General features: G+C 40.9%; 1 protein-coding gene, 2 non-coding genes and 1 pseudogene across 3 annotated transcripts; 1 reads left to right on the top strand and 3 right to left on the bottom strand.

Moving 5' to 3' along the window:
- Window positions 1-156333: 156333 nt before the first annotated feature.
- Window positions 156334-910710, bottom strand: FHIT (fragile histidine triad diadenosine triphosphatase). The gene is made up of 5 exons (XM_065885690.1): window positions 910608-910710; window positions 407125-407270; window positions 404655-404684; window positions 312597-312665; window positions 156334-156435 (listed from the first exon to the last, which is right to left on the bottom strand). Exons 1-5 carry the CDS (start codon window positions 910708-910710, stop codon window positions 156334-156336), a joined length of 450 nt encoding a protein of 149 aa, XP_065741762.1.
- LOC136130144 (U6 spliceosomal RNA) lies at window positions 609791-609893 on the bottom strand. Its single transcript, XR_010656334.1, has one exon. It is a non-coding gene; the product is annotated as a U6 spliceosomal RNA (small nuclear RNA).
- LOC136129377 (ferritin heavy chain pseudogene) lies at window positions 691528-692096 on the top strand (annotated as a pseudogene).
- A 131215-nt stretch (window positions 910711-1041925) lies between the features above and the next one.
- LOC136130140 (U6 spliceosomal RNA) lies at window positions 1041926-1042030 on the bottom strand. Its single transcript, XR_010656330.1, has one exon. It is a non-coding gene; the product is annotated as a U6 spliceosomal RNA (small nuclear RNA).
- Between the last annotated feature and the right edge of the window lie 87772 nt (window positions 1042031-1129802).

Below are 1129802 nucleotides of genomic sequence, written 5' to 3'. Positions count from 1 at the left end.
CAAAGTCCTGCTATCAAATCCCACTAGTGTTCAAAATCTGATTCTCTAGTAATTCCTCCTCCTGTTGCCGGACCCCCAGGTTCGGAAGCCTGATGTGGGGCTCAGAACCTTCACTACAGTGGGTGGACTTTTGTGGTATAAGTGTTCTCCAGTTTGTGAGTCACCGACCTAGCAGTGATGGGGTTTGATTTTATTGTGATTGTGCCCTCGTATTGTCTCATTGTGGCTTCTCCTTTGTCTTTGGATGTGGGGTATCTTTTTTGGTGAGTTCCAGTGTCTTCCTGTCGATGATTGTTCAGCAGTTAGTTGTGATTCCGGTGTTCTTGCAAGAGGGAGTGAGAGCATGTCCTTCTGCTCCACCATCTTGAACCAATATCCTCATCAGACTTTTTGACAACATTTTAATTCAGAGGAAAGTGAAAGAAAGAAGACAGAAGGGAAGAGTTATTGTCTACCCAAAGTAACCTTCATAAGGGGCACAGATAATTATAACGTGAAAATTCACGGAATATCATCCCGTGAATTTTTGTTTGTTTTAAAGGATTCTCCTAGAGTATCTGCTTTCGGTCAGTTAAATGACTATAAACATCAATATAGAAGTCAGCAGTGGACATTAAATGTATTGTAACTTCTATATCTTTGACTAAAAAGGAGGAAGATGTTGCTAAGTAGTGGCTCTGTGACCTGACAATGCAGACACAGTACAACCATAAAATGGGGGAGGGATGTGATTATAGGATGTATGTAAAAAAAAAAAGTTTTAACTATTTTCAGGAATAGTAATTGGTAGTGTTAATGTTGCTGTTCCAAGGCTTACATATATATATGTTTACTTATATATATATATAAGTAAAATTCCTGTAGTCCTGAATTTGAATTTCATGGTCCGGAATCATTATAAATTCATGAGATATTCAGGCATTGAGAATTAATGACTGCTAACATCAAAAAAGAGTAAAACTACAACACAACATGTCTCCAGGAAAAACAACACACTACCACCGTTAGTTTTGCTAAAGGAATCAAACCTGATCTGATCAGACCTCTGGGTTTGACTGTCAATTTTCAAGAAATACCAAGGACAGAGGAGTGTGTTCAAATGCCCTGAATGTGCAACCAACAAAACTCCAGACAGTAGGAAACTCCACAGTTCAAGTGGTGCAGGTTCTCCAGCAGATACATACTGAAGGAAAGAAATGGATGGAGGTGATAATCTCGACTAGGAGCCCTTCTCCATCTTGCTTGTATATTGGAAATAGTAGAAGTATTTAAGAATTAACACTTCTGGAGTTACTTAAAACTTTGGTTGCAGGATAAGAAAATTTAGGAAAGATTTGCGGATTCAATTCATTGACACTGATAGAAATAGCTATTATTAATGGAAAGCATATCATGTGACTGTACTATAACTAATAACCTTAGATGTATTCTCTCTAGTCTTCACAATGACTGTGAAATAGTGACTCTTATCCCCATTTTATAGCTGAGGAAATAGAGTCACTGACAGGTTAAATAACTTGCCCAAATGCTTAACTAATGTTTAGCTGAGTTGATATATAGTTAACCTAGGCCTACAGACTCCATAGCCGTAATTTGCAACTACATCGTGTAAAAATTATGTTTAAAATCCATATTAAGAAGCCTGTATTGTAACCTTAATTCTATCATTTAGGAATTTTAAAAGGCTATTTGCATTTTAAAAATATCTCTTGTTACTATCCAGGCATAAAGCTAAAATAAACAGTGTGGGATTACCACTTTAATCTTAAAAAAAATGCTATTGGGATCAAATTACCAGCATATCAGAAAGAATTTATATTGGATATTAATTTTTGTCTCACTAGAAATGTCATATTTTTAAACTCTTATTCTGTGCTTCGAGAATTGTCAACCACAGCTCCTAAACATTTTATCACTTTAAATCTTATTTTGCATCTTTCATTTTATGGAGATTTTTGTTTAGCTACTTGCTTAAAATCTTGGTTTCTGACAGAATCAGAACAAGATGATTTTGATGATTCCCCTGAAGGCAAAGTGAGAAATCATTAAACTGTTCTCAGTATTCTATAACCGGTCCCTTGTAGGGAGCTAAGCTTGAACAAAATAACTGCTGAGATGCTGACCCTGTATAACTGGTTCCCTGCTTAGCACAGGCCAAACTTTCCATGCCTGGTGAACAAGGAGTAGTGTCATAAAATGACACTGATTTCAGGAAATTTCTCATTCTGGTTGGGTGGCATATAAATTTGCAATCTGTTCTACCTCATAATGTCAGATGTCACCATGAGGAGCAGCTTGATCTGAGAGCATCATGGACAACCCCAGAGATTTCTGGAGGGGACTGAAATATTAATAGTTCAGTTTGCTATAAGGCCAGGAGTTTCATCCGTAGAACCTTTCTCTTCCTTTCTGTTTCCTTTCCTGCCCAACTCATTTGTACTCAGCTTAAAGCCCATCTTGAAATGGTGTTAAATTTAATACCACTCTCAGATTTCATCAGTCTTTGAAGTTGGCCAGGGCTACATAGAGTAAAAAGGCAAGCAAAAATGAACCTCTATGAATTACAGATTGGAAAGTATTTATTAGAACACCCAGGTTCTGACGAAATTTTGCCCTCCAATATACAGGGCTTGAAAATTGAACTGGTTTTCTCCTCCGAAATGACTCAAAGAATCAAAAAATCTCCTTTGTACTGGTTTGTGATTCCTTGTGTGTCCATTGCGCACACTACCTCAGTTCCTTGGTTTTCGATTTAAAAGTAGAGGTGGGGGCTTCCCTGGTGGCGCAGTGGTTGGGGGTCTGCCTGCCGATGCAGGGGACGCAGGTTCGTGTCCCGGTCTGGGAGGATCCCATATGCCGCGGAGCGGCTGGGCCCATGAGCCATGGCCGCTGAGCCTGTGCGTCTGGAGCCTGTGCTCCTCAACGGGAGAGGCCACAGCAGTGAGAGGCCCGCGTACCGCAAAAAAATAAAAATAAAAAAAATAAAAGTAGAGGTGGTAACTTTTGCTGCATTACAGATTTACCAGAATTCCATGTTTCCCCATGATCTGCATGTTGCTGATTTAGTCCCTGTCCTGAAGGCTTTGGGGTCCTACAGAAAAGATGTAAATGAACTTGGACCCCTGCCCAGAAATACAGAGAGCCACTAGGCAGCATTTCGCATTGAAGGTCAGTGCATGTTTAAGAATATAGAGAAAAATGATTAGCCGTGGATTTGTTTCAGATCCAGGAAAGAGAAGTCAGAAAAAACCATCCCTTCCCCCTTGGGAGATTTTGTGGAGGAAGGGGATTTTTAGGAGCTGTTTAAATGATGGATGAAAGACAACTAACTTCACAAGGATTCTGTATTGGTGAATAAAATAGCTTCAGATCACTAAGGTATTGTGAGGAGAGTGCTATAAAAATACACAGCAAGATCTAGGTTAGAAGTGGCCCTTTAAATCTGATCACCCACCTATTCTTTAGGTAATCTAATTCCTCTTCTGAATGTCATTGTGTATTTGTGCTTTTGTGTGTGGAGAATCCAATTTTGGTTGATATGGGCAATAATTTTAAGGATGATATAAAATAGATCTGTAGGACCATTGCAAAATGTAATAAATTTGCACAGTGAAGTGCCTTTGGGATTGATTAGGACTGTTTGGCATGGCTTAGTAAAGGTGAAGTGTTATCTCTCTTCTCTTCAGAAAAATGAGTTTAGTTATCTCAGTGAAAGATTTTTATGGAAAATGATCATATGCTTTTCTAGTATAAACCTTCAGACTATAACTTTTATAGTGGTCAAGTCTTCTTTGTTATATTTTATTTGAAATTTCAACTTTTCTTTTTCTTTCAATTCTTAAGAAGAAGTAAGTCACTTATCTTCAGGCTTCAGCCTTCCCCTTTGTCCAAAATCTAACACGTCTTCCATCCAAAACTTATTCTCCCAAATGTCAAATGGATAGAGAAATGAATAGATGCATCAGTGGTGCATGGATGGACGGATGGATGGGAGCATGGACGGATGCATGGCTGGGTATGTGGATTGCTGCATGGGTGAGTGCATAGATGAATGCAGGTTGATGAATGCATGGGTGGATTCAGGAATTAAAGGATAATGGGAAGGAAGGATAGAAGGACACAAAATAAAATACTTTTATAAAAATGAATTGAATTCAACAAAAGAAAAATGTATTGTAATACAACTGGAGGAACTGCTAAAATTCACTTAAAGGTTTCTTCTATCCCCAAAGACACTACAGTGCCTAAAATATTTTAAAATAATTTTTAAAAATTTATTTGTGCCAATCCCCATGCTAGATGTTTTGTATGTTTTCATTTGTAAGAGACCTCTGCAGTTTATATGGCTGGCACTTCATAGTGAGAACCCTCCATCGTTATAACAAGACCTTTGCAGTTAACCACCTCTTAGTATTTGTCTTACGATACAGTCCTGTTCATCGCCAGATCTATAAAGAGGTATACTAAACGCTAGTCTGAAGGGTTCCTCAGTCCATCTAGAGCCCCACGGTATACATAAAGCCAACCAGGAGAGCTACTGTTGTGTTAATTTGTTTTGTTAGATTAATGATTCTTCTGTTAATATTTAACCTTTTGTCAAATTGTGATGTGTAGGGTTATACATCTAGATCAATACAAATGAATAATGGGACAGGCATACTTTTTCATCTCATTTCTTTTCCCACTAGTACACAACACTCTGTTTTCTTGGCAGTGTGTTTTAAATGGTCCATAATTAATTAAACAGAGAATGACGTATCTTTTCACCATGTGAAAAGAAGCACTGATATGCAGACTACTAAGTCCTCATTCTTTCTGTGAAGCAAACTGGGGCTGATTTACTTATGTTTTCTAAGTTGTATCTCTCTTTAATCTTTCCTGAGGATTTGAAATATTGAAGGAGTCTCTCTGAGGTCTGGATTGAGGGGAGAGATGCGGTATGCTTCATGGAGTGCGTGCAGATCAGGTGCTATGTGCCTGGCGGAGCAAATCTGAAAGCTTCTATGTGTTTTGGTGATTAGCATCTAGGACATCATTGGCAATGGTGCTAAATAAGAAGTGGATAGTACTTGGGAATTCTAATAGCATGGTCTAAAATTATAAAGCTTTCTCCCCAAACAGAAAAAGTACAGGTCGATCCCTCACAATATCATTTTGCCAGTTCTTAATTTTAAAGGCATTCTTGTTTATTCAGTCTCTTAACAAAATTTGTCAGGGAGAAGTTCTCACTCCACAGAGTACCCAGGCTACACAGCTTAATGCCATGGTATGCACTGAATGATCTCCTCTGCTATATTCTTGCTGACCAGTTGTTTCTCTTCTTCTTGAAGAGAGGCCATTACCTTGCGTTGCTGTAATCCAGAGCTGCTTAGTCATCCCTTCCATGGTAGGCTCCTGAGACTGGATGAATGGGTAGAGAACTTGCAGAACAGCAGTGTTTTGCTTCAATGATCATTTCTTCCAGGAATAACATGGCCACTGTCCAGGGCTGTTAATTCCCTTACAAAATGATTTTACACTATAAAGAATGCCTGCCCGTGAACTCTCATGTGGGATTTAGCTATGTAAACTCTGCCAGATTTGAGAAGCTCAACTTAGGAACTGTCTCCCAAGACAGCAGTTTCCTGTGAACATCAGTCTTGTAGGACACATTTGTTTCCTCTGACTTGGGACTGTAACCGTAGGCTGCATTCCTATTATTTACAGCTTGAAGGTGCACCATTGCCCTTTCCTTCCGTGTCGCCAGTCTCAAAGACAGGAGCCATGGGGTCTTAATGTTGAAGGGCAATCGCATCTACCCCTGTCTGTTTCCACGGACCTGTGAGTTCATGCTTCCCGCCTGAAGGCTGACCTAGACTCCTAATGCGCTGATTTCAAGCTGAACTTGCTTCTCTGGTTGGTGCTTTGGCCATCTGTTGACCTTCTGTAGCTCAGGCAAGAGTTTTTAGCCCTGGCAGCGTAGATACAACCCATGTATCTGCCAACTTTCCTATGTTTTTTGCACTCTTTCCTGTGTTTTTTACTTTTTTCACTTCCCGAATTAGTAAGAAGCAGGTTTAAGCCGCCTTAAGCATTCACTATTTGCATACGTGGTGCACTTAGCTATTTCTCTCTTCAGACTGTAGGGCCAAGGTGATTCAGGTCTCATGGGGTTCTACACAACAATGTTGGTGGAATAAATGAAGTGATCGATGAAGAATAAATGGTATTCAGATGAATTAAAGATGGTTCTGCACCCGTAGTTAATGACGAGGTCAAGGATTTTACGCAGCATGGATGCACCAACTCTGATCCTGTAGTCTGATCTAACTTATCTTCTCTGAACATAACACCATGGACCACATTAGTAGGACAACAGCTTTGAGTTCTTCCGATTGGTGGTGAGAGAACCAGTCAACACAAAATCACTGTTATAACAATTAGCATATGATTGTTATGATCACATGTAAATGGCTTCCTGGTCCCTGTTAAGACTAGTAGCACATTTACATAACGACCTCTGCCCCTACCCTGTGCTTTTAACTCCAGCTCCCCTCTCCGCAGCCTCCCACTCCCCACACCTGGCTGCTGCCTCTGGAGTGTACACACCGTGCTCCAGGTACCCAGCGTCATCCTGGACACTGGGCCCTCTCCCCTTGCTCAGGTTTCTTTTGAACCTGTCCCAGTGCTCACACGATGCTCCTGTGCTCCACCTTGACAACTCGTGTGGCTTCTCCATAACTGACCCTTAGCTTCGCTGCTCTTCAGGTAAGATCAGTGAGGTAATTACCTCAGGTAATTACTCCTCCAGCCCTTCAGGTCAGTATTCCGGAGCTTGGCCCGTCCCTTAAAGAGGAAGATCCAACAGGCCCGTACCTAAGGGAAAAGGTAATTCTGTGACTCTAGGAAAGAAGCGTGGACTTGAACGGATGCCCAGAGAGTACCAGTTACACAGAGCTGTCATGTAAACAGCCACATGAGCCTAAACCATTTGTGTCATGGTGTTCCTGGGACTCTTCTTTAGGAAAGGAACTGTTTCCTAACACACTGTAAACGTTTGTGCAACAGTAGCTATTACAATTACTAAAAGCTAACATATTGAGCACTTTCTATGTCCCAGGCTCTCAATTCATCCTCATAAAACATTGGCATGGTAAATTCTATTACATCAATTTAAGAGCTAGGAAAGTGAAGTTCAAAGAAATGATATATCTTGACCAAGAACACAAAGCTAGTGAATGAAGGAGCCAAGATCTGGCCCTAATCTGCTGTCCTTAACGACCATTGCCACCTCCCTGCAGTAAAGGAACCTCTCTGGGCAAAGATGTCTTTCCATTTATGAAATAAAGAACTAGCATTTCAGGTCCCCAGAAAGATTGCAAATATCAGGAAATACAATTTTTGTCAAGCACTTTGCATATAGGAAATGCTAAATCAAGCTAAATTAAATCCAGTAGAGTTCTAGACAGTTAACAAGCCTTTATTAAACCCCTGCTGTGCCGGGCACCCAGCCGTGACTTGGGTTAACCCTAATACTACTTAATTTATGAAAATGCTGCTGTAATTATTTTGTTTCTTAAATTTAGGTGCCCTTAAGAAGAAAGTAAAACTTTAAATTAAATATAAATTATTTATCCCAATTCTCTGATTTCCATTCCATTTAACATACCTTTAGTAGGTAGCTAGTTGTAGTAGACATTTTAGAGGGTCTGCCTAGGTCACAATTACTGCCTTTCTCCCACAATTACCCCTCCCTTGACACCCTGTGGAGGTGGGTTACTTACAGCCATGTTGGACCATCTGTTCTAAGTAGGGCCAATCAGGTTCATTCTTCTGTGACTTTGGAATTGAAACTTAGAATTTACTCATCAGTCTTTGCATGCGGCTGACATGTACCACGTGAACCTGGAGAGAGCAGAGTATCTATGTGCCATTTAGACAGAGTCACAGGGGACCAGACTACAAAAGGAGAGAGGAGAGCACAGCAAATTTGTAGGAGAGAAGCAAAGATGAGAAAAACATGCATCTAGAGAGACAGACAGACAGACGGACTGACCAAAGCAAGAGAGCCATGATGAGAAATGTGGCTTTGAAAGTGGAGATTCCCAGCATAATCCGTATGTGGTGGTGAAGCTCGCCACTCTTAATACTGCCCTTCGTAGAGTGAGGACTTCGCCTGATAAAATGTAATGAGAGCATGGATAAACAAGGATGTCTTTAAAATGAAGAACTGGCAAAGTAATATTTTAAGAAACTAAGGAAACCTGTACTTTATTATTCTTTTCTGTTCTCGGACAGAGCCTTGAAATTTTATGTTATGGAATCAGAGGGGTTATATTTCACTTCTTTAAAAGCACCGTTGCCAGTAATGGCCTAGGTATTACTAAAGGCCGCTCTTAGGACTGACCATTAATGATGGCTTTGCTTGCTCCTCACTCCTCCACGTATCCCTCAGATATCAAGACTGGCTTTCTGGTTGGACTACTATTTCTTCTTTGCAAAATGTGCTGCTCTGTATAAGGAGCTCCTGGTCAAGGCAGATCTATGGCACGCAGGTAGAGGTAGGTAGGGAAGTGATGATGAGCTACGCGCCCTTCCTGTCACAGCTGAGATTTCACAGCATGGCCTCACCTGGTTTGGTAAACCCCTGCTACTTCACCTTCACCCCCTTGAACTTCTGACCTTCTGTGTTGTCTTTTGAAAATTTTCTCCCAAAATTTCTAACTGCATTCTTGATGTACTGAGTGCTCTGATCCGGGCCATTTCTGGTCTTGACAGTCATTGCAGGACATTTCTGGAGGCCCCGGAGAAGGAGCTGGGGATAGGCCCCTGGCTTTGTAGTGCTGATGGTGTGTAGAAGAGACAAAAAGGGAGACACACCCATACCGCAGTGCATGACAACTGCCGTATTGGGCTGTCTGAGAGATTAGAGGGTGCCCCTCTCAGAGACATAGAATGTCTAAGAAGGCTCCCTAGCAGAAGCAGCTCCTGCACTGAGGCCCCAAAGCTGTGTTGGATTGAGCTGGGTAAATGGTGCGTGGATGGATGATGTTCAAGGGTCAGGAGCCGCCTGTACAAAGACCCACAGTTAGGAAGTGCATGGTGTGCCGCTCGGACTGAACATGGTTGATCAAACTGGGGCCTCAGTGCTGCAGGAGAGGGAGGTTGAGAGGCGGGTGGTCAGATCACGAAAGGCCTTACAAGCCTTGTAAAAGGGCTTTTGACTGGAAAGAATTCAAGAGTGGCGAGAGAGTTTTGAGCAGGGAAAGTCACACGTTTTGATTTGAATTTTCCAAAGATCCAAGTGGTTGAATTGAGTCCACAGCTACTGGTCAACTGAACTTACTAGACAACAGATGTGTTTGCCTTTGTTGCAGGAACTTTTTTTTTTTTTTTAACCCCAAGAGTCAGAAGTCCCAAGAAATTAAACATAAGAGGTATTTTCATTTCAGTCTTGTTATACCTCAGCTCACCAGAGGAATCCGTAATGTTGTTTTTGACCTGTGAATGCTTCTCTGAGTTTCCATTTCCGTGGCAATATCTGGAGAGGCAATCAGAAAGTTGAACAAGCAGGGCTCGTGAGGCACAATCGCTGGAGCAACTTTATTTTTGTCTTACAAAGGCCACTAAAGATTCACTCGGTGGAAGGCATTCTTCCAGTGTTCCTAGTTGAAAGTTCAGCCAGTCTCCAAATTTTCTGATCTGCCTAAGCACTGTGGTCACTTTAAAATTTCACAAATAAGTTTAGTTACTTAAATGTTTCCGTCTCTGGGGAAAAACTTGCCACTCCATTCAAGGCCACAGTCTGGGAAGGGACACAGCAGGCTTTTAATATCTTACCTTCTCTGCCACCTGAGAGTTTCTGCCTTCACTGTGGCCCCGAGGCTTGGAACCTAGGAAGGGAGGAGGCCTGGGGGTGGGGCACGGAAGAAAGTTTCTCACTTGGGCGGCACCACTAGAAGATGGCAGGGTGACATCCCAGCGTGACATATTTAAAGCTGACTCTTTCTCCTTTGAGACCTTTGCTTCACCTGGGCCCCCTGGGCCATAAGCAGTTCATTCTGTCCCTCCGGCTGCCACCCCCCCTCAGCCCCAGAGCTGTGCCGTCATCCTCTTCACATGGCGACTCTCAGGGGCCCCTTTGCTCTTTCAGACAGACTCCTGAGAAGGAGGTAAAGTGGCTCCCAGGTCAGCCCTCATCTTCAATCCTGTGTAATCCACATCTGATTCCTAGAAAAGAGTCACGCTTCCTTAACCTTGACGTGTTCTGGGAGTGGAGGCCAATCTCAATCCCAATGCGGCCATCTCTGTGCAAGTCCCACCTGCTTTCTCAGGCAGGAGTCAGAGCCCAGTCTCCTGGGCCCCTTGGCTGTGGAGCACACGTAGCAAACTCTCCATTGAAGCCTTTCTCCTGGAACTGGGCCTCATTCCTTCCCCATAGCGGGTAGGGTGTGGTGGGGACTTAGAGCACACCGACAGCTCTCTCCCCGAACACCCTCTCCATAGTTTCTGACTGCCCGGCCCTTGTATAGCCTCATCAGAGGCAAGGGACTCAGAAGTCAGGAAACTGCTTTCTAGACATTTCCTTTGACCATTTTGCTTATGGCACCTCTTTGGAATCTGATCTTTCTCACGTCTCGGCACCACAGTCAGAACTTCCAAGGTAACATTCTGCTAGTAGACTTGTAAGCACACTGCAGCGTGTTGGGGAGAACAGGCAAAAAGGAAAGGAATGCCCCTCATCCTCCTTGCTTATGAAACGTGAGTATGTGCGAGAGAGAGGGCAGAGAGGCATCCACTGGCAAAAGCTAGGAAGAGCCTGAGGAGGAAGACGAATGAAACAGAGAAGGGAGAGATCATAACAAAAGTGGACTTTCAATGGAGCATTTGAGAAACACTCATTGAGAAGATGAGTCATTGCTCTGGTTAGAAGTCATATCAATAACTGATCAAATACATATGCTTAGTTGGAACCCCAGTCGATAGCCTAGAGCTGTTGTTTTGGTTTTAGGAAAGCATCCCAGAGAATCTTGAGAACACAGAATTTATGAAAGAGCCTTTGGGTTTGTAAGAATATGGTCTTACTTATTCCAGGAATCCTGCTGTTTCCTCAGCAGTCAGACAGACCATTAGTTCCTTCCATCTCCAACAACTCTCTTCGTATTATATTATAAACCAACTCATTGAAGGCCAGACGGCAGGCCTAACACTCAAGTCTGCAATTTTTGTTGGAAAGCATTTGTAGTTTTGCTTCTGCATTTTTGTTTTTCTCCCTCACATGCGTGATATTTGGGGACTTCTGATCAGAAACATCTGAGCAAATCTGAGTCATCTTGTGTCTACACTAAGGTGTCTCCTGGAATACGTGCCATGTGGTCCCAGAAAAGGCCATGAAGTCTCCACCATCACCCTGGGTGATGATGAAGAGCCACGGTCCACCCTCCAGGACTGGCAGAGCAGCTGTACTGTGTGTGGTCTGGAGAGCACAGCAGAAGTCCACGCTGTAACCCTCCAGGTTTGGACTGCTGAATAGACTTTTTTTTTTTTATGAGTGTCAAGATCTCAGTGGTGAACATTTTGACATTCAAATTGCCAACTGCGTTATCCCACTCAGAAAACAAATAGCTCATGTGGATGAAAACTGCAAGGTCAATTTTAATTCATCTCACATAACTCTCATTGAGTAGACCATTCTAGTTATCTTTTTCAATAACTACTCATATATTCTTACAAAAGGTAGTGAACACCTTTTAGGGTATCCTTCCAGGTCACTTTAACAAGTCTCACTATCAAAAGCAATAGAGCTCCTCCCCAGCAACCATCCTGTACAGTGTGACCCTGTGCCCCAGCTTCATCAAATTAGACCAACCTTGGGTACCATCTTACCCCAGCTGGACCAATCAGAGTTACACCCTTGTGATTTGGAATTGAGATCAACAGAAATCAAGGAGATTGTCTTCATGTAGCCGGACATGTAGCAGCTGTGCTCAGGAACTCTGGTAAAGCTGTCTTCAGCTAGCAGCCTGGAGCAAAGTGAGCAGCCAACAGGGTGGGGAAAGAATGATGTAGATTCACAGAGAGAAACAGTCAAGAGATGGGAAGAGAGCATTGTATGAGTTCCTCGCAGCATCCCGTGCCCAGCATCAACCTTTCCTGAGGCCTGGCTGCCTTTCTGGCCTTGGTCTCCATGTAGGGTGACGGCAGGATCTGGTTTTTTCAGTTCAGTTATACGAGTGCTTCCTTTCACTGTTTGGACAGTGAAGTCCACAGATACCCTATTTCTCTGAGACCTTCATTTTATCCTTGTAAGAGAACCCCTTTTTGCCCAAGTTAGCTCAAGCTGGTTTTTCTTACTTACGTTAGGACCAATGCATATAGCAGCCTTAACAAATAGACATTTTAGAGAGTTATCTCCATTTTGCAGAGGAGAAAACTGAAGCGCTGTGGAGTTAGGCAAGTCATCCAAAATCAAACATCTAATAAATGATGAAGCTGGGATTTGAACCAGATCTGGCCACCTCTAAGTCCTATACATTTCCCTTCAGGCTTCAGTGTTTCTCAAGGACACAGACTTGGGTTGTTTTTGTAGGCAATAGCAATTTTGTCTGTCTTGAAACCTCTGAAGACAGATTGGGTGTCCAAAAAATGAATCTCAAACTTTTCTGATTAAATATCTGCTTTCCAATTGCTCTTTGAAATATGAGATAGAAAATGGCAATGCTGATGAAGATGAAATGAACTCGGGCAGAAGCCTGAGCTGAATCTGGGAAAGTTGATTAGTGAATTGAGTGCTGGTGAGAAACAAAGAGGTTGTTTGCCTTTTTCCTGTTATCCATGTGTTATTGAAAAGACAGACTCATTCCCATCTGAGAGCGCTCTAATCAAAAGGTCTTTTGGATAAGGAACCAAATGCAACAGAGGGACAATAAATTAAAGTATATGTGTTCTTTGTACTGTTCTGGTTTCATTAGCCACTGGGCCACATCTTTTTCTATTACACATCAGGGATCATTACACAGAAGGGCAGTGAAGGCCCATTAGACATTGATTCTTAGACTTTCTTCTTCCCAGGTAAAGTTACACCTTTCAGAAATGAGAGTCATATGTATTTATATATATATATTTTTTTTTAATTTTATTTATTTATTTTTGGCTGCATTGGGTCTTCATTGCTGTGCACGGGCTTTCTCTAGTTGTGGCGAGTGGAGGCTACTCTTTGTTGTGGTGCACGGGCTTCTCATTGAGGTGGCTTCTCTTGTTGCAGAGCATGGGCTCCAGGCACGTGGGCTTCAGTAGTTGTGGTATGTAGGCTCGTAGTTGTGGCTCGCGGGCTCTAGAGCGCAGGGTCAGTAGTTGTGGCACATGGGCTTAGTTGCTCTGTGGCATGTGGGATCTTCCCAGACCAGGGCTCGAACCCGTGTCCCCTGCACTGGCAGGCGGATTCTTAACCACTGCGCCACCAGGGAAGCCCTGTATTTTTAATTAACCTTAACGGGTGCTGGTTTTTTCACATAGGTCAGCTCTAACACAATGAGTATTATGTGGCTGGATTGTCTCTTTAGAGATGACCTGGCTCTGGTTAGAACCGCAAAAAGGGTTTTGGACTAGACTTCCCTAACACAAGCAGGGGCTCCTCCCCAGGGATGGACACAAACTCCCACCAGAGGGAACCCCACCCTGTCACCACCACCCACAAAATCCCACCACCTTTCCGGATACACCCATTGTTAGCACAGATCGGGGATCCTGGAAGCTAAAAAATCCTAAGCCCAAGAGAATGGCTGTTGGATACTTTTCTGAGTAAAGTGCTTGTATTTGCCCCTGCATTTCACCCTGTCCTCTTAATGGCAAAGGAAGTGGCACTAACTTTACTGGTCAGCAATCGAAAGAGATCAATAAGAGAGCAGAAGTGCTAATTTGTAAGAGAGGTGTTATTTTTAAACAGCCTGCCGAACTCCAAAATTGCATTGAGCTTTTAAGAGCAAAAACATGACAAACCAGGTTTAATAACTTTTTCTTCTTTCTTGTTTCCAATATGTTATCATTGTTTTGTTTGTTAATGTAATTTGCTTTCGCTGTTGCCAGAGGAGAAGGGTGGTGGGAAGGAAGAAAAAGAAAGATGTAGGGGTGGAGGGGAGGTTCAGGGAATTGGGAAAGCGTCATAAATGATCAGGGCCCAGAGGATGACATAATACCTACTAGTAACTTTAAATTGTCTGGCAGTGTATGCATTGCTGACTCTTTTATTGGTTGGTCCTCACTGAGAAATATCATTTAACGCAAATTCGTCATTTCATTACAATTCTCCAGCTAGTGTAAATCGGATTTCAACATTTGCTCAACATTGAGCCTAAAGCCTCAGAGAACAGATGCGGTTCAATGCCTGGGGTAATTTCTTCTTCATCAGGTTCCTTTCCCTGAATAAAGTTGTCCAATTTTGCTGTTCTACTGATCAGGCTTTAGGAAAGAGGTCCCAGACCCGCTGAGCATCTTCTGTATTTATATGGTCCACCCTGGATGTGGAATAAATTGTACTGGGGGGTCTGATTCTGAAGGAGAACAGTATAGAGTAAGCAAGATGATTCTTGATCTGCCAGTTGGTAAACCAAAGCTCATTATCCCCACTGATGGGAAATACTCCAATAAAGGGGCCTCTGGGGCTAGTAAAAGAAACATTTGGTTTTTCAGAACATTTCTTCAGTTTGGAGGAACGTATATACCTTCTGTGCTTTTGCTACTAGATATTCCAGAAAGGGGGGTGGGGGGCAGGTTATTTTTTTTTTAACAATTGTCTAAAATTGGAATAAGGGGCAAATTGTGCTTTGTTCACATTTGAAGGGAAAGAGCACATGAACAGACCATGCAGAGTAAGTAATTCCCAAATGATTCTTTTCCTTCAGCTTAAGATATTTCTATGTGGTGAGAGTCACACATTCTCAAATGTATTTACAACTAAATTACTGTACCAACATTTAGATCATTCCCAAATAACAGTGTGAAACCAGCAGCCTCAGAAGTATTTATAACTGAGGCGCGTGATTGGTGGCAAACAAACTGTTTTATAAAATACTGCACCTATCATTTTCGATTGCTGACTTAGGTGAAGGATCTGTATGCAAATATAAATTGTTTGTGTTAAGGAAATAGTGATTAAATGTGGGCTTTGTGTATTAGTCATTAATCTTTCCATTTAAATGCAAATTCTTCATTTCAACCACTACCTGAGGATACATCTAATAGGAAACAAGTTGGATCTTCTGATTTATTATTTCAGACGAGGCTTTTATTTTATTTTTTTTTAAATTTTTTTTTATGATCCTTTTTTTTTTTTTAAACATCTTTATTGGGGTATAATTGCTTTACAATGGTGTGTTAGTTTCTGCTTTATAACAAAGTGAATCAGCTATACATATACATATGTTCCCATATGTCTTCCCTCTTGCGTCTCCCTCCCTCCCACTCTCCCCATCACACCCCTCCAGGCTGTCACAAAGCACCGAGCTAATATCCCTGTGCCTTCCGGCTGCTTCCCCCCAGCTATCTACCTTACTACGTTTGTTAGTGTGTATATGTCCATGACTCTCTCTCGCCCTGTCAAGACTCACCCTTCCCCCTCCCCATATCCTCAAGTCCGTTCTCCAGTAGGTCTGCGTCTTTATTCCTGTCTTACCCCTAGGTTCTTCATGACATTTTTTTCCCTTAAATTCCATATATATGTGTTAGCATACGGTATTTGTCTTTTTCTTTCTGACTTACTTCACTCTGTATGACAGACTCTAGGTCTATCCATCTCATTACAAATAGCTCAATTTCATTTCTTTTTAAGGCTGAGTAATATTCCATTGTGTATATGTGCCACATCTTCTTTATCCATTCATCCGATGATGGGTGCTTAGGTTGTTTCCATCTCCGGGCTATTGTAAATAGAGCTGCAATGAACATTTTGGTACATGACTCTTTTTGAATTTTGGTTTTCTCAGGGTATATGCCCAGTAGTGGGATTGCTGGGTCATATGGTAATTCTATTTGTAGTTTTTTAAGGAACCTCCATACTGTTCTCCATAGTGGCTGAACCAATTCACACTCCCACCAGCAGTGCAAGAGTGTCCCCTTTTCTCCACACCCTCTCCAGCATTTATTGTTTATAGATTTTTTGATGATGGCCATTCTGACTGGTGTGAGATGATATCTCATTGTAGTTTTGATTTGCATTTCTCTAATGATTAATGATGTTGAGCATTCTTTCATGTGTTTGTTGGCATTCTGTATATCTTCTTTGGAGAAATGTCTATTTAGGTCAGACGAGGCTTTTAAAATACGCATTTTCTTGTCATGGGGAAGGGTGCGTTCTTATTTACATTTTTTAAAAAATGCACTCCTAAAAATCCAGCCAACCAAATATTACTTGAAACTCAAATATAAACTTTATATTTTTTCTTTATGAGCATGGGGTGTGTGTTTTAGAGAGGGGTGTGGTGGTGGATATCCCCTGTCCCTCAGAAATTCCCAAATCATGGCTTACTGGGAGTCTTGGAGTTACTATTGGAGTTTACTAACCCTTGTCCCCACCAGGCATTATCTTAAGAGTCAAAAAATAAATATGGGGCTTCCCTGGTGGCGCAGTGATTGAGAGTCTGCCTGCCGATGCAGGGGACACGGGTTCATGCCCCGGTCCGGGAAGATCCCACATGCCGTGGAGCGGCTGGGCCCGTGAGCCATGGCCGCCGAGCCTGCGCGTCCGGAGCCTGTGCTCCGCAACGGGAGAGGCCACAGGAGTGGGAGGCCCGCGTACCGCAAAATAAATAAATAAATAAATATGTCTGGCCCACATATTTTAATAGTAATTAATAGCATTATATGGTAGAAGACACCATATCAAACTCTCAACTAGACTCACTCATTAAATCTCACAATAACCCAGTGATGTGAGTGTTATTTTTTATGCCCAGTTTACAGGTCGGGGTGAGACCCAGAGGTCAAGGAGCTGGACTAAGATTACATGGATGTTTAAGGAGCCAGTGCTCAAACCCAGGTCAGCTGACAGCCTGTGAATTCACCTCGAGGCCCTGCTGACTTCCCAGATTAAATTTTATTTAAAGGAATTTTGGGCTAATTATTTTTTTTAAATCAATGTTTAAAAATGGAATATGCTTCTCAAGTATGAGAAGCCCGGGAGCCCTGCTCTAACTGAATGAGGGCCTGCAGTTAACTGAGTTGGGTGTTGTCCTGCTTCCTGACACTAGGAGGTCAAGGTAAGGCGGGGGAGGGAGCAGGTGAGGGCGAGCAGCCCATTCGTTAGCTAACTCACCTGCTGCTCAGAGCACGTGGCACAGACTTCACGGCAGGTGCTCGGGTGCCCTTTGGAGAGAGTGCTAACTATTAATGAACCATTCTGTGAATATAGCTCTCGTCTTTCTTATTAGACGACCAGGGCAAGATGGCCCCAAAGAAGAAATCAGGAGGTGACGTGAAACATAGACCAAGTTAGAAAATGGAGTTGCTGAGGTGTATTTCCTCCTCCAAAAATACTGGGTGGGGAAAGCTTTCTGTTACCTGCCACCTTGGGGAAAAAATGTTAGTAGTATCATCTGGTAGTGTCTGGTTAGATTACTCTGTGATGCCCCTACCTGAGGCATCCATAGAATGGACATACTTTTTTTTTTTTTTTTAACCCAATGATTTTAGAGGCAGGGTGGAATAGAAGAAAGAGCGCTGGGCCGGTGATTTGTAAAATTCTTAAAGCAGCAAGCCGTGGCAGAATTCATTTGGGCTGTTGTCTTGTAGGGGCTGGGAGTTCTGAAATAAGCCACAGGAAATAGGGGATTGGATTCAAAACCTTTTGTTGGGAGGTGTGGCACCTGAAACAGTGGGGTCTTTCTCAATACTTCGTGAGTGCTGAGCCCTTCATAAAATCAGCCAGGTAAAGGGAATCCATCAGTTCATACTTAGTAGAAAATCTGTTACAGGAATACCTGGGGCCCAGTGCTATCTGCCCCTCACCTTCCCTCCACCCTACCTTTCTTGGGGATGGCATTACCCTGGCAGTGTTAGGATGGAGCTTGAAATTGGCCATAATGGGAGCATTTATACCTTGGGAATTGGCAAGTTCTATAAACCAGGGCTGCTGCCACAGCCTCCCCTCTTCCTCCCTCCCCCCCTCTACCCAGCTGGTAGTAAAGCATTTATCTGCACAGCCACTGATTCTTGCCTGCCACCACTTGGGTGATTTTGGGCCATGATGTTCCATGCAGAGTACTTCATTTTCCTTGTCTGTAAAGTGAGAATACTAATCTTAGTGCCTAGTCATCTAATTTTGGAGAGAGTTAAATGAGATCAAGGTAAAGCATGCTTCAGGGTGCTTGGCACCTTGTAAGTACTTGAGGAGCTTCGGCTCATTCATTCTCATTGCCATTCATTAACCAGAATAAATGTGATCTTTCTAACGTAGATTCTCTCCCCGTTATTTCCCTACTTAAATCCTTCAGTGACCCCACCCAGCCCCCTTCCCTGCCCATGGCTCTCAGCATGTAATCACAGCTCCTTAGTGAAGAAAATGAAGCAAATGACCTATTTGGAAGGCAACCAGTGGCTTTAACCTCTCACTCCAGAGGGAGCATTTCCCCTTTGCTGGTAGTGGCCGCAGAGGCTCTGGTGCTCTTTTAAGGCTCTGCCTTTGTAGTTATTGGGGAGTAATAAGGAAGGGCAAGAAGGGCTACCATGGCTTGTTTTGTGGGCAAGAATCCCTCCACATGTGCAGTTGCAGAAGGAGGTCAGAAACTGGCAAAGGCTTATTTCAGAGACCCTTACTGGACCCTTAGGTAGCGAAGAAACTACTCCGTTCCATCCTACAGGGCTTCGGTTATGGGGCAAGCTAGGAATCAGAAGGTCTTCAGTGTAGAGTCCACTCCACAACTTACTAGCTATGTAACTGTAGACAAGTTTTTTACAACCTTTTTTGAGCCTCAGCTCCTCTTCTATAAAATGGGTAAGCGAATGCCACCTTCATGGACTTGCTGTGAGGACTAAGTGAGAGTAGCATTCAGAAAGTCCTTCAGCCCAGTGCCTGCTAGAAGCTCAATCACTGCTAACATACCCACCCTCCCTGGACAAAGTGGTAAATGCAGTGATGGGAAAATTCAACTGTGTTTTTCTTTGTAAGTTCTGATGAGCTTCTCTGTAGGCATGAGCTGACACCACGAAGAACCATTTAGTAGCTGCAGTCGGTGATTGAAACAAAGAGAGTTCATGCGTCTAGTGCCTCTAGAGACCACTCTGTCTCCGAAGACTCTTCAGTCTTCCCCAGGTCATGTGCCGGGCAGCCTGTCCCCTGCCCAGCTCTGAGCACAGCTAACCTGTGGTGAGAGCAGGGAGGGGGCAGCCTCCAAAAACACCAATAATTGTAAAGGTTAAAGTCATTCATGGTGTTATAATTAACTGCTCTGTTAGGTGTTTTACAATCTTGACGCCACCCAAGAGAGAAAATGTTTAATCAGAATGGAAAGCACCTCCGAGTTAATCCATTTTCATGGTGGAAATGGCAGGCACAGGAAAAAGAGCCAGCCCATTTTCCTTGCAGGTTTCATGCTCATTGCTGTGTTTCCTGTCACTGGTGAGAACTTCATCTCTCAGAACTTTCTATGCTATAGAGGAACTTTTCGTTATTACAGCGAAATCTATTTATCAGCCCTTCTTGGGGTCAGGATCCTTAGCAGCGGTTCCCCCGTCATAGTTCTGTAAGCCATGACCTGTGTGGAAAAGTAGCAGTGTGCAGCCTGGTCAAGCCTGAAACAGGTGACCTTACCTCCCCTCTTGGACTTGGACTTCTGACCCTTCTCTGCAAGGGCACGGATGGTCACCTGTCCCCCTACCCCCCAGCCAGCACTGCCTGACAAGGGGAAGGTAGGTGCTGAAACGTTCAAAGCTGGCTGAGCCCTGGTCTCCAGTGGCTGCGTGCTCTGTCATCCCATACATATGGCCCTGAGCATAGCAGGTGCAAAACTGACCTTCTGCCAGTGGTTAGTCTTTTTCTTACAGGCTGCACTGCTCTGCTACTGGGCTGGGACAAATCACTTAACTGCTCCACATTCTCATTTCTTTACTGTAAACATGATTTTGTGGGACTGTTGTAAGAAACAGGACTAACAGAAGACACCTAGGATGCAGTATGTACCCGCAAACGGAAGCCGCTAGCGCCCCCTGCTGCAGTGATGAATGAACTGTGTTATGCAGTAGAGAATGCGTATTGTGGGCGCCGTTATTACTGTAGCAGCTGTTTTGATCAACTTCGTCCTACGTAGAATACAAAGGCCACCCTATTTATCTAATAACACTATTAGTGTTCTCAGACAAATATATTTGCTGATTTCAAGACCTCTTAGCTTTTGCACAGGCAAAAATAAATCAAATAAATACGTAAAATAAAAATTTTAACACCCTATTATTTTTTAAGTCACACCCCAGTCTTTATTTTAAGAATAGGATGTCTTGTCCTTGGTGGTATAAGGAGCCATGTGGACAGCCTGTACCCATTCCACAAACGGTAGATTTCTGCCTCTCACTGCCCAGCTGATTTCTAGCACCTGTTCAGTGCAGAGTTTCCTGTGCAAACACTTGACTGTCTCCTGATGGGAGACAGCCAGGCCTCTGATACAGTCAGGCCTGGAGGGCACCAGGTAATCTCTTTGTGCAGCGAGTCTGTCCCTATCTTCAGAAGGTGTTTATTTTTAGCTCTTCACACTGTTCCTAGCACCATCCCTCCTTTGGAGGCAGACAGCTTGTTCAAGGGATCTTAAACAAGCTGTTAAAAGCAAGAAACTCTGAAAGCAGAGAGGCAGCCGAGAAGGTGATTAGAACAGAGTTCACCTTTGGTGTTAGAGGCAGAAGGCAGCTTGGGTGGAGTGTGGAGCAAGTTGGCCAACAAACTTTTAAAAGTTGGCCTTGGTGACACTCGCCTGGAGCTTTAAGGAAACAATGCTTGAAAGAACCCGAGAGCCTGAAGGCAGCCGGGTACAGAGGTTCGTGCTGGATGTGCGACTTCTCACAAGTAGCAGGAAGCCAGACTCCTGAACTCAGACTGCAAACGCCAAGGGCAGAAGCAGGAAGAGAAATCCAGGGTCGGTGACCTTTCCACAGGGCCAGCTGGTTGGTGCCTTTTCAGGCTAATTCGAGGTGGCGGGAGGTCTGTGCTTGAGATCACACCCGGAATTGTGATGCTTAGTGTCAGAAGCCTGACACCACCCAGACAGTCCCTGGACACCTGTGGGGGACAGAGCGCCGAGGTTAAGGAAGTCAGCAAGGGCAGAATCTCTGAGCAAGTTAAGTCCCCCAGGGTCAGATTCTTCGTGGCAAGGAAGGAAGGAGGAGAGGCTGCGAACATTGCCTGTCTGGGTGGTGCCAAGTGTGCTCAGTGCCCTTGGTAAATATTAAATAGTGGTGACATCATATCCTACCAAGTGTGTCTTCAGGACTCAGGTCAGCCTGGCAGGGTCAGCTCAGTGCGTCAGTCACCAGAGGGCTTGAGCCCAAGAATCTTCAGTGCAGAAGGGACAAATGGGAAGCAAGGCAGTAAACCCCAGAGACTGTAGAACGGCTGCCCCTCTCAGACCTGCCATGGACGTGCAGGAGTTCATTACCGCAGCTACGGAGCAGCAGGCCGTCCGCCTGGCAGACACGAAGGGTGCGAGTGGGTTCACAGAGCACCCGGGGAGGCATGGGAGAGGACATTCCTTCTTCACAAAGGTGTGGACTCCCAGGTGGATCTTCGGGACAGGTTCTAAGTCCTAGAGGCAACTGAGAGGAAATGTGGGCTTCTGGCTGCTCAGGAATATCTCAGAAGAATACATACCCCGCGGGTAGATGGTGAGGAAGGGATTCTCCTCAGATAAGGATAGAGTTGCAGAAGCAGGACACTGACCTCTCAAAATGGCAGAGTGTTTTCCTTTTGAGCCCCTTGCAGTCTCCATTTATGACCATTCTTCCGAGGGTGAAGTGTACACTGACTGCTGACCGACTTAACCGGGTCATGCAGCAGCTAATATGGCTGAACCCAGGTGACTCTCTTGGCTATTAGTGAAAGGTGCTCAACCTTTAAATAAGTGACATAACTGAACATCAAGTCACCTAAAAGCTGGGGGTGGGGGCAGTTGTGAGATGATCATGGCCTTTGAAATCAGAGTGAACCTGGACTCAAACCCCAACTCCACTGTCTCCTAGCTCTGTGACCTTGGCTGATTTGCTCAGCCTCTGAGCCTCAACCTCCACATCTACAATCTGTGGGGAAACAATGCAGCTTGGTGAGGCTAAGAGAGCGTGCATGTCAGACACTTGGTAGACTATCTGGCAGAGTTGCCATTCAATTAGTCCTATCAATCTATGTTAACTAATAATAAAAACCAGCAAGAAATTAGAATCAAAACAGCTATCTTTGTGATCAGAATCCACAGATGAGCTAAAACAGGGTAGGAACCTATAGTTATAGATTGTGTTTAAAATTACGTCACAACTACTTAAGTGTCCACTGTGGATCATTCTCTAGAGCAATATGTTACAAGCAAATGACACTATCTCCCTGATGTTTACAAGTTAATCAGTTTCATAAAAGGAAAAGAGAAAGCAGGAGATTCTGGGCCATCTAGAAGAGCCCTGTGTGGATTTGTGTTTTTCAGCCAAACTGGGAACATAGATAAATCACTCAGCCAGTCAACGATGCCGAGAGACAGGATTCTTCCAGCTATGGGAAGTGGGAATTGGAGAGGAAGAAGGATTTACAGCTGCTCGGATGGGGCAGAAGAAGGGCAGAGAAAGATAGATACCACCACGTGGAGGGCATCTGAGAGTCAGCACCCACCATACATAGAAATGAGTCTCTGGAGGTAGCCAAGCATTTCTCATGTGTCCTCAGAGCATGATCCCTGTGAAGTGAGAGTCGTGAGTTTGGTGCTAGTTGAACAAGAGCCAACATGGGCAACCAAGTAGCATCCATCAACTCAAGCTAGAAGCAGGCGACTTGGGGAACACACAGCCTATTAAATATAAACAACCTATATCATCATCGTAAATATTTTATATGGCTGCATATAAGAAGGTGCCGTATTTTATACCCTCACTGTAAATCAAAATACTTTATTGTTGCCAATTTTGCCATTGCCCTCAGCTAAAATGAGCCGTTTACTGAGATTTGACAGTATTTGGTTATATCACTAGTGATCATTCCTGTCAGCAATTGGCCTGATAATCTCTCCCAAGAAAATATTTGCCATCCATTGGCAAACCCTGGAGACTTATGGGTGTGTTTGCTTTAAAGTGATTTCTGAAAGATGTACGACTATGTGCATATTTTAAGGGAAGGGTTTATCTTCTAGCATATAGAAACTTGAAAATATTATAAAGGAAGTCTTTTCCTGAGCTTTGTTGAGATACATAAAAGGCAAAAAGTTTCTTAATGAAGACCTTGATGTAATTTATATTTTTGCATAAAATTGTGAGTGTGAGTGAGTACACAAATTGTGGTATATCCATAAACTGTAATAGTATCTCATGACAGAAAGGAATGCTGCGTTCAAACATGCTACAAGGTGGATAAATCTCAGAAGTTTTATGCCAAATGAAAGAAGCCAGACACAGAAGAATAAATGTTGGATGATTCCATTTATGTAGATGTCCAGAATAGGCAAATCCATAGAGACAGAAAGTAGATTAGCAGTTGCCTAAGGCTGGAGATGGGAATGAGGAGTGACTGCTAATGGGCACTGAGATTTCTTCGTGAGGTGGTAGAAATAGTCTGAAATCAAGTTGTGGTGAAGATTGCACAGCTCTGTGGATATAATAAAATATTATTGAATTGTGCTCTTAAAATGGATGGCTTTTATGGCAGGTAAAATTTATCTTAATAAAGCTGTTAAAATGAAAAAAAGGAGCATGACTTTTGCTAGATGCAACTGGAAGACCTCTTTGGAGAAAAGGTATAGATAGAAGTTTTGAAGCTTCCCAGAAGGATGATAAAATAGGGCACAGGCTGAACCATGGATTCTGTTCCTCCTGGTTACAGCAGCATCCTTCACTCCCTGGCAAAGATGTGACCAGTTTCCCTCAAGGTTGGCCAGCTGGCATTTAGACATGTGTCAGTATTTGCTCTGAGACAGGTGTGCGAGCTCGAGGGAGAAGGAGAACAATAAATCTAGATGGGACCTAGCCTCACAGCGGGGGCAAAGGAGGCAGTAACAGCACCAGAAAGGAAGGAAAACTAAATCAGGGGTGACACAATCCCAAGATAAGAGGGATTCAGGAAGAGTCAGAAGCCCAAATTGAGTGCAAGCCAGACAGTTGTATTACAAGCAGCACTTGAATCCTGTTAGCACGGAGCGGAGGTGGCGGGGTTCACTGCCCAGCGCTATTAAAGGTGCTTCACGCAGCATCCTCCTGTCAGTGTGACATCCTGCCAGAAGCAGCGGTCCAGCTTCTTATTCATAAATGTGATTGGGAACCACACTTGAGTATTTTTCCCCATCTGTCTAATTAAGTGTAAGCCCCGAAAGGCAGAGACCAACGTGAGCTCCAGTTCATGCTCTCAGCATAGTTTTCGGTGCTGGATAAATATTAAACAATAGTCTAGTAATAAAAGGCTAGCATTTTCCACAGGGCTTTTGTGTCTGAAATGGAAAGAAACCCTTTGAATGGAGTAGCAGGAGTTTCTCCTGGTTTTCATATTTCTCAGCAAGAGGCTCACTCTCTATTGTCGATCACATTTTTCATACCTGGTAAACCAAGCTGACTGAGGATTATAAATGAAGCAGTTTTATGTTGGAGGATAGCTTTGTAAGACCTCAGGTGATAACTAGTTCTTGTTAGAGCTAGGAAGCAGCTGAGGAGTCAGTTCATCATGTTAGTTCCTCTGAAAGGGGTTGATTTGGCTCAACCTAACGCTAGACGGCTGCTGTCTAATGGAACTTTTTGTGACAGTGGAAATGTCCTATAATATAAAAGTAATATGCAGCCAGTAGCTACCATATTGGATAATCGAGCACTAGAGGCTCTTAAGTGGGAAAGAACCCACAACTTTTTCATAACCCACATCAAAGTTCATTTGTAAACAGCAATGAAAATTTTTCAATAGAAATAATCATCATGGTGATCTCTCCTGTCGATTCAACAAATATTTACTGTGAGTTTTCTGAGTGTCAGGCCCTCCTCTAGATTCTGGAGACATTTCAGTTAAAAACAAAAAAAGAGAAAAAAAATTGAAGAAGAAAAACCATATGATCACCTCAATAGATGCAGAAAAAGCTTTTGACAAAATTCAACACCCATTTATGATAAAAATCTGTCCAGAAAGTGGGCAGAGAGAACCTACCTCAAAATAATAAAGGCCATATATGACAGACCCACAGCAAACACCATTCTCAACGGTGAAAAACTGAAAGCATTTCCTCTAAGATCAGGAATAAGACAAGGATGTCCACTCTCACCACTACTATTCAACATAGTTTTGGAAGTCCTAGCACAGCAATCAGAGAAGAAAAAAAAGTAAAAGGAATACAAATTGGAAAAGAAGAAGTAAAACTGTCACTGTTTGCAGATGACATGACGCTATACATAGAGAATCCTAAAGATGCCACCAGAAAACTGCTAGAGCTCATCAATGAATTTGGTAAAGTTGCAGGATACAAAATTAATGCACAGAAATCTCTTGCATTCATATACACTAATGATGAAAAATCTGAAAGAGAAATTAAGGAAACTCTCCCATTTAGCATTGCAACAAAAAGAATAAAACACCTAGGAATAAACCTACCTAGGGAGACAAAAGACCTGTATACAGAAAACTATAAGAAAGTGCTGAAAGAAATTAAAGATGACACAAATAGATGGAGAGATATACCATGTTCTTGGATTGGAAGAATCAATATTGTGAAAATGACTATACTACCCAAAGCAATCTACAGATTCAGTGCAATCCCTATCAAATTACCAATGGCATTTTTAATGGAACTAGAACAAAAAATCTTAAAATTTGTATGGAGACACAAAAGACCCCGAATAGCCAAAGCAGTCTTGAGGAAAAAAAAACGGAGCTGGAGGAATCAGACTCCCTGACTTCAGACTATACTATAAAGCTACAGTAATCAAGATAATATGGTACTGGCACAAAAACAGAGATATAGATCAATGGAACAGGATAGAAAGTCCAGAGATAAACCCATGCACCTATGGTCAACTAATCTATGACAAAGGAGACAAGGATGTACAATGAAGAAAAGACAGTTTCTTCAGTAAGTGGTGCTGGGAAAACTGGACAGCTACATGTAAAAGAATGAAATTAGAACACTCCCGAACACCATACACAAAAATAAACTCAAAATGGGTTAGAGGGCTTCCCTGGTGGTGCAGTGGTTGAGAGTCCGCCTGCCGATGCAGGGGACACAGGTTCGTGCCCTGGTCCAGGAAGATCTCACATGCTGCGGAGCGGCTGGGCCCATGAGCCATGGCCACTGAGCGTGCGCGTCTGTGCTCCGCAGCGGGAGAGGCCACAACAGTGAGAAGCCCGCGTACTGCAAAAAAAAAAAAAAAAAAAAAGGATTAGAGACCTAAATGTAAGACCAGGCACTGTAAAGCTCTTAGAGGAAAACATAGGGAGAACACTCTTTGACATAAATCACAGCAAGATATTTTTTGATCTATCTCCTAGAGTAATGGAAATAAAAACAAAAATAAACAAATATAACCTAATGAAACTTCAAAGCTTTTGTACAGCAAAGGAAACCATAAACAAGACAAAAAGACAATCCTCAGAATGGGAGAAAATATTTGCAAACGAATCAACGGACAAAGGATTAATCTCCAAAATATATAAACAGCTCATGCAGCTCAATATTAAAGAGACAACCGAATCCATAAATGGGCAGAAGACCTAAATAGACATTTCTCCAAAGAAGACATGCAGATGGCTAAGAGGCACAAGAAAAGCTGCTCAACATCACTAATTATTAGAGAAATGCAACTCAGAACTACAGTGAGGTAGCACCTCACACCAGTTAGAATGGGCATCATCAGAAAATCTGCAAACAACCAATGCTGGAGAAGGTGTGGAGAAAAGGGAACCTTCTTGCACTGTTGGTGGGAAAGTAAACTGATACAGCCACTATGGAGAACAGTATGGAGGTTCCTTAAAAAACTAGAAATAGAATTACCATATGACCCAGCAATCCCACTACTGGGCATATACCCAGAGAAAACCATAATTCAAAAGGACACATGCACCCTATGTTCATTGCAGCACTATTTACAATAGCCAGGTCATGGAAGCAACCTAAATGCCCATTGACAGAAGAATGGATAAAGAAGATATGGTACAGGGCTTCCCTGGTGGTGCAGTGGTTGAGAGTCCGCCTGCCGATGCAGGGGACACGGGTTCGTGCCCCGGTCCGGGAAGACGGGAGAGGCCACAACAGCGAGAGGCCCATGTACAGCAAAAAAAAAAAAAAAAAAGAAGATATGGTACATATATACAATGGAATATTACTCAGCCATAAAAAGGAACGAAATTGGGTCATTTGTAGAGATGTGGATGGATCTAGAGACTGTCATACAGAGTGAAGTAAGTCAGAAAGAGAAAAACAAATATTGTATATTAACGCATATATGTGGAACCTAGAAAATGCTATAGATGAACCGGTTTGCAGAGCAGAAATTGAGATACAGAAGTAGAGAAAAATCATATGGACACCAAGGGGGGAAAGCCGTGGGGGATTGGAGGGAGTGGTGTGATGAATTGGGAGATTGGGATTGGCAGGTGTACACTGATGTGTATAAAATTGATGACTAGTAAGAACCTGCAGTAAAAAAAAAAAAATTTTTAATCATAATCAAAAAAAAAATACGTGGCAAGGTCCCTGCTCTTAAGGAGTTTATAATCTAAAGTGTAGAAACAAACAAAACAGAAAGGGAAGAGGAAAATAAATGAATGATTAAAAAGAATAATCAGTGTTTTCAAGAAGCACACAAAGTGGTGAGATAGATACTTAGCTTCTTTATACAGATCAGGGTGGGTGTCTTTGAGAGGTGGGATGCAGGCTCTAGTGGGAAGAGAACTGGGAGGGAAAGATTGTTCCAAGAAGAGCAAATATCCTACAATGAAACCCCAAGGGGGAAAGAGCTTGATGCATGTGAGGATCTAAGTGAAGGTGGCTGGACGTGGTGAGTGAAGAGTAGAAAGGAACAGATCACGTTGGTGATATAAGGCGGGAGTCAAAGCATACGTGGCTCTATACACTGTTGAAATGCATTGGAAAGTCTTGGGAGGATTTCAGGTAGGAGAATGACATCAACAAGGTATAATGTAAAAGTTTATTCTGACTGCAGAGTGGAGGGCAACTTGGAGGAGGGCAGGAGAGGGAGTGGGGACAGCAGTTAGGAGGCTGCTGTGGTCAAAAAGAGCTAGGCACGTGGCGATGTTGTAGCAAGGGTATGAGCTTGGACGTGAAGGGCGGGGATGGATCTGAGAAATGACTTGGGGAAATTGACAGCACTGACTGATGGATGGGACCTTAGAGCAGGAAGAAAATGGAGGAATCAAAGATCATTCCCAGGTTTTTAGGTGGAGAAACTGGTGGACCTCTGGCATCGCTGGCAGTATTGGAAATGGAATAGAGAGCTCTCTTCCCACTCTAACTCTGTATTGGCTTTGCATATCCACTAGTTTTTACTGATATGCAAGGTTGGGTGATAAGAGGGATTGAACAGGATCATCCCATTTAGTGCTGATGCATTTCTGTTCCCAGACCTCTCCCTTCAAAGTGCCTTTTATATAATGGCTGCAGTTAACTCTAAAATCTATTATGTTGTAGAACTATAAGAAGCTTCTAGACCATTTGCCCCGTTGGTTCCCAGCCTTTTAAAATGTGGGACCCCTCTGTAACAACAAAGTGTGGATCTCTATATGATGGCAATAATATTAGCTGTCTGCTTCCTTTAAATGGGATATGGGCTGAAAGAAAGATGCCAAACACACAGCCTCTGTAGAATTAGATTAGACTTTCAATGTAGCCAGCCAAGAATGTGGAAACCTACTGAAACAAGGTGACATACAAGACAAAGTTGCAGCGATTAGAATCCCGTTGGAGTCAGGAAAATAGTGGGATTTTTGCAATACCATTGCCCTCCAGGGCTTATACAACCAGCCCTCAAACTATGTCCCAGAACTACCTAAGCACTTAAATTTAAGGGAGTATTTAAAAAAATCATACTCCCCTACTTTTTGGCTCACACTTGGCATCCCTCTCCAGTGGGGAGAAGGCAGAGTGTGTGGTCAGATGGGGTAATATCTTCCTCTCCTTCTCCTGTATCCTGGAAAGCCCGTTTCTCCTCTGTGCTTTATAGAACTTACCCAGGGCCAGGCAGGGCCTGCATTGAGCCCTTTTGTGCGTTATCTCACATGATCGTCACAAAAATCCCATGAGATAGACTTCATGTTTTATGCTATTAACAGATGAGGGTGCTGAGGCTTCAACAGATAAAAAGTAACCTTATTTTGGGTATCTATTGATGAAGAAAATATATAGCAACAAAATTGCTATAAATTCAATAGTGATTTTGGATAAATGTATCTCATTCATTGCAACAACACCTATCTACTTTGGAAAATTAGTTGCAATGTCATTCACTTAATATTTAAACAGTGTTTAGAATGTCAAGGATTTGAGACCCTCTTGCAATTATCAGGCTCCTCCCAGGGGTCCTGTAGTCATGACTGACATCTTCTGATCAAACCCATATTACTTGTTCTAGACTAGAACATTGAAGTTTAAAGAGGGCCAGTTATTTGGCCAAGGGCAAAGGACTTGCTGATCACAGAGTGGAGGCGCAGACCTGGTCCTTCCACTTTTCTGTTCAAAAATTTTACTACTGTATCTTGTTCCCTTGTAAGGTAAATAGATCATCTGCCCGAAGACCCCAGAAAAGGAAGGTGATTAAATCAGGATCTCCAGGAGAGTTGAAAATCCTACTGGTAGGAGTTGCCTAGAGAGCATTGTAGAGAAGGATCAAGAGGCCCCATCTGAATTTACTGGAAAACAATGTAGTAATTGATTAATGATGTCTGCCATGAGTACATGACTAGGAGTTAAGTCACTTGTGCCATGTATTTTGATGTGAACTGGTCATGCCTTGGTGGCTTTTAGGTGAATTTAGGCTGGTTGTCCATGGTGTGGAGCTGAGCTCCACATTCTTTGTGTCTCTAAGTGCCAGGTCAAGTGCCTTTAAAAAAAAAAGAGCTACAGAACTGCACTAGCTCTGGGCACTGGAGGAAATGTTCCATCTCCTTTCTGTCCCACTCACCAGCTTATGATTTTTTTTTTCTTACAAGCAGACACTAGCTATAAAAAAGTTCCAAGCCTAGTGTACAGAAACCTTCCCTGAGAGGGAAACCGGACCATGATAACTAGGGGTTGCCCTTGACATTTATTCTGAAAGTTAAGTCGAAAAACTAAAGAGTAGCATTTAAAAATTTCTCTGCTCCTGTTTACCTCCAAAGCAGCAATTGTACATCTGTGTACACAGCTGAGTTTGGAAGTAGCATTGGGAAAGCAGAATTTTCAGTAGAAAGCCTGAATCCACACACAGGGGTATTGACCAGAAATGTAAGGGCAAACTAATTCAATTACTTTCAGTGGAGTTTAACCTATAATCTTCACCCAAGCACAGGGGTACCTCAGACAAAGAGAAAGAACTCTTAAAATTGCTGGTTACCCCGAGAAAGAGCGAGCAGGAAGCTAGCCTTGTGTGCATGAGGCTTCTTGGAGGGCCAGAAATCTGTTTCTGTCAGCACAGGAAAAACCATCATGGAGCAAGGAAAGAAATGGAAATCAAAGCGAAAGTCACATACTCTTTTTCACATGACCTGGTATAATTATTAAAATGCTGAATTGCTTCTTTTAAAGGTTTTTCCGCTAGAGGAAAGAATGTCAGAACCACTCCCCTAAACCTACTCCCTTCTTTCAAAAACATCTGTGAGAGAAAATAAAACGAAATACATATTTATATACTTTTTTTTTCTTACAAGGGACTGGTAAGCAATTTGATCTCTTTTATCTGAAAGTTTTGCCAATGTTTTCATCAGTTCCTGCAGAGATAGCTGTGATTCCACGTTTTCTTTGAACAAAAAATAAATTGGGTTTCTTTGCAGTGAAAAATAGAAGGCTTGCTAAAAGCACTGACTTCAAAATAGTGCTTATCATACATTTGTGGAGAGCATACTGAAGAAACCATGCCTGGCACCGCGTGTGCTGAGAAGCCCACTTCGGCTTCTTCTGGAAAAAAGCCTGAGAGATGTGCTCAGGTAGAGAGTGTTGGTATTTCCCTTTGACTCTCTTTCTGATTCATTCACTTGTGTCTCCATTAGCAATTTGTTTTTAATTCAGTGTTCTATGGATAAAGCATCTTGCTGGAAAACAGGCACACTTTACGTGCATATGCCTGACATTTTAAAAAAATGAATGTAACGGAACTCCATGCTCAAAATAAACAGGCTGTCTTTCCCTTTCTCCACCAAACAATATTTATAAACCTCCAGGATAAATGAATTTTCTGCCAGCGGTACACCTGGTCTGGCTGTGTAAGTGCTTCTTTGTATCCTTTGAAAGAACTCAGTTCTGCCCTGAACACCCAGGTGCAGGAGTCACTGGCCGTCAGGAAGGCTGACCTTCTCCAGGTGACCTGGATTCAGGAGAGCAGTGCTTCAAAGCTAATCTAAGAAACTTCTTGTAGTTTACATGTTCCTAATGGACAGTCTTGTTTTTTTTGCTTCATCGTAATGATCTACTTCCTCTCTGTTCTACACGTTCAGTAATAAACTCATCGATCAGTTGGCATCAAGCATATCTGTGATGAGTCCCAATTCCACTATTCCCTGAGACCCTGGGCAAGAGACTTAACTTCTCCAAGGCAGGTTACTCATCTAGTTTAAAATCTGTGTTTTAATATATATGTATAGTGATGTTGAGCATCTTTTCATGTGCCTCTGAGAAATGCAAATCAAAACTACAATGAGATTCACTTTGTTATAAAGCAGAAACTAACACACCATTGTAAAGCAATTATACTCCAATAAAGATGTTAAAAAAAAAAACTACAATAAGGTATCACCTCATGGTGGTCAGAATGGCCATTATCAAAAAATCTAGAAACAATAAATGCTGGAAAGGGTGTGGGGAAAAGGGAACCCTCCTGCACTATTGGTGGGAATGTAAATTGATACAGCCACTATGGAGAACAGTATGGAGGTTCCTTAAAAAACTAAAAATAGAACTACCATATGACCCAGCAATCCCACTACTGGGCATATACCCTGAGAAAACCATATTTCAAAAGAGACATGTGCCACAATGTTCATTGCAGCACTATTTACAGTAGCCAGGACATGGAAGCAACCTAAGTGTCCATCGACAGATGAATGGATAAAGAAGATGTGGCACATATATACAATGGAATATTACTCAGCCATAAAAAATGAAATTGAGTTATTTGTAGTGAGGTGAATGGACCTAGAGTCTGTCATGCAGAGTGAAGTAAGTCAGAAAGAGAAAAGCAAATACCATATGCTAACACATATATATGGAATCTAAAAAAAAAAAAAAAATGGTACTGATGAACTTAGTTGCAGGGCAGGAATAAAGATGTAGACATACAGAATGGACTGGAGGACACAGGATGGGAGGGGGAAGTTGGGGTGAAGTGAGAGAGTGGCATGGACATATATACACTACCAAACGTAAAATAGATAGCTAGTGGGAAGCAGCCGCATAGCACAGGGAGATCAGCTCGGTGCTTTGTGACCGCCTAGAGGGGTGGGATAGGGAGGGTGGGAGGGAGGCTCAAGAGGGAGGGGATATGGGGACATATGTATGCATATGGCTGATTCAACTTATTGTACAATAGAAACTAACACAGTGTTGTGAAGCAGTTATACTCCAATAAAGATCTATTAAAAATATATATGTATACACACACTTATCTTAAAAGGCTATTGTAAGGATTAAATGAGAAAATGCTTGTAAAGAGCTTAGCACAGAGCTGGGCATATTCGTAATTATTAGTTGCTAAACCAATGATTAGATAACATTATTGACATTTACAAATAGCTTTGCGTTTGACGAAGGTACTATCTTGAACAACATCTGAAAAGCAATTTGGTGTCCACATTAATATCTCTCTTTCCATGTGATTTTAATACTTCAGGTGATTTGTCTGGGCTGGATTTCCTAGCCCAGGTTAAAATAGTTTGGCTACAACTGAGCCTGCTTCCTCCAGGGCCCTGACCGACTGGGCAGTCATCATGTTCTAAAGAAAATGATCTCTGCTACAGACTGGGCTTGGGTTGAGTGTTAGGGACTCAATAAACTGCAAAAATTACATATATTTATATATATACATTTTTTTTTCTAATAAATAAAGTCTGCTAAGCAAAAAAAAAAGAAAGAAATTATTCATACATTCTCAAACTGAGTGATAGTGTCTCTTCATACATTCTTCTTCTGGAGCTTCTATGAAACATTGATTTGGAATCTGTCCCTGTTGTCTCCTAACAGCTTTTATGTCATCTCTTTATCTGTGCTGTATTCTGAGTGGTCTCCTTAGTTCCATTTCACCAATTCTTTTTTTCAGGTGTATCTGATATGACCTGAAACTTGCTGATTATGGTCTTAAAGTTCACAACTACAGTATGTTCTGCCGCAAATACTACATTTGGTTCTCTTCTGAATCTTCATGATCCGTTAACAGTAATGTCCTGTTCTTTCTCTACAGTTTCTATGCCTTCTTTATTTTTGATATTGAACACATTTATTTTAGAGTTTCGATCAGATGGTTGTCTTCAGTTCTAGAGGCGTGAATTCTCCAACTTACTGTATCAGCTGATTCTCCCTCGCGGTTCTCGTGCAGATCACCTTTTTTTTTTTTTTAATCATTGGGCTTATCACTGGTGTTGGGGTGAGGTGGGGTGGAGACTTTTTTGGAAGTCCTTTATGTCCTGGATTATAGAATTAGCACCATGGAGTAGTTAAACATGGGATCCTCCTATAATTCTTTTTATGTTTGTTTCTCAGCTGGGGGTTCCCATGCCACATGTCAGTTTGGACCTATACCTGATCATCATGTGATGTAGGCTGTGGGTTCTGATGTCTTTGTAACTGTTTCTCTCACCTGTAACTCCGGTAGACTGCAGTCTTATAAGCAGCAACCCTAGGCAAAAAAACCCTAGTTTTTCTAGTCTTGCTCTCAGAGAAAAAAAAGTATTTAAAGGCTCCACTATTTCTGTTGTGGGCTGAAGTCCAGCTCCCAGGCTCTCATTATCCAAAAGGTCCCCACGGCATCAGGTCTGTTCAGATTTTGCGGCCCTCTTTCTTTCTGGGGATTACCTTTTGCTTGCAAGCGCTGATATGTATGTACTTATTTTTTTTGTTCTTTTTATGTTTTGTTCTTCCATTCTTTGTGTTTTTAATAGGAGGATCCCCTTCTGTGCCCGTTTGGTGTTCTGGGTTGCCCCAGCATCTTTTCTTAGAGAGCACTGCTCAGGCCTGGGTTAACTCATGAAAAGTGCCTACGCAAAGCATTGAGCCCAGAACTAATTCAGTGCTTTGATTACAACTTTGGACCTTTGGTTAAAGCTATGCCACCCATTTTATTTAATGAGTCGTCTTGAAATCTAGTGTGTGTGTGTGTGTGTGTGTGTGTGTGTGTGTGTGTGTGTGTGTGTGAAAGCCCTATAGGCATTTAATCATTAAAAGATACAAGGAGCAACTTCTCATGAGGTTACCTCCTTACCTAAAGAATGGACTAGGAAACATTCCTTTGTATAAACCAGCCCCAGATTATCTCAAAATCTAAAAGGGTAAGTGAAGGCAGTTTGTTTTTCCCCTAGTACAGCCAGCCAGTGATTGTATTTTCAGCAGTAAATAGATCAAGCCAGTGGTGGGCTAATGTTTTCAAAGAGTGTCTAAGTGGTATGTAAGGTATGAAATTTTTATGAAAATTTTGGCTAAAAAGACCAACACCCTTTCTTATTGACTTGGTGTTTTATTGACCCAGGCATCTCCATAGTTCTTAACCTGTAGAAACATAATTTGGGTTCTAGAAATGTTCTGTTGTAACAACAATAACCAAATAGTTTGTTCGTACAGACTTTTCTCCTCTCTTTTAAAATCATTTCCTATGGTGTAAAATAGCACATTTCCCTGGGGTAGAACAAGCATGAAGAACAAAAATCAGGACCTAAGGGATGGGGGTGGGGAGTAGAGGAAGAACGATATGGGCCTTTCTTTCTAGCTGCTAGGACAATAGGGCCAGAACTGGGTCAGGAAAGTGAGATATTTACCTCGGGCACAAAATTTAGGGAGACTCCAAGAAGCTCAGTAATTAAGGTAAATTATAATTTTTATGCAATATATTAAAAAATTAAAATTGGCAAACTATGAGCCCTGGGCCTGCTTTGGTGAATGAGGTTTTATTGGAATCAGATCCAGGATTAGGGTGAAGTGAGTGAGACATAGTTGTCTAAGTGCAGGGTCAGATACTACTCTCATTTAAAATGTTAATATTTTGCCTATCATTTTTTGCATTAATTTTTAGTTTTAAGATATTGCCTTAAAATATTATCTTTATTACCCCTTTTATTTATTATTCAAGGGGAGTGCCTCACTTATGTCATCGTGGGCCTGGCTCTTAAATGGAAAGCTATCATAGGGAAATGGTAATGGCCGAGTGGTTACATTCGCATAGCTACTGATAAAACCACCAAATCAACCCTCTGGGAGGGATGATCTTCATGACGTTTTACCCTCAGTTTTGTCCTCTGCAAAATGGTGGCAACAACAGTACTTCCTTTATGGGATTACAGTGAGTATCAGTGTAGGCTGTTCAAGACAGTGCCCAGCACATGGGATCAGTGAGCAGAGTAGCAGTGATGATGAAAATAAAAGATAAGTTTAGTAATTTCTAAACAAAGGCAGATTGTTTAGGGCCTTGGTTGTCTTTCTAAGGACTTGTTTATTGGGGTAAAACATATATAATGTACGCTGTAACATTTTGCCCATATTTCAGCATACAGCTCTGTGGCATTAGGTGCGCTCACGTTATTCTGCAACCATCTCCAGAGCTTCTGAAGGGTTTGAACTCTATCCTACAAGCTCGAAAGGACCTTTGAAGGCTTTGGAGCAGGACGTTGGCCTAAGGGAGCATGTGGGGAAAATGAATCTGGGAAGAGAACCTACCGTGATGTAGAGGAAGAAAAAAAACAGGAAACAGGAGGGTTCTGCAGTGGACCAAATGTGAAGTGGCCAAGGCACTGACTGAACAGGAGTAATAAGAAAGGGCAGAGAAAGAGGTTGGTGAACCTCATTAGACAATGACAGAAGGGTGGAAAGACTCTAACGGGTGAGGCGAGATTTTGAAAGAAGATACAGCTCATCGTAAAGTTCCTTTAGGCATAAAACAGTAGAGCTGTGGGTCAGACAGACGCTTGGCTCCCAAGGCGGTGTGCTGTAATTGGCTCCTACTGGCAGAGCCGATTCTTCAATCTTCAGGAATTTTATGAGCCAGTTGTTAAATACAACCTTAATTAAAAATTAAATAGAAATGTACAATTAAATAAATTACATTAGAAACAAAGGTTATAAAGATTCAACACCCATCACTTCCTAATTATTTTACTACATTTTAGTGCTGTCGCTGCTTTTGAGGTTATTTATTCTATCTGTACAGCAAAATACTGTATAATGGTATGCCACTAAAACATCTTTTCTCAATTCCACTTTCACTGCCATTCTGTTAGTAGCTAGAAACTGACCTTGGTGGGAGTATTTACACCAGGAAATTAGCAAAAGCTACAAACTGTGACTGGGTTCATTGTTATGCTGATTGTCTAGATCTAAGAAGGTGACGGAGAAGTGTTCATAATGCAGATTCCACTTAACAGTGTGTTGCGTCAGTAGCCATTATCCTAGAAATACATTTTAAATCAAGGTTGAATGGCTATGAATATAAGACTTCAGCAAATATCGAAAAAGCATTCTATAACAATCAATTGGGATTTTAAAGAAGGACTATTGTATGTTTTATTGTTACTTGTAAATTGTGTGCTGCGTATCTTTTGTGTCAGTAAAACTTAGAATTATATTTTCATTTATGCATAATTATTTTTGGCACATCAGTTGTTGGACATTTACCAGCACACTGCCAACCATAATCTTCTCTGATAAAGAGATTCATTTGTATAACATGTGGTAATCATTCGTGTCTTTTCGAAGGACAAATGACTTGTTCTCCAGTCAACAGGGAAAACCGGACACATCCTGTACCTGGTACGCACCGAAGTGGTTTTTCTCCAGGCAAACCACACTATTTCAGCATCTTAATTTTATACTCTCACCTCCAGCAACAGTTACCATTGTTTGAGCACCGCAGTCTACCAGCCACTATGCAATGTGCTTTATTCACATTTCAATCCTCCCTTACCTCTTCAAGGTAGGTCCTAGTGTTATCCCCATTTTATAGACAGAAAGACCAAGGTAGCTTTACTCTCCTAAGTTTGTATAATTAGTAAGTAGTGAGGGAGAGATTTGAATGCAGACCTTTCTCGTTCTTTCCAGTCTCTTGATTCTGATACCTTTGCTGCCATATTGCCTCCAAAAATTGACACGGAGATAAACGTTTCCTCTTCAACATAGATATTCTTGGCAATGGTTACTGATCACTTACTATGTCCCCCCTGAAGTGCTGGGCACCAGGAAATTCACACGAGAAGCCTATGAAGTGGCTTCTGACTCCCAGGAGTTCATCCTGTTTACCAGCTCTTATGCGAGCCAGTGTCCCCTTGTCCTCAGCAAGCTCCCGCAGTTTTACAGTCAGAGGAGTCTCTTCCCAAACAAGCTGCACTCTCGTCACATCTGATTCTAGTTTGGCTTCATTTGCTCCAAGGCCGAGACATTCATTTCTTACACCTCTTCTGCTCATCTCCTAAATCTCCCTTGAAGAATTCACTTGCTGACTTCTCCCTCTCGGTGCTTTTTAAGGTAGTTGCATGCTGACGCAGAAATCGAGCAGTAGGCACCTCCAGCCAGGAGGTCCACACAGATGGTACAATTATCTTTGGTTACAGGGCCTAAGACGAGTCTCCTATCAGAATTGCGTGCTGCTGTGCATGCTGTCAGCTCCGCTACCTAAGATGTATCCAAAATAAGAAATTTCAAGGGTTGTTGAGCACTCTCATTTCCCAAGTGGATCGGTACAAAGAGCGTTTGACATTGGAGGCCTAGAATTTGAGATACAGTGGAAGAACTTTTCAGCACTGGGTGTCCCTTTCCCCCATATTCCAAGGCTGGTCTGAGTTCACGAACGTCTCAAGATTCTGGTTCTTTCCCCTTATTTCCTCTTTCTCCGTGTCTTCACTTACCAAGACATTTCCCTTGCTTTCTGCTTTGAAACTAGGCCACTAATTAAGAGAGAAGTCAGAAATCATGTTGATATTGTATCTGTGATGCAAAAGGAAGCAAGGCGGAAACAAGGTCTGCTAAAGATAGAAAAGCAATCCTTCTGTTCCCCAGTGATTGAAACGTAAAGATTCTAAAACATTAACAATATAAATAAACCAAACATAAGCAAACATATATATTGATATTCATATAAATGTTTAGGCATGCCCACATATCATATAATGGCATTTATTCTTTTTTTTTCTCAAGAGGAAAAAGAGAGGGTCATTGGTGAACAGGAGGGCCCACTGTCTAAGTGTCCGTGTGGGTGTGCCCTGTGTTTTGAATCGTATAAGCATAGAGCTGATCCTTGTCCTTGAGGGGTCTAGAGGATACATTTCCAAAACTGGGAAGTACATGCCGCTTTGTGCAAGGCCTAGCATCGCCAGCAGTCATTGTTTTCTTGTGCAGCTACTGGCGTGTATGTGCTAGGCACAGAGTAAGTGCTTCCGGCGCACGGTCTGATCTGTTCCCTGTACCCATCAACACCTGAGGCGGAGACCATCATTTCACACTCCAGGAATGGGAGGTGGAGAGCGCTTATGCTGTACGGTTCACTGTTACAGAGATGGTAATGCGGTGAGGCTAGAATTGAAATCCAAGTCATCTGATCTGGAGGCTTGGCCCTTAGCCTCAGTGAGGGGCGGGCCCAGAGACCGCACAGACCTGGGTTCAAAGCCCACCGTGCCTCCTCCTACCTTAATGTTGTGGGGGCGGCGGGGCAGATTTACTTTTCCTTCCTGAGCCTCAGCTTCCTCCACAGCAAATAGAACCAACCTTGCGGGGTATTGTGAGGATGGGAGAGAATGTGCAGGGGGAGCTTCAAACAGGGCCTGGCCGGCAGCTGACAGTAATTAGTAACCGATTTGGGTGACTAATTCTGTTGGGAAATACTGCCCAATCTTCAACAGGTAAACATTAGATGTGAGTAAAGAGAGAATTATTGTAAAAACCCAGTTCATCTGATGTTGATTCACTCTATTTATTCCTTTGTTCATCCATTCAACAAATATTTATTAAGCATCTACTCTGGTGTGAAACATTTTCTTCAGTCCTTTATGTGTAACTTAAAAAATAATGCAACCTGAAAACCACACCGGGCAGGAGATATAGTTTCTGAGGAATCTTTCGGCATTCACCAACCCAACCTTTTTTTTTTCCTTTGCGGTACGCGGGCCTCTCACTGCCGTGGCCTCTCCCGTTGCGGAGCACAGGCTCCGGACACGCAGGCTCAGCGGCCATGGCTCACGGGCCCAGCCGCTCCGTGGCACGTGGGATCCTCCCAGACCGGGGTACGAACCCGTGTCCCCTGCATCGGCAGGCGGACTCTCAACCCCTGCGCCACCAGGGAAGCCCACCAATCCAACCTTTTACATCACCTGTCATGTTGCAGGTACCAGGCTCAGCTCGAGGGTGGACTGGATACACTCCCAGCCATGTCAGGGTGAGTGTTCCTGGTCTAGCCTGAGAGCCAGCATGCCACATTTTCAGGGGTGAAAACAGAGAATTCTGAGTGCAGAGCAGAGGCAGGGCTTCAGGGTCTGGACGACTTCACCTCTAAGACAACTTTTGAGGGTGTTGGGATGGGAGGGAGGATGCAGGCCTGGGGAACAGTGAGAAAACCAATATGGTTGAAGCATTAGGTGCAAGGCGGCTTGCAGGTGGAACATCCATTTACCCTTTGGAATACAGTCTTCCTGTTGGCATGGCAACTGCTGCAAAATAAATTCAAGGTGGTACTTCAGATGATGCCTTGGAGACTGTCCAAGAGTCATTTAAATTGCTTGTTTGTTATGTGTAAGAATTTGCCTACCCTCCAACCTGCAGTTGCAGCCTGGCAATCTCTCGTTTCTTGTGCTGATATTGTTTCTTGGGTCATTATCTTCCTTAAGCCATTTTTTTGCATTTTATTCTGCCCATCTCGAAAATATACCCAGGCATGGTGTTGATTTTCCCAAGCTCCCTTGAGATCCCCTCGGCCTTGCCTCTCTTGCTCTGATGGAAATGCTGCCAGGGTGGTGTTTACAGTCTTATTTCTCAGCCCCGGATCCCCGCACTGAGCTGTGGTGGATGCCACGGGGCACTCAGCCCGTTCCCTACCGCCCCCCCCCCCCCCCCCCCGCCATGGGGTTTGTGGAATGGTCTGGAATTCAGGATCCTCATAAGAGGACAGAGGTTCTCCTTCTTGGCTGAGGAATGGCAGTCAGTGGTGACACTGTAAAAGTCTGCTAGATACAGAGCTGCCCTACAGACCAAAGCCACGTGTCTGCTGTCCCTGACCAATTCTAAAAGCAGAGTAAAACAGAGTTCATGAAAAGCAAATAAATGATGTAGGGTGTTCTTCCGACTGGGGTTCTAAAACCAACAAAAGTCTTCAGCTTCTTAGATCAGTGGTGGATTTGCCAAAGCAAAATAAACGTCTAAATCTCCTCTTCCTGCTTCTCCTAGGGGAGTGTGTGTGTGTGTGAGAGAGACAGAGAGACAGAGAGACAGAGAGACAGACAGACACATCACAAGGACACAGGGCTGGGGAGGGTGGCATTGGAAGGAGCTGGTGTGGCTTCACCTTGGGCTGGGAGTGTTGATCAGCACACCTTTCCAGGAGAACCTGAATATTAGATCCTTAGGCCCAGAAAGAACCTCTCATATGTGGACTCTCTGGGGATTCAATTCACACTCTTGCCACTTTCTTTCTCACTGTCTCTTTTGAAATTCAGGGGAAAGCATTTCCCTAACTCTCAGATAATAAAGAGAGAGAACTAAGGGGCTTAAAGGTCAAGATTTGTAAAACTGAGCAAACTGGTCTCACAAGGTTTGGATCTGGAGTGATGGATCTGCATCAGGCTTGGTGACAATGATGGGAGAGGGGTCAAGCAGGCAGTACACACTGCAGACACTTCTTTAGCCTTTAGCTCCAGGCACCATTCTGAGAGCTCTGCATGCATTAGTTGTCTTAGTCTCTCAAGGATCTTACGAGGTAATAACGTTACCGTTAGTGGTGTTTGTATGTCCTTTTTGCAGATGGGGAGACTGATGTCTGATAGATAAGTAATGTGCCCAAGGCCTCACAGATAATAAGCATGAGCGCCGGGATCTGAACCTCTGCCTCCAACTATAGACCAGTGGTTTTCAAACTGGGGGCACTTTTGCCCCCCATGGGACGTTTGGCCATGTCTGGAAGTCATATCTTGGTGGGGGACTGTCACTGGCATCTAGTGGATGGAAGTGAGGGATGCTGCTAAACACCCTGCCCCTCCCAACAAAAATTTACCAACCCCCAATGTCCCGAGGGCTGAGGCTAAGGACCCCTGCTCTGGATATGTCGCCTCTTACAGTTCTAGTACTGAGCGAGATGATGGAGGCTGAGGACCAGATATAAGGCTTGAGATCAGACGCTCAAGCTGTGAGTAGTCTGAATCCACCCTGGCCGGCCCAGACGCCCCACTTCTGAGTTCTCTGGTACAGGAAGCAAGGTTCTCCCGAATGACCTTCTGCTTGGCTTCTGGCTGAGTTTGGCGGGGAGCTGCTGGCTTTTTGCCTGAGTCATCACAGGAGACCTGGCTTTGGAATCTCAAGACCACATAGTAGGGAATGAGAAGAAAGCGCTCGCGGCAGTTATTTCCCGTTCCTTGCCTGCCCCCCTGGAGTCTTCCATAGGAGAACCTTTCTAAGTGGGGTCATTAGGAAATATAGTCTGTGATTTTACAGGAAACATCTGCAGGAGAATGGTGACCTATGAAATCCTCTGCTGGGGGATTTTTTAAGAACATCATCATTGCAGTTTGGTTTCAGCCTTCTAGGAATCAAGCTTCCTCCCTGGGTTCCCCAAGGGGTTGCTTCCCTTGACCCAGAAAGAGTTAGTTGTAAGATTACCGTCAGGTTTGCTACGTTCAATCTGAATTTCCCATGTACTTTTGGTGAAGTGTGGTCCTTGAACCAGTGGTCATGGCATCACCTGGGAGCTTGCTAGAAAAGCATCACTTTGGGCCATGCCCCAGATCTACTGAATTAGAATGTACAGTGTAACAAGGCCCCAAGTTACTCATATACACTGGTCTGTAGAATTTTGATTTTCACTCTGAAAATTTTTCTAAGAATTGTGGGTCCAAATAAATGGGAACTCTCCTCTCTTAAGCCTTGGATTCCACAATTATAGAATGTTTGTCAGACGGGCTCCAGGGCCCTGCTGCAGCTCAAAAATGCTATGATGTCCCAGATTCATGCAGTCATGCCGTTGTTTCCAAACAATCCCACAAATGAATCAATGCAGAAACGTTTGAGTTACTTCACCAGTTATATTTCATATACTTTGAGTTGACCTCCGGGCTCTTTGCAGGAACCCCTCCCACCAAGAAGGAATATTTCCTATTAACAGCCACTCTTTTTGGTTGTGACAGGTGATCACTTATTTGATCTGACTTCTTCCATTACTCAACAGTTTCCTAGTCCAGTTGCCATGTCGCTAAAGGGATATGAGTCAATCTACTTCCCAGTCCTCTGTCAATGCAGCCCCCTCCCCGTGGGACTGACATTATTTCAACGTGCTCTTAAAAGTTATCCCAACTTTTTAGGTTAAGGTCTAGTTTTAAAAACCTCATTCTAGGGTTCCTAAGCCCATGTATCTACCCATCCATCTGAACGTGTGCACGTTTCCCAACTACTGTCGTGTTGGGCTTGCTCTCTTCCCTCTCAATTAAGCCGCAAGGCTGTAGGCTCTGTCCCTATCAGCCGAACAGACGACTTTGTCACAGAGATCTTAACCAAGATGGCTGCTGCCCTGGTGAGAGGTTGGGTATTCAGTGGAGACGGGGTCACAAAAGCAGTGTCTGCAGGGACCATAAAAGTGAAGGGGCAGTGCCTGTTACCACAGTGCCTGGGGAGATTCTGATAACCTGTGGGGCAAGTGGAGAGGTGACAAGTGACACGTGTACAGTCCTAGCTGGTTGTTTCCAGGCAGAAGGGCATCAGGGCCTTTATATGATCTGATATGTTTTTTTCAAGAGACAACACAAATTTACCTTCTGACATCTTCATATTTTTAAATATTGGTTATAATTCAGTCTCTTTTTTTTTTCTAAAAACACTGGGTGGACAGAGGGAAGTAAACACATCTACAGACTTTTTTTTATTATTTTTATTGGAGTATGGTTGCTTTACAATGTTGTGTTAGCCTCCACTGCACAACACAATGAATCAGCCATACACACAGATATCCCCTCCCTTTTGGACTTCCCTCCCATTTAGGTCACCACAGTGCATTAGGTAGAGTTCCCTGAGCCACACAGTATGTTCCCATCAGTTGTCTATTTTATACAGAGTATCAATAATGTATATATGTCAATCCCAGTCTCCCAATTCCTCCCACCCCACCCCTTTCCCCCTTGGTATCCATAGAGTTGTTCTCTACGTCTGTGTCTCTATTTCTGCTTTGCACATAAGGTCATCGCTACCATTTTTCTAGATTCCACATATATGTGTTATTATACAATACTTGCTTTTCTCTTTCTGACTTACTTCACTCTGTATGACACTCTATAGGTCCATCCATGTCTCTACAAGTGACCCAATTTTGTTCCTTTTTATGGCTGAGTAATATTCCATTGTATATATGTACCACATCTTCTTTATCCATTCCTCTATTACACATCTGCAGATTTGAGTCAGACCTCAGGCTCCCAGTTGTAACGCTCTGGTGGAGATGAGTCACTTTTTAAATCTTCAAACTAATCCTGTGAAGAATGGTGCTCTACGATCACCCCCATTTTATAGGTGAGAAAATTGAGGCACACAGAGGTGAGGAAACTTGCCCAAGACTGTACAGCTCGTAAGTGTTGAGAGCCAGAATTTGGTGCTGGTGAGCTGGGTCATGGGGTTGTAAAGCTCAAAGCCCAGCCAGGGTCAGATACAAGGTCAGCACTTGGAAATGGAGCAGGGAGGAGACTGGCCTTCATTTGGTATGCAAATCCCAGAGCTGTGCTCTTACCACCCTTTACTTCCCAAGCCCAACTAGGAACAGCTCGGAGTATGATAGCTCAAAGCGCTGGCAATAAGTTACATGGACTTCTCCTCTCCTTCCTCCCCTCCCCAGTACTGGTTCTGGAAAACAGTTGACAAGAATTACCCAAGGACCAAAGAGAAGGGACCCTCAGATAGGCAGAAATTCTTGAACGTTCCCCTGAGAAATGGCAGTGCTTTGCCTGTGAGCTCACTGTGCATATTTGCTGCTCTCTGGATGGGTCCCAGTTGGGCCAACTTCTGTTCCTGGCTGTTGGAATGTATCCTGGCAGCTCAGAGGTGTAATTTCTCCAAATGCCACATTTCTGCTGAGCCCGCGGGATGAATTGTGCAATTTCAGGTGAACGCATCTTCAAACCTCAGCAAGGGTCGTAGTTTCTCCCCTCCTGCTTTCACTGCAGGCCCCGCTTGGAGACTGAGGGCCTGTGGGGATGCCGGGCCCGGGACTACAGCAGGTGACGTGCTGGGTGGAGGGCAAGGAGGGCAGGAAGACGTCTGTGGGGCAGCACTGGCGGCCCAGGCAGATGCCGGGCCCCCACTCTGAGAATTGGGGTCATTAATTTTCTGGAGTGTTCATCCATTCATCCATTCACTTATAATAAATCTTTTCGGAGTATCTGCTGTGAGCCAGATACTGCTGAGTCTGGGGAATCTTAACTATTAGGAAGGCAAGTCCACCTTATTATGAGCATGTACATTGGGAGGGAGTGTTGGCTCAGTCAAAGAGGCCAGGGACACCATCTTGGAAGAACATGGGACCGGACAGCGCTAGGAAGGTCAGAAGTGGTTAATATGATAAAGAGAAGAGGGGAGAGTCTGAGGCAGAGGGAACAGCCTGTAGGAAGTCTCTGGGGCAGGTGGGAGGGCCCCTGAGTGTATGACGAGCCCACAGAAGGCCCAACTGCTCCCTGCCCCGTTGCTGAGCACTGACTGAATGCCAGCCCCGGGCGGCAAGCTTTGCAAACGTGTCAATGGCAATTTAGAGGGGACTTGTCTCTGCTTGTTTAATGGAGTCTCTTTGTTCTGCACAGACCCACTGACCTCCAGAGGTTGGGAACTGAAGGGCTCGAGGGTCAGTACTTTGCAGAGGTCCACACTTTTTGCAAATGGGGACACTGAGGTACGGGGAGAAGGAGTTTAGCGAGGGAGACATGGTCATTAGCCTAGATTTAAAGTCTGTCTCTTCCTTCTCTCTCCCTCCCTTCCTAGCAGTTTGGTTCTCTTTACGTATCAGACACTGTGCCAGGTGCTTTCCTGCATTATCTCTATTAATTCCTGCCAGTCACCTGTGAGGCGGGTTTTATCTTGAGTGCTCTTTTACGGGTAAGGAAGGTGAGGCTCAGAGAGGCTAAATGACTTGCCCAAAGTCTCCCAACCAGTAAGCTGTTGAACCACGTCCTCTCTCCCCCTTGAGGCTCTACAGCCTTGACGGCGGGTAGCAGGTTTTCACTCGCACAGAGAATCCTGAGGAAGAACAGGCCCCCCTCCTCCTGTGAACGAAGTCAGTGGTCAGTCAGCCTGGGCACAGCAGTGCCGAGCCCAGGGTGTGACAGGTCCTGCCCGAGGGCGTCAGCCAGCTGTGGGCAGATGAGCCCAGGTCCCCACACACCGGGCTCTCCTTGCAGCATCTGCTGGGGGTGCCACACATGCTCCCTGAAGGCCTCCTGGGAACCCATGGAGCAGGGAGCACAGCATGGGTTTGAGGCCGGGGCTTTGGATCAGATCAAATCCCAGCTGGGCCCCTTAGAAGCAGCATCTTGGCACAAGTTTCATAATCTCTCTGCTTCTTACTTTCTTTGTCTCTAAAATGGGTATCATAACAGAACTTAGTTTGTAGGTTCCAGTGAGGAATTAAATAAGGTGATCTGTACAAAACAGCACACACAGTACCTACCACTGAGGAGTGCCTTCACAAATGGTAGTTTCTTCTACTAGTATCATCTTCATCATTATCAATCATCATCATCACAGACCACATGGGAATAGGCCTTCGACAGCCCCTTAGGAAGTCAGCACAGGCATGCAGTGGAGAGCTGGGGTGGCCCCACTGTGATGCTGGAGGGCTGTCATGACGGTAGACCCTTGCCACAGCAGAACGGCACTCAGCTTAAGCTCCTAAGGTGCGCTTTATACCAGAACAATGAACCAAAGGCGAAGAATAAACACAGAAGGGAATGGGCGCTTCCAGGATTTCCCCACAGAGAGCTCACTTGCTTATTTTTTGTCTCCACCACCAAAAGGGAAGCTTTATGAGAAAAGGAACATTGTCTTATGTCCTTCTTTATCCTGTTCTGCTAGAACAGTTTCTGAGTCATTGTAGTTACTTAATATTTCCTGAATGAATGAATGAATGAAGTCCTCTTCGGCCTGGTTCAAAGGTCATTTTGCTAGAGGGTCAGGAAATGGAAATGATCAATTACCCAAGAACAGCCTGAGCTTCAGATCTGCAAACTGAAATATTCAAATAATACTACTACTTAATAAGCAAATAAATAAATACTTAACACATAAGTAATAATAAATTATTAATAAAGGTAATTAATAATGCTTAGTAGTCATTGCAATTTATGGCAAGCTATGCCCGTGTACAGATGATGTACTAAGTGCTTAATGTGAATTATCTCACAATACTCAACACCTGTGATGAGGTAGGCATTATTGTCATCCCCACTTTACAGGGAAAATGAGGTTCAGAGAGCTTAAGCAGCCCATTCAAGATCATATGGCTGAGAAGCAGTAGATCCTGGGTTGTTTCCTGGCTCTGATTACAGAGCTTGTACTTCTAAGTACTGCCCTCTCCAGCCTTTCACATTCCCAGATGAAGATCAAAGAAAAGCTTCAATTCAGCCTCATTCTTTTTAGGGCCCAAGGATGCATTTTGGGAACGATAGGCCATGCGATGTTGAGAGTCCATGTTCACTTTTCAGTCCTCCAGCCTGCAGCAATCACATGCTCTCTTCGTAGAGCCATGTGCACCACTGCCGTGTCTCTACTCCCTGCCCCAGCTCACGTATCAAAATGTGTCTGTTCAGTGCCTCCTTTCTTCCAAGTTTCTCTGTGCCCTAGTTCTCTTAGCTAATTTGAGCCAAGCTATTAAAGTGTTTCTTTTCAGACAATTCCTCCAATCTCTAGTGCATATCACCAGAAGGGATTGGAGAACCGAGGACAAGAGCTCCCAGCCTCCCACCTCTGCCTCATACACGAGGGCTCAGCTTCAAACTCATCTCAGTCCTTCCATTTGGCTTCTGCATTTAAACAAAGGATTTTAAGGAGCAAAAAAGTAAATAGATAACTTTAAATACTATTAGCTTAATGTAATCCTTAATTCAATCATTTGGAATTGTTTTGGGATGCCTCCTCTGTGTTTGGCACTATTCTCAACATCAGAGGTTAGCAGAGGCAAATTCCCTAGCCTTGTGGTACTTAAGGTGTGGTAGAGAGATGAGAATTAAACTAACAAACAATTTAATATAGAAATAAATGAGAACAATAACAGTAAGTGTTAAACAGAGGGTTAAAAGCCAATGTCTTCCCATGGTGTCACTGAAAAAAAAAATGTCTCAGAGATTGGTTCAAGATGGCAGAGTAGAAGGATGTGTGCTCACTTCCTCTTGTGAGAGCCTGGGAATCACAACTAACTGCTAAACAGTCATCGACAGGAAGACACTGGAACTCACCAAAAAAGATACCCCACATCCATAGACAAAGGAGAAGCTGCAATGAGATGGTAAGAGGGGTGCAATCACAATAAAATAAAATCCCATAACTGCTGGGTGGGTGACCCACAAACTGGAGAACAATTACACTACAGAAGTCCATGCACTGGATTGAAAGTTCTGAACCCCACATCAGGCTTCCCAACCTGGGGGTCTGGCAACGTGAGGAGGAATTCCCAGAGAAACAGACTTTGAAGGCTAGTAGGATTTGATTGCAGGACTTCGACAGGTCTGGGGGAAACAGAGACTCCACTAGTGGAGGACACATAAAGTAGTATGCACATCAGGACCCGGGGGAAGGAGCAGTGACCCCATAAGAGACTGAACCAGACCTACCTGCTAGTGTTGGAGGGTCTCCTGCTGAGGCAGGGGGTGGTTGTGTCTCACCTCGGGGACAAGGACGCTGGCAGCAGAAATTCTGGGAGGTACTCCTTGATGTGAGCCCTCCCAGAGTCCTCCATTAGCCACAACAAAGAGCTTCTAGCCTCCAGTGCTGGGTAGCCTCAGGCTAAACAACCAAGAGGGAGGGAAGTCAGCCCCACCCATCAGCAGACAAGCAGATTAAAGTTTTACTAGCTCTGCCCACCAGAGCAACAGCCAGCTCTACCCACCACCAGTGCCTCCCATCAGGAAACTTGCACAAGCCTCTTAGATTGCCTCATCCACCAGAGGGAAGACAGCAGAAGCAAGAAGAACTACAGTCCTGCAGTCTGTGGAACAAACACCACATTCACAGAAAGAGAGACAAAATGAAAAGGCAGAAGACTATGTACCAGATGAAGGAACAAGATAAAACCCCAGAAAAACAATTAAATGAAGTGGAGATAGGCAACCTTTCAGAAAAAGAATTCAGAATAATGAGAGTGAAGATGATCCAGGACCTCGGAAAAAGAATGGAGGCAGAGATCGGGAAGGTGCAAGACATGTTTAACAAAGATCTAGAAGAATTAAAGAACAAACAAACAGAGATGAACAATGCAATAACTGAAATGAAAATTACACTAAAAGGAATTAATAGCAGAATAAGTGAGGTAGAGGAACAGATAAGTGACCTGGAAGACAGAATGGTGGAATTCACTGCTACAGAACAGAATAAAGGAAAAAGAATGAAAAGAAATGAAGACAGCCTAAGAGACCTCTGGGACAACATTAAATGCACCAACATTCGCGTTATAGGGGTCCCAGAAAGAGAAGAGAGGGAGAAAGGACCTGAGAAAATATTTGAAGAGATTATAGTCAAAAACTTCCCAAGTATGGGAAAGAAATAGCCAGCCAGTCCAGGAAGCACAGAGAGTCCCAGGCAGGAGAAACCCAAGGAGAAACACTCTGAGACACATAGTAATCAAATTGACAAAAATTAAAAACAAAGCAAAATCATTAACAGCAACAAGAGAAAAACAACAAATAACATGCAAGGGAACTCCCATAGGTTAACAGCTGATTTCACAGCAGAAGCTCTACAAGCCAGAAGGGAGTGGCATGATATATTTAAAGTGATGAAAGGGAAGAGCCTGCAACCAACATTACTCTACCCAGCAAGCATCTCATTCATATTCGATGGAGAAATCAAAATCTTTACAAACAAGCAAAAGCTAAGAGAATTCAGCACCACCAAACTAGCTCTACAACAAACGCTAAAGGAACTTCTCTAAGTGGGAAACACAAGAGAAGAAAAGGACCTGCAAAAACAAACATAAAACAAATAAGAAAATGGTCATAGGAACATACATATTGGTAATTACCTAAAACGTGAATGGATTAAATGCTGCAACCAAAACACACAGGCTCCCTGAATGGATAAAAAAACAAGACCTGTATATGCGCTGTCTACAAGAGACCCACTTCAGACCTAGGGACACAAACAGACTGAAAGTGAGGGGAGGGAAAAAAGAGATTCCATGCAAATGGAAATCAAAAGAAAGCTGGTGTAGCAATACTCGTATCAGATAAAATAGACTTTAAAATAAAGAATGTTACAAGAGACAAGGAAGGACACTACATAATGATCAAGGGATCAAGGGATCCAAGAAGAAGATATAACAATTATAAATATATATGCATCCAACATAGGAGCACCTCAATACATAAGGCAAATTGCTAACAGTTATAAAGAGGAAATCGACAGTAACATGATAATAGTGGGGAACTTTAACACTTCACTTACACCAATGGACAGATCATCCAGACAGAAAATTAATAAGGAAACACAAGCATTAAATGACCCAATATACCAGATAGACTTAATTGATATTTATAGGACATCCCATCTGAAAAGAGCAGATTACGCTTTCTTCTCAAGTGCACACAGAGCATTCTCCAGGAGAGATCACATCTTGGGTCACAAATCAAGCCTCAGAAAATTTTAAAAAATTGAAATCACATCGAGCAACTTTTCCAGCCACAACACTATGAGATTAGAAATCAATTTCAGGGAAAAAAAACATAAAAACACAACACATGTAGGCTAAACAATACGTTACTAAATAACCAAGAGGTCACTGAAGAAATCAAGGAAATAAAAAAAAAACCTAGAGACAAATGACAATGAAAACACAATGATCCATAACCTATGGGATGCAGCAAAAGCAGTTCTAGGATGGACGTTTATAGCAATACAAGCCTATCTCAAGAAACAAGAAAAAACTCAGATAAACAATCTAACCTTACACCTAAAGGAACTAGAGAAAGAAGAACAAACATAACCCAAAGTTAGTAGAAGGAAAGAAATCATAAAGACCAGAGGAGAAATACATGAAATAGAAACAAAGAAAACAATAGCAAAGATCAATAAAACTGAAAGCTGGTTCTTTGAGAAGATAAACAAAATTGATAAACCATTAGCCAGACTCATCAAGAAAAAGAGGGAGAGGACTCAATAAAATTAGAAATGAAAACGGACAATTTACAATGGACACTACAGAAATAAAAAGCATCATAAGAGACTACTATAAGCAACTCTATGCCAATGAAATGGACAACCTGGAAGAATTGGACAAATTCTTAGAAAGGTATAACCTTCCAAGACTGAACCAGGAAGAAATAAAAAATATGAACAGACCAGTCACAAGTAATGAAGTTGAAACTGTGATTAAAAATCTTCCAACAAACAAAGCCCAGGGCCAGATGGCTTCACAGGTGAATTCTATCAAACATTTAGATGAGAGCTGACACCCATCCTTCTCAAAGTCGTCCAAAAAATTGCAGAGGAAGCAACACTCCCAAACTCATTCTAGGAGGCTACCATCACCCTGATATCAAAACCAGACAAAGATATTACAAAAAAAGAAAATTACAGACCAATATCACTGATGAATACAGATGCAAAAATCCTCAACAAAACACTAGCAAACAGAATCCAGCAACACATTAAAAGCATCATAAACCACAATCAAGTGGGATTTATCCCAGGGATGCAAGGATTATTCAGTATACCCAAATCAATCAATGTGTTACACCATATTAACAAATTGAGGAATAAAAACCGTTTGATCGTCTCAATAGATGCAGAAAAGTTTTTGGCAAAATTCGCACCCATTTATGATAAAATCTCTCCAGAAAGTAGGCATAGAGAGAACCTACCTCAACATAATAAAGGCCATATATGACAAACCCACAGCAAACATCATTCTCAATGGTGGAAAACTGAAAGCATTTCCTCTAAGATCAGGAACAAGACAAGGATGTCCACTCTTGCCACCATTATTCAACATAGTTTTAGAAGTCCTAGCTACGGCAAGCAGAGAAGAAAAAGAAATAAAAGGAATACAAATTGGCAAAGAAGAAGTAAAACTGTCACTTTTTGCAGAGGATATGATACTCTACATAGATACTGTTCCTATTTACAGATGACATGATACTATACATAGATAATCCTAAAGATGCCACCAGAAAACTACTAGAGCTAATCAGTGAATTTGGTAAAGTTGCAGAATACAAAATTAATGCACAGAAATCTCTTGCATTCCTATACACTAACAACTAAAGATCAGAAAGAGAAACTAAGGAAACAATCCTATTCACCACTGCAACAAAAAGAATAAAATACATAGGAATAAACCTACCTAAGGAGGTAAAAGACCTGTACTCAGGAAACTATAAGACAGTGATGAAAGAAAGGTGACACAAACAGGTGGAGAGATATACCATGTTCTTGGATTGGAAGAACCAATATTGTGAAAATGACTATACTACCCAAAGCAATCTACAGATTCAGTGTAATCCCTATCAAATTACCAATGGCATTTTTTACAGAACTAGAACAAAAAAATCTTAAAATTTGTATGGAGACACAAAAGACCCCGAATAGCTCAAGCAATCTTGAGGGAAAAAAACGTACCTGGCAGAATCATGCTCCCTGACTTCAGACTGTACTACACAGCTACAGTAATCAACCCAATATGGTACTGGCACAAAAACAGAAATATAGATCAATGGAACAGGATAGAAAGCCCAGAGATAAACCCATGCACCCATGGTCAACTAATCTATGACAAAGGAGGCAAGGGTATAAAATGGAGAAAAGACAGTCTATTCAGTAAGTGGTGCTGGGAAAACTGGACAGCTACATGTAAAAGAATGAAATTAGAACACTCCCTAACACCATACACAAAAATAAACTCAAAATGGATTAGAGACCTAAATATAAGACCAGACACTATAAAACTCTTAGAGGAAAACATAGGATGAACACTCTTTGATATAAATCAAAGCCAGTTCTTTCTTGACCCACATCCTTGAGTAATGGGGAGGTGTTAAAAATAAACCAGTGGGACCTAATGAAACTTAAAAGGTTTTGCACTGCAATGGAAACTATAAACAAGATGAAAAGACAACCCTCAGAATGGGAGAAAATATTGGCAAATGAATCAACGGACAGAGGATTAATTTCCAAAATATATGAACAGCTCATGCAGCTCAATATTAAAAAAACAAGCAACCCAATCAAAAAATGGGCAGAAGACCTAAATAGGCATTTCTCCAGAGAAGACATACAGATGGCCAAGAAGCGCATGAAAAGATGCTCAACATCACTAATTGTTAGAGAAATGCAAATCAAAACTACAATGAGGTATCACCTCACACCGGTTAGAATGGGCATCATCAGAAAATCTACAAACAACAAATGCTGGAGAGGGTGTGGAGAAAAGGGAACCTTCTTGCACTGTTGGTGGGAACGTAAATTGATACAGCCACTATGGAGAACAGTATGGAGGTTCCTTAAAAAACTAGAAATAGAATTACCATATGACACAGCAATCCCACTACTGGGCATATACCCAGAGAAAACCATAATTCAAAAAGACACGTGGGGCTTCCCTGGTGGCACAGTGGTTGAGAGTCTGCCTGCCGATGCAGAGGACACGGGTTCGTGCCCCGGTCCGGGAAGATCCCACATGCCGCGGAGTGGCTGGGCCCGTGAGCCATGGCCGCTGAGCCTGCGCATCCGGAGCCTGTGCTCCGCAACGGGAGAGGCCACAACAGTGAGAGGCCCGTGTACCGCAAAAAAAAAAAAAAAAAAAGACACGTGTACCCCAGTATTCATTGCAGCACTATTTACAATAGCCAAGTCATGGAAGCAACCTAAAAGCCCATTGACAGATGAATGGATAAAGAAGATGTAGTACATAAATACAGTGCAATATTACTCAGCCATTAAGGAAGGAAATTGGGTCTTTTGTGAAAATGTGAATGGACCTAGAGACTGTCATACAGAGTGAAGTACATCAGAAAGAGAAAAACAAATATCATATATTAATGCGTGTATGTGGAATCTAGAAGAATGGTACAGATGAACCAGTTTGCAAGGCAGAAATAGAGACACAGGAATAGAGAACAGAAGTATGGACACCAAGGGGAGAAAGCAGGGTGGGAATGGTGGTGGTGGTGGGATGAATTGGGAGATTGGGACTGACATGTATACACTAATATGTATAAAATAGGTAAGTAATATTACCTGCTGTTTAAAAAATAAATAAATAAAACACTAAAGAAAAATACGTCTGAGTCCTAATCCCTGTGACTTATAAATATTACCTTCTATGGGAAAAAGATGTAATAAAGTTAAGAATCTTGAGAGAAGGAGCTTATCCTGGATTATCCAGGTAAGATATAAATGTGGTTACATGTATTCTTATAAGAAAGAGGTGGAGTGAGTTTTAAGACGGAAGAGAGGCAGAGAGACCACAGAGGCAGAGATTGGAATGATGTAGCCACAAGCCAAGGAATGCCTGGACCCCCAGAAGCTGGACTCCTTCAGGGAAGGATTCTTCCCTAGAACCTTCAGAGGGACAGTGCTCATATCTTGATTATTTGGTCTCTGCCCTCCAGTAATGTGAGAGAAAATTTTCTGTTGTTTTAAGCCATCCATTTTGTGATAATTTGTTACATCAGCACCAGGAGACTAATATACATGGCTCCTTTAGTTTGAGTGGTCAGGAAAACCTTCTCAGAAAAGGTAACATGTAAGCTGTTATATGAATGACAAGAAGCAGCCTCCCTATGAAGATCTGGGGGAAGAACTTTTCAGGTAGCGGAAACAGCCAGTGCAAAGGCCCTGAGGAAGAAATAAACTTGGCTTTTCCAAGAAATAGGAGAAAGAGCAGTATAGTTGGAATATCACACAAAAAGGAGAGACATAGAGCAGGTGATGTTGGAGGTATAGGAAGGAAACAGATTACATGAAGTTTCATAAAGCTGGAGTGAGGAGTTTGGATTTTATTCTAAGTGTGAGGGAGATCCCATGCAGGTTTTATAGAAGAGGTTGGTGTGTTCACTTTGCATTTTAAAAAGATTACTGGCTACTGTATGGAGGTTAGACTGAGAGAGGCAAGGGTTTGAGCAGAGAGGCTAGTAGGATGGTATTACAGGATCCTTGTGGAGCTTGTTTTCTGACTTGGACTAAAGTGGTAGTTGAGAAGAGAAAAGTAAATGGATTTGGAATAGGTCATGGAATAAAGTCAATGGGAATTGTTTCTGGATTAGATACGGTGTTGAGGGGAAAGCAAGAGAAGGTTTGGCTCGAACCACTGGAAAGATAATGGTGCCACTCACTGAGATGGAGAAAGAGCAGGTTGGGAAGGAAATCAAGAGGTCTCCTCTTCATCGCACTGAGTTTGATATGTCTGTGGGCTTCCAAGTCTGAGGTTAAGAGATGAATCTGGGTCGCAGATATAGATTTGGGACCCACTGACATGTAGGTGACTAAACTATGGGACTTGGTGAGATGGCATGGAGAGAAAGTGTAGCTAGAGAGATAAAGGGACCCAAAACAGGACCCTGAGGTACCAACAGGGAGAGACCAGGATGATGAGGACCCAGAGAGGGAAACTGAGGCAGAATGACAAATACAGTAAGAAGGAAACAAGGAGTGTGAAACCTCAGAAGCCAAGAGACTTTCTCTAAAGAGGGATTCATCAACCATATCAAAATAAGTTTTTCTTGCCAGGTAGCAAGAAAACTTGCATTTTTGTTGGGGAGTTAGTGTCTTAGTTCCAGCCCAATAGGTTTCTCCTCAACTGCCATCTTGTATAATTTGTAGTGGCTCCCTAGAGTTCTGTGATAAGAAGTATTCTGGTGCCTTACTTAGCTTGGCAGGAAAGCCTGCTGTGATCACTTGGTGATACGTGTGTGAGAAGTTGGGGCAAGAGTTGTGTGTATGTTATGATCCTGCCCAATGCAAAGGAAAGACATGAGTTATGACAATCTTGGGGACTTTTGTAAGTCACAGGAGGTAAACGGCAGCTAGGGCAACCCATCAAATCACATGCCAAAAGTCAAATCCATCTTTATGTAAGAATAGTCCTTCAGTGGAAGCAGGACCGTCTCTGAAAGACGGACATGCAGAGAGACAGAGACAAGAAGTGGGGACTATAATTTAACCACCAGTGAGGCGTCAAGGGCTTTGGAGTCTCACATCTAGGTTCAACTCTCAGCTCTGCCACTTGCTATGAGGATGTGGGTAAGGTCACCTAAACTTCCTGAGCCTTATTTTCTCATCTACTCAGTGGTATTAATAGAGTTATGAGGCTAGGGCAGTATATAAGCCCAAGTCCCCGGGGGACTCTAAAGCGAGATCTGTTTGTTGAGGGGCCAGGGTGACATCTTTAATTTGGGTTTTCTATGACGGAGTGAGAAGCCACAGTACCCTCCATATAGAGAGCCTTAGACATGACAAGTTCTCAGTAAATGATCAGACTTGGGTTTAACGTCATTGATTTCGTGCCATCGTGACATATGTTATCAGATTTTGTTAGATAGCAATCTCTTACTAAAGGTGTAACAACAAAGTATGTGACAACGATTTTCCCATACTCCTGGGTTTTTAGGCGGGCACCGTGTTGACACTAGTGGATCACTACCGGCTGTTGGATCTCTGTTGCTCAGATCAGGGTAATGGGTAGAGAGGCTGAGGTGAAGAAGCTTAAAGAAGGGGAGGCGCATATCTCTGCATGAGGCAGCATATGGAGCAGTACATTGTAGGGGGTGGGGTGTGGAAATTACCTAGAAAGCTGTAGAAGGGGGTTGAAGAGAAGGGGAAAGTGAGAGGTGTGGTCGGCATGGGTTGAACTGCTTGAAGACAGGAGAGATCATCGAACAGCTACCAGGAAGAAAGAGACGCTGGGAAAAGAGATGTCTAAGAAGCTGTTTTAGGAGGATTTTGCAGGGTGTGTGGTAGAAATCCTCCTTGCCACCTCAAGGGTTATTCAGCCCAATTGTACATTGCTTTTCAACACTTTTTGGAATTGTGTTTTGTGTGTGCGCGCGTGTGTGTGTTAATAACTTTGTAGTGAGTCTGTCCTCAAAGCGGCCCAGTTTTGTTTAGGTTTCATTGGTGATAAGGTGCCTTCATACTCACCTTCTGCGTTGACCTTCATATCACATACCTGTGGTAAAAATTCATCAGGTTTTAGTTTTAAATTGTTTCCCATCCGAACAAGGGGAGAGGATGTCTTGTACTGTGTCATTGAGTTCTTGATTGGCAAGCTGTATGCTACACTCAGGTCTCCTGACTCTCAGACCAGTGGCTTGTCTTCTGCCCTCCTTCCATCCTCCCCTTTTTTCTCTCCTTCTCTTTCCCTTTCTCCCTCTCCTCCTGCCCTCACCTCTTGCCCTCTCCTCTCCCTTTTCTCGCTCTCCATGTGTTAATATTAGCAGTGAACCACAAGCAAGAGACATTCCCTAACCTGCCTCCAAGCTCTTACTTGAAAGCTTCTAGTCCTGAAGAGTCCAAAGCAGTGTCTTCTGGGAAACAAGAAGGCCTATGTTTGGTGCTTAAAAATGTGACAACCCCAGAGGACTGGCATCCTCAGTTTCCTGTGGAAAGGCTCATGAATACCAGGCAGCCCTGATGGCGGGTGTGCATCTCGGCACTTTGCCTTTGGCAGGAAGAGGATCCAGACCATGTAGGGGTTTGAGAACTCGCCTGGGCCAAGCAGGGTTTGAATAGCCCAGAGACACGGAGGCCATCTTACTGGGTCCTGTGCTGCTGCTTTACTTTGGATCATGACACCCAGGCCTGGGAGAATGGCCTGCGCTGTCCCCCGGGCCGCACACGCCTGCTCTCTTCCCCTCTCCTTGAGCTTCTGGAAGAGCCCAGTGGTGTGTACTTTGGCTAAGAAAAATCCTGTTGCCTTCCAAGCGGATGCTTTGTTGTTTCTGTTACACAAACATCTGAAAAATCAGCATTTCCCACTCAGCATTGAGCCAGAATTGACTGCTGTCTCCATGTAATAAAGCAGCATGTTTTGCTCCCCTCTTCTAATTGGAAGACAGAAAGTCTCAACAGACAGAGAGAATGTGTTTATTGATTAAGCTTCATCCCAGAAACCGGACTGCACCACAGGGACTGAGCAGAGAGACAGCCAGCGAGTGAGCAGGCTGATTTTTTAAATACTCTGCAAATGCTCCTTAGCTGTATTAATGAGCAGGGGCCGGTGAGGTACATTAAGCCCTCAGGTGAATGGAATGAGGGAAGGCAGAGTGTAGCGTTTCATAATGACCTGCAAATTCCCTGGTATGTGGAGGGGGAAAGAACTACTCATTTCCTGAGTGCGGCCCATCCTCTCTTGCTGATTTCGAAATGCTCTGGTTCCCCAAATGCAGAGTTAATAAAACTCTCATGAATGCAGAAATAAGCCTTGCAGGGGAAACAGGAATTCTTCAGTGTGATCTCGAAAGGCACTGCAGAGGGATGGAATCTGGGGCAGCACATCTGGGAAGAAGCCAAGAGGAGATTTTCCCCTGGCCCTTGACATGAAGCCTGGAAGCAGGAAGGATAAGTCTTTTCCTTATCCTGTCCTGCTCCCTTGCTGTCCTGGTCCTACCTGCTCACTGTAGCAAAGTAGGCCGGCGATTGACTGGGCCTGGCCTCCGGGTCCCTCTGTGCCCCCTTGGCCATTTCCCCACCCAGAATGAGCTTGCAGAGAGGCTCACAGGGGGCTGAGCCTTTGGCAGAGCTCACCACTGTTCCCGTCCAGCAGTCTGTGGGAAGCAGAGGCTGGCTCCTGGCCTGGGGGGCCTGCCGACTCCCCTCACCTGTAACAGCTGCCATCTGTTTTTTTCTTTTTTTTTTTCTTTTTTTTTTTTTTGCGGTACGCGGGCCTCTCACTGTCGCGGCCTCTCCCGTTGCGGAGCACAGGCTCCGGACGCGCAGGCTCAGCGGCCGTGGCTCACGGGCCCAGCCGCTCCGCGGCATGTGGGATCCTCCCGGACCGAGACACGAACCCGCGTCCCCCGCATCGGCAGGCAGACTCTCAACCACTGGGCCACCAGGGAAGCCCAACAGCTGCCTTTTTACTCGCCGTGCCCGGGGCCATCAAGTTGCCATCTTCACAGACAAACCTCTGGACTCGCTTCTCCAGCTGCAGAACCACTGTGGCAAGATCTGAGCCCTGCTCCCGTCGTGAACATGAGCGGCCTTGACAGACCCTGAACTTGTCACCTGAATGGTCAGCCATTGTCAAGGAGTGTCTGTCTCCTTCTGAAGCTGTCCCTGGTTCCTTAAAACAGTGTGAGAGCCCAGAATCTAAGAGAATTTGGGGGAGAGAAGGAGGGAGAGGGGAGGGGGGAAGAAAGAATAAACAGCCTGAGGCGTGAATCTGGGGGATGTAGCTTCCAATCCCAGTTTTACTGCTTGCTGCCAGCAAGTTCCCCTGACCTTCCTTAGCCCCATATCCTCAGCCATAGAATGGGGATGATACTGATTCATATCATCAGAGGAAAGGTGGACTGGGACAGCACGGAAAGCGTGGACCCTGACATGGACCACATATTAAAATCCGTTTCTTCCATCCACCCCTCACCACAAATTTTTGATCACTGAGCACTTACTAGGCATTCTATAAGTATCTGAAAAACTGAAAGAAAAGTGATTTGAACAAATCAATGAATGTGTAATTTAAAGACACTGAGAAATCAGGCTAAATATTATAATGGGTTAAGCCCTGAACCAAAACTCAGAAGCTCTTGTTTCGAGTTCTAGCTCTGAGATTTAGCTGAGAGAAACTGTAGAAGAAATTTGATTATGAAAATATTTATCTAGCTTTTTCTTTCTTGTATTTTTTCTCATGACATTTTTATTGTGGCAAGACGTATGTAAAGTAGCATTTACCATTTTATTTTATTTTTTCAGCGAAACCAATTGTGATCATTTATTATAAATGAAAAATTCTTTGAATTTTTTAGTCATTGAAAACTTGTGTTTTGCCTTCCAGCACATTTGCCATTCTAATCATTTTAAGTGTATAATTTAGTGGCATAAAGTACATTCAGAGTGTTGTACAACCATCATCACCATCTCCTTCTAAAACTTTTTTATCACCCCAAATAGGGACTCCATATCCATTAAGCAACAGCTCCCTATTTCCCTCAGGCCCTGGTAACCTCTATTTTCTGTCTCTTTATCTACCTATTCTAGATATTTCATATACGTGGAATTGTATACTATTTGTCCTCTGTGTCTGGCTTATTTCACTTAGCACGATGTCTTCAAGGTTCATCCATGTAGTAGCATGATTCAGAACTTCATTCCTTTTCTGGCCGAATAATATTCCATCGTGCGTATAGACCACATTTTGTTTATCCATTCATCTGTTTAGGACACTTTCCATTTTGACTGTTACGAATCATGCTGCATTGAACACTGGTTTGCAGGTATCTGCATCCCTGCTTTCAGTTATTTTTGGATATATACGTAGGAATGGAATTCCTGGGTCTTTTGGTAATTCTATGAGTCAACTCAAAGGAGAATTCTCCCCTCTTCACTCTGGTGAGAGGCAGTGGGCTTAGGATCCTCCAGGAAATGTCTGAGGGAGAACAGCAGATACTCACAGACTGGAAGGGAGGGACGTGGAGAGGCCCTGTCCCTGCTGGTCTCCTGCATCCCCACTCTTAATTCTTCATACCTAGAAAGAAGATGCTCCAACTTGGGAGGAGAAGAAAAACGAGTACGAAGTTTTTTTAAAAAATCCCCTTGATTAGCCTTAAGGTGAAGCAGCCTTACTGGCAGAGCAGGAGCACTTTGGGTGTGATCAGTTCAGTGAGCGGGAGAAGCGTGAGGCTGAGTCTTCCGGGTCCCAGATGACAATGACAGCCCTGGTTAGAGGGAGGGGCAGAGCACCTACTCTCACAGGCAGCAGCGGAAAATCCTCTGATTTGGCACCTTTGCAGAGGTGGCCCTCTTACCACCAGAGGAGGCCCTCTTACCATGACGCTGCATAGCACCAGGCCAAGGGCAGCTAGACGTCCAAAGTCCTAGAGGCAAAGTCAAGAATTTCTCCACCAAGTGCTAAAAAGGAGGCTCAGCTTAGCATGGACCTAGGCTGCTGCTTTGAGGTATCTGTAGGTGGAGGAACCTTCCTGCCAGAAAAGGCCAGAGGCCACTTGCAGTAGAAAATTGTATTTGGTATCTGCAGAAACAATAGAAGAAATTTAAGCATTGGCCTGAGAGCCCATTTGGTGAGCTCTTGGTACCAAAAAGAGAGAGAGAGAGAGAGAGAGAGAGAGAGAGAGAGAGAGAAAGAAAGATGAGAAAGGGTAATGGAAGAGAAGCATTGGATCCCAGTCAGTCCCCTGGCTTAAAGGATGCCGTCTCTTTGCCCAAATGTGACTCCAGGCTGTACGACAGGCTCTGAGTGCCAGGAAGCCGAAGCAGTATGCTGTGTTTTTTTTTACCCCTCTACCTTGCCAGATGTCCATGAAGGAAGCTCTCCCCTAACCCGTAAACAACCAAGACTAATAGAATAACTCTGGGAAACGTTGTTGGCAGAAATCTCCGCCATCTCAAGTGTCAGGCCGTAAGGAGGGACCCAGTTCCCTTGTTACACAAGCAAAGTGTTGGCAGGCCACAGAGAGGAAAAAAAGCCATGGCAAAAGTGTGTACTTTGTGGGGGGAAAATCTCCAGTTGAGCCATATTGTTTTTATTGTCTCTGGAAAAATCTTTCTATTCTATGTTTCCAACTGGAAGACATTTGAGACGCTGTTCTTTCTACCAGAAAAACAGGGCTAATCAGATCTGCTTCCTGCACGAAGGAAAACATGCTGAGAGCCAGGGAAAGGAAAGGTCGCTCTGCTCAGACCTGATCTTCCCCCAGCATTGCTGTCTGTTGGGAGCAGAGTGTAGGCCGAGAGTATAAAGACGTCCAGGTCATTCTCTCTCCAGGCGTTGTGTCAACAGCATGTCCTCCCAGCCCTGGCGGAAGCAGTGTCCACTTAGTAATGTTGGTGTATGCCCTGCCCTGTGAAGAGCACAAGTCCCTATAGCTGGCATCTCACATTAGCCATGGGGCAGCACAGGACTGTGGGTAGTGGCCCAGGCTCCAGAGGTGGACTGCCTGGGGTTGAGTGGCTCCACTACTCCCTCGCAGTGGGACTTGGGGCAAGTGACTCAACTCGCTGTGCCTTGATTTCCTTCTGCCATGACAGTGTAGCCAAGTAGTTAATAGTGAAGGCTCAGAGCTAGGGTGCCTGGGTTTGAATCCTCCATTTACTGGCTGTGCAACCATGGGCAAAATTTACTTCCTTGCTCTGGGTGACATTTTCTCATCTGTAGGAAAGGGATTGTGATAGGGTGGCCAGGAGCCTCGGATGAGCTAATATGGGCGAGTGCCGAGAATGGTCTACAGCAGAGACTGAGGGGCCAGGGCTCAAGTCCTCCTCGGCCTTGTCCGGCCCCCTCTCTCCCTGCGGTCTGGCTACTCCTCTCTCCTTGCAGCCTTGGAACAGCCTGGGGTTTCTCCTGCCTAAGGACCTTTCCCCAGGCTGTCCGTGGCACCTGTCCACTGATTTGCAACTTCACTTTTGCCTTCAGCTCTCAGCTCCCACATCACCAGGAAGGTTTTCCGTGAACCCCCGGGCAAGATCAGAAGCACTGCCCCCCCCCATTTCATGCATTTTCCTTTATCCTGTTTATCACAGTTTTAATCGTTTAATTTGTCAATGGATTGGCCCAGCGTCAACGTTAGAATGTAAACTTGCTTCTTCACCTTTACATCTCAGCATCTAGTACATAGCACATGCCAGGCATTTGTGGAATGACCATGTGAGTGAGTGAGTGAATTAATGGAGAAGTGTACCCTTCCCTTGAGCTGGCCTCCCACCTTCCTGTCTAAGAATGAGAATTAGGTTGTCATGGAGCTAAGTGTAAACCCACTCTGATTGTTTGCAAAGACAAGTGCTAACAATGGAGTTGCTTTGGCATCAGGAACCAGGCACCAGTGACGCTCTGAGACACACGTGGTATACTCAGGTGTTCCTGAACCCGCAGGGGACATACGGATGGTCTGGGATTCGAGGGGCCAGTGGGCTGGAGTGACTAAGAGTGCGGGCTCCTCAGTCACACTGCTTGGGCTGGAATCAGCTCCAGCCTCACTAGCTGTGTGATCTTGGTCAAATGTGTGCCTTGATTTTGTTCTCACTGATAAAATGTTTCCTGGGGTCATTGTGAAGAAAAAACAAGTTCAGGTATACAAAGCACATACTATGTCCTCCATAAATGCTAGTGATTTTTTTTTAATTTAGGTATTATTTTTCAGATAGTCATAACCAAATCCTAGGGACAAAAAAATCTTACTTTTCTGAATCCTGGTCGTCTTCAGTGTGTTAGGTTCCTGACTCTAGCTGAGTGGAAATGTAATCACCAGCGCCATTTAAATGTATGTGCTCAGGATAGCTTGGCTGATGTTAATCCAAGCGTTCATGATCCCTTTACGTATGTTTACAGTAGTTACTGGAAAAAATGTAAAACATGCACAGTGATTTTGAGAGGCAGGCTTTGGTGTCCACAGCCACATGGAGCAGGCAACTAAAAATTCAGCCCATCCAGGTGAACGTGCCTGGTGCCTCGAGGGCCTCATTTAAATGCACGCGTACGTCTTCAGACCGCACTTTTCCCTCCAGGGTTGCACAACTAAGCCCATTTAATCGTGATCTGCCTGGACCTTTGGCTAAAGACTGGATATTTCAAACTGTGGACCACTATGAAAAGGTGTTGTTTTCTTTCTGCCAACATCAACAGTTCTTCAGCCTATTTTCAGTGGAATTATTTTCCATTGTTCCTTTACCACCATATCTGTTTTCTAGAGAGAACAGCCTAATTTACCCAATCTGCTAATGACCTGTGTGCAGCCTGAAGAGGAGGGGCCCTTTCAGTCCCTGACCTCCCAGGAACCCCGCCAGCAATGCGCTTCTTTGACTGGAGACTACAGGGTTGCTGGTGGTGTTCTCACCAACTAATTGCACCTCTGAGTCACCTGAGCCAAAAGAGTGTCTGGACGGTGCCTGGAAGACTAATAATGTTCATTACCGTCGTGAGTGTTCCATGTGGGTCTGCCATTGGTGGTGCGTGATCAGCAGTTTTTGATTAATTGCTCCATAAGGTGCATCCACGTATGGATTAAATGCTGTGGCGTGGGAAGGCATTTTGATGGAGAAATTACTCAGTTTCCCCAAGCTTGCTTATTCCAAAAATATGTATCGAGTGTCAGCTATGTCCCAGGGACTGTTCTAGTCTCTGATTACTCAGTGATGGACGAAATAAGCCAGATATCTCTGCTCCCAAGCAGCCTACACTCTAAACACGGATGGGGATAATAAATAAACGAATTGAAATAAATAAGCCAAAAGATCATTGCAGGTGTGGTACATGCTAAGTATTTGAAGAAACTGGATGACACGATGGGGAACTGCTGAGGTTAGGAGCAGCTGCATTGGTGGTGAGAACTATATGGCAGAAAGGAAAAGGAGGATCTGGGGAAAGAGGGTTCTAGGCAGGGGAAGAGCAAGCTCAAAGGCCTTGAAGACAAAAATGAACTTGGCCCTGTGAGAGAGACCAGGAGCCTACCTTTGTGGCTGATGTCTAGTGAACAGAGGGAGGCAGGAAAGAGCTAGATCATGCAGGGCCTAGTAGGTCCTATTCAGGAGTTGGGATTTAATCATGAAGGTAGGGAAGTATTGTGGGTTTTGAATAGGGATGCAACATGACCTCATTGAAACCTTTAACAGACCACTCTGGCTGCTGTCATATCCTGACAAGGGGCTCATGCACACATTCAGATCCATTTTTTCATCCCTTATCATCTTCTAAAGGATGACATAGAAATGAACTCCTTTTCCTCTTACTTTGGAATAATTATTTGGTACCCTGATATTACTCAGGCACTATAAAAGACCATGTGCTTATGCTTTCAAAGCTGCTGGGTTTTCCTGGCTTAGGTTTAGAAATATATTTGACTTCCTTTATCATTTAAAAGCCACCCCTGGATGTGGGATAATCCCATTAATTCCTGTGGGAATTTGAGGAGTTTTGTGCAAAGCATCAAGTAGAGAAAACTGATACAAGCAGTAAAGGAAAGGCCTACCTAAAATAGATGGTGCCTGCAAAGACATTTCTCAGCTAGTTCATCCTGGTGGTTCTTAGTAGAAAGGAATCAAACAAATGCAGGATCATAGTAGGACGGGTCATGATTTTTCTCTTTCTGGAGTCCGGAAAGAATTGAGTAGAAGGCAAGTGGATTTAACTCCCAACAACAAGAATGGTTTCTTATGAGTGAGTGTTTTTAGAGATGATGTCTGGATAACGGACATCTGAATGTCCATTAATGGTGTCTGGATAATGGACATCTGAATGTTTGGTCACCCATAGGCTGGAAGGTCTGAGCTCCAGTGGCTCTGCCCATCTGGTCCATCACTGTGCCTAGCAGTTAATAGGTGCTCAATAAATGCCTACTGAGAATGGATGGATTTCTCTGTATTAAATAGTTTGGCAGGAGATGATGGCAAGACCATTTGCCCTGCAGTGGTTGGAAAGAACATATATATATGTTCATATATATATATATATATATATATATATATATATATATATATGAATCCTCTTTTGCTCACAGGGTCCAAGATATGACCTGTAAGTGACAGACAAATGGCACATAGAAGAGTGGCTCATTGGAGATGAAGATGTTAGACCCTGAGAGGTGGGGATGTGGATGGGTTGCCACACAAAAAGTAGGGGTCGGACGGAGTGCAAGTCCATGAGTCAGATACCCAAATCTCTGCTGCATGAGAAGGAATGACCAGCATATGACAGTGACAAGGTCGGGGTGGAGCGGGAGGGTGGCACAGTCTCGAAGGATCACAGCTTTTTGCAGCTCCTATGGGGTTGAATTGTCATGAGCTGTTTGCCAGGCTTTCTGTCCACTAGACTATAAGCTCCTTAAGGGTAGCGACAGCACCTTATCCACTGTTGCATCCCCTGTGCTTGGAATGTGATAGGCAGTCAATATGACTTTGCTGGACTAAAAAAAAAAAAAGTACGCCTTCCTGGTATGCTCTCCTGGAAAACTCCTTCCTGTTTCACCAACTCCTGGTCAACCCTAGCAGTGAGGTGTTCAACTCCGCATTTCTCAGTGCCTCTTTAAACAGCCCTTTCCTCACCATTTGTGGCTGCTTATTTTTGTGACTCTCCTGTAAAGCAGCAGGCCCTGGGAGCAGGGATACTGTCCCAGTCATCTCTGTAGTCCTGTGCTTAGCCCATTAAGTGGTATTTAGTAGATGCTAAGTACCTTCAGCTAAAAATAAAAGATTTTAAGGACATCCTACATGCTTCCTATCCTCTAAATTGAAAGAGTTACGTTGACTTAAGAGTTTTTCTCTGAGAGAAAATGTGGTAAACCGATACGAAGGTGATGTAATTAACAGAAGAGAAAGACATATGATAAGTTGTGAGACACTACAGTGATCAGTATTGGTACAGGAGTCATCCTTACACAGTGTGACCTGACCAATGCGTGTACAGTTCTGAAGTGTTAGGAGAGAGGGAGATCAGAGGGTGTATACAGAACCCATAAATGCAGTGAATGGATGGCGGTGGCAGTCTTGAGCTGACTTTGACAAGTGGAGAAATATGGCAGGAGTATGAGTGTGGACTGAGCTCTCCCTGGGGTTCATTGAGAGTGAATTGAGGGACGTGCTCTGATAGCGGCTGAGAGCCAGGGTTCATCTTGAGTAAATGTTTTCACGGTGCCACCAGGAGATGAAAGAGCCACTGAGATCACATCTGACTGGTGTCAGTCTCGATAAGCTCACCTGCTTGACACAGAAAGGACATACTCTTCCACTGCTAGTGAATTTGACTACATAAACGTCCAGCTAAATACATCAGGCACCTGGAAGTACAGCCAAGAAATTGCGAGATGCCCAGGGAGGAAGGGGCTGTTGACCCTGGAGTCAGTCTGATTCCACACTAAACTGACTCCTGCCTGATTCCAATCCCTATACTGGGATTGACAGGTCTAGTTAGGTCAGAGCCCAACCTGGTTTCTACTGGCCACCTCCGAAACTGTTCAAAAGGCCCAGCTGAGATCACCACAGCCCATTCTTACTTACTCTAGGAGATATGCCACCTTCTTTTACTCAGTTAATAAGCACACACTAAACACCCAGTACTAGCTAAGCGTTAGAACTATAGGCATCCTTGCCTGCCCTCATGATGGCGGTGCAGGGTGGGGAGACACCAACAGGTCTAACAAAGTGTCATGGGGCAGCAGTGCATGGTGGTTTTGCATTTTCACTCTGGACTGAGTTAGGCCTGGGTTTCAAATCTCCCCTTCCACCACTTACTAGCTGGGTGATTCCAGGTAATTGAAATACCCGCTCAAAGCCTCAGGCTCTCCATCTGTAGAGTGATGATAATTAGTGCCCTCTAAGGACTCAGTAAAATAGTGAGCATGAAAGAATTAGCCCAGTGTCTAGTAATAGTAAATGCTCGATACATCTATCTTCGTCTCTTCCTCCCCATTTTATTATGCCCATTACTGCGCCCATCCGTCCTGTGACCATTCTGACTGCTTCTGTTGTTTTACTCCCACTGCACAGAGGTGGAAGCCAAGTAGAAGAGAGAACCTGGAGGGGGGGAAGAGAACTCCTAGAAAGCCTTGGGATAGGCAACTATTAATTTCAGACCTCAGAGAATGAATGGAGTTTCTTTAGGAAAGGAAGGACTATGGAGGTCACCTTGGGCAGAAGAATCAGCGGGAGCTACCCACCTCTGCATCAAACCATTCACTTGTTTTGTCACTTATTCTACTCATATTTATCCCATATCTACGTACTGTTATCTGCACAATATAACCTCAAAGTCCTGCCCTGACACCCTCCAGACAGACAAACCTTATTTGAAAACACCAGAAGGCACAATTTCTAAGGTCCAGTGCATTATGCATTAAATACGTTCTCAAAAAGTAACCTATCAATTGACTTTTCATAAATTGGACCGCATTTCAAATGGTCCAGGAAAGCTTACTACAGAAATTCTATGACAGATCTTCTGGTGAAGTAGCAAGTGCTTACATAATATGAAACATCATCTGTCTTACATTTATTTGCTGCTAAATCAAAATATTGGATCCAGTCTCTCTTCTTATCCAAGGTGTGCTGAGACACGCGTTTAGCCAGCTGGTTAGCTGTGCTGTGCCAAGCAGGGGAAAGATATGTTTCTACAAGGAGAATGTCGTGTAGAATATGGGGTTTTGACACTCATGTCATGCTTTTTAAATTTGGTTGGCAACATTGGTGCCAGTTTCTTAGAGCGGGCCAATGAAGGACATTAATATGGTTCACTGTAGTTTTATAAATCTGGAAGCCTAAAGCTGGGGGAGGTCATTTGGTGCCAGTGGTGCCACACCAGCAGGGATGAACGGTGGTTCACAGCTTCTGATACGCAGCAGCCAGGACCCTGTGTGGGTGCTGTTAGGACTAAACATTTGGGTTCGTGAAAGTTAGCCGCCTGTGCTTGTGAGGAAAGGAGCGTGTGTGTGCGTGTGTGTGTGTGTGCGTGCGTGCACGCGTGCGTGTGTGTATGCAGCTAATTATCGCTCAGGTTTTCAAAGTTTAGTACTGAAGAAAGTGACTAGCTGGGAAAGGATAAATTAAGGGATTTTGAAACATTGAGGAGATTTCTAAAATATTTATTTTGGGCTCATATGTTAGACCATCACATAAATAAAATATAAATATAGTCCAGATATAAATGCATATTTGTCTTTAACATTTCATAGTTTAGATTCCTCATCACTGATGTATAATGGAATATAATCAGAATTTCCATACAGGAGTATGTAGGGAAGGAGCCCTTTCTGCTGTGTTTCTACTTCAGCCCACAGAAGAATCTTGAGAAGGACAAGGTGATAATTTACCCGTAGGAGTCTTTGGAGAGTTTATTAATAAATAGTCATAAAATGGTGTTGATTATCACTTAGGCAATAACAGCACATGCCATGATTTTTTCAGAGTGTTATGTTTATGTATTAAAATATTATATTGCAGGTTTCTTGCCCGGTGGGGAGAGAGAGTAATCTAGGCTCTCAGGCGGGCTTAACATCTTTAATAATTAGGATACCTCACAATTACGTGGCCCTTCGTGGCTTATACGGGACTTAGAACCATATTATTTTATTTATCCCTCATACCAGTCTGTGGCTGGTTAGTTATTACCGTCATCATTTCATAAGTAAGTCTGAAGCTCACACAGGTTAAACCATCCAATCAAGGTAGCAGAATAATAAGTGGAGCGTTGCTGGCTGAGCTGTGTCCTCATTTCCAATATCTAAATGGGAAGCTAATTTATGAAAAAAAAAAATAAAGACATGCCTTATTCACTTCATCCTCAAACTTCAGCCCAACCTGGCATTTCGCTTCTTCTGTGAACCACTTAGATCTTTTTGTGCCTCAGAAGGGGAGCTCTGCTTCTCTTAGACACAGAGCTCTTCCACCAAATTAAAAGTCAATTTGAAAGAGCGAAGCTACAGAGCTGACGAATCTGTTGTTACCGTGTTACTTGTCTCGGCTTTGAACCTGGTGATGGATGCCTTGCCTGTGTTCCCTCCCGTTCACGGTTAGTCGTTTTCCTTCATTTGTGCGCATTTATTAGTGAAGATTGGAGGCAGCAGCGATGCCTGTGTTAAATGAGAACAGACTGAGGTTGGGTTTTCATTTTTATTTAAAATCCAAGCCGAGTTTATTAAAGATAATTAGGTTTTTGGAATAGTGAAATTACAATCGCCACAGGCCTCTTGCCAACTTAGGTGAGCACGTTTTTCCAGTTACAAAGAGGCAGTGAGCATCTAAAAGGAGCAGGACATCTTCAGCCACGCTGGGCCTCCTCTCTGTTTTCTGAGCATATTAAGTTCCTTCAGCTCAGCTGTTCCCTCTGCCTGGAACATTCTCTACCTGGAAATTAAAACAGGCTCTTCCTCGTCAGCCGCATCTGGAGTGAAATGTCACCTCAAAGAGAACTTCACTGTCCAAGTAATCTAAAGCAGCCAGCCAGTCGTGTTTAAAATCCTATCATGATATAGTAGCATTTGTTGGTTATTTTTGTTGTTGATGTCTTCATTCCTTGTCTTTCCGTCATTAGACAGAGGTCTGTAAGAGTAGGGCCTTCATCTCTCTTGTTCTTCGCTGTGTCCCCGGACCTCGCTTTATGCCTGGCATTAAATGTTGAATGAAGGGAGGACCTTGAGGATATAGGCCAAATCCATCCTCTTTGATTGCCTGATGTGTTCATTATTGAGTTATTAATATGTAACAAACTCCCTGGAAACTCAGCGGCTTAGGATGACAACCGTTTATCGTTATTCACGCGGTGTACAGGTTGAGTGTGAGTCAGCTGATCTAGGTTGGGCTCGCCTGGGGCAGCAGCTCTGCTGACACCTGCAGGGCAGCTGGGCTTGGGGGATAGACGCTGGGCCCAGCAGATGTGGCTGTACGTGACGTGTAGGGCTGAGGGTGCATCCTCCTTGGATGAGCAGGCTACCTGGGACATGTTTTTCTCGATGCAATGGCAGAGGCACAAGAGAGCAAGCAGAAACATATGAGGCCTCTTAAAACCAGGCTCAGAACTGGCCCACTGGCACTCTTGCACACATTGCCATTGGTCTGAGCAAGACAGGTGGCCACGTGCAAAGTCAAGGGATGGGAAGGTGCACTCTGTCCATGATGAAGCTATGGCACAGGTATGGATGGAGGGAAGGCTGAAGAATGAGGGCCAGTAATGCAACCCACCATACTCAGAGATACAAAATATCACACGTGCATAGTACAAAAATTTTTAAAAACCCCCACATACAGTGGGAGTGTGCCTAGTAGAAAAGCCCAAGCTCCTCCATTTCACCGGTCCCTGGCATTCTCTTTATCCTCATCTCAGTCTCATTGTGCGGCACCTTTCTGTGTGTCTCTTTCCTTCTTCTCCGTCCCGCTTTCATTGCATGTGCCTTTCCTGAACTTTGCTAGCATTTTCTTCTTTCTATCTTCTGAACATTTTTATATCTTCTCAAATAAGATGGTATTTTAATTTTTAATGGTATTTATTGCATAGTTTTAAAGTCCTTGTTACAAAATTTAAGAGATGAGTGAAACAGATACACTAAATTCAGCTACTTTTTATTTAATGTAGCCTTGTATTGTTTTCTTCTATACGTTATCTATACTCTATATAAAACTACCTCTTTATCTGACACAGATACATGTGCCTTAAATAAAATGCTTTTCTTCTTCCATACGTTGTCGGTGAGAATATAAATTGTAAACCCTCTCAGGTGGGCAATTTGGCAGTCGATGTCAAAATTTAAAACACAGGTACACATGTGCTCTAGGGCGTTCTCGCTGAGGACAGACCACCTGAACTGCCCTTGAGAGCTGCACTTTCTGACAAGTGAGCATAGCATGAATCAAGGACCATGTGACTGGCACTGAGTGCACAGCACCATCGTGGGTGGCACATAGCTCATGCCCCTTCGTCTGAGCCTCTCTGCTTGTGGCAGTCCCCCTCTGCTAGGAGAATGGACAGCAGATGTTGGGACATCCACCTGCCTGGCTCTCATTCTGAGAATCTGGGGCTGAACACCTCGAATAGCTTCCTCATGCTCCCCCTACATACGTACAAATCCCATGTCGGCTCCACATCCCACCTTCCTTGGTTAAGACTCTAGGTTGAACCCACTCCAGTATAATGTAGACAAAAAGGGAAGTTTAGCTTAAGGGAACAGGGTATCTCTGGGAACCTGAGAGCTGAGAGGGATTCGATTTAAGGTGTGGGAAGCTCTGGACCCAAGGCTGACCCTTTCTTTATCTTCAAGACCTTATACACTCTCATCTGTTTACTTCCTGTGTGTTCTCAGTCTTGACCCACTAGCTTCCTTTGTTATCCCCTCAATCTTGAGTTTGCTTGTCCCCCTACAAACAGGTCAGGCTGAGGTTATAATCTATTGATCCAATGCCAAATACGATACAAGAGATCATCTGATTGGCCCACCTCATGGCAATCAACTGAGGTCCAGGCCAATGATCATGTAGCATAAATCTGGCTTCCAGGGACCCAAGCCAGGTGTGTGTGTGTGCGCGCGTGTGTGTGTGTGTGTATGTAAAATATTACTCTACCTCAGCGTTTAGCTAGAAAGGGTCAGAAACTGGGCGCTACACTTTTTAAAACTTGCCAATCTTTAGAAGATCAGATTAATGTCTATAGGCCTTCATGAATGCATGCTTGAATTCCATTTAATTATGTACAGTCTTTGGTATGGACTTCGGCCAACCTACCCCTGGCCCCGGTATAAGCTGCGTGGCAATTAAAAAAAAAAAAAAAAAAAAAAATGGAGGCTTCCTCCTCTCTTAAAAGAGGCACAAAAATACAATTTTAAAAGAATGTTTTACTATTTTATTTTAACTTCGATTTGGGGGGCTATAAATTCTTGGTTATCTTCTGGATTTCACATAGACACGTGTGAGATCAACTTGAAATTTTGGAGTTTTTCTCCTAGAATAGGTTTTTAGCCATTTGAACTGTTCTGTTAGTTTTGAGGTTTGAGGACAGTGGGGAAGGCTGGCATTTTTAATTAATCGTTTTTATGATGGCCTAATCCGTCTTCTCGACTGTGAACTCCTTGGGGTCAAGAGTCAGTCCACAGGGCACTGCATCCTGAATATATCAAATAAACACTTAATTGATCAAATGTTAAACAGTCCCTTTAAAAGGCCAACATTTACCTGCAGTTGCAAGTTATGGCAATGCTCTGAGATTAGATGGATTTCTCCTTAAGGAAACTGGCTTGAAAAAGATTCAAGGTTATAAAACTAATTATTTAGACTAATTATTAGATAATGCTGTCCAAATATGATGCAAGCCACATATTGGATTTTAGATATTTTAGTAGTAGCCACATTAGAAAAAGTGAAAAATAAAAAAACAGGGAAAACTGATTTTAATAATATATCTCTGGGGGCTTCCCTTGTGGTGCAGGGGTTGAGAGTCCGCCTGCCGATGCAGGGGACGCAGGTTCGTGCCCCGGTCCAGGAGGATCCCACATGCCGCGGAGTGGCTGGGCCCGTGAGCCATGGCCGCTGAGCCTGCGCGTCCGGAGCCTATGCTCCGCAACGGGAGAGGCCACACAGTGAGAGGCCCGCATACCGCAAAAAAAAAAAAATAATAATAATAATAATAATAATATATCTCATTTAACTTAGTATATCCCAAATATCATTATTCAATATGTAATCAATATAAAATTTTTAATGAGATATTTTACACAATTTCTGGTGCGTATTTTATTCTTAAAGTGCATCTCAGTCTGGACAAGCTGCATGTCAAGTACTCAGTGGGCACATGTGGGTAGTGGGTACCCCATGAGTCAGTGTAGATGTAGCAGTTGATTGCATTTAAACGATTATTTATCATACGTTTGGTAGTGTATATATGTCCATGCCACTCTCTCACTTTGTCCCAGCTTACCCTTCCCCCTCCCCGTATCCTCAAGTCCATTCTCTAGTAGGTCTGTGTCTTTATTCCTGTCTTGCCCCTAGGTTCTTCATGACAATTTTTTTTTTTGATTCCATATATATGTTAGCATACGGTATTTGTTTTTCTCTTTCTGACTTACTTCACTCTGTATGACAGTCTCTAGGTCCATCCACCTCACTACAAATAACTCAATTTTATTTCTTTTTATGGCTGAGTAATATTCCATTGTATATATGTGCCACATCTTCTTTATCCATTCATCTGTTGATGGACACTTAGGTTGCTTCCATCTCCTGGCTATTGTAAATAGAGCTGCAATGAACATTTTGGTGTATGGCTCTTTTTGAATTATGGTTTTCTCAGGGTATATGCCCAGTAGTGGGATTGCTGGGTCATATGGTAGTTCTATTGTTAGGTTTTTAAGGAATCTCCATACTGTTTTCCACAGTGACTGTATCAATTTACATTCCCACCAACAGTGCAAGAGGGTTCCCTTTTCTCCACACCCTCTCCAGCATTTATTGTTTGTAGATTTTTTGATGATGGCCATTCTGACTGGTGTGAGGTGATACCTCATTGTAGTTTTGATTTACATTTCTCTAATGATTAATGATGTTGAGCAGTCTTTCATGTGTTTGTTGGTAATCTGAATATCTTCTTTGGAGAAATGTCTATTTAGGTCTTCTGCCCACTTTTGGATTGGGTTGTTTGTTTTTTTAATATTGAGCTGTATGAGCTGCTTGTGAATTTTGGAGATTAATCCTTTGTCAATTGCTTCATTTGCAAATATTTTCTCGCATTCTGAGGGTTGTCTTTTCATCTTGTTTATGGTTTCCTTTGCTGTGCGAAAGCTTTTAAGTTTCATTGAGTCCCATTTGTTTACTTTTGTTTTCATTTCCATTTCTCTAGGAGATGGGTCAAAAGGATCTTGCTGTGATTTATGTCATAGAGTGTTCTGCCTGTGTCTTCCTCTAAGAGTTTAATAGTGTCTGGCCTTACATTTAGGTCTTTTATCCATTTTGAGTTTATTTTTGTGTATGGTGTTAGGGAGTGTTCTAATTTCATTCTTTTACATGTAGCTGTCCAGTTTTCCCAGCACCACTTATTGAAGAGGCTGTCTTTTCTCCACTGTATATTCTTGCCTCCTTTATCAAAGATAAGGTGACCATGGGTGTGTGGGTTTATCTCTGGGCTTTCTATCCTGTTCCATTGATCTGTATTTCTGTTTTTGTGCCAGTACCATACTGTCTTGATTGCTGTAGCTTTGTAGTATAGTCTGAAGTCAGGGAGCCTGATTCCTCCAGCTCCGTTTTTCTTTCTCAAGATTTGGCTGTTTGGGGTCCTTTGTGTTTCCATACAAATTGTGTGGGAAGCAGCCGCATAGCACAGGAACATCAGCTCGGTGCTTTGTGACCACCTAGGGGGTGGTATAGGGAGGGTGGGAGGGAGGGAGACAAAAGAGGGAAGAGATACGGGGACATATGTATATGTATGACTGATTCACTTTGTTATAAAGCAGAAACTGACACACCATTGTAAAGCAATTATACTCCAATGAAGATGTTAAAAAAATTATTTATCATAAGATCCTTCTAAACCAAGTGCTCTTTTAGAGCATTTAAAATAAAATTCAAGTCACAAAGATGAGATTTACATTATAGCCTTTTAGGAATGACTCCATTTCATAGGAGGAGGTAAACTTAAAGTGGAATAATTATGGAATGGAGCTAAAATCTCACCTTTCGTGTGGATTACTGATAACCACATCGCCTCTGAAGGAAAACTAAATAAAGTATTTTAAACAAGCCTCAGCCATTATAGAGCGCTCCCAGTAAACACCTTGCTGGTGGTGAAATAACATTTCTAAGAACAAAGACCTCGAGGTATGGGGAGAGCTCGGAATCTTTGCAGCACGTGTGTGAGAAGGGTCTGGAACCACGTCTTCTCTGGTCCTGTAATGGGCAGCCTCTCAGCAGCACTTCACCCACTTCAAAGCCAGAAATGAGAAACTTCAAGGGCTGTTGAACACTTCGGGAATTTTCACAGCAGAGCAGGCAGGGTTATTTAGTGCAGGAGTTGTGTAAGTCATCATGCACTGGGAAAAGTCTCAATGCCTGGTGGCCTCAGACCCCCCTGCTCGGTGAGTGAGTAGCGAGCAGTGTTCATGTGGTGGATGGGGACAGGTGGCCCTTGAAACCACCGTTGGCCCCCAGGCTCCCATTCTGCAGTGGACGTTCCCCCACCGTGCAGTGTCATGGCAAGACCTTGGACTTTGAGCTGGAAGAGCTAGCACCAAGCTCTTGCCCTGCCACTCTTACTGTGAGGGCGCAAACAAGCCATTGAAACTTTCTCCACTTTAGGTGCTGTATTAGTCAGTGTTCTCGAGATAGAGATAGCGACAGAGAGATAGAGAGAGATTTATTATAAGGTATTGGCTCGTGTGATTAAGGAGGCTGAGAAGTCCCCAAGTCTGCCATCTGCAGGCTGGAGACACAGGGAGAGCAGTGGTGTAGCTTGAAGGTCTGAGAGTGGGAGAGCCAGTGATGTCAGATACCAGTCCCAGTCTGAAGGCCCGAGAACCAGGCACCGAGGGCAGAAGATCCATGTCTCAGCTCCACATTCAGGCAGAAAGTGAATTCCAACTTCCTCTGCCTTTCTGTTCTGTTCAGGCCCTCAGTGGACTGGATGATGCCCACCCACCTTGGGGAGGGCCATCTGCTTTACACCCAGCCCCCCAATTCAAATGCTAACGTCTTCCAGAAACACCCTCACAGACACACCCCAGAATCATGTTTAATCAGATATCTGTGCATCCTCAGCCTAGTCAGATGGACACACAGAACTAATCATCACAAGTGCCTTATCGCTAAAACAGAAGGACTGGATGGGATCACCTCCAAGGTCTGGCATCTCCAACATTTTATGATTCTGTGATTCCAAGGGAATTGTGTTAGCAGATGTGGGCATTTGAATGTGTGTGTAGCAAAATATGTGAAGTATTAGCTCCTGATACGAACAAAGAGCAGTTAAACAAAAGGCAAACAACTCAGTTTAGGCAATGATGTACGTTCAGGAGAGCTCAGAAAAAATTAAAATTCTCTTTTTTGTCTTTTTAAAAATTTATGTTAGTAATATATGAATAATTCTGAATAAATATATGTGAATAAATATATATGAATAAAAATATATATGAATAAATATATATGGCAAACAATGGAAGTTTTCCTTCAACTTTCCCTACTTCATCTCTGCTTCCCAGAGGTAACCACTGTCATTGGTTTAGGGTGCATTTTTCCAGTCCCCTTTCTATGCACTGCACCATATATTTAGACATTATCCATACATTCTTTTTTACTATAAATGGCATCATATTATATGTTATCCTGTAACTTGCTTTTATTTCACCGATAGTATGTCTTAGAGATCTTTTTGTCAGTATATATAGGTCTACTTCATTCTTTTGAAGAGATTCCATAGAATTAATGTACCGTAATTTATTTAAACATTCTCCTAAATAATGAGTATGTAGGTTGCTTCCAGGTTTTCCTATTATAACATTACTACGTATACCCCTGGGATCCCATTTTTTATGCACATGTGTACGTATTTCAAGAGATAAAGTTCAAGAGATGGGAATGCTGAGTCAGAGGTCTGTCCATTTTCACTTTTGATGAATACTGCTAAATTACCTTCTACAAAAGCTCCATCCATTTATGCTCTTACCAACAGTGTATTAAAAGGCCTGTTTCTCCACACAAGAACTAACACACTACACTCAATCTTTTTAGAAAAATTTGCTAATCTTACTGTCTTATTTTACAATTCCCTAACTTCTGGAGAGCTTGGGATCTCTTCAGATATATTTTGGATTTCTGCATTTTTCTGTGAAATGTTCGTTGATATTCTCTTCACGTTTCTAAGGAGTTATTTATCTATTCCTTATTGATTCACAGGAACACTAGTCATATTCTGGACATTAGTGGTGTCCTTTGTCTTTCAAGTATCCTGCATAAATTCTTCCAGTATATATATATATATTTTTTTTTTTTTTTAACTTTATGGTATACTTTGCCATATAGAAATCTTGGATCTTTACATTTTTCGTTTTTGGCTCTTGCTAAGTTCAAGATTACTTTGCAGCGATCCTCTCAAACTTTTGAGAAGGTAAACATACATATACTGATGTATATTATGCTGGTGTCAAAATAGTGTTAAAGAGTCTTCAAAATAGGCATTGTTATGGATGTTTCTGAAGATCTCCTGTCGGTGGGAGTGTACTGTTCTTTGCATCCCCTTCCCATCCTTCCTCCACGGGGTATTCCTGGCAGCTTTCTTTCACTGGCACAGAAGAAGCCTGTGCCCAGGATGAACGGACCTGTCAGGGGTTAAAACTCGTTCTCCAGTCCGTTTTCCAGCAGTGTCGGCAGCTGCATTTACTCCAGCTTCTCCTGGCCTTTTGTTTCCATAACCAGCATACGCTAGCTTCCATCTTCCCAAAGACCTTTTCTCCCCTCCCTCTGTCCCTCCATTCAACCCTCCTTCTCTTCTTTCCTCTCCCTCTTTCTTTCTTTTCTTTTTTCCTTCACTTCTCTCTCTCTCCTTCCTTCTCCCCCACCCCCCCTCCCTCCCTCTCTCTCTCTCACACACACACATACACACACGCGCGCACACACACGCACTGAGTGAGCATCCTCAGTGTGTTAGGTGCCCCAGGTGCTCTGAGGACACAACAATGAACAAGGCAGGCAAGTCCTGCCCTTGTGGAGCTCACGTTCGGTATTAGCGGTACTACTCTATCTAACAGGCTTGCAGTCTTCAGAGCTCATGTTCATACACACCACAAAGGTGGTGAAGAGCATGGATTTTGGCATCTGAGTGACCTGGGTTTAGATTCTGCCTCTTAAAATCTGTGTGACTTTTGTCAAGTTGCTTCAGCTTTTCCTGTCTCAGTTTGCCCTTTGGTGCTATTTGTGCTATATAATGGAACATGTTTAATATGTTATAAAGCCCTATATCAAGATCTTGAATTTTAAGAGTTAAGTACTATTCTTAACCCCCTATTTTACAGATGAGGAAACTGAGGTTCAGAGAAATCAACCTATGTGCTTATGATCATATAGCTACTGAGTGACAGAGCTAAGATTCTAATCTACTTCTGCAGCAATTGTCGTTGGAATGAAAATATCCTGCTGAAGGAAACAGGTGGCTAAGCTGTGCGATGGGCTTTCAGGTTGTGAGCCCTTCCCCCATCCCACACGGAGGCTGAATGACATGTTTCAGAGGCGTGATAGAATCATGACTGATTGGTTAGATGAATTCTCAGCCCCTTCCATTTTCAAATCCGTTGAATCTAGTCTTCAGAAGATGCCACCTTCTGTTCTCTCAGTGTGCTAGCGTGAGGGGTGATTCTTCCATGCCCCTGGGGTATTCAGACCATCCCTGCAAAGGTAGCTTACCTTCCTGGCTGAGCCACCGGCCTGGGCTGGTGCACAGCATAAAAGCAGCCCCCGAGAGGCTTTCTCTTCCAACCCGTGGTAGCAGCCGTAGATGCTGGAGGAAAGCAAAAGGACTCTTGAGCCCAAGAGAATTTGGAAGGCCTGGGTAGACTTTTTCTTTTAATTAGCCCTTTCAAAGTCCCCTTTATCTTGCTGCCTCCACTCAAATGGGCTTTTGAGGGAAGGGCATTCGTATGTCTTTTCATGCCTAACTGGACTGATAAGAAAACTTTGCCAACCTGGAATGCGGTTGCAGACCGAGTCGGGGGAGAAGTTCTTTAATTTCCCCTCTAATGTTTCCCCCAAGAGCGAGACAGGCCCTGTAAGAGTCCTTGCTGAGGTAATGACATGGAGCATAATTAAAGAATAATTAAAACACTGTTGAATCATTTTTTCATCTCTGCCTGTTCATTCCCTGAAGCAGAGTAGGGGGACCTGCCCTGCATGGTGAGTGAATGTCACTGCCCCGGAGCGCGTGGCCAGGGGAGGTTGCAAGGGCAGCTGGGTGGGCAGAGCCTGTCCAGTCCCGTGCATCGCCCCCTCCATGCAGGCCTCACAGGCCCCTGTGGTGCGTGGGGAGGTGGCGGGCCTCAGGAAAAGAAACTGCGTCTCCCACCTGGCCAGTCTCTTCAAATGATCCTATCCTCTTACTCAGATCAATTCATTTCTCCATCCACTTATATAAAACCCAGTTTTGTGAACAAAATAAGCCCAACAGACATTTGCTTAAAAATCCACAATAAGCACAATTCATGTTTCTGTTGAAGGTTTCTAAGCTTTGGAACTCGGTCCTCGTTCCTCATCTGATTTCAGCCCTCCGTGTAACGCTATTCCCGTCTGTTGCTCCGGCTGTCCCTTCTTTTTGCTGTGTTTAAGCTTTCTCATTCTTAATCAAGGAGATTATCTTCCAGAATATAGCAAAAAAAATGCCTAACAGATGAGCTAGAGCTATTGCTGTGTGCCTTTGTGCAAACTCACAAAGTATGTCCCTGCCCCTAGATGCAGGAAGCCATGTGCCGGGATCCATGTCTTGAAGAACAGAGGAGGGGGTGGGGCTACAGCCCCCAACCCTTTTCAGAAGGTACCCTTGTCCAGGGACAACCAGCAGGAGCCCTTGTCTTGATTCATCAAAGGCCCAATAGAACTGAACGAGGATGGGGCCTGGGAGCCCACCTTCTCCGCTGAGGACAAAACTGTTTTCTCAAGTGGGTTCTTTGGTGGTGTAGACATGTAGATTCTAGAGTAGTGCAATGGATTTCAAACTGGCCTTTGAAGACCCCTTCACATTCCAAAGAGAAACCTCAGGGGCTGATATAAGGAATGAGGTAGGAGGTCAAGAGCAAGTCTTTTGGATCAGGGCAGCTCAAACTTTATGACCAGCACAGCATTGAGCGCTGGAATTAAAATGGTGGAGAGAGGGGATCCTGAGGCTAAAAACAACAGACTGAAGGTGATTAGTCTGTACTTCAGATCAAGCTGTCTAGTCAGCGGGAATCTTCTGCATGCGAATTACTTGTGTCTGGGAAAGGCTGTGTGGTCTTATCACTTACACTCAATATAGGTACAGAGCAGGAGATTGTTTACCATCTTATTTCCTGGTCAGGATGGTCATTGGCAAGTTTCCAGGTGTTTCTAGATGGGGAGGGAAGGGAAGAGTTTCTGGATGCTCCAGAGTTTTATGCGTCCTGAGGTGGTTTGAGGGCTTGAGTGTATATGGCAGCGGGTCCCCTATCTGGTGTTCATCCAGTGGACCTGGTTATGACCAAGAAGGAGTCATGCCAGAGTCAATCCGGACTCTGAATCAGGGCTGGACTAACTCTACTGCTCGTTAATGCCTGTGTGAGATGTACTGCACGTGCCACCTAATAAAATGTCATCACTGTTAACTATCCCAAGAGCTGGGAAGTGGAACTTGGTGTGTATTTGCTTGTCTTCATATGGCAAGTGTCCCAGAGCAAAGAGGTTGCTCCAGAAAGTCCAAAGATAAAATGGGGGGCCTGGGTCACTCCTCCTGGAATAACAAAGATTCTCTCGGAGCCCAGAGGACAACTCAATTGGGTTCTGTTTTCACAGACAATTGAATTGCACTTCCTGTTCTGAGCACTCAATCCAGTCACCGCTGACATGTGACTGACTCTGAAAAGGAGACCTAAGCTCGGTGGGGATGTGCTCTTCCGCCCACTCAGCTGTGGGACGTCCATCTTGGCCTTAATCGCTCAGCCCACAAGCAGCCCCATGGGGAAACGCCTGCTGAGCAGCTGAGAGATGAAGGCTGGTTTGTGGCTGAGATTGTCCGGGGTAGAAGCTGTCCTTGGGCTTAACCCAGGGGGAGCTGGAGCTTTCTCAGTCGTCCCTGATAAAACGTACAATAATCTCAGTCTACAGTGTCTCAGATTTAATAATTCCTCAGGTTTCTATGAGACTTTTAGACTTACTCTCTTATAAAACTTTGAATACAGAGAAGCTTACTTTCGTAGCTCTAGGGTATTATAGACCAGGAAGAAAAGGGGGGAAGAGGAAAAAAGGAGAAATAAAAGACAAGGAAGGAAACTGATTAGTGGGCATGACTTCGCAACTCTTGAGAATGTGTCTCCCTATCCTCTCTAGAAATCATAATAATAGTAAAATCATATCACAACCAAGTATTTATTGAGTGTTTACTGTGACTACCTTTTGCAGGGTGCCTCACAAACATTATCTTAATTAATCTAATAATTTATTCATTCAATGAGCTTTGAGTTTATTATAACCTGAGTACTGTGCTAGCAACTGGGGGTTCATAGCACGCAAAAATATCCAGAGTTCCACCTTCATGGAAGTCACATTTCTGGAAGGGAAACTGACAGTCAAACAACTTCTCAAAGATAAAGGAAATTGCAAATCAGGAAGGCACTATAAAAAAAGGGGTGAGATAGGATTGGAGCTTCATGGGGACACTTATCCTGTTCTCGGGGTGTAGTTGAGCTGGGATCCAAATGGTGAAATGGCCATTAACCAAGGAAGATGATAAGCAAAGCACCTGGTGGTTTGTGGGCTCATAGTTAGGAAGCAGCAGAAACAGATGTACTGAAAGCGACACAGGGTAGAACGTGATGAATACGCTGGGATTCAGAAGAGGGGAACGTTCTCTTCCAGCTGTATGGGACAGTGAAATTCCCCTGCAGAAGGGGCATCGAAAGGGACCTTGATTGCACAAAGAAAGAGCGGCTCTGCCCATGTGTAACTGCTACATGAGACACTTGGGTGTGCTTCCGCTGTGTATGGGTTTTGGCACCTTGAGCAATCCCACAGTCCCCTAAGGCAGCAGTTCTCAACAGGACAATTTTCTCCCCAGGAGACATTTGGCCAGATCGGAAGGCATTTTTGGCTGTCACATCTGGGGCTGGGGGCAGGTGTGTCTCAAGGCATCTAGTGGGTAGAGGCCAGGGATGCTGCTAAACATCCTATAAGGCAGAGGCCATCTCCCCACAACAGAGTTATTGGACCCAAAATGTCAGTATTGACCAGAGTGGGAAACTCTGCCCAATGACTCTAGCAGGTCATGGGATGGGCACTTAGGAAGTGATGTCCCTGGTCTCTGAAGTACCCCTCAGAGACTTAACCAGTTTCAATATCTTTTCCCCTAGATGCTGCTTTCCTTTATCAGCAACTTTATGTTGATGGTTACTGAAATGTTTGTAACTGAAACCTAGATTATTCATCTCTCTAGCCCCTACCATAGGACCTTATATGAGAGAAGAAGGGAATGATAGAACCAGTAAGTGGACGAATGAATGAATGAACCACTCTTCCTTGTGTTCTTAGAATGTATGTACCTCTTTAGGTTTTCCAAAGACCACTGGAAACATGAAAATCCTGCCCGGAACTCTTTCTTAGCATGGAGGAATTTCAGATCAACTTCAGGTGGTCTTAGGATCAGCTTAGACACCTCTCTTTCCCTTACTCCCTACATCCAATGTATCAAAAACTCCTGTGGGTTCTATTTAAAAATATATTTCAAATCTGATCACGCAATATCTCTATCCCCTCTACCCTGCCATCTGGTCAGAGCCAACATCCATTCTCACCTGGATTTCCTGTTCCTTCTCTTGCCCCCCTTCCCTACAATGTTTACTTATCTGCCCATTTCTTATCCTCAGCCCTGATTACTAGCCTCCTTTCTGCTTCTGGAACATACATACCATTGGAAGAAGAATATCTTTAAAAAATCTATACGCCTCTTGTTCATCATAGAACAAGACAGACCTTCATTGATCTGCAGAATCATATGAGAAATGGACAAGCACATTTTGCATCGGGGGCCATTAGTGGTTTCCAGAACACATTAAGAGCAATATCCTTGAACATGGAGTCAAATAAACATGAAATATCAACGATGGTATTTTACAAGTTTTAAAAACTACTTGGTGGCGGTGGTACTTCCACTTCTACACAAGAGCCTCACTATAAGCTTAAGTGGGCAGGAGAGTTTATGCCCATAATACAAGTCAGGAAACTGACACCCAAGGAACATTAAATCTCTACGAAAAATAGCAGAGATGAGTTCCTAGTCCTAATCGAGGTGGTCTTTCATTATTTCAATATTCTAGGACTTCCTAAGTAATTTGAACATGAAGATCCCCTTTTTAGAGATGAGAAATTTCTGGAAACCCTGAGCAGGATGATACATAAACATTTTATGTATATTAAGAACATACACAATGACAAAAACCCACTGTGAATCCTGTGATGTTTTAAAGTCAGTTTATATTTTGTTAATCATAGCTATGCCTATGTGCTTAAAAAGTCATGCAAACAAGTCACGATATATGTATTAATTCTGAGGAAAATATCGAATGCATATATGGATTCAAGGATGTCCAGATAATCTAATGGTCAAATAGTCTAAGGGTCAAGGATCAGAAAGCACAGTTCGAGAACATTTGCAGAGCCTGTGGTTTGTAGTCTTCCTTCAGATTTCCCGCAGAGGCTCTCAGAGAATAGGTGTCATACTCCAGCCTTCCGTGAGGAGTGCCAGCTCACTACTTATTAGCTCTCCAACTCGGTACGGTAGAGAGATGGTGTTCCCGTCTGCCTCCTGTTCATGCCCCACTGCAAACAGCACCAGATTTCACTTTGAAGAACTCCTTTGCCCTCTTCTTAGCTCACATCATACCATGGGGCTGACTTCACCCCACCTAGGGGCTGCCAAGCAGAATGTTCCATTTCCTGGGCACAGACACAGGTGCAAGTCTGGGCAAAAGAACCAGACTGGGACAAATAATAGTCTTAGGGATTCGTATAAAATAGTTGGGAACTAGTTCTGCTGGGGAGATGTCTTTCTGCTGGGGTTGCTAAGCTGGTAGGACACAGCCTGGAGTTGTAGTGGCCACTCCATAGTGTATGGAAAGAATCTGCTAGGAACAAAGCTAACAAAGAGAAAACAGAGCCCAGACATGGAGGGCGAGGCTGACAGTATCACCCGAGCACCTGGATTCATCCGTGCCTGAAACTAGCACTACCTTTGGACTTACGCAAGTTTATAAATTTCCTTTTTTGCTTAAGCAAGATGTATGTGTTCTTCTGGATTTGCAGCCAAAGAAGTTGCTGGGCATCTGGGGGACCCAAGGTTTTGGAACTCATGCCTTCTCAGAAGCATGCCAGTGACGGGCTAGCCTTTGCACTTGCTTTTTCCCCCGCACGCGACGCCCTTGCAGCCTCCCCTCCCCCTTCTGCTGCTTCCTACTCATCCTCTGAGGCCTGAAACATATGCTGACCCTTCTGTGACGCCTTCCTCAGGCCTTTCTCCTCCACAGTGCCGCAACTTTTTTGAGCTTGTTCAGGACCTAGAACCGACCTTGAATTCAATCACTGTGTTGTCGCCATGCGTGTGCATACTGGTCTTCCCACTGGACCGAGAGTGAGGGTAATATGGGTGCCCTACTTACTTCTAGTATCCCTTGCATGTGGCTTCATGCCCGCCACAGATGAACTGCAATGTAAGGGTGTGTGAAACTAAACAGAAAGACATCAGCCGTTCATAAATGTTGAGTGAATTTTGACGCAACATTTAAGTATCTGCATTTCATTTCTTTCCATAGAGCATTCAGAGCACAACAAAAGGATAAGGAAGTACCAGACAAATCCATAAGGTTTCATTGCTATCCACCTTTTATGATAGAGAAGAAACAATAGATGACAACATAGGTACTCACTGAGGTTCTGTAACGTGCCCAAGGTCACAGTATTATGGAACAAATATTTGAACTCGGATCTGCCTAACTCCAAAAATTGTGCTTTAATCATGACATTATCCTGTCTCCAGCTCTCTGACCATAGTGGGAGACTAAAGCCTTAAGATCTGGAATCTGTTCTGAAAGACACTCCAAGCTGAGTGGGGCAAAAAAGCTCACAGCAAACTCGTCCATTTTTCACAAGTGCCCTACTGTAAATGGGTTCTCTTTGATGGCTTACAGGGGGAAGAAAGAAACCTATCAGAGAAATTCTAAATGAGACGAGCCATCCCAATCTGCCATGCCTCTTTATGTTGCAAGGGGGTCTTGCTGGAGATGGGTGGGAATAATAGTTTTAAAAGGATGATAAATGTGCCATTCTTTGAATGGACACAAAGCGTAAACAAACCCTTTGATCATCAAATCAGCACACATGAAATTAAAATAAAGTAGACTTGGAAATGATAAAGTTATGATTATACAGATTTTAATTAAATCGATATTGACAGTGTTGGAGGCTAAAGTCAAAGGGAAGCTGGCCCCTGCTCCCTGTCAGAAGGTAAGGCCACCTTGAGCAGAGTGACATTTGGGATGGGGATACAGCCTGTGGGTGACGTGTACCGAGATTGCCAAGTAGGCCCCGATGGCCCTCGTACTTTTGCTGTCAGTTAAGGGCAACCACACCTGCCCTCATGCAGAGACTCAGCAGTCTCACAGCCCCGTGAAGCTTCTTCAGAGATATTCTGACCCATTCCCTTATTTTACTGCCCACTGCCAGACCTGAACTGATGTCTTCCATCTTTCTTATACTTCAGTTTTCTGTTTGCTTTTCTCTTACGGGATAACGTACAGAAAAGTGAACGCATCCTAAGTACACTCTTGATGACTTTTCACAACTGAACACATTTGTATATCTAGCACCCAGTTCAAGAAAGAGAACATCGACTGATTCCCAGAGGCACGCTCTGTGGTCCCTTTTCAGTTACTAACCCCCTCCCAAGGATAAGCTCAACCTGACTTCTGACAGCACAGATATGTTTCATTTGTTTCTTGAGTCCATCTAAATGAACTCCTTTTCTGTCTGGTGTCTTTTTGTCAACATCGCATTTGCAAGATTTATCCATTTTGTCGTGTGGAGAGACCGATGGTGCATTTTTTATCGTTGCATAGTATTCCTGTGTGTGCGTACGTGTGTGTGCGTATGTCTGGGTGTATGTGTACATATCTATCACAATCTGTCTTATTCGTGGGTATTTGCATGGTTTCCAGTCTGGGACATTTCCTAAAAGCACTGCTATTAATATTCTGTTATTGGTCTCTGGGTTGTACATATGTGCATTTCTTTTTGGCCACAGAGAATGCATAAGCTCAGCTTTCGTAGACACTGCCAACAGTTTTCCAAAGCAGGTGTACCGCTGTGCAGTCCCATGCTTGCTGACATTTGGTGTTTTCTGCCTCTCTGATTCTAGCCATTCTAGTGGATGTACGTGCTTTTCATTTGCAATTTGCATTGTGGTTTTAATTTGCATTTTCACGTTGAGTAATGAAGTGGAAACAGTCTTTCGTATGTGTATTGGCCATTTAGACATCCTCTTTTGTGGGCACTTATTCAAATACTCTGCTTATTTTTTATTTGGGTTACTGTCTGTTTTCCATTGGCTTGTGGGTAGTAGTATACCATTTTGCTGTGCCTGTTTCATCAATGGGGAAACTTTTTAAGTTTTAATATTCATTTTTGATATAAAATCATTTAAATATCTCCCAATCCTCATGTTATTTCATTAATTATCCATTATTAAGACAGAGCATTTATTGAGCACCCTATCTTTGCAAGGACAGTGCTAGCTATTACGTGTACAATGGTGAATAAAACAGATGCTGTCCTCACCCATCTGGCACTTACCATCTAATGGGAGAGAAAGACAGTAAACAAATATATATGTCACTGAAAGTTGTGGCCAATTACAAAAGTACCATGAAGGATTCCAACAGGGTGGAAGGATAGAATGGATAGGCTTCTTTTCAGTTCCAAAGACTTCTCTGTCATTTAGTCTGAGATCTGAAGGCTAATAAAAATGCAATGTAAAACATAAGGGAAGATTATTCTGGGCAGATAGAAGAGGGGCTATGCTATTCCCTGAGGAGGGAAAACATTCTGCATGTTCTAAGACTTAAAAGGATGTAGTGTGTCTAGAGCATGGGTCAGCAAACTTCTGTAAAGGGTAAAATAGGAAATACCTTGGGCTTTGCAGACCAGATGGTCTCTGTTGCAACTATTCAACTCTGCTGTTGAAGCATAAAAGCAGCTAAAGACAAGATGTAAACAAATGAGCGTGGTTGTGTTCCAATAAACTTTATTTACCCAAAACAGGCAATGAACCAGATTTGGTCCATAGGCCATAGTTTGCCACCCCTAGTGTAGACAATGGAGAAAAATGTCAGTCACTTTCCTGGACTACCTTCGTAGGCTCCCAGCTTCTACTCTTACTCCCCTACAATCCACTCCCTGAACAGTATCCAGAGCAAATGTTTGACAGTCTTAAATTAGATGATACTCTTCTCTGATTAAAACTTTCTGGAAGCTTCCTGTTAAACACAGACCAAAATATAAAGCTGAGATGGGCTTGGACTAGATGGGGCAGGGATTTGTAGCCATTGATTCACAGTCTTGATTTCAGAGTGTAACACAAAACCTGGCCTTGCACCTCTGTGCTTGGGGTCTGTGGTGACTGTGGGCATGGAAGGGAAGGGAGGGGATGTGATATAATGTATGGTCTCAACTGTCCCTCAGCTCAGAGCAACCTTTCCCTCTTCCGAAAACCCACACATACCTCGCTCTGTGCGCTTCTCGTTGTCTACCTTCTATTGTTCATTAATATGAGAAGCCCTCTATTTGCTGACTTTTGTCCAGTCTGCCTGTATCCACGGTCCAGCAGCAGAAACGTGGTACTTGAATGAATGATGGCTATTACTTCTGCTCTAGCCCCTTCATGCATAGTGAATAAATCATTGAATAAAAGAGTGAGTAGATTGGCTTTTGCAGAAGAAAGAAGTACCAAAGATGATCCTGGAGTTTTAGGCCTGAGGGACAGGGATGGGTTGCGTCTGTCATAACCGGAAATCAGGAAGTCAGGTGAAGGTCCTGGTTTGTCAGGTGTCAGACATGATGGATATCTGGTGTGGGCCATCAGCAGTGTCCAGGGGCCAGGTAGAAATGAGGTCTGGAGCTTGGGAGAGAGATCTCGGCCGGATCTGTAGGTCAGGAAGAATCTATTTCGGTAACAGAATTGCATCTAAGACTGTGTTAAATGCTGAGATATAGAAAGAAAAGTGGTCCAAGGACAAAAACTATGTTAAAAGGTAAGAGGTGAAGAATAGAAAATTTTCCATGAATGGCAAAACTGAATGACTATAATATTTCTAGGCTTCCAAATAATGAAGTTATTCAATAGGAGTGAAAAACTGATAAGTCCCTCAAGGTCAATGCTACAATTATTCATTTACTTTGTTATGAAGTTACATTCAAATTCATGAAATAGCAAGAGAAGTCATTAATCTAGATTCTTAACAAGCTACTTTTTTTTACATCTTTATTGGAGTATAATTGCTTTACAATGGTGTGTTAGTTTCTGCTGTATAACAAAGTGAATCAGTTATACATATACATATGTTCCCATATCTCTTCCCTCTTGCGTCTCCCTCGCTCCCACCCTCCCTATCCCACCCCTCTAGGTGGTCACAAAGCACCGAGCTGATCTCCCTGTGCTACGCGGCTGCTTCCCACTAGCTATCTACCTTACGTTTGGTAGTGTAAATATGTCCATGCCTCTCTCTCGCTTTGTCACAGCTCACTTTTTTAAATTAAAAAATCAGCCATCTCTTCTTCTTTCTACACTAGAGTACTGTGAAAGAGCACAGAATACTACATTCTTAAAAAAACTAGGTTTAGAGTCAAGTGGGGCTTGAGATCGAGTTCTGATTCTACTACTCACAGCCTACTTGACCTTAAAAAATATCTTCACTGCTTTAAGCTTCAGTTTCTTCTTCTTTAAAGTGGGATGCTTATAGTGCTTTCCTCAGAGCATTGGTTGTAAGGGCTGGATGAGATGATCTGTATAAAAGGCCCTGGAACCAGCAGGGCACAAAGAAATAGATGTTAGCAACTATGACTTAGAATCCATCTTCATCATCATGGTAATGAACTCTGTCTCTGGAAGTTCTTGATTAAAACAGCACATACAGCGTAAGGGTATCCTTAACAGCTGGACACTTAACCTAATCCCTCAGTTTCCCCACCTGTAAATGGAGCAAATAATAGCATTTCCTTCCCAAGAATTAGAGTTAATAACATTCAAGTCTCTTAAAATAGTCCCTGTCACATAAAAAGTTCTTAATACGTATTGTTTTATAATCAGTTTCATCATTACTATTATTATTGATAGATCTGTAGTCATTTTAAATCAAGACACAATGCACCTTTTATTTAGTTACTATCTGATGTCATCTTAGGAGTACACCCATAAGGTTGGTCATAGCACGCAGCATCTGAAACTCAACAAATGATTTCTGACATCTCTTCTTGAAAGTCCATAAATTTGCCCCGAGGTAGCCAGGTTAATAGGAAATCATAGCGGACCAGTTGCAGTAGGAAGGAGCTCCCAGGTCTGTGCCTCAGTTCTCATCTCCAGCTTTGAGACCCCCTCTCATCCTCTTCTCTCCACCCCCAGCGCCCCTAGTGGACGCAGCTGCCTTATAGTCTGGGGAGAGATTTGGACCGTAGCCCACAGGGAGCTTGTTCTGGTTAGAGCTAAAGATTCCACCCTAGGCAGCAGGGAGCTGGCAGGGCATCGCAGGAACAAGGCAGGGCTCATGGGCCAGTAGAACACTGAGGACTGAGGGGACCCAGAAATGAGCCCCCAAATTGAGAGCATTATAAGGAAAAAATTATCCCTGAGCAGGGAGCTTTGCGGATCTCGACAAAAGTAGTCGATGAGGAATTGCAGAGAAGCAGCCTGGGAGGGTGTCAGGAAAGACGAATTCCCACATCCTGCCTGGGAGTGAACTACAGACCCAATTCAGTGATTAGACCACTGAGCCCTGGCAGGGCTGCAGAGCAGCATTGGGGGTCTCAAGATGCCTTCCTGTATCTCACCTGCTGCAGCGAAAATCACAGACAGTCCCAGCTCCAGGCTTGTCTCTGCTGCTTCCCTGCTGTGAAGACACCTCTGGGCCTCAGTCTTTCACATGTGAATTGGGAATCATAATAGGATCCACCTTATAGGATTATCGGTGGGCTCCATATATGAAAGGTGTGTAGAAGCGAGCCTGGCACATGTGTTTGCCATCACCATCATCATCACATCATTATTGTAAGGGCAAGTCTTCAGGAGAAGCTTTAGTTCTAGAAGAGTCACGTGGCGAGGAGAAGCTTTGGGAAGACAGAACAGTATGTTGGTTTAGAGCAAGGGCCTTGGAGTCAGGCAGAGCTGTGCCCAGATCCGGCCTCTCACACTTCTTACCACCTGGATAACACTGGACAGGTTATTTGTCTCCTGAGGCCAGTTTCCTGATCTGAACAACGGGAGTGGTAGTCATCCCTGCCTCACACTATTGAGAGGATTAAATGACAGGAAGCGTGAAAAGCGCCTAGCACAGGTCCTATGTGTATCAAGTGATCCGTAAATAATAGTCATTAAAAGACGGAGACCCAAAACATCATTCCCAGCTGTAATGCGAACTCCAAACGGGAAGGCAGAGGCATGGAGCTGAGCACGGGTCCCGGAGTCGGACTCACACCAGGCGAGGCTTGGAAAAGGCCGTCCCATGCTGCAGTGGTTTCCAACCATTGCCTCTACTGCAAAAGGCTCTCGGCCCTCCCCTCTGGGCTGTCAAAAAATCAGTAGCTAAAATGAATGTAAGTCCTATGGGGAATCATGCGGGCTGTGGGGGTGCATATTATTGCCACCCGAGGGGAGGGAAAAGAGGGGAGGGCGGGGCAGGGAGAGCAGACTGCTTCCAGGGCCACCCAGGAGGCAGTGGTTATTCTTGGAGGGGGTCATGGCCTCTATCTTTGCCAACACAGAACACTTTGCCTTCACTGCTGGAAAAAAAAAAAAAAGAAAGAAAGAAAGATTCATAAGGGAATTAATGAATAAGCCAAAGAAAATTCTCGTCTGCCTTTTAATTATAGAAGAGTGATTGCTATGCTAATCATAATCAGCGTCAAGGTCAGAAGTTTCCACCGCCCCGGAATGAACATTTAGAAAATCAATTAACCAGAATATCAACGCTATTTCTGAACTCCCAGCCCACATGTGTTCGAAATAGAATGCTGTATCTTTTAAGAGGAGCCATAACATGTACATACACTGATGGCATAAAAGTCACTCCGAAGCTGCTGATGCCCAAGGCACAGGGGAACCACTAGAAGGCCGACGAATCAGCACGATGGTTTAGACTGCTAAGGTGAACACTGGTAATGCATTGGTCTGGCTTCACCCTCAGTGGGTGTTACTCTACAATGTGTTGAACATGCTTACATCTCTGGGTGATATGGGTGATGCAATACACACGTATTTGGAGAATTCAAATTGTTTTTCATTACCCCTTGGATATTGGTTTCTACAATACAATAAAATAACCTTTTAATGTCTATGGTTTTCTAAAGTTAGAGGCCTACCTTACCTCATACACAAAAATAGATTCCGACTGTGAAACAAAGCAAAACAAAAGTTTAAGAATGATACTGATTCAATGAAATATTATTCAGCCGTAAAAAGGAATGGAGTACTGGTAATATGATACAACCTAGATGAACCCTGAAAACATTATGCTGAATAAGGGAAGCCAGACCCCTGAGGTCGCGCATATATTTATAATTCCATTCACGTGAAACATCCAGAACAGGCAAATCCATACCCATGTAAAAAGACAAACAGCAAAAAAACCCAAAGCAAGTGCCAGGAGACAGAAAAAGGCGTAATGCGGCCACTCATCAAAAGATTCCTTCAAGTCTGTAAGAAAAAGAGACAAGCCCAGAGAAAAAATTGGAAAATGATACAAATAAGCAGTTCATAGACAGTGACATATAAATGACAATAAACACTTCGAAAGATCTTCAATTCGTAGCCAAGGGAAAACGAAAAGAGAAAGAGTGATCATTTCTCGCCCATCCATTTGGCACAAATTTAAAGAGGAAACTGTGTTTTTGATGATGTAGGGAAAGGGCAAAATCAAACCTTGCTAATAGAGGTGTGACAGGCCAAAACATGCTTGGGAAATAATCTCATAGGATATATATACAAATTTATATATGCCTCCCTTTAAGCCAGCAGTTCTATTCTTAGAAATGTACTCCAAGAATAAGAATATAAGTATAGTTTAAAAGATTTTTGTACTATAGCATTATTATTATTTTATTTTTGCAGTACGCGGGCCTCTCACTGTTGTGACCTTTCCCGTTGCGGAGCACAGGCTCCGGACGCGCAGGCTCAGCGGCCATGGCTCACGGGCCCAGCCGCTCCGCGGCATGTGGGATCTTCCTGCCCCGGGGCATGAACCCGTGTCCCCTGCATCAGCAGGCCGACTCTCAACCACTGCGCCACTAGGGAAGCCCACTATAGCATTATTGATGGTACAATAACAAGAAACTACCTGAATGTCCATCCATCAGTGAACAGTTAAGTAAATCTATACCTACATATATCTATGCCGTGGAATATTAAGCAACTATTAAAAAGAATGTGTTAGAAACATACGTATCCATTTGGAAAGCTGTTATATTGTTAAGGTTAAAAAAAATAAGTTTCAGAGTAATATTTTTTAAAAATATGAGAAAAAAAATAAATGTGTGTGTGTGTGTGTGTGTGTGTGTGTATATATATATATATATATATATATATATATATATATATATATATTCTTTTGGGGTTTTTTTCCTCTGAAGAAGAGTCCCGGTCTTCCCCACTGGTGTGTTAGAAAATCCAGCAGTTACAATGAATTTCATGAAGTCTTGGTGCTGGTCACAGGGGTACATGGCTACACATTGGTAGCAGGCCAGGCCATGTGTCCACGCTCACACCTGCTCGTATGTGCCTGGATCAAAGAGGGGAGGTAAACATTCCCAGTGGCAGCGGGCAGAGGAAGAGAAGAGTATTCATTTTTTGGTATACACTTCTGTACTTTTTTCTGTACTCTGTTTAGTGAGTATGTATTATTTTTGCAATTCAAGGAAAAGAAACCTCCAAATAATATGTAAATAATCTCTGATTTATACCTTCCACAATTATCATTTACAAGCTGCAGACACTTTTAATGGCCAGTATTTACCTGTGATTACTTAGAATTTCTTTAAAAGAACATAAAAATGGCAAATACTACATTTTACCTAATATTTTTCCCTTGGCCACCAGAGAGAATGGCCTGAATGAAGAAACCGAGGCTCTGGGAGACTTTCCGATTTAGCTGAGGGCTCAGAGGTCACCCTGCCCCACACCTGACCTGCTGCTTAAAGCCCTGCTTCCCTGTCCAGGACCTATGGGATGAGTTCCATCCTGGGAGCTTCTCCCTTCTCCGGATGGCCTGTTGCAGATTTAAAAAGCTCTGCTCTCTGGACAATTCTTTCTTAGGTTGAGTCAGATCTTCCTGCCTTAGGGTCCCCATAGCTGAAGTGGTTTAGAGCACAGGCCTTGCAATCAGGCCCAGGGTTGTGCCCAGGCTCCACCACTTAGCACTGTGTGACCTTGTGCAGGTTGCTTAACTACTCTGTTCCTCCATTTCTTCATGTGTAGAAGAGGGTCACGTGTCCCTCAGTGGCATAGTCAGGAGGGTTAGATTAGATCTTGTCTGCCAAATGCCCAGCCCAGAGCTTGGCATGTTGTAGGCTTTCAGTAAATGGTGGCCACCCTGGTTAGTCCTGGAACCACAGGTAGAAGATGGCTTCTGTCTGTCTTAACACACGGCTCAGAAGTAGCGCTTTCATTCAATAATTCATCTGTTCGTTTGTTCATTCATTCATTCATTCATCAATTCAATAAATATCCAGAGGCCATACCGTGCCTACAGGATCCTATACAGTCAGGCCGCACACCCTCAATCTCCCTGTTAAACCCCTTACCTCCCACCCTTCTCTCTCCTTACTCATCCACTTTGGCCACACTGGCCTCCTTGCTGTTCCTTAAACATGTTCAACAGCTCGTGCTTCAGGGCCTTTGCTCTGACTGTTGGTTCTTCCTAAAATACTCTTCTCACCTGTCGGTCACTTCATTCACGTATCTGCTCACGTCATTCAAAGAGAGAAGCTGTCCTAGAACACAGCACCACTGCCTGTCATTCTCAGTTCTCCTTGTTCTGCTTTATTTTTCTTCAAAGCACTGACACCTATCTCTTTGTTTTTGTCTCTCTCCCTCAATTAGAATGTAAGCCTCACGATCATGGGGACACTTTTCTCCTTTGCGTCTCCAATGCCTTTAGAAGAACCTGGCACCTAGTAGGCATTCAGTAATAATTGCTGGGTGAATGTGTTATCCAAAATATGTGAGTACTTCCTGTGAGCCAGACATGCTTGTACAGAGGGGATCAAAAACAGCAAGGTGCTTTCTGCTTCAGTTATAACAATCCTGTCCTGACACGACATGGTTTTAACAAGCCAGCTAGCAGACTGTCATAGTAAATGTTGTTTATGTACAAGGCATCTTTATGCGTAGGGTAATAAAACAGCACTGTGGTGCCAAATCCTCAAGTTGAGTGACTGGTTAACTGTTAGACCATAAATAATTTGAGTTGGTGAGAAATATTTTCACTCCAGCATGTGGTGGTACGCTGTCACTTCTCTGGATCCCATCTGACACAGAACATTACAGACTAAACACGCAGCCCTACGTGGACTGTGGCCTAGCATTGTGGGCCTGAGACAAAGGAGGGAGGACCCTGACAAATGAGGGGTGTGGGGCTGTACCCACAGCCAAGCTCACGAGCTGTGTTTGCTGTGTGCATTTGTGCAGGCAACGACATGAGACCACAATTTTGTCCCAGTCAGTGGGCCCTGAGGACGCTGGGAAGGAAGGGTCAGTGCCTGTCCTCCAGGACTGGAAACAACCCGCCGCTCTGTCCTGCTAATACTTGGGCAGCCTCTTTACACCAAGACCATTGACCTGACCATGAATGTTTCACGTACTCAGCGCTTTGAGCAGTTCAGAGTTGGAGCACGACAGACCCGGTTTAGGAAATCAGGCTCAGCTAATTTCTAGCCCTGTGACCTTGAGCAAGTTAGTTGACCTTTCTGAGCCTCAGTTTCTACAAGTCTAAAATAGGATGAAAACCATTACGATTTCATAAGTAAGGAGTGAACGTGATAACACACATCGAGCATTTGGTAGAGTGCCTGGCAGATTGCCAGGGCCCAGCTCTCATAGTCGTGCTTGTTCAAATGAGCTTTAATATCTGATTTAAGAATCCCCTCCCATCTCCTAAATGAATGGCTGCTTGTATGTCACATAAGACAAGTATGAAACAAACATAAGACAGACACGGAAATGTTTCTCTGACTCCTAACGTCATCGAGATAGTCTCCAAGAGTGTACCCACGGGGCAGAGAATCCCTGTGGGGTAGATATGATTCAGGAATGCCCCAGGTCACATCTGAACCAACCAGTTCATTTAGAGCTTCAACCATGTTAACTTAGTGATTCACATAATGTGTGGACATGTTATAGCAAGAGACACAGCTGAGAGGCTGGGGTAAGGGCTCCATATGACCACTATATGGCCTTGGGAGGTCCCTTCCCCTGGGAGCCTGCATTTCTTTTTTTTTTTTTATAAATTTATTTTATTTATTTTTATCTGTGGCTGCTTTGTGTCTTCATTGTTGTGTGTGGACTTTCTCCAGTTGCGGCAAGAGGGGGCTACTCTTCGTTGCGGTGCACGGGCTTCTCATTGCGGCGGCTTCTCTTGTTGCGGACCATGGGCTCTAGGCACGCAGGTTCAGTAGTTGTGGCACAAGGGCTCAGTAGTTGTGGCTCACAGCTCTAGAGCGCAGGCTCAGTAGCTGTGGCTCACGGGCTTAGCTGTTCCACGGCATGTGGGATCTTCCTGGACCAGGGCTCAAACGCGTGTCCCCTGCATTGGCAGGCGGATTCTTAACCACTGTGCCACCAGGGAAGCCTGAGCCTGGATTTCTTAATTGTGCATTAAAGATGTGTCATGCAGGTTGGTTGCTTGGCCTGAGGCGACCCAACAGGGGAGCTTACCCGCCTCTTTGTCAGGGCTGATGGCTGACTCTGGGAGGGCTCACACCAGGGAGTGCTTCCCAGAACTTCTGCTGCCAGTATCCTTGTCCTCTCCGTGAGCCACAGCCATCCTCCCGCCTCTGCAGCAGACCCTCCACTAACAGGGCAAGTCTGCTGGTGATGTATCCCCTCAAGGTATTTGTGTGAGAAAGTCTATTTCTCCTGTATTTTTCAAGGACAGCTTCTCTGGACATAGAATTAAAGGTTCTCTCTGGATGCCATGTTGATTAGAGACTGCAGGAGAGTAAGGACAAGCCCCAGAAGCCCAATAGTTGATTCAGAGAAGTGATTTACTGAAACCTGTGCCTCCTCCTCAGGACGCAGAGCAGGGATTGGTGAATCATGGCCACAAATCAAATCAGGCACTCAGCCTGGATCTGTGGGACTGTGAGCTAATAATGGTTCTCACGTTTAGAAAGGTTGTTGAAGAAGAAAGAGGAGGAGAAGCTACAGGAACTGTATGTGGCCCACAAAGCCTATGATATTTAAAATCCAGAAAATGCTTTCCAACACCTGATGTAAAGCATGTGGCTGGTAGGAGGTCCTCAACAAACTTTGGAAGAGGAATACATGAGTAAACTAGTTACTGAAAACATTGTAAAGTGATAGGTGTCCAGAAACATTTATGCCTTCACCCTTAACCTTCACAAATGATGCCAGTTCCATTGAGCTATTGAAAAATATAATAGCCAATAATAATATTGGCTTTCAAAACAATAAACCAGAAGGCATTTACTCACATAAGTAAGGTCATAAACAACTGTCAAGTAAAGTTGAAATAGCAGCAAGTCAAATAATAACAGAAAACGTTTGTATAGATTTTTAAACCTTACAAAGCATGTTCATTATCTAATCTTCAAAGCAACTCCATGAGCTAGTTATTATTTTCCCATTAGAAATGACCACATATTAAATCCTTAGTGATTGCTCAAGAAAAGCTGAAATCTTGAGTGTTACTTCTGTTAATGCCAAGGTTGGTTTTTTTTTTTCCCATGGGAACATTGGGTGCTAAAATCAACAGGGATTTTCAGCTCAAGATGGCAGACTAGGACACATATTTACTTTCTGTTCCTCCTGAAACCTATTTAAATAAAAGTGTAGAAATACCAAAATTAATAAACCAGTAAAAGCCAGGAGATTGTGGAAGTCATCAACCACAGAAAGATTTCAACACATTTCGAAAAGGCAAACAATGAAATGGAGGAGAGATGAATAAAATAATGAAGAAAAGGCTACCCTAAGTAGGGTCTGCACAAAGCCAGTCAGCTTTTGCTGAGCTGTGGTTGTAGTAAAGGGCAGAGGAAAGAAGAGGGGCTGAAAACAAGGAGACAAAAGTCATTTTAGGAAAAAAAGTTCATTTAATGAGCTCCAGGGAACACTCAGCCTGCTGCCATACCAAGGCACGAATTACAATGGATTGTTGGTACGCAAGACAAGAAAACAGGGAACCAACAAAACAAACAAAAATCAAGACACTGTTTCTTACTGAACTCTTCTCAAATGAGGTCAAGGAATTATGGTTCAATGCCACAGCTGTAAATCATTTCTGCTCCTGGAGAGGTTAGAAAGGGCTGATAATAGTTACCCTTTTTTTCAGACAGAATTTAGGTCTGAGCAAAACCTTTTGTGTCTTCCAACCTCCAAGTTTCTTGGGGATGGAAGTCCAAATTTGCTTTGACGTACCATAAAAACAATCTCATGAGCAGAGAGCCAAACTAATTTTGTAATATATGAATTATGCCCAGTGTGATTTTAAACTAAACTATACAAATAAATTTTTACTGATCTATATGATTCTGGGTCCTGAAACTTCTACATGTCACATGCCTGATACATAACACACAATGTCAGCCCCAGGAGAGAGAAAACACTCCAATGAAGCAAGCCAAAGAAACAAGTTTGAAACAAGGTCAAGTGATGTGTAGACCAGGATTGTTCAATTCTTTCCTGTCATGCTGAAGCTTCCAGCTCCCAAATAACAACACATGCTTCCCTTGTCCTAGACACCCGAGAGTATGTCTCCTCTCTTGGGCATAAGAATCTCTAGAGTTACATATGTGTAGTAAAGGGTGGACCCAGCCGGCATACTCAAAATGACCAAATTGTGCTGATCATACTTTAAACCAATACGTCGCTCCACGCTGAAGTTGCAATAAATGATATATTTGCTTTCTAGACACGAATGAGACGCCTTACTGGATATACTCCAGGAAGGCCAGAGAAACTGGCTTCTAATCCATACGGAATAATTCACTGGTGAATTTCTTTCAGGATAGGCCATGATTTATCTAGAATATAATCTTTACATATCTGGAACCTTCAAACTAGACCAAAGGGAAAATTAAGGCTAATTGAGGCTGCAAGCCTCAATTAGAAATGTGGGATGGTGCTATGCTGACAGCTGGTGGTCCCTGACCTGTATCTGCTGAGACTAGAACCCAGTGTGGCAGATGACCAATTCATGAGCTGAACAAGAGAAGACCTCCTACAGGGCAGTGTGTGTGTTCATTGCAGGTATGGCACTTAGGGCTAAGTACCAGAAGGACTACAAGAATAAAAGAAAAACAAGTAACACATGAAGCATATATGATAAGGAGGCACCACAGCCCAGAGCACGAGCTCTGGAATCACACGGGCTTGGTTCGAATCCCGGCTAAGCCACTACCATCTGTATACCCTGAAGAACAGTCGAAGGTTTAAATGTTGTTTTACCAAATTTCAAAAAAGAGGTGAAGAAAGAACCTATCTGCCAGGAAGGGACATTGTGGGGTGCAGCATCCAGTCGGGTCAGGGCTCTGCATCCCCTGCTCGGAAGGCTTTGCCTCCTGGCTCATGGTGATGCTGGCAGCTCAGCAGCCCTGGAGAAGGCGCTCCTGTCTCCAGGCCTCGCGGAGAAGCTGGGGAGGTCCCTGGAAGAGGCGGCCACACCCTGGAAGCTCTGCGTGCCTCCTGCACTCAGCTCTGAGCAGGCTCTGGCCTCTGGGCCCCGTCGGGGCGGAAGGGCTAGCCGATACATACCCAGGGGCTGAGGGGCCTGCAGAGCCAGTGCCCAGGCAGGGTGAGCTCTGGAGGAGAAGGCTTCCACAGTCCTGAACAGTCTCCGCATGGTGGCCCCTCCGGTGCCAAACACCTGCCACCCACAGGGAGAAGTCCCAGCTGTTAGAACGTCCAGAAGGGGTCGGGCCCTTGGGCCGGGTTTCTCCACGGGCTGGGCTTGCTGTGCCCCCCATCCCAATCCCCACCCCGCCTGCCCTTTCTCTGTGACACGTACGATGGAAGGTCACAAGCGCCAGGCTGAGCCGTCCAGTGTGTGCTAGACCTCGAGAGGAGTTAGAAGCTCTCCCAGTTTCACACTCTATTCTCGGATCGCTTGGCGCACAACCGGTTCTATGTGAGCAATTTGCTTTGTAAATTTCGTACCTGACTCCGCCGCTGCTGGTCCCGCTGCCGGCCCCGCCGTGGGGCTCCGGTGGGCTGTCACCCACTGGGTTTGCCCTTCCGGGAGGCTGCCACATCTGACCGGTACCACCCCGGTGCTCCATCGCCTGCCTTCTGCCCTGGTCGCAGGCTGTCCCACTGGGATCGAGTGCCTTTATCGTCTGCCTTTTACATCGCGCCAAAAAGGCAGGATCCCTGGGGCTTCCCTGGTGGCGCAGTGGTTGAGAGTCCGCCTGCCGATGCAGGGGACACGGGTTCGTGCCCCGGTCCGGGAAGATCCCACATGCCGCGGAGCGGCTGGGCCCGTGAGCCATGGCCGCTGAGCCTGCGCGTCCGGAGCCTGTGCTCCGCAAGGGGAGAGGTCACAGCAGTGAGATGCCTGCGTAGCGCAAAAAAAAAAAAAAAGGCAGGATCCCATCCAGCAGGCCAGGTACTCCCACCTGGGGATTCTTCCCTTGGTGAACTGAAGGGACTCGCCAAAGAAGCCCGTAATTGCTGTCTGCTCGTAATTCTATGATGTTCGACCACTCGAGAACCGTCAAGATTCCTCCACCGGTGCAGATTTACCCTCCTGCATTCACCACCTGAGCCGGGTAGACAAGGTTAGGAAGCTGGTACTATCCAGTCGCCTCCCAGTTCCTTGCCGAATGGAGAGTGAGGTGAAGGTCCAAGAAGAGCCCCGAAGACGCGTGGCAAAGATGGAGGATCACACAGAGACTGAAGGGGAGGACGATCGGAAGAGGGGCCACCGTAGCAGTGGGGGTATACCATTGACATCTAGGCCCCAGGACACCAGTGGAGTCCTCACTTCCCTCAAGTGCGATCCTGAGCCTCTGGACCTCCTTCCCGAGCACCCAGAAGACAACTTGAGTGAGAACGCCCAGATGTCTCCAGTGAGCTCCTCCTCAGAAAGCCATGTCGTCTGCTCAGATGGAGATCCTGGAGATGTCCTGCCTCCTTGGAAGCCTGAGTCCCATGCCATGGTGTCCTCTGTCCCAGCCGCACGCTGCTCCCTGCTGCTGGAGAGGCCAAGTGCTAGGTGAAGACCCCCGGCCCAGCTCACCAGGCTCACTGATGTCTGAGAAGGAGCTTCAGCGTGAAAAATCTTCAGACATCCCATCAAGAAGCTCCCCTTCCCTGGTGTCTACCAGCAGTAGGCCCTGAAAGTGGAAGATTCCCCTGCCGCTTTTTCTGCCACTGCCGGGGCTGAGGTCGCCCCTGCCACTGACATGGGATCGAGGTGAGCTGCCCCCTCGTCCTAAGCTTCCGTGCTTAGCTCTTGCCCAAAACCCAGGCACCTTGGAGAAGAACACTGAGTGTCAGTGGATCAAGATCCTGAATAATATAAGGAAGGTCAGGGAAGACTGCAGTGCCCCTCAGCCTGCCCCTTCTCTCTCCCCACTGTCCTCACAGACTGCAGACTCCCTGCCCCCGGCCACTCACACTTTGCAGGTCCCTGCTACTACCACCGACTTGGCCGACCTATATTCCAGGTCCCCCAACGGCACATCTACTGTGCCATCCCTGGTTTGACTGTTAACTTGGCCACCCAAGCTCCCGGCCAGTTTTCCCTAGACTTGGAACTGGCAGGATGCCCACTGCTGTTTTCAGAGCTTCCTCTCCCCCTATGCATTTGCCTCAATATTCCCAGTTTTATGTAAATAAAACCTTGTTCGTATTAAAAAAAAAAAAGTGTCATCCAGAAGTTTTACTTTTGAGCAGTCCTAGAACACCACGGACCCAGAACCCCCTTTATTAGATGCAGGTTCACTATCTGAACCAATCCTTATAGCAAACAGATGTATAACATGTATTATCATTGAGGATTGAGATTAAATAGGATTAAATATTATATATGTATTATTAAAAATATTAAATAGGAACTGTATTCAAATAGGATTCATCAAATGGTAGCAGCGGGAACACCAGAATTTTCTGTTCCTCCCTTATGCACCTCTGGAGAACTGATAGTTTTCCTAAAGGTGGAACTATTTGAAAACTCCCACATCTGCCTATAAACTTTGATTTTGTTCTTATCTTTAGCTTGGTGATCCTCAAACTGTAGCTTATATCAGATTTGCTACACGTGGTTGGTAATATAAAATAAGCATTTTCTACTTCATGGGTATTTAAGGGATTTTTAATGGTATTTTGCCCATGTACAATTTTCCTCTTACTTTAGACTGTAGCCCCAGTAGCACAGGGTTCCACAATGAAAAAATACAAAACAAAACAAAACAAAACACTGAACCAGATAATTTCTGCTGTTTCTTCTCTGCCCAGAAAATAAAGGTAACAGTAATGGCTATTTTAGCATAAGATACTGAAAATCAAATTAGGTCACACTCCTAAAACCTCCTGGCACACTGTCTCTTAGGAATGTTTGTTGCTGGAACGGCCTGGGGGTGGGTTGTAACACAGGTATTTTTGAAGCATCTGAGCCACACCCCAGATCTCCCTGCTAGAATGGGAGCGTGACCTGGATAGGGCTGGCTCTGAAAATCCTGATGCAGCAGGGACAGTGGAGGGAGGCGGGGCTGTCGGCCTATAGAGCAGAAGTGGGAAAGGAGGCTCCGGGATAAATGCTGCCTCAGGAAGCAAAGGTCGGGGCTCGTGGAAGCCCCAGAGGGTTAGGAACTTGGAGGGAGGGGGAGTGTGGGAGAGGCTTCAAGAATCCAATCCTAAACCTGGATGTGCGGCTCCCAGGCATCTTATGGACATGTCTCCCGTGATGACCGTCCTTTCCTCCTGCCTTGAAGAACCCCCAGGTTCAATCACAGGCCTGGTCACTTGTCAAGGGAGGACCTCAGCCAGTGGCTCTGTAGGTAGCTGCACCTTAGAGGGCCTTTGGGGGCCGTCGCTGTAAGGGACTCAGCAGCCAGGCCCTCAGGCTCTGGACACTTGGGCCAGATTGTTGGGGTGAGTCCCCAGAGGACTCTAGGCAATGCCTTGGCAGGTCTTCTAATATGAGTTCAAATCCCGGCTCTGCTTCCGCGCTCTGTCACACAGAGGTGTGAATGACAGCATGCAGCTGTGGTGGCAATGAGGCTTTCAGCAAGCTTTTCAGCAGTTTGAAAAAGCTTGAGGCAGGGATACCATTCAGGATGAAGCGGAGGCTTCTCTGAGACAGAGTTTGGTTCAAAGACACAGACCTACTAGAGAACAGACTTGAGGATATGGGGAGGGGGAGGGGTAAGCTGGGACAAAGTGAGAGAGAGGCATGGACATATATACACTACCAAACATACGGTAGATAGCTAGTGGGAAGCAGCCGCATAGCACAGGGAGACCAGCTCGGTGCTTTGTGTCCACCTAGAGGGGTGGGATAGGGAGGGTGGGAGGGAGACACAAGAGGGAGGGGATATGGGGATATATGTATATGTATAGCTGATTCACTTTGTTATAAGGCAGAAACTAACACACCATTGTAAAGCAATTATACTCCAATAAAGATGTAAAAAAAACAAAAAACAAAAAACCCCAGCAGCGTCTGATGTTTATACACATTCCTGCAAATGGAAATGTAGAGAATGTTAAACACTTTCTGAAATTGCACTGAATTTAGAAGGGCTGTGGCATAGCAAGATGGAGCTCCTGGGATGCAGCAAGTCCCCATCTTCCCTGGACAACAGTGAGCCGCTCCCTGTCCTGTGAGGGGTACAGCTGCCCCTCCTCCTAACCTTACAGGGTGTGTGTGTGTGTGTGTGTGTGTGTGTGTGTGTGTGTGTGTGTGTGTGTGTGTGTAGATGGGGCATTTCTTCATGTTGATCTGAAGCCCAGCAGAAACCTTATACTCACTCCATGGGTTGGTGTGAAAACTATGAATAGAAAGCATTTGGCACAGTCTCTGGAATATATTAAGTGTCTAATTAATGGAAGTCGTCGCTGTTGTCCTTACTTCGTCTGGTGGGATTTGCCGGGAGGGGAGGGGAGAGGGAGTCTCAGGAGGATGAAGCTACCCAGTTAAGGGTCCAATTCCTCCTTTACGATCAAATTCCTGTCTGTCCACTTTGTGTAGAATAAGGCTCCAGTTCAAGATTCCCTGTCTTCCCTCAACGTGTGGCCTCTCCTGGTCTTGAAAGATGTTTAGGGGAGAGGTGAGCAAAGTCACCCCCCACAAATCCCAAAGAGCAGACACCTCCTTCATGCGGGACTGGCTCTATCTCACACGTTCCGGCACTTGTCACCCTGTTTGTGAGACATGAACGTCTTTCCCCTCATCCCGGGACTTTGGGGATTCCTTTCATAGTTCAGTGCCTGCATGCTTGACAGAAAATGGTGTCAACTCTTGCCATCATCTTTTAGTTTTGCTGAAATAAAACAAACACAGACTGGACCCAAGGCCCATGAGTTCCTTGCTGGCCTATCAGGATGTGCTCTCTCCTCGGTCTGAGCTGACAGTGTGAAAGGTTTTGCCCTTGTCCATTTTCTGGGTCAGTGTCTGACAGCCAGTACTTTGTTCCCAGGCTACGACAATGGGAAGTGACAAGGACATTTTCTTGGCAGTGCAGGTCGTAGCGGAAGAGGGAGCTGACATGAATGCATACAGACCGCAGACAGGTCCGACCCCCAGGTGACAGGTACGAGGCCCGCCAGACTCATAGGAAATGCCTTCCTTTTTATCTTGTCTATGTTGTGTTTGAATTTGGTTGTAAGCAACAGAGCCCAAGTGAGGCTGATCTATGCAAAAGGTTATTAGCATTGCCTGGAAGGAGAGGTGAGCAGCTCACAGAATCAAGGAGAAGGGTGGACAGCGAGGCCTCAGAAAGGACAGACTGGAACACGCAGAGGATCGAGTTAGCAGAAAGGCCACCATGAGGGTTTATCTGCCCCAGGCTGCACGTGATCCACATTTCCCGGAGATAGGTTGATTGACCCACTGTGGCCCCAGGCCCAGTGGAAAGTGGAGTAATTCCCCACAGAAAATCTAAGTACTGATACCACAGAGGCAGTGAAGGGCTGGTCAGAAAAGGCAGTGGTGCCCACTGAAAGGACAGCAACTAGCCTTCCCTCTGAGACTCTCTAGCGCCTTTCAGCATTGGTCCTCCAGACCAGGTCAACGAGGGCAAGAAGAGGAATCGTTTCAGGGCTGCCATCCCCCAGAGAAGGTAAAGACATTCCATGGGGCCTGACCCCCCCGCCCCCGCCATTCTGAAGACTGTCAAGAGCTAGGTTCAAAAGGAGCATCTAAATTTCTGCACGTTCCACGATCACTCCCACACACTCAGCAGGACTTGAATCTTGTTACTGTTAATTTCTTTCTCTCTAACCTCAAGCTCTTTGCCTGCTGAGTAAAAACTTTCTTATAAAACATGATTTGGGGCTTCCCTGGTGGCGCAGTGGTTGAGAGTCCGCCTGCCGATGCAGGGGATGTGGGTTCGTGCCCCAGTCTGGGAGGATCCCACATGCCGCGGAGCGGCTGGGCCTGTGAGCCATGGCCGCTGAGCCTGCGTGTCCGGAGCCTGTGCTCCGCAACGGGAGAGGCCACAACAGTGAGAGGCCCGCGTACCGCAAAAAAAAAAAAAAAAAAAAACACCGAAAAAAACAAAACAAGCAAACAAAAAAAATCATGATTTGCAGGGCAGGGTGGAATAAGGAGAAGGAATCTTGTATTTAGAGCCAGAGGCCTGCCTCTCTCCTGAGCCTCAGTTTTCTGCTCTGTGAAATGGAGCAGAATGGTCATTTCCTGTGCCACCTTACAGGAAGGAGGAGAGAATGAGTGTTCTTGAACGTTCTTTACAAACTGTGGTGTGTGTAAAGAGGAAACCTGATCAATATCCGAGAACAACAGTGAGTGTGGATGTACTTCATCAAATGACAGGCTGCCTGGAAAACAGTGGAGGGACAAAGCGGCAGGTGTCATACATACCCGAACATCAAATTTCAAGAATTCTTGAGAGACTCAAGCTAATACTGGAAAACAAAAGAGTTGGGGGCACCAAAAGAAATTAATTTGAGAGTAAAGAGCTATGGAGATTAGATGTCTTTCATCCATTTATTAGTCTATTCACCCAAGAAACAAAGTATCTGCTACTTGATAGACATTTTACTGACTGCCGGGGTTACGAGGTACATAAAACATAATCTCCTAACAATCCAAGAGGGAAGTTGGGAGTTTTGTCCCTAAGGAATATTTTTAGGGTTTGCTAAGATAGAAGCAGTCTTCTTGATGTCTTTTTTAAAAAGCTAGGGGGGAAAAAAGAGATGATACATAGTACTGAATACCTTGTGCCTTGGCTTCCCTGGGTTGGGCCTCTGAGGCAGAACCGGGGGCCCCGGCCCAGAGGAGGACCCCCCGTGGTATCTCTTTAATTCACTAGGAATTACCATGTTTCCACAAAGTCGGGGGGAAGTCATTCCAGCTACAGAAGCAGAATGAAAATTTGGACAATGAATTGCCCATTTCTCTCTCTTCTTTGAAATTAAAGTTCCCTAACCTTTGGAATCAACTAGAATTTTAACACCTACATCCAGTGTCTAGTTATAGCAGGGTGGCTGATGTAAAATGTATGAGCTAGTGGATATCTTTAATTAAACCATTATTTTTCAGGTTTGGACTTAATTTTATTTTGATGTATCTGAAGAAAGAAATTGGAAGCCCAAGCTAGTCTTCTGCAGGTCCCATCCTTTTTAGTAGAGAGGATTCAACTAAGAGAGATGATTTTAATTTCCATGTCGTTAGGGAAATACTTGGGGTTATTACATACTTACCAGAAGCAGTTAACAACTGGCAATCACTGTAATTGTTCAGCCACTTTCTGAGAATGAATTCAATTGCCTCTATAATACCTTTGATCATGCCATTCTCTAAGAATGGAGATGATTGATTATTCTATTGATTGACCAAAACCATGACAGGCAATGACATATATGCGCCTTTATAGTCTCTGGACTAATGAAAAGTATAATTAAATTAAAAGGGAACTTTTCCAAATGAGTGTTTCAGGACTGATATAGAAAATGTAGAGATGTGTGTGTGTGTGTGTGTGTTTAACTAAAGAGATTTGGACCAGGTGAAGAATCCCTTGACAGTGTTAAACCACACAATAAATTATAGTGAGCTTCCTCTGCAGCTTTCTGTGGTGATATGAGCACACTGACAGTGGAATTGAGCCCACGGGAAGTGAATGTGATAACAGGACTCCTTACAGTAAGAACTTGTGGTTGTAACATTTTAAATAGAATGTTTAATTACCTTTGGCTCTCTCCCTTTCCTAATCTCCCCCTCTCTTTTGCCCCGATAGAAGAATGTTGGAACAAAATGAAGAATATTCCAGAAAAGAGGAAACAAATAAACGCCCTTTAAAAAAAAACAAATAAATTAGCACATGAATTGTTCCAAATACAATAATGCCCTTTCCCCTTTTTCATTTAAAGGTAGTTTGCCTCTTATTTGACTGCCATTTCATCACAGATAATCTCCTCAGTCTGGTACCTTTTGTGTTCTTCAATTCATTGCAAATAAAATCCAACCTAAAATTTTAAGTAAATCCAAATTCCATCAGCTTGCGGAGAGTGTGGTCTCATTTAGCGTAAACGAAATTTGGTTTTAAGCAACATCGTGGATGTTCCCATTTGCTAGTTTAGTCACTTTGAGTGGCAGTGAAAGCCCAAGGACTTGAACGTAAAGCAAATCAAACATGGCCGTTTTCGCCATGCCTTATACTGATGTTAAAAGTCTCAAAATAATCTCCTTTAAATTTCGGCAAAAACAATTCTCGTGAGAACCTTGCTGTGCACATACAAAGGCAGTTGACCTTTCTGGGATATTCACTCTCAGTATTTGAGCAAGCAACATATAACACAAGAATATCCACGGCTATCCCACTATCATCCCCTGCAAATTCCCCTTCAGAGACTTTCCAGATCATAAAGGGAGGCAGTGGTGTTGAAATTCAGTGATGAGAAAGCTCCTTGAGCCTCTGAGTCTCAGCAACTTAGAAACATGCGTATTTCCTCCAGTTGTAGATGTGCAAGTGATAGCAGTTCTTCTCCATCTTGAGCAGAAGAGGACAGGGATGACCGCTGGAAATCATATTAATCAATTGCTCTTATGAGCTCAGAGTATTTACAGCATTTCAACACCCAGCTTTGTGAAGAAGTTACCCCTTTCCACCTTCATCATCCATGGGTCCAGCCCTTCCCACAAATGGAAGTGAAAGATGATTTGGGAGGGAAATAAAAGCTGGCCCCAGGGGTGTTTCAGAGAAGACATGGAGAGCATGAACTTTGTGACGCACCCTAGAAGGTCCTAGATTGACATTCCTGTGGCATGTTCACAGTCTGTTGCTCAAAGGTCTCTCTGCCGCTGTTGACTTTTCTTGATAAGTTACTAGAAGTGAAGCCACTCAGCACTCTTATTTGTCTGGACTCCTGGCTAACGTTTTAGATTAAGATCAAAATTTCCAAGTCTCTTCCTGTTTCTGAAGTTGCCTTAAGTCCGGTTTTAAGAGAGGTAACATGCTGTAGCCTGGCCCCCAAGCCCCTGCCGAGGAATGTAAGGTAGGTTTACACGTGCCATCTGCGTTCTCATAAGGGGTATTTCAGTAAGAGGGATGGTGAGGTGGAAGGGCTTGGAAACGGCCGTGGGGTTGAGACCAAGCTTTGCCACTTCCTAATTTTGTGACTTTGGGTCTCTTCTTCCTCCCACATAAGGTAATTCAGTGAGACGCCACGGAAGCGTGAGGCAACTGTTGCTATCTTAGAGGAGAAAGAATAGCTGTTGTGCTGGGCTGGGAGCCAGGAAGCCTAGATTTCACTTCGGCCCCAGAGAACTCACTCTGGGTCTTGGGAACCCGCTTCACCTCTCTGGACTTTGTTGCTTCATTTTCAAAATGAGAGGCTAGGGCCCGGGCCACCCTGCTCGTCGTTAACGTCACCCAACCTGTTTGAGAAGTAAAGTTGTTCTCCAGTGGGTGGGCATGGAGGCGGTAGAGCAGCACAGGTGCTGGAATCAGTAACATGTGAGTTCAAGCTCTAGCTTCCCTACTTGTAGCAATACGGCAGTGGGTAGATACCTGGCTAGCACCTCCGTGCCTTCATTTCCTCCTTTGTAAAATGGAGATCATGGGGATGTCTTCCTGTAAGGCTGATGTGAGGGTGTAAAGGCAAAGTGCTTCGCACAGCCTGGCACACTTCCCCAAGGCTGCCTTAACAGATTATGACAAAGTCGGAGGTTTAAAACAACACACATGTATCATCTCACAGCTCTGTAGGTTAGGCATATGACCTGGGTCTCGCTGGGCTAGAATCAAAGTATTAATGCAGGGCAGTGTTCTCTTCTGGAAACTTTTATGGGCTGAACTGTGTTCCCCAACATTTATTTGTTGAAGTCCTAATCTCTGGTACCTCAGAATGTAATTTTATTTGGAGATAAGGTCTTTAAAGAGGTGGTAAAATTAAAATACGACCCTTAGGGTAGATCCTAATTTCTAATCCAGTCTGACTGGTATCCTTAGAAGAGAAAGAAATTTGGATGTACAGAGACACTCCAGGGATGCGTGTGCACAGAGGGGTGCCTTGACTATGTGAGGACAGAGCAAGCAGGTAACAACTCCAGGCTCAGAAGAGGGGCCTCAGGAGAAACCAAACCTGCTGACTCCTTGATCCTGGACTTCAGCCTTCAAACTGCGAGCAAACAGACATCTGTTGTTTAAGCCACCCAGCCTGTGGAACTGTGTTACGGCAGCCCTAGCAAACTAACATAGGGCCTCTCGGGGGAGAACGTGTTTCTTTGCTCTTTCCAGCCTCTACAGTTTGCTTGCATTGCTTACCTTCTGGCTCTCTTGCTCCACCGTCAAGGCCAGCGACAGTGGGTCACGTTCATCTCATACTGCATCACGCTGACACCTTCTGCCTCCCTCTCCCACTTTTAAGGACCTTTGTGATTACATGGTGCACACCTGTCTCTTTCTCAAGGTCAGTGATTAGCAGCTTCAGTTCTGTTTGCAAACTGAATTCTTCCTTGCCTTGTAATATAACATATTCACGTGCTTTTGGATTAGCATGTGGACATTTTTGGGGGACCATTATTCTACCTTCCACAGTGTTCAGTCAGTTTTAGCTATTGTATGGAATAGGACTTTGACACCGGTTTAGCTTGCTTTACTGACTCCAGTACTGGAGTGGAAATAACCAAACAAAAAATTAAATTTCACTGAGTAGAAACTGGGGAGTCATGTTCATTCTGTAGTTTGTCTTTGCTTTCTCCAGTACAGCATGAGCTCCTGCTGACAGAGGATTCCTAGTACACAGAATACATGATGTTCCAGTGAGCTGAAGTTTCAGCATACTGATTCAGCTGATATTTCTAGCAAATTGTTGACCTAGTATTGTTTGTTTATTTTTAAATAAATTTATTTTTGGCCGTGTTGGGTCTTCGTTGCCGCGCGCGGGCTTTCTCTAGTTGTGGCTATTCTTCGTTACAGTGCCTGGACTTCTTATTGAGGTGGCTTCTCTTGTTGCAGAGCATGGGCTCTAGGCACGCAGGCTTCAGTAGTTGCAACACATGGGCTCAGTAGTTGTGGCTGGCGGGCTCTAGAGCGCAGGCTCAGTAGTTGTGGCGCACGGGCTTAGTTGCTCCACGGCATGTGGGATCTTCCCGGACCAGGGCTCGAACCCGTGTCCCCTGCACTGGCAGGCGGATTCTTAACCACAGCACCACCAGGGAAGCCCCCTAGTATTGTTTATTTAGGGGTTTTCTGGTCTCGGTAGAATGGTAGTTCAAGCTGAGATTTGTCATACCACTTCTAACAGATCTGCTTGTTTACCTTTAGAAAAGAAAGTTTCGGTGTTCACAGGGGGACCGAGGTTGTGTAGTTTCCACTGCATATTTGGCCTCATGTGTCCAGAGAAACAAAAAGCGTAGAGCAGAAAACCTGATAACTGTATTCTTCAAACATATCTTTCAGGCATAATAACAGAAACCCAACTAAAAGAACCGTAAAATGAAGTGGGGATTTATTAGTTTGTGCATCTACAGCACCTTGGAGTAGATCTGACACTGAGTTTGGCTCAATCCAGGGATTCCACGATATCCTGAGGGCTGGGAATCTCTCCTCTCGTCTCTGTGCTTTGCTTTCATCCACATTGACCTCACTCCAGGGAGGGACTTCATTCCAAGGGGGGACCTCTCAGCACAGTGGGCCTTGGCAACTCCGGGCTTAGATGAGCCTTACGGCCAGCAAGCCCATTGCAAAGAGAGCTCTTCCACCTTTAAAACCCGAGAGGGGCTTCCCTGGTGGTGCAGCAGCTAAGAATCCGCCTGCCAATGCAGGGGACACGGGTTCGAGCCTTGGTCCAGGAAGATCCCACGTGACGCGGAGCAGCTAAGTCTGTGTACCACAACTACTGAGCCCGTGAGCCGCAACTACTGAAGCCCGTGCGCCTAGAGCCCGTGCTCCACAACAAGAGAAACCACCGCAATGAGAAGCCCGCCCACCGCAACGAAGGGTAGCCCCTGTTCTCCGCAAATAGAGAAAGCCCACGCACAGCAACGAAGACCCAACACAGCCAAAAATAAGTAAATAAAATTAAATAAATAAATACATTGATAGTTTAAAAAAAAAGCCCAATAAGATCTCCAGGGTTAGTTTCCCTGGATCAGTTTGGGTCATGGTCCTTCCCTGAACCAATCAGTCTGGTCAGAAGACATAATGCAAGGATTGGCCAGGCTGAGGTCAAGGCCACCCTGGAGCCCTGTGACAAAGGGAGGCATCAGCCTCTGCCCAAACACAGGGATAGAGAATAAGGAGGAATGGTTCCCAAGGAAAATCAAGGTGGTATTTCCAGAAAAAGGTGTGATGGATACATGTACACAAAACTAACCAGCCTCTACTCTCAGATGAGGTTATATTGTTACTGTGGAGAATGGAGCTTCTTATGGCTGTCTTCTGTCTTATTTGGGCACCAGGCACCCCTTGCTGGATGCTGGATGCTGGATGCTGGGTGAGCCCACCCACCCCAAAATTTATAGATGCAAGGATACAAGACACATAACACCAGTGGATTTGAAATAAAGTTTATTAATTATATATAAACGGCCAAAGGATTGCCTGAGAAGGGCTCAGGTTCTGTTCAGAGTTAAGTAAGCAGAGAGGGAGGGAAGGATCAGGTGGCCGCAGGTGTTCACAGTGCATAGTGGATTGCCTGGGGTTGGGGCTCCCCTTAAGGCTGGGTTTCCAGTGGCTTGAACTTCCCTGTGAGGCCCAAGGGAGGGAGTGCCCAGATGTAGGGCAAGTCGTAACGGGGAAGCATGGGGCTTAAAGGTAATCAGCAGTCCAACCTCAAAAATGGACTTAGACTCTTTTTTAAAAAAATAAATAAATTTATAAAAAAAAAAATAAGAATATGGGGCATCACTAGGATCCTCAGCCATGCTACCCAGGCTTCCAAGATAGAAACGGAGAAACAACGTCCATTTCATTTGTTGAATCTTAGTAGTTCCACCTCAGCAAAGTCTCACCTCCTCTGCTCTTTGCAATCCTCAACCGCATCACTTCTTTTTTTTTTTTTTTAACATCTTTATTGGGATATAATTGCTTTACAATGGTGTGTTAGTTTCTGCCTTATAACAAAGTGAATCAGCTATACATATACATATATCCCCATATCCCCTCCCTCTTGTGTCTCCCTCCCACCCTCCCTATCCCACCCCTCTAGGTGGTCACAAAGCACCGAGCTGATCTCCCTGTGCTATGCGGCTGCTTCCCACTAGCTATCTACCTTACGTTTGGTAGAGTATATATGTCCATGCCTCTCTCTCGCTTTGTCACAGCTCACCCTTCCCCCTCCCCATATCCTCAAGTCCGTTCTCTAGCAGGTCTGTGTCTTTATTCCTGTCTTACCCCTAGGTTCTTCATGATCTTTTTTTCCCCTTATATTCCATATATATGTGTTAGCATACGGTATTTGTGTTTCTCTTTCTGGCTTACTTCGCTCTGTATGACAGACTCTAGGTCTATCCACCTCATCACAAATAGCTCAATTTCGTTTCTTTTTATGGCTGAGTAATATTCCATTGTGTATATGTGCCACATCTTCTTTATCCATTCGTCCGATGATGGGCACTTAGGTTGTTTCCATCTCCGGGCTATTGTAAATAGAGCTGCAATGAACATTTTGGTGCATGACTCTTTTTGAATTATGGCTTTCTCAGGGTATATGCCCAGTAGTGGGATTGCTGGGTCATATGGTAGTTCTATTTGTAGTTTTTTAAGGAACCTCCGTACTGTTCTCCATAGTGGCTGTACCAATTCACATTCCCACCAACAGTGCAAGAGTGTTCCCTTTTCTCCACACCCTCTCCAGCATTTATTGTTTCTAGATTTTTTGATGATGGCCTTTCTGACTGGTGTGAGATGATATCTCATTGTAGTTTTGATTTGCATTTCTCTAATGATTAATGATGTTGAGCATTCTTTCATGTGTTTGTTGGCAGTCTGTATATCTTCTTTGGAGAAATGTCTATTTAGGACTTCTGCCCATTTTTGGATTGGGTTGTTTGTTTTTTTGTTATTGAGCTGCATGGGCTGCTTAGAAATTTTGGAAATTAATCCTTTGTCAGTTGCTTCATTTGCAAATATTTTCTCCCATTCTGAGGGTTGTCTTTTGGTCTTGTTTATGGTTTCCTTTGCTGTGCAAAAGCTTTTAAGTTCATTAGGTCCCATTTGTTTATTTTTGTTTTTATTTCCATTTCTCTAGGAGGTGGGTCAAAAAGGCTCTTGCTGTGATTTATGTCATAGAGTGTTCTGCCTATGTTTTCCTCTAAGAGTTTGATAGTTTCTGGCCTTACATTTAGGTCTTTAATCCATTTTGAGCTTATTTTTGTGTATGGTGTTAGGGAGTGATCTAATCTCATACTTTTACATGTACCTGTCTAGTTTTCCCAGCACCACTTATCGAAGAGGCTGTCCTTTCTCCACTGTACATTCCTGCCTCCTTTATCAAAGATAAGGTGACCATATGTGCGTGGATTTATCTCTGGGCTTTCTATCCTGTTCCATTGATCTATATCTCTATTTTTGTGCCAGTACCATACTGTCTTGATTACTGTAGCTTTGTAGTATAGTCTGAAGTCAGGGAGCCTGATTCCTCCAGCTCTGTTTTTCGTTCTCAAGATTGCTTTGGCTATTTGGGGTCTTTTGTGTTTCCATACAAATTATGAAATTTTTTGTTCTAGTTCTGTGAAAAATGCCAGTGGTAGTTTGATAGGGATTGCATTGAATCTGTAGATTGCTTTGGGTAGTAGAGTCATTTTCACAATGTTGATTCTTCCCATCCAAGAACATGGTATATCTCTCCATCTATTTGTATCATCTTTAATTTCTTTCATCAGTGTCTTATAATTTTCTGCATACAGGTCTTTTGTCTCCTTAGGTAGGTTTATTATTCCTAGATATTTTATTCTTTTTGTTGCAATGGTAAATGGAAGTGTTTTCTTGATTTCACTTTCAGATTTTTCATCATTAGTGTATAGGAATGCCAGAGATTTCTGTGCATTAATTTTGTATCCTGTTACTTTACCAAATTCATTGATTAGCTCTAGTAGTTTTCTGGTAGCATCTTTAGGATTCTCTATGTATAGTATCATGTCATCTGCAAACAGTGACAGCTTTACTTCTTCTTTTCCGATTTGGATTCCTTTTATTTCCTTTTCTTCTCTGATCGCTGTGGCTAAAACTTCCAAAACTATGTTGAATAAGAGTGGTGAGAGTGGGCAACCTTGTCTTGTTCCTGATCTTAGTGGAAATGCTTTCAGTTTTTCACCATTGAGGGTGATGTTGGCTGTGGGTTTGTCATATATGGCCTTTATTATGTTGAGGAAAGTTCCCTCTATGCTTACTTTCTGCAGGGTTTTTATTATAAATGGGTGTTGAATTTTGTCAAAAGCTTTCTCTGCATCTATTGAGATGATCGTATGGTTTTTCTCCTTCACTTTGTTAATATGGTGTATCACATTGATTGATTTGTGTATATTGAAGAATCCTTGCATTCCTGGAATAAACCCCACTTGATCTTGGTGTATGATCCTTTTAATGTGCTGTTGGATTCTGTTTGCTAGTATTTTGTTGAGGATTTTTGCATCTATGTTCATCAGTGATATTGGCCTGTAGTTTTCTTTCTTTGTGACATCCTTGTCTGGTTTTGGTATCAAAACCAGATACCATGGTGGCCTCGTAGAATGAGTTTGGGAGTGTTCCTCCCTCTGCTATATTTTGGAAGAGTTTGAGAAGGATAGGTGTTAGCTCTTCTCTAAATGTTTGATAGAATTCGCCTGTGAAGCCATCTGGTCCCGGACTTCTGTGTGTTGGAAGATTTTTAATCACAGTTTCAATTTCAGTGCTTGTGATTGGTCTGTTCATATTATCTATTTCTTCCTGATTCAGTCTTGGCAGGTTGTGCATTTCTAAGAATTTGTCCATTTCTTCCAGGTTGTCCATCTTTATTGGCATCTTCATTCCTCAGCCCGGCTCTGCCAAGCGGGAGGGGCAGAGGAGCTGAGCTGCAGAGGTCGTGGTCTGTGCCCCATGGGCCATCCCACGCTGCCCTTCCAGTGGCTTGTTCTGCCTGCAGAGCTCGCAGCCTGTCCTCCAGCCCTGCGTGGCCGTGAGGCAGAGGTGGGGACTGCGAGGTTGCTGTACCAGCTTTGGGTACTGGAGACTCGCTTTGGTGCCGTGGCGAGCAGGTGAAGTATTTCACTTGTGCCCACTGGGCGTCGCATTTCACAAACATGTGTTAACTAAAAGTCTTCCCGGTGTGCTGCCCTGAGCTGCTGCCGTCAGCTGTGGCGTGTACACATATGCATGTGTATTTGGCCGTGTGTGTGAGGGAATTATACCAAGCTGTTGGCTCTGTCTCCCCACATCTTTGGGACTCTAGCAGACCCATCTTTATTTATCAAATGGTTAGTCAGAAGACAGTATTACAACCAGCCTGTACAGAGAATTCCAGCAACTAATATAACAGCCAAACCTGTGACAGTGGGTTCCCGAGTGCCATATTGATGTCTACTGAGAATAGGATAGTACTTGCCTGGTGAATAGCAGGAAACACACATATTTCTCTGTGCCTTTCGGATGGTTCTTTCGTGTCACACAGAGTGACTCTGCTCTCTACTTTCCCTTTGCCCAAAGCTCAGGGCAAACTGGTTAGGACTCAGGGCTGTAGGGACAATTGGAACACCAGCTCCACTTCATACAAGCCAGTAACCGTGGCAGGTTGCTTCCATATATACAGAGCGTGTCTGAAAGAGGATGCTTTCATTCTTCCAAACCCAAAAAACAATGTCAGATCTTTCAGGAACCTCCAAGATCATCTGGTCCCATTTCCACATCTTACAGGGGGAGAAATTCAGCCAAGGACAGAGGTGAGTAGGCAGCTGGCCAGGAGACAAGTGGGTGGCCATTCCAACTGTATGGGCGACTGTCAATGCAAGGTTGCCTGATCGTGAAAAAAGCCTTCCCATCAGAAGCGTTTCCAGTAGACGATTAAGAGCTATGATATGGTAATCATTTGAACAACTATGGTTATTAGTCTTATTTGCAGACACAGTGTTCAATTATGCAGAGCACTCTAGTGCAGTGGTCCCTTGGAAATTTCTCAGCCATCAGTGCAGAGTCTATTTTAAATGAATATATTCAGCGCTTTCCTCAGACCTACTTATCATACACAGGAGACCAACCACCCATGGAAAATCAGTTCGCTACAAGGGGAGGCATGGGAGCTTTAAAACAGTTCTTACTGCACAGCAGCCAACTAATTTCTTGGAAAAAAAAAAAAAAAAACAGACTTCTTGCCTATGGGGCTGTCCAGAAGACTGTATTCACATCGCCAAGTGAGCAGAGGTTAGTTTCTTGGCCTTGTTCTAGGGAACATCCCTACACAGAGAAGTCAATACCTCACCGTCCATGGAGCCCTCCTGATGCTCAGAAGCTGGTTTTATGTATTTATTTGCAATGTGGAGGGAAGCTGGCTTAAAGTAAGCAGCTGTAACAAGACCACAACACACCACGCACATACACCCGATTCAGTAACGGCATCCTGTGGAAACTCTTCTGGAAATCTCAGAACCCAAACCACTGTGTGGGATTTCAAACAACGGTCAGAGCCACTGCTCTCACTATTGGAGCGATAAACTATGTTTACCAAAGTCTTCCTTTTTCTGGCGGAGTTGTCCCACATCTCTGCCACAGACTGTGAGCCAGCTAGCGCCTCTCTGAGGAGTCTTGAACTAAACCTCTGCCCATTGGGAGCTTGTCAGAGTTTAGGGAGGTTTGACCATAGAAAAAACTGAACTGTGCATCCTACTTGGCACCGGGGCATTTTTTGGTTTTTTTTCAAAACCGCTTCCACAAAAGTGGCCCAAGTGGTATTAAGGGGTGGGGGACAGGGCTAGGGCTTGACCTCTCAGGTGGATAAAATGCACTCCATTGGTGAGTATGGCTGCAATGGAAGTCCAGAAAGCAAAGTTTTGGGGTTGACTTTGTGTCCTGGAGTGAAGGGTTTTAGCTCCCTGGGCCCAGAGCCTGGAATGGTAAGCTTTCTAGCCTGTGCTCTCAGCTAGCGAAAAGGCAGTGCTTCCAGAACAGAGTAATTAAGAGGAACCTTTTCTGCAGCTTCCTTTAAGCTTAGAAAGGATTCAGTTCAGTAAGAAGTCCATGAATAGGACCTCTGGAGACACCTCTTGAGTAGAGCTGGATATGCACGTGGCTTGTCCTTTGGATGAGCCCAGAAAGAAGTTTTAGAACCACCTTTACCATAAAGATCACCTTTATGATCTTTTTATATCCTCACCTTCTCCCTCTGTCAGCCTTGTTCCTTGGTCTGCCCATTGCATTCGGGATCCTTGAGTTTCCTTAGCAAGTGAAGAATGGTTGATAGGATATCTCCCATTGCCCAGGAGTTTGTCCACTCTATGGATATCCTACTGAGTTTGGAGGCATTGATGTAGTGAAAGTCAGTCCTGGGGAAACACGTGGGAGCACTCGTTATTCTAAGGACATTTTTTCAGTTCCAGCAAGCACTTGCTGCGTCCCGTGGAAGAAGTCCTGTGCTCAGTGTCTGAGTCCCGCTTAACGTGTGAAGGCAGCTGTGGGATAATGGATGAGAACGCTGCACTGCCGTTAGATTATCGGCTCTTCACTTACTTGTCTATCCAATCAGCATATTCTTATTCAGAATTTCCGACGTGCCCCTTTGCTAGGTGCTGTGGATATAGCATGAATAAGAGGGTCAATTCCTTGCCCTCGTAAGCTTGCATTCTAGCGAGGGAGACAGGGTAGGCAAATACACATGATGTATTCTGAGTGTGATACGAGGGAGGGATGAAACAAACAAGAGGATGACGCGGGGAGCCCTGGGGAGGAACCTCAACAGAGCGCAGGCAGAGAAGGCGTCTTGGAGGAGGCGGTATTTGAGCCGAGACCTGAACCTTGAGGGAAAACCACCTAAGACTAGAGTCAGGAAAAGAACAGTCCAGGCAGAGGACAAGAGCAAATATCAAGGTACTCGGGCAGGAGAGATCTTGATATACCTGAGGTTATAAAAAGGAACATCCACGTAGTAAAGTGGGACCTTGCGGAGGAAAAAGGAGAGCACAGTCAGAGAGGTGGGCAGGGGCAGGGGCAGGGCCTAGGGGAGCTTGGAGGCCAGGGACGGGCATTCAGGTTTTAGTCTGTGTGCAGTAGGGACCCTTATGAGCTTTCAAGTAGGAAATGGTGGGCTCTGGTTGACACCTTCTAGTGAGACTCTGGCTGGTGTGTGGAGAATAAATTAGAAGGAGATTAGAAGCTGGGAGAAGGGGCTGGGAGGCCATCACCAAAGTCAGACCAGAGGGGACAGTGGTTCGGCCTCGGGCAGTGGTAGAGGAGCAAGAAGAGAGACAGAGAGATGGAGGGACAGACTCCAAGTCAGGGGCTGCGCTGAAGGGAGCTGATGGATTTGTGTGGGAGGGCGCCCCCCATGCCGGCATAGGGGGTGGTATGGAATAGGTGCTCAATCAAGGTTTCGTCTGCAGTGAACCACCATTGAAGTTTTAGGCTCAAATTCAATCTTTGCCTCCTATGCACCTTTACACTGTAGGGGAAGAAAAATAATTTTCTCTCTATCCTTCCAGGTTGTTGGCTGAGACCCACCTATAATAAAAAGGCAGATTAACATGAGGAAAAAAAAATAGAATTACATCTGTACCTATGGGAGCCCCAAAGATCTGACACTCAAAGGCAGCCGGACAATTGAGGCTGGTGTACTATCCTGAGCGAAGGAAAGGGATAGGGGTCTGGGCTTCACAGGGGGGCAGGCAGTTCACAGGAAGGTGAGAGGAGGAGATGTTTGGTAAACAAGGGTCCTCCTGGCAGGCAGGTAAGTGTCTTGAGTGAAAAAGTGATCTCTGGCAATAGCTCTCTTCCTGGTACAGGCCCCCAATGTAAATTCTTTTAGGCAGTTAAAAGGTTTTTCCTGAGTCTGCTGGGTCTTGATTGTCTTCAGCTCCACGTGCCAGAGTTACATATTTTGGGGTGACAGCTTCTGCTACCCTGCAGGGCAAATCCTCATCTCTCTCAGCAAGGGGTGGCAGGTCTGCAAGTCCTTTGTAAGTGGCCAGCCACCCAGATACAGGGGATGGACATTTCTAGAGATGTCTGTGCCCGTACAGATTTGACCAGAGGCTCTCGGTGTTCACCCCCCAGGGCTTAAGTGCAGGTGACCGGGAGAACTTTGCATTTTATTTCCACTTGTAACCTGACTTTGAGCTTAACTCCCCGTGGGCCCCTCCTACAGCAGGAAAGCAGATAACTCTCCCTGACCTTCCATTATTGACTTTGGATGAATTTGCCCAGAACCTTGTCAACTCAGATGCTCATTTTGCTGGTGGACAAGAAGCTTTGGGAACCAGGCTGCTACTACAGACCCATCTCAGGAAAATCAAACAGCAGCCTGGGGGCTTTGGGGGCTCATTCATCATGGAGAGCATTTGGATGTGCGGCTAATTATATGCTTTATTATGGATACTAATTTGCGCTGGAAGCTGCTGCTGTGAGTGTTAGCATTTAGCTCTAGTTAATGAAGTTGAGTTGCGCATTCAATGTATCACTGAGCTCACAATGTCTCCTCTTGGCTAGGACGAGTTGGTATGGGAAGCTGAGGGGTGACAGTGTTGGGGAGAACACATTCACACAGTGAGTTTCTTCCCTGTAACTCTGGGCTGTCGCCCATGTTGCATTGCGCTTGTGCCATGTTGATGTGAGATTATTCTCAGTGGGATAAAACCCTGGGCTGTGTTAAGAGAGAAGTTATCGGGTTGTTGTGATTATTTATCAGCGTAATCACAAAGAGCCCCTGTGTGGACTCCAGTGAAGCCAACTGGAGACCTGTGGTTTCTTTCAAGACAGTCTTCATGTTTTAAGAAGAGGAAAAGGAAGCTGGCGTAAAAATGCATTCAGCGTGTCCCACTCAGCTCATCTCTAAGTTTAATCATCACTGATGACTTGCAAATACAGAGGATAAACACACTTACTTTTCACCTTTGCAATAAAGAAAATCAACTATTTGCTCTGCTCTCATTGGTATTAAGAGGAGTTACACACGTGAATCCCTAATACATCAATGAGATGATAGACTCCTGGGGGAGCCATTTAATTTTTTACAGCCTTTTTTTTTTTTTTTTTTTTTTAAACGTTGGGCTGAAAGAAGGAGAAAAAAAAGCCCGAAGGTCCTGTATAAAGAACAACTTAGACTGACCTTGATTCTTAGGTATTCTTTCTCAGAGCCCAGCTCCAGAGACTGGGCAGCCAGGACGGCCTGGCAGGGAAGGGGTTGAGTTGCCCCAGTGGGGCCAGTCCCGAGAGTCCCACACCTGTTTTGCCGAAAACCTTAATGTTGGTTTCAAGTTTCGTAGGATTCTCTGGCAAAATGACCACTCTACACTCAGTTAAATAAGAATTTAGAGAGAGTTTATTGAATTAACAAAGATTACAGTATACTAATTAAGAATAGTATAACTAACTAAGAAAGAATAGTAAGGACAGAGGTTTATACATCACTGAATTGGGGAAGCACCTACACCCAGATGCAAGCAACGCTGGGAAGTCCCTTGAGCGGCAATCTGGAGTCCCAACTGGAGGTCCCGGCTGGTGCGTCCACCCCACAGGTGAGACTTCACTTTGCCGCTCGAAGGAGCCCAGCGTTCAGCACCAGGCCGCAGGCCCATAACGATCAGCCTGCGTGCAAGTTTGCAGCTCTACTTATTGTCACAAATGCCTTGGTCTTAACTCGTAAGTCTTGGAATGTTCTTGATTCCTGGGGGCTGGCCAGACCCTCAAAGTGCAAGAAGTCCCATGACTTCCCCTCTGTCTTACCTAGTGGTCTACGATGTGTGCTGGCCTGGGTGTAGCTCAGCGGTTTGGCATGCAGCCAGCCTTCACATCCTTGTCCCACCCGAGGCCTAGTGCCGCCTCTGAAGCCTGAACGAGACGACTTCACTAGCTTCCCCAGCATACACCTTCCAGAATGGCTGGTTTGATCGTTTGCCTGAGTCCTCACCCTTTACCCCCACCCAGGGCTTCAGTCCTGCTCTCTGCTCACCAATGGGAGTTGGCACACACGCCTGCTGCATTGGGGTGTTCTACAGTCTTGTGCGGCAAGTGAGAGGCTGTCTTTCCTCACATACCTGCTAAGCATGCTAGGTGCTTGAAATGCAGAGTTTCACTCAGTTCTCACTGTGGCCTCCCTCAGGCCAGCGATCCTGGGAGCCCCAAGTCTCAGGTGAGAACAGCTGGAGAACACACAGCTGACAAGGGGAAGTGACTTGAGTCAGACTGATTCCCAAGTTCAGTGTCCTAAACCGGGTTGGCAAACCTTTTCTTTTAAGGGCACTTAGTACGTATGTCTGGCTCTGCGGGCCACAAGTTCTTTGTCCAACTCACTTCTGTGTCTGTGCTTGGAGAGGGAATGTACCATTGACAATATGTAAATGACAGGTATAGTCATGTTGTGCTAAAATTTCTCTACAAAAAAGATCGGTAGCCGGATTCAACCAGTGAGCCGTAGTTTGCTGACTCCTGTCCCTAAATGCTTGCGCATTTTTGCTGCTCCAGGCTTTTTGGTGAGGGTCTTAGGCTTTGGAGTCCCATAGAGCCAGGCTCACACCCAGCCTCTGCCACTCGTTTGCTTTGTTATGTCGGAGAAATCACTTAACCCCTGTGAGCTCGGTTTTCCTCATTTGTGAAAGGATAACCTAAGAGGGTAGTTGCATGAGAGAACGTGTGCGAAGCATCGGACACAGAGTTCAGCCTTGGGATAGCTGCTGACTGTGGCCTCAGACCCTTGGAGATGTTCTGCTGATCCAGCTCCTGACTCCCAGGAGAAAGAGTCAACCTAGGCTTGTTGTCTACAGCAGCTGTGCATTCAGACCAGGCCGGGAATGTTCTGGGTCCATGGGCCGGCTTTCAATCCTGTTTCTGTCTCCAAAAGAACAATTTGGCATCAGGGAACAAAAGTCAGAAGGTTACAATGGGAATTCATGCCCCTAAGATCCCAGGGAACGTGGGGTCCAATATTAAAGCATAAAGGAGGAAAGCAAGACATTTTAAAAAATCTTTTTAGAGATGGTTAAGAGACACAAAGAGCCCCTCACTGTTTTACACTTGTAAGGAGACCCCTGCTGGGCTCCCAGTTCTAATCTCAGTAAAAAGCCACAGGGCATCTGGTTCCATTGACTCACTTCCTTTTTTCCGCCATAGCCTCTGGCAGGAAAACTCGAACCAGCGAGGCGCTTTAGAATTGGCTTCAGCAGGGACTTCTCTGTCAATCAGCTGCTGATACTGGGAACATAAAGACGGCGACATGATACAATTTCTGTTTTTATTTCTTTACTTTTGATGCGGTCATCCTTGAGGAGCCACAGTCATCAGCTGTATACTCACGGCTCCCTGGGGTACAGAACCCTGGACGGTTAAACTACAGAATTAGATTGAAGTAATGGCATTGGTGGTGACGAGAACACAGAGGGCCTGCCTCAGAGAGGCAGGGTAAGTGGGATTAGGTGATTTTATTTATGGTGTTATGCACGTTGATCTGTTGATTCCTTTGTCTGTTTTACCGATTTATTCCTTTCTCTCCTATACCTGCTTAGTAGCTGTTTAAGTGAACTTCTTAGCTCACGTAATTTGAAAGTCCAAGAGTCTGTTGGCATCACGTACAGCTAGATCCAGGAAGCTCAAACCATGTCATTAGAGCTTAGTCTCTCTCTCTGTTTCCTCTCCTCCCTCCTTTTCTACCCATATCTCTCACTCACTTAGTCATGAAATAGATGAAAAAAGTTGAAAGGCCCCAGTGACAGTGACATGTCACAGCTGAGGTGCAGAGTTAGGTGGGGGTGGTCCAAGAAGATGCGCTGCAGGAGGAAACGTCTGAATTTGGGATTATACCCCCAAGGAGGGGAGAGATCGAAAGCAGCGTTGGTCAGCCTGTGCTCTCTGAACACCCATAGAAGCGTCTCCTGGGCTTGGCTGTCATGGTGCAGTTTCCTGGGCCTTATCCCAGACCGACAGAATGAGATTCCCAGGGGAAGGCCCTGGGTTGTGCGTTTCTTTAGCAAGTTCCCTCTGGAACTTGTGCATTCCAATTTAAAGCAATCTTAGGTGGAGCAGCTTCTCATTCTGTACAATTAAACAGTAAAAAGTAATCCGAGTCTGTACACTGAAGCTAGATCAGGAAACATAAAATGTATAGGGTGGATGCTTTGAAGAGTTTCCGGAACACTAGTTCTGGAAGCCTGTTGGATCCCCCTACTCTCCAAACCTTCCTGAGTCGTGTACACAGACAACCCTGACTTAGGGGTGAGTTCTGCTGTAGACAGACAGCCTCCCTGAGACCCTAAAAGATGGCATTCTCTTTTTCATGCAGCAGGTGCAGAAAGCATGGAAATCTGGTGAAGGGCTCATCATCTCTAGCTGGTCTTTGCTCTGCATGACTTGCCTAGAAAAAGGCCTAGTAGGTATGAAGTGCCCAGGAAGTTTCCATGAGTTCCTTTCATCCATCTTTGCAATGTTGGAAAAGGAAAGTGCGATGTCCCTATCTCATGTGCTCCTTGATCTTCCTGTTCTACGAGATCCTAGTGTGGGCTCTGAGGAGAGTTGGCTGGGTTCACCGTTCCTGCTCTGCCCCTTATAGGCTGAGTGACCTTGAATAAGTTATTAACATCCCTGAGCCTCAGTTTTCTCATGGGCAACACCTGTCCCACAAGGTGGTGGGTGAGGATTAAGAGAGAGAATGCATGGGAGGCGTTTAGCGTGATGTCTGACATCTGATAAGTACTCAGTAAACCTCAACTACTATGATTTGATTGTCCTTATTCGTACTTGATCTGTAATATGCACAGAGAGGAGAAATAAGATTTTAATCTGAGAAAGCTATCAGGCTCCTACGTCTTTTGCAAACTAACATTGGGTCAATAGAGCCTCAGGGAAGGGTTTGGCTTCTATTAGTTTCTCTGTTGGCCTTGATTACATAAAATTAATTGTAGATAATTATATAGAAATGATAATGAATATTTAGTTCGTTTCCATCAGCGACTCAACAGAGCATGGTAGTTAAGACCAAGACTTTTGGGCAAAACAGACATAGGTGTGAGCCGGATTCTGTCACTTACTAACTCTATGACCTCGGGCAAGTTATTGAACTTCTCCAGCCTCAATTTCCTAGTCTGTACAATGGGAAGAATAATAGGATTCATCTCACTGGGTTGCTGTGAGGATTCACTGGTTGTTGGATGTAAAGCACCTGTTTGCTCCACGGAAAGAGCTTTACCATCACCACCACCATCATGTCAAACGACTGTCAATAGGGGTGTCCGGGGTGCTCCATGTACCGTATGGGAAGAGAGTTTTGCTGGGTCTGACATGTTTCTTATTTAAAATGGCCAGGCAGTAAGGTTTTTTTTTGTTTTTTGTTTTTTGCAGTACGCGGGCCTCTCACTGTTGTGGCCTTTCCTGTTGCGGAGCACAGGCTCCGGACGCGCAGGCTCAGCGGCCATGGCTCACGGGCCTAGACGCTCCGCGGCATGTGGGATCTTCCCGGACCGGGGCACGAACCCGTGTCCCCTGCATCGGCAGGAGGACTCTCAACCACTGCGCCACCAGGGAAGCCCTATGCAGTAAGTTTTTAAAGCTTATCACTATCTACATTCTTTACATCACCAAAAAGGGACTCTATCGGCCAGAGAAGAGAAGCCTGGGTTAGAAGAATGGGAGGAGGGGGATGTAGTGACTTTCTCAGGTTACCTAAGACAAGAGTGTTCGAGGATCTTTGGATTTGGGGGAGGGGGAGGGGTGAGGCATGGTACCAGACACTCTTGCCGGATTTATTTCTCTTCCTCCCCTCCTCTCCCCTCCCCTTTTCTTTCCTTAAATGGAACTAGAGATTTAGAGATCTTTCCCCCCTGAAACTGGGTCATCACTTTAGATTCTGGTAAAACACAAAAGCGCCCATTTGTTTCTTCCTGCTTATTCATTCTTGCAACAAAATACCAGGAGAACAGAGGAAAGCGCTATCAAAGGCATTTCTGTTCAAAGGAAACACTCCTCAGTGGTCACTATTACCTTGGAAGTTTCTTCTGCTTCTTTGACAGTGAAATCATTTTTCTTGCCCTGATTTTTGGGCCTGTTTCCCTGCGGCACCCGAACCTGAGATGGTTTCCCCCGATTCAGGATGTGCCCGGTACATAGGAAGCTGCAGGGGAGCCTCATTTTGGCTGACAGGGCTCAGCCAGGCCACTCGCAGCTGGGTCTGAGTTGCCCGCAGTGGGAGGCAGAGCTCTGCCGGGGCAGCAGACGATTTTCAGGGGTCAGCGAACAAAACATCCAAAAATCCATCCAGTCACAAGGTGAGAAGTTATTCTCTTTCCACTTCCCTCTCAGTCCTCAAGGAGCAGGACGCTGTCTGCTGCTAGTGTGTTTTCACAGCTCGCTAACACTTCCTAACGTCCCTTTGTAATGCAGTGAGAAGGCGGGCCTCAGAGGCAGGGCTCTCAGCAGCTGATTGTATGCAGTTATAATTTAATAACTTTATATTCACCCTTGTGCTTAGCTTCTATTTATGGCAAGGGATACTGGTTTTCCATTTGCTGCTGTGATTGTTAAGTTTCCTTGAACACGTGTAAGTAACAGAGAACCGAGTAAACGAAAATATATTAGGGAGATAACATAGGTATCATGTAGGTACGGCAAAAATGTTGAAGGCTGGGAAGGCTGTGAAGGACTGAAGTTTGGGGAAACTGCGCTTGGTGCAATGACATCCCTTCCCTCTTTGGGGCTGACTTCCAACGTGGAGCCACCGTCTCCTGAAGCCAGCTGGCTCCATGCATCAGTTGGTGAGAGCCTTTAGGAATACACAAAGCCCAGCTCTCCAGAGGGATGAAGAGGTGGTGCTGTGTTGGTCTTTAGTTGTGAATGAAATAGCCCCACCAGGCTCTTTCCCTGGGATAAGAGGGCAGTGGGGAGATGGGACTTCAGAGTTCGGTTGCCTTGGCTTTGCCTCTCAGCCAGGAATGTGTCATCATAGATTCTGGATTCACACCATCTGGGTTCAAATGCAAATCTGAGATGTGGCACTTACTAACTGGGCAACCACAGGCAAGTTGCTGTGCTGCGGTTTTCCTATCTGTAGAATGGGATAATAACGGAACTTGCTGATAGGGTTGTTGTGAAGACTGAGTTAAAAATATAGAGTACCCAGAAAAAAATGCCCAGAACATAATCTCATGGTAAGTGCTTAATAAATTAAGCGCTATGATTGCTACTGTCGTCGTCATCATCGTCACCGTCATCATCATCATCGTCATCTCTCCTTGTTTGTAAAACCAGGCTGGTATTGCCTGCCTCAGAAGGTCAGTGGTCCATGGTTGACACACAACGAATGCTGAGTCCCTGCCCCATCCCTTCTCCTGAAGATGTGAGACTGGTAGGCTGATAACAAACTTCCAAAGCTACAGATATATGTGGCTTTTACACCTTACTTGATTTTGAACGGTAACACGACCACAGTGGGGTTTTTGAGGTAGCTGCTTCCCATACACCAAGCCACTGGGTTGCTGGATATACAGAGTTCTGGGAGGTAGATGTGAATGTCACGCATTTAAAATGGTACCCGTGCCTTAGGATGGAGTTCTCTGACCAAGCAAGCCAAGCAGCGTCACCCATTTGTAAGAGTCCTTTTGTATCAGCACATTCCAGCTATAGCGGGAGTGAGCTCCTCTGCCCTTAAGATGGAAACGATGATAACACCGATGTCAGCAGCTAAGCCCAGTTTTAAACCCATGCTGCTCCTCTCGGTTGAAGTTAGCACCATTTTATTAAGTTGGTAGTGAGCTGTAGCTGCCCCACATTCCCTTTGTTCATCTACTATCCGTCTAAGCTAATCACTTCATTAGCCCGGGCAAGAAGTCTTCTGCAGTGTTAAATAACTCTAAAAACCTACCGGAGGTGCTTTTGAGTAGCCTGATTGGCTTTAATTCGTTACCTCTGGACTAGGATATGTTAAATGCAGGGCCTGGAAAACAAGCTGAATTCTGCACTGAGATCAAATTCTGTTTATTTGTAGGAAAAAAAAAAAAAAAATCATCCCTTTAGGCCAGCGGTTTTCAAAGTGTGGGCCCGGACCCGCCAGTAGCAGCTTTATCTGGGAATGTGTCAGGCCCCGCTCTAGACCTACTGAATCACTGAATCAGAAACTCTGCAGGTAAAGCCTCGCAATCAGTTCTAGAAGCCCTCTCGGTGACACTGCTGGAGGTTAAAGCTTGAAAACCAGTTCTTTAAACTGTGTCTTCAGATTATAAACTTGTTTTGTTTTCTGGCAGAGAGAAGAAAAAAAGGAAAGGCTGAAAAAGGGAAAAAGAGGGGAGGGGCAGGAGAGAAATCAGAAAGGTGGGTAAATAAGACCTGAGCAATCCCGATGGGAAGTCTGTTTACTCAAGTATGGCCTTGGACCAGCAGCGTGGGGCTCATTTAGGATCTGGGAGTATTATTCAAGAGCCTTCCTTAGCAACAGTGTGGGAGAGGGATATGCTGGCCCCCGGCCAGGGTGACTGGGCAGAATACACAGAGAGGGGCCAAATTGCTGCTTTCTTGTCCAACATGTGAGAGGACAGTGGGGGGGCTTCCAGGTGGAGTATAACAGTACAGGACAGCCCCAGTTGCTCCCAGGGTCCCCCCCAGGATGGACACACAGAGGATACTTAGTAAATGCTCTTTGACTTGACACAGATTGAACCTTAGTAGCCTACACTGAGTTTCCCCAGCTCATTCTGATCTGGAGAAAGTAGGTGGGTTTACTGGGCCTGGTCTGCAGGGAAGAGCAGGACATGGTCTTAGGGCATCCACTGTGGCCCCTCCCCCTGACTGCTGCGAGACAGCTCGGCTTAGGGGAAGGAGCCCCAGGCTTCAGTACAGGGACACCCGTTCTTACTAGTGTGTGGCCTTAAGCCAGTCACGAGCTCTCTAACCTTCAGGCTCACTCCTCCTCTGTAGAAGGAGGATAACAGTTCCTTCCAGATGTTTCTGCTCAGCACTGTCGCACCTGCACCTATACATACAATACTTGGCACACAATAGGTGTCAAATAAGTATTTGTTAAGTAAAAATAAAAAGGAAGGGAGGGGGCTTCCCTGGTGGCGCAGTGGTTGAGAGTCCGCCTGCCGATGCAGGGGACGCGGGTTGGTGCCCCGGTCCAGTAAGATCCCACATGCAGTGGAGCGGCTGGGCCCGTGAGCCATGGCCGCTGAGCCTGCGCGTCCAGAGCCTGTGCTCCACGACGGGAGAGGCCACAACAGTGAGAGGCCCGCGTACCGCAAAAAAAAAAAAGTAAGGGAGGAAGGAAAGAAGGAAGATCGGTTGATTTTTGTGAGGCTTATATGAAATAACGCTTTGAGAATGCCTAGCGTAACACTGTCGGTACAAAGATGTACTGTTAAGCGGTATCTATCACAATGAGGAGGAAGAGAAAGAAAAATCGATTCAGAAAGAAGCCTTCTAGGTGCCTCGAATTGGGCCTGTGTCCTTGCTGAGCATCTGGCCCTGCCCCGCCCACTCTTCTCTCTGCACCTACACTTGCTCCACCTTCCAGCTTTACCTTAGGGGCCACCCCACTTGGGGCGCTGAGTCCATAGCCTTCAAGTCCCATGCGTAGTACGTGGTCAAAATGACCTTAGAACTGAAATGAACTGCAAGTGTGTGGCCAGACTTGAGGGGGGTGGTGGTGGTTCCAAGTGGGACTGACACATTTTCGATCCCTGTGACTAAGGAATTACATGTCAATTATTTTAGGTTGTTTTATTTCTACAATAGGTAATCACTGACCTTTGGGTTAACACATTTCTTGCATAGTCATAGCAAGCATTTTTAGTAATACCCTTCCCACGTGTTGTTAAGTTATAGAAATGCCATTAGCTGCCTTCATTTATATGATTAAAGGGATGCTCTCATCTTGAGAATGTTTGGATATCCCCTGCCTTTCCTTAACTACCCCTCCCCCTTCCCCTTTGAACATCAGTGCAAAGGACCAACCTGCCAACTCAAGAAAGGAGAGAAACTGGAAATGGTATTTATTATATTTGCTGAAAGTCCTTGGTTATCAATTATTCTCCAAAGAGCATAGGTTTTGGGAATCAGACCTGAGTTGATCCCAAACCCACCTACTATCAACTTTGTGACCCTGAGCAAGTTACCTAACCTTTCCGAGCCTAAATTTGCATCTATATTCTATAGGGATCTTGTTTGGATTAAACAGCCTCTGCAAATATATCTACAATAAATACACACCAAAAGTTAGTTTCCTTCTTTCACCAGTAAGTCGTGCAAGCATACCCAACAAATACAGACCATCGTAAAAAGTAAGTCCTTGCCCAGACCTTGGTTGCAAGCTTGGACACAGAGAAGGATGGACGGGAGGGGTTTATGTTCATTCAATGAGACACACAGCTCCTTCTTACCATCTGAAAGAACTGATGGGGTCCGAGAAGTATTCTTCTATAGTTTGGGGTCAGCTGTGGTAAAGACAATCATGGGGAAAGGTCCTTTCAAGCTCCTTGCCAAAAACAGAGTGTCATTCTCTTCCACCTTCTGGATTTTTTTTTTTTTTTTTTTTGCGGTACGCGGGCCTCTCCCGTTGCAGAGCACAGGCTCTGGACACGCATGCTCAGCGGCCACGGCTCACGGGCCCAGCTGTTCTGCGGCATGTGGGATCTTCCCGGACCGGGACACGAACCCGTGTCCCCTGCCTCGGCAGGTGGACTCTCAACCACTGCTCCACCAGGGAAGCCCCACCTTTTGGATTTTGATGGCAGGTGGAACAGTAAAGATAAGGAATGGGTTAGACTTTGGAAAGTGAGTACTCAGGGGTCATCAGAAGATGCCTTCCTTTGGAATGCTGTCAACATAGAGAGTGCCTGCTGCACTGACAAGCACAGCACTGGAAATGGACCCCATACACACACGCAATGATCCACTGTTTACTGTAAAATGAGCAACTCTCCAGCTCTTGAGCAAAACAGCAGCAGCCTCGTGGGTGTTTGTGCCCAAAAAGAAATCAGAGAGAAAAAGAGGGCTACCGCCAGGGACACCGTTCTGACCTAAGCATTGTTCTCCATTGCCTTTTGGAGAGTCATAGTCGGTTTTTCCCTATTAGTATCGGTAGGCTTTGTTAGTTCTTGAAACACCTCTGTAAACAGTCCCTGTTGGGTTACTGTGCCTTCCAGCTAAGTTTGGACTCGTGGGGCTGGCTTGGAGGTCAAGCTTGAGGGCTGCCCTTCTCACCCATGGCCTCCACAGCCTCCCAACCATGGCAGGGTTACAGGAGGACACTGAACTGAGGAGATCCATGGGAGGACAGGCGGAAATGAGGCTCCTGTAGGGTTTTAATTGCACAACGGAAAACAAAACTGCAAGTAGGCTTCCAGTATGACTCAGCTAACTGTCTCATCAGTGACTGTTTATTTATTTCTTTGACCAAAAGCCAATGAGTGAAATGTGGAATTAGCCCTGAAGGCAGGGGCCAGGGCTTCTGGTGACATTTGCTACTGAAACTGAGCTGGAATCAGCCTTTGACCTGCTGGGGATAAAAAGAAATTGGTATTTTTAGGGCTCTTCTTTGGACCGCAAATCGGCAACCCTTGAGCTGGGGGGAATTACCAGTATTTGCCATCTTCCCTCACTGGCATTTTATCTTCTGAACACATCCAGTTCAGATTGCAGTGCTTTCTACTTTCAGCTAGGCTTGGGAACCGGCAGGGTCTCAAGAAGGCATTGGCAACAATGAATACTTCAGGCTTTGGCAAGGACATACAAGAAGACTGGAAAACAGATGCAGTTCAGTCACGCTCAGCCTGCTGGCATATCCTGTATCGGAAAAACAGTCAAAGCAGTGGGTTGAATGGTGGCCCCTCCGTAAAAGCTATGTCCATGTCAAATCCCTAGAATCTGTAAATGGTATCTTGGATGTGGATTATCTGATTGGGCCCTAAATCCAATAACAAGTGTCCTTGTAAGAGATGCACGGAGGAGAGACACACAGAGAGAAAAGGAGGAGTGTGGAGAGAGAGGCTGAGATTAGGATGAGGCTAAAGAACTCCAGGACTGCCAGTACCACCAGCAGCGAGGAGAGATCCCCCCAGGGCCTCTGCAGGGAGCCCAGCCTGGCGGGATTTTGGACGTCTGGCCTCCAGAAGTGGGAGAGGACACATTTCTGTTGTTTTAAGCCACCTAGTTTGTGGTGATTTGTTACAGCAGACACAGGAAACTAACACACCATATGCTGGAGATGGTGCTGGGGTCAGGGAGTAGCCCATAAGCCAAAAGAGATTCTCAAGGAGGCTTTTTGTGACAAAGAGAAGTCCTGCTCTGGGCTCTTTGTAGCAGTGCTCCTGGCGTGTTTTACTTTTTCCTCTATAAACTCGAATCCCCTGTTTTATTAATCTACCAGAGGAAAGAAAGAGCCTACTTCTGTCATCCTTCCTTAAAGAAATTGACCGTTACGGGCAAGGGGCATGTTTCCTCAACCAATTTTGAGAGCTTCCCCATCCTTTTCCTTACATTCCTACCACTCCAGCAGCCCAGAACGGTGTCCAGTCAGCACATTACGTGTTTATTAGTTTCCTGAAGCTAATTTTGCCACCTTAAGCTCTTTCAGATCCATCTCTCTGCACCCAAGGCAGGAGGAGAATATAACCGAGGAAAAGGTGCACATTTCTTACTCTATTATCTTACCTACCACGAAGGAAACCCTGTAAATCTTCTCTCAGCCTTAACAAACCTTTGGTTTACAGGAAACACAGGAGATTTGATCTATCCTCAGTTGTGCCTTTCAGAGGACCCCAAACGTCAATTTTTAAGTTAGCCAACATGCAAGCTAAATATTTTAACTATCATTTTATTTCCATCCAGGCCAAGGGACAATTTAGAAAAGGTTCTATTCTAAGTACATAGCCAAAGAAGTGTGGAAGGGCCACGGGGGCCGTTGTTCTGAAGGCAGCCTGTCAGTCGTTGTGATTGAAACATAACCCCGACTGCTTCCACAAGCAGAATAAGATGCTTTGCAAAAGGTTGTCGAATTGTAGGATGTAATAAAGTCTGCTTAGCTTCATTTTCAGTGCCGCAGGGTCCTAAAGCACGAGCCCCATTTCCTTATGCCTTGGGACTTGTTTGAGTTCCTTTGGTGCCTGGAAATGACAGAACATAAACCAGACATTTAGTTAGAACAAATAGCATTTTTTTTGAACCATGGCAATAAACAAAATGTAAATTTGCTTACTGCCGATCTCTTAGATTGCCATTAACACGTTACACGAAGCCATATAGATGTGGGCCGGTGGCGTGACATAGGTGGATTCCAGCCCTGCAGATGCCCGTACTCCCTGGATCTCCACCTGTTCTGTGCCTTCTGCCCACAGCCTAGGCCCCAGAGGTCAACCGCATGGTCTCTTAGTCTGCTTTAAGGACGCAAGTCTTATATACAAAGTGAAGCCAGTTCAGACCTCGAATTAGATAAGAATAGATTCTCAAATATAGACATTATCAGAAGTACCTGGCAAGCTTGTAAGAAAAACACGGATTTCTCCAGCCTGTCCTCCACATTCTGAATTAGCCGGTGTGGAGAGAAGGCCAAGAATCTGTGCTTGTTAACAAGCCTCCATACTAGTCTGAGGCACCCGCCGCTGGATCGGGGGAATTCTTGAGCTAGTATGTAGCATGCAGAATCAGCTTTGCTTCAAGGCCAAGTTACCTGAAGGATTTAGGCCAGGCCTAAAACAAAGGACTTCTACTTATAAAATAGGAAAGTGGGGGAAGCCCTTTAATCTTATTTGTGGGGAAAAAAAAAAGATAATTCCTAGCTCATAGAAATGTATTTCATAGCTCTGATACCCTCTCTTTACCCCAAAGGAGAATCTGTTGGATACTTGGCTTCTGGGCCTTACTCACTGGGATTAGTAACGTGGGTGTGGTCAGGAGCTGGATTAGCCGGGGCTAACTTGCTTGGGGGACATTACAAGGGCAGACCATTCCAGGAAAGGGAAAATTAAATAGGAGGGGGCGAAAGAGCAGAATTTTACAGGCTACATTTCATACAATTTGGGGGAGGGTGAAAGAAAGGGCTCTTAGGAGATACTAGGGGCAGCTACCATGGGTGTGATATATGAAGAGATTTTGAGAACCACTGTGGAGAAGCACAAATGGACTTTCCTTCAGGGTTTTCCTTCAGAGACTTCAGTGAAGATTTACATGGCTTTTCACTTACTGTTCGCTATTTATGGCTTAGAGTGCAACACTGTGGACACAGACCTGGGAGGCCAAGGTGCAAAGACCCGGCTTCCTGCTCGTTCCCGCGTGTAGTTCAAGGATATGCTCAATACCTCAATACGGGCCCATTCAACCCCACTGGGTGAGGACACACGGGCACACACTTCAGCCTCTGGTTCATGCAGTGAGCTTTTAGTGAGTCTAGCGCTATACTTTTTCTGTAAGTTCATAAGAAGGCCAGAGAGCAAAGGGCAGGCAGGGCATCCCTTTGGAATTACATCTGCTCCCTTCCAGGATCCAGAACACAGAAACCAACTCACTTCTGCTTCAGCCTTCACACTTCGGTTCAGGATCCCCTCCCCGCCTCCCCAGGTCCACTGATGTCTGTAAGTGTGGCGTGGAAAGTAGGGGGTAGGTACCAGTCAGTTTGCATCCCCCCCAACCCCCTGCAGAAGGGGGCCTGTCTCATTCCTGTGTGATGCTGGGACCTTTCCCTGTTGTTCCCAGCACCACCCATCTGGCTTGCACACATGCGTCATCTCCCGATCATTCATCATTGCCCTTGTCCTTGAACGATTATTGACTCTGAGTCAGAGGCACCTGTGCAGGCCTGAAAATGGATGTGCCCTTTCTTTTCCTCCGCCTCACCTGTCGAGGGCAGATTTATGTCCTAGGAAAAGTTTCCCTCGGTTTTATTTTTGGTCTTTTAAACACCGTGGCCCTGTGTTATTTCCTTCACCTGCCCTTCCCGGCACCGGCCCTGTAATTTCTGAATCTCCCTGGATGCCTGTGCGTCCATTCCTGAGCGGGCCTTCTGTCAGTCTGCTTCTGATGCTTCTGCAAAGCATGCCTCACACGGCCTTGGCATTCAAGCTGTCCGCCTGGCTACTTAAGGCTCTGTCTTCAGCAGTTCCTTCTCTCCAACTAGCCTGGAAGCTTGTGGGAGGCAGAGTCCGCTTTTCATTGCCAGAGCACAGCGAGTGAACATGTTGGACTTTGAGACTTGGGGCGGAAGCCCAGCCTCGTCATTTACTGGCTGCGTGTGTGTGTGTGGGTGACGTAAGACGTGCAAGGTTGGGGCTGCGGGAAGGACTGAGTGGGTGAACACACGTAAAGTGCTCAGAGCCGTGCCTACCGCATCAGAAGGACAACACCAGTGTGAGCCTCTGCTGCTGTCCTCATCACTGCTTACTCTCTGTGTTGCACTGCCAGGCCGAGGCCACCAGGGAGCAGAGGCCCACGAGTGTCAAAGCAAGTGAAAGTCAGCGCTCAGCTACAAGGGGGAGATTCGGCCTCATTATCCAAGAGGGCACATCTGGGCAACGGACTCACCTTGCCATCTTCTGGTTGGACTACATGTACTACGTGCCCTTCATGTCCCCACTTCCCTTTGATCTCACCTTTAGGCAGTGGTGTTTCCAATGCCATTTGGGCGTATCAACAAATGTATTTACTGAAGCACGAAGAAGGCTCTAAGGAGGGTGCAAAGAGTTGAATAATGAGATCCTCAAGGCGCTTCCAGCCCATTTGGGGAAACCCATCACACAGGGTGAGGCAAGGCAGTAGATAATCGGGTGCCAGGTGAGCAGTCCAGAAAATGTGGGCTTTTGGAGTTCGGAGAACAGAAGCCCAGAATGTCTGAGGTTTGACTGATCCCCCTGAACACGTGCTTTTCAAGTATTTCTGTGTTCCTAAGGAACACAGTGAAGATGAGCTGGGACTGTCCCCTCCCCCTGCAAGGCCACGCTGGAGGAGGAACAGGTGGCATCACGGAGCTCAAAGCAGGGGCTGGCTTTACAGAGCAGGAAATGGAGACAGAAGGGAGGCCCCGTGGCTCTGCAGGGTAGAAGAGATTTTTGGAGAGGGGAGCTTTGAATTAGGAAGGAAAATAAAACAGTCCGATGGAGAAGATGTAAGTAAGTTTTGTTTTGTTTTGTCTTGTTTTTTAACATCTTCGTTGGAGTATAATTGCTTTACAATGGTGTGTTAGTTATTGCAGCTCTATTTACAACAGCCAGGACATGGAAGCAACCTACGTGTCCATCATCGGCTGAATGGATAAAGAAGATGTGGCACATACATACAATGGAATATTACTCAGCCATAAAAAGAAACGAAATTGAGATATCTGTAGTGAGGTGGATGGACCTAGAGTCTGTCATACAGAGTGAAGTAAGTCAGAAAGAGAAAAACAAATGCCGTATGCTAACGCATATATATGTAAGTAAGTTTTGAGTAAGATCTGCTGTGTGGGCTGTAATCCTTTCGCCCATCTCTCCCTGAAACCTTCAGGCAAGTCTTTGGAGTCGATTTGCAGTTTGTTGTCCTACCTGAGTAAGGACAGGGTAAAAGCAGGGGGCCAGGGGATCCCAGCCGGGGTCTGAACTGAACCACGCCAATGTTTCCTTAAACATGCGGGCATCATCAGACTTCCATCAGGCAGAGTCCTCTGTTTCCAACAGTTCCAACCACCCTCTGCGTACATTCAAGGGAACCTCTTCTTACTGTGTCAATGAAGGAGACTCTTCCCTATTAACCCTGTCCCTCCTCCATCCTAGAGGCCCAGGGGAGGAGGCCCCTTCTGTCTTGAAGCTAAGAAAACAGATCACTGTCTCTCTTTCTAAAGATGAACCTGGGTGGGAGCTGACCCCAGGTAATTTACCTTGGTAGAGTGTCAAAGGAACTTTGGGGACCATAAAAACACAATCTGCCTTCCTGTTTCTTTAAAGTAGTGTCTCTCACCTAGGCTGCTTTGTGGTTTAGACCCCCTGGGGAGGTCTAACCGATGCCAAGCCTTCACCCCAGCCCTAGAGATTCTGATCTAACCCTCTGGAGTGTGGCCTGGGCTGGCAGGGAATTATTAAGTGTGAAGGTGAAGCCTCCAAGCTTGTCTCTCTCTTCATTCAATTCCAGAGTGTGCTCCCAGGAAAATGCTCCAAAGGCCCAAAGCAATTCAGTTGCTGGAGACAGGTTTCAGGAGCCTTCAGTGGCAAATATTCAACTTCTACTAAGGCTGTCTGTCCTCTGCCCTCTTAGCAGAGCCACACGTACGGGACAAGTATTGTCCATCAAAGGTAGTGCCTCTTGCCCACAAGGATGAATAAATTAACTTGTTTTGCCTCCATCCCAAAGCTGACACAGAAATGGTTTTAAAACAGAGTAACTACACTCGCCCACAAAACAAAGCTGTGAGACCCTAACATAAAATTCCTCTGTAATAGCTCTCACTGTTTTTTAAAAAAAAAAGTAATTCTTGGTTTGTAGCAGGCTGGAGATACAGGCAGACAGCCATGGAAAGTCATTTTGCTCACAGCAAAAGCAAGGTGAGCCATTTTCTAAGGGCAGGCACCCCTGACCCCTGCTTTTCAGTTTTTTCTTAATAAAGTGGCCTCAGAAATTGGACCACAAAAGCTGCTGATGGCAATCTCTTACAGTACGTGGGTAAAAAAAGAAGCTGGGGGAGAAGAAATGGGAAGGATCAGAGAGCCACTCTGACTATGAACCGAGGCGATGCAGTTATCCATCCATTTACAGCCAGGAAGGGGTTACCCTTCCCCAAGGGCAGTGGCCAGAAACCCAGTGATGTGAGGATGGACTCAAGAGAGCAGGGCAACTTCCCTGCAATTTTTCTCACTCAAAACTGTTCCTCTGTGGCTGGTTACACCTGCGGATCAATAACACAGCTTCCTACTACGAGAGGGTGTTACTTAACTTCCCTTTAAACAGGGTCTGTTTCCCAATCCTCCGCATCTGTCACCTTGAGCGGGGCACAGAAAACAGTTCCGGGTACCATGTGGCCAGCCCCCCTCAGGAGGGGAGATGCAGACCTCTGCCCTGAGGCGGGGTCGGGGCTCACCCCGGGGCTGTCCTTTATGGAGTGGCCACAGACTCAGCATTGTCACTCTTCTCTTTGAAGGGATGAATCAAACACAAAGAATATTACTCAGCCATAAAAAGAAACGAAATTGAGTTATCCGTAGTGAGGTGGATGGACCTAGAGTCTGTCATACCTAGAGTCTGACTTCTGAAGTAAGTCAGAAAGAGAAAGACAAATACCGTGTGCTAACACACACACATATATATGGAATCTAAGAAAAAAAATGTCATGAAGAACCTAGGGGTAAGACAGGAATAAAGACGCAGACCTACTAGAGAACGGACTTGAGGACATGGGGAGGGGGAAGGGTAAGCTGGGACGAAGTGAGAGAGAGGCATGGACATATATACACTACCAAACGTAAAACAGATAGCTAGTGGGAAGCAGCCGCATAGCACAGGGAGATCAGCTCGGTGCTTTGTGACCGCCTGGAGGGGTGGGATAGGGAGGGTGGGAGGGAGACGCAAGAGGGAGGGGATATGGGAACCTATGTACATGTATAGCTGATTCACTTTGTTATACAGCAGAAACTAACACACCATTGTAAAGCAATTATACTCCAATAAAGATGTAAAAAAAAAAAAGTAAATAAAAAAAAAAGAATAGTGACCATGCAAGAATGATGATGCCAGCGCTTGTGGCTGTGAGTGATTTATGCAGCCCGGCATCCCCTCGTGTCCTGGCAAACGAAGCTACACAAGCTTTGAGGCTAGGTGTTGGGAGGGAGATGAAGCAGAGCAAACCCCCCGCTAGGCAGCTCGTGCCGCTCGTGGGCATGTTCTCCTGTCCCACTGGAAGGCAGTAGGGCTTCCGTCTTCCCTGTTTGGTCCATGGACATTCACGTCCCCGTATCTGTGCCTCGCAAAGGCTCTCCCTAAAAGGCTTCCTCGTTCTGACGGAGTTGAGGAAGAACAGCCTTTATTTGTCTCTAAATCTTTAGCTGATATTACTTTTCCCCAAGACTCAGTGGAAATGAAAAAGGATTACTTCGTATTTCCTTCCGTCTTCCACAAACGAAACTAATTTTGAGAAAGAGAGTCCCTACAATGTGAAACACTTTCCCTTCCTTCAAATCCTCCAAGGGGTAAAGGAAAAGCTAAGAGGCCCGCGTGCTTTGTCATTTACTTTGTCTGACAGCAGCTTCTTATCGTGCTTTTGAGGGTGACCTTCCTCCAGCATATTCCTTCGCTCTAGTTGTGCTCTCCTGTTATAACAGAATTTTCGAGCCAAGCGTGGAACAGGCTACCTTTGATAAATTAATGGTTCTGAGAGTTTGCTGAGTGTGTTATTTAATTAATGGCACTTGTGTCTGGAGTGTCTACAGCTCTGTAGCTGAATAAAAGGTATATTTGCTGAGGGATTATAGACAAATACTCAAGGATCGTGACGGTGAGAATTTGTCGGGGTTCAGCACGTTTAACAGCCTAATGGGGTCATTATGTTTTTTCCTCTCCACCATTTAAAAGGCACTGAAGTTGATAGAACTGTGTTCCGTTTGCCTTGTATGTAAGCTGAGATTACAATCCAAAAAAATCCTTAGGCTAGTGGGCAAAAGTCCGTTACCTGAAGCCGAGCCTCTCATCAAAAACAGAGATGACATCTTTAAGGTTGTATTTTAATGCTATGAAACTGATGGTCAAATAAGTTATGGTTTACTTCAGTTACTCACAAATAGGCTAACGTGAATTACGTTTAAGTTCTATGTGGCACCAAAAGATCAAGGGTAGAAAACTGGCAAGAAAACGGTTGAAGGCTCCTGGGAATAGTGCCTGCTTCTCCCGAGTTTCTAGCGCTGAGGATGAAATGCAGATTGTGAAAAGACAAAGATGAACGTACCCCGTAGAGAGGTGTCAGCTGCCCATGTAGGGAAATCTCTATGGCTCCATCTCTACATGTGTCCAGATAGCCCGTAAATGCAAAGGGTCTAGTTTTAAGCCTGTACCATCACTGAGCAAGTTGTATCTGCTCTCTAGACCACAGTTTCTGCCTTTGTAAAGCCACAGGTTGAAGTAATGGCTCTTTAAACTCCCTTCCAGCCCAAAGACGCTCAGAGTCTCGGATTTTTCTCCGTAGGGAGATGGAAACTTTCTCTTCCGCTGATAGGAGAGATAGCTGATTGCTCACCTTGGGGATTTAAGGGTTATTTTGTCCAGGAAGAGACCCCTGGGGAAATGCAGAGCCCTATAAATGTGCCCTGCAAGGGGGCTAGGAGGCTCACCTATTCTCCAGAGCTCAGGTGGATGGTCCAGGGGAGAAGGCCTCGAGCCAGGGGCCCCCCCCCCCCCCCACCCTGTCCCTCCCACTGGAGACCTCCCCACCCCTGGCAGACAGTGGAAGCAGAGGCACTGGCTCAAAGGACTCAACTGGAGTGAGGAGAGAGGCCCTGAAGGCTGTGCTCAGAAGCTTCTCTTTTCTGGGTGGGAGGGAAAGCCATCCGTCCAGACCATCGATTGGCCAGCTCCTGTGCTAGGTGAGTGCAGCCTTACTCACGGAGAACTCATTTCATCTTCACTTCAGTCCCGTGGCGTAGATGTCAGAACCCCAGTTTAACAGCTGGGAAAAAGTCACACAGTAAGTGCAGGATTGGAACCAGATCTCCTTAACTCCAGAGCTCAACCCCTTTTCACAGGTGCAATGTCCAGCATAGTAGCCGCCACCCACACATGGTGAATGAGCACTGAAAAACGTGGCTAGTCTGAATGGAGATGGGCGGAAAGTATAAAATATCTACCGGCCTTCAAAGACTTACTCTAAACAAAGAATTTAAAATATCACATTATTTTTTTATATTTGTATAATTTTTATATTAGGAATTTTTCATATTATAAAGATATGATTAAATTTGGATATATTGGGTAAATATATTATTAACATTAATTTAATCTGTCCTTAACGTGGCTTCTGGAAAATGTAAAAGGACATGCGTAGCTCACATTCTGTTGCTATTGGACGGCACTGCTCTAAGACAGTACCCTGGGGTGCAGGCTCTGGGGAGAGCACACAGTGAAGCTGCTCTGGGGGTGGGGGGACCCCTGGGAGTATCTAAAGGGTTGACTTAATATTTAAGAGCATGGGCTCTGGGCTCAAGTTAGGCCTGTGACTTGTTAGCTGTGCAACCTTGGTCAAGTTACTTTGCCCACCTGTGCCTCAGTTCCATCATCTATGTATCAGGAAAATAGTAGCGTCTACATCATAAGAGTTGTTATGAGGACTAAAGATGACACGAGTGAAGCATTTAGTGCAGTACCTGGCCCAGAGAGAGGTCTAGATTCTAAAGAAATACTGTCACTCGTCCATTCACTCGGTGTTTTTGAGCACCCCTGAGATGCCAGGCACTGTTCTAAGTTCCAAAGACAATGGCCCTGTCCTCGGACACTTACTTGCTAGTGGAAGGTACAGACAAACAAATAAGTCTGTAATATGATGACAGGTGATCGTGAGCCCTATGAAGAAAAATAAGGCAAGTTTAAGGGATAGGAGGAAACGGGGCTCTATTTTAGGTTGGGAACTTGGGGAAGGCCCTTCTGAGAAGATGACATTTCAGTCAAATACAGAATGGAGGGAGGAAAGGAGAGAATTCCAGGCAGGAGGGACAAAAAAATGCCAGGGCCCGGAGGCGGGAGCTTGTCTGACATAATCTAGTAAGCGCCAGGGAGCAGGAAAGCTGGAGGCAAGAGTGTGGGGCAGAGTCAGGGGAGATGAGACTGGATCCTATCCTGAGTCCTTCTCTGTGGCCTACAAGGCCTCCTGTGATTAGGTCCTGGTTGGCTTTACAAAGTATAGGGGAGGGACATGATCTGATGTCCCACTTAAAAGGATCATAAACTTAACATATTTCCTATTTTGATATGTTCATTCTTTTGTATGACCTCGGGTGAGTTTGAGGGTATAGATGTGTATTTTAAGAGTCAGGTCAACAGTTGACGTAAGATACTCTATATAAAGAAGCTATATTTTTAACTGCAGCATCATGAAACCTTACCCAGAATGAGGGGAGTTCTTAGGTTTTATTGGAAATAATTTTCTTTTAAACTTTTGCACTACTTTTCATTTCCACTGAGTGTCATTCTTTTGAAGGATTAAAGAAATAAAAATTAACCAGAAACAAGATCGTCAAACTTAAAAAGAAAAAAAAAAAAACCCTGTTCAGATAGACAACAGATCCTTGAAAGGAGAGTATAAAGCAAACCCTTGATAAATGCTTGTCACAGATAAATGCTGATTCACTGCCTTGGGCATATTCCTTTTTCCAAATGGATAACTCTGGAATCTGCAGGAGTCACCAGAGAGATAAGAGAGGGGGCAGAGTTCTAAGGGGAGCCCTGTTACAGAGCTTCCCTTTCCCATAACTATCTATGACTCTGGCTTATTTCTAATTAAAAAATGATTCATGCAATATCATGGGCTTTCACTTCTTCAAAACAATACCACCCTATCAGCTTGCAGCTCAGAATGCCCACAATTCTTAACTTTTTTGGAGCCTCACTGGAACACGATATGGAGATTTGGAGGAAAATGGCTAAGAACATCTCATTATATTCAAGGCCACTTTTTGCCTTTCTTAAAGGAGTGAAAATGATGTGCCGGTTTTTATCGCCCTTCTTGACCTAAAGGTATCTGCTGGTGGAAAGAGAATCCTCAGTTGGGCTCTTCTAATGCTTTAATTATTACGTGATCTATCATCTTACGCGAGGACTCGCACACCTCGAAAAATCTCTTAAATGCGCCTTAAAATTGATTGGCTAACCCTAGACCGTGGGGCTGGCTCTTGCAGGGCAGGTAATTGTCTGTGGGCATGGGGTGGTAGACACAACCGACACAAAGTCAGCCACTTTATGGTGGGATAAGGTAGAGAAATCGATCTGGCCACAGGTAGCGCTGACACTGCACTGCCGACCTGCGCAGAATGCTGTTACACGCTTGCTTGTTCTTAAATCAGTAGTGTTGCTTCAGGTTCATCATCAGCATCTCTGGGGCAGGGACGCACTTCACCTACTGTGCCTCAGACGGTGTCGGGCTCCGAGTGGGACCTCAACCAAGAGTTGGTGCTTGAGTTCTAGAACCTCAAGGTTAAAGAGGTCCTCTAGGAGGCAGGCGATCTGGGCCCACGTTGTAGCCAGGACTCTTGATGCCAAGTAAGGAAACCCCATTTCAAATGAGCCTCCAGAGAAAAGTGCCTTTTCGACCTTTTAACTATGAAGGATGGGGTGGCTGTAGACAATTCTTCTCCTCCCTTTATCTATTGTCTCCCTTTCCTCTGGCGGATTGTCCTGCATCAGACTTCTCCAAATATAAGCAGGATGAGTGCCAGTAGCCTCAAGTCTAGTCTGTATCACCCCCTTCTAGGACTTCTCTCTCTATGTCCATACACCAAACGGTAGAGAAGCTCTCTAACTGGCCAAGCTGGAGTCACATGCTTACAACTGTGGTTTTGGAAGAGGTTGGCAGTTCCAAAGTCCCATGTCTGCTACACGCGTCCTATTTTCCGTTTGACTCTCTCAACTGTTTTCTAAATGTTTTTGAAATCCAAGGGCTAATTACAGACTTCTGGTGAAAACCCCCTATCTCTAAAGGAAACCCTAACTGAAAGGTTTTGCATGGAGCCCTTGGGAGTCCTCACTGATTCCGGGAATGCAACATCTTATGCCTTATGGTCCACGGTGGATTAGCTGTGATTCACTCCTCTTCATCAAATGCAGTTTTAGTTTTCAGGCAAATATTCAGCCCATAGCCGACGCTGCAGAGGGAAACAGGACAGCACTGTCTCTTTGGCAGAGTGCTTGTGATGATTGGATAAGTGACCTGCGCAAAGCCCCCAGCACAGAAATCACCAGATACTGGTACTTTTCCTGAAGTTAGTGAAGAAGCCAGAGTAAGCTCTATCTTGCACCTCAGCTTCATTGTACAACTCTTGTCTTTAGTTAGCTAGGATTTAAGCAGAGGAGGACATTTCTATACAGAGACCCACCAGTTTTAGTGTAAAGTTAAGTGTGGGCTGCAGGGTCAGACTGCCTGGGTTGCCCAGACTCTCCACGTATAACCTGAGAGTCCTTGGGAAAGTCCTAGAGCGACCGTAGGCCTAGTTTCCACATGTGAACATTGGGACAATACTAGAGGGTTGTTGTGGGGGTTAACTGAAATAAAGGCTGCGAAGTGCTTGGTATAACTTGCCCGTAATGAGATCTCCATAAGTGGTATCATTAAGAATCATTAATAATGAAGCATCCTCTGTGGTAGTTTGCCCTTCTCAGTTCCTGACATAATGATCTTCTAGGCCAGCGTGGTCCCTTCAGGTCAGGGAGGATGGCCAAGACGGGGAGAATCGACTTTCTGATGTAACAGTGTAACTGACAGTGGGGGTCTGGCTGCTCGCCGCGCAAAAGCCAATAAACAGGCAAGGTTGGTGGAAAGGAAAGTTTGCTTTAATTTGGATGCCGGCAAATGGGAGTGGGGGGGAGGGGGGGATGGAGGCGGACTCCTGTCCAAAGGCCAACTCCCCCCGCCCCACCCGCCATTGCCAGTGGGCAAGAGCTTTTACAGGCTGAGGGGGAAGGGGCTACATGCAGAAACAGCAGAGTCGGCTCCGACAGCCATCTTGAAACTGGTCATGGGGTGGTCTGACCAGTGTCATCTTAGGTATAGTTAATCTTCAGTTCCAGCGTCGGTTTGTTCCCACTTCCTTGAGGCCAATTCTCGGAATTATGGCAGCTTCTAACATGGCTACGGTCTAGTCATCATGTAGTTGACTTCTCCCACCTCCTGGGGGTTTCAGTATCTACAAGACAGCTCACAGGACATGGCTGTGAATATTATCTATAGCCCTTGAGGAGGAACTAAAGGTTCTTTTGGCTTTGTTTACTAACTGAACTATTACTGTTTTGTCCTGTTTGACTGTTTTCCTTTGTTTCTGCATTTTCTCACTTGTCTGATTAAACTTATGCTTCGGCTGAAGTTTTTTTCACAGAGAGAAGGCAGGCTGAGGACACGTGGGGGAAGGACCGTAGGGTCCTGCTCCGTTTCAGTAGTGGAGTGTCTGTGAAGAATATATGCGGCAATTATTCTTTTCTGTTTAAACTTATCCTGGAATAATTGAATATCCAGCCAGCAGTTAAACCATACATTAAAGTCAATCTCTTCCTTCCTTTTCTTTTGTCCTTAACTTAAAATTTTTCATTTATCTGATTTATTTTTAGTCCTTGTTACGGTGAAATATAACATATACAGAAAAGTGTGTGTGTGCGTGCGTGTATAGAGCTCACAGAATTAGTACAAAGCCAACGTGTCGGGCTTCCCTGGTGGCACAGTGGGTGAGAGTCCGCCTGCCGATGCAGGGGACACGGGTTCGTGCCCCGGTCCAGGAAGATCCCACGTGCCGCGGGGCGGCTGGGCCCGTGAGCCATGGCCGCTGAGCCTGCGCATCCGGAGCCTGTACTCCGCAACGGGAGAGGCCACAACAGTGAGAGGCCCGCGTGCCGCAAAAAAAAAAAAAAAAAAAAAAAAAAAAAAAAAAAAGCCAGTGTGTCTTGCCACCCACCCATGACAAGGAACAGAACATTGTCAGCCCTTCCACCCTCTCACTCCACACTCCCCTCCCCAATCGAAAGCTCCTCCTTGCCTCCTCCACAAAGGTAACCACTGGGCTGATTCTACGATGATTGCTTCCTTGCTTTCCTTTATAGTTTTACCCTGTAAATGAATGTATCTCTAAACGCTATAATTTTTCAAAATTTTTCACATTTTCAAAATTTATAAAGTTTCAAAAACGCCTGTTTTTGAACTTTATGCGAATGCAATCTCACGGTATGTATTCGTGTTTCTGTTGTTCTGCATTCTTTAGACACTTGATATTTTCAGTCTTTTACAATTTTGACTATTGTGGTGGGTATTATAGTGGTATTTCATTGTGTTTAACGTATACATTTCCCTGGTGACTAAGGATTACTGGCCATTTTGAGACCTATTTTTTATGAAGTGTGTGTTCAAATCCTTTTGTATTTTCTACTAGGCTGTTGACTTTCTCTAATTGGCTTATACATTTTTTTCTTTTTCTTTAAAAATATTATCTTCTGGATACTGGCCCTTCATTGGTTGTATATGTGGCAAATAGCTTCTCCCACTCCGTGTCTTGCATTTTTCTCTCTTACTCTCCCTTAATGGTGTCTTTGATAAACAAAATTAATTTGAATGTAGTCCAGTTTATCAATCTTTTTTAATAATAATGCTTTCTGCCCTATTTAAAAAGTCTTGCCCTATAGCAAGACCGTGACAATATTCTCCTGTATTCCCTTCTAAATTTGCACTTCAGATTTTGAATTATAATCCACCTGGAACTGACTTTTGCATATGGTATGAGGTAGGGTATAGTTTCATTAGTTTTCTACATGGAACCATTTGTTGAAAAGATTTTCCTTTCCCCATAGTTCTGTGATGTCATTTTTATCTTATATCAAGTGTTCATATGTGCCTGGATCTGTTTCTGGGCTTTCTAGTTTGTTCCATCACTCCATTTATCCTTGTACCAACACCATGCTCTCTTAACTTTTGTAGCCTTGTAATAAGTCAATATCCTTTAGAGTAAGCCCTCCTATACTTCTGTCTTGTTCTTTTAATCGTCTCTGGCTTTATTTCCATCAATATTTTAGAACTAATTTTTCCAATTTTACAAAAAAAAAAAAAACCCACCACCACCACCAAAAATTATGGCATTAAATTTATAGGTAAATGTGAGACAGCACTAAATTTACAGGTAAATCTGAGAAGACTTGAGTCTTTATAAAACTGAGTCACTCATGTCTCCATTTATTTAATTGTTCTTTAATGCCTCTTAATAACATTTTAGTTTTCTCTCTAGAAGCTCGCATATCTTTAATTATTCCTAGGCATTTGATTTCTGATATTAATATAAACTAACTTTAAATTTTTTCATACCCTGTGTGGTTTTATAGATGGTTTGTGTCCCCCCCCCAGATTCACACGTTGAAGCTCTAACTCCCAATGTGATAGTGATTGGAGATACGGCCTTTAGGAGGTAGACAGGTTTAGATGAGATCATGAGGGTAGAGGCCCCACAATGGGACTAGTGTCCTTATAAGAAGAGTGAGATTAAAGCTCACTCTCTCTTCTCCACAGGAGGACACAGTGAGAAGGTAGCCAGCTACAGGCCAGGAAGAGGGCTCTCGCCAGAACCCAACCATGCTGGCGCCCTTATCTTAGACTTCTAGCCTCCAGATGTAAGAAATAATTATCTGTTATTTAAGCCACCCAGTCTATTGTATTTTGTTATGATAGCCTGAGCTAAAACAATGGCCGAGAAATTCAAAACTTGCATATGTTGATCTTATATTCAGAGGCCTTGCTAAGCTTTCTGATTAATTTTAATTGTCTCTCAGTAGATTCTTTTGAGTTTTCTGCATGCATCACATTGTCTACCAATAATGACGGTTGGATTCCTTCCTTTCTAATCCCCCATCCTTTTATTTATTGTTCTTGCCTTACTGTACTACCTGGGACCTTGCGTACACTGTGAAATAGCAGGGCTAATAGTGAATAGTCTTATCTCATAGCAGTCTCAGATGAATAGTGCTCAACATTTCATCCTTAAGTACAGATTCCTTCCTAGCTCTAGTTTTTCTAGAACTTTTACGTTCATGAAGTTGGATGTTGAATTTGATCAAATTTTTGATTTTTTTCAGCATCTACCGAGATGATCCTATCACTTATCCTTTATTAGTCTGGTGAAAGGCGTAAGATTAGCCTAATGTGTTATTCTTTTCATAGATCGTGCACACACATTGCAATTAATCTGTCTGTCTACCTATAGGGTATCCTTTTAAGACGGTGGCATCTGTGTCTCCACATGCAATTAGTCTGTCTTTTTCCTTTCTGTTATATTCCTGTCAGGTACATGTGTAAGGCAACTCATATAACAAATTGAGAAGTGGGAGAGGTTTTTCTTTTTCCTCTTCTCTGGCAGAATTTGTTCCACCAGTCATAAGATTCTTATTGAGAATCTTATTCAGGTTCTTGTTTCTTTCTTACTTGTATGGTAGAATTCACCAGTAAAGCTATCTGGGCCTGACATTTTCTTTGTGAGAAGGGTTTTAATCCAGGTTTGAGTTCTTTAATAGTTACTATCATCAAATTATTCATATTTTTCACTTAGTGTCAGTTTGGGTAAACTGTATTTTTTTCTAGAAAAATAAATTTAATCCCAATTTTCAAACTTACCGGTCTAAGATTATTCATTATATGCTCTTCTCCTTTTTAATGACTGCAATATCCACAAAGATGTTTAGCATGTTACCTTTTAGCTTTCATTTTTCTCTAATAAATGCATATGAGTCATAATTAAAAGTAAATCACCCTCTGAACACACCTTTAGTTGCATCCACAAGCTTTAGCCTTCTTCATTCAGTTCAAAATTGTTTCCAATTTCTACTTGATTTCTCCTTCTTTAGAATCCCTTTTGTATGAGTCTGCTGGTGGTGAACCCTCTCAGCTTCTGTCAGGAAATATGTTTGTTTCATCTTCATTCTATAAGAATATATGAACTGGGTATGGAATCTAGGTTGGCAGCTATGTTTTTCAGCTCTTTAGAGATGTCATTCCATGGTCCTTCGATTTTTCTGTTGTTGTCTTTGGTCTAATTATTACTCCATTGAAAGTAAGTTATTTTTTTTTTCTTTTTACTATTAAATCTAACAAATTACTCTTTGGATCTGATTTTCTGCAGTTTTACATGATGTGCCTAGGTGCGTATTCTATACCCCCCACTCTGGGTTTGGTGTGGTCTCGAATAGTTGGATTGATGACTTTTGCCAGTTTTGAAAAATTCGCAGCCATTATCTCTTTAAGTATATCTTCCACTAGAACCCTATTTTGGAACTGTACGTAAGTATCTATTAGACTTTCCCAGAATGTTCTGTATCTTCTGACCTCTCATACTTTTTCCCACTCTCCTTTCATCTCTTCATGGTTCATTCTGAATATTTTCACGTGGCTCATCTTTAAGTTCACTGATTCTTTTTTGGCCTGTAAAAAAGATGCTGCTAACTTCATTCATCGGGCTACTGTATTTTTCAGTTATAGAATTTCTATTTGGTTCTTTTTCACATCATCTCTGTACTTTTAATAGATTCCAGCTTTCTGCTGAATTGTTTTTTCAACCCGGTCCTTTCTATCCCAAAAGAAAGTAAACACAGTTATTTTAACGGCTGTGCCTGGGGATTCTAACCTTGTTTATATTGACTTGTCTCCTCATGCTACTGTGCAGAGTGTGTGTCTGCGTGTGTACGTATACACACTCGTATTGGGCATTCTATTTGAAAAAAAAATTATTTACAGAAATAATTTAAGATCTTGAATGGATTTATTTTCTTCCAGAGGTTATTTTTATCTTTGCTTCTTCCAGGAACCCCATGGGACTAGCAATTTAAAATCACCTTACTTCAATTTCTGGGACTGAGACTTTCTCAACTGCCCAGATGTTTTGAAATTGGGCTGCAGTTGATACCAAGGCTGGTTTACATCTGGCTCACTCTTTCTCCAAGGGTATCACTTTCCCAGATCTTCACATTCCCATCCAGGTATGGGAGATTTAGAGAGGGCCCTGCCATTGGCACCCCAGCTTTTATTGCTTTAGCTCCATCTGCCTCTCTAAGACTCATCAATGCCTTCAGGGGACAGGCAACCCTTCACCCTGGGCTCCTCTCTCTGCATTTCTGTCCTTTCTTGGATCTTGACCCTGTACTCTTGTGATACCTTTTTACCTTTAACAGATGTTTTCTTATACTCTTGTGTAATTTTTCTAGTTGAACACAGTGGGTAGGTTGATTCAGATTATTTGGTCTGTTAGAAGCAGAAGCCACACTTCTTTTTTGGTGGTCTCAAAACAGCCTGCCCTACAGGTTTTGTTCTTTAATTACTGTTTGAACTAATTTCTCATAACTCAAACATCTCCATCGTTTATTAATTATCTTTAAAATAGAAATCAGAGGGAACATAATGCATCTACACGGTGGCATAGCTGATGGGACCTCGCAGTCTCCATGGCCCACCATTCATTATAAATTGGAGGTAGCAGAAGATACTACAGTGTCTTCTGGATCCTCAGAGAAGTATTAGATCCAGAAGGAGCACAATTTAGAGCTGCTTTTGACAGTGTATCCTGAATTGATTGGTTGCATGCCCACATGATAATTGGATTGATGCCCCTGGAGTGTCAAAATAATGGAGCACTTACTATATAAGAGGTGGCTGAGGGACAGGTTAGGCATAGGCTGGAGTGGACTGCATAGCTACTGCATAGCTAGTAGTAAATGATGAGTCAAAGATCATTCAGGTGAATTTTCATAGCCTTTCTTCCTATTAACTGCCCACGACCTCTAGGAGGGTCTTTTCCCCCCACCTTCCTTTCTGGCAGAGACAAAGACAAAATGAGAAGAGTGGAAGAGTGGAGAGAAGCAAGTAGAAAAAGAAGAGTCTTGGCAGTGGGTAGACATTTCTAGGAGGTTTTTCCCATATGAGAGTATGCGGGTTGATATGTGATAAACTATCCATTTCTGGAGATGAGATGAGGATGAAGATGATGGTGATGATAGGCTTTATCATCATTTTGCAAGATGCAAGGAAAGCTTGAAACTTTTTAAAAAATTAATTCATATTTTTTGGCTGCGTCGGGTCTTAGTTGTGGCACGCGGGACCTTTCATTGCCGTGCACGGGCTTCTCTCTAGTTGTGGCGCACGGGCTCCAGAGTGTGTAGGCTCTGTAGCTGCGGCTCACGGGCTTAGTTGCCCTGAGGCATGTGGGATCTTAGCTCCCTGACCAGGGATCAAACCGGCGTCCCCTGCATTGCAAGATGGATTCTTAACCACCGGACCACCAGGGGAGTCCCAAGCTTGAAACTTTTAAAATTTACTTTTGGGATTTGGACTACACTTTTCCGAAAAGGAGACTCCGTGCTGATGGATCATGTATTTCCAAGGTTCAGAAGAGTTAAAATTGCCTACAGGACACCAGTCATTTCTACCACCAGTCGAATTAAATCTCAACAGAACAGTTCTGTAGATTCTTTTAACCATTACTGGCCTGGGAAATCTTTTGCCTGAACTGTTAGGGACATTTTAGAGAAAGCTGGATCTTGGTAAAGCGTTTTAAAAATAATGAAACAGAACTAAAAACCCATTTTGGAGCCATGGGGTGGACTTATCTAAAAGAATGTTTATAAAGGGAGGTTTTTCAAGTACAACTAAATGGTTCTTCTTTTGGGTTATGATAAAATAACTCATTTAATGGGACATTAGATTTGATTATTTCTAAAGTCTCTATGATTCTATGGTTTATCATTCCCAATTTAGGCCATAGGGGCTTGATTTATATTTAGCTGATCCAAATAACTGAGTTTTTAATTCCTTGCTACTGAAATTTGGTTCTGTAAACGTAGTCTACACAGAAGGAGGGAAGAGGCAGCATAATCCAGTAGAAACATGGGCAGGAGAGGAAGAAAAAGCAAACTAAAATATCTTTGTTTAAGATGATGGATCCTTTATCTAAAGAGCGTAAGAACATACTAAAGTATCAGTATCCTTAAACAAGGGCAAGGGATCGTCTCTTACACTTCCGTGCTAAAGAAAATCTTTTCTTGTATCAATCTGGAGACGGGCTGAAGGAGTGCTGGCCAACACTTTCCTTGGTATTGAAGACACCCCGACGTGGGGATTACCTAGGGGTTTAGGACTGAATTGGCCAAGGAGCTGAAGTTAACTCTTCCTCTTCCCTGAGGAAACATGAATACTATGATCTGCTCCTTGGGTCTTTCTCACTGGAGGCTGCTGAGTTGAGAGGAGACCCTCTTGGAGAAGGCTGAGATTTTTTCTAAGCCGTTGGGGTGGATTTCAAAAGGTACAATTCAGTGACCAGAACGTGTGCTAAATAAGTAAACCTGTCCTTTCTCGTTCACTTTGACTATCCATGATTATGATATGTGTGGTCCAGTGGCTGAAATTATGGTGATGTTTTCAAAAATTCTAGTGTCAAAATTTTGCCTTGACAGTACATCTGTAGCTACTAATAATTCTGTTTTGGGCTGACTCAGTTGCTTTGAAATTGCACGGCTGTGTTATAAGTAAATGAGAGGCAACCAATTATCTATAAAGTAATGGCAGGCACAGAGGAGAGTCTGATGAATTACAAATGAACTCTGCTGACACAGCAGGGTGTGGAGACCTGCTCTGCTCTGACTTTCTATCAGTCAGGGGTGATGCTTGCGTATTTTACAAACAACACACCCCACCCAATTACAACATGGGGTGGGAGTGGGGACAGGAGGTGATAATAAACAAGGGTGTGCAGTGGCAGCAAACCCATGTACTAAGTACCTAGAGAAAAATACTATGTTCCAGGAAGGATGCAAGGTTAGATAAGAAATGCAGATCCACCGTCATCTAATATGATTTATAACATACACTAAAAGAGCCATCACAAAACCCCTACCCAGGAACTCAGCCCAATAGGGGGAGGCAACGCATAAATTCACCTAAGCAGAAGGCAAATGCTGAATTCCTGGAACCAAACGAAGGATGGCTTCAAGAGGCAGAGGAAACGGTTTCTAGTTTGGGAATGTTTATCTCTGGTCCTCTGGCAGTCTTGTCCATACTGAGGATTAATCTGGGTTTATGCATAAAGAAGCTATAGAACAAGGCTGATTACTTACTGAGGGGTTGCTAGGTACTTCCCTACCAAGCATTCAGCAGAGAGCAGCTCTTTGCCTATTACAGTCCCGTTTCCTAGATAGGGCATCTCTGGGCATGAGATGCAGTACGCTGGTTGTTAAGGTAGACGAATGGCAAACAGATCCAATCGGCCCAGAGACTGAGCGTGCCTGTGGGTGCAGGGCTTCCTGCCTGGAGTCCTTCATCTAGGTACCAGTTAGCGGCCTAGCATCCCCAGGGAAGCTCGCTCTGGCCTCCTGCGTGCTTCTCCCTGTGCCCGGGGAGAGACACGGGGAGAACTAGCTTAGGGGCTGGAGCAGGTCTGGAGTCAGCTTGGTCAGGTTTTGGATTCTGACCTCTACTGCTGTTTTCCAAAGATGGGTATCGTTGGCCTGTTTAAGATCATTTTAGCTGATCTACACTGAATCCCTCTGTAGGTAATTCTCTTTTAATCCTTTTGAATAGGGCAAATGGAGAGCCTTGGTTTGGTGCCAACCTCTCTGAGGATGACCAGCAACCTCAGTCCTGATAGCAACAGGCAAGCAACTATGCAGAGCTGGAACTCATCCGCACTGTTTTTCTTTCATGGTTTTTTTTTTTATGCTTAACTTCTAATAATAAGTAATACTTGTTTCTCATTGTTTACAATGTTTCTCATTGTTTACAATTGTTTACAAAGTTTACAACATTCTCAAAGTTTAAGATAACCTGAAATTTTAAAGGTGAATCTCACAAAGATGAGAAAAATCATGACAAAATGGGAATAAATGAAATTTGTGCAACACACTGCCCACGCTCAAGGCCATGTGACGTAGGCACGTGGTCGAGTGGTGGAGAAAAGAGGGCAGGAGTCGGCAGGTCTGGAAGTCAGCTGGTGCAAGCTCAGCCCCCTGCAGCCTGGCTGTCTGCTGCTGGGGAGGCAGGTGCTGGAGGGTGATGAACAGGACGGCGAGGAAGCCCAGTAGGGGAGGCACATCCTCGCCGAAGGGCCGGCGAGGCCAGTAGAGCGGGTGAAGAGGCTGAAGAGACGATTTGGAAGGTACAGAGGGGGCTGGGATAGGGTGGCGGTGCTGGCTGGACACACGGGCTCTTCCAAGCAAAAGGTGGGTGGTGAGAGACGAAGGGAAAGGCTTTCGGGGTGGAACTAGGTTCAGGTCTGAGCTCTACCACTTACTCGCTGTTTACCTTAGAGTAACGCTTAAATCACTGAGCGAGTCTCAGTTTTGTCATCACCTGCAAGATGGGAAAATAAGAGAACCCAGGTCTTGTAAATTCTTGGGGCTGAGCCCCGTTGTATCTGGCTGTGTGTGTGCTGTGAGGCGTGCAGCTGTGCACAGTGAACGACATCAGAGCCTTTGAACTGGCTCTGCCCGACACTGACTGGACCTGCTGCTGAGGGTGTACTCAGGAGAGCTTGGAGAGGCCAGGTTTATCTGAATTTCAGATAAATACTGAATACCGTTTTAAGTCTAGGGACGTCCATATCTTTGCATGACGGCCCTATTTGTTAACCAACTGCAGAAAGTTCCACGAACCCCTTAACATTGTGTAGACATTCGGTGGATAGGTGCACGTTGAAAAGGGAGGAGAGTGGGTATCAAAGATCCAGGTGGACCAACTCCATGATCAGGTTTCCTAGATGAATGTTTCCTTTCCCCTTTGTCTCTAAAGAGAACTATATACAGTCCCTGTCTCACACTACAGCTGGTGAGGATGCTCTTGGTGAAATCTTAGGGCCCACGTTTAAGTCCCTCACCGCCACGTTACTAGCTGTGTGCTCACTGGCCGCATTATCCCTCCTGTTCTCATTCGCCACGTCTGACTGCTGGGAGAACTGAAGGGGATTTGTTTCGTCTGTAGCAAAAGACCCTTAAAGGGAGAGGTTAATGTTAGTTCATTGAGAAGTGCACAGGCTCTCTGGCAACAGTCTGTGTGACAAGTTACGGTGGATATCTTCCTGGCAAGACTTATGAGGCAAGTTGAATCACCTGGCAGACAGGCGAGTTAGGCCTCAAGGCAAGACAGAAGCAAAAGCTGACAAAGCAGAGTGTACAGGAAACTCAGGTAAGAAGTTTACATGCTCTAAACAGTCTAGAAAACACTTGTAAGATAGAACCCTACAATTCAGCAGGCCTCAGGAACAGCCTGGAGCTTTCCTGCCTCTCCCTGAAAGTGCCCATTACATAAGAAACCCAAAAAGAAAAAAATGCAGCCTAGAAAGTTGAGTCTGAAGAATGGTGACCCCGTTTGAACAGGACATCCCAAAATGACACACCGGCTTTCAGAAGAGGAATAGAACAGGGTTTGCATTCATGCCCATAGGCCTATGTTCTTAGGTAAACTAGCTAGATCCTAAGGGGAGGTGGAGGAGAGAAGGGGAGAGATGAGAAGGTGAACAGCGGTGGAAAAGCTTAAAAATAAAATATCAAAGACAGCTTCTGCTACCACCACGCTATATCCCTTCAGGCAACTGGGTGCAGAGCTGACAAGCCAGTGACATGGGAGAATGAAATAAGCTTTCTAGAATGCAAGGGCCTGAGCACACAGCATACGTGAACAGTAATGGAGGGGGAGGTAGCTGACACGGGGTCTTTAAAGAGGAGGTGGGGAGAGAAAGACCAAGAAATGCACATGTATTTTAAACTCACCAAAATAGACTTACATTTCCAAATGAAAACATAATACTACAACCACTGTGTTTTCTAGCTCAAAGTCATAACTACCAAGTGGTTGATACAATTTGACATAATTCAACTGCTACCAGTATTTGTTCACTAATTGCATTTTTCATTTGTATCTGATCTACTTCAGCTGCTTATAACATAAACACATTCACACAAGACCAGATGAAGCAGACGATTTTAGAAAAGAAAAACAATTTAGACAGGAGGCTCTTTATCTGGGGTCCATAATTCCTAAGAAGGTTTATTAACAGGGGTGCCAGATAAAATACAGGACCCAGATAAATTTGAATTTCAGAAAATGAATCATTTTTTTTACTCAAGGTAGGCCCCAAGATTTCATGGGCACACTATTTATTAAGACATTTCAGAAGATGCACGAGTCCCTTGACATTGTGTAAAAATGTGGAAAGGAGATTGGCTATAGCTTTCTATCAGAGTCTTAAATCTGTGATCTCCCAATAGTAAAACATCATTAACGGAAAGAGAGAATTCTCTTTGCCTGGCCTGAGCTTCCCGGCAGCCAAAGCCAAGGGGCCAGTTTACCGAATAGCAGCCAGGAGAGGAGGCCCAAGCGAAAGGAGAGCCTGCCTGGGTGTGGCGGAGCTGTTTCAGGGCTCCCTGCAGCCTGACGGGAGTCTGAGAGTTGAGCCTGAGGGCAGTGGGACCCCCTGGAAGGGTTTTGATGTTTTAAAGGATCGGGTTTGCCTTCCTTACAAACTACCTCCAGCTGCTGTGTGGAGATTGGCTTGCAGAGGGGCAGGAATGGAGAGGACAGAGGGGACAAGGGCCTGGGGTGGGCTGGAAGGAAGGGTTGCTTGCCTGTTGCTATCAGGACTGAGGTTGCTGGTCATCCTTAGAGAGGTTGGCACCAAACCAAGGCTCTCCATTTGCCCTTCTACAGACCAGAGCGGTATGTAGAAGGTGATGGGGAGTCAGGAAGAGAGACCCAGAGGTTGGACCAAGTGCCTCAAGGGTCAGGGTCCTCTCCACTCGGGCTTTAATGTTTGTGCAACCACCACTGTAGAAAGTGGGAGCGGCTGCTTTTCTGCATCCTCATTATTTCTTTTCGGTACACGGGCCTCTCACTGTTGTGGCCTCTCCCGTTGCGGAGCACAGGCTCCAGACGCGCAAGCTCAGTGGCCACGGCCCACAGGCCCAGCTGCTCCGCGGCATGTGGGATCCTCCCGACCGGGGCACGAACCCGCGTCCCCTGCATCGGCAGGCGGACTCTCAACCACTGCGCCACCAAGGGAAGCCCAATCCTCATTATTTCTTGAGTGAGGCTCTTGAGGGGGTTGGGGTTCTGAGTGATGATGAAGTAAACGTACAGCCTTTACCTGCGTCACTGAAAGTAGCCACGTAGCGCCGCGGCTTCGGCTGCCATCTCCTCTTCCGATCTCCACAAGGCTGGGGAGTCCTCCTTCTCGTTGTCATGTTTCTGGAGCTTTGGAGAAGAAAACTAGGCTCATTAATAGGCCCTTGGGATCTCCGTGAAAAAGTCTTGGGGGAGCGGCCGAACAGCATTCGCAAATCAGAGGCCGGGGGCGCGTGTCTTTGTTTTCATTGCAGTAGTTGCCAGAATTTGAAAATGGGGAGGTTTTGTGTACAAATCCACATTTCCAGCCTTTGTAATACAATAACTAGATTAGGCTGCTACATGTGGTCCCTTCACCGCCTTGTAATTATCTGCTGAGGTTGGGAGTGGGCGTCACAGACGGGGGACGTTCTGCATTTACCGAAACCCTCACCACTCTCAAACATTGCGCTTGGCCGGCATCATCCATTCGTTTTACTTCCCAGACGCTGAAGGCATTACGTTTGCCACCTACCCACAATCGTTCCCCAAGCTGGCCTGGGGTTTACGTCCTCTTCTCTTTGGCTTAGCCTCTGTTATATGAGCTCTGAGCAGTTTTGCTCAGCGAGCCAAAACAGCCCGGGCTAATTTATGAGAATAATGAATAGAAGGGCCATGAGTACTGAGTAAGAAATAAAAGAGTACACGCATTAAAAGAGGCTTCAAGCAGGCAAACGGTAAAAAACAAAGAAAAACGAAATAAAAAATTAAATGAGGAAGCCTCAAAAAATAACAGTTGGTCTTAGACAAAGGAACCCTTTTAAAATCCTCTTCAGACACCCATATTTAATTAAAAAAACATTTTGTATATGTCTCAGATTTACGTATTGACTGAATAAAATTTCAATTCTATCAGAGAGAGAGAGAGGGTGTTGTCAGAACTCTCTTCTTTAGAAGAGGTCAGTTTTTCACCTTAGTCTCCTATTGCAATTTAGTTTTATTAACTAAACTTGTTATTCCTGTGCGTGGCTCTACACACTGTAAAATGCTGAGGGTATAAATTCTTACAGGAGGCACAATGTACTATTTCGTGTTAAGTCATTTAGGGAGATTGAGGCAAACTGATAGCACCAATGATAACTAGTATTCATGATGTAAAGGGAGGTTTCTTCTTCACGTTATTATTTCCTTGTGCATCATTTCGTTTAATCCTTACAACAGTCCATACACAAGGCAGGCACTGCTTCACTCCTCACCAAGGAAGAAACTGAGTTCTGAGGACGTTCATTCACCTATTGGAGATCACCCAGCAAGGAGCAGTACTGCCAGGGGTGTCCCCGGCAAATTTTGCCTTTTAGTCTATCCTGGAGGAAGTGCAGTGCCACCAAAGAGTGAACAGCTCCACAGATCCTGCTGCAGCTCACCGGGTACCATCACCCAAAAGCCAGATCCTTTGACAAAGGAGCCCGCTGACTCAGGAAAAAAAGCCTCACGACTAAAATAGTGGAGTTTGCTATTTCAGGCCCAACTCATTCTCACTCTAACCCAGAGACACCCCCCGCCCCCCACCCTGGCAGCTTGCAGCCGATGGAGAAATGTCCCCATTATTTCAGAGAAAACTTTGATACAGAAGGCAAAACAGTGAGGGAACAAAGATAGCTTGGCCCTCCAGCTGAGCACTATTTCTACCCGGCGTAAGTTTGAGCCTAAATGAGTTTCATTAGCATATAACCAGGACACAAACATGTCATGGATCTTCCGCTCAGAATCTGGCTGCCAGCACACTGGTTTTACGTTTTGCCACATAGATTTAATTCTCCTTAGTGGAAGAAAACCACATTAAAAAGTCATTTCCCTCCTTGCAGAAGCAGATATGACGCAATGGCTACAGGCGAGGCAAACGGGATTGCGATTTTTCTACTCAGGAACTGATTTTCATTTTGATACTAGCTTTAGGTCTGTTATAAATCCATCTTGTAACAATTCAACAGGATGACAAGGAACGATGCGAAGCCCAGGCAATATGGCCTTCCCACTTCTGGTGTTGAAATCCAGCATTAAGTGGTCTCATCACACAGATCGTACCAGATGAACGCAAATAATTTAGGGCCTGCAAATGTTAATGCCTCTTCGGTTATTAAGCTCCCGTCTGCTATTGTCATATGCCTTACAGATGGCAACGTTGTGCCAATGCTTATAAGTTGTCTATGGAAAACAGGAAATAAGTAAAACAAAAACTAATTGTATTTGCGAAGCTCTGTCGTATATGGTTTTTAAAACTTAGGGGTTTCCCTCCTAAAAGCCCCAGATGGAAGCGTGTAGCTCTCCTTAGAACGGCCGTGCTCAACCGCGGCTGCCCACTGCAATCACATAGAGAACTTTAAAAACTACAGATGCCTGGCTCCGCCCCAGGGATTCTGACTTAATTGGTCTGGGGGGCAGCCTGGGTGTGGGGATTCTTTTCAAACTTCTCAGGTACTTGAGAAGCAGTGCATTTGAGAGAAGATTGTGTGTATAGACAGAGGCCATGCACGTAACAGAAATAATACCTTTGCCTTTAAACCCGTTGCCTACGACTCAGTCGACGGTATGGAGGCTTTCCTTTGCAAACCCTGCTCTGGAACTGTAAAAAGGGAGTAGTAAGAGGTGTGATTAGTGATGTGTGTGACACGTAGTAAGAGGTGCTGAGGGTTTGCTGCTGCTGCTACCATAACTATTATTATTGTCATTATTATTATATGCTGGATATACGGTCCCCTGACAGTGACCAGTGACCAACCCACAGAGGTTGTTTCCAGGGGTAAAAGTGCCTTTACCATCCTCATGGTTTCCCAGGGACCTTTATCTTTTGGACCTTAACTACCGTGTGAAAGGATTAACAGCCGTGATCAGAATTCAAACCAAACCAAACTAACCTAATGAGACATTCAAGTCTGAGGAGGAAATTTAGCTCCTTCAGCCCTAAAATACCAGCAATAATTCCTCCCTCTCAGAGTTGTTGTAAGAAGTGGCTGAAGTATTACTGGAGGCTCCCGACAGGTAAAGGTTAAGGTCCTTAAAGTAAAAAGCATGTGGTGAAGGTCAAATGCAGTCAGAATTACCCTGGGAGCACAGCTGCCAGATTTAGCAAATAAAAATACAGGGCACTCAGTTAATTTGTTTTACTATATCTCATGCAGTATTGGGGACATACTTATACCAAAAAATATTCATTTATCTGAAATTCAAATGTAGCTGGACATCCTGTATCTTATCTGGCAACTCAGTCTTGCAGACCCCTCAGGAAGGGACCATAGGAAGTGTTTGGTTTTATTTCGCTTGTTCCCAAAACCACTTAGCTGTGAATCCTGGAGAAGATGGAGGAGACTGTCCGAAGGAAGGTCAAATTCAAGGCTAGCATTTTATGCATTCTGGGGCTTATTATTATTTTTGCATGAAATGCAGAGGAACTCATTAGCGCTGTTTAAAATCCACAGCTCATCTGTTCTGAGATGCACAGGTTTTCCCATTGTAACGTCTCTGAAATCAAAGCATGTCCTACAATCAACGGTGTGTCATAATTTAATTGGCAGTGTTTTTCTTTCCTAGTAGTACATAAAATAACAGTAGTTCTTTCCACTAGGGTGTCTGGGATTCACTGCTGTATAGTTCTCCATCTCTTTCCTCCCTGCTGTGAGGCCACAGAAGTTAAATCATGAATATGCTCAGCACCAAGGCTGATGTAACGTCTATTCCTTCCCTTCTCCTTATGCAACAGCAAGAGTTGAAACTCTTTTCAGAAGCATGGTTCTTTGAGGAAGGCTCATGCCAAAGTTACAAAGTTTGCAGAAAGTCAAACCAAAGTCTTTATTCACATTCCACAGAGGGAAGTCTGTGATGGCTCCTCGAAGTGAATTCTATTTCTATACAGCTTTGAAAAGAGATTAAAAAAAAAACCTGTATCTGCAGTCTTCCTGCTTTATCTGCCTGAAATGATTTGGGGGGAAGGTAGTGTTAACAGGATTTCTGATTGAAGTACTGATACGTGTCGATTTTGACACTGTGCTACTTCCTGTGCATTGAGTGTGTTCTCACGAGGCATGTGGGGCAATGATTAATTCCCTGATGTAATGATCAAACTGCCTTGACTATTGACATTTTTATAGCTCTGTAATGGAATACAGTAGGAGGAATGATTCACAATAATTTAAACGTTTTTTTCAGAATTTAGAACTAACCTGTAGTAAAATGCCAAATTATCTTCCAAGAGCAGAAAAACAATTTAAAGCCACTTCTCAAAAAAGACGGTGGCTGAATATAAACTTGGGTGGTGGTCTAAAATCCATCAATATCTTTCATTGTTTAGTTTTGTAAAACAATATGAAGAACGGAGAGTTTAAACCATTTCCTACAGGTTGATGGTTCTGCTCAGACAGGTGTTTATATATAAAAAGTATTACAAGGAAAATAATTTCAATGGGAAGTATATCCTTAATTTTTTTAGATCTGACCCTCTGTTACTGCTTTGAATTTAGCCAACAAGCCTTTGTTGAGCACGTGATATACTCCAGGCACCGTTCTAGCTCTTATGAAAGCTATAAAGATGAATAAGACAAAAACCTTTGCCTTCTGGGGTCTCACCACCCAACAGGGCAGACAGATTCATACACACATCATTTAGTCCAAGTCAGTATGGTATAAATACTGGACTAGAAGTTCTATCATAGTTCTCTCAGGATATCGGGGAGACAATAATTCTTACTGGGGTAGGGTCTGCGGTTGACTTTAAAAAATCAGGATTTGCACTGGCTTCAAAGATGGTGATGGGATTTTAAGGACAGCGTTGTTCTGGGCAATGGGAACAGCTTCAGCAAACACATGAGGTATCTATCTGCCAGCTCTCCTGTAACCTGTGCCCATCATCAGCTTCACCCTCCTCTGGCACGACTCTTTCTTTCATGACGAACGCTGCCCTGGCATCCTAGCCATGCCTGCCCAGCTATCAGAGTTGTTGAGAGAGCTGAAACTTAGTTGCCGTTTTGAGAAGCTTTAACATTCCATTGCTTAAAGAAGGGACCCACACCCCAGTGGCCCAAAAGATGGCCTCCAGTTCTACAGTTCAAAACTGCAGAAAGTTCTGAACCCTATTGAGAAAGATATTCCCCTCCCAAATCACCTTTCAGTCGTCTGAGTAATCAAAAAGAAAGTCTCCGTCGGTAGGAGCTTGTCCTGAACATGGTACCAGTGTGACCTCTAACAGAATGAGAGGTGCCATCCAGACTCTAGCTAGAATATAAGACCATTTTATTTAGATCTTATTTATTTGAGGCTTATCTCTCATTTATGATGTCATCTCAAGTTTCCTTTTAAAGTACATCTAAGTTAAAAATAAGAGTCAATTTAGAAAATACGTTAAGTAAAAATGTGGGAAACATGGCATTCACCTTGGGAGATGGTCCAGAGGTGGGAACTGGAGCGGAGATGGGGGATGTGACGACTGCAAACGTGAAGCCTGGGGCCTTTCAGAACATGCGACAGCCACGTGGGCATGGTTGTTTTTATTGAGTTGAACAGTAGAAGGCTCCAGAATTTTTTTTTTTTTATGACAGACGCTTAGAAGTCAAAATAATTTCATATGATAAGAGCTCTGAAGAGAATCAGAGCAGAGTGATGTGCAGGGATGGTGGAACTTTGGGGGAGGGGGTGTCTGGAGCAAGGCCTCATGAAGAGGTGCCATTTCAGCTATGACATGTACAATGATTAGAGGTCCATGAAGCAAAGGGCTAGGAGGACAGCAAGCGGACAGCAACCTGGAGGGAAAAGGAAGCTTGGCATTTGAGTAACTGGCTGCAAGAGTAAGTGCGGAAGATAGCGGGTCCCTTACAGCTGGTGGGGATGGCTAGGAGGTTTGGATTTTATCTGTGGTGCAGTGGGAAGATATTACAGGGTTAGAAGCAAGGAAGTAAAAGGACTGAATAACTTTTCATAAAGAATAGCCCGGCTGGAGGAGATGGAAACAACCTAAATGTCCATCATCGGATGAATGGATAAAGAAGATGTGGCACATATATACAATGGAATATTACTCAGCCATAAAAAGAAACGAAATTGAGCTATTTGTAGTGAGGTGGATGGACCTAGAGTCTGTCATACAAAGTAAGTCAGAAAGAGAAAGACAAATACCGTATGCTAACACATATATATGGAACCTAAGAAAAAAAAAAAGGTCACGAAGAACCTAGGGGTAAGACGGGAATAAAGACACAGACCTACTAGAGAGTGGACTTGAGGATATGGGGAGGGGGAAGGGTAAGCTGGGACAAAGCGAGAGAGTGGCATGGACATATATACACTACCAAACGTAAAATAGATAGCTAGTGGGAAGCAGCCGCATAGCACAGGGAGATCAGCTCGGTGCTTTGTGACCGCCTAGAGGGGTGGGATAGGGAGGGTGGGAGGGAGGGAGATGCAAGAGGGAGGAGATATGGGAACATATGTATATGTATAACTGATTCACTTTGTTATAAAGCAGAAACTAACACACCATTGTAAAGCAATTATACTCCAATAAAGACGTAAAAAAAGAATAGCCCGGCTGGGGAATGAGAGGGAGACAAGCTAGTGTAGCAGCAGAGAAGAAGTGGTGGGAGCTGGGAGGCTCACGAGGATGGGGTGGAGCGGGGCTCAGGTGCCCACAGTCAGGGTGCTGGTGGGTCCGTGCAGTTAGTGAGAAGGCTCGGCCCCTCCCTGTACATGGACCTCTGCCTCTGATGCTTCCTTCCAGGCACTCTGTAAAGCACACACTGATCCTGGTCCCCTGCTCAAGGCTGCTCTGAACCAGTGTGAAAAATCACTCCGTTTCTGCTCAATACGTGCAGAACACTTCCCGAAGTCCCTAAGAACCCTTTTTGGACCATTTAGATTGGCACTGAGTTATATCTCATGATCTTGATGCTGTTTCACTTTCTCTGTCTCTCTCATACACATACAGCCAGCATCCTTTGAGCACATATTTTGTCCCCAAACACCGAATGTCCTTTCTCTAAGTACTGGTTATTGAGCAGATTATCACCACTTTGGGCTTTCTTGGTGTCCTAATGAATCACCTCTTGTTTTCACTTGAGGCAAAAAAAAAACAAACAAACAGAAAAACACGACTTGTGTCATCAACCTCTTGCTACCACTTCTGCTTCTTTAGAACCCTGAGATTCTTCAAATATTTCTTTGGGCAAAAATATGTTCATTTCCTCCATTCTTTCTCTCCATGGGAGGGATCCTGTGAGCTGAAACTCTGGACTAACCACTAGATTACTGCAACCGAATTCCCTGCAGTTCCCTCTGTTCACTGTTGAGTTTCCATAGTCCAGTTCTTTGCCCTCTATGGAGAGAAATTCTGGTAATTGATGGAGCATTCATCATTTGATTAGCTGCCAAAGCTTTGACTTGAGCCAAACTTGCCTGAGTAGAAGCAAAAGTCTTTTAGTGCTGCCAAAATGCTGAAATCGACTATTAATTAATGACGTCTCACTTTCAAGGAGTATAGAGTGTTGATGTTTAAGAATTTGTAACCCCCCAAAGTATTTGCCAAACCACTATACTATAACAGAACCCAACTGCTGCTCCAATTATCCATTAAAGTATCACGTTGTCAAGCCGATTGCCGAAGCGGCCAGTGAGACTGCCAGCATCACAATTTGGATGAGATACTACTCAACCGACGACTAAACGGTGAGTGGTCTTCAGAGCATCCCATACACCCTGATAACCCGTACAAGCCCAGGTGAACAATTCTGGTTTGCTGGGGTGCACACCTGCCATCAGAAAATCGCTTTAATTGGTGGGACATTAAAGTTTGCTGTTTTCCATCAGAAGCTTGTTAGGAGCAGTTCAGCAAAAAGCTACTGTGGCTTCTGGCCCTGTGCAGAGTTGATTTTAATTAAAACATCAAAGGGGTCGCTTCCGGTCAGGGGAGCGAGCCATGAAGCTAACCTGAGATGTGCATCTGATGAAGGGAGGCCCACCTGGATCTGCCGTGCTGCAGGCCACAGTCTAGAACCTCCTGACAACGTGACATCGGGCAGCTGAGGAACAGGACTCGGCACCGGGGCTGTGAGGGAGCACTGAGGGTTGATACAGGAGTCGCCGCATTGGAGAATCATCGGCATAGGCAGAGTGAAGGGCAAACTCGGCTTATTCTTAGGACAGCCCACTGCTAAAATTTTCCTCACAGCTTATTACAGTGAGCTTCATGTTTAATCCTGCCTAATAGTGGGGCTTAGCATTTCAGCTGACAGTCCCATTTACAGCGGTAACCTGGCTGCGACGGTTCGGTAGAGAAATCAATCGCGCTCACCCAGGAGTTCTTTGCTCTTCCAATTATTAAAAAAAAAAAATCCAAAAAAAAAAAAAAAAGCACTCAAGGGCTTCCCTGGTGGCGCAGTGGTTGAGAATCTGCCTGCCAATGAAGGGGATATGGGTTTGAGCCCTGGTCTGGGAAGATCCCACATGCCGCGGAGCAACTGGGCCTGTGAGCCACAACTACTGAGCCTGCGCGTCTGGAGCCTGTGCTCCGCAACAAGAGAGGCAGCGACAGTGAGGCCCGCGCACCATGATGGAAGAGTGGCCCCCGCTTGCCACAACTAGAGAAAGCCCTCGCACAGAAACGAAGACCCAACACAGCCAAAAATAAATAATAATAAAAAAAAAAGCACTCAACAATAGCTGATTTGGTAACAAGCCTCCTGTCTAGTTCCCATGGTTTATGGTAGAAATCACCAAATCACAGTAACATCCATCTTTGTATCCTCACTGCTTGCTGTGTCTGACACCCAGGAGTAGGTTTTCAAGAAACATTTGTCAGAATAGGTCTCTAAGTTAGAGCCTCCCTCCCAACCTACTGGCTGTGCAAGTTCATCATCCCCATTTTCCAGAGGAATCAATCATCCAAGTCTCTTAGGAATGTAAGTCAGGAGAACATCACATGGCTAATTAGGAACAATCATTGGTTCGGATTAGAAGTACAGTTTACTGGCTTCTAGTTCACTCAGGGATCCACTCCGTAAATTTTCCTTTGGTTAACATTTTTGAAAACATGGGTACTAAAGCAGTCCAGAAAAGAAAACCAAAGTTGCAAATAGAGATCAGCCTCTGAGCTGGGGTGCCTCCTTTGTGGGTGGGGGGCGGGGGAGGGGGGCAGTTGTCTCCCAGGGCAGTTTTCAGTTAGTAATTGCTGGTCACTGACGCCTCGCCCCAGGCTCCACCCTATCTGAGTTTTCCTGGTTTTTCCGTGGGTAGGAAATTAATTAGTGAAGTCACAGGGACTAGAGATTTCTACCAGTTTGATTCCCTCCGGCCTCCTGTTTCTAAAAACATGCTCACCAAGAAATGAGATGAAGCGCCCTTGGAAGGGGAGGTTTGTGATGAAGCAAACTTCAGAGGAGGAAGCATTTATTCAAAAAGCAATTTCCTCAGCCAGTCGTGCTCTGTAAGCCTTTCTTCCCTCCATGTTTAGGACACTGGTGTTTGAACAAGAGTGTTCTCCTCCTTTCCCCCTAGAGTGATGTCAACCTGTGGTACTCAGAATGAGGAAAGGGAAAAGGCAAAGGGCCAATTTCAGGTTTTGTTTGAATCTCCTGAACTTTTTATTTTCTATTTGCTCCTGCTACATTATGGCTTCTTTTTTATCAAAGGCGCCTTACAGAAACTTTAGAAGCGTGGTCCAGGCGAGACAGCTTATCCCCGAAGAGGGTGCTAAGACAGTACACCACCAAAAATTCACTGCCATAGACATGGCCTCAGAATCCTGCTTTAACACAATGCTCCAGGCAGCTACAACTGGGCCTCAAAATAAAACCCATTTGGAGAAGCTGAACTAGGTTAGGGGGTTGCAAATATGGGTCTCCCAAACACTGGAAACTCGTTTGTCTGCAGAACTCATTCGATTAATCAACAAATAGTAAGATGTCTTCCATGTGCTGGCACAGTGCATTGCACCATGCAGGCTGGGCAAGGCTGAGTGTGTTCAGGAGGCTTACATTCGAGGAGAGAAGGCAGGCAATTAGCAAGGAATCCAACCTATTACAACCGTGAGAGAGAAAAGTAAAGAGAACTATCAGTACATTAGATGGTATGATCAGGGAAGACTGCTCTGAGGAGGTGACAGTTAAAGCTGAGAGCGATCAGCAAGTGCAGACACCCAGAGAAACACGGAGGTATCTGAACGCTCTCTGAACTGGCCGAGGGCCAGGGACTGAAGCCGAGTGAGGAAGCACCCAAAGAAAGGGCAAAGGAAGCAGGTGCTTCTCCCTCCCTGTAGGACCAGCGGCGCAAGTGCTGGAAGAGAAGAGGGATTGGATGATTCACTGGTCGCATCACCTTCGTTCAGCACCCATTTTTTCTAGGCTCAGAAGAATAGCAATCGGGTGAAGACACAGGGAGTCCGGATGTGGCGAGGTGAAGGAGGGGAGGCCAGTCTGGCCTTTGAGCATGGGCAGTGCCGCTCCCTGGCTTGAGTTTTGCTCGCTGGGGCTCTCCCTCACCTTAACATCGGGTCTTGCTAACGGGAAGCGTTCCACAGGAAAGCGGACGAGCAGCAAGTTATTTGCCCAAGTGGTGACCACCGTGGAGCAGCGAGGATGCTGGCTGACCTCGGAAACTTCTCTCCGAATGTCCAGCCTATGTTTGGCAGAGCTGAAAGAGCTCCCCTAGCGCCAGCCAGCCAGGTGCCTGGCACCAGGGCCACGTGCGGGCAGATGAGAAATGACTAACAGAAAACCTATATTCCAGGGGTGCCCACCACTCCGCTGGATCGGCCATGCTTCCTTCTGTATACAAGACGACTCGTTCTGCCTCTGGTTACAAAACTGCACCCTCTGAAGCTGCTGTGCACCCCTTGGAAGTAACCTACCCTCCGTGACTTACAAACCCATTCATTTCTGATGGAGCGGTTCCAATGCCCTTCCAAGAACCTGGCCGGTGTACACCGCACAAACAAATTAGGAGCCAGCCTTTCCCAAACGCCTCTCTCTATTTCACTTAAAAGCCTTCTTTGGGTTTCCCTGGTGGCACAGTGGTTGAGAATCTGCCTGCCAATGCAGGGGACACGGGTTCGAGCCCTGGTCTGGGAAGATCCCACATGCCGCAGAGCAACTAGGCCCGTGAGCCACAACTACTGAGCCTGCTACGCATCTGGAGCCTGTGCCCCGCAACGAGAGAGGCCGCAACAGTGAAAGGCCCGCGCATCGCGATGAAGAGTGGCCCCCGCTTGCCGCAGCTAGAGAAAGCCCTCGCACAGAAACGAAGACCCAACACAGCCAAAAATAAAAAAATAAATAAATTTTTATAAAGCAGTTTCTTTTAAAAAAAAAAAAAAAAATTCTTTAATGAAGACATAAAGCCTTGGATGTGGCTGGAACGCTAAGCTTACCCGGCATGACAACAGATCTTTGTCACAGAGGATTTCAAATGCCTTTAAAAACAAAAGAACAAAAAAACCCCCAGAATACTCAAAAGAAACTGAGACTTCCTTGTTCGTCGGCTCAGTTGTTCATTTTATATACCCTATAAGTGACCATAACTCAGAAATCAGCACAGACAAGGAGATATAAGGCAACTGCAAACACACACACAGCTTCGCCTGCGTGAAAAATGAAAATGCAATACCGGCTCATGACTTTTTTGGAGCATCAGGCTAGAAGAAACATACCCTCACCTTTTTCAGCTTCCTGCTGTGCATCTCTCAATTATTTATTACTGAGATGATCAAAAGGCACTCTACACACACACAGACACACACACACACACACAAATACAAAAATCCCAGGGTTGGCTCACATATATATATGGCTTGATTTTCAAATATTAGTAGCTTTGATATTCCCATTAAAGCTGAAAATATTATTGGGAGTTATAACTTCAGATATGAAAACCCCATAAAAATCTTTTGAGAGTCCTCATCTTTTAATTAATCTCACCTCAGTGCAGCTCAAGGGTTTAAAGGAATTTGTTTGGTTGGTTTTAAAAGATAAAAGATCAGAATGCTTTAAAATAGCTTTTTGTAATTTCACGTATCTATTTAAAGGTCCAGAAATGAATATTCAAAAACAGCTTGGGTCTAGAGTCAGGATTTAAAACACATATTTAAAGTTCCCTGGTCCAAACATCATGTAACATCCGTATCCCTTCTGCCATATTGCTGCTAAGGGGCGCACTCGTGCCCTGCCTTGAATGTTCCAGGGGTGAATGTCCTACTGCTCCTCAGACAGTCTGACCCTAGTTGACAAGCTGTGCTAGGAGACCATCCTTCCTCACCCTGAGTCTAAATCTCCCTTCCCCCAACTTCTACACATAAGTCCTACCTTCAGCTCTTGGCGTCACACCACACAAGACCAAGTTAATGTAAAGATATTACTTTTGAGTACTGATGAATTTGAGCTATACCTAAATTTGGCAATACGGCGGGCTAGAGAGGACATAAACCCTCAGGAGTGCTCTGGCATTGCCTGTGAGAGAATATATCGAAACAACCTCTTTGGGAAACAGTTTGGCATTATCTCCCAAAGCTGACATTCACAGTACCCTAAAACCCAGCAATACTACACCCAGGTATGTACCCTAGAGAAGTTCTTGCCCACATACCTGAGAATCTTCAAAGTAGCTCTGATTAAAACAGCAAAAGCCTGGACATGGCCACTTATTCAGAAAGTAGATGAATAAAATGTGATATATTCATATGATGGAATGTTACACAGTGATCGAAATAATTGTCTGATAGAGACAATTAGCCCATATGGACTAATCTCAATAACATACTATTAAGGAAAAAAAATTCCCAAAAGATATTATGCAGCATGATACTTTTGTATAAAGTTGAAAAGTGTATATTTTTGAGTTGTTTTTTAGGAATGCATAGAGATGCCTAAAACTAGGTAAAAAGGAGTAAAGGAATGGGGACTATGGGATTCAGGGTGATGGACAACTCAGTATGGGGGAGGGTGGGGGAAAGATGGGGTGTAGTCTTATCACATGGTCAGATATAGGGTGTGGTACATGCATACAATGGAGTATCAGCCATAGAATAGAACAGAATAACGCCATGTGCAGCAACATGGGTGGACCTAGAGATTGTCATACTGAGTGAAGTACGTCAGAGAAAGACAAATATCATATGATACCGCTTAAATGTGGAATCTAAAGAAAGGGTACAAATGAACTTATCTACAAAACAGAAATAGAGTCACAGATGTAGAAAACAAACTTACGGTCACCAGAGGGTAAGGGGGGTGAGAGGGGTAAACTGGGAGATTGGGATTGACAGATACACACTACTATATATAAAAAAAGATAACCAATAAGGACCTACTGTATAGCACGGGGAACTCTACTCAATACTCCATAATGACCGATATGGGAAAAGGATCTAAAAAAGAGCGGATATATGTGTAACTGATTCCCTTTGCTGTACAGCAGAAACTAACACAACATGGTAAATCAACTATACTCCAATAAAATTTTTTAAAAAAGGAAAAAGAATCGTAGCTTTTGTTTTCAGTGATGCATGTGAAGATACGCATTAGCCATTAAAACATAACTACTTAAAGAACTATATGAAAGCAGGCCGTGAGTGAAAGCAAAGATGGCCATCCTCAGGCAACACTTAGAATTACACCACAGGATGACTGTAATTTCCCTCACTATGGAAATCCAGCTTCCATTCTGAGACCCTCCATAAGAATTACAACATGGTAGCACTTGCCATGTAAAAGCACCGAAGTTATTAATTGGATTCCAGATGACTAAACCTGATGTATCCCTTCACTGAATCCCCCCCCACCACCCCAGGATCTATTTTGGATATAACACTCCGCACAGGATGCTGTTCTTAATGAAAACTGCCTTAAGAACTTTATGTCAGCGAGACAGTCATCCAGACACTCTCCCCTCCGTAGATTCTCGCTCTCATGTCCTATCTCCGAAGCAAAAGTAATACTTGCCTGGATTTTAATAAACATGTCTGCAGTAGTAATACAAATTTCACATGCTTTCTGCATTTCATAATCTCTCTTAGCGCTTTTCTTTATGCTGACTGCCACGCCAAGACTGTATTTTAAGGGCTTTGTAGCAGCTCCGTCTCCATTTCTGGTGCCCACCTTAGGGGGCAACAAACAGTATGCTGCGCTGTTTAGGTAGCAAGCACAGACATGATGTTGGAAAAGGCATTTAATATCCAAGCTACTTTATTCCTCTCCCTCTTTAATGTTTGACTTTGACTCCAGCTCACTGACCTTAGACTGAAGCATAGTATCCAAGTTATCTGTCCAAGATCTGCGAGTGTTCCTAATTGGTTACTCAGATGGTGTCTACCAGATGCCAAAATTAAAAATTTTTTTAAATCAAGCAAACTAATGTTTTGGCACCCGAGAGGCAAAACAACCTGCTGAGGGACTAGTTCTTTCACTTCGCACATGGTTACTCGAGCCTCGGGTGGAGAGGCAACTCAATCTGCTTATAAAAGGAGTCAGATTCGGGACCTAATTCTTCAGCCAAAAGGCAGCTGAATCAGGAGGAACAAACACGGCTCTATGGAAAAGGTAGCCCTGTCCATGTCCGAAGGACATTTTTCAGACGGGGAAATTAAGGCGCAGAGATGTGATCTTACAGCTCATGGGTTGTGGGACATCAGGGCCGCGCCCTCAACCTGCATTCCCTCTCTCATAAAGCAGTGCTGTACATTTGCTAAGCAACAGGGATGAGGTTGAAGTATCTCCATCAAAGCACTCTTGTGAATGGAATCTCCTTGGATCAACCTTGGGGTAGCTAGAGGCACAGTGTCATCGTCCCCATTTTACAGAGAAGGAAACAAAGGTCGAGAGAGATTAAGTGAATTGCTCGAGTCTTCTGCCGTCTTGGACTGAAAGCCTCAGCATGTTTCTCTACTAAAAACGACCTTCGATTAATAAATAACAGGGTGGCCTGCCTCTAGTTTCTGAATTGGAACACCACAACTGAAGAAGCATGTATTGGGGGATCTCTTAGTAAAAAACAGAAATTAAATTATAGGCGATGGGTCAGGGCACTTTCAGCTCAGTCTTTTAACCCTTGCCATCTGTGCTCGGCCCTGAGTTACTGGTCCTCGACCCGGCTTTCTTGGAATGATAGGCCCTCATTTACCATTTCACCCTCATCTCTCAACCCTGCACGCTGTTTCCATCCTATTTGAGTAGGAGTGGTTCTTTAAACAACCTGACGCCTCTTTCACCACCAGCCCTTTGCACATACTAGTCTCTCTGCATGGAATACATTTCTTCTCCTGTTCCACCAAGGCTAGACTAGGTGGTCCTTCAATAAGGTTCTATTTCAGGACATTTATTGTGTTGTAAGTATCTTCCCCACTAAATTATAGGCAAAGCCACTTCTATGAGCAATATTCAGTCTTTCCTTAACCTTCAAGACACTAATGCCACATGGTTCAAGCTAATACCTTAGCAATGACCTGACCAAACCAGAGCTAGGCACGTAGTAGTTCACTAAATACCTCTGGCCCAAATAAGCCAACTACAACAGATATTTAGAAGGACGACACAGTTACAACCATCCCCAGTCCTCAAAAAAAGGTTTGATGATGTTCTCTAAACCAAACATTATACTACTAATGCAGGGACGGAGATGTACACTGTAAAAGAGGATACAGAACAAAATTAGATTGCTTTGTAGCCCTCATCGATCTGAAATTTATCTGTTTTTACGTAATCACATTTCCATGGTATATAAACTTATGAAGAATCTGAGTAGAAAGCCAAACCTTGGGTGTCCCTAGTCTTTGCCCGTGGATCCCCAAGGGCATCTCCCCTCTTCCAAGGACAAGTGGAGAGAATAACTGCACAGGAAGCAGAAGGACAAATGAAAGATATCTTTGTGCCCACTTAGAGGTCGGCATTCCACCCTTATTTGTGATCCATAATTAGTGACAATTGCATTTTTTCAGAGTCTGGAAAAAAAAAAAAAACAAGGCAGCTGACCTCAGTTGTCCCACAGCTCGTCATCCTCTGAAGGAGACGCTTGAGAGAAAATGGAAACGGCAGGGTGGTGCCCAGGCTGTGGTGTGGAGTATGCTTCGGGTGGTCCATGAGCACCGATGGCCAGATTCTCTTCCTGAGCTGGCCTGGTTCTGACACTCTCCCATCTTGTATTGGGTGAGGTGGGCATGAGCAGGGCACCCTGCAAAAGACTTGGCATGATGCCCGCCCATTTCTATGAAGTTCCTTCTCATTGTGGGCACTCTTCTACGAGGATTCCTAATTGTATATGTGCACACGCTGTGTCAAATGCAGTCTCCTTTGCCTCTGCTCTCAGCGTATTACATTTTTAATCAGTATATATAATTACCACAAGCTGCCAGGCCAGATTTTCTGAGCATTAGCCTAATTAACTTAAGCTTGATAATTACGTTTCAGATACCACAGCAGTACACACAGAATTTGCAGACTATACCACCAGCTTATTTGATTCCAGTAACGTGTCTTCTCAGAAGGTGGGTTAGTTTTGATTTTTTTTTTTAAATGGCCATCTGATAATTACTTAGGCTTCAAAGTTTTCCCTTAAAAATAAAATCAGTCTGCTATTTAAGACAGCTTCTCAAATCATTGACACAGACTGGACTGAAATAATAGATTTCTGTGTATTTGTACACACAAAAATCTTTTTTTTTTTTTTTACTAATATAAGCTCAAGCTGAGGAAATATTAAAATATAAAGAATTCTGATGGTCGAATAACAGAACTTTCCATGTTTCGACTGGTCTATGCTTTGCCTTTTCCATTTACACTTGTCTTGATGAAAAATAAGGGGGAAAAAAAAAAGCAAAAGAAACAGAAAAACTCCAAGACTTACAGGCAAGAAAGGTCAGCTTCTGGTTGAATGAGGGCATGATAAACTTGCATAAGGATAGTAACCAACTTACAGAGGGTTTGCTATGTGCCAGGCACTGTGTTAAGCCCGTTTTGTGGATCGTCTCATCTAATCAACCTCACAGCCCTGTGTCGTAGGTATATGTTATGGGTTGAACTGCATCCCTCCAAAAGATATGTTGAATCCCAAACCCCCAGGACCTCAGAATGCAAGCTTGTTTGGAAATAGGGTCTTTACAGAGATAGTCAGTTTCAAAGAAGGTCATTACAGTGGGCCCTGATCCAAAAAGACTGATATCCTTTTACAAAGGGGAAATGTGGACACAGAGAAGCCATGTACACAGGGAGGATGCCACGTGAAGATGAAGGTAGAGATCAGGTTGATGGATCAACAGGCTAAGGAATGCCAGAGACCACCAGCAGACCACCACGAGCTAGGAGAGAGGCCTCAGAGGGAACCAAACCTGCTGACATTGTGATCTCAGACTTCTAGCCTCTGGAACTGTAAGACAACAAAATTCTGTTGTTTGAGCCACAGAGTGTGTGGTACTTTGTTACAGAAGCCCTAGCACATGAATACAATATGCATACTCATCTTCATCGTGCAGGGGCCGAGGCTCGGAAGAGCTGTGTGATGTGTTCAAGGCCACACAGCTGTCACAGGCAAGGATGGAGTCCACAGCCAGGCTTCTCCGACTCCCAAGCTCATGCCCTTGGCCTCACCCACTGCCCTGCCACACTGCCTCGACCTAGGAGGGTGGAGAGAATCCATGCAACAAATCCCAGAAATGGCTGGCATGCTGTGATCGTTTCAATGCTTCTAAATTAAGAGTAAGACTGAGGTAGTGAATGAGATACCATCTCACACCGGTCAGAATGGCCATCATCAAAAAATCTAGAAACAATAAATGCTGGAGAGGGTGTGGAGAAAAGGGAACAACTCTTGCACTGTTGGTGGGAATGTGAATTGGTACGGCCACTATGGAGAACAGTATGGAGGTTCCTTAAAAAACTACAAATAGAATTACTATACGACCCCGCAGTCCCACTATTGGGCATATACCCTGAGAAAACCAGAATTCAAAAAGAGTCACGTACCACAATGTTCATTGCAGCTCTATTTACAATAGCCAGGACATGGAAGCAACCTAAGTGTCCATCAACAGATGAATGGATAAAGAAGATGTGGCACATATATACAATGGAATATTACTCAGCCATAAAAGAAACAAAATTGAGTTATTTGTGGTGAGGTGGATGGACCTAGAGTCTGTCAGACAGAGTGAAGTAAGTCAGATAGAAAAACAAATACCGTATGCTAACACACATATATGGAATCTAAGAAAAAAAAAAGGTCATGAAGAACCTAGGGGTAAGATGGGAATAAAGACACAGACCGGGCTTCCCTGGTGGTGCAGTGGTTGAGAGTCTGCCTGCCGATGCAGGGGATGCGGGTTCGTGCCCCGGTCCAGGAAGATCCCACATGCCGCGGAGCGGCTGGGCCCGTGAACCATGGACGCTGAGCCTGCGCGTCCGGAGCCTGTGCTCCACAATGGGAGAGGCCACAGCAGTGAGAGGCCCACGTACCGCAAAAAAAAAAAAAAAAAAAAAAAAAAAAAAGACACAGACCTACTAGAGAATGGACTTGAGGATATGGGGAGGGGGAGGGGTAAGCTGTGACAAAGCGAGAGAGTGGCATGGACATATATACACTACCAAACGTAAAATACATAGCTAGTGGGAAGCAGCTGCATAGCACAGGGAGATCAGCTCCGTGCTCTGTGACCACCTAGAGGGGTGGGATAGGGAGGGTGAGAGGGAGGGAGACGCAGGAGGGAAGAGAACTGGGAACATGTGTATATGTATAACTGATTCACTTCGTTATAAATCAGAAACTAACACACCATTGTAAAGCAATTATACTCCAATAAAGATGTTACAAAAAAGGTAGTGGCCGTTTCCGAGTTTATATGCAGCTTCTTTTATTTAAAACAGAAGACGACTGCTGGAAATACCTGCTTCCTTGTTTCCCGTGGGCAGCAAAACAGAATTTACCTTTTCTTAGAGTGAGAGCAGCGGTGATATTTTGTTCTCTTCCCACCTCTAACATGAGAGGATAATGGGCCAAAATATCACTTGCCAACTAGGAAAGGCATAAGGGGAAAACAACAGATAGCTCAACCCAGTGAAAAGCATCTGAGAGGGAAGGACAGATAGTTTTTCCCAAGATGTAATAACAGACGGAAAGAGCAAGAGAGAGAACAAGTCGGCTTCATAGAGGCCACAGACATGGAGTAATTCTTGGGAAGAGATGCAACCTTGGTTCGGGAAGGAAAGCATAGGAAGAAGAAGAAGAAGAAAAAACAGACAATTCCCCAAGAATGTCTATTGGAATGAATCTGATGGAAAGCTTGACGCCAGACAGAGGAAGGAAGCTCACATCCACTGAGGGCCTACTACAGCTGGTGTGCGTATGACAGTGAAAGCATTCAATCCCCCCACTACCCGAGAATCTTGTGAAGTAGAAGCTGTCACCTCCCCGCCACATCCCACTTGACAGGAAATAGGGGCTCTGAGCAGTGAAACAATTAGCTCGAGGCCGGATGTCTCCCTGGCCCAGCAAATCACTGGCAATGCCTACGCAGGAGAACAGTGCCAAAGGGTCATCCTAGGGACACTCTGGAAGAGTCTTCAGAAGAATCGCCTTTTGCTCCTTCTAGACCAGTCCTGTTGATTTCTCTCTTAGTATGTGTACAAGCTCACATGTAAAACTACGGGCTATTCGTTATGGAGACTTTTCACAAATTACAAATTACATCTAAGTTCCTCTAGAATAGGAGTTCTTATTTTTAGGCATGTCAGCACCTTTGAGAATCTGATCAAAGCTAGGACTCCCTTCCCTAGAAAAATGTGTACACACAAACACACTCACTTTACATGAAACTTCCCTGGGGGATCCATGGCTCACAGCTTTTAAACCCACAGAGGATACCTATGTCCCCAAGTAGCCCAGCGATGTCGCGGCACCACTAAGACACATTCCGTGCCATTGGACACCTTGATCGGGGAAGTTCCTCTCCTCAGTCACGGCCTTGTATTTCTGGGTTACCACAGCTGTCTCTCCCACTGTTGGGGAGCCCTACTGTGCTTTGTTCAGCTCTAATCCCCTCGCACTCAGCACTGAATCTGCAGTCAGAAGACCTGGACTTGGGACCTAGCCCCCTCTGGGCCATGCTGCTGCCACTCCCTGAATCTGTTTCATCACCACCTACACTATTAAATGGAGATCAGAGCATGGCTGGCCCTGCTTTTTGCCAAGGCTTCTGGAAGGAACATGTGCAACAGTACAAGTGAAAGCAATTTCTAAGAGAGCAGTGAGCACCTGCTGTATGCAGGCACTGTTTTACACACTTTACATGTGTGTAAAGTGTGTAAAACAGTGCCTGCATACAGCAGCCTTCACAGCTACCCTCCAAGGGTGGCACTTCTTGTACCAGGAATCTGGGCCCAGAGAGGCCTGGGAACTGGTGCAAGCAGGCACAGGGCTGGGACGCAAACGGAGGCAGCGATGCCAGCACCAGCCTCCTTGCCCGCTCTCTCTCTCTCTAGACGAGGCAGTGCCATGCAGATGCCTGAAACTGTTAGAACAAGAAGGGAAAAGGACCCCGCAGGCCCTTTATTCACGTAGTGGAGCTTGGGCAGGGGGAGTTGGGGAGGGAAAGGGCTCTATAGTCAGACCGCCAGAAAACCTCAGTGTTTGTTATAACAGCAACCTGCTTATGCCTCAAACCACCGTTAACCGCCCTGAGCTCCTTGGTAGAGCCGGTCTGGCCTCTGATGTAGCCCTGGGGGGCCACCCAGAAAATAATTCAGCACCCCCAGAAAGTGTGGAAAGTGTGTGATGAGGAAAATCTGGGCAACTGTGGGAGCACCGGACGGGGGTGAGTAATCTAGTCTGTTTGTGAGGGGTCAAAAAGCTATACATCTTCCCAGCCTTTACATTATAACAAAACCCCAAGATACCAGACTGAGCTCAATGCTAAGTGTCTGCAGCTTCACCTCACTTAACGTACGACATTTCGAATTCCGCTTCGAGCACCTTTTCCCACTGTTCTTCTCTTAGCTAGTTCCTCCTCTTCCTTTGGGTTTCCATTTGAATCTAACCCCTTTAAAGAGCCTTCCTGGCACACCCTATGTTGCGTGCAGAGGTTGGACGTTGGCAACCTCGGGCTCCAAGTGTGAACGACAGACCAGCACAGTCTGGGGGCCTGTTAGAAATGCAGAACCTTTGACTCCAGCCCGGGTGAGTGTTAAGTAATATAAAGCTGCCTCGTCCAGCTCCAGGAGCCACTAGCCCCAGATGGCTATTGAGCATTTGAAGCAGGGCTAGTCTGAGCTAAGATGCACTGAGAGTATAAAATGCACACCAGATTTAGAAGCCGGGGCAAAAAAGAATGTGAAATAGCCCAGTAATCATTTTTATAACGATTATCTATTGAAATGATAATATTTTTGGTATTTTGTGTTAAATAAAAATATTATTAAAGCTCACATTGTATCTACATCGGGCAGGGCTGCTTTCAAATGTGAGAAGCGCTCGTTTAGGATAATGATCAGAAACCAGCGTTGGCAAACTACAGACTGTGGGTCCAATCTGGCCCAGTACCAGTTTTGGTAACTAAACTTTCACTGGAACACGGTCACGCTCCCTCGCTACGTATTGTCTGTGGCTACCTTCGTGCTACAAGAGCGGGATTAAGTAGGTGCAACAGAAACTGAATGGCCTGCAGAGCCTAAAATATTGACCAGCTGGCCCTTCACAGGAAGAGTTTGCTGACCCCTAGTCAGCAGCACGGGTTCCAGAGGTGGACGCCCGGCTCCCAATCCTGTCCCCACCACCTTTTAGTACGTGAACTTGGGCAAGAGACTTCATGTCTGTTTCTCAACTTCTGTATCTGAGAACAGGCATAAGAGTACCTATGTGATCAAGGTGTTCTAAAGATTGAATCAGTTGATAATGTGAAATTCTTTCAATTGTGCCTGGCGCTTAGTAGGTTCTCAATAAACATTTCCCCCATTGTTACTATCAGTTGCAATCGTCACAAGTTATAATTAGACTTTTTTGCTTTGTTACCTTTTGTCTTATGTGTTGCCCCACCAGACTAAAAACCCCAGGAGAGCAGGGACATTTTCTGTCTTGTTCCAGCTATTCACCTGAGCACAGTTTCTGGAGCACGATAGAAATTCAATAACTACTTGTTGAAGGAATGAGGCGCAGAGAAAAGTAATCTGCCTAAGGCTACACGGCCTGTAAGCGGCCAGGACTTAAACCTGGTTCTTTCTGTTCCCCAAATTCTTAACCTCCCCTGCTACACCCAGTGCGGTCTCTGGACCAGCAACATCACCTGGGGGGGCTTGTTAAAAATGCAGAATCTTAGGCGCCACCCCAGACCTACGGAATCAAAACCTCTAATAAGATCTCCAAGAGATTCATGGGCACGCTGAAGTTTGGGGAGTACTGCTCTAGGCTCTAATTCCCAGTTAAGACTCTGATTATTCACTCAACAAGTAATTAATGGAGCATCTGTCTTTCCCCTGAGCACTCAACCCCCTAACACCAGAGCTGGTTATTTCTATTCACCCCACTAAGGGCCTGGGGGTGTTTAGGTTCTGCAGTAAACGTTACTATGCTGTGTCAGAAAGTGTCCTTTCTCCTACCAGATTCAAACCACCGGAATGCGGGAATGACCTCTCTGCACAGAAATCTGCGTAACATTCCATGCCAGCCTCAACTGACAAAGCCACAGGCCCAGAGGATGCAGGGGGTGGAAAATCCACTCCTAAATCATTTCCCTCTGGGCAGCAACCTCAGCGAATGGGGTAGCCACAAGCTAGGGGCTGCACTGCCAAAATATACATCCATTCCTACATGTCATACCTCAGGCACCTTCCTTTTTGATTCTACGCATTAAAGCAAATCATCTCCCACTCATATTACAAACCAGTTAAAATTCTCCCCTCACTGACTCTGTATGGTCTTACTTGTTGCCTGCCTCCAAGGTCCTACGCTCTTTGCCTCACTATTTTCTTAGAAATGGCCCATTGTGTGGCACTTCCGAGGACCTGGGTGCTTCACATTAGCACAGAATCTTACAACGGATTCCCATTTGTCACAGCAAGAAGTTTCAAACTGTGGTCATGAAAACTTTAAATTAGAAAAAGACTGATTAGCATGATCCTTCAAGGTCTGAACACTAAACTCACAGGTGGCCTCTGAGAGGATGATGGCGCATAAAGGAGATTAGGATAAATCTAATTATTTAGGGGTGTTCCCGTTTCTGGAGTCAAGTGGTGAGCGATGGAGAAGAAGTAAAGGATGCACAGATGGATATAATGAAGCCCCATTAGAGTCTTTTTGATTCCCTCTCACGGTGATGGAGCACATTACCCCATTAATGGTCCTGGGAGCTAACACAGTCAAAGTTTGGCGCCGTGACCTCCGAAATGAATTTGAATTGCCTGCCCAGCTCTTTACACCTGTCCGCGGGATTTAAATGAGCCTGAAAGGTCTGTGTGCCTGCCGCGGAGCTCTCTCCCTAGAGCACGAGCTGGAAGCCCGCTTAGGGAACGACCTTCCTCCGGGCTGCTTTCTGAAGGTGCTCAGGCTGAGGCTCACAGCTTTTCTGTTCCCACTGCTCTGCAACTTGAATTTCCTAGGAAATATGCCGTGCTTTGTGTTCATTCGGGGGCTCGCGAGGTGTTCGCTCCTTCAGCGGGTGATGGCTGCACATTATCCTCTTCACATGCTGATTAGGGACCTGAGGGCAGGTTCTAAGGAAGAAGAGTGCAAGATGGGGCCCTTTTCTTGAGGAGCTCCTGGCTCAGCGACAGAGATGTGAGATAAACAACAGTATAGGACATTTCACAGCTAAGTGCGAGATGAGAGCCTGATTCGCTCCAACAGCTCAGAGAACAGAGTGGAAACAGTGGTGGTCCATGGACGTGAAATCACGGAAAGAGGTGGGACTCCCATTTCTCCCCTAGATGACCACAATGACCTCCTAAATATCTCCTTTCCTCTACTTTTGAGCCACTAGTGTTCAGCATCACTTAAAAGTGTAAATCAGATCACGTGACTCTCTCCAAGACTCAGAGTTGACATTTAATGAACACTTACTGTTCACTCAGCACTGATCTCAACGCACTTCACACATCATTTCAATTCATCTTCACGGCAGCCGTATGCGGTAGGTACTAGTTGTAAGGCCAACTGGCCCGAGGCGGGCGAACGCAATCAGACTCACAGGTTGAAACTGACCTGGAGACTTTCCGGACCACCCAGTTCCAGGAACTGACCTGGGGACTTTCCACCCGGCCCAGCCTTCCCGCCTTTCGAGGGGCGGGACTAACGGTCCCCCAGGATACCCGAAGAGACCAACAAATAAGGAATACCCTGCGCCCTCCCGGATTCACCACACCCCTCTCCCTTCTTCCCGTATAAATTCTGCCCAAACCCTCATCCGGGCGCGACTTCTCTGGCCCCTTTCTCTCGGACCAGTGAACCTCGCCCGGGAGCGTTCCCAAATCAAGCTTGTTTAAGCTCTCCTCCGTTTCTGGTGCCGTTCCTTACATTTGGTGCCGAAACCCGGGAAGGGTACCAAGCCCCGCGGGTTACCGCGCGGGCCGCTCCTCCCCTCCCCCAGGAGACAACCAGGGAACCTCTACTCATCCACCCGATCCGGCAGAAAACAGGGTAAGTCTCCCTCCCTTCGACCCCCAGAGTCCCTGCCCACCGGACTCCCTGTCCTTAATCGCGGCCGCGTCAGGGACTCCTCCATCCTCTCTCCGGGCCTCGGGCAACTGTGGCGACGTCCCAATCACCTGACCGCCCTCCGACCTGCCGTGAATTGGAGACTGAGACCAGGGACGCCTCTCTCCCTCTCCATTCACTCAGGGACAGACTGGGGGTCATGGGAACCTCACAATCGAAACCAGATCCTAAGAGGCCCCTGGGGTGTCTCCTAGCCAATTTTACAGCCCTCGGTTTCTCCCAAGATCTCCGTCGCCGACGGCTTATTTTCTATTCCACTGTGGCCTAGCCACAATATCCTCTAGACAATCCATCCAAATGGCCTCCTGAAGGGACTTTCGATTTTAACATCCTCCGTGATCTAGATAATTACTGCCGCAGAACGGGCAAATGGTCCGAGGTCCCCTATGTCCAGGCCTTCTGGTATTTACGCTCCCGCCCTTCCCTCTGCGTCGATTGTTCCACTTCCCAGATCCTTCTTGCCAAACAGACATCTCCTACATCCAAGCCCCTAATTTCCTTTGACGATGCCCCCTCTCCACTAGCCAACGCACCCGAATCTCTCGCCTCTCCCCCCTCCAGAGCTCCTCTCCAACCTCCACCCTACCCTGAAGCAGTCCCTCCTCCTCCCGAACCCGCTCCGGCCCCTCCAACCGCTCTCCCGCCTCCCTCAACAGTTTCTCCTCCCACGCCCCTTGCTTCTCAATCGCCTTACAGAGGCCTTAACTCTCTACACCCGGCTGGATCCCGACACCCCGGCAGGGGCAGCGGTCCTAGCCACCCGTTTTATTACCCAATCAGGCCCGGACATCCGAAAGAAATTAAAACGGGCAGAAGACGGCCCTCAAACCCCTATTCGAGATCTGGTAAAGATGACCTTTAAAGTCTATAATGGCCGTGAGGATTTGGCAGAATCCAGCCGACAGGCTGGGAGGCACCAGAAGGTGGCCCTCCAAACCCAAGCTCTTGTAGCCGCCCTAAGGCCGGCCATCTCCCATGGATCACAGCATCCACGGGGTCCGCAAAAGGCAACCCCGCCAGGGGCCTGGTTCAAATGCGGAAAAGAAGGCCACTGGGCTCGCCAATGTCCCAATCCCCGACCTCCTTGTAAGCCCTGTCCCAGCTGCGGGCTAACGGGCCACTGGAAGAGTGACTGCCCTACGACTGGCCCTCCCTCAGCGTCTCCACGCTGGGGGCAGGCCGACCCAACGGCATTACCACTCGAACTGCTCGGATTGGCTGACGACTGACGGCGCCCGGACTCGAAGACCCCCATCACCCTCGCCGAGCCCAGGGTAACGCTACAGGTAGCGGGTAAGTCCATCTCATTTCTGGTGGACACGGGGGCTACCTATTCGGTCCTGCCTACCTATTCCGGGCCAGTTTCTCCTTCCCAGATCTCGGTCGTGGGTATTGATGGCAAACCATCCTTCCCACTCCAGACCGGTCCACTCCCATGTCATATCGAAGGACTCCCTTTTACTCATTCCTTCTTAGTCATACCATCCTGCCCAGTTCCCTTGCTAGGCCGAGATGTCCTTTTCCACTTAGGGGCCTCCCTCCAGCTGGTTAGACTTGACCCTAAGGTCCCCTCCTCCCAACTCCTGCTTCCTCTTCTCGGCCTGTCTCTAGAACCTCCCCCTCCTATTCCCCTCTTCCAGTCACACCGAACCCAATCAATCCCCAAGTCTGGGATACTTCTAAGCCCATAATCACAACACACCATTCCCCCGTCCTCATCCGCCTAAAGGACCCCTCCAAATTTCCATCAAGGCCCCAATTTCCCATCTCTGAGACTCACCTTAGGGGCCTACAACCTATTATCACCAGACTTCTAAACCAGGGACTCCTTATCCCCACTGACTCTCCCTGCAACACCCCCATCCTGCCTGTCCGCAAGGCCTCTGGGGATTATCGCCTGGTCCAGGACCTCCGACTAATCAATGAGGCCATAATTCCTCTCCACCCAGTATCCCCCTACATCCCGACTCCTATTTCCTCTTCACCTTTACCTGGACGGATCCGGATACTCACACTTCCAGTCAGCTCACCTGGACAGTTCTTCCCCAGGGCTTCCGCGACAGTCCTCACCTCTTCGGTCAGCCGCTGGCACGGGACCTCACTTCCTGCTCCCTTACCCCCAGCACACTCCTTCAATATGTAGATGACCTCCTCCTTTGTAGCCCGTCTCTCAGCCTCTCAGAACACACTGCAGATCTCCTCAATTACCTTGGCTCTCGCGGTTATCGGGTCTCCCCAGCCAAAGCTCAACTGTACCCTCGGTAACTTATCTGGGAATCCACCTCACCCCCACGACAAAGAGCCTAATGGCTGACCGCACCCAGATTATCCGTGAGCTCCAACCTCCAGAAACAGCGGATCAAATTCTCTCCTTTCTGGGCCTCGTAGGATTTTTCCGACACTGGATCCCTAACTTTGCTCTCCTCGCTAAACCCTTATATCTAGCCGCTAAAGAAACCCCTCAAGGACCCCTCACCTCTCTTTCTGCCGTTTGATAGGCCTTTCTCACCCTCCGTAACACTCTGATATCGTCTCCTCCCCTTTCTCTGCCCAACCCAAACCGACCTTTTCACCTTTTTGTGGATGAACGGGCCGGAATAGCCACTGGACTCCTTGCCCAGCCTGTAGGGCCTTCCTACCGCCCGTGGCTTACCTCTCCAAACAGCTAGACCCAGCCATTTGGGGATGGCAACCATGTCTTCGGGCCCTAGCAGCGCAGCCGAACTGACCAAACAAACACTCAGAGACTGACTCTGGCCCACCCACTAACCGTGTTTTCCTCCCACCGGCTGGTCGACCTCCTAGACCACAAGTCTCTCTCCCTCCTGGGCCCCTCCCACATCCAGGAGTTCCACCTGCTGTTCATTGAAAACCCTGCTATCTCCCTCGACCTCTCCCCCCGCCTAAACCCGGCCTCCCTCTTGCCTATCTCCGATACCGGGACCTCCCCTTCCCACTCCTGCCCCCAAGTCGTAGAGGCCCTCAGCCCGCCAAGAGAGGGACTCTTTGACTCCCCTCTTTCAAACCCGAACCGCACCCTCTTCGTGGCATGCTTGCTCCCTGTTTTCTTAGGTTCCTTCACAGGCGCATGGAGGAAGTCTCTCGGGTGGCCACAAACCAAATGCTCCTCGGCCCTTACACCTCGCTTCCTACAGAACCCGCCACTGGTCTCCCTTAAGCCTCGGACCTCTGGTCGCCCGACTCCCCTTTCGACGCCCCCATTCAGCAAGAAGTAGCCAGAGACCAGAACGCCGCCCCATTACACCAACGATGTCGGGATGTAAGGCCACCTGGCCCGAGGCAGGGGAACGCAATCGGACTCACAGGTTGAAACTGACCTGGAGACTTTCCGGACCACCCAGTTCCAGGAACTGACCTGGGGACTTTCCACCCGGCCCAGCCTTCCCGCCTTTCGAGGGGCGGGACTAACGGTCCCCCACGATACCCGAAGAGACCAACAAATAAGGAATACCCTGCGCCCTCCCGGATTCTCCACACCCCTTTCCCTTCTTCCCCTATAAATTCTGCCCAAACCCTCGCCCGGGCGTGACTTCTGTGGCCCCTTTCTCTCGGACCAGTGAACCTCGCCCGGGAGCGTACCCAAATAAAGCTTGTTTAAGCTCTCCTCCGTTTCTGGTGCCGTTCCTTACACTAGTATCATCTCTCTATTACAGATGAGGAAAGGGAGGTACAAAGAGGTTACCTGGCCCGGTAAGTTAGCAGAATTTATAGACGAATTCAGGCTTTCTGACTCCACAACTCAGATTCTCAAACCCTGTAGCTCCGATTCTTTGGTCCCTGCCCTCCCATCACAGATGGCATAAAATATAAACTCTCTGACCTCATCTTGCTTCGTTCTCTCCCGTGCTCACTGTGTGCTAGCCACAGTCTCCAAGTTTGGTCCACTTGAGGCCCTTTTCGCCTATAGGACCCTCTGTCTGCCTAGAAAGTTTTCCCACTCTCCCATACTCAACCTGGAAACATCAGAGTGACCTTGAGTCTCAGCTCTTTACTCTTCTCTGCTCTCCTTCCCACCCAGGTGATCTCACTCGAGGCCATGGCTTTACATACCGTCTCTATGACTGCCACATGTGTTTCTAGTCTGGGCTCTCTCATGAGTTCCAGCCATGTGTGTCCCACAGTTTACCTGATGAGTCCTCTTGCTGGGTAGCGGGCACCTCATATTTCTTATAACCAAGAGAGAACACCTTACTTACAGCCACCATCCTAGTTCAGTCTTTCCAGCAACTATCACTAACCACTCAGCTGGTTACTCGAGCCAAATACTAGAAGTTCTTAGCCTCTGAGGGCTCACAGTCAACTCCATCAACAAAATCTACCTGCTGTGTTTCCAAAACACATTTCCCAATAGCCTACCTCTCTCCACCTCTACTGCACCATTATCTCTACCATAAACCACTGTGATAACCTCCTAACTGGCCCCCTTGCTTGAGCTTTCAGATGCTTTCAACCCAGCCAGAGTGATCCTTGTAAGTCTCAAGTCCCGTTGTTTCCTTGTCTGACATCCCCCAAATCCAATCTCATTCTGGGCCCGCAAGACTCTAGGCCTCTGTAACCACATCTCCATTTGCCTGCTCACCAGCGTTCCAGGCCCACTGGCCTTCCTGCTGTTTCCTGAACATGCCAGGCTCACCCTGGACCTGTGGCTTTTGCGATCGCTATTCACTCTAATTGGAAAACTCTCTGCCCCCAGGTTCTCCAGACTTGCCTCTCGTCCTTGACTTCTCAGTGAAAATGTTACCTCCTGGGTGAAGCCTTTTCTGACGTCTCTATCTGAATGCATCTGCTCCGGCACAAATACTTCTATATTACGCTGTTTCCTCTCACTATCTGAGATGATAGATGTTTGTGTGTTGCCTTGTTTTTCTCTCCTACTAGAGTAATCTCTTAGAAGGTCTGGGGCCTGATCTGGCTTGTTCACCACTGCGTCCCCCAGAGCCTGCACCTGTAAGGGGGTCAGCGGCATCTGTTTAATGATGGACAGCATTTATTTCTAAGCTTTGTTTATAACGAAAAGCAAATGGAGGAGGTGAGATTGAAGACAGATGGTAATGCCGGGGTGCCAATCCCACAGTCAGTGGGAGGGGATGGGATAAAGAACAGAAGTGAGGGGGACTTCAGGAGAGTGGGGGAAGGCTAATATATTGTATTAAGTGACTATTACCCATGAGGCCCTGGGGATACTCAGGTGAACCAAGGAGTCACAGCCCCTGCGCTCACGGAGCTTGTGTTTAGAATGTTTTTTAAACTTTTCATCCCTATTTTAGGACAGGACAGAGGAAAGCATTTTTTTTTCCTTTAAAGGGCCAAACAGTAAATATTCTAGGATCTGTAGGCCGTACAGTATGTGATGCAGATACTTAACTCTGCCGTTGTAGTGAGAAAGCAACCGTAGACAGTGCACACACATGGCTGTGTTCCAATAAAACCTTGCTAATAAAAACAAGCATCAGGGCTTCCCCGGTGGCGCAGTGGTAGAGAGTCTGCCTGCCGATGCAGGGGACGCGGGTTCGTGCCCCGGTCCGGGAAGATCCCACATGCCGCGGAGCGGCTGGGCCCGTGAGCCATGGCCGCTGAGCCTGCGCGTCCGGAGCCTGTGCTCCGCAACGGGAGAGGCCACGACAGTGAGAGGCCCGCGTACTGCAAAAAAAAACCCAACAAAACAACAAAAAACAAACCAACAAGCATCAGGTCTGATTTGGCACGTGTGCCATAACTTGACAGCGCTGGGATAGGGTCTTCTTTTGTAGGCCCTTCTTTAGGCCTGTTACACAGAAGAGCAGGCTTTGGTTGAATCCTAAGGGTTTTGTGTAGAAAAACGAATTACTATTTCCATTAAATCCTCTCTGAAGCTCTTAGGAGGCAATGAGTAGAAGTGAGTTGTCTATCTAAGGTTCCTGTCAGTCTTCTGTTTTACTCCTCCCCCCAATCAACCAGCTTTTGTAAGAAGTCTCACAGTTTATATAGAGTTGAATGTACATCACGTGATGAAGAGTAATTGATCATGGCTCATGCATATACTAGCTGGTGGACCTGCCCTTACACCACTGCTGGAAAGGGAGAGAGAGGATGGGGACTAGTGATTAGTTGTACTGATCTCAAGTGAAGCTAATGGCTTGGTGTCAACCATGACCTCAGCCAGGGAGAAAAGCTGCGTCCGAGTCTACAGGCCTTCATGAGACATCTGCCATTCAGCTGTTGCCTCGTGAGCTTGGGTGTAAGAAAGGAAAGAAGATGACATCGTTGTGTGCCCTTCTTGCTCTGGGGCGCTTTCAGAAGCAACAGCTGTGATCAGAAAAATAAATATTGTTAAGGGAAGTGGGACACTTGGACACACACCAAGAGCCAGGCTCCGGGAAGCTGGAGCCAGCAGAATCAAATCTTCACACGCATAAGACATTGCTGGGCTTTCTCCACAGGTTGCCTTTGTGGTTGCGGTCTGCCTGGTTTCCAGGGAGCCTTCAGTTAGAATATTGAGCTGAGCTGATTTATCCCTGTGTGTCACATGAGCTCCATTACCATTAGTACAAATAAGTCTTTAGTTACACGAGGAAGGTATAGAGAGTGTGTATGGCTTCACCTCATAAAAACATCGTATTTTTAAAAACACCAGTTTCTTGGGTATAGATTGCCCAAATGTGTGTTCACATTAATACACAACAATAAGAGACCTAGATATACTGCTCTGGGCATACTGAGTTAGCCTTGCTTCCGTACCAAGAAATCCTCAAGCCAGTGCCTCTCCCCACAGGGCCACCTCCCTAATTCCTTTCCTTCCGCCTCCATTTCAGCCAGACCTGAAGTGGGCAACAGAGCCTGGGCACCTCCGCTGAGGCAGCAGACAATAGGTGTGTTCAGAGCCTTACTGTGCTCCCAGCACTTAGCAGTGTTCAAAGAAATATGTGAGAAATGAACAAATGGTAGGGAAACTTCCAACCCATCAGAGTGCCAGGATTCTGAAATGCATGGTCATGAAGTGCACAGGGACACATAGTTAGTGCCCATCTTTATGGGAAGAGGAATAAAACCGACTTTGCAGAACTACTCCCAGGCAGGAGACAGGCTGTGCTCATGGCTTTCACCTGGCATGTTACTGAATGTTCTCAGCGTCCCTGCAAAGTCAGTATTTCTAATCAATATTTCATTGACACTCTTATCTCCTCAAACGAAGACACCACCACCCACACTGAACTGCTGCGATGGGAATTCAACAAGATACACCGTATGTTAAGTCTTCACTCAGCCGAGGGTTGGAGACATAAGGGTTCGATAAATGACAGCTGTTGGTGTTCTTATTGCTTTGTCCTTGTTATAGATGAAGAAATAGAGGCTCAGTGGTTTACAGTGACCGCTCCAAGCTACGAAATGTGGCGCAATTGGGACTGGACCCAATGTGTCTTATTCCTTCTCTAGTTACAGGAAGGAATAAGGAAAGTGTACTGGTTGCATCTTCCTCTGCCCTTTGCCTTCTTAGCTTTAGCCCCGGGAACTCCAGAGCTACCTCAAGATGGCTCTAAATTCTCCTCTAAGTGCTACACAGAAGATTAGAAAATAGATCATGCATCTATTATATTGGACATGCTAGACTTCTATGATATATAAATATGACATATATAAATAGAATATATATATTATATAAGTATATATAAATAGGATTCAAAGATAATTCTTTGCATAACAGACTAGAATATACTGATCCCGCCCTTAAAAATAAGTCCTTCCTACAATGCATACATGTTCTGGTGTTAGTTACGCCCATTTCCCTCTTCCCAGGTAAAGACACTTAGAATCGTAAAGGCACTGGTGGGCTGCATTCGATGAATAGGGCCTGACCTGGAATGGTATGTAACATCACCAATGCCATGGTCCCAAACACGCAGCCAAAGGTTTTCAAAATGTACAGCCATCCATGGAAAATTGAAAGCGTTGCTAGGCATATGACTAACAAGCCAGAAGGCCATAGCACTTGCCAGAAGGGATGAGGCATTCCAGAAAGAGAAGTCAAGATGCATTTGTGAGCTGAATGCATCCCTCAGCCTGCTTAGCTGTGCTACTTGGTTCATAAACCAGGGATTAAGTCAATTTTCATTTCGGCTTTTTATTTCACCTTTAGGCAACCCCTAAGGTTTCCAGAAGAATTCTGTTTGACCTTTAGCTAAAGTTCAACCTCTACCAAGTTACCGATTTTGGATGGTCCCTGGGTGATCACTTAAGATAGATTTCACTATAATTCAATGAAAAGATAATCCCTGGCCTAAAGAGTTCACAAAGGAAGGACTCCCGGTGGGCTCAGGGATGGCAAAAGTTATGGGTTTAGTCCTACTGATGAATTTTAGTGATATTTTCATTGTGTGACATCGCTCACTGACGTCAGCCTGGATGCATTTGCTGGATATTGAACCCAGGGCATTCCTTTACCTCCACCTGGACCCAGATGAGGGTTCTCTCAGTGCCCCTTGTACTCTAGGCCCTAGAAAAAAAGAGTCAGCCCACTGAGGCAGTGCCTTTGCGAGGTGTCATTTACTTCCAAAGTTACGAAAGGAACCTTAAACCCACCACTGGACTTGGACTTTGGTGCCCACACCAAGTAGGGTGTCTTTGCTATAAGCACATATGCTCTAGATCTGCATTTCTCTAACACTTACTTTTCAACACCTCTCAGCCACACTCAGGACATGTGGAGGGGAGCGGTGGACGGAGAAGCCAGCTCTTCCGAGTTACAGCGGAGAATGGAGGTCTGGAGGTGTTTCTTTCTTACCTATCCTGACTTACTTTGTCTACTGAAGGTCCGCCCGATTCTTCAGGAAGTATTGTAAAAGTCTCTCAATATGTGTATATGTTTAATCAGAGGGTTCCCCCCGCCCCGTTTGTGATTACGTAGTTAGCTAGGAGGTGCTGTGCGCACACCATAGAGACAGGGTCGCTTCTGGTTACAGAAGTGAAAACAGCTCCCAGTTTGCATGCAAGGCGGTTCATCCCTATCCAGAGATTACATCCATTAAATAAAGGGAAATCCAATGTCCATCTCACTCACAAGTCAGAACAGCATGTCCGCCTCACAGACATCAATATATGGTTACCCCAGGGGAAAGGGAGTTGGGGAAGGATAAATTATGAGTTTGGGCTTAGCAGATACAAACTGCATACTACTATATAAGAAACACTATATATAACAAGGTCCTGCTGTAGAGCACAGGGAACTATATTCAATATCCTGAAATAAACCATAATGGAAAAGAACATGAAAAAGAATATATATATATATATATATATATATGAGTCACTTTGCTGTACACCAGAAAGTAATGCAACGTTGTAAATCAACTATACTTCAATAGCAAATTCTTTAACAGAACAGGATGTCTGCATCTGGCACTTCTCTGACTTCCCAGTCCTGTGGGAGAACAGCGGCCCCTCTCTCATCATCTCCGTGGACTGGAAGATGCTCATTTTAGGGGAAGGGCTCCTCGCTTTCTGCAGAGTTCGATACCATGGTGCCTCAGATTCAGCTTCCTGCATTCTTTTTCTTATGGATTGGTGTACCTCAGGCTATTAGGTTTAAATGATAATTAAATGATAATTTTTTTGGGGGGGTGAGTACACAAGGAGATAAATGTCTCACAAATAGACTCAAAGCTTGCAGGCAGGAGACGTGTAGTGATTCACAAAGTGTTTATCTAGCTGGCGTTGTCTTCCCCCAGGAAAAAGTAATCATTGCTACCATCCTCTGAAAACAGAGATGCTTGTTTTCTGGGAGGGCTTGGAGGCTAGCCAAGACAGTGTGAAGATTCCTGAAATTCCAACACACCTGCTGGAGTACTGGACTGAGTGAGCTGCCCATAAAGGGTCACCCCAAGGCCTCTTCCGTCCTTACCAGAGCCACTGCAGCAGAGCCCTAGGTGTCTGCGAGCGTGGAGGCTTATTGTGAGCTGCTGCCTCTTTCGATGGGCCGCCTGGCCCAGGTGTGATTCCGCCCCTGGAATACGCAGAGGAAGCCATGCTTCTCCCCCGCCCCCCACAACCTCCGGGCCCCTCCAACACACACACCTGTAATAACACACAGGTTATTAAGGGCAAATAATAATTTCCCTTCCGATAGAAGGGCCTGCCCCACCATGGCTTTCACTCTGCCCTCAACCTGACACTCTCTGCTCTCCACTTTCTGTCTCAACCTCGGGCACTACTGACGTTTTGGGTCAGGCAGTTCTAGGTTGTGGGGGGTGGTCTCGTGTGCGTTAGGATGTTTAGCAGCACCCTTGGTCTCTACCCGCTCGATGTGACCAGCACACCTCTCCCTCCCACCTGTGACATCCACAAATGTCCCCAGACATTGCTGAACGCCGCCTGGGGGTAAAATTACCCCCAGTTAAAACCAATGTCTTAAGACAAGTGGGAAATGATGGGGGAAGCTGAGAATTCCCCCAACCCTGTAAGGAACCAAAGGGGCCACGTCATTACCAACTCTCCAGTCTGGCTTGCAGATTCCATCTCTGAGGAATCTCAATGAGCCAGAGACCTCCATCGGGAAGTGGGAAGGGGGCCTGGGGAGGGCATTCAGGGCTGAGCTGAGGACTATGGATTCTTGGCCAAAAAATGGCAGAAGAGTGATTGGATTGCACTCTCTCTCTAGAGTGAAGGTCTATGACTCACATGACGGAGAAAATATTTTGGAGCACCCGCTATATCCCCCATCCATCAGTCAAGACAGCTGACAGATTTCTTTCTCCTCTCCCTCTCCCTCTCCACTCTCCTAGTTTTTGTCCCATCTCCTTTCCCCTGGGCTCCTCTAAAGCACCCTTGCACTTCCTCTCTCCCAGTCTTGCTTCTCACCATCCATCTCTCCACCACGACAGGTCACCCCAGCCAGCCATCTGCTTGCCTCCCTGGCTTTCCATTCTTTCAGGAGAAAATCCAGACTCCTTAACAAGGCCTGCAAAGCCATGCGTTACCATTCTCAGTCCCTTACTTCCAACTTTAGGTTGCCACTCCCCTGGGCCCTCCTGGTTACTCCCCGTGTATGGGACACATTCCTCTGTGGGTACCCAAGGTGGTTTTAGGTGGTACAGAGTCTCACGGCCTTAAAGAACGTGGAGTCTCCCAGGGATGATTTAGTTTCAACATCCTTTTCCTTCCTTGCCCTGTCTCCAGAAGCATGTTTAGTCTGGTGCTTCTTTGTCCTTCACGCGGCTCTAATGCTTGATGATCTCCCATTTTGTACCAGAAAAGCACGGTCCTCAGGCTCGAAGCACAGGATCCAGATGAAATTTAATAACACTATTTTATTTTTCATTGTATTTCCTTTGGTAGCTGCCTTCTACTTATGGCATGTTATGCTGCTTTTCTGTTCCAAGAATGACATAATCTTTCCTTTTTCAACGAATGTATTTAGGGAGAAAAAGGAAGTTGATTTGAAAGAACATAAATAGTGGTAGAAGCAGTTCCTAACTGTAGCAGAAACTGTGCTAAATGCTTGATATTTGGGAAATGAATTACTTGAATTTGCACCAGCCCCTTGCACATCTCAGTCTTCCCTGTCCCTTTGACAGTCTAAGAAGGTGGAGCGGGCAGCAGTAGAGGAGCTGGAATGTTCCTCATAATCTCTCATATATTCTTAGGTGTTTGATGTAGACGTCACCCCACCGAAAGCTGAGCGCCCTGGATCCCCCTCATGGCACCTGTGGGTTCTGGTTGCACGTCTGTCCAGTTTACTGTGCTTTCCACAGTGTCTGGTATGAAGCTTGGCGGCGACAAGATGCCAGAAAATTATACCTTAGTTGGATGGATGAAATGGAGAGAAACACATAATCTCTTTTAGCCAGGTCTGGGCCACACCAAGGGAAAGGCAAAATGAGGTGAGCAGAGAATCCAGGAAGATGTGAACCCACTTCCTTGGATAACAGAGACAGAAGAGTTGAAGGGAATTACTCGGGGTGCTGTTTCCATTTCTGTCTCCACTTGGAACATCAGAACTCGACCTCTCTGGGCCACTGAAACACTCTTGAGTCTTGGCCTGGCTACATCTTGTGCCCAAACAGGGAACAGAGCAAAGAACACACAGAAACCAGCAAGACATAAGCTTACTTGTTTCTAGTCTGTCTTTCTACCTGGAGTTCTACCTTTCCAAATTTGTAGCACTCGAAGGTATGTTTCCCCAGCCATTTCTGGATTGTAACTAACAATTCCTTTTTTTTTTTTTGCTACTGACAAAATCTGAAACTTAGCCTGGAGCACTTTTTTGCCAAGGAGAGAACCGTGTCAGACTTGTGATGTGTAATAAAATACTACGGTAACGTGGAATAATGCTTTGAAACGCTGCCAGGGTGAGCATGCGTGCAGAATGATTGAAATCACCTGCAAATACAAATGGTCGCTCTGTGGCTCATCCGGAACCTCGATGTAGGAAAACTGAGGCATTCTTTCCCCTCCTTTACAATTTGCACAGCCTCCTCTGCGATTGCACTATGGAGATTATGCCACTGAAAGTAACTGCCATGTTTACTCCACACGCAATTTTTCGTAACTAACACAGTCTCCCTGTCTAGGCATCGGCCTTGTGAGGATCCCTCGACACGCTAAGCTGTTCCCATGGGTGCCCCTGTGAATGCCTCGTTGAAATAATCACGGTGCTGAACACGCAAGCTGTACGGGAGGAGGTGGAGGTCATTTTTGCAGTGCTAAAAACGACATCCACTCTGTCCATCTTAGAAACAGAGGCTGCGTTAACTAAATGGGATTCGGTTCCCCCTTCCCCTCCCCTCACACACAAGATGCTGAATTCAATGGGAATGATCAGCGATGAGCTGCGTCATTAGAAGAGCCAACATCGTGAGGTATTTACTATTACGAGTCAGGCGTTTTGCCCTGTTTCAGGTGAATCTCGTAACATACTACATAATAAATAGAAATATCTTCATTTTACTGTTGAGCAAACGGAGGCTCAGAAGGGATAACTAATCCGCTCCAGTTTACACTTGATAACTTGTGTCCTGGCCGGGATTTACTCCAGGTCTGTGTGGCTCCAAAGCTTGAATTCTTTCCGTAATGAGCGCTGTTCAACTAAAGCCAACCGCCTTTCCTTCCTTGAGCTGTGGTTAAACCTTCATTATCTTTGGTCCTTAAGCATTACTTGCCGGTTGTCAGGTACCTGTAACTAGCAGTATACATGAACCAGTGAGAATTCTGTTACTGATTCATGAAGAGCCAGTAGCCTAAGTAAGTGATTTCTCACGCACAAAATATGAACAGGCAGAAGAAAAACCTTTCAACACATTTCAAAGGCATCTATCTGACTCTTTATGAAAAGGGAACCCCCCCTTTTCTTTTTCTACAAAGGGAAATTAGAAAATGTAGAAAAGGAACTCACTGGTAGATTGAGTAGTTCAATTTTGCTAAGGTAATAACAGTTACTACGGATTAGGTACTTCCTGTATGCTGGGAATCACACAAAGCACTTTGCATGAAGGATAACATAATCCTTATAACCCAATGATGGAGGCACCGCTATCAGCCCCATTGGACAAATGTGGAAACCGAGGCTCAGAGCTTATGTGTCTTGGCAAGGTCAGTCAGAGAGGTCGGGATTCCAACCCAGGCTTCTCTGGCTCTGAAGCCATGTTCTTATCTGCTATGTCATCTTGTCTCCTACAAACCGTTCCTAGCTGGCATCTTTGTGTTGGTTAAATAAAGGGAACACTTTAACCAGGAGTGAAAATTAGAAATTCTGGGGAAGTGACTTACTGTTTTAGGAAGAACCTTCATTTTAAGAATGAGGTAGGCTGGCTAGTCACTGCTAATTGAGGTGTGACATCAACCCCTCTGGGGCTCACCTTCCTAGTCTGCAAATTGCTGGTGGTGAAGGACAGAGTTTGAAAGGTCCCTTCTTGCCCTAACATTCTGCCGTTCTCTCAAACACATTTTCCCCTCTCACACCACTTCTCCTAAGTTTTGATTTGTGCTCTCTTATGGCAATAGAAGTCAGATACATCAAAGACGTGGTTGCTGTCTAGTTCATGGTCATCCGAACATCTTGCCTTGACTGGAGCCATCAGCTATCCCTATGGTGTCAGTCAATCCCGAAGGGCTTGCTGGACACACAGGCAGTGTATCCAGGGCTGAAAGTGCTTCCCTTCTCGCCTCACTCCTGCTCTGGGCTCCAGGCCCTTGGCCTTCCTTCGTGTCTTCAAGTGGCTTCCCGCTACCCCCGAGCCCACGCACGTGCTGCTCCCCTGCTGGGAACACTCTTCCTTCCCCTCGTCCTGAGGCTGGCTGCCATGCCAGCTTCGGATCTCAGCTCCAGGGCTACCTGTTCAAGGATGCCTTGCCTGACCCCTTGACTAATGAGTCTCCTTCATTAGGGATTGGCCCTTTCCTTGAGAACAGTTCTCTGAACCGGTTCCTACTTCTTCAGATGGATCAGTGCTCGGCTGTCCCCTAGACTCACTTTTTTGTCCCTAGCACCAGCCGGGAGCCTCTCAAAACCTGCTGGTGGGAGAATTGGCACACTGACCTACTAGCCATACCTCTTTTCCCTTATTGATGTAAGGGAACATACTGGTACAAGGAGGGCAAGCCAATTTCCAGCGGAGTTACAAGGCCAGGTCTCCTCCCCATCCACCAAGCGATGTCCCAGAACCATGTTTTCTGCTGAGTTAATTTTTACGTTTCTTTTTCCCCATCTCCAAACAGCAAGTAACCTTGCCGATCAATGCCTGAGACCAAAGAGACTTGTGGAATGTTGAGAAGATTATGCACATAAATGTACCAGCTATGCTGGCCACGCTAAGAAGATGAGTCATACCGTGCGAGCGCTAGTTTATCGACCTTTGCCACTTACAAGATTCACAGCCCATTTAATTAGCCCTGAAAGCTGCTAAAATGACTATGACAACAACTGATCATTTAGTAATAGTGCTGGAGATCCATCAGGGACGTCACACTAGGTGCCACATATTTTTGAGCCCAGATAGTAGGGGCATTGCGTTCTGCACAATTAATGTCGCTGCATCAAAATATTTACTATCTATAAAGAAGAAAATACTGAACATCTTTATAACCCCCATTTTTTATGGTCAAAACTTGCTTAGAAGGATGCTTTGAATTTATTTGTTATAAACTGTACATTTCACATTCGGAAAATTAAAATGGTTTCTACTGACTTGCTCATTTAATCATTTAGTTGATTTAATGAAAAGCACTATGCATTTTTCTCCTCCTGGTTGCTAAGATTGATACCTTCTGTTCATTAGCAATCAAATATTGCAGGAAGGTTTACATCTTATTCTCACTTAACTCACTGCCTTTTATTTCCAGAAAAAAAAAAATCCTAATAGAATTTAAATGGTATCTTTTAAATCATGTGGAAATCTTTCTCTTAGTAACTCACTTTGTCTTGTGGAAGACACACTGCTAGCTGTGACACTGAGACATTTATCCCCAACTTCCTTTTCCAATGTTTCTTTTTTCGGTGGGGGGATCATGTATATGGAGGAGAGAGGGGGGAGACTTCCGAAAAAAATATGTACCTAGCTTCCAGTGCCCCTAATTCATGAATACATCAGCAACATCATAGCATCCCTTGAAATTGGGTTAAGAAGGGCTCTCTGATTTATTAGTGGGACTTTATGAGCTACCTGGGAGAAAGAACCTATTAAAAATGTTAACTATAAGCATCTGGCTTTCATTTAATAAAGAATCGCAGCCACAGCGTAGAAGTGAATCCTCGCACACACGGCACACCTCTCCCATCACTCACTAAGGTTTCCATCATAAATGCCACTTCATCACAGTGGTGTCGTTTACAGTTGTGGTCCCATCCGTGCTCTCCATTACTATTCGCAGGACTGTATAACTGGAAACGTAAATTCCTCTCCCCTTGAAATATGTATGAGGGCAGATTCTACAATAGAACCTTTTCATGACCAGATTGGTTACAAAATAGTATAATCAATTGAAATTACTTAACAACTGAGTCAGTGGTTTAAAAGCAGCATCTCCAGATTTTCATTGCCTCCATATCAAAAGATGCTTTTTTAAACCCAAAATGCTTGATAGGAGGAAATGATAAAAGGCAGATGATAGGGTTTTGTACTGAACGTACATACAGTGGTTTAAGGATGCAGGGTGGAGTAACAAAAGAAAGCACTGAATCTGGAACTCTGAGAGAGTGAGGACAAATTAACCATTTGGACAGTATAAAAATGATGCATTTTAGCGTAGCCCTCAATGAGCCAACCATCTAAGCAGAGGAACAGAAGTTTCCCTATTTTTTACTCTCTATTTCAAGGTGTCGTCTGCTTTTCTCGGGTGAGCGCATGCCCTTGTGCGTGTAAATGAATTAATCCGTGTTCCTCAGCGTGTTATTGTATTATTGGCTGGTTGTGGGAGAGGTTCCATTTTATGGCTGGGAAAACTGTAACACAAGGCATCAGTGTGCCTTAAACCTGGCATAGTGATTTTCACTTCTAAGCACTTCTAAAAGGATAATTAATTTATCATTTGTGCAATTATTTGTTTAATGTTTGTCTCCCCTGTAGATTTTAAGATCCACAAGAGACAGAACAGTGCCTGTCTTATTTGTCATGACTGTCCCAGCACTAACACGGTCCCTGGTCTATGGCTGGTAGATGCTAAGTAAATTTTTTTGAATAATTGAATATTATTTTCCCAGGTCACTCCTATTGGAGCATTAGCAAAGCAGGACCAAACCCCAGGTAACCTTCCTGTACTACTGCTGACTTTTTATTCACCCTTCAGGATTCTGTTCAAATGCCACCCCCTCTGTGAAGCATTTCTGAGCTTGCTTTCCTGCTACTTCTCCTGGGCTCCTCTAATGCCTTCTACCCATCCCTCTGTGTTTTGTGCACCCAGATTTCCCTCTGCTATCTTCTGTTTGAGGAACCTCTCTCTCTTTTTTTTTTTTAGGGAACTATTCTGTTCCTCGTGCTTTAGATGGGGTTGATTCCATTTCTGCCTGGCCTCCGGATCCAGATCTGGTCTCACAGGGCACCCCATCCCTATGGCCATGGTTCTTGGTTCAGCAATAGGCATGTGACTCAAGTTGGGCCAGAGTTTTCTGTGCACGTCTTTTATAAGCATTGCTGGGAAAAAACAGTCCTTCCGCTATAAGTTAGTAGGATGTGAGCCTTAAACTGCTGGTGTTCCTATTACCTTCCTTGGGGAGGGGCCTCCTGAAAGACATAGAGAGACACAAAGCCCAGGAGACATTCTGTGCCCCTAGATCCAGCCATGTCTGTATCAACTCTACCATTAGACTTTTCAGTTACATGAGCTAATCACTTCTTTCTCCTTCCCTTTAAGCAGCTTGAGTTGGGTCTCGGTCACTTGTAGTCAAAGGAGCTCTTAATTTCCTTGGGCTGTAGTCTACCGACCGTGGCTTCTTGAGAGCATGGGTTGGCTCATTCCTGTATCAACAGTGCCTAGTGCACGCCCTGCCCTGGTGAAAGCTTGCTGAAGGAACAGACCAACACACTTCTGGGGCAAGGACATTTCCCCGGGGTCAGGTGTTTGGGGGGTAAGATTATCAACAGGAGCTACTTGGGAGGGAGGCTTTGTATATTTTGGATCAGACTCCCATAAAATAAGGAAGAGATCATACGGACGCTCGGGAACGCAAGTGTCAAGGTCAAGTGGAAGAGAAAGAGAAGGGGACTCAGCCAGACAAGGAGGATCCTACAGGATCCTTAGAATCCTTAGATCCTTAGATCCTTAGAATAAGGCAATGGGAGCTGGGCAGCCACAAAAATGGATTTCGCATTTCTGCTTTCCTACAGGGACTGAGTCAATCATTATGACAGTATTTCTGCGGCAAATGGAATTAACAATCCCACATGCTTTAGAAATGTTACATTGTTAATAAGTCCCTTAGAGCTTTTTTTGAACTCCAAGACTGGTTGGGGCCAAACACAGGTGTAGTAAACCATCTCACCTTGAGCTGCTAATTGAGGGCCTCTCAATGCCTGTCTAGGAGAGAGCACCTTCCACTGTGGGGAGGAACAGATGGTACCAGCATTTGATTTTTGTTTTTAAATCTAAAGCCTGGCCATATCTGGCAAAACGATTCAATAAAACATGACTTTCCAACCTGTTTGGAAGGTGAGGGTTCTAGGTATCCCCTCATTGTGATCCAAAAATCTATACTAACGCTAAGCTTAAGAATCACCTGGATCTGGGTTTAAATTCCAGATTGTTTGGCTGGAAGACCTTCAACAGATAACTTAATGTCCATGAGCCCTGGTGTTCTCACGTATAAAACAGGACTGTACCACCTCGTTGAAGACATTTTTTGAAGACAACATGAGACTGCTGATGTTAAATGCCTCGCAAGACCCCGGTCCATAGTAAGAGCTCAATGTACATCAGCCATGATTGTGTTGAAAGTGATCACCATCGTTTCAAGACTTTAAACCCGACCTTGCAGTGCTGAATGCGTTAGTGATGACTGAACATCTCAGCTGTATCCGTCCACCTGTGATCATCTCTCCAGGTATTGCTCACACCAGCACCACGCATGTCAAATTCCCTTTCCTTCCGTTCAGAGGTTCTTGTCCTTTTTTTAAGGTCATGGACTCTCTTGAGCTTCTGAAGGAGTCTGAGTGAGGAGCCCCCTCTCTCAAACGCCTCCCATAGTGCCTTGCCTCTTTCACCTGACCCCACCACACCTCTAAACTACTGCCCTGTCATTGCCCATTTACTTGCTTTTGGAATCTTCCTGATGACAGTGAAGGCTCTGGGAGGTCAGGCACTGTATCTACTCAGATCCCCATTTCATTTCCTTTACTGAGCTCAGTGCCTGGCAGAGAAAATAAATGAAAATCATAAAGGTTTCCCTTGCCCCTTAAATATTCACCTATACTCAAGCTTTTGCATCTAATTTCAGGGTCTGTCTGGGGACTCCAGGGTAAGGACCTCTATTTTGGGTGATCATTAAAAATGATGTAGGGAGGTGGTGGCGGTGTGAGGAACTGGGAGATTGGGATTGACATATATACATTAATATGTATAAGACAGATAACTAGTAAGAACCTGCTGTATAAAAAATAAATAAAATAAAATTCAAAAGAAAAAGAATTTTAAAAAATGATGTAGGGAAAGTTTGCAGGCCAAATAAAGAAACACCTTTTCTTTATTATAAGAAAAGAAAAGAAATGTGCAAATCAAGCATTAATCTCAAGAGAGGAAGGGCAGAGATGGCACTGACACAGTGTCATAGCTGAAGGGAACTTTGTCCAAGTCCCTCATTTTACCCTAGGTGACGGTGAGAGCCAAACCTTGCCCAAGGTCACGTGACTAGCGGCAGCAAGAACCCAAGCCTCCTGGCTTCCAGACCAGTCTCATCAAACCCTCACCTCCCAGTCCCATGCCACCTTCCCAAAAACACAGTTGTTGCAAGAATTCAATAAACATTTCCTTCAGAGCGATTGCCAGAGGATAATTTGAGGAAATGCAGGACCTTGGTCTCATGAGAGGACAGGACTTTACAAGAAACAGTTGATTCAAATTTATGAACATCTGTGGAGTGAAGTGCTTGCCTTACTGCCTCATTTGAAAGATGACACCATTCTCTATTTTTCACTGATGGGAACGTGACTTCAGAGGGCAAAAGACGAGGCACCTGAGAGCAAAAGCCCAGTGGTGTCCGCGATTGTCTTTGGTTCCTCCTCTGGGTCTAGCAGCGCTTGTTAGCCTGCCCTACAACAAAGCATCCCCGAGAGTGGGCCAGGTACAGCCCATAGTACTTCTCAACTGGGTTTCACGTTCATGGGAGCCCTTGGGGAGCCTTTTAACATGGGCCACAGTTTCGGGATCCATGAATCTCCCTGCCCCATATGCTGGATGTTTTGCACGAACTTAGGCAGACATTTTTTTTTTTTTTAACAATGAGAAAAAGAAACTTTGCACCCCTCATCATACCAGATGCTCTACCAGATAAATATCACAGCTTTTTTTAGAGAAATATTACGTGCCTTGAGAACATCTGCAATTCTCTAGAATATACTCTTGTCAGAAGTTGACTTTAAGTATTACACTTTAGACTTTCCTTCAAAGGTCTCGCACTAAATTTTCTCATTACAGCACAAACGGCTTCCTTGAAACAGTATCAGACAGCATTAGAAATGTGCCAGCCCATGAGCATTACCGCAACTGATCTCAGACAAACTCACGTTGTCAATAACGGTGCCCGTTCCTATTATTTCAGAAATGAAAACACAGAAGAGAGATGAATATGTTTTCCCCAACTGTTACTCTGATTTGCAAAGGGTGTTATACATTCCAGCCACCATCTGGTCTTAGGTAAACAAGAGTAGCCGTCACTTTTTACAGAGAGCCTAGGAAAATCCCAGGCTGTGTGCTATCCAAGTGCTTTATACACACGGCCTCCTTAATCCCCTCGACGGTCCCATATGATGACAGCACGGCTATTAGCTTCCCTCTCGGGGCCCCGAGGATTAGTGCCCGAGGGACATGGTTTGTAGAGCACTAGCTGTGTGCTAGGCTCTCTGCTATATGCTTTATTTATATCTCACCTAATCTCACCAAAACCCTTTGAGTTCAGTGCCATCATAAATTTACAGTTGAAGAAACCGAGATAGGTCTCAAACCCAGTCCCAATTTACTCCGAAGTTCAGGTACACTGTTCCCTTTGACACTAAGGGGGAGGGTCACTTGTTGGTTAAGAGTAGAGACTCTGTACAACCTCCTGGACGCCACCCTTGCTAGCTGCATGACTGTGGGTGAGCACTAGTTTACCTTTCTGTGGCTCAGTTTCCTCATCTGCAAAACAACGTAATAATAGCCCCTACCTCACAGGGTTGTGAGGATGCCGCGCAAATGCAAGTGCCTAGCACATAGTAATTACTCGGCAAATTGCTAGGATTGTAAAAAATAATAATATGGTGATAATAATAATGACAATAACAGCTCTCCTTATTTTCATTTAAAATGAGGCTGCCTCCTAAAGGATATGGGGATGAAAATAGACCAAAACAGCACAGTGAGGGTGGGTTTGTGTGTTGAGGACTAAGGGTAAAGAGACGCCCCACTAAGCAGAACAACGCTTCGTGCAGTCGGAAAGGATGGCTGCAAAGGCGTGCCTTCTCTTACTAGTTCCAACAGGCTTGTTTATCTACCTCCTTTGAGCAAGTCATGCGTTGCTCACGTGCTGGTGTAACACACGGAGAGCTTCTCTGCATTTCTGTCTCTATCGGCATCTCTACTGAGCGTCCTGCCCTGTGGTCCTAACCCTGGTACTTGGATATGCTCCAGCCCGTGGCTCCAGGGAAGAGATGGAGACAGGAAACACCATCTCTGAGTTCAGTAGGGCAGAACTGTGCACCTGCAGCAGGATATGGTTCGCTCCAGTTGGCATTCAAGACAAAACTACGTCGGCTGACTGCGTGCGCATTGCTGTGGAGGCAGGATGTGGTGTTTCCGCTCTGCGCCCAACACATGTTGGGTGAGGTCACTCCTTGGTTAATGCTCTCTGATGGGTGTTCAATGAAGAGAGAAGAAAATCCAACCCCCTTCCCACAGTCCCGCATAATCTGGCCCCAGCCTACCTCTCTCCTTCCTCCCAGACCCATTCGTGGGTTTCCCTTCCATCCTAAACCCTTTATACCAGCTCCTCTTCCTCTGTCTTGGACACTCTGTCCCAAGGTTTTACATTGTGGTGCCTTCTTCTGAGTCTTGGCTCAAATATCCATCTTCAGAGAGACCTTCCTTGCAAACCCCTAAACCACCACAGTTCTATTCTTTTCTTCACGGGATCCATTGCTACATGAAATCATCTTATTTATCTGTGAACTTATTATCTGTCTCCTCCTCCAGAATGGAGATCCCTTGAGGGAAGAGACCATGCATGGCCGTCTGGTTGATTGCTGAATATCCTGTACCTGACACATAGAAAGAGTTCAACGAGTACTTCTGGAGAAAAACAATGAACGAAGAACTGACAGAATGATGAATAGACCAGGAGTCAGGAGCTGCGTCTTTTCATTCTGATTTACTTCTTACCATCTCTGTGCCCTGATTTAGCCCCTTCCTTACTGAGTTTTGGGTTTGTGCCTGCTGGATAGGACTGATGATCCTTATCCTTTCTCACAGAATTTCTTTGATTAACAAATGAAATTCACATGTATATGTCTATGAAAATATTTTATAAACTGTGAGTGATTATCAGGGATGCAGAGTAGGTTACAATTCCCACATCGAATACTATTAGACAGGTTTTCCTGAAGCACAGGCTGAGAGAGACCCCAAGCTGCACTGTTCTCAGTGAGAAAGGGTGTGGCAATCCCTTAGTAATGTCTGCTTTGGGACAGGGAGAGGGGATTAGAGGTGTGTGTGTAACACATGTTATCTGTGTACCAAAAAAATGTCAAATATTAAAGTGCTAAAACTGATCATTACAAACAGCTTCCTCAAGCTTTTAGCAATGATCATTCTGGAAAGTAGGCTTTGATATTTTACTCTCCTCCCTCTGCACGGTTGCAGTTTACTCCACTGACCACATTACTTTTGTACTAAAAACTAATTACGAAAAAGCTCTTCAGGGACTTCCCCGGTGGCGCAGGGGTTAAGATTCCGTGCTCCCAATGCAGGGGGCCCGGGTTCAATCCCTGCTCAGGGAACTAGATCCCACGAGAATGCCGCAACTAAGAGTCCACTTGCCGCGACTAAGGAGCCGGCGAGCCACAACTAAGGAGCCAGCGAGCTGCAACTAAGGAGCCTGAGAAGTGCAACTAAGGAGCCTGCGGGCTGCAGCTAAGACCCAGTGCAACCAAATAAATAAATAAATAATTTTAAAAAATGAAATGATTTAGGAAAATCCTTTAAAAAATAAAGAATAAATTAAAAAAGCTCTTCAATGATCCCATGCTATATTTAATATCACTGCTAAAATTCTAGCATTAGTTTTTCAAGTCATCAAAAGAGAAGATGCATAGGAGACAGGCAAGGAAGAGAAAGCAGGAGTTTCCCATATATAATAGAATGACTCACCACAAAGTATCATTTTGATATTATAAATTTCCTAAACAGTTAAAGGCAGATACATTCGATGAAACTAAAATATTATTTATCTTTCCTTTCAAATGAAGCACAAATATATAAGGGAGATGTTTTTCAGGGTTTCTCCTTTTTTTATCCCTCAGTAACCAACCACAGCACTCCCTCTGATGCCACTATTACATAATTGTGAAGACACTGAGACAGATTTTAATTCATTTAATAATTAGGTCAATAAAAACTATTATAGCTGAGAGCTCCATTAAAAGTCCATAATGTTACCTTAATGGGGGAAAAACTAATATAGTGCTGTTGGAATTTTTCCGTGAAATTAATATTAGAGAATTTTAGTGTGTGTCTTAAATAGCTTAAGTAGGCATTTTTACTAACAGAACCAATCATGGGTTTAAAACAAATGAAAATCGTTACATTTGCTATGACAAAGTTTCCACGTTCTCAGGATTTTATCAGTCCCATTCCTGTGAAAACCCTGCACGTTTACTACCACAGGAGCAGTATGTTAAACTTGCCTGGATCACTGCTCACAGCCCCCCACAGGCTGTGTTTTGGTGATTGCCTCTTGAACGCTATGGCTCCATTTCTCAGCGCCTCTCTGCTGGGAAACATGCCAGACTCATGACCAACCAAATCAAAATCCCTCTCTCAAGTCCCCTCTTTGCTTGATAATATCGAACCCCCCCCACACAATAGCTAGGACATCTGAAACAGCTCCGAAAGAGCCAAGACACAGAAGGGTGTCTACACTGCCCAGAGATACTTTATCACCTCTATTTCATCAACTTAGTCACTAACGGTAGAGATCAAGATGAAGTAAAGCAGACTCCAGTATAGTATTATGTGATTTGGGTCAATTCTGAGCTAGATCCTGGGAGGGAAAAAAAAAATTAAAGCAACAGCTCACTCTCTCACCACAGGAATCCTATGATTCTGTGAGTTACTGAAACACACAAGTCCCTGTGTATGGCGGCATCAGTGTACTTGGGTATTAGCAACTGCTTTCATAGTCAAATGTGCCAGCATTGACAAGGATTGAGGGGTGATCGAAACTGATCAAAGGCCAAGGTCACAGATACACCTAACAACTTTATACACTAACAGGACATCTGCTGATATACACAAAGAGGTAGTGGCTGGAGCATGTGAGGGCATGCAATGAGCACGGGATTTTGGAATCGAAAAACCTGCATTTAATCTTGGTTCCTCTGCTCCCAAAAGTGTGACCATGGCAAGTTGTCTCACCTCTCTGCTCTTCAGTTTGAGCATCTGGAAAATGGGGATCGATGGAGTCCGTGGTTGCTGGGAGATTCCTAAGAGACCGCAGATGAAAAATAGTACTGTGGCTGGCAGAGAGGAAGGCCTGTTCTTTTGTGGAAAGGGAGCCCTCTCAAAGGGCACTTGCACAGATTCAAGGCCATGTTTCTCAGGACACATTTCAAATATGAATGGGATGGAGGCTTCTGTAGCTAATCCCCAGCTACGCTGGTGTGCACTCAGAAAGCGTATGCATGGCCAGTCATGCTGAATCTAAATCAACCAGAGCGAAGACACACATCTCTACCATTACTCCATCTCCTTTGCTGGAAAGATTCCTAGTGAAACTAGAAACACTAGGAAACCTACTAAAATATTTTTATTTATTTTTATTTTTACTCGGTTTTAAACAACATCTGTCAGAGAATTCCATCCTATAGTAAAAGGCTCTTCCTTTGAAGGTGCACACAGGCTGATATATTTGCAACATCTGCAAGCAGTGAGCATTTCTGGTGACAAGGCAGGTCTTGGAAACAGGGAGGCCCAGTCAAAATGAACAGCTTCATTTGACTTTACTGACTTCTGATCGAGAGTTGGTGCCCGAGAAGGCTCAGGCCGATCATCTTGGGTCAGGTTATGAAACCACGCAAAATGGAGGGAAACTATCTTAAGAAACAACAACAACAATGACAACTAATGGTAGAACTCATGCACTTCCCTTCTCAAGGCCTATAATCGTCAGGGCACTAAGAGATGGGAATAATCTGTGTGGGTTTTTTGTACGGGGGAAGTAGAAGAGAAAAAGTCGAAATAGCAACAACGTGAAGTCGGTACTAAGGGTTCATATTTGGAAACCAATTGGGACATGTCGCCCTGAAGCAAACAATTCCTGCAAAGAAATGTGATAGCTCGAAAGTCCTGTAAAAGAAAATTCTAGAATCATCCAATAAACTTTATTTTGAAGGGGGATGGTGGAGAGAAGAGATCATTTCTACGATTTATTCCCTTTCGTTTGTGATATTACTGGGCATTAACTTGGGATTCACTGTTCCCATGGCAAGTACTTACTTTTGTAAAATTACCAAATATTCTCTGGAGTAGAGAATCTTATCAGAAAATTGATCTCTAATACATAAAGGCATCTTGCAAGAAAAACGTCCTTCGGGGGGGATTTTTTTTTTTTAATGGTTCACTGCAGGGCTTTCACAATCTCATGGGAATTTGGAGATTGCTCAGATATTGTTTCCTTGGAAGGAGGAAAAAAGGAACAAAGGGAGATATAATACCTGAGACTTTAGAGGCTACTACCATTTTCTAGTTTATTCAGTGAGGGCAACAGAGGTTAATAACAAGGAAGTAAAAAACATTCAGGAATACAAAATTATTTACCAAAAAACAGTCTGTGCATTGCATACTTTCCTATCGCTCTGCCAGTTGCCAAGAAATGTGACGGTGCTCGCTCAGTATTATTTAAATTAAATTATCAAATGCAAATGTGAAATATGAACCTCTCAGCAAAGCACAGGATTATAACAGCACGTCCCCTATTCAGACTAAAAGCTGATTACTGGTTGTGAGCTACAAACATGTCAGACAATAATTTAATTGCTTTTCAGGTAGAGGAATATGCGCACTCTTGTTCTCATTCCGGAACTCAGTGAGACTCTCTAATACAATATAATGATCATAAACCCACACAAAGTCTTCACTTGACACCTGCTTTATGGCGAAAAGAAGCCATAGCAAAGTTTAGCAAAGCTCAAAGAACTAGGCAGTGGCAGACTTTTTAATCACTAAGCAAAATGGATTTCTCACCAAGTGGCTCAGGCTTTTAGTCTGGCTCACAGAGTTACAGATGCATTTTCCAAATGGGTTTAAATCTATAAGGAATTTCAGGTGCAAAGGACCACCTTCTAACAGCTAATTTGCTTCCTGTCTTCAGCTGAGCTGTTAACCCTTTCTTGGGCCACAGACGAACACAAATGTCACAATCAGTACTCATTCACTCCAGGATCAGAATCGGAGGGGTCCTCAGGAAAAGAGGAGGGGTCTGAAATGTAACCGAGAGGACTTGGTAAGCATTTTCTGAATATTCCAGTTGCTGAGCAAAGGGGTGGAGAGGTAGTGCGGCGAGAAAGGGGAGGAGAGAGACGGAGCTGGGGAGAAGAGGGACTAACATTTGGTGACCTCCTCCGTCCCCGGAACTCTCCTTGCATCCGCTCATGAAATTCCCAAGGATCCTGGGAGGTTGGCAGAACTCTTCACATCTTGCCAATGGGAAAAGAGGGGCTCAGAGTGACTCATCTAATATCACACAGTTCAGAAATGGCAGAGCTACACTGTGACTCAAGGTCATCTCCCCCTTCCCAGTTTGCCACAAAGAGGTGGTGAATATTTCTTTGCAACTGGGGATGAAGAGGAGACCCTGAAGGCTGGGGTCCAACTTGAATACTAGACTTCCACTGAATGCCATACAGAAGTCACCCTCTAGAATAACACAGTTGTACCTGCTTATTTGTAGCTCACTACAAACTACCGTGATGTAATGCTGACTGAGCGCCCTGTGCCGTGCCCTGTGCCAGGCCCTGTGCTACTTATACGCTTATTTAAGCCTCACATCAACCCCATAAACTTACAGGAACCATCCATCCTTTTACCTGTAACGCATACAAGGCTGTCTGAAATGATTCACACCCTATATAATTATGTTTGGACATAAATGTTTGTCTTTAATTTTTTTGTACCTTATTGTTTTTCAACAAGTTTTTATGATAGATTTGTTATTTTTCACAAAATCAAGAATGACTTAGTTTTTTTTTTTTTTTGCAAAAGACTGGATACAAATGCAAATCGGCCACAAGCTTAACTGTGGTTAATTCTGGGTGGTGACAAAGAACATAGATGATTATTTTCTTCTTTGTACATTTCAGAATATGCAGTCTTAATAAATAAGTGAAAACAATCTTTAAAAAAGATGTTTTTTTACTCTGGAAATACAGAATTTTAATTAGAAACTGTTTAAAGCAGGAAAAATCCCTGTCAAGAAAGACCAGGTGGAAAAATGGGTTCCGAATAAAATGGAATTTTAGGGCAACAAAAATCTAAAAGGCCACAGAAGAGAAACAGCGCTGTTATTTGAACAATGACTAGTTACTTGAATTTTTCGGCATTGTCAATCACTGCATCCGGGTTTTCCTCTGAATTCCACACAGAGCATTCACAGCACAACAACTTTATCATACAATACCTGCTTGCGACACACATTTTAGGACAAGCTACCACCAGAAACCAATCAACGCAAATACATCAGGGGCTGAACAATCTCAGGAGTGGGTGACACACGTTTTGCAGAATTCTGCCAAACAAAGGAACGGAATAGGCTGTGGGCAAAGCAAATGAGGGAGTTAAGGAATGAACGATTTTAAATAGTAATGATTAATTCCGATATGGTACTGTATTTTCCGCAAAAGAAAATTCACATTTAGTAACATGCTAATGTTTTTATCTCCAAAGAGTTTAGTGCACTGGCAAGGTATCCCAATAGCAGTGAGCCGAGTGAAGTCCAAACTTCTCAAAGAGAAGGAAGAACAAACATGTATTAACTATTCTGTATCAGTGCCAGATACAGCACCAGGCATTTTCCACACATGATCGTAGAGGTTCCACGGCTGGTCCCCCGACCGTTGCTCATACCCTGGACTCCAGTGACCAGAGTCCTTGGCCTTTTCTGACCACAACCTCCAAGGTTCCCAGGTCCATACCTTTGCTCACTCTTCCCTCTACCTGGAAAACCCTTGTCCTGCCTCTGTCCATTCTTCCAGACCCATAACAAATGCCCCTCCTTCCACAAAGTCTCCCCAGAGACTCCTGGCTGTCCTGAATGTCTCTTCCACACTCCCCACAGTGTACACCAGAGTTTGCCAAGTGGCAGGCTCCAGGCCAGCTCAGGGCCTCTGAATGCTTTGCGTGGCTTATCCCGGTTTGAGAGACTTAAAAATAATAATTGTCAGTACTCACAGACTGAGAGATTTTACACAAAATATCTATGTATCTAGTGGCCCTAGCCCCCCTTTTCTGCTTGGCAATAATGAGTTGTAGCTAAGTAACCAGTGCCCTGTTTAGACAGAAAGTGTTGGTTCTAGTTCTAAGCATCTGCTTTCAATTCTACTTATCCTTGGCCCATTTCTCTTCACTCACTGCTACTGGCTGGCCCCTCTGGACAGGTATGTTTGAGGCCTTGGAACACAGTTTGCCGTGGATTATTATTTTGGAGGTACTTTATCTCTGCCTCCCTACCCAGATAGGAACCTGTTATCTATCTGGTGTTCCCGCCCTCCCACTGCCCAGGACAAAGCAGGTGCTCCTCAGTGAGGACCAGAAAACAGTTAAGTTACTATTGCTATAATCCCAGGGACAGAGAACAGTGGCCTGAATTAGAAAGCAGTAAGAAGAGAGAAAAAAAGAAAAAGAATTACTCCTCGGAAATGACAGCCTTTATCTGTTTCTTTTAACACTTTCTATCTTGGACTGTAATAATATGGATACAAGTCTTACGTATCCTATTAGATTGTACCCTCCTTAAAGCACATCTTGGGTGCAATTCTTGCCCTGTGACATCCCTAGCCCAGCCTAGCAGCATGGCTCACGTGTACTAGGCACTGGATGAATATTAGCTGAAGGATCATGAACTTTCATCCTGAAACGCAGCACTTACATTTCCATTACATTTAAAAACCAACAAAACACATAACCTTCCCTCCCACTCATCCAACTGACAGCTCAACATACTAATTATCTGAATTAGAGTCAAGAGTCTAGGCTTTTCCTTCCAAGGTATAGACAGGGAACTGGATCAATTCTTCCCAAGTTGTAGGGACAGAAAGAAGACCACAGAATGATGGCCTTAAAGGCGTGCACCGGACAGTCAAGGTGTGGGTTTCCCAGCCATCTCGTGGCGCGCATTAGCGGTGCTCTCATCCGGGCGAGAGGCAGCGCCTTCACTGATGGAGCCGTGTGCACTGCCTCCTGCTGCATTAACAGTCCCTGAATGTGACTGGGCAGCGGCACGGGTCTCATTAGAGTGGAAGGATGTGCGAAGGCGGAGGGCCTCACTTTAAGAAAACACTTTGCATACGAACAAAGGTGGAAGGATGTGAGGCTTCTAAAGAGAATATCCATCTCGCTCATCACTTAGCAAAGTCAGCTGGAGACCCCGCTAAGTAAAGAAGTTCTTGACCTTTCAAGCTATCAAAGGTGACCCAATAAAGCAAAGGGGCCTTGTTCCCCAAGTTTCTTTTCATCGGTTGCCTTGGACAACCGAGCTTGAACAAAACAGCCTCCAGGAGACTGCCACATAGTAACTCCCTGTTTGCTTCTGCAAGGGACAGCTCAAAGAAAGGATTTTTTTTTTTTTTTTAGAAAGAAGAAAAAGAATATCAGAATGAAAGGAGGAATAAGAAACCTGACAATCCAGGACACACAGATTCTGAGTAGTGATGAATGTACACGGGGGACTGATTGTCAGGGCGAGGTCTTCAGGCATTTCTAAGTAGCAGCCTGGCATCGGGCAAGATGTGCACATTCTTCATTGGTGTGGCTTTATTCATGAAAGATTCTGTGTCCTTGCGCAGGGAAGGGCCTCACATCAGGTTATACCCTCGTCTCTGATTCTTTCGGGGAAAGGAGGAAATCATAGAAACCACAAGAGGGGCTCACAACTTCTCACACTCCCACACTCGAATCCAGGCAGGGATGCTGTGGGCTGGTCAAGTTTGAAGAAATGTCATGGGCCATACGTTTCCTACACCACAGCCCTGCAGGGTCAATATCTGTCTTCTCATCCCACATGGCTGGATTTTCCCTTGAGGAAGAGGCACTGCCATCTTGGTGTCACTGAGCTCCTCTCTGCTGACTCTGTCTCCCAGGAACAGGTTAAGGCAGGTGATCTGCAGGGCTGCCCCATCCTAGAAAGGCTGGAGTGAACCGCCAAGGTCAGCTGTATTCTAGGCATTTGGGAAAACGACTCTTTCTCTCTCCCAGGTTGGGGGCTCTGTCAGGAGTGGTATTCCCTTGCTGTTGGAGTGATCTAATGTTAGACTCTGGTGTAGGCTTATGGAGGGACTGAGCTAAGGAGACCATTCTATGTGCTTTGTTTATACAGTATTTGGAACCATCTCTAGTAGAAGAAAGAACACTCCTTTGTCTAGCTGGGAGCAGGGGGAGTGTGCACAGGGCATGGAATCAAAGACTCAGAGCATCCCTTTGTATGACCTCACGCCCTGTGAGCACTTACCCTCCCAGAACTTGTGAAAAAAGAGACGAAGGCTAGTCAAACACTGGACCAGGTGTTTGGGTGATTCTTGCCCCCAACTTTGCTATTTCTAACAGGACTATTGAAGGTGATTTAATGCAATTCATCGTCCAGATGAAACGTGTATGTATGTTCTTTCTGTATTTAGACTGGTCACAGCTACATGAGAACTTTTAATGTGGAGCTTCTAGATCCCCAGTGGCATTTCCTACCAATGTGACATTTTGTCCCCTTGCCTCTGTCCCATCGTACACAGTCACTGTTGCCTCAAATGAGTTACTACAGACTGGAAACGATATACATCCCCGGCAGGCAGGCCCAGATGTAGCTACGGAACATGAGGATGTTCTCCTGGTGACCTGACCCAACTCACCACTGGAGAAACAACAACAAAATCAAACACAGACCACCAGATCACAAGTGCACGCTCATCTCAAGATAAAGACAAAGGAAAGACCTTCAAAAAGCCCTATGGGGCTTCCCTGGTGGCGCACTGGTTGAGAGTCCGCCTGCCGATACGGGGGACACAGGTTCGTGCCCCGGTCCGGGAGGATCCCACATGCCGCGTGAGCCATGGCCGCTGAGCCTGCGCGTCCGGAGCCTGTGCTCCGCAACGGGAGAGGCCACAACAGTGAGAGGCCCGCGTACTGCCAAAAAAAAAAAAAAAAACCCTACGGCACCGTCATAAACAGGGCTGGGGGCGGGATGGGGAGAACACCAGGAAGAAGGTCTCCACTGGGCCATCCTGGGCTCTGGCTGTGACCCCCTCCTATCCAAAACTCTACAGGGACCTGCTTGAGGACATCCAGAGATGCTTGGGCCTCAGCAAAATAAGAGGAATGTAAATAGGTTAGATGTTGCAACGAACATCTAAAATTAATATTTTGGAACGTTGTGCTACATCTAATTGTGTGGGATTTAATCAAAATCCCAGTGACTCTTTCATCTGTCCTCCCAAATCAGACATCATACATTTGGGGTGGGCAAGGGGGAAGATCTAGCTTAAGGCTGGCGAGAAAGATGCAGCACTTTAGTTAACTTTCAGCTCAGGAAGGACGAGGGATGCAGCATCGACGCTAAACAGGAATTCACTCTTGGGTGCCGTCAGCTGGAATAAGGCCCAGAGCGAGATAGCAGGATATAAAGGTTGAGGGGTAGAACAGACTTTGGAGGTCCTTTCATGTTACAAGTGAAGAAACTGCGGCCCAGAGAGGCTGACTGACTTTTTAAGGATGCACAGTGAGTTAGAGTCAGGGCTCAGGCTGAGACCCAGACGTCCTAAGTCCCAGCCAGAGCAGGCGATTATCCCCCCATAACATATGCTGGCCATGTTTCACAGCAGCAGTAGTAAACCCCAGGGGCACCATCATTTCAGAGAAGCAATGGCAAAAGGGGGTACATCTAGTGGAAGTTACCCACCTTGGACAAGGGACTTCAAAGATGAACAAGTGAAGCGCACAGGGTGATTCGTCTAGAAAAGCAGAGATACAGGGGCATAGTGGTGCCTGCAGAGGCAGGAGAAAAAGACGTTTAAAAGGCGGCCCCACGGACAAGGAATTAGACCTTACTTTGGTTTCATGGGGCAAATAGAGAACCAGTGGGTGGATCGCAAGGAAGGTTTGTCTTGTCCGTTTTTAAGTTGTGGGGAAATACACGTATCTTAAAATTCGCCATTTTTGCCATTTTAAAGTGTATAACTCGGTGGCATTTAGCACATTCACAACACTGTGTGACTATCACCACTGTCTAGTTCCAGAAGGTTTTCATGACCCAAAGGGAAACGCTGGAGCCATTAAGTAGTAATCCCCCATTGCCCCTTCCCTCCAGACCCTGGAAACCACTACTCTGCTTTCTGTCTCTGTCAATTTGCCTGTTAGGGAAATTTCATACAGACAGAATCATACAGTAAGTGGCCTTTAGTGTCTGGGGAAGCCGATATTCTTATATCTAGAATTGCAGAGCTCTGTGCTTTGAAAGGGGGCTGGGTAGTGAGTTTGAGTTCCATGATCCTTGAGTTCAGGCCGAGGTTAGAAGCCTACGTGGTGGGGACTCAGGCCCAAGAAGTAGGTGAGAAAGGATGTCAGGGCTTCTGTGACAAGCCCCCCGGGGATGACCTCCCTCATCACCACCCCGACTCTGTCCTCCGCTGTATCGTGAACCACAGGCCTAGAAAACCCTGCTGCTCGGACTGACCTCCTCTCCTGATGCTCTCCTCCCACCTCCTGTTCTGTTGACACTTGTTTGCCTATTTGCCTGGCACACTGCGGACGATCTTCTTCTCGCTCGAGCATGTATGACCTGAATGTACAGCCAGCTCTCTGCTGAGCTCGTCTGGAGCTTCAGTTGGCCGTGAGTGCAGCCAGGTATGCACTAAGAGCGGGAATAAACCAGGATCGTCTGAGTTTTAAATACCCTGATTTGGCCCAGTAAGCTCAGGGATCATCTATAAAACCTGACAGCAAGGGCAATAAAATTAGCTACACAGGGACTGTAGGGTAGCAACATTGTCTTTAGCTGCTCAGGGGGCAACACCCCCATCACACACAATCACACACAAAAGCCACTATAAACATTCTGACGCAAGCCTTCCAACAGCTTAGAGGACAGGCGATACGTTTGAGAAGCCGGAGGAAAAAATCAGAGAGGGGAACCTAAGGGGATCACAGAAGTATCACTTTCCAGGTGGTGATAATAGATTTCATCCATGACCTGGAAATCACTTTAGAACAAGAGTATCAGCCCTGCTTTGAAAGTCCTGCTTTCAACTAGGACCACAGGTTGAAAAGTTTCTTTTAAAAAATTAGTTAAGGAATGTGTACTGGGCTGAATAGAGTCCTCCGAAGATCTGTGTCTCCTTGAAACAGCAGAATGTGACTTTGTATGGAGATAGGGTCTTTAGAGATGTAATGAGTTAAGATGCGGTCACACTGGGTTAGGCTGGGCCCTAAATCCAATGACTGGTGTCCTTATAAAGAGAGGATGATTTGGAGCCACAAAGAAACCCACAGAGGGAAGGAGGCCATATGAAGACAGAGTCAGAAACTGAAGTGGTACAGCTATAAGCCAAGAAGACCTAGGACTGCCAGCCACCACCAAAGGCTAGGAAGAGACAAGGAGGGATCCTTCCCTGGCACCTTCAGAGGGAGCATGGCCCTGCCGATGCCCTGATTTGGGGCTCTAGCCTCCGACATTCAAAGAGTATACATTTCTGCTGTTTTAAACCACTTAGCGTGTCGTAATTTGTTCCAGTAGCCCTAGCAAACTACGTAGAACGCTCCCGATTCCCTCTTTTATGCAATTGCTCAAACCTATTTTAAAAATGGAAAAGACATTAGCCCTCAAAATGCAATCTCATTATATTTGGAGTTCAACCTCTGAACAGAGCTTCAGAAACGAGTATAGTGTCCAGTTGCACTGACTTAAAAAGTGCTTTCTTTCTAGGGACCGGGACTCATTTTATTTGTCTGCTTGTTCTGTTTGTTTCCTGGTGAAGAGAAGGATTGGCCCCCGGATCCCTTTGTCTTCACATCTGCTCCTCTCTCTTCAGGATCCCTTCCCTCAGGCTGTCAAGCAGAGTCTTGTCCCTCACTGCTCATCCTCTGTGCCCCCTTCTCATCTCCCAGAGAGAGACTGGGACCTCAGATGCAAGTGTGCACTGCGCTGGCTGAGCCGTGATTCCTCCATGTTGATTTTCACTTTTATCACATTATATGGGATCCCTCTGGTGGTTACTAAGAGACACGTCAGTTTTGAGAGATTAGAGGCAAACAAAAGAATCTTCAAATCCAGAGGATAAGGGACTCAGGGCTTACACGTTACTGCAAGGCAAACAGATGCTAGACTGCTCTGGGCGCCTCCCCAGGTTTGTGAGACAGCTCCTGGGGCCCGAGGAGGGTTCCATTTATCTAGGGTGTGAAAGGCTGCATTGGTGATCCTTGAAAGCATCGTTTGTGTTCATGGGAATAGTGGATGCGGAGCTGTCTGGCCTTAAATAAAACAGCACAGAGGATCCCAGCCACATCCGAGTGGTTTCTGGCTGCAGGGGCTCAGAGAGAGTGACTAAAAACATTGAGGTGAGAGGTCCACGGGGACAGGATTACCAGACCTTGGCATGGGGCACGTTTCTGAGAATCTCATCAAATGTCTCCAAGAACAGCTCCTGTCAGCGACCCTCCGAAGTCAGTCAAAGCCAGCCCCCTTTCTTATTTACGACTGCAGTAGAAAAGCATCCATCTGGCTGGACCCAACCTACTACCCCTTGGTTTGTAACAGTGACAGAGTAAGAAATCACTTACAAAATGAGCACATTTTCTTGACGGGCTGGGCAGTCTGAGTTGACACCGGTAAGCCTTTATTAAAATGTCTTTATGTTCTGAGTTGCATAGATGTGTGAATTTCTAGCATATTCATCAGAACACCTAAATTAATTGCTCTCTGATGAATTGTGTAAAACACCTCCTTTCTGCTTCTCCACCCTCCCCGCCAAAGTACACTGAAAAGGTCAACAACACTATCAAATGCAACACACTTCAGCTTCCTTCCAAGCTTATAATTAAAGCTAATTAGTAGTTTTGGTAATTAGCACATGTAAGCTTTCTACTCTCTGAATTAATAAGATTTACTGAGGTTTTGAGCCAAGTAGACTTTTTCACTCCCTGGTTCTGAGTCCTGAGCTGCCTGTGGTTGGTTAATTTAAAGCATGTCTTTTGAAAGTGGAACACGGGAAAAACCATTTCTTACCATTGGCCCACCCTCAAGCCAGAGTGTGAGTTAGCGCCAAGCAAAAGCGGAATTATCGACACCGGATAAAATCAGAACCCCTTAGGGTCTCCAGTAACTGACCAATCTCAGGCTCTCCGTGTGAAATGGTTGTGCCCAATTACTATGGCACTTGCCCTCAACGCACCTCCAGGTTGCCCTGCTTCACTATGTCACCCATTGCCATGGTCACGCTGAACATGTCAAATCTTTATTTACAGAATGCAGAGGTGATGGCCGTAGGGTACCAAGAAACCACTGCTCATTTCGGTTCAAGCAAAACTCAAAGAGGAGAAAAATCATTAGTCAAATCAGTTTCTGCTTACGTGTAGACAAAGCAATTCTCCGAAAAACTTCACGTGTCCCCTTTTGGTCAGTGTGTGGGCATTCTGCATGCCCAGACAGGATTAAAAGTATGTTTTTTTGTTAAGTCAAGAAATCAAATCTATATTCTATTAAAAGAAAAAAGCCTCTGACTTGTTTTCAGACTTTAGAAACAGTTTGAGAAAAATCTTCCACGGGCGAGCTCATTTGTGCCCTCCCTCCACCCTAATCTCAGGAAGGGGCAAAGAAAGAGTGGCGGTGGCTCAGAGCACCAGTCATTTTAATGCATAAGGGAAAGGAAGCAGTCATTTCTGCATGAAGGGGATTACAAGGCACCCCTGGGTCACCGGAGTGAGTAGTTCTGATTTTAATGGCACAATGACTGCGGCCATGATCCATCAGGGGCAGTGGATGTTATTTAAGAGCAAAGACGCATTTGGTCCCGCGGATGGCTATGCTGTGAAGATGACCAGGGCTCTGGGTTTCCATAGCCTTTCGGGCCCAGTTCAGTGGCAGGCCTTGTCTCCCACTGACTGATCCCCGTTACAGGATGCACTTAAGTTCCATAAACAGTGGTCCTCAACCAGGGGTGATCCTGCCCCCCAGGGGACATCTGGCAATATCTGGAGAGATTTGTGATTGTCACAGTTCTGGGGGGGGGGGGCGGGGGTTGGTGAGAGTTCCTATCGGCATCTAGTGGGTGGCGGTCAGGGATGTTGCTAAACATCCAACAATGCACACAGGACAACCCCCAACAACAAAGAATGGTCCGGCCTTGAGGGTTGATAGTGCTGAAATTGAGGAACCCTGATATAGAGGGTCTGAAGAGGGTCTGAGCCCCTCCCAACATTTACTACGGAAGAGCCAAACAAGAGCTTTCTTGCTTGATGGTGGACTCGCCTCGGCCTTCTAACAATGAAAGGGAAGTGAGAGCTCCCCTGGAAGGGCTAGAGCTGAGCCAGGCAGAAAGAAACAGACACACCAGGGTATTCCGGGCACCCAAAAGCCAGTGCTGGGCGTTTTCACCCTGCAGCTCAGGCGGACAGATTGCGTTACGGATGAGCTCACACGCCATGGCAAACAGTTTAAGAACGATGCTTATGCTTAATGAATCCTAAGTGGTTTATTACTGAGGGTCAAGTTCCTGCTTCCTGTGGGAATTTGACATTTATGAAAAGTCCCAAGCATTAATTATTCAGCGGAGATGTCCTTCCTATGGAAATGCACTTTCCTGATACACTTGACAGCACTACCATTCCCTGTCTGCACCAGCTACGTTGTTGTTAATCCTCCGAGCATTAATTAAATAAAATTTACAACCGAGCCAGGATGCATCTCCCCTCAAATATTATGCAAAAGACAGCTAAGTACTCTTTGATTTTTCCTGCTAGTAGCCAATCATTACCCATAGCTATTTACATTCTTCCTTTTGTTCTTGAAAGCATAAACCTGGTACCTCTTCCCACTGAGGAGAAAACTAGGCTTAGTAATTAAATTATACCGCATTAAACTTACTTAAGTTCACCAGCAGGGAAAATTCCATGCCCCTGGGTTTCACAATAACTCCTAATCACACTTGCAAGCCATATCTTTTCTGTGACTTCTTATAATTTTTGTTCCTGGAATTCCATTAAAAATGGTAACGTCATTACTCCTGTTAATGCTCGAAACCAACAGCATAAGCCTGCATTTTAATTAGCGATTATAATTAATCAATATTTCATTAATGAAATGTTTAGTTGGTAATTGTCTTTGAGCACCTTACTCCCTAGGCTTATAAGCATTTCGTAACATCAAATTCACTTCCTCTTTCTGATGAAGTGGCACTGTCGACCTCATTTTGTTTTAACACTCTCACGTCGCTCTCCATCTCAGGCCTGCGACAGCGCCTGCATATTTACACTTAGGAAATGTGTGGCTTTTGGCTCTCGTGAGGTCTGCATGGAGGCTTAGCCCTCCCATGCTTCTCTTCCAGCTCACGGAGGCGGGTCAGCCTGCTTCCAGAGACCACAACGTGGGAAGAGAAAAGTAATTCTTGGAACCCTTAGTTAATAACAAATGTGGGATCCAAATTCATGGATTTTTGAGAGAGGATAGAGCAAGGATTTGGAGGTACTCTTTAGAGCATGAAGGTTGATTTTAGAGCTTAAGGAATTAAGGATAAACTGGGAGGGAGGTGAAGAATTTCATGAGGCAGGATTTTCGTTGATCCTTTTGCAATACCACAGATATTCTTACTTACTTGGACGGTTTTTTTGAGGAGAGGGGGGGAAGCCTGTCTTCCCCATGAAAATGTAAACACCGAAGGACAGGGACCCGTATAGGCCTTGTACCCCATTGTATTCCTACCTCCTGGTGCAGTACTCGGGATACACGCTACTCAACAAGGAGATGTGGAAGCAACTGTTGCAGGATTGCACGTGGTTAGGCCATGGAGAGGGTAATTGAGGTACCAGAGTTCACAAATTCAGTTGTGGTTTTGTGATGTAAGTTTTTGGGCGCTAAGGGGGTAGCTAATTGGTGGACTCGCGTGTTTGTGAGTGACCTGAGGTCTGAGCTGTCTCTGGGAATCCTAAAGGAAGACAGATTCATCTTAACGGCCTCCCTGCAAAATAGACTTTCAAATGCATAAACGCCTGCCTGTATGTGCACACGCGGGCGAACGCACGCACGCACACACACACACACACTTACCCACACCACACTGAGCACAGAGAACTATTCCAGGAAGGGAAATCTGCTATCCTTAGCAAACTACACAAGGAGGGTTTGAACAAAGGGAAGATGAGATGCTGCTATCGCAAGGATGGATTCACAGCTTCCGAGCGAAGCTGAGGTAGAACGTCAGGCTGGCTGGAGAACGCTCCGTGTCTGTTATGTAGTTCTGACGAGCCAGTCAGAATCTCTCAAACATCTGGAAGAAATAAATGATGGCCAGCAGCTTGGCGTTGGCCCAAATGTCAGAGTTACATCCAGTGATGGTCTGAGGTGACAGAAAGACAGGCTCTGAGGTCCAGAGAGGACCTTCTCACTGGCAATCCTTGAGGCTGCTGGTATTTTACAAAACGAAGACATGTCAGGACGAAGCTTACATTTTCGTCATATTTTCTGAATATCTGTATTTAAGTTAACGCTTTAGCACACATATACCGTATAACAACTCACATGGAAAGTATCAGCAAAAGTCAAAATGTGAGACCCTTTGTGACTGGGAGTGGGGGCCTGACTAGACTTCCACCCCTGTCTCCATGCATGTTCTATTTCTTTCCCAGGCCATGTTGCCTCTAAAAATAATATTCTTCCCCTATCCATCCATTCAATTTGTACAGAGCACCCGACTTGTGCCGGGAGCTTGGGAATGGAGTCCCTCCCTTACGGAGCTCCCAATCCAGAGCCCATTTCCCTCTGGGTTTCCTGCCTCTGGAAATCACCTTTTCTTTTCCAGCTCCCTTTGCTGACTCTCCGCTTATCATCCGGTCTCACAAAGCCTACCGTGGTTGTGAGGGAATAAATATGAAAAAGCGTTTAAGGTCATGAGGCCCCAGAATGACACGAACACCTGCCCATGAGGTGAGAGGAGGACGATTAATACAAACAGATGCTGTTTGCTGCATACTCCCCAGAGGTGAGTGCTGTGCCGAGTGTCAGCCCGCTTCAGAGAAACTGGACTGGACACAGTGAAAACCGGGAGCGGGGCCGTTCCCAGTATGTCCGGGTCTATTACATGCTTTGCTGACTGCCTGGGGATGAGCTCTCATCTGTCTGTTAAATTCTGCCCGGAGCTGGAGTCCAGACCATCGTGGGAAGGAAAGGAATACGTCCTCACAGAAGCCTCAGCCCAAGGCCAGCAGAAAGACTGAGACAAGTCGACTCCATGAAAAACTATGCCATCCTCTCAGAGCATACCAGAAAACGTTTTGCCATTTCCTTTTTTTTTATTTCCCCTTGTTTTTTTTCTTTTTTTTTTTTTTTGTTTTTGGCTGCGTGGCATGTGGGATCTTAATTCCCTGACCAGGGATCAAACCTGTGCTCCGTGCATTGGAACCATGTGGCCTTAACCACTGGACCGCCAGGGAAGTCCCATTTTGCCATTTCTGACTGTTCTCATGGAGGCAAACCCACTTACCCGTTGAGCGTGTCTTGCTGAACAAACAACAGCAGAGGCCTGCCCTGTCTGTGTGTCGGCCCTGTACCTGGGAGGTCGTATTTCATGGAGACCGACAGCACAGGCTTGGCTGCAAACTGAATACCTGTGAGACGGCGGGCAAGTCAGCGAATCCCCCTGTGCCTCAGTTTCCTCATGTGTGAAATGGGGACACAGCGAGGCCTAGGTCCCAGGCTTGCCGGGATGATGACATGAAATCATGAGTGTAAAGACATGAATGCCACACCTGGCACGTGGTAAGCACTCAATTGTTGGCATACTGTCATCTTCAATATGACTGCTGCTTATTTGATGCAGTCCTTTTGCCTTCATTAACAATTTAAACAGCAACAAGAACAGCGGTCACAGTGGACTTAGGTTTTTAAGCCTGTGGGTTCCTACCTTGGTGTGATTTGAAAAGGAGGAAGGGACACCCCACACGATGTTCTCAAGGCCTGGGGGAAAATCCTGGGATCAGGCTCACGTGACTATTATTACCCGTGGAAACAGTAACAGCCATTGCAGTGATCTAAACGTGTATTTTTTTCAGGCAGTGATAAGAGGTGGAAAGTAGAACACTGACTCACGCTAGAAGGTTGGGGCAGAGATAATAAAGTGCTGGACAAACACATAGGGTAAGAAAACGGTCTTCTTCCGAGTTCCATAGCCATCATGCCCTTCCTAATACACCAGTCTTAACCCTCTCCTGAACCGTATTCCCTGTCTTAAGAGCAGGTTGCCCTATGTTCACATTTATACCCCCCTCAAGGATTGGCAGTTGGTTTACACTCAGCAAATGTCTGCTGAATGAACGCTCTGGGGATCTTTAGAAAATCAGCACCCCCCACCCCGCAGTGGGATGACAGGGATTCTAGTGAGAAAACCAGGCTGGGACAGAAGGTCTCTTGCAAAGCACTTGTGCAAGGCTGGGGATGGACTCACAGGAACTGGACCGACGTGACCCCGATCACTGATCTTTCAGTGAGAAAGATTCCTGGGCATCCGGCTGAAAGGTGCAGACGGCTCCACATACACACAGTCTGCGTTCTCTGCAGACCCCAGAGTCTTCACAGATCAGAGATTTAGCAGATGGTGTTTCTGCATTCATCGTCTAAATTACCATCTATAAGATCCTCTGTTTTCTAAAAACTTGTTGCCTTAAGCCTTTAAGATTTGAACTTAACTGAAATGTTTGTGTGGGTTGGTAGTGTACCTATTCTGCAGGTTCTCTGTCCCAGAGGGATTGTGCAGGGGATACGAGGAAAGTCAGCTGGCAACAGAACCTGGCCTGTAAGACTGTGGTTTCCGGTCTCTGCACTGCCTGCCAAACAGGTGGGGGACGGGGTCTCTGAGCACTGCCCAAGAAGAGCAGCTTTGGTACGGTTTCCTGCACCGTGGCGACTACAGCATTAGGTGTCAGAAGACAGACAAGTTCCGGAGCTACCACAGGAGTGGTACCAGAAATCGTCCTCCAGCTTCTGAAAGGCACTAAAAAGCTTTGTTTCACATTCACGTCAGCTTCCAAAGCAACTCGTGATGCCACTATCACTGGTTTTATTCACAGCAGTTTTTCTCTCCAATCCAAACTCCCCTTTCTTTAAAAAAAAGAGAAGAAAAAGAAATCTAATGGTCCTTGTTTTACTAGCAAGGAACGAGGCCGCTGAGTGCTTCAGAGAGCCAGTACCACCAGAAGCTGAGGCGGAGAGCTTCTAGGGGATTCCAAAAAAGGCAAGGAAAGGAGGGGGAAGGAGCAAAGGCAGAAGGGAGGGGGGGAGGAACCATACAGATGAGAGTGTGGACACCCCCCTTTAGGATCCTGAGCGGGCAGAGAGGGGAATCGCGATAGCAGGGGAGACATACCACGAGGAGGGCACTGTGTTAAGAGCTTGTATGAATTCTGGAAAGAGATAAAAAAGCCCTTTGATCCACTCCAAAGAGGGAGACAGAAGACTTCAAAGCAGGGAAACAACCTCCAGCACTTTGCCCTGCTTTAAGTACAAGGAGTATTTGCCTCGAACCAGCTTACCTCCCGCCCTAGCACACACACGTGTGACTGCGGCAGACATACAATTCAACTTGTTCAGCTGCCCCAAGAACACAGCACATGCAAGGTTTGCGTGCATAAATACCTGAGGCTGCCTGCTTCTAAGTGCGGCTACTTCACCGGCCCCTTCTGATGTGGAAGGAAACTCTGTCTAGGACAGCTGCTGCTAAATACCACGTTCCCTCACAAGATTCCAAAGGAGAGGGTGGCATTTTGTCTCCTTGACACCATGAGTCTCATTCAGAGTAACACACGCTACATAATAGCCCAAGGGGAAGAAATCTGATCTCCTCGAAGTCCTCTTTTGAATCTCAAAAATAAGAGTTTTCCTTTCTTTGGAGTTGGGTGGGGAGTGGGATGCGAAGGTGCTTCCCATTCAAACATTCTCCAGCACAGCCTGGGAGCCCTGTATAAAAAGTACAATTTGCTTTTATTAAAGCAAACAGATCTGCTTACGTGAGCACCACAGACATAACTGGGCAGACTTCTGGCTCCCGTGGACGTAGGGAGTTACGTGGCGAGATCGGCCACCTCCTCCTGAAACAGAGCCGGTCCCCTGGATGGAGTTGGGGGAGATGCACAGGAATGCTTCCCTCCGCAGCAAGCCCCCCATGAAAGAAACTAGACTCCTCACCGGCACGTATCTGAGATCAGCCCTCAACTTCTTATTTGTTTGCAATGATTCGTTTGTGTCAGAATCAGTAAAAATGGCAATGCAGAGGAGACAGAGCTAAAAAGAAACATCCTGGAGAATTCTCCTGGTTATTTTTGAAATATTGTCTCTGTTGACTTGAAGTGGTATAGAAACAGTTCCATATGCTGTGTTTTTTTGTGGTTTTTTTCCCGTTGCTTCTTAGAGATTAAACATAGATCTTCTATCGGATACAACTTCTGTTAACAATATGGCCTACTGGGTTAGCAAGGTTAGCAAAAGAACTGTCCTTCCCTTACTGGCTCTGGATTTGGGAGGGCTGCTAGCTGTCTTGAGTCCCCTGTTCACAGTTCATTGTGGAAAGCATTATACTCTTAAGTTCTTTGCCAATCCTTTCCTGTAACGCAAACTGAAACGACATGCTCATTTCTCTAGGTTCTTGCCTGCTTGGAACCATTTAAGTCCCAGAAATCCCTCATCTTAGCAACTGTGTCTCTGTTATCGTATATGAGACAATATGTTTGCCTGTGTTTCATATTGCTTTCTGGAGATTATAACCAGTGCTTCTTTACCATTTTATTTTTCTTAGAAAATATTTTCACTGACGCAAACAACTGATTCATATATTTGTATAGTAAAACTTTCAAATAGACGCAAGATTCACCGCCCTGCCCCAGTCCTCTCGTCCCCTCCCTGGGGATAACAATGTCACCAGAGTGGCTCAAGTTCTTTTGGACATTCTTCTGTATATTTGCACAGATCTATGTATGCAGTCATATGTCTTGTTTTTATTGCTACTGTTGATACATAAATAGAATCATACCATAGAATGGATGCTTCATGATGTATCTGCCCATTCCTTTATTGACGGATTATATATTTTGCCTGTTAATTTGCTAAAAAATTAGGTTCCATTTTGAACCAGGCTGGAGTTGTAAAAAGAATATGAAACTGGACCGGATTTTAGTCCAGCTCTGTCACTAATGTCCAGGTGGTCTTGGGGAGCCACTGTCCTCCTTGGATCGACACCTCCTCCTCTGTTGGGCGTTAGGGGTGAGTGCGGTGATCAGCCTGTCTGGCCACAGCCCCCAGTACTAAGGCCAGGCTTTTCACACTGCAATCTGAGTGACTTAATCCAATGGAAACATATTTATTGTGAAAAAAATGTGCCATAATCTCTGTTATCCACAGGCTTCTGCACTTAGAATCATGCAGGTTTCATAGGGATCACCGGTGGCAGCGCATTCTAACTCAAAGGTTAATGACTTGATGGACTGTGGAGGGTACAGATGAATTTTCTCTTAGTCACGCAGAGGTTTTGTTTTAACTGAATTAGTCATCCATATTTTACAATCAGGAGATTTCCCAGAAAAAATGCAGCCTTATTACTTGGAAGAAAATCCTATTTGACCAAACTAGGCCTGTACATCTGGGCCAAGAAAAGTTACTGGTTGTGTAGGAAGATGGATCTTTCATGCTTTAGAAAGATTTTGGTGGTGACTCAGACAATACGGAAAGCAGAAAAAGGAGAGAAAAAGGAACGATTTAGAGTGATTAAGGCAAGCATGGATCAGAGCAGTTCCCCCTAAACCTTCCCCAGCACTCCTAATGCTCCTTTCCTACTTTACTTTTCTCCCATCATTGCCACAGGCCAGCTGATATGCCTTATCTTTTACTTACGTATTTCATTTAGTGTCTGTCTCCCCTAAGCCAATATTACGTCCATGAGAGCAAACATTTTTATTGCTCTTATTTATTTTCCAATACCAACATTAAGAATGCCTGGTACACAGTAGTCACTCAAAAGAAAAGTTACTGAACTGATAGAAGATAAATGAAAGGATGGATGGAAGTAAGGAAGGGCAACACTGTTAGCTGGTGCTTAGTACTGGCTGCCGTCTTTAGGTGAGGCATTTGTCCTTCAGACAGCTACTCATCTTGCAGCCCATGCTCCTCCTTTAAGTTTCCTTCCTGGCTGACCCTTGAGGCATCTGAGCTTGAGATGCCAGCCCTAGGATCCCTTTACTGAAATATACTGAGCTAGCTGATCAGGAATCAGCCCCCAGAGGGGGAACCTTAGCAGCAGGGACGGCGACCGGAGCTAGGTGAGTGAAGCACCCTTAAAGGCACAACATTTAAGGCTGCAGGTGCCTCACTCTTAGGGAGGCACTCACGCTCAGGGGCATGCGGATGCAGGGTTGACATCCGCACAACCCTGAGAGAAAGTGCTTCTTTAAAGTTTATCTCCCGGGCACCTCACCTGCCTTCACCCCAGACCCAACCCGACTAGCAGACCCCGCACAAAGACAGCCACAGCGTGAACGCTGGTCCATCCCTGCGCGGTGCAGGGGGCCCGACGGGCACAGTAACACGGAGACGTTTCTGTCCTTGAAGAGAATCACAGTCTGTCTAGTGTGGGAGGCACCTGTGCATACACTTAATGAGAAAAAGAAGGCAACAAGCATGAGCATTATGAACAAATCATTAAAGCAGAACAGAAGAGAAAGAAAGAAATTTAGCCAGAATAGATGAGAGTCTTAGAAGAAACAAGATTAGAATAGAGCCAGAGAAAAATGAGCAGAATTTCTCCAGCTAGAGAAGAGTTAGGGGACTCCCCTGGTGGTCCAGTGGTAAAGAATTCACCTTAGAATGCAGGGGACGCGGGTCCGATCCCTGGTCCGGGAACTGAGATCCCACATGCCGCGGGGCAACTGAGCCCACGCCTCAACGAGAGAGCCCGCGTGCCGCAAACTACAGAGCCCACGCTCCGGAGCCCGCGCGCGGCAACTAGAGAAGAGAAAACCTGCGCGCCACAACTAGAGAGAAGCCCGCACACCTCAGCGAAGATCCCGCGTGCCACAACTCAGACCCGACGTAGCCGATAAAATAAATAAAATAGAGAAGAGTCAGGAGGGACATTCCACGCACGTGAAGCTCTACGTGCAAAGGCAAGGACGCAGGAATGTGCACGGAGGCCCCGAGAGAACAGCGCCCACAACCTGGGTGTGGCGTGTACGAGCCGACCGGCTGGAGGAGAGGCTGGGCCAGTGGGTTAGGACAAGGTGCCGAAGAACAAGATATTTGCCAGGCTAACGTGTTTTCATTTTATACCCTTGGTGTTTCTCAGGGTATGATCTTTGGACAAGCTTCTCTGAATCATCCAGCATGGCTCTTCAACACTTGATTCCTAGGCATCCCTGCAGAACCTAATGGAGCTCTAGGACTGCAGCTCAGGAATTCGCTTTTTTTTAAAAGAGTTCTCCAGGTGGTTCTTTCTCCTGCTAATGTCTGAGAAGCACCGGTTGAAAGGCTCTCTGTTCTCCAACATGTCTGTTCCTTTGAATCACCCGATGAGCTCTGACAATATGCGCGTACCCCGCGTTTAGTCCACTGCTGCTGACTCTGAGCCACAGCCCACAGAGCCTGAAATACTTAACCACTGGCTCTTCACAAACATCTGTGGATCTCTGCTTTAGCAAGATCCTGGTGGCGATACAGAGAATGGGGCAAAGGGGACAATTTAGAATGATGAGGGGGCTATCAATCAGGGCAAAGGAAAAGAGGAAGGTGAGTGGCACACCGAAATGGGATCCACAGCCCTTTCTGGCTAACTGATGTATGAAGTAAGGGTTAGAGAGGACTCAACAGTTTCTTATTTCCAACTTGGGGCTTAGGGGAATGCCGTCAACCAAGATGAGGATCGTGAAAGGAAAGGTGTTTATGACAAGGTGAATAGAATCCAAGTTAGGGAATTTCTGAATTCAAGGCACAGATAAAGATGCCTAGGAAACAATGAGAATATAAACCAATCTTCAGGAAAGAGGTAGGGGCTGAACATAAAGACTAAGGGGCCACCGTCTGGGAATGGGAGCAGAATTCATGGACCAGACCAGATCAGAGCACACGTGGAGGCAAGTGGGCTGAGGAAGAAATTCTGAGAAACCCCATTGGTTAAGGGGCTGGCAAACGAAAAACCTAAGAAGGAGTAGTGAGATGGGTGGGAAAAAAATAAACAGGAATAATATTTGTGGAAGCAGAGCCACTGATATTGGCTTTGGCAGGTGGTCTTTGCTGGGCTTACCATGGAGAATGCTCTAGAGACCGGGAGCCTCCTGCCAGCTTCCTGTGGAGATATCCATGGAGAGCCTCCACCACCCATCATCCGCAAGGAGACAGCTGCAGTTTTGCCTTTTCATGTGGTCTCCTCACACCTACCCCCTGGGAAGTACAATATGATTTTCCCACAGAGCAGATGGGATGCTAGCTGGAGTTGCCCCTGCCTTGCAGAGTTCTCCCTCAGTTCAGCTCTGACAGTGCCTGGTAGAGCAAACACGGCTGGCACACTGATGCCCGGCACCCAGTAGCCACTGAGCCAGCCCTGCCGGTGCCCACCTGGTACCAACCGACAAAGCATTTGGTGCCAAGATTGGAACTGTTTCCTTTTGCTCCCAATTCTTAGACAGTCACCTGCTTCATATATCTGGGGGGAGAGAGGAGAGAGAGAGAGAGAGAGAGAGAGCAAAGGAGAGAGAAAGAAGGAGGGAAGGAGTTAAAGAGAAAGGGAGGGAAGAAGAAAGGAAAGAAGAGAGGCAGAGTGTTGAAACTGACCGACCAGCAGAGGAGCTTAGGGACCTGGCCCTGGGGATTGACCTGCATGGGCCGTGTAGCCTTGAGGGCTTTTACATATACTGCAGGCACCAGCATATGCTAGGCCTCTATCACAATACCTGACACCTTCTGAGCTCTCAATACATGCCTGCTATAACTATATTTTTGAATATCCAGGGAAAGCAGGTCAGCCTCTGAAATGATAGACCCTTTGGTAATTTTCACACAGCCAGGCAGCAAAATTCATGTTAAACAAGTTAGGGGAATTCCATGTAATAGTGCATTCTTTTTGCACTCTCAGTGGCAAGAGTATTTGGCTTGGATAAAAGCTGGTACTTCAAAAGTAGTAACTTGCTAAAGGGAGATGTGAACCTACCTTCTTTCGGGGAGATACGGTGAGTGTATCAAGACTCTGAAGCTCCATTGTGTTTTATCGATATGTTGAGATTAGTTTAAATGTCCAAGGCTAGTTTCCAGCTTCTAACTTTTCTCTGACCTCCCCCCCCCGCCCCCCCAGCCCTTTTTTTCCCCACTGCTCTTTCCTTACTCCTTCCATCCACTCCTCGCCCCATCTCAACTGTGGTGGGCGAATTTCTTTGTTGAGGCTGGTGGGGGTCGTCATCCTAAGCCTTTGAAAATTTCTCTTAGGAAGCTCCGCTGTTAGAATTTTCCAGCTAGTTCTGTAAAGGTGCTTTCAAAGAACTTTTGAAATCTGCAGCTCTGTGTATGTTTTGGTAAAAGTACGCAGAGGTTTTGTTTGTTCGGCTGGGTTCGCTGTTTGAAGTGTTGCAGTCTCCCTCTGTGGCCTCCTACCATCTTCTGACTGGCCTGTCAAGAGCATCCCTTCCTGCTGACTTGCAAAGAGTTTGATTCTTTTTCAGTGGTGCATATGCTGCTGTATTGTTGCCTGTTTGCTTTAGTTCATATTTCTTCTCTGGATGGATTTTCTATGATGATCATCCCTACTTGTTTGATCTTTAATTTCAGATCTTGTCATTTTCTTTTCAAATGTGCTTTTTTTTAATGGATGCTTCTTTTGGCAGAACAGCTTCCTATGGGCCTCAGCGGGTGTTAATGGCACTTTCATTTACTGTCATAGACAGCTTCAATTTCTAGGGGGACAGTCAAGTTCTGTTGTGGCTCAGAGGAGAAATTAATCCTCTTGCAACTCTGGCCATTTTATTTCACTTCTGTGGCCTCAGAGAGGGAGAGAACCTGAGAGCATTGGCCACATCTGTCCACGAAAATTTCTCCACTATTAATTTGCAGCCCTGGAGTATTGACATTTCCCCAGCCTGGAGTATTGAACACTCAGAAAAATGCTCAGGCTCACTCATCTAATACATTGGGTCTGTAGAAGAATGAAACTATGTCTAAGGAACACACACAGTTTAAGGAACAGGCTTTGAAAGAAGGCCTCAGCTTAACTTACATCGGTGAGTCTCATTCTAGAGAGGACTAATGGCTCCCATGGGGGCCTTTGGTGGGGAAGGACCACAAGTCAACAGACTGAGGCTCTGTTGGTCCCAGAGAACCATTTGCCCAATCTGCCCTGGGCAGGCTTTGAGAAAGCCCCCAACCAGAGTGAGCAGTCTGAATTGATGGAGCGACTGCATCCCAACACAAGAAATTTTTAATATTCTTTACTTATTTTAATGACCATTTTACATGGCTATTTTATATCCAACTATCCTGCCAGCCATCCACTCACCCATCTGTCATGAGTGGTAATGCCCTAGGGCTTCTTTCTTCCTTAAAATAAGGAATCTTAACAGCTAACCTAGTGGAACTCATTCCACTATCCCGTCACAGTCTTGAGCATCTTCCAAAACGTGAATCCTTCAGCTATTTCCAATTTAATTCCACAATATGCTTCCATATCCAGCATAAATGAGGGTGTATCCATATCTCACTCAATTTTTCTTGTCTACTCTGAACCCCCTATTTTAAAACTGTAATATGCCTCTTTTCCTCAGCAATCCCATTGACCTTAACCTGTTTGCTATTCCATTATACTTACCACCTCCCAGTCTAATATGTACTGTATTCCTTTATTATATTTATGGCTTACTGCCTATTTCTAGCGTGTCACCACCATGAGGTTAGGGATCTCTGACTGCTCACTGATATATTCTAAGTGTGACACATGGTATGTGTTGGATCAATATGTTTGACTAAGTCTCAGGCTCTAAGAGGATACGACCCTCCAGCACTCTACCCAACACTCAGAACGTTTCCCAACTCCTCTGTTGGCATCATCGGCGAGACAAATCCTCAGTGTGCGAGTCTCAGACGTGCTGCAGGACATCTGGCATGCCTGACCCCTGCTCCCCAGCTGCCAGCAGACCCCCCACCCCCATGATCAATGCAACAATTAAAAACATCCCTGCACCTTTCCAAATTCCCCTCATGGCTCTGGTAAGGCTTTGCTTGATAACTACTGCAAGTCTTGGAACAAAACTATTTTCTCACACTGGAGTTCTACTTAGCGAATAATTCGTCCACTTTATGTCATCTTAGGGGCCCTCTCAGAGATGATACACTTTCCTACCTCATTCAACAGACTTCAAAATCCTTTCACACAATTAAAGACAGCGATATTTTACGGTAAAACTCAGCTTTCATACAGGCCTTCTATGTCAGCCATTAACAAGCCAGGAAACCAATACTGACTAAGTGCTTTGGAGTCTGACTCCATGCTGTGCGGTGTACATTTTTAAGCACAGGTGACACCCTGCCCACCAAGGCTGTGCATGTCCTGGACTACTGGAAGTCAGCATCTGATCTAATCCTTTCCCACATTTTAGGCAAAAGCTAGGCACTGCAGTCAGAGAACAAGTCTGACTGATTTCTTTTCACTGTGCTGGTCAGTTATTCACCTGTGATGGACAAACTGATGAGTAAAACTGGAATAACATAGTCCAAGAGAATGACATCTAAAGTCAGCGGTGGCAAAAAGAACAGACATTTCTATGATAGAAGGTCAACAAATAATTACGGATTGTCTACTGGATACAAAGTACTGTGCTACAGGACACCAAAAGGTGTGGTTAACGTGGCATCAAATGTCAGTCTGCCGGGTGACAATGAAATACGTGCACGAATACAAATACTCACACAACTGCCGACACTGAGAGTAGCTACACGAAAGGCTTGACATGCTGTATCTCAGCTAATAGCTGACATGGATACTAGAGGTACCTACTTTACAGATGAGAGAATTAGAACTCAGAGAAATAGAAGAACAAGGTCTCACTCAGCTGGGAATTGGTAGGGCCACTACTTAAGTTCAAGTTTGTCTGATGCCCAAGAGTTAACTATGATGTGACAAAGTAACTTTTTTTACGGCCTGAAATTTTCAGTTTTTGTTTACTTGGGTTGTATTGGAACAAACACAAGGAGATAGATAATACATATATTTTTTAAACTCTTTTTTTTTAAAGTAATGTGTGTTGAAGCACTCTCTACCTTACACTCCATGTAAATCTCTATAGCTCTAATAGGTTGGCCTCCGCAAATTTGACATTTGATCTAAACTGCCCACCTTGAAATTAATTACAACTCACCATATTAAAGAAGCACTTAGAGATCCATCTCTATTCCATTTGAAGAGACTTATATAGGAAACCTTTTTGATCTTTCCAAAAATTAAAAGTCAAACTGGCAACATCATCGAATAACACAAGTGTGTAATTCTGTGAACAAGGTAGAATCATAAGCAATTATTTGGTGTTTCAGGCAAAGAAACAGTTGTTTCATTTGCTTTTTCATTTTTGAACTCTACTGTCAGACTGTGATCCTTTTTTCTATCTTCATATCGCTTTTTGAAAATGATCATCAAAAACATGAAACAAAGAAACAGAAATAAACTACATTTGCTTGGCCTCCAGGGTTGAAGACATTTTCCACTTGGCATACAACCCTAATAAGTAGGAAAATCTAGAATGAAAGTTACAAGTGTTGCTTCAGTAACTTCTAAGAAATCAATGTAATTGTGGTTTTCTGCTGCAACTCTCAAGGAACATTTGATGGATCTCTTAGTCACTGACAGCTGTCTTCGCACTCTGAAGCAGAGCTATCCCGGCCGAGGTTATGTGCCTACAGGTGATAAAGGGCAGTTATTTGAAGTTTGCATTTTTTTAAAGAGAGATGCAAAGTTCCCAGACAAGTCACTAGATGTGACATGTTCCATAGACTTTACCAAGCACTTGCCTGACTTCTTGGGCCAAATTCCATTAAGGCTTTGGGTGAAGAAAATTAGCTCACCACTCATTGAAAACCAATATTTCAATGATGTCATACCCTTGGTTAAGGTAGATTAATGGGAAAATCTCTTTCTAATACTATGCGATGTTTTAAAAGCAAGCCATTTGTTGAGTTTTTGCCCTTGTAAGGGATAGAGGGTTTGTTTTTTTTTTAAACCAACAGCTATACACACACACACAGACACACACACAAAACACCAAGTCACCTAGTTAATAAGCAAGACAATTTACTCAATTCATTTGATATTATATAAACTTTCCAAGAAAGAAAATCTTAAGTCTTTCAAGCCTCTCTAGTTTAATCACTATGCCTATGAAGAAACAACCATAAAATAAATAAAAGATGAAAGGCGGATGCAGAATTATGTTTATTTTACATGTATATGACACCCACTGGATACCAAGAAGTAGGTGATGGTTAATTACAATAATCACTCCAGGTCAGTTAACTAACATGGAACTAACGACATGAATTTCTGCGGACACCGATACTGAGTGGGTAGGTAACTTTTGCATAATTAAAGATATATAATTCTAACCATTGTAAAGCAATTATACCCCAATAAAGATGTTTAAAAAAAAAAAAAAAGATATATAATTCTAGCGCCTCGGCCTCTGAAATTTATCTCTGTTCTGTGTGGATGTATATGGATCTAACTAAAGGATTCATATGCACAAGTCAAGATCTCAGGCCAGGGAAGTTAAACATGTGATTTCCCTAGGGTTCCCCTATGTTCATGGGCATCTACGTTCCCACATCTCTGTACCAGGAGCAGGAGGATGTACGAGACCAAGGAGCCCTCAAATTCAAAATCAGGCCTGTAGGAAAAAACATGCAAGACTCAGCCAGGAAGGTCTACACCTCCTCGTTCTCTCATGCTATCTTAGTTACAGCATTTGGAGCATGCATGATCTGATAGCCTTCACCATCCTTGGAAAGTAGAATCGATTAGGTATCGTGCAAGTGGCACTGACTGCTCCATGAATATACACATGCTCGGCTGCATTTCCAAGTCCCTTGCAGAAAAGGGGCCCACTCTGACCTGTTCTGGCCAATGGGTTCTGAGTAAAAATACTACAGTAAGGACTAGAGAATTTAAGAGCCAGCACACCACCTGCTAGGTCTTTCTTTCTCTGCCTCAGTGACATGGAGGATGCATGAGCAGATGTCAGAATTGTAAGATGCAGAAGACTGGATCCCTTGTAAAGGAGCTGGCCCTGGAGAGCCACCAGTCCCTCCGCATAGTTTGGGAAATGAGCTGTATGTGTTTTGCTACTAAAATTGAGGGAAGGTATTTCTAGAATAGTGTAGTTTACCCTAATCATCTATAGCACCTATTAAGATAATCAAAGTAATCAGAAGTACTACAGTAGGACACACATGCTAAACACGAAACATTTATTTTCATACCTTTTCCAATGGAAGAACTCCAGACCCACGTGCCACAACTACTGAAGTCCGGGCGCCTAGAGCCCGTGCCCCCCAACAAGAGAAGCCACCGCAATGAGAAGTCCGTGCGCTGCAACGAAGAGTAGCCTCTGCTCACCGCAATTAGAGAAAGCCTGCGCGCGGCAATGAAGACCCAAAGCAGCCAAGAAATAAATTAATTAATTAATTTTAAAAAAAAGAAGAAGGGACTTCCCTAGTGGTGCAGTGGTTAAAAATCCACCTGCCAATGCAGGGGACACAGGTTTGAGCCCTGGTCCGAGAAGATCCCACACGCCGCAGAGCAACTAGGCCCGTGTGTGCCACAACTACTGGGCCTGCTCTCTAGAGCCTGCGAGCCATAACTACTGAGCCCACGTGCCACAACTACTGAAGTCCTCACGCCTAGAGCCCGTGCTCCACAGCAAGAGAAGCCACCGCAATGAGAAGCCTGCACACCGCAATGAAGAGTAGCCCCCCTCTCCTCAACTAGAGAAAGCCCGCATGCAGCAATGAAGGCCCAACACAGCCAAAAATAAATAAGTGAATACATTTTTTAAAAAAATGAGATGATCAACATTCCAAGGTGGAAAGAAGGAAATTCTAGGGAATTTTTCATTTTCATGGGGTAAAAGCTGGGAATGAGTATTATATATGACTTTGACCAAGACACCTTCAGATACTCAGAGATATCCTTAATGCTAAGTAGATGCATAACTGGTACCCTGTTTAAGGACTCTGAAATGTGCCATGTCAAAACTGTTTCCTGAAAATGTTACACCGCAATTAGAAAAGCAAAGTTCGTTGAAAAATCTCTGGGATTTTACAGCATGCCGTTTTCTTCAACAGGCCTAAAATTAATCATTAGAAAAACCTTCCAACTCTCCCATTCTTCCATAGTCTAAATCCTAAAAACAACATCATAATTCTGCAGATATAAATTCGCTCATTATCTGTGGACCAGGTCAACCACAGCACAGACAGCCAACCCCAGCTGACCTCTGAGCGGGACCTTTGGTAAAGGAAGAGCACGGGCCCTCAAAGAGCCTTACAGTCAAGCTCTCTAGTGGTTCCAATCCTGCAAACAGCCAACCTTTATAATTGGGCCGTTTGTTCACTGGGTGATTTATACACAATGTGCCCTCAAGGCTGGTGTTCTCAGAATACCGTGCCTGCTTTCCCCCAGCTGCACAGGATGAAGCAGGACGGGGGCGCCTGCATTTACAACCAGTCCAGTCACTCTGGTCCCAAAGAAACACTAATGTGAGCTGTAGGTCTGTGTTATTGCAAGAAGCATCCTCTGTAATGTTAAGAGCCTGGGCTCTGAAACCAGCCTACTTGGGCTGAAAGACCTACTTTACCTCTTGCTAATTATATCAACCCGGCAAGCTACTAACGACCTGTGAACCTTAGTTAGTTTCATCTGTAAAATGGGAGGGTGGGGGGGGGTTATAATCCTACCCACCTGTTAGTGGTTCTTATAAAGATGTGCTTGAGAAGAGCTCAGAAGCCTGGCACAGAGAAGGCATTCAATAACTGTTAAGCATTCATGTTGTTGAGTATTACTGATAAGAAAACGTCAGTGATACATTATTGATAGAAGTATTTTCATCCTCATTAACTATGGTGATGGTGATGAAATGACGATGATGATGATAGTAATAATAATCACTTCCTAAGTGCTTGCCACGTGCTCGCCACTCTATCAAGTGCCTTATGTGGATTACCTCATTGAATCCTCAGGGCAGCCATTTAGACTATTATTATCTCCTTTTGACAGATGAAGACATTGAGACTCAGAACGGTTACGAAGCTTGCTCAAATCCAAGAGGTAATGAAGCCAGAAGAGAAGCCAGGCAGTCTGACTCCGGAGCCCTTGCCCTTTGTCACTACCCACACTCCTGTATGTACCGGAACACAGCCATAGCCTTGAGCCGTCCTGACGCTGACTCAGGGCCACGGGACTGTTTACACAGGAGTGAGCCAAAACTTACTTAAAACACCCCAGTTGCCAGCAGCAAGAACCTGCTAGAGGGCTTCAGTGTCTGAGTGTCCTGCCTCCTTATTCAAAATCGGGGTAATAGGAGATGGGAATTCTGCCTGGAAGTAGACCAATTATGGTGGGAAGGGGTGAGGCTGCGCAAAACACAACTACCAGAGGTACAGGGAGGGCTTAAAGGGTATTGCTCTTCTTTCAGCCCTAGCCCGGGATTCAGTTTGTGGCCAAAGGCTGATGGGGTTTATCCTGTAGCCATGGAGAGTGGAGCAAACGGTGCCTTTCCTCCCCTGCTCCTACAGCCTCTCAGTAGCTGTCTTCATCTCTTCTTCCCTCCGCCCTGGTATTTTAACCAGTTATCCCCTTGCCCGGTACTCACCCAGTGATCAGCTTGCTCCCCTGTTCAGTTTGGAAATTCTAAGCTCACAGAGAGAGCCCAGATGTCCTCTGCCCTGTTGGGGAAAGGCCTTGGCCACTCCTATGTCCAAGTCTAGTTGGCCAGGCCTGTCCTTCACCGCAATGAATACTTCATTTCATTCTAGTCTTTTAGAAGACATGGCTGATTTGTGGGAACCACTTCATGCCAATATTAGCGTTAGAATATTGGGCAGTTTCTCCTCAATTTCAGGAGCCACGGGGGCAAGACAAGGGGCAAAAGTTACTTTTCGATCTTCCCAGTCATTTCTCAACCACTGAGTCAGAGAGAGGTTTTTCTTCCATAACTTAATCCCCACCTCACTGTGGTAGGTGGTATTTTTTTCCCCAACTATCTGTTCTCGCTCTAGGAGAATTATACATCCCTACTTTATCTGTGGCTTTCCACCGCATTGTCAGGCTTGGCCACGTGACTGTCTTTGGCCAATGCGATGTAAGCAGATGTGAAATACCCATGTCCAAGCAGAAGCTATAAATGCAATTCCAAGGCTTAACTCATCCTTTCGCCCTTCTGTCCTCTGCAGTGAAAACAGCATGGCCCAGATCCGGGCTCCTCCAGCCTGGGTCTTGGAATAAGAGACATACACAAGAGCAGAGGCAGGCAGAGCCACTGCCAACCACAGACTTGTGAGCGAGAAATAAATGCTTGTTTATTTGGAGGTTGTTTGTTACTGTAGCCAAGGCTAACACACAAAATATTCAACAGCAAGAGCTTGGTGCCCACGCAACACACCAAGAGACAGAAGGGAAAAGGAGGCAGCACGGCAGAGTGGGTCACACACACTGGCTGAGAGATGACCCAAGTTCAAGTCCTAATTAATCCATTTACATTAGACGATTTCTGACTCCAATGTCCTTGTTCCATTCATGATGTTTTATAAAGATGAAATGAGACAATGCACTAGAGGTACTTTTCACTGTGCCTGGCAGAGAATATGTGTTAAACAATTGATTGATAGAGATATGCACACCTAGAAAGGCTTACCAATGCATAAATCTATAGATATAAAGATCTATATCTCTATGTAGTTATATAAAATTAAAATTTAATTAAATAAATGATTGGAAATCAAGTAATCAGCCAAGCTCCTCCACAAAGTACCAAATAGTTTTAAATTAATCAATACGTTGTAGTGTTGGTGGTTTTCCTGTTGTTGTTTTGCTAGACTGAATTTGATCAACCTAATTTTATAAAGGCATGTAAACCTTGTTCTGTAAACACCCCAGTCTACTGTTTTCACAGAGACAATCTTTCCCTAAGAGTTACAATCTGCTCTTGCCACACTGATTGTGTGGATCAGAGGCCCTTGTAGTTACGTCAGCCTGGGCCAAAATAGTCTTTTTGATAGATTTTGCACTTCCCTTTTTAATGGACTCCGCTTTTAGGATATGGATAATGGTTTGGAAGTCAAAACGAGATCTGAAAATTTGTTTCGGTGCAGAAGACAATGAGAATGATGATATTCCTGTTTTTCATCATTGGAGTTCTCTCTCTCGTCCTATCTATTCTAGCCAATGAAATTCTGCACTCAATATGAATCTCTCCTAATCTTCACTCACCTTCATAATAAGGAGACTCCTTGTGTGGATCATTTCTTATATACTTACAAAGATAGGAGACCTGGGTGTTTATGCTGAAGCTAGAATTGTTGACATTTTTATGGATGTCAACAATAACTCATAACTCACTCATGACTGTCAAGAGCAAACCTAGTTCCACAGGTAAGTCTGACCAAGTTTCACACATAAAAGACCTACCAAGAGGCAACATGTGGAGTAGTCTGAGGGTTAAAGACACTACTCTTAACGTGTCTTCCTCAGTAACCTAGTCTGGGACTGCAAATCATCAGAATTATCCTCCCTAGCATAATACTCTACCGAGAAGCATCCATCTGAGATGCATCAGAAAGAAATGCCCACGTACTTGAAGACCATTAGCTCAATAACTGGATTAGTTCCATCTTGAGGGAATGAGATATTGGATGATTACAATTTTGGCAAAGTGATGTATTACTAAAGGAACAGGTAAGAGGAAGGAGGCAGCCCTGACAGCTCGAGGATGAGCAAGTCAAGGGGGCACAAATCATCAAAGAGAAGATGGTTCCCAAAGGGGCCCAGGACCGGGAAGATCCCACATGCCGTGCGGCAACTAAGCCCGTGCGCCACCACTACTGAGCTTGCGCTCTAGAGCCCGTGAGCCACAACTACTGAGCCCACGTGCCACAACTACTGAAGCCCGTGTGCCTAGAGCCCGTGCCCTGCCACAAGAGAAGCCACCGCACTGAGAAGCCCGCGCACCACAACGAAGAGTAGCCCCCGCTCGCCGCAACTAGAGGAAGCCCGCGTGCAGCAACGAAGACCCAAGCAGCCAAAAATAAATAAATTTATTAAAAAAAAAAAGAAGAATATCCATAAATGTCAACGAAGACAGCAGACTTTATGTAGGGTCCTCCCCTGAGTTTATAAAATGGATAAGACCCACAGGTCAAGGAGACTCAGTCTTGAGTGGAGACAAGAAAGTTTCTCGCTAGATGCTACTAGAGACTAGAAGATGAACATATAGTTTGTGATTCTCTCCAAATTTCACAGGTTGGGCTCCTTTGCACCGCCCCATACTGTTAGGCTGGGCCTTCTTATCCTTTGTGATGGCTGCACAAGGAAGAAAGTGAGCCATACTATGTCCCTTCAAAGACACTTAGTGCTGGTTTGATGCACTTGTTAACAGGCTCAGGCTAGCTCAGTAGGAGACCCGGTAGGTGGGTAGCTACTGGCAAGGATGTCAGAGGCAGTAGAACCCAGCGAACCCACTCAAGGTTCTCTCCTCCTTCCCTCGCCCCCTCTTGCTACAGGGTGGCTGACCTCTGCACATACCAGATGAACTTGGCCCTAAGTTTGACCCTCTGCCTGAGAATGTGGAGTGTGCCCTCTTTAGGAGTGTCATTAGAAATCAGATTATGAAGGGCTGAACAGGCCGGAGGACTGCTGCTTCACTGTGGCAACGGAAGTCCAAATTTTTGAGAATAATGGGGCCCAGGCTGTTAACAGGTGCAGCCGCTTCCTACCAGCGAGAAGGAATACCCGCCATGTGTGTTACACACGGACTCAGCAGGGAGCCGCCTATCAAGAGAAATGCAGAGCGGGGCCAGAGGGGCTGAGCGCAATGCCGAGTCTGAGTAGCTAATGGGGATAGCATTCGAACCCAGGTAGTCTGGCCCCAAATCTCTTCCCTTGACCCCTGTACAGCATATACCACACCTCACAGAAAGTGAGCCAATGCCACGACAGGAGCAGAGACCTTTGCCAAGTTTTGCTATGGAAATCCACCTGTCTTAACTTACGTGTGTTTACTTATGCAAACCGGAATTTCTCAAGTAGTATTCCATGGGACATTTATCAAAAAGATCATGAAAATAGACACTGGAGTGAGAAAGTTAAATTAAATCATGCTCCTACATTCCAAGACCTCTCAGACCCTTTTTAATGCGATAATGAACCGAGAATTGCCAGAAGGAGCCTGCACAACGCAGTGTTTCCCAAGAAAATCTGAAAAACAGAACTCTTTTCTCTCAGCACATTCGCTTGTGCTTCTCCAGACGTGAGTGTTGCGTGGGGTATGATTTGGGAAACTGTGTCATACACATTTCGTGAGTTTGGAACCAGAAATAGCGCTACAACGAGTAAAAACCGACCGTTTGAAGGTAAAAGAGTGTCTTAATTAGGAGCCGGGGCCACCTTCGCAGGACCCTCTTCAGTTATCACTCACGCTCGGCATCTCCCGTCTTCCTAACCAGCACCTATCCTCCTGCTTCTGTGCTGGGCATTTAAAGCCTTCCCCAGAGCTGGCTCCTTGAGCTGTCTCACCCTCCACTCACAGCTCCTGCTCTCCAAGGCCACACAGACCCGCCTCAAACTCCGCTGTCCTCTTGGCCCCAGCCTGCTTGAGACTCTACAGTGGTCCCATCCCCACTGCTTAGCTGGCAGAACTCAAGTTTACCACGGATTGCAAACCCCTCACGAAGCGGCCCAAACGTGCTTTTCAAACCTCGCGCATCCCCTTACCTCCGCCTTTGCTCCTGCGGCCCTTCCCACTTGGAAGATCCTTACTAGTCCTACTCAGACTCAAATTCCCAAGTAAATCCCAAGACACGGCTCAGTTCCCGTGTTCTCTTGGAGGCCTTCCCCAGTCAAGCTGCCCTCCTCTGGCGTGGAACCCTAGTGTGTGCTGCGAGGCAGGGAAAGCAGCGGTTTAGGCTTAGAGACCCGGGTTCCTCTCCCAGCTTCAATCTGTGCCTTGAGGAGGTGTTTGGTTGAGCTGTGTAACCTTTCCACAGCTCAGTTTCCTGATTTGTAAAATGGAGATGGATTCTGTTCTCTCCACAGGGTTATCATGAGGTTTGAATAAAAACACTCTGCACACACCCCGATTCTTTCCCAGAGGCTTCCTGTCTGTTTTTCAAAGAGCCCTTGGTCTGGTGATGGTTCAGGGAACAGAAGAGAGGCCAGGTTGCCAGACCTCCAGTCCCAGCCTCCACGCTTCAACCGGAGCTGTGCATCCCCAATCAATTTCCTGACGCATTTAGGGTCAGGGTAACCTTTAAGTAGAAAGAAAGAAAAAAAAAAAGCACGCAATTCCAAAAAAAGAAAGAAGAAAATCACTATCCTACATAGTGAGAGGCCATTAGAAGCACACACACCCCTGCTCACTCACTGCCTTCCACAGAGATTGCCCTGATCCACCACTGCACGGCCGGTCTCCCCGGATATTCTACACATTTAGTTACCTCAGTAGATACTTAAATACTCTCGGTGCCTTTCTCCCTGCCTGTTCCTCCAGAAATCCCCCTTTTATAAGTTTAAGCCCACCAAGTGGCTCCCTTTCTATTTCCCTAAGCAGGAGCTCCAGGCTTCCTTATCTGCCCTTCCCCACCTTCTGGCAAGATCTGCTTCAGCCTTTGCTCCACCATCTCTCTCTCCTAGCACCAAACACCAGCTAGAGAATAGCCGCTGAGATCGGTGTTTCCTGAGCAGGATTTTGGAGGATCACAGATATTAGAGATGAAGAAGAAAAAAAACAATGTCTCAGGACATCTTGTCCTCTCCTTGTGCAAAATGGTTCCAGCCTGAACATTTTCTAAATATTTGTCAGGCCTGGTATTAAAGGCTTGAAGCGACAGGGCCCCTCAGGGGAGAAGTCGGCATTATATCTCAGTCTCAAAGATGATTTCTCTGACTCTTCAGCCTCCTGTTTCACCACTGAATCTCACCTCTCACTTTTAGTTAAAGCCCTTTTGAATCTCACCTCTCACTTTTAGTTAAAGCCCTTCTCAGTAGCCAAGCTATGATGAGTGGGGACTAAAGAAAGGCCACAGGAAGGGTCAGAAGACGACAGAGCTGTCACTCTATGGACTCTGTGCCCTTTTGGCTCCAGGTAATTAAAAGGACGGGCAAGGTGAAATCCTGACCTCCTACTTCAACTTCTATCCTAAAGAAAAGGCACACCCTCAGTCTTACAGATCTGCTCCTTTCCATTCAGAGAGTCAAAATGCAACCTTGTCATTACAGGCATACCTCAGAGATAGAGTGGGTTCAGTTCCAGACCAGCTCAATAAAGTAAATATTGCAATAAAGCGAGTCACACAAATTTCTCGGTTTCCCAGTGCATGTAAAAGTTGTGTTAACACTGTACTGAAGTCTACTAAGCGTGCAATAGCATTATGTCTAAAGAAGCAATGTATATACCTAAATTTAAAAAATGCTTTATTGCTAAAAAACAACAACAAAAAAAAAGCTCACCATCATATGAGCCTTCAGCGAGTCATAAGCTTTTTGCTGGTGGAGGGTCGTGCTTCGATGTCGATGGCTGCTGACCCATCAGGGTGATGGCTGCTGAAGCCTGGGGTGGCCGTGGCAGTTTCTTAAAACAAGACGATGAAATGTGCCACATTGATTGACTTCTCCTCTGCAGCAGGCAATGCTGTGTGATAGCACTGTACCCGCCTTAGAACTTCTTTCAGGATTGGAGCCAACCCTCTCAAACCTGCCCCTGCTTTTTCAGCTAAGTCGATGTAATATTCTAAATCCTTTGTTGTCATTTCCACAATCGTCACAGCATCTTCACCGGGAGTAGATTCCATCTCAAGAAGTTACTTTCTCTGCTCACCCATAAGAAACAACTCCTCAAGTGTCACAGTTTTATCATGAGGTTGCAGCAACTCAGTCACATCTTTACACTCTACTTCTAATTCTAGTTCTCTTGCTATTTCTACCACATCTGTAGTCACTTCATCCACTGAGGTTCCGAATCCCTTAAAGTCAACTGTGAAGGCTGGGATCAACTTCTGCCAAATTCCTGTTAACACTGACATTTTGATCTCTTCCCATGGATCATGAATGTTCTTAAGGGCATCTAGAATGGTGAATCCCTTCCAGAAGGTTTTTAACTGACTGCCCAGATCCATCAGAGGAATCACTAGGTATGGCAGCTATAGCCTTATAAAATGTATTTCTTAAATAATAAGACTTACTTAACAGTAAGTAAAGTTGAAATGACTCCTTGATCCATGGGCTACGGAATGGCTGCTGTGTTAGCAGGCATGAAGGCAACATGGATCTCATTGTACGTCTCCACCAGAGCTGTGGAGTGACCAGGTGCTTTGTCAATGAGCGGTAATATTTAGAAAGGAATCTTTTTTTCTGAGTGGTAGGTCTGAGAGTGGGCTTAAAATATTCAGCAAACCATGCTGTAGACACTGTAAACAGGTGAGCCGTCATCCAGGCTTTGTGGTTCCATCTATACAGCATGGGCAGAGTAGCTTTGGCATGATTCTTAAGGGCCCTAGGATTTTCAGAATGGTCAATGAGCGCTGGCTTCAACTTAAGGTCACCAGTGGCATTAGCCCGTAACAAGAGAGTCAGCCTGTCCTTTGAATCTTTGAAGCCAGGCACTGACTTTGCCTCTCTAGCTATGAAGGTCCTAGGCGGCATCTTCTTCCAGTATTAGGCTGTTTCACCTTCATGGAAAAGCTGGTGTTTAGCGTAGCCACCTTCACGAATTATCTTAGCTAGATCTTCTGGATAACTTGTGCAGCTTCTACATCACCTCTTGCTGCTTCTCCTTGCACTTTTATGTTATGGAGAAGGCTTCTTTCCTTAAACCTCATGAATCAACCTCTGATAGCTTCAAACTTTTCTTCTGTAGCTTCCTCGCCTCTCTCAGCCTTCAGAGAATAGAAGAGAGTTACGGCCTGGCTCTGGATTAGGCTTTGGCTTGAGGGAATGTTGTGGCTGGTTTGATCTTCTCTCCGGACCACTAACACTTTCTCCACATCAGCAGTAAGGCTGTTTCACTTTCTTATCATTCATGTGTTCACTGGAGTAGCGTTTTAAATTTTCTCAAGAACTTGTCCTTTAAGTTCACAACTTGGCTAACTATTTGGCGCCAGAGGCCTAGCTTTTGGCCTCTCTCAGCTTTCGACACGCCTTCCTCACTAAGCTTAATCATTTCTGGCTTTTGCTTTAGAGTGAGAGATGTATGACTCTTCTGCTCACTTGAACACTTGGAGGTCATTGTAGGGTTATTAATTGGCCTAATTTCAATATCGTTGTGTCTCAGGGAATAGGGAGGCCCGAGGAGAGGGAGAGAGATGGGGGAACGGCTGGTCAGTGGAGCAGTCGGAACACACACAACATTTATGGATTAAGTTCTCTTTGTTATATGGGCACCGTTCATGGCACCCCAAAACAATTACAATTGTAACATCAAGGATCACTGATCACAGATCACCATAACAAATATAATAATAATGAAAAAATTTGAAGTGTTATGAGAATTACCAAAATGTGACACAGAAGTACTAAGTGAGCAAATGCCCTTGAAAAAATAGCACTGACAGACTTGCCCGATGCAAGGTTGCGACGAACCTTCAATGTGTACAAGTGCAATACCTGTGAAGTGTAGTAAAATGAGGTATGCCTGTATAAGATAATGGTAAAGTCTTACACTTGTGTCCCTTCTGAGGTTACCAACTTAGATGCCTAAAGGAGCCCTTCAACACTGGCAAATGCCCCACCTCCAACAGACTGCCGTCTCCCAGGAACGTGTGCCCTGTGTTGCCAGAAATCAAGATTTCAGTGCTAACTGTTCTAACTTTTAAACGTTGGTAACTAACTGCCCTAAGAGGTCATACCTCTCCTGGGTAGCCTGAAACTCCTGAGTGAGTTAAAAAGTTATTTTTAACCGACTGCGAAGGGCTGGTAGACACCAATCCTCTCAGCTGCATGAGATTTCTCCTCCCTGTGAAATCTATCACTATTCCTTAAGCAAGAATGTAGAAACTACATGGCTGTACGTTTATAATTTGGGGTGTAGAAGTCTTGCCTCATGGGTTCCCAAAGGACAGGGGTCGCATCTGATGCTGCTTGACCCTAAAGCCCGAAGATGCACAGATGTTTATTCTGCTACAGATGTTTACTCTGCTACCTTTTGCATAGTTACACCAGTCAAATGGACCGTCCCCAGTGCACCTGTGCATAAAAACAGCCAAGCTCTCAGGGAATGGTTAAAACTGCTGTGGGTCTGGCCTACTTGGGTTTATACCGCTGTATTACTTGGTAGCTCTGAGACCTTGAGGAGTTTCATACAACCTCAGTTTCCTCATCTGTAAACTGGGGATGCTAAAAATAGCCCTGACCTCCTAGGGTTGTTAGGAGGCTGAAATGAGACAGAAGGGCACAAATCATTTAGCTCACAGAATAACAGCTCAGTCAGTGTCACTGGGAAGCTGCTTCATTCTGATCCTATCAAAATAACCAGGAACCAATGGTGCCCTCATTTCACACCTTCTTGTTTCAAAGAGTCTCACTGGTCTCATTTTATTCACCTCTGGAGTTTAGTTTTTCCTCTGAAGATCAGATTGGCTTGTTAAGTTCTTGGCAGAATCCACAGCCCTCTTTGTTTCTGAATATGGTGTAAATAAAAAGAAAGTCAGATGATCTTGTCCAGGTTAACTGTCATTCAGGAAGACAACAGCTCTATGCTAAACTAGGTCTGTGTGGGGTGTAGGTGAGGACAAGAGGACACACACATAATAAGGCAGAAACAGTATGCACCATCCCAATTCCCCTCAGGGAAGGACCTCCTGCCCAACTGGGAGGCAGGTGGTCAGCAAACAGTGTCCAGCCACTGGCTCCTTCAAATGGGCCTCAGCAACACACAGCTGCTTCCCTGGAGGCCACCCCTTTCCTGGGCAGACAGCAATTCCTAACTAAGCAAGGCAAGCTTGGAAAGGCACTGCCATTTCAGCTTGTCACAGGACAACCCTGATGGACAAAATACTCCAGAGCTCCCAGCTGGACTGGGTGATGCTTTACAAGCCTGTCTTACGGTCTAACTGCTCTGCCTGGTTCTCCTTCTGCCCCTTCTTTCACAGACATTGATGCCTAATAAACATCTTACATCCCAGACTCCTTCTCAGCGCTGCTTCCCCAGAACCCAACCTGCCACGCACACATGCACACCCACTCCTAAGGCCCCAGGAAGCCTTTAAAACTGTATCTTTTTAATAAATATGAAGCAGTCAGCGTTGGTCATGAGGAAGACCAGGTTTGCATGGAAATCCACAGGTTTTATAGAGTCAGATACATCTACAGAGTTGGGAAGGATTATCAATTCTGTTTTAATATTTCTGTTTTTACAGAGAGGAAATACCAAGAAGGTAGAAAGAACACAGCCCTTCAACAGATTTCTGGATCTTTGAGTACTTTCAGTAATATTTGTGTCTTCTAAAATAATGTTGGAACTTGGGGAAATTATTTTTGTAAATGGAAAAATAATAAATGGCTCATTGGTGTTAACACTCAATAATTTTCTCTCTGAAGTCCCCAAAATATTCATGGTTAAAGGTATATTAGGGGAAGCAGGTAATGCAATGGAAAGATCAGTCTATGCTATAGAGCCCGGCTTTGTTATTGTACAGTAAAGATGCCATACAACCTGCTGACATTCAGATTGGCTAAGAGGCCTCTGCGAATGTGGTGCCACATAAATACTGTTGAAAAGCTCTACCAGAAAAGTAGTATTTCAAAGATAATTCCTTACTTTCCCAGGAACAATAAAATACCGAAGGACAAAGATGCCATATCACAGTCCTTCATGTGTCTCATCCTTCACCCTGAGCATATAGTTGCATCTGTCAGGCTTCGCTGCCGCTTTATTCCTTTTTTGCTCAAATATCACCTGACCTTCAATGGAATAAATTCTGTTATCACACAAATTCTATGTACGACAGTGATCTCATGTACGAAGGTCAGATTCACATCCCTTTGGAGGCCATTTAAGCTAACGTGTATAGTTGTTTGTTAAAAAATAAGATTCTCCCATTGTAAAATGCATGTAAAAAAGATGAAATGATGGTATATGCCAGATGGGCTGTGTCTAAGCTACAATCGAGTTGAAACAAAAATATCAAGGTGAATGTCAATGGTACCTGCAAACTATCCTAGGCCTCCAACTAACACATCTATGCAGACATGGAATACAGCCAGCTGCTGGGAATTTGTTCCTCAAGCTTTCCAACAGATATAGCCAAGGGACTGCGGGGAAGGGATGAACAAGAGGTGCTTGTTTACTAGGAAGGAGCTAGTTGTTTTCTAATAAGAACAAAATAACTAAAACTGTTTGGTTCTCTAAAAGAAAGGTTAGCATTGTCGTCAGAAATAAAAATGAATTATTCTGAATTGTTCATATATATCTATATGAGTAGCTCAAAGATTGAGATATGTATTAATTCTGCAGTGAAGGAAAAGCCTCATTCAATTTTGGATGGAGTTCAACAATATTAAAAGAATATATACTGGGCTTCCCCGGTGGCGCAATGGTTGAGAGTCTGCCTGCCGATGCAGGGGACGCGGGTTCGTGCCCCGGTCTGGGAAGATCCCACATGCCGCGGAGCAGCTGGGCCCGTGAGCCATGGCCGCTGAGCCTGCCCGTCCGGAGCCTGTGCTCCGCAACGAGAGAGGCCACAGCAGTGAGAGGCCCGCGTACCGCAAAAAAAAAAAAAAAAAAAAGAATATATACTAAGTACACAGAAGCTACCTTTGATTTTAGTTCGTTAAAATAAATATACATACACAACCGTATATACGCACAACCTTAAAGATAAGTCATGCTGGGTTTCGTTTCATACAATTTTAATTAGGTATATGTTTTTCAATGTCTTCTGAAATGATCTGCTAGGACCAAAGGCTAACATGAAATTTCCTGCATGCTGGCAGCTAATTCAATAAAAATTAGAGAGGTGAAGCTCTGTTCCCCGGATGGGGAAGGTCTTAACACAAAACGTTCATTATTTCCATGTAAATTGCAAGAGTAAAGATGTTGGACCTAGCATTGAAGCAGGAGGAAATTGTCACTTTTCATTATCAGTAGAAAAATGTTTTAATTTGCAATATTCCCTAGCAAATTTTGATCCGGCAACTCTACCTCTTTATCCACGTCTACCGTAATCCATTAATTTGCAGCTTCACAAGTACTACGTTGGCCCAATGGCTTTGGGTACCTCTCTTTGAAGGAATAGCACCCTATGTTCTTTTTCTGGCACCATCTCATTAAAATGAAACTCAGACTCAGAGTAACCCTGAAAGACCTAAGCCCTCCAATAATAAAAAATAGTGGTATGTTTCTCCTCTTATATTACACAGCAGAAGTGAAGCCTGGTATATCACACGTGGCGGAGGAGCTAAAGGCCAAACTATTAAACTTAATGAGCTGATGCAATCTCAGGCTCTCTAACCAAAGAGATGAGGAACAGAAAAGATGGCCACCACCAAGGAACTTTCTTTGAAATATCAATTAAAACCATGTCTCTCTGCTCAGCTCCCACACTCATCACTTGACACCCAGACACGTGGGGCGCTGGCTGAGGAGTCACACAAGTCTGAGAAAAGGCACCTTGGAGGTGCGATCTGCCACAAGCAAGAGTCTTTCTGCATTCGTATGTGTGGTGGTGAGACAACGGAAAGGACGCCGGTGCGAGAGGAGGTGGAGGTGGCCTTCATGGCATCCCGAGGGCCCGATTTTATGTTCTAATCCATTCTGACCCAACCAAATCTCTTCTTCTTGAGAATGACTAGATTACTGCTGAAGGTGTTCTCTACTTCTAATAGTCTTCTGGTCTCATTCCGTCCACCAAAGACCAGCTAAGGGTGCAGGGTCTTCTCCATCCTGGATGAAGATGAACTTATGATGCTCTGATCCAGGACCACATGGCTCTTCTCGGGTCCTGGGACAAAGTCAGCCTGGCTGAGTCCATCAGCTGGTGCGTCTTCCCACATGTGAAATCTACAGTTGATGGGGGTGGTGGAAGTAGTGGTAATCTCACAGCTCAAAACCTAGCATAGCTTACTAATTATTAAACTAAAACTATCATAGCTCATTAGCTATTAGTTAAATGTCAGTTACAATGCAGGATTTAATATGAATCATGAAGATAACAATTTATAGAGCATTTCTTAGGTCAGTCCCTATACTAAGCATTTTACATAGGTTATTGTACTTAATCCTTACAAACTCCACGCAAGGGGCCCGTTTTTAACCTCATTCTACAGATAAGAAAGCTAAGTGTGAGAGGCTAAGTAACTTGACTGAAGTTAAACACCTAATGAGTGGTAGACCCGAGGTTCACACCCAGGTCTGGCTAACTCCAAGGCCATTCGCTATCACCTGATACCTACCCAACCTCTGCAATATTTAGCATTATTCTCAGTCACCTCTACACTGCAGAGAAGTTCCTTTCACCCCCAAATCAAGCATATTAAATGCATCTGTGTTCTCAAAAGATAACAGTGTCTTGCCCAAAACAGTACGAAGTGTCACCATCCAAAGTCATTCTCACCAGAATTCACCTTGACCTCTAATGATTCTACATTGCTTGTCACGCTAGTTTCTTCATGGAAGTGGTATTTTTAAACTGCTCCTATAAGCTTCTGACAACATGAAGATCAGACATTACTGTGGAGTTCCTTTTTAAACAAATTGGTAGGAATTTTCCAATTAAGAGACAAAGAGTAGTCACACATACCTGTAGAACTGATTCTAATTTACACCTTAATCTTGTTTCAATACACACTGCATGAGTCGTAGCTTAGACAGAGATAAGAGTCACCCAGTAGGAGCATATTAGTTCTTTCTAAATATTTTAATTAAAAAAAAGAAAACTAGTATACTGAGTAGCTTCTGCAAATCCCATATGAATGACTTACTGTGCTGTGGAGTCCTGGTCTCTAGCATATAGCCCTCCAACCAGCCACCTTCCATCTCCTTAAGTAAACTAGGAGGAGGCCTTCTATGTAAGCTTTTTCTTTTTTTTAAACTCTTGAATGATACTTTTTTTCCTGGAGTAGAGAGTAGAGAAAGGGAATGAACTACCAACTAGTAACACCACCAACACAGTGGCTAGCGTTCATAGCACACCTTTTAGTACCAAGAAATAGGCTATACCCTTCACATGAACACTCATTTTTGAAGTACTTCCACAGGATATTAAGATCCTTTTCCTATAGCTGAGGAACTTGACGCTCAAAGAATGTGCATATCTCAAATTAGTCACTGTATGATTCAGAGGAAAGACTCGAATCCAAGTTTAGTGAATTTCATAGCCTGTCAGTTTTATCACTGCAGTAGGATATACTTAAAATACACCATCATATAACAAAGTGTGATCTTTGGTGTGTCAAATATCCTCTAAATACTTAAAAAATAGCAAACTCAAAGATTAATCTAAATTGACGGACTTCCCTGGTGGCGCAGTGGTTGGGGATCCGCCTGCCAACGCAGGGGACACGGGTTCGAGCCCTGGTCTGGGAGGATCCCACATGCCGTGGAGCAACTAAGCCCATGTGCCACAACTACTGAGCCTGTGCTCTATAGCCTGCGAGCCACACTACTGAAGCCCGTGAGCCACAACTACTGAAGCCCGCATGCCTAGAGCCTGTGCTCCGCAACAAGAGAAGCCACCACAATGAGAAGCCCGCGCACCGCAATGAAGGGTAGCCACTGCTTGCCGCAACTAGAGGAAGCCCGCATGCAGCAACGAAGATCCACCACAGCCAAAAATAAATAAATAAAAAAGAAAAAGAAAAAAAAAAGATTAAACTAAATTGACAAAACCTTCACTATCGTTATGAAGGGACAATGTTTTAAATTGGGGACCAAGGGATTTATAGTTTCCAGATTGAGAATAATTTCCATGTACATATTTTTATTTTCATCATGTGCTGTTATGTGTGTGTTAAAGAGAGATAGAGAGACAAAGAGACCCTTTTCCTCTTATGCTATGTTGGAGCTTTCCAGAGACAGTTAAAATCAGCTTCTTAACTTCCATAAGTATCAAAATAAAATTATACTTATTCAGACTACAGAGTTCCTAACCATCATGAAGATTCAGGAGTAGAAAAGCACGGGAGGCAGGGAATGCCAGTGTTTCTTCCCTGCATTTCCACAGTCCTGCTGCAATTCAAATCTCATCAACGGATAAAGTCATCAGGAGCTAATTAGTCCCTGTATAAAGGAAAGACAAAGAACAGACTCCTAAAAACTTCCCCCCAAACCAACAACAACAAATCACTGGAACCACTGAGTAGTTTGAGTAAATGAAAATTCTTAAGTAAATTAATTAGCTTTGCATAGACTGGTATCAAAAGTCTATTATCCCTGCACTGCAAGGAAATCCTGAGAAGCCTAGCTGTGTGAAAGAATAGTCTGAGAAGGAAATCAATCTCTGCTCTTCAACGTTGATGTGTTAAGGGGTCCCTGCTGTATAACTTGCCCAGAAGCAGTCCAGGGGGAAGAGCCCATGGATTTATATCTGCTACACGTGTCACTGAACACAAATACGTCTGATAAATAATTGAAGCTCGGTAGAGAAAACTCCTCCACTGTGCTCACAACTCCTGAGCTAAAAAACAGGGAGGGGAAGGGAAAGCGGTCAAGTTTCCCATGTGAATTTCCACTTGTCATCCCACTTATCAATTAGATCATTACTCTGCCTCATGGAAGTATCAGCTCATTGTCTTAGGGAATCCAGGCTCTGGCATCATAAATTTAGCCAATCTAGTTTCCTTCTCTTCCGTGCCACAGTGCCCTTTCCGTGGGTCTAAGCACAGTGCACGACATAATCCATAATCCTCACAACACTCCTGTGATTTTTACAGATAAAGAAACTAACGCCTGGGGACAGAGGACTGTGTATCACAGGGCACAAAGCTAGTAAGTTGTAGGGTGAGGATGTGAACCCAGGTCCAGGAAACTCTAGAGCCTGTATTATTGCCACACCAGGCCCCCTCCCTAAATAATATTTATATCAAGTGATCAAGGGAGCAGCCAGACTGCTCAGAAGCCTTTGGCATTAATACAAAGAAAACTAAGAAGCTCACGTGGCTAGGTCTCTTATCCAATGGCACTTCCCTGGAAGGGGCAAATGGTCTCTGCCGGAATCCTTCCTGACAGGGAGCTCTGTACCTCATACAACTCGGTTACTCAAAAGACTTAAAATTTGTTCTTCCGTAACCTATATCCAGTGATCTCAGTCGTGGCCTCTCAAGCCACTTGATCCAGTACTGACTGAGCTCAGTACTTGGATCCATAACAACGACTGCAAGGGTGGAGAATATCTTCACCTGCTAGAGCCCTTGTGAGGACTCAGTGAGTGCTAAAATGGGGCCTGGCACATAGTAAGCATCTGTCCAATGTTCGTTATGAAAATTCTCCTGATTGTTTTTAGTAAGTTACTTCAAAGAAGGCAATAAGCACTCATGAATGTCACATATTAAAAAAACAAACAAAACAAAACAAAAACACTATGCCCCTGACAACAACCTCTTTCTATGCATCCAGACCTCTCTCATTTCCTCTCCTGCGACCCCCACTTAAAGTAATCATCTAGTCCCAGGTTCATACTTGCTGTGTCTTATTTTTATATGGTTTTGCTGCACTGTCTTAGTTTGCTCAGGCTGTTATAAAAAATACCATACACTGGGTGGCTTAAACAACAGACACTTATTTTCTCACAGTTCTGGAGGCTGGAAGTCCACAGGGTTCCAGTATAGTTGAGTTCTGGTGAGAACCCTCTTCCTGGCTTTCAGACTGCTGCCTTCTTGTTTTATGTTCACATGGCCTTTCCTCAGTTCATATCTGTGGAGAGAGAAAGATCTTTCTCTCTCTCTCTCTCTCTCTCTCTCTCTCTCTCTCTCTCTCTTCCTCTTCTTAAAGGGCACTAATCCCATCATGAGGGCACCACCCTCATGACCTCATCTAAACTTAATTGCCCCCAAAGGCCTCACCTCCAAATACCATCACACTGGGGATTAAGGCTTCAACATATGAATTTAGGGTGATACAAACATTTATTCCAGAACACATATCTATAATTGTTCCTAAAATGCTTTATAATATAAGCTGCTTTTAACTTTTATAAAAAAGGATAATATCGTTACACAATTTTATGTCTTCCTTGCAGGCTTATTTTTCCCCCCACTTAATATTTAATTAGTAAGAAATTAAAACAGACAGGCTGTGCAGGGCTTCTCTGGTGGCACAGTGGCTAAGAATCCGCCTGCCAATGCAGGCCACACAGGTTCAAGCCCTGGTCTGCGAAGATCCCACATGCCATGGACCAACTAAGCCCGTGCACCACAACTACTGAGCCTGCGCTCTAGAGCCCGCGAGCCACAACTACTGAGCCCGCATGCCTAAAGTCTGTGCTCCGCGACAAGAGAAGCCACCGCAATGAGAAGCCTGCACACCGCAACGAAGGGTAGCCCCTGCTCGCCACAACTAGAGAAAGCCCATGCGCAGCAACTAAGACCCAACACAGCCAAAAAAAAACGTAAATAAATAAAAGACATTAAAAATAAATAAAAGATAACTACAACTGAATAATGAAACACTGCATATCAAAATCTGAACTTATATTAGAAAATAGCCTCAAAATTAACAAGCTCAGTGTCAATCTTAAATACATAAATGAACAAAATAAATCCATATATAACAAAAGAAAAAACATAATGAATACAACAGAGCAGAATTAATGAAATAGAAAACAAATAAATTGATAGAGGAGATCCCAAAAGTCAAAAGTTGGTTCTTTGATAAAATTTAAAACTTTGGCAAGACTGATAAAAAGAAGGTAAAGAAAAAAACACAGCGTTTTGAATGAAAAGGTGGACACAAACACAGCTAAAATAAGATAATGAAGAACTAATATCAGGACTTCCCCGGTGGTGCAGTGGTTAAGAATCCGCCTGACAACACAGGGGACACAGGTTCGAGCCCTAGTCCGGGAAGATTCACCACTACTGAAGCCTGCACGCTTAGAGCCCGTGCTCTGCAACAAGAGAAGCTCTCGCTTGCCGCAGCTACAGAAAAGCCTGTGTGCAGCAATGAAGACCCAATGCAGCCAAAAATAAATAAATACATTTATTTTAAAAAAAGAACTAATATCAACAACTATAAGTCACAACTAAAAAAATGGATGAAATGGACAAATACCTGGTATATAACTTTCTAGAATGGGCACAAAAAATAACCAAAAGCTTATGCTGTCTTCTAACTATCAAAGAAATGGAAGTCGTGATTAAAAACATTTTGACAAAGAAAACACCCTGCCAGATAGTTGCAGAGGCAAGTTTTTCCAAACTTTAAGGGAAGAGATCATTCCAATTTTACGCAAACTTTTCCAGACGATCGAAACAAAGAACTTATTCCCCACTGATTCTATAAGGTCAGTATAACCCTGTAACCAAGACCAGACAAAAACATTACAAGAGAAGAAAATTCCATTCTCATTTCACTCATAAACACAGAAGCATATCATTCTTCTTCGTAGGGTACTCAATTGTAATCCATAAGAAACTTTATTTCCAATGCACAAGTAGCAGCTTAGCACTATAGAAAGATCACATTAACTTTGGAATGTACCATTTTCCTAGCTGTATGATGTAGGTATGTCATCTAAGCTCTCCAATACTTAGTCTCCTTCTCTGAAAAATGGTGTTTTCATAATATCTGTCTAATTCTTTGAGGATTAATGCAGTAAATCATACAAAGCCTTTAGCTCAGTGTCCAGAAGTAACCATAAACAATAATGATGAGTCACAGCTACTATTTATCAAATGCTTAGTTACTTAGCTGAGCATTTTTTTTTAAAAATCTCCTTTAATGCTCTATCTCCCAGAGAGATAGAGAGTATTATTCCCAGTTATGGAATGAAGTAACAGAGTCAAGAAGAATTTCAACAACTTTCCCAGAGTCACACAAACTGCAAAAAGCCAGGCTAATTTAACAACCATGTGCGCTGAGAACACTGGTGCACAGGGGACACTTCCAATTGGAGGCAATAGCTGCTACTGAGGACCCAGCACTTCCTCTGAGAGGCACTGTAGTTCCTTCCACGAGCATGGGATGTATTCACCTTTTCGGGAAAGGTAGTTTTCAAGTTGGGGCTTGATTTGTGACATGTGAGATTAAATTGCAGCATTTCTAATGGAAAGGCTTCAGAGGGCAGGAGTTAGTGATGCACTGTCATCCGTCCATCCCTGCATGGGGAACCTTGAACGTTACTGAGATCAGACATGTCATGGTAGCTCCCTCTGCTTCCGCCACAAATTCTAGGTCAGAAGACTTTTTTTCTTTCCCCAACATTCTGGTCACTTCCCCATCCACCTGGAACTCTTTGCCAGGTTCCTGAGATATAAGATTTATGACAGTTTCCCTTAGGTATGCCTTATGGCTTTATTCCATTAAGGTCACCAAGAATGTTGCCAATAATCCATTTCGTATTTTCATGGGAAAAGGTTATTTACACAAACAAGCAATCTAGGAAGATGAATGAGAGTTCTCAATTGAAGGAAAAGATGAGTAGCAGGAAACTTATGAGGCCTGGGGACTCAGCTGGCTTGAAAAATTAGTAGAGGAGATACAGTGTTCTACTCTATTCTTCCCCCCAGAGAAGCTTGCCTATTGATTAGACACAGAGAACTAACAAAGATTCAAGAATCAATTTGCTCTGTGAGTGTGGAAAACACCACCCCTGTTAAAGATTACACAGTGACACCATTTATTACTATGCTGTGCAAGATGCTCTTTTTTTGTATCTTAGGGGCTCTATGCTTGCCTTTGTAGTACTGGTACCTTGGAAAGGAAAACAACAAGAATGTGTTTCTCACCATTTAATGTCCAAAGGGATACTGGAAACTGTGACTGTTAACATATTTTCAGAGAGCTTTGATAGAGGAAACAAGACAGTGAAAGAGGATATTGAACAAGCCTGGAGACAGAAAGATCTCGAGCTGAACCTCTGGGTACCACCTGCTGGTGCCCTGACACAACGACCCATACCATCCAGCTCTCCTAGTTTTCTCTAGGCTAAGAGCTTTATGCTTAGTTGGCTCAGTGAATATTATCAAGTGAGTTCTGTCTTCAACTATGGTGAGACACAGCCTTGGAGAGAGGCAGGTAATGCTGAGAGAGTAAAGGGAAGGAAGTGCATGGAGAAGAAAGATTTGTTCATTCGACACAGATGCATATGTGTTGTGAAAAGCATCTGGGAGTTCCCCAAATCCATCCATCAGTGAAAAGGCATAAATGGTGATCTTCCCTTCCCTTTATTTCCCACCATGCCTTGCCTTGCTCTCCTGGAGAGAGATGATAGCATCTTAGGAGGTGGGTGGGAAGAGGGAGGAGCGTCTCGTGGAGGTGAGTGTTAGTGGCAGCATGTGCTGTAGCTGAAGAGGTAGGGCAGTGGTATGTGCAGTGTCTGAGGAAGTAGTATAGAGAGGATGAGAGCGGGGGGAAGGATGACAGAGCATTTAGGAGAGTCCTTATACTGAACAAATGAGTACATATGTTAAGGAAAATGAGAGCCAGGTTTCTCACTTCTGAGAAGGTATTTGTAAACAAGGAAAGGGGAAAGGAGATTTGATTTGATACGAACTCATGACGGGAAGTACATGTACACATGCTTATTCATTCACATAGATAAATAATAATAAATGAATGGGTAGAAATACATGCATATATCTTCTAGCTTTGTGTGTTGAGAGTAATGACATCCCAGGAGCAATGAGCACACTAAACGCCCAGATCTTAGTCTCTAAAACCATCTTCCAACAAAAGGGACCAGGGCTTTTTGGAGAAATGACTGATTCCAAGGCTGGACAGGGAAAGTATAAGATGATCCAGGAACTTCTCATTTTGTACCAGAAAGTAGAGAAATGCTCAAAGAATAATGAGGAAACCTGGCAGACACCAACTAAACTAGGTGATCAAGTGAGAGGATGGGTCAGTGTAGTGTGTCTTCCGATGCCATACAGTGAGAAAAGCTCAGCACCATTTCTGCAGAATTCCTGCCAGAAATGCATGTGAGAATACATGACTTGAGTCTGATCATGAAGAAATTTTGAAAGATCCAGATCCAGGGTCATCCTACAGGGAAATGTGAGACAGTGAAAGACTGAAAAATGGTTCCAGATCAAAGGGAACTGATGAATAACAATAACAGCTCAATGCAACGCATGTTCTTGGATAAGATCCTGGACCAGCAAAGAAAAGGAGTCATTGTTGAGACAGGTGGCAAAATCTGAATGGGGTCTGTGGACTGGACTGTAGGGCTGTATCAGTGTTGATGTCCCAACCAGGAGGGTTTTTATAGTAGAAGTAAGAAGACACTCCTTGTTTGGGGAAGGTAAACACTGATAATTAGGGGTAATGGTGCATAATGTCAGGGAAAAAAAAAACTATTATCTATGTGAAAAAGAGAAAGAAAATAAATGAATTAACATGTCAAAAGTTGAATCATCTGGGTGAAAGGGATGTGATAGTTCTTGCAATTCTTCTACAGGTTTGAAACAGTTTCAAAATAAAAAGAACTAGTAAAAGTGTTGAGTTCTGAAAAGAAGACGACAGCATATGTTTCGGGGGGAATTATATATGGTTAGAATCCCTTCTGTGCTTTCTAAGAAGTACAGGTCCTAAAGAAGACCCTTTGTTAGGAATAACTAATAAGCAGGATGCTAACGAGAACCTGCAAAGGTGAGCCAGATGACTTAAGAAAAAAAGGAAGATTCAGTAAAAGGAAGGGAGAGGAGAGTGGTAGGGTGTGTGTGTTAAGAAAAAAATTGACAGTTACATATTGACAGAAAGAGACAGGCAAAACATTGCCATGGGGAATGGAACTTCTAGGAAAGGAAGACTGTTACAGAAAAGTTGAATGAATTGGGGTGTGTAATATAATCCTTCCATTATTCCAAGACACCACCAATAACAACTACGTGATTCACCAATACCATTTGGACTGACCTATATTTGTGACCTTGTTTGTTAGTTTGGTTTGATGACTAGTAGGAGGCTGATTGGAGGGCAGGTGTTGAGGGCGCACAGGGCAGCCCAGAGTGTACAGATACACTTGGGTTTCAAGTGAAGAGGGAGATAAAACATAGACATAAATGCCCTAGTACAAGGTAGAAAAGAATAAGCCCAAGCTGCCAGAGAGTGTCAGAGACAGTGCAAGAGGACTTCAGAGGATGGAATGAAAGGGAACATTCCAATTTCTTGAGATCCCTCTCTGAACCAGGCCTTTTATATCTGCTGTCACATTTATTCCTCACAATGTTCTCAGGGGGTGGGAATTAGACACAGAAACTGAAAGACACGGAGTTTCAATAAAAGACCAGTTCCCCCAGCTAGTAAATGGCAGAGTCAAGATATGACCCCGAGTCCATAGGACCACAAAGATCATTTTTTATTTATTCCATCCTAGTAGGCTGCCTTCTGCCTGGGCTTGGAGAGGAGGGGTACAGGGAGGGAAGGCTTCGTGGAGGAAGAGGCACTGAACAGAAACGCGAAGAAGGCTTTGGCTGGCAGGATGGAGAGAACGGACTCCTGGCAGAAGATGAAGTAAGCCCAAGCACATGGAGATAAGGAGGCCTGGGTGGGGGCACGGGGGTGGTGAAATCTATTTCACAGATGGCAAGAATACAAGATGATCCATCCCGGGGCAGACACAGATGCCAAGAACAAACACAAAGATGATGGAGGTGAAGCATACTGAGCCACCAGTGATGCCGACTTGGGGGGGGCCGTGGAACAGACGGCGCCGGCAACACTTCTGTGCGCTCCCCTGCCACACCCTGAAGCCTCAGGTCAAAACCACGTGTGCACTAACTCACAGGGAAACAGTAATTTTCAGACATCATTTAAGGGAAGCAATGCCTGAAAGACTGAAAGTGCAAATTTTCAAGGTAACTGCAGGAACTTCGAGTTTGGATATATTTTCTGAAAATGTCCCCCATCATTATTAGCACTTCTGTGGAATAATCACATCCCGAAAAATATTGCCTCCTTGATAATGCACGAATGAGGGCTCTTCGCTGAGGGGGAGCAAGGAGAGGAAGGTGATGAATTGCAAATCAATCATAATTTACGCAGATATTCTAGTGAAAATTACATTCATCCTCTTTTCCAAACAGCACTACCTGAATTTCCTTTAAGTACAAGAAGTCTATTTTCATAAATTGGACCCTAATTTATTTCTCTAATCAATGTATTTTTATACCCCAAAGTCAAACAGTAAACAGTGTAGTTAGGGAAGGAATTATGAACTGGAAGCACATGACTCAGAAGGAAAACAATGGAACAGCTAAATACATTTTCTACGACCTTAGTTCCGCTTTAAAATGCTTTTCTCCAAAGGACTTTGTGATGTAATTGGCCCTAGGTGTGCTGAATATGAACACAAAAATGCCAAATTACCCAGATGCATTTGGGGAAAAAAAAAAACAAACTGCGGTTGGTACTACCATGTACTCTGCCAGCTGCAGATACAGTGACTAAATGAACAGAGCTGTACTTTTAAAAGAGCCATCACAATAGTGACCAGCATCTGAGGATCGGTGGTCACTTAGCAGGACTCACTTCTACTTCTCTGTCAAATGTCACTGGTTTTTTTCTTTTTTTTTTTTTTTTTTCCCCCTTAGCATCCCATTTGTAGAGGAGCAGACAGAGAAAAGTTCAAAGGCCTTGATTCTGGGGATTACTGATTACGTGTTTACATATGCTTGTCTAGGCTGAGTTCCTCTAAAGCAAATCCTGAGGCAAGACTGAGGGCCAGGAGTTGAGTTAGAAGGTGATTCCAGAAAACGCCAGTAGGGGAGAGGGAAAGTGAGACTGGAGGGAATACATCCTCCAAGTGCGTGTTATCAAGTAGGTTATTGCTTTGGCCAAGAGGGGCTCAATTCCCTCGGGAGGCAGTGTAGACGTGTTGCAGTTATTCCACCAAGAAAGCGAGGGAACCCAAGCGTTTATTCACCAATTTCCACGAGTCATTGGTGATGGCTGCTACCAAGGGGAGGTGGGGTGGTGGGGAATTAAATTTCCAGCACTTTCAGTCCATTTTGTACTGTACACAGGCAAAGTAGACACCAGTGGCTACAGAAAGCCTTCAACTGGAATGTCATGGTTAGAGATGGAAGCCAGTGTCAATGTGTAGTGGAATGTCAATGTCCAAGGGCTGTGGGCAATACAAGGACAGCATCTGCTACAGGGTCCTTTTAAGGGGAAATGCCAAGACACCTGAGTCAACACTTGATTCTAAGCCCATGCAGTATCGGCGTGTCTCCCCCCTTCCCCGCCCCTCCTTCTTTTTCTCTCCAGGATAAAGTCTTAATGAGCATCAAACAGACCATCAGATGGCCATTTCAAGACCTGCTTCGAGATGCACATTGCTGCTTAGACTGTTCTGGTGCTCATCAATGTGTCAAAGACCAAGTAATCTCAACTGTCTGTGCCTTTGTCTAATTATCTGCTTAAAGGCAAAACTGTTAGTTAACCTTGAAAGGGAAAGTCAAGATGCTGCTTAAGAAGGAAGAATGCTTGCACATATAACTTATTTACTGCCGTATGACCCCACAGCACCCTACCCATCTCCTTCCTTTAGCCTTCACCACAGTTGTAATTATTTCTTTCTCATTATCTGTCTTATCTGAGAAGCCATAAACTCAGTGGGGCCAGAGACCATGTCTGATTATCCACAGCTTTATTCCCTGTGTCTAACACATAGTGAGGACTCCATCATCACTTTTGAATGTAAGAATAAACAAATGACTGAAGATTACTACCATCATCCATCAGGCAAAATGGATTATTTACCTGAGTTGATGGACTGCTGTTACCCATGAGGCAACTTCCTATAAATTAGACAAAGGTGTTCCTTACTCAAAGCAGATAGAGCCCTAAGCCAGGGCTCACTGCTTATCAAAAGGAATGCAGACTAGAATTCAGCCCCTGTGCACCCATCAGCAAGGTGCCTGTGGTAGTCATAAAAGCTGTACACTGATATTTCTGGTTTTCCTCCTTCTTATGAATGAAAGGATCGCCCCTCCCTGTTCCTGTGAAATTAGGTATGGCCACGTGGCTTGCTGTGGCCAATGAATGAAAGCAGAAGTGAGCCACTTATAGGCAGGGGCCTTTGAGAATTATCATAGTCCTTTCCCTTTGCCACAGTAACCAGCAATTTCCCAGACAGGAGAGCCTTGATCCGCCTACATTCCTAAAGTGAAAGAGACATATTACAGAATGCCCAGCTAATCCACAAAGGATTTGTGGCATACAGTAGAAATATCCTTTTTTATTCTTTAGATATTGAGTCTGTTTGCTACTATGGCATCCCTAGCCCATTCTGACTGGTACAGTGGACAACGTACAGCCCTACACTCAGTGGCCCTGGGTAGATTGATGTGACTTGTACATTCTCTGCTCTCATGAACTTCCACGTACACTCTACCCTCCGGCATTCATTAATCTTTTCCTTGCAAACAACAAAACCTTTAACAGGCATTGCTTTTCTAGCTGGGGAAGAAGACAGACTGGGTACATGGGCTTAACCACTTCCACTCAAAGAGGCACTTCTAAAATCATGTGACCGAGAAAAAAATTCTACGTGCTGTTCATTTGGAAGGGAGTCCTAATTGTTCCAACCTCATGTAATCTCCAGAGCAATTCCTCCACCATCAAGGCTGCCACTCCCCAAGGGGTCAGGGCTTCAGGCTCATAATCAGTTGTACTAGTACTACTATCACTGCTAATTAACGGTTGATGTTCAGCTTCAGTTGAACACTGCCCATTTCTGACTCCTACATTCTAAGTCAAATAGACAGTTCCCCATTTCCAAACTGTGCACTTTATCTTAATAGTGTAATTTCCTTTAAAAAAAAATTTAAAAAGTAAATCAAGGAAGAAATGACATTCTCCAAACTAGTTAGTTGGGTTATCAAAATTAAAAGCGTTAAAAAAATTAATAATAAGGGATTAGCACTGTTACAGAAATGCATTCAATCTTATATTAAAATCCAATTCTTCTAAACCACGGCTGTCACAGTTAAAATGCTAATAGTATTTAAACATAAATCCTTCTCCCCATGAAGCAAGAATCATTGTGCAGGCACGTTAGCTATTCTATTCACTTTACAGATGCTGTCTGGTAGAACATTTCAGCGTAAGCCTTGTCAGTGTGAATCCTGATGCTGACATGTGTGTTATATTACTTTATGTAACTGAAAAATGGGAAGCCTTTATGTTGGATTACAGGCTGAAATAATGACCTCCTCTTGCAAGTGGGGCCTGGGACATAATGAGGAGCCAAATGGGATTCTAGGTCAGAGCCTCGGCAGGACTTGAAAGAAGCCAGGTCTCCTGTTAAGACACATTCACTCACTAACAGAATGCTTTTACCCCATGTCACCTACTTACAGCTCATCTACAAAGAACAAGCAAGTGAGACAGACCTGATTCGTGGTGGGAATGGCCAGCTAAGCTTTGGACCTGGGTGGACAATAATGCAAGCGTATTAAGCCACCCCTTCCCCGCCATGACCAGCAGTCTAGTGCTATGGTGTTCAAATTCTGTTCATGAGTCCAAAGCGGTGTTCGGGTGGGAGAGGCCACGTGGGTTCAGTGCCTTCTCTTCCACTTACTGCGTCCACAGTGGTTCCTCGTACATCTGTTTTAGACACCAGTGTTCTGTGAATGATGGCATACACAGTTTGCTTCTACTCTTAAGGTAATTCATTAGTTCAATAAATATCTCCTAGGCACAGACAGCAAACCCCTAAATAAATGAGAAAATTTCAGATAGTGACAGATGGTACAGTGACAAGAAAGCGTGATGATGGGACAGGGAGAACCTGGGATAAGGGCCACTTTCATATACGGTGGCAGAGAAAGACTGGCTGACGGGGTAGAACTTGAGTGGACACATGAATAAGTAGAAATCATCTGCCATGTGAGATCCAGGAGAGAAACGCTCCAGGCAGAGGAAGCAGCCAGTACAAAGACCCCCAGGGAGGAACAGGCTCCGTGTCTCCGGGAACAGGAAGAGGGTCATGTGACGGTAGTTCAGAGAATAAAGGGAGGTGTGAAAAGGTGAGGAGGACAGATCATGCAGGGCCCTGCAGACTCAAACAAGGACTTCAGGTGTCACTGCAAGATGAACAGAAAGCAATGGAAGGTTGAAAGAAACGGGCATGGCAACATCTAAGTTTTAAAGACTTCTACCACATGCAGAATAGACTCTTGGAAGCAGGGAGAGACTTGGTTGCCAGAGGAAGACGGTAAGCATTCCTTGCTTAAAAGTAAATCTGAGAGGACGTGATGACCATTTGAAACTACTGACCACAATTTCAGAAGGAGAGGGTGTAGGCTGTGTGTGGGAATGGAAGAGGTGGCGGAAAGAATAGAAAAATTGCCATTTCTACAGATAACTCCTTGGTCAACGATTTGCCAAGAATCAACACAGTGTCCCTGAGCTGAGACCAGAATGGTTTGCCTTTGTCTCTTTTCACCTCTTTCACTCTTGCTTCCCAATCTGGCCAAGAACTTTAGAAGGTTTCAGAGCACCACGGCTTGAACTCTTTGTGTTTAGATTACCTCTTTTCTTCCTTCACTTGAACGTGGCCACAAACAAAATACTCTATTTTTTGCTTCCTATGACAAATGAGGGGTTTGTGAACTGCGTTTATGTGGGGACTCCATTTTTTTCCCTCGTTTACAGCCACCTCATATAAATAGCATCTAATTAGTTAAAAGACTCTACAAATTATACCGCCAGAGCCATGTACGGCAAAATCTGATGGCTCTAATTATCTCAGTCATCACCAGAACCATTCTCAACCGAATAAGAGAATGGGTCATAAACGGCAGTGTATGAAGATTACCCACCTTCTCTGTTTGCTACGGAGGTTGCCCTTCCCGTGTTAAAATTTGCATGCACTTTCTATTTGCATCTAAAAGTGATTTATAAGAAGTTACTGAAGTAATATAAGATCAAAACCTAAGTAATAACCACATTCATTCTCAATTAACATTACCGCAAAAGGAATTTATTGTAGAACACATAATTAAGTTATAAATGAAATCTCAAGACAGAAACTGCCCCCCCTTTTAAGATTTCTCATTGTCCATACGCTGAGAAACAGGAAGGATATTCTCATTCTTATCCTCTATCTACCACTGAAATGGTGACTGCACTTGCTTTCCTGCGAGTTGTTTTTTGTTTGTTTGCTTGTTGATTACCTTATCTTACACCCCTCCAGTTTCTTCTCTGTGATTGCTTTAATCCTTTTATCTAGAGCCAGAGGAAAATCTATGAAATTCACATTTTTGTGTGTGCTTCAGCTAAAGAAAGAACTACTGTGTAATTCAAGATTTGTCCAAAATTCAGGACCAAATATCATGCATTACACACTTCCTAAACCTTTGAGAGTTTCACTCTAAATCCATGAACAAAATTCTTCTCAGACCTCCACCCTAGGGTGTGTCCACATCATCCCAAGTCATAAGATAAATCTATTTGTGGTCAAAGTGCAAAGTGTGTCTACTTCAGTAATCTGTTATAGTGACAAAACTGAGTCCAAGGAAGAAGTAAGGACCAAGGTCCTACAAAAGGCCGGTAACAGTCTTGAGACTAAAACCCAACATCTTTTACTCTTAGTTAATGCTATTTTAGTGTCAGTGAATGAACTGCTACGGAGATATTTTGAAAATAACTTTTGTCTCTTTTCATCGTGTTTTACCACTGTAAAGAACATGGCCCTACCAGAAAAGCTAATTTCAATATTTAAAAAAAATAATCTTCTCAAAGAATCATTACATCCAAAAGGCGACCCCTTTTCTCTCTACACTGCTGTATACCAAAACACTATTCTCTACACACATGCTTTCTGGGTTCGAAAGCAGGGAGATTAATGTTCTAGTCACAGTATAGCACGAAGGAATAAGATCAGTGCTGTGCCACTTCCGCACAAAAAAATTATTTTCTTCATGTGACTGTCAGTGTATGTGTTTCAAAATGATAATGGAGAATGTTTAATACAAGGAATCGCTCCTTGTCGATGGATTGTGAAGAGAAAATTGGCTCACGTATCCCTTGACAGAGAAAGCACATATGAAGACCTGAATTATGCCACACTGCTATCAATACTGTTTTACTACAAGTTAGCTTATGCCCCCCAATACCACATGGTTCGCCATCCATTTCTCTGACAGCAACTCAGAACCCCAAACATATGTCACACTTGCCTCCAAACCAACCAACATTAGGTGCAAGCTCAAGTCCTGAACTCCATGGCGTTTGGCAAATCAAAATGATGCCCCTCAGACTCTCTATCTCTTCTATCTGATGTCCTATGGGTGCTTGGGCTAACTTCTTGCTCCTCTTGGGGTGAGGGAGCCTGGAGGAGGAAGTAGATGGTTTTAGCCACTTCTAGGTTGAAATTATACCAGCACGGTGAGTCCAGATTGAAGGAGAAAAGAGAAGCTTACTGTCCATATATAAAATTCCAGGAAAAGAATCTGATTGGCTGTGTTTGAATCATATGCTCATTCCTTAGACAAATCATTGTGGCCAAGAGATGCAATATGTACGTCCGGTCACATGCTCATCCTATGGCTTGGGAAGAGGGATACTATGACTAGTAGACCATCCAGAACCATACGAAATGTGGGAAAAATGGTTATCCAGTAAAATGCGGTAGTATTACCAGCAAGGGTTGAAAGTTATGCCTGTCACACAGAAATAACAGGTGTCCACTGTCATTTCAAATAAGTTTATTTTGAAAGGGAAAATCTGGGTCCTCTTCTGTAGTGGACTTCCATTCCAAAATTAGAAGTAAAAGTCTGTTCATAAACTAACAAGCTCAAGTAGTTCAATTCCTTCTAGTAGATGAGTCAAGAAGAATAAGCAATGTGTAAGAGTCTCTCAGGTTAGTTTTGCCCAAATTCTATAACTATAATCACAATGTATTCAGTAGGTGATAAATTTCCTAACTTACATACCACATTGAAGAAAAAAACAATACCCTTCATCAAGGTAAGTTCAATGCTGAATGCCTGCATTTTCATGTACTAGTCATTGTCTCACCCCTCCTTAAAGTGCATTCTTTTTTCTTACCCTTTCATCTAAAGTTACTAGACCAAAGAAAAGGTGGTACATAGTTTCTCAAAGTTTAGAGTTATCTCAGACGAAGCCCTCCTGTTATATTACTCAATTACAGAAATGGTGCTTAGCAGAAAGGAGCCATTTAAGCCATCATTTACATACTTTCCCCACGGCGGTCTCCCAAGGGCTCAGCAGAGAGGAAAAAATGGCCATGAAGAAGGTTAGGAACCTTGGCTTCATTTTGGGATCCATAATACTCAAACACAAAAATGGCCATGAAGAAGGTTAGGAACCTTGGCTTCATTTTGGGATCCATAATACTCAAACACAACCTCATAATTAGCAGGTAAAATGTAACCTGGGCTCAGACAGTTAGAGAGGAAACAAATTACCTTAAAGAAGAGGAAGCAACACATGGAGGCTTATGAGGAGAGTAGGGAAACAGATGAGGGGATTGGCTTTTACTCCTGGTGACTCAATGTCAAAGCCAGTATTACTTAAAAAAATGCCAGGTACCCATGTTTACTTGAGAACGAGAAAAGGTGAAGGTGAAAATTCACTGCCTAAATGTAACTTTGACATTCCAGAGGAATAGTCCTTTGGGGAAAGAAGAATGTCTTTTATTAACAGAAGAATTTTAGGGCTGAAAGCAAAGTTTTCCACTAGGTCACACAGCAAGAGTCATATCTAGAGTAGATAAATAGCAAAAATAAATAAATAAATAAACCCCCACCAAAACCCTGCAGAATTCCAGATGTTTTCAAGGAGACAACAAATTCTGGGCTCAGCAGATCATCCCATATCTTCTAGCTGTTGTGAGGATGATATGATAACCTTCAGAGCCTTAGCTCAGAGGCAGAAGTGAATTCTGCAGGAGGCTTCCGCTGGCCTGTGGTTCCTAGGCTTCAGATCCACATTCCCAGCTGCCTGTTGGGTGACTCCACCTAACCTAGCAGGCACATTGAACTCAGCAGGTACAGTTAAACATGTCAGTTTTCCCACCAAAGGAGATCTTATTTTCATATTACCAGCCCCTTTCTTAGACTCAAAATCTAGAAGTTGTCCTGAACACTTTCATGCCCTGATATGAGTCAAGTGTTGAATCCTACAGCTGGTTTAGACATGCATTTTTGATGAAATCTCTCCTCTCTCCTTTCCATCCTCTGAACATGTCCTTGTTTAAGCACTCATTGCCTCTCTCAGACCCCTCACTTGTTTCCTCAGCTCCATTAACTACCCATTCCAATCCATCCTTTAAACCGGTACCCAGTTCACTTCTGTAAAGCCCACCCCTCCCATTCAACAGTCAGCACTTTGCCTGGCACATGGTGGGCACTCAGCTAACATTTGTTGGACTGATGGATAGACAAATAGATAGCATATTCACTGATCCTTTACTATAGGCCCGACATCAGGCTGGGTAGTGGAGATGAAGCAGGGAACAAAGCATCTTCTAACGAAACACCTCCCTGCTCGCTAGTCTTCAGTGGCCGATTACTTCCAACAACTCATCCTAGCACTCAACAGCATAGCCCCAGTCTAACTGCTTCACGCTGGTCACCTAACTCTCCTATCCAGCCAGTGCCCAAGGGTTTCCAACCTTGGCACTATTGACATTTTGGGCCAGATAACTGTGGGTGGCTGTCTTGCGCATTGCAGGATATTTAGCAGCATCTCTAGGCTCTACCTACTAGATGCCAGTAGCACTCTCTCCCAGAAGTGACAATCAGAATATTTCCAGACATTGCAAATGTCCCTTGGGGGCAAAGTCATCCCACTGGGAACCATTGCTCTAGTGCAAATTGAGTTCCTTCTCATTCTGGACATACCATCAAAATAACTGTTCCTGTACCTTTAATTATATTTTATTTTACATTGCTACCTTTTTTTGGGAATTTCCCAGCTTCCTGCTCCCCAGCCCTGCCAGCTTCCTTACCTCACCAAAATTCTTTCTGTCCTTCAAGGTAATCTAAAAACCCACTCCTGATGGGCAACATAGCAATGAAAAGCCTTTTCTGAGCCACAAAGGCCATGTCATTCCTTACGGTTTTCAACTCGCTCTGCACCTGATTTGAATCTGTCAACTCATCTAACTGAACCTTATTTTACCACTGGGGCCCTGGACTAACATTTTCCCAAGCTGACTGTAGGCTTTGCCAGGAAGCATAATCCTCCTTGTGACTCAGTGATATTCAGCGCAACGTCTCTCCTGATAAACGGGAAATAAGAATTTATTGGAATGCTTTATAACAAAGTGAATCTAACATACCACTGTAAAGCAATTATACTCCAATAAAGATGTTACAAAAAAAGAATTTATTAGAATGAAGTGGAAAGAGATTTTCTTTTTTTTTGCATTTAGGACATTCTGTGGGTTTCCGGACTCCAGTTAACAGAACTTTCACTAGCTTTCAGTAGCCAGGCCTGTCTGCAGTAGTGCTGCCAAGTCTTCCCATTTAGGGGAAGGAGAAAGAGTGCTTCTTCTCTGCGTTTATAAAATATGATTCAAGATCCCACAAAACTTCAGAACATTCTCCTTCAGCCTCTGCTTCATACCAGGAGCCATGGCTCTAGAGGCAGGGACTAGTTTACACTGAGAGCACTTCTCTCTGCCAGCCTCAAACCACATCAGACTTGGGTTAAGGCTGGCAGCAGGGGAGAAAGATCTACTAGAGAGCCCAGGTTCTCCTGCCCTGCGAGGATCAAGCCCCTGATAACCCAGAGCTGGCTTGCAACTTTTGCTTTCAACTTATCTTCAACTCAATAAATATTAATAAATTTCAGCTCATTTTCATCTTGGCATTAACATATAATAAAAGTAAAATACAAGACGATGAAAGAATGTTTCAAATCCCTGGGTATTGGAATCATCCTTAACATAATTATAAAACATTGTTTAAAACTGCAGAATGTTTTTTAAACTAAGTAAGCATTATTTTTGACTGTATAGTTGTTTCTTCAGGAAAACTGAAACTATAATGTGAGGATCCTAGCAAACAAAAAGACATACTTCCTGATGAAACAGGTTTATTCCATCACTTCCACCTCTGTCCATATTAGATGATCCTGTTGAATTTACACGGAAGGAAGCCTACTACCGGCCTGTAGACATCATCAAGCAAAGTGCTCATCATGAATGAGAACACTTGTTTTGAAAAGCCATTGTTATCCCCTACCGTCCTAGGACATGAGGGAGTCAAACAGAACAAAGTAGAATCATTTTCAGGGGACGAAATGAAGAAAAGTTGCTTCTGCAGAAATTAGCATGAGGTACGAATTTATGCCCTCTGGGGGCGGGGGTGGGGCAGAGTGGGAAGGTGGTGAATTGATGATGATAAGACGGGCCTTTGAGAGAGATGGAATACAGATTAAAACACAGAAGATCAGTCAATTTCAACTACCTAAGAACGCCTTGGGTGTTAAAGAATTGCATCGTCGATAACACAGTTACCAGGCTGACTCGACCCTAGGCAGGGCTCCGGGTAACAATGCTTTTTTGCGGGGAGAGGTCCTCTTCATGGTAAAACATTGAGCAGCATCCCTAGCCTCCACCCACTGAGGCTAGCGGCATACCTCCCCAGCCCAGCTGTGGCAACCACAGACGCCTTCAGACAATGTCAAAAGTCCCTGGGGAGCTGGGAGTGGCAAACTGGGGTGTAGGAGGTGGGAGGGTGGAGACACAAAATCACCCAGTTGAGAACCACTGGTCTAGGGTGAGGCCCAGTTTACACCTACTGTCCCAGGGAAATTATTACTAGCCCCCTCCTTCACTTTGAAAACTGTCCGAGCTTTGAAGACATTATATTATCGCCCTACTTCTGTCTCCTGAAGCTTTCTTCATCCTTCATATATGCGGGTCTGGGAGGTAAAAGTGCCACAACCTTTCTGCAGGAAAATGGGAAGATTGTAAACCATCCCTGCCTTTCAGCACAGAGTCACATAAATGTTTACAGCTTTTCTCAAAAAGTTGTATATCCCATAGAAACGCCTCAAAAAGTTATTTCCCCGCAGATTGAAGGGGTCTGGGTGGGGTGGGTTCGGGAAAGAGAGGAGGGAGGCCAGGAGTTTGAATCAGCTTGCTTGCTCAGGTGTTTGCTTTTCAGTTAATCAGGAGAAAGTTATTCCATCCATGCCTGTGCCGGGCACCCTGTGAGGCCCTGGGGATGCAGGGAGAACAGGTCAGACAGGGCCTCTTCTCCCTGCACTTACTCCACCCCTGCTGGTTCCCCTGTTTAGAGATGGAAGCCCTTCTGTGGGCTCCTATTCCATTCTTTCTAGCACTCTGTTTATCAGCTGCTAACCGGCACCTTCAATCATTCTCTAAATCCCCGTAAGACAGGTCCCATTTTTCAAAATCAAAACCAAACAAGCCAGGATAACAAAATGAAAAAGAGAACCAAGAGTTTCTAGAAGCATCTCCTATGTTAGCAAGCGCTTCTCTCTTTCTGTGACTCTGATCATCTCATGGAAAACCCTTAATAGCATGGCCCATACCAGTCACATCCTCTGGATACAGGAGGGGCATTAGTCTATTTGTCTTAAGTCTTAAGTCTATAAGTCCCTTCTTATTTGTCTCAGGTCCTGAGGAGACCAGTGCTTGTTCCCATGCTGACAGCCAAGTCTGAAGCGCCTCAGACTTGTTGCCAGGGAACAGTAATTCAGACTATGATTTAGGACATTTCCTTTCCTCTGTCACTGTCACCAAGGCCTCTGGGAAAGCAATCTACATTCTCCTTGACCTCTGAGGTGACTGCCAGAGGCGTCAACTGTTTCTCCTTAACTACTCCTCACTGTTTACTTTTTAAGAGTTTCCATCTCCCAGAGAGGACATTGCTCTGGCTTACCTTTTTCATCATCATTTGGGTAGGCAAAGGGAAGGCACTCTCTCTGGAGTCATCAAGACACTTGTCTCATGCTGGGCTCTTTCTGGATGTGTTATCTTTGTTCAGGGAATAGTGAAAATGTCCCACAATTTGTAATCCCTCCAGGGCAGTGAAGGAGAAGCCTTTAAAATAACTATTTATATTTTTGCAATATTAGGAACATCCAGATGGTTTTGCTTACTCTCAGTCTTTAGGGAAGAAAAATGTGCCTTTCTGTGTAACTAAAAACGTGTTTTAGAGACAGTTATTTTGGGCTAACCTTGAATTACCAGAGACTTAACTATGCTTTGACAACACAAAGGGGACTAGTTTTGGAAGTACTCTATTATGGAAGGATGGCCCATGATATGGATCATAAGGCATCCATGGGTCACAGTCATATAGATTTGAGTGGCATCCATATGTCAGCCAGGGGTCATATCATTTCGTAAGATATCAGAGTTTTTCCCAAGCACATATGCCCTCTGCATCAGAAACAACTCCTCTGCTTTGTGAAAAATGCTTTAGTTCAAGAATTCAAATTGCAGTTTTCTATTCCAGCGTAGAGAAACAGAAACGAGACGGCGGTCATTCAGACACACGTAGGCCTACCCAATGAGGATTCCCTGGTAGATAAAATTAGAGTTACCTCATATGCTTATTAATCTTCCCTCAGGTTATAAAGGAACCACTGAGTGACGTGTCTTTGGCTCTCCATGAAACATTAAGGACAAGCACGATTCTAAAAGGCTCCCTCATTCAGAAAGACCCACATTGCAAGCATGGGATGTGAGTACTGACACAGTATGCCACGTGGGGAAGGAGAAGCTACCGAATTAGGACAAGAAGAAAGATGCAGATACTCTGGGATCATTTTGAGGATCACTTCACTGACACTTATATGCATTAGGCCTGGGATCTCCTCCACAGTATTTACTGTTCTTTGTAGCTATTTCTTTAATCTGTGTGGGGTGTGAGCTATGTGAATTGTGGCTTTGGTGTTATGAGGACAAGTTGTTATTTTAACCATTCTAGAAATTGCTTCCTGGAGGTGAAGTCTGGATTGTAAAATCGGTGTGGCTAGAAAAAAAAATATTTTGTTTTGAAGGCAGGAGGGGGTCTTACACAACGTCTTTGTTCTAGAAAGGTATCTGGATTTGACATTGGGGCAGATGTATCCTTTCTCTGGAAGGGCATTTTAGAAATCCACTTCTGGTCCTGTAAATAGAAGGCATATGCCTCCCTTTGGGAGAAAAATTGGGGGATTCCTCAGTCAGCCAAGTATTCTGAACACAGATGCTTCAGACTCTGATGTTGAGAACCTTATTTAAAAATATAAATTGTACATGAAAAGATGCTCAACATCACTAATCGTAAGAGAACTGCAAATCAAAACCATGATGAGAAAAAAACCCAAAAAAACCCCCATGATGAGCTATCACCTTACACCCAATCAGGATCACTATTGTCAAAACAACACAAAATAATGTGCACATCCATGAGCATAGCAGTAGTATTTGTAAAAGCCAAGGGGGAAAAGTAACCCAGTGTCTATCAATAGATGATTGGATAAACAAAATGGATTATATACATGCAACAAAATGTCTCAAAAACACGTATGCTGTACGGCTCCACTCACATGAGGCATCAAGAGTAGTGAAACTCACATGAGGCATCAAGAGTAGTGAAACTCAAGAGACAAAAAGTTGCCAGGGGGCTGGGGGAGGTGGTATGAGAGTTTCATGGGTAAAGCGTTTCAGTTTGGGAAGATGAAAAGAGTTCTGTGGACAGATGGTGGTGATGCTTGTGCGACAATGTGAATGTATTTAATGCCACTGTACTGTACACCTAAAATAGCTACGATGATACACTTTATGGTAGGTGTATTTTACCGCAACTCTAAAAGTAATAAAAAAAATACCAAAATAGATGCATTGGATATCTAAACAAAGAACTGTGATCTGGAAGAGATTATATTTTTTCCTCAATGGTAATGTGCATTGTACAGGCTTGAAATCATCTAGCATGGATTTTTTTGATGCCTAATAAGAGATGTTATTTAAAACTGAATAACTAAGAATTTGGGATAAGTAGTTGATTACCTGCTTTCACCCCCAGGACAGAGTGGGAGTGGGGAAGCAGCAGCCCCCGCCTTACTATGGCCATTGGGATGGTGCTTCCCTCAAAGGAAACAAATGTTCTACTGTCAGTCACCCCGGAGCATAAAAACAGACTTTAAGAGTGAAGAGAGGTGGAGTGCATTCCTATCTTTGGGGGTAATGGGCCCTGAATCATGGTAACAAGCTGGAGGTGAAGGAGGAGATGACCAGTAGGGAGTCCCCAACCCATCAAGCGTTAAGAGCAGCAATATCTGACATGCAGCTTTAAGGTTTACCTTCCTGCATTAGCAGCAGACACTACTGGCTGTCTCCCCACTCTCCATTCCCCCTATTTACCTTGCTATGAGAATCTAGCCTTTTCCACCTGTCCACCTTGTCCTTGGGAAGCTAAGCCCACCCTCAGCTGAATTGGTCTAAACCGTTCGTGGAAATAGGCAGATGATATGATTCTGCCTAGTGACATACTCAGCCAGCAAGAGACACCTGTGAAAGAGCTCCTCGTCTATCGAAAGAGACACATAGGAAGAGATGGGTACCACTCTTCTCCAGCTGTTACCGGCTCTGGATGGGACGTCTACACCACTGCAGGTGTCCTGTGACCATGAAGGTCGCAGCCTTGAGAAAGAAGCCAACACTGAGAGAATGCAGAGTAGAAAGAAGGGAAGAAATCACATTCCTGACGATGATGCTTGTGCCAATGAGGTAGAGCCATGGAATACCCTACCTTTGAACTTACTGGTTGAATGTTTTGAATGAGGAATTCTATAACGTGCAGCCAGAAACATTCCGCCTAATTGATTCAGAATTGTAATTCCTCCATGTATTCCTTGAGTCATCAAAAAAAAGTCTTGTTGGAAATGACAGTCTAATGTTGTCTGTGCCTTTGGAGAATTAAGAGGAGGCTGATGAGTACAGAGGGGATGAAGTAGCCTTGGGAAGAGCCTCAAGAACATGAAGACAAGCTTATAAACAGCAAGAGGTGATGATAAGGGAGGCCCAGAGCAGTGACCCATAGCCTGAAGTGACAAGTGACCTCAGAGATAGACTTGTATGACACGTAAACAAGCCCTGGGGAATTTCGGAAATAAAACAGGAGAGGAATTCACCTAAGATGTTGACCTCATTTAGACATGCAGAATAGGGGGCTTGGGTTATAATCATAAGACAGTAAAGAGAAACGTAAAGGCTGAAAGACAGAAAATTTAGAGGAATCCAGATAATACTGGCTATAAGGAATCTCACAGGATCTCCTTTCAAGAAAATGAGAGATTCCCATCTGATTTCCTACATCTCTCTGTATATTTTCGATAAGAATACTAGTCATCAGAATGACAAATTCAAATTGGTACATTCAGGCAAGTGGAATGCAAGTCCCCCTCCCCCGGTGAGTTTGGTAACCATGCAGATGAGACCCAAATGTAAACACCCTCAGGCAGACCTGGCCAAAGTGTGAAAAGATAAAGCTGGATGGTCAAAAACATGGTTTTCACCTTAATGGCTTACTTGGAACGTAATGGCTTACATTGGAACGTGTGCATACAGGCAAAACTATTAAGGAATAAGAAGCTATATTTTAGGTTAATGGTTGTACCATGATTGGAACGCCTGGATCATATGTTATGTAAATGCAGCTATGAGCATTTTCTACCTTTTAAAAAAATATTATAATGAAAATAATGATTGATTGCACTTGGCATATTTTCCTCTCTGAGGTTGCATTTCACTGCAATTATAAAAACATAATATAATTTTTCCATAGGCCATGGCTACCTGACAGAAACATTTGTAAACCGACTCTCCTTTAGACTTCCAGGCACGTGTCTGTGTGTGTGTGTGTCTGTGTGTACGTGTGTGTTTTGACAGTTCAGAGGAGAAACTCATTTGACAACCAGAGCCCCATCTTCCTGCTTCAAGGGGCTTCCCAGGCCTACTTATGCTATTCTTACCTGAGTTTCAATAAAACCTGTTTGTCAGAGATTCTTACTAGCTCCGACAGCTGTCCATTGTACCCAGAACTGCCATCTTCATAGGAAAGTCAGAAGCCCGTTTCTGACTCTCAAGCAGTGTAAAAAATGCTGCCTCCAAAAGTGAAATTCTTTCTCAAACATGTTCACCCTCTAAGCAGCAGACAGACTGCAGAGCTTTCAAAAGTGCTACGAATTTAAAGATTTCACAGCTTCAGGAGCACAGCCTGGGAGAACATAGGAGAAAAACAATACAAAACAACATCAACTGTGTGATCACATGCAAGTGAGGCATCAGGATGGCTGACCGCATGGTTTCTGACAGGAGTTCAGAGAGGAACATACATGATGTGATACCGATGCTAATGAGAGAGGGTTTTGGAGCAAGCTTCAAGTGCAGAAGGAGGGCAAACTCAAACCCCATGCCCACGGCTGCCAATGCTCTATATCTGAGAACCCTGCATGCAGTTATTTTTACCCGCCTTGTTCACATCTTACGCTGTGATTAAACCAAACCATTCTGACTGTAAACCCTTTTGTTCCGTCTCAATATTTCACAGAGTCTTGGTGTGTTAATCAAACTGTCAGCAAAGGGGAAAAAGAGAGAGAGAGAGAGCACGTTTGCTTCAAATGAAGAAAAATTCGAGCTTTCTACAACAAACACATTTTCCAGTGGATGAGCTTTTCACAGAGTAATTATTTCACTCCTCCCAAAGATTACTGATTACATCACACAGGAAAACTATCTTCCCCATCTATCTATGGTTCTTGTGCAAACTTATACTTGTTACCATGAAAAATGACAAATTTGCCATCTGATCAAAATGTTAACAAGGTAACTGTCAGTGAGATGGATCTCTGACTGTCACTGCAAGCCAGGACATAAGGATACATTGATATTCCTCAATACAGCCACTGCTTCCCTACTGTTCACTAACAACATTTCCACCGTGAGAGTAATAAATCACCTGGAAATAACCAGCTATATAAGATCTCTGGGATATGACAGATTCATCCTAACAGTACCTTCTGCAAGGTAGAAGACAATTGATAATGGTCTAAAGAAAGCCGTAACCAACTGCCGTTGCCATAATGGGGTAGATGAAGCAAAGATATGAAATCTTAACTGTGTGATGCATGCTAGGACAAAACCGAACTGCCTGGAAGAAAAACACACGACAACGAACAAAACACAAATGAGTTAATATTCTGTAGGGTCAAATAAATGGAAACTAAAGTTAATAACAAAGACCAGATACAATCATTATATTAGACACTGGAGGGAATGGGATAATCATAGCAATTGCTAGGTTCATAAATACCCAACGAGTGGAAGGTTCCTCGTATGACACTGATAATGACTCTGGCTCAGTTCTTGGTTTAATGGAACTTCCTCCAGTACTTTCATGTTCTTTAAGACTCTTTGGGCCCAAAGACATCAACAGAGAAGAGAAGGAGACGTCCACGTGGAAACAAGAGGAAGTGGGAAATTAACCACAACAAAGGAAAGTTCTACAAGAAGATCATGACACCAGGTCACACAGACAAAGAAATACAGCTTCAAACTGCCAAAGAGCTGCCTCACAGCTACATCCTTTTAGGTTTCAAGAGTGAGACGCTCTCACGCGGACACAGTTAGTCTAACTCTTTCCCCTTTTGTTCATTACACTTTGGCCACTCTGGCTTCTGTTGTTTCTAGAAATACTCCAAGTTCCTTCCCTCCCAGGGCCTTTGCGTTTGCTCTTCTCTCTGTAGGGATCTGTCTCTTCCCTGGCTCCTCCCCTTCCTTCCGTTTAAATCCCCTCCGAGGGTTCTTCCGTGTCCGTTTGTTTCAAAGCAATCTCGACTCCCAGCCCCTTTGGTTTCTCTCACAGCCCCTCCTTCCGTGGCAGCAGGAACCATGTCTGTCTGGACTACCGACATTTCTAAGCTTCTAGCACATTGGCTGCCATACAGAGGGATTAGGCACAGCCCATATCTTGAGCTCTGGGAGATGAGACTGCCTGCTTTTGAATCTGGGTGCCGGAGCTTAGTAGACATGTAACCCTGTGCAAGTCCTCAATTTCTGCTTGGCTCAGGTTCCTTGTAAAATGGGGAGAAGAGTGATGCCTACTAACGACAGTGTTGTAAAGACTAACTGAGATCACCCACGTAAAGATCTTCAGATCGTAACAGGCGCATAGGAAGATAGCAAAGATCATTAGCTGTTGTTCTTATAACTGCAAGAACAGAGGTAATTCTGACATATTTAAGTGCATTAATTCATGATTAGATCAATGAGCCGTCTTCTTCATTACTGGTCTTTATTTTTACCACTAGCCAATACAATGCTGTGTTCTTTCTATTTCTATATTCTGAGACCAAATGGAGAAAATGGGTACCGGTTTTTAAATCCCTTTAAGGAGTGCCAATAAATGCAATCAATCACTTCCAATTTGAGAGCACCTGGAATAGCAATGCCATTGTTCACGTGGACGTCTCAACAGCACTTAAAGGTGAAAGAAAAAAAAATGGATTCATGAGTCTGTTCTCTAAAAGCAACACATGTTTGATGCACAAACGTTTGTCACAGGCAGTGACACTCTACCTTTGGCTCCCACTACTCAACAGTTTATCTCTCCATTCACTCCATAATCGTGCAACTGGGTCCTTCTGATGGGCCAAGTAGCAGGGATACAATGATAGTAAGACACCTGGCTACAGAGATACCTGCTTCTAAAGAAACCAGGTTCCAACCCACTGCAAGCTGTTGACCATACCTATTATTTCTGCTACATTGGCCCAATTTGGGGAATTTTTTTTTCACATATCTGCTTATTTATCCTTTCACTGATTTGAACTTGGGGCCCAAAAAAAATTTTTAAGAGACGTAAATGAATGAGATGTAGATAATAGCTCATTAATAAAAATCATTTCAGAGAGGTGGGGGGCATGGGAAGAATGTGGGTCCCACTATCCCTATATGGCAGTAGCTCTTAAGCTTTCAATCACCTAAGCCTGCTGCCAGATTCTGATGAAAACGATGGACCCCTGAGGCAAATGCACCTACATATACATGTTCACGTGTAACTTCCAGAGGTTGATGAACCTCCCAAAGTCCAACTATGAACCACTCACTCCAGGGTGAAAATCCAGTTCTTTAAATATTGCATATCACCCTCTCTTCCCTTCCAGATAGCCATTTCTTCTTCAAATAAAAACAAGTAAAATAAAATTAAGTTTTAAAAAATTCAGCTAAAGCATAAGGACAGTGTGTTAGAGTTTAAAAGATATTTGCTTGGTTACATTCTAAAGCTAAGGATATTTGCTTGAACATATAATAATGCAATTTTTATTAATTAAATGCAAATTGAAATAAGACAAACCTGTTGCTGTATAATTTCTGAATAGATAATGATGTATCCATTTTTTCCCCCAACAAATTAGACGAGGCAAACTTTCAGTTACTAAACTATAGCCATATGGGATACAGGAAAGAATTTAACATTAGGTGCTTTGAAATTATTGGCATTAAGAACTTTTATTTCCTACTTTCATTTTAACTAAAATAATATATATATATATATTTAAATTTTCAACCAGTCTCAAATGTGAGGTATTTATCCTGCCTAATGTTCAAATTAAACGTTGAACACTTTCAAGTACAGACATGATCAAAGTAGGAGTCCTTTAAAATGCCTGCATTCAATAAAGAACACTGAGGTATGGAAGGCAAAACATTTAAAACACGTAAACTTTAATGTGTTTGGAATTATACAGTTAACATACTTCACGAAGTATTTTGGGGGAATCATCTGTTGAAAAGTCTTCACTCATATATTCAGTTGGGTAGATAAAGGAAAAGAAGTATTACTATTCAAGGGAAGAAAGCAAATTATTAGGAGGAGGGATTATTATAGCACATTATTTTTACTAACAAGCAGAGCAGCCAGTAACTGAGCTTTTAGAAATTTCTCAGCTGGTACCTAGTGGGGAACTCCAGACTTGGCAATGGGGTCTAGTCTCCCCTTGGTGACGTTATGTCAATCAAGGAGAGAGAGAATTTTCACCTTCCCACAAAGCGGACTGTTTCTGCAGAACACTGTGAAGGAGAAAGGGTGGAAGTGCAGAGAGGTTAGGAGCTTCAAACAACTTCAGATTATGGGGAAGAATGTCTAGAAAACTGAAACGCACGGTGAAGAGGGAGGCAGACGCTGTCACAAACAGTGGCTTCATAGAAATGCCTGACACCTTGGCTCTTTGGTCCTCCTTTCCTATACTAGTCCTGGTTGTGCGACGTCACTAGAGAAACAGGCATCGTCCTCAACGTTGAAAACGCAAGTCTAAAGCTGATCTAAAGTTTCCCAAGATCATGAAAGGCAAAACTTAATTGACTTTGGCCACGAATGTACTTCTAAGAAGAGGATGATGATAAAGTTTTCAGTGGAAATTATTTTCTTGGGAGCATTTTTACTAGGTCAGCAAACCTCCATTCTTCCCAAACTTTCTGAGTCTCTTGCTTATTTCGTGATTCACCTAAGTAGGATACAGTGATGTGCTGGAGATGGTTTGTACCGACTTATAAGAGATGTTTGTAGAATTTTCAGAAATTTGGCAAGCTGGTTGTTTAAAAAACCATTAAAAATTCAAATTTTATAACTTACAACTAAATAAAACAAAGATAATAATTGAAAATTTTCACTTCTTAATTATTTCACTACATTTTACCATTATCTATGCTCTTAGGTTATTTATGTCTACATGGAAATACTATAAGACAGTGTGCTACTCCATAACTCTTTTCAACTTTGTGCAGTAATGTCAAATTTGTAGTTTGAAATCAGCCATGGTGATTGGGTGGAAGTAGCAAAACTTACTGATTTCTTGCTCTGTTGGTTATCTAGCCTTGAGGAAGTGATAGATAAAATGTTAATAGTGCAGATTAAACTAAAAGCATGTTGTGTCTCTGGCTGTTACATTGTGAATAGCATAAGCTGAGAAAATATTCTTCCAGTATCCTAAATCTATCTCATTCAGCAAAAAGTCACTCCTGTTATTAATGTATGAGTAAGGTTGCAGCATCTATCTTCGTTGTTCGACTTCTGTCTTAGGTGTTAACGTAAACTAAATACCACCCAACATTCATGTCCAAAGCACACTTGTTTGTCAATGACATTATCAACTTTGCTGAACTGGATAGTAACCCAGCATCAATCCTCATCTGAATGTCTCAAATCACGGCTGAATTAGAGCCAGAGGTTGACTACAAATACAAGAGTTCAGCCAACATCAACAAAAGCAGCCTGTGAGAATCAAAATGCGTGCTGCATGTATTTTACATCAGTAAAATCTGTGATAAACTTATACGTACGGATGGAGTTTGGGATATAGACATTCACATACATATTTACTTTCCCTGAAGAGATGGCTGTTAAACATTTACCAGCATGCCACTGGATACAAATAAAATAAATACACTTAGCAAAAGGTGATCATTCAACTTTCCTAGGGACAACTTTATTAAGGTTAGAAACTACAGGCTAGCAGTTTATTGGGTCATTATTAAAGTTCAGTGAAGTCCTTTTACATCTCTAAAGTTACCTAATATGCTAATATGGCCGTAGTATCAACTATACCAGCTACTTCCCCAAACAGATGGTGACAGACCTAAAATCGCTTTCTCTCATTTTGGGGGTTGACAGGGGGGTCTGGTTGGGGGATGGTAGGTAAATTCACCAATAGTGGGCAGGGAAGAACGGGAGAGGTCAACACCTTGCAGCTCCAGCAGACTGTGGAGAAGCAGCTACTGGACATGATGGGAAATATTGAACTGAAAGGCCACGAATGTGAAATCTTTGGGACAATATGTACTTTGTATGTGCTGAAATATTATTAAAAGATTCTGTTCAGCGTTTGACTATATTCAGAATAGTTTAGAACTGTAATTCATTTAATTTCAAGGAGAGGAGAAATCCTAAGTCAACTACTGCCTATGGTTTTATATTCAGGAAACAGTAAAAAAAAAAATTCACCAAAAACAAAGCAACAAAAATGGGATGCTAAAATAGACTTGCTAATTTTTTTTAGTGTTTCCAAGTACAGATTTTTTTTAAACCCTTCTTTCTCTTGTCATCCTCATGTCCCCTAAGAAAACATACCAATTAGAGTCATTTAGAAGGACCAGAAGTGCATTTACTGTCAAAGTTGAGAAGAAGAAACAGGACGAGCTTTGGGCTCAGCTGCTGAAAGCCAGAGCTCCATCATGGCTGAGGCTCAGCTTCAACCACATAAATACTGCCTAAGAAACAGAAGGTGCCCACTGGCACAGGGAGTCTGCCGCATGTCTCCTCTACCCAAGAGGGGCTGAAGGATGTGGCGACGTCATGAAGAAAAACGCCCTCAGGAACAGAGACCCAAAGTGCTTCTACAAAAGAACAAGATGCTGTATTTTTTTCTTTTAAACTATTGACCTGCCTGATTTTATTTGCTCCACTCCAAGCTCTTTCCAGCATCTGTGATAGAAGGAGAACACCAACAGCTGCAGCCTATTGGATTTGCTTTAGTGGAGTAGAGTGCTCTGTCTGATTCTACACTTTCCGAGATCCAGCTTCACATCCTAAGTGCATCTTCCTTGCAAAACTTTGCTATTTGAATGCTGCTTTTTTCCAGTCCCTGAAGTATAAAAACATATGCCTGTGTTACCAACAGGTGAGTCTTTCTTTGACTTTCCTCCATGGAAGCCTTAAGGCATGTAAGAAGGACCTGAGCTCTGCTTTCGTTTTCCGAAAGGAACCAGCTTTCTACTGGGAATTACAAGCATGTGCCAGGTCCCCTGTGGTGGCTTTTAAGAACTCACGCACATTCAGGATGGGTAAAACCAGCAGAGGCAGGTCTCAGCCAAGAGAACATCGGCTAGTTTTCCTTGAAATTTTCAGAACTCGGACCCTAAGAGAAGGCAGTGCAAGGCATTCTTACTGGCAAGGACAGGAGGGTTGTGGGATGAAAGCAAAAAGATACACTTGCGGGGGAACTTTCTACTGGGCAGACTCTAATATGGAAGTTCTAAGGCAGCTTTTTCTACCTCTGAATGCTCGCATCCTATAGCTCTATGGTTACATGTAACATTTCCTACTACAGGAAGACAGCAACTGAAGCAAAGCACTCCACACTCCCATTATATATTATAGTATGGAAACCCTCTCTTCCCCAAAGTGGTCATTTAGCAAAAAAACAAAAAAAGAACCCCCCCCCATTCTCACATCCCCTTAGCTTCTGCTCATTCATTCTCATAAGCCTAGAGCCACTTTCACCAGAACATCTCAGCTCACAGGGCTCAGAGGAAAGAAGGAAACTCACACACGTGAATTAAGGACCAACTATTTACCAGGCTCTTTGCAAACATTATATCATTAAGCAATTCTCCCCACAGCCTTGTAGAGGTGGCATTTGGATCCCTGGTTTACAGATCAGGAAAGTAAGGCTCGTTCACCAAGTAAATATACATTGCCGGAGCATCAACTATCAATACTTGCAAGAAACCTTGCTGTGGGGTTTCCAGAGAAGAGAAAGATGGGGCCCCTGACCTTATAAAATTCACATCTCAGGGGAGCACAGAGAAGCAGATGCCCCAGCATTCACTAACAAACTTCTCGCTGGTTAAGGGAGACCGAGTCAGGCAAAGGAGGAGTGGGACAGCACAGGAACGGAAAAGAAAGAGAGAAAACAAAGGAAAGAAGAGAAACTGTCCAAGAACGCCCTGGTACGTAGCTGAAGATACCCAATTTTATATTCCAGCCTATTCGCTTTCCACATGGCCTTGGAGACCCCCCTCCCTGCTGATCTCCCAGCAACACAAAGAATGAGAGAAAGAACAGTAGCCACGGGAACTTTTCCACAGCCTGACTACATGCACTGGAGTCACAGCATCATCTTTGGGACAAGGGCTTTCTCTCACGGCTGTGAGAAGAAGAGCTGAATTCCAGAGGCAAGGCGAGGACTAGAAAGTTACAGAACACAGCCTGCCCTTTTAAACTCATCTTTATTAATAGTCTTCGAGCACATAGGTGCAATGAGAAAGTACAAAATACAGCCCCCTCTGGCTGCAGCAGCCAGCAAGCCAAAAAAAAGACTGAATGTCATGCCATCCTATTATAATAACAGATTAAAAGGACACAAACAGGGTACTAATTAGCGCTCATAAAAACTTGAAGTTCCAGATCGCTCATGTTCATCTCTGGGCACTAAAAGTGCCCCGTGTGCAGATAATATGGAAGTCAAGTAGCAGAGAGCCATCGCTGAGGGCTCAGCCAGCACGAGGCAGAGAAGGCAGCCGGATCCAGCCACAGCAGCAGTAAGCTCCCAAGAACGCAAACACAGTCAGGTGACTGCTCAGTCAGCCAGCCCAGACAGAGGCAGGTGCCTCCTAGCTCAGCAAGGGACGCCACGGGGCCTTGCCAACTTCTGACTGTCTTCGAGTCCCTCTCCCCAGGATATATTCCTGTCCGTGGGCACTCCCGGATTATATGCAGAAGGCTACTTCTGAGAAATGAGATGGTTTTATCAGCACGCAGGGGCCAAAGTTTAGCCTGAAGGAGAGATACCTTCATCAATAAAATCTTTTTTTTATTAAATTCAGTCTTTCTTTGGGTCTGCTCAAAGCTTAGAAAATAAGCCAGGTATGCTTTCTAACTTTTGTCCCCAATTTGTTCCCTAAGGATTTCAAGGATTCTGCTGCCATTAGGGCGATGAGTAAGAAGAAAGAAAGGAGTCTGTTTTCTTTAACAAGTTGCTTCTCAATAAATTCAGACCCAGAAACGCAGACTGGGAAATCCACTACACTCAGATACCTACCTTAGCCAAGTGACTGTGTATTCCAGGCTAACCAATTAATTTATAATTTTCAAATGACCATACACAGCACATATGGAGAGCCACCTTTCTAAAAAGAATGTTTTTTTTTTTTTTTTTTTTAGGAAGAAAAATATGTCTATACTGCCTGTGAAACTGAAGCTTAGAAATTCCCTCTAGGAATCACACAACAGTTAAAAGGGCCAAATTGAAGGCAAAGAAATGAGGCAAGTGAACATACAGTAACCATTATCATATTCATTTCACTTTCAACATTATAAGAAGGGATATATATCATTTAATGGTATATATTCCACTCACGGTGCAGTGAAAAATCTGGGGGAAAAGATCAAGACTCTTTTTTAAAAAAAAACATCAGCTTCACACTAGAAAAAAAAATAGTGTCCAGATTATTTTCCTCAAGAAATCTGTGTGAATATCACTGGGACGGAACTGAGTCCTGTAGTCTGTACGATCAGTGATTTGGCCTCCTGAGTATGAGCCTTTAGAGGACTCAGAGTTTGTGTTTCTCAGCCTACTCCCATGAATACGCTTGTCTTAATTTGTCCCTACTGTTCGGGATGTATTCAAAAATGTTCAACAGTGCATGAGCACTGGCCAGTCAGAATGGGACCAGACCCAGGAATCCACAGCCGGTCCAGCCCTCCCAGTGCACATGCCCTATATGTCCATCCGATCCCAGCTGTATCAAAGGTTCTGATGATAATGTGGGCCCCTTCCCAAGGATCTGCCTTCTTAACTAGATGCCTAAAAAGACAATTCATGAATGCCTAGTGGTGATAATTCTGGTACATGTGCCACAGGCCCATAGGAGAACTATTCTGACTCAAGGAAGCCTCTCCACAGCCTCAAATTACACCATGGGAGTGAAGCCCTTACCACGGTCCCTGACATACTGGGCAACCATGGCCAAGCCATTTACATTCTCTAGAAAAACCCATTCTCCTACATAAAAAACCGCAGCGTTGGCCCTGCTTTCCCTCAAAGCAATGCTAAAAGGTCAGGTAAGAGAAGACACTGAAATGTGCTTTGAATGCTTCCAAAGAAAAATGCTTCCTAATCCCAAGATGTAATTGCTAATCAATGGTTTCTGAGGGTGTTCCATAAGGGTTAAAGGATTTTTAATGCATATATTCTTTGGTGCTCGTTAAGAAGACACCAAATCTTCATGGGTTCACAAGTGCATATATAGCTGAGAATAATTTGCAAAAACGGTGCAGTAATGAATGTAAAATCCTAATGAGAGAATGCACATTTGCTGGGAATGTGTGTTGTTCTTTTTTGCCTTCCTTTCTTTTGTCAGAGATATTGTACTGAATTTTCTTCAGAGGGTTTATTAGTGCCTGTTTAAGATTATCCTCCTCTTTCATGTGAAAACTTTCATTAGAATCTTAGGCAAAGTTTTAGGCTTTCAGTGAAGAGGTTATTAAAAAATAATTAATATCTAAATGGTGCTCAAAATACCACATTACAGCTAATCGACAGCACTGTCACAAGGCACAGAGATGGAGACGATATTAAATACCAGAGAGCTCACCCTGATCCATCAATAATTTCACTGTTTCCAAGTACAAAATTAACTTCTTTGAGACGGTTAAGGTTATACAGCTTCGGGAGGCTTCATTTGGTCTGAGCAGATGATTTCCTTGTGGGGACCACAGTGGGAATTATACCTGAGTTTTTAGTGGTTTCCATAGCTGGTTCTCCACTTTTCATATTCCTCATGCTAGGAATGTCATAAGTAGAGTCCTGGGAATCACCCTGGGACTCTTTCAGATTGTAGAGAAAGCCAACCATTGGATTAGAAAGGGCTGCCCGCGAGCTTCCTACTTCACTGGAGGGATTCAAGGGGAGGCTAGCCTGAGGGTCCCTGAACAACTATGCTGCCTCACTTCATTTCCTGTTCCAAAGTTCATTTGTTAGTTTCCCAAGGCAAAATGGTTACTGTAATTTATAAACAAAATGAGAACCAATTCAATCATTCTCCTTACTAGTGTGAAATCAGCCAAACCAGTTAATGAATCCTAGCAGTCTAAATCAGCATTTCCCAAGTATGATCTTTGAAACACTATGACCACAGAACTGTGAAGGACGGAAGGGAGGGAGGGAGGGAGGAAGGAAGAAAAACAAAAGAAAGAGAAAAAGTAAAAGAAACATCATGGTTCAAAGTACTTTGGGAAATGCTGCTTATTTTATCTCTTCTTGAAGTTTCATGAAGAATGTTATGTCTGAGAAGTTCTTCAATTAAGAATCGTATTTAATTTCATTTAGCTGAGCATTTTCCAAGGTCATTTACCATAGAACTTTCTTCATTTTTCCCCCTCTGTTTCATTGCAGAAAATATTGCTTTGGCAAGAGATGGTCGAAGTTAACTCGCACCTGCACCCTGCATTAGGTGGCTGCCATCAATTTTGATATAATTACACAAACACTCAGCATTTCTCCAACATAAGGTCGGAATAAAGGCAAGGCACTCCTCAAGGGTAAGTCCTCAAATTGGTGAGACATGTGCCTATAGCCCCTCCAAGGACTTATACACTTTCTAGAAACCTCAACATCTATGAGCTACAGACTATTAACCCAACCTTCCAGCTGTCCAGTAGAGGTCAAGGGCCACCTCTGTGGTAGCGAAAATGTCAGGAACCAGGGAGATGAATATCAATATGGCGTGACCTCCACCCTCAGGAAGTCCACCATGACAGAGTCCCATACAACTCACCATAAGCCATAAGATGTATGATACAGAAGAAGAGGAGGTACATTCTGCATTAGGGGCAAAGGAAAGTTGGTAAAGATAGTGACTGTCTAGTGAACTAGACTCCAACAGAAGGATTTTTCCCATCGAAGAGGACAAATGAGTAAGCAGCATGGTGAGAAGTACTCAAGGGGCAGATGTGAAGTGGATGGTCTTTCTAAGATGGTCACCGCCACTCCGACATCACACAGGAGCCAAAAGGTCTTACAGGATCTAGAGCTTAAGAATGCCATGATGGGGTGAACAAATGTCAGCTAATTCCTTCAGACCAGGGAACCACAGTGCCCGAATTCTTCATCTTGCTAGACAGCAGGTATGGAGTGAGCCTCTGTGTTTTCCTCACCTTGATCAACCAGGCCTCTCTGTGTCTCCCAGCAACAAGCTTTCCATCCTAGTCACCTCTCTGATAGCCACCAGCATAGGGATAGGCATTTGTGCCCTTGCCTTATAAAACAAAAGGGCCCTTAAAAATTGGATATTCATGGATGTCTTATAAGTAAAATCATTTTACACATCCATGAAGAATGACCCATTAGAAGACTTCTTGCAGTGAATTATCTGGGAAGCAAGGAATCACATCCACTATGATTTTCCTGAATAGAACATATTTCTTTTACAGGACTACTGAATTTAGAGAAGCACTGATAAGCAGACATATGAAAACTCCACTGTTTCCAAACTAAAGGGAAAAAGATAAAAGTAAACTTAGAAGCTAAATGTGTCATTTGACAATGATTTGATGTGAAATCATAGTCCCATGCGTAAACTGAGTTATAGACAGGTCTGTATCTTCTGGGACTCTTGAATTACCTGCATGCAGTTCTAAATAATGACCCTATAATTTGCAAGTTGAAGAACAGCGAGGGAGTGGAACCAACAGATTTTTACATCATCAGGAGGGAGACAGCCAAACAGGCAGTGGGTTTGAGCACAACAGAGTACGTTTGGAACCTCCTAAGCAAACTGACAAATTGCCCTCTGGAGTCCCATTTCCAGCTCAGCACCACTTTGCCATGATGGCTTGTCTCTTGCCTCTCCTGCCTAATGGCTCTCCATGCCAAGAAGGGCTGTCAGTGCAATTAAAATAACCATCAATAAAACCGTCCCGTAATTAGCCGTCTTCTTTGTTAAATATAATTCTGGTCAGCAAGACTGATAGGTTCTTTGGTCATTAGCAATCCATTTAGCAACTGTGAACTTGAAGTCATCACTTTCGAGTCCTAGTGTTAAAGAGATTACGGAGCAGATTACACTCAGGCAGAGAAAGAGCTGGAAAGTTAAGCCACATGTGAAAACCAAGACTTACAAAGTATTATTTCTCAGAGACTACTGTGGGCCTGTATGCAAATGGGGCATTATTAATGCCAGGAAATTTGTTCGATTACTTTTGTAAAGGGAAAAATATCTTAATCAATGCCCTATGCCACAGCAATATAACTTAGGTGGGAGTGAGAAATCCTTAAAGATCACACCCAGCCAAAATCAAGACTTTTTAAAAAAAATGAACCACTGATCCATGAATCATAAAAATATTGCCTAACATCAAAAAGACAGAACGTGTTCTTCTGTCGTGTCTGGACATCCTAAAAGTACTGATCCCTGAAAAGTGTTTTCGTATTTCGCATAAAAATAGATATAGAAACTTTGAAAACTAGTCCTCAGATTGTATTTTAAAAGGTGAATCACTCACAGACGTGTCATTATAACACACTACATTTTAAAACTGTAGCTATAATATTCACAGTTATACAGTCAGTTGTGTTGTTCAGTTAGTGACATTATTATCTTCATGCCACCACATTTAATTTTATTTTTTAATTAATTAATTTACTTTTGGCTGCATTGGGTCTTCGTTGCTATGCACAGGCTTTCCTCTAGTTGCGCCGAGTGAGGGCTACTCTTCATTGCAGCGCTCAGGCTTCTCACTGCAGTGGCTTCTCTTGCTGTGAAGCACGGACTCTAGGTGCGTGGGCTTCAGCAGTTGTGGCTCGCAGGCTCTAGAGCACAGGCTCAGTAGTTGTGGCGCACGGGCTTAGCTGCTCCACAGCATGTGGGATCTTCCGGGACCAGGGCTTGAACCCACGTCCCCTGCACTGGCAGGTGAATTCTTAACCACTATGCCACCAGGGAAGTCCGCACGCCACTACATTTTAATCTAACGTTTACCTAACCAGTGCTTGCTGTTGGTCCATCTGTTTTATTTGATATTCATGGGTAATCCACAGAGAAAGAGAACTAACTCTTCCACTGGTGTATTTACTAGTTGCACAGAGAATCAATCTCAGGCTCAAAGTGCCAACTGATGACAAAGCCCAGTCTCACTCTACCAGGGAGTGGTCTAATAAAGGGCAAAAGGGCAAGAGGAGGAAGGAAAGCCAACTCCCCACAGCCTTCAGGATTTAGATTGTTGTACACAGCTCTTTCTAACCCAAGAAGAATCTAAGATCAACTAAATTAGTGCAGGAAGCTAAACTGGATTTTGTATACTCTAATCTAGAACAAACATCACTGGAATTGATCCTCATAGGTATCCCCCAACAATGGGGACACTTGGGGGCATCTCCAAGGGTCAAAGACTGGGACCATCAATGGGGTGCTGAATGCCACCTTGGTAGAAGGGGTGTTCTATCTGCCTTTGTAAAATGAAAAAGGGAAATAAAATGAGAGAGCAGAGAAATACTAGTTCTACTGATTCAAGTTCAGAGGAACCTAAAATATTACTTTTGAGATATATTTCAACCATTTTTCCCCTTCCTTAAAAGTTCACTGGACATTAACTCACATGTGTCTACAAGCATCCCCACATTCTGTCTCAGAAGAATTCACAGCCTAGTACCTGAGGGGAGAGAATTAAGGTACTGATGGGCAACTAGGTTTATTCTCAACTACCAGGTCTGATCAAGTGGTAGTAGCCTGTGTTGAAAATGATTCTAAGGCCGTATCTGGACTCAGTGGAAAATAACAACATGATCAATTAATAGTGCTTCAAGAGGCAGTTTTACATAGAGGTTAAGAGCGTGGATTCTGAGGACACATTGATGTTTGAATCCCAGCCCTAAAACTTACCAGCAGGGCAAGACATTTAACCTCGATTTACCACATACAAACTGGTAAAAAGAGCAAAAATGATCTTACAGAGTTATTACAAACATTGAATAAATATTATACTTTAAACAACTTTTACAGTGTCTAGCACACAGCTGTCATTTAATAAACATTAGTATCCTCACCAGCAGGACTAGTCACCACTGTTGTAATTGACATCTCAGAGTAGAGTGGTGGCTTGTCTTTTGCCCCAAGCACTGAGTGTGCTCTAGAACCTGCCCCTCGACTCAAGAGTAGAAATGGTGAGTACCATCCTCTGAAGTCAAGGTGGCAGTGGAGGAGTGGAATAAATCAAATCTATATAGTTCCTTGTATGACTGAATATACGAATTTGGTAGAACTAATCTCCAAAATGCAACATGTTATAAGTGTGGTGTTATACCATCTTTAGACTGTGAAAGTTCAAAATCTCTTTCAATGACTCATATTTTCAGGGCACTGCAAAGCACTCAAAATTGATGCATCTTGATTGAAATAATCACTTGATCTTCTCCAGACTTCCTAGGTTACTAATAACATGCAATCTCACACCTCGTACGTTCAACCAACTGAATAAAGGATCGAAAGGAGATGGGTTCCATTTCATGTGTTATAAGCTGCCTTCATATATTGAAAGTTTGCTTCTACTAATAGGCAAGGAAACACTCTCATACCTGGCAGGTGATGAGAATAAGCTTCTGAACTTGACTATATTAGGTCTTCTGCTAGTTTCTGCCATCAGGCAACGTGAGTTGGAATTAAGGCATGAGTTCTCGACTGGGGACAACTTTGCCACACTGGGAATATTTAACAATGTCTGAAGATATTTTTGGCTGGCACAGCTGGGAAGGAGGTGCTACTGGCATCTAGTGGGTAGAAACTAGGGATGCTTCTCAACATCCTACTATGCACAGTCCCACCTCTATAACTAAGAATTTTTTGGTTCAGCCCAGAAATAAACCCATGCACTTATGGTCAATTAATCTACAACAAAGGACGCAAGAATATACAATGGAGAAAACACAGCGTCTTCAATAATTGGAGCTAGAAAAGCTGGACAGCTACATGTAAAAGAATGAAATTATAACATTTTCTCACACCATATAAAAAATAAACTCAAAATGAATTAGACACCTAAATGTAACATTTGAAACCACAGAACTGCTAGAAGAAAATATAGGCAGAACACTTTGATATAAACTGTAGCAATTTTTTTCGATCTGTCTCCTAGGGCAAAGGAAATGAAAGCAAAAGTCAACAAATGGAATGTAATTAAACTTAAAAGTTTTTGCACAGTAAAGGAAACCACTGATAAAACAAAAAGACAATAGACTGAATGGGAAAAAATATTTGCAAATGATATGACTGATAAGGGGTTAATATCTCAATATCTCAAATATATTAACAGCTCAGACAGCTCAATATCAAAAAAAAAAACAAAGCCACCTGCCTAAAAAATGGACAGAAGACATGAATAGACATTTTTCCAAAGAAGATAGACAGATTGCCAGAGGGCACAGGAAAAGATGCTCAACATCACTAATTATTAGAGAAATGCAAATCGAAATCACAGTGAGATATTACCTCACACCTGTCAGAATGGCTGCCATTAAAAAGTCTACAAATAACAAATGTTGGCCAGGATGTGCAGCAATGGGAACCCTACACTGTTGGTGGGAATGTAAATTGGTGCAGCCACTGTAGAAGAAAGTATGGAGGTTCCTCAAAAAACTAAAAACAGATCCAGCCTATGATGCAGCAATTCCACGCCCAGGTATACATCTGAAGAAAAGGAAAACTAATTAGGAAGTATACATGAACCCCAATGTTCACAGTAGAACTATTTATTATAGCCAAGATATGGAATCAACCTAAGTGTCCATCAACATATGAATGGATTGGGCTTCCCTGGTGGTGCAGTGGTTGAGAGTCCGCCTGCCGATGCAGGGGACACGGGTTCGTGCCCCGGTCCGGGAAGATCCCACATGCCACGGAGCGGCTGGGCCCGTGAGCCATGGCCGCTGAGCCTGCGCGTCCGGAGCCTGTGCTCCGCAACGGGAGAGGCCACAACAGCGAGAGGCCCGCGTACCACAAAAAAAATTTAAAAAACATATGAATGGATAAAGATGTGTAAATGTATACGTGTGTGTATGTGTGCGTGTGTGTAAGATAACTCAGTCATAAAAAGAATGAAATTCTGCCATTTGCAAAAACATGGACGTACATAGAGGGCATTATACTCAGTGAAATAAGTCAGAGAAAGGCAAATACTGTATGCGATCACTTATATGTGGAATCTAAAAATAAAACAAATGGATGAATATAACAAAACAGAAACAGACTCACAGAAAACAAACCACTGGTTACCAGTGGGGAAAGAGATGGGGAGAGGGGCAAGATAGGGATAGGGGAGTAAGAGGTACAAAGGATCAATACTATGTATAAAATAAATAAGCTACAAGGATATATTATACAGTACAGGGAAATATAGCCATTATTTTATATTAACTTTAAACAGAATATAATCTATAAAAATACTGAATCCCTACGTTGTGTACCTGAAACTAATATACTATTGTAAATCATCTATACTTCAATAATAAATAATAAAAAAATAAAATCAATTGACTTTAGAAAAAAGAATTATCTGGTTCCAAACGTCAATACATAGTGTGGAGGTAAAACCCAGCACTGGTATGGAACACAGATCAGTGTGGACTCCTTTGCTAACTATTTCCCACACTAGACTGGAAGCCCCACGTGGTCAGGAACTATTGTATCCTCAGTGCTTGGCATAGTGCCTCGTACTTGTTAGGGACTCTATTAGTTCTTGTGGAGTGAATGAATGGTAACAGTGGAAAACGGTGCAGGTCACCATTTTTCTCCACAGCAGGACAAGTACTTCTTCCATATCAGAGTCACAGAAAGTCAGGAGCAAAGAGAAGATACAGGCAAACACACTTTTGCTTATTTGAGCACCTAGCATATTAGACACCTTTAATGAATCTGTCTCTTTCTCTGGCATGCCCATCTTCCCTACAGCAGTAACTGGTACCACATCCAGAACCCATCACTAAGTTGTGTCAGATTTGTCTAGGATCCACTCACTTCTCGCCACTGTTACTGCTACCAGGCAAGCCGAAGCCACCATCATCAACATGTCTAACGGGTCACCCTGCTTTGGGTCTTGACCGCTAACTTCCATTCTGGTAACATCCATTTAAAGGCACCAGTCAGACCCACCACTCCTGTGTTGCTGAAGTGCTTACCAGAGCTTACAATGCCTTCTGTGGTCCGGCACCTCTTCACACTCTAAGCAAAGGAGTCATCTTCCTACTTAAGCAATGCACCCAGTTCCTTCTCCCTTCAGAGCCTCTGCCAAGGCCTGGAGATCCTTCCTCCAGATCCTTCTGTGGCTGGCACTCCCACATCATTCAGGACGCAGTTTAAAGTCGGCTCATCTCAGGGAAATTTTCTGACTACACAGAATCAAGAATTGCCTTCTCCCTGCCTTTATCAGACAGATCACTTTCTTTTATTGTCTTCAGATTATGAGGCACAAGCTGTGAGTTTATTCTTTATATTTGTCCAGTTATACTTGTGTAGTGGCCATGCCTCCCCCACTGGAATGTCAGCAGGAAATCTGACTGTCTTGCCTTCTGCTGTAGCTCAAGCCCAGTGCCTGGCACAATGTAAGGCTATTTGCTGAATGAATAGATTTCTGAAGAATGGATGGATGGATATGTAAATGGTCATGTAAATGGATACGTAAACTAAGAGAAAAAAGACATCGTCTGGAAGGAAATATGTGTGAACCGTCACTTGCAAAGGAGTTGCCTAGCACTTCCAAACTAAACCCCAAATCTCATCCTTTGTTTAACTGAGAGCAATCCAACGTAAGGCTGATCGTCAAAATAATAAAGAAAAGTGGTTCATCAATCACCAAATATAACTCAGAAATAAAATTAACTATTTGTTAGTGTATATCTCTCTCAGTCTCTTCATGCGCACTAAATTAAAGCTCATCCTATATTTTTAAATCTCTTACGAGCAAAGAGACAATGAAATAATGAAGGGACAATGAAATAACTTGAATAATGCTCACTATATAACCACAGTGATGACTTTATAAGTTTCCAAATATGATTCAGCAATGAGCACCAGCATAGAATGAAAAAAATTTAAGTCTGTTTTCCTTTTTTAAACTTTTGTTACTATGAAAAATATCATTAAAATAGTTAATATTCACAGGCAGTATCTGGGGCAAGAATGAGAGTGTGTCACCCCTTGCAGAAACCTGGAGCATACACAAGTGTAAGGTTGCTTTTCTAGGACCATGTGATATGTTGGAATGCGTATCAGCTATAAGAAAAAAAGCCACCAGTATGTTGGCAATGGTTGGGAGGGTGGGTAGGTGGTGGCATACTGAAGCAAGCAGAGTCAAGGTTGAAAAGAACAATGCTGAATTTCCACACACACACACATCCTCTCGCTCTGCCTCCTGCCCACCTTTCCAGCTCTAGCTATTTTCACTCCAGCTACACCCCAAAACTTGCAGTGTTCTGAACTTATTCGTGTCTTGGGGTAACTGTATCTTTCCTGACACCATAATTCAGTACAGTAAAATAGAATTTTCTGCACTGTCTTATGTGGTAGCCCCTAAGCACATGTGTCCACTGAGCACCTGATATATGGCTTATGCAACACAGGAACTGAATGTTTCATTTTGTTTAATTTTACTTAATTTAAATCTAAATAGCCACATGTGGCTACTGTGCTGCACAACACAGGCCTACATGGCTTCCTTTTCTCCCTCCCTTGTTGGTCCCGCGAACTCCTACTCATCCTTCAAAACTCAACTCAAATGCCCCTTCCTCCAGAATGCCCTTCCTGTTCCCCCTGTGGCAGGTGCACAGACTTTGAGAATATCCATGTATCACACTCTACTACAATTATTTTATGATATGTTGATTCTCCCACTAGATGAGAATCTCTTGAGGGCAGGGAATCTGACTGGCTCATCTCTAAATCCTTAGTTGAGTGCTTGGCACGTGAGAATTATTTGACAAATATTTGCTGGATGTTCAAGTGAGACAGTGAAACCATCTTTAGATGTGAACAAATATAAGCAGAGCTTCCCAGGAAAGATCTTCCCAGGGAAGGTTTTACTGCCTTCATATAAGAAGTTGCAAACCAGATATGACCTTCAGATTTGATAGTATTTTGCCATGCGTATTTTTTTTTAATGGAAACTGTTTTTCAATGTTAAAAACTAAGATTTCCAGCATTTCTAGGAACAATGATTAGATCTGGAAGTTTCAGTCCCACTTTCCTGCTTGGCGACAATGAAACAGAATGGAACATGCAGCTGCATCTTTTAGATAATAAATACAATCTACAGATTCTGTTTTCTTACCCCTAGCCAACTTTAATCACTAATGGTCTCTGTCTTTCTTCTGTGGGCATTTGACTTTTTAACTCTAGACACTGAATGAAGAGCCACAGAGATCAAGTTCAGACACTGACCTCTCAGTTACAAAAATAAAATACTACTACTGATAAAAGCAACAATAGCAACAACAATAATGGTTGCTAACATTTAGTGAGCATCACAACCCAGGTATTCCACCTGGCAATGAATAAGCATTGCCAGATGGAACCTTCCAAACCACCCAGGACCTAGAAAATATTCTTAGCCTCACTTTATGAATGAGGAGACCAAGATTCCAAGGGGTGACACTGGGAATCAGCAGAAAGTTCTGTGCCCAGGTCTGACTATCACCAGAGTCCTTGCTGTCATTTCTCCATGATAAAGCTGCAAGCATCCATGTTTTTCCTGACCTGGATTTAGACCCCGGCCGGGATTCAAAGCGGGAGCTTGGGCAAGTGACATAACCCTCTGGGTTTTGCTCTTCCACTAGCCATGAACTTTAGAAATAAGAGCTGACATTTCCTCCAGGGACACATGCGGGCACATGATATGATGTAGGTAAAACGGTAAACTTCTCAGACATTTTTGCAAATGGAAAATGATCTCATCTGAGTAGGTGGATAATGGCTGGCAGAAGGCTGACAGCCCTGGAGTAGGGAAACAGGAGAGATTTTAACCATTTAAAGAAAACAAAGGCATTGTGGCTTCTGCTGGCACCCAGCCTTGAGCAACAGGAACCCTCACTAGGGAGAGAATGTCTCAGTGGAACTAACAAAAATGTGACTCCCCAAAGGGTGCTTGTAGCTTTGAGCCAGTTAACTGAGAGGATGCAAATGAATGGAGGGTTGAAGAATCAGTTGTGGTGGGCCCAGCACTCTGCCAGGCCAGGGAACAGCAAGCTTTTTCTGTAAAAATCCAGGAAGTAAGTAACTTAGGCTTTGCAGGCCATTTGTAAACAAATGAGCATGGTGCTGTTCCAATAAAACTTTATTTACAAAGCCAGGCCAAGGGCCCACCTCCCACTGTTTGCCAACCCGTGAGCTAGGCAACAGGAAGGTAGAGCAGAGGCTCAGCCAGAGACAGAGACGTTGCACCTGCTCTTCACCATCATCGAGCACCATAACAGGGACGATACAAGATGGTGCCTATTGGATTCATCTCTCTGTGTAGCCCCAACCCTCTGAGGCAGACGCCTGGACAGTGACAGTGACTTAAGCTACAGGCCCTCCATGGCTCCAGTCCCAGACTAGCCCCAGATTGCTGAGGACAGTGAGTCTCTGCCTTTCTCCCAGTAAATGGTTCCTCCCAGCAACTACGCAGGCTGGAGAGCAGAACGGGTGAGGTGACGTGGTCTTTCAACCACACGATATACGAGTAGTACCCTGGAAGCTGCCGTACAAGGATGCTTAGATTTATACACTTAGACAAGACTGAATAACTCTCCTCTCCTTGAGTCAAAGAAGTTGACTCCTTCCAGGTGCCACCCTGGCACCCCCTTGCACTAAGCCACCCTCTTGTGCTTGAACTGCTCATTCTTTATGTACCAGGCAAACACAAAGACGAGGGGTGGCTTCTGCCTTAAGCCAAACTGTTTGGAGCCCATGCAATCCTTCCTTGATATGATAATCTTAAGGTCAGTTGTTTTTCTTCCCACTACGTGACCAACATTATTCAAAGAAGCAAAAAGTTACTTCCCGTTTTGTCTGCTAACCTAATCCCTCACTGTTCTTATGCTTTTGTTCTCACTTAACTGTTTTCCTTTAGAGTACTAAGTCTGCTCATTTCTACACTATCTTTTGGACTTTACTATACTAACTTATGTTTTATTGTCATTTTTATTCTTCATTGTTTTATTTTACAAGGGAAATGGTGAAGAATATAAGAGTGGGTACACTGTTAGGAAATGGCCTTGGCCCAGAATCAGAAAGCCACAGCTTCAGACCTAGTCCGCTCTTGCAGTCTACGGAACCCTGGGCCAATGAGTGAATATCTTCAGTTGCTTTACCTACAAAATAAAGTATGCCAATCCCAGAGAGACTTTTCAAGTGTTAAATATGAAGATTCTTCTTACAACTCAATAATAAAAAGACATACAACCTGATTTTTTAAATGGGCACTTGATCTGAATAGACATTTCACCAAAGAAGTTATACAAGTGACCAATAAGCATGTGCAAAGATACTCAACATCGTCAGCCATCCAGGATGGCTAATCCAGTCAAACCACAAAGAGATACCGCTTCACACCGCTAGGACGACTATAATCAAAAAGTTAGAAAATAACAAGTGTTGATGAGGATGCAGAGAAATTAGAACCTTCATACTCTACTGGTAAGAACGTAAAACGGTATAGATGCTTTGGAAAATAGTCTGACAGTACTTCGAAAACATAGAGTTAGCATATGACCCAGCAATTCCACTCCTAGGTGTATACCCAAGAGAAATTAAAACATATGTCCACACAAACACTTGTATATGAATAGCAGTATTTATAGCAGCATTATTCATAAGCAGTATTTGCAAACAATGTTATTCATAAAGAAGTAAAAACAATACAAGTGGCCACCAACCAATGAATGTATAAACAAAAGGTGGTACAGTCATACAACGGTATATTACTTGACAATAAAAAGAAATGAAGTACTGATTCGCTCTACATGATATATGAACCTTGAAAATGTGTGATTTGGAGTTGCAGCAACATCTCCCACCCCAACCTTCTCAAACAGATTAGGGAAGAAAAATATAAGGTGAGATTTCTCTCTAATGTCACCCAAAATCAAGAGAGAAGTAGCCTGAAAACATGATTTGGGAGACTTGGGAAAGCCCCAGAAAAACCCTGGAGAGTAGAATCCCAGGACTTCTGCCCAGCCAAGAGTAGGAAGCACCACGAGAGGTGCTTGGCGGGAAAGATTGATAGAACTTGGTGGACAAGGTCTATCAATTCAAGGATGAGATTCAAGAATGAGCTGGAGATGCATCAAGTTTTCCGACCTGGATTGTTCAGAACAGGGGTGCCAAGAGTAAGGATGGGCAGTAGAGAGGGGCCATTTAATGGAAAAAGGGGATGCATTCTATTTTCAGATGTTTGAAGTTTGAGCAACTTACCCCTTGAATTTAAATGTCTGAATTAAACTAACCCAGAACCTCCCAAGTAGTAAGCCTTTCAGCAGTGAGGTGACTGTATATAAAATGTTAATTGAATATGAAAAACTGATGGCACCTGTAAATTCAGATTTTTTTTTTAAATCACTTTTTTTTCCCCCAACCACTCGGAAATCAACCAGCTCCATAACTCTTTAAAATTTCCAAATTTCAAAATTACATATTGTAGAGCCACAGTCTGAGTCATCTTGCACTTAAAAAATAACCATGACAAGTATATCAGAGAATTAAAAAAACTGAATGTGTAACTTCACCGATAGAAAGGGCAAAAGTCCAATTCTTACAACTTATTTAAAGACTATTTAACTCTTCAAGAAGATTTATGATAGGTAACTTTCAAGACAATTGTTTTCTATATCTAGATGATATTATATAATCCACAGACATCAGAAATCAAGTCAATTCACAACTAAACTTAAAAGTGCAAATACCAATGCTTTGTGGAACTGTATGACCAGTTTTCTGGAAGCTACTGTGTGACTCTGGAACTGAACTTTTAATTAAAGGGAAGGTGGGAGATTCAACCATCAGATGGGTTCAACTATGGGCTCCCTAATGAAACTCACTGCCCCAAGTGTAGGGAATATTTCCTTTTCAAAAGACCCCATTCTCTCTTTGCATATTCTGTGTCTTTGCAGACACTGTGTCTCTGACACTTGCTCTAAGAGAGAATAACTAAACAGTCGAATGCTCTCAGATGGAGAGAAGTGGGTCTTGAGTGGACATAGTGAGCCTCAAGGATGTGAACACAATCCCATGACTGTGTCTCTGTGTGTGTGTATATATACATGTGTGTATATGTGTCTGTGTGTACACAACTTGCACAAAATTGGTTTCACTAATTTCCTAGACTTTGAGAACTAATTTCCTAGATTCTTCTCTCTACCTCAAGTTGGGTATTATTAACCTGGGACTTAAAAATAAATCTCAATAATCCCAATATTAAATGCAAATCTTTAAGGTATTTATGTAAATATTAAAATTTTTTTCTTAGCTAAGAACCTCCCAGGTTTCAGCAGCATTCTCAAAGGGGTCTCTTACGCAACTGGATCAAGAACCACAGCATGTGGGACCCCTAAAAATTAGAGACATTGCAAGTGTATTTAGTGAATCTGTATTAGATGGAGAGCCAGATTCACAGTGCTTTTTCGGATTGGTTCCTGGAAGTCCCAGTCACTCAGAGGTGGGGTCACAGCTATGTCTCCATTGCCTGAATGGTTTCCCCTCCCTATTATTCTCAGATCCAACTAATTATTCTCCCATTATTTCTAACCATAAAATAAAATTCCAAGAGTTTTAGAATCAGACTTAGTCTCTCCTTTCGAAAAAGACTATTGTTGTCACTTTGAAAACTGTAAATAGCATTCAAGATGACATTCAATTTTAAGTTTGTGCCAACATTTAGTGGAAATGTCTAAGTTTTGAAATAGTAGGGAGCTCACATTCCATCTGGTGTGTTTTCATTTCGTCTCCCCTTCTCAGTGAACTTTAAAAGTCAACTGCAGTATCAATATCCTTTCTGCTATGCTAATGTGACCTCCAGGTAGAAATCAAAGGGAAGGAGTCCTCAGGGCAAGTGGTTCTTTCTCAGTTGAACTTGTCAGTGTCATGGAATCACAAAGTATCAGAACTGAAAGTATGCTTAGCTTAGCGGTGACCTAGATGAGATGAATGCCTCTCAGTTTGAGGACAGGGAAACTGAGCCCCAGACAAAGGGAACTGACCAGGGTCTCATGAGCCATGGAACCAGGACATGAGCCTCTACAGGAGGGAAGGAAGGTGGTCATTTCCTTCCCTGAACTTGGCTGGCTCTCTATCACAGCACACTGCCCGGGGTACTTAGGGGTTCCTACTCTCTCCATAGTTACTGTTGCTCATTTCTTATCCATATGAGGCAAGTTAATATTTCAAAGTGATCACTGATGTGTCTTTTCCCTCTTGACCCTCTCCTGGCTGAGTGGAAGTGTCTCTACTGGGTAGCAGGAGTCTCCTGCCCTCACCAACTTGTCTTCTAAGTGCTGAGGGCACTGCCCCAGTGTGAGAGAGAAATAATTCAGGCAGGAATAAGGAGGCAGAATAGCTCTACCTGCCCGTCCCCAGACTTGAAAAAAAGAGTTTCAGACGGGAGAAGGAACAGAGTTAAGAGAGAGAAAGCCAGAGGGACAGAGAGCGAGCACACTAGGGCAACGCAATCCAGCCCCTTTTCGTCCCCCAAAGCCCAGGCTGAATCCTGAGGTTTGCTGATACGTTAGTTTTATATTTGCTGCTGTAACAAATTTCCACAAACTTGGTGGCTTGAAACAACACAAATTTATTAGCTAATAGTTCTGGAGGCCAGAAGTCTGAAACGAGTTTCAACCAGCTAAAATTCAGGTGTCAGCAGGTCTGTGTTCCTTTCTGGAGACTCCAGGGGAAAATCTGTTTTCTTGCCTTTTTCAGCTTCTAGAGGCTGCCCGCATTCCTTGGTTCATGGCCCACTCCTATCTTCAAGGCCAACAATAACCAGTAGATTCTTTCTAATGCTGTATCACTCTTGATACCAGCTTTTTTCCTTCCCTCTTCCACATTTAAGCACCCTGTGATTATACTAGGCCCACTGGATAATCTGGGAAGATCTTCCTATCTTCAAGTCAGCTGATGAGGGCCTATTTTTAAGGTATCCTTTCCCCTGCCTCGCAGAGCAGGAAGTCAGGGAAAATGTTATCCTGAAGAATATTTTTTCCTAAGAAGTCAGAGAGTGGACGCCCCAAAAAGGCCATTTCTCTGGGTATTTCAAACTAACTCGTAGGTCAAACGTGACTATCTCCCACGAGGTCCTTTCCAAAACTAAAGTCAACGTCTTTCTGTTCACCACTGGTCTCTGTCAATGAGTAAAAAGGAACATAAAACATCTGCTTTTAAAAAAATGACTCCATGTTTTCTTTACATTACAGAATTATTGTCCATTCATTATATAAAGTTTGGGAAATGCCAAAGAGTATGAAGACAGAAACATGAGTGATCTATGATTCCATTATCCAGCCACAATCCCTTTTAATTACTAGGTACATATGCTTCCATCCCGTTCTTGGTTTATATGCCACTCTTTTCCTCAATATTATATTCCAATCTTTTATGTCATTAAAAATATTTTAAAACACTCATTCATATATATGCATATATACCATTAAAATATACTCTTCTATGATTTGTCATATAAATTATTTCCCAGGTAAAGACTTTTCTAATTAAATAGATAAGTTACTCAAGTTTTATAGGCCCACGCTCTAAGATAATACAGACAACGACTATGATACAGACAACAACATTTTGAGCCCAGAAGGGGAGAAAATAGAAATAGCTATTAGTCTCTTGGTAGGGTGTTGACACATTTCCAAAATATGAAGGTGCATGTGTACTGTTCCGTCTTGGATTGGCCTATCTTAAAGAGCTGATGGGACCCTCACAGGCCATTTAGAAAACTAATTTCAAGTAGACTCCAGAGATGGGCACAAGGTCTAGAGCCAGCCTTTGTGATTTGACTCTAGAGTTACCAGCAAAGTCTCACTATACCTCTAGACTAAGGCCTGATACTTCAGCTTTAAAATCCCACTCTTTTGCCATCTGGCTTTTGCTAGTTTGAAAAATACTTTGTCATCTCAGGAAATGTAGCAATGTGAATGAAGGTCTTAGAATGAAGGTACAGGCTCTTCTCGTGCTTTGTTTTTCCTCAGTTCTAGTGAGCAGTGATTGACATACATCATTGTAGAGAGGAGGTTTAGACAGGAAGGAAGGCAGGACCCAAAATAAGGAGGGGATGTGCAACTGATAAAGGAGAGCCATGGAGCTGAAGAACGGGAAAGCGGGGCTCTGAATTCAGAGCGCCGGGGCTTCAGCAGAACGAATATCTCTTGAGAACCTACTCCATTAGACAGTGGGATTTATTGGGTGTGAGGAGGTAGGAAGGACAAAGGTAAACACCTCTGGGAGTTCACAGAGGCAGCAGAATGAAAGAGAGCTCAGACTCTGGAAACAGAAAGCCTGAATATGAATCCCAGGTCTCTTTCTTACTCTTTCCGTGACCTCAGAAAAAGTTACTAGGTCTTCATGCGCCTCAGTTTGCTTAGTATCTGTTGGAGGTAAACATAACTCCCTGCCCCCTCTTGTACTTCACTGGATGCATTAATTCGGCAGCAGGTAATGTCATAATCACCCCACATTCTTCCTCTCCACTGGATGGTATAACCAACTGATGATATCTAACCTCTTTTAAAAAGTACCAATAGATGAAACCCCTTAAAGCTCCCCATGCTCTTGATTTTGAGACGAGTTCTGAAAGAAGAAACTGTTCTAGCGCCCCAAGGAAGGGAGGTAAATGGCAGACACACCGTGTGGATGGAAAATGGTTTAAGAAGACAAGTCAGATTGCTTATTTGATGTCATTTCAGGTTGCTAAAAAATATTCAGCCTCCGTTCGTTTTCACATCAACTGCTAGGGAACCGTGGACCGAAACCACCCACCTTGACCACGCCCGCTTGCCTGAGGTGTCTCACAACAGGAGGTCCCGATAAGGAACATGGAGTGGTGCTGCCTCCGAAAAGGAGAATGCTGGAGGAGGCTGAAAGAGGTCATCTAGGAGATGACCAATCTCCTAGAGTCTTTCGCATTGGAATCCATCTTGGCTGAGAGAGGCGCACGCCACCAGGAAGGACCCTGAGTCAGACTACGGTCCAAGCAAGATGATTGGCCAGACACACCCGGAAACTAACCCCGTTCCCATAAAACCTAAGACTGTGAGCCACGTAGCAGAACAGTTGTCCTGGTTCCCTTACCCTGCTGCTCTCCATCTGAGAGCCCCTTACCAATAAAGTCCCTTGCTTTGTCAGCACGTGTCTCCTCAGACAATTCATTTCCGAATGTTACAGAAGAGCCCACTCTCAGGCGCTAGAAGGGGTCCCCCTTCCTGCAACAAACTGACGTGGCCAAGATTACTGGAGAAGCCAGCTGGAAGGTCATACATGGATTTGACCCAAATGTGCAAATTCCTCTTCAATAACTGAAGAGTTTTCTAAGAACCAGAATTCTTTCAAAGGAAAAAGAAGGTGCTGGAACAAGGCTTCACTGCAGTGCAAAGGGAATATTCGATGAGTTCCTTAGTTACTGCTAATGTAAGAAGGATTTCCAACAGGCACTGCTGCAGCTGGCCTAGAAGATACTTGTGGTCCATTGAGAGTTGTAAGCAAGGACTGTTTCTTTTTGAGGGGGGAGAAAAAAAAAAGATAGCAATTTCCTTTTAAATATTTCAGTGTGCTATCATGACATGAATACACTACAAGGCATGCAAAAGTAGTTAAACGGTTCCAGTGCACAAAACCAGCTCAGAAAGGACGACCTTGGGAGTTGTAGAAGCTTGGCTAGAGTGTGTTGATGACTTCCTTGTATTAAAAAAAAAAAAAAATACACACACACACAAAACTATAAAAAGGAGTTATAATAAAGTACCCAGCTGGGGGCTGAGGGGTTAGATCCTAAAAGCAGAGAAAACATCTAACTCTGGAAGATGCCAATTTCCTACATTTTAAGTCTTACATACTTGATTAGCAGTCGTGTGTCCAGGGTTAGTGGAAATCTAGGATGTGAGGGGTGTGTGTGTGTGCGTGTGTAAATGTCTCTAAGGTTGAACAGAGCTCTGGAAACTGTTCAAAGTTTAGCACTGGAAGGCAGAGTCTCTAAGAAAATCACTTATCTCATTATCCTTGAGTTTTCCATAAAAGGGAAGATAATGTTTTCCTCAGACCAAAGGCTTTGTAGTCAAACAGACTTTAGTATAAACAAGCTTTGCCACAAGCTGCTTAAAAGGTTAGGCAAACACTTACCCTCTGTGAGGTTTAGCTTCAAGATAATGGTCTTAATGATACTTATCCAGTAAGGTTTATGAAGAATAAAGTAATGTATGCACAGCACCCAGCATAGAGTCCAGCCCATTGTGGACTCTCATTAAATAACAGTAATGAGTTTATTCTATTTTTCATTAGCCCTCTCCCTAGGAACAAAGATTAAGAACTAGAATTGTTTATTATTGTTAATCTGTTGTCTGTTAGTGTTAGCCTAATGCTATTACATTTTGTTCTCCCCATTTAAGTATGGAAAACATGAAAGACACTGAGATTTCAATAGCAAATTCAACATTAAAGAACTTGTAATAAATTACTGTATTGACCCAATGCATAGAATTTAGAGCTATACAGGTATAGGAGCATTTTCTAGATTTCTTTTTTATTAGAAAGAAAATCAGGCATCTCTCAACTTGCTCCTCTAAATCAGGAGGTCATAAAAATCTCTAAAAAGAACTGCTTGCCATGAAGCTAAAGCAATTTGAAAGACTTAGAATAAGATTCTAAGTCAGAATTTCTTCTTCCTGGAAGAGATTGCCTCATTGTGTTTGAATGTCTGGATAGTGTGGGTTGCATACTTGGGGCAGCTTAGAAGTTTAATGTGCTCACAAATTATTGAGCTGCTATGTCTGTGAAGGCTTCTCACTCACAGGCATGCATGAAAGCAGTCACAAGCGATGACACTGAACCCGTATGATCTCCCCTTAACGTGTTCTTTGGATTTGGAAAATCTCCTGAGTCTCCAGAGAAGGTGGTCTCTGGCCAGTCAGACTCCTCACCCACTCCCACCAACTCCTTAGAACGCTTCTGACACACCCTCAGGATGACGATGACGATAACGTTAATAATTACACAAATGATAAAGGCTAGTATTTACTGAGCACTAACTGTCCACCCGGAATTGTTTTAGGGCTTTACATGTAATAACACTTAATTATCACAGCGGCCCCATCACAATCCCCATCTTACAGATGAGGGAACTGAGATACAGAAAATGTTTGGCAACTTGTACAAAAACACAGAGCTGAGAACGAACACCAAGTCTGGAGTCAGAGCCCCAGACTGAACCCCTAGACGATACTGAGTCAAAAGGACATTTAATGTGTTTCTTTTCAAAAGTAGAACAAGAAAGTTCAGCCACCTGAGTAATGCGTGATTGGGCCACCCATAGAAAAGTTATAATCTTCAGAAACAGTGATTAACATGGTGGCTTATCTGTCCTCCAAAATTCATGGATTATTTTAGGCGCATCCCTGGTGAAATCAGTAGCAAAAAGATTTTTTTAAAAAAAGGTAAACTCTGTGTAGAGGGATCTATCTGGTCATCTTTGAGGTCATTTCATCTTTAAGACTTCAACAAAGTCTTGATCAGGGATGATGGAACCTGACCTCATTGTTTAATGACATAATTCCTATGTTATGATATTCAGGACCCGGAAAAATTAATTATTGTCCTTTGGATTTGGAGGGCCAGGGTGAAAACACTGAGAGGTTTTATGTCAAATTACACTTTATGAAAACTAACGAAGCTAATTGGATTGAATAAATTCTGGAACCACACCACCCAATTTGGTAGACACTAACCACATGTAGCTAGCCTGAGTTGAGATTTGCTGGAAAAGTAAAATACACATTGGATTTCAAGAACTTATACAAAAAGAGGATATAAATATCTCACTAATAATGGCTTATATTAGTTACGTGTTGAAATGATAATATTTGGGTTATACTAAGTTAAAAATTATACCATTAAAGTTAATTTCACCTATTTCTTTTCACTCGTTTTAACGTGGCTACTAAAACATTTTTAATTACGTATGTAACTCACATTCTATGTCTATTGGGCAGTGCTGCTTTAGAATACAACGTGCAAAGTACAGACGGGGGACGTTGATCACAGATAGATGTAACCTGATGGTGACAAAAGAACACCCACATTGTGGGCACCCAAGCTGGGACTCCAAACACCAGGCTCTGTTTGCAGGGCTCTATGTACATTCTGTGAAGCAGGCAACTCAGAGGTCTATTGTTCATGTCTGCTGGAACACGACACATGGTAGTTTCAAAGAATAAGCCCTGCTCCAAGCTAAGGGGTAACAGGATTTATTTATAAAGGTTATTTGAAATAAGTTTATCTTTCTTTGTCTAATGAATGACAGATGATAACTGAAAAGCAAAAGCATTTTCAAATGCTTTGGGGCTTTAAAATTGTATTAATTTTTATCTTCACTTCCCCCCCCCCCCCCGCCCCAATTTCTTGCTTATTTTGCTTTTCTTCTTTAAGAGAGAGATCAAGTCAAATGTTTGGGGGCTTTTCTCTTTGAGGCTATTATAATTTATTGATATAAATGTGTCAATGCTTAATCCATATCTTTTTTATTCTTGCTGTATTTATCCATTTCTGCTCGTAACATATTCCTCCTGTAAATTTTTTTCTATCCCTATTCCCCACACTCTCAATTCTCTAAGTAAAATTGATTTGGAAACATTGGTTATACAAAATCTTGATAGTTTGCTTTAGTGGGTCATAGACTAAACAGTTATCAAAACATTTTGGACACTCTTCTTAAGTGACTCTTCATTGATAGCTATGCCAAGAACCGTGATTATAAACCTAACCAAGACTTTAAAAAATACACAAATGGCACAGTCTTCAAGTCTTGATATTAACTGAGGTTTGACACCATTAATAGTGTCTGAGAACAGAATTGTGTGAAACAGGCAGAAAGAAAGATACCCCAGCAACAAGGACTTCTTGGAGCAGGTATTGTCCACCTTAACTAGCAAGCATCTTATAGATTTCTGCTGGAATATGTCTGTTTGGTGAGACAATTCACTGATGAGGGCACACAACAATGCCTTATTTAGAGAATAATGAGGGAGGACCACAGAGAACAGTTTGATGGAGTGGGTTTACTTGGTACCATGGAGAGACTGATATGCAGTTAATTTTTTCTTGCTTATTCCCCACTAATATGTAGTTGAGCATATTCAGATGAGAGAGAAGGACAGCTGTGGGAAAACACCCAGGAGTCAGACAGTGTTTATAATTACTTCACTCAGGGTGTCAGTTCTCTGGAAGCTGACTCCAGGAAAAACCACAGAGGTGGCACCCTTTGCCTTGAGGCCCATTCTGTAGATAACTGTCCTCTCATCGGCAGCCACTCTTCTGCCTTCTTTCGTTCTTTATTTCCTCTTAAGTGTCCACTGACTTCGTGATATTCTCTGGAGGCCCCCAGCCCACCATCACCACCACAATAGCTTTCCACGCTCCTCAACATTCCACATGTGTAGATGCCATCAAATATGACTAATCTGAATTACATCCTCCCTGAATTCTTATCTCTACTAGGAAAAACGGGTGGGAATATCTTTTAACCAGATAAATGCTACTCTGCTAATTTTATGTTTCCCTTTTCCAAAGGACATAGAGATTTAACTGAGTAATAATCTGACATAAGTTAGGGTAAATCAGATGTCTACCAAGTTCTTTTATCGTTCAAATAGGTATCAAAAGAGCACCTGGAGATCCACTCAGAGAGAATTTGAGGTCACATATCATTAAATTATCACACTGTATATTTATTTGTTGGTTAGATCACATCCAGCTTCTTGGAGTTAAAAGCTCTCATGGGGCTTCCCTGGTGGCACAGTGGTTGAGAGTCCGCCTGCCGAGGCAGGGGACACGGGTTCATGCCCCGGTCCGGGAGGATCCCACATGTTGCGAAGCGACTGGGCCCGTAAGCCATGGCCACTGAGCCTGCGCCTCTGGAGCCTGTGCTCCGCAACGGGAGAGGCCACAACAATGAGAGGCCCACGTACCACACACACACAAAAAAGTTCTCACGAGTTGAAGAAGAACCAAAGGCGTCCTTAACAAGAGATAACAAAGTTTACAATCGGAAACTCTCAAACACTGTAAAACGCATCCCTCAGTCTGAGGACATCACTGAACCGAGAGGAAAAAAAGCTAATTAACTGTCTCAGTGAAACATTCCTTCCCTTTTGGAGAGTCAACTGGGGACCCATGGACTTTGAGCCCATTGTCAAATGGTGTGTGAAAGAGATCCGAGTTCAACAATAAATATTATCAGCAAGGTAATCGTTTTCTCCAGCCCTCAGGGCCAAAAGACCTGCATTTTAGAGAACTGATTTTGTCCACGCGTTGTATTTAGCCGAGCAATTGTTTCCCATGATATGCCTGAACCCACAGTTGCTCTGTCTATGAAATTCATGGTTGAGTTTTTCCAGTTGCTGACTGCTAGTCTCACTGGCCTGAATAATAGTCACTTCCTTCGTCCATAATGGGTTTTATATACAATGCACAGTCACAACCATTCAATGTCACCCATAAACATTCAATGAATTGTCCAATACAGTTATGAGAGCTGCTTACTTGGGACACAGCTAGGGTAAGCCTTACTGTGTTAATGAGATGATATACCACGACATTAGGCAAGGGGTGTTTCCATCCCCCACATTAGCTGTACATGCTCTCTTATCTAAGGACCCAGTTATGTTATTATCATAATCTTCATCGACTTGTCAAGATAATGAAGGGTCCACTGAGTTCAGACAAGGCCTCATGTAATTCATGGAAATTTAAATAACATAGATATAGAAAGGGTTAGGAGCACCATATAAATGAGATCTGCATAGAGAACCATCAAGAAAGGGCTTTACAAGAGATTCTGTCTTGGAAAGGATGGAGTTTGAACTTGGTTTTGAGGGAGAGAAGAGAGACTAATCGTCTGAAATGAGGAAGATAAATTATCCAACAAAATGCATAAAGACACATTCAGGACAGAGAGCTGGAGGAAGAGCAGATGAAGGTGAACTCAGAAGTGATAATCAAAGTTGGAAAGAAAGGAAGGGAAACTCTTGTGCAGGTTTTCAGCAAATCCCACATCTGTATTTGTTACAGACACGCAAGTCTGGGTTTCAGGGGAGGCAAGTTTCTTATCAGCTTTGACATATGCCTACCAGACTTGCTTAGCAGTCAGACGATGTTTATAATTACTTCACCAAGCCCTTCTGATGTGCCACAAGTTGCAGCCATCTGTACACTGATTTCTGACCAACAGACTTCATTCCATCAATGCTCCATTAAATTAACCTCAGATGGCTGATATCACCATGTCAGAATCTCACCCAGTGCAGCTATGAGTTAATAAATGGACCTTCTGAAAAGCAAGATGTTCTCTCCTTTTAAATTATGTAAGGACTAGTAGGGAATTTCGAGTTCCTCTATTTCAACACCCTGTTCTTTCAGGTATCCGTTCACTGAACAACTATTTATTTACTTGTTCTATAGCAGATTAGGTCCCTGTTCTCATGGCTTTACAGTGTAGCTGGGGATGCAGGCACTGAATAATACACTAAGAAGTTATTTCAAGTGTGGTAAATGTTATGAAGGAAATAAACACGGAAATACGATAGGCTTCTCCTGGAGGGGATAGGGGATTAGCTGTCTTAGATGAGGTGGGGGGGATCAGTAAAAAGGATTCTTTGAGGAGGTAATATCTGGACTGAGATTTGGAAGAAGATATGAAGGGGAAGAGAAAATGGAAGAAGGTACAGTCAAAGAAAACAACATGTGCAAAGTCCCTGCGGTGGGAACGAGAATTTGACAAAAGCAAGTGGTGAGAAGGAATGAGGCTGAGAAGAGCTGGGGAGGTGGGCAGACCCACTACTGCGGTCAAAGAACTCACCCAGGACCACAGCATTGTAAATGAGGAAGTAAGGAGGTGAAATGGATGTTACGGATGAGTGGCATACAGACTGGACGGAGGATACTGGGGACTAGTAATATTTGAGTGGTAGAGAGAAGAGGAGTAACCCATGAAATGCCTTCAAAGGCCAGGCTGGTATCATAAACAAGTGAGGCAAGCCGGGTAAGAGACAGGGAGTGGTAGTGACCTCGAGAATGAGTGACATGCCTAATAGCATCCAGACTCATTAAAAAAATATGTTGCAGGCAAAATAAAGCACGCCATTAAAAAATTCTTCACAAGCAAAATAAAACACATATGAGGAGGCAAACAAAGCCCACGGAACATCAATAGGCAACGCCGAGCTAGGGGAAAAGCAGGAAGGAGGCTGGGAATGAGAAAACTCATTAGAGTGATCTCGTGTAAGTCAAGGACGAGTTATATCTTATATTCCCATGAACTGAACAGGAAAGGATATATTTTATTAGGCAGTAACCCGAATGCTGTAACACTAACGGCAACAACAAAAACCCTACACTATTTGTTACAGAACTGTCGTAACCTAAAAATGGAGGTAACCATCAAATGGTCAGATATGTAAAGACGGGAATCACAGAGCCACGCGGCCCATCCAAGAACTGGATGGACAAGTCCTCCTGAAGAATCACGGTCATTCATTCTGTGCTTGCACGGGTCCAGGGATGGGAAGCCCCCTCCCTCACGAGGCACTCTAAGTATTCAGAAGTTTCTATCAATTTGACCTGTTATGTGGAACTGATACCTGACTCCTTGATGCCTAACGGTTCCAGATCTGCTCTCTGGAGCCACATAGAACAGCTTTCATACCTTTTCTACCCGCCAGCCCTTCAGATACTTAGAAAGAGTGACCCTGTCACAGCCTTCCCTCTACAAGCCTTCCCTTCTTCCGACAACACATCTTCACCGTCGATGACTCCCCAAGGTAACAGTTTCCAGGCTCTGTCATCCTTAATCACCTTTCTGTGAACCTTCTCCGATTTGTCACCATCCCTCTTAAAACAGTGCCCAGGGAGAATACAGCATTCCTAGCCAATTTATCATCTAGAGCTTCTCCAGCCGTCATTTTCTACTTCTGCAGCAGTAGGAATACAATTCCATTCTTCGCAGCTCAGTCTCCTGCTGTCCCTGCTCCCACTGCCCACCCTCCCAGGCAGTATGTTTGTTGTATTTCATGGAGAGATGCATAATCGGGGGTGAGTACTCCCCTCAGTATAAAGAATGCTGCCCCTCATTACTCCATCATTTCTGATTAAGGTCACTCAGTCTAATGTCCATTACATCTTGTACCAACAACGCCTGTGCAATGCCTCATGTTTCTCGTGCTGCTTTCTAGGCGTTATCTTATTATGCGCTCAAACTGGAGACGTATTTTTGCACAAAGAGTAAGATGAATCTCAGGGTGAGCAGTTTAAGACAGAGGGAAAATGGGAAATCTGACCCTTGAAAAGAGCGCTGGATGGGGGCATCCAATGACCTGGCTTCAAATCCAGGTTTTCCATTTACTCACCGTTGCTGGTTTTTTAAAAACAAAACTAATAATGGTAATAAGAACAGAAACAGTTATTAATAAATGCTGGTACATACTTTACCAGCATGTACCAGATTGGTACATACTTTAATAAATAAAGTATGTACCAATCCCTGTAATAAGCTTTTCATGTACAGTATGTCATACATTACATGCAACCACCTTTTGAAGTGTATGTATTATATATTATCTACATTTTAAAGAAAAGGGGATTAAAACACAGGGTTTACGTGACTTGTCCAACATCACACAATCCCAGTAGGCGGCACTGGGGATTTGAACCTAATTCTGCCTGTCTCTGAAGTTCAACATCTTCAAGTCTCGTACCACAATCTCCCTTAGTGGGGACTTACGACTCAGCAATTAATGGGGAAAAAGAAAACTCTCTTAGCAATTACTTCTCCTGAGAAGCTTCTCCTAATGGGTAGGAGACAGGGACATGTGTTGCTTCACCTGTGAGGCTGGAGACACTGGGAGAGTGTACGCGAGAGAGCAAAAGAGTGTGGAGGAGAGAAAGGCCACACACCAACCTCAGCCTTGGACATCATGTCTCAAACTGGGCTGAAATGTAGCCCTGCAGCTTCTGTCACAAGCACATTTGGAATACAAACAAGATTTCAAGGGGACAGTTCAGCCTAAGAAAACAAGTGTTTTCACCTCTCCAACCAAGCACTCCAGAGCCCCACTGCCATCAGATCAGCTCTTACACGTGGGGAACACAGGTGCCCTCTCCTTGCTGAAAGAAATATTTAAACTGGAATTTTCTTCTGGTATTTTACACCAGCATATCCATGATAGGATCTACGCTCCGCACAGCACAGACAGACAGACATCTGAAGCTTCTCATGTAGATGAGGTCCTAGGAGCAGATCACCTGCTTCTTGCTGCTCATCTTTATAGTGGTTTCACACTTATATCTTTGAATGGAAGTAATAAGTTAACTGCTAAATGCTTATGACACAGGGGTTACACTCATCCTTCAAACCAACCTAGTTTCTGCTGACCGTAACTCAAAGTTCCACTCTGAATAAATGCTGTTAGGAGAGGCAAGCCGAGTTCCAAAGTGGTTTTAAAATTAAATGTAGTATTCAACTAAAAAAAGAAAAAATCATATATCAATCTGCTTGATTTCCATTGGTGGCACTCTAGATTATCTCCTACGGAACCTCTGGGCTGTATCTCCATGAAAATGTTTAGTGCCTTGGTAAATGACAGGACAGAAATCACAAAGACACTTGGTTTCTGCCAGATTACATTTGAAAAAGAAAACCATTGTAATTCATTTGTCTTCAGTTTCTGCAATGGCCATTCTTGGCTCCTTGGCCTCTACTGCCACTTCCCAAGGCTTATTGGGTAGAATCCCATTTAAGACCATATACGCAGGGTTCCTGGTTCATTAGGTTGATTTCCTCACACTTCCAGCCCCGATAATCAAACAATAAGATCAGAGAGAGCAGACCTACCTCATCGTAGATGCTGTCATTCCTGCGAAAGTCTCCAGCCTTCCTTGGGAGAACGTGGATGTGAACATGCTGAAAAAGTACAAGGAAGAAAGAATAAAATGTGATTATCTCCCCATATATTTCTAGACTTGATAATGACGCTCCCATGAAGTCCAGTTACTCCATATTGGCTCCAGCTGGATTATTTTTCAGAGGAAGATGATGGTCACCTTCAGTAACTATATCTGAAATCTGCAGAGAATAGAGGCTCAAAACAAGAGAGGGGGTTTCCCTGGTGGCACAGTGGTTGGGGGTCCGCCTGCCGATGCAGGGGACACGGGCTCGTGCCCCGGTCCGGGAAGATCCCACATGCCGCGGAGCGGCTGGGCCCGTGAGCCATGGCCGCTGAGCCTGCGCGTCCGGAGTCTGTGCTCCGCAACGGGAGAGGCCACGACAGTGAGAGGCCCACGTACCGCAAAAAAAACAAAACAAACGAAACAAAAAACAAGAGAGGACAATGTGGTGGCATATGTGAGAGTGTGAGTGCCAGTGTTTTAGGGGCTCTGTGGAATTACCCATAGTTGTCAGTCTTGGTTGTATTTAGCCAGTGCTTTGAAATGACAGCACGTCTTAAAAGGTTACCGTAGGAACTCTGAAACTGACAAGAAAGAAGGATTGGCTAACAGAGAACGGCATAAGTAAAGAAGCAGAGGAGTGAAAGTAGAAAGGAGAGTGGAGCAAGTTACAGAACAGGGGCTTCAAATAATAATCATATAATAGTAACATCAATAGTTCTCACTGATTAATAAGTGTTGAGTTACTATGATAAGAAAGCTTTTATCTCATTTAATGATCTGAATGATCCCCTGAGGCAAGTTCTACTAGGATCTCCATTTTACAGATGAGGAAATCTACGCTCAGAGAGGTCAAAGCCCCAGAGGAAGTGGTAGAGTCAGCACAGGAAGACAGCCCATCTGGCTCTTACATCACCACATTCTTTGTCAGCACAGAACGCCGATTCTGTGAAGTTAATCTTTTCAACGGTGCGTTTCTCTAGTCTACTAAAGCGCCCAGGTAATATACATAGCAATGCTATTATGCAGAGATCATGAGTCAGGCACACAGCATATCTAATTCAAAACCCTTCAAGGCTAAAGTGCCATTTAAAAGTTTTATTTCCAAGGAGCCTCTATTGTACCTCAGCCGAAGTTAAACCTCACTCCTGCCCTTGAGCTATGTTCACAAACCAGGGGGAGGAATGTGAAAAGGAAAAGCCTAAATGTGGACAGGCAGACAAAGAATCAAACCTAGTCTCCCATCACACCCACCCCTTCTTGATTACAGTGATCAGGATCCGAGTCTCCAAGCCTCCAAAGGGCCTCCGGAGAATGTGAGATAAGTGTCCCTGTGGCTTTGCTGCATGAGGAGGGGAAAATGATATGCTATTAAAGCAGAGGCAGGGAACAAGGCGTTCCAAGGTGAATAAAGCAGAGAGGAGCTTCACATCAGCCCCTGAGCACATGGTCCCCAAAGAGTGACATGTTTTTCCCAGAATATTCTCCAGTTAATGATGAAGCCGGTCATGGATTCCTCGGCAACTGGGACGAGTGCATGCCTAAGTCACAAAGACTATGTGAGCAGCGGGAGACGAGGAGAAAAAACAAACAGGGAAAAATACATCACAAACTACCCATGGAAACAAATTCTTAGAAGGAAGCAGTGCGGGATAAGCCCAGGCTGAAAGTGATTGATGCACGTGGGCTAGCTGACTTAACAGCAAGACAGCAAAACTGCCACAGTACATGGAAACAGCCCACCCTTAAAAGAAGGCGCACTCAACCTTTACCTCCCAAACCTGCAGCTAGCCTTTTCCCCTCTTTCTTCCCTCTTTTCCTCCTTCTTTCTTCCCTTCCTCCCTCCCTCCTTTCCTTCCTTTCTTATATCTATCTATCCATCCATCCATCCATCTATCCATCCATCCACCCACCCACCCACCCACCATCTCCCTTGGACCTTTCAATCATCAGGTATTCCAGACCAGTGTTCTGCAGCCAAACTGCCTAATGCAAATCCTGGGCCTACCACTTACTAGCTCTTTGCTTTTGCCTCATAAGGCCTATATCTCAGTATCCTCATCCATAAGGGGGGTTGCAACCGTTTCGACCTCACAGAGCTGTTAAGAGGATCAAATCTGCTAACCATGTCCCTAGCACGCTGCTTAGTACATACTGAATACTTAATACACAAAACTGCAGCAGTATTACTCTTACCTTTTATTTATGTTTATTTATTTATTTCTTAATCAGCAGATAGAGATCACATTCAGGGCTTGGTTCCCACACCAGCAGGGAAGATACTTAAGAAGCTCCTTGAATGGGACATGGTTAAAGTTACTCTGTTGCTAAAGCTTATTTCTGTTGCTTTGACTAGTGGTCCTCAAATCTGAGCACGCACCCGGGGCTTGGTGGAACACAGATCACCAGGCCCCTAGAATTCACATTTCTTACAAACTCCCAGTGATATCAATGTTGCTGGTCCAGGGCCATACTTAGACAACCGCAACCATGGTTCACAGGATCCATCTGGTTCCTGACCTCCTCTCCTGAAAATGTGCTAATGTAAGCACCAAGGTCACTCACTGTTTTGCCCGCCCTGTTGCATTATGGGAGACCTATTACTGAATGCTTCCTCGACTTGCCGCTCTCTGGTCACCCTCTGTGCCTTGTCCTTACGAATATGTCTGTTCTTGTCCACTAATGACATACAGGTGGCTGTGAACTTACATTAGGGAAACCTCCTGGGTCCAGGCCCATCCCACACCTCTTTTTCTTTACCTTGCTCTCCTGGGTTAGTGTTCAGGGCTATTTCTATAGGCTCTGTTACCACCCAGTCCTGGAACTGCCACCCTTGATCATTGGTAAGCACTTTAAATTCACTGTGACACTGATGACAGCAAACAGCTCACTGTATAGGTGATTTTCCCCAAGGGCATAGCTCTCAACACAGCCTGAGAGCTTGACTTAAATTCTTAAGTGACAGACTGATCACAACATCCTGACAAAGCACTCAACTTCTCAGAAAAGGGAAATCACCATAAATCCTGCTCAAAACCTCACTGTTGTGAAGGAGTACCATTGTCATGGCCTTCCAACAGAATGGCATTCTGATAAAACCCCCATGAACAGCACATACGGAGATAATTCGACATAATTCGTTCTTCATATTGAACTTTGGTGATCACAATTGACTTTTTTAAGTGCTATCAAAATCTCTGATTAAATTTTACAGTATAGCTGCTTGAGTGGGAAGAGTATTTTTTTTTTTCTTCTTCTTCTTTTTTTGCAGTACGCGGGCGTCTCACTGCTGTGGCCTCTCCCGTTGCGGAACACAGGTTCCGGACGCGCAGGCTCAGCGGCCATGGCTCAAGGGCCCAGCCGCTCCACGGCATGTGGGATCTTCCCGGACCAGGGCACAAACCCGCGTCCCCTGTATCGGCAGGCGGACTCTCAACCACTGCGCCACCAGGGAAGCCCGGGAAGAGCATTTTTAAAAATCCATGATGCACTGCATACCAAAAAAGTTTTCACGGTCAACTAAAATTCCACAATGCTCACTAGCACAGTGTCAGAGAAGACCCACTCAAAAGACACATGGTTAAATTTGTTTAATTAGCAATCCAGAAACTTATTTAATTATGGAGATCTCCACTCTTTATTCATATAACATCTGTTTACATTTTTCTAACATTTATAATTATTCATGCAAAAATATTTAGAACCAAGTTCTAGTCTAGAAACCAGGGATATAGTAATGAATAAGACAAAGTCCCTGCCTCCATAGAGCTACAATGCAAAGGGTAATACAGAAAATAAGCAAGAAAATAAATATACAATTTAGTTTCAGGTGGATATAAGTGTCCTGCAAAAAAAAAACCTAGTGGGCAGAGCTAAAAATTCAGAACTGGGACACTTCAACATTTGAATTTTGGGAAGAGAAGAAGCAGGACTCAGATTAAGGATACAGCCAAGAAGGAGGCAAATCAAGAGAGGGTAAGCTCTCAAACTGATGGAAGAAGGAATTTCAAGGAGTGTATCATCAACAGTAAGCACTGTTGAAAGCTTGCGTTAGCTTCCATGAAACTGGGAGAATAAATCTTAACTAAAAAGCACATGGCAAGATGCTCAACATCATCAGTCATTAGTAAAATGAAAATGAAGACCACATTGAGATGTCACTTAGCAGTCAATAGAATGGCAATCTTAAAGAAAGAAAATAACAAGCGTGGGTGAGAATGCAGAGAATTAGAGCATTCACAGGCTGTTGGTGAAAATGCAAAATGATGCCACTGTTTTGGAAAATAGTTCTGCACTTCCTCAAAAAGTTAAACATAGAGTTGCCATATGATTCAGGATTCTACTCCTAAGTACGTACCCAAAAGATCTGAAAACAGGTCCACACGGAAACTTGTATATGAATATTTATAGCAGTATTATACATAACAGCCAAACAGGGAAAACAACCCATATGCCCATCAAGCAGTGAATGTATAAAAAAAAGTGGTATAGACAGACAATGGAATATGATTTGGCCATAAAAAGGAATGAAGTACTGCTAAGTGAAAGAATTATGCTAAGTGAGTTATGCTAAGTGAAAGAAGCCAGACACAAAAGGCCAGATATATCATTCTGTTTATATGAAATGCCCGGTATAGGCCAATTCATAGAGATAGAAAGTAAATTAGCAGTTGCCAGGGGGAATGGGGAGTGACTGCTAATGGACATGACGTTTCTTTTGGGGATGATGAATTTATTCTAAAATTAGATAGTCATGATGGTTGCCCAACTTTGTGAGTATACTAGAAAAACATGAAACTGTATACTTTAAAGAGAGTGAATTTTATGGTATGTGAATTATGTTTCCATAAAACTGATATTAAGAAAGAAAACTGAAGCGGATTTTTTTTTTTTTCCTGAAGAGGATTTGAGAGAGAGTAGAAGGTGAAGAAAAGGAGATAAATAAGCACAGATAACTTTTCCAAGGAAGAGGAGTTTCACAAAGAAATCCATGGCGGTAGTTGCAGAGGAGGGAGAAAATCACTTGTGAGGAAATATGGCCTTAAGTTTCCTGAGTCTACTAGTTTCTACAATTATTATTATTACCCTTAGTAGTAGTAATTGTTGTTAATACTTAATGAAAGATCACTGCATACCAGTCCCTGGGTTGATTTACATCATTATTTCAATTAACCCTTACAATGCTGCCTAGAGGTTGTTAATAAATGCATCACCATTTCCAAGAGACAAAATAGACCAAAGAGGTTAAACAACGTGGCCAAGCTCCTGAAGGCATGACCAGGAGGTGAAATCTGAACCTGAGTCTGCCATCAGACACTGGAGCATTTGCTCTTCACCACCAAGTGACACCATCTCTCAGGAGGCCACCCTGCCTCTCCAGATTCCAAATATAAGGACGCCTCTTCGCCATGGCCTCTTGATGCCTCTGCCAGCTCCGTGATTTCTCAGTAACGTCTTTGATCACATCTGCAAGTTCTTTCGGACTTGCGTCCCTCAGGGGATGGAACCTGCCTTTGCCCAGAGATCTCAATTCACTTAAAGCAAGGATGTTATCTCCTAAGTCCCATTTCCACCTTACGTCTTCCTAGTTCAAAGTCATGCCAGATATAAATATAGATTAACCGAGTTGTTCAATGTCAAGTCTTTTTTCCCCCCTAATTTATTAATTGTATGTAGTTGGCACCAAGCAGTAGATCCACCCTTTCCTGGCTCATCTGCTTGAGTAAATTTTAGCTTTTAAAGCCCTTTCCATTATCTTTTTCTCCAAATGTAGGGTCTCTCTCAGTGTCAATACCTTAACAACATTTTTATAGGTCCCGTCTCTTTTGCACGATCTGTGTGTCTCCTTCCATCCTTTTGAACACATCTACTTTACCCCATACTCACCTGAGGATGGTCAGTATAGTCACACTGATGTGTTTTGTCGTTGTCGGAACATATTCTAATTTGTCTATAAGGGATAAAAGCATGGCGGGGAAAGGGCAGGGAAGACTAGAGATAGAGAGCTACCCTGCTCCATAACTAGGGTCCAGCAACCTCCATCAGTTGCCCCAGTATGAATCCCTCTCCCTCAGATTAATGAGTAATCACAGAAGGCAAGTCTGATTCTGAAGGAAAACAAAAACACTGCTTTGGGAGGCAGACAGTGGACCCTCCAGTATGTCCATATCCTAATCCCAGGGCTGGTGAATATGTTAGGTTGTATGGCAACGAAAAATTACAGTTGCAGAAGGATTAGCATTGTTACCAGCTGACCTTAAAACAGGGAGAGTATGAATGACCCTGAATTATCCACCTGCACCCAATGTAATCACAAGGGTCCTTAAAAGTGGAAGAAGGTGAACATAGCCAAAATTTAAACTTTGTGCTTCAAAGGATACAGTCAAGAAAGTGAAAAGGCAACCCGCGGAATGGGAGAAAAATTATTTTGCAAATCATCCATCTGATAAGGGACTTGTATCTAAGTCGTATAAAGAACTACTACAACTCAGTAATAAAAAGACAAAAAACCCAGCTAAGAAAATGGGCAGGGGTTGAATAGGCATTTCTCCCGAGAAGATGTGTAAATGGCCAATAAGCAGAGGAATGGAGTTAGAAGGCCATCCCTTCAAAACAACTTCATGAGAGCCTGCCTGCCTCCCTCCCTCCCTCCCTCCCTCCCCTCTTTGTTTTCCCCCCTTACAGGCGGATAAGAGTACTTAAAACCAGCAGAAATCAGATTTCCCAGCATGAAACATATTACTAGTGAGGGGCCGTATAATTTATTGTCCAAAGGGGAATTTGGGGAATGAAAGGAGATTGTTCATCACTACACTGGCCTGTTTATAACTACAGACGGGCCCTGACTTACGATGGTTCTACTTAAAGTTTTCTGACTTTACGATGGTGCAAATGTAATAAGTAGAAACCATACTTTGAATTTTGATCTTTTCCCAGGCTCACGGCGATATGTGGGTCCATACTCTCTCGTGATGCTGGGCAGTGGCAGCCAGTACAGCTCCCGGTCAGCCACTGGCTCACAAGGGTAAACAACAAATACACTGACAACCATCTGTACCTAGACAACCATTCTGTTTTTCACTTTCAGTATAGTAGTATTCAGTAACGTCCATGAGCTATTCAACACTTTAGTATAAAATAGGCTTTGTGTTAGATGATTTTTCCCAACTGTAGGCGAATGTAAGTGTTCCCAGCACGTTTAAGGCAGGCTGCTAAGCTATGACGTTCTATAGGTTACGTATATTAAATGTATTTTCACCTTAATGATATTTTCAACTTACGATGGGTTTTCTGGGATGTCACCCTGTTGTAAGTCGACGAAGGTACATATACATCTAAACACAGACCGTTACAAATAAACCAGGGCATACGCTCACCCAAATACCAGTTATTTAATTGGGAAGGATGATAGCCTAACTAAATTGGCATTTGACATCCCCTCAACCTGGCTTAGAATCCCAGATCTGCCACTTTGACCAGTTTGGTGACCTCGGACAATTTACTTACTCTCTGTAAGCCTCCGTTTCCTCATCTGCTGCAACGGACACAGTAACATCTCCTATATCTCAGTGTTTTGCTGAGAACGTGGTAATGCATACAGAGCCTTACGCACAGTTAGTGGCACACAGTGTTCTCACGTAAGTGGTAGCAGACGTTTTATCATGGATAACACCTTAAAAACGGGTAGATGAATGATGTGAAAGTACTATAAATGTGTAAGTAAAGTGTTTTTACCTTATGAGAAAGAAATGACTAAATGGTGTGTCCGTGTTTTCTCTATAGGAAAGAAGTGGCCTAAATTTGGGGGATTCTTTAAGTAACAGATGAAAGAGCCCCCATCTCTTTAGATGCTAAGACTGCATCACTCCTATTGTTCAAATCACAGCATCAGAGTAGTGGGTGATGCGTTTATTGCCACATCGTTGTTACTGTCGGGGAGGAAGAAAACTTTCCTCTACCCTTCTAGGTTCTTCTGGCTGCTCAAAGAGTTAAACTGACATAAGACAGATTAACAGGAAAAAATCAAATTTAATATTGTATGTACGGGAACCGAATATATGTGAGAGGTACAGAGACAGAAAACTAAAATGAGGTACATACGCTGTCCTGAGCTAAGGAATGGGATAGGGGACTGGGGCTTCCAAGGACAGGAGGGTCATTCACAGGACGGTGAGAAGAAGAGCAAAGTTTGGTAATTAGATGTCTGCCCTGCCATATAGACGGGGAAATTTAGATAAAATTTATCTTTGGTAATAACTCTTTTTCTGGGAGGAATCCCCAGTTGAAATTCTTCTAGGTAGCTAAGGGAGGGGAAGTAGTTTCTCTTGAGCCCACAGGGTCTCCATTGCCTTTAGCTCAAGAGAATCCACGTGCCAAAGCGCACATCTTGGGGAGGCCTGTTCTGAACGCTTCCATTACCTAGATTATGTACTTAAGCCTCTAGTACAAAAGAAGCCTGGGACTTCCTTTTGAGACAGTAAATGCTTCTATTTGATGAAAAGAGGATGTTCTGCCCTTCAGAAGTCAGGGAGAGGTAGGAGGTAGACACCAAAAACCTACAGTAATTTGAGAGTTACAATCTACTGGAGGAAGCCAAAGAAGTGAAAAACTAGAGGCAAGATAACGGGAAGGGAGACTGTGTTAATGCCTCATGCCCAGATGTTTCTCTCCACATGGCAGTAACTCTACCACCATTCTTCCCTTTAATTCACTCACTAAAGGAAAATGGAAGAAGCCACTTGAAATGTAATTGTCTCTTGATGTTCTCGTTTGAGTCTACTACACAAACAGTAGGGAGATTTCTCATTTTGTTCTGTTTACCGTAGTAGGGTTAAAAAAATAAACAAATAAAATAGAGGAGGAGCAGTTCTCCCAGCACCTACTTTCTTATTGGTAGTGATTTCCTTGCCCCCAAAAGCGAGTGGTTTTTAAACGAAGTGGGTACATTCTCACAAGCAACATCGCCGTCTTATAAACATATCGTTAAAACAGGAGAGGTGATGGAACTATGACAATAGCTCCCACTTCCTTCTCAGGGTGAGTGGCCTATACGCTATTCATCTTTTATTTTTCTTCTCATTTGCAATCAGTGCTTCCTTTACTTTACCAAGACGAATGATAGAAAAGGTGAGTTTTCTTCCCCTATGTCCTGTTTTGAATTTGCGAACAATGGGTAAGGAAGTTAATCTACTTTTTATCTGTTCTTCTTGTTCTAACTTTTAGTGGGAGAACACCTTAAAACAAAGAAAACAAATCTCTCCTGGGTTTGCCCACTACCTATTACAGCATCTCGTGATCCAGTACTTTGCAGTGGAGATGAGCTACTCGTGTGTGCAGTGTGGAAGACGGGGGAAACTGATTGGCAAAATGGATGCACTGACACTAGCTCACGTTTGTTCAGTTCTCTGGGCTTCTCTTCTTGTGGAGGGGGAATTGAAGAAGAGCCTGCCAATTATTTCCACCTTGTGAACTTAAAGTCCAAAGGAAAAGACACATACCCAGGCTTTCAGAGTTCAGTGACGCTCTATACAGCATCAGATTCCATCAGCTTGCTTGTATTTGACTTGAAAAGACCTTAATTTTTTAAAAATTTGAAATTTAAAGCTGCTTGGTCACTAAAAGCTCCTTTAAACTCTCATTGTGGTTTGGAGCCATACATCATGAAAGCTGTGATGCTCAGATGATGTACTGCACTCATACATCATTGGAGCACCATCCTTCTCATGATATATTATTACAACTCACAGCTGGAACACCACCAGTGTGATGTACGGCTTAAAGACACAACCGTTAAGCCACGAAACTCCACAGGGTCTCAACAAAGTCGGGGATTTTTTTGAAACTGAATTGGTTCTTTATCTTTTACCTTTTTTTAAAGTTTCTCAGTTTGACTGGGACGATTGCGGCACCTGGAAAATTGTGTTTCCTCTGTTTCATGAAAGGCACACCAGCTGCAATATGCTACAGGAAGGAACTTGCTAACACAAGGGCCAGAAACCATCACTGTGCCTGTGCCTTTTGACAGACAACTCATTTTATTCCTGAGTCAAACATGTCAAGGCGTCCTCAAGGCCCTGGAGCAGAAGCACTTGCAGTGACACTTATTTTGGAACTTAGTAGCTGGTAGTGTTTTCACACTGACCCTAAACTTTGCAGCAGAAGGTGAGGCCTCCCCAAACCAAGTGAGGAAGAATCCAGCCAGGAAGAAAACATAAGCTTTGGGATGGGTGATGGTCTGGGGTGGAATCTATTTAGCAAGGCTCGCTGCAGAACCGAGCCTTCTGGTTTATAGCAGAAGCGGGTTGTCAGAAATATTTTCAAAACTACTATTGTGTAACATAGTGATAATAAGATCTACTGAACATTTGGAATATGGCAGCATTGGTCTAAGCCCTTTATCTACTTGTTTCATACAACCCACACAATAATCTTATGTGTTGGGATACTGCTTTTCTCTCCACTTGAAAGATGGAGAGAGAAAGAAATGCAGGCCTTGGGAGGCGGAGTGAGTAGGTTTTCTCAAGGCCAAAGCCCAGGTGCGACACTTCCTACTGGCACCTGAGGGGTAGTGAAACACAGCCCAGCAGGAGGTTATCATCCCTCTGCCCCCGCATACTACTCACCCTCAGGATACTGAGCACTTGTGCAAGAGAGTCCCATGAGAGAACAGACAACTCACAAATTTGAGAGAGATCTTGTAAAATATTCTGTATTATCATCTTCTGGCTCATGACTGATTTTCAAAGTGACCATAACAGCTTCAAGTTCTTAAAACTGGTCAGCAAGAAGACAGGAGAATTTGTAATCATTGCCCTTCGAAAGGCTGACCAACTCAAGCAAGATCCGCAAAACCGTGATAATCCTCAAATATGGTCACTCCTACAACATTAGGTTATGCTCCTGCAACGGGGCAAGTGGAAGCCCAGGCAGACCCTTCCAGGGTAGAGTCTTCCTGTCGAGCCACACAGGCAGGAGTGGGAGCAGGAGGTCAGAGGTTCTTTGTGAAACTGGTTCTGTTTGCTGCCTTGCAGGGAAAGCGCCTTAGTGCTACTTCCAGCAAAACAACTTTCAAGAGATACAAGAGTGTTTCAGGATTTGTCACCCTTGTATTTTATGAGCTACCATTGTAGCTGTTGTGTTTATATATTCTTGGTAGAAAAAATTAAAAAGGAACTCCCTCCATGTGGAGTTCCTTTCCTTCCTTCTCTCCATCTTCCTCTCAGTTTTTAAGAGCCAGTTCAGATGTCACCTCTTCTGTGTGGCCTTCAGACTCTCCAGGGTTCCTCTGATTCTTTGTATGTATCTCAATGACTGCTTTTATCACAAAATATCAAGAATTACAGTTCTCTCTCTTTCATTACTCTAGAACTCTAGCTTAGTCCTTACCATATCTTCTTCCTGATTATTTCTTTCCCCCTCCTCCCAGATTCCTAGCTTAGAGAACACATTGTGTAATTGTTGAAAGGATGGATACGTAGAATAGATGGAAGGACAAATGAATGGATGGATAGATGGTGGGTGGGGAGATGACTGTGATCGTACTTGTTAGCTTGCTTAAAAAAAAAAAAACAAAAAGAAAAAAGTAACCTCATACACATAGATCTTCTTCACCAGTCTTGTCTTTTCCCTCTGCTTAGAAGTTCCTGCACATGCAAGAATGTGGGCTAGCTGGAGCCATTCTGACTGCATGTCACATGCCTTTCCTCCCCACTGAAAAGTATCGGTTTATCAAAATGTAAGTTTGAAGGTCTTATCTTTCTAGCTTCACGTACGTCCTTTTTAAAAACTTCTCATATATGCTTGAGTATCTGGAGCCAATAGCTTATCCTGAAAAAGATCAGTATCCAGCCGACTGCCAAGGGGAGGGATTCTTTGTTCAGCATTAACTTTAATAAGAGTCACTGTGATTCTCTCTCAGGAGAGAAGAAGAAACCCACCCTTTCTTTGGATAGCTTCTGAACTTCACAAATTAATTCCAGGATGCATTCTTCACTAGGAAGAATATCTAGCATATATGTTTTTTATTTACACACCACATCAGAACATTAATCTACAGAGTTATTCCCTCTGGGTGTCTTTCTGTTGGGTCTACAATAAAGGATTTGGATGCAGATGAAACAGCGGTAGCATTTTTCCTTGTCTTACTCATTTCGTGACAAACGTACATTGCTTTGCCGTTTGCCATACACATAATTACAGTTCTTTAATTTATGTTTCAATAAAACATAAAATAATAAACATTTACTGCTCCATGAATTAACATTCAAATGAAGCTTCTAATGGAGGTTACACGTTTTGAAGCAGCTCTGTGGCTTTCCAGAATCTCGCCCTCTACTTAATGGGCATCATTTCCATAATCTGTGCATTATCGCTTAAGCCTCCCTTTAGGAATATTTTACAAAGCAAAAATTTTGTGAAATATTACCAGTCTAAAGGGGTAAAAAATGTTAAGGGGATCGGCAACTTCTCCTGTTAAAGGGACAGGACAAGCTTTCATGTTCCTCCAGAGACAGTGATACGGTAATTATGGAGACGGTGTTTCCTAATTATCTCACTAGTCAAGTGCATCTCTAGTAGAGTTTTTGCCTTTAATATCTGGTTTAAATAAAAGTAATGAGAAACCCAGAAAGTTCAGCCATAAAGGGCAAGCTTGTGCTAATTCCCTTTCATTGCTAGGAAAGGGACCAGGAAGGTCAGGATACCACAGACTGGACATTTCTGAATGCGGTTAAACAGACACACGACTTGAGTATCAAATGGTCACCGTGAAGTAACTGAATCCAGACAAGATCTTAGGTCGAGCTTCAAGTTGATGGTGTCACATATTGCTATCAGTGCAAGTTATTATTTAAGAAAATCACTTAATATAGTTTTATGGCATTATCATTTCAAACAGTTACAAATTCAAATAATTTTTTGCAAACGGTGTTCCAAAAAGCAGGTGCTTTAAAAAAAAATCACTGAATCTTAACGATATATTTATTTATTTTCTCTTTGTCCAACAACTCAGACTGGATTGTTTAACTAGAGGGAAAAAAAAGATGCCAGGGGAAACCAAGAAACAAAGATCCTTTGCAGTGTGATGAGATCCAGATACTCAGCCTCCGCTGAGAGGTGATGAGATGCATTAAAGTGACAGCTGTCACTTCAGGACACGTCAGCCTGCTTTAGCGGTGGGTCAGGACAATTTATTGAAACTTTCTCAGGGGGCACTCATTCACACAGAGCTGCGTTTCTCTAGTATGAATAAATATCTCTGGACCTGCATGCAACATTGTGAGGCTGTGTTGTTATTTGAAGCAAGAACTACAGCAAGCAGCTAAGAGTTCCTAAGAGGACCTGTACCCTCTCCTAACATTTTATGATTTGCTATGAGCTCCTTTGCTATATGCTCCTTACTTTCACTGTTACTGCAAAATCTTTCCAACAAACATTACCCTTCCTTCACGCGAGCGGAACACAAGATTTCCGCCATTTCAACATGGCTATTTTCACATAAGACTTCAACAAAATAAAACGTTCAGCATAAATAGAACTTAGCGTGATCCAAATTTTATACTTCTCCTTGGTTTTTTTTTTTTTTCACATCCCGCTTTTCTCTCGATCCATATGCTTTCTTGTCTTCTAATGTTCCTGAATTAGAAAGAATTAGGCAGAACCATCTTTTAGAGCATTACGTTTTCCTCGTAACTCAAGAGAGCAGGTATTTATTTCGGAGTCGTGCTTTAGAAATGACATCCTCTTTTAGGATGGAGTAAATCTCAGCCTACAGAGCTGCTAAGCGGAGCTGCTACTTCTTGAAAAGGATTCTTCCCAGATATGCTACAGAGAGCATCAACTTCACAAATGAGATTCTTTTCAAAGTAGTCATTGTAAAACATACGAGAAAAACCACGCTCATCCAACTCCCTGCAACCCACGAGCATTGATTTGATAGCTCAAGACAGGATAAATGACTCCGATTAGGCCAAAGATCCCTGGTTATAGGGACCTCCTAAATCATATCTCAGTTTGGGTCTAGAGTGATGATCTGGGAGCATTCAGAGGGCTGCATATCTTAGCCTGGCTCCCACACAGGGGGCCAGGGAGATTTGTGGGACCCTGTCCGGTGGCTTTGAGGCACAAACGATGAATACTACTAAGGCAATAATAATAAAAAAGGAAATAGGCAGTGGGGAAAGCCCTGGAGCCATCCCTCATTTTTCTCATAGTATACTTCATCATTCAATGAGACAGAGTGATTCCATAGACAGTGCCCAGAAATTAGATAATGTGGGAAATCGATAACATTTCTTTTTCTGGATGATTTCACTGACCGAGGCCTGGGATTTCTGTTGACTAAACTCCTTTAATTCTTCAATGCAGAATGGAAACCTTGCTCGCTTCAGTCTCCACGGTTCACCTCCATGGAAGATGCACTGCACCATGCATTCAGCCTGAACCTCCTTTACAGAAGGAACTGCAGTCGAATTCTAATGACGACATCTTCGATTTACCAGGAATCTGGCCACAGACCCAGGATTTACAGTGGCGGAGACCTTCTTAGGAACGTTCAGCATGAATGTCCCCTCACTGCACCGGTCAGGACTGGCTGTGCAGGAGGCGAGGTCGGACGAACAGTTTATGATGACTTTCCTATGCCTCTTAATATTCGGAACTAATTTTCGGTCAAGAAGATCATCGAATGGCTGACTGTGTGTTGTTGCACGGAAAGAAACAAATGGTTCTTCGTGTCGGTTTAGGACGCTGCCTGGCCCTGATTACTGCCGGCACTGGCTTAATTCATGAATGTGACTAACCAACAATTCATCTTTTAAAAGGAGTTCCACAAGCAGGCCATGCCGGGCTCATGGGTATGAAAGTTGGGAATCATATTCTGCTCCCAAGAAACATACCTACACCAGCGAAAAATCTAGACAGAGAGCATCACAGGTAACGCTGAATGAGTGACAAGTCCCACAGCCAGGGCAAGCTGTAAAGTGCTCACTACAGACACGCAGCCACCAAATCTGGATTTCAGAGCAAGCATAGCGTTCACTTTAAGCCCAGTGACAGAGAAGCTGCAGGTCCCCAACCCTGTGTCACAGGGTAATGAGGTACAGATTCTGCAGCTGAGCTCATTGCCCGATCCTGCTTATTACCAGCTGTGGACAGTCACCCATCTCCGAGCTTCAGAATCCTCTTTTGTAGGATGAACCTACCCCACGTGAGGACTGAATGGGTTAGTATCACAAAGCGCTTAGACTCGTGCTTGGAGCTTAGTTAGCATCAGTGTCAGTGTTTGCAGCCACCGTTGCTGTTGCCGCCTCTGCTGCTGCCACCCTCACCTCTACTGCTGCTACCTGACCACCAAAAACTTTCATTTTTAAATTAAATGTTTAAATAAATACTCATGGAACAAGTCACCTTCCAACTCTCTTCTAAGGAGTTCAATCTATTCTTTAAAAATTTATTCAGTTGAATCCTAACATAAAACAAACAGAAGTAGGACCATTCTCCCACAAGCCAATGCAAGACCCCTGCACACATATCCCAGCTCCCAGAAGCCCTGGGGCTTCCGCACGGCACAGCGTGAAAACCTTTGCTTTCAACCCACTGGGGAAGGAGACTGAAAGCAGAGACCTGGGGGCCTCTCCCTTAGGGATACAAAGCTTCAGGCAGTGGAGCTTGATGGTTAAGTCTGCCAAGTTCTAAGGTCATATGACCGAAGATGACATTCCCATTCCAACTGTCATTTCTTGAGTGACCCTGGGAAACAGTTTTACACCTGTGAGCCTTGGGTTCCAGAGGTATAAAAATGCAGATACTAATGGACCTTCTTCGAATGACTGCAGAGAGGAAGAAATGAGATAACGCACGAAGAGCCCTCAGCACGGCTCCTGTCACCATAAGGAAATGCACAACCAATTTGAGCAGCTCTTCTAGTTATTTTCGTTCACGTCTCTGTTCAAGCATTACCTCCCGCTATAAACTGAATGCGTGTGTGCCCCTAAAATTCATATGCTGAAATCCTAGCCCCCCATGCTATGGGTATTAGGAAATGCAGTCTTTGAGAGGTAATTAGGTCATGAGAGTGGAGCCCTCGTGAATAGGATTAGGGACCTTATAAAAGACACAAGTGAGTTTGCTTCCCTCTCTCTGCTCCCCGCCATGTGAGGATAGAAGAAGGGAGCCATCTGCAAACCGGGAAGCAGGGCCTCACCAGATACCGGCTCTGCAGATGCCTTTACTGTAGACTTCCGAGCCTCCAGAACCGTGGAAGGTGTTGTTGTTTAATGAACCCAGACTGCGGTGTCCTGCTGTAGTAGCCTGAAGTAAGACACCTCCCTAGTGAGGACTCTCCCCATTCCTTAATATAAAAGGACCTCCACCATAACACCGTCTCCATGACACAATCCCCTTTCCCCACCTGTAATTACAATCTCTATTTGTTTACTTTAAAATTTTTTTTGACATATTCATAGTGGTGACCTCAGCACCTGGAATGACGCTTAGCACACAGAAGACACTCAGTAGATATGTACAGAATTAAGTGGAATAGGAGAAGGAGGAGGAAAAAGGAGGCTTTCCTGCCCGACATTCAAGAGATTACAGGAATGGATCTCTCGACCCTGAATCTCTACTGGACTTGAAACCAGGAGATACAATTAATTCTTTATAGAAATAGCGGAAATAAATGGGATGGCATGTACTGTTGTGTACTGGGTTGGCCAAAAAGTGCCTTCGGTTTTTAAGGAAAAGTAAAAGACACGTTTTTCAATTTCAACAAGAACTTTATTGAACAACGTAGTCACCCTTTTGTTCCACTGCCTTCTGCCATTTTTCAGACAACTTTAAAAATCCATCTTCCCGAAACTTTTTACCTTCTGGAGCAAAGAACTATTCCAGGTGCCTTTTACAGTCTTCCAGGGATTTGAAATTTTTTCCATTAGGAGAATTTTGTAAAGACCAAAGTAAATGGAAATCCGAAGGTGCAATGTCTGGTGAATACAGCAGATGAATCCGAACTTCCCAGCCAAGCTGTAACAGTTTTTGCCTGGTCATCAAAGAAACATGCGGTCTTGCTTCATCCTGATGGAAGATTATGCATTTTCTGTTGACTAATTCTAGATGCTTTTCATAGAGCGCTGCTTTCAGTTGGTCTAGTTGGGAGCAGTACCTGTTAGAATTAATCGTTTAGTTTTCCGGAAGGAGCTCATAATAGAGGACTCCCTTCCAATCCCACCATAGACACAACATCACCTTCTTTGGATGAAGACCGGCCTTTGGTGTGGTTGGTGGTGGTTCATTTCACTTGCCCCACGATCTCTTCCATTCCGCATTGTTGTAGAGTATCCACTTTTCATTGCCCGTCACAATTTGTTTTAAAAATGGAACGTTTTCGTTACGTTTAAGAAGAGAACTGCATGGGGAAATACGGTCAAGAAGGTCTTTCTTCGCTTAACTTATGAGGAACCCAAACATCAAAGCGATTAACATAACCAAGCTGGTGCAAATGATTTTCAATGCTTGACTTGGATATTTTGAGTAGATTGGCTATCTCCCGTGGGGTATAACATCGATTGTTCTCAATTAATGTCTCAATTTGATCGCTATCAACTTCAACTCGTCTACCCCACCGTGGATCATCGTCCAGCGAGAAATCTCCAGCACGAAACTTCGCAAACCACTTTTGACACATTCGGTCACAGCACCTTCTCCATACACTGCACAAATCTTCTTTTGCGTTTTTACCTTCCTTAAAATAATAAAGCATAATAATATGCCAAAATGTTGCTTTTCTCTTCCATCTTCAATATTAAAATGGCTATACATAAATTCACCAATTTTGATAAGTTTGGTTTCTTTTTAATGCACGCTGATACGACAGCTGTCACATACAACCTAACAAGATTGTTTCGGATGAAGTTAAAGACAAGTAAGTGCTACTGGAGCCATCGTCCAGAAAAAAATGAACGAAACTTTTGGCCAGCCCAATATATAGTAGCGTAAGATGACTGTGCTCAAACCGTCCACTACTCCTAACATTGCTCTCTTCTGTGAAGGCACAGTGCAGGGAGCGGGGGAATCAAATTAACTTCGAGTTTTGCCAAAATGAAAGTCCAGCCAAAGTAGCAAAGACACAAAACACCGATCTCCTCACCGGCCTCTCACTCTTTTCTGCTGAAGACTGCTCTACATTGTGACCTCTCTCTGCCTCTCTCTCTGTCTCTGTCTCTCTCTCTGTCCCTGTCTCTCCCACACTTGGCTTTATTTTGTCCATGCAAAAGGCCTCACACATTCTCTTTTATCCTAAAACATCCTATAGCCTCCCACTGTGGGTACTGTGTATACGATTCAAGTTGGGACTCTTGGCTGGCTTTATGTGTACTTTGAGGACTTGTGTTGTATTTGGATTCAAAACGTGCTAGCAGACATTGAAAAGAGCACGTGAGACTCAGGGCCGCACGGCAGCCACCAGGCTATCGTGAGGACCATGAGAGATGGGGACTTCTGCAGGGGCTGGAAGAGACCCAGGAGATGAAGGAACACAGCACCATCAGATTCCGTGAGCACAGACGCCCCCGGTCTTCCTTTCCTGACAACAATCCCAAACACGCGAGGTGTGACATGGTTTGTTAAGGTCAGAAGGGCTGCTATGCAGTGGGGGCAGCTCGTCTGGGAAGGGTTGGGGACCGGAAGTCTGGTGATGGGTGGAAAGCTATGTCACCTTTGAGGGGAGCTTACCCTTGTAAACTGCTCTCTTCCCCCAACTGCCTGGCCCCGTACCAAGGCCAAAAACGTCTCCTAAGGCCCTGGGACCTGGATTCTTCTCATGACCTCAAAGTAGCCTCAGCAACTAGGGAAGGATCGTGCTGAACGATTCACATCACCACCATCAGGGAGGTGGTAGGCCCCTGACAGAGGGCCTCCAGATGCCCGGTTCTAAGGCTCTTTCCGAGGGTAGGGTTGCTCACCCCAGCCCAACCTTTCTGAACTCTTACTTCACCTTGTTCTCTGACTTGCAGCCCTGCTGCTATGCATCCATATTTAGCTTCTCAGGCTTAATCTTTATATGTGGCCCTTCCTACGGGCAGCCTCTTTGGTTCTCAGGCAATCACCAGCCTTGGACTCCACCTCTCCAGAGATCTTTGGAATCCATACCCTGTGCCTCTTGCAGGAACCACCTTCTTCCCGACACTCCCGTGCCCCAGGTTGACTCCCCAAACCCAGCTTGAGCCCACATCTCATTTCCACCTCCTCACACATCGAGGGATGAGTTTTATCAGGTTGTTGGCTAAATATTCAACCAAGAGTGGGTGTGGTCGAGGAAGTCACATTTACAAGACAGAAACCAAGGCTTTTCCTTGAACAGAACAGCAATTCACCTTTTACCAAGAGGCCTCAGGTGGACATTCCTCCAGGCAGTGCCCCCAAGACCCCAGCTGACCCAGTCCCTCTCTCCCCGTCAGCAACTCACTTCTCTACTAGGTCTTTATCTAGGTAGTTCAGCCCGAGAGATTATGACAGTTGAACAGGTTTCAACCGGAATGCTAAGCCCACTACTCTGAGCACAGACCTGCCCTCCGATTACACTAGTAAGAAGAAAAACCGAGGCATCGCAATAAATCTGTGGATGAGTCTTGGAGATCATGCAGCTTTGCTCAAATTTTACTCCTGGTATCGCAAGCACTTACACGAGGCGGGTAGCAAAGCGGGACATGGGAGGGAGACCAGGGCACCAGGCTCACAGAAGGAGAAGGCTGGCAAGCACCACGCATTTTCAGGTTGGCACAAGTCGAAGATTATTTGGGCCTGGGATGAGAAGGAGATTAGGCAGCTGGCTAGGGAGCAGGCAAAGAAATATTTTCAACCTCAAGTAAATCAGCATGGAAATTGGAAGACGATTTATATCTCAGGGATGGAAGAAGGAGAAGAATATTCACATCTGTTTTACTGGAAATGCCCCCTTCCTCCCAGCCCTTCTCTGCATAGAGTCCGAGAAGCGGGGCCCTTGGGAACCTTCACTTCAATTAGAACCATTGACTGCAAATGGGAATGAGAACACCACCACTCTCCTCAGCTAATTACAGAGGCCTCTTTCCCGCTGCCTGCATAAACGCAGAGCATCCTGGCTGAATATGCATCCTGGCATAGTCAACAATGGCTTTTTAGAGACTCTGCAACTCTCTCTCAAGTACGAAGGCCAGCCCAGGACTGAAGGAAAGAACATACCTGGCTCTACCATGAGAATTTTTCTATAGCTCAATACCCTTCCTTTGTCACATACGTGTCCTAAGTCAGTGGAACTTACATACCCCTGAGAGCCACGGGCAGATTAGAGAAGAAGGTAGTGGTGAAAAATGCAGCTCTGGAGCTGGACTGCCTGTGTTTGAATCCCCATGCCAGCACCACTCTCTGGAACTCAGAGCAAGTTACCTGATTTCTCCAGGCCCCAGTCTCCTCAACTTTGTACATCTCCTAGCATTTTCTCCCTGAGAATTAGGAATAAATTATGTAAAATAAATGCTAGCAAAGGCCTAGCCCACAGTAGGCAGTCTCTAAATGTTAACTATGGTTATCATTTTTATTTTATTGGTAATATCTACAAATACTTTAATTATTTTGAGATAATTATAGATTCAAAGAAAGGTACAAAAATAGTACAGAGAGATCCTGGGTAGCGTACCCTTCACCTAGTTCTTCCAGCCACTAGGCAATGTAGTAGGTACAGTAACACTCAACCACAGTACAATATGAAACCCAGGGAACTGACGTTGGTAGAATGTGTGTATAGTTCTAAGTCACTTTAGTACATGTACAGATGTACAACCACCACTGTAACCAAGATACAAAACAAATCCATTACCACAAACATCTCCTTGGTGTCCCCTTACATCCATACTTGCACCCCTCCCCCTACCGTCCCTAACCACTGGCAAGCGATAACCTGTTCTCTAACGGTATAATTCTGCCATTTTGAGAATGCTGTGTTGGAATAATACTTTAGCTGACCTTGTGAGATTGCCTTTTTAACTCAGCATAACGTCTTTGAGATCCATCCAAACCGTTGCCAGTGTACCAACACCTCAAGCCTTTTCACTGTTGAGTAATGCTCCACAGTAGGGATATACCACATTTTGTTAAACCATTCACCTACTGAAGGACCGTTTGGTGGTGTCCAATTTGGGACTAGTACAAATAAGCTATTGTGAACACTCAGGCACGTGTTTTCGTCTGCGTTTAAATTTTCATTCTCTGGGATGAGTACCCAAAAGTGTAACAGCTGGGTCCTGTGATTAGTGTATGTTTGGTTTTCAAGAAACTGCAAACCATCTTCCAGAGTGGCAGTAGCATTTTCTATCCCCACCGGAGAGACTCAGTTTCTCCACGACCTCGCCGGCTTTTGGTGTTGCCACTTTACTGTATCTGTTCTAATCTCTGTGTAGTGATAGCCCATGCAGTTTTTTTTGTGTGTGGTTTTTTTCTTTTTTTTGCGGTACGCGGGCCTCTCACTGCTGTGGCCTCTCCCGTTGCGGAGCACAGGCTCCAGACGCGCAGGCTCAGCGGCCATGGCTCACGGGCCCAGCCGCTCCGCGGCATGCGGGATCCTCCCGGACCGGGGCACGAACCCGCGTCCCCTGCATCGTAAGGCGGACTCTCAACCACTGCGCCACCAGGGAAGCCCTCCCATGTAGTTTTAAGTTGCATTTCCCTAAGACCTAGTGATGTGGAACATCTTTTCATGTGCTTATCTGCCATCATGTGTGCACTTCACTGAAATGTCTCCCTAGGCCTTTTGTCCATTTTCTGATTGGATTTTTCATTTTTTCTACTATACTTTTGAGAGTTCTTTTAATATTCTAGATACGAATTCTTTATCGGTAACTTTTTAAATTTCAGGAATCCTTCCTTGGTCTCTTCAGCTAATCGCTTCTTTCTCTAACTTCTTTATAGAAGTTTCACTTAGGATCTTCACTCCTCTCACCTTGACTCTTCCAAAGACAGCACTCCTAGCTGCCTCACTAACCTATAAGCAGAATCCGTGGCTGTCTTCCTCAGTGCCTTGCCGGGAGTTGGGTATCTATCTAGCTTCCCACTAATATCCACCAAGAGACTGAATCAAACATACCTGGCTTTTCATTCAGTTACTGTAAGACTTCAACCCAAATCAAAAACCACGGTTACCATGGATACATGGCTTGGGAGCAATGTAAATCATTAAATACCTTGGAAAGGATAACTAATTACAAGAGGAAATACACAGACCCAGATGTGTTAATGATTAATTTCTTCTCGGCTACCACACTTCTAGCTAACACGGCAACACAGGGCCGTTTACTGAGGAGTATCTATTTATGCCAACCTGGAGCTCACATTTAGTTAATTAAGCACACACGCATTTCAGAATTTCTGATCTGCGGGCTGTGTTTACACATGAACATCATATTCTATACACGGGCAACTGTTTAGCACTTCTAACCTAGTTCAAGCCTTATATTTAATTATATTTATTATATTTAATGAGGGAGAGTTGCTGAGGGGAATGCAGGGTATGGCTTTGAATTAAATAAACAGCCATCTTCCTTACAAATCACAACAATATGTAATTAAATAATGAGATATCTGAGCTTTGTAGAGTCTTTCTTCCAAAGGAATTAAAGCTCCAAAGAAGACCCAGTCACAGGGGGAGCTGTGGAAGGAGTGTAGGTAAGAAAACATGGCGGCCAGATTCTCGCCCTGCTTCCTGGTCTCCCTGGGTCTCAGTATCATCACTGGTTATAAAATGAAGACACAAATGGAATACTCCCCTCCCCCCTGCACCCCACCGCCTCTGCCATGGGTGTTCTAAGGGTCATGTGCTGTAACAGGCGCATCTTTGTTAAAGGAAAAGCACAACATAAAATACAAGAATTATCACTGCAATTAGTTGAGTGGATTTCATTATTTGGGTTTTACACAGCAGACAAAAAAACTGCCATTCAAGGAGGCTCTCCATGATCTGCACTCCCACCCACCCCGACCCCACCGCCAACCTCAACCCCTTATTCTTCTTCCCCTTGTTCATATATGCCAGCCACCTTGACCTTCGTCTATCCCCCATAACAGCAGGCACATTCTGGCCTTGGGGGTTCCACACCTGCAAATGCCCCTTCACAGCGAGCCTTTCCCTGATTTCACCCTCCAATCAAAACTATCATCCACTTCCCCCCCATTTTACGCTGCCTCTTTAAATGTCTTCACAGTGCTTACCACTATCTAAAAGCATTGTGTTTCTTTGCTTACTTGCTTTCTTTTCAGCTCCTCGACCTCCACCTTCCACCAGAATGAGGAAGAGCAAACTCGATGGCTTGGCATTACTTCTGTGCTAACACCTCAGATGAATTCACCGTAGTGCCCAGGAGGGTAACACATACTCTTTCCTCCAGGACAGACCTAACAGGCACTGGGCAAACATCTTCCTTTTACTCTATATAACTTTGGAAAATACCTTTGATTATAACATTGATAGCCATTGTCTTCATGATGGGTTCTCAACAGGCACAAGAACTCTGCAGCCCATAAATGAGACAACTTCATACGAGTAAACAGTAGCGCTCACAGTAATAGTATTGTGTTGAACCACATGAAATGGATGAGATTCACTGTCTTGACCCAAATAGATCCCCATGGTTCCACGGAGACAAAAACAGCAGCAGGAGCCCTTGCATATGCCAGGCTTTGTATTTAAAGTGTTTGACACCACTGTTGACTGAAAAAAAAAGACCAACCTAAAAGTTCAGAATTCCGTTTTATTCAGCTGACTTGCTGAGGACTTAAGCCCGGGAGAGAGCTTCTCAGATAGCTCTGAAGGACTGTTCCAAAGAGGTAAGGGAGGATCCAGGGTATATAGGAGTTTTGCAGAAACAAATCTGGTAGTTGAATATCAAAAGATTTCTGCTAACTAAAGAAAACACAGACATCTCGAATTAATGAATTTAACAATTTCCTACGTATGGAAAGATGCAAGAGTCTCGCTGAAGTCATTCCTTTGATGTGCACCTTAACTGTCTAGGGCCAGCAGCCTACTTTTCTCCATTCTGAATTCCCCTCAAGATGCACGGTCCCGGGGTGGCGGTGCGGGGAGAGCTACAGTGACTGATGGCTTGCTGGCCACAACATCCTCTGTTTACTGATATGGTAGGTGGCGTCCTCTGTCCACACCATCCTAGCTCGTACGCGTCTCACCACAGTCCCATAATCTGAGTATTAAAACTATTCACGTGTTCACAGATGAGAACGCTAAGGCTCAGGAAGGTTAAGGGGGTTAAGGGATTTTCCCAGAGATGTAGTGTCATCAGGATACAAACCCCACCCTATACAATCCCAGAGGAGATAATGTGCGTTCCCTTCCCACGGACTAGTGTGCATTTAACTGGGTTCACAGCACAGAAAGAAGACAGAGCCACGGAGGTTGTTATTCTGTGCTCCGTTGCCTCGAGCACTCCATGGCCACTGATACTGAGTGGGAACTCCTAAACTACACTGACCCTCAAAATGAGATGAGTTGACAAATTTCATGACCACAGACACTGCTTCCAAAAGAAAAAGAAACTGTTGATAAAATGGGTATAGAAACATATGTTAGTACTTCCTGCTGTTTGCCTTTAACCCAGACAAGAATTCTGAAGAGAACCCTGAGACCAGCTTGCAAGGCCTCAGTCTCCTCTGCCGCTTTGGACACCTGAGACCCTTCAGCCACCTCTAGGCCCTCAGTCCAGGAGCGAGACCATTAGACCTAAGGCCTCTCACCTTGGAGAGGTGACTCTTCTTGCCCCAAAGTTTAAGTTCCCACTAAAACTTTAGGGTTTCTGAGCCCAACACAGGCCTCCCCACATCACCAGTCGCTCCCATCAGCCTCCTAGCTCCCTGCCTCCCCCACTCCCTAGATAGAAAACAACTCTCCCCCTGGAAAGCCCCTTCACCCAGCTCTGCCCAGGGCCATCACCCCTGCCAGCCCAGTTTTTCCCCTGGTTCACCTTCCCAACCACCACATTTGCATCTCAAAGCTAAGAACCGAGACTGGTCTTCTCTTGCCCGCAAAGTCCCTAAGAACAATGATCCACAATCTTCACTCAACAATCACCTCCTCTAAACTTGCACTGTTGGGTATGGCAACCCCTTTCCAGTTTTGCTGACTGTGGCCTCCAGTTGCTTCCCCCAAATTCCTCTCACGGGGCCTCTCACAGTCTTCATCTCTGCCTGGTCCAGGATCTCATACAGGGCATCCACAGTATTACTGAGAATGACTGATCCCTCAGGCTCACCTAGAAGTTCCTGGGTTCCTCGTACATGCAGTGAATTTCACTGCCCTCCACTGTACTACCATTCTCATGATGTTTTAATATAGGTTTCACTATTATTTAAGTATGGTGAGACCAACAGATCAGAAGATGACTGCCATTGAAAAGACAGTTCATTATACTATCAGGTTCCAAAGCAGGGGACATGCCATGACATGGGGAAAAACTGGGGTTGGTCAAGAGGCAGAGGGGGAGGGGAAAACCATGAGTAAGAGCCTTTATGTGGTTTCCATGGAAAGGAATGGGCAAGGCAGGATAAGCAGGCTTAGGATTGGCTAGTCTGAATAATTTCAGCAGGCTGTAGGGCACAGGGGCTGCCCCTAGCTGTCTGGTGCCTGGTCCTGGGGTGATTAGAGCAGGTGGACAGTGGCCTGGGGTGTGAGAGCCCTGTGAGAGCCTCATAAAAAAGGTGGCTGGGTGTATGAGCTCTGGATTGGTTGGTGTGCACTGGAAAGGCTTACTCACAGGCTAGCCTTTTACTATCTCTAGAAACTGGCTAGCCCTGGATGGGCAGTCCCTCCAGGGTCATTAAGGTTCCGGATGTTAAAGCATCAGAAACACAATACATTCAAAAATAAAAGATATGGGAAATACCTATGCATTTTTCTCATCATCCAAGCTATTCTACCTCCCAAATAAAAAACCCCCTGATGGCCATTTCTGAAAAAACCTGCTGAGTTTCTCTACAAGAACAGCCAGACTGCACATTAAGTTCACCAGGTATAACATTTAGGTTGTCATCTCATCACCAAATCCAGTATTCCAGACATACCAGGTTAGAGACACTTGGGTCAAAGTGACCTCCCCACCACCCCCTGCCAGTCGTCCGCCAGGCTCTGTGGAATCTCCTCCCTCTCATGGCCATTCCCTCAGCCACATCCACTGGGACAGGCCATCTCCAGGTGTTCATCTCCCTGACCAGATCTAGAGGCACGGCCCTTCTATGGTCTCCATTTCTGGTGTCACCCTGTAGAGTCTTTACGTCACAGTCCTGCTCACCACCTACGTGTGATCACTTCAAGCTACTCTTCACTTGCAAGACACTAGGTTCTGAGGGTAGCAGTAAGGTGAAACTCATGGATGGTTGGACTGCACTGGAAAGATCCCTTAAATCAACTGTAAATTCCATGAATAGATTTCCCCTCACCAAAAATTCCCATTTTCCCTCATTGGAACCAAGCACAAGTTCTACAACTGAGCACCTGATGGAGTCCAGGTTTGGGTTTAGGGGGAAAGAGGCAGCCAAAAAACATACTTAACCACAAGGATCGCGCTCCCACAGCAAGATGCTCAGCTGTGAGAAGCGTCGGCACTTCAGCCAATGCAGGAGCACATGTACCGTGAGCAGTGTGGTCCATGACCTAAATCCAGAGGTTCACTTCCTTTCTCCCTATGTGTTTGTCTCTATTTCCATGTCAGCTTCTGGCTTTTTGTCTCTGTTTCGACAAGTGTGTGTCTGGGTGTTTTTCTTTTGCTCTTCTCTGTCTGTCCTTCAGGGTCCCTTTCCTGATGTCTGTCATGTGTCTGTCTCTATGTGTGCACCTCTGTGTGTGTCTTGTTCTGCATCTTCTCTCTCTCCCTCTCTCTCTGTGTGTGTGTGTATGTGTTTATAACCCTCCATGTGTGTGCACTGGTTGTGTGTGTGCACATCCCTTTCTCTGTGAGTGTCTCCTTGGGCGTACATTTCTCAGGATAGAGGTCTCAAGCACTTTGAGTTGATTGACTTCGGATATACTAGCCACATGCAATTCAGAGCCACAGTCAGCCCTGTCCTCTCCTCACACCCCCAAGGGCTCCCCAGGCTGCAGGGCTAGGTCTACTTCTTTAGCATGACCTTCCAGGTCCTCTGCAACCTGTCCCCACCAGGTGTGCCAGCCCCACCTTCTGCATCACCACGTGGACGGCATAGTCTGGCCCAGGCATTGGCAAATATATTTTTAGCAAGGTACATTTTCCCTTTGTTCCCCAAAAACTCATGCTGAAGAAACCTCCACATATGAAAGGGAATGGCGTGGCACCATAGCAGGTAACTACCAGGAGGGTGGGGGGCCCAGAGCCACATTCAGCCTCCCCCTCAGCAGCCTGCAGCCAGAGGCCAGACTGGAGCCAAAAACCACCGCTGGAACTTCTCCAGCCCCTGTAGCTCCTTTGCTATTCTCTATGTATCAGAAGCCCTGGCTCCTGGGTAAAGCTCACGTGTCACCTTTTGCAAAGCTGTGAGTGCCCAGGGTGCTGCCAACAAGCAGCATCCTGGTCCCTGAGTGTTGGCCTGTTTGCTGACGCACCTTCATGTCCAGAGGTCCCGGCACCCGTAGCAAGAGCCAAGGGGGTGTATTAAAGGAGTGGCCCTGCTTCAGCTTTTAAGGCCAAACCGCAGAAGCGTTGTTTGTACTTTTGCCTTCTTTGTGCCCAAGTGGGAGGTCTCGGAGAGGTTGTTGTATTCTGGTCTTAACGCTCAAGTCACGAAATGGCCTGAGCAAGAAAATAGCGCATTAACTGAAGAGTGGAGAAGAGAGGAACAAGGAGAAAACCAAACACTAGAAGCAAATCAGAACCCAAGAAGCCTTCATGGGTACGCCAACAATTGGTGACAGCCTCAGTGATCAAGGGAGGGAACCTAACATTTTTAGAGGGTTTTGTTGTTGTTGTTGTTTTTGTGTTTTGTTTTTCCAAATGTGTGTTTGTGCTTCTCTGTTAAAATACAGGTCTGATTCCTTCTAATTGCTCCAGCTCACTTGCATGAATCCTCCGAAAGACCCAGGGCTTTCAGAACTCAAGACATGTTTCATAATTTGCGAACAACTCAATTCAACAAACAGCATTTGAGAAAAGCATTGTGCTCGGGCTTCTTGTAGACATACAAGGAAGGAAAATATCACGCTCCCTTGCCTCTGACACACGCACGTGTGCGCACACACACACGACCCCTCATCTAAGGACAACTGTGATAAGTGCTGAAGGGGATTAAGGGTAAGACTCGTATTGTGGGAAGATCTGGGATCTGACACTCAAAAGGAGGCAGGAGTAAAGGACACCTCAGGTGGAGGAACAGCCTGAGCAAACACCTAGGAAGGAGAGTGTTTGGCATATTCCAGGCACATACAATAACAGCTGCACTGAGTTTATGATGAACATGTCCATGTTGAATGTGAACTCAAGGCCAGAGTGGCACTGAGAAGCAGAGGTGTTTCATGACTTCCTTTGGAAAGTTTCTTATGTTATATTAAATTATTTTGATATAATTTAAATTAAATGTAAAATATAAATTAAATTCAATTATATAAATTATATTAAAAATCTAGGAAGGACATTGGAGATAGTTCTTTTTTTTTTTTTTTTCCAATCCCGTCCTTTTAAAAATGAGGAAGCCAGAGCTGCAAGGTGCAGAATTTAGATGAGAACTCAAAACTGTTCTCAAATCACTTTGAATTTAAATATCTACGATTGTAATTTGAATTTAAGGGGCTGAAATAAAATTGGCATTGCCATTTGCTACTTTTCTGCATCGATGCCATTAAGAGAGAAAAACGGTGAAGCATTCAGAGCCTTGAGTTGCCAGCTCCAGTTCTGAAAGCTTAGACAGCCACTTACAAAATATGTGACCATGGTTAGGTCCCCGTCACACTGAGTCTTGATCTTCTTGTCTCTGCTATAGGAATGATGATAGTATCGATATTACAGAGTGTCTGTAAAGATTTGGTGAGACCATGTACCAAAATGGCTCTTACCAAGGTCATCAGTGATCTCTAAGCTACCAAATTCAATGGTCCCCATCTCACTAGACCTCTGGACAGCAGTGTCTGACACAGCCGATAACTCTTTCCCACAGATACCCACCATCCCCCCCCCCCACCTTGGTTCCTAGGATGACCTTCTTTCTTGGTGTTACTTCTCTCCCTCGGATACTTTTCAGTCTCCTTTGCTGACTCTCCTTCTACACAAATTCTAAATGTTGGAGAACCTCTGGGTTTGGTTCTATATCCTACCTTCTCTAGCAACACACTTTTCCTAGTTGATCCCATTCAATCCCACTGCTTTAAATACCATCCATATGTTCATGACAAATACATTCATAGCCTCTGCCCCTACTTCTCCTCTTCTTTCCAGGCTCTAAATGTCAAGCTACCTGCTCGAGAGCTCCCTGTGAATGTCGTAGAAGGGTCTCAAGCCAACATGTCCACAACTAAAATTTCCATTGCCCCATCTCTAAACTTGATTCTTCCCCACCTTGGTAAAGGTACCTCTATCCACCCATCGTTCAAGCCAGAATCTAAGAGAGTCATTCGTGACCCCTCCATTTCTCCCTCTCTCTCCATCCATCACCAAGTCCCAAGGATTCCACGCCTCAAACGCAAGTTAAGTCTGGGTGCTTTTTTCCCACCCCCCACTGCTGTCTCCTGATGACTGGGGGGCCCTCTTCAGTGGCCTCCTGACTCCACTGTTGCCCCTCTACAGTCGTTTCTAAACACAGAAGCTAGCCTGACATTCAACAAGTGGAATTCAGATCCCCGTGCTCTCTTGTGCTACGTCCTTCAATGGCCTCTTGTTCCTCTTAGAATAAAGGACAACACCTGAGATATGTCTTCCAAGTCCTCCAGGATTGACTCACAAAGCTCCTCTGGCACCACTCTCCTCTTTGATCATTTCGCTGCATCCCCACTTGCCTATTATCCATTCCTAGAATAAATCATACTTTCCTGAAACAGGGCCTTCACATGTGCTGTTCATTCCTTAGCCAGCAAACTCTTCTTCCTTAACCTAGTGGCGAAGAGTCCCAGGTCTGGAGTCAAACTGCCTTACTGGTTGTGTGACTAAGGACAGGCTCCGTGGTATCTCTGTGCCTTATTTTTCATCATCTGTAAAATGCAGACAATAGTGTCTACCTTATATCGTTGTGAATATTAAATTAAACTAAATATGTAAAGCCCTAAAAAGGATACCTGGCATATAGGAAACAATATACGCTAGCTATTATCTTCAAAAATCACCATTATCCTTCAGCTCTCAGCTTAAATGGTGCTTCTTACCAAGCCCTTCCTTATACTAACCTCCAGGTTAAATCCATTCTGTTTTCATCAACTAACCTTAATTGGTCATCAAATATTTATTTTGAGGCTTACCGTCCATTTCGGTCTCTCACACTACACTGCAAGCTCTACAGAACAAAGACCTTGACTTGACAGTATTTCCTGTGGCCCTTAGAGCTTGGCACAGGAACCGAGAAATACATAGTATACACTCACTGTCATGGGTGTGCCCCCAAAATTCACATGTTGAAGCCCTAACCCCCAGAAATTCTGAATGTGTCTGTATTTGGAGACACGGACTTTACAGAAGCAATTAAGTTAAAATGAGGCCATGAGGTGGACCCCAATCCAAGATGACTGACGCCCTTATAAGAAGAAATTTGGACACGCAAAGAGACACCAGGGATGCACGCACACAGGAAAAAAACACCATGTGAGGACACAGCAAGTAGATGGCCTTCTGCAAACCAAGAAGACAGGCTTCAGGAGAAGCTGAACAATCTGACACTTTGACTTGGAACTTCTACCCTCAGAACTATGAGAAAATAGATTTGTTGTTTAAGCCACCAAGTCTGTGGTATTTTACTGTGTCTGCCCTATCAAACTAATAACTCTGTAAACACTGGGTAAACTGATGAATGCACAGAGGAACACACCAGCCCAGCCGAGCTCCAAACGTGTAGTGGGTGTGCCAGAGCGGCTGACTCCTGTTCTTGAAACAATACAATGAATGCAATCATGACTAGTAGCAAATCCACCCAATGTGCATTGCCCAAGTGACAGAGGAAAAAATGTCTCAGGGACACTCAGTGCTTCTCAAGTGTGACACCAAAGCAGAATGTGATTAGTGATGAAGATCTGAGACTTTCCTTTGCGACCAACCAAATATTACTCTTAGGACCTCTCTCTATATAATGTGCACATGTTGGAACTTGACCACTTTTATGACGGACTGTTGGATACATACAAGGAAGAGTAGGTATTTCATACCCTGTAAGCAAATATTTCTCAGACATGAGAGCAAAACTGGAAATTAATGACTAGAATATTGTACTTCTAATATTTGGGCCCCATGGTTTTTAAAAATATATCCTTGAACATGGATGCATGTGTGTGTGTGCATGTCTGGGTATACACATGTGAGATGTATATGTATATATACATACATATGTATATAATTTTTCCGCTGAACGTAACTACATCATATACCATCATAGGATCTTAAACTAGCCAGCAAAGGTAGCCATATGATCTACATCTACCAAACTACCTTCAAAATAAAGCCCTTCTATAGCTGAGATGTGTATTTGTCACAAGCAAGTGCTGGGAAGGAGGAGGCATTTAAAATCATGACAAAGGGGCTTCCCTGGTGACGCAGTGGTTGAGAGTCCACCTGCTGACGCAGGGGACATGGGTTCGTGCCCCGGTCCAGGAAGATCCCACATGCCGTGGAGTGGCTGGGCCCGTGAGCCATAGCCGCTGAGGCTGCGGGTCCGGAACCTGTGCTCCGCAACGGGAGAGGCCACAGCGGTGAGGGGCCCACGTACCGCAAAAAATAAAAATAAAAAAAGTAAAATAAAATCATGACAAAATTTCAAGACTTGGCACATTTTTTTGACAGTAGCACTATCTCTTGTACAGTAGGCCCTTGTACCAGAGCTTCATATGTGTGCATTCAATATAGCAAGTTATTGGCTCATAATATGAAGCAGCATATATACTGATTCTTTTACTAGATCTTGAAATTAAAACACGTGATGCCTTTAAAAGAACTGTAAAGAATCACCAAGTGGATCACTCCACAGTGAGAACTGACGGACATAACCTAGGCTGTGGGAGAAAAGGTAGGTGATTTCTCTTTTGAAGAAAGCTCTCCTCTTACAGACGGATTTTCTACTGAAGAAGAAAAAGTGTAATGAAGAAATATAATTAGGTATTTCATATAAATAAGGGGAGATGAACAAAATCAGGATTAACAAAGAGCTTTCAAACCAACGTCAGCTCCAAACAATGAGCCAGTACTACCTTGCTATCCCGAACCAGATGTCTCTAAGGTCCCTTCCAGCGCTAACCGCCTATGACCCTCTCCTCAGCTCCAAACAATGAGCCAGTACTACCTTGCTATCCCGAACCAGATGTCTCTAAGGTCCCTTCCAGCGCTAACCGCCTATGACCCTCTCCTCAGCTCCAAACAATGAGCCAGTACTACCTTGCTATCCTGAACCAGATGTCTCTAAGGTCCCTTCCAGCGCTAACCGCCTATGACCCTCTCCTCAGCTCCAAACAATGAGCCAGTACTACCTTGCTATCCTGAACCAGATGTCTCTAAGGTCCCTTCCAGTGCTAACCGCCTATGACCCTCTCCTCTTTTCTCTTTCCTCACCCTTGCTCTCGCAGTTGGGACAACGAGCTAGAAGCTCCGGAGAATCCCGACTTGCTCTGCTAGTGTGAAGTCATGTCAATCTCCGTTTTCAGCCTCAGAACTCAAAATAGCAACCTCTATCCACCATCTAGTGTCATTTTAATCGTGTGTGGCTTTGGTATATGCATTGAAAATCAGTATCGGAGGGTTGACTGTCATTCAAGTAATCAACCTAAACTATAGCAGACACGGTAAGGTAAGTGCCGGAAACCCAGATTCGTGAATGACCTCAGGTCCTCTCCTCTGGCAGGAGGTAGACACACGAGGCGCCAGCACTACAGTCCTACTTTCATGTGTAATTACAACGGCCAGACAACAAAGCAGTGAGGATGGTTCCACGCTCTGCTCTATGTGTGGAGTGGCGATGGAGATCATCACCACCACCAAAGCTGTGGAATTCCTTCTCCAGTTCTTTGACGCTTTTCAATCATTGTCATAGCTACCATTTAATGATGATGCCTTATCATAAATAATCAGAATGCCAAAAATTAAGTATAGACTATTTCATTTAATCTCTTCAACCACTGAACCTATAAGACAGTATTGCCTCTGTCTTACAGAAAAATGAGGTTCGGGGAAGGAGGGTGAGTAACATATATGTAAAAGATTCTAACAAAATGTTCTGACTTGAAACACATATTCTTAATCATTTGGGATACCAGTTCTCACCTCAATGCATAAACTATGTGGCAACACCAAGGGAGGTGCAAAATCTCACAGGAAGTAATTTGAGTCAGTCATTCATTCATCCATCCATCCATCCATCCATCCATCCATCCATCTATCCATCCATGCATCTGTCCATGTCTCCATTCATTCTTGCTTCAAGAGATATTTACAATGCACCTTTTCACGTACTTGATGCTGGGACACAGTGGCGAGCAAAACAGACAAGACCCCTGACCTCACAGAGTCCAACTCTAATGGAAGAGCAGACGTTCACTGATGGTGTGAATGTGTAATGACAGATTAAGCTCTTTTTTGAGGGAAAGGAGTACAGTTCAATGGGAGCCCATGACAAAGAAGGCTGACTTAGGCGGGGAGTCAGGTCTAAAGAAATGAGACTTAAGATGAGAAGTAAAGAGTGAGTCAACGTTAATTAGGTGGAAGAAAGGTGGTGGAATGAAAATAGAGCACTGCAGAGGGGAGAACAGCACTTGCAAAGGCCCGGGGCAAGGAATGAACATGCAGTGTTCAAGGAGCTGGCGAACAGTGTAGCTGGAACAAGTCAGCGAGGGGAAGGGTGCGAAGAGAAAAGCTTGGTGAAATAAGTAGGGGTCAGACCCTATTAAGGTGCATGGGTTGCAGTGGGAAACAATGGGAAGACTTAAGAGAATGAGAGAGAGAGAGAGAGAGAAAGGAGAGAGAGGGGAGGGAGCAATGGTGCTTTTTCATAGTCAGTCAGACTTCAGGGGGCATAAATAATATGGGAAGCATGGCAGGAACCATATTTACAGCAACCAATACATAGGTCACTCAGTGGTTCAGATAAGAAATTTGGTAGCTTCGATTAAGTGGTGGCAGTGGTAATGAGGAGAAACAGATGGATTTAAGAAACACAATGAGGTGAAATCTAAAGAATTTTCCGATGAATTGGATTTGGGAAGATAAAGAAGCCGGAGGAATCAATGGTCATCTCTAGGTTTCTCACTTGACCCATTAGGTTGTGGCATTCACTGATAAACTCCGAAAGGTAGTCCCATTGACTCCGAGGTACCTTTTAGGCTCCCTGGTAGACAGGCCTAATAGGCAGTTAGGTGGTGGAGGTCAGGAGGGAGCAAAGAAGTCTGGGATGGAGATATTAACTTGAGGGTTAACCGTATATATAGAGATGGTTGCTGAGGCTTCGGGAAATAGAGAAGGGGGACTAAGCAAAACAATACTCATGGAAAACTGCAAAACACGCTTCTCAAAACTACATTCTTCTAATTACTTTTCCTTTTGTTATGACTATTTGCATTTGTCTTTTACCCCCACGTTAAGAGAACTTCTAATTTTCACTTACACTTCCCATTGGCTCTTTTTTTTTTTTTTGCGGTACGCGGGCCTCTCACTGTTGCGGCCTCTCCCGTTGCGGAGCACAGGCTCCGGACGCGCAGGCTCAGCGGCCATGGCTCATGGGCCCAGCCGCTCCGCGGCGTATGGGATCCTCCCGGACCGGGGCACGAACCCGTGTCCCCTGCACCGGCAGGTGGACCCTCACCCACTGCGCCACCAGGGAAGCCCGGTTCTATTTTTTAAAGTTATTTTGCATATCTCTTTTATACCATGGATCCATATAGTTACTCCAGCTCTTGAGAAATGAGGAGAGAGAGGATCAATCACTAGCCGTCAGAATACCCAGATGAGACTCCAAGTAGTCAGATTATTCTGACAGCTAACATAGCAACAGATTGAATTCACTCACTAATAGTGCGTTCAAAGAGATTGTCTTTGAGACTCCAAGATGATTCTTGATGCCTTCCTATCATGAACACCAAGATGTTTGAAAGTGGTGGGCGTGGGAGACTGGACCCGGCATTTTATGCCTAAAGGATTCCCCAATGTTTGGGTTTACGGTGGATTAAATTCACCATGACTAATTGGAAAATTCAAAGATGTTAGGACACACTAGCTATTAAAGCCGTTTTTCTCATCTTGGAGCTTACTGCTTGATTGATTTATAGCTCAAACTGATAGTTACAGAAATGGAAATGTAAAGATGAAGCAGTCCCCAGGGGCAAAAAATCCTAGAAACATGCGAATACAATACATGTACCAAGTAATGAGTTTAATTACTTAATTATTAGATACTAAGTACTCAAATTTAATCAACACCTGTTCCCTCAAGAAGAAAATCACTTCATTTCATTGTTCTCAGAGCTCTCTGTTATGCCTCTCACACATTATTTTAAAGCTCACTTTTTCTAATGCTAAGCTATGAGTTTCCTGAGAGACAGGACACAGTTTCTTTTTTTTCTTTTTAGTCTCCCAGGCCTAGCACAGTTTCTGGCACACAACAAATGAATTAATGCAACCACTCAAGCAATACTTCTCAACACAGGGCAGAAACATTCCACAAAATAATTCATTAAAAAAACTGACACCATAGAGATGTTCCATTAACAGGCTTTTTGGACCAAAATGTTTAATTCAGCAGCCCTGACCACATCTCAAACAAAAGGAACCCTATCATTCATATTTTCATCTTGAAAGCCAACCCATATGGCAAATTGTTTCTAAAACATATGAAAATAGAGAACAAAGTCAGCCTTCTGTGTTCGAACAAAAAATGCCACCGACTAGCGATGGGGCTCTTGGAAAATACTTGGTGTTGCCCGTTCTCTCTCTCTTGTTTTTCTTCTTAAGACCTACTTTGCCCAAAGTTCAGTCAAAACCAAAAGAAAGCATAATCTATTTACAGTAAACCGATACTCTTCAGGATCACCTTAATGTATTTCAGCTAACTGTCAATCAAAAGTTCTGAAAAGTAGAAGGTCCTAGAATGGAAATGCGATATTCGTGTCATTGGAGTGTGGGCGTGTTAAGGTGTTAAATTATTATTGCCCTAAGCGAAAGGATGGCTAATGAGTTCCTAAATTACAGAGTTTAATTCCCAGGCTTATTGACTACAAGGTTATAGAGCTTTCTTCATTTCCATCTTTAAAGAGATATTTAAAGGTGAATGTCTTTTCTAACCTTGCAAGGCAACTGATAGAAAACAATGACTATTTCCTCAGTACAACTGCATTTTCCTTGAAATGTTTATTTAAATATTAAAATCCAACTTAAAGCACTTATTCACATATGTATTTGCTAGTTCAAAAGCACAAACATGACATGTGGGGATGAAGATCACAATAAAGAAAATGATAAAAGGACAGCTAGATGCATACATTTTTCTAACATACGCTAAACATGCATTTTGCATCATGCATGGAACTCAGCACTGCCAATATTTTATTTCTAACAAGCCAAGTACACAGTAGGGAAAGCATCAAGTATTGCTAGCGTTAAAGGTTTTCTGGTTTTTGGTTGTGTCAAAAAACTTAAAACTCATGCACACTCATTCAAACTCCAAGTCTGAATTCTATGGGTTAAATCCTAGTACAATTAAAACTAACCTTCACTGAGAATCAGGTTTTAAGTGCCCAAGTACCATGTTACGAACTTTCTTTTTTTCTTTTTTTAATTGGGGTATAGTTGCTTTACAATGAAGTGAACCAGCTATATGTATACGTATATCCCCTCCCTCTTGGACCGACCTCCCACCACCCCCCATCCCACCCATCTAGGTCACCACAGAGCACCGAGCTGAGCTGCCTGTGTGATACAGCAGGTTCCCACTAGCTGTTTTGCACATGGTGGTGTATATATGTCAATCCCAATCTCCCAATTCATCCCACACCCCCTTCCCCCACCCCATGTCCACACACCCACTCTCTACATCTGTGTCTCTATTCCTGCCTTGCAAATAAGTTCATCTGTACCATTTTTCTAGATTCCGCATATATGTGTTAATATCATTTTTATAATCTTATTTAGTCCTAAAAATTAAGTAAGTGAGGTTTAGAAAAATAAAGAGATTTCCCAGAGATTGTTCATGAAGAAGTGGTAGAACCCCAGTTTCAAGGACAGATCTGTTGGACTCCACGATGACTTCTCTTTCCAGAAAGCTATACTACAAATTGGGGGAAATGGCTCATCTTAAAATATCTTGTGAGTAAATAAATGAATGGTTTTCATGGGAACATAGGCAAGCAAATTGAGAGAAGACAATTTAAAATGTTGGATGTGAATTGGTAAACAGATGCATGTCACTAAAAAGTCACATTTTTCATCATAATAGTTTGCTGTCTGTTGGCAAAGACCCCAGCAAAGCTGTTTTTATACAACAAAAGCACAGCTGGTTAAAAAGGGAATAAATCTGGTCAACCAACTAAGATTTTCAATTCATTTAATGTCAGGTATCTGTATGGAATCGTTTTTTAAATAAAGCAACCCATAAGTAAGCTGACCCATAATAATTTGGGCTTTGGTCTTTTGTACTTAAAAACTTTAATTTTTTGGTCAAGCTCTTTAAAACAGCCTGTCTGTTATTCATGGTAAAAGCTCAAATACATTACACTAAAATTGATTTTAGGCCCTGGAAAATTCCTGTGCAAAGAGGTATGAAAAGGGAATATTTGAAATTAGCTTAAGGTTTGGGTGTATTTCAGATACGACATGCCATTCATGTTCACATGTTCTATTCTCCATGAACAACGGGCTGTGCGGACCAATGCTTATCATCCATTAACCCAATACTTTATCAATTGACATGTATTATACAAAAGTAACTTCATATCCATTACCCCACGTGATGGACGTTTAACTCATTTCCAGAGTGTAACATAAAACTAAAAGGGTTTATATTTCACATACAGGGCTAGTTACCCAATTTTTCTTTAGCGTTTGGTTAATTAGAACAAAAGTCTCTCTCACGTGTATATATCAATCATAAAATGCCCCAACAAAGCCCATAAAATAAATTGTAACAGGTAAAAAGCAGCACTCAAATACTGAACCTTTAGGAAATAACAAGGGAAGACACACATCACTACCTATTCCCAATTAAAAATGTCATCAATTCAGAGTTCTGAATTTAGACATTTATAAGATGACTCACATGATGGTGAACATAAATCTTAATTCCAGTGTGCATAAGCGGGAAAAAGTATATTGTATACGTATACTTATTCAGTGTTATTATTTTTAAAAGCCCTATATATCATACCAAAACAGATCAATATAATGCCGCCAATGTGAATGCCATTAGGCTCAGCATCTGAAACTCAGCATGAAATCTGCCAGACCATAAATCTGAAAGGGAGAAGCTCAACATCAGTTTCAGAAATCAAAGTAACATCAGGAGAAAATCTATTAGAACAAAAAGTCTTATTCAGGGGAAAATGATGTTCTTGGCAGTGGCGGGGGAGAAGGTCTGTGACACTCTGCTCTATTAACCTCAAATCTTAGGAAATATCTAATTATGGGAAGGTTTTAAGGCAAGTAGATCACAGAGTTAGCAAAACAATGCCTACATTATGACAGAAATCAATAGCATGCTTTTTTATTAAATATTACTTCCTAAATTTGTAAGGCTTTAAATGTCTAGCAGAACGCAGCATGAAATACAACATAGGGTTGCAGGTATCTGTGACTATAGAAAATAGAGACTCCATTAAGGAGATCAATCTGACATATACATATGCATGTATATGTGAGAATATATTTAATCATATACTAAACCTCACAGAGCTACAGAAGTATCTCCCTGCTTGCTTTATACATTTACTATAAGAGAATACTATTTAAGAGATGACAGTCATTTCTAGTTTACTTATTTTGTCTCGCAGAATTATGTCCTCTTGGAGCTAGAGAATAAAATTTCTTGGTAACATAACATACTCTAAGATTTTGCATTAACACACCCATGAGTGACCAACTTTCTCCCACCCTCAACAAGAGAGAGGGACAGACCTCCCAAGTCTAGCCTAACACTGGGGTTTGCTTATTAGACAAAGCCATAGCTCTAAGGGATTCTTAAAGTGACTTTTTAAAGAGGATTAAGTAAATCCACCTTCCAGCCCACACAATACAATACCCAGGATCATAACTAACTTTATATTAAAGCTGATATTCAAAACTATCTATAAATATTAATATCCTTTAATCTATAAATACAACTAGATCATCAGAGAAGCAGTCGAATCAGCTTCTAATTTCCTCCTTTCCCTTCTGTCAAAAAGGATGATCACGCTAGAAAAAGCAAATCAAACTGGTCGCCCAGAGAACCAATGGCCAAGAGAGGCCGGGAAATGAGACCACAAGGGAACATGCCATTGTTTTAAAGGCCTTTCCAGACTGGATGAATGGAAAGAACGTGCAGATAAAACTGCTGAACCGATGTGAGGGTCTCTGAGAAGACGTCACCATATGCAAAGGTGTCCTAAAAAGGATAACCCTAGAACTGGCGGGTAAAATTGCTGAACTGCTTTTGGGAACCTGTGAAGAATCACCGTCATAAGCAGAGGTCTCCAGACAGGGACAGCTGTAGTACTCGACCTTCTACTGCGTTAATATGAAGATGGCACTCAAGGGAGAAAGCGCCCTTTCGTGGTCCCCAGGTGTGGGGCTTACAGTGGAAGCCTCGACTGGACTTCATCCTCATTTCCACTTTGGCCAGGAACTCTCATGCATGACATAACCTGTGCGACCCACACACACTGACCTTGATCTAAAAGAACTATAGCCTACAAACCTAACAAAAGCTAGGTAAAATTCTAAAACACATTATGTTTAAATTGTTGGTAATAATTTAGCAAAGACGCTCACTAAGAATGAGCATGGTTCCCAGGTGCACCTCAGTTTCTATATTTGCAGGATAAGCTTGGTAGATCTGAGGAATGCAACAAAATATCATGGAAGGTATTTGGAGTTACCATAATTCTTTATTAGGGAAGGACAGGGAAGAAAAGACTAAACAAAAAATAAGGAAAAGGAGAAGGAAGGGGTGGGGGGGGGTGGGTAACCAAGAAAGAAAAATAAAAGAAACAGAATGGAAAAAACGAGATACTTTAGAAAACAAAAAAGGCAGGCGGAATAAAGAACAAAGAAACAATCAGGATATCACAAGACATAAGACCCAGTCTCTCACAATAGCATTGCAAAGAATCTCACTTCAATCCAACAAGCAGAACATAAGCAACAGTACTATTATAAAGGATCAGGGGTAGGTGAGAAATTTTCCTTCTTCACCAATTTGGAGGGACACTGAAATAAGGAAAAATACCACCTCTCTTTCTAAGGAGGCATTTTTAATATATAAGAAAGGCTGTGGAAGGCAAACTTGCTTTAGGTGGTACCCACTGCTAATCTCAACTGTGTACTTTCCTACAAAGGTCAGGTGTCCAGGACTCTCATACAATTTCAATTTGATTTCACAATACAAACTGGGGGTTTTTGATAAAGTGAAGAACTGCCCAGAAAGAGGGCAGGAACCTATGTGAACCTAAAGCAGTTCAGGAAGCCCAGACTCATTTAAGATCTGTTTTAGACTCAGCCGGGATAAACTCATAGCGCCTTTAAGGTGACTTACATGACTACAGTTGCATCATTTATACTAATATTTCCAGCAGCCCCTCAAAAGCAAGATATTTTCTCAAAAGGAAAATAACAAAATATACTGCCTGTCAGATACTTCAGGGGCCACTTAAATTGTCATAATAAACCCAGCAAAAGGATCACTGAAGTTAACAGCCTTGAGAATGTCTGATATTACACCTCCCTCAGGTAAAGCCATTTCCAAAGACTGTCATGTCAACTGCACATCTCCCTCCAGAAAACTCTGCGTTTCCTTTTCACCCCGACCCAGGACGTGATTAAATATCACTTTGCTGGGTGCCCATCCTCCCTCTAACTCAGGTCTCATACGTTTTCATTTAACCACACTCCTCAGTGAGTACCACTGCTCTCCCACGTTTACCTCTGGGAGGATTAAAGAGGATGGTCTTTATGAACAGATGGTCTTTTCAAGGAAAAGTAGCTACATTTAAATACAGATAAATGTACTGTAAATAATGGCCTTAAAAGAATTTAGGTCTTTAGGGGGAAAAATATGGGAGCATAAGATACTATTCTTTAATTACATGAGATTTTTCTCCTTCCCTTGAAGACAAAACCAATTCCTAATGAGGCATAATGAATCGTAAAGAGGCACTGATGCTCATTCTAACAGATGTTTATTGATTAGTGTTGACTGAACACAAACAGCCAAGTGCTGCTGCCACCTCACCGACAGTTAAGTGGTGGGAAAAGGCACGGGCTTCGTTACTTTACCTCCAAAGACAAGCTGACATTTTTTATTTTTTTTTTTGTCTCAAGCGGCTGAGCTCTTACTTTTATTTTATTTTATTACTTTTTTTTTAAATTTTATTTTTGCTATGTTGGGTCTTCGTTTCTGTGCGAGGACTTTCTCTAGCTGTGACAATAGGGGGCCACTATTCATCGCAGTACGCGGGCCTCTCACTATCGCGGCCTCTCTTGTTGCGGAGCACAGGCTCCGGACGCACAGGCTCAGCGGCCATGGCTCACGGGCCTAGTCGCTCTGCAGCATGTGGGATCCTCCCAGACCAGGGCTCGAACCCATGTCCCCTGCATTAGCAGGCAGATGCTCAACCACTGCGCCACCAGGGAAGCCCTGAGCTCTTACTTTTTAAAGGCTGCCTTACAACTAGGAAAGCAAGCGGAGGGAACAGGCCTTCAGTGTCCAATCTGTCCGGCAAGGACAGATTGTTTTAGGGTGCAATGGAAAAAAACTTTAATGAAACTACATTTCAAACGAGCAGCATATGTTTGATTTTCCCTTCTGCTGCTCATCCTGCCATTTGTTAATTTTTGTTATTGTTGCTCTCCCGGACTCCTAAATTTTCATACAAGCTGTCTTATCTGAAACTAACACAGCTTGGGGTTAATTATGCTTGGGATGCAAAAACCTCCACCTCCCACTCTAGCCTTTTTTTTTTTCCCTCCCAGATTTTCCACATTTAACCAAGGTTCGCTAGTGAACCAGTGATTTCTAACTGAATGACCAGGGAAGAAAAAATAAATTCTCCCTCTACGTTAGTCATCAAAGCCTCAGAGCCTGAAAATATGACTTCCGGATAAATGCGGGCTTTTCAGCCACCTCAGATGCACAAAATCGCGGGGGTCACAGCCCAGAACACAGGTCTTGAGAAATTCTGAAATTGGGAATTAGGGTGAAATTTCTTTCCCTTTAACACCGTAATGCTTCATATTAATTTAAGTGATTCTCTCAGAATGATTCTGTGTCCCAGTTAAATAAAGTTCAAGGAAATGAATTTCAGTCTTCAGCAATCTACGTCCCATTTGAAAGCAGTTTTAGCAGTTTTAATCTTTTTTACAAGATTTTTTTAAAAAAACTACAGCAAATAGGAAATCTTCAGATAGCACGTGCTTTGATAGATTCAAGAATATTTTTCTTAAAAAATGTGAACACACCAGGGAAAGGGGCACCACTATTAATATCTTTGCTGGAAAGGCATTCTAATGAGAATATCCTCTGGAGACTAAAGACATGAACAGCTGCGTGTGAAGGGTCCTGATTCAAGGGGTGATTTCACTGCAACATTCAGTGCAATGGAACCTGCGGTTGGATGAGTTTATAAACTCTGGGTCTAATATCCTTGGATGATCAGTTGAGGAACCTGGGGAGATTCATTCCTTTAAGTGGGTTCCCTTACAGGAAACAAGCTGAGACAGACTTTGCCAAAAGGCCGAGAGAATGCCTGACATTTTTCTACAACATCTGCACCAACCAACGGCAGAAAAGGATCTTGGAATCTACACAGGGTCCTTGGGCAGCTCTGGGCTCAGGCAAACTTCATGCCCAGGCGCCTCCAGTCACATGTTCTACGACTGTGGGCAAACTACTAAGTAAACTCTTTAAGGTTCAGTTCCCTCATCTGTGATACGGGCAAGATTGTGTCCACTTCAAGCGTCACTGGGCAGATGAAATGAGTTACCAAAGGGCCTAGCATGCAGTAAGGGCACATTAAATGGCAATAAAATATAATCATAAATATCATAAATGTCATTTTCTTACTCTGTTTCATTTCTCCCATTCAGTTCATCGCTATAAGTCTGTATAAAGGTTCAACCTCTTTTCGATAAGCCCTGAACAGACACGGCAAACTGTGCTGCTCACCAGCCTTCAATGGATGATAACGTCCACCGCTTGGTCACTGATAAGGGGCTGCACATGTGAGGAGCCCCGTCATTACTCTGTATCCTGTGGACAGGGTAGCAACATGGCGCTAGTGTCCTAGTAAGGATGGGTACTCAGAACCAAGATGTTATAGCCAGGTGTGCGGCTGGCTAATTTCAGCTGTGATGCATGTAAGGAAAACACTCTGGAGTTTCAGGCTGACTTGGTGGCATGTTAAGAAGCTTGATAAACCCCAAATGGGGTCTTGTGAGATCTAGGGCCACTTAACCCTGGACAATAAGAATACCATTGTCACCAATTCAAGCATGTCTCCCACAAAGAACTGAGGAGACTTGAGAAGCTTGGTTTACCAACCATCCCATCTCATTTCCTGGCATGTTTGACTGGGGATGTATCTTTGGCACCCACAGTAGTAACCTATCAATTTTAGTAAGTTTTATGGGTCAGGGTGCCCATATTCACCAAGCATCCACCTTACATCTCAGAGGGCACCTGGCCTTTGTTCCTCTTGGGTCACCACTCCCACAGGTGGGCCAGTCAGCTTTTCTCTGCAGCTTCCACCTTGTCCCAGATTTCGAAACAATCAAACTCCCTGACCAGTGGAATCCAGGCCCCATGAACCCATGTTCCAGGGCTCGGCAGTAAGTCAGCCCTGGGGCTCAGCCCGCCCTGCTCACACTGCTGCCTGGACCACAGCTTCCGCAGCTGAGCTCCCGCCTCTTCACTCAGTCCAGGCCTCAGGAACATGGCCAGGGCTCCTTTCTTTGGGGGTTAAGGTTCTTGTCCCTTCTAGGTTCTCCAGGGAGGAGAAGGAAAGCAGGATTTGCTGGTCCCACCCGATACTTTCATCACACTCATCTACGTGTCTGTTGTTCTTTGGTCACCGCCTGGGTTCTCTCTTTGATATTTTTGCTCCCGATTTCTCTCTGTCTCTCAATCCCATCCCTAACCCCTACTAGTTTACCAATAAAATCCCACCCAGTTGAATCCAACTCTTTTATGAACCCAGCCAAACAGGATGCATCGCTCTCCTCTAATTCTTAAACTAATTGATTCCTCACTTTCGGTGCTTCTTATTGCTTTCCATGATAGTAACTAAGGATACGCCCTATCATGTGGTCTAAACTCTTGACTGTCTTCCAAGCTCCTTTTTCCTTTCCACTTATATCTCCTCCAATCTATTTTCCACTCAAATGCTACAGTCACCTTATTGAAACACAAATCTGATTCCCTCTGCTTCTGGCCTCTCCGCGGTTTCCCACTATACTTGAGATAAAGAACAAGATCCTAAACACAATCCAGAAGACCTTAATTGGCCCTGCTCATCTTATCCTCATCTGATATCTTCAGCCTGCTCTAGTCTTATGTTCCCACCGTATCAACCCCTCTCCCTTGCCACAGGGCATTTGCACATGCTCCCCCACCCCAGCTATTTCCCCATCTCTGACTCTACTTAGTTGACACCCCTCCATCCTTTACATCTCAATTCAATCATCAATTTCTAAACAGGATCTCGTACGGCCTTCCCAGCTAGGCAAGTTCTCTTTGGTTAAAATCTTCCAGCATTAATATGTCTTCTTTAAAGCACTCATCAGAGACATAATTTTATGTTTTTGCATTTTTTAAAAATAATTTCTGGCTACCCTATGAGACTATAAACCTTCTGAATGTAGGGACCATGCTAGCTTTTATTCAACATTTCATCCATAGGGTTCTGTTCAATATGTATTATAGTTGCTCAATTATTATCTGCTGACTGAAGTTATTTGGGCCAAAGACCAGCTTTCATTTTTCTTCTTATTCCGCCGATTTCTGGCACATAAGAGGCTTTTATACCTTACTTCCACTGATAAAAATATGGGTATAATGTCTGAAAGCTTCCTGTTTCTCCTACTACTACCATTAAACAGGACTACAGCAGCAATACGTCACAGGGCACTGTGGAGGCTTCAAGCATAAAGTTTTTTTTGGAAAACAAAAGCTAGTCAGTGCCATATAAAAGGAAGAATATGGTCCTCCTGGGCCAGGCATTTCTCAACAACTGATATGGATTGCCTCATAATTGCTACAGTCACAGCAATCTGTTCTGGCCATAAAGGCAGGCCAAAGCAAACTGTTATGACCCCTGAGTGTTACCCTTGCCTGTTTTGCCAAGTTGTACCCCAACCCCAAAATGACAGACGATCTTCTACAAATTGTCCAAGTAACAAAAGAAGAATAAAAGAAAAGTTGTGCATGGTTTAACCTCCGTTTGTGTAATAAGTGCAGAAACTCTTGATGCTTGAAATCTGCCTAAACTAAATCTAGATGTGCCTAGGCACTTCCCAAATATCTTCATTTCTGGGCTGGTCCTAAAAATACTGACGAGGGAGAGCAAATTTCAGCTTAGATTCAAAGCCCAATCATTTCAAAATGTCAAGTGAAACCGTATCAGAGTCCTCCTCCATGCTGATAAACTTAGACACAGCAAAGAAATCCTGACCACAGAGGTCAACAATTCAAACAGAAGAACAAGTATGCAAGGTACTTCCCCCAGCACTGGGGGAAATATTTTGGAGCCAAATATAGCTTGAAGGTACCAATTATAGGGAGCTCTTAATTAAGGCCCTGCACATCACCAGGGGGTCTCTGAGTGGGGTGGGAAGGGGCAAGTGAGAACTGGTGAAAGTGTCTGGGAATATGTGTTTTTTTTGGTAGAGACAGGGTATAGCTTCAATCAACGGATCAGAGGGGTTCTAAGAACCAAAAGAGGTTGAGAATTTAGAACGCATTTTTAGCTTCCATTCTGTAGATAGTACAACTTGAGCCTCACATAAAACAGAAGTGCTTCTCTCAAGATCATATATCTGCCAATGGTTCTGGCTCTGCCACTAGGCAAGTACCCCCCAGACTCCAGCCTGCTGTTTCCATCTATCAAGGCCTCTCTGCAAGCTGTTTGGAGGGCTTTCCTTGCTAAAATAACTACAATTCATGTTCCCTTCCCAACATTTTGACTTATTTTTAGTGAAAAAGTAGGAATCTCTGAAGCATTTATTTAAAATAAAGCCAGCCTGCCAAACCATCAGCGATGTGTAACCCTAGCAGAAGAATCCACCATCAGCTACAACAGCCAAGCAAAAGGGTCATAAAAAGAAGAAACACATTCACGTCTCCAAGCCTCAAAGAGGTTATTAAGTATGATGGCAGGGTCTTCTCTTTGTGTCAAGGTTGAAAACAAACTGGATTTAACTTTACATTTTCATAATGGCAGCCGAGGTAGAGTCACTGTGTTACCTAACCATTAGAAGTGGGAATATGATTTGTGAACAAGTCAAAAGCAAAGAGAAGTACTCATGCCAGGTCTGAATGAATTTATAAATATTTATCTATAGCCCCAGGACAAACAGCTTCCACATACACACACAAATAAAGCCATATAAATCAAGGTTATCGATACTTTGTGGCCGAATTTCTAATACCTCTAGTTATTCTACTTATTAATTGATTGTGACACAATGGCAAAAGAGAGAGAAAGAGGTAACTGAAACATTCACATGTGGATGGTAATTGGCCATCCTCTGTTTTTCAGTATCACTCTTTTAGAAGGATAGCCATGAAATTACAAGTTAAGAACACCATCAGGCAAGTATACGGTATTATTAAATGCACCTAGTGAGCATTTAATATGTACCAGACGCTATGGCATGTATGTTTTCTTCATGTACCATCTCAGTTAATCCTCATAATAACGCTGGTACCATTGTTAATTTCAGTTTACAGATGAGAAAACTGAGGCTCCAAAACACATTAAGCAACTTGCTTCAACCAAATGGCTAAATAAATCTGGGCTCAAACCTCAAAGCCTGTGCGCTTTCCCTTACTACATCTCTGATCTTGGGCAACACATCTGGGGAAGCCCCACCCTAAAGCTGTGCTTACAGGGCCACCTTGTGTGACAATTAGGACTTTACTTAAAATTTAAACAACTTCATGTCCTCCCAAAAAGGGAAATAGAATATGAGACACCTACAACATAACTATGCTGAAGTAAGAACCCTAGACTCACTCATGTATAATTGGGTATATACCCATGATCTGAATATTTAAAATATCATTAAAAGCCTGACTATATATATTAGAGACTAGAATACTTAAAGAGCTGATTAACCAACCGTGCACTTCGGTTCACCTCGTATCATTTCTTCCTAGTGCTCGGAAACAACCCAAACCACTGTCTAAGCAGCAGCTTAGAACCAAGAGGTCCTTGTATGCCCTCTGGAGGGTGGGGCAGAAGGGACTCCACACTCAAAAACTACTGAGAGACAATTAGAGAGACATATGTAAATTTTTCTCAGGACAAGGTCCCAAGCTACTCTCAAAAGGGCCAGGACCTGGAGACCTTCAACATGGCGGAAGAGTAAGACATGAAGATCACCCTCCTCCTCACAAATACATCAGAAATACATCTACACGTGGAACAGCTCCTACAGAACACCCACTGAATGTTGGCAGAAGACCTCAGACCTCCCAAAAGGCAAGAAACTCCCCACATACCTGGGTAGGGCAAAAGAAAAAAGAAAAAACAGAGACAAAAGAACACGGACGGGACCTGCACCAGTGGGAGGGAGCTGTGAAGGAGAAAAGGTTTCCACACACTAGGAAGGCCCTTCGCGGGTAGAGACTGGGGGTAGCGGGGCGGGGGGGAAGCTTCGGAGCCGCGGAGGAGAGCACAGCAACAGGGGTGCGGAGGGCAAAGTGGAGAGATCCCCGCACAGAGGATCGGTGCCGGCCAGCACTAACCAGCCCGAGAGGCTTGTGTGCTCACCCGCCAGGGCGGGCGGGGGCTGGGAGCTGAGGCTCCGGCTTCGGTCGGATCCCAGGGAAAGGACTGGGGTTGGCTGCGGGAACACAGCCTGAAGGGGGCTAGTGCGCCACAGCTAGCTGAGAGGGAGTCCGGGAAAATGTCTGGAGCTGCCGAGGAGGCAAGAGACCGTTGTTTCGGGGTGCGTGAGGAGAGGGGATTCAGAGCACAGCCTAAACGAGCTCCAGAGACGGGTGCGAGCCACAGCTATCAGCGCGGACACTACAGACGGGCATGAAACACTAAGGCTGCTGCTGCAGCCACCAAGAGGCCTGTGTGCAAGCACAGGTCACTAACTACACCTACCCTCCAGGGAGCCTGTGCAGCCCGCCACTGCCAGGGTCCCGGGATCCAAGGACAACTTTCCCGGGAGAACACATAGCGCACTTCAGGCTGGTGCAACGTCATGCTGGCCTCTGCCGCTGCAGGCTCGCCCCGCACTCCATACCCTTCCCTCCGCCCGGCCTGAGTGAGTCAGAGCCCCCGAATCAGCTGCTTCTTTAACCCAGTCCTGTCTGAACGAAGAACAGACGCCCTGAAGCGACCTACATGCAGAGGCAGGACCAAACCCAAAGCTGAACCCCAGGAGCTGTGCGAACAAAGAAGAGAAAGGGAAATCTCTCCCAGCATCCTCAGGAGCAGTGGATTAAATCTCCACAATCAACCGAATGACCCCTGCATCTGTGGAACACCTGAATAGACAATGGATTATCCCAAAATTGAGGCAGTGGACTTTGAGAGCAATAATATATATATATTTTTCCTTTTTCTCTTTTTGTGGGTGTGTATCTTTCTTTGTGTGATTTTATCTGTATAGCTTTGCTTTTACCATTTGTCCTAGGGTTCTGTCTTTTTTTTTGTATTTTTTTTTAGTATAGTTTTTAGTGCTTGTTATCATTGGTGGATTTGTTATTTGGTTTGGTTGCTCTCTTCTTTCTTTTTGTCCTTTTTTAAAATTACTTGTTAATTTTTTATTAGTTATTTTTTATTTTACTAACTTTATTTTATTTTATTCTCCCTTCCTCCCTCCCTCCCTCCCTCCCTCCCCCCCACCCGTTCTTCCTTCCTCCCTCCCTCCCTCCCTCCCTCTCTCTTTCTCTCTCTCTCTCTCTCTCTGTCTCTCTCTCTCTTTCTCTCTTTCTTTCTTACTTTCTTTCCTACCTTTTCTTCTGAGCCATGTGGCTGACAGGGTCTTGGTGCTCCAGCCAGGTGTCAGGCCTGTGTCTCTGAGGTGAGAGAGCCAAGTTCAGGACACTGGTCCACCAGAGACCTCCCGGCTCCATTAATATCAAACGGCGAGAGCTCTCCCAGAGATCTCCGTCTCAATGCTAAGACCCAGCTCCATTCGATGACCAGCAAGCTACAGTGCTGGGCACCCTTTGGACCCTATGCAAAACAACTAGCAAGATAGGAACACAATCCCACCCATTAGCAAAGAGACTGCCTCAAATCATAATAAGGTCACAGACACCCCAAAACACACAACTGGACGCAGTCCTACCCACAAGAAAGACAAGATCCAGCCTCATCCACCAGAACACAGGCACTAGTCCCCTCTACCAGGAAGCCTAAAGAAACCACTGAACCAACTCTAGCCACTGGGGGCAGACATCAAAAACAATGGGAACTACGAACCTGCAGCCTGTGAAAAGGAGACCCCAAACACAGTAAGTTAAGCAAAATGAGAAGACAGAGAAACACACAGCACGTGAAGGAGCAAGGTAAAAACCCACCAGACCAAACAAATGAAGAGGAAATAGGCAGTCTACCTGAGGACAGAATTCAGAGTAGTGATGGTAAAGATGATACAAAATCTTGGAAATAGAATGGAGAAAATACAAGAAAGGTTTAACAAGGACCTAGAAGAACTAAAGAGCAAACAAACAATGATGAACAACACAATAAATGAAATTTAAAATTCTCTAGAAGGAATCAGTAGCAGAATAACTGAGGTAGAAGAACGGATAAGTGACCTGGAAGATAAAATAGTGGAAATAACTACTGCAGAGCAGAATAAAGAAAAAAGAATGAAAAGAATTGAGGAAAGGCTCAGAGACCTCTGGGACAACATTAAATGCAATAATATTCAAATTAGAGGGGTCCGAGAAGAGAAAAAGAAAGGGACTGAGAAAATATTTGAAGAGATTACAGTTGAAAACTTCCCTCACATGGGAAACGAAATAGATAATAAAGGCAGGAAGTGCACAGAGTCCCATACAGGATAAATCCAAGGAGAAACATGCCAAGAAACATATTAATCAAACTATCAAAAACTAAATACAAAGAAAAAATATTAAAATCAGCAAGGGAAAAACAACAAATAACATACAAGGGAATCCCGATAAGGTTAACAGCTGATCTTTCGGCAGAAACTCTGCAAGCCAGAAAGGAGTGGCAGGACATATTTAAAGTTACGAAAGGGAAAAACCTACAAGCAAGATTACTCTACCCAGCAAGGATCTCATTCAGACTCGATGGAGAAATTAAAACCTTTACAGACAAACAAAAGCTAAGAGAATTCAGCACCACCAAACCAGCTTTACAACAAATGCTAAAGGAACTCTCTAGGAGGAAACACAGGAGAAGGAAAGGACCTACAATAACAAACCCAAAACAATTAACAAAATGGTAATAGGAACATACATATCGATAACTACCTTAAATATAAATGGATTAAACGTTCCCACAAAAAGATACAGACTGGCTGAATGGATACAAAAACAAGACCCGTATATATGCTGCCTACAAGAGACCCACTTCAGACCTAGGGACAAATACACACTGAAAGCGAGGGGACAGAAAGAGATATTCCATGCAAATAGAAAACAAAAGAAAGGTAGAGTAGCAATTCTTCTATCAGACAAAACAGACTTTTAAATACAGACTCTTACAAGAGACAAAGAAGGACACTACATAATGATCAAGGGATCAATCCAAGAAGAAGATATAACAATTGTAAATATTTATGCACCCAACATAGGAGCACCTCAATACATAAGGCACATTCTAACAGCCATAAAAGGGGAAATCAACTGTAACACAATCATAGTAGGGGACTTTAACAGCCCACTTTCACCAATGGACAGATCATCTAAAATTAAAATAAATAAGGAAACACAAGCTTTAAATGATACATTAAACAAGATGGACTTAATTGATATTTATAGGACATTCCATCCAAAAACAAGAGAATACACTTTCTTCTCAAGTGCTCATGGAACATTCTCCAGGATAGATCATATCTTGGGTCACAAATCAAGCCTTGGTAAATTTAAGAAAATTGAGGGCTTCCCTGGTGGCGCAGTGGTTGAGAGTCCGCCTGCTGATGCAGGGGACGCGGGTTCGTGCCCCGGTCCGGGAAGATCCCACATGCCGCAGAGCGGCTGGACCCGTGGGCCATGGCCGCTGGGCCTGCGCGTCCGGGGCCTGTGCTCCGCAACGGGAGAGGCCACAGCGGTGAGAGGCCCGCGTACCGCAAAAAAAAAAAAAAAAAAAAAAAAAAAAAAAAAAAAAAAAAAAGAAAATTGAAATTGTATCAAGTATCTTTTCCAACCACAATGCCCTGAGATATAAATTACAACAAAAAACTGTAAAAAACACAAACGCATGGAGGCTAAACAATATACTACTAAATAACCAAGAGATCACTTAGGAAATCAAAAAATACCTAGAAACAAATGACAACGAAAACACAATAACCCAAAACCTATGGGATGCAGCAAAAGCTGTTCTAAGAGGGAAGTTTATAGCAATACAATCCTACCTCAAGAAACAAGAAACATCTCATATAAACAACATAACCTTACGCCTAAAGCAATTAGAGAAAGAAGAACAAAAAAAAAAACCCCAGAGTTAGCAGAAGGAAAGATCAGAAGTATCAGATAAGAAATAAATGAAAAAGAAATGAAGGAAACAATAGCAAAGATCAAAAAAACTAAAAGCTGGTTCTTTGAGAAGATAAACAAAATTGATAACCCATTAGCCAGACTCATCAAGAAAAAAAGGGAGAAGACTCAGATCAATAGAATTAGAAATGAAAAAGGAGAAGTAACAACTGACACTGCAGAAATACAAAGGATCATGAGAGATTACTACAAGCAACTATATGCCAATTAAATGGACAACCTGGAAGAAATGGACAAATTCTTAGAAAAGCATAACCTCCCGAGACTTCAGCAGGAAGAAATAGAAAATATAAACAGACCAATCACAAGCACTGAAATTGAAACTGTGATTAAAAATCTTCCAACAAACAAAAACCCGGGACCAGATGGCTTCACAGGAGAACAGTATCAAACATTCAGAGGAGAGCTAACATGTATCCTTCTCAAACTATTCCAAAAAATAGCACAGGGAGGAACACTCCCAAACTCATTCTACAAGGCCGTCGTCACCCTAATACCAAAACCAGACAAAGATGTCACAAAGAAAGAAAACTACAGGCCGATATCACTGATGAACATAGATGCAAAAATCCTCAACAAAATACTAGCAAACAGAATCCAACAGCACATTAAAAGGGTCATACAACATGATCAAGTGGGGTTTATCCCAGGAATGCAAGGATTCTTCAATATATGCAAATCAATCAATGTGATACACCATATTAACAAGTTCAAGGATAAAAAGCATATTATCATCTCAATAGATGCAGAAACGGCTTTCGACAAAATTCAAAACCCATTTATGATAAAAACTCTCCAGAAAGTAGGCATAGAGGGAACTTACCTCAACATAATAAAGGCCATATATGACAAACGCAGAGCCAACGTCATTCTCAGTGGTGAAATATGAAACCATTTCCACTAAGATCGGGAACAAGACAAGTTTGCCCACTCTCACCACTATTATTATTATTTGTGTGTGTTGTGGGGGGGGGGGTACGCGGGCCTCTCACTGTTGCGGCCTCTCCCGTTGCGGACCACAGGCTCCGGACACACAGGCTCAGCGGCCACGGCTCACGGGCCCAGCCGCTCCACAGCATGTGGGATCTTCCCGGACTGGGGCACGAACCCGTGTCCCCTGCATCGGCAGGCAGACTCTCAACCACTGTGCCACCAGGGAAGCCCTCACCACTATTATTTAACATTGTTTTGGAAGTTTTAGCCACAGCAATCAGAGAAGAAAAAGAAATACAAGGAATCCAAACCAGAAAAAAAGAAGTAAAACTGTCACTGTTTGCAGATGACATGATACTATACATAGAGGATCCTAAAGTCTCTACCAGAAAACTACTAGAGCTAATCAATGAATTTGGTAAAGTAGCAGGATACAAAATTAATGCACAGAAATCTCTTGCATTCCTATACACTAATGATGAAAAATCTGGAAGAGAAATTAAGGAAACACTCCCATTTACCACTGTAACAAAAAGAATAAAATACCTAGGAATAAACCAACCTAAGGAGACAAAAAGACCTGTATGCAGAAAACTATAAGACACTGATGAAAGAAATTAAAGATGATACAAACAGATTGAGAGATCTACCGTGTTCTTGGATTGGAAGAATCAACATTGTGAAAATAGCTCTACTGCCCAAAGCAATCTACAGATTCAATGCAATCCCTGTCAATCTACCAATGGCATTTTTCACAGAACTACAAAAAAATTTCACAATTTGGATGGAAACATAAAAGACCCCGGAGAGCCAAAGTAATCTCGAGAAAGAAAAATGGAGCTGGAGGAATCAGACTCCCTGACTTCAGACTATACTACAAAGCTACAGTAATCAAGACAGTATGGTACTGGCACAAAACCAGAAATATAGATCAATGGAACAGGATAGAAAGCCCAGAGATAAACCCATGTACATATGGTCACCTTATTTTTGATAAAGGAGGCAAGAATATACAATGGAGAAAAGACAGCCTCTTCAGTAAGTGGTGTTGGGAAAACTTGACAGCTACTTGTGAAAGAATTACATTAGAACACTTCCTGACACCATACACAAAAATAAATTCAAAATGAATTAAAGACCTAAATGTAAGGCCAGACACTCTAAAATTCTTAGAGGAAAACATAGGCAGAACACTCTATGACATAAATCACAGCAAGATCCTTTTTTACCCACCTCCTAGAGAAATGGAAATAAAAACAAAAATAAACAAATTGGACCTAATGAAACTTCAAAGCTTTTGCACAGCAAAGGTAACCATAAACAAGAGGAAAAGACAACCCTCTGAATGAGAGAAAATATTTGTAAATGAAGCAAATGGCAAAGGATTAATCTCTAAAATTTACAAGCAGTTCATGCAGCTCAATATCAAAAAAACAAACAACCCAATCCAAAAATTGGCAGAAGACCTAAATAGACATTTCTCCAAAGAAGATATACAGATTGCCAACAAACACATGAAAGGATGCTCAACATCACTAATCATTAGAGAAATGCAAATCAAAACTACAATGAGGTATCACCTCACACCAGTCAGAATGGCAATCATCAAAAAATCTACAAACAATAAATGCTGGAGAGGGTGTGGAGCAAAGGGCACCCTCTTGCACTGTTGGTGGGAATATAAATTGATACAGCCACTATGGAGAAGAGTATGGAGGTTCCTTTAAAAACTAAAAGTAGAACTACCATATGACCCCGCAATCCCACTACTGGGTATATGCCCTGAGAAAATTATAATTTAAAAAGAGTCATGTACCACAATGTTCACTGCTACTTTGTTTACAATAGCCAGGACATGGAAGCAACCTACATGCCCATCGACAGAGGAATGGATGAAGAAGATGTGGTACATATATACAATGGAATATTACTCAGCCATAAAAAGAAATGAAAATTAGTTATTTGTAGTGAGGTGGATGGACCTAGAGTCTGTCTTATAGAGTGAAGTAAGTCAGAAAGAGGAAAACAAATACCATATGCTAACACATACATATGGAACCTAAAAAAAAAAAAAAAAGTTATGAAGAACCTAGTGGCAGGACAGGAATAGAGACGCAGGCGTAGAGTATGGACTTGAGGACACGGGGTTGGGGAAGGGTAAGCTGGGACTAAGTGAGAGAGTGGCATGGACTTATATATACTACCAAATGTAAAATAGATAGCTAGTGGGAATCAGCCACATAGCACAGGGAGATCAGTGCAGTGCTTTGTGACCACCTAGAGGGGTGAGATATGGAGGGTGGGAGGGAGATGTAATAGGGAGGAGATGTGGGGATATATGTATATGTATAGCTGATTCACTTTGTTTTAAAGCAGAACCTAACACACCATTGTAAAGCAATAATACTCCAATAAAGATGTCAAAAAAAAAAGAGGGCCAGGACCTAAAAAGAAAAAAAAAGCTAAAAGCTCAACTTAGAGGCCCAGATATGTGTAAGATTGCATTTCCCCCAGCATGGCAGGTTAGAGCTTCCCTGGCTCTGTTTCCCCAAAAGAAATGGATCAGTTCAAAATTATGGGTAAAGAAGATGTGGTACATATATACAGTGGAATATTACTCAGCCCTGAATAGAACAAAATAATGCCATTTTCAGCAACATGGATGGACCTAGAGATTGTCATACTGAGTGAAGTAAGTCAGACAGAGAGAGACAAATATTATATGATATCACTTATAGGTGGAATCTAAAAAAAAGGTACAAATGAACTTACTGACAAAACAGAAATAGAGTCACACATGTAGAAAACAAACTTATGGTTACCAGGGGGAAAGGGCAGGGGGACTGATAAATTGGGATACTGGGATTGCCATAGACAAACTACTATATAATATAAAATAGATAACTGATAAGAACGTACTGTACAGCTCAGGAAACTCTACTCAATACTCTATCATGTCCTATATGGCAAAAGAGTCTAAAAAAGCATGGACATATGTGTAAGTGATTCACTTTGCTATACACCTGAAACTAACACAACATTGTAAATCAACTATACTCCAATAAAAAATAATTCTAAAAGATTTTGGGAGAGGTAAAGTAGTGAGGAGCAAGTATAAAGCTAATACTTGGACAACTCCCTGAATAGTTCCTTCTGCATTCAGAAAGTTAGAAACTCAGCACACAAATGCATTCAAACCACCCTGTGGAGCTGTCGGAGGACTGCTCTTACTTGACTTTTTGTGGTTTCCCATTAAACATCTGAAGATGGCTTTGACATATGTAGCTAAAAATGTCACACTGACACTGAGATACCCCAGAGCCGTGAGCCACCCAGACTTTTCCAGTCACCTTGCCCAAGCATGAAGCAAGATACTGACATTGGTCTTGCGGATCTGAAGAACTATGGAAATGAGGCAGCATTGTCGACTCACCAATTGCTTGTGTGGTTAATGCATTAACACCTAACTCATCAGAGCCAGAGACACATTTTATAAGTTACTGCTTCCCTCAATGCATTTTTATCACGTATTTTCACATTTCTACTTCCAAGATTCATGGAAAACAAGGTGTTTAGCTGAAAATGTTTACGGTGGGGACCTTATAAATTACTTGATAGTCTTGGGAGACAAATATATTTTGCAAAATACCAGCTACAAGGAATCAACTATTTTAGAGGATCCCGAGGGATCATTTTTTCTACGGATATAATAAAATCCTTCCTAAACAGAAATATCTCAAGTGGGGGTAAGAAACTGCTAATCAAGCCCACTTAGGATTTGCATACCTTCATAGAACATTCCAGGTCACTGGGGCACACTGAAACTCCAGACCAAGACGTGATGGGGCTGCTCTGTGGTGCTTTACCGCATGACTGAGGAATGTGTGGGTCACTTAGAATCCCAAGCCTCCCATAGGTAAGTGAGTTCAGTGAAACGAGTGCATATTTTCAACTAGACACAAACTGTGAAAATGAGTGTCACTGTCCTCCCACCTAAAGAACATCAGCAAATGCAAAATGAATGCATGTGGTACATACATAAAATGGAATATTACTCAGTCATTAAAAAGAATGTAATGCCATTTGCAGCAACGTGGGCGGACTTAAACATGATCATACTAAGTGAAGTAAGTCAGACAGAGAAAGACAAATATCATTTGATACTGTTTTTATGTGGAATCTAAAAAAAATGGTACAAATGAACTAATTTACAAAACAGAAATAGAGTCACAGATGTAGAAAACAAACTTACCGTTACCAGGGGGGAAAGCGGGGGTTGAGGGGGGAGGGATAAATTGGGAGATCGGAATTGACATATACACACTACCGTATATAAAATGGATAACTAATAAGGACCTACTGTATAGCACAGGGAATTCTTCTCAATACTCTGTAATGACCTATATGGGAAAAGAATCTAATAAAAGACTACATATATGTATATGTAAAAATGATTGACTTTGCTGTACAGCAGAAACTAACACCATTGTAAATAAAATACACTCCAATAAAAATTTTAAATAAGTAAACAAAACTGTGTATCTTTCAAAAAAAAGAATGCAGCACCTTCTTAATGGAGGGTTCTAGTAACTCCGGGGGATGAAGCAGCAGCTCTTTGTCAGTCCTTTCGCAACATATTAAGGTTAGCTGACAGCACTGCTCGACAAAGAAGGCTTAATGTGTCTGACAGATGGCAAATACACCATATTGACTCTTCTTCCTAATTTAACAAATTTGAATCTTTTGTCAATTTCCTTTCCCCAGCCAAAAGATATTCTAAAGCGCCACTTAAGCTTACATTGCTCTTTTCCCCCACCCTCCCTCTTACACATTATCTTTGACACTGTCTCAAGAAACTGAAACCAACTTAGTAAATGAACTCATCTTCCCAGCTATCGATGATCATCACAAATCCTGAGCGTGTACTCCCCATTTTTGCCACTATTACGAGGCTTTATGTCAGGCTTCAGGTCTTTGAAGGAAAGAAAGGGTCCCTAGCTTTGTCATATACCCGAAGGTGTGCTGCTTCTGCTTTAGTGGGAGGTTATTACAGTTAACTGTAACACTGCAGTCTCTGCTGGGCTTTGGGATTCCGGAGGGTTCATGTATGTCAGGTGGATGGGGTGACGGCAGAGAAGGGCCTCAGGCTGTGGTGAAGCTCTCTGGAATGCCAAGCTGTCTAAGGAGCATCACGTGACACTCAAGTTCAGGAAGGAGTCATGGCCAAGGGTAGCCTGCTGCCACAAGGAGGTGATGGGTCCCTTCCACCACTGTGGAGGTATTCAAATCACAGCCAAGGGCCACTGCATGGGTGTTGGAGAAGGGCTTCAAACAGGCATGGGGGAAACTTGGATGGACTGTGGAATCAGGATACGAGCCTAGATTTGGCAAATTCTTCATTCTGGCTTTCGGAAGCAGGGGAATTCCACCCTACAGAGGTACCTCTAATTTCCATCCCTCCTGATGCTCCCCTCCATGGTGGCATTTCTCTTCACTTCCTTACTTTGGTGTTTTGTTATGCCTACACCCACCACATGCTCTCATGCTGGGGTGGAAACAAGGTCCCTGCCCTCAGACAGCTTACACTCTGGGGTGTGAGTGCATGGAGTTGTGGGTAGAGATGAGTGAAACACTTTTTTAAAAAAGGAAATGTTCTGATAACAAGAGCTGCTCAGAAGAAAATAATAAAACAGGGGAACCAATGGGACAGCTACCCAGGTAGGGTAGAGGGGCCACTTCAGCTCAGGGACCAACAGAAGGCTCTGAGAGGGGACACACAGGGAAGGAGCTAATAAAGGCGAGCCCCGTGTAAAAATCTGGTGCAATAAAAGTTCAGGCAGAGGGAACTCCAAGTACAAAGGAGAAGGGAATGCACCTGGGTGCTTCAGGAAGAGAGAAAACACCAGCGTGGGTTCAGCATAATAAAAGGGAGAGAGTGACACAAGCGGAGAGAGAAGCGGTGCTGGGCTGTGATTCAGAAAGTACGTCTTATTCTAACAAACACTGGAAGCAATCAGAGGGTTTTAAGAAAAGGAACGACATGAATTTATTCTGTCTCAAAAAAGGGTAAATGATGGCTATTTTTTCACCATTTCTAACGTGTGCTAAAATTAAGGATAACCCTAACTATAAACCTAAAATTATGATGGAGAGCCCCTTTCTAATAGTAACACTAAAGTCTCCCCCAAATCCTGGTAGTTATATTACCAACAATAACCAGAGACCAAGTGACTGCAGAGTTTTGTTATTCTGTATAAACGAAGACAAATACACAAACAAAAGGCCACCCAAACCCCCCAACATCTACATGGTAAAATAAATCTGAAGAACGTTTAGTTAAGTCAAGTAAAATAGATTTCCTTACTGTAAGAAAATAAAAATTCTTAGAACATCTCATGGAACTGGACTTTAGCAAAACGTTGTGCTTTATTCCTGAATCCAAATAAATTTTTCATTTCATCTAAAAGGATTAAAATGTTCGTATATGGAACGTCTCTATATTAAAGATAACTTGATGTTGGCCTGCTCTGAATTTTCTTCTAAACTTCAGGATAATTCCTATAGTTCCACCTGATTACCTGGTTAGGACAACATAAGGCAACTAGAAAACGGGCCACAGCTACTGCGGCAAACTCAATACCCAAATTCTACTGCTGTCCTTGAGCTGTAGTGTCTGATTTCCTGCTACAAATAAGTAGGCCATCAACGGGGATCTGAAAAATCTCTTCGTTATAGAAAGATTCCCACAGTGGCAGTGCCTGGCTGGAATTATCTAAACTATAGGTAACACCCCAGCAGTTTCCATTCCGCCTGCATTGCCTCAGTTTCATAGTAAGGAACACATCTAAATGCCCACATGTTAAGGCACAGTGATGCCCTCGATAATTAATAGGGTTTTTTGCACTAATTCTTCTATTTTATTTTTCTTTTATTTATTTTATTGAAGTATAAGTGACTTACAATATTATATTAGTTTCAGGTGTACGACACAGTGATTCAATATTTTTATACACTACAAAATGATCACCACAGTTTTTATGGGGTCTCTAGAATGATAAATGGGTAAATAGAGAAGCTAAACAAACATAAGACATTTAATGTGAGACGACCTAAATATACCAAATTAGCCTTAAATGAACTTGAAAGACCTTGAGCTCTGGAATTAACATTAATCACTTTCTGGAACTCAAGGAAAAGCCTGCTGTGGTTAATTTTAAATCGTATTTTGATAGAAAGCAATACAATCCCACAGGATTCAAGGCATCTATTTGTTTACTTTCTTGCCAGGGTCAGCAAAAAAACCTACTATTTATCAGCTATCATAAATCAGTTGACTTCACTTCTCTCCGAATAGATTCTCTCCAAGTGTTGAGCACTGGCTCATCTTACCTCTGCCTAGTGACAACATGAAGAGATAAACAGACTATTCAAAGAGAGCTCTTCACATCACATTAGCTGAATAAATAGTGATGGATGGGTTTCTTCTCTCTAGTGCTACCTTAGCTTGCAGGGATGAGAGCCAGGAAGATGGGCCTTACAAATCCTATTAGAATATTTAAACAAACACAAAATATAACATCTCTGAAGATCATGGTTTAAAGAAAAAAAGAGAAGAGCATCTTGTCTTTTCATTGTAGCTCTGGGGACAACAAAAAGGCCCGCGATAAACCTTTGAGGTTCAGAAGTTACATGAAATCACAGGAGAAAAAAAGTAATTTGCTGTTTTATGAGCAGTATCCAGAGGAAACAGGATAAAGGCCCTGTAGCACTTCTGCAGGCCACAGAACTAGCACAGAGCGGTTCGGCTAAAGCGAAGTATACTATCAATAACAATCTTACTCTGAGAATATTTCAGAGTGAGAGTTTGCCCTCTAGGATCTGCTCTTCAGGATTCCGTGCTCAGTATCCAGAGCAGACCCGTTGTTACAGAATGGGAGGAACCTATGAGTGGCTGGCTGAGCATCAGTGTATGAAAGCAATGTAATCAGTGCTCTCAACATTGTGTCCCTTAGAAGCTATGGTCCACACAGAAAGGGAAGCAGGTGCTCAACAATGACTTCAGCCACAGTCCCTCTGCTCTAAGAACTGAGTCCAGAACATTCCTGTGGCTTCTGCGTATAACTGGCATAATTCACCAAACCCTGAGCTTTCTGTTAGTAAATGAGAGATTGTCGCAAGGAAAAGAGAACAGATGACGTCCTATGCGTCATGTATCAGGCAGGATTCTTTTTGACCAAAAGCAGGGGATATTTTAATTGACTCACAGGAACAGCCCCAGGAACGGCAAGGCAGAGCTGGCAGAGGCCTTTGCCTCTCTGGGTTTTGGCTTCATTGTCTCAGAATGAAGATAATAACCTGATAGGGGAATGTGGCCTGAAGAAGCTCCCAACCTCGTCAACAGAGAGGAATGGGAGAATGTCCCCATCAGAACCAGAAAAGCCCCAAATAAGCAAAAGTGGGCCCTGGCTTGGGTCAAGTGTCCATTCCTTTATCACTGCTCTGGCCAAAGGAGGTTCAATTACCATAACTAATCTGGTGATAGAGAGGAAGCGTTGCTGGGCAGGCCAAAAACGATAGCCTCCATAGACTGGAAGAACAGGGCACAGACACACATTTATGAATTCTGATTAACCAAGTACACAACATATGAGAATACTTAGAGGATCAATACATACGACTTCTGGGTGAATGATTTCTTTTGCCTCTTATTAAGTCGCATGCTCCTCGTAACATGCCAAGATGAAATCCTGAGTCACTGACAGCTGAGCAGGCTGTACTAAGTTGTTTCCCCAGTTGTAGCAGCACATGTGCTGAACTTCTCACCTTGATCCTATTGCTTTCTTCTTAGTGTCTTAGACTGCATTCCCCAGAACAGATCCCGAGACAAGAACTTAAGTGCAAATGGATTATTTGAGATTATTATATGCTCTTAGGAAGTCCCAATAGGAGACTGGAGGAAACAAGAAAGAGAAGCAAAGAAAGCTACTACAAGGTATATCCATAAGCAGTTTACTGCTTCAAGCAACTGGGGCTCAGTCTACTGGGACCCTCCAGGACATCTCATGGAACAGAGTTCCTCAGAGTTTCCCATCAGAGGGCAAGGTAGTTGGAAGATATATCCTTCAACTCTCACTTGTCATTAAGTGAGGGCCACTCTTGGAAAGGCATTAGCTCTCCAGCACTTTAGGCCTGCTCCCTACACTGGTGAGAGAAAGCCCTGAAGTGGGGAGGAGAAGACACTTGTCATAGGATGCCCTCAGCATGTACAAGAAAGGGTGAGTTTTGGGGGGATATGACCAAGTCGCACAGCTTTGGCTATCATCAGTAACACACATGTATGAAAATACGCATTCATGGATTCAACAACTATTTACCCAGCTCCTGTTATGTGCAGGTACTCTTCCAGGTGCTGGGAATACACTGAGGGGCAAAACAAAGATTACAGTCTTATTTAATACCTAGCACAACTGGGCTGGGCAGAAGCAGATTCTGTGGGCTATATATCGTGATCTTACTCACAACATCAGCTTTATGAGTAGTAGCAGGGTCATCATTATTGAACTCCCCCATCACCAGTTCAGGTATGCTGAGGTCTATGATCTAGTTATGACCTTGAATCAAGAACTGGAGCAAGCAGATAGGTATTGGAAGGAAGTAGAGTTTTCCATTAAAGGACAGTGAGATATATTTCGCTTTCGAATTGTTTTGGGACAGCTTTCTTGTAGTGGCTTATTCCCAGAAGCACTGCAGAGTTGCCTGCTTTAACTCTGACAGCCCAGCAGGGTGTGTAGCTTCTGGACGCAGAAAGGACTAATGTTAGTCTGACCACCTGGGGATTAAACTGGCATTGGCAACTTCAAATGTGCCCGGCAGAGACTAAGTGATCTCCATTTCAAACACAAAACACACTGCCTTCCAAACGGTATAGAATTCTATTTTATCTACATCGGCCAGGTAAAGCAGAGTATTTGCCAAAATTCTAGATATGGGTAGTTGTTTATAAAACCTTAGAATATCATCAAGTGTTGCTTTAAATAAACCATTACACTTACATAGAAAGCAATAAGCTGTGTGGTTTAGGTAAAAGACATGTTATGACTATCCTGAAAAAAAAAAAAAAGTATAAACAAATAAAGCAATTTTCTATTGTACCCTGAACACCTATGTACACAGAATATGCTAAAAGGCAATTTTACCGATTCTGATTATCTCTTCCATTTGGTGTTTCCCGTCTCATGGAAATAAGTTCAAATTTACACGTACTGCTTAGCTCTGAGGACTCTATATAATGTGATTAAAGACTGTTAAAATAAATAGTCAGAAAACAAAGTATCAATGGGATTTCGTATGAGTCTAGTGTGCCCTACAGCAAGATGAGCAAATATATGTGGCACGTGCCTTTGACAGACATCATTCATTGATTACACCTCATTCTCCCAATGAGCCTAGACTGAGCCTCGGAATCCTTCACAACACAGTCCTCCAGACAGACTTGATTGATCTTGCAGAGGTGGACCTCAAAATGAAACCTATTTGACATCCATGAGAAACTTATAAAGCCTGGTCTCCTTGACATCACATCACAGAGAGAGGGAGAGAGGGAGAAATGGGAAGGAGGGAAGGAGGTGGGAAGGGGAAGGGAGGGGGGAGTGAGGAAATGGAAATAAACTTTGAAAACAAATACCTCTTCCTTTCTTCCCTGCAAACACTGCCAATTAGGGGGTTCAGAGTGGAGGGGATAAGAACATGCTATACCAAAATATGCCACTTTGGTATACTAATTATTTTGACTGAAAGCAATTGAAATATAGCACTTGCAGGAAGGTCTCTCTGATTGCCTCCTTTTAAAGAGCATAAATTTCCTGCGAGAAAGGTACCCTCCCTGCCCCAGGAAGGAGAAAACATTCTTATCACCAGGAGTTGATGCTGAATTGAATCCATTCAAACCAACCTACTAAAATCATGCTTACCTTCCACTGATTTCCCCCCTATATTTCCTGGTCACCTTCTCACAGTTTATTGCCCCTAGTACAAACCCCATTCTCCTTTATCTTATCATGTCTCCACAATTTATTGTTTTTGTTAAAATGGTATATAAGCGCTCAGGCCTAGCTACTTCTTTGGGTCTTCATTTTATACACATATAAAAACCTCTGTACATGTAAAAATATTATCAAATAAACTTTGAATGTTTTCTGCCTGTTTATCTGTCTTTTTTTCAGTGTAATTTTCAGGCCCAGACACAGAACTTAAGAGGGCAGAAGAAAAATCTTTCTCCCCCACCACACTTTACGACTGCCCACCAAAAAACTGTATCAAGCTAAGTTTCCTGAGAAAACTCAGACAGAATCATTCTTTCCAGAAGCAAAGAAAGAAGAATGAAAAATGCCCATTCTTAAGATAACTGAGCAGTTCTCAGAATGAAGAAATTGTCCAAATAAAACTCAATGACATCAAAAAATGTTTAAAATTCCCAAGACCATCTTCTCCCTAACCCTCCTCTTTTTTTCTTCTACCATTGATACTTTCCAAAGAATCACTCCCTCTGCCTTATCACCTGGATGGCTGTGACTGGATCTCCCTCAGAGCCCAAGGGACTCTGGGTAGAAGTAGTATAATACATATTTTTTCTGAAACTCTTTTTACAAAGTTTTCCTCACACCAGCTACTTCTGGTGGTGACCCAGATCATCAGTTACCTGGTATAAATGAGCTTGGCTGTGAACAAGGTTAAGAATTAGAGCTGAGGATGATCTATTAGTTCATCTTGCTTGTTTCATGAAGTAAAAGCGGAATTGTTTCTCTGGAGAGTTTTCTTGAATGATTTTTCAAGTCTAACTTGAAATCACATTCAAAATCTTGTGACTTTCCTCTTTCTTGCAGTCCACCAATAATTAGTTGTTTTAATACTTCAACGGCAATGATAGCCAACCTGAACACAAACTGTATTTACACACGGCATCTCCTGGTTTCATACCGCAAGCTCACTTCCAAGCATTATTTGTTTTCATAAACTTGAGCTAGGATGACTCTTTCCTCACTGCCTTTAATTACTACGGAAAGCTTAATATGCACTTTTTTCCCCCCATCAATCTGGCACTAAAAATGCTGAATTGCTTTTGTAGTAATTTGAAAGAAGAGTTTGGGGCTATTAGAAGAAATTCACATCAGGCATTTCTCTACATGGCCTACTTATATTTTTCAAAGTGAAAGAGTGTTTCAAGTAAAATGAAAAACTTGGGGGACTGGGGAAGTCTGCCCCATCTAAAGTCCTATTTTTCAATTTTCTATACAAAGACGCCTTAATGGTGCATTTTAATAATGTAACTTGAAATATATTTTGAAAGAAGGAACAAGTTGTAATCTGACCCAAGACAGAACAATGCCTCATGCAGACCCTTGAATGAATATGTGACTATAGGAGCCCTGCTCTTTTGTCTTCTGGGTAATTATTTCATACATTTGGGGGGTTTATAGGGAACATGTATGAGATTTTCAAGTAAAAAGTGTAAGGCTATGGGTCTTCTGGGAAATCTGGAAGAAAACGAGAATATGAAATTAACAAGGTAGCCTCCAATACTGAACCAGAGACCCTGCAGGTCACCTTCAGTGCTGAATATTCCAAAGTTACCATCGTCAAAAAGGCAGAAACAGCTTGACAACATATCTGACTTTACCTTTTAAAAGTAGAATTAAAAATTTAAGAAGCTTCATGAATTTCTCTCCCATCTCCCTATTCTTTGGTATTTTTTCTGTCCCTTACGCTCTAACAGAATCTCTTTTTGGTTCATATATGACATGATCCGATAAAGTAAAGATGTGAAATTGTTCTTTCTTAAATAAATTCACTCTAATCAAAACACTGTATCACAACAGCTCTCGTTCACTTGGGTGTTTCCTAAGCTCATTCTGTGTGCCATGCGGTCGACTAGGCAGTGGGGACACACGTGGACCCATTCTCCTGAGCCACCAGTCTACTGGAGAAGATGAGTTTTAATCAAATAATCACACATATGCCTTAGGATTTCAAACTGAGATAAGGGCCATGAAACAAAGAAGCAAACACCTTGAGGATTTGGTACTTAAGTGAAGATCTTCAACAAGAGTAGGGGTTTAGTTAGTAGGAATTAGATAAGTACTCCAGTATGGGGGGATGGTACCATGTGGGCCCTAGAGTAGGAAGGAACAGGGGCAAAGTCCTAAAAGAAAAGAGTAGGTGGTGGTGTGTGCGGGCCTTACTTTATGACAGATTCCTTTACCTATCCTGGCAGCATGCACAGTTTCAAGTCAATGAATATGAATGAATGCACTAAGCATTCTCTACATTGTTTCCACTGAGGGGCAGTTTGGGGTGGGGGTAATGGAGATGGTCTAGCCTCAGGCCTTTTCACACAGGCTTTAAGGAAGTTCTCGGTAGGTGAGTGGATCTGAAGTACCTAGGAATGTGAAAAAATAGAGAAGTGATGATTTTTCTCTGTCTTCCAGTGGTTTCCATCTAGGAAAGGCCAACATTCTCATTTTCTGTAATTTCCCCTCAGCCCAGCAGATGGTGTTATTACAGGAGGACATAATGAACTCTGATTCCCTGGAAACCATGGAATTGAAGGGAAAAAAAAAAATGTCATGAAGAACCTAGGGGTAAGACGGGAATAAAAACACAGAACTACTAGAGAATGGACTTGAGGATATGGGGAGGGGGAAGGGTAAGCTGGGACAAAGCGAGAGAGAGGCATGGACATAATATACACTACCAAACGTAAGGTAGATAGCTAGTGGGAAGCAGCCGCATAGCACAGGGAGACCAGCTCGGTGCTTTGTGACCACCTAGAGGGGTGGGATAGGGAGGGTGGGAGGGAGACGCAAGAGGGAGGGGATATGGGGATATATGTACATGTATAGCTGATTCACTTTGTTATAAAGCAGAAACTAACACACCATTGTAAAGCAATTATACTCCAATAAAGATGTTAAAAAAAAAAAAATAGTATGCGAGACACAGCCTTCTTACCAGGACAGGTTAGCTGCAGAGGGAAGAAATGGCTGACCTCTCCCACAAAGGACTCTGATTCTGAGCCTCCTCGCCAGCGCCTGGGAAATGAAGGCCCTCTCTTCGGTTCTCCTTAAAGCGAGGCACTGCTCTTTCATATCCGGGTTAACTTTTATTTCATCAAAAAAGAGCTTCACAGGCTATGAGGCAACAACAGTCATTCCCAATCACTACCTCACCTGGAATTTGGGTCTCTGAGGGCTGGGCTTTCTTGGGCCCGAAATAACAAAATATGGTATAAAGGAGCTTCAATTTTGCAAAAAATTATATCCCACAATCTACAGCTAGATAAAAGGAAGAGAGGGAGACCTCACAGTGTGGATTCAACCAGAAGTACATCTGCACTGAGTGTGGTACCTTCACAGGGAGTCGGCCTCTGGGAGCATGGAACTTCCTACCTGCTATCCTCACCTTTCTCCCTCTCTTAATTTTCACACAGCTTTATTTTTCACAAATTGTGTTCAATTTCCCGGATATCGAAATGACATGTTCTGCTCCACAAACAACAGAGAGAGAAAGACAAAGAAACAGACGACAACTGAGGGTTTCTTTCCATTGGCAGGGTCTTCCCTGGATAGAGAACTTTATCTCAGGAGGAAGGGTCAGAAAATGGATGGGCCAGACAACCTCAGCAAAGCTTTGTTTCTATGCTGTTGTTGTTTTTAACCTTCAGTGGGAATAAGACATCCTCATATTTTACGAAGGCTTAGTGTTGTGGTAGTTTCAAAAAAAAAAAAAAATCGGCCAAAATACAAATTTCACCACGGATGATTTCAATCTCTGGCTTTGTAATTTTATGTAATTTCCCAAATATCTACAATGAACAAGTGATATCTTTGCAATCAGAAAAGAAACTATAGAAATCCTCAAATGAGATCTCTGTCTGCTTGCTTTCGGGGAGCTATTTGGCGTTACAAGACAGAGAGGGAAGGGACGAATACTCGCGGAGCCAAGTCGCTGGGTTGCTTCAGTCAAACTGATTTCTAATTCTATTTCCTGTGGATTTTCATCAGTTACTAGTTCATTTAAATCAGCTATTAAATGAATAAATGTGAAATCTTAAAATACATTTAGAGAAAGTATATTGCTCCATATTAAGCAAGCAGAGTTTCAAATTATATGCAAGCATTATGAAGGGTAACAGCTCTCACTTACCAGGTCTCAATCCACTTTAAAAACTGCTTACCCCTTAACTTTCCTCCCTAATTAGAGCATTTTATCTTTGTGGACATTTACCCTGACCACATCGTGATAATTCTTGGCTAGTACTCTGTGAAGAAATCATTACTAATAATCCACGCCAGCCAGCCCGAAGCAGATAAAGCAAGGGGGCAAAGAACTAGCTTGGCGTTAATTGGCTCAATGGCCATTCGGGGGAAAAACAATTAAAGGGTTTTTATTGACCAACATGGTTTAACAAATGACACTTCAGCGATCTATTGGCATATTAGAACAGCAGCAAGACTACTGGCTTACTAAATCATTTTAAAAATAGTTGTTACAGAGGTTTTGCCATAAATCAAGGACAAAAGATTTCAGGAAATAATTTTTCATGAAAAAAACTTTAAACGTATAGTAGGGTCGAGAGAAGGAGTCTGGAGCTGAGTAGGGTTACTGACTACATTTTCCAGATGTCTTTGCTAAAAATAATCCTTCTAAGAATCAGGATGTGTTATTTTAGGTAAACGCTGGGGTTGAGAGACCTTGGCAGACTATCAGCTCCATGAGGTTAAGGACCACATCTGTTTTGTTTAGCAAAATGTGTATACAAAATGCCAGGCTGTGTGTGACCCTGGGCGTTCCTCAGCAGGTGCTTGGTAAACACTCAATAAATGGATGAATGAGATTTCCTAGCACTGCCTGATTTTGCAAACAGAAAAATCACAGCCTTTCTGAATTTAAACTTACAGGGTAAAACCCGATACTAATACTACACAGATTGTTAATAGTATTTTGGTATTCAGAAAGAGGCTTAAGATCTTCTGCAGGTGAAAAGATGTATCACGCAGTATTTGCTGTTTGATCTGATTTGGCCTACAATGTAAATGATCCTGATAGAAATCTAGGTTCTATGGGGTTCTATCACAATTCTTTAGCTAATGCGATCTTGAATCTAACTCATATTTATCCCTTCCTTATGAATTCACTTGCCTCACCCTGGCCCTATTATAATCTCAAGCAGATAGATACTTTAGTTCCCCAGACTTGAGGCTCATCCAACTCACTGCTATCTTGTTATTCCCCACCAAGTATCTTTCTTCTCACCTCAGTCTCTTCCTCATTATTTCAGTGGGTCCTGAATGCTTTTCTGAATTAAATTCAGACAACACACCCTGGCTCTTGGATATCTTTATGAATAGACTCCAAACCAGCTAATGAGGCACCCATCTCCTTGCTGCTCTTTACATGGACATATGTCAGCCAGGACACTCAACTCACTACTGCCTTATCCATCCCTAAGCTAACGCCTGTCCCTTTGCTTTACAAGCGATACAGAGAAAGAGGAACACACAGAGAGGGAGAGGGAAACACTGGGTCCTGAGGGCACTGAGTCCCTGGATCAACCCATACCTGAAGTCAGAAACTTTACCTGGACCCTTTAATTATGACTCAATAAATCCTCCATTTTCTTTAGGTAGTTTGGGTATGCTGCCATGTGCACCTCAAAGAGTCCTAACACAGGCAAGAAGGAAATGAGGAAAAGGGGGAAAATGATAAGGAAGAAAACGGAGGCAGAAGAAGGGAAATGAGAGATTTGTCCCAGGTCATAGGACTAGCCAGTATGGGATAAAAATACAGAGCATGAAGACCAGAGTTTACTCTCTTTTCCCTCCTACTCCCCTACAATTATAGTATTATTATTCATTTCTACACATAGTTACTTTGAAGCTAAGCAAATGAGAACTGGCCTGCTATTAAGAACCCACAAATACAAGGCATACATCAGCCTTGAGTAACTTGTATTCTGTTTTCCTGGTGTTGTACATTTAAGAATTGCTTTCGTAATTGAGCTTCCCAAAGGGGATACGGATGCCAGTTTTAACTTAAAGAAATACTAATGCTAAAATCAATTTGTAGAATTTTTCAGTTGGATCGATGGATGTCGTCTCCACTAAAACCAAATTATTTCCCTACTTAGGCTTCTTTGTAAGTATGTACCAAGACCAATCAGGATTTTTAGGGAGCTGCTACAAAGGCATTATTTCCAGGGACTGGATCAAATAGCCAACGATCAAAACATAAGGTAAAATCTATTTCATCCTTGAATGCAGAGCACCTCTGTTTTATTAAACACTTACTAGAGTTTTTACATAGAATATGATGCTGTGTACCTCCCTATATTCTTCATCTTCCAGATGGTTTCACAATGCTGTGTGTGTAGCACAGCGAAGAAAGGCACCACAAACAGGTGTTATCTGTGCAACAGACAATGACGGCAGCCTAGTCACAGAACAGAGAGAACCTGTGAAAATCACCACCACAACTTTGCAACTGTGTCAGCAGTAAGGACCCAGGCCCCAAACATGACAATGGGACTGAGTATGCTTCTGGATGCAATGGTGATGAGTCTGCCACACAATTACTAACTTTATTCAAGCTGATGTTATGTTTCCTTTTCTTTTTTTTTTTTGCATTTTATTTATTTTTGGCTGTGTTGGGTCTTCGTTGCTGCACGTGGGCTTTCTCTAGCGGCGAGTGGGGCTACTCTTCGTTGTGCACAGGCTTCTCATTGCGGTGGCTTCTCTTGTTGTGGAGCACAGGCTCTAGGCACTCTGGCTTCAGTAGTTGTGGCACACGGGCTCAGTAGTTGTGGCTCGTGGGCTCTAGAGCGCAGGCTCAGTAGTTGTGGCACACAGGCTTAGTTGTTCCGTGGCATGTGGGATCTTCCTGGACCAGGGCTCAAACCCGTGTCTCCTGCATTGGCAGGCGGATTCTTAATCACTGTGTCACCAGGGAAGTCCCTAGCTGATGGTATGTTTCTTTAAAGACTGGATTTAATGATTCAACTTCTAAAAGTCCAAGTTATTAACGAAATGACAGCTGGCTAAAAACTGAAAACAAACACATTTAATCCTACTAGTGGCTGCTGTCCCTGATGCTTCACACAGGCAATTCATCATCCTCTCTTTTTCTTATAGAACAGCTTCACTAAAAGGGAAAATTCTCTTATATCCCAAGAACTTCCCTAACCACCTGAATCCACAGTCTTTACTTTTCTTACCTTGAACTTAATGCTTGGTCCTTAAGACATGCCTCCTTGCATTTTTGGCTATTTACGCACATTTCATATCCTTCCTACAGAATTACACATCCCTGGAAGAGAGGTATTGAGTCTTACAGAGCTTCTAAATCTGAAGGTTAGAACAACACCTTACAAAGGACGTTACTGTTCAAAACAGGCTCTTTTAGGTTAGTAGTTGATCATTTTCATTCTTTAAAGATAAAACTGGTTACGTGTGGGGCTGTATTTCAAAAGTGGTATGAATATTTTAAAACAATATCAATGTGAGCGTGGAATGCATTTTTAATTTAAGAGAGGCGTCTAGGGCTTCCCTGGTGGCGCAGTGGTTGAGAGTCCGCCTGCCGATGCAGGGGACACGGGTTCGTGCCCCGGTCCAGGAAGATCCCACATGCCGCGGAGCGGCTGGGCCCGTGAGCCATGGCCGCTGAGCCTGCGCGTCCGGAGCCTGTGCTCTGCAACGGGAGAGGCCACAACAGTGAGAGGCCCGCGTACCGCAAAAAAAAAAAAAAAGAGAGAGAGAGGCGTCTACTCAGCCTGTGAAGGGGGGAATTTATGACATCTCAAACACCAGTTTACAAAGGCTCCTCTACCTTCTCAACTTAGAAAACGTTACCTGAGAGAGTCTTCTCTGTAAAGAAAACCTTCAGATTCCATTCTCCTCTGCCCCAGGCAATGAAATGTTTTGGTTTAAAAGCTATTGCTGGGAGCTGAGCTTATTAGCCACATTACGATGAGGTTGGGGCTACAGAAACCAGGCTGTGTGAACGGATTCAGTCGGACTCTGTCAACATTTTGTCAGTAGATAAGACGTCATGGGTCCAGGTTTCTGTTCAGCTGTGCCTCTGACTGGATTCTAGCCCTTGAGCAAGTCACTTTTTTTCCTGAGCCTCAGTCACCTCACCTTTTAAATAAAGATCAAAGTCACACTTCACACAATGTTGGAAACATAATAATAACACTGACAGTGTTAATAGTTAAATGATAATAGCTAACATCTCCTGAGGCATACATAGGCTAGCCACTGTGCTAGTCCTATATGACCCTTACCTCTTCTGATCCTCAGAACAACTTTACAAAGCCAGGCATCCCATATCTCCCTTTTACAGATGCGGTAACTGAAGATCAGAGATGTTAAACAACTTGCCCAAGGTCACACAGCTAGTAAGGAGTAGAACCAGGATCTGAACCGTGGCGTTCTGGTTACAAAGCCTTACCCCTGTGCTATTCTGCTCCACGCAAATAAGTTAAAGTATGTGATGTGAAGCACTTTGTTTTTTATTATTATTTTGTGTGTGTGTGTGAAGCACTTTATAAACTGTAAGTTAGTACAAAAAAGTAAAGTATTATTAATACAAATAGATGCTCATTATGGTTTTTAAAAGATGAGGTAACCAACAATTCCTTTAATGAAAGCACACACACTTCTCTCAGTAATACTGACAAGCCACTGTCAGAGAAACAATTAGAATTGAATTAGCACATCATCACAAAAGAAGTTCCAATGACATCATCCCAACCAAAGAACTTGCTCTTCCCTGGAGTTTAGAAAGGAAAAAGAAAAACAAAAAACCATGGTTCATCTGACAAGAGGAACAAATTCTTGCAGCTCTGGCAACGCGAAGCCTCTGAAAGAAGAGGTTAAGGAAGGTGCTTCCACTGCAAACCGTAAGTCCAGCATGAATCCCACAGAGGGATTCACACCACAATGCCAGTTTCCCAAGCATCCTTCCATAAAGCCTTGTCGTATCAAACTGGATCCCAAAAGGGATATAAAGGGGCAGACACCGATGAGGTACAGCACTGCTGGTCCAGGCTCCAAGGGTCAGTGATGAAGCTCATTAACGGAACAGGCTATTTTCCAATCCTCCCTTCAACTTGTTTACTCACTAAGTTACTTTGACACCACACCTGTTTCTGTACTAGCCTGGAAGCCTCCACAGCACAGCAGATGGCAGAGTGTTTGCATAACAAATGTTCTCAAGGGTCAGCCTGTGGAAGTGCCTGCGGGGATTGCTGCAGGTGGGACAGGAGGGGCGGCAGGGACCCTCTCCTGGGGCAGCAGCACAGCCATCAGTCCCAGACTTTGCTGGAGAAACATCCCACCCCGCAAAGGCCGAATAAGTGTGAGCTCTGAATGTTCCCAGCTCTGCTCTTCCTTCTGACAATCCTTTCCAGGATAACAAAACTCAGTGGCTATGAGAGCAAGCTACAAAGGAAATCTAGTGGGGACATTAAGAATATATATATTAAAAAAGAACAAAACCACATCAAATTTAAAACTTAACTTCAAACACAATTCCAGCTAAACTTCCAACTTTGCTCTCTTAAATTTAACTGAGGTTTAACTCTCTTAAGTCTAAACTCTTTGTAACTCTCAAATCTCAATTCCTAACTCTCAAGTTTCTTAATTCTAATTTCAAGTCAAGCTTAGTCTCTTGAAGACGGAAGTCAAATTTAACAGCTGATTGGAATGAGTTCCTGTGACTTGTGAGCCTGGTTTAAGGTCACACCTAGTCTTCAGAGGTTAAGAAAAGCCCTACTTTCTCTTATGCAAATTTGACATCAGAATAATGTCCTATCTTGGCTGCACTGTGGAAGAAATAGTTGCTCAATCATGCAATTTGCCATTTTTTAAAGAATCCATGATGCAAGGAATGTAACGTAAAGCTCCTCAATGGAGCAAACACCCATCTCAGGGGCCACACTTTGCAGACGACCTGCGTGTCAGGAGGGAATATCCAGCTCACCCCCTTTCCCCAGTGACACCTGGTAGACTTCACTGTTTTCAACATGAAGAACTAGTTCTGCACATTTAGTTCCATTTGACTAGTGAGTCAAGCTTTGTTGCTTGGAAACCAATGAGCTTGCCATTAGTAAGAATCTGGGACCCATTAACAGGGTAACTTGAGGGGACTGAAAATAAACTGAAATCCACTATAATTCCTCTCCCAGGGTTTCCTCTGATTCTCTGATCAGCCTTCCTTCACGCAGGGGTGATGGTAAAACTAGCGGGGTGATGATGACAAAGCAAGTGAGAAAAATGCTTTGAGGGCAGGGACCACATCTCCATGTTCCCTGCTGTCCTCACAGAAACTGGAAGAGAAGCTGGCCTGTAGCGGCTCGCAATAAGTAATTGGTCCTTACCAATAGAGTGCACCAAGCACTGTGTACCAAGTTCCCCATTCGTGGCCTCCTGGAAAACTCACAGAATCCCCTGCAGGAGGGAGTCTTTTTCTTATTTCAATTTCACAGACAAGAAAACAAAGGGAGGGAGAGTCAAACCACTTGCCTAAAGCCACACAGCTAAGAGTGAAGGGAGCTGGACTTAATCCTGAGAGCAAACAATTCTTTTAAGTGAGGGAAGTATTTTTCAAACTCACATCTCTCAGATGGGGAGGATGTGGCTCTTTGGGACCCACTGAAGTGGAAGACAACAATTCCGGTAAATTCAGTTGAGCAGTCCTTGGACAGGAGTTAGGGGGCCAGGAGACCCCTGAATTAAATGCAACATTGTGTACATACCTGGATTTTTCCACAGAAAATGCTCATAGCTTTCAGACTTGAAAGATGCTATGACCCCTCCAACGTTTAATGAATCAGCTTCTTTTCATTAAATCACGCTGCTAATTGTCACCCCCAAAGAGCCCTAAGGGCTCTAAGTGCATTTTGTATGCCTGCTAGAAGGGAAGTGACTAGCGTGAAAGTTTGGTGGGTATTAGATACGAGAACAGTCAGTCTCTGCAAACACCCCAGATGTGGAAAGAGCCCTCAGAGATCATCACTTAATTAAGAATATTCAGAGTCAGAATGGCCATCATCAAAAAATCTAGAAACAACAAATGCTGGAGAGGGTGTGGAGAAAAGGGGACACTCTTGCACTGCTGGTGGGAATGTGAATTGGTTCAGCCACTATGGAGAACAGTACGGAGGTTCCTTAAAAAACTACAAATAGAATTACCATATGACCCAGCAATCCCACTACTGGGCATATACCCTGAGAAAACCAAAATTCAAAAAGAGTCATGTACCAAAATGTTCATTGCAGCTCTATTTACAATAGCCCGGAGATGGAAACAACCTAAGCGCCCATCATCGGATGAATGGATAAAGAAGATGTGGCACATATACACAATGGAATATTACTCAGCCTTAAAAAGAAATGAAATTGAGCTATTTGTAATGAGGTGGATAGACCTAGAGTCTGTCATACAGAGTGAAGTAAGTCAGAAAGAAAAAGACAAATACCGTATGCTAACACATATATATGGAATTTAAGGGAAAAAATGTCATGAAGAACCTAGGGGTAAGACAGGAATAAAGACGCAGACCTGCTGGAGAATGGACTTGAGGATATGGGGAGGGGGAAGGGTGAGTTTTGACAGGGCGAGAGAGAGTCATGGACATATACACACTAACAAACGTAGTAAGGTAGATAGCTAGGGGGAAGCAGCCGCAAGGCACAGGGATATTAGCTCGGTGCTTTGTGACAGCCTGGAGGGGTGTGATGGGGAGAGTGGGAGGGAGGGAGACGCAAGAGGGAGGACATGTGGGAACATATGTATATGTATGGCTGATTCACTTTGTTGTAGAGCAGAAGCTGGCACACCATTGTGGGGCAATTGTACCCCAGTGGAGATGTTTGAAAAAAAAAATAAAAACAAAAACAAACAAACAAAAAAAAATATTCAGAATTCACTGCCTTGTTAGCATTTGTTCTCAGTGACATCTAAAAGCAACTCTATTGACAACCAACTGATCTTGGGGATAGCTGACACCATAGGACCCCATAGCATGGATTAGATTCGGTGGTCTTCAAAATATGAAAAGGAGACAACAAATTGCACTTTAGAGCAGTGCCTGTCAACAGGGTCTTTCTAAGTATTTCACTTTCTGTGATCTTCGTCTGCGGCAAGAACACCGAGGCCTAACACTCTGTACTTGGGGAAGCCACCCTCGTGCTCAGCAGACATAGACTGAGACTCTACTATGTCCCCAACTGCAATAAACCACTTGTAGAAAACCACGCTGCGTACACAGTGAAAGGCACCGATGATTCCTTACGGGGAGGACGGCACATTTCTTCCAACTCCTACAAGGTTTCCAGAAAGGAGGGGAAGTACACAGTTATTCCAGAATGCCCAGACTCCAGAGAGAAAGGTGAAAGAATAATGCTGTTTCACAGAAAGAGAAAAAGAAGAAGAGGAGAGGAAGAAAAAGAAGCTGCGGCAGCAGCGAAAGCAAACTTTTCCAACTGTAGAATCCAAAATGGAATGAGACAGCTGTTAAAAAGTAAGCTAGCTGTCACTCGAGTCACTTTACGTGGATTTACACGTGAGCTAAACTTAAGACTATAAAACACAGAAGATGGGTAAATACAAGATGACTGTACTAAAATACAAAGAAACAAACACGTTTAGTCAGTGTGTGACCCTTTAAAGCTAGTATGTTGATTATGCTGTTTACGGGGAAGAATGTGATGTTCACAAATCAACTCATCACAAATTACACGCTTACCAGGTCTATTAACGTAATCTATTAACGTAATGACCTTGGGAGTTGACTCAGGGTCTCCCTTAACCTAACAAGCATGCTGAATATAATCAGGTCGGCATTTAAAATTACAATTTATCTAACGTATTTCCCCCACCCAATTCCTGTCTCCTCCTAAGGCTCAAGAAACTGTTGGGTGATCAGTAGGTGCCCTTAACGCTACGGCGCTCTCTCGCGCGCACACGCGCGCTCTCTCTCTCTTTTAAGCATTTCTGTTACAGATAATTTATTAAACCTTAAATTTCTTTCCTATTTGTAAGTTTCAGCAAAATTTAGTCAGGTTTCAACACTGAGTGTCAAGGGATAATTAGGACAGTTAGCAGTAATTTATCATTCCTCAGCTGGGTTTTCAAGCTTCCCTTGACTGCGTGTAGAAATCCGTTAGCCAGTTCTACACGGATCACTAAGAAATCTCCTTTATCTTTGTGCAAACTGCTTTTGCATTTAACTGAAGTGAGCTGAAAGATGAGCCTAATCCATTCCTGAAAATCTAGCCACCAGTATGTGTGTCATCCGACCACGGCTGAGGCCGGGGCTTCAGATGAACTAGTGTGTTGCCTAATGGGTGGTACGCTGCCACGGGCAGCTTTTTTCCCACCTGCTACGGCTTAGAAATGCAAACCAAGCGGTCTGACTTCAGGTTAGACCTTCAGAAAATATGCACAGGAATCTATGGACCGGCCAACAGTACATTTTACTGAGCAAATATTGCCTCACACAGAGTCCACCAAAGATGAAAAGCCTGGAGAAGGCAGGGACAACAGCTCTGCACCACTTCTGTGCAGGAGGATTTTATCATGCCTGAGCTGAAAAGGGAGGACCTTGTGTTCTTTCAAGAGACTCATTTACTAGATGGTGAAAAATGAATGGTCTGGGTAATTTCATTTCAAATTGATTTATTTCTAAATGGGGGAAAATTGACACTCGGTGAAGAAAGTAAAAAGCAAGTCTCTGGGAAGAGCCAACTAGCCTCAGGCATAACCCAATTATTTGAACACAGAAGGCAGGGTGCAAGGTCACCCAGGAAAGTCATTCCTTGCAATGAATACCTTCCTTTTCCCCTCCCGACAGACTCTCAGAAAAGTATACACTGACACGTATTTCCGGTTTATTTCTGACACCCAAAACCTAATCAAAGTTCACTTTTAAAAAATCTAATAGCTATTCGCAGTTAGATTGCACAGCAAATTAAATCATAAATTTCTCTATCCTATCCCTGGTTGCCATGTTCCTAAAATACAACTTTCTTCCCTCTGGCACTCTATTTAAGTCTCAGAGGCCAGGCTTGAAAGCAAGTTATGGATTTAATAAGTTGCTAATGTGGCCACAGTAATTGTTCTGAGCCATATTTATGACTTTATTGGATCTTACAACAATCAATAATCCATCGATGGGACTTCTCTGGTGGTCCAGTGGTAAAGAATCCGTCCTGCGATGCAGGTGACGTGGGTTTGATGCCTGGTTGGGGAACTAAGATCCCACATGCCACGGGGCAACTAAGCCGCGCGCCACAGCTACTAAGCCTGTGGCGTGCCGCAAACTACAGAGCCCGCACGCCACAACTAAAGACCCGACAGAGCCAGAAAAAGAAAAAAAAAAAATCCATCGATGTCCCTGACTCTGGGGTTTTCTCACAGTCCACAAATGGGGCAGTGGATTCATTTTTAATGTACACACTTAGCACTCCCTCCCTGAGAGAGTCCTGCATATATTAATAAAGGCCAAGAAATGAATGGCATTGGTGTGCATACCTTACCTGAAGAAACAGCTGCAGGATAAGATTTAACATGAAAAAGAAGGGGAAGAAGAGACTAACAGGGCCCATTTTGTACAGCACCACTATGGTTAAAGTTAATGGAATTACTCTGTGGTCATGTACCAAAGGGAAGTTTTGGAAGTTAAGTTCTGCTAGGGCCATTGATTCACAGACTTTCGCTCAGAGATTCCCATTGGCATGTGGTGAGTACTGCAGATAGGCAGAAGCACTTCAGAAACTGTTTACTCAAACTGCCAGTTAAGCATATTAAGGAGTAACAATAACTGAATATTTTAGAGTACATCATCGAATTGAGGATGTTTTCCATTGGAAGCAGCAGGAAATTCAACTCTTCCTGAATGAAACAATACGGGAACTTTATTAAATCACCTAAACAAAAAGTCTAGACGTAGCACAGTCTTCGGGGCTGGTTAATTCAGCAACCCAACAATGTCACCGAGGATCCAACTTCTTTCAATCTCTGACATGCTGGCCGCAGCATCTGGTTCATTCTAAACCAGGTTGCCCTTGGAATCCTAAGATGGCTGCCAGCAGCCGTCAGGGTTACTGCTTCCCTATTTATCAGCAGTAGTAGAGAGCAGAGAAAGCATCCCGTCCCACAGTCCTCCACGATGCTGGGAACAACTGTTCCTGAAGCCGAGAGAATCCTACACTCTAAGCGAGAGTTAGGTCAGAGTTAATTAAAGTCATCACTGTGGCAGAGAGCTGGCTTAGGCTAGGGAGGGGCAGCCTGTGGACCAAACGTGGCTCACCGTGTGCTTCTGCAAATACAGTTTGATTGGAATACAGCCACAACCATTTGTACAAGTTCATTTACATATCTTGTATAGCTGCTTTTGTGCTGCGAAGGCAGTTATATAGTTGTGACAGAGACCGTCTGGCCCTCAAAGCCTAAAGTGTTTACTATCTGGCCTTTTATGAAAAAATTTGCCAACCCCTGGATGAACCAAACAAGGTTAACACCTGGAACTAGAGATGGATTCAAATGCATCCTAGCTCCTTGGCCGCTAAATAATGGAGTGTGGGGAGTACGTTGGGGAGACAACCAGCACCCAGAATAGACATAAGACCAAATTATTCAAGTTCCTAGAAACTTAAAAACCAAATCGATTTAGGGGACCCATCATATTGAGCACATGTGAAATATCGTCTGTCCTTAGAATATAATCCGAACAACAAATACATTTAAAATAGAGTTAAAACTCTTTACAGCGGTACCGTACTTATACTAGTAGAAATACTCTCCTGTCCACCTCTTCAAACTTATCTTCCACCACTTCTCTCTCCACCCCAAAGTCCTGCCATGTGGTCTTCAACAGTCTCCTAGATTGTGCCAAGCTCATCTCTGCTGCTGTTTCCTCTGCCCAGAAGCTCTTTCTTTCCCAGCTCTTTACTTGGCGGGAGCCCTGTCATTCCTCAGGTCTCAGTTTACAGGTCACCTCTTTGGTGGGCCTTTTTTTGACCACCCTACCTAAAGCAGCCATACCGCCCCTATTCCGCTCCCTCCCCCCATATTATCCCCTTTCACAGCACCGCTTAAGCCTTTCTAACACTCCTCAAAATCTGCAATTATTTTATTCGCTCACTTTCATGCAGAGGAAGACAGACAATGACGTGAGAGTCATTCCTTGGCTGCCCTTCCTCCCACTGTACCCCAGTTCCCAGAAGTGCCTGACACATAGTAGGTACTCAGTAAACACTTAACTGGTAGGAGGAATTCGTATGAACTCCACAACGTCTACAACTTGCTCAGTCTTCCTCTCTTATAGCCCTTATTTCAATGACTATCCTTAAAGACGGACAAGGACTACGCCTCATTCTTCTTGTTCTCCCAGGGCCTGTGACAATACTTGGAACATGGTAGGCATTGGCCGAATAAATTAAAAAATGAATGCTAGATATAAAAGCATGAGCAGGCAGGATGCTCATTTCCTGGGAGACAGGAACAGGATACTTTTGGCAGTAAGAATTCTCATCCTTGACCACAGATCAGAGCTGTTCCAAACTGGAAGAAGCTACCTTACAGCACACTGCGTTCCCAGGTGTAGAGGAAGATGAAAGACCGATTTAAAGGCTACAGAGGGGGAATCATTTGCAGAAGAGAAGATACTACATGACTTCCAAGATCACCTGCCTCTCTGGGATTCTCTGAGTCATCCCAAGGCTCTGAGTTTCTTCCTGAAGAGTTAGTTTCGTCCCTGGTCATGTGATGGCAGAGCTGAGCTTGGAATCACATTGATTCCTTGCAAGACTAAAGAGCTTCCTCAAAATTATACTGCTAGAACCTGATTGCATCTGGGAGTTCATACCATTTATAACCAACAGATGAACTGAAACACAAATAAAAGGCCCTGTTGGGTTGTTTTTCAGGGCAACAGTCTAGAAAGTATGACAAGAAAATATTGTTTTCAGGGAACAAGTGCTGATACACAGACCCTAGGGTGGGAGATTTGAATGTGAACATTAGGGTAAATGGAATTCACCACGAAGTCAAAGAATATTGGGTGAGTTCACTTTGCTCATTCACTGTTGTTTATTCTTCTAAGCCACTTTGGCAAGGTCAACATCTTCAGCAATTTCAGGTTTATTTTTCAGGTAACATCAGGAACAAGAAAAGCTTATTCGAAAGAATAAATACAGGGGAGAGAAATGTGGGCTTTCATTACCAAAATGCAATAATATTATCTTTATGTTGAATGAGCCCAGAGGGATTTCAAACCATGATTTTTGTCCTTTCCCCCTGAGGTTTGGGATTAATCTGATTCAGAAGGCTTCTAGCAATTTGCATCTCTATTTCCCTGACCTTGGTGGATGAGCAGCTTCTCTAGAGAGGGGATCTGCTATGAGACTACAGGTATAGGATTGATGCCTCATGACATGTAAAGTTAAAATCTCAAAATTACCCTTTCCCAGTGCTAACATACTTCACAAAGAAATGGGGGGAGAATTTCTCACTGTGTTTGGCCCGAGGGCCATTACAGATTCTCACCAACCCAATGTTTTTCACTCAAATGTCGTTAGGGAGGTCATTATTCTAATTCTTCCGTATCTGTGGCTCTGCAGGTTGCCATGACTATTATTCATTAACCTGCCTTCCATCTCACCCAGGCTTGGTCATCACACCCTTAGTTTTCCAGCTGCATTTTGAGTTTTGATAATTACTCCAGTAATGGCTTTGGCATGGGCAGAGAGGAGGCCCTGAAAGGAACTGGATAATTCCAGATGAATTTGGGAGTTAGAATCAAGTCTAGGTCATCTCGACCAAGAATCAAAACGTATTCATACAAGTAAATAAAACAACAGTTCATAAATCTGGGTTACCACCAGAATCAACTGCAAGTCTAAGTCATCTAGACCAAGAATCAAAATGTATTTATATAAATGAATAAAACAGTAGTTCATAAATATGGGTAACCATCAGAATCAACTGTGGACTTTTCTAAAACCATTTTTTATGGGCCCCATCACCAGAGATTTGAACACAGGAGGTGTGAGGACTAGTTATATGCTAAAGACAAAGACAGAACAAAGAACGGACAATCAGAGTCATTTCCCAATGGAAAATTCTTCTGATGGGACCCCCGTGAAATAAAAATTATAGAGATTGTTCCTGTATTTTCTTTACAAAATATAAATAATATAATAGAAAACCAGGAACGTATTAGGTATGTAGTGAAAGGCCCCTGGGTTTCCTTGACACCCCTTTGTGTGCTCCTTCTTCTTACTGCCTCATTCTAGAGGCATCCCGACCCTATGTTGTCCATTTCTCTAAGCAATATATAGATCCATATTTTTTAGACTTAAATAGATAGGCTATAAGTAACCCTCTTTTGCATTTTATTATTTCTGCTGTGAGTACTGAAACAAAAGTTTGCAAATTCATCTGGATCTGTTTTAGCTGAAGTGTCCAGTTTCAACCAAGCGCACATTATTTTAGGTACTTTTCACTCCCCGTTCTGTATTTAAGGTGTATAATGCGGTCTGTAACAAACAGCTCATCTATGAAGACTGAAGTGACCACTCATATTTAATTAAAACTATTGAATCCTTGTCCCACGATTCATTGGACTGAGTTTAGTTACTTATTTTTTTTTTAAAATGGATATTTTAGACAATTATTTACATGTCACAGGTTTAAAACTTTGAACTTGAAAGAGTTACATGGAGTTAGAAATTTTATACATAATGTCTTAGGCCTGAAACATACACAGCAAAATAGTGAGAGAGAGAAGTGTCTTCAGTGATTATTTACTGAAAACCTAGTATTTCACAGCAAAATGACAACAGTGAGTCACTGCCCTTACTATATCAACAGAGGCAAGAAGGTGATTCTGAATAATAATGCCTGTAGCATTTTAGGGTCTACAAAGCACTTTGCCTTTCACAGGATATTTGATTTGACAGTGATTAAATAAAACCCCCAAACTCTGAGTATCAGGTAGAAAACACAGTTCACTGAAACCTGTAACCCACTGACGCTAAGAATGCATCTGTAATATTTGCCACATTTTGTGTCATGGATCTCAAAATAAATTTAACAGCCAAATATCCACTTCGCTCTATGTCAGGGCCTCCAATTACGAAAGGGATTTGTTTGGTAGCACTAATGAAACATTAAACACTAAAACATATAATTCTGCTGTAAATTGACATACACCAATAAAGCAGCATTTAGGTTAGTTAACCTTCACCTGTACAATAAAAGTAAAGAGGGAGTCCTCTGGGTATTTTTAGATGGAAGACACATTATTCTAAGCAGAGAAAAATAATGCAGAATGAACCTGTGTTCAGGGAGACAAAATATTTACAAAACCTCTCCTTGTACATCTTTTTCTACGCTTACTGGGTGCAAGGTGTTTTTAGGAACATCTAGCCAGATGATATAATGGAAAGTTGGGCTTTCAGACAAGCCTGGGTTTGAATCCCACCTCTCCTGTTTGTAACTTGTGTTGTCATTGTTGCTGTTGTTGATAAGTGACTACCTCCATAAACCTTGGTTCTCCCAAGTGTAAAATATTAATGCCCAATTTTGAGAATCGTGAGGATTAAGTGAAACTTATAAAACTAATAGTAAATATTTATTGAGACTTTCCTGTGTGTCAAGTGTTATTTTAAAGGCCATTTACATGTATTTCAGTCCATCTGATTGTCACAACACCCCCTAAGGGGCAGGATACTATTAAGGCCCCCATTTTATAAACTTTATAAATAGATGCTGAGACTAGGAAAGGTTGACTTTTGCAAGAGTCATAGAAATGACAGGTGATGGTTCTGGGAATGAAACCAGGCCGTCTGGCTCCAGAGTCCTCCCTCTTCATCAGGACTTTAGTTCTGAAGATCACATTTCCCCTTCACCCTCACTCCATCTCCAGCATCCCCCATCAGGCCCACCTAAGCTGCCTGTGAGTTTGAGAAAACAAGGATAAAATAAGCAAATAGGAACGGGAGAATAACAGGGAGATTAGTTAATGTTTCTTTCAGTACTTTGATCCAAATGGCATCATGCAAATCAAAATTAACCAATTAGAAATGGAAAAACTCAATGATTTGATAGTTACTTAGAAGAAGGCTTGAGGGTTTAGTATGAGAGAGGACGTTTCCCACAGGGGAATGACAGGGTCATCTTCCCTTCTCCTGCCTAGAGAGCCAGGGACCAGGGGTTTTGCCTCCAAATCACCAGGAGGGGAAGGAGAGTCAGAGATGCGTACCTGCCAAGGGGAAGAGTGGGCTTGGAGGCATCCACTCCCACCTGTACACCCAAACCCATCCCCTGAGCACCAAAGATGATTTTGGTTTACCAAACTCAGGCAAACTGGGTTCACTTTCAGAGCAGAGATGCAAATTATAAGGCAACTGCACAAGATAAAAGCTACTGTATCCTGAAGATACTAATTCTTCAGCAGTAAATACAAGAATTAGCTATAAACAAAGGCAAGACACTTTTCTTCATGGCTTTAATCAAAGGATAAAAGTTCTCTGGCAAATTAAAGCTCTCTTGAACTTTCTTTCCAGATGAAAATAATAAATACCAGTCAAGTAAAATCAGTTTGATTTTTAAGATGTCGGTTTCTCCTTTCTCTGCACAACAAATATTAGGAATACTTTTGGATTGAAAGCAAGCCGCTATGTGGAGATTCCTCCACATCTTGTCACTTCTTTGCTAAGTGGCTTTGCACTGGAGTGACGTGTACACGAACATCACTTACAGTGCCTGTTTAAATGCAGAGTCCCGGGTCCCACATCAGACCTACTGAACCAGCATAGGGGGCAGATCGATTTCTGTCCTACTGAAACCTATTTCGAGTAATTGTGAAATACACTGTTGACTCAGGAGCACAACTTACCGGTTACCACTGAGGGGTACAGCAGATGTTAAAAGTATCTGGGCGGAGATTTCTCACCCCAATTAATAAGGCAGATTTCTGAATGCTCAAGTGGTCAATTTAATAAAAGTTCAAACTAGTTATTCAAACTACACAAGTGATATGATCAGATGAAAGTTTTTTTTAAGAATTTAAGCTAAAAGGCAATAATTAATAGTGAGAGAATTTAGTGTATAATTAAGTGAACTAGGCAGGGCCACAAACAACCTCTATACCACAAACATTCTCCCTAAGTGACACCTTAGCCTGTCTTAGGGACAAGAAAACTGAGAGTAAGATTAAAATTAAGAAACATGCATAAGGTCCTAGGGAAAAGATGTGGTGGGTTGGGCGTTCTATTCACATCTTCATATCAGTTTCCTCTCACCATCACTCAATACATTTGATAGGATTTCCCCCATTTGAAAAATGAGGAAATGAATGTTCAGAGAGGTTAAGAGGCTGGACCAAAAGTCACACAGCTAATAAATTAGCAGAGCTAATACTCCTAGGGAGCCTCTGACTAATGTCAAAGTGTATTAACACCTGGACTTTGAGAGCTAAAGTGTCCTCTAAGTTCATGAATTGAAAAGATTACCAAATCTCCTTGTGGGAGGGACCGAAGAAACTCCTCAGTGAATGGAAGACTTTGTTTTTTTAAATTTTTAAATCACAGTTCTTTAAAGAATTCCTTTCCTTGTTCTTCCCAAAGCAACCAGAAAAAGTAATTGCTAATGTATCAACAGTAAATAAGAGACACTTCCCACTACATTAACACTATAAAATTAAATATGTAAGTAGACGAGTCAAGCACCGTAAACAGAGTGTAAGTAAACATAATTTATAAATAGTTCTTATAAAACTCTAGATTACCTGCCTGCCATAAATCTCTCCCTTTAATATAACCTAAAGCACTCTCCCACCCAAAGACACACGTAATAATTGTTCTAAAAGCTCATATTAAACTTAATCAGTAGCATCCCTTTTAAAGGACTGAACATTGCCTTAATGATTTGACTAGCTGGAATTACATTTTGGAGTACGATTTGGGAACTTGATTAGTGGAAATTCTGGCCTTTGTCAGTGATGCCAAAATATGGGAGATTCCTGATAGAAATTCCAGAAAACCCACACCTCTGACTGCTCACTGAAATACTAGGACATATCATCTGCTTCTTCATGTTAACTGAAGTTAGAAGCTTAGAAGTATTTGTTCTGTCATGGTAAGTACCATTATCATCTCCATTTTCCTCCCCACACTGCCCAAGAGAGCCACGGTACACAATGGTAAGATGCAGGTTCTCAGGAAGCTTACATTCTCCAGGGACTAAAGAAATAATATGAGTACAGGGGGGAAAAAAAGTAACACACAAACAAATAAAAGACAGTGAAGAGGGCCTTGAAGGAAATCAAATAAGGCATGGACAAAAAATGTTGCCTGCCATTTTAGTAAACAAAGAGTGCTGCCTGCCATCAAGCCGCCAGCCAGGGCAGCAGCGGCCCCTACAGTGCACCCTGAGGACAATTCAAGTTGGAGAAAAACAGGATACTGGCCTTAGATAGTAAAGATGCAAGTCAAAGGAATAATATCAATGAGCTGAACTCTTGCATCTTCCCATAGAAAAGCACTGAAAAACCATTAACTTGAGATGTCTGTTTTTTTGTGATTATCTTTAATCTTTTGATGTTTGACTACATTATTTTTTTTTTCAGCAAAACTCCTATATATCCCGGTTCCTCTTTGACCTCTTGGGAACAGTCCCTCAGAGCTCTCTGAGAGGCTGTCTTCCCAGGCTAACGTCCTCAGTAAGGTCCCCGAATAAACACAACTCACAACTTTTAGGTTTTTGTCTTTGTTTTTAGTCGACCAAGGCAAACGGGATAGGAAGTAAAGGGTTTAGGAGGGCTACTCAGAGGGGAGGGGCTGGTCAGCGAAGGCTGATGACCCAGCGACATGTGGCTGTACAGGTACATGATAATATGGATATGCATATGGTGATATATGGCTGAGACCAGAAGAAAGGGATCATTTCTCAAGCCCGCAGGATATCAAAATTGCTGCAATAATCACCTGGTGGACAGCAGTGCCCTCCTCCTTTTAGACTCAAACGGGAGAGTTAATAAACAATCGAGAAATAAGAGGTCACATTTTTAGGGCTTCCCTGGTGGCGCAGTGGTTGTGAGTCCGCCTGCCGATAAATTTCGGTATATACATACAATGGAATACAGTTCGACAATATAAAGGAATTTGCATACAAAAGCATGGATGATCATTCTGAGTGAAAAGAAGCCAATCACAAAAGACCACATATTATACGAGGCCATTTATGTGATATGTCCAGAACATGCAAACCTACAGAAACAAAAAATAGATTAGTGGTGCTTAGGGCTGGGTTGATGGGGAAGTTGGGGGTTCGTGCCCCGGTCCGGGAAGATCCCACGTGCCGCGGAACGGCTGGGCCCGTGAGCCATGGCCGCTGAGCCTGCACGTCCGGAGCCTGTGCTCCGCAACGGGAGAGGCCACAGCAGTGAGAGGCCCGCGTACCGCAAAAAAATAAATAAATAAAAGAGGTCACATTTTTAGTTTGATATTTCCCTTTCGTTACAAATGCCTTACTGAATAAGCTAGGCCACCCTTGTTCTTTGCAAAGAAGAATTCAAAGCCCACAAAACAAAAAAGCCCTAAAGGGGTGCCACGTTCAAGAGGCTCGCTCAGTGGTGCACTTCCGCTAACAACAGCAAGGGAAGGGATCATTGCTGGGCTTATTGCTCTTACCACCCAACATGAGACAAAAACGGTTTAGGGCCCAGGCGTCAGGCGGGACACCAAGAGCCAGACACAGAAGCAAAGAGAAAGAAAAGAGTCACTGCGCTTTCCGTGGCAGGCCGTCAGATAGTGCCTCATAATGTTCAACTGTGTGAATTTCAAAATCTGAAATGCTTACTCATGATTTGTAGCTTTCAAAACCTGGCCGCTAAATACTGACCATGTGGCATTGAGGCAGGAGGTAGATGGGCCCCAGGCTAGACATTGACAACCAGCCTCCTGTTCACACTTCCTGGGGTGAGAAGAAGATGGGCTTCAGGCAGACATTCATTATCAGCCCCTTGTTTACATTTCCTGAGGCAAGAGACAAACTGGTTCCCGACTACATATTTATGAGCGGACTCCTCTCTGTATTTCGAGATCTGCACTTTGATATAAGAAACAACAACAGGAATAGGGTAGATAACCAGACATTGGACACTTTTATGGCAGGGACAGAGAGGGACTAAACTCTGCTAAAAGATCAAGAGGTCATACATTTCCCATCCTTGAGGCAAGGGAAACATTGCACATGCGCAGAAAGGCTCCTTGCGGGTCAAAAGGAGGGGGCACACCCCATAATACGTGATGCTAAGGCCGTCCTATAGACCTCTGGGCTGAAATCCACCTTGGAAAAACGTTGCACACGCACGTTGGGGAGGGTCCTAGAGCAGGGCAGGTGTGGAAAAAGAAACCAGGTAATTGGCCAAAGGTAAACGAACACCCGGAAGAACTGTCCTATATGAATGACCTGACCACCTCTTTCCTGGCTTCTCCTCATTCGGGAGGACGCCCACACCCTTCCTCTCCGGTGTGCATCTCTGCCTTGCTTCTGTCCTAACTAAACAAACTGTTTCTCTGTGTGCTCTCCCACCTGTTGTTGTGCTATGTCTCTAATAATAAACTTGTATCTGTTTTTACAGGTTTTGCTTCTGTGAGAAATGCATTTTTCACTGGGGACAAGACCCAGGGTGTGTGGTGGCCAGGCTCCCCGGTTTTCATCCAGGCTCCCCAGGTTCAATTCCTGGGCAGGGGATTACCATCTCGCTTCACGCCACCACTCACTGCTGCCTCTCGGAGATTAGCTTTACTCCCTGGAGGGGCTGACTCCTGGCTTCCTTGGGTCAAGGTTATGTGGCCATCACCACCTACTACTTTATCACCATAAAGCAGCAAGGCTGGTAAATATTTACATTCTGAGAAGACTCATGAGGCCTGCTTGTTAACAATGAAGATTCCCAAGCCCCAAACACAAAAATTCTAAATCAGGAAGTTTAGAATAAAAACAGAATCAACCTTTTTATTAAAGTAATATCAAAATTAATTCTCAGGTAGGTAGTATAAGAATAGTGGGTAGGTAGTATAAGAATCACACTTAGAAAAAATAGACAACTTGTGATATGTAGACTTGGTCTAAAAGGACAGTTTTCAAAACTTTGTCATCCACTGAGGTTTTCGTTTTATGTACAGCTGACCCTTAATACTTGGGGGTTAGGAGTTGCGACCCTCCCTCGAAGTAGAAAATCTGTATAATTCAGAGGCAGCCCTCCATACACGCAGTTCTGCGCCTGCAGATTCAACCAACCACTTATCTGTAGTATTTACTACTGAAGAAAATTCCTGTATAAGTGAACCCTCACAGTTCAAACTCCTGCTATTCAAAGGTCACATGCATATGGATATTTTCTTTTAGCCATTTAATATTACACAAACGATTTGAGATGGCCCTGCTAATTCATATGGGGGAGATTAGGGATCACATAGGAAACAACTGAAAGATGTTCAAAAGAACATAATCTGCCAATTAAAAAAAAGAACTGTAAAAAAAAAATCAACTTAAGCTAAATTACAATGGCAGTGATAAGAACCACATTCAACAACTTATATATGAGTGCCATACTCCAAAAATTACTCCATCACCCCACCATCAAAGCTAACAAAACCATTAAAAATTTTGGCCCGATCATTGGGACATGAAAAAGTAGTCAGTACTAGAGTCAGAGAGTCTACAGCCATGGTGCTCAACCCTGCTAGACTTGGTGTTTGTTGGGATTTTTTATTATCATTCTTAATTGAGATGTATTTCAAATAACATAAAATTTACCATTTAAAAATGTACGATTCAGTGGGTTTTAAAAATATCCATAATGTTGCACAACCATCACCACTAATTCCATATTTTTATCACCCTAAAAAGAAACTCTTACCTGGTAGTAGTCGCTCTCCTTCCCTTCTTCCTCCAGCCCCTGGCAACCACTAATCTACTTTTTGTCTCTATTCAGTGCCTGCTTGTCTAGGAAAATGCCCCGTTTAGATTAACGTCCCATTCAGATTCCCAAAATAAAATTTTGAGATCATATAACCTATATATTCATATAAAATTTCAGATATGTTTATGTTGTGCAGAGTACCTCTGCATGCCCCTTGACATGGTTTGAATTTCTCCCATGTTACTAGCTATGCCTCTGCAGCGTCACTTTCAATGGCTGAAGGAATTTCATCAAATAGATACTGCACAAAGCACCTAACTAATCTGGTGGTGTTGTCATTTATATTTGAATATTGATTTTTTAAAAAATCTAGTGGGACTTCCCTGGTGGTCCAGCGGTTAAGACTCTGCCCTCCCAACGCAGGAGGCCCAGGTTCGTTCCCTGGTCAGGGAACTAGATCCTGCGTGCCCCCGTGGGCCGCATAAGACCCGGTGAAGTCAAATAAATAGATAAATGAATATTCTTTAAAAAGAAAAAAAAAAATCTAGCAACCAGGTTTAAACACTTACATTTTGTATTTCCAAAACGAAGCTACCGTTTTGTTTGTTTTTTTTTTAGCATCGGCATGTTTAGAAGCCTGGCATGGAGGTGGGGGAAAGCTGTGAAGCCCCTCTGTCCTTATCACACTGTGTGTCTGGAGCGAGGCTAGCTCTTTTTTATCATAAGGAATTTGGTGGCAATCTCTGTAGGACATTTGCTCCTCAAAAGTATCTCCCAGAGATTCTATTATAAAAGTCCCACGGTTGCTATGTTCAGCATTAAAACCATACGCAGACGAGTATCAAAAGAGGATGATGTTCATTTGGCATTGTCTGGTACCAAGCATTACCTTACGCACTCACAGTCAGTCTCAAAGCCATAAAATCTTATTTCGCAAGATGTAACATAAGCACCCCAGTTAGACTTGCTTCAGATTTCTAACACGAAAAAAATGAAAAGAAAAAGAATAAAAAGGCCTCTTCTATGATTTAGGTGTAGGAACTAACTGCACAGGCATTTGCATTTGTATGAAGGGGGCCGAAACTCAGCTTCAGAATCAGCCAGGATTTTATTCTTTTCTTTTACTTTATTAGGGAAGCAGAGACTATGCTGATAAATCTTCCTTCCGTCTTCTGGCACACTTAAAAACTCACTTTTGAGCTCCACTGGCTCCATTATGTTGAACTTTGGTATTAAGTACGAAGGGAGGAAAAGAGTAGGTGTGTGGGTGGAAAGGAGGAGAACAGAGGGAAGCAAAGGGCCAGGAGTGAAGGGACAACCATGGGGCCACCGTATCTGTGAGCCCTCCACTCAACAATGGCAAAGCAACAATATACAGCGTAGAGAACCGGAAGGCTGCCACAGAGGCGCAGGCTTCACAGGAGACCCGCCAATGCACATGCGGCATATGTCCTGTTTCCTAGACACTACCTCCCATGAGCTCGTTTGACTTCCGTTTCTGTTTCAGAACTCCATGATTTAGTTTCTGTTTTAGCATTTGAACGATAATAATTTTACTACAAAAGGTAAATGTCTTGTAAACGAATGTGAAACACATTGCTTGGCAAAGTTTACAATGTCACGATTTATAGCTCCAACACCAAGGCTCTCTCCGACCTCGAAGATAACATACTGAAGGAGGAATGTGCTCCAAATGACTTTTTATTAGTTGTGATTTTATATATGTGTGATTGGATGTGAGTTAGTTCTTGTAACCGCCCCCTATTAATGTGCATGCACATAATAAGCACTCACCTTCACAGTTTGTCCGGCTTCGGGGCCATCCTAGAAATAGGGGGAAAAAAAAAAAAAAGACAGAGGTGAGAACATAGATGGTATCTCCTGCTTATTCAGAAATATTGCCTGTTAATAATTTAGATCCAATTTCATTGTGTGTTCATTTATAGTTTCCTCATGGGGACCATTTGCTTCGAAGGTAGGGGGCCCCACAGTTCTCCATTTCCACTTGAGAGTAAAAAGTTATGTATAAAAATGATATAAATTATCCAGTGAGTGAACCCCTTTCCTACTTTTCATGCTCTTTGCTTTTGGCTATGGTTTTAATTGCATTAAAGGAAGACTGGAAATACTTGGGGAGGTGAAGTATCACACCTTTTGGTTATCTTTAAACCAGATGTAGCTTAATTAATGCCTGATTACTTGAAGTCTCTCCTCAGGAAATTGCTATAAACATAATCCATTAAGCAAGAAGCAAGAATATGGGCTGTCTCATGTAGAAGGAGCACCCAGAGTGGGCCCTTTCTGGCTCTTCTGACCTTGGGAGAAAAGGTGCAAGTGTTTATTGTAGCTGAGCTCTTTTCCCATCCTGGGTCCTTCCCTCGGCTTTCTGAAGCCCAGCTGAACTACTTGCTTAGCTAAAAAATAAGCAAACTCGCCAAGTCATCAGCCACAATACAAAGCAAAAGCAAGTAAGTGCTCAGCTGGTTGGGAACAGCATAACATGCGACGTTTCTACGATCAGAAATTTCAAAATGGAATGACAACTCTGAAAATTTAGGTTAAGGCTTTCTACTTCTAAGACCCAAACTACTTGGGGTGAGAATTCTTGCCCTGCTATGGCGACGATTAAGCAGACCTGTGTAATCAGTGCTTTCCAAACTTGGAGTCTCAACCTATTAGTGGGTCATAAAGTCAACCTGATGGGCTGTGACCAGCACTGAAGACAAAAGAAATCAGATAACAGAACAAAAACTATTAGACTGTACAGAAAAGGTAAACACTGCTTTGTGAAGTTTCTGTTTCCTTTATCTACATGTCTGTAGGGGGAGAGGGGAATATATGATTGTGAAATAAATATATATCTTACTGTACGTTAAAGTTTTAAAAAGTTTGAAAACACATATATGAAAGTACTCTAAGTGCTTTATATAATAGCAACAGTTTCTACATTTTTTAACATCAGTTTCTATACTTTTGGAATTAAGTTTCTAGCAAATCATGTTAGATAACCAGCACTGGCCATTTCCTATGTATGTGAATTTTCTTCTAGTATTCCATTAAACACTGACAGATGTCTTCACCCAGTTGCCTTCATTTGGTCTCTCTGGAAACATGATTTGCAGCATCAGCTTAATAAACCCACCCTGAGCTTAACTACCTGCCTGAAGGTGACTCAAAGGGGTTAATACACAATACACACAGACAGACGGACACACACACACACACACACACACACAACCTCCCACACACACAGTATTTTACAAGGAAGTTTAGATACTCTTGACACAGACATGGTGGCAAAAGTTTTTTTTTAAAGAATGCAGATGAGGGAATTCCCTGGTCATCCAGTGGTTAGGACTCCATGCTTCCACCGCACGGGGCACAGGTTCAATCCCTGGTCGGGATACTAAGATTCCGCAGGCCGCATGGCGCGGCCAATAAATAAATTAAAAAAAAAAAATGAAGATGAGCATTTCTAGTCAGAGTCTTTCACGACCTGAAAACAGTGGCCTTCTCTATCTGTTCTCTTTTAAAGTCTACGGTGGAGAGCTGAGGAGGGTAGAGGGAGGATGATAAATATCCAGTTTGCCTAAAGCACTGAGCACAAGGTCTTGCATCATGAAACCATCCACTTCTTTCCAAAGGGTTTTTGGAGAGTCATCAAATCTCAAGGCCACACAGGTCTTTAATTATGTATAGATACCCGAAGCTCTTTCCATGGGCGGTAGGAAGGGGCTCATGGTATATTACTACCTGAAGATTCAATCAATTCCCACAGCTGATGACCCACCGCCGACCTCCTCCTCCCACACTGACAAGCATTGGCTCAGACTCGGCCTAGAGATCTCTAGTGATTGGGGGTCTAGCTTCTTTACCAGGAAGGAGGCCACAGTGAACACTCAATCAATCCAGCTTCATACCATAAGCAATCCATAATCAATCACTGAGGCTTGAATTAAAAAGGTCAGCCTTGTGAGGACGAGGCCCTACCTAACCTGCATATCTCTATTCCCCTAGAAATAGAGCAGGGCTCAAAACATATTTCTCCTGGAATCAAAATGACATGTCCAGCCCCAGTTCCAATAAAAGATCTGGAACGTCTTCATGCTCATCACATACATCACACGTCCAGTACTCCCAGCTGCTTGGTCAACAACCCTGCGCGCATTGCCTCCGCTGATATCCCACCCTGTTCACCAAGTCCACGTCGGGGCCTTGTGGATGGTAGGGTGGCCCTGGATGAGCGAGCTATCTGTGCACTCACCTGCACGGAAAAGGTGAGAGAGGTGCCCTGGAAATGCTTCTCCACTGCCGTCCCGACTCTCTGTGCTGCCAGAAACAGGTCGGCCACTTCATCGGGATGCAGGTCTCGGAAGCGCTCCACTGGCCGGAGGGGACACACGAGGACATCTGCAGTGAGGTCTGTTAAGGTACACTCTGCTTGCTTTAGGGACCATTTTTACCAAGAAGTTTATACCCACAGGCTTGAATCCCCTTGGCCCAGGGCCTGAACTCCCAAAGGCTAAGGAATAAAAGAACAAATATTTACCAATCACTGAACTCCAAGGAATTCAAAGACAGCTTACAAACATGGTTCATTATACCTTAAAGGAGAAGCTATGGCGCACTGAAGAAATTCTCTTAAGAGAAAAAGACATCAGTGTTCAGAGAGACTTAAGTGCTGGCTGAAATAATTAGGCCACGAGGCAGGATCTATGCTGGACCGTTATCTCCTGACCCCTATTCTCAAGCAGCCAAAGGCCCTGGGTTGGAAAAGCAACTGGAATATTCAGTTGGTTTTTCTAGAAAGAGCATCACAATCAAAACTTTAATTTCAATATCTCTGTAGAGAAATATGGAATCAAAAGACAATAGTATTTTATTTTTAAAAGGAGTATAGAGATTCTGAAAATGGTTCAGTGAGCTTCATTTATAACAAGGAGATGTGCCACACAGTCAAGCAGTTGATGACAAGCATTCCTCAAACTGATTATTAAGAATTCAAGAAGGCAGTTGAAGGTAAATCATTAAGTTAAAACAAGGGGTGTCTGCTTGTGCGAATGAAGCCACCTTAATGTATTCTATTAGTCAGACAAATCAACATATTTACATTATTGGTCTGAACAAACAACAAATTCTAGAGAAAAAGGATGCAGGTTTGATCATTTGTTGGTAGCAAATAAACATTCAGCGTCCCATCATCAATAACGTTTCAGTCCCTTTTTGTATTTGAACTCATAAGTGTATGGTATACACCTATAGACGTGGACACATACATGTGTATACACACACAAGCTACATTAATTTTTGTTCCGTTTTCAGGTACCAGCAGGAGAAAAAAAGCTAATGTTCTTTTCTGTTTCTTTCGTTTTTCTTGTTTTAAAAGAGCATGCTTCTGCTTTGAGCCAAGCAGCTAAGGGGCATAATAAAACCACAAGTCTACAGTTGCTAGTCTCACCAGAACATCAAGTATTTTAGCCCACCATACGAGTGGTAGGACTCAGGACCCAAGGGGATATGCGCTGAGCTCAGCTGGGCGGACCTGATTTCCATAAGACAGGGGGGAAAAGAGAGGGAAAACGGATTAATTTTGCTCATAATCAGGAAATTTATGTCAACGGTAAACTAGGAAAAGGAGTATTTGTTTAACCTGAGTTCATTTTTCAAGAGAGGAGAAGGGAGGCCTTTACCCACAGGGCATCTGATACTTAAAAAGATAATTATCCTTCTTTGGCAGGGCTGCTTTATTATCACGGGTCAATGAACCATTTAGAAATGGAGAATTTCCTTTCATTTCCTCTGAGCTGATTGCCAGCCTCCACTCCCACTGAGTTGCTTTTTTTGCTGTTAAAAGAGCCCTTTCCCCATCTTCCTCCTCCCTGCTTTAATTTACACCCTCCCTTAGGCTCTGACTTCACCAAACCACAGCAAGATGACAATTTTGCAAGCTTCCAACAATATTCATAATTACTGTGGTTGGCTATGTCTGCACACAGCAACTAGGTGGAGAAGGGAATAACGTTCTATTGAAACAACTGCTTACTGTGAAAACGGACGGAATGAATCTGGCAATCTTTGTGTCTAACGTTACTTTAGTAATATCAATGACATCTGAAAGGTTTTTTCCAATGCCATAAAAAACTGTATCTTATTACCTGTCCATTTTCTTACCCGGTGCTAAGAATCAGCTTGACCCAAGTTTAACGAATCAAACTGTTTATGGAACGGAACCAAAATGGTTGAACGTGTGAGATGTTCTATCCTGTACATACCTAACCGCAGGGTGATACATCACATACGTTTTTTACTGTAACTGAATATTAGTATAGAAATATAACATATCACAAAAGATTTCAACAGCTAAGCACATTCCCATTTAGGTGAATATTTTTCAGCAACCCATTTAGGCAACATTGTCCTGACATAATATTCCCTGCGACCCAACCTTCTGTTAAAAAGTCATCTTATCTGCATATCACACACAGACATTTTGATGCAAAAAATAAGATGAAATGGAGATTACTCTCAAGGGTGCTTACTTCTGCAGGTGGTCACGTGGGTGATCACTGTCTTCGTTCTGTTGGGACCCAGAGGATGGCCAAACAGCCAACTCAACCTAGAAATGGCCACACAGGTGGGTTCCACATCACTCTACACGGAAGTAGCTGGGTCTGGCATTACACACCGTGGGGCTCTGGAGCCTCTGGTTGCAGTGTGAGAAGCTGACCTGGCCAGTAGCAGATTCGCTAACCGTCACACTCCCTGGGGCCATTCTCGGCACTAACTGGGCATCAGAAAGTCAGCATCAACCGTCTTCCCTCAGTTCCTTTACAACCAGAGAAGACAAGAGCCTGAGCCTTAACCTCACCATAGGCTGCGTCCGGACTGATGCCTACCTACCTCCTGAGCCTCTTTTTCCTCACTCCTCTCTAGCATACTATACATCTGCCATATATGCTTTCTTTCTGTTCTTCAAACACACTAAGCTCCTTCCTAGATTTGGGGGGTTCGTCCTGGTTATTTGTTCTGCCTAGATCAATCCCCCCTGATCTTCACATGGCCGCTTCTTTCTTATCATTCAGAACCTAATTCCAATGCCACTCTCTCAAAAGAACAATGAACTGCTAGGGACTTTAAACTGCTACTTGCTTACTCGCTCTTATATCACCCTATTTTAATCTTTTCACAGCCCCCCTGCCACCAGCTGGCGGGTTTCTTGGCTGGTTACTACGTACCCAGATGAGAAAGGAAGCTCCACAAAAGTAAAGGCTTTGTCTTGTTTATTGCTCTTTCACCACCACCTACAACACCAGAGACGCTTAGGAAGTCTTGCTGGAATGAGAGAATAAATAATAAACCAGACCCTTGTATCAGCCACCTCTGAGTACTAAAACGCTGACAAAATGGAGATGACATTCATTTACTTTTCAATCATCTATACAAGATTGAGATAGTCTGCAATATATTTTTTTTAATTCAAAGAAGTTTATCCTTAAGATCTAGCATGGTTAGAACTAATGTTAGATGAAAACTGGAGAAATGTAAACTCATTTTTAACAGAAACTAATTTTCACATGAGCCCAAAGGAAATAAAATTGTGAAGGTAAAAGCCTTTTTAAAAAACCCTTTTATAACTAGAAAGAAGTAGCTTCTAGAATACTCAGAGTCTCAGATAAACTGTATCTATTAAAATGCTGCTTTATATCGTGACTGAGACGTGTAACTCATTTGTTCCTTCAATGAACACTGAGCATCACTTAAGTGTGGACACTGTACTAGGCTCTGGGAACAGCAAAGGAGAATAAGAAGGTGTTCCTGTCCTTCCGGTCCGGGAGACAGGCACTGAAATACACAACCGCAGTACTGTCGGAGGCACAGATAGCAGCACAGAGGGCTGCCCAATGCAGTGGGGACCTGGGACATCTGAGTAAGGCAGGGGTTCTAGAGTAACCATGGGGAACCTCTGAGTGGGATGAATTATCCCATGGCTACCTGAAAATATAAAGAGGTTCATAAAGAAGTCAAAGCAGATCAGCAAACTTTTTCTGCAAAGGGCCAGATGGTAAATATTTTAGGTTTGGTGGGCCATATGCCTAAGGAGCCATAGATAATACGAACACAAATAGATGTGGCTGTATCCCAGGAAACCTTTATATACAAAAAGAGGAGCCTGGCCAGATTTGGCCCGTGGGCCTTGAAGTGTCAGCCCTTGATTTAGAGGAATCACATCAGAAAAAAATTAAGTAAAGGAAACTGAAAGTATTGTGGGGGGAGGGTATTCCTCTTTTCCTAAATTGAGGACTACAATGTTATCTTAATAGCATATTAGAAAAATATTACGTATCTTAAAAAAATTACCTTTCTAAGAAAAATATGTCAACACGGTAGAACATTTTCATGACTCTGTAATCATTCTGATGCTTTTACAGACTAATCACAGCCATAAAATGTGTCGTGGTATTGACACCACATAGATAAATCACGAGTATTACTCCCCATTACAACTCAAGGAGTTTCTGCCACTACCAAATGGAAAAATGAAGCATGTGATCTGCAAACACGTGAGAGCACCAAAACAGTGTGTTATTCACAAATTCTTCTGAGAATACAATTATTTTCTCAAAATAAGTGCACAAGCCTTAGAAGAAAATACCATATTACCCGAAGATGGTGGGTACCATGTGCTCCATGTTGTTCCTAGACAAGCAACTCAGGGAAAGCGAATTAATTTTGAAGAACAGCAGACGGCTCTTGAAAGTCTTCTGCCACTGTTTATATGCCAGTTGTTTTAAGGTAATATCACAGGTGCTATATAATTTAATTTGGAGACTCTTAGGCCTTGTTAGCGGGCAAATCCCATATTGCGCATGGGCTACAAGAACACACTTTCCCCTGGGTCCTCTTTGCTTAGAATTAACACCTCTGAAGGGACTTTTTAGCCAATGTGCATGATAACCCTCAAAGAAGGTAATCTACTCAATTGAATTTAATTTGTTTATCCAGTACTCATTATGTCTGAAAGCCTGTGAAAGAGATTATCAAATGGGATCTGGCCTCTCCCTATAGTCTAAAGGAGACACATTCATTTAGTAATAACAGTTTTTTTTAAAGAAGAGAAGGTCAATAATTATGATTTAGTTCCTATGGTCGACAAAGGGATGTCTCACAGCAGAGGAAAATCAAAGAAGACTTTTTAGCGCAGGTGAGATTTAAAGCGGACTTCACAAACAGGAGAGTGAACCAAACACAGGGTTGGCTGGCAACTCACTCATCCATCCACCCCACAACTACTGCCTCCTTTCAGTCCGGGGTTTGTGTGAAAATTTAGGATGCCAAGATGAATGTGACAGAGTGACTGACCTTGAAGTGTTCACACTCTATTATCCCAAACCATCATGTAGCATAAACAGATCATAGGACGCTGAGAGACGAGTGCTGTTGATAGAAATCAGTACAGGATGTTGTGGGAGCATAGAGAAGGCAGGATCTAACTCCGCCTAGGGGTGTTAGACAAACTTTTCAGGGTGGTCCTGCATTCCCATTTTCTAAAATCAGAAACTATTTCTCCACATTTGGACCAAAATCTATCCTTGAAAATGGCCTAGCAATTTATGCATCAAAGGAAGTTGTCGGGTATTCTTCCTTTGGCCAAAATCACCGTTTCATTTATATATGGACTCTCGCTGATTTCATCTTTCCAACAAACCAATGGAGGACTATTATAATTCCTATTTTGCGGATGAGGAAATTACAGCTCACAGAAAATAAGAAATCTGTGCAAGACAGTTCACTCCGTAGGAGACTAAAACTAGAATTCAACCCAAATCTGTCTGATTCCGAAGTCCACGTTGTTGAGCATAGCATCGTGATGTTACAGTTTGTATAGCTTTCATGACTCAGTCTCTGCCGGTCCTCTCATTAAAAGTGTGCCCTCTATACGCAGAGTCCTTCTGTTCATGGAAGAGAATCACACTTCATGAAATACAGACTGTGCAAAACTGCTAACTGCCTGAGGAAAACCCAGCCTCAAATGAAGAAAGCGGAGGGGACGTACAACCTCACGGTGGAAGGAGGCCTCAGTGCTGGGCAAAGGAAGCCCTGAGAACGCCCTTGTTCTAACAGGGAACTGTGAACAAGCGGATCAAGAATGAGAGAGCCATCTCTATCAGCGGGAGGAAGTAAGAGGGATGCAGAGCCTGAATTGTTGCCCTTTTCCAGCTTTGAGCTTCAGTTTCTTCAAGGTAACTCGGGCTCCCCTGGGTTGACAGATAGGAGGAAGATTAGGTATTACAGTCTATGTCAATGAGTCAGACTGTCAGACACACTGAAAATCCCATTGCCTGTTGGACAGTCTAATTATTGGGAGCCATTGACTTTCTCATAGCATCATTTATATCATCAAGGACTACCAGAAACTGGGTAATGCCTTTTCTTTCCCTCTTCTTCTCCACTCTCACCATCAGCCCAGAAGTGACTGTCTCTGTCCTTTTGCATGAACATGTAGGGTGTTTTTGCCACGTTAAAGTGGCGTGGCAACATACCAGACCCTGTGCTGAACTCTTGCTGACACAGAGCCAGTTCAGGATACACACAATGCAAGAAAGAAATGAAATGGAATCTTTACACCAATGAAACACCTGAAGACATTGTGGTAGCTTATTCACCAATATTAGCACAAGAATCCCTCCCATCCTACACGCCCCTTTGCAAAGTGACTTTGCGGCTCCTCTCACCAAAAGTTGGAGTCTATTTCCCTTCCCACTGAGGTTGGACTGGCCTGTGGCTTGCTTTGACCAGTGGAATGTGATCAAAGTGTTGCTATGTGACTTTCCAAGGTCAGGCCTTAACAGACGTTGCAGCTTCTGTTTTTTTCTGTCTTTTTGGAACCCTGAGACCAACACGCTGTGGAAAAAGTCCAGCTAGGCTACTGGAGACAGGAGCCAAGTGAAAGAGAACTAAGGTACCCCGGCTGATAGCCAACAACTGTCGTGAACCACAAAAACTGCAAAGGTCTGGTGGAATCAAGAACGAAATGAGATGCTGTAAAAGTGAGAACTGTCCCAACAGTATCAAATGATCATTAAGTTGCTACACTGTTATTCCAAAAAATCTGATAAGTTTGAAATTTGCTCATCAAAGATAATAACTGAGGATTTAAAAAATAATTTTTATGAGCATTTCCGTGACAAATATGAAATATTTAAATATAGAGTCATGACACAGAAATGGAAATGTACTGATTCAGATGATTAATTAAAGACAACAGCAGAATATTATTCTCAGCGTTGCTCAGACTTGCTCCCATCTATTTTGCCAAATCTGATCTACTCTAGGGATTCAGAATAGAAAAGTCACTAAAATAAATCAAACCATCAAAATATCACTGATCCCAATGAAGCCGATTAGCATGTGTATATATGAATATGGAATAAGTCGACATCAAATAATATGATGAAGAATTAGTCATTCTTCTGAACTAATAAAAAAAGAAGAGTCTGTATTCATCTCTACTGTAGATCAGTATGTAGTTTAGTGACAAACAAGGAACTTCCCAGTTTGCATTGCAGACTTCTGTAGACCCCGTGTAACGAATTATTTGCTCTAATAAATAATCCTAGTCCTTGCAAATGCTTAAAATAATTCTTAATGTCACTTCAAAAAACACCACCAGGATGACTGTGAGGTATTTCTGAGAAAAGACTCAATTGACTTAAGTGGCACAGTTGCAGAGTTTTGAATCAAAGTAGGTGGCATCTCAAAAGTAATCTACTACTTGCAATGTAGGTAATTCTGTGATTTTTTTTTTTTTTAAGCAGAAAGGTAGAAATATTGTCCAAGAAATGAACCAATACAATTCTGAAGAAGCGTCTTGACAGTTTGGGCCACACCTTTCTTTATGGGATATTAACAAACCCACTTCAGTACCTCAAGACTTCATAGAATATTCATCAACCATAAGCATAAATGGCATGAATGTAATTTTAAGCAAATTTAATTTGCAGAGTATGATAAATTCCAGCACAATGTAATTAAGATAATGATAGTATTCTGCTCATACCTGGATCTCAATGCAAGCACCTCACAAGTATCTTCTAGAATTCTCATGTTGTGTCCTGGAGAATGCTTTGGGCCAAAGATACAACAAGTCCTTAGTCAACTGCGGGAGAGGAATCAGGTATCTTTCCCCTGGCAGATCTGCCCTGAGCAATCCCCAAACTTCTGCACCGATCTGGATGCTTAGAGGGGAGAATCATATTCGTACGGAGAAGTAAATGGGTGGCTTTCAAAGAAAGTAAAATGAAAGAGGAGCCCGCAGCCGGGTGCACTCTGGTGCAGATTCTCTGGTTTAAATTTCACATAGTCTGTGAATATTTCAAGGCAAAAGAATCTTATATTGATTATCCCAGGAGAATCAGAATTGGAAAAAAAGTTACATGCTTATATTAAACTAAATATGTGGGAGAAAGTAAATGATATCAGTAAGGGAAGGAGAGGATATACAACATTTGTTTGCGGCCTATTATGTCCTAGTGGTAATCAGCAATGCATTGAGGTAGATAATATCACCCCCATTTTTCCACATTCAGAAGCAAAGGTCAAAAAAAGTGATACTATATATCCAAGGTCACACAGTTCTGAAGTGAGAATCCTGGACCATGCAGTAAAATTGTCCATGCTGTTTCAATGCTTCCCAAGATGATAAAAGTCTCCAGGTACCTAGTGCAGTGTTTACTACAGTGGTTCCCCAGAACACTGCTTCCATATGTTATTAGACACGATAGAAGAAAAAAAATATTGTGTAGTCAAAGGAGATTAAGAAACACTGAATGAAATGAGGTAAGTCTTTACAGCAGGACTCATCAGGATATATCATGTACTAATGTGCGTTCTGACTTAAAAAAAAAAGAGAGAGAGATACGAAGCAGCATTTCTCATATGCTTTTTTTTTTCTTTAAACAGTAAGACTAATTTTTATTTTCTTTTTTTGCAGAACTCTACATACGACAAGTGTTCCAAAGGATGTTGGGACTACTGAGCCTCCTTTACCTACACACAGAGATGCCTGAAGATCTCAGCTTTTTAACCGAAAAGTAGAGTAAATATCCTATGAGCAAAGCAAGAGGGCCTTCTGCCTAGTGAAACAGGCTGAGAAGCTGAGCATTAAAACACATCAAATGGAACACGGCAGTCATTAGTGAAACTGGCTCACGATTTCCGTTCTTGCCATTCCAGGCACATGACAGGATTATACTTCCTGTATCCTTGTGCTTGGGTGAAGCTGAAGGAATTCTGGCCAAGGAGTCCTGAGCAGAAGTGATTATGTCAATTACAAACTAGAGCATTCAACTGCCAGTGTGAGACCTCAAACCTCTCTCTCCTTCTGCGAGGCAACCAGCAATGTCACTGTGCTTTCAGGACCAGGACCAGCCCTACAGGTCAAGTAGGGGGCTCTGCTCATCACCTGTTCTCCCAGGGACTACAGCAAGTTAAATGGGTTTCATCTCTTTTGCTAACTCCAAGTAATTTGTGTAGCTGCTTAGAACAGTATGGTGAAGAGGATTCTGAGGCCTTGACAGGGATAAGGAGGGAAGAATGGGGAGATTTATTAGTTTTAGCTGCCATGAGGGAAGGAAGAATACCAGCATATACACAAAGGATCTGCCATTCTTTAATTAGAAAGCAAAAGAAATACTTTTTCCAAGACTCCTTTTCCCCTTCCTTAATGACATGGAATCATTTCTAGGTCTTACAATGTCTCTGAGTAACCATTACAAAAATTCAGTATTATTGGTATGGTCCTGCAAATATACAGAAGTATGTGAACTTTAAATCACTCTGGTTAGGAGAGTATTGAAAAAGAAATTTACTGCCACGCAGAAGTATCTGTCCATAATGTGCCAACATAGGGGTGAGAACACACCACAATGACAATGTTGTAAAACGCTCTTAGGTGTTAAGAGTTGGAGAAGTATTTCAATAGAAGGGGAATAAAGTACGCTCAGCAGTTGAAAGAAATATTTAAGGATCATTTCCAATGAGTGATATAAAAAAATTTTTAAAAACCACACATACACTCTGCTGTGAGAATGACTTCAAAAACTCTGTGAAAAGCTTTTTCGTCTAGTATAGATCAGAAAGTAATGCTAAAGACCTGCAATTCATGGGAGAGTTGCTGGAAAACCACAAGCAAGATAAATAATTTAACAGCACTTTACCACGTACACATTTATATCCTACCCAGTTTGGGAATAAGGAGAGAGCACGTTGAGTTTCTACTTCCATGGGGTGGCCAGATGGAAACCCAAGCTCCCGTGTAGATAGCATCCTTCCAGGGCAAGTTCTATCAGGTCCTGAAAAGCATGGATTCCAACTTCAGGTTTGTTTATGCCCCTAAAGAGCCACCGAAAATTCCATTTCCCATCAGATCTTCAGCGCAGTTGGACAAGCCGATGAAGCAACCTAACATCACATTCCAGATACCACATGAAAGCAAAGAGCAGCCAAACTATAAATATAGAACAGAGAGACTCCTTAATGGGAGAAAAGAAATAGAAAATGGGAGAAGAAAGAAGAAGACCTTAAAAGGGAATATTTAGCAGGTAGCACATTCTTAGAAGATATGAAACATTCCCTAGCAGTCAGGTTCACCTGGCACCATACATAGTGTTTGATGCAGGGTAGGCCTTTAATGAATATTTGATGAAAGAGCAGATGGCATGTGTGCTTATTCATTGCTTAATCTAGGAAAACTTTCTAAGAGACCACTGAACCAGACCAGACTCAACTTACTTACATGAAAATAATTGAGGGAAATGCACTTAAAAAAAAAAAAAAAAGAGCTAAGTCCTGAATTCCTAATCAAAAAGACACCCAGCTAAATGTAAATTGGTGCAGCCACTGTGGAAAACAGTAAGGAGGTTTCTCAAGAAACTAAACATAGAACTACCATATGACACAGCAATTCCACTCCTGGGTATATATCTGAAAAAAACAAAAACACTAATTCGAAAAGACACACGCACCCCAATGTTCATAGCAGCATTATTTACAATTGCCAAGGTATGGAAGCAACCTAAGTGTCCATCAACAGATGAATGGATTAAGAAGGTGTGGTATATATATATATATATATATATATACACACACACACACACAACGGAATACTATTCAGCCACAAAAAGCAGGAAATTCTGGGCTTCCCTGGTGGCGCAGTGGTTGAGAGTCCACCTGCCGATGCAGGGGACACGGGTTCGTGCCCTGGTCCGGGAAGATCCCACATGCCGCGGAGCGGCTGGGCCCGTGAGCCATGGCCGCTGAGCCTGTGCGTCCAGAGCCTGTGCTCCGCAACGGGAGAGGTCACAACAGTGAGAGGCCCGTGTACTGCAAAAAAAAAAAAAAAGCAGGAAATTCTGCCATTTGCCAAGCAACTTGGATAGACTTGGAGGGCATTATGCTAAGTGAAATAAGTCAGTCCGAGAAAGATAAATACTACATGGTACTCCATATATATGGAATCTAAAAAAATAAAACAAACTAGTGAATATAATAAAAAAGAAGCAGACTCACAGATATAGAGAAAAAGCTAGTGGTTACCAGCGGGGAGGGGGAGGGAGGGGCAATATAGGGGTGGAGAAGTGGGAAGTACAAACTACTGGGTGTAAGACAGGCTCAAGGATGTACTGCACAACACAGGGAATGCAGCCAATATTTTTAATTAACTGTAAAGTAACATTTAAAAATTTTATTAATAAATTTTTAGTCTAAATAAAACAGTCCATCCTTTACCATGGAAAAAAATTTTAAAAATAAAAGACACCCAGCTAAAGGCATAGCAAACAATAAATATAAGATGACTTTCCCTTCACATACCAAAGGCGGTGCTTACATTTTAAGTGGAAAACCTGTAGACCATTAACTCACTGGAGCTTGGAAAGATCTGAGAATAACAATGTTGTATGCTCTTTTAGTGACAGTGATGAAATCTCTTCTGTGACAAATATAAATGTTGACAGAAAAATTATTTCTTTCAAAAAACAGAAAGAGAGCCTTAATTATACTTACTTGGCATTCTCACAGATTCTGAATTTAACCACCCACCCCCCAAAAATGCCCATCCTCTGTGAGTTAGCAATCTGAGAAAATGATGTGAGAATATTTCATAGTGGAAAGTATTCAACAAGTGTTTAACGAATGACCTTCTCAGTGAATTACTAAAGGAAGCCCATAAAGCCAAATTTTGGAGGAAAGGGTAAAGACAAAACACTTTTTAGGACTTCGTATGTTTTTCATTTATTCATTAAGTATGAACTAATTAAGATCATTCTATCTGGTAGGTAATGTGTAAGACACTGAGAAAACAGCACACACCAGCCATAGGCATCCCTTCCCCTCCAAAGGTGTACATTCTAGAGGGTGAGCAAACAAAAGGCAAGAAACAGATCAAAATGCAGTCTCTATTGTGAAAGAGACAAGGGTTGACAGGAAAAAACAGAGATGCATTGATGCAAAGGCAAGCACATTCCAAGCCAACACTGCTAAACCGGGAACAAGCTTGGCCTGCCTATCTGGTGTGTCAGGAAAGTGTGCAAGCTCTCTGCAGCCTTGGTTGGCAGTTTGGATTTATTCTATGTGCCTGGGGAAGCCTCTAAAACATTTCAGCCAGTGGGGAGTGGAGGTTTATGACACAATCTGAGTTCTCTTTTAGAAAGATCATTCTAAATGCTGTGTAGGGAAAAAAATAAATAAAGATTCAATCAAAGCAGGGATGAAAGCTGAATGCCACTGTGGATGCCTTTACTGGAGACTAGATAAGAGATTCAAAACAGGTCTGAACTATGGTGGTGGCAGTGGAGGTGCAGAGAATTTGAGATACATTTCTGAGGCAGGAGCAACAGGACTTACGCATGTGAGTGGGAGGCAAAGGAAAGAGGGAGATCAAAGAAGATTCCAGGGTTTTGGCCTGAGTACGTGTGGGGAAAGTGATATAATTTAGGAGATTGGGGAAGGGAGGCTAGGTCATATGGCTCAGCATTTAGAGACCCTACCTTCCTGAATTTACATTTCCCAGGACCAACTAAACAGACTTTCCTAACCTGCGTGTGTAGATGGACTCCAGGGCTTCTATGAAGCTCCTGAAATTGTTTGCAAAATGGTGTGTGTGTGTGTTGTTCTCCTATAGTCTTCATTAGGCAAAAAATTCTGTCTCCTGACTCCAACAAAGATAAGAATCACTCATTTAAATTAGCAGAATTATCTGAAATTTGTCCCCAAGAGTGATTAAAAACAGGCTCACACTTTCATTCATTTTAGCTTAGAATCTAATAGACCCACTCCTGAAGAGTGAAAAAAAAGTTGACTGTGTCTGAGCAATGTGTCCATGAGAATGAACCCTCCACAAAAGACAAACGAAAGACTTTTTTAAATAGCCTAACACTAAAGTCATTTTAATCTGATTCAGCAGTGAACAATTTAAGACACGTCTCTTCCAACAAAAGACAGCGGGACACAAAAATGACTGTGCGATCCATTTAAAATGAAAGAATGGGCTAAATCATTAACAACAATACAAATGCAGAAAATTCTAGGAGGGGAAAAAAAGAAGAGTGAAAAACTCTAAGTAGCAAGTGATTTCCAAATGTTTCCGGAACAGGAAGCAAAAGACATTTTAATGTAACTCTGGTAACTTCCAGAATACAATAAGTTAATCAGGCAGCCTCTAAAAACAAAAAGGTAATTCATTAAAAATAAATATTTCAGCAATGAACAACATTGCCAGAGTGTCAAGAAAGCATGCTTTCTCATGATAGCGATTTGTATGCAAATATAGCTCAGCATTTATTTACTAAACCCCCAAAGCCTGCAAAGGGAAAAAAAGTTTTGTTCGTTCCATCTGCTTAAACTCTTCTAATAAAGTCAACTGCCAATGACAGAAGAGGCTCTGACTTCTCTAAAACAATAATAATAGAAGAAATGTATTCAGAAATAGAGAGTTTCAGACAAGAAACTCCATCTAAGCCACTCTTTCTTCCTCAAATCTCTTAGCCTAGTGTCATTGTTAATGCTGGGTTAATATTTATACCAACTTTACAAGAGTGTTATAAGTTTTGGGGGTTTTGGAGTTTTGTTTGCTTCTAGAGAATAGCATATTTCAGACCATAAAGTAAAAGCTGAACAATGGTTGCTTAAAAACAAGGTCAGGGCTTCCCTGGTGGCACAGTGATTGAGGGTCCGCCTGCCGATGCAGGGGACACGGGTTCGTGCCCCGGTCCGGGAAGATCCCACATGCCGTGGAGCGGCTGGGCCCGTGAGCCATGGCCGCTGAGCCTGCACGTCCGGAGCCCATGCTCCGCGACGGGAGAGGCCACAACAGCGAGAGGCCCGCGTACCGCAAAAAAAAAAAAAAAAAAAAAAAACAAAGTCAACAGAAGTGAATTCCTTAAAAACCTCCCTCTGTTCAGCATACCCCTCTTTGCAACTTGCGTCTGTGATTTAAATACCACTACTCACCAACATCAGTGTCATCATTTAGAACCTAGAATCTCACTGATTCCACATTTAAAACTTCACCCTTATTTTGCCACAGTTCATTCTCTCAAATTATCTCTGTATTTTCCTTCCGCATTACAATTTAGAACATCACTGGAGTCAGGGTCTAGGAATTAGTTATTGTTTCTTCGTCCTCTCTAGTTGTAACTGTCTGAATTTTTCAAAACATAATTTTTAACAATAAAAAACCCTCAAAACACAAAACAAGCCTCTAAAAATGTTTAAAATATTAAGTTCATTTAGAATTTGTAACTTTTTTCGGCCCATCATTTTTCAAGGTCTGTGTTTAGACAGCACAGCAGATAATACCGTTTGCCTAATGTTTAAATTAGGAGACCAAATAATCTAAAAGGATCTACAAAAATGCCAACTTAAACTCAAGATTTCTACATATTTGAATTTCATTTTGTATATAATCAAAAAAAATATTTAAGCATATGCCTAAGGAAAGCAAAAATTGTGGAAACAGATGTTCTGGCAGTTCCATAAGAGTTTTACGTTTACATATTGTCCTTGCTCCTGCAGGATCCTAAAACTCACTCCCATTTTCTTTATATGCTCAGATATGAAAAACATATCTTTGCCGCCCAACAGTCTTCTGGCATGGGGAATCAGACACTGGCCTCAATCTCTGTCATTACCAATGTTACCATCATCACCGCCATCTTTGCCATCATCACTTAAAAGAAAGTTAAAATTTCTTGAATCACAATCATTGCTAAAATGTGTCACGCATTTCTTGTTGATGACTGAAAGTTCCTCCAGTAGGCTACAATTTCAAATATTATGCCACAGAGTAGAGAGATTCCATCATCATTAACGTCTGTATAGGGAAAAAACACAAGCCTCTCTCTGAAAAGAAACTCTTAGTCAGAATCTCATCTGGTTCAGCTTAATATAGGAAAAGGGGGAAGAAAAGGAAAATTCAAATTGGGAGGAATTAGTATTACAGATTTGCAATGTTTCGCATCCCATGTCACTTTTTTCAAAGTCTGTCAGTGATTGTGGCTGTGCATCTATCACTCAGTCACACACAACCAGCAAAATATGCAGTTGTGTTGCCTACTGGTCTCCCACTGATTAAACTTTGGTGACTTTTTATAAAAATAGACAACCAGAAGAGGCAATTGGCCAACAAATATGCAAGTGCAACAAAGGAACAAAAAGTGATAATGCTGGAAGTGAAATGTGAACTGAATGTAAACGAAGTTACAGGAGACACAGTTGACTACTGGAACCATGCTGCTGTTGACGAGATGTGCAGCCCCGGGAGCTTAATGAAGGCAAGCTTACTGACAAAAATGTACGAAGCTATTATGGTGAAAAGATGGAAGATGTACCAGAGGAAGTGATGCCACCAAAAAACTCAACATCGTAAAAAAAACTTTGTAGTTTACCACATTGAGAGCACTTAGGATAAAAAGTTGGAAATTGAAAGGAGTATGAAATTTGCCAAGGCATAGAAAAGATGCTCAGTCTGTGATGAAAGCCATACTACCAGAAAAAGAAGGCAAGTGGTGTTCAAACTACTCTTGATAAGTGTTTTCCAAAGGAAAAAAATGCACTTTAATTTTCAATATTTCTAATGTTTTAAATTACACTGTACCAGTATTAGTATGCTGTATAAGTATTAGTGTTAATATTATTATTTTCCTATACACTTTTAACAGACAGTAGAATAGTTTTAAGTGTTTTGATGAAAATTTTAAAGGTCGGGCTTCCCTGGTGGCGCAGTGGTTGAGAGTCCCGCCTGCCGATGCAAGGGACACGGGTTCGTGCCCTGGTCCGGGAAGATCCCACGTGCCACAGAGCGGCTGGGCCCGTGAGCCATGGCCGCTGAACCTGCGCGTCCGGAGCCTGTGCTCCGCAACGGGAGAGGCCACAACAGTGAGAGGCCCGCATACCGCAAAAAAAAAAAAGAAAAATTTAAAGGTCATGGAACCATCGTCATTTTCACCATTGATGATTAAGATTGCTTTCCACGGTTCCAGTTTTAATGGCCATTTTTCAATCCCACAGTGCTGTACCCAGGGAAGACTGTCTGTACTTTAAATTCATGAAGAACACTGGGTGGGGCAAATAAAAGTTATGGCTAATGGGCCACAAATTTAAAACCTGTGCCAGGAGTTAGCGTCATATTCAACGTGTATCTCAGTAATAGCGGGAGAGAGTGGGTTGAGGAAATTCAAGGACTATAAATGGCTTTAAAAAGATGTATTCGGGCTTCCCTGGTGGCGCAGTGGTTGAGAGTCCGCCTGCCGATGCAGGGGACACGGGTTCGTGCCCCGGTCTGGGAGGATCCCACATGCCGCGGAGCGGCTGGGCCCGTGAGCCATGGCCGCTGAGCCTGCGCGTCCGGAGCCTGTCCTCCGCAACGGGAGAGGCCACAACAGTGAGAGGCCCGCGTAACGCATAAAAAAAAAAAAAAAAAAAAAAAAAAGATGTATTCGTCCAACATTCTGTCCAGGAAGGGTACACCTATTGTCATAGGCTCCTGAATTCCCCCAACAGACTGTCTGGCAAAAATAAAGTTGACAATTTATTTTTTTCCCCCGAATAGCTTAGTTGAGAACTGCTGTTATCAAACCTCCTGACCCCCGAATGCATCATTAATTCTGCCATTAAGCATGAAGTTTTCTCCACCAAATGTTCTCTTGTGCACAACTATTAAGGCAGGGGATTACACAACAGGAAGGTCAATACCATGCATGTCCTCTATTTCATATGGATGATGAAGCACAAGCAAAATTCCTGCCAAAATCCTTGGTTTGAGACAACAAAGAAGATGCAGACATAGCTATAGCCTTCCCCTCACAATGCTCTACGATAGGCTCTTTCCATAGGGCATCACCTGCCACCAGTCTAAAAGCTCTTTAAAAACAAAGGCCCCATCTCATTCGTCCCTCAATCCAAAGGCCCTGGCTAGGTCTCAGTTCACATGTCACCTCTTAGGGGACTTGTCCATTGCACTTAAAGCACCCTTCTTCCGTAACTCTTCATATGTTTGTATCTTTCAGAACCTGTTTCAAACGCTGGAACTGTAGTATCCCCTTATGTTTACTTACTTCCTATCTAGAATATAAACTGGACTGAGAGCGGGAGTCAATTTTTCATCTGTTTCCTAGTACCCAGCTGAGTTCCTGGACAGAAAGCACTCGCCTAAACACTGAATGAATGGGTGGGTGAGTGGGTGGGTGGATGAAATGTCTGAGTGAATGACTATTTGAATGAATCTTCGTTGAAATAAATGACCAATCAATAAATGAATTAAAGTGAAACTATTATCTTACTTTAATAAGTAAAAGGTAGATCGCTGTTATTCTCCTAGATGATGTTTCATACCCACGAACGGAAAATTCTCTGGGTTGTCTTCCTTTTCCTAAGTTTTGCCCTCAGACAAATCTAAACGTGAGAATTCTTCCAAGTGGGTGAGCTCCCCACATCCAGCCCACCATTTGCTAAGCTACAAGATGGAAGAGTTTCACTTTACAGCAGCATATGTGAAAACAGCTTGGGGATTTTTGTTGAGAATAAGCTCAAGATGGGTCGACAGAGAAATGTTGTTTCCACAAAACACATTTTTATCTCAGACTGTGAATGCAAGTCTGGTATTGGGTTGAGGGATGCGATTTCTCACTCTGATCTTTGTTGGCAAGGCTACTCATGGAGTTTTCTGTCAACTTGGGAACCACCAGGGACAGTATATAGCACATTCACAGAAGGAATAAGCATAGATATGGGAGAGCAGAGAAAAAGGAAAGGAATATACAAGGGCCTATCTTCAAACTATAGCAGTGCAAAGGCTGTCATTTAGGAAGGAGAGAAGATGCAGGTTAACTGCTGAGTAAACAATAGAACAGAAAGCAACTAGTAAATGGTAGAAGAGGAGAGAACTTGAATCTAGTGTGTGTGATGTGGAGTGGCCCAGATCTGGATTCCTGTGCCATTTCTACCACATTTTACCCATTTGACTTTGGGAATACAAACTCTTTGAGTCTCAGTGACCTCATCTGCAAAATGGGTATTCATTCTGTTTGAACTGTATATTTCAAGGTAACCAAACAGCTCTAGAGATGGAAAGTTATTTAAGGTTCTTCAGCTCTAAAAGTGAAAGGGATAACAGATTTACACAAACCACCATTTTCAATCCCTAATGAGACAACGGAGTTACATAAAATTATTAATGGATAAATTAGGGCTTAGGTCAGGGGTTCTTAACCTGTGGGGAGTGGGGGGTAGAGTTCCAGAGACACTTAAGGGAAGATACATGGAGAGAAGAAAGGAAATACCTAAAGATGAAAAAGAAAAAAGAAAAGGTGTTTACTTGTTTTCACTAACTTCTAACTGAAATTTTACATTTCCTTAAATCACAAATGTAATCAACAAACCATTGTAACAGTAGTGCTTATGATGCTTTCATAATGTTTATCACATATTTTTAAAAATACAAAGCGATAACTATGGTTACTGCAGATACCCTGAAATATTATTTACTCCACAATGATCCATCAGCTCTATGAGGATTACAAAATTCTAGCAGTCATTATACCTGCCACCGGTTCTGGTTATTTACTATGTACTTAAGTAGTGTATATTTCACTGTATCATAAATTTGCTCTTTAACATTATATGAACTGTTATTCAGTAACACCAATTTCCTTTGTGTTTTTATAGACTTAATTTTCCTCATTTAAAAACCACTGGGAGAAGAGAGCTACAAGTTTTGCAAAGTGCCAAAAGGGACCCCTGACAAAAAAGTTTAAGAACTCCTGCTTTAGATAAAAGGTTAATGGGAACTTTATAATGGAGGAACCAGGATGTCACTACCTAAATGTGCTGATCAATTTCAGGACCCTAAGAGCGGGACATCCAGACATTGTGCCTCCTTACAGGATGTGATATGAAGCACACGGCACTACTACAAATGCTTGGATCTGAAAATAATCAATCCTTAGACCACACTGCTTAGTGTGGTCTAAGCATCCTTTCTGCAAGGATGGAAATGTTCTATGCATATGCTACCCAATATTTCAGCCACAAGCTACACTTGAACTGTGGCCGAAGCAACGGAGCAACTCAATATTTAATTTTTTTTACTTAATTAATTAACTAAGATATTTCTGGCTGCATTGGGTCTTCGTTGGTGCACGTGGGCTTTCTCTAGTTGCGCAAGCTAGGGCTATTCTTCGTTGCCGTGTGTGGGCTTCTCACTGTGGTGGCTTCTCTTGTTACGGAGCACGGGCTCTAGGTGCACGGGCTCAGCAGTTGTGGCTCGCAGGCTCTAGAGCACAGGCTCAGTAGTTCTGGCACATGGGCTTAGTTGCTCTGTGGCATGTGGGATCTTCCCGGACCAGGGCTCGAACCCGTGTCCCCTGCATTGACAGGCGGATTCTTAACCACTGCACCACTAGGGAAGTCCCCTCAATATTTAATTTTTAAAAACTTTTATTTGATACTCATTTAAATAGTCAGATGTAGTTAGTAATTACACTACTACACAACCGTCCTTAGAGCTAACTTACTTTTTACAAAACACAAAAGGTAGAGAAACAAGTTAAATAACACCAAGGGAAAGCAAACAGAAAAATTCAGATTACAGAATGGTCTACAGGAAAACTGACCCAGCTTAAAAAAAAAAAAAAAAGTCAATGTCACAAAAATACTGTATTAAAAGAGTATTAAAATAAATAAGCAAATATACTGTGAAGATCTTATTTGGATTCTGATCTAATCAACTGATGATAGAAAGACATTTTGAAACAATCACAGAAACTTGAATATAACGTTGTATCAAGAAATATTACTATTAAGTTTGTTAAATATAATGGCATTCTAGTTATATTAGGATATTTCTATAGTTTTTAAACATGCATGCCAATGTACGTAGAGTTAAGATCAAACTATTTCTAAGAACTGCCTTAAAATATGTGAGCAAAATCAGAAGAGTATAGATGAAGCAAGTATGGCAAAATCAAGATAACCACTGATTCTGATTGAAGGTAAATGGGCATCCTTTATACTATTCTTATTACTTTTGAGTATTCTGAAGTCATCTACAATGATTTTTAAATGTGACAATGCACTGGATACAGAGACTGACACATAGTAAGCGCTCAGTAAATGTTAATAAGCAGCTATTGGCATCAGCATTATTATTCATGATCCCTAAAGCCCAAACTACAACCAACTAGTAAGTATAAAAGTTAACTTTGGGCTCAGTATAGGAACAAGTGTTTTAACAGTGAGAGGTCTATGAAGATGGAAATACACTGTCTCCAGAGGTGGTGGCCCACAGAATACTCCTAATAGCAAAAACAGCAGCATTTACTGAGCAGTTATAACATGGCAGACATGGGTCTAAGCACTTTCCACATATTCCCTCATTAAATCTTCGCAACAACGGCGTAAGAAAGGTACCCTTGCTATTCCCAATGGAGCGATACCAGCAGAGATTGATCGCTTGGTGAGAATGCTGCAGAGGAGGGTCAAGGTGAATGGCTTTGCTAGCTGCCCTTTACCATCCCTGACAACCCTGAACTCTTCTGATTCAATGAACATGTCACTCAAATGAATTGTGCAGGCTAAGCCAGCTGGCTCGCACACAGCCAGGGAACAGAGAGCAATTCTTCGTTTCACTTGTTGAAAGGTCTTTAAACATCACCTTTCCCTTTCGAGTGGGAGACTAAACCCCTCAAGAATTTAATTATCTGTAAGCAAGCGGATAATATGATCAAGAAAATGCTACATTTCAACTACTTCTTTTATCCATTTTCAAATTTCCCATAAATTAGAGGGAAACATCTTCCCCAGGCTGCCATTTGACCAAGAAACGTCTATGGTATGTCTCTGTCAACATGTTTCAGAATGTAAATCCAGATTACAAAAACTAAAGTTGGTATAAAATCTGTCATCATATATTATATTATTTGGAAAGAAATATTGGTGACTTCATCCAGTATGACTGTTATAATAGTAATAAAATTGAATCTTGGAAGATTACACTTCTGGTCAAAGTAGTAAAATGTGACCTTATTCTATTCAACACTGACATTTATTATATTAATTCACATGTAAAAAACTGCATTAAAATGATATTAAATCCCTGGTTAGAAATGGGAATATTTAAGAACTTCAGAAATAAGATTTAACTTTACCAGTCATTCACAGCATTAAGCCTGTTTGATGTAAATCAAACTGAATTTCCTTCACCAATCTCTGGTTCAATTCTAACTTTATTATTACCACCATCTAATTCATAGAGTTTTTTTCTTTTTTTTCCATGATGCCTCTTCAAACATTTTATAAACCTTAACTTATTTTCATCACACCCTGGAGAAAAAGATAACATAGAGCAATGGATATACAAACTTGACTCAGAGGATCAAGCCATCTGCTCATGGCAGAGAGATTCTCTTCACCCCAGTAAAATCATACTTAATGCTGAGTTCCTATCAGTCACTGTACGAGGCCCCAGGAAGAGAACTAACGTCCAGGGGTGAGGGACCACAGGCAGACAGCTACACGGACTTCAAAGTATGGCCACCATGTGGAGAAAAGGCATCATTTTGGATATTACACCAGCAAAGTGGTTTGTTTCTTAAGGTTGGCCAAGGTTTTAGAGGAAGGTCCCTCTCTTAAACATAAGTTCTGCAAAACTTTCAGTTTGGGGGTAGAACATGGAATAACACAATGAATTAAAGGCAAGGCCCAGACACACTGCCAAGGTTTGCTTTCTCTTAATCAGCCCAAAGTCCCAGGCTTGCCATGGTAGCTCTCAGCTCTTTGCAATTTGTTTCTCCCCATCGTCACTAACGTTTCCAGGCTCCCACCAAAATCACCTTTTTGCTATGTATAATATTTCCTCATACCTTACTTAATATTGTTTTCTATTCTGAATATCTCTGTCCTTTATATAATTAGGTTAAGCTAAGTGTTGCTGTGATAACAAGCAGCCCCCACATTTCAGTGGCTGGTAACAACAAACCTCCTGCCTGTTACTGGTCCACTGTGGGCCAGTAGATCAGCTCTGTCCACCTTTGTTACTCAGGCATCCAGGTGGACAGAGTAACCACTAGCTCAAACATCGCTAGGAGACACGCCAGGGCAAAAGAAAACTCTGCAGGATCTTGTACCAGAAGTTAGATACTCAGTCCCAAAGTGACACAGTGCACAGCCATGACTAGTCAGGAACCACAAGTACAATTCAACCACATGCCTGGATGAAAGGAGAAGTGAACATATTTGGTCACCACTACCACGGACTCTTTATCTCCAAGTCTCCCAGATCTTACAATTCTTCTACAGGGTGGCTTCTGCTTCCTCAGAAAGACAGCCCTGGTACCTTTTGATGAAAAGAAACTGTTCATACTCTTAATATACACAGCCCGTTATTTTACCTCTTAAGGCCCTTATGACTCTGTGAGAACACTGTCTCCATTGGGATTCTGTGCTTCCCACAATGCCTTGCTAGAATGATTGAATGAGGCTGTGTGCATAATCAGAGTTTTATCTCCAAAGACTTCAAATACCCTGGAGGCCAGTAACATTTGATATGTAATAAACCTTTAAAAATTTTTTTCTTATTTATATTGAAAAGATACTTAAAACAACATTAAAAAGACCATAAAGATGAAATAAAAATGAGGCCATAATCTTACCACCCTAAACAAACAACTGTTTTCATTTCTTTTCCCTCTAGCCTTGTTTAAAGAATATCCATGTCCTTTACATATCTGTACTCAAGGTGCACAGAGAGATACGGAGAATTCTAAACAGAAGATAAGTGACTGCCCAGTCAACATGCTTTTTACCCTTCCCCAGGGCAAAGACCACATCAGGTCATATCTTAAGACTGATTTGTATTTTCCATAACATGAGTGCCAGTGATTTAAAGATGCTAAGCTATATAATAGTCACCATCATTTAGAAACAACAGTAGGTATATCCTTCACCACCAGTTCTACTCCTTGACCCAGCTCTAGAAGACATTACCTCCAGTGAGAGAAGCTTGGTTTCCATCATTAGAAGAAGGAAAAAAAGTAAGACTATGTGCTAAATCTTGGACAATTGTAGAGAATAACAGTGGAAGGAAGAAAATTGCCAATGTTACAATGTTTTGGTTCATCATTAAGATACCATTAGCAAGAAACTAACACAACATTGTAAAGCAATTATACCCCAATAAAGATGTTAAAAAAAAAAAAGATACCATTAACAAGACCTAACAACATGATAACCACACTCTTAAATTTATCTTATTTTCCTTCTGTTTTACTTAACTCAGCCACTTCATTTATTTATTTTTTAACATGTTAACGGTACTAATGGGAAAAGTAGACAACATGTAAGAACAGACTGGTAATGTAAGTAGAGGGGAGTTTTAAGGTGGTGAGTTATTTCATACGACACACTAATGGGGAATGCATAACACTGTGCTTCTGGGTTTTGTTGCTTTTTAATATATTTTAATTTTTAATGAATTTATACCCCTTCACCCATTCCTCCCATCCACCATCTTATCTCTGGCAACTGCAGATCTGATCTGTGTATCTATGAGCTTAATTTTTTGTTTTTCTTCTGCTTCTGGTTTCATATTTCACATATAAGACAGATCATATGGCGTTTATCTATGTTCCAATAGAGTAGAAGAAAGCAATACGAAAAGAAAATTAATATTCATTGGTAAACAGGTACCACGACATGAAACAAAGGTCAAAAAGCTTAAACTTAACAGTAATCAAATATCTATACAAAAAATTAAACACACACAGTGCCTATAGTTTCAGTCACCTAACTCTGTATAATGACATACCCCAAAACTCAGAGACTTAAATAACGGTTGTCATTTATTACTTCTCATGGTTTCTTCAGGTCAAGAGTTTTGGAGAATCGCCACCAACATGTCCTGTCCCTGGACCTCTCATGAGGTTGCAGTCAGACAATGGCTGGCGCTGGGGTTATACTGAAGACTTCTTTGTACACGTGACTGGAACCTGAGCCCGGAAAACTCAAACGGTTATGGGCACCCCCTCTAGCTTTATACGGCATCCCCCTGTGGTCTCTCCAGCACAGTCGCTTCAGGGTGGTCAGATTTCTCACGTTACCTTGGGGGTGCCAAGACGTACGTCCCAAGAGAGAGAATACACCAAGCAAAGACAAAGTTATTTAAGGATCTCACACAGCCTCACTTCTGCCTCACTCACACAGCCTCACTTCTGCCACACTCACACAGCCTCACTTCTGCCACATTCTGTTTCTCAAGGCATTTACAGAAGTCCACCCAGATTCAGGTGAAGGGAACATACAACTCTCCTCTTGATAAGACTGTCATTGTCATACTGCAGTAAAAGCACGTAGCGTAGGACATGTTCTGACGTGCTCATATCTCTGGAAAATCCAACCTGCCATGCTTAGCCACAAAGTTCGCCTACACTAGGAAAATTGATTAACAACATAATCTGCAAGGAAAAAAATAACAGCCAAATTCCAATGTCTGCTTGAGGTTTACAAATTGAATTAGGAAGAATAAACACTTATTAACTTAAAATATCAAACTTGATCCGAGACTCAGTCCTCGAAAATATTAGCCTGGCTAGAACTAGTATGAAAAGGAAATTGTAAGATCTAAACAGCAATTATAATTCAAATATATTAATTTTCTTTGGAGTATCAGTGGCTTTAGCAGACTGTTCACTTTGAACAGTTAGCCCTGGTGACATGTGTGTAGAGAGGTGCTTATATTTCTTTTCTGTGGGCATTAGCTTCCTTTCAAAATTTTGCTGGAACAAACCTTAAGTTGAAAATGACAAAGCTTGGAAGCTGATTCAATTCAGAACAGGGTGACCATTCATTCAGTAAGTATTTTCTACGTATCTACAATGAGCCAAATACTATGCTAGGCACTGGAGATACAGTAACAAGCAAGTGAGACAAAAATCTCTGTCAGTTGGGGCTTCCCTGGTGGCGCAGTGGTTGACAGTCCGCCTGTCGATGCAGGGGACACGGGTTCGTGCCCCGGTCTGGGAAGATCCCACATGCCGCGGAGCGGCTGGGCCCGTGAACCATGGCCGCTGAACCTGTGCATCCTGAGCCTGTGCTCTGCAACGGGAGAGGCCACAACAGTGAGAGGCCCGCGTACTGCAAAAAAAAAAAAAAAAAATCTCTGCCAGCATAGGTCATTTATTCTAATATGTCACTAGTTCTTCGGTGGCTGCAGAACAGCAAGTGCATTCTCTAGATCAGCCATGAGAAGAGAAGGCAACTGAAGATGCAGCCAGGAGGAACTCCAACATCCTGTGGGGTTGGTTTGAAGTGAAGCTGCTGACAAGGAAAGCACAAAGGAGTTTCCAGGACAGAGGAAAATAGGAGGAATGGGAGGTGTCTGGAGAGTCAGGAGAAAAGCACATTTCTAGAAAAAGGGAGGGGTCAATGGTGTCAAGTAAGCTGAAGACTGGAGACTGACGAACAGAGCTTGGCCAACTCTACTTCAGGGTAATACGAAATGACGTCTGCTGCCTTCAACAGCCTCTAATGCGGACAGAGACAGAGACAGGGCTATTCACTCACCCTACAGGGAAGGGCTCTTATGTGAAGGCCACAGAACTTTAAATCACATTTTTGTGGATAAGATGCTCTAGGACAGTGCTTCTTAACCATGGTTCCACACCACAGCGAGTGACACAGTTAGGTGCAAGGCACAGCTCAAGATGTTTAGAGAGAGCGGAGGAGGAGGAGAGATCCAGCTCATGTACCAAGACTAACATACCTTGGGCGGTTCCGCCTGACCCCCAGAGCATCCTACGTATGGATCTACATCAATATGTGTGTCAATGAGCAAAGAATTCTGGGAACCACCCTCCCTCAGTACCTGGCAAGTATTAAGGGTGGGAAGATTACACTAAAACAACTATGCAAGCTATTTAAGTCAATGAGAGAGAATTCACAGTTTTACACGGAACACCAGGAGGTGGTGAGTGGGGAAGCAGAAAGAGTGACTAAGAGCATGCTTCTAGCCAACCCCTGCTTTCTGGCTGCGTGACTTTAAGTGAGTATGATTAACTACTTTTTGTCTCAGTCTCACTAACCAGAGAGTGGGGATAATAAGAGTACTTCTCTCTGTGAGTTGTTGCAAAGAGTTACTGAGGAAGTGGGTGTAAAGCTCTTCGCACTGTGCCTGACACATAATAAACAATCGATGAGCACGTGCTGTCGCTATTCTGGTCCTTCCGTGGCTCTTAATGGCACAGAATTAAATGCTGTGGCCTGACTTCTCCACTTTCCTGGGTCACTAATAATTCTGTGATATTCCCAAAGACACTTAGCATCCTTGGACCCGATTTCCTTAACTATAAAATTAAGAACATTCATCTGTGTTGGTGGATGTTCATCTCCATTCTGAGAAGTCTTAGACTGAGAATCTGCAGAGATGGGGCAAGGGAGCAGAGCTCTGGGCACTTCTCTTCCTTTCTCTGAGTAAGGTCACTTTCTCTGTATGTTACATTTGGCTTCAGCATTAGATCATGTGTCACTAAAGACTGTCTCACTGAAAACCAAAACAAAATGTTTAAAAGCCAGTGGTTTGAATGGAATCTAATGCCCCGAATTTCCACGGGTTAAGGTGATGGGGTCCCTGGAGAATTCGGATAATCAAAACAACTAATTAGGATTCAATTGACAGCTGGTTCATCAGGAATCCAAGACCTCTTGTACATTTATAATGTTGCACTAAATACGTCACTTTCAATTAGTCATATATCCCAGCGCTGTCATTACAATGGGAATAGTTTAGTAGCAGCAAAAGCAACAGACAGCTCTAACAAGTCTGTGCTTGGTGAATTCAATACTCTTACAATGGACTAATGATGCAGGAAGACTGAGACTGTGTCTCTGGCCATGTGGTCCAGTGGAACATCTCTGAACCAAACACAATGAATTGAAAGCATTAGCACTGCCACTTCTCATCAGTCTTAACTTTGGCAAAATATTTGGCCTCTCAGAGGCTACGTATCCTCATCTGTCAGGTGGAACAGACAGTACAATTTCACATATTTGCCCCCCAGAGTCACCGCTCCACTCGGTATTTAATCCATTCAGTAAATACTTATGGAGAACCAAATATATGTCAAGCATAATGCAGGATGAAAATACAATGGTAAGCAAAAACACCTACTACGATGAATCAATTCCCAAAGGTATGTCTGCAAATATCACTAGTGTTGAGGATGACACATGGAAATAGGGCTACCAAACTTAGTGGTAGGACAATTGGAGGCACCTAATAAATGCTAATTGCCTTCTTTCTTCACTTCCCTCTCTTTATAGCATAATTAAAGTATAATCAGTATAGGTGAAACAAGAGCCATGGATCATGCATGGGTAACTCTCTCCTGTTCTCTCCACACTGACCCCCTCCACCCCATTCTCCCACGCCTGGGTCCTGGTTCCTGCTTCCTGGTTCTCTTCTGCTTCAAAATCTGTACAAGTGGTTCAAAGGGCCTAAACAGAAAAAGAACTAAGGAGCTAGGTGTATATTATAAAGATTTTGGATTGCGGAAGAGGAAGCAAAAGGAAGAAATCTGGACCAGGTAAGAGCTAGGGGCAGAGATCGGGGAGGTGGTGTCTGAACAGCTCTGGAGCAACTCCAGGGCACCAAAATACTGGGAAGTAGAAAAATATTGCTGAGTGAAATGAACTGGCTCTTGTTTTTCTGAGAGAATCGAGGAAAGATTGAGTTTCCTTTTAATTAACCTTAAGCATCTGAGCTGTACTTCTTGAATGCAGCTCTAGGTAGGGAGTGAACCACCCTATGGCCTCAAAATGTATTTGGATCTCACGGTATCAAGCCCACGGCTCTCCTACAAGCTGAAAAGGGGAGTTTACAAAGGAGACATACTGGGAGTAACAAATATGTATCCAAAATACATCCTTGAAGGATTTCTCTGAATAGAGAAACTCCTGATGCATTTTAAAATAAGTCACAAAACAAGAAATAACAATTACACATAGAATACTTTCACCCGCCCCAAGGTCCAATCTATGAACCATCCTATTAGCAACCTATGCTCGGACACCTGGCATGATCCTACAGAGGAAGGCTGAAGATCCCACTGCCCTCCAGAGCCACACCCTCACAGATGGCATCCTACTGCATCAGGGGCATTCACTGCCTTGATGATGAGCTCTGAGGAGGAGGGAAAAACCAGCTCAGAAGTACTTTGATCCTCCTTTTATTTTGTCTCTTATGTTTTCCTTGTGGGCCAGTGACTTCTTTGAGACACTAATAACTTACACTTCAGGCAGACGTCAAAGGATAGTAATGCCCTGAATAATAATTACTGCCCTGGTGATAGAATCAAGCCTCTCAAAGAAACTCCAAGTTAATTAGTTACAGACCTATTTACCTTTAGGCCAAAGAAGAAGGCAAGGAACACTGGATCAGAACTTGCCTTTAATTTATGGTCTTTATGAATTCTAGCAACTCAATCAGTCTGTGAGACCCTACTTCTGTCAGTCCAGAAAGGACCAGAATGAGGAGGGAGAAGAAACATTCTCACAGCTGTCATAAGGAAGGGACACCAACTGAGAACCAGTCACGACACCCAGAGGAGAAACTTGGACTTTCATTGTTGTGTGTCATTATTTTCCCAATGATTGAGCAGTTTTGTTTATCATTACAGGAAATGGTCTCCTTTAACCTTTCTGCAATATCCATACCCGTGTTTTGGAAAAAGATTAAGAGGATGGGTTGAGAAATAAGATTTATAACCAAAAATCCGTGCAAAATCCTTTTTCTATAAATGTTTTATTCTTATCATTTCTCACTCTTATTCCCATTTCTGAGAAATATTTTATTTAGCTTTTTGGGAAAAGCCACATTTTAAAGAAGCATTTGATAAAAATCACCTTCCTCGTTTACGTGCTTGTGCAATCATGGCTGCTTTCCCCAAAAACCCTCAGAGGAGGCCCACTTACGATGCTACCAAAGGAGTGTCTAAGTATGTGCCCTGCAGAGGGCTGGGGGATGTTTCTTCCAGGTTTTCTCTGGACACTTGTGTTCAAGCAAGCCCCTAGGAGAAGGTATTTGAAATTTATCAGAAGCAGCTCCTGTTCTCAGTTGCTGAGCAAGAAATTGCATGCTATAAATATATCCACACTGAACTAACATCTAACATCTTGAATGGAAAACAGAACCTCAAGAATCTTTTTTTTTTTTTCTTTCCCAACAGTCCTACTCTCAATATACCCTTTGTCGTATTTGAGCTCTATTAGTTTGCTGGGGCTGTCACCCAAAGGTCACAAAGTGGGTGGCTTAAACAACAGAGCTTTATTATCTCACGGTTTGAAGGCTGGAAGTCCAAAAACAAGATGTCAGCAAGGTGGGCTCCTTCTGAGGGCTGTGTGGGAGGAATCTATCTTTGGTCTGTAGATGGCCATCTTTACCCTGTGTCCCTTCACATCACCTTCCTGTTGCATGTGTCTGTCTCTGTGTTCATATTTACTTTTTAATAAGGACACCAGTCATGTTGGATGAGAGCCACCTCTAGCAACCTCATTGTAACTGGATTCCCTATCTCCAAACACAGTCACTTTCTGAGGTACTAGGGTTACGACTCCAACATACCTTTTTTTGGAGGGGACACAATTCAACTCGTAACAGGGGCCAATAAAAAAAATTCTGACTTTTAAAAAGTCATTTCTTAAAGAGGAACAATGCCACTGCTACTTATTTCTTGAATAAGCATCTATCCTGTGCTATGCGGTGGGGAAACAGAGAGAAACAAATGGCAATCTCCACGCTCTTGAATATCCCTTCTCTTTATGCCACCCTTCCATCCTGCAGAAATGTGGATGACCTAGAGCACCTATCTTCTAGTTGTGCCAGAATCTGAATTTCTGTCTCCTTCTCCCTTGCTCTCGTTAAAAGCAGCAGCAGCAGCGTCAAGCTGGATAGAGAGGCACCCAACTTACCAACCCAGAACAATGGATCCATCCCCTGAATGAGCACAGAAATGACCATTCTCCTCTCGCCAAGTTCCTTGGGACGTTAAGCCCGTGATAATTATTTTAACAGAACTGTGTGTAAACAAATTATGATGCCAAATCACCCACCTTCTTGCCTAGTTGATAATAAGAAAAGTGATAATACCAACCATTTTCCCCAACACTTTTCTTTCTGGCACTGTGCCATGCACAATTTAATGCTCTTTTCACAAGATAAGACTGACATTAGTGCCATTTTACAGATGAGAAAACTGAGGCTCAGAGTGATTAAGTATCTTGTTAAAGCCACCTACTCATACACAATGGTGAAATCTGAACTCAGGGTGTCTGAACAAAAAACCCACACTTTTAAGTTCCATGCTATAGTACCTCATCCAACCTCAGAACTTCTGTCTTTTGCCCAATAATTGTGTTTACGTGTGTATGTATACATGAAATATCAATTTTCACCCCCAAAATCTATGACTAAGGCTAATCTTTTAGCAGTAAACCTTGCATTCATTAGAAAAAAACTTGTGATTTTTTCTCACATCTATACCTGTGACATAACATATGCAACCAAAAACAGCCTGTGCCAACTGCTTAGTATTTGTGTTGAAAAGCCTACTGGTTCTTTTTTTTTTTTTTTAACATCTTTATTGAAGTATAATTGCTTTACAATGGTGTGTTAGTTTCTGCTTTATAACAAAGTGAATCAGCTATACGTATACATATATCTCCTCCCTCTTGCATATCCCTCCCACCCTCCCTATCCCACCCCTCCAGGTGCTCACAAAGCACAGAGCTGATCTCCCTGTGCTATGCGGCTGCTTCCCACTAGCTATCTATTTTACGTTTGGTAGTGTATATATGTCCATGCCACTGTCTTACTTCGTCCCAGCTTACCCTTCCCCTCCTCGTGTCCTCAAGTCCATTCTCTACGTCTGCGGAAAAGCCTACTGGTTCTGTATGTGAAACATCTGACAACATGCAGCCTGCTTAATTACTTGGTGGATTTTACAGCTTCAGAAGAGTAAAACAGAATGATCTAAATGACTGGCCAGTGTGGTGAGTGGTATTTTAACATCCACTCAACCCTCAAACTGTGAAGCAAAACTACTTACCCAAAATCCCATACTTTCAATTTTTCTTTTAATTGTTATAAGTCAAAACCAGCTAAAGTGATTTTTTTCCTTTGACTTCTGCTAAAAACTTCATTCCTGAACAGATTACATGTGCTGATTTACAACCCAGAGGAAATTTTACAGCCAAGCAAAACCCTAAAATCATGAAAATATGGGTTTACTTGAGAAGGTGGAAGGATTTGACAGCTCTTTAATTCTAACAGAACAAACATGTCTAGATAGACGAGCTGCCTTTTATGAATCAGACTTTTAACTCGTCAATCGACCTTTTACCCACTGACGTCCTAAAAAGTTTGGGGACAATGTCTTTAAACTTCTAAGAAGGAGAAAGTCCTGCCAAGACATGCGGAGAGCCCTGGAACATCATTCAGTGAATTTTCAGTATGTGAACCCAGGGCTCGCTACTCCACAACAACGCAAAGCAAATGTTATCCCTCTTACGTTTTTCTACTGCCAGTGTGCCTTAGTTAAGTGTCTCAAATGTGTACGTGATGACAGTGACGGAAGGAGAGGAAGGAAGACAATGAACAACAACATCCTGACAGCATCAGCACCTAGAAATCGATCTGCCAGATGAAAACTAAGATTCTTCATGATGCAGGATTCTGCTGGCAAAGAGTCACTCATAAACAAATTACGATAATGACACACAAATCCAGATCCTGTATCTCATTCCACAGCAACAAGCTCTCTTCTACATGATAAACTGGCAAGAACAAACAAACCAAAGTGCCTATCCTGGGCCACCTTCGCTTCTCTTCAGATTGTTGAAACGAAGGCAGTGTGGGACACCTGGTGAAACCACTGGGAAGAATCCCATGCCAAGCCCTGGGAACACTGTGAGCTTGCAAGGCCAGAGCCACAGATGAGTGGTCTCACTTAAAACTCATCATTTAGGTATGCGGCAAAATACCCAAACGCTGAAAAATTGATACTACGTTGACCTAAACCTTTATCTACCTTATTTTGCTTGTCCACACTGGCCATGAGGAAGGAAGGAAGGGAGGGGGGGAGGAAGAAAGAAAAAAAATGCTGTTTATTGGGTATAGAGTTTCAATTTCGCAAGATGAGAAGGTTCTGGAGATCTGTTTTACAACGTAAGTATACTTAACCCTACTGAATTGTACACATCAAAATGGTTAAGGTGATAAATTTTATGTTAAATGTTTTTGTTTTGTTTTGTTTTGTTACCAGAATTAAAACTTTTTAAAAAAGAAAAGTAACTCTCTACCTCCTTGTCCCCTCCTCTCTCTCCCTTCAGGGAAGACCTGTGCCCTGGGGTGGACATATTTGAGGAATATTATTTAGGAGGCAGAACTGAAAGGATGAGATATATTACTGAATATGGGGATGAAGGCGAGGGAGGACATGGGCAATTTCCAAGTTTCTTGAAAACCAGAGAATGATGGAAGGGCACTTTTGGAGGAGAGCGGGCGTGGAAAGGCACATGAGGTTCGTCTACATTGAGATCACCAGCAAGCAAATGGCTCTGTGGTTCTGGAGCTCAGAAAGGAGAGTGAGGGCAGGGATGCTGTGTCTTTCTACTGAGAGCTCTAATTTTTGGTTACAGTCAAACCCTATACTCTCCACAAATCTTCTTCTCCTGTCATGAATGATGCGCATGTACTTCCAGAAGTATGTATGGATTTATCTTATGTTTCTCATCTAATATTTCATATATGAATAATACTGGACAGGCACTGGGCCATTTGTGTAAATTAAGAAGAAGCATCTATCCCAACAGAAACATTGACTAAAGTTGCTCTTCACAAGCTTCGTTTACTAGTTCCCAGTGCCTTTTTTTTTTTTTTTTAGCGGTTACCATCTCATGCACGGCCGGTTTGCCCATTCCGCAGAATCAAATGCTGAATTTAGCCAAACACGGGTGTTCAATAAACAGCTGGATTTCTAAAAGCACACCAATCAATTCAGCGAGCATGGTCAAGCCGGCTGTGCCTGCTGATGTGCTAATCAGTACCTGGCAGCATCCACGCAGGCCTGCCTGCCTGCCATGGGTGTTTACACGTTGGAACTGGAAAGGGCTTGCCACGCTGACTGCAAAGGTCTAGTCTGTCTCAAGTATACATGACTGTCTCCAGGCAATCGCATCAGTCCTCCACCTGCACGGACACGAGGACTTTTTCACAGATTTAGAGGGGGAATAAAAAAGACAAACAGAGCTAGCCTCTGGCAGAGCAAGGGCACTTGAGTGAGAAGCATCCCAGCATGGGGAAGCACACAGGGGAGGAGGGAATGAGAAAGGCAGGAAATCTCCACACATAGCCAGTCATGTTTTACGGGGAGGAGTAGGAGGATATTTGAGCTCTAGAAATTAGGCTTAGAAGCATTTTGTACATCAGAGATGTTCTTCAGAAAGATGCCCAAACTTCGCCCAGGCTTTCTGATGCAAGTTTCCACTCCAAGGCATACTGCCAAGCAGGGCGTATGTACTTGAAAAGGAACCTTGTAACTTGTTTATCTGACATACTAACAGCTTTCTCAGATCCAACTACCCCTTTTATGTATCACAAGACAACAAAATGTTATGTGATTTTAGGAAACTGAGCACAGAAGCAGAGATATTCTCAGCATATCCAGTGAACATTAAGTGCCCACTTTTATCTCCTAGAGCGTAACTTGCAAAGGTAACCAACTTAAACACACTGATGAGATTACATTCAGAGTGACACTTTGATAAGAATTTATTGTATGTTAAAATGCAAGCGTATTATAGTAATGTTTCACAAAACAAAACAGTTGGTGAATATCAGGGCTGCCCTCTGACTTGTGAAGGCTAATTCTGTCCTCAGTTCCTTCCAGAGGAAAAACAGTATTACAGGTATGACAAAATGGGAATCTGTAGTTATACTGCTGGTTCTTTCTGAAGCTGGTGGTGGCACATAAGGCTAGTAGAGGTGGTTGCTTATTCTTGGGCTTCTAACTGCTGAGGTTGGATTCTCACTGCCCCCAAATGCCCACATGTCTACACTGACCACGTTAATTTCTAAAAGAACACTCAAAATATATCATGTTCAATTTCAGAACTCCAGCAGTTAGTTCAAAACCATGCTTCTGGAGAGTGAACTACTGAAAATAATGGAGAAGCCATTCAACAGTAAACAAGTTAATCTCTTTGTTTAGGATTCTTAAGACCACACATGGAATGAACCGGTATGTTAAGTCACCCTGGTTCTTGGGGGTGTACTTGCTACGGTGAGCAGAGAAATCGTGACAAAGGAAGTCTGGCATTCAAGCATAACGACCAGAATAATGACTGACATTTATATAGCAATTATTTCCATTTACTCAATTAATCCAATAAACCTAGGAGTTAGGTACAATGACTTTTTCCTGTTTCTCAAGTGAGAAAGCAACACGCAGAGTCCCAGAATTAGTAATTTGAACACTGGAGTTAAGGCCATTCCTATCTGAGTCTAGGGCCCCTGCTCTTGATGTTGTACTGTCTCTCAAGTAAGTTGTTATATTTTTAAATGCTGGTATATTAGTTTGCTAGGGCTGCCATCACAAAATACCCACAGGCGGGATGGCTTAAATAGTGGAAGTTTATTTTCTCATAATTCTAGAGATAAGACATCCAAGATCAAGGTGTATGCAGGTTGGTTTCCCTTGAGGCCTCTCTCCTTGGCTTGCTGACAGCCTTCCCCCTGTATAAGCACTTCCTGCTATCTCTCTGTGTGTCCTAACCTCCTCTTCTTATAAGGACACCAGTCAGATTGGATTCGAACACATTCTAAGAGCCTTCTTTTAGCTTAATTACCTATTTAAATACTTTATCTTCCAACAGAGTCATATTCTGACATCCTGGAGGTTAGGGATTCAACATGAATTTGGGGGGAACACAATTTAGCCATTAATAGCATGCGTATTATGGTAATGTTCCACAAAACACAACGGTGAGGGAATGGCAGTACTGCACTCTGGCTTGTGAAGGCTTAATTACATAGGACTTCCTTTTGGATTTTCTACATTTACCAGGTTCTGAGAACATGATGTTTAGAAACTATGTTTATCAGAAGAATGAAGGGGCTTCAGGCAAATGTCCTCTGATTCTTTTTCATACTAATGTCCTCTGATGACATTAACTGTGTTTGGGAGTTCCCAGCACGATTCCGTTTGCTGTTTCAGAAGGAACATCTATTTGAAAATGTGATCATGAAACCATAATTCTGCATTAAGTTCCCAATTTTGCTGCTGTTTTCAGCAGAGCTAATTCTAACTGCTTTTTAAAAAATACTTTTAAAGGCTTTTTTTCTTTTTAAAGAAGCTTTAGGTTTACACCAAAATTGAGAGGAAGATATGGAGATTTCCCACATACCCCCCGTCTCTACCCATGCATATCAGTGCCATTCATCAGAGTGGCACATTTATTACCAAGGATGAACCTATGGTGATACATCATAATCATCCAAAGTCCACAGTTTACCTTAGGATTCGCTCTTGCTGTTGTACATTCTACGGATTTGGCCAAATATATGATGACGTGTATCCATGACTATAACATCATACAGAGTGCTTTCATTGCCCTAAAAATCCTCTGTGCTCCGCCTATTCATCTCTTCCACTACCCCTGGTAACCACTGATCTTTTTATTGTTCCCATAGTTTTGCCTTTTCTAGAATGTCATGTAGTTGGAATCATACAGTATGTAGCCTTTTCAGACTGCCTTCTTTCACTTAGCTATATGCATTTAAGGTTTTTCCACGTCTTTTCATGGCTCATTTATTTTTAGCACTCAATAATATTCCATTATCTAGATGTACTTCTCACTGCTTTCTGTTTTAACCCTCGGTGCCTAGAACGGAGTTGGGTAAGCTCCTTGACCCAAAGCGCACTAGCAGTCTAGAACTCTCCTAGATGTCACTTACGTTTTCCCTTTTGATCCCTCCCTTTCTGATCCTAGGCTACCTAACTCTATAAACATAACTACATTCTTCTCAAATATTCCCCATATATTTCGTTACACACATGTGTTTTTGCAAAAAAAAAAAAAGTATTGATTTTTTGTATGTTCAATGTATTTAAATAGTATGTATTTATAGTATTAAATACTATACATCTTGTTCTTATACTTGTATTTTTTATTCTACCATTATATTATGAAAAGCACCTAAATATTACAGGTGGTCTCCATCTGTGCTATCCAATACAGCAGCCATAACTCATATGTGACTACTGCACATGTGAAATGTGACAAATGCAAATGAGAAACTAAATTCTTAATTTTTCATCAATGTAACTTTAAAAGCTGGTATTCTATTCAATGATGAGAACACTTTTAAGTATTTCTGGAACACCCTAAGTATGTAAATCTATTTTTTTCAGCTGTACATTTTATGAAATCTAAATGCGGAAATAAGGATTGAGCACTTGCAATGAGAATTTAGCATCCGAGTGAGATGTGCTGTCCATGTAAAACACACACCAGGTTTTGAAGACTTAGTCCAAAAAAGTAATGTAAAAACCCCTCCTTAATAATTTTGGTATTGGTAAATTGAAATGATAATCCTGGATATGTTGGCTTGAATAAAATACGAAATTAAAATTAATTTCACTTATTTCTCTGTACTTTTCTGACGTTGCTACCGAAAAAAACCTTCAAATAACACATGTGGCTCTCATTAAATTTCTGTTGGACACTGTTGCTCTAGGTTTGAATCCCCCTTGACCATGGCACAGTATACTCTCATAAGCATAAACCACAATTTTACTTCTCCATTCCCCTATCAACATGCAGATAAGGTGCTTCTAATTCTTTCCCAAACCAAACAATCCCCTAAATTCCTGTTTTCATGCATCCTCAGATGTACGTCTTATTATCTGTCTCTCTAATTTTTTTAAGCAACATGAGAGTAATGGTTATAGAGAGTAATGGCTCTCGTTTTAACAGTCATGTCTCTGAATACTGAGACTGAACATCTCTTTCAAAAACATACTAGCCATTCAAGTTTTCCCTCTGTAAAATACCCATTGGCAGCTTCTGCCCATTTAAGCTTCTGTTTACTAATTAGCAGAAGTTTACAAAAAAAAGTATATCCTCAGTACAAAACTCGTTAGCTCTTATGAATATTTCTAGTTTTTTCTCTCAGTTTGCCCTCTGTTAATTTTTCCATGGCTTCCTTCATTGAACACTGATCTTTAATTATGATTTAATTAAATTCCTCAAGTTTTACTTTATTCTTTTAAGAAATTCTACCCCAGCATGAAATTGTAAAGATATTTCTTATCTTGTCTGTTTCCCCTCGTTAATACTTAGGTCTTCAGTTCATCAGGATGTCTGTAGAACTCGGAACAGACGGTTCTCAACATTCTGGCTGGAGTAGTCAGATGCTTCCCCTTTGAGAATGTGATCAAAGCTCTAACTCTCTCACCAGAAGAAAGCACATGCATATGACACTGTGCACATAATTCCAGCTCTCAGACCTCTACCCCAAGCCTTCTCACACAGATAGCATCCTGCGGTCCACGGAGTCCAGGTTCACGACCCCTAAGTCTTATCAATTCTACCACTATTCTAATACTTCACTGTATTTCCTATGGCTTTGTTCACTATCGATATTCTGAGTTATCTCATATTCTCAACTGGTTTATGAGCTCCTTACGGGCAGAGACCTAGATTTAGATATCACCAAGATTTTTCACAGTACCTGACAGCAGGAAGTGCTCAATATATAGACCCTTTAGCAATTGATATCTCAGAAACTGGACTCTGAGAAGACCGTGGCTTATTAACCCGAGAGTTACTCTACAGAGGCCTTGCAGTTAACTCACCCAATCACTGAGCCAGGCCCTGGACTGGACGCCAGAAAATTAAGGAGCAAAAATATACAGTCTACGTCCTGAGAGGTTTCCTCGTCTACTGAGGAAGACAGAAGAGAGGCAATGATGACACATGGCATAAATGCACTGCTGAAGGAAGTGGGGCGGGGGGGCGGGCTTTGGGACTGCATAGGAGGAGGGTACCTAAGGAGGTGGATGAAGGTGGGGAAGCCACATTTAGGCTGAGACCCAGAAGAGGCGTAGAAGGCAGGCAGATCACCTCAGAGGAGTAGGAAGGAAAAGAGGGACCCCTGGAAACCACTCTGTAATTAATACTGTGCACCAGCTGGAACATTCTTTCAGCTGCTTCTGGGAATCAGGAAAGCAGCAGGCGAAACGTGCAGCAAGGAAACCAAGCTGACTGATCATTCACAAACGCAAATCAGATCACTCTCCTCCCCCATTCACAGGGTTGCCAGACAAAACACAGGACATCCAGTTAAACGTGGCCCCCAGGTAAACAATGGATAATTTGTGCTTTTTAGTATAAGTACACCCCATGGAATATTTGGGCTGTGCTTATACAACAAAAGCATGTGTTGTTTTATCAGAGTGTCAAACTTAACTGGGAATCCTGTGTTTTTATTTGCTAAATCTGCCAACCCGGTGCACTTAAAATACAGCCCTCAGGTGATCTGGCTCCTGTCTATGTTTCCAATTTCATCTTAGTCATCGCTCTGCCTTGCTTCCCATGCCTCAGGCACACTGGCTTTCTGGGAGTGTGAGGACATGCCAAGCTCCTCTCCACCTCGGCTCCTCCGTTGCTGTCTCTTCTCCCTGCTCGGAATGCCCTTCTCCTTTGCTCCTGTGTGGCCATTCCCTTCTTACCTTTCAGTTATCAGCTTAGATGACATCTCCTAGAGAGGTCTTCCCTAACCGTACCATGTCAAGTAGACTATCCCAACCATCTCCTTTCCTTTCCAGACATATATATGCCAGTCCATAATTATTTTTTTTACTTGTTCCTTAACTGTCTCCCTCATCATAATGTCAGGGCCCTCTTCTGCCTTTTGTACCTTTGGATCTCAAGCATTCAGCCATCTACCTGCCACATATGAGGTACCCAACAATTCCTTATCAAATAATAGAATATCTTCCACAGGCTGCACTGAGAAAGCTTCACAGGTGTTCAAGGAAAGATGAAAGGACCACAAGGACGGAGGATGGTCAAGACTCTATCAACTTCAAGGCTTTAGGAAAAACATCTCCAGGCATATAAAAAGTTGGAGAAAAATCAAGTCCATGTTTGGTAACACCCGCCCCCCTCTTCTTTTTCTTTCCTAGCAGTCATACCTAAATGATACCGAAGTTACTTGGGCTGTGCCTACTCAACTTTCTTCTTTATCTCTTACTACTTTATCTCCTTCACTTCAACTCCTTCAAACAGTCCTTTCCTAATGTAACCTTATATGACGCTCACAGGGCAAGAAAGCCCAAATACAGGGGGAAAATAAAGTTTTCTTAAAAACATATATACAGGGCTTCCCTGGTGGCCCAGTGGTTGAGAGTCTGCCTGCCGATGCAGGGGACGCGGGTTTGTGCCCCGGTCCGGGAAGATCCCACGTGCCGCGGAGCAGCTGGGCCCGTGAGCCGTGACCGCTGAGCCTGCGCGTCCGGAGCCTGTGCTCCGCAATGGGAGAGGCCACAACAGTGAGAGGCCCGCGTACCGCAAAAAACAAACAAAAAAACAAACATATATACAGATACATACATATACAATTAAATATTTTCTTTCAACATACTTAGTAGAAATGTATCCGCAGCCCTATTCAAACTAGGCATTTGATACATGTGAATCAGAACCATGTACACTGTAGTCTTCCAGAGATTACTCTGAGAAAAAAAAAAAGATACACCCACATGCATTTATTGAGAGGGCAATAGATTTAATGACTTTGTTCAATCCTTGAAAAATTTTATAAATACAAGCTATTACAAGCTGAGAAATCAGTTTAACTTGATAATAATGCTACATACGAGTTCTTTAGCTTTTTAATCATTAAATTTACAAAAGTTTTGGATTAGATTCAAATTTCCTTTTGGAACCAAATGACAAGCTTCCAAACAATTATTGGGAAGAAATAGGAACAGACAAAAGGAAAAGAAAGAAGGAAGTTTACACACTATAAAATCACTTTAAATGACAAAGTTTTTTTTAATCTAACATAGAACTTGGGAAACACTTTATATGGGTGTGAAATAAATGGAAGTGTTGAGGTCAGGCTAGAAAAAATACAAGGTATTGCCTGCCAAATAAATGAAAGAACAAATGTAAAGGCATCTTGTGATCCTGTCACCAGTGGATGCTATGATATACCCACCCCAAAACCCCAGCCGATGCTTCTCAATGAGCATCATCATTTTGAAATTACTGGGAATTCTATCATACAATGGAGCAAGGAAGTCCATTCAGTATCTTGACAGCTGTACCTGATTTTCCCTAAAGATAACACTGAGAAACCAACATTAAGGCTTCTGCCTGATGTGTTTATTAGTAATAACAAAACCAGCATTTACTGAGTGCTTCCTAGGCGTCAGGTACTTGCTGAACACAGGGCAAGAGTCTACAAGTGCTACCTTCTTTTCTTTGTTGTTGTGATGGTGGTTGCTGTAGTTGTTTGTGCCTTCACATCTCTTTGTACACTAAGTCTTTTTAAAAAAAATTTTATTGGAGTATAGTTGATTTACAGTATTGTATTCGTTTCAGGTGTACAGCAAAGTGAATCAGTTGTACATATACATATATCCACTCTTTTTCAGATTCTTTTCCCATATAGGCCATTACAGAACACTGAGTAGAGCTCCCTGTACTACACAGTAGGTCCTTGTTAGTTATCTATTTTATGTACGCTGAGTCTTGATGAGAAAAATGTTAAAGGCCATCCTTAGCCTCCCCCAAAATAGAAACATTTCATCACCTGTTCCTGATGAGAAATGCAATATTTTTAAATTATGGAACCAGTTAAGTGAGAAAGGATGCCTTTGCTGCATGCTCCAAATTCTCACTGAAGGTAATACATGCACGTGTGTGTGTGTGTGTGTGTGTGTGTCTTTGATCAGAGAGGATAGTTGCCCAACACAGGAAAAATTAAAAAAATAAAATAAAATCCTGTCACAATATGATTCTCTACAGAAGTAAAAAGAATAGACTCCCCCGTTCCACCATACAGGGTCCTATCTTTGCATCCTCCCTGAAACACCTTTCTTGTGTGAGGAGAGAGGCAGCCTTTCTTGATGCGGAGACGCTCAACCCACCAATAAGGTTTTGACGAAGGGATTTTATCGTCATTTTCAGCATGCAGCACAGAGAAGTGACATCTCGAATGGGCTTCTCCTTATTACTTTCCCCACACTTTGGCACGCACAAAACGCCTGTCAAACACTATCCTACACACGTGGCTTCAAGGATAAGGAAAAATAAGTAAGTAACCACTTTACTATGAAAGACTCTAACTGGAAAAGGCAAAGGGATGCCAACTGAGAAACGCATGGCGATAAGCTTTCTTCTTCTTTCTAATTCTCAGCTTTATCCCTGAGGTTCCTGACCAATTTCTATATCCTAAAGATGGTACTGCACAGAGCTTGTGAGCTGTGGCATTTGCACCAAGAAAAATTATACTGCGAACCGGGAGAAGAAAGAAGAGAAAAAACCCAACATTTTCTGGGCACTGGTTACACAGCAAGCACTGAGCAAAACATTTAGCAAAAGTTCTTTGATTTTATTTACTCTTGGAGACCAACATGTGAAGAGGCAGGCTTATCATCATTTTACAGGAAAGCAAACTTTCGCTCAGAGAGGTTAGATGCCTTGCCAAATGTCACACAGCTTAGAGGAGCGGGAAGGGTAACTTAGATCTGATTCCAAAGCTTACACTCAACCTCACGTGCCATAAGCCCCCTCTAGGCAGCCTTGCATACATTGAACAAGGGCTCCTGAGGACTCCATAAGCATTTGGATACAGCCGACCCACATGGAGATGCTGGATAATGTCCAGATACTTAACAAGAAACACCAGCTTTAAGATGTGAAAAGAGCCATCCCGTGTACGACTAAACTCGGGACTAACCCCCTTCTTCAGGGAGATATATGAGAACACATCTCTGTAAGCTCCAACAGCATTATGCAATTGCCACAGGCAGAGCTTCTTAGGCAGTGTGGGGTGATGGGTCAGCATACAACATTTTTGCTTTACTTCTCTAACTTCAACTTGCCTATAACTCTTCAGAGACACAGAGAGAGAAAGGATTCTACAGAGGACTTCCCCCACAAATTGTGGAGTCGATTAGAAAGCGCAGGTTGCTTCCAGTTCTATTACTTCTGATTTATTTGGAACTAAAAGATTTTCTGCCTGAAGGCAACCATTTAATATATTGGGGGTGGGGGGGGAGAGAAGGAGAGCAGGACACGGTACTCAGTTTTTGCTATTTCCACCACCCCGTCTTGATTCTATTATTTGCAGGAAGTTCTTTAACAAAAGCTCTTCTGCACTCCTGACTCTATTGCGAGCGTAGAGGTGCCCAAACAACAAGGAGCCAGATTCCCCAGCATACGCTTCTGATTCGACTGCATTGACGGAGGAGGGGGTGTGTTTTGTTCTGTTGTTCTTCCAGGCATCTCCCTTGCCAGCTGCTGAAATGATGCCACGACGGCCTCCATGTCATGCAGATTTTACACCCTGATACCAGGAAAGCATAAGCGCTTCTCAAAGAGTCTTTGCTGGCTTGGCAGGAAGAGAGAAATTGCTTTTTATCAAAATGAAAAAGATTTTTTCATGGGAAGCAGCAAAAGCAGTTTGAAAGAGGGGCAGACACTCTTATCTTAGAAAAGGCATTTTCAGCATGGCAGACAGAAAGGCATGCTTTCCTTTCTCTCCAGAGATCAGCCCAACCCACAGAGCCAGACACTGCTGGTTCATGGAAAGGATACAAGGAGTGGTAAAATCCCAGAGACCACTCTTCCCGGTCTGAGGACTGTGCCATTCCTGCCTGACAGTTCTCAACTGTATGTCCTGGGGACTCGTAACCTATTTTATTATTTTTCCTAAACTATAAGAGAAACACACCTACTACTAAGTACCTCTTCATTCTCGTCACAGATGGGGGTTTCTGGGAGTGAGATTCACTTTCTGAACACCTACTATCTGCCAGGCAAGGCATATCCTATGCATTATCTCATATAAACATCCCAATAACCCTTTAAGAGCTATTATTATGTCCATTGGAAGATGACAAAGAAGTATAGGAGAATCAATTAATGATGCCAAAGGTCATACTACTACTAAGTAGAATACTAGGAGATTCTAGACTATGACCCCTGCTTGGTCTGTTATTTCTGAGCCTTCCCATGACACCAAGCTGCTTTGCTATACCTTTCCTGCCCTAGACAGCCTGGTTTAAAATGCCAGCCCCTGGATAAACAAAACGTACATGTGTGTATATATGTATGTATGTATACATATATATATATATATATATATATACACACACACACACACACACACAATGGAGTACTATTCAGCCTTAAATAGGAATGAAATTCTGCTACTGCATACATAGAACCTCAAAAACATTATGCTAAGTCAAATAAGCCAGACAAAAAGGACAAATACTGTATGATTCCACTTTTACGGGGTATCTAGAGTAAATTCATAGACACAGAAAACAGCATAGAAGTTACCAGTGGCTGGTGGGAGGAAGGAATGGGGAGTTACTATTTAAGTGGTACACAGTTTTTGTTTGGAATGATTTTAAAAGTTCTGGAAATGGATAATGGTGATGGTTGCATGACAACGTGCATATACTCAGTGCCACTGAATTGTACATTTTAAAATGGTTAAGATAGTAAATTTTATATTATGTATATTTTACCACCATAACAGTATTTCCTGCTTTTCTCTTTTATAGAAACCATGTCTGCCCTTTTCCCAAACCTCTGTTTTAGAATTACCTCTTGTTAGTGGTAAAGAGACATAAAAGATTATTGACTTTAGGCACATCAACTCTAACCCATTGATAGTGGCTACTAAGAACACTGTGTTAAGGAGGATTCTGAGGATGCCTCCAAGTACAAAAGAGACAAATATCATGATTGATTTATCAAGTCTTCTCACAATGACACACAAAAATGCCGGATAAAATACAACTAAAAAGGTCCTGCGCCAAGATGGTGGAGTAGAACGATGTGCTCTCACTCCCTCTTGCGAGAACACCAGAATCACAACTAGCTACTGGACAATCATCAACAGGAAGACACTGGAACTCACCAAAAAAGATATCTCACATCCAAAGACAAAGGAGAAGCCACAATGAGATGGTAGGAGAGGTGCAATCACAGTAAAATCAAATCCCATAACTGCTGGGTGGGTGACTCACACACTGGAGAACACTTATACCACATAAGTCCACCCACTGCAGTGAAGGTTCTGAGCCCCACGTCAGGCTTCCCAACCTCGGGGTCCAACAACGGGAGGAGGAATTCCTAGAGAATCAGACTTTGAAGGCTAGCGGGATTTGATTGCAGGACTTAAAAAGGATTGGGGGAAACAGAGACTCCACTCTTGGAGGGCACACACAAAGTAGTGTGCGCATCAAGACCCAGGGGAAGGAGCAGTGAATCCAGGGGAGACTGAACCAGACCTACCTGATAGTGTTGGAGGGTCTCCTGCAGAGGCGGGGGTGGCTGTGGCTCACCGTGGGGACAAGGACACTGGAAACAGAAGTTCTGGGAGGTACTTGGCCTGAGTCCTCCCAGAGGCTGCCATTAGCCCCACCAAAGACCCCTGGCAGGCTCCAATGTTGGGTTGCCTCAGGCCAAACAACCAACAGGGAGGGAACCCAGCCCCACCCATCAGCAGACAAGCGGATTAAAGTTTTACTAGCTCTGCCCACCAGAGCAACAGCCAGCTCTACCCACCACCAGTCCCTCCCATCAGGAAACTTGCACAAGCCTCAGAAGCAAGAAGAACTACAATCCTGCAGCCTGTGGAACAAAAACCACATTCACAGTAAGATAGACAAGAGGAAAAGGCAGAGGGCTATGTACCAGATGAAGGAACAAGATAAAACCCCAGAAAAACAACTAAATGAAGTGGAGACAGGCAACCTTCCAGAAAAAGAATTCAGAATCATGATAGTGAAGATGATCCAGGACCTCGGAAAAAGCATGGAGGCAAAGATCAAGAAGATGCAAGAAATGTTTACAAAGACCTAGAAGAATTAAAGAACAAACAATCAGACGAACAATACAATAACTGAAATGAAAACTACACTACAATGAATCAATAGCAGAATAACTGAGGTAGAAGAACAGATAAGTGACCTGGAAGACAGAATGGTGGAATTCACTGCTGTGGAACAGAATAAAGAAAAAAGAATGAAAAGAAATGAAGACAGCCTAAGAGAGCTCTGGGACAACATTAAACACAACAACATGCGCATTATAGGGGTCCCAGAAGGAAAAGAGAGAGCGAAAGGACCAGAGAAAATATTTGAAGAGATTGTAGTCAAAAACTTCCCTAACATGGGAAAGGAAATAGCCACCCAAGTCCAAGAAGTGCAGAGAGTCCCATACAGGATAAACCCAAGGAGAAACACGCCAAGACACATAGTAATCAAATTGGCAAAAATTAAAGACAAATTATTGAAAGCAGCAAGGGAAAAATGACAGGTGATATATAAGGGAACTCCCATAAGGTTAACAGCTGATTTCTCAGCAGAAACTCTACAAGCCAGAGGGAGTGGCATGGTATACTTAAAGTGATGAAAGGGAAGAACCTATAACTAAGATTACTCTACCCGGCAAGGATCTCATTCAGATTTGATGGAGAAATCAAAAGCTTTACAGACAAGCAAAAGCTAAGAATTCAGCACCACCAAACCAGCTCTACAACCAAAGCTAAAGGAACTTCTCTAAGTGGGAAACACAAGAGAAGAAAAGGACCTACAAAAACAAACCCAAAACAATTAAGAAAATGGTCATAGGAACATACATATCAATAATTACCTTAAACGTGAATGGATTAAATGCTCCAACCAAAAGACACAGGCTTGCTGAATGGACAGATAAACAAGACCCATATATATGCTGTCTACAAGAGACCCACTTCAGACCTAGGGACACATACAGGCTGAAAGTGCGGGGATGGAAAAAGATATTCCATGCAAATGGAAATCAAAAGAAAGCTGGAGTAGCAATACGCATATCAGATAAAGTAGACCTTAAAATAAAGAATGTTACAAGAGAAAAGGAAGGACACTACATAATGATCAAGGGATCAATCCAAGAAGAATATATAACAATTATAAATATATATGCACCCAACATAGGAGCACCTCAATACATAAGGCAACTGCTAACAGCTATAAAAAAGGAAATCGACAGTAACACGATAATAGTGGGGGACTTTAACACCTCACTTACACCAATGGACAGATCATCCAAAATGAAAATAAATAAGGAAACAGAAGTTTTAAATGACACAATAGACCAGATAGATTTAATTGATATTTATAGGACATTCCATCCCAAAACAGCAGATTACACTTTCTTCTCAAGTGTGCATGGAACATTCTCCAGGATAGATCACATCTTGGGTCACAAATCAAGGCTCAGTAAATTTAACAAAATTGAAATCATATCAAGCATCTTTTCTGACCACAATGCTATGAGATTAGAAATCAATTACAGGGAAAAAAAATGTAAAAAACACAAACACATGGAAGCTAAAGAATACACTACTAAATAACCAAGAGATCACTGAAGAAATCAAAGAGGAAATCAAAAGTACCTAGAGACAAATTACAATGAAAACACGACGATCCAAAACCTATGGGATGCAGCAAAAGCAGTTCTAAGAGGGAAGTTTATAGCTATACAAGCCTACCTCAAGAAACAAGAAACACCTTAAATAAAATATCTAACCTTACACCTAAATGAACTAGAGAAAGAAGAACAAACAAAACCCAAAGTTAGCAGAAAGAAAGAAATCATAAAGATCAGAGCAGAAATAAATGAAATAGAAACAAAGAAAACAATAGTAAAGATCAATAAATCTAAAAGGTGGTTCTTTGTGAAGATAAACAAAATTGATAAACCATTAGCCAGACTCATTAAGAAAAAGAGAGAGAGAGGACTCAAATCAGTAAAATTAGAAATGAAAAAGGAGAAGTTACAACAGACACCACAGAAATACAAAGCATCCTAAGAGACTACTACAAGCAACTCTCTGTCAATAAAATGGACAACCTGGAAGAAATGGACACAGTTTTAGAAAGGTATAACCTTCCAAGACTGAACCAGGAAGAAATAGAAAATATGAACAGACCAATCACAAGTAATGAAATTGAAACTGTGATTAAAAATCTTCCAAAAAGCAGAAGTCCAGGACCAGATGGCTCCAGAGGTGAATTCTACCAAACATTTAGAGAAGAGCTAACACCCATCCTTCTCAAACTCTTCCAAAAATTGTGGAAGAAGGACCACTCCCAAACTCATTCTATAAGGCCACCATCACCCTGATACCAAAAGCAGACAAAGCAGATAGTACAAAAAGAGAATATTACAGACCAATATCACTGATGAATACAGATGCAAAAATCCTCAACAACATACTAGCAAACAGAATGCAACAACACATTAAAAGGATGATACACCATGATCAAGTGGGATTTATCCCAGGGATGCAAGGATTCTTCAATATATGCAAATCAATCAATGTTATACACCATATTAACAAACTGAAGAAGAAAAACCATATGATCATCTCAATAGATGCAGAAAAAGCTTTTGACAAAATTCAACACCCATTGATGATAAAAACTCTCCAGAAAGTGGGCATAGAGGGAACCTACCTCAACATAATAGAGGCCATATATGAGAAACCCACAGCAAACATCATTCTCAATGGAGAAAAACTGAAAACATTTCCTCTAAGATCAGGAACAAGACAAGGATGCCCACTCTCACCACTATTAGTCAACACAGTTTCGGAAGTCCTAGCCATGGCAATCAGAGAAGAAGAAGAAATAAGAGGAGTACAAATGGGAGAAGAAGAAGTAAAACTGTCACTGTTTGCAGATGACATGATACTATACACAGAGAATCCTAAAGATGCCACCAGAAAACTACTAGAGCTAATCAATGAATTTGGTAAAGTTGCAGGATACAAAATTAATGCACAGAAATCTCTTGCATTCCTATACACTAATGATGAAAAATCTGAAAGAGAAATTAAGGAAACACTCCCATTGACCACTGCCACAAAAAGAATAAAATACCTAGGAATAAACCTACCTAGGGAGACAAAAGACCTGTATGCAGAAAACTATAAGACACTGATGAAAGAAATTAAAGATGATACCAGCAGATGGAGAGATATACCATGTTCTTGGATTGGAAGAATCAACATTGTGAAAATGACTATACTACCCAAAGCAATCTACAGATTCAATGCAATCCCTACCAAATTACCAATGGCATTTTTTATGGAACTAGAACAAAAAATGTTAAAATTTGTATGGAGACACAAAAGATCCCGAATAGCCAAAGCAGTCTTGAGGGAAAAAAAAGGAGCTGGAGGAACCAGACCCCCTGACTTCAGACTATACTGCAAAGCTACAGTAATAAAGACAATAGGGTACTGGCACAAAAACAGAAACATAGATCAATGGAACAAGATAGGAAGCCCAGAGATAAACCCATGCACGTATGGTCAACTAATCTATGACAAAGGAGGCCAGGATATAAAATGGAGAAAAGACAGTCTCTTCAATAGTGGTGCTGGGAAAACTGGACAGCTATATGTAAAAGAATGAAATTAGAACACTCCCTGACACCATACACAAAAATAAACTCAAAATGGATCAGAGACCTAAATGTAAGACCGGACACTATAAAAATCTTAGAGGAAAACATAGGAAGAACACTGTTTGACATAAATCACAGCAAGATCTTTTTTGATCCACCTCCTAGAGAAATGGAAATGAAAACAAAAATAAACAAATGGGACCTAATGAAATTTCAAATCTTCTGCACAGCAAAGGAAACCATACACAAGACAAAAAGACAACCCTCAGAATGGGAGAAAATATTTGCAAATGAATCAACGGACAAAGGATTAATCTCCAAAATATATAAACAGCTCATGCAGCTCAATATTAAAAAAACAAACAACCCAATCCAAAAATGGGCAGAAGACCTAAATAGACATTTCTCCAAAGAACACATACAGATGGCCAAGAAGCACATAAAAAGCTGTTCAACATCACTAATGATTAGAGAAATGCAAATCAAAACTACAATGAGGTATCACCTCACACCAGTTAGAATGGGCATCATCAGAAAATCTACAAACAACAAATGCTGGAGAGGGTGTGGAGAAAAGGGAACCCTCTTGCACTGTTGGTAGGAATGTAAATTGATACAGCCACTATGGAGAACAGTATGGAGGTTCCTTAGAAAACTAAAAATAGAATTACCGTATGATCCAGGAATCCCACTACTGGGCACATACCCTGAGAAAACCATAATTCAAAAAGACACATGCATCCCAGTGTTCACTGCAGCACTATTTACAATAGCCAGGTCATGGAAGCAACCTAAATGCCCACTGACAGATGAATGGATAAAGAAGATGTCGTATATATATACAATGGAATATTACTCAGCCATAAAAAGGAACGAAATTGGGTCATTTGTTGAGATGTGGATGGATCTAGAGACTGTCATACAGAGTGAAGTAAGTCAGAAAGAGAAAAACAAATATCGTATATTAACGCATATATGTGGAACGTAGAAAAATGGTACAGATAAACCGGTTTCCAGGGCAGAAACTGAGACACAGATGTAGAGAATAAACATATGGACACCAAAGGGGGAAAGCCGCGGGGGGGTTGGTGGTGGTGGTGGGATGAATTGGGCGACTGGGATTGCCATGTATACACTGACGTGTATAAAACTGATGACTAATAAGAACCTGCTGTATTAAAAAAAAAAAGAACCAAAACAGCCAAGACAATTTTGAAGAGGGGGAAGAAGATATGGTAGTGATGAGGTGTGGAGACCTATTTATGCAATAACGAGACTTTTAAAATAAAACTACTGTAATGTTGGCATGGGAGTGGCCAAGTAGTGTATGTCCATGTAACAGCTCAGAGTGCTCAAGAAATGACCCACATATAATGAGAAGTTGGTGTTATTATAAATTGGCATTATATTGATTAATCAATATATTGTGCTAGATAATTTTATATGAAAAAAATCAACTTAATTCTATATCTAGGACTCTTCTTGGAGTTTCAGACTCACACGCAAACAACGTATCCCAAACTGAACTGATTGTAACTTGTCAAACTATTCGTTTTGTATTCTGCGTATCACTAGCAAAGAAATTTGAGAGCCAATATTTATTCTTCTGCCTCTTAAATTTAGCTCGCACATCCAAGCAACGAAATATTTTGTAGAGTTAAAAACAAAAGCAAAAACAAAATATTTTTAATTGCTATTGGAAATGTGAATTGGGAGACGTAGACCAAGTGGCAAGATCTTAGGCGGAGAGGTTACAGTACAGAGAGACCAGGGTGGTGAAGCAGAAGCTCATGTTCCTAAGGAACTGGAACCAAGTAAGCAAGGAAATCTAGGTAGCTAGAAAGTAGAAAATAGCAGAGGTTTTTCTGTAACCATGAAGTTCATGAGTGAGGGCTGCCTAGAGCTCACTCAGTTCCTCTTCCTTTCTCCTGAAAGTCCAAGACTCCATGCAATAAATCTCCCTTCCTTTCATAAAACTTTATTATGTATTCCTTAAATCTAAAATAGTCTAACTTCAACAGGGCCTCAGTAGGTAGTGGTCATATAATGTGTCATCCGCAGAGAGCAATTTCAATTCACAGGCATTTTTACTATGCTCCATGAGCTTTCTGTGCTTTGACAAACAACATGCTCAGATGCACCGAGAAAAACGGTCAGTTGTCCAATTTCTTATTATTGGTAGAAACATGGTAGTAAGAAAGTGGTATTCTTAACCCTGGAGAACCTCTAAAACTTGTTTGAAGCATAAATAAAAATAAAGAACCTACTGGAAATTATCACTAGCATTCAAAAAATAAAATGTTTGCTGAAATCTATCCCCGTGTTACATGAAAAATGTTTTCCTGTAAAGAAAGTAATTCTTCAACTCAAAAATCAACTTTCTCGCTACCTAGAAGTCAAATTAAAATGAGTTTAGATCACAGAATCAATATTTAGAAACTAAGAATCACTACATCCTGTGTTACTGATTGCCTGGAGAAAACTATCTTTTAAAATATGCATCAGATAACACAGTCTTCATTTCTAAGGACATTCCCCAAATCCTGCCAACGCATGGTTTATGTAATGATTAATCTTTTGCATTAACTGCTCTGTATGTCAGAACTATTGGAATGTATATTAACCGCTCTTGGTAAACGATTTCATATAGTTTATCCTATAAAGTGTCCTGCCAACTTGGAAGAGTTAGATGAAAACTGCTGCACATTAGCAAAGAAAGGAGCTTATTAGGAGAAAAGTGATATTTTGAATTATAATGAATCAATGAATGGTTGTCTTAGTCATTTTCAGGTTTGAAGAATGTATAACTTTTTGCCCACAGTGTAATACAAAAATCAATTCTTCTGTTCTTTATTTTTGTTCTCCTTTTTGTTTAAACTGGAGAGTACCTGTTGACTTTAATCGTAAAAAAGAATCTTGTTTTGATTTTCTCTATCTGTTGCTTTTTGGAAAAATGCGTTATGGCAATCCTATTCAGAATCTCAGAAATAAAAATGCTTTTCACTTTTCAGACTGCAGTGAGGGTGGGGTGATGTGTGAAGGAGCTAAGATCTGGGTGTATGAGAGTTCCTATCTCTGTATCTAGGGAAGGGCTTTTTCACTCTGGTGGAAATCATGGGGCAAACTATTGGTCAGTACACACAGTGTGTAAGTGTCAGCTGTTATGCTCTACTCAGATCCACAATCCCATTGAAACCTGTCCCTTTCAAGAATGCAAATCATAGGAGGGGAAAAAAGCACCAGAGTCAGACATTCTAAAACAAGAGCCCGGGGATTCGTACTTTTCATCTAAGAAACTTCAACGGTTTCAGAGCAGATCTATAGATGCTACTCAATGAAAGGAGTGATGCAAAATCACAGGTAGAGTCTGGGGTAAGAGATGGAATGTGATGATCCTGGGCCCTGCCCTCCAACTCTAAGTCCGCATCACACAATCTCTTTAAAAACCTGTCTGAAAGCCCGACAGTTTCCACTCTGGTTTGAGCCTTACTGCTGAAGAGTTGGTTTGTGAAGATGGATATCTGAGTACGCTTGGTTTCCTTTTTTATGCTCTCTCAAGAACTGAGGGTTTTTCGTGTTCCAAAATAAAATGCAAACCGAGAGCATTTTGTATTTTTGCATTTCGATTCCCTGTTTTGTCAGTGAGTAATTATAGCAAACAAAATACTGCAGCTGAATGTAAATTGTTAGGCAACCAGATCACACGAGGATAGTTTTCTTGCACAAGTTTTGCATCATAGCACATTAAATATTAAAATATTGTAAGTCAAGTAAACAGAGAGGGTTCTTTGCTCAAAGCATTAATTTTCAACAAACATTTCACTGTTATTCGGATCATATGCTAAGAAACAAATGATGTTTTCTCTCAAATAAGGTGAATATATCTTCTGGAGGGAAAGTAGGCAGGAGAATCACACAGACATAAGGGCATTTATGACACCAGAGATGAATTTCAACCAGAAGAACAGGAGAGAATTCACGTGTAGGGGAGAAAGAGAAAGACTTACAAAAGGGAATTTGGAAAAGAGCAAGAAGTGAGAGAGATTGATTTATCCTCAGAAGAAAAAAAAGCTAAGTTTCATGTCAGAACACAGAAATCTGACTCAAAGTAAGGCAGACAGGGAAGAAATCAAACATTTTATGATACAGTGAATTTCTGTATCTTTAAGTTGTCACCAGGGAGGTAGAAGAAGAATTTTCAGATCTCTAAAAGATTGTCAATCAATAAAATACCGAGCAGTTAAGTATTGGCGGAGTACCTGATGCATTCTCAACAACCAAACAGACAGTGAGACCTGGTCTCCTCCCGAGACACTTAAGCAAGGGGGTTAAGAACAGGAAGCAGTGAAACAATAAGCAGTGAGAATACGTGTTCATTCCACACTGTGAATCAACAAAGCATGCAACTCAAAATCCAGCGACGTGGACTACAAGGATAAGTTAGAATTGTGGTCATAACACTACCATTTTCTGAGCGACTCCTACTTTTTAAGCCTTGGACTAGATGTCTGATGTTTATGATTTCCAATGCTTAAAACAATCCATTAAGAACTATCCTCTGTAGATGACTAAAGAAAATTAGCTTCAAAAGTTAAGTTGTTTATGTTACACAGAGAGTAAATAGTAGGGCTTGAGTTTAACCCCAGGTCTCCCTTTCTCTAGAGCTCAAGTTCTTTCTTCTACTAAAGTGCTGCATTTAACCTGAGAAAGCCTTCCTCTACTAATCCTTATAGCCAAATAACAGCCAACTGAGACAGAAAGAAAGACAAACAGAAAAGCAGCGTGGGAAAGTTTCTCCGTAAGGGAGATGCTCGCAACATGACTAAAGGAATGCGACTGTAATGATACGGAGGCTATTGCTTTCTCTTTTTTCGTCCTTTAATTTTTTTCTTTGGGAAAACATATCATATTTGCTCGAAAGCCAAGCCTTTTAAACCATCTGAGATTTGAGAATTGGAGGACATGGATGCTGGTGGCCAAAAAGGCTTCACAGAAGGAGACAAAACTTTGCCAAGGAGGCCTGGGAGCTAGGAAGGGGTAAGCGGGAGGTGAGTTGATCTCTTAACTCTTCCAGTTTGCCACTAAAGTAAAAAAAGAAAAAAAGGCCAGGGAGAGGATTGTGATGGATAAATGTGTACAATTTGCACCTCATGTTGAGGGGGGCAAAACACTGTATGACACGTGGACAGAGGAATCAGAGAAATTCACAGAAACTGTGGAGAAAACCTTAAATTCTCATGGACCGTGAAATTGTTGCTTCAGGTCAATTATAGTTATATCTCCATGGGGCAACGGGGTCCCCACTGACATGTGGAATACAGGATCGATTCTCTGACAATAAGGTAATTTTGTGGACAGTCATTAGATGAGACTGAATACAAACAAAAAAATTATAATAACAATCTTACATTTGAAGAAAGTGATATAACCCAGATACATCACCATACCTTATGAGATTTCTTTAATTACAAAGTCCAGCCAAATTCATGTTAGCCGAGGAGAGCCAGAACACTGACCCCCTGTGTTCATTCCAACTCACTGCCCTCCCTTCTTTGAAAAACACTGCAAGCAAAAGCCCAGAGGGATGGCTAAATAAAATCAAGCTAACAGACATAACACTCAAATATTTTAGAGAGCTACTGAAAGACAAGAAAATGAAATTGGGGGAAAGTGATCAACAGGAGATGTTTCTCCCACCTGGTTGTTAAAAGGGGAGAGTTGGTGCAAAGCTTTCTTGGATGTTGGACATTTGGAAATTTCTTAACAGAATGGCAAATTCACACACCCTTTAGCCCAGCAAATGCATGGCTAAGAATCTTCCCTATAGATAGGCCTATAAGAATATGCCAAAAGGATGTGCCAGAATTTTCTTTGTAACATTGTGTATAAAAACAAAAAAACTGGAAAGAACTCATATGCTACCAGTTGGGTTTCATATATTTTGGTTCATCAATACCAAGCAATATGCATGGCTATTCAGAACAGTGAAGTAGGTCTGCTCTTCAAGATATAGTATGATATGAAAGAGCAAGGTGTGAGGAGTGTATATAATATCACACCATCTCAACAAAGTTTTAAAAGGCTCTGTGCGTGTCATCTTGATCCAATATCAACATCTGTGTAATAAATTATTGTGAAAAATTACAGAAGAAACTTCACAATGGTAATAGTTGGAGGATGAGAAGCCAGCAGATCAAAGCAGGGAAGGAAAGGAGACGTTTACTTTTCTTCTTAAAGCTTTCTTTACTGTTTGCAGTTTCATTACATGCATGGGCTTTTTTTTTTTTTTTTTTTTGTGGTACGCGGGTTTCTCCCTGTTGTGCAGGCTCAGAGGCCATGGCTCACGGGCCCAGCTACTCCACGGCATGTGGGATCTTCCCGGACCGGGGCACGAACCCGTGTCCCCCGCATCGGCAGGTGGACTCTCAACCACTGCGCCACCAGGGCAGCCCGCATGGGCTATTTTGACTAAGATAAATAAGTACTATTGATGAAACATGAAAAACTATGGGGGACAAGATTAGATGGCGCCTACCAGGTGAACCACCAATAAAACAAGGAAGGCCCTAGAGCTGTCAGAGCTACAGCTGACTTGAGTTCACAAAGTGGACATGGACAAAGCTAAGTAAAGTGTGCATGCGGGCACATATGTACTCACGAACAATGGGAATTCAGGAGATCCATGTGAGGACAAAGCATGTTTAGTATTCGCAAAATAATCCAGTTTTAATTTATATTTGCATTTACTTCCCTGGTACTTTAACCGTTTCCACAAATAGTTACCGTTTACCTAATACCTACCTAGTACCTTGATAGACATTAGGTCAGGCACTTCGTGTGCATTACTTCACTTATTTCTCATGGAAAAAGCCTTTGGTTAATACTGTGATCTTTCCATTGCATATGAAGAAACTGACACTTAAGAGATCAGGTAACTTTCTCAAAGTCACATATTTAGCAAGTCACATATTAAAACTGGGATTCAAATGTAAGCACAGCAGGTCTCAAAGCCAGGAGAGCATACTGCATTCATTCCCGGTTCCAGTCTCACCCTTTGACCCGAGACTGTGTAGGCAAACATAGATCAGGCAGAAAGCAATTAACTCACACATGAGAGGACTTTCCAAACACAAAATTCTTGAAAAATAAAAACTGAAAACGTTTGTATTATATATATGGCCAGCCTGTGGAGACAGAATCCATTCGAATGTGAAGCTCCCTTCCAAGCTGTATAGCTTAGTGTTTAAGAGAAAGGTCTTTGGGGACTTCCCTGGCAGTCCGGTGGTTAAGACTTCACCTCCCAATGCAGGGGTGCGGGTTTGATCCCTGGTTGGGGAGCAAAGATCTCACATGCCTCGGGGCCAAAAAACCAAAACATAAAAACAAGCAATATTGTAACAAATCAATAAAGACTTTAAAAATGGTCCACACACATTTTCCTGGTGGCTCAGTGGTTAAGAATCTGCCTGCTAATGCGGGAGACATGAGTTTAATCCCTGGTCTGGGAAGATCCCACATGCCACGGAGCAACTAAGCCCGTGTGCCACAACTATTGAGCCTGAGTTCTGGAGCCCGTGAGCCACAACTACTGAGCCCCCATGCCACAACTACTGAAGCCTGTGCACCTAGAGCCCATGCTCCACAGCAAGAGAAGCCACCGCAGTGAGAAGCCCACACACCATAAAGAAGACCCAACACAGCCAAAAAAAAAAAAAATTAATTAAAAAAAAAATGGTCCACACACACACACACACACACACAAAATAAAAAAGAGAGAAAGATCTTTGGTGTCAGCCGCCCTGGGATGAATCCTGACCCAGCCACCACCTAATTACGTCACCAAGAGGCAGTTACTTAACCTGCCCCTGATCTCATTCCTTTCATCTGTAAAATGGACAGCATCATAGTGCCTGCCTCACAGAAGTGTGGTGAGGATTGAACAGGAGAATGTATATGAAGCACTAAAGAACCTGGGACATAGTAACCCCTTGATAAATGTGCTATGTTTGCCATTATAAAATTTTTAGTCATTATAAAAGTATCTGAGAAATTCTAGAACACTGTAGCAGGAAAACATCTTAAAATATAGATCACCCCTTTTTTTCCACAGTAAGAAGGGGAGACCTGATCAGAGGAGAGACGCTGCTCAAGTTAAGACTTCTGAGTTTTTATTTTGTACTGAATGCCACCTCTACAAAACTTCCTGTAGCAGGAACGCTTGGTCGGCTCATCCACTTCTCATTCCCAACCCTTTCTCTCCTGTCTGCCCCAATCCCATGGCAAACTAACCACCCTCCCAGCCCCGCTGAAAGCCAAGTGTGGCTGCCACAGGGAAGCTCTTACCAGCGACAGGTGAACACAAATCTGCTAGAGGGTACTCTGGGGAAGTGTGTGCTTTTCCAGTACAAAGAACAGACACTGTTCCTGCCACCTTTCTCTCTTTCTTCCTGACATGAATTCGATCAAGATGCCCAGGAAACAGGGCAGTCATCTTGAAAAAGGACAGAAAAATAACCGACATGCCTATTTCCAGGAGGACTTCTTGTTACATGAGAAAATATACCCCTATTTGTTTAAGACACTGGTGGGCAGGTTTTCTGTTACTTGCAGCTGAAGTCATTCCTAAGTGACAAAGCTGCTTTTCCCATTTGTATTTACATGCTCTGGCCCAAGGGCTTGGCAGGTGTTAACACAAAATCTGAGGACAGTACCCAGCTGTCTAGGAAATCCCTAGGTGTGAGAGCTCTATTTTTTTTCCTTTCTCCGAATTAAAATGAGTCAATTTCCAGCTTATTTTTGAAGCTCATTTCTCACTTTGTTCTCATTTTTATCTTGATCCTCAGAATGAACTGCCCAGTGATACTGAATAACTTCCATTCTCACACTGGCCCAGTACTTCAGAGAAGTTAGATTTTCCTGAAGTTAAGTTGCTTTTTTACTTGATTATTAATGTTAACTAATTAGTGCACTTGGTCAATAACTCTATGCATGCATTATATATGCTCATGTCCACAGTGCACGTTTGAAATATGGGAATAACGAGATGAAGATTTAGATTGTTTTAACCCTATTCATCTTGCTCTCTCTCAAAACGCTTGTATAACTTTTGGTCACAGAATCACGTCACCTTGTACTGTCAATTGACTATTTGTTGGAGGTCCAGTTTCACTCCCTGACCAGATTATAAAGCTGTGGGCATTGACAAAGCATTTATCATTTTTTCCTGGTCACTTTTAGTGCCTGTCTCAGTGGTAGGCACTTCAAAAGTTCTCACTAAGTACTATAAAATAGATACCGCCCTCTCCCACCAATAAGCACAGCCTAAGAAAAGACCCAGGGCTAAAAGTGCCCAACCTGGCATAAAACTGTCCATGATTTTGAGTCTCTAATCATCTGTTCAGGTCATTCAGTACTAAGGTTTAATGGTAAAGATAAGATGTATATGAAGGAAAATATCTTACACAATGGTACTTATAGGTACAGTTTGCTATACAGACTTGAAAGTATATCCTAAGGTCTAGGATACGGCAGCCACAAAACAACCTCTTTATAAATATGACTTGAATAAATGAATAAGCATACATATGCACATGGCAAGAAAACTCACTATGAATGAATGTTCTTTTTTCTAAAGCCAGATCTAACCTTCCTAAAATAGATGGCCAGTCAAAACTCCATACTTCGATTTAAGCCAGCAAAGGAAAGAAACCTCTCTTTCTTCTTGGCTTTCCTCCTTACATGATGTACGTTGTAAAGGACTTGTTAGTCACATTTGTCAAGAGAGCCCACAGGTACTATGTGGCTCATCACAGCTTAACTTCTAAATTACCTTTGTCGTTTGGTGGATATTGATCTGGGAAGACCGCGTATCTTGCTAAAGCCACTTGTACAGCAACTCCTCACTTTTTCTTTTTACTGTACATGTAGGCTCCAGTGTTGTGGGCTTCTACCTGACAGTCCGCTTCCATCATTAAATTCCCAGTTAGAGCTTGTTATCTAGATGAATGTCCCGATTAAACCAGCACAGTCTTGCCCACAGCTTACAGTGGCAGCAAGTCCAGGCCCACACTTTGAAGGGCGTTAATTGATGTAGAAAAGGGTCTGAGAAGCCACGAGTTGTTTTAATTGTTTCACTTTCACTCATTCATTTGTTCATTCGACAAGACATTTAGCAGCAGGTCTCAATGTCTATTTCTAAGCTATAAAATGTTGTGTGCTTTCCTGAAAGGGACCCCCATCTTAGCTCACTTTTCTCAACAGCACAGCTTAACTGATCCTGCCGCTTCAACCAAAGAACCCAGTGGTAAGCTGGAGACACTGAGAACAGGAATAGAAAACAACAGTGACAATGGAGAGCTCCAGACATCAAAGCGGTTCCATGTAAAGGATTACGCTACGAATAGTGGGGCAGTGGTGGGGATCCCACACGCACTGCGGGGCAGCGTATCCTCGGGCTGGCTGTTTTCCCTCATGTAAAGGGCACAAATTATTCAATTCTCCAAAACACATTTAGACACAAGCTGTTTCTTGTGTAGGTGAAATACTGGATTCCACAATCATTTATATTTCACAATTAAATTTTCAAATGGGAAGGTGCCAACTAAAAATGCATCATAAAAACCAATCTATTCTACACCTGATTTTTAGTAAAAAGAGGCCATAAAACCCGGGAAAAATGATTGACTAACAGAAACGCTATTCTTTAAAAACTTCAGAAGTCCTAAGAATCTATGCTAAGTGAATTCATTAATGTGCATAAAATATAGGTACAAGGATGTTGATGGAAATACTGTTAGTAAATTACTAAAACACAGGAGTAGCTGAACAAATGATGGTATTTTCATACAGGAAGTCCTATGAAGCCATTCAAGTGAATGGGTAGACTTATAAATTCCTTCCCAAGGACACAGCTCCAAAACTTACTCTTAAGGCAAAGATGGAAACAGAACGATATGAATAATGGGTCCTTGTTACTATATTTCTTGCATTTCTGTACGTTGTACATGAAAAGGTGTTAAGGGACAGAATAGGGCCTGGAAGGATACACACCAATCTTCTGACAATGGTAACCTCTGGGGAGAGACAGGTAAATACAGGAATTTCATGGTTTGTATTACAGAATTTGAAATAATTTTGGGGGGGGGGGCGTAATGAGAAGTATTTATGTGTTGTGTTAGAAAAAAATATACAAATATTCCCAAATGGCAGCAAAATACAGCCAGGGAAGTTTACGTGTAGTTTAATCCCAACAATTAAAAAATCATGACAGAACACCATTTCAAGATAACATTCCTCACGTTACCTTTCCACTTCAAGTACCCCTTCTGACAGCTGTAATCACAGAGCATGCACACCACTAAAACATGCTCCAGGCAGTGGAGGACCAGTAAAAAGATAGGTGAGGTCCCTGCCTTCTTGGAGCTTTAGTCCAAGCCAGGGAAAGAGGCATATGTACTTGTGAGAGATTTGCAGATTAACCATGATTTTCCTATTAAATAATTCAATTAACCACAGCATTCTGGGCCCCATGGCTGATGGAAAGGTTTGCTGTGATTCCGCTGAAGTTCCTTCTCAGAGACATTCCGTGCTTCACAGCTCGTTCCCTGCCCATCAAATATTCATCCCCTCACCCATCAAACAGAATCCATAAAATAAGAACACTTTACATTCGTAGAGGGCTTCCTACCTTTCCACTTTCACATACACGGCATCCTAAGTGAGGGATGGTTATAACGCAGGAGCAAAAAACCATAAATTTATGATATAAAAACCTCTTCAGGCCTGACACAGGTTTTCCCTCTGCTCTCTGCTCACCCAACCTGCCCTTGTCCTTCGGTTTACAGCTTAGAGGTCACCTCTTCCAGGTAGCATTCCGGGCTACAAGCTTCCATTGCTTCCCCTTGCTCCATCCCCCCAGCCCCCACGAGTGCTGACCCTGCTGTTCTGTGATTGCCAACTTCGTGGCCCTGTTCATGGCACTGGGGCCAGAATCACCTGGGAGGGGCCCCGGGTCCAACCTCAACTTCAAGATCTGACAAAGGTAGGGGAAGATGTGACGTCCATCATTTTAACAGCTTTCCAGCAGTTCTAAAGCTGCTAATCCCAAGAAATTATAACAGAGGCGTGGACAGTGTCTGTCTCCACATTAGTAGCCATTGTACCAATACCTTCTAACGGCCCCTGTATATTTCTGATGCCCAGTGAGAGTTGTTTCTTAATCCTCTGGTTCTTTCAACAATCCTTACTGAGCACCTTCACGGGGCCAGACTTCTGGTGAATGATGAAATGAAATGAACCAAGGTCACAGCCATTGAATAGCTTTCATTATGAAGGTTTTGTGAAGTTACCTGATACTTGAAGCAGCTGCAGGAACCCAACTGGCACATGTGCCCCTGAGTCCCATGGACTCAGAGAAGACCAACAACGACTTGGGGGCTCCTGTCATGTTCCTTAGAGGCCAATGTTCAGATACCTCTGGGATGGCAGCAGTGGGCCCCAACTGCTCAGCTGTGTTTACAGGTGAGAGGCAAGCAGAGGGAGGCCAGTGCAGCCTAAGAGGCGGGCATCTCTGTTCAACATAAGAATGCAGTCAGCAAAACAGAAGGAATGACAGCAGGGTTACATGAGTTTTCCTTCCTAATTTTACTCTCCGGGCTTTTAAAGTAAATTTCTTAAAACTTTTCTTTGAAATAGTTAGAAGGCATTGTTCTTACTTTCAAAGGATTCGGCTAAAACCAGCTGCTGTGTGCTGTTTCCTGGAGAGAAAAGAGGAGCAATCCTGCAGGTCCACCCACATGACAACACGAAGACTTATTCTCATTTACCAACTCACTTTTGCTCTAAGACTCTTTATGAGAGAAATCTCTTGTCGAACTCCGGGTAGGCTTTATCGTGGTCTATAAAGCCCTTTCTCATCTGCTCTGGCCTCTCTTTCCAACTTCAACCTTTCCACTCTCTTCCTGGCTTCCCATGTTCCAGTTCTTCTCTGTCCACTAGAGTAGCCACTAGCCACATCTGCTACTGAGAGCTTGAATTGAGCCCAAATTGGGATGTACTAGAAGTCTAGCATACAAAGCAGATTCCATAGCCCTAGCACAAGAAAAACAGAACGTAAAAGAATCCCATTCGTACTTTTTTACATTGATCCTATGTTGAAATGATACTATTTTGCATATACTCAGTTCAATAAAACTTATTATTGAAATTGATTTCTCCTATTTCTTTTTTTATTGTGGCTACTAGGAAAACTAAAATTACACATGTGGCTGGCATGTGAGAGCACAACTTTTGTACTGGCCTCTTTGCTCCTTTATTATGACATGCATTTCCCCACTTCTGAGGCTTTGTGTTAGCCCTTGCCTTCACCTCCATGACCCTGTTTCCACCCTTGGCCTGCCTCACTGCTATTCATCCTTTCGAATGCAGGTTTTTAGCATCTCTCGAAGAAGGCTCTACCTGAGCAACCTACAGATAATGTGTCTCAATGCATTTTCCGTTCCAAACTGTTGAGACTCTTCTTAGAACTAACCAAAGCCTGTCACTCTTTCGCGTAAGCACGTGCCTGCTAGTTTGTTGGTCTGTTCTCTGCAACGCAAACTCCGTGAAGGGAGGGACCATGTCCGCCCTGTTCTCTTTGGTATTCCCAGAGCCTAGTATATGAGAAGCTTTTGAATTCTTCTTATTTGAACTAAATCAACAATGGAAATGAACGCCAGACATATCCAAAAAAAATCAAAATTAAGTTTTTTTGGCTGAAGCAGCAGGAGGCAGGGGGACAGATGCTGGCTTGCTACGCCCTCTGCTCCCACCCTGGAGTGGCTCCGCAGGCAGCAGCCCATGCCGTCCTCAGAGAAACTCAGGACTTTGTCACATTAGCCCAGAGCATTTCTAAAACTGCACATTGCATAGGGGCTGCTGACAAGGAGGTCTACAGGTAGGTTAGGGCTGGGGAAAGGTGTTTCTTAATACAACATTTCTTGAGGTATCATGCTTCTGGGATCACCAGCATCAGTATTTCTCATAAATGTTGTTCTCCAGTGCAGCAGGCAGGTGCCGTGCAGACCCACTGAATCAGGATGTAGGGGGTCCTTCCCCAGACGCTGCATTTTAATCAGGCTCCTAGGTGATTTTAACGCACACCGAAGTTTAAGCCTCTGACTTTGGACAGCGGTGGTTTTCCCAACTCTACTCAGGGTAACCCATGCTTAAGGAAAGGGTAAGGGGATGGACGGCTAGGGGAGGTCAGACTTCACTGACTCCCTATATTGGGGAGAGCTTAAAAATGATTGGTCTTATATTATATCCCTAATTGGAGAGGCGAAACCATTTCTTACTAGGAGAGGGATGAGTTGGTAGGCAAAGCTCCCCCAAACTGGGTGGAGGGAGATGCCTGCAAAAATCATCTTGACCTGCAAGTTAGCCCCTATAACCTGATGAGAGAACAAGATACAGAAGAGGTTCATTTGGTTCTTGAGGCTTCATCCATCAGAAATTCTGATGAGCATCGTATCGTCTCTTCTTTGGGTTTTCTGGCACATATTCCATAAACACTTATGTTGTTAGCCCAGCAAATGAAAACCAACCCAGAGCATGCACGCAACTCAAGGTCAGAAAACACAAAGACTCAAATGCAGGGTCTGCTTTGTTCCTTCCTGGCACAGAGCTCAGGGTTACGGAGCGTTTTCCAGGAAGCAAGCTCCCATCCACTTAACCACGAGCAGTTGAGACGGGGACAAAAGGATACATTAGCTTAAGAAGTAGTGAAAACACATGATGAGAGGAAAGAAAGTAATTTCTTGCATACCAATGACCATGGCTCAACAGTCAGGGAAAATAAGCAAAGTGTGAAGTCTTAAACTGATCCCACTGGAAAACAAAGTAAACCTGAATTCCTCTTAACCTTGCATTTCTCTAAGCACTCTGAGCACCCCGTCGGGACCTTCCGTGTAGCTCATTCTTTTTTGCCTTGCAAGTATCAATAAAACTACCACCGCTTCTACCACTACCGTAATTAATAATGACAGCAGTAAAAGCGGAAACAGCACTACACACAGCTTTCTCTGTCCCAAGCACTGCTCCAAGGACTCTAGGTATGTTACCTTCTTTCATTTTCACAACAGCCGTATGAGCTAAGTACTACTTTTATCCTGTTTTAAAGATGCAGAACTTGAGATATACTTGAGAAACGTTACGTAACTCACCCAAACTGACAAAGCCAGTAGGTAGAGTTCTGAACCGTCCTTCGTTTGCCAAAGCTTATAGCTTCAGTCACTCACTGTGTGTCAGGGGCTTTGGCAAGTACCCTTCAGGAACTTGATCCTTACCCCAATCCTGCACAGGAAGTAGAATTATTCCTACTTTTACAGAAGTAGAAACTGAGGCATACAAAGATGAAGTAATTTGTCCAAGATCACTCAGCTAGGAGGCAGTGGAGTCATGGTCGAAAGCCAGGTCCCTGGTGGCCCATGGCCTAGAATGTACTCAATCATAAGGCTCTGAAGGAATGAATGAACATCCTCAAAGCCAGAATTCTTACCCACTGGGGACCCTGAAAGAAACAGAAACTGAAAGCCCTGGGCATTCTTTACATTCAACCCATACCCTCAAGGACAGCTTTTTCCTTCACCCCAAGCCCCTCACTTCTTACCCCACTTCTGACTCTCACACCCAGTTATCTAGTCAACCCAGGACCATGCTCTTGAGGGAAACTTAACAGAAATTCACACTTAATACCCAAAAGCCCCATCCTGTGCAAGGCCAGGAAAGAGGAGACAGTGAGGGGCCTACACCATTTCAATAACAAGACAAAACTCTAACCAAGCCAACAACAACAAAACACCACCACCACCAAAAACAGCAAAAGCAAGAACATCTGAGTTTATGCATGCTTCTTTACATGCCAGGCACTGTTCAAGAGATTTTATATATCCATTTACTTAATCTTTTCAATAACTCTTTGAGGTAGCCAATATTGCTATCCCTATTAAACAGATGAAGAAACAGGCTCAAAAAGGTCAAGCAACTTCCCAATGTCACAGAGCTAGTAGGTGGAGAAGCCAGGATTTGAACCCTCACAATCTGATCTCAAGCTTGTGCTTCTAACCCTTTCAGCAGACACCATTCTACATCTTCTGTACACTTCTCTCCTGACAGCATCCAGGCTAGCACTCTATGGCACCAGACTGTAATCCTTTGTTAATTACTCATTATTTCATTTATGTTTGCTTTCTTTTCCCAGCTAGAGTGGCTGCTGGTTAAGGAGAGAGATTCAACCATCTCCCCCATACCAGTCCTTCCTATTTGGACCCCATATCACCGTGCCCTATTCTGAGTTCTTGGTCAGTATATACTCAGTGGAAAAACTGCATTATGTCACTAAACCCCAGGGAATACAGGGAATGCAATGACAAACATTCATGGGAAAAAATTCCCAACTCTAATCACCCAGGGTTGAAACTGGGTCTTCTTTCCTATTGGAGGAAATTTCTGCAGGTGTGAGCAATTAAAATATTAAACATTAATTAGTAACTCAAGTGACTGTGTTAGTGAGTTGCTTGTTAATAACCACAAGCGCCCCCACCTTATGTTTGAAAATAAGGTCCCCTGAACATTTTAAGTACTAATGGTGATCTTCTCGAGATTGAAGGGTTTTAGGCATCCCTCAACATGTCACATTTAGGAGTGTGCATATAACAAAGCTCCTGGGAGAGGGGATGGCCTTATTCATTAACCTTGCCTTAGCATCTTACAAAATATTTTATATTGAATGAAAGACAAGGATGACAGCTCTATTTCTATCATCTATGTCTCATTATCCTCAGACACAAAATGACCCCAGAACTGTCCTTCTTTGAATATAAGCCCTCATAGCATATGTGTGTGTCTCTCTCACTTTTGCTCTCATTTCAAAAGCTCTTTTCTCACCTGCCCTTCATGTCTTTGAGGAGGTACTGAGACTGTCTCTGTTCCACTCTCTCTTTAGCTACTTACAATCTGGCTGCTGCTTGGATTCTTCTACTAAACCTGTTTTCTCAAAAGATATCAAAATCAGCCTGCTACGTAAATGTTTTTGAACAGATATTCTTAGTTGCCATCTCCCTTGACCATTCTGCGGACCCTGATTCACCTTAAGAACTCTCTCCATGCTCTTCCTTTGTGCTATTATCATCTCTCTGTCTCCTTCTCCCTTGCAATCTCCTTATCTCTTTCAGGACCTAAATCCCACAACTTCTCAACCAGTTCCCAGACATACAAAATAACCGTCTATTCCCCACTGAGGTAGATTAGACTGTTATTCAGAAAACACTTCTGGGAGGAGTATATTTCCACCTCCTTTGAATAGAAGGCTTGATTTGGTCAATGGGGTATTTAGAAATATGACTTGCTAGGGGTTTGAAATATGACTTGCATTTCTGCCTTTCACCATAAGACTCTGTCATGGTTTCTGCTAGACCTTGGAGGATGTGAGATACATGGACCTAACCTGCAGCCTGGATCCCAGCCCAGACCAGCTGACACACACACACATGAGTTAGAATAAATGATTACTGTTTCAAGATACCAATTTGGGGATGGTTTGTTACACAGCAGTATTTTGAAATACCTAACTGGCATACTCATAACGAATATTAAACCTTTGTTCACTTTTTCTTCCTTTTGCCTAAAGTATTCCCTGAGGACCCCAATGGAAATTTTCCTTTGTTTCTAAACTTCCACAGTGTTAGTTCTCCCATGGTGCTGTTCTATCTTTGCATCCAGTCTTGTCTGCCTTATTACATTATAAACCCCTCTGAGGTAAAATATGTCTCATTCATCTTTGAACCTCCAGAGCATCAAAAATTAATACCTCTAGACAGAGCCAAATCAAAATTTGTTCAGACATTCATCCATTCAGCAAATGGCTATACTTTAGAAATAAATCTCCATCTCAGAGGCATTTAATACAACACCTGGCCCAGCTTCCTGGATAACAGGAGGCATTACATCTGATGTGATGACGTCACTGTTTTCAGCTATTCCTGCTAATTACTTATAAGGGAGGAAATGGCATTCACTTTAAGAACATGCTATTCTTGTTGGCAGAAACTAGAAAATTTATTCTCTTGGTATTTTTCCCCTATTACTTTCCTCAGCTTTGCATACCCAATATCCCATCACTCTCTTTCTTCTTAGCTCTTCCTAACTTCCCAGAAGACTTATCCCTGGAAAACGTCACTGTCTTTATGAGTGTTCATTTGAATAAGCTGATTTACTTACTAAGGTCACTGAATCTTATTATACTCGACACACCCCCTTCCTTCCACTGGATCCAGGACACGGCGAAATGAAACTGAACGAGTGAGCATTAAGGCAAACTCAACAAAAACTTAGTTTGGTTGAATTCAAGAAACAGACTAACATGCTAGCCAATTACAGCTCGTTTTACATGTTACCGTTTAGATTGACAAAAACCTTAACAAGATTTGGAAGCAAAATGCCTATGACCAGAAACAGCTGAAGGTACATTTGTCATACACAGGCAATAAAGGCATATTCTTAACCAGAACTGCTGGGTTGTCTGTGAAACAGCAGGCTGACTGTCAAAAGAACCAATGAAATAACCAATTGCTATATTTAAAGTGGGAGCTTCTCTAAAATGCTAGGACTATGGAGTATGAGTATAAAGTAAACAGCTGTGAACAAACAGTCCCTCAGCCAAGGTCCACAAATCAAGCACCAGTATGAATAGCACTGGGCCAGGAGTCTAAAAACAAGTAGTATGACCTTGAACCAGTCACTTAACAAGTGTTCATTCATATTATTTAAAAAATGGTACAAGAGTACTCTGTGGATTTAATTAAATTTAGTTCTATATTATTCAAGTGGTCCGTCTAAAATGACATTTCTCCAAGCAATGGTCAAGTATGTTTGAGAATCATTGGGTTAAAGAAGGTTAAACAGGTTTCTTTATCATGGAACTTTTCAGAAGCTTTAATTCTCTACTGTGTATTATAAAACTCTAAGAGCTGGTGGACTTGGTATGGAGTATTTCCCAAAGTAATGTGATCAAAGTTCCCCTTTAGCATGGATCATCCTGTAGAACTGTTGTTCTCTATAATACATGTCCCTGTATTATATGAGATGCAACAAAGCTAAGAGAATGGTCCCCTTGGCTCTTGGTCCTGAGGTCTGCCCTTCTCATAAGGCCCACTTGACCCCCTTCCTTTCATGGTTTATACCATATCCCTGAATCCTTATAATGATGTCTCTTTCTGCTCTTAAGATAGCTTAAACAAAGGATAGCTTGACTATCATTTGCAAACAAAAGTTAACTAAGGTAAACGTGTACAGGTGCTGTGAGTGAATACTGCTGATTTGTTCATATCTGCAGTGGTCACTTGAGCTAAAACAAAACTCCCAGGTAAACATGATTGCCAACTCGTTGTGGGAGTCTCAGTCTTTGAGCCGAAATACTTCTGTATGTCAAGATGCAATCATCTCATATAAGGAAAGCCACTAAGAAATACCATTACCACGGAAACTAAGACCTTTTGCAGGAGAACAGACAGCATGATTTCCATTAAAAGTGCTTGCCTTTTTCATGTTCCCCTTCTCCTACTTTAAAATGAAAGTGACTTCATTTTCAAGTGACCTTTTAAAAAGTCCAAACATCAAGCACCATAAATATTCAAAATATTCAGAATGAATCCCAGTCCTGTACTGTTAAGTTGGATATGCCTGAAATTCAGAAAAGCCTATTGTGCTTTCTTTAAATAGCCAGCTTAGGAAACAATTCCTATATTCTTCATAGACTTTCTTTATGTTACTTCTGGAGAAAATTTAGAGTGTTTTTTTTTTTTTTTTTTACATACTAAACCATGGGGTAATAAATTGAACCAAAAGCTTTTATAAGAAATTTGCTCTTTCTTCTCCTCTCTCTCTGCTTTTTTGTTTGTTTGGTTTTTTTTTTTTTTTTTTTTTTGAGAGGTGATTTTAGAGACAGATTTTGATTAGCAATGCATATTTGTATAGGGAGACACACATAGATTAGGGGTGGTTATTACGTCATGTCACCTAACAGTGGTAATAATGGTACCCTGGCACAGTGGCACACCTGTCAGGGATTCCTAGGAGTAAAATAATTATTTTTCAAATTAATTTTGCAAAGAAAAAGGAAAGAAACAAAGATTGAAACCATTATAGCAGTCTTGATCAAGAGAAAAAAAAAAAAGTCAAACTCTGTGTTTTACTAAGACAAGCAATGAAAAGAAGAAAGGCACCAAAGTGATATGTGTTTGAAATGTGGGGGGGGGAATTCATTTTTCCCTTCCCCATGAAACAATAACTGAAGAAAATTTAAGCCAAAAAGTTAAGCTGCTTCTGTGTTTGTGTGTGTTGGGGGGACAGGGTTGTTGGGGGCCTGTATTTAGATGCTGGTGATTTGTTTGTAACAAATAAGTGGTTAAATAAGATAGATAAAACTTAGTAGATACAGAAATAGATTTTCCCATAAGGAATAAAAAATTAAAGCATTCAGAAGTATTGTTGAAAACAATGACAACTAAAGATCACTCAAGGACTCCAAACCATCTATTTCAGGCAGAAGGAGAGGAGCCTACAGAAGCTTTATTATAGATAGAAAGTACCACTGGGAATTCAGTTTTTCACATACAAACTGAAAGAAAGACACAGATGTAGGGTGTAAATACACATGCATATATTTCATAGCTATATCCACAGAGAGGCTGAGAAGCAATGATACCCCAGTACCAATAAGCACACTTGACATCCAGATCTTGGTTTCTAAATACCACTGTCCAATAGAAGGAACCAGAATTCCTTGGAGAAATTCTGGAGAAATGACTGATGCCAGGGATGGGACAGGAAATGAACAACATGAGCCTGAAATATCTTGTGGTGTCGGAAAGCAAGAAATGGCTGAAAAAAGGTTATGGAGGCGTGACAAAAGGACACAGGAACCAGCATAAAAGGGCTCCTCTGTCTAAATCTGGGACAATTTGAGCACAAAAAAATAACACAGACTATAACCCATAGAATAAAAATAAAACTGAGTCCATACCGATACAAATAAATGAATAAATAAAAAGAAGAGAAGGGAAAGTTTTTCCTTTGAGTAGAATTCCAACTAATAAATACAAATGTAATGATTAATTAGAAGAATCATTATTTGTCAATCATCACAATAATTGTTTCAGGTAAGAAGCATTCACGAATGCTAAAATGAGTGGGCAAGAGTATGAAAACAGAGAAGATATTTAAATTGTCAAAAAGTATGTGCCTATAAGATACTTACTAATTGCAAAGGGAAAAATAATGATTTGGTAGTGGAGAAACTAGTAGATACTCCATTAACAAATGATCAATGTTTACAAGCATCACCAAGAATGGGACAAATAGATATACTGATAATATGCCTCCTGATGTAACGCATGAAGAAAGATAAAATATTACTTGTGTGGTGTTCCTGCCAAAAATGTAAAATTTTCTGATCATGAAGAAGCATCACATCGGACAAACCCAAAGTAAGGAACAGATCCAAAAACGTCAAGGTCACGAAAGACTAAGAGTCCAAGGAATTGTTTGAGATTAAAGGATGCTAAGACACGTGGTAAATAAATGCAATGTGTGGTCCTGGAACAAACTGTGGACCAGAAAAAAAAGACATTGGCAAAATCTCAATAAGGTCCATATATCAGAAGCAGTATTGTATCAAGCTTAATTTCCTGGCTTAGTGTCTCTCTTTTTCTAACAGAATGTCCTTCTTTTTAGAAAGTACACACTAAAGTATTGGGTTGGCCACAAATTTCGTTTGGGTTTTTCAGTAACATCTTACAAAAACCCAAATGAACTTTTTTGGCCAGCCCAATATTTACAAGCAAAGGGCATCATATCTGTAACTTGCTATCAAAGGTTTCAGGAAGAAAAAAAAAAAAAAAAAAAAAAATATATATATATATATATATACACATATATACACATATATATTTCTTTTTCCTATATATATATATATAGGGAGAGGATATGATGAAGTTAAGCACAGTCAAGAATTAACATCCAAGGAATCTGAAGGAAGAGCATAGAGGAATTCTTCATATTATGCTCGTGACTTTTTTGCAAATCTAAGATTATTTCAAAGTTAAAAGTTAGAGAAGAGCCAGCCAGCCAGACACCCCTAATAGAGTTCAGATCTCAGCTCTGCCACTTAAAAGTATACTTGAACATATTACTTAGCCTCACTGAGGTCTAGTTTCTCCTTTGCTCAGTGGAGTTCACATGACTTCATGGGGTTTCTGTGAGGACAAACAAGATGCTGCAAAGCCCACAGCCCAAGCGCTGTCTCATGAAGCCTTTAACAAGTACAGCTCCTGTTGTTTTTGTGAATCTAAAAATAGAGCAACTTGACTAGGGGGCTGCTACTGTTTTAAAGGCACACGAGGTCAGGTGAGCGCCGGAGACACATGCTTTTTTGTCAGGAACAGGAACACAGGTACCTCACCCCTGCTTTGAAATGGGGCCTTCTATTTTTTTTTTTTCTTTAATGTTTCTATGCAATTGAAGATAACATTACTCTTTCCAGAGTAGGAGGATGAAAACAACTGTGGGCAGGGGCTTCTTTAGAAGAGGGATTGATTTTTTACTTTTAAAGTGGTCTCAGAATATTTAAAAATAGTGATTCCCTTTCCCAAGGCTCCCCCGGCTCCCGCCCCTGCCCCCCCCTCCAGCTGCTCTCTCTGGGCCTTTTCTGCTTCTCGCACCTTCGCCATCTCCTCTCCTCCTCCTTCCTTTTTGCTTCTAATCACTCATATGCCACCTCCTCCTGAAAAATTACCTTCTCCCCTCTTACTTTGTTGCTTGCTTTTGTTTTGAAACAACGTTAATTCCAAATGAACAAAAAGGATGCGTGGGAAGGCAAGGATTCGTGAGTTTAGTTATTCCACCAACTGCCAAGTTTTAAGTTCTTCCTCCAGCTCTCACTAACCTCCTGAGCAACCCAGAAGTTGCAGCCCTCGCTAAAGCCTAGATGATGCTAACCGAAAACCAGAAAATGAATAAGGGGTGGGCGATGCAGTCTTATTATTCATGAGCTCTAAAAATGCCCGAGAATGTCTAATGGTTTTATTAACTATTAAACATATATACCCTACCAAATGTGAAATAGATAGCTAGTGGGAAGCAGCCGCATAGCACAGGAGATCAGCTCGGTGCTTTGTGACCACCTAGAGGGGTGGGAAGGAGACGCAAGAGGGAGGAGATATGGGGATACATGTATAAGTACAGCTGATTCACTTTGTTATAAAGCAGAAACTAACACACCATTGTAAAGCAATTATACTCCAATAAACATGTTTAAAAAAAGTTATAGTAAAGATGTACTCATTATAGATTTTTCCCTTCCAATGTGTTTTCAACATCGAAAACTCTCATTTACTGTCCTTATCTTAATGATGGAGAATGTCTGTAACTCAATCTGGGTTAATCTCCACATGGATAACCTTGAAAGGGGTGGGGGAATTTTTTCTAGCTTATTTCAGTGTGATTCCCCATTATGCGACAGTTCAAAATGTGTATCCAGCAAAATTTTAAAAAATTTTACAAAGGTCTAGAGGGTTGAAACAACTAACCGGGTCCGTAAATCTCAAAAAACCACTTTCCTGAAATACCTTCCTCAATTTTAGGAAACTGAAAACAATAGAAAAATCGAGTACTTTGCTTGACAATGCTGCTGATTACAGACTGTGTTTGGAAGCCAGGGGCCATCTGCTAGGAGGAGAATAAGCGGCCAGATACACATTCAAATCTGATAAAAACACTTTTCAAATCAAGCCTTTAAACAGAAACCATTTCTGAGATGGGAAGACTTTGGTTCAGGTAGATAAAAATGTCCTGAGTGCCTCTATAGCCCTAATTAGCAGCTAGTAACATTTCTGAGATTTACTCTGCCCTGCTTCATTTCATCTAAGCATTGATCATTTTGTTCATTCTTTATTCACCAAATATTTACTGAGCACTTAGGTATTCACCAAATGCCATGCTAGGTTCTGTGACATGATGAGCAAGACAGGCCAGGCCTCGTGGAGCTGCCGGTCTGTCTTAGCTGGTCTGAATTCACAGAATTCCTGAGAAGGGTGAAATAGGTGAGGGTGAGAAACGCTGCTTGAACATCACATAGAAGAAGGGAATGGGGGAGAAGAAAGTAACACCATAACTTGGGAGGGCCAAGGAGTCTATTACCAAGGGCGTGGTTTACTTGATGACAAAGTTGGCCCAGAAATGAATCCAGTGATTTTCTTAGATGTAAACACTTGTGACAGTGACACTGACAGAAAGGAAGAGAGGGAGTGAGGGAGAGGGAAAGACATGGAGACCAGGAAAGAGAAAGCAGAGGGGAGAGAAGAAAAGTCGGGCGTTAGGGTAGAGGTGGATAAATGCCACAGGAAGCCTGTGCTTCTCCAAGTTTGGTCGGGGAATGTTCCCATCGGAACACCTGAGGGGTTTATTTAAAATGCAGATTCCTGGGCCCCAAACTAAGTCTACTGAACCAGAATCTCTGGGGCTGGGATCCTGGGATTGGCATTTTAAACTAGGTTCTGGGTGGTTCTAGGCATTAAAATTTAAGATGCAGTCCTCTGACAACCCCAGGGGCTCTATTTCACTGTCAAGTTGGCCAAGGCCCGCAGTGAATGGATGCCTTCAGAGCCTTGTCCCCACCAGGCAGGCCTGGAACATTCTCCCCCGATTTTCCTGCATCACACACCGTCCTGCTGCACTAAGAAAGCCAGAGTGATCTTGAAGTCGACTGAAGTTACCCAGGCTAGTGGTCCTCACTAGGAATAAGGCCCTGCTCAAGAAACTTCTAGCTGATCATTTATACTTGTACTGTGATGCGGCATATCCTATCCAAATATTAACTGTGGATGGATTCCAACCAGGAAATCCAAGACTGTGTAACTCACACACTGAGCTACTCACTGAGTGATGGTAATAAATACAGGCAATTAATTACGCCCTGGTCTAGTAACTATGTAGTATCAATAATAAACTAAGAAGACCCCTCTTAAACAAATAGATGTGGGAAGTACGAGCATATCTATGTGAATATTTGAGAAGCATAAACAGAATCTTAATTAGTGAAATTGTACTTATAATAAGCACCCAGGCCACGCATCTTCTCTCTGTCTTTTCCAGTTACCTGAATCACTTGTTAAAACTTGCCAAAAGAAAGGTGAAACAACTCTTCACAAATACTGAGTGGTTTTAGTGTCTCCACTAACTGGCTGAGTCTACTGCATTATCCCTGATGCTGGATCCTGGCCAGGTCATCAAGACAGAGATAGCCCATACCAGAGGTTAGCAAACTTTTTATTTTTTAAACCAGAGAGTAAAAAAATTAGGCTTTGCAGTGCAGATGGTCTCTGCTGCAATATCCCAACTCTGCCATTAAAGCATAAAATTTGCCACAGACAATATGTAAGCAAATGAGTGTGTCTGGGTTCCAATAAAACTTTATTTAAAAAAACAAATGGTTGGCCAGATTTAGCCTGCAGGCTGCAGTTTGCCAACCCCAGCCCAAATCATCCTGAGGCAAAATCTAGGCAGTTGCTACCAATAATGAAGCCATGCTCTGCTGTACTGGTTATTAAGCTAATGTCTCTCGTCATCAAATTCACCCTTCGGGACTCTCCTCTGTGATAAATGTAATGACAAGAAAGATGTGCACCATATAGTAAGTGGGGGGGGGGGAAATCAAATTGTTGATAGCAATATCATTTGTTAAAATAAACTAACAAAAACAAGAAACAAAATATGATGCTGTGTGTGTGTGTGTGTGTGTGTGTGTGTGTGTGTGTGTATCATGTTGTATAATAGGTAAGCATCAGGTACAATAATACCAAAAGACCCAGAGCAATAACTTCTGGATTAAGGGATCAGGATGAAAAGAAAAGATGACCAGCCTTTTACTCTACATTCTTTTGCAGGCTTTGAATTTATTACTGTGAACATATACTACTTTTGTAAATTGAAAAAAATAATTTAAAAATATCAGTTTGGAGTGTTACAAATGCTTGAAGACTTCTGTTAACCCATCTCCACTACTTCCCACCTAAGCTTTACAGGGGATGCTACTGTCAATCAGTCATTCATTCATTCATCCATTCCACATACGTGTCGAGTAACCACTGCATGCCAGACACTAGACCAGCAGTGAGGATTTCACGGAGTTCAGCGTCTCGGTGAACAAACAGACATGAATCAAGCGATTATACAAATAAAGCTAAAATGCCAATTGAGACCAGTGATACGAAAGAGACATAGTATCATTCACTCCTTCAGTAAACTATTTATTGAAAACCATAGCCCATTATTGCTGGAGTGCAAAATCTGATGCAGTGAATACAGACAGATGAGACAGAGACGGAGAAAAGAGTAAACATGCCAAGGAGTTTAGACTCAGCACACAGGAGTGTTGTACCTAGCATACGATCTACTTACGATATTCTTGAAATCACTATGAATATGAAATCACGACTGCTATTTTTAAAAGATTTCAAGTGAAATTCCAAGATACAAAGCATTTAGAAGTCTTCCTTGGCTTACCTTCTGCCCTGATATTGCCTGCTTTTTTCACATTTTCAGAATCAGAGGTGGACTAGATGCTCTGACCTTACCACTACCTCAGTCACCTCCTGTTATCATTCTCCCTAATGAGAGACCGAAGGCAGGGGCCCCATCTTCTCTGTGCTAGAGGTGCTATCTTTTAAAAAGGCACTGGGCATGCAACTCTTCTGGAAATAGCTTTCCCCTTCCAAAGGGTTGGGATCCTGGCAGCCATGTTTGTGTGATATGACAACAAACTTGAACAGCTGATCGCAGCTGGGCCAGAATCCCTTCCTTGGGTATTTAGAATAGGGACAAAAGAGAGTGGTCTGGATTTTATAACGTGTTAACTCAAGAGATGTAGGCCTCCCTGTGTTCCGTTATGTGGACTGAACAGAGGCAGATAAAGGCGCTGAGAAAGAAAAGAAGGGTGCAGACAGGCAGATGGAAGATGATCCAGGGCAGATCATTTTACCCAGGTTTCTATTTTTGAGCTCCAGGTTCTTCCAAAGGTCCTGCGACATCCTTCACTTGGGTTCCAAAAGACACTATTCTATACTTACAGTAAATCCTCCCTTTTCACATAAGCAGCTATAAACTAAAAGAGCACTAACTTATGCATGTGTGCATATTCCAAAATATGTTACAGCACTTTCCTGCAATGAGTGTTTTTACTTGCAGTAAGTACTTCAAAGCCAAAACACATCCTAAGGTTATCTTCTCTCCAGAATGTTTTTCTAGAAAGTTTCCATCAGTTTGATGGAAGTTGGATGCCAGGTGGTGTCATTTCAGAGCCTCATATATTCTTTAAAAGCCAGAAACGTAACAATAGGAGAGCAGGTCAGGAGACACTACTTCAAAGCCCTTTCAAGGGCCTCTCCTGTGCCCTTCAGGCAAATACGGTTCTCTTATCAATCCTGGCAGTTATGGGCTGTGTGACCTTGAATAAGTTGCTTACCCTCTCTGAATTTCAATTGCCTCATTTAGATAGGCAATACTACCAGATCTACAAAGGTACTGGGAGGGTAAGTGAAAAACCACCAGAAAAGTGCCTTATACATGGTAAGCTGTCAATTAAAGTTGGCTCTTGATATGATGTTTTACAATTAGAGATACAATCTTAGAAAGATCTCATGGTAGAGTGGGAAAGACACTTGAATGCTAATCAGGGGTCCGGCTGTCATTAACTAGTTGCATGGCCACGCTGGTTACTTCTTCCCCCAAAGTGTACAATTGTGTACATAAAGTGCTGTTCCCTCCATCTGAAATGCCATCCCACGTATCCCGTCACAGAAACCCTAACTGTAATTTACAAGGCATCTCAGTCCTGACTTCTTCAGAAATGCCTTCCTGGCTTCCACAATCAGAGGCGAACTCTCCTTCCTTTATATAAATGAACACTGTGTATGAGCCTCTCTTAGAGGAATTATGAGACTCTGCCCTAATTTAGAGATGCAACACGGCTCCCTTCCCTTCTATTTACTCTGTTTAAAGACAATGCGTCCTCCAAAGTTATGTAAGAACTAAAAGCTTATCCTCCACTATAGATGTCCATCAAATATATTTAATTGGATAATGAACTTGACCATCATTAGTACTAGGCATATGATCCCCTATTATACGCCCACACCAGAAAAGTGCCTGGCACATCATAGACAGTCAATAAATATTTGTTAAATGAGTACATAAATACTCAGACTTGATCAGGAAGGGGTACATAAGGTAACATTTTCAAGGGAACGTGTTTTCAGGCTAATTTAGTTTGCCCAAATGTGGGCTTTGAGGTTGAAAAGAAGTTGGGGACTTATAAGAACAAATGGCCCCACGTGTGATGGAAAAGCTACCATCAACTATCATTTACAAGATGGAGTCCATAATTTGGTGAGGGACAGATGACAGCTGGCTACTTAATTCCAAATGTTTCCACAAAAGGTAATTTTGGATATTGGGGGATTAGTTCAAGTTGCCTTCATTTTTTAAAAATTTATTAATTTTTTTAATCTATATTTTTCGCTGCTTTGGGTCTTTGTTGCTGTTCACAGGCTTTCTCTAGTTGTGGTGAGCGGGGGCTACTCTTCGTTGCGGTGCGCGGGCTTCTCATTGCGGTGGCTTCCCTTGTTGGGGAGCACAGGCTCTAGGCGTGCGGACTTCAGTAGTTGTGGCTTGTGGGCTCTAGAGCGCAGGCTCAGTAGTTGTGGCGCACGGGCTTAGTTGCCCTGTGGCATGTGGGATCTTCCCGGACCATGGCTTGAGCCCGTGTCCCCTGCATTGGCAGGCGGATTCTTAACCACTGCATCACCAGAGAAGTCCTCCCTTCTTTTAAAGAGCTATCATCAGTGGTCCAAACAAACACAAGTAATTAATCTTCGTTGACTTTACAATACACTTATTTTATTTAGAGCTATTACCAAAGTTTATAAGAATTTTATTAATCCACTTAGTACTTTTTTTTTTTTTTTTTTGAATTGTGTCCCCAACAGACAATGAGCTCTGTGTGGGAAGAAACTGTAACTCTCTGGTCCAATTTTGTATGTCCACTGTCTGACAGAGAGTAGATGAGGCTCAATAAATGTTGAATGAATAAATGTGCAGATGGCAGCCTGGATGGGTGGCTGAGCGGAAGGATGAAAGGAAGGAAGCCAGTGAGCCAGCCAGATGGCCTTCTGGGTCACAAATCCAAATAATAAAAGCAAGTTGCAACAGCAACAAAAAAATCAGTCTCATGACATTATAGGAGAAATAAAGACTCACCCACCTACAGATGACAGGACAACAACAAAAAAACGTGAATTAAAATAGGTACAGTAACAACAACAAAAACAATACCAATAGCAGCCAGCATTTATATAGCATGTATCGTGTGCCAGGCACTGTTCTAAATGTGTTACATATGTAAACTCTTAATTCTTAATGTGGAAAAAAGGTGAGTACTCCTTCTTGGTCCAGAGGCAAAACTCTCTCTCAGGGGAATGTGACCATGGCTACCACCCCCCCACAACACACACACAACAATGGTCCATGATCACCTGGCAGCATTCAATTCTGAAAGCAAATTTAACCCCTCACTAAGTGTCCAGCCAACAAGACTACGTGGTTTCCCAGCCTGGAAATCTGAAGAATCTATGTGCAATTTGTTTCCCGCAAAATTATCACTGCCTCCTTCATACCCATCACTGGAGAAGTTACTTTTCAGACCCTTCTACAGCTTGGGAATACTAAGTAAGCCCTAATGGGTTCAGAAGTCGGTAATGACACTGCTAATCTGGTGGTTTGTTTGGGAGCAAGTCAGTCTCCCTTCTTCAAAGGAAAAACAGGATTATCAAGTGAGCCAGAAGAACTGTCTCCACATGACTGACAGGAAGAAAAAGTAATCGCCTTTGAAGTGTCACAACGTATAATACCTCTGCAGCGTTCTCTTTCTTCTTCTGACACCCATGAGGAATTGAAGGGAAGGGAGCCTCTTACAACGACCAATGAAGTGAATGAAGATGACAACCCTCTCTCTGCTGTCTACCAAGAGAGTGACACGCTGAGGTCTTAGCGGAGAGCCGACATGATGTAAAGTGTCTCTGATGGGCTCCTCTGATGCTTGGCTCAGTGCGTACCTGCTGCCAAACAGACCACATAGGCTGTGGGTAAAAAACAGATCTGAGGAGACAAGAGTTACTGCTTCTTAGATGCCAACGGCCTGTGGACCTATTGTGAGATGATCTGCTGTGTGAGCTTGAGGGTGAAGTAAAGTCCTCAAGGTACAAGTGGATTAACTCAATGAGCAAAGCAAGACGGAACAGGTAAGAAACGCTCCATGCTATTTCGAAATGATATTTCAACATACTCATCCACTGTTATCAACCAGCCACAATGTTCAGACTGACAATAGAAGACCATTAACCTCTTCATCTCAGCTCACTGACAGAGAGGTAGGCAGTTCTCCCCTTGGAAAAAGCACTGCTCTACAGCAGCTTATTTAGTAAATGTATCTTCACAAATGCAAATAATGCAGCTGAAACAGCGGTGACTTTCACAAACCTTAAGAAGCAGGAATGATCAGACCGGTGAGAAATTTTATTCTCATAAGCTTTCTCTTTCTAAACTCTGCTGAAGCTTGTCTAGGCAGGCTGAACTGCAGTAAAAAATAATGCTTTGAGGATAGATTTATAGGAAGGAAGAGTCTTTGGTTTGTTGACAAGAAAGTAAAAAACTTCCTGGTGTGATAGCCAAAATGTCACCTAAAATACCCCTGACCCGGTCCTAGATCCTACTGGCTGTAGCATAGATGGCTGACACTTGTTGGCAGCCTGGGGTGATCAGGGGCTGGGGAGGGATTGGACGGCTCCATGTCATCCGGCATAGAAAAATCCTCTCTGGGGCCTTCCCTGTATGGAAGAGAATTAGGTTGGTTTGGGATATACCATGATGCCCCCAACCTGATAATCAGCCTCAGGTAGCTGCCTATGGTACCTGTTACTCACAGGCCCTATTACTCCTGACTCATATAAGAAAGATAAAGATATTTTAACAGTCTTCTCTAGATATACCTGCAAACAAATGACAACCACCTTTCTCAGAAGCTCTGCCTGGCAGGTAGCAGACACATATATATATTCATTTTATATATCTATATCTATATATATATATAGAATGAATGAATGAATGATTATATAGCACAGTTGTTTCATAAATACAATTATTTTACACTGATTCAACTGCCCGCTTGGTACCATGTGAGATCTGTGTAAAGATCTTTAGTCTTTGTTATGACGTGGCCTCAGTACACAGCCAACTTCTTCTAGTTCTCAACTCAAGAAACAGTGATCTGTTCCAAAGACAGAAGGCAGATCAGTTATGGAAGATGGAGAAAGCAGTGTTGGGTCTATATGTAGTAGTTTAGGGATGATGGAAAATTTTTTCAAGGTAATTGTTTTACTCTACACAATTTCTAAATTAAGGCACCTCTTAGATTAAAAACCATGTACAACATGGTAGCATTTCTTGATTAGTCACTCTAGGGTTGCGTTTATTTCAGACATACGTCTCAGACAAAGGATGAGTATAGTAAGAACAAAGTCTACAAGAAACCATCAGGAGAGGACTAAGAAGTGGAGGAAAAGGAAAGAATGAAACAAGGGCAAACTCAAGTCTAACAAGAGGCGCCAAGCTGTCTGAGCTAGATGGCAGAGCAAAACAATAACACAAATGACAACAGTAACAACGACATTCACCGTGAGCAAAGAACCCTGTCAGTAAATAGGAAAAGATCAGCCTTAAGGGTCTTAATAGCTGCTTATAACTAAGTTCTTCATGTAATCTCAGGGGGCAGGAAGGAGAAAACTAAACATACTGAATGCTAGAACCAGCTTAGTGTCAGCAACATCTCTGCCACAGAGAAGGAAAAATTCCAAATGGAAAAAGAAAATTCTACTTTATGTCCAAACATCATGAATTCAGGAAAGCAAATGAAGAAACCACTGCCTCACTTACATGGCACTGTATCAGCTTCCTATGACTGTTGCATCAAATGACCACAAACTTATTGCCTTTAAACAACACAAGTTTATTATCTGTTATGTAGGTTGGAAGTCTGACACAGGCCTCACTGGGTTAAAATTAAGGTGTGGGCAGAACTGAAGTCCTTTCTGGAGGCTCCTTCCTCGGTTCTAGAGGCTGTCTACATTCCTTAACTCACGGCCCCTTTCCTCCGTCTTCAAAGTCAGCCATAGTAGTTCAAGTTCTTTTCACATGGCATCAGTTTGACCTCATTTTCTGCCTCCCTCTTCTACTTTTAGGGCTCCTGTGATAACATCAGGCCCACAGAGATAGTCCAGGATAATCTCCCTACTTTCAGGTCAGCTACTTAGCAACCTCAGTTTCGTCTGCAACCTTAATTCCCCATTGCCATGTAAGGACATTTATCCACAGTTTCCAGGGATTAGGACCTGGGCACCTTTGGGGAGAGGGGGAATCTTCTGTATTCTGCCTACCAAAGGAATCAATCTTTCAAATTTACTTCTTTTTAAAAAAAAAAGAAATCCTTCTAGCTCCAACTACTACGAGGACAAATGAGGTCTTCTCATTTGTATAAACTATGTATATATGTTATGAGAATCATACTTTCTGGCTAGGCAGAACTGAATATGTGTGCTTGTTACAAAAAAAAAAAAAAAATTCAGAAAACCAAAATAACACTGGGAGGAGGGGGAACAGGATACGGTGTCTGCAAACATCCGACTTTACCCAGTACACAGTTACCAAGGAGGTCTACCCACTCACAACGTTTCCCCTATCTCGAGTTCTTCATCATTTATTTTGTTATGTCTAGTATATTTGGAGAATGATTTCTAATGAGTTTCATTGCTATGAGCAGTCTAGACACTTACGGTAAATTAAAACCTCATTAAGTGCGAAGGTATCGAAACAACAGCAGATCTACCTTCCACTGAATATATTTTAGGACGAGAGTTCTGCTTCATCCGACCCCCTCAACAAGAACAGCTCATCAAAGTCACAGTTCTAGTGACAGAACACAACCAGCACCGATTTCTATAGCACCTGAAAAAAAAAAAAAGCCCATACAGGCAGTACATCTGGTTCGGAAATAAAATTAAATACTATAACATTGAGGCATCAAGCACTCAGATCCATTCCGTCGTTTCCCATCCAGAGACGCCCTAATGGAAGTTGGCATTCCAAAGTTAAATCCCAGTTCTGACAGCATCTCTCCTGTCAGACACCTGTCAAAATGCAGTAAGACACTTGTGAAAGGGAAACAGATGCCCAAGCCACATCGTATTTCCCTGCGATTCCTGACTTAGAGGGTTCATGTCACCAAGCAAACAGGGTGGTAGCTGGGTGCCACTGGGGCTGTACCGTCATTTGCAGACGAGGAAGAGAAAAAGAAGGAAAGATGACACCTCGGAAGGAAGTGCCACCGTGTTTTAAGTTTAGCAAACGATTACGAGCATAAAAGGACAGCTCTGAACAAGCTTAAATTTCTGGATTCAGCCAAAGTCTTGATCCGGGACAGCTCTGAACAAGCTTAAATTTCTGGATTCAGCCAAAGTCTTGATCCGGGTTAGAGGCAGGGAATTATTATTTTTTTAAATATCTGTTTTACATAATGAAGGGGCAGTGGCTTTTATGCAGATGAGTGCTTTGAAGGTTCACAACACCAAATGGGCTTCGTTAGCTTAGCTGGGCAATTATAAAGCAGGAAGTAAAAAGCTGAGATAAAGCCTTATCTTCAAAAAGGTCTGAAGCAGGATAGCTAAAAGTAAGAGGTGGCGAGGATGCATTTTGTACATTTATTCACTTGGAGGCAAAACATCTATAGCTCTCCATAGCTTCGAAAGCAGAGCGTACATCCCATTTAAGACCCAAATGAGAGAAACAGGTGGTGTGTTATAAGGCTTTGCAGGAAGTCTTGAAGTAGTTCCCAAACATTTGTAGGTTTCACGAAGCCTTTCTCTATGTGTTCTAAATGCCTTTTCTATTGTTTTCCAGTTGCTTTTCTCATTTCTCCCCATGTGTATTTCAAAGGAAATTGGAGAGCTTAAAATGTGGCTAAATAACACCGCACTAAGCAAACAGTGAATAAAGCCTTAAGAAATTCTTTTAGATGCATATTCCTCCTCTTCTGATTAGGAAACTGCAATATCCCAAATGAGCCTTGCTCAGGAGAAAGGCTATTTGTTTACCAGGCAGCCAAGCACACAAGCGGGAAAGTTTGGGCTGAAAGGACTAAATCCAATTCTCAGCTATTTCAGTACAGATGTTTTTCTAGATAGTCAGCCACTACACTTGTTGAAGAATCAGATTAATCAAATCTCTCAGGGGCTGAGAAAGGCAAAACCATAGCCTGTTAGCTCTGCAAAGGACCATCCAAACTAGTCTAATCTGTTGCAGCCACCTCATTTTAAAGAGGAGAAATCGAGTCCCACAAAAGCTTACTGACAGTCCTGAGTATCACTGAGTCACTAACAGGGTTAAGTCCCAGGGCTCCTGTTCCTCATGCTGGCCTCTTCGCATCCCTCTGCACAGCCTCCAGGGCAGCTGCCTTCAAGAGGAAGGGAGTCCTAGAGAGACCAGGTGTACATATACACCTGGAAGGGGTCATCTGTCAGCTTGTTTTCTGCATATTTTCTTTCTCCCAGACATTCCAGTGGCAGATTTCTGTCTTGTTTTTTGCATGTTTCCCTCCCTTTTCCCCAGTTCCTACTGAAGCAGATACACAAACTCAAAGGAATGAAGTGCTGGCTAAATAGGGAGCCCAAAGTTTCACAGCATGTTTACAGAACAAATTGTTTGAGGACCCAGAGACCAGGAAAAGCTCAGGCTGGGGAAGGAGCAAGATGACACAGGAGGGCGTAACTCTAGCGTGTAGAAGGAATGGAAAAGCGTGAGTCTTTAAAGAGTTAGGGTCCCAATCTAGAAGACCAGGTAGCCACGGGCAAGCTTACTTCAATCTCAAGTGAGGACTTTGGCCAGTGCCCCCAAACCTTAGTCTAGGTACCAGCCTCAACCTGGATTGGCTATTCCCCTATAGATAACCCAACATCCTATGGTCTGGGAGACCCACCAGCAACACAAACTTATATAGCATGGTAAGAAGGGGAAGCTTTACTCCCTGACCTTCAGGATGGGTTTGAACAGAATGAGAGGAATTTCCCCAGGAGCCCAGGGTGGCAGCGCATAGAGGGCACACCTTCCCTCTGATGTATATTGTGTTCACTCGGTGTCTTGCTCCAGTTTTCTAGGATAGCTTCAAGTAAACATTCTATGAGCTCACCACTTGTTATCTTATCTCACACTTGACCTGACTTCTAATATGGAAACGCTAATCAGTCGCAGGATGGTAGTTGATTGTTTCGATCTGTCTGGTGACCCTGGCACTCAAGGCCTCTCCAGGACCACTGCACCTGCCCTTCTCACCTCCTCTCTGTGACCCAAAACCAAATCCTCTAGCCAAATGGGATCACATGCAGTTGCCAGAACATGTCCCACATGTGCGTCTACTAGTGTTTGCTCATTCGTATCTTCCCACCTGAAAGGCCCTCCCTTCCCTTCCGCACCTCTTAATCATTTCTCCGTCCACCAATTAAGAACTTCTGACATTTAAGATGACTCACAAATGGAACGGGACGGCCTAGGAGGAGGAGAGTCTATCAGGTGTTCAAGGAGAAGGGTAAGACAAACAACATGTTAAGGTTATACCAGAGAGGGGTTGGGCTAAAAAAATGAAAATACAATAGCTTTTAGGTGCCAGATACTGTGCCAGGCATGGACTGTACAGTATTCTCACAACCGCCCCAGGGGGGAGGTACAATGATCCTCATTTTATAGGTGAAGCCCAGGAAGGTAAAGTTCCCACCATCACCCCCTTGGATTCAGACCAAAGCAGTAGGACTCGAGAGCCGGCTGTTAGCTCACACCTCTATATGCCTCTAATGGTCCTTCCAATGCGGTATTCCTGGCATCTTATAACATCACTGTTCCCACTGCTTGGGGCCCTCTCTGAATGCCTCAGTGGGGTGCCATCGCTCCTTCCTCCGTGCGCTCTTAGCTCTTCTCTGTTAATGTTTTCACCAGCCTCAGCTGACATATTTGTACATGTACTTACCTCATCTCACCTACTAGAGTGTAAACTCCTAGGAAGCAGGAACTCTGGTGCATCTACTCACAGAGCACTCACCCTGCCTGAAACACAGCCGATACTCAAGTTCTCTTTCTTGAATGAACACCTCCCACAATGCTTCACACACCCAGTACTTTATTAATGGTCCTTGTATTTGTTGATGATCACCGCTCAAACTACTGTTAAGAATCAAGGTTTCTGGGACTTCCCTGGTGGTCCAATGGGTAAGACTCCACGCTCCCAATGTAGGGGGCCCAGGTTCGATCCCTGGTCAGGGAACTAGATCCCGCATTCAGGCCGCAACTAAGAGTTCGTATGCCACAGCTAAGAAGTCCGCATGCGGCAACTAAGAGATCCCACATGCTGCAACTAAGAGATCCTGCATGCCGCAACGAAGATCCCGAGTGCCACAACTAAGACCTGGCTCAGCCAAAATAAATTAAAAAAAAATTTTTTTAATTGAAAAAATAAAGAATCAAGGTTTCTAACAATAGCAGCCCAGAGTCCCCTTTGTTTGCTGAGAGCACTGCCCTTACTTTGACAAGCTGGCCAACTGGATGGTCTATTCTCACCAGGCTCAGGGCAGTCCAAAAAGCCTTCTTCTCCAGCCAAGAAGTGCTGTTACAAAATTCTTTTTGATTATCTGAAACCATAAAATTCTTCATTGGTGCCAAAGTGCGAACAAAATCATTTGCTTTTGGCATTTGGACAAGTCCAGAATTGCGTTACTTATAAAAGCTGCTCTTTAAAAATCCTAAGATGTTTCCACCTGCAGGCATATTTAGGGGACCCTTCTTTGCCTCACCACATGACCTTGAGTTGGTCAAGTTCCCCCTTTCCACGGAGTCTCTCTTATGGTCTTGCATGAGAAACATCACAAATTACTAGGACTGTTCTGTCTTGGAGTTAAGGGGGCTGTGAGGACCGTGGTTACCTGGACACTAGGATGAATTCATTCCCCTCTTACTAACAGTAAAGTCATGACTCCTTACCCCTGAAACTGAAAGATAAAGCCATGTTAGAGCAATCAGACAAAATTAAAATAAAGACCAATATGTCCCCCTTTCACTTAATTTTATTCTCCAATTACTGCATGTGTGACATTAAAGACCCACTTTCCCTTTCTACCAAAGAACAGGTACATATTAAGCCATTTACAGCTAAGGTCCTGATTCTGCAGGCAAAGGATATTCACTAGTTCACATTCCTTTTGGTTCTATTTCCAAACTATATATTGTTCATTTGTTTCCATCCCCAATTCTACCACCCCAGTGCAAACCACCATCGCCTCTGACCCGGAAAGTATTGCGATATCCTCTCCTGAAGGGCTTCCCAGTGTTCCCTCTTGCCCCACTCATCCCTTCTCCCCACAGCAACCAGAGACAAATGTCAGTCGGGTCATTGCCACCTCTGCCTCCATGGCTTTGCACTGCACTGACAATAACCAAGCTGGCCTGCAAGGCCTTGGGTGATCTGATGTGGCACATGTCCAAATGGCTGTGTCCACCCTGGGCCACTCTCCCTCACACCCCTGGGCTCCAGGCTGCCGGCCTCCTCCCACAGCTGAGCACTCGCTGTTCCATAGGCCTGGAGCTCCCTTCTCTCACCTTTCCCTGCCTGGCTCCTACCCCTCCTTTAGACCCAAGATAAGTGTCACCTCCTCAGAACGTCCACTCTGACTACCCAGTCCATAAGTACCTCCGCCTTCCCTCACTCCACTTCTGCTATTTTCTATCACATTGTATATATTTTTTCCTCCTGGAATTTATTGCCCAGTTTTCAATTATCTTCTACACACACACACACACACACACACACTTATGTATTTTCAGTTTTTCCCATTGAAACTTAAGTTCCACGAGGACATGACTTTGTTGATCTTGTTTGACAATGTATCACCTATTGACCTGAAAAACATCATATACATGCAAATAATGTCCATGGAACAAATAAACCAATGAACCTACGTTCCGTCACATTACAAGATCTGCCACTACCTGGGCCTTTGCCACTCCTTCCAACCTCAACATCCAATTATGAATGGCACACTGAGTCCTTTGCTATCATGTGAACAAGTCATTCTTTTTTCTTGGCTCTGTAATTTTATACCAGCTCTTGCCTCTTTCTAGGACATCTTTCTCCCCTACCCAACTCAAGTCCTCATCTGCTCAAGGCCCAGCTTAACTATTACTTCCTCTAAGATTTCAAAGGAAACTTTGAGTGTCTCAAGGTAAAGTTAAATGCAGCACGAATTTGTTAAAATAAATGCCTTTCAGTGGGCGAGTACTAAAAGTGTATGAAAGAAGGCTAAATCATGCCTTTATTTTCAACACAAAAACTGACATGGAGAAGGCGTTCCAGTGTTGGGAGCAGCAAAGCTGGCTTTAATAACTACATCGCACAGTAGACCATTTAGTGATAAGTATAAAGTGTTGTGGATGTGTGAAAGAGGGATGGATTCCAGATGATACACACAGGGGCAAAGGGGAAGGCAACACTGAGTAAATGATCTGGGACTTTCTACTTTCACTTCTAGTGCTCAGAGACACTTAATCCAAAATGATCTGACATTTCTTACTTGTGTTTCTAGGAGAGCCTCCAGGACCCTGGGCATATATAGTCACAATCCAAAGCTCCTTATGAAGACACAAAGTAAGAGTCTTCAAATCCAAAGTTCCTGCCGTGCCCATTAAGCTATTTTGGAAAATTAATGCTAAGTGAGTAAGATGTTAAAAACAACCTTCATCTTTAATGTGTAATGAAGCATCTCTTAGCAATAAAGGTCACTGATGTCAATAACACTCCCTCTGTAGAGCTTCCTTTAGATTCATAAAGACCATTGTCACTAAGATCATAAAATTCAAGGGAGAATAAAATGAAAAGAACGTACAGGATAATCTTTTTGTTAACTGAAGAGAAACAACACACCTACATACCAAAGTACTTGAGTCTTGTGTTAGATAAAATCATAATTATAGTCAAGGATACATTTAACTGCTCATACATTTGAGAAGGCACTCTATGGGGAACTGTCAAAAGTCAAACAATTCCCAAACTCTTTCTTCCTGAGCAAATGTAACAGTTAATATTATTCATCATTGCAGTACGAAAATTATGAAGCTTATGGTCCCATTGCTTCTTCTTAAAAAAAAAACAATATATAGCACACCAGTCAGCTTTATCTGGACCATCCTTTTTTCCACATTCTCCATTCTAGGTAGCTCTCCCTCCTGTCATCCTATGGAAGGAGATGGTTGTGTTCCTATAGTGATAGATTTATTTTTTGCTTGATAAATACATTGCATATATTTGCCCCCACCCAGTAATATGTCTTCATTTGCACTTCAAATGAATATTAAGTTAAACCAATTTTAAGGATATCTTGAAGGCACAATCGTATCACTTCTAAAAAGCAGATCATTTTCTGAGTTAGAAGGCATATCCTTGCAGATACTTTCGAGGCAGAGGGAAAGCTATGCCTATGCATAATGGGCCTTTTATCAGATATGTGCTCACATTTCTGTTTCAAATTTGCATTCCTTGATTCCTAAATGGTTTTTTGGGACTAAGAAAAGTAGACTCTTTTACAACCCTGCCACACAAAAAAATTCATAACTCATTTTGAACACCCCCCCAAAAAAAAAGACTGTCACCAAACCAGTATGCTACAGACTAAACAATGTGACCAAAGATAACTTTTCATTTAGTTTTCATCACTGAATGGCCCTTGGATCCCTGAGAAAGTCACCTTGCCAACTCATCATGTGCCAACCAGTGTTCATGAAATGCCAATTCTGTGCTAGAACTTACCTGACATAAAGAAATCTACTTGGTGTTCAGTGCCCTTATTCAGTGACTTGGTGGTAACTATCTCTGACATGACCTTAATCGCTTCAAATCACTATAAACGACTTTATATCAAGAGTAGCATGAGATTGACTTGAACACACAATGTGAAAGTCTTAGGGCTTAACTCATGCTCCCTCCATTTTGTACAATCACTTGGTTTCTAGAAAAGAGACAGAGGAAGAGAGAGAGGAGGGGGATGCATCTTTATCATTGAGAAGTACAATGTAATCCACAAGGACATGAAAAGAACAATCACTCACAGATGGAGGGTGAGAATTCCTGCTAAAAGTAACACTGAAATCAAGCAACATTATATTAATGACCTCTAAGAATGTGAGATCAGAAAGAGAAACTGAGACCTTTTTAGACTCCCCTCTATGCCCCATCACATTTTGCTATCCACAGTGAAAACCTGAGAAACCAGCTACCTCACCAAAGTTGAGTTCAAATTTAGTCACTTAAGTCACTGAGAATCTATTAAACTTAGTTGCCAGAGGAACAGAACCTCCTTTTCAGAAAGGAGACTGATATTTCTTTCAGTCTCCACCGGCTTTAGTCACTTAAATCCAAGATCAAAGAGGGTTGTTTAATTCCCCTCTTGAAGCTCTTACTGTCTTAGAGTATTTTAAAATAAAATAAAAATCTAACAGTAAAAGAGCACAATTAAGCCTAATTTGTGCCTCAACATCTGGCTGGGTGAGGGCTTCCCCGCACTTCACATAGGTACAGTAAAGCACCGCACTTTTTAATTAAAACCACTCACTCTGTTTCCCCAACCAACAATGAAGTTGTTGTTTGGGTACAAAACTCTCCAGGAAAAGGCTTAAGGTAACAAAGTGCCAAGCAAACATTGGTTCAGGGTCTAGGCTGCCTGACCTACCTTAAAGCTCATCTCAACTCTCTTTTATAGATGCTAGGATTTCTTTGCTACTGCATAGAAATAAATGCACACAGGCACCCCACACACATATACACAATCTCTCAATAATCTTGCTACAGTAAAATAGCTTTTGTGCTCTATCTCAATGCGGAACAGAATACCTGGGAAAGCACAAACAGAGAAAATACTCTTAGTTTTGGGGATCGAGATAGCTGTGCTATCTCTAGTTTTCTGGGACTTATATTTAAAATGTAAAGGACCAGACCTCACCTGACCTTTTACGCCTGCTTTAGTGATCAGAGTAGAAACATAGAATGTGAGACTCCAAAGCTGTGCTTTCTACTCAGCTAATGGTACTGATAAAGAACCATCTCTTAATTAGCTTAACCCTGAGCTAACTTCCTCTGATCTGCCATGTATCATTAAATATGTTAGCAAGACAGAAATGTGAGATGCAGCAGCTTTCACACCCAAAATTTCAACTCCAAATGTATAAAAAGATAAATGTGAATTTCTTTTTTTTTTTTTAGTTGAAAGCCCATATTGAAGGATTTTATTTTCACTCTAAAAACTTCCAACATCATGTTACAAGAGGAAAAGAGGAAAAAGGGTAGTAATATTAGTGGCAAGGGATGAATTTTCAGAGAAAAGAATTCTAAATCAAACCAGAAGAATCTCAGATGCCCAGCCAAGGACACTGATACAACTCAGAAGAAATGAGAATCCCCAATCCTGTCTCTTCTCCCAAAGGGCGCATGTGGTACCTGCCCCGCTCACTGGTCTCCCACTTTTAGGAGTGAGTCTGAAAGCCACAATGTTGATGCAAGGCAGGGAACATCTAGCACTTGGGCAATTAAGAACCTGGAAGGCAGAATCCAGCCCCACCTATACAGTGCCTCTATATGGCTAATTTAAATAAAATTTTATTTTATCCTTTTAAATTTGGAGGCCTTTAGAAATGTAAAACATCTTAGTGAAAATTTCTCTCTCTATAAGGAAATGAAACAGTTTTGGAATACAGGACTCTCCTATATTTATTTCTAAATATAACTAAGAAAGATGAGTGATAATTCACACTGGTTCTATAATAGGTGAATAAATGCTTTTAAAAATAAATAAATCCTTTTATTTATAAAACTAATAAATCCTTTTTAAAACCTATTTTACATGCGTTTGAAAATAAATCAGGCCAATGTTTTCCTAGGAAAAGGCTTATTTGGTTAAACAAATTTTGACCTTTAGAAGTCTTAATACTTTTTTTTCCCCCACAAAGGATTCTGTTGTGATGGTTGAATCAATCTATACATTCAGAGCATATAACATAGATAGAACTTCACAGTAAACTATCTTGTTACAGATAGGTTTTCTTATAGATAAAAATGCAGATATACAATTCATACTCTTATCAGAATAACCTACCAAGAAGGAGATTAAAATAGACTTTATAAATACACGTAATTTTTCAATATAATCTTTTATAAATACCAGAAAGGTTTTCCTCTACGTGGAAACTCTCAGTTTGCTTTGAAAAGCCATTACCTATTTGCTGAGACACATCAATTTTAATCATTTAATTAAAACACACACACGCGTGCACACACACGTGCACACACACACACACACACACACTATTCTGGGAAAGTTTTGAAAGGGCACTTAGAGTAGCCAAAAGGTCTTTAAAAACCTCTCCAAGGTTTCATCTTCATGTATACACTAGTCTGATTACTCGGACATTGGTCAATTTAATCTTAATTCAGTTTTACGGATTTAGAGACTGGCTTTGCTTGATTTTTACCATATGCGTCATTTCAGTAAAATTAGTTAAAAGCTAATTCAGTGAGTACACGTTGCAGTTATCTCCGTAACAGAGCATTACGTTTTTATTTGAGATTTTTGAGGGAGTCCCTCTGAATTGAGGAAGAAGACCAGAGGTTTAGACACGATTTCAGATTCTGTACTTGTAGGAGCAACTGTTTGAGGGCTCCTAAAACTAGTTCAGAAGTAGCTCAAAAGTTGGTTCTCAGCCAGTTAAGCCAAAAACACAGGTCAATCATTTCTGTGTATTTGCTTTGTTTTTATTTTATGCCTATCCAGTACTCACCCCCACCCCATTTTGCTGCAATTCTTATTGTGTGGACTCTTGCTTGGATACAAAGTGCCTATTTCCCACTAGTAGCCAGAACTTTCCCTCTTCCCTGCCAGGGCCTAGAGCACAGAGGCCTTCTGGCCTGACTGATTTTGCTAAAATTTGTTGTGCTTCTCATTTCCTGGCCCTCAAACCCGCCTTAGTTCCTTCTTTTTCCAAGTTGTGTCTTTTAGCCACTCATAGATCTGTGAGCTCTCACTGTCAACCTAGTAATCCTCCTTTTCCTAAAGACAACCAGAGCTGGTCCCCACAGTGCCAGTGGACAGCTTGGGAACTAGAAGAGCCTCACACACTGTTAATTCTGCTCTAGATGCAGTGAAAGAGACGGAAGGGAGGAAGAGAGAGATTAAAATGACAACACAGAAACGCTGTTTCAGCCGGGATGTTTCTTCCCCTCCACCTCAGGTATTAAAATAGGGCTGATTTTCTAAGTTCAGCAGAAGAGCCCAGAAGAAACTAACATTTCTATGTTAGTTCTTCAATTAACATCATTCACACAAGGAATCTGCCAGCAAAATCTGGACTTGAACTTGTCAAGTCACCTCGTGCTTCTCAAAGAGTATTACGCTCCATAAAACACAATTCTAAAAGTGAAATAATTCTCCATTTTAACTCTACAAGTGCCTTAGGGAATCAAAACAAAACAAACAAACAAAAAAAGAACCTATCTCTGGCTTATTCCTAAAGAGAGAATAAATAAGATATACTTCTTGGACCAAATAACTGGAAAGATTACAACCCTTAGGGTTCCTGTTCCAAAGATCTCCAAATCCCAGCAGGTCTGGCAAAGCAGAAGAGAAAAGGGGCTGGATATACATTACAAGAGTAACATGAGCAAGTGCTTAATGGTTTTCTTAAATGCTGCCGAAAATGGCTTGTGTGTAAATAAGTACCCTACAGTATCGAGACTTAGCAAGAAGAAAAGGTGAAAATGGAACTCAAGGGACCCAGAGTTCTCAGCTAGTCTGCTTGTGTTTGCATAAATCTGACCTTTCTGTAGGTGAAGCTCTTTTTCACAGCCTGTAGCTGAAGGTGAAGCTCTCGGTTGGCTGCTAACCCCTAGGAACGGTCAGAAGGAAACCAATGACATGATTACTGTAGTCCCCTCCCTTTCTCTAAATAAGATAATAATTGCCCAAAGTGGCATTTTAAGCTGACTGCTTTGACAGATGCTTCTTGAAAAACTACTGGGAATGTTAAAGGACTCCTGTTTTAGAGGTTTTGATCATATACTCAATGATTCATGCAACTCAAAGAGGCCAACATTTGTCCAATGTTAGGACTATATAGGAAACAGAAAACCTGTATCCCAAGGACAACCTTCTTGACCTTTCTCTTCCCTGGGGTCCTCTCTTGTGAATTGAGAGGGTTGGGCCACCCCCCGAGAATGATGATACAAGTTTGTGGTCAGAAAGATTTGGAAAACGCCAGGTTAAACATCAGGGCTTTGCTGAGCATATAATATACAAACATGCAGAGGGTGAAGCTCTCACACGGGCAGAGAGGCAGAGTAGAGTTACAGCCTTCCAACTCATTTCATCGTCTTGCAAAGTTCCTCCCTGGAATACAAAGATGAACTAAATAATCACCACAACCCTTTCTAGCTTTGTATAACATTTATGCTACTTTCTCACTAGTACAAAAGGACCCAAGGAAATGATTAAGGGAGGTAAAAGGGTCTCCTTAAAAGAATCCAAAGATTACTAGACAGACATTATTGTTAGTGGTTTAGTGATGTAAAGAAGGTGCACTTCAGAGTCAAGCATACAAACTCAAATCCTGTTTCTGCCTTTTGCTAGCTGTGTCCTTAAGATAAATCACTTAACCTCTCTGATTCTCAGTTTCTTGATCTGTAAAATAGAGATACTAATTCATATCATAATAGAGATACATAATTCATATCTCTATTTTCATAACGTGTTTTAAAGAAAAGTTCTAAGATAGCAAGCACCATGTCTTATATATATTATAGTTATGTTATCTCAGCTATTCGATAATCATTTTATTTATTTCAATAATCATTGAGGTTGAGACCTATTCATCATCACCTGTTTAAGAAAGGGAGCTTAACATAAAAGTCACTCACAATGTCTTCCCACTTTACGATTTAATGATTAGCTTTAAAATTTGCTGAATATTGCATGCATAAATTTATTTAGTCAACATCTTGTGTTCCATATACATCATAATATACCCTACCTAATCCATGCTAAGCTTTTCTCTACTCTGCCTGCCCCATGGGACAGTCACCAAAGCCTCGGAAAGTCCTCCATAATGCAGCTCTCAAAATGATGTGAGTCTGAAGTAACTAGCACATCCACGTTGTCAGAGGTAAGCTATGCTACATATCAATTACACTAAAGAGCAGACTGCTACGTCAAAAAAACCCACACACACATACAAAAAAAAAACAAACAAGAAAACAAGTATAAATTGTTTCTCTACTGAAGAATACCCCTGAATATTGATTTTTCCAGTCCTAAATAGTCTGTGTTTAGAATTTAGATCAGGGTTAGAACAATTCACTTACAAATGCATGTTAATACGGTTAAAGGCCTAGCTTAAATCTAGAATAAGAAGAAGCAAACAGAGTAAAGTTAAAAATGGCCCTCTGATAAGATGAACCAAGGGTGCAGTTAGAGTGTAGTAATCAAAGGTGGTAGTGACATCCTTCTAAAACTGAGAATGTATAAGAGACCCCTTCTGAGACTTTGGAGAGATGATTCTACCCCAAGCAGAAGAGATTACTTCCAGCAATGGGGTTAACTGGGCTATCTTTCCTTTAATGCCGTGGGCCCCAACCTTTCTGGCACCAGGGACCGGTTTCATGGAAGACAATTTTTCCACAGATGGGGGGTGCAGCAGGGGGGATGGTCTCGGGATGACTCAAGCGCATTACATTTACTGCGCACTTTATTTCTATTATTATTAAAGTATAATATATAATGAAATAATTATACAACTCGCCATAATGCTGACAGGAGGCGGAGCTCAGGCGGTAACGCGAGCGATGGGGAGCGGCTGTAAATACAGATGAAGCTTCGCTCACTTGCCTGTCACTCACCTCCTGCTGTTCCGCCCAGTTCCTAACAGGCCATGGACTGGTACCGGTCTGCAGCCCAGGGGTTGGGAACCTCTGTTTTAATGGGCATTTGGGAAATATCTTTCACTTATATTACATTTTGCACAAATAAAACATCTGAAGTACTGTAAGTAGTTGTCTTTAATTAAATACTTTTAAATTCAGTGCTTTTATCTTAAAAAAAAAAAAGAACACTGACTCACAAACAGGCTGAAATGCTGTCAAATTACCCATTAGAGAAATAAAAAAGTGGCCCTTATCTTAGCTCTGCCTCCAGGCTAGCTCTTGACCTACTGCAGCTTTGTGTCTACAGATCTTACCTTTCTGTCCAGGTTTAGACTTGTACAGCCAGAAGCCTTACAGGTACCTCTACCCGGACATCTAAGAGAGATCCAAATTAAACACCACCCAATTCTGAGCCTTAAACAGCATTCCCCAAGATCCTCCCAGGTTTGTATCCTCTCATCTCTAATATCTACATATTTTTAAATTGTTTCAGCTGCAAGAAAACTCCAACTAAAACTGGCTTGAACAACACAGGAAATTATTGTCTCAATAATGATATGATATAAGTGGCTCATCTACGATGAAGTCACCAGCATGGGTCAGTTATTTTTCTTTGCTCTACAGAAGCATCAGTGGTATGAGCTGGGTTCAAGGATTTACAAGAACAAGAACCCACTCTAGATATTTTAAGCAGGAGGGATTTCATATGGGGAAAAAGGATCTTTAAAAATCACTGAAAGAGCTGAAAGAACAGGATGTAGGCTGGGCCTGCAGCAAACATTCCCACAACAGTATCCCACTGACCACCGAGAAGTTACAAGGAACCACTTCCTCTGAGGCCACCTCAGAGCCATAATCAGACCAAGAACCTGCCACCATCATAGCTGCCTCTAGACACGCAGCAAAGTGAAAAGGCCATATTTGTAGCTACGGTTCAGAGCTCAGGAAGCCAGACCAGAGCGCTGCCAACTGCTTCTGCCATCCAATCATTCCTTAAATCACAGAAAGCTGGCGGATGGACAAAGGAACAGGACTGCAGGAAATCCCCACATTTTTCAGCCATGCATGCCAGCAGAAATAGCAAAAGGAGGGCTGAAAGATGGCCTCCACCTCACTTTCACCTGTCAAATACCACATGAATATGTTGAATTGGAGGAACATTTTCTATACCTAGAACCTAGCTACAGGAGAATCTGAGAGATGTTGCTTTTAGCGACCCAAGCAACTTACTTGAATGAGAACAGAATGGAAACTGGGTAAACTCATCTAGAGTAGACAGAAAAATCAGCCTCCTGGAGTGAGTCCCACGTGGAAGCATAATGGAAGTCAGCCGCAATCAAGCCTGCCTGAGCATGTGATGTGGTCCAACAGCAGAGAGAAAACAATCTCCTCCCCAGTCACAGTACACAAGGCTTTCCTTCTAATCTTATCGGGCCAACTTGGGTCACTTGCTGACTCATGGTCCCATACCAGTGACCAGACAAGGCTATGGGCTGGCTGGCTTAGATGGGACATTGGTGGAGAGTCTACCACAGTGTTCCCTATAGGGTCTCTGCTTACATATCATATAACAATGAAGACCTTTCCTGATCAGTCTGTCTAAGGCAGCCTCTCCTTCTGCCCCATGAATGCTGTGCCTCCACACCCCACGGACAAATTTTCACGTCCACTTACCATGCTCTGCAATTATCTTTCCCATTTAATTCTTTGCTTGTATATTATCTTCTTTCCCTACCAGGAGGTAGCCCCATGAAGATCTTGTCTCTTTTTTTCACTTCTGTAACCCTATTACCTATAAATATGTGAGATACATACTAGGTATTCAATAAACTGTTGAATATATAAATAGGCTATCACCCATGTATTATATAAATATCATTCCTACAACTCTTATATTCTTCCTAGTTAGATCAGTTTGGCAGCGAAGTTATAAAAGGATGAAAAAGTAAGAGCTGTTACATTGGTGTGTGCACTATTTAACTAATCTAGTAAGTGGCTTAGTCTTTTGGGATTCGGTGTTTTGTCCTACTACATGCCAGTCGCTGTATACTGCTCTTAGCAATGCACAAATCAGGATCCTTGACCCTGATGAGCTCTAATGATATATGAGGATTAGGAATACACTATGACAGCTGCTATGGAAAACAGTATGATGGTTCGCCCCAAAATTTAAAATAGGATTACCATACGATCCAATTCCATTTCTGGGTACATACCCAAAAGAACCAAAAACAGGGTGTTGGAGAGCTATTTGTAGACATGTTTTAGTTGCAGCATTATTCACAATAGCCAAAAGGTGGAAGCAACCCAAGTGTCCATTGACAGATGAATGAAGAAACAAAACGTAGTATACACATATTATACAATGGACTATTATCTAGTCTTGTAGAGAAAGGAAATTCTGGCACATGCAGCATGAACCTTGAGGATACTATATTAAGTAACATAAACCAGTCACCAAAAGACTGCATGATTCCACTTATAGAAAGTACCTCGAGCAGTCCAATTCATAAAGACAAAAAAGAAGGGTAGTTGCCAAAGGGTAGGGGAAGGGGGCATTGGAAGTTGTTGTTTCACGGGTACAGAGTTTCAGTTTTGCAATAAGAAAAGAGTTCTGGAGATTGTTTGCACAAACAATGTGAATGTATTTAACACCACTGAACGGTACACTTAAAGAAGGGTTAAAATGGTAAATTATGTTATGTATATTTTAACCACAAAGAAAATTTTTTAAGAATTAAAAAAAAGAACACATAATGAGCCAAGCACAACATTCTATGTAAATTACTTACATAATCTTCATAATTATACATGGTAAGCATTATGAAAACACTTATTTTTAAAATTCGGACACAGAAAGGTAAATTAACTTGATCAAGGTTATGTCTAGTTAGGGGCAGAGCTGGGACCAGAATTTAAAATCTCCACTTCAAAGATCATGCTCTTAAGTAGCACAGAGACACACAAATAAGCAACACAACCACGTCCTCAAATGGTCTGTTACCCGCCTATCTATTTGACAGATGTTTCCCTCTGTCTCTGTAGACAGGCCATTAAGTGCACACACTAATACATACCTGTGTTGCCCCTAAAGTGAGAGCTTGAGAAGTCTTACACTCGTGGGCTAAACTTACTTTTTGAAAAAAATTCTTTAAAATAAATAACGAAACTGTAAGAGTTGGAAGCATATTGATCTAAGGATATTTACATCAATGGACAGAAGAGAAAGGCCAGAAAGAGACCATAGTGTATATAAAAGTCACTGTCATAAAGGGGGCAGTATAAATCCTAGGGAAGAAAACACTGCAACAAACAATGGCAGAAATATTGGTTGACCATTTACAGGAAATAAGTTACATTTCTCCCTCCTGTCAAGCGCTAAAACAAATCACACATTTACTAATGAAATAAAAGCATAAAATGGAGCCATTAGGTAATTAGAAAAAAATACGACTTCTATATCTGGAGCAGAATAGACTTTTTAAGTATAAAGACATTAAAATAAAATGACAATGAAAACATTGATACATATCACTACAGAAAATTAAAACCTTCAGTTCCCCAAAACCATTACAAACAAAATGAAGTGAAAAAAGTATGAGAAAAATGTATTTGAAAAGCGTATTAGATACTAACAGCTAATATCTTTAGATAAAGAGCTATTACAAATCGATAAGATGCAAACACTTCATTAGAAAACTAGATTAAAACCAGGAAGAAATAAGAAATATAAATGGATAAGTGCAATATGAAAAACATATTCAACTTCACTATATTCAATTAACCATAGTTTTAAACAATGAAATAGCATTTTTATTAGGAAAAAAGGCAAAAAATTTTTTTCAATAAAAATATTCAGATCTGCAGAAGCTATAAGGAAGAAGACACAAGTACCATAAGGGCAAATTGGCATATATATCAAAATATTTATCCATAGCCTCCAAAAATTTATGCCAATGTAATTATCAGAGATCCAAAGATTACTTGTAAGACATGTCACAGTTTTATGTATAACGATAAAAAAACTACTAAAAAAAAAAGACAATTAAATTCTGATATGCAATGACTAATATTTTAAAAACATTACAAAATAAGGTTTTCAAAGAATACTTAATAATGTGGAAAAAAAGTTGACATAGCTAAGTATAAGAAAAAAGTAAAATGAAGTATGCAAATATATATGTAGGTATGTACACATATGCAAATGTTATAAATATACAAAAGACCCCTAAAATGCATATTTGCATTTAGCTGTGAATAGAAAAGAACACTGGAAGGAAATTCACCTGAATGTTAATAATGGTTATGTCTGAGAAGCAGAATTAATGTGGACTTGCTTTTTCTTTTTTTTCCTGTATTTTTCAAATATTCTTTAATAAATTGGAAATATATTTAGAAAATTATAGTTTCAATGATGTCGTAAATACTTTCTAGGTATATTAAATCTGCTAACATTTATCGTAGATCATTGTGCTTAGAGACTGTAACAGAGAAAAAGCAGCAGTAGACACAGAAATAACTCCTGAAATTATGAAATATTCTGGGAAAAGAGGCACATGGTGGTATAAAGTTTTCAATGTAAGTAAAGTGGAAATAGAAGCATAAAGGCCTGGGAACTGGTATTGTGCTTGAAAGCCAGGAAGGCTTCTCAGAGGAGGTGACATATAAGCTTTATATGAAAAAGGCTGGAGCCCCATCTGGCAGAACAGTGTGAGAAGGCTTTTCTCAACAGTGGGCATCACCATTTAGACTAGAACCCCAGCCTCTAGTAAAAATAATAAAGTCAAGCTTTGGTGCCTCCTTTTCCTTGCTTCTCTACCAATTTTGTAGTTCCCTTCTTTCTCAGCCTCCTTCAGCCACTGTTTACCTAGGACTGAGATAATCTACTTTTTAGAGTCCATCTCTGATTATTCCCGCTATTAGAGGAAAGACTCCTTTCATTCATTACAACTTAATGTGAATTAGGGCCCCCAAATTAACTTTTCCTTGGTATTTGTGATTACATACTTAGTCTACCTATTCTGCAGTGGTGAAATAAAAGGTATATCCAATCTTAGAGTAATTTCAAGTATCAGGCAAGCACGTAGGGAAGTTTAGCCAAGACGAGGGCAGAGCAACCAGAATCACACCATGCGGCTAATGACTGTGTCTCTATTTATTTGCTAGATCATTTGCTGTTATAGGTAATTTTGACATACTACCTGTTATTTGGAAATCAAAAAATTAAGGGATACCACTAAATTTACCTTTTTCTAAGTTACCACTAACAATCTCTTTCTAGGGAAAAAGTTACAATTGAAAAGCATTATGAAAATATTACACAAAACACACCATGAGTTAAAAAAATGAAGACTTAAATACAAGAAATAATCTTTGTTAAATATGTCTTCTAGGGAGATCCACTATGTCCCAATCCTTAAATTAGAAAGTCAGCAAAAAGATGAACTGAATCCCAGATGTTAATTGCACAGGCTTACTCGATTAGAACTAGAGATGATTAACTGCTCAATTTTAATATGCATTGGACTAAAGGGATGATAAGATTTCCAGTAGTTGGTTTTGAGGTCCAGAAGGGAAAGATTATTTCTTTACAGGTCTGGGAATCCTAAGGGCCAAAGACATTTAAAATGTCTGTATTTAGTAAGAAGTTGGGCAAATAGAAGAGGTGAGGGAATGGGGTAAATTTCCAGAAAGAGAGTACAGAAGTTCAAGTTCAAATTGCCTTTTCCCATTTGAAACTTAGAAAATAATTGTGTATGAGAAAAAAGGTTTTAACATTTAAAAATTTTTATTGCTGCTTCAATGATTAGCATTCCTGTCCTATAATGTCAACATTAAATCCAGACAGATCCAAAGCCCATTACTTCCTATCTGGGGAAAAAAAAAAAAAAAGACACTGTTTATCACCTAGATAACTAGATATTTTTATGTTCTGAAGAATTCAGGAGCATGCTATGGTTAATTGGGAAAATTGTGAACCAAGTCTAAGTTGTGTCCCCCTTTCTTTTTTATTAAACTTGTAACAAAGTAAATGATGAAGAACCAAAAATTTGCCAAAGCTGAGTATCCAGACAATGCTCAGAGAATTCACAGAAGCAGATTCCATTAAAAAGTTGGCTACAAAGGTGGATGATAAAAGTTGGGAAGAGGCAGCAATGTAGAGACCACCAGTGACCTGGAAAAAGTCCCCTACCCCTTACACCACATTCAGGCTGTTCAAACAGGAAGTAAGACCACTAACTGTAGAGTCACTATGCTGGGCCCTTAGAATCCACGTAAGGCTGCACAGGCACCTCGGATATCATCTCTGTTTACACACCAGAATCATCTGTGGAGCTTATTAAGAAGATGGGATTGTGGAATACATTCCCAAAAAATCCTGATTCAAGAGGTGAAGGTAAGACCCAAGACAGCACTCTTTTATATGTTCAACAAACTTCCCAGTGAATGTGGATGTACAGCTAGGTTTGATCATTTCTTCAGATTTTTTCAACTTTTAAAAATTCAAATACAAAAGAATTGCAGAGGAAGGAACACTCCCAAACTCATTCTATGAGGCCACCATCACCCTGATCCCAAAACCAGACAAAGATACTAAAAAAAAGAAAATTACAGACCAATATCACTGATGAACAGAGATGCAAAAATCCTCAACAAAATACTAGCAAACAGAATCCAACAACACATTAAAAGGATCATACACCATGATCAAGTGGGATTCATCCCAGGGATGCAAGGATTCTTCAATACACACAAATCAATCAATGTGATACACCATATTAACAAACTGAAGAATAAAAACCATATGATCATCTCAATAGATGCAGAAAAAGCTTTTGACAAAATTCAACACCCATTGATGATAAAGACTCTCCAGAAAGTGGGCATAGAAGGAACCTACCTCAACATAATAAAGGCCATATATGACAAACCCACAGCAAACATTATTCTCAACGGTAAAAAACTGAAAGCATTTCCTCTAAGGTCAGGAACAAGACAAGGATGTCCACTCTCACCACTATTATTCAGCATAGCTTTGGAAGTCCTAGCCACAGCAATCAGAGAAGAAAAAGAAATAAGAGGAATACAAATTGGAAAAGAAGAAGTAAAACTGTCACTGTTTGCAGATGACATGATACTATACACAGAGAATCCTCAAGATGCCACCAGAAAACTACTAGAGCTATTCAATGAATCTGAAAGTTGCAAGATACAAAATTAATGCACAAAAATCTCTTGCATTCCTATACACTAATGATGAAAAATCTGAAAGAGGAATTAAGGAGACACTCCCATCTACCATTGCCACAAAAATAATAAAATACCTAGGAATAAACCTACCTAGGGAGACAAAAGACCTGTACGCAGAAAACTATAAGACACCGATGAAAGAAATCAAAGGTGACACAAATAGATGGAGAGATATACCATGTTCTTGGATTGGAAGAATCAACATTGTGAAAATGACTATACTACCCAAAGCAATCTACAGATTCAATGCAATCCCTATCAAATTACCAATGGCATTTTTTTTTTTTTACAGAACTAGAACAAAAAATCTTAAAATTTGTATGGAAACACAAAAGACCCCGAATAGCCAAAACAGTCTTGAGGGAAAAAACGGAGCTGGAGGAATGAGACTCCCTGAATTCAGACTATACTACAAAGCTACAGTAATCAAGAAAATATGGTACTGGCACAAAAACAAAAATATAGATCAATGGAAAAAGATAGAAAGCCCAGAGATAAACCCACGCACCTATGGTCGACTAATCTATGACAAGGAGGCAAGTATATACAATGGAGAAAAGACAGCCTCTTCAATAAGTGGTGCTGGCAAAACTGGACAGTTACATGTAAAAGAATGAAATTAGAACACTCCCTAACGCCATACACAAAAAGAAACTCAAAATGGATTAGAGACCTAAATGTGAGACCAGACACTATAAAACTCTTCGAGGAAAACATAGGAAGAACACTCTTTGACATAAGTCACAGCAAGATTGTTTTCGATCCACCTCCTAGAGTAATGGAAATAAAAACAAAAATAAACAAATGGGACCTAATGAAACTTCAAAGCTTTTGCACAGCAAAGGAAACCATAAACAAGACGAAAAGACAACCCTCAGAATGGGAGAAAATATTTGCAAACAGACAAAGGATTAATCTCCAAAATATATAAACAGCTCATGCAGCTCAATATTAAAGAAACAAACAGCCCAATCCAAAAATGGGCAAAAGACCTAAATAGACATTTCTCCAAAGAAGACATACAGATGGCCAAGAAGCGCATGAAAAGCTGCTCAACATCACTAATTATTAGAGAAATGCAAATCAAAACTACAGGTATCACCTCACACCAGTTAGAATGGGCATCATCAGAAAATCTACAAACAACAAATGCTGGAGAGGGTGTGGAGAAAAGGGAACCCTCTTGCACTGTTGGTGGGAATGTAAATTGATACAGCCACTATGGAGAACAGTATGGAGGGTCCTTAAAAAAATAAAAATAGAATTACCATACGATCCAGCAATCCCACTACCGGGCATATACCCAGAGAAAACCATAATTCAAAAAGACACATGCACCCCAATGTTCATTGCAGCACTATTTACAATAGCCAGGTCATGGAAGCAACCTAAATGCCCATCGACAGACGAATGGATAAAGAAGATGTGGTACATATATACAGTGGAATGTTACACTCAGCCACAAAAAGGAACAAAATTGGGTCATTTGTTGACACATGGATGGATCTAGAGACTGTCATACGGAGTGAAGTAAGTCAGAAAGAGAAAAACAAATATCGTATATTAACCCATGTATGTGGAACCTAGGAAAATGGTACAGATGAACCGGTTTGCAGGGCAGAAGTTGACACACAGATGTAGAGAACAAACGTATGGACACCAAGCGGGGAAACCCGCAGTGGGGTGGGGATGGTGGTGGGATGAATTGGGTGATTGGGATTGACATGTATACACTGATGTGTATAAAACTGATGACTGATAAGAACCTGTTGTATAAAAAAATAAATAAAATAAAATTCAAAAATTAAAAAAAAATTCACATACAGGTAACATTTGATGATCTTTCATTTTAATTTTAATGATGGGATGTGTTAAGGGGTGAATGACTTAATATAGGTACGATAACATCAAGGGCTTCCTATAGCGTTGTTTTTTCAATGCACTTCAGAATCTTTGGTGCTCTCCCCACCCCTCAGAGGTGAAAGGACTTTCCCAAGGTCACAGAGAGTTAGCATACAAAAAATGGTAAGAATTCTAATATTAGTAACTTTGTATCAGCTCTAATTATTTGATTGCCCAATAAACTAGAAGTTAGTAACTACTAATAACTGAAAGGTCACTGCCCTATTTCCTAAATTTTAAGATGCTTAGTTTTACATTTTTAACGTAAGTAAAGGGAGATGCATCTTATAATTGACTTAGGTGTTTAATATGGTAGCATTTCTTTTTTCCAAAATATTATGCAATCAATGGTGTTTTTACAACCAACAACATCACAAAATCAAGGAAGTGTGATCTGTGTATATACATGTATGTGCTATACACATGTATCATCTCTCTGAAACAAGGCTTTGTATTACTTTTCTACCTCTGTATGGCTTATTGTCAGTGTCTTAGTTAAGGAAATCAAGACTCACCTGGGCTAGAAACCCAGAAATGAACTTTTGGTGTAGACCCGCCTCCTACCATCAGCATCTCTCATTGAGTACTGGTGACTCCATTTCTATCTTTTCAGTCTTTTCAATGTTCACACTTCAACTTTTCCCTCTACTGCAGCACCAATCCGACCCACCACAGGGTGGCCACGTTTATCCTCATGAAACACATAGTTGATCCTGTTACTTCCTCTTCTAAAACATCTGGTGGCTTCCCTGGGCTTTCGAAATCAAGTCCAAAGCCCCCCAAATGGCATTTAAGATCCTGTGAAATCTGTCCCTGCTCTTCCTTTCCAGTCTCAAAGCTGTCACTTACCTCTTCCCTGGTTAATCAATCCAATTATTATTTCCAGAATTTTACAGCCTTTTTGATACATTTCTACTAGTGGAACCTTTCAAGGTCTGGCTCGAAAGTCACACTGTCCATCAAAGGTTTCCAGCCCTCCCATCAAAAACAATGTCTGCCACCTCAGCATTCTCATAGCATGGAAGACCACCAGCCTGTACCAGCCCAAAGCCGCGCCACGTGTGTGCCATCTGTCTATCCAAACAGACGATAAGCTTCTTGACAGCAGAAACCTGGTCTGAATCGATTTAGTTTCCTCCACAGAGCTCAGCACAGTGAGCTGCCCGTAGTGGGTATTGAGTGAACACGCTATGTTTAACAAAGCCGTAACACATGCTAAAGCCAGGTGACCACAGGTTAAGGATATTATAAGGACAACTTCATTGAGCTGGAATTCTTAGTCCCGTGCTGGGCGCCTGCAGATTTTCACTGGGTTCCACCGTGAATGCCATAATTTTAGATAATATTAAGCTGATGATACACAACCTCCTCTCTCAATCTTGCCAAACCCAGGGAAGCAATTTCCTGTTTGATTAAGAATATGGCAGAAGCATGGACTGGATTATAAAAATTTACAGTAGGGTTGAGAATGTAAGCCTAATTGTGGATCAGATGGGGAACCTTCTAAATTTTTGTAAGGAAGTATGCGGACAGCCTATTTAAGAAAATACAGTATCATCTTTAGTGTTGCGCCGAACGTTGGTAACTATCTAATTTCAAGACAGGTACCTATTCTCCTTCTGTAGGATCTAGAAAGGGGGTGGTGGGTGCTCAATGTCTCAGCTTATCAATTCTTGCCTTAATTATAACTCAACTAGATGATTTTTACCATTTGTTTACAGAGCACCAAATAAGCTTTACCATATATCAATCTTCACACAGCAGTTCCCAGATTTTGCCTTGAGATTTTCATTTACGTTTAATGATAGGGTTTAAATGAAGTTGCCTTCTCCTTGTCATAGCAATTTTCAAAATCTTTCTTTCTAAAATCCTAGGTGATTCTTAAGGATTCTTCATCTACCTCACCTCCAGAAATCCTCAAAGGATATAAAAGAATCTTGAAATTTCTTGTGTGTGATGTGCAGTATTTGTTTTAAACCATTGATCAGATCTTCACTAAACCAGTTAAAACTGGCAATTTAAGCTACCCCCATGATGGCTCACTAGGCTCAGCAAGAAGGCAGAGGCCTGGGTCCAACATTATTAGGAGTAGTAATTATATGTTATGTATTAATGCTACTAAATAAGTCAATGTGAATTACACATACTCACTAATAATATATTAATGTTATAATTATAAAAATAATAGCAGTTTGAGCCCTTGATCTCCACCTACCACTATTCTAAGTACTTTACCTGCATTTTTATTATATGCCCACAACATTCCTGTGGGTAAGTTTTATAACCACCTTACAGATCAGGACACTGAGACCGAGGTGACGTAGGGAAGAGGGCAAAAACATCCATGAGGCACTAACTCATCAGCCTGCTCTTTCACCCTCCGTAATAATACATCCCCACCCCTGCCAAGGGATTAATTAAGTAGTGTGAATAAGAGTTCACTTCACGGCTTCATGTCACCTGGGTTACTGAGAAAAGAACACATTACCCCCTGCACCCTCCCATTTGAAGCCATAGTTCTGTTTCTGAGTCCCAGCCCTGCAGCATGAAATACATGTGACCCTGTTCCATCCCTCTGCAATTGATACTTTATGGTTCTAAGTCTATGAAGTATCTCACAAAAAACTCCCCCTTTAAATTGAAATTTCCTCCCAAACCCCAAGCCTCTTTTCTTAGTTCTTCTCAAAAGTCTGGTCAGATTTTGGTATCTTTGGTCAGCTAAAAAATTATATATATAAAGATTTAGTTTCATTTTACTATTTACTCAAACCAAGAATCATTTATCATGCCTAAGTGTAAGTTGCCTTCCTAGGTATTATTATAAATAGAAACCAGGGTACCTAAAGGACCTTAAGTTCTGAGAGGGGAAATGACAGAAATGCACCAAAAAAAGTTAAAAAAAAAAAAACAACCTGCAGCTAAAAAAAAAATAATTTAACACACAGAGATAGTAAAAGAGATGTTACAGGGAAGCAGGTGATTGTCAATTGTATTGTACTCCTAATTCCTCTACAAAGAAGCATTCACTCCAAGCAGGAATAATTCCTTCCTCTTGGGGTTGGTACAAGAATTAGAGGTAAATAGATATAAAACACTGAACACATAGAAGCAATTTAGTAAATGGTCACTTTTATTATGATCCCAATAAAGATAATACATTATATTAGAGTGATGTTTACCATTTACAAAGAAATTTTGCTCACAACCACCTCATTAGATAAAATTCTGTGATAGGTGTTATCTCATGCAAAGCAGGAATTTGGGGTAATATGAAATAAGTTTGTGTTGAATCCCTGCCCTCAAGGCACATCTGAGTTCATGAACTAAAGCTAGGAAACACGAAAGCTGAGCAAGATTTGTTTCACCAGGAATGCAGGATGGATTCAAGAAAAACAAATGTCTTGGAACTCAACCAAGAGGTTGGGGTAGAAATCTAGGGATTATAGGTAAAAAGAGTCTGGTAACAAGATCACAGGAGAAGTTTAAACATCTAAGAGACCATTTCATAGGAAAAAGCAGCTGTACCTGAAAACATTCAATTTAGGACATAAAGGAGAGGCAGGGACCTGTATTCAGAGCCTGAGAGAAGTGACGATATGGTGGAACTTTTCCCAGAAATGGGGCCCTGGAAGAAGCTACTGGTTTGGAAGCTGTTGAGTTAAAGATCCACAGTGAAGTCTTATGAAAAGAGAGAGGCAACTCCTCATAATCTACACCAACTGAAAGCACTTAGGAAGAATAAATGTTAGTTAAACTTTAAAGATTAAATTACAAATTTACTCAAGTGGTTTAAATTTTTACTGTACAAGTAGCAATTTTAAGTCATAAGGGAACCAAAATGTTTCCAGAGTTTTAAAATCGACTGTTTCATTCTAGTGAAAAGAGATCTTCCCTTCTAGTGCCAAGCACATAGCAAATCCTCCGCCTTGTAATGGGCTGCTAATTGCAGAGTTTCCTGGAAATAATTTTATTGCTAACTTACTAGCTTTCTGTTAATTATCATTTGAGAATAAGAAAAACTATTACTTTTGAAACCTACATTAAAGTGGGCTTAAGCAAGCATGGAAACGGAAGTCCGCAAGAGAAAACAGAAGAAGATGCAATTAATATTAACAGTTATAGTTGCATACTTGTTCATTTAATAAATCTTTGCAATATTAGCAAGATGGATGAGAAGTAGTACAAACGAGAAGAACATGAGATAAGCGATCATTTGTTATCATTACTGAGATATAAAGTATGATTCAGTGTTTCATAATGGATGTTAAATTTGATCTAACATATGGTTGGCTCATTTGCTGAAAACTATAAACTCATGCTAAAGTCAAAGCCATTGTCTTAATAACAGGCTTTGAATTATTTCTCCATAAGAGACTGAATAAACTCAGTAAACACAAGCTTGGTGAGAGGATGTGCAAAAGCTCTTTGGCAAAACAACAAAACAAAACAAAAATCAAATGGGCCATATACGCAGACTCATGGAATAAATCACAGGAAATATTATTGCCTACACTAAAAGAATATATTTTAATACCAATACAGAGTCTGTTAAAATAGATGTTCAAACGATCAGTAGAGAAACACCTGTCACTCTTGTAACTGCTCCAGCAGCTCCCTAAGAAATCCTCTTTTGTCAACTTCATCTCCCTAACCATGAAACAACGTCAGTTCCCACTTTAAGTTCCATGGATTAAGCAGGTCATCGCAAGTGCTGTTAAAACAATTTATAATCTATCGTTATACTTCAGGAGTGATCTGACCTGGAATGAGAGACACTCAGAAGCATTTGTTACATGAGTATGCTCCTATCAGCCACTCAATTTTGTCCAAGTTCTCAGTTCTATCAAGAGAAATTCATCAAAAAGTTCTGAACAATTTATCTACCTCCTAGAGATATGACACCAGTGTGGAGACTAGAGGTCTTTAGTAGTCCCGGTGTTCATCCCGTCGTTGAAGGCTTATTTTTGAGTTAGCAAGTATCGGCTCTAAAATTAGGTTCATTAATAAAATGTCTACCTTAAAACAAAAATAGAATCTTCTGTTTTCACTGATGACCGCGCCTTTCTACATCTTTGGGTACCTATTCTTATAACCCAACCTACACTCATCTGCGAGAACAGACTGCTAGGCAGCTCCATTATCGTGCCTTTGCAAGTGATCTAGATGTGGGGAGCAGCATTTCACTTTGTTAAATGCATTACATCCCCATCTCTTGTTAGGGTGCATCTTCCCTGTTCAAAGGGTCATCTAATTCACACTTAGCTATCAGAAGCACATCTACAAAAGAACACTTAAGCCAAATAAGCTTTATGCACCCATTCTTAGGTTATATACTTTGGAGAGTATTAACTCTTATTTGGTGTTGATTTTATATATTGACAAAACCAAGACCTGTGTTTGACACCAACTAGCCTTGTGCCACTGAACTAGTCACTCTGACTCTCTGGGCTTCATTTCTTTCACCTGTAAAGTGAGGAGTTTGAGTTACAACAGGGATTCATGAAAGCAGAGTTCACTGTCGGGCTGGCTACCCTATCCCATGAGGACTCTGCGAGGGGTCCAACCCAACAGAGTAGACCTGGTGGAGACTCCCAAAATTCTGCATTTTAGTAAGTTCCCATATGATTAGCATGGGTATCCCCTATGGAAATAATGGGCTAAATACAGCTAAAAAACCCCTACAACAGTATATACTGAATTCATTCAACCATGAGGTGAAAAAAGAAAAAGCATGCTGAATCATATCAATATTCCATTCTGTGGGGATATCCAGTAGCCCCTCTAAGACTCTGACCTCAAAAAGTCATAGAACCTGGATAGAACGACGCATGTGAGGACCCTAGCAGCCAGGGTTTGGATTCCCGTTGCCCACTCTGTATGACTTTGGAAATGTCTGTTAATCTCTCAAAATTTAGGGCTCCTTCTCCATAAAATGGGAATAATAAATCCTACTTTAGAGGGAGATGGTACAAGTTAATGAAAATATATACATATAAAGTACTTTCAAAATGGAAGCATTGTGGATACCTGGGAGGACTACAGTTGAGCCTTATTCATTGTTCCAGGCTTTATAGCACTTAGCGCATGGGAGATGCTAAGAAAACAATGGTTTTAAGAAACACAATTTAATCCAACTACCTATGAGATGTTATTCATTCAATACATTTTTATTGAGAACGATGAGACTGTCAATGGTACGATCAGGCACTTTCCCCCCCTTGCCTGAGCTATCCCTCTGGATTTAAAGATGGTCATCCTCTCTGACCTAGAAGTCAGAGAACTCAGCTCATCTAATGTTTTTAAAATAGACACCCTAACCCAAGCTGGTCTGACAGATGCACAGATAAATGAACTTTATTAATTAGTACCCAGACCTTTTGAAAATTGATTTCTACTTTGATCCCAGCCTGTGCATTTCTGTCTCTGATAGCTAAATAGCAAATCGTGTTATCTTATAATTAAGTGATAATCTTTATGACAGAGAAGATGACAGGACTATAAATGGCTTATGCAAGTGATTAAAGTAACTTCCTCCCTCTTCCCACCCAGCCCTGGAGATGTTCTCCAACTTCACAAAGCTATGAGTTGTTAATAAACTCTCTGTGACATCATGATGTGACCCTCATTCCTATTCAGCAAGATCACATATATACTAAGTCACTCTCTAGAAATCATACATGCTTTACTCTTTATGCTTAAGTATACCCTAATAGCCTTGAGGAGCTACACAAATCCAGTAAAAACAACTTTGACTTTTCTATTCAAATTGTTCAATTTTACAGATGTAGCTATATGTCTAGATCTGCCAAAACACACACACACACACACACACACACACACACACACACACACACGTTCAAAGTAAACTAAGAGTCACTGTTGATATAATATTGAGCATTTAATATACAATAAGAATAAATGGCTATAAGAAGGTAAGTTTTACTTCAATGAATAAAATGAATATTTATTGAGCATCTATTGGGTACTGGTTACTCTGGTAGGAGTTCAGGATATTATAATAAAAAAAAAAAACACCATGTCTACCTTTAAGGCAGAGCAGGACCTAGTGCAAGGAGGTGAGTAATAATTATTCTACAGCCAAGTGGTTACCATACTAATCGAGGATCAGGTGGAAAGAGTGCTGGGCTTGATTAGCAATGTCTGCCATTAGGGTTGACAGGAATAACACAGTCCATTCACGTATGCTTAATGAACACTACACAAATAAACAGATGCATGAATGCCATCTTTCTGATTGGACTAAAAGCTCCTTTGGGACAAGTTTCATGGTTATTCGACCTCCATATCCCTCAAAACCTCTAACACAGTTCTTTGTACACAGTAGACATTCATTTTGCTGGGTCCCTGGATGGATAGCTTTAGTTAGCTCCGCACAATATAATTCTGCTGCCATTTTGAACACTCAAAGATTTTAAACCTTCCCTTTCCAGTTACTCTATCCTCTTTTCCTCTCCTCCTTCTTTCTAAATACAAAACAAATTTGTTTCTAGATCCTCAGCTTCTGACAAGGAGAGTCTCCTTTGAACGGATTCAACAAGTGTGTTACATACATATGTATATTTATGACCCTCTGCTACCCACATGTGGAAGGCTTTTTGAAGCCAACTTGTAAACTTTCCCAGACTACATATTCCTGTTCACATTCCCAGTCTCTTAATAAAGCACCATCTAATTCTTTTTCTTTCAACTAATATAATATGTATATAAAGGACTGGCAGATGCCCTAATTCTACCGTAAGTAGTAAATTTACTTTTATACTGGTTTCAACAATCACATTACAGTCCTCCTTCAGTATCCCCATGGAGGACAGGCTCCAGGACCCCACCATACACCAAAATCTGCAGACGTTCAAGTCCCTGTATAAAATGGTGCGGACAATGAATACAGCTGGCCGTCCGAATCTGCAAGTTCCACATCTGAGGATTCAACTGACCGCAGATGGAAATTTCCCAGATGTGATATCCTTGGATATGGAGAGCTGACTGTATGTTTACTGGAAAACTCTGCATATAAGTGGACCCATGCAGTTCAAATCCCTGTTGTTCAAGAGTCAACTCTATTTTCCTAGTCAGTCTAAATCCATACCATTTTTCTCATCCTTGTTTCTTGATGTTTAAGACACTTCAGATGTGTAATCTAAAGTAATGTAATTATTTTTTATTATGTCTTATTCATCCTTGGTGCCTATTTTTCCCACCCCAAACTTTTCAACGTTTCTTTTGGTATCAAATTTAAATTAAGGATATACATAAGACCCTCTCAGATTACTATCCAGCCCATTCTTGAATTTTGGGTCTTAGAAACCTCTGCTATGTCTTTTATAAAATGTACTGAACTCAAAATGTTTATCTGGTTTATCTTCTTAATGATGCTTAGATATCCATTCAAAAGACATACCTCTTTTTACCCAGTCCACACTTTCTTTCTCTCTCTGTTTTTCTGTGTCTTCTGGGGTTCTGCTATTTCTCTCTGGGATTCTCTGTCTCTCCATACTTTGCTCTCTCTCACACACACATATTCAATATCCAAATTCAGTCTATGTATTTTTGTGATATGCCATTCCTCTGCTACATTTGTTAGTTCTTTTCTTCCCCATGGAATCAATTCTAAGGGAAAAGGTGAAACGGAACCCTGCAGAGCGATCACTGAAGCTTTAAAAAAATCCAAGTCTGGGACTGTCTCTAACCAGCTGCCATGTGATACTGTCTTTGGCTTTCCCATTTGTAAAGCTGGAGGGTAAAACAAGACCACGTCTAACTGTACCTGACGTGTGTCAGGCATCAAGCTAAGTGTTGTATGGGATATCACCTAATGCTCACAACAACTTCACAAAATGGGCACCAGTGTTATCTCCATTCTATCACTAAGGAAAATGAGACTCAGAGAGTAAACTAGCTTTGCAAATGAAAAACCATGAGTCTGAGGCTGGAACTCAGGCAGCCTGAGTCTCAGGTTACATATTTTTTCTGTATCACATTCTCCTATCAATTGATCTCCTACATTTTTATACAGTTTAAAAAATGAAAACATTCGACATGTGATTTTTTGTAAATGACAAAATCATACACGGAAATAACGCCCAAACTGTTGAAAAGTTATTTCCTTTTCCAAGGACGCCAATAAACCCTACTGCAATCCAATAACTGTGTTCAGGTACACACACATACATGCAGCCAAGCCCGACCTAGATTTATAGGGCCCACAAGGTCTTACTTCTGCGGGAGTAGGTTCCTGCTCAACCTCTCTTGCCAGGGAGAGAAGAGAGATGGACATGCACTCCACCAACCCTAGGGTATTCATCAAGTACACACTCAATGAACATGAAATGAAGTAAAGTGGGGTGGAGTGGAGTAAAGGAGAAGAAAAGGGAAGGGGATGATGGACAGGAAGGAAAGAGGGAGGCAAGGAGGTAGCACAGGACAGAAGGAAACAGGATGCTACTGAGGAAGGAAATACCCAGCTGAGAACAGAAGAATGGGAACCAGGAAAAATAAGGAAGTAGTCAGAGGCATTGTCAGAAAGACAAAAGGGGAGAGAAAACAGTGCCACAGGAGCCAAAAGGTAAAATACCTTCAGAAGAGATGGGTAGATTCCAAAGATGACAGCTACTGGTGATGTCTTTTCCTTGCCAGGAACACAGGCAAAGAAATGAATTCAGCACCTGGGGCTGTGTCCATAAAGGGCTGCATCCTCCAAATGCCTCCGGGGACCAGACAAATAGCATAAGTATAAGATCATAGGTGAGAGGATGCTTGAACATCAAGCAAAGCATCTATTTAAAGGGGGGAAACCATGCAGATCAAACAGGTAAGCCCAGATTCTGTCCCCACAGCCTGGAGCTAACAAATCAATTCAATTCAAATATTTGTGAAACATTTACAATGGGGTTTTATCAGAAACCTTTACTTGAATAGCTGCAAACTTCATCCTTTCCAAACCTCTTCCCTCATGACAGAAGGAAGAGCACAGACATTTCAACATTTGCGAAGAGGAGGCAAGGTTTTATATGAAGTAACCCAACTTGGATTTCTTGGTACCGGGAAAGGAAAACCGACCACCCCACACCTGCCAGAGCTTCCTATCTTGGGTGTTGGCAGTGGGCAGGGGTCTCCAAGGCAGGAGCCTACACAGCCCCAAAAGACGTGGCAGAGATACTAACCCCTTGGCTACGGTGACTTCTCTGAAGTTAAGTTGTTCATTTTCTCACTTGCTAATGTTGGAACTCTTTAGAGTTTTCCAGGGGAAGGATTTGGGAGCGAAGCAGTATCTGTTTCCTGCATTTTCTTATTATTGATAGAGTGGCTCAAAAATCTAAATCCATCCAAGCTGGCCTCCAGCCCCACCCGACACTCTGCTCTCGTAGCGCCCTGTACTCTTCTCACAAAACTTTTCATCATTCATAGTACTATATATTTATTGGTCTGGTTCATTGTCCTTTTCCTCTACTAAGCTCAGACTCCACGAGGTCAAGGACAGAGATTGCTCTAGATTTGCTCATCACTGAGCCTCCGGTATCTGGCACAAGTCAAGGTGGGATATATATTTTCTTTGTTGGTGGTTTGCCTGGCAAACAGCAGGAGTCCAACAAACGTCACCTCTTGCTGCTACCTGTGTTGTTACATCAGCACATGTCCAACAGTGCCAGGCAGGAGGAGGACAGAGAGGGAAGCAACTGGAGAGCTCGAGGTCAAGGTTTTTTCTGGAGCCGCCACGTCTCACATTTCCTGACTGAGGATGAACTTCCTCTTTTTTTCTAACCCAAACCTGCCCACGACGCTGCTTCATTAAGGCCGAGGCATTATCAAGGTCTATCCTTACAGAGGGTTTGGTTTCAGGGTACCCTCACACAACCCCAACGCCAGACAAGTGCAGAAATTACGTTCCTGTCCCGTCTAACTCACACATTACCTTGAACGTTTATTACCAGTGGCTGTAACAGTTGTGCCGGCCCATGAGATGAGTTAGGAGCTGATATCCAGCTGGGCCCCTCTCATCAGGCCATGCACCTTAGTGCGGGGCTGTGTCTCCCCAGAGAAGGGTGTGCATGTTCTTTTTGCACAAATATGCTCTATGGGCTAGTAACAGTATTGATTTAAAAAAAACAACAAAAAAGGGCAAAACTCAATAGCAAGAGGCAAATGAAACCCAGTGACTTGATTAAGATGTATCATATCACTTCTAGTTTAATATGTCATCTGTTCTAATTAGAAAAAATATTCACTAGGAACTTTTTTTTTTTTTTAAATACGGTATCCTGGGACTTCCCTGGTGGCGCAGTGGTTAAGAATCCGCCCGAAATAGAAACTGTATTTCAAACAATTTTCTATTTCAAAATACACAGGTAGTGAGAGCTAACAAATTATTACATTTTCATTAAATGCACAGAAACAACAAAGACAATTAAGAAAACACCGAAACAGCTTTTCCCAAATGGTACTCTGACTCCCCAGGGCAGAATGGTTTCCTTTTAAAGAATTCCCACCTGATGGCACAGCCACCTGGTACGGGTAATTAATGACATTTTAACAACTGAACTTACCTCTCATTTCCTTTCACAATGGAAAGTGAAGGTAATGGGGGGCAGGAGTCCCCTTGGAACGCAAAAGGCATTTTTATAAGAGCTTCTAAAATCCCATCTCAGTGAGACAGATGTATTTTCATGCTTAAAGTGTGAGTTAGACTGAAAAAACACCTTACGTCTGTGACTCCCAGTCTGGAAGGGATATGATTAAGTAGCTAGCTGTCAATCACTCTTGTCTCAGCAATCCTTTGACTGAGATGTGGGCTGACATCATGATTTAAATGGAGCTAAACCAGGGCACCAATACTAACGGAGTTGAAGCTAGGAGTGGGTCAAAGGAGTACCAGGTAAAAACCTAAATATTATCTCTGTCAGGCACTGTCTCCTTGTAGTTGAAAATACCTGAAACTTCTTCAGGAAACCTGAGGCCCTTGGATCTATAATTAAAGGAAAGAAGGTGGAAACTAGAGTCACAAAGTCAATTTCAATGCAGACAAGCTACACTGAGTCAACATCTTCACCTGTAAAATGGAGACAGGAATATCTACGTAATGAGCATACCGTCAAGATAAAGTGATGTAATGTACACAAATACCTTAACACTTGTCTGTACATGAGAGACCCTGATTAATATCAATGGAAATAAATATTTCCTGTTTATCCTATCTTTCGGACCACTGACTTAGTCAAACATTTTCTTAACCATCACCTCCACCTTGGTATGAATTCCACGTGTGTGCAGTACTTTCCTATTGTGTACCTCGATGCTCCTAACAACTTTGTGAGGCAGCAATGATTCTACCCATTTTAAAGATAAGAAGACTGAAACTCGGTTCATATTCTTAGCGGCTTAGATCAAAGGTCTTTCACTGTAAAACCAAGTTCTCTGCTTAATTATTCCACAGTGGGACAGAGGTTTGGGCTCTATGAAAATTTCACTCTTCAACTGATGAAAAGGAACTCAAAAGTTACATTTATCCAATCCAGAGTCCTGCACCATGAAGAGTGATTGCTGTTAAGTATCTGAACACAACATGTGAACCACATAAGTGAGTGACCAGAGGCCAAAGAAAGAGAATCTGGCATTATGTGGTCATGGCTGAGAAAGGGCGAGCTATATGGAATCCAAGAAACAAAACAAAACCAAAAAAAAAGAAGCAAAAAAAGACACCTTCTCTCCTCCTCTAAGAAGATGAGGGAAAACATTTTTCTTGATTTCAACAGTATTTCTTGTAGAGAGAAATTTTCTCATCTAATGGACAAACCAGCAAGTTCAAACTAGCTAACAGCAACCCTTTGCCCCAAGGTGCCTTTCACTGACTAACTTTCCTACACGCCTTTCCTCAGTGCATTCTTGTGAAAAACTTTAAGAGTCAGGCTTGGCAATCTCCAAGTTTTGGATAGAGACTGAGGCTCAGAGGAGGTGAGTGGTTTTATCTGTCAGAGTTGAGCTGCTCAAAACAGAGATAAAACAAGGTGATGGATTACATCAAAGTCTCTGGGAAGACATCCAGAATGACTAATGAGCAGTGCTGCTACTTCTGCGACCATTAGGAAGATGGACAATCAGGAAGCCACTGACAGAACCACTGACGTCAGAAATATATCGCCAGTATCGTGAACAGGGTTCAGAAAGCTGCTGTCATCAACACGTCTGGATTTATAAGAAAACCATATCGGCAAAGAAATAGATGCCCCATGCTTTGCTTTTCAATGACCCCGAAGTTAGAGACTGGATGCCGAAAACACTGCTGCCAAAAAACCCAATGCTTCCCCCAATGTTCCAGTCAGCAGAAACTGGAGAACAGAAGGAGATGGCCTCATCGTACAACTCAATATCAAAAAAAAACAAATAACCCAATTCAAAAAAGAAAAAGGCAAAGAACCTGAATAGACAGTTTTCCAGAGAAGACATACAAATGGCCAACAGGTACATGAAGAGGTGCTCAATGTCACTAATAATCAACAAAATGTAATCAAAACCACAGAGACATATCACCCCACACCTAACACATACACACTACTGTTTATAAAATAGATAACCAACAAGGACCTACTGCATAGCCCAGGGAGCTATACTCAATACTTCGTAATAACCTATAAAGGAAAAGAATCTGAAAAATATATAATTTATGTGTAACTGAATCACTCTGCTGTATACCTGAAACGAACACAATATTATAAATCAACTATACTTCAATAAAAACAGAAACACACAGAAAAAAGCATGAAAATGGAAAAACAAAACAAAAAGACAAGAGATAAATGCTCACAAAGATGTGGAGAAAAGTTTGTACACTGTGATTGGGAATGTAAACTGGTGTAACACTATGGAAAACAGTATGGAGTTTCCTCGAGAAATGAAGAATAGAAGTACCATATGATCCAGCAATCCTACTTCTGGATATTTATCTCAGGGAAACAAAATCACTATCTCAAATAGCTATGCGTACTCCCATAATCACTGCAGCATTATTCCCAATACCCAAGGTATGCAAACAACCTAAGTGTCTGAACAGATGAATGAATCAAGGAAATGTGGTATACATACGCAACAGAGTATCATTAAACTTTAAAAAAGAAAAAAATGGATCAACCTGGAGAGATTATACTAAGTGAAATCAGACAGAGAAAGACAAGTACTGCATGGTTCCACTTATATGTGGAATCTTAAAAAAAAAAAAAAAAGCTAAACTCCTAGAAACAGAATACAAAAGTAGTTGCCAGGGACTGGGGTGTGAGAAGGAAGAGGGAGAGGTTTAAAATAGTACAAACTTTCAATTACAAATGAATAAGTTCTGAGGCTCTACTACGTAACATGGTGCTTATAGTTAAAGACAACTATAGTTGTATAATTCAAATTTTTTGAGAAAGTAGAACTTAAATGTTCCCCACCCCCATTCTGCAAAAAAAAGAGGCCTCAGACTCAATTCTGCCTTTGAAAACACTAGCAAATTTTTCTAACTGGCAAAAAAGGGATCATATTCAGAACCTTGTCTGGAAGGGAGACTGGGGAATGTAGCCATTGGCTTTCCTGTTTTTCAGTAGAGGAAGGCACAAGGCAAGGAGGTTAGAAAGGCTCCTTGGAGGCCAATCACCATACCTACTCCAGCAAGCATGACATCCAATAGGCAGCTCAGAATGAAAGGTTATGAGAACCAAAAACCAGCAAAACCAAGTGTATGGCTAAATGCATGGAGACATGGCAGACAGTGGATTCACTGGAGAGCTAAAAAGATTTAGAACAACTAAAGCGAGGGTCCACTTGGGAACACGGCAAGGGATCAAGCAGGAGAGGCATAAAAGGGGCCAGAGGATGAAGAGTCGATCACCTCAGCTAACCAGCATCCTTAGCCTAAGGTAGACATCCCTCCTGAGCTTCCAAGAAGCCTTGAACAATCCTCAGCTGCTGCAATTATCACATGGAGTTGCAGCTACTCGTTTTCTTGTCTTCTGTACTGATGCCCTTAAGAACGAGGGCGGGAGGTCAAGGGCAGGGAGGAACTATGTCAAATATCTCCAGAACACAGCATAGTTCTTGGCATGTAACAAATGCTCAGTAAATATTTGTTGTAGAGAATTACATCCTAGCTAAAGTTCTTTCCAGAATGCACATCCAATTGATTAAAATATAATCAATCATCCACTTAGAAAAAATATTCCCCCTACCTTAAATACCTTTCAATATAAAAAAAAATTGGTTGATTGCAGATTATAGATCGGTAACACAATTCAAAATACATCCCTATAGTTTATTTTTGTGCATTTAGTAGTAGACAACTGTTTTTTTTAACTGAGCAACCATTCCCGCATTCTGGTAATAGCACTTCTATTTTCCTATAGGGAAGCCCAGCTACTTCCCTCACAGGAAGGAATTCATGTGAGGGGCTTGACCTCAGCTCTGGGGTTTCAGGTAGGCGCATGATCTGGATGGACCGATGAGGGTTCTCTGTGGGATTCTAGCAATGAGTTCGTGAGTAAAGATTCTTTTTTTCTGCTGAGGTTGCTGCTGCTGGTAAGATGACAGCCTCAGGCTGCCCACGGCCACTACAAGAAACAAGGTATCCAACCAAGAAAGTAGCCAACATAACAGAATCAGAGCTCCAAAATGGAGAGATAAAGATTCTTAACAAAATCAAATTAGCTACCTGGATCTAGGGTGCCAAGCTACCACTGATCAATACATTTCTTTTACGGGGTAAAGAAGTCATATATGGTTGCTGTCTTGTGCCACCAAAAGGAACTCACAGTTTTTCATTTACCATACTTATACTATTAGTTGAAGAAATGGCAATTACTAAAAGGAGTTGAAGAATGGAACCCAGTTTTGGGGACATCAATCTGTCAGTGACCTACCAAGCGGTCATTCCAAGGGGAGACAACTGGGAGACACACAATCATCACTTGGCCCTTCTTAAGAGAATTCAGGAAATACCACAAGAAGCCCTTTACTTGTCTCTATGCACAGATAATTGATTAACAGAAAAACGATCATTACTAAAATGGCTTCGGAGACTTTCAGGGTTGTGAAATTACAAATGATGTGAGGAAAAAGTGATTACTTCAAGTTTCTCTGAAAGATGTTACTTGTATAGTAATTAATGAATTGAAACAGCGTGATGCCCACTAAAAAAAATCACTGCAGACTTTCCAAATAATTTAGCCCAAATGTGATACTAAAAGATCAAAGCAAGAAAGCCTTATCGCTAAAATTATATAATACAAAATCAGCCAGTAAACACATGAAGAGCCGCTCTCATCTAAAATGGCCTTTGCTTGTCATTCAAACTCATATAAAATTCCTAAAATCTGTCAGTGTAGTAGTTTCTAAGTGATATGTCAACAAATATATTCACTGAGAATACTTATTCTGCCTAGAGCCAATGTTTTTATAAAAACATCCTAAAGAGTCAACTGTTAAGTCAATAAAACGAATGTTTTGAGCAGGTGTTTGGAATTGTGCTGATTTATCCATATTTTCCAGTTTAATTTCCACATTTACCACCAAACTTCTGCAAGAAAACAAAAAATGTACCTGGAAGTATTATGCTCATCATAAATATGAGGACAGTTGTGCTAAATATATCTGTACTGGTAAGGGGGATTCATAAATCATTTTCGTTTGCTTAAATCCTTAACGTTTTCTGTTTAACCCGTAGCGATTGGAATGCCAAGTGTCACACAGTTTAAAAGGCGTTTTTTAAGCCATTAGCAGCTGACATTTTAATTAGGTATATTTACAAGAGACACAAGAAAAAAAAATAGAAGACGAACAAGGAATGAAACCTGACTCAAGGACTCATGAAAGAAGAAAAGAATTACTTTCCATTCCTTTTATCCTTTTCTTTTAGCACAACATTCTGAAGCAGTGTAACAGTGGTTAAGAATGTGAGATCTAAAGCCAGCCTTCACCAGCTCAAATCATAGCTGTGGCATTTACCACCTGCCAGACCCTGAAAAAGTTACATAAACTGTATTTGTTTCCAAAGGGATAATGCCAGCACATACCGCATAAGGTTGTTGTGGGAATGGATTTTAGCACTGCTCAAAAAAACATTCTGTATAGGGCCAGAAGAGGAAAGAAGTGTTCAACAAATGCTAGCTATTACTATATTATTTGTAACCTCGCCTACTAGGTAAACGATGAATAGTGGCAGGGAATTGTTGTTTCAGATTTTATTTATATAGTTATATTTCTTCTTGCACCAGAAATGATGCAAGACATTTAAAAAAAACAAAATACGAGAGACAACAAAATAGCCCAATGTAAGAATCAAGGTTGGGACTTCCCTGGTGGCGCAGCAGTTAAGAATCTGCCTGCCAATGCAGGGGACACGGGTTCGAGCCCTGGTCCGGGAAGATCCCACATGCCACGGAGCAACTAAGCCCGTGTACCACAACTACTGAGCCGGCGCTCTGGAGCCCGCGAGCCACAACTACTGAGCCCGCGAGCCACAACTACTGAAGCCTGTGCACCTAAAGCCTGTACACCTAGAGCCCGTGCTCCACAACAAGAGAGACCACCACAATGAGAAGCCCACGTACCGCAACGAAGAGTAGCCCTGGCGCTCCGCAACTAGCGTGCAGCAACAAAGACCCAACACAGCCATAAGTAAATAAATAAGTTTTAAAAGAAATCCTTTAAAAAAGAAAAAAAGAATCAAGGTTAAATAAACAAGTAGAACAAAGGTTATAGGCAAAAATAGAGGTAGGAATGAGACAAAGGGTAAGAATCATAGAGCCATGGCTGGTGTAATCAACTACAAATTTGTCTTAAGCTTTCTGGCATCCAACATGTGAGATAATAGAAAAAATATAAATATATATATTCACATACTCACAATATTCATATAGATTCATATCAATATTCTTATAGATCGATACAGATACATATCCGCCTTGGCTTTCTGGCACGGAGCTCCTAAAGCCCTTGTAATTTCGTAACTGATAAGAGCAGTAGAAGCGTCTTTTGTTTGGTCTTTGTCCAGAGCTCCTGACACAGGGCTTCTGAAATGCATGGAATTTCCTGGGGGACAGGAGTGTCGTTTGTTCTAATGGGGTGACTATGGGTGGGCGCCTGGATGACTGCTGGTCGCCAGAAAGACCAAGCCATGATTAGAAGCTTAGTATTTTTACTGCCTGCTCCCAGCCCCTTGTCTTGAGAAGGGACAAACGCTGAAAATGGAGTTAACGATTGATCACGCCTCCCGGAGGAGGCCTCCAGAAAAACCTCCATAGAACGAGGTCTGGAGAGTTTCCAGGTTGGCAAACATCCATGTACCTGGACGGTGATGCACCCCCGACTCCACAGAAGCAAAAGTTCCTGCACTTGGGAGTCTCCCAGACCTTGCCCTATGTACCTCTTCATCTAGCTGTTCATCTGTATCCTTTACCATATCCTTTAACAAACCGGTAAATAAAAGTAAGTGGTCCCCTGAGCTCTGTGAGCCACTCTAGCAAATTAATGGAATCCAAAGTGGGAGGAGGTCATGGGAACCTCTGGTTTTTGCCAAGTCAGGAAGAAATTGTGGGTAACCTGGGGACCTACTACTTGAGATTGGCATGTGAAGCGGGAGGGGGCAGTCTTTCGGGACTGAGCCTGTAACCTGTGGGATCCAACGCTATCTCCAGGTAGACAGCGTCAGAATTGAGTTAAATTGTAGGACACTCAGCTCGTGTCGCAGAGGATTGCTTGGTGGGGGAAAATCTCCACACATCTTGGTGACCAGAAGTGTTGGAAGTAAAGTGCTGTGAGTGTGATACTAGAGCGAGGAGTAAAGCAGAGACAAAGGAAGGAGGACTGGGTTTTTCTAACTTACAACACAAGAAAGAAAACTGGGTCTGCAACACAACTTTCAGGACCCATGAACTTAAAATACACTAAATATCCAGGAAGAATGTACTGATTTTGTGAGAAACAGTGAACATACAGACCTAATGCCAACAAATGTAAGGTATCTCTGGGGGGCACATAATTAATAACCATGGTAATAACACGGTTAGCCTCAATTCTTTACCCGTCTCTGCATCCATATCGGTACCACCACCTCTGGGTCCACATGTAGTCCCTGAACTTTGACTTTGAACTTGGTTCTAAGATTTTCTTTGGCCTTAACATATGGGTGGAAACTGTAGTATGTACTGACTGATTTCCAGTTCTTGGCCTTAAACGCTCTCAAGTATTTCTGCCTGCCCTAATGTATCTCTGCCAAAGCATGAGACATAAATGACAGGGCTAGTCTGGTTGCTAGTCTACGGAAGATGAAAGACAGGAAGCAGAATCAGATCACGCAGTGTGAAGAAGAGTCACCACTGTGCTGAACCCAGCCTATACAAGCCAAACCACAGAAAATTCACAAAGACAAAAGGAATAACAAATGATGGTTGTTTTACATCTCTGAGTTTTGGGGTGATTTGTTAGGCAGCAATGGCAAACTGAAAGAATAACCAAATAATGACAGTTCTTTAGGCAGCGTATGCATTGGCAACTATAAGCCAAAGATATGTATTCTGAATGGATTACCACGCCCAGATAAAAAGCAACATAAAGCATATCGGCACACATCCTCATAGCTCCAATTTATAAATGGACGACCCTCACTATTATGATTTCTGACACCCATAATAATTAACATAAATAAAATTTCTGTTTATTGCTCACCATACTAAATGAAAGTGCCCAGATAGCCACCAAAACTGAACGATAGGTTTGAGATAATTAGTCTCTAAATTCATAAGCAAAATTCACTGGAGGGCGGGATGTGACGGGGGAGTAGATTATATGTTTAAGAGATAGGCCAACAGCTTCCAAAGCAGCACAGGGCATGACACGTGGCCCCTGTGCCTGGCGCTCAGGAGAGATGCCATGTATATGAAGATGTTGGACAGAAAAATCTAAATCTCCAAATACATGCCTATTCAAAAGTCACAAGGACCTATGTTCCAAACAGTTGCGTAGCTCCAAGATGAGGCGGTGTGTCACATGGGCAGCTTTATCCAGAGTGCACAGAATAAATGGAGCAGTAGGGGTTTATTTAGTTAACCATAGCTTATGGTTCTCATGAGCAAGGCTGGTAACTATATAATAGCAATAAAAATAGCTAACACCTATTCATCAGTATGGACGTGCAAGAAAATGTGCTAAAAGCACGAGGCAGGAATTATTCCATTCAATTCACGTAACATTCATAATAACCCAGGAAGATGGGTATCTTTTACCCCCTTCTTCAACCCATTTGCCCTTTGCTTTCACAGTTTTTACAGACAGGTACCCTGAAGTGACTTACGGTTACACAGACACTCCTTGTCTAAGAGGAGATAGCAGGCAAAATTCTGATAGATATATTTGATTACCATTTGCTTTATGTAAGTCTTGAACGTTATCTGGGTTGACTGACATTTTAATTTTTTTTCTTAAACATAAAGCTTCCCTAATTTCAACTGGTCTGTAAAAATATTTTGCCAAACGGAAAGCACTTTGTAAATGGAAAGAAGTGTGATACACTGTGAACATTGTCCAACTGGTTTAGAGAGAAAACCTCAATTCCAATGATATTATTTTAGAATACCCCACTGATCCAGGTTGTCTCAAAGAATTGTGGTCCAATTGCCCAACATTATCCTTTAATTAACTCTGATACATAGGGAATCCTATTCCTATGCTCTCATTGTCAGATGGACAACCTACAATGTTTTCCTCCCCTGAATTACCTTCTACTGAAAATAATCCACAAACTTCAGCGCTATAGGAAACTGCACTGTTGAACATGTAAGGTTTTTTTTGTCTAATTTAAAATTTGTTTCTTCTTTTGGCAATTAAACAGATGACAGATTCTGCACCCATATTGTATGTAAATTATGTACAAGTTTCACCGCTTGGGCTTGCATAGTATCTAATGATTTTCAAACAATGGCATGTGGGACACATGATAATAACCAGCCATAAATCATTAGAAATTAAATTCAAACCCAGTGAACACTGGATATAAGCATTTCTTATGCATTTTGCTTCAAATTTAACTCAGATGACTAAAAGCAGAACTGTGCGACTATTTAAAGGAACTGAATCCCTGAAAATCATGCAGTTTTTTGAGACGTGCATTCTGTTCCACAAAATTCACCAATTATCAGAAACTGAAGCAAACTTAGAATTCGCACATGCAAAGTGATAAAAGAGATGGGCCTATGTGACATAGCAGTTTGATTCAACCGATTATTACTGGCCCAACGTGCAACTTCTTAACCACACTCATCCTGGTCAAATTTATTTCAGAAACGAAATAATAGTCACTATTATCTCAGAAGTCCCTGTTGCCCAGGTATTTCCCTAAAAGGTTATTAACCTCACACTGTAACCACTGATTCACAAAGCAAAATTCTTTGTTCCTTCCCTTTGCTGTTTAAAGGCTCCCCAAAGACAGTGAATCTATCAGATTCTTACAGTTAGCCATCAAAACGTTCTAGAAATTTTGTAGTACTTCCTTCAGATATTTTGTAAACCCAACAGAAGTAAGCAGTTTTTTGTTCTGTTTTGTTTTTTTAAGTGTGCAACTTTTTAACCAATAGCTGTATTGGTTCCCTCATTTTATCTTCTACATAAAAATAAAACAAAGATGTTTATCATAACAGAAAAAAAAAATAACAATAATTTGGCCAAGCCATAACTTGGGTGGCTACATAGTATATGTGAGGGTAAATCAACTCAAACTAATTTAAGTAAAATAAAGGCGGGCTGGGGAGATAGGGAGCTAATTAGTTCATATGACAAGAGGTCATGTGATTTTATTTAAGGTGGGCCCAGGCAGTGGTGGTTGGGAAATGTTTAACAATATATTCTTTCTTTTCTTTTCCTTCCTTCATTACTTTCTCTCTTTCTCTCTCTCTCTCTTTGTTTCTTAATACAGGGGAGCTGATTTGTGGCATCTGCCAATTTCAAGCTACCACCATGTCATCAACCAGCTCACAAAACTCCTGAAAATTTAACAGAAGGTCCTTGTGGGCTGCTATGAGCTAGCTCCAGTACACCACTATCCAGGTACTCAGATGGTATCATAACTATCCCCATGTCCCCACCTCCCCCCTCCCCTTTCTGCTTTGCTCCATCTGATTTCATTCTCAGGTTCATTACATGGTGGCAAAGATGACAGCAGGGGAATGTGGTCAGAAGGGCTCTCAGTAACTTGGCTTCCCGACCTAAGTGTCCGTCGACAGATGAATGGATAAAGAAGATGTGGCACATATATACAATGGAATATTACTCAGCCATAAAAAGAAACAAAATTGAGTTATTTGTAGTGAGGTGGATGGATCTAGAGTCTGTCATACAGCGTGAAGTAAGTCAGAAAGAGAAAAACAAATACCATCTGCTAACACATACATATGGAATCTAAAAAAAAATGGTTCTGAAGAACCTAGGGGCAGGACAGGAATAAAGACGCTGACGTAGAGAATGGACTTGAGGTCACAGGGAAGGGGAAGGGTAAGCTGGGATGGAGTGAGAGAGTGGCATGGACATATATACACTACCAAATGTAAAACAGATAGCTAATGAGAAGCAGCCGCATAGCACAGGGAGATCAGCTCAGAGCCTTGTGACCACCTAGAGGGGTGGGATAGGGAGGGTGGGAGGGAGGGAGACACAAGAGGGAGGAGATATGGGGATATATGTATATGCATAGCTGATTCACTTTGTTATACAGCAGAAACTAACACACCATTGTAAAGCAATTATACTCCAATAAAGATGTTAAATAAATAACTTGGCTTCTGATCTGCCCTCTTAGAACCAAACACTATGGCCAAGGAATAAAATATTCTGATCACCCAGTTTTAGAGCTAAAGAGAATGGGGAAAGCTACCTTAAATCATTTGTATTAAGCAGAATTCATCTGAAATGAGAAAAGATTAGTACTAAGAAACTCTGTGCAGACGACTATCGTGAGGACCATCTAAGTTTCAACAGGTCTAAGATTAAATCTACAGCAACATTTATTCCATTTCTGGGTATGTAAAACAGAATTCTCTACCGTGTGCCCACTTTTGATGGAAATTTGGGGTAAGAGCTTAAGATCCAAGAAAACGAGATGGGTCTTGAAGAAAAATATGCTTTTGCAACATAAAGAAGCTGTCTTCAGTCACAGATTCAAAATGTGAAGACACACAACTGCTGCATAAATTGATTAATGGAAGTGCTAATCCCATAAATTGTACACCTCTATTTGGACACACAATCTTTTATTTTTCTTTCAAATGAGGAAGGAAAAATAAAGGAGCAGACCTGGTAATATTGCTTGCAACTAAATTGGATTTTCCACCAGAGAAAGCTGTTTAGAAAAAGCTATTCGAGAAAGCAGAATAGTACTCACAAAAAGGTATTAATGAGCCCAACCAGGAGGTAAAAGTCTCCAACAAAACAAACAAATGTTTGCAAAACCTCTTTCAGGACTGGAAGCTAAAGGAATGATTTGAAGTCTCTATCTTTGTAGAAACAATCTCACCAGCCAGCCAAGTAAAGCGGGTTGAATTTTACGAATAAAAACTCTTAACTTATAACTACAAGTCTCACCAATGATTCAAGAGACAAGACCTCAGCAGCTCTGGGCTTAGAAGGAAACTAATATATCCTGCTCTCAAACTGTGAGGCACTGGGGCTTCCCCGGTGGCACGGTGGTTGAGAGTCCGCCTGCCGATGTAGGGGACACGGGTTCGTGCCCCGGTCTGGGAAGATCCCATATGCCGCGGAGCGGCTGGGCCCGTGAGCCACGGCCGCTGAGCCTGCACGTAGAGGTTAAGTCAAATCCAAGACAAGAAGGATCACGTGAAGCCTGTGGCTTTCTCCTGGATAGCTCTTTTACTGCTCGTCCACAGAGTTTCATTTTGTTTGAAATCTTCTTTATTTATTCTTGTTTATTTATTAACAACAGAGCAAGAGCAACAAAAAGATAGCAGGAAAACAACGAAGAAAACTTGAGCTTTTTCCCCGAGGACAGAGGCGTAGACTTAGGCCACCTTTCCACCGTTTGTCTGTACCACGAAATCAAGTCAGCTACCAGGATATGCCTGCTATAGCTTAACGTGCCACGGGAAGGATGTAGCAATTGCGAAACGACATCCGGAATGCTCATTATTAGTTAAACAAATCCAGGTCCATTTATTAATTTTTTCAAGTCTATCACTATGGTGCCGGAGTGCTTAGCCAGCCCACTATTAGGAGGGTGGAAAAGAGGGCTGGAAGGCTCTGAGTAACTCAACTGTCACCAAGTGTTTTCACTGATAAAGAGGCTCCCCTGTAGGAATTTAATACTAAAACTATTCCTTGTATGTGGTGTGCCAGATTAACAGACGCAGCAAAAGGGACACATGGTACTCGCTGTGACTAAGAGGAGGACCTTAAGCTAGTAACATGTCACTGCCAGTGACGAGATAGTCATGTGACAAGCCATAAAATAAACTTCTACCTTCAGTTACAATGGCACCCTAGAAAAATGCTAAATGCCGGTTCTCTCGTCAATATACTATTATATTACTATGTGTATTAATAAACCCAAGGTCCCGTACTGTGCATGCTATATGGATAAATACATGGCATACAGGAAAAGTATGTTAAATGTAATAATAGCTTCAACAGATCAGCGATGAGGCAATTGCTTCAAGATAGGAAAAAATAAACATTTCCTAGCATTACCGAGTGAGAAATAGATATGGTATGTGGGACAGATGAGGGGAAGCTGCAGCGTATTTTATTTTTATCCTCTTAAAGTACACTTGGCCTTTCTGTTAGAATTTCACCTTTGGACCATTTGCTAATACCGTATATAGTCACAGTAGCATCTTTTACTTAAAACCACAAATATTAGGTGGAGAAATGTGTTCAGGGAGATTTACCAGACTGCTTACATGGGCAAAGTAATCAGACTTGGCATCTGAACTGACAGGTCATACTACGCTGGCTCTAAAGAACACATACCTGTCAGGGTCCCCAGCAGGAAAAGATAACTGAAATCAAGGGTTACCTTTTGCAGAATTAAGACCTTATGATTGTTTTAGAGCCTGAGTTTAGAGCCCATGCTCAGAAGAGGAAGATGGGCTATTTAAGTATATTTTCATTTATTCTTGGGTATGGACTGTTTGAATAAAGGTAGAATTTCTCACTTAAGAATAAATTTAACCTTAACAAAGCATAAACATGACCCTAATCTTCACTCTGCCACCTCCTGTTCCCTGTTGCATTCATTAGCTACTGTTTTTTGACCTTGGACATGTAACAGTAATCCCTAGGGTGAGCTCTCTTCTACCACCTAGAAAAGGTTCCTTCCACTGTGGAAATGTTTTTATTGTAGTTGTTGACATATGGGGTAAAATATTCCCTTCCGACACAAAAACCTTTTTCAAAACTAGCTCCTTCAAACAACTCACCTAGTAGGATCTTAAAGGTCTGAAACCACTGCTGTGAGAATTAGAATACACATAAGTTGCTGTCTCTTCAGCATTTCTCCGTTCATTTTATGGCATCTATGTAATAGGATTTAGAAAGGAGAGCTATGAAAACAGGTTCCATCGATGTCAACTTCCAAGAGGGAATTCTGTATGTGGATCACAATAAACCACTGGAAAGAGAGGATTATTGAATATACTCTTCAACATGCTTCTTCGGGATCAACATTGATGGGCTCTGTTGAAAACAAAATGCATTTCTTCTACTGCGCTGTTTGGAGAACTATCTATCTCTAAGTTTCATTTCCTTTGTCCCCTGTAAGGACAAAGCAAATAAAAAGGACTTGTGGTATTTCAAGCAAAATACCTCTCCCACACTAACTAGGGGTCCAGAGCTGCGTGGTCTCTGGAGGATAGCTCAGAGGGGGCAGGCAGCCTGAGGATGCTACAGTGCTATCGCTGTATCACGGTGGTGAACATCTCTTGTTCCCCAGAGTCCCTTCCCCCTTCCTCCAGCAACATGCCTGGCATCAACTGGGGACTCAATCCTACTCAAAGTCTGTAAGTAGGGTTCCATCCTTAGGGATAAAGAATGTGTCTGATATGCCAATAGGGCATATCACAGTCCCCTGGCTGCAGGCATTTGTAGAGAGGTAGACACATGATCCAGTCCATTCCAACCCCAGTGACTCTAAGAAAGTCTATAGGATCTATCATAAAAGAAGTATATTATTTTCTGTTGGAACTTCTGCAGCCATAATGGCACCACTGGTTAGTCCAGACAACGTTTGAAGGCCTTCAAGCATTTAGTGGGGCTTTAGGAATACAACACTGTAATTTCTCTTCAGGGATAAAATATATTGAAGTCAATCTCTGTTGCGCCTACCCTAACTAGAATATGGCAATGTTTCAAACCATTAGGATGAAACCCAGAAATCGCTACCTTGGCATTTCATCTGGCTTTGGTCATTCTCTCATACAAATATAATGCTTAACTTAATAATAATAATAAATCGGCATGAACTAATATTTACTTTGCAATGGACTTACAGACTTTCTATAGGCCATAATAGGAATGTGTACTGGCATCTTTTCAATGTTTTAGCGGGAATATAATGTATCTAAAGAACTCTGATGCAACAGATTGGACATGAGGGTCATCACAGCTTTGTACTTCTGTCCATCCCCCACATATTTAGTCAGATTTAAGAATAGTATGGTCCTAGTAGCCAAAATTTAGGTGCTAAAGTCAGCATATAAACGATATAATTATGTAATAGGACTTGATCAATATTAGTTCACATTCCTGGATTATATAATATGGTACAATATCCTCAAGATACATCAAGATTCTGATCACTCCTCACCATCTCCACCAGTAACATTACATCCAAGCTACCATCACCTCTTTTCTGAATTATTCCCAAAGCCTCTAGCCAGCCAGTCTCTCTCCTTCCAAACTTATTTCCATAATCTGTTCTCCACAGAACACCATAAAATTCTTTGTACAATACAAATCAGATCACACCACTGTTTAACACTCCCCACTGTCTTCCCCTTGCAAACTCCTTATCAGAGCCTACAAGGTCCTCTTGACTTCATTTGGCCAGGCCTACGCATCCAACCTCAATTCCTACCAGTCTCACGAGGCTCCAGCTCCACTGGCTTTCTTCCTGTTCCTTCAATATCCCAAGCTTTCACACCTGGAGGCCTTTGTACTACCACCTAGAACACTTTTCCCCTTGATCTTTCCGAGGCCTCCCCCTTTGCTGCATTCACTTCAAATATCGTATCTTCAAAAACTCATCCCTGGACACTCTATCAAAACCATCATCCCTTCCCAACACTCACTATCCCCTTGTTTTATTTCCTTCATAGGCCACATCACTATCGGCAACTACATTATTTCCTTGCTGACTTGTTGATTATCTGTCTTCTCCACTGAAATGTAATCTCTGTGGGCACAGGACTTTTTGTCTTATTTGCTGCTGAATCATAGCAAAAAGAATGGAGCCTGGCACATACAAGTTACTCTATAAATACCTGGTGAATGAATGAGTGGATCAATGAATAAATAAATGGTGCCATACATGATCCAAAGATAAACCAACGTTCAAATACTACTAGATCTACTGACATGGTTAAAGAGGCAACTGTTCGTAACATAGCTTGGTTAACATCAGTGTGCAGTGGAACGCAAGCATATTTCATATTTAAAAGTTTGTAGGCAAGGTGATTTTATTTTGAGACTGTATAATAGGAAAAAGCATCCCTTAGTTGGTAGGAAGTATACACACGCTCACACATACACACAAACTGGTATCTGGTATCTTAAATAACGTGACTACACTCTTATCTAAAAAAAAAACATTCTTTGGGATATTAGTAATGCAATACCTCAACCCAGAGGGGGAAAAAAAAAACCATATCTCCAGGAGGGAGAGGAGGTCATAGCCACTTCCAGAGGGGTAAAAGATCAGGGCATGTATCCGTAAGACGTGTATGGATTTTTCTGCCCACAGGCAGTTTTCACACAATACACAAACAGAGAATAAACTAACAGGCTCCCCATCAAGAGAAGAACCAAGAAGTTTCTAAGAATTCCTCTGAACCCAAATGCAGCACAGCAAAAGTAGATTTGAAGAGCTACAAAAGGCAGTTCTTTTAAAAATCTGCCTCAACTTCCCACCAACATGGTCTTCTACACATTGCTTTGCCTTCAATCTGTACTGCATGGGCTTTCCGTACCCCATCAGCAGGGGATGGGAACGCCCAGTAAGTAAGTTTCATTGTTGTCTATGATGAGGCATTATGATTTTTAAAAAATTATTTCCAGTAACTGATGTAATATGCAAGTCAACTATACCTCAATTTAAAAATTAAAAAAAAAAATCATTTCCAAATGGGCAGTTTAAAACACTGCATCTCACTGCTTTAATGCGGATACCTTTAAGATGCTTAAGGCACAACTTCAGTATCACTCACGCTCACTTTCGAGTTTAAAAAAAAAGAAAAAAGCGGGGGTGGTGATGGTGGTGGTGGATTTCTGAACGCTCCATGGGAAAGCCAGGTGAAATCTTAGATGTCTGGCATAATGAAAAAATAAGAACTGCTACTTCTATTTAGCCAAGAGTCAATCCAGGCTGCCCCTGGGAAGGTCTCTCTCACTGCTACTCTTGCTCCTGAGCCAGCATGTGGATAATAACAATAGCTAGCGTTTGTCTTACAATTTACCAAGTGCGTTTATTTATCCTCCTCGATTATCTGTACAAAAATTCTGTAAGGTGTACAACACAGATGTCTGTTTTCCAGGTGAGATTCAGGAAACTGACTTTCCCTTGGTCTCTCAGTTATTAAGTGAGAGAGCTCAGACTAGGACTTGGGTTTCCAATGGCCTGCTGAAAGCTCTTTCCGCCGTGCCATATTCCCATATTTCACAGCAAGTGAAAGGACAGTAAGTGCCACAGACAGTTCACCATAAAAAAGAAAAAAAGAGTCCCAGTTTTCCCAGAGCTTATCCTCTACCCCCCACCTGCATAGACTCTCAACTCCAACTAAAATTATCTTCTCGTAACCTCAATGCTACACCCAGCTGAGTCTGCCTGTTTGGTTTCTATGAGCTTTAACAAAAGTGTCAATTATTACATTGAAATTCTATTTTGAGGTTTATTATGAATGTTGGTTTCTATAAAATTCTTGCTTAAGAAGTGTTAGAAAACACAGCTCTCACTCAATTGTCAGGAGACACAATACCAAGGGACTTTTTCTATTCCTTGTCCCCGCCCCCGCCGCCCCATCTCCGGGACACCAATCCAGACTCAATTAAATTCAGCAATCTCCTAAGGCCAAGTTTCTGGAATAGAAACGCCAAGGGCACAGAATGACTGGAGGGTAACTTTTAGGTCAGCATTTTATCATTCTGTCCTAGACCCCGGGGGGTTAAACTCTGCACGGAAAGAATATGTAGCTTCAACAGTAATTCACCTTCCCCAGGTTCTTCCAGCCCGAGCCAGGATACAGTTAACCATCCAGCAACCATTTACTTCCCGTCTACATTGCAATCGGTGCTGGAGGTACAATGAGGAACAAGGCAGATGCCGTTCCTGCTCTCTAGAGATGCCACACTAGAGAGAAACAGACAAAAGGCAGATAAACAAATGGTGTTATAATCGGCCAAAAGTGCTATACGGGAAATAAACTGAAGCACTAATGGAGCCTAACGAAGGGAACTTCTTTGGTTACGGGGGCCAAGGCAGGGCTCCCTGGGGAGATGAGTCAGTGACAGAACTGCCATCAAAGAGCATTCCTTCCTCGACCCACACTCACCTCATTCCATATTCCTTCCCTTAGTAGTGGGCTGATGAACAGGGCAAAGACCAAACAGACCATGGTGGGATGGTACCAGGCTTACCAAAAAGTTCACTTCAGAAATCAGTCATGAAGGGTTATTCCAGTTTAAAATACAATCAACATAGAAGAACCGGGAATTCCAGTTGGTACAAAAATGGCCTTTATATCCCATCAAGGAATCGTTTCTCTAAGATGACAAGAAGTATATTGCCAATAAATCCACAATTCTGTTTCCAATTAATGCAAACTTAGAGTAGTCCAAGCTGTTATTAGATTTCAATTAATAACCTGTGATGCCTCATTAATGCAAATATGCTCCTAGTTGGGCTAAACCTTCATTAAGTGAAATGGATCCAATGACATGACTGCTTCATATGATAATGGAACTATGATTAAAAGGCACAATTAATCATCGTCTGCTACGAAGTGCTCTCTGTGACACTTACTTATTCCTATATGAAACATTTGCTTCTTTGAAAAGTCAATTTATACTTAAACTATTCAGTGGTGGAAAGAAAAGCAGAAACATCACCCTGAAATATTTCCAAAAGTGGCAGAGAATCCCAGACACAAGTCAGGTTCTTCAAGAATAAGAAAGGCTCTGTGGTCTTGGGGTCTGTTCCCGTTCCCCGTTTCATGTAATATGTTGTGTTAAAGTGTAAAGCTGCAAATCTCAGTCCTACAGCTGGATGACAGTGCTTTTTAGTTCTCTCGACTGTGTACGTTCCCATTCCTTAAATCCTGAATTGCTCCACCTGCAGCTTCAAGCCAGCCACAGATCCTGATCAGGTCAAACGAGGCAAAAGCAGGACACCATCCCCACCACGCCCTGCCTCCACCACCACCCCACACGGGAAGTCAGACATGAAACAACACTGCCTACAACAGACGGTTTCTACTTCCGGCCCAGCAGCCTTTCCCAATACTGACAATAACACTCTGTTTTTCCTTTGCAGAACTGCTCCTCTCTTATACCTGTTGTGGTCCTGGTTAGGTGGTCAAATACAACTCTTCTCTCACACAGGCTGATGAGAGGGTCATGAGCCAGGCTGGGCACCTGTCCCATCCCAACCACAACCCAGGTAAAGCCCATCCCCTCTTATGCTTCCTCTCTGTCACTTACGGCCAAGAGACTTAAAGTGTGCAAAAGCCATACACTGCTCCCTCTTAAGTAAACAGAAGCTTTAAAAATCTATTGAGATTTCTTTTTAATGGTTGCTTAGTAACCATCGTAAGATTAGAACTATTTTCTAGATTAAAAAGTAACATTATAAAAAAGATCATTTAGATACTTAAAATGAAGAAACTGTCTTAAAATGGAGCTGTTTAAAAATACCCAGCTATTACAGTAGCCTGACATCAGACACATAATCCTAAAAATTAAAAACAACAAAAAAAGCTTTAGGGATTCTATTACAAAAGTCAAGTCCATTCCTCTTCAATATTTTGTACAGAATGTATACATTGTGACTCTTTCCTCTTGGCAACAAAAGTAATATTGGGTCTTAATTAGTGTACTTTAATATGCTAGAAAAACTACACTTCTTTCCTATATAGTTACATATTAGATGTATAAGACACAAGCATTAAATATGGCACTTATGATTAAAATGTATCTCTGTACGTAAATAACTACCCCTTATTAAGAAATAAATATTGATTTATAAAGTGTACATGTACAGCAATGGTTTCGAGGTATATGCCAACAATGATTGCTGGGTACAGGTTGCTGGAGCGCAGGGTTGAGGATTGTAAGACGGTCTGGGCACCTGGCTGAGAGGAGTGCAGTGAGTGATTAGTCATGCCTGTCAAGGATGTAGGATTCAGAAGTGGTAGCAGGCATACCAATCGTCTTTTTAATCCCTTGCAGCATGGAAAAGTCCAGTTTTTCTGCCAGTAGGTGCTTGACCTTTGTGAAGTCCCAATTCCCTGGGTCTCAGTCTACTCATCTTTTGAGTGAGGGTTTTGATTAGATGACCTCTGAGGTCCCTTCCAGTTTAAACATTCTATGATATTCTGAGGAAAGAATAATAATAGCCCTTGTGATTAGAAGCCAGAGCAGTATGGTGTGTGGCGAGATAAAGGCAGGCAGCAAAGACAGCCTGCACGTGAAAGCTCTGAAGAAAAGGGAGAATGAAGGCGGCAAACCTTCACCAAACTGTCCCACGGTAACCCTGGCCTGGAGAAGGAGGCCTAAAGAGCAAAATATTGCCCCATGAATAAATAGTGCTTCATCTTTCCACTTAAATATTTTCAAAAGTTCTTCACAGAATTATTTTGCAAAAGGAACTAAATGTCCATGATTTAAAACAAAACAAAACACAATCTGCTTTACATATAACCTTTCAGATATGTCTGTATCTCATAGATGGAAATGCACAAGAGCCTCCCTTAGTTAGGATGTTTTCAGCTACAGAACCTAGAGAGTCACTAAAACCCCAAACAGGAAGTACAGACATCAGGCAGCCTCGGTGACTTGCAGCGTCATCCATGGCCCCAGAGCTTATGAGCTCTCTGCTCTACAGACCTGGTGAAGGCTTCGTCCTAAGGCTAGTTCCCCACATGCTGATTAGATGGCTGCCAGGAGTAACTGGTGCCCCGCGCTCCTGTTCAATTCCTAAAACAGACTAGCTTTTCATTCTTAGAAATCCTAGCAAGCTTCTCCTTGCTGCTCCATGACCCAAACTGGTTCAGACCAGCTCACCTTTGAATCAGTACCTGGCATACTTGATGGAAATACTCTGGGGAGGAAGGAAGGAGGAGGGAGGTAAGGGTAGGAGGGAGGGAAAGAAAGGGCCCCAGACATGTGGGCTGCTGGTCTGACAGCCAGGCCTCAGTGTGAGAAGCTGCCCTGGTGCACACAGCAAGGCCACACTGCTCTCCTGCTGGACATAAGCAACCTCACAGAACACCAGCGCCTCAGGAAAGGTCATGCTGAGATCAAGTTAAGTAAGACAAGACCACCTGACAATTTTGTCTAAGCACAGAAACAAGGTTATTGTACAACCCACAAAGCACCCAACATTGCCCTGCCTTGGCTAATACGAGTGACAGGTGCTTCTTCAGGAGTTACAGCTTTAGCCTCACTCTAGTCCACCCTCCCCATAGAGATTTATTGAGACACCCAATTATAGAATTGCCCCCAACTTAGTGACAGCATGCAACCCAGAATGAACCTCATCCCCACGGACCTTCCCTAAATCACCTAATCAAAGCTCAAATCCTTTTAACCAGGCTCTTACTTAGACACCCGATGGCTCTCTGTAGTGTGTGTTCTCCCTCCTGCAATGAATAATGAACCCAGCTTTTTCCACTCCAGCTGTGTTCCTGGTGGTCTCTAGCTGGAGGACATCAATACTGGTTTTAGACTGTTTGCCAAAAGTTTTAATTTTCATTATTACCTCCCTAAGAAGCCTCTTCAGATATTTTTTTTCTAATCATCCCCACCCCATGATATATATATATATATATATATATTTTTTTGGCAGTACGCGGGCCTCTCACTGTGTGGCCTCTCCCGTTGCGGAGCACAGGCTCCGGACGCGCAGGTTCAGCGGCCATGGTTCATGTGCCTAGCCGCTCCACGGCATGTGGGATCTTCCCGGACCAGGGCACGAACCCGTGTCCCCCACATCGGCAGGCGGACTCTCAACCACTGCACCACCAGGGAAGCCCCCCATGAAATATTAATACCACAGATATACAGAATCTCTGTCTATTTACTGTATGTACACCAATGCTTTATACATACAAAGAGGACGATCCCCTCAACACATGCACATACACATTCATGAACCAATTTTGACATGGTTCAGACTAAATTATGAGGGGGTAGAGCAGATGTTAAAGAGTCCATCACAAAATGTTAAGAAAGCACATACCTTCTCAGCAACATACCTTTTTAGGGCAGTAATAGTAACAACAGTTACCATTTTTTAGTGCTTTCTGTACACCAGGCATTACTCTTAGCATCTATTAGTTTTTGCACAGGTTAACTCATTTTATCCATCGAAAGACCTTTGAGATTGGTACCATAATCACCCCAATTTTAAAGCTGATGAAACCGAAGCACAGTTAACTGTCATGCCCCATCACAGCGTTCATAAACAGTAGAGACGCCACATGACTGGACTTCAGACTCCAGGGGACATGCTCTTAGCCTTGAGAATACACTGCCCCACACTCAGCAACAGTTCCATAAATACTTGTTAACGGCCATGAACAAACATACGAGCCAATGTGCATTGTGATTTTCATGACAGTACTTCCAAACACTCATGAACAAGGCAGTGAAATGAATTTGGGATAAGACCTAAAAGCCAGACATCTGTGATATAGAAAAGCATTTTAGTGGAAATCTTTCAGGGGAATTTTTCACATTGTGTCGCATGACTGTCAAATGTTTCAGAAAACTAATCCCATTATGTGTGTGTGTGTGTGTTTGCCTGACCAGAAAATGCCTTGGTTAAGAAAGGGAGGGAGGGAGAGGAGGTTGGGTATTTTTTCCCCTAAGAATTAGGAATTAAAAAGCGATGACGAACCTAGGGGTAAGATGGGAATAAAGACACAGACCTACTAGAGCATGGACTTGAGGATATGGGGAGGGGGAGGGATAAGCTGTGACGAGGTGAGAGAGTGGCATGGACATATATACACTACCAAGCATAAAGTGGATAGCTAGTAGGAAGCAGCCATGCAGCACAGGGAGATCAGCTCGGTGCTTTGTGACCGCCTGGAGGGGTGGGATGGGGAGGGTGGGAGGGAGGGAGACACAAGAGGGAAGAGAAATGGGAACATGTGTGTATGTGTAGCTGATTCACTTTGTTATAAAGCAGAAACCAACACACCACTGTAAAGCAATTATACTCCAATAAAGATGTTTAAAAAAAAAAAGCGATGATGACGTCACACAACTGCCAGGGATGGCAGAGCTCTGCCTCTCCACTGGCCGCCACGGTTCCTTGTGCTGTTGTGCTGCTGTACAGTCACAAAGCCTGTCCTCCCTGAGTGCCACCACTTCGTGCACATCTTCGGAGCATTTCTGTTACAGAAGAAACCGGATGTGCAATGTTGGTTTTTTACAACTGTCTTTGTTTCCAACATTGCCAGAGAATTCAAGATCCTAAAAAACATTTCCCTGCTGAGGTCAAGCGAACAACTCCTGGGATTTCTGCTCAAGTCAGAGCCTTTCGTGAAGCTGATTTTACACAATCAGAGAGAGAAGGAAAATGGCTTTTGTGATGAGCATCTGCTGTTTTGTTAAAAATGTGGTTAAGGACATTAACAAAAGTGACATCACCAGTTGTTCTAATGTCAAGCCGTTGAGCTAAACTGTTTTCTATCAAATGACAACATATGGCACCCAAATCAATTCCAAACCAATAACACATTGTTACTTGTAAAACAGAGCTGAGGGGAAGGGAGAGGACGAGTGAGCTCCAGAGCAAGAGAACATAGCAGCGGGAGCAACAGAAGTTAATTAAAGCACAGGTTCAAATTCCTCCTGAAGTACGAATGACAAACCATATGACGCTGATCATTTTCACAAATGTTTTTACTTCTGTTTCAAACAAAGCAAAAGGGGACCATTATCCATTCCATATTCTGACACAGAAACACAGTGTTTCTTTCGTAACATGTTTGTGACGGCAAAAAGAGACAACAGTGAGTTTCTGGCCAGTTACAATCTAACTTGGCTTCTGCCCTTGAGCCACATCCCACCTGAGGGATGTGGCAGTCAGGACAGCAGAACTGTCTTGTGTGGCTATGTTCAGTTCCTCTATTTTTATCTGCCCATCATTTAAAAGTATCAGGCCATTAAAAGGTGGCAGATCAGTAGCACTGCCAACTGTGTTGTCCGTATGGCTGAAAAGTCTGTGGCAGTCGACGGGACGAACGCCCGCCCCGTCTTCATCACAGAGCTTGTAAAAGCAAAACTGCCTGCCACGGTCACGGCTACTCCCGAACAAATGCTTAATTTCCATGACTGTGACCAGGACAGGGCCTGAGTTGTGGCCGGTGCTTAGGATTCCATAGGCATGTCGTATGCACAATTATTAATAATGCAATTCACAGATGCCAAATCCACTAACAAGGCCTGAGCTGGGTCCTGCTTCTGAAAGAGCTGAAGTGGTTTAGTCAACAGGAAAGAAGACACTTCCAAGGGCATCATTCCTCCTGGAAGGGAAACAAAGGGGCATGCTTTGGGGAGAGGAAGTTGGCCAGGAACAGAAGGTGCACTACGCGTGGAGAGAATTTCAAGATAGGTAACTCAGGAGGGACCTCCATTTGGGAGAAAAGAATCATGCCAGAACCAACAGACGAGGCAGAAATAAGCAAGCAGCTGTGTGCCCCTGTTTCTATTAAATGAAAGGAAGACAGGGCTGAAAGTCACAAGCAGCATATGGAGGCACACAAAGAGGAACCACCTGGGAAAAATCAATGTTCATCGGGCGGGCTCGACAGCGCCTGCTTCCTCTTGGATCTCACTGTGTAGGTTCAGGGTAGATACGTTCACCCTTAAATCGGCACACGTGGATGGTGCGTCTCTGCTCAGAATGGAGCAAAGGCCACACTGCCGGTTAACAGCAAGAAGAATGTCAGCCTGACGTTGGAAAGAACTTCCAACAGCAAAGCTGCAACACAGCACAGATCACCGAGAGAAATGCATCTGGGACTATGTTAGGGAAAGACGGGGAGCCCCCGTGTAATGTGAAGAGTCCAGCTCTGTGAAGAGGCGGAGGGATGGGCAGAATGACCTCTTAAAGGTCATTCCAACCCTATTTCTACAGGAAAGAAAAGCTTTTTTGAGGCTTTTTTGAGTGGGTTTTAGATTTCCAATAGAGGAAAGACCATTTTGTAGTATTTTTCAAAATTATTTTTGTTGGTTTCTAGTAACGTCTAAGGAAGATCTTTTCATTTTACTTTTGAAACCAATTTTTTACGGTCACCTATTTAAATCCTCTGTGTCTGAAAGGATGGAATTTGGACCGAACACCAGAAGCAGTGGTCAGATGTGAATTTTCACGTTTGCTTGTTTGTTCCTGGATTCATTAATTTTAACCAGTTAGAGCCTGCAGTTCAGACTCAGTTTCCCTAAGTATTTACAAAAGAGGATTGCCTTGGGACTCACAGGAGTGGAAATCTGGCTTTCTCCTCTCTGACTACTTGTTCTGTGCTCTGTGCTTGCTGGCTGCCCTACTATGTGCTTACATGCATGATTTTATTTCTTTATGTGTTTCATTTTTAGCCTCTTATAAAGACAAACTGTCTAGAAAAGAAATGACAATTAATAAGAGAAGTAGGGATGGGAACCCAGGACTGACTCTAGAGCCAGTACTGTTGGCCGCTGTATTATATTCCTCCCCATCGACTTCTAAAAACACACGTCACAATAAACTTCTTTACAAGTAAATTCCTAAGCTAGAATGTTCCCCTGTGGCTTCTCTGGATATTAGGAAACCTGAATTATAATTGGAATTTTCAGCTAAAGTAAATAACTAAACCACAAGATCCTACAGGGTCTTCCCTATGAGGGAAGGACTCCGGCTCACAACAAAGCTGGTGACAGTTTATCAGGGTGTAGGACACCCGGTCCTTAATGGCGGGGGTCCCAGAACTTTAAAAAGATCTCAAAAGAGTCCTAGGTTCCTAGGCAGTTCTCTTGGTTTTGGATAAGATCCCTTTAGCTTGAGCTGGGACTGAAGATCAGAGGGGAAATTTCTGCAGAAGACACCGTAGAGGAGTTATCTCTGTTACTCTCCACACTGCCTCTACAAGTGAGCATTATAATCCTTACATGGAAACAGAGGACGGGTTAGGTCAAGCAATGTGTCGAAACTCAGCCAGGGCATAAGAAACAGAGCTGGGATTCAAGCCCAGCTGTACCGGGTTCCGAAACATGTGTTCTTTTCTGTGGTAACACATGTTGCTATGTCACCTCCAGAGGTTGGGTGGTATCAGCCTTTACCACACTAGAGTTCTTGAATTCACCTTAGATCTCATCTCATAGGACAAGCCTGTGTGACCCTCTGGGGACTCCAAGGCTGCTGGTGGTCCACAGCCTCTACCCACCTAGGCACATTCAATGTGCTCTCTTCATGTTCGCAAAGCCGCTTTCAGTCCCTCCCAGACTCTACGCCCCTTCCTTTGCATGTGTCCTCCTGTCTAGAACTCTTCCCCACCCATCTCCACCACCTTGCTGACTCCTGTCCATCCTTCAGAGCTCCCACAAGGAAGCCTCCTGTCATCCCAGGCTGGTGTTCCATGCTCCAGAGCAGTTTCCCAGCCTAGGCACTACTTACTGCCAGATGGGGACAGGCAGTTCTTTGGTGTGGGGTCTACCCTGTGCCTGTGGATTAGCAGCATTCATTAGATGCTAGAAGCACCCACCTCTCAGTTTTAACACCCAAAGAAGTCTCCAGACGTTGCCAAATGACCCTGGGAAGCAAAGTCACTTCCAGCCAAGCATCACTGATCTATAGCCTTGTGGAATCACTTTCCTTACCTTCAGAGCATTGATATGCACCTGCTTATGTGATTATGTGACCATTTCTGCTACTTGACAGTGAGTCCCAAGAAGGCAGGGATGGTGTCGGCTTTTTTACCCTTATACACCAAGCATTCAGGGTAATGCCTGTCTCAAAGCAGGATCCCAAGAAAAACAAACACTTTCTGAATTTGTACCTAAACAGGGCTTAGTCGAAAATCACAAACTTAAGTCAGTAATTAATGGACGACTGCTGAAGCTTTTTGGAACATAAAAATAATGCCACCATATTTAGTCTCTGGGCAGGATAGATATTAACCAATCAGAACACCAGGAGAAAGAGTGAAAGCGTTGGCGAGAGGTTATTAACAATGCCCCTGACAGCACACAAGGATTACAGAATGACATCCCACCAAAACGTCAGCGGGGCCCTAATTAAAAGAAGAGCCTCTTCTTTGGCAAGTGTTCCCTCGCAGCCATGGCATTGCTGGGACGTGGCACATCGCACCCACCCGAAAACACACACCACGACCTGGCATCTTCGCCTAGCTGCGCCACTGCGCGTTTCCCTGATGGAGATGAGAAAATAACGTAACCTCAGCTGACAGGTTTATTAAGACACAGACAACATTACAAAGGCCCTTTTGACATTATAATCTCTAACGCAGTCAGGGGGAGATGTTGACTTGCCATCATTACTGAAAGTAATGGGTCAAAAAAAAAAAGGTAAGAGAAAAGGAGAACATTCCTATAAAGCTGTCAGGTTAACTACTTGGCCTACAGGTGTGTTCAGCAATCTTGACTCACGGCCTATGACGGCGCTTTGCAGCACTGCACTGCTGTTCTCTTGCCACCCCGCTGCACCCCTGCTCTGGGGTAGTTGGATCTAAGGCTGCAAGGGTACAGTTAAGGCAGAATGCAATCTTCACCAAGGTTTCTCTTTGCCCAATTGTATTTTCATGCTGGTCCAACTCTTGAGACTTCCCTATCACTCGGTCACATTGGCCCGCCAAACTCCAATCTTCTAGGACAAATAACCCAGATTAAAAAAAAAAAAACCAAAAAACACAAGTGTGAAGTGCTACACAGGGTCACAAAAAACAGCAAGTTTTATTCAGGTTGAATTTAAGTTCTTAGGAAGTTTACACCAGCGATCAGAAACCCACATATTGTCACAAGTCAGGCAAAGAACCCACATGAGTCAAATAAGCCAGAGAGGAGTGAGAGGGGAGTGGTGGGGACTATGAAACACAGGGACCAGGGATGGCAGACTGTGAGCTCAGCATTACTAGAAAACCCCACTGAGCCAGGGAAGCTGGGGATGCTCCTGACCTGGGCCCAGGCCCATCTCATGCAGAGCGGATACTCACTTAGCATTGGCTGACTGAATGAATTCCTGTCTGAGGGTCCACCCTGTTATTTCCACGTCCAGAGCTCCATCACCAGAACACTTTCCAGGTGTCCACTGACTCACTGAGTGCCGTGAACCTCTAGTGCCTGCAGCGCAAATGCCATGTGAATAGTACTGCCATGTGAATTGAAAAATGAAGCTAAAGGGTGAGTGGGAGGCACTGATGCATGTAGGGGACACCATTAATGTCACTTCCAGAAATGCAGAGCCCATATAGCTCACTGTCATGAGCGATTTTATTTCCAACTAGTTACAGGTGGGCGTTATTCATAGTCACTTGAGAGATCACACAACTTTGCAAGAGACTTGGTAGCCTGTCAGGTCTACAAAATGAAGACCAAGATTATCAAATGAGATTATGATGACACCTATCTTTGCTCAAACAAAGGAAGGAAAAAAGCACTCCCCCAGCCTCTTCTCCTCTCCTTAAAGAACTTCACCTTTTTCCCCACTTACTACTCACAAGCACTGCGATACAAATGTACATATAAATATGCTCAGAAACCGTAAAATGTATGTTGGTAGAAATTTCAAACAGCATAGAAGAGTTCAATATGAAAAATACAGACCCTACACTACTCAGAGGTGAACAATTTCAGGGTGTGTAAGACATAAATAGGATCAGACTTGCACAAAGGAGCTACCTTTTCCCTCAAGATCTTGGGTATCTTTCTATGTCTATAAATATATATCTACTCTATTCTTTTTATCTACTGCTTAGTAAAAACCCACTTTACAAGCATATAAGGTCAATTTGTCTCAATCCCCATCATGGGAAATCTTCTATAATCTGGGCTTTTTCTGATCTCTTCAGTATTACGATACTTAAATCATCAGAATCAACGGAAGTGGCTGACACTGGCTGGTTTTTGTTGTAAGGATTTGGTTTTACTTAATTTGGGCTGGTTTAGAAAAAAATATTTAGAAATGCATGTGTATGAGGTGATGAGCAGAGAAGCATCCCACAGGAGTGCAAGGAATGGAAAGTGTATTTTTGAGGAAGGATTTGGGAGGTGAGTTACAAATCCAAAGGGTTCAGACTACACGCCAATTGTTCCAAGGTACAAGTTGAATACTTTACATAAATCATAGAAGAACTGGAAAGTATACTCATCTTTGGTTTTCTATTTCAAGCTTCCAGGAATACTCATCTTCAGTGTTAGGACTTAGCGCCGTGCTAAGCACTGCCTACGGCCTATGTCGTTTAATCCTCAGGTTCACCCTGAGAATAAGGTACTGTTATTCTCCCCAATGTAAAGATGAGGAAATTAAGGCTCGAGGTTACACAAAGATCACTGAAGCAGCAAAGCTGAACCCAAGCAATCAACCTCAAGAACCTGAACTCTATAAGCATCACATTTTATCTTTTGAAAAGCCAGGGATTTATGGACAGAAAAAACCTGTGTTCCTTCATGTCTTGGGTTTTTCCTCTAAACACAAAAACAATGCAAAACATACTTCTGTTTTCTCTTCACTTAACTAGATTTCCATTTTATTTGGCAGGGGTGGTGGTCGCTTAAGGCAATGCCTTGTCAGCTTCAATTGATAACAAAGATTTTTCAAAGGGGTGACAAGCAGAGAAGAAGAGAGCAGGAAGGAAAGACGTATGGAAACGATCTGTACATCTCTCCCAAGAGAGGGGAGGTTATCTGTGTCAGTGTGGCCAAGAGTCCAGCACTCTATTAACGCTCCTCTGAGACCATGTGCTGCTCTTCAGATACATCAAACACACCCAGTGCTTTGCACGAGTTAGTCCTGCCTGGGAGGCTCCCCTCCCACCCCCAGTTACCCACATGGGGGAGCCTTCACTTCCATCAGATTCCTGCGTCTCCTCTTTTCTAAAAGAGCTCTGCCCCCATCCCTATCCCATAACCTGCTATGGGTTATTCTTAACACTTACATGAAAACATTTAAGTGTTTTGTGACTGTCACCCTCACTGTAAACCCTGTATGTATCCACAGCTCCTGAAACAGTAACAGTACAGGCTCAATAAATATTTGTTGAATGAGAAAATACACTGTGTACTATTTGAAACATATCTCTTTGGGTGTTCTGATAGGCATTCTAAGTCAAAGTGTGTGTGTGTGTGTGTGTGTGTGTGTGTGTGTGTGTATCTCTGTGTGTACATAAACATATATGCAAATCTCTATTATATATAAATACATACATACATGTATGTTTATATTTTGAAGTTTAGATATTCATCATCAATAAATATGTGTATTATTATTATCACCATCATCAGTAATACTGGTGATCCAACCAGTATAAGTCAATTGAATTACAAGCACAGGACTCACAAGGTATTTGGACATTGCACTAATTGTGAAGGAGGACACTGATTAATTCGTGGGTAACAATACTGTGTTATTTGTAAATACAATGTGCGATCTTTATGAACTTCATGGAAAAACCTATTTTTCTCCTGCTGCTTATTCTACCATGAAAACGGAGAAGTGATCAGAGTCCTACTTTAGTTATTAACATTTATAGAAATTTAAATTTATTATCAAGTCTTACTGAATGGATCAAGTCCCTACAGTTAACCAGCAATGTATTTCTCATTTGGTGATCATGGTGACAGAGGCTCCAAAAATGCCTAGTCAGAACTCACTGGCGTTCAGATGAAGGGGGCCTGGCAACAAACACCTGAAAGAATCCCCTGTTGGAAGAATGAATGAAACAGAAGACGGACAGGTTTCAACCCTCCAGAGGGGTATCTTCTACGCCTTCTCTACGACTGTTAGGCTGATGTAATTAATCTAACACATGGAGCAGAATTTACTCTTCATTTTCAAGTACGTTGTCTACTGAGAGTTTCCATGAGCACTGTGATTATGCAAGGCCCTTGTCAGTGGATCCCTGCCAATACCAACCATCAAGCTAATGACCTGTGCTTGCCAGCTCCAAGGTCAAGGACAACTCTTGGGCATTTCTCCCCAGGACTCAAAGAAGAATCATCTCTGCAAATGATCTCAGAGTAGCGGGTGTCCACTGCCTTCCCGCCAGAGGCTGTCCCAGCTCAGAGTGGGGGCATTAAGGGAGGAGGAAAGAAAATCTACTAATTCATAGTGGTTTAGATTATTGACTTCACCTTCATGCAAGATAAAATAAAAAGGAAGGGTCTTGTTTTGGAAGGTGAGACTGAGGACATTAGCCTGCATTTCATCAATGTCATTTTTTTATGTTGGGCAACGGTATATATCCTGTGACTTGTCAACGACACCGTACAGTGAAGCTAAAAGGTTGAAGGTTGTTTCTATAATGACTGATACGCTTTCCGTCACAGTAGTCTAGCTTCTGCAGAGTCTTCCTTTTCTCCTCCACTCTGGTGAATCCAGTTTAAAGTTCTTGGGTGAAAGAGCTGCAGACATCAAACCTGAAACACTGACTTGACATATTGGGATATGTGATGCTATTCACTGCCCAGTTTCAAGCCCCTTCAGGAGCACTTGAAACACAGTCAGAAGATTCTTTGAACACGGGGTAAAAGTGTATGGATGACCTACATTGTCACTGGCGTCTCTTCAGCCAAAGACAAAAAAATGCTTTGGGTCAGCACACTTCCTCAGCTAATGGAAAGGCTGCCCAAAATCCTGTGGACCAGAGTCATGGAAAAATGCACAGACAAGTCAGCCCACGACTTTCTCTGCCCCAATCCCTCCTATTTTACAAATCTAAATCAAAAGACAAATGGGAATTCTAATGAAACATGTGAAGAATCTCAACAACGTCTGGGGTTGGGGGTGGGTACCGTAATACCCTTGAAAACAGTATGATTGTTCTGGGCCTCCAAAATAACGTGAAAATAAATATGCGTCGTGTATATGGTAGGAGGGATGGGTAAAAGCTGCAAAAATATGTTTGCTGCAGTGTTCTGTGTTCCAGTGAATGGCAAGGCAAAGTGTAACAAAAATCTAAAAGCTATTTTTTGTGGTAATCACTGTTTTAAACTGACAGTAAGCCAAATTGAGATAATCTTTGTAACTCCACAGAGAAACAGAAAAGTATTAAGTCCCTTAAAAACATCACTATCCATGTTCTCCAATCAAAGGTTAGGATAATCCTCAGTACATTTCAGAAAAGTAATGTCTCAAATCAATAAGGGTCAATGACAGTGGGGACTCTTACACATCTTCGGGAGACAAAAGCCCTCTGGGGAAGAGAAACCAGGCTGCCTGATGATATTCAGCAGAAATCTCTAAGCTGTTAGAAGAACTTGGATCCACGTGGCCACCCAAACTTCAATGTGAGAATGCAACAGAGGGAAAACATAATCTCCAGGAGGTAAAATGAAGAATAAAAACGTGAACAGCAATAACCTACAGCATTAATCTGTAAACCTACTTCAAGCGGCAAGGGCAAAAAATGTAGTAGTACGTATGCCAGAAATTGTAATGTTACATTGAATACACAAGCTCTGTTTCTGAATACCCAGCATCCACTCATCCATCAGCATACACTTCCTCTGGGAGAATGATTTTTCGCCGACTCTCGATTCATATTATTTGAGAGAGGTCCTTCCAGGCACAAGCACATGAGCACATGACCAGACAGAACATCCCTGACCTCATCCCCCTGTAAGAGTTGGTCTAAGAGTTTTCGTTGAAACTATTAGAAGAGAGAGGTTTCCCTGATGGTGGTTTAACAAGATAGTTGAAGGTAGACAGGGTGACAGGTAGGCATGTAGGCAAGTGACCATCTTTGCTGTCATACAAGCAAAATCTTCCAGAGAATAAAGGTATCACACAAGAAGGTACAGCTGAGAGATGGCCAGAGACACCTGACGACATACAAGTCCCTAAATACAGCCATGAATGAAGCTAGGTAGCTAGGTGTCCTTAGTATTTGAGATGATAACTTCTCTTGTTTGTTTTAGTTACTTTGATATGCGTTTCTACCACTTGCAATTGAGAATCCATTTCACACGAGGTATAAAATGTGGAATGATCTTTACAAGAACAAACAGCCTTACCAAAAGCACCATGTCTTGTTCATCAGTATAACCCCAACCCTGAGAACAACAAGTGATATGAGAAGACTTTCGATAATTGTTCAATGAATAGAGAATTTTTAAAAATACGGATCTTTGGTGATTCAAGAAGTATCTCCCAAATTCACAGTTTTAAAAAATGAAACAGGGCTTCCCTGGTGGCGCAGTGGTTGGGAGTCTGCCTGCCGATGCAGGGGACACGGGTTCTTGCCCTGGTCCGGGATGATCCCACGTGCCGCGGAGCGGCTGGGCCCGTGGGCCATGGCTGCTGGGCCTGTGCGTCCGGAGCCTGTGCTCCGCAGTGGGAGAGGCCACAACAGTGAGAGGCCCACGTACAGCAAAAAAAAAAAAAAAAAAAAAAAAAAAAAAAAAAAATGAAACATAAAACACATCTGTCCTTTTCATCAAAATCCCAGCAAGACCAAACACTGGACAAAAACTCACATTCTCCCATATCTATCCGGCTCACAACAAATTATTACTTCCACACAGTACTATTTTATGAATGGATAATCTTCATACCATATTTTTAATGGGTAAACGTACTTAATTATCCATTTTTCTCCCCAAAACAGGAACACCAGTACCAAGAGCACTAAGCAACTCTCCTAAGAAGGCATGTCATTCCAAACCTCTGGTTTCCACAGGTGGTTAATTAGACGAGCAAAAACAAGGAGCCACCTTTTGGGGGAGAATTAAAGACCTAATTTACAAATAAAATATGCAAATTCCTACCCCCAGCTGACACCAAGGGACCGAGGACAAATAAACACTTTCATTTTCCATTACCTCCATTTTCTATTACCATAAGAAAACTAAAACATCTGTATCATTTAATTTACTTTTAATTTACTATTTTGGTTTTCTTTCCTAATTTTTAAAGCAGGCAGAGCAGTATTTCTAAAGAATGCTATTTTTAAAAAATACCTTCTTTTCTTCATCTAATGCAAAGCAGTTTTCCCCAGAAATGACTTTATAGTGTTGGTTCCGATGTTACATTTTGCAGGAAATAAAATGTCTCTTGTTCTTCTACAAAAAAAACCCAGACAACTAGATATGCAAGGAAGGTTTGTGTGCACTTGGAACCCTTTGTCTGATGTTTTATTTGGCCATATGACATGGTACTCCTATCGCACCCTCCCAGCTAATGACTCTTATCACAAAGCAAACCTCTCCCAAAAGAGCCTTCAAAGATGACAACTAATTGTAGATGCCGACTGGATGTTGAACATTTGTATGGTTTCCACCTTATTTTCCAAAGAAAGTGTAAAACTGCAGAGTAAAACTGCCACATTAATCTTTTGTTGGGACCTAGCATTTGGTCACACTTTAAGTCACATCCTCTCATTACTGGAATCACATTTTTATTTCAAATTAATCCTTCTTTTTTCCCTTCATTCAATATTGATTAAATGCTTTCCATGTGCTGGGTACTGAGCCAGCTCTGGGAACATAATCGTGAACAAAAGCCCATACAGGTCCAGCTTTAATGGAAAGTCCAGGCTGGTAGGGGAGACAGATCTGATTCAAATAATTTATGGTTTCAAACTGCATTTGAGGAGTCAGATGAGGCCCTTTAAGGGAGTGAAGATGTGAGACTAGGTATTAAATAGGCCTAGAAACTGTCTGTGTTGTAGCGGGGTGGGGAAGAAGGAAGTGGGGTGAGGGCAGAAAAGTGCTGCAAAACAAAGAACAGCAGCTACCCAGACCCTGTGGTGGGAAAAAGTGGCCAGTGGCTGGACACCAAGACATAGTTTATGTGAGATGGGAGAGGAAGGCTGGGGAGAGGCCCCACCAAACAGGACCTTCCAGGATGCTTCAGGATAGAGGTCTTTATCCTAGGAGTGATAAGAAGGATCCAACTCACTTCATTAAAGAAACAAAACTGGTTAAATTCAACACATTTTCTGTAAAGCTAACATTGCAATAGAACTGATGAGAAAGTTCCACCTCATGTTCTCCTTGCTTCACCTAAATTACTGTATCACACTGGCAACCAGTGAAACGTATTTCCCCTACCTCCATTTTTCATGTGTGTACTATGTCTAAGGTTCTTCTGACATTGTTTTCTTTGCTCTTCTAGTGATCATAATAAACATCATTTAAAACAGCAATTGTTATGAATCATGGTGATAGCAGCCAAAATTTGTTGAAGTGTCACTATACACAAGACATTGGACCAAACAACTGCTGTGCATTTCCACACTGAAATCAGCTTCAAACTTAAAAATTATCTACTACTATTATCCTCACGTGACAAACTGGGTCTCAGAGAAAAAAATGTTCTTTGACCAGAATCATATATCTAATGAATAGCCAAGTTGGTAGATTATTACAAGTCTATTTGGTTTCAAGGTCTGTGTTTTTTTAAAAAATTGAGGCTGGGCTTCCCTGGTGGTGCAGTGGTTGAGAATCTGCCTGCCAATGCAGGGGACACAGGTTCGAGCCCTGGTCTGGGAGGATCCCACATGCCGCGGAGCAACTAAGCCCGAGTACCACAACTACTGAGCCTGCGCATCTGGAGCCTCTGCTCCGCAACAAGAGAGGCCGTGATAGTGAGAGGCCCGCGCACCGCGATGAAGAGGGGCCCCGCTTGCCGCAACTAGAGAAAGTCCTCGCACAGAAATGAAGACCCAACACAGCCAAAAATAAATACATAAATAAATAAAAGTGAAATTCTTTAAAAAAAAATTGAGGTTAAAGCCACATAACAGAAAATTAATCATTTTAAACTGAACAACACACTGGCATTTAGGAATATATAATGTTGTGCAATCATTACCTCTGTCTAGTCCCAAAGCATTTTCATCATGCCAAAATTAAACCCATATTCGTTAAGCGATTATTGACCATTTTCTGTTTCCCCCACCCCAAGCAACCATCACTGTGTTTCATGTCTCTACGGATTACCTATTCTGGATATTTCATATAAACAGAATCATACATTATGTGACCTTTTGTGCCTGGCTTGATTTGCACTGCAATGCTGTTTAGCATCTTTTCATGTATTTGTTGGCCATTTGTGTAATTTAGAGAAATGTCTATTAAGCCCTTTGCCCATTTGAGTTGTTGGTATTTTTATTTTTGTGTTGTATATATTCTAGATACAAGATCCTTATCAGATATTATGTGATTTGTAAATACTTTCTCACATTCTGTACGCTGTTTCACTTTCCTGATGGTACCCTTTGAAGCATAAAAGTTTTTGATTTTCATGAAGTCCAATTTATCTGTTTTTTTTCTTTTGCTGCCTATGCTTTTCATATCACATACAAGAAGCCATCACCAATTCCAAGCGCCATGATGATTTTTCCCGTGTTTTTCCTCTAAGACTTTTATGGTTTTAGATGTTATATTTAGTCATTAATCCATTTTGAGTTAATATTTTATATGGTGTGAGGTATCAAGGTCCATGCTTATAAACACTAACCTATGTAAAGGCTGCTCCCAAAGCCAAATTAAAGGTTATCTTCTGAAAATGAAAATGGAAAAATGAAATCAGCCCATTGTAGAAGAAGCCTCCATCTGTAAAGAAGTGCGAAGAACATTCTAGTTCCTCTCAGAAAGGAGTGTGGGGTTTACGTCCTGGTAGCAAGGATAATACATGGCCAACAGAAAGTTTTGCTTGGCCAGCAGTATGTGGCCATAAAAGTTTTATATTAGTTGCTAATATAAAACGAGAAATTTCCACATAAGGATTCAGGCTTCCTGCTCCCTTTGGAGTCATGGAAGTTCTGGCCCAGTTTGCTGGGTATTCTGAACCCTTGAAGGAAGAAAGTCTCTTCGGTTTATCATAGACCTCAGTAGCCCTGCTTAATTAATTGTTCATACACCCAACAGGCCCCTGTCAACATCTCGGTTGTAACCTCCGCCTACTAAGCAAGTCAGATGTCATATCCTGATCAATCTTACAGATCCCTGTCTGAAGAAAGATAGCCATACAAAGAGAAATCAAAGGGTAGAAACTGATGGCCTCTAAGCGTTATGTCCATGAGAGAGGTACATTACTAAGATGAAGATGGAGGCATAATAGTTTGGTGACACTAACCAGTAGGATTATTGTTCTGCTCTATCCACCTACAGCTTGTAATGAGGTTCTCTCTGCCACTCTCCTCTGTTTGACCAAGTATTCCTCCTTCACATCTCAATGCAGATGTCAGTTCCTCCAGGATGCCTTCCCAAATCCTCCACTTGTAGATTAAGGAACCCTCTCATGTCCCACTATAACATTATTCCATAATGGGCTACATAATTTGCAGAGCCCAGTAAAAAATGAAAATCTGGGGCCTCGTGTTCAAAGTTATTAAAAATGTCAAGGCAGTGACAGCAGGGCATTGAGCCAAGTGGGGGACCCTTCTACACCTGGGGCCCTGGGCAGCTACAGAAGTCACAGGCCTGGGGAATAGAACTTGTATTTTTCTCTTCCGTCATGGCACTCACTTCTTTTCACCTCCATTGTTTCCTCTCACCTTTGAATCATGCCAGTAGAAAACACAGTGCCTGGCATGCAGTAAACTTTAAGAAATAAATATTGACTGACTTAATGAGACGACAGGACTGGATAATGATTAAACCACCGTGAAATCTGGAGTTATTGTTCTGACATCCATTGTCAGCTGCTCCACAAATGCTCCTTCATATTTTATCTTCCATAACAATGACACTATGTCAACCTATCCAGGGAGCCCCAGCAACGGTAATGCCCCATGTTAATAAAATCCCTGTCTTTCCCCACAGAGCTATTTCTTAACACAAAGCTCTAGAATCTAGATAATCAGGGCACGGTACACTGGAGGTCCATATACTAAAACCATGCAAAGCTATGCTAGACACATTGCTACATTAAATATAAAACTAATGTTACTTGAGTGCCTAAAGAGGAGAATGTGGAATTTTGGGTAGGGTGAGCCTTCTGCTGCTAGTCTGGAAATGATCACCTGGTACAGAGTTTGTGCTATGGGGCATCTCAGGGCCTGAGATAATGCCATAATTACACGTTAGCTTTCCCTAGTCATAATATCTTAGAAACTGGAAGATGTGAGGAGGAGGAGAGAAAAGGTAAAACTAAACAAAAAGACGAAATTATTTTTACACAACACAAGGGTTCCTTGGAAGGTCTAAATAGCAACATTAGCAAAATTACAAAAGTATACCCCAGAAAAAAAAAAGCCAGATAGCAGACAAAAGCTTAGTGGTTTATTTTATATATTCCACAAAGGACAACAAAGATGAGAAATGCACAGTTTTTCAGAGGAGCAACAGGGTAAAAACCCTCATCTCCTTTAAAACTTAGGGTATCAGTAAATGCTAAAAGGGCTTCTTCAAGTTGGAACAAAACAATATGAATTAATAACATGCAAGTATATCACACACTGACAAAGGTATGTGACCAATAAAAATCAGAATACTGCAATGTGGTAGTGTGTTAACCACTTTAGTAAAAAGGTTAATGAAGAAAAGTATTAAAATAACTTTATCTACAATAAATTGTTAGTGAATACACAATATAAAAAGAGGCGGGGGCTTCCCTGGTGGCGCAGTGGTTGAGAGTCCGCCTGCCGATGCAGGGGACACGGGTTCGTGACCCGGTCGGGAAAGATCCCACATGCCGCGGAGCGGCTGGGCCTGTGAGGCATGGCTGCTGAGCCTGCGTGTCCGGAGCCTGTGCTCCGCAATGGGAGAGGCCACAGCAGTGAGAGGCCCGTGTACCGCAAAAAAAAAAAAAAAAAAAAAAAAAAAAAAAAATCTACAAACAATAAATGCTGGAGAGGGTGTGGAAAAAAGGAAACCCTCTTGCAATGTTGGTGGGAATGTAAATTGATACAGCCACTATGGAGAACAGTACAGAGGTTCCTCAAAAAACTACAAATAGAACTACCTTACAACTCAGCATTCCCACTACTGGGCATGTACCCTGAGAAAACCATAATTCTAAAAGAAGCATGTACCACAATGTTCATTGCAGCTCTATTTACAATAGCTAGGACATGGAAGCAACCTATGTGTCCATCGACAGATGAATGGATAAAGAAGATGTGGCACATATATACAATGGAATATCACACAGCCATAAAAAGATATGAAATTGAGTTACTGGTAGTGAGGTGGATGGACCTAGAGACTGTCATACAGAGGGAAGTAAGTCAGAAAAACAAATACCATATGCTAATACATATATATGGAATCTTAAAAAAAAAAAAAAAGGTTCTGAAGAACCTAGGGCAGGGACCAGAATAAAGACACAGACCTAGAGAATGGACTTGAGGACATGGGGAGGGGGAAGGGTAAGCTGGGACAAAGTGAGAGAGTGGCATGCACATATATAAACGATCAAATGTAAAATAGATACCTAGTGGGAAGCAGATGCATAGTACAGGGAGATCAGCTTGGTGCTTTGTGTCCACCTAGAGGGGTGGGATAGGGAGGGTGGGAGGGCACTGCAAGAGGGAGGAGATATGGGGATATATGTATATGTATAGCTGATTCACTTTGTTATACAACAGAAACTAACACACCATTGTGAAACAATTGTACTCTAATAAAGATGTCAAAAAAATATATTCAGGAAAGGCAAAGATATTCATATCCTGTGATCCAGAAAAAAAGAAAAAAGAAAAAAAGAAATACACCAGATCATGAGGTTATCAAACAAACTGGATAACCTTAAACAAATGAATAAATTCCTAGAAATATGCAACCTACCAAGACTGAACTACAAAGAATTAGAAATCTGAACAGACTAATAATGGTTAAGGAAACTGAATTGGAATTCAAAAACCTCCCAGCACAGAAATCCCAGGACCAGATGGCTCCACTGGTGAATTCCACCAAACATTTAAAGAAGAATAAACATCAATTCTTCTCAAATACTTCCAGAAAATTGAAGAGGAGGGAATGCTTCCAAAATCATTTTACAAGACCAGCATTACCTTGATACCAAGACCAGATAATACCACAAGAAAAGACTACAGACTAATATCTCTGATGAATATAGATGCAAAAATTCTCAAAATAATAGCAAACCAAATTGAATAACACATCAGAAGGATCATACAGCTTAATTATGTGGATTTATCCCTGGGTGCAAGGATGCTTCAACGCAGGCAAATCAATAACTGTGATATATCACATTAATAGAATGAAAAATAAAAACCATATGATTATCTCAATAGATTCAAAAAAAGCATTTCAAATTATATTCTTTCATGATAAAAACCTTCACCATGTTGGGTACAGAAGGACCATACCTCAACATAATAAAGACCATATATGACAAACCCACAGCTGACATCATACTCAACAGTGAAAGACTGAAAGTTTTTCCTCTAAGATCAGGAGTAAGACAAGGGTGCCCATTCTCACCACTCTTAGTCAGCATGGTACTGGTAGTCCTAGCTAAAGCAAGTAGGCAAGACAAAGAAATAAAAAGCATCCAAACTGAAAAGGAAGAAGTAAAATTGACATGAGTTGCAGATAGTATGTTCTTAAATATAGAAAATCCAAAAGGTTCAACCAAAAAGTTGTTGGAACTAATTAACAAATTCAGTAAGTTTGTAAGCTATAAAATCAACATACAAAAATCAGTTTCATTTCTGTACACTAACAACAAAATATCGCCAAGAGAAATAAAGAAAACTAGCTCACTCACAATAGCATCAAAACCAATAAAATACTTAGAAATAAATTTAACTGAGGGGGTGAAAGATCTCTCAAAACTGTAAGACTCTGATGAAAGAAAGTGAAGAAAACACAAACAAATGGAAATATATCCCATGTTCATGGATTAAAAGAATTAATATTGTTAAAATGTCCATACTACCCAAAGCCATCTATAGATTCCATGCAATCTCTATGAAAATTTCAATGGCATTTTTCAGTGTAATAGAAAAAAACAATCCTAAAATTCATATGGAATAACAAAAGATCCTGAATAGCCAAAATGATCCTGAGAGAGAACAAAGATGAACAAATCACACTTCCTGCTCTGAAAATATATTACAAAGCTATAGTAATTAAAACAGCATGGTACTGGTATAAAAACAGACACAAAGCATAGAGAGTCCAGATTTATTCCTGCATATATAGTCAACTAATATTTGACAAGAGAGCCAAGGACACTCAATGGGGAAAGGATACTCTCCTTAGAAAATGGTGCTGGGAAAGTTGAATTACCACATGCAGAAAATAAAACTGGACTCCTATTTTACACCATTTACAAAAATTAACTCAAAATGGATTAAACACTGAAACATAAGACCTGCTACTGTGGAACTCCTAGAAGAATACATAGGGAAGAAGCTCCTTGACGTTGGCCTTGGCAATGATTTTCTTTTTTAATAAGACATCAAAAGCACAAGCAAAAATCAGCAAGTGGGACTAGATCAAACTTCAAAAATGTGCACAGCAAAAGAAATAATCAACAAAATGAAAGGTAATCTATGGAATGGGAAAAAAATATTTGCAAATCATAGACAAGGGGTTAATACCCAAAGTATAAAAGGAGCTCATCCAAATCAATAGCAAAAATAAATAAATAAATAAAATGCTCATTAAAAATTGGGCAGAGAACTTGAATAGACATTTCTCCAAAGAAGACATACAAATTGCCAACAGATATATGAAAAGGTGCTCAATACATCACTAATCATCAGGGAAATGTATGTCAACAGCACAGTGAGATGTCACCTCATACCTCTTAAAATGACTATCAAAAGAAGATAAGAGATAACAAGCATTGGCAAGGATGTAGAGAAAAGGGAACCCTTGTGCACTGTTGACGGGAATGTAAACTGGTGCAGCCACCATGGAAAACAGTATGGAGATTCCTCAAAAAATTACAAATATAACTGCCACACGACGCAGCAATCCCATTTCTGGGTATACAGCCAAAGAAAATGAAATCCGAATCTCGAAGAGCTAGGAGAGATCCTATGTTAAACGCGGCATTGCTTACAATAGCCAACATATGGAAACAACCTAGACGTCTGTCTTTGGATGAATGGATAAAGAAGATGTGGTATGTATAAACAGTGAAATATTATTCTGCATGAGAAAGACATCCTGCCATCTGTCACAACATGGATGAACCCTGAGGGAATTATGCCAAGTGAAATAAGTCAAAGGATAAAAACAGTATGATACCACTTATATGTGGAATCTAAAAAAGTTGATCTCACAGAAACAGAGAGTATAATGGTGGTTGCCAGGAGCTTAGGCGTGGGGAAAATGAGGGGATGTTGGTCAGAGGATACAAATTGCCATTATAGTTAACAATATTATATTATATACATGAAAGGTGCTAAGAGAGTAAATCTTAAATGTTCTAACCAAAAAAAAAAAAAAAAGTAATCATGTGAGGTGATGGAGGGATTCACTACCTCTCTTGTAATTATTTCACAGTATATGTGTGTATGAAATCATCGCATCGCACACCTTAAACTTACACAATGTTACATGTCAATTATATCTCAATAAAGCTGGAAAAAAATAGGGAATCACCAACAAAGCTGTCACCGAGTTAGAACTCAAAGTATTAATAGGGCTCAAAGCAACTGACAGTGGCATACCTTGAAGCTAGCAGAAGCCAGTGGATTTGATGAATGTTAACAGCTTGATTCAACCCAGATAAAACATGAGCACTCCAACAGAACTTTCTGTGATAACAGAAACATTCTATATTTGTCCTGCCCAAAATGGTAGCCACTAGACACATGTATCTCTTGAGTATTTGAAATAGGGCTAGTGTGACTAAACATAAAAATTTAATTGTATTCAATAGTCACCAATTTAGGTTTAAATTTAAACAGCCCCATGTGGTGAGAGTTACTATATTGGACAGAGAAGCTCGAGAGAAACAGTGACCCAGACAAAGCCCAAGGGAAAATATTTGTGGACTAGTAAGATATATTAATAAGTAAAGAATGTAGAAATACTTTCAAGCAAAACTTATCTGCATTTCATAAAGGCAGTCAAAATAGCCTTGTACAAGGTGTTGAAATGATAATTCCACAAACTTTGTGGCCCTGTAATGTATAAACAAACATCTGGCAACTGTCATACAGAAAGAGACAATCCCCTAGGCAGTCGAGGTGGAGATGGAGTAAGGTCGGGAAAATGCAAGTCAAGTGAACCAGAGTTCATGGTAAGGCTGGGGGTGTCTCAGGGACTTGCAAAGACTTGGAGAGTCAGATTTCCCCAGGAGGCTGCCACCTAACAAAGATGAGTATGGGTAGATGCTAACAGGAATGTTAAAAGAGATTTCACGTATGCAGGAAGCTGGCTTAACGAAAAGAATTGTATCCATCTTGCATCACTGTAAGTCCTGCTGTGGCCTTCGATGTCAAGCCATAAAATCGGTTCCCTGGAAATGAGAACCCCTCCTGCTTTCTCTGATTCCTCAAACTGTGTGTGTGTGGCGGGAGGGGGAGGTCATGGAAAAAAACTGAGGAAGGCAAAACAAGGAAAAAGCAAGAAATCCAAAGGAGAAGATCAGAAACAGGAAACAGAAATTAAAAAATAATTTAAAAAATAGTGAGAGGCAATAAAATGCTCATAAGGAGATGGGATGCTCCCAGGGAGAAAATGATGAAAAATCAGAGGGCGGAGAATAGGTCACAAGGACCTCTGTGAACTTATGTAGAAAATCACAAATTACATGCATCCTAGGAGCTACAGTGCTACACAGAAAACTACTCGCTATTAAATAAAAGGAGGAAAGGGAGAAAGGAGTCGGGAGAGTGATACAATAAGCCAAGACCAAAATAAAACAAAACAAAAGCTAGGAAACTTGACCTAGAATTTGACAGTAGTGAGTTACTTAACGCAGAAAAAATAAAAATGACCGACAAGTGTACTCGCACAATGGGCTGAGACAAAACTGAATATATTAACACAGATATTGGTAACTCGGAGGAACTACTTATAATCAATTTCTTGCTAACACTGTAGTTCAAATTAAAACAAAACAAAACAAAACCTGAAGTATAAGCTATGCTTCTAAATGCAGTCCCATCACATAGCAGTAGTTCAAAACAGAACAGGCTTACCAGGGCAGGGAAAGAGACAAATTCCATCCCGCAACACACCATGGAGGAAGGTGTTTATTGAAAGTACCAACTTTAGCACTGATGTTTTGCACCTTGAGATTAGTGATTTTTGAATCACTTCCTAAGGTATTACTATGACTGTGCATTCAGCAATGTCAGTTGAGATATAATTTGCCAACCAGTGCAACTCTCATCTCTCACACAGGCTCAGATCAAGAGTTCTGTCTCTACCAAGATTTTTTTTTTTCCTTCCTAGAAAGGATTCCAACAAAATATAGTGTCATTTCCTTTGCTCGGTCACAGTCACATTTTGGTAAGCTGGACTGGGTCAGAGCAGAGAATCTGAGAGGAGATATACAATTAAAGTCCCCAAGTACATTTAGTAGCTGATGCTAACTCAGGGTTAATAGTGTGGTTGAAGGCAAACAGTCTGAGCTATGGAAATGGAGTTCAGATTTGGTTTCATACCAACTTGTAGCCTTGCAGACTTAAATTTAACATGAAGTGCTCCAATTACCTATTTTACAGAACATCAAAAGAAGAAATTTCTGCTAAGGAAGAATTTAAGAGAACTGAGGAAGGACAAAGGGCTGATTAGTGACAGAGACACAACTGAAGTTTCTGATTCCCACTTGATTATTCAGTGTGCACCACTTGTGATGAAGTTCATTTTTCCACTTAAGAATTGGAAACTTCCCAAAAGGGTTAGCAAGAGAAAACCATCACTAGTGTAAGCAAGCACAGATATATCAAGCCAAATGTAGCTCATCAACCCTGAGTTTTATATAGCATTTTATTCACTATGTAAGATGCTTTTCCTCTAAAAAAAATATCTCTTCTTTAGCATTCTGGTCCCACAAGATACACCTTGAAGAAAGGCTTTCACAGATCAAATGTGGTAGGAAATTTCAAATACTAAATTCTCTTTCAGGATATTTACCAAGGCAGGAGCACATTAAAGACTCTGAGAAGTTCCGAGGTAAAGAAATCAGATATCGCCCCAACATTCTCCCAAAATGTTTTTGGTCTTGGAACCACTTTTCCTTTGTTCTCTCTATAAAACCCCAATTATTATTGTATATCTAGAGTCCCATGGGAGATTCAGGAAATACTCAGGTACCCCTAAGATAATTACACCGTAAGACTCTTAACACATAGTAGGTATGCAAAAAGATAGTAGAAGAGATCAAATACTCCTCAGACTTAGCTTTTCACGGGCAGAAAAAAAGGGGGGAAAAAAACTAGTGTTTATTGACATCTGCTGTGTAGCGGAATTCCATTAGGAGCTTTTCAGTGGCAGTATATCATCACAATTCTATGGTTTGTATCAACATTCTCTTACTTGCAGAAGAGGACACCAAAGTTCAGGGATATCCCACTCAGCCCACTCAAGGTCATATGGTCAAGAGATGACAAGGCATGGATTTGGAAGGCTTGCGCTCCATCCCCTGTAACACACAGGTGTAGTCTTGCCACAGACTATGCAGATTCCTGTAAAACTAAACCATTTTGAAAAAGTCGTCCTGTGTGACATCCCAATATTGTTAATGATTTCCCTCTGTTTCCAACTGTCCGCTTAGTATAATGAAGTAAACCATTTAAATGGAAATTCAAACTTGCTCTATGACCTTGTCTTTGTTAGAATATGCCAAAGTAAGTCAACATGAGATTTTTGGATGGCACACCGTTTATTAAACAACGGCATGCCAAGACAGAAAACCCTATAGAAATCTAAATATACTGCTACAGAACTTCAGATATCAGTTTGTAGCACAAGTTTCTAGGTTACAAGAAACATGTAAGAGGATTCGTTGGGTTTAAGAAACCCAACAACAGGAAAACAGGCAACACTTTGGCCTAAGCTACAACACTAAAGAAAACTCAAGCCATCTTCCATCTCTTTCTGACATCTGAGTCACTCTACACGGGTTTCCTTTGTATTCCTTGCTACGTGAAAGGAAACAGCTACCAGTAACTCTCTAGCAAATCCCTCATATGTTGTGAGACCAAGTGGATTCAAAATGGAATCTGAGCTACAGTTCTAAATTCTTTAAGGAAAGGCCCCAACTTGGGTGCAATCTTCCATTGGGACTCTAACATGGACATGGCCAATGGAAACCCCATAATATGGAATGGGAAAAAGCAATCTCCACACAGGATGTGTGGGCGGTGCCACTAAGGCAACCAACACAATCTATAAAGACTTGCCCAAAAGCACACTAAGCCCTTCAAGAGAAAATCCACATGGTAATATTCAAGTGACTTTTAACTAGGAAGATCAGGGGGGTGGGGGCGGGGGGGCGGGCAGGGGTGGGAAGAGAGACTAGTTTTAAATGAAAAGTAGAGAAATCTATCATGCTGTTGCAACAAAAATAACCCAACTTATGCTAAAGTTATAAAAAGGAGAAAGGGAAAAAATTTTCACATCTGCAACAGAATCATTAAAACATGACAGGATGGTTGGAGTTTGTCAGAATTAAGGGTCACCTGCTGTTACACATTTCACCCTCATCCCAATCCCAGCCCTTGAAAAGAAAGCTGAAGGGATTTTCACTGAAACAAAATCAAGCAGAGGATGGATCTGCCAAAGACTATTTATTCTACTCTGGAAGAAATATTGTAAAGTCCTGTTGCTAACAGCTTCGTTTTGATTTTGATTCCATTTTTTGTTTTAGACATTTAGAGTGATGTATATTTTATTTTTTAATTCTGTTAGAAAAGGAGGGCATTCATTCTAAGGACGCAGAGGTCTTCGTGTCTGAGTTGGTGTTGATGCTTTCAGAAAAATTAATGAACGTTTCTTTTTCAGAACCTAAGTACAAGACCAAATTTTAAATCTGGAATTCAAATCTGCATCCAGGCAGACCCAAAATAATTTTCACAATTCCTCTTTAAATTACTAGATTGCAAGATTAAATATAGAGCATCAAGTACCCTGATATTACTTTACATTGCATTTACAAAATTTAAAATACTCTATATATTTTAAATAAACTAAGCAACTACTTTTATTTGATGATCCTAAAATTTCTTTTATTTCCTATTTTAAAATATGATTTAGGAAGAAAAATTACCATCTCTTTAAACTACTCTAAACTTCCACGTGATGGGGCTCCTTACCAAGCATCTATGTGAAGTAACAAAGAGCTCTATGAATATTATATTTAATCTCCATAATGATTCTACAGATTACAGATTATTATCTTCATCTTAAAGCTAGGAATACCTAGGTTTAAGTAAAGGAACTCCTCAAGGACATATAGCTAAGAGACTGAGAGTAAGAACCATCCCTGTTATCAGTGACATCTACAGAACAGAGGAACAGAGGTTAGGGTGCTAGTAAAGATCTATTAATAAGTACGAAGCCTCTTTGTAATAATGAAAATTAAAACTTGAGGCAGCTGTGACTTGCTCTCATATTGACAAGTTGAAATGTTTCAGAGCATTCCTTCAGCATTTATTGATTTCTGTTTCCATAGCTCTTCATAGCCTACAAAGAATTATCACATTATTTAACTCCGATACTATTATACCCTTCATATTTTAATTGGTATTGATTAATCTATTCCATATGTCACTCCAAAAGCAATTTTAGGTGTATTCTATCCTTGATACATAACCTTCCATTGTTCCCAAGTTGTTGTTACTTCCCTCATATGCCTGGGTCTCAGCAACCCTCTCGTACCCACTGCTATAATTAAAAAAAAAAAAAAAAAAAATCAGAAATATGCGAGAGTATAGATATATGGCACCACAAAACCCCCAGCGAAAGAGAAACATTTTGTTGAGCTGTGTTCCTCCAGGCTTGCGAGGAAGCAGCAACTGTTCTCGCAATATACGTAAAGCCAACAATGCCAAGAAGGATGGGTTCTGTCAGAGCAGCACCTATCTGCACCTTCAAACAGTGTAAGAGATGCCAGCAGACCGTCCTCATTCACAGTTAGCTGCATCTAGTCATAGTACGCAAGATCTTCATTGATGTTCTTTCTTTTAGAAAACTAGCTCAAAAGGGTCACTAAGTTCTTCTTTTATTCTCCTTGCATGGGGGGTGGGGGGAATAAAAAGCAGAAAATTAAAACCAAAGAAAATATTGAAGACAGTTTCTCCCTTCTTAAAGAGATCTTACCAATGACTACCTTTTCCATCCATTTAAGGAAAAAATGGATGCAGACCTTTATCTCTTATGGTTTCTCATAGCAGGTATCTCCTTTAACACAACCAGTTGAAAAGTAAAATACCTAGAAAAACTTGGGGGGAGTATTATTTTGGTGCTGTGTTTTGTTTGGGGTCTACACCATCACTAGCAGGTTTGACTGATACTGTCCTCAATCAAATCAGATAGACCTAAAAACTCTACAGACTTGACCAGACTCCACAGACCCCCTGGGGACATACCAACAATCACAGCAAAGGCTCAAGTGTCCCATGTCACACTCATGCTTCTCAAAACTTGACAAAATCTAAGTTTTAACACAATGATTAAATGATCTTAACACTCCCCTCCCATCCAAACACTCTTTCCAAACCAAGCCCAACTTTGTCCAAACACTTACTCAGAAACAACAGAAAAACTTTCCTTTGGGACTTGAGTCTCATCCTAGTTCTTTTTTTTTTTTTTTAATAAACTTTTTAATTTTAGAATAGTTTTAAATCTACAAAAAAAAATGTGAAGGTAGTACAGAGTTCCCATATACCTCACCATCCATCCAGTTTCCAGTATTATTAACATCTTTCATTTGTACAGTAGAGTTGTCACAATTATTAAACCACCACTGATACATTATTATTAAATCCATACTTTATTCACACTTGCTTAGCTTTTAACCTAACACACCTCCTTCTTTGCCCCCAGGATATCACATTTAATATTGCTCATTATGTCTCCTTAGGTTCCTGTTGGCTGTGAGAGTTTATCCAAATTTTCTTGTGCCTGATGGCCTTGATAGTTTCAAGAAGTAACGGTCAGGTATTTTGTAGAGTGTCCCTCAACTGAGAGCTGTCTGCTCTCTTTCTCATGATTAGATTGCGGTTATGGTTTTGTGGCAAGAACACCACAGAGGTAAAATGCTATTATCATCACATCATATAGAGGGTACATACTGTCAACATGACTTACTACCACTGATGTTAATTGTGGTCATCTGGCTCAGGTAGAGTTTTTAAGGTTTCTGCTCTCTGAAGTTACTACTTTCCTCCCATTTGCAAACCGTTCTCTTTGGACAAACATACTATCTATGTTCCACACTTAACGAATGGAGAGGTATGCTCCACCTCCTTGAGGGCAGAATATCTACATAAATTATCTGGAATTCTTCTGCATAGACTTGTCCACTTCCAGTTACTTATATCCATATTTACCCACATATTATACTTTGTGTTATAATCCAATACTACTTTATTGCTCAAAGTGATCCATCTTTGGCTACTGAGAGTTCTTTGAGTCAGGTCCTGTGTCCTTTTGCCATACACCCATTACTGTGAATTTATCTTGTTTTATTTTTTGAGCACTTTCTTATTTACTACCACTACAAGACACTCCAGGATTATCTTGTACATTTCTTGCCCCAGTCCTAGAATCAGCCATTTGCTCAAGGACGTCTGGTTCCTCTTATGGTAACATGGCATAGGAAATCAAGATCTGACTGTTAGGTGGTCTTGTTGCTCCCAGGATATCTTTACTTCTAGGCCCTCTCAGCTGACCAGCAAGAAAATGTATGGGAGTATTCTAATCTATGCATATACATATATCTGTAAATATCAATATCTCTATATGTGATCATCAGTATCTATATTAAGCTAACTAGAGTTGGATGTCTCCAATCCTAATTAATTACCACATGGGTCATTCCCAGCCTCTCCCCTTGCATATCTGTAACCTCCTACCCCAACGCTGAGAACCCTGGTTCCCACCATTCCCAATCCATTTACTTAATTGTTCCATTATAGTATACATATATCGTGGTTTCAGAATTGTTAACCTGTAACCCCATGAAAAACAACTTTATCAACTGGCATATAGTAGTTATGTACAGTTCATTTTGCCTTCAGTCTTACAGACTCTATTCATTTCCAAAGCTACTCATCAACACTTTTTCTCTCACCCCAATTTAGTGAGATTGCTTTATATATTTATAATACAGTTAGATCCCTTTGTGAAATCTTCATTGCATCCTGGTATCCCCATCTTGTAAATGATTTTTTTAAAATTTGCATACATTAAGGTTCACTCTTTGAGACGTAAAGTATTATGGGTTTGGACAAACACAGAGTATCTTATATTCACCATTATTACAGTAACATACAGAATAAGTTCACCTCCCTAAAAAAAAAAAAAAATCCCCTGTGCTTCACCTGTTGAACCTTACCCCCAAGCCTCTGGTAGTCACTGACCTGTTTCCCATCTCCACGGCTTTGGCCTTATCAGAATGCCATGTGATTGGAATTATACAGTATGTAGCCTTTTCAGACTGGCTACTCCCCTTAGCAAAGTATGCACTGAACATTCACCCTTGCTTTTTTATACAGCTCATTCCTTTTCAATGGTGAATGGATGTGCCACAGTTCATTTATTCATTCATCTATTAAAGGACATCTTGTTTGCTTCCAGTTTTGGAGGACTATAAATAAAGCTTCTGTAAACATCCCTGTGCTGGCTTTTGTGTGAACAATAGTTTTCAAATCAGTTGTGTAAGTACCTAGAAGAAGATTGCTCAATTGTATGGTAAAACTATGTTTACCTTTGTAAGATAGTGTCAAACTGTCTTCCAAAGTGGCTGTACGCCATGAGTGAGAGCTCTTGTTTCACATCCTCTCTAGTAAGGGTAGTGTCAGCCTTTTAAATTTAACCACTCTAAAAGCTGTGTGGTAGTAACCCATTGTTTTAACTTGCAATTCTTTACTGACATATCATGTTGAACATCTTTGCTTATGTGCATTTTTCCATCTGTGTGTGTGTGTGTGTGTGTGTGTGTGTGTGTGTGTGTGTATATATTTAATATTTATTTATTTGGCTGCACTGGGTCTTCCTTCATTGCAGCATGCGGGATGTTCATTGCAGCATGCGGGATCTTTAGTTGTGGCATGTGAACTCTTAGTTGCAGCATGCACGTGGGATCTAGTTCCCTGACCAGGGATTGAACCCTGGCCTCCTGCATCGGGAGGATGGAGTCTGAACCGCTGGACCACCAGGGAAGTCCCTCCATCTGTATATTTTTAATGAGGTATCTATTCAGGTCTTTTGCTCATTTTTAAATTAACCTGTTTTGTTACTGTTGAAATGTAAATGCTCTTTCTATATTGTAGACACAGGTCCCTTATCAGATGCCTGTGACTTGTGTTTTTTGAAAAGAAGTTTCTAATTTTAATAAAGTCCAACTTACCTATTTTTCTTCCATGGATTGTACTTTTTGCACTCTGTCTACAATCTCATCGCCAAACCAAGATCACATAGATTCTTCTTGTATGTTTTCTTCTAGAGATTTTTTAGTTGTGCATTTTGTATTTAGTTCTTTCATCCACTTTGAATTAACTTTTGTGACATTTTCCAGGTACATATCTAGGTTCACATTTTTGTATATAAATGCCCAACTGTTCCTGCATCATTTGTTGAAAAGACTATCCTTTCTCCTTTGAACTGCCTTTGCGTCTTTGTCCAAGATCAATTGACTTAATTTGCACAATCAACTATTTTTTTTAAAACAGTTCAGCATTGTGAAAATCCAAGAAAAGAGAGAGGTCCAACTTTAAGCCAAGAACAATTTGATAACGGCAGGTCACTGGCATCACCACTGTGTATGCAGGTTAGATCGAGAGTGTTAAAACAATCAAAATAGAAGAAGGCCATAGACAGAAGGCTCTGTATCTCCTCAATGACTTGTAATCACTGATTAATGCTCTGCTAGTACAGGTGGGCCTCATTAGCTCTGCTAGCAAGGAGAAAAGATGTCAGACTGATAATGCTAAGGGTGGGGAAGAAAAATTAGAGCAGAAAAGCTATAAAAAGGGTAGAAAATGCCCTGCCCGTGAACGTTATAAATGGGCCACATAACTTTATTTTTTAACAAATGTGATTGTCTCTTCATTTTCTCCCTACATTCCACGTTCTCCCAAATTAGGAGGCACAAAAGATTGAAATTCCAATGGGAGCATCCTTTTTTAAACTCCTTCTATTGTGTATTTCTTATTAAAGCCGTGTGATCATTTCGTACTTCACTAGTGCACATCTATGTAGAATTCATTTTATAAAAAATGAAAGAGTTCATGATTGGAGCCTGCTGAAAACATGGAGACCAAGACAAGGTCAAAGCAACCTTTCTGTCTTTCAGAGGGGTCTGTGGGGGACCCAGTGCAGCAGACTATGATGCATTTTCCAAGTCCTCTTCTTGCACATTTACCCATGAGAGCCAGGGAACGCGAAACCAAAAGGATAGCTGGAGTCAGCCTGAAAAATGTGACTCCTTAACGTCACATTGGAATCAACACATCATAAGCCCGTCATTAAACTGCCTTCATGAAGTTAATGTGAGAAGAAGGACAGGTGAAATAACCACAGATAATACAGATTTAAGGGGGATGAGGCTGAAGTTTATACGAGAGATTTTACCTTGAGGACCAAAGTCTATAAATATTTATTTAATTGGGCCATGCAAGAGAAGACTCTTCGATTCTTTCATTAGTGGTGCAGGGTTTCCTGTGAATCACTGCATAGGAAAACAGCGAACGCAGAAACTGATCCCATCTCCATGTGAATCAGTCTTCAGTCTGTAGAGTGTGTGATCGCTTACAAAAAGGGCAGGCGTCCTGCTGAATCACCAGCCCTGCCTATTATACTCACCCTGCTGGTGCAGGAAGCCAGAACAACTGAACAACAAGCAGCAAATAAATTTCCACAAACAGATGTATTGTCCTGTTTCAATACAAATCACAGTCTATTAAGAATAATGCACTCTAGTCCAGGTTCTGACAGTCAAAAAGGCTGATTTAAGAGAGATTTGTGTTCCTAATTTCATTCATTCATTTGCATGTCTCTCCTCTAAGGATGATGTGACTCAGGCTTACTGGTCAGAGCTGGTAATCACTCCTTCGTCTTGTGGTTCAAATGGAGCTTTTAAAATCACAATTCTACTTATTTATTTAGAGATTTTTATATTTCATGACTCTAGGATGAATGCTTATTAGACGATAATAATGAAAAGAGAGGTTATTCAAAGTGACCTCTGAAATGATCCTATATATTTTCAAAACGATGTATCAGTATTACACGGAGCCTCGCAGAATCCAAGCACATCATCGACGACCTGACTTGGTCCATTTTCACCTTTTATCAGCACTGTTTTCTGATTTCAACATAGCACAACCTGGTGAACATCAGACGGTAACAAGCATCTATGAAGTAAGGGGTGTTGACAATTTCATTTTTTTAAACTGATTGTTACCTTAAAGGGAAACAGGATCCAGTTCCTTCAAGCTAAGATATTTTCACCTTGTTTACAGCATCTCTCCTCTTCTACCTCACTTGTCCACTTGGTCAAAAGGAACACATTATATTGTAGATGCTGACAGTCTTCTATCACATATTACGTTTTGGGGGGGGGTCGGAATTTTTTAATTGAAAGACTGACTGCGTTCTGTAGAGTTAGATACGACAAGGAGTTTAATTGGATTCAATGTGTTTGTTTTCTTTTATTATGCCCCTTCCTTCAAATACAAAATCCTTAATGAGCAATCAAAGTGTTGGACACAGACACAGATTTTACAAAGCTTCATATAGTAAGTTAAGGGTTGCCTTCATTATCCTTCATATTGACAGAAACCATTTTTTTGAAGAAATCAATTCAGTAACTTCAAAAATTTTGTAAATTACATCACAATGTTTACCATATTACAGTGAAAAACACTGCAGCTATCTCTGTTAAAGACAAACACACGGGGGCTTCCCTGGTGGCGCAGTGGTTGAGGGTCCACCTGCCGATGCAGGGGATGTGGGTTCGCGCCCCGGTCTGGGAGGATCCCACATGCCGCGGAGCGGCTGGGCCCCTGAGCCATGGCCGCTGAGCCTGCGCATCCGGAGCCTGTGCTCCGCAACGGGAGAGGCCACAACAGTGAGAGGCCCGCGTACCGCAAAAAAAAAAAAAAAAAAAAAAGACAAACACACGTTTTCATCTCAAGTTAAATCCTGAACAGGGATTCAAATTTCTCAGAAGAAGAAGTAATAATAAACCGCTTAGTGTTCTTAAGAATGAAGAATTTCAAAATGAGACATTTTTAGGCTCTCTCTCAGAAAGCAATTTCTTTTTATCTGCAGGGCACCCCAGTAGATGTTAAATATAGATTACACTTCTATTCATCCCAAAGAAGGACACTAATGTGAGCACTGTATCTTTCTGCATTTCAGTAAAAGTCAGAAACGATCTGCAGCCCGATGTACAAAGCTGACTCGCTTACAGAATACCAGCATTTCTATCCTGGCCTAGCTTTTCAAGGCAGTCTGAAACAGCCCCAGCCTATACAATTGCAGAGGAATTACTCTCAATTACAGGCTTCTGTCTGTTAAAAAGTAGAGCTGGTGATCAGTTTTGACCTTTTTCCTCTGACAAGGCAAAGAAATGAAAGGGGAAAAAAAATCTGGCAGGTGCTCACTTTAGAGGCTGAGGGTGAGAGAATGAAAGGGAAAAAAAGAGAAAGAAAAGAAAACCTTGTATCACCCAACTAGATCTCAGGATTTTTTTTTTTGTATTATTCATCTTATTTAAAAAAATCATTTTCAGTGAATAAACTGCATGTGGCAATGTCATATTGCTTAAAGTCACTCGCTTAATGTTTTGAGTATCAGTTACCAAAATCTCGCCACAATCAATCATTCAGGTTTTCAGTTTCACACTCTGGGGCATTTTTGCTTCATGGTACAATTCTGCTCTTCCCCTTTCCCTTCTTTCTTATAAGTAGGTTACAAATGACTATAGAGAAATGACCTTTCTGGATCCCTGCTAATGCATCAGCGTTATTGCAAGATGTGGCTTATAAACACCAGCTGACATTTTACCTATTTATGTAGTCATTACTGAATTGACTAGATTTTGGTTGAGATTGGGTTTAATTGATTGGGAATGTTTTAGAAATGACAGGAATAGATTTCCAGATCTCTGACATTGACCCAGGATTTTCCATTTTAAAAGAATACTTTGCTGAGGTCTGAAAAAGTTGCTCTGATGAAAGTTAAACTCTGAAATATTCTGTATTCTTGGTAGTTGGTTGGCTAAGCTCTTGATAATCCAGCACTTGTTTGGCAAAACTGCTAATTAGAGATGGAAGCCATGTTTGCACTGAGAGCCACCTCTCCAAACTCCAAAGTAAAAAAAAGGACCAAAGAGCACTCTTCCCCTAGGAATCCATCTGACCCGCATTTAGGTCAGTTAATAACAGCTCCCACTCAGCTTAAAGACATGTTGCTTTTAAGTCAGCTGCTTTTCAGTGGGGAAAAACTATTTTGAGAAGAATGAATGATTCTAGATCATCAGGCAGAAGCCAACCAGTCAAAATACCACAATCCTAAACAGGGCTGCAAACAACACTTAGAAATTCAGATTCTGATTGACTGATGACATCACAGAACCAAAATAATGTCCCATATTCTCTTCTTGCTCTGCTATTTTTGTTGCCTTTAGAACAGTCAGATCTGCTTTTCTGAGATGGGTGTGATCATTTGCTCAGAAGTGACACACTGAAGTGGCTAATGGCCAGAAAGTGGGATGAAGCTCAAAAGAAAGAAAAACTAAAAGAAAAAAGATGGAAAAGGGTCACAGATAATGTACACACAACTCTAAAAGCAGGCAAAAAATAGTCACGGTAAAAATACTAAGAGAGATTTTGAAGTTTGGGGCTTTTTTTTTTTTTCTTTCCCCTTTCCTAAAAGCTAAGAAAATCTCATTGAGGATTTGTTCTATTTCCTGGAGGTAGGGTCTTCCTTATACCTCTTTCCTAGCTTATGTGAGGTGGTATTCTACAAAGAAAAAAAAAAATGGTCCCTTCCTATGAAGAGTCAGCCAGAGATGAACTAGAGAACAGCACAATAACATATACTGCAGAGCTGGCACCAACACCAGCAAGTCAAAGGGATAGTAGCAAAGGAACACAATTTATGCCTAGTTAAGTAATGCCTAGTTAAGTAATACTTAAATAACCCATTTTGTTAAAGACTTCAAGTCAAAGGGATAGTAGCAAAGGAACACAATTTATGCCTAGTTAAGTAATGCTTAAATAACCCATTTTGTTAAAGACTTCAGGGAAAAGGGATACATTTGGAATAAGAACACCTAAGTTCTCTGGATGTTAATAACCATGTGTTGATTGGCCTGGTCCTTCGGGAGGGGCAGGTTGTCACCTATTACACCACCCAAAGCCTCTCTACTAGAAAGTTTACTGGCTTGAAATGTATGTACTGTATGTACTTAAGGACAATTTTCATGGCTCACATGCAAAAATATAAAGCCATAGGGATTAAAACACTATTGTATTTGCACATGACCCAAAGGGACATTGACTCAAACACAAAGAAAAGTGTAGATGATAAAGATGGCATTTCAAATCTGTGGGGAGAAAATAATCAACAAATGGCATTTGGTACCATGAGGCCATTGGAAAAACAAATTTGATCACTGTCTCGCATTTTCTTTGAAATGCATTCAAGATATATCAAAGATACAAACATTAAAAATGTTATACTTAAAACATAAAAATATTACAATAACAAAAGTACTTGAAAAAATTTTAAACATTCCTACAGTGAGGAAGACCTAAAAAGAAAGACTAAAAAAAAAACTAAATACATTAAAAAAACACAAAAGTTCAGTATAATTTTAAGCAAATAAACAGAAAATAAACCAACCAAAAAAACCTACTAAACATACAGGTAAAAGACAAACAGGCAAAAGTTGAGTGAGCCTGAAGGATAAATGTGTGGTAAATTGAGCTCCACGGAAAACCCTAGAGCAAGTAGACAAATGGGGATGGAAGTGTGGAACTCTGCAGAGGCTGGAGACCTGGGAATGTGACAGATGCTTTTCACAAAGGCCAGCAGAGACCATGCCTCCCTACCTACCAAATGGGTGCACAGTAGCCCAGTGACCCTAAGACATTCAGTGGAGGTGCCAAGGGCGGTCTATAGGGTGTTGGGAATAGCAATCTTTTTAGAGTAGTGCCCTTTCCATATCAAAATCCTAGGGCTGCCACTAAGACGCCCACACCTTTTCTGATTAAATTAGGTTGACTTCCCATTGGCACTCAATTGAGAACTCTTAGGAGAGCTATCTATAGAGACGATGAAGAATGCTTTGGGGATAAAGAAGGTACTGAAAAGGAGGAGCAGACGGGAGAGAAAACAGCATGCACCTTTATACATGAGGGGTAAAAGGAGAGCATTCTGGGAAAAAAGAAAGAGCAGAACAATTTGAAAATAAATACGTACAATGAGGTGCTTTGGTTACATAATTTTTGACCTGCAAAATCGCTGCATCTTCCTACAGGTTCTGGCAGACCTAAACCATGAGTGGCCTCAATCCCAGCAGGAAGGGCATGGTGGAAAGAGAAAACTAGCTTGAGAACAGGTCTGACTGGCCTTCCTTGGTGCCCTGACCACATTCTCTATCCTTGCTACTCAAAGCGTGGTCCCCAGACCAGCAGTGTCGGCATCACCTAGGAGCTAGCCAGAAATGGTCCTACCCTGGGAACAAATGGATCAGATTATGTTTTTTCATATGTACCCCAGGTAATTTGTATGCACAGTCAAGTTTAAGAGTACTTTATCCTTGAGGGTCTGGGATCCATCCGCTCCTAATAAGCTGGGCAGGTCTGTGACGATATTGCTGATTTTACCCTCTAGGATCTGTGCCCTCCTAGTTTCCACATTCCTTCCTAATTCCTAACCTTTCAATTTAAGAGCAACCTGCCTTCCACTTGCCTGAGTGGTAACACCCTGCCTCTATATTCTTTCTGTTTCCGCCTCTCATTCTTTCTTCTTTAAAAACAAACAAAAACCAACAACAGCAACAGGTCTCAATTTAACGGCCAGTTTTGATCAATGTAGAAGATGTCTCTGTTGGGAGAATTCCAAGGCCATGTACATCAGCTAAGTGAATGAGATCTCCAAATTCAATCAGCCACAGGGGAGTAGTGGCCTGGGTCACCTATTTGCCATCTTCATTCTTCATGCTGCTTCCCTACCCAGGACCTCCACTTGGGTATATTTCTCTCTATCTGACTCCACACTCTACCTCTGAGTCTCAACTCCCTACCTTCTTGCATGATTCCACGGCCACTCATGAAAGTAGAACTGGTAAAAACTACAAACTGCAGACTCCAGTGATAGAACCATTGCATTTGTTTTAGAAATGTCTACTTGAATTAGAAAGAAAAGAGGAATCATTTAACTTATTTTACCCACTCTATAGCTACTGTTTTTGAATTTGGCTTTGTACAGATGTTTACGCTCTGACACTGGGGATTTTCCCCTCATCTTAAAGTTGAAGAATCTTATTCAAGGTCAGTATTCACTTGTTGGTAAAGCCAAGATTCAAAACAAGATCTGTCTCTGTCTCTGTCTCTCTGTAGTGGTGAAAACTTACCTTTTTGTAAGTAACAATAATATCAAGGATAGATTTCAAGTGTCAGAGTAATGTTATGTCACATTAATAAAGATAACATCATATGACTGGAAAAAAAACCCAAAAATACTACAGACTGCATGACTGACTCATGCCTTGTTTTGACTTCTCCTAATCACAAGCAACAAGAAGCTTTTTCAAATAACTTGCTCGTATTTTGTATGAACTTTATAATTTTAAATGACACAAATTCCTCCTGAAGTGATTGGTCCATCACTTCCAGTGCAAGTGAAAGAATACTACATATGCCTTCTTAAATCATTAATTTCTAAAGGACACTGGGTTAAGATGACCACAAACTAAGCGAATGACATTTTGCTTAAAAGGTAGCACTATAAATACCAGACTGCACTCAACAGGAAAATGAAAATTTCTCAGTTTAAAATCCCTCAACCATGAGGAGTATAATTAACAAAAACTACACTTCAAAAGTATGAACACTTAGAATACACACAGGCACTTTACAAGAATCACTATTATCCTCTCCAAACCTAAATGCAGGCATGAGTATAATCACTGACCAGATGAAGGAATACAGCTCCTGAAAACAGACCTGTCTCAGGCCACACACTGCAGAACAGAGATGGCCTCAGCACCTGTAGGTCTCAATGGATAGGACCCAATATTCAGGCTATGGATGCCTCAAGCATGTGTCTTTCCAGGCTGACAGAGGAGGAGATAATTAGACTCCTCAGCAACTTCCCAGTAATGTTCTATAAAGTGAAAACAAATTTCTTAAAGAAAATCAAATGAAGTAAAAACACCAACACTATTTAGTTGGCTAAAGAGCTCTCCAATGTCAGTTCCCAAGAGGCCCTCAGACAATTTCAGAAAGTAAATGGACAACGTTTGACCACACCAGTATGGACAAGATGGAAAAAAAGGAACACACACACCTGTGACCGTGTGCTTCACAAGCCACTGTATTAAAGTGTAGGACGGAAGTCTTGAGGCACTTACTTAACATATTCATAAACTTCTGGGGGCTGAGGGCATGCAGTACCCTGGCCCTGCAAACAGTCTAGTGGGGAGACAGGCTTCCATACACATTATTGCACCAGAGTAAGATACACGCAGTCTCAGAGGCCAGCCCTGAGAACAGTGGGGGCTAAAGAAGGGAGGAGAGCCCGCATCACAGCCAGAGGAGTTTAGGAAGGTGTCCCAAGGTAAGAACTGCTTGACTTGGGTGCCAAACAGGCTTCTTTTCCAAACTAAAGAAGTTGAAAGTGATGCATTTTTAATCATCCCATTGCTCAGGATGGGTATTAGTTTCCTATTGCTGCTACACCAAACTACCACAAACCTAATGGCTTAAAACAACACAAATTTATCTTACAGTTCTGAAGGTCAGAAGTCTGAAGTGGGTCTCACTGAACTAAAATCGAGATGTCAGTAGGGCTGTGTTCATTCTGGAGGGAGGAGGGGAGAATCCATTTTCTTGACCTGTCCGGCATTCCTTGGCTTGTGGACCCATCCCTCCATCTTCCAAGCCAGCAACAGCATGCTGAGTCCTTCTCATGTCACATCACTCTGACCTCTGCTTCCATCACCATATCTCCTCCTCTCGGCTCTGACACTCCTGCCTCCCTCGCTCATTTATGAGGGCCAAGTGACTACACTGGCCTGCCCAAATAAATAGGATATCAAGACACTTAATTTACATCACATCCATAAAATACCATTTTGTCATTTAAGGTAACATTCACAGGTTCTGGGGATTAGGATGTGCACATCTCTGGGTGCATTATTTTGCCTACCACAATGGGTTAGACATCTCACACTGGCCCTAAGTGCAGACAAAAGAGGCAATGGCCTGAGATATCTGATCTTCAGGAGAAGTCTTATTCCTCAGGCCAGGTGTTAAAACTGGGCTGGCCTCAGCTATGAGGCAAACAGTAAGGCATTTGACCCCATTAATAATTGTAGTGTATATATGTGTGTGTATGGTGTGTATTACACACAGCATCTACATTTAAGTATGTTATATAGATACTATATGGAGTAAACATTTTATTTGTAAAAAAAAAAATACATCAAGCAGGATTACATCGGTCTCATCCCTTCAACTCTGCTATGCTTTTGCACGAGTGAAAGAAAAAAATGTGTTTATAGCTCATGTGCTGGGGACCACAGATAAGTACAAACACCCATGCAGAACCCAATGCACACAAGGGCAACCTACCGTGCATATTCCTGCCAAATAAACAAACAGACACACTACTTATTAAGGGAGTGTTTCTCGTAGTACGGTGCATTTTTCATTTATTAAATCAAACTTTTTTAAAAGTTTCAAAAGAAACACATTTATTTAGCATGCATTTAAGAAAATATAACCAGCATATCAAAGTCATGATTTCGTGAATATGAGAACTTAACACAACTCTGCTCAATACAGTAGGCACTAACCATAGTGGCTCTTGAACACTTGAAATGTGACTTGTCCACATTGAGATGTGCTGTAAGTGTAAAATACACAGCGTTTCAAAGTTTAGTATGAAAAGATAAGATCTCATAAAATTTTTTTTAATATTGGTTACATGTTGAAATAATAGGATATCCTGGGTTAAATAAAAGACATTATTATAATCAATTTCACCTGCTTATTTTTCCTTTCGTTAATGTGGCTACTAGAAAATTTTATATGTGCCTTGCACTACATCTTTATTAAATAGCACTAACTTAGAACAAAGCAAAGTAGTCCACTAGTTAGAACAAAGGGAATTTTCCTAAGGTAAATAATAGTAAAGTTAGCATAAACACACCACAATTATCTTGAAACTTGTAAGTTAACAACTGTGTGGTGCTACTACTACAAACCAGCACTGGACAAGAGAATCCTGCTTTTCATTATTTCTGGGAAAGAGATCTTAATACTTTTGAAGTTGTTTAGTCCAATGCCAGGTAAGACCAAATGATAAAAATGTTTCCTGTATTGACTAGAAATCTGTAAATCCTTTGTAGATTTCTCTACATTGACCTTAGTTCTGGCTGCCAAATCAAAACACAAACCTACTCTCTACTACCCACAACAACGGGTCTTAGGCCTTTGAACTCTTAGTTTAAAGGCAAAAGACGCTTGTGAAACTAACACAGCAGCTTTGTAACTTTATAAACTTGAAAGGCCACATTGTTGGAGGAAGATTCTTACTGCAGGCACTGGCATTCCCCATTGATGAACTTACGTCAGTTACTATCAGGTTCTGTACACACTTTCTGATGATGGATAAAACAAATGGATATGCCTCACAGGCACAGCAGGAATTAAAAATACATTAGTTTATCGCAACTTCAGATCTGGGATTGAGGAACGTTTGGATGATTCTTTTTTTTTTTCAAATAAAGTTTAGATGAGGCAGGATTTCAGCACAGAGTAGAGTTCTGAGACTCCCTGGGCTCAGTTGAGTACTTGGAGGGATATCGAGTACATTTTATCTAAGGTATGGCACTAACTTTCATCAAAAAATTATCATATGCTCAGTCACAAATGGTTATTGTAAAAGCTTTATTAACCTAAGTGCATATAAAAATTGTGAATTCCTAATACAAAGCAGTATTTGACTTTTAAATTTCATTTTAAGCTTGGCCCGTTCACTTGGAATGTGATTACAGAGTAAATTAAAAAGTAATCACATGTGAATTACATTTCCTCATGAATGTAATGACTTCAGGAGGCTGATTAACGTTAAGCGGTGCCTGTCCTACTGCATGCGTACCTTCCCAGGTGAGATATGCAAGATAGCTGTCGTGAGCTGATTTAATTTTCTTTTACCAGTGTCCCAGAGAGAATACCTACATATCTAACAGGCTCCTTACGTTCATTAGGGAGGAGGATCTTCTCTTTTGTCTGTCCAAGAGCCACCAGCAAAATAACATCGTTGTCAACTTATGGTTGTGAGAAATACCCAATGGAGGAGGTCCAGCTCTGGCATCCATTTTCCAACTAACCAAGTCTCAATTTCCAAATCTCTCTATCTTGTTGGCAAATCCTTCCAATTTAGATGGAATAATTCGAGAGAATCACTAAAAAATGCATGTGCGCTGGAGTAAAGGTAACAAACTGTCTCACGAGGAATGAAAGCTTGTTAATAATCTACAGGAGTATTACTGCAGAGAACAAAATTTAAGCCATAAATTTAAACCATGTGGAGCACAAGATCATTAAAATACTTCCCTCGTGGGTACTGGGGTATGGGGAAGTCAAAAATATTTGCTTCTTTTCAGTATATCCAGGTCGAGGTATTATTTTCTAAAAAAAAAAAGTTGTCAAAGGCATCAAGCTATTGTTAGCAGTGGGAAAGGCTGGGTGCTTCATTATTCTTAGCCCAAAGAGGAGCAGATCATTACTGTGGATTTGGTAGTAAGCCAAGTAAAGCCAGATACCGAGAGTTACTTTAGGTTAAGAGTTGATGTTCATTCCTCTGACTCCCCACATCACTGAGAGGATGATGAACTAGTGCAGTATCATTAGCTGGACATTATACATCATAATCTAGGACACACAGAGAGAGTTGATGTGGTAAAGTTGTTATAACCCAACACTTACTCTTACTATAAGTGATACTCTCAGACATCACCTATTCTGTAGTATTTATTTTCTTGTTTCCTTTTTAAGTTTGGTGAGACATACTAAATTGAAATCACATTCCATGAATGAGTTATAACCAGTGCTTGGAGTCCTTCTGAACTACGGAAATACAGAGATCGTCGGAGTTAGGAGATCACCGTCTCATTTTATTGCCATTTAATTGTGGGTCCTCCGAGGAGATTGCTCCAAATGTCAGGTGTTCCTAACTCTGAGTGGGGGTGGGCAAGGAAAAGGGTGACATGGAGAGAATCAATGTCAGAAGAATAGGACAGAAAAAGCACAGAATTCTGTAGTTTCTCCTAAAACTGGCCTTTGGGATGCTTTTTAATGTTTTTGTTTGTTTTTATGTTTTTGTATATGTCATGTTTTCAGCCTGGGTATGTGAATTTCTAAATTGTTCTGTGCAAATTTCAAGAATAGTAGAAAGTCTTGTTTAAGTAGAAATTTTAAAACACTCAGGAATTAAAAAGAAATCCATGAGAACTCTGAAGAGGTAACAGGCTTATCCCACATTAGGGAGAGAATAGAGATAATTTTTCTTCTACTTTATATTGGAGAAGCCAGATGCAGACGACTAAAAATGTGAAACAATATACCAATGTACAGTAATTCCACTGCCTTAATTTGTGTGAAGAACACAAGTGTTCTTTTATTACACTGAAGATTTTATTCTACATCCTGTTGTTCCTTATCTAAGCATCTTAAGCCCTTTACTAACATACTGTATGATATCCAGAAGAGGTTGATGAAGATAGTGTGTAAAAGAGAAAACACCTCACGGGACAATGGATGAGAGAAGAAACTGACCATATTTAACATAGACAAGGTAAGACTCGGGCACTATGGAAAGACTCAGGAACATAGCTCCTCCATCCAGACGACAGTACTGGATCAAGGTCATGGAGGCAGAGATACTGGATTAAGGATGCCCCTGAGGTGCTAATGAGGGTTCTGTTACCCACAGGACTGGGTTAATCAACTCCCCCTCTAGGCAATCCCCATCTGCAAACTGAGGAATGATACCTAACTTCTTTTCCAGTACTTCAGGGCCTGATGTTTGACAGTGGCCTAAAGAGCTACACGAATTCTATGCATTCTGTTCTACCATGTTTGATTTACTGTTGTGGATAATATTGAACAGAACACAATACTCCCTAACATGTCTACTTTCAGCCTCACCCTTCTCCCGAGATCTGTTACTGGAATTATGCTACACACTACCAAAATTATTTTTACACAATGGAATTTAGCATACAATGGGCCCAGAACAAGGGAACGGAATCATTAAAATGTGAAAAGGACAAGATTTTACCAGAACTCTTTTGCTGCCACTTTTAAAAAAAAAGACTGTCACTGAACTTTTAATTAGGTTCCAAAAATGTGACCTGAGACAATAACAGAATGGCCTATTTTAATGCTACATTGCTCTTAATGGTATCTGCCTAAAAATGGGCCAGCCTTTGAAACACTCTGACATCACATTCTGACACCTAAAATGTTGAGGCTACGAATTCAGTTTTATTTCCTACGATGCCTTTCTTTACTCCTCTGTTCACCCACACATCCATCTACTCACTCATCCATTCAACAAACATCTACATTTATTGCCCGGCACGAGGGAGAGAGACAAGGCAGCAAGAAGAAAATGGTCCCTGCCTTCAACAGAGCTTATTAAAGCCCAGCTGGGAAGGCTGCCACTTACCCAACTTAAAATAAAACAACATGGATTGTCGGTACTCGGCCAAATTTGAAGAGACTCCAGTCTCTAAGTTTTGGTCTTTACTGTTCCCTCTAACGCAGATTTCACTCTTGGTTTAGCGATTTGGCCACTGTTACTTCAAATATCCCGTATGTACTTCATATGTTGCACTGCTGCTTTCACCAACGTGGAGGTGGCCAGCCTCGCCGTGGAAAACATAGCTCCCTCTGGTGTCTTAAACAGAAACATGGTCACCCACAGCAGATTTTTACCATTATTCGAAATTCTACATTGTGGATTTCTATTTCTGAGGGCCACCACTAACCCTAATAACACGTTGAAGTACTTGGCTGAGCCGCTCAGGGGAAGAGAGATGCTGTATCAGGCAGTCAGTCAGATGAAAAGAACCATTCATCAGCCACCCAGAACCTCTCCCCCACCAAAAGAATAGGACAGCCATCTGTAAGGAAACAAAATCACTTATATATAACTATTTCAAAACCAACATTTGACCACCTATTGCAGTGCTGAAGCCATGACATGAGAATTTATTACACTAGTCACTCTACTTTTGCATATGTTTCAAATATTCCATAATAACATTCTTTCAGACAGTCATTGCTAATGAACACCCGAGTTAGTCCACTGTATATTGGATCTAGACGTTACCCACACTTTCAGCAAAAACCTGAACTAGACCCCAACTAAACTTACTTTGGATCCTTGGGGAGAAAAAAAAAAAAGAATGTTTTAGAAAACTTTGAATTGTGTCATGTTAGCCTAGCATAGGAATTAGAGCCATCAAGCCTACTCTTACCAGTCAGCTGTCTATTACAAGAGATGGCTGCCGGTCCCAGGAGCTCCTACATTCCCTTAGAATAGTCTAGTGACAGAGAGAAGGAAAACCACCTTGGAAAATTTTGTCGGCTGTTAACAGGCTGTTAGGACTTTTAAATCCACTGATCGAATGCATAAAAATGAGCAGAGTACTACAGTGTTAGAGTGGAAGGAACATCTTTCCAGAGGAAGATCCCTGAATTTTAGTCAAGACTTTGACACCGCGCCTTTGTCACTTTATGCCTTTAAGGATAGCACTTCACTCTTCTGGACCATATTTACTGACAGGAAAATTTAAGGAGTTGACCTACAAGTTATGAAGGCAGATTCCTGTCTCTTATGACCTCTGTAGTCCATGGACACCATAATATGAAAGTATTTCGAGGCTGCATTTCCAGGTGGGATCAGCCCTTCAGTTTCTCTGCCTCTGTTAAAGTACCAGACACCACCCCAACGACCACGACAGTTTGTAAAGAGAAGGAGGGCTGCTACCCAAATACACTTTCTTTGTCACGGCACGTAAGCAGATGCTGGCTGGTACTAATTTACTTACTCACAGTTGTACACGAGACATTACTTCTAAAGAGTAGCTATGGTTTCCTGATTGCAAATATGTAATTAATTTACAAAAAGGCTGCTATAAAATTACAATCCAAGCAATCTCAGCAGGTGTCTTTGTAGTTAGAAGAACGTATCTTTCCACAAATACTCATTATTTATTATATATTCTTAGGTAAGAGACAGTCCCTGCTGGCCCAGTGTAGAAGCGCTGAACGCCGTTTCTCATTAGAAGGCTGAGATGTGGCAACCATGGGCTCTTTAGAGAGAATTTGATGTATTCTCTGCCTTCACGTGTGTCTATGTGAAGCTATCAACCTTGAAGCACCTTTCTTGATTTTTTTTTAAGGTTACACGCAGAATGGCATCCCACAGTATCACTCAGAAAACTACTTCAACACCTCAGTTTTTCTATGACCTCAGTTCTATCTACTTTCATTTATAAATCTGAAGCATGGAATTTGAGTGATAGAAGAACTTGTTTCACATATTAAAGTTAAAATATAACTCAAATAGAACTACACACACACACATACACACACACACACACAGGAGTACTCGGTAGAACTGGTGAAATCTGAATAAATTCTGTGGATTACACGGACGTCAATTTCCTCATATTGGTATCATACTATAATTAAGCAAGACGCCAACATTAAGGCGTGGGTGTGAAGTGTACATGAGAGCTCCTGACGCATTATTTGTAACTCCTGGGAATTTACAATTACTTTAAAAGACAAAGTTAAAAAAAGAAAAAATAATGACCCCCCAAATGGTAAAGAAACCCATATATTTAACAAGGAGATTAAAACATAGCCAGAATCCTCACTGAATACCTTTCGTTCAAAAAATATTTCTGTCATGATAATAAGATTAATATCCTTCAATGAAGGCATAAAAGTCACCACTACTCACCCCAGGAAACAAAGACCATCTCTTTTAAAAATATTTATAGGACCTGAAATGACCTTCCCACCCCCAGATTATACCAAGAGTTTTTACTACCGAAAGCTCTTCCTTAAAACTAATAGTTATAAAATTACATTACAGACCTGCAAACTAACGAATTAGAGCTATTCAGTGGCCTTGAAGGGATTTCCACAAATAATTATTGAAATAATTCCAGTGCTGTAAAAGAGTAACAAAAAAATCTCTCCAGATATGAATGTGTAAATACACATATAGACACATATGTGTTATTATATAGACACATTAGCATGCTGAAAAATATGGAAGCATCATCATAGGTCAGGACTTTACAACTGTTTTCATAGCACAGATATACAAGAACAACTTTTTTATATGACACACTGGGGTAAAAGAACTGAAACTGTTCATGGCCAGAAGTGACCAGCCCAAGGATTCAGCCACCAATGAATTAACATTTGAGCGCAGTAGATGGAAAGTTCTAAAGGAGCTCGTTCACTAAGGGAGATCTGCACAGGGAAGAAGTAGGATGGATGGTGGTGTGGATGGTGAGGGTTTTGAGAATGGTGAGGGCACAGTGCTGAGTGAAAACGGGGTGGGAAGGGCTGAAGGTACCAAAATACACATACACACATTTATACATATGTGTACATATACTTACATGTGTGCATGTGTATACAAAATTGCATGACCGTGGACTTCCCTGGTGGCACAGTGGTTAAGAATCCGCCTGCCAATGCAGGGACACCTGTTCGATCCCTGGTCCTGGAAGATCCCACATGCCGCGGAGCAACTATGCCCGTGCGCCACAACTACTGAGCCTGCGCTCTAGAGCCTGTGAGCCACAACTACTGAAGCCCCACGCCTAGAGCCCGTGCTTCGCAACAAGAGAAGTCCCCGCTCGCCACAACCAGAGAAAGTCCACGTGTAGCGACAAAGACCCAATGCAGCCAAAAATAAATTTTAAAAATAAAATAAAAATAAAATTTAAAAATTGCATGATATTTATGTGTTTTTGGTGAAACTATGTTTTAAAAACTTGTCTTATGTCTTAAAAATAACACAGAAAATGAGTTCAACTAGATGATCCACTAAGAATTTCTCCCTTGGATTTTTTTTCTTGTTGCTAAAATCAAAAGGGCACAGGGTTTCTCCTTTCTTGCTTCCAAGACCCAGTGCCTGTGATATAAAAAACCATGCTCTAAGATGTCTGAGGTAAGTTGTCCTGTGTGTATAAGTTTCAGAGGAAAAGTGGCTCTTCAGACTCCAGAGGTATTAGAGTTTGTACATGGCTCCCTGGCATATCTGGGTAGGGGTTGACTTTCTCAGCAAGCCAAGACTTATTGCCAAAAGCACCATCTTTTTCCCTTTTGTTTAGACTTAACATGCCAGCAGAACAGCACAAAACTATAGGAATTAAACCTAATCCATTATAGCTATGTTCTCTAAGGCATAAAGGAGGCAAGGGCTGGACCAAAACACACATCAATCATGCAATGCAGGGCCACTTGTATGATTAGCATAATTCTTTAAAAGAATGCAGACAGGTAGGCAGTTCTGCCATTAAATTATACTGTTTAAGGAAAATGCAGACTTGGTAGGCATTTCTAAGTGGCATTTCTTAGGCACAGTCTAAGTTTCAATAGGGTGCTTCGTTAAATGTGTGTGTGTGTGTGTGTGTGTGTGTGTGTGTGTGTGTGTGTGTGAGAGAGAGAGACAGACAGACAGACAGACAGACAGACAGATGATAAAAAGAAGCTGCCCTTTAAAAATCCCCACACCATATACTTCTGTTAATTTAATTTGGAGTCAGCTGTACCTTTAACAGTTCACTTCTGTTGCAATCACTGTTCCAGTTTAGTGTCACATACATTGTCACAGTTTCGTTGAAACTCTTACCTCAATAAAAAGAAAAGATTAACCCCATTAGACCCACCTCAAAAGAATATCTTTGTGAGCCAACACACAGACACACAGACACACACACACAGAGCCACATCAGAAGTTGGATGAAAGTGATCTTTAGGGATCTGGCAAAAGCATTAAAAAAAAAAAAATCTCAAAACACACGTAGGAAAGCCAAATTTACTTCCTTAACCAGCAAAATGCTATCTCAAATATGTTAAGTAAGTAGGGAGTGTGAGTGCGTGTATATACCAGTAAGTACCTGGGGGGAAAGAAAAACAGAAGGAAAGGGGAAAAATCAATACAACCCTTTAGAAAATGTCAAAAAGCTATGGAATGTATCTGTATGTAAGTTCCACTCACTGCCCCTTAAAAAAGTCTTTTTGATTCTTCTGGAAAACGTTAGGCACATAAAACATGAAAACTCAAGATATTGGTTGGCAAGGCTACGGAATGGGTAATGTTTTCCTAGAATAAAGGCTGCATTCCCTTTGCAGATACATTTGAAATTTACTGTGCACAGTTTGGAACGTGATATCTTACTGGAGTAAATTCACACCCAGGGAAGCCTAGGACCTAGCAAACTGGGTGATGCAAGAGTGTACATGTCCAAATGAGGTAACCAACCAGATCCGGGAAGTACTTGACAACAATGCTTTTACTAGAAGTGCTTGGCCTGTGCCATTTTACCAGCAGTTCCTCTAGTACTGGGATACATTTGAATCTGTCATTTTAAATGCATTTACGCTTAATCTGTGTACACGAACTGCTGACCAAGCCAAGCGTGACATGTCATACTGATGATGTGTTAAAGCTGAGGAAATTCAAAGTGCCACAGGCGAAACCTTAACCTTAGGAAACATTTTAATCACATTTTTCCTGGAGAAGCTTATTAAGAGATACAGGTTTTCAGAACTTGACAAGTTTTCTTTATCCTGTGCCAGGTCTGAGGTGAGCAAAGTGTACTCTAAAATCACCTACCGCAAACTGTAAACTCATCTTCGGAAATTAGATGTTGACATTTAAGCATCTTATAAAAGTCAAAGCTTACTAGGACGGCTGAGACGCTAAAAATCCTAAGTGCCTACATTATGGGGAGGGACATGAAGACAGAGACCAACATTGGTGAGTATATTTAAAATTAAGTTTATCTAGTTTTCTGGGTTATCACATGCCAAGAACATACTCATTCTTTGGCATACAATGTATGTATTTTCAATCTCTGTTACGAAATAGTCGTCTATCTTTTCAAAGCATTGGCTATTATTTTCCACAAAAGCTTGGCTTTTCAACAGTATGATTTCATGTTTGTGGACTATAAAGTATGGTTCTGAGAATATAAAAGAATATAATCGCTAAGGAAGGCAATGGATTTCTGTGTGGGCAAAAGTTTTAGACCTTTCTTTTAGCTGAATGACATGAGAGAGCCACTGAGCTCTAAGTTTCCATGACTGGCTGTAAAATGGAGATAGCATTCATTCATTCATTTGATAAGTATTAAGAGAACATCTGCATTATTTCAGGTACAGAGCAGGGTGACAAAAAACACACTGATTCTGCCTTTAAGGAAATTTGCAATCTACTGCTTTTCATCTACTTCAACTCAGAGACAAAGAATGTTTATAAAATTTACTGAATTCTCAGAATAAAAGTACCCTGCAGAGAACATTCAAAATTCAAAAGAGGACTCAAAAACAAATGCTAAAACATTTATCCAACTTATTCAGGCCTTATGAACCTAGTGACTAATATATTTTAAAATACCTTATTTTAGCCACACTATAGTTTGTAAAAAAAAAAAAAAAATTGATTTATTATAAAATCACAGTAAGTAGTACTATGGCAGGTGAGTACTCTTTTGTAAGCATTTACACACCTGTAATGTGTCTAGGTACTGTACTAATGGCAAGGGACATAAGGACACATTAGAACCCTGTGACCTTGAGAAGCTTATGGTCCAGAAAGGAAAACGAATGCATTGCTGGTTACTCAACATCCATCCCCATCTTTCCCTCACTCCGTCTCTCTTATATAACTACCTCAGATTTAGTCCAGGCAATCCACTACCCCACCACCAGCCCCCGACAGAGCCTAAGGCTTCCACTAAGCCAGTAGCAGGACATGTTTCCTACTATTGATGATAAATCCAACTGAATATTTAGTATATAATAAATACTGCATCCTCAAATTATTGAAGGGAAGATGGAGTTTTTAATGGCACTGTTGGGATAATTACATAGTCACATGAAGAAAGATAAAACCAGATCCATTCGTTAGACTATAAACCAGGAGAGATTCCAACTGGATCAAATATTTAACTATTAAAGGTGAAACTAAGCACTGGAATAAGACATTGGTAAATTTCTCAATAACTTACAAATGAAGAATCCTAGGATTCCTAACCATGAATTAGTTAAACTATAGGAACCCTAACTATGATTTAAAGTGCAGAGGCAATGAGGGAAAAGACAGAAACTTGTGATTATATTAAACACTGTATGGAAAAGGTTCAAAAGAAGACTGGAAAAAGATATTTGTAACTTACACCAGAGACAAAAGTTCCAAATATATACAAGGCTTCAAAAATTGGAAAAAGAGGTCAACAATCAGAGTGAAAATGAGTTAGAAATATGAAATGATCAGTCACAGGTAAAAATATGCAAATGGATCTTAACCATATGAAAAAAATTCTACTTTGCTTTTAAGAAGAGAAATGCAAATTAAAAGTATACTGAGATGACATTTCTTACCTATCAGATATGCAAATCTTTCAGTTTGACAACATAGTATGTTGGCCCAACTTGTGGAGACAGAAACTCTCATATAGTTCTGGTGTGAATGCAATGTGGCACTTACAAACCCTATGGAAGGAAATTTGTCAATACTGAGCGAAATTCCATAGGCATTTATCCTCTGACAGAAATTCCACTTCTGGGAATCTATCCAAAAGACATAATGGCAAAGAAAAACGAAAGATATATGCACAAAGCTCTTCACTGCAGCATTATTTATAATAACAAAGACAGGAAACAATCAAAATATCTATAAATAGGGGATGGGTTGAATAAAGTATGATAAAACCACACAATGGAGTACTATGAAATTGTAAAAAAGAAGTATCTCTAGAAAGTGCAATGGAGGGCTCTCCAGGGTATTTTGCTAAGGAAAAAACGTCAGAAAAAATCATACAGTGTATCCTAAACTTACCAAAGAAACGATGTGGCCCACGTGTGTGTGTGTGTGTGTATGTATGTGTGTACATACATATGTGTATATGTACACATACACACACATATGTACAACCCTATCTATATCTATGTATTTGCTTGTGTCTTAAAAGTAGAATAAGAAACTAATAAAAATCTGTGGGAGGAAGAGACAGGATATAGGGAAGAGAAAGAAATTAGACTTCTTTGACTATACCTTGTTTTCGAGATTCAATTTTTGGAATCATGTAGTAAATTTTCTACATAATTACAAAATAAAACTAAATATAAAAAAGCAATCTCTATAAATCAGAAGTGAAATAAGACAAATTAACCTGATTTCTTATCTAGTTGGTGTCGTAAGCATTCACAGAGGGGCTATTCCAAGTGACTATTTAATAACAAGGTAACTTGGAGAAAATGTCTTAAACTGTTCATAGTAATTACATTATTCATGGTAAAACTGGCATCGTTATTCTGAGACTTGTGCATGTACTGTGGATAAGTCAAAGTAATTATAACGTTATCATTAAGAACTGAGGGGTTTTTGTTTTGTTTTGTTTTGTTTGTTTGTTTTCGGTGTAGTTGAAAAGGCGTTCTGAATAGAGAAACCTACGTTCCTAAAGGCTATTCTACAAATTGTCTTAGCTTCCTCCACAGACTTTCGTCTCTCACGTTATCGTCATGACATCCATCCTTGAGCTGTTGTTTATTTTTCACGTGATAAGGCCAACATGTGTGCACAAACATAAAAGTATATTTTTTATGTATATAGACACATGCATACACTTATTTAGATCACACTCTCGTGCGTTCATTACATTTTTGACTTGAGGAAATAGCTCTCTGGCTCAATTCTCCCAGGTTGAGGGTCAAAGTCTGTCCTTGCCCAGCATCAGACCTCACCTTCTTCCCACCAATTTGTCCTAAGCTGCTGGCTCCTTTCGGTCAACAGGCAGAAAACCCTTCTCAAATGTATGCTGTCTTTCTAGCTTGAATTCATCAATGTGGATTTCAGAGCCACTAGTGGAAACCAATGTAAGGTATGAGTTGAATTTAAAACAAGCGCTGTCTCCAGCCACACTCTTATCTTCAAAAAAGGGGAACATGGAGCACTCCCAACATCAGGGCACACAGCCCAGAAGCCATGTAATATCCATTGGTAGGATGCGCCAATGGGAAACTAATCCGAAAACAATGTTTGGACCTTGTTTTAGATATAAAAGGTTTAGCCTGTGTATATTATAGCAGACCCCTAATTATTAGAAGACAGACTCTCAAGACCTCAAGGATAATAGAGATTCAGATAGAAGACACCTCTTGAGACAAGACTGATATCTACTTCTAGGACAGTTTAGGATATTTTCTCCAAAAAACCTCTGTCTTTACCATAATAGATGTATAAGCAGAAATATTTCTGAAGCCAAAATGTCTTTTAAAAACTAAAAGAAAAATCTAAAGAACTAGTAAGAAGAGGAGAAAATCTTTTAAAAAGTAAAAGAAAACTCTAAAGAACTAGTAAGAAGAGGAGAAAAAATAATCTATGTGCAAAGTAATTGTAATTATTTAGTTTGGAAAAATAAACATGGTCTGCAACATATATGAAAGGAAATAATACTGAGCAGGGAGCTAAAAAGGATCATACGAGATAAGCCAGACTGAAATGGAAGATGTGCAAAGTTAGAATAGACTTAAGGAAAAAGAAAGTGGTGGAGCAATCCTGAGCGCTAATGGTTTTCCAAGAGACAAGGAAATAGTGGTTGTCGGGCAATGCTTCCACCAACCTGAAAGCAAAATAAAAGAGAAGAATCTTCCTCTCTCTGAAAGTACGTTGCACTTTATGATGTACCAGCTTAACGTTCTTCAGAGGTTTCTTGTGTTTATTATTCAAGACTCCTTGGTTGCAGATGGCAAGAATGAGAATCAAACTCTCTTCAGCTAGAAAGAGACTTCATTGCCTTATATAACTAGGCATTCTAAAGATAAACAGAACACCAGGTAAATCTGGATCAAGGGAAATACCCTTTCTTATTGGCTCTCCCCCATCTCTCCTTTCTATCTCCAAATTCTGTTTGTCTCTGATTATCTTGGGTTTTTGACCTCACACTCCTCTTCTGCAAGTGGACTCTGAAACCCCAAATCCACAGATTTCTACAAGCCTTCTTTCTTCATTTATCAAATCTCACGGAAGGTTCTGATTGGCCCTGCTTAGAAAACGCAACAGCTCCCCAGATCAATCATTAAGGGTATATGCCTGTGATAGCAAAATTGTCCAGGCCCAAGTCAAGTGCCCACCCCATGAAAACAGGACACTGTGCTTGCCAATTCCATCAGAAGCCCATAGGACGGGGAAGGCGGAGTTTTCCAATAGATCCCAACAAAAGATGTCTCTCACTATCCTTTCAATAAGATTATTAGCCCTCTGGGGACAGGGTTATCTCAAACTTTTTTGGCCTTTTCTACATTTTCCTACAACACTTCTCTAATACATGCCTCGCGAGGAAGCAGACATATCCCAGAATTTGCACTGTAGGCATCCTCAAGGAATAATTCCTACTGACTGCAAACCTATCCCTGCAAGATCCCGTTAACTGACTGCGATCACCTAACTAGCAGATAAAAACTGCTCCAAGCACCAGGAGCGCCAGCGAGACAAGGACATCAATTTGAAAACACCGTCATGAGAAAGCAGGTCCATCCACATTCCCTGTCGTTAAGTTATGGATTGAAAGCACTTAAAATACAATCAAAGATTTTTAGAGATGAAAAATTGGATTGTTCACATAATCCAAGGGTCTTGTAACTGTGGTGCGTGGAACACAGGGGTTGTGCAGCATCAGCTCCTGGAGTGAGAAGTTCTGAGGGTGCTCATGGGTAGGGAGACGAGGAGTAGACTAAGCAGAGAAGCCTCCAGGCCCTATCCTCACTACAGACAGAAGGTCAAAGATTACATCTCTATCTTATTTGAGAGGTTCATATTAACGTTTGTTTGAAAAAGGATTTTACTGCCAAATCACAAAGAGAGAGAGAGAGAGAGAGAGAGAAGCTATACAACCAACCAAAAAACTGCAGTTTTAGTCGAATCACTTCATTTTACCAAAAAGGAAACAGCTCCTAAGTTACAGACCTGGACTCAATTTGGGAACATTCAAATCTCACTCCAGCACTCTTTATTTCACGAGGCTGCCTTTCCTAACTTGATTTTGCAAAGATTTTTTTTTTTTAAAGTATAGTATTCTATTCTTGAGTCCTTAAACTACATATAAATATGTGAATTATATAAAATTCTTATCAGAATTTTAGAACTCTGCCTGAACCCTCAAAACTCCTAAAGACAACATCAGTGTCAAGTATGGACATAAGAAGCAAGAAGTATCTACCTACCCATCCAATGAAGTACTGATGAATCTATCTACTAAATGCTTACAAAAGACCATTTAATTAAAGTGAATAGTTCTAGCAATCACCTTGGTTTACAACATTTAGAATCAGGAGTAAATAATATTTAAAAACCATTCCACCATACTTCTCTTCCATTCGCATACACATCATATGCACAATGCTTGGACTTGGTAATGCAAAATTCCAATAATCTTTAAGAGAACATTTAAAGACTTTACGACTGAAAAGAAAAATTTTTGGAGTACTTTTGAATCCATTTTCTAAAACTAAATGACTTTTTAAAGGCTTAATTACCATGATAAATAAATACATACATTGGTACGTGAATCATAATAAAAGGAACACATGTGTGGTCCACAGTAAGTGAAGAGACATCAGAGCCAAGACTGTATTTCAGAATGCCAGCTGAAAGCTTTGACCAGGAAGGGAAGAAATATTGGCCCGTTGCCCAAGAAATCACCTGCTATATTGGCTTTTAATTCATTTAAAAAACAAGAGAATTTATATATAAACTGTGGACAATTTTAAGAAGGTTTGGGGGTAACCTGAGCACACAGTCCTAAAGAACCTCTCCAGGACAGCTACATGCAATTCTTTGTATGAGTCGAATCTGTTTGTTCATTAATCTTATTATTCAGAGATTACTATCAAATCCTAATACACCTAAGAGTTAAAACTAAAATGCAAGTTCAATGAAAAGCTAAAACCCTGAAGACCTATTGCATTTTCCCACATGTCTAAAGTTCTTTTTAATAGTGTTAGGTCAGGTCCTATTTTCTCACTGGGTGTAAGATACAGCATTGCAATGTCCCAAAGGTAGTACAGTCATAAGCAAAAACTTTCACAAACCATTTCTAAAACTACTCAATGTACTGCCTGTCTATCTAGAACTAGGCTGAAGTACACTGATCAGAGCACGTTTGCAACCTATTAATCCTACGGCTTGTACTTCAACAAGGCTGGTTGGATAGATAATCCAGACACATGCAGGGTTCCATAGCACAAAACATTTTTGAATGTCTTAGGCTATTACCTAAGCCAAAAGCAAAATTGATTTTTCCAGACATGTTCCAGTGTCTGCTCACCCTTTTCTGCTACCAACCGTCATCATACTCCCCTGATAAAACTCTTGACGTATTCTGCAGTATCTTCTACTCCTTTCCCATTCCAAACAGCTGTCTTCCCTTCCTGGCAGGAGCTCCCCAACATCTGGACGCTCAGGATGGCTACTGTTGTGATGGACAGATTCCACTTTATCCAAATATCCAGCTCTGAGAATATAAAATCAGCCTAAAGAGGGAGGAGTGCAAAAGCTTCGCCTGCTAAACAAATACGAGTTCAAGTAATTGCTGTATCGAAGCCATAGAATTTAGAACAATTTCTTTTAAACCACAGTTTTGTGACACCTGTAATATGGTACAGAATACAAAATGCCATAATTCTGAGAGGATAAATGATGACATGCTTCCTAAGTTGCTACCCAGGTGGTTATAACAAATCCAAACTCCTAACTCAAACACAGAATTTCTGCTTCATGGTCTAATTTGATGTTTTGTTTTGTTTTCTTCCCCAGCTAGAGTTAAGAACAAAAACATGTGTGTGAGATGAAAATGGATGAGTTGAAAAATAAATCACCTTCCTTCAGTTCACTGCCCCTATCCAATCAATCACCAGTTCCACCCTATACAACTTCCTAAATATGTATCGTCTCTTGCATATTCTGCTACAATAGTTTTTGTAACTGTTTTCCTATAGCCATTCTTCCCAACACTAAAACCTATTCTCCCGAAACAGCTAGAGTGATATTTGTTAAAAGTGCGAATTGGGTCATGTCATCCTCACTATTCCCTTCCTAAATCCCATGGATGGCTCCTCTTCCTCGTAGGGTTAAACCTACATTAGTCCACAGGGACCTCAAAGACCCTTGCATGACCCTGGCCCCAGCTTCTCTCTCCAGCCTCACCTTGAGCCTCTAGTCCTCTCATTCAACGTATCCAACAGTGGCCTGTCTTCCATCATCCAAATACATCAAAATCCTCCCACGTTTAAGGTCTTCCTATGCTCTGTTCTCTTTGCCTGGCTCCCTCCAGCTCCTGGTCAGATCTTGATTTATGTGTCACTTCCTAAGAAAATTACTCTTCAGTCCATTGAAATATGTTAGGTATCCTTTTATACCTTTCATGGGATCATGTAATCTTTCTTTGTGGCAGATTTTACAACTGTAGTTAATTAACATATTAAATCAAACATTAAAGAGATTTGCAAAACTATAAAACAATGCCATTCTCATATTTTTTTTCACAAATAGAGGCTTTTTAAAGTTATATAAATGTATAATGGATTTATTATTGTTATTTTAAATGAATTAATAGCTTAAACATTTCTTGGTTTTAATTTCTATTACAGTAAGTATCAATAGATACAACCATATAAACAAAAGCCCTTTGGGTCTTTGATAATTTTTAAAAGTTTAAAGGGTCCTGAGACCAAAATGTTTAAGAACCACTGCATAGGAAATTATTTTATGGTTTAAGAAAGAACGAGATAGTGTATTATAAGTAATATTAAATCTTTTAGAAATAGTTATTTTAAATTTTATTTAAATACACTTTACATGAGAAAGAATGTTTTCATGTAATATTGCTAACTTGGAAAAAAATGTTATAGTCTTATATACTGTTAAGTAAATTAAAACAGGATTGGTTAGGCTGGGTCATTAGTAATGTGTTCATTACAACAGAGTTCAGAGGAAAATTCAACTTTCCATGACAAGCAGAGTTTACAGCTTTAAGTGAACAATTTTCTCCTTTAAAAGCATTTTAACAAATGTCACCTTTAATAACAAACACATAACCTCAAACTTTTGGGGCAAAGATGCTTGAAAATCACAATTAAGACAAACCTTTTGATTTATTTTGATCTATTTAAGAACAGAAAATTTCTTAAGAGAAGAAACAATTTTTCAATGACAAGATACAAAGTATGTGTTCAATAGTAATGGCAATAATCATTACCACAAAAGCAACACTCTCACATATAGCACTGTTCTAAGAGCTTCGCAATTTTTACTTACTAAATCTTCCCTACAACCTTAGATACTATTATTATCAGCCCTAGTACATGGACCTTGCCCCAGGTCCCACAGTTAAGTAAGAACAAGATTTGTAGTGAGGTGGGTGGACCTAGAGTCTGTCATACAGAGCGAAGTAAGTCAGAAAGAGAAAAACAAATACCGTATGCTAACACATATATATGGAATCTAAGAAAAAAAAAAAAATGTCATGAAGAACCTAGGGGTAAGACGGGAATAAAGACACAGACCTACTAGAGAATGGACTTGAGGATATGGGGAGGGGGAAGGGTAAGCTGGGACGAAGTGAGACAGTGGCATGACATATATACACTACCAAACGTAAAATAGATAGCTAGTGGGAAGCAGCCGCATAGCACAGGGAGGTCAGTTCGGTGCTTTGTGACCACCTGGATGGGCGGGATAGGGAGGGAGATGCAAGAGGGAGGAGAGGGAACATATGTATATGTATAACTGATTCACTTTGTTATAAAGCAGAAACTCACACACCATTGTAAAGCAATTATACTCCAATAAAGATGTAAAAAAAAAAGAATTGGGATTTGAATCTTAACGTTATGCTAATGAGAATGTGTAGACGTAAACTAATCTCCTTTCTTGCCCTTTCTTGCTTATAAACAAAGGTAAGAGCTAACACCATCAAGGCTTTATTGTTTTATTTTCTCCAAATACTCATTCCAACAGCTTCTTCAAAGACTCTCCTGAAGCACCACGGTAGCTAGCAATCTCTGATTTTACTATAATTTTAACCAACGCCGAATGAAACGACTTGTTTCTTTACCTATGGTCTATCTACCCACTTATCTGTGCCCCCCCGCCCCCACCCCCGCACAAGCTATTTAATTTTCCCATTACATCTGGTTTTCTCTTTTTAGGTTTTCACGGCTGCTGAAGATTTTTCTGGCAATGATGGGTTTTTGCCCATTCATGATCCTTTTGGCAGACGTTTAATCATCAAATACTAATGTTTCTCAGCCTTCTGACTATAAGAAAGCTAATACGTTGAAATCTTTTCTTCCTTAATGGTCCTATTTTTTGTTCAATATCTATTTCATCTGTTTGTGTAGCAGATACCGTAAATAACCAGAGTTTGGAGTCCCCAGTAATTGAAAGAAAATTCTATCGAAGGTTAATGTATTTATGTTAAACAGAAGGCAGTTTGTAGTCCTGAAATGAACTGTTATTTCTCCTGACATCTTCCTGATTAAAACAGTAAACTCTGTATAGAGTAAGGAACCTTGAAAGTAGTCAGAATTTTAGGGGAAATACTTCTTAAAATATATAACCAGATAGAGGGCTCCCAGATCACGTGACAGAATATTTTCATTTTCTCTGTTGAAATGTCAGTGTAAGTGATACCCCCATGTCCCTCAGTGAATCTCCAAAAACCAGCTATGCTTTCTCCTTGGAGGTTATTTTTTCCCCAATCACTCCATTTCTTTTCTTTTTTTTTTTACTTTTATTTTATATTGGAGTATATAGTTGATTAACAGTGACGTGTTAGTTACAGGTATACAGCAATGTGATTCATTTATACCCATAGAAATATCCATTCTTTTTCAAATTCTTTTCCCATTTAGGTTAATACAGAATATTGAGCTGAGCTTGTCCTCACCCAGAGGCTAATGAAACAGAGATTTCAGGGTCCCTTGCTTTAAGGTCCCCTCCAAGACCCTGTATCTAATTGTATGGTTTTAATTTTGTATGCTTTATGCTAAGAAGGGCTCTAAAAACTGCATAAATCTCCTGATCCTATCAAACCTCAATCTGCCTTATCTAAGTTCTAAATATTTCAGTGAACTTACTGTTACTGAATTTATCTACTCATACTTTCGTTTCCCCGTACCTGCACCTAGGGAAAATCCTTTGGTGTGACTCATGGACATCAGGTCCCTTGGCTACAAAAGCTTACTTCAACAAGAAAGTGGCAAAGAATTACAAGTCAGGATAGGTGGTATAAACATGAATTTTAGACCTAAATGTCTAGCAATAGGTGATTAGATTAAAAATAAGGTAAATCTGTATCAGAGACAACGTGGATGCTTCTCGCCCTAATTGGGCCCGCATAATTTTAAAACATAAGTTAAAAATTGGGGGATTTCACATAAAATGCAAATGTCAAGCTTCTTTCAAAAAACTAGAAGGTCTGACAAAACTGGGCAAAAATATGCTTTGGCCTGAACATGTTTCCTACCCACTACTCTTCACTAATTTACACTGCCTGGCTCTCGCCTTGTAAACATTTGTATATGCCACCCTCAAATTATATGAATAATGTCCAAGAGATATCATTAAAAAAATTAATTGACAATATAGCATTCATAGTATACTTCCACTTTCATTTAAAATGACATATAAAATAAATTTTAAGACAAATTCAAACAAGACATAATTGTTTATTATGGTATGCAATTTTTTTTAACTTTCAGGGGGAAAAGAAAAAATACAATTTTTTGATCCATTAGATTTTTTTTTTATAATAAAAAAACCATTTCCCACCACATTTAAGTACAACTTCAGTAGCAAATGCTATGTTGATGGTTTGGCCAAAAGGAGGACAAGGCGATAGTACTTGCTCAAATCCAGGGACTGGGGCACCAAAAATTTATTTTCCAGGCCAGAGCACAGACGGAGGAAGCACGGATTGAGCATTTAGAGCTGGCACTTCTTCACAGCAGTATGAGAAAAGGAAAACCACCATAGATGCCATCCTTTCTGGATCCCAACCAACACCCAATTAACCAACACCACTGGAGCAAGTTGTGTGGACTGTTTTAATAGATAATCACAGCATGTGTCATTAGGGCTCCTGGCTGCTATTAAAAGAGTGGGCTAGCAACATGAATTAACAGTAAGACATGTGGTATATTATGGCTCCATACTGCCTGAAGAATTTAGCCAATGTCCTTATTATTCTTAATGTACCCTCACAGCTCCTGAGAATCATGTAACTGTGAATTCAACTGGTCCCAAATGCTAAATGGAAAACAAAATATCTTGTAAAAGTATCTTTGAGTAACCGCTCCATCTAGCTTCCTTTCTCATCCACTAACTTAGTACGTGTTATGATCAACAGATTGTTCTGTTTTCTGAACCTTTTTTGCTTTGTTTTGGGCAAACAGAACTCTTCAGAGTAGATAGTCCAAGATTCTGGGTGGGAGAAAAACAAGTGCACCGGGAGAACAGCAAGTTCAGTATAAAAGGAAAACCAGAACACTGCCCCCCATTACCACCCGCCTGGGTCACCTAACAGGCATACATGTTCCCACCTGGCTCCCCTACAGTCCACTCTCCTTCCAACAGCCACAGTCATCTATGAGAGTATCAGGTAAGATCATATCACTCCTCAGCTTAAAATTCTCCATGGGCTTCGACGCGTACTTAGAATAAAATGCAAACTTCTGCGCACTGCCCACAAGGCTCCTTCGTGATCTGGCCACGTACCTAGTTCTGCAACTTCTTTTCGTACCATTCTTATTACTAAAACATGGCCAATCCCTGTCATTCCAAACTCTTGATATTTGATGCTCGCTCAGCCTGGAATACCCTTCCCATAGATTTTTTGTTTTTGTTTTTTTAATGGCTGGTCCCTTCTCTTCCTTCAGATATTAACTCAAAGTCACCTCTTCAAAGATTCTCCTATCTAGAGTAGAGCATCCATTTTCCCATTCCCAATCACATTGCCCTAGTTAAGGTTTTTCATTGCACTTGGTATGTGAAATTACTCTCTTTTCTATGAGTTTTCTTATTGATTATCTCTACACAAACACACGCACACAGTCTCACACACACACAGAAATTTACACTCCATCAGGAGAGAGGCCTTGTCTATCTTGCCTATTACTATCTTCCCAGCAACCAGAGCAGAATCCAGTAGGCAGTAAGTGCTCAAAAAACAAAATCTGGCATGAAAAAAATGAACCTGCCAGTTTAGCAGTTATACTCAGAGGATAATCAAGGGAGCGAAACTGAGCTTACATGTGACTCAGCTGGCTGAAGTTTCATCTAACATGAGAAACAATATCTTCTTTCTGTGAAAACAGCCCTGGTCCCTCTTACTAGGGTGGGCAAAACACAAGCCCTAGAGAAGAAAATTTATTCCTCCACAGTCCCTTGCATGTTCCCCAAATTTCCATCATTCACCTTCCCTCCTGTACAGTTTGTGCCATTTCTCGGTACCACGTGTACCAATTATTTACTCAGTTTTTTTCCACACAATATTTTTTACTCAAGCCTCAATACTAATCAACAAAATTTGTAAAATAATGGGTTTTCTGGGGACTATATATATTTCCAAATCATATTGCAATTAACTTTTGGCTATTAAAACACATACACATACATGTTCATATATATTTTTTCATCTAAAAGGATCTCTTCCCACACTCGAGGAAACAGTTCATTACAAATGAAGGGAGACACTCTTCCCGGGGCTCAAGCTCCCCTTAGGCGGGCATTACACAGCAGAGTTCCATGGGGAGAGCTGATGTTTACTAAGCACTAGCTCTATGGCAGGCCCTGTGCAAGCTCTTTATTAAAATACCCGATTTGAGGAGGTACTCATATTATTTGTTTTGTAGGGGAGGACTAGGTATGAAGAGCCTAAATGTTTGCTCAAGGTCACTGCTATGGATGCAATGTCTGCATCCCCCCAAATCCATATGTTGAAGCCTTAATCCCCAGTAGGATGGTATTTGGAAGTGGGGCCGTGAGGAGGTAATCAGAGTTAGATTAGGTCATGGAGCTGGTGCCCTCATGATGGGATTCATGTTCTCATCACAAGAAGAGAAGACAGGAGCGCTCACTCTCTGCCATGTGAGGACACAGCAGGAAGGTAGCTGTCTGCAAACCAGGAAGAGAGGCCTCACCAGAAGGCGACCATGCTGGTACCCTGATCTTAGGATGCCCAGCCTCCAGAATTGTGAGAAATAAATCTCTGTCACTTAAGCCACCCAGTCCATAGTATTTTATTATAGCAGTCCAAGCTAAGAGAGTCACACAGCTAGGAAACAGCAGAAGTAGGACTCAAATTCAAGTGTGTCACGCACCAGAGTCTGTTCTCTTAACCCTGTATTATACGGCATCTATGCAGTGCATAACCAATCTGTGCTTTGTTCCATGATAAAAACACTTCTTTCCTGAGGTACTCACAGGAGAGTTTTTATTTACTAATATAAAAGCTGCACACACACAGTTGACTTCCCTTCACGACTCCTAAGCAACAAGCTTGTTGAGAGTCTACAAGCTCAGCCCTCTTTTCACTATTCAATGAATTTAAGTGTTGCTAATCTAATCACTGTCTTTCATACTATTAGACTTTTATTTTCATAATTACAGGCTGCCAGAGGCTTCTTCCAAAGCCCCCTGCTAAGTCTCCACCCCAGATACAGGTTTAAATTGCTTTCTTAGCACCACTGGGAATTCTCTGAGAAATGACTGAAACTTTGGATCTCACTACCTAGGAGAGACCTCTGGTTTCTCTCCTCTTCAGCAGCCCTCAGTGGAATTCAGAGCACCCCCAGCTGACCAGGCATGCCCCTGAGTCTCCTCCCTCTCAAAGTCCAGTGAGGTCACAGTTCTGTACCTGTGTTTTGTCATCTTTTTTCCTGATGCTTGCATGGCTGTCAAAACAACATGTTAAGCTTGGTAGCTTTTTTTGCTTTTTTTTTTTTGTGGTACGCGGGCCTCTCACTGTTGTGGCCTCTCCCGTTGCGGAGCACAGGCTCCGGATGCGCAGGCTCAGCGGCCACGGCTCACGGGCCCAGCCTATCCACAGCATGTGGGATCCTCCCGGACCGGGGCACGAACCCGTGTCCCCTGCATCGGCAGGCGGACTCTCAACCACTGCGCCACCAGGGAAGCCCTAAGCCTGGTAGCTTTTAAATCAACTTGTAGAAGTATGTCTTTGTGTCCTGTGTAAAGTTTTAACTATACAAAATAAAAAATTAACAATAACAGCTCATCTTTACAGAGTTCCTATTAAGCACCATGCTAAGAAATTTAACATATTTATTCCTCCAAAAAAAAAAAAATCCATGTGAAGTAGCTATTTTTTTTCTCATTTTATCCCCATCTTATAGAAAAGTGAGGTCTATATAGGTTGTTTAACTTGCCCAAAATCAAGTTGAAAGGAGAATCCAAGCTTCCTATTCTGAAGTTCCACTACATATACCATGTACTGTCAGTATATACACACTGGTCAAGGTAAAACTGTCCTGAGCTGATCCTTACACAAAACTATGACAAACAACAAGGAGTAGACCCATTTTTCTGTAAATGCAGAGGTTAATTAACCTAAGCATTGAAGAAAATTTGTTTTTTAATAAAGAGTGTGTTTCCTTTTCCTTCAAGACCTATAATCTGCTCTTGTAGGTGTCTTCACTGATTTTTCAAGGATCTTCTAAAGGTTCCCTTCATGAAGTCTCTCCTTGTATTTATGTTCCTACTAGATTATAATCAGGGTAACCATGAAGTTCCAGTTTATCCATGTTCTCGCAAACTTCCTCTTTTGGAAGGCAAATTGTATGGCTTCCCTAACCATATTCTCCATGAGGGCAGGCTGCGCCTTCTCTTTATATCTGTCACCAGGATTTTCAGATTTCAAATCAATACAGGAGTACCGCTTGTTAAATTGTCCTCTTCCATAACTAGGTATAATTTCTCCATTACTGGATCTTTCACTGCACTTTGCTTCTGTCCCCCTTCCAAGAATGATCACATACTGATTTTTTAATAGTTCACAGACCACACTCTGTTCCGCTATGGTAGCCCTAGGTCCCTACTCGTCTTTTATCCCCTGGGTAGCTGGTAAGATGCTTCATCCAGGGATGTGGTTAACTACATACTGACAGAGTAAACTGGATATTCTTACAATGTCCCACCTTAGTTCACTCTTTCACGCAAACACTTCCTGAGGACTTACACCAGATCCTAGGAAAACAAGAGAGACAGGTACGTGCCTCCTCTGAAGTGATCTACAATCTAAAGGAGCAACTGCCAATGGAACGGAAAATGAGAGAGCTGATAACTGACGCAAAGGATATTGGCAGAAATCAGACGGAATGTCTGTCTTTGCCTAAGGAGTGGGAGAAAGTTCAAAAAGAAGGCTAAAAGACCAGGAGGTATGGTCCAGATAGAAATGTCCTGAGGACTGGGGGTGCGGGGAGGGAGCTGGAGAGGCCCTCCCAGGCAGAGAGGAAAGAAAGGGCAGACACAAGAAAGCATGCAGCCTGGTGCTCGTATGTCACACAGCACTCAGTTGGAGCTTAATATCCCAAGGGAGATAAGCAGAAGTAGTAGACAGGCTTACCTCCCAAAAGGCTGCTCTGTTAAATACTATAGAAATAATTAATAAGCATTTAAAGCAAAATGTGTCCTTTTTTTTGAACATCAGAATTCAGTAGTAGCTTTTAATTTAATTTTTTTATTGGAGTATAGTTGCTTTACACTGCTGTATCAGTTTCTGCTGTATAGCAAAGTGAATCAGCCATATGTATAAATATATCCCCTCTTTTTTGGATTTCCGTCCCAATTCGGTCACCAAAGGGCACCGAGTAGAGTTCCCTGTGTTATACAGTAGCTTCTTATTAGTTATCTGTTTTATACGTAGTAGTATATATATGTATGTCAATCCCAATCTCCCAATTCAAAAAATATGGAATGACTCACGAATCTGTCATCCTTGTGCAGGGGCCATGCTACTCTTCTCCGTATCATTTCAATTTTAGTAGATGTGCTGCTGAAGTGAGCACAACATGTGTCCTCTTTTAAGACAGTGATTTGGGGATCGACAAAACTGAGCTGTAACTTGAAACAATGGTAGGATGGGGGAGGAGACAGACGACCTATAAACAGCATATTCTGGGCTAAGACCAACTAAAACCTTCTTCTTCTTTTTATTTCCATTAACAGGACTGGTAGAGGACAAAGCCCTGCTTAGGAATTCAGTCACGTTAAAGGAAAAATGGTCACTTCAACATTTCTGTGAGTCTACCTTGCTGAAGGGACCCAGGGTGGCTGGATCCTCTGTTTGTAAAACATAATATTGGGTTTCCCTGGTGGCGCAGTGGTTAAGAATCCGCCTGCCAGTGCAGGGGACACAGGTTCGAGCCCTGGTCTGGGAAGATCCCACATGCCTCGGAACAACTAAGCCCGTGTGCCACAACAACTGAGTCTGTGCTCTAGGGTCCCCGAGCCACAACTACTGAAGCCCACGCACCTAGAGCCCATGCTCCGCAACAAGAGAAGCCACTGCAGTAAGAAGCCTGCGCACTGCAATGAAGAGTAGCCCCGGCTCACCGCAACTAGGGAAAGCCTGTGCACAGCAGCGAAGACCCAATGTAGCCATAAATAATGAATGAATGAATGAATGAATGAATGAATTTGTAAAAAAAAAAAAAAGAAAAAACATAATATTGGATCATGGGATGAGGTCCGCCAACAGAGAGGAGATGTCATGACTGTAGGAAGACACAGGTTGGAGCAGATGTTAACAACTGGCCCCAGGGGAATTCGACCTGGCACACCATCTGGGAGAGATGCCCTGTGTCAAAGAATGACCAATGGATTTTTACAAGAGAGCTGTCCTCTGTTCAATTAAAAATTATTGCCTGTATTATACTGCTATGTTCTGTGATCCCCCTCCGTTAGCCTAAAGCTTTAGTGTGTCTGCTATGACCCGTGGCTGCAGGTAAGAAGTACTTTGAGAAAATGAGAAACGGACAGTCTCCAGGCTGGAAGGAAGCAAGCAGGGAAAGCGCCAGTTAGTTGTCACCAGAGTCTAGATATAGAGGAGGGAGGAACAGTCAGGAAGGGGACTCAGAGGAGTATGTGAGTGTCTCTAGAATGAGAAGTAATAATCACGCTGCAGTCCTTTTTCCTTGGCAAGTGCTGGCTTCCCAGCAAGCTTCCCTCTGTGGACACTCAGGTCTCACCTCCTGTCTAAAACTGTTCTGGCCCTCTATGTGAAAGTGAGCCTCTCTCTTCTCTGGCAGAAACGTCTACCTATCTAATGTGGTAATTGAATCAGATTTAATTTAAAGAAAACTCATAAGTCCTTTCCACACATCCACAAAAGAAAGCACTTAACCTCAATAAACTAACAGTTAGGGACTCACCTAGTGGTCCAGTGGTTAAGACCTCAACCTCCCAACGCAGGGGGCCCGGGTTCGACCTCTGGTCGGGGAACTAGATCCTGCATGCCTGCCGCAACTATCAATAAAAGTTCCCTCGTGCCGCAACTAAAGATCCTGCGTGTGGTAACTAAGACCCAGCACAGCCAAATAAATAAATAAATACTAAGGATAAATAAATAAATAAACTAGCAGTTAGGAGGATGAGAAAACGTACCAGAGCTCAGAGGTACGTAGCAAATCAAAATTCTTCCCATTCGTGTGAAGGAAGTAAGCCAAAATAAGTTTTCTTCTCGGACTAAACCACATAACACAACACATATTAAAAAGGTGGGCTGGAGCAATGACCTGCAACCATCCGTGATTCAGTGGAATCCCCAAACACTCCCCACCAGTTTCACAGCACTTCACTGGCACCAGAAAATGACATTTACTGAGATTCTTAATAAAAATGAACATATTTGGCTGTTTCATATGTTATTGGATTTTTTGGCATATGTTTCAGAACTCAAATACCTTAACTCTGCTTGTGAGTGAGACAGGGTTCCCCAGAGGATCACTCTCCTACTCCTGGAAATCATATTTTCGTTACCCAAGTCGGGCTAAGTAAGGAATTGAAAGTTTCCTGACTCTTGCCAGGGAGATAGCTTAATTCCAGTGCGTTACGTTTTCATTATCTGTATTTTCTCTTGAAATGTGAGGGCTGCCTGCAAGTCCTGTGGCATATGTTTTTCACCTGCCTCTGTTCAGTGATTTCCCGGAAGAAGGAAGAATATGGCTTAACTAAACAACTCTTGGGGTCCTGCTTTAATATATACAGCATTTGTCCCCAATTAGGTTAACTATGCATCACTGTTCAAAAATATTCTTACGAGACCCTTGAATAAAACAAGTATTACATAGCAACTAGTTCTGGTCTCTGTGCTTAAGTTATCTCATCTTCACATGAAGGGAGTTGACACCCAACATGTTTTCCAGCTCCAAGAGTCTATGGAATGGTTGGGGAGGAGGGGAGGGAGAGGGATGGACTGGGAGTTTGGGGATAGTAGATGCAAACTATTACATATAGAATGGATGGACAACAAGGTCCTAGTGTACAGCACAGGGAACTACACTCAATATCCTGTGATAAACCATAATGGAAAAGAATGTAAAAAAAAGAATGTCTCTATGTGTGTAACTGAGTCACTTTGCTGTACAGCAGAGATTGGCACAACACTGTAAATCTACTATACTTCAATTAAAAAAAAATTTAATTAAAAAAAACAGTCTATGGAATAGTGATCCGACCCTTGTATTCCTCTGTTCTTGCTTTCTTTAGTTAGTCCTCTTTAATTACTGCCTCCTCTTCCTGACATTTTTTAAACAAAATGGAAAATGTTTTATAAATCAATTCCTAAGTAAGTTTTACAAACTATGAAGAGTGTGGAGATGGTTACGAGAGAGAGCTGTCAGTTGTTTTTTTAGGGTTCTTTTGGCTGTTTTTATCATTGAATGCTTTTTAATATTGTAAATTCATCCTCCACACCTCTTGGCTTACAGTAAACCACAAAGAGATGACCCTGTCACTCCAGACTGTGCTTCATAGTGGCAATAACCACGATAATAATATACACTCTTCATTTTCAAACTCCTACTATGTGGCAGACCTTTATTTGCTTACTGCTTACTGACTTCTTACTATGTCCCAGAATCTTGGGAACACAACCCTCAAGACAGCCATAGCCTGTGATGGGAGAGAAAGGACAGTGCCCAGGAGATTAAGGAAATGAAGGAATTGGTGAAATGGTAAAAGCACTCCAGTAGGTGTTTGTGCTGTATGTTTAAGAACCTTGAGACCTCCTTATGTCTTTACAAGGGGACTTTTCCACCAGAAGACCAGTAATGAGGCTGAGAAAAACATTCTGTAGATGAACTCTTGAGAAGTTCTTTGAAAAGGATTAAGCACAGTCAGCCTGGGTCCGAACACCATATTTTACTCAGATTTCAAACCTCCTCGTCCAACACTTTGGCCACTAGCCAGCTGTGGCTATTTACATTTAAATTAATTAAGATAAAATAATATTAATATTGTGCTTCCTTTAGTTCACGAGGCACATTTCCAGTGTGTATAGCCACGTGTGACTAGTGGCTGCCATACTGGACAGCACACATAATAGAACAGGTCCATCACTGCAGAAAGCCTTATTGGACACTGCTGACTTAAAGTATGAAACAACATCATCAACAGTCAAATGTTAAGGGGAAATATAACATTTTGTTTAATATACTAAAAATATGTATTGGTATCCAAGCCAATATCTAGAAATACAAATGTTCACCTTTATCATTGTGAAATGATATTATAATTCCTCATTTATACTTTTTAGACAATAGTGTCAGATCATATTACTCTGGTGCAGACATGGGATTTTTTTTTAATTGCTTTCCTAGACTCTGATCATAAAAAAAGAAAATGCAGGTAGCATAAGACAAACAGATAATGAGCACGCAAGCTCACTGCATTTGTGTTTTGAAACAGACAACTTACTGGTCTTGCAAAGAAAAGTTCAGTTCGTAAAAGGAAACTCAATTGCTCTGGTCCCTGAGTTAATAGTCTTGTGAGAAGAATGCCTTTTTGTCCAAAAGGATTCTCACAATGTTTTGATAGCCATTCTAATTTCATTAGATACAGCCACAGAAACTCCCCAGAAATAATTTTACGAGATAGGGTCAAATATGCTAATGAAGGCCCTCTCCCATCCTTCCTCTGAGCTACTGCCATATTTGTGATTCGGGAGGAAGGATTTTTCTACTTACTACCCTACTGTGCAATGATAAAACACACACACATCCACACATCCACACCCTACGTGACACATACAACAAGGTTATCTATCCATAATGTTGGTATCTATCATCTAATTGTATTTAAATTTTTATTTAAGTAAAATCAGTATACATATACAGGTTCGATGAATTTTTACAGTCTGAACACTTCCATATAACCAACACTCAGAATAAGAAATGAGACATTATCAACACCCCAGAGCCCACCTCATGGAGCCTTCCAGAGACCACCTCCTCAAGGGTAACCAACATCCGGACTTCCAACACCATTGGTGAATTCTGACCATTTTCATGTCTTATATGCGAGGGACTCTTTTGTGTCTAGCTTCTGTCAGTCAACAACATGCTATCTAGTTTTGGCAGATCCTTTGTCACCATAAGGTGATGACCATTTGGCTTTCCCACCCCACCATACAGAAGAGTTAATCCTTAATGAGGAGGTACCATGTATGAAGTACTACGCTAAGCTACAACTCATTAAACTCCCCAAACAAGAAGTATTATCCCTTTTAAATAGATGAGGACACTATGGCTAGGCAATGACCCCCACTTATTCAATTTAAACACTAATCTAGGTGCTGCTGTGAAGGGATTTTTCAGATGTAATTCAAATTTCTAATCATTCAAATTTAAATTAGGGAGATAATCCTGGGTGGGCCTGATTTTAGTTAAAAAGAAGGTCTCAAAAGCAAGGTGAGGCTTCAAAGAGAAAGCGGAAGGAAAAGGAGGAAGAGGGGAGAGGTTTTTTCTGGAACAGGTAACAATGAGCAATGATCATACATTAATTTATACATGTTAATAATAGATGGTAAACCAGTTCAGAGGCCAGTGTCTGCAGAGAATTTTTGAGTGGAAACTAATGGTAAAAATGGTGGGGATCATAGTTATTAAGGTTTCTAGTTTTTTTCCCCAAGTCGGCTCTGATGTCCTATATTCTTACATACTATCCCTAAGTACACTCTCAATTTTCAAATCCTTGGTCTCAATTTCAGGTTCAGAAAGTAAGGTCACTGTATTTGTGGTAGGCTGGTGGAAGGCAGTGTTACTGGACAGCCAGACGTCTCAGACTTCTTATTATCTTTCAAAGCAATCTCAGTGCAAGGCTTTCCTTGAGTTGACCTGAATAGATTTCAAGTAAACCCATACTTTTTTTAAGAACAGAAACTATTTCTTCCGTTATCACATTCCCCTTAACATATATCCTAGAGCAGGATTAAAGGTAAGTACCTATAAATGTGGATGCATAATACCATTTATCTTCCCTTTTTCTTTTTAAGGCTGATATAAAAATTGTTCTCCATTTTCAGAGGTGAAATTAAGGCCAAAATGAAATTCTTAATTTCCCCTTCCACAGCTGTTCTCCTCAAGTCTTCTCCATCTCGATTGTTATTCTCCCCCAGTCACTCAGTGTCTTAAGCCAAAATTATACTAAAGATCAACAAGTGGGTTCTGCCTCCAAAACTGGTCAGTTCTGTCTCCATCATCACACTCTTGTTCGGGCCACACTGATGCCAAACCCAAACAAAGAGTCCCTAGGTGATCTCCCAGCTTCCACTAAGCTCTGATATATACAACAGGGTAGGAACTCTTTTTTTAAAGACTGTAAATTAGGTAATACCACTCCCCTGCTAAAAATCCCAACTGAGACTAGATATTTGATGATACTAAAGAATTACTGAACAGTTATAGGTGTGATGATGGTACTATGTCTATGTTTTGAAAAAGAGCTTCTATGCTTTAGAGATAGTGAAATATTCACAAAGAAAATGACAGGCCTCAAACTTCAAATTATGTGATGGCGTTGGGGAGACAGCATAGATAAAACAAAATTGGCCATGAGTTGCTAATTACTGAAACTGGATTATGGGTACATGGGGAGTCATTCTATTTCTCCATTTTTCGTGTATGTTTGAAATTTTTGTGATAAAAAGTTTTAAAATCTCCATTGGCTCCTGAATGCACTTAGAATAAAATTCCAAGAACTCGCCTTGGTCCAAAAGGCCCTTTATGATCTGATTCCTGCTCACCACTCTCAGATCTCCTCCAGTACCCAGCTCTGCCTATTAACTACCCAAGAGCTACAAGGGTTATCCCTGTGCCTTAATCATGCCAAATGTTTGGACACTTCGGGGCCTTGAGGTATGCGCTTCCATCAGTCTGGAGAGCTCCTCCCCAGATGTTCTCATGGGTGGCTCCTCCAGCTGGCATCACTCTCTGGAAGGCCTTCTCTGACTATGCTATCTAAAGCCGTCCTCCCTCCTTGCCCTCCTCCTACCCACCCGTTCCACTGCCCTTTCCCTACTCAGCCTCTTATGTTCTTTCATTCTTTCCCTTTATTTTCTTCATAATCCTTATCATTTTTTGGAAATCATCTTTTTTCTTGAATAACTCATTTCAAAAGTAAGCCATTTGTCATCAGTGTCTCCTCTACCACTAGACTATGTGCTCAGACAAAATTGGAACCTTGTCTGTCTGGTTCACTTTCATGTTCCCTGGGCCTACAGTAGTGCCTACCACAAAAGTAGGAGTCCAATGAAGACCCATTCAATGAAGCCGCTATTAGACCTGACCATGAAGTCTGCATACATTTCACATGAACATCAAAAAGAATAACTAATGTCTTAGAAAGTTAAACTATCCTTACATGTGTTTATGTATTGTTTTAACGAATACTTAATACCTACGGAATTCCTCTGAATTAAATAGAGCAACATAATGAGTAAGTAAACACTTACACATATTAATATAATTAATGAATAATTAATACTTTCAAGTTTCCTTTGAATTATGTATAATATATCCATACACATATATACATAGCATTATTTTGATACCCCATATCTGATAAGATGATTACTGGTTAATATAGAAAGAAATGACAGTTTGTGATTGCTACATTTCCAGCAAAAGATTGTGCTAAATGTATTGTTGCCAGACTTCACACTTTAAAATTCATTTCTAAGATTCTTAGCTGGTGTTAAACCATGTCACCATAATAAGCAAGTTTTTATTTCCTTTCAGATGTTCCTGGCTACTGCAAGAATTGATTTTTACGATTTTTCCCGTTGACCTATAAGGCTGTGAAGAAGAGATAGCTCTTCTTAATCTCAGAGATCCAAGCTAAGCTTAAACTCCCTGGTCATTGTGCAGGTGTCACCTTCCTTGCTTGCTTCTTTATGTATTGTTGGAGAAACAATACATACATAAACTAATACAATAAATGTATTAGTTATAGGACACTGGTAGGTTTTAAACCCTCTTTGAAATCTTGCTTTCATAACAATGGCTCAGCATCATTGGAGGATGACTGTACCCAGTTATCATAGATATAATAAAGTATATTTTTAATTTTAATATACCTACCTTCCCAAGTATAAATTTATTCTGGGGCTTTGAGGGACCCAAGAGCACCAGGAGTAGTGTAAATAACATGTAACTTCTGAGTTGGTAGACGGAGGGAATGGAAGGCAGATTCTAAACCACATACAAACCCACGGACACCATATTTAAAGCAATTTGGCTTTCTAACTGGTAAATCCAAATGAGGCAGGAACAGTAACGAAAGGAAGACATAGCTTCTCAAATGCACCCATTTCCTTAAAAGCAGACCAGCCTAGATCCTAATCATTCAGTAACCTTCAAAGGCCATTCCCCACCTTCCTCTCTCTCAAAGCAATTAAAACATCAGATACTCAGATCTTTAAATAACTGGCAAGACAGTTCTCTGTTAAGGAGTGTGTGAATGTATATCCTTCCCAAATATCTGAGAAACTCCAGAAGAGAACATTGTATAAAGACTGGTCCTTAACCTCAAAGTTCACATAGAAAGCAGCACCCTTGACAGTCTACAATGAAGCAATTTAAATGGCAATGGTAGCCCAGCCTGAAGACACGTTTATAAAGGGAAGCCTGGAAAACATCACGACAGCAAGCTGTCACCCTTACTTGGACTAAAGAGAGTGTACTGTGCTCCTTAAAGAGGTTGGTTCCAGTAGGAAGGTGCAATAAGCAAAAAGCAAAACTCAATACACTAATCCTCCCAGTGCTTTATTTTTAAAAAAAAATCAATCTATCACTAGCTCTTGTTTGCTTCACTGCTCACAGAGTGCTAGACTGGAATTCCTTCTGCTGGAAAACCGAGAGGACATTTTGTCTTGTATTTTGTCTCCAGCAATCCCAGTCTGCATGCAATTCCCCAAACATGCTCTCTACTGGACACAACTCTCCCCACCGCAACACAGGTTTGTTGTCTGCCAGAGTACTTCTTGCTTGTTTTAAAACCCAAGGTGGCGGCTACTTCATTCAGAAAGCCTTCCTGTCTCATTTTCAGGTCAATGCCACCCTTCTGTATGCTTTGATCTTACTGACTCCGTGCTTTAATGACTGGTATTTTCCCAAGAAATTATAATTCACTTTCTGAATGTTTGTCACTGGATGAGGCCCACGGGGACAAAGATGGTTTCTCACTTGGGTCTGTGTCTCTAGCAGCTTGTTTGGGGCCTGATACAAAGCGGCTTCTCAGGAAACAATGCATGAAAGAGTAAAAGAATGAACAGAAGAGTGAACAAATTAAGCAAGCCAGTATCTCTTTAAACTCCTTGTTTGAATCCAATGCCCACCACTACACTTACACTTCACGCCCAGGAGAGGTTACCGTCTGCCTACCTCTTCAATCCTAAACACTGTCAAATACTGAAGTTCATTTCATGATCACTAAAGGCTGGTGAAGGGCCCAGGCACAATGAGTTTACGACTGAGTAATTTAGTGTTGTATAATTTGTTATTGTGTAATTATTGCCGTAAGTAATTTATTGCTTCCTTAAGGGCTGGTTCTTATGTATTTTTTAATCACTACTTGTCCTTTATTGTGAATGGAGATGCTCATGTGTCCATCAATTAGATGCTACCAATTTTACAAAATGATTGAGTGCTTTACCTCCTTTTTTCCCTCAGTTATATATACAAGTAATACATGAAAATATCCTCATTGTAAGAAAATGTAAACAATATAGAAAAATTTGAAAACTCTCCCTTACTGCTCCTACCTTATCTATGTCCCTCCACAGAAGCAACCTTTGTTATCGATTTCAGACCCTTCTCCGTGCATTTAGCTATACGCATACACAGACATCTTTTGTGTTGTTTGGGTGAGACTATTGTACATATGTGGGATCAAGAGGTTTTGCAAAGGTTTTGCAAACTTCTGTGTTTAGTTAACAATATGTATCAAAGACATTCCCATGTCAGAAACATAACTCATACTTTTTACCTACCAGCATTCTATACTTTGGGTATACCTAATTTATTTAATTATTCCCAGGTTGATCAAAATATATGTTTTTCAGTTTTTTACTCTTAAAAATCCCTGAACATGTCTCCTTATATAAAGGTGCCAGGAATTAATGAGTTGAACAGTATGCATAAAACAAGCTTACCAGAGTACAAGACTGTTTCTCCTCATCCTTACAAATATATTGAATATCAACAGGTTTTTGTTGTTTTTGTTGCGTTCACTCTGATGACACCAACTATGTTCTACACGACCTAACCCAGTGTGGAATCACCTATGTTCGTATTCACTGTAGGTCACTGTGATTGGCACACAGGTTCAACTGAAACATACAAAAGGGCTCCTACTCAACTCTTAGCTCACATCCCAGTAACATAAACATGGATTCAATATCACGTCATGTTTAAACATCAGGAGGGAGATACTGGAATAAGTGTCTTCCTATAAACTATCTCATTTCACCCTCTTAACATCCAATAAAATAGAAACTTTAATGCCTATTTTATAGATAACCAGAGTGAGGGCGGCTTCCAAGGTTCCCAAGCTCTATGCCATACCAGGAAGTGCTAAATAGCCCCAGAATTTGGAAACTACACGGGAGTGCTACTTAGTTCAAACTTTTCCAGGTTTTTATTATTCCCTGATGCCTAAGATCCTGCTCTTACATACCATTATCCACTATTATTTTAAAAAATACTGGGCTTTGGAAACACGCTTAGTAGATGCTAAAAGAATACAAATATTTATACAGGAGCAAAAAAATAAATTTATTGGACACCTGCCCTTTTTTTAATGAGTTCCTCAGATTTTCCCTCAGAACTAATATCTAAAGCACGAAATGGCATAGAATAAAGCCCATGATGACTAAGATAAACTATATGAGAATAGATATTGTCCTTTACATCTTGGCAATACCTAATAATATTAAATATTTAAAATTTTACCCTGGCTAGTAATAAAAAAGAACCCACAGTTATACTGTTAATTTAAGAAACTTGACCTAATATTAGAAATAAAAATTTGTACTGAGGAAACAAAATAATTTTCACATCACTCAACTAGTTCTATTAAGAAAATTTTAGAAGTCATGTTTTTTAGCACCAACTAAAATGAACAGAAAAACGCTTTGTAAAATGTTGAGAAGCATAAAATGAAAGGTTAAAATATTTCACTACTGGGGCTTCCCTGGTGGCGCAGTGGTTGAGAGTCCACCAACCGATGCAGGGGACACGGGTTTGTGCCCCGGTCCGGGAAGATGCCACATGCCACAGAGCGGCTAGGCCCGTGAGCCATGGCCGCTGAGCCTGCGCGTCAGGAGCCTGTGCTCCGCAAGGGGAGAGACCACAACAGTGAGAGGCCCGCGTACCGCAAAAAAAAAAAAAAAAAAAAAAAAAATTTCACTATGTATACGTTATGCTGGAACCTTGAATTTATCGCCTACACAGAATGGTACTTTAAAGATTACTTGAATGTGTTTTCCGAAAGTATGAAATGATCGATTCATTTTTAAAACCCTTAATGTAGTAGTACTCTTACTTTGCCTGACAGATGACAGGCTTAAGAAAGGCAAAGATCAGAGCTGCAGGAACAACAACAACAAAAGAGTTGGTACCAAATTCACTTCCCCTTCATGCCAACACTTTCTTCTCCCTTATCAAACAACAAAGCAAAAAGAAAAGTATTGAATGTGAAAACCAGAGAGATTCCCCGTGACTGAGCCTTGGCAAGTACAAATGCATTAGTAATGGAGCTGATTGCTGTGACCTTTTCAGTTATGATAATCCCTCAAAGAAAATTAAAACCATTTTCTAAAACATGGTCCAAGGAGTTCCACAGAAACGACTGAAGAAAACATTTAGGAATATCCCTGGCACTTCTCTAAGTATGTACATACTTAACACACATCTATTCTTACTCTACAGCCCTTCCAGGAATGATTATTTGTGAGCAAAAGGTCAAACTTAATTTGAGAGACATTTTTTAAAAGCCTATATTTCCAGAGTTTTTGACCTTCATTTTCCTCTTACATGTATTTATGTTTTGAAATGGGAAGATCTAAAAAGAGGGGGCTACCAAAGGGGAGGGAGGCTGGGGAATGAGCGAAATAGGTGAGGGAAGCTAAGATGTACAAACTTCCAGTTACAACATAAATGAGTCACAGGAATGAAATGTATAGCCTGGGAAATACAGTCAATTATAGTGTAAAATCTTTGTATGGTGAGAGATGGTAACCAGACTTATCACAGTGATCATTTTGTAATGCCTAGAAATGCCAAGTCACTATGTTGTGTAGCAGGAACTAACAGTGTTGTAGGTCAACTATACTTCAAAAAACAAACTCATAGGAAAAGAGATCAGATTGACGTTACCAGAGGTGAAGGACTGGGGGAAGGAGGAATTGCAGGAAGGTGGTCAAAAGGTACAAACTTCCAGTTATAAGATAAATAAAAACTACAGATGTAATGTATAACACGATAAATATAATTAACACTGTTGTATGTTATATATAAAAGATGTTAAGAGAGGAAATCCTAAGAGTTCTTATCACAAGGAAAAAATAGTCTTTTTCTTTTACTTTGTATCTGTATGAGATGATGAATGTTCACTAAAGTTACTGTGGAATTTCATGATATATGTAGGTCAAATCATGCTGTACACCTTAAACGTAGACAGTGCGATATGTCAATTATATCTCAAATAAGGAAAAAATATTTAAGACACTGTTATGTAGCATCCCAAAGGTAAATGTGCCCTATATTGATTATTTTGCAGATAAAGCATTTTATGAAGTCTCAAATTTTGTAAATTATCATTAAAAAATACATAGAAAATGGAAGTAGTGCACGTGAACAAGGTGTTTATTTTTTATCTTTTCTGATATTCTGCTAATTAAACTGAACATTCAAATATAAAATAAAAATGATAATATAAAAAGAGGGTGACTATGTACTCTTTTCTGCTTCATGAGAATTTGATAGTCAGTTAAGGAATTAATACATCATTTAAAATGTATCCTTTTGTTTTGGATATGACAAACATGTGAAGAGGCTTTCGAGTCTCCAGAATCTTCAACGACTTTCTAGTGAGCAAAAATTTCGCCGAAGCATAGAAACATGTATATATTTAACTTTAAATAAAGTTTAAATAAAGAAAAATGATACAAGTTTGCCCTTGTTCAACTTCCGCTTAGTGAATAAGTAGACTAAATATTTACAGAAATGAAAGATCACCTGATTGTTGGAGTTGAATAAATTGACTTCATTTTAGCGCCCAGAAGAGAAGCCATGTCTACAGACAAGATGTCCAAGAAGCTGAAGGCTTGGTTCTTCATTCAGCTCTCCTCCCTATTGGCCTTATGAAAATCAGCTGGGCAGTCAACCAATGGGAGCCTGCATTTCTCATGAATTGAATGGTAATACTGGCATATGCTACCATAAGTACAACAACAGACAGGAAAAGTTTTTGAAAGCTATATAATATTATGTAAACAAGCATATGGTGTTATAATTAGTAGGTCTAGTTTACAAAGTTAGATTCTCAGTATCAACAGCATTGATGTACCACAGCAGATCAGAGACAAGTCACCCTGCACTGAAAACCATAAAGTGGATTCTCATCAACAGAAGCCATTCTACTGCTTTCTGAATCTTCTAACAGAAAATTAGAGTCTTCATTGGAGAGAATGAAAAAAAAAAAAGTTCATTGTTGCAAATTTGTATTTCTGTTGCTGATACCTGTTAAGAAGCAGTTCTGTAGCTATTAAGTTACAGTTGGCAATTTAAAAAACAAAACCAAAAACTGACTAATAACTAAACCCTTTAAATTCCACCATCGAAACAGAAGATCACTCTAAAGCACACGCTACAAAGGACGCAAAATGGCTACTGAAGACTTCAGTATCAGGATTAAGACCCTTCATCAATAGGAATATGTTCTGTTTTTAGAACTATTGCATAATGAGAGAAAACATCATGGGAGCACAAATGAACTACCTCATAAAAGAGTACTTTGCCTTAGCCTGAGAATAATTTTTATCCAATTCAAAGAACAAAGAACTAGGAGGAAGAGGGATGACAGAAGCAGAGCACTTGGGAGAGAAGCTGGTCCTGCATGAAGCCAGGTGGGAAAGGACAACTCAACCTGTGCTCTTGTGTTGGTGGAAACCAAGTCCAGACCAGCTGGCAGGAAGTAGGAAGATGCTGCCTTTGCGATTCCCTTCAAAACCTATTAGCAACCCTCAGATTCAACAGTTACAACTCCCTTAAAATAAACAGTGGGAAATGGAAAAGAAGTAATCTCATTTGGGGAAAAAAAAAAAAGTTTAAAATGGTTAAAACATGTCAGGGTTTTCTCACACAGAAGGAATAAAGGAAACTATTTCAGGACTTGTGGGGACCACTTACTGCAAAGCAGACTTACTTGCAAGAATCTAGATGCACATACGTATTCCTTTGTGTGGTGAACTCATCACAGCCAGTACTTCTTAAACACTGAAGCTAGTAAGGCACTTGCAAGACATTTTAGGAAAATGAGAAGGGCTGAAGGCACTCCACCAGAGAAGTTTAAGTACACATTTATCTATGCATTTTGTTTCTTCGAAGACTTCCCTGCGATTTCTTCCTAAATTCTGTGTGATCATTCCCAAAGGTAATGCTAATGAGATCTGCATTCTTTACTAGATGCCAAGGAAACATAGAAAATTTATCAAATGATAAGACTGGACGCGAAACCCCATGCTAAAGATCATCCCCATTCCTTCTTCCTGACAAGGTCTTCATTACGTTTGTCCAACAAACGGTATAGAAATGGCAACACAATAAAACTGCCTATTTACTTGTCAGCTTCTCCCAGTGAGCTGCGAGCTCCAGATCAGTGTTTTCCACCTACGTCCGCAGCGTCAGCACTGTGCCTCCTACACAGAAAAAGCTCCACACATGCTGGTAAGTTTTGTTATTTTAATTATCATTACTTAGGTCTTATGTTTTATTACATTTATATTGAAAATCTTGAATTTTTTAGGAATTTCAAATACTCTTCCTAACATTTTCCAATAAGGAGGATAATGAACATGTAAATAAATACATTTATTTACATATGTTTATAACACATGGACAAAGAAGATATTTCTATATCAGTTTCCTGTGTTCCTTCTAATCTATAGCATTTGCCCTTTCCACAAAAGTTGAAAGGAAGAGGGAACCAATGGAGTATGAGTGGCAGTCAAGGCAAAGAGAGATGGTAGAAAAGAAACAAGTTCTCAGATGTCAAAGAATCACCTGGAAAGGGTGCTGACCACCGGAAAATGCTGATTCCACGGACCCATCCCCAGATAGCTACCCCGTAGTCCTAAGCACCGAGGGGGAAGAGATGAGTTACAAATCTCCATAGCTAAGTAGGAGTTAGCTTTTCTTGCTTTTGTTTTTAAATTTTATTTTCAGAACAAAGAGGACCGTGATAAAAGGAAGAAGTGGGGCTTACTGTAATTACATTTTATTATTCTACTGATCACTATCACCTCCAGTAATTTCATAATTCATTATTGTTACTTACTTAAGTTTCCAAAGGTTTTTAATATGTTCCTTAGCTTCCAGATAGAGAAGAATTTTCATAACAATCCAATGACTGATCACAATTACTGGTGAGGAAAATGGAAATCACAATGTAATCATTATAAAAAGAGGCTATGTAAATTACACTAAAATGTCAATGATTTATTAGAGCCTCATTAATAATGGGGAGCAACTAAAAAATTAAACATATATGCATTGCACATTTCCCATTTTCTGTCCTCTCTTCCTCCCTAACATGAATAAGAGGATACTACCAAAAGCAAAGAAAACCTTGCAGCATCACGTGGTAGTTTTCTCCAATCTGCAGTTGAGCATTTCAAATAAAATAGATATTTTACTTATTTTCACAATGCATTTATTTTAAAACCTATGTTTCCTGTTGGCTTGAAATTGTTTCACTCCTAAATTCTCAGTACCTAAAAGCTTTTTCATTTAAATTTTCACAAAATCTAGTCAAGCGTTTGTTTTTTGGCAAAGTACATATTACTACCAGGCATGTCATCCATATCCCTTTAGTTCTTCCTCCTTAATAATGGCATTCTCGGTTTTTAGCTGAGCATATGTTGGCCTGAAACAGATACATCTTCCAATCTGACTGCTTTTGCCCCTTCTCTTTTTCCTTCTTTCTGCCAGATAAAATGTGGTCATGATGGCTGAAAAGTTCTAGCAGACAGCACTAAATTAGATTGTTCCTCTCACTAGTACAGACACATGTTCACGTGCATACATTATACATGGACTTGCACACACACGTACAAACATACTTCCCCATGCTCCATCTCCTTTTTTCTCAACATACCAACAGACAATCTACTGCTTAAGCTGATAGGCTTTTTCTTAAATCCGTAACAACATTTTCAAGTGAGCCCATGACCTTGAATCAGTTTCTTCAAGCTATCACTAAGGAGTGTTTGCTTTCTTCTTTTTCTACTTTTAGCCACATATTAACCATTGTTCAAACAGAAACACAGGCTTATCTCTAGGCATCTTCACTTTGCCCACTCGGATGACTACTTGCTTAAGTACCCACAGGACACTGAAAAGAGTAATAATTAATGTTATATAGTCATTCATTCAATGGCTGAACAAAATTGACGTGGTCCCTGTACTTATAAAGCTGACATTCTAATAGGGGAAACAAGCAAAAATAGAATAAATTGTTGTCCACATAGAATTGGACACATGACTGGCAAATAAAATAGTATGTCCAAGAACTCCTTGTTATGAGGGAATGGAGGTGAGGTGTACTACTTGGCCTGTGTTTGTAAACACTGATAGACTGCAGTTAAAATCCTGACTTTCTTTAAGCTCAATAAATGGCTGTCTTCAGACTAAATTCCACCTGAGGCTCTAAGCAACCAACGTCCTTTAGAAGATAGAAGCAACATCTCTTATTTAATCTACCAACACCAGTTCAATGGCAGAATCTGTTGTCTTGAACGGGGCAACATCTATTAATGTGAGGAATGATAACCACCTTCTTATACTCTGAAGATGTAACCTGACCACAGATGTAACCTGACCACAACCGCAGTTGATGTTTTGCATTGTTTTACAGTATTACAAAACCGCCCAGTTCTATAATTAACATTTACATTTTTTTCTTTAAGCCAGGAAAGGAGATTAAAATAATCAATGAGATGTCAACACAAAGCAGACACATAGGACCAGATGTAGTCTCTAAATAATGTTCTACAAAAGTCAGCAGGAAGGGTAGCAATAATTTATTCCAGGAATACTGACAGTTACCATCATCTAGATTCTGTTACATGGTTTGTATTTTTTAAAAAACTTGGATGGGTCTTACACCATTCCCCTGTACTTCCACCACTTAAAGAAATTCCATCAAAATCTGAAGTTAAAGATACTAGTTCTTGTCAAGTCAAGATACTGAAGGTGACTGTTCTGATCACAGCAATTCTCAGAAAGTTCAGATGTAGTGATAAACCTAAAAGTACAATATGATGTATTTTCAACTGTTCATTCCAATGTTCAATACTTCAATTACTACACTTCGTAATTCACCCTATAAAACAGCAAACAGATATTGTCTACAGGATACACACACACACCCAAATACATACGCACACAAATATATATGCATATATACTATACACATGTATATGTATATGTATGTATCAAGAGAGAAAGAGAACATTTCTATTTTTTTTTAAATAAAGGGATGAGAAGAAAGGTCACACCATTGTTACTTTCTAAAAATAATTTCCCAGGATCTATAATATTCAAATCTGTGCTGAATTATTCATTTAATCTTATTAAAACTAGAAATTTAAGTAATACCTCTGAATATAACTTGGAATAATGTAACAAGATAATCATGAACGCATCACAAAAATTCACGCTGATTAACAGTAAATAGCTTTCGGACTGATTGATTTCTGTTTGAGAACGAGAGCATCATCTAAACAAACTCTGTTGCCAAAAAAGCCACAAAATTGGAAAGCAATTCATTTCTGAAATGAGGCCTCAACGCGAAGTCTAAGCCTTAGGTTCATCTCCCATCTTCTGAATTGTGCACAAGAGTAGTTACTACGCATGCTGCTTGTTTATAAGACAGAGACTACAAACAACATCCAGAATGGGAGTTTTATCTAAAATTCCGTATATTTCACATGTTTTAAGGCAAAATATTTTATATTTGATCAGCTTGGCTTTTAATTTTAGTTATAATTATTTTCAAATATACTAAGATATTCCTGACATCTCAAAAGAATAATTACTGTCAACTCATTTTTAGGAAAACTGTATCATAAAAAATGTATAGCTTCACATACTTAAAACAATTCAAGCAGTGTGCATTGACTAAAGTAATATGGACCATTAAATAATTCAAAATTGTGTTTAGCGGCAGCAACTGTTTAATTAAAAGGTAAAAACTGCAACTAATCCACTACGGTTGACAGAAATACAGCCTATATCAGTAGTGAGATCCCCTAGCATAGAGAATATGGATATGAATTCCAGAAGTCATGAGCTTCATTTAATGAATATAATTAAAATAACCACAATAACCCTGTAGAGAAACATATTTTACATCAAAGATCTTCTGAATGTTCCCTCGCTTTTCATTTCCTTGCAGGTAATAATTTTGCATTTCAATGTAGCAAAAAATCCTCTAATGTACATATTTTTAATCATCAATGCATACAGCTTCTATTAGAGGGCCCACAGCTGAAGCTCAGCCTACAAGGAGGCTAGAAAAATTCTCAGAACATGTTGTCCCTTGAAAGGTCTGAATTTCAGGTTCAATATTCAACATACTTGCTCATAATTGCCCTCTATCCTGGAGAAACAGAAATGGCCAACAAACGCATGAAGCTAACCAACCTAACCAACAACCGATTAACTGAACTTTACAACTTCACTGAGGAACTTTTTTCACCTACCATATTACGGGGGAAAACTCTTTCGTAACTGAAAAAAACTGACAGTGAGGATGACATAAGTATTTATAAAGATAATTAAGCAATATGCATAATGTTCCCATCCCTTGATCTGGAATTTCCAACTGCAGTCAGTTTTCTTCTGAAAGAACACATGTGGGCATAACTTAATGTAAAATGAAGTTAACTGAAGAAATATTTTTAATATCAGGAAAAATTAGAAAAAATCTCATTACTGGGAATTGCTCAGTAAATTTTGTCACAATCATACAATGGACTAGTAGACGGCTATTATGAATTATACAAAACTATCTGTGTGTTTACCTTCTATGTGACAAAGAAGCAAATAATTGAATACAGTAGTTTTTATAAAATAATCGTAAGATCAAAAGATAAAAAATAGAAGAGAGTATCTCCATAATTTTTCATATGTTTACGCTAAAGTAAGTAACATTAACTCACATCATAATTTTCTGCTTAAAAATGCTTATTTTTATATTATAAGCTTCCCAGTTTACCCTGGCTGTGCTGTAGAAAGAAGTTTTGAGAAGTATGGAATCAGGCAGATCATAAGAGGCACTGCAGTAATAGAAACAAGTGAGATAGAAATGGAAAGTAGTAGAAAATTATAAAAGGCAGAGAAATGAATTACATTTTTAGAGAAATTACACTAAAAATGTGTACCTCCACCAAATATATATATATATATATGTATATATATATATATATATATATCTTGTTATATATATATATCTTGTTATCTTTAAAAGAGAAATACCAATCCATTTCTATATGGTTTCTTTACTTCTAAGAGGGAAAGGGAAAAAGTCCTCCTAAGATGGCAAGGGAGAAAACAGGGAAAGGGTCCCTTTTACACTTTACAAATGAGAAAGATAAATGGCTCATAGATTGTTTTAACATTCCTATCAAATGTCCTGTGGATTTTGTTTATTTGCAAATTATGAGACCAGCAGAGCAGAAAATGGAAATCTTTAATTAGGCAGAGCAGGTGGCTGAAAGCCACAAGGTGAATATTGGTCACATCTCTGTCCAGTGCCAAAAATTACGGACATGCGCTACAGAAGGCATTTTAAGGGTGAGAGTTAACTGTCTCTAAGCAGTCATCTCTTGAGAGGAGTTCAAGCTCCATGGCCAGGTTTGCTAAATTATGTTTACTCTATTTAATGGGAATTGGTTTGCTCCTCAGCTTCGATTGGAATTTACCAACTTATAAATTATGAAATTCTCCACACAGCCTACAACGCTTCTTGCTGCAGTCGAGACAAATTCTAGACCTGCTAAATGGTCCTTTTTCTCTCATTGGGTTTTAGAATTCGCGTTCCTAAACAGTTTAATAAGTATTAGAAGGTTAGAATGACTTAGTATATGGCATAAAAATACTTATATAGGTGGAACACAGAGGATTTTCAGAGCAGTAAAACTACTCTGTATGATACAGTAATGGTAGATACCTGGCGTTATACATTTGTCCAAACCCAGAGTATATACAACACCAAAAGTGTACCCTAATGTAAACTGCAGATTTGGGGTGATAAGATTGTGTCAACTTAGGTTCATCGACTGTAACAAATATACCACTCTGATGGTACGCTAATGGAGGATGCTGATAATGGGGGAGCAGGTATATGGGAAATCTCTGGACCTTCTCAATTTTGCTGAGTCTAAAAGTGCTCTAAAAAAGAAAGTCTATTAAAAATACTTATATAGACAGATTTATTAAATCATTTCTGCCATGAAAAGACTTGGGTTTATAAAATCCAACATTCTGACATGCATGTCTAAAAATAGCAGTGATCTTATCTTAAAGTTCGTGATGATCATTTACAGACTCAGGTTCTCAATTGTACAGCTCTGTCACATCTGGGCTAGTTTTTATGCACTGAATAAACAGCATTTCGTATTAACATAGGTTCACAACCAAGTGCCATAATGTACCACTTGTTTGGTCTTGGGGAAGTTCCATAATATCCTATGCCTCTCAGTTTCCTCATCTATAAAATGGAAGAATATAATGGTATCTACTTCACTGGGTTGTTAGAAAATTAAATGAAAGAAGATGGTTGGGGGCTCAGCAAAGTGCTTGGCGCCTTAGTATTAAGAAATACGAACTCCTTTTGTTACGATTAACCACCAACCTAATACCAGTAAATCTACTTTATTTTTACCAATATCACATGGAGTAATCAGAGGAGAAAACGTGGCATCTTCAAGAATGTACAGGAGGGACTTCTGGCGCAGTGGTTAAGAATCTGCCTGCCAATGCAGGGGACACGGGTTTGATCCCTGGTCTGGGAAGGTCCCGCATGCTGCAGAGCAACTATGCCCGTGCGCCACAACTACTGAGCCTGAGCTGTAGAGCCCGTGAGCCACAACTACTGAGCCCGCATGCCGCAACAACTGAAGCCCCCGCGCCTAGAGCCTGTGCTCCACAACACAAGAAGCCCGCACACCGCAACAAAGAATAGCCCCTGCTTGCCACAACTAGAGAAGGCCCGCATGCAGCAACAAAGACCCAACACAGCCAATAAATAAATAAATAAACAAACAAATAAATAAGTTTATTTTTAAAAAATGAATGAATAGGAAATGTTTGAAATTCATTACTTCAGTGTAGAATTTTTACTGAGTTTCAGGACTGTAGTCAGACTTACTCAGTATAATAAACCACTAGATGAATTACTTATCACCATATCCAGAAACTCTAATTCTTCAGTGTATGGTTCTTCATCTGCATTTGAACCACCTAGCTGTAAATAGACCTCAAAATAAATAACCAGTTTTTCCCCCTAAGAATTCAAAATCTACTCCCTGGTTGATTCCTTGATACAGAAAACTTTCAAAAGTTGATTTGCTGATGATAACAAATTCATTTTCAGGAATAATATTCCTGATCTAATATGAGGTAATAAATAATTCAGAATCTTCACATTATCAGGAAATTACATTTAGGAGATCAACTGGGGATCTGTGTAATGAGAAGCATTCACCTTGCTCGAAGACTGCTACTCGGCATTTAATCTTATAATATTCCCTTCAGGGTGTACAAGACAGCTTGCTGGAAAATAGAATGATTCTTGGCTGTATTCAGAAAGAGAACAAAAGAGAGAAGGCAGGTAAAGGACTCAGCACCATGGAAATGACATTTAGTTTCCATTCGAATCCTCAAGTACTGAACTTTTAAAAAATCTTCATTTGAAGAAATTCTGAGAAATTTGTCAAGAGTTGGAACAAAACAGGATATAGCCTGCCACTTAAGATAGGGTGCTAAAAAAAAAACGTTAACAATTGTTCAGCCTAAATGGTTGGTAATGAGTGTTTGTTTCACTATTCTTGCAACTCTCCATACGTCTAACAATTTTTACACCAAAAATTTGGTGGGGGAAACCCGTTGCTAAAAAGTTACGGGAAAAAATTCTGTACAGCTTTCTCTTTTGACACAACAAATATCTATTTACTCTTCTCTTGGAAACAGCATCTTTTCTGCCACAAAACCCATGTACTCTGGGTACATGTACTCTGGTGGGGAGCTGAATGCATCACTTGGGCCTCCACAGCTTTACCACAGAACAGTCAGCGTAAGTCTGTCTCCCTGGCCATTTTGACTGGCTCAGAGACGGGCAAGAGACTAAATTTGGACCAATCAGAATGAAGCCCAGGATTTTTGTTCCACAGTTATGGGAAGAGCCTTTCCCTTTTCCTACTGAACAGGAATGGAGGAAAGAAGAAGGCTCATAGCTGAGAGTAATCACGTTAGGACCATGATCAGAGTGTTTGCCGGAGACTAAACTCAGTACCAAGGAAATAGTTGATAGAGAAACAGACACACACACAGAGAGACAAACGCTCACACACATACATGCACACACACACACACACACACACACACACACACAGAGAGAGAGAGAGAGATAAAGCTACACCTAAAGCCAAATCTAGTACTTTTCAATTATTTGAGACGGTAAGTGTCACTGTTTGCTTAACCTAGAATGGGTCTGTTTTTCTGTTGCTTGCAAGTGAAATTATCCTTACAGGCAATCTGAGCAATGATTAAAGGAGTCTGAGCAATGATTAAAGGAGCCCATTTTTTACCTCATATGCTGACACTCTAAGAGCATTATTGTATCATTTGCTGCTGAATGGAGAGGAAAGCTGGTTCCTAAGGACCCCCTCAGCCAAAGACGCACAAAACATCTGTTGAAGTCATGAGTGACTTGTTAGTGAAGTTCAGCAGCAGTAAAGCCGTCTTAAAAACACATCTTTTCTCACCAGTGGGTATTTATATAATTAGGGTCAATTACAATTTAGAGTTTCTGGGGCATGGGGCTAGATTACAGTGACATTTAAGAGCTCTGCTAAATTTTCCCATTCATCGTGAAGATTTCTGGAGTAACTATGTTATAATTAAGTAATTTCATCTTTTCATTTTTATTATAATTTTCTTCTTCAGGCTTGGCAATTACCCACTACTCCAGGGTACCTTCCTTTAGAGGGAAAAAAAAAAGACCGTGGGATTTTCAACCAATGCTTGGATGAGGTGCTACTGCCTGCTAAGTGATGAATGCTGATGTGTACAGGACCCTTGGAACGAGTTGCCCAAACAAGATTCTTTCAGCTCCACAACTGCCCCATCCAAGGCCTTCCCCCAAAGCACTAACGGGTCTGAGTGTGTAATCAAAACCAAAACAAAAAGTGAAACCTGACAGTATGATTAGTTAGCATCCTTTACACAAGAGGTAGTTTTAAGTAGCCCCTAGGAAATGCACAAGCAAAGCCTGTTACTTGCCTGTGGGTTTTACATTTGCCTTACTGGTACAAGTTTTATGAAGATATATACCTTTTGAGCTTTATGCAAGAGAGAGGAAAGATAACTCTCATTGGATCAAGCTATTCCAATTGCATTTACTTCTAGCAACAAAGTATATCACATCCATAAAAAACAGCCAGAGGCCTTTAAATTTCAGGTCAATAGCACTTGACTATATTATATGTTCCCAAGAGAAGCTATAACAAGTTGTGCTGATGTTACAGAATATTCAGCTTTCTCCAAAGAGGGAGAAGAAAGGGAATAATGATCATGATGACACCAACCATCATCAACCTCGGACTCACTCCATCCAGGCACCCAACCCCTTGGAGGAAACGTATTATCAGCAACATTTGAAAAAAATGAGAAAATAGTAAAAAAAAAAAAAAAAGTTGGTTGTGAGGCCTATTATCATCCAGCTGATGAGTGGAAGAATCAAAGTTGAAACCCCATCTCACTGATTCCCAAGACTGCATTCTAAATTATAGTACTAGTGGGCTTCCCTGGTGGCGCAGTGGTTTAGAATCCACCTGCCAATGCAGAGGACACGAGTTCAAGCCCTGGTCCAGGAAGATCCCACATGCGTGGAGCAACTAAGCCCGTACGCCACAACCACTGAGCCTGTGCTCTAGAGCCCGTGAGCCACAACTACTGAGCCTGCGTGCCGCAACTACTGAAGCCTGCACGCCTAGAGCCCGTGCTCCGCAACAAGAGAAGCCACCGCAGTGAGAAGCCCACACACCACAACGAAGAGTAGATCCCGCTCGCCGCAACTAGAGAGAGCCCGCGCGTGGCAAGGAAGACCAAACACAGCCAATAAATAAATGAATAAATGTATTAAAAAAAGAAAAACTTATAGTACTAGTGTTACAGCCTGAGCATGAGAGTATTTATTCTAGTTTCTGACTCCATAGATGATATCCATGTGTGTTGCAGGTAATTCTAAAACCATCCTTGATCTAGTCTAGACATTTCTAGTTAGAGATTCCTTCAACTAATCTTAACCTTGTCCAGCCTCTGGGTCACTTCTCATTCCATTTCTTTTACCTGGCATACCCTTTCCATTCCTACCTACAAAAAACTTACCTGTATCTCAAATGCCTGTTACTCCTTCATTCCACAAGTATTTAACAGGTGCTGACTATATGCGAGGCACGATAAACACACAAGTAAGAGTCAGACATGGCTCCTTCTCCGTATGCTACATAATAACGGGGCAGATGATACTGTTTCTGAATTTATGAAGGCATTCCAATGCATTCCAAGAACAGCTAAGATTCACACTGACTCTAGAAAATATATTCCAAAGATAACCAACTAGAATAAAGGTAGAAGACTTTCATTTCACAAATGCCAAACATGTGTCAGATATTTCCGTATGTCTCTGAATCAATCATTGGCTGTATGACGAATTGTGAATGCAAGCATAGTAACATATTCATTCAAAAATATTTTTGCAACACTTACACTGTTTAAGATGCTCCATTAGATACTTGATGCCGCACAAAGATGAATCAGACCATGTGAAATAAAATCTGCACAAACGGTCAAAACAATGGCAGCACTTTACCTTGGGAACTGCAAAAAAAAAAAAAAAAAAAAAAAAAGATGAGGGTATTATGACATCACTTGTTTCTGGACAGTGAAGAGACATGTCTGCAAAGGATCCCTTCATCCCTAAAAGTCCACATTTGGTGAAGTTTTGCAGCACCCCCAGGGGAGGAATTGGATGGTGGTAGACATCTTTATCCCAGCAACTAGCACTGCACCTGGGAAACAGTAGTTTCTCCAAAAATAGTTGGATAAAAAGGTAGAGACTGTGGCCTCATGGACTTTCTAGTCTAGCAAACTGCTAAAGAAACAAAGAATGCTGAAGTGTTCAAGCTACTTACATTTCTAAGCTTTAATTACCATTGTACAGTCAATTTAGCGAATTAAAATACATATACCCAATAAAAGGCTAATCATAATTAATATAAATTTTACTTATAATGAAGGGTATCATTAGCAAATCATCAATGAATGCCAGAAAGGGAAGATTCCTTGTGGTATTCTGAATAAATATTTTAAGAAGAATAAAACACATGGATGAGAAATATTCCAGCCTGTTTCCAGTTATTAAGAACAACTGTTTTGAATGGCAATTTGGAATGACGTGCAATGAGACAAAGGATATTACTCATTTTAGTCAGTGTAGCAGTTGGCAATAATCTATAAAAGCATTGCAGCAAGGATGTGATATCAAATCCATGTAGAGTCAAAACTGCAAATACCGTACAAAAATGTGTCAAATATACTGAAATTGTCACACTTTTCTCCTTGTTTTGCTATCACTGACTTCCTCCTTTGCCTTCTCCAATACTGTGAGCTCCTTAACACAGAGACTGTATGATGTTCACCACTAAATGTCTAGAAACAAGGGAGGAAAGAAGTCACAACTTCACTCTGAAAATTAATATAGTACTAAATCTGCCTTCTTATCAACCAATATGCTCGCCCTCAGGAAGCAGCAACTGAAGAACTGGTGAAACAAAAGACCAGGACAAAACATAATACCTTTCTCCAGAGAGCACAGGGAACCTATGAATATTAGCAATAATTAAATACATTTGGTATATATCCCCAAACTGGCCAACGCCACTTGTAACTGGTCTGATCCCAACTGCTTCTTTTCTTTACGACTTTTCATTTGGAAATAGTTCAAGCCCACAATATGTTGCAAGAGTAATATAAGAAATACTTCTGTATATCCTTCATCAAGTATTCACATTTTGCCATATCTATTTTCTCTCTCTCAACACACATGGGTGCACACACACACACACGTATGCTTGCACACACTCCTTGTCGCTATCCTCATCATTTGTGTCTAGCTATTCCTTATGGTAGGATGGCTTGGGTATTTCAGAAAAGAAGAATGAACAGTTTTATCACCCCTGCAAAACAGAGTGAGATTAAGCCTTGCATGAGATGCATTCAGTACCCTGAGTAAAATCATCTCCCTGAAGTGTTTAGTGCAGTGGACAGTGGGAAATATAACCAGAAAACAGGTGGTAAAGACCCTAAGGATTCTAGATGTTATCTAACAGAAAATAAAGAATCATTGCAAGATTTTTTGAGTAGGCTTGTGATCAAATACAAATGTTATTCTTCCAAGATAATCTGGGGATGATACACCAAAGACACAAGAGAAACAAGAGAACAGTGCCAGGAAAATAAAACGAGTTCAAAACACAGAGAGTTAAGCATAAACATAATGAAACTGGATTCATCCTATTCCTACAACAAAATAAAGCTAGAGAGGTTTGAAAAGTCATTGGCCAATAACATTTAATATAAGTATACTCAAATAGCACATATTTCAATTAATTAGGTTTCTAGAGGACTAACGCGGTACTTGGACTCGGACATTAAATCAATATTGGCCTTACAGACACTCCCCATGTTCTTCAGTCCTCCATTCCAATCCCTCCCCTCCCCCCCCAAATCAATACAAAAAGCTTCTATCAGCCAAAATGGACTGTACTATTTAAGTGGAAATAGCAATCTAAATTGTAATTGTAAGTGTCTAAAGCTTGTAGTCTGGGGATTTTCCTAATGGGAATATTTGATGTGACTTTTTGTTTTTCTTATGGTTGTGTTCATGAGCACATCACAAGGGTGGTTTAAAGGCTTAAGTGCCATAAATTAGATTTTCTTTGAGAAATCATGTCCTTGACATATTTTTTCATTATCTGAGAAGAATGAAACAGATTTTTCGGTTAATTAGTACTAAGGCATGCATTTTGCATTAGCATTAAGTTTACCAAAATGGCTTTAAAAACTTGAACAGATGGCAGAATTATAATAACTTTTCCTTATGATTTAGGTTAAGAATAAGTGTCAAGACAATTCTCCTCCTGCCTAACTTTTCCGTAAAGTTAATGAATTGAATAGATATGATGTACCGCTTTTCTCACAGAGGTGTAAACAACTCTGTCTCACCTTAGATGAATATAATGAGCTGTGGAAATACACTTCAGTATTATCTATCTAGGGGGTAAAGGGATTTCCCAGGGTTTAAACATCAATCCACATAGAAACAATTCTAAAGCCTGAACATTAACTGAGTAGGATCGAGCACGGGTTGCAAAGACAGAGTCTCCAGGGGCCTGGCAGGTAGAGTAAATGAGTTGAGTTGACTTGCTCTAAGGATGATAGGGAAGAGTGGGGATTGCAATAAACTGGGCAGAGCAAGCGTCATCCAAAGGCAGTGGACTGTCGGTCACTCACTAACTGCTCTCATGCATGGACTGCAGACCTTGTATAGCCAGAGGAGGAGATTTTTCCAAAGCACAAAAGCTAAATTTTGCATATGAAATCTCCCAATTAAAACTGTGGCAGCTACTTCATATTTTCTTTAAAAAAAAGAGTAAATAAATAAAGCCAAGAGGACCAGGAAAAATAGTCTGTGGGCCTCCAGTTGGCCATGGATAACATCACTCTGCGACCCTGGATGGGCAAGGACAGATATCAGTAATTGGTGTTTATGGTCAGTACTATGGCTTATGTCATGCCCAGTCCTTATTAGGAACTCAGCCCCTGAGTGAAACACTTTAAGTTAGTACGTTCAATCTGCTTTCCAGCTTGGTTTTCAAAAGTAAATTGTGGTGAAAAATGCATACATTCTAACGACTAGATCACCATGATACCCTATACAGATGATCTTGAGCTCAGGGACCTCCACTGTGCTCAGCTAGCTCTTCATCCTCCCTTCTTGACTCCTTAAATTCTCTATAGTGCCTATGCTAAACTCTCACCCCATGTGTCTTAAAAGTCATTAGTAACTGATATTAGACAATAATGAGAGATTGTGCACATTTTCCTAGCCTTCATATGCTTTAACTGCACTGCAGCATTGAATATCTTATCTCCCTAGGTCTCTCACCATCAACATCAAGCTTCCCAAATTTCGCCACTGCACTAAATTCATCCTTCTTTCTTGAACCTTCTCCTCCTGATCTCTCTTCTATTACCTGCTTGGTTAACTTCTCTCTCTGACTCTTCCTAGATCAGTTCTCTCCTTACACTGTGATTTGACAATAAAGGGTAATGAGCACTACCCATCGACCTATTTTTCACGGACTTCTTTTCGCCTAATAAATGGAATCTTCTAGCCTTATGCCCTTTTTCTCAGGTAAAGATTTCATTCACTCCTTGGTTTTCACCCTTACTCTGTTCAGGACGACTCCCAGATCAATCAATATGTTAAAATTCAGATCCCCCAAATCCAGGTTTAAAACCTTAAAGAAGGGGGGAAAAAAGGAAGTGGAGTGGAGATGGAATAATAGTAACAATAGCAGCCAACATTTATTGACCATTTACTTTGAGTCAAGCTTACTTAATGTGCACTACCTTATTTAATTTTCACAAAACTAGAAGATAGGTAGCGTTTTAATGCCATTTTATAGATGAGCAAACTCAAGATGAAAGAGGTCAAATTCCCTCACAGTTGTCACATGACGAGGTAGATCCAGGATCCAAATATTGGTCCAGTCTTAGCCACCAGGCTCATCTTCTTTACCTCCTACCTGTAATGAATTGATAATTTTGGTAGATCCCACCTTGACTTAGTAACTTGCTTCTTCCACTCTGCTCCAATCCAGAACCATCACCCCAGTCACACCCTTCAAGACTCCTCTCTTTTGGACATTGCAGTAATCTCCTAACTGTTCTTAATGTCTCTAGTTTTTTTCTCGTCAAACCAAATTTTCACACTTATGATCTTACTAATATCCAGCTTCTAGCAAATCCTTTAAGGAAAAAAAAATGTGTGCTTCAGTGGAAAATGATGCACTGCCTATTCCTGTTCATTGTTTGAGCTATTTTACAACTTATTGGTAACCAACAGTAATGCAAATATTAGACATGAAAATTATGTCCTGTCTGGTAGAGGTTTAACTGACTTCCTCCACACTCCATCCAGCCTCATTACCTGCAGAAAAACCAGTTTGGACTCCATTTGTACATTCATCTCAATATTCCCATTCTATAAATGTTAGTTTTTTAAATTCTCTTCTGAACTAACTACAACATCTGTGGGTTCCCTTATGAATTAACTAAAATCATTAATACACTGTTATTTTTATATATGTATGACAGTCAAGATTTTATATATTGCCGAAAATTATTTTTTTTAAACGTCCAGCTTCTCACAGGTCCAGCCTAGACCCAAAAGCTTTCCATGGGCACCACTAACCAAATGAATTAAGTCCAGAGACCTCACCATGCAGTTCAAACCCAACATTATAACTACTCTACTCTGTCAGGTGTATATTCATTCTACTTTTCTCACCCATTCACACCCTCCCATATAGGCCAAAGGCAATTCCTTGGGTCCCAGATACACATTTCACTCTTGCAGTTTTCTTCCTTTGTTGATGCTAATTTTTTCACCTGAAATGTGGTAAAAGTGTTCGTAGAGTGTTCAATATAAATAGCTGCTATGGATGCTTTAGACCCATGCTTCTCAAACCTTTTCATGGAAATAATACAGGCAAACAAAATTACTATTTGCTTCACTAGGGTGAAAGAAAGGGGAGGAGGAGAAAATAAAGTGGAATAACAGAAGCAGAGATTTTATAAAGTCTCACCCTTTACCTTAAAAATGGATACAGATTTTTTTTTTATCCACTCCATAATATAACATAGGATTCCCTGAAAGATAATAACTCCACTCACAAATACTATACTAAAATTGACATTCCAGGAAGGTGATTCACCTAAACCTGTGGATTTACAGACCCAGGTGAATTACTTCACAATGTGGAACTTTACCCTGTCCTCCCAGAAAACAGGGATAGTTAAGAAACCCTCTCCTACCCTTCTATGAAAGATCCACCCTGCCATGCTTCATCAGGATTCCCTTATATACCTGCCGCTATGAAACGCCATGACCCTTTCCATTTCTTTGAGATGTTCTTTGTTAATGAGTCTTCTTCTTATGCAACAATCTGAATAAAACTATTTCCTTAATTGCCCAGTACATTATGTCTTTGACACATGACATTCCAAAGAGTATGCCCTACTTTGAAAAGCATATGACTTTACCCGATACTTTTCAAGATTATAAATGTGTAATCTTGTACTTAATGGCATATTAAATTATGATAGTAGGAACAAAAATCCAAACTTTTTGTGGTTCTGATTTTTCTCACCCCTACCTCCACTGAAATTAATAAACTAAAATTAAATCCTTATCCTACACCATACACAAAATGAACTCTAAATGGATAATAGATTTAAATTTTATATCTTAAATGGTAAAACTCCTAGAAAAAAGTGTAGGGAAAAATTTCCATGACATCAGTCTTGGCAATGACTTTTTGCATGTGCTACTGAAAATGGACGAAACAAAAGTAAAAATAAACAAGTGGGACTTCTTCCACCTAAAAAATCTCTGCACAGAAACAAAACAAAACAGAAAATCAAGGAAATGAAAAGGCAACCTATAGGAGAAAATATTTGCAAACCATATATCTGATAAGGGATTAATAGCCAAACTATAAAAGGGATTCATACAACTCTAAGGCAAACAACAACAAAACAATTAAAAAATGGGCAAAGGATCTAGACAATTTTTTCCAAAGAAGACATACAAATGACCAGTAGATATATGAAAAGATGTTGAACATTACTAATCATCAAGGAAACGCAAATAAAAACCACAATGTGATATCACCTCACAACTATCAGGATGGTTATAATCAAAGTGTCAGCAAGGACGTAGAGAAGAGGAAACTGTTGATGGGAATGTAAATTGGTATATCTATTATAGAAAACAATACAAAAATTAAAAAATAGAACTAACATATGATCTAGCAATCTCACTTCTTGGTATATATACAAAGGAAAAGAGATACCTGTATTCCTATGTTTAATGCAGCATTATTCACAAAAGCCAAGAATGGAAACAACCTAAGTGTCTGTCAAAATATAAAGAAAGAAAATGTGGTGTATATATACATATATATATATACACATATATACACACACACATACATACACAATGGAATATTATTCAGCCTTAAAAAAGAAGGATTTCTTGCCATTTACAACAGTATGGATAAACCCAGAGGACACTGTGCTAAGTGAAATAAGCCAGACACAGAAGGACAAATATTGCATTACGTCACTTACATGTGAAATCTAACAAAGTTAAACTCATAGAAACAGAGTAGAAGGGTAGCTACCAGAGGACAGGAGGTAGGAGAAATGGGAGATATTGGTCAAAAGGTACAAACTTTCAATTATAAGACGAGTAAGTTCTACAAGTATTGGTTCAAGATGGTGGAGAAGGACGTGCTCTCACTCCCTCTTCCGAGAACACCAGAATCACACTAACTACTGAACAATCATCGACAGAAAGATACTGGAAATCACCAAAAAAGATACCTCACATCTAAAGACAAAGGAGAAGCCACAATGAGATGGTAGAAGGGGCGCAATCACAATAAAATCAAATCCCATAACTGCTGGGTAGGTGACTCACAAACTGGGGAACACTTATACCGCAGAAGTCCACCCACGGCAGTGAAGGTTCTGAGCCCCACGTCAGGTTTCCGAACCTGGGGTTCCAGCAATGGGAGGAGGAGTTCCTAGAGAATCAGACTTTGAAGGCTAGTGGGATTTGATTACAGGACACTGACAAGACTGGGGGAAACAGAGACTCCACTCTTGGAGGGCACACACAAAGTAGCATGTGCATCGGGACCCAGAGGAAGGACCAGTGACCCCAAGGGAGACTGAACCAGACCTACCTCCTAATGTTGGAGGGTCTCCTGCAGAGGTGGGGGTGGGTGGTGGTGGTGGCTCTGTCTCACCATGAGGAAAAGGACACTGGCAGCAGAAATTCTGAGAAGTACTCCTTGGCGTGATCCCTCCAAGCATCCACCATTAGCCCCACCATAGAGGCCAGGAAGGCTCCAGTGTTGGGTCGCCTCAGGACAAACAACCAACAGGGAGGGAACCCAGCCCCACCCATCAGCAGTCAAGTGGATTAAAGTTTTACTGAGCTCTGCCCACCAGAGCAACAGCCAGCTCTACCCACCACCAGTCTCTCCCATCAGGAAACTTGAACAAGCCTCTTAGCTTCATCCACCAGAGGGCAAAAAGCAGAAGCAAGAAGAACTACAATCCTGCAGCCTGTGGAACAAGAATCACATTCAAGGAAATTAGAGAAGAGGAAAAGGCAGAGGGCTATGTACTGGATGAAGGAACAAGATAAAACCCCAGAAAAACAACTAAATGAAGTGGAGATAGGCAACCCTCCAGAAAAAGAATTCAGAATCATGATAGTGAAGATGATCCGGGACCTTGGAAAAAGAATGGAGGCAAAGATCGAGAAGATGCAAGAAATGTTAACAAAGACCTGGAAGAATTAAAAAACAAACAGAGATGAACAATACAATAACTGGAATGAAAACTACACTAGAAGGAATCAATAGCAGAATAACTGACGCAGAAGAACAGATAAGTGACCTGGAAGACAGAATGGTGGAATTCACTGCTGTGGAACAGAATAAAGAAAAAAGAATGAAAAGAAATGAAGACAGCTTAAGAGACCTCTGGGACAACATTAAACGCAACAATATTCACATGACAGGGGTCCCAGAAGGAGAAGAGAGACAGAAAGGGCCAGAGAAAATATTTGAAGACATTATAGTCGAAAACTTCCCTAACATGGGAAGGGAAATAGCCACCCAAGTGCAGGAAGTGCAGAGAGGCTCATACAGGATAAACCCAAGGAGAAACATGCTGTGACACATAGTAATCAAATTGGCAAAAATTAAAGACAAAGAAAAATTATTGAAAGCAGCAAGGGAAAAATGACAGATAACATACAAGGGAACTCCCATAAGGTTAACAGCTGATTTCTCAGCAGAAACTCTACAAGCCAGAAGGGAGTGGCATGATATACTGAAAGTGATGAAAGGGAAGAACCTACAACCAAGATTACTCTACCTGGCAAGGATCTCATTCAGATTCTAAGGAAAAATCAAAGCTTTACAGACAAGCAAAAGCTAAGAGAATTCAGCACCACCAAACAAGCTCTACAACAAATGTTAAAGGAACTTCTCTAAGTGGGAAACACAAGAGAAGAAAAGGACCTACAAAAAAAAAAAAACCCAAAACAATTAAGAAAATGGTCATAGGAACATACATATCGATAATTACCTTAAACGTGAATGGATTAAATGATCCAACCAAAAGACACAGTCTTGCTTAATGGATACAAAAACAGACCTACATATATGCTGTCTACAAGAGACCACTTCAGACCTAAGGACACATACAGACTGAAAGTGAGGGGATGGAAAAAGATATTCCCTGCAAATGGAAATCAAAAGAAAGCTGGAGTAGCAATATTCATATCAGATAAAATAGACTTTAAAGAATGTTACAAGAGACAAGGAAGGACGCTACATAATAATCAAAGGATCAATCCAAGAAAAAGATATAAGAATTATAAACATATATGCACCCAACATAGTAGCACTTCAATACATAAGGCAACTGCTAACAGCTATAAAAGAGGAAATTGACAGTAACACAATAACAGTGGGGGACTTTAACACCTCACTCACACCAATGGACAGATCATCCAAACAGAAAATTAATAAGGAAACACAAGCTTTAAATGACACAACAGACCAGATCGATTGAACTGATATTTATAGGACATTCCATCCAAAAACAGCAGATTACACTTTCTTCTCAAGTGCACACGGAACATTCTCCAGGATAGATCATATCTTGGGTCACAAATCAAGCCACAGTAAATTTAAGAACATTGAAATCATATCAAGCATCTTTTCTGACCACAACGCTATGAGGTTAGAAATCAATTACAGGGAAAAAAACGTAAAAAACGCAAGCACATGGAGGCTAAACAACATGTTACTAAATAACCAAGAGATCACTGAAGAAATCAAAGAGGAAATCAAAAAATACCTAGAGACAAATGACAAGGAAAACATGATGATACAAAACCTATGGGATGCAGCAAGAGCAGTTCTAAGAGGGAAGTTTATAGCTATACAAGCCTACCTCAAGAAACAAGAAAAATCTCAAATAAACAATCTAACCTTACACCTAAAGGAACTACGGAAGGAAGAACAAACAAAACCCAAAGTTAGCAGAAGGAAAGCAATCATCAAGACCAGAGCAGAAATAAATGAAATAGAAACAAAGAAAACAACAGCAAAGATCAATAAAACTAAAAGCTGGCTCTTTGAGAAGATAAACAACATTGATAAACCATTAGCCAGACTCATCAGGAAAAAGAGGGAGAGGACTCAAATCAATAAAATTAGAAATGAAAAAGGAGAAGTTACCACAGACACCAGAGAAATACAAAGCATCCTAAGAGACTACTACAAGCAACTCTATGTCAATAAAATGGACATCCACGAAGAAATGGACAAATTCTGAGAAAGGTATAACCTTCCAAGAATGAACCAGGAAGAAATAGAAAATATGAACAGACCAATCACAAGTAATGAAATTGAAACTGTGATTAAAAATCTTACAACAAACAAAAGTCCAGGACCTGATGGCTTCACAGGTGAATTCTATCAAACATTTAGAGACGAGCTAACACCCATCCTTCTCAAACTCTTCCAAAAAATTGCAGAGGAAGGAACACTCCCAAACTCATTCTATGAGGCCACCATCACCCTGATACCAAAACCAAAGATACTACAAAAAAGAAAATTACAGACCAGTATCACTGATGAATATTCTATTCATTTATTTGCAAAAATCCTCAACAAAATATTAGCAAACAGAATCCAACAACACATTAAAAGGATCATACACCATGATCAAGTGGGATTTATCCCAGGGATGCAAGGATTCTTCAATATATGCAAAGCAATCAATGTGATACACCATATTAAAAAATTGAAGAATAAAAACCATATGATCATCTCAGTAGATGCAGAAAAAGCTTTTGACATAATCAACACCCATTTATGATAAAAACTCTCCAGGAGTCCGCCTGCCGATGCAGGGGACGCGGGTTCGTGCCCCGGTCCGGGAGGATCCCACATGCCGCGAAGCGGCTGGGCCAGTGAGCCATGGCCACTGAGCCTGCGCGTCCGGAGCCTGTGCTCTGCAACGGGAGAGGCCACAACAGTGTGAGGCCCGCGTACCGCAAAAAAAAAACAAAAAACAAAAACTCTCCAGAAAGTGGTCATAGAGGGAATCTACCTCAACATAAAAAGGCCATATATGAAAAACCCATGGCAAACATCATTCTCAATTGTGAAAAACTGAAAGCATTTCCTCTAAGATCAGGAACAAGACAATGATGTCCACTCTCACCACTATTATTCAACATAATTTTGGAAGTCCTAGTCATGGCAATTAGAGAAGAAAAAGAAATAAATGGAATACAAATGGGAAAAGAAGAAGTAAAACTGTCACTGTTTGCAGAGCACGTGATACTATACACAGAGAATCCTAAAGATGCCACCAGAAAACTATTAGAGCTAATCAATGAATTTGGAAAAGTAGCAGGATACAAAATTAATGCACAGAAATCTCTTGCATTCCTATACACTAATGATGAAAAATGTGAAAGAGAAATTAAGGAAACACTCTCATTTACCATTCCAACAAAAAGAATAAAATACCTAGGAATAAATCTACCTAAGGAGACAACAGACCTGTATGAAGAAAACTATAAGACACTGGTGAAAGAAACTAAAGATGATACCAACAGATGGAGAGATATACCATGTTCTTGGATCGGAAGAATCAATATTGTGAAAATGACTATACTACCCAAAGCAATCTAAAGATTCAATGCAATCCATATCAAATTACTAATGGCATTTTTTTTTACAGAACTAGAACAAAAAATCTTAACATTTGTATGGAGGCACAAAAGACCCCAAATAGCCAAAGAAGTCTCCAGGGAAAAAAGCGGAGCTGGAGGAATCAGACTCCCTGATTTCAGACTGTACTACAAAGCTACAGTAATCAAGACAATATAGTACTGGCACATAAACAGAAATACAGATCAAGGGAACAGGATAGAAAGCCCAGAGATAAACCCAAGCACATATGGTCAACTAACCTATGACAAAGGAGGCAAGGATATAAAATGGAGACAGCCTCTTCAGTAAGTGGTGCTGGGAAAACTGGACAGCTACATGTAAAAGAATGAAATTAGAACACTCCCTAACACCATACACAAAAGTAAATTCAAAATGGATTCAAGACCTAAATGTAAGACCGGACACTATAAAACTCGTAGAGGAAAACATAGGAAGAACACTCTCTGACATAACTCACAGCAAGATCTTTGTTGATCCACCTCCTAGAGTAGTGGAAATAAAAACAAAAATAAACAAATGGGACCTAATGAAACTTCAAAGCTTTTGCACAGAAAAGGAAACCATAAACAAGACAAAAAGATAACCCTCAGAATGGGAGAAAATATTTACAAACGAATCAACATACAAAGGACTAATCTCCAAAATATATAAACAGCTCATGCAGCTGAATATTAAAAAAACAAACAACGCAATCTAAAAATGGGCAGAAGACCTAAATAGACATTTCTCCAAAGAAGACATACAGATGGCCAAGAAGCGCATGAAAAGATGCTCAACGTCACTAATTATTAGAGAAATGCAAATCAAAACTACTGTGAGGTAGCACCTCACACCAGTTAGAATGGGCATCATCAGAAAATCTACAAACAACAAATGCTGGAGAGGGTGTGGAGAAAAGGGAACCCTCTTGCACTGTTGGTGGGAATGTAAATTGATACAGCCACTATGGAGAACAGTATGGAGCTTCCTTAAAAAACTAAAAACAGAATTACCATATGACCCAGCAACCCCACTACTGGGCATATACCCAGAGAAAAACCATAATTCAAAAAGACACATGGACCTCAATGTTAATTGCAGCACTATTTACAATAGCCAGGTCATGAAAGCAAGCTACATGCCCATCAACAGACGAATGGATGAAGAAGTAGTGGTACATATGTACAATGGAATATTACTCAGCCATAAAAAGGAACAAAATTGGGTCATTTGCAGAGACGTGGATGAATCTAGAGACTGTCATACAGAGTAAAGTAAGTCAGAAAGAGAAAAACAAATATCATATACTAACGCATGTATGTGGAACCTAGAAAAATGGTACAGATGAACCGGTTTGCAGGGCAGAAATTGGGACACAGATGTAGAGAACAAATGTATGGACACCAAGGGGGGAAAGTGGTGGGGGGTGGTGGGGTTGGTAGTGGGATTAATTGGGAGATTGGTATTGACATATATACACTGATGTGTATAAAATTGATGACTAATTAATTAGAACCTGCTGTATAAAAAAATAAAATTCCAAAATTCCCCCCCCCAAAAAAAACGATGAGTAATTTCTAAACACCTAAATACATCATGATAACTACACTTAAAAGTTATATATTATATACTTGAAATCTGCTAAGCCTGTCTTAAGTATTCTCACTAAATACACACAGAAAAAAGGTAAAAGTAACTATGAGAGATGACGGATAAGCATCTAATAATTTATATGTATATCAAAATATCATGTTGTATACCGAAAAATTATGCAACAATACAATTTTTTTTTTAATCAATTACACCTCAGTAAAGCTGAGGGGAAAATGTGACTACCAAGGCTACAACCATAAGAACTACCTACAGAGGAATCATTGAGCAGGCCAGGCATTGCGGAGGCTGGAGAAACAAGTGGGCAGAGATCCTTTATAAGATCCTTAAGATTTCTGAAAATTAAGATTGCTAGAGACAGACACTAGTTTTCATTCCTCCTTCTTTCAACAAATATTGTTAGGACATAGATGAGGGGCTGGGAACTAGAGATATACGTTGTTCAAGGGAAAGCTATGGAATCTTTATTAAAGCTCTGAAATTCAAACCAAAGATAAGGTTCAAAGGATGAGGACAGATGTGGAGGTGTGAGGAGATACTTCAGGGCTGCTACAAAACATCAAAACATCCTGAGAACAGGATGGAAGGAGCATAAGTTACAGAAACGGCAAAATATAATGTCTTGCATTAAAAAAAAAAAAGTAAAACCTTAAAATATGCAGGAACTGGGCTAATATTCATTAACTCACTAAATCCTTAAAGTAACTCTAAGAGCTAAGTACTATTATTACCACCACTATAAAAAGTAACACAGCCTCAGAGATGTTAATTAACTTGCCCAGAGTCTTGCAGACAGTAAGCAGCTGGGCTCTCCAACTCAAAACCATATTGCAATAATGCCTCCCAACTGCTCCCACAGGACTTTAGGAAAGGGTATCCACATAAATTGGAATCTGGAATTGGAAGGGAAAGAAAAAAAAACCAGGAGGTCAGACCTCCTATGCTTCACCAGGGAGTCTGAACTTCATCCTGAGGCTATGGGAAGACAAGCAAAGACTCCAAGAGAAGGCAAAGAATAAGTGGGGACCTAGCAATGGATACTCCAGCACTGGGTGGACTAACAATGGGTCCCCTCCAGAGCACCAAAATGAATTAGAATAAAGGAGAATGCAAAGCACAGGCTAAATTTCTCCAGTAAGTCCAAAGTAAGAAAGAATTTACTTTGAGGGGTACCAGAATATGCCACTCCAAAATATGCCTCTTTGGCATTTGGATTATTTGGAGCTAACTCCGTTTGAAACTGGCAGACTCAGGAAAAGCTCCAAAAAATGGGGTTGCAAAAATGTAAAGGATATTTACATATTATAAAGGAAATTTCCATTTGTAAAGATGCCTCCCTCTCCCACACCTGGAAGAGTTGCACTCTTAACCACTCTTATCAAGGGAGATAGCACAGACTTACATCTTTATAACAAACCTTAGGAAACAACCCGTGCTTACCCTACTTCTCCTGGTCACTTTCCCACGACTTGCTTTCCCCCCAAAAAGCCCAAAACCCCTTTGCCTTCAGTCTAAGATGGTATGTACAGTCCATGTTCTAACCAGCACTCTGAGTTTACTCATCTCTGGGAACTCCCATGTTTTACATGTGTGATGCACATGTTAGTAATCTGTTTATTTTTCTCCTGTTAATCTGTCTTTGGTCAGGCTCACTTACAGGACCCCAACTGGAGAAACTAAGATGAGTAAAAGAAAAGATTAGTCTCTCCCTAAGCTTTAAGATAAGGAAATATTCAAAACATCTTTAAACACCTGTGAAAAATCAAGTCTGAATTCTGTGCCATTAACTACTATAGTTACTTGAGGGGAAGAAGAAATGAGTTCTTAGGGAAGACCTAGCAAAAGCATCCTACCAGTTCTAAGGGCCATCAAGGTGTAGGAGGTTGGTTCACGCTTCAGGGCATGCCAATTAAATATGACAACTACTGCAAATTAGTGGGTAACTCAGTGAGATATTTAAATACCTTGCTTACTGGATTACTGCCACTGTGGAAGACTTTTCTCTCCCTAAAAAAAAAAAAAATATATATATATATATATGGTGTCTGGAGAGACAAAGTATAAAATACAGTAGTTATTTTTCCTCTGCCAAGGTGGGAGTATTAAGAAACTTGATGTATTAACTTTTATTTAGAAGTTTGAAAACTTCAAACAAATGAACAGACTACCAAACTGAAAACAATTTTTATGGCTTTAGATTTAACACACTGTTTTATATATAAATACTGCTGAAACCTTAATGAATTCTAATAAAATTATTTATTGTATCACGTTTTTCTTTCACCCAAGACACAGAAGAAAAGGAAAACGAAAGACATATACTCCATCAACTCTAAGATGGCACTGACTGCAAAAAACACAGTGATTTCAAAGAGGCTAAAAATGGAAAAAAAAAATGTGCCTCTTAGAATAAAAAGAAGTGCAATGTTATGATCACAGTCATCAGTCTTGCTGATGTGGAAGTTCTTTCACTATAATAAAATTCAAGATTTTTTAGTAAGGTAGTCTGTTCATATGTAAGAGACCCTTTTGATGTTTCAGGAGTCCAGCAAAAACAAACTTCAAGACATACAGAAAAGAAACCAGCCAATATCAGATACTGTTCAGCATGAAGACTGCACTCATGGTAAACTAAATCGAGGAGGTACTTTAAGGGATAAACTTGGCTTTATAAATGTGACTCCCAAACTAACATACAGTACATGGCAAGATGTAAAGCATGTCAGTGTATAATAATTTAAAGTTAAGAACACTGCTTTCATACAAATATAAAGTAAACATGTCAAAAGTTAATTTACATTATTAATGAGGGAACCAGCAAGACGGCAAGGTGTACCAGAATACACCACCCCAAAATAGGCCTCTTTGGCATGTGGATTACTGAGCTAACAGACTCAGGAACAGCTTTAAAAACAACAAACAGGTTTTCCTTTTGTAAAGGAAATTTACATTTATAAAGAAAAGTTCTGTTTGTAAAGGTGTCTCCTTCTCCCATACTGGAAAGAGTAAGACTCTTAGCAATCTTATCAATGGAGAAGGCACTAACTACAACATGCTTAACAACCCTTATTAAACAGCCCTTTTCTACCATATTTTTCCTGGTTACCTTCCCATAACTTGCCTCCCCAAACTCCTTTTTTTGTTTCTTTTAGCCTAAGATGGTATATAAACCCAGGTTTTAACCACCCCTTTGGGTTACTCGACACTGGTGCTCCCATGTATACATGTGTAATGTTGATGTTAATGAACTTCTGTTTGTTTTTCACCTGTTAATCTGTCTTTGGCCAGTCTCATTTATAGGGCCCCAGTTGGAGAACTTAAGATTAGTAGAGGAAAATATTTTTTCTTCCCTTACAATGGTCATACTGGTTTCCTAACTTAATAGAAAGCTATGGTGATCTAAAGTATGGTGATCTACTATGGTAAGCCACAGTATGGTTATTATTTTAAGGATAGATATATGTATAGCTCAGCAAAACAGAATAGAGAATCCAGAAATAAACCCACACATTTACGGTCAATAGTTTCAGCCAAGGTGGCAGGTACTGCAATAAATAAAATACACTTTTATTCAACAAATGGTCCTGGTACAAATGGCCATCTTCTGGGAAAAGAAATAAATCTCAACCATAATTTCACTCCATATACAAAAGATGACTCAAAATTAATTCTAGATCTAAGCAAGTAAGCTAACACTGTAAAACTTTCAAAAGGAAGGAAGGGAAAGATTTTTTGTTTTTTTTAAATTGAAGACATTTTAGATTTCTTTTGGGAACTTTACCAATTATTTGAAAAATCGGGAAAAAAATTTCTTTTGACTCATTTTGATCTGTTGAAATTGAACTTCTTATGTCCTGAGGTGGTTGGCTAAGAATACCACCAACAAAATATGTGCCATCATCTTCCATGGTGTTCAACAAAATGGGGGAGAAAAATAATAGAGATGGATCCAAAGAGAAAACCTTCCACCACATTCTCCATTCATCTTTAATTTTCAGCATTTAAATTCTTGGGGGGAAACATTCTCCAAGGACTACCCTGTAGGTAGTGGCACCCTAGCAGGAAACGTAATAATCCTTCTCTACAGACATGATAAAGCAGGAAATCAAAAGCAGGGATAGACATATTCAAGCAGTAAAGGGATTTTCAATTCATTTAGCTGAACATTCATTAGTAAGCCCTTCTACCAATAATTTAGTCCACATTAGACATGTCTAAACCAGTGGCCAGAAAAGCTATAGCTTTAAGAAAAAAAACAAAAAAGTCTGACTATGGAAGGTTATCACAAGGGATATGTGATTTAAGAAAAGATTTGAAAACCTCCCATGAACACACCTCACCTTTAAAAGATGCAGGCTCTACTGTCTTACTTAATCCTCATAAAACTAAACACATGTGTATTAAAAGATATTAAGTTAATAGTTCACATAAAAGTGCAAAGGAGCAAATACCCAAGTGAACTCTTAAGAATTCTCTGCAAAGCCTTTACTGGGAACGACTTCAATATCCAGGCAGTTGGATATAGACTCCCCTTTTCTCCCTTCCTGTATTTAGGTAGTTCTCAAATGCTCAAGTGCATTAGAATTACTATACAGTGTCACCTACCAAAACCACGTATACATCATGGGCTGCCAAGGAATTTCCAAGGAAATCGTGAAAAAATGTGTTTCTCAAGCTTTTTGTTCATTATTTTGTCCCTAATGAGCCTTTTTAGACATTATTTTCTTAACTGCTCCCTTAAAGTTTTAATACCACAGATTTCCTGTGCATGTGTTTATGTACTGTGTATATATCGTTTACACATGAAAAAAGTAAGATGTTTATTGTTTCCCCAAACTAATTTTCACCCACTAACAGGTATTATCACCCGCACTGAGAATACATGACCTAACATGATCTCTAGCTTAATGCATGCGATCCTCACATAACTTCAATGGCTTCTTTCAAAGAAAAGTCTATTTCCAAGAGACTTCTCGTTTGGGTATATATACTGAAATTTGTTTTCTTCACACTAGTTGTTTCTAAACTTTTCTAATAAAGCTCATATTTGTAGCGAAGAAGGAACGCACACTCTGAAGATGAAAACCACATATGTACATACTCAGCAAAGGAGGAAATGTATTTGAGCTTTGGCATCTTAAAACATTATGTGATTTGGGAAAGAACAGCCTTTTTAGCGATGATCCTGCAACAAGTGGATATCCACATGTAAAATAATGCAGTCAGGCTCCTACCTCACACCACATACAAAAATTAACTCAAAATGGATCAAAGGTCTAAATGCAAGGGTTTAAACTATAAAACTTAGAAGAAAACATAAGTAAATCTTTGTGACCACAGATTAGGCAACGGTTTCTTAGATGTGACACTAAAAGCACAAGCAACAATAATAACAAAAATAGATAAATTGGACTTCATCCAAATGTACAAGTTTGTGCTTCAAAGACACTATCAAGAAAATGAGAAGACAACCAGAAGAATGGGAGAAAATATTTGTAAATCATATATATGATAAGGAATCTGTGTGTCATATATGTAAAATTCTTACAGCTCAATAAATACATAGACAACCCAATTTTTAAAAATGGGTAAAGGATCTATATCCTTTTCTCCAAACACAATAAACAAATGACCAGTAAGCACAGGAAAAGACACTGAACATCATCAGCTATTAGAAAAATGCACATCAAAAGCACAATGAGATATCACCTCACACCCATAAAGATGGCTGTAACAAAAACACAGTTAACAAGTGGTGACAATTGGGAGAAATTAGAACCCTCACATACTGCTGATGGTAATGTAAAATGGTGCATCCAGTTTGGAAAACATTCAAGTATTTCCTCGAGAGGTTTAACATAGAGTTACTATATAATCCACCAACTGCACTCTTACATATAAGCCCAAGAGAAACAAAAATGTTTGTCCACACAAAAATTTGTGCGTGAATGTTTGTAACATTATTCATAGTTATTCATATTTGCCCCAAAGCAGAAAGAACTTAAATATCCATCAGTCGATAACAGATAGATAGAATGGAATATTATTAGCAATAAAAATAAATCAAGCTTCTGATACATCCCACAACTTGGATGAACCTTAAAAACATGATGCTAACTGAAATAACACGCACCAAAGATCACATATTTTGTGATGCCATTTATATGAAATACCTGGAATGGGCCAATAGAAGCAGAAAGTAGATTAGTGATTGCCTAGGGATGGTGGGGTTAGTGAGAAATGGAAAGTGAATGCTAATGACTATGGGGTTTCTTTTGGGGGTGATGAAAATTGATTGTGGTGATGGTTACACAACTCTGAATATACTAAACACTATGAAATTGGACACTCTAAATGGGCAACTGGTATGGTATGAGTTATATTTCAATAAAGCTGTTACCTAAAAAGTCAGAAACCAAGGAAAAAGAAACAATCAGATTCCCAGATCCTCTTACCCACTCCCTAGAACCAGGGGACTGCCATGCCTCTACTCTGGCCAATGACTCAAGCTTTGTCCCTACAGAGGATAAAACAGAGGGTCTCTGGGCGTGTAGTACATCAGGCGTAGTTAAATAGTAACGCTCTGGGAAGAGACTTCTTCAGGGATTTGGAAGTTATAGAACACTGGAAGTGTGTGAACATCTTGAGAAGGTATTGAGACAACCGGTGAAGAGTCTGGGGGTGAGACAGCGATAAGTATTTAGAAATCCAAACCAATTACAAGACAAGACAATTACTTCCAGAGAAAACAACAGGCAGGAAAAAGACAGTGATGGTAGGAACTCCATGGTTCAGCTTTAGATGGCATTTACATAGAACACTAATGTAAATATTCAATATTTATTTCATCAAAATTAGAGGAAAACTATATTGGGATAAGAAGGGAAGGAAGGGAACCACGTGAAATACAAGTGGAAGGATAAAGGATAGTTAAGTCTTCTGGTTCCACAGGGAAAATCAACTGAAAAGCTTGAAATTAAAAAAAAAAAAAGGTAGGAATACAAAAACGTTATTTAGAGATATGGAGGTAAAAAGCAATCAGTTAAAAAAAAGGGATGTGGAGTGAGGGAGGAGGAAGGATATTATAGAGTTTGCTTTTCTGAAATAATGAACCTCGTAGAATTATTTGATTTTACACACACATACAATCAATGGGAAATGCTTGCAAGTTGTACAATGTAATAAAAATTTTCAAACACCTTTTTGCCATTAGAAAAAAAGTTATGTGAATTTTGTTCCCAGTGATTTTCTTATATACATAATGATTTTTATAGTAACGTAAAATATTTTAAGTTATTCTGCAGGTAAAATGTTTAACTTAATTCCCTCAAATATTTAAGTAAAATTCCTTTTTCAGAAGGTGCACAGTGTTTATCCTGTCTCCATGAGCCTCCTAACACAATGACAATTACCCCTATAAAATCCCAGTTTGAGAAGCACAAGGACTTGACTAGCATCTGACTATTCTTCTATACTTAGTGCTTTTCAATTTATATATCATTCATTCATTCATTTATTCATTCAGCAAATATGTAAGGGCTTAGTAACAGTCAATTTAGGTGGGGGAAAAAAACCCAACAAAACACGTCTGACCCAAGATTGCTCCTGACACATTTTTCTGGCATTATATTTTTGTCTAGATTGTCAACCAACATCAACATATGGGTGCAAACCCACTTACTGAGGCTGAGTTTGATATTTAGCCTAAGTCCTGTAAAACTTGGACTTGAGATTCTATGAAGTTATTATATGCACACATATTTGAAGGACATTTTAAAAAGTGCTAGACTATAAATATTCTGATTCACTGCTCTTTCACACGTACTAAAAATGACTTCGCACAATCACTAACCAGGAAGAAGGTTTGGTGTCTCACTGAAAATGTCACTTAATAAATAACCTTCAGATTTAAATGCAAACTACGGAAATCATTCATAGATCCTCAAACTTGTCCTTGAAGTCTAAATGCGCAAAGAAGGTAACTAAAGAAAGATTTCCTACCATTAACAGTCTATTGCTTTAACTCTTTGAAAATGAGTCCAAACTCTAAAGTTTTTAGCATAATATCCTTATGTTTAAGAACCTGCATCTCTTACAGCATTTAGAATGAAATGTTAAATATAACTTTGGGATCATTTGCAATTTTCACTTCTCAGATTAGATCACTAACAGTTTGAGGGGAAATTACTTTTATAATTTATTTATAATAATATGTGCATTTAATCTAGTCAAAAAGTGATGTCTTGTTTACAACCACATACCCTAGTGTAATGAACATACGTCTTGATACACACACTAGATGCTCAATCACGGCAACCCTAAAATTATGGCTAGGAAACGTGACCTGGGATGGGCACAAAGACCAACAGACTGAGCATTTGAGTAAGTGGTGAGGGAAATTTTGAGACAGAGAATTTGCCACCGGATATGAATTAGATTACGTGGAATTGGCTTTTACATTAGATTAAAAAAACCTCCTTGATTGTAATATACTGTATACCTTTATATCCTCCATAGTACCTATGTCCACACCAGGTGTGGTGGGCAGAATAATGGCCCTCTAAAGATGTCCACCTCCTAATCTCTGGAACCTTCGTATATGTTGCCTTACATTGCAAAGGGGGCCTTAAGTCTGCAGATGAAGTTAAGGTTGCTAATCACCTGACCTTAAAGGAGAGAGATTATTCTATATCATCTAGGTGGGTCCAGTGTAATCACAAGGGTCCTTAAAAGATGGAAGAAGGAGGCTGAAAAGGTCACAACGAGAAGTGAGGAGGACTTGACCGGACCTTGCTGACATTGAAGATGGAGGAAGGGGCCATGAACCAAGGAATGCTAGCAGCTTCTAACAGCTGGAGAAGGCACAGAAATGAATTCTCTTCTGGAGCTTCCAGAAAGGAGCACAGCCCTGCCAACACCTTGATTTTAGCTCAATGAGACTTGCTCCAGACTTCTGACCTCCAGAACTATAAAATAAACTTTTGTCGCTTTAAGTCACTAAGTTTAGGTAATGTGTTATGGATATGATAGAAAATGAATACAGTTTTAATCGATAAATACTTTCAAAATAAAAATAACAATTGAAAAAGAACAGCTAAGAAAATAAGCATGGCCATTCAAGGTATTTTCACTTTCCCACATCTTCAAATTATTTGAAACCTTCAATCACTGAAATTTTATCCATTCACCCACTCATTTGAAATCTACAATTTCTTTGAATTGGAAACAGTTTTCTCCCACTGACCAGCAGCTACAGTGCCTGGGGAATCACCCACTGGCTGTTCCCATGAGGATATTTTCCTAGTGCTCTATGACTTCATTATGGCTAATGCATCTCTACAACATAAAAGGTGCTTTCACTCATCACTTTAGGTAGATATTTTGGTCTAAGTTATCTTTTAGTTGTTTATGATTTAAACACAAAACAGATTTTACAGACTGGGAGCACAAAGAACTATATTTTGATATAATCAGTTCATCTTTTATCTATTTCTTCACTTAACCCGCATTTACTGAACACTTAGAGTATGCTAGCACTGAGAACCTGAAGGTTGAATAACACACAGTGACTGCCCTGAAGAACTGAGTATCCTCAGGAAGCTAGTCAAGTGAAGGAGACAGAAATGTCTTAAGGCAAAGGCTTAAAAGTGGAATTCACAAAGTATTACGGGAACTCAGAAGGAAAAATCATTAACCTCATTAAAAAAATGTATTCAAAATCATAAAAAATAAGAAGGAACATATTTATGGATGAATATACTCTGAACCTACAATTAGTTATAAACTCCTGGGTTGGTTAGAAGACTCTACTGAATGTCTCTGCAGGCCCATAATCATTCTCTGAGAATGACCCCTCCACTCGCCCCCATACACAGCCAGAATTGAAACGACTGTGGGTTATCTCTGACCTACACAGGCCAGCCAATCAGATTCTCTCAGTCTAGGGAATTTACAATTAGAATTCAAGGGAGGCATTCATTTCTGCTACCAGTGAAGTCAGGTGATGAAGATTCAGTGGCCTAGGAAGCAATGTCCTGCAGGCATGTGGGGCCCCAGACAAAGAGAAACAGAGGAGGTTGGCAAGTAGAGAAAAAGAAAAGTGAAGCAGCAACTCAGACCATGACTGCGGTTCTGCCCTGCCTTTCCTTTGAGGCCTTGCTCTACTCTCTATTTTCTGTTGCAGTGAGGCAGACCTGTGTCTTTAACATAAAATCCTTATTTTGCTTCAAATTACTCTGAGTGGGTTCTGTTGCCTGCACGGTGAGGTAGTTCTATCTGCATGAAACAGATTCCACATTTTCATTAGCCTCAATGACCTCACCTGCAATATGGGGATAGGGAAGTGGCTTCCCCTTTCAGGGACCAGGCAGCAGGATCCAGATACAGCTGTGCAAGTACCAAAGCACCTGGACTATAAATTATCATATAAATGCAAAACTTTAAAAACTGTAACTGGTTATGAAATATTCACAGAATGACCCCTATTAAAAGCCAAATGGAGGGATTTTTCCAGCCAAAATAATGTAGAAAAGAAGCTCAAATTAAAATGGGCCATAATTGAAAGCAGGGCTCTATATTCAACTTCAGAGATTAGCTCAGTTTTGGCCACTTCAAAGGGTGAAAGAGAGATAGGAGAGAAGGAGGTAATCGTGGAAAGAGAGGATCCACACAGAAGCAGAGGGATGAAAACTGGAAAGGATTTTATCTTCTCGGAGAAAGCCTATCTTTCTAGTAAACTATGTCGCACAGCAGACTGTACAAAAGGTGATCTTCTTGCAATAGGAGATAGAAAGGGCATCAAAAGACAACTCTCAAAGGTCTCCAACTAGAGAAAGCAGGGTGTTCTACTGACATCAGCAGAATGGGACTCATGTCTGACCCACAGGGGATGTTCTTCCTATTGTCTATTATCAAGAAACTGTGGAATGATACGGAGGCACAGCTGCTGTCTGGGGGCTACTTTATGCCGCCTGTCCTTGATGTTACTGACGGCTTATTATCTTTGACAAGCCAGCACAGACATGAAAGATGAGGAAGTGAAACCTTAGTTTATGTTAGCACCCTATTAACATCTCTGATCATAAGCTTGTTCAACAGGGAGCTAGAAAGTGGCTAAAATAGAGTTGAGAAATGGTCTAAAAATGATTTCACTTACTGATGCTAGAATCCGGTTCCCTATGCATTACCAAGTGTTTAGTAAATATCTAGATCAAATGATGTACAATTTTTGGTACATATGCTCTCCTTTACCACAGAATTCACTTCACCACATCGCTGCCACAGAAAAGTCCCATGCTAAGGAATAAAACTCCTCAGCATGCGTCCTGGTAATGGTTTCTTGGATTTCATACCTAAAGCAAAGGCAACAAAATCAAAAATAAACAAATGGGACTTGATCAAACTAAAGAAAGGTTCTACACAGCAAGAGAAACTATCAACCAAGTGAAAAGACAACCTACAGATTGGGGAAAAAATATTTGCAAATTAAATATCTAATAAGGGGTTAATATCCAAAATACATAGGAAACTCATGCAACTCAACAGCAAGAGACCAACCCAATTTAAAAATGGGCGGGCTTCCCTGGTGGTGCAGTGGTTGAGAGTCTGCCTGCCGATTCAGGGGACGCGGGTTCGTGCCCCGGTCCGGGAAGATCCCACATGCCGCGGGGCGGCTGGGCCTGTGAGCCATGGCCGCTGAGCCTGCGTGTCCGGAGCCTGTGCTCCGCAATGGGAGAGGACACAACAGTGAGAGGCCCGCGTACTGCAAAAAAAAAAAAAAAAAAAAAAAAAAAATGGGCAAAGGACCTGAAGACATTTTACCAAAAGAAAAATGATATATGAAAGTCCAACAGGTACATGAAAAGACGCTCTACATCACTAGTCATTATGGAAATGCAAATTAAAACCATGATGAGATATCACTTCACACTTGCTGGAATAGTGATCATCAAAAAGACAGGATGTAAAAAGTGCTGGTGTGGATGTGAGAAAAGGGAACCCTTGTGCACTATCTGTGAGACTATAAATTGGTACATCCACTATGGAAAACAGTATGAAAGGGCCTCAAAAAATTAAAATAGAACTATTGTATGATCCAGCAATTTCACTTCTGGGAATATATCCAAAGGAAATGAAAACACTAACTCAAAAAATACCTGTATCCTCATGTTCATAGCAGCATTATTCCCAATAGCCAAGATATGGAACAGCATTAAGTGCCTACCTTTGGATGAATGGATGAAGAAATTGTGATTATACATATATACACACATATATAACTATCACATATAAACACATGTACATACAGTGGAATATTATTCAGCCATCAAAAATGAGAAAATCCTACCATTTGTGACAACACAGATGATCTTTGAAAGCATCATACCAAGTGAAGTAAGTCAGAAAGAGAAGGACAAATACTGTATGATGTCACTTATATGTGAAACCTAAAGAGCAACAGCAAACTTCCAGTTATAAGATAAATAACTACTAGGGATGGGATATAATGAACAACATGACTACAGGTAACACTGCTGCGTGATATAGAGGAGAGTTGTTCAGAGAGTACCTCCTAAGAGTTATCACCAAAAAAAGAAGAAACAAGTCTTACGCTACGTCACGCTGAGTTTTTGTCGCTGGTGTTGATCCTTCCTCTTCCATGCTATGAAGATATTTAGCCTCCATTCTTGCAGTGTCAACACTTAGCATAGTGCCTACCACAGAGCTGATATTCAAACAACATCTGTGTATGCTAAGAAAGCAGACCGTAATGTTTAGTCTATATGCACATTCTGAATTCCTGTTAACATTTTGTGAGCACTTACTCAACTCCAGGTGTAGCACTCCTTTCTGTGTATTGCTTCATTAAATCCTTACAACACCCTAAGGAGAAAACCAGGGCACAGAAACCAGGTCTAAGGTCATCGAGACAACTACCTGGAGTGCAGTTCTAGATCCAGTCAGCCTAGCTCCAGACTCAAGCCCTACACTGCTCTGTGCAGTACTGCCATTCATATTGTCGTCAACTCACCCATGCTTTGCTGATGGGCTAGCCGATAGTGCTCTGAGGGATACACAAACAAACAGGACTGTAACCTTGCTCTCCAGGAGTTACAGTGGTGTTAACACAACTAATTCCAATAGGAGGCAGAATCTGACAAGCACTCCTAGAAATGAGACTCAAGGTCATAAGACACAAACACAGCTCTTAGCTAGCATGGATGAATGGCCTTGGCCTCATGGATATAGATACTAACGATCTGCACTGCAAAGATTTGCCGAGATGGGGGACCAGATAATATTCAGCAAAATCACCACACATCAGGTAAAGCAGTGTGTTTGGGACTACCTGGGGCATAGGACACCTGTAGGAAGTGCTAATGATGAGTGCTTTGTAATTCATACTCTACCTGAGGCATAGAGAGGTGGACTGACTGAGGAATCCAAACACTAAGCACAGAATACTCTGAAGTTCTGAACTTTAGTGACAATGAGGATGTCACTAAATGGTCGCTTTTGTACAGAGTCCAAGGTCATAAACACAGGTATGTTAGAATTATAGTCCCTAACTCAGTAGAGAGGGAGATGGCTGTACCTATCCATCAAGACAGACAAGATCTCCAACTGTGAATGCCCCACCACACACTAGCGTAGGGCCTTCCTTCCACCATGTCAAGTGTAAACAAACACGGTGATTTTGAGAATGGAACTCTAGACCTCTGTCCATTCACCTCTAACAAAAGCAAGTGACTGAGAGTGATGGTGAATCAAGTGGTATCCTTTGAATTAGGCCTTGGAGGGCCTATCACAGCAAGTAGTGGCTAAGAATTCAGTTTCAATTGAAACGACTCAACTACATGTAGCTAATCTACATGTAGAAATCCTCTATTTCTCTAAAAGGCGAACAGTGGATCGATGTAAAAACGACACATATCGGAACTGATAAAGCACTGTGCTCAAAATGGAACATTTACAGAAAGAGAACCTCTACAGTAAGAAATAATCTGCTTACACAGGCAACTTTATGGCTGCCCTTCAGTTAGTTGGAAAATGAAGATTTAGAGATTTCTCTCAAGTTCTGCATAAGCACAAGGTAAGATTTAAAAACTTCCTATTTCCTTGCATTAATATCCAGTTCCCTTTCAGAAGAAATTTTATTAAATTAGAAATGTAATTCTTTTGTTTAAAAGAAAAGCCTGACTATTCTTTTTGATGATTACATTGCTGGTGTGATTTTAGTCACTGTCAATAAACAAAGTGACAGTAAATAACCGTTTCAAGGCATCGATTTGCATAATGGTATCTCTTAAGTTCTAGGTTTGCTTATTTAATGTGAAAGCACTATTTCTCTTGTACACAGTACGCAGGTGAGAGCTCAATCTTTACGAAGAACGTGTTAAAAGATCTTTCTCAAATGTTTAAAATCACTAAAAGAGTAATGTTCTGAAACATGCAGAGATATTAATAAAAGCATTTCATCTCTATAGAGCTTAAATATTAAAAAGCACTTATATAACCTTCATTAAAATAATTAACATTTCGAGACAACAATTTAAGGAACACACGACGACAAATTACATTTCGGCAGTATTGAGTGGTCCTTGAGTACTTCTTCCTGGGGGCTCTTGAAAGTCTGTTTTCTCCACCTAGAATACTCTTTACCTCATTTTCTTGTATTCCTTCTGCTCTCCTGGTCATCCTACTCTGTTCATCTTTCCTCCTCTCACTAAAAACCTTTCTTAACCTGGTACACTATTGTAGCTATATATGCTTCTGTAACATCAGATCACTCTCTTTCATACCATTTACAGAGCTCTGATACTAAAATTATGTATTTCATTGTTAGATTACCATCTTTCTCCCTCACTAGATCATAAACTCCCCGAGGGAAGGCATTGGTTCCATCCTGTTCACCACTAAATCCCCAGTTCCAAATCCCTAGCACTCAGAGTATATACTGGCATCATACATATGTCATACATATCAGTCACTCAATACATTTTTGAGGAAGGAATGGACCAAAAAATCTTTACCTGAATACTTGCCCCAGAATGTACCTTATATATGGGATGAGTGAAATAAATTTAACATTTATTATGTGAGTATATTCATTTAAATGTTATACTTCACTTTGTAGATTTGAGAATAGTAGTCATAAGCTATGTTTACAGTGGGGGAATTTTATGGAAACAAAAATGCATTTATAATAAAAATTTATCAGGGAGGAAGAAATTTTCTTCTATCCTTCTACATGCTCTGGCTAGTCTAAGAATTAAATTGACATGAGACAGATTAACAGGAGAAATCAGTGAAATTTTAATAACATATATACATGGGAGAGACCCAGAACTGAGTAAGTCACCAAAATGGCCCAAACTCACCTTAAATACCATCTTCAGCTAAAGACAAAAGAGGATGTTGAGGGTAGTGGTTTGAGATTTCAAAGGGGAGGAAGGCAATTCACATGGAGATGGAAAAGCAAATATTTTGCAAGCAAATCTGTTAACAAATTTTGTTTACAAATATTGTAAACAAGTGTTTTCTGGGCCATGCAGAGACAATGGAACACAGAGTGGACTCTGATCTCTAGGCCCTACCAAGTTTCCCCCTCTACACCTAGTCCATATTCTTTGCAGGCATCTCTGATGATAGCTCTATTCCGGGAACTGGCTCTCTATCTACAATTTTTTAGACAGTTAGAGGAAAGGTCAAAGTGTCTTCCTGAGTCTTTTGGGCCTTGATTGCTTTTAGCTCATAATAATCCACATGCCAGACACATTTTGGGGTGGCAAATTTTGTTCTCCTACATAGCCATAACAACAGTAAAAGTTACAACAACAAATGATTCCAAAATTAAAGCAATAGCCCAGTTATTTCAAATAATTTGAGAAGAGCACAAATCTATTAAAATAAAGAGAACTGGAGCCCACTGGAATGAGTCTAGGTATTAGTCCACTCAGGTCCACTGAAGACAAATCATTAAGAGACAGGCATTAGAAGTGTGCATACACCAGGCCTGAGTGCCCAGCCAGTAGGTGAGGACCAGCCCAGCGAAAGTACTAAAGACTTTAGTGAAAACACTCATGTCTGCAAATTTAGAATGGATGATTGCAACTGTAATAGGCTTTAAAAATGTTTTATTAGAAAGGCCTATAACTTTGCTTTGGGAAAAACAAAATTCTATTTTAATTTGCATCTCCAAATAGAATTATGTTAGAACAAAAAAAATTTCCCTGAACTCATCTAATTTTAAGAAAAAATTAGAGTAGCAATAAAGGGAAAGCTCCTTTTCTTTCATTTAACGGGATAAAGGTTTTGCCTTTTACTTAAATCCTCCTTATGGCTACACTTTAAGAATTAAGTCATTTACTGTGACAACTAAAACCCACAATTTCTTGTCCCTTTGTGAAAATTCGGGCATATTTTTATCCTTATACTCATTATTATTGACAACAAGCAAAAACAACTTGGCTAACTGCTCTGGAAAATACGTGCTCCTAGAACAAAGAACGATCAACTAACTACAACAGCCAATTTAGCAGGGAGATCAGTTTATTTGTCAGAACTTACTGCAAGATGCTCATCTTTCTGTGGCATCAACACAAAGCCATTTTGTCTTAAACTCTGCCCAACTCCAATCAGTTCCCCGACTTCAAACACCTGGCTTAAAATCACCCAGCTCAAACCCTAAAATGCGTGAATGCAATTTTCTAAATTCCCTCTTTTGAGAAACTACTCGAATTCTGTCAAGCTTGTGTATCCGTTACTACATGAGGTCTAAAAGCAAAGCTCTGTTGCATCAACAAGCTCTTCTGGTGGTCTTGTGGAAAGCTGACAGCCAATATTTGTCTTAGGCCCCACTAAACAGAAACTTCTTTGAGTTCACAGACGGTGTCTTGGTCACTGTCATACATACCTGCGACCAATATGCTTGCTGGTACATAGTATGTTACTAATTCATACTTAGGAAGGAAGGTTGAGTATGGTAATCTTGTTCTGTTAGATCATAGAGAGTCAAAGCACTTATAAAGCAAACGTAGTTGCCAAATCTAAACTGACAAACCCTGTCCTCATGTTCTATCTCAGCATCAGTCTTAAAGCTGCCATACAAAAAGTCCTTGCAAACTGTGTTTTGAAATTAGACACCCATTTATATTTGCACAAATTAAGTTAGTTCCTACAAATTAAAGAACAACGATTACTGCTCTCCTTCTAGATGACCATCAGCGTAGGTTTAAGCAACAGTTTGGAGAGATTTTTTATTTTTTATACTCCAATGTTCTCTTAAAGCAATAGAAACAGCTCAGGAGATGCATTCTAAAGCTTCTTTCTTATTTTGTGAGAAGACCAGACATTCCTCAAACATGAGAAAAAGAATAATAAAGGTACAAAAAACATCTTGTTCAGAACTCATCCATTTCTAAGAGTCTACAAGATGTAAAACTGGTGAGCAAACCTGCCTCAGTAAATAGAGATGCTCCAACAGTGTTTATGGAGCAAGTGAATCACAAAATTTTTTTTTCCAACTCTTGTTTCAAAAGTACAACAGGTATAGCATGTAGAACTTTTATTTACTTAAAAAAATCTTAGGGGCATCAAATATCTGCTGAAGTCCTGGTAGAAGGCATGAAATTAGTGAAAACCTAAGAAAATGTCAATTTATGTATTAGTAGGTTTGTATACATTTCTGGGTCAGGTTTCCTCTATCAATCAGCTGCATGAAAATTTCTTGGATGGGCATAGGAAGAGGTTGGAGGCCATTACTCGCATCTTCCCAACAACAACAACAAAGGTGAATCAACTGAAAAATCAATGACTTTTCTTAGATCCATCAGCTAATTGAGGTTATAAGTCATAGCACCACTCCACAATCCAGAGAGACAGGTGAATACAAAGAACCACAGCCAAGATCAGCTTACCCGAAGCGAAAGCAGAAAGAGCTAGTAACTGACAGAAACACATAAATGGTGATTTTAACAAATTGCTGGAGGTTCAGTGTGAACTAGCTCAGTGTAACTAACACCTAGAGGCCCAGTCTTAGGGGAGACTGTATACTTTTGTGGGTTTTACCTTCAGGAACTCTACTATATTCCCATGGTCAAGATTGTACAAAAATCCTTTCAGGGGAGGGAAAAAGTAACTGTTTTGAAAATTTCCCAGATTGCTCTCTGTAACAAAGACCTGCCATCCTATTTTACCAGAACTATATCTGAACGTGGGGAAAAGAAATTAGCCAATCCTAGCCTTTTCTAGTTTTTCTGTTTCCCCACAGGAGATTTAAAAAATAAATAAATAAATAAAGTTATAAAATTGTTCCAGAGATCACAGCCCAGAGAATTAGGTTCACTAGAAATTCTGAGATTTAATCATAACATTATAGAACAATAATCCTCTCAATACACCATCACCACATAAACAGGGCTTTAGTCCAACAATGGATTATAATTGAGAGATGGAGTTCTTAGGGAAACCTAAAGGAAGCAGGGAAGAAGAAAAAATATTTAAGGCTACAACAAACATTAAACACAGCCCAGCTCCTAGGTAGATTAATATAAAACCTCACATTAAAAGCTTAATGTTTTCAGTTCTTGTTACCTGAGACATCATTTCTAGCCTCCAACAAAAAATCACAGAGCCTGCTAAAAGCCAAGGAAAAAAAACACAGTCTGAAGAGACAAAGTGAACATGAGAACTGGACTCAGATATGTCAAAGGTTTTGGAATTATCAGGTAAGGAATTAAATTACAGTTAATATAAGACTATACTAGAAAAGTAGACAATGCATAAGAGCAGGTAAATGTAAGCAGAGAGACGGAAACTCAAAGAATAACCAAAAGGAAATGCTAGCTATCAAAAAACATTGTAACAAAATAAAGGATGACTTTGGTGGGCTCATCAATGGACAGACCATAAACATGGAATGAAACAGTAAGCTTGAGGACATGTCAACAGAAACATCTCCAAACTAAAATGCAAAAAGAAAAAAAAAATACAACATTCAAGGACTGTGAGACAATTAAAAATGGTATAATATGAATGCTGAAAGGAGAAGTAAAACGAAGAAGAGATACTTGACATAATGATTGCCAGGAATTTTTCAAAATTAATGACAGACATCATATCACAGATCCAGGAAGCCCAGAAAACACAAGTGTGATAATTATCTAGAGGAAAAAAATTCCTTATCATAAAAGACTTGTCATATTTCTGGCCATAAATGATGTAAGCAAAGAGACAGTGGAATAAAATATTTGAAGTGTTGAAAGGAAAACAAAACAAAAAACTTTCACCATTCACCAACCAGTCAATAATGTTTTAATAACTTTGTTTGGGGACAGATGGCTAGACCTATCATAATGATCATTTCATAATGTATGCAATGGCAAATCACTATGTAGTACCTCTGAAACTAACATAATATTGTATATCAACCATATTTTAATTAAAAACCCATCAATTAAAAAAAGAATAAAAGGGGGAATTAATTGATTAAACTGCATTTAAGGAAAAAAAGTACTGCTGGAATAAGTGGAAATCCATTTGCAAAAAAACAATAAAGGTGTAAACCTTTTACAAGAATTAAAATAGATCACGGAACTAAATGTAAAGTGTAAAACTGTAAAACTTCTGAAAGATAACATAGAAGAAAATAAAAACTTGGTTTGGTAATTTTTATGGCTATAACACCAAAAAAAGGTCTATAATTTGTTTGGCAACGAGTTTATAGATATAACACCAAAAGAATGACCCATCAAAGAAAAAACTTGTAAATTGGACTTCATTAAAATTAAGAACTTCTGTTCTACAAAATACTGATAGAAGAATGAAAAGACAAGCAGGAGACTGGTAGAAAATATGCAATATGCAAAACACATACTCAATAAAGCACTTATATCTAAAATATATAAAGAACTCCTAAAACTCAACAGTAAGAAAGAACTCAATTAAAAATGGGCAAAATACCTAAAGAGACACTTCACCAAAGAAGACATATAGGTGGCAAATATGCATAGGAAAAGATGCTCAACATCATGTATTATTAGGGAAGTGCAAATTAAAACAATGAGATATCACTAGCCAACTATTAGAATGGCTAAGATCAAAAAACCTGACACAACCAAATACTGGCAAGGAAGCACAGCAAAAGGAACTCCCACTCACTCCTGGTGCAAATGTAAAGTGGTTACAGAACCTTTGGAAGACGTGGAGTTTCTCATAAACCTCAGTATAATCTTACCACAGAATCCAGTAATCATACTCCTAGGTATTTACCCAACTAAAATGAAAACTTATGTCCACACAGAATCTACTCAGGAATGTCTACATCAACCTTATGCATAATTTCTCAAAACTGGAAGCAACCGGGCTTCCCTGGTGGCGCAGTGGTTGAGAGTCCGCCTGCCGATGCAGTGGACACGGGTTCGTGCCCCGGTCCGGGAAGATCCCACATGCCGCGGAGCGGCTGGGACCGTGAGCCATGGCCACTGAGCCTGCGCGTCCGGAGCCTGTGTCCCACAACGGGAGAGGCCACAACAGTGAGAGGCCCGCGTACCGCAAAAAAAAAAAAAAAAAAAAAAAAAACTGGAAGCAACCAAGATGTCCTTCAATAGGTGAATGTGTAAACAAGGTTTGGCACATCCATACCATGGAATATTATGCTACTATAAAAAGAAATGAACTATCAATTCATGAAAAGGCATGAAGGAACCTTACATGCATATTCTTAAGTGAAAGAAGTCGGTCTGAAAACGCTATATGGTATGATTCCAACTATATGACTTTCTGGAGGAGACAAAACTACAGAGACAATGAAAAGAACAGAGGTTACCAGGCCTTCAGAGGAAAGGAGAAAGGGATGAATAGATGAAGTACAGAGAATTTTTAGGGCAGTAAAACTGTTCTGGATACTGTATTGGTTGGATACGTGACAAAATGCATTTGTTAAAAGCCACAGAACTGTACAACGCAGAGTAAACTTTAGTGCAAACTACAGATGTTAGATAATAATAATGTGTCAATAGTGGTTCATTAATTATAACAAAAGTACCACACTAATTAGGATGTTAATAAGAGAAACTGCATACGTATAGAGGATGGGGGTTAGAGAAACTCTGTACTATTTGTTCAATTTTTTCTGTAAGTCTAAAACTGTTCTAAGCAATTAAATCTAATATTATTATTTTTTTTTTTTTAAAGAAAGCACACCTAAAAGAAGTTATCTGGGATGCTCTTTGGCAGTGGGATCCAGAAACCAGAAACCTCTGTTGCAAGCAGCTAGGAAGAGTCCTAAGGTTGTTAAAATTTCAGTCCATGGCTTTAGCCATACAGAGGTCCAAGGTAGATACAACAGTCAATTTGAAATAGGTTTAGTTCCAAGAATAGGACTTGAATTTGAAAAACAGAGGGTAGTTGGCTGGCTGTTTAGAGGTAACGGATGGCAGAGCCAAATTTCCTCAGGGTCAAGCCATTCTTAATGAAGAAAGACTTTTAGTGGGCACTGCTGTAGGTTCTTCAGTAACAAACAAAGGTTTAGATTGGATGGATTTCATAAGCAAGTCAAAGTTCCCTTCACTAGAGACATGGAAAGAATTTATTTACGACAGTGAGTAACACTAAAAATGTGCGTGTGTATACACGTGCATGTGTGTTTGTAGTATCAGGAGATGCTCGGCTTTGGTCCTTCAACTTATGCAGTCCCAATATTTTTAATTGAGATATATACACAAATAAATACATATATATGTATGTATATACATGGGTATCTAAATAAAATTCACATACCATAAAACTTACCCTTTTAAAGTAAAAAATTCCAAGTTTTTAGTATGTTCACAAAGTCGTGCATCCATTACCACTATCTAACTCCAAAATCCAACTTTTGTTTTTAACGCATGCCTCGAATTCAGAGTACACAAATGAAACAGTCAGCTAGAGGTATGGCCAGGAAGAATCCTTGATATTTTCAAACGTTTATTTATTCTGCCCATTAGTAAGTCTACGTCATTTCAGTATTTAGGAAGGTTTTCTTTCTCTCCAACAATCATGTAGGCTGATACTTATTAAGGTTTCCACACAGAAGATAGTCATTCTGACCTGGGAAATAATTAAGTGTGAAAATGTACACATTTGGACTAAATAATGGAAAAGAGGTTGAAAGAAAGTGCATAGGAAGAAGCAAAAAAGGAAACTATGGGCCAAAGGTATACAATAGGGAATATAAAAAAGTTTCTAGGGCACTGCAGAAAGACAATGTATTCTAGTGATTACCTTTATTAGACTCTACTGGATCAGGAGCCAACTCATTAAACATTAATGGCAGGGGAATGCCATCCATATATTATAAATAGCCATTAAGCTGAGATAGCTCTGCACAGGGTCAGTATGAATTAATAAAAAAACTTAAGCTGTCATTTCAGAATCATAAAAGGGTAGATTTAGTAGAAAATGTTCAGTAGGAATAAGGAAGAACAGTATATATTACACTATTTGTCTGAAGAACAAATTAGAGATGAGAATAAATTTATCATAAACCTAAAAATATCCTTCATGACAAAACACTTATTCCTTGAAAATGGGTGTCAATTACATTTAATAATCTTAGCACTCCACGTGTGACATTGGCAAATGGTAAATGCAAAGACAAATGAGAAGTAGATTTTCAGTTGAAAATTAGACAAAATGTTAATGAAACCAGAATACCCTCACTGAATACAGGTCCAAGAATATGTAAAAGCAGCAGAACTGAGATTATTAAAAGATAAGGTCTAATTTCAAATTTCTCTTCTGGGTTAATTCTGGAATCTATCCCACTTGATAGTATTTATAAGGCAGGTCATCTACAAAGTAACCATAATTTTGTTAGTTTTACCATCAGTTTTCACTGGTTAGAAAGTGAAATCATGTTATAAAAAATTATGGTATTGATGGACACTTAAATAGATCACTACATTTGTATAACTTATTTTTCTTACCATCTTTGCTAATTTACACCCACTTTTTCAGAATAATTTGAAGAAAGAATTAAAAGATTCATGTACGATTCTTTTGATATCTTAGTGTTTCTCGGATAATAACACAGGGACTTTTGTAAGAATTTCACTGTGGCAGCTATTCTGACGCAAAAATTAATATGGCCCCTGTAAAAAATTATCATAAACTTGGAAACAAGACAAGGATAGTGCTGGTAGTGGTATGTGGCATGTTCTTTCAGTATCATACTAGCATATCATTTAAGAAAAGCACTTAAGGATTTAATTGTCTAGGAGAACAGACCTGTACCTGATTTTGCTACGTACTTTTTGACTACTGTACAGCTACTGTGAAGTAAAAAGTTAACTTGTAAATTTTCGCCTACTACAAAAACTATTGCAAAGGTTACAGTTTTACTGCCCTGTAGGTTATTAACCCGTCTTATATCTAACTTAGCAGTCCTATTAAAATATTTTCTGTGTCCCACCTACCTCCATTCCCTCTTTTGTTAAATTGTTTAGAACCACCCATGTACCCAGTTCCGTTCCTCAAAATGCTTCTGAAATTACATTGGTTTCCTCACTGAAGACTTATTAAGAGTTGGTACATATGTGTTCTCTATGTGTATTATAGTCATGTTTTTAACTCTGAAAATAATACTTTGTCCTTCATCAAGCACCTGTGTAAAAATTTTTTAAACTAAGCCAACACCTCTCTCATGAACCTGTACAAAGCAAGGCTTAAATGAATTGCCTTGTGACAGTCAAGCTGGAGGAAAACTGAGAGCAGGTAACAGCATTATTTATTGAAAAGGCAAAAGCCTGAGCTTAATTTAAGGGCTTCCACTGAAAATATAATTTCAGACACGAGGAGTATAAAATGCAACAACGTGAACAAACTCCATTTTGGTTTTGCCAGTATTATGAGAGGTAAGTCAACTCCAGTAAGGTATCATTAACAATGCCAAAAAGGTTTATACCCTATGAGTTATCATTGCAGAGGTCTGCCATCTCACTCTTTCTAGGAGCATATCTTTGAATCACAGTACACAGTGAGAGGTTTATACTTAATGCAAAGTATATTTATAAATTATGACATTTTCATGGTGGCTGAGATGGCTTTTTAATGTGTTAGCTTGACTAAGCTGAACTATAATCCCCAGTTATGCAATCAAACACTAATCTAGATGTTGCTGGGAAGGGACTTTGCACATGCAATTAAAGTATCTAATCAGTTGAGTTTAATTTTAGGACATTATCTTGGATGGGCCTGACCTAACCAATTAGAAGTTTTTAAAACCGGGCTTTGGAGGTCACATATTTGATGTTGGCTTCCAGCTGAGACCTTGGCTGGGCTTGTCAGCCAGAACACTTATAGCCCATGGCTAGCCTCTCTACAGGGTTAGGGTTCCCTCACAACATGGTGCTTGGATTCCAAGGGAAAGCATACCAAGAGGGGGGAGGGGGAAATGGAGGGACTAGGAATGAGGAGGGACGGGGAGAGGGGTAGGTAGAGGGAGAAAAAGAGAGAGAGAGAGAGAGAGAGAGAGAGAGAGAGAGAGAGAGAGAAACAAGCAGGGGAGTGGAAACAAGCACCAACTAGATACATCCTATTAACAGGCAGTCACAAAGTCCCCACCTAGGTGCAAGAAAAGGAGAAACAGACCTTACATCTAAATTAGGCATAGAGAGATTCTAGTGAAAGATATGGAACTGGAATATAGTTGTGGCCATTTTTAGAAAACATAATATGCCACAATGCTCTTTGGCTATTTTTCTGTGAGATTACTGATCATTTTCATAATGACTCCTAGAAGCTTTGAATAAATTAGGGAAATTAACTTTATGAATGACATGAATTATCAGTAATTTTCTAACAAAAATATTTTTGTTTTTCTTTTTATGTATCTTTCTCTTTTCTAAGTCCCTGTGTAGGATGCAGATTTTATTGAATAGAATTGTATTTTTAAACGAAGTACTTATAAAGGACACGTTCAATATTAGTGCATATCAGCTAAGTAATTTACTGTAATTCTCATAGTGTCCAATCTTTCTCTCAAATAAACTGATATTTGCAAGTTTAAATGCATTTTGGTTTGAGTCTTACTTCTAACTAGCAGGCTAATCTACTACAGAAACAATAAAAAAATGTTATTTAAAAATCAGATGGAAGAGCAACAGGGAAAGTCACTGTTGGGTATTTAAATGATGTTTTTATATCAACAGGCTTAGAACACTTCAAAGGTATCATTTCATTTAGTTTTCTTTCATTTTAATGTCACCAAAAGGTCAAGGGATTATCTAGAGATCAATTCACCATCCAACGCACATTGCTTCCCCCGAGTTTGGGAATATAAATTCAAATGTACAATGGTTTTTGTCCAAGTTCTTCCAAAAAAATTTCAAGGCTCAAATATTTTTCTATTTATACTAGCAGAAAAGGCACTACTTCAAATAAACGCTGTTCAAATTAGCCTGGTGACTCTCCTTTTATCTTTTAATACTTTTGTATCAGCAGGATAGGAGGTAATTCAAATCAGGAGAAGCAGGTTCTACTTTTGCCTCTAACACAGAAAAGCCATGTTCCTTTAGCAAGTCCCTTTAACATTGAACTCATTCAAGTCATCTACAAAATGGGACCTGTCACCTCCTTGCATTCCTGACAAGGTGACTGTGAGGATCAAGTGACATTTCACTTACTTCCTGTCACAGTAGGCTGGTAAAAATATACATACATGATTGTTATTGGGATTGATCGCAATCGCTTAATAAATTTTACCAGGTTTTGTTGCTGCTGTTACACTGCTTGGTTTCCTTTAAGAATTTAAGGGGATTAAGTGAGGAAACAGATGATCTACCACTTCATCAATTAGCAAGTACTGCATACCTACGGTGTGTGACAGGAAGAGGAGGAGGAGGGATACAGGGAACCTGATTATCTCAGAACACTGCTGTCCTGCCAAAGTAAGGAAACTAGGTACTCCATCAACAACAGCTGGATTGCCACAACACTAGCCTCAATCATTTACTAGATATCCGACCTTGGGAAAGTTACATAAGCCGTGGATGTCAGTTATCTATTGCCATTTAACAAATTATCGCCCAAACCCAGGGGCTTAAAACAATCATAAACAATTATCATCTCACATAGTTCCTGTGGGTCAGGAATTTTGGAAATAGCTTAACTCCGTGGTTCTAGCTCAGGGTCTTTTGGGAGGTAGGAGTCAAAACGTATACCAGGTCTTGAATCATCTGTAGGCTCAACTGGGGCTGGAAGATCTGCTTCAAAGATGGTGCACTTACAAGGCTGAGAAGCTGGTGCTGGCTGCTGGAAGGAGACCTCATTCCTTGCTGGGTAGACCTCTTCACGTGGCTGCTTAAGTGTTCTCACAATAAAGCGACTAGCTTCCCCCAAAGTGAGTGGCCTTTTTGTGACCTAGCCTCAGAAGTCACACCCTGTTGCTTCCACTGCAGTCTATTGGTCAAAGAGATCAACCTGACACAATGTAGGAAGGGACTTCACTAAACGGTGAATACAAAAAGGTGACGATCACTGGAGGGCATCTTGGAGGCTGGTTACACCAGCTAACTCTGATCCAACATCGGTAAAATGCCGATGATAATGACATGTACCTCACAGGGTTGGTGGAAAGATTAAAGGACACCAGCCATTCAAAGTGCCTATTATCAATTATGTAACAACCTAAATGGGAAAAGAATTTGTAAAAGAATATATACATGTATATGTATAAATGAATCACTTTGCTGTACACCTGAAACTAACACAACATTGTTAATCAACTATATTCCAATACTCCAATATAAAATAAAAAGTTAAAAAGAAAAGTGCCTCGGGCTTCCCTGGTGGCTCAGTGGTTGACAATCTGCCTGCCAATGCAGGGGACACAGGTTCAAGCTCTGGTCTGGGAGGATCCCACGTGCTACGGAGCAACTAGGCCCGTGAGCCACAACTACTGAGCCTGCGCGTCTGGAGCTTCTGCTCCACAACAAGAGAGGCCGCGACAGTGAGAGGCCCACGCACTGCGATGAAGAGTGGCCTTCGCTCGCCGCAACTGGAGAAAGCCCTCGCCCAGAGACAAAGACCCAACACAGCCAAAAATAATTAATTAATTAAAAAAAAAAAAGAAAAAGAAAAGTGCCTCTTCTCCAGCACTTGCTCATTGAATGTCAGGTCTCCTTATTCATTCTATATGCCTTCTAGGGTCTAGCACAATGTGTATGTGCATGTGTGTGTGTGTGCGTGCGTGTGTGTGTGTGTGTGTGTGTGTGTGTGTGTGTACCTGGACCCCTTTGGCCGCTTGATGAAGCCTATGCATTGCTTCTAAGAATTATATTTTTTTTAAAATAAAAAAGTACAGACAATTACAGAGAACACAAATTATACTGAAATATAACAGAATATTTTAAAACATATTTGTAATATAGCAAATATATGCTTCTTTATTAAGACCCCAAACAACGAAACCCAATAGCAAGTTGAATGGCTACTGTATTTTCAAAGGAATGATAAGCTAAATAAAATTCTGAGATATTTGCTATAACCATAATATGATTAAACAATATTTGTGATTTCCATTGGTGACAAAGTCACGAGTGCTACCAATATTACTGTGGTCTTACGCCTATATTCACACTTGAAAGAAATGCTAAATTCCAGTTAGAGTTAAGTGTAAATGAAGATCTAATTTCTTTTCTCCCCATTCAAGTTCTCAGATCTCATGAACACTATACATGGACTTAATGGGGGTCACTGGACCCTCGATCAAACTTCTAGCTACGCTTATACCTTAAAAGAAAGGGGAGGAAATGAGAAAATATAGTTCTAATTTTAATACTAATATTTAATAAGGTAAAATAATTTTGTTTCTACTAAATTTCCTACTGCACACAGGAATTTATAATGTCCTCCATGGCATTCTCATTTCAAAATGATCACCGTTTGAATTGGACATATACCTATATAATGCTTTCATTTAAATGGATTTTAATGAAGCTTTAGGCCTAGATAAGTGGATTTACTGAAGTGGTACATTAAAAGGCCATTTTAAGTTTTGGACCAAAAGGACCTCCAATTTATAGCTCTAGAAAATATCCATTCTATGGTTCAAAGATCCTTGTGGATTATAAAAGAGGAAACGACTAACAGAAAAGGAATTATTCTCCACATTATTAAACATGACAAAAAGCTTCTGAATTGGAGCTTAAAACGGGCTATTTAAGATTCCAGCAATTCCTGGGACTTTGGCAACAAAAATGTTCAAAAACCTTTTATAGTTGCTGTCAGATTTCTGTAAAGCATTTGCGATTCCTGTGAACTTATTTATATAACAAGCTAAAACCTGAAGCCGACTTGAAAGTCTTTCTATTCTAATTATGTAGAATTGGAAATGCCTAGAAATGATGTTCAGTGTTCTCCCAAAAATATAGTCCTGAAATGGTGGTTTCAGAACCGGGTGTTCAGAGCAAGGAATGAGGGTAGAGCTGCTCTGACTTACAAGGGGCAGTTACAGCAGACATAGAAACTATAGTTTGGTAAAGCGGTTTCAAAGAACTGCCATGCAGCAATTCTCTCGGCAGTGGCACATTCTAAATGACTGCTCGTGTGGTTCCCTCCTGGTCTACTAGAGTGGTTTATTTCTGAAGCTCTACAGTTCACGTGTAATCATGTAGCAAAATAATTCAGGAGATAATGACCCATCAGGATATCAGCGGATTGAGGTTCTTATCACAATACTGTTCCTGATTCTCTGGGGCTTCCCAAGCCAACTCTTCAACCCTTTTATGCTTCACTATTGCAACTTGACATCTGGCCTCTCTGTGCTCAGAAGACATTGCAGGAAACAAGAGTCAGTACGTACCCCGAGCTAGAAATACTAGGTGAGAGTCCGAAGAAAGATACCAAGATTGGTTTGGGGGGAGGGTACCACACTTAGCAGCTTCTAAAATGTCTTCTGATGATCCCACCTTTTGGGATTCACATCCTTTTGTCATTCCTCTCTCTCTTTGATCGTATTATGGATCTAGTGACTTCTTTTTGATAAACCGAATGGGCGCAAGTATTACAATGTTAATCCTAAGATTAGTTTATGAAAACTCCCATCTTTCTTACTCTCTTTCTCTGGCTCACCTCGCTTGCTACATTAGGAGAAGCAAGGTGCCCTACAGGAAGCCCATGTGACAAGGAACTGAGGCCAACAGTCCAACAAGCATAGAAGAGCTGAATCCTGCCAACCACCCTGTGAGTGAGCTTGGAAGTGGAGCATCTCCACTTCTCGCGACAAGATACAGACAGCGATATCAGAGATGGTAACTAACTCACTTGCATTTCATACCCAGCAAGGGAAGGTCTAGAATCGGAAAATGAAACTATCCCTTCCTAACTCCAAAGCCTGTGCTTCATTCACTGCATTATACTGTCTCTCCAAATGAATTCTGTTTCAAATACTGGACTGTGTGTTGCCTATTTGGAAGTTAGAACACATTTCGCTAGAGATGAATGGTGTGACTGAAACATACATGGCACTAAAACAACAGAAGAGAGGAGAAGGCAAAGGAAACGCAGGGGTGAGGCGAAGAGATGCGGCACTTACGTAGGCTCCTGCACCAAAAACTCTTGAGTCTTAGCAGTCTGGTCCAGGGGGCTGCTCAGGGGAGGAGGAATGGAGACAAGCATAAATGCTCGCAGAACCCGAGAAAATCAAGTGGCCTCATCCTACATTTTCTGACTTGGAGTTAGCTTTGATTTGATCCTCGGATCTTTGCAGATGTCATTAATTAGGGTTATCAAGATGAAATCATACAGGATTTAGGGTAGGCCTTAAATCCAAGGACTGGTGTTTTTATAAGTCAAAGGAGGGACAGATTTGGACACAGAGAAGTGGCAGGGAAGACAGAGGCAAAGATTGGAGCTACGGTGTCACAAGCCAAGGAACCCCAGGAGTCACCAGAAGCTAAAAGAGACAAGTAAGGACTTTTAAGTAAGTGGGTGACATTTTCTCTTTCTATAAGATTAGTGTAAGAGATTTAATTAGAAATAGTAAGTATAAACCAAGATGTATATTACACTGTAGTTGAATATCGCCTCCAGATTAGCGCAGTGTCAGGCACAAAGAGGATCCTAAACAACTGGGAGTTTTCCTTCCCCTTCAGGAATAATAGTTGAGGAACCTGAGAAAATCTGATGGCTGCAGCCTAACTTGAATGTTAGCTGCTGTTCATTGCTCTTAAGCTCTTTTATTTTAAAAACTATTAAACCAAAACTTTCTAGGACATGCTGCTCTAAGAAAGTCTTAGGAGACAGTATAAGGGAATATCGTACCCAGGACAAAATGGTGCAACTAGAATAAGATCATTCTGTCTGTGACTTGATAGTTAGATGTAATTAAATTGCTGGCCAAGATACCCCAAACCCAAGCAATTATAAATACTAACTAATGAAGCCGGGAAATCAAAGGGTGAATACTGAATAATATTAGCAGGCATACCAAAAAGATCACGAAAGGCTTTCTGTGCAGAAAAAGTGTGCACGTCTTTTAAAACGCTTTCTCTTACAGTCATAAAATGAACTTGAAATGTGTATTTTTTCTTGCTTATTGGCTTTGTTTCAAATGGCTATTATTAAATCATGATAGTCAATTAAAAATATTCACCAAACTATAAATGTGCTTAAGTATATGTATATAAGCATGCATAAATATATTATAAACTATTGAATTGAAACATGAAAATGTTCTCCATAGCAACCCTAAATCAAACTGATATTTCATTTTGGTTCCCCTGATGCCAATATATATAATACATTAAACCCAGAGCTTTCAAAGTATAAAAATGCCTTTGAAAACATAAGTAATATAGAGCTGATGTTCAAATATACTATAATATACACCTTGGTTTATAGCTATTATTTCTTTCCCAAGATTACATTTCTATGTGAAAAATCAGTCTAAATATAATATTGGGTCATTAATTGTAATGGTGGAAAGAGATTTTTTTACTTTGCATATTCTGACTATTGGGGTTTCTATGCCGATAGTGATCAATTACTTATTTCTAATTTGCACTTTTCCTGAAAAGCTCAAGTCAAATACCACAGAATTTATAAACTACAAAAGTTAAGGAGACAGGACACAGGAGCTAACTAAGGAAAACATAAAGATCCTCGTCTTTGACTTCAAAGTCACTAGTCTCCATAGAAGTACTTAGAGAACTAACTGCAAGGGGGGAATTGGGGGTCTTAACCTTTGGCATTGTTGAAAAGAAATACTGGTAAGTTCCACGCATTAAAATAACCCATGCAAAAACATTCTTGATGCAATAAAATCAATAAGGTAACAGACCCACTGTTGCATGTCTGAGTGTACTTTTGAGATGCTGAAATGCAGTTGATGTATTCAAACATGAAACCATCAAATTTTACATCTGGAAGGGACCTCTGACGGTAATTATTCCAAAGCCCTCAAGAGGAGCCTAAGTTCCAGCAAATATGAAGAACGTGACCGAGGTCACAACTTAGTTAGCAACAGAAGTTGGACCAGAATAATGAACTAATTTCATTATACCACAATTTTAGTTTCTAAACACCAATGGACATGAATGCAGAAACAATGACTACAATCATATGCTGTGCCTAAAATAACAATTACAAAAATAAACCTACAGCCTCAGTTAAATCGTTCACCTTTGTATGCTTTTTTCCCAAGACACAGAACATTTCCATTCTCAAAGGTCCCTCGTATTGCCCATTTGTAACCAAACCCATTTCCCTCCCACCCCAGTTCCCTACCCATCCTTAACCACTCATCTGTTCTCCATTTCCATACTTCTGTCATTTTAATAATGCTATATACATGGAATCATACAACATGTAACCTTTAGAAACTAGCTCTTCTCACTCAGCATACTCTCCGGAGACGCATCCAAGTTTTTGTGTGGATTAATAGTTTATTCTTTTGAATGCTGAATAATCTCCATGATGTAGATGTATCACATTTCATTTACCCATTCACCTGCCCAGTCGCATCTAGGTTGTACCTCTGGGCAGCTCTCAAATCTGTCCACTTCACTCCATCGGCCCTAAATCCAGCCCCCATTATCCCTAACCTCTATTATTATGGGCATCATACTGGTTTCCCTGGTTTCCAGCTCTTTTCTAAACAGTGCCCACCTTTCTAATACCCAAATCAGATCTCCCAAAACCAACCTAGATTCTCTAGGGTTCCTTAGATTCCTGGATCTTACTCAGGCCTCCCCTCTCTCAAGAATCTCATTTGTTCATTCATTCAAAACAGTGAAATGGTTTTCCTTTAAGTGATTTATTCTAAAATAAAAATCTAATCTAAAAGCATTATTCTAACTCTTTAATAGCTTTATGATCAACAAGATAAAACATCAGTGTTTTAAAATAGGAAAGTAAGTCTGTGACATATGGCATCAGCACTGCTTCATGAGGACAAGAAGAAAGATTGGAAATGTACAATAGGTACTACATTTCATGAACCCCTTGAGAATGGGAATATCAACCATACCTTGCAAAGCTGCACTATGACTCATGAAACAGAGAAGCTGTACCTAACCAAACCATGACGACAGATAAGTTTAAACTTACCATTAGTTCATTCAGAGCCATGCATTTTTCTCAGAGACTCAGAAACGGTTCCAGAAACTGCCTACTGGACATATTCTGACAAATACCTAAGAACATCCCATGACTAATTTCAGCCCCCCAAATCTTCTAGTACCCCTTCTTTAATTCACCCTTTCGAGACAACCCACAGTTCCGGCATGTGTTCACCCTTGCTGTAGCAGGCTAATAAACCTACCTTGGAATTCAAGTATGTTCCTGATGACTTTTAGTCATTAATTAGGTTTTAGCAGAAAACAAATAACAGAACAAAACAGGTAACAACAGCAAAACACCTAGGGAAAGGTATCAAAGATTTCACACCTAACTTTTGAACCTCTTGATAGAGGAGAAGGACTCAGGGAAAGAGGGGGAGTGGGTGGGGTGCAGATTACCCAAGAAAATGGGCTTGTATATTATCTCTGTGGTTTTAAAAACATATATTAACATAGGTCTCGTCAATTAAAAACTATGAGTAATCTTACAAAAGAAAAAAATGCTTACTCTCAGGAGACGATTAAACACTTACATTGACTACCTGTATGATTCAATGTCAGACTAATATCTTTTGCATCTATCTTAACTTGTATTTTAAAAGAAGTATATGGAGGTTCTAATTAGAAATTAACTGAAGGCCACTTTGAATCATTATACTGTGGGAATTAAATGATACTGTTTGTGTGTTTTTCTTTTTTTTAAATCACTAAGAGTTCAAGGAAAGCTTGGTTTTCACTGAAAGAGGCAAGAAAAAACAGCTTCTGACTAAATGTCTATGACTTCAGTGTGGGGTGCCATACAACCTCTCTCTCCTCCTGACATATTTAATTAATGGAATGCTCAGTGATTTTTTTTTTTTTTCCTCCTCCAACAGCCCTACTCCGACCCTGAGCAATTTCTCCAGCCTTAGCTCCGCTGACTTTTTATCGTGAAAAACACAGCTAAGCACTTGATTATATTTTTCTCTTTCTCCAATTTCTCAGTTTCTATTTTTAGAAAGTACTTCTATTATAACTTTTTTTTTAACATCTTTATTGGAGTATAATTGCTTTACACGGTGTGTTAGTTTCTGCTTTACAAGAAAGTGAATCAGCTATACATGTACATATATCCGCATATCTCTTCCCTCTTGCGTCTCCCTCCCACCCACCCTATCCGACCCCTCTAGGTGGTCACAAAGCACCGACCTGATCTCCCTGTGCTATGCGGCTGCTTCCCACTAGCTATCTATTTTACATTTGGTAGTGTATATATGTCGATGCTACTCTCTCACTTCGTCCCAGCTCCCCCTTCCCTCTTCCCTCTTCCCCCTCCCAGTGTCCTCAAGTCCATTCTCTACGTCTGCGTCTTTATTCCTGTCCTGCCCCTAGCTTCCTCAGAACCCTTTTTTTTTTAGAGTCCATATATATGTGTTAGCATACACTATTTTTCTCTTTCTGATTTACTTCACTCTGTATGACAGACTCTAGGTCCATCCACCTCACTACAAATAACTCAATTTCGTTTCTTTTTATGGCTGAGTAATATTCCGTTGTAAAATACTTCTATTATAACGTAATGTTCATCACAGTGTCTAGCACTGCGCCTTGAACTGAAGAGCTATTCAAAAGAAAACATTAACAACAAATGTTGTTGATTAGGACCAGTATGAACAACCGCATTGTAGAAAAACTTTGAAAAGTAATTCCCCATTTCAAGGGTGTCTTCATTATTCTCCAGTCTTCCAAGAATCAGATCTCACTGATATATAACTCATATTCCCAACTTGAGACTATTCTAAGGCTACATCCCTTCATCAAAGTTAATTGGGAGAAAGTGTCACTCACCAGAAAATTTCACCTAACTGAAAACTGAACTGAAATGGCCAGGCTCAAATGGGGGCTGATCTGATTCTCATCAAGCAGCACTTTCAGGTATCATGGACAAGGCTGCCTTAAGCTGGAAAAAGCTTTGATACCATCAGTTTTACACCAGGATCAAAAAACAATTTTCAACTTTTATTTCAACGTTTGTTAATAAGTCTCTCCCATTTTCGTCACAGTTATGAAAAACTCCTAATACTTGTATTGCATGGGAACAAAGCTAGGGAGGACTTACATTTCAGGTCAATTGGAGATAACATTTTTAAAATACTATCGTTGAGATTGATTACCGGGATACCTGGAAACTACCTTCTCCCAAATCAAACAGAAGCTGGAGGGATGGTAAATTCAAATCAATAAACCTGTGATAAAGACTATCCTAAGAATCTATTTTCACTTATTCCTAAAACTCTAATCACTATGTGTGACATCCAAATTCCTACCGCAATAGATGTTTTCTCTGGCTTACGGGAGCAGTGCAGCAGTGGCTAACAGGTTTCAGCTCTCTTGCCAGTTTTGGGTTTTTTTTTAATTTTTAAATTTTATTTTATTTACTTTTTTATACAGCAGGTTCTTATTAGTCATCCATTTTATACACATCAGTGTATACATGTCAATCCCAATCGCCCAATTCAGCACACCACCATCCCCCCCACCCCCCCACCCCCCGCTGCTTTTCCCCCTTGGTGTCCATACGTTTGTTCTCTACATCTGTGCCTCAACTTCTCTTGCCAGTTTTGATTGCCAACTATGCCTGCCACACAGTGGAGAGGAATTCTGAAGTTGCCTCTGGGCTTTGTGGAAGGGAATAGCAAAATCCATCAGCAACATTTGCCAGTACGGCAAACTAGTGCTAATTGCTCTGGGTCCTCTCCCAGAACGTGCATTGCTTGACACACGGAAGGCTATGTTTCAGAACCCCCCTTGCAGTTGCACAGGGCCACATGACCAGCTCTGGCCACTGGCTGTGATCAGCAGTAACGTGCTCCACATCACTGCCCACGTGCGCTTGCCAATGCCTCTGTTCCACAATTGTAGTAAACCTCAAGTCCTGAAATAAAGGTGCCAGCAGTCAGCAGTGGAGTAAAATGATGAGCCACCCCTTGGAGGAGAGCAGCTCTGGAGAGACCCCTGGAACCACGGTGGGACCTCCAAGGATGAGAAATAAATGATGGTTGATTAAGCCTCAGAAATTTTGTTACTGTTGTTACTGTTTTGTAACAATACATTATAACCCAGCCTGCTCTGACTTCTACACTGACTCCCAGAGCAGGGATAGAAGGTAGGGGTGCCCCGTACTTGGCATTTCTTAGGGATCACAAATGAATAATCAGGAACACTGGTTGATCTTACATTTAAAACACCCACCACCACGGTGAATTTCCATCTGGCGTAGTAAGAATTTCTGTGTTCACACTGCTGAACTTTATTTTGCTCACTACCAACTGTGACTAGCACTTTGGCTCCTACCTGGCTCCTTTATCCTTGCTCTATTCTTTTCTCAAGCACACATATGTTCCAGAGCCGACTTGACATACCATAATAATAAATACAATGTGTCTCTATAAAAAGCAAAAGGAGAAGTTGCCACTGTCGTGGCTCTTTTCAATGCCTGTGAGCACGGTAACATATTGAACTTTTACATATTTCGGTCACAGGGTCACTTGTGGCACCCTATATTTTTGTAGATGAACTATAGTTGTTGCCAATCACATCAGGAAGATTCCTTCACAGTTTTACTTATCTGTAACAGCAGGCTTCCGGTAGAAAAGGTGTCTAACATTAGAACAAATGATCATTTGAGAACAAAAGCTTGTGTTCTTCCACAGTACTTCCCAGAGGCCAAGAACTGTTCCACAAGCTTCACTAGTATCAATGCATTTAATACTCCCAACGGCCTTGGGAGATTGCTACAATTTTTGCTGCCATTCTACACATTAAAAAATCTAGTGTGTGCGTTTAAATGCTCACAAAAAGCACTGATTTTTTTCTCATCATAAACTAGAAGAGCATTCCCAGATGAAACAGAGAATGAACAGCTGAATTTCAGGCAAACAACAAAAATCTTTTAGGGTAAGTATGTGCCACGTATCACATGGGATATACTCACACGAAACAAATTTTAACTGAAATTTAACAGGAACCAACTGTTTGTGTTTTCCATCTTTCCTTCGCTCTACTCTTAAAACTGTGAATCCTAATAATTTCAAAACACATCCACTGATGAAATGGACATTAGAATACTCTAAAATCTTTTTTAAAACTGCATTTATCTGAAATTCAAATTGATCTGGGCTCCTGTATTCTTATTTGCTAAATCTGGAAACTCAGAATTAGAAACAATATTTGAAATTTTCATCAATACTCGATATTTTTAACCTATTAAGCAACTAAGCTAAGCTGACTACACATGTCTCCATCAAAGAAAGTTAAAGAAGATATGAGGGAAAACAAAACCTTTCAATCTAGTCTATGATAAAAATAAATGCCAAAAAACATTTCATTGTAAAATTTGCTTTTACTTTCCTACCACTCAGCCTATGACACTTGAGAAGGATCCAGATGTTGATATATGATTCTGCCAATTGTCACATTTTATATCTAAATTGGTGAAAATCCTACCTGTGAGTCACTACAGCATTCACTTTGTTTGGATTTGGGGGTGAGGTTTGCAAGAAAGCACAGAATATTCTTTTTTCTTTTTATTACTTTTACAGCATGAATGTTCTAGCTCAGGCAGAGATGAAAGGACATAATAAATAGGAAACACTGCTCTCCCAATGTAGGCCTGAAAAAGGCCTTGTCAGTCATATCCAGTAAAGTGAATCAAAAATAATGCTTACCGTGGCAGGAGCCTGTGCTGAGTTGAACATTCTGGGGACAAACAATGAAATAAGTGTAGAGTGAGACTAATAAAATTTTCAAATCTGAGGTACCTCAGAATAAAGTGCTTCCACAGACTCTTAATAACATCATTTTAAACTCCTGGTCTCCCTTTCGGGGTCTATTTCATGTAGGGCCGTGAGTTATTGCCAATAAGCTAATATCTACTCTCAGCACAAGCACAGTATGTCTCCAATCGCCATTCATCAAGAGCTTCAGAACAATGTTTATCTTTCTGCTTGTTGTGAATATTAATAAATTAAGATCTTTAAACTGTCTAGAAAGAAGTAAGAAATAACTGCCAAGAGCTCCGGTGCGGATGATGTATTTACATACATTAGAGAAGTACCATTAACAGTAATTAATGGTGCTTTTACGTCGCAAAATGCATTGCAATTGACTGTCGATTTGTTTTGGAGGTGTTTGCAATCATAAAACAGATCTCATCCTAAATGGACACTTAGTAGTTTTTAATAATTTTAAACTGTGATGCTCTATTTAATGCTTTAGCAATTACACACTGTTTTTTGAAGAAAGTCTTTTAAATTTAGAATTTTTACTGAACGTTATTAAAGTTAATGAGACTGCATTACTTATGTTCTACCTTAATTCACAATGTTTTTAAAGGTCATGAAGGCTAATGTAAAAATTTTGAAAAAAGCAAATTCAGTCAGTTAATGACTATACAATTAAAACATAATTCCACTACTCTCTTCCCCCCCGCCCACTATATTCTGAAGGAACCCACATTTAGTAACATGGTATGTCTTCATGAGCGGTTTTAAAAATGAAAAGTTTAGGACCTATGACCATTAGGAAGTAGAACGGACACAACTGTTGAGAAGAATTTCACTAACCCCTGATTCTCTTCTGACTTGGTATGACTTTTGATTAGAACTAGAGTACGCAGTGCCTGGCAAACTACACTAAAGGATATTTATATCAACTGAACTTCTAAAGAAGTTAAAATTAGAAAAGATATATCCCCTAAGTCAATACATCCTGCAATATTTCCCTGGTGACTTAAGTCTCATTTTGGTTGAGAAAACTAAGAGTAAAATAGAAAATACATTTGCTCTGAGGGTGCCAAGGCCATATGGAATAGAAATTTGAGCTAAAATAAACCCGTCTGTAGTCTTTCCATGCAAGAAGGAAACTGTAAAAACAGATTTGGGGCGATCCTGATATGAGTTACTAAGATATCATTTGCAAGCCTCTTCAGTGTCTCTTTCAGTCCACTTTATTTCCACTAGGAACAACTGCTTAACCCTTTGAGAATAGTTCTTTGTAACAATTCCTCACAACAATATACCTGCAAAATTAAACTGACTCTTGGACCATTCACAGTATGGTAAGAGAGCATATAAGGCAATAATTCTAAATATACAAGAAACAAATATTTCACAATTTTACAAATTTAAGAAAATACGTAGGAGGAGTACCAAACCAACTTGGCATGTTTAAAAATATACTTGGTGCTTGTCGACTCTCAAATAGTACAGACATATTGTTTGTATTATCAATGATAACAAGAAAATCATCAAGAATTAATCGTGAGTATCTGCCTTCATCTTAGGATCACAATAACAAGACCGACATGCTGCATTTCTGCTGTGATGAGGCAAAAATCTAACACATGAATCCTATGAAGACAAAGCTAATCATTTTTATGTGCTTTTGAAGAATTCCAAATCAAGAAATCACGTCCCATTTTTGAGATGAACGCTTCCTTCTACCCCACACAACAAAGATGAGAGCATAAAGAGAAATTTTTGATATATGTGAGTAACTAGATATACGTATGCTGACTTCAGTAAGGCTCTAATCTCAGAGGTAAGGAGCCAGTATAGAAGTGTGTCTCCAGTAAATTACCTCCTAAAAAATTTGAACCTCCTTAATATCTACAGAAAAATCTTATTTAAAAAAATGGTAAATTCACCAAGCACACACCATTTTGTCATTGAACCTTTGATTTCTGTCATTTGGCACTCCTTAATTCCAAAAGACAAGATTGATAGAGATGCCTCCAACACCTCATCTGCTCAAAGCAAGACAGTGAGATGATATCCAATACAAGACCTAAACATTTCAACTCCATTGTCACTGATACAAGGGAACATGAGTTCCAGGAAGGAAAAACTGAATGCCATGCTTGGATTTTTGCCATTGAGAAAAATCTACTCTAGCATGTGTTGTATTATGACACTGATACTTACTTTGAGTAGGTTTTTTAAATGATACCTGCTACAGTTATCATGGATCCATGCACCCTTAAAGTTTACAGGTTATAGAATAGCAGGGGCAAATATTTTTATAAGCCACATGGCACTGTTGTCGTTTTGTTCCCTGGAGGAAGAGATACTTTTCCAACTATTACACTACCTTTCTATTCCTGGGGTCAGCTGAATCTGGTCACGATCCTGGACAAAAACTGTGATGGAGAATTGGTTTTCTGTGACGGAGATTCCTGGAGCTCATACTCTGGATGTGCGCAGACTATTAAGGCAACCACGGCCAATTGAGGTAGAGAAGGTGAGGGCACTGCTATTTGCAAGACACATGCAGGTGCTGCTCGATCGTGATGATCAGTACGGATGATGACAACAGCTGCTGACATTTACAGAGTGAGTGCAATGTCATGTACAACATGCACAAGGCTTTAACATGTCACCTTACCATATCCTCACAACACCATGTGACTTAAAACTATTAGCAACACAACCTCACGGCTGAAAAAATAAAGGCACAGTAGTTACCTGTCCCAAGTTCACTGGGAGTTGAACTCAAACCTGTTCATTTACTGAGCCCATGCTCTTCACCACCAGTGTCAGCTGTGTAAGGAGTCAGACTCAAGTCAGTCACCACTCCACCTCTCATATAACCTTGGCCAAGTTACTTAACATCACAAAGCCTCAGTTTCTCCATTTGTAATGTGCGAATTATAGCACCATTTGCCTTACAGGTATCAGAAAAAATATTCCAAACTTGGAAATAGGCAAACGAGATTACTGGATTCCTTTAGTATAGTGTTCCCACTGCTGGGTGTGACTTTCTGTTTACAGGGCTATTTTACAACTGATGGGAGACAGTAACTTGTGTGAGCTCTTATGGACCAGCAGGACATTATCCTGTTCTGTATCTGGCCCAACAATCTATCAAATCACACACACACACACACACACACACACACACACACACATACACAAAATCTCAAATTATTTTTGGACTAATTTTAACATCTTACTAGGTCCCTCACCCTCTTAAATTAATGAGCTGAATAAGATCTTAAACTGTGTTTATATTTGCACAACAGCCATGAAGTTGCCCTTCTGAAAAGTGACTTTTAACACTCGATTGTTCTGAGAATTAAGTGAGATGATGCATATGAAATGTTCAGCATAGGGCCTGTCACATATGATTCAATTAACGTCATTTGTTAACATCACTGCTATGATCATCTCAATAATTGTCACCACCACTACCATACTATTTAAATTTTTAATATTAAGAATTGTTTCTGTTTACTCATATTCAAATATTAACAGTGAACAGTTAATAACTAGTTCTGAGACTAGTTCCAAAATTACACTGTTACCCATAGCCGAAGCCACTTTACAATTTGGCCTTGAGAGCAGTTATTTTGCAAATTACACACAGTACAGAATGGAGTTATTAAGGGATCCACTTTCGATGCACAGAAGGTTGTGCCTCAGCAGGGCTGCCATCACCTCTGTTAAACGGGATTCATTAGAGTGATAACTGACAGTTGTTTCCCTTTCTAAGTGATTGCTCTGTAGTTCCATTATGTTCTGCCAAGGAAGTACTACTCATTAATTACCAATAAACTGAGTACCAACTGTGCTTGCAGTAGAAGGTTTGGAACTGTCAATCTTGGGGTGGGGAAGGTGGCAGGAAGAGGAGAACTCCACCTGGCCAGGTGCAGGAGACGCGTGGCGAGAGGACGTTATTACAGGCATGGGCGGGGAGGGACAGAGCTCCTGAGAGGATGGAAGACCTCTGCTTTTGAGGCCCCTGGTATACTGAGAAAAGCAGAAAGGAAGAAATCTCAAACCAGTGGTCCAAAAAGTATGCCAATCTTTAAAAAAAAAAAGCAAACTTTGAACAGGAAAAAATAAAATCAAAATAATTAAGATATTCCTAAGGTAATGACAGAACTTTTTAAATTTAAAAAAAGTCTTTTTAATGAATTTATTTATTTATTTTGGGTCTTCGTTGCTGCGTGCGGGCTTTCTCTTGTTGCGGCGAGCGGGGGCTACTCTTCGTTGCGGTGTGCGTGCTTCTCGTTGCGGTGGCTTCTCTTGCTGTGGAGCACAGGCTCTGGGCACACGGGCTTCAGTAGTTGTGGCACACAGGCTCAGTAGTTGTGGCTCATGGGTGTAGTTGCTCCGTAGCATGTGGGATTTTCCTTTTTTTAAATTCAAAGTACGTGGCAGGTGAATGGTCAAGAGGTATGGCAGAGGGCTTTTTGCGTTCCAGCTAGAACACTTCTGTAACTCTCCTCTTCTGGAAATAATATCTAAAATCTAAATTGAGGCTTTTTGTGAAAATGCAGGCTGAAGCCCAAGGGTTGAGCCCTCTTCCCTCACCCCTCAGACCCTGAGCTCCGACTTTCAATGAACCATCTGGTATCCTGTGCCCCAGAGCCGGGCTCCTTGCCTGCTTGCTTTGTCTTCCACTACAGAGCCATTAGGAGGCTCTTTCTAGAGATTCTGGGAGAGACATCCTCGTTGCTCTCCAACTTCTTCCATCAGCCAAGTTGCATCCACAGCCACAACGGTCTTTTGGTTTCTCCAATTCCTGCCATGTATTACTTACTATAATTTTTCTGAACGCAGTTCATCACACAAGCTATCAGTCGGTTTCACATTCAAGTGTCTCACCTCATCAATAAGACTGCACCTTCTTGAGGACAGGGACATGGCTGTGAAGGATAATTAACAATTACAGAGGGCCACTTCTTTGAAATCTGTCTGGCTATGTGGGCACTTGGCAGAGCAGACAAGCAAGAACCACCTTTGTTTATTCCTCCAGCATTCCTCTGCCACAGGAAAGGGAGACCATTGCTTTTTGAAAATGTTTTAAAGGTATTTGTGGATTTCTGGCTTCAGTAGAGCCCAAGACCTATCATCAGAAGCCTCTGGACTCCCTGGTATGTGCAGACATCTGTTGGTATCTGAGCCCCTGTTCTACAGTGTTTTTAAAAAGAGGATCCTGGGTTTCCTTCACTATCAAAAGAGAGCAGTGTTCTCTCCAAGAGATTGGTGCTGAAAGGTGGGAGAATATAGTGAACTGGGGCAAGGGGCCAAGAATTGGATAGAGGTCAAGGTCAGCAAAAGGCCAAGTGAGAAAGACTAACAGCACCAGCTAATCAGTAATGTATCAGGGCACTGAAGCAGGGGTAGGTGTGACAGAAGAGGGACAGACCAAAAGGTCTGAGGGACAAGGGCATAGACGGGAGGTGGGCACTGCAGGCCTATTCTGTCAGCTCCCGAAGAAGCGAAGAGTTTCGGGAAACTAGAGCATACAGGGGGCTCCAGCTCAGCCCAGCTTGGCTTTAAAAAGGCACAAGCCCCAAGGCAAAAGCACTCCAGGCATTCTGGAAACACAAAGGGGCACCATTAGAGGAGAGGAAGGAAAATTTCAAAAATTTTAATTTGGAATTAATTTCCAATGTATCCCCAAATTCCACGAACCAGAATAGCACAAGGAACACCTATCTACGCCCCAGATCCATCTTGAGTTGACATTTTCCCCATCTGCTTATCATCTGCACTTTCTCCCTATACACATACTGTTTATTTCCTGTCCTTATTTTGAAAATAAGTTTCATTCAGTGTGCATTTAAGAATAAGGACAATTTCTCTTATCACCACAGTACAGCAACCAGCTTCAGTAAACGTAACATTGGTACCATATTTTATCTAATCCACCATCTTCTTCCCCAGTTTTGTCTATTAACTAGTGATGTCCCTTATGGCATTCTCCCTGTCCATTGTAAGATCTAGTATAGGCTCTCAATTAGGGCCCCTGTCTCTGTAGTCTCCTTTGATCTCAAACATTTCTTTGACTTTTTTTATTTCACAATATATCCCCACTTGTACCTTCCACATACTTTTTTTTTTTTAATAGAACTATTCCTTACTGGGGTTTCTCTGATGTGTCCTGGAGATTGGATTCGGGTTACATATTCCTGGCCCCAAAACTGTACTGGCCACACTGTGCCCTTCTCAGGGCATCACATCAGGAGGGACACGATGATTGCCCTTCACTGGTGATCTTTCAATTCTCATCACCGGTCAAGATGTTGTCAGCTTTCTCCACTGCAGAGTTCCCGAAGAGTCGCCACAGTTTCCTGCTTCGACAGTGTTTGGACGGAACCCGACGCTCTTCCCCCGCTCCGGCCGGCCGCCCAGCACCAGCCCTCGCCACCACCTCACGGCGCCCTCCGACCGCCCCAAGGTCCCCGCTGCCGCCTCCCCTCGGCCGCCCGCCATGACGACCGCGTCCCACTCGCAGGGGCGCCAGCACTACCGCCAGCACTACCACCAGCGCTCGGAGGCCGCCGTCAACCACCAGATCAACCTGGAGCTATATGCCTCCTACGTCTACCTGTCCGTGTTGTACTATTTTGACCGCAATGATGTGGCTTTGAAGAACTCTGCCAAATACTCTCTTCATCAATCTCCGTGAGGAGAGGGAACATGCTGAGAAAGTGATGAATCAGCTGCAGAACCAACGGGGTGGCCGAATCCTCCTTCAGGATATCAGGAAACCAGACCGCGATGACTGGGAAAACGGGCTGAATGCAATGGAACGTGCGCTACGCTTGGAAAAAAAGTGTGAATCCGTCACTGCTGGAACTGCACAAACTGGCCACTGACAAAAATGACCCCAATTTGTGCGACTTCATTGAGACTCATGACCTGAATGAGCAGGTGAAATCCGTCAAAGAATTGGGTGACCACATAACCAACTTGACCAAGATGGGGGCCCCCGAATCTGGCATGACAGAGTATCTCTTTGACAAACACACCCTGGAATACAGTGATAATGAGAGCTAAGCCTTAGGCTGGCTTCCTGTAGCCACAGGGTGACTTCCCTGCGTCAAGGCAGTGCATGCATGTTTGGGTTACCTTTACCTTTTCTGTAAGTTGTACCAAAACATCTACAAGTTCCTTCCTTAGTACCATTCCTTCAAATAAAGTAATTTGGTACCTCCCTCCCCCCAAAAAAATATTCTGATTGTGTATTAGACAGGACGAGGATTTAGTTCACTATGTTTTAGTTACACACTGACCAAGTATACACATTTTTAAAAGCTTAAAAGTGTGTTTTGTTTGTTTTAAATAATGACACACGTTTAGGACCAGCATGTAATTGTTCACGCTGCACCGTCTACCACTCTGAGCTGTGAGCTTTTATTATGCAAAAGCTGTGGTCTGTGAGCCATTGTTTGTCTGCGCTCCTTCCGCCCTCTCAATAAAACAACACATACAATAACCAATAAACATGCTGCTTTTAAAATGTGGTCCAGAAGTGGATTTTCACATTTTGAAGTGCAACACAGGCTGTCTAAGCTAAGAGACATTTGAAATCAATTGATACAACATACACGCTTTTACAGTTGAGAAAATCAAGGCCTGGGGAGGAAAAAGTGCACAATGTCATGTAAAACAACAGTTCTTTACGAATGATTATAAAATCAATTTGAGGGGCCATGGCTGGCATATTTTAAGTTGAAATAAAAAATGTCTGAGTGCTCAGCATACAGCAAGGGTAAATACTGTTTGGTGCAATCTTTGTTTTAACTACATGTGTTTATGAGCACGTATGCTCCTCTTCGTTGGGTAATGATATTAAATCTATTTCTTACTGAAGGTCCTGGTTAAAAACCTTTAAAAAAAAAAACAAACTCCACGAGAACCTAGGTCTTCCAACTTAAGAACCAGTGATCACTCTACTAGAAAAGTTCTTCTTTAACTTTAGTGTGAAAATAAATAAAGGTTGAAATGCAGTTTCTATTTCAAAAGGTCTGGGCTGGGATCTGAGAATCTGTATTTTGCATAGGCCTGTGGGTGATAATAAGCCACTGGTGCTGGCTTGTGGACACCTTTGAGGAGCATGGTGGAAACGCTATATCCCAGGAGAGACCTAGTTTACTGTGAAGGATATCTACATGAAGTAGGTATCAAATATATATATATTTTTTACATTTGTTAACAATTTAAATATGAATAACTAATTCTTGGAAATGTTTAGATTGAAACAAAACCCAAAAAACCTTCTACAGAGAACCAGCTCGACTCGCAGCCAAGAAAATGTGCTTACTGTGATAGTCCTAAGAATGTAGGGACTTCTAGTCTTCATGATACGCCACACATGAAAACCAATGCACCAAGAATCCTGAGGGCTGGGATTAGTTCCCCCAAATTACAGAGAAGCAAACATGTTCAAACATCTTATTTTGTCCAAGGTCATACTGCTTGAGAACAGGAGGGAATGGATTAGAACCTAGCCAATTCCTAAGGTCATGCTTCTGCTATACTCACAGCCCCACACGTGGATACTATTTGTACACATAAACATGCTTTAGACATGACACATATACAAATATGCACGTTAGCATTTCTCTAAGCAGTCTACAGTATTCAAGAGTCAGAGATCAGTGAGAGGAAACGAATGTGTTCATCAAACTCTAGAATTGTGTGCCTTCTGATGTGGCTCAGGCAACACCATTAATATTGTCAAAATTACAGGGGTCTCTTCAAAACAGTCCCGTTCGATTGGGGGGAGGGAGTTAGAAGGCTGGGGGGGAAGAGTGAGCAGCACATGACAAGCACTACAGACAAGATTCCATCATCTATAACTTACATTTCATGCAGTATATTTAGTGCAAACGCTGGCACTTTATACAAATAGCTTGTCACGTAAAGTGCAAACGACTCTCTTGACAAAGTGATACGGCTTTGGAGCTGGGTTAACTGCTTTATATACTGCAAAGTTCTTTAAGTGACAAATGAAAGCAGAGTCTTGAAATTACAGTGATATGGAATTACCGCACAAATTCTTTCTGGTTTGATGGGGGTTGTGGGGAGGGAGCAAAAGGATAGCATTCTGCAATTAATTAAAAAGAAAATCTGAGAGAATATGAAGTCAGAGTTTTCTAATCTTGACTCTGTAAAATGGACTTTGAAGATACTGGCACAAAATTGAGATATGGTCCCAAAAACTTCAAACGAGATGTACAATGTTGTTTAAAGATCTGGCTGAAGTGCTTCTTTTGACCTAAATTATGCCCAGCACGGGTGCAGTAATTATCTCTGCTAGAGATGTTTGGTGCGCTGGCATTGAAACCTTTCGATATGTTTGATAATGTAGCTTTTTGTGTACACACACTGCTTGCCCAAGCTGTCTACATCAGTGGCATGTTCAAATGAAGCCAAATAATTTAAAAGGTGCTGCTTTCACGCTGGCTTTATTTAGCTTGAATAAACATTGCCAGTCCATCTCATATAAAACCTCACTTCATAAATGCAGCTGCCCTGTGCTCACCTCTTAATAAGGATTTGTACAAAGAGACCGGTTGGGCAACATAGCTCTGATTAATAAGAAATATAGGATTTCTTTCTTAAAAATGATACTATGACCATAAGAGGGAAAATTCATTATCCATAAATCAAAAGGAGCAAAGGATTTCAGTTGTATCAGAAGCCTTATCTGACTTCAATCTGACAGTTAACTTTAGGCCGTAAATGATTAAATTAAAGTCTAAGTTCACCCAAGCCTGGCAAAAATAAAACTCAAAGCCCAGAAACTTCAAATAACATAAGAAAAAGTCACAGAATTTTCAACCTCAAAAAGAAATGGAGAGGAGATGTATGATAGGATGGAAACTGTGATTTCAGATGGAAGGTCTCTTTTGCTGTTTGTGTTTTTCAGAACTAGATTTAAATTTTGCAATATCTTCCAACAGAAAATAAGGTTTTGAGAGTAATGTGACCGATTTTAACTTTTTAAAGGAAACTTGTAAATTGAGATATTGCGTCTGTAAAACGTGGCCGCAAAATCTTTAACATCCCTTCCAGTGACAGGTAGGGGGTCTATCTCCTTGAGTCTGGTGGGCTCGGTAAGTACTCTGATCAAGAGAATTCAGCCGAACTTACTCTGCCCAGGTCTTAAGAAACTGTTGTGTCTCCACTTACTCTCTTAAAACACCAGCTCTTAAAGTCATGAACTGTTCTAAAGTAAGAAGTCTGACCATCTTGAGGTCAACATGTCCCGAGAAAGCCCATTTAGATAGCCCCAGGGCGTGGGGCGGGGAGAGAGAAGGCACAGGGGAGAACCTAACTGACTTTCTGCTATTGGAGTCACCCCAGTCGAGGCACCAGACTTTACTGGATGAGATAAACCAATCATCCTTGCACCGCCCTTTGCGAATCCCTGACCCACACCTTTGTGAGATATAATACCAACAAACTGTTTTCAGCTGTTATGTTTTTCAATGGTTTATTACACAGCAATAGGTATCCAGAACATATAGTAAGGTGGGATAATCTTAAGTGTGCCACTCTGCATTTCTGCATATGTATACACACAGGTAACCAGGACCCAGACAGTGAAACACTGTGTTTCCATTACCCCAGAAGACTCCCTCTGCCCCTTCCCAGACAGTGCCCTCAATAAACTACCCCCGACCTGCACACACACACACACACACACACACACACACACACACACACACACACACACAGGTAAGCACTATTCTAACTTCTATCACCATTGGTCAGTTCTGTCAGTTCTTGAATTTTCCAGTACAGTACATCACACAGTAGGTACTCTTCAGTAGCCAGCTTCTTTCATTCAACTGTCTCTGAGATTCATTAATGTTGGTGCATGGGACAGTAGGTGGTACGCTTTCACTGCTGTGAAGTATTCCATTTTACAAGTCTACTACATTTATCCATTTGGTGACTGAAGGACATCTGGGCTGCTTCTAGTTTGGGCTTTTCTAAAGAAAGCTGTTATGAACATTCGTCTCCAGCCTTTTGGTGGATAAATGCATTCATTTTGGGGGTATAAACCCAGGAGTAGGGTTTCTGGACTTTGGGGTAGGGTGTATGTTGACAAAGGATGAGTTCAGATTCTGACGACTTAGGGATCTGCTCATCAGGGTTGTGTTGTAGTTTCTTCTGTCCCTGTTTCTAGCAAATATTGAGAAATAATCATGCCAAGCATTAAATTAAGCTATTTATGATTTGTCCTTCCATATTTGACCTCTCCTGACTAACTGTACAATGGTATTGTTCTCAACAATGTCTACTGTCATGAAGATGACGCTCTTCTTGGAAAAATCCTATCAGGCAAAGTCAACCTCTAAAATGGCATTGTAATAAATATGCAGAAATGTCACTTTTTGCATTAGCCCAAAGGTTTTGTATAGCTCAAGGATATGTGCAGTAAGCTAACTATAAAAATAGAAACTTGACAGTGGGTATGTATGTGTGTGTCAAAATAATATTACTCTTTCTGGGAGTATGGAAGAAAAAAATGACACAATACCCACCCACATGATTTTTATAGATCTGCCTCTTTGCCAGATGTCACCTTTTATAAGATGCTTTATAAAAACATGACAGTATAAGTGCAATAGTGTGTTTACTGCTTGATAAACTTTAGTAATAAATTTAGGACTGGCTGGAAATTAAAGCCTTAGGGAACCCATTCATTAAGCATTTAGGACAAGTGAATAAACAAAAAATGCAAACTGTTAAGTGCTCAATGTATGCAGATCAAGGTACTGGCAGCAAGCACTATTTCTCAGTAGGTATGTCTTACAGAAATATCTGCCAGTTTCCGTGCCACTGAGCTAAACACATTACAGCCAAACCTAAAGGATGCCGTTCGCAATGCTACAAATTGGAGTGAAAGCCAGAACCTTAACAAACGCTACAGGCTCGCTAGAAACACATTAAGCCTTTTCCTAAAGTGTTCTGCAACTCAGCACAGCATATCTTACATATGGCAAACGGCGTTTCCAACAACTATTTTTCTGAAAAGACTTCAAGAATTTCTTAAATAGCACACACTCACTATTTTCTTTATTGGTGGGGTATATATAGCAGTGTTTCTTGAAGAATACCCTGAGGATTGTTGAATTATCTATAGTGACTGGTAAAAATAGAGATTCCAGAGTCCACTCTTAATTGATTGAAACAAAATCCCTGAGGTAAGAGGCCCAAGAAACAATGTTTCATTAAGTGACTCCAAATGATTCTTATTCACAATAAAATTTGTAAACCACAGCCGTACAGGAATCTTAAAATAAATTTTCAGGGCAAAGTATATGGTTCCAGTAATGTATCAATTTTAAGTGAATAATATATATTCTTAAAACTTTAAGGTTCAATTTTTTACTCAACTTTATATTCTAAAATAATCAAACAACCTGTATCCATTTAAATTACTTTTTTCCTTATAGGTATGTATGAGGATCAATCAAAGTCTAGTTAAGGACTTTTGAAAATCAATCCCTGTAACAAATACATACATCACTAAACTTTTCTGAGGATTCTATTTACTCTGGGACTCACATTTGTAATCTTTGATAAACATGAAATGCAGCAACTCTCAAGATGAAACCATCCCTTTATCAGAGGGTCTGTTAGAATTCCTCTGTTTCTCATTACATTTTTCTACTGCTTACTCTTCACAATGAATCCCATCCCATGAAATACCCAAATTTCATGGATACTGCAATAGTTAACTACCACAAAGCGACCAACAGGCAGTTTGCGTGGGATGGAACCTCATAAAAACGCTAATAAAAATATTAAAATAATGATATTATTTTTCTGTTAACAAATCACTGCACCAAGGAGACAGCTAATACGTAGGAGAAACTGTCAAAACTCCCCAGGTGCTACAGAACATTAGTACTGGGAATTACTAATCCAAGATTCCATATCGGCCACCTAAAAAAGCTCAACGCAGCATGACACAATGCAGCGACAAAGCAGTATAGGATTTTCTGGACATGAGACATACTAAAAATCACCCCCCTATCAGATCACAATAAGAAGCAAAGAGTGCCTGCCTCTTTCCCTGGAAATTAAAAGGAAGATTTTCTTCTCTGAAAAGAACAGCACTGAATCAAGAGTGAAATGGAAATCAGAAAAATAAACTATGGGGAAAGTTGAAGAGAAAGGTATGGGATTAGTAGAGGGAAATGTTCCTTCATAAAAAGAACCTAGTTGGGGCTTCCCTGGTGGCGCAGTGGTCGAGAGTACGCCTGCCGATGCAGGGGACACGGGTTCATGCCCCGGTCCGGGAGGATCCCACATGCCGCGGAGCGGCTGGGCCCGTGAGCCATGGCTGCTGAGCCTGCGCGTCCGGAGCCTGTGCTCCGCAACGGGAAAGGCCACAACAGTGAGAGGCCCCATACAGCAAAAACAAACAAACAAAAACAAACAAACAAACCAAAAAGAAAAAAAGCCTTCAGGAAGCAGTGAAATATATCAAATAAATTCCACCCAAGTCCCAAGTCTCTATCCTTTGGGCCTTGTCCCAACACACACACCCCATCAGAAGGGTCAAAACCACAATGACTGGTATCCTGAACATGTGATGTGATGGAGGGCGCATCACGTTCCTCGTCAGCAGAACGATACTCCTGTTGGACTACAGTACTCATTGCCTGACATTTTATAAGTTTATGAATCTCTGTATTAAGTTCCTATTAGCGCTGTAACAAGTTAACTATAAACTTCGTGGCTTAGAATGACACAAATTTATTCTCTTACAGCTTTGGAGGCCACAAGTCTGAAGTCAGTTTCACAGGGCTGAAGGCAAGATGTTGACTGGGCTGCTTCCTTCTGGAGGCTTGAAGGGGAGAATCCATTTCCATGCCTTTTTCAGTTTCTAGTGGCTGCCTGTATTCCTTGGTTTATGACCCCTTCTGCAATCTTCAAACAGCATCACTGCAATCTCTGCCTCTGTTGTCATATTTCCTTTTTTCTAATGCTGACTCTCTTGCCTCCCTCTTACAAAGACCCTTTGATTATGCTGGGCCCACCCAGATAATTGAGGGTATCTCATCTCAAGATTCTTTTTTTTGTTGTGTTTTGGGTTTTTTTTTGTTTTATTATTATTATTATTATTTGTGGTACACAGGCCTCTCACTGCTGTGGCCTCTCCCATTGCGGAGCACAGGCTCCAGACACGCAGGCTCAGAGGCCATGGCTCACGGGCCCGGCTGCTCCGCGGCATGTGGGATCCTCCCGGACCGGGGCACGAACCTGTGCCCCCTGCATCGGCAGGCAGACTCTCAACCACTGCGCCACCAGGGAAGCCCCTGGTTTATTTTTTAATAGATCTTTATTGGAGTATAATTGCTTCATGGTACTGTGTTAGTTGCTATTGTACAACAAAGCGAATCAGCCATATGCATACACATGTCCCCAAATCCCTTCCCTCTTGAGCCTCCCTCCCATACCCCCTATCCCACCCCTCTAGGTCATCACAAAACACTGAGCTGACCTCCCTGTGTATGCTGCTGCTTCCCACCAGCCAACTATTTTAGATTTGGTAGTGTATATATGTCGATGCTACTCTCACTTTGCCCCAGCTCTGCCCTCCCACCCCATGTCCTCAAGTCCATTTTCTCTGTCTACCTCTTTACTCCTGCCCTGCAACTAGGTTTATCAGTATTTTTTTTTTTTTTTAGATTCCATATATATGCGTTAGCATACAGTATTTGCTTTTCTCTTTCTGACTTCACTCTGTATGACAGACTCTTGGTTCACCCACCTCGCTACAAATAACTCAATTTCGTTTCTTTTTATGGCTGAGTAATATTCCATTGCATATATGTGCCACATCTTCCTTATCCATTCATCTGTCAATGGACTTTTAGGTTGGTTCCATGTCCTACTGTAAATAGTACTGCAATGAACACTGTGGTACATGTCACTTTTTGAATTATGGTTTTCGCAGGGTATATGCCCAGTAGTGGGATTGCTCAGTCGTATGGTAGTCTATTTTTAGTTTTTTAAGGGACTTCCATACTGTTTTCCATAGTGGTTGTATCAATTACATTCCGACCAACAGTGCAGGAGGATTCCCTTTCCACCACACCCTTTCCAGCATTTATTGTTTCTAGATTTTTTGATAATGGCCATTCTGACTGGTGTGAGGTGATACCTCATTGTAGTTTTGATTTGCATTTCTCTGATGATTAGCGATGTTGAGCATCTTTTCATGTGCCTCTTAGCTATCTGCATGTCTTCCTTGGTGAAATGTCTATTTAGGTCTTCAGCCCATTTTTTAACTGGATTGTTTTGTTTTTTTGAAATTGAGCTCCATGAGCTGTTTGCATATTTTGGAGATTAATCCACTGTCTGTTGTTTCATTTGCAAATACCTTCTCCCATTCTGAGGACTGTCTTTTTGTCTTGTTTATGGTTTCCTTTGCTGTGCAAAAGCTTTTAAGTTTAATTAAGTCCCATTTGTTTATTTTTGTTTTTATTTCCGTTACTCTAGGAGGTGGGTCAAAAAAGATCTTGCTGTGGTTTATGTCAAAGGGTGTTTTTCCTATGTTTTCCTCTAAGAGTGCTATAGTGTCTGGTTAAGTGTTTAATCCATTTTGAGTGTACTTTTGTGTATGGTGTTAGGAAGTGTTCTAATTTCATTCTTTTACATGTAGCTGTTCAGTTTCCCCAGCTCCACTTATTGAAGAAGCTGTCTTTTCTCCATTGTATATTCTTGCCTCCTTTGTCATAAATTAGGTGCCCATAGGTGCATGGGTTTATCTCTGGGCATTCTATCTTGTACCATTGATTTAAATTTCTGGTTTTGTGTCAATACCATACTGTCTTGATTACTGTAGCTTTGTGGTACAGTTTGAAGTCAGGGAGCCTGATTCCTCCAACTCCATTTTACTTTCTCAAGATCGCTTTAGCTACTAAGGGTCTTTGTGTTTCCATACGAATTGTAAAATTTTTTGTTCTAATTCTGTGAAAAATGCCATTGGTAGTTTGATAGGGATTGCACTGAATCTGTAGATTGCTTTGGGTAGTATAGTCATTTTCACAATATTGATTCTTCCAATCCAAGAACATGGTATATTTATCCATCTGTTTATGTCATCTTTGGTTTCTTTCATCAGTGTTTTATAGTTTACTGAGTACAAGTCTTTCGCCTCCTTAGGCAGGTTTATTCCTAGGTATTTTATTCTTTCTGTTGCAGTGGTAAATGGGAGGGTTTCCTTAATTTCTCTTTTTGATTTTTTGTTGTTGGTGTATAGGAATGCGAGATTTCTGTGCATTAATTTTGTATCCTGCAACCTTACCAAATTCATTGATTAGTTCTAGTAGTTTTCTGGTGGCATCTTCAGGGTTTTCTGTGTATAGTATCATGTCATCGGCAAACAGTGACAGTTTTATTTCTTCTTTTCCAATTTGTATTCCTTATATTTCTTCTTCTTCTCTGAATGCTGTGGCTAGGACTTCCAAAACTATGTTGAATAAGAGTGGCTGGAGTGGACATACTTTTCTTGTTCCTGGTTTTAGTGGAAATGCTTTCAGTGTTTCACCACTGAGAATGATGTTGGCTGTGGGTTTATCATATGTGGCCTTTATTATGTTGAGGTAGGTTCCCTCTATGCCCACTTTCTGGAGAGTTTTTATCATAAATGGGTGTTGAATTTTGTCAGAAGCTTTTTATGCATCTATTCAGAAGATCACATGGTTTTTATTCCTTAATTTGTTAATGTGCTATATCACGTTGATTGATTTGCATATATTGAAGAATCCTTGCATCCCTGGGATAAATCCCATTTGATCATGGTCTATGATCTTTCAATGTGCTGTTGGATTCTGTTTGCTAGTATTTTGTTCAGGATTTTTGCATCTATGTTCATCAGGGATATTGGTCTGTAATTTTCTTTTTTGTGGTATCTTTGTCTGATTTTGGTATCAGGGTGATGGTGGCTTCATAGAATGAATTTGGGAGTGTTTCTCCCTCTGCAATTTTTTGGAAGAGTTTGAGAAGGATCGGTGTTAGCTCTTCTCTAAGTGTTTGATAGAATTCGCCTGTGAAGCCACCTGGTGCTGGACTTTTGTTTGTTGGAAGAATTCTTAATTACAGTTTCTATTTCATTGCTTGTGACAGGTCTGTTTATGTTTTCTAATTCTTCCTGGTTCAGTCTTGGAAAATTGTACCAAGAATTTGTCCATTTCTTCGTGGTTGTCCATTTTATCGGCATATAGTTGTTTGTAGTAGTCTCTTATGATCCTTTGTATTTCTGCAGTGTCAGTTGTTACTTCTCCTTTTTCATTTCTAATTTTATTGATTTGCGTCCTCTCCCTTTTTTTCTTGAGTCTGGCTAAGGGTTTATCAATTTTGTTTATCTTCTCAAAGAATGAGTTTTAGTTTTATTGATCTTTGCTATTGTTTTCTTTGTTTCTATTTCATTTATTTCTGCTCTGATCTTTATGATTTCTTTCCTTCTACTGACTTTGGGTTGTCTTTGTTCTTCTTCCTCTAGTTGTTTTAAGGGTAGGGTTAGATTGTTTATTTGAGGTTTTTCTTGTTTCATTAGATCAGATTGTATTGCTGTAAACTTCCCTCTTAGAACTGATTTTGCGGCATCCCATAGGTTTTGGGTCATCGTGTTTTCATTGTCATTTGTTTCTAAGTATTTTTTAAATTTCTTCTTTGATTTCTCCAGTGATCTCTTGATTATTTGGTAGCACACTGCTTACCCTCCATGTATTTGTGTTTTTTACAGTTTTTTTCCTGTAACTGATTTCCAATCTCATAGCATTGTGGTCAGAAAAGATGCTTGATATGATTTCAATTTTCTTAAATTTTCCAAGGCTTGATTTGTGACCCAAGATGTGATGTTTCCTGGATAAAGTTCCAAGTGCACTTGAGAAGAAAGCATATTCTGCCACTTTTGGGTGGAATGTTCTATAAATATCAATTAGATCTAGCTGGTTTATTGTCTCATTTAAAGCTTGTGTTTCCTTCTTTATTTTCTGTTTGGATGATCTGTCCATTGGTTTAAGTGGCATGTTAAAGCCCCCTACTATTATGGTGTTACTGTCGATTTCTCCTTTCATGGTCGTTAGCATTTGCCTTATATATTGAGGTGCTCCTATGTTGGGTGCATAAACATTTATAATTGTTATATTTTCTTCTTGGATTGATCCTTTGATCATTAATGTAGTGTCCCTCCTTATCTCTTGTAACAGTCTTTATTTTAAAGTCTATTTTATCTGATACAAGTATTGCTATTCCAGCTTTCTTTTGATTTCCATTTGCATGTAATATCTTTTTTCCATCCCTTCACTTTCAGTCTGTATGTGTCCCTAGGTCTGAAGTGGGTCTCTTGTAGACAGCATATCTATGGGTCTTGTTTTTGTATCCATTCAACCAGTCTTCGTCTTCTGGTCGGGGCATTTAATCCATTTACATTCAAGGTTATTATTGATATGTATGTTCCTATTACCATTTTCTTAATTGTTTTGGGTTTGTTTTTGTGGGTCTTTTTCTTCTCTTGTGTTTCCCGCTTAGAGAAGTTTCTTTAGCATTTGTTGTAAAGCTGGTTTGGTGGTGCTGAATTCTCTTAGCTTTTGCTTGTCTGAAAAGCTTTTGACTTCTCAATCGAATCTGAATGAGATCCTTGCTGGGTAGAGTAATCTTGGTTGTAGGTTTTTCTCTTTCATCACTTTAAGTATATCCTGCCACTCCCTTCTGGCCTGCAGAGTTTCCACTGAAAAATCAGCTGATAACCTCATGGGGATTCCTTTGTATGTTATTTTTTTTTTCCCTTGCTGCTTTTAATATTTTTTTCTTTGAATTTAATTTTTGTTAGTTTGATTAATATGTGTCTTGGTGTGTTTTCCCTAGGGTTTATCCTGTATGGGACTCTCTGTGCTTCCTGGACTTGGGTGACTATTTCCTTTCCCATGTTAGGGAAGTTTCCAACTATAATCTCTTCAAATATTTTCTCTTTTTTTTTTTTTCTCTTCCTCTTCTGGGACCCCTGTAATTCGAATGTTGGTGTGTTTAGTGTTGTCCCAGAGAGCTCTGAGATTGTCTTCAATTCTTTTCATTCTTTTTTCTTTATTCTGCTCCTCAGCAGTTATTTCTACCATTTTGTCTTCCAGCTCACTTATTCGTTCTTCTGGCTGAGTTATTCTGTTATTGATTCCTTCTAGTGTATTTTTTTATTTCAGTTATTGTGTTGTTCAACTCTATTTGTTCTTTAGTTCTTCTAGATCTTTGTTAAACATTTCTTGTAATTTCTCAATCCGTGCCTCCATTCTATTTCCGAGATTCTGGATCATCTTTACTATCATTACTCTGAATTCTTTTTCAGGTAGATTGCCTATTTCCTCTTCATTTATTTGGTCTGGTAGGTTTTTACCTTGCTCCTTCATCTGTGACTTATTTTTTTGCTGTCTCTTTTTCTTTCTTTTTTTTTAATGAGTGGGAGTTCCTGTTTTACCGTTTGTTTGGCCTGAGGCTTCCAACACTAGTGTTTGTAGGCTATTGCGTAGAGCTGGGTCTTGGTGCTGAGATGAGAAACTCTGTGAGACCTCACTCTGATGAATATTCCGTGGGGTCTTAGGTTCTCTGTTAGTCCGGTGGTTCAGCCTCGGAGCTCCCACCACAAGAGCTCTGGCCCAACCCTGGACTCGTGAACCAAGATCCCGCAAGCCATCCGTTCACTTCGCGGCTCCTCCCATCTCCTTGGGTGTCAGAGTTTTCCACCACCAGCCGGCAGGCACCCTAGTTGTAGGGAGACGCTAACTCCATGTCTTCCCACACTGCCACCTTGACTCCGCCTGTCATCTCCAGATTCTTAATCACATCTGCAAAGACCCTTCTGCCACAGAAGGCAACATTGACAGGCTCCAGGAACTAAGAATGTGAGCCTATTTGCAGGCCATTATTCAACCTCCACGATCTCTGAATTTTCCTTTTAAAACTTATTCATTTACTCATTCATCTACCCACCCACTGACCCCGCTTCACTCCACAGGAGTTGGTTGGTCAGGCCATACATTATGGCCAAGCAAACCGTATGCGATGAATTTTCAAAAGATGTGCTGACACATCCTGATCGATATGTAAAATTGATTTTTACCTCAAATGCGTATACGTTCTCACAGGATGACGTTTCTCAGAAACAAACAAACATTGAGCAGAGTAGGTGATAGAGTACTGTATAGATTAGGATATCTAGCTGCCAGTAAAAGGGCAGAGACAGTGCTTAACATTAAAGGCATGCTAGAGAAATGTATCAGATTTTCTGGAATGTACAGACCGTGTTTACAGGAAGATAAAGGAATTTCCCTTATAAGCATGTTAAAGACCATGTCACGGACAGAAAATGGCCCAACTCAAACTGCAGCAGGTCCACAGTGAGACCAAATGAATAAAGTATCAATAATAACTGTGGAAGCTTCCAGAGATGCTGTGGCAAGCTGTTCCTCTCCAGTGGTGATTTTACTGTAATTATCGTAATGTGTTTTGGGTTGCTGACTTTCTGCCTTTTCATACCAGTATGGACCCCTGGTCCTGGGGATGGAGGCATCTTTCCATAATCTTTTGGGTGGAGGCTGGGCAGGGGGGAAAATGCCTATGTAGCACAGGATTCTTTTAGGAAGAAAAAGAGGGAAACTCTTTCAGTTAATCCACTAAGAGGGGGCACCAGAGCATCTCTGCACAAAAACACAGTCACTTGGGGCTCTTGGTACCTCGGTTTAAAGTGCTCCACAGGATGGCAGCTTATGCCTGAATTTCTCCCACACAAGGTCGGTCCCTCTCAAGTGAATTTCCATATGTACAACCCAGTCCCTATTTCAAGTAAAACCATTTCAAGTAAACTTTTCAAATTCAGTGAAAATCATCCAGCCATTCTCACACTTTCATGAAAACAATGACAACGTGAAGCTTCCCCTTTATTTTTAGTTTGTTTGTCCTGTGTAAAGTTCTAGAAGCAAGCACACTCACTAAAGGAAAAGAAGAGCTGGAGGTGGGGGGGGGCACAGGGAGACAGTGGCAACATTACTGTGAGTGAGTAGTGTGAAGAAGAAAATATTTTCAGGACAAAACCTCAAAATAAAATTTGAGTGCCCCAAGTAAACACAAATGAAGCAACAAGTAGTGACAAAAATGGCTAACTGGAGATAAATTTTTTTCTACATTTCTAATCACATCACAAATAGTCTCCAATAAAGAAGCACTTTAACAGGTGCACACTAAAAAAAAATGCTTTTTACTTTGATTTAAATTCAAGTGTTATGCCTTGTCCAACAACTGTAATAGGAGAAAGACTGTATATCCTGAATGCTACATTTGAACTAGGTGGCAATTCTCTTCCTGGTATCAATTTCAGACATTCATATAAATCTTAAAAAAAAATGATAAAGTTACTGACCTAAAAGCATCCAATAAGTAAACATATACACATTTCTATAAAATGTGTGCTATAAATCAAAAATTACAAGTAACAAAGAAGGAAAGATGGATATTTATAATGAGTGAGATATAAATTTGAAATAGGGGAACTTATTAATATTTTAATCTTTCTGATAATTCTTTCAAACTACCTAATATATTTATACCAGCAAATATTGCCTCAAGGACTCAAATGAAATCTAAATCATAATGATCACCCATTTAACTAATTTATTAAATCAAACATGTTCAATTATACACTAAATCTAATGATATGACCAGAATGAAGGCAGAGCTACAAATTTCAGTGAGAATTAAGAATATTATTAAAGGTCTTTTAACTTGTTATCTACTTGATCAGGGATACCCAAAACATGCTTGGCCCTCTTAGTTCTCTAGGATCAGGGTTTCCCCAACCAAAGATAATAGTTACCATAGCATTTGCTACATGGTACCCACCTTTCAAAGAATAGACAGCCAATATCTCATCTAATTCTTCAAGCAACTTGAGAAAGAGAGGTGTCCCTGTCCACACTTTCGATATGAGGAACCAAGCATTGAGAGATTTAATAACTTGCTCAAGATTACAGAACTAGTGGTTGACAGAAGAACCCCAAAGCCTATAGAGAAATTGCTGAAATCCAAGGACTTCCTATATATAAAAGGTACCCATCCAGGCTTCTCAACATAGATTCCATGTCAGAATTTCCCATGGAAGTTTTTAGAAAAATACTTGTCCAGGCACACTTGTCCATACACATCTCCAAGTCATCATGATGTCTACTGTATGTGCAGAAGTTCTAGTCTCTGTATTTCAAGAGATCCTGGGGGTACATTAGGACTGAAACTCCTGTTTTTTAGTAACAGTAGATCACAACGGTATCATAACTACTTGAAATAGATGGCATGTCTACAATGTTAAGGTGCTTTCCCATATGTGACCACATGTGATATAACATTAACTTGGCAAGGGTGACAGGGAGACACTGGTTGTTATACCCAACTAAGGTTTGAGCCAACTGACACAAAGGAAGCATTGAGGCAGGAGATAGATGGGCTCCAGGTTAGACATTTACAGCCAGACTCCTGTTCATACTTCCAGATAAAAATAACAAGAGTAAATAACTGGACTTTGCCTCTGGTGGACTATTTAAGATAACAGTAATGGCAGGGGCAGAGAGGAGCTGAGTCCTGCCCAGATTAGAGATAAAGGGAATCACATAAGTGATTCACACTATCACTCTCTCTCTGAGCCCGCCCATGAGTGTCTATTCACACATACTCTTTTTCCTCCTAATGAACACTTTACTTGTTTCACTACTTTCTATCTTTTTGTGAAAATTCATTTCTACAAAGCCAACGGGCCAGGGCCTTGTCACTGGCCTTGTGGTCTAGTGGCTAGGATTCAGCGCTCTCACTGCCGCGGCCTGACTTCAATCTCCTGTCGGGGAACGAAATCCTGCTTCAAGCCGCTACAGGCTGAGGCCACCCAAAATCAGCACCAACGTCCTGACCTTGGAGGCAACTCAAACATTCTACAACCCAGTCCTTCTGTTTCATTAACAAGAAGTCTAAGGTCCAGAGAGGTACCCTGACTTTCTCAAGATCACTCACTAGAAAACAAGGGTGCTCATTAGAATTCAGCTCCTAAAATTCCATATGCAATGCATTACTTCCAGTACCCTTGGCCTGCCCCCAGCCTTCTTACTTTAAGCACCATTTCCCTGTTATTTTCACTCTGCCAATCACACAGATAATAAACAGAGAATGAGAATTTTGGAGCTGAAAGATTCCTACTGGGCAATTTTGAGTACTTCCTGAGGGCCATACACTTTCGTATGTTGTCTTGTTAGACCACAGTGATCCAGTGTCCCCAAAGCCACAGAAAATGTGACTTGCTCCAGGTCACACCGCAGGACTGAAGCAAGGCCAGGACCCTGGCGTCTCCAGACTTCACAGCAGGAGGCCGAGTGCACCGGGAGCAGTTCCCCAACCACAGTCACCTTCATGGTTTTGGTCACATCTTACGCCCCCTGTACTATCACTTGGTGTTTATTTTCTTTACATCTGCTCAGTTTGTCTTTAAATTACTTTGAAATGTTCTATCTCTACTAGCAAACCAGTATCACCTACCACAGATAGAGAGTTAACCTTGTTAACCTTGAAACAAAAGAGATGTTAAACTCTTGCTAGAAGGGATCCCTGCCTGAGGCTCGAGTTTTCCCTTTTTGTGAATACAGGCATCAGTGAAGTGCATGCACGAGCCTTCTAGATATTCATGAATTCACTCCAAAGGTCATATAAAAGTGACCAGATTATTTCCACAGTGTTAATATGTCCCTCTAATTCTCATTCTTAGTACTCAAAGAACATGTCAGCACTTTATACGCAGAGAGTAAAATGCCAACCTGGAGTTTTTTCATATTATTCATATACGTATTTTTATACATGATTAAAGGAAGAAAAACATGATGGAAATTTAGAAATATGAAGGCATGATACATATTTTATAATTACATTTTACTGTGTTCTGTTAAGTGACCAGAGGGTTTTTGAAGACACAGATGCTTCCAAATTAAATTATTATTAAACCCCTTAAGCCTTATATTAACTTTAGACTGTCACTAGAAACTTTTGATAAATTAAACAATATGCAGTATATAAGCATTAGACATAGTTTAATATATTTAAAATAGATTCTTAGTTTAATATATTTAAAATAGATTCTTACACATCTGTAAGCGCAAACTAAGACTTGAAATGTTTTAAATACATTTTTCCTTTAGTGAAAATGTTTTGTTTTGATTTGTTTTTCAGAAATCTAATTAATGAAAGCTACAGAGCAATAATCTAGCATAGAGAAATGCCTTGAGCGTTGGGATTTTTTAATGCTTACCATTAAATTCATTCTGTTGCTAAAAATGATTTTTTTTTACTTTGAATCTAATAGGATTTGGTGAATAAAATAATAATGTGAATATGTAGCTAAATTTCCAATAGTAGAAGAAATTTCACATGTAATAAACCAAACCAAAAGGGAATTAATAATACAGAGTCAAACTACAACGTCCACTTCATAATGAAATTGAATCAGTGCTCCTTGCCCTGCAAGGAGGGTATTTGTTGAAGCAAAGGGGACCAAGAAGATTAGCTTTACAGGATAATCACGTTATGTTACACTTTTATTGAATGTACTTACATTTTGAACTATACAATTGTTTTTGTAATGTTTCCAAATGTATATAATCATCAGCCATGTAATGGTAGGTTTCTACTTAAGTTTTGCAATCAAAGGAGAACAGAAATCAAATACATCTAGTGTGGGCACTTCACATCACTTAAAAACAAAACAGATAAGCATTTGACCATCAGCTAGCAGTAAATTTACCAACGTACTAAATTTTACACACATCCCCCTGCCCGATCATACAGTAAATGGTAATTACTTTATACTGAAAAGATGCACAGGGACTTCCCTGGTGGTCCAGTGGGTAAGACTCCATACTCCCAATGCAGGGGGCCTGGGTTCAATCCCTGGTCAGGGAACTAGATCCCACATGCATGCCACAACTAAGAAGCCCGCATGCTGCAACTAAGAACCAGTGCAGCCAAAATAAAGAAAGAAATATTTAAAAAAAGAAAGAAAGATGCACAGTCTCCCTCACCAGAATTCTCTCCCTTTGCCAAGAGCTACCAGCAGTAGTAACCATCAGCTAAGGGATGGGGCTGGAGTAAAACATATTCCTTCGCTGTGACCATATCTCCCCTCCGTTGAAGAAAAGACATGTAAAAATGCTTTCTAGAGGAAGCATTTTCTGAGGCTAAAGAAATACCTCCATTTTTTCCACCGCCTTTCTATTAGTGGACCCCAATAACTGAAAAATCACACTCTACTTTCCGGATTTAAAATTGATAGAACCTGGCAATGTTAATTATGTAAGTGAGAGGAGACAAGAAGAGGAAAATGCCGGAAGCAAATGTGGAAAATGAGGCTCAAGCTCTCCTCACTGAGTCTTCCCAGCCACTTCATGTACATTACACTCACTTCAGATATACTGTAGAATTCTTCCAAAGATTGGAGACAAGAATATGGATTTTTAAACACACCCAGGTTTGAGATCCACTACTATGTCCTGACTGAATAACCTGTCGCTAACTGTATTAGGTTCCCAGAGGAAACAGAATCCACCTCAGATGGTCCAAAAGCAGAGGCTCTATTGAAGTTTTATTAACAGAGGAGCAAGTAGGGAAAGGAACCAGCAAGGGACGTGGAGGCACTCAGAGTAGCAACAGAAGGAAGCCAGGGCATCCCTGCTCCCCAGAAGGCAAGGGGAGGCAATGGTTATACCACAGCCCAGGGAGGCTGGGCTGGATGTGGGCGACCAGGAAGGGTAGCCATGGTCAACTGCAGTGTTCAGTCAGGGGAGAAGCAGGGAAGACAATCCCAACTGCTTTCTGCTTCAGTCCTCCAACTTCTTGCCTAACCATCACATTAGTCAATCCCAGATCCAAGGGAGACTGGGCAGTGTAGTACAGAGGACAGAAAGGGGCAGAGACTGGACAGAGACTAAGGCAGAAGGGGCAGAGGCAGGGATGTGGGTGAAAGTGGCAGAGTAAGCAACGCACTGATCAATGACAATACAAAATCATCCTGGCTGAGTACAGACAAGAATCTCTGAAATTCCATACACTCTTACACGGAAGATTACAAAAAAGACCAATGATCAGGATGTTCCCCACGGATGCACAATGACCTACTCCAACCCAAAACTCTGTCCTGATTTATGCTGTGGTCTTTTCAAGGGGGAGCTTCCCCCACCCAGGTCACAGTCTTCAAATATTGGAACCAACAGTCCCCCTGGAGTCAGCAATAAATGAAAATGGTGCCTTTAATTTCAAATTATTAAGTAACACATTGATGAATAACCATGGCATGATTAGTTAGTTCAGGACCTCAGTGCACAATGGAAGAATCCATCCATTACCTGCTCGAGTAATTCTTTCCTCCCAGCAACTTTAAAAACAACCAAGGAAAATTACTGTCCCTTAGTGAAGCCTAGTGAATTTCATATGCATTTAATTAGGTAACTTACAGCTCAAGGAGGAGAACCATGGCAAATAGTTGTTCTTTTCGAATTAGAAGAATAGACTATTCCACGGGCAATATTGATGTTTCCTGTACCTACTTACACAGGAGTTTTCCTACCTTTTTTTTTTTTTTTTTTAGTTTAGCTAACTGTTTTAACATTTAATGAAGCTTTTGTGACCACTGTTCTCTGGCTGAAAAAAACAGCCACGAGCAGCCTCCCTACGGGCAAAATATACCTTATTCCTCACCAGCGGCCATTGGCGATCCACACCACCACCAGAGGATTTTAACAAAAACATCTTATGCGCAAACAGAAAAACAAACCGAGAATATGGATCACCAGGTAATGCCTCTACTGATCATAAAGGTGCTTTACCTTAACCTACAGTAATGATCCTAGCCCAGCGGCTCAGAGTAGGCACTTCACCTCTTTTAAACCAAGGAACAACCTGAAGTGGGATAAATGAGTTAGACTTGGGGAGGAGGTTTAGTGGGGAACTAGCTGCAGAAAGTACAGAATCTTGAGACTGTACAGCTATTCCGTTTGCATTTCTACCTGTCTTCAAGGGAATGTCCAAGCAAAGAAGGGTAGTGGGAACCAAGCTGGCTGCCCTGTTTGTTATTCCCTCTATCTTAAGTGTGTCCCCTCCTCTGATGCCCCCGGCCGCTTCACACACAGATGAAGAAACTCAGAGGATGACACACATTTTGTAGCTACTAGTGAAGTATATATATATATGTGTGTGTGTGTGTGTGTGTGTTAACGTTTCTATACATCTTTAAAATTTTTTGTGCCATATACGGCAAGTAAACATTCCTACTGTAGACAAGGACCAAAAGGCAAAGACAAAACCATTTTATTTGGTATGATCAAGATTAAAAATTCACTGCCTTGGAATTTCAGATAATTTATAGTTGACTGTGGTAAGCTACATAATGGATCTGATGAGCTCATCAATATATTTGGCAAACATGGCTGTGCAATGTGGCGATAACATATTTCCAATCTCTAAGCCTTGATAATTCACTGCGTGTTTCACAAACAATCGGGCTCCTAGGTTTCCAAGGGATTCTAAGCACATCGCTCAGACTGACAGAGCAAGTATTCCAGACAATTGGTTCCCTGAGGGTCAAGACAGTGATGCTCGATCAGGATTCAAACGGGTCATAAACCCTTCATGGATCTCTCTCAAGTGGGTGGTGATGTCTCCCTAGGGCCGCTCATCATTTGCTGCTACAGTCAAGCACTTGTCATTATAGACAAACACCCCGTCAGTCTTAGGTACTCATCCAATCAAGTCTTACTGCAACCAGGGAAGAGAACCAGCAGTACAAAGAAGTCCAAAGAGAAAAATTAGGCATGCGTGTCTATTGAGGCGTGACTGCTCACTGCTATGCACTTCATTTCTCTATCTGCCCTTTCAGCATTACCACAAAATTCAGCACCTGTTTACCTATTCTGACTGCAGACATCTAAATCGTTCTAGGACCATATATATCAAAAGCCCTAAAACACCAAACCCATTTCTAGGAATTTATCCTAAGGAAGTAACTGGACAAGTGCCTAAAAGATGTATGTACAAGGTTGTTTGCTGCTGTGTTCTTTACAGAAGCAAAAGACTGGAAACACATCAATCTCAGTTTCGTTGTCCCCTGAGCTGGACTGCAAAGTCTCATTTACACCTGTCACAATTACATCTTGCCACCTAATGCCAGGAGCAGACTATAGACGGCTTTCAGCTAAAGGAACATCACAGTCCTGAGTGCTTTGGAAAACAGAAAGCCAACGTTGTACGTATTTTAAAGCAGAAGCTCCAGCCCCCCATCTTGCTCACATCTCTTAGTTCCCTGAAAGGTGGCCAGACCCAATTTTTATTGTACAAACAGCACGTCAACCACTCCCTATTAAAAGTTCTTCCAAGTCTTTCTGTCGCACCAGGCCCCTCTGCATGCCTGGGCATGGGTTTGAAGACCCTGCATGATCTAAGTCTTTCTTACTTCCCAGCCCACCTACCCTACTGCCGCTCCTGTCCTCTCCCACTCTGTGCTCCAGCCACACTGGATTTCACCAAGCACTCTTACCTTTAGGCCTTTGCACATGCTGTTCATTCATTCGGCCTGGAATGCCCTTCCTTAACTTCCTCAGCCCAGCTACTGCGACCTGCCCTGTCATTCTCAGAGGCCTGTCCTCACTCCTCTCCCACTCTTTCCATGGGTGCGCCCGGTGTCCTCCCCCCATGCGTGTGTTTCCACGCTTGTTGGTACCTTACACATGATATTGTAACTGTTTTCTTATCTGTCTTCCCCGTGGCACTCTTAAGCACCTTGGAGGCAGAGAATTTGGCTTGCTCATGTTTCAGAAGACAAAAAATAAATTTGGGGGCCATCTCCAACCTCTACTCCCTGGGTTGCTGGTCCTCAGTGGTTTCTTTCTCACTCCCAATTCCTCAATGGAGAAACAGACTCCATTGACTCAGGAAGCCACTCTCAGAGTTGCTGCTCCTGCCCTTCCCACATTATTAAGGTGCAATAGTCCTGAATGCACAGGCCCCTCCTCACCAGCTCTATTATGTACACAAAGTGAGGGGTGGGTCGAACAGAGGAGATGCAAAGTAGGACAAGTACCATTAGGCTATTTTATTCCTCAGTGCTTATTAAGCGTCAGAATGCCACAGGTGTGCGTGGATTTACCTCTACTACACGCCAGCGCCACTCTAAGCACTTACATACATTAACTCGTGTGGTATTCACAGCTACCTGAGGAGGCATGTCCCACTACTATCTCTACTTCAGACAGGAGAGGTTAAAAAAAATCACTTACAATCTCCAAGCTTTTAAATGGCAAAGCCAGGATGGGAACCGAGACAGCTTGGCTGCCCCATTTGTGCCTTTAAACACCAACCAGTGCTGCCTTTCCAACATACCTGAGGTGATTTAGCCCCTGGGCCTAGACAAAGGAGATGGCTTAGACTAGTCTATCTCAGCAGCAGAGGAAAATGTGAGCCCGTGGTATCATCAAGAGAGAAAGCCGACTGAGGAACAGGAAGGCTATCAAATGGACAGAGTGGAACAGAAACTGACAAAGATGAGAGGGACAAACTAGCCCAAGAGCCGCATCATCTTCCTCCCCAAGGGCGTGGCATGAGCTGGGAATAGATGTTAATAATCACACCACTTCTGAATCTCACCTATGCAGGCAGAGCCTGTGGGAGCCTCCAAGGGGCTAAAGGGATGGCCAAGTAACTCACTGGGTGATTTTCCTCCCACTGCTATCATGCCAGGGATCCCATGGTACAAAAAGGCAACTATTTTGGGAAGAACCACTTTTAACAATCCAAGGCTTTGGATATCCAACTTCTACCCCTCTAAGCCATCCCTTGACTCCCTCCACCTCTACCACAACCAGGAATTTGCTCTCCAGAAACAAAGATGACAGAAATAAAGTGGAAACACAGAGATGCTATCACAGCTGACTCAGAGAAACATTTGTACCTGCCCCCCCGATCTCAAAACTTGGCTTGACTGACATCGACTGCTCACGGACATCACTTAACAAAAGATTCTAAAAACATTAGGAAAAATTTATTTAAAGAACTCTCCATTTCCAGGATCCTATGACTGTATTCCAAGGTAATAAAATATAAATGAGAATAAAGAACAAGCTAATAAACTGAACTGAAGGCTGCATTTCAATAATAAGGTTTGGGAGCCACTTACTAACCACGTGTATCTCACTCTCATGACTTATATCATGGGCTAAGTTACTTAACAGAAATGAAAGCTCATGCTGCTTCTGTTATCCGATGCAGATGCTTTTTGGAGTTGAACAATGTGGCGTTTGCTTCAGAGCGCTTGTATCTAATCAATATGTAATGCTAAATGTGATTTAAAATCAATTTAGCTGTACTCTTGCTCTCCCATGAGTCAAGGGGGAAACAAAGGTAACATTTGAGATATGAAACCATTCAACTATTTCCCAAAGAAGGCACAGATCTCTTGCTTCTAATGTAGTCTAAGACGTAGATACAGTTGGTTCATACTGCAAACTTCATGTTAGGAAAAGAACTGTGCTGAAGCAGCTAGGATATTGTACCCTAAAAGGTATATGTCAACTCTGTTTCTTTTCTTTCAAACAATTTAACTATTAAAAGCTTCCTCACTTGTTATAAATGTTTTCCAAATTACAGGAAATTTAAAAAGAAAAAGGATATAATAATACATGTAAAACATATATTTAATTTCCTATAGTATTATGTATTTCCTAAGTATAAGGATCTCTATATGTAATATTTGCTACCCTACATATTTTCTGTATATAATCTGTAGCAATTATACACACACACAGAGAGCTAACCTTGAGTGTTTACAATGGTCTGGACTTGGCGACACCCATAGCATCCATCCATCTGACCAATAGTTACCAACTCCCAACTCCGTGCCAGGTTATATTATTTACACTCAAAGAAAATTAGGCTGAGAGAGCTTTTAAAAGTAGCCAGTTCAGGACTCAAATATCTAATGATGCAACAGAATCCAGAAACTCTATCTTATATAAGGATGTTTACACAACCAAAACAGCCAGTAAGTTTCCCTTGAGTTTCAGTCCAAATTTCAAGTGTCCTACTTATAAAAATTACATATTAATTAAACCAACTGACTATTCGTGGTTAACATAAATATAGCCTCTGAGTAATGCTTACTATTTTTTTTCTGTGTACATTCAAACAACTGTGCAGTTACGGTTCTTAACGAACAGAATTTTTTAATGCCTTTTCTAACAGCGATTGAAAATAGCCCTATAAAACATACCCACGTAAAATCTGCCTTTTTTAAAAACTTGGATTTAATTTACAGAATTATGAAATAACAAAGTAAAGTTGTATTAAAAGACCACCTAAAGTTCTAGTTGAAGTTAATTAGGATAGAAATACTTTGTTATATAAGAATAAAGCAAATGACTGAGTTACACCCACAGGATAACCCACCCTCTGATTTGTAAAGTTCAAAACAAAGAAGTAGTTCACAAGAATTTTATGGTCAATTTTATGGTTTATGTGTTGGAATAGAGACAAAATGACATAACTCTCATAAAATTAGAATTTTAAAATGTCCTTAGAAGTTGTCACAACTTGAGCAAGGAAAACCTGAATTGCACCAAAAGTCTCTAGAAAAATTTTAACCCTAAGTATAGTCTTACAAATGGTCCCAAATTAATATTCCCTCTTCACCACAGTTTCAGAATAAACTGGGTTGATGCCAGGCAATGCAGTAGATACGCTGATGATCTCTACTGGGTATTTGATAATCTTTCCTTTACATTCTGGCAAAATACCCTCATAGGCTCAAAATTGGTTCACTATGCCCTAAATAAGGATCTAGAGTTGCACTGTCCAGTGGGGTAGCCACTGGCTACATGTCATGATTGCACCCGTGACATGTGGCCAGTCTATACCATATGCTCTAAGTGTAAAATACACAATGGATTTCAAAGACTCATTACAGAAAAAGAATACAAAATATCTTATTAATTTTTTATACTGATTACACATTTAAGTATTTTAGATATACTGAATTGAATAAACTATATTAAAATTAAATTCACCTATTTACCTTTTTACTTTTTAAATGTGACGATGAGAAGATTTTAAAATTACGTTTGTGGCTTACATTTTATTGGGCGGTACTGGTATAGAGGGTTAAAAAAAAAAGATGGTGAGCTCCCATTTCTGGCTAAGAACTTATTTTTTTTAATGTTAAATTACCAGTTACATTTTTTCAGATTAAATGTGCACGTTTTAACACAGAACATATTCTGACAGATCTGACAGAAAACATGAAAAACGTGTGCTTTGTATCATTACGATTATCTTTCAGATAACAACAGCTGTTTGCCTATACAAGCAAGAGACTGTTTTTCCACACACCACCAAGTACCAGCATTCAATCACGAAAGAAAACTAATTCTCCCTGGGCTTTCCCCACATGCTGTACGTCGGCAGCAAGCTGTGCATTCGTATGTACTCCGAAAGTCTGAACCAAGTCGGGTCTGCTTCCCGGCTGACTACTTTGCCCCTTCTCTCTTAACATGGCAAATACAAAATGCTTGCATTGGGCTGACTCAGAAGCAAGTGAATCACTAAGGCCTATACAAAACCCCAACCGGACAGGTGAGCACCATTTCTGCTCTTCCTTACTCACAACGGAGATTAGAAGACATCCATCTCTTGGCAAACTATGAAAGCACTGGGCAAAAGTCAACTGTTAAAGAACATATTCTTTGCCTTATGACACTGAAGAATCGCTTGAAAGTCTCTAACAAATCTCAAGATTCCATTGATCACACTGTGTGGTCAAGAACCACCTCACCTGTCAAAACCTAATTAGATCTGTGCTACTCAAAATGAAGCCAACAGTCACATGTGGCTATTTAAGTTTAAATTACTTAAAATTAGAAATGCAGTTCCTCAGTCTCAGTAGGTACATTTTTTTAAAAATTTATTCAAGTATAGTTGATTTACAATGTTGTATTAATTTCTTCTGTACAGCAAAGTGATTCAGTTATACATATATATTCTTTTTCACATTCTTTTCCATTATGGTTTATCACAGGATATTGAATATGGTTCCCTGTGCTACACCGTAGGACCTTGTTGTTTATCCATCCTACGTATACTAGTTTGCATTTGCTAATCCCGAACTCCCAATCCTTCCCTCCCCTCCCCACCTTGGCAACCACAAGTCTGTTCTCTATGTCTGTGAGTCTGTTTTGTAGATATGTTCATTTGCATCATATTTTTGTTTCCACATATAAGTGATATCATATGGTATTTGTCTATCAGTAGGCACATTTCAAGTGTTCAGTAACCACATGTGGCTGCTGGCTACTATAGAGGATGGTGTAGAACATTTCCATCATTGCAGAAAGCTCTGTTGGACAGTGTCAAATCAGATAACATGCAAAAAATTAGCAATCCACAAAACTTGAAAAAGAAAGAAGTAGGATGGAAAGAGGCATGTGACTGGAATGCAAACTACGGGACTATTTTAAAACAACATATCCCATCGTTACAGTTACACTATGTCAAGCCAAACAAAAGGAACTCTGCATTGTTAGTTTGGTGAGCTCTTACACTATGCTCGAGATGGAGACAGAAAGCAAAGTACGTGGGCAGAAATTTCATTTATAAATACTGGCTTGATACCTGCCATGGCCACACTCAGACTACAGCTGAGGCAAAAATTCAGCTACCGATGAACGTCAGCTTTACTTTTCTGCAAGAGGAAGCTAGGCTCAGTAACATTTCTTCCTGGACTAAGTTTACAGCTGAGACACTGGTTCTCTCCTTAATGTGATTAATTGTGGTACTATGCATGCATTAGCGAATAAATGCTTTTTTATCAGAAGGTAGGAAAGACCACAATACTATGTGTATTTTCCCTTCCTCCTCACCCACTAGGAAGAATTGAAGCAATACCAGGGAGTTAAAATAGTCAAATAATGGGTAAAAGCCTGTCTCTGGAATCCAGAAGACTGGTTTTTGGCTTCACTTCTTTCTGGTTACGTGAGCTTGCACTCTGCCTCAGTGTCCTCACCTACAAAGCCTACAAGAAATAACGTCTGAAAAATTCTTGGGGCACACAATTTCCGACAAAGGGAATGCTTAGCAAATGCAATCCTTCTTACTCTAATTATTAATTTTAAAAATGCCTAGCAATTTGGTCACAGTGAACATAAGTAAGTACAACTTAAATAACAATACTACAAAACTATGGCAACAATACCACAAACTGCCTGTATCCGCCCCCCCCCCACCCCCCGCCCAGGCTGCTTTCAAGCTGCACAAGTTACTAGCATTGCACTGTGCGCATTCCTAGCACAGTGAGTTGCTCTAAAAGCCCTGGGTTATGGTACTAGAAGAGAGGACTGAAATGAGAAATGAAACAGACACTAAAATCTTCCTTGGGAGGCCACAAGAGATATGTGATCACTCAGGATTTCCAAAGAATCCAGAGACAGCAGGAGCATCGGAACACGGAGCAGGCACGAGAGACTGGAACGTCTGAAAGTCTCATAAAGAAAACAGTTAGCATTCGTGGTCACGGGATACAATCAAACTTAGGGTATTCCTTGTAAAGACACTGAAGTGTCCTCTGAAATGTATAATCAGCCATTGCTGTCAAGCCTGAGCATTTCCAAGTTTGAAAAATCATATACCCAACTTCCCATCTGCAAAACAATCTCCCTAACAAAGTTATTTTTTCCCATTTGTGTACAGACCTGGAGAAAAGTGTCATGCCCCAGAAGCAGCAGAAGGCAAGATGAAATAAATTTCCTAGAGGAGCTTCAACAGAAACATATATATGTTCTGCATCGATAAAATTAATCATAGGAAACTGCCCCAATTCCACCACCTTCCACTTCAAGTCTATAGCTTTTCCATTAATCACTACTACTCTAGAGACATGCCTAACATCGTAACAGTGTATGACAGACCATATGAGCTCAATTTTCTGCAACAGTCTGTACTACAAAAAACTCTGTCTTACTGTCTCTACAAATCATCAAAACATTCAAAAATTCCAATACCTTAACATCCAAAGTGTATATATCAGATTATCTCTTGTACCTGGAATTGACAGAAAAATCCTTCATCGCACTCTGTCTTCCAAAAGTGAGCTCAGGGACTTCCCTGGTGGTCCACTGGGCAAGACTCCGCATTCCCAGTGCTGGGGGCCCATATTTGTTAACTAAGAAGTGATTCGTTTTCAGCCAACATGCTATATTTCTTATCCATACCTTAAAACAAAGGAGAATGTCTGAAAGTAATACGCTTATTTCCAATTCTCATCAACTAAATCCACGGAAGATAAGGACGTTAAATTATCAGACACCGGGCGTTTCTTGGAATTCTACCCACACAGCCTCTCTGTTGAAATCAGCTCTCAACACCTCGAGTATATGTCAGAGGGCTTCTTGAGCCCATCAGTTCACCCAGGCTCCTGACTTACTCTAATTTACCCTCTTGAATTTTATTTCCTCCCTCAGAAAAAAGAAGCCCATCTGCTAGACGGCAATATTCGAAGCCAACATGTCAAAAGTGGAATCCCTGCTTCATAACAGCTGTGAATCAAAACACGAATGACTGAAATTAACTACATTGTGCTCTGGAGCAGATGTGCACTCAGATACCCACTCAAGCTCTTTTGTTCCAGGCACCGTGTGTAAATCATTCATAGGCAACACAGTGGGCCATATTCTCACCTCGTTGTTATTCATGTTAATTCTTAATGTTCCCTGAACTACTGCAGACTGAAATTTTTTTTTTAAGTTTACGATCTTTCTTTTTTCCAAAAGAGGAGATTCTGAACGTTGTCAATCACTCACTAGAAGTCTCGACTAAACAGATGGGTTTTGACACCTCTGGCTTGATTTTAAATGCAAACATGTCAATTTATGCTCTGGCACAGGTTCTTCTGTCTCTAAATCTTTTTGCGGGTATAGAATTTTTTTTAAGTTTTGTTCTCTAAACTCAGTTGTTCCTATATTAGCAATTAAGCCAATAGAGGTCTTATCACAGAAACAGTTATGTAATTCCTACATTTTAATCCAGTAGTCTTAAGTAATTTTAAATCATTACTAAAAACTCTACAAGATAAATTCCAAGTGAGAGAAGAGACACATGCAATTGAAATTACATACTTATATGAACGTAAAAGTATGGAAAAAAAATTGAGCTTGCTGTCTTGGTGGCTCCATAACCAATTAACACGTATTACGTTCCTACAGCCAGAACTAGCAAGTGAGGGACACGTTACCTCCAATTTTTGTTCTTGTGCCCATGACAGACATTGGAAATCCACTGCAGGACTTCTGCCATCCTTGCCCTTCAGATGCAACAGACTCAATTAGCTGCTCTTTTGAGATATAAACCTAGGACAGACCTTAACATCAAATACTAAATTATCTAGTTAGAAAGATGGAATATACACAAATGAAATGACTTGAGAATATTTTAAGCAAAATGCCAAAATATGTAAGATGATTGATTGCAGGATGATTACTAAATTATTGAAACAGCACATTTGTTTTATTCCATAATGGAACTGTGTTGTTTTGAGTTGGTTACATCCACATAGCACTTTAGTTCAGACTGGTAATTCTGTATTAAGCCCGTTTTGGGGCAATAATATATTGAACTTTTAATTTAATTTTATTTTAAATCATTAAATTAGCAGTATAATTTTTAAATGGTGAAATTAAAATCTGTTCAATTACAGCACTGTGTTTTAAACCCACGATATGTGAACTCTGCAGAAGTGTGAAGAATTGGGTCCACGCGAAAACAATGGCAACAGAGAATGGGAAAAACACTTTCTATCACAAATCAGAAGTACTTGTATAAAATCTTCTTTACTGTACTCTAAACTGTTAGGAACCATGCCTTGAAAGTAACCCACTATTTATTGCTTCTCCCCCTTTCTCTCAAGACATCATTTTCAGAGATGGAAATGCTATGTGCTTAACTCTGAGACGATGCCTCTAGCCAGCTCTCTCTGATTTATAATTGGTATCATTCTTTCCCAAATTCTAGGTTAACTTCCATCTTCATTATGGGTGTTGTAGTAAGTTCCTTTGTTCTTTCTGTGTCTTCCTGGGTATTTTAGTGAGAGGCAGGCAAAGGCTGCATGCCAGGCTGCCAGGCAAATGCTCACAGTCCCTGGGTCAGTGCCTGTATGCAGCATGGGCTTAGTAAGTAGTTACTGAATGAAAAACTGCATGAGCAAACTTTAAAGAGTAGAAACAGCGCTCTGCCTAGTAGAGCAGGCAGCTGATAACCTGGTATAATTTGAAAGGTGCTGAAAAAACTGCCTTGATCCCTTTATCTGCTAGACATAACAGAGTTCCTGGGATTCTCACTTTATGAGTATTTTGTGTTTGGGCACTGAATGTTGTGTTGTTTTGGTTTTTTTTGGTAGGATATATATAGTCCTAAATTTACTGTTTTAACTATTTTTAAGTGTACAGTTCTGTGGTGTCATATATATTCACTTATTGAGAACCACCCCTTTTTTAAAAAATAGATTAAGTATCCTTTTCTTCTGATCAACAGCAAGATGATTTACATAATCCCATTAAACTCTGAGTTGCCCTCTTCCCTTAAGTAAAACATGAAGACTCAAAATCAACATGGAACATGGTAAGAGAAGAACTTGGAGGCTGAAAAAGATTTTGCCTTTGATAAGGATCCAAAACTTTAACTGAGGCTCAAAGGAGGTAAAACTATTGTCTGGAGGCATTGAAAGTCAAGCATTATAGAGAGTGGCCAGAAGTGAAGGAAAATAGACCAGAGGGAAAACTGGAAATAAGCTCACATTTATTGACTTTTTAAGCAAATGCTGTCACAAAGGTCTCCCACCCAACTTTCTCCAGGAATTCAGCAGCAGCCCTATTTTTACAGCCAATTTTGACATAGAAAAGGCACATTACATGCCCAGAGCAAGTAAGGAGGAATCTACCCATACTGTTAGATTCCAACTTTTACGCTTGCTGAACCCTGCTCTATTGTCTTCTCATGTGAAGACAAGACTGATATCCTCTAAATACAAAGTAAGCATCTATAGAAGTATGTTTCCAGTATCAACTGACAGGTACCCCCAGCCTCTTCTTTCCTCCTTTGTCCTACTCTTTATTCAAGAAGCTGAGCCACTGTGTATTCATTTCCTCTGGGGAGGAATATGACAAAGCAGAAAGCTGAGGGAAAATGGACAATCTCTCTGGCTTTTGTGAATCAGTATCTAGGATTTGAAGAAATTAATTGGGTTTCCAAAACAAAAGTACAAGAAAACACCATGATTAAGAACCTGGTTTCTCCTCACCCAACCCAAAATACCACTCTCTCCTTCTAGACAACTTAGACTGGAAATAGTGAAAAGAATAGAGTGAAAGAAGGATAACAAAGATTCAGATCCCTGCTCCTCTGGCCAGGCCTCGGAGATGGCAAAAACCTCAGCTGGCTCGGGGGAAGAGTAGCAAGAAGATCTGACCCCTCCTTCCATAATGGAGAAACCTATGAGAAGGGTACAGTTCTTCTTTCAGTCCTTTCCTTTCAAGATTTTATTTAATTTTTTTTGCAGAAAATGCATTATTTTAAGTACATATGGAACATTTAGCAAAACTGAACATAATAGAGTAAGCCTCAACAATTTAAAAAATTGTGATAAAATATACACAGCATAAAATTTACCAACTTAACCACTTTGAAGGGTACAATACAGTGCCATTAAGTATAGTCACGTTACTATACAACCATCACCACCATCCTTTCAGGATTTTATACACCTAACATTCCCAACCACGTTTCTTAGCGCTCCAACATAGTATACAAGCAAGAGAAACAGCCCTGTGGTCTAATGAGCGCCATGGATAGAACAGAAACCTCGTAACCCACACGCTTTGCAGACACCAGCAACGTGCGGGTCCATGTTGATGCCACAGAGAGGACCACGCAGGACAACAGGTGTCTCCTTGGATGCCACAGTGGACAGATGACATCGGGGACCAGGTGGGACCCTGCCCCATCCCCATAACAACCCAGGGAAAGGGGAAAGAGAATCCCAAACTTATTAATATCATTTCCTCCCACCAACCTGATGGAATGGATATTTAAAATAAAAATTAAATTCTAGAAAATGATTATTTTTGCATATCTTAGTTTGTGTAATGAATCGTATCTTCTATACAATATCTTAAACGTAACTCTATACACTGAAAAAATTACAGAATGACAGCATAGATTGTTAGGTATGAGGGTGCCTGGTACAGCAACACAAATATTTCAAGAGATTTTTACTTTGTACAGTCTGTTGAGATACCAAAAGTTGCCTGCAATTCTGTAAATGTGGGGAATGGAGGTTGGGGGGAGCGCACAGGGATGGGGCAGGAAACTTATCTAATCATAAGGCGAATTTATTTATTTACTTACTTACATACATCTTTATTGGAGTATAATTGCTTTACAATGGTGTGTTAGTTTCTGCTGTATAACAAAGTGAATCAGCTGTACATATACATATATCCCCATATCTCCTCCCTCTTGAGTCTCCCTCCCACCCTCCCTATCCCAGACCTCTAGGTGGTCACAAATCACCGAGCTGATCTCCCTGTGCTATGCGGCTGCTTCCCACTAGCTATCTATTTTACATCTGGTAGTGTATATAAGTCCATGCCACTCTCTCACTTCATCCCAGCTTACCCTTCCCCCTCCCCGTGTCCTCAAGTCCATTCTCTACGTCTGCTTCTTTATTCCTGTCCTGCCCCTAGGTTCTTCATAAAGCTGATTTAAATGGATACATTCTCTAGCAGTCTAAGGCAAAACTACAGGAAGGCAGCACACCATATAAACGAAGAGCTATAACTCTATAGCTATAGCTCAAGCTATTGATTCTGCTGTTGGATTAGATTTCACCTGGAACAAGTATATGTAGAGGTTGAGAAAGGTGAGGCATTAATCATTCTAAATGCCACCTACTCATGCTTCCCCATATATGTTACTAACACCACCCCAAATTCCCCAACACTCACTGTCATAATACCCTTGTAGTCTAACTAATAATTTTTTCTCTTTTACAATGGTCTAAGCTATAATTTAAAATTAGTTAGCCTGGTATCATTTTCTATAGTAGAATCCCTTTCTATCCCCCATTTACATTCTAATTCACTGTAGATGGAACAGTCCACAACAAAAGAAAAACCGTCCTTTTCTGCTTTAAAGTTCCCTTTAAATGCCCTGGATTCTGTTAATTTTTGATGGAAAATAACTTTATCCTAACAATGGTGGACAGCTAGAATTTCAAAGAGCATGCTTTTGGTGACTCGTGTTTATAAAATCATGTATCACTTTCTCTTGTGGCTTGTCATCAAATGTGACATAACTTAATGTGACAGCTCCAATTGTAAGGATGGCATTTTGTACTTTGCTTTCAAACTCTAAAGCTCTAGTCATCCAACAGAAGCTGGCTGACCTCAGTGGAGCAGACGGGGAACTGCTAACAGGTTGCCAACTTTAAATGAGTGCTGAGTAGCTTAGTATATCTCTAGAATAATTCCTTTAAAATACAATTAATCATCATTTCACAAAGGTCCTCAGTGAAGTGTACTTTATTTTGCTTATAGGAGGCATTTTATTGAAAACTGCCTTTTCAAGGTCACAGAGAAGGATAAATCATTAAGATTTCAGGGATGCAAGCACGGGGGAAGACGAGAGCTCATAGACTAGAGTTAGGATCTAGAAGATCTATGAAATCAAGCTTGAGACTAAAAGAGCACATTGTTCCTTCAATCAAATTCATGAAAGCAGACCGTTGTTTAAAGACAGTAACACCTTCTTTGCTTCCCATTACGGACCCTTTACAAGGAATAAAGCATAAAATCCCAAACCACAGTAGTTTACTAAAGCTTAGATGACATGAATGAATGGTAAGACCCACCACTATTTTATGTAATTTAAGAAAATATACCTTTCTAAAAACTATGGCATGCTATCAGTTACACGAAGAGCCTGATTTCACAAACGTTACGACACACAAATGCATTCTATTAATTTTTTTAAGGTAACATTTGTTATTTGAAGTTACACCAGTAATTTCTTGATAAAACAAAATCACTTCCAAAACTGAGGATAGTTTTTCAGCTTTGTTGCTGTGCAGAGTGTGAGCTTACCTCTTTCTCCCTTTTGTATTTCATTTCCATCAATCAACCCCTAGGGCAATGAGATTAAAACAACAGAGGAAATCCTGGCTAGGAAAGAAATGCCTGTTCCCTGCCTACGTTTGCCTTCATCTGTTCCCAAATCCACAGTGACTCCTTTGAGAGGACCCAGAAAAAAGTCATCAATTAATATTCTTATTCTTAGAGAGTGGTGCCCTTGACATCTCTGGAGACCTAGAAATTCTGCCAGCACAGCCAGGCTATGGTACTCATAATAGAAGTGGGGGAAAAAAAAAACAGTTGGCAATGCCATCTTGTTTTTACTGATCAGAACAGCCATAAGCTTAAAGAAAACCATCCAATTACAAATGTGAAAATAATAATAACAATACTAGATTTGTCAACTGAATAATGAGGATTAAATGCTTATAACATGTTATTGCAAACAAAGAAAAAACTCGGGATTCCAAGGTGGAACTGGAAGCTGCGACCTGATTCCACTAAAACAAGATGTGATGTGCAAGATCATTTTTGACACCAGTATCTCCTTTTGATGAGGCAGAAAATCAAAGCCCATAATGAGGTTAAATTGAAAAGCACATGTGAATTTAGTTTTTTGATGCAATCCATTGCACGGAAGTTGCTTTCTTAGAAATTTTATTTTTTTAAATAGGTTTTTTCTTTCTTTTCTCCTTTATTTCCAGATAAAGGAAATATTTTTTCCCCCTTTGTAAGTATCCCACGGATACTTAATATCTTCGATAAGCCATACCCACTTGAAATACAATGCCTGCATTAGAAATACATCACCTTATGATTTGATAAAATAGTTGGGGTTACAAATATGCTTTTATGATGTTCTTCATTTTTTGTCTTAATGCAAAGATTCCCAATCCTCGAACCAACTGAACTGTTTTGGTCATGAAACATTACCTTCTCAGCATGTGGTATGCCCATCAGCAGAAAAGTAGTAAAGAAGAACAGACTAACTTTATTTATTACATTTGCATTGCCTACAAAGTCATTTACTTAATGGATGAGTCTCATTAGCAGTCCAACCACAATATAAAGAATACAACGATGTGTTTCATAGGTTCATTAAAATAATATTTCAAAGGAGTCATTAGAAAAGAAGAAGCTAGAGATTCCACAGACAGTAAGTTGTCTGCAAATAAATGAGATGGAAACATGTTTTCAAATAAGTTAGAAAACATGTTTACAAATATATACAGCCATTAAAAAAGGAAGCATCAACTTAGCAAGTGCTGAGGGGACAATTACTCAGGCAATTCACAAAAACAAAGCTAACACTTTCACATCAACATTTATTGTGGATGTAAATGGCTGTAGGTATTACAAAATGTGTCTTAAGAAGGAAAATTCATTCTATAGCCCCAAGATGATTCTCCTGGTTGAAGCCAAATATAAAACATTCAATCCTGTTTTCAGATCACTACTATTTTTCTGTGCACACTTTTGTATTATTTATCCCCAACCTGCCTATTTTTTCATTAAAAAAAAAAAACATAATAAATTAGCAAAATGGATAGTCCTACTAAGACAGAACCACACCAAGAAAAACTGCCTGTTTATACCTCTGTATTCAAAAAAACAAAGTTCCTTAAAACCCATATTCCTTAACCATGCCTAAGGGTTAACAAATGTTTGTCCTACAAATGAATGGATGATTGAAGGAAAGAGCAAAACCATTACTTAACCAAGGGGAGTTTTTAGGTTAGGTTGTTAATTACTATTGTTTGATCAATTTTTTTGATCTAGAATTTCCACCTTTAAGCAAAATAATAACCAGTTTTATGCAGTATATTGCCAGTACCGTTGAAGTCTTTTCACATAAAATAGTGTCAAATTTTTCACTAAAGTCATAGAGTCTATATTAAAACCAAGAATTTCATAGGGATTCATTTATGAATTTTTTCACAAAGAATACTAAGATGTACACTAAAACCGCTAAAGAAAAAATGATTGCAGTAATTTATTAACTCTCTGTCTTTGAAAGGGTTTAGTTTTATAGTTCTACAAAGGGCAAAGACAGACACACACACAGTATAAGTATACCTCGGATTCTGAAATAAGCCTTCATCACCTAGACTGTAGCACTTTTGGTAGATAGCAAGGATGACCTCATGTAACGGTGCAGTGCTCTCCCACTGCGCATTCAACCTCACTCTCAGATGCTCAGCTTAGTCATGTGATTTAATTTGATCAATGGAATATTAGGAAATGTGACTCAGAAACAGGCTTGAAAAGCACTTGTGTATTTCCATTTGTGCTCTCCCCCCACTGCCATCGGCATGAGAACATGCCTGGGTTAGCTTGCTGGAGGACAGAAATATATGGAGCAGAGCTGAGTCACTCTAGTCAAGGAAAGCCTGGATGAGCTCAGATCTCCCCACAGCCAGCCAAGCCCAGACACGTGAGTGAACACGGCCAAGTTCAGCAGAGTTGCCTGGGTGGCCCTAGTTGACCCTAGAATTATGAGCAATAAACGTTATTGCAGCGTGGCGCTACTCGACACCCAACAAACTCATGCATGACCTCTGTAGTAAAATTTATTCTCCCAATAGAGGACCCAGGTTTCATAAAGTCAAACTAGTGCTATACTTTATTAAAATAATTTATAAACCATTATTCATTTTTTATTTTTTAAAGAGAAAAGAAAAGATGTATGCAAAGTCTCAGTTTTTAAGTATTGGAAGCTAATCCAACAAAATGCACGAAGTGCTGAATTCAACCCACTAGTTGCTAATTGTCAACCTCTGTTCTAGATATTAAGAATGCTCTCTGATCTCAAGTTGTTTACAGATTTCGTGGGACAGATAAAGCATGCATTACATAAAAGAAGTTAAAACAGTCATACCTTAATGCTTATCATGTGAAAAAATATGGATTTCTAAATGCCTTTTGGAATGCTTGATTAAAGATAAAAACTGACTACTCCCTACAATTAAGGAATTTAATATCTATTTTTAAAATATATAACTGATAAGCAACCATATTCCAAGGGGTTCATCACAAGTCTAACTTTTTCTGGGCCTACTAAAATCCAAAAAAATAAATGCTCTCTGGATAAACAGTTCATAAACTAAAGACCTCAGAATACAGCTTGAGAAAAAGCAAAACAACTCAAAGATCTTTTTCTTTTAACTCTACTACAACTTAGACAATGTTTTCCAAAGAAATATTTTTTTTAATTGAAAAGCAAATCCCACCGCTAAACGCAAGTGGTACAAACCGTGTATCACCACCATATTTATGTCTAATGTCACATATTTCTTCCTAGACTGTCAGCTCCCTGAGGATCAGACCTGGTTATGTTGACAGCTGTTCTCTGAAGTATTTACAATTCCCTGACTCATTCTCTCTAATCATGTGGCTGCAGCAGGTAAAAATAAGGCACCAGAAACCATCATTCTGATAAAATAACTGGAGAGAATTAGTAGTGGCGTGGCAGCCACTCACCTAAAAATGCTTTCAGTCAAGATCAAGTTCTATAGAAATAAAATTAGATTGTTACAGTATACATTCCTTTACCTATAGCAGGGGTGAAATGATCAAGGACCCAATAAAAATATCAATACCAGTTGGGACTGGGTAAGCAAGTGTCCTGGGAATGTCAATCTCAAATGCCTGAAGAAGCCAGGGCAGGCAGTAAATGAGCAGACCAGGTCTGATTTCAAGGTATATGTGCATTTGGTTTCTGAGCAGTAAACCCAACTAAAAAAATACGTTTCTGCTACTAAGCCCTAGCCAACTTTCACTATGCAGGAAGATAGAGTTCCAAGCTGCTAGAGCTTTCTATGTTTTCAAATGGAACCACGAAAAGCAATTTTTACCTATTATCTCCAAAATCTTAAATGATATCCCATTTTTTTTCAGCCCTTATGTAGAACAAATAAAACACATTTACGCATCTGTGCTCTGCAAAAAAGGGTATAATCTTTGTTCCTAGTTAAGGAAGCTAAAAGGAAACAAGCGATGTCTCTTCCTCTTCCTTCTTCCTCAATGTATTCCACCAACAGTGCACTTAAAGTATGGTTGAGGGATGTTGCCTCCTCAACCAATTCATTATTGGCCTCAGAAGGCATAAGAACAGTGGTGGACAGAGGACTTCCACGATTTGACCTGCTGGTGTTTCATGCCCTTGTATTGATATAATCCCCTCCCTCCGGTGAGGGAAGGACCTGTGACTTGCTTTTGACCAATAAAACATGCAAAGGTGATGTGATGTTACTTCCATGATTATTTTATGTTTCCTAAGACTCTGCCTTGCTACCAGACTCTCTCATCTCTCTCTCTCACTTGTTGGCTTTGAAGAAGCAAGCTGCCCTAAATCCTACAGCCAAAGAAATTCTGTGAGCAACCTGAGGGAATTTGGAAGTAGAGACTTTGCTAGTCCAGTCGCTGATGAGACCACAGCCCCAGCTGAAACCCAGATTGCAGCCTAGTAAGGTGCTGAAGCAGAAAACCCACGTAAGCCACGCCTGAACTGCTGACCCACATTTAATGAGATAATAAATGTGTGTTGTTTTCCACTATTAAGTTTGGTATAATTTGTTACACGGTAATAGGAAACTAATACAAGGAGCTTGCCCCAGAACACACATCAACTACATCACTAGGCACATTGTTTACTTCAGTTGATATTTACTCTTTACAATATGTCTTTCTCAGTGAAGGAAGCAATGCATTGAACTACATTCTGGGGAAAGCTCTATCTCAGAGCAGACCGATACCTTCAGTAGCTCTGTTCTGCGGTTCCTCAGCACCATGGGAAAACATGTCTGGACTAATGGTATATGAAGAAAAGAAAAAAGGTCACATTTTCTTACTTTGACTTAGAACTCTGTTTAATGATATGTGCAACAGGGGAGGAGAAGGGCAGAGTCAGGGCAATAGAGACGGGGGAGAAGTAGTTTTATTACCCAACATCCTTCAAAGTTACACCATAAGAATTTGTTATTACTACAGTTAAAAGCAACGGATAAGCTAATCGATACTACCTGTAATAAGCTGATAATGACAACAGATGTGATGCGGATAGCAAGATGAAAATTCCCATGGAATTATCATAATACTATACTCCCTGGAGCATTTGAAAATGTAGAGACTCTAATCATACCCACAGCTGGCAAGGAAACTGACCAGTCACCTGTGTCATTCCCTCTCCCAATGTATTTCTTAATCCAACAAATTCACTTACAGATCCCTGCAAAAATCATGCATTTTCTTTACTGCTAAGTCCTAGCTCTGGCTAACCCCGGTGACCTCTAAGGATTTAACTAGGTAGCCCTTACTCCAAGAAGCCTTCTTGATAACTCCGTCCCTCCTCATTACTTCCGTAACATCCTATGCCACCTCTATCATTTCACCTCCTGCCTTGTATTATTATTACTTCTTCAGGCGTCTGTCTTACCCACTGGAGTAATTACCATTTTGGATGAGGGATCATGGCTCTCATTTTTGTACTTCCAACATGTACTTTGACTATAGTAGGTGCTCAGTAAATGGGAAGTGAAGGGTAAATAAATGAATGCCATTACCCAAGGCTGTGCAAGAGATAACGGGAGCCATTTAACTATGATGAGGCAAAAATAAGCTTGGATCCTGCAGGCGAAAATACACTGAGAGCTTTTGAAACACGAAATTGGTTAGCAGTGAGCCTGAGGCAGAGGTCTTCAAAGGTAAAAGATTTATACAAAACAATAGGAAACTAACACATGTTAAAATTGGGAGAAATATTATAGGCACCCACTATACCCAGATGTTAATTTTTTTCATATCTTGCTTCAAGCAGTATATGCATATCATTAACTCATATCTAATATAAAGAGCTAGGCCTTTCTAAAAGCATTTCTTCTTAGGTTCCTACTCAGCTAGTTTTCTCAGTTACCAGGAAATAAGGGAGCCCCTTCTGGTCAGAATGGCCTTGCAACACAGTAAGAAAGATTCAGTCCTCTACTCTCACCCCACCTTGGAGATCAGTTCCTTAAAATGCAACAAATGGTTTGTCAGACAGCCTTAATTTTCAGTTGAATAACTTTGGTTTGTATAGAGGCCAGTTCTTCACATTTATTTCAATGGTTTAGGAGGATAAACTTGAAATCATTCCTCCTGAAGAAACTTCAAGGTGACCTTAATGTTATTCTACCACTCCTGCTATGACTCCTTCAGAGTAATAATAATAATAAATAAAGCCAACTCTTTAGAAATAAGATGGGCAAAGAAAACAAAAAGGCACTACACAGAAAGAAACTATTCCAGCAGTTGAAAAACAAATTAAATAAAAAAAGCAATCTCAATACACAAAAATTCACATTAAAACAAGATGTTAGATTCACTGTTAAAAGTACAAAGACTTTGTAAAATATGATATGTGCAAAGAAAAGAACACTCATACGGTGATGATGAGCGTGATAGCTTTTCTGGCGAGACATGGTAGCATGCAGAAAAACCTGAACACATCATATACATTTATCCAAACTATTCTACTTGGAACTCCAAGGAAACAATCAGATGTTCAGAGATGTATGTGCTAGAGTTGTTCTATCATGATCATGAGCTGGATCGTCTCAATGTCCCACAATAAATAGTTGGTAATATCAAATATGGTACATGATACAATGGACTACTATGTTATGAATAATAAAGGATTTTTTTAATGGCATGTGACATGCTCACAATGCATGAGGTGGAAAAGAAGCAGCTACCAAATGTTGTTTAAAATACAATTTCCATTTTATTTTAAAAATGTATATAAATGCATAGCAAAAAAAGGTATACACATTAAAATGGTATCATTAGCTATCTGTGAAAGGTAGACTTATCAGTGACTTGTTTTCTTCTTCATATTTTTACTTGAAACTTTTCCTACCCATCTATGTGTGGCCCATCAGAACCATAAAAATGAAAAAATGAAAATGAAAAAAATGAAAAAAATCCAAGGCATAGGATTAGAAAGCATAAAGTTCCTACAAGCTGCTAAGTAAAGACTCAGTATCTCCTTAGGTTGTGACATAGGATAATTCTCCCCAAAGCCCCAAGCCAACCCAATCTCAATAGCATTTCATTCTATAAGCATCAATTAAGATGTTTCCACATAGGATATGAAGAAACAGAAAGAACAGATACCCAGAATCCAATACCAGTTAAGTCATTTTCCCCAAATTTAATTCTAATAATAGGGCCATGTTAAAGAGCAAAGGTTCACATCATTTAGCATTAATGAGAGGATTACCTCATTGATGAGTGAATATGAAAAACAATTCCAAATTTAAAACCACTAATTCAATATGGCTTTTATTTTATTTTATTTATTTTTGGCTGTGTTGGGTCTTCGTTGCTGTGTGCGGGCTTTCTCTACTTGTGGTGAGCGGGGGGCTACTCTTAGTTGCAGTGGTTTCTCATTGCGGTGGCTTCTTTTGTTGTGGAGAATGGGCTCTAGGCGTGTGGGCTTCAGTAGTTGTGGCATGCGGGTTCAGTAGTTGTGGCTCGCAGGCTCTAGAGCACAGGCTCAGTAGTTGTGGTGCATGGGCTTAGTTGCTCTACAGCCTGTGGGATCTTCCCCGACCAGGAATGCTCAAACCCGTGTCCCCTGCGTTGGCAGGTGGATTCTCAACCACTGCACCACCAGGGAAGTCCTCAATCTGGCTTTTAAATGTCAGTGGATACAGGTTGCCACAAACTATCCAGGTCCAAGTGATTGTATTATACCTGATTCTGTTTAACTCTGCTAAATATATATCATTTTTAAAAGAATCAGCAGTGCACTTTATTCTGGTTATTCTTTGGTATTTTGTTAGTAATTATAAAATTGGATTGAATTTTGATGACAGAATTGGCAAGGTAAGGGCAGGTGGCCCTACAGTCCCTTTCAAGCCTATGGATCTGTAACTGGTTTTCCTTAAATATCCCCACTAAATTTATGTTTTAATTATAAATCACTAATCTGTAAACTAGGATTTTAAAGAATTTTGAATCATAGATCTTTTTAGTCTTCAATGAATTATACTGTCTGCATTTGTTAATAATTCAGTCAAACAAAATAATGGTAAATTAGTCATTTTCTGTGTCAGATAAAACACACACATACAGAAAACAAACGATTATTTGTACTCAAAGGATATTGTTATAATCTTGACTCACTTGTCATGTAACACTGGAACAAAATGGTCACACTAATTGCCAAAATCAAGTTTCCCTTCCCGATTTACAAGCTGTTCCATTTTATTCTATAAATTCTGAGCTGTCACAGACTCAGGAAATTATTACTGTCATCAATAGATAGATTGTTTTAGTGGTGCAGATGGCTGTCCTTTTATAGGCCAACTTAATGACTTGTTCTTATCTAATCTGTCATCTGTTATTTAGTTGTCATTATGAACTTTTTGGGTTTCATATCAATCAATTTTCCATGTTTACTAAACAGATGGCTTTATTAAAAAAAAAAGCAAAGCAAGAAAATGACATTAAATGATTAAAAAAAACCTGCAAAGGCTACATACACTTTCCAGTGTATCTAAATAAAATTAAACATTGCTATTAAAAAAGTAAATTTGAAGCCAAAGTGAAATAGTTTTTAAAACTCAATGGACTCAAAGAAACAAGCAGTAGCAGCTGTCTACAAGTAGAATGAATTACATGAAAATAGGAATAGGTTCTTCTCCCAATTTTTATCACAAAAATTTAAAATCTACTCTGACAAATAGAGATGACAAATGTCAACTGATATAAATCATCAATTCAGAAGCTCTTTGTGTTTTAATTCACAGGTGTACCTCCTTTGTTGTTTGTAATCTTTTTTAGAGGGTAGGTTAATTACATAAAATACTTTCATTTAGTGAAAATTGTTCTTTATTTTTGTCATCCTTAAGATTTCTTTGTTTAATTACTGGGTTATTATCAAATCGAGACCCAAGCTCAAGAAGCATAATGGTAAATTTAAATGGCTTATATCAATGAGATTAGAGCTTAGAAAACAGTAAGTGGCACTGTGCCATGGAAGAGCACTGTTAGTTCAGGCTGTACTAGAGAAAGAACTTGACAGTTATAAGAAACTAAACTATATTATTGTGAAATAATCTAACATTACATTTATAACAGTATGTTTAAGATACTGTGTGTGTGTGTATATATGTGTGTTCAGGGGGGATATCATATCAGTAAACTTGGGGCTTACTTTATCAGTCCCTAATAATGCTGCAAAGGTTATAAGGACAGAGCCTTCTGATATGTGTACAAAAATATTCCAGAAATAGTTTCCTAGTGTCACGTGAACCACATCTTCCATTGTTGAATGAAATGAGTTCAACTCTGGTTTTTATCTGCCCAAATTCACGGTTCCTTAGCAATACAAAGTTAAGAATGAGGAAGATTATGAAGGCTTAATTCTTTATGGCCTTCAGACAAAGTAGAATAACTTAAGATGGCAAGCCAGCCAAATTTTCCAAAAAGACATTTCCTTTACAGTTGTATTTTCTTATACGATAACCACAGTAAAACACAAAGCTAGAGCAGATAGCCATCATGCCATTCCAAGGTGCTCAGAGCCTTGATAGGATGGAAAAAAACTATCAAAAGAAAACTGAATATCTGATACTTTATTTGAGACTGACAAAAATTTTCTATTCCCTCTTATGGAGAACAAAGTCAAAAAGGTATATTATATATCAGAAAGCCAGAGACTTTAAGTCCTACAAACGCCTTAATGTGGAAAGAGAATTTGTCTTCAGCTTAAACCCTTAAGGCAGAGAACACACGTTTGATGACAAACGTGTGCCTGGAACTGGGCCAGGTGCTCTACACACACTAGATCAATCCTGAGTAACTATGAAAGCAGTCCAACTTCAGCCAAGGGAGCTCCTAAAGCAAGAGGTGAAAGACCACACGTTTGAGGAAAGTCACACAACACGGTCAAGCTCTGGTTACGGTTAGTTTTCCTCCCTTCACAGCTACCGGTCCATGACAGGTTTTGATCTGTTCAAAATACTTTGTAGGCATTCTTAAGTGATTAAAAACCTTGGGACTGCTTCAGATGATCAAATCTGCAAGCAAACACCAGCCAAGATCATTTTTTATGGATTCCACCACATTAAGCAATCATTTATCAAAGTTTTACACGCTATTTAAGGATCACGTGGTATAAACCTTCACTCAAAGCCAGAATGGCTGGCACGACATGACAATAGTCTGTGGCTGTTGTATTTAGGCATATTATTTTGGGGAGTGTACACTGTCATACTGAAATGCATATTTACTATATTTCAAAAGCTTGGAACTAGAGGCTGTTGGTGATTTTCACAGAAGTGAAATCACACTGCCATCGCAGTCCGTGAATAAGATTATCTCTTCTTTTCAGTATACTTGGAGCATTCTGTGCCTCTAGGTCATAGCGGCTCAGATATGAGAACTAACCTTCTCCCACTAGGTGAGTGATTCTTAAAGTGTGGTCCAGGAAGAGGAGAAGGAGAAACATCCAGCAACGCGTTAGCAATAAAAATAAAAGACCCCCAACCCAGACCTCCTGAATGCAAACTGGAGGTGGGGTTTAGCAATCTGCGCTTTAACAAGCACCCCCGTGTCCCTCTGGTGTCCAGCTGACTGTATCGAACAGTATCCTGGACATAATAGCCACTTAATAAATGTTTGTGATTTAAATCAAATTAAAATGTTCTGAAGACAACTTGCTTAACATATTTATTTATGAGAATAATCTAACACACGGGTTTCCTTGCCAGTGTTTCCACTACTACGAGATCTTAACACTGGAGAGCTATTTTGTCAAGAACTTTCCATTCCTTAACTAGGCACGGCTAGGTTCTGTTGACTTGTCACTAACTGAAACCAAGGATGGACCATAATCAGAATGAAGAGGGGTGAGGAAGAGAAAAGCAAAAAAGAAAGGAAAGCCATTTTATTCCTTCTGTTCATTTGGTACAAAGATCCCAGGTGTGCCCTATATATTCTTAAGATGTAAATCACATTAAATTAGGATAACTGAGTAAATAGTGTGAGTTTTAGGGAAAACATATTAAGATCATAAACAAAATCAGCTCTATTTTAAGGAGAGTGCGTAGTTTAAAAAGGCCAATAAACATTGGTAAGTAACGTGGGAGAGGATAATAATACAAACACAACATGACAGGTCTACACTGCCTGATGCTTTGTACTGCTCTGCCAGCCCCACGCATTTATGGCACAGCAAGCAAGTGCATAGGCTCCTGAGCCAGATTAAGTGGGTTATAATCTGGCTTAGGTCTTCACTAGCTGTAGGTCCTTGGGGAAAACAGTCATCTCCTTTGTGTCTTGAGTATCCTCATCTGTAAAATGGAACAACAATAGTAACTCATAGAACTGATGAAAGATTTAAATTAAATAATGTGTATTGTAAATGCTCAATATGTGGTAGGGTTTTGCTTTGTTTTGTTGTTTTTTGTCTTTTTTCTGTAACGGGTGTTACGGAAGTCAATGTAGCTGCAAGAGCCACTAAATTTTAAGAGGTTGATAGTCTATCTGTCCAAGTTACAGAACATAAAACAAAAAGGTCATTAAGTCAGGGGTAGAATCCTATCAGTGCTTACCCAGCCCTGGGGGCACCACAGGTATTTAGTAAGTGCAGGCCAAATAAGATGGATTATACCACAATACCAAGAAGTCTCCCCCATGATTTGTGGTTGAGAATTACTCAACAGAGACTTTACCACTTCACAGAACGGAGTAGATTGACATGACTTCATCATACCCGGAGGACAAAACTGAGAAAAGTAAATTCCCTAAATACATAATTGTTCTAAATATTAAAATATTTTTTCCTAATTCTGGGACAGCTTGCACCCCCATCACCACAACAACCCATAAACACTGCTTATCTTTCACCTAGGAGGCAGGAGCAGGAGATTCTGGTGTTTATCACCTGGGCCTTTTCTTCTTCTTGACAGACTATGAAATTCCAGTGTTCTCCAAACAAGTCCAGTTTTACAGAGCCAATTGTGACCTTCCCCAAAAGTGCAGCAGCAACACAGGCAAACATCCAAAGGTAAGGGAATGGTACACATCAGGTTAGGGGCTGGCTTTCCATTAGAGGCCAATAAAACCAACAGCAATGGAAAATGCAGGATGCACCAGAGACCTTCTAAGCCAATCAACAGAGGGCAGGATGAACAGCAATCATGCAAACACTAGGACATTCGAGGCTCTTCTGCTCTGAGGAAACCGCAGGTCCTTGCTTTGGACAAAGAACACAAATGTGCAGGTTTTTAAGTTTTCTACTCTTAGCATTTATCACTTAAATTCTATTTGAATATTAGGCTTTTTAGGGTTTATATTAGACTTTGTGGCTAAATATTCATGAGTACCCTCTAAAAATTTAAATAAATCAAAATACTGAACAGTGGAGAGTCTAAGGGCTAAAGCAAAGGTGGGGCAACAAGCAATGGTGGAAGGCCTTTTGGAGAAGGTATGAATTTGCTGAGCCCACATGAGACAAATGCAGTTTAGTGAGGTTGAAAGGAAAAGGGAAAGGATGCTGAGAGGGACAATGTGAGAGAGAACACTGGGGACAATAATGAACCGAGCTTAGACACCTAGCCTGAACCGGGGGGTGATCCACGGGGCTTAGAAGGATGCTGTGGTAGTATAGTGAAACCCAAGTGTTTTGAGCCTGGCAGACCTGGGTTTTAATTCTGTCTCTTTCTGACCTTTGGAAAGATATTTAATCTGAGATTCACTTGGAGCACCCACAAGAGGGCAATGATACCTATCAGATAAAACAGGTTTAGAACACTTAACAGCAACAAGTAGTAGGTATTCCAACTATTTCTTTTCTCTTCCCATCATCAGAACAAATGCCAGATCTTTACTTCAAAATCAACACGGCCAAAACCAAATTCACTGCCTTTTCTTATAAGTTTCCTTCTTCTTATAACTTTTCTTATAACTTCTTATAACTTTTCTTATAAGTTTCCTTCCTTCTCAACTGCCCTGTCTTATTAATAGGGCCACCTCCTCTCCCCTGACCCAAGCTTGGAATATCTGACTGACCACTGTCTCACCTCTCACCTTCAAAATGAGTGCCCAGGCAAATTATATCTCCCAAAACTTCTCATTTCCATCTCTTCATCTCTATTTTGTCAGTCACCACCCAGATATAACTCTGAACTTTCGGAAAGGCTTTCTGACACTCTTGATTACCCTCCCACCAATTCATACTACATCTTACTGCTTAGATTATCTTTTTAGAACACTGCTCTAATATTCCTCCTACAATGGTTCCCTGTCTCCTGCCACTCAGTTATTCATTCATCTAATAGAGTTACTGGACACCATTCAAATATCAAGTACTATGCTTTGTACTACAGGTGCAAAAATGAATAAATCACAGCCTTGAACGTCCAGTAGGGAGAAAGAAATAAACAGAGTATAATACAATGCTACAAACAAGAGATAGAAATGTGGACAATAATTTTAGAGGATCAATAGGATAATATCTCACAGAGGTGATGCTGTATCTGAGAAGCGTCTTAAGAGATGAGAGGTGTTTGTCAGGCAAAGAAGTGGAGAAGGATACCTTTTTCCTCTTCCAGGATACAAGACTAAAAAACAAACAAACAAAAAGCCCAACCACCTGTATTTTGTATATAAAAGATACCCCTACACACTGGGGATGTTAAATGGAGTCACTGCTGCAGTAAGAGTGTAACTGAGTAATTACTTAGTAATTATTTAGGATGTAAAGAGATTTTCCAGGAGGAACCAGGTAAAACAAAGGACAGGTTCTTCACAGAAGATGCAGTGGCAATGACTAAGAATTCCTTTGGGCAATTATTGGGTCAGTTATCAAAATAAAGGAGGTAGAGATTTGAGGAGCAAACAAGTAAGAGATGAGAAAAACGACACAACATGATAGACATTAGCACTCCACTGGCCAAAGAAAGAGAGGGTTGGGGAAGGGAGTTTTAATCCTCAATGACAGTGAGCACAGAACTTACTACTTTTGAAATAAATATTCTTATCACAACCCCTCCTGACCCCAATAAACACTAAAGAGTGGCAGGAGGAGAAGTTGTTTTGAGGGCAGTAAGCTTTAATGTCACCTCATACCTAACCTCACGTGGATCCACTCATGGGAGAGTCAAATCCAGAGGCCTATTTCATTACAGACCTCATTATATATATATATATCTCCTCCCTCCATTCTTAAAGCAAGTGACCCAGGTCAGTTCAAGATCTGCAGCATCACAGAGCATTTCAACCAATTTGCACACAAATCTCCTGACACGCACGCCCTGAATCTGCGGTTGAAACTGTGATTTCTTAGAAGCTCAACACATGTCAAATATGAGAGCTTTTCTGTTGAAATTTTGGGATGGGAGGGGCAAAAAATATTTTCATCTCATTTTCTGATCAAATTAGTCTCTCTTACCATATTTGTTGTTTGTGTGTTTCTAGGACTAATGATACTACCAGGTGTGAGCTGTGTACTCATCACAAATAAGAAGGGGTCCTTCCTTGTCTCTGTCCTCTCACCACCTGCACAGTGTCTGGCATTTAAGTGTCAGAGTAATCACGGGAGAGAGCAGTATAAATGACATGCATATGTTATAGTATATATGAATGTATTATCATCGCATAGGTGAATGAGGCTGAATACCTTATCTATTCAATGGTACATCCAGTTTTATGAACTCTTCTGTGACTCTGTTTCTTCATCAATAGAATGTGCATCATACTGCCTTCCGCAAAGGTTGTGTGAGGGATAAACAGGGTAAGATACACAAAAAGCCTAATGAGTCTTTCGTAAAAGCTAGTGAAATACGGAACAAAAGCAAAAACAAAACTAAAGCAAAAAACAGCATGCTTTTTAGACAAATAAGAGATTAAACAACAGTGATGATAATTATACATAATAGAGCCTCAGGAGGCACCCCTAGGCTCTCAGAAAGCTCCTTCAACTTACTCATATTAGGTATCTCTAGGAATCAAAATGGAAACACACTGTTTTGTCCAAATGGAGATGATGGTTAGAGAAGTAAGGTGGGTGACAGTGCGAATCCCAGATTCTACTTGCCCGTGAAAAAAAAGGCTCACTATTTTCCCGGAGAGAGGCCAGGCAGGAGATGGGAAGAAGGGAAGAGAGTTGGTAAAGATATTTATTCCTCTAGTTCCTCCCTGGGAGGTCACCTCCATCTGGTTTCCTCAATGGAAGGTCACTGTCCTCTCGAGGCAGGTTCCTCCCACACCTCAATCCTCTGTGGTTCCAATACCAGCTCCCTCCCCTTGTCCCTTCAGGTCAAAGAGTAATAACAGCTCTACTATTACTGATCTCAGTTTACACATTTTCTGTGGTTCCCTACACTCAGTCCACAACTTTGTCAATAGTCCTCTTGTACATAAAATCTTCAACTCATCTTGATTTGAATGTGCCACCTGTTTCCTGTTGAGAACCCAACTGATAGAGCCTTGCAAATTGTGCTTTTGGTCTAGGAGCGCCACACTACCGTTGTTCTCCAAACATTCTGTGCATTTCTACAGCTCCTGTGTCTGTACATTCCATGCTGGCTTTAAGTTAATGGCCTTCCCACTGTTTCTGACTTCATGACTTCTCAAGGTGGTTCTTTTAATCAAACCTCCTTTGATCCCACCGTGGGCAGAATTAGGGTCTCCTTCTGTCATACTATACGTCTACAACTTTGACAACACATTATATTGTGTACATTTGGAGAATGGCTAAGTCTCAACATCTACCACTACACCTGGTACCCAGTAGATAAAAAGAAATGAATGCTTGAATGAAATTATTGCTGTCACATATATTCTTCATAGAGTTTTACCCATCCAGTCAACTGTTACCGGCAATCCATTTAGCAACATGGAAGCACCAAATACTCAGAGCCCTGAAACTGAGATCTTCCTGGGAACCCAAAATTCAACCTACATGTAAGATTTATTTATTTAAAAACCCATAGGGGAGGCAAATAAGAAGATATGTTTTGAATCTGAGCTTGCAGGTTACACGTTTTCTTTAATAACCTGATGTACTGAAAAAATATATGACAAATTGTTGAATAATGAAGCATTTTATTTTAGTAGTTACTGAGTTTTAAATTCTAAGACAGATCTTAAAATCATATATACATACACCACACATATGTTAGTACATTAAAATAATAACTGATTCAAACTCACCTAAATAGCTTATTCTCATTAAAACAATGTACTTTTCTGTTAAGTAACAATATTTTCTTCCCTCACACAATTCATTTCTCCAAAGAAGGCTGCATTACTGTCACAGACCCTTCTGTTCTTAGAACCTAGGAGGTCATTTCTTACAGAGCAAAATGTCTAACACGTACATGCAGATTTCCAAAGCTTTGGTATCTTTCTTAGCTTTTAATATCTACTATGGTATCATTGCCCAGAAAGTCAATTCCTAGTCAAGGATTTTTAAATAATCTGACTCTGGATGTTCAGAACTTTAGTTAGCTCTCAATTGCTAAACTGTGAAGCTTTTTTTCCTCCTCTCATGAAAATATGTATCAATAAAACACACCTGATTAACAGCCTAGACCAAGCAGCATGCAAAATTCATAGACGCTAATGCCTCTTAGCAGGGTACTTAGTATTTACAAATCATTTTGCCTCCACTTAGTGACCAAATCATTGGTGTTCTAAATAAAACATATACAGTATGGCAACTATTGCCTTGCCAATGAATGCTACTGCTTTCCATTATTCATTTCCACTTCAGAAAATGACTCCTCAAGAAACCCTACAAACCATTTTTTCGTATACAGCTGACTTTTTGTAAAAGGAGGAAGGGGCTACCTTTAGTTAACAAACCATATGCTAATAAGCACTTTTCATGTGATATTTATTTTCATCCTTCAGAAACCCTTCAAGACAAGGTCACAGAGGCTAAGAGACTTGCCCAAGGTTAGGCAAGCAAGACAACAAGCAGTTAAATCTCCGATGCCCAATCTCAAGTTCTTACTATTATATCATGCTGACTACCTATGTAGGCTAAGGTGTCATGTATAGCAACTGAAAATATCTACATGATAGGGTGCACTTGTGATTCTTCTTTGTCCCATTATGTCTGCCCTCTGAGGAGAGTGAGGGACAAGAAAAGAAGAGATTTTTGTGTCAGTCCATTATCACTGATGCTCATCACCAGAGAACTATTCTGTAAAATGAACACAACCTTCCTCTAACAATGCTAAATGCTAGTGGACCCTGGCCTGGCCCTTTCTTTTTCATTCTCAGAGGATCAGTGTTCTTAATGTTGTAGCATCAATTCTTTTTAATTAAGCCAGGTCCTATTCCTGCCTGGACATTCAGCTCTCAGACAAATGGCTTCAATTATCCAGGGCCTGTTTCTCGACCAGGAGCCAATTCCCTCGGATAAAATAGATAATGTTCCTCAATGTCCCTCCAGAGTATTTTTTTTTTAATTTTAAGAATATAACATTTCAGTGAATTGTCTAGGGAATAAATTGTTTTCATTGGAGGGAAAATTGCTAATTCTGCTCCTTTCTAAAGACAATGGAAATTCTAAGCAAACTTTTATCCTAAAAAAACATAAAAGGTAGGAAAAATACAAACCACATCATAAAACAACAAATAAACCCTTCTAGATTATATTCTTAGCCAAAATGCATTTGATGAATTTGAAACCCTGGATACATTATGAACAAATTTACCTTGATTTATTATGCAAAATCATTAGCAGTTTGAATTATTTCACTGCTTATTGTTTTTAAAAATCCTATATTTTTAAATAATTGAGGTAAAAGTTACATGCGATGAAATAGATTTTATAATGCGTAAGTTCTGACAAATGTATACACACATGAAACCAAGACCCTAATCAAGTTAGAGACCATTTCCACCATCCTAAGAAGCTTCCAGTGGCCCCTCCAGTCAAGCCACATCACCTCTATAGGCAACCACTGATATGATTTTAATACTCACAGGTAAGTTTTACCTGTTTTTGAATATAAATGTAATCATACAATATGCACTCTTTTGTCTCCTTCCTTCCACTGTTTAAGATTCATCCATGCTTTTGTGTTTATCAGGAGTTATAATTTTCATGGCTGAACAGTACCGCACTATACAAATGAGCACCCGTTTATTCTCTTGAAGGACTTCTGAATTATTTACAGTGTAGGGCTTCGATGAATAAAGTTACTATGAACATTTGTATAGAAAAATTTTTGTGGATATATGTTTTCATTTTTCTTGGGTAAATACACAGAGAGGAGCATTGCCGGGTAATAAAGTATATGTTTAACTTTACGAGAAACGGAACTATTTTCTACAGTGGTTGTATCATTTTATATTTCAGCCAGCAATGTGTAAGAGTTTCTGTTACTCATGGTCATCAGTCACCACAGACTTTAATTGTTGCTATTCAAGTGGGAACAGAGATATCTTATTCTGGTTTTTTTCCCCCATAGTCATAGCTAATGATATTGAATATCTTTTAATGGAATCATTGGTCATATATAAAACACATATTTATATTTATACATTTGGATAATGTCTGTTGAAATCTTCTACCCTTTACATAAATTGAGTGGGGTTTTTTTTTGTTATTCAAGTGTAGGAGTTAGTTATTTTTTTTAAATATATATTCTAAATACATGCCCTTTATTAGACATATGCATAAGTATTTTCTTCCAGACAGTGGCTTGCCTTTTCATTTTTCATTTTTTTTTTCATTTTTCTTAACTGCGTCTTTAGATAAGTAGAAGCTTTTAATTTTAATGAACTCCAATTGATTATTTTTTTTCTTCTGTAGTTAACGCTTTTTGTTTACTCTCTAAGAAATCTGTCTAGCCCAAGGTCTCTAAGATATTTTTCTACATTTTGTTCTAGAAGCTTTACAGTTTTAGCTTTTACATTTAAGTCTATGATCCACCTCAAAATAATCCATATTTCTTTCACTTTTTTCTTACTGTACTTTAGCTTGGGTAATTTCTATTTATATGACTTTAAGTGCACTAACGTCTCATCACGCAGAGTCTAACTGGCTGGTAATCCCATCTATTACATTTTTCATTTCAGCACTTTTCAACTCTAGTATTCCCTTTTGTTTCTTTTTATAGTTATCATTTCTCAGCCAAAAGTCCCCATCTGTTCAGGCACTACATCAAACTTTTTCTTTACGTTCTTGAACATTGTTATAATAGCTATAACTGCAATATCTTGGTCATCTTGGCATCTGTTTCCAGTGACCGCTTGTTTTCTTGATTGGATATCATATCTTCCTGCTTCTTCACACATATCATAATTACCCATGATACACAACAAGGTGTCTGGATTATCTTTTCTTCCCTTAGAGATATGAAGTATTATCTGGGCAGTCAATTAAATTATTCGCAGATCCTCTTGACCCTGTCAGGTTTTTTTTTTTAATACTCTGTTAGAGTGGACTTGTTTGGCTCTACTCTTAGTTTGAAGGAAATGGTCCTCATTCAAGATTATGATCTTACTCCTAAGTCAACTAAGTTTCTGAGCTGTTCAGCCAGAACTTTCCACTCTGCCCAGGACCCCAACACCTCTCAGCACTGTATGACCTATGGAATCTCTGTTGAGCGTTCAGCCCTGCAGAAGTCATCCTCTGCTAGGTCCTACAGAGTCCCACTCTGGGCATGCACAGCAGAGCCCTGGCAAATAACATGCAGGTTACCACCACGAGTCTACTTCTGTGTCCTATTCTGCACGGATTCCTCTTTCCAGTACCCTGTCAAATGTTAGCCACTTCAGCAGCTCTGAACTTCCAACTCAGATGAACACCATGGCTCTCCACTGTGGCCTCCCCTCGAGATATAAGGAAATCTTGCCTGTTTCCTTCCTTTCAAGGATCATACCTCTACTGGCTATTTTCCAATGCCTAAAATCAGTTGTCCTATACATTTTGTCCAGTTTTATAGTTGTTTACTGCGGTAAACTGTGCCATTTATTCTATCATGGTTGACATTCAGTCTTAACATTAAATTGGTAGGCAGTAGACCAACTACATATGTTTATGTCAATTGATGACCTTCGAGAGAATACTGCTCAAGTGAAATCCTAATCAAGGTAACCAATATAAAGGCAGGCTCAAGAGTATTTCATGCAATGTCTTTAAGTCGTAGAGAAAAACAGTCAGGATTAACCATGTTGGCAATAATTTCTACACTACATAAAAACAGTGTTTGTAACATATCTATATTAGCCTAATAAAGAAAAGTGTCTGCTACAACAGTAAGTGATTCACTGCCTATGTCAGAGAGCTTTGGAACCTTCATTTCTCACACATAGTGTCATTTTTTTCATAATATGTTAGAGGAAGAGCCATTAGAAAAACTTATGTCATAAACATTAAGTTTATGGATACATGCTTGAATTAACAACATATTTGGCCAAGATTCAAAATGACTTCATGTTTTCTGAGGCCCAATTCAGTTAGAACTTGAGGTCAAGCAAAAAATCAGGTCTAAAAGCTGACATAAAAATAGATTTCCTCTCTACCCTCCTCTTTCAGGTACTAATTAATTTTGCTGGGAGTGTTTTTCTACTCAAACTATAGACCCCCTCCCAGAAAGAAATTCCTCCTAGGGCTTTCATTAGCATCAGTTCATTGAAGATGCCCAAATCAATATTCCAAGGTCAAACCTCCCCCTAAGTTTAAGTATCCACCTAGATATCCACCTTGAACTCAACATCTCCAAAACACAATTCCTTCTCTTCCTACAAAAATATGTACGTTCTCCTGAACCTCCGTTCTGGCTACATTGTGCGCCTACTCACCCAGAAGTGAACTCTCCTTTCATTTACCCTTTCACGTATCCAATCCATCACTAAGCCCCAGAAGTTCCTGGCTTTCATTATATCTCAAGTTTGTCCCCTTGCTTCCACCCCTGCTCTACTGAGAACTTTTGCTCATTGCTCACCTAATCTGTTTCCACAGCCTTCAAATGGTCTCTTCCCTCCAATCTATCCATACCTCAACTCCCAACTGCTCTTCTTAAAACATCAATTTGACCAGATCTTTCCATCTTTTAAAATGCTACCAAATACACTCAGACATCTCCAGCGTAAAGTTCACATTGCTTTTGCTTCTTCCCATCTCTCCTTCCTTAAGCCCACGTCTCCTCGTTGATAATTTACACTCTAGTGACACCAAACCATTGAGAGGTTGCTTGAATGTATCATATAATTTCAGGATCTCAACCTTTTGCAACAGTCAGGCCATCTGCCTGAGATTAAACTACTCATACCTGGGACCCAGATCAAACGTCTCTACCTCTGAGCTCCTGAATAGTAGGAGAACCAGTAGAACAGCCTGGTTCTTCTAGCCTCTTTTGTCTTGATCCACTTCTTTTACTACACTACATTTAAAATGATCTGTTGGTCCCCTACTAGATGGTAAATGACTTGTGAAAAGGAAGTGTAACAAATGTATGTTTCCTCACCCATGAACCAGCACAATGCTTCACCCACAGGGTACCTCCAATAAATGCTGGGTGACAGATAGATGAGTTGCAGAAAAATATCCACTTCCATTAACGCACAGAGGGAACACTGAAACTGCTCTCAATGGCAATTCTGAAGTGTGGGGTGTTGCCCAGTGGCTGTGACCAAAGCTGTTGAAATCAACATCAGTATGACAACCGGCACTTTAAAATTCAGAAAAAGCATCTAGTTATTGTCATGACCAGCCACTGCCTATGGCCTATATTTCTTTGCTTATTTAAAATATGACTAGACTAGCTTTCAAATCTATGTAATTTTTAGCTCATCACATATACAGTGTATATATGTGTGTGTGTATATACATATATATAAAATATATGGGTAAATGGATATGTAGTATACATGTAGTTATACATTTTTAAAAAAATGAAACAATCTAGAGATGAGACGTGTTAGGTTGTTTTCCCCCCTATCTTGTGATGATCATTTGGCAAGTAATTTTAATTTTTCAGTCATTTTTAAAAATATTTGAACTGGCAACCTAAGAGCATGGATCTGCCCAAAATGAGTATCTTTAGTAAATCTGGACTTCACAAATCACCTTCCATTTTTTACCTCAAAATTCTCTGTAAATCTTATACCCGTTTTATAAAAGAGAATGCTGAGGAAAATTAGAAAACTAGAAAACTGTTCCAGGGAGCTACCCTACTGTACCCTGTTTGTGGCAGATCCAGTAGTAGGGGCTACCTAAAGAGCTTGGAATGGGCCCACACCATTAGGGCAGATGCCCTTCCAAAGCCCACAGTAGATGCTCAATGGATATTTGAATGGCTGATGATGCTAATGATATTAATTTTAGTTACTACTTAATGAGCATTTACTGTGTGGCAAGCAGCATGTTGAAGTGCCTCAGATGCATTATCACACTAGTCTCAGGATAACTCTGTGAGGTGGGTGTTATTGCCTTTTTACATAGAAGAGGTAACCTAGAGGTGGAGAGGAAAGAAAAGAACAGCAAAACTCCAGCAAGAAGACCCAAGTCCTATCTTGGCTCTGACACCAGCTTCCTGTTCAGAGAGTAAGACCAGACTACCTCTAATGCTGCTTCTAGCTTTAGCATTCCAGGATTTGAATCAAAATGTTATTAGAACCGTTTGTGAGAGAAACAGAGGTCATGCTTTATAATAAAATCTCTATTAAAAATGCATTTTTTAGTGTAGTAAACCTTCTTAAAGGAAATGAAGAGGATTAAATCAAAGTAGTCTAAAGTCAGTAGAAGTACATAGTGTCCCTGTCAATGGCACTTTTTAAAAAAGATGATGTAGCAATTGCTTCAGGGCACTTCCTTTTATTTTTCAATATTATTGGAATGAAGAGCAACAATAATTTCTAATACTAAAGTTATCATTCTTTTCTACGATTTAACTTAGAAATTATAAAAACTAATTGCAACAGTATTTCTGAAATACATTTTAAAAAATACACCCAGATAGATGAACATTCACAAATTATTTGATGGCCAATTGCAAAGGTAGGAGCAGGGTCAGGGGAGTAAGAGAGGAGGGAGAGCAATGACTGCTTATTTGAGAACTTCGTTTAGGGTTTTGGTTGTTTCTTTTAACTCAAACCGTTTCCATAACAAGTTATATAAAGTTAGGTTTCCGCACCTGTCCCATTAAAATTTTAGTTACTTTTCACAATAAAATCCTCATAATTATGTAAAAATTGGCAAGGCCCTGCTAATGACAACTCCTATATTTTTACACCATTAGGCCCAGAGCTTATAAAAGAGGTGCCAAGAAAAGGCATCTTCATTATGTAAGTCACTGTCTTGTGGAGTTATCTCTGGAATGGCTTAGATGCTTCCTCTACCTTTACTTAAATGGTATCTGAACACAAGTGTTAGTAGAAATGTCAGTGTTTGGGAACTAGAAATGCTGTTACACAACCCAGCAAGACCGGGAAATGGTGAATATTCTACCTCTTTCTCTGAAAAGTCAGAAAACAAAGAGACTTGTGAAGCTCCACTTAAACCAACCTTCCAAACTTACCCGAGCAGTGTCAACCAGCCCTTCACCACCATATTTTTCCTTCCCTCCGAATTACCTACTAACACTGTGTAGAACATAAGGGGAGGATTAATCTATGACTGTGGCTTATCTGTGATTTATCTATTTAGAATATTATACTAAATTATAGATTTAATGTCACCAGTCTGTTTGCTTCTCTCTACCTTACTTTATTTCTCTCTTCTCTTCTTGGTCTCCTTTCCCCCTTTCACCTCCACACCTGGATTATAAATTACTGGTCCAAGGCCAAAAAAGTCAGGAGTACAAACTCAATAAACAAACAACCCAAAGCTCTTGACTTCCTGATGGCAAACTTATATGAAATTAGCAACAACTACTTCAATATGCATGAACCTCTTTCTAACAAGCTGCTTCTTTTATCTGCAGTTCTCAATATGCTTTAGGATGTCTTTCATTTCTTCCTTATCTTGGCTCCTACTTCCCCCACAGACTTCAAAAAATATATATATATTTGGTGGTTGATATGATCAGTGCACTTCCTCTGAAATTAAAGTTTCTTTTGATATTGAGCTCAGTGCATTTAAAGTGGAAATCAAATGACTCAGGCTGGTTTTAAAGATTTAAGCCAATAGTGAAGAATTTAATATGCTGGTGTTGGGTTTCATAATCAAATAGAGAAGAACCTGTTTCTGTTCTAAAATCTACCCAACCAAAATTTCAAAGTGTCTCCAAAATTGTATTAAATTTGTATTAAATATAAATATTCAGCAAATATTTAGTAAAGGCCTTTAAGTGCCAGTCACAGCTTTGGGTGCTGGGGATACAACATAACCTGCATAGACCCTGCTTTTGCCTTCAGGAGCTTTTAGTCTGGCAGAGAAGTTAGATATTAATTTCATAATTAAATTTGTAGTGACCTAATCACAATTGTGATCATTGCCATGAGGGCGATAATTGAGCTGATCTAGCCTAGTCTGAGGGTAGGGAAAGCGGATGAGGGTGGGATCAGAGAAGGACTTCAGAAAGCAGCATTTAAGCGAAGACCTAAAGAATGAGGGGGTCTCAGTGAACTTTCAGAGAGACAGAACAGCATCAAATGGGAAGAAGCTTGCCACGTCTGAGAAGAGAGAAAGGCCAGTGTGGTTGCAGTACAGACAGCAAGGCAGAATGGTGTCAGACGAGTCAGAAAATAAGCAGGGCCAGCATCATAGGAGCTCAGAGGCCATGTTAATAATTTAGGACTTCATGCCAAAAGCAATGGCAAGTCACCAAAGGTTTTAAAAGCAGCAGATGAACATGACCAGGTTCACAGATTCCCCTGGCTCAGTGAAGAGACGCAACACTTCTCGGTGATAGCGGGGAAGCCAGTGATTATCCCCATCGTGTCCATTAATGACCAGAAAAAAACACCACAAAGAATAAGCCATCGAGGAAAGAGTACAACTTCAGTGGAACTCCAAACTGCCATTCCTAAACCTGTATTTCAAACTTCCGATGCAAACAGCTCTGGCAGCCACGTGAGAATGGGTCAAAGGCAGTAAGTAGGACTGAAAGCCAACGGACTAATTAGAGGGTTATTGTCTAGGTAAGTGATCTTGGTGATTCAGGAGCAGAGAAAAGTGAAGGGACAGGAGCCACAGAGAAGGCAGAATCTGTAGTATTGTACATGGTGAATCTCCTTATTGGGATTATTACATACAGTTTTCAAAAATTAATGGTTTGGGTTTCTCTTGAAATTTGTATGACACTGGAATATGCTCACAAATTCTAATTACTTTTTCAAATATAAAACAAATAAAAATTGACCCTGCCAGAGGAATAAAGCCAACAATATTTAATCAATCTCAAATCCTTTAGGAACTTAGCAAAACAACAATTCATAGTTTAATTATAAACAATTCTCACCTAATCATTTTAAAAGACCTATTAAGAATGTGTGCTGGCAACACAGTCTAGATTTAGTTACTTTTTGCAACTGGAAGTATTAAGTCTTGGGCTTCTACTTATTCAAAATTAACTTCCTCCCCTGCTAATCCAATTCTGTAAGGTTTTACTCAATGTTACTCTACATAAGCTGGACAAAAAGTATTAAATTGAGTGATAGTACATCTTTTATTAAAAAATAAACCATGTGAGTTATAATAACAGTCTTTGGAGACTGAGAGTTATGGCCAGTGGGGTCCTTCCATTCTAGCTTTCTTACCTCCAATGTGCTAAGAAAATGAAAAAATAAACCCACTCACTAGATTGCCTACAAGACAGCCTCTCAAGCAAAGTAATGACATTTATATAAAAATAATTCCAGCATGAAACTATAGAATATGCATATCAAAGTAACAGCTTGGTTCTAAAACCTGTGGAGCCCAAAGTCAAGACCAAATAGCATAATCAATTCTCCCATAAGCATTCAGAATGTTTCCTTAATGTTGAGATGTGATAATAGTTGGGTGACAGTGTCTTTTTGAAAAAGTCTGTTAAGGAGGAGAGACTGTTACTCGCTGAATCAGTTCTTGCAGTTTCCTTTGTTGTCCAATAGCCAGATAAGAGGATATCAGAAAAAAATGAAAAAATGAGAACAGGACAAGTTAAAGCATGTGATCAAAACCCGAGTTTGACAAGATTTATACGACATGTGGGATTCTGGAAGAAGAAGGGAGAGAGACTTTAAGAGTAGCGGTGGTGTATGTTAGTGAAAGAAGCGAGAGAAAAGATGATAAAAGATTTCACTTCATGTTATGAAAGAATTCTTCCTTTTTTCTGTTTTGCAAAAAAAAAAAAAAGAAAGAAAAATACAAATAAACAAAAACTGTAGTGAAGATTTTTAAATGCTTTTGAATTATCCCGGATGCCAGATTTATTATTCTTTGAATGTAATACCATCCTTAAGCAGAGCCCAATAAGATGTAATTTTATATGTTTACAGTAATATTGACAATGCCAATACTATTATACCTTCTTAAAATAGGCATGCATGGAATAATAGTAATACCATTCTAAGAACATAACAGCTCAAGTTTAATTGAGGTTACTTCCATATGCTAGAGCTTTCCTCTGCCAGGACTGTTCTCCCCTCTATCCTAAATTTTCATTGGGTCATTGCTTGCTCAGATATCACATCTAAGTTTAAACACCTGTTCTGCAGAGAGATCCTCTCAGAACCTATAGCTGCAATGCTGTCCAAGAGAACTCCCTGCAACGATGAAAGTATTCTAAAGCCAAGTTTTCCAGTATGGTAGCCACATGTGACCACTTAACACCTGAAATATGGTAGTATGACTGGGGGGTGAATTTTTAATTTAATTATAATTAAATTAAATAACTTTAAAATAAAAATAAAAGAAATCTAAATATATAAAAGAAATCTAAATTACATTTAAATAGCCACATGGGGCTAGGGGTCACCTACCATACAAAATCACAGGCAAGACAGAGTTTAAGTTCCTTTATTTTGTTAATATTCTGTATGTCTCCTTTGTAGCACTTGGCACATGTGCAGTTGTATAGTGTTTATAATTATTTGTTTAATGACCATCTTCCCCACTAAACTATCAAGACTGTCTTGATCCCACTCAAATAGTCCACACCTAACACACACAGTGCCTACTCAAAGAGCTACTGACCGACTTATTTAAATAAAACGTTTCATTATTTTATCACTTAATATCAGCGACTAATTTGTTGGTTACATGAATACCAAAAGTTGATGTAAGAAAACTGGAACACTAGCTGTTTACAAGGTGTGAACGTTCTGGTACAGTCCAGAAAGTGCTACCAGAAATTATCAAAATCTGTGGGAAAATGTGTTTGCTACAGACTTTTCCTAAACACACAAACACACACAAAACGCACACATACAAACACAGCTGCCTTCAGAAAAGAGTCTTCTATTTTGCTCTATAATCTGTTCTGGCTATGTTAATGATGACACTCTTCTGCAAACGAGAAAAATCAATGCAAAACAAATTCACAATTTAGCACAGGAAGGTGTAAGAAAGTTGGCACAAAGAAGCTGTCCCTCCCTAGTTTAAATGAACATTTTACCTTCAGAGCATAGTAGCTAATTTTCTTAAATCCTTTTAAACATGTTAACTTCTCCAGAAGCAAATGTTCAATAGTTATTCTTTGTCAACTTTGAAAACAAAAGAAAAATATACTGTCATAATACAGTATGCAATACAGATACCTTAATGCCCCCAGTGGGAATAGCGACATACAAGCATGGACGGTATAGATGAAGATACGAATTCCAGAGAAGAACGGTGGCTACAATTCACTGGCAAATATATGTGGTTTGTTCTTTCTCAATTAACTGGTTTGATCATTCATCCGTATATGCATCTCTCCATACCTATGTCTGCCCTTTATAGTTATACTATCTTTCACCATGGAACACACAGTCTGCATTCAAAATCAGAAAAGTACACAGGCAACTAAGAGATAAGGCTGGAAGGAAAGCAGCACCCAAGACAAGTAGATAGCTCATGCTGGGAAGAACCATTAAGGTAAGACAGTTCAAATGCTTGCAACAAGCAGAGATCCAAAGTACTTCCATTAAGAATTTCTAATAAAAAATGCTAGTGCATAGCCTTCCCTCTCATTATGAAATCCTGAATTGAGACTCAACCTAAGAGAACATGGGGGTGGGGCTGGAAGAACACATAAAAATTGAATAATGCATATGTGTTACATAAATTCATGGATTCATGATTAAGACAATCAGTGAATGGTTTAAATAAATAAGAGACAGTTTGTTGCATCAATGTTTTGAATCAAATGAAGCAATGTAGGGACCATTATTATAAAAACCTGTAGTATCGACCCAAATAAGCTCACTATGAAGAGTGATAGAAAAGCATACAATTATAACTTGTGCCTAAATTTTCTTCATCTGGCGTGTGCCTACTTTTTCAGGTGGCCTAGCAGGTAAAACTTACAAACCCAAGACCATCAGGGCTCACGCGGCCCTTTCATGTCTCTTCTCATTATGAGTCTGGAGACATTTAATCATTTGAAGGTTGAAATACTAAGAAATTTCTGCCAAGTGCTATTATCATTCAGCAATAATTTAAGTAATGGAAGTATTTGTCAAAAGTACAGAACAACCTACACAGATTTAACATGTCAAACCAATATGATAAAATTATTTTACTATTAAGTTAATTTTAAGATGGGTATGACATTTTGCTTTTTTGTCTTCTGAAAAAATGAAAAATGTATTTGAAGAGTTATCAATTCCTGACCTTCAAACACTGGATGGAAGTAAAGCAGAGATCATGGTGATTATCACATGAATGTGAGCCTTAAGGCCCAGGCTGGGAAGTTCATTCCATTATCACAAAGTAACTTGAAGAGAGATTCAACATGGAGTCATGAAAATAATGCATTAACGGGAAGGAAAATACTATCATCTACTGAAAGCACTACAAATCAGGTAAGTGATGCACATCCCCAATCCCTGGAGATTTGTTCATGTGGCCTGGCTGAAACTGGTCTTGCAGAGTTTGACCTTTGTCTTTGGTTGTACAATGATAAAGAATCCACTTAATCCCACAGGAGTGAAAACGAGAGCACGTTACTGCTATGGGGTGAACAGCTAAAGGTTGAGTTTTAGATACTTATCTCTAATTGTTCAAGATTTTATCCTACTATCAATTAATGCACAGGCACCCTGAGGCCATAAGGAATAGATTCATTCTAAATTTAAATATATCCTTCCACCCGAAAAGAGAAGCATTTTCCCCAGATAATTCTCATAATCAGACTCCAGCTTCCCAGATGAAATAGTTCAAATTAATCAAACATTCCTCAAAATATTGCTTTAAGTGAGTAAATGACTGAAAAAGTTATCTAGTTAATCCAAGCACTACAGATACTCTATGTTGATAATTTGAAACATTAATTAAATATACATATGAAAATACATAGCATGTAATCTTTCTTAGGGAACTATATTCTAAAAATACCAAAACTTTAACTTAATAAGTTAGAGACACTTTTCACTTTCTGTAAACAGAAAACTGAGTAATCTTGGTTCAACAAGAGTAAGCTTGGCATGCCATTTACTCCAGCATTCAAGGCAGGTCATGAATTAAAAATAAATAAGTATTTTTAAGTCATTGGAATATGATTTTGTATAATCGGTCAATATCTTAAAAGGTACATCTATTTATTGTCACAATAAAGCATCTGGTAAGTTTGAGAGAGCCATTTTTGAGAGGTAAGAATGTGCCTAGCTTTCAGAACACCTGGTATAAAAAACGGTTAATTTACAAAACAAATAAAATTAATGGTGACTGATTTGCATGGCAAAAGAATCCCCAGGTTAGGGGAAAACAAAAAAAAAACCCCTGCCTTTGTATGTTTAAATTTACAATATTATCATTAATACATAACCTTTAAGATATACAACAGCAGCAACATCAATAACAATAGCTACAATTTATGGAGAAATTTGTGTCATCCACGTACTATGCTGAATCTATATATTTATTATCTCATTTAAGCCTCATAGCACTCCTAAGGGTTAGGTGCTCTCATTATTTTCCTTTTACAATGACAACAATGGGACTTAGAGTAACTTCTCAAGGTTGTATAACTTTGTTGGAAAAAGAAGATAAAGCAAAATTAACTTTTAGTTTTTAAAAGGCTTTTAGAGGAATGGAACTGTGAATATCTACATGCTTTCGCATATGTCAAGTTTAATTGTCTGACTGCGTATTTTCCATCTTTTCAGACATGTTTTAGAAATACAAACCAATCATCAATTATTATCACTACCAGCTTCCAACCACTCTGAGCCTTTTTAACTGATAAGGCAGAGATGGAGGGATGTTTCTTAGGTGATTTCATTCATCATATGGTATCCAATAGAGAACAGGGGACTAGCGATGTCTTGGTTCAAGCATGCTAGAACATGTCCCAGTTCTAGCATGCCAGCAGGATGGTAACCACATAACAAAAGAGCCACAAAGTGGTTTCTGGTACTTACTTTTATGACCAAGTACCTTGCATCCTTTGAAACACCATGATTTATAAAGTAACTAAATAGCTCATGGGTAACACTTGGGTGCTTGATGTCATCATACCTAAATAATTCTACACTTCCCAAATATTCTGTTCTTGTGCTTTGCCCCCAAGATTCTTCCCCAGCTTAGCAGAGGTGTGCTAAATTGCTTAATGGGCAAAACAAAAACAAAACAAAAAAACCTGTTAGACACGAAACAACAAAAAACACATAGAGCTATCCCACTGCGTAGATATAATTTCAAAGAACAGGGAAGAGAGTGGATGTAAAAGATCTGTCTGCACTGACGCCCCTTCTCCCTTTCAATATCAGAGATGCCTATGTTTAATATTAGGCCTCTCTAAATCAGACTTCTGCAACCTTAGCTTACTACGATTGCTGGCCTACACAATCATTATTCTTTTTCTGTGCAAGTGGATAGACTAAGGGCTTGAGGCTGTGATAATTGCTCTGTGAGTATGGCCTTTTCCAAAGGCCCAGAGTAACCACAATCCTAGGTCCACAATTGTGTCTCTGAAAATGTTTCTCCAAGTCTAGAGCTGCACTGTCTAATATCATACCTGGTAGCTATAAGTAGGTGTTTACGTTTAAATTTAATTAAATAATTAATAATTGCTACTATACTGGACAACACCAACACAGTTCTACTGAACTGTTTTGGCCTAGAGTAACATTTCCTAACCCGTTACCTTGGCCAGGGTTTTATATCAAGGCCAGTCAATGGATTTAGGCTCACATGCCAACACTAGTCCCTTTGAATTGGCTTCCTGGAGTAGAAAAAAATTGCAGTGCCTGAAATAGTGATGTCTCTCTGGGACACAGAATTGGGGAGGGGTGGCCACATATGCCAAATAAGACTCCTAAAGACCTTCTACCAGCAGTAATATAAAACTGCCAAAAATCAAAAACATGAGACTACCAGACCTCAGAGATTACCCATGTCTCTCCATGGGCCACTTAAAAATAAGCAGGAAAGAAGTTTTTTCCCCCAGGCACTCGGAGTTAAATAAAGTCTTTAGTATCATCCCTAATTACAATCTAGGCCTGATCCGAGACAGACCAGTCATACTAATTAAGTCAGAAAATACTCTACAAATCAGTAATACAGATAGTACTGATACAATATTTTAAATTCCTATTTACCGACATGAAAACCTTACCCTCTAAATAACACTCTTCTTCTTTTTTCTGTTAAGTAAACAACCGTGCCACTGTTAACAGCTCCAACCTAGCACCCATATTCTTCCCTGATGGAGCTCAATAATCTCATCAGAGGTTTTTCTCCTCACTTAGGAATCATTTGGGGGTACTCTGACTCCAACAGGCCTCTCGGAAACCAAACAGAACTGTACACGGTGCATCAAATGCAGCGTCTGGTCTAGTCTAAATTCCTAAATGACAAGCACAGCTAGCACAACACGCATTTGGAATGAGGCCGCGAATGAGAAATCAGGCCTCTACCTTATCATTAGCCACCATCTTCCCAGACGCTAACTCCCCTCCCTGCCAAACCACCCTTACCTGCCAGAGACCTCTTGCTGATGTCATGATTACCCTGTCAAATCAAATTTAGCAGTACACAAGCCATCAGGAGCGACATTCCTCCTTTTGCATTTTCATTCACTAGGAAGGTATGAACTCTACGTAGAGTGGGTAGACTCTCCGTTATCTGCTGCAACTCTAAACCATTTGAATTGCATCACTAAAGTGAACTGGCACTGAAAACAAAGTAATAAGAATGCATATTGATAGAAAAGTAGGTAGGAACTAGGGGTCTCTTTCATGCCGGCTTTCCAGTGAATTCCGAGAACTTCGATGAGGCCGAAGTGATGCTTATTTCAGCTATGAACACTGGGTGAAATCTCATTTTATAAAGGCCTGAAGGACTTGCCAGTCACGGTTGTGACTGGTAATAAAACATAAATCACTGGAAACTTGAATTAGATATTCCTATCCCAAATCTCTGGAGCAGTCGTTCTCAACCAAGGGCCAATTTTCCTCCTTTCTCACCCCTTAGGTGTATTTGGCAATGTCTACTAACATTTTTGGTTGAGGGTGTTACTGGCATCTAGTGAGTAGAGATCGGAGATGCTACTAAACATCCTACAATGCACAGGAAAGTCCCCTCATAAACAAAGAATTATCCAGCCCCAAACGTCAATAATGCCCAGGTTGAAAATCACACCCTAAAACTGTGCATGGTCACTATCACTTACTTGATTATTTGGGGACTTACAATTTGCATGGACATGAGCTGCTTTTGGTTGGCGGGGGGGGGGAGATTCCTTCTGTCCGTTCACAGATTTCAAGCTTAACAAAGGCACTGTTACAATTAGAAGGTAAAGAGGTACAGCTATTAGTAAAACTATTTTTCAACATGGGCTGTTTTGCTATTTGGTCAACCCTTATTATCTAGTCTTCTTAACTAATGGGGTAATTTTATTTTTAACTCACCATCAGCATTCAATTCACCATCAGCATTTTGACAGTGAGAACGTGTTGGATCACTTTCTCACTGTAAAAAAGACATTAATTACCAAAAAGCAGAATATGACCATCTTTACAAAAGTAGGTATTTTCTGAAAAAATGTCAAAATTGCCTTACAACTTTAGAGAAGATTCTTTTTTTTTAATTCTATAGTTACTATTACCTCTTTAATAATAATGGCTTTCACAATTCTTAAAGATAGAGTTCACAACAAAAATGATGGCATAAAGCAGAATTGGTACAGCCACTATGGAGAACAGTATGAAGGTTCCTTAAAAAACTAAAAATAGAACTACCATACAACCCAGCGATCCCACTACTTGGCATATACCCTGAGAAAATGATAATTCAAAAAGAGTCATGTACCACAATGTTCACTGCAGCTCTAATTACAATAGCCAGGACATGGAAGCAACCTAAGTTCCATCGACAGAAGAATGGATAAGAAAATGTGGCACATATATACAATGGAATATTACTCAGCCATAAAAAGAAATGAAATTGAGTTATTTGTAGTGAGGTGGATGGATCTACAGTCTATCATACAGAGTGAAGTAAGTCAGAAAGAGAAAAATATTGTATGCAAACACATACATATGGAATCTAAAAAAAAAAGAAATGGTTCTGAAGAACCTAGGGGCAGGATAGGAATAAAGACGCAGATGTAGAGAATGGACTTTAGGACACAGGGAGGGGGAAGAGTAAGCTGGGACGAAGTGAGAGAGTGGCATGGACATATATACACTACCAAATGTAAAACAGATAGCTGGTGGGAAGCAGCCACATAGCACAGGGAGATTAGCTCGGTGCTTTGTGACCAGCTAGAGGGGTGGGATAGGGAGGGTGGGAGGGAGACGCAACAGGGAGGAGATGGGGGGATATGTGCACATGTACGGCTGATTCACCTTTTTATAAAGCAGAAACTAATACATCATTGTAAAGCAATTATACTCCAATAGAGATGAGAGAGAGAAAAGAGAAAGAAGAAAGAAAGAGAGAGAGAGAGAGAGAGAAAGGAAGGAAGGAAGGGAGGAAGAAAAGTAAAATACTGAGAAAATAAATTACACCATGTATGTATCGTCATCTCCAACACCTTGCTTTGCCTCTGAATTTTCAAATCAACTATTTCATAAAATACTAGTCTTGATTAAATAAATAGAAGTGACTCCAAGTCATCTTTGTCTGGTTCTATGATATACTATTTTTATCTTAAAAATATGAATGAAATGTTTCAGAAGGAATCTTGATCTTCCAATTTGGGAAGGAGAAAAGGACCAACATTTCATGCTTGGATTCTGATATCATACTGGGAATTGACAAAACACTCAAAGATGAAGCAGGCTTTCACTCACATAAAAATTGCCAAAGGATAGCTCCATTTTGAACCAGTATGGAACATAATTACAATATCTTTAAAAAGAAACAAACCCAAAACCACCATTTTAAACCATGATAGCCCCTCAGCACAATCAAAAGATACACAACGGCTCAAAAAAAATGAAAGAAACTTGTTATTCATTCCCCAAGTACACACAATGCTTTAGGACAAGAACTGTGTGAGAGATGAACAAAGCAAGAAGGCATGTATATATTAGCAAAAAAAAAAAAAAAAAAAACCCGGAAATCATTTAAATGAAAACCTGTGGTCAGGAGTCTAATTTTATACTCATTGCATTCTCCTCCTCCTCTATGCAGCTTTTAAATATGCTCATCTTGTTTTAATTGCTCAGTAATGGACATAGCCTTCTAAGCAAAACCCTATTATTACAGCAAAGAAAAACGAACAGAAAAGTTGTTATAACAGACTCTTGTTACAATTGAAAAGAAAAGAAATTCATGCAAAATAACATTTCCTATATACCCATCACCTAGTCTAACCCTGGTGTCTTACACATGCCTCTACTTCATTCTACACCTCAAGGCAAAACAGAAATGAGAAATATCTACTCCAGCCAATTAAAAAATATAAGGCAGCAGGAAGTTCTGTGACCACCAACCAACCAGCCACAGTGGAGAGGTATCCACTGAGGATCAATCTCTCATGTCCTCAGTAACTTTTGACAATGTCTTAAATCAACCACAAAATACAAGATACATAGCTTTATGTATACAATTCTTAAGAATAAAATCTATACTGTTGGGCACAGTAAATAAAAAGCAGCCCACATGAAAACTTAATTTTATAGTATTTAATTATTACTACAAATTAGAGATAAAGACACAGACGTTTAAAAGAAAACAGTAACTCTGAACAGTCATATACATGATTATATATAAATTGGTTATTCTAAAGGTGTGTAGAGCACAATTCTTATGAGTTAAATATTAATATGATTTTACAGTATTACTCTAGGAGATCACCTTGCATTTCTTCAGTGCCCCGGGAAATCTGTAAAAGTTTGGGAATATCCTTCATTACATGAAGTAATAGAAATAATAACTAACCCTCTAGTGCTAATTATGTAGCAGGTAATGCTCGAAGTGCTATACACATATTAATACAACCCTACGTTACCTATGAGGAAACTGAGGCATGGAGCAAGTAACTTGGCCAGAGGCACAGAGCTCCAGAGACCATGTTCACTGGTCTGTTCTGCCTCCAGAAGAGCCCCTCTTTCCCCACCTTTTGCTCGCTCCCCCATCCTCCCATTGCTTGATTACCACCAAACAGCCATGATCCAAAGCCAAGGATCCAGAACCATCGCGAGTGAGCTGTACGCTTGTGAGGAATCACCTTTCTGGCAGCACATTTGAGGGATTCAAGGATTTAGAACACCAGGAAACAATTCAGCAGTAATGACAAGGCAATAATTCTCGAAGGCGCAACCTCACTTTACGGTGCCCATAAAAGCATCTATGATTATTGTACCATTCCCTTATTCCTCTTCCTGCACTCCATCACTGTTTGGATAGAAACCAGTGATTGCCCGGCCAGCTCCCTCATACACCCAGAGAGCAAGCGTCACTCGTTTTCTGGTAAACAACAATCCTTCTTCAAGCTGGTTATGACCTCACACTCCACTTCTTGCCTCTTCTTCGTGCAATGTCTTCTATTCTACATGCTTCTACCATCACAGTACACATGGCTGAAACCACTAATCTAAAACCCAGTACCCTACCTGCAAAAGAACACCACCCATCAAACCAACCAGCCCACACCCTCATTAAGGAGGGTCTACTTTGTATCCCAGGCAATAAATGGCACGTGCCTGACATGCACTGACAGCCCTTTAAAGCAGATAACTCATCCATTACAGGCATGAGTTCACTGCAAGTTTACAAAGGACAAGCAGTAGGTCCAAGACTTCATGGCTAGTTAGGGTGAAGGCAGGATTCTAACCAGGATTCTGTTCTAGAAAGTCCACACTTAGTGATATTGTTCTTACCCCTCCTTTGCCTAAGGATATCTTACTTATTCTTCGATTTCTCTCCCACTTGTCTGTGTTCTCCTTAGGGGCAGGTTCTATGCTTTGTTCACCCTGTTTCTATTCGATCAGTATTATACTCCCTAAGAAATGGGTTATCAGAACTTCCTGAACTAGTCAAAATATGAGAGGACAGCACCTAGCACTCAATAAGCACCTTAAGTGGTTATGGTGTAAATGGATGCACACAGATTAGGATTAACAGAATTCTTAGAAAGACTAAGTTTAAACTTAGGTCAAAAGCATTGTTATACAACAACAGCCCTGAATTCCCAGTTCTCTCTCTTACCTTCCTGCCTCTGCCCTCTTTCTCCATCACTACTTCTCAATCTCTCTCTCTGTGTTCCTTCCCTCTCTCCATTTCTCTCAGTCCATCTTGTTCATACACCACCAGTGTTGCCACCACTCACTGCAGCTACTGCATTCATTAACACACCATATACCTTGTCAACAATCTCAGGTGAAATATTCTGCACCACATCAGAGATAAAACCCTAACGAAGCACAGCAGTGGCACTGGTATGACAAAGAACTCACCTCAACTGTACTTCAAGTAGCTTTCTGCACAAGCCAAGTCTCCTAGGCTAAGTAGGCCCAAACCTGACATCCAGATATGAGAAGATGAGTGATGCCTTTCCATCTCTCCTGTATATATTGCTACGGTCTGAATGTGCCCCCACAAAATTCACGTATTGGGATCTGTTAACATAGTGTTAGAAAATGGAGCCTTTGGGAGGTGATTAGGTCATGAGAGTGGTGCCCTCATGAATGGGATTAGTGCCTTATAAAAGAGATCCCAGAGAGCTCCCTAGATGCTTCCAACATGTGAGTATACAATGAGAAGTTTGCAACCTAGAAGAGGGCCCTCACCCAACCATGCTGCCACCTTGATCTCAGACTTCAAGCATCTAGAACTGTGAGAAATAAACTCCTCTTGTTTATAAGCTACCTAGTCTGTGATATTTTATTATAGCAGTTCAAACAGACTAAGATGTATATGCACTCATACATAATTACTTTCCTTTGGCACACTATGACATCTTCATATAATAACACAGCCCTTCCTACACACGGGCTCTTGTGCTAAAAGTTTTTCATGCATCCTCTCAAGGAAGCCTCACCCAAATTTCACTCTATAGGGCCCACTGTCATCTGCATGACACAGATGAGGAGGCCGAGGCACAGTGGGCCTCAGTAACTTGCCTAAAGTCACAAAGTTACTAAGTGGAAGATATTCATTCCTAGAACCCACATTTTCTGAACAAAATTTCCCCCAGCACCCTCTGGCTGCTTTTGGTCAGCCTGGGGTTCTTTGTGTGGCAGGAAGTTCCTAACTGACAATTACCCTTATTTCCACTGCACTGGAATGGCATTATCCTTGTAGAGGTGCTAGATTTAGTAGTTCATTCACATTCACTAACTGAGTTTCTATATAAGATGTTGGCAAAGTGTGGTCCCTAGACCAGCAGCATCAGCATCACTTGGGAGCGTGTAAGAAATGCACATCTTCAGGCCCTATCGCAGACCTACTGCATCACAAACTCTGGGGCTGGGCCTCAACTGCATGGGATTTAATAAGCCTTCCAGATAATTCTGATGCATGCGAAAGTTTGAGAGTTACCACTCTACCCATATTTACTGCAAGTTTTGGGTAACGGTCTCTTTGAAGACTCACTGTCAGAAATGAAGGTAGAAAATGCATGGTGAGGCATCTTGCTCCAGTAACACACAGGGGCACATTCTGTCTACAATTCCTCACACTGTCATCTGTCCTCACACAAAGGCTTTTTGCTCTCAATTTCCAAATTACAACTACCTAACAGCTTTTAAAATGAATGTCTGGCTTAGCAGATTTTAAAATACTACAAGAGGGGGTGGGGATGGTGGTGTGATGAATTAGGCGATTGGGAATGACATGTATACACTGATGTGTATAAAACTGATGACTAATAAGAACCTGCTGTATAAAAAATTAAATAAAATTTAAAAAATAATAAAATAAAATAAAATACTACAAGAGTAAGTATTTTTGTTTCTGGATTGGACTCGTCCAATGCAAACAAGAGAGGCAGGGCCACAGGTGACCGACCCATCATTCTACCTGTGAGAGCAAATTAATTAGCCCTCAACATTACTATCAGATTTATGTGCCAAGTACAGTTTGTAATGAGGTCTTTACCATGCAACCATACTTCAAGCAATCATTCATTTAAGTAAACACATTTTAATTATTGTCATTTCTTTCATTATTTATTCACTAGCCTACAATACACCTATCAGAAGAAACACTTCTTATTTGACTGTCAGCTCCTTCCTGGGTCCTATATATACCACCACCAGCCCCATCTCCATATTTTTTCTCTTAACTAAAGTTAATCACTACACAAGTTCTTGGGGACTTGGAGGCTACTGGGATGGCTGACCAACCCTAACGGCTGGCGGAGCCTTTGATCTGCTCCACTGAGAACCCTTTTCACACGTTCTCACAATACGTCTGCTGCAGTTAGGGTGTTGCAAAGCTGTTGTTGATAAAGTGACATTTGCTCTAAGCATTGTCACTTTGAAGAACAGCCAAGAAGGAAAATGAAAATCAATGTAATTACAAGTTATCAGCTTCAAATTTGATTCTCTTACTTGCTTCAAAACTGCCAAATGGGGCTTCCCTGGTGGCGCAGTGGTTGAGAATCCGCCTGCCCATGCAGGGGACACGGGTTCGTGCCCTGGTCCGGGAAGATCCCACATGCCGCGGAGTGGCTGGGCCCGTGAGCCATGGCTGCTGAGCCTGCGTGTCCGGAGCCTGTGCTCCGCGGCAGGAAAGGCCACAACAGTGAGAGGCCCGCATACCGCAAAAAACAAACAAAAAAACAAAACTGCCAGATGAAAATAATTTCAGTTTACCTGAGTAACAGTATATGGGTATTCAAATTTTTAAAAGCTTAATTTTGAATCTCAATTTCTAATATTAAAAAGAGGAAAAGCACTCAGTCCAATTTTCTCTGGTTAGAAACTCTAATTCTTCACAAAATACTTGCAATTTTGGGGTTGCCTGATAATTCACTATAATAAGTATTGAAATGGGTGTTTTAAGCCAGATGGTTATTAAACTCTTTGCTTCTGCCTTTACTGAATGATTTTTTTTTTTTTTAATTCTAATCACTGTTTGGGACAGAAGGGGGCACCCAAACAGGTATTATTTATGATCAATTCAATACAATGAATAGTTTGATTACTTGATATTTATTATGATTCTACTATGCCCATATTTTCTGCACTTATTGTTATGAAAAAGATACTTTCACAAAATGAACAACTGAGCGTGAGTTTCTTGAAAGCAACTTAGGAAACTCTGATCAAGTAGATAATTCCATCAAGCGGACAGCATGACCAACTTCCAATTGATGAATGTGGACAACACATTCCTTAAGAGAAGTCAAAACCCAAAGGCTGCCCCACACAAATTTTGTTTGCCCCCATATAATTATTTTTTTAATTTAAATTAACTGTCAACTTTAAAGATTCAAGAGACTGTACTTAAATACCTAGATTTTCATCACCTCTTGAAAAATTGGCCACAGTGGGCTCTTAACCCACGTGGCAACAACTGGCTGGCCTTACTCCATGCTTCCTGCCTGGCTCCTGAGGGCCTCTGAGACTGTCACCCTGTTTTATGTTTTGTGGTAGATGGAGGGAAGTTCTCTTATTACTGGCCTGGAGTCATCCAAGAAGATATGAAAAGGAGGTGGGACAGAGGGTAAACTTTGGAGAATGCACAGGAAAGAAAAGGGGAGAGGGACGGGGTGTCTCTTAGGATACAGTTATGGTATAAGCAAAACCTCAGGAGTGAAGGTGGGGGAGAGATGTATAAGGCAAGGTGAAACAGTGTGAATGGACTGGTCTGGCTGGGTGAGGTGTAGGAACAGGAATATTGGGAGAAAGGCTTGAGAAGACTGAGTGGAGAATGACTGGAGAGAGCCTTGAACGCCAACTCAAGGAGCTTCTGGGACATTATCCAAGTTACAGCTCTTAATTTCCTTTTAAGAAACAAATCAACCCCCTCTACATGCAATTTCAGTGTATTTATATGCCCACTTAAGTGTGGATAACCTGCCCTACCTCCCAACCCCCAATCCTTTCAGTCAAGGAATAACATTTATTAATACGACAGTAACCTGGCAGCAATGGTGCCCAAACTCAAAGAGACCTGGCAATGGAAGCAGAGAGAGCACTTCGGCAAGGAAGGAGAAAGGCTAAGGAAGCAGCACACAGGCACCTGAGTACTGGCCAGGTTCAAATCCTGATTCTACCACTCTAAGTACCACGGCCTTCTACAAGTCATTTAATATCTCTGAGCCTCAGTTTTTCATCTCCAATGGAGGAAACAGTACCTATGTCCGAGGGCTGTTGTGAGGATTAAGTGAGGTAATACCCTTTATTGAGGCTGAAAAGAGTTCCTGACACAAAGTAAGAGCTCAATAAACGTTAGCTGTGCTACTGCCGTCAACATCATCACCACCGCCACCACCACCGCCACCACTTAAGAAACTGTACTGAGTCCTTAAGGATGGTGTCTGAGGTTTGGTCTGTGACCCTGGACATAGAAATGGAAGAAAACAGATGACAAAGAGGTTGTGAGGTAAAAATATATAGGATTTGGTTATTTTAGAAATGTAGGAAAAAGAGGTATTCAGAAGTATTCAAAGATCACTGCATGAACCTAAACCTGGGTGATACAATAAGGCAAGAGAGATGGAGAAGATCAAAAAAGATTCCTATCTTTGAAGAAGTCACATTTAAGGTGAGAAAAGAATGATGCAGTGGAAGTATCCCAGAAAACAGTTGAAAAGGCAGAAGTAGAATCCAATAGGAAGGTCTGAGGCAAGAGGCACATGTGACAGCTAGTAATGTTTGGTGAGATTAGTTTCAACAAGGTAAAGAAATTAGGAACTACAGTATCATGATAATTATTATTAGAAAACATTTACCATATGCAGGGAATGGCCTTAAGCATTTTGCATGGTCTATCTCGTTAGGTCCTCAGCATAACTGCCTCCCCATTTTATAGATCAAGACGCTGAGAATGAGAGAGGTTAGGCTCCCAGCTTTTAGGCACTATAAATTAAAATCCAGAGCCCTGACTCTGAAAAATTTGCTACACTTCTTCCCATAAAAGCAAAGAGAAATCTATGTGCTTTTATAAGCACATAGAGAGAAGGATGTAAGATGTCAAGAGGTGAAAGTGACTGAGTAATGCCTCTGAGGAAGAGGAAGGTAATGGGTTTATGAGCAGGCAGAGAGCCATCACAAGGCTCATTTGTGCTCTGAACACAGAAAAGCATTAAAGATAAGAAGAAGAAGGATCTGGGGGCTAAAAGGCAAACAGGTACACTTGTTAAGTTGAACACTTGTTAACAAAGTAATTCATCCCAAGATCAAGTGCCAATTTCAGGTGGAATGTAGGACAAATGGCAGGATTTCATTTTCTTAGTTTCACCCCCCCCCAAAAAAATGGGTACCAGAATTCTGAATTTACATTCAATTACAACAGAATTTAGGAATTATGTGTTGTCCTTTTCTCCAGCTTGGGCAGAGGTATTGTATTTTGCTTGGAAGGTTGCCAGTGCTTAGAATTTATCCTTATAAAGACACTGACTTCAGAGATACACATTCTGTGGCAGGAAATAACATCAAGTCCACAACAATTGCCACAACTACCACTCCACAAGCACACACCACACCAACAGCTAACATACAGAGCAGCTAACACAGAGCTTACTACCCATCAGGCACCACACTAACTGGGGCCACTACCCCCATTTCATTTAATTCCACGACTACCTCCATGTGGTTGGCCCTACTGTTAGCCACCTTTACAGATAATGACCTAAGGCTTAGTACACAATTACACACACAGTAAGTGGCCAAGCCAAATCAGTCTTTAAAATCAGTCCCATCTACCTCTGCTACCCATAGTGTGTCCTTCTTTTTGATATCTGGGTAAGTCCCTTGAAACATCTATTTATTCCATCAGAAAATTCAGAACTTATTTGTTCTGACAGTCACTATAGCATTATATAAAGTTCACAGTCACTATCCATGCTCTCTGTCACTCATATACAGGAATCTAAAGAGAGCAGCTATGTGATGTGGGAAACAGTAAGCTCTCTGCTCTCTGGAAGTTTGTGAGGGAGTGACCAAAAAAAAAGAGGATGGCTTCAAGATGGCGGAAGAGTAACACATGGAGATCACCTTCCTCCCCACAAATACATCAGAAATACATCTACATGTGGAACAGCTCCTACAGAACACCTACTGAACGCTGGCGGACCTCAGACCTCCCAAAAGGCAAGAAATTCCCCACGTACCTGGGTAGGGAAAAAGAAAAAACAGAGATAAAAGAATAGGGACGGGACCTGCACCAGTGGGAGGCAACTGTGAAGGAGGAAAGGTTTCCACACACTAGGAAGCCCCTTCGCGGGCGGAGACTGCGGGTGGCTGTGAGGGGAGCTTCGGAGCCACAGAGTAGAGAACAGCAACAGGGGTGCGGAGGGCAAAGTGGGGAGATTCCCGCACAGAGGATCAGGGCCAACCGGCACTCACCAGCCCGAGAGGCTTGTCTGCTCACCCGCCAGGGCGGGCGGGGCTGTGAGCTGAGGCTCGGGCTTCGGATCCCAGGGAGAGGACTGGCGCGTGAACATAGCCTGAAAGGCTTAGCTAGTGCACCATGGCTAGCCGGGAGGGAGTATGGGGAAAAGTCTGTACCTACCGAAGAGGCAAGAGACTTTTTCTTCCGTCTTTGTTTCCTGGTGCGCGAAGAGAGGGGATCAAGAGTGCTGCTTAAAGGAACTCCAGAGACGGGCGTGAGCCACGGCTATCAGCATGGACACGTGACGCTAAGGCTGCTGCTGCCGCCACCACCAAGAAGCCTGTGTGCGAGCACAGGTCACTATCCACACACCCCTTCCGGGGAGCCTGTGCAGCCCGCCACTGCAAGGGTCCTGGGATCCAGGGACAACTCCCCCAAGAGAACGCACAGCGCACCTCAGGCTGGTAAAACGTCACGCCGGCCTCTGCTGCCGCAGGCTCGCCCCGCACTCCGTACCCCTCCCTCCCCCTGGCCTGAGTGAGCCAGAGTCCCCGAATCAGCGGCTCCTTTAACCCCGTCCTGTCTGACCGAAAAACAGACACCTCCGGCGACCTACACGCAGAGATGGGGCCAAATCAAAAGTTGAACCCCAGTAGCTGTGGGAACAAAGAAGAGAAAGGGAAATTTCTCCCAGCAGCCTCAGGAGCAGCGGATTAAACCTCCACAAACAACTGGATGTGCCCTGCATCTGTGGAATACCTGAATAAACAACCAATCATCCCAAATTGAGGAGGTAGACATTGGGAGAAATGATATATATATATATATATATATATATATATATATATATATATATATACTTTTTCCCCTTTTTCTCTTTTTGTGAGGGTGTATGTGTATGCTTCTGTGTGTGCTTTTGTCTGTATAGCTTTACTTTTACCATTTGTCCTAGGGTTCTGTCTGTCCTTTTTTTTTGGATAGTTTTTAGCACTTCTTATCATTGGTGGATTTGTTTTTTGGTTTGGTTGCTTCTTTCTTTCTTTCCTTTTTTTATTAAAAAAATTTTAATGATATTTTTATTTTAATAACTTTATTTTATTTTGTCTTCTTTCTTTCTTTCCTTTTTTTCCCCCTTTTATATTGAGCCATGTGGATGACAGGCTCTTGGTGCTCCAGCCACACACCAGGGCTGTGCCTCTGAGGTGGGATAGACAAGTTAAGGACACTGGTCCACCAGAGACCTCCCAGCTCCACATATTATCAAATGACAAAAATCTCCCAGAGATCTCCATCTCAACACCAAGAACCAGCTCCCCTCAACGACCAGCAAGCTACAGTGCTGGACACCCTATGCCAAACAACTAGCAAGACATGAACAGAACCCCATCCATTAGCAGAGAGGCTGCCTAAAATCATAATAAGGTCACAGACACCCCGAAACACACCACCAGACGTGAACCTTCCCACCAGCAAGACAAGATCCAGCCTCATCCACCAGAACACACGCAGTAGTCCCCTCCACGAGGAAGCCTACACAACCCACTGAACCAACCTAAGCCACTAGGGACAGACACCAAAAACAATGGCAACTACGAACCTCCAGCCTGCGAAAAGAAGACCCCAAACACAGTAAGTAAAACAAAATGAGAAGACAGAGAAACACACAGCGGATGAAGGAGCAAGGCAAAAATCCACCAGACCTAACAAATGAAGAGGAAATAGGCAGTCTACCTGAAAAAGAATTCAGAATAAGGATAGTAAAGATGATCCAAAATCTTGGAAAAAGAATGGACAAAATACAAGAAGCGTTTAACAAGGACCTAGAAGAACTAAACAGCAAACAAACAGTGATGAACAACACAATAAATGAAATTAAAAATCCTCTAGAAGGAATCAATAGCAGAATAACTGAGTCAGAAGAACAGATAAGTGACCTGCAAGATAAAATAGTGGAAACAACTACTGCAGAGCAGAATAAAGAAAAAAGAATGAAAAGAATTGAGGACAGTCTCAGAGACCTCTGGGACAACATTAAATGCACCAACATTCACATTATAGGGGTCCCAGAAGAAGAAGAGATAAAGAAAGGGACTGAGAAAATATTTGAGGAGATTATAGTTGAAAACTTTCCTAATATGGGAAAGGAAATAGTTAATCACATCCAGGAAGTGCAGAGAGTCCCATACAGGATAAATCCAATGAGCAACCCCCAAGACATATATTAATCAAACTATCAAAAATTAAATACAAAGAAAAAAATATTAAAAGCAGCAAGGGAAAAACAACAAATAGCACACAAGGGAATCCCCAAAAGGTTAACAGCTGATCTTTCAGCAGAAACTCTGCAAGCCAGAAGGGAGTGGCAGGACATATTTAAAGTGATGAAAGGGAAAAACCTACAGCCAAGATTACTCTCCCCAGCAAGGATCTCATTCAGATTCAACAGAGAAATTAAAACCTTTACAGACAAGCAAAAGCTAAGAGAACTCAGCACCACCAAACCAGCTTTACAACAAATGCTAAAGGAACTTCTCTAGACAGGAAACACAGGAGAAGGAAAAGACCTACAATATCAAACCCACAACAATTAAGAAAATGGTAATAAGAACATACATATCGATAATTACCCTAAATGTAAATGGATTAAATGCTCCAACCAAAAGACGTAGACTGGTTGAATGGATACAAAAACAACATGTTGTATGCTGTCTACAAGAGATCCACTTCAGACCTAGGGACACGTAAAGACTGAGAGTGAGGGGATGGAAAAACACATTCCATGCAAATGGAAATCAAAAGAAAGCTAGAGTAGCAATTCTCATATCAGACAAAATAGACTTTAAAACAAAGACTATTACAAGAGACAAAGAAGGACACTACATAATGATCAAGGGATCAATCCAAGAAGAAGATATAACAATTGTAAATATTTATGCACCCAACATAGGAGCATCTCAATATATAAGGCAAATACTAACAGCCATAAAAGGGGAAATTGACAGTAACACAATCATAGTAGGGAGAATTTAACACCCCACTTTCACCAATGGACAGATAATCCAAAATGAAAATAAATAAGGAAACACAAGCGTTAAATGATACATTAAACAAGATGTACTTAATGATATTTACAGGACGTTCCATCCAAAAACAACAGAATACACATTCTTCTCAAGTGCTCATGGATATTCTCCAGGATAGAACATATCTTGGGTCACAAATCAAGCCTTGGTAAATTTAAGAAAATTCAAATCATATCAATTATCTTTTCCAAGCACAATGTTATGAGAATAGATATCAACTGCAGGAAAAAATCTGTAAAAAAATACAAAGACATGGAGGCTAAACAATACACTACTAAATGACCAAGAGATCACTGTAGAAATCAAAGCAGAAATCAATAAATACCTAGAAAGAAATGACAATGAAAACATGACAACCCAAAATCTATAGGATGCAGCAAAAGCAGTTCTAAGAGGGACATTTATAGCAATACAGTCCTACCTTAAGAAACAAGAAACATCTCAAACAACCTAAACTTACACTTAAAACAATTAGAGAAAGAAGAACAAAAAAACCCCAAAGGTAGCAGAAGGAAAGAAATCATAAAGATCAGATCAGAAATAAATGGAAAAGAAATGAAGGAAATGATAGCAAAGATCAATAAAACTACAGGTTCTTTGAGAAGATAAACAAAATTGACAAACCATTAGCCAGACTCATCAAGAGAAAAAGGGAGAGGACTCAAATCAATAGAATTAAAAATGAAAAAGGAGAAGTAACAACTGACACTACAGTAATGCAAAGGATCATGAGAGATTACTACAAGCAACTCTATGCCAATAAAATGGACAACCTGGAAGAAATGGACAAATTCTTTGAAATGCACAACCTTCCGAGACTGAACCAGGAAGAAATAGAAAATATGAACAGACCAATCACAAGCACTGAAATTGAAACTCTGATGAAAAATCTTCCAACAAACAAAAGCCCAGGACCAGATGGCTTTACAGGCGAATTCTATCAAACAGTTAGAGAAGAGCTAACACCTATCCTTCTCCAACTCTTCCAAAATATAGCAGAAGGAAGAACACTCCCAAACTCATTCTACGAGGCCACCATCACCCTGATACCAAAACCAGACAAAGATGTCACAAAGAAAGAAAACTACAATCCAATATCACTGATACACATAGATGCAAAAATCCTCAACGAAATACTAGCAAACAGAATCCAACAGCACATTAAAAGGATCATACACAGGCTTCCCTGGTGGTGCAGTGGTTGAGAGGCCGCCTGCCGATGCAGGGGACACGGGTTCGAGCCCCGGTCCGGGAAGATGCAGCATGCCGCGTAGTGGCTAGGCCCGTGAGCCATGGCTGCTGAGCCTGCGCGTCCGGAGCCTGTGCTTCGCAACGGAAGAGGCCTCAACAGTGAGAGGCCCGCATACCGCAAAAAAAAAAAAGAAAAAAGAAAAAAAAAGGATCATACACTATGATCAAGTGGGGTTTATCCCAGGAATGCAAGGATTCTTCAATATAAGCCAATCAATCAATGTGATACACCATATTAACAAACTGAAGGAGAAAAACCATATGATCATTTCAATAGATGCAGAGAAAGCTTTTGACAAAGTTCAACACCGATTTATGATATAAACCCTCCAGAGAGTAGGCATAGAGGGAAATTTCCTCAACATAATAAAGGCCATATATAACAAACCTACAGCAAACATCGTCCTCAAAGGTGAAAAACTGAAACCATTTCCACTAAGATCAGGAACAAGACAAAGTTGCCCACTCTCACCACTATTATTCAACATAGTTTTGGAAGCTTTAGTCACAGCAATCAGAGAAAAAGAAATAAAAGGAATCCACATCGGAAAAGAAGAAATAAAGCTGTCACTGTTTTCAGATGACATGATACTATACATAGAGAATCCTAAAGATGCTACCAGAAAACTACTAGAGCTAATGAATGAATTTGGTAAAGTAGCAGGATACAAAATATAGATCAATGGAACAGGATAGAAAGCCCAGAGATAAACCCACGCACATATGGTCACGTTATCTTTGATAAAGGAGGCAAGAATATACAGTGGAGAAAAGACAGCCTCTTCAATAAGTGGTGCTGGGAAAACTGGACAGCTACATGTAAAAGAATGAAATTAGAACACTCCCTAACACCATACACAAAAATAAATTCAAAATGGATTAAAGACCTAAATGTAAGGCCAGACACTATCAAACTCTTAGAAGAAACATAGGCAGAACACTCTATGAGATAAGTCACAGCAAGATCCTTTTTGACCCACCTCCTAGAGAAATGGAAATAAAAACAAAAATAAACAAATGGGACCTAATGAAACTTCAAAGCTTTTGCACAGCAAAGGAAACCATAAAAAAGACGAAAAGGCAACCCTCAGAATGGGAGAAAATATTTGCAAATGAAGCAACTGACAAAGGAGTAATCTCCAAAATTTACAAGCAGCTCCTGCAGCTCAATAACAAAAAAACAAACAACCCCATCCAAAAATGGGCAGAAGACCTAAATAGACATTTCTCCAAAGAAGATATACAGAATGCCAACAAACACATGAAAGAATGCTCAGCATCATTAATCATTAGAGAAATGCAAATCAAAACTACAATGAGATATCATCTCACACTGGTCAGAATGGCCATCATCAAAAAATCTACAAACAATAAATGCTGGAAAGGGTTTGGTGAAAACGGAACACTCTTGCACTGTTGGTGGGAATGTAAATTGATATATCCACTATGGAGAACAGTATGGAGGTTCCTTAAAAAACTAAAAATAGAACTACCATACAACCCAGCAATCCCACTACTGGGCATATACCCTGAGAAAACCATAATTCAAAAAGAGTCATATACCACAATGTTCACTGCAGCTCTAATTACAATAGCCAGGACATGGAAGCAACCTAAGTGTCCACTGACAGATAAATGGATAAAGAAGATGTGGCACATATATACAACGGAATATTACTCAGCCATAAAAAGAAACGAAATTGAGTTATTTGTAGTGACGTGGATGGACCCAGAGTCTGTCATACAGAGTGAAGTTAAGTCAGGAAGAGAAAAACAAATACCATATGCTAACACATGTATATAGACTCTAAAAAAAAAAAATGGTCATGAAGAGCCTAGGGGCAAGACGGGACTAAAGACATAGACCTACTAGAGAATGGACTTGAGTGTATGGGGAGAGGCAAGGGTAAGCTGTGACAAAGAGAGTGGCATGGACATATATACACTACCAAACGTAAAATAGATAGCTAGTGGGAAGCAGCCGCATAGCACAGGGAGATCAGCTCAGTGCTTTGTGACCACCTAGAGGGGTGGGATAGGGAGGGTGAGAGGAAGGGAGATGCAAGAGGGAAGAGATATGGGAACATATGTATGTGTATAACTGATTCACTTTGTTATAAAGCAGAAACTAACACACCATTGTAAAGTAATTATACTCCAATAAAGATGTTAAAGAAAAAAAGAAAAGAAAAAAAGAAAAAAACACAATGATGATTCTTCTTATGCTGTGAAAGAAGACGGTGCTGGAGAAAAAAAAAATCACTCTTGTGCAGAGTGAAATGATCATAACTGCTAAGGACATTTTTGATTAGAAAATAAATACAAGATTAAATTATAGGTGCTGAGAAGGCAGACACAAAGGTTACATATTGTATGTTTCCATTTGTATGAAATATCCAGAATAGATGAATTCATAGAGAAAGACACAGATTAGTAGTCAGTAGGGGCTGGGGGGAAGGGAGGATGGGGAGAAAGTACTTAATGGGTCAGGGGTTTTACTTTGGAATGATGGAAATGTGCTGAACTAGAAGGAGGTGGTGATGGCTCAACACCCTGAAGGTACTAAACGCAACTGAACCGTTCACTTCAAAATGGCTACCTTTATATGAGCTTTACTTCATTAAATTATGTTTAAAATGAAAAAGATTAATTTCTAGGCTGTATACTAATAAAGGGGTCTTCCACTTTTTCTCCAGAACATTTAAAAAAATCACTATGAAAGATGAAAACATTCTCTCTCTCATGTTTGGGCTTAATTTGGGGGGGAGGTGGGAAACATTGTTTCTCTCTCTCTGTCTTCATCTGCCCACAAAATCACTTATAAAAATGTACTAGGGCAACAAGGAAGCATCTTCTGTATGGGTTATAGCCCCCACTACAATGTAAGGACATAGGGAAAGTATCACATGGATAAACAAATTCTTTTCTGTGAAGATGGTACCCTCTCCACTCAAAGTACTCAAAGATTAACTTCATTTGCAGGAAAGAAAGACACTTTTAAAAACAATTTAGAGGCAGAGCTTAGGTTGCCATCTGCTTAAGTTCAGGTTCTCTGACCAGCAGACACTGAATCAGAATGTGACATGCAAGAGATGTACTGGGGATAAAGGGAAGGAGGCCGGCAGGGAGAGCCATCTTTCAGACCATGAAGCAGGTCTGACTCCTGTGAAGGAGGGGCAAACGCTAGGAACTTTGGGTAGGAGGAATCTTGAGCTCCAGGGTAATTCTGAAAAAGGTTTGGTCAGGCCCAGAAGAAGTCCTTGAACTAGTCTTCCAGGGGAAGGCACCTCACTTATCACAGGTATGGGTGTGTCCTACTATCTCACCTGCCTTCTTTTCTTGGCTACAGGAAGTGCGGCCTCAGCTGGAGACAACGGTCAGTCCAAAACTGCAGCAACTGGGGTCTTCAGTCCATATGCTCTTGGGACAAAAGATCTGAGAGGCACATTTTTATAGAACCACATCTAATAATGTCAAAGTCCTCACTGTACAGATTTGGCAGTGAGTGAACTCCCCATCTCCCGCAGCAGTGAGCGAGAGAAAGGTGTGACTAGTTGAAATGTGAAAACTGATAACCAATTTTACTTTAAGTAGAAGTTTCTGCAACATCTCCCCCTAAATCTGTGAAGTGTACTGCTAAGGAGGGAGTGGAGAGAAAACACACAGCAATGAAAATATAACTGTCCACCTTCTAAGCAAAATTCCAGGCAGCAAAGAAACTAACCAAATGAGCAAGAGAAAACCAAGGGTGTAATCTACAAATGGCAAGTCAAATCCTGCACATCAAGTTTGACAGTTAATTAACATTAATTGAAAGTTTTACAAAGAAATACAGATTTTTGGTCTATTTAATCATATGGGAAACAGCATCAACACATAAAGTGTTAGCACTGCCCCATCTCAAATGAGTAATAAACCTGTTCTATTAGAGCAATACGAGCATTTTACAACATATCCATCAGTTTTGTACTTGTAATTTTTGTCTGAAATCTAGAGAGATACTCAGTAAATTACACAGTTGACATGTTAGAAAAATACTAAGGTTACTGTATGACCCAAAAAATCAAATTACATGGGAGGAAGAAGGTACCTGGAATCGATCTATTTGGAACCGAATAGAAACATTATTTACATACTACATAGGTAGAAACAAAGGTTCAGGGGGAAAAAAACAAACAACAAAATCTGGATGTGTGACAAGAAAAGGCTTTAAAAAATATAATAATACAAATAATAAAAGCATTTATATATGTACGTACATACATACATAATTTAAAAAATAAGATGGTTTTGAAGAGGGAAAGGCCATGTATGAGAATGAAATTTTATCATATTCTGAGAAGTAACTACTATGCTTAACATAGAGTATTTTGAAAGCTAATGTTAATATATCTATTTGGGGTCAGATCATCAGTCCGTTTTAGAATATAATGTACTTTCTGTCAGCTTTCTACTCCTTGCAGGAACAATTTGCTAACCAGGAACTAAATAAATGACCTAAAAGTTAAAGTACATCTTCAGGTATTTTGTTTATATCCTAAGAAATGTTTCATCTTGCTGTAGTACCTATTTTATTAACTGTAAGGGATTTTGAGGAAAGTTCTGTGTGTGTGTGTGTGTGTGTGTGTGTGTGTGTGTGTGTGTATGTGTGTGTGTGTGTGTGTTTCAATGAGATTTCTTTCTCCCTGGTCTAAAATGAATACGCCATTTTCTCCAGTTCTTAACCCTTATGATGGAGGAAGTCATATCCTTCAACATTTTGTGAAGAAAGACTAGTTTCCCTCAGAGTCAAGTTCAAGGAGATAGATAACATCAAATGCCCGTGAGTTTGCCATCTCCCACAGCGACCGCCACCTGAAGGCCAGAGGCTAACTGCAATCTGATCCCACATCTGCCTCACCAGCGCTTTGGCCCAGCTTCACCTGGGTCTGGAGACTAGAAACACCTATTTCACGGGCAGCAGGCAGTCCAACAGTCACACACACAGTGGAGCAATCAAAAAGGTGAGTGGGGGAATATTCCCTTTCAGAGGATAAATTACCTTTTCCTGGAAAGTGACTATTGGCTGGCAATGAGGTGGTAATTTATTTCCCTCTAGCCTATAATAAACAAAAATACAAAGTAGGACACCGTTTACAACAGCTGTGTGGGTGATTATAATCACGTTTTAGCCTTGAAAACACTCCCTATCTCATCAGCTATGATACACATTTTTTTTTTTTTTAGATTTTCATGCCTTCCAAAAGAAAAGCTTTTGTTTATCCCTATCTCATCAGCCATGATATATAAATATTTTTTTACATTTCTATGCATTCTAAAAGGAAAGCTTTTGTGTGTCTCAGCTTGGCAAGCTGTCCTTACCGCTCCCCGTTACCAAACTTTACAGAGTTGTAGATTTCTTTTGAGGTAAACCCTATTTCTCAATTCAGAATACCCTCTTGCTTCCTGACTTCAGGAAGGAGTCTGAAGGAGGCATTTCGGTGACGGAAAGAGGACAAGAGAGTTGCAGTATGTTAAGTCAGCAATGACTGAGCTGGTTGCTCTAGAAGGAGGGCAGCATTCAGGGCAGAAAAATGTTCTTTTAGGTAGGATTGCTCATTTCAGTGGGTCTTTTGGTGATGTAAGAGCCCAGCCTAAAGCAAGAGATCTTGCAACAAAGAGTATGGCAGTAATTAGAATAGACAGCACAGGAATTTGGGAGTCGTCTCTAGGTGCTGTAATAAAGTAGGGGCCGGGAGGGGATAGCACATCTCGGGACCTGGAGAAGAGAGGAGATGGAAGAGGCACTGGAATGGGAAGCAGAGGATGGAGGACTCTGACAGCAGTCTGAGCCCTAAGAAGGAAAGAACTTGAGGAGAAGCTCCAGGGAAGAGGGTGGCCAAGCTTGTGGCATCAGACTTTGCATCGGAAGTGGAGTCCTGCTTTGTCATAGAATTATGCTCTGTTATCTCCACACATCCAGAAAAAGTCTCTTAGAAACAATCACCTTGGGTTGGTAGCCCAGGGGATTAGAGAAAGAGGTAAAGAGATCTACCTGTCACCAAAGGCAAGAGGCTGAGTGGGGATGCCAGCCTGCACACAGAAGCAGGAATCCAGAGCAAGAGATGCTAGAAGAACTCAACAGGAGGGACCTCACACATGTCTGGAGACACTGCGGGTAGGGAGCTGGCCTTCCCACATCAAGTAGGATTAGGCCATTGCCTTTGGAACAGGACAAAGGGGCGCTCAAAAGACCGAAGAACTTAGGGGCCATCAGGACGCAACACGAGACGTTTGTTAATCTAAACTTGAGGTCTGTAAAAAAACAAAATTTAATTAGCTGTCAACATTTAAAAATGAGATGATTAAAGAAAACTCCAGGTATGTTGCTCCTTTGGTAAAAAAAAAAAAAAGAGAGAGAGAGAGAGAGAGAGAGAGAGAGAGACAAACTGAAAATGTCAGGCTTGAATTCCTAGGTGTTGCAGAGTGACTGCTGCCTTTACAGACAGCAAGGGCTAAGAGTTTGTAACAGACCCAGCCCTCACCATTACCTACCACCTAGCCCAGTTATTTATGGGGTCCACCTGCCCCTGGAGGCACCAGTTCTGCAAACCCTGAGAGCACAGGATTTGAAGGCTCCATCTATGAGGAAAGACATTTTCCATGCATTTACAATGGTTATTTTCACCTTGCCTATAGTGCCTGTTCAATATATGTGTGGTGAATTCCTTGGTTCTGAACTTGGAGGTGAAATGCAAGTTAATCTGCTGATATACGTGTGATCTCCATATTGGTTTTATGTTAATGGAAGGCCGGCATGGTGCCATATGCCCCCAGAGCCATGCTCTGCCCCTTCTTGACCTGTGCCCTGGAAAGTTCTTTTCTATGTATCTACCAGACTCATTTATCTCCTGACTTCTAGTTCAGTTTGGCCAATGAGAATCATCAGCAAGAGAGTGGCGAGAAGATGGGCAGATTACTTGCTCTCCTTCTCATCATGCTTCAGTAACCCCTGCTTGGCCCCCTTGGTTAGGGTCAGCACTTAGGTGTCTCTGGCAACACATTTGCCCCTCCAGGTCTAGAGGAGGTACCCATTTCCCACCAGGGCTGGTGTCTGGTGCTTCACCACTCCCTGTAGCTCCCTTAGCCCTGCTCACACCTCAGAAAGAGTCCCTTTACTAAAATCCCTCCCACTAAGTCCTCTGATTGTGCCATCTGTTTCCTGCTGTGACATGATAGTTCAGATATGAACATTCCAAATTCAGGTACAGAAGTAGTTGGACAGAAAAAAATAACAAAAGGTAGAGAAAAAAGAGTAGATTCTGAATGAGTTTTGAAAAAAATTGGAAGAAGTGCAGTCTTGCAGTTTGGTTTTCACAAGACTTCCTCACCTTAATCAGATACTTAAACAGTTGAGTATTCTGGGTCATTTCTTCTCTGAAGCCTTTCATTTCATGTGTAATTAGAAACATGCCAATCTGTAATGATGGCAGCCTTCAAAATGGTCAGTCTGTCACTTTCATATCCCTAACTCCAGACACAAATGCCTGCCTGATTACTAAGAGTCTTATTCAGGGGCTATTGTTTCCCCCACCCTGCCATCTCTTGATCTTTATCATCTTGCATTCTACTTAAAGAAGGGTTTAAAAAGAAGAAAGAAAATCCCACAGACACCCGATCAAACTGTATTCATAACAGAGGTAAAGTGCATCTGGTCTTGTCACTCACTGCTTTTGTTCTCCTGTCTAAATCTAAGAATAACCTGCAGTTAGTTGCAAAACAGGGAGGAAGTTTTCCAAGGACCACGGGTGGCAGAAATCAACCGGGATGGAAATTCAAAGTCAAGAGTCAGACTGGCTGGATTCCACTGTGGCTGCCACTTAACTCTCTCAACTTTTTTGGTCGTGATACTTAGTATTATAAACCTTAGTTTTACAAAAGATAGTAGCTATCCCTAATTAGACCTGGCGTATAGTGTCTCTTGAAGAGGACACAGTCTAAAAATTGGTTGGTTTCTCAGTTGGCTGATACAGAGAAAAATAAGGTTTATTTTTACAAGTGATTAATTCTATTCACTTTTTAAAAACCTATTACTACAGCCATATGCAGTAGATTTCTCAAAGATACCTGTTTTCAAATTATCTGAGTTTCAGAGCAGAAAGCCTGATGCTGGTTTAGATAATACAACATTTTGCCTAAAATGAAGTAGGTTATTGGGTATATGCATATATACATACTACTTCTCTCTCTTCTGAGAGCTAGAAGTCGTCCAAAAATGGGACAGATTTTTTGTCCCTTGAGGACTGAGAATATTAGTCCCTGTATCTTCATTGATAAACACAGCGCCTGGCACATAGTAGATGCTCAACCGTAGTAGATGCTCACTCATTTTACTGAATGAAAAGAAAGCCTCTGTGGCCAACTGTCTGAGACTTCACACACTCTCATGCCAATACTCGGAATAAGTATCTACTCTTAAGGGCCACCTTTTCACAGTGATGCTCAGGCCCAGAACTCAAATCTTTTTTTTTTTTTTTTAATATCTTTATTGGGGTATAATTGCTTTACAGTGGTGTGTTAGTTTCTGCTTTATAACAAAGTGAATCAGTTATACATATACATATGTTCCCATATCTCTTCCCTCTTGCGTCTCCCTCCCTCCCACCCTCCCTATCCCACCCCTCCAGGCGGTCACAAAGCACCAAGCCGATATCCCTGTGCCATGCGGCTCAGAACTCAAATCTTACTTGACGGAGATCCTACAGTACCACACAAAGGTTCTCACTGGTTCTCTGTGTAGCATACAAAGTGTACACTTTGGCCTACAGAGGATAATGGAGCCCACAGTCCCTGTCATTCTCAAGTACTACTTATTTCCTCCAAAAATGAAAGCCCAGGTAGGCGAAGATAGAAAAAGAAGCATTGAAATGACCAGTGTAAAAAAGCGGAATTGTATTGACAGGGTGAGGCCAAGAAAAAAGCAATTAGAAGGTTTGTCTTCATGCAGCTTCAACAGTGCTGGTTGCTAAAATTATCTCAGGAGCTGGTGGCATTTGGATTTCTTCTCAACAGACCTGGGAGTAGGCAGTGTTTAAGCTCCTTTCCTGAGAAGCATCCAGTGACATTCTACAGGAGTAAACATCTATATCTTTGCCTAGACCACTGTGATCAAGAGTTCCTAAGCTTTCTTTAGTGGCACAACAAATGCAGTGCTGAAAAGGGGAGCGAGGGTGGGGCATGTTTGTAACACAAACTCTCCTCAGGTAGTGAGGGCCAAGGGTTACGTTGATAGATCTACATGGTGGTACTGAATCCTTTCAGAGAAAGAGATACTCAAAAATTTGTATGGAATAGCTCCCTCACACGAGAAGAATATACATATACCATCAATCATGATGAATTAAAATTATCTTCCAATAGCCTAATGTACCAATTAAGAAATAATGTGCCCTTCAATAAAGATTTGTTCTCATTATATCAAAGAGGGAGAGGCTCACCTAGGTGCTCAGTTTTCTCCAACAGCCCCATCTCTAATCTAATCTAATCTAATCAAGTTGTTTACCTCTCTTTGAAAAAGGGAGCCTTATATAACTTAGAGCTCCCTTGGCAGCCTCAAGAAACCCTGTGGCAATGAAACTACGATAGACCCTGGAGCAAAAAAACTGTCAACACGTGGTGCTAAGTCATCAGAACTGTGAGAAGAATGCAAAATCTCTAAGAAGGAAGAGGCTATTCGTCACCTAACAAACAAACAAAATGCAAAATCTCTAAGAAGGAAGAGGCTATTCGTCACCTAACAAACAAACAAAATGCAAAACCTCTAAGAAGGAAGAGGCTATTCATCACCTAACAAACAAACAAAATGCAAAACCTCTAAGAAGGAAGAGGCTATTCGTCACCTAACAAACAAACAAAATGCAAAACCTCTAAGAAGGAAGAGGCTATTCGTCACCTAACAAACAAACAAACAAAATAAAGGGTATATTTTAAACTGCACCCCACAAAAATGAGCATCTATCATTTCAAGCCATTGAGTATATATTGTACTACTGGCTGTGTCAGGATCTGGCAGGAGCCAAGGCTCTATTCCTGATTTGGGGGGGAGAAAAATCATCCATTCTTTAGGACAAGGTTTAAAGTCACCACCTCTGGACACACTCCCTGAGCCGAGGTTGATGTTCCCTTCACTGAATTTACACAGGTAGCTCTTTGTTCCTCTCTCCATCACAGCACTAAGATAGTTATTTTATTTGTCTCCAATAAGACAGTAGGCTCCACAAGAGCTAGGACCATGTCTATCTCCTAAATTCCCAGTACCCGCCACTGTGCTTGGCTTATAAGAACGATTAAGGAACAGCCCTTGGATTTGCTGAAATGTAAGTTTTTTGAAGTCCCAAGACCAGTCTTTACATAAAGCCTAAATATCTGAGGAGTTGCCAGTATTATGGGGCCCAACATTCCCAGGCTCCCATTCAGTAAGGGCACGTGACACAGGCCTTTCAGGTAACTGACTCAGAAAGTGACGGGAGGCAATAGGAGCTACCACAGAAATCCAGATTCTGAATGAGCAGGACAAAAGGACATCCAGGTTTCAGCGGTGGCAGCATCAGAGATCCTGCAGTATGTTTCTTTTTCCTCAAGCTAGCTAGAACAGTGGTTTTTAACTGGGTTCAATTTTGCCATTTTGGTCCATACCCCACCCCTGCCAATGCCCAGGGATACTTAGCAATTTTTAGAGACATTTTTGGCTGTCACAGCTGGAAGGGTGCTGCTGACATTTAGTCAGTATAGGCCAAAGATGGTACTAAACACCCCGCAGTGCAGAGAGCAGTCTTCCCTCCACCCCCAGCCCCCACCCCTCCAAGAAAATGTCCACAGGGTATAGGTTGAAAATCCTGTGCAAGACTGATTTTGGTTGTCTACAACTAAAGATGACCATCTGTGCCTTTCTAAACCTCAATTTCCTTATCAGTAACAAAGCAAAAATAATCAAGTTCCTAAGTGTTAAGTGACAGAGCCTATCACATAGCAAGTGCTTATTTTTATCAGATATTTGTAGTAACTATTATCATAACAAAAGGCAACATTTATTCTGCACTTAGCATGGATGTTAGGTACCATGCTAATTATCTTAAAAATTGGTATACAGAGACCTTCAAGATAGCGGAGGAGTAAGACGTGGAGATCACCTTCCTCCCCACAAATACATCAAAACTACATCTACATGAGAGCGTGGCATGGACATATATACACTACCAAATATAAAATAGATAGCTAGTGGGAAGCAGCCACATAGCACAGGGAGTTTAGCTCGGTGCTTTGTGACAACCTAGAGGGGTAGGAGGGAGACACAAGAGGGAGGAGATATGGGGATATATGTATATGTATAGCTGATTCACTTTGTTATAAAGCAGAACTAAAAAACGTTGTAAAGCAATTATACTCCAATGAAGATGTTAAAAAAAAAATACACCTACATGTGTGGAACAACTCCTACAGAACACCTACTGAACTCTGCCAGAAGACCTCAGACTTCCCAAAAGGTTTGCTTTTACCATTTGTCCTAGGGTTCTGTCTGTTCATTTTTGTTTGCTGTGTTTTGTTTGTTTTCTTTTTATGAGCGTGGGTGCATGTTTCTTTGTGTGATTTTGTCTGTTGAGTTTTGCTTTTACCATTTGGATTGGGGCTCTTTCTGCTCGGCTTTTTCTTTTTCCCCCTTCCTTTTCATCTGAGACATGCGGCTGGCAGGGTCTTGGTGCTCCAGCTCGGTGTCAGGCCTGAGCCTCTGTGGTGGGAGACCGAGTCCAGGACAATGGACCACCAGAGACCTCCTGGCCCCAAATAATATCAATTGGCAGGAGCTCTCCCAGAGATCTCCATCTCACACTAATACCCAGCTCCACCCAACGGCCAGCAAGCTCCAGTGCTGGATGCCCACGCCAAACAACTAGCAAGACAGGAACACAAACCCACCCATTAGCAGAGAGGCTGCATAAAATCATACTAAGCTCACAGACACCCCAAAACACACCACCAGACTCGGGACTGCCCACCAGAGAGACAATATCCAGCCCCACCCACCAGAGCACCAGCACCAGTCCCCTCACCATGAAGCCTACGCAAGCCACTAAACCAACCTCACCCACTGGGGGCAGACACCAAAAACAACGGGAACTACGAACCTGCAGCCTGCAAAAAGGAGACACAGTAAGTTAAGCAAAATGAGAAGACAGAGAAATATGCAGCAGATAAAGGAGCAAGTTAAAAAACCACCAGACCAAACACATGAAGAGGAAACAGGCAGTATACCTGAAAAAGAATTCAGAGTAATGATAGTAAAGATGATCCAAAATCCTGGAAATAGAATGGAGAAAATAAAAGAAACGGTTAACAAGGACCTAGAAGAACTAAAGAGCAAACAAACAATGATGAACAACACAAGAAATTAAATTTAAAAATCTCTAGAAGGAATCAATAGCAGAATAACTAAGGCAGAAGAATGGAGAAGTGACCTGGAAGATAAAATAGTGGGCATAAATACCACAGAGCAGAATAAAGAAAAAAGAATGAAAAGAATTGAGGACAGTCTCAGAGACCTCTTATACAACATTAAATGCACCAACATTCAAATTACAGAGGTCCCAGAAGAAGAAGAGGAAAACAGAGGGTCTGAGAAAATATTTGAAGAGATTGTAGTCAAAAACTTCCCTAACATAGGAAAGAAAATAGTCAATCAGGTCCAGGAAGTGCAGAGAGTCCCATACAGGATAAATCCAAGAAAAAACATGCCAAGACACATATTAATCAAACTAACAAAAATTAAACACAAAGAAAAAATATTAAAAGCAGCAAGGGAAAAGCAACAAGTACTATACAAGGGAATGCCCATAAGGTTAACAGCTGAACTTTCAGCGGAGACTCTGCAAGCCAGAAGGGTGTGGCAGGACATATTTAAAGTAATGAAAGGGAAAAACCTACAACCAAGATTACTCTCCTCAGCAAGGATCTCATTCAGATTCTACAGAGAAATTAAAAACCTTACAGACAAGCAAAAGTTAAGAGAATTCAGCATCACCAAACAAGCTTTACAACAAATTCTAAAGTAACTTCCCTAGGCAGGAAACACAAGAGAAGGAGAAGACCTACAAAACCAAACACAAAACAATTAAGAAAATGGTAATAAGAACATACATATTGATAATTACCTCAAATGTAAATGGATTAAAAGCTTCAACCAAAAGACACATACTGGATGAATGGATACAAAAACAAGACCCATATATATGCTGTTTCAAGAGACCAGCTTCAGACCTAGGGTCACATACACACTGAAAGTGAGGGGATGGAAAAAAATATTCCATGCAAATGGAAATCTAAAGAAAGCTGGAGTAGCAATTCTCATATCAGACAAAACAGACTCTAAAATAAAGATTATTACAAGAGACAAAGAAGGACACTACATAAAGATCAAGGGATCAATCCAAGATGTAACAATGGTAAATATTTATGCATGCAACATAGGAGCACCCCAATACATAAGGCAAATGCTAACAGCCTTAAAAGGGGAAATCAACAGTAACACAATAATAGTAGGAGACTTTTAACACCCCACTTTCACCAATGGACAGATAATCCAAAATGAAAATAAATAAGGAAACACAAGCTTTAAATGATACATTAGACAACAGGACTAAATTGATATTTATAGGACATGCCATCCAAAAACAACAGAATACACTTTCTTCTCAAGTGCTCATGGAACATTCTCCAGAATAGATCATATCCTGGGTCACAAATCAAGCCTCAGTAAATTTAAGAAAACTGAAATCATATCAAGTATCTTTTCCGACCACAATGCTATGAGACTATGTATCAATTACAGGAAAAAAAGCATAAAAAATGCAAACACATGGAGGCTAAACAATACACTACTAAATAACCAAGAAATCACTGAGGAAATCAAAAAATACCTAGAAACAAATGACAATGAAAACACGACAATCCAAAACTTATGGGATTCAGCAAAAACAGTTCTAAGAGGGAAGTTTAGAGCAATACAAACCTACCTCAAGAAACAAGAAAAATCTCAAAAAAACCCCCTAAATTTATACCTAAAACAATTAGAGAAAGAAGAACAAAAAACCCCAACGTTAGCACAAGGAAAGAAATCATAAAGATCAGATCAGAAATAAATGAAAAAGAAATGAAGAAAACAATAACTGAGATCAATAATACTAAAAGCAGGTTCTTTGAAAACATAAACAAAATCGATAAACCATTAGCCAGACTCATCAAGAACAAAAGGGAGGATACTCAAATCAGCAGAATTAGAAATAAAAAAGGAGAAGTAACAACTGACACTGTAGAAATGCAAAGGATCATGAGAGACTACTGCAAGCAACTATATGCCAATAAAATGGACAACCTGGAAGAAATGGACAAATTCTTAGGAAAGCACAACCTTCCAAGACAGAACCAGGATGAAACAGAAAATACGAACAGACTGATCACAAGCACTGAAATTGAAACTGTGATTAAAAATCTTCCAACAAACAAAAGCCAGGACCAGATGGCTTCATAGGCGAATTCTATCAAATATTTAGAGAAGAGCTAACACCTATTCTTCTTAAACTCTTCTATAATATAGCACAGGGAGGAACGCTCCTAAACTCATTCTACGAGGTCACCCTCACCCTGATACCAAAACCAGACAAAGATGTCACAAAAGAAGGAAACTACAGGCCAATGTCACTGATGAATATAGATGCAAAAATCCTCAACAAAACACTAGCAAACAGAATCCAACAGCACGTTAAAAGGATCATACACCATGATCAAGTGGGGTTTATCCCAGGAATGCAAGGATTCTTCAATAGATGCAAATCAATCAGTGTGATACAACATATTAACAAACTGAAGGATAAAAACCATATGATCATCTCAATAGATACAGAAAAAGCTTTCAACAAAATTCAACACCCATTTATGATAAAAACTACAGAAACCAGGCATAGAGGAAACTTACCTCAACATAATAAAGGCCATAAATGACAAACACACAGACAACATCGTTATCCATGGTGAAAAACTGAAACCATTTCCTCTAAGATCAGGAACAAGACAAGGCTGCCCACTCTCACTGCTATTATTCAAAATAGTTTTGGAAGTTTGGGCCACAGCAATCAGAGAAGAAAAAGAAATAAAAGAAATCCAAATCGGAAAAGAAGAAATAAAACTGTCACTGTTTGCAGATGACATGATACTATACACAGAGAAGCCTAAAGATGCTATCAGAAAACTACTAAAGCTAATCAATGAATTTGGTAAAGTAGCAGGATAGAATATTAATGCACAAGAAATCTCTTGCATTCCTACACACTAACGACGAAAAATCTGAAAGACAAATTAAGGAAACATTCCCAATTACCACTGAAACAAAAAGAATAAAATACCTAGGAATAAACCTACCTAAGGAGACAAAAGACCTGTATGCAGAATACTATACGACACTGATGAAAGAAAGTCAAGACGTTACAAACAGATAGAGAGATATACTATGTTCTTGGATTGGAAGAATCAACGTTGTGAAAATGACCATACTTCCCAAAGCAATCTACAGATTCAATGCAATCCCTATCAAACTACCAATGGCATTTTTCACAGAACTAGAACAAAAAATTTCACAGTTTGTATGCAAACACAAAAGACCCCCAAATAGCCAAAGCAATCTTGAGAAAGAAAAACACAGCTGGAAGAATCAGGCTCCCTGACTTCAGACTATACTACAAAGCTACAGTAATCAAGACAGTATGATACTGGCACAAAAACAGAAATATAGATCAATGGAACAGGATAGAAAGCCCAGAGATAAACCCACACACATATGGTCACATTATCTTTGACAAAGAAGGCAAGAATATACAATGGAGAAAAAACAGCCGCTTCAATAGTGGTGCTGGGAAAACTGGACAGCTACATGTAAAAAGAAATTAGAACACTCCCTAACACCATACACAAAAGTAAACTCAAAATAGATTAAAGACCTAAATGTAAAGCCAGACAGTATAAAACTCTTAGAGGAAAACATAGGCAGAACACTCTATGACATAAATCACAGCAAGATCCTTTTTGACCCACCTTCTAGAGAAACGGAAATAAAAGCAAAAAATAAACCAAATGGGACCTAATGAAACTTCAAAGCTTTTGCACAGCAAAGGAAACCATAAACAAGATGAAAAGACAACCCTCAGAATGGGAGAAAGTATTTGCAAACAAATCACTGGACAAAGGATTAATCTCTAAAATATACAAGCAGCTCATGCAGCTCAATATCAAAAAAACAAACAACCCTATCCAAAAATAGGCAGAAGACCTAAACAGTCATTTCCCCAAAGAAGATATACAGATTGCCAACGAACACATGAAAGGATGCTCAACATCATTAATCATTACAGAAATACAAATCAAACACACAATGAAGTATCACCTCACACTGGTCAGAAAGGCCATCATCAAAAATATCTACAAACAGCAGGTTCTTATTAGTTATCTATTTTATACATAATAGTATATATATGTCAATCCCAATCTCCCAATTCATCCCACCACCATAAATAAATAAAAAAGAAGAAAAAAAAATGAACCTTTTGTATAGCAAAGGGAATGCTACTCAATACTGTGTAATGACCTATATGGGAATAGAAGCTAAAAAAGAATGGATACATGTATATGTATAACTGATTCACTTTGCTGTACAGCAGAAACTAACACAACATTGTAAATCAACTATACTCCAATAAAAATTAATTAAAAAGAGAAAAACAAATATCATATGCTAACATATATATATGGAATCTAAAAAAAATGGTTCTGCTGAACCTAAGGTCAGGACAGGAATAAAGATGCAGATGTAGAGAATGGACTTGAGGACACAGGGAGGAGGAGGCTAAAGTGGGATGAAGTGAAAGAGTAGCACTGATATATATACACTACCAAATGTAAAACAGATAGCTAGTGGGAAGCAGCTGCATAGCACAGGGAGATCAGCTCGGTGCTTTGTGACCACCTAGAGGGGTGAGATAGGGAGGGTGGGAGGGAGGCTCAAGAGGGAGGGGATATGGAGATATATGTACACATATAGCTGATTCACTTTGTTATACAGCAGAAACTGAAACAGCAATGTAAAGCAATTACACTCCAATAAAGACATTAAAAAAAACTGGTATAATAATTGCATATCCCCCAGTGCTCAAAACACACTTAGTGGATTGTTAAATGTTGCTGAATGACTGTTTGTTAAATAAATGGTCACAAGCACAGGCACATATATAAGACATAAAAATGTTTATCAGAACACAATGCTCAAAACCGTAAATTAAATTCCTCTTTTTCCATTAAGAATACTTTTCTCTAAAAATTTCCTGATCTTCAAAACAGGGTAATCTCACAGGCAAACTCAAAGCTGTTTTGTCCTTCGATTCAGACAAAATACAATCAAACGAGTCATGCCTGAAACCTATTTCTGCTGGCCCGGCAGACCACTGGAGCCAAGGCTGCCACTAATTCGGTCCTGCTATATGCAGGAAAGTGAAAAAGACACATGGTACTTCAAACAAATCAATTTCCTTTATTAGTTTCCTTTCTTTATTGTTTGCTTTTAGTGTACGTTTTGTGGATCAAGTTAATCATTTTCGTGTAAAGATCAATCTCAATACGTGCTTTCACTTTAAAGTCACTGTCAGATTTTGTGGAGATGCCAAATTCTGAAGGAGGATGGGAAATTATACACTAGATTTTTATTTCCAGCAGCCCAACCATTCCATGGCTTTTTAATAATCACATCCCCAAATCACCTTCTCCACTTTTGGCAATAAGATGTGCCCTTGCCAAGACTGGGCCCATTTCCCAATTTATGCCAATTGGATACTCTCTCCTGGAAACCTGAATCTTGATTATGGTAACCAAAAGCCTCAAAAGAACTGGAAATTTTCGCTTCCAATAGGGCTGTTCTCATAAAGCTGTTAAGTAGCTCTTGCTGTCTATAACCACACTTCTACCCTGTGTCCTGTCCATTCCCAAGTCTCATTCTCCATTCTCCAATCTCCTACAACCTGTACAGCGAACTACCCAAGAGACTGTCAATAAATTCATTTTTTCCTTGAACTAACTAAAATCTACTTCTGTTTGCTTAAAACCAAGGCATTGCTAACTGTTACTGGTAAAAATACTGGATTACTTAGGACATTACAAAATTCTACTGATATGTGCAGATGTAGATTCAGGGTACGATACTTCTGCTGTTTCTCCTTCATTTAACCTGTTACCCACCCTGTGCCTCAGTTCATAGGTCTGTGAAACAAAAAAACGTTGAGGAAGCCTAACACTTAGAGATGCTTAGTAAGCCAAGAAGGTTGCTACTACAAAGTTTCCTACAGATCAGACTACTTGAAACCATAAGCAAGTGATTAAATCTTTTTGAATATTGTGAAATTTTTCTAGATCAGACACTTATTAAGAAGGACTCATGCTCCAAGTTTAGATAATACTCAAGGGTAAGATACATATTTAAATATTTGTAAATATACATAAATAAACACATACACACATATATATTTTAACAATACTTCTACGTTTCTCTTCCCTTTGATGAATTGTTGATCCATAAAGAAGAGTTTCATACAACCATTACCAGGACTTGTTGAAGCCACTCACAGTGAAAGCTGTATTTAAATTTTCAAGTATCAGTTACATACTAAACAAAGGTTCTACTGAAGACAGTAAATGCCTCATTCTGAAAGTATCTAAGAGAACTTTTTTTCAAGTTTCTTCCATCAGTACCTACCAAGTAACTTTTTGAAAACATAGGCAAGTTTATATATATAAATATATAAGGACATACTCAAGAACATTCATTCTGTAAACACTCATTTCTTTTTTTTTTTTTTTTTTGTGGTACGCGGGCCTCTCACTGTTGTGGCCTCTCCCGCCATGGAGCACAGGCTCTGGACGCGCAGGCTCAGCGGCCATGGCTCACGGGCCCAGCCGCTCCGCGGCATGTGGGATCTTCCCGGACCGGGGCACGAACCCGTGTCCCCTGCATCGGCAGGCGGACTCTCAACCACTGCACCACCAGGGAAGCCCAACACATTTCCAATAAGCTGCACTGGCAACATCACAGCCTATGACATTTAAGCTCACTGAACACACTGGACATGATGTCGAGTTCCAACATACTTCCTCAACTGAGACTTGAGCCGAAAATTGGGGTTAAACTGGGCTTCCAGACTTAGACCTGAACATTTAGTTCTAAATAAATCCCATCCTAGGACCCCTGCCCCCAACTCTCAATCCATATTTGCCTACCAGGCACCCCCTAAAACAGCTACCTGCATCCATAACATTTAAGAATACAGATATCCCAGATTTCACTACATGTGAAATCCAACGTAGCAAGAAATCACAGTCAAAAGAAGTGAACAAAGAGCATGAGATTTGGGGATCTTTAAAGACAGATGACAGGAAGTAAGGAAAAAGAGGAAAGCAAAAAGGTCACAGAAAAGTCATGGGAAGACTGAAATAAGGGAGATGAAGAGAGACAAGTCGGGGAGGAAAAAGGGGCGCTGAGGGTTTAGACTAGGAATAACTGACAAAAGAAAATGAAGGTCCGTATTTTAGGCCAAGTGTGCCATCTACTTTCCAATTTGGTATTTCCTAAGAGCTAATGGTACAGTAGACACTGCAGAAATTGGAAAAAAATATTAGTGTTTTAAAAATATTAGTATTAGTATCAAAACTTTGGTATTGATGCAGTTCTACCTAGGCACCTGCCCTCAAAGGAAAGATCAATTCCCACTGTTGGGGGTGGACTTTTTAAAAAAATGCTCCTAAATGGCTTTCCTGAGTGTATTTAGAAGAGTTACCTGCCACAGATTAAAGAATGCATGTCCTGGCCTTCCCTGGTGGCGCAGTGGTTGAGAGCCCGCCTGCCGATGCAGAGGACACGGGTTCGTGCCCCGGTCCGGGAAGATCCCACATGCCGCCGAGCGGCTGGGTCCGTGAGCCATGGCCGCTGAGCCTGCGCGTCCGGAGCCTGTGCTCCGCAACGGGAGAGGCCACAACAGTGAGAGGCCCGCATACCGCAAAAAAAAAAAAAAACAGATTATCATCATAACACAAAATCTTCGTTTTTCACAATAATGCAACTCGTTTAGCAATCCTAAGTATTCCTATGCAACACTAAACTACTTTAGTTTTTCTCCTGGATGTATCTCTAAAGAAGTACGAGGAATATTTACTGTGTTTCAAAAAGCAAACAGGTATGCAACCCATCTGCTTAAAACCTTATAGGGTAACATAGACAAAGCAAGATAAAAAAGCTTCCAACTTTAAAAAGTATTCAACTTTAGGGCTTCCCTGGTGGCACAGTGGTTGGGAGTCCGCCTGCCGATGCGGGGGACACGGGTTCATGTTCCGGTCCGGGAGAATCCCGCATGCCGCGGAGCGGCTGTGCCCGTGAGCCGTGGCCTCTGGGCCTGCGCGTCCGGGGCCTATGCTCCCTGGTGCGAGAGGCCGCAGTGGTGAGACGCTCGTGTGCCGCAAAAAAAAAAAAAAAAAAGTATTCAACTTTAAATAATGGGAAAATCGAGCAAACACAACACCTTAACAACATTAATGCATTTTAATGCTTAATAATTCTGACAAGAAGTACAAATTTATGAGAATGGAAGCAAAACAGAGGATAATTCAGAATACTAAAAATCTGTTATTGTTTAGCTGAATGCATAGGTAAAATTAAATAGGAAAAGTAATGTCAGGTTTGATGCAGCTGTTTAGTAGCTGTATCTAGAGAGAGAGGCAAGTAGATCTTAAGCACTTCTGTCTCATCTAGGTGAGACTATTTACCAGTAAGAAGAAAACAGAAATAAGTGAGTATTTACCCAGACGGTAAAAGATGGCAGGTAATTTTGAATATTTGTTAGCCTCTCTAGAATTCAGAGTACTGAAGAAGAGAAAGCCTACATCAAAAGAGGAGAAAGGAAAAAAAATCAGCTGGTTATAGTGGGCATTTTAGTTATAAGACTGATGCAGGTTAATTTCATTCTAACCAAGCAATTATCAATAGATTCTCACAAGGTCTGACTATAGATAAAAGTACTGCAAGAAATGATTTTAAATATTTTAATTGGCAAAAGATAAAATTATAATGTGTTCAAACTGCTTTTTTCACTTTGAAAATAATCGACGTAAGTAGATAACACCTTATGGATAACTACCTAAAATATATACTAGTCACTTTTCACAGCATTGTATTAAAAATCAGAATTGAATTTTCATATGTAGGATGAGCAGTGTACACTTCATTTTATTTTATAAAGCAAGAGAGTTAATAAGTAATTTTCCTGGAAAACTACTGAATAGGACAGAAGATGAATTTTTAAATGTTATTTAAGAAGTTTATATATATGTGTGTGTGTGTGTGTGTGTATATGTGTGTGTGTGTGTGTGTGTGTGTAGCGAGAAAGATATATATAGGCTTGCTTCTCTTCTCGTAAGCATTCTGCTTAGTGATTCCCTGCAAACACACATTGCAATCCAAGATCTTCCTTATTCCTATATGGAGTAAAAAGAAAGTTTAAAGTTTTAGTCTTTGCAAAATACATCTACCTTCCTGTTGACCAATAATTCTAGGATCCTGAGGCAGACAGGGAAACTTAAATAGTCAAAGAGAGGAGCTGGGGAAAACATTAACCCCTCATACATGTATCTAAGACTTTATGTTACATATGCTATATACACATAAAGGACTTCCACCTGCACCAGCGTACAAGGATCTTAGTTCCAAAGTAACGTGGGTTACAAGATTCTGATGTCAATATTCTTCACCAATCAGAACATTCTTAAATTAGTTCTTAAATGAATTGGTTTCCCCAGTCTATTCAGTAAGACGTTCTGCCTCCCTGTAAAGAAGGAAAGCTTATCTTATTTCTTATTTCAAATTGGAAGTTATCAAAGAAACCAGCATCCGCTCAGGGGAAAAAAATGGCACATTACTTTTCATAACCTCTTCTTCTCTAAGAAAATAATCCACTTAATGTGTCCAGAAGGACAATAATCCTGCTACTATACTGGGGAGTACAGACTACCAAGGACAGAGCCACTTATGAAAATACTAAGGAAGTGCCAAAGATTGAAGGGCTCATATAGCCACTGCTAATTACTATGTACACTGCAATTCTAGACCTACTGGTGATGTACTGGCCGATCTTTCTGGATTTTGTCTTTCCAGCTAAATGTTGTTTATTTTCCACATAATGCAAATGACAGGGAGGATGTTGGTTTGTGACTGGCAAGGTAAAAACTTAAAAATCATGTTTTAGATCAGGTCACAGAAAAATGCACCAGACCATCATTATGAAAAAGATAACGCTTTCAACAAACCTCACATGTTATATAATTTGGGGTAAAATATAAAAGATATAAATGTCCCACCATAAATATATTTGAGCTGGATTCATTTGACAATGCTGAAATCTCTAGTGATAACGATTCCCAAAAAGATGTGAATCTGTTTTCCGACTGGAAAACTCCCAGATGATGCCTTAGGAAAGTTAAGTTGGAATACACGTTTTAAACATTTAACAAAGGTAGCTTTATATTTATTATTTTGAAGGAAAGACTTTTCACTGTGTTATCACCACTTTTGGGATTTTAGCCTGGAAAGTTTATCAAAATAAAAGGAGGGCAGTTTATCATCATTTATTTGAGAAGAATCCTGAGGAAGGGGGATAAGGGCATGGATTAACTTGCATTCCTCATAATCCATTAGCAGGTACTTTTGTCAATAGAGAATGAGGACAGAAAAGTAAGACTACTTTCATATGTAGGTCCCTAAGAGATTCACAATCACCATCTCCTTTCTGTCTGCCATGATTTAAATTTTATTTTAATGTGGGCTGTTACAAATCTCCCTCCCTCTGTAGCTTCCTAGTCTCTCCCGAGATCATGGGAACTGTACCCAATATATTTTAATTGTGAGTACCGTACACTGAGCACCAGCGTTGAGCTAGGTAACCTGCAAATCTTACCCCGTTCGTTCTCACAGCCATGCCAGGACGCAATTGTTATTTTCTCCATTTTACAGGTGGGCAACCTCTGGCTCAGGGAAGCTAAGAACCCGACTCAAGCTTTCTCACCTAAGAAGGGGCTGAGCTGAGATTCAAATCCACACCTAACTCTTCGACCTGCTGATGGTGAGGATAAAAGGAAAAAAGTGAGTCCACTTCTAGAAGACTGTAAGTTCTTCTACCTACACGCAGCGAATGATTTTCACCAGCCCTTTAGGGAAGACCTGAAGGAGTAATCAGAGGGGAAACCTATCAAATAGAGGGGAAAACTGTCAAGGAATTAATAAATTCAAGGACTGTGAGAGGGAGTGAGGTATTAAAAAGAGGGAGGGCCAGACATGGGGCTGGTGGCGGGGGAGGGGGAGAGGGAGAGAAACACTGAGGAAAAGAAAGGCAGAGCTGTGGAAGAGCTTTCCTGATTTTAACCTTCACAATGCGAATGGCTCAGAACACTGGCGATTCTAGGCCAATGGAGTTAAAAATCTTAGTCAAGAAGTACCATGCCAACTCCAGTGCTGCTTGCCCAGATGTGCCCCCGTTACTTCCTCCGTAAGTGCATGCTAAGTGAACTGAACACTGTCTCTCTCCTCAAATTGAAACATCTATAATGGTAAAGACATTGCCACTGGATTTGAAAGCAGCAGAGCAAGTTGGCTGCAGGAAGCTGTGTGTGTGTGTGTGTGTGTGTGTGCAGCACGTAAATTATCCTTGTAAACAGCTTACAAATTAGTTATGAAACTAGTAGTGTGTGATTGTCTACATAAATAACAAGCAAACAAGCAAAAAAAATGCAGATCGGAAGAAATGTAACTCCAGTCACTTTCATGTCAACTGATCATCCACTCATCCATTTGCTTACATATTTATTTAATATCTACCACATGCCAGGCACTGTGCTACGTGCTAGGGGATATGTTGGTGAATAAAATAGGTATGGTTTTAGTAATTACCAAGCTTATGATCTAGTTTGGAAAACAGACGACTTTCAAGTAAAACAGAAATAAACACGTAACTACAAATCGTGATAGGGTATGAAGGAAACAAACAGGGTACAATGCCAAAGGCTGGCAAGACAGGTGGTGGGCTAGGGAGAGACAGATTTAGACCAGGTGGTTAGGAAAGACCTGAGACTGAACTCTAGAACCCAGCTGGCTCTCAAACGTGAGCATGCAACAGAATCCCAGGGAAGGCTTCTTAGCAGATTGCTAAGCCCCATCTCCTCCACACGTCTGATTCAGTAGCTGCGGAGCTGTGCAGATAATCTGCATTTCTAATAAGTTCCCAGGTGATGCTGACAGTGATCCCATTGCACTAGGAAACACACTTTGAGAACTGGTCTAGGACATGGTACATAAACAAAGGTTGGGAGATTAGGCAAGGAAGTTATAGATGTCCTTACAAATGACTGGTGACAAGATCAGTGCCAAATTCAAACACTATCTAGGACTTAGAGTCAGTCTAGATAATCAAGACAATAAACACTGTCTTCCTTCCTAAAAGAAAGGACTCTATTACCATCTTCTAAGCTAAGAATCTATAACAAATTCGATCAAAGGATACAAAGAACCAACTCCACAAAGCACTCCTAAATTAATACATCATCTATCATCCAAAAACCTTGATGTTATCAGAACATATTTAATAGAGAAGATAAAAGAGTTCAGAGGGTGACATTATAAGAGTTATGTCAAAGATGGCATTTCTGCTAAAAGAAGAAGACATGATCTTACAATTATTGTCAGAGGAATCTAAGTTACATGTAAAGAAGATATCCTTGACCTCACATGGTTTAAAATATTTAACTGGCTTCCAAAGGAGAATAACCTTTATTAGCATTTTTAAAAATAGACAGAAAGCCACCAGAATTTTGATGGTCTGGTGGTTCCCAAACTTTAGTCTGCCCCCAAATCATCTGGAAACTTGTTAAAAGTGTAGATTTCCAAGAGCATCCTCAGAGTTTGATGATTAAATCAGATGATGTGAAGCCCAGGAATCTGCATGTTAATAGACATCCTCAGACATTGTGACATTGGTAGACTAAGGACTACAGTTCATGAGAAATGCCTAGCTAGGGCCAGGTTCCCCATAAAAGGCAAAACCCAGATGGACTATCTCTTACACTTTTGACAGGGATGCAATTGTTATTGAAGGATTATTATGTGCCAGGAACTGTGCTGGACACTTCTTAAAAGCGTCTCCTTTAATCTTGAATAGTATTATTATTGATATTTAAGCGAGCAGTGAGGAAAATGGGACCTAGCAAGGCAAAATAACATCCAAGGTCATGTAGCAAGTAAGTTAGGGAGCCAAGATGCAAACGGAATGTTTTTGACTCCAATAACAGATACTTCAACTACCCGGAACTCATGACTGCGAACCTCTGTGAAACTACAATAATCATTAAGTGATTTTCTGGCAACCACAGGTTCTCCTAAAGTAGTACGTGATACAGACTTACAAATTCAAGAGAAGCAAGGCTGAACTATGTCTTGAGACTTGGGAATATCCCTGGATACCTGAAAATGAGCAGAGTCCCTAACTTGAAGATTTTTCCACTAATGTTTCTCTTGACGCAGTTATCCTGCACTGGACTCAGAGCCAGTGTTTAACAGCAAAGATCAGGGACTGGAAACAAAGGCCTGCCTTAAAAAAAAAAAAAATCTGTCTCTATCACGGATCAGCTGTGTGAATGTGGGTAAGTGATTTAACCTCTTTGAACCTCACTTTCCTCATCTATGAAATGAGATAATATTAATACTTACCACAGGGATTGCTGTGGTGCTTATATAACATTTGTGAAACACTCAGCATAGTACCTTGCACACAGGAGATGTTCAATAAATGTTATTCTTACTTTTTGTTTATTAAAATAAACAAGAATAAAATAAACTACTTGTTATTAAACTATTATCCCTAAAAGGCATGTGATACAGTTATAAAAATAACTGTACAAGAAATGTAAAGGGCCAGGGAACATATGAAAAGATGGCCAATCTTATTGGAATCAAGAAAAGGCAAAAACAAATCAGAACAGTAAAATACCACTATACTCCGTAAGCTCAGAAAAACGTCAACTTTGATAATATTAAAGAAAAATCGATGTAGATGTGGAGAAATAAATATTCTGTCTTACACACTGCACATTTATACAACCATTTAAAGGGGGGCAGTTTGTTAATTTTTCATGCTGTGTGATACAGAAATTCTATTTCTTCTTATTGACCTTAGAACAGACATCAGTAAACTTTTTCTGTAAAAGGACAGTAAGTATTTTAGGCTTTGGAAGCCTTACAGTCTCTGTGAAAACAAGTCAGCTGTTGTAGTTCAAAAGCAGCCATAGATAATACATAAATGAATGGATATGGCTAGGTTGAAATAAAATTTTATTTGAATTCCATATAATTTTCTCACATCAAGAAATGTTATGCATCTTTTGATTTTTTTCAACTATTTAAAAATGTTAAAACAATTCTTAGCTTGTGGGCCACACAAAAACAGCAGTGGGCTGGATTTGGCTGAGCGGCCGGTCACAGTTTGCCAACTTACAGTGGTCTTCACACACGCAAACCAAGGAGGCATGCACAAAGATATTCGTCAAAGCTGTGAAAAGCTGCAAACGACTATCATCAGTTCATCAACAGGGAAGGGGCTAAAGAAATTGTGGTATATCTACAGTCTGGAATACCATGCTAGTAAAAAAGAACAAAATAATTCTAAAGACACTAATAAGAAGACACCCAGTAAACTGTTCCCTGAAAAAGTTGCAGCTCTACAGATACAGTATGATTCCACTAGCTAAAAACAGAAGCAAAAAAACTTCTAATTTAACAATGCTATATGTTTTCTACTGAAAATTCTCCTGACCAGGAAATACAATTCTTTCAAAAGTTTAGAAGAATCAGCACAAACTGCTTTCAGGGGTACGAAGGGGAGGAGGGACCAAGATGAGGGTTAGGGGTGTAAAAGGATTAGTTTCATCTATATTATTTCCATTTTGTCCAAGGAGACTGGATTCATGGGAAAACAATTGAAAGAGCTGAACTGGGACTTAGAGCACAAAGGCTCTAACTCTTGCACTACTGCAGCACTGAGAAAATTTGTAAAAGGATGACATGGGTCACTGCGGGTCGGACCTTCTGAGATCCCAGACGCAGAAATAGCCCATTTGCCGAGATTGACTTACCTGCTATTCACAAATGTTTGGATTTGTCTCTCAACAACTAAGTGACAAATCAGGTACAGACTGGAATGAGAAAAGAGGCAAAGAAAATAGAAGAAAGCCAAGGAACATGCATTCTTTAAGAGCACTCCAGGGGATTTTTGGACAGATTCCTTCTGTGCTTTTATTGAGAATGTCTCAGTTCTCAGTGATCAAGACACTGATGACAGCAAAGAAAAAATATAATGCCGAGTCACATTTCAGAGTGTAGATGTGGGGTGGGCATCCGATCAGCATTTACTTGCCTAACCAAATCAGAGAAGAAAGTGGTCACAGCAGATACCCTGTCTCAGCTCATTACTCAACACCTGTTAAACGTGATTAAAAGCCCTTGCTAATTATGTGTTAAGAGCATCTTGAGCTGTAATGGATCCCAGAGGTCTGTGAAGTTGACTTCATTTACATGTTTGTCTCCTTTCACAAGGTCTCAGCCAAACATCGCAAAAATCTACTGAGCATTTTACGAACTCCCAGGTGATCACCTCAGAGTTTCCAGTCCACCGTGCCTTCCTACAAAGAACAGCGAGTGCCTAAGATGTACATTTGTTTCATAAATAAAACAGGCAAGGTTTGTATTTTATGGGGCACAAATGGGCCTCTTGTTGCAATTATTACAGAAGACTGCTAATCTGTATACATTAAATTATTCATTACATTTTGTGATCTCAGCTAAAAGACTCAACAGCATTTAAGTGGCAGAATGCACCCAAACCCTCTTCTGTCTCACCTTAAGAAAAGCAAAACTGCAAAAATCATATATCAGAAAGGATTTAGAGAAGGCTTTTTGTTTGTTTTAAATATATGTTAAAATATTAGTATATTAGGTTATAAAATTATGTAATGTATAAATATATACACACACACTACCGACTAAGACACCGCAGTTATCAGGGTCTGTTTCATGCTTCTCTTAAACAGTATTTAACCTAAAAATTTTTTGAACTCTTCCTAGAGTTAATTAATTGAAAGTCAGCTAATTAACCTCTCCTCCTTTTGGGGGATGGGCGGGGGACAGAGGGATAGAGCTAGAGGCAGAAATTAATTCCTTCTTGCTTGGCAAAGTAATGAACAAGAGGTAACTTCAACAATTACATGTGATGGAAGATTACCTAGCAGTTAAAAACACTGAACAAAATCTCTATGCATTGTCATAGAAAGATGTCTGTGATATACCTACTGGAAAAAAGCAAAGTGCTGACCATATAGCAAATGGTGATCTAAGTTTTTTAAAATAACAGCCAAAGTCCACATATGTGCATCTTCAGATGTGTGTATACAGACGAAAGGGCCTGAAAACATACACAGCTACAAGGTCTTATAAGCAAACTGATTCTGCATGCATCAGCCCCAATGGAAAGTGTGTATCCCAAATGACCCACATGATTTTCATAACTAGAAAGGGATTTTGATGGTCCCTCCTCACCCCCCAACAGCCCATCAGAATGGTATAGATCGTGTGCCCTGGAGACTGGCAGCTACACCTCACATCTCCCATCTACACTTACTACCAGGTCATCTTGATAATCTCCAACGTTCCCCTCTACCTCTGCCATTTCCTCATTTGCACAATGGAGCAAATAGCATCTACTTCATAAGTTGTTGTGAGGGTTAAATGACTTAATAACCGTGTTGAATTGGCTTAGCAAGTGCCTTGAGCGGTCACCTTCCTTATCATCGTTAGCTAGGACTGTCTTCATCTTGTTTCAGCCATAATGTGAAATTCCTTTAGTCACTGCCTTTTCTAATTTGCCAAATGTAAAACAGGCAGGAGTAGGCACAGTCTCTGCGTTCCTCCTCCCTAACCCCCCCTTCTTACCCCTTTAAGCCCCAAATAAAATCATTGGTTTTTACTTTCCTGAAACATTTTCACCCTGCTACAGATCAAGGTGATCAAACACCACCTTGTTTCTAATGAGTTGCTTCTCGGTTGTGGTCTGAAGGTGAGGGGGGTGAGGTGGGCAGTTGACTTCTCATGGTGGCTGACCGTTCCGTTAGCACATTTGTGGTTCGTTTTTTTCCTCTAACGTTCTTCTTGCTAAAAGTTCCTTCCTTCTCAAATTTCTTACTTTTAATTGTCTTTTCATATTAGTCTGTAAATTTCTGTCATTTTGGTGAAAACTGGGGCTCTAATCACATTTCCACTGTTGTACTATCTGGAACCTTAGGAAAGGTACTGCCATTAGCTAGGTTCAGTTTCCTTATTGATAAAATGGACATAATATCATCTACATACTTTCCCTTAGTTTTTAAATAAAGAATTCATGCCCATTTTAATAAACAAAACTAAAAATGAAACAAAATAAGTAACAGAAGCTAATTAAAACCATCCACAACCCCACTACAGGTCTACTGTACTTTCTTATAATCCTCAGAAAGGTACATAGCTAAACGTTTGGGATCAAGTGGTTTAGAGAATTCTGAATCTTTTTTTTCCCTTTTATTTATTAGGCTCTATCTCCATACCACTTTCAATGTCAATTTTCAGTCTGATATGTCTAATTGAACACCTTTTATCATGTCTAACTATACACCCACAATCACAAATATGAAAGCTTTGTTTGTTTTAACCAAAAAAAGGGCATCATGCTTTACGTATTATGTATAACTTGCTTTGCTAATTTTACAACATACCGTGTGCAATCCTCCACATCAAATATACATTCTCACTTTTAATCTTATAATAATCCATAGTATAGGCATACCATAGTCTATTCAACTCATCTCCTAGTGATCAAAATTCACTTTGTTTCAAATTTTTGTCAGTATGGACAATGCTGCAATTAATAATATATATATCCGTGTGTGTGTGTGTGTGTGTGTGTGTGTGTGTATAGGAATAGATTCACAAAGACAAGATGATTATGTCAAAGGCAAGGTGTATTTTTAATTGAAAATGATACGGCCAAACTGACAACGTATTTCTGCATTCTAACCAGCATGGGACGTTACATATTTTTAACTTTTGTCTAAACCATGGGTGAAAAAACTTGTTATTTTACTTAGCAATTCTCTGAGATTAATTCTTCCCTTTTATTGGTCATTTGGATTATCCTCTTCTGTAACTTGCCCATGTACATCCAATGACCACTTCATCTGGTTGACCTTTTTTTTAAAACTTTATGCAGGATCTTAGCATTTAAGTGGTTTAATTACTGGTCTGTCATGTGCGTTTTACTTTTTCCCCCCTCCCCCGCCACCAGGGATACTGGCTGCATCCGAATGTGCTTATGGTCAAGCACACACTGAAAGGCTGTTTAGGGGAACACGTGCTTTAATACATTCCTGCTTCCAACTTGCCTTACCATGCATGCCCTCCTGTGCCTGTCAGGGCTAATCCCTCCAACTCACATTTTGTTACCATCATATCTCTTCCTTGTGCCTCTTGCTTTGGAAGCTGTAACTTTCTCTCTTCTATTTCCTGCTCTCCTGTCATCACAATTACCTCCATAAAGAACTAAGATTTCTCCCCGTCTCCCCAGTCTTCTTTTTTTTTTTTTCCGAAGGGAGAATAAAGCTTTGACCGAAGACAGTTTTGATGAGATGACTAGAAAAACTGCTTTTCTTCATTGGCATTTTAAAAATATTGCTCAGTGGTTTGGGACCCATTTGTCTCTACCGCCGCCACCTATCGGCTTTTGACTTCGGCTGCTTTAACTCCACATTCTGTTTTGCTCCACTTCAGCTCTTTAGCTGCTAGGTTTGGTCTGGCTTCACTGATTTACTGTAACTAACCTCATTCCCTCTCTGGATTCTGAATCCCATCCTAGAAAAGACTGCTTCCAGCTCATACAGTCACTCACTTATTGACTGAATGAAGTCTAGATCAATCAATAAACATTTTAGCATAAGTGGGTTCAATTCCAGGAGCACAGATGTTTTCAGATAGTTTCAGATGGTGAGATCCATAAATTTTAATCATTTTTGCAAAACTATTAAATCGTGACATATTTATTAAATTTCACCCTGTGAACTAAAAAATTTCAACTTAGGAGAAAATCATGATACAGATATAGGTAACAAAGAATCATTTTATTTACTTTATATTAGATATTCTACTTATCACTATAGATAGATTATGCTATTTATTACTATTGAAGCATTATTATAATAAAATACCAGGCACAGTCCCCCAAAATTAAGTTTTTAAACTTAAATTTCTCCAGTTTTTTCCCCATTAATATCAATTTGCTAGGCTTTGCTTGTTTGGGAGCTAACATCAAATATTTAAGAAATTATTAAGGTCGAATAACTAGAAACGGAGGGCATTCTGTTAAATTGCCCCCCTCTCCGAGAATTGGGAAAGCACAACTTTTATTCCCCAAGGGTGTGAAAACTCTCAGGGGAAGCAGACAGACTACTTCAGAGGCTGTCGCAAAACTTCATGGGCAAAGTGCTTTCAGCCTGGAGCAAGGTAGTGGCAGTAAGAGAAGAGAATAGAGACCCATTTGAAAGGCTGAGCTAACGCGATTTGCTGGAGAGTTCTCAGGCAAGGTGACGGCACATTTTGATATGTAAAAAGTGTCTGCATTTTAAAATTTCTGACCAGTTTTCAATTTTGCCCATTACAACCTTAACCTAGCTATCCTTGCTTATATGAATGTGGTATCATTTTTCTTTGACTTAACTGCCCAAATACAACTCCAGTTTTCAGTGTTCAAGTACTTCTCATTCTTTATCATATGTCCCAAAGTTCAAACACTAGCGGTGTAGAAATTCTCCAAAGATGTACGTGTAGAAGCCTGACATGTGAAGAGAGAACAAGCAACAGAGTCATTAACTCTGTGCAGTTTTGCAGCAGAAGCAATTCCATAGCCAGCGCTGTAATGCTTGGGATCAAGCAGTATTCAGATAAAATATCTGCATGTCCTGAAACGGAACACATCCTTTAAAGCTACTCCCTTTCATAAACTATTCTAAGGTGTTTGAAGCTCGTCTCATATCTTATCACATTTTAAATATCTAAAAGAATCAATTTTTTGTTCTTCACAACATTCTATTTTTTGTTGTTGTTGCTGTTGCTACTGTTGAAGGACGATCAATTGTGATTTGCATAAACTCAAGGGCAACTTAAAAGACAGTTGCAGTAACTAAGATTGAAACTGGCATGGCTTTCCCTGGTGAGGTGTTAGACATAAAAATGGCTTTCATTTCATAATGGAGAAAAAGAGTGAGGTCTCTCAGTCATACCAGACTCCCCCTCTAATCTTTTCCCCAAACAGTAGCCTTGGTGATCTTTTTATCATGAAAATCCTATCATGTGATTCCACATACTAAACTTTTTCCATGGCTTTCCATTGTCCTAACGGTGCAATATGAATTCCTCAACGTGGTTTCCAAGACTCTACCTTAGAGCTCCCAACCCTAGTAGATCCACCCCGATTTAACACAAATATTTTGTAATGCCCTCTTTAGTCTCTGGAAATGAAATCTACCATTAAATAATTTACCTACACTCTTCAAGTAGTGTCATAACTTTAAAGTCATTATAATGCCTTAATTTTACTATAAAGGAGAAAGACTAGAATTGAATAGAATGTGTTAACAGAAGCTGTCATCTCTCTGGACATACACAAGGGAACATGCGGCCTCAGTTACCCCTAGCAGGCATACCAGGATTATGACAAGTCACTATGAGATGAAGCAAACACTTTCCACGGCAGAGCAGAGACAGAGAAAACTCAGGTTTGTGGTGACTTCACAGAGCGGCCGCACCAACCAACCCTAAAGCCCATACTACGTTCAGATTGTCCAATGATCTAAGCCAATAAATTCCCTTAAGATGAAACTTTTAGCACTTTTTTCTGCCGATGACACAAAACACAACCAATACATCCAACCAAACACAGAGCATGAGGAATAGAGCCAACTCTCCCTCATCAGACTGTCTAAAGTATGCTTTATATGATCACCCAAAGAAAACATGAAAATCAGTGCTTTTCTCTGATTTATGAAATATTACGAACTTCATAAAAATGATGTGTTACCAGAAGAGCCTCATCTAGGTGTTTAGGAACATGTTTCTGCCTAATAATCCCTAAAAGATTAGATGCAAGTTTCTTGCTTTTTTATGTGCTTTAACTTAAGGTTTACCATAGTTCTCAGTGCTTTAGGGCAATGCTGCAAATAGTAAACAAAAGTTATTAGAGCTAGTTACCCCTACTTCCTCCTGCCAGTCCTAGTGCAGGTAAGTAATGCAGCTGACCATTAGTATACTGAAATCCCACACTAACGCGGATTTCCACGGGTGGGGTGAGAATATTAAAAGCCCACATTAACTTCTTATAAGCAAGTATCTACTTCCTTAAGTGTAATTTTCCTAGTATCACCATAAACTCATTTCCCCCATCTTGTTCTCCTCATTCTTTCCAAAAAGCAAAATAGCTACTAAAAAAACTGACTATGTAGCAACTTATATTGTACTCCACCCTGATTTTGCTCTAGATTTTAATTGTACTACAATAATTACAGAAGTTAGAGCAAACACTTGGGAGGAACCATTTGTGTACCAGGTGTCTATTCCAAACACCTGGAAAACACTAACTCCTTTCATCCAGTAATAACCCTTTCAAGGGTAACTACTATTGTGTATCACCATTTTACTGATGAGACATTGAAGCTCAGAGAACTGAAAGCACTTACCCGCAGTCACACACTGGTAAGACAAGATTTCAACAGAGGGACATGATCTTAATCATTACACCATACTGCCTCTCAACACAGAACATGCCCGGGGAGGGGGTGGGGGTAGACTCAGTGATATTGGAAACCATGTCTTGAGATTATTAGAAAATGAACTTGTGGGAATCTCAGAGCTTTTAGATGCAGGCAGAGAAATACTATCATACAAAGAGAATTAGGCAAACAAAAAGTGTTTTTTAAAGAGTTTTCAAAGCTCGTTAGCAACTCCTCACTATACCGTTTATCTCATTACCTTTAAACTTCCAAATCCTAAAAGCTTTGGTTTCAAATCAGTCACAATCTCTAGTTCTTTGACGCATTCACATTTACACACTTGCTCACACTCGTGCATATGCACACACAACATGCATGCACAAACACGCACCAAATACATGAGAGAAAAATACAATGAAATCTGCCTCCTTCTCTTTGTTGTTGATCAAATGCAGCTACAGAGTCAGCAGGGGATAAATATCGTGATGCTTACTTCATGTACAAGTACTTTGAAGAGGAACACAGTGGAGTAACTTTTTATGTAGCATTCTGAAGGAAAAAATATGCTGTAAAATCCAATCCCCGAGGAGTGTCATTTCAAGCAACGAGGTTTGCTTTCTTTATCTGTAGTGCATCTAGGTGATCAAACCAAACATAACTGATTCCCAGGCTCAGAAGTTTTCATCAGTAATCACCTTTTGCATTCATAAATAAATCAAAAAGTAATTTTAATCCTATCTTCCCTCTAACTCCTAACATCACAGCAAATACTTTTGTAATAGGCAAGGGACAAATTAAGGGACTTTCTCAAATGCAAGTGGCCAAGGATGGGTAACCTTCCTTGGATTTCCCTACCTGTGTGGGAGAAACACACGGATTAGAAAGCGGATGGTCACAACTCACCAGGGGATGGAAAATGTTATACTGCAGCGGGTTTGAATACACGGCTGACCTTGAAGACAGAAATGGTCATTAAGCTCAATTATAAATAGTGACTGGCACTAATAGAAAAGCAACTATGTTGTTTAGTTCTTGATAAACAGCAAAGAAAATACCAGCAAGGGGGTAAAATAATGATAAGACCTCTGCCCAAGTTAAATGATCTTCCTCTCCAATGTTCAGTAACATCGACTCAAGTCCACAGTGCCCTCCCACTCTGTGCCTCCATCATTCAGAGAGAATAAAACACAATCCAAGAAACCAACAGGCAATCGTCTCTTTTCCCTTACTGATAATGGTTCTCAGAACTATGATACACTCGTTCCCTTTTTTAATTAGGTGAAATCTATTTTATAAGCAAGAAACTCCTCAGAGAGGTCACAGATTTATCATGATATTGAAAGTCATAAAATCACATTCACAGGCTAAGTAGTTAAATCCAAATTACACACCACCCCATTAATTTTATAATCAATAGAGATTAAAGGAAATGAGGAAGTAAAGTAAATGATAGGATCCTAGCTTAAATCAAATCAATAGATATTTATTGGCATCTAGTACATTAAAGATGCCATGAAGAAGGAAGGGCAGTGTGGAGCCCTGTTCTGTGCCCTCCAGGAGCTTACCATCTGGCTGGGGCATCGATACATAGCATGCAGAAAGCTTTCCGGTAGAAGAGTAACAATGCGAGGGGTGTCACAAGGCCCCTCACAAGTAATGGACAACAGAACCATGCAGAAAAGCATGCTAGAGACAGTGCAATGGTTAAGAGCATGGGCTCCAGAGCCAAACTTCCTGGGTTTGAATCCTGACTCTACTACTTACAAGTTCATTGACCTTGCACCACTTATGCATGTTTCATATAAGTTAATACTTGCCAAGTGCTTAAAAATAAGGCCTGGCGCACAATAAGTGCCATGTAGCTGTTTGTTAAATAAGAGAATACTATTAAGAGAAGGGAAGATCTCTGTCACTCTGAAGTCTCCTGAAGTGCTGGTAGAATTTATGTGGGGAGGGAAAACACCATGTTCATTTTCCCCATTCCACCGATTCTTTCCCTAACCATTCTAAAAATTCGAAGTGATAAACGGTCCTCTACTCTGTTAACTCCCGATAGAAATCCCCTTTCTCAAAAAAAAAAAAAAAAAACCTTTCTCCTTCCCTTTATTGATAAACTTTTTAACTCTTACACGCATGCACATATTACTTGCTCGTGATCATTCATTCCCCTGCCACTCAAACCTGACCCTAGCCCTCACCATTCGGCCCAGAGAACTGCAAAGAGCCTAACACTTAAATGTAACATCCCTTTTTAATCAGTCAGCATCCTCTCATCTCTCTAGAATATTAAAAACTATTCACCATTCTAGGCTCTGTCACTGTCACTAGAATGTTGACTTGTAGAAGCAAGGGACTTTCTTCCTCAAACCTACATCTCTTGGTATTCAGTAGTCTGTCAGAAATGAAATTGTTTTGCTAGATTATGCTCTCTACCACGACGATAAGGACATTTCTAAGAGGGTCCCCAAGATGCCCACCTCTGGTGTATATAACATATAATTTCTTCCTCTTAAGCATGGGCAGGACTCTGATATGATGTTGTCCGCTCCTGTAATGAGGTTACGTAATAGGACAAAGAGGGATTTTGCAGATGTAATTAAGACCCCCCAAATCAGGTGACTTTGAGTTAATCAAAGGGGAGGTTATGTTGGGTGGGCCGGGCCTAACCAGGTAAGCTCTTAAGAGAATGGGCCCTTCTAGACATAAGAAGTACAAACTTAAAAGAAATTCAGCTGCAACCCATGAAAAAAGTAAGCGTCCATGTTGTGAGAGGGCTTCATAAGAAGGCCATGTGGCAAAGACCTGAGAGAGTATTCTAGGAGCTAAGAATGGCCGCTGTCCAAAAGCTAACAAGATAATGGGGACATCAACCCTACAACTGCAAGAAAATAAATTATGCCAACAGGTGGGAGTTTGGAAGTGGACCTTTCCTTAGTCAAGTCTCCAGATAAGAACACAGAGAGATGACACCTTGATTTCAGCCTTGAGGGACCCTTAGCAGAGCAACAATGTAATAGATGCCAGATTCCAGCCCATGAAAATTATGAAATACTGAATTTGGGTTCTTTTAAGCCACTAAGTTGTTACACAGTCATAGAAATCTAACATACCAGGGGACTGTCAAGATGGTGGAGGAGTAAGATGTGGAGATCACCTTCCTCCCCACAGATACATCAGAAATACATCTATGTGTGGAACAACTCCTACAGAACACCCACTGAATGCTGGCAGAAGACCTCAGACCTCCCCAAAGGGAAGAAAATCCCCGCGTACCTGGGTAGGGCAAAAGAAAAAAGAAAAAACAGAGACAAAGGAATAGGGATGGGACCTGCACCAGTGGGAGGGAGCTGTGAAGGAGGAAAAGTTTCCACACACGAGGAAGCCCCTTCGTGGGCAGAGATGGGGGGTAGGAAGGGGGGAAGCTTCGAAGCCACAAAGGAGAGCGCAGCAACAGGGGTGCAGAGGGAAAAGCGGAGACATTCCTGCACAGAGGTTTGGAGCCAACTGGCACTCACCAGCCCAAGAGACTTGTCTGCTCACCCTCTGGAGCAGGTGGGGGCTGGGAGCTGAGGCTCGGGCTTTGGAGGTCGGATCCCAGGGAGAGGACTGGGGTTGGCTGCATGACACAGCCTGAAGGGTGCTAGTGCGCCACAGCTAGACGGGAGGGAATCCGGGAAAAAGTCTGGACCTGCCCAAGAGGCAAGAGAACACTGTTTCGGGGTGCACAAGGAGAGGGGATTCAGAGCACCGCCTAAACAAGCTCCAGAGACAGGCATGAGCCACGGCTATCAGCACAGACACCAGAGACAGGCATGAAACGCTAAGGCTGCTGCTACAGCCACCAAGATGCCTGTGTACAAGCACAGGTCACAATCCACACCTCCCCTCCCGGGAGGCTGTGCAGCCCGCCACTGCCAGAGTCCTGTGATCCAAGGACAGTTTCCCCAGGGGAACACACAGCGGGCCTCAGGCTGTTGCAACGTCCCACCAGCCTCTGCCGCTGCAGGCTCACCCCGCACTCCGTACCCCTCCCTCCCCCTGGCCTGAGTGAGCCAGAGCCCCCTCATCAGCCGCTGTTTTAACCCCCTCCGGTCCAGGCATGGAACAGATGCCTAAGGGCGACCTACACACAGAGGTGGGGCCAAAACCAAAGCTGAACCCCAGGAGCTGTGCGAACAAACAACAGAAAGGGAAAATTCTCCTTGCAGCATCAGGAACAACAGAATAAATCCCAATAATCAAAATGACGTAACCTGCATCTGTGGGATACCTGAATAGACGTCCCAAAATTGAGGCGGTGACTTCAGGTGCAACTGTAGACCTGGGGTTTGCTGTCTGCAACTGATGTGTTTCTGATACTTATGTTTATCCTAGTTTAGTTTTTAGCACTTGTTATCATTGGTGGATGTGTTTATTGGTTTGGTTGCTCTCTTTTTTTAAAAAATTCTTATTATTTTTTATGTTAATAATTTGTTTTTCTTTCTTTTTTTCTCCCTTTTTCTCTGAGCCGTGTGGCTGACAGGGTCTTGGTGGTCCAGCCTGGTGTCAGGCCTGAGACTCTGAGGTGGGAGAACCGAGCTCAGGACACTGGACCACCAGAGACCTCCCGGCACCATGTAATATCAATTGGCAAGAGCTCTCCCAGAGATCTCCATCTCAATACTAAGAGCAGCTCCACCCAACAGCCAGCAAGCTCCAGTGCTGGACGCCCCATACCAAACAACTAGTAAGACAGGAACACAACCCCACCCACTAGCAGAGAGGCTGCATAAAATCATAATAAGTTCACAGACACCCCAGAACACACCACTGGACACGGCCCTGCTCACCAGAGACACAAGATCCAGCCCCACCAACCAGAGCACAGGCACCAGTCCCCTCCACAAGCCAGTGAACCAACCTCACCCACTGGGGGCAGACACCTAAAGCAATGGGAACTATGAACCTGCAGCCTACGAAAAGGAGACCCCAAACACAGTAAGTTAAGCAAAAAGAGAAGACACAGAAACACACAGCAGATGAAAGAGCAAGGTAAAAACACACCAGACCAAACAAATGAAAAGGAAATAGGCAGTCTATCTGAAAAAGAATTCAGAGTAATGATAGTAAAGATGATCCAAAATCTTGTAAGTAGAATGGAGAAAATACAAGAAACATTTAACAAGGACCTAGAAGAACTAAACAGCAAACAAACAATGATGACCACCACAATAAACGGAATTAAAAATTCTCTAGAAGGAATCAATAGCAGAATAACTGAGGCAGAAGAACGGATAAATGACCTGGAACATAAAGTAGTGGAAATAAGTACGGTGGAGCATAATTTAAAAAAAAAGAATGAAAAGAACTGAGGAAAGGCTCAGAGACCTCTGGGACAACATTAAATGCACCCACGTTCGAATCATAGGGGTGGTAGAAGAAGAAGAGAAAAAGAAAGGGACTGAGAAAATATTTCAAGAGATTACAGTTGAAAACTTCCCTAACACGGGAAAGGAAATAGTCAATCAAGTCCAGGAAGCACAGAGAGTCCCATACAGGGTAAATCCAGGAAGAAACAAGACAAGACACATTCATCAAACTATCAAAAATTAAATACAAAGAAAAAATATTAAAAGCAGCAAGGGAAAAGCAACAAATAACATACAAGGGAATCCCCATAAGGTTAACAGCTGATCATTCAGCAGAAGCTCTGCAAGCCAGAAGGGAGTGGCAGGACACATTTAAAGTGATGAAAGGGAAAAACCTACAACCAAGAATACTCTCCCCAGCAAGGATCTCATTCAGATTCGACGAAGAAATTAAAACCTTCACAGACAAGCAAAAGCTAAGAGAATTCAGCACCACCAAACCAGCTTTACAACAAATGCTAAGGAACTTCTCTAGGCAGGAAACACAAGAGAAGGAAAAGACCTACAATAAGAAACCCCCCAAAATTAAGAAAATGGTAATAGGAGCATACATATCGATAACTACCTTAAATGTAAATGGATTAAATGCTCCAACCAAAAGATGTAGACTGGCTGAATGGATACAAAAACAAGACCCACATGTATGATGTCTACAAGAGACCACTTTGGACCTAGGGACACATACAGACTGAAAGTGATAGGATGGAAAAAGATATTGCATGCAAATGGAAATCAAAAGAAAGCTGGAGTAGCAATACGCATATCAGACAAAATAGACATTAAAATACAGACTATTACAAGAGACAAAGAAGGACACTACATAATGATCAAGGGAGCAATCCAAAAAGAAGATACAATTGTAAACATTTATGCACCCAACAAAGGAGCACCTCAATACATAAGGCAAATGCAACAGCCATAAAAGGGAAAATAGATAGTAACACAGTAATAGTAGGGGACTTTAACAGCCCATTATCACCAATGGACAGATCATTCAAAATGAAAATAAATAAGGAAAAGCAAGCTTTAAACGACACATTAGACAAGATGGACTTAATTGATATTTATAGGATATTCCATCCAAAAACAACAGAATACACTTTCTTCTCAAGGGCTCACAGAACATTTCCATAATAGATCATATGCTGGATCACAAATCAAGCCTTGGTAAATGTAAGAAATCTGAAATCATATCACGTATCTTTTCCGACCACAGCACTATGAGACTAGATATCAATTACAGGAAAAAAACTGTAAAACATATAAACACATGGAGGCTAAACAAATGTGCTACTAAATAACCAAGAGATCACTGAAGAAATCAAAGAGGAAATCAAAATATACCTAGAAACAAATGACAATGAAAACACGACAATCCAAAACTTATGGGATGCAGCAAAAGCAGTTCTAAGAGGGAAGTTTATAGCAATACAATCCTACCTCAAGAAACAAGTAACATCTCAAATAAACAACCTAACCTTACACCTAAAGCAACTAGAGAAAGAAGAACCAAAAAACCCCCCAAAGATCAGATCAGAAGTAAATGAAAAAGAAATGAAGGAAACAATAGCAAAAATCAATAAAATTAAAGCTGGTTCTTTGAGAAGATAAACAAAATTGATAAACCATTAGCCAGACTCATCAAGAAAATAAGGGAGAAGACTCAAACCAACAGAATTAGAAATGAAAAAGGAGAAGTAACGACAGACACTGTAGAAATGCAAAGGATCATGACAGATTACTACAAGCAACTATATACCAATAAAATGGACAACCTGGAAGAAATGGACAAATTATTAGAAATGCACAACCTTCCAAGACTGAACCAGGAAGAAATAGAAAATATAAACAGAACAATCACAAGCACTGAAATTGAGACTGTGATTAAAAATCCTCCAACAAACAAAAGCCCAGAACCAGATGGCTTCACAGGAGAATTCTATCAAACAGTTAGCGAAGAGCTAACACCTATCCTTTTCAAACTCTTCCAAAATATAGCAGAAGGAAGAACACTCCCAAACTCATTCTATGAGGCCACCATCACCCTGATACCAAAACCAGACAAAGATGTCACACAAGATAAGAAAACTACAGGCCACCATCACCGATGAACATAGATGCAAAAATCCTCAACAAAATACTAGCAAACAGAATCCAACAGCACATTAAAAGGAACATACTCCATGATCAAGTGGGGTTTATCCCAGGAGTGCAAAGATTCTTCAATATACGTAAATCAATCTGACACACCATATTAAGAAACTGAAGAATAAAAACCATATGATAATCTGAATAGAGGCAGAGAAAGCTTTTGACAACATTTAACACCCATTTATGATAAAAACTCTCCAGAAACTAGGCATGGGGGAACCTATCTCACCATAATAAAGACTATATATGACAAATCCACAGCCTACATCATTCTCAATGGTGAAAAACTGAAACCATTTCCTCTAAGATCAGGAACAAGACAAGGTTGCCCACTCTCACCACTATTATTCAACATAGTTTTGGAAGTTTTAGCAGCAATCAGAGAAGAAAAATAAAAGGAATCCAAATTGGAAAAGAAGAAGTAAAACTGTCACTGTTCACAGATAACATCATACTATACATAGAGAATCCTAAAGATGACACCAGAAAACTTCTAGAGCTAATCAATGAATTCGGTAGAGTAGGAGGATACAAAATTAATTAACAGAAATCTCTTGCATCCCTATACACTAATCATGAAAAATCTGAAAGTGAAATTAAGGAAACACTCCCATTTACCAATGCAACAAAAAGACTGAAATACCTAGGGATAAACCTACCTAAGGAGACAAAAGATCTGTATGCAGAAAACTATAAGACACTGACGAAAGAAATTAAAGACAATACAAACTGATGGAGAGATATACCATGTTCTTGGATTAGAAGAATCAACATTGTGAAAATGCCTATACTACCGAAAGCAATCTACAGATTCAATGCAATCCCTCTCAAACTACCAATGGCATTTTTCACAGAACTAGAACAAAAAGAAACACAAAAGACCCCAAATAGCCAATGCAATCTTGAGAAAGAAAAACGCAGCTGGAGGAATCAGGCTCCCTGACTTCAGACTATACTACAAAGCTACAGTAATCAAGACAGTATGGTACTGGCACAAAAACAGAAATATAGATCAATGGAACAGGATAGAAAGCCCAGAGATAAACCCATGCACATATGGTCACATTATCTTTGACAAAGAAGGCAAGAATATACAATGGAGAAAAGACAGCCTCTTCAATAAGTGGTGCTGGGAAAACTGGACAGCTACACGTAAAAGAATGAAATTAGAACACTCCCTAACACCATACACAAAAATAAACTCAAAATGGATTAAAGACCTAAATGTAAGGCCAGACAGTATAAAACTCTTAGAGGAAAACAGGCAGAACACTGTATGACATAAATCACAGCAAGATCCTTTTTGACCCACCTCCTGGAGAAATGGAAATAAAAACAAAATAAACAAATGGGACCTAATGAAACTTCAAAGCTTTTGCACAGCAAAGGAACGCATAAATAAGACCAAAAGACTACCCTCAGTTTGGGAGAAAATATTTGCAAATGAAGCAAGTGACAAAGGATTAATCTCCAAAATTTACAAGCAGCTCATGCAGCTCAATTACAAAAAAACAAACAACCCAACCCAAAAACGGGCAGAAGACCTAAATAGACATTTCTCCAAGGAAGGTATACAGATTGCCAACAAACACATGAAAGGATGCTCAACATCACTAATCATTAGAGAAATGCAAATCAAAACCACAATGAGGTATCACCTCACTCAGGACAGAATGGCCATCATCAAAAAATCTACAAATAAGAAATGCTGGAGAGGGTGTGGAGAAAAGGGAACCCTCTTGCACTGTTGGTGGGAATGTAAATTGATACAGCCACTATGGAGAACGGTATGGAGGTTCCTTAAAAAACTAAAAGTAGAACTACCATACGATCCAGCAATCCCACTACTGGGCATATACCCTGAGAAAACCATAATTCAAATAGAGTCATGTACCACAATGTTCATTGCAGCTCTATTTACAATAGCTAGGACACGGAAGCAACCTAAGTGTCCATCAACAGATGAATGGATAAAGAAGATATGGCACATGTATACAACAGAATATTGCTCAGCCATAAAAGGAAATGAAATTGAGTTATTTTTAGTGAGATGGATGGACCCAGAGTTTGTCATACAGAATGAAATAAGTCAGAAAGAGAAAAACAAACATATATGGAACACATATATATGGAATGTAAAAAAAAAAAAGGTTCTAGTGAACCTAGGGGCAGGACAGGAGTAAAGATGCAGACGTAGAGAATGGACTTGAGGACATGGGCAAGGGGAAGGGTAAGCTGGGACAAAGTGAGAAAGTAGCATTGGCATATATACACTGGGAAGTGTAAAATAGATAGCTAGTGGGAAGCAGCCGCATAGCACAGGGAGATCAGCTTGGTGCTTTGTGACCACCTAGAGGGGTGGGATAGGGAGGGTGGGAAGGAGACACAAGAGGGAAGGATATGGGGATATATGTATACATATAGCTGATTCACTTTGTTATACAGCAACATTCAACGCATTCTATACAGCAGAAACTAACACAACATTGTAAAGCAACTATACTCCAAGAAAGATTAAAAAAAATAAAGAAATCTAACATACAACTTTCCCGGTTTTCCTCTGCCTTCCACAATCTTCTTCTCTAACTCCACTGTCTTTACCTAACACCTAAATGTATGTTGTTTTTCTTCTGTCTCAGCACTCTCCAGAGTAATCACATCTAGTTGAATCACTTTAATAAGCATCTATATGTAGCTATCTCTAGATTCCTGGACCATTCTTCCTCTTAAGTCCATGTCCTAGCTTTCCCATTGCTTGATGGTCACCTCCATGTGGGCACCAAACTCCTTATTAGATGGGTCCAAATCTACCTTGTTATTGCCCCAACTGCTTCTTGCTCAAAGTAGGTCCTCCTCCTAACTGAGCTGTCTTGTTCATGACAGCTCAATTTGCCCAACATTTTGTCTGCAAGCATCCCTGGGAGACTCACCCTCTCCCCTTTCCATGATTAGAACCAATGATTGGCCAAGTCCTGTTGGCTTTTAACAAACACAGTTCACATTTAAGCCCTGTTTTCTATTCCCAATGGAATTTAGGCTCTTATTACTACCGGTCTGTCCTTTTTCCTGATTTATCAAAAACCTATTTCAAAATCTCTAAGTATTTACAAGTAGGTCTTTAAAAAGGCAATGGAACTAGCATCAGTTCCAATGGGCTCTTAAAGCCACACATGTAAATTTCAAATCTCAGCTCTGTCAGTTAATTGCAATGGCCTCATAATATTTTTTTAATGTCTCTGGGCCTTGGTTTCCTATCTGATTATTGGGGAAGATAACATTTATTGTGAGGATTACGTGAAAAGGAATCCAATAAATGGTGACTACTCTATTACCTAGAATATTGGCATAGGACCAGTTTCCCTAACAATCCGGCTTGAAAGCTTAAGAAGGTCTTCAAGCCCCTCTTTCTAAATTCCCTTAGTGAACCACCAAGGTGATCTTGACTGAGGTCTTGCATAGTAACTTCATCAGAGCATGTTTTGAGTCTCCATTCAGCTTATAAACTCTTGGAGAACGTTAACAGTATCACTTGCTTATCCTTGCCTCCCTGAACACTGACTACTAAATGTTATGATAAACAATGAAAAAGATTGAGAAGTGGTTAAAATGGAAACTTGGAAGCAGAAGGGAGGGCAGACAGGGAAGAAAGTGAAAGGGGTGAATGTAATAGGCAAGCTTCAACTTAGCAAATATCAAATTGAAGCAAAGATGCCCCTGTGTGTCTGGGGTTACTCTTAATGAGTAATTCCCCTTGGGACATAGGCACCATTACTGAAATCAGATCTTCTTCTGGACAGTTACAATTTTCCCATGGGAGGAGGCAGGCAGATTTACTGTCATTCAGCTCATCAAAAGCCACCCAAAGAAAATACCCACTGGAGGGCTTCCCTGGTGGTGAAGTGGTTAAGGATCTGCCTGCCAATGCAGGGGACATGGGTTCGAGCCCTGGTCCGGGAAGATCCCACGTGTTGCGGAGCAACTAAGCCCATGTGCCACAACTACCGAGCCTGCATTCTAGAGCCCGCGAGCCACAACTACTGAAGCCCATGTGCCTAGAGCCCACGCTCCACAACAACAGAAGCCACTGCAATAAGCCCGCACACTGCAATGAAGAGTAGCCTCCACTCGCCACAACTAGAGAAAGCCTGCACGCAGCAACAAAGACCCAATGCAGCCAAAAATAAATAAATAAATTTTTTTAAAAAATATAAATTACCTTCCCCTTTAAAAAAATTTTTTTGAGGGGTACAGCTAAAAATAAATAACTAAATAAATAAAAAGGAAAGAAAATACCCACTGGAATGTCACTGGAATTCTTCTGTAATGAAGGCAAAGAATGAAGTGATTGGATATACTTGACAACTTTCAGTTAGCCCATTTGCCCCAAAGGTAAATAGTCGAAAATCTAATTTTTCCTCCTGCAGCTGAAAATATCTCAATGACACAACTTTATTTTCTGACAAACATTGGGGACACAGCATTCCTAAAAATTCTGGTTGGTTCTAATTTATGACAAATAAACCAGAAAGAAAATCCATTAAGATTTTTATAAATATCTTTAAGAGCTTTAAAAAACTTTCACTGATTTCTTTCACCCATCATTGTCAGAGAATTGGAAAAAAATAAAAGCCTTAAAGTTGGGTATATTCCAATCAATATTGGAACTTACAAAATTGTGTATAAATAGAATCTCAGAGAAGAGAAGGGGCTGAATATGCAGATAAAATTCAAAGAAACACAAGCAGGAAGGAGGTAGGGAGTCAGGAGATGCAACAACTTGAGATCCTACAGGGGATGGGGAAACGAGAGGAGTGAAGGTTCCAGTTGGCTTTTTCAGATAGACTGGCAGAGAGAGAACAAGCAATGCCCGGACAAGAGCATCTCCAGTCAGCAAATTTAACCCATACCTGCCCGACTAATGTGTATCACACCGTGATGGACACATTCTGATAACACTTTTCAGGGAGCTGGGGAGGGCAGGACAGAACTTACAAACCAGATGTGCTATGGAGGAGGATGAGAAGGTAAAGAACAGAGAATAAAAAGGTTTCTCTGTTGAGAACATTTAGATGTGATTTTAGACACATGGCCCCCACAACAACTCTCTAAGGTAATAATCGTGACATCCATGTACAGCTGTGGCAGCCTAGACACCAAGAGGCTAAGTGAGAATGTAAGTGAGGTTACTGTTGAACAAGCATTCCCTTCCTTTCCCTGACATCCATGGGAGAAACACACCTCTCTGGGCTTTGATGGTGGACTTGGTCACGTGACCTACACGGGCCCCAAATGGAAGACAGTGCGACAGCTCTAAGCCTATGCCTTAAGAAGTTCCTGCCCTGTCCCTCCGGGAGCTTCCGACCACCATGAGAAGAACATGCTTCAGAGGTTCAACCATGAAGCCTCCATCCTGGGTGTCAACGTAAGACACGTGAGCAGCTGAGCCACCCTCACCTTCAGGCTTGCAGTAGAAACAGAGGTCCCCAGCTGCTCTGCAGAGCTGGAGGATATAATGATACTGTCTCATCCCAATGACTAATACAGAGACGAACCAGTTTACTGAGGTGTCTAAAACTGATTTTTTTTCCATAATTGCCAGTTATTAGACCTTGGCACCATGGCTGAGACACAGAAGCCATTTTCTAAACAAATGTTAGTTTTCTTCTTGCTCAGAAAGGAAGCGCAAGAGGAGTTTAATATAGAAACTATTTCTGATTTCCACCTCACAGGCTCCAAATATAGCACACTTCTTATTTGGTGTATCTTATTTATGGGTAAACTTGAGTTTTATAGAGTGAACCTCACTTTGCTCTGGCTTCTTGTGGCTTTTACAGGCCTAGTTTCTGGTTTTTCCGTCCTTCCCTAAAGCTGCCTGCTTGCTGTTATTTTTACAAATCACATTAACCAAAAAGATTGCATTTTATTCTTTTACATCATTATCTCCCTAATCAGTGTACTTTGCTCCTCACCATATTTTTGTAAATCTCATCCGCTATTTTTTATGTTTCTGCTTCCTGCACTTATCTCCATCAAGTTTAGAAAATAGTCACTAACTATTGGATGACGCAAAGCTTTTACTGAACATTGTGGGATTATATCCATAAAAGGTTTTGATGTAGTCTGCTAATCAAACAGCTCTTTCTCTCACTTCCAGAAGTTTTCATCCTTTGAGATTAAGTCAATAGCTTCAAGGGCAGTGAGTTTCGGGTCAGCGATAATCTTCAACTATTCTGAAGTAAGACTGCTCCTTTTTCTCAGTCTTGGTTTTCCTGAGTAACTTTTTCCTTCGCTTTTCCTTTCTTAACCTCATGATTAAAATTAAATTACCAATAAATTTCACTCTGTCGCCTGCATCCAACATCCTTGGTCCATAATTCCCTTTTATGATGTTGGCCAGAGAATCTAGTGTTTACGTTTTCCTGAAAAACTGATGAACACTATAGGAGGGTGGACGCTCTCTCAACTTAAAAACCTCTGCTGGCTCCGCCTTGACTATCAAATCGATTCTGATCTCCTTAGCGTGGCTCATCTGCCTGTTGCACTGGCCTCATCTTTTCCCGAAGACGCCCCCAACCACCAACTCATTTCAACACTTCCCACCACACTTCCTTAAAAAGGAGCTAACACGCTCTCAGCGTGTATTTTAATTATTTTAAACTTTATTATTTTACTAGCGATGGAAAGAGGCTCAGCAAAAAAAGCAAAATATCCTGCCTGAGGCCACCCACCCAGTTAGTGGCAGAGCTGTCATTCCAAAGCTGCTCCTCATTTCCTCAGCCCTCCCCTCCGGTGCCTTGGCTTACACCGTTCCCTCTGCCAAAATGGCTCTCAAGCTCACCTTGCAGTGAGCACTTACTCTCTAATGCCAGCTCAGTCTTCTCTTAGTACCTTTTTCATGTCCACCCTGAGACAAAACGAACCACTGGTCCATTTGTGTATCCAGGTCCCCTTGTCTACTTCTGTTAGGGAAAGAGTAAAACCCTTTGTACTTAGACCTCTGTTTACTCCATTGCCACACAGCTCCTTGAAGGCAGGGCCTCATCTTTAATCCCTGGAGATGATCGAAGTTCCTGGCACACTGCAGGTGCTCAAAAAATGAGTGTTGACCCCAATCTTGACACCAGAGGAAAACTGATATAGCTGTAGATAGCTGTCATAATTATCAAAGAAAAGGAAAGACTGGGGAAGAAGGTGTGTGAAAATGTATCCATACTGGTTATCTATAGTATACGTGGATTCTATATAATAATATATGGGTCATCTGTATAGATAATCCATTAGGTTAATAAGGTACTATATAGATAACCCATACGAATTATCTATAATATGTTGATGGGATAAAGATAGAAATTGAGTACAAAGTAGAAGAGTGGCTAAATATCCCTATGGCATTTTTATCTTAAGACAGAAACCCTTTTAAAAGCCTTTGAGGATGGCTTATCAATACTTCATGTGCAAGAGGCAACTAGAGTGCAGGCCACTTTACAAATAAACACAACTTCTAATTTTCACAGCTCGGCAGCTGAGGAGGGTCATAGGCTCCTTAAGATGTGTATTTTGGAGAAAGAGAGTCCCTGGCTCATGCGACTGGCGATGGTTCTACTAGGGGGAGAGCTTGTGATAGAGTGGATTTACAGTGTTGCCACACTAAACAATGTGCCTTCTTACATTTTGCCAGCTAACATCATATTACCTATACTCATTTATATTTGATAATGTTTCTTAAAAAACACGTTTCAAGTTTGTTTTTCACTGGCATATAGTAGGTACAGAGAGGTAGGTACATATAGTAGGTACAGAGAGGTGAAGAGACAGCAAAACACATGCCGCAAGAATCGTCAACAGTAGCTTAAGTGACGGCTGGTGGTAACTACACACCTCTTCTGTGCCCTCTGTTTCTCTCAACATTTGCATTTCCCTTTCGGAATCTTTCAAAGCTGCATCCTACTGTCTACCTCTCAGCATTTGGAGAGTAAGTATTTTCCAGGTCACTACTGACAGAAAAATCGCGATGAAAATCTATATACTTATAGTCACTTTGAAAGAACAGGTGAGTTAAATACTCAGCAGGAATCCAAGGCCCCATCTTTCTCTTTCTGACGTATCTTCTTCCCTTTCTCCTCCTCCATCCTGTGGGGTGAGGACCGGGGGCGGGTGTTTATGGAATAATTTCAAAGTGTACATCAATCTGACCCACCAGGGTGAAAATCACCATTTCCCCCTAGTCCTCCACAAGGCCACATTCATCCGCCACTGGACATGCTGCCTGATGTACATCTCCTCGTCTCCATCTCAGGTTTTAATAACAAGTTCAAACAGACAGTTTGAAAAGACATTTCAAACCATTTTCTTTAATGCCGTGACAGACTTACACCAGCGTTACTCTAGATAAATGCTTGCTGCACCCCAAACAGATACCAGTCAATTTACTCCTGCATTTTGCCCGTTAATTATTTTGAAACATTTTGCAGGAGACTGCTCAGTCCCATTAAACAAAAACTCTCCCTTCAATTCCTTACCCACTCCCACCCACCCCGCAATCATAGTTTTTACACTTCGTGGTGTCATTTTTGAACTAACATTTTACTAACTACAACATTCATAGTTAAACCAAAGGAAAGAGGAATCATTTGTAACAATGTTTTTCTCATCTGTAATATCCATCACAGGTTTTCTTTTCCAGTTTATTTTACATCACCTCCAAACAAATAAATCTGGGGTTAAAATAGTATCCTTCCCTTGCTGGGCTGTACAATGAAAAAGGTAATTTCCACAGTGCATAACTAAACTGTACTGACTGGACAGAATCGATGGCACAGAAGGAAAGCGGTAATGCATCACAGGACCATCCCTTAACCATCAGTCAGCAGCAGAGATGACTGTGCCAGCGGCAAGCCATCAGCAAGCCATCAGCATACACATGTTTTCCTCTGTGCTTTCTGCTGAAATGTAGGCTATCCAGTTCATACCAGCCTTTGGCCAAAGCCCCATGGAAGTAACTACAAACCATAAACTTCCCGTCCTCTAAAAACATTTTAAATGGATAAAGTACGCAAATACAGCCACTGACGTTTCCAGGGAGTCTAACTTGTAAATGACTGAGTGTTACTGAAGTTGATTTTTAAATGAAAGATTCAGGTGTGATGGCAAAGCAGTTTTTCACAATTCCTCCATATGATCCAGGAGTTGATGCAGTACTGGGGAATTACATATGATGATGTAATTAAAAAAAAAACAACACTTTTTTTTTTTTTTTTTAACCACCAGCTTGGTTGATGAAGGATGATGCTGAAATATCAAAGTAAACATTTATGTAACTGAGGAAGCAAGAAGGCTACTGCCTCAAGGGCACATAAAAGCCTAGACTTTCCTCTGGTTCCTTTTCAGAGTGGAGACAAATGCCAGATTGAGTTACTTCCATTCAACAATCTAATCAACAAATATACGTCGTTGTACCTACTATATGCCAGGCCCTGTATTAGGTTCTTCAAACATAGAAGTGAAGAAAACAGATTTTAAAAACCCTACCCTCCGTGGATACATTCTAATCTACCTATTTTATTCATCTTCATAGACCTGAACCAAAAGATGTTTATTTTCATTTCTGAAGTATTTCATATTGAAATTAACTCAGTTCAAATTTTATTCCTTTTCCTAAAGAGTATGGGTTTTTAACAGTTCATCATCCTCAAAAGATGTGTGCCTGATGTCTAGGAAAAGCATTTTCGGTTTGACGTTCTTTTAACTGCTCACCCACTTTGCAGAATGCTGTGCTGCGAATGGAACTACCCAGACAACAGGAAAAGTAAACATTTTTTCCCAAGAATAAACGAAATAGAACATCTAATGTGTACTTCCTATTTGGTACTTTCCTATTTGATTTTATTTGTTTTGACATCCATCTCTGCCCCAAGTTCACAAATGAGGCCCATTAAAACCTCCAATTCAGTACAGCTTTCTTGAAAATTTGCAAAGTGGCAAACAAATCTTCCTTAAAAACCCATCACTGACGCTCTTGATCAATAGCTGGCATCAGTAAACCTTAAATAGACTTGTGGGCAAGACTGCTGGAGCCAGGCAAAGTATCTCTTAATATGGATACTGATGTCATTTAGGCAGAGAGAAGCTGGGCAGATTTGCAATAAAAGGAAAGTCATTATATAATACGTCCAAGCCATAAATACACACTCCATTAAGTTATAAAATTCTATATGTCTTTAGGAGGGCTTCCTGTCAGCCACTTAACTTAGAGAAAAAAAGGAAAGCTCTATTAATCATTCATTCGGCCAGAACTTACCGAACCCCTACTCTATGTCCAGCATAACACATCATCATCATCACTACCATGTGTTGATTCACTGTGTACCAGATACTGTACTTGTTGATGACATGCTCCGTCTCATTTAATCAATGAGCAACCCTCTAAGATGAATGTAAATCTTACCCTCATATTCAGAGGTTATGTTATCTGCTTGTCATCAAACAGCCAGCTAAATAATCAGGCACTAAAATAAGGGTCTGTCAATCTCCTAAACTCATGATCTGCCCCGCCCCCCCAACTTTATTAAGATATAATTGACATATAACATCGATATGTTTAGGCGTACAATGTGTTGCCTTGATACACTTATATACTGCAAAATTATTACTACCCTAGCTTGAACCACCTTCATGATGTCACATAATAACCATTTCTTTTTGGGGACGGGTACTTTTAAGACTTACTCTCTTAGCAACCTTATTAACTATAACCACCATGCTGTCCATTAGATCCCCCAACAAATTATTCATCTTATAGCTGGAATTTTATACTCTTTGACACCCTTCCCCACCCTACCCCCATCCCTCAGCCCCTGGTAATCACTATTAGTCTCTGTTTCTATGAGTTCAGGTTTTTTAGATTTCACATATTATGTGATACTAGTATTTGTCTTTATCTGCCTGATTTATTTTACTTAGCATAATGCCCTCAAGGTCTACCCATGTTTTCTCAAATGACAAGATTTCCTTCTTTCTTATGATTGAAAAATATTCCACTGTGTATATACACCACATTTTCTTTATCCATCCATCTGTTGACAACACTTATGTTGTTTCCGTATCTTCGTTACTGTGACTAATGCTACAATGAACATGGGTGTAGATATCTCTTTGAGATCCTGTTTTCATTTCCTTTGGATACACACCCTGAAGTGGGATTGCTGGGTCCTATGGTGGTTCTATTTTCATTTTTATTTTTTGAGAAACTTGCATACTCTTTTCCGCAGTGGCTCCGCCAGTTTACGTTCCCACCATCAGTACACCAGGGTCCCCTTTTCTCTACATCCTTGCCAACACTTGTTATCTCTTATCTTTTTTTTTGCTTCGGGTATGCGGGCCTCTCAATGTTGTGGCCTCTCCCGTTGTGGAGCACAGGCTCCGGACACGCAGGCTCAGCAGCCATGGCTCACGGGCCTAGCCGCTCCGCGGCACGTGGGATCCTCCCGGACCGGGGCATGAACCCATGTCCCCTGCATTGGCAGGCGGACTCTCAACCACTGAGCCACCAGGGAAGCCCTATCTCTTATCTTTTTGATGATGGCCACTCTAACAGGTATGAATGAGGTGACATCTCATTGCAGTTTTGATTTGAATTTTCCCTGATGATTAGTGATGTTGATCACCCTTTCATGTACCTGTTGGCCACTTGTAGGTCTTCCTTGGAAAAATGTCTATTCAGTTCCTTTGATCATTTTTAATCATTTTTTTCCATTGAGTTTTATGATTTTTAATATAGCTTGGATATTAACCTATTACATATAAGACTGCAAATAATTCTTTCATCCCATAAGTTGTCTTTTCATTTTGTTGATGGTTTCCTTTACTGTACAGAAACTTTAGTTTGATACAGTCTCACTTGTTAATTTCTTTCTTTTGTTGTTTGTACTCTTAGTGTCAAATTCTAAAAATCATTAACAAGACTGATTTCAAGGGGATTACCCCGTTTTCCTCTAAGAGTCTCAACGCTTCAGGTCTTATGTTCAAGTCTTTAATCTATTTTGAGTTGGTTTTTTTGTACGGTGTAAGATATAGGGTAAGCCCATGGTCTTAACTACTCCATTTTACTGTTTCCAAATCAGTTGCTTAATATGTGAATTCATTTGCATCATTAGCCTAGAATTTCTGAGTTGAAAAGGACTTTAACTATTATCTAATGAATGATGAACTTCAGAAGTCAGCCCATTTCCCTTTGCCATCTGCAACAACGTGGATAGATCTGGAGGGTATTATGCTTAGTGAAATAAGTCAGACAGATAAAGACAAATAATGTATGTTATCACATGTATGTGGAATCTGAAAAATAAATGACTGTGACACACAAAAAAAGACTCACATATAGAGAATGGATTAGTGGTTACCAGTGGGGAGAGGGAATGGAGGAGGAGCAAGATACGGGTAGGAGAAGAGGAGGTACAAACTACTACGCATAAAATAAATAAGCTACGGGGCTTCCCTGGTGGCGCAGTGGTTGAGAGTCCCCCTGCTGATGCAGGGGACCCGGGTTCGTGCCCCAGTCCGGGAAGAGCCCACGTGCCGTGGAGCGATTGGGCCCGTGAGCCATGGCCGCTGAGCCTGCGCGTCCGGAGCCTGTGCTCCGCAACGGGAGAGGCCACAACAATGAGAGGCCCGCGTACCGCAAAAAGAAAAAATTAAAAATAAATAAATAAATAAGCTACAAGGGTATATTGTACAGTACAGGGAATATAGCCAATATTTTATAATAACTTTAAATGGAGTATAATCTATAAAAATATGGACTGTGTTATACTCTTGAAACTAATATTACATAATATTGTAAATCAACTATGATTCAATTTAAAAAGAATTCACAGAAATCATAATGAGAAAAGTTTAAAAGGAAAATGAGTGCATTAATAATTAAAAAAAAAAAGGTGGATTAAGAAACGGAAGTTAGCCCATCTCCCATGACTTGCTAGAGGCATAGGTGAAACAAGAATTTAGGTTCTAATACAAGCTTGCTTCTACTATTCCGTATATAATTGTAAATAACCCATAATAATAATGATAATAGCAGCTAGTATTTGTGGAATCCAGTATCCATCAAAATTTTAAGCTCTATAAATTTAAAAGCTCATTTAATCTTCACAACTTTATGAGATGCATCCCATCATCCCCATATTATAGGTGTACAGTTGTGACACAGAAAATATCTTTACCGGGGTACATAGCTACTAAGTGGTGGAGGAAGAATTTGAATCCAGCTCCAAAGCCCAGCTCTTAAATACTATACTATTCTGCTTCTTAGTAAGTACCCAAAACCCAATTTTCCCAATGTATTAAACAACTTTTTAAAAGCCCTCAGTTTCAAACGGACTTGAGGACACAGGGAGGGGGAAGGGTAAACTGAGACAAAGTGAGAGAGTAGCATGGACATATATACACTACCAAATGTAAAACAGATAGCTAGTGGGAAGCAGCTGCATAGCACAGGGAGATCAGCTCTGTGCTTTGCGACCACCTAGAGGGGTGGGAGGGAGACACAAGAGGGAGGGGATATGGGGATATATGTATATGTATAGCTGATTCACTTTGTTATACAGCGGAAACTAACACAACATTGTAAAGCAATTATACTCCAATAAAGATGTTAAAAAAAAAAAAAGCCCTCAGTTTCTCTATGATGCTTCTTCAGTCACCCCAGTACAAATTTATTTCCTCCTTTTCTCAACCATGCTTTGAGACTTTGACTCTTTTATCCTATCAGCCTTATTATGTGAACACACACACTTCCTCCCAACAGAAAATTGCTCCTGAGATCAGGGGTTGTGTCTTTAACTCTATCTGTTCTCTCCAGTACTCTCTCTCTCTCACAATCACTGATCTCGAGTAGACAGCAAAAACTTTCAAACTGAACAAGAACAAAAAGTGGCAGGTAGCTGGCAAAGATACTTCTAATTCACCTTACTAAATTTGATAGAGGGTTTGCTCACTCAAAACAATCCATATCCACATTCAGGGAAAATCCAGATCTAAACATCATATTTTACAAACAAGTACTTAACTAGTAGGTGTTTGCCTGATTTAAGGTATTCCGCACCCTTCGTACCAAAATAATGACTAGTCATTTGAATTAATAGATATCCACATACTTCAACAACAGCTGTCTGGAATGATATATGATGGTATTTTACAATTTTTTAAAAAATTAAGGAAGATTCATACAGTGATGTAGGCTAACTCAATATTGTTAACTCTATAATTCAAATTTAACAGAAACTATTCATGTTTAATCATCAATTCCCTTTTACTAAGACAGTAAGAAAACACACTCTTGCTGGTCAGTAACCAATCACATTGCTGAGTTAACCCAAGCTTTGCAATGCCTTTTAAAACATAATGAGCGATGTGCATTGAACCCAGAACACCGAAATTGCCTAAGCTACTCCCTGGCACACTACACGACCTGCTTCCATCAGCTCAATTGTACATTAAACCAGGAATCTAGCATCCAGCATTTTTCTTGGCAGAAAATAAGTACTCAAATATTTATTCAATTTATGGATTAATTAATGAATTAATTTAGGCAATTGTTCCTCCAAAATTTCCAAACTTGAATTCTTCCTTTTCTCACTTGTGTTTTCTACATGGTACCCTGTGTGAAGCCATGCAGGGCTATTTCCCTGTGCTGGAAGATATGAAGTAAGACCTTTTCCATCCTTTTACATTACTTCTGAACTCTGCTCTTTGTTTTGGCCATGGGCCCATAGGAACTGACGTCAGAGGACGGGTGGTTAGAGGGATGGTACCTCGAGCTACATGGTCTGAGTCAATGATTACCCTGGGCACATCTTCCCTCTGATACTGGAAACCACCAGAACCACACCGAGCAGCCTGGTAAGATGGCAGTGGCTCTTGCTCCTCTCTGGGAATCAAGTTATCTCCTGACCCTTGGATGTCCGGAACCACCCCTCCCTCCCACCTTAAATTCTCAGACTCCTGGAAGGGCAGAAGGGCATATATTGTCTTTTAGAGTGGAAAAAGTGTTACAGAGAGAGTATCTCTGAAAAAACTGCCTATTTCAGAGACAAGAGATTCTCTTTGGGCTTATTCAAAAGCCCTCCTCCCATGTTGCTTTGTGGGCTAGAGATTCACACACTGGTCTTAAGGCACCAAAGCCACACTCACATTCATGCTGCTTTCCATCACATTTTGAATCCTTTACTGATTCCCATCACTCACTAAGGTACTCTCAGCCCTGCTTTACATCTGCAGCCCCACAACTGCTCACACTCAGTCACAGCCCTGCAAGTTACAACTTGACCTTGTCCCTTGAGTCTCATTTTACAGAGGCAATGGAGTTAAGAGCATTATTCATTAGCAAGTCAAAAATTACTTAAATAACCAAATGGTTCCTAAACTTCTCTGAGTGGTGCCAGTAGCAACTCACTGCCCTGGGTCTGCTTCTCCTCCTCATTTTTCCACACTAGAAATTGGTATTTACCCAGCCATCAGTTCCCAAGGCTAGGTTTTCTCCCATGCAGGGGGAAATCGGGCTTGCTGCACTCTAAGTCATTTGACTGTGAATGTCCTACTGCCTGTCTCTACATGGAAGATGACGTATAAATGAAATCATTTACACAACAGCCACTCTAATTTTTAAAATAAATCTTAGAGATGTCAAATTAGGCATATGACAAATAAAAATATCCTAAATAACAAGAGACCATGTATTGAACATTTACTATGTACCATGTCCTATGCCTAGAACTTTACCTGCATTATCAATGAATACTCTCAGCAGTCCTATGAGAAATGCACTAACGCTATTCCATCATGAGAAAGCTAAATATAAAAACTCTGCCCATAGTCATAGGGAATGTGGATGCATTTATGTCAAATTGTCGGTTGAAACTATACAGCGCACAGAATCTCCAAATATAAGCAAACAAACAAAATGTGTACGTATCTGTAGTAGTTTTTCTCTTTACTTTCTTACTATTTCTACAATATTCAATGGGGCGACAAATCTCTAGAATTTCTCATTTCAGGATATTTTCACTGACACAGTCTCTCTCATACAAACACTATCAGCATCTCTCTCTACTTGCTCAACTAGGTGGAGTTGAACCTAAGTGCAAGTAAAGTAGGGCAATGAATAATACTCATCACTTTAGGTGCTTTACTGTTCACACTGCAGTATGATTCTGATACTCTAGTAAACTACAACCCAGAAAGAGCAACGTATTGTGAACATCTTAGACGTGACAACCAGTTATAGGAAGTTATCCTTTCTTAGAAATTTGTAACTTTATCTCTTTTATTTATGTTGCTTTGTTCTTAGAACTCTTTCAAAGCCCAATAAGGTAGAACCAGATAACTATCTTTACCTGATGGAGCAGGTAGAAAAGCAGAAAAATGAAAGAAAAGAAAAAAGGCAATTTTACCCTGAAAGAACCTAACTGAATATTTCATCAACATTTGATGAATAACTGATGAACTCTAGCTTTATCCTCTTCAGATTCCTTGTAGATTGTGCTACCAGTAAGTATGACTGAGTCACTTGCCTACTAATAAAATTGTCAACAGGGGAAGTTAATTCACAAAACTGTATAAGTTACTACAAATGGCTAGCACTTCTAAGCAATAAATATATATAGATACTCTCTTGAATATTTTTCTCGGAAGCAGAAAGAGTCTCCACTCAACAATAAAGTAGCTCACTGAATCATTTAAAAAGTGGGCTGGAAAAAACAATAAGATCTTTAAAAGCATTTATCATCTCAAACTTCTTAAACAACTGTGTCATTTTTGTTTGTTTGTTTCCCTTAGAGAATAGGCACAGGAAAAAAATCACTTAACCCATGGAGATCACAACACACAGACATACTTTTTAAAAGAGCCACATACAAACTGGTTAATATAACTAAGTCATTGTCAAATCATTGCTGGAAATCTTAGACCAAGAATTTAAGAGTTAATGTTTGATATTAAAATATATATACATTTATTTATTTATTACTGATTATTTTAAAAAATACATTTTATGATGCACACAGGGATGCCTTTAAAAGTCTGACTTTCTGTCCCAACTCTATCCATTGTCCCTCTGAAAGCTGACTCTGTTCTCCAAGTACCATTATTCTTATCTGTCATTTTAGCTCATTTTATTTTCCTCCAAGTCACTCTTAAAGGAATATGATTCTCTCTGTTTTCCAAAGATACACGATTTCCTCACAATGCCTGATTGCTTTATTATCTAGATGAGGTGCCCGATTCATCTTCCTAATTAACAAAGACTTTTTACACAGGATAAAAAGAACTTCTTGTGGTGGGTAGAGGAATGGTCTACAGAAAATGCAAAATCATACCCAATTGTCTTTTTAAAAAATTCCCTGTAATATATGAGATAGGTCATATGATTTTCTGGCAGAGAAGAGACTGCCCAAAGACCCTAACTCCATTAGATTAGAACATGGATAAATGAATACTGCAACATTTTCTGGATATGGTCACGATAGCATCACCACAGATGTGCCTTAGATATCTTGGCCCTACCTAGTGACTCCGCATGGATTACCATCAGTACTCTAGAGCAACGGTTCTAAAATATAATGCACTTAGAGAGCTTATTAAAAACAGAGTCTCCTGGGTCCCATCTCCAGAGATTCCAAGTCACTAGGTCTGGGTGAGCCCATAAATTTGCACTGCTAACAAGATCACAGGCGATGCCAAATGCCAGTTTTGAGACCACACTTTGAAAATCACTCTAGAGCACTGTGATTCCAAAGCACTCAGGGTAAGCTGTACCCCTTACTCTGCTTCTAAAATTCTGTTCTTGGACGATCCTGGCCTGCCGCTTTAAGAAGCACTTACTCTTTAAAGAAAGGACACTGCGGAAGTGGGAGGCTATCCTCCTTTGTTTAAAAAAAAAAAAAAAAAGTAATGGCTCTTCACTCAGAACAGAGAGCAAGCTGACACTGGTTTACAAAGGCCTATCTCATTCCTGATCCTTTATCATTTGAGAGATGTGAGCAGTCCAAGTCAAAAATGCACATTGCACATTCCCAGCAAGCCACCCACTGGGCCAACTGTAATTTTATTTAAGCCTGTCTGAACTTGCTTTTATTTTTTTTCCCCTGTAGCCACTCATGATTTTTTTCCTTTTGCAAGAAAGAACTCAAAAACAAACCAAAAATCAAGCATTTCTATTTATATCAAGATTCACACTGTAACTCCCTACTCATCCTCCTATGCAAAAAGAAAACATAAGACCATAATAGCCACCCTTCAAAGATGATTAAATAGCAATCATCTGAAAGCCAGATTGTTGGTAACATTTCCATGCCTTTTGTGTGCAAATCCATACGGTGGTGGTTGGAAGACCAAATATCTAAGAATAAAACTGATATATTCCTCACTGTAAAGCAGCAGTTGTAAACACAAATTCCTACAGCATAAATAATGTAATTTAATGGATCAAGCCAGGAGTAAGGCAAGAGAGAGTAGTAGGGACAATGGAGAATTTGAGAGTTCTAGCCTTATCTAAAGAAAGCTGCTACTCTTTAGCTCCAGACCAAAGTCCAATTCCAGTAACATCCATAAATGAGTCATCCTTGGGACAGTTACTATTTGTGGTTTTTCACCTAGTCCTAGTTCTTGGTGTGTCCAGAGATTTTAAGTTAAGTTATAGGTGTTATGTATGAAAAATTACCAAGAAAATGGATGATGGTAACTTCTTTCAAATAAGGTTCAGTCTAGTCTCTGACAGGCAGCCTGAGATGGGATAAGTCACCTTTATCCAATTCAGGACAGTGTTGAATCAAAGTTGGCTGGTGTCTTGAAAGATTTGGTCAGCCTCTTTTGCTCATACTCTCGGACACAGTTTGAAAGCCTATGGTGTGTACCAGTATCCCATGTCCTTCACGGGTGCTGAATTCCAATTACTTTACGTTCAGTACTGGGAGACTGTCACAAACTGTTTTGCTTTTTCAGTTACTTGCTTCTTAGCTTCCTAGCCTCACACCCTACAAGGTGTAAGAACTAGGCAAAATGCCTCAGGCAGCAGAACTGCCGAGGATCAGGCTCATATCTAGTATGTGTCTTCTCTCTGAGATCTTGGCCCCTCAAGTCCTGGCTGCTCTGGTAGCCCCAAAGTTCACTGGTGGTCCCTTCAGTCTTGTGAGATTGCCAAAAATTCTGCTGCCTTCTTAGCTTCCTATGCATGATCTTTTGCCTGGTTTCTCAGCCTTTCATTCCAAGCCCAGAGTTGGCAAGTTTCCTGAAGGGAAAAGTAGCTTATAGAATGTGGGCTCACCACTCCATAGTTCACTTGCTCTAGGAGTCTTGGTTTTCTTGGCAGCTCTCTGATTTCTTCAAATTAGGTATGTTCCAGACTTTGTTTACATTTGGCTTTTCTATCGTTTTCCAAGAAGCAATGGTTTGTCATAAGCCACTCCTACTTACCCAGAAGCAGAAGTCCCCAGATTAATATAGTAATATAACTACTTCCCTAAGAAATAATGTTTTTATTCTGAAATTTGGAGTTTAAAGTCAAATTTAAACACCTAATCCACAAAAGCTATGTAGGAATTTTTTTTTTAAAGAATTGACTACCAAAAAAAAATTGACTACAAATGTGATTATTTATACATATATATGCATTCCATTTCAAACAAGACATCAACTAATTCTTTTGGTTCAGTGCTCTCCTTTAAGACAGATATGTCAAGCATTGTTTGTAATTTGTCAGCAGCCTTAAAAGAAATTTCAAATAAGCACAAATTAATGTTACGGTTTAGAGTACATGAGACACTCTAGATAAATATTTGATGATAGATGGACAGTAGGCAGAGGAATGGTTTCATCTGACATAGTAACAACAACAACAACAAAGTGACAAGACGCACACCCTTAGGCTTATCAGGGAACAAGATGAGGATGCTACTGACAGAACCTCACTCCCGTAGCTGCAAGTAAGTGGTCCCACTTAAAGCAAAGAGATAGTATCTAGATATAGACACCACCTGCCTTAAGCCTTTCTGTATAATATAGTGCCTTGGATGAAGAGGTACATAAGAGGGATGGTAAAATAACCGAATTATTCCCATTACCGTGTGTTATCTCCACCGGTGGTTTCTGATATTCCTGAGAAGTCATCTGCAGAAGAAAGTAAAAGAGCGACAACAAATTCTCTTTATCACAAGTGTTGAAGGCCCTTTGAGATTACTGCCCTGTTAGCACAACTAGCCTAAGGAGTAAGGAACTCCCCACCACGGAGGCAGGTTGAGAATGTAGCAGTGGCCTTGGTACGAGATTGTCCATAGTGAATGCTGACTTAAGTTCCTCTGCGACTGTAAGTGACTACACGGTGGGTTCCTGCTGCGAGGGCTCTAGTCCTTTCCGTAACGGGCCTATACTCTGCGGATGTTATTACTAACAGCAAATACCCAGGCACCTGTATGATGGGGATGTGGAAAGACATCAGAGCACAGCACATTTCCTAAGCTAACTGCCTGATTTTCACAATTATCTAGTCTTAAGATTGAGTCACCCAAATATCTAGACCTGAAAACAAACAATGAATAGAAATGACTTTAGCGTGGGGTGCAGTTTCAAATAACGGGGAAAAAAGGAGCATTACCTGTACGTGGCACACACTGTGCCAAGGATATTACATGAAATCTGTTCATCTTCACAACAACTCTTACAATCCTCATTTTTACAGATGAGGAAAATGAAGCACAGAGTGGTTTAGTAATTTATTCTAGGTGGTAAGTAACAGAGAGCCGACCAGAAACTAGGCCTCTAGTTGCCACATCTCAAGTCCTTCACCACACGGCTTTACGGGCCTCCTGGACTGCACTGATCATCTTAATGCTTAGCTTCATAGTCCCTGTACTTTAACAATGTGACTACAGATTAAGGACATGTGCCTTTCCTTGCCATCCTTAAATTCTGAGCTAAATAGAAAATTAACGACATCGTGGGAGCCGTGATTCTTCCCTAACATACTGTGCTAAGACATGGTTTATGAGATCTTTGTATCTAGTTGAAATGTGTTTACTAAGCCTTGCCAGGAAGTTCCTTCTATGGGGATATTATACACTGGCCACATAAATGGCTGTAAGAACTAAGAAGCCTTCCTTCCAACCAGCCCTTTACCTCCAAATAAGTAATTAAGTAGATTTGGAAAATGAAGCATCTGGTTAATTCCCTTTGACAAGTCACTAGGGCTGCATAAAGAATAGTCACTTAATACAAAAAGGGTGGGAAGATTGCACAGTTTGCCTACCTCAACACTGCTGCAAAACACACACTGATGTGTAGAAAAGGTATCTTTGACAAGGCAAAACCTGGTTTGATTGCCTGGAGACTACACACTGCAAATCTGCTTTTCAAGGAGCATTTACTAAGCATTAGAGGAAAGAGAACAGGTGTCCCAGTCTGCAGGCCAACATCTTGTTGCTGGCTTTTCTCATATCTTTGCAACCACGAGCAAGTCACATTGTGAGCTTCCGTTTCTTCCTCAATAAAAGGTGCCAACCTGCCTCATGACGTTTTTGTAAAGGTGGCACCTGTGGAAGCAATTCAAAAACTATTCACACGTAAGATCATGTATATGATATATGCATATATATGACATACACACACACACACACACACACAAAGCACCAAGGCGAAGCTGTGCATATTATACAGATGCCAAGGACTATACCAGCAACAAGGCAGAACAGAGGAGACAAGTCCACTAAGCCACCCCAGAAGAAGTGAGCCTGAGAGAACATGCTGGGTTTCCATAGTGATAGGAAAAGGGCAGAGCAGTCCAGGCGAAGGAATACGAAGGGAGAGGAGTACAAAGGTTGGCTACAGAAATGGGTCCCAGAGAGCCTCGCTGATGAGCACCAGGTAAGTGTGGAATTCTGGGAAGAAATAGCAGTGGAGAAGACTCACTCATTAATAGAAAATCATTTGTTATAGAAAAATCTGTGTGCCGGGCACCATAAACCAAAATCACCAACATGCAGGATCCTGCTTTATCCTGATAACAAGCCCAGGGAAGGGATGCCCCCAATTTACTGATTAAGTACCAGAGGCTCTGAGCACTTTCTCAACTGCCAGGTCCACATAGAGAGTAAAGAGGTAGAAGACAGGTTCAAAATGGGGTCTGTTTGACTCCAGGAATCATGCTTCCTGCCCACCTTGCTATGTTGCCTCTCTTTATACCACGTCAGGATACAAGCCAGCTTCTGTACTAGCCTGTATTTCTTTAGATGAGAACAACTTTCTACTTAAATACATGGAAAAAATATAAGGTATGATATACACTCAAATGTTTCACAGCCCTATCTCTCTGTGTGGTGGGATCATAGGGGACTATCTCAACATCCTGAAGTATTATCTGACTTTTTTTAATCAGAAAGAGAAAACAAGTAAAATATTAAATTGCAACCGCATTTTTCCTCCTTAAGGATAGCTCTGTTGTTTTTTTTTCCAAAATTATTCAGAACATCTGTGTCAAAAACAGAAATGAGGGAGTCAAAAGGGGGAGCCTGTTTAGGGTTAAATATTATAAATTTGATTTTTTATGATTATAATTATCTGTGGGACACGAGGAAGCAGCTAAAAACATCTGAGTGAACCTAGTCTAGTGAGGGGTTGGACTTGAGGTTCATGATTATAGGGGCAGGAGGTCACTGTAGAGCTCTTCAGAAACTGGGTAGTCCCCACCCCAAGACTTTCAGAGGGAACTTTGGTGAGAACCACTAATCTAGAATCCACTGTACTGGTGGGAATACGCAGTGACATCTCAAATACGCTGGCCTGGAGAAAGGCTAGGAATCACAAAGAGATAATTGATAGAGAGAGATGCAATTAGATAAGACAGTACAGGGAGAAGGTAAAAGAAAAGCAGTAAGCTCAGGACAGACCTAAGGGAGCTCCATATTTGAAGACCAGAAAGAAGATAAAGGGAAATGAAGGGCAGGGGAGAGGAGAGTGAACAAAAGTGTGGGTGGGTAGGAGGGTATTAAAAAGAACATTCTAATATGAATCCTTATTTCTTATAATGAAAGCAAGCTTTAGAATGTAAAACTCTATTTTCAAAAGAATATTTCATAATATATGTAAATTTTTACCTGGATTAAGAGAGAAAAGGAAGAAGCTGGTGGCTTCCATTTAGCCAATATAAAACTTCATAATCTCTTATATTATTGGGAGGAGATCACAGACTATTTTAATGATTTAATAAGCAGATAAAGCTTTTTCAAAATTAGCTGTTTTCAACAGTTAAGAGTTAACATGGATACCTGTAAGTTGTTTAATGAAAACCTGTTTCTAGGAGTTCTTAGGGCAACTAAGAAGGCAATCACAATATTAAAATGCTCTTAACACTAGCAAAATAGCAATTAATTAAAATCCCAACATGCAGTTATTCCTATTAAAAAAAAGATTTTTACAAAGTTTTACGTATCTGGCAATCTTGAAATTAATCTGAACACTGTACTCACAGAAAATAGCCAAGGTCAAGAAATCCTTACCCTTTTTTGTTGTGGGAAATACTCAGAATCACAAGGACCAATCTGCCCTTGGATATTCTAAGACCCTGCCTCAGTGACTACTTTGTTTCATAAAACCCCAATTTTTCCCCTCCTTCTTTGACACATTACTCATTAATGAACTTTTTCCCTATTATAAGAGCCTGAATAAAGTCATCTCCTTAATTGTCTGGTACATTTTTTCTTTGACACATTTAACTGTTAAGAGTTTTCCAGAGAAATGTAGCAAGAAATAAATGAGACCATATCACACATACTTTTTCCATGCTCTTTTTCAGAAAGATGTATGAATGCAAAACATCAGGTAAATAAAATTTCACAAAGGATACTGCATATCAATTGATGCTGCTAGTGCCACAACTGCAAGAAAGAATGAGTTATCTATGTAAAATCCCACTTTGCATGAAGATAAATCAGTACAATTGAAAATTGTTTCAAATTTCTTATTTGAATACCAAGGGAAGTAACAATAAGCAAGGAAGCCTAACTCCCCAACAACAGGAAACACTCCCAACCTCACATAACCCCACAGGTGGCACTGGGCCATTTCATAAGGGCCAGAAGTTTTGACCAATTCTAGCAACATGGAAAGAGAGAAAATCATTTTTAGCCAAGGAACAAGATCCTAACCATGAAGATGATGTAAGGATAAAAACCTCACGCCCACATGGGACTCAGGAACCACCCAGTTCCAAATTTCAACAGCTTCCTGAATCATGAAATCCAGGCACAATTCAGTGTGGCAAATCCAACTGATGTTTTAACACGTGATTTTCCACTCCCTGGCTTCAGACTATACTACAAACCTACAGTAGTCAAAACAGTATGTTCACACAAAAACAGGTATCTAGATCAATGGAAGAAGATACAGAGTCCAGAAATAAACCCATGCACTTATGGTCAATTAATCTATGACAAAGGAGCCAATAATATACAATAGAGAAAAGGCACCTCAATAAGTGGTGCTGGGAAAACTGTACAGCTACATGTAAAAGAATGAAATTAGAACATTCTTTAACACCATACACAAAAATAAGCTCAAAATGGATTAAAGGCCTACATGTAAGACCAAAAACTGTAAAACTCCTAGAGGAAAACATAGGCAGAATACTCTGACATAAATCGTAGTGATATTTTTTGGATCTATCGCCTAAAGCAAAGGAAACAAAAGCAAATAAATGGGACCTAATTAAAAACGTTTGCAAAGCAAAGGAAACAACTGACAAAATGAAAAGACAACCTACAGAATGGGAGAAAAGATTTTCAAATGATATAACTGATAAGGGGTCAATATCCAACATATATATAAACAGCTAATATAACTCAACATCAAAAAAATAAACAACCCAATTAAAAAGTGGGCAGAAGAAATGAATAGACATTTTTCCAAATAGTAAATGCAAATAGCCAAGAGGCACATGAAAAGATAGTCAACATCGCTAATCATCAGGGAAATGCAAATCAAAACCACAATGAGATATCACCTCACACCTGTCAGAATTGCTATCATCAAAAAGAACACAAATAACAAATGTTGGCAAGGATGTGGAGAAAAAGGGACCCTCCCACATTGTTGGTGGGAATGTAAACTGGTACAGCCACTGTAGAAAAGAGAATGGAGGGTTTCTCAAGAAACTAAAAATAGAACTACCATATGACTCAGCAATTGCATTCCTGGGTATAAATCTGAAAAAAATAAAAACACTAATTCGAAAAGATATATGTACCCCAACGTTCACAGCAGCAGTATTTACAATTGCCAAGATATGGAAGCAACCTAAGTGTCCATCAACAGATGAATGGATAAAAGAGATGTGGTATATATATAAACACAATGGAATACTAAGTCATAAAAATGAATGAAATTTTACCATTTGCAGCAACATGGATGGACTTGGAGGGTATTACGCTAAGTGAAATAAGTCAGACAGAGAAAGACAAATACTGTATCACTTATATGTGGAATCTAAAAAATACAACAAGTTACTGAAAGTAACAAAAAAGAAGCAGACTCACAGATATAGAGAACAAACTAGTGGTGAGAGGCAAGGGGGTAAGGGATTCAGAGGTACAAACTATTATGTATGAACTAAGCTACAAGGATATATAGTAGAACACAGGGAATATAGCCAATCTTTTACAATAACTATCAATGGAGTATAAACTTTAAAAATTGTGAATCACTATATTGTACACCTATAACTTAGATAATACTGTACATCAACTATACTTCAATAAAAAAATTTAAGGAAAAGAGAGTTGTGATTTTCTGTAAGTTTATTTTGCTCACACTGTATTTCAATACTTCTGTGGGACTTCTCATGCCTAAATCTGGGCGGGGGGCGCGTAAAATAGTCTAACCACATGTTATTTTAGATTCTGCATAAGTGAATTTACACAACTTTAAGGCAGAAAAGTTTGCAGTAGAATCAGCCACACTAGATAACAAAACTTCCCTAATTTGGACTAAAAAGTAGCAACCTATTTCCTGAGCACTGCACAAAATTATGCATATGTTTTATCTCAGTTAAGTCTGCAGAAACCCCTACAAGATAGCATTCGACAGATGCAAAAGATGAGAATGGGAGAAGCTTTACTGTGTGCCCATGACAACCAGGCTGGTAGAAAGTAACTGGTAAATAGTGATTATTAAGGAAGGATTCAACATACAGCACTGTTATAGTGGAAGGACAATGAAATTTGTATGAGGCCGACAGAATGTAGTCAAAAGTATTTTAAGTGACCAGTTTAATTAATTCAAAGCAATGATAAGTAATTACAGATCAATCTTCTGAATGTCAATGGATAGTTCTAAAGTGCTGCGGCTTGCTTGAAAAGTTTCTTCTGAGTTGATTAAATATTCTCTCCAAAATCTTGTTTACATTATTAATTTGCTCCGCAACCCCTGTCTTCAGAGAAGTGCAAGTTTCCACCTGATCCCTGAAGGGTTAGCACATATTTTTAATTAAAACAGTCTTGAATAAATTGAGTTGTTATTCTTACAGGTTATATTACTAATAGTATTAACTCCAAATAAAAGGTTAAAAAACAAGGTACATTATAAGTAGACAAACATAGGTGCCTTGGACACTGAAAGATACACCTAAACCTCATATAAAGATTGGACTCCAAATTATGAAAAAGGGACAGTAAGTCATTTCTATAGTTTTCATGAATGATTCACAGCATCAAAGAATGTAAAGATGTGTCAAAAGTTTACAAGTTTAAAGTACAAACTGAGCACTTCCTTTAGGAAAAGCTAAAACAAAATTAAACACCATTAGAAAGATTTAGACATTTTGCTCTCTTATGATCTAAATTATAGTAACAGGGTTGTGTACTTAATGATGCAATTATATGCTGTCATGAACAGTTTAATTATTATATGCCTGAGTGGATTTTTTTTTTTTAAATCAAGTGCTCCATAGAACTTCTACACCTGAATGCTTCTAACCCAGCTTTGCCATACTTTCACTATATTCAATTCTCTATGGACACAGAGGAGTGGTCTTTACTTTAAAATGATTCTATTTAAAATTCTTTAACTTGACTTTTAAGCCCTTAACGATTAGGTGCCATTTTCTCAGCATCTACTCTGCAGAGGGGCTCAACTCATTCATTCATTCTTTCCGACATTTGAAAGCCTCCCACACGCCAGGTACCGGACTAGGATGTGAGGTGGACATTTGAAGGAGGCCACAGGATCTAACCGACAAAGAAGAGGACTGGAAACCAACAGGGAACTCTGAAACAGAGAGGCAGCTTTGAGTCATATCTACACACTCCGGTTCCACAGTCAGATCTAGCTTATTCCTAGGTGTGACGTGAGGTAAGTTACTTAAGCTCTCTGACTCAACCTTTTCTTCATTGGGAAAATGGGGGCAACGAACGCCTCTACCTTCGTGAAGTTGTCGTGAGGACTAAATGAGATGCCTATGCCAAGCTCTTAACACTGCCTGGCACAGAGTATGTGCTCAGTGAGTACTAACTGCCACAGGCTGATCATTATATTATTACTGCTGCTTTTTGCATTGTAATAAGCGTCATGATGAGCCAAGTGGAGGATGCTAATAAGAGTGCCAAGGAAGACCAATAAATCTTTCTGGAGCAGCTCAGTCTGAATGGACAGAATTGTAGGAGAGAAAACGCCAAGTAATGGGTCTTCAGCATTTGTTCAAGAAAAACTTCAAGAGGAGATGTCGTGTTCATGTAAATGACCGTTTTGTCTTAAGAAAGCAGCCTGCAGCTACTGATCAGACCAGAACCCTAGCCATGCTGCTGATGATATCATCATCATCCATAAATTCATTTGCTGCATCATATCTTGGCATACAAATGCCCACTTGTTACAATTATCCTTTCAGTTTGACACGGAGAGAAAGCAACCAGAAAGCAACTTCTATTACCCTGGGAAGCTCCTCCAAATAATTAAAATTCTGAAGCTCTCCTCGAGCTGAAGGCAGATCAGACCCTCATCAGTGGCACGTTCTATTAAATAAGCAGATTCATGTTTGTTGTTCTTTCCGGCACAAGTCCTTGAGCTCACAAATCCCACAGCACTGAAAGTCATTATTTTTTAACCTAATTTAATTTTTAAAGCCCCAAATCCATCTTCTGAAAAGGTCAACATTCCTTGTTATAGGTCTTGGGCCCTTTCTAGGTACTAGTCACTGTGTTAGGATTGTTACACATAGGATCTCATCACCTATCCTCTTTCTAGGGACATGCTGCTATTACTCAGGGTTTTCAAGATAAGGAAACTGAGGCACAAGATAGGTGAAGTCATTTACCCAAGTTTCATTACCTCGATCATATTAGAGCTACGATTTGAACCCAACTTTGAACTCAATGTCCATAGCCACTGCATTAGAGCATAGGCACCTTGAGAATACATTTCATTTTCTTTCTTTTCTTCGATGTTTTAAAGCAATACTCATTTTCAAAATACAAATTAAGGTAGGGGTGAGGGTGAGGTAAAGTGAGGTGAGGGGGGTGAATGGTGGCAAAAGGAAAATGAAAGCAAATTATTCAGCCACTGAGGTCAGATGTTAAAGTGGAATTCAGGGATGACCCCCATCAGGTTGGGTTTATCATGAAGATTAGGCAGGGTTCTCTTTATAACCAAAGACTGAACTCAATTTTGAGGCAGGGTCCTAGGCAACAATGGCTGCTGATTTCCTATTAGACTGTGACGTTTTCCCCATATCATTTCCCCCCATTATTTTCAATTTCCCCCGTTATTGAGCTTCATACCAGAAACCTCCTCCCAGGCATTTACAAGGTGACTGGTGAGCCTTCCTCATAAAACAGGATGAAAGCAACTTACCTACATGTAAGTCTTTAGGACCAACCACATGACTGACAACTGCTGATGAAGACAAGGTTGTTGTAAGTATAAAAATGAGACAATGCTTTCCTTAGCACAGTGCCAGGTACACAGTGGGCACTTAACATGTGTTTGTTCCATTATTAATAATAATTTTATGGATATTATCGTAATTCCTAAAGAGAGTCATTTAACTAATATCAGAGTAACACCCCATGTCAGATGCTCTTCTCTCAAGATTATGCAACCCAACAGAGAGAAGTAACTAAAACAAGCGACCAGCCCCCACGGGGAGGCATCCTGCAAGTGGCCGCCCTGTTTCACTTGTGGTAACATGCTCAGCCAGAGAAAATTATTTTAATAAAAGTTCATCAATAGGGAGAAATTAAGCCTGGATTAGCTTGGCATCAGAGATAGGAAATTCATAAAGAGGAACAAAAATAATCTTTTTTAAAGGATGAAAATCCATTACTAGACATACCTCCTTACCAAATGCAGTTCCAATTAAGTGCCATTACCAGTTAGATAAACTGAGTCCAACAGTGGCTGGATTCATGGAATGAGCTAATGAATTTAACTAGTCAATTAATCTCAAAGATGTCCAATCCATGTGCACGAAGGCACTGCCAGTTAGCCTGACTAGCAAAAAGAGTCGGCATGTAAAGGGCCCCCAGACTCAATTCACATTTCATCAGATGCCCCCCGATAATGTTGGCTCACAGCTGGATTTGTACAACACAAAATACACACAGTTGCATTTAAATATTTATAAGTATAAATACTCAAAAGGGGGTATCTTTTTTACTTATCATACAGCTTATGGAAAGAAGGTTGCAAAACTCTTGGATGCCTCAAGAGGGTGGCCCCCAAGGCTTTCTTCACTGAAGTTGAAGAGCATGTATTTCACACCTACTCTGTTACACTCACCCCTACCCATCTCCCAAGACCAGAACTGACTTGTTACTTCCCTTCCATGCTGACTTTAGACGTAACTGTCAGTTGTGCAAAGTCACACTTTGGAGAACGCTCCTTCTCTTCTTAATGACAACGCTAATTATAGAACTAACCTGTTTAGTCTCTTGCCCCAAAGATTTCAGCATTTAACTCGACTCTCCCATAATTCACTGTAGTGCAGCAATTAAATTAATGGCAAATCAGCAGTGTGGAATCCTTTAAATCCCTACGGGCTTGTTCCTTTGATTAGACCAGATCAAGGAAGCTGCAGCTATTTGCAGGCAGATTAGAGGGGCTCCCTTTTTTTATTGCCGTCAGCACTGAAGATTGAAAGGTCGCGCGTGTTGACATCTTACCCATATCCACCTGTGACAGTTTACATTGAGGTTATTCTTAAACAAGGTTTTCAATACAGCAAGAGAACCATATGGATCAGGAGGCATGAAGGCTCCCTAATACACTTCAGGCAAAGGTACCGGGCAGGTTTATACTTCTCTTCTTTCTCAGCACACCCTGGCTGCCACCCCCAGGGGCCAATAACTGATGCAGGCGACCAGTGTTCTGATGCTCTGTGAGATGCGATACAGCCTTCAGGGTCATACAACACCCAGTTAGGCTCTTCATGGTTTGGGGGCTAAGTTGCATTTTATTACATTTCAATCTTTGGCAGAAAGAAAAGCATCTCTTAAAATGCATTTATCAGTCATGCCCAAATCTAGCTTCATCAAAATCACCTGGACCTTTTCTAGTTAAAAAAAGTTCAAAAAAACAGCTTCCCACGGGCTTCCCTGGTGGCGCAGTGGTTGAGAGTCCGCCTGTCGATGCAGGGGACACGGGTTCATGCCCCGGTCCGGAAAGTTCCCACATGCTGCAGAGCGGCTAGGCCTGTGAGCCATGGCCGCTGAGCCTGCACGTCCGGAGCCTGTGCTCTGCAATGGGAGAGGCCAGGGCGGTGAGAGGCCCGCGTACCGAAAAACAAAAACAGACAAACAAAAAAACAGCTTCCCACAACTCACCCCAGAGCTAATGAATAATTATCTCTTGGGGGTTGGGCGGAGGAATCCGCTGTTTCCAAAAGCTCCCAAGATGGTTCTGGTAATTACCCCATTCAAGGAATCACCGGCATAAGTCATAATGCAAAGGTATAAGGAAGTACACATGAAGTATAGAAATAACAATGCTCCATTAACTTAAACATGGAGCAGGCTGGAAAGTCAGGCTGCCTGAGATTAAAATCACTCTCTAGGGTAAATTGCTGCACCTCTCTGGGTCTCAATTCTCCTCAAATTTCCAATGGGATTAATAACACCACAGACACATGTATGTAAAGCTCTCAACTTTGGGCCAGAACCAAAGTAAACGGAAAGTATGAGTGATTATTATTCTTTAACCAGATTCCAGAAATTCTAGAAAGCAGAGCTCAGTGCATAGTAGTATACAGATTTTCCACAAAACACAGTAGTCTTTTTCCTCTCACTCAATCTTTACACTTAATACTAAGCGTGGATTAGGCTAAACGTAATGAATAAATTAGAATTACAAGCTGCATTACTTAATAATTAACTTAATTCTAAGGCATCATCAATTCACTAATAGCTTCCCTGAAGTTAAAGAAAGGAAACACATATGTGATGATTGTAATTGGGATGACTACATCCCCATTTCAGAAATGTCAATATTCCCGGGGGTGAGGTGAGATGAGGGAATCAGATCTCATATAGAACCCAGAAAAGTCTGTATTAATAGGACTACATGTATCAGCCATATATAAAGTCCTTCTCCTGAGTTGCAATCAGTAGAACAAGAGTCCTACAAAATATTCCAGTGGCGAGTAGTTCGGGAATCACTGTCTGTGATCACCCTCTTCCCCACCCCCGTCTCTCCATAGGTTTACAATGCATATTCGAGGCACACACACATACTTAAAAATCTGAAGGTTGAGAAGTCTTCCTAACAGAAATACCAACTTAACTTGGCTTGAGCTTTCCTTCTTACCCTTTGGGGAATAAACCCTCTCAGGACATATTTTGAAAAAATGTAAATTAAGGCCAAGTTTCTTGGCTATGCTAATTATGAAAATGTTTGTCCAAATATCCTGTCTGGTTAGAATGAGAGGTCTATGGGGAAAGGAGTTCCATGTGGTTACACTAACCGCAGGAATCAGCTTCCTTCCAAGGGTAATAAGACCTTTTTGTGTTGTTGTTTATTGGATTTTTTTAAATGAACCATGAGAAAACAATAGAGAAAGCCATTACTTTTCCTGAGAAAGCTTTTAAGTTGAGAAAATTATTGAGCATTTATAATGCATGATAATTTGACAGACACTTTCACAGTTTTTAATTATTTCAATGATAAGATTAAAAATCTAGAACTGTTTATTCAGACCCACCTTGGTAAAATAAATATATTCAATAAGCACAGAGTACAGATAGCTTTAATATTACTTGTAGACCAGGAGGATCCATTTTTCCCAAAACATGTATCATCCCATGTGTGCTGCGATTTACAATCCCCAAAGCATTAAAGTTTGAATTGTGAATCTACTGTTTCAGATTCATTGGAATTCTGATCCTACAGTCACTCTAAAATAGATGCAGACTAGAAGAAAATTCTCCACATTTTAAAGCCAGATGGCCTATATCAGCTAAATAGTTTTTCATGGCTTCTTCAGAAAATTCATGTTGGAAATAGTGAGTTTATTTAAGTAGATATGAATTTAAGGGATCCTTAGTCATCAATCCCAAACTTAGGACTCTATTTCAAGAAAATATGTTTTAATTAAGTTAAAAAGTAACAAAAAATATATATATTACAACCCTGGCATAGAAAACTTTTAAGAAAATTCCCTTAATGTTGAGGGGAAAAAAAACTCTTTCACGTTTCATTGTGTGATCAACTAAAAATGTTTCTTCACTTTGAAAAATGAGATCTTTATTTGAACTAACCTCTGGAAGCACTAAAACAAGACCTGATTGTTTCATTGAATTCTCTAGTATTAAATATGTTAATCCCTAGCCCTAACCCTAATTTTTAATCATGATTAAAAAAAGAATTCCAAAAACTACTGTTCTACTGCTTCTAGTCTTAGACTGTTAGAAACCCAGGACCTGGATTATACTATGCAACATTCTTAAACAAACAAGCTCTTGGGCTCTCTCTATCATAGATACAAATACTGGCGTACCCCGGAGAGACTGCTTGCTGGGTTGCAGACCACCACAATAAAGTGATTAACACAATAAAGTGAGTCACACGAATATTTTGGTTTGCCACTGCATATAAAAGTTAGAGTTACACTATACTGTAGTCTACTAAGTGTGCAATAACATTATGTCTGAGAAAAAACAATGTACACACCTTAATTAAGAAAATACTTTATTGCTAAAAAATGCTAACTGTTATCAGACAATGCAGGTTGCCATAAATTTTCAATTTGTAAAAAAAGCAGTATCTGTGAAGCCCCAAAGCCAAGTGAAATAAAACAAGGTATGCTTGTATATATAAATATACACAGAAAGACTCTCCAGCAGTCTGGGAGACATTACTATACTGAGTAATTCAGCTAAATGAAATCAAGCAACTAATAAAAAGAATTGCAACCTGTTTTCTTCATCACATTTAAATCTCTTTTTTTAAGATGAAAGAAAGCAGCGATATCATAGACTTAAAAAGCACATTATGTTGTAGTGTGATCTCTTCTCTATCACTGTAAGAACCGTTCAGCTGTACATGACAAGACCACTTCATATCATTCCCTATTTGAAGTAAAAACGTTGGAAGCTTTTACCTTCTGCAAGTTACCTCCATGTTTGCCCATTAAGCATTCAGAGTCAGTCTCTCACCTAAGAGTCTTAGAAAATAGGCCATTACTTTATTTAGGGCAAAGGTCTTCAGGGGCAGTGCGAGGCAGATTCAGTAGGGGAGACCACAAACGAGCCATGTTCTGCCTAACTGGAGTACCCCACTTGGAATCTCTTTGATAAACTGATTATAAGATTATAAGTGATAAAGGAATGTGCAGATTAAAAATAAAGATCTGAAAATCACTATTTTAGTGGAAGAGGGACACGCATGCAAGACAAGACTCACCCTTGCATCAAGGTGAGGATCTCGGGTAGGATTTCCTGTTTGCTGAGACAGTGCTTTGTACCTAAGGGCCCATAACAAAGGGCCACATTATAGAGAGTGCCCTGCCTGGCAGCTAAGAACCAGCAACAGCTCTGTTCCAGGAGCACAACTCTGAATCCTATTACTGATTCAAGTACTGAGCGAACCAGAGGTTGAAGTGTTCGGGTTTGCCTAAGGCAGTAACAGTCTACGGTAAAAGCACACACTAAATGGGTGCTACCAATGAACTGGGCATGGTGCCGGGAGCAGGGGCCATCCTCAAACCACAACAGTCACAGTTCCTTTCTGCCTGGAGTTCAAGTCTAATGGAAGGATGATGATTAATCAAATAATAAAAAGAGCTACCAAATAATGAGCCCCTTCTATGCATCAAGGACCATTCGAACATCAACTCACTCAATCCTCACCACATAGTACCTAAGGATGAGGTACTATGACATCTCCATCTTACAGAAGAGGCACTAGGGAAGAGCTTCAGGGCAGAGGTCAAAGCACCAGCAAAGGAACCATGGTAGGGGAAGGGCAGGGTGAGCATGGAGACTAAAATCTGGCCTGTCAGGCCAGAGAGCACAGAGAGGGTGGTGAGCATGGGATGCTGGATGGCAAGAGACAAGAGAAGAAAGATGCATCAGGGTCATGCTGGGTAGGGTCCTGTCAGCCACTGTAAGGGGTTTCTGTCTTTATCCTAAGACTAATGGGAACTCATTGCCGGAAGGTCACTTGGCCATGCATATGTTTTCAGAAGTTCTCTCTGGGTTCATCTACTCAATTTCTGAGCGCAGTCAGGATTTACCTGGCACAGTCTTCTCTCACAGACTGACCAACGCAAAACCAACCCCATTCTGGATCATTCTGAATGTTCCTGATGCGTTTCCACGGCCTGCCATGGACTGACCACCTCGGTAGTAACCGTTCCAACGAATTTCTACCTGACTTTCATCATGTGGGAACAAACATCAACTTCTTACACTTTAGCATGGAAGGGAAACTTTGAGAAGAGCGAAGTTTAAAAAATGCTATTCTCTTTAAAATCTTTTCTTCATTTGTAGGTGGTAGAGGGGACAGAAATCATATCACATTATGGAATATCATGGGACATCTGTTCACACTTAAAAGTATTTAGGTGTTATATGTAAATGTTGAGAAGAAAAAAAGTCCTGTTTTCCTTATCTCTTGGGAATCAAGCTTTGTTTTTTAAAAAAAATTCTGAGAATTAACAGAAAATGATTTATCTATCCTTATTTCTCTGAAAAGAAAACAATTTTTCTTTTCAGTGTATAAAGGTTTAATCACATTTATAAGGATTTTATCACATAAGAGCAACCACTGAACCCTGAACAAGGGCAGAATGCCATGGGACTGAGTCTTCGAATCACAACTACTGGCCCTAAAACCATAACTCCATTGATAGTGATTAAATACCCATTACTGCACCCTCCCTCCATCCCTTCCTCCATCCCTCCCTCTCTGAAGAGAGAAGGGAACGTTTTACTAAATCTATCATTTATTAGGGGGGAAAAAGCATAAAACCCTGAATTCTAATAATCATGATCTTGCAAAGCCATTCATGCAGGAGAAGTTATAGTGTGTCTGGAGGGATGGCCTTGGATATGGACATGAACTTTAATCAAAAGAAACTGGACTCCAGGAGAGGCTCTAGCTTTGGGCAATTAACTTAAGCCTTCTGGGCTTCAGTATTCACATAAGTAACACAGAAAGGATAACAATATCTAAGATTGTGGTAAGATTAAATATTTAGCACAGGGCCTGGCACAATAAAGGGTAGTGGTATCAGTTTTTTATTATTATCCACAAATAGTATAACTGTACCTAAGAAATAATATCTACTTTGGGTTGGACCCATCGCCCTTATAGCAAGACTGGTGCAAAGAGAAATGTCAGAAAGTTCTTTTGTGGGAAAATGTATCATTTGCCCTTCATCTCCAGAGTTTGGGAGTGTCACCACAACATCTTCATTTCCCCTTAACTCCTTTGGAAGTGTAGAAGTAAAAAGAAGGAAAACAAACAAAAAAACAAAACAAAAAACAACAAAAAAAAACCCAACAACAACAAAAAAGGAAAACAACCTACTTAATAAGCAACACTGTGGCAGAACTGAGCCCACTAAAAGATCCTTTTGTCTCTTGCTCAAAAGGCATGACCCAACGAGCAGAAATAGATTTGTCCAGGTTCCCCTGCATTTTTGACATGAATAGAGAGCCTCTGGGCCAAGTCCATGCCATTGAATCTTCCACTGTTCAACTAGAAGGTGAGCAGAGTCATATTTTAAATAAAGGAATTTGGTACTAATCATATTTTTACTAATTTATTAAGCCAATTTTATATCAAGATGGCATCGTAAGACTTCGTCTTTTAAACAGTTCATTCTTAGGCCCATTTATTTCCTCAAATTAATTCCTTCTCTTTTGATTCTGCAAAGTTTTGTACCATGCTCTGCTGTAAAAGCAGTCTAGTCTTTGCTGCCTTTCAACTCTGCATTCTTTGTTTTCTCATAGAGAGCATAAAAATATTTATAATCCTTCAAGAACTTCTGACAGGATAGGAAACTGCCTTTATGTGCCCCAAAGCCCCCAATCCCCAAGACATCTAAGCAAGGTAAGTTGGGGGAAACATTTAAATAGCAGTAATTATCATATCTCTGATTGCAAGAAAAACAAATGCCTCAAATACCATTATTCATTTAAGTTTTCTGACAACCTGACATTTATCTTTTTGGGTGTCATATTATAGAAATGTCTCTTATTATATTCATTTTACAGAGACTGACTACTTTTAATACTAATGAGTTACATGTCCCAGAGTTGATCCTTTTCTGCCAAAAAAAAAAAAAAAAAATTGGAAAAAGCTAAAGCTATTATGCTGATTACAAACCAAAGTGTGTTACAGTAAATGATGCAAAGAAAATTCAACAAATAGGTATATGCACTTGAAAGTGGTACTTCTCCACTCTCAAAGTGCTGGTTGTAAGATAAGCACCAACACTGAGAAATCCATCCCCATATAGACGGCCGGTTTCTCCAATAAAATTCAATTCAAACCAAACAGTAATTAAAGCAGTTAATTTCTATGAGCACTGTTCCAAGGTTAACTAAAGGGCTGGGGGGAGCTGGATGCAGGGAGATCAATTAGGAACCTATTAAAATATTCCAAGAGACAGAGATAGGTAGATAGGTAGATGGGTAGATGGGGGGGGGGGGGAGAGAGAGGGAGGGAGGGAGGGAGGAAACAAACATGGGATAGAGAAGTGGAAATAGAAAAGGAGGACGTGAGAAATGATCACGAGAGAATGACCAGGAACTGGAGAGAATATGGGAAAGTGAAGTAGAATATTTCAAGGCTTCAGAAATTTGACAATGGGAAGGCCATTATCCATCCAAAGAATGGAAGAAGCAGTGGTTTGGTAGGGAAGAGTTTTCAAAATACTGTTTGAGGCATTTGCACATGAAATCTGACCCCACAGAGAACTATAGTTAACAACACTGGGAGACACATCAGAGGTAGAGATGTTATTTTGGGAGATGGTTACAGAACCTTATACTCAGAAGGGGAACTGGAAAAAGAGACATCTCCAAAAATCCCAGTGCATTTTTCTCCCTAACACCAGCAGTGACACAATCAGGACAGAGACTGTGTCTGCTTACCCAGTAATCAAGAGAGATAAAGTAGCTGAGGCCGACAGAGGGCAGAGGGTCAATCCCGACCGGACCAACACCAAAGGCAAGATTTTCTTCTGGTAGAGGAAACCAAAATAATTTTCATCATTAAGCTTATTTTTTTCATCCAGGGAAAGATGAAGATGTGTTCACATTATAATAATTTGAAAAATTCAGAATTAACGAAAAAATAAGCCTCAGCATCTTAAATCAACTGAATAGAGCAATAGAGAATGGATGCAGCCCCAAAGGGCCTCTATCACATTCATACATAATAAAAACACCAGTCATGTTTATAGACCAATTTTATAGGGCTAAATTAATGAGCAGTTTTGGAGTGTTCTGGAAATTCCACAATATTCTTTTTTATATTAGAGCTTTTGCATTTAATAATGGTTAGATAAGAAAATCATTAACTACATCTTCAGCAGAGTAGAAGTGAGGCACGGGAGGCTCAATTTCATCTGTGTATTACTCTTAAAACATAACTCTAATTTTTACATAGCACTATTTAAATAGCAAACACAGCTGACTTTTACAATGACCCATGTTGAATTTGGTGCCATTTCCCGCTTCTAGAAATTTGCGCATGTCAGAAAAGCACACTACTTATACTCCCTTCAATATAAACCAATTGCTTGGGAAAGAATGAAAAAAATAGGAATAAAAATAATAATAGCAGCAGTAACTGAGGTATTTACTATGTGCCAGGCACGGGGCCAGACAGAGACTCCGTGTTCATCATTTTTTTAAACTTCACAACATTTCTATCAGTTAGGTATCTTGTGATGTCCACTGAACAGATGAGGAAACTAAAGGTCAGGGAAGTTAACTCAGTTACTTAAATATTTTTCTCCTTGGATAAAATTACATATGCCACAGGGTCTGAAAGCTTTTTTTTTTTGCCTGCCCATCCATTCCTTGGTGAGCCTTTTTTTTCTTTTTTTAATTTTATTTATTTATTTTTGGCTGCATTGGGCCTTCATTGCTGCGCACAGGCTCTCTAGTTGCAGGGAGCGGAGCTACTCTTCGTTGTGGTGCGCGGGCTTCTCATTGCGGTGGCTTCTCTTGTTGGGGAGCACAGGCTCTAGGCACACAGGCTTCAGTAGCTGTGGCACACAGGCTCAGTAGTTGTGGCTCACGGGCTCTAGAGTGCAGGCTCAGTAGTTGTGGCACACGGGCTTCGTTGCTCCGCGGCATGTGGGATCTTCCCAGACCAGGGCTCGAACCCGTGTCCCCTGCATTGGCAGGCAGATTCTTAACCACTGCGCCACCAGGGAAGTCCCCAGCATTATTTTTCTAGTCAATTACTTATTTATGTAAGAAACAACAAATAATCATTAAACTCAATATGAGTAGAAATTGAATTTAATACTGTAGTTATTACTTTGAAACCAAAACTCTATCCTCACCAGAAACCCACATTAGCAAAGCACCCAAGTGTTGAATGGAGTTGAAGGAGCATTTGTGAGCTTAGAACTACAGCAGGCAATGTAGGAACTGGAGGGGCTGTAACCAGGAACCCAGGGAGTTTGTGGGAAATCACAAGGTTAGGGTACCAGTTTTTTGGTCACTTAGACATACACTTAGGTGCTTACCAACTTCATGGGCTTAGCCCAACCAGTTAACCTGCCCAAACCTCATGTTCCTCTAGTGGAAACAAAATGGGGATGCTAATGCCACCAACCTCCCAGCTTCATCATCAGCATTCTACGGGAAAATACACACAAAGCACTTACCACAACAACTAGCATACAATTCACCTAGTAATACAGCTATCATCATCATTACTGTTGTCAGTAGTAACCATGACCTCAAGGAGATAATAGAGGCAGGAGGAGTAGAAAAGAAAGACAGCTATGAGGTCAGTCACAGCAGTCTCCAAATTCCAAGTCTCTCGTTTAGGGGGTGTGCAAAGTTACTCAACACATCCGAACTTTACTGTTCCTAGGGATAAAATATAAATTAAAATACTCCCCTCGCAGGAGATGGAAAAACAGAGCTAATGTGTCAAAAATACCATACATAGAGCCTGGAACATAGGAAGTTTCTTTTGTTGTTCGTATGGAGATGCTTTCAACACTAAAATCATGCGACAATTACAGGCCATAGAGGAAATAAATGCAAATGCCAAATAAAAACAAATCCTGCTGTAGGTAAAGAAAGACTTTATTTGAAAAGACACTTGCAATAAGGTGAAAAGGACTATTATAATAGGAAGAGGAAGACTATTGCAATAGGGAGAGAGTTCTGACCATGAGATCTCTGAGTGTCTCAAGGTCAGCAGAAAGGAATTTTCTTTACTAGGGAGAGGTCAACAAAGCTAGAAAGAACCAGCTGTGGTGAAGTAGGAGGACCAAGGGGTCTGTCTGGACAACTGATCAGGGAAAGTTTTTCCCTGAGGTCAGCCAATCCTCAAGGAGGGGTTTTTAAGGAGGAGAAGTTCTGCATTCCAGTGGCTCAGGTGAGGACCAAAGTTCGTGGGCCTGGGAGACGGAGAGAAGCTTGACTCAAGTTTGGTCAGTTTAAGTTGCATGTATTTGAACAGAGGGTACAAATAGTTCAGGCAAAGGCAGAGAAGGGGAAATGTGCAGGGTCTGGCCTGGCCTGGCCATAGGCACACAAGAGGGGCATCCATGAGTCTCAGCTAAGCCATATGTGCAAGAGCAGTTCTTTGCAAGCCTTTCTCCTGAGGACAGGGGTAGAGGGTTTCTCTATCTATTGCTATATTCCAGGAACACGGAGCTCAAGCAAAGATTAATATTATCACAAACAAAACTATACATATAGAGTTCTGTACTTTTAATGAACAAACTTGTTGTGATACATTCAAACCATCACCACTGGTTTTTTTCCTATAAAAATAAATATTAAGAGGTTAAAAAAAGTCTCTTATTAACCCATGGGGGGCAGGGGAAGCAATTTTAACTGCTTGAGGATTTTAGAAATGTAGTTTATATTTTTTTCATTTCTTCTTTGAAGGCAATTTCATTACTTAGAATGTTTCACACACAACCTCAAACACGGCGAATTCCAGAAAAATGGCTGATACACAAAAGAAGCTTACTAAGACAACAGGGAAGTATGTCATCCCTTTCCTGTCATTAACTATCCGTTTTCTTTGAAGAGAGATGCAGAGAGGGTATTTGAGTGTTTATACATCTTTTGGGGTTTCTAACAGAGTTAGGTCTTCTATTAAGTCTTCTTTGATATGATTATTATTAGCTTATGTATACTGAATGTGTACTATCTTGCCAGGTATGACTCTAACCACATCATGTAGTAATTACTATAGACCTCCACACAGTCCAACGAGAGCAGTACTATTGTTAAAATATTTCATATCAATTTTTGCATTCTACAACTACTGCAAAAAAACATACATTATTATTCTGGTACATGAATTTAATGCCAAAAGGTTAACTGAAGTTTTCATCTATGACAATAAGTATACGCACGCAGATATAATCACATATAGAACATAAACTTGCATGATTCATGGATCAAATAGAGGACATATTAAACATTTTTATCTTGGTGGGCAGGAAGCTCAGACTTGGATTTAATGATCAATCTAGAAGCAGTAATGATTTCACCCAAACTCCTCTAATAAGAGGAGGAAACAACGTTGTTCCACTCTGTTCACACTGTGAATAAAAGGTGAATTATCTTGGTCTGAGTTCTGCCTGCTCACTTCAGAAAGTAGAAAGTTCAAGCATACAGAAGCATGGAGACTTCTAGTTGGTTAACAGGCAGGAGACTAGTCCTCATTGTAGAAATAATAACAACAGCAACAAAAGTAGCAACAACTAATAATAATAACAACTAGGGCAATAATAAAAATTGTGGCATAAATATACTGATTGCTATGACCTGCTAGGCACTGGTTGAGCCACTTATTTTACTACCAAATTTAATCCTTCCATTTAGAGATGAAGGAATGAGAAACAGTTAAGGTTACACAGCTACCAAGAATGGAAACCCGGAATCGACCTCAGGCAGTCTGACTGCAGAGCCAGCGCCCTTCAAAATAATCGGGTTTAATGACTTGGGTCCTGTCCTGGTCAATATATCAGAAAATAATCTGAGCCCACAAGTTCAAGGGTAAGGGAGTCTAGCAAATTAGAATGAACTTCATTTACTGAAAACATATTAGGCTTTGATATGATACTGTCACCTCCAAACCAGTTACCTAACCGTGATCATCTCATTTCTTAATGCCTCTCTCAGCAAAGAAATTGTGCTGTATATAAACAAGAGAATGAAATCTGGCAAAAACATTAGAAAAATGATGATGATGATAGTGATGACAGCTAGGGGAGCCGCAGCAGCAACAGATCTTCCATTAAAACCACCATTTATGTGCCAGGCTCTATGCTATGGGCATCACATTATCACCTTTTTTCCCTACTGTATTGCACGTTCACTCACCTTACAAAATGTCTTACACATAACAGGCACTCCGTTTTTTTTGCATTAATAAATGAACAAATAAAAGAAACAACAGAGTATATTGAGGGTAGAGAGACATTATTCATAACACACGCTCAAAAATTCTCAATGACACAGAGAGTATAATCACACCACATATCAAATCCAAGCCACATACCATGGAGTGCTATTGAAATGCAATGTAATATTACTATTGCTTTGGGAGTACCTGATGGAATCCGGTAAAGGACACTCTATTAATTATATTGTTTTCCGTGGAACTTTTCTCAGGTTGCCCAGGACAGCAAGACTATAGAACATTCATGATGAAACTGTCAAAGAGGACTAGACTTGAGGGACCTTTGGGAGAAAAGAGATTTGAAAATAACGTACTGCCCGCCCATGGTGCAGACATGCCTGTCTCTGCAAGTAGGACTGTATTACTGATTCTCCAAGGAAGAAAGAAAATATGACTTTGTCCCTTAACTGACATCAAAGTTACAGTGCTATGCAACAGTGCCCCAAAGCATTTGCAAATATTTTTATTCAGACACAAAGCCTGAGTGTCCTAGGAGAAGACCGTAATGCCAACTGATCCAAAATGCAGTGGTCAGAAGGCTCTGTGGGGGGCCCAGGGGGAGGATGGGTTAAGTCAATATTTGAAATAGACAAGTCTCTAGAATCAAAGGCCTTGAAAGTCTATGGTAAAATGAAGGCCCCTCAGATCTTTCACCTTTTCACATACAGACCCCAAACTACAATCAGTAATGGCAGCGATATCACAGAAAAAATAAAAGTCTACCTCTGAACTGAAGATACAGCTATTCTAAAGAGCAGTTTCCCTACCATCGCTCATTTGTCTAAGACTTTCTTGACCAACAGGAAGTAGTTAGGAAAGGACACATTTCTGTACACCCGTTACAAAGTATCCTTGTTCCAACAGCTATATCTATAAACTGATAAATGCTGTCAACTCTAACAGGAAGTGGAAAAGGTTCAATTTTCTAAGTATGATAGAAGGTACAATAAATATTCACATAATATTTAAAATGAGTGAATATAAACAAAAATAGAAATTAAGTGATTCAAAGCTGGGATTGTTAAGAGGAAGTTTTATTTTGTTTTGTTTTTTAATTAGAGAGAGAAAGAAAGATCAAGTCACATGTCAGATGCAATTTAGTTTTTTTTTAAGCATAATCTAATAGTAAAATAGAGGGTCACAAAGAGAGCTGAATTGATCAGAAGAAGCATATATTTCCATGCACTACAAACAACCAGAATCCCTCGAACGATTCCCCCAAAGCTGCCTAACCTCAAACATTAGTCAGTCCATTTAGGATCTATCAGCAAATTGGGAAACCTCCAAAGGGGCCTGACAGGTTAGGCAAAGAAAGCACTGCATGCCATCCCTTCTTTCAATGATGACTAAAGATCTACAGGTCAGAGAGGGGCAGGCTCTGTGTCTCCTCCATTAATTATTTAAGGTAATATCCTGGATGCTAGTAAATCCTGATAACCGCAAATATAAACCCCTTTGTGCTTCAAAGTTGTGCTTTCAATAAATAAGCCAAAACACATCTCTTCTCTAAAAGGACATTTTATAATGCATATTTTATCTTTTATAGTTGGTGAATATCCTTTCACCAAGATAAATTTGGATTTTTTCATATATTTTGGGTCAACTTACAATAATAGACAGGATCCTGTCTCCCATTTACTGCACAATTTCTACGCATATTAGCCATCAGCTAATATATCCATGTAATGAACCCTGGTTACCTAGGTGTAGATGACGTAGAGCTTGTGATAAATCTGTTCACTGGCAATAATGACTGGGTTTCAAGGTTCTCTAACCTAGTTTTTTTTTTTAATGGTGAATTTCAAGCATATAAATAGACAAACTAGAAAAATGCATCTTGATGTACCTACAACCTTGCAAAAATGATCAATTCATGGCCAATCTTGTTTCATGGCTAATCTTACTCTAATCCTCTCCCCAATCTCATATTATCTGGAAACAAATCACAGTCATTACATAATTTCGACTTATATATTTCTATATCTACCTCTCTAAAAAAGCTTTAAAAATAAACCACCTAAAATTTAACAAATTGACATTAAGTATCCTTAAAAATAAAAAATCAATAATAATAAAAAATTAATATTAACTATGCAGTAAATGTTCAAATTTCCAATTGTCTCATAAACATCTTAAGTCCAAACCTAGTTTTTAAAAAATCGTTAGTATTGCCAGTTAATTTTTTAAGCTACAACTATTGCTCAAAAGAAAGTTAATTGAAATGTGCTTGAATTGAAACTACTGCCCTATGGCTCTTTCAGAGAGAGAGATCACAAAATGCAACTACAGACTGTCAATTTTTCAGAAACCTTAGGAATGACTGATTTAGACAGAGTCAAATGATTGCAAACTAACTCCATCACATGCAAGTTGGCTCATGAACACCAGGTATATGATAAATAAGAGTTAATATTCGCTGAGGACTTTGTGTGCCAGATCCTTGGCTAATCCCTTTTGATTCAACTTCATTGAATCCTCATAACAACACCTGGAAAGGTTTGATGACTTACTTGATCATAGGCACCCAGGTAGTAAGGGACTGAGTAAGAGAATTAAGCAAGCCAAACAACCCAAATACACTCTCATCACCGACATTGTATCTGGAACTTGGCGACACAAATGTAAGTGTTCCATAAAGGGAGGCATAAGCAGGAAGAACATTCTGAGTAGGCTGCAGAATCCACTTAACGTACAATGAGGAACTGATTTGCACTGGCTCCTGCAATTTCACAATTACCTTTTTTCTTTCTTTCTTTTTCTCGTTTAATCACCCCTCAGAGTCAGAAACATCAAAGGTGGAAATACTATCCAAGCAGAGGATCCACCCATGGAAACAACAGTTAAGTCTAAGTTCTGCCATAAGACACTGGGAAGGCTCACCTCCCATGTCACACTCCTTCAACATGAAGAAAATACAGATTTATAGTGTAGTAATTAATAGGTACAGTTATACACTTTTACAGGCTACAAGGAATCTATCTTGAACTTGCCTCTCCATTACTTCATGCTTGGGGTTTTCCATGGTGCCTGGCTATCTCACACTTGCTAATGGAGAGAAATAAGCATATTGTAAATTCAAAACACTTCATCATCACATTTTATAGTACAAAATAGTGAGTTCCAAGTTTAGCTCATTCTCTGACAACTCAGACATGATGAAGTCTTTAATATCAAGCCATTTATACAGTAACATTTCCTCCCATTTTCATCTCCCCTTTCCTACTATCTCAAAGATATAACCAGGTGAAAAAGTTCAAGTTCTTTAACTCAGAGAATTTAATTCTCTAGCCAAAGCTAAGGGATTTGGATGGACCCTCTAAAAGGCCTGTTAAAAATACCAAGCGATTAGAGGTTCTTTATTCGGTTATTTACAAGACCCTCTGTGAAGCCAACATTCTGTAATCCAAATGCAAATGTTCTTTGAAGGAAGGAAAGCTTAGAAAGAAAACCCTAACAAGATCCCAAAGCTACTGAAAGCATAAAGAGAAGTGAAGGTTCCTTTGACTTAAATATGAAGCTTTGTTAATTATTCAAAACACCAAAGCAGTAGAGCCTTGCTGAACAATCTCTTAGTTCCTATGACTGAGCTAAAATATTATATTTGAGATGCTCAGGCCGTCAACGTACTTGCTCAGCCCCTATTATGTCCCCAGCAGTGTTTTAGGCACTGGGGCTGTGTCCTAGCCCTAGCTCACGTTTGCTCTGATTTGCTGTTTACTTTAGTGTGTGTGTGTGTTTGTGTGCTTAACCACTTTTAACCATGAAACTTTAGAAGAGGAAACATGTAGACTCCTCCACAATTTGGGAGCCATATAGGCAAGCAAATATACTTCTGATTATGCAGTTTAGGGAACCTCATAGTAAGGTTTAAAGATACTTTTCCTTTGTATCTGATTTCAAGTAACCTTATATTTATTCATCTTATGTTAATTGTAGACTGTTGAGAGGCACCATTCAATAAATGGGAGGGCACCTAGAAGCTAGCAGTGTTGCACGAGTGGAGTCTTGGAGGCCCTCTGTGGGCTGAGGATTAATTCTACGGCTGCTGCATCATAGGAAGGTCTGGGAGGCCCTGGGGGAGACTAGGACCTCCAGAATGACACAGCTGGGGGCACTCTTGGGAACTCAAGGAAATAGCTATATTCAACAGTAATATTTTGATATTTTAATCACCAGTATGACTAAAGCAGCATTTATGACTAAAACAGAATCTCAGCAGTCCTGTGTCACCTAGTATGGGAAAAAGAAGTCCAAGCCCCGTATTCAGGCTAATGATATGTTATATAACAAATAAATACCACGCAGATTTTACATAAACAGAAAGAACAGGTTATCTTGGACTTCTCAAAAGTTTTTATTGAAAATACAGCAAATAGCTAACATGTAAAGATTCTAGAAAAATACTTTTTGCAACTTACTTTCTCCAATACAAGCATTACTATTCCACATGTGTCAATTTTTATGTGAAACATGAAACCATAAAGATTTTTCCTGAATAATAATGATGGTGACTGCAAATGAACAGAGGCTATTTCACCTTCACTAGCCCCTTTTCCATTTTAACTCACATATCCCACACTTTCTGCTACACACAGCACTTCCACGGTGGGTCAAGGGTTGAACTAGATGACATTTAGAGCATGAACAGTGCTGAGAGGTGTTATAAAAAAAAAATAAACATGTCATAATGCATAATACGTAACAAGTAACATTTTCAGAAAAAAGCAATATTATCTTCCTTTAAGTAAATATCACTAATTATTTCCCTCCAGAACAGGAATGGAGTTCTAACATAAAGCTGCCTATTCACTTTACCTTTTTGTCCTCAGAGGTATGGGTCGTGATTGGAAAAGTTGAAAAATCGAACTCAAGCTGCAGCTGAGACAGCTAGCAGATCACCTTTAGAGGCAGAGAAAAAACAAACGTGCTCTCACTGGAAAGTACGCGCTTGTACTCCTCACTTCTCAGAAGGCAATCGAAACGCTGATTTCCAACACTCTCCAGGTTAATGGAGCATTAGTTAAACTCCCTTTATCAGTGTTCGAATTTTGAAAAACATACTGAATTAAACAAGAATACCAAGAAGATCAAATAGGAGTTTTCTTGAATTTAGTTTATACCCCTCTGGCCCAGACAGTATGTAGCACTGACCCCACGTACTTTAACTAAAGCCACATGTGCCCACCCACTAATCACTGACACCTGCTTCCACCATTCTGCTAAGAACCAACCAGAACATCTGCCCACTTCAGAACATCTGCCCACTTTAAAGATTCTGTGCACATCTCAATTTACATAATGAGCTTTTAAACTTTTACTGCAAAAGGAGAAGCAGTCAGTGTGCTAACTTTTGAAGCTCTCTGTCTAATTTTCATTAGGCTCACCCTAATTTCTTTTCCATCTTTGGAAAGAGGGTCTGTGCTTATTTTCATCACCAAAAGTTGGCCATGCTCACATACAAGACAAAAAGTATGAGGAATTCCTTCTACCTCAAGTTTCCCGGGAGCAGAACAGAAGGCAACCAACCGATGTCATCTGCTTGGAGTTTTTATTACTCTGAGGCAGCTGTATTACATACTGGGCCTTGGTATTCTTCATGTATTAAATGAGAAGTGGACAGTAACCCTTCCAGCTTTAACACTGACTCTGTTTACTGCTGACCAAAATAAGCAATGAATTTCAAAGTGTAGGGACATGGCCAAGTTCTAAAACTCTGAAATAAATCAACACAAAGGACAACATTCTCCTAGCAATTAGGTAATCACAGGCTAAGATGTTCAATATTCATAATGTTTTTGTGAGCCAGACCTGAGTTTAGCCAGTCTTACCTGTTTGTCTGTATTAAGCCAAAAAAAAAAAAAAAAAAGAAAAAAGTGGTAAGTTAATATTTTCACAATATCTAGTAGTTAAAAGGAGTAAAATGTTACATTAGACACCATTCCTGCTCCCCCCAAAAACTCTCACTTTCAACAGGTAACAAAAATGTGATATAGCTACCATAAAAGGAGCCAATAGCTACTGAACTCAAATTGTGTGCCAGACGTATATTTTATTTTCAAATAAAAAGTAACACTTATTCCTAATAATCCATTTTTTATTTATTTACCACAATTATCCTTCATTTTAGAAAAATGGAAACCGAGGCTTAAAAAGTTTAATTTATTTTTCCCAAGGTTAAAACTGTAAATATTCAAAGCCCAGGTGTCTTCCTAAAACTTCTCACTCTCAAAGGACTTGAACATGGAAGGAATTCAGACGGTGATTTCAATCATGTCTCACTTGATTTTCATGAAGAAAAATGTGATTAGATTTAAGTTTCACCCCTTCTCTCTCTTACTAATGCACTAAGGCAGGAATTGATAACAGCTAGCATTTACTGAATGCTTTTTGTGGCTCCAAACCCTGTAGATGATTTAACTAATTTTCAACTCAACCCTATAAGATAGGTATTATCATTACACTATTTTAAAGGTGAGGATACAAGTATCAAGATGTTAACTAACTCAACACAGGTAGCAAATTCAGGCCTCTAACCAAGGCATTGTGGCCCCAGGGTCCATGCTTTGAGCCCTGTGCTACATTACCCTCAGCCTCCAAAAACAAAAGATAATTGCAAAGCAAAAGAGAAGTGACTGTATGCTCTGAAGCAATAAACCAAATCTCCTATCCTGAAATGTACACCCTGCACTCAAGCCTTCCTTGCATTTCCAAACTCAGGATACCTACTGATTTCAAGGTGGAAGGCAACCTGGTGGTTCAGCAATAAGTGGATAAAGTCCAACAGTGCCGAGTTGTTCCTTCGAAATACGTTAAAAAACTTATTAAATCAGCTCAGATCTGAGAAGAAAACCATAACCTACTGAAATAGGATCTTAAAATTAAGCAATAGCAAACTAGAGTGTATTTACATTTCAAGAAAAAAACTGAAGTAATTCATTAGCAAGGCAAAATACAGTCAGCCAAACTGGTACATAGTTTCTTGCCTCTATACACACTCTCTTCTCTCTCACAACTAGGAGCCCCACAGAAAACAAGGTTGTAACAGGAATGCTGACACAACTGACCTTATAACGTATCATACCGAAAGCCATAATTATATCTTCTAATTGAATACTGGGTGAAAGAAATGCCAACCAGGACAAAAACATAGCTAGCTTAGAAGCAGTCCATCAGAATTTCTGGATTACAGAAAAGGCATATGAAACACTATTATCTTCAGACACAGCCAGAAGATGTTGGACAATCAATTCATATAACATGCCAGCTTAATAAAATCTGCATACAAAATTTATGAATGCAGTAATATTCCTTTTTATTACAACTTATTAATGGTCAATTTAATGAACATCTACAGCTGGAGTGATTTGGTTCTGTATGATATTTTAATCATCTTTAGCGGTGGATTTAAATGCATTTCATTTTATAACCATCAGCTACATGAGATAAGAAAGCCTTTACATAAGCACTGAGATATTTGGGGTAGGTTACCGATTTCATCTTTATGCTGTTATTGATTTCCTTAAAATTTTTTTTTACAAGAGAAACAGAATCAAATGTTCCATTACAATAATATTTGCTTTAATGTTTATATTAGAACACAAAGGTTTCTTGAAGCTGTATTACATGTTCAGTTAGTTTAAAACCTCCTTTCCATTCCTTTTCCAATAAAAAAAAAACTTTTCAATCTTATTTATATAAAACAATCTTCCTCAAAGCTATTATCCTCTAAAAAAATTCCTGCCAGAATGTTGACATCTCTGACATAAATATTCTTGGAAATTAATACATCCTATTCCTTAAAGTAAAATGTCTTATTTCCATTTATTGGTTGACATATTCTTTTAAAAACTGTGTTCAAGTCAACATTTCCTACAGATTTTTGGCTAAAACTACATTTTACCATATGGTGCAAATAACGGAGGGAACAGGCAACATTTAAGAAAAGAGAAAAACAACAGTGGATAAATGGGAATACAAATATTCAGAGTTTAAAATGTTGGTACCCATCTATGGTCACAAAGTCAAATATTGGGTTGGCCAAAAAGTTTGTTTGGGTTTTTCCGTACGACGTTCTGGAAAAACCCAAACAAACTTTTTGGCCAACCCAATACCTAGGTGATTCTCATTTTAGCATTAGAGGCTTGGTATAAATACCACACTCATCTTTGGGAGTCATCTCAATAAGCTGGATATCGAGCAAAAGGCTAAGGAATCTAGGTCATGACATTAAGGTCAAGAGTTGGCTGGCTAAGCTAGTAAATGCACAAAAATCACTATTAAGGAATGAACGATAGCAGTTTTTAAGTTAACTGTCTACAGGCTTATGTGTCTTTTTTCATTCACTTCATCTTCTGTTCCTTCAATGATTTCTCTTTGAGCTCCTGTCCACTAATCTGTGCTGGCTCTAGGGGAATGATTCCTGATCTTAAGGACCTAATCATCTAATATGAAACACAGTGCGTGTATACACACAACTGTAAGACAGGGTAAAATGGATAAGAGCCAGAAGAAATACAAAGTGAGGATTCAGAGTAGATTGTTGCTACTCACAGAGAAGAGAACAAGAGAAGACTTTTTAAAGGACAGCTGGAATTTAGCGGAATACAGAAAATTGGGGTAACTTTAGGTAAAGGGAACATGAAATTGACTTAAGGACAACACACATAAGGACAAAAGTGCCTAAAATTTTAGACTTAAAAACACTGACTTTCAACAATGAATACATCTGAAGATGACAGGAATTTTCCAACTTCTCTAATAAGTAGGATGTGCATATATCCAGGAAGATCATAACTCATTAAATTTCACATTAAGCTTCCTGAATCTGCCTAAATTTTCTCATCTTATCAGGAAAGCCAATATATGCTTACACTGTGAGGTTAAAGCAATGAACTAGTGAAGAGAACCTGTCAAATCAAATTAGCAACAAGCAATAGTCCCACTATTTAGGAGTATCTAACCCTCAATGTCAGTTTTAAAGAAGCGCGCTTACATTTGCATTTTAATTAGGTCATACCTTCAACATTATCATATTAATTTTGGTTTAATGCTCTATTTTTATTGCCATTTCCAAAATGACATTTTTAAAGGTGGACACCAAGGAAAAAAATCTCTGGTTGTATTTTGACAACTCATAAATACTGAACTTCCCTCGAGTAGTATGAACAGAGACATGACTATGTCTAAAATTCTAAATAGTTAAAATAATTGGATTTTAAAAATGCCCCAAGAGCAAATTATTAGATTCTTATTTACAAGCATAATGGGGTGTTGGATGGAACATGAAATTTAGGTTCTTGTGAGTCACAAGCTAAACATGGACAGCTCCTAAAAAAAAAAAAAGTAAATGTCGTTTTGTCCAAGACTTTTCCATTAGAATTTAGAGATGATTTGTATTGTTCTTTGTGGGAGAGGGGGACAGGGATAGACAAATTAAGAGCCCTTTCTCTCCATTTAAAAAAGTAAACAAAACGCACAAATACTTTTTTTTAAACTGTGATAAACTTCATCAATTTAAGCTTTTTGAAGTGTAAAATTCAGTGTCATTTCGTACATTCACGAAGTTGTGCAACCTTCATCACTACCTGTTTTCAGAAAGTTTCCATTACCTGAAAATGAAACCCAACGCTCATTAAGCAGCAGCTCCTACAACCAGCCTCTGGCAACACTAATCCTCTTTCTATCTATGAATTTTCCTATTCTGGGTATTTTATATAAATGGAATCATATAATATCAGGCCTTTAGCAACTGGCTTCTTTCACTTGGCATAATGTTTCAAAAATATATATATTTTTTTATTTTGCGGTACACGGGCCTCTCACTGTTGTGGCCTCTCCCATTGCAGAGCACAGGCTCTGGACGCGCAGGCTCAGCGGCCATGGCTCACGGGCCCAGCTGCTTTGCGGCATGTGGTATCTTCCCAGACCGGGGCACGAACCTGTGTCCCCTGCATCGGCAGGTGGACTCTCAACCACTGAGCCACCAGGGAAGCCCTCAAACATATTTTAACTTAGAATATCTGTAAAGAAGAAATGGTCAAAGCCTTCATTTCTCCATTTTTTTTTCTCATTTTTTTTCTCCAAAATTATTCCAAAACTGTATGAGGCTTTCTGTTCACTGCTTATAAGGTAAATAAATGAGTTTTCACACATATAATTTTTCCAAGATAAGAAGCCAATGACAAATATCCATTTAAATTAAAAATCCAAGCCATTATTGACATCAGAACTTGTTTCTAGAAAAGTACAAAAGAATTGTGACCACCTAGAGGGGTGGGACAGGGAGGGTGGGAGGGAGGCAGATGCAAGAGGGAAGAGATATGGGAACATATGTATATGTATAACTGATTCACTTTGTTATAAAGCAGAAACTAACACACCATTGTAAAGCAATTACACTCCAATAAAGATGTAAAAAAAAAAAAGCACAAAAGAAGACTTACAAATATGGAGATCTACATTGGTTCACGGCTGGGGAAACCCAGTATCACCAATATGCCAAATTTCCCTAAATTAATCTACTATTGGATGCCCTTCCTTTAAAAAAAAAACTCAATGGGTTTTTCCACACAACTTGAAAAGATGAAAAAAATACACCTTAAAGAGTCAAGGGTAAAGATCAGCCCAAAAGTGTGATAAAAAGTAAGGAATGACTCACCTTCTAGACATAAAGATACCCTTAAAACACAGTAATCAAAGCACTACATAATTAAAACTCAAAGAGATCACCTGAACTTGGACAGGCAAGAAACAGACCTACACACATTTATGTCAAGACTATGGGGAAAGAATGAACTCGAATACTGGTTATCTACATGAGGCAAAGTGGGTGCATAATTCATACCACATAAAATATTCAGATGATATCAAGGCATATACAAAAAAGAAAACAATTTTAGAAAAAAATTATAGCAAAATACTGTTATGACCTCAGCATTGGAAAAAAATTCTTAAACTAGATCTAAAATGCATGGACCATAAATGAAAACACTAAATTTGGCTACATTAAAATAAAAAGTCTTGATTTTTTTCACTAAAAATTTTTTCACTAAAAATTCTAGCCAAAACTCCAAATCTATTTTGAAATGTATATGATCACAAAGGAATTGAACCTATAAAATATAAAAATATAAATTAGTTGAAAAGAAAACAATGACCCAGTGGGAAAAAACGGCAAAGAATACACATAGGCAAGTGACCAAAAAAGACATCCAGAGAACAAATGAAAAAATGCTTGACCCCATTGATAATCATGTAATTTAAATGAAAACTAAAACAATAAGGAGATAACATTTTATACCTACCCACTAGAGTAGCAAACATTTAAAAAGTACACGATGCAAGTATTGATGAGGACATGAGAAACAGGAGCTCTCACACATTGCTATGGAGTGTTACTTGATACAATAATTTAATTGATATTGTAAAACCACTTTCCAAAGTTGAAGAAATGTACTCCTTCCAAGACAGAAATTCCACTGCTAGGTAAATATTCTATAGAGACTCACTCACCAATGCACCAGGAGACACATACAAGGATATTCATTTTATACTGTCTTAATGGGAAAAAAATTAGAAAAAAATCTAAAGGGAATCATCATCTATTCAGACAATGAAATATACTACAGTAGGTAAAAGTCAACGAATTAGATCTTCACTTATCAGTGTGGCTGTGGCTATATCTCAAAACCAATGCTGAGAGAAAGAACTTATATACAGAAGGACACTGTCCATGAAAATATCAAACAACACTATTTGCGTTGAGATGAATCTCAGCAGGTAGAAACACAGCAACTTCCAGATAGTGGATACCTCTAAAGCAGTAGTTCTCACAAGGGGGTGATTTTTGTCTCCCAAGGACATTTGGAAACATGTGGAGACACTTTTGGTAGTCACAAGTAGGAAAGGGTGTACTATGCCACATCTAGTAGATAGAGACCACAGTTGCTGCTAAAAAAAACCTACCATGCAGGACAGCCCTCCACAAGAAAGAAGCATCTGGACCCCAAATGTCAGTGGTGCCAGGGTTGAGAAACCCAGCTTCATAAAGAGGAAGGAGAATAAGATGTGAGTTAAGTGGACATGGGGTATATCTAAAACTTCGTATTATAAAAAGAACTGAAGCACATACAGCAATATATTAAATTTTTTAAAAACCTGTGTAGGACACAGCTGTTAGCCATATTATTTCCTGTCCATTTTTTATATTTGAAATATCTCTCATAAACTTTGAAAGTTTAGATAATTCAATAAATAAGCACTGGGTTAATTTCTAAAATTGATGGCGGTTACGTACTTCTTTTATTGGCATGTTTCTGGAAATATATTTTTGGAAAAATATTCTCACACACTCACGATCAAATGTTATTTACACGATTTTTCTTGATATTCATTCTGTACAGAGCTATGTGGAAGAACTCGGGATTTATCTATTTTACCACAGTTGCAGGCAAGGACATTCTAAAACCACACCCCGAGAAAGCTAATTTAGTCCTTCTCTGTTTTTATAGCACATTGTGCTAATTCTAGTCAGTGTTCTGAGGAAGCTGATTGTCCAGAAGGGTGGACCTTTATCACACATGCTTTCATGCTTCCTTAGCTAGATGGCTCCTGATGGGAATTTCTCCCAGCCTTACGGATTCTGGGAGTTCCTTGAACCTGCTTTGAAATGAACCTGTGCAGTATTTTATTTTGAGGTTGGCAAACTTCTTCTGCAAAGGGCCAGGTAGTAAATGTTTCAAGTTTTGCAGGCCATGTGGTCTCTGTCACAACTACTCAACCCTGCCGCTGCAGCAGGGAAGCAGCCATAAACACACAGGAAGTACTGAGCGCACCTGGGTTCCAGTAAAACTTTAGTTACAAAAATAGATGGAGTGGAATTTGGCTCCAGGCCATAGTTGGTGTACACCTGGAGGGTAAGCAAAAATGGTATTACTGTAAAATATTACTTTAAATTTAAGGCATCGCTCAAATCTCTGAAGGTATACTTTTGCATAAATTTCAATTGTTACAGAAATTTTACACAACCAAAAATGAATTCATAAATATGAAACAAGTCCATAAATGATGAAAATGTTAATGTTTTTACATTTACTGTACACCAACTTCCTTCTGCAAGTGTGTTATATGATCTGATTTACCAAATTACTAATTATAATTGGCTCCATTTATTTAAATTATGTTATTAATGATTCTTTGGGGTAAAATAAATACACATATCTTCAATTTGACTAAGGGGTTGGAATGACAAGGACAGTGAAACTATACTCCTTATACAAATAATAGCTTTCTATTAGGTTTGCCATTTCACCTGAATAATTCCTTATAATCATGAATAATGATGTCATTTGACAACCTAATGATATCATGGTATGTAGCTTCAATCCATCTGTCTTTGTCAAGGTCAAATATTGGTATTCTGCTGCACTAGGCAAAGTTGAACAAACAGTTAAACGATATCATGGCCCTTAATTATTTCTCCAAATAAAACCAGCAAGTCCCATTTTACATTCTAGACGTATGCGATACAAATCTACTTCAAAGAAATTGAACGCCTACTCAATTTTCAACCAAGTTTAAGCTCAACTTTTTAAAAATTGGTTTAACTCAAAGAAAAAGTCCCAAGATTGTCTAAGGATATTCTTAATTGGCTGTTGCTGGAAACTTACTCTACAATAGAGATTTGTAACTCTCAAAATATACCAGGGATTTTCATATTATACAGGAATCTGAAATCCTCAATGTGATATCCTGAAATTGGCATTGAAGGTAAGAATAATTTATGATAGACCTGAACTACAGCATCAATATACAAATGCTTGATAGTGTGCCTTGCTTGAAGAATCTATGAATGACTTCTCCTAGAAAACAATGCCGAATGGCTGATGTAGACGGACATGCCTCATTCAGTGCTTCCACAATGCCCATACAAGACCTGGGTCCCTGGGGATGGAAGATAGTGAGAACAGCAAGGAATGATGTGGGGACACATGAATGACAGTGCAGAAAACCATATATATATATCTCTTCTTCCTTCCTTCCTTCTTTAAATCCAAAGCTTTCTTACTCCACTAAAATAAAGTCCCTAGAAGGAGTGATTAATCTGGTTCCAGGCTCCCAAGATTTTCCCATTTCCTTGTCATGCTTCACCCCCACAGGTTTTCTTTCTGTTTTTTTTTTTTTTTTTTTTTAAACATTCTTGAGACTGCAAGCTTGTTTCTGTCCTAGGACCTTTGTTCTTGTTTCCCTCTACCTGGAATTCTCTGCCACTGTCCTTCATGGGGCTTATATCTCTTCGTTATTCAGTTCTTAGATTCCAGGTCACCTCCAAAGAAAAGCCTTCCCTGACCACCCAGTCTCAAGCAGTCTGTTTTGTTTTATTCATAATCTAATACCATGTTGTTCATGGTTTGCGGGTTTAATCTTTCACTGTCAACCTCTGCACAGAAGAATAAAACTAGGACCCGTATCTGCCTTTTCACTGTTATATACTGCGGCCCTGGCACACATTAGGAACTAAATACTTATTACATGATAAATGAACATATTCACTCATTCACAATAGACAACTGTGTGTCTAATGTGAAGTCAGCAAGCTATGGCTCGGGGGCCAAACCAGCCTGACATCTATTTTTGTAAATTTAGTTTCACTGGAACACAGCCATGTTCATGTTTATGGCAGCTTTTACATTACAGCACAGCTGACTAGTTGCAGCAAAGACTATGTGGTCCAGAAAGGCTTTATTACCTGTTCCTTTACAAAGCATGTTTGCTGACTCCTGGTCCAGGGCACAGTATATGCTCTGAATACATAAAATTGATAAAGTACCATCCTTGCCTTTAAAGGGGTTACAGTCCACTACATGTTTTTATTCAAACCCTTTTGAATTAAAATTCTATAGCCCCAAAGAAAGCTCCTTCAAAGTGGAAGTGTCACCTACAAGAGGTGTAGTGATGCTCCAACTCAGGAGGCTGCTGACTGAAAGCCTGGCACGTAGGACCTCAATGCACGCCTGAAACCGGTCAATGAAAGCAAATGTGAGAAGACTGATCTGGAGCTTCACTGTTTAACGCAGTAGCCATTAGGATCTGTGGCTATTTAAATTAACTCAAATTAAGTTAAAAGTTAAGTACCTCAACCATACTAGCCACATTTCAAGTGCTCAGGAGCTATCTGTGGGTACTGTATTAAGATAGAACAGATTTATAATATTTTTCCATCATCACAACTTGTAGTGGCTACCACTGTTCCAGAGGTTCAGACATGTTCAGTGGGCAGTGTGAGTTCCTTGGAAGCTGAATGGGAAGCCAGGGATCATGTGGTTCCCATCCCCTTGGGAACCTACTCCTGAAGAGCGCAAATCAAAACTGAATTATGGTTTTAAAAAAAAAAGTCTGAAAAATATTGCATTCTGCTCTACAAAGAAAGTTCCAAGAGAATAGAAGCCACACCTTCCTGTTCATCCAGTATAACCTTGTGATTAACAGTAGAGTCACCAGCATTTCTCCAAAAAAGACATACAGATGGCCAAGAAGCACATGAAAAGCTGCTCAACATCACTAATTATTAGAGAAATGCAACTCAGAACTACAATGAGGTATCACCTCACACCAGTTAGAATGGGCATCATCAGAAAATCTACAAATAAGAAATGCTGGAGAGGGTGTGGAGAAAAGGGAACCCTCTTGCACTGCTGGCGGGAATGTAAATTGATACAGCCACTATGGAGAACAGTGGAGGTTCCTTAAAAACTAAAATAGAGTTACCATATGATCCCGCAATCTCACTCCTAGACATATATCCAGAGAAAACTCTAATTCAAAAAGATACATGACTGGCCCGGGAGGATCCCACATGCCGCAGAGCGACTAAGCCCGTGCGCCACAACTACTGAGCCCACGTACCACAACTGCTGAAGCCCGCCTGCCTGGAGCCCATCTCTGCAACGGGAGAGGCCACCGCGATGCGACGCCCACACGCTGCAATGAAGAGTAGCTCCCGCTTGCTGCAACTAGAGCAAGCCCGTGCACAGCAACGAAGACCCAACGCAACCAAAAATAAAAAAAATAAATAAATTTATAAAAAAGATACATGAACCCCAATGTTCATAGCAGCACTGTTTACAATAGTCAAGAGATGGGAGCAACCTAGATGTCCATCGACAGATGAATGGATAAAGAAGATGTGGTATATATACAAACAGTTGAACATTACCCAGCCATAGAAAAGAGAAAAATCATGCCATTTGCAGCAACATGGATGGACCTAGAGATTATTATATTAAGTGAAGTAAGTCAGAAAAAGACAAATATCACATGATATCACTTATATGTGGACTCTAAAAAATTATACAAATGGACTTATTTACACAACAGAAACAGACTCACAGACATGGCAAACAAACTGATGATTAACAAAGGGGAAAGGGCTGGATAAATTAGGAGTTTGGGATTAGCAGATACAAACTACAATATATAAAATAGATAAACAACAAGGTCCTCCTGTATAGCACAGGGAACTATATTCAATATCTTGTTAACAACCTATAAAAGAATACAAAAAAGTATATATATATATGACTGAATCACTTTGCTGCATGCCAGAAACTAACACAATGCTGTAAATTAACTATACGTCAATAAAAAGTAAAAATTAAAAATAAAATAAAAAAGAGTTGCCAGGATGAGGCTGCTCAGGTTAAGTTCTTTGCCTGAGGTGGACCCTAACGTCTCTCAATCTATCCCCTTATTTGTAAGATGGTCACAACAACTTAAAGAGTTTTTGTAAAAATTAAGTGAGTAAATATACAAAAAGCACTAACACAGCACCTGGCCCATAGTAAGTACTATACAAGCACTGGCTTAAAAAAAAATCAACTAGAACAGCGAGCACAGGGCTTAGCACACAGCAGGTAATATTCAAGCTTTGTTGAACTGAAACAGAACTGAAGCTGACTCTGAGTCAAAGGCACTAACAGGCCAAATTTTAGAATTAGTGGGCAGAAAACTGACTCGCTCATCTGAGAACAATCCATTCTGGAAAATAGGCTGGTCCCTGAGAAACCATCTCTCATCACCCTTCCCCGGGGATGACAAAGTAATACAATATAAGGAACCCAATTTCAATATACATTGAATGCTTTTTGATAACTTGTTGTAGACAGCCGCTATTTATTTGAGTTATATAAAGATGTATAAACAAAACATTTAAATAATTCAAGCTACAGCCTTCCAGAATTGTCATACCACCCTATAATATTCATTTCTATAGATACTTCTTTTCAATTAAGAGATCCCGACTAACCTACATTTTCACCTCTCTCAATCATTATTAACTTCTGTACACTGTTTCTGTCACCCTTGAGTGTCCAGCCCATCATTGCCTCTCAGAGTTCGTTCACAGATGTGCATTACAAGTATCTAGGGTGATTTGTTTTTTTCAAATTCCAATTCCTGGTTCCTACACACACCTTTCTAATTCAGAACCCTCAGGGAGGAAGAGTCAGGGCACAGTCCAGGAATGGGCATTTTAACCAACATTTCAGGTGATTTTTAGTCCTCCTGGCATCTCAGTTATTTTAGATCAAGATTTCACATATACATAAGAAGAAGAAATGCCAAGCAGTGAAATAGTTTGGAATCACTGCTCTTCCCTTTCGGAAAGGTAATGAAGTGATAATATATGCTTTACTCACACTCATTCATATGGCTGTATGTTACATACATACACACACAGTACTTGTAGGTGCAAAGTATTCAAAGAAAATCTAAGACGTAGCCTCTTTGCCATCAAGGAACTTCTTGGATAAGGTGCATACACATAAATGATGCTAACAAATGTTATGATGATACATGATTGAGAGCTCAATGAGTGGAAGTGCAATAAGATTTCAGAGGAAAAAGCAATCAAGCCAGTCAAGGTTGTCAGCAATGTGAGAAATGGCCTTCCTTGGATCCAGTAGTCAGGGCAGGCAGGAAAATAGTGACAGTGGATATTAAACTCAGTGGGTTTGCCAGGACTTTGTTCTTCTCTCAGTTAGAGCTTCAATCTTCGGATATAAAAAGACTAAAGCAAAAATGACAGCCTTCCTAGTTATTAACCCAAGCGGCCTGGGAAAGATTACTAAGGCTTCACAAGATGGACAAAAGTAGTTGCATCTAAGTGGTCACAGAGGAATGACAGTCTGGGGGCACCATGAACTGAGCCAGAACGCAGCCCCCGGGTCTAAGAAGCTGTCCTGGAAGACCTCACACAGCACAGCACGCTCTTATCTTCCTGTGGCGTCTGTAATAAAAATCATTGGCGGGTTTCCTCATTTGACATCTAATCAAATACTTCGCCCTGAAGTAACTTTTCTCATGGTTCAGGTCTTAACCCTCCAATGATCCTGTCAAGTTCTGGAAAGAAGGCTATGCATCTTGTTTCTTGGCAAGTCCCCCAGTTCCTAGCACAATGACATCACACATCAAAAAAAGGTCTTGAATTAATCATTTAGAAAACCCTTATGCAGCACCTACTATGTATCAGACACTGTTAGGCGCTCAAGGGAACAGACCGATAGGTTACTGCCACTGGCAGTGACAAAACAGTCTGTGATCACGATAGCTGACGACAACCCTGTGATGTAGAAAAACCATTAAACTGAACACTTCAGATTGGGGAACTGTATGGTATGTGCGTTATATGTCAATAAAATTGCAATAAAAAAGTAAGTAACAGTCACATAAATAATGGTCACATAAAGACAGCGTTACAAGTCCACTAGGTGAAAGTTTAGGGGAAAAAACCAGACAGAGCTTAGTCATTCCTATTTAGACTGATTGTGACACATCCATAATACCTGATGGCACTGTACCTAAATATTACGAAAAATGGAATGCTTCTAAGAGAGAACAACACAACAAAACTAAATTTATACAATTTTGGTTAAGTACATAGGCAGCAGAATCAGAAAAACTTGGGGTCAGCTCTTGGTTCTCTTCCTTAGTGGTGTGACTTTGATCAAATCACCTAGCCTATCTGAGCCTCAATTTCTCCATCAGTAAAACTGAAATAAACTTATAAAACATGTTCAATCATAATACATTGCCGTAATCAAATAAACGCAAATTAACACGGCGCCATTTGCATTTATAAAACTAGCACAGATTGGGAATACTATTGCTATTTAACGTACGCAACAAACAGCAAAATGTTTTCCTACTCTGCTTATGGATACATAAACTTTACAGTGTTTGCAGCATGATGTGTAATAGTGAAAATTCAGAAACAAACTGAATATTCAAAACCAGATGAAATAAATCAATTATGGAAAATCCAATCAATAGAATATTATGGAGCCAATGATAATTAAGTTAACAAACACTGTTTTCACAAGGAAAAACGCCTGTGACATTAGAAATGAAGTAATAGTTATGATATTATATGCAGAGTATGCTGCTAGTTTTACTTAAAACTGTTTAGGAGAAAATCAGAAGAGACCATCTTAAAAGATTAACAAGGATTATATCTGGATGTGGGATTATCAGTCTTTACTTTCTTTTTCATACTTCTGTGAATTTGAAAAAATGAACAGCATTAAACTTTTGCTCATTTTATTCATAACCAATACATGCAGTGCCCACTTGTAAGGAATGAAAAATAGAGCCTATTCTATATAGTGTCATCAGATTATATTATCAACTGAGGTTATTTTACTATACAGATCAATGGCTACGTGGCACCAATGATCAAAACAAGAACTGCGAAGTATATTCTCAAAACATAAGCACGCCTATGCTACCCAACCATATTCACAGCCACCAATATCAAGATACACTTTAAAAAAAAAATCGGTTCAATTAAGGTGGTGAATAAGTAATTTGAAACTCTTTATTATACTAATCCAAACATTTCACATCACAGCTACTTGTTAATTATAAAGTAATTGTATAATACAGTTACTAAAAGAACTGCCAAACACAATATTGATCTGAGGAGCCTCATGAAGCTTTCAGAGCTTCAGTGATAATACGTAAGGTCTGTACTTAACCATGACCCCAAATGTGAAAGTGATTAACCAAATAATGAAGGAAATTAATTCAGAAGAGAAAGTATGCTTTAAAAAGATTTTTTTCTTAAAAATAATATGTGAAAAGGAAGAAACAGTTCCCTAAAATCATATAACTGTTAGCTACACATCTGGGTGAGCCTTTCTGCCCTATGGTAAGCCCAACTGCGGAAATCAAATTTAGCAGTGATTTAATTTACAATTATTTTTCAGAGTTTGAGGAAAAGGAATAACTACATATGTTCATTGGGCTGAACAAATTCTGATCTTTGAGTTCAGGGTAGAAGTCAAAGTGCTCTATGGTAGGATGATATGAAGATGAGCCAACGGGTATCAAGGGATTAGGGGGAAGAGCTGTTTCCCTACTCCCCATCACCCCAAAAGGTCTGCAGTTCTAGTGGACCTTGGACATTTGTCAAAGCTATTTTCTCCCTACCTATTGAGATCATGGGCCATAAAACCAGGGGAAGGAAAACAAAACAGCAAGAGACAGAAATGCATCTGAAACCCACTACTTTTTTTTTTTTTTTTTTTAATAAGGGCTACACTGGGTTAGCCTGGTTACCTAGAATAAGGCTTGTTCCTGACCTGTGATGTGGTCCAATGGTTGAGGAAACGATTTTTGCAGTTGGAGTTGCCTCATTCATATCGAGACTCCACTACTTACAAGCTGGGTGAATTTGGGCACGTTACTTCCCTAATGCTAGATTTCTTTCTCAATATATGTGAAGTCCAGTTAACCAAATAAGTCAGCTTTCAATATGTGGTAGCTCTTTAATTTCTGAGTATGAAAGGTTTATAGAAAAATATCGGTTAATGAATGTTTGTTAATAGAAATAAAATTTTCCCTAAGACCCGTTTTTAAATGTTTTATATCAAAGTCACAAAAATGTTTTTAGCTGCTTCTAACTAATGCAGGTCCACATTCTTTCTTACATTTATAGTTTTCACCTTCATATCTCTTCTGGATGAGATCATCTCTCCAGGTTTCTTCCAGTTCTATCATTCTATGATAATGAGACTGGATGGGGAAAACATATTATTCAGGCTCTGTTTTTGATTGCTATTTTTCCTGTGGTAAATCTCAGAGAGCTGCCCAAATCCCCTGCTGATTGTCCTGGCCAAGATGTTGATAAACTCTTAAATTTCTTCATCCAGTGGCACTCATCTGCATGGACAAACTGCTCTTTTCAAATTCTGAAAACTTCTAAGCCATCTTTTTTCTTCTACTGTGAATAAGCTTTAATTTGGTGACATTAACCCCAAGGTTACCAAGTGTGGTCTCCTCTTGCCAACCCATCTCAGCTTTTCGTAGAAGAGGTCATTAGGCCATTTGCAAAAGTCAGGTTTGATTACTTCTCATTTTCAGCCAATTTCATAACTGTGACTAACTTTAGTCTTATTTTCTTCCAATTAATCAACAAAGTCATTTTCTAATGACAATATGCTTCGCAGTCAATAGAACTGAGCTTTACATGCCATTTTACGGCTTCTTTTTATATAGTGAGTAATAATGGAGTCCACAAAGACTTGTTACATGTCACTCTTGACTGATGTTTCTTTTTTCCCCATGGTACTTTTTTTAGGCATGGTGGGTAGGTGGCAAGGGATGGATATATTCCACACAATCTGTAGCACAAATCCAAAGCTCCTTTCCTTTTGCAAACATCAACTCTTCAACACCGGTTACCTGGGAGAAATCATTTAAGACCTATTTCCTATGTTATAGGGACTCTGTGTTTGACAAATCCATGTCTTTAGAGTCAGTATCAGAGACAGATATTCTTTTGTCTTAATATCTTGGACTAGTTTATTTACCATCTATGATAGATAGCAGTATTTACAAATATTCATTCTCTCTACTCCAATGATAATAGGATGGCCACATGACTTGTTTTGGCCCACAGAACGTGAGTGGATATAACACATGGCCCTTCTGAGCAAAAGCTTTCAGTATGTGCATGTGGTCTGGCTTGGCCTCTTAAGCTCCTGTCTTCTACCATAAGAGCAACACAATTTACACAGTGCTTGCTTCTTCAGCCTGGGCAAGGAGAAGAAGACAGGTGGAAAAGACCCAAGCGTGGAAGAGCCACAGCTGATATGCAGACCTGTGTGCAAGAAGTTCATGATGATACATGTAAAAGAATGAAATTAGGACATCCTCTAACACCATATACAAAAATAAACTCAAAATGGCTTACAGACCTAAATGTAAGACCAGGTACTGTAGAACACTCTTTGACGTAAATTGCAGCAATCTTTTTTTAATCCATCCCCTAGAGTAATAGAAACAAAAACAAAAAAAACAAATGGGACCTAATGAAACTTAAAAGCTTTTGCACAGTAAAGGAAACCATAAACAAAACGAAAAGACAACCCACAGAATGGGAGAAAATATTTGCAAACAATGTGACCGACAAGGGATCAATTTCCAAAATATACAAATAGCTCATATAGCTCAATATCAAAAAAACAAACAACACAATCAAAAAGTGGGCAAAAGATCTAAATAGACATTTCTCCAAAGAAGACACACAGATAGCCAATAGACACATGAAAAACTTCTCATCATTGCTAATTACTAGAAAAATGCAAATCAAAACTGTAATGAGGTATAACGTCACACCAGTCAGAATGGCCATCATCAGAAAGTCTACAAATAATAAATGCTGGAGAGGGTGTGAAGAAACAGGAACCCTCCTACACTGTTGCTAGGAATGTAACTTGGTGCAGCCACTGTGGGGAACAGTATGGAGGTTCCTTTAAAAAGTAAAAATAGAGTTACCATATGATCCTGCAATCCCACTCCAGGAATATACCTGGAGAAAACTATAATTCAAAAACATACATGCAGCCCAACATTCACTGCAGCACTATTTACAATAGCCAAGACATGGAAGCAACCTAAATGTCCATCAACAGATGAGTGGATAAAGAAGATGTGAGATATATATATATATATATATATATATATATATATATATATATATATATATATATATATTTGTATACACACACACACACACACACACACACACACACACACACACACACACACGGAATGGAATACTGCTCAGCCATAAAAAAGAATAAAATAATGCCATTTGTAGCAACATGGGTGGACCTAGAGATTATCATACAAAGTGAGGTAGGTTAGACAGAGAAAGACAAGTATCATATATCACTTTATATGTGGAATCTAAAAATTATACAAATGAATTTATTTACAAAACAGAAAAAGACGCACAGACACAGAAAACAAACTTACGGCTACCAAAGGGGAAAGGGAAACAGGGATAAATTAGGAGTTTGGGATTAGCAGATACAAACTACTATATATAAAACAGATAAACAACAAGGTCATACTGTAGAGCACAGGGAACTATATTCAATATCTTGCCATAACCTATAATGGAAAAGGATCTGAAAAAGAATACACACACACACACACACACACACACACACATATAGATGTATAACAATCACTTCGCCGTACACCAGAAACTAACACAACATTGTAAATCTACTATACTTCTAAATAAACAAATAAACAGTGAGACTTTGTCCTGAGTGCAAAAAGAAGCTGTCAAAGGATTTTTCATGGGGATGAAGTGAGGGATCCTGTGATTAGATTTGTGTTTTGTAAAGTGTTCTCTGACTACTACATGGAGAATGGCCTGAAGAGAAGGTAGAGTGAATGTAATAAAATAGTTCAGGTGAGAAATGCTGGTAGCTTGAGTTCAGGCACTGGCATTAGAAATCAGAGAAACAGATGGATTCTTGAAATTTAGGAAGTAAAACTAGCAAGACTAACCCTGTGAAAGAGAGCAGTGAATGTGAGGGGAGGAGGAATATTCTGTAATATCACCATCTATGAAGAGACACATCTTACACTAAAGAAGGAATATAAGAAATAATGTCTCTGGGTTATGAGTTTGACTAAGTTTATCAATTAATCTTGACTACTTTAAAATAACACAAAATGGTAAACTCCCTGCCACCACAGTTACAGATGGAAAATTTTATTACTGAATAATGGTGTATACATAAATCACATTTGTGAATCTTGTAAATCTTAGGAAGAGACTTCGAATAAGTAGATGAATATCAATATAGATTTATTTTGGAATTCAATTTGAGTTTTCTACTTTAATGTAATATATATCATTTTAGAAAATAAGTAAACAAAAACATAACTATATAGACATAATTCTAATGATCACCCCAATGGTACTAAAAAGTACCTCAACATGCCAAAGACTCTGCTACCTGAGTTGGCTGAAATTCTATTCCTGTTACATGAGATTTGGAAAATAATTATGTGGCTTTTTTCTCGTGTCCTAAAAATTCAAAGAGGAATTCCAACAACCTTTGGAGTAATGGCTCATGGCATGGCACCAGGGACGGGCTTCGGGCTATAAAGCGCAGCTGTCATCTGTCTAAATTCTGTATACTTGGTTTTTAAAAAAATCCTAATTCTACACCTGGATCAGAAAGTAGAGAAGGATAATTTTGATAGAGTGAATATGCCCGTTCACACAAGTGCACGCACACACGCACACACACACACAAGTACCTCTGATTCAACTTTTCATCCTCAAACCCACAGAGCAGACACCTGTGGTACCTACTAACTAAGCTTCTATTCCCAACCAAATTCTTTTAGGATACCTGCCCTTACCCATAGCATGTAGTTCTGGTAAGGCAGTCAAACAAAACACCTCACCTGCCCCAGGAAAGAGACCAAGGCTAGGCCAAACAGATGGTCTGCTCTGGGAATCTGACTCTTGGCAGTTCCGAGTGACAGAGGGACATGCATGGCTGGAGCTGCATCACTGCAATGGCACCATCCTGAGGAGACCGTCATTTCTGCAACCAAGATGTGCAGAGCCGCCCTGATTTCATCTACTTCTGAGGCCTGCTACTGTTCAGCTTTCGCTTTGGATTCTGTGACCTGTTTCCCATAGTATTCAACCCATTGCTTTTACCCAAGTGGAGGCTGATTCTCAGAGAAGATAACTAAATTGCCTAAAGCCACACAGATAAGAAATGGCTGCATTGGGAGTCACATTTCTGTTGGTCTGATCTCAGACCCATGATCTAATATATTCACTATACTGCTTCCTACTATCATATTTCAAATGGAATTTGTAAAAAGCCCAGTAACATTTGTTTATTGCCCTAGTGCACCATTTGGGACTCACAACGAAATGTAAACTACATCGGCTATTTTGCTATTTGCAAGTGATATATGACTTAAAAAGCACGTCCATTTTAACTAGTCCTCTAAAACCATTTATGTTTTCATATTACCTTCAGATGAATTTTCTGTGGCTATCTTACTAATCCAGAACGATCTTTCATCCTCCGTTCACAATGATCTGTTTCAATTTCAGAGATAACTGTCCAATAAGCCCTTTTACCATTATGGATAGAATTTTCCTTTGGAAATAGAGATAAAGAAGATGTGATGTTTGTTTTCATCTTCTGACAGAGTCTTCTTTCACTGAGTATTGCATGTGCCTGGTTAGGAGGACTTACTACTAATTCAACCCTTACCAACATTACCATTCACAGAGATGCCAATGAGAGAGACAAATCTCAACAGATTCAGGCTACAGCTTGGTGAGGCTGACCACCAGGAACACTCATTCCCAGAGGTCACCAGTACTCTTATTATGCCTCCTTTACACCTTTGTCTCCCAACAGTGAACGCAATGACAGCTCTGATAGCAAAATACCATGAAACTCAGAAAACCAAAGTCATAAATGAAGAATGCAGGAGATCCAGGGTAGAAAAGGAAATCAGAGGCCTGAGCAGGGCATCTTCTTAGTGAGAAGGGAAGACTGAATCCGCACTGAAAACCAAGCACAGTTAAGCCAGGATTTATGGGCAATGTCTGCAATACATGGATCATCTGAAATTCAAATCCAATTTCCCATGTTCTGTAAGCCCAGACTAGTCCAATGGTCATTACGTTTCTACAAGACTTTGGTTAAAACAGCCACGCTTCATTTTTGTTCTCCTTGCAGGCATTTCAGGACCCCCAGGACTTCTTATCTCTTCTACATTTTATTTTTATTCCTTGAATTTGCATAGAGTATCTGCTCAGTATGATGGTACCTTTTGGACCTTTTATCTCTGTCACTTGTTGCAAAGCCAGTCAAACACTTACCCTTCCACTAGGATCAGTACCAGCAAACTGGAAAGAATTTCATTTGAAAAAGAGATGCCATGGGAGACAATAACGACAATAAGGCTTCTAACACAAAGATACCTGGGTGCAAGTGCCAACTCTAGTATTTACTAGCTGAAATACTTCGGGCAATCACATTACCTTTCTGAACCCGTTTATCTCACAATATAGATAATACTACCTAATCAGAATGATTGCTTTAAAAATTCAAAATAATAAATATAAGGTCTCAGCACAATGTATGGCACATGGAAATCATGCTGATACTGCATTATTAGAAATTCATCGAGTGCATTTATGTACCACGTACCATATGAATACTGCAGGTTCAATAGTAAATGATAGAATGATGATCTCTAACCTCTCAGGTCTTACATCTAATGTGAAAGACAAAACATGAAGCAATTCCCACAAGGGATGAAAAGTGCTCTGATAGGGAGACTAAAGGTTGCTATTTTTATTAATTATAAAACACATATCCAGCACAGAAGTTAAGAATCTGGACTCTATTTTCAGACCTTCTGGGCTGGAGTCCCATGCCTGCCCATTAATATCAGTGTGACTTTGCATAAGAACTTTCAACTGTGAAATAAAAGATACTAGTAACATAAAAAACTAGCATTTTTTTATGAGGGTTAACAGAGAAAACACTCAAAGTACTTAGAACAGTGCTGGATTAAGTACTTAAACCTTCAGTAAATGTTAACCATAATCACTAGCACTACCACAATTCTGTCAGTACTGAATGCAATCATAATTCTGAGCTTTACAGAAATGGTCGTCACCCTTCAGAATGCCTCCTTCTGAGCATGCAAACATTTCTTTGTGTGTTTTGAGCCATTCAAGCTGTAACTAGAACAAAATCTAAGGTATCTCTAAAGATACTTTCAACTGAGACCACTCATCTTTAGATCGGAAGTTTACAAATGTTGGTGCTGTAATTCTGAAATTATTTTGAGTGTACTGTGGGATTGTAGAGTAAATAAGAGAGAAGAGGAATAGAGGAATGTGAAAAAGAACCTCCTCATTTTCATAGTGCTGGATTTTAATGGGGGCATCAGTATGAACCCATGATTTAAATTATATGCATACATACATACAAAAATGGCTTAGAATCAACATTATCCCAGGAGCAATGAGCACAGTCAGCATCTAGATCTTGGTTTCCAAGTATCATTCTCTACTAAAATGAGCCACGGCACTTTGGAAACTGCTAATTCCACGGCGGGAACAGGGAAACTGTAACATGAATGTGAAACATTGTGTGCCAGAAAATAAGGAATTGCTCAAAGACTAATTTAGGCATGTCAAAAGGACATAGAAAGTTGTATCAGGGGTATCTGCTGCAAAAATGAGTTAATTGGTACATTGAAATGATAAAGCTATGTATTATAATACCTTGAATTTTTTAAAAACTGAGTTGACTAGATGAAAGAGTCAGAGACAGAGTTTAAAAAAAAAAAAGAGTCAAGTTCTCCCTGGCAAAGAAATTCTAGACAATAAATGTATAAAAAAATGATAGAATTAGATAGCCAACATCTTGTAAGCCCCATATTATAAATGACTCAGGTGAAGATGACTTATGAATGCTAAAACTAAACCACTAAAAGAAATTTTATTGGGGAACAATATATTCAGATGAGAATTAAAGTTGCCATAAGCCTAGGAAAAGACAGATTGCTTTGTAGCTATGGTAACAAGTAGCTTCCGGAACCAGACCGAAGCCTATTCAAATGACCCTCTTTTGCTAGCCAACCAGTGACAGCCTTGAAAGTCAGCCATTCAGAAACAGACTCACACATCTCCAAGTACAAACTAATCAAACTAACTTCCCTCTCACTTTAGTAAACATGCTCCCATATATCATATGGATTCACTTATAGCTCCAAAAGATCTGCCAATCCCTCGCTCTACACTTCCTAGTTTAATTGGCTCAGAGAGACTGTAGCTGACCAGCACCATTCTCCCTTACGATAAATTCAGCTTTATCTTTTTATTTCAGGTAATGAGTGGTCATCTGCACTCTTACCCCACTACATATTAATTAAAAAGGAAAAAATGTGTCTTTTACAACAAGACAATCTGACAGTCACCATCTACCGAAGTGGTCAAGTTTGGCAGTACCAATAGTAGGTAATTCGGTTGGCCAGACATGATGTGCCCTGGTACGATGCACTGGTAAGTAGACAACATCACCTATTTGGTGCCCTTGCCAGCAATGTTTGACCTCATCTGAATCATGAGAAAATCAGATGGATCAGGGAAGTAAAATGTTACATGGGACAACTGCCCTGGAATCATTAAATGACTTAATGCCACGAAGAACCAAGGGAGGAGATAGGGACATATTATAGGTTAGAAGATATTAAGGGGATCTGATAACCAATTGCAATGAATGCAATTCATTTGACTGGGATCATCAATCATGGAGGCAAGAAGCCAACTGAAAAAATCTGAGCATCAAAACTACGTTGCTGTCACCGAGTTGATGTGGATTTTCTTGGGTGCAGCAATGGTGGTGTAGTTGTATAGGATGGTGCCTTTATTCTTGGGAGATGCATGCTGCATTATAGGAGTGAAATGTCTTGAAGTCTTCAGCAGCCTACTGTTGGATGCTTTGGGAAAAGGGAAATGTCTGACTATACAGAAACAGCACAAGTATATCAAGAACGTAAAGTTAATGAATCTTGCTTAGAGAGAAACAGGTGGTCACAAAACTGGTTTTTTTCCCCAAACTTTTCTATAAGTTTAAAAGTTTTGATTCTCACTTATTTTTATTTTGAAAATTACATTCACATAATACATTTGGAATAGCCCAGATACTTTCCCGCTGCCCCAATTTCTCACTTACTATCAAAATAAATCTGTTATGCTGTAACTATTTTTGTAAGTCAGCTCATACCTTTATTGGCAGAAGGTACAACCCAAATAAGCAAAGTCCAAAACATTTAATTTGCAAAATTATTTTCCTCCCACATAAAAATATAAATAAAAAGACAAATGTTTTTCAGTTAAGAATGGCCAAGGTAAGATTCCCTTTGGACTTTAAATACCCTTCAGTCTTTATCATAAGCGTTTTATCTCCAGTGTCAGTTATGCCACTGGAAGTTGGCAAGAGGAGAATCCTCCCGGATTCATTAGGAGAAAGGGAGGCCGCCTCGATGCATTCGGACGGACACACAAAGATGCCAAGGGCATCAGTGGACCCTGAGAGGCCTCCCTCTGCCTCCCACACTGACACTAGTCTGTGGTGTCTCATTTGAGGGGTCCCTTGTGGGAAGACCAGCCTTAATCTGACAGAAGAGCATGTGAACAGAGGCCACCTGGCTTGATAAAATGCAGCTGGTAGCCGCGTCCCCAGAGGAGACAGGGAACTGCTGAAAGACAAAGTGAAACAAGATGGGAAAGGGTGGGCACTACAGATGAACAGACAGACCAGTGGTGCCTGGAGAAAATCCTTTGACCTGGAGCACAGTATTGCAGCTTGAGAAACAAGCTATTAGGCAAAGGTAATATTCTAGCGGGAGCTGGAGCCTTGAAGAAAAACATCCGTGTGCCCTGGAGCGGGAGGCAACTTTGATTCCAGCTGGCAGGAAGGCTGCAGAGCCTCCTGCTTGCACAGGAGAACCTGCTCCATCCCTGGTACAAAATACAAACAGTGACCCCTGACATGCTGGGCAAGGGAGGAAGGAAAATCTATAGGTTTACAGGACATGAGGCGCAAGCAACTGAGGGAATTCGCTGGGGGAGGAGGAATGGTAGCATTAGTATTTATGGACTTACAGGAAGAGAAATCCATTCTGATAGCAACCCCACCCCAAAGAGAACTAACCACACAATTTTTTTAAAAAGTCCACTTTCACAGACCTGGTCCTGCTAAGGAAAACAGACTAGAAAGGGAAGTTTGGGCTTCAATAATAAAATATTCACAAAGAGCAAGAGAAAAACTTTAAGAACCTTTTCAAACAGTACATCACATTTGAGTCTTCTAGAACTCTGGTAACTGCTTAGAAACTTAACAAGATAGCTAGTATCTGACCCCTTCATACTTTCCAGGGACCATTTAAGCGTATTACATATGTTAACTCACATGATACTCAGAGCAAACCCACCTTAAGCATGAGGTAACTAATGGAAAGACAGCTGAAGTAACTCCTGGGTTGTGCTACCTGTGAGGAGCTGAGCTAGGATTCACATGGAGGCATGAGCTGCAAAGCTTACGCTCCCTCAGCCCCATGGCTACTGTCTCTGTGTTCCAAATCACCTTTACCCTTAGGAGATAAAAAAAGAACAAAGCTTTGAGTCTTAAGTGAAAATTAAAGCAGAAATAGTAGGGACAAAGGGAGAAGCTAGAGCTGAGGCAAAGGAGTGGGTGCAGGGGAGCAGTCCACAAAACTTTTGGTCTCCATACCCCTTAAAACTGATGAAAATTATTGACAACACCAAAGAGCTCGTGTTCATGGGGATTATATCTATTGATATTTAATTAGAAATTAGAACTGAGAAAATTTTACCTAATGAGTTAAACAATAAACCTACATCATGTCAACATAATATTTTTATAATAAGCCTATTTTCCAAAACAAACAAAAAGTGTTACTGTGAAGAGTGGCACTATTTTAGTTTTGTCAAGCTCTCATAAACGGCTTGATGAAAGCCTACAGTTAGGCAAAATCATCTAACACAAAGTCTATCTTATAATAAAGTACTGAATATCTCATGTAATTTATTGAATAATGTACTGAAAGTGAAAAAAAGAATGGTTGTCTGGGTTGTAAGCGTATCGCTTGTTAGTCCTTTGATTATGTGGCCAATGGGAAGCTGCAGCAGCTGCCCCTGCCCAGCAGCACCAGAGAGCATATTGCTAGCCCGGGAAAAGGTCACATTCAAAATTCAAAGTATGGCTTCTATTGAATGTGTATCACTTTCGTACCATCTTACAGTCAAAAAATCATAAGCCAATCCACTGTGAGTCAGGGACCACCTGTATTATTCTTTGTAGAATACGAAAGCACAGCTCTGCTTCGGGAAACAGGCTATCTGGTACATTGCTACACCCCCAGTCTCTTAATTTATAACTTGGAAATAGCATTCTCTACCTCCTCCAAAGGGCTTCCAGGAAGATAAAGTGAATTTTTAAAGCATGCTTTTGAAGCACCATGAAATTCTTGGTGATTGTAGACTAAAGAGAAAAAAAGAAAGAAAAAGAAATCTTTTTAAAAAGATGCAGAAAACATATATAAATATTTAACTGATCTCTGGATAGAAAGGCTTTGTAAGCTTAAAAGAACTGGAAAAACTCACAAATGATAAAGTTGACAAGCTTAGCTATAAAAAAATTGAAATTTCTGTATGGAAACATCGTAAGCAAACTGAAGAGGATGAGTCAAAACAGAAATAATATTTGCAACAAATATGATAGGCAGTGGGTTAATTCCTAAAACATCTCTAAGGAATTGAGTTTTAACAAATACACCAATAGAAAAGTGAGCAACGGACATTAACAGATAACTGATTAAACACATTTAAAAGTTCATCCTATTATCAATCGTGTAACTCAAATGGAAAACAATGACATATGTAAAATCTATTAATGTGGAAAAGGTTAAGACAAACCCCCAAATCTTAAATTTTTAAAGTTGATGAGACTGTCATGAGATGTGTATTTCCATGTGTTGCTGGTGTAAAACAAATTTGGGCATATTTGTCAATTTACTTTTTGTATTTTTGAATTTTATTTATTTTTTTATACAGCAGGTTCTTATTAGCTATCCATTTTATACACATCAGTGTATACATGTCAATCCCAATCACCCAATTCATTACACCAACACCACCCCCCTGCCGCTTTCCCCCCTTGGTGTCCATACGTTTGTGCTCTACATCTGTGTCTCAATTTCTGCCCTGCAAACTGGTTCATCTGTACCATTTTTCTAGGTTCCACATATATGCGTTAATAAACGATATTTGTTTTTCTCTTTCTGACTTACTTCACTCTGTATGACAGACTCTAGATCCATCCACATCTCAACAAATGACCCAACTGCATTCCTTCTTATGGCTGAGTAATATTCCACTGTATATATGTACCACATCTTCTTTATCCATTCATCTGTCGATGGGCATTCAGGTTGCTTCCATGACCTGGCTATTGTAAATAGTGCTGCAATGAACAATGGGGTGCATGTGTCTTTTTGAATTATGGTTTTCTCTGGGTATATGCCCAGTACTGGGATTGCTGAATCATTTGGTAATTCTATTTTTAGATTTTTAAAGGAACCTCCATACTGTTCTGCATAGTGGCTGTATCAATTTACATTCCCACCAACAGTGCAAGAGGGTTCCCTTTTCTCCACACCCTCTCCAGCATGTTTGTAGATTTTCTGATGATGCCCATTCTAACTGGTGTGAGGTGATACCTCACTGTAGTTTTGATTTGTATTTCTCTAATAATTAGTGATGTTCAGAAGCTTTTCATGTGCTTCTCGGCCATCTGTATGTCTTCCTTGGAGAAATGTCTATTTAGGTCTTCTGCCCATTTTTGGATTGGGTTGTTTTTGAATATTGAACTGCATGAGCTGTTTATATATTATGGAAATTAATCCTTTGTCCGTTGATTCGTGTGCAAGTATTTTCTCCCATTCTGAGGGTTGTCTTTTTGTCTTGTTTATGGTTTCCCTTGCTGTGCAAAAGCTTTGACTTTTCATTAGGTCCCATTTGTTTATTTTTGTTTCTATTTCCATTACTCCAGGAGGTAGATCAAAAAAGATCTTGCTGTGACTTATTTCAAAGAGCCTTCTTCCTAGGTTTTCTCTAAGAGTTTTATAGTGTCTGGTCTTATATTTAGATCTCTAATCCGTTCTGAGTTTATTTTTGTGTATGGTATTAGGGAGTGTTCTAATCTCATTCTTTTACGTGTAGCTGTCCAGTTTTCCCAGCACCACTTACTGAAGAGACTGTCTTTTCTCCATTGTATATCCTTGCCTCCTTTGTCAAAGACAAGTTGACCAAAGGTGCGTGGGTTTATCTCTGGGCTTTCTGTCTTGTTCCATTGATCTATATTTCTGTTTTTGTGCCAGTACCATATTGTTTTGATACTGTAGCTTTGTAGTATAGTCTGAAGTCAGGGAGTCTGATTCCTCCAGCTCCATTTTTTTCCCTCAAGACTGCTTTGTCTATTTGGGGTCTTTTGTGTCTCCAAACAAATTTTAAGATTTTTTTTTCTAGTTCTGTAAAAAAATGCCATTGGTAGTTTGATAGGGATTGCATTGAATCTGTTGATTGCTTTGGGTAGTATAGTCATTTTCACAATATTGATTCTTCCAATCCAAGAACATGGTATAGCTCTCCATCTGTTCGTATCGTCTTTAATTTCTTTCATCAGTGTCTTATAGTTTTCTGCATACAGGTCTTTCGTCTCCCTAGGTAGGTTTATTCCTAGGTATTTTATTCTTTTTGTTGCAATGGTAAATGGGAGTGTTTCCTTAATTTCTCTTTCAGATTTTTCATCATTAGTATATAGGAATGTAAGAGACTTCTGTGCATTAATTTTGTAACCTGCAACTTTACCAAATTCATTGATTACCTCCAGTAGTTTTCTGGTGGCATCCTTTAGATTCTCTATGTATAGTATCGTGTCATTTGCAAAGAGTGACAGTTTTACTTCTTCTTTTCCAATTTGTATTCCTTTTGTTTCTTTTTCTTCTCTGATTGCCGTGGCTAGGACTTCCAAAGCTATGTTGAATAATAGGGGTGAGAGTGGACATCCTTGTCTTGTTTCTGATCTTAGAGGAAACGCTTTCAGTTTTCCACCATTGAGAATGATGTTTGCTGTGGGTTTGTCACATATGGTCTTTATTATGTTAAGGTAGGTTCCCTCTATGCCCATTTTCTGGAGAGTTTTTATCATAAATAGGCATTGAATTTTGTCAAAATTTTTTCTGCATCTATTGAGATGATCATATGGGTTTTCTTCTTCAATTTGTTAAGATGGTGCATCTCACTGATTGATTTGCATATACTGAAGAATCCTTGTATCCCTGGGATACATCCCACTTGATCATGGTGTATGATCCTTTTAATGTGTTGTTGGATTCTGTTTCCTAGTATTTTGTTAAGGATTTTTGCATCTATATTCATCAGTGATATTGGTCTCTAATTTTCTTTTTTTGTAGAATCTTTGTCTGGTTTTGGTATCAGGGTGATGGGGGCCTCATAAAATGAGTTTGGGAGTATTCCTTCCTCTGCAATTTTTTGGAAGAGTTTGAGAAAGATGGGTGTTAGCTCTTCTCTAAATGTTTGATAGAATTCACCTGTGAAGCCATCTGGTCCTGGACTTTTGCTTGTTGGAAGATTTTTAATCACAGTTTCAATTGCATTACTTGTGATTGGTCTGTTCGTATTTTCTATTTATTCCTGGTTCAGTCTTGGAAAGTTATACCTTTCTAAGAATTTGTCCATTTCTTCCAGGTTGTCCATTTTATTGGCATAGAGTTGCTTGTAGCAGTCTCTTAAGATGCTTTGTATTTCTGCGGTGTCTGTTGTAACTTCTCCTTTTTCATTTCTAATTTTAGTGATTTGAGTCCTCTCCCTCTTTTTCTTGATGAGTCTGGCTAATGGTTTATCAATTCTGTTTATCGTCTCAAAGAACTAGCTTTTAGTTTTATTGATCTTTGCTATTGTTTTCTTTGTTTCTGTTTCATTTATTTCTGCTCTGATCTTGATTTCTTTCCTTCTGCTAACTTTGGGTTTTGCTTGTTCTTCTTTCTCTAGTTCCTTTAGGTGTAAGGTTAGATTGTTTATTTGAGATTTTTCTTATTTCTTGAGGTAGGCTTGTATAGCTATAAACTTCCCTCTTAGAACTGGTATTGCTGCATCCCATAGGTTTTGGATTATCATGTTTTCATTGTCATTTGTCTAGGTATTTTTTGATTTCCTCTTTGATTTCTTCAGTGATCTCTTGGTTATTTAGTAACGTATTGCTTAGCCTCAATGAGTTTGTGGTTTTTACATGTTTTACCCTGTAATTCATTTCTAATCTCATAGTCTTATGGTCAGAAAAGATGCTTGATATGATTTCAATTTTCTTAAAGTTACTGAGGCTTGATTTGTGACCAAGATGTGATCTACCCTGGAGAATGTTCCATGTGCACTTGAGAAGAAAGTGTAATCTGCTGTTTGGGGATGGAATGTCCTATAAATTACCAATTATATCTATCTGGTCTATTGTGTCATTTAAAGCTTGTGTTTCCTTATTAATTTACTGTTTGGATGATCTGTCCATTGGTGTAAGTGAGGTGTTAAAGTCCCCCACTATTATTGTGTTACTGTCGATTTCCGCTTTTAGAGCTGCTAGCAGTTGCCTTCTGTATTGAGGTGCTCCTATGTTGGGTGCATATAAATTTATAATTGTTATTTCTTCTTCTTGGATTGATCCCTTGATCATTATGTAGTGTCCTTCTTTGTCTCTTGTAACATTCTTTATTTTAAACTCTATTTTATCTGATATGAGTATTGCTACTCCAGCTTTCTTTTGATTTCCATTTGCATGGAATTTCTTTTTCCATCCCCTCACTTTCAGTCTGTAGGTGTCCCTAGGTCTGAAGTGGGTCTCTTGTAGACAGCATATATATGGGACTTGTTTTTGTATCCATTCAGCAAGCCTGTGCCTTTTGGTTGGAGCATTTAATCCATCCATGTTTAAGGTAATTATCAATATGTATATTCCTATTACCATTTTCTTAATTGTTTTGGGTTTGTTTTTATAGGTCCTTTTCTTCTCTTGTGTTTCCTACTTAGAGAATTTCCTTTAGCATTTGCTGTAGAGCTGGTTTGGTGATGCTGAATTCTCTTAGGTTTTGCTTGTCTGTAAAGCTTTTGATTTCTCCATCGAATCTGAATGAGATCATTGCTGGGGAGAGTAATCTTGGTTGTAGGTTCTTCCCTTTCATCACTTTAAGTATGTCATGCCACTCTCTTCTGGCTTGTAGAGTTTCTGCTGAGAAATCAGCTGTTAACCTTATGGGAGTTCCCTTGTATATGTTATTTGTCGTTTTACCCTTGCTGCTTTCAATAATTTTTCTTCGTCTTTAATTTTTGCCAATTTGATTATTATGGACTTGGGTGGCTATTTCCTTTCACACGCTAGGGAAGTTTTCGACTATAATCTCTCCAAATATTTTCTCGGGTCCTTTCTCTTTCTCTTCTCCTCTGGGACCCCTATAATGCGAATGTTGGTGCATTTAATGTTTTCCCAGAGGTCTCTTAGGCTGTCTTCATTTTTTTTTTCGTTCTTTTGTCTTTATTCTGTTCCACAGCCATGAATTCCACCATTCTGTCTTCCAGGTCACTTATCCTTTCTTCTGCCTCAGTTTTTCTGCTATTGATTCCTTCTAGTGTAGTTTTCATTTCTGTTATTGTATTGTTCATCTCTGTTTGTTCTTTAATTCTTCTAGGTCTTAAATATTTCTTGCATCTTCTTGATCTCTGCCTCCATTCTTTTTCTGAGGTCCTGGATCATCTTCACTATCATTATTCTGAATTCTTTTTCTGGAAGGTTGCCTATCTCCACTTCATTTAGTTGTTTTTCTGGGGTTTTATCTTGTTCCTTCATCTGGTACATAGCCCTCTTCCTTTTCATCTTGTCTATCTTTCTGTGAATGTGGTTTTTGTTCCACAGGCTGCAGGATTGTAGTTCTTCTTGCTTCTGCTGTCTGCCCTCTGGTGGATGAGGCTGTCTAAGAGGCTTGTGCAAGTTTCCTGATGGGAGCAACTGGTGGTGGGTAGAGCTGGCTGTTGCTCTGGTGGGCAGAGCTCAGTATAACTTTAATCTGCTTGACTGCTGATGGGTGGGGCTGGGTTCCCTCCCTGTTGGTTGTTTGGCCTGAGGTGACCCAACACTGGAGCCTGAATGCTCTTTGGTAGGGCCAATGGTGGACTCTGGGAGGGCTCACACCAAGGAGTACCTCCCAGAACTTCTGCCACCATTGTCCCCATCCCCACAGCGAGCCACAGCCACCCACTGCCTCTGCAGGAGACCCTCCAACAGCAGCAGGTAGGTCTGGTTCAGTCTCCCCTGGGGTCACGGCTCCTTCCCCTGGGTCCCGATGCACACACTGCTTTGTGTGTGCCCTCCAAGAGTGGAGTCTGTTTCCCCCAGTCCTGTCAGGGTCCTGCAATCAAATCCTGCTAGCCTTCAAAGTCTGATTCTCTAGGAATTCCTCCTCCCGTTGTCGGACCCCCAGGTTCGGAAGCCTGACGTGGGGCTCAGAACCTTCACTCCAGTGGGTGGACTTTTGTGGTACAAGTGTTCTCCAGTTTGTGTCACCCACCCAGCAGTTACAGGATTTGATTTTATTGTGATTGCGCCCCTCCTACCATCTCATTGCGGCTTCTACTTTGTCTTTGGATGTGAAGTATCTTTTCTGGTGAGTCCCAGTGTCTTCCTGTCGATGACTGTTCAGCAGTTAGTTGTGATTCTGGTGCTCTCACAAGAGGGAGTGAGAGCACGTCCTTCTAGTCCACCATCTTGGTTCAGGCTCGAATATTTGTCAATTTAAACAGTGCGTAACATTTTAGCATTTAACGTTTTTAGTGATTCCAGTTTAAGAAATTAATCAGGAATGTGACCAAAGGTCCTTCACTAAAATATTCATTACATGTAGGTTGAACAGTAAATAATAAATTATAGTAGATCCATACAGTACACTACAACTCCATCAATAAAACTCCTAGTGTTATTAAAACATCAGAAAATGTCAAAATAGGTTAAAAAGATCAAGTTATAAAATATTTCTCTTTCCTAAAGAGACATTTAAAAATTTTAAAAAAATTAGAAAGAAATCAACTGAAATTTTAGCTGGGGTTATTTCTGGGTAATGAGATTATGGATAGTTTTTACTTTGTGTAATGGGAAGATATTCTTATAATTAGAAAAAATAAATGCAAGAGTTAAAAATCTGTTACACCTAGTATAAACTAGATTGCTTTTACATATAATTTAAACAAAACATTTATTTAGTCAAGCAATTCATTAGCTGGTTAAAGCATTTGGTATTCTTAATGCAATCTTTTAGTTATAGGTTAACTCATTTTCTCCATTACATTTCAGTAGTTTCAGGACTCTATGAGTGCTAAGTACCTACTGTGTACTGATTATTATATCAGGAGGCTGAGATGTGCAAAAACAGAGATGAAGAAAAAAAGAAAGAAAGAAAGAAAAATGAGTAGCTTCATTTGAAACAATAAAAAGAGAAGCCTACAGTCCAGAAAGTGAGTCAGTTCTGGCCCAACCCCTTCCAGCATGTGCAGGTCAAGCACTGCAAAACAAAGGCCTATTGTTTATCAGCAAATTGTTAGCAATCTCATGACCTTGAGGATTGCACAGAGCTGCTTGACTTACCAAAAAAAAAAAAATTTCCATTAAAATTAGTTCAAAGAGAAGGACACAAAGGTGGTGTGAGAGGGTCATTTTTCAGTGCTGTGTGTGGAGGAGAGAGATGACTACAGTAACTCCCATTACAATTAATCAGACTGGAGCATCTAGACTAATCTAAACCCCCTGAGGATTTAATTTAAAAATCAACCCTGGCAAAGCAATTCTCACCCATGAATGAACCCCACGCTTGTTCACTTACCTACTCTTTCCAGGCACTAAAGACAGTAGAAAAGAATAACTTTTTTTTTTTTTAACCACACCTCACAGGAAAAAAAAAAAAAAAAAAAAGCTCACAGAATGTCAAATTCCCATCATTTTTCAGGTTTATTTTAAATCCTGGGTATTATTTTAATGCCATCTTTATCTGAGTAGTTTAAAAGTGGTTCTGGGTTATTCCAGTTGCTATGTGATATTCACAAAGAAACCCAGAAATTTCCTTAATTTGATTTAAGCTTCAGTTTTATGAACTTAGGGCCACAATTAATGGCACCCCTTATCCAATACCAAGCCCTTGATCAGCCTCAAAGTATCAGGATAAAGGACAAAGAAAAATGAATTATTATTATGCTATGGTTCCACAGCCAAATCCATTCATTCTTCTGACTTTCACATCATCTTGATTTAGTCCTCGAAATAGTCCAGGAGGCTAAGGTATCTTTATTTTCAGATGAGGAAACGAAACAAAACAAAACAAAGATGAAATCACTTGACTGGAGTCTCCCAAATGGGACTAATATCCAGTTCTCCAACTCCTTGTCCCAAACTCACTGGTAGTTTCAACAGGTATAAATGGTTCTGCACCCAAAGAGGATAAACAAAACACTAGACCCACTAGCAGTCAGTCTTTCTCCTTCCTGCAAGTTCAACAATGGTGGCGACAGGACAGGGACAGAGACTCACTAATCATCGTTTCCCTGTGGTTTGAGTTCTGTACTGGGTCAGGGAAGGCCTCTGTGAGGAGGTGATGACGCAGGAACTAGAACGGAGAAAATGAGAACTGGGGAGGCATGTGAGAGTCAGAGGGAAGCACATTCATGGTGGAGACAAGCCTGGTGCCAAGGCCCAGTGGGCGGAGTAGCTCGCTGAGGCGGGGGCCAGAAATCCAGGAGGCCAAAGTGAAGACTCAAGATTTTATTCTAATTGAAAGCAACCACCACTAACAATTCTTAAAGCAAGGGAATAACGTGCTCTAATGTCTATATTAGGAAGACCATGCCAGCTGCTATGTTATGCTACATTGAAGGGCGGGGGAGGGAAGTGGTTGGGAGGTGGTGTAAACAAGGAAGCAGAGAAATGATTGTGCCTGGCCCAGGCACGATTTGGCAGGAGTGGTGCAGATGGCGAGCAGCAGACTCAGGACATCTTTCTGAGGGAGAGCCTCTGTGTGTAGTGTAAGGATGTTTTGAGGATGCTCTCGGTTACAAGTTCTGGCATCATCTCCATGAGGAAAGAGCCACAGAAACTCTAACTGATCCCTGCTGTTGGTCACGTTTCTGCGTTTCCTGAACAATCAGCCTATTTTTACCTCAAGGAGAGCATCTCTCTTTCCTTCTTTAGGTTGGTGCTAGAAAGTTCAGGGCCAATTCTGTGACCCATCTCTAACAACTAAATGGATATTTGGTATCTATTTCATGCACTACCTTCACTTTAGCTCCATCTTACTTACTTTTGTTTGCTTTTATTTTTAAAGCACTTAATCTTACTATACTTTATTAGTCAACTTAAGTCATTTTCTAAACATTCCAGGAAATAAACGAGTAAACAAACCACCTTGGTTATGCCTTGGTTATTGTATAAATAACTATAAGCCTAAAGAAGGTTTTATCAAAGGAATTCATCAGAAAGAGAGATTTATAAATGAGTATACACGTAAGAGAACCTGTATGCGTAGGAAGCCAAGAAGATGGGGCCATAAAAATTGATTGAAGGACCGAAGGAATTGCATACACATCTGCTCTATTCTCCCTGAGGAAGGCAAGATGTTGGCAAATAAAATCTTGGGAAATCAAAGTTCATCAGCTGATGACATACCAAACCCTGTGTTAATTTCTAACATTTAGGCATGTATTAAATATCACCTCAGGCAGAGGGCTGAGCCAAGAAAGGCTGATTTCACTGCCCTGGCTGGAATCTACATGGAAATCTACAAAGACTATGCTGGGGTGGGCAGAGAGAAGGTATATTTTTCATGCTGAAACCAACTGTTAGTTCTCTCTTTCAGAGCAGACCACTTTGGAACAATAAATATTAACTATGCATCCAATTGTGAGTGTGTGCATGTGTGTAAAAATCCGGCCTGACACTCTTTTTTTTTTCTTTTTTTTTTTGCGGTACGCAGGCCTTTCACTGCTGTGGCCTCTCCCGTTGTGGAGCACAGGCTCCGGACGCGCAGGCTCAGCGGCCATGGCTCACGGGCCCAGCCGCTCCGCAGCATGTGGGATCCTCCCAGACCGGGGCAGGAACCCGCGTCCCCTGCACCGGCAGGCGGACTCTCAACCACTGCGCCACCAGGGAAGCCCCAGCCTGACACTCTTAAGAACTGCAGTGATTGCCAGGTGTAAGAATTTATGAAATCACTCTGCTTGCTAAGAACCCTTGTCTTTTTTTTAAGTTTTAAAGCTAAAAAGTCCAGGTAGTCAACCACAGTTACTCACTGAACAAATATTTACTGATTGCCTGTCATGTGCGAGGCACGTGGGAATGCAGTCGTGAGCAAACCAGACAGCAATTCCTGCCCTCATAGAACTCACATTCCAGTCAGTCTGAGACACAAAAAATGAGTTACACACTAAATGAGACTATTAATGCCACAAAGAAAAGAAATGGAATGGGGTACTGAAATCTTAAATAAAGGGGAAGCACATCCTGAGATGATGTTTGCATACAATTAGAATAGAGGTCTGAAGGAGATCAGAAGGCGTGGCATACATGCATCAGGGGAATAGCATTCCAAGGTCACAGAAGAGCTGGTTCAAGGGCCATGAGGGAGGAGTGTGCTTAGAACCTTCAAAGAACAACAAGGACATGGCTGTGGTAGGCACAGAGGGAGTGTCCTGTGGCTGCCATAACAAATTACCACAAACTGGGGGCTTAAAACAACAGAAATTGATTCTCTCTGAGTTTTAGAAGTCAGAAGTCTGAAATCTAAGTGTCAGAAGGGCTACACTCCTTTTGGAGGCTCTTGGAGAGAAAGAATCTGGTCTTTGCCTCTTCCAGCTTCTGGTAGCTGTCAGCACCCCTTGACTTGTGGCCACATCACTCTTGTCTCTGACCCCCTGGTCACATTGCCTCCTCCTCCTTTTTTTTTTTTTGGTACGCCGGCCTCTCACTGTTGTGGCCTCTCCTGCTGTGGAGCACAGGCTCTGGACGCGGAGGCTCAGCAGCCATGGCTCACGGGCCTAGCTGCTCCACGGCATGTGGGATCCTCCCGGACCGGAGCACGAACCCACGTCCCCTGCATCGGCAGGCGGACTCTCAACCACTGCGCCACCAAGGAAGCCCTCCTCCTCACTCTTACACGGACACTCGCCATGGGATTTAGAGTCCACCCAGCTAATCCTGAGTGAGCTTCTCATCTCAAAATCCTCAACTTAATTACATCTGCAAAGACCCTTCTCCATGTAACGTAACATTCACAGGTCCCAGGTATTAGGACGTGGACATATCTTTTAGGAAATCACCATTCAACCTCCTACTGCGGTGATGCCAGTAGATGCAATCATCAGTGACAACTTGTGGTGGGGGGGCGGGGACGTATGCAGTTCATGTAGGAACCTTATAGATAATTATGATAACTTTGGCTTGAGTTTGAAGAAACTACGAAGCCATTAAGGGATATAAGCAGAGAAGTGACACGGATTCAACATGCTTAATAGGATCGATCATTCTGGCCACTGTACTGCAGAGAAGTCCAACAGCATTCAACCCTTAAATTGGTCCTTGTTCAGCTCAAGACTGTGCCAAATTTAGATTAGAATTGGAAAAGATGAGAAGAACCTGGCATATAATAGGCCTTCAGAAAATATCCATTAAAAAATGAATGTTCCTTTACCTAACCACCCTGTTTTGAAACAGAACTAATCCCCCCAAAACATATAAACCATCTACTATATTCAAGGTTCCATTGCTAAGAGTGAAAGCAATCAACAAATCACATACTGCTATCTAACACGGCACTGAGTGACAAACCACATTTTTCTTGAGGATTTATGTCATCACTCGGCTTGTATAAAGAGTAATTGAAGAAACTCAGCTCAGTGGGGGCAAAGACATGCCCCAGTTGTGTTCTTTGCTATTGCTCTTCCAGTCATACTAAGTTAAGTCCCTTCCCAGGCCCTTTAACAACATCTTGGGCAGAATCTATAACTTTGCAAGTCACTTTTCATAATTAAAAGCATCTCTAGTTTAACAATCCAACCTCAGATTAAAATTTCAAGTCCTGTCTAACACAGATTTGAGATGCAACCTTGAGTGTTTAGAGCTCTCTACCAACTTCTTCCCTCGCTCCTAAGACTGAGCTACTCTGGTATGAGAGGCACACTTGCCTGTCAGCAGGTGAAAGGCAGTTTTCCCTGGTCCATTTCCAGTTCCATCTGCTGAGAACTTCGGCAAATATGGTGGTCTCTGCATGGTTCGGAATTGATAGACTTGGAGGTATTCAAGTTTCACCTTCAGTCTATCTGCTTCTCAAAACCCATTCACAAAAGGATGGTCATGTCTCCCTTTGTAACTCTGCCAGTGGTTTACGATCCAATCCCCTTTCTGGATAGGCCATGCCTCAGCTGGAACAATATCTACCTGACCAGCCTCGTGGCACCTACCCACTGATATTCACGTTTTTTGTTTTTTTTTAAACAAGAACCAGGGCAGGTACCTGTGCGTTTCCTCCAAGGGCTGTGAAAAACTGGGATGGGGTAGAAAAGTTGCTCCCGTCTTCTTTTCAGGAACATTACTGCTCAGTCTCTTCTTGCCCTGCAAAAAGCCTCTCGCTATCCACTTACCCACTACTCGAAAATAGGCAGATGAGAGGCAAGCACCGCTCTGTATTCCTGTGCAGTCTCACACTCCGTAGGGCAAATGGGAAGCGCTGCACAGCACCGCTACCTGAGAGCAGTGCCTACACGGCCTGCGGGTTCTGCAGCTCAGCCAACATCAAGCCGGGGAACAGGATGCCAGCACCTTTTCGTGGAGTCATCCTGCTCGGGGCCAGTAGGGGGTGCCAGAAAGAGGGCAGAGAATACACTCTTGGCATTCCTCTCTCCACTATACTTCCCCTGACCAGTTCTCCCCTTAGAGTTTGGGAACATGGGGATGTGATTCAACATGGTGGGTCTGGTTCTGGTGCTGCCACTTAGTAATGGGAGTGTGGCTCTCTCACATACGCGTATCTCACCAGAAAGAATGTCAACCTTTCTGTTTAGGCCCTAGCTGCTCATATTCAAGGACAATATGAAAAGTCCCACTCAATGTCTCTTTCAACCCGGAATCTCAATTACATTATTGCAGATATAGCTCCATGATTAAAAAGCTTCTAGGAGTCATTTGGTCCCTAAACAGAATAGAAAATACTAACTAGTACTCTAGATATCTACATTAGAAACTAAAGATTTTAATGTGATTTCTGGTGATTTATTTTATCTTGACACATCTTATTTAACAAATTTTAAAGCAATCATCTTTGGTGAATGGAAACGGATCGTGGTTTACTGTTAAAGCATTAGCAGTCAACAGATAATTCTTAGTTCCAACTAATCTTGAACTGGAAATAAATCTTGAAGATGAAAAGATTTCTTGATAACTACAGTCATTTCAAAACCTATTAGAAAAGAGAAAAATTAGAGAGCCAGATGAATTTCACTCCTCCTGGACTCATTTTACCTGGGAGCAAATTAGGCTGCTCGCCAACGTGAGTGTCTGGCGCCACACTCACAGCACAGCGGAGTCAGGCTTAAGCCTCATAGATTTTCAAAGGTCATCAAAGTTAGTCCCAGTCCTAAATGAAAATGATGATTACAGCCAAACAACAAAACCACCAAATTATCAGTGAAAATTATAAATGACAGAGTATAGGTTGACAGCAATATAGCACTGGAAAGTAGGAATAATGGGGACGTTTAAGACTCCAGGGAAAATAACTCCTAACCAATGATACAAAAAGGTTTGCTGTACATGGGACAGTAACCAGAAGTGGCAGAAAGAGCCACAGAATGAGGATCAAGAGTTTTGGGTGAAGTCTTGACTCCCATGAAGTAGGGCCAGCATTGGCCTGACACTCAGCTTTCCCATTCCAAGTGCCCACAGAGAGGACAGGACAAAATAGTGACCCCAACAATGATTGTCCATCATAAAATATTATTTTAATTTACTTAATTTATTTCTATGATATTATTTTCAGTAAAAGATATAAGCAAGTTGAATGTGTATATATACACACTCTTCACCCCCAATACACTCACACACGGGAAACAGACCGAGTAAACACTGCCACAGTCTCCTCTTGCTACAGTTAAAGCTTTCCCCTTAACTGGTGTTAGGCAGTTACCATTTCACTGCGAGGAAGCCGGCCGTTTAAAACAAAGAATTTTGCTGTTTTTACTTCCCTGGTGACTCTCCTATTCTGCCAGACTCTATGGTGTGGAAGAACAAATACCAGGCTTGAGCCCTAGGACATAGCGGCAGCTTCCTCCTATCAGTGTCCGTCTCTAAAACCAGGGCTGGCCATTCCCGTTTTTAAAATATTGCAGTAGTTCTGTCCTTACTGCCTCCTGAGGGCCACTCACACCTCTCTGTCTCCTCCCCTGGGACTCTCCAGATCTCCCCACAAGGGAGAAATTAAGAGGATGATTTCTGGCGGAGCGGAGAACTTCCAGGAACTACACTCACATTGGTCAGCGCCACGTGCCATACTAATTGTTGCATATAAAAATAACTCCTCTACCTAAGACATATCCAGCCAATCCTAACTCCCAACTGTGCGTCCATCTAAGCCAAACCAAGACTCTTGAGGCATATTTAAAGCCTAGAACAGAAATCTCCGGGAAATAATTTAGATTGCGAAACTAGTTCAGATATCTAGTATTGTAGAGGGTTCTTAGGATAAGGCCAATTTGTGCCCAAGAGCTATTTGCAAATTTATAGTTATTTTTTCAGTCAGTTAGTTTGAGAAAGGAAATGGGAGCTAAGTACATAAATTAGATAATTAATTTGCAATAAATATAAATTATGCTAATTCTAAGAATTGAACATAAATTATGTATATATAATATATAAGGAATACACATAAGGCTCTATTAGCAAAAGAAAGGCATCTTGACTTATTGTGTTGTAGAAAACCCATGTATATTCATTCAATAGATTTTAAGTTTTGATATGTGCATGAAAATATAGGATAAACATGAACTGCCTACTGATGTTCTAACAAATCTATATTCATTCCAAATGGAAATTAGGATATACTTTGCATTATTTGAGTTAATTACATGACATTTCTTATGAATAATGATGTGTTATTCCATTCATTACTCCTAATTATGTTCCGTTACAAGTGCAAGGCTGGCAATACCACAACCAGCCTTTGCCTATTCCTCACAATCTGATGGCTTGCATGGAAAGCAGGTCAAAAATATGCCCAGAATATAATGAAAAGAGTTCAGATATTGTTAACCGTGACAGTTTAAAATTACCTGAGGAAAGTTTCACGTAGAAATAAATAGAAATGGGGAATGGCTTTCCATGTTACAGGATACTCATTTTTGCAATTAATATGAGAACTATTCAAAGTGTTATTTTATTACATATAATTATCACCCTACCATTTGCTAGAGCTGGAGAGAGAGCATCCCAAATGTGGTCCTTCACCCCCGCCTAACTCACACACACACTAGCAGAATTATATTCTGTAAGAGACTGGCAGATGGTAAAGATATCTTTTTCTGGTTGTAAAAGTGATTCTGTAGGCTTTGTGTGATTCTAAGAGAATACAGGAAACCTCCTAAAAGCTCTCATTAAAAAGCCAGCTGGACTTTCCTCCTCAAATGCATAACCATGGTCAGGCCAGCTCATCTCACCCCAGTCACAGCAGGGCCTGAAGCTAGGAGGTAAATCCTATAATGGAGAAGCAGTCAAGGTCAAAGGGAAACAGTCACAACTAAGTAATTAAGCACAGGGGCCAAGTGAACCACAATACCACCACTAGCCAGTATCCTCACCAACCGATAGGCTACAAGGAGCCAGGGAGAGATGGTAGACAACAGGAAGGGGCCTGGCTGAGGTCTAGAGACCAATATGTACATGCCTCAGGCACACTGTTTCATGGGTGAGTCACCTTTATTTGAAGGGGCCAGGGCAAAATGTATAAAATCCATACATTTTTCTCCATCCAATTTCAAATGTTCCTCGCACACACACAAAGCATCTATTAATCCCTTCGTGTCAGGTGCCGACAATCCATCAGTCTGTCTATAATCAAGATGCCAGTCTCAGCTCCAAGAATGAAAAAGAAACTTGGGAGAGGAAGAGCCTTGGCAAGGAGGGCCCCTCTTTCTCCTCTGCTACCCATGACAGTTACTGCCCACTGACCCTGCATGCAGCCTCAGAATCCTACTCAACACTGTGAGCTCACTACCAACTGAAGAGATGGCATTTGAGATAAAACAGATTGCTCTCTGCAGTAATTCCTCAGATGACAGGTCGAGATAGATGACAGTCACACAAGGTTTGCCTTGCAATGGGGGTTGGCAGGATCCTCTGTGGCAGGTTCTGGACACTGAAAAAAGATGTCAATTTAGTGAATGATGAAAGCATCCAAGAGCTTCCTATGACACTCCTGACCAGTGCCATCAAAAACTGGTTCTAGCTGGAAGCAACGTACTCTAATAACCCAAAGGTAGGTGCACATTTATATGGAAACCTTTCCCGTAGAAACAGCATAAGGACACTCTGAATAATCACTGCTACATGCAGATATTTTGAACACAAAAATCTGCCAAAGAAAATCAAGAAAAATATGACCACAGGAAAACCAACTTTCCCCATTAGAGCTCAGGACAAAGGACGCACGATCGGCTTTGACTATCTCTCCAACATATTTTAAGCTAGCTAATATACAATAGGCTTATACAGGGTAAAAAAAAAAAAAAAAAAAAAAAAAAAAGGCACATGCTTAGGGACATTTTAAGAGCAAAAAATCTATCTTTAGTAATAAAGATTAAAATAGTGCTTGCAGTCACTTTATTTGTACAGGGAGGTTTAAAAAGCTCTTTTGAGAAATGAAAGATCATCAGATCGCTAATAACTGCAGTTTCCTGAACAATTAAAGAAATTCACAAGATTACAATCTACTCAGGAAATGACAAATATTTCTGATTTTTACGGAAGGACTAAAAGGGCACTTTTATCTATAGCATCTACTCCATAAGAAGCACTGTTATGTAATGAAGCTATTTTTATCATCTGTTCCTTTATTTCAAGAGTATTCAATATGGCAATGGTCTGAAAACAGAGAAAATTTAACACTGCTTGGGAAACCAAGGTAAAATTTTGTGTTAAAAGGCATTTGCCAGATTTTTCTTTTTTACCTATTGAAGTTGGACCTTAGAACACAATTTCCCTTGTACCAAACTTTTGTTTCTAATATGTCAGCAGAAATGTCCTTTAAGTTATGTCGTCTAATTCTTCACAAATGCACTTTGTAAGGCTGTCCTCAATGCATTATCCTAACGTGGCTTGGCCCAGATAACATTCTGTGTGCGACGCTCCCGCTTGGAAAAATCTGCTCTTTTTAACAACTGATTCAATAAACAGTTGACAAATGATTTGTATAATATAGTATGGCCAGCAAGCAAGGTCTGTCTCTGTCATTACACAACACATTCGACCCATCTGAAAACGCGGCCGTGTTCCCCTTACATTAGAGCTCCATATGCCATTCTGAATAGCAATCTGAAGATCAATACACTGTCTGCTGAAAACAACAGGACATAACAAATGAATAATTTTATTTATAATAAAAGCTCCAGTCCCCAAATGGATTCCACTAATGTTCAAATTCATTTTTCATGCTGAACTCAAGAAGAGAGGTAGACACAGCCCGATGCAAGGGGAGGGGAGTGAAGTATTAACTATATTGGCTCAAATTTTTTCAAGCCACAAACAATAGCTGGGCTGCACCAAGGTACATGAATAAAACGTTCACCGCCGAATTCTGAAGATGCAATCTCCAAAATGCTTCTGTTCTCTCACCAAGACTCGCTGAAAAGCATTTTCCAGTTACAAGAAATTAATGGATTAAAGACATTCTGACATATGCTTCCACGGTGTTATACCACAGAAGCCAAAGCCTATTCAATAGGCTTTAAACACTGTTTGCAATGAGCAGGAGTGTTTGCTTTAGGTGGGGATAAGGAGGGGTTGTGGCTCTTTTGAGAATGAAGCAAATAGTCTTGCTTCAAAAACATATCTGCAGTCCCTGATCTTACAGTTTTTTTTCCTCCTCAGAAAGGTATAAAAAAGTCAGTGAGCAAAGTCAAAAGAAAAAAAGGGTAGAAGAGGGGGGAGCAAAATGTTAGAGAGAACACAAGTTCAAAGATGACATTTACAAGTCTCTCTTGAATGGCACACTCCCCAAAGGCCACCTGAATACTCTTGTTAAAAAGAGATCATCAGAAATACAAAATACAATTTTCCGGTTCACATAAGATAGCAATATACTGCCCTTAAAATACAGGCTTGTCCATTGGCCAATTAACACGCAAAAAAAGAAAAAAAATGGAAAAGAATCTTTTCCCATTCACTGCGTTTAGACTTAACTCAGCACACTCATAACAGAAAAGTAAACAGGATTGTAACTGACAGAGCATGTAGGGAAAGTTGGGAAAATACAGCTTGAATAAGATACTAAAAAATCTGGAATCAAATGGTGACAAGACAGGGCTTTGTGCATGGGAAGACTGAAAAAGCAGGATTTCAGTCTTAACTGAAACTATCCACATGCTCCTCGTGTTTACAAATTCACTTTAAATTCAGTCAACATAATACTTTTGGGTACTAAGAAAACGAGAACGTGCAAAGAGTAGCTTTTGCCCCCACCCCTTCTCAGGAACTAATGATTCAGTGCAGAGACAGACAGGAATAATAAACACATTTCTGGTCTGATGCAGACTGGGATCAGTGTTTGGCATGATGCCTGGAACAGAGAGTAGCTCAGTAATAAACTGTTGAATGAATCAACATGACAATAAGGAACCAAGTGTCACACAAAGGATGGAATATTTTTTTCCTAAGAGGGCAGAACAGGTATCGATGCACTTTAGCTGAAATGAAAAGGATGGGAAGGATCTCAAGGTGAAGAGAGAGGCAGGGTAAAGGATGGGGAAAAAAACAAGTAAAGGGAAATACAACGCTTGTTTAAGGAAATAGTTGGAAAGTGGGGAGGCTGAGTCAAGATAATGAAAATCTTTTAAAAGGATGCTAAGGAATTTGGACTTTATCCTCAAATAAAAGGGGATTCATTATATTCATCAGTGGTTTGGAACTTATTATATTGGACTTATTATTGGAACCATTATATCCATCAGTGGAACAGGAGAGTGGTAGCGTCGGAGCTGTGGTTTAGAGTGAGGTGTAGGCTGGGCTGGGGAAGTCCAGGGGTAGAGATGGTACAAGAAGCTAGATGACCTAGAAGACCCACAGCACGGGGCTTACCTAGGGCAGGTAGGGTAGAGCACTCGGGGATTAACGCCCACTGCAGCCATCTCCCCATTTATTTTATGAAGCATTAGTGGGCAGAGCCATCCACAGCTTTAATTCCCAAATCTCGGGACAAAAGAATATCACTTTCTGCAAGCGAATGAGTAACTTATTAAGATTCTTCTCACAGGTGTCACCTAACAGAGTACCAAGGTAAAGTAAAATATAAAGCTTCAGAATCATCATATAAAAAGGATTGCCTGAATCCATTATCCACTGGCCCTGAAACCACTTTTTAAAAATTTATTTTATTTTTTATACAGCAGGTTCTTATTAGTTATCTATTTTATACATATTAGTGTATATATGTCAATCCCAATCTCCCAGTTCATCCCACCACCCCGCCCCCTGCTTTCCCACCTTGGTGTCCATACGTTTGTTCTCTACATCTGTGTCTCTATTTCTGCCTTGTAAACCGGTTCATCTGTACTGTTTTTCTAGATTCCACATATACACATTAATATATGGTATTTGTTTTTCTCTTTCTGATGTACTTCACGCTGTATGACAGTCTCTAGGTCCATCCACATCTCTACAAATGACCCAGTTTCATTCCTTCTTATGGCTAATATTCCATTGTATATAGGTACCACATCTTTATCCACTCATCTGTCGATGGGCATTTAGGTTGCTTCCATGACTTGGCTATTGTAAATAGTGCTGCAATGAATATTCGGGTGCATGTGTCTATTTGAATTACGGTTTGTCTGGGTATATGCCCAGGAGTGGGATTGCTGGGTCATGCCCTGAAACCACTTTAAACACTGTAGATGTAAAACAGCTTTACAGAGTATACTGGTTACAAAAAAGTTCCAGTTCTCACTGCTCTCATCCCCAGAAAGGGCCGGGTCCTTCTTGCTACCTTCCAAACACACTGAGGTTTGTTAATTTTAATACAATGTCCCCCTTGTCCTTGACATTTACTCAAGAGATGGTGACTGACCAGGACTCATTCCCAAAATGACAATCCCAGTGCTGTCTGAAACAAAACTAGTCATTATTCACTAACTGTTCACTATGAACATTTTCCTTGAAGTAGACACCTCAACTTTACTTGAGTTCAAACACATACATGACACGTCTATGCATCACACTTTCAGAGTTGGTTAAAAAGACCGTGAAAAATCAAGTTCTTACTATCAAGAAACAAGTTAAAAAATCACAAAGCAACGTTCATTCCATTATTAACCATTTTTGTAAAAGTGCAACTCTGCAACTTCATATTCTTTCAGTCCAAGGCATTAAGATTTGTTCATCTCAATTCACATTTTCATCCCAAGTTCCCTCAGTTCTCTGACAAAAGTCAATTAAAACTGGCACCCAACGAGAGATGGCATTTAAACAATATTCTTTCAACACTGGAATTCTCAGACATTTTGCTTAAAAAAATATTCCTCAAAGGAAAAAGGCAACCACAAACTTGCAACAATATCAAATGAGAAAATAAAATTATTCTGTTATTTCAAGAACTTCAAAGTCTTTTAGAAAAACTCAATATAAAATTGGTATACAACTTAAAAATTGTTGTTTTTTTATCCTTCTAAATCATTCTAGTTTTTTTACTTCAATAAACAGAAGAATGTAATTTTCTAATCTTGTATACTTATAATTTTAAATATTTTTATAAACTTAAGTATTATCAAGAAAAATGTATATATTATTTACTAGTTTATTGCTATCATCATTAGTTTTGTAGATTTACAAAATTTAGGTTAAAATTTCCATTCAAGGAATTTGGGAGTCTACCACAGAAATCACAGTTACCTTTTGGTGCATGTTTTGTTAGCTGTATTTTTTTCAGTGTACAATAGTTACATGGCCAAGAAAGAAGATTATTCATAAAGTTTTCAAGCATTTTGAAAAATCCCATTGGAAAAAATATAACTTACACTGGAAAAATTTTTGACACATTTGTAGATTCAGAATAACTGAGAAATCTGTTTCAAAGTAGAATCATGCCTCAATGTGGACATGATCATTATCTTCGAATATGAAATTTTATACTTTGTTGCCCTCTGCATAGTAAATTAAATTAGGGGGGAAAGAGAAAAAAAAAATTCTGAGGAGCCAATACAAATGTCATATGCATACAGTCATGAGGGATAATTTCAGTAACATAAAAATAACTCTCCAGAGCATTTCACCAAATCCTGCTTCTCCCACTGCAAAGAATGAAGCTTCTACTGAAACTGATGGTCAGATGGAAATAAACTACACTACCACCAATGACACTGGGCAATGATCTAGAAGCTGGGATGTTTTCCAAGAGAAAATGCCATCTCAGACCCTAACATGAAAAAAATATTTTGTAGGTATACTTATGTGTTTGAATTTAATTAAAATTCATAGCTTGAATGATCTCCAAGAGGTAAACAAACCAAGTCAGTCTCAAATCTTCATATAATCTTCACATAACCTTACTTCCACATCACAAGAGGGCCACCCAATCTCTATCTTACTATTAAAATTCCCAATTGATAACTGAAAACAAAGTGCTCAGGATATTCATTGGATCCGTTTTAGAAGCACCTATTTATTTACACAGCTACGATAGTGAAAAGGTCAAGCAAAAAATCACCTCCAAAGCCACGGTTGCTAAGTAACTCTTTTCAGAAGTTCTGCAACAGTGATCAAGCATATTACTGGTGCCACCAACTGGATTCAGAATAAATGTGAATAACATCTTACCTGGTTTCTCCAAAGCGGGAGCGGGGAGGATCCTTGCTTAGCTTTTCGGACAGATCCTCGAGGTCAATCCTGTATTTATGTGGTCTGTTAGAATCAGAGGCTTTCTAATTTTTCTCTCTTTAAAAAAAAGGATACGTCCAGGTACCACAGGTTTCCTGTTCACCAGGGCGAAGGACAGTTCTGTTTTGAGAAACACCACAGAGGGCTTGATGAGATGTTGGCCGAATCTGAATGACATTTCCTCACGGTTTGAATTCTGGAAGAGAAGATGATGCAGAAAATGGACATTTATAAAATTCAGTTGAGAAACTCAGATCATATACCACTTTAAAGAAAACAAAGTCCATTACTACAGATTCTTAGTTGTAAAGAAGACATCATTAAAGCTGTTCCCCATTTAATGTCCACTAAGATGTATTCTGGGTAAGTCCTCCTAAAATATTCCACTCTCTCTATGCTGGTTGGATTTATAGTTTTCAAGCAAAAACTTGTATGTGTCTTCTTAAACCCCTCTGCACTTCGGGGAGCCACCTTAACCCAAATCCACTAGGTCCAATCTGTCAGGTACTGTTTTTAACCATCTGTTCCATCATCTTCGCTAAGCTGAACATTTTTATGGTTAAGCATTGACTATAAACCTTCTCATTCTTAAATAGGTACCTGTGGGGACTCCCTTTTCTCAAATGGTTTTATCTTTGTTTATACAAAAGCAATTTAGAAAAAGTATAAACACTGTTTGACCTTGTGTATAATTACAAAAGCATGTGCGGTACTCCCAGAGAACTACAGTAAAATTTCAAAACTTAAAGCGAAAAAAATTGAGGAAAAAGAAGGGACAAAATAGAGTTCAAGATGAAAACAATTCCTGGTTGATGCAGACGTATTATGCAGCAAGGTATGTGAAATGTTGCATATCCTCTTTTCTGGAGAAAGCCATGGGTTGGGGTAGTGGGGAGAGGACAGGGGAAAGCAAGATTTGACACTTGGCGTCTAGGGTACCAAGGAATGATTTTCCATCAGTCAGTGCCTATACATGACACAGTTACTTTCTGAATGACTAAAACGCACCTTCCTTGGGAAATCACTTCATTTTTCTAATTCAGGAACCATCCTACTACAAAACTGATGAAAATTGAACCCCTCATGGGAAAATAGAAATAAGACTACAAAAAGAATGACATCAGAAAATGGAGAACCATTTTATAAAGCATACCAATAAATGTGCAATTGTTTAATGATGCTAATATTCTCAATGACCCAAAAGATAGAGGGTTATGCAAAATTCATCTACTTTAGAAGCACTCAAATAGCCGGAACTTAACACATTTCAGGTACAAAGGAATAGTATGGAAGTTTTGCCTCAGTGACACAAATACTGGTTTCTAGAACAATTACAACTATCTCACAAAAAGAAAGGTCAGTAAGGACGTTGAAAATCATCTAACCCAGTGGTTTTCAAGGTGTGTTCCCTGGAGCAGTAGCATCAACATCACCTGGGGAAATCAGAAAGGCAAATTCTTGAGTCCTACTCCAAACCTATCAAACCAGAAACTCTGGGAGAAGGGCCCAGAAATCTATGCTTTAATCTGCCTGGATGATTCAGAACCACTGATCAAACCCAACTATTCTCCCAATCCTTTCCTGCAGAATCTTTGCCTGGTAGCTTGTTAGCCCATGCTTGAACATACTCAGTGACAGGACATTCACTATCCATTCCTTCCAAGATTATCAGCTCCAGCAGTTATATGGTTGCCCTCCATACTAAGTCCATCTTTTTGTGATGGATTTATGCCTTGAGGGTTATATGAAACAAGTATCATGCAAGTGAAAGTGCTTTAGATATCTGAAGTTAACCTTTATTTATTCCCTCCAGTTTTTCTAGAATAAACATGCAATTCATTTCAATCATCCTACAAACAGCATTGATTCAAGTGCCCTAAAGCTATCTGTGTTTTGTTTTTTTTTTTTTTGCCTGCCCAGCATCCATTTTCTGTAGTTTTGGCCATACCATCCTAATTTTTCTGTGGGTAATACCTCACCATATTCCATATGTTGGGCCACTCCTACTGCCTGGTTCTAGGGATGGGAAAGTGACCCAGGCATCAGTAGTCTTTTGTCACATGAGTGATTCAGGAGTGGACACAGGACAAAAAAACCAGCCAATCAAAGGAAGGATATCCATGAAAGGATTACTGCTGATACTATGGGGAAAGGGCTTTCTTTCTTCTAAGATGCCAAACTGGTAGGACATGAACCTGGAAGAGCTAGAGGGTACACCAACAAGAGGCTGTCTGATATTAGAGCCAACATGGAGGCTAGGAAAGCCAAGATACACGGAGACCCATACCTGACGACACTGTTTGAGCACCTGGATCTAACAGTGCTGGAAGGATTATACGTCCCTGAAGTTTGTTTCCTTTAACGGATAATTGTACAGAGTTGACTTAAGCATAGGCTCTAGCTGATGAGCTACTATTATGAATCCATGAAAGACTCTCTTCTAGATTTCATTTTTCTTATCATCATTTTCATTTCTTCCTCTATGCCCTCGTTCCTTCCTCTCCCATGACAGGGCTTCATTTTTTTAAAATATAATTAATGTATTTATAAGCTTCACGGGAGTTTTATAAATATTTTATACATCAAACATATATAGGGCTCTTGTACGTACTTTTTAAATTTGTACAGAAGTTGTATTGTGCTTTAAAACTCATTCTGCCTTTTTCTCTCAACACTGTTTTACAGACTCATTCATGTTGTTATAAACAGATGTAATTTACTCTTTCTCACTGCTCATTCTCTCACTGCATTCCACTGTCATTTTTCTTGTCCATTCTTTTAGTACTGAAGAACTAGCTTTCTCCAGTCTTTCACCACAAATAACACTAATGACCATACTTACATGTATTTCCCTGGGTGTCTAAGCTACAGTCCTATTATTGGGTTTTAGCTTAGGTATTGATACATACTTAGATTTTTAAAAATATGCACCATTTTGCAATCTTTGAAGCAATATATGCAGATTTCTATTTTCCCACATCTTTGCCAACACTTGGCAGTATCTGATTTCCAAGGTTTATTGATAGGCAAAAGGCATCTTTTATTTTTAATTAGCTTGTCTCCAATGTGATATGTGTATGTGCACGTTTCTCCTATGAATCGCCAATTCGTACTTTGCCCTCTTTTGTATTGGTTTCTTCCCTCCTATTTTTGGATTTTTCTGGAGTCCCTTATATATTTAAATATTGATCTTGGTCTATTAAACATGACAGTTGTATTTTCACCATCTGTTAGTTTTTCTATCGTACACTCCATTGGACAAAAAGCATTCACCTTGATGTATTCAATTTTTTTAATGGTTTGTTCTCTGTGAATATTGTGAAACAAACACTTCTCTACCATAAGGTTACAAAAATGTATTCTTGGGCTTCCCTGGTGGTGCAGTGGTTGAGAGTCCACCTGCCAATGCAGGGGGCGCGGGTTTGTGCCCCGGTCCGGGAAGATCCCACATGCTGCGGAGCGGCTGGGCCCGTGAGCCATGGCCGCTGAGCCTGCGCGTCCGGAGCCTGTGCGTCCGGAGCCTGTGCTCCGCAACGGGAGAGGCCCCAACAGTGAGAGGCCCGCGTACCGCCAAAAAAAAAAAAAAAGTATTCTTAAATTTTCATCTATCAGCTTTATAAATATTTTCATTCTTAACAGGTATTTAATCTACTTGGAGCTTTGTTTATGGTATGAAGTACAGAAATGGTTTCATTTTTCTCCTTTTGTGAGCCAAATTTCCTAGCACCAATTGCTGGGAATGATAACACTGAGTTCCCATATGTACACAGGGGTGAGTCTGGACTTTATTATATTCTGTTTCTGTGCTAGATGCTGGAGAACAAGGGGAGACAATTTTTTTTCTCTAAAGGGTCAGATTCAGTCTGTTGTAACTACTCAACCCTATCATGGAAGTATGAAAGCAACCATAGACAATAAATAAAGGAATGGATGTGGCTGTGTCCCAATAAAACTTTATTTGTAAGAAGAGGCAGCAGCCTGGATTTGGTTTGTGGACTGTAGTTTGCCATCTCCTGCTGTATAATGTTCATGCTTTGTAAAGAGAAGGTGCTTCTTTATTTATTCTCTCAAATAAATTTTAGATTCAACTACACCCCTTCAAAACGACTCTTGCTCAGGCATTGATTAGAATTGCACTGAATTTAAATTTTAATGGGCTAAATATGACATTTTCACAATATTCAACCAATCCATTTATAAATGCTACATTTATGCTCTATAATACTAAAATAACTCTTGTAATAGGGTTTTAAACTTCCCTTATATGTTTTATGAATTCTTTCTTAGATTTATTCCTAGATAGCTTTTAGTTTATGTCAGTATTGTAAATGGTATCCTATCATCATCATAGTTTATAACTGGTTACTCCCAATACAGACAAAAGCTATTGATTTTTTTATGTTGTTCTTATAAGCTGGCAACCTAGCTGAACTCTTTTTTGCTGTTAATAGTTTCAGCTGATTCTCTTTGGTTTTCTATATAAATGATTTTACTTAGAAATAATAATTATATATTTCATTTCACTTATTCTACTTGTATTTGTCTTACTGCATTGGTCAGGTATCTGGTAATACGTTGGTAAGTAGAAGCAACACAGGCATTCTTGTCTTGCTCCCAATCTTAACAGGAATGAGTTTCAAGTTTTGTTTTCTCCATTAAAAATGACATCTGCAATAGGTTTTTAGGAGAAAGCCTTTAAAAAGCTAAAAAATTCCCTATTTCAAGTTTGCTCAAAAGAGTTGATTTCATCTGGAAAAAAAAAACACTTAACTTTATTAAATGCTTTTTCTTTATCATTGATCACCCAAACTCTCATTCTTTGCCATTAATGTGGTAAATTACAGTGCAAGATTTTTTTAAACAGAGAAACTTTCTTTCACTTTTATGATTAAGTCAACTTAGTCACAATGTACTATTTTTTAACAGCTTGCTAAATTTGAATTCTTTGTGGTTTTCAATGTCATGAGTCAAGTTGGCCAATATTTTTTACCTGTTTTTTTGTTTTCAAAATTAAACTTAATGGCTTGGCTTCTTTCTTTGTTCTATAAGAATTTTTACGAACAGGATTTTCTGTTCCTTGAGAATTAAACAGAACTTGCTTGTCAAACTGTCTGGGCCTCTTTTTATATTTCAGGGATGTGTAGTTTTGATTATCATTACAATTTATTTAATGGTTGTTAAGTGTTTTCTTGCATTAATTTTTTAGCCATATATCCTTTTTGGTTGTGTTCATCTGTATTGGTAAAAATTTATATATTTTTTAACAGATTATTATATCTAGCCTATGAAATTTTTCAAAGGACCATTTTTTGGTTCTTTGTTTTTATTAATCTCCTCTATTTTGTTCCTTATTTTCTGTGTTTATATTTGTGCCCCCCTTTTTTTTTTCCTTCCTTATTTCTTAAGATTTACCATGTTGCAGTTTTGCTAATTACTTGAGTCAAACATTGAGCTTCTGGAGTTGCAGACTTTCTAGTTCTTTCTTCTGTAACAAAAGCTATATATTGCCATCAAAGTACTTCATTAGCTAGCTCTCTCAAATTGTGAACTATTGTGCTTTTATTATCACTCAGCTTTAAAATTGTGCTATTCTTGCTATCATTTCCTATTTAACCCGAGGGTTATTTCATAGTATGTCTTTTCATTTCCAACGTATGGCATGCATTTGCTATCTTTCTATTAATAATGAGTGATTTTAAAGCACTATAGTTAGAGAACAGAACCTCGACAGTGTTGATTTTTTAGAATTTGAGGCTTCCTTCCTGGTGCATTAAAAGTTGAAGCATGTGCCTAATCCACATGCCCTACAAAATAAAATATATGCTGCATTTGTTGACTAAGCAGTTCCACATGCGTGGTAGAGCAAATTCACTGTTTGTTATCCAAATCTTCCTCTGCTTACTTTTTGTCTTAATTGTTTCATCAGTTTCTGAAAACACTGCATTAGAGTTCTAACTGCAATTGCTTAATCAACGTCAAATGCCAGAAATTACTGCTTACTATATTATGCCACGTGCGTAAGTCCCTGCTTATTTTATTCCCTTGATCTATTGTTCCTTTTTCATTTTGTATTTTACAACAGTAAATTTTTCCATCCCCTTATCTTCAATCTGTGTCCTTTTAAATATTTTTTATAAACATTAAAGCATTTAGCTTTCTATCCATTGGACAATCTGTCTTGATTAGTTTAACCTCCATACTATTTCATCTCTTTGTTCCACTTTTTTCTCCTTCCTACCTTCCAGGTAGATCAAGTTTTTTCCTACTGCACAAAAATAAAACATTCTATTCTGTTTCAGTAGTGGTTATTATCTTATTACAATCCATACTAACGCTCAATTTCCCTGTCAATATCTAAAAGTAGATCCATATCTCTGTCCTTAGCATATACTCACCACCTTGGATCTCTCAGATCTCATCCTCCACCTTCCCCTTGTCCAATTTCTGATCTTTTAAAATAATATAGTGTTATAATTTCAAATAGTTATTGATATGCTGGTTTTGTTTTTTGGCCGCTGCTCACTCCAGTGATATTTTTCATTTATCTTATTTTCAAAGGTCCACAGACATCCCCTTACACCAGGCAGCAATGGGCTCTGGACTACTTCCCCTTATGAATTTTAGCTCCCTCTTTGGTTTTTGCCTCCCACCCCGCACCTTTTTTCCAAAGCTCAACTATGCCTTTGAGTGAATATTTGTATATTTTATATTGCATTTCAAAATTTTTTTTAGTGGACAATTCTCCAATTATCTACCCTATAATATTCCTAGAAACTAAAGTTGTCATTGTTGTCTTCTCTGTGTGTCCTCTTCTTACAAAGACACAAGTCATTGGATTTAGGACCCCCTCCAATCCAGTATAACTTCATCTTAACTAATTATATCTGCAAAGATCTTATTTTCCAATAAGGTTAAGTTCTGAGGTTCCTTTTAGCAGAGATATTATTCAACCCATTACAGAAAACTTTCCTGATTCCTACTGCTTGGATGTCTATTAACCTTTTCCGTATAAGGTCTTCAGTTTTCAGGGGATTCTTTATATTCCTGGTCATTATTTTTTTCAAATATTCCCTGACCTCAGTTTATTTCTCTGCCTTCTAGGGATTCTATCTGCTGGGGTTCTGGAAGGCCACCCCAAAATGTGCCTCAGTGGCATACGGATTATTTTGTATTAAAGCTACTTAAGAAATGGCCAATGCAAGTGGGACACTCTAACCCTCCCTTCTGTCTCCGTGAAAGCAGGAAATAAATCTCCCTTATGAAAGGTGCTTTGCTGGCATCCAGAGGTAGAAGAACACCCTCATCTCCAGAGACAGGGAATTCAGGCCAAGAAGCCTGTATAAACAAACCTTGTTACTTATTTAATTTACTACCCGGAGCCCAAACTCTGTTTAGATTCTTCACTGATTGAACATCCAAAACTTGTTTCTTTGTCCTTTCAGTTCCTCACAAATTTATTGTTTCTTTGTCTAAAAAGTTTAAAAGCTGCCTGCTCTGGCCACTTCTTAGGTCCTAGACCACCAAGCACATGAACTAAAATTTGTTTCTTTTTCTCCTGTTAATCTCTCTCGTTATCAATTTTGTCATTAGTCTGGCCACCAGAATTCAAGAGGGGTAGAGGGGGAAATTTTTCCCTCTCCGACATATCTAACCCTTCTCTTCCTTCTCCCTCTCAAGTCTTTCTTCAGTCTTCTCGTATTTTTTTTCTTCCTGACACCTTTGGGAGACAGCCTCAATCCATCTGACTGCTGATGAATATCAGCATGAATATAAGCCATCCACAATGCTGGTTCCTAGTGTTACATATTAGGCTTAATTATGACCCATCTCTCCTCTACTCGAGGCTACCCTGTCTCTCACTTCCCTCCTTCTCAGGGATTACTCTTGCCAATGAGCTCATTTATTTCTAGTGCATTTCTTCTCATGAGCTCAGCCTGCCAACAGTTTGAAACGTTAACTGCCCTCTTCACTGCTCCTTCCCTTTTGGTATGCCTACACAACTCACAAACTACCCTTTGTGGAGAGGAAGCATGAAGAGGAAGCATGAGTGAGTATTCAAAGCACACGCACTCAATTGAGTCTTGGTTCTATCAATCCCTGATCCTCAGCAATTCACTGAACTTCTCACCCTCAGATATCTCACCTGAAACTAATGGATGACAGATACTGTATAGCACAGGATATCTGTATAGCACAGATATCTCACCTGAAACTAATGGATGACAGATACTGTATAGCACAGGAAACTTTACTCAGTATCTTGTAATAATCTATAATAGAAAAGAATCTGATAAAGAATATATACATATATTTTTGTATATGTGTGTGTGCATGTGTATATGTATACACATACATACACATATACATATATTTATATATATACATTGGGTTGGCCAAAAACTTCATTCAGGTTTTTCCCTAAGATGTTATGAAAAACCCAAATGAAGTTTTTAGCCAACCCTATATATATAAAACTGAATCATTTTGCTGTATACTTGAAACTAACACAACATTGTAAATTACCTATACTTCAATAAAATAAAAATTTTTTAAATGGTTGACAGAGTATATGATGCAAATCTCACTATGTCTGTCACATGACATAGGCAGCCCAAAATGGTAATATTTTAATATTTCCTTGCTCAAATCCAATTCTGCCTCTTCTTTAATTGTGGTAAAATTCTGCCCGCTTGTGCTGCTAGCAGACATGCTTCCTCAAGTTTTAATTTCAGTGGAGAAAAAAATACTTCAGGAACTATAAATGGAACAAAGGTAGAGAGAAGTGTAAGGGCCAATATTGTGTGATGGGAAGATTCCTGCAACGCCAGGATCAGAAACTGTCTGCAAGGCTGAGATAAATATTAAATAGTTTCCTCTCACATGAAAACTGCAGAAAGCAATTTTATTTTGAGCTAAAGTAAAATTGCTGGGTTTTTTTTTTTTTTTTTTTAACCAAACAAGAAGGCTGGATGTACCAATATTCTGTGGAATTCTCCAGGGAAAATCATCTCCTGGGATCTGTTTCTTAATAAATGTGAAGATGATGGCTTCTGGCATCCAGAGAACAAAGTACTGAGTTTGGGACCTCAGTCTAAGGTTTAGGGCCTTGGTCTTATTAGTGGGCCTTAGCTAAGACAGACATAGAAGGGACTAGGCTCATTACAGAAACAGTGACTGAGGCCTGCATGAGTCTCTATATAGACAATGACAGAGTATATTAATGAAAACAAAAGTCATGTTTTTAGCCAATTAATTTTTAAATTTGTATTCCTTAGTAACAACTTGTTTTGAACTAAAAATATGTGACTTCCAGGTATTTAATGAGTCTTCATTTCCCATCTTTTCAGCTACAAAAGTTATCTGTACCTTCTCTTGACCTCTCTACCTTCTAGAAGTAATGAAAAGGTCTCTACTATTCACACTTAATTTTGTGAGTCGGTGAATTTGATTGGTCATTTTTTGATAGGGCTAGATAGGCAACCTAACTTGCAGTGGAAAAAGGTTCAACAGCCACAAAAGAAAATGTCCCAGAACGTGGAATTTCCCCCAGTAACAACAGTAGATAACAACGGCTCACTTCCGGGTAGATCAGGTTTCTTCCTGATATGCCTGCAAATGTTATGTTAATGTCCAACTAAGATAAGTGCCATACTCTCCTCACATTGTCTCAAAAAAGAAAAGTCAACCCTAGGATGCAACTAGAGATTCTCATACTAAGTGAAGTAAGTCAGAAAGAGAAAGACAAATACCATATGATATCACTTATATGTGGAATCTAAAATATGGCACAAATGAACCTATCTACAAAACAGAAACAGACTCACAGACATAGAGAACCAAGGGGGAGGGGGTTGAGGGAGAGATGGATTGGGAGTTTGGGATTAACAGATGTAAACTATTCTATATAGGATGGATAAACAACAAGGTCCTACTGTATAGCACAGGGAACTATATTCAATATCCTGTGATAAACCATAATGGAAAAGAATAGTAAAAAAAAAGAATATATGTGTATAACTGAGTCACTTTGCTGTACGGCAGAGATTGCACAACATTGTAAATCAACTGTACTTCATTAAAAACAAACAAAAAAATAAGAAAAAGAAAAGTCAACCCTAGAATTTTTGAGCAGAAAAGGACCAAAAAGATGACTTAGACCTAGTCCCCTCATTTTAGAGTAAGAGTAAGTCTATCAAGTCAAATGGCTTAGTCAAAGTCACTCTGACCCTTAGAAGGTCTCCTTTAGAGGATACTATTTATACAGGAGACTATTTAAGAATTTCTCAAACTTGGGAATTTAGGACTTCAGGAACCCCACCTTCAGAAATGATGAATTAAAGTTAATTGTCATTTTAGGGGATTCCTTGGTGACGAAACCACATGGCAATACTCTAAGACAGTCAACTGGTGATCCAAAATATATGCCTGTTTGTTATTTTGATATTATTTCACTAAATGGAAACGCAAAATATAAACTCCTTTCTGCGAATGTTAATCTTCAAAACCCAACAACTCAAGTTTGAGAATCTCAGGACTGCAGCAAAACAGGCCATGCTCTTGAGGATGTGAAATCCTAACCACCAGACCACCAGACCACTATCCCATGATTAGCTTTCCCTACAGTGAATGATTTCTTTGCGACAAGTGAAAAGTCTGAATATTTTCACAAGCAACATAGCAGACTGGCTACTCAAAGTGTGGTCTGCTTGTCAACCACCTCTGCTTTACCAGAGAGTTGTTAGAAATGCATATTCCCAGGCTCCACCCCAAATCTACTGCATCAATCTGTATTTTAAGAAGCTTCCCAGTTGTGTTATATGCACATTAAAGTTTGGTAAGTACTTCCCCCAAGCACTAGTTCCAAAGCTAGGTTTACTGAAATTATCTTGGGAGCTTTCTAAAACAACAGATTGTTGAATAGAATTCTCCTTCCTTAGCCCAACTCTCTAGCAGAACCTCTAGGGTGATGAGGTTAAGAACACAGCTCAAAGTACAGGGAACTCTACTCGGTTCTCTGTGGTGACCTAAATGGGAAGGAAATACAAAAAAGAGGGGATATATGTATACGTATGACTGATTCACTTTGCTGTATAGCAGAAACTAACACCACATTATAAAGCAACTATACTCCAATAAAAATTAATTTAAAAAATAATAAAGAATACAGCTCAAGGGTCAGTCTGTGAGATGGAGATAACACTACTGCTTCCCAAGGACACACGTAAAGCATTTAATAAGTATACGCTAAATGCCAGTCATCGTATTGTTGTTAGTAGTTTACCCTGGCAAAAAGTAAAGGCCAATTTTATTCAGTAAACAGTTGTCATTTGTCAACTAGTAAGCAAGTTAATGGCAAGTTGCTTGGAATAGTGCTTTTCATATAAAGGGCATATAATTTTTAGTGAAGCAAAATTTTTTTAAAAAACACATGTTGGCACTACACTACCATTAGATGATTGTCAACCTCTCTATTCTAGAGACAGAGCAATATCTGATTAAATAGACGTAGCAGCTAACAGTTACTCCCTACTTACCTCATTCTAAGCAATTTCTTCATAATCCTCCTAAAAATCCTATGAGGAAGGTCCTTCATACATCGACATTTATGCATCTCTTTACTTCTCATGTATCAATTCCTAGATTTGAGAATCACTGTGTTCAAAGGATAGTGACCCTTCAAGGCTATTGATATGTACTGCCGAATATCTCTCAGGAAATGTTTCCACAAATTTACATTTGGTAGAATTACAGGGAGAAGGGCCATTTCCCCATAATTTTGTCAGCACTGGGCATTCTGATTCTCCAAATCTCTAACAAAAATTTGTTATTATTTAGGAATATGATATAGTGAGAAATGATTTCTTCTAACTATCCTAGCTAAAGCAATCTGCCATGAAAACTGACATCTCCTAGGCAACCAAGGAGCCAGACATGATGAAAAAGAAAAAATGTTCTTTTGGTTTAAAGAATGAAAAACTTGTATATATATTTTTTACCTTGAAAAATAAACAGGTTATTCCATTATGGCTGGGAGTGACAGGACTTACTTTAAAAATAATCTGTCATTTTTATATCCCGACATGACTCAGCAAATAGCAGAACTCTAAACCAACCCTAGAAAGCATGACCAATCCTTTTTGGGGGTCAGAAGAAGCCATACTGCAAATAACTCCAGACACTTCTACTGATGAGTAAATATGTTTCTATTTCAATTCACTTCATTTAAAAACAGGGGAACCAAATGTTAACCAAAAAAGTAAATACATTTGAAAGCTGCTGGCTAATGGATCCCAAGACTAACAACAGGAAAAATCACTTGTCATCTAACTGATGCTTTCAGCTGGCCAGGCTCTCAAACAAATTTTACTGATGACTTGGAAAACAATCAACGTACATAAATGGATAGCTGGAGACATATATTCAGGTTTAGATAATTTATAAAACATTCTAAGCTTGCAGGCACACATCAAAATTCCACAAAAGACAGCCTAAGAATACCCCACAGGAAGATAACAAGAACAAAAAGAGAAGACAGCTTAAAGTGTCTCAGAATTCAAGCAAACAAAAGTGTACCTGTAACATTTTTATACAAAGAAAAAAACCCAAATTTTAGTAAAGTGTATTAAGTCATCAACCCATGGTGTCACTGAAGAAAATTTTTCAATTTTTACCAAGTCAAAAAAAAAATACTGAAGCTCAACTATTTATAAACAGGAAACACACAGGTATTTGAAAATGCAAACTACTTCTTCAAGATCTCACTTCATCAACTACTCTGCTCCCCTCCCATCACTTTGTTTTCCAACATTTGCTTATGTAGCGTCTCTAATCTTACTCTCACTGGTTCCTTCCCCTTCTCCAACAAAGATTTTCAGGGATTGAGTACACTGAAATAATCTTTCCTTGAAATGGTTACTCCTTAAACTCTGATCACTTATTTATTCATTCAACAAATATTATGTACTTGTACTATTCTAGGGGTGAAAGTGCCAGCCCCTACACGCACGGAGCATTCTAGTGTCAGGGTAAGGAGGAACGGTAAGTGGTGGAGACCACAAACCAGTCAGCAAGCAAAAACATTTCTGATCGTGAAGCAAATAACCAGGGAGCAAAAAACAGGTAGTGACTTGAACAAGGTGGAAGTGGCTGGTTTAATGTCAATGGAAAGGGAACCTAACATTTGATCTGGGATTTGAATGAGGAAGAGCCCACACTATCTGAGTATCTGCAGACAGAAGGCTCCCGGTGGAGGAAACAGCAAATGCCAACACAAGAAGGAGCTTAAGGTCTTAGAGGAATGGAAGAACAGTGGGATGGTGGAGTCTGAGAATAAAAAGCAAGACAAAGAAGTGAGGAGATGGGTTTGAAAGGTAGGCAGGGACCAGATCACGCAGGGCCCTGACTGGTGCTGCAGTCAGTGAGCGATGAGAAGCTCATGATGAAGAAGATTTAAGCTACAGTGTGTTCAGTTGTCAAATTTCAATTTTTTTTAAAAAAAAGGTATTTATTATTATACATTAAAATCATCTCAGGAGCTTACAAAAGGTCCTCATGCTCAAGTCTCCTTTCCTAAGATTTTTTTAAACTTCAGATATAATTCCTATACCATAAAGTTTACCATTTTAAAGTGTATAATCCAGTGGTTTTCAGTACATTCACAAAGTTGTGCAAGTGTCACTACTATCTAATTTCTGAATATTTTCATCACCCCCAAAAGAAACTCCAGGTAGTTAATCCACGTTTACCCCTCCCTGCAGCCCCTGGAAAACATTAATCTATTTTGCCTCTATAGATTTGCCTATTCTAAACATTTCATATAAACAGAATCATACAGTATGTACCCTTTTGTGTCTGGTTCACTTAGCATGTTTTCAGGGCTCATCCATGTAGCATTTTTCCGTAGCTGATTCCTTTTAAAGACTAAATAATATCCCATTTTAAGTATGTTCTACATTTTTTTAATCCATTAATCAGTTTATGGACATTTGGGTTGTTTCTACTTATTGGCTATTATGAACAGCGCTCCTATGAACATTCAGGCACAAGTTTTTATGTGAATCTATGTTTTCAGTTCTCTTGGGGATATACTTAGGAGTAGCATTGCTGGGTCCTATGGAAACCTCTCTAACTTTTATGGAATGGTTAAACTGTTTTCTTTAGTGACTCCATCATTTTACAAGACCACCATCAATGAATTAAGGCTCCAATTTCTCAACATACTCACCAACAGCCCACTCCCATATATTTCATTTTAATTGGTCTGGCTGAGACCTGGGCATCAGGGTCTTTTTTAGTTTTGTTGTTTTTCAGAGTTCCCATGGTAATGCTAAGGTGCAGTGAGGGCCAAGAACCCCTTATTCCTGCCCATTCACTGCCAATTTCCAGCCAAATATTTACACCTGCTCCCTGAAGTGCCCCAGAGCTCTTTGGACCTATTACATTCTTGTCACCACCCACCCCTCAATAATGACATCTGCTTTGTAGGTAATTCATCCAATGAGAGAATGAAATACGAATAAGGAAGACAAAACCTTGTATTTATGAAATACATAACCTTATATTTATATAATTATAACATGTATAATCTTGTATTTCTATAATTATATATAACCTTGTATTTATATAGATATAATAGAGCTTTATATTCATGCTACATAAATGTCATTTATTTTCAAAGAAGAGTGAGCACACATATTAAACTATTTTAAAATCATTTCTGTGTATACATGTACATATAGGAAATCTAAAAATTGAGAATGATTATCCTCTGAGAAAATGGGTTTGGAATCAATTCTACTACCTTTTCTGCATACTTTTACTTTCTACTATGACTAGGCACTGGAGAAGCTATTTGAAGGGAATTTTTTCAAATACCCTTGTGTAATGTGAATTGCCAGCCCTCTTCTCCCACTGATCCACTGGAGAGATGCTCTTCAGAAAGAGCCCACCTTAAAAAAAAAAAAAAAAAATTGCTCCTAAAGTTCCTTTCATCATGTAGAGAAAGATATAGGGAATGAATGAGTGACTTCTATGTGTTCTACATTTCAACTTGACCTTGAGTATTAAACACAGTACCAGGCGTACAAAAATGTATAAAATTTAAAATTACTTATGTCATTTAAAAAATGTATCCTGTCAAAGCAAATACAGATGGTGAAGGTCTTTAACACCAGCATCGAGGCCTAGAGCCATTTAGAAAATCAACAGCCTGTGCTTGTAGAGATAGCCAGCTCGGGTGGCAAAGAGAGAAGCCTGAATAAAAAGGAAGATTTCTCAACTGAAGGACAAAGTATGGCATGACTTCTCAGTCTGATGCAAGCTGAGATTCATCTTAACAGGAGAAATAACCCAGACCGTATCTTCATATGAACAGCAATGGCAGAAGGGAACTTACAGATTATGATATTAAAACAATACTTAAGGAAAAGAATTACAGGTTGAAAAATCACCTTAATGTCACATATCTTTCTGGAGTAATCATTTTCTACCGCATTCCCATTAATACTGTAGTTTTTACACAGCCATAAAAGACTTTTAAGAGTTCATCTCCATGGATAGACATGTGAGGACATCAACTTAGAACTGGTGCCAACGGCTGGTATGGTAAACCTATCAATCGCAATCTTCCAGAAGCTGGAACCACATGTTAGCATCCCTTCATCAGGGCACAGGCCTCACAACCTCTTAACAGAGGTTAAGAGACATCCAGGGTTCTTTACTTTTTAAAACAATTTTTTTTAACTAATGTGGAATTCCTGATTTTTTGTGGTGAAGTGATGCCACTCATAGATTTTCACTAAAAATGGAATGGTAAGGCTACTTACAGTGTCGATTATAGCTACGTGTCACTAGCAATTTATAGATGGACGTACTTCTATTTTAAGTGTGCTACCATATTCTGCAATTTCTAATTGTGCTATTCAGAAGATAATTACATGAAGGATAAAACCTATTAACAGTCTACCTCAGGTTGTATGATCCAGTAAAGGTACAAGTTCAGAACTGTATGAAGGATCTTCCTTCAATCCTGTTCGACAGCATATGGGAAACTCATTTAATGGTAAGATCTAAGTTCAAGGCCTTGAACTCCAGGCCACTCCAGACCACCCATCCAACTGGCTTCTCCCAGTCCTCAGAAGATGTTGGTTAAATGAAATGACAAAAAGTCAAACTATAGTCTCGATATTAGGTTCTCACTAGAACCAACATCGTCAGACCTGTTGCAGCAGCAGATAATCAAGAGAAATTCACACAGGATCTTGAAGCAGGGCTCCTCCCCACTCCCACTTCTGCATATTTCACTACCACAAAATATAAAACATGAATTTGAAGTCAGTCCATATCTTGACCCATCTTCCCTCCAGAACGGATTTTGCAGCACCACCTTATCCAAGGTTCCATCCAGGGTAGCTTCACTTTTTAGTGTCTGATAAATGCCTTCCCATTTCCCTGTGCCATAGACCAATAGGTATTTCTCAGTATCTCTAGGAGTGGCAAAGGTGTATTTTTTTCATTTCCTCGTCCTCTCACCATGATCGGCACTCATCAGGGAATCTCCATTCCCATCCATCTCATTACTGCTTCATTCTATCTGTCACCATTTGGAATCTCAGAACTCTTAATTATTAGCTTACTCCTACAAACAGCAATGAGGCTCCAACTGCCTACAGGGGAGCATCATCGAACACTAACGAGCACGCAGACTGAGATCCACACCTGAATCCCATCACGTGGCTCCATTGTTCAGGCTAGGCGGGATGTTTCTTTCTATAGGCAAGCTTCTTCAGGAGAGCTGGACTTTGCAGGGGGGCTATTGCGCATTCACTTTGGTCTTATGATTCACACTGACTCAAAGCAGGTTTCCTGCGTGGTGTACTCATTTACATACTGGCTATTGCCTCCCTTATAATAAGGCTGTACTGTTTCATTCTTCCTTGTCCTCCTCACTTGTATAAGGGCTCACTGGAGCTGAGAGTTCTCAAAAGGGAAGACTAATTGGTCATTTTCTTACTTCTCTTGATCTCCGCCTGACTTCAAAAGAAAAATGAGGCTCTTACAATCATCTGGGTGAGGGCTTCCCTGGTGGCGCAGTGGTTGAGAGTTGTCCTGCCGATGCAGGGGACACGGATTCGTGCCCCGGTCTGGGAGGATCCCACATGCCGCAGAGCGGCTGGGCCCGTGAGCCATGGCCGCTGAGCCTCTGCGTCCGGAGCCTGTGCTCCGCAACAGGAGAGGCCACAGCAGTGAGAGGCCCGCGTACCGCAAAAAAAAAAAAAAAAGAAAAAAAAAAAAAACAGGAAAAAAACAATCATCTGGGTGATCTGTCCTATACAAACCTTCCTTGACATCTCCCACAGTGTCCAACATGTTGCCTCAAACACGAGAGGTGCTGGATAAATACTGACATCTATACAGTTTTCTGAGCACCTAAGAAGGACAGGCCCAGATCCATAGGAGACAGAAAGATACAGTTTGAAGAATGAGCTGGTCCCGCCTGAAACTATGACAGGGAGGTCTTTGTAGTTAATGGAGGAAGATAGGACTGACCTGAAATCCATTCCTTCCTGGACTTCCTAGCCTTCAACAGCAGCAGGAGCCTTGCACCAGTGACAACAAATGAGCATCGACTGAATCCTCCTGTGTGCCAGGGCTTATGTTAGTCCTTGACCTGCATTAGCTCATTTAAACCCCAACAGCCTATATAGTAGATATTTAGGAAACAAAACCCATAGAAGTGAAATGACTTGATCAAGGTCACCTATCAGCTAAGACCTCAAAGCTTGTCTCAGTAAACCAAACTGGCTAGCCAAGCACTGCTCGGAGAAGGGCAGGGCAAGATGAGGGCTTACAGTGGGGTTTGAGGAAAGGGGATGGAGGCCAGCATCAGAGGTGAGAAGCAGTGGCCTCACCCAGGTGTGACACTCTACCTGTGTCCAGTGTAGCTGCTCCCTCCTCCACAATGATCACCATGCTGAACACTGTCTAGAAATGACTATGGCACAGGGATAAGAATGTTCTTTGCACAGCTTTATAAAGCTCAGAGGTGCCATTTCTGAAAAGAGTACTCGGGCTCAGCATTTCTATACATGTGAAGCCAGCAAGAACACCTCGCACGGATACCCACCATGTAGAGACAGTTAGAAAACTTGTGCAGTTAACTTATTAAAAACTTGCATTTGTTAATCATACTAGTAATGGGCTAATAGTCCTGCAGCTCTTGGTATAAACCAGGCACTAAGCTAAATGCTTCATGTAAATATCTCTTATTCTTCTTAACAGCCTTGTAAGGAGGTATCTTCATCATCCTGATTTTACAGAAGAGGAAAGCACTGAGAGTGGAAGTCACGTGCCCAAGCCCACACAGCAAGTAAAACGTGGACCTAAGATCTGTACCGGGGCATCTGACATGGGCCTGCTGTCTACCTCCAGCAATGCTAGGAGAGACCTTCTGCACCCGTGACATCACTTGTACCTTCCTTTAATGTAAATGATCATTGCAAATGTCTACATCCAGGTGGGTGAGAAGAGGAGGTGAAATCAAGAACGCACAAAAGAACGTGTTGGCAGGAAAGGAATTAATTTTCAAGTGTACAGTTGCTGCTGCCTACAGTCATTCATGGAAAACCATGAGTCAGTCTGGTTTTCCACAGGCGGAAGGAGATTACTCAGATCCCACAGGGTGGCCACGCCATTTCTCTGAGGGCCAAAGGAACAGGCCAAGTGCATAGTCAAGCTCTCCTAGACTCTCTCCATGGCTCTGCCACACCTGCTCACTTGGTTCATCCACGACATGAGAGAAACATGGTGAGGAAGGGGCAACTCTCCTTCCAGCCTGTGCCATTGCTAAGGGTGATTTATGGCACCTTTCACTGGCACCTGGGCTGAGCAGTACAACACAGTAATTAACAGGCAGACAAGCAATCACTAATGAAGTGCGTATGTATTGTTGAGTGGATTTCCAGTCCCCGGAAAATGATGAGTGTTCTCCCCGAGGAGCATCTCTAGATTTCCATAGCCTTAAAGGCTCTTGCTTTCAAAGTAACGTTTCAAATGCCAGTGATTAGTAACCTACACATCTGAACCTTGGTTTGATGACAAATGTGAGCAAAGGCCATGGCTTTTTGAAAAAGGCAACAAATAGACTTAAAAAAAAATTCTCTTGAAGTTTTATCCCAGTTTCAAGTGATTTTGTTTAGATGATCGCGACTTCAAGAGCCCTCCTGGGACAGAGCTTGATTGGCACAGCCAAACTCCTATCTTTACAGTCCTTGCCTTTGTGTGCCAGGGTGCAGACTGTCAGAAGCCACTTGCGGAACCACTGCTGACAAGAGAGGGGTGCCCTCTAAGCCCTGCCCCAGTTCCTTTCTCTTTTCAGGAAACAAACTCTGAGCCACTCAGCCTCTTGTGACCTCCCTGACTGGCTTCCCTGTACACACGTGGCCACATGAGGCCTTTGCATGGCTCAGGTCAGAGTCCTTTTTAGAGTTCTAGCATGGCATTATTTACTCTTCCTGCCACATCATCCAGGAAGAACATTTCAGCTGCTAAACCCAGACTCGCAAGAGCTTTGACACCCAATGAAAAGAACAAAAGTTGCTTGGGAAGCTCACTGCCTGGTTTGGTCTACATCAGGAAGGGCCCACACCTGGCACTCACGCTGTGGCTTCCAGCTCCTATGCATGACTCACATCACTGACCAGGCATAACGTGTTATCCAGCAGGAGCTTCTCAGCAGAGCCTTCCCGATTGTCATTACCAATCAACCGCAATTGCTGCATGACATGCAAAACCTACTTTTCAGTTTTAGCCTTTAGTCTAGTGATCCAGGGAAAGCTTTCATGGTAGCCTTGAGATGGTTCCATCCATTTCAAGCTAAAGATGTGGTAACACATGTAATCTCCCAGAATCTCAACTCTTCGAGTTAGGAACATGAATAATAAACTTCTAGCACTGAAATAACATGTCCTATGGTAATCCTCTAACTAATCACCTTGTTAATAAATATCTAAAGACTACATTTTTCTTGGGGCTTCCAGCTTCCATGGGAACATTCTGATGGTGACATAATTTTTAAATTAGTAGGTTTATTCATAGTTTTGTATTAATAAATGTCAAGCTTCTTACTAATTAGCAAATTCTGTAAATCCACAGTGGTATTAATTTTCAAGTGTAGAGGGAATTAACGTGAGAAAAAAAGAAATAAAGAGCCAATTAAGATTTCTCTAGGGGCACTTATTTCTATGAAATTCAGCACAAAGAAAACATTAACCCCATTTTGAGGGTGCACAGAGAAAGGATTACAAAAGATGTGTCACTGTCACCAAGAAGAAGTGAAGTGTACATGTGCTGTAGAGCACTCCCGGTTACAGCTAAATTCTCCGATGACATTTTCTCAGGTTGCTGCTAAGATTACCCTTCTTGTCTTCAATTTTGTTAAATGCACTTTCCCAGAAGTCTTCCACTTAACAAGGTTTTATTATTTCTTTATTGATGTTTCCACTCAAGTTGCTGATGCACTTTCTCTGGCTTTAGAGGACAATGCACCTTACAAAGTTCTGATCTTCAAACACTGCTCCACAAGGGGTCTCTTGCTCTCCAAGTACTCCTTAATATCAATCTCACTTTCTCCATTAATTCACTGAGAGAGTGAAAAACACACATCTCTCTGGGAGGCTGTTTAACCTGCCAGCTCCAGGGCAAGAGAGAAGGCACAGGCATGTCTCTCCTACCGGCACTTAACGCATCTTCTTTACAAAGCCATCCTACAAACACTGTTACGACAAATCTGCTTGTTTTTCAAACTCTCCTTCAACTGCCTAAGCCTACTGCTAAAATGTTGGAGTCTTCCTGTGTTGGTGGTTTACTTTTCTGGGCATGCTACGTTGCTGGGGACAGGCCAGGGCACCTATGTCCAGAGAAGTTAAGTATGGATGTTTCAGGATGATGACTCCCAAAGGTTTCAGATCACAGTAAGACGCAAATTAAACTGTAACATGGTACACTCTAATGAGGAAACTGTAGTTTATAAGTTTACAAACAAGACAGTGCACAGATAACTGTAGCTTATATTGAGGGGTAACTTCCATCCATTATCAAGACTATCAAAGATGCAATCTGTTGCAAAAGAATGAGGGAAACACACGCCGAGGGCCTGTCCTACCATTCTGCCTTATTCAACATACCTCGGACACACTCCTAATACAGTACCCCTCACTCATACTATAATTATGCATTCAATTTTCCACCTCACATACTAGATCATGATCTTGCAGGCAGGGAATGCTGTGTGAGATTAGGGTTATCTATTAACCCCCCCCTCCCCAAGCAGACCCAGAAGCCACATAGAGAGGCAAGAACAGCTTTGTGAATAGCTGGGCAGTTCCCAGTAGTCTCTGAATTCTCTAAGTCAACAGTACATAAATTAGTTCAAGTCAAAAACCAAATGGGTCTTCCTCTCCAAGTACCCGTTAATATCAATCTCGTTAATATCAATGGGACCCCAGGGCCCCAGGTCCACAGGTCTGGTCTGATCTGACTTCCTCTCCCTGTCCCACGTTGAAAATGATAACTGGCAAGAATCAGGCAGGCCACATACTGAGTAAGAGAGTGGTCGTGCACACCTCACAGCTATGGGCAAGTCCAAGAGAAAGACGGCAGGGTGGAGCCCCGTTTCCACTTTTACGTGATGACCTTTTCTCTACTAGCATGTAGGCCACAGCCGAGGGGATGCCAGGCTGTCACCAGGCAGGGCAGTTGCTGCTTTTCCTAATGGCAAGAGTGAATGTGTATGTGTGTGTCTAAGAGAGGGACGAAGGGAAGGAAGGAGGCAGAGATTAGAGCGAACAGACTGTTCCTAGAAAGAAGATTCCATTCGACATTCCCATGTGCATAGCAGCCAGCACAGTGCTTAGCAAATGGTGGACAGCCAGTAAACACCAGCTGAATAATGGACTCAGTCCCTGCACTTTTCAAAGTCCCTATCTCTAGAATTTAACAGTTACTTAATGTATCCTGTAAGAGCCTACTCTTTTAAACCAAAGCAAACCAATACAGTAGAACGCCCTAAAGCACTAACTTACAGGTAGGAATTAGACCTCAAATTACCAGTCAGAAAGATACAAAGCGGGACCTACATAAAAGCCAATCCCATTTTGGAAACAAAGAACAAAGCCAACATTCAAGGCCAAGCTTTCCATATAGCTGTTCGTCCAAAGCACCTAGACTACAAGACACACTCAACAAACTTTAGTTCAATCCTTCTTTTCCTCTTCTTCTCTGTTTAATCCAGTTACAGCCATGTTATAGAAGTGGAATCCTCAAAACCTCTACTGACAGAGGAAGAGCTAGTCAAAGAATAGTTGAGCCATTTTTCCTAGCCTCAGATGATGATGAAATGGAAAAGAAAAAAAAAAAACACCTCTGTCAAGCATATTGAAATGAGAAAATCCGCAATAGCCATTTGGGCAGAGGACAGGTGAACAGCCCAATTCTCACAGAGATGGAAAAAAGTTAAGGCCATTATCCACTATGACTTGAAAAGGCAACTCAGCAACCGGACTTTGTGGTTCTGGTATCATTGAAAGAAAAATGAGAGGTGGAAATAGATGGCTCACTCTTTCTCAGCAATGTTTGTGTCTCTGCTCAGAAGCGTCAGTGGACAATGGCCTCCAATCAAGTGGCACAGTCTTCAGCAGCCTCTTGATAAAAGACTCTGAACGCCCCCTCCATCCCCCCAAAACGGCCTGTTACCAACTACTCAGGCACAATTCTTAATATTAAAACAAAGACTGGGAAAGTATGGAGATGATCCTACCCCTAGGTAAAGTAACACCTGCTAGCTGATTTGATCCACTAGTTGTTACTCTAAAGTATGCTTTCCCTATTTCCAATCTGATTTCTCATTCACTTACTCAACATCTTCCATGTGCCATGTCCTATGTTAGGTGTTAGAGACACAACAATTAACAGGAAAGAAATGGCTCCACCATCATGGAAATTCTGGTCAATCTGTCTTAGATTAACTACTCCATATTATTTTATTCAGGAACTATATATAGTGAGCACTGCCTTTCATAATTATGGGGATACAGCAGTAAATAAGACAAGCTAAGCTTCCTTCTCTAATCAGGAGAAAAACAATAAACAATGAGATTTTCAGATCATCGTGAGAGCTGGAAAAAATAATAACATGGGATAATGGAGCTGAAAGGGATGGGCAGTGGGATAACTGATCAAGACTGGATGGTCAGGTGGGATCCCTCTGACCCACTTGAGAAGAAAAGTCTCACTTGAGATCGATTAGTTAAGAGACCAGCCACCCAGGGTGTTAGTGGGGGCGGCCTGCTTTTCTGCACTCCCAGGTTTTAAGAGGAGCCTGGCACTGAATATTTTATAAGGGTACATTAGTTGGCCTAAAATTTGGGGGGTTCAATACCAGTCAGCCCTTTAATATTCAAAGTGTGGCCTTGGGAGGAACAGCGTCAGCATTACCTGGGAGCTTGTTAGGAATGCAAATTCTCAGCTCCACTCCTGACTACTGGATCAGGATTTGCATTGAACTTGATCCCTAGGTAATTCATATGTATATTAAGACTCTGAGAATTCCTGAGCTAGCCACCTTGCCTAAGATCTAATGCCATGTCCACCGCGCCTGGCCTCTATCTGCCATTCCTTTCACAATTTCAATGCCAAGTTCAATGACATTTCAATGACAAATTTGGGAAACACAGCAGGGAAAAGGGTTGCTATTTACTGAAGACCTTCTAATTAAAGGGAAGAACAAGCACAAAGACCCTGATGTGGACCAAGTTGAATCACGAATGAAAAACAGAAAGATAGCCAACCTGGCTGGAGCCTGGTGAAATAGAGGATCGTGATCCAGGATGAAGACAGAAAGATAAGGTTGATGCAGACGGGTAGTGCCAGGGTAAGCCATTTAAATTTTACTCTTATTGAAACAGGTAACCTTTGGAGGTTTTCAGGCCAGGGAGTAAGACGATCTGATTTAGATTTTAAAGAGTGCCGTGGTGCTGTGTGGAGAACGGGCTATAGCTAGGCAAGGATAGAAGCAGCCCAAACAGGGAAAAGGCTCTACAGTCGAGCCAGGGCTTCAACTAGTGAGGCGGCAGTGGGAGAGTGAGAAGGGGTCATATACTAGACATGTTTTGGAAGAAGAGCTAAAAGTACTTACTGATGGATGGAGATATGATGGAACAACTAAGAAAAAGGGAGTCAGAGTACCCGTGAGTGCCACTGGGAAGCCTCCAGGTGGACACACCACCCCAGCTCCCCAAGCCCCCACTTCCCTACAAGACACAGGGTAACTCAGCCTGATGATCCAGAACAATCAGCTGGGCTGATCCCAAATACAGAATAAAAGAATTCATCAACAGTACAACCTTTTCATTTGCTAGAGAACGCCAGAATGCCTAGCTCCTACTTTATTCCTCCCTACTGGATTCTAATAGGCACTCCTTCTTCCTTGAAAAGTATTAGCACAATGGATTTCATTGACTTAAAAAAGAGGGAAATTAATATTAATTTTAAAACAAAACAAACACTAATCCAAGCAAATATTTCCAGCAACTACAGACAATGCTGTTTTTTTAATCGTTAGTATTTAAGATAACTTAGTCTCCCAGCTTGATGTTTGTCTATAAGAAATAGATTGCAAATTGCTACATTTCTCAACACTTGAGAAGATAGTTGGCACCTAACTACTAAAGCAAAATGAACTAAACTCATGCCCTGAAACTCAACCTTTAAGCCTCTAGAAAGGCCATTTTTAATGAGTTCCCTCCCTTTCAGCTCTGAGCTGAGCTCATCCTTTTGAACTCAATCTTTATTCAGAAAGGGAGCACATAGGTAGAGCGGCAGCAGCCATTAAGAGGTCAGCAGTGATCATCTTTACATAGAAGAGACAAAGCATTCCTCTCAGGAAAGTCACCATGCTGCTCTAGGGACTTACACCTTCAGCCTTCCTTCCAGAAAACACATTTATGACAATTTATTATGAAGAGGCTCATCATTTCCTTTTATGTTTTCGTGGGACTGGTAAAAGCAGGCCTTCCAAGCAGGCCTGCCTTCTTATTCCCAATCTGCAGACAAAACCCAAACATTTCTCCCATTATAGTTGAACTATTTTTATGTGCGTTTTATACCCAAATTCAGTAGAGGATTGACAAAGAGCAAGGTAACATTCCAGGCAGTATCTCTTAAATAGAATTCTATTTTCAGGTTCCAGGATGTGGAACAGTTGGTTTTGAATTTATAACTTTGATACCCATGTGTTCTTCTTTCAATGTGCTTCGGAGGATGCCTCCTGGCCACCAAAGGAGGCTAGCTCAGCTCATTTCAGTACTGTGATAAAGCGACTCAGAATGTTATTCCCAAACAGGCTAATTTCTTTATCTTGTCTTAATGCCAATGATTTTGCAAATTAGATCCACTGATTATACAATATGACATGTTGAGGGTGTGTGGATAGATGGGAGCAAATCCATCACTACTTCTCCAAGCATATACTGTGAAGTCATCGGATAGCAGAATCATCTTCATGTTTGAAGACAATAGGATGAAGTAACTGGTAAGAACAAACTCTAGCGTCAGACTGCCTGGGTTCTTACTCCACCTTGGCTAGCTATGAGGGTTTGGGCACGTCACTAAGTTTCTCCAAGTCTCAGTTTCTCCATTTACTTTATAGCAGTACTTCCCAAATTATTCACCTAGGATTTTTTAAATATAAGAGCTGTATTGAGATATAATTTACATGCCATACAATTCACCCATTTAAAGTATCCAATTGAATGGTTTTTAATCTATTCACAGAGTTTAACAACCATGACCACAATCAATTTTAAACGATATTCTCACCACCTGGGGATCTTCTAAAAACCCTAAAGCCCAGGCTACATCCCAGATCAATTAAATCAGCCTCTGGGGCTGGAACACAGGCAGTAGTAGTTTGTGATGCTCCCCAGAGAATTCCAATCTGTAGACAAGTTTGGAAAGTAATGTTTCATGGGATCATTGTCAGGATTACATGGAAAATAAACACAGCAAGAAATGGGAGCTTCTCCAACCTAAATGGCCATCAACAGACGAATGGATAAAGAAGTTGTGGTACATATATACAATGGAATATTACTCAGCCATGAAAAGGAACGAAATTGAGTCATTTGTTGAGATGTCAATGGATCTAGAGACTGTCACACAGAGTGAAGTCAGAAAGAGAAAAACAAATATCGTATATTAATGCATGTATGTGGAACCTAGAAAAATGGTACAGATGAACCAGTTTGCAGGGCAGAAGCTGAGACACAGATGTAGAGAACAAACGTATGGACGCCAAGGGGGGAAAATCCCGGGGTGGGGTGGGGATGGTGGTGTGCTGAATTGGGCGATTGGGATTGACATGTATGTGTATAAAATTGATGACTAATAAGAACCTGCTGTATTAAAAAAACACTTAGTAAAAACTGATACATACATTAAAAACAAACAAACAAAAGAAATGGGAGCTTCTCAGTACAGAGGCTGACCTATAATAATAAGCACTAAGGAGGTGGTAGGAATAATCATATAGAGGAAGAAGATAATAGGACGGTCTATTTAAAGAGTTACACTGAAACTTATATAATCTGGACTGAAATGGTGAATTTTTACATCAATACACTTGATATTAATACATTTCCATATATGGCATATTTTGAGAGCAAGAGTTCTAATTGGAACAAGAGTTTTGGAAGTGGGACAGAGACCGTGAGGGCACGGAAGCCTACAACATATTATCACACTTCAATTACCAAGCTTCTTGGCCTTCAGAGAGATGTGCTTCAAGATGGCATCAAAGTGCTTCATAAAGCCTTTTCCCATTGAATTTACTCCTTTTTGTGCCTTAGACTTCTGCACACCATATAATACGGCACTTAACACCCTGTGTCATGTTCATTTAGAAGTTGGTCTTTTTCACTAGAAGGTGAACTCTTCACGGGCAGCAACAATACAAAATACGTTTAAAAAAATAATCTCCAGAACAGAGCACATGTTTTGACTCTGAGAAAGCAAACGTTTGTTGGACTGAACCACACTGAATTCACATCAAATACTGCCAACCCGGGACTGAAGAGAACACTCGTTCCAAAGTTCTCAGAACACTTAGGGGCCATCATAGTTTGCAGGAGACTGGCGAGCAAGACCTGCAATTCTGCTCTTTAAGGCACATCCTGAGGAGCGTGGTTTAGGGTACTTAATGACCCCAGTGAATGGCACACCTGCAAGCCAACATTAAGAACCCTGCATAATGTATTACCTACACTGAGATCAAGAAAAAAACTGTCATCAAGGGGAAAAACATTAATAATATCAATTAATTTCCTTTTGCAGTAGTAGATTATGCAGAAGTCGTTCGGCTTCTGAGGAGAATTTGAGAAAATCTTGCAGTGCACAGGAATGTGCATATTCTCTGGGAGCAAAAAGCAGGTCCTCAGATTGGTTACCTGGGGTAATGCTCAAGACGAAGAGCAAGGGACGGTGACATTTCTGCCAGTGTAAAGTTGGGGGTTGGGGGGGGAATAAAAGATAGGTGAGCTTTAGAGGGAAAAGAGAAAGCTTATGGATTCAAAAGAAACAAAATTATAAGTACAATAGAACTTACATGGTTACACAATAAACAATACTAGTATGTACCCTCTCTGGAAAGAGTGTTCTTTGAAAACCAAAATGCACAAAAGATCAGAAAGCAAGTTAACAAAAGCTATTAGGTAAAGTCCATGAGAGGAAGAATTCCCTTTCATTAGCACCTTCCCTCAATTACAAGGTAATTATGTTCGATTTGGAACACAGGCAGAAAATTCAAGGGCCTCACCATATAGCAAACTTGGGCAAATCACCTCTTTGGTCTTTGCTTTTCATTTCCAAAATGAAGGCTTGGAACAAGATAGTGTTTCCCCAAGTTTGTTCTGGAAGATTGAACAGGCATTACATGAAGAAAAGGTTCCATGTTCAAAGGGATTTGGGAAAGAGTTGAATAATCCAACTACACAGGTTTTACAGAGGTTTTACGACGTGGCCGAAGATTAACTATTTTACTGCTGGCTCCAAGAGGCCCTATACTCTGCAGCACCTCCCTAAGTACAGAATTCTTTGGGGATAGATCATGTCAAGCGACTAGTATTTCTCTGAACTCACACTAGAAAATATGGATTATAAAGATCTTGCAGGACTTTCTGGGTTTAGAGTCTGAATTCTCGATCATGGTCACTTGAAACCAACACTCCAAGATAAGCCATCAACAGCCAACTGACTAAGGTAACAGAAGTAATTGGGCAGCAATTAGATGTAAAATCTCCAATTTCAAAGCAGTACCAGCAAGTAGTAAGTAGCATTCTTCTCTGCACATATATAGAGAATTCCTTTTATTTTAATTACTCCAAGCTGAGCATCAGTAGGCTATATCCTCTCTGTATTTCATAATTAATATTTGTTCTACTTAGTGGATACGTCTATCATAGCCTAACCTCTAGGCATATTTACAAACAACAACGGCAGAACAAACAGATTGCTGATAACACAATAGCTTAAAAGTCCACAGCCAACATTTTTAATGGGGCTTCCCTGGTGGCGCAGTGGTTGAGAGTCCGCCTGCTGATGCAGGGGACAGGATTCGTGCCCCAGTCCGGGAAGATCCCACATGCCGCGGAGCGACTGGGCCCGTGAGCCATGGCCGCTGAGCCTGCATGTCCGGAGCCTGTGCTCCGCAACAAGAGAGGCCACAGCAGTGAGAGGCCCGCGTAACGCAAAAAAAAAAAAAAAAAAAGTCCACAGCCAACATTTTCAAAAAGACCACGCATCCCACCCTATACCGGTAGCCAACTGTGAGGTCCATTAGTATACCCCATGTAACCCATGCCCTGTGGTTACTCTTTCTACCCCTTGCATAACTCCTACCATCCCAAGTTCTAGAATATACAAAACACATGTGACCCATTGACAGAAAGGATAGAAGACCTTAAATGGGATAGAGGGACAGATTTACCGCATTATTTCTTTTGACCTGAGTCAAAAGTCCCTTAAACATCCTAGTGTAAAAAGAGCAGAATGCTGGCTGAGGAGATGTAAAAAGGAAAGCGATAGTGGGATAAAACATCGGGACCATTTGGTCAGCAACTAGGGGAGCTATTTAATCACCACCACCACCAATTTGCTCAATGTGTAGTACTTCATTGCATCCTCTCAGTGAGATAGCTCCTATTATTCCCACTTTTTGGTTGATAAAACTGAGGCTGGGGCTTCCCTGGTGGCGCAGTGGTTGAGAGTCCGCCTGCCGGTGCAGGGGACGCGGGTTCGTGCCCTGGTCCGGGAGGATCCCACATGCCGCGGAGCGGCTTCGCCCGTGAGCCATGGCCGCTGAGCCTGCGCGTCCGGAGCCTGTGCTCCGCAGCAGGAGAGGCCACAGCGGTGAGAGGCCCACGTACCGCAAAACAAAACAAAACAAAACCTGAGGCTGAAAGAAGCAAAATGAATTGCCCAAGTCCCAAAGCTACTAAGTGGCAGGTCCAGGACCTGTACTCATGTCTGTCCAAAGCCAAAGAACAAGCTCTTCCCCAGAATTGCCTGGCTTTGTACCAGAAAGTATAGACCTCAGAAGGCTAAGTCACTAACCCAGTTGCAGAGGGCGGACCCAAATCATGAGGCTACCACGGCGCACTGTTAGGAATTACGACCATTTCCATCAGATACTTTCCCTTCCCCTGCAGAAGTCCCTTCCCAATCTCACTGTGGATTTGAATTTCTGCAGAAAAGCAGATATTTGCTAGCAAATGTCCCAGCCATATCCTAGTCCCACCTCCTGCACTTTTTTTCCCCGCCTCAGATCCCCAAACTAAATATCCACAGTGAGAATAGGAAGGAGAGGCCAGAGCACTGCAAAACTCTGCCTGAAAGACTCGTGCCCCTCTCACCCACCTCCAATGTGAACTCTCTTGTTCCCTAGGATCTACATGTGCCCTTCCTGAGCCGAAGACTGACCTGCAGGATCCAGAGCAGCTCTAGGAAACAGCAGAGACGACACACACTCCACTCTCTCTGGCTTTTCCAAAAGGGAAAGGAAGGGAAGGTCAGCTGCCCCCAATTAAAGGCTGGAGGAAGGGCGGGGTCAAACAATTCTCATCACCTGGATTCTGACCTTTCTCCCTCCACGCAGAAAATTGAAGATTCTCCCAGTGGAGACAATTCATGGTGTGTTCATTTACGTCTTGGGTACTTTCCACTACTGTGTTCTATTTCTTAATTAAAAAATGAAACCCAGTGGCTGGGAGAGCTAGAAAAGGCCAGGAGTCTAGGAGCTCTTCAAAACTTCCAAGCCATCTCCTTTTTTCCTACTTTCCGCTTTCTCACTTTCTGCCTTTTCTTGCAGAGCAACAAGGGAAGCAACCTCAGCAAAGCCACGTAAGCTTGCGATTTTGCTCACAAATTATCAGCTGCATCCTTGCATCTCCTTCTCCTCTTCTCTTTTTACCTTAGCTTTTTTTTCAAGCCCTATTACAACTAACTTTGAGCATAGACCAGAGTGAGGCTGATCAGTGCCCATTAGCTTCAAACAGTACCACCTGTCCATCATCTTGTAAGTGGGCACAGCTGAGGCAGGTACTAAGCTCTCAGAAAAGCAGCCAGCCACAGCTGAAAAGGACGCATTGTGGAGTGCTGTGAGTCTTATACTCCCCTCCTAACCCCTCAAGAATCGCAGCCTGGGAATGGAAACTTCAGGATTGTGAAAAGTCCATCTGGGATAACAATCCATACTTTGGCTACACCATGGTCCAATTGATCACTTTGGAACCAAGGCCTTACTTAAACGTGTAGCCTTGGATGCCCCCATTCCTAAGTTAAAAACAAAGCTCCATCAGGTGACCAATATTTATAGAGTGCCCCTTGCTCATCTTCTGTCATTCCTTCCACCTGCCAGGGTAAGAAAACCCAGGGAAGACATCCCAGCCTTCTCAGACCTCCTTCCTCCTTCCTGCCTCATCTGTGTCTTACCATGGCCCTTCTCACACTGTGTCCCCATTACTTATGTGCTTGTCTCCCCAGTTGTCTGTGAGCTTCTTGAAGCTGGGAACACTGCTTGTCTCATCTTGATAGCCCCGAGAACAGAGATAATAGCAAAAGTGTTTGAAGGAGTGGAGAGTGAATAATTGAACGAGAAACAAAATTTTTAAAAATCTTAGTCTCCAAAGAATTTACCTTCTAGTTGGTAAGACAAGACATGCAGTGAAATATGTTAGACAAGGAGGTAAGTGATAAAGGTCAGAATAAGAGTGAAGGAGGAAGGGATCTCTGCACTTGGCTGAGAAGGTAGATGACAAGCTAGTTAGGAACATGAGTACAAATTAGATGTGCACAGTCATAGAAAGAGGGATGAGAAAGATGTGCTTGTGAGGAAGGGAAATCTAGGTCAAGGGTCTACTGAGATAAGAGAATCAAAATGGTAAGCTGAGATCCAGATGCTCAAAGATTTTCAATACCGAACCAAAAAATCTAATTTTTTTGTTGTTTAGACATCAAAGAGAGGTGTACAAGGAATATTAATCTGGTTATGATGTCCAGGAGGGCTCAGTGGACTGGAACTGAAGGCAGGGAGACCCATCAGATGTAGAAATCGGCATTCACAGCAGGGGAGGAAACCCTTGCGAATTACCTATTTAATCAAATGAGATTTTCATTTGAAAGAATAAAAGAGTTAAGAAAAATTAACATTGAGAGAACAACTGGCAACAGAGACAGAAGTCATGAGTCAAATGGGAACTTACAAATATAAATTCTAATTCAAATCCTCAGAGAAATCAAGAACAGTCCACATCTATAAGCTGAGAACAGGTTGACTATCCATCAGAAAACAGAATTCATTCCTGATGGTTCAGGTGAAGAGTCTTGAATAAAGGCATGGACAGTGTTAGAAAACAAATGATGGATGGTGGGCACCAGAGACTAGCAACAAGGGGAGCCATCACGACCCCTAATGCTGAAGGGACAGGGGAGGAATAGTGTTACTCGAGGTCAGTGAGCGCTACCCCTGGAGACCAAGCTGCCCAGAGGGAGCTGCAGTAACAGAAGGACGCACCTACCACTAGAGATGAGGCTGAGGGGCAAAAGAGAGGAGGTAAAAAATATCCTGACTTTGTTCTCAGCTCATCCTCCAAACTTGTCCTGATGCCTCTCACTGGGAAAACCAGCAAGGAAGTTCAGGGGATGCAGGGCAGGGAAGAGAGGGGAATGGACCTGGTGAAACAGAGATTAATCAACACAAGTGCTGTGAGAGGGGGAAAATGCAAGTGTAAGAGGCAAGATGATCGTTGGAAATTAAGAATATGATTATTACAACTAAAAAAAAAACCAAGAAGTGGAAGGCAAGGTACAGAACCTTTCATAGGGCAAAAAGATAAGGAGATGGAAAATCTGAGAGATTTGGAAGAGGGGTCCCAGAGAGAGCTCTGTGATTACTAAATGCCAAGGGCCTGGGGTCTGGGACTGCTCCAGGGAAAAACGCAGCAAAAGGGATGCAATGAAACCTGATCATTCTTTAGGATTCAATAACACGTAATGATAAAACAGATCCTTTACTCCTGAGTCCTTGGAGCATAAAGAAATCTAGGACAATCTGTTCCCTTACCACATAAGAAAAGCAGCTTTTTGTTTCGAAAGGTCTGTGGTGAAACACAATTCCATGACGTTAATCAATTTATTTCAATTGAGAGTGAAACATAAATGAAAGGTTCCCATTTCAGAAAAGGCCATGAAAATGTGAAGACATTATTATTTCCAAGCTGAGAGAAGAGGCGAGATCCTCTGCCTGGCACATTTCAGAAAGGTTCAATCAGCCAGGGCAGGGGAATAGATTTAAAATAGAAAAGTAATGGGAAAAGGGCTTTCCTCGCAACGGAGATGGTGATTGATGAAAAACCAACTCTCCGGAGGCAACGCTATTAATACCCATTTTTCTAGGCAGTTTGGAAAGTCTGAAAACCTGTATACTTCTCCCCATTTCCTACAGCTTGTGAATCTAATTACATATCTGTATCCATAGGTAGATTTATGTATACACACTGCTCTCATCCACTGATAAGTACATATCCAACATGGAGATCACCATCTTTAAATATAGATGTAAATATGGAAAAACACCTTTATTGCTATTTCTCAAAGAAATAAAAAAGAGAGTATTGACCCCAAGTTGTAATACCCAATTCATTGATTCATTCATTTATTCAACAGATATTTATTGGGCATTTACCCTATCACAAGCACAGGGCCTAGAGCTTCATGGTTCTTCTGGCTCTTTTAAATGAACACTGAGCCAGTGCAGGAAGCAAGCTTTCATATATCTAATTTTGGAGCTGCATTTCAGCAGCAATTTGAAAAATCAAGTGCATAGGCTTCCCAAATGTCCAGAAGCTACCTAGATTCCCTCCCTTTAATTTATTCCCCTAAAGTTAGGTGCCCCATGCTATCTAGTAGGCCAAAAATAACAGGGACAATTCAGTGCCTTATGACCTCCCGTTAAATATCTAAATTAGGAGTGTTCAGATGGAGGTTGCAGTAGTATTTTAATAAAAGTACACTAAATAAGGCAGCTGGTAATAAATCTCTTAATAAACATGTAGTCAATGGTGCATTTAATTTGATGGCAGACTCCACTTTCAAATAATCCAAAAATTGAATTTTGTAAGAATAAAGATACAGAGTCCACCTCTCTGATGCTGTTCTTAAGAAATGTGTTTACACATTTAGAAGATATCAATGCTAAGAAGCTTCCTTTCATATTTAAATTTGGCTGGAAAGCTCTGTTACTTATTTCAAGTAAATGAATATATATACTTGTTCGGCTACCCCAGGACATTTATGAAAAGAAGACGCAGTCTTAATGCGGCGAGCTTTAGAGAGACATTTGAATCATTAGATGCCTCATTAGCTGCTATGAAAACAGACTTCAGTCTCCTGCTTTCCCTCTTCTAATATTAGTTAGCAATAATTCAATTGCTTCAATAACTCCAGGTGACTCCAATTTCATTGCAAGCTCTTTGAAAGGCTAAAGAGATCACTTTAAGTTCCTAAAGGCTTGAGACTAAGTGTGTTTAAATCACTTTGTATGGCTCCAGCCCAGCATCATGCACGAAGGGGAGGAAGATGATGAAAGAAAACCAACATATCTTCCAAAATCCATTTCTGAACACAGAGAATGGACACTTAGATACATAGATAGGGATAGAGAATTGCAATCCATTTACGTATCTAGTTTATAAATATTTACATTATCTGCCCTTTCTTATTCAGCCTATAGTTTAAAATGGGGGAAAAAAGATCCTATTCTTATAAATTACCTGCATAATTTCATTTGCTGGAAATTAGCCAGTTTAATTTCTACCTTATGCAGAACACATTCTTCTCATGTGGCATACATATTAAGAATAGTTTAAAAGAAAATTAGTTGAAAAGTTAATACAAAACAAAGTAGTTGAACTATATACAAAATAAACAAGCACAGGGAACTACATTCAATATCTTGTAATAACCTGTAATGAAAAAGAATCTGAAAAAGAATATATTTATATGAATCACTTTTCTGTACATCTGAAACTAATACAACATTGTAAATCAACTATACTTCAATAAAGCACACACACACACACAAACCAAAAACAAAGTAGTTGACTCCAAGGAGAAAATGGGTTTCATTGATCCTTATGTTAGTATTCTAAAATAAATGAAAATTTTAATGAGGGAGTCATACTGCATCACCACTGAAGAGCGTCACAAAGAATTTATATAAATGTGACTATATTGATTTATACAGACATGTTTCCAAATTTCCTTTTTGACTATTGAAGAGAGCTAATTCCTAGAAAACATTTCCTAGATGTCTTCTTTCATATACCATGCCTTTGGATATGAAATTAATTCCAATCAAAGAAATAAAATACTCAAAAAAGGAAAGTAATTTTATGATCTGACCTTTAATGTTATTTCAAGAGACACGTCATAGATCCTTGGTTCTGGTTTTCATGCATCTGCAATTATCCTTTCACCCATCTCTTGTGGCAGAGAGTCAAATATGCTTGTATATGGAAAACTTCCAAATCATAAAAATGATGTGTATATTGACTAAGTTAATGCACTGGGGAAAGAACTGTTTCCTGGAAATTTTGAAACAAATGACTATAGTTTGGATTAAAGTAAAACAACACACATATATACATATACACACACACATACATACATATACACCTATACATATGTACACACAAAAATACACTGCATACATATATATGCAAATACATATATATAGACATAGATATATAAATATATAGCATTATATATACGTATATATACAGATATATTAATATGTAGGGTTTTTTTAATTGATAGAGTCTGTCCTACATTGCCTAAACTATTTTTACGGCTTGGGATAAACCTGAAATGTGAAAATTGGGAATCCCTTGTTTCATTTTGAGAAGGAGAAATTTTGGTATACTCTCCAGAGGAGAAGAAGCCTCTTCACGTCAGCCAGATGCTTCAGAGGAACATTAACATCTTGAGATTTCTAGCAAATTAACGGCCCAGGTAACAAAATGCAAGGAACTCTGGCCAGTTGCTTACTCACTCGGTTGGATCTGGCTGCTTCTCCATGTATTCCCACCACACTAAATGGAGCATGAGTCATTTGAGTAATGAGTCAGAAAATGTTTAGCAGTCTCAGTGCAACAGCAGACGTGATGCTTGAGATAAATTTCAGAGGCATTAGGATGGTGTTTCCATTTCTGCTCTAGGCAGAACATATTTGTCGCTGGTGATGAACAAAATTCTTCCCTCCTTTCCAGGAGACAGAAGCTGGATCGTATGCTATCTCAAGGCTCATTCCAGCCTAAGATTTAAAATTTCAAGCAAAAACAATTGTAAGAGGCAAAGGCAGTATACAAATGTCCTCATTCAGTGCCCTGTTCAACGTTAGTTTTGCAAAATTGTGTCTAATGGATTCACTGGTCACTTTAGTGACTCCACCTTCAAGTACTAAAGCCTTTGTTAAAAAGAAAATGCTTAAGTGAAAAAAAGTTTAAAAAGAAATGAATTTTGGAAATCAGTGGAATTAACCGATCATCACAGATATTTTTAATCACAATGCCTAGATTATCACCACAGGGATTACCGTTAGGCTTCGGGTTTTAAACACAGTAGCACTGTTAATCTGATTTTAAGCAATTTCTTTTCAGCTTCCATGGTGTCACGGAATCCTATTTTGTCCTTCTGGTTTTGACGTGCCAGTTGTTGCAGAAAGCCAGCTATACTGTGGCTATGAGTTGCTGAATGGCGCCATGGAGGCAGTGTAATCTACAGCTTTACCAGTTTGAGTACACATCTTGAATTTGAGTATTGTTTGGACAACTCGCTGCCTTTCTAGCTCAGGCAAGTCACTGTTTCCAGGCAATAAGTTTCTTCTCCTATAGGTCGCATCTCGCATGACAATTCCTATCAACTAGCTGAGGCTGTCTGGAGTAGTTAGGCAGGATGCTGAGGGATGGAGTGCCATGCTTGATGACTGATGCCTGCCAAGGGTGCTCTACAAGGGAGTGGTGGCAATTTTGCCCTGTATTTGCCATCCGTTGACTAGAATAGCACTGCTCAGGTGTGAACACAAATCACCAGGAATCTTTTTAAAATGCAGACTCTGATTCAGTGGGTCTGGGGTGGTGAAATTACACATTTCTAACAGAATCCCGGGTGATGCTGATATTGCTGGTTCAGGGACCTCAAGGAGCAAGGTAAGGTCGCTTCCAGCTGCGACTGAATATATAACCTCTCTCTCTCTCATGCACACGTGCACGCGCGCGCACACACACACACACATACACTTTCTTCCTATGTCATGTATACGAAAAGGTGTTTACCAAATGCCAGGGATAGTGATTAGCACATTAATTTATGATTTCACTTAACTGACTTAATTTTCAGCTACCTTACCGCCCCCCCAAAAGCAAAGTTGCCTAAAAGTTTCCAGGAAAGGAAATGAAGACTTAAAGAGGGTAACTAATTTGCCTAACAACACAGAACTGACAGGTAGTCTAGATGAGATTTAAACCCAGGGAGACTAACACCAGTACCTTTGTTCTTGACCTCTATTATACTTTGCCTAAATATCATAACAACGTTGGTATGCCTACTTGTGCCAGCCACTAGGAGGTTTCACACACATTATCTCTTCCCTTTTCTTAACAACCCGAGGAGGTAGGTAATATCATTATTTTTATTTCACAGATAACAAAATTAATTAACCTTCCTTCAATAGCCTCAAACTCAGAAACAACTATAGCAATTCTTATTTAAGTAAAAGATTAGATCAATAAAATATCTATAATGAACTAAACACATGAAACCGTATGTTAATGAGAAGAAAATTTAGCAGCATGTATTATCACCAGGCTAAAGAAAAACACATGACTATCAGTGAATACACAGAAAATATTCTTTTATAACTTCATGCTATGTCAATGCATTTTTGACAGGTGAGCCCAAACGCCTCTGTACACTTTAGCCATGAGGTTATCAAAGTCTAAATAATTACTGGTCCCAAACAGAACCCATCGGTGGGATTTACAGTTAGAGAAGTAGCAAAGATTCATTTCTTATCACCCCCTTTTACTACCTATAAGATCCTTCTTTATTAACAAGCTAATGAAACAAGATTGTACCAGTAAATTTCCCTGGAGATGAGACTGCAATACAAGCACACTTATGCATGCTTAAGAACAGCAGACACCATACTAACATGAGACCAGTACTTTTGCTTTACTTTGTTCAAAAACAAGTTTGTTTAAAAACCAAAAGGTTTGAAGCAGTGATTATTAATCTTGGCTGCAGGCTAAACTTTGTGTGCAGTGTGTGCAGGGGACTTTAAAAATAAAATACTGATGCCTAGATCCTACACCCCCAGAGATGCTGATTTAATTGAACTGAGGTGCAACCTAGGCATCGGGATGTTTTAAAGCACCTTAGTTTTCTATTGTGAAACCTAGGTTACGAATTACTTGATTGGGCTTCCCTGGTGCCACAGTGGTTAAGAATCCACCTGCCAATGCAGGGGACAAGGGTTCAAGCCCTTGTCCGGGAAGTTCCCACATGCCGCGGAGCAACGAAGCCCGGGCGCCACAACTACTGAGCCTGCGCTCTAGAGCCCACAAGCCACAGCTACGGAAGCCTGCGTGCCTAGATCCCGTGCTCCTCAACAAGAGAAGCCAACACAATGAGAAGCCCACGCACTGCAACGAAGAGTAGCCCCCGCTTGCCGCAACTAGAGAAAGCACCCATGCAGCAAGGAAGACCCAATGCAGCCAAAAATAAATAAATTAAATAAACAAATAAATTTTTAAAAAAAAGAATTACTTGATTAAAGAAATGCCTGTACCACGTAGGGGGAAGGAAGATGAATGTCAAAGGAATGAACGTATAATTGGTGAATGCCATCATTACAGTAGACTGTGGAGGTACTAGGACAGTGGGAGCGTTTTCTCCCCTGCAGATATGCTTAAATTTCATAAACATATATATTGTAACAGAAAATAATTTTACACAACAGTTGTTGCATAGTCCTAACTACCAAAATGATTTTCTCCCCTTACCAGAGTTGTTTCCACTGGAGGGCAGTCTCCTCTTGGGAAGAAATGAATGTGGCACTTCACCTTCTCACCAAACCAAAGTTTTAAATATTGACTGAGACTGTAACACTTGCATGAGTTTCATTTTGAGACAATATCCAGAAGATGGAGTGTTTGGTGTGAAAAGAATTTGTGTTAATGTCAAGATACTGCCAAATTAAATATTTATTTCTGTCTACGAGAAGAATAAAAGCTTAACCCAAAACATTAATATGTACATGTATGGGAGGCCCTGAGGTATACAAACATAATAACACCAATAACATAAGAACAACAGTGTACAAGCAAAAAGTAACATGTATTCCACACTTACTATGTGTCAGACTCCGTGCTAAGCAATTTAAATATTTTACTTGATACTCAGAATAATCTGATAGTTTGTAGGTGAGAAAATGGAAGTTGAGGACTGTTAAAGGAAATGTGTCCACGATCATACATCAAATAAGGGGCTGAGCTAGGACATGACCCCCATCTGTCTGACTCCAAAGCCAGGCCTCGTAAGTGCTGTAGGCGGTACAGAGGTGAGCATAGCTGCCTTCCAAAGCCAGCCCTTGGAACCACCAATGCCACTCCTTTACTGAGGAGAAGCATCAGGGTCCCTGTGCAGCAGGAGACCATCTAACTCAGCGCACATCAACATGACAGCATGAGAAGAAAAGTTTCTTTGTCTTAGGTTACACAAAAACCTAAAAGGAGATGATTTGGGCAGAGTGAGAAATTCCTTATTTCTCCTTGATGTTTTTCATATTTTGGGACGTTTGTGGCTCTCTCCATTTCATTGTGCAACTCCTCTCAATCTCATTATGGATGAATTTGGCTTTCCTATTGCTATGTCTTCAGTCACCATACAGAACCTTGTACCACCTGGTCATATTTCCTCAGAGACTTATTCCCTAGATCAGGGGTTGGCAAACGTTTTGAACAAAGGGCCAGATAGTAAACTTCAGGCCCCGCAGGCCCCGCATTCTCTTTTGCAACTACTCAACTCTGCTGGTATAGCATGAAAGCAGTCAGAGATGATATGATATTATACATGATATGAATGAAAGGGCAAGGCTGTGTTCCAACAGAACTTTATTTATAGTCACTGAAACTATCATTTTCATGTGTCACAAATTATTATTACCCCTTTTATTTTTTTTAACCATTCAAAAATGTAAAAACAATCCTTAGCTCATGAGCCACACAGAAACAGGCGGCAGGCGAGATTCGGTTGATGGAGTGACATTTGCTAGCCTCCGTCCTACATGACACGCAACATTTTGTCATGTTCAAAGATCTCATCTGGCAACGGCTCCGTGCTCAAAGACCAGAAGTATCCGCAGGTACCAGTCAGAATCACTTGCCTTCCCTAAAACCACTTTTTAATATTTTACACATATTCTCTAAAAGTATCCGAGTTAAATCACCAGCTCTCTAGGAAGTATTAGAAAGAATAGTATCAGTATAAACTGATATTTTAAAACACTTCATCTCACACAGTTACAATGTATTCCACCTTATAAACTTTTCTTGAGAAAGGATTCTAGAATCTGGGCTCTGAAAGGGATCTTAAAGGTCATAAAGGCCAGTTGTTTTCAAAAGGCATTCTCCAGAGCCTGCAAGGGCCTTACTGGTACCTGCAGAAACAGCCCTACAAAATGGCCTGGGGTTAAGAAATCTAGCAGGGGTGTGCTGGAGCTGGCTCCCACTGGCTCATCAGAACTGCGTGTTACATTTTCAGGATTTTGTGAGCCTGCTGATGTCAGGTTGATAAACTGAAATTGGCCATGGTGGGAGCATTTGCCCTGTGGAAATCTCCAAATCCTCTAGTGCTGCATATCAAGATTTTTTTCCCCCTGAGAGCCAGTTGTTAATAATTTATCAGCACCACCACTGCCCATTACCCGCTTCCAACAAAGAAGCTCCTCTTAGATCTGTTTTACACACACACTACACTCATGAACTAGGGAGGCAATATCAGTGAGTCCAGATGAAGGTAGGTAATATTGCCCCAAGCCATAAACAAGTGGATACAGGATCAAGCACCGTTTTGTATCATCCTTAAGTCACTGCTCCCTTTGGAATCCCAAATGCACTCGTTCATTTTGTATTAAATATGGTCAACTGAAGACTAAGGAATTCAAACATTTTGCCCAGGACTAAAGATTTATCAGAACCTATTGTCTCCTCTAATTATATTTGTTCATCTAGCATGGAAAAGGAGAAAGAAATTACAGAGGACCTCACTCCATTGTACAACTGTGATCCAGAATGTGCCATTTCCACTTCTGTGTAATGCTAGCTAACGATCCACAAAGATCCAGCCCCTTTCCCTTTTTATTTTTGCTATTGCTGAATGAAGATCCTTTCAATGTAATAACTAGCAATGCCCTAATATTCCTGACTATATGTGTTTGTTTTTAGGCAGGAGGCTCTCTGATTATTTTCGGTTCTTGGTCTCACTCCACTAAACTACATGAGCCCATAAACCTATTCTAAAGAAATCATTTTTAATTTATTTTTTCTGTATTTGCTACCTTCATCTTAGTTTTGCATCACTTCAGGCATCAACAAAACCACTTTAGTACAGCTCTTTCCCTTTAGCTTTGCCAGATTAGAAAATAAAAAGAACATTTACAGTTACTAGTTGAGCTGGAATATCTAAAGGGGGATTATGTCCCTCTTTGTCAGTAAATAAGATAACAGTTCATATAAGAGTAGGCTGAAGCTGAGTGGTCATACCTAATTCTGAAACAAATTTCTCTCTAAGCAGCAGAAAAGAATACACAGGACTCTAATGTTCCTGAAACTTCACAACAACATATGCATGCATAATCAGAAATGTGTAGACTCTAATAAATCTACCTCTCCAATCTTCAGAAAGCAATTTTTGGAGCCAGACACAGATGTATTTCGTTGGAGTTCTATTGAAACTCTTTACATTATATGACCATGGTGGTATTCACCCCGGGGTTATTCACATACAATTTTAATTATTTATTTATGGACTCACCCGGTGTTATTTTTCATTCAGATCCATAGCTAGTTACACATAGCTAGCAACAAAATATTTAAGTGAAATTCTGAGACTCTCAAAGTCTTGCAGTGAATGCAAGAAAGATCCATCAGTACTCTGTGAGTTAACAGAGGGCACCTAGAAGTTAAACCAGGCTCGGTACTCAAATGCACATCTCAGCATAAAGCTATCACTTCAATACATAAATTCTAACTCCAGTTGCTTTTCAAGACAAATATTCCAGTAACCTGATTTTTCTACTTCTTTGATTGGTTCACAAGTAATAGAGCAGAATCAATAATCCAGAACCCGTTCATAGTCTATGAAAATATTTTCCAGTCGGGGTTCTGTGTAACACGATTATGAGAGAGATTACAGCTTCTCTAGTATTAAAAAAAAAAAGTTCTGAATTTGAGTAAGTCTGGGAGATGCTGAGTTTAGCCATTTTTTCCTTCCTTGTAGAGTTCTCAGAGCCTTTAATATGCTTATGTGCACTGAGATTCCCCCAAGAAGGGCAATATAGTGTACAGCATTTTATTTATTTATTTATTTATTTATTTATTTTGCGGTACGCGGGCCTCTCACTGTTGTGGCCTCTCCCGTTGTGGAGCGCAGGCTCAGCTGCCATGGCTCACGGGCCCAGTTGCTCCGCGGCACGTGGGATCTTCCCGGACCGGGGCACGAACCCGTGTCCCCTGCATAAGTAGGCGGACTCTCAACCCCTGCACCACCAGGGAAGCCCTACAGCATTTTATTTTATTTTATTTATAAAATCATTTATTTTATTTTATTTATTTTTGGCTGCGTTGGGTCTTTGTTTCTGCGCACGGGCTTTCTCTAGTTGCGGTAAGCAGGGGCTGCTCTTCGTTGTGGTGCGCGGGCTTCTCATTGTGGTGGCTTCTCTTTGTTGCAGAGCATGGGCTCTAGGCATGAGGGCTTCAGTAGTTGTGGCACATGGGCTCAGTAGTTGTGGCACGCAGTCTCTAAAGTGGAGGCTCAGTAGTTGTGGCACACAGGCTTAGTTGCTCTGCAGCATGTGGGATCTTCCTGGACCAGGGATCGAACCTGTGTCCCCTGCATTGGCAGGCGGATTCTTAACCACTGTGCCACCAGGTAAGTCCCTTCCACACATTTTAAATCGAAAGAACTTTCTTCTCATGGAGCACCTCAAGATACGAGTGTCCCATGAAACACACTTGGGAGAATGCTGGATCATAGGACACAGCTGAGATTTAAATATGCGCACCAAAATTAGAGCAATAAAGAGAGGGGAGAATCATCTGAGATCCCTCTTACGTGAGCACATCCGTAGCAGTGAGATTAATACAACAGAGACTTCTGATTTCTTCCTTACCCATTTCCAGACCCTATCAGAGAAATAAAGAAAGGGGGTCAGGGTGAGAGCTCAGCAGTCCTGTAAGATAACCGCCCCTCAACTATTTGATAGTTCCCCTGACTTACCATTTACGCATCAAAATAGTCAGATGTGTGCTAATTCATCAAAAACTTCAAAGTTAGGAATTAAAAATAAAGATCTGAGCTTGATTTGCAGTTAAGGAGAGTCAACTGGAGACAGGTATTCAAACTTCCTGCATAGGAAGGATCACAAGTTTAGAGAAAAGACTTCCTTCCATCTAAGCTCTATATAAGAAAAGTAATTGCCTGATATATATTGGGATAAAGAAAGGAATTTTAAAAAATGTTTTGTTTTGTCCCTACAGTTTGGAGGTAAAACAACAGTAGAGATGAACAAGCCATATAGTTCAAGTTTCTCATTTCACAAATGGAAAAACTGAGGCTCAAGGAATTTAAAGGTTTGATCAAGGTCATGCAAGACATTAGCTAATGGCAGATTTGGGATTGCTACTCAGATCTCTTGACTAATGGGTCCACTGAGCTAAACGAAGGGACTGACAAGCCCATTTGATTATCTGTTTCTATTTCCTAACCCTTTATTAAAATAATTAGCCATTATTTATTAAGTTTCTGGTAAATGCCAGGCACTGAGCTAAGCTGTTTAATATGTTCTCTCATTGGGCTTCCCTGGTGGCACAGTGGTTGGGAGTCCGCCTGCCAATGCAGGGGACATGGGTTTGTGCCCTGGTCTGGGAAGGTCCCACATTCCGCGGAGCGGCTGGGCCCATGAGCCATGGCCACTGAGCCTGCGCATCCGGAGCCTGTGCTCCGCAATGGGAGAGGCCACAACAGTGAGAGGCCCACGTACCGCAAAAAAAAAAAAAATGTTCTCTCATTTTATCTTCTGACCATGGTAATGTGGTCAGTTCTATCCTTATTTCAGTTATGACACAGAAGTTTCATACTATGTCCATCATCACACAGCTTGCCAGGGGTAGAATGTGTATCAGGAGGCAAGTCAGCCTAACTCCAAAGCCCATGCACTTCACTTGACTTTCTCTTTTTTCCCATCCCTCCCCCCACACCCTGCCACCACCATGCTTCTGCCACTCCTTCTCCTTCCATTTCCATTTAAAAGCAGTTGTGATTAAAATCAAAGGTCAGCTGCCCATAACTTAATTCAAATGTTCTTTCTTCCTTGCTTTCAGACACGTTACTATCTTCCATCATCCACATCGACCAAGAAGGATTTAGGCTGAGATGAGTGTGCATAAAATAATCTGCATCTCCCACAAGTTGGGCACCTTGGGGAGGCCATTCTCTTAGCCCTTAAGGAAACGGAACTTGGTCATATTTCCTTTCTCCCCACATCTACTAAAGATCAACTGATACAGAATGGAAGAACTTGCTAATAATTTATTACTGATTTCCTTAAAATATTTCATCAATAAAGGATGCACACAGTCAAATGACTTTGGAATCTAGGGACAGGATCTGAAAAACACCATTCTCTAAATTTCTCAGACAGGAGAGGGGGAGGAGTGTACAGATAGATCATCTGCATCAGAATCCCCTGAGACAGGGGCCTCGCAATCCCATCCCAGACTAAGTCAGTCAGAATCTCTGGAGTGGAATCCAGGACTCGGCATTTGAATAAGCTCCCCTGGCGATTATAATTTACACCAAAGTCAACCTAACCTAAGAAATGACTTGTGTGTTGCTTATAGGACTCAGGTGTTTCCCAAGCTTCCTTCAAGAAACCAGATTTCAGCTACAGGAGTGGGAGACAATGTCTGCTGAGTCCAGAGAGAGTGATGAAAACATTCTCTTGAGAGAGACTGCTCTCTGGGCTGGATGGGATCTGCGTGGCAGGTGACTCTGGCAGGAGATCATCCAGAACAAGGCTATGCAACAAGACCACCTTCCTTGGTGCTAACTTTAAAATCAACAAAACTCAACAAGAAACTATTCGAGCATCATTTTAACTTTTTTCATAGAAAACATAAATCATGCAAGCACAGGGTAACACGTTCAAATAGATGCAAAGCACTTAAAGTAAAAAATGAGTCTTCCTCCCACCCCAGCACTTGTCTCCTGCACTTCAGAAACGCACTTTGCAGAGTAACACATATAACATATATAACACATATATGTGTGTATTCCTTTCTTTTAATACAGTGGAAGGAAGCCCATTATACAGACAGCTCTGTATCTTTCATTTTCACCTCAGTAACATATCTTGGAGTCCATTTTCTACCTTACATGTACATATATATTACATATATAATTCTCTTTAACAGCATCAGTTTTATATCATATAAATATACCATAAATCATCTGACCAGTTTACATTGGATAGACACTGAGATTTCTTCGATTCCTAGAGTGATGCTACAAGGAACACTGTTATTCATATGTCTTTGCCCACATGTCAAGATTTATCTTGAGGATAAATATATACAAGCAAAATTGCAAAGGCAAAGGATACACGCATTTTTATTTTTTTATTATTTATTTACTTATTTTAATTTTTATTTTTGGCTGTGTTGGATCTTAGTTGCAGGATCTTCGATGAGGCACACAGGATCTTTTGTTGTGGTGCGCAGGCTCTTTGTGGCATGCGGTCTTCTCTCTAGTTGTGGCGTGTGGGTTTTCCCTCTCTAGTTGTGGCACGTGGGTTCCAGAGCACCCGGGCTCTGTAGTTTGTGGCACACGGGCTCTCTAGTTGAGGCACATGAGCTCAGTAGTCGTGGTGCATGGGCTTAGTTGTCCTGCGGCATGTGGGGGTCTTAGTTCCCTGACCAGGCATCGAACCTGCGTCCCCTGCATTGTAATTCTTTATCACTGGACCCCCAAGGAAGTCCCAAAGGATATATGCATTTTTATATGAGATATTGCCAACATTTCCCTCCAAAGAGGTTGTAGCAATTTATGCTTCTATTAATGGCATACGATACTGCTTATTTCCCCCACACCCTCACCAGTACAGTGTATTTCTTTTTTTTTTTTTTTGCGGTACGTGGGCCTCTCACTGTTGTGGCCTCTCCCGTTGCGGAGCACAGGCTCTGGACGCGCAGGCTCAGCGGCCATGGCTCACGGGCCCAGCCACTCCGCGGCATGTGGGATCCTCCCGGACTGGGGCACGAACCCACGTCCCCTGCATCGGCAGGCGGACTCTCAACCACTGCGCCACCAGGGAAGCCTAGTACAATGTATTTCTGATTTTAATTTAATTTGCCACTGTGACTTCTTACTGGAGAAAGTGCTGACCGGATAACATGAATGTAACTTGGCAGCTATATTTCTCCTGGAGAATGAACACACTGGCATTCTAATTTATCATCTTCTTATGAGTTAGGTAAGCATGAGTCAGTGGCCTTGACCCTTTTCCACTCTGGGTAAATGTACAAACTTCAGTTTCTAGACTTGCAAACCTAGGTAAATAGTGATGCACCAGGAAACTACACACCTACAAGATTGCTGAAAGGAGTCCTTGTTTAATTTGCTCTTTGAAAATTTAGAAATAAATTTCAAAACTAAAATATTTCTTCTCATCAGTTAATCACTTAAAATGTAAGTAAACTCTAAAAAGTTTAAAAATGACTATAAACAAAATTTCCTAGCTCAAGTGTGCAAGAGGGGAGGAACTCTGTTGGATGCTTTGGACCAAACCTCCTTAATGGACAGAAGATATTTGGTTCAAACAAAATCTACCATACTCAACACTCTGCTTCATGGATTCAAAAGTTAATCAAAATTCATACTACAGGGCTTCCCTGGTGGCGCAGTGGTTGAGAGTCCGCCTGCCGATGCAGGGGACACGGGTTCATGCCCCAGTCCGGGAAGCTTCCACATGCCGCAGGGAGGCTGGGCCCGTGCCATGGCCCCTGAGGCCACAACAGTGAGAGGCCCGCGTACCGCAAAAAAAAAAAAAAAATTCATACTACAGATGTTGTCACTGATTGTCACAACAGAAAATCAGAAGCCTTCCTCACCCATCAACTCTGTACACTACCTACAGGGAATAACAGACAATGTGCTGCTTCTTCCAGTAATTCTTAGGATGTTATCGATTTATTATTTATCTTTCACTAAGCCTATGCACTTAGGAGGAAATAGGGTATAATATATATGCACTTTCAGAAAACTGTTTTAATGAGTCTTTCAGAAGTGCCTGCTTTGCAACAGAGAATTACTTAAGTACTGGAAATCCAATCAACTAATATTTATTTTGCAACTTCTAAGCACATGCCAAAAAATTTTACCCCATGAGTAAAATAAGTCCCTCTGGAAAAATACATTAATTCAACACATATTTCCTGAGCGTTTACTATGGGCCAGGCATTGAGCTGGCACCATTGCTCCCAAAGGAAATAGGGCAGAGTCCCTGCCCTTGAGTTAGGAATAGCCAGACGCAAGATACAGCCAAGTTGACAGATGACTTAGAGCACAGGATATACATAGTAGGATCACAGAATAAAAGAGCTCCTAATCAAGGCTTGAGGGAATCTGGGAGGCTTCTAGGAGGAGGCAATCTAAAATGATTCCTAAATAGGATTCAGCCAAGAGAAAAAATGAACGGAATCAAGGAAATACTGCTTTACCATAGAAGTCCACCTAAACCAAATGAAAGTTGACAATGGGATGGTATCCACCGGATATACCGTGAGCCAGGGTTAGAATATATGCAGCCTTCATGACAGAAAACAAACCTCTAAAAAGTTTTCTGAAAATCTGAGGCCTCAAATGAGAATAAAAGAAAAGCTTAGCACCACACATGCACATACTCAAACTGAAACATATTACAAATACCAATACCATACATTTTTACCAACTCTGAAAAATCCAATGGACATTTTACAGAGTCTAGAATGTGCTCCCTAATTCCCTCCCTGTGTCCCCACCCCCATTAAACTGCAGCATGAACGTCTGGTTTTGAGGCCCACCTTCTCAGCACTTAAAACTTTCAGAATCTAATTAGAGATAGTCAGAGAGGAAGAGGATAAGGCTTGATGGACTGAGATATATTTTCTGTCCCTGGTGTTTATATTATTTTGACAGCAAGGAGGCCTAAAGTAGGAATTGGTTCCAAGCAAACTCCCCGAAGAATATCAACAAGGAAAAATAGCCACTGAGCTGTATAAATCCACTTGCTACAAACTTACACACACATAATAACCAGGAATGAAGTTTAATCCTTACAGGAAAACAATGAAAAATCCAGGTATGCTGATTTGGCCCTCCCCACATCTTAGAGGACTAAAGTTAGCTCTTCAATATGCGATGCTAGGAAACAAGATGAAAATGGCAAATGGGAGAATGAAATGAGCCTTCTGAGATTCATTTGTTAGCTTGTTCATTCAAATATACTGTAGGAGAGCGTGATTTCCATAAAGAAATTATTCAATTTTGAACACTAACTTGTGCTGTTTGGGGAAGAATTGCCTGGTTCTAGCTAATAGCAGACACTTCCCAGAGTCCCAGATTATGTAGCTTTGGGAGAAGAAAGAGTTTGGGTAGGCTGAAGAACAGGAACTTTTACTGCCACCATATTGAAGTGATTTAAGAGGTATCAGTTTGGGTTGCTACAGTCACCCTAGTTATGTGGTCTATGTTCCAAGTGGAACAGCTTCCAATGTGTTCTTTTCAGAATTTAAGGGGGGAGAAGAAAAGGAAAATCAGATTTCAAACCTGTCCTTTAATGAAAGGCTGTTAAAGTGATTTATCTTAACAAAGTGACCTTCAAATTAGAAGCTGTATGTATTCTTATAACATTTTGAATTCCACACATCCTATTAAAAATTAGGTTAGAAAAAAAGTTTATACATATAAATACATACATGCTCATATAATTTTATATATATACACATATAACTGCATATATACATATAGATATTATAGATACGCCATGTATTTGTGACATAATAATTTATCAAGATGCTGAAAGGAAAGGCAAAGAAAAAATATAGTCTATTAGTTAGAAATAGATATAACTACATAACGATACAATACTATATACAGACATATGGACACACACAGACACAAACACACTTCAAAATAACAGTGGTTTAAGCAGACATATTTTTATTCTCCCACATAAGTCTGAGACCAGCAGACCAGAAGTGGTCTGGCCACTAGCTCTGCAGACATCTGAAACCAGGGCTACTTCCAGATTTGTGTTCTACCACCCCTAGGGTATGGTCCTTACTTTCACGGTCTGAGATGGCACTCCAGCCATCCCATCCACTGTCTAGGCAGCAGGTTAGAGGCGGGGCAGACCTCCAACCTTTAAGGATATGTTTTAGTTGTTGCATGTATCGCTTCTCCTCACTCCCACTGTCCAGAATTTAGTTATACAGCCATACTAAAAAGCAAAGAGGGTTCGAAACATAGTCTTTATTCTAGGCAGTTAGGTAGGCTCACAGAAGCAATATAGCTGGGTAATTTAAGAAGGAAAAGTATCACATGTAGGAAAGTGACCTGAGTATGGAGAGAGTGAGGAGAATCTTGTCCTCTTCCAACTCCCAGCATTGGCAGGTCTCAGAGTGGTCGCTGTGCACGTGCCTGGGGTTCAGCACTGCCCTGACGGCTATAGCAAAGGTCCTGGGGGAGTGCTTGGCATGTACGAAGTAAACTGCTGCAATAGCAAAGTCTGACCTTAAATAATGGTTCAGACTAGGACAATGGGCAGCTTGGCCATCACCAGGGTGTCCTGAAGACCAGAGCCTTTCTCCAAGTTCTGGGGAACTGATAACCTTTCAGTAGGTGGGCAAGAATTGTTCTTCTAGTAGTAATCTACAGGTGGTTACACTTAGTTGTACTCTCTCACTTTGCACCCTTGAGACCCCAGGCAAGACTGGTTTTGATCATAAATAGGGAAAGAAGACCCATTTTTTTGTCCTGATGATACTACCTAGCCCAAGGAAAGTATTATTTTGAATTGATATTATAAACAAAGCTCTAACCCAGATGACATGACACTTCTTCCCTGCACATTAATTTATACATGCAACACATATCACTGAAGAAAAGTGTTTGGAGTTTCTACCAGAACAACAGACCTGAAATTAGTGCTGAAAAACATTCACAGCCAGAATCTTACCCCTGTGCCCTAGTTTTCTACATTGGTAACTTTCAATTTTTGCTGCTCTATGAAATTAATAAATAGCTTAGTAATTAAAAAAAAATACACTCGGAGTACATTATAGCTCTGTGTTAATTGGAAATGACTGTCATCTCCAACTGTCTGACACCATGTTTGACTTTCTGTTCCTCCATACTTTGACCTTTCCCTTGAACAAAGCGGAGGGATATCCAAGTACACTTCTTTTAGGAACACCCTGCCCTTCCTTTGAGCTGACATGTCTAGAATGAAGAACTCAGAGCCAGCCAATGTGCAAAAACACTTCTCCCCAGTGCCACGTTCTTAGGTGGGTCAGAAAGTCTATCAAATTCTACTTCACGAATAAAACTAATTCCTATAATATGAGCTGGGGAGCTGCATTAATATTTCAAGACCAAATATTCTCCCTCAAGTAATATAAATTTATAGCTATGACTTTTCCCATTGCTCTATCGACTGTTCATGGTATATGAAAGTAATTAGGCTGCTCTGAAAGCCACAGCTGCATTGAGAACTATATTTGAGTAAACACAAAAGAAAAGTACTTTGAGTGTTACTTTTAAAGTTTCCATAAAAGTTAACATTTATAAAAATATTGTTTCCAGTTTATGTTTAGAAGCTAGCCCCCTTAGTTACTGAAGGGGGATGTATGAAGGTCTGTGGAAACAAAGTGTACTGGCATCCTGCCACATGGAATACTGCAGAATTCTGTGATAATCCAGATCTGACCAGGCCACAACTCAAAGCATGTCCTGCAAAATACAGTACCTACACACAGTGAAAATGACCTCTGTAACTCTAACCCATGAGAGACTGAATACACAAGGGATGATGGCCAGACTATATATAAAAAGAGAACTCTGGCCCACAATCTGCAGCAACCATTCCAGGAAGCCAAACAACAACCTCTGTAACAGTTGGCCCCAAATGGTCAGCACTTAATCTATAGTGCCTGGTTTCCCCAATTTTTGCTTCTGGCCTCCAACTTAGGACCAACCAGAGAAAGCTAAATAACCTCCCCTAACCAACCACAGAGGATGTCCTGCTTCTATCTAGCCTGGCTCCAGCTTCCCCATGTCAACAACCTCTAGTCAGGGCACACTTCTTTCCTCTCTAAAGCTTCCACTCCCATGATTGCCTCTGAGTCTCTGCCAAGTGCAGGTAACGGTGGCAGACTCCCTTGCATTAGCAAGCTCTGGCTAAATAGCCTTTGCTTGTCCTTATTCGGGTGATCTTCGTTTATTTCTACACCCTGTTCTTCCCGGTATCTATCTAGCCTGCTGGGCCCTGTGCTAGGAGCTCCCTCTGCTTTCTCCTCTCCATCTTACAGCATCTTCATTCTCCCTGCTGCCTGGGGCTGTCCTTCCGGAGATGAACTGCTCCTCCTCTATCCTAGGCTGACGTTTCCGACTGCATTTGTTTTCAGTATTTCTCCTCCTCCTTCCTGTACCCTTTGCTGCCATCTATTGTGTCCTTTCCTGTGTCCCACAGACATCACCAGGACAGCGGGGGAAGAGTCACAGGGCATCCACTACGCTAAGCATGGTGGAGCTACTGTGAGGACAGGATATGAAAAGTCAAGACCTTGGCCTTGCCAAGAAAAGGGACCATTACAGATTGAATGACCTGCATTAAATTTTAAGCTCAAACTGGGCAGCCGATCTGGAAGCTAAGAAAAAAAGCAAAAAGCCAGGAGCCAATAGCAACAGACTGAGGGGTCAGAAGTGACCAGTATCAAGAGAGCGGAGTGGACAGAGGTAAGCCAGGAGAAGAGGAATCAGAGGAAAGAGAAAACTCATCAGGAAGAATGCAACTGCTCAGATTAAGCCGAGGACACCATGTCAACCACTGTTTTCTTTATACTGAGCTCTGGGACATCAGCAAGCCACATCGTAAAGAAGAAGCATGTGGAGGGTCACCAAGCATTTCTGCCCAAAATATATTTTCCTTTGCAATATAGTCTCTAGTTAAGCATTCAAATCCCACACATAAGGGTAATAAAACACTTCTCACCAACTTCCTCTTCCAAGGCTCAGAACATTCTCTTCTTTCCGTTTTGTCTTCGGTCTCGCCTTTTCTGTTGACTCCTCTACTAATCCTTATGTCTTCTCTTTCTTACAAATAAGTGTTCTCACTCCTGTTAAACTCCCAAGTTACCAACTTCTTTTTCTCCTTTCTTTAACCACAAACATTCTTGAAGGAATCTTCTGAACACCCAAACTTCACTGTCTCCTCAGTCAAATACAATGTTGGCTTCTTCCCTCTGCCATTCTAATAGAATCGCTTTCCAACGTCACTAATGACGACCTCGGGCCCAAATCTCATGCTGTCCTGCAGTCCCCACATGCTGCAGGACTCTCTTGGTCCACCTTGACTTTTCGGGCACCACACTCCCTCAGGACCCTCCTTCAGCTCAGCTATTTCTTATTCTTGCAGTGCTGCCCAGTCCCCTTTCCCATCCCCCAGGCTCCTCTGCTTTGGAAACTTGACCTTGTCTCCAAAATCCATGCCAAATTGCCATTTCCTCTGTCTCTCCAGAAACAGACAACACCAAGTCCTCCTCTGTTGTTCTTGGTGTTTGAGTCAGTGTCCTATGCAGCCTCATGGTAAGGTGATCTGCACCCCTGTGTTCTATTCTCCCTTAGCCTGTTAGCTCCTTGCAGGTAAAGACTAAGTCTCATCCAGGTCTAAGAATAGAACTGGACACATAACAGGTATGGGCTCTGGAGTCTGGCTACTTACACGGTAAGTATGACAACAGTATCCACCTCATGGAACAATGCCAGCGTGCAGGCTGTTACCATCATTATCATCAAGAGATGAGAGTTAAATTCTACTGAACCTAATAATGTGGGGGGAAAAAAGTGTATTATCCCCCTGTGAATTTTCTACTATATGATTTCAGAAATTTCATTTTTTTAAAAAAGTGCTTCTAGTTACCTGGAAAACATGAAAGCTCAAGTTTATTTCTGGTATCCTCAGTTTTGTACAAGCATACTGTTTTTTAAATTATTTTATACGGCACTATCCCCATCTCAGTTTCTGTACTCATGGAGAAAGAAAGCCTGTAGAACCACGGTATGCCTATTTACCTTAGAAGGAAAAGGGAAGGAATACTAAGGTCATGAGGGGAAAATAGGGGTAAGTGCAAAGAAAATAGTCACAGGTAACTTTGGACAACATTGGTATTGGGAGAAAGGATCAGCAGGAAGATTTTTCTCACAACCCTGCATCCCAGAGCCCTAAACACTTTCCCTGACTTCCAATAACAATAGCAAGAACTTTTGTTATAAAAGTATTTTTATGGCAGCTAACAAGCATTAAATGTTTAATCATTATAACATATGTAGGAGAACAGTATTGTTATTTTATAGATAAGAAACTGGGACTCATAGATGTCCAATAGCTTGCTTTAAGTCCTGTATCTAGAAAGCAGCAGAAATAGAACTTGAACTCTGATCTTTCGGACTCAGGAACACTTACCCATTTTTAACCATGTCCACTACCTCCCCAAAAGTGTTGTAAGAAAATAATCAGTCATCATCCAAAGAAATTATACAGCTCTTTCTCCATGACAAACATGGGGTTAGAGGCTCCAAGTGAAGCCTAAGCCTAAATCCTCAGTCTCCAACACCAAGGAACTGATGGGATTAAGACCATCAAGGGTTCACATTAAAGGGTCACTCTTGACTCCTCTTCTAATGAAGTTTAAATGGAAGCTCCCTCTTTAAAACCTATATTATCAACTTAACTTCAAAGCTTCATTCTCTTTGCTTTACCCAGACCCCATCTTGAAGTTCCAAGGGCCCAGCCTATACAATGTGTATGTGAATGAGATAAAACAACCAAGATATTGAGCAAGGAGCCCCAGTCTAATTGGTGAGAGGAACACCACCACCACCACCACCACCAGATTGCCAGATGCAAAGAAAGAAAGAACACAACGGAGATACAAAATAAAGGCGTGTTCACAGCTATTGGTATCGGTAAGGCTTCACAGAGAAATTAGCATTAGAACTAAGAATGTTTAGATCACATTCTTTCATCTTAAAATTGAAAAAGCGTCTAGAAAGATGTACCATAACTACCTACCAACCAACTGCCATAGTAGAAATTTAATTCCAGCCTTCATATTGCAGAGCACCATATTGCACCAAAACTTGACAATCAGAAACAATTCGATGGGGGTTTTTTTGAACAATTAAAAGAGAGGACATCTTCCAGATTAATGGATAGCAATTGAGTAAATGTGTTCTTTTGCTTAGAAATCCCAGAAATAATTATTGGCATAAAAGGTAACCATCAAGTAAAATGTTGACCATTTTTCAAATTGTGTTTTCTCTCCACTCAGAGTTATTAATAAACTTACCACATTTTGGTTAAAATATTCGTTCACAGGGAATATTAATTTTCCCCTTTTCAGTGGCTTTTCAGATACCACTTTTGCGTTTGGTGGTGGTTTTTCTTTTTTCTTTAACAGCTTGTGGTTGGGGTCATTTGAGGCATTAGAGTTTTGACAGTGACATTTCCTCATAATTGAGAGAAGTTTATGAGGTTCAGACATAATCGTGTGTGCCTTTAGCAAACATACTGTTCACATTTTGAGAGAAACTGCTGATGCAGCTTGATGAAACTGTTCCAGGGCTGCCAAATCGCTAACAGATGTGCTTGTCTGCCAAGGGATTTCCCTCGGAATGTTCTAACTGTCTTCTATCTGCTTAGAGAAAGTTCATTTAAAATCTGTTAAAATGTATTAATGCACAGTGTCGCATTATACCTGGCTGTGGGCATGCTGGCAAAAGAGATGTTATAGAAAGATTGGCACTGGGGTATCTCACAAAAACTTAGAGATCCATTCAAAGCAGAAGACTCCCCTGCCCCCAGCCTTCCGGAAGGGAGGGCTCATCCACTCTGCATAACTTACATTGCATAATTCCATAGAGTATGAGAACAGAAAGGGGCGCATCTATTCCTCCACACCCATTTAAGATATGTTTGTTATTGACACTGCAGTCTAGAGAGATTAAGCAACTTGTCCATAGTCACATGGTCAGTTGTCCAGTGACAAACAATGTGGTCACATGCAAATGCCCATTTGAGTAAGAAAACAAAAGGTAGTTCTTACCTGTCAGTCTTGCACAAAGGATGTGAGGCTCTGAGGGGGAGCAGAATACACTATCCCCTTCCACTCCCACCCCCCAAAATACACCACTTGGTATGTAGATTATTTTGAGCTGAAGACAATCAACAGAGTCAGAAAGAGCTGTTTACCTTCCCCTTAACTGCCTAAAAGAATTTAGATAGAGGATCTGTACTAGGAAGAGAGCTAATATCAAAGATAACTTTTTATATTAGAAAGACTTCTCTGCATGGCGTGGCTAACAGTTGTTTACCAAACATCTGCTCTTCTCATCTTCCTGTGATTCATCTTCCTCCCCTTTGAATCCCTAGATCCCTACTCCCTTCTCCTTAGCTCAGAAGGGCATATAAGTCTTAATTGTCTGCCTTTTGGTCTCACGTCTTTGGGGCTCCTGTATGTAGAAAATTTATTTTTCTTCTGTTAAGCTGTTTTGTGTCAATTTAATTATTAGACCAACCAAAGAACCTAGAAGCGAAGAAGGGGAATGTTTTCAGCCCATACAGCTCAAAGATAAGATCCTTTTGAGTATGGAGCTAAAACTTTAAATTATTACCAAATCAATGTTTTTGATAATTTCTATTGTGACTATTTTGCAGGAATCTAATTTCAAAAACTTCATTAGAGTTACAAACTTAACCATTAAGAGCAGGATTAACATGACTTTCTTTAGTGAATTAAAATTGACTTCTGGGTGTTGATACAAGGGTAAGACAATATCACAATGACTGTACCTGCAAGGAAGTAAAATGCTAAGTTCTTTAGTTAAAAAAAGACAAGGGAAAAAAAAGGAATGCAATACTCAAAGTCTGAATGAAACCAGTATATATACTCATTCCTGGATTAATGTGAATGTTCATCTGCCAACTGCAAAGTATAATGAACAGCTATTGCTCCTGCCTATCTAAGCTCCCTTCCTGTAGGGTTGGATTTCTCCACCCCAGCACTATTGACATTTTGCATCAGATAATTCCAGGTTGTGGAGTGCTATCCTTTGCATTGCAGATATGTATGCCCTCCACCCATTAGACGCCAGTAACAACGCCTCTCCAGTCATGACAGCCAAAAATGTCTCCAGATGTTGCTAAATGTCTCCAGATGGTGGTGGGTGGCAAGGGGACAAATCAATTCCTGGTGAGAACCACTGCTTTAAGGGAAAACCCCTCGTTGCTGCACTGGCCAGCCTGCCATTCACATCATATGCCTAGTAGCTACTTAGACCTCAGTAATCTCCTGGCCAGGGCATTCCCAATGTCCACCAATCTGTCCTGCTGAGGGCACAAGTTGCCAGCTCTTCATCTCCAGAACTTGTCCTTTAATCCCATATTCTACCCAGCATCCTCTCAAACCTCATTTCTTTTTTTTCCTAGCTAAGTTATGCAAAGCATACAACTATAACAACCAAAGAAATCTACCTGATAAAAAGCTAAGTAGATGGGCTTCCCTGGTGGCACAGTGGTTAAGAATCCACCTGCCAATGCAGGGGACACAGGTTCGGGCCCTGGTCCGGGAAGATTCCACATGATGCAGAGCAGCTGAGCCCATGCATCACAACCACTGAGCCTGCGTTCTAGAGGCCGCGAGCCACAACTGCTGAGCCCACATGCTGCAGCAACTAAAGCCTGCGGGCCCTAGAGCCTGTGCTCTGCAACAAGAGAAGCCACCGCAATGAGAAGCCCACACACCGCAACAGAGAGTAGCCCCCACTCACCACAACTAGAGAAAAGATCGCCCACAGCAATGAAGACCCAATGCAGCCAAAATTAAAAATAAATAAACTTTTTTAAAAAAGCTAAGTAGAGGGCTTTCCCGGTGGCGCAGTGGTTGAGAGTCTGCTTGCCGACGCAGGGAACACGGATTCGTGCCCCGGTCCAGGAAGATCCCACATGCCGCAGAGAGGCTAGGCCCGTAAGCCATGGCCGCTGAACCTGTGCGTCCGGAGCCTGTGCTCCACAATGGGAGAGGCCACAACAGTGAGGGGCCCGCGTACCACAAAAAAAAAAAAAAAAAAAAAAGCTAAGTAGAAAATAATTGTTTTCATTCATGTTGGTAAAAAAAAAAATGTATTTGTTGTATATTAATAGTAGAATAAGGCAGGAACATAGAATCACACACCCCCCATAACAAACTAACAAAACTAGTAAGGAAATAGCATTTTTAAAGGCTAAAATTTTACCAGCAGCTATAAAACCAGCAAAGTGCTATGAGCTGATGCTAGAAATTTTTAAACTATAAGCTAAGAAAAGAAAATGAACTTCTGGCAAAGTTATCTCCTTAATTCTTCCTACCCCAGCCCTACATACACCTAGAGGCAACACTAAAGAAAGAAAATAGACAGAATTCTAAGAATTCTCAAAAATACCCTAAAATTTGTAAAGGTACAGATGGAGAGAAGGGAGTGATTAGAAAACCTGGACAAATTCAAGGAATACAGCTTTAGTACAGAAGCTCCTACATATCATTTTAAGACCTTATCAGGAGGATTGGGCCAAGCTTTTCCGGAGCTAAGGGACGACTGTGGCTCTGAGGTAGCCCTGGAGATATAAACAAAACAAAACAAAACAAAAAAAACCTGGTTTTTGCCTGGCACACAGTTCAGTCGAGGAGTAGACATAAGAAGAAACAAATATGGCACAGTGTTTGAAATAACATAATAACATATATGTTTTTACAAGAATAATCTTCTGGCCAAAGTTTTTTCCAGGCAGTAAGGCTGATGAGTAGAATAGACGAGACATCATGGACTGGAAAAAATACTTGACTTATTATCCAGAACAACAAAGCACATGGAGAAACAATAGGAGAGGAGATTAACAGTGTCACTTAAAGGAGCTCCAGAGACGGGCTCGAGCCGCGACTATCAGCGTGGACACCAGAGACGGGCATGAGACGCTAAAGCTGCTGCTGCAGCCACCAAGAAGCCTGTGTGCAAGCACAGGTTACCATCCACACCTCCCTTCCAGGGAGCCTGTGCAGCCCGCCACTGCCAGGGTCCCGTGATACAGGGACAACTTCCCAGGGAGAATGCACGGCGCGCCTCAGGCTGGTGCTAAGTCACGCCAGCCTCTGCCGCCGCCGGGTCGACCTGCATCCATACCAATCCTTCCGCCGGCCTGAGTGAGCCAGAGCCCCCGAATCAGCTGCTCCTTTAACCCCGTCCTGTCTGAGCGAAGAACAGATGCCCTCTGGCGACCTACACGCAGAGGCGGGGCCAGATCCAAACCTGAACCCCAGGAGCTGTGCGAACAAAGAAGAAAAAGGGAAATCTCTCCCAGCAGCCTCAGGAGCAGTGGAGTAAAATCTCCACAATCAACATGATGTGCCCTGCATCTATGGAATACCTGAATAGACAACGAATCATCCCAAATTGAGGAGAAGGACTTTGGGAGCAAAGATATGTATATATATATATATATATATATATATATATATATATATATATATATATATATTTTTTTTTTTTATCCCTTTCTCTCTTTTTGTGAGTGTGTATGTATATGTGTCTGTGTGAGATTTTGTGTCTATAGCTTTGTGTTTACCATTTGTCCTAGGGTTCTGTCGGTCCTATTTTTTACATTAAAAACTTTTTTCTTAATTATTCTTTATTTTAATAACTTTATTTTATTTTATCTTACTTTATCTTATTTTATTTTATCTTCTTTCTTTCTTTCTATTTTTTCTCCCTTTTATTCTGAGCCATGGGGATGAAAGGCTCATGGTGCACCAGCCAGGCTTCAGGGCTGTGCCTCTGAGAGGGGACAGCCAAGTTCAGTAGACTGGTCCACAAGAGACCTCCCAGCTCCAAGTAATATCAAACGGCGAAAATCTCCCAGACATCTCCATCTCAACACCAAGACCCAGCTCCACTCAATGACCAGCAAGCTACAGTGCTGGACACCCTATGCCAAACAAGTAGCAAGACAGGAGCACAACCCCATCCATTAGCAGAGAGGCTGCCTAAAATCATAATAAGGCAACAGACACCCCAAAACACACCACCAAACGTGGACCTGCCCACCAGAAAGACAAGATCCAGCCTCATCCACCAGAACACAGGCACTAGTCCCCTCTACCAGGAACCCTACACAACCCACTGAACCACCCTTAGCCACTGAGGACAGAAACCAAAAACAATGAAAACTATGAACCTGCAGCCTACGAAAAGTAGACCCCAAACACAGTAAGTTAAGCAAAATGAGAAGACAGAAAAACACACAGCACATGAAGGAGCAAGGTAAAAACCCACCAGACTTAACAAATGAAGAGGAAACAGGTAGTCTACCTGAAAAAGAATTCAGAATACTGATAGTAAAGATGATCCAAAATCTTGGAAATAGAAGAGAGAAGATACAAGAAACGTTTAAGGGCTTCCCTGGTGGCGCAGTGTTTGAGAGTCCGCCTGCCGATGCAGGGGACACAGGCTCGTGCCCCGGTCCAGGAAGATCCCACATGCCGTGGAGCGGCTAGGCCCGTGAGCCATGGCCGCTGAGTCTGTGCGTCCGGAGCCTGTGCTCCGCAACGGGAGAGGCCACAACAGTGAGAGGCCCGTGTACCACAAAAAAAAAAAAAAAAAAAAAAGAGAAACGTTTAACAAGGACCTAGAGGAACTAAAGAGCAAACAAACAGTGATGAACAACACAATAAATGAAACTAAAAATTCTCTAGAAGGGATCAAGAGCAGAATAACTGAGGCAGAGGAACAGATAAGTGACCTGGAAGATAAAATAGTGGAAATAACTACTGCAGAGCAGAATAAAGAAAAAAGAATGAAAAGAATTGAGGACAGTCTCAGAGACCTCTGGAACAACATGAAATGCACCAACATTCGAATTATAGGGGTCCGAGAAGAAGAAGAGAAAAAGAAAGGGACTGAGAAAATATTTGAAGAGATTATAGTTGAAAACTTCCCTAACATGCGAAAGGAAATAGTAAATCAAGTCCAGGAAGCATGGAGAGTCCCATACAGGATAAATCCAAGGAGAAACACGACAAGACACATATTAATCCCACTATCAAAACTTAAATACAAAGAAAAAGAAATTAAAAGCAGCAAGGGAAAAACAACAAATAACACACAAGGGAATCCACATAAGGTTAACAGCTAATCTTACAGCAGAAACTCTGCAAGCCAGAAGGGAGTGGCAGGACATATTTAAAGTGCTGAAGGAGAAGAACCTACAACCAAGATTACTCTACCCAGCAAGGATCTCATTCAGATTTGATGGAGAAATTAAAACCTTTACAGACAAGCAAAAGCTGAGAGAATTCAGCACCACCAAACCAGCTTTACAACAAATGCTAAAGGAACTTCTCTAGGCAGGAAACACAAGAGAAGGAAAACACCTACAATAACAAACCAAAAACAATTAAGAAAATGGTAATAGGAACATGCATATCAATAATTACCTTAAATCTAAACGGATTCAATGCTCCAACCAAAAGACATAGACTGGCTGAATGGATACAAAAACAAGACCCATATATATGCTGTCTACCAGAGACCCACTTCAGATCTAGGGACACGTACAGACTGAAAGTGAGGGAATGGAAAAAGATATTCCATGCAAACAGAAATCAAAAGAAAGCTAGAATAGCAATTCTCATATCAGACAAAATAGACTTTAAAATAAAGACTATTACAAGAGACAAAAAAGAACACTACATAATGATCAAGGGATCTATCCATGAGGAAGATAAAGCAATGGTAAATATTTATGCACCCAACATAGGACCACCCCAATACATAAGGCAAATGCTAACAGCCATAAAAGGGGAAATCAACAGTAACACAAAAATAGTAGGGGACTTTAACATCCCACTTTCACCAATGGACAGATCATCCAAAATGAAAACAAATAAGGAAACACAAGCCTTAAATGATACATTAAACAAGATGGACTTCATTGATATTTATAGGACATTCCATCCAAAAACAGCAGAATACAATTTCTTCTCAAGTGCTCATGGAACATTCTCAAGGATAGATCATATCTTGGGTCACAAATGAAGCCTCGGTAAATTTAAGAAAATTGAAATCGTATCAAGCATCTTTTCTGACCACAATGTTATGAGACTAGATATCAATTACAGGAAAAAGTCTGTAAAAAAAAAACAAACACATGGAGGCTAAACAATACACTACTTAATAACCAAGAGATCACTGAAGAAATCAAGAGGAAATCAAAAAATACCTTGAAACAAATGACAATGAGAGCATGATGACGCAAAACCTATGGGATGCAGCAAAAGCAGTTCTAAGAGGGAAGTTCATAGCAATACAATCATACCATAAGAAACAAAAAACATCTCAAATAAACAACCTAACCTTACACCTAAAGCCATTAGAGAAAGAAGAACAAAAAAACCCCAAAGTTAGCAGAAGGAAAGAAATCATAAAGATCAGACCAGAAATAAATGAAAAAGAAAGGAAGGAAACGATAGCAAAGATCAATAAAACTACAAGCTGGTTCTTTGAGAAGATAAACAAAACTGATAAACCATTAGCCAGACTCATCAAGAAAAAAAGGGAGAAGACTCAAATCAATAGAATTAGCAATGAAAAAGGAGAAGTAACAACTGACACTGCAGAAATACCAAGGATCATGAGAGATTACTACAAGCAACTCTATGCCAATAAAATGGACAATCCGGAAGAAATGGACAAATTCTTAGAAATGCACAGCGTTCTGAGATTGAACCAGGAAGAAATAGAAAATATGAACAGACCAATCACAAGCAATGAAATTGAAACCTTGATTAAAAATCTTCCAACAAACAAAAGCCTGGGACCAGGTGGCTACACAAACGAATCCATCAAACATTTAGAGAAGAGCTAACACTTATCCTTCTCAAATTCTTCCAAAATATAGCAGAGGGAGGAACACTCCCAAACTCATTCTACAAGGCCACCATCACCCTGATACCAAAACCAGACAAAGATGTCACAAAGAAAGAAAACTACAGGCCAATATCACTGATGAACATAGATGCAAAAATCCTCTAGAAAATACTAGCAAACAGAATCCAACAGCACATTAAAAGGATCATACACCATGATCAAGTGGGGTTTATTCCAGGAATGCAAGGATTCTTCAATATATGCAAATCAATCAATGTGATACACCATATTAACAAATTGAAAGAGAAAACCCATACGATCATCTCAATAGATGCAGAGAAAGCTTTTGACAAAATTCAACACCCATTTATGATAAAAACCCTCCAGAAAGTAGGCATAGAGGTAACTTTCCTCAACATAATAAAGGCCATATATGACAAACCCACAGCCAACATCATCCCTAAAGGTGAAAAACTGAAACCATTTCCACTAAGATCAGGAACAAGACAAGGTTGGCCCCTCTCACCACTATTATTCAACATAGTTTTGGAAGTCTTAGCCACAGCAATCAGAGAAGATAAAGAAATAAAAGGAATCCAAATTGTAAAAGAAGAAGTAAAGCTGTCACTGTTTGCAGATGACATGATACTCTATGTAGAGAATCCTAAAGATGCTACCAGAAAGCTACTAGAGCTAATCAATGAATCTGGTAAAGTAGCAGGATACAAAATTAATGCACAGAAATCTCTAGCATTTCTATACACTAATGATGAAAAATCTGAAAGTGAAATTAAGAAGACATTCCCATTTACCATTACAAGAAAAAGAATAAAATATCTAGGAATAAACCTACCTAAGGAGACAAAAGACCTTTATGCAGAAAATTATAAGGCACTGATGAAATAAATTAAAGATGATAGAAATAGGGCTACACTGGTGGCGCAGTGGTTGAGGGTCTGCCTGCCAATGCAGGGGACACAGGTTCGTGCCCCAGTCCAGGAAGTTCCCACATGCCGTGGAGTGGCTGGGCCCGTGAGCCATGGCCATTGGGTCTGCACATCCAGAGCCTGTGCTCTGCAGCAGGAGAGGCCACAACAGTGAGAGGCCCGCGTAACGCAAAAAAAAAAAAAAAAAAAAAAAAAAAGATGATAGAAATAGATGGAGAGATATACCATGTTCTTGGATTGGAAGAATCTATATTGTGAAAATAATTCTACTATCCAAAACAATCTACAGATTCTATGCAATCTCTACCAAACTACCAATGGCATTTTTCACAGAACTAGAACAAAAAATTTCATTATTTGTATGGAAACACAAATGACCCCGAATAGCCAAAGCAATATTGAGAAAGAAAAATGGAGCTGGAGGAATCAGGCTCCTGGACTTCAGACTATACTATAAAGCTACAGTAATCCAGACAGTATGGCACAAAAACAGAAATATAGATCAATGGAACAGGATAGAAAGCCCAGAGATAAAACCACACACTTACGGTCACCTTATCTTTGATAAAGGAGGCAAGAATATACAGTGGAGAAAAGACAGCCTCTTCAATAAGTGGTGCTGGGAAAACTGGACAGCTACATGTAAAAGAATGAAATTAGAACACTCCCTAACACCATACACAAAAATAAACTCAAAATGGATTAAAGACCTAAATGTAAGGCCAGACACTATCAAACCCTTATAGGAAAACATAGGCAGAACACTCTATGACATAAATCACAAGATCCTTTTTGACCCGCCTCCTAGAGAAATGGAAATAAAAACAAAAATAAACAAATGGGACCTAATGAAACTTCAAAGCTTTTGCACAGCAAAGGAAACCATAAACAAGACCAAAAGACAACCCTCAGAATGGGAGAAAATATTTGCAAATGAAGCAACTGACAAAGGATTAATCTCCAAAATTTACAAGCAGCTCATGCAGCTCAATATCAAAAAAACAAACAACCCAATCCAGAAATGGGCAGAAGACCTAAATAGACATTTCTCCAAAGAAGATATACAGATTGCCAACAAACACATGAAAGAATGCTCAACATCATTAATCATTAGAGAAATGGAAATCAAAACTACAATACAATATCATCTCACACCAGTCAGAATGGCCATTATCCAAAAATCTACAAACAATAAATGCTGGAGAGGGTGTGTAGAAAAGGGAACTCTCATACACTGTTGGTGGGAATGTAAATTGATACAGCCAGTATGGAGAACAGTATGGAGGTTCCTTAAAAAACTAAAAATAGACCTACCATACAACCCAGCAATCCCACTACTGGGCATATACCCTGAGAAAACCATAATTCAAAACGACTCATGTACCAAAATGTTCATTGCAGCACTATTTACAATAGCCAGGACATGGAAGCAACCTAAGTGCCTGTCAACGGATGAATGGATAAAGAAGATGTGGCACATATATACACTGGAGTATTACTCAGCCATAAAAAGAAATGAAATTGAGTTATTTGTAGTGAGGTGGGTGGACCTAGAGTCATACAGAGTGAAGTAAGTCAGAAAGAGAAAAACAGTTACCGTATGCCAACACATATATATGGAATCTGAGAAAAAAAAATGGTCATGAAGAATCTAGGGGCAAGATGGCAATAAAGACACAGACCTTCTAGAGAATGGACTTGAGGATATGGGGAGGGGGAAGGGTAAGCTGTGACAAAGTGAGAGAGTGGCATGGACATACATACACTACCAAATGTAAAATAGGTAGCTAGTGGGAAGCAGCCGTATATCACAGAGAGTTCAGCTTGGTGCTTTGTGACCACCTAGAGGGGTGGGATAGGGAGGGTGGGAGGGAGGGAGACGCAAGAGGGAAGACATATGGGAACACATGTATGTGTATAACTGATTCATTTTGTTATAAAGCAGAAACTAACACACCATTGTAAAGCCATTATACTCCAATAAAGATGTTAAAAAAAAAAAAAAGAAAAAGACCTTATCAGGACTGCCAGCACATACTATAGATTTTCCTTGTATGAAAAGATGCCCCCTCTGGGCAGATCAATGAGAAAATGGCATCCCCTCCTCTGGGCTGAGGCAGCCGTGCACCAGGCACACTCTTTGTGAGCAGAGTGAAGACTGGAGTTTAGTCCCTACTCCATCTCCTCAACCAGGTGTCCTTTTGCAGCAACAACCTGCAGGACATTTCATGGCAGCCCTGTCAACAGAGGCAGAAGGAACACCGGAACTTGCTGATCTGCAGTGCAATATGGCCAGTGAGGGAATGTGTTAAAGCCCATACGAGTGGGAACAATGATGGTTGAGGAATAGGCCCAGGGACAGGATACTTAATAGGATCATAGAGCACGGTTCCGGTCCCCCCTCCCGCATGAATTGTGCTCTGCTCCACCACAGCTTTCCTGTCCCACATCTCTACAATGTTTATTGCAGTGGCTTTGAAGTTTTAAAATGCACCAGAATCACCTGGAAAGCTTACGGAAACAAAGATTACTGGGCCTTATCTCCAGAGTTTCTGACTTAATTAGGCTGAGTTGGGGCCAAGAATTCCCTTCATTAATTGATGCTGCTGGTCCCAGGCCCACACTGTGAAAATCAATCTTTAGAAAAATAGGTAGAAAACAGCATTCAGTTCTCAAACAATGGCTCAGAATGGTGAAGACAAACTAGTCCCAAATAATTTGAAAAGGGATCAAGGAAGATCCACTCACATCACTTCAGAAAAAAAAGAAGAAAAAACAGAAACATACCTATCTTAATAGTGAGTGGGACAAAAGGAGAAGGCATGACCACCATGCAGACATACTATGTGATGGAGGGGATGGACAGGTGAGGGTGGAGAGGAATATAACACACAGGACAGATGAAGAACTCAGCTGGAAGAAAATATAACTCAAGGAACAGAAACAAATACCCAATGAGTATTCTTTAATATTAAAGAGCTTAATAAGAATATTCAATAGAAGTTCAAAGTGGAGAATGTACAAGGAAATTCCAGAGCTAAGGACACACTGAAACATATTATGTACCACTGAAGATCTCTTAAGTAAATTAAAAATAGAACTAGAAAAAAGTCAAAGCTAAAAACCAAATTAACAGAATGACAGAGAAATTCAAAATAATTATAATGAATACTTAAGGAAAAGCCAAGGAACTTGTTAAAGCAAAGAGAAAGCACATTAAAGTGGAAGACAGATAAAGGAACCCAACAAAAATATTGGTGTCCCCTGAAACAGTGGACCAGAAAAAGAAAACTGAGTTATCACACAGAAACATTTCCCCAGAAGAGAAAGAACTAAATACGCAGATGAAAATGACATATAATACTGAGAAAAAAATGAAACAATCAGTATTAAAATACCCTAATTAACCTATTACACATCGATAAAACTAGAGTTATTTCAGCATCTAAGAAGAAGAAAGCAAGTCAACTCCAACAGGGAAAAAGAATCAGCCTGGCCTCATACTTTCCACAGCAACATCCAATCTCTGAAAATCATGCGGCAAAATCTGTAACCTTCAGAGGGAAAGAGAAGGTGTCCTGAGAATGCCATATCAGCCAAGTTGTTATTCAACTATAAAAGCAGTAGGCAAATATTCTGAAAAGTGAAAAACCTAAGAAAATATAACTCTCATGAGACTTCCTTAGAAAAAAATCTTGATGAAGAAAGTTATCCAACCAAGAGAAAAGTCAAAATAAATAATTCTGGGATGTACAAACCGCAGTAACAAGACTAGTAATGAGCAGTGGGTCCAAAGAAAAATAGAACCAGAACTAAACAAATGGGAGAATTACATTTGCAAAACAATGAGGATGCTATAAACCCATCAGAGTAAATATAATGTAAGCAACAAAACTGGAAGGTAGTGACAGAGGAAGTGGGAAGAAAGGAATTACTTCTGAGTTACTCCCATTCTTACAAGGTTAATTCTTACTATCTACCTATTTTTCTAACTTCCTGTCTGTATATGTACATTAGGAGGTGCTCTTTACCTATTCACAGCGAATATTTCTGGGAGGTAGGATTTAGGATGTGTTTCTTTTTTATAATTTTCTGAATTGCTTACATTTTCAGTGACGAGCATAAGTTACTTATAAAAACAGATAATCATCACTCTAAAATGAATACATAAAATATGATGCTACTTTTCTGACTTACTGAGTATAAGTGAATTTCTTCTATGACCATACATCTTGAAGTACCTCTGAATAAAGCATCATTCTGGAAACTCATCCTCATTGTAAAGTACCCTAGAAGGAAATGGTATACAAGAATGAACAGAATGGAGCCAAGGCAATCACCCTGGAAGATGCTGTGTTTTATTTTCTTAAACAAATCTCTGGCTTCTGCTCCTGTAACTAGCAGTATCTACCGTTACTGAGTGCCTACAGTGGTGCTAGGCAATATGTTAACATACTTTATAAATGTTTCATTATTTAATCCACAAAGTAACTGTAAGGTGATTCTAGTAATAATGATGATGATGAGTGTAATAGCAGCTCAGATTTATCGAGTGCCTACTATGTGCTTAATGCTGTTCCAAGTGATTTGTATATAGCAACAATTTTAAGTGGGACGTCCTTATTACCATAGGAGCCATTGGTTAGTAGAAGAGAAAATCATCAAGGTTAGCTTTTAGAAAAGCAGGATTTACATTAGTATATATATTTAAAGAAACTGCACGGGTGAACCCGATCCTGTGTGGAGAGAAAACACAAAGAAAGAAAGCTGGCAGAATCATGGAACTAATTGAATACTGTTGGCCACAAAAGTGAGAGGAATCAAGACTATAGTAAGACTCTGACACTGTAGGTACAAAGACCTTGGTCAACTTCTGGTTGTCCTGGAAAACAGGATTCCAATAATTACAATGAGATAAAACCACATGCTAATAAAGAAAACAGTAATTAGAGTTGGGGCCACACAGAGAGACCAATTCCATCTTAGGAGACGATCCAAAAGGAGCTTAAGATGTATTTTTGCCACAAATAATTAAGTCCTGAAGGGGAAGAATTTGGTTTAAGTATGAAAGGGTCAGGTTAAAATGACATGCTCGAGTACTGCTATTCTGAGTGCTGCTTCTCCTAGCAGCTCTGACCAAGTAATTGCAGGTAGCAAATTATGGTGGTACATATAGCCCTATTCCACTCATCAGCTTCTCCTCCTTGTAGGGAGCAGCATAGAGTAAGAAACAAGGAGGGGCATGCCTTTGGTGTCCTATGTGATGAGCCAAAGGATTGAGGAGACCTCTGCTCACTCTCCCTCCCCCTACTATTGCCCAGGAGGTCTGGATCTATGCAGGATGGAGAATAAATCAAGAACCAACAAGTTCATTTAATCCTCACAACATCCTTAGGAATTACATTGTTATCATCATCCCCATTTCACAGATTTCACAATTACTGGGAGGAACAGTAATCAGAGGGTAAATAATCTATCTGCAGTCTATTTGGAACAAGAGCTTTCTGACTTTATTCAGACTCCCCTCTGTTTTCCTGTGATTCCTCCCTTCTCTAAAACTTTCTAGGTGTTTTTGTTGTTGTTGTAGATTTCTATTCTTTTGTATGTACCTTTGTTCTTATCTAAAGTAAGGATTCTGTACTCAAATACACACACACACACACGCACACACACACACACACACACACACAAATAACACACACAATAAACAAGAAAGAAAGATGATTTTCCCCCAATAGTCATGGCCATAAATTGAAAGCTTAGGCTATATAGCTTAATATGGTTTGGTTTGGTTCAGTTCTAGGGAGCTGGCTTTGTAAATTAAAGATGTGATCCCTTGAAACCACTAGGATAAAAGTGATTTGAAATCATACTACTGACAGTCATAATAGGAACAAATGCCTACTTACCACTCACAGCTCACCTCTGGTGAGAACAAATCAATAGAGTGAAATGCTTTCAGCTTCTCAGAGAAAGGTTCCACCTGACAGACAGGAGATCAAATATTCACACTGCTTAGGACCAAGAAGTATATGGATTAGGACATGTTTGAGAAGGCAGTGGGAGAAGACACAGTATAGAACCCAACCGTGTGAGGCCTCTGGTCGCTATTTTTATTTATCTTTCAATTTGTTTATCTCCTTGTCCCTATGCTGTGTGTTTAAACTCCAGTAATAAAAGGCAAGGTCCCTGCATCGAGGAGCTCTTGGTCCAGTGGAAAACAGTATGATTTTTATTTATGTTCTGCTACAGATGTGCACAGAGGTGCTATGGAAACACAACAAAGGGGCACCTATTTTTGCCTAGGGGAGTTTTGAGGAGGTTGCCTGAAGTAGAGTTTAGGAACTTTCACAGGAGATGGGAGAGGATGAGAGAGAAAATGGTAAGGAATTCCAAGATTTGGGGCATATGAATTTTTTTAATTGATATATATTTGGTCACTCTATCCCAGATAAAAACATGCACATGGAAGCCACTCCTAGATATCATCCTTGAAAGCTGAGGATATTATTACCCAAGTTTACCTGGCTATCTTTACGGAGGCCCAAGCCCAAATCTCTCAGGGATGATATTTTTCTTGCCCGTGAGTGTTACTGAAGTCAGAGGGACCAAGCCTTTCTACCTAGTTTCTTGCTCAATGAACAATCCTCCTTTATGATGTCCCTAACAAACAGTCATCCAATTTCTGTCGTAAATATTGCTTGTTAATTCTTGGCTCCTCAGCCCCTGTTCCCTTTTTGTAAGAGCATCCTGATTCCTTTGGAGGGAATTTCCTCCATACTGTAGGCAGTCTTTGTAGGATAGTAAATTGGGGGCCCTACCATTCCACTAGAAAATTTGAAAGGATCCCTGGACACCTCTGGTAGATGTTCTGCTGTCCCACACCATATGGACAAAGAATGAGCATGTAACCTAAGCTCAGCCAACCGGCCATTCTCCTACAGGACTAAGTCCTAAGTAGGGTGACACACCACTCAGTCATTCATTCATTCCTACAGTGGCACCTCAATAGCCAAGTAGACTCAATCTTGATTCCTCTCCTATTTCTAAGCCTGGTCCTTCCTCCTCCCATCTTGATTCTGTTAATTCTCAGATAGCCTTCTAATAATTTTTTTAAACGTATGTTAGCTCAAGTTGATCTCTGTTACTTGCTTCCAAAGAACCTTAATTCAGCTTAAATCCTTCCACTAACAGGAATATCACTGCTTTGTGGGGCTTATTATTCCACCAGTAGACGTCTGCGATTGCTGCAAAGTTATTAATTCAAGCTAAAATCAGCTTCCCTATTACTAGAGTCTGTCGTCAGGAACTAGAAAGAATAAATTTTAGTCTCTCTTCCTTATGACAGCCACTTTCATATCTGACGACTGTAAATAATCACCAATTATCACACCACAAAAGCCAAGTCATCCCTTTCTCAAGTTGGAAACCACCAGCATTTTTTCTAACATGATATAAATACCAAGACCATAGAAATAGGAGCCTTGGATTGCTTTTGTTTGCTTGTTTATTTAAATATTTATTTGTTTGGCTGTGACGGGTCTTAGTTGTGGCACGCGGGATCTTCCTTTGCGGCACTCGGGCTTAGCTTCCCCGCGGCACGTGGGATCTTAGTTCCCCGACCAGGGATCGAACCCACGTCCCCTGCATTGCAGGGTGGATTCTTAACCACTGGAGCACCAAGGAAGTCCCAGAAGCCTTGGATTGCTCACAGACATCTTTCTTATTTTCATATGTGCCCAGGGAGGTAAGAAGTCACTTCCTCAGTGAGTCTCCTTGGAAGAGGGCACTTTCATGTTCATTGTCTTCAAGGGTGGTTGAATGGTAGAATTCCTTTGTAGGATGCAGAAGGCTTTCTTACCAAATATCTATTAGTATCTCTATATTCCTCTTCAGTCTGCCCCCAATTAAAAGTATATTATCTTCTCTACTGAAGTTGGGATAATTGGTGGTTATTTTCAGAGCAACTCATCAGGATGATAGAGATTGATTATTTTTAATTGAGGTAGCAGAGGTGTTGAACATTCACTGGGCACTGAGTAAATGTTGCAAGGATTACAATTTCCCAAACCACGTGTCTGATAAACATCACATCTTCAATATTTGCAAACAAAGTCATTCCTCCCCCCATCCAATCCTTCCTCCTTCTCACTCTAACATTCAGTCCAACTACAAGTTTATTTGTACACATTCCACTAGTTTAGAAAAACATCTGTCTGAAAACTATACTCTTGAGTAGTAGGTCAGAAACCTAAATTCCTGTGAACATCAGAAGAGAAACAGAAAGGATGGGGACAGAAGAGTCCTATTCTCTTTTTCCCCTCTGGTCTAACACTCAAGCAGCTTATCTGCCTCCACTCAAGGCTTCTCTCCTCCTGCCTCCATTGCCTTTTTCTCACGGTGAGTGAGGGTTAAGGGCAAGTGATTCCCCCATTCCAGGGACAAAGGGATTCCATTTAGTGTACTCTGCTTGCTTGTGATGGAGCTTTCAGAGGTGCACAGGGCAGTGTCCATCTCTCTCTTGTCTGCTCATGCAGTGGGTAAATCAATCAATCTCTCTCTCTCTCTCTCTGTCTCTCTCTAAACTCTTCATTTCCAGTGGCCACCAGCCCTGAGGATAATGCCCCAGACTGAGCAGGCCTCAGGCAAGCAGCTTGAACCAACACCAACCAGAAGTGAACACACTCTATCCTTCTCTGGCTCCATTTCCTCTAGTGCTATGGGTGTTCTCGGTCGATGGCCCCTCTCACTGCTCAGGTGAGATTTGACTCTTAACTAGGGCAGAAAAGAATATGTCTGCTCTGGATCCAGGCCACTGAAGCTACTTTAATGCAGGAAAAATAATACACCAAAGGTTCAGTCCAGCTCTCCAAGGTTCTCATAGACCCAGCTAATAACAAAGGATGACTTAGCTTTCCTTTGGCCTCGTGTGTGTGTGTGTGTGTTTTCCAGGAAGAAAAAGAGTTGGGTCAAGTAGGAACTGGACCTGATATTATAACAATATCACAAGCTCATCCTCCATCCCATTGCCACATACCAAATTTATTCTTTAGGCTGATTAAAAAAAAATGTCATACAAAAGAAAAAATAAATCCTAAGTGATGTACATCCTTATTTCGCTTTGCAATTCAGTGAGAATCACATAAACAGAGAGACCAGTGCTGAATATTTAGGTGACACATGAATAGATAAGACTTTAAAGGAATGCGATGATGATGCAGTGAAAACCATGACGGAAGTGTTTTTTTAATGCTAAAATAACCATTTTTCTTCATGTTTTAATATTTCATAAATGAAGGTTCTTTTCAAGTGATGTGCGTATTTAATGTAGAGATTTAAAAATTCTCGAATAACTACATTATTGGTATATTTTATAATTCATGTTATCACAGAACTAATAAATTTTGGTAAATTCTATCCTTTGACCTCTGTACCAGAAACCAGAATGTCATAAATCCATCCAGGGAAGGCTTCACAAGTTTGACATATTTTTCCTCCTCTTGGTGAAATTTTCTCCCATGCGGCTTTTAGAAGGTGTTCATCATGGCCTATGAGAGAGAGGAATGCCCTGACTGACAACAGCGGTAAGTAAAGTATGTTGGATTCTTTCACCTTATCCCCCTCCTTGAAAATTATGGGCCCGTTCCCGCCAGGTTTGAGTTTATGCCTGGAGGAGACAGCAAAACTGTGTCCTCAACAGGCAGGCTTGCTCCTAAGAGAAGAGAGGAAGAATGGAGCAGGGGAATAGTCTCCCTGACACTGACCCTCAGAATTAAATACACTCACTTGCCAGCAGCTCTGGTCTGGAGCAAATATTTCCGTGTGTCATCTTTGAAATATTCCTATAAGCTGGCCAAGACACAGTAAAAGCTAGACATGCTACAGAGAGTGAACAGCAGGTCTAAAACAGGAGCCTTGCTTTCCCACCACCAGCCTAGGGCTGGTTGTATTGGACAACTGGTTCCTACAGGTAGGGCACACACCACCAGGAACACACAGCAGGGGACTCTAGGCACCACACAAACCTGGTATTAAATAACCGAATCACGTGGTGAGAAATATATTTCTGTTTAAATTCCTGTCCAATCCTTTTTGTTATATCAAGGAGCAAGTCTCAATGTGTTGCCACCTGTCTTAATCAGATAATACTTGTGAATCTCCCCATTAACAAAGGGAGAATAGGCCTCAGGTTCACAGCCATCACCAGGCAACAGCATCTACCTTGAGTAAACCTGTGATAATTTAATTTCACTGAGTATTTTTATGTTTCCCTTCTCTTCATGGTAGGTGGCATGGTTTTCCATTTAAAATGGTGCAGAGTTTCCTTTAAAAACAAAGCTATGCTTTAAAAGTAAGTCAATTCAAAGAAATATTAAATATATTAAGTATATATTAATATATTAATGTCATATCAGGTCATACACAGATATGGCAACACTATAAGGGGCACATGGATAGACTGTTATGCCACTTTAAAGATTGATGCACGATTAATTAGATCTTGTTGCTTCCAAACCAACTCAAAAGCAAATAGCATTCTACCTAGTAGGTGTGTAAACTCAAGCCTTTCCCATGTATGGGAAGCATTAATATGTCCATCATTGGTAATCCAAAAAATCCACCAGCACTGCTTTTATCCTGGTATTGCATATGGCTCCCTACTCCCTTCCATGGAGTTCAACCTTTTGCTTCTTATGGAAGAGCATTTTTCATGATTCTGTCCACTCAGCTCAGGCAGGTACCACCCTGCCCCACATATAGCACACCCATTCATTTCTACCTAGGCACCCTGTTTATGCTGTACCCCCAGCTGGATGTGCTTCAAAGGTCTCACTTCTTAGGTGCCAAGCTGGGGAAAGCTTCCAACTCTCCTTGTATCAAGCCCAGAGTTCTTGCTACCAGAACAACCCTGACTGTATACACAAAGCACATATATATAATAGAGAACTTTATTCCAAGACTTTGTTTGCAGAAGGAAGAGCAGACTGATTGAATACATCGTTCTATGCTGATTTTAATTGTTGCTATAATCTGATCTGTCTCTAACCAGCTAACTGCTATTTAATCGGTTGCTTTAATTTTATGACAAAGCAGCTAGAATGCAGCTGTAGTTAAACACCACACAAGTAAATAAAATGCATTATTATTTTTATTATATTTATGCATATGAGTTTTATTCTACTTGTGTCAAAACTATACTCACTTTCACTCCCCTAGTAATTTGTTTGTATTAAGCCATTACTGTGCATTTGCATGGTGAGAACAGTTAGAAATGTCTATTGCCAAGTTTAAGTTATATAAAACGTTTCGAGCTGTACTTACCTTCATCTGTCAAATAATCTTGTGATTCATTTAAATATTTATCCAGTGCTTTTTCTATTAAAGATATTGGAGTTCAATTCTAAGGAATAAGTAAACACAGAAGTAAAAACAACCCACAGGGCTTCCCTGGTGGCGCAGTGGTTGAGAGTCCGCCTGCCGATGCAGGGGACGCGGGTTCGTGCCCCAGTCCAGGAAGATCCCACATGCCGCAGAGCGGCTACGCCCGTGAGCCATGGCTGCTGAACCTGAGCGTCCGGGGCCTGTGCTCCGCAGAAGGAGAGGCCACAACGGTGAGAGGCCCACGTACCGCAAAAAAACAAAAAACAGAACAAATTCAAATGCACACAAAAAGAATCTGACCTGATTGCCCTGAAATACAATTCCATGCTAGACTTTCCACATAATTCCCCGTAGAATGAGGCATAACAGCATTAATAAAATTCTGAGTGTTTTAGGAGACTTTGAATATGGGTACAATAGGTTCCAGAGTCCTGTGTAAGTATTTGAACAACCTGACCTTATTTCAGTTTCTTGAGAGAACTATTAGGGACAGTCACAGAATCAACATGAAAAATTATTAAGGTCCCACATAGTGCCTGCCTGAAAGGTCTCAGATAACGATGGCATACTTCAAAACAATGTTAATAAAATAAAACTAACTCAAGGCTGCTCTTTTAGATTGCTACCTGTTTTTAAGAGGTAATTTACCAAGAGCTCTCTTTTATTTTTCCCTGCATTCAGGCTGTACAGGGACACAGTGGCCTCTTCCCATGTCCCCCTGGAGAGCTCCGCTTCTCTCTCGGGAGGAGCATGGTACAATGCAGGGAAGACAAGACGGCTTCCCATCACAGAGCCCCACCCACCTCTGGCTGCAGTCTCAGCGTTTATATCCCCACTATGTGACCTCAGGCCACTTACTCTCAAGCCTCAATTTCTTCACCTGTAAAACAGGTGTCATAACACCTGCGCTTGTATTGGTGTGGGTATTAAATGAGATAATGCCACGAGGAGCTAGCCAAGGGGTCCAGCTGCTCCCTGAGCTGCTAGGATCTCTGAGGCTTCTTTAGCACAGTCAGTGCACAGTCTCCTCATCCTGCTGAGGGGCAGGGACTCAACAAATGTTCACGGAGCACCTACGGGGGCCAGGCCCTGGGTTAGGCACCTGGAACACAACACTGAAGGTCCAGTGTGAAACACAAAGTCAAGTTGTTCAGAGAGAAAGAGGATGACTAGATCTGCCTTAAACAAAACATGCCCAGGTAGATATTTCTGTTAAAACCAAGATCAAGCCAAGTACCACGGAAATACACCATAGGACATTAAAGAAGGAACAGCCCCTTAGTCCAACCTCCTCATATGTATAAGGAAAGAAACTGTTGTTTACTCATTAGCAACAAAGTAATACCTGCTATTTTTATAGTACTTTGGAAGTTCTGAAGCATTTTTATGTATAATAGGACAAGGATCTCCTAACCTTCAAGTCCATTCTAGATTAGATTTAAAGATTTACCCGTCTGAATATCACCATCCCATCTGTGAATAACTGACTCCATCTACCAGGGAGATGATGTCTAACAAAGATGCCTGCATAGAATTTGTTATCCAGTAGTTTGGTATTATTCTTGTCCTGAATCTTTAAACTGCTTCTACCCACACACCACAGAGATGACAGTCAGTGAAAGCTAGTTGTGTGTTTGCGTGGACTGGGGGCCGGAGACACTCCAGCTTTGTTCTGGGCAGTCACACAACCCCCGCTTACTTTTCTCCTGCGGTGCACCCTGATACCCTCCTGGTTCCTGTTCTGCCTACCTTCAAAGCTCTTGGTGAGACGCCCCATTACTCACCTAGCCCTCACCTGCCCTACCTAATGACTCTCACCCACTGAATGGGGCTCAGAAATGATACCAGCCAATCATGGTTCCACACCCAAACCTAGGGCTCCCTCTCTGGCAGTTAGACTGGGTGGGCTCTCCATGGTCTCCAGAGAGAAGTGGTCAAAAAAAAAAAAGAGTGGTCAATCCTTTATGCAAAAGAATGATGAGGTATGAACTCACTGTGAAGCCCTGAATAAGTCACGTCGTCTCTGATCTTCATTCTCCAAATCATGTGAATTGAGAGTCATCTAAATTGCCTTACAGCTCTGAGACTCTACGGAAGTATACACATGTATCACCACAGCAAATATGTGTGTTATAGAAGTCAAACAAATCTCACCTTCTCCAATTACACCAAGTAGATTATTCTATCGAAAGACACTTGACTTTGCTGAAACAAACAAACAAGCAGGATACTCTCTTATACTGTTATAATGAACCATGTGCTCTGCATTAACAGTAGAGGATAAATATTTGGTTATCGGGTAATTTTTAATATGGGGAAAAAGGTATGTCTGTTGCTTATTAACATCTGTACCCTTCTTACAGCTAGGTTACCTGTGCCAAAGTTGAAGAAAATAAATCAGGGTGGTGGTGAAGGATCATTACATTCCAAAATTTCTGAAGGGATTCCATTCCTCTCGGACTAGCTAAATCTATAAAATGTCTACCTGAGAAGAATACCAAATGCTCTTATAAAAACTTTAAGACTAGATGAACAAATGCATGGTACACAGACCACTCTCACCTCCTCATACTACAACAGACATTGCTTTTCGATCACAGAGCTCTTTCCATTGTGTCTATACACAGCCTTCAAATGCTTCTCAATACAGCATCCCAGGTATATGTTGGCAACAAATCATACTTGGCATGAATGACAAAAGCTATTTGGAATCCCTGCTTTATGAAATTGACTCTATTACCCTCACTGCCATTTCCAGTATTAAGAACCAAGAATATCAAAATGTCACTACTTACATAAAATAAGGAGATCTTGCCTGCAGGAACATGGCTCTGAATAGTAGTAGGAGATGTCAACCCTGAAACTCTCCAGAACTTTCTTATCATTCTAATGTCTGACTTTTACTTCCCCTACCCACCCTCCTATAAAGTATAAGAGTCTGGGTTGAGTCTGGCCAAAATTTGTAGCATCTAAGAGTCTCACACCTCACAGGATGAGTGTAACCTTGAGAGCTGGTTGTGAATGCAGTGTGAGAGAAAAGGAAAGACAGCCCACACTTCTGAGGCTGGGAGAATGGTCTGGTGATAAGCAGGAAGGGTGGGAGGTGGGCTGGGGAGCAAGGTGGGCGACAAAGAGGCCAAGAGAATGGAGTCAAAACCACAATGGTACAAAGTAAGTGAAGCTTGGGGTTTAGCAAAGCAATGGGAAAATACTGACTCTTAAATGAAGAGCACCTTTTCATGGAGCTTGGAATAGCTTTCCTGCTTATATAGTGATAGCTGGCCCCAGGAATCTGCAGGTTACACATCATCAGATTCAAACTACCACAGACAGGGTACTATGTTTACAACCCACAGCTGGTTGAATCCACAGATGTGGAACTTGCTAATACTGAGTGTCCAAACTATGAGATTTGACCATCCCTGGATTTTGGTATCTGCAAAGTGTCCTAGAAACAACCCCCATGGATTCTGAAGGATGAGTGTACCCTTCTTTTCTCTACTCTTCAGCCCTTCCCTCCTTCCTGTACTCTCCATCCTCTTTTTCCTGCATCCCCCGCTTCTCTCCCCATTCCCTCCTCTTTAACATACATTTCTTTCTTTCTTTTTCTATCTTTCTCTTTCTCTCTTATTCTCCCTTGTCCAAGTTTTAGACACCCTTGCCCACCAGCCCTTAGGCATTAAAGAGCCACCATGGCAGCCCTCAGGGGGGCTAAGGTGCTTGTAGTTTACCCCCCATACAGCGCAGCACAGAGGGGATTCCAAGGACAGATGGCAGCTGGGGCCCTGGATGTTCCTCATTAGAGCTTAGAGCAGGTCCCCTGAGGGAAGGAGGCAATGAAGCAGAAAGCGAGGTGGAGAGTGTGTGCAGGTCCACACGTAGGGTCAACGAAGTTCAGGAACATCGTTGCAATAAGGCTGGCAGAAAACCACCACAGCAGAAAATAGCTTGAAGCAGGAAGAGATGCAGGTTAGAAAGAGACACAGAGAGAAATCTGAGGCGAGCAAGCAAAGCAGCAGCATTAATGAGCAGCTATGACTAGAAACAGACCTGGGGGGATGTGTGTTAAAAAGTAGGTGCACACCAAGAGTAAGAAGCAAAAACCAACGTGACAAACTGTGGCTTTGTAACACTTAACGAAAAGGAGAAGAGGTATGCCAATTAAATGGCAGCACCACATGAGAAACTCAGCAGATATTTCTTGGTTTTATTTGAATTTTCTATGTTAATATTACTTTGGAAACAGAATTGTTATTCTGAGATTTAAGAATAACCTAAATCAAGTTGGGAACCCAAATAAAACCAAACATCTAGTCTCTTCAGACAATAATGTGGACTAACCACACAAAAATTCTTTGTTAAACCCACCCTATTGAACCTGAAGGTCAACCCAATCATAGCAGGTGCCTTAGAGAGTCATTCTTCCCAACTAGTTACCAATTTGTAAAAAAATCCTAAGAATTTCTTATGTCAAATGACTGTTCCTGAACTGTTACCTTGGATCAACAGAGAGTGAATATTGGCATTTTCATATGGCAATCTGCTACTTGGTAATAATCTAGCCTTCCTGGAGGGATGGAAACAAAGCACATTAACAGTCATCTACCAATCATATGATATCAGACACCAGTAATTTGTCATTCACTGCAGCGTTCTAAAATCATCAGAGGAACCATTCGACTGCTCTCAGACACACCAGGTATGATGATGTAGGAAACGTGACTCGGCAGGCTGAACATGCCAAGTCTACTAAGGTTTCATGATTCTAACTGAAAGTTAATGACTAGTGCAAACCACCAGGCTACTACACTAAAAAACAAACAAACAAACAAACAAAAAAAACAGCATTAAAAAGGACTACTAAATCAGAAATTTAAACTGGGTATTCATTTTAGTTACAGTTATTAGAACAAAGTGATGGTCCAATTCACCTATACAGTGAGTTAAATTGATCATAACAGTATTTTAAGTAATATTATCCATTAATAATTAAGCAAACATTTTATTAGTACCTAATATGTGCATTACACTGTCAGATGCTGCATGGCATGTTCAGACATAAAAGAATCTGTATTGTCAAGAGGATTATAATCCAACAGAGGAAAAAGACATTTTGCAGAACTCTCATACAATGTGAAATATGCTTATGTATTATAAGAGATATACAAAGAGAATGCTTCAAGACTATAGAAGGAGAACTGAATTCTATGGTCACTTTATAGGTGAAGTCAGGTAAGGCTGTATTTTAAAAAATCATTTGCACATGTGTTTAAAAAAAGAGAAGACTTTGGAGAAGCCAAAGTAGCAGGGAAGGGCATCCCTGTTATAAAAATTGGGATTGACATATACACACTGCTATATCTAAAATAGATAACCAATAAGAACCGACTGCATAGCACAGGGAACTCTACTCAGTACTCTGTAATGGCCTATATGGGAAAAGGATCTAAAAAAGAGTGGATATATGTATATGTATAACTGATTCACTTTGCTGTACACCTGAAACTAACACAATGTTGTAAATCAACCACACTCCAATAAAATTTTAGAAAATAATAAATAAATAAATAACATGCCTAAGTTGGATGATCTATTATCAGTCCTGAATTATCAACTCCTTCTTGGCAATCTATACTGCAAAGCAGAGAGCAAGACCTACTTTGCTCAGACCACTCTTCTCTGTATGGTTCCAAATGGAGTCAGCCCACCAGAGGGGAAGTGAGAAGGTGCGGAAGGCAAAGAGATGGAGAAGCCGTCCTTTGGAAGTCAGACAAGTGTGCACAAATGAGATCTTCCTCGCTGTTGTACACTGAGAGAGTTGATGAGAGGGGAGAGGTTCATTCAACATGGCCCTGCTTTCTGTATTAAAACTGTGACGTGTCTCTGGGTTACTACACCTTTGTCACTTATATCTCTTGTCACTGAGCCATGATTGTTGGAACTGTCATTTTCTAGATTCTACTTTTTCACATGCTTTGCTTGTTTGCATGTTAACTGACTTACATATCTATACATATTATATATTGTCACCCATTTGGATGTCCATAACCTATCACACCATACTTTTATGAATTCACCCCAGATGTGTTGATGTATGTCAATTTATCATATGACTCTGTACACATGCAAATATAAACAAAAGCAATTGTAAGCCACTATGGGAAATTCACAAAAGTCATACCTGGTGTCAAAATATTTCATCACATTTTAATGATTATGATGTATATAGGTGGCCTGGATCAGTTTTCTCCTCCATCTCCTTTGATGCTTTTTTTAGTAAAACTGTACAAGCAATATTGTCCTGAAACTAACAGGTGATTATAGCAGGGTTGTGGGATACCAGGTTAATAAACAGAAGTCAGTTGCCTTCTTATATGCCAGAATTTGAAATTTAAAGCACAGTGCCATTTAGATTAACAATCCCCCTGCCCCGAATGTAATACTTAGGTATAGCTTGAACAAAATATGTCCAAGATCCATCTGGAGAAAACTATAAAACTCTGATGAAAGAAATCAAAGCAGATCTTAAAAAAAGAGATCCCATGTAAATAGGTAAAAAGACAATATTATCAAGATGTTAGTTCTTCCCAACTTAATCTACAGATTAAATGCAATCTCAATAAAAACCTCAGCAAGCTATCTTGTAGATATCAACAAACTGATTCTAAAGTTTACATGGAAAGGCAAAAGAACCAGAATATCCAACACAAAATGGAAGGAGAAGAACAAAGTCAAAGACTGACACTATTAAACTTTAAGACTTACTACAAAGCTACAGTAATGAAGACAGTAGAGTATTGGCAAAAGAACAGACAAATAGATCAATAGAAAAGAATAGAGATGTCAGAAACAGAACCACAGAAATATAGTCAAATGATCTTTGACAAAGGAGCAAAGGCAATGGAATGGATAAAGGAACAGTCTTTTTGACAAATGGTGCTAGAACAACTAGACATCCATACTGGGGGCAAAAAAAAAAAAGAATCCAGACACAGACCTTCCTTATACCCTTCACAAAAACTAACTCAAAATGGATCATAGGCCTAAATATAAAATGTATAATCCTAGAAAATAACATAGGAGAAAAGACAGATGATTTGGGTATGGTGGTGACTTTTTAGATATAACACCAAAGGCATAATTCATGAAAGAAATAATTGATATGCTGAACTTCATTAAAATTTAAAACTTCAGCTCTGTGAAAGACACTGTCAAGAAAACAAGAAGATAAGCCACAGATTGGCAGAAAATACTTGGGAGAAACACTACTGTAAAAGCTGTATCTGATAAAAAACTATTATCCAAAACACAGAAAGAATTCAAACTCAGTGATAAGAAAATGAACAACCCAACTAAAAAATGGGCCAAAGATTTGACAGGCAGCAGAGCAAAGAAGACATACAGATCAAAAATAAGCATATTAAAAGATGCTCTAAATCATACATTATTAGTGAGTTACAAGTTAAAATAACATGAGATACCACTACACATCTATTAGAATGATGAAAATCAAAAACACTAACACCGTCAAAGGCTGGGGAAGATGTGGAGCAACAGGAACTCTCACTCATTGCTGGTGGGAATGCCAAATGGTACAGCCACTTTGGAGAGCAGTTTGGCAGTTTCTTTCAAATCCAATAGACTCTTACTAAATGATTCAACAGTCCATGATATTTACCCAAATGATCTGAAAACTTAGGTCTATACAAAACTTGCACATGAATGTTTAAAGCAGCTTTATTCATAATTGCCAAAACGTGGAAACAACTAAGATGGCCTTCAACAGGTGAATGGATAAACATCCAGACAATGTAGAAAAGAGCTACAAAGCCATGAAAAGACATGGAAGAACCTTAGTAGCATATTACTACGTGAAAGAAGCCGATCTGAAAAGGCTACATACTGTACGATTCCAACTATATGACATATGGAAAAGGAAAAATGATGGAGATAGTTAAGAAAAAAAAAGTGGTTACCAGGGGTTCAGTGGGAGGAAAGAAAGGATGAATGGGTGGAGTACAGGGGATCTTTAGGGCAGTGAACCTATTCAGTGACATACTGTAATGTTAGATACATGTACGTAAACATTTGCCAAAACCCATAGAATGTATAACACCAAGAGTGAAACCTAATATAAACTACAGACTTTGGTGAAAAATAATACAACAAAATTGGCTCATGAATTGTAATAAATGTACCTACCACACTAACACAAGATATTAATAATAGAGGACCTGGGGAGGGTGACGGGGTATATGGAAACTCTGTACTTTTTGCTCAATTTTTCTGTAAACCTAAAACTTCTCAAAAAAAGTGTATTGATTTTTTAAAAAATCAAAGTAATACATGATTACATTCTTGTTGCAAAAATCTCAAACCATTCAGAAGCCCACAGACTAAAACATTTAAGTCCCAAGTGATTCTTTCATACCAATCCTTTTTTCACATCCAGGGGTAAATGCTATTAATAACTTGGAATGCATGATTCCATTCTGCTTTTTAATATATTTGCTTATATATGTGTGCATGTTGACTAAATTTTCTGAACATATATGAATCCTTTCATACATCTATTCTGAAATTTGCAGTTTTTTTTTAAAGCATCCACTAGTGATCATGCAGAGCATTACGTGAAGAAATATTCCAGAAAATACATTTCCATGGTTGGCACTCTGTAGTCTGAAACTTCTTTTGTCTTCCAAGACCATTGTATAGTGATAGGCATGTAGTAGGAACTCCAGAAATGCTTAAGATTGTTGGGCAATTGACAAAGTATGAAAAAGAATTAGGCCATTGAAATACCAGTACATGGTATGACAGTTTAACTCTGGAGGGAATCAGCCCTTTGACTGAACAACCAGTATGCCAATGGAGTGTCCATTCTGTAGGGAGAATAAACCTTTTCCTTTTTCATAATGATTTGAGCCTCCAGGGCTATATATAATGCAGGGATTGTTATCCCCACTTTAGAGATGAAAAAGCTGAGGCTCAAGAGGTTAAATACCTTGCTCAAAATAATTTGACTGGCTGGCAATAGAGCCAAGATTCAAAACCAGTCAGGCCTCCAAGTCTCGTGGTGCCACTTCAAAGTACCTTCCACAGGTAAAAAGCACCCACTGGCCCTATTCTCATAATCCTAAATTGGCTGATAAGGTCATTTGCATCTAACAGGGTCAGGATCATCTCCGCATCTCACTCACTATCATGACTCAATCTTTCTCTTTCTTTAAGGTGATTCATATTTCATCGTGTGGATTTTTTAAAGAATTCTAGACAGGATTTTCACACAACCCGGTGCTCAGCCACTTAGGAAACTGTTTTTGTCATTAGGTGGGTAGGACAAGCACAATGTTAAGTAAGAGAAAGGCAGAAGAGAATATATAGGAAATCCAGAGTTTATATGAATTTAATCCACAGGGAATATAGCAAAATAATCACAACTCAATGGAGAAAGGAGCTTTTGAGTGGGTTCTGAAATAAGCTATTAAGTCATGCAGATAAATCCAATGTCAACGCCTCAGCCTCAGCTGATTGGATTCATGTGTTGGAACTCATACTTTGTGAGGATTTAAGGCCCCTGATGTTCTCAGGGGTCTTTGTTGTTGCTATTGTTGTTGTTTGGTTGGTTTGGGGTGGTTCTTTTTTTGGCAGGAGTGGGGTCTCAGGGAAGGCATGACATCTTTAAAGTGGGAAGCTCATGGAAGAGTGGTGTCTGTGTCCTGCAAGGGTTTAAAAACTACATCACATCAAACCTTATCCTGCATTGACAGTTTCAGGCTTTGCCACATTTCTGAGCTCTGTGCTCTAAAGAAGCATCCTCCCTTCTTCCACGTACCCTAGCCATCTAACTGTCCCATAAGGCACCTCTGCCCAACCAGTCAGGGATCAAACAATCAGATAATTCCAAGGGTGTCCCCATCCATGACTTGGAGATGTTGCTGTTGATAGTCATATAGCTTAACCTGTAAGTGACTCCAAACACAGACAGTCTTCTTCCCCATGAAGCCCCTCTTTAGGAGCACCGTGAGACCTTCCTATCTTGACCATTTCCATATCTGTAGTGCCTAAGCCAGTACCTGACACACGTAGTAGACATATAATAAATACTCATTAATCTGTTATATGAGCAAAAAATAATCTCCTGTGTTGTTATCTAATTACATGGCTGGATCTATTTGAAACCAAAGTTCAGCTTCCTCGGGTCAATATACCACCCTTGTATTCTCAGTGCCAAACTCAAGTCCTCCTGGCTCGAGAAACAATTGTTCTCTAGTAGTATGCTCTAAATTTTACATGACATCTCATTTAATTCCATGTAATACTTATGTAAATCTGTATTCCTATTTTTACAATGAGAACTAGGGCTTTAAAGAAATCAAGTAATCTAGTTACAGTCCCAAAGCTTATACATCATGGAACTATGATTTAGACCCCACTCTGTTTTAACTGCAAAATGTGTGTTCTTTTCATATGTATGGACTGCGCTCTGTCCTAAAATGAAGTTCCATGTACTTGCATCACTCAACTGCAGATACCAATGTTTAAGTCCAGAATCTTTATGTCTTATGAAGGACTACAGTGTGGAAGACATTGGGTGATCCACAGACTTAGTTAGCCCAGAACACAAGGAACAAGCATGAGGATATAATATTGGTGAAACGCGAATTGAACAACAGTCAGAAATGGATTGTCATGGTGGTAAAATCCTGGAAGGAGCAAGGAAATGTTCATTCTGGAGTTTCTTTGGGAAAACATTGGCTAGAAAACTATCTGTCCTACCTGAGTTGGTCTTTAGCATGCCTGAAGCCGGGTAAAAGGGGTGGAAGGCTTCTCTCAGGGCCAATGTCTCCCTCGCTGCCTCCTTACTCTCTTCCTTCAGTATCTCCCATGCACCAGGCAATGTGCTGTACAGTAATGAGTGAGACACAATCTTTGCTTTTTTTAAAAAAAATCGTACAACACATAAAAAGATAGTTAGGACAAAACACGGTTAGTGCAATGCTAGAGTAACACAGAGAGAAACTGACCCAGCCACAGCACTGTCAGAAGAGCTGTTTAGACTATGCCTTAGTGGAGTCAAGTGGCTGAAAGTTTGATGAGAAGAGCATTCCAAGGAGAAGGAATGGTATCTATGCAGGGTAAAGACAACAACCAGCATGCTGTATGCAGAGAACTTCCTGCAGTTCAATGCAGCCAGAACATAAAGCAAGAAGGAGTCAAGGTGAGAGATGAGCAGGGAAGGTTGGCTTACTTTCTAAGTAAGCCATGTTGACAAGCTTGAATTTCATCTGACAGTGATAGATATATTTTTGGAGAGCTTAGGCAGAGGACTGACAGAGTAGATATCAATTTCATGAAAATCCTTACAGCTACTGTAGACTTGAAAGCAATAGGACAGAAGGCCAGGGGGCCAAGTTAGGAAGCTGGTGCCAAATCTCAGCAAAGTATAGGAACCTGAGCAAGAGCAGGGGTAATAAGAATGGAAAGAGAGAAAAGATTTGACAATAACTCAGAATGTAAAATATTTCAGAAGGGTGGGAGAGGATTTTAACATGGAGAAAAAGAACAAAGCAGCAAAAAGGCAGGACTAGAACTGAGAGGTCAGAATATTAAGGAAATTACTGAGCAATATTAATAATTTTAAGCATGCCTGTGGTAGAATTACTAGGACTCTCATTGTCAAATATGTGGTCTTCTTTACTAGCTAGTCGCATGTAATGTTTTCAAGGTTCATCCATGTTTTAGCATGCATTCGTACCTTATTTCTTTTTATTGCCAAATAATATTTCATTGAAAGGATATACCACATTTATTTATACATTCATCAGTTGACAGACATTTCAGTTTTTTGCACTTTTTGGCAATTACACTACTATGAACATTCATGGACACTTTTTATGTGGACACATTTTCATGTATCTTGCGAATATATCTAGCAGTAGAACTGCTGAATTATATAACATTATAATTAACCACTTAAGTAACTACTTTCCAAAGTGCCTATACCATTTTTTTAAACATCTTTATTGGCGTATAATTGCTTTAAAATGGTGTGTTAGTTTCTGCTTTATAACAAAGTGAATCAGTTATACATATACTTATATCCCCATATCTCTTCCCTCTTGCATCTCCCTCCCTCCCACCCTCCCTATCCCACCTCTCTAGGTGGTCACAAAGCACTGAGCTGATCTCCCTGTGCTATGCGGCTGCTTCCCACTAGCTATCTACTTTACACTTGGTAGTGTATATATGTCCATGCCACTCGCACTTTCTCCCAGCCTGCCCTTCCCCTTCCCCGTATTCTCAAGGCCATTCTCTAGTAGGTCTGCCTATTTATTCCCGTCTTGCCCCCAAGTTCTTCATGACCACTTCTTTGTTTGTTTTTTAGATTCCATATATATGTGTTAGCATACGGTATTTGTTTTTCTCTTTCTGACTTATTTCACTCTGTATGACAGACTCTAGGTCCATCCACCTCACTAAAAATAACTCAATTTTGTTTCCTTTTATGGCTGACTAATATTCCATTGTATATATGTGCCACATCTGCTTTATCCATCCATCTGTTGATGGACACTTAGGTTGCTTCCATGTCCTGGCTATTGTAAATAGAGCTGCAATGAACACTGTGGTACATGAGTTTTTTGAATTATGGTTTTCTCAGGGTATATGTCCAGTAGTGGGATTGCTGGGTCATATGGTAGTTCTATTTGTAGTTTTTTAAGGAACCTCCATACTGTTCTCCATAGTGGCTGTATCAATTTACATTCCCACCAACAGTGCAAGAGGGTTCCCTTTTCTCCACACCCTCTCCAGCATTTATTGTCTGTAGAATTTTTGAAAATGGCCATTCTGACCGGTGTGAGATGATATCTCATTGTGGTTTTTGTTTGTTTGTTTGTTTGTTTTGGCGGTACACGGGCCTCTCACTGTTGTGGCCTCTCCCGTTGCGGAGCACAGGCTCTGGATGCGCAGGCTCAGCAGCCATGGCTCATGGGCCCAGCCGCTCCGCGGCATGTGGGATCTTCCCGGACCGGGGCACAAACCCATGTCCCCTGCAGCAGCAGGCGGACTCTCAACCACTGCGCCACCAGGGAAGCCCTCAATGTAGTTTTGATTTCCATTTCTCTAATGATTAATGATGTTGAGCATTCTTTCATGTGTTTGTTGGCAATCTGTATATGTTCTTTGGAGAAATGACTGTTTAGGTCTTCTGCCCATTTTTGGATTGGGTTGTTTGTTTTTTTTGATGTTGAACTGCATGAACTATTTGTAAATTTTGGAGATTAATCCTTTGTCACTTGCTTCATTTCTAAATATTTTCTCCCATTCTGTGGGTTGTCTTTTCATCTTGTTTATGGTTTCCTTTGCTGTGCAAAAGCGTTTACGTTTCATTAGGTCCCACTTGTTTATATTTCCATTTCTCTAGGAGGTGGGTCAAAAAGGATCTTGCTGTGATTTATGTCAGTGTTCTGCCTGTGTTTTCCTCTAAGAGTTTGACAATGTCTGGCCTTACATTTAGGTCTTTAATCCATTTTGAGTTTATTTTTGTGTATGGTGTTAGGGAGTGCTCTAATTTCATTCTTTTACATGTAGCTGTCCAGTTTTCCCAGCACCACTTATTGAAAAGGCTGTCTTTCTCCACTGTATATTCTTGCCTCCTTTATCAAAGATAAGGTGACCATAGTTGCGTAGGTTTCTCTCTGGGCTTTCTATCCTGTTCCATTGATCTATCTTTCTGTTTTTGTGCCAGTACCATACTGTCTTGATTACTGTAGCTTTGTAGTATAGTCTGAAGTCAGGGAGCCTGATTCCTCCAGCTCCGTTTTGCTTTCTCAAGATTGCTTTGGCTATTCTGGGTCTTTTGTGCTTCCATACAAATTGTGAAATGTTTTGTTCTAGTTCTGTGAAAAATGCCAGTGGTAGTTTGATAGGGATTGCATTGAATCTGTAGATTGCTTTGGGTAGTAGAGTCATTTTCACAATGTTGATTCTTCCAATCCAAGAACATGGTATATCGCTCCACCTATTTATATCATCTTTAATTTCTTTCATCAGTATCTTATAATTTTCTGCATACAGGTATTTTGTCTCCTTAGGTAGGTGTATTCCGAGATATTTTATTCTTTTTGTTGCAATGGTAAATGGGAGTCTTTCCTTAATTTCTCTTTCAGATTTTTCATCATTAGTGTATAGGAATGCAAGAGATTTCTGTGTATTAATTTTGTATCCTGCTACCTTACCAAATTCACTGATTAGCTCTAGAAGTTTTCGGGTAGCATCTTTAGCATTCTCTATGTATAGTATCATGTCATCTGAAAACTGTGACAGCTTTACTTCTTCTTTTCCGATTTGGATTCCTTTTATTTCTTTTTCTTCTCCGATTGTTGGGGCTAAAACTTCCAAAACTATGTTGAATAAGAGTGGTGAGAGTGGGTAACCTTGTCTTCTTCATGATCTTAGTGGAAATGGTTTCAGTTTTTCACCATTGAGGATGATGTTGGCTGTGGCTTTGTCATATATGCCCTTTATTATGTTGAGGTAAGTTACCTCTATGTCTACTTTCTGGAGGGTTTTTATCATAAATGGGTGTTGAGTTTTGTCGAAAGCTTTCTCTGCATCTATTGAGATGATCATATGGGTTTTCTCCTTCAATTTGTTAATATGGTTTATCATATTGATTGATTTGCTTATATTGAAGAATGCTTACATTCCTGGGATAAATCCCACTTGATCATGGTGTATGATCCTTTTAATGTGCGGTTGGATTCTGTTTGCTAGTATTTTGTTGAGGATTTTTGCATCTATGTTCATCAGTGATATTGGCCTATAGTTTTCTTTCTTTGTGACATCTTTGTCTGGTTTTGGTATCAGGGTGATGGTGGCCTCGTAGAATGAGTTTGGGAGTGTTCCCCCCTCTGCTATATTTTGGAAGAGTTTAAGATGGATAGGTGTTAGCTCCTCTCTAAATGTTTGATAGTATTCGCCTGTGAAGCCATCTGGTCCTGGGCTTTTGTCTGTTGGAAGATTTATCACAGTTTCAATTTCCATACTGTGACTGGTCTGTTCATATTTTCTGTTTCTTCTTGGTTCAGTCTCAGAAGGTTGTGCATTTCTGAGAATTTGTCCGTTTCTTCCAGGTTGTCCATTTGACTGGCATATAGTTACTTGTAGTAATCTCTCATGATCCTTTGCATTTCTGCAGTGTCAGTTGTTACTTCTCCTTTTTCATGGCTAATTCTATTGATTTGAGTCTTCTCCCTTTTTTTCTTGATGAGTCTGGCTAATGGTTTATCAATTTTGTTTATGTTCTCAAAGAACCAGCTTGTAGTTTTATTGATCTTTGCTATCGTTTCCTTCCTTTCTTTTTCATTTATTTTTGGTCTGATCTTTACGATTTCTTTCCTTCTGCTAACTTTGGGGTTTTTTTGTTCTTCTTTCTCTAATGGCTTTAGGTGTAAGGTTAGGTTGTTTATTTGAGATGTTTCTTCTTTCTTAAGGTATAATTGTATTGCTATAAACTTGCCTCTTAGAACTACTTTTGCTGCAACCCATAGGATTTGGGTCATCCTGTTTTCATTCTCAATTGTTTCCAGGTATTTTTTGATTTCCCCTTTGATTTCTTCAGTGATTTCTTGGTTATTAAGTAGTGTATTGTTTAGCCTCCATGTGTTTGGTATTTTTACAGATTTTTTCCTGTAATTGATATCCAGTCTCATAGCATAGTGGTCAGAAAAGGTACTTGATATGATTTCAATTTTCTTAAATTTACCAAGGCTTCATTTGTGACCCAAGATATGATCTATCCTGGAGAATGTTCCACAAGCACTGGAGAAGAAACTGTATTCTGCTGTTTTTGGATGGAATGTCCTATAAACATGAATTAAGTCCATCTTGTTTAATGTACCATTTAAAGCTTGTGTTTCCTTATTTATTTTCATTTTGGAGGATCTGACCATTGGTGAAACATGAATTAAGTCCATCTTGTTTAATGTACCATTTAAAGCTTGTGTTTCCTTATTTATTTTCATTTTGGAGGATCTGACCATTGGTGAAAGTGGGGTGTTAATGTCCCCTACTATGATTGTGTTACTGTCGATTTCCCTTTTTATGGCTGTTGGTATTTCCCTTATGTATTGAGGTGCTCCTTTGTTGGGTGCATAAATATTTAAAATTGTTATATCTTCTTCTTGGATTGCTCCCTTGATCATTATGTAGTGTCCTTCTTTGTCTCTTGTAGTAGTCTTTGCTATAAAGTCTATTTTGTCTGATATGACAAGTGCTACTCCCGCTTTCTTTTGATTTCCATTTCCACGGAGTGTCTTTTTCCATCCCCTCACTTTCAGTCTGTATGTGTCCCTGGGTCTGAAGTGGGTCTCTTGTAGACAGCATATATATGGGTCTTGTTTTTGTATCTATTCAGCCAGTCTATGTCTTTTGGTTGGAGCATTTAATCCATTTACATTTAAGGTAATTATCGAGATGTATATTCCTATTACCATTTTCTTAATTGTTTTGGGTTTGTTATTGTAGGTCTTGTTCTTCTCTTGTGTTTCCCACCTAGAGAAGTTCCTTTAACATTTGTGGTTAAGCTTGTTTGGTGATGCTGAATTCTCTTAACTTTTGCTTGTCTGTAAAAGTTTTAATTTCTCCGTCAAATCTGAATGAGATCCGGGCTGGGGAAAGTAATCTTGGTTGTAGGTTTTTCCCCTTTATCACTTTAAATATGTCCTTCCACTCCCTTCTGGCTTGCAGAGCTTCTGCTGAAAGATTAGCTGTTACCCTTTTGGTGATTCCCTTGTATATTATTTGTTGTTTTTCTCTTTCTGCTTTTAATTTTTTTTTCTTTGTATTTAATTTTTGATACTTGGATTAATATATGTCTTGTCGTGTTTCTCCTTGGATTTATCCTGTATGGGACTCTCTGTGGTTCCTGGACTTGACTTACTATTTCCTTTTGCATATTAAGGAAGTTTTCAACTATAATCTCTTCAAATATTTTCTCGGTCTCTTTCTTTTTCTCTTCTTCTTCTGGGACAACTATAATTCGAATGTTGGTGCGTTTAATGTTGTTCCAGAGGTCTCTGAGACTGTCCTCAATTCTTTTCATTCTTTTTTCTTTATTCTGCTCTGCAGTAGTTATTTCCACTATTTTATCTTCCAGGTCACTTATCTGTTCTTCTGACTCAGTTATTCTGCTATTGATTCCTTCTAGAGAATTTTTAATTTCATTTATTGTGTTGTTCATCACTGTTTGTTTGCTGTTTAGTTCTTCTAGGTCCTTGTTAAACGTCTCTTGTATTTTCTCCATTCTATTTCCAAGATTTCAGATCATCTTTACTATCATTATTCTGAATTCTTTTTCAGGTAGACTGCCTATTTCCTCTTCATTTGTTAGGTCTGGTGGGTTTTTACCTTGCTCCTTCATCTGTGTGTTTCTCTGTCTTCTCATTTTGCTTAACTTACTGTGTTTGGGGGGGTCTCCTTTACGCAGGCTGCAGGTTCGTAGTTCCCGTTGTTTTTGGTGTCTGCCCCCAGTGGCTAATGTTGGTTCAGTGGTTGTGTAGGCTTCCTGGTGGAGGGGACTAGCGCCTGTGTTCTGGTGGACGAGGCTGGATCTTGTCTTTCTAGTGGGCAGGTCCACGTCTGGTGGTGTGTTTTGGGGTGTCTGTCGCCTTATTGACTTTAGGCAGCCTCTCTGCTAATGGGTGGGGTTGTGTTCCTGTCTTGCTAGTTGTTTGGCATAGGGTGTCCCACACTGTAGCTTGCTGGTCGTTGAGTGGAGCTGGGTCTTGGTGTTGAGATGGAGATCTCTGGGAGATTTTCACCGTTTGATATTATGTAGGTCTCTGGTGGACCAATGTCCTGGACGTGTCTCTCCCACCTCAGAGGCACAGCCATGAAGCCTGACTGGAGCACCAAGAACCTGTCATCCACATGGCTCAGAATAAAAGGGAGAAGAAAGAAAGAAAAGAAAAGAAAGAAAGAAAGGAAGGAAGGAAGGAAGGAAAGAAGAAAGAAAGAAAGAAAGAAAGAAGGAAAGAAAGAGAAAGAAAGAAAAGATAAAATAGAATAAATTTATTAAAATAAAAAATTCTAAAAAGTAAAAAATAATTTTTTAAGTAATTAAAAAAAAAAAGGAAAGAAAGAAGAGAGTGACCAAACCAAAAAAGATATCCACCAATGATAACAAGCGCTAAAAACTATACTAAAAAAAACCCAACGAAACAAAAAAAACAGACAGACAGAACCATAGGACAAATGGTAAAATCAAAGCTGTACAGACAAAATCCCACACAGAAACATACACACTCACAAAAAGAGAAAAAGGGAAAAAAATATATATATATTGTTGCTCCCAAAGTCCATCTCTTCAGGTTGGACTGATTTGCTGTCTATTTAGGTATTCCATAGATGCAGGGTACATCAAGTTGATTGAGGAGATTTAATCCACTCCTCCTGAGGCCGCTGGGAGAGATTTCCCTTTCTCTTCTATGTTTGCACAGCTCCTAGGGTTCAGCTTTGGATTTGGCCCTACCTCTGCGTGTAGGTCCCATCCCTATTCTTTTGTCTCTGTTTTATCTGTTTTCTTTTGCCCTACCGAGGTACATGAGGATTTTCTGGACTTTTGGGAAGTCTGAGGTCTTCTGCCAGCATTCAGTAGGTGTTCTGTAGGAGGTTGTTCCACATGTAGATGTATTTCTGATGTATTTGTGGGGAGGAAGGTGATCTCCATGTCTTACTCTTCCACCATCTTGAAGCTCCTCCTCCTGTACCATTTTATATTCCCACCACCAGTGCATAAGGTGCGATACACAATAACGTATCCAATTTCTCTACATCCTCCTTTTGATTATAGCCATCTCAGTGGATATGATATGGTATTTCACTGTAAGTTTGATTTGCATTTTTCTGATGGTTAATGATTTTGAACATTCTTCCATGGGCTAATTCGCTATTTGTGTAAGTTTTCTGGATAAATATCTATTTGTATAACTTTTCTGGATAAATATCTATAGAACAGAACAGGTAATTGGGTTGTCTCTAAATTATTAAGTTGTATAATTTTTTTAAACATCTTTATTGGGGTATAATTGCTTTACAATGGTGTGTTAGTTTCTGCTTTATAACAAAGTGAATCAGTTATACATATACATATGTTCCCATATGTCTTCCCTCTGTATAATTTTTTAATATATTTTAGATACAACTCCCTCATCAGATATACAATTTGTAAATATTTTCTCCCATTGTGTGAATTATCTTTCCACTTTCTTGATGGTATCCTTTGAAGCACAAAAGTTTTCATTTTAATGACATCCAATCCATCTGATTTTTCTTTTTTTGTTTGTGTTTTTAACATCATATCTAAAAATCCATTGCCTAATCCAAGGTCAAGACTTATGCTTTCATCTAGGAGTTTTATAGTTTTAGCTCTTATATTTTGGTATTTGAACCATTTCAAGGTAAATTTTGAATATGGTGTGAGGTAGGGTGTTCTTTTGCTTGTGGATATGTAGTTGGCTCAGAATCATTTGTTGAACAGATTATTCTTTCTCCATTGAATTGTTTTGGCAGCCTTTTTGAAAATCATTGAGCGTAAATGTGAGGGTTTCTTTCTGGAATCTCAATTCCACTCCATTGATCTACATGTCTTTCCTTATCCCAATAACACAATGTCTTGATTACTGTAGACTTGTAAGTTTTTGAAATCAGGAAGTCCTCCAAGTTTGAATCAGGTTGGCCAAAAAGTTTGTTCGGGTTTTTCCATAAGATTATGGAAAAACCCGAAACAACTTTTTGGCCAACTCAAATACTTCTTTTTCAAGATTATTTTGCCCATTTTGGTTCCACTGAAGTGTTTTAGTTTTTTTTTTTTTTTTTTTGCGGTACATGGGCCTCTCACTGTTGTGGCCTCTCCCATTACGGAGCACAGGCTCCAGACGTGGAGGCTCAGTGGCCATGGCTCACAGGCCCAGCCACTCCGCGGCTTGTGGGATCTTCCCGGACCGGGGCATGAACCCGTGTCCCCTGCATTGGCAGGCAGACTCTCAACCACTGTGCCACCAGGGAAGCCCCTCCTGAAGTTTTTTTTTATGTTGTTTTAGGATGCAAAGAACCCAGCTGGGATTTCGGTAGGGATTGCATAAATTTACTCTGTAGGTCATTCCAGGGAGTACTGCCATTTTAACAGCATAAAGTCTTTTTATCTACAAACACAAAAACATCTTTCCATTTACTAAGGTCTTCTTTAATTTCTCTCAATAATAGGATGTAGATTCAGATTTAAGTTTTGCACCATTTTATTAAATTTATTCCTAAATATCTTATTCTTTTTGATGCCATTATAAATGGAATCCATTTCTTAATTTCTTTTTCTGATTGTTTATTTCAAGAGAAATGAAATGTAATTAATTGTCTTTTGTATATTGATCTTTTATCCTGAAAACTTACTGAGCTTGTTTACTATTTCTAATAGTTTTTTTAGTAGATTCCTTAGGATTACTATATACATGAGATGTCATCTGCTAATAGAGATAGTTTTTCTTCTTCATTTCAACTACGGATGCATTTTTTTTCTTTTTCTTGCCTAATTGCCTTGGCTGTAGTTTCCAGTAGAAGTTTTGTGTCTATATTTTGAGGTATTGGTCTGTAGCTTTCTTTACATGTGATGTCTTTGTCCAGTTTTGATATCAAGATATTTGTGGTCAGAATGCATTGGGAAGTATTCTCTTTTTTCTAATTTTTGGAACAGTTTTATAAAGAATTGGTATTAATTGTTCTTTAAATGTTTGGTAGAACCCATCAGTGAAACTATCTGTACCTGGGCTTTTCTTGGTGGGGTATTTTTAATTACCAATTCAATCTCTTTATTTTATTTATTATTAATCTATTCAGATTTTATATTGCTTGAGTCAGCATTACTAATTTGTATATTTCTAGTAATTTGTCTATTTCATCTAACTTGGTGACATATATTTGTTCATAGTATTCCCTTATAATCTTTTCTTTCTGTAGAGTCAGTAGTAATGCCCCCTTCATCATGCCTGATTTTGGTAGCTTGAGTTTTCTCTTTTTTCTCCTTAGTCAGTCTAGCTAAAGGTTTGTCAGTTTTGTTGATCTTTTCAAAGAGGCAACTTTCCCTTAGGTTGCTTTTCTCTATTTGATTTTCTTTTCTCTATTTCATTAATTCCTGCTCCAATCTTTATTATTTCTGTCCTGTTTGCTATGGATTCTTTTTTCTCTTCTTTCTGCAGTTTCTTAAGGTGAAAGGATACGTTACTGGTTTGAAATCTTTCTTCCTTTCTAAATACAAGTGCTTAGAGCTATAAATTTCCCCTAAGCATTGTTTTAGTTGTATCCCATAAATTTGACATGTCTTCGATTTCATTTATCACAAATGTTTTTCTCATTTCCTTGTAATTCCTTCTTTGGCCCATTGATTATTTAGGAATGCGTTGTTTAATCTCTACATATCTGTAAATTTCCCAATTTTCTCTTATTGATTTGTAATTCTACACTGTTGTGGCCAGAGAACATACTTTATATGATTTCAATCCTTTTAAATGTTTTGAGGTATGTTTTACAGTGTAGCTGGAGAACATTCCATGTACACTAGAAAAGAATGTGCTTTCAAGGCTCTCTTTGATTATCTCCAACCCTCCTCCCCCCATCCCCTCCCCCTGCCATCTGTTAGGCTGTGTGCATTGTTTAGTGTCACATCCAGCTGTTAGGCTTCACTAATTTCCAGCTGATCTATTGCTTTCAATAATGCCCTGGGAGTACAAACTGCTCCACAATTTGATCCAATTAAATTCTGGCTCCTTTGCAGGGGTGTTGTTTAGTTTGTTTGTTTGTTTTTTCTGTTGTACAACAAAGTGAATCAGCCATATGCATACATATATCCCCACAGCCCCTCCCTCTTGAGCCTCCCTTCCATCCTCCCCATCCCACCCCTCTAGGTCATCGCAAAGCACCGAGCTGACCTCCCTGTGCTATGCTGCTGCTTTCAGGGATGGTTTTTGAGGCCAGTTTTTTCTGACCCCAGGAGGGTAGTTCTTCCCCGATAGGTGAGCTATGGTTTAGCTCATTGGTCTCATAGAGCTACTAACCTTCTCTTAATTGTTCACCACCACAATCCCTATTGTTTTGGAGAGCACCATTGGGCTTAAAATTCTCCAGTTTCAAATCAAGTGAGTTTCTTTCAGTAAGCTTCAGAGCCATCTATTCCTTTTTTTGTTTTAATTTTTAAAAAATTTTATTTTATATTGGAGTATAGTTGATTAACAATGAGAGCCCTGTATTCTTAAAGCCTGCCTCTCTTCCTAGCAAAATCTCTGAGCCACTGCTCTGGAGATTTGGATTGGAATGATACTCTTGCTTTGTGAACAGGGATCTGGTTAGGGGTGGCAGCCTTTGGAAGAATTCACTGGCCTCTCCCAGGGTGGAACCACTGTCTCCAGAAAGCTGAGCAAAGGTGATACGTATCTTAGTACCTTCAGCGGGCTGCACCTGGAGCAGAGCCTCTGCCCTCTGAGCGTCAGCTGGGTGGAGGAATGTAGCCTCTAACCTTTCAGCTGTGCTCACCAGGAATTAGCCTCTGTAACTCAGAGCTGGAGGGGATAAGAAGAGCTGGTGGCCTGCCTTTCTCAAAGAGATACCACATTCCTTGACTGGAATCTGAGGGAAAAGTTAGCTCCATCTTCTTGGCCACATCTGCCCAGAGTAGAGCTTCCATCTGGCTGGGCTGGGCGGAATGGGGTCGGGGTGAGGAAGGAGCAGGTTGTACTGCAAGTGCCTCTGATCCCTGCTGCTCTTACCAAGGTTTAGTAGATTTTCTTAAACAAATAATTTTTCATTTGCTGTATATGGTTAGGACAATTCCAGAGACTTTAAATGGTTGGGCTTCTATTTACTGTTTTCACCAGTTATGGGTTTTTGCTGGGGAATAGATCTGTGGGGCTCCTCACACTGTCATTCCAAGAGTAAAACTCCAAAAAACTTCCCTTTAAACGTCCAAGACTTGGAGGTTGCTTATTATCACAGTAGAACCTAGCTTAGCATGACCAAAGCAATGTCTAATATTAGAGCAGAATTGAAGTAAACTCAAGGGAAAAAAAAAAAAAAACTAATTTGCTAACTCTTTCTCTGATAAGTTCTTGTCCCTTAAAGCTGAATAGCCTTCACTAGTCAGATTTCAGAATAATGTTTCTCCTATTTTTCCTTTGTTCTTTCTGTTGCCTCGACTAATTGATATAATGGGCATTTGCACACTGCATCCCTCTAGTGAGAAATCCCAAGTTATTTCAGGCTACTTACAACGTTTAGAACACAGTATCCATGCAAAGATGGCAATGTGACCATCATGAGTCAGGGGTACTATCTATGTTCTACACCGCAGTTTTCTCAGGTCCTAAAACACTACCTGGCTTGCCTGATACTTGTTAGCTGCTCTCAAAATATAGTTTTTGAATGAATGATAACTTGCTCCTGTTCCTTTGTCATACTGGCCATGCTGGGGATGAAAGTGATGAGAGGACAGTTTGTCTTACAGTATTTTTCTGAAAGTATCCTCCCAGAGACTGGTTCAGAATGGGACCCTGCCTGACACCTATGTCCTCAGGGACTCTATGTATCAATAAAATAACCCAAGAGTCTTCTAGCCAAAAGGTCTGGCCTCATTTTCAAAGTAATCTCAGGAAACAAGAGGTATATTCTGGTATCTGTAACTGATACCATAGAACAGACTGTGGTCCCTTCAGTTTTGTAAATGAAAAGCAGTGTGAGGAAGTTCACCCCCAGAAAGATGCTGTTGAAAAGAAGGCAAATGATTCTGAATAATCAGCCCACAGATAGGCCACAGGGAGACCTAAATGCCTAGCAATTCCCTGGAAAATCACAGAGGATAGAGGCTTGTCCTCTTATTTAGAACTGAAAGAATCAGGTTTCTTCCCAAAGCAGTCAGAGCCCTGCCTTAAGAGGAACTGGTTCAGAAGCCCTAGAAAATTCCTGAAATAATAAGGATTAAAAGGTAGCCATTGAACCACCACAACAAGCCTCCCTGGGAATTAACTGTGTTCTAGACCTAAGGACTGGGTCGTGTCTCTTACGTGGGATCCTGGCGCTAACGTGCACCTCTTTGTGAGCCTCACGCCAGCCTTGCCCGCAGACTCTGCCTGGCCCCCTGCCCACTCACCCACACTGTCAGTTGAGTGCAGTCAGGAACCTCACCTCATCCAGATCTCTCATTTTCTGATCCTCCGTCTCAGCTAAGACTTACCCACCCCTGTCCTTTCTTGACTTCACTCTGCTTTACACAGAGTAATTAATTCATTGGTTAATTGGTGGGGTCAATTAATTCATCAATCTCCTGTGTGAGTCCCTGTTGGGATTTTGCGACTCTGTGTCTTTAACCTTTTTGGAAAGTAGCCACATCTCAGATTTACCCTCATTTCTTCCCAGGTAATAAAAAAAAAGGCAACCCAGAAAGAAATGGGTTAAAAAAAAAGAACAGCTCTCAGTTTCTGCCCTCTTGGTATCACCTTTGAGACCCCTGGCCCAGTACAGCTTGTGCTAAGTTTCAAAGAAGAGGCAGATAACTCTGAAGATTTTATTTCACAGGGGACAAAAGATAAAAGTCTCTGTCAAGTTGTCATTAGATGCTTAATGCTATTCATGGTGGGGTGCTGGAGGCGCCCCTCCTTCTCTGTAGACCTCTAGCAGATTAAGTTTCAGAGCTTTAATTTGAGGAAGGATTTACAGCTGTGAAGAGGTATAATATCATTTTGATTTGGGTTGTACTAGGCTGGGGAAGCCAGATTACATTTGTATGAAACCGTATTAGAAGATATGACTGAAACCACCAAAATCAAATAACGGGAAACATTTCCAGAGAGCCTAAAAATAGGGGCCTGTCTTTCCAACGCCTGTGCATTGTTTCACAAACTATGATTCTGATTTACCCCAAGAGGATTCAAGCAGAAACACAGAAGGCAGATGGCAAAAATGCCTGTGCTTGTCAGACCTGTCCATTCATCAGTCTGTCATCAACCTAATCCAGAGGCAGGTTCCTTGGGTAAAGAAACAAAAATTAACTAACCCTTAGAGAAGTGGGGAAGTTAGCAGGGAAGGAAAAACCTCATGAAAAATCTGCTGCTTTCATCTCCTGGGGCACTGTCTAATTCAGAGTGTCAGAAAAATCCATCAAATAGTCTCCAAAGTTTCTCTGGGCCTCAGTCCATCCACCTCCACCATATGCCACCATGTGTGTGTCACACAGCATCCCCCAGATACTGACTTAATCAGAGACTGTTCTTTCCTCCAGAGCAATCTTAAAACTGTTTTAAAACCCGACTCTCCTCATTTGCGCAGCAAACAATAACTGTCTTTGGGTACTGCAAAAACCCAGATTCCTACAAGATACAACAGGGAAAAGAGTCAGCTATTGCTTGTTGTAACTGTTTGTCCTCCACAGCTACACAGACTGGACAGATGACCAGCGTCTTCTACTACGATTTAGAGATGGATACATGGAACACCATGGGTAGGACTCCTAAATTTGAACTGACTGTGCCGAAGTCTCTGGCACATTAAGGTGAAGCATCTAATTTCAAATGGAATGTGTTGTGTATGATCGGGAGAGTCTGGGGACGCAGGGCTGCTTTTTATCATCACAAGAGAACTGTTAACTTCCAAAACTGGGGGAAAATCATGAAGACAGCCACAAGCATCTCTCAGGGGTTACCTAATTTTTAAACTGTTAGTTCCTCTAAGAATGGTTATAGTAGTCAAGGAGAGAATGATGTATGAGGATGATTTTTCTGATTTGTGCCAGGAGTTCCAATCTCTCAATTACCACCGGGGATGGAAGGACCAGGTTATCCACAGGAAACACTCTCAGCACATGATTTTTACACTTGCACATCTCTTCAGATAAAATATAACTGTCTTAGCTCCAAAATTAAAGTTAAAATGGGCCCATTACCGGAGGGCTCAAAGTCTTTTGCTTTTGTAGTCACAGACAACCTGATTAATCTGAGTACAGAAGAGGTGCTGGAGGAAGGTGCCTCTTCTTCAAATGCAGGGCGAAAACATGATTTCTACCACCATGATAAAGTGGTGACAGACACAAAATAAAATTCAGGTCCTGGTTTCCAGGTCTGGTTTACCAACAAACCTAATCAGATAAAAATGCATCCCACATCTCTCAGATTGCTCAAAAGAACTCTGTGGAGATAGTTTATAATATATTCTACAACCACCTAGTAGCCATAATTCCTCCCTAATTCCCAAAATCATGAAAAGGACACAATCCTAACGTCTTTATCTTATTCTCAATTAATAAACCTTAAAGTGAATGTCTTATTTCTAAAAGTCAGTGTCATCAAGGAAGGAGTTAAAAAACAAAGTTCTCCTTCTTTTAAGAATTGATTTAAAAGATTTCCCACCTTCTCAGACAATATAACAGAGGTTCATTCTAGATCTTGAGAAAACAAACAAAAAAAGCACAGCTTCCTCAGCCTTTGAGCACTAAGCGAGTTATTGATAATGCAGAGCCTTGAAATTTGATACTGAACTCGTTGAGAAGTGGGTGCCTTGTAAGCAAAGGAAAAGGGAGGAAAGAGGGAGCAGGTAAGAAGATGACGCCATACTGCTGACATTTTACTTCTCTGGGCTTCAGTTTCCTCCTCTAGCAAATGCAAGTGTAGATTAAGACAAGTTTGAAAGAAAAGCCAATCTCTAATTTTAAAAATAAATTAAAAGGCCTTTAACTCATAGGCAGAAAATTTTGCTCAAAATATCCTCAGTTTATTAGCCTGCGCCAAGAAGGCAGTGTGTATGGTGGTTAGAAACATGCGGTACGAGTAACATCACCTGATTCCACATCCTGACTGTACCACTTACTAGCTGTGGAATCTTGGGCAAATTTCTTAACCTCACTGGGTCTCCATTTTTCTACCTATAAAAGACAAATAATAAAAGCTTCTACATGGCAGGACTAAAGGATTAAAGGATTAAATCAAACGATACATGTAAAGCTGTTAGCACAATGCTTAGACCCTCAGAAAACACACAATAGACATTTATTAGTCTATTATTAATAATAATAATAGTTATTGTTATTAGAAATACAATTAGGGACTTCCCTGGTGGCGCAGTAGTTTAGAATCCGCCTGCTAATGCAGGGGACACGGGTTCAAGCCCTGGTCCGGGAAGATCCCACATGCTGCGGAGCAACTAAGCCCGTGTGCCACAACTACTGAGCCTGTGCTCTGGAGCCTGCAAGCCACAACTACTGAGCCCACATGCCACAACTACTGAAGCCCGCACACCTAGAGCCCGTGCTCCGCAACAAGAGAAGCCACTGCAATGAGAAGCCCGTGCACCACGACGAAGAGTAGCCCCCCCTCGACGCAACTAGAGAAAGCCCGTGTGCAGCAACGAAGACCCAACGCAGCCAAAATGAAATAAAAAATAAAGAAATACAATTAATAATAATTCTATTTAAATATAATAAAGGCGATATTTACACACTTGGAACATTCCTTACCTGAGAATCTATAAAATCAAGGATCAAAACAGTTAAGAAAAAATGGCATGATGCGATGTCCTTTAGATTAACAAAAAGTGCCAAATAAAGCAATCCAAAATCTTTCGAGCTGTTCTGCAGTGACTGTGTCTGCCGTCACTTGGTAAAGGGAAATGTATACCCCCCGCATTCTGGAGAGCTGTTTGGAAATGCTAGCTGACCCCTGACAAACCTGCAGCCTCCCCAGGAACAAAGTTAGGCAGCTTAATCTGAGTAAGCGAGGAGAAAGCATGAGCCCACACCCAGGCGCTGCCCCATTTCCATCTGTGAGATTTAAACACGAGACACAATTCGCCTCTGCAGACACCAAGCCCAGCTGCCAGGGAAAGGTTTCAGACCCACAGCGGTGCCCCAACGATTTCCAGTTCAGTGGAAAGCTGGGGAACGCACAGTCTCACAGCACGTGATTCCTCATATTTCATCAGTTTCCAGCCTTTAAACAATTTTAACCTTCCTTCCGAGTGGACGCAGAGACAGCTATGCTTTAAGTGGAAATCACCAGAATGAGAAGCATAAGCCAGCTTCATGTTCCCAGGTGGGCATCCAATTAGCACTGTGACCTTGGGCAACTCCTGACTTCTATGAGCTTCACTTTCCTCATCTATAAAATGGGCAAAAGCTGGGGAAATGTGCACATTCCACACCAATGCCTAGATACTCTTGTTAATTTTAAGGCTCCATTTATTTTCTGTCCTGAAGTGAAACAGGCTGACAATCTACTCTCACATCCCTCTCTAATTATAAAAAAAAGGAAAAAGGAAAAAAAGAAAATTTGCTGCCACATAAATTGGCTTGGGGCACAGTGACAAGCCACATTGTCAGAACAGTTGGTGTCCCACAGTTTATTCCTTAATAACTTCTACTGTAATATTTCTGGGGCACATCAAAGGACAATAACAGCCCAATGTTGGTAATCCCTCTCACATATAAAAACTTTCATTATGGAGTGTTAAAGGCATCACTCTGTCTGAGAAACGGAAATCAATAGGAGTTGGCCTTTTTTTTTTCTCCTTCCTTACCCAGGGAAATGGCGTTTTCTCCCCAGTGATGCCACACTATTTGGCCAGAGTTTCCTCTGATGGCTGGAGATAAGCAACAAGAGGAAAAAAACCACTGTGTTAAATAACAAAGGGAGAAAGAATTTCAGGAGAACATGTCCCTATGCCAGACACCCAGAAACGAGTCCATTCTAATTAGCTGTAAATGCTGCTTGTAAACTTTGGCTTTAATGTGTGTTTAAAAATCACTGGGATTCATTTTGACTTGGTCACTTTTATGCTCCCATACGTAAAAGATTTTTATTTAAAAAAATGTTTTTAACAAGTACCCTAACAACAGGATATTTTGGAGGTACTGCAGCAGACCTGAGTAACTAGAACAAACTAAAAGTGTAGTCAGCAGCCATTAACTTTTTTTTCTATTATCTATAATGCAATTATTGGAGTCAGAAATATAACATTCCCTACAGATTTTTTAAAAATTCAGCTTAACTATAGGTTTCATTTCCTTTAAAGGATCATTCTAGATTCTTTAAAAAGCCAGAAACAGCACGTACTTTCCCTTTATTATGAACATATAAAGGTCAGAGGCTATCCATAGCAGGTCCCTAGTAAAGGTCATCAACAAACCACATCTTGCCAAAGCTGGTGGCCAATTTCTGGGCTCTCTTCACTTAACCACTTAGCAGTATTTGACAGCAGCCTGCCCCCTCCTTCTTGAATCATCTCTTTTTTTAAAACACTCAAACCACACAACCATACTACTCTATCCCTCCACAACTACCTTGCTCTATTTATCAAAATTTGAACCCATCTCATTTATGTTTGTGCATGTTTGTTATCTGACTTCATCCCTGTGCCTAAGAAAGAAGTTCCTAATATATCACGGACGCTCCATAAATATTTGGTGTCTGACCGACTCTTAGTTTTTCCTTGTGACGGATAAAGAGACTAAAGCTCAGAGGAGTGAAGTGACTTGCCTAAGACTGCATAGTAAGTCTTAGGCTAAGCCAAGATTTGAACCCAAGACCATCTAACACTGAGCCCGTACTCATGACCATTATACCACAGAAAAGAAGCCACAGAGTAAATGTCCAAGAGCAGGGCTGGTAAACTTTATCGTAAAGGAACAGACAGCGAACATTGTTGGCTTTGTGTTTTGGTCCTAGAACCCCACGCAGATTCAATTAAGATTTGTAGAATGAATGACTTTTACCACTGTCCTTATTGGGCTGCAACCCGCCGCCCTACAAGTCCTGTGCTTGCCCAGCTTTAAGACAAAAGGAAGAGCCTGGAGTCAGCAACAGAGACGTCAATCGTTTAATGGATGGGGGAGCTTACACATCCGAAACAAGGTCCTGGAGCGACACCCCGACCGGTGGTCAGTGGGCGGGACATGGTGGCAGTCTTTGCTGCCAGGTTGGCGGGGAGGAGACTGCCGGTTGGGGAACTGAAGTCAGGCTGGCTCATCGGTTACTAGGGAAATTAGCAGAGGGGCACACCCCTCACTGTCCCTTTGATAAGTACAATCACCAGCTGGGGCCTGGGGCAAATACATAGGGAGGTCAGTCATGTGAGTAGGGTATAGGTGAAGCAGGCACTGGTCAAGCCGGGGATATACAGAGAGTAAGAGAACAGCCACCTTGAGTGACCTGACCATACAATCCTCTAGACAGCAAGCTCACTGAGGTAGAGAGCAGACATAGACATCTCCTGCAGCTAAAATAGTCCATTTCCCACAATAGGGATTTGGATTGATTCCTGTGGATTGGTACACTTCCCAATAGGAGGCTGAAGTCTGGGCAATTCCCATTCGGTCGGAAAAAAAGTAAAGAAGGATCAGGAATGGCAAGAAGTTGAAAGATCTGTTATTCCCTTTCCAATTAAGAGGCTTTCTCCATGTAGAGAAAGTAAGCATCACCCGAAGTGTGAGAGAGGAAAATAACTGCTCTCACCTTGCTGGCTTCCTACACACCTGCCCTGCTGAGACTGTCTTTTGCCGACTGCACAAAGAGCCAAAAAAGTGACTCCTTCACAGCATGAGGATACTTTTAGCTGCAGGACAAGAGGAAGTTTTCTCTTGGCCTTTTATACAGTCATTCACAGAAAGGGACATCCTGTGACCTCATTTTCACTCTGAAGTAAGAGAGAGCCAAGTGGCTTCCTGCCTCTGGGTCCTGCAGAAACTCCTCCTTTGATGGCACCTTTCCACTCCTCTGACACCAAGTCCTCAGCAAGGGCACTTTTCCAATTTCAGGAGGGGTGAGTTTCCTTGGGGACCAGCTGCTCACTAGGAACACCGGGCAGCACCAGAGGGAAATAGCAGAAAGAAGAGAGAAGCCCCAGTTTCAATCCTGTAATTCACTGCAAAGAACCATCCTTTATTAAAAATAATTCTCTTCCAGGGAAAGGTGCTTAGGACAAAAATGCAGTGACTTCGATATGAATGGGATGCTTAGATAGAAGACATTTCAATATGGCCGTTTGGAAAACACCATTCAGAAGCAGTGATTTTGATGCTGGTATGCAACTACTTGAAATTTTAGCCCTTAACGTAGACAAATACCTAAGTGAACAATTTTGGATCCATAATAATAATTTATATTTGCCACTGTACTTGTCTTTTGTCTTTCTCCTTGAAGACGTGACAACAGCTGTCTTGATTACCACTGCATCCCCAGTGCCCAGTATAGTACCTCACACGTAATTATTTATTAAAAAACTAAATGACTGGGCTTCCCTGGTGGCGCAGTGGTTAAGAATCTGCCTGCTAAGGCAGGGGACATGGGTTCGAACCCTGATCTGGGAGGATCCCACATGCTGCGGAGCAACTAGGCCCGTGAGCCACAACTACTGAGCCTGTGCGTCTGGAGCCTGTGCTCCACAACAAGAGAGGGAGCGATAGTGAGAGGCCCGCGCACCGCGATGAAGAGTGGCCCCCGCTTGCCACAACTAGAGAAAGCCCTCGCACAGAAACGAAGACCCAACACAGCAAAAATAAATTAATTAATTAATAAACTCCTACCCCCAACATTAAAAAAAAAAAAAACTAAATGACTACTACTACTGCTATGATGACTTCTACTACTAGCACCATTACCACTTCTGCCTATGACCAGTGCTTACACACAGTGGGTACATAATAATTTGTTGAAAAAAATGAACTGCTACCACCACTACTACCATTATTGCTATATAACAACTAGTACTACCACCACCACCACACCATTACTCCTGTTCGCTCTCTGTTAAAAAGCCATTGGGGCAAGCATTATGCCTGTATTATTTCAATCACCATCCCCATTTTATAGATAAGAACACAGGCACAGAGAAGTTAAGTATCCTAAGACAAACATGAAACAGGTGGTAGAACTAAAATAATGCAGTTATTATTACTCTTGGTCAAATAAAATGGGAGAAATGAGGAATAGACTGAGGATTAAGGAGCCTCTACTTTGGTCTCTTAAGCACTTCCTTTCTTTTGAAAGGAACCAAGGATCCTTGAAGAAATGGCTAATTCCAGATCTAGGGCAGGACATGGACACAGTGAGCCAGGGAAGTTTTTCATAGGAAGCTATCAAAGACTACTAGAGTCATATCAAAATGACTTAAAGCCAACTCGAAAGGGGCTCCTACTGACCAAAGATGAATCCATTTCAATATCAAAAAAAAACAATGAATATGATAAAATGAAATAGATTAACTGATTAAAAACCATGAGTGCCACAATGGTATTTTTTAAATTGTTGGTTACCTTTGGAAGTTGTTAGGGTAGCAACTCATAACTGAGAAAATATATAAAAGGAGGGGAAAAATTTAAGCATTTACTCTTAAATGGACTGCACTTCAAGCTAACCAAACAGGAATTAAAAGTTCTTCTTTATGGAGCATTCACAACTAATAAGAGCAGGAGGAATGAAAGAATTAGAAACTCCCCACTTTGCATCTTCTAATGAAATAATGGAACTAGGCAACCACTGGCTAAACACTAAAACACTGGCTTAAAGCTTGATGGGGGAACTTGATATTGAAGGGATCAGACTGAGAACACCGGAATCTATGAATCAATCCTAACATAACTAAAAGTGGGATAACCAGACATTACATCAGTGGTTCTCAAACTCTGTGGAACATTTGAATGACCTGGGGATGGTGGAGAGAGCTTTCAAAAATCTCAATGTTCAGTTTACGTCCCGTCCCACCAATTAAATCGGGCATCAGTAGTTTTGGGTTTTTTTAATCTTTTTAAAGATTTCCCAGGTGATTCCAATGTAAATGAAAGTTTGGGAACCATTGCATTTTGTGGCTCAGGATGTGATGCAGAAGGAGATACACAATGCCCTCATGATATGCTATTACCTAACAATGTCTAAATCTAACTAAATATTTGTTAGAAATATGAGGAATAGAGAAACATGTTAAACAATGACACTATAAGGAAAGAATTAGAAATCCAAAGCGTGAGATATTCCATGGGGGAAAAATGACCCATTTTTCAACAAACAAATGGCATCTTTAAAAATGGGGGTATGTGTGACCTGGTTGGGGGGTGGGGGAGGAGGGAAGAGGGCCTTTCTTAAAATATACCTTGAAGAGCTGTGCTTCTGGCTATAAAGGAGTAACTTGTAGGAGATTAATCCACCCATAGAAAACAATTATAATGTTGCATTAAAAAAAAAATGAGATTAGCTATTTGAAAGCGTTGCAGAACCACCAAGGTAGCCAGGATTCAAGCAGCCTATATTCTGCAGAGAAAGAAAGCCCTTTGACACGAGCCCTATTGTTTGGGCAGCTTTTTGTCCTAAGGGTGTTAGTAATTTGCCTTGCAGGAGAGTAGACCAGGTAGAAAATAGCAACCTATAGCTTGCAACAGTTTCTCTGAGTTGAAGAGACAAAAGCTGAAGTTAAGGGCTTCAGAAGCAGCAGCTAGGACTTAAAGGGCTCAGATTTCTGGTAAACGGAGACCATAGAGGAGTAAGTCCACCATTCCCAATGCAATTTCCCTTCAAGACATTTGCTACACATGTGTGGAGTAAGAGGCCAAGCAACCCAGCAAAAATCAATTGCAAATAGACTAAAAATCCAAGGAGGAATTTTCGTAGTTTAACAGTGTTGGGGTGACAAAAATTGGAAGTTAGGACCTGCTAAGGACAAAAGGCCATGGTAAACACCACAGAAGTTCAGGTGAGAAACCGTAAGGGCCAGAGTTGTTAGGACAAAAGGGAAACAGACCAGGCACAGCTTTGGGGAAAAAAATCTTCAATTCTTGATTAGATCAACATGACTTGCTCAGTATCCACCTGCCAGATAGTAACATCTCTCTGGAAGAAGAAAACAAATTCCACATGAAAGGAAACACTTCTTTTCAGTATAGAGGTAGTTATTTGGGCAGAAGAAAAAGCTCCCAGATGAATGCACGGAATGCAGGATGGAATGAAGAGTAAAATGTGTGGTAAAATCTAAATAAATATTGATTGTTTAACAAAAATGTCTTGGCAAGGGGTTGAATTACTTGGCAACAGTAATACAGAAGACAGAATCATAGTGGCAAATGACTGTATTATAAGTTTCCTGCATCTGAAATAAATACTTAAAAGACTGTCAAAAGGTTATCTTTTGGTGGTCAAAAGATATAAACTTCCACTTACAAAGTAAGTCATGGAGATGTACAAGCATGGTGACAATAGTTAATAATACTGTATTGTATAGGTGAAAGTTGCTAAGAGAGTAGATCTGAAAAGTTCTCACCACAAGAAAAATATTTATAACCATGTGTGGCAATAGATGTTGACTAGACTTACTGTGGTGATCATTTTGCGATATATACAAATATCAAATCATTAAGTTGTACATCTGAAACTAATTTAATGTTATAAATCAATTATATCTCCATTAAAAAAGATTTAAGACTGGATTAATAAAACAAAAAATATGAAACAAACATTAAATAAAGATTACACGGAAAGAAGTAAAACTATATTTACAGATGACATGATCATGTATGTAAGAAAAGCTTTAAAATCTACAAAAAGGACTAGAACTAACAAACGAATTCGGAAAGTCAAATGATACAAGGTCAAAACTCATTACTATTTCTAACACCAGCAATGAACAACTGGGAAATAAAACTGAAAGTACAATTCCATTTATTATGCCATCCCAAAACATGAAGTACATGCAAAACCTTTGTACGGAAACCTATAAAACACTGTAGAAAGAAACTAAATAGCTCAATAAATGGAAAGATATAGCATATTCATGGATTGAAGGATTCAATATTGTCAAAATGGGATTTCTCTCAAACATCAATCTAAAGTTTCAATGCAATCCCAATCAAAATCCCAGCAGGACTTTTTGTAGAAATTGACACACTGATTCTAAAATTTATATAATATGAAACGCAAATTAACTAAAAGAGCCAAGGCAATTTTAATAAAGAAGTACAGAGTTGGAGAACTCACACTACTTGATTTTAAGACTGACTATAAAGCCACACTAATCAAAACAGTGTGTTATTAAGGAAAGGATACATAAATGAATCAAGAGAACAGATCGGGAGTCCAAAAATAGACTCCCACATAAATGGTCAATTTATTTTTGACAAAGATGCCAAGGTAATTCAATGAGGGAGTAGAGTATCTTTTTGATAATAGGGCTAAAATAACTGGATACCATACTGGGAGGGGGGGGGAAGTGGCAGAATGCTGACCCTTACTTTATACCATACATAAATATTCCATCAAAATAGATCACAGACCAAACTTTCAGAAGAAATCATAGGAAAAAAATCTTTGCAACCTTGGAGTACACCAAGATTTCTTAAAAAGGAACTAAAAGCATAGTCATAATTAAAAACTGCTTTTCATAAGCCACTGACATATAAGAGAACATCTGCAACATACATATCTGACAAAGGACTTGTATGCAGAATACATAAAGAACTGCAATTCAGAGGGAAAAAAAGAGGCAAAGATTTGAAGATTCTTCGCAAAAGAGGTTATACAGATGGCAAATAAGTACATGTAAACCTTGACAATATCATTAGTTATCAGGAGATACAAATTAAAACTGCAGTGTGATAACAGTACAATTAAAATTTAATTCCCAAAGGTTGGCAAGGATGTAAAATGATTGGAATGCTCATAAATTGATGGTGTGAATGTAAAATGGCACAACCACTTTGGAGAACAGTTATATTGTTTCTTTAAAATTTTATACATACATAATGTACAACTCAGACACTTCACTCTCAGGCATTTATTTATCTAAGAGAAATGAAAATATGCCCACATAAATATCTGTACCACAAGCAGTTTTATTCATAATAAGCCAAACCTGTAAACAACCCAAATATAAACCAATGATGAATAAATACACAAAATGAATAAATAGACAAAATGGGGACTGCCTATATAATAGGATAGTCCTGAGCAATGAAAAGAAACAAACTACTGGGCTTCCCTGGTGGCGCAGTGGTTGAGAGTCTGCCTGCCGATGCAGGGGACACGGGTTCGTGCCCCGGTCCGGGAAGATCCCACATGCCGCGGAGCGGCTGGGCCCATGAGCCATGGCCGCTGAGCCTGCGCTCCACAATGCGAGAGGCACGCGTACCGCAAAAAAAGAAAACAAAAAAGAAACAAACTACTAATACATGCAACCACATAACCAAATCATTATACTTCCTGAAGGAAGCCAGACACAAAAGAGTACATATCATATGACTTAATTTATTAAAAATTCTAGAAAATGCAAAATAATCCCTAGTGACAGAAAATAAATTAATAGTTGCCTGAAAGCTGGGACTGTGGGGAGGGAATGACTACAATGTGACATGAGGAAACTTTTCAGGGCAATAGAAATGTTCTGTATCTTAATTGTAGTGGTGGTTTCATGGGTGCATCCCTCTTTTAAAACTCACTGAACTACACATTTTAAGTGAGCACAGTTTATTACATATAAATTATACCTCAGCTGAGTTTTTTAAAAGATTTCCCCCAAAGCAACCAGACCAAAAAGCTGACATTCTGTGTGACTCCATTCATAAGAAGTAAAAAAACAGGCAAAATCAATCCATGGTAATAGAACAGTAGCTATCTTGGAGGGCAGGTGCACACAAAATGACCAGGAAACTTCTGGGGTGCTAGTGATGTGTGCTATATTTATCTGAGTAGTAGTTACATGGGCTGTTCATTTTCTAAGCATTCATCAAGCACTCAATTTGGGTACTTTTACTATATTTCTATTACTTCGATAAACAAATAAAAAGAAGGGGGCTGTTAGAAACTAACAGGCACAGCAACCAAATGCAATGGGTGGATATTGTATAGCTTGTGATTTGAAAAACTCAACTGAAAAAAATTTTAGAGGGAATGGAGGAAAATTGAACATGGACTACTTATTAGATATTAAAGAATCATCATTAATTTCATTGTATGTGTACTATAGTTACTGCCCTTATCTGTTAAAGAAACATTTTAAAAAGTACTTATAGGTGAAATGATATGATGAATAGGATTCACTTTAAAGTATTTCAGGAAAATATATATGTAGTTATTTCCATTTTTAAAAAAGTAAAAGAAATGTAAAGTGAGGGTGAAGTTCAGGGATGCGGCAGAGTCAGAGAGGGTGTACAGATATATAACATGCCTATGACCAAAATCCTATTATTTGCACTCTGAAGATCAAAACATTCACATCAAAATGGCTGCATCAAAATGTCCTGCTTCAGAACACACATAGCAAGAAATTTCTCAGGGGCCCAGAAACAAGACAAGCAGGAATAGAATGAAATTTAAAAGAGTTCAGTTAGGTTCTGAATGACAGCCAGGCAGATATATGATGACGAACAGTGGCCTTCCTTCCAGTGGAGACTGATCTATTTTGAGCCCAAAGTGAGTGCATATTATCCAGGTTATTTCACCACTGTTCTTCTGGTCCCTAGTTATCTCCATCTGAGAAGCCTACCCAGGTATTGGAAGGGGGAGAATAAAACAGGAGGCAGAAAACAGAGGCTGATGGTATCAGTCAGAATCCCAGCAGACAGAAGTCACATTCATCTACAACTTTGAAGACAATTAAATGAAGGAACTACTTTCAGAGGTGCAGGTAGGGTTACAAGTTAAGGATGCTGAGACACCTGGGACTAGCTGTAGCATGATGCCTTTACCTCCCTGAACCTAAAAGAGCAAAGGGAGGAAATGTGTCACCAGAGCCTGGTGAGATAAGGGAGGCTGCGGCTACCACCATGAGCTAGAGTCATGGAGGGATAGAGATCTTGCAGGAAATACGATGAGAAAGGCAGGCTACAGAGAGAAGAAATACCCTCCCATCTCTCTCTCTTCCCATCTCCTGATCTACTTCCAGGATCTCCCAGTGACCGAAACAAACTGGAAGTCACAGTCATGGGAGCTCAGGTGATGCATTCTACAGAGGTCAGTCTCCGGGGTCATGAAACAGGGCAGAGAAGGTTGTCTAACAGACTACCAGCACACTCCTCCAATGGAGTACATAAGATCTTCAAGTCTGCAAAGAGAACTGACGGCCATTTGATAAAATCTCTAATTCAGTTGAACCTATGGCTTTAGATCCTTAGTTAAAATGGGAATATTTCCAAGCATTTTATACGAGGCCTGAGAACAATGAGTAATCAAAGATCATTTCACAATATATACACAGAGCATTTGGTTCAGTAGCCACTCCTGCTCAGACTTGGACTTGTAAAATAAAAACTTTCCTTCTATATAAAACATTTCCAAACTAAATGGACAGAAAAGAGAAACCTGGCTGTATTTTCCATGGAGCTTTAACCATCATTCTATTAAAAAAAATTCAGAGCCAAGTCACCAACGGTGGAAACCCAACTCCAAGGACAGACGGGGAGGAGCAGCACCTTGTGAGGCTAAGGATGGGATCCTCATTCTGGCCAGTTAGGCCTTATGGACTGTCCTTTCCCTGCCTTCCCAGGGGCAGCTCCCACCACTGTCCTCCTTACTCTCCAGGGGTGTGGGGACCTTTCTTGGCTAGTGATGCCAGCTCTGCTTCCTCCCACCTCGGGCTTTGCATCTGCGGCTTCCTCTACCCTTAACATGCTTCCCTCCCTTCTCTTGTTAACTCCTACTCCCATCTCATCTCAACTCTCACTTCCCACGGAAAGCTTTTCCAACATCCATGATGAGGTCAAAAACCCTAAGGCACACTTCTGTAACACCCAGAACCTTTCCTTCATGGAAGCACTTTCACATATTTTGGTATGACTGTCTGTCTACCCGGCTGAAGCGTTAGCTCCACGTGGTAAGGACTGTGTGTGCCTTTGTGTGCCATCATATTTTTAGGACCTCATGTACTATCCAGCTCATGGGAGGTACCCAATTATGGATGAATGAATGAGTCTTCACTACAAAAGAAATTTTTCCATTCAAGGGGTAGTCTGAATTTTGTTTTATCCTTTTAATAAACAACACAATTTTAGGGTTTTTCCCCCAGAACTAAATTACAGGGGACTCTCAATTAGCTGATAGTTCCCCACCCCACCTTTTTTTCTTATATCCCTTATAAGAATATATTTAATGAGGGTTTTTTAAAAAAAAATAATGTATAAATTATGCTTAGGATTCATATATATCCAACTTAATCTCATAGTCCATAATTTGTATAACTTCTGCTCTAAGAAATTACTTATAAGTACTCCAGGAAAGAAAAAAACCACATATTCTGGGACCTATTTACTAATGCATGAAGGTAACCACACAATTCTTTAAGGGTTTTCAACAAGAGTTGAAATCCAAAGGACTTTAGAAATCTCAGTTATCTAGAATGAGTGGCTTTATTCTGGATAACTGAGGTTTTATTGGAACTCAAAGCCAGTTTAAAAAAAGGTCTTAAAATTTTGACTCTCATGGTAAGCAACAAATTCTTCTACAATAATTGAACACTTAAATGCCTCTTTTATGGCTAATAAATTTGGTCAAATTTCCATTTTGTTTTATTTCCAATTCAAAATCTATTTGTCACATGTGTCGGGAGCTATGTGCTTGTGTATTCTGTCTGGTACCTTATTTATCTCTGAATCACCATAAAACTTAGCCGAGTGGATTGCACTTAGACACACTCAAAAAGGGTGTAGTGAATGAATGACAGGAAAGTAGAAAAGCGAGCTGACATCTGTTGAACACATTATGTGGTAGCTGCTGTGCAAGGAGTTTTAATAATAACAACAATGACAAAGCTTAGTAACTTTTATATCACAGGTGCTGTGCTAATGCAGAATATATAGATTAACCCATGGTCCTCCCAAAATCTAACGAGATAAGTTATTTTGCCCAGACAGAGAGATGAAGTAATTTAGTAATTTGTTGAAGGCTACACAGCCCAATAACAGGTAGAATGAAGAAGAGCTGCTCTTAGCTTATCAGGGGGTGATGAACCCAGAATGCCATCCGACCTCTCCAAGTTCTGATGTTGCATCCAAATAAGTTCTGGCAATCTCTGCAGCAAAATTTGGTAAATGTTGTTATAAATTAAGAAACTGGACTTGAAATACCAAGAAGATTTCCCAAGGTTAATCATCTAATAAATAATGGAGCAGTATATTTAAACCTTGGTTAGCCTAACTCCATGCTTACTTACACACATGGACAGGTGGGTGTTGTCATAATAGTTATTTTAAAGCATTTAACACTAACCCCAAATTCTGTTTGTATTTGGAAAATTTTAATATACTTTACTATCGGTTGTTTGGATTCTCCCCAGGTTAAAGAAATTAAAGGACAGGAGAGCTCTTCCTTGTGCTGCTTCTGTTATAAGCTGGCTTTGCTCTCTCTGGATCTGTACCGTCTGGGTATGTATCTAGGAGTCGTGCGTATATCTGGCAGATAGTTAGAGCGCATACTGAACTGTCTGAGGCGACTTTCATGGACCCTGCAGAGATTCCCCAGAGGTTCTGGGTTGGTCTTTGTGACACCCTCCCGGGGGTGGGGGAGACTCTGCCTTGGTGCTTGTATGCTGTGGTCTCATAATCCCTTCAGTTACCATACTGGACTAGACTCAAAACGTTTGCTCCTTGGCTCTGTCCTCTGCAGAGTCCAGATCTGGACCCTAGGAAACACTCACATATCTCATGCCCTGACAAAGACTGGGAAAGCAGGCCAGTTCCCAAGCATCAGCCTACCCATCCTGCCACCCACGCAGCTGGCCAACCTGCCTCTGCCTTGCCTTCCAGATTTCTTAGGGTGAGTCAGACCCCAGTGTGTGGGCCACTCTAAACTGCTCAGGCTTGATTTAGGCGTTGGTCTCCAGGTCTTCCAGCTGTAATAAGTACTATTCAGAGCTCTCTGATTAGTCCTTTTGATGATCCCCTCTAACCTTGGTGTCACAAGACAGTACTCATCACTGTTTCTCCCAAAAGGTGGTGACAACTCACTGCATGACCACAGCTCTCTCCAGAGAAACTTTGTCTCTAATCTCCTCTTGACTCATATTCAAAAGCCATGGAGCAGGCTCATGACATTCTACATATGGGATAGTTGGTCTTCTGATAGCTAGCTTACAGGTGCCTCAGTGGAAACTGAGACAAGAAGAGACCCATTCTAACATCCTGTTCCCTACCTGGCCCATATATACATGTGTGTATGTGATATTTTACATGCACTTCCTACAACAATTTCAACTGGTTAAGGGTGATTTAAGAGCCTTAGCACTCCCTAATTCAACAATAATCTCCAACTTTCACTGATCACTGCTGATTTGGGTGGTGGCCATCATCATAAAATATTTTATAACCAAAAACATACCTTGAGAATTTTCCAATTCATATGTTCTCAGATTAGAAAAAAATAAAACCTACTTGAAATATGTAGACTTAAAATAGCATGCCAACATATTCCTCATACATTAAATTACTCTCAAATTACTAGCTATTGGTGACATTCCTGATAGTGCCCTAGATTTTCAACTTTTACAAAAGCCCAGATGGTCAGAAAGATCTTTACCAAATTTGGATCATCTTTTTTAATAGAATGATTTAAAATATTTTTTAACAATCAGCTTAGAGTTGTATTTTTAAAAAGCTACTTAGTATTTTCAACTAAGAGAATATGTAATTACCAGAAAAAACTAGCAAATTCCTAGTGCTTATAACCTAAGGTGAGAAATAATGTGGACCAACAATGTAAAAAAGCATATATATATATGTATTTTTATACTTTTTAATCACAAAGTGAGAAAAGTGATATTAAATCTAGTTTTTCCATGTTCATCTGAAAGCATTCTGTAAACTGCCTAAGTTTTAAAAAAATAATTGTCTAATAGTTAAGTTATAGGTCTAATCATCAACCTTTACCTTGGGCTGTTGAAAAATAAAAAACTTTACATTTATTCACAATAAAATATAGATACTTTCAGATTCAACTCCATATAAGATTTTTTCATCTATTTATGCTCAAGGATCTACAACGACTAGATTAATGAGCCAAAAAGTACATTTTAAAGATTCTCTAAAAGGACCTTATGAAAAGTAGAATTTGATTATGTTATGGGAGGAAAATTTCTTTAAACTAGAGGGAGTCAACAAATATGAAATCAGGAAAAAATATCCAGGTTTTTGAAAGGAAAAATACCTCACCAATGATCTTAGAAGGTGGATGGGTGTAGGGGTGAAATTACTTAATTACTCAGAATAATTAAAGCTAGAGGGTAAAGGTGGGAGAAAAACACATAAAATAATAGTTTCACTCACTTCACCTGGCCTTAATTTAAATCCGAACACTTTCCATTCCTGCATTACTCCAAACAATTTACCAAAAAAGAAAAATAATAGAGCAAAATATCCTTTTTAAGTAACGCAGAGCACATATAGCAAAAACTGCAATGTAATCATTCAGCAATTATGATGCTCTAGTTTATTTTTAAAATAGCTCAGCATTGCACGAAGTGGTCCTAGGTGCAGCAAGAGCTCTTTGTTTAACGCAACATTGATCTTCCCAGCAGCTTTCCTCTGCCACCTCTTATCTTTCTTTCATAATCCTATGTGGTCCTCCACAGAAATACCCCTTTAGGTATGAACACCCAGGAAAACACCTCCCCCTGCCCCTCTGTGGAGAGGCATGTAAAAGAGTCCAGTATCTTTACTTTCTGCAGAAGGCAGAAAATATTTCTTTTAGGGTAGCCATCCAATACCTGAGTGTTTTAATACTCCGCAGCAGGTAATTTAATTTATTTTTAGGAAGGATGAGAACTAAAAGCAGCACAAAGAGTAATAACGAATCAGGGGCTGGAATTTTCTCCAAAGTTAGAAACTATAGATATAAACTCCTGAAATCAGGAAGGGCCTCAGCAATGAGGAAATCATATTGCAAAGAGGGGAGTGAGATAGATGGGAAGTGATGTGCCTCCTAGAAGAATGGTTTCTCGCCCCTCAGTCGAGGGCTCTTTCCACGACTGCACTTTTTCCTTTGCCCTCTCCTTCTGCCCCTTGATCTCTCTGACAAATGCTCAAAGCCTCACTTAAAACAGCCCCCTAACAAGGGCTTGCCAAGGAAAGGCAAAGTTTGAGATACGGAGTCCAATTAACTGCCTCTGATTGCTGGATAACTCAAGTCTTCCGGAAGCTGACTCCAGCAGCATGTGTTATATATTTACATCCAACCCTTGTTCTAAAAATAACTCGACATGTTTTACAGAAATACACAAAATGCAACAAGCTAAAAATAAATACAATGGGGAATTATCACAAAGGGGGGAAAAGGATAGGAAAATCTAGCCTATTAAAAGCACCAATGGTAGGATCTTGTGGAAAGGGTAACAAAGTATCGATGTTCCAAAAGGAATCTCCTGGAGAAACTGTCTTATACCAAGAAAGCAATTTATACAACTGGTGGCTTAATAGCACATATTACAAGCAGTGCAATAATAGTGACCCATCAGAAATAAGTTGTGGATGAAAATGAAATGTTAGTAAGAGTTTGTGGGGAGGGATGAGGCACAAATTTTTCTTTTAATGTCTTAATGTGCAGGTTTTGGATTTCTGAAGCAAGTCATTCCTGAGCCTTGCAAGGTTAGAAAGAAAAAAATGGAAGTGAGAGGAAAGAGGAGAGAATTACAGAGTAGGGGGAGGCAGAGGGAACCACGACAGGATGATGTGAACCTAGGCATCATTTGTTAAAGAACCAAAAATAATTTATCACATAATTGGAGGCTCAAATTCATACCTGAACTTGAACTCAATTGCATTTTTGTTATGTTATAATGCAATACAGTGTATATCAATTGGCTCAGAATTTAAAATTGGAGCCCAATTACCTGTGTAAGGGAATCATAAATCCAACTTGTACTTTTCTAACAGGGTTAACAACTCATGATGCCGCTGAAACTTGGGAGAATCAATTTTCTGAGCTTAAGAACAATTGCGCATTGGTATTTTTTCACCCTGGTCTACTGCCCCAGGTGGATATAGTGACTGGGGGAGGGTAGAAGCCTAAGGCAAAACTAACAAACACAGAGCATTGAATATACTCAAAAGCCAACCACAGGCAGGGGAAACCGGAGTGGGAGCACTTATGTGTAATAGGCAGCCAGAACCTGGACACCTGCTATTTGGTGAAGGAGTAAAAGCAAAACACTTCTACTGCTTTTCTAGTTCAGCAAAAATTTCCCTGGAGCTAAAGAGTAAGATGAAATACTAAGTAAGGGGAGAGCTTGAACTCCTGCTAACAGCACACCAGAACCAGGCCTGCCTGACTAAGGCCACAACTGCATGAAGCCTAGAGACTCCCCTCCCAGGGTGGTTTGTTGGCCTTCTGTTCAACTGGAAACATCTCAGGGAACACCGCCTGGAGGGAGGGGGTGGTGGAATAAAGCTGCGGCAATGGCGGCAGAAGTATCAGCTGGAACAGCCTTCACGGAGGACAGTTCAGCACTGCAGATGCCTGTGTCTGTATCTTATACACACCCAAACACAGATACTACACACACGTGTTATACATTTTGACACTGAAATTCCATTTCCATGAAATTCTGCTTGAGAAACAACTGAACCAGGTTGCAAAGATATACATAAAAGGTTCCTCATTTCAGCATTGCTTCTAAGTGCCAGAGTTGGAAGCAGACTAAAAGTCCATCAAAGGAGATGATTTAAGTAAATTTAAGCATTTCACCCTACAGAGTAATACTGTGCTGGAAATATAGATGATGCTGTAAAATTCTATGGACATGGCACACTGTAAGATAAAATTACAGAAGAGTGTTACTGGATATATCAATTCTCAGTATAGTGCATGTGTATGTGTCCACGGGTGAAGAAGAAAGTCTCGGAGAAAATGCCCTCACATATTAGTCAAGGTCATTACTGTGTGGTGGGATAAATGGTATTCACTTTCTCAAAAACCTTTTCCCGTGGTGTTGGATTTTTGAGTTTTAATTTTATAAAACTGGCAGGTGTTCCTTACATAATCTGAAAAAAATACTACAGTATTTTCTATTTTTGGATTTTTTTTTAAAGTAAGGAGGATAGGAGGAAGAGTAGCAATATATAGAAAAGGCAGAAGCCCACAAGGCTTTCCCTGCACAAAACACTAGCACCTGTCCCAAAACAGTTTCTGTCTTTACACAACATTCCACTGACTGTACATTTTATTGAGGAGGGGAAACAAATGCAACAAAACAAATCATCTGTCCACCTTACCTTTTTTTCCTTCTGTGGGAAAAAAAAAACCTCGGTCTGTACTATGCTTCTGAGAGCAAATGATGTCCCTCCAAGACCCAAAATACAGCTAGAAACCTCAGCAACTGTGCCTTTTACACCGGACTTGTTGGTTCCTCTGTTTTCTCACCTTCCAAATGGACATGTAAAACTGTTACTTCACAAAGCCAAGGTGCTCTTTTTAAAGCCCAGAAAATACCAAAGAAACATACCAATTAGAACACATGCTTCTCACTGAGTCATTTCTGTATCTTAGTTTCATTTGCTCTATGCCAGGGTAAGATATCTGCAAAGTCATAGCAAACGAACTAGAAGGACTTTTGAGACCATCCAATTCAATGCCCACATTTTTCACAAGAGAAAGCTCAGACCAGTCACCAAGTGAGTCAGGCAGGACTAAAACCGAGGGTCTGCCTCCCAGTCCGCTGTTTATCACTCATCTCTAATTTCAGTCAGAGATGCAGCTGTGTTTCCCCTTTCTAGAGAATCTGAATATTTCTTTAGCTAATGTTGACATAAATCAGACTTTGTGAGACAGAGAAACAGAGAGCAAAGTAACAAAATACACTGGCTTGCTTTTCCAGATGCATCTGAGAGAGAGTTTCAATAATGGAAAACACTTCATACATTGCTTTATACAGTCCACTCAGTTCTGTGATAGAGAAGGGTAAAAAGTTCAGAGGGAAAAACCATATGGGTCATCTGGTGACATTTTTTAAAAGTTTACTTTCAGAAGCGCATGATTTAAAGTGTTTTCCCCCTCAAAACCAAGCATATTCACTATAAAACACCTGGAAAATACAACAAAATATTAATAAGCAGAAAAAGGAAACATACCATACAATTCTACCAACAAAAGACAACCATAGTTAAAATTTTAGGATAGTTCCTTCTAGTTTTTTTTTTTTTCCTTTTTGAATGGTTGAGATCTTCATACATATACCATTTCCAGATTTTCTTTTCACCTAAATTACACTTAAGCATTTTAGTAGTTCATTAACAACTTATAAACATCATTTTAACATATGAACAGTATTTTGTGGTATAGATATGCCAAATTTTATAGTTTTTTTCTTTATGTACATCATTTAGGGGTTTTCTATTATACGTAATACTATAATGAGCATTTGAAAAATAAACCGTGATCTTAATTTTCTGATTATTTTCTTAACTTTAATTCCTAAAATGAGGTTAAATATTATAAACATTTTAAAGTACCTGAAAGTTGGTACCAAATTTTGTTTTTTTTATGAAAAGTTCCTATCTTATAGTGCTTTTTCAATAATTACCAAATTTTAAGTCTTTGTTAATTTTATAGGTGACACAGATACCTATTTTATTGAATCTCTCTGTCATTGAACAGTATCATATATTCATTACACATTGTGTTTCTCATTTGGAACATCTATTCTTGAGGTCTCTGCCCATTTATCTACTGCAGAAGAAAGGAAACATTTTGAATGAAGACATCCAATCATGTTTTCTTTAATAAATAAAATTAAAATAGAACTTTTAAGCAAGTTAATAGCCTTGCTGAATTCACTAAAGCCTAAGAAAACAAAGACTCCTGGCAAAATCAGTTAAGAGATGTAAAGAAAATAGCACAACACACTTTTTCCCCCTGAGTATATATTATTTGGGCTCCATCAAGTAAGTGATAAGTTTGTGCAGCTTTCTGTGACTGCTGATTCCAAGTGTCAGATTAACAAACAGTTGAAAATAAATGAAGAGCTGGAGCGTGTGGCATATGAAAATCACAAACTCTCTTTTTAAAAAGAATGTGCTCTGGTTCACACCGGTGGACTAAGAAAATTCATTTACCTCGTTTCTCACCCAAAGTACTTTCTAAATGATACTAAAGGAGCACAAAGGTGTAAACCCATAGCCACAAAGAGAACGGGAAGAAGCCGTTAGAAGGTGAGTGATTTCAATAAAAGTCTGTTGACTTACAAACCACAGCAAAGGAAACCACAAGCCAAAAGGGGGTTTCAGCAAAGGAGAAAACAGACCTGCCTGATACTACCCCAGAAAAACTCAGTTTTCAGAAATAGTGGGTAAAACAGAGGGTGGAAGAGGTGGGTAGAGCTGAAAAGCGGGGTATTAATTACAGGTCAGTATATGTAACATAGACTGCCCTCCCTCCTGGCTCTCCATGTGAGCTGGCCTGAAGCCACCACTAGGTTCAAGGCAGTAAAAACGTGTGTGGGGAGAAGTAGGACAGTTATCGTGGGTGTTAAAACCTCACTCTTGCAAGTCAAAATCCCCCCACCCCATTCCCATGCACACACTCTAAACTTTGACCCTTCAAGCACACCATTTACAAGATCAATCCACCTGTTGAAGGGCTTGCAAACAGCCCTTCTATTACCTCATTCTTTTACATATAACCACAGATCACTGGAAATCCAATACACCAAGAAAGGCCAGCACACTAAATAAAGTGAGCAAGCAAAATAGCAGAAAACACGACACCATGCAAATAAGACAATTTAGGGAAAAGATACAAACTTAAAAAAGAAAACCTATTTAATACCCTCGAGAATCACTTGAGGATATTTGGTAACTACAAGACAAAAGCAGAGTTATATTTAAAAGGAATAATGAGATAAAAAAAAAGATCCCTTGGGAATTACATGATTACTTAAATAAAAAATTCAATAAATAGACAGCTTAATGGCAAACTTGAGAAATCTCCTAGACTATATACTAAATGTACAGTATGTGAGAAAAAATAAGATATATAGATGATTGATCCAGGAGATCTACATGTGGACTAACAGAAGTTTCAGAATGAGAAAAACAAAACTGGAGGGGAGGAAATTATCAAATAAATTATATAAGAAAATTTCCCAGAGCTAAGGGGACACATGAATCTTCGAAGTATAGGAATCTACTCAGTGTCAAGGAGAATGAACTGTGAAATGTTAGAAAACTGAGGTTAAAGAGAAATTCGTAATAGCCTCCTAAAAAGACCCTCCCCCTAAAAAGGTAGCCTACAGAAAAGGAAGGATCAGAGTAACATCAGATTCATCAGCAGCAGTGTTGGAATCTGATGATTCCAACATCAGATTTTTAGCTGGAATCACAGCTAAAAGAGAGCAGTGAAAATGATTTTCGATACAAAAGTCCTATTCCCAAACTATCAATCATGTTTGAGGGAAAAATGAAAAACTGCAAGCTTGCAAGGACTCAGTTTACCTCCCATTCACTCTTTCTTGGAAAGTTACTAGCAAAATTTGGAGGTAAGTCAAAGAGAGAAAGCCCACTGGATCCAGCAAATGGTAAATCCAACTCTGGAGAGCAATATGGGAATCTCAGGCTAATTCTATCCAGCAGGTCTAGAAAACAATCTGTCTAAATGAGAGCAAAATGGAGATCTAATGAGAAAGAGGGAGAACCAATAGAAGAGAAAGTGCAAATATGAGTTTTGGAAAACCTGAAGATATGATGGAGGCACACACTCAGGAAAGGCAAGAGGACATCAGAAATTCCAATAAAATCAAGCACAGATAACTTTATAAGAAAGACTTAAAATATATATTACACACACTGAAAGATGGCATGATTCTGACAAAATGACAGAGGAAGAGAATCCATTTGAACCGGATTCTAGACACAGTCTCCTTTGTGTATCACAGGAGTTGTGACACTGAAACCATAGAAACCACTTGGGTCTGCGGTAAATAACTTAGCAAAGGGATTACCTGGTGGTGCAGTGGTTACGAATCCGCCTGCCAATGTAGGGGACACGAGTTTTATCCCTGCAACAAAGACCCAACAGAGCCAAGAATAAATAAATAAATTTATTAAAAAATAATTTAGCAAAGTCCTGATGATGCAAATCTTTTTCATTATAGTCAACTTCGGAAAAATCACAAAGAAAGACCTCTCTGGTGACAGAGAAAATGTAAATTAAACTTGACAATGCAAAAATAATGGTACAACTGAATGAGAACTGAAAGTGGAAGAGGGAAAAGAATAGTGGAGAAAGGGGTATGAATGCTCATATCTCATCTATGGTAAGGAGGTAAGAGATGCTGACTGGATTGATAGACCAGTGAAGAGAGATTTAAATGTGATTTAGAAGTGGCAAGACCAAAGATAACGGAAGCAACCTAAGTGTCCATCAACAGATGAATGGATAAAGAAGATATGATTCACACACACACACACACACACACACACACACACACAATGGAATGGACTTGGAGTGCATTATGCTAAGTGAAATAAGTCTGACAGAGAAAGACAAATACTGTATGATATCACTTATATGTGGAATCTAAAAAATAAAACAAACTAGTAAATATAACAAAAAAAGGAGGAGACACAGATACAGAGAACAAATAGTGGTTACCAGTGTGGAGAGAGAAGGGGGGAGGGGCAATATAGGGGTAGGAAATAAGAGGTACAAACTATTATGTATAAAATAAGCTACAAGGATATATTGTACAACACGGGGAAGACAGCCAATATTCTATAATAACTATAAATGGAGTATAACCTTTAAAAATTGTGAATCACTATACTGTACACCTGTAACTTATATAATATTGTATGTCAACTACACTTCAATTAAAAAATAAATTAATTAATTTTAAAAAATTATAAAAAAGAAGTGGCAAGACCAATGGAAGTGGAGAATAACGTCATGTTAGTGGGAAAATGTGAAATGGTGATAGATAAATTCTCTTTCTTAGAAGAAAAGCAGTATATAACATGTAAAATTGATTTAAAAAATTAATTGGCAATATGGAGATAACGCCAGGAATGGGTTACAGCATTTAGGGAGGGCAATAAGAAGGGGAAAGGGTAGTTAGTGTTGGGAACTGTTCATTTTCGTATGTGTTTCTAAACTGTTTTATTTGTAAGCCATGTGCTGGTTATTGCTTTCATAAAAACAGAACAAAAAAGGAAGCTATGAAAGGAGCAAGTGCACCGTGACAAGCTCTTTTACTAAAAACAAAAATAAAAATTGAGCCTGGATGAAATGTTGTCTTCTGAGTCTCTGGATAACTCTGGAGGAATAGTGAATTTTGTATAACTGGATTTATTTATAAATTTATTTATAAAAAGGAAGGAGCAAATGCAGTGTATGGAAAAGAGACACATTTTTTTCCCAACAGAAAAATTAAGCATTCATTAGGACGTAATGACAGGATGACATTCTGGGGTTTGGAGGGTAAGCACATCCCCTTCATTACCAAATCAAAGATTTTCCAGTATCAAGAGGGACTCTTTTCTCTCTCCTGGATTCTCCCTGCACACACCTCCTCCTTCTCCCACCCCACAAGCCCCTTCATGACCCTAAATAAAGATGAAAATTGAAAAGGTTCCCTAGTGCTAATTGCATGTTCTCTAATTTCTAATTTTCCTCAAGATTGCTGCCTCCTGGCTGTTTCATATTAATATCCCCCAAAATGTACAGCAAGTTGCACATTTGAATACCCAGCTAGGTACATTTCCCAGGTTTTTTTGAATGGGCTAGTTGTGGGAAGGTTGGCAATATACTAGTGACTCGATGATGGTGCAGTAACGTTACCCACAGCCTGGGTAACATTACTGCACCTTGTGTTCACAGAGAAGGCTGGTTCTGAGTTCAGTTACAATCGCTAGCAATTTAAACGATAGCTGCTGTACTAAAATCTAAAATAAATTGCTTTTCTCCAGAAGCCATGTAAGCTTTTGTACTGCAACTTAGCAGAGCTGCTGGTTTTATCTCATCTGAAATTCAAACAGGGTATAAAAGCTGGGCCTCTGAACTCCTGTTTTTACCCTGAACAGCATTCTTCTACATTCTAGGGCTCTCCAAAATTTCTATCCTGGAACCAGGTTTATAGGAAAGCAACATACTATTTCCATTTTTTATGCAACTCATCATTTGGTTTTTGTTCTTCTATTTCAACCTCACACTTTGGGCTGTTTTGAAAGAACTGTATTACTGGGGGCAAGATTTTTTCTCCCCATTTTGATGGCTAGAAAGCTTCTCTGCCAACATGGGCCAAGCCAAGCCTGGAGACATCGGCACCCAAATGATTGCATGTACCTCTGCAATTTTGTTCAAATTTACCTCCTTCCCTTCTATCCATGGGAAGAGGAAAGAAACAGCCAGTGCTCAGAATCTGAAGTAGAAATTCTGCCTTTCCCTACCCTCACTTCCCCATGAGTTTTGCCCCAAAGTCCATGGACTCAAGCTCACAACTATTTCCCCTGAGCACATTCAGACCCAGTGGCTCTGAAGGGACACAGCTGCCTCGGCATTTCTCTGATAGAGATGGCTTCTGACCCTTAGATGTCTTTCCACAAATGCAATTAGAATAGTTCCCAATGTTCACTACATTCTTTCAGATTTAACAAGGCAACATAATTAACACTGCTATTTTTCTGCCAGTCAACAAGAGAAAATTGCCCTTCCAAGAGATTTTTCATGTTTACAAAAATGATCCATTAATATGTTTCCCTTTCAGATGTTTTTCTTCTATTGAGGTTGAAAGAGCTTGGTTTGGGGTATGCTATATGGCGTGTACTCAGCAGCATTTCTCTGAAAGGGGAAATTTCTTTATGCCCATCAAAAATAACAACCAGAAAAAAAAAAAAGAAAAAAACAAAATGAACATTTTAGACCAATTCAGATTCAAACTTAGAGCCACTGTGAAGTCAAGGAAGTTCTATTTCTTTCTATCACATGCACAGAGCCATGCCAAGGGGGTAGATGTAATGTCCCTATTGAATCGTGTGAATCCCGCAGTTCTGTTGTAGGAATTCTCTGAGCTTTGATAACAAGAGACTAAGTATACTGGTTCTCCACCAGGATCCTTAGGGGGAACTAGGAAATGGAGTGGGGGAGGGTGCTTTTTTCAATGTCCCAGTAATTGGGGGACAATACTGATATCTGGGGGACATTCTAAGTGTTGCTGAAAGTTCTGCAGTGTGTTATCTCCACACAACATAGAATAGAACTGCCTAGAGAAGACAAAATGAGCTCATTGCCCTGGGTCCCGTGTTTTCTCATTTTGCAAACCCTGGGCTCCTGACAGACAATCAGTAACTGAAGGAATCAACTAGAGGTTTAAAGAAGGTATTGATTCAACAAATACATATTAAGTTCCTCCTATTGACAGTACAATTAATGCAATATATACATCAGACCATAATCTCCCCTCTAAGGAAGCTTAAAATGTCATTTTCTCCATAAAGTCCTTCCTAATGACCTCAGCTATAACTAATCTTTAGGCAAAGAAAGAAAATAACCTATTAGGGTTGTGGATACTGGAACTAAAAATTCTTGGGTTCTAATACAGATTCTGCCACTGACTAGGCTTGTGACCTTGGACTGGTTGCTTAATCTCACTGTGTCTTGGTTTCCTCATTGGAAAATGGGGATAATATTGCTGTTTGGGGATTAAATGGAGTTATTAATGATATAAAGTCATCAGAACAGTGCATGACACATAGTGAGTGCTCAAAAAGCACTTACTATGGTATATATATTTATAATTTTTAAAAAGAGTTTTATATACATAATTTTAATTGAAATCATGGTTGAGATAATTGCAGGTTCACATGCAGTTGTAAGAAATAATACAAAGAGATCCTGTGTATATTTTATCCAGTTTCCTCCACTTTGAAAAACCATAGTATAATAGCACAACTAGGATTTGACATTAATACAATACACCAATCTTATTCAGAATTCCCCCAAATCCCAGTTTTACTTGTACTCATTTCAGTATATGTGTGTGTGTGTTTGTGTATGTATTAAGTTCAATACAATTTTATAATCTGTGCAGGTTCGTGTATCCACCACCAAGGTCAAGATACTGAGCAGTTTTATCACCACAAGGATCCTTCATGTTGTGCCTTTATTACCTCACCCACCTTTCACTCGGCCCTCCCTCACCTCCATCCCTAAGCTCTGGCAATCACTAATCTGTCCTCCATTTTGTCATTTCAAAAATGTCACTTAAATGGAATCAAAAACTATGTAATCTTATCACTTATATGTGGAATCTAAAATATGATACAAATGAACTTATTTACAAAACAGAAACAGACTCACAGACATAGAAAACAAACTTCTGGTTACTAATGGGGAAAGAGAGCAGGGATAAATTAGGAGTTTGGGATTAGCAGATACAAACTACTATATATAAAAATAGATAAACTAGGTCCTACTGTATAGCACAGGAAACTATATTCAATATCTTGAAACAACTTATAAATTTAAAAGAATATGAAAAAGAATATATATATACATACACACACATATATAGCTGAATCACTTTTCTGTAACACCAGAAACTAACACAACATTGTAAATCAACTATACTTCAATTTTTTAAAAATTGAAAAACAAGAAACCCTAAAAAATAAAATATATAATTTATTGGGATTGGCTTTTTTCATGCAACACGACTCTGGAGAATCACCCAAGTTGTTGATTGTATTAATAGTTCGTTCCATTTGATTGCTGAGTAGAATTCCATGGGTACCACAGTTTATTTAACCACTCATCTGTTAAAAACATCTGGGCTACTTCCAGATTTTGGCTACTATGAATGAAGCTGTTATGAATATTTATGTACCAGTTTTTATGTGAACATGAATTTTCATTTCTCTGAGATAAATGCTCAAGAGTGCAACTGCTGGGTCATATGGTAGTTGTATGTTTAGTTTTGTAAAAAACTGCCAGATTTGTTTCCCAGAGTGGCTGTACCATTTTACATCCCCAGTAACAAAGTACGAGTGAACAGTTTCTCTGCATCCTCACCAATATTTGGTGTTGTCATTATTTTTTATTTTAGCCATTCTGATAGATGTGAAGTGATAGCTCATTATGGTTTTGATTTGCATTTCTCTGATGGCTAGTGATATGGAATATCTTTTAGTGTGCTTATTTGCCATCTGTACATCTTCCGCAGTGAAATGTCTGTTCATGACTTGTGCCCATTTTCTAATAGGATTGCTTGCTTTTTTAATGTTGACTTTTAGGAGTTCTTTACATATACTAGATACTAGTCCTCTGTGGAATATGTAGTTTGTAAATGTTTTCTTCTAGCCTATAGACTGTCTTTTCATTCTCCTTACATGGCTTTCACAGAGAAAAATTTTAATTTTGTTGAGGTCCAATCTATCTATTGTTCCTTTTATAGATTTATGCTTTTGGTGTGAAGTCTAAGAATTCTTTGCTTAAACTCAGATCCCAAGAAATTTCTCTTATGTTTATTTTTTCTAAAATTTTTGTAATTTTACACTTTATGTAAGTCTGTAATCCATTTTGAGTTAATTTTTGTATAAGGTATGAGGTTTAGATGTTATTTTTTTGCCGATGGATGTCTAATGCTCCAATACCATTTGTTAAAAAGCTGGGCTTCCTTCATAGAATTGCTTTTGCTCCTTTGTCAAAAATCATCTGAGCATGTGTGTGGATCTATTCCTGGGTCCTCCATTCTGTTCCATTCCATCCCCTGCCAGTGCCACATTGGCTTGATTACTATGGCTATATAGTTAGCTTTAGTATTGGATAGAGTGAGTCCCCCCTACTTTATTATTCTTTTTTAAAAAAATATTTATCTATTTATTTATTTATGGCTGTATTGGGTCTTCGTTGCTGTGAGCAGGCTTCTCATTGTGGTGGCTTCTCTTGTTGCAGAACACGGGCTCTAGGTGCGAAGGCTTCAGTAGTTGTGGCTCGTGGGCTCTAGAGTGCAGGCTCAGTAGCTGTGGCACATGAGCTTAGTTGCTCTGTGGCATGTGGGATCTTCCTGGACCAGGGATAGAACCCGTGTCCCCTGCATTGGCAGGCAGATTCTTAACCACTGCACCACCAGGGAAGTCCCATACTTTATTATTCTATGCTATGATTGTTTTAGCTATTATAGGGCCTGTGTCTTTACATATAAGTTTTAGAATAAGCTGGCTGGAATTTTGTTAGGAATTGCATTAAACCTTAGATCAATTTGGGGAGGACTTACGTCTGTACTATGTTGAGACTTCCAACATTTATTGGAAGGTCTTCTTTGACTTCTTTTATCAGTATTTTGTAATTTTCAGCATACAAATCCTGTATGCATTTTGTTAAGTGTATATCTAATATTTCATTTTCTTTGGAACAGTTGTAAATGGTATTGTGTTTAAAATTTTGGTTTCTGCATGTTCCTTGTTAGCACATAGAAATACAATTAATTTTGTGGATTAATTAATTGCTGAACTCACTTATTAGTTCTGGGAGATTTTTGTTGTTGTTGTAGATTCCTAGGGATTTTCTAGGTAGAAAATCCTGTCATCTGCAAATAGAGCTAGTTTTATTTTATTCCTTTCCAATCTGCATACCACCTATTCCTTTTTCTTGCTGTATTACAGTGGCTAGAACTTCCAGTACCATATTGAATAGAAGTAATGAGAGTGAACATCCATGCGTTGTTCCCAATATCAGGGATTCTTTTTTTTAAATTAATTTTTATTGGAGTATAGTTGGTTTACAATGTTGTGTCAGTTTCTGCTGTAGAGCAAAGTAAATCAGCTATACATATACATATATCCCCTCTTTTTTGGATTTCCTTCTCATTTAGGTTACCACAAAGCATTGATTAGAGTTCCCTGTGCTATACAGTATGTTCTCATTAGTTATCTATTTTATACATAGTATAAATAGTGTATATATGTCAATCCCAGTCTACCAATTCATCTCACCCACCCCCACCCCCACCCCCAGGATCCATACATTTGTTCTCTACATCTGTGTCTCTATCTCTGCTTTGTAAATAAGATCATCCATACCATTTTTCTAGATTCCACACACATGCATTAATATATGATATTAGTTTTTCTCTTTCTGACTTACTTCACTCTGTATGACAATCTCTAGGTCCATCCACGTCTCTACAAATGACCCAATTTCGTTCCCTTTCATAGATGAGTAATATTCCATTGTATATATGTACCACATCTTCTTTATCCATTCATCTGTTGATGGACATTTAGGTTGTTTCCATGTCCTGGCTATTGTAAATAGTGCTCCAGTGAACACTGTGGTACCTGTGTCCTTTTGAATTATGGTTTTCTCTCAGTATATGTCCAGGAGTGGGATTGCTGGGTCATATGGTAGTTCTATTTTTAGTTTTTTAAGGAACCTCCATACTGTTCTCCATAGTGGCTGTATCAATTTACACTCCCGCCAACAGTGCTAGAGGGTTCCCTTTTCTCCACACCCTCTCCAGCATTTGTTGTTTGTAGATTTTTTTGATGATAGCCATTCTGACCGGTGTGAGGTGATACCTCATTGTAATTTTGATTTGCATTTCTCTAATAATTAGTGATGTTGAGCATCTTTTCATGTGCCTCTTGGCCATCTGTATGTCTTCTTTGCAGAAATGTTTATTTAGGTCTTCTGCCCATTTTTGGATTGGGTTGTTTTTTTGATATTGAGCTGCATGAGCTGTTCATATATTTTGGAGATTAATATTTTGTCACTTGCTTCATTTGTAAATATTTTCTCCCATTCTGAGGACTGTCTTTTCATTTCACTTATGGTTTCCTTTGATGTGTAAAAGCTTTTAAGTTTAATTAGGTTTCAATTTGTTTATTTTTGCTTTTATTTTCATTACTCTAGGAAGGGGGTCAAAAAAGATAAAAATATGGAATGCTTCACGAATTTCCATGTCATCCTTGGGCAGGGGCAATGCTAATCTTCTCTATCGTTCCAATTTTAGCATATGTCCTGCTGAAGCAAGCACTCAGGGATTCTCTTTATCAAGTTGAGGTAATTCAACTCTATTCCTAAACTGCCAACAATTTTTATTATAAATGGATGCTGGATTTTGTCAAATGCTTGTTCTGGGTTAATTGATACGATCATATCATTTTTCTTCTTTAGCTTGTTGATATAGTAGATTACATTGATTCATTTTAAAGTACTCAACCATCCTTGCATACCTGTATTAAATCCCCTTTGGTCATGGTACATAATTCTTTTTACACATTGTTGTACTTGATTTGCTAATATTTTGTTGAGTATTTCTGTGTCAAAGTTCACAAGAGATATTGGACTGGAATAGTCTTTCTTCCTCCCTCCCTCCCTCCCTCCCTCCCTTCCTTCCTTTTTGTGGTCTTTTACTAGGCTCATAAAATGAGTTGGGAAGTGTTCCTACCTCTTCTATTTTCTGAAAGAGATTATGTAAAATTGGTATTAATTCTTTTCTAAACATTTGGTAGACTTCTCCAGTGAAACTGTGTGATCCTGAGGAGTTCTTGGGGGGAAACTTTTAAGTACTAACTCAATTTCTTTAATCGTTACTCAAGCTGTCCATTTCATCCTGGCTGAATTTAGGTGGTTTATAATTTTTGAAAAATTGATCCCTTTCTTCTAAGTAGCTGACTATGAAATTGCTCACAGTGTATCCTTATTTATTTTTTAATGATTGTAGGATCTGTATTTATATCCCCTATTTCATTTCTAATGTTGGCAATTTTGTTATTGTCAGCCTTGCTAATCATTTATCAATTTTATTAATTTTTTAGAATAACCAACTTTTTGCTTCATTGACTTTATATTTTTTCCTGTTTTAAATTTTATTGATTTCTGCTTTTACCTTTATTATTTCTTTCTGTCTGCTTGCTGTTGGTTTATTTTTCTTTCTTTTTTATACTTGAGGTAGGAACTTAGGTTATTAGGTTATTAATTTGAGAACTTTCTTCAATTCTAATATCGTATTTAGTGGTATAAATATCCATCTCAGCACTGCTGTAGCTGCAGCTTACATATTTTGATATATTGTATTTTCATTTTCATTCAGTTCTATGTATTTTTTAATTTCCTTTAAGAGTTACTCTTTGACCTATGTTTAGAACTTTTTTTGTGATCTTCTTGTAATTGATTTCTAGTTAGATTTTATTATAGTCAGAGAACACATTCTGCATGATTTCAATTTTTAAAACTTAAAGGGTTTTTTGTGACCCAAGACAAGGTGTATTTTGGTGAATGATGCATGAGTGCTTGAAAAAAATGTATATTCTGCTATTATTGGATGGAGTGTTCTATATATGTCAATTAGATACTATTAGCCAATTGTGATGCTCAGATCTTCTATATTCTTGCTGATTTTCTGCATAGTAGATCTATCTATTGTTGAGATGAGGCACTGGAGTCTCTAACCACAGTTGTCAATTTCTCTATTTCTCCTTCAACTCTGTTAGTTGGGTTGTTTGTTTTTGTTTGTTTCTTCCCCATGTACTTTAAGGCTCTATTGTTTGGTGTGTATATATTTAGAATCATTAAGTTTTCTGGGTGGGTTGATGCTTTCATCATTACATAATATCTCTGTTTGTCTCTGATATTTTCTTTGCTCTGAAGTCTACTTTTATCACATATTAATATAGTCTCTCCTGCTTTTTGAAAATTAATAATTGTATGGTGTACTTTTTTCTATCCTTTTTCTTTCAACTTACCTAATCATTGACTTTGAAGTGAGTTCCTCATAAGCAGCATATAGTTGGACTGAGTTCTTTTATCCACTCTGTCACTCTTTATCTTTCAATGAATGATTTAGATGATTTACATTTAAGATCATTATTGATATGTTAGCACCTCAGTCTATTATCATATTACTTGTTTTCTATTTCTTTTCTCTGGTTCTCATTCCCCTTATTGGAGGGATCAGACTTCTCTGATGTTGCCAGCAATACTCCCATTCAATCAGGAAAAAAAATCAACCTCCCTGGGCTTCCCCCTGTCATTGGGTTATGAGTTAGGAAACACCTGGTCTGGGTGGCTTCTTCTCTTGGGAGGGAGGACTCTAGACACCCTGCTACTATGCTGTTCCTCTAGTCCTGAAGTCTCAAACCAGCTCAACTTTTTCTTACCACCTTTCAGAATTCTCATTTGGTTGCCTCTTGCTTCATTTCTAGAGTTCATAGTTGTGCTTAGGAGGAGGAGCAGGAAAAATGGGTCTACATCATCTTTGCTGGGCCAGAATCTCTGCTTACTATATTTTTAATTGTATGTTTCCATTCAAGTCTCTAATGACCCTTAACCCTTTCTGACCTTCTACTTATTTGTGTACATCCACAGATTCTAAGATTTGAAACGTCTTGAGAATTTCTCTTTGTATATTTTACAGTGCCTTGAACATAGTGGGTTCTCCCTATGGATGAATAAATGAATGCTTATGTATATTTTCTTTGGGGCTATACAGTGGAGTAGACCTACATGTTAAGTGCCCACCCCTGTAAATGGACACAGGACTAACAGGGAGAATCTAACTCAATGTAATTTACTGAAACGTGCCTAAGAACATATACTGACTTAGTCATCAGCTCCCTCAGGTCATCACACTCATTTTTCTGCTTCCAGCAGATCAGAAAATGTGGTAATGCTGGGGCAGACCTCCCCACCATCAATTCCTTTATTACCCCCCTCAAGCCTATACCCTGAACACACACACACACACACACACACACACACACACACACCTCAAGCACCCAATTTTTCAGAGAAGGTAGGAAGTCAAAAGGGGGAACATGTCACATTTTCTAGAAATGAAACTACTACATCTCCAATAAAAGATGACTGTGCAACACCCATACCTGATAACAAATGCCACAGAACAATGTTGCTGGGAAACCCCACATTTTTAGAGCTCACAGAAACATCACTAAAGATTGCATGTAAGAGACAGAAGGCCCCAGGGAGGGAATGCAATGGAATGTAAGGCCAGGCCCCTGCTGAGGCTCAGAAGTAGAAGTGATGAAACAGCAAGCTGGAAGAGACCTTGGGCAACTGAGTTCTCCCACTGAGCAGAAAAGAATTAAGAATAAAATCTTTAGGATGGAAAAAACTGGATGTCTGACCTCCCATTTAACTACTGGAACCATGCACTGTTAGCAATTGGTATGAGCTCTGGGTCTCTTAAGATCCCTAGGCACTCGTACTTCATGCGTGCTGCACACGTGTATCTCCTTTTTGGTTTTTGGTTTTTGACAAACAGAAGTTTACTTTTAATGGAGTCAAGTCCACAACTCTTTTCTTTTGTGATCTTTTCTTTTTGTCTTTAAGTTTATAAGGTTCTCTCTCACTGTAGTTGGGATAAATGCTCATTTCTCTTCTAGCTTTCTAATGATTGATTTTTATACATTTATTTCCTTAATCCAGCTGGAACTAATTTTAGGGTATGGTGTGAGGGAGACTGTAATTCTTCCAACTTGAATGTATTCTTAATAAGAAAGAATAAGGCTTACTCTCTGGTCCAGGCAGAAAACCAAGGTGAATCCAAGGCCTATTCCAAGTGTTACCTTCTCTCAAAGACCAAAGTCCTGCATTGCCTGTTAGCCAATTCCTGGAAATAGTTGCCTCATACATTTTATCTAATTTTATAGCTCTTCGTGAAAGGAGGTCAAGACTGGCACCAGATACTTAATTGAAGCTAACAGCAGAAGTCCTTAATTCTCTACAATCACTGCCTTTGAAAACTATAATGCTTTAATATCTTTCTTCACTACCATCTCCAACACCTGAACTTTACAAATGATCCTATTTCCCCAACTACCCACTGCTCTACAGTACACATGAATGATGGATAATACTTATCAAGTGAATTACCCAGCCTTCCTTTTCTCACTCCTTTCCCCATGTTCTTGGATCTCTGATTGACATCTAATGTCTCTGCTCCAGGAACAGAGGAGGTCAGATGAGGAGACAGGGGAAGCTCAAATTACTCCACAATTTTTCTTTTCAAAGCTCTGAAGATCAATTGGGTAGGATGAATTTTACAATGAGACTTGGAGGTTACATAAACATTTTAGTTGGTCTAACTCACCGGCTTCCAGCAGCACCACCACAGCTAGCCCTTTCCTGGAGGTAATTACGTATTGGTTGTACCCTATAAAATTGGCCCTCTGTATCCACAGGTTCTGTATCTGAGGATTCAATCAACCATGGATCAAAAAAAAAAAAAAAAAAGAAATCCAGAAATTCCAAACAGCAAAAGTTGAATTTGTTGCACACCAGCAACTATTTACATAGCCTTTACACTATTGTACAATGAACTACATCTGTCTCTGTGATAGAAGCTGATCTCAGCTCATCAAAGAGCTTATCAAGACCAACAGCATTTAGTAATGACACTGGCTCCCAAATGCGTCTGGATTAGAATAAACTTTCTTTGTACCATTTTTAACTTCTATACATTTGAATAAAGGTGAACTCAGAGCTAAATGAACTCTGAGAAAAAAAATTCAAAAAAGTTAAGATTAAGCAGTGTTCCTTTTTGGAAGTAGGGGAGGATAGTTGCTGAGGAAAGTTCAAGGATTACTCTGCTGTTTTTCAACGTTTTATTATTGATTTTATCTTAAAGGCAAAACACGATACCTAGCTAAGGATTTAAATACAGATAAACAATCTAAATAGGCTGCAGTTCAGTACATTATTCTTCAAAGATCATCTCAGAAAAGAGAAGGTAGCTCCCAACTTGTCACAATATATATGTTTAAGAAAAGCAAGTGTGAATAGCAGCTAAGGATGGGGAGCAGGGAGAGGTAGATTAGAGGCATCAGATGCCCCCTTTCAGTTTTGCTGAGGTTTCCAAATGGTTTGTATATCTAGCTGACCAAAGTGGTACAATTTCTTTTCTTAAGTTTATCAATCACTCTGCACATTAATAAATTACAGCTTCACCTCAAGTTTAATTTTACAATGTGCATTTGACCACGTTTATTTTGCCCATGTGTATCTGACAATCTCTCAGGGGTGGAGAATTTAAATGATCACTTTCCAAAGCCAAGAAACAAAGGCTGACACTTTGTGTCAACAGAAACCTTAAGAAAACAGCAATCTTGAGAAATGGATGGAAGGACAGATGGATGAATGGATGGATGGATAAGACAACCACTAGGTTCATTCTTTCTACTTATTTGACATGTTTTTTTTGGAGTGCTACCAGGCTAGGGTACGGAGGTGAACAAGTTAGAAACAGTTTCATTATGGAGCTTACAGTCTACCATAATAGACAGAATGGAGGACTCAAGATAGGCAAAAATGTCTAATGTGTCACCTAAAGAAGGTAACCAAAATGAGTTACCCAACAACTTAGCATGGCTGCTATCTGCAGTTATATACATGCCAGGCAAGATGAGAAAAGGCCTACAACCTCTCCTGCACATGCTTTGGAGACCAAATAAGTTTGGATCATAACCATCCCTATAAATTCCTACCTGTACCCTTCACACACAAGAAATTACCAGGAGGCATCACTATCACAGATCTCCCAACAAGAACCCATTAATACCACCCAAACAGATAAAACTGTCTTAGGCTTGTTTTTGACTTTTTTGTTATTGTTGTTGTTTAGAGAAGACCTAAATCAGAAGCAAAATCACCATATTTCCCTTCAAGGACACTCATCATAAAAGCTGCTAGTGTACCTTTTTTGGCATATAAAATCATATTTGCTAAATCATTTATCTCTTTTGCAACACAATTCTATTTTCATCTAGCAACTGCATGAAGCCAATCTATTGGGCAGAAAAGAGAAATGAAATATTTACTGCAGAATCACGAGGTGTATTATACATCATTCAATGGAATGCAAGTATTAGCCTTGCAACTTGATTGGCCATGTAACTGACAGATTTTCCTGTAAGGAGGTCTCCAAAGTACCATCCAATCTAGAGTTTAACAATTTCCAGGCCCTTATCCTGCCCTTCCTGCTGCAAGTTGCACACATGGAATCAGTTATCCACCAGAAAGCCCAGCATGGGGGGTGGGCTGTAAATAGATTATGATCCTAATTTGCAAAAGACTTACAGTTTTCAAGTGTCCCTGATTCTACCTAAAGAGTTGCTCCAGCCTGTGCATAACAGCTGTCTATAATGGAGATAGATAGCCCTTCTTTCTTTATAAGTACAAGATTTACCATTTGTTTTTTCTACTCTTCCCCAAACTCTTTTAGTCTCAGACATATTAGTGATACAATAAATAACTTATTGTTTTCCATCTTTAGGACTTTTGTACTTATAGGTAATATGGAAACCTGTTTTTGGTCCTAAAAGAAAAATCATGTGAAAACTTTCGTCTGTAACATAAAAATACAGCAGTAATCTGTCAATGATAATAACAATGATAATTAGATACTGACTTGTGCTGGGAACTGTGTTACGCTCTTTTCATTCATTATCTCATTAAATCCTCACAATTCCTGTATGACTTAGATTATGCCCTGTAGCCCCTTTAAGCACTTTCATACAGAATTCCACCCTCTATTTCAAGCATAGCCAGAAACTGGCAATATAGGAACAGACAAAGGGAAATGATTCTGTCCAGTTGGGAAAGAAAAACCCCACAATCCTCATGAAAACTTAGGCATTTTAGAAAGAGGCCAAAAAAAGCTGTTCATTATGATTATGGAAACAAGATCCGCTCACTGCACTGATTTGAAAATTACAGCAAAGCATTTTTTTAAATTTATTTCATTTTTGGCTGCGTTGGGTCTTCATCGTTTTGTGCAAGCTTTCTCTAGTTGCCGTGAGCAGGGGCTACTCTTCGTTACGGTGCATGGGCGTCTCATTGCAGTGGCTTCTCTTGTTGCGGAGCTCTAGGCGCGTGGGCTTCAGTAGTTGTGGCTCGCGGGCTCTAGAGCACAGGCTCAGTAGTTGTGGCGCACGGGGCTTAGTTGCTCCACAGCATGTGGAATCTTCGCGGACCAGGGCTCGAACCCGTGTCCCCTGCATTGGCAGGCGGATTCTTAACCACTGCGCCACCAGGAAAGCCTGACAACAAAGCATTTTTAAAATGCTTTAAAATGTAAAACACAGTGAAATGCACATAATTGAACAATAAGCTATTATACTAGGATTTAAAATACTTAAAATTATATCCTCCATCACCTAAAAATATAGTTGCTAAAAACACTTGCTTTGTATGTAGAAACTTGTCTTACTTGCTTTGCTTCATTCTCTGCAATTGTCTTTAATATTTTCTTAACTCTTTGCGAAATGTGAAAGACACTGTGGAAATGTTTTCAGTTCAAGCGCCCAGTGACAGAGTGTGGCTCACACTGATGCTATGATGGCCTTTTAGCACTGGCAAGGTCTGAAATGTGTAGCCCTCATGTTGACACTCAGTGTGCTTTTCAAAGTATCTACCCGTGGTTCTCACATTCTATGGAACATATCTGGAAAGTGTCTTAAGGATTTTCCTGTATATCATTTCCTCAAAATTTTTGTATTGAGTTTCGGTATCATAAATCTAAATTTTTATCAACTGAACAGTGGCTAGATCTGTATTTTAAATCCTAGTATAATAGCTTATTGTTCAATTATGTGTATTTCACTGTGTTTTACTAACACTTCAGGAAATTGGTTGGGGAGTTGGATTGACATATTAAACGTTATCTTTTTTCTCATTTAAAATAATGGGAAGTTGTCTCCTAGAAAACATTGTTGGGTAAAACATCTGATCATCAGGTACAAATTACTCACATCAAACAAGGGATACCTTTATTTTTCCTAGCATGTTCCCTATCTTTTGCTCTTTGCTCGCTTCTTTCTTTCCATTCTATTTTTACACATTTTTTCATTTAATTCTGACAACATTACAACGTAGCTAGTATGACCCTATTTTAGAGATGAGGGCACTGAGATTCAGGGAGGTCTGTCATTGGCTGTATTCCTTTCCTGCCTGTGGTTGCTGTAACAAATTACCACAAACTTAGTACTTTTAACAACAGAAATTTATACGCTCACAATTCTGGAGGCCAGATGTCCAAAATCAAGGTGTTGGCAGAGCCCTGCTCCCTCCAGAGGCTCTAGCAGAGATTCCATTCCATGCCTCATCCACCTTCTGGTGGTTGCTGGTATTTCTTGGTGTGGGGCCACCATATCACTCTAATGCCTCCAAGGTTGCATCTCCTCCTCTTCTGTGTGTCTCAAAGCTCACTCTGCCCCTCTCTTATAAGGATACTTATGTGATAGCATTTAGGGCTCCCTGCAATAATCCAGAATGGTTTCCTCATCTCAAGAGCTTTAACTTAGTCACATCTGTAAAGAATCTTTTTCCAAATAAGGTCACATTCACATATTCCAGGAATTTGACATGGATACGTTTTTAGGGACCATTTTTCAGCCTAACACACTGGCTCAGTGTCACCCAGCATGACATGGTGTAGATGTTCAGATGTAGGACTTGCAGATTCCAGAATTCATGTTCTTTCTGCTCCATGTGTTGTCTTCCATGATATTGCAAGACCTGTCATCTCTGTCTCTCCCTATATCTCAGCCTCCCCTCCACCTGCCTTACCTCAGAGCAAAGTCAATATTCTGCTCTCCCAGCTCCAAGGTCCTTTCCAAGGAGAATCTGAAAAGGCTGAGCTTCCCATTAACAAATTCTATCATACACTCTTGGCTTCCTTTCCAATACTCAGTCAGCTTCCTGAGTCTAGTTCAAGGACCACACTGGATCACAAAAGCAACCTTGCTTTGAGGAAATAACAATTATCTCTTTCCCACTGATACTGATTTTTTAGTGTCCCCATAATATGACAGAAAAGAATGCTAAATATCATCCTCTTTCTTTTTCTGAACTTGTTGTCTGCTGTTACTTAGGGAATGAAAACGGAGAGAAAAAGGAAACCAGGCTATGTCTCCTAAATTGTCCTAGAACACACGGTATGAAGGTTAGTCAAAGCCAAGTTGCTTTTTGTCAAGAGATTGCTTGATCTAGAATCCATGTAGGAACTGATGATGTTTCCACCTGCCTAACACATGGGCCAGTAAGGATCTGCAAAGTGCTGTTCTGTACAAATATTTCTCATTCATTCTAGGAACCAGCATTCACATTTACACAGACTACCTGGAATTCAATGTAACCTTTCTTTTCACAACCTACCTAAATATTATACTATATTTTATATAAAATATAGAAATTTACTCATTGTATGGCCTATTTACAAACCGCTCGCCATTCAAGTTGTCATTCGAATTACATCTGCATGCATCATAAATCAGACAAGAAGATTTCATCATTTTTACTTAGATAGACATATATTTAAAAGAAATTAAGAGCGGAAAATGAGCTCATATTTACCTTACTATTTTAAGATTTCTAATGTTCTCTATTCTTACCTGAGGATCTGAGTTTTCATCTATTATTTCTTGTCATCCTAAAGAACTTCCTTCAACATTTCTTGTGATATAAGTTAGCATGCAGGCAATAAATTTTCTCACTTTTTCTTTAACTGAAAGCAACTTTCCTTCCATTCTTTTTGTTTTTTCCTTTGAGTTACAATATCATACAACGAAATGTTTCAGGTGTACAACACAGTGCTTCACAATTTTTAAGATTATATTCCATTTATAGTTATTACAAAATATAGGCTATATTCCTTGTGCTGTATCTTTGTAGCTTACTTAATTTTTTTTAATTTTTAATTTAATTTTATTTATTTTTTTATACAGCAGGTTCTTATTAGTTATCCATTTTACACACATCAGTGTATACATGTCAATCCCAATCTCCCAATTCATCACACCACCAGCCCCCTACCACCACTTTCCCCCCTTGGAGTCCATATGTTTGTTCTCTACATCTGTCTCTCAATTTCTGCCCAGCAAACTGGTTCATCTGTACCATTTTTCTAGGTTCCACATATACATGTTAATATACGATATTTGTTTTTCTATTTCTGACTTACTTCACTCTGTAGGACAGTCTTTAGATCCATCTGCGTTTCAACAAATGACCCAATTTCGTTCCTTTTAATGGCTAAGAGATATTCCATTGTATACATGTACCACAACGTCTTTATCCATTCGTCTGTCAATGGGCATTTAGGTTGCTTCCATGAGCTGGCAATGGTAAATAGTGCTGCAATGAACATTGGGATGCACGTGTCTTTTTGATTTATGGTTTTCTCTGGGTATATACCCAGTAGTGGGATTGCTGGGTCATCTGGTAATTCTATTTTTAGTTTTTTAAGGAACCTCCATACTGTTCTCCATAGGGGCTGTATCAATTTACATTCCCACCAACAGTGCAAGAGGATGCCCTTTTCTCCACACCCTCTCCAGCATGTGTTGTTTGTACATTTTCTGATGATGCCCATTCTAACTGGTGTGAGGTGATACCTCATTGTAGTTTTGAGTTACATTTCTCTAATAATTAGTGATGTTCAGCAGCTTTTCATGTGTTTCTTGGCCATCTGTATGTCTTCTTTGGAGAAATGTCTATTTAGGTCTTCTGCCCATTTTTGGATTTGGGTTGTTTGTTTTCATCATATTGAGCTGCACAAGCTGTTTATATATTTTGGAGATTAATCTTTTGTCCGTTTATTTGTTTGCAAATATTTTTTTCCATTCTGAGGGTTGTCTTTTCGTATTATTTGTAGTTTGCTTTGCAAAAGCTTTTCAGTTTCATTAGGTCCCATTTGTTTATTTTTGTTTTTATTTCCATTTCTGTAGGAGGTGGGTCAAAAAGGACCTTGCTGTGATTTGTGTCAAAGAGTGTTCTTCCAATGTTTTCCTCTAAGAGTTTTATAGTGCCCGGTCTTACATTTAGGTCTCTGATCCATTTTGAGTTTATTTTTGTGCATGGTGTTAGGGAGTGTTCCAATTTCATTATTTTACATGTAGCTGTCCAGTTTTCCCAGCACCACTTATTGAAGTGGTGCTGGAAAAACTTTTCTCCATTGTATATCTTTGCCTTCTTTGTCATAGACTAGTTGACCATAGGTGCATGGGTTTGTCTCTGGGCTTTCTATCCTGTTCCAATGATCTATATTTCTGTTTTTGTGCCAGTCCCATATTGTCTTGATTACTATAGCTTTGTAGTATAGTCTGAATTCATGAAGTCTGATTCCTCCAGCTCTGTTTTTTTCACTCAAGACTGCTTTGGCTATTTAGGGTCTTTTGTGTCTCCATACAAATTTTAAGATTTTTTGTTCTAGTTCTGTAAAAAATGCCATTGGTAATTTGATAGGGATTGCATGGAATCTGTAGATTGCTTTGGGTACTATATTCATTTTCACAATATTAATTCTTCCAATCCAAGAACATTGTATATCTCTCCATCTGTTGGTATCATCTTTAATTTCTTTCATCAGTGTCTTATAGTTTTCTGCATACAGGTCTTTTGTCTCCCTAGGTAGTTTATTCCTAGGTATTTTATTCTTTTTGTTGCAATGGTAAATGGGAGTGTTTCCTTAATTTCTCTTTCAGATTTTTCATCATTAGTGTATAGGAATGCAAGAGATTTCTGTGCATTAATTTTGTATCCTGCAACTTTACCCAATTCATTGATTAGCTCTAGTAGTTTTCTAGTGGCATCCTTAGGATTCTCCATGTATACTATCATGTCATCTGCAAAGAGTGACAGTTTTACTTCTTCTTTTCCAATTTGGATTCCTTTCATTTCTTTTTCTTCTCTGAGTGCTGTGGCTAGGACTTCCAAAACTATGTTGAATAATGGTGAGAGTGGACATCCTTGTCTTGTTCCTGATCTTAGAGGAAATGCTTTCAGTTTTTCACCATTGAGAATGATGTTTGCTGTGGGTTTGTCATATATGGCCTTTATTATGTTGAGGTTGGTTCCCTCTATGCCCACTTTCTGGAGAGATTTTATCATAAATGCTGTTGAATTTTGTCAAAAGCTTTTTCTGCATCTATTGAGATGATCATATGGTTTCTCTTCTCCAATTTGTTAATACGGTGAATCACACTGATTGATTTGCTTATATTGAAGAATCCTTGCATCCCTGGGATAAATCCCACTTGATCACGGTGTATGATCCTTTTAATGTGTTGTTGGATTCTGTTTCCTAGTACCTTGTTGAGGATTTTTGCATCTATATTCATCAGTGATATTGGTCTATAATTTTCCTTTTTTGTAGAATCTTTGCCTGGTTTTGGTATCAGGGTGATGGTGGCCTCATAGAATGAGTTTGGGAGTGTTCCTTCTTCTGCAATTTTTTGGAAGAGTTTGAGAAGGATGGGTGTTAGCTCTTCTCTAAATGTTTGAAAGAATTCTTCTATGAAGCCATCTGGTCCTGAACTTTTGTTTGTTGGAAGAATTTTAATCACAGTTTCAATTTCATTACTTGTGATTGGTCTGTTCATATTTTCTATTACTTCCTGGTTCAACCTCAGAAGGTTATACCTTGCCCATTTCTTCCAGGTTGTCCATTTTATTGGCATAGAGTTGCTTGTAGCAGTCTCTTAGGATGCTTTGCATTTTTGCAGTGTCTGTTGTAACTTCTCCTTTTTCATTTCTAATTTTAGTGATTTGAGTCCTCTCCCTCTTCTTCTTGATGAGTCTGGCTAATGGTTTATCAATTTTGTTTATCTTCTCAAAGAACCAGCTTTTAATTTTATTGATCTTTGCTATTGTTTTCTTTGTTTCTATTTCATTTATTTCTGCTCTGATCTTGATTATTTCTTTTCTTCTGCTAACTTTGGGTTTTGTTTGTTCTTGTTTCTCTAGTTCCTTTAGGTGTAAGGTTAGATTGTTTATTCGAGATTTTTCTTGTTTCTTGTTTCTTTTATAGCTATAAATGTCCCTCTTAGAAGTGCTTTTGCAGCATCCCATAGGTTTTGGGTCGTCATGTTTTCATTGTCATTTGTCTCTAGGTATTTTTTGATTTCCTCTTTCATTTCTTCAGTGATCTATGGTTATTTAGTAAAGTATTGTTTAGCCTCCATGCATTGGTGCTTTTTACCTTTTTTTCCCCATAATTCATTTCTAATCTCATAGCGTTGTGGTCAGAAAAGATGCTTGCTATGATTTCAATTTTCTTAAATTTACTGTGGCTTGATTTGTGACCCAAGATGTTATCTATCCTGGAGAATGTTCTGTGCGCACTTGAGAAGAAAGTGTAATCTGCTGTTTTTGGATAAAATGTCCTATAAATATCAATTAAATCTATCTGGTCTATTGTGTCATTTAAAGCTTCTGTTTCCTTATTTTCATTTTGGATGATCTGTCCATTGGTGTAAGTGAGGCGTTAAAGTCCCCCACTATTATTGTGTTACTGTCGATTTCCTCTTTTATAGCTGTTAGCAGTTGCCTTATGTATTGAGGTGCTCCTATGTTGGGTGCATATATGTTTATAATTGTTATATGTTCTTCTTGGATTGATCCCTTGATCATTATGTAGTGTCCTTCCTTGTCTTTTGTAACATTCTTTATTTTGAAGTCTATTTTATCTGATATGACTATTGCTACTCCAGCTTTCTTTTGATTTCCATTTGCATGGAATATTTTTTTCCATCCCCTCACTTTCAGTCTGTCTGTGTACCTAGGTCTGCAGTGGGTCTCTTGTAGACAGCATATATATGGGTCTCGTTTTTGTATCCATTCAGTGAGCCTGTGTCTTTTGCTTGGAGCATTTAATCCATTCATGTTTAAGGTAATTATCGATATGTATGTACCTATTACCATTTTCTTAATTGTTTTGGGTTTCTTTTTGTAGGTCCTTTTCTTTTCTTGTGTTTCCCACTTAGAGAAGCTCCTTTAGCATTTGTTGTAGAGCTGGTTTGGTGCTGCTGAATTCTCTTAGCTTTCGATTTCTCCATGAGTCTGAATGAGATCCTTGCCAGGTAGAGTAATCTTGGTTGTTGGTTCTTCCCTTTCATCACTTTAGGTATATCATGCCACTCCCTTCTGGCTTGTAGAGTTTCTGCTGAGAAATCAGCTGTTAATCTTATGGGAGTTCCCTTGCATGTTGTCATTTTTCCCTTGCTGCTTTCAATAATTTTTCTTTGTCTTTAATTTTTGTCCGTTTGATTACTATGTGTCTCAGCATGTTCCTCCTTGGGTTTTTCCTGTATGGGACTCTCTATGCTTCCTGGACTTGGGTGGCTATTTCCTTTCCCATGTCAGGGAAGTTTTTGACTATAATCTCTTCAGATATTTTCTCTGGTCCTTTCTCTCTCTCTTCTCCTTCTGTGACCCCTATAATGCGAATGTTGTTGCGTTTAATGTTGCCCCAGATGTCTCTTAGGCTGTCTTCATTTCTTTTCATTCTTTTTTGTTTATTCTGTTCTGCAGCAGTGAATTCCACCATTCTGTCTTCCAGGTCACTTATCCGTTCTTCTGCCTCGGTTATTCTGCTATTGATTCCTTCCAGTGTAGTTTTCATTTCAGTTATTGTATTGTTCATCTCTGTTTGTTCATTAATTCTTCTAGGTCTTGGTTAAACATTTCTTGCATCTTCTTGATCTCTGCCTTCATTCTTTTTCTGAAGGTCCTGGATCATCTTCACCAACGTTTTTCTGAATTCTTTTTCTGGAAGGTTGCCTATCTCCACTTCATTTAGTTGTTTTTCTGGGGTTTTGTCTTGTTCCTTCATCTGGTACATAGCCCTCTGCCTTTTCATCTTGTCTATCTTTCTGTGAATGTGTTTTTTCTTCCACAGGCTGCAGGACTGTAGTTCTTCTTGCTTCTCTGATGTTTGTTGAATGATTAAGTAAACCCTGAAACTTTTGAATACTTGAAATTATTGAGTCTACCCCTAAAAAAAGGGAGGATTTATCAGTTTTATTTCTGGACTCTGTAAATCTGATCTTGGATAATACCATTATTTAGTATTAAATATTAAAATATTAAATAATACTGATTAAGCATTATTTTATATTACATATTTTATCTTTCAAAAGTATAGTTTTACATTTGTATTCAGTGTTATAATTAAAGTTACAATTATTTAAATCTCACTTTTAATTGGTTTCAGTATTAATGGTCAATTTCTTAACATCATTTACTTCTGTTACTTAATTCTTAAGTTTGTTTTCTCTCACCTAGCCCAGTGCTTCCTAAATCTTAATGCATGTAAGAATCTCCTAGAAAAACTGTTAACACAGAAATAGCTGCATTCCATCCACAGAAATTTAGCTTCAGGGGGTTTAGAGTCGACCTGAGAATCTGTATTAGTTTCCAGATAATGTTGATGTTACTGAACCCTGAACCACACTTTGAGTAGCACTGACCTGGCCTATATCCTTAAGCCATTTCCCTAGTAAAGAGGTTTCATGGTTTCTTTTTTCTTGCATATTTGAGAATTTCTTTCTGTTACTTTTCCAAGTGAAAGACAACTTGACTATATTTACCTTTCTTGGGTACACTCCTGTAAACTGTTCCAAGCAAATTTTTATAGATTTTATAGCAAGAGCACCTATTATATAGTGTGAAATTTAAAAACAAAAAAAAGGGCAGTCTGATTGTTGCTCCTTTGTAAGGTAAATTGTTTTCTTTGCCGGCAGATTTAAAGGATTTTTTTCTTTATTATTGTAATTTTAAAAGAAAAAAATTGCCAATTTGTAATGGTATGGAACCCTTTTGATTAATGTTGCCTGGAGTATGGAAAGTCCTTTCAATTTGAGTTCTGAAGCTTTCTTGGTTTTGTTTTTATTTTACCCCAAAAGAACTTTTATTAATTTTTGTTTATTCCTTGTGTTCCAATTATTGCTGCCTCAAGAACATCTATAATTCTTAGATTTTGTCTAGTGTTTAAGTCTATGATCTCTGTCTTCTCTATTTTTAATCTTCTCTATTTCATTAATTTTTATTGTTCTTTTCTTCTTCATTTTGATAGAACATAACAATTTTCCTTCAACAATAGTGATATACATATATTTTAAATGATTATTTTTTTTCAGCTTCTAATGCATATTCTAACTTGGCATTCTGGTTTCTTTACCATGTTTTCTTGACTAACATGTCTCTTTTTCTAATCATCCTGCTTTCTTTTAGTCTAAACTTATTCTCTCATTTATCTTTCTGTATCTTAAAGTTATTGAGGATGTTGAACTTCTAAAAATTCTTTCATATTCCTGTGGCAAATCATCCTGGGAGGTCAACTGTTACTCTGAGTCTCTCAGACACTGTTCTCTTTTTTGTGTCCATCATGATTTTTAGATTTTTAGTTTATCATGAAAGAGCCACTGTTTATTAAGAAAGAGATGACAATTGTCTTTACTTATGTGTCTTTACTTGAATCCCCTACTGGTGGATCATAAGTTAGTTTACAGAACTTATATCCCAATTCCCAGCCTCTAGAAGGTTTTCCATCTAGTGGAGCTCCTTGGGTTTATGTAGAATCTTCTAGCTCCACTGCCTATATCTATGTCCAATCTGAATACAGAAAAACAAACAAACAAACAAAAACCCCAAGAATCCACAAGGCCCCCTTCACTTTTAGCATAGCTATGGAACTTTAACTATGACAGATATTGACAAACGTACTTCCAAAAATATTATAGTCGCATGTAGTAGGCAGAATAATGTCTACATCCTAATCTCTAGAATCTGTGATGCTAGGTTTACATGACAAAGAAGAATTAAGTTGGCAGATGGAATTAAGGCTGCTAATTATCTGACCTTAAAATAGGTATTCCACTATTACTCAGCTGGACTCAATATCTCTCAAGGGTCCTTAAATACGAAGAGAGAGAGAGATAGAAGAGTCAGAGTGATGCAATATGAGAAAGACAACTGGCTATTGCTGGCTTTGAACATGGAGGAAGGCCACAAGCCAAGGAATGTGGGCAATCTCTAGAAGCTGGAAAAGGGAAGGAAACAGATTCTCTCCAGAGACTCCAGAAAGAAATTCAGCCCACCAACACCTTGATTTTATCCTGATGAAATCCAAGTCCATTTCAGACTTCTGACCTCCAGGACTTTAAAATAATAAATCTGTGTTATTTTGAGCCGCTATGTTTGTGGTAATTTATTGCAGAAGCCATAAGAAACTAATACATGACCATCTCTTTGGTCAATCACTATTTGCATTCTCAACATGAATGTAGAAATCCAAGTCTGCATTAACAGTGGTGCTTCAAAAAAGTACTTACACTGTGTAAGAATTCTCATTTACTTTTGTAATTACTCTCTGCATATTTCTGAACCAGGTGAAAGACTGCAGCCAAAGGACAAAGGTCTTTCCTCCTTCTAGTCATAGCACAAGGGAAACACCAGGTGAAATATATATATGTGTATATCTATCTATCTATCTATCTATCTATCTATCTATATAGCTATAGAGGAGTCTACTAACTAGAAGTTTGGTGAAACTAAAATGAACAATTTCACCTGTTTCCCTTGTGATATGACTAGAAGGAGGAAAGAGTATTTTTATAGCAAATTGGGAAAAGTTATATATTAGAGGCTACTATCAGGCATTAATTTAATTTCATGTATTCTTAAATCTCTTTTTGGGTAAGGTGCTGATCCTACTAACTCACTCCTTCATGCATGAATACAAACTTGAGAAATTATAGTTTTATATAAAGGGAACATGTTTTTCTAACTACAAGAATTCTTTTTCCTTTACATTGGTAGAACCATGGCCTATCTATTTTAATTTTGTGCAGCACTACTTTTCCTTGGGGAGGAAGTAAAAGATCACGTTTTCAAATGTTTCTCTCTCTCTAAATAGGAGGTTACTAACACTGAGATTTCCATATATCTTGATTTGCCCAAGTAGGTATCTCTCTACTCACTGGTCTCTGGAAATCACCATGTTTACCCAAGATTTTAGTCAAGAGGCTAAAGTCATGGGTAAATATTAAGAGGAAATCGACAAAGGTATATTAAGCTCTAAGGAATAAACTCTACTGTCCTAAAAGAAACATATTATTACAGAGTTAACACAGCACCACTTTCTAACTTGCCAGTATTGAAGGCCACATGGCAGCCAGTACTCTTCACATGACCTTGTTTGCCCTGAACAATTTCTGCACAGCAGATAAAGGGCCAAAGCACAACACAGTTCAGTGAATACCATAAACTCATTCATCCACAGGTACTAGATCTTACACCATCAGGCTTCTCACTGCTCCTACTATAAGAATCAGCTTATCCTTGCATGTTGGACACAACTGTTCTGGACGTATAGTTCTTTAGCTGGACCAGCACTGAATCAAGAAAAAGGTCCTCTACTATTAGTCTGCAGTAGGGGCTAATATTTCTACCATTGCAATCATCAAACAAGACAAAGACTTTGTATCTCCAGGAGGATTAAGTCAAAACATAGATAGACTGACCTAGGAGGAGAGCCATTAGTCTTTGTCAGATAAGTATGATTACTTGATGGCATTCATTGCTTAGTAGAGTCACAAAGAATACTGCAAAAATTGAGCAGGCTAATTTGGGAAGGACCAGAAGGCAAATTTGAGAAACATTAGGATATGAGTAAGGAACACTAAGATACTAAATTTTTTCTGAGCATGACCCTGCCCTGGTAGAGGTAACTGGTGGGCTCCTCAAAATATAGATATTCTCTTGGTAGTGTTAGCCAATGTGAACCCAGCATGAAGGAAAATGAAAAGCATCACAACTCTTTAAAAACAAATATTTTCACTTTTATGGGAGCCTATGAAACACACGGTTAAGAACATGGGCTCTGAGGTCAAACTACAAAGGTTCAAATCCTGGCCTTGCCCCTCACAGGAATGCTGTGTAACTCTCTTATGCCTCATTTCCTGCATCTGTAAACTGGGGATAATACTGTTACCTCTTTGGCTACTTTCAGAGCATCAGCTATGCTAAAACATGTAAAGCTCCTAGCACAGTGCCTAACACCTAATAATAGCTGCATATAACTGCGGCTGCTAAGGAGAAGCTGCAAAGCCTTCTGGGTAAGAACAGGGACTCTGGAAGAAGACTGTCTAGGCTCTGCCATTTAATAGCTGTGTGATCTCAGGCAACTTATTAACTCTTTTGTGCTTCACTTTCCTCATCTGTAAAATGAGAGTAATAATAATAATCACACCAGGGTTATTTTGAGGATTAAGTGAGTTAATATTTGTAAAACGTTTAAAAGAGCATCTGGCATATAATATATTGATTAATAAATTATTCGGTTCTCTTCAGTTTTAAAACTGTGATCATGGAAAACCAAGGTCTCTGTAGGGTACTCTGGGGGGGGGGGGGTCCATGTGGTAGAGTAAAATAGAGTACAGTAACTCTCTTTTACATATTGGGCTTTTGGGCAAGATTTCCTTTGAGTAAAGGTTCCTGCTGTATTAGAAAAAACAGGAAAAGGAAAAAACAAATAAAAAGGAAGGGAAGTAGAGAGAGAAGGAAGGAGGCAGGAGAAAAGGAAAGAAGGAAACAAACCGTGGTCCTATACCAATGAGCCCTCATAAAAATATCTATATCAGTCCAGTTTTTACAAAACATTCAATGTTTTTATATACATTATCTAGAGAATTTTACCAGATCATTTTAAGGTTCCTTCTAGGTAGAAAATTCTCTGAATTTCAGTAAATTCAAAGACATATATTCCCAAACTTCTTTAGGGTAAACAAAAATCTCAGTAATTCTAATTTAACATGCAAATCATGAATATTCACCACAGTCAAATGAATAATAAATGACCCCTGAGTTCAAGTGCTTGCCATGCAAAATTGCCTATTTCCTAGAACATTCAGAAATCTGTTTTTAAATTGCTTTTTATTAATTTTGCTCTCATGATGGTTGCTCTTCAAAGCAACCTGGAAAATGTGCCATCTTCAGCATTAAGGAGATTAAGGAGAAATGAGGAAAGCACAATATGATGCCATTTACAAAAGGAAAGAGAGTCCATGGACCAGAGGTCTGGGCACTGGAAGACATCTTTTAAATGTCACCAGACAAAATTTATGATATAAAAGGGAATGTTCCTTCATCATTCTGAGTATTGTTATCTACATGAATAATAAATCAAAAGGCTCTTTATCCATTTATGGCTGAACATTATGACCTTAGATAGATTGGCAATGTGATTTACTCCACTGATATTAATGAAACTGAAACCCAGTGAAAATACCACTGGATTGGCCCAACATTCTGGAAAATCAATGAGGCTTGGGAGAACAGTCTGAGGGGAGAGTATTTTAAAAGTGCAAATATTTTTGGCATCGTTAAGTCAGTAAACTCATTAAGATTTCTTTTAAATAACTACCCTTCAGTCTTTGCTACATAGCAAACCCAAGTACATTCAAGCTTAAGAGAGTTGTCTACTTCATAATTTTATGGAGAGATACAACTAGTATTTATCCCCAAATTGATGTGAATTATTAATATTTTACTTTTAAAAGATGAATGCAATGTGATTCCATTTATATGAAATTTAGAATATGCAAAACTTATAGTGATTAGAAGTATACCTATTGGTGATAAAATTATGAAGAAATGAAAGGAAATGATTATTGCAAAGAACTGGACAGTGACTACCTCTAATGTCATCAGACAGAGGACTGAGATGGGGAAGGTTTTCCTGGGACTCAGAACACAGAAAATATTCTATGTCTTGACCTGAGTAAACCTTGACATGAGTGTTCATTTATAATTATTCATTGAACTGCACATACATGTCTTATGTACTTTACTTACATCAATTATATGTCACAATTTTATTTAAATAGGATATTCTATTCTGAGGTGACTCTCTAGTCTATTACATAGGTCATACTTACTATTAAAAAAGTATTCACTGTTTATTTGAAATTCAAATTTAGCTGGGGGTCCTTAATTTTATCTGGCAAACTTACCCTAATCAGAATAGCAGTTAGATTACAAAAACTTTTTTTTTTAAAAAAAGGGCAAAATAAACCACAGATATAATGTGTTCTTAGAAGTCTTGGTCATTCCTGTTTTATATTCTATTAATATGATAAATCTGTGTCTCATAGCTTGTGACCATCCCCCAGGGTTCTTGGGTCCAGGGACTATAAACAAAAGTAGGCTACATAGATGCAAGTTATAGTTTGCTTATAGGAAGGCAAAGAAGCTGACCCTTATAAATACAGCCATGCCTTTAAGAAAGGAGAACTTCAAGTCAGAAACAAATCTGAAAAAAATTTAAGCTGTTCTTTTTTTTTAAGCAATGATTTGCCTTTTATTACGTGCATTTGTTTGCACAGGAAAGGAAAAGACAATCAAATAGGTAAAATGGATGCTATATCGCTCCCTCATACATGAAGAATTACACATCTGTCTAACAATACTAACCACTCTGAAAGATAATTATGGATCAATGCTTTAAAAAATATCCTGAATTGCCTGCAGAAATGGCAAGGAGGATTCAATTAAATTATTTGTAAAAGCCAGTCTTTTTTTCCTATCCATCTGCTACTTGAAATGGGATGACCTTTCAAACAGTGCTTGCCAGTTCTCAAAGCAAACTCTAAATAAAGAAGTGGAATGTGGCTTTTTTTTCCCTCTCCACCAGGTTCAGCATAGAAAGAGCATTTGTACTGACATTCTACACCACTCAAAAGAATGCAGATTTGGCCTCTAGAACATAAAAGAGGCATTTAAGGAATATCAATCAGGCTCTGTCCCCATGCCTTCAGTCATGACATTTGCCTTCTAGCAGAAAGGTGTGCCGCTTCCCAGATAAGTGTTTGAGAACTAGCTACATGAAGTCATTTACTCCCTGGAGAAAAACTGGAAACCCCACCCCCAAACAAACGGGATAAAGCAAACGTGTAGCGGAGAACCCCTTGTTAAGCTGCCTATGGCAGGAGAGCTAATTCAGAAAGGTCAAGTGTTTAAGTAACAATAGACTCAAAACTGATCCTTCCAAAGGCCTCTCCTTAGGCCTTATATTATCAACTAACAGCTTGTACTCTGAGACTATTAACAGCAGTGTTTTCTTCACTGAGTCTTTATGTATTTTTTACCTTGTTTTAGTGTTCCCCCTGCCCCTCTTAATTTTTTAAACATTTCCAATTTGGTCTTTCATGTCTTTTTTTTTTTTTTTTAATTTAATCAGAATGTCTTAAGAGATTCAATGATTAGGGAAAGGACAGAAAGCACATTTCCAGAAGTTAAAAAAAATACAAGAAAACATAAAAAATAATTATCACATTACCCAGAGAATACCACTGTTAACAGTCTTGGCATGTATATTTCCATTCATTTTAATGCATAAATATATATAAAGATTGGATCATACTATATAACAACTGGAATCAACTATTTTATACATATCTCTCTATGTCATAAATGTGTGGAAAGGGAATGTTGCCTGCCATTCCAGTAAACAACGAATGTTGCCCACAATGTTTGCTTCAGTGGACAAATGGAGATTTACATCATCGTTCATGAATTTTCATTATAACTATGTAACTTTGTACGTGTGGCTGTATGTGTGTCCACAGTTGTAATACAACCTGTAAGTGAATTTATTTAAATGCTCAACTATTTATGAATATAGAGATTTACAGCTTTTTTTCATTATTATACACAAAGCTGTAGTGAACATCCATGTGCAAATCTTTACAATTATTTCCTTAGCATTACTTTCTATAAGTTGTATGGCTGGACAGGAAAGTATGAACATTACCAAAGTTTTTAAGTTAATATTGCCAAACTGTCCTCCAGAAGTGTTGTACATACTCAATGTTTAATACCATAAACTCTGTATAACATTGAAAAGTATCAACTTCTTGGACAATTGACAATCTGAACAAAATCTCACTATTGCTCTACTTATCATTGTTTTAACCACTAATGAAGCTGAAAGTTTTATTGGTGTTTTTGTATCTTCTCCTTTGTGAATTACCATTCAAATATTTTGCCCATTTTTTAAAGAGGTAAAAGCGTTATCTTAAAATACAATAAAACCATGAGGATTTAAGATAAGTCCACACACATATAAAAGCAAAAACAAAAAAATGCTGAAGAGAATAAATAATTATTTTAATTTTAAAAATAATATATCCCCAGCAAAACAAATAGACACATACATATGTAGGTTAACAAATATGTTTCTGCTTAAACAAATTAAATAAAAACACACATACACACACACACACACACACACGTAAAATAAACCAATACTTTCCTCAGCACTATTCCCAATCCCATTTTCCCATGGTAACTAATAAAAAACAAAAACAAAAAATACAAACAGTTACTTGTTTATCCTTCTACATCTTTCTCTAGCTTCATACAAAATATATACAAACAGATTTGTATACAGAGCTACTCTTCTCTTTTTCATTTTAATGGGCTCATACTTTCTCGATTACTCAAGCAAATGACTATTTACCTACTTTATCATGGACACGTTGGATATCACATATAGCTCTACCTAAGCATTTTTATTCATTGCAAAATATTCCACAGTACAGTTATAAATATGTTCAATAATTTCCCTATTAATGAGTTATTTTTTGGTTAATGCTTTGTTTTGCTTTGTTTTGTTTTTGCCACTACAAACAATGCACCACACATCCTTGACTAGACATTTTTATATGATAAAGAATCCCAATAGTAGAGGTGCAGTGTCAAAGAGCAGGTATACCATTAATTTTGATAGCTACTGCCAGATCTATCAGGGTATGAAAACTTTTTTGCTTCCTCATTATAATATGAATTTGTATTTCCATGACTACTAGTGAGGTTGAGCAGATTTTCCTAAGTCTTTGGTCATTTAAATTTTCCCTTTTGTGAACTGCAACTTAATATCTTTAGCCAGTTTTTCAAATATGGTGTATAACTTTATCTCATCCATGTATAGGAGAGTTCCTAGTTTTCTTATGTTTATATTATTTATATCTTTAATTCACCTGAAATTTTAAAAAATTTTACAGTGAAAATAGAAGTATATCATTTATAAATTACATATTAAAAGCAGCCTTTACATCATTTTTTAAATAGACATACATTTCCCACTGAGTGAAAAAGCCAGTTTTACTATATATTTGACTCATTATTACATATTTTGATTGGTTTCTGACTCTTTTTTCTACTCCAGTGATCAATTTTTCTCATGGCCAATAACATACGGTTTTTATAACAGCAACTTTATATTAAGTTTTAATGTCTAGAAGGAAGAGTCAAAATAAAAACCTGTTGCCATTCTGACTGGAATTCCATTAACATATGTGTTATTTTAGAAAGGAATGACATCTTATAATATTTGTACATATTATAAAATACAGTATGACTATTTCTTTTCTTGTTAAGTTTATTACTAAGATTTTTTTTGTTCACATAAATGAATTTTTTTCTGTGTCTATGCAACTGGTTATTGAAGGTATAAAAAGCTTTGCTTTTTATATACTTACCTTATGGCCATCCAGCTTATATGTTTTCTTAGTAATAGTCTATAACAGAGTCTTAAGTTTTCTAGCAACAAATTCATATCATCTGAAAATGAAGATAACTGTGTTTGATTTTTTCCAATATTTATATTGCTTAATTTTACTATTTAATTACATCATATAGAACCCACAACACAGTGCTAAGTAACAGTGTTGACAGCAAATATCCCCCTGCATTTTTCCTGGTCTTACGAGAAATGGATTTTAACTTTCACTGTTTAATGTAATGTGATGATGGTTTTTTATAAATATTCTTTATTATGCTTCATTAACTTCCTACTATGCCCATTTTATTTAGAGAGTTATTAGAAATTCCTAATAAATTTTATCAAATTCTTTTTTGGCTTGTGTACTGTGTTGAAGAGAGTCCCCACAAAATTTATGGCCACCTGGTAACCTTATTTTGAAATGAGATCTTTGCATATGTAATTAGTTAAACTAAGACGAGGTCATACTGGATTAGGGTGGGCTCTAATCCAATGACTGGTGTCCTCCTAAGAAGAGAAAATAGAGACATCAATATTCAAGGAGAACTCCATGTGATAACAAAGGCAGATAAGGGAGCAATGTGTCTACAGGCCAAGGAACACCAAGGACTGCCAGCAACCACCAGAAATTAGAAAGAGGCAAGGAAGAATCATCCCTTAGACTCTTAGGAGAGACCTTGATCCTGCTGGCACCTTGATTTCAGACACCTAGCATCCAGAACTGTGAGAGAAAAACATTTCTGTTGTTTTAAGTTACCCAGTTTGGTAATCTGTTATAGCAGCCCTATGAAACTAACAAAGTGTGTATTCTTATAATCATATTATTTTTTCTTTTAATCTGCTAATGTGATGAATGGTATAGATAAATTTCCAATCCTGAAGCAGCTGATAATTTTTGAAATAAACCTGATTTCAAATATTTTATTATACTTTTATAAGCAGATAGACTTTAGTTGCTACTTTTTAATTTATATATTTCTGTATACAAAAATAAAAGTGGTACAAAATATCTTTTTAGAGCTATCTATATTAGGTTTTGATGTAAAGTTATGCTAGATTTGTACAATCACTTGAGTCCCCTTCTTTTGTTCTCTATAGTCTTAATTGTTTGATAACCATAGGGAGTATATGTTTTTAAAGCTTAGACTTAATTTAGCTGTAAAACTATTTGGGCCTGGTGCCTTTTTTAGTGGTATATCTTTAACAATCTTCTACTTTCTTCTATGATTATTATTATTAAAATTTTTTACTTTTCTTACGTGAATACTGATATTGTATACATTCTTTAAAAATCTCTATTTCTAGATTTTCAAATGAATGGCTATAGACTTTTTTCAAAAAATCTAACGATATCAGAATCTTTTGAAAGAGTTGACCAAGACTAGGAGAGTACATACCGCTTTCCTTCCACACCACTACACGTGGACCGAATCAAAAGAGGACATTCCTCAAAGAAGGAAAAGAACCACTACTCAGTCAAGAGCAGACAAGTAGCTCTTATCCCTGGTTAGAACCACTAAAGAAACCCATAGGGAATGTTCTCATGTGAATCATCAGGATTGTGTCACGATAAAACCTAGATGGCTGGTCCTCAAGTCATTTGGTACTCCTCTTGAGTCTTAAAAGAACTATGCAGAAAAATTCTTGACATTTCCATTAAGCTACAATAAAGCTTTCATTTTTTGAAACACTTGACAAAAATTTTTTTTAAAAGAATCACTCTTCCTTTATACCTGCACACATTTTAAAATATCTTCAATATTTCTAAGAAACAATTTTCTTTACAACTCAGACTTTCTACTAATATTCTTTTATTCATAGCAGATGGAGGAAATTAGAGTAAATTAGTATTTGCTCTAAAATCATTAGTGTTCCATCAGCACTTCCAATCTAAATGGCATTTCAAGGAGTTATTGTTACGTGGATCAAGAGTTTGCTCTAGGCACAAAGAGACATTAAAAACAACTATGAAACTTTTTTTGCAATTAGCTTTTGCATCTTAATTTCTACAACACCAGTCCAACAGGATTTTAAACACAAATCAAATGGGAGAACAGAGTGGTCCAATTCAGTCACAGGTCTACTGGCTAGTCCTGATAAATCATTAGAGCTACTTTTCAAAAACAGTGTTCTCAAAACTGACCATCAACTCATCAACTGCTTGTTGATGGGTTGTCTGGAAGACTGGGAATATATTCTTATCTTTCAGACACCAGCCTTTACCTTTACCTTTATCTTTAGATACTTCACCCTTACCTTTCAGATACTTTAGCCTCCTGAAATACCTCAAAGTAGGTGCTGAGATTCAAATGACTGCTACTCTATCCAAGAGTGAAACAGTCCCTGGCTTACGAATGAACCATTCCATGAGTGTTTCTTTAATACATACTGTATTAATCCCACCGCGGAAAATTTTTTTAGGATTAATATACTACACACCTGGAAAAATGCAGTCTTGTGTATACATAAGAACAATCACAGAAAATGATACAGGATAGCAACAGTTATACTTTATATTTCTACAGTGCATTACAATTTTCAAACTACTTTCATGATACTTTTTGTATTTTATCCTCATAGTAAGTCTATAATGAATGCAGGATAAAAGAGGAAGTAGATATAAACATAGAACTGTAGAGATGAAAGGGACATTAAAGATCATCAATGACCCTCTTTTACGGATCAGAAAATGGAGACCAGAGTGAAATGAGGACATTTGCCCTCTTGCACAGCCAGGCTGAAAGGCTAATAAAGTGAAGACTGGTCACCACAAGGGTTACAAGAAAAGAGTTACAAAAATAAGAGAAGAAAGAGAAACATGATGGGAACAAATGTATTAATGTATTTTGTTTCCTAAAAAGCAGTTCTATTGAACTAAAGTTTGAAATTCAATGTTGGTCTCTAAGGACCACTTGGCTATGGTGTTTTTGTGCCATTACTAGATCCCTCAGAGAGAAATAAAATTTTGAAATTCATAGTTTCCAGTAAATATGTGCAAGCCTTTGAAGAACATATTCATGTAGTTGTAAATAGTATACACACATATACGCAAAAACTTAAAATTCAGAACATAACTATAGAAAGGAGTCTAAACATTCTACAGTTTAATTAAGAAGCTATTCATGCATTTCCTGCACATTCACCCTCAATCTATCCTCTACTCTCCCATCCCAGCAAGTCCTAGTTAATTATTTTAATAGTGTGGCCTCTGTTATACAATGAGGTTTGAAAATAATCTTTCCTTTAAAGGAAAATATATTAGAAGTCTATTTTTTCTGTTACATCATTCTCAAAAATATATCTCAACAATGCATGGCCGGGCCCTAGTATCGTTTATTCAAAAGACAATAGCCATTTTCCACGATTCAGTCCAGAATAGTTTTTAAAATCTGCATCTGGGATATCATCATAATTCTAAGAAGAGGCTGCACTATAGAAAAAAGCTCAAAAGCAAAAACGTTAAAAGTGAAATCAATATTTTAAAAAGAAGAAATTCACAGTGGTGTGAAAGATCGTATCAGGGTTAGAGGACAAATCTCTGTGTTAGAATACACTTATTTACTGTCAGAATGCACAATAATAACTTCCACATTTTTAAAATGCTTTTTGTCACTTTCTAAACGTCTGGGAATAGAGAATATAAAACACACTGTCTGACGCACCATGGGAAGTTTTATGATTCTCCTCAAAAAAAGGAAGAACAAATATCTCTATTTCCATTCCGGATCTGCACAATATATTCTTGCATCCCATTTGCTCTGATTCATTTACATTTTGCTGAATTCTGTTTTTGTTCATCATTCAAAATATAAAAAAAAATCAACAACAACAAAAAGCCCTCAAAAGATGCTTTCAGATGAAATCGCAAAGAAAATAAGTACATGAATTAGTGAAGCAACATCCAAGTGTATACTAATGTGGCAGTTACATCTTTTCTCGTCTTGTCCGAGAATTAATTGCACTGCTGAAATTAGACATCCAGCCTGCTCCATGCAGACAGAAGCCCAAGCCGGAAGCAAACTCTGAATAACAACACTGCCTTCTGATTCTTTTCACATGGCTACATTTTTGACATTTCCTTCAATATTCTACCCAACTGCAGTGTGACTATGACAAAAGATTAAGGTAGGCATGACTGGCACATCTGTGGTGAGTGGCAGGGAATGGAAACAGCAACAAGTCCCTTTAGTGGCTCCAAAAAGCCCATAGGCATTCTGCAAACCTTTTGCATACATGCTCTAAGGAAAGACTATAAAAGGTACAAACCGTGATGACAATTTTAATCACTTGACAGACAATGCTATGATCTACTATAACTTTATAATGATAAAGTCTCTAAGACATGGGAGACTGACAGGAATACATTCTCTCTCTACCTCTCAGTCTCTTTATATGTTTATATGAGGATTTTACAGATGGATAGAGATGACCTTAACATAGTATTTATTTAATCTATCCAAGGATGAATTATAAATGGCTAAATTTGACAAGAGTGGGATTTTTCTTGGTTATTTTTAATTTGACTCAAATCACTTCTCTGGTTTCTGGAACTTTCTCCCAGACCCTGGTAGCTGTCAGGTGTCAGTAATCAGAGTTAGCCCATCTGTAGTCAGTGTGGCCTAAAGTTCTGCCTACAATGTAGCAATTACAGTCAAGTCTCTTACGGAAATGCCAATCACTGCTCTTTGCCTGCCCTGTTGAATGTCTCCTTAATGTAAGAATGACATAACATTTTTACCCTATCTCACTGGAAAATATTATTTAAAATAGCACCCATAGTTGGCAAGAGTGCAGGGAAAGAAGTATGCCCAAAGATGATGGTGGGGGTGTAAATTGGAACAACCTTTTCGGAAAACAATCTGATTATACATATCATGATGTTTTTATCCTACTATATTCACTGATATTATCTGGCGGACATTATCCCATATCTTCAAATATTCTTCAAAACCAGACTTCTAATGTCTGTATGGCATTTTATTATGTGAATATACTACAGTTTTTCATTGTTTCCACATTTGTCAACTGTTAGCTGTTTTCAATTTTGGTTATTATAAATAATGCTATAGAGAGCATCTTTATACATACATTTTTAATTGCATTCTGTTTATTCCTTAGTACAGATACCTAGAAGTGGAAATACAGCCATGACCAAGCTTTACCTTCAAATAATTTTGTCCTAGCAACTAAGAAATTGTAATCAGCAAACCAATTCCTAAACTAGAATTCCAGTAGATCATCGTTTACTAGGAGAAATAGATTTGCTAAAACTGATTTTGCTTATTTCCACAGCCTTGATAATGGGCAATTCCTCTGAGGAAACCAAATCAGACAGCATGTATGACTGAGTAACCGTTGACGCAAAAAGGACAAATCAGGTCCTACCAAATTCATTTCAAGCAAAGGCACAGCCTGCTTAAGTTAATTATCTTTTGTCCTAGAGCAAAAATCCCCTTCCCAAGTCCACTAATGTAGCCCAGGAACACATTCTTACCATCACTGGTTTGCATGAATTTGCCTGTCTTTTGAAGCCAAATAACCAACCTGAGCTTATAAAACTGAAAAGCCAGAACGTTGTGAAACATTCTGTAGTTGCCAAACCCTACCCCCCAGATGGCGTGACTAGAGAAGTTAACTGTCTGGAGGCTGTTCTAAAGGAAAATGTGATTGACTCTTAAATTAAAACGCCAGATTTTAGAAGTCAGTGAATAATGACATACCACTTTTTAACCTATCATATTGGAAAATATTTAAAATGATAACAATGTTGGCAAGGTATAAATATTTTCACCTTCAAATGAGTTTCGGGAAGAGTGAGAGCCGAACGAAGTTCAAGTTGAAACTTTAATGTGCTATTATGAACCGTGACTCTCCATAAGGGGCTGTAGCTAGTAGCATTTCGAAACTTAACTACCAAACTCTTCTTGTCTTATGTTACCTTTTATATTTGGCTGCTGGGTTTCTGTTGAGCATCTCAAGGGAGAACATTCTGTTGAATACCTTTAGTAAATGTTTCCCTAGGCCAGCAGCTGCAAACATTTTGGTCTCAAGATCCATTCACACTCTCAAAAACTGTTAAAGGCCCCAAAGAGCTTTTGCTCATGTAGGTTATATCTATGGATATTTACTGCATTAGAAATTAAATGACCACATTTCAAAACACTGTTAATTCATTTCAAAATAACAATAATAAACACATTATACGTTAACCTATATAACATATTTTCTAAAATGAAAAAACTAGTGAGAAGAGTGGCATTGTCTCCGAGTTTTGAAAATCTTTTTATTGTTTGGCTTAACAGAAAGCTGGTAGATTTTCATATTTGCTTCTGCATTGTGTCATGATCTACTGTTTTGAAGTATGTCAAGAAAATCTGGAATTTTTTTTTTAATTGAAGCATAGCTGATTTACAATATTACGTAAGTTTCAGGTGTACAACATAGTGATTCTAAATTTTTATAGATTATACTCCATTTACAGTTATTATAAAATATTGGCTATATTCCTTGTGCTGTACAATATGTTCTTGTAGCTTATTTATTTCATACTTGGTAGTTTGTACCTCTTAATGCCCTGCCACTACCTCGCCCAACCCCCTTTCCCCAAGAGGAGTATTTTAATAGCCTTTTCAAGTAAATGTGGATGTTTTTCTTTAATACTGCATGAAAATTTGACAAATGGTAGTTTCTTTAATAGTTAGTTGCAGTGTGCAATCTGAAACGGTTATCAATAAACTTTTAGTGCTCTATTATGTGAAAATCCATGGTCTCTGTTGCACTTTGAATGGATCCTTTCCCCATGCAAAAATCTGTAAAAGCATGCATTGCTCTAGTCGAATTTATTGGCTCACTGAATTATGCAGATCTTCCAAATATTGACACATTTCATTACATGATACCAAAAAAGAATCACGTTTGTTAGTATCGCCATCGATCACATCAGCAAAGTCTTTAAGTACTGGGAAGCTGTAAAGTTCATGGTGGCAGATACAAGTTTTCCAAAATTCTAATTTTTGCTTGAAAGCTTGAATTTGATCATTGGCAACAAATGCTGTCCAACGGCTTAAAGTGACAGGCTCACTTTACTCATTTCTGAGAAAATGCCTGTCAAATATCGAAGTCTGAATAGCCATATTTCAACTGTCAATCGTTCTTTCAAGAAAAAAATAATGTTCCATATAAAAGCAACAAGTTCAGCTTACAATTCAGTCATACAAGTGCTTTTTCCTCAAACAACTACACTTCATTATACAGCAGCAATGCTTCATGTATGCTTCCTATATCAGCACACAGGATGCTAAAGAGATGTTTTTGAGAATAAAAACCTAATTAAATTAATACTCTTTACTGTTTCATCAAGGATATTTTTAGATGAAATTGGCTTATTAGTTTTTTTAACCGTAAGTCACTGTGGTAAAAAATAGAAGACCAAAAGTACACTTTGGTGCCACTGCCTTCATTCACGCTACACTTTTACCCACCATTGCTTTTGCACCATCAGTGCGAATGTCAACATAGCAAGAAAGAAAAACAACACCACAGTATTATGGCAATATAGTTTTGACCTTGCAGGTATCCTAAAAATGTCTCAGCATCCTCAGGGGTCCATGAATCACACTTTGAGAAGTGCTATTCTAGACTTAAAATCTGGGTCTGATAAAAAACAATTAGTTGGGGACAAAGGGAAATTCTCGTCACCATGTTATATCTCGTTCCCTGGGCATGTTAATTCATGAGTGGCTGGTGGTAGATCCACATTTTCTTGCAATGTTCACTATCTGGTCCTTAGTATTGAAAGCCTCTTGATTTCCTCTCAGGATCACACTCACGTGTGCATCAGCAATGCTATTCCACAGAGTCAAGGCCAAAGAGAACCTATTTGACTGCTCACAGGCAAAGACCCTGTGCTTCTCTTGACTCCAGACCCAGAAGTAGCATGATGAATGCTGTGACTTATCTACAGCAAAGATGGACAAGAAGATACTTGGTGACTCTGGTCTGTCTGCAGCTTGGGAGTGCCAGAGCCTCTATGGAAACATGGGATCTCTCTGGCAAAAAAGGCATGGTCAACCTAAGTTAATCTGCATGAATCTTTATCTGAATGGGTAGTTTTCATTCTTAGTTTGGTATTGTATCTCACCATGTATGTTATTGCACCAACATCTTAAAAACTTATTTAGCCAGAATTTTCTGGTTTCATATGAATGCTAACTATACATAGTCTGGTATTGTGTTTTTTTAGAAAAAGGTTTTCTTTATCTTATGCAAGATCCTTAGCTCCTTTAGGCAAAAAGACAAATTTAATTTACTTCCTTTTTCTTTTAAATTTTGTAAATTTTATTTTATTTGCTTTTGGCTGTGTTGGGTCTTCATTGCTGTACACGGGCTTTCTCTAGTTGCGGCGAGCAGGGTCTACTCTTAGTTGCAGTGCGTGTGCTTCTCATTGCGGTGGCTTCTCTTGTTGCGGAGCACAGGCTCTAGGTGCATGGGCTTCAGTAGTTGTGGCATATGGGCTCAGTAGTCGTGGCGCACGGGCTTAGTTGCTCCGTGGCTTGTGGGATCTTCCCCGACCGGGGCTCAAACCCGTGTCTCCTGCATTGGCAGGCAGATTCTTAACCACTGCACCACCAGGGAAGTACCTCGTTTACCTTCAAAGTTGCAAATTAACTCAGATTGTTTAAAACTATTTAAGTATCATGTTATATACCTAACATAAAAAAATAGCTCAATGTAAATGTCACGTCTGGCAATGATCCTATTCCAAATCTTTTACATGAAATAGAGTGGGAAGGAAGATTATATGGCTGCCAGAACAGAATTAAACATGTGGAAACAAAGAAAAACAAAAGCACAATTTGCCCTTTCCAGATAACAGGGAAACATGGAAACAAGTCAGTGACTTTCCTTCCAGCTAACCACTGAAGTAGGGACATGTAGTTTTAACACCTGTGAGGGCACCTGGCTTAAATAAAAGCAAAGTAAAAACGAGGTTATGCTGTTGTCCTAGATGCCAAAACTCCAAATCTGCCAGTCACTCAAGAAGAGAACGCAGGCCCAGGCAACTGCTATTGATGCCTTCAAAGACTGTCGCTGTCTGTGAGGACAGACCAGCATTTCATAATCTCCAGCAGACAGAACAACTGTTGAATGGAAAGTCAAGAGTTGGGAGGGAGAAAAGAGTCGGTGGTAATTCTAAGGTCAAATTAGTTTGGAAAACCACTGAGTAATACAGAGTTAAACAAATTCTTTTACTGTGGGACTTCGCAGAGCCCTTCTGTGCCTTATACCTTTCCAAGAAGGAGATAAAGCATACAGCACTTTCCAAATTTTTGACACTTCTTTACTTCATTTAGTTTCTTATTAGCCTAGCGGTCCCTGGGACACAGGCAGGAAATACTGATACTGATATAAAGCAGTTAAGTGAAATATTCAGGTATATACCTGAACTGTAGTAGAAGAATCTAGATGCCACAGAAATGATGAACACATGCCCACCAGCCAGCCCCACTACATCAAGGTCCCTTAGCCTCTCTCTATCGGCTTCTTCAGCTCTGAAAGAGAGATGATGATTAGTAAAGTGCCTTGGGATGATTGGGCAGGAAACACTAAATAAGAGCCAATTATTGCCCTCATTACAGAGCAGATGATCTAATAAACCATCCCTATTACTTACAAAGTTCAGAGTGTTACTTTGGTTTTTTTCTTTAACTGCACTTCAATTTGACCTAAGAGATCTACACTAAAAAGAACAAACAAAATACTCATAGGAAATACATCCAGAAACTGTAATACAAGCTTTCTGATTGGACCCGTCTCTGCTTACACATTTTCAGTGGCTGTCAATTGCCTACAGATGAAACCTAAATTTCTTAGCCTGGTGTACAACCTCCCCAGGTTGTCTCCAACTGACTTTTTATACCAACAGCTCCACCCTTCAGGAGCCATAGAGTTTATGATTAAGATCATGGGCTTTGGCAGTGGGCAAACATGGTTAAGAGTGCAGGCTCCATTCTACCACATCCTGAGTAAATTATTTCACTTCTCTAAGCCCCTGATTCTCAAAGTGTGGTCCATGGACCAGCAGCTTCAGCATTAGTTGGAGCTTATTAGGCAGAATCACAGGCCTCATTTCAGACCCACTGAGTCAGAATCTGCATTTTAAGAAGATCATCAGGTGATCCCTATACACATTAACATTTGAGAAGCACCACTCTAATTCTCATCAGCTCATCTGAAAATTGGGGGTAACAACAGTAAATAATAGTAAAGTTGGAGATTGCAGTCATTTTCCTCCCCTTTGAATCTGAAGGATTTTATCATCTAAGTACCATTCAAGTATGCCCACCTCTCTTTCCCTTCATTATCTTAGGCCAAGTCATTCTCATTTCTGTCCAGATCTATAGCAACGTCCATCCAAGTCATCACAATGCATGCTCTCTTGCTTCTCTCTTATCGTTTCCTTATTGCAAACAGAGAGATCTTCTAGGAAATGCAAATGAAATCAGAGCTTCCATTTGGTTTCAAAATAAAGGCCCAAAGCCTTTACCAGACCTGTCCACCTCTACATCTTATCTTGTCTCATGTTCCTCCCAGCTTCCTCTGCTCCAGAAGTACTGTTTTGTGGTTGTTGTCTTCTGTTCCGTGAACTAGCCATCCTCCTTTCTAACACAGTACATTTGCAAAAGCCATCCTCCCTGCCTGCAGTGCCTTCCCTCCCCTCTTTGCCTGGTTAACTTCTCCTCAGTCTTTAAATGTCAGCTCAAATGTCATTAACCCTACAGGTGTTCCCTGACCCTCCTCCTCAATAACCAACACACTGCCTGGCCCACTGCCTACACCCCGTAAGTATCTGTTGAATAAATAAATGTATGAATTGATGAATGGTCAATCATGTGGCTACTGTGATAAACAGTTGGATTGATAACTGTAAAACCTTCAGCACAATGCCTGGTGGAGAGCAAGAGCACAGTGCTGGACCCGTTGTTATGTATTTTGAAAATGAGTCACGCTTGATGTGCCCAACAATTGGAATCACCCGGGAAACTTTTAAATTGCTCAAGGGCCAGGCTCTGCCCCGACCAATTAAAGCAGAATCTTTGGGGGTGGGACCCAGGCACCTGAGGGTCTTTAAAACTTCCAGTGGGGGGCTTCCCTGGTGGCGCGGTGGTTGGGAGTCCGCCTGCCGATGCAGGGGACGCGGGTTCGTGCCCCGGTCTGGGAGGATCCCACGTGCCGCGGAGCGGCTGGGCCCGTGAGCCATGGCCGCTGAGCCTGCGCGTCCGGAGCCTGTCCTCCGCAACGGGAGAGGCCACAGCAGTGAGAGGCCCGCGTAACGCATAAAAAAAAAAAAAAAAAAAAAAAAAAAAAAAAAAAAAAAAAAAAAAAAAAAACTTCCAGTGGGGATTCCAGTGTGCTGCCACAGTGGAGAATAGCTGCTTTACCCTTTTTCTTACTGTGGCCACCCAGCTTTCCAGAGGAATGCATGCTGAGTGACGAGAAGAGTCCTCATTATTCACGGCATGAGTCGACGCTCACTTCTCCCATGGAAAGGAACAACGGTAAGAATCCATGTAAGGAAAGTCCAGCAATTCATTTCCCTTGGGCTCCTTGACAGCATCCAGATGGTGGAAACTCTCCATGTATCACTGAAGCCAAACTGAAACCTTTCTTGGGAAATCCAAGTTGCCTGAACTACTGTTGGGAGGCGATGCAGTAACATGTGAAGATGATTCTGGTCCTTAGGGTTAAGTGTTGATTTAACAGAACTCATCAGGATTCCATTAAAAACCTGTCATAATTGTTCCCTTGAAGCAATTGCTTTATGGGAGCAATTAATTTCTACTGTTAAAAAGGTTTCACCTCCCGAGTATTCATCCAGGCTATGAGAAATAGGTAGGCTGGGAACCACTTGAACTTACCTTCTGTCTCCTTCACTATTGAAACATTTGGAGCATCAGGAGACCAAACTGTACTTTCATAGGCCTTCACTTCCTAATGACCAACCTTCTGTGTATGTAAATATAAATTTGAGTTCAGATGCATTATACTATGTTTCTCACTGATTTTGAACTTTTCAAAATGTGATGTAAGCAATGAGAAGTATCCAAAGAACCTTTATCTCTTTAAAGGCCTTACACACACACACGCGCGCACGCACACACACACACACACACACACACACTGAACCAAAATAAAATGCCTTACTCTGCTGGACAAAGAAGAATGCAGGTCTCACTCTGAGCATCATTTAAAATTAAAACCTACCAAGTGAGAGCTGATACTAAGCCAACACAAAGACTACAGAATTATTATAAAAGGCACAGGATTGCTCTCTGGAAATAATATCTCAGTGGGCTAAATTCCCTCTCCTCCTGTTTTTCCATGCTGGTAAATTGCAAAAAAAAAAAGAAAAGAAAAAAGAAAAAGCATGATTCATGAATATAAATTTTTCTTGGCTTTTAAAATCATACACTGGCATATTCTTCCTCGAACCTCAGCCAAATGAGAACACACAGATAATGACAATTTTACAATAAGTGGTTCCAGGATGCAGGCTTTTCAAGATTCTCATATGAAAGGCACTATAAAAAAGAGTATTATTATTGTTATTATTTCAGGCACCCAGAAAAACCATAGTCAATGATTAGCCATAACAATTAAACTAACAATAATACATCTGGAATAAGCTCCATGGTAATATGTACTTCATGCTTAATAGTTCAAATTAATTCAATCTGATGGCGTTAGACACACGAGTTAGGAGCTGGAGAGCACCAAAATTCATATTAGCTTCCACTTCGAAAGACATTATGAAAAGCAAAGGAAGGAAATAAGGCTATAAACAACAGTGGTAAAAGGAAGGACTCATAGATGATATGGTGAGGAATAACTCTCAGCTATTAGGAATTCAGCAATGGAAACGTGAAGGCTGGTATTTCTATCCTGACACACTCCTTCAGAGTCAGCAACTGGGCAACCCATCTAAAGGAACAGATCTGAAACCCTAAAATCAAGGCCACTTTATTCAGAAAAGGAGGTGCCTTCTTTCCCCTGCCCATGGCGCCCTTTATCAACAGATGCAGAATAGAGGAAGAATTTATAATTGTCAGGTCACAGACCGCAAGAAATAAGAAAGGGGAGTGTGGATTTGGGGTGGGCATAATAGCTGGGGAGTTACTGCCTGGTTACCTTGTCTCACTCCACCCTGTAGATTTATAGGTAACTATCTTAGGCTCTGCTTTTCCCTATAAATATTCTCTAAGACAGAGTTTCTCAACTTTGGCACTGTTGACATTTTGGCCCAGGTAATTCTTCATTGTGAAGGGCTGTCCTCTATGCATTATAGGATGTTTAACAACTTCCTTAGCTTCTACGTCATAGATGCTAGTAGCACCCCGTCCCTAATTGTGACAACTGAAAATTCCTCTAGACCTGGCCAGATGTCCCCTGGGGGACAAAATCGCACTGGTTGAGAACTGTTCCTCTAAGGCTTTAATTCTGGGAAGCCAGGAAGACAAATGAGTTAAGAGTATAGGCCAACCTGTAGACGCTTCTTCCTCAGTAGACATGAGCATGCACTGAGCTGCCAGCTGTGTTCAAGGCAACACTCTTCCCAGGGCACACTGATTCCCCTTCCTAATACTTTTTGCATATATAGGCTTGTCATAGATCTTTTGGAAATTTAAAGCCTGTCATCCTTCTACTAATTGTACAGCAAAGAGTTAACACAGTAGACCTCAGACAGACAGCCTATCCTTAGAAAGGCCTGCTTGCAAGGTTGGCCCCGGGCTGGCATCTGAAAACTTGGGCTGGTAAACAGTTCCTACACGGATACAAAAGTTTCCCTAAATGATAGGAGTAGCCACTGTTCGTTAATATGCATACAAATAAAGTGGTTTATGCCAAATGCCTGCTTTCCTTCTGGGAGTCTGGAATTTGGGGATGTGCTGCGCAGACCAGCCCCCAGCAGAAACCTTACGCAGAGCTTCTAATGAGCCTCCTTGGTGAACAACACTTGATGTCACAGGTCTTTGCTGCATGAATTAATAAGCACATCCCACCTGACTCCACTGGAGAGGACTCTTGCGCCTCACTTCCTCCATACTTCACACCATGCACCTTTTCCCTATGCTGATTTTACTTTGTATCCTTTCACTGTTAGAAACCATAATCATGCGTGTACAACTTCGGTGTCCCATGAGTCGTTCCAGAGAATTAGGAGACCTGGGGGTAGTATTTGGGACCACCAATACAGTCATTCATTCAACAAATATTTTATTGTATGCCTCTATTTCTAGACACAGGATGTATAGCAGGGAATTAAACCAAGTCTTCGTCTTCACAGAACTTAGGTGGTAGTGACCAGGGGAGTATATACTTCAAGCTTCTTCCACAGAAAACAAGCCCTGTAGCATCTCTTTTTTTGTTTGTTTGTTTTTTAACAGCTTTTTCTCAAATACAGTTCACACACCATATAATTAAACCCTCTAAAGTGTATGATTTGATGGTTTCAAGTATATTCACCAAGTTGTGCAACCATCACCACTATCAATTTTAACAATTTAACCATACCTGTTAGCAGTCACTACCCATTTCCTCCCAACCCCCTAGCCCTAGGCAACCACTAAGCTATTGTCTGTCTATATGGATTTACCTATTCTGGACATTTTATATAAATAGAATCAGACAACATGTGGGCTCTTGTGACTGGCTTCTTTCATTTAGCATGTTTTCAAAGCTCATATATGGTGAAGCATGTTATCAGTACTTCATTTCTTTTTATTGCCAAATAATATCCCATTGTATGGATATACCATGTTTTATTTACCCATTCACCAATTGATGGATACTTGGGTTGTCTCCACTTTTTGTCTGTTACAAATAATGCTGCCATGAACATTTATGTACAAGTTTTTGTGTGCACATATGCTTTCCTTTCCCATGGATAGGTACCTAAGAGTAGAATTGCTGGGTTATATTTATGTTAAACTTTTAAAGAAATTTCCAACTGTTTTCCAAGGCAGCTGAACCATTTTATTTCCCATCAACAGTATATGGGAATAAAAAAAAAAAAATTGAAAAAAAAATAAAAAACAGTGTATGGGAGTTCCAATTTCTGCATATCCTCACTAACCCTTGTTATTATCTGTCTTTTGGATTATAGCCATCCTAGTGCATGTGAGGTGATATCTCATTGTGGTTTTGATTTGCATTTCCCTGATGACTAATGATGCTGAGAATCTGTTCATGGGCTTATTGTCCATTTGCATATCTTCTTTGGATGAATGTATTTTCACATCCTTTGCTCCTTTTCAATTGGGCTATTTGTCTTTTTGTTATTGAGATTTAAGAGTGATACAAGTCTCTTATGAGATATATGATTTGCAAAAAATGTCTTCCATTCTGTGAATTGTCTTTTTACTATCTTAATGGTGTCATCTGAAGCATAAAAGTTTTAAATTTGTGATGTCCAATTTATCTATTTTTTCTTATGTTGCTGTACTTTTGGCATTATATCTACAAAACCATTGCCTAACCCAAGGTCATGAAGATTTATGCCTCTGTTTTTGTGTAAGAGTTTTATAGCTTTAGCTCTTCCATTTGGGTCTTTGATCCATCTTGAATTAATTTTTGTAATATGATGTAAGGTAGGGGTACAACTTCATTCTTTTGTATGTGGATATCCATATCCAGTTGTCCTGTGGCATCTTTTGCATCACCTTTAGAGATGGTTTCCAGTAATTTTTTGCCACACAAAGTATGAAACAGGTACCAGTACACAGAGTCTAGGAATATGACCAACAGCCTGAGAGCCTCTTTAGAGCTTTTGCATTTGGTCTTCTTTTCTGCTTTAGGAATATGCTTAATATTCTACTATTTCAGGAAGCAGCACTATTATATCTAGCTGATTAGTACTACTATTATTAACTGATATACTATTAATAATAATAGTAATTAGCAGTAGTTAGCACTTAGCATGTGCCAGGCACTATGCTTGCATTTAACATGCATTAACTTATGAACATTTCACATGCTTTAACTTATATAATGTTCCCACCAACACCACGAGAAAGGTAGAACACCCTCTCCTAAGGGTGAGGCTCACCAATGTAAAGTAATTTTCCTTAAGTCACAGAGCTATCACAAAAAAGGATAACAAATTGAGGGAAGGAACTGCACTGGAAAATGGGGGCCAAGGAATGTTTGATAACAATTTCTAATAGTAAGTAAGCATATATGCAAACTATCCAAAAATAAAAAAGCCAAAATCTAGCACCAATCAGTGACGTTTCCAGTTCTGGTCAGGGAGTTGACAAAAAGGGATGGCCTCCCTTTCTAATCCAACAAAGGGTTAGAAACCATATCACTCAAAGATATCACTCAAGATTGATCTGATGACTGAAAAGGTTTTGTCAACACTCCAAAAATTGCATTAGTGACTAGGTGATCGATGAAGTGAATCAATTAGAACTGGATGAGAAATCCAGATATGAAGTGGATTACTTCCAATCTGAGAATTAGGAATTCATTTACCAATGATATAATAGGTAGCATCAATTTTCAAAAATTGAAACCCTGTTCCTGTTTGTCCACAGGGCAAAATGAAGTAAAAATAGCTTTGAAAAGACTGACCCTATAGAGCAACTGGATCTTGGGAACATTTTTCCAGATGTCTGAAACTTTTGCTTTCACTAACTCATTTTGTTCCCTGACTTGGATATCTGGTAGGGAGATTCTGGTTAGTTTTCAGCAGAGAAAATGTGGACAAAGAAGTGAGTTGACTATTCCAAGTTCAAATAGCTCTATAGCAGAAAATTCCACTTTCCTCACTTGAAGTCTAATTCTCTTTCCCTATACCAGCTGAGTCCTTAATAATAAATATGATGACAATAGCTGACATTTACTGAGTCTTACCTTACAGAGCACTCTATCTAAGCACCTGAAAGATGGCAACTAATTTATTTAATCGAAAGTGTGTGAGAGAGGGATACTACTACTATTCCTATTTTGTATAGAAGGGAAAGGAGATGCTAGAAGCTTAGCTGACATGCATAGGAAATAGAGTGAGACCCTGAACCCTGAAGACTTTGTCCTCTTCATAGTGTCTCCATGTTGTTTCAGAATAGAAGCAGTTAGACATATAAGGGTTAAGCCTGGCTAGACCAACTCCAGGTTGAGTCTTTTTTACACTAGGCAAACCGTCTTCAATATACTTATAATAACTTTATAAACGAAATAACATTTTGAAGTTTATTTCCTCGCAACACAGACACATCACTGCATCTCCCCTGGGATTTTCAGCACTGTCTGCTGTGGAACTGGTCTGGGCTTAGCAAGTATTGCTTTATCATTCTTAAATAAAGACCATTATAGAGAATGCAGAAAACAATTTCCCTTTGAGTTTCCCCACTTCTGCCCATATTGAGAAAGATCCTTAAAGTGCTGAAGGAAAGCTCACAATACAATAAAACCTCAGCATCAGAAATGTTCCAAGTCCCTCTGCTCTCTCCCCATATTTAGGAAACTAGAATTTAATACAGGGCTCAGCCCTCCAGAGAATCCAGTGTATAACACTGCTATTACATTTTTATATATTTTAACTGAGATAAACAAGAGAGAGATAGAGAAGCCAGGGCAGCTATGTCAAAGACATAATTACGATAAAACTAATCCAGCTAACAGCAATAGAGGCAGATAGTGACTCTACTGTGATGCTATGTATAGTTTGTATGGTCAGAAAACTGTATCAATATAAAATGTGAATGAGACAGGAGCCCCAGTATAGGAAGGCAAAGATAACTTACTGTGTGACTCCAGAAAATAAAGTTTATCCAGGAGATCAAGGAGCATTTATCCTATTACTAAAATATCTTCCAAATATATTTTATAAATTGAAACCTGGATCAAATCATGTGATTAATGAATGAGTATTAAAAAGGAGCACACTGGGTCTATAACCAAATAGTCAGGAAAACCTCAATTTTGTTTTCCCTAACAGAGTTTAAACCTTCTGGCAAATCTGTACAATTCTGAAGATAAGTTAAAAATTCTCCCAGCTTGAAATTCATGGCTGTGCTGTCGACCATGTCATATTTCTCAGTCTTGACCACAGAAATACCTTGAGATACATATACATTGCTGAAATACACTATTTCTCAAAATTGACTTTATCTTCAACTCCAGTAACCCTGTCAAAAAAGGAAGGTTACTCCGGTCACTTCATTTTTGGGAAATCCACATTAACTCATTTCTTCAAATGCTCATTAACATTTCTATTAACGATACTTCTGACCCTCCGTACCCACTCTTTCAGACAGGTCAAAACTAAATTTTTCAGTTTGCCCTCAAGTCTTTGCAGATAAAATATCATAAAAACAATGGTTTCTATTCCAGCTAGATTGGAATTCTCTTCCATTCCCTATACTCCTCTCACTAAACTCTACTTTTTGCTAATCCCAAGAGGCATGGAAACCCAAATGCCTATTGTACTAGAATGTAATGGAAATAGATGAGTAAAGCAATCTAGTTATAAGAAAAATAAACACCAATACACTTGATTGCATAGTAAACACTATCTCCCTGCCCCTTCTTTTTTGTCACAGAGACTTGTCAAATTTTATTTTTCATTTTCAAAACTTTGCTACAGACATAGTAATAAAGAAATAGTCTCAATAGTGCAAGCAGCGACCAGATGGCAGTTGACTTTTGACCTCAGTGTTAAGAGACATCATGAAGAGATGGAGACTGGCAAAATATCTGTCTAGATTGGCATTTGCTACTCACCTCCAGCCATTTGTTGCTAACTAGGAATTTAGGCTCCATGTTGTAAGATCTTCCAGTTTTTTATGGAAAGTAAGAAAATCTGCACTTTCTGTGAAATCTCCAGATTTTCTACTATTTTCCAATCTTGCATGAAATCTTCCATTTTTCCAATCTATTCTATTTCTATAGTCTAGTGTAGTAGACATCTGGTTTTCTGTTTGCTTTCTGCCAGTGAGCTGATATACTGAGACCTCTGAGTTATACCATCCTTCAGCCAGTAACTTTTAGTCTTTTTCACCACTACCCCCTACTCCAACCACCCATCCTTTCCACCTATCTATGCCCATCACTTCCTTTAAGACTTTACTCAAGAAAATACTTCCTCCACACAATCTTCCCTGGATCACTCTACTCTTCCTTCCTCGTGATCAAACTGTTTTATTCCTTCAGCCTTTATACATACACTTTGTGATCCATTTGTAAGCCCTCCAGCTCCTTCTCTAATTCCACCTCGACTACAAATCTCTAAAGTTGAGGACCCTGTCTCCTACCACCTTCACACCCCCCGAGGACTTAGCAGAGTATTCTATACCCCACAGGCATTACATGCATACTTTGGGTGAATAAACAGTCTATTTGCCTAATCTTGCTGGGCTAGTAGTTTCTATTCTTAGACCTAATGCACTTTTGGATCAAAATAGTAAGTCTAAGTCAACTTTCCATAGTTAAGGCAATCTTGAGGATTCAAATACTTAGCTGTACAGGCAAGGCCAAACCGTTTCTCCAGGCAATAAAAGAAGAAGACATCTATTAAGCTGAATCATCAAGGCAACTGTCCCAGTCTGGCAAATGTTCAAGTTTGGAACTTAGTTTCAAGATGTAGCACGGAGAGAAAACATATGACACAAGTGTCATCTCTTTCATGTCCTGAGCTTGTGACACACATCATTAATTGATCACAGCATTCTTTTCTGCTGAGTCTGAATCCAACTTTAGAAACCTTTTTAACAGCATTCTAAGATGGATCAGCATTCTAGGTGGACTTGGTATTTGAGTGGAAAACACTAACGAAAGGATAAGATACACATAAATTTTAGGGGTCAAAAAAGAGGAAACATAATATGTAACTTCTGCTGCCTCTCAACTTCTCTATATTTTAGAAGCTGGATGATTTAGAATGGGGAAAGTTAGGTATCTAAAGTTGAAGAGTTTAGTAAGAACTAAAGAAGAAAAAAATATTTCTACTTTAATGGCTATGCCAGTTTACCTTATCTGTTAAATTTTAATCCTGTATAAAGGATTTACTCTGTGATGGAGTTGCTTTTGTTATGCCTTATAAAACATACTGAAATATATAAAGGGTAATTGACTTCACAGGGATTGCTAGTTTAAATAAATAAATGGCTATATTTATTTATATTTATATTCAAGGGGCTGTTTCATTTCTCAAACACTGAACCAAAACCACTTTTAACAACTCAGACACAAAATGACCAGCATCAAGAATTATGATGGGGCTTCCCTGGTGGCGCAGTGGTTGAGAGTCCGCCTGCCGATGCAGGGGACACGGGTTCGTGCCCCGGTCTGGGAAGATCCCACATGCCGCGGAGCGGCTGGGCCCGTGAGCCATGGCCGCTGAGCCTGCGCGTCCGGAGCCTGTCCTCCGCAACGGGAGAGGCCACAACAGTGAGAGGCCCGCGTAACGCATAAAAAAAAAAAAAAAAAAGAATTATGATGAAGGACTTCCCTGGCAGTCCAGTAGTTAAGACTCTACGCTCCCAATGCAGGGGGCACAGGTTCTATCCCTGGTTGGGGAATTAAGATTCCACATGGCATGGCCGAAAAAAAAAGAGGAAAAAAAGAAAAGAATTATGATGAAAAGCCAATTATCTTTAACTACAAGCAAACTTATTAGCATTTATTAAAACAAATGATCTCTCAATACCAGAAAAAATAAATGTGGATAGGTTAATTAATCCTTCACTCCTAAGAGACCAAAAGTTACTTTTCAGAGACTCTGTGCCTTTTAAGCCAAATCCACAGACAATAAGAAACCAGTAAATGATAAATTAAGGTGCAAGCAAAAGACTGAGTAGCACAGTGGACATCTATGAGTTTTGCTTGCCCCAGCATGCATTCCTCACTATACTGGAGTCAGCATCCTGACTTTCCTCTGGGGAACCTCCTCCTTCCAACTCTCAGGCCAGATGGCATGGATGGAGCTAATTTCACACCCTACCACCAAGAGTGGGCCACTGACCAATCAGTGTTTTCCGTTTGATGAATGATACAGGGAGCTATTCATTAATTCAAGTCAGTCCAATGATACTCTATCTTGAAATCTGGCTTGGAACTACTGAGAAAGAGAAGTTTGAAAAAAAAACCCAAATCCTGCTGGCATGCTAAGCTGCTAAGATATATACTTTGAGCCTCTGGTGGCCATCTAACCACCACAAAAAGAGACCCTGCCTCTGCATGACACCAACCTGATGGAAGCAGAACTAAAAGATGAGAGAAATAGATTTCTGATGCTATCTTTGAGCAGCTAAATCCAGCCATTCCTGAAGGCAAAGTAGCTCTTAACTTTTCAGATAGGTAGGGCAATATCCCCTTACTTTCATTAAGCCACAGGTAAAGCTGAGTTTCTGTCACTTGCAAATGAAAGAGTCATAACTAAGTGCAAATAGCTTATAGTTTATTTCATTATTGGGTGTTGAACCTCTAAGCTTTTGCAACACTGCATTAGAAAATATATTCCAGTACTGACGGGCTATTACCTCGTGCAGCGACCCTCATAAATTCTCATTTCCTCTCAGCACCTTTGTCTTCTCATTTATAAATTAGGGATTAAAAAAAATGGTACTCCACAGAGAAGATATACAAATGGCCAATAAGCTCATGAAAAGACTTTCAACATCATTAGTCAACAGGGAAATGCAAATCAACTCTACAATGAGACACCACTTCACACCTACTTGGATGGCTATAATCAAAAAGACAGACAATAACAAGTACTTTCTAGGATCTGGAGAAATTTAAAACCTCATCGACAGTATATTGTCGATGGGAAGGAAAATGGTGCTTTGGAAAACAGTCTGGCAATTCCTCAAAGGTTAAACATAGAGTCATCACATGACCTAGCAATTCAACTACAGAGGAAAAAAATATATATTAAGTGTACACAAAAATTTGTATACAAATGTTCATAGCAGCATTATTCACAATAGCCAAAAAGTGGAAAAAACCTAAATGTCCGTCTACTTATGAAAAGGTAAACAAAAAGTTGTATATCCATAAAATGGGATATTATTCAGTAATAAACAGAAACGAAGTACTGATACCTGCTACAACATGGATGAACCTTGAAAACATTACACTAAGTAAAACATCACAGAAGACCACATATTGTCTGATTGCATTTATATGAAATGTCCAGAAGAGGCAAATCCACAGAGACAGATGCCTTGAGAAAGGTTGAGGCAGCGGCAGGGTGGACGGCAGACTCAGGGCCCTTGGTGCCTTCTCACATTGCTATTTTTATTCCTTGGATAACGAGAGACCTGTCTTACCCACGGGTATGTCATGCACTATAAAACACTTGTACATACATGCATCTGTCAATAAAGTTGATGTCCTCCTGCCCCCCACAAGAATAGAGAAAAAGAGAGAGAGAAAGAGATATACAGTAGCACAGGCAGCTCTCCACTGGGTCTGAGCCTTGCCAGCCCCACCACCACGAGACCATTGCAGTCAGCTGGCACCTGTTCTTCTGTAACCTCATGACACCGAAATGCTGCGAGCAAAAATGTCGACACGTTGGAGGAAATGCAACAGGACTTGGTGGAGTGTGCTACTCAGGCGCTGGAGAAATATAACATAGAGAAGGACATTGCGGACCATATTAAAAATGAGTTTGACAAGAAATAAACCTCACCTGGCACTGTGACTTGGGGAGGAATTTCGGTAGTTATCTGACACATATGTGGGGACTGCTAATTGGTACAGGGTTTCTTCGTGGGGTGATGAAAATGTTCTGGAATTAGAAAGTGGTGATGGCTGCACAACTTGGTGAATATACTAAAGCCAGTGAACTGTATACTTTAACAGAGTTAATGTTATGGTACAGGAACTATATCTCAATTTTTTAAATTTAATGGAAAAAAATGGTAGTCTATTCTGAGTTTCACCATGGACAGTACAAGAAATCCATGACGATAATTATAAAAATGACTATTCTTGGGAAAAACTAAGAAAAAAATCTACACAAGTGTAAAGGTCTATTGTTTTTAAAGCTTCAGCAAATGTTAAGAGAATGGGAAAACAAAATTACCAAATAGATTTTCTCAGATCACTTGGCTTCTTTTGTATCAAGAAATGGTCAACAGATAGCTAGCAGGCGCACATAAAAGCTATTTGGAGACCTCTTGAGGTTAACAGCATGCAACATATTGCCACTGCACCAGCCTGGCCGGAAGTATTATTTACGCCACCCCTTCACAGCTGTATTGGTCTCCCATTAAATATTCAGAGCTTCCTTGTTAATAAACTGCATTAGGAGCTGGATGCATTGTCTGGATAAACTGCACTGTCCAAAAGGCTGCCCCATTATTACAGAAAATGCAGAATGTAATTAGTATTCCTCTGTGTATAAGCCACAGCTTCCAAAAATGGTGCTACATTATGAAGCCTTAATTAATAAACAAGAGTTGGGCCGTGACCGGTTACATTTATCTGAATTTTATATTGTGAAGAAAGGCCACTGTTCAAATCCCATTTACAAATATCTAAATTCTGGCTAGCCTACATGAAGACAATCTGAACAGTAAGCCTGAGAATTCTGTGCTGCTAATAGCATTGTGTTGGTACACCAACAATAGCAAACGATTAACTGCTGGGGCATAAACCATCCTGAGAAATGCTCAGAGTGGCATGATGATAACACTGTATTTCAGCTGTATTATATGGTGCGATTCTTCTATTTGTTCATATGCATTTCCCATTTAATGGACGGAGGAACCACAGTGGCTTTTCATATCACTGTAAAGCCTTAAATGTGACAAAAGAAAAAGAAAAATGTGAGCTGGAAAAAAATAAATAAATAAGTGTGAGGTGGTGCTGGGTGGGAGCAGGGGTACTTCATGATGGAGTGTAAGTACACAGCTTCTTTCTGCATTTCCAGCTGCTTGTTATTGATTTTCCCCTAACCTAACCCCAAAGGAGAGTCATTTATGTAAGCCATGAATGTTGAACTAATATTTGGGACCATAATATTGAGTAGCCCAGTTTATGAGCCTCAACTAAAGGAGTATTTGCATTAAACTGTACTCACCCGATTAAAATCCATCAACTCTACCATCCTGAGAATTAGTTAGCACCTGTTACACTCAGCTACAGGTTCTCTGTGCACAATCAGAGGGCATCAAGGAGTCAGACTCAGAGCAGGAGGGGAAGGGAGGGGGAGAGCATGTGATGTGTATTGAAAAGCAGATCGCATTAAAGACTGCCAGTGCTTAAATCTGAAAAGAGTCCTAAGCCTACTGCAAATACAGAGCTGTGTGAACATAATAATTCTTTCAACAAAGTCTGTAACATGGCTTCCAGGGGTGCTGTGAAAACAGGGTGGTGAGATAGTGTTACAGTCCAGCGAAGAGAGACGGGCCCAGCAAGGGAGTGTGGCATCCACAGGAAGAAGCCTCCGCAGAATCCGCTAATGCTCATGGATGGATCCCGAGCCCCAGGGGATTTCAACAGCCTGAACAAGCTGTCTTAGATCACTGCCCTTTCTATCAGCTCCAGGCACCAGTCACAGGCTCAGAGTCCTATCGGTCTTGGCAAGACTTGTTCACCATGACCACAGAGATGGCATTTTAATCAGTAATAGGCTGTAAGAGGCCACCTTCATGCATGTGAAGAACACTCACTGAGACACCGGTCTAAGTCCTAGATCTCTACCACCTAGCTATGTGATGTCCGACAAACAGGCTTGCTCATCTTTCAATCAGAGGGTGGAGTCAGATAATAAATACTTGTGAAGTGAATGAATAACGGAATAGAAAACCCTAAAGCCGAGTTTCTAACCTCAGTACCACCGATATTTAGGGCCAGATAATTCTTTGTTGTGGGGTTTGAGTAGGGGAGAAAAATATTCCCTTCTACTCTTCTAGGTTCTGTAGCTGGTGTAAGAATTAAACTGACATAAAACAGATTAACAGGAGAGGGGGAAAAAAAAAACTATTTTAATTACATATATACCTACAGGAGCCCCACAAAGATATGAGACTCAAAAGGCCAGATGATGGAGGCTTATACATTCGTCCCTTGGTATCTGCATGGGATTGGTTCCAGGATCCCCACGAATACCAAAATCCGCAGATGCTCAAGTCCCTTACAGTTGCGCCTCCATATTGGTGGATGCAGAACCCGTGGATACAGAGGGCCTCGGGACTTCGTAGAGGGAAGGCAATCATGAGAAAGTAAGAGGAGAAGATGTTTGGTGAACAAAGGTACAGGCCCCTTTCTAATGTAAATTCCCTTACAAAAGCATAACTTCTACTGTTTTCAGAGCTTCTCCTGTGTCTGCAGTTTCTCAAAATAATTGGATGGAAATAATCCTTATTCAAGAGTGGCACATTTGGCACAGCATACTCTGCTACCCTTCAGATGTTTCTAGCATCCCTGCCTCTATGGACTAGATGGGAGTAACATACCCTCTCTCAGTTATGACAACTAAATAAGTCTCCAAACATTGCCAAATGTCTCTCAGGGACAAAACTGCTCCTGGTTGAGCATCACCTCTAACGTATTTAGGTTCCAAGAGATAAATTCATGTACCATACAACTATATAGTAACCTCTAACTTTTAAGAATACTTACACTGACATCTTCAACACCACTGGTAGTTCATTTTGACAAAAATTTTATTGAGCACCTATTATGCGCCAAGTAGAAAGATGAATGGGAAAATACTGCCTCTGCCCCTGAGGAGGTCACAGGCTAAGTGAAAGTGGCATTTTCACAGTCCTACATCAAAGAGAAGGGCAATGTTCAGCTAACCATGTTTCCAGTAAGTATGAGAATAGCCTTCTGTGTGACTAGACAGGCAAGAAGTCAGAGTATACCTCTTTGCTGTTAAAAGATTAGCACATATATCAGAGATGCTGTCATTTGATAAGGTGAATTTTTGGTCATTTGGACGCATTTTAGTTGTTTGCTGCAGTTTGTTTATTGGCAGGCAGGGGAGCCTCCGACCAAAAGGACTGTCCCGGGAGGTTGTTTAGCCTGAGCATAAGCCAAGACAAAGAGCTCCGGAATGAGACTGACACTTACTTGCTGTGTGACCCTTGGCAATGCATTAACCCCTCCAATCCTCAAGTCCTTTTCTATGAAAGGGAGATAATCATTGTAAAGTGGTTAGCACGATGCCTGCCATGAAGCAAAACCTCAGGAAACAGCAGCTATTACCACTGCTGTTGGTATTGTAACCTCTCTATTTTGTTAGGGACTGACTGTTCTTTTTTTATTGTGCTAAAATACACATAACATAGAATTTACCATTTTAACCATCTGAAGTGTACAGCGCGGCGGCACGAAGTACATTCACGTTGCTGGGCATCCCTCAACACCTTTCATCTCCAGAACTCTTTTCATCTTCCCAAACTGAAACTCCCCTTTCCTCCTTTCCCCCATGAGTGTTTATTTAAACCAGATCTTATCCAGAAAAATACCTTCTGAGGAAATGAAGTCTAGGCTTTTGTTTGACAAAGCCTCTCCTTGACTAAACTTCCTCTAATCCCTCCTTGCCTTGACCTTGTCTGGGTCTGGTGGCCCAGCTGCAGCAAGAATCTTGCTAAATCAGTTTAGCAAACAAACAAAGAAAGAAAAAAACACTTTATATCTAATCTCCCTCAATATCTGATCAAATTCCCCATTCCCCACCCTTGGTATTTGATCACCTTGGCTGGCCTTCAGCAAGAACCCTTAGGTCAGTTTAGTAAGAATTACCCTTTCGCCTTAAAAAGTTCCCATCCACTGACCCCTCTTCTGCCCCTTGACTCTAAATCCCCACTTGTCCATGTTTCATTTGGAATTGAACCCAGTTTATACTGAGGTTTCTTTTCCTCTATTGTAATAGTGCCAGCATAAAATCTGTTTTTACCTCTTTAGCTGCTATCAGGCTCCAGCTGTCACATGTAAATGGAACTAAAGGCAATTCCCACAGTACCCCAGAAACGGAACAGAAACAGCACTAATAATGGCCATCTGGGGTTATGTTGATGAGTTTAGTATCCATCAGCCACCTCCTAGGAGTAACATGTAAGTGATTCATCCATCTTGAGGCAATAAACAGAGGATTCCAAACAAAAGCACAAAGGCTCCTGACTGTGGAGCCTGCCCATAGTATTTACCATCACAAAAGCACTGACAGCACTCCCCACTTAAGTTAAGACTGGAGCATCTAATCAACTATTGGGGCGACGCCAAACTGTGACTTAATGGTATATTATTTTGAATTAAAGTTACTTAAGAAACGGCTAATGCAAGAGGGACACTCTGACCCTCCCGTCCGTCTCCCTGAAAGCAGGAAGTAAGTCTCCCCTGTGAAAGGTGCACTCCCTGCATCTGGAGGTAGAAGGAAAGACCAGCACCCTTATCCCCAGAGACAGGGAACTCAGGCCTAGAACCCTATGTAAACAAACCTTGTTACTTCTTTAATTCACTACTCCAAGCCCAAACTCTGTTTAGATTCTTCACTAATTGAGCACCCAAAACCTGAGTTTCTTTGTCCTCTCAGTTCCTCACAAATGTATTGTCTAAGAAGTATAAACGCTGCCTGCTTTGGCCACTTCTTAAATCCCATTCCTATGAGACCTCCACGCATGTGAATTAAAATGTGTTTCTTTTTCTCCTGTTTATCTGTCTTGTGTCAATTTTATTGTTAGTCTGGTCATAAGAACTCAAGAATGGTAGAGGGAGAAGTTTTCTCCTCCCTGACACAATATTATTCCAGAAGGAACTCTGTTGACATATTCATTTGGTAGCCTGTAATTGGTGGGAAAAGACTAGTCGTTGGGCCTAAACTATCAAAGGCACTTACTTTTCCATAGAAAGTGGGCAAACATCCTTCGTCAAGAATCCACGTGCTTTTGTAGAAGCATTCTAGGGGGAAAACTTCTGGTTTATAGCCAACCTCACAAAGCAGCTAAAGAGTTCCTAATTTCACCTCAAACCTCTGCTTCAGCACCTACTGAGCTGTATCACGTTATTTTCTATCCACTGTCATTCCTGATCCTCTCGCAATTCAGTTTAAGGTGTTTGTAGACAGGAACCCTACCTGAGCTGTCAGCACCTTGCCTGATCATCTTCCAGCAAAGTGGTCAGGCAGAAGCATGCAGCTAAGGATGCCCTGAAGCAGGCTGTCGAGGAAACTGGCCAATGAGCTGAGCATCTCCACCTGCACTCAGCTGATAACATATATGGTACATCTGTCACCATCTGTCCAGGCGTATTGATCTTGTAACAGCCCCCAGGCACTTCAATCTGGTGGCAGCTCTGCGACTTCTACCTGTGGATCACTTTGTCTCCATGCCCTTTCCTTTTCCCCTTCTTATCCATGCATTAGGACCTCGCCAAAATGTTGCCTCCTTTGAGAAGCCTCTCCTATACCCGCTAAGGCAGAAGTGGAGATGGCTGTTTTGAAACAGAAACAAACAAATAAACAAAAACACTGAAATCTCCAAACTGAATTTGCACTTTATCTCAAAAGATGGGGTATGATGTATGGCGTAACGTATGGCAATTTTTTCCAAGTCTTAACAATACATCACAGTGACCTGGGGAATTTTTTAAAAATATGGATTCTCAGGCCCCACCCGGATTGAGACATTAGGCCACAAGCTTGTGGCCCAGGAAGGTATTTTGTTTTAAAGCTTCCCAAGATATTCTGATGTACAAAAGTACTGGAAACAGTAGGCAGGCATGCTACTGTGTGTCTTTAGGCAAGTCACTCTGCTTCCCTGAGACTGTTTCTCATTTGTAAACTTGCGGATAAGAATGCCCATCTCACAAGATTTTGGAAAAGACCCACAGAGGGCAAGCGTGCAAAATCCTTGATGATGATGCCTCAGCAAATGGAGCTATGAGGATGATTACTACGGATTTCCTTAAAAAGCTGTTCTCCGCTTCTCAAAACCAATAGCCCAGTTTGCAAAACCTTCCTCTAGTAGAGAACAAAGAGAAGACGGTTTCAAACCAGGATGATGGCCTGAAAAAAAATCAAAAGGGACATGGAGAAGGAGCCCATGTAGAAAGCAGGACATGAGCATGTAATTAGGTTTTTCTGAAGGCCTACATTCTTCATTCCCATTGCCATTTCTCCTGATTAAAAGGTTCTCCCAGTAGCTGAAACCGTTAACGTTAAGTCCATCAAATGGTAGCTGTTGTGGAGAGCTACCCCACTCTGTTAAATTAGTCAGGCTTTTGTGTCTCTCATAGACTAATGCTTTAACACTTCGCTACCTATAATAAAGTATATGCACCACAAGAAAAATGTGTTTTGTGACCAGCAGGCTATAACACAGTGTTCTGCTTATAGGAGCCACGGGTTTAATTGTATCCGAAGCTGATGATGAGTCACCACTCTGGCTTTTGGTTAAGAAAGCCAAACGATGACTCTGTAAACCTCAGCTCAGAGTGCCCCTGAGTCTGAGAAAAAATGCCTGAAGTAGACTGTTTTGTATCACTTAAGGGTGTCAAACAATAGGATACCATGACAGCCAGGACTTATCAAAGTCCCCTACAGAATAATTCCCCATAAAGAGGTGGTGGTGGGGAACTAGGAACCATTCCATAGCTCAGAGCTAGAGGGAAGAAAAAATGCTACACAGAAGTAAAAGAAGGTTTCCACCTACCACATCCACCCCTTCAGACGTCCGCCCTGGAGGCTAAACTGGGAGACAGATGAGACACCAGGCTTGGCGTCTCCTGTTTGGAAGGGCTAACTCTTAGAGGGCTCATCCTGGCTCCCTCCAGCCAGCACCAGCCGAGCAGAGTTCGAGGCACTGGAGCCTTAAGATTACAAACGTTGGCTCTGGAGGCCATGCACCCAGAATCAGAATCCACCCATTTAGCCGAGTTACCAGCTTCGGTCACCTTTTTTAGGTTCTGAGCTTCTGTCTCTATTTCAAAAATGGGAATAATAAAAACATGCAGCTTCTAAGGTCAGGGTGCAGATTGAATTTTATGGAAAGGACTTAGTATGTGCTCAGTAAGAAGCAGTTGATACCATTATTGTTTATTATTATTATTACTACTACCAAGGAACTATCAGCAAGTCTGAGTCTCCTATGAATGTTAGTCAAGAGCCACCAAGCTTCTATTATGTGGTGAGCACTGTGCTCTGGGGGACAAAGGAGCAAACAGGACAGATACAATCTACCCTTTTATGAAGCTTATGGTGTGTGTGTGTGTGTGTGTGTGTGTGTGTGTGTGTGTGCGTGCGTGTGCGCGTACTGGCCTGCACATTGTTTATAAACAAAACAAAACATGTAGCAAACATTTTAAAATTGGGTGACTTCACACAAAAGTCCAGATTTCTGGCTCTTTTTGAAAACATCAGAAAATCTGAGAGGAAGTGAGATCTCTCTCCACAGGCCAACCTGCTCCTCCAAAGCCCTCACAAGTCCCAAAACACAGCACCAGCCTTCCGCCTGAGACGGGCTCACTGGTCTCTCTAATCAAGAGAGTAGAGCACACTCAGGCTACATGAAATGAGGGGCCCCGGGGGGGACATGAGAGACAAGGAAGCGAGGACACAGACCTAGAGGACCAGAACTGAAATGCAGGGAGGGAAAGGAGGACTGGCATCCACCCTCTGTCCCTGGGTTTATTTGTCTCTCTGCTCAGCTTGCTTTGTTTTGGCTGGACACAGAAAACCCTGGAGGGGAATTCTGATTCCAACTTGCTCTATGCACAGATAATTATTTGGGGCTCCCAGAAGGCTGGAGAGAACAATGACTTCCCCAGCGGTTACAGTTGGACTAGCTTAGTTCCTTTTCTTCACCACAGGGGTCAGAACCATGTAAGGGGAGCTATTTGTTTTGGTCTTAAACCAAATCTGCCCTGGGACACAGACAGATGTTCTGACCTGAGACCAGGAAAGCCACTACTTCAATGCCTAGTCAGCCTACAGACCCATAATATGCATTTTCCCTGTTTAAACTGTTTACTTCTCTCCTTTGCAAATAAGAAGTAATGTTCAGAAAAAAATACTCTATGCCCCAAAATTGCATCCCTCCTCCCAAGTGAGATACTTCGTGTTTCCTAGGAAGATGGGATAAAGACAAGCAGGGGAACTAACTGGGATGGATCAGTGAAACTACAGAGGCTCATTTGTGTACAACCTTCTAATAAGTATCCACAACTTCATTCTAATAGGAAATGCATGACAAGTCCCTTAAAAACAAAGAAATAGGAGAGAAAAATATATGCTCCATAGTTGTGAACACTATAAGAGACTGGAACAATCTTCCAGCAACCGCACAGAGATTGTTCCTACATCCACCCAAAACTATTATCGTCAATGGTGTCCCCATTTTTTTTTTTTTTTGGTGTCCCCATTTTAAACAGAATGAAATGGATTTAGTTGGCTGCTACAGGCTGTTTCTAGCCTTCCTGCAACTAAAGACATTTTCACTCTCAGCCGTTCCAATAGGGATTCATTTGGATTTCTCATCAACTATCCTTCAAAGACAAGGTAAGACCTATTTTCTGATTAAACTTATACTCAATTTTATTTGTTTACCCAATCATCTAATACCTATTTATTGACTGCGTCCTAAGAGCCAGGCAGTCTGTTAGGTGCTGAAGATATAAACGTGAGTCAAAACAAAGACAGGCCTTGCCCTCAAGGAATCCAGGGGAGGCAGATAATCAAAAGACCTTGCCGATATAAAACTGACCTTCTGAAAGGTGCCCAAGGAGAGGTGTCTGGTACCAGGAGGACCTATTACATAGAAGGAGTCCAGTTAAGGGGGTATAACAGAGGCAAAGAAAGTGTCCCAGAAGAAATAACACTTGAGCTGAAATTTATAGGCTGTAGGTACCAGATAAGCAAAGGCCCTGTAATGAAACTGAGTACAGTGAATATAGGGACTGAATAAAGGCCAGCCTGATTGGAGTGGAGAATCCACAAGGGATGGAGTGATGAAGAAGAGTATTAATGGTGACCATGCAAGGCTTTATGGTCCACATCAAGAATTTTGAGCAATGGGAAGCCATTTTGGGGATTTTAAGCAGGGTGTACTGGTAGTAGTCGATATGACCATATTTATGCTTTGGAAAAAAATGGATTTGGGTAGAGGGGAGGCAGAATGAGTTCAGGTAGGCCAGTTAGTCTAGAATTTGGATGGTATGGTGCTGGAGGTGAGGGAGTAGAGGTGACACATTCTAACAATACTTTGGGACCAACCCAATGTGCCAGATGCATCTCAATGGCCCAAGACAGGTACTAACAATTAATATACTTCCTGGTGCTGTGAAGCTGAGTAAAGATTTTTTTTTTTTTTTTTTTTTTTGGCCACACCACACAGCTTGCGGGATCTTAGTTCCCCAATCAGGGATTGAACCCGGGCCCAGGCAGTGCAAGCACCAAGTCCTAACCACTGAACCAACAGGGAATTCCCAAGACATTTAGAAGGACCAAACCAAATAGGACCTAAGCACATCTAGACTCCCTCATCCCCAGCAGCAGGGTACCACTATGCGCTCTGAGCCATCATAGCTCTGTATTTGAATTTACAAATTCTGAGAAAGATTCCACAGGAAAACCAATTAAACAGGCAGGGAAGAAAACACCATTGAGCGCTGGAAAGAAAGATGATAACAAGCAGGTCTCAGTGGAAGTCGGTAAAATGTTGAATTTCCATTCTAGTGTCATTAGCACTGTTCCTGATTTGTTTTTTTTTAATATTTTGGTTAATCAAAACTATGGGTCAATCAACTGTTCCATAATGACAGCTTCTGTGGTCATAAATCCTTGCTATTGCCTGCAGCTGACATGGTCTCAGTCCACGGGAGAATAAGCAGCAAAAGACTAATGTGTCTCTTCATTTCCCCCAAAGGGAGTTAGGCAATGCATAGTGTAAGAATATAAATTATTCACAATGCTTTCTTGAAGTTTATGATTCATGGTTTGGGAGAAATAATGGACGAAGAGGGGAGGTGGGAAACAGAATCCTGAATGAGAAAATTTCTTTTGAAAATGGAAGGATGAGTTTCTAAGGTAGACCCAACTCACCACACACAGGGCTCCGGGCTTCTCAGCGGTAGCCTCTGGTTCTTTCACAGAATGGTTCACTCACTCCTTACATTTGTTTGGACAATCCTTATTAAACTGTGGTCACCTGAGGAGGGCTCAGTGTCCACCAATCCAGTTTCTCTAGACTTTGGTGAAGGTGGAGAGAGGGAGAGAAAAATGGAGAGGAAGGTTAGAGAGAGGTCAAGTCTAGCTGTGTGAAAAAGTACTGAGAGAGTGGAAGGAAACCAGTGTATCATCTGGTAGAGGAGAGAGGACATCTGTCTGGTTTTACTTTTAGGAAATAACAGACATCAGTGTAGTAAAACATATGAAAGTGGATAGGAGCAGTAGGGTTGTCTGTTGGTTGGTTTGTTTGTTTTGATAAAGTTAATTCATATATCAAACCCCACAAAATGGAGGCTGCCCCAATGGCCCAGCCCATGTCATAAATCTAAAGCTAGGTCAGCCCACACTTACAGGAAACATCTGTTAAGGGAACCTAACACACCAAATCACAATCCTCCAACTCAGCTTTAGAGAGCTCACCTTACCCTAGAAAATAGGGCCTGCTCTCCTTACAAGGAAATCCCTGACCTTCTAGCCCATCATGCCATTTCCGCGTCACTGTTTCCAATCATCTGTAAAACTCGCCCTTGCCCAAAATCTCTCAGGAAGGGTGCTCCACTGCTCTGCACTGTAATCCCCCAATCCATGAATTGTGTTTTACCTTGAATAAAGGACATCAAACTTATTACAAAATCATTTTAGTTTTGTCATTTGACAGTTTGTTGATAAATATGGCCTGGATTAGATATACAGCTCTCCTTCACTGTTTCTAAGAAATACAAGTAAAGGGTCTCAGCAATTTTGAAACTCTGCTCTCTTGCCAAACTAGGTTTCCTTGACAGGAAATGCGGAGACTAAATCATGTGCATCTGCTCTTTATAAAGGCTAGAAATACACTTATTGAACCTACCAGATGCAGGCACTGTACTGGGCACTATTAATGGTAGACATAATAGAAACACCCTTCATGATCTAGCCTTGGCTTACCTTCCTAGTTTTATCTCTTGCTACTTCTCCTTCAACACCAAGACCACAGCCATTTTGTTCTGCAATTCACAGAACATTTTGTTCTGCTTCCCCTCTTTATTTATAAACATGTTTCTGAAAGCTCTCTCTCATTCATCCAGCTGCACTGAGCCTCCCCACCTACACCTGGCCAATGCCTACATTCTTCCTGTCTCGGTTTGGATGTCACTTCCTCAGAACGCTGTCCAGAATTCCGAGGTGAGTCAGGTGCCCCTACTCTGGGCTCTCAATGGTTTTGTCTCAACCTAGTCTAGGTAGCATTCAATGGTAATTAGATGGTGGGAAGCTTTTTGATAGCAGGGACTAAGTCTTTGTCATTCTTGCATCCCCAGGCCCTAGCACCCCATGAGACACAAACAAAATGCCCACTAAATCGCTGATGAATGAATAAAGATATGCAATACTTGATGCCCAACTTCAAGGAACTTTCAGTGTAATTAATAAAGATACAACCTTTTGAAATCCAACACAGCACAAGGCGTATAAAACAAGTGCCTCTTGTGTAACAAAGTAGGTATTCAGAGGAAGCAAAGATTACTTTTGGCTGGGCTGATGAGCGCAACAGCAGTAAGAACAGTTCCATGTTTATAACACAAGCACTGTTAGTTGTTTTCATACATATCCCTGTACCATGATACTATTATCCCCATTAACAAATGAGGAACCCAAGGTTCAGAGAGGTTAAATGATTTTTCAAAGTTACAAAGCTAGTAACCAGCAAAGCCGGTATTTGAATTCTGAACACAAAACACTGAGAATGAATTGGAAGGTGAGTAGCCCATGGAAAAGGGAAAACATAGATAAAGGCACTTTGGAGCCATGCATATCCTGGGGACTAAAAAGAAAGATCAAGCTGATGGTATGTAGGAATACCGAGGACACCAACGCTAGAAAGTGAGTAACTAGATTGTCAGGGACCCTGTGTGCCAGGCTAAGGAACTTGCATCAGTTTATGGCCACCAAGGAACCACTGGTAGTTTTAGAGTAGAGGAAACATGATTGGAGATGAGTCTTTGAAAGATTTATCAAGCAGTGGGACACAGGCTGGACTGGGAGACAAAATGGGGGTTTGCAGAGAAGGAAGAAACTCAGAGCTGAGCGCAACTCATTAAAGGCACTGATCTCTGGGAATGGAGTAGAAAGGATGGATGCAAGCCATCCTGTGAGAGAAGAAACAAACAGCCATTGAGAGCTGAGTTACTGTGGGTCTGAAAGAGAAAGAAACTAAAAGAGACTTAAGAGTATTAAGCCAAAATGACAGGGACACTAATGAGGAAGTCAGACAAAAGAAGTACCATAGAAGGTACTGGTTTGAGGAGAAACTTTAACATGCTGAAAAAAGACACTGCAGGGAAAATCTTCAGGAAACAGTTGGAAATGTGGGACCAGAGAACGACCACCGTAAGAAATGCAACTTGGCGGCCATTTGCCTTAAGGTGCAAATGGAAGCAATAGAAAATGTGCCTATGTCTTCAAGGGCTGAGGAATAGAAAAAGGGGGTTGGAAAGTGTGCAACAAATCTTAGTTAACACTCACATTTAGATGGCAGGAATATGAAGATTAACAAGTAAAAGATGTTAAAGAATAAGATCTAAATGCCCAATATGAACCAGGCACTATGCCCGAAACTTTTTATATGTTATTTGATGAGGTCTGTACTATCTTTATCTTATAAACACTCAGGCTGAGGACTAATGTATCTTGCCCAAGGCCATATAACTGGTTAGTGATAGTGACATAGGTGGGTTCAAAACTATGTTTATCTGACTTGGGGAGCATCTCACTCATGTCATGCTGCCTCCCTGAACAGGGCCGTGGTATGGAGGCCATTGGAGGGGAAGAATGTTCAGGAGTGGGCAGGATGAACTCAGGCAAGGGCAATGAGGACTGAGAAGAGGCCACTGAGTTTAGAGACCCACCTCTCAGTGAGAGCTGTGATATAAGACCTAAAATTGAACCTCAATATTATATGCTGTCTTGACATCTGGGGAAAATCAGGATGGCCTCCAGTGGCCCAACCACAAGTTCCTCTTCCCATTCTGCTCCTGGGGATTAAAGTCCCCTAGTCAAGCAGCTCTCCTTATCATGCGGACCAGGCACAGTTTCTCTTAACCCTGAATAGTGGGGTTCAGTTTCCTGTCAGCCTCTGGAATGATTCAAATAAGCCAGTTACATCTTCTTGCAGGAACCAAGGGTCACCCACCCCCTTGATACTGCCTCTCACAGCCTCTGGTTTTTCACTCTGGTCTCAAGTGCAGCCATCTTGGGGCTCTGTGTGGCGTGCAGCACCCTCTCCCCCTAGGCTGTGAGCATATGTGACTGATAAACGGCTGTCAGTCTCCCCCGTCCAGTGTTGGAGGTTGTGTGTTTGGCCATCCCCACATCCCTAGGGTGGAAATCTCTCCCTCACCAACTGGGTAAAAAGACGGTGATTAAAACAATGGAGGACTCCACAGTGTTCCCTGTGGACGTTACATGGGTAAAATGCTTCACTTTAACAAGTATTAGCTTCACTACAAGTGAAGAAATCTGAGAAATGAATGAATTTTCTAGTTTTAGACAAGAGGAAACTGAGGGACAGACGGGTTACATGGCTACCCTGAGTTACACAGTAGTAAATTCTTTCATTTTAATGCTGTGCTCTTCTCCAATATTTTCTTGACAAGCTCCTGTCCAGATGCTGCCTAAGAATCACATGTATCCAGAATTTACAGAAAGCTATTACAAGCAATAAGAGAAAGGCAAAAAGCCTAACAGAAAAACAGGAAGAAGATATGAATGGCTAACTCCCAAAAGTAGAAATAGAAATGGACAATAATGGGGAAATGATCAACCTCATTATTAATCAAAGAAATTCAAACAAAAATCACAATGAACCATTTCTTTGTATCTTTCAGGTTGACAAAGATTAAGAAGATTTACACTATCCAGCGTTAGTGATGTTAAAAGGAATTGAAGACTGTCATATGCAGATGGATGAGTAGAAATTAGTACCTTTTTGAAAGACAGAGGAGCAACCCCCATAAAATTGTTAATTATATTTTCATACAATTTAATTTCTAGGATTATATCTCAAAGAAACAACTTGTCAAGTCCATAAAGATGTATGGATGAGGATGTTTGTTCTACTGTTCTCTGCAATACTGAAAACCCAGAAACAATCTTAATGTCCATCAACAGGGCATTGGCTAAACAAATGTGCTTTACCTATAAAATGGATTACTATGCAGTCTTTTAAAACAATGAGGTAGATGCATATTTATCAACATAGAAGGATGATATTAGGTTAAAAAAAAAACTAGCTTACAAAACTGCGTGTGGAATATTATACATATAAAATTTTGTATATTTCTATATACATGCATAGTGGGACATGTGGAATGAAATTTATACAATTTAAATATCAAATATATACAACTATCTAATTTTCAGGTGAGTCTTACTCTCTTCTTTAGTTTATCCCAAAGGCACATAACAATAATTGAGGGTGGGGGGGAAAAACTTTCTCATTTTGGGGGAAAAAAATACTCTGAGCAATGAATATTTCCCTTCAAAAAGAAAATGTATACTTCAGGAAGAAATTACACAAATCCAACAGCATGTTTTGATTTTGCATTTATATTTGTTTTCCGACAGATAAATGTGAAATCCTGGAAAGAAGGGACTCAACCATGCACTGGGTTTCTCATAGGAAGTACATATACTAAACTGAGGCTTTTGTGCCCCTAGCCTCCGTGAAAACCAGAAGGAGCCTGGGTTCAGTAGGTGCTGGTCAGACCATCTCTGACTGAAAAGGACACCTGAGCGGTGACCAATGCGATTCCCATTCCGAGTTCTCAGCAGCGGCTAATTTTTTGCCTTTGACCTTGCAAACTATTCACACCTACGCTTTGATAAGTCCCACTCCTGGAGCTTTCACCTCTTGACAGCAAATGATGGTGTTTCAAAATCCCATTTGTGCCTGTTCGCTGTTAGAAAGTTTTGTGTGAGGCACATGTGACCTACAAAATATATTTCTCAAAACTTAACTCTCTGAGCAATCAGTTACTGATTTATCTCCCAATTCTATCACCCAGAAGAGGGCAAAAGGTGACAAAACAGAGCCCACAGAGAGCTTAATTCAGAAAGACAGACACTTAATTTAGTTATTCTGAAAAATAAGAAACCCTACTATGTCACTTTAGAAATTTCAAAATAGAGATCTCCGTGTATCCCATTAGGCACCTGTCATGCTCCCAATAATATTACTTGTGACAGCTCTAAGAGAAGCAATATACATTGGCCTCGTAGGTCTTCAAGAATGCACAACTTAATCCATCTGGAAATAGTTGTGTTGTTGACCCTAGGGTTCTTTATATTAGAACAAAGTCAGACACGAACTCTGAGGCGGTTCCGGAATATTATATGAGGGTGAATTATGGGCAGTCACACAACCTAGCATTGTCCTCTAAAGCGTTCTTATGAGGCAGAGCCAAAGGCTGGCAAACCTCTCCTTCACCACAGAGGAAATGGAGGCTAAAAAGAAAAATAAGTTTATGAACTATTAAAAAAATAAAGCTGCAGAGTTAGGGAGTTATGGATTAAGTTCCAATCCATTAATTCTTTTATTCACTGATTTAGAGGTGGCTGAAAATGTGCGGCCCTCTGGTAGGTGACAGAAACACTCCCGTGCACAGGAACCAGAAAGGAAAGGCTGTAGGGGGTGGACCCACTTGTTCGGATGATAATTCATACGGGAATCTGGAATTCAATAACCTCACATCCCACAGGTAAGGGAAAGATCCACTCCCCAATTTCATTTGGGAGTTCTATTACATTAAGCAATATTCTGTTTGGTCAGACATGCCATTCTTCTCCTGAAGGAAATTAATTTCTTGACTCTTCCAGCTAATGTAATCCCAATTCAGCGCTTAAAGTTTGCTTAAAGTTCTCTCAGGGCGCTACTAGATGAAATAAAGTCTAAAGCACCTCTTGTGGGACCTCACAAGATACAGATGGAAACAATAGAGGAAAAACAAGTTGAAGAGGGGAAGGTGGGGCTGGGCAGGGGGTGAGGAGATTCGGTGTTAACCTTCCCCTCAAAAGCCACATATGTGATCTGTTACGTGTTCTATAATCTTAACTCTTGGCTGAGTAGAGCTGTTTTATGATTTCCATAGGAAATTTATTTTTAAGCAAGTAAGGCCTCTGAACAGGATAAATAAAAGATTACAAGAAAAAGAAACACAGTGGTTTCTGGTTGTTTAAAAGGCAACTCAACAAGCCTTCACCTGCAAAAGGAAAAGGTCAGGATCAATAAAAGGGCCTTTCCTTTAGAAAGAGATCTGTTCACAATTTAACACAAATAAACCCTTATGGTGGGCCTTCTGAAGACCAAGGAAACATCAAACTGTATAAAGGATCTGGCCTTGCCAGGAAAATAAAATTTCTCCATTTGAAATTCTCCAACAACGTCAAAACAAAACAGAACAAACCTAACCCCCACCCTACCCGCTTCTTCAGCCCTCTGCCTGACAGCCAAAGGCAGATTTCCCTCAAAAACAGAAACAAGTCCTCAAATATAAACATGTTACTACTCATAGGTACAATTTTATACGAAAAGTGGCTTTTTAGAGACATCATCTTAAGTGTGATGTTACAGGGGAATCCCACGTATAAGGAGAGTCTGGCTTGGAAAATACTGCAGGATACTAATGAGCATCTTTGATGACAAAACATCCACTCTTAAAGGTACCTTGGTCAAACCACGGTATCTTGTTCTTCTAATAGGCCCAGTTGCCTTTGTGAAGTATTGGCTCAGCTACTGTGAAGAGGCACTTTTACTATCTTTTTGAGAGACAGGCAATGAATGACATTTTTTCTCTGCCTCATTTTCCTCCACAAATCTGAATGCTTCCTGCAGTGGTACTGTTGTTCTGAACATCAATCCCTTCTACACACACATACGCACATCACATACACCACACACATATGCGCACACACCATACACACATACACATACCATGCACACATACACAAGCATCATATACCAACACCACACACATCCCCCCCCACACACAATTCTAATTAATGAATTCATAAACCTGACAGTCGCCCATTGCTACAACCTCAGTTCTGTCCAATTCCTAGCTCTTACTACTGCACCTTCTCCCCTTGTCCCTTTCTCTCAAGAAAGCATATTAGAATGCAAGGGAGTCAGAATCTTAACCGTAAATATGCTCTCAACTGTAAGAAAAAAGTAAGTCATTTTCATCCTTAAGCAATGTAAATACTATTAGAAAAACCATCACTACCCACCAGTGAAATTCAGCATCAAAGTTAGTCTCCTGACTGGAATGATCTCCCCCCACCCTCCCCCACACACTCTTCTTCAACCATATAAATCCTACCAGTATCTCAAGGTCCATCTACTAGATAAATGAAAATCCTTCAAACTCCCCTCGCTAGACTCTACCAGAGCTTACAAACTCAAGCTTCCAAGAGCCAGGGGGGTTAATTTGTTTGCTGCAAGCCAATTTTCAGACACATGCATTCACTGCTGAGCAGTGGAGACACGGCAACCAGAGAGCACATACCCCGCCTGAGGGGGCAGAAGCCAGTCAGCCCCACCCACTGCTGCCATATGGGAATGTGGGCCCATGGGCGCCAGATCTTCCAATGTGTTAAGAGAAGCCAAAAATTTGCATTTTATGTGAAATATCCCAATTGTAAATGTTGGCTCAATTAAGAAAGTTAAGAGGACAACAACTCTGTGATCTGCACTGGACCCATGAAACCACTAATTTGCAACCTCTGGTCTCTATCAAACATATGAAGCTTAACAATGAATGACACATGTGTAAAGAGGTATGGTGTACGTGTGTCTTAGATCACCAGTTAGAAAGACATAGACAAATTTATGTAACATGTAACTTGAAAATAAAGCAGGGCTTTATCTAGTTGTCTTCAACTTTAGCTTAAGTTTCAAATAATGTAAGAAGGGCCTGAGACATTTATATTTAAAATAGAAGGACATTGGTCAAAAAAGTTCAGGAACACTGAGCCTGATGGTAAGGCACTGGAGGGCAGGGACTATACCCTTACCTCTTTCATTCAGCATGTATCAAGAGTGCTAACTATATAGGTTTTAATGGAACTGATCTGAATATTTTAAGGAACCAGATTCCAGACAACCATTTCATGCATTAGAAATTAAATTTTGCAAGACTGCCTATATAGTACCAATATATTCCCCAACTGTCAGCAAAGGACCCTGTTCTTCAGCCAGATCTTACCTGCACCTAAATATTTTTACTGTATAATCTTAATAGTTCTAAATTCATCTAACAGAGTAAAGAAAAATGCCTGGCACAAAAAATGCATTCACAGCATATTAGTTAAACTTAAGTAAAAAGAAATAAAAAGATGAAATTTCCATGCCTCTTGTCTCTCTGCAGAGTGGAGTGCCCTGTGGCTTGGGCTTCTTTTATCAAAAGCACACCCATACCTTTTTGTCACATAAACTTATTTGGTTTTCCTTGTGTAATGGGGTGAGTATTGTACAAGGTTTCAATGCCTTTTTTTTCCAAATCAAATTGTCCCTTAGAGGCTCAAAGTATTAACAAAGTGCTTCGCTGCATGAAAGTGCTGTCTGCATTTGTCTGGCAAATATGATGCTAGCTGGAAAGCCTGCTGGGTCTGTAACTGTCACAGACACAACTGAGCTCCAGGCTGCTTCCACCAGAAAGCGAATTCAACTTCATAAAGAAAAGTGTGGGCAGGAAAGCCTTCTAACAAGATTCCCAGTAACCAGAATATGGACATGAGATCCAAAGACTAATAAAACATGGATTGGGGAGAGGGTATTGATGAAGCAGCAGCCTAAAGAGAGAAGAGGGAGGATTTGTGCCTGTTTTTATAGAAGGGAAAGTAGTGATGGGCCCAGAGAAAAGAGAAAGATTTCCGCTATCACCTGTAGTCCTAGAACAACTCTAGGAATTAGACCACATTACCCCTGCATCTACAGATAATGGAAACAGGCTCAGAAAGGCTAGGTAACTTGTTCACAGTCTATCCCAGCCAGTTACTGGCCTAACTGGAGTTCGGCCAGGTCTTTTTGGCTCTAAAGCTCAAGCCTAGGGACTTCCCTTGTGGCACAGTGGTTAAAACTCCATGCTCCCATTGCAGGGGGCTGGGGTTTGAGCCCTGGTCAGCGAACTAGATCCCACATGCATGCCACAGCTAAGAGTTCACATGCCACAGCTAAGGTGCCGGCGAGCTGCAACTAAGGAGCCCACCTGCCACAACTAAGACCCGGTGCAACCAAATAAATAAATATAAAATAAAATAAAGCTCAACCTAGTCACTATATAACACCAGCTTCCAACAAGTCACCAAGACAGTCAACAGCACTCAATTAGTTATGCTGTGAAACTACAGATTCGGGATAGGGTATTGTTCCTTTTTTTAGCTTAATTTTGTTAAAGACATAATAGACCAACCATAAAAAACAATCTGCCAAGCTATAGAAAATCAGCCCTGCTGCTAGTAAATGTGTTTTATTCAAACATATATCAAGCGCTTAATATATTTAAGATTCCCCAGATACTAGAGAGATAGAAATTCAAATACACTCAAGATAAGCTCAAAGGTAACCTTTCTTAAAAAAGTGCACAAATGGAAAGATATTTTCATTGAATGGAATGTTTGTTCACTCAATTGCCAAATATTTATTGAGAAACTACCTGGGTCAGAAATTGTCCTAGGTTCTGAGAATGACAGAGTGACAGAGGAGACAGAGAGGGCCTACGCCTGGAAGAAACTTGCTTTGCTTTAGAATCAGACTAAACAAAGCAAAGGAGACAGAGAGGAAGGAGCCATTTATGGTTTGCAATAAACGCCGTGAAGCAAACACTAGGGTGCTCTGACAGAGAATAAATGGAGGACATCCTTTAGACAGGGAGGACAGGGAGGACCTCCCTGAGGGGATGATGTTCAAATGATAAGTTCTGAAGCAGGAGAGGAAGTCAACCATGTAATGGGTTGAGGAAACAAAGCGTGTTCCAAGCAGAGGGTTAGGACTATACAAAGAGCCAGTGAGGACAATGAGCTTAGTTTATTCTGGGAATCAAAAGCAGACCACTGCGAGTAGGTGCAGCAAGCCAGGGCGGGCTGGGTACTGTGAGCAGAGGGGGAGACGTGGGTGGGAGCCAGTCAGACCATCATGGGTCTCATACATCACGGGAGTGAGCCTGGATTTTATTCTAAGCTCAATGGAAAGCTGTTGAGTGATTTGGTCTTAAACTAGGGACCACTGTGAACAGATGGATGGTTTTATTTTAGCTGATATGTGAAGTGTGCGTGAGAAGGGGACTGGTGTGGAAGTGGGAGACGAGGCTGTAGCTGGAAAGATAGCACTTGGATGTTCTGCTGGATGCCTGCCATTCGCCCTCCAGATCTGCCCTTCACCCCTTCCTATCCTGTTCTCTACCTCAGAGGCTGGCTTATATGGATTGCAGCCAAGGGTTCCCTTGCCTTATGACTTCCAGTTGTGTTCAGCCAGTGGGAAGCCCCAGCCAGAGATTAGAGGAAGGGAGGAGAGAGAAGCTGGGAGATTTACTCCCTCAGCTCCCCACCAGCCCAGCCCCCAGGGTTTATCATGGGCTGGTTGTCTCCCTCAACCAAGGCTGCTGGTCCTATCAGGTGGTCTCTATCCGGTGGCCTCTCCTACAGCTCTCCCTCAGGGATCCAGTGGCCTTCCCTCTCCATGTACCTTCCATCTCTTTTCACCTTCAGTCCTTGGGTAGAACCAGAAAAGGTTGCTACTAGCCTCGAGGCACTGCACTTGGGGCCTTGTGATTTGAAACTGATACCTTTATTAAACTCTAGTCAAATTACCCAATTTGCGTATGCCATCTGTTTCCTGCTGGGTTCCTTACTGATACAGGAAAAGACAAGTTTTGATTTAGAAAAATTAAGTTACTGTGATCCTTGACTAACATCCTGTTCTGTTGATGCTTTGTGTCTGTGATGTTAAGGGTAACAAACCCAAGAACGTCAGCAAGAAATCATACACCTCTTTACTTCCTTAGGAAAACCAATAACATAAATTGACCAAAGAGAAAAAATGCCAAAATCATGGATGTGAGAGTTCAGAGAACAAAACAGAATTTATGGTCACCGATACTTGACTTCAGGCCAGTTACCAAGGGCTCTTGCTTAAATATTAAATTTATATTTCTCATTCAATTTTTCATTTATTTAATTAATGTTTATTGAGTGCATAGTTACTCGGGAGACACCATTTTAGAGACTAGGGTTAAAGCAAAGACCAAATCAAAATACTTGCGCTCTCTGAGCTAACACTCTAGAAGAGAGTCAGGAAATAAACAAATCAACCATCTCTTACATGCTCATTAAAAAAAAGTGAAGGAGGAGAGAGTGGGAGTTTATATATGAGAGAGAATATTTCCTTTCTTAAAAGGTGATATTTGAGCAGAGAACTAAAGGAAGAGATGAAACAAGCAGTGATGATACCCAGGGGAAGCATGACCCAGGAGAGGAAGTACCAGAGGCTGAGGCAGGAATTGAACAACAGTGAAAGGCCAGTGTGGCTGGAGCAGAGGAGGTGAGGACAGCTGGTAGCCTCTCCAGTCAGGGAGACAGGCAGGACAAGCCCACTAGCTTCATCTAGAATTTTTGGCTTCTGTTTTAGTAAAAGAAGCCATTAGGATTTTGAGCAGAGTAGTAACAGGAAATGACTTAGTTTTAAAAGGATCATTCTAGCTGCTGTGTTGCAAATAAGGTGGCAAGGATAGAAAGAAGGAACACACTACGACTGAAGTCTAGGACAGAGATGCTGTTGACCTGAACGAGGGTGGAAGCATTTATGTTTGATAAGCCTTTCAGATATCCAAGTGGGGATGTGTAGGCATTGGAGATACAAAAAAATCAAAGTCTGGAGTTGAGAGAAGGGGTCTGAGTTTGGCTAGAGATAGGGATTTGTACAGTACACACCATAAGCCTGAATGAGACCATCTAGGGAGTGAAGAGAGGGAGAAGAGACCAGTTTTAAGGATGGAACATGAGGCATTATAGGTGGACAGGTCAAAGGAGGAGGAGGAGCCTGTAAAAGAAGCTGAAAAGGAGTGGCCAGTAAGGTAGAGGGAGAAACCAGGAGAGGTGGTATCCCCAAAGCCAGCTCAAAAAAAGTATTTCGAAAAAAAAGAAGTGATCAAATGGTCATGTGTTGTTGATGGATCAAGTGAGAACAGAACTGGGAGTGGAGCAATGGATTTGGCAAAGAAGGGGCTTGCAGTGACTCAGACAATGTTTTGAGAAGTAGTGGAGTTGAAAGTCTGATGAAGAGAACATGTGTAGACAATTCTTCTGATATTCTTTGATGTCAATGGGGAGCAGAGAAATGTGCTTAACCCCAGAAGTGGTTAAGCAGGTTTCCTTTTTTTTTTCTTTCTTATTAAATTTGAAGATATTACACCATTTTTTAACACTGCAGGGAATTATCTAATAGAGAGAAGAACCGGGATGATACAAGAGAGTGCAGATAATTGCAGGAACAAGAGGGGATGGGGTCCCGGACACGACAAAGGCCATGGGTGGGAAAAGAACAATTCATCCTCTGTAACAGAACACGTGGTCAGTTGCAGATAGGCTGGTGGCAGATGGGGAGGTTTCTTCCTGTCTGAGCTTTTCTCAGTAAAACAGCAAGCAAGGTCGTCCACATAACATGAGAAGCAAGGAGGAGCCACTGGAGGTCTTAGGAGAGAAGAGAGTGTGAAATAGTCATCCAGGGCATGTAGGTGGAGTAGGGACAAGCAGTAGGATGGTGCTGGCCAGTGTGCTGGTCTCTAAACTGCCTCTGATATGAATCCATAAATTCTGTTAATATTAATGAAAAACATTACTATTAATCTAAGGTAGAGGAAAAAAAGTAAGATACTCTTGTGAAGAAAATACAGAAGATACAGTCATCTGAAGCTACAAGAAGAGAATTCCAAATGTTGCATTTGGTGGTGTTCTCCTAAAGTTACCGTGGGAGGTTCTCATTCGACCTGGGTAAAGAGAATGGGTAGTCCAGTCACTGTGACCGAAAGTGAGATGAACTAAAGGGATTCCCACTTTCCCCAACAGATGAGCAATTCAACATTCAAATATATGGAAATGATCTTTATTTTAGGTTCTTTCTCGTTTAGCCTTTCAGGTTATGAGAATTTGAAAAATAAATCTGAAACTCTACTTTTAAAAACTTGCTTGTAGGGCTTCCCTGGTGGCACAGTGGTTGAGAGTCTGCCTGCCGATGCAGGGGACACAGGTTTGTGCCCCTGTCCGGGAAGATCCCACATGCCGCGGAGTGGCTGGGCCCGTGAGCCATGGCCGCTGAGCCTGCGCGTCCGGAGCCTGTGCTCCACAACGGGAGAGGCCACAACAGTGAGAGGCCCGCATACCGCAAAAAAAAAAAACAAAACAAACAAAACCCAGCAACAAAACAAAACTTGCTTGTAAATTATTATCCCTGTTACGTAAAAGCCCAGATCTTAGATAGAACAAAAAACAAACAAAAAAAAGACTAATGACCCCTGACATTAGAATTTAAAATGTCCTGCATGCAAATCCAGTTTCCCTCCACTCTTTTGTAATGTAATAACCAGTGAGAATTAGAATTGCAAAAATGCCAAAAGAGCTACATGAAAATTATACAACAAAGTAGTTTCACAGTGATATTGAGAAAGGAATATGAAATGAATACAAGACAATATTGAGAGACAGAATCTGGAGTTATGTATACGTGAGTGAGTGCGTGTATGTGCACACCTGTGTATGAAAAAGCAAGATAAAAAAATATTTATTTCTTTGCTTTGTTCTCTCTGACCAAAGTTTAAAATAAAAACACTACTTGGGTCATAATGTGACACATGGTTCCTATTTTAGTTCTAAATGATTTTTCATTAAATGATTTTTCATTAAATGGTTTTTGAAATATTTACTTATAAATAAATATAAAGGAGACCTTTGGAATTCCTGATTTAAAACACTAACAAAATCAAGGCAATTATCAACATAAAATTTCCAATACTCTCTGATACTATTTTCTTCCAATTATTATTTCCTATCTTCCTAGTTGCCACAGAAGACCAATATACAGATGTTTTTCTCTGGGCTTCAGTAAAACACTTGAACTGTGACAATGAAAGTGAGGTAAACTGTTTCGTGCCCCATAGCAGAAACATTATTACATAATGCAAACAAGTTTTGAAGAACCATTTGGATCATATGATACATCAGCTGCACAGACATTTACATGTCTCCCCCCTGCCTTAATTCCTCATCTTTTTTTTTCCTTTTTGTGTCCCTCCCACCCACATTATGAAAGAAAGAGTAGTTCATCTGCTTGGGCCATGAGGAGATAAAAAAAAAAAGCCAACATCTAACAAATTTCTCCTTATTTTTCTTCTGGCTTCCATTAATCTAAGGTAATTTTGTTTAGATCCTGGACTCAAATATCCAAAGAGAACTCCGTGATTAATTCAAAGGGCAGTGCAACCAAGGGTAGACACTTCCAGGTATGTACAGTGAGCAATTTGGTGTAGCACAAAGAGTAATGATGTGGCATCAAAACACCCTGCATCGGTGGCACCACCACACTCCTACAGGGTATCTATTCTCCCTTTTTCTGCTATTAATAGAACACTTTTTTTTTTTCTTTTAGAGTGACATACATAAAAATACTCATCTCCCAGAATTCCTTGCATCTAGGAATTATCAAAAATATATTAATTGACCAATAAGCTCAATAAGAGGTGGCAAGGTGGTGCCAGGAAAGTCTGCTGGAAAGGGAAGACTCAGATGACATAAACAGTTTGTTAGCTTTTGCCTTTTGCCTATTGCCCCTCCCTTTCTGCCTGCCTCTGATGGCCAAAGATGAAGCAGCCAGTTTGTAACCATGAGGCCAAACGTCCCATGGCAAGACACAGCCAGGCAGAAAGACAGTAAGAGCTGATGACTCTGAATTTGTTGAAGTATCCTGGAAAAAGTAAACCCCTCTTTAATCAAGCCACTTGTGATAGTTAAATTTAACTGTTAATTTGGCTTGGTCATGGTTCCCAGATATTTGGTCAAACATGTCTGGATGTTGCTGTGAAGGTATTTTTTAGATGAGATTAACCTTTAAATCAGTAGACTTTGAATAAAGCACATTTCCCTCTGTAATGTGGATGGGCCTCCAACCAGTTGAATATGTTAAGAAAAAACTGATCTCCCCAGAGGAAGAGGAAATTCTGCCAGCTTATGGCCTTCATACATGAGCTCCAACATCAAATCTTCCATGGGTCTCCAGCTTGCCAGCCTCCCCTGCAGATTTTGGACTTGCCAGCCTCTACAACCATGTGAGCCAATTCCTTAAAATAAATCAATCTCTCCTCTCCTCTCTCTATCTTTCTACACACACACACACACACATACACACACACAAAATATATACAAGATATATAAATGAAAGAGAGAGAGAGAGATCTCCCTTATTGGTTCTCTTTCTCTGGAGAATCCAGACCACTACACCGGTATAACTGGGTGTCTGTTCATTGCAGCTAAATGCAATCCTCTCTGGCACATTTGAGATCTACCACTTCATGAGCTGTGTAACTGTGTACATTCCTTTGTGACCCGTAGCCTCTGGGTCTGGAGAATGAGAATATGAGTGATACTGACTCCACAAACTGGTTATAAGAGCTGCATGAGACAGCATCTGTAAAACTTCCGTGTAAGCTGTAAAGCCCAACGGAAATGTTAGGAAGCATCATCAGGACAGGCTCACTGTGCCAATTCATGACCATAACTATTCCCCATTCATGGCTGCATTACTTTACAATAATAATTACCTTTAAATCTGACCATTAAAAAGTCATTATATTATATGTCAATTATATCTTAACAAAGCTGGGAAGAAAAGCCATTATAGATCACTTGGAATTTCAGAAAAGCACAAGGAAGAAAACATTCAACCATACCCCCCCACACACACACATAGCTACTGTTACCTACTAATAACTATCATTTATTGAGTTCTTATTATGTACCAGGAAGTGTGTGAAGCACTTTAATGCACTATCCCTACCCTACAGAGGTAGGTATTATTTTGGTGTCCATTTTGTAAATGACAAAACTAAGGATTAGATTGATTAAAAAAAAAAAATTTGGCCCAGGATATACAGCTAGTAAGTGGCAAAACTCGGATTCAAACTCAGGTCTGAATGATGTCAAAGCCCATGCACTTAACCACCATGTTACACAGCAGATGATGGGCTATGTTCTTTGATAATGTATTTGCTAATACAGAATTGGAATGTGATCAGGTAACCCTTACATAAGTAAAAACAGTATCAGCACATTGCCCAGCACATAAAGAAATAAAGATTCTTGTATTACAGGGCTGCTAGCTCTCTTACCCAGGATTGCATTTTAATCTGAAATGAAGTGGAAGACCGTTCCATATTAGCTATTCCTTCTAACGCTGCCTTTTACTTCAGATAAACATATCCTTCTGTCAGGTGCCCTGAAGTTTATCTGTAGAAGTCTGGGTTTATCCCTTTCAAACTTCCCAAACATCCACGATCTCAGTTTATTTGCCCTATAGCACTCTGAATCAAAAAGGGCAAGTATTATTAACTCCACTTTCTAGGTTAAAGAACTGATTCCTGGAGGGGCTAAGTAAGTTGCCCAAGGTCACATAGCAAATTAGTGGTACAAGCAGGATTGGAAAGTCTATCTCCTGACATCCAGCCCAGTGCACTTTCCATTCTGCTGTGCTCCCTCCACCTGTCACTCCCACCATCCCCGAGAGACTTAGAGTCGATGGGGCATGCTATCAATTCCTCAGGGCAAAACTGTCCTCTCTGGGTAAGAAAATGTGTGTGTGTGCGCGCGCACACACTAGATACATTGTAATTGCATCTGCCAAAATGGTTCTGCAACAGTCCAGTCAAAGATGTATAAAACTCCCAGGCTGCCTTTCAGAAACAGATCCAGAGGGCCAATTTCATCATGAAACAGGATTTCCTCAGTTGTGAGTAGATGGGTGGTTGGATCAGTGGACAGACTACATTAACAATAGCACAGTGGACTGCAGTGTAAAAGCTCTTCTAACTTTCATTGCTATTAAGCTGTGACAATGCAAACCCAGACTGGGAAAGAGGCATGCCCAAGAAAGAACATGAAGAAAAGTTTCACCTTAACCCTTCTGTGAGTTTCTATTTCTAAATTGCAGGGTATTAAACACAGTTCTTTGGAAATAACAAATGAGTATTTTGACTCATTCTATATGATATTTATAAAAAGTAAACAGCAAGGGAATATTGATTACAAAGAAAATCCTAGCATGAGACTAAGGTCATACTCAGTCATTCTTGAAACCGAACAAAGTACAAATGGAAGTAAAAGTACCACATTGTCAAGTCAGAGTCAAAGCCAGGATTCTCAGATGGAAACATCTGCCTTTCATAAGCTAGGCAAGCAGTCAGATATTTGCCTCAACAGCACTGGCCTCAGCAAAGCAGAAGTTAACTTCGCTTCTCTCAGTGGGTCAGATGAGTGGACATCATAAGGCAAAAAGATGAACTGCAAGATTTAAGCCTCAAAGATAAAAGACTGGCACTGGGGATGGAAGTTCCTAGGAAATTGAAACAAGAAGGTTCTAAACATGCTGTCAAAACCAGCGCCAGCAACCTCCCATTAAGTGAGGAGGGGCTCTAAAAGCTGTACCGCCTAGAATGGTGTTACCTTGAAAATCATCAGAAAACCTCAAGTATCTTTTTTTTCTGCTACATTAGCAAAAGGAAGTTTAGAAAGTTTAGACGCCAGGAGTGTGGTCACCTTCTCAAAAAGGAATTTGCTGCAGACTCATGGATATTCCAAATGTGGACCAAGTTTCTTTTCAAACAAGAATTAATATCTGTGCTTAAAACAGTAAGATTTCGTCTAATGATTTGAAGCCCACTAGTTTTGCCTAGGGAATGAGGATAGTGGAAAAGTTGAGGGAAAAGCCAGAAAAAAAGAAAGAAAGAAAAATAGAGAGAGAATCAAATATGCTTTCACTAAAAGTTCTGGGATCCATGTGATCCAGTCACAGTACCATGTTACAGAGAGAGAAACACAATCCAGGATCCAGAAAGTTCTTCACGTTTTCACGTAGACACATGACAAAATGTAAAAGGGAGGAGCCCATTTTTTATAAAGCATTTAAAGCACATAAAACACTTTAAAATTATTCTCTTGAATTGCTGCCTTTCCCAAGTTTCTTCACATGTTTGGCAGGGGCTCACAAGAGAGCTCTTTCCTGGCCCTTACCCAACCAAATACTCTCACCTAAGCTGGGCAGCCTGTCCTGCTCCCTCTCTTCACCTCTCAACTCTTTATTATGTAGTTCAACACAACCTCTCAATTTCTTTAGTTTTCTTCCACTTTCTGTAGTTTTGAGAGGACCTGGAAGTTTACCAAGGGAGCACAAATTCTTCCTGTATAGAAGTTAGGGAAACAGTGAATGTCATGAATATCCATACACTAATAACTTTACCCTGGAACACATTATTACATTTTGTCCCTTGGAATTCCACTGTCTCAGACAAACTCAAAAGCTATTACTTAACAGAGGAGCCATTTCAAATGGTAGACCAGGAATTCAAGACTCCAAGAGATGCAAGAGATTCAAGTCTAACTCCAGAGATAGGGTCTTCCTACAACATAAAGACAGCAACAGGAACTAGGGTTGAAAAGAGATCTTTTTCCCTACATCATTGTGATCAAGTCAGTAAATGTCACTATATGCCAGGCACTGAGCTAGGTAGTAGGAATACAGAGATAAGTAATTCACAATCCTTGTCCTCAAAGAGGTCACAGTCTAATGCAGTATTTCTTGAACTGTATTCCTTAGAACGTGTGACCCTTGTAAAAGGGTTCCGTGGCCCAAATACTTCAGGAAATGTGCAATACTCAATGTCCTTCTGGATATTTTTCATACCCATCTTAATCCTAAATTTAAAAAACTTTGTGTCTTTACTCCAACATTTCCCAAACTTAATTCATCACTGAGCCACCTGCTTTTGCAAAACACACATCTTGAGATGAGCTTGCAAATGTTAGCAAAGATTTTACCTTAAGCTTAAACAGATAAATAATTGTCATTTTTTAACATAAAATAATGATTATGGAAGCATTTTCATATAAAGTAAATTGTATTTTAACCAAAAATGCAAGTGAATCTAAATGTTGTCTAAACTGAGTGTCTCTGTCTGCCTCACTTCAATGAGAAAGTGAGAAATGAAAAAAAAAAAAAAAACAGGCTGTGTTCTGGAATCTATTTTGCTGGTGTAGGTAGTGGGAGAGGTGTCTTGCTTTCATGAATATTAGGAAAAATTGTGGTAAAATCAAATCCTTGGTATCTACCAGGGTTACAGTCAGGAAAACTTTCTGGCATCCAGTGAATGGATGGTGACAGTTCCCTCAATAGTCAGTTCCATAGCATCGTTCTATAGCCAGCTGCAGTGTCAATGGACATTTTCTCCCCAGGTCAGTTCTGCAGTATAGTTTTGGGCATTGTTCCCAGAAGCTTACCTTCAAGCCTGATTCTCTGGGATTCCCAATGATTCTTTGAAATGTCTCATACACTTTAATAAAATAATTTTCTATTTAAACTAGACAGAGCAGATTCTAGTGTTTGCAACTAATACCCCTGACCATATTTCCCTTCTCCTACTTCCAGCAGCCAGGCAAATAATTGTTACAGCCATTCAAAACCTAACATTTCCCTTTCAGGAAACTATAATCTAGCAAGATTTTTCTGTGGACTCTCCACTGCTCTCCTTTACCTCCAAGCCCTAAGTAGTGAATGAGACTGACTCCTAGTTCTGGAATCCCACCTGCATTCCTTTTCCAATTCAGTCTTCTTTCCTGGCCTAAGGCTAGCCTATTTATTGTATGAAATATACTTTGGCAACATCTTTGGCAAAGTCAAAGCCTAGCTCTTCATTTATCTTTTGAGTTGTAAGTACATCCCTGGACACACAGTGCTTTGAACCCAATATTTACCTCTCTATCCCATTCTTCAAAAATCATTTCATCTGCTTTTTAGGGTCATACTTTGCATAGCTCTTCCAAAGTGTTAAGAAATCTGTCAGAGTAATTTCAAAATAGAAGCTGAGTGGTCTGGGTGTTAGAGCACACGAGAATGCCAGGAATTGTCCCATTTCCCAGTTTGGTGAGTGACCGAGTAACTCAGGCAAAGTGTAGGGGCCTCCATGGCACCTCCCACTAAGAGGAGGGTCTCAGAGCCTTCTCAGGTTTCCAGTTTAGGAGCACAGGGTCAAACTAGGCCACTGAACAAGGTTGTTTAAAAAGTGCTAAAGGAAAGTATTTAAATAGTCATGAGAGGGAAAAAGCACATTTCTTGATGCAGTAATTAAAAAAAGTTTAGATCCAGAGTGTGAATTCCCATAGAATCCTACTTAACCCCCTTATCTATGTCAAAGCAAACTTAGTTTCACATAGCCGGTGCTTCTCATTTATCTTAATGCTAAGGATTTATTTCTTACGCAAAACTGTTCATTTTTACCAGCCTGGAACTTTAAAAAAAAAATCACATTCTCTTCTTCAAGAATTTTCATTAAGCCAAGGTGTCATCAAGCCTAAAATCTGCAGATATAATTTTGACACTTTTCTGTAGGAAAATCAGAGGAGTGCCCAATCTAGGAATCAGCGGATTAGTGCAGGCACTGATGACAGATTCTTAACCATGTTGGAAAGAGAAAAAAAAACAGAGGTGGAACAGAATGATTTACAAAGATATCTGTTCTAACCCAAAGCTGAACCAATAAGTTTGTCTAGACTGTCCCATGACTATCTGTGGCCCAGAAGCTGCATTCTTCAGGCAAAAAAAGTTACAGTTGAAACTCAGAATGATTTTGTCCCCATGATATGTACACAGCACATGGGTTAGTAATTTAGTACCCAGAAGCATGCAGATTATCACTGAGATAAAAATTAAACATACAGATGACAGACTATGTGTCTTGTTCACATCTCTTGTTTGTTTGGTTTTTTTGGGGGGGGCACCATATATTCATAAACTCACTAACTAGAGTAGGTAAATCACTAATCAGAACAAAATTATCAGGTTACCTATGGAGTGTCATAGGAAAGTAATGAGAGAATTTCAAGGGAAAATCATCAAACTTTAATCAAATATTTCAGGGAAAAAGATAGACATTAACAGTTCTGATCTGCTCAGCAACAGATCAAAGAAATGTCAAGAGTCAAAACCCAACAATTAACCCAAGATCAAAACCCAGAATATCTATTTATTAGTGCACTCTCTAGGTCTGTGTCCAATTAAGCCTAAACATCTCCTTAGATTTAATCCCCCTGATCATATGGGTGTCTAATACCTGTCAATGCAATTTCCTTGATCACTAATGAAACACTCTTTGCTTATTCCATTAGTCTTTATAAAAACACTATATTAAATCGTTCTCCCTAGCATTTCCCCCAGCTACCATTTGTGTGCCACAGCATTTATGTTTTTCCTGAGTCTTAGCCTTTAGATGCCAGTGGCCATTTGGTACTTCTTTTTTCTCATAAATTAAACCATTCTAGCATCTTGCAAATGACCAGGCAACTGCTTTAAGACTTCGGCTGTAACTTTAGCTTCCTACCGAGCTCTCTAATTAAGCTGCAGTATCATTGCTCCTCTAGTTTACAAGATAATCATCTAATTCTCTTTTGTTAAAATATTTGGCCTTTGGCCTTATGGTTTATTCACTTGGGAACTAGATTACAGCTTCCCAGATGGGTTACAGTGGAATTACTGTGACTTGTTACAAGTTTAAATAATGCTAAACAATGCCAGCCCAACTTCTGGCTTAATACCATCCCCTTTCATATAGCTGCACCCTCATTTTGCCTTCAATAACCTTCTTGATTGGTGTTTTTCCAAGTGTTTCTACACTCAGTCCTCCCGTTGAAGTAAAATATTCCTACAAGAACGTGGCTGCTCAATTTTAAGACTGTAAAATTTTCAGTCTGGGTTTGCAGTTGCATGTTTGGTGGATGAGCTTAAGGAAGGTATGAAAGTGGTAAAATGATCTTCATGATGACATCATAATTGATAGAACAAAGTAGATTGTATAAAACTCTTTCACATACTTTATTTGATCCTTAGGAGGACGTAGTGAGCTAGACAGAGTAGAGATTACTGTGCCCATTTTATTGATCACTGGTTTTCAAACTGTGTCAATGTATACCAAACCCATGACATTGTTTCAACCAGAACAGCTCCTTTTATATCATTTTATTTTTTTTAAACAATCTAAATAAGACCATCATTTCAACAAACAGTACACTGGCTTTTAAATAAGGAAAGTTTTAAAGCCTCTGTTACAGAAGAAGGAACCGAAGCTCAGCACAGGAGTTTACCAAAACCAAATAGAGAATAATTGAAAATAAAGGGACAACACCCAGGTTCGCTGCCTCCAAGGACGGACATTTGTTGCCAATACACTTATATTTCCCAGGAGGAAGAATGCCAGAAGGATAGAGAAAGCATTTGTGAGCCCATTCTCATCAGTTTAATTTTTTTTTTTAAATAGTCTTGCTGTTGATTGCCAAGCTTAGGCTTTAGACAAGCTAGAGAGCTCTCAGTGATTCATTAAGTAATTCCTTTACCAGTAAGCTTGCCCTTTTCCAACCACGATGCTACACTGGGCACCTAAAGGCACACAGAAGAACTGGAAGACTGTTTCTACACCAGTCACAAAGCACACCAGTGTGACATCCATGAAGGAATTAAGACCCAGAGAAAATCATTGAAAATGTAGAACAAATGGCATATCAGATCCTAAGGAAAGAAAGATTAGTAAGGAGGTTAACACTATAATAGCAGAAAGAGTAAGAAAGGGGCAGGGGTATATGAAACACAGGAAACAGGGCCCATCACCTGCAGTTCATTACTTTCAACTTAAAAAGGAGACAAATTTATAGCCACTTGACCTCTCTAGGGCCCAGTCTCCTCATGTCAAAGTTCATATGATATTACTAGCTCTCTTGACTTTGTAAAGTCTACTGTAAAAATACCACAAGATAAAATAATTTGATGGCCTTTAAAAAAGTGTAAGTTCTTCTAAAAATAAAGTAACAGGAGAGGGTACTGTTTGGCTGAATGATGAAAGAGGGAAGGTAGTAAAGGTAGTAAACCACTTGTATAATTTATCCACAAATTGTTTTATTATATTTTAAAGGCATTATCACTTTTAAAAACAGAATACTCAAGATAAAATTGCAAAAAAAAAAAAATTAGTCCCAAAGTTGAAGAACTTGGTCAGAGGAAAATGTTAGGACCCCATGCAGCAGGGTTCCACCACTAGTTCTCAGCCCCCAAACCCAGTGAAAGTTAAGTTCAATCTTTCAAAATGTATTGCAGGATTGATGCAGAACCTGTTGTGTGTCACAGTCTATTCTGAGTTCTAAGAAGAGGTTGGTAAGCTAGACAGACTTTGTCTCTGTCCTCATGGAACAAAATTCTGCTGGTGGCGAGTAGAGGAAGGGATAGGGAGACACTAATAGCAAAGAAATAAATGTGAACAAGATAATTTTAGTATGTATCAGTATTAAGTCCATAAAACAGATGATGTCACAGAGAGTGACTTAAAAGGGGTGGGGGAGAAAGATGGACCTTTAGCTCAGGTGATGAGGGGAGGTAGCATGTGAGACTGGAATGATGAAAGGGAACCAGGAGAGGAAAATCCCAGACCAGAGCTGTCCAAGGGAAACTCAAGGACTAAGGCTGTGAGGCAGGGACCAGATGCAGAACTGACTTGCTAGAGAGAGAAGAGTATTAAGGAAACACCACCACAGTGAGAAAATTAACCCTATCTTGATAGAGAGAAGCTGGTTACAAGCTTAATGCTAACCTGAGCAATCTCTCATTAGTACCAAGTTCAGGTGCTATAATTGAGTCAGGTTAGAAGGGGAAATTTGGAGCCAAACTGAAAGGGGAGAACATGGGAGAACTAGCCATACTTTTTCCTTGTGGGCCCTTCAACAGGTCACTAAAGGGTCAAGAAGCACCTACCTGGCTTCTTCAATCGAACATTGACAAGTTAGTGAAGACTTGATATTGTCTATAATCCAAAAGGGTCAGAGGACTAAGGCTACAGATGTGTCCTGTCAGTGGGGGACCTTGGTGACAGATTAGATGACTTCAGGGTTGGGACCACCCTACAAGGGGCCAAGACTGGCTAACTCCATCCTCTGGAAGTTACTGCATGCTCTCAGGTGGCCTGATCTACCCAGGTACCTTCCGCCAGGTGTTTATAACTGGGGCCTCCCCTCATCCCTTCAGACTTGGGTTGGGGGTGAGGGTGGGGATAAAAGCCCCTGCTAGTACCAGGTCACTGCAATCTCCCTTGTGCTTCTCCTAGTAAGATGGGGATCTGAACAAAGGCCAGAGATGTAGTTGCAGTGGACTCCAAAATAGAGATCATTGAAACTGGAAATTTGGATGAAGGTTTCTAGAACACCCATCATGAACAGACAAGAGTAGCAGATGCATGAATAAACTTCAGGAAGTGCTCAAGTAAGGGAGCACAAAGAAAAGCTGAAAAATGGGACAGAGAAAAAATAATTGGAAAGGTAAGAAGCAGAAGCAAAGACAATATATTGTTCAGAAACCAAAAGGAGAATGTTAAGGAGTAGGTCAGAGAGCGAGACTGAGGACAGCCCTTGGATGTGGTGACTGAGATCTTTGGTAACAGGGAGATGGTAAGCATAGGAGTTGCTGCGGTGATGGAATCTGTAGTCTGGTGGAAGTCCATGAGCCCATTTCCTACACCACAGGCAGACAGCGCACCGTTAAACCCCCGCGGAGGGAAGTGCCTCCTTGATTCATTCTGCCAACATTCACTGTACTCCTGATATAAGCCAGGGACTGGTCGAGAATTTATTCACTGCTGCTGCTTTGTTCTCGGCTGCATCTGAAAGCTGTAACCTTCGTGTCCCCTGAGTTTCATCCCAGAGAAAATCACAGCAATTGAGCAATTCCCCAGGCACATGGAGACGGAATTTGAGAATGACAGAAAAACAGAATTCCCATCCTTCTTCAGGCCTCTGGGGTTGTGCTGTTGCATCCTGTAGCTGCAAAAGGGTGTATAATGGGCAGTAGGTGATTTCAATTCAATTTAAAGTGACAAGTATTTACTGAGAATTTATCATATGCTTGGTAAGGGGAAAGGTGCGGTAGGAGACAGCACTAAGTGAGAGTTTCCCTTTCCTCCAGGAGCAAACAGTTTCAGGTTAGAAACAAAACCAATGCACAGGAAACCAACAGTGGGGAAAAAACCCACAATGCACTTTTAATCAGCGACAAAATGTAGGAATATCTATGTGGATAGAGACAGAAGAAAAATTCGATGTCTTGTTTATTTTTGTTGTTATTCATGTGTATGTGTTTTCTAACATTTCTACCTTCAGCATGTATGAGTACTAAAATCAGAAAAAAACAAAAGCAATATTAAAAAAAAAAAAAAAAAGCTCCTTTTTAGAAGGAGAGCTTGATAGTTCAAAATAAGACAGCCCTGGGCTGAATCCTAGGCATGTTCTTCCTAACAACTTGACCTTGGGCAAGTCCCTTAACTACCAGGTTCCTAAATTTTCTCATCTACAAAATCCTGTAGATGGGTGTCTTCTGGTAAGAAACCAAGATACAACACCATAACTCTTGAGTAACTTTTCGGAATTATAAAAATCTTGAAGTTTCGTAAGTTCATTTTAGTCAGCATCTTAAACTAAAATCCCTCAAGTTACTAAGTTACTCACAAGGATTTCAGGAAGAAATGCAGTGTTATATGCTTTGGAATGGAGATGGTTCAAACTCTAGCTGTGCTACTTACCAATTACTGACCTCAAGTAAGTTATTTCACCTTCCTAAGTCTCACTTACTTCATCTGTAAGATGGGAATAGTAATAGAACTTACCTCATAGGGACAAGATGAAGACATGCATATCAAATGCTGTCATGCTAACTGGCATAGAATACGTGCCTAACTGATGTTTATATACAATTGCAGTTATCGTCTGAAAAAGCTGGTGTTGTTCCAGACAAATCTGAGAGAAGACAGGCATGAAGAGGTATACGTCTTTTTCATCTTTATATCACTACTGCCTTGCACAGGGCACATCACAAGGCAGAGGTTTGATAAATACTTGTGAATAAAGAATGAATGAACGAATCAATGAGCTGACTTTCCCATTCCATCAAGGGCAATGTCTATATATTACTAAATTGATCTTTTAAAAAATACATTTTTAAGTGTTTAAATTCTATTCAATGAGTTTAAAAATTAATTTCAACAAGTTCCCCGAGTTTATTCAGTAAGGGTTAGGAGAAGCCAGAGGCATTTTTACAGCTTAAAAATACCACCTGGTTATTCAACTTCCAGTGAGACGTTTAATCCACTGGGAAAAAAATCAGAGGGTTTCTTTCATCTTTCAGAATCCTGTTAATTATCTTAAAAGGGAAAGTCAATTTTTAAAAAGAAAGCAAGGAAGAAATGAGGGAAGAGGGAAGGAAACAAGATAAAAGAGAAGAAAAAACAAAAGATGGGGAAGAGAAAGGGTCTTTCTATCCCAGAGACATATTTTACTACCCCCCGCTGTGTGATAAGCTATTTTGTCAGCATCTTCTAGCTATGAAGGGATAAAGAGAAGGGGCTTCCAAGTAATGACCCATGTAGGTGAAATCTTATCACAAGTGTAAAAGGAAATGCTTTCTTATATTGAAAAATACATATTTATATAAATGGCACCAACTCTAAGAAGGAAGAGCTAAGTATCAGGAAATGTGAATTAGCAGAAAATCCCTGGTACAGCTTATTATACATACTAATGTTTTCTGGCATATTTATCCATCCGTATGAGCACTGCTTAAATGTTACTTTCTCAGAGACGTACTCCTTCATGCCTCAGCCTGGGGTGGGTCCTTGTTACATGCTCTAATAGTATCTGGTACCCTTCCACTAGAGCAGTTCCTACTGTTGTAATTAGGTAGTTATTTGGGTAATTGTTTAATATCTGCATCCCCTGCGAGGATGCAAGCCAGTTCTATGAAGTCAGTGTTCCTGTCTGCTGTTCACCCAGATATCATCCAAACTTGCACATGTCTTGCATGAAGTAGATAAATATATACATGTATAGTTGGTCCTCATTATTTCTGGATTCTGTACTTGTGAGTTTGCCTAGTCACTCAGATTTATTTGTAACCCCAAAATCAATGCTCATGGCACTTGTACAGCCATTTATGGACATGTGCAGAGTGGTAAAAAATTTTTCACTGGACATATCCGCTCCCAATAGAGGCCAAGCAAGATGGTACTCTGCCTTCTCATTCCAGCTCTCATACTGTATACAAGTGTCTTTTTTGTGGTCTATTTAGTGCCATGTTTTTTCACATTTTTGTACTTTTTCCTTGGTGATCTCACTGTTTAAAATGGCCCCCAAGGGGCTTCTCTGGTGGCGCAGTGGTTGAGAGTCCGCCTGCCGGTGCAGGGGACGCGGGTTCGTGCCCCGGTCCGGGAGGATCCCACATGCCGCGGAGTGGCTGGACCCGTGGGCCATGGCCGCTGGGCCTGCGTGTCCGGAGCCTGTGCTCCGCAATGGGAGAGGCCACAATGGGGAGAGGCCCGCCTACCGCAAAAAAAAAAAAAAAAAGTTTAAAATGGCCCCCAAGTATAGTGCTGAAATGCTATCTAATGTTCCCAAGTGCTTTGATGTGCCTTCTGGAGAAAATAAAATGTTTGATAAGTTTCATTCAGGCACAAGTTATAGTGCTGTTGGCCATGCAGAGTTCAGTGTTATTAAATCAACAATGTATATAATAAGGTGTCTTTAAACAGAAACAAACAGAAAACAAGGTATATACTGATCAGTTAACAAAAATGTTGCGGCTGGAGGCTCACAGGAACCTAACCCCAATTTCCACTAAAAGCACCAGTTTGGTTCACTAATTCAATGTTTGTGGCAACTTTATAAAATATAACTACTGAAAAAATTGACAATCAACGGCATATATACTGAACATATATATGTATATTTAAAAAGTTTGCTTGTGTGTGCATAAGTATGTATGTTTGGTTATTCTTAACCATTTTGGAGTCGTACAACCTGTTCTAAAGTTTATAAAGACATGGCTACTGGGCAATAGGGGAGATGTGGAAGGAAGTGTGTACACATATATGGCCCTATGCCGCACAGCTCCAGAGTGCGGGTGAGTGGTGCTGGCATTCACGTTGAAGTCTAAGGGATCACGCTCACAGCAAAGAGTTGTTCAATGTGGTGACACTTCATAAAAACACACACACACACATTTGCATATGATTCTGGGCATGCCTGACCTCCTATCATGTACCTCAATTAAAACCCTGACAGATACTTAGAATAGATGAATACATACCTATAATATATATAGCATGTTTTAACTCTACTTCCAATGTTTTACATCGATTAAGATTTAAGTTATTTGCACTTTACCCACTAATAACAAACACTAGACAATTCCAAATTATATGTCTCTCCAGAGAAAGGGAATTTGATTTGAAGCACTGTCTTCAGACAATTCTCTAAGGTGAACTAAACACAGGTAGAAAACTAGAGTTGAATGAATATATATGGCACGAGGAATATTGATGTTAACCTGTTCTGTTTGCTTTCCTAAGATTCTCTGGATTATCATGTCTGTATGGCAGGCAGTAATATAAATTTAAGCTTTTCTTTGAGACCCAGCCTCCTTGGAGGCAGTAACTACTAAGTACCTAACTCTATGTTCTTTGAATAATGGACAATATTTCTCAGTAAAGCTTCTAATTAGATTTGTTGGATGAGGATGAAAATAGAAAAAAAAATCCCCATAAATGGTTCTGTGGAACTTCTGAGAGTAACTAGAACAATTACACCGTTAATAATTCAATGTTGGCTGAAAACTATACAATTGTGAGTGATTTATACAGACCAGACTTAGCATATGTTGTACAACAGGTGGATGCGGGGTCACCAAGAAACTACCTCACAGTTTTCCCAGAAGTGTAGAGTCAGAAAGTTCACTTGTGGTAAAAGATATTTTGGATGAGTCTTTTAAATCAATGTATGAATTAAAGACAATTTACATATAAATAGACTTTGAAAATAAATGAATTTTTAAAAGATTTAAGTAACTGCAGAAAAGGTCAGTTAAGCATTAACTATACATAATGTGATTTTTGAAAACTGCTTGCCTTGTTGGTTTATTAATATTTTGTATTCATTGTCAGTGTCGTTCTAAAAATTGTGTGCACAATTAGCAATGCGTCAAAGTCAAAGACAGGCCCCCAAAGAAAGGAAAATGTATTTCACAAATCAGTATTTGGAAGGACAGGTCTAAAAACTGGACATGAAAAAAGTCAAAATTAACCTTTGCCCACATATTAATACACATTAGATTCAAATATATCACAACATATTCTAACAATGCACAGCATTGTTCCAGTAAAATTTACCTTGACATTTAGCTTCATTGATAAATTACAGCTCTTGGGACTTTGGTGGCCCAGTGGTTAAGAATCCACCTGCCAATGCAGGGGACGTGGATTCAACCCCTGGTCCGGAATGACCCCACATGACCTGGAGCAACTAAGGCCGTGCACCACAACTACTGAGCCTGCGTTCTAGAGCCCAGTGCTCCACAACAAGAGAAGCCACTGCAATGAGAAGCCCGCGCAGCACAATGAAGAGCAGCCCCCGCTCGCCGCAAGTAGAGAAAGCCCACGTACAGCAACAAAGACCCAACGCAGCCAAAAATAAAAATTAATTAATTAATTAATGTAAAAAAAAATCACAGCTCTTCTAAAGCACAAAAGCAGTGGATGGTCTTCTGAATTATCAGAGGAGGATCATGATCGTAATCTGTAATCCGGATTTGCCTCTTTGGAATATAAACCTGGAGTTTTTTCCAGCTGTGATGAAGGGATAGAGCATAACTTTTAAAGACAGAAAGAAAGGAAAAGGAAGGAAGAAAGACACCACATAGAACTCTACCATATGTCAGGGAGGAAGACATTCTCCTCTACCCTTCTAGGTTCTTCTGGCTAGTTTAAGAATTAAGTTGATATGAAACAGATTAACAGGAGAAAAATCAAACAAAAGTTTAATAACATGTATACATAGGAGGGACCCAGGAAAACTAAGTAACTTGCTAAAAATGGCCAAAACCCTCACCTTAAATAGCAGTTTCAG

This window comes from Phocoena phocoena, chromosome 10 (genome assembly GCF_963924675.1).
Source record: "Phocoena phocoena chromosome 10, mPhoPho1.1, whole genome shotgun sequence".
NCBI lineage: Eukaryota > Metazoa > Chordata > Mammalia > Artiodactyla > Phocoenidae > Phocoena > Phocoena phocoena.
This window is presented reverse-complemented; position numbering and strand designations above follow the sequence as displayed.

What these genes read in the sequence shown, in the direction of transcription:
- FHIT (XM_065885690.1), bottom strand. Translation starts at nt 910,710, where the DNA reads ATGTCATTCAGATTCGGCCAACATCTCATCAAGCCCTCTGTGGTGTTT. An exon ending in CTCTCACCTTTTCCGTGCAG is followed by an intron (nt 404,685 to 407,124) that starts GTGAGTGCACAG and finishes CCCTATTTCTAG; the next exon opens with GATGGCCCCGAAGCCGGACA. An exon ending in AAGCCGGACAAACTGTGAAG is followed by an intron (nt 312,666 to 404,654) that starts GTGAGTGCTTAT and finishes GTACTTTTTCAG; the next exon opens with CATGTTCACATCCACGTTCT.